At 38.4% G+C, this 1095751-nt stretch overlaps 5 protein-coding genes, 1 long non-coding RNA gene and 4 pseudogenes across 18 annotated transcripts; 6 read left to right on the forward strand and 4 right to left on the reverse strand.

Annotated features, from left to right (window-relative positions):
• Positions 1 to 71596: 71596 nt before the first annotated feature.
• LOC110343200 lies at positions 71597 to 93674 on the reverse strand (annotated as a pseudogene).
• Positions 93675 to 99495: 5821 nt separating this feature from the next.
• On the forward strand, positions 99496 to 170367 carry Alg13 (ALG13 UDP-N-acetylglucosaminyltransferase subunit). Of its 7 annotated transcripts, XR_005876846.1 has the most exons (28): positions 99496 to 99646; positions 103292 to 103454; positions 106666 to 106804; positions 122793 to 123141; positions 123737 to 123820; positions 125959 to 126009; positions 127112 to 127158; positions 127777 to 127849; positions 138420 to 138501; positions 138687 to 138849; positions 140849 to 140921; positions 141740 to 141848; positions 143299 to 143363; positions 143880 to 143980; positions 145713 to 145840; positions 146564 to 146810; positions 147210 to 147323; positions 147703 to 147832; positions 148274 to 148394; positions 149369 to 149401; positions 149497 to 149552; positions 156078 to 156146; positions 157452 to 157617; positions 161581 to 161823; positions 162588 to 162628; positions 165930 to 165970; positions 168189 to 168378; positions 169509 to 169646. XR_005876846.1 is itself a non-coding variant. In XM_040744512.1 (27 exons), exons 1-27 carry the CDS (start codon positions 99566 to 99568, stop codon positions 169763 to 169765), a joined length of 3375 nt encoding a protein of 1124 aa, XP_040600446.1. In that variant the 5' UTR covers positions 99496 to 99565; the 3' UTR covers positions 169766 to 170367. The 7 variants fall into 7 exon arrangements, 5 of the variants coding, with proteins under 5 accessions (XP_040600446.1, XP_040600447.1, XP_040600448.1 ...); XM_040744512.1 differs by lacking the exon at positions 162588 to 162628 and having other exon boundaries at positions 169509 to 170367; XM_040744513.1 differs by lacking the exons at positions 156078 to 156146; positions 162588 to 162628 and having other exon boundaries at positions 169509 to 170367.
• Positions 170368 to 174973: 4606 nt separating this feature from the next.
• Positions 174974 to 451430, reverse strand: Trpc5 (transient receptor potential cation channel subfamily C member 5). Of its 2 annotated transcripts, XM_040744519.1 has the most exons (12): positions 450703 to 451430; positions 450490 to 450623; positions 309367 to 309765; positions 273176 to 273697; positions 227965 to 228301; positions 225780 to 225919; positions 220681 to 221003; positions 210173 to 210368; positions 187253 to 187456; positions 186970 to 187011; positions 184310 to 184399; positions 174974 to 181939 (listed from the first exon to the last, which is right to left on the reverse strand). In XM_040744519.1, exons 3-12 carry the CDS (start codon positions 309742 to 309744, stop codon positions 181247 to 181249), a joined length of 2925 nt encoding a protein of 974 aa, XP_040600453.1. In that variant the 5' UTR covers positions 309745 to 309765; positions 450490 to 450623; positions 450703 to 451430; the 3' UTR covers positions 174974 to 181246. The 2 variants fall into 2 exon arrangements, with proteins under 2 accessions (XP_040600453.1, XP_040600452.1); XM_040744518.1 differs by having other exon boundaries at positions 450490 to 451430.
• Trpc5os (TRPC5 opposite strand) lies at positions 266796 to 267398 on the forward strand. The gene has a single exon (XM_005082492.2). The coding sequence runs from the start codon at positions 267006 to 267008 to the stop codon at positions 267336 to 267338; it is 333 nt and encodes a 110-aa protein (XP_005082549.1). The 5' UTR covers positions 266796 to 267005; the 3' UTR covers positions 267339 to 267398.
• A 155-nt stretch (positions 451431 to 451585) lies between the features above and the next one.
• Rtl4 (retrotransposon Gag like 4) lies at positions 451586 to 823131 on the forward strand. Of its 3 annotated transcripts, none has more exons than XM_040744520.1 (4): positions 451586 to 451695; positions 601698 to 601795; positions 810677 to 810746; positions 820087 to 823131. In XM_040744520.1, the coding sequence occupies exon 4, from the start codon at positions 820336 to 820338 to the stop codon at positions 821248 to 821250; it is 915 nt and encodes a 304-aa protein (XP_040600454.1). In that variant the 5' UTR covers positions 451586 to 451695; positions 601698 to 601795; positions 810677 to 810746; positions 820087 to 820335; the 3' UTR covers positions 821251 to 823131. The 3 variants fall into 3 exon arrangements, with proteins under 3 accessions (XP_040600454.1, XP_021089992.1, XP_012977752.1); XM_021234333.1 differs by lacking the exon at positions 451586 to 451695 and adding an exon at positions 524997 to 525117; XM_013122298.3 differs by lacking the exons at positions 451586 to 451695; positions 601698 to 601795 and adding an exon at positions 525003 to 525117.
• Positions 617275 to 626559, reverse strand: LOC101827530 (annotated as a pseudogene).
• On the forward strand, positions 771547 to 772120 carry LOC101827790 (annotated as a pseudogene).
• Positions 823132 to 865778: 42647 nt separating the features above from the next.
• On the forward strand, positions 865779 to 866094 carry LOC110343201 (annotated as a pseudogene).
• Positions 866095 to 924505: 58411 nt separating this feature from the next.
• LOC121139854 lies at positions 924506 to 949268 on the forward strand. Its single transcript, XR_005876691.1, has 3 exons — positions 924506 to 924642; positions 939265 to 939330; positions 948799 to 949268. It is a non-coding gene; the product is annotated as an uncharacterized LOC121139854 (long non-coding RNA).
• A 21412-nt stretch (positions 949269 to 970680) lies between these two features.
• Lhfpl1 (LHFPL tetraspan subfamily member 1) lies at positions 970681 to 1014714 on the reverse strand. 4 transcript variants are annotated; one of them, XM_040744521.1, is made up of 5 exons: positions 1014565 to 1014714; positions 1014414 to 1014462; positions 1007111 to 1007740; positions 995087 to 995185; positions 970681 to 971635 (listed from the first exon to the last, which is right to left on the reverse strand). In XM_040744521.1, exons 3-5 carry the CDS (start codon positions 1007490 to 1007492, stop codon positions 971454 to 971456), a joined length of 663 nt encoding a protein of 220 aa, XP_040600455.1. In that variant the 5' UTR covers positions 1007493 to 1007740; positions 1014414 to 1014462; positions 1014565 to 1014714; the 3' UTR covers positions 970681 to 971453. The 4 variants fall into 4 exon arrangements, with proteins under 4 accessions (XP_040600455.1, XP_012977760.1, XP_040600456.1 ...); XM_040744523.1 differs by lacking the exon at positions 1014565 to 1014714 and adding an exon at positions 984325 to 984376 and having other exon boundaries at positions 971499 to 971635; positions 1014414 to 1014553; XM_013122306.3 differs by lacking the exon at positions 1014565 to 1014714 and having other exon boundaries at positions 1014414 to 1014553.
• Positions 1014715 to 1095751: the final 81037 nt, after the last annotated feature.

Consider the following 1095751-nt stretch of genomic DNA (forward strand, 5'->3'; position numbering starts at 1 on the left):
GTTCAGGATAGTGATTCTGAGGTAAGTCTGTGTTATGACAGCCCCTGTCACAAAATGAAAACAAAACATAATTTGGAAAAAGATTTAAAAACAAAAATACTCTTTCCTTATTTACTTGACAATGAAATCCAGTTCATACTATCAAGAAAAAAAATTAGTCTTATTACAAAGGGACCATTTTCTTTTCTTAAAGAATATTGTCACCTGATCACTAAATGAATTATATAGCAGTCAAGGCTCTATTTAGAAACAAATCAGTAAGAAATGTAAGTCCCATAGCAAGGGGTTTATAGAGGAGCTAAACATTCAGATAGACATAAGTGTAAAACTTCTATGAAAGTAGAGATTTTTGGCTGTTGTTTTTTACTGCTATACCTCCAAAGGTCAAGAATAAAATGTAGCACCTAGCAAAGCCTGGAGAAATGCTTGATTGTTGAATAAATGAGTATTTTTCAATTTATTGGATGGCAAAACCATTTAGAGCATAGCTATAATTGAACTGTGGCCTCCTCAGAATTCATATGTCAAAGTATAACCCCAATTTGATGAATTTTAGAAATATCACTTTTAGGAAGTAACTTGGTTTAAATGAAGTCATGTCAGTAGAGTCCTTTCAATATTAATGCCTTTATAAAAAATAAAGCAGATCTTCCCACTCTCTTGTGACTCTACTTCATCACCATTCCACCAACTGAGCATATGGGCGGGGGGAGACCACTGTCTGAGAGCTAGGAAGAGAATCATCACCAGGGAACTGAATTGGTCAGCATCTTAATATACTGGATGCCCAGCTTTCAGAATCGTAATAAACTAACCCCCAACATTTAAACCACTTAGCCCATAGCATTTTCTTATGGGAACCTGAGATGATCAGAACAAGCATGTGCGATGGCTTCTCTCAGTGTATTAATAAGGAGTAGGCAGTTTATCTCAAATAATAGCACCATATGTTTTAAGTTAGAATCCCATTGAGATGCATTGTTTCTTATTACAAATAGATTAAGATCTATTTCTCTAAGTTTCAGTTTGTCCTATTCAGTCATTTATCAGCTTAGCACTTGATACTATTAAATATGGTGTTTATTTTCAAAAAGAAAAAAAGAGAATTCTACTCTCAGATAATCATTAAGGCATTATATGTATGCCAATTGATTATACAAAAATTTCCTCCATTTCTTTTGCTATAACATTTGAATGAATGATACAGCTCCAAGGAATCACAAAGTATCCATGATTACTACTCATTAGAAAAGGGTGGTGACAAAAGATGCATATTCATACAACAAGGACATCTGTTCAACTATGTTCACAGCAGCACTATTTTTAATAGCCAGAACCTGAAAGCAACCCCTCAACTGAAGAGTGGATAGAGAAAATGTGGTATATTTACACAATGGAGCACTACTCAGTGGGGAAAAAACAATGGAATCTTGAAATTTGCATGGAACTAGAAGAAACCATCTTGAGTGAGGTAACTCAGTCACAAAAAGACAAACATGGTATGTATTCACTCACATATGTATTTTAGACATAGAGCAAAGGATTACCAGCCTACAATTCACACCGCCAGAGAAGCTAGGAAACAAGGAGGACCCTAAGAGAAACATACATGGTCCCCTCACCCCCGACCCCCACCCACCCCCAGTGAAGGGGAAAGGGACAATATCTCCTGAGCTAATTGGGAGCATGGGGGAGAGGAGAGGGAATTAAGAGAATGAGAAGGGGAGAAGAGGAGGACATGAGGGAGCAGGAAGACTGAGTCGGGGAAGAATAGAGGAAAGCAAGAAAAAAGATACCATAATAGAGGAAGCCACTATAGGTTTAAAGAGAAATCTGGCACTAGTGAAATGTTCAGAGATCTACAAGGATGACTCCATCGAACAATCTAAGCAATAGTGGAGAGGTTACCTTAAATGCCCTTCCCAGATAATGAGATTGATGACTACCTTATATGCCATTATAGAGCCTTCAACCAGTAGCTGATGGAAGCAGAAGCAGACAGCCCCAGCTAAACACTGAACTGAACTCCTGGAATCCAGTTGCAGAGAGGGAGGAGTGATGAGCAAAGGGGTTAAGACCAGGCTGGTGAAATCCACAGAAACAGCTGACCTGAATAAGGGGGAGCTCATGAACCCCAGACTGATACATGGGAAACCAGCATAGGACTGATCCAGACCCTCTGATCGTGGGTGTCAGTTAGGAGGCCTGGGCAGTCTATGGAGCCTCTGGTAGTGGATCAGTATTTATCTCTAGTACACAAATGGAATTTGGGAGCCCATTCTACATAGAGGGATACTCTCTCATCCTAGACACACAGGAGAGGGTCTAGGCCCTGCTGCAAATGATATGACAGACTTTGAAGATCCCCCATGGAAGACCTCACCCTCCCTGGGGAGCACAAAGGGGAACAGTGGGGGAAGGGGAGAGAGAAGGAACTGGGATTGACATGTAAAACAAGTTTGTTTCTAATTTAAATTTAAGAAAAGAAAAATAATAAAAGGGGGATGGGCTGATTACCTTGAAAAGTTTTACAGACTTTTGAAATAGTGCTTATTTTAACCACTTATTCATAGTGCTTATTTTAGCTACTTAGTCATAGAATCATTCAACAAATATTTAATAAATGGCTATGATGTTCCAAACAGAGAACTAGTCCCTGCAGAAACAACACTTATGAGATCCTATAGGATCTCATCTCCTAGAACTGAACCATTTTCCAACCATCACTGTGCAGTATCAGATTTAATGAACTAACAATAATAACTGCAAAATCATTTTCTTATGGGAGCAAGTTTTGCAAAACTACAATCCAATTATAAGAATATGTTTTCTAAAAAGGAGTGCTATTTATCTTACTGCTTATTTATTCTGTACACAGTTTCTAAAAACCAAACATAAAAAATTGAATTATTACAAAATTAAGTATGAGTTTAAATAAACATGGGAAATTTGTTATTTGTTTATATTTGGGGCTGAACTCAAGTTCTTTTTTTGTCCTTCCATTTTTTTTATTTTAAAACACTTTTTTATTATATATTTAAATTAAAAACAAGCTTACTTCCCATGTCAGTCCCAGCTCCCTCTCCCTCCCCTCCAGGCCAGTTCCCCCCCCCCCAACCCCTCCAGCCCCCACTCAATCCCCACTCCATTTCCCAGGGAGGGTAAGTCCCTCCCTGGGGGATCTTTAGAATCTGTCATTTCGTTCCAGGGAGGGCCCAGCCCCCCCCCCCCAAGTGTCCAGATTGAGAGAGCATCCCTCATTGTGAGTTGGGCACCCAAAGTCCATTTGTGTTCCAGGGATAAATGCTGATCTACTACCCAAAGCCCCATAGATTGCCTAGGTCTCCTCACTGACACCCATATTCAGGGGGTCTGAATCAGTCCCATGCTGGCCTCTCAGCCATCAGTCTGGGGTCCAAGATCTCCCACTTGTTCAGTCAGCTGTTTCTCTGGGTTTTACCAGTCCAGTCTTGACCCCTTTGCTCATCACTCCTCCCTCTCTGTCACTAGGTTCCAGAGGTTCATTTCAGTGTTTATCTGTGGGTGTCTGTGTCTGCTTCTGCCTGTCACTGGATGGAAGTTCTAGGATGGTATATAAGATAGTCGTCAAAATCATTATCAGGGAGATGCATTTAAGGTAATCTCTCCACTATTGCTTGGTTTGCCAGTTGGTGTCTGTAAAGGGAAACCTTTTCCTTGTGAGAAGCCTTCCCACCAGCCTGGTTCTAGAGCTGCAACAGTCCCAAATAAACACACAGGAGGCTATATTAATTATGAAGCTATTGTCCTTGCTTGTTTCTTACTGGCTAGCTCTGACTTAAGTAATTACCCCATAATTGTTAATCTAAGTATTTCTCTTACCAGAGAATAGTTTCGGGCTTCCTACCCCATGGCGTTACATCTTGACTCTCTGTGTTTCTCCTTCCCAGAGTTCTCCTGGACTCCTAGTCCCACCTATCTTGGTTCCCTATTGGCCCAACAGTGCTTTATTGACATATACATAGGACTTCCCCCATCAGGTGTCATCCTTGTAGATCTCTGGAAATCTCACTAGTGCCAGATGTCCCCTAAAACCTAGAATGACTCCCTCTATTATGGTATCTTTCATCCTGCTCTCCTCTATTCCCCCAACTCAAACTTCCTGCTCCCCCATGTCCTCCCCTCCCCTCCTCTTCTCCCCCACTGTTTTTCCTGGCTTCCTCTCCCCTCCCCAACATGCTCCCAATCTGCTCAGGAGATCTTGCCTCATTGCCTCCATGGGATACCATGCATATATCTCTTAGGGTACTTCCTGTTTCCCTGACACTCCGGCAGTGGGATTGTAGACTGGCACTCCCCTGATTCATGACTAAATCCATATATGAGTGAGTACATACCATGTTGGTCTTTTTGTGTCTGGGTTACCTTAGTCAAGATGGTTTCTTCTAGTACCATCCATTTGTCTGAAAATTTCAAGATTCCATTGGGTTTTTTTCCCGCCAAGTAGTACTCCATTGTGTAAATGTACCACATTTTCCCTATCCACTCTTCAGTTGAGGGGCATCTAGGTTGCTTTCAGGTTCTTGCTATTACAAATAGTGCTGCTATAAACATAGTGGAACAGACATCCTTGTTGTATGAATGTGCATATTTTGGGTCTTATGGTAGACTGATTCCCATTTTCCTGAGGAATCTCCATACAGATTTCCAAAGTTGGTGTACGAATTGGCATTCCCACCAGCAGTGTAGGAGGGTTCTGACATGGGTGAGATGGTATCTCAGAGTTGTTTTGATTTCCATTTCCCTTATGACTAAGGATGTTGAGCACTTTTGCAAGTGCCTCTCAGCCATTTTAGACTCCTCTATTGAAAATTCTCTATTTAGTTCTGTTGTCCACTTTTTAATTGGATCCTTTGGTGTTTTGGAGAATTGCTTCTTGAGTTCTTTATAAATTTTGGAGATCAGCCCTCTGCCAGATGTGGGGTTAGTGAATATTTTTTCCCATTCTTTGGGCTGCCTTTTTATCTTGCTGACTGTGTCCTTTGCTGTGCAGAAGCTTCTCAGTTTCAGGAGGTCCCATTTATTAATTGTCGATTTCAGTGTCTATGCTACTGGTGTTAGGTTCAAGAAGCGGTCTCCTGTACCGATTCATTCAAGGGTGACTCCCAGTTTTTCTTCTAAGAGGTTCAGTATGACTGGATTTAAGTTTTGTGCATGGTGATAGACATGGATCTATTTGCAGTGCTCCACATGCCAACATCCAGTTATGCCAGCACCATTTGTTGAAGATACCTTCTTTTTTCCATTGTATAATTTTAGCTTCTTTGTCGAAAGCAAGTATTCATATATGTGTGGATTAATATCAGGGTTTTCAATTCTTGAACTCTGGTTCTAACACATGCCATGGAAATGCCCTGCCACTGAGCTATAGCCCCAAACCAGTAGCACAGTTTTTTAAAGTCTCTCTAGTATAGCCATAGAATTATATAACTATTGCCACTTACTCCAGAATATTTTGTTTTCCTCAAAAAGTACTTCATACTCCCTCCCAGCATTCAAGAGTTAGGGGACTTTGGACCAACCTGGACTGCATACTGAAACCAGCTCACTGCAAAAAAAGAAAAAAGAAGGTGAAGGCATCCCATATTCATTGCCAGATATTCAATGTGTTTTTTTCTAACACTCAGCTCAAGCCTCAGTAACTACTACTCTATTTTCTATCTCCACATATTTTCATATTCATAAAAGTATGCAACATACACCTTTTTCCCTAGTACTAGGGTTGGAGCCTAGGACTTTGTCTATGCTAGGCAAGCACTCTTTCACTGAGCTACACCTAGCACCAGTGTGTGGCATTTTTTGACAAGTCTTTCAAACTTATTATGAGGCTATATACACTATATATACTGTGTACTATTATAAACATTTCTGTAAGCTCTACAAAGAATCAGCTGTATTATAACCTCATTTTAATAATGATAAAACTGAAAATGGGGCTAACAGGTTGAAGAACTTGAGCAATCTCTCAGTGACTCCACAGAAGAACTAGGGATTATAGTTCAAGTGACTTGGTAACAGAGTCCATACTTTTTTTAGTTGCACAAAACTAATATTAGCCAAATCATGACAACAAGCATGGTGACACGAGTTTTTAATCCTAGAACTTGCGGGGTAGAGGCAGGAAGATCAAGATTTCAAGGTGATCTTGGCAATAGCAAATTCGAGGTCAACTGGGGTACACATGAATCTGTCTCAAAAAGAAAAAATATTCCTTAGAGGTGAGTCAGCAGGTAAGAGGACAGATATTGTGCCACACATCTATAAACACAACACTCAGATTGCAAGATAGGAAGTAGAGATGGGGGAATTGCCCGCGAAGTCACAAGCCAGTTATTCTGGAATACACAGCACAGCAGAAACAAGAGAGATGTTGTCTCATCAAGGTGGAAAGGGGAACCAACTCCTGAAAACTGAAATTGGTCTCTTACCTCCACACACATGGCTGCACTTTCCAACAGCATCACACGCTCACACATACACACACAATAAATAATAATATATGCTTTTAAGAGAATTAAAAAACTCAACAGCAAAAATACCCAAAGCATTGCCACCAAAGCTAAAGAGGGTGAGTCTAATAGTCATAATGCATTCTATTATATTTATTGCTCTGGCTTTGACACAAAAAGAGAAATTGATCAGTTATCTTTTAACAAAGTATTTACATTTGTTACAGAATTATTCAATATAACATGTGCCATAAGGTCTAATCTATTAATAAGCACCCCAGCCAGGCATAGCTCTTTGAGGTAGGGGTAGAATGCACAGTGTTTTGACATTTATGTTAGTGTCTACAATAGTTCATCAGTTACTTTCCGCATGAATGTGCTTTTCTCTCCCAATGGTAACTTGAGCCATCCTTGTGAGAGGGCTTCTTCTCCAGCTCTTCTTCAGCCAGGGACAAATAGTCAAGCTGTATGTAAGAGTAGAGTGGCCATATACAGCACAGAATTAGGAAAAAGTGACCAAAATGTTATGTAATCTTGGACGTAAAAAACCTTGATATATTCATCTTGGGTATGTGGATTGAGTGTGCAACTGGCCCTATCACTCATATTTATCCCCTGAAAGTTTTGTGCATATGCAAATCTTATGTTGATCTTAAATGTGATTTAATATTCCTATCCTACTACTCTTCATTTAGATGTATTATTGCATAGGTAAAATTAGGCAAACCTACTATTGACCTGATGATATATAATGACTGCCATAGAAAGTAGGCATCACTTAATGTTTGTACTGATAAAGTATAGTGACAAGAACTGGTACTTGTAATCGTAATTCATGTACAATCTTGCACATATACACACTGTAATTACCAAGAAATACAGGGTTCAGAGAACTAGATGACTGATACAAAGGAAATAAGATGTATGATAGTTCTGAGACAGCACACATGATTTTATAGATTGAAAATAATATTCCTTATAGCAAGAAAAATGAAAAAGAAGACTAGAGAGACAGCTCAGCAATTAAGAGCACTTGCTGCTCTTGAATAAGACCTGTGTTTGGTTCCTAGTACCCACATGGTGGCTTACAACCATCTGTACAAACAGACCAAGGATATCCCATTCCCTCATTTGACTTTAGTAAGAACTTCACACATAAGATGCACATACATTCATGCAGAAAACCTTCTCATGAACATAAAATAAAAATAAATCTTGATTATAAAGAAAAACTAAAAAAATCACAATAATAAAAAATCTATGTGAAGTCCATTGTAAAGACAGATTTCTGGATCTTCAAGCTTAAATGCAATGATATCAAAGAAAGAGCCTTTGGGAATTACAGAATTTTAACATAATTAATGGGGAAGCTTTATGCAGAGCATCTTAGATAATTGTGCCTCTGGGAACCAGCTCTTACACACTGCTTTAGTCTCAGCACAAATTTTGCTTCTGTCTTTTATTTGTTGCTTGATTTTTGCTCAAAATAAGTAGAATGGTAAAACTACTATATCTAGAAGTCAAATTATTAGTATGTTTCATCTAGTAGTATGTTATGTTTCTGTATTGCCTTCCCCAAATTAACCAAAGGCAAACTTTATTCCAGAAAACAACATCTAATTGTAGATATATTATTAAATACTCTCAAGAACAAAGATAAGCATACAATCAAGACATACCAATTAGTATTTGAGCTATGGATTCTATGTAAGAAACTTCATACAATCAATAATCACAAAGACTAACACCTAAGGGGAAAAGTAAGCACAGCAAGTGAAAAACATACTTAAGGTATAATTAATATTCTCAGAGTATAATAGGCTATCAACAACGAAAATACATATTTAAAACGGAATCAGAAATGATGACAGATGGCTCAGGACTTAAGATCACTTGCTGCTCTTTCAAAGTGCAAGAGTTCTGTTCCCAGTACCCACATCAGGTAGCTCATAATTGCCTGCAGCTCCAGCTCTATGGGATATGAAGCCCTCTTCTTGCCCAAAAAAACCCACACTTACATGAACACACACACACACACACTTACAAATAAAAACTTTGGTGAATCAACAACAGGAATGGGTGCGGTCAGATGGTTCGGCAGTTAGAAGCACTTGTCATTCTTTCAGAGAACTAGAGTTGTGTTTCCCAGGCCCACATTGGATGACTGGAACTCCAGTTCTAAAGAGATCTAACACTGTCTTCTGGTCTACATGGCCATACACTTATGTACACACGCACGCACGCGCGCGCGCACACACACACACACACACACACAGAGAGAGAGAGATGTAGATATAGATATAGATATGGATACAGATATATATTTATTTAAAAAGAAACTTAACCAGCCAGATGTGGTGGTGCATGCCTTTAATCTTAATATTCAGGAGGCAGAAGTGGGTGGATTTCTGTGAGTTCAAGGGCAGTCAGGTCTACATAGCCAGTTCCAAGCTAACCAGTGCTGTATAGTGATTGTCTCAATACAATCAACCAAAGAACAAGAACCAATTTTAAATCTTACAAAATATATAAATAAAATAAAACCAAGCATACTTTATATAGCATAAGAGAAGAAATTTGTGGGCTATGGTATCAAGTAAAATAAAATACAATGTAGAAGGAAAACGAAACAGGAATGTTGAGAAACACATAACACAAATGACTTTCGACCCAGAATTTCCATAACATGTGATGGGAAATCCAAAATGAAAGAATAGAAAAAGAAAATAATTTCCAAGAAATTACAAAAGATATTAGTCTTCAGATGGAAGAGAGAAAACTAAGTGCTAACTAAAATGAAAAAAGACTCTTACAGTATATATGTAAGGGCACACATAGTGATAGAATCTCTGAACCTCAGGGAATAAAAAAAACATTAAAAAACACTAAAAAGTAGCCGGGCGATGGTGGCACACACCTTTAATTCAAGCACTCGGGAGGCATCTCTGTGAGTTCAAGACCAGCCTGGTCTACAAGAGTTAGTTCCAGGACAGCCTCCAAACCCACAGAGAAATCCTGTCTCCAAAAACCAAAAAATAAATAAATAAATAAAACCAATCCAAAACAACAGCAACAACAACAAAAACACTAAAAAGCTCTCATTAAAAAGAAAAGATATGAGATAAAATAAGAATTAGCAACCAGAGCTGGAAAGATGGTTCAGTGGCTAAGAGCAGTGAATCCTCTTCTATCGAATTCAGGTCTGGTTCCTAGCACCCCAAATCATGGGAAACTCCAATTCCAAGGGATCTGATACTCTCTTTTCAACCTCTTCTGGCACTGGGTATACACATAACGCACAGAAATGCATACTGTCAAAACACCTACACACACAATGCAACAGGGTCCCAGACTTTAGCAAAACTGACTCTGTGGTGAAAGTACCATTCAGGTTGTAAAACTCAGCATGCAGACAGAACAACCTGCCCAAACAAAACAAAGGTCTGCTCCATCAAAGTCCATAGTTCTCAGAAAGTCTCTGAATGTACTGACCTTGCTTTTTTACTTCTGTAATCCTGCTTCTGGCTAACTGTTCTTGTTAACTGAAGTATGCCAACCCAGGACATGGGTTTAGTGCTTAAAAGCTCACCCTGAGAATGGGCCGGACCTACACTGGGATCTTAAATACCCACTGTAGTTGTTGGCTGACTAAATCCATGTCCAAGCACTCTTCTATGGTGGCTACCCTACAACAATAAAATAAAGGGAAAAAGAAAATCAGCCAGCAGCAAAACTAGTAAGTTTGTAGGTAAGTTCACATTAGAGATGCACAACATAAAAATTATATTTACATGGGCATAAACTCATAGGAGATCTAAACATGGCTGACAAGGGGAAAACATTGCAAATATATTATTGTCTAATCAAAAAGAAGATATATGTTTCAACGAAATCTTGGTTTCACTATACATGTATATACATATAAATAATCATATACGTTAAAAATATTAGCCAGATGCATAGAAAGTGTGTATTTACCATTAAAAAAATCATGATCCATCTAGACAACAGAAAGAAAAGAAAAAAGTGAAATAAAAATAGCAATGAGACCACATCTAAAAGGCAGTACTGGTAGCATATATAAGGCCCTAGCTTCTCTTCTCAGGACCCACACACAAGCTAGCAGCACTAAGTACACATATGTCAATAACTACAATAAATATGAATAGGTCAATCATCCTGTTAAGACAATGCTCTGAAAATGGAATTTTAATGTGAAATTATTTGCACAGTTCAAAATATTCAAAGCATCATTAAGTAGTTCTAGTATACTATTTAATTAGTGTTCCCAAATGGTAACAATTAAGCACTTCTATTTTTTTCTCTTAATTTTTCACGAAGTTTTTAATGTAAAATGATTCTAGAACACCTTAGATACTAGAAATAAATAAATACTTCAATATCACAAGGAAGACACACTGGAGATAGAATTGTATTAGTCAGAGACTGGGGCTATAGTTCCCTTGGTAGAGTTCTAGCCTAGGACAGATAATGCCCTAAAATTGATCAGCACCAGTGCATAACTGGGCCTGGTGGGGAATATCAGCAGTCCTAACAATAAGAGTTGGAGGCTGAGGAATCAGAAATTCAAGGTTATTCCCAGATTCATGGGGAATTTAAGGCCATCTTGGGATACCTGACATCTTGTCTCAAAAAGAAAAAGGTAAGACTGGGCATAGTGGCACATGCCTCTAATCCTAGAGCTAGGAAAGTAGAGGCAGGAGTGTGTCTATGAGTTCAAAATCAGTTCTGTCTACACATCGAGTTCTAGGCCAGCTAGAGCTACAGAGTTAGACCCAGTCTCAAAAATACACAATAGTCAGATTCTAGCAGTTTAACAAAAATCCTGAGGCACCTGACCTATCAAGAGAAAAAAGGATTTGACTGAAGGTTACAGAGCTTCTGGCCCAAGATTGGTTGGGTCCACTCCTTTGGACATCTAATGATACAGCACAACATATTGTGATGGGGTTGTGTGTGAGTGGTTTGTTTCGTGAGCTAGGAAACAAAGACATATCGGAAGAACAGACTAGCACCCTACAATCAGCTTTGAGAGTACTCTTCCAAAGACTAATACTGGGCTCTTCTCTCCCAATAGTGCCACTCTGAAGAAAAAAACCTCTAACACATGAGCCAACCTGAGACATATAGTGAGATTCTGTTGGAACCTCTCCCCCACCAAAATCTAAAATAGATAATAAAAACTCAATTGGAAAGCTACGGAGACACCAAGCTAAACTGTAGCATGTAAAGTGGAAGCGTTGAGCCAGAACGAAGGCTGGGTCAAGCAGCGGAAGTCAGGTTGGAAGCTTATACAAGACATGGGATGAAGGTGCAGGAATACATGACTGTAGAGTCAAGGCACACAACATGCTCCAGACAGAAGAACTGACAGATTAACAGCCATCCAAGTAGGCCTCATCAGCAGTAGGGACAACGCTAAGCTGAAGGCCCTGAAACATGTACAGGGTTTCTGTCAGTACAATGACACACACTGAGTGACTGCATGATAATTTGGAGGTTTATCAATCACAGTGTTATGTATCCTCTTTATGGGATTCAGGTGAGGGTGTTGCCTTTTTCTGTCTGGTGTATTCAATATGTTTTCAAGCATGGCTTTTCTGATATGGTTTTAATATACCTGTATGCTCAAATGCACCTCATCTACTTGGATAACTTTGCAGAGGGTTACCCTTTTTTACTTTGAGTAATAAGTTAGTTACCAATCTCTGCTTAATAGGTGGTGCAGGACTGGTGGTACTGGCCATGTACACAGGGATATACAGAGTTAACTTCTGTGTCTGCACTCAAAATGGAACCATATGCTACTTGTGAAATGAATTTCCCTAGGACAAGGCACAGCCTGAAAGCCACTCTTTTACACAATGCTGAGCAACTTAGAGCAAGACACAGCCTGATCTCTACAGCATGTATGAGTGTGTAACTTGTCAAAATTTACAGAACCAAATTAACTAAGCAGCCTTCTGGCGTCATATTGTCTCATTCTAGCACTATACCAAAATAAACAACTAATACAGGTTGTGAATGGTGGGAACAGTCATTCTCACTATCTGGTAATGAGACTGTTTCAATCATTGCAAACCATGACTCCATCACTTCAACGCTATTTGTATGAAACAAATATATAGAATGATATTCTGAAATTTTAAAGAGTTGAAAAATCTCAAAGGAAATAAAGGTTCTTGTGACAATGTTCAAAGGGCAACTCTTAGTTTTCACCAATGTTCCTAGATTGTATCAACAAATCAGAATGTAAGCATATGAATCTTTTCCTAAGAGAAAACGGATATTTATTCCACGGATATAGCTATCACTTGGAAACATTTTACTCCATTTTGAAACTGTCATCTAAGCCAATTTATGAGTCACACAAGAAAAATTAAAGAGAAAATTTATGGTAATACATCATATACAACTGATGGGAAAAATTTTAATCAGTTTGAGCTAGTACTTATTGTTTTAAAAGCTACAGATATTGGAACTGATTCAATGAAGATGATTAAAGTGCGCAATTAATTCTGAGTGAATTAGCAAACACCTAGACTGGGTCAGTGATAAATTGCATTACAGGAAGTTGGCAGAGAACATCGCTGAGTAATGTGCTTAAGTAATACTTTAGGCTGTGGTGGTGGTTGGAAAGGGCAAGTAAGCTATGAAAACCTACAAGTGGTCCTTTTATGAGATTAGAAATCCTGAAAGTGACCTGTAAAGCAAGTTGATCATGTGCCATGCCACTTTTTTGTTCAGCTTTCATAGACCACACCATGCCAGAAGTCAGAGGACACTAAATGAAGTTCTATACTTAATCAGCCTCAGAATGTGATGTAAACGTTCTTATTGTGAAATCACGTACTTTACTATGCACATTGTTCAAAACACTTTGGTCTCTAGAAGGACTACCTTTTTAAATCTCCTATGTGGAAGATGAATATGCTGCAAATAGATAGATGGTCTGACAAATATCAAGACCAAGCATGATCTGCTCTGATTTGCTCTCAAAGCCACCCCAGAGCCAGTGGCTTCCATGTCCTTTGTCTCATGAACTCAAAGAATAGATGTCATGGGCAACAGGGAGGGGAAGCTTTTAGGAAGGTGTTTGATGTTGAACCATAGGGAAGAGCTTAAGAGAAAGGCGGGAAGCAGAGCTCCCGTGCAGTGAAAATGGGTCCCAGATATGTGGGACCATCAAGGTTTCCTATTTATGGGTTAAGGCTTTTTTTAGACTCTGCCCTGTTGGGCAGGTGAGCTGATTGAGCCAGTTATCCCGCCCACCAGGCATCCAAGCACCTTAATTTCAATCACATCATCACACACCAGGTGTGTGGTGCTCAATAGTTTGTGTAAAAGGAGAAGAAAGAGGATAAGAAACCAGACTAGGAACCAAAGCTCCCAGAGTATTTGGCATTTCTACAAAATCAAGCTTGTGGCTAAGGATGAGGATCAAGGATCCTACCCCTAATCTATCTCCTGTTTTCCTCATTAATTCATTATTAATTCATTGCCTGCTCAGATTTATGTATGGCCCCTGGATAATGCACAGCTTAGAGTCAATCCCTGTCTCTGCTCATTGGCATTTTTGTTTGTTTTGTTTCTGCTTTTGTGTGACAGACTGCACAAAGTCAAGTATTCTGGTAACAAAAAAAAAAGTCATCTAGGTCAACTATAAGTGCACTCCTGGTATTCATTGGTTGTCAGACCTTGACAACATTAATTGTACCTTTAGCAAAGCCAAGATTTGAGTTAAACCCAAACCAAACATTTTAATTTTTTCAATGTTTTCCTCTTTCTTGCCTTGTCACACTTTTTTTATACAGAGTGATATGTGGCCCTAGATAGCCCTAGATAGCAAAAAATTCATATGAAGACCACATTGGTCTTGAACTTGAAACAATCCTGCTGCCTCTGCTTCCCCACAGGTTTTTAAAATTTTGAGGAGGCCCTTCATGGAATACTGGGGAAATCAAGTCCACTTTGGGGTTTCTTAGACTCATTAATAAAATATTAAAGAGTGAACTCAAATAGAAACTTGAGGACAATTTTGTTAGAGGTTATAAAAAACAGAATAGGCAAGCTATACATCTGAGCATCTGTCACAGGAAGAGAGAAGAAAATATCCAGTTTAGAGAGGGAGGAGTGATGAGCAAAGGGGTCAAGGCCAGATTGAGTAAACCCACAGAAACAGCTGACCTGAGCAAGTGAGAGCTCACTGACTCCAGACTGACAGCTGGGGAACCTGCATGAGGCAGAACCAGACCTCCTGAGCCTGGGTATCAGTTGGTGGGCTTGGGCAGGCTATGGATCGCTGACAGTGGAACCAGCATTTATCCCTAGTGCATGAACCGGCTTTTGGAGCCCATTCCCTATGAAGGAGTACTCTGTCCTCGGAGATACAGTGGGGAAGACTTCTGTCCTGCCCCCAAATGATGTGACAGACTTAGATGATCTCCCATGGGAGGCCTCACCCTCCCTGAGATGTGGATTGGGGTAGGATGGGGAGAAGGCAGGGGGCCTGGGAGGACAGGGAGTGGGTAACGGATGGGACAGAGATTAGTATGTGAAATAATATTGTTTTTAATTTAAATAAAAATTAGTTTAAAACTGGGAAGTGACGCATGCCTTTTATCCCAGAACTTGAGAGGCAGAGGCAGGCAGATCTCTGTGAGTTCGAGGCCAGCCTGGTCTATGGAGTGGGTTCCAGGACAGCCTCCAAAGCTACAAACAAACCCTGTCTTGAAAAAAATTAGTTTAAAAAATAAATCAGGAAAAAAGAGATTTTTATTTATTATTATGGTGTTAGTTCAGATACAGAGTGGGCAAGGAATGGCTGTTCCAGGATGTTAAGACCAGCCCACAATAATTAGCCTCTGAACCTATGAAATCCCAATCTTTTCACAAAACTGAGATTCCAACGGGCCCATCAGTTTCTGCAGGCACAGACTCTTAGGAGGAGTCTTTTGTTCACAGCCAGACACAGATTCTTTTCAGAAATTTTCATTCACAGCTCCTCCTGTTAGGCAAGCATCACATTTTGTGTATGTGGTAGGCATATTTTGAATATTCTAAGGTCTCACATATCTAGGATGGTAATTTCGAGGACCTGGTATAGATGAGACTTGAGTAGTAGTCAGGACCACCATCTTCAGGAGACTGGAACAACTGGTAAAGACCATTAGGAAAGAGTCTCCTGAGTCTCATCAAAACTATTAGCCATTATGATCCAGATCTAGATTAGTATTTTAATGTAAATACTACCAAAATACATCAAGAAGTTTTATCTGTGAAGTAAATTCCAAAGCTTCATTGAACTGTGCAGTAATTTGCTGTTTCTTTGTTTACTTAACACATTGATGTCTGAATTAATAATTAAGAAGAGCATATGCTGTATCCTACAAGTTCAAAGCCCCAACTACAGTTATTCTTTTTATCAATTTCAGCAACAGTGTTATTAGGCACTTAAGTCCATAGCTTTCCTGTGTCTTAAAAAATGAATCCAAAAATGATAATACCCATAACCTTCTGAATTTTGAGACTTCTTTGTGTATTCCAAATAATAATGCCTTGTCTTAAGGCATACAATGTGTAATTTGTAAAGGACAGACATTTATTTTTCATAGGACTGGAGGTCAGCCTGTCTGAGATGAAGATGCTAGCATTTGGTGAGCAATTACTTACTGAGCTCTCAAATGGCACATATAAAAAGATGATATTGAAAAAACTCATCCTTACCTCCCTTCCTTTAATTTTCTTAATATCTTTATTTACTTAGTAGGTAAGTGTGGGGCAGTATGAGCATGTGTGTAGGTGTGTACATGCCATGTCAGGAACTCCTACCACATGAGTTCCAGGGATCAAACTTAAGTGGTCAAGCTTAGTGACCTTTCCCTGCCAAGCCATCTCACTGCCTCCTAATATGATGATAATGTGCCCACGTGCCCTTTGGTCCCAATTTACTCAGATAAACTTACAGAATAGCACCCTTTTATTTTTAGGAAAAAGTTATTCAGCAGTCATGTCTTGCATGTAGTGTTAGACAGATGAAAGGTTTTTGTTTGTTTGCTCTTTGTTTTTTCCGTGCCCACCAAGGTGCAGAGTCATCCTGTCTGTGTTTGCACTGAAAATACAGTCAAACACTACTTGTGAATGAATCTGCCAAGAAAAGACAAAGCCTGAAAAAACAATTTTCGTATACAACTAGGAGTAACACAGAGCGGGGCATAGCCTAGTCTCAGGGAGAGATAGCTTTTCACTCTGCTATTTCTTTTGCTACACAAATATTGTTTTTAAGTTCAAGACAGTCGTATCTGTCTATTTCTTTGCTTCTTCTGTCAGTGCTTTTGGTGTTGTATACAAGAAATAACTGCCCAGATAATGGCATGCTATTTTTTCTTAATGTTTTCTTCTAGGACCTTTATAGTTTGGGATGTCAAGTATTTAAACTGCTTGAGTTACTTTTTACACGTGATGTTGAGGCAGAATTAAAGACAACTGAAATTGTCACCTAGGAGTCTGGTCAAAGAGTCTCGTCATTTCATTGATGAAGGAAACAAGAATTCCAGCACAATAAATACCTGTTCAAGGCCTTTTTCCCTTGCCAGCTGTAAACTTGGAATTTTCTAGAACATCACAAGAAACCTGTTTTATAGGAAAGGACATGTGCCAAATCCCTTGGAGGATTTTAGTGGCTTCTGATTTTACCTTACTAGATTACAATTACAGCCAGAGCACCTCCATGGCTACCTAATAATCTCATTCACCAAAAGAAAAAGGAGCAAAGCTTCTCTTTTAACATGGGTATAACATTTTATTAAGTATTTGAGAATGTCATGCACTGTATTTTGATCACGTTCACCCATCACCCCTCCTTCAACTTCTCCCAGATCTAACCCTTCCTCCCGGCCTCCCCCACTTCTTGTCCTCCTTTTTGCTTAGATGAGACTACTTCATAGTAGATGCTCCTCTAGCATTCAAAATCTTTCTGCCTGCTCTTCTGTCTTAATTATAGGGATTGTGACATATTGATTGGGGGCAGGCAGTCCATGATCGATTGTTGTCTACATTTTAAGCTGGTGTAACTCTCTGTAATGATCTCCCTCTACTGCAAAAAGAGCTACTTTAACGAGGGATGAGAGCGTCACTTAACTGTGACTATAAGGATAAGTGCTTATAATACAGTTAGAAATAGGGAGAGTTTTTACATATAAAGTCCTTTGAAATTCTTTTAAATCTTCACTTGTCATTGTTGGACTTGCCATAGGTAAGTACAGGAAGAGACAACTTGTACTGAGAGGGCTGTAAAAAAATATACATATACATATGTATATTTGCGGTTCAGTAATATACTACTTCAGAAAAGTCGAAGTAGTAGATTCTCCTCTAGGTGCTATGGCCTCACTGGCCATGGATTGTTAGCTATGTTTACAGTGCCAGACAGGAATTCCTTCCTATGGAGTGGGACTTAACTACAATTAGGTGGCTGTTGGTTAGCCCCAAGACTATTTCATCTTTAGAATATCTTACTGTGCTAGTGATTGCTGCGATTTGTAGGTGTTATAGCTGGATAGGACTATTGATTGCTTTTCTCTGCTGGTAACGTGCATGTTTCCTTCCTATATTTAATGAATTTCTGTGATATAAACGGAGAGCCACCAAAGTGGTATCAATGACTCATGCTAAAATAGTTCATTGTAACTCCTCCTTGAAGACCCACATCTGCATTTGTCAGTATCCTCTTTACCCTGTCTGTTCTTGAGAGCCTTTATTAACATCTTCAATAAAATCACCACCTGTTTCAAACTGACTATACCTGAAATTTTCTCTGCATCAAAGCCAGGCATCCCAGTTGGACCTGAATCAAGGTCTCTAAAAAATTAAAATAGCTCCTTAAACAGCTGAGGGTGACAGAATGTAGATGTGTCTTTGTCCTCTTACCCCTAACAATGTAAGCAATAATCCACCTTCATTCTTCTTTTGTTTTGTTTTGTTTTGTTTTATTTTTCGAGAGAGGGTTTCAAACTCTGTGGCTTTGGAGGCTGTTCTGGAACTAGCTCTTGTAGACCAGGCTGGTCTCCAACTCACAGAGATCCGCCTGCCCCTGCCTCCTGAATGCTGGGATTAAAGGCATGCGCCACCACTGCCCCGCCACCTTCATTCTTATAAAAAGGCATTTTATCTTATTTTATTTAGAGTATATATAATGAGTGTGCATGAGTGTATGTGCACATGTGTGCATAGAGGCCAGAAAAGGATGTTGCAGCCCTTGTAGCTAAAGGTTACAACAAGTATTTGAGGGACACTCAGTTTGTTACATGGATGTTGGGATCCAAACTGATCTTCATAACTGTGCACCAAGTTCTCTTAAAAACTGAGCACTCTCTCTAGTCCACCAACACTAATTTTAGAAGAGTCTGTATCACTTCCCTGCTTGGTAGGCTTTATAAACATTTTGAAGATCATTTGACTGTCACACTCAAATGTTTTTTTTATGTGGCTGCAACAAAACCTTTGAGGAAAAGTGCATGTGCTCGTGTCACAGTTTAAAGGCTGACAGTCCAAGATAAGGAAGTCCCTCTATTCAGCCTTTGGTGGGAGCCTCTTGGTAGATGACATTGCGACAGACACTCAGAAACTGCCTTTGTTAAGGAGCAGGGTCTCCACACTTGCATCACTTCCTTCTGCTTTCAGAGCACCACTTTCTTTTAGCTTGCAAAATTAGGTTTTTTCACAGGGATGCCAGAATCTGGAACACAAAGCAGACTTTCAAAGAAAAGATATCAAGGCTCACTTTGCCCTGTCAAAGGAATGAACAAAGAGCAACACAAGCTAGGAGTAGATAGGAATCCTTTATCTCACAAACTCAATTCTTTTTTTAAAGACTTAGTGTGTGTGTTTGCGTGTGTGTGTGTGTGTGTGTGTGTGCGTGCATGCGCGCGCATGCGCGCGCGCACGCATTCATGTCAGTAGAGTATCGTGAGATGTCAGAAGAGAGCATCAGATCCCCCTGATCTGGAGTTGCAGATAGTCTTGATCTAACTGACATGGGATCTGGGGATCAAACTTGGATACTCTTCAAGAACAGTAGGAACTATTAACAGCTAAGCCTACCTAGAGACCAATCTTCCACCCCCAGGACCAATAGGTCTATCTCACACTTAAATTTACTTATGCTTTAGCCTTTGACCCATGAATATCTATAAATTGTAATTGTAAGATGACCACATGGTAGAGAGAAATCGTGACTCCTCTCCATCCCATATTTTAGGCCAAACTCAAAATAGATCCATTTCCTTTTTTCAATTTCTGTCTACTAATTCCTTTTAAAATATAGGAGTCTATCCTGTGTATGTTATACACATTTGTAAGACACTTGGAAGATGGAGGCAGGGGGACCAGAAGTTGAAGGTTATCCTTGCTACTCAGAATTTGAGTCTAGCTTGAGCTAAGTAAGATCCTGCCCCCACCTAAAAACCAAGCCAAACAAAACAACAACAAATACAGGGGATTACAAGGGCTCTTAGAGAGGACCCAAGGTCAGTTCCCCGCACCCACATCAGGTGGCTCACAACTACCTTAAACTCCAGCTTCAAGGGATCTGATGCTTTCTGGGCTCCGCAGGCACCATACACACACACAGAGAGAGAGAGAGAGAGAGAGAGAGAGAGAGAGAGAGAGAGAGAGAGAGAGAGAGAGAGAGAGAGAGAGAGAGAGAGAGAGAGAGAGACAGAGAGACAGAGAGACAGAGAGACAGAGAGACAGAGAGACAGAGAGAGACAGAGACAGAGACAGAGACAGAGACAGAGAGAGGAAATGTTAAAAAATAAAAAGAAAGAAAGAAAATTTCAAACACAGAACAAACAAAAAAGGTCTGGTGGTGGTGGTACACACCTTACAGAGTGAGTTACAGAACAGGCTCTAAAGCTACACAGAGAAAGCCTATCTCGAAAAACCAAAAAAGAAAGAAAGAGAGAGGGAGAGAGGGAGGAAGAGAAAGAAAGAAAGAAAGAAAGAAAGAAAGAAAGAAAGAAAGAAAGAAAGAAAGAAAGAAAGAAAGAACTTTTTTTAAAAATGTGCTGTGGGTTGAATTGACATGCTAGGAAACAGCATAACTTGAGCAGACGCACATACATAAGAGACCACATGGTAAGAAGAATGCTAGCAAAATTCAGGAATCAGAAATGCGATGAATTCAACTTTATTACTTCTTTCTTCTTTTGGAGGGAGAAAGGACCTTTTTGATACATAATTGAAATGTGTCAAAAACAGGAGCTTATGTAGCTGCTGCTAGCCTTAGACTGGCCCTATAGTAGACAAGATCATGGAATCCAAGTCCTGTCTCCTCCACCCAAGTGCTAGTATCGTCTATTATCTCTTTTTAGATAATTCATTAATGTAGAGAAACATAGCTGACTTTGTTGTTGGTTTTGTATTCTGTGAAGACTGAGATCATTTAAAATCCTTAAATTTGGCAAAATTCATAGGGCATTTGCAGGGGTGGAGGATGTTCCGAGACAGGGTTTCTCTGTGGCTTTGGAGTCTGTCCAGGAACTTACTCTATAAACCAGTCTGGCCTCGAACTCAGAGATCCACCTGCCACTGCCTCCCAAGTGCTGGAATAAAAGACATGAGCCACCACGGCCTGCCTTCTTAGGGCTTTTTTTTTTTGCTTTTTTATGAGCTGTTTATTTTTACGGAATCCTGGAGTAAAGAGAAGATTGACTACTGTATCTCTGAACTCAGTAACTTTTACTCCTTAGCAAGTTCTAAACAGCATTGAGTCTCACTTTCAGATTTCTAACTACAAGTAATTGTTATGTGTCTTCGGGTGATTAAGTAGGCACTATTATTTTGCCCCTCAACTGAAGAGTGGATAGAGAAAATGTGGTACATTTACACAATGGAGTACTACTCAGAGGAAAAAAATGGAATATTGAAATTTGCAGGTAAATGGATGGAATTAGAAGAAACCATCCTGAGTAAGGTAACCCAGTCACAAAAAGACAAACATGGTATGTCATCACTCATATATGAATTTTAGACATGGATCAGGATAGTGCCAGTCTGCACTTCCACTGACAGAGAGTCTGGGAAACAGGAAAGAACCTAAGAGAGAAATGCATGGTACCCCAGAGAAGAGGAATGAGGCAAGATCTCCTGAACAGATTGGGAACACAGCGAGAGGTGGGAGCTGGGAAGAATAGAGGGGGAGAAGAGGAAGAGAGAGTAGGTCATGGGGTAGTAGGAAGGTTGAGTCGAGGTAAGAATAGAGGAGAGTAGGATGAGAGATACCATAATAGATGGAGTCATTATAGGCTTGAGGAGAGAGCTGACACTAGTGAGACCTCCAGAGATCTACAAGGATAACACCAACTGGAAAACTAAGCAATAGTGGAGGGACTACATTAAATGCCCCTCCTTGATGGTAAGGTTGATGACTACATTATATGCCTTGCTAGAACCTTCATCCATGACTGATGGAAGCAGAGACAGATACCCACAGCTAAATACTGAACTGAACTCCTGGAACCTAGTGACAGAGACGCAGGAGTGATGAGCAAAGGGGTTAGGACCATGATGGTGAAACCCACAAAGACAGCTGACCAGATAAGGGGGAGTTCTTGAATCCCAGACTGATGGCTGGGAGGCCAACAGGGGACTGATCCAGACTTCATAAATGTAGTCTCAGTGAGGAGGCCACAGAAATCACTGGGACCTTAGGTAGTAGATCAGTGTTTACCATGGTTTATGAATGACCTTTGGGAGCACATTCCAAATAGGGGAAGCTCTCTCAGCCTGGACACATGAGGAAGGGCCTACGTCCTGCCCTGGATGAAATGACAGACTTTAGAGATCCCCCCTAGGAGGGCCTCACCCTCCCTGGGGAATGATGTGGGGATTGGGTGAGAGGCTGGGGAGCAGGTGGAGGGGCAAGGGAGGAAGGGTGGGAGAGGGAGCTGGGATTGACATGTGAAGCATTCATGTTTCTAATTTAAATAAAAACATTACAAAAAAACAATAGACGGAACTAATTTTACCTATAGTTTTGTAACATTCTTCCCTTACCACAATACAAATTTCTAATCAATCAGCCTTATAGAAATGTTCCTTTGTGTGGCTTTTTTTTCTCAGAGCTTCAGTTCACAACAATATTTTGTAACATGCTGTTAAATTTGGTGTACTGTATTGTGTTGAGAATTTTCTCATGAATATTCATCAAAGACATGGTTCTGCAGTTTTAAGGTAGCATTTTAGTCTGGCTTTTGTATCAAGATAATACTGGCCTGACAAAATGATTCTGGAATTTTTGTAACTATTGCAACCATCATTTTAATTAAAGAAGAATATTATAAATTATATAAAAGTACATTTTTTGCATAACAAATCATTTTGTTAAACTTTCCTTTCTGCTCTAAAAAACATAGATGTACGTGTGTGTGTGTGTGTGTGTGTTGAGTAGTAATCTGTAAACCATTTTCATACCAAAATTATGGTTTTAAAAGGAGAATTTAGGGCTAGAGATGAAGCTCAGTTGATGAGTGTCTGCCTAGCATTCATGAAATCCCAAATTTGATTCCAAGCACTATGTAAAATGAGTACAGAGGTGCACACCATGTAATTCTAGCAATTAGGATGTAGAGACAAGAGGATCAGAAGTTCAAGGCCATCTTGCTCATATAGGGAATTCAAGATCAGCCTGTACTACATGATACTCTTGAGTCAATAAATGAATGTATAACTTTCACTAGTATATGGTTATCATAACTGATGCAATTCTGCACAATTGCAACATGAAGAGATGGCTGAAAACTGAATAAATTATCTAGTTATGCTTTAAAATATTGTAAATCTGGGCTGAAGATATAGCTCAGGAGTCATGAGTACTTGTTGCTATTATAGAAGGCCTGGATTCAGTTTCCAGTCCTCATATGGTAGCTCACAACCAACCATTATTCCAGTTCCTGGAGATCCAATGCCCTCTTCTGACCTCTATGGGCACCAGAAAAATACACAAATGCATTAAATAAATACTTCTAAACTAAGATTAAGAAGCAAATCCATGTGTTTGAGAGCATAGATCTCCTGTATAAAGATTCCATTTTTAAACCAAGTCTCAGTCAAAGCAAGTACCTGAGGACCTATCATATTCAAGATAGCACTGAATGCAAATATAAAGTGCCTGATGGGGAATATCTTTCTGTATATGTTTCTCTTGTTGGTTGATGAATAAAACACTGATTGGTCAGTAGACAGCCAGGAAGTATAGAAGGGGCTACCAGGCAAGGAGAATGATGGGGAGAGCATGTAGAGAGAGGTCAAGAGACACCATGTTGCCCAAGGAGTAACATGCCTGATTACAGGTAAGCCATAGCCTCGTGGCAATACATAGATTAATAGAAATGAGGTAATAATTAAGACAGAGCTAGCCAATAAGAAGCCTGGGACATTGGCCAAACATTTATGCTTAATGTAAGCCTTTGTGTGTTTATTTGGGGCAAAACAGTTGTGGGACCAGGCAGGACAGGAACCTCCATCTTCAAGTGCCTAAAGCAGTCTTTTACTTAAAATGTATTTTTAATGATTTTGGCAATTTAAATTGATTTGATGTTTAACCACTGAATGCACAGTGTCTACAAGTCCTTGTTAGTATTAGGCGATGAGCAATTATTTGTTGAATTGCTTATGTGAGTTTTAATAAGACCACTCGATACATAATTTAAATAATTCCAGAAGTGATGTCAGAAAATAAATCATATCAATTGCTACATTAACAGTATTAATAAATATTTGTATTTGTACTTTTCCCTACCTTTTTCTCATTATGTTCATTAAGGAATGATTGACTTAATATGTATGCTTAGCAGGTGAATAAATAGGCAGAGTTTCTAAGCTAAATGTACATAAATGATTAATCTTTTATTATCTTTGGTTTTATAAGGAAATTAAGTACTAGAGGTACACACAAGTTTTCATGGCTATGGGTACATTATAGCACCATATAACCCAGTCAATTTATATTCCAAAAGCAGTTGAAACAGCACAAGGACTATAAAATCATCACCACCTGCCTTGAAGAACATTTCATAGGGTTGACAATATTGTTTAGTGCATAAAGTCTCTTGCTTCTCATCTGATGACCTGAGTTTGAAGTAATGGAAGAGCTAGCTCATAACCCTAATCATTCATTACACATTACAAATGAATCAAATTATTATGGTACACTTCGTGAGGATGCACATGCATGTCTCAATTTAAAATAAGCATGAAAAAGAGCAAGTATTTCAGATGTTAGTGCTTGCTGGGTTCTTCTTGGGGTTTTAGAAAAGTTCCTCAAGAAAATGAAGTCATACTGCTGAAATGGAGAAGTGTGTGTGTGTGTGTGTGTGTGTGTGTGTGTGTGCCCACTCACACACGCACACGCTAAGAGAATTGCTTCAGCCTTTTTCCTGAATTTTTTCTTCACTAAAATTCCTGTAATTTTCAGCATTGAGGGACTGGAAGGCTGAATTTAAATATTTCTAAGGAAACCCATTCACAGTGGTGAAAACAAGTGTTCAATCTTAACAGATAGCAAAACCAATGTTCGGCTCTACAAATTCTCTCATCCAATTTATAGTGTTTTCTTCTGACCTTCACACATGTGGTATAGACTACAAGCACAGGCACACGTGAACACACACACATACATAAAATTAAAACTCCTAAACTATAGAAACCCTTAATGCAGTGGTTCTCAACCCTCCTTATGCTGTTACCTTTAATAGTGTTCCTCATGTTCTGGTGACCTCCAACCATGAAATTATTTTCATTGCTGTTTTGTAACTGTAATTTGTTGCTGTTATGAATCATAAAGTAAATGTCTGTATTTTCTGATGATTTGGGGCGACCTCTGTGAAAGTGTCTTTTGTCTTCAAAGGGGTCACAACCCACAGATTGAGAGCCAATGCCCTAATGTATCAGGGTCTGTAGTGTGTGTGCCAAAGTGCATATTAACTGCTTCTCTGATGAATCATATGCTCTTTTAACTCTTATGGATATGGCCATAAGATTTTTTCCTTCACCCTCTGTATAGCATATAAATAAAGGTGCCATTTCATCCATTTAGCAGTGGAAGAACTGACACTTCAGAATGAGAAAGACTTGAGAAAACAGGAAGCAGTTGAAAAGAGGAAAGGGCAGAAGTCACAGAATTCATCTGGAAATTCTGAAAAATAGCAACAAATGAATCACATACTTTTCTGTAAAATTCATGATCAGGTGCAAGATGCACTGGGCTAACTAAAGAATTGATAAGCTACTTCTCACCAAGTTCAATGAGTTGCCTTTCTGTTTCTGGAAACTTCTCAGGATTTTAAAGAGAGAAGTCTTGGAATATGGCTCAGTAAATAAAGTGTTTGCCACACAAGTATGAGGACCTGAGTTTAGATCTCCAGTAAACACATTTTTTAAAAAGCTGTGCATGGTGGTCATTTTAGCCATGGGGAGATGGAAACAGAAGCTTTCTGGTCAGCCTGTCTGAATAAAGCAGGGAATTCTGTGTTCACTAAAGAAAAACTGTGTCAAAAATACATACATGCATACATGCATAAATACATGCATAAGGTGGTGAACAAAAAAGAAGGCACCTAAATTTGACCTCTGGCCTTCACATGTGCACATATGTGTGTATATGTGCATGTTCCTATATGTGAGGAATCTACTTTTAAAATACATCATAGGAGCTTCCGGGCCTGTGCTCCAGTGCCTGCAGATCGCCTGGGACCTGCACAGAGCTCCCAATCCCGGCAGGAGCCAAGCACCCCAGACTCCAGATCTTCTCTCCCACCAACGAGACCAGGAAAGGAGAGGAGGCTGGGAGTCCAGGGAAGCAGCTGTTCCTTGGGCAGCATCAGGTAAACAGGCCGGCTTCCCGGCCTGTGCTCCAGTGCCTGCAGATCGCCTGGGACCTGCACAGAGCTCCCAATCCCGGCGGGAGCCAAGCACCCCAGACTCCAGATCTTCGCTCCCACCAACGAGACCAGGAAAGGAGAGGAGGCTGGGAGTCCAGGGAAGCAGCTGTTCCTCGGGCAGCATCAGGTAAACAGGCCGGCTTCCCGGCCTGTGCTCCAGTGCCTGCAGATCGCCTGGGAACTGCACAGAGCTCCCAATCCCGGCAGGAGCCAAGCACCCAGACCCCAAGTCTTCTCTCCCACCAACGAGACCAGGAAACCAGAGGACCCAAGGAGACCAGGGGAGTAGCTGTTCTGGATCAAGTACAACAGGACCCAGCATAGGGTCCAGGGGACCAGGTAAGAGGATAAGCACCCCAGATTCCTGTTCTACTTCTACACCCACGGGACCAGCATTCGGACAAGGAATAGAAGAACCACCAGATTATTGGACTTGCTAGCACCCACCAAAAGGGAACTCTGGTCCCCAGACCAGTAAGGGGCTCTTTCTGCACCCACTAGAAGAAGAGATGGGAAAGAGACAATACAAAAACACAGTCAGCAACCGAAAAACAAATATGACACCGCCAGATTCTAGAGACTCCACACCAGCAAGACCCCAACATTCCAATGCGGACGAAGCAGAAGAGAACGACCTTAAAAGCACTTTCATGAAAATGATAGAGGCCCTAAAAGAGGATATTGGGAAATCCCTCAAAGAAATGGAAGAAAAAACAAACCAAAAAATGCAAGAAATGGAAGAAAAAACAAACCAAAAAATGCAAGAAATGGAAGAAAAAACAAACCAAAAAAGGCAGGAAATGGAAGAAGAAACAAAGCAAAAAATGCAAGAAATGGTAGAAAAAACAAAGCAAAAAATGAAAAAAATGGAAGAAGAAACAAACCAAAAAAGGCAGGAAATGGAAGAAGAAACAAAGCACAAAATGTGAGAAATGGAACAAAAAGCAAACCAAAAAATGCAAGAAATGGAAGAAAGAACAAACCAAAAAATTCATAAAAGGCAACAAACGGACGAACAGATAAACAGAAAATTTCAAGAAGCAATGCAAACACTGCAAGGGTTGAAAACTGAAATAGAGCCATTAAAAAAAAAACACAATCTGAAGAAAGGCAGAAAATAGAAAAGCTGGACAAACAGTCAGGCACTACCAATACAAGCATTACCAACAGAATAGAAGAGATGGAAGAGAGAATCTCAAGTGTTGAAGATACGCTAGGAGAAATGGATTTATCAACCAAAGAAAACCTTAAACCCAACAAATCCTTAACACAAAACATCCAGGAAATATGGGACACCATGAAAAGACCAAACCTAAGAATAATAGGTATAGAAGAAGAAGAAATCCACCTCAAAGGGGCAGAAGGCATATTCAACAAAATCATAGAAGAAAACTTCCCCAACCTTAAGAAAGACATGCCAATGAAGGTACAAGAAGCCTACAGAACACCAAATAGAGTGGACCACAAAAAAAATCCCCTCGCCACATAATAATCAAGACCCCAAACATACAGAATAAAGAAAGAATATTAAGAGCAGCTAAGGAAAAAGGTCAAGTAACATATAAAGGCAGACCTATCAGAATCACACCTGATTTCTCCATGGAAACGCTGAAAGCCAGAAGGTCCTGGATAGATATTCTACCTACACTAAGAGACCATGGATGCCAGCCCAGACTACTATACCCGGCAAAGCTCTCAATCACTATAGACGGAGAAAACAAGATATTCCATGACAAAACTAGGTTCAAGCAATATGTGTCCACTAACCCAGCCCTACAGAAAATTTTGGAAGGAAAACCCCAACCCAAGGAAGCTAACTACAACCAGAAAAACATAAGCATTAGAGAATCCCTCTCTACCAACAGCCAAAAGAACAAAGGGGTGAAATTCCACACATAATTCCACCAACAACAACCATCGCAAATCGAAGAAGGATGAGCAATCATTGGTCATTAATATCCCTCAATGTTAATGGCCTTAACTCACCCATAAAAAGACACAGACTGGCAGATTGGATTCGAAGACAGAACCCTTCCTTCTGCTGCATACAAGAAACACACCTCACCCTTAAAGACAGACATTACCTGAGAGTTAAAGGTTGGGAAAAAATTTTTCAATCAAATGGACCCAAGAAACAAGCAGGGGTAGCAATCCTAATATCTAACAAACTAGACTTTAAAATAAAATCGATCAAAAGCGATGAAGGAGGTCATTACATACTCATCACAGGTGAAACCCACCAAGATGAAGTGTCTATCCTGAACATCTATGCCCCAAATACAAAGGCATCCACATTCGTTAAAGAAACATTATTAGAACTTAAATCTCATCTAAAGCCCCACACAGTTATAGTGGGAGATTTCAACACACCACTCTCACCACTAGAAAGGAATACCAAACAGAAACTCAACAAAGAAGCAAAAGGTCTAATAGAAGTAATGACCCAACTGGGATGAACAGATATCTATAGAACATTTCATCCACATAAAAAAGAATATACCTTCTTCTCACCACCACACGGAACCTTCTCAAAAATCGACCACATACTTGGCAACATATCAAACCTCAGCAGCTACAAAAAAATTGGAATAACTCCATGCATCTTATCAGACCACCATGCTTTAAAATTAGAATTCAACAACAACACAAATTGCAGAAAACCTACAAACTCATGGAAATTGAATAATGCTCAACTGCACCATCCCTGGGTCAAAGAGGAAATAAAAAAAGAAATTAAAGACTTCCTCGAATTCAATGAGAATGAAGACACAACATACCCAAACCTATGGGACACTTTGAAAGCAGTGCTACGGGGGAAGTTCATAGCGCTAAGTGCTCACATGAAGAAACAGGAGAACAGTTATACCAGAGAATTAACATCACAGCTGAAAGCTCTAGAACACAAAGAAGCACACTTCCCCAGGAGGAGTAGACACCAGGAAATAATCAAATTGAGGGCTGAAATCAATAAAGTAGAAACCAGGAAAACAATACAAAGAATCAATGCAACGAAGAGTTGGTTCTTTGAGAAAATCAACAAGATAGACAAACCTTTGTCCAAACTTACCAAACAGCAGAGAGTGAACACGCAAATTAACAAAATCAGAAATGAAAAGGGGGACATAACAACAGACTCTGAGGAAATCCAGAGAATCATTAGGTCATACTTTGAAAACCTGTACTCCACAAAATTCGAAAATTTAAAGGAAATGGATGACTTCCTGGACAGCTATCAATTGCCAAAACTAAATCAAGAACAGATAAGCAATTTAAATAGACCTATAACCCCTATGGAAATAGAAGCTGTCATCAAAAGTCTCCCAACCAAAAAAAGCCCAGGTCCAGATGGCCTCACTGCAGAATTCTACCAGAAATTCAAAGAACAGCTTATACCAATTCTTCTCAAAGTGTTCCACACAATAGAAGCAGAAGGGTCTTTGCCAAACTCTTTCTATGAGGCTTCAATAACCTTGATCCCCAAGCCACACAAAGATACAACTAAGAAAGAGAACTTCAGACCAATATCCCTCATGAACATTGATGCAAAAATACTCAATAAAATACTGGCAAATCGGATCCAAGAACACATCAAAACAATCATTCACCACGATCAAGTAGGTTTCATCCCAGGGATGCAGGGATGGTTCAACATACGAAAATCCATCAACGTAATCCACCATATAAACAAGCTGAAAAACAAAAATCACATGATCATCTCACTAGATGCTGAAAAAGCCTTTGACAAAATCCAACACCCCTTCATGATAAAGGTCTTGGAGAGATCTGGGATAACAGGGACATACTTAAACATAATAAAAGCTACATACAGTAAACCAACAGCCAACATCAAACTAAATGGACAGAAACTCAACGCAATTCCTCTAAAATCTGGAACAAAACAAGGGTGTCCACTCTCTCCATACCTTTTCAACATGGTACTTGAATTTCTAGCTATTGCCATACGACAACAAAGGGGGATCAAGGGGATACAAATTGGGAAGGAAGAGGTCAAACTTTCACTGTTTGCAGACGATATGATAGTTTACATCAATGACCCAAAGAACTCTACCAGGGAACTCTTACAGCTGATTAACACCTTCAGCAAAGTGGCAGGCTACAAGATCAACTCAAGAAAATCAGTAGCCCTACTATATACAGATGATAAAAGGGCTGAAAGAGAAATCAGAGAAACATCACCCTTTACAATTGCCACGAACAACATAAAATACCTTGGGGTAACGCTAACCAAACAAGTGAAAGACCTGTATCGTAAGAACTTTGAATCTTTAAAGAAAGAAATCAAAGAAGCCCTCAGAAAATGGAAAGATCTCCCATGCTCTTGGATAGGTAGGATCAATGTAGTAAAAATGGCAATCCTGCCAAAAGCAATCTACAGATTCAATGCAATCCCCATTAAAATCCCAGCACAATTCTTCACAGACCTTGAAAGAACAATAATCAATTTTGTATGGAAAAACAAAAGACCCAGGATAGCCAAAACAACCCTGTTCAACAAGGCAACGTCCGGAGCCATCACCATCCCTGACCACAAGCTCTATTATAGAGCTATAGTCCTGAAAACAGCTTGGTATTGGCACAAAAATAGACAGGTAGACCAATGGAATCGAATTGAAAATCCGGGTATTAACCCACACACGTACGAACATCTGATCTTTGACAAAGAAGCTAAAAATATACAATGGAATAAAGAAAGCATCTTCAACAAATGGTGCTGGCATAATTGGAGACTGACATGTAGAAGAATGCAGATCGATCCATGTTTATCGCCATGCAAAAAACTTAAGTCCAAATGGATCAAAGACCTCAACATAAATCCAGCCACACTGAACCTCTTAGAAGAGAAAGTGGGTGGTACCCTTGAACGAATTGGTACAGGAGACAGCTTCCTGAACATAACACCAGTAGCACAGACAGTGAGATCAACAATTAATAAATGGGACCTACTGAAACTGAGAAGCTTCTGTAAAGCAAAGGACACAGTCAGCAAGACAAAAAGGCAGCCCACAGAATGGGAAAAAATATTCACTAATCCCACATCCGACAGAGGGTTGATCTCCAAAATTTACAAAGAACTCAAGAAGCAAGTCTCCAAAACACCAAAGGACCCTATTAAAAAGTGGGCTGCAGAACTAAATAGAGAGTTTTCAATAGAGGAGTCTAAAATGGCTGAGAGGCACTTGAGAAAGTGCTCAACCTCCTTAGCCATCCGGGAAATGCAAATCAAAACAACCCTCAGATACCATCTCACTCCTGTCAGAATGGCTAAAATCAAAAACACCAATGACAATTTATGCTGGAGAGGATGTGGTGAAAGGGGGACACTCTTCCATTGCTGGTGGGAGTGCCAACTGGTTCAGCCACTTTGGAAATCAGTATGGAGATTCCTCAGAAAAATGGGAATAAACCTACCACAAGACCCAGCAATTCCACTCTTAGGCATATATCCAAAAGATGCCCATTCATACAACAAAGATGTCTGTTCCACTATGTTCATAGCAGCTGTAATTGTAATTGGCAGAACTTGGAAGCAACCTAGATGTCCCTCACCTGAAGAGTGGATAGAGAAAATGTGGTACATCTACACAATGGAGTACTATTCAGCAGAAAAAAATAATGGAATCATGAGATTCGCAGGCAAATGGATGACACTAGAAGAAACCATCCTGAGTGAGGTAACCCAGTCACAAAAAGAGAAACATGGCGTGTACTCTCTCATATATGGATTTTAGACATAGATCTGGGGAGTGCCAGCCTACAATCCTATGGCCAGAGAGTCAGGGAAACAGAAACTTTATTTAGTGGCTGATCGAAGAAGAGGCAGACTCCCTTGGTTAAGTACTGAGCTGAACTCAAGAAAGCCAGTAACAGAGAGGGAGGACTGATGATCAAAGGGATTAAGACTGGGCTGGTTTAACCCCCAGAAGCAGCTGACCAGACAAAGGTTAACTCTTGAATCCCAGGCATCAGCCTGGGAAGCCAGCATGGGACTGATCAAGACCCCCTGAATCTGGGTGTCAGTGAGGAGGCCTAGGGAATCTATTGAGCCTTGGGCAGCAGATCAGTACCCATCCCAAGTATACACACGGACTTTGGACTCCCATAGAACAATGTGAGGTGCACTCTCACCCCGAACTCTTGGGGAAGGGTCTAGGCCCTGCCCTATATGAAATGACAGACTATGCACACCCCCATGGAGGGCCTCACCCTCCCTGGGGAAATGAGGGGATAACGGGGGGGAGGGCTCGGGAGGAAGGGAGGGAATGGGAGAGGGACCTGGAACTGACTTGTGAAGCAACCTTGTTTCTTATCTAAATTTAAACTGGTAAATAAAATTAAAAAAAATAATAAAATAAAAAAATAAAATAAAATACATCATAGACTGTTGACCTAGTCTCAAACAAACAGACAAGACAGACAGATAAAACAATTCATTTTACCTAATTTGGAAATCAAACTTAGTTTAAGAAGGAGTTAAATTAGGTAATGCTCACAACCACTGGACAACATGAAGGAACAAAATGCAAACTAAATTACTAGGCACAAATCTCTAAATGTAAGAATAAGACTAGTAGCTGGGTGGTGGTAGCACAGGCCTTGATTCCCAGAACTCGGGAGGCAGAGGCAGGTGGATTTCTGACATTGAGGACTGCCTGGTCTACAGAATGAACCCCTGTGCAGCCAGGGCTACCAGCCAGATGGCTCAGCAGTTAAGAACACTGGCTCTTCCAGAGGTCCTGAGTTCAATTCCCAACAACCACTTGGTAGCTCATCATCTATAATGGGATCTGATGCCCTCTTCCGGCATGCAGGCATATATGCACTCAGAACACTATATGTAAATAGAGTTCTTAATTGGTCTAGATAATAAAAAAGCCAGAGTCAGATACACAGGGAATGCTGAGAGATCAGAGAGAAGGAGCAATCCATGGAACACCTTACCTCCTTAGCATCTCAGGAGACAAAAGAATGATTTCCTGTTTCTCCCTGCTTATATCCTGATGGGGAAGTCCTGTGTATATGTCAATAAAGCACTGTTGGCCAATAGGGAAGCAAGATATGTGGGACTAGGAGTCAAGGAGGATTCTGGGAAAAAGATGCAGAATCAGTAACAATGTAGCCTCCAGAGGAGTAAAAGGTCCGGACCCTTTCTCCGGTAAGAGAAATACTTAGATTAACAATTATGGGGTAAATACTTAAGTCAGAGATAGCCAATAAGAAACCAAGCAAACAACCAACAGCTTAATAATTAATATAGCCTCCTGTGTGTTATTTTGGGACTGATACAGCTCTGGAACCAGGCTGGTGGGAAGACTTCACTCTACAATATCCTGTTTCTGCCCAGCTACCTCACTTCCTTTCTGTCTGTATAGATCTCCAGACCTCTATGGTTAGCAACTGGCAAGCTCCATTATCTGACCCTCAGGCTTTATTTGTACAAGCAAGATATCACCACAACTATATACATAAATAAATACTTTTTAAAAAGAAGAAAACTAGCTTGTTAAGGAAACTGCTTTTGATGTAGGCTGGCAGAATAAGGCTGCTTCTTCTCTAATTCTAATTTTGCTGACTTCATAGTTGAAAACAACATTTTTGGTGTATTTGTGAGTCACATTACAAGAGGCCACTGCCAGACATTGCTCACTTCATCTTTCCAAGTTTCACACCAGCAGAGCCTTAAGCTCTAGAAGAGAAACAAAGAATGTAGCTGAAATTATGTTGGCTAGGTATTAAATAAACTAGTCTACAGTTCTAACATATCTAATTTTTGCCTTCTTATCTTATGAAGAAGGGATGTTGCTATACCTTCTCAAAATGAATCTTCTGTTCTTTATGATACGTAATTTGCTTACATTTAATTTTTAAAATAAATACATAAAGTTTAAATTGTAGAAATTAATGGGGTATACTATGTGATATTTCAATATGAGTGTGTGTGTGTGTGTGTTGCTTGTATTGTATATTTGAATCAGGTCTTCTTGAACCCTTTAGTAAATGGTTTCATCCATGATTAAATTTTTTTGCTTTGTTTTGTTGAAACAGAGTCCCTTACAGTCCAGGCTGGCCTTGAAATCTCTTTGTAACCCCTATAACAACCTTGAACTTTTTATCCTCTTATTTACACCTCTCAAGTGTTAGGATAAAAAGCGTGTGCCACTCTGACAGGTATATACAGTGCTAGGTATCCATCCTAGGACCCCTTGAATGCTATGCAATCATACTACCAACTAAGCTATATCCCCAGCTGTACCCATCAATTCTTCTTTGCTCTACCTGTTCTCAGCTCTACTATCTTCTTTCCATTGGTATTCGTTACTTTTCTCATAGCTGTGACAAAACACATGACAAAAGAAACTTAGGAAGGAAGATTTTATTTTGGCTCATAGTTCAGGAATACAGTCCACCATAGTGGAGACGGCATGCATGAGGCATGAGGCCGCTGGTCACATTGCACCTTCATTAGAAAGCAGAGATAAATGCTGGTGTTTATCTAATTTCTGTTTTTATTTAGCCCACAAAATGATACTGAAATGATCCACTCAAGAAAGATCCAGACTACCACATTAATTAAGCCAATTAAGAGTATATTTCAGGGGGCTGGAGATATGGCTCAGCGGTTAAGAGCACTGACTGTTCTTCCAGAGGTCCTGAGTTCAATTCCCAGCAACCACATGGTGGCTCACAACCACCTTGAATGAGATTTGGTGCCCTCTGCTGGCATGCAGGCAGAAGGCTGTATACACAATAAATAAATATTTTTTAAAAAAGAGTATATTTCAGACACAATGTGACAACAAATTTTTATTTTATTTTCAGTTATTTTAGTTTATGTTTCATTTGTGTAAACATTAATTATTTTGGTTAATACATTTAGACTATGGTCAGGGTCATTGAAATACCAATGGGATGCCAAGGCAAACATATTTGATGGGGGGTAGAGGTCTGGGAAGTGTCTAAGCAAGCATGAGGCAGAGCATTGTGAGACATTTGTACACTGTTGACATATATTGCTGTGATTGGTGTAATAAAAAGCTGAATGGCCAATAGCTAGGCAGGAGAGATAGGAGAGACATCTGGGCAGAGAGAGAACACTGGAAAGAAGAAGGAAGAGTTGCCAGTAAGTCATTAAAACAGCAAGAATGGGAAGTAGAGATTAAAGTTAACCAAACTACATAAAAGAGTCTTGGAGAGATCAGGCATAACAGGAACATACCTCAACAAAATAAAAACAACATACAGTAAATCAACAGCCAACATCAAACTGAATGGAGAGAAACTCAATGTGGTTCCTCTGAAATCAGGAACAACACAAGATTGTCCACTCTTTTCATATCTCTTCAATATTGCACTTGAAGCTCTAGCTAGAGAAATAAGACAACAAAAGGAGATCAAGAGGTTACAAATTGGAAAGGAAGAAGTCAACCTTTCACTATTTGCAGATGATATGATAGTTTACATAAGTGACCTGAAAAATTCTATCAGGGAACTCCTACAGCTGATAAACACTTTCACCAAAGTGGCAAAATATAAGATTAACTCAAAAAATTAGTAGCCCTACAATATACAGATGATAAATGGGTGAGAAAGAAATCAGAGAAACATCACGCTTTACAATAGCCACAAACAACATAAAACATCTTGGGATAACGCTAACCAAACAAGTGAAAGGCCTGTATAGCTTTGTTGAATAAGGTTGTTTTGGCATTCTGGGTCTTTTGTTTTTCCATGTAAAGTTGATTATTGTTCTTTTAAGGTCTGTGAAGAATTATGCTGGAATTCTGATGGGGATTGCATTGAATCTGCAGATTGCTTTTGGCAGGATTGCTATTTTTACTACATTGTTCCTGCCTATCCCAAAGCATGGGAGATCTTTCCATTTTCTGATGTCTCCTTTAAGTTCTTTCTTTAAAGACTCAAAGTTCTTGTGATACAGACAGGTCTTTCACTTGTTTGGTTAGCATTACCCCAAAGTATTTTATGTTGTTTGTGAAAATTGTAAAGGGTGATGTTTCTCTGATTTCTTTCTCAGCTCTTTTATCATTTGTATATAGTAGGGCTACAATTTTCTAAAGTTGATCTTGTATCCTGCCACTTTGCTGAAAGCTGTAGGAGTTACCTGGTAGCAACATCTGGAGGCATCACCATCCCTGATTTCAAGCTGTATTATAGAGTGTAGTCCTGAAAACAGCTTGGTATTGGCACAAAAATAGACAGGTAGACCAATGGAATCGAATTGAACACCTTGATATTAACCCATAAATGTATGACCATCTGATCTTTGACAAAGAAGCTATAATTACACAATGGAAAAAAGAAAGCATCTTCAACAAATGGTGCTGGCATGTAGAAGAATGCAAATAGATCCATGACTATCGCCATGCACAAAACTTAAGTCCAAATGAATCAAAGACCTCAACGTAAACCCAGCCACACTGAAACTCTTAGAAGAGAAAGTGGGAGATACTCTTCAGTGAATTGGTATAGGAGACTGCTTGCTGAACATAACACCAGTAGCACAGACACTGAGATCAAAAATTAACAAATGGGACCTTCTGAAACTAAGAAGCTTCTGTAAGGCAAAGGACACAAACAAGACAAAAAGGCAGTCCACAGAATGAGAAAAGATATTCACTAACCCCACATCTGACAGAGGGCTGATCTCCAAAATTTACAAAGAACTCAAGAAGCAACTCTCCAAAACACCAAATAATCCAATTAAAAAGTGGGGTACAGAACTAAATAGAGAATTCTCAATAGGGGAGTATAAAATGGCTGAGAGACACTTGAGAAAGTGCTCAACATCCTTAGCTATCAGGGAAATGCAAATCAAAACAACTCTGAGATACCATCTTACTCCTTATCAGAATGGCTAAAATCAAAAACACCAATGACAGTTTTTGCTGGAGAGGATGTGGAAAAAGGGGAACACTCCTCCACTGCTGGTGGGAGTGCCAACTCATACAGCCACTTTGGAAATCAGTATGGAGATTCCTCAGGAAAATGGGAATCAGTCTACCACAAGACCCAGCAATTCCACTCTTAGGCATATATCCAAATGATGCCCATTCATACAACAAGGATGTCTGTTCCACTGTGTTCATAGCAGCATTATTTGTAATAGCCAGAACTTGGAAGCAACCTAGATGTCCCTCAACCGAAGAGTGGATAGAGAAAATGTGGTACATTTACACAATGGAGTACTATTCAGCAGAAAAAAACAATGTAATCCTGAAATTTGCAGACAAATGGATGGCACTAAAAGAAACCATCCTGAGTGAGGTAACCCAGTCACAAAAAGACAAACATGGATTGTACTCTCTCATATATGGATTTTAGACATAGATCTGTGGAGTGCCAGCCTACAATCCCATGGCCAGAGAGTCTGGGAAACAGAACCTTCATCCAATGACTGATGGAAGCAGAGGCAGACTCCCTCAGCTAAACACTAAGGTGAACTCAAGGAACCCAGTGACAGAGAGGGAGGACTGATGAGCAAAGGGGTTAAGACTGAGCTGGTTTAACCCCCAGATACAGCTGACCTGACAAAGGGTAGCTCTTGAATCCTAGACCAATGTCTGTGAATCCAGCATGGGACTGATCAAGACCCCCTGAATGTGGGTGTCAGTGAGGGGGCCTAGGCAATCTATGGGGCCTTAGGTAGTAGATCAGTATTTATCCCTGGCATACAACTGGACTTTGGGTGCCCATCCCACAATGAAAGATGCACTCTCAGCCTGGACTGATGGGGAAGGGTCTAGGTCCTGCCCTAGATGAAATGACAGACTATGGACAACCCCATGGAGGCCCTCACCCTCCCAGAGGAAAGAAGGGAATATGGGGGTTGGTTGGAGGGCATGCATGGGAGGAGAGGAGGGAAAGGTAGAGGGACCTAGAATTGACATGTGAAGCAACCTTGTTTCTAATTTAAATTTAAATTTAAAAATAAAAATTAAAAACAGAAAGACATGTATAGCAAGAACTTTGAGTCTTTAAAGAAAGAAATTAAAGAACATGCCTCAAAATGGAAAGATCTCCCATGCTCTTAGATAGGTAGGATCAACATAGTAAAAAATGGCAATCTTGCCAAAAATAATCTACAGATTAAATGCAATCACCATCAAAATACTGGCACAATTCTTCACAGACCTTGAAAGAACAATAATCAGTTTTATATGGAAAAACAAAAGACAAGGATAGCCAAAAGAACCCTGTACAATAAAGGAACATCCAGAGGCACCACCATCCCTGACTTCAAAATCTATTATAGAGCTATAGTGCTAAAAACAGCTTGTTATTGGCACAAATATAGACATGTATACCAATGGAATCAAATTGAACACCCTGATATTAAACAACACACCTACAAACACCTTATTTTTTACTAAGAAGCTAAAATTATATAATGGAAGAAAGAAAGCATCTTCAACAAATGGTGCTGGCATGTAGAAGAATGCAGATAGATCCATGTCTATCGCCATGCACAAAACTTAAGTCCAAATGAATCAAAGACCTCAACGTAAATCCAGCCACACTGAACCTTTTAGAACAGAAAATGGGAGTTACCCTTGAGTGAATTGGTACAGGAGACTGCTTGCTGAACCTAACACTATTAACACAGGCACTGAGATCAACAATTAACAAATGGGACCTCCTGAAACTGAGAAGCTTCTGTAAGGCAAAGGACACAGTCAACAAGACAATAATGCAGCCCACAGAATGGGAAAATATATTCACCAACCCCACATCTGACAGAGGGCTGATTTCCAAAATTTACCAAGAACTCAAGAAGCTCGTCACCAAAACACCAAATAATCCAATTAAAAAGTTGGGTACTGAACTAAATAGAGAACTCTCAATAGTGGAGTCTAAAATGACTGAGAGACACTTAAGAAAGTGCTCAGTATCCTTACTCATCAGGGAAATGCAAATCAAAACAACTCTGGGATATCATCTTACTCCTGTCAGAATGGCTAAAATAAAAAACACCAGTGACAGTTTATGCTGAAGAGGCTGTGGAAAAAGGGGAACACTCCTCCTCTGCTGGTGGGAGTGCAAACTCATACACCCACTTTGCAAATCAGTATGGCAGTTCCTCAGGAAAATGGGAATCAGTCTACCACAATATCCAGGAATCCCTCTCCTAGGCATATATCCAAAAGACGTCCATTCATACAACAAAGACATCTGTTCAACCATGTTCATAGCAGCATTATTTATAACAGCCAGAACCTGAAAGTAACCTAGATGCCCCTCAACTTTAGAATGGATGGAGAGATTGTGGTACATTTACACAATGGAGTACTACTCAGTGAGAAAAAAAACAATGAAATCTTGAAAATTTTCAGGCAAATGGATGGAACTAGAAGAAACCATCCTGAGCGAGATAACTCAGTTAATAAAAGACAAACACGGTATGTAATCACTCATATATGGATTTTAGACATAGAGCAAAGGCGTACCAGCCTACAATCCACACCACCAGAGAAGCTAGGAAACAAGGAGGACCCTAAGAGAGGCATACATGGTCCCTAGAGAAGGGGAAAGGGACAAGATCTCTTGAGCTAATTGGGAGCATGGGGGTAGGGAGTTAGAGGAACGAAAGGGGAAAAAAAGGAGGGGAGAGGACAGGAAGATTGAGTCAGGGGAAGAATAGAGGAGAACAAGAAAAGAGATACCATAATAGAGGGAACCATTATAGGTTTAAAGAGAAATCTGACACTAGGGAAATGTGCAGAGATCTACAAGTTTGACCCCAGCTAATAATCTAAGCAATAGTGGAGAGGCTACCTTAAATGCCCTTCTCTGATAATGAGATTGATGACTACCTTATATGCCATCCTTGAGCCTTCATCTAGTAGCTGATGGAAGTAGATGCAGACACCCACAGCTAAACACTGAACTGAACTCTGGAATCCAGTTGCAGAGAGGGAGGAGTGATGAGCAAAGGTGTCAAGACCAAGCTGGAGAAACCCACAGAAACAGCTGACCTGAACAAGGGGTTGCTCATGGACACCAGACTGATAGCTGGGAAACCAGCATAGAACTGTTTCAGATCCCCTGAATGAAGATGTCAGTTTGGAGGTCTGGTTAATCTATGGGACCTCTGGTAGTGGACCAGTATTTATCCCTAGCACATGAATGGAATTTGGGAGCCCATTCCACATAGAGAGATACTCTCTTAGCCTAGACACATGGGGGAGGGCCTAGGCCCTGTTCCAAATGATATGACAGACTTTGAAGATCCCCCATCAAAGACCTCACCCTCCCTGGGAAGCAGAAAGGGGATGGGATAGGGAGTTGGTGGGGGGCAGGGGAGGGAGAGGGCACTGGGATTGACATGTAAAAGAAGCTTGGAGCCTTATATGTTTCTGAGGACACACTATAAATAATAATACAACAAAGCCACAAAGGTTACAATTCAAATTCCCAACTCCCCCAACTTTATTGTTCATGCAGACCTTTTTGGGAATCCTTGCCTGGGTACAGCCTTGCCTTCCTGTTGCCATTGGTCAATTGACCCCTTTCTCTTTGCCCATTAGTGAAGTGCAAAGAGACATGAGGAACTCCTGACTATCAAATAGAAGCCTCAAAAACGCCTGGAAGTAGTTAATACAGGCTTAGATATGATTCAAATAACTCTGTAGATTGTTCATTCCAACACCTGAATTACCCACCAAGGCTGTTTATCAATGCGGATCAGATAGTCTACTAGGTATATTTAGCATGCTTCTCTGCTCCTATAATTACCCCCATTTATAGATGGTATTTTTACATTGACCTTAAAAATTCTTACGGCCTCCCTGTTAATATTAGGAAAAGACCCAGATCAAATTGTGCTTCCCATATCCCAGGACCCATTAGCTTGGAATTTCTACTCTAATCCCACTGCACAAACTTTTGTGCTGATGTTCCATGGTTGAATTGATAATCATTACCCCCCAAAAACAAGGTTTTGTCTATTTTGCCACAAATGTCAAATCTACGAATTGTGTTTCTCAGGTCCACCCCCATGCCAGATGCAGCTTCAGTGCTCACAGATGCATCCAAGGCAAAATTTGGCTATATTTTACATTTAATAGGAAACAAACCACAGCTGTACACACAGTCCTTTAAAGGGTCAGTTAAGCTTGGCGAACTTTCAGCCATCCTGACACTCCGGGACTATCAGGACCTCTCAGTATTTTTAGTGATAGTCAGTATGCTGCTAATGTGGTAAAATCCTTGCCCTATGATACATTAAAACTAACAGAGGGTCCGCTTTTTATGGCTATGACTCAGCTCCAGATGTTAACTGAGCAATGATCTGCCCTTGTCTATGTAGAACATGTCCCCTCCCGTCAAAACCTCCTCTGGAATAATTTCAGAGGGCAAATCAAGCTGTGTCTGCCCTCATGCTCTCACCACTAGATCAAGCTAGAGAGCTGCATGATCACTTCCAAAAGTGTGTGTTCTCCCGCCACAAATCATTCCCAGACTTAACAAAAGTCACTTGCAAGCGTTTAGTTTACAGCTGTGCCTCCTGCAGACCTGGTCTCCCACTAGGGCCTTTACAGTCCACAGGTGCAAATCCTTGAGGATTGTGCTCGAACTCCCTTTGGCAGATGGATGTTACTCATATTCCCTCTTTTGGACACCAAAACTATGTTCATGTGGTTATTGATACTTACTCCTTCATTTTTACATTGGCAGTGTCAGAAGAAAATGGATAACTTTGCTATGAAAACCATGTTAGCCATGGAGGTCCCTTATTTTATTAAAATGGATAATGGCCCTGCCTATACAAGTTCTCAATTTAAAGCCTTCTGTGCCCACTGGAACACAGCTCATAGCATGGCATTCCCTATAATCCCCAAGGACAAGCCATTGTCAAGTATGCAAATGCTTCAGTAAAAAAATTTAAAGTGGGGGGATGGGATTCATACACACCCAGAAGAAAAATTAATATCAGCCCTATTTACAATAAATTTTTAAAATTTTGATAAACCTGGATTAATCCCCACTAATAAGCACTGGGAAGCCATGCTCCCTTGAGCTACACCATTGCCACTTCTTCTTGTCTTGCTTCTCATACAATGGACATCATCTTAGCTGCTCTGAGGTGAATTATACCCTCTTCTTATGCTAGGATCATAATTAAGGCAACACCTCCTTATTGCTATGGCACCCTCCACTAGCATGATTTCCTGTTAATTCTACAGAGGGGTGGCAAGGGACTATGACTTTTAATAACAACCACCCTACTGTATTACAAAGACATGAGAGGGATTATGATATTTCAGGCATAGTCGCAGCTATAGCCTTGAGCTTGACTGCTGCAGCAGCAACAGCCACTGCAATAATTTCCATGCAAAATTCTGTACAGACAGCAGCAGTTTTAAACAATATTAAAGGTTAACAACAAAGCATTTGATATCCAATTCAGATTAATCAACTCCTCCAAGTAGGCCTACCTAACCTCCATCACCAAATAGGTATTACATTGGATGAGATAAATGGTCTCTAGGATTCAACTCAGGTAAACTACAACCTCCAATATACCTCTATTTGTCTCTTCCAATACCAAGCACATCTTAACCATTACCTGTTCCTAAAGCTCCAAAGACAGTACCTTACTCGGACAAGGAATCATTCATTGCTTAGCCCTTTCCTTTCTTTCTTTTGTTTTGTTTTGTTTTTTTGTTTCATTTATCGAGACAGGGTTTCTCTGTGTAGCTTTAGAGACTGTCCTGGAACTAGCTTCTGTAGACTAGACTGGTCTGGAACTCACAGAAAGCCACCTGCCTCTGCCTCCCAAGTGCTGGGATTAAAGGTGTGTGCCACCAGTGCCAGGGCACTTTTTTTTGATAAATGTGCAAATGCAATTCAACAGAGAAAAAATAATCATTTTGCCAAAGATGCTAAAACAAGTGGCTATCAACATGCAAACAAATAAGCTTAATCAAAACCACCTATCTATCCTACATTATACTTGACAAAAATTAGCTCAAAGGGAATAATATATATGTGTAAATATATTTAACTTTAAACTGCTTTTCGAAGAAAACATTGGGGAAATTTTGTGACCATTCTTTATAGAGCACACACTTCCTTTTTATTTGTATTTTATGTGTGTTGGTATCTTGCTTGCATTTACATCTGTGTACCATGTGCATGCAGTGCCCATAGAAGTCAGAAGAGGGCATCAGATACCCTGGAACAGGAGTTACAGACTGAGCCTCCATGTGAGTTCTGAGAACTCCAGTTCTCTGGAAGAGCAGCTCGTATTCTTAACCACTCAGACATCTCTCCAGCAACAAGAATGCACTCTTAATATAACGCCACAAACACAACTTATAAAACATGAATGCAGGGACTGATGATATGGCTCATTGGGTGCTGCCAAGCTTGTTGTACTGAATTCCATCCCCAGGACCCACATGGTAGAGAGAATTACTCTGGCAATTTGTCTTCTGACCTCTACACATGTGCTGTGACATATGAATGCATGAACAGACACACACACATCAATGAAATGTAATAATGTTTTAGTTCACACACACATACAGTCTGAGCCACATAGTGATACCATCTCTCAAAAATATGCTCTTTAAAATATATTCTTAAGAGGCTAAAAGAATTATAGAGTAGAAGAAAATACTTGTTACATATAACAATGTGTGTGTGTGTGTGTGTGTGTGTGTAATACATAACATACATTCAAAACTTAGGAAGAAGCTCTTTACTAGCAAAGTAGGAATGGTAGTCTGAGGACAGGATCTCAATACACAGAAGCTGATGTAATGGTGGTTTGTGGAGACAGACTACATCTAGAGCTGGCAGTATCATCCATGTGGTACTGGTTTTGAAGGCATAAAGGATACAAATTGAAGGCCTCATGGAGTCTTGCTCTATGATTTCAGAAGAATCTGAAACTAGACAATGTGTCACAGGGTTGGGGTCCTTGCACTGGATATTTAAGAGGGCACTGTGTGAGTCTGTGAGGGTTAGTCCTATGTTTCAGTGGAAATATCAGAATGTTGGTGATGTCAAGACTATGGGATATGTGTGGTGGGAGCTATGGTTATGGAATAGACATGGCTTAGGAAAGAATCCGTGTGTGCTGGGTTCAGAGGAGCTGCAGAGTTGTGGCTACCAAAGTTTTTGGAGCCCAGTTGATTACATTATGAGTTCCAGATGCTGGACACGCAGCTGCAGGATCTACTGTTTTTCATCCTGAATTTTGTTGTGATTATTTCTTGCTGTATGCAATCCTTCCATCTTGGAATAAAAATGTTTGCTCCCATTATATGTTAGAGGTATATAACTTTTTTATGTTAAGAGAATCTTTTTCTTTTGCTAGCCGCTTTGGTTTATTCCCCGCCAGCCGCCTAGGCTCTGCCTCATTGCAGTCCCCAAATAAACACACAAGACGCTGTATTAATTATGAAGCTGTTGGCCTTGCTTGTCCCTTACTGGCTAGCTCTGCCTTAAGTAATTACCCCATAATTGTTAATCTAAGTATGTTTCTTACCGGAGAATAGTTCCCGGCTTCTTACCCCTATGGCGTCACATGTCGACTCTCTTGTGTTTCTCCTACCCAGAATCCTCCTGGATTCCTAGCCCCACCTATCTAGATTCCTATTGGCCAGACAGTGCTTTATTAGCATAAGACTTCCCCAACACTTTTTATTTCATTTTATTTTATTTTGTAGGAGCTTACAGTTAAGAGACTTTAGACTCTTGAAGTGTAAGAATTGTTAAAGGCTATAGGACCTTTTGAAGTTGGATTGTATATTGCATTATAGAATAAACATGAGACTTTGGACAAAGTGTGAAAAGTTTTCATTTAAAGTGATATGTTTGGCTATTGAGTTGACAAGGAATGGAGTTGTTCACATTAACCACAATTGTCAACCTGATGAGATTTAGACTCATCTTGGAGTCAGGCCTCTGGGCATGCCTGTGTATAATTATCTTGATTAAGTTAATAGGGGTAATCCGATCCACCCACTCACTTTGTATGGTACCATTTCCCGGGCTTGGATTTTGGACTGAATAAAAAGGGAAACATGTACACTTTCATTTTCTATGTTTTTGTTTTGACTGTTAATGCAATGTAACCAGGTTTTCAAGCAACTGTTGCTTTGATTTACTTAACATGGTAGAGTGCACCCCTGGAATGTGAGCTAGAATAAATTCTTTCTCATTCTTTCTCCCTTACATTGCTTTTGTGGGGGGTTGATTGGTGTGGGGGGGCCTTTTTGGGGGATTACGAGACAGGGTTTCCCTGTGTAGCTCTGGAGCCTCTCCTGGAACTAGCTCTGGTAGACCAGACTGGCCTCAAACTCACAGAGATCTGCTTGCCTCTGCCTCCAAAGTGCTGGGATTAAGGGTGTTTGCCACCACCGTCTGGCTGTGGGAGTATTTTTGGCTGTGGGGGTATTTTTGGCTGTGGGGGTATTTTTGGCTGTGGGGGTATTTTTATCACAGTAATAAGAAAAGATATAAAGAAAGTCATTTTTAAAATTAGTTTGGCGCCGGGCGGTGGTGGCACATGCCTTTAATCCCAGCACTCGGGAGGCAGAGGCAGGCGGATCTCTGTGAGTTCGAGACCAGCCTGGTCTATAAGAGCTAGTTCCAGGACAGTCTCCAAAGCCACAGAGAAACCCTGTCTCGAAAAACCAAAAAAAAATTAGTTTGGCAATTTATCAAAAAGTTAAATGCATTGTGACCATGTGATCAAACCACTTCATTTCTAAATGTTGACCCAGGTGGTGGTGGTGGTATGAAATAAGGTCTATGGTCTACAAAACTTATAAATGAAGATAGGTGCAGTGGATTACACTTTCTAAAGACAACAGGAACCAGTTCTCCAGCCCTACTCCAGTTATAAACCTGGAAGCCAGTGGACTTTAGTATGACAAAACTTAAGAAATTCAATGGTGGACATTTGGATGTCCCCTTCTCTTTGGAGTCATGAGAATATTAGTCATAATGCTTTTTATAGGACTAGCCCCAATGGATCTCTAGGATAGGACTCTGACAGGAAAGTTTACTAGCTCTGCTCTATCCAAAAATAAATTTATTAAAAAATTACCTGATTTCTTTAATGAGTTATGCCTGACTATGCATCCAATTAGCAGTTGGCTATTAAAATAAATAAAAAGGCCAACTATTCCTGGTTCCATAGCTGTTTGGCTTGAATCCATAGCTTGCTACTTTGCTCCAGGCTCCATGATTTTTTGTCCTTCTCCTCAAAGGTCTAATGATAGGGCCCTGATTAATTAACTGATGGTTACCTAGTGTCTGCTTCCTCATAAAAGTCAAGAATTTGAAAATAACAAAAAGAATGGGAGAATGAAGTGACAAAAGTTAAAGCTAACTTATCCTGACTCCACTGTAATTGCATTTTTCTGTGGGCTGCCAGCTTACAAATAATGGCACAGAGACTTCTTATTAATTATGAAAGCTTGATTTATAGCTTAGACTTGTTCCTAACTAGCTATTATAACTTAAATTAGCTTATATCTTTTAATCTACATTCTTTTATGTGGCTTGGTTACCTTTATTTGGTACTCACATCTTATTTCCTCAATTATGGCCTTCTTCCCAGCCTTGTCTCTCTGCCTGGAAGTTCAACTTATCTCTTCTGCCTAGCTATTCTCCTTTCAGCTTTTATTTTCTTTCAGATTTTTTAATTTAAATTACAAACAAGCTTGTTTTACATGTCAATCCCAGTTGCCCCTCCCTCACCTCCTCCCCTGCCCCCCACCAACCCCACTGTCTCATTCCCTTTCTGCTCCCCAGGGAGGGTGAGGCCTTCCACAGGGGATCTTCAAAGTCTGTCATTTCTTTTGGAGCAGGGCCCAGGCCCTCGCAGCCTCCCCACCCCCGTGTGTGTCTAGGCTGAGAACATAGTGGAACCGATGTCCTTGTTGTATGAATTTGCATTTTTTGGGTATATGCCTAAGAGTGGGATTGCTGGATCTTGTGGTAGACTGATTCCCATTTTCCTGAGGAATCTCCATACTGATTTCCAAAGTGGCTGTACAAGTTGGCACTCCCACCAGCAGTGGAGGAGTTTTCCCCTTTCTCCACATCCTCTCCAGCATAAACTCTTATTGGTGTTTTTTATTTTAGCCATTCTGACAGGAGTAAGATGGTATCTCAGAGTTGTTTTGATTTGCATTTCCCTGATGGCTAAGGATGTTGAACACTTTTTTATGTGTCTCTCAGACCCCCCTGAACATGCTCGATCTCATCTAGTCCTTTTTCAAGTAGGACTTTTATAGCCTTTCTCAGGAAATTTTTTAGATGGTCTACATTAGGATGTGCCATTTGAATATCATTTTTGTAATGGACAATGTAACAATCTTTAACTACTAGTTTTTTACTCCCATGCATAAACTTGACAAATTATCAGAATATTTCTTCATGCTTTGTGGTAGCATTCTCCAATGGTCTCTCTGCAATGGGTATCTGTCGTTCTTGGCTGGAATTGAGAAAGCAAATATCTGCTTGTCATCAGTATGTAGAGATGGAGAAAAAGCAGTTCTTTATGTCAATATTTATAATAATTCATTTGGAATGGCTGAGAGAGCAGGGAGGCTGGGCTGGGTAGCCCCCATGATCTGCATGGATGCATTAATTACTTAAATCGTGGAGAAATCTGAATTTGTCTGATATTTTCTTGATAACAAAAATTGAAGAGTTCCAGGTGTCTAGCAGATGGTTCAATGTGTCCCATATCTATTTGTTCCTTAGCTAGATTTTGCAATGCTTGGTATCCTCCCCCATGATTGGCCAATGATCTATCCAAATTGGGGTGTAGGAGTTGCAAAAAAGTTTTAGGAAGAAATGGAGTTCCGTAGTATCTGTGACCATTGGAATTGGAGGTAGCTTAGCCTTTCATTCCATGCTTATCATGTACTATTCAGTCATCATAAAAGACTTTATTATCAGTGCTGACTAGCACATCTGTACCTTCCAAAAGATCTCTTCCCCATAAGTTATTGGGGAGGTCTAGCATATTTAGGGCATAATTACCCCTGAACTGCCTTCATTATCTTCCCATATCAATAGTTGAGAGACCTGCCACGATGGTAACTGTCCTCTGTCATCCTTGACTGTTGGGGAATATTACTTTAACTGCGTAAAGGTGTGTTATATTTGTGTATGCTGTGTTTGTTTAATGATGTAAGGATGTGCGTTTAATTATGTAAAGATAGTTTGCATTTGTTTCACATCGCCAACTTAATGCAACTGATTGGTCTATTAAAAAGCTGAATGACTAGTAGTTAGGCAGAAGAGGGATAAGTGAGGCTGGCAGGCAGACAATACAAATAGGAGGAGGAATCTAGGCTTGGGAGGAGGAGAGCAAGAGAAGAAGAGAGGAGAGAACAAGGGAGCCACTTGGAGCCAGAAGTCAGACAACTGCCAGCCTGGCAGGCATGAGAAGCAGTGAAAGTTAGCAATAAAGAAGTAAGAAAAGTAAAAATCCCCAAGGCAAAAGGTAGATAAAGAGAAACAGGTTAATTTAAGTTAAAAGAGCTAGCCAGAAATGAGCCTAAACTAGGCTGAGCATTCATAACTAATAAGTCTCTGTGTCATGATTTGGAAGCTGGTTGGGGCCCAAAAGAAAAAACCTGGTACAGTTGACCATAAGGCCAGGGCAGAGTTTTCAATAGGCAGGTATTTCCTCCTTCTTCATGAATGGAATAAGGAGGGGGGGGTCGACCTCATCCATATCTGATCCATAATTAGAAAGCTATTCTAGGGCAGGGTAAACAGAAGATAATCTTAGTTTGCCCGTGATTTTGCTTGCAGAGCCAGGCAAAAAGTGTCCGGTGATTTCAGTTCACCAGGTCTTTGTTCACAGAGTCCAGAGATGGAGCAGATCACAATGCCAGATCTCCCGGCTCTGTCTTTACCAACGAAGCTAAGGACCAGGAAAAACAAACAGTTTCCTTTAAGGCACCTTCTGATTGCAGCTATGACAGAGAAGAAATATGGATGGGGGGGGGGGGGGACTTATTCCTTGCCTCACTGGGCAAGCAATGCTACATATTCCCAAGTAATTTCGTGCCGCGCCTGCTGCGCAGCCTGTATCCGAGAATGTGGCGAGGATTGATGACACAGAGACCGGTCGGTTGCGTTAAGAAAACTTTATACTCCCCAAATCGGCTTAGGAGAACTTCCCAAGAAAAACGCTTCCCTTCAGAAAAGCTTCTGACATCCATACACGCACAAATCTCCAACAGCCCTCTCACACACATCTCTCCTCTTTTCTCCTAGCTGGTGGTTAAATCTCTGGCACCAGAATCGGTAACAGCAGGGAGTAGCTAGCCATCGGGAAGATCAAAGTCAGGGTGTTTCAGTGAGCCCTTATCAAGCCCTTATCAGGAATTTATGGCACTGAATTGTTTTTCAGTAAACATGTTTTCAGTAAACATTATCTTGCAGCTGGCTGCTCCCAGGCTGATCAAGGAGTGGGTTTCCAGCCAGGATCTGTGATCCCCACAATTTCATCCTATACTTGTCCATCAAGTATCCAGGGACAAAGATCTAGCACAAAGGTCTAGAAGTTAAGTCGTCTGTCAGAGAAAGAAAGCTGCCTATTTTCCAGAATCTGTTTCAATATATTCAATTGTGTCCCTTTTCTATGGGAGGAAATATTGCCCATATTATCTAGAGAGGTCCACTCACCTGACTTTTCTTCTTTTGGTGGTCCCTGTTCAGGCGCTAGATGTGGGTTTTTCACGGTGGGGGGTTGAGGGTGACAAAGTCACGACAAGATTCCCAGAAAGCAGACTCCAGAGACCAGCATCAAGGTACAAATCCAGTTTAATGTGTATGTTCTCTGCTATATATGCATACATTGCCCAGTCAGACGTATCATGCTATCATTCAATGAATATGAATGGTATGCAATCCACATGATGTGAGGGTGTTCATAGAGGGCAGTATGTTCAGGCAGTGTGCTTGTGGATGAAGGGCAGGAAACAGGCAACACCCTAGGGTTTTGGCATGATTTGAGGGTCTCTAGTTAGCCAGGATTTCATTATGTGTCATCTAGTGTTCTAGAGACTAGGTCTTTTAAAATAACCACAGGAGTCTTTGTGTTTCTCACATTCCCTGTCTTTTAGCAACACCATCTGGATAAAAACTGCTCCCTCAAGGTATAAGTTCTTACCCGGACCTACCCATCTTTAAGGACCTATAGGCACTTGATGGTTACTGAGGAAAGACATTTTCTTCAGTGATGTAGTTACTGGGAAGTTGCACATGCTCCTGTAAAGAATCCCTCACCCATGATCCTGCAAACATCCCTTAAAACCTCACTGATCTATTTGTCTATGTTGATACCAATGCCATCTTGTTTATAACAAGATTTGGAATCAGGTAATAATATCCCCCAAGCTTGTTATTTTCAGAATGTTTAGAACTAGTCTATCATTTTCATTTCCCCATGCATTTGGTAGTCAGACTCTCCACTTCTTTTAAAAAGCAAACCAAACAACAACAACAAAAGAAAACAGAGGTTTGTATTGAAAACATATTGAATTACAGAACTATTTCAGGAGAATTAACATCTTAAAATTATAAACTATTTTATTTAATTTTTTATTTAAAATATTTTTCATTTTACATACAAACCCTAGTTCCCCCTCCCTCCCCTTCTCCCACCACCCTACTTCCCCACCCTCTCCACTATTGTTAGGAGTCTTAGCTGGGGTCATCCTTGTGGATTACTGGGAGTTTCTCTGACACCAGGTTTCTCCATAACCACAAAATGACCCCGTCTCATCAAGACATATGTTTCATTTTCCTCCCCTTCTGACCTGCCTCCAACCTGCCAACCCAATCCCTCATGTTATTGTAGCCCGAGTTCCCCATCCACCACAGTTTATCCAGGAGATTTCTTCTATTTCCCCTGCCCAGGGTAGTTCATGCATCCCTCTTTGAGTCCTCCGTGTTACCTCGCCTCTCTGGGGCTATGGATTGTAGCCTGTTTATCCTTTACTTTACACCTAATATCCACTTATGAGTAAGTACGTACCATGTTTGTCTTTCTGAGTCTGGGTTACCTCACTCAGGATGATTTTTTTCTAGTTCCATCCATTTGCATGCAAGTTTCATGATGTCATTTTGTAAATGTACCATATTTTCTTTATCCATTCTTCAGTTGTAGGGCATCTAGGTTGTTTCCAGGTTCCTGATATTATGAATAAATAATGTTGCTATAAACATAGTTGAGCAAGTGTCCTTGTGGTATGATTGAGCCTTCTTTGGTATATGACTAATATTGTCATAGCTGGGTCTTGAGGTATATTGATTCCCAATTTTTTGAGAAACCACCATATTGATTTCCAAAGTGGCTGTACAAATTTTCACTCCTACCAGCAGTGGAGAAGTGTTCCCCTTACTCCACATCCTCTCCAACATAATCTGTAATTAGTGGTTTTTTATCTTAACCATTCTGACAAGTATAAGATGGAATCTCAGAGTCAATTTGATTTTCAACAACAAAACAGTTCTTTAAGTCTATCTCGGCCATTTGAGATTCTTCTGTTAAGAATCCTCTAGTTAGATCTGTAACCCATTTTGGATTATTTGGTATTTTGGTGTCTAGTTTCTTGAATTCTTTATATATTTTGAAGATCATCCCTCTGCCAGATGTGGAGTTGGTGAAGATCTTTTCCCATTATGTACGCTGTTGCTTTGTCCTTTTGACAGTGTCCTTTGCCTTACATAAGATTTTTAATTTCAGGAGATCCCCTTTATTAATAGTCAATCTCAGTGTCTGTGCTACTGGTGTTCTATTCAGGAAGTTGTCTCCTGTGCCAATGTGTTCAAAGCTACTTCCCACCTTCTCTTCTATCAGCTTCAGTGTAAATGGATTTATGTTGAGGTCTTTGATCCACTTGATAATTGAGTTTTGTGCAGGGTGGTGGATATGAGTCTATTTTCAGTCTTCTACATGTCAACATCCAGTTATGCCAGAAACATTTGTTGAGGATTATTTCATTTTTCCATTGTATAATTTCAACTTCTTTCTCAAAAATCAGGTGTTTATAGGTATGTGGATTTATTTACGTCAGGGTCTTTGATTCCATTCCATTGGTCTGTCTATTTTTGTGCCATTATCAATCTGTTTTCATTACTATGACTCTATAATAGAGATTGAAGTCAGGGATGGTGCTGCCTCTGGCAATTCCTTTATTGTACAGGATTGTTTAAGCTATCCTGAGTTTTTTGTTTTTCCACACGAAGCTGGGTATTTACTTTCAAGTTCTGTGAAGAATTGCATTGAAATTTTGATGGGGATTGTTTTGAGTCTATAGATTTCTTTTGGTAAGGTTGCCCAAAAACTTAATTAAGTCGCATATTAGTTCTAGTAGCTTCTTTTTATCTTTTTTATTTAAATTAGAAACAAGCTTGTTTCACATGTCAATCCCAGCTCCCTCTCCCTCCCTCCTCCCCCTGACCCTTTATCCCCCCAAACCCCCCACCCAATCCCCACTCCGCTCCCCAGGGAGGGTGAGGCCCTCCATGGGGGATCTCCATAGTCAGTCATTTTGTTTAGGGCAGGGCCTATGCCCTCTTGGGTGTCCAGGCTGAGAGAGCATCCCTCCATGTAGGATGGGCTACCAAAGTCCATTTGTATGCCAGGGATAAATACGATAAATAGATTGCCTAGGCCTCCTCACTGACACCCACATTCATGGGGTCTGGATCACTCCCATGCTGTCCTCTTAGTCATCAGTCTGGGGTCCAAGAGCTCCCCCTTGTTTCTGTGAGTTTCACCAGACGGGTCTTGACACCTTTGCTCATCACTCCTCCCTCTCTGAAGCTGGGTTCCAGGAGGTCAGTTCAATGATTAGCTGTGGGTGTCTGTCTCTGCTTCCATCAGACACTGGGTGAAGGTTCTAAGATGGCATATAAGGTAGTCGTCAAACTCATTATCAGGGAGGGGCATTTAAGGTAGTCTCTCCACTATTGCATAGTTTTTCAGTTGGTGTCATCCTTGTAGATCTCTGGAAATCTCACTAGTGCTAGATCTCTCCTCAAACCTAGAATGACTCCCTCTATTATGGTATCTCTCATCCTGCTCTCCTCTATTCTTCCCCCAACTCAACCTTCTTGCTCCCCCATGTATTTGCCTCCTCTCCTCTTCTCCCCCTCTCTTTTTCCCAGCTCCCTCTCCACTTCCCCCATGCTCCCAATCTGCTCAGGATATCTTGCCTCATTCTCCTTCTCTCGGGTACCATGCATATCTCTCTTAAGGGCCTTCCTGTTTCCCAGACTCCCTGGCAGCGGGATTGTAGGCTGGCTCTCCTCTGATGCATGTCTAAAGTCCATATATGAGTGAGTACACTCCATGTTTGTCTTTTTGTGACTGGGTTACCTCACTCAGGATGGTTTCCTCTAGTTCCATCCATTTGTCTGCAAATTTCAGGATTCCATTGTTTTTTTTTCCCACTAAGTAGTACTCCGTTGTGGAAATGTACCACCAAATCCCTCCTCTCAGAGCTCAGGGCACCCCACAGAGTAGTAAATGGAAAGACTATAAGAACAAGAAGGAATTGAGGTCACTAGGAGAACAAAATCCTCTAAATCAACTAAGCAAAGTTCTTATGAACTCAAAGATACTAAAGTCACAAGGACAGGACTTACATTACTCTGCATGTCTGCAACAGGTCCTGTGCATATGTCTTATAGCTTTCAGTTTAGTGTTTTATGGGATTTCTGAGTGTGTGAATGAATGGGTCTCTGATTGTTATGCCTTCTCTTGGACTCTTTTCCTTCTTTTGCATTGTTCAACTTTGATGTAATGGTTTTTGTTTTATCTCATATTTTATTTTGTTATGTTTTGTTATTACCTCTCAGAAAGGGAGTAGATCTTGATGACAGGGGAGGTGGGGAGGAACTGGAACAAGTAGAGGAAGGGAAAACTGTAATCAGGATATATTTTATGAGAAAAGAATCTATTTTTAATAAAATGAAAATAAAATAAATAATAAATCTTTTTAAAAGGGTAACAAAACAAAATGGTTTGTCTATTCATATCATACCCTCTGTGCTCAATAAATATTATCTTAGTATTCAGTATGGACAAGGCACTGTTCTAGGACTAAGTGTCATTAGCAAGTGATCATGGCAAATGAAAAATCGACAACACTAATATGAAATCCTACAGTTTCCTTTCTACGGTTTCCAAATTTTCTTTTTCCATGTTCTACGTGTGTGATGTGCATCTGTGTATCTGTGTTTATGCAGATTTTAGCAGTGTATAGGGTCATGTGTGTGGGTACATGTGCACAAATGTGCTTGTTTATGTGGGCACCAGAGATTACATCAGGAATCACCCTAGGTGGGTCATCCACTTTATTCATTGAGGCACTACCCTCAATCACACTCAGATCTCAAAGCCATAGCTAGTCTTGCTAGATGGCTTGCTCTGGGGAATCCCTTGTCTCTGCTTTCCAAACCTGGAATTAGAAAGACAGGTCATCAGGCCCACCTCACATTTATCTGGATTTCTGAAGGTATGAACTCCAGTCCTCACTATGTGTAGCCAGCACCTTAACTTCTCCCCAGCTTCTTGTTTCCAAATTTTCCAAAAGGAACATATATTCCTTTTAAATTATAAGACAAACTATATAAACAAAAAGAAAAACATCATACATGTTTCTTTCAAAGATCCTTATTTTCTTTATTCAAGTAGGGGAGAGTGACCTATTATTCAAAATATACCTAACCAAGACTTGAAAATATTCTTGTGCATTTCATTCTTTTTCTTATGTGTCTACCCACCTACCATTTATTTATATGAGGGGATTATTCTTAAAGCAAAGGAAGGTACAATCGTATCCTATAGAAACATACCATATATTTAGCAGCTTAACAAAAATTATCTGGTTATTTTCTTGGATCAGTAGTATAGGCATGAATTAAGTAGGTTTTAGGACCATCATTTTATTGAGATAAAACCCAAGGGCTCACCATGACAGATTCTTTCCAGAACATTCAGCTTTCTTCCAAAATTACATAGGATGTAGCAGAATCAACAGCTTTGCAACTTTCAGATACATAACAGCTACCTTCAAAGGCCAGCAGGAATATGTCAGCTCTTCCTGGTTACTCTTTAAAAGACTTTCCTGATTAAACCAGACTCACCCAGGATAGTTTCCCCTCTGTTTAATTCAAAAGTAACTGGCTGAAAGGTAAAACACACTTGCCTTTTTGCCATTGCATCCACTGACCTAATTGCAGGTGTTGATCCTCTAACTAAGATTCTGTGTGCGGACAATGGCAGAGTTTCAGTTTTCTGCACGAGTGTATTTTTTTAATTCTTTTTTTTTTTTTTTTTGGTTTTTCAAGACAGGGTTTCTCTGTATTGTTTTGGAGCCTGTCCTGGAACTTGCTCTGTAGACCAGGCTGGCTTCGAACTCACAGAGATCTGCCTGTCTCTGCCTCTGCCTCCCGAGTGCTGGGATTAAAGGCGTGTGCCACCAATGCCCAGCTCATCTCCTAATTCTTGGTGTGGAGAATTTGGCTATTTGAATACAAGAACCTAACTATTTATTTATTATTTACTCAGGCTGAAAGCTAAATTGCCAGAAGAAAGAAATTAAACCAGGTCTACTTTATTAAGCTGATGTATCGTCACAGGAAAAGAGCAAAGCACTTACAACTTGTAAAATTGACTGAGCCCTTGGCTTTGTAAAAGATCCTGGGCCACTTCCTAGCTGATCTGTATCATAGCCTAATGTAATACTAAATTACAGTGTAATCCGAGTAATACAAATGTACACATTCTTGGCATATACAAGTCACAATCAAAATGTTTTATGTAGTGTTTATTATAATTTTATGCAGCCGGAAATGTACATAATACACACTCACAAATGAATTTTAATATGCTGTTATTTTTTCAAAATTGATTTGGTTAGTAGAAAGTAACTACAATGTTCCCTAGCAACAATAGCACGGCGTGATTTATGAACACCAGCATTAGCCAACAGACAAACAAAGCAGTCCTGATGAAATTTAAGCTGACAGAATACCACATTGTTGAGCATCACATTATGAAGACCAAGTAAACAAGACTCCTCAAATCACCTTTCTTTTCTAGGTGGCTTTGCCTTTTCTTTCATTAGAGTCTGACATCCTGAAACCAAGACCTGAATTAAACTTGGACTTCGTCAACTTTCAAGAAGGTCTAGCAAATGCTTTGAAAACACTTGTCTAGTTATCAACAGCAATTATTAGGGTGTTTATATATTTAGTTCTTCATTGCTCACAGAATATAACTGAAGCAATCATGGATTATACTTATCAAGCTGAATTGTTGTCCTGTGCATAGAGATGTAGAGATGTCTATGTGTATCAATCTCAAATCATGGCCATTTGCCTGTATGAAGTAATGTATTAAGAAGCACACACACACACACACACACACACACACATCAAACCACCATTTCTACTTGGGGAAGTTGTCAGTGTATGGAGAGAAAAGATGTTTATCAATATAATTATATTATAGAGCATATAATGCAAATATACAAACTACTTCAGAAAACAAAGGGCTAATTATGATTAAAAAAACAAAGAATGAGAATGGAAGTTAGAAGAAGAAGTTCTAAGATGACTGTGGGGAGACAAAACTTACTAGTCAGAAAAGGAAGGAAGGAAGGAAGGAAGGAAGGAAGGAAGGAAGGAAGTTAGGAAGGAAGGAAGGAAGGATAACAAAATAATGGGCATCATCTTTTATGAAATAGAAGAAAACGTAATTTTTTCACTGGCACCCCTTGAGATAAATTGATCAATTTATTTTTACTTCAGCAGATGTATAAGAATGCTACTCTATCTCCCTCTCAGTCTCTCTGTCCCTGTCTCTCTGTCTCTGTCTCTGTGTGTGTGTGTGTGATGCCTAAGTGATTTATTTCCTTTGTTTAGTTTTGTCTCACACTGCAGCCTAGGCTGGCCTTGACCTTTCAGGCAATCCTTACATAACCCTCTCAAATACTGGTATTATAAGCATGAGCCATTATCCCAATTAGCTTTAAATTGTCAATTTGATGCAACCTAGAGTCATCTGAGAAAGGAATTTCAATTGTGTTATTGTTCATTTCAGATGGGCAGATACACTGTATCTGTGGTAGACTGTCATGATGGCTAATTGATGGAGAAGGGACAAGAACACTAGAGAAAGCATAATTCACTGGGCAGGTGGTCCTGTGCTATATAAGAAAGGTAGCAGGCTGGAGAGATGACTCAGTGGCTAAGAACACTAGCTGGACAGGCATTGGTGGCACATGCCTTTTATCCCAGCACTCTGGAGGCAGAGGCAGATGGATCTCTGTGAGTTCGAGGCCAGTCTGGTCTACAGATTGAGTTCCAGGACAGGCTCCAAAGCTACAAAGAAACCCTGTAGGGAGAGATCTTAGGCACCTGTAGTGCTGATCACGCCTGTTTGGAAGGTACGGGGGAGGGGGGGGAGGGAGGAGGGTAAGAGCTTAGGGGAAAGAGACGAGCTCTCTCTCTCTCTCTCTCTCTCTCTCTCTCTCTCTCTCTCTCTCTCTCTCTCTCTCTCTGTTCCATTCGGGTCTCAGAGAGCAGCGAAGCACTGACCTTGGATTCTCGGTTTCCCATGTAAGTGATTTCTCACTAAATGAATATCATATGACATTCCCTACCCTGTATAGCTTAATATTCCTCAATAAAACCTTGCCTCGAAAAAAAAAGAAAAGAAAAGAAAGAACACTAGCTGGTCTTCCAGAGGTCCTGATTTCAAGGCTCAGCAGCCACTTGATGGCTCACAACCATCTATAATGAGATCTGGTGCCCTCTTCTGGCCTGCAGGAATACATGCAGACAGCACACTGTATACGTAATAAATAAATCTTAAATAAAAAAGGTAGCTAAGCACTAGCCTGAGTGAACCAACAAGCAGAATTATTCCATGGTTTCTGTATACTCAAGTTACTGCTTGAATTCTTGCCTTGCCCTGGCTTCTCTCAATGATCAAAAATGATCTGAAAAGTTTAGCCCAATAAATCCTTTCTGCCCTTAAGTTGCTTTTGATCAGAGTATTTTATTACTCCAACAAAAAGAAAGATAAAATAGCCACCACATCTGAGAGGATAACATTTTGAGTGTATAATTAAGCAAGTATGTATTCCAAATCACAGCTAACCACCGCTGCCATTAATATTTAGGAAGACACTTAAATAGATATATACATTGTATAATGTTTAAATAAGGATATATATGCATATATATCAAACCATCACATTATCCCATAAACATGTACAATTTTTGTTTCTCTATACCAATTAAAATGCATTTAAAACACTAATAAATATTTAAAATATAGCAAGTGTTTACTTTTCAAAAATATTAATCATACACAAACCAATCTATTATTTCAACAGGGTATCAAGTAAGGTATAACAAGATGACTTTAAGACAGATGTGGCACAAAACACCTTAATCCTAGCATTTGGGGGGTGAAGTTAGGAAAATCAGAAGTTCAAGGTCATGCTTGGCTACGTAGTGAATTTGATAATACCAGCTTGGGCTACCTCAGACTCTCTTCTCTCTCTCTCTTCCTCCCTCTCTCTCTCTCTCTCTCTCTCTCTCTCTCTCTCTCTCTCTCTCTCTCTGTCTCTCTCTCTCTCACACACACACACAAAGAAAAATTAAATTAAGAGATGAATTTTATTTTATGAAAGTCTTATCTAAATATATTTAAGATATTTTGAATATTTACCAACTAACCTGGGCTTATAGGGGCTCACAGAGACTGAACCAACAACCAGGGAGCCTGCATGGGACTGACCTAGGTCCTCTGCACATATGTTACAGTTGTGTAGCTTGGTTTTCTTGTGGGACTCCTAACAGTGAAAGCAGGGCCTGTCTCTGAGTCTTTTACCAGCTTTTGGGACCCTACTCCTCATACTGGGTCACCTTGTCCAGCCTTAGTAGAGGAGGAGATACCTAGTCTCACTGCATCTTGCTATCACATGGGTAGCTGATATCCATGGAAGGCCCGCCCTTTTCTGAGGAGAAACAGAGGAGGAGGAATGAATGGGGGTGAGGAGAGAGAGATTAAGAGGAGAGGAGAAGAGAGGAGAGGAGAGGAGAGGAGAGGAGAGGAGAGGAGAGGAGAGGAGAGGAGAGGAGAGGGGAGGGGAGAGGAGAGGAGAGGAGAGGAGAGAGGAAAACCTCTGGTTGGGATGTAAAAACAAAAAAATAAATAAAAAAGATAATTTGTATTTTTCGTTTTTGAGACAGGGTTTCTTTGTATAGCTTGGAGCCTTTCTGGAACTAGCTCTTGTAGACCATGCTGGTCTCAAACTCACAGAAATCCACCTGCCTCTGCCTCCCAAGTGCTGGAATTGAAGGTGTGTACCACCACTGCCTGGCGATATTTTGGATTTTTAAGATGTTTTTTTTATCTCACACCTGGGGCATAAATTTATGCTTAGTGAATTAGAAAATTGAGAAGGAAGTACTAACATTTGCATTTAGTTGAGATTCTCTAGATGAACAGAAGTAATAGAATGAATATATGAGGAATCTATATGACAGAATAAATAAAGGGGATTTATTAGATTGACTTATCCACTACATTCTGGCCAGTCCTACAATGGCTGTCTTTACAGTGGAGATCCTGAAAACCTGGTAAGTGCGTAGTCCACTAGGCTGGATTTCCAGTTTTGTGTTGAAGGCCTGGAGGATTCATGGTTTTCAGTCCAATTGGAAGACAAAAGAATCTGGGTTCTGATGGCAGCAAAGAATGGCAATGGCAAGAATAGGGTAGATGAATTTGTAAATATGCTCTTTATATACCTGTACTTATATCTATAGGAAATTTGCACAAAACCTTATTTATAGATATAGCTACAGGTATGTAAAGCATTGAAACAGGAAAACATTCAAAATTATTTTCTTCTAATTTTTATAAGCATAAAAATTCACAAAATGTATATTTACTCAGAACTGCTAATCAAAATTTGCCAGTGCAATATTAGGTAACAGCATGTTAAAATTATCAGGGATGAAAAGGTTTTGTTTTACCGTCTTATGTTCAGTCACTTGAAGCATATGAATAAAATAACAAGCAGATCAGCAGGAGAAAGTAGCTTTTATTCACATTACAATACACATCTATGTAGGGCTGTTTGCTAATGAGTAACTAACTCAAAGGTTTAGAGCCTATATGCTTAACTCAGTAAGAGGAGGGAGAAGGACTTCTATGGGAAGAAAAAAAAATGAGGGGTTGGTTTTTTTGTTTTTTATTTGGCTTTGGTCTTTTGAAAACCCAAATGGGGCCCTAGAAGTAAAAAAGTGAGAGATTGGATGATCTGTGGCATTACTTATTTGGGTGTGAGTAGTCTTTCTGCATCATGACCAGGAAACTCCCTCAGAGAGGTGATTTCAGCTAGGTTTAGTCTCCTGAGAGTAGAAATCACCTCAGAGACGAAGATTATGGCAGTCCTCATTTTTCACAAAGGCCTGGTTTTTAGCCAGGTGAGGGAAGCTCCAAGGAGACTTCTGATGAGTCTCATAAAATAATCCTTAAGCAGCCCTTAGATTCTGTGTGGAAGCCATTTTGGAATGGAAGTTCAGGTACTAAGCGTTCCAGCATCATCAATTATATATCATTAAAACTATAAAAAATTAGATTTATTTTTACAGAAATTAGGCAAACAGAAAGCTATAGAAACAACTGGATGTGGCATACTGTTTAACAAGGACATAACAGTATAATTTCCTCTTGCTGCATTAAGTATTTCTGAGAACAGCATATTTTTTGAGATGGTGTCACAGGTAGCCTAGGCTACACTGAGCCTCAAATTCTTGATCCTCCATGGTCTACTTGCAAATGCAAGGTTTACAAATGTATGCCATCACAACAGCCGAATAGGTATGCTTCCCAATCTCACTTATAAGTAATACTGAAATCAAGCACAGCAACTTTTTCTTAGACTTGGACTAGGCTTAAATTTTTAGCTACTCTAAGTAATCCTTGCTCTTGAAGAACTAACCAACTAGTCGAGATGAATTTACTTTAAGATCATCATTGTCATCATGCTCATCAAACCAAAACTTTTAAATCATTAACCCTACACAATCTGTATCAAGACCCAGCCTAAAAATCACCTACACAGGCTCTGACTCCTCCCCAAGTGCCCTGTAAACGTCCTTCCTCAAATTTCCCAGTGTGAGGCAGTTCAGCACTCTCTTGCCAGAGAATGTATAGCTCAGCATTACTATAATATCTGTATTAGATATCAACAGATTTCTCTAATATCTGTACAAAGTATGAAACACTGAGTAGTAGACAAAAGGATACTGAATACCTTTATAAGGCATTCTAGATGTTGCTAAGTAGACATTTCAGGATTCTCTGCTTTTATGAAGATCTATACTTTCCAATGTCTTTGGGAGTTCATGAATGTTGCTTTAAAAATCCAATATATTGCAGAATATTGTATCCACCAATTCAGTTTTTTTCCTGATTAAGAATTCAGTCAATAAAAGAAAAGTTAATGCTGAATTGGGCAATGGTGGTGCATGCCTTTAATCCCAGCCCTCCATAGGCAGAGGCCGTTGGTTCTCCGTGAATTCAAGGCTAGCCTGGTCTACAAATGGAGTTCTAGAACAACCAGAGCAATTACACAGAGAAACCCTGTCTCAAAAAAAAAAAAAAAACGAGGGATAATCCCAACATTACATTTCACTTCCTTACAGATATTTACCAATTGAGCATCTATGAGGAAATTTGTTTTCTGGGGGGGGATGCTAATTTTAGCTCAGGCTGGCCTATAATTTGCTATGTTGCAGAGGGATATGTGAGATCCTATCTTTTTTGGGGGGTGGGGGTTACGAGACAGGGTTTCTCTGTGGCTTTGGAGGCTGTCCTGGAACTAGCTCTTGTAGACCAGACTGGTTTCAAACTCACAGAGATCCATCTGCCTCTGCCTCCCAAGTGCTGGGACTAAAGGTGTATGCCATCACTGCCCGGAAGAGATTCTATATTTTAAAACAATTAACAATCATAGAAAGAAACAATTCTAATTATCTTTGTTTTTGAAACAGAGTCTCACATGGCCCAGGCTACTCTCAAACTGAATATATATAGTTGAAAATAATATTGATCTTCTAATCCTCCTGCTGAGATAATAGGTGTGTACCACCATGCCTGGAATTGAAATGTAAATTGTATTAATCTGATTATTACATATTACATGCATGTTTTGAAAAAACACTATAGTGTAAATATAAAATAAATTATAAAAACAAAATAACCCATAGCCCAGAGGATTAACAAATTATCCCAGAGACCAGAGGATTTTCACATACATGTAGTTGAGGGAAGAATTAGTAACTTTCTTGCCAGCATGTATGAGATTTTGGTTTGATCCCAATCACTGCAAAAGGAAAAAAACAAATAAAAAAGACAGTGTTTTTAGGCAGGCATAGTAGTGCACGCCTGTATTTGCAGCAATAGAGAAGTATAGGATTAGTATAGAAGTATAGATTTAGTTAGGAACAAGACAAGGCTGTTCCCTCTCCCCATGCCTCTTCAATATTGTACTCGAAGTTCTAGGTAGAGCAATAAGACAACAAAAGGAGATCGAGGGGATACAAATTGGAAAGGAAGAGGTAAAACATTCACTATTTGCAGATAATATGATAGTTTACATAAATGACCCAAAAAACTCTACCAGGGAACTCCTACAGCTGATAAACACCTTCAGCAAAGTGACAGGATACAAAATCAACACAAGAAAATCAGTAGCCCTACTAAATACAAATGATAAAAGGGCCCAGAAAGAAATCAGAGAAGCATCACCCTTTACAAGTGCCACACACAACATAAAATACCTTGGCTTATACTAACTAAACAAGTGAAAGACCTGTATGTAAAAAGAAGCTTTTCCTTGCTAGCCGCTTTGGTATATCACCCACCAGTTGCCTGGGCTCTGCCACATTGTAGTCCCCAAATAACACACAAGATGCTGTATTAATTATGAAGCTGTTGGCCTTGCTTGTTTCTTACTGGCTAGCTCTGACTTAAGTAATTACCCCATAAATGTTAATCTAAGTATGTCTCTTACCGGAGAAGTTTCCGGGCTTCCTACCCCATGGAGTCACATGTCGACTCTCGTGTTTCTCCTTCCCAGAATCCTCCTGGACTCCTAGTCCCACCCATCTAGATTCCTATTGGCTCAACAGTGCTTTATTAACAAATGTACAGGACTTCCCCCATCACCTGTATTGCAAGAACTTTGAGTCTTTAAAGAAAGAAATTAAAGATGACATCAGAACATGGAAGATCTCCCATGCTCTTGGATAGGTAGGATCAATGTAGTAAAAATGGCAATCCTGCCAAAAGTAATCTACAGACTCAATGCAATCCCCATCAAAATTCCAGCACAATTCTTCACAAACCTTGAAAGAACGATTCTCAACTTTATATGGAAAAAAAACCCAGGATAGCCAAGACAACCCTGCTCAACAAAGCAACGTCTGGAGGCATCACCATCCCTGACTTCAAGCTCTATTATAGAGCTATAGTCCTAAAAACAGCTTGGTATTAACACAAAAATAGAGAGATAGACCAATGGAATTGAACTGAACAACCTGAGATTAATCGCAAACCTATGAACAGCTGATTTTCGACAAAGAAGCTAAAATTATACAATGGAAAAAGATAGCATCTTCAACAAAGGGTGCTAGCATAACTGGATATTGGCATGTAGAAGACTGCAGATAGATACATGTCTATCGCCATGCACAAAACTTAAGTCCAAATGAATCAAAGACCTCAACACAAATCCAGCTACACTCAACCTGTTAGAAGAGAAAGTGGGAGGTACCCTTAAAAGAATTGGTACAGGAGACTGCTTCCTGAATATAACACCAGTAGCACAGACACTGAGATCAACAATTAACAAATGGGACCTCCTGAAACTAAGAAGCTTCTGTAAGGCAAAAGACACAGTCAACAAGACAAAAAGGCAGTCCACAAAATGAGAAAAGATATTCACTAATCCCACATCTGACAGAGGGCTGATGTCCAAAATTTACAAAGAACTCAAGAAGCAAGACTCCAAAACACCAAAGGATTCAATTAAAAAGTGAGGTACAGAACTAAATAGAGAATTCTCAATAGGGGAGTCTAAAATGGCTGAGAGACACTTAAGAAAGTGCTCAACATCCTTAGCCATTAGGGAAATGCAAATCAAAACATCTTACTCCTGTCAGAATGGCTATAATCAAAAACACCAATAACAGCTTATACTGGAGAGGATGTGGAGAAAGGGGAACACTTGACCATTGCTACTGGGAGTGCAAACTTGTACAGCCACTTTACAAATCAGTATGGAGATTCCTCAGGAAAATGGGACTCAATCTACCACAAGACCCAGCAATTCCACACTTAGGCATATACCCAAAAGATGCCCATTCACACAACAAGGATGTCTGTTCCACTATGTACATAGCAGCGTTATATGTAACAGTTAGACCCTAGAAGCAACCTAGATGCCCCACAACTGAAGAGTGGATAGAGAAAATGTGGTACATTTACACAATGGAGTACTATTCAGTGGGGAAAAAACCAATGGAATCTTGAAATCTGCAGGCAAATGGATGGCACTGGAAGAAACCATCCTGAGTGAGGTAACCCAGTCACAAAAAGACAAACATGGTATGTATTCACTCATATATGAATTTTAGATATGGATCAGGGAAGTGTCAGCCTACAATCCCAGTGCCAGTCTGGGAAACAGGGAGGTTCCCAAGAGAGATGATACCCCAGAGAAGTGGAATGAGCAAAGATCTCCTGAGCAGATTGGGAACATCAGGGGAGGAGAGAGAACCGGAAAAAGAGAGGGGCATAAGAGGAGGGGATAAGAAGGCATAGGGGAGCAGGAAGGTTGAGTGGAGGTAAGATAGAGGAGAGCAGGATGAAAGATACTATCATAGATGGAGTCATTATAGCTTTGAGGAGAGAGCTGACACTATAGAGATCTCCAGAGATCTCCAAGGATAACACCAACTGGAAAACTAAGCAATAGTGGAGAGACTACATTAATAGCCCCTCCTTGATGATAAGGTTGATGACTACCTTATATGCCATCCTAGAACCTTCATCCAGTGACTGATGGAAACAGAGACAGACACCCACAGCTAAACACTGAACTGAACACCTGGAAACCAGTGACAGAGATGGAGGAGTGATGAGCAAAGGGATCAAGTCCGTGCTGGTGAAACCCACAAAGACAGCTGACCAGGTAAGGGGGAGCTCTTGAACCCTATATTGATGGCTGAGAGGCCAATAGGAGACTGATCCAGACTCCTTGAATGTAGTCTCAGTGAGGAGGCCATAGAAATCACTGGGACCTTGGGTAGTAGATCAGTGTTTACCATGTCATATGAATGAACTTTGGGAGCCCATTCCACATGGAGGGATGCTCTCTCAGTCTGGACACATGGGGAAGGGCCTATGTCCTGCCATGGATGAAATGACAGACTCTGGAGATCCCCCCAAGGAGGTCCTCACCCTCTCTGGAGAATGATGTGGGGTCTGGGGGCTGGTGGGAGGACAAGGGAGGAGGGGTGGAAAAGGGAACTTGGATTGACATGTGAAGCAAGCTTGTTTCTAATTTAAACAAAAACATATTTTGGAAGAAAAGAAAATAGTTGAACAAACAAACAAAAAAGAAGTATAGATTTAGGCTTAGCTATGTGTTGGAGGATAGCCTGTGCTACACAGTTTAAGGTCAGCATGGGATATAAAGTGAGGCTTGAGGTTGAATATAACCTATCTCAAATGATACCAATAGTACTGGTACTTGAATCATGGTTTTGTACAGCAAGGGCTCAAAACAAGCACAACAGAATTATTATCCAAGCCACAAATACAAACTACAGGAATAATTTTAAAATTTCAGTGGCTACATTACAACTCTGAAAATAAGTGAAATTGATTTTACTGTTACTTAACCAAAACTATTAAAATAGTATCTGTACAGAATTGTAACTAATATAAAGATATTTTAGATTCCTTTTCCTTAGAGCAAGGTTTTACAGCTTGTTGAATAATTTATACATCCACCTTATTTTATACTAGCTACATTTATCTAGTGACTTTCATATTAGGCAGTGAAGAACTAACCCTTGTACATAGGAGCCATAAAGCAGTGTTTGCCTCTGCCTCCTGAATTCTGGGATTAAAGGCATGTGCCACCATTGCCCCACAGTAGTCATCAATCATTTGCAATTGTGAATTCTATGAGTTACCAGCCTGACAAGATATGCCCACAGGTACTATTAGTATTCAGACATCTGTACTGCCCTGACCTTGGGGTCCTGACAGGATACTTCCTCAGCTGCAGTCACTAAGTTGTGTGTGTTGCATTTGTTTCACCTTGCCTGCCTAGGGCATATGATTGGTCTAATAAAGATGAATGACCAATAACTAGACAGGAAAAGAATAGGCGGGGCTGCAAGGCAGAGGGAATCAATAGGAGGAAAAATCTAGGCTCGGGAAGAAGACTGAGGGAGAAGAGAAGAAGAGAGGAGAGAATGAGGGACACATCTGGAGCAAGAAGCCAGGCAGCTACCAGCCAACAGACATGAGAAGCAATGAAAGTAAGAGATACAGAAGGAAAGAAAAGTAAAAAGCCCTGAGACAAAAGGTGGATAAAGAGACACAGGTTAATTTAAGTTGAAAGAGCTAGCTAGAAACATGCCTAAGCTAGGCCGAGCACTCAATAATTTGTGTCATAATTTGGGAACTGGTTGGTGGTCCCAAGAAAGAAAAAGCTTGGTATACCAAATCAATAATGTTATTTCCTCCTCTCCAACCATTTACTATTAAGTTGACATACATTAAAAGTAGAAAGTATAGGACTGGAGAGATGGCTCAACAGTTAAGAGCACTGGTTGCTCTTCCAGAAGTCTTGAGTTCAATTCCCAGCAACCACATGGTGGCTCATAACCATCTGTAATGACATCTGTCTCCCTCTCCTGGCATGAAAGCATACATGCAGGCAGAGCACTGTATACATAACAAAGAAATCTTTTTTTTTTTAGTATATGTCACTGACCTACAGTTTTGGCAACTATATAAAATTATTTTCAGTGACTTTTACATCACCAGTTTCCAAAATGATCACATATATCCAGGGTGTGAACAATACGAGTCAATGGATACAAGAAGGGAAATAGCTTGTTACTTAATTTCTCTTTTTTAAGTTTATTTTTTAATTTCATTTTGCATTATAACCACAGTTCTCCCTCCCACCCCTCCTCCTGACCCTCTCCCTCCCCCTCAGCCCACCCCCATTCACTCGTCCAACAGGGTAAGGGTTTCCAAGGGGAGTCAACAAAGCCTGACACATTAAGTTGAGGCAAGATCAAGCCCCTCCCACCTGCATTAAACACCCACTCTAGGGACTTGGCTCCAACAAGCTAGCTCATGTACTAGGTATAGATACTAGTCCTGTGGTAGGAGCACCTCAGATATATCCAGCCACACAATTGTCTCCCACATGCAGAGGACCTAGTTCGATCCCATGGAGGATCCACAGCTGTTGGCCTAGAGTTCATGAGTTCCCACGAGCTTGGTTCAGCCGTCTCTGTAGATTTCCCCTTCATGATCTTGGCCTCCTTTCCTCTCTTCAGCTAGATTCCCAGAGCTTGGCCTCGTACTTGATTGCAGATCTCTACATCTTGTTCCATCAATTACTGGGTGAAGGCTCTATGATGATAGCTGGGGTAGTCACTAGTCTGATTACAGGGGAAGGCCAATCCAGGCAACCTTCTCCACTGTTGCTAGGAGTCTTAGCTGGGGTCATCCTTGTGGATTTCTGGGAGTTACCCTAGCATCATTTACTATATCTTTACTGCATTTTTTGAAGGGAGAGGGTCTGCAAGGCTGAGAGCTTTCAGGTGATGGACAGAGGGGGTTCATTAGACGCAGGCAGAAAAACGAAAGTGTTGCATCTGGATGCCCAGTATGGTGTGCGGGAGGGGAGGATGAAGCTAAAAGCAGGACCTTTTTCTGATGTAGCCAGGGCATGCAAAGTTAGGATGATAAAAGAGAAAGATGACCTTGTGGGCAGTTCACCACGAGCTGTGTAGGACTCCTGGGAAGGATGAGGAGAGATGTGAAGAATTCACCAACCTGAGGATGAACTGGAGGTGATGACATACCAGAGGACATGGCCCCTGGGGAGAGACCTGGGCTTTGGGGACAGAGGTTAGGGTGAGGGCTTGACTGTTGGGCCTGGGGGATCTCTATGTACAGATATCAGCTGGTATGTAACTGGGAGATAGGCTGTTCTGCTGAGCCATCTGTGGCCCAGTGACGTCCTCTGGGGGAAAAGGACATAGGGAGAATTGACATGTGGGTCCCCACTCCACAAGCAGCCTTTCTGCAAACTTATTTGGGTGCCCTAGGTTCCAGAATCCACAAGTAGTCAGATGAAACTGAATGTAGTACTTCAGGCACAAGTGGACCTAGGAACCAAGTGCTATCCAGAGTGGCTGGGTGTGTCCACTCTATGGCCACAGGTAAGTGTGGCAGGGTCATATTCACAGTGTATGGCCTCCAAGTCTCACGTGGACACATGTGTAGCTATCTGTAGCTGTCTAGGCATCTGAGTATATGTTTATTTAATATTTATGGAAAAATTTACACATATATTCATAAGCTTGTCCACACACCTGGAACTGCTTGTTTGGGGGGTACCCAACTGCTTCTGTCTGTGAAGATCTGTGAAAATGTGTGGGACCTGGCAGACCTGTGTTTGCATGGATCCCTCTGTACAGACAGTAGCATTCAAATATGGATGCATGCATACACAGGTGTTTGCTGCCAATGGTGTTTATGAGGGATTTTACTGCATTTTTAACAGCTCTATTGAAATATAATTTAGTCTATAAAATGCATCCCTTTAAATCTTTAGTACATTGATGGTTTATCATCTTCACTATAATCTAATTTTAGAATATTATTATTATGGGACTAGAAAGATGGCTCCACAGTTAAAAGCACAGGTTATTCTTGCAGAGGACCAGAGTTCAGTGTCCAGCACCCACATAGAGTAGCTTATTTCTAACTCCAGACCCAGGGTATCCAATGGCCTCTTCTCACTTCTGCAGGCTCCTGCCCTCATGTCCACAATCCCTCCACATATATACACATAATTAAAATAAAATAAAATCCCTTTTAAAAGAGAAGCTTCATCTGCAGAGATGGCACAGTGGTTAAAAGCAATTGCTGCTCATGCAGTGGGCCCAGCTTCACTTCCTAGTGCCAATATGGTGACTTCTGTTTCAGGAATCCAGTGCTCTCTTCTGGCCTCCATGGGCATACATCATACACTTACATGAAGTGAAAATACTCAAGCACATAAAACAAAAATAAATAAATCTTTTGGGGGACTGGAAAGATGACTCAGCAGTTAAAAGAACTTGTGACTTTCTCATAGAACTAGAATTAGATTCCCAGCACCCACATGGTGATTCACAACCATCCATAACTAGTTCCAGGGGATCCAACACCCTCTTCTGACCTGTTCGGGAACCAGACATGCAAAGGGTGCATAGACAAAAGACATTTACATGTGAAATAAAGTAAATCTTTTTAACAAAAGGACATTTTCATTATTTTGCAAGCATACTCTGTTTCTAATAGCAAGCACATTCACTCCATCCCCAAGCAACCACTATTGCTTGTCTCTATAGAATTTTCTGTTATGGATATTCTATATAAATGATATCATGTAATAAGAGCTTTAACAGACTCACATGTCATGCTGTTTTCAAGGATCATCCATGTCATGGCACATAATCAATGCTTCATTATTTCAATGCCAAAGCATATTCCATTGTATAGAAATAGTACATTTTTTAGCCATTCAATGGTATATTAATATTTTGGTTGTTCCCAAGCCGGGTCTGGTATAAATAATTTTGTGATAAACATCCATGGGGAAATTTTTATTTGAATACATGCTTTTAATTCTCCTGATGTATATTTGTGGAAAAAATCTAAGTCAAATGGTAATTTGAGGTAGATTGTAGAATTGCTAGAATGTTTTCCATAAATTTATACAATTTACATTTATATAAGGGTTTAAAATTTCTCCATATTGTCATCAGCCCTGCTATTTTTCATCCAATGAATACACATTGGTATCATGTTATGATTTAAAATTTTCATGTACATTTAGTTATTTATTTCTTAAAGAGCATAGTGTGGTCAGAGAACAACCTTTGAGAGTCACTTCTCTCCTTATACTATGTGAATACTGAGGATTGAAGTCAGGTCATTAGGATTGTTGGCAAGCACTCTTGCCCAATAAGCCATCGCAGTAGCCCCAAAGTGTAGTTTTGGCTGTCATTGGCTTGATGAATACTCATATCGAGAACCCAGTTATGTATACTGTGTACATTTGTATGACTTTTTAAAATTGTTTGCTCCAGTACTGTCTAAGTTACACATGTTTAATTTACTTGTAACAGTGCCATTAAAAGTGAAAAAGAGGGCCAGGTGGCGGTGGTGCACACCTGTAATTCCAGCACTCAAGAGGCAGAGGCAGATGGATCTCTGTGAGTTTGAGACCAGCCTGTTCTACAGAGAGCTGGTGCTACCCAGAAAAACCCTGGAAAACCAATAATAAATAAATAAATAGGAATAAATAAATAGATAAATAAATAAATAGAACAAGCCAGGCAGTGGTGGTGTACACATTTAATTCCACCACTCAGGAGACAGATGCACGCAGATCTCTGTGAGTTCGAGGCCAGCCTGATCTACAGAGCGAGTTCCAAGACATCCAGGGCTACACAGAGAAACCCTGTCTCAAAATAAAATAAAATGGACAGAACAGAAGCCTTGGCATAAGTTTTTAGGACAAAGACTTCAGGTATTCACGAGTAGTGCAATCAGACAAATGAGTGGGATAAACCAACAAAAAAATGTGCTTCAGAAAAGCCTCCTCAGAAGAATATCTCCTCAGTCAACAGTTGCAACAGGTAGGTAGGATGGTCTTGTCCAGAATTCCACTTGATATCTGAGGTTCTATCTACTTTGGTCTCACTCATCTCTACTTAGTCCTTGGCATGAGCCCTGTCCCATTTAGTTTTCAGATTCCACAAGCTGAAGCTTCCCAGTTATCCAAGATAAATCTTAGCTGACGATCAATCAATTTTTTGAGTACCAAAATTAGCACATCTTCGGAGATTCTGGATAATTCAAGAGTGCCACTCACTCCAAAGATATGAACTAGAGGTGAACTGGAAGTCAATAGGCACAGAATTGGGCTGCCCCATCGGATGACTGAAGATATAAAGGTATGTTTTTATAGTGTATTTCCTGCACTTTTCCATAAACTTTACTTGTTGAGGACTGGTAAATCTGTACAGAACTGATAAGGCCACAAGTCTTTTTTATTTTTTTAATTATTTTTTTATTTAGGTTAGAAACAATCTTGTTTCACATGTCAATCCCAGCTCCCTCTCCCTCCTCCCCTCCCCCACCCTCCCCACCAGGTCCCCTGGTCCCCCACCCAATCTCCACTCCGATCCCCAAGGAGGGTGAGGCACTCCATGGTGGATTTCCAGTATTAATTGCATCTAGAAGCTGCAGAATGGCAGCCCTGTCAACATCTACAGCAAAGTGAGCTAAATTAAAGAAACCTTGATGTGTCTCTAGCCCCTCAAGTTGTAGATCTCTGTAGGCTTTGACTTCACTGATGAGCTTCACCAGGCAGATACTGTTGGTGAGATCAGTATACTGCAACTTCCCGTTTCCTTCTATATGAGCCTGGATCTTCTTATACAAATGCTAAGTTCAACTTGTATTAAATGAACTGAATCATAGTACAATTCCCATGACTCCTAGCTTTTCTCTGGCAGGAACTGGGTCAGGAATAAGCAATCAGCAAGCAGGAACTTATAGCATCTCCTCTTATTGTCCATTTTTAAATTGATTTATTTCTGTACATGTTCATGTACATGTTCATGTGTGTGCAGATACATGAGAGTGTGCACATGTGTGTGGAGGATAGAAGTTGACATTGAGTGTCTTCCTGTATTTGATCTTTATGGTTTTTATGGATAGAGTCTCTCACTGAACCTGTATCTCTTTATCTCATTGGTTCAGATAGACTGGCTGACCTGCCTCTGTCTTCTCAGCACTGGAACCACAGGTATAGATAGCCATGTCTGGCTTTTCTTTGAGTTCTAAGGATCAAATTCATGTCCCCATGCTTTCACAGCAAGCACTTTACGGATTGAGCCATCTCCCTAGTCCCACATGACTTTTTGTTGGTTTGAGGTTTAGTACTGGAGACTGAACCCTACATTCTGAGCATCCTCTTGTTTCTCTTTAAAAATAAATGTTAGATAGATTGTGGTGGTGCACACCTTTAATGCAGCAATTGGGCAGCATAGGCAGGCAAATCTCTGAGTTCAAGGCCAGCCTGGTCTACAGAGTGAGTTCCAGGGCAGGCTTCAAAGCTACAGAGAAACCCTGTCTTGAAAAACCAAAATAAGCAAAGCAAACAAAAATAAATGTCTATCGAAATCTCTTGACTATTTTAAACTGGAGTATTTTTCTTTTAACTATAAAGAATTAAGAGTTCCTTTTATATTCTAGATATCTTTTGCATTTAGATACATTGTTTGCTTGCCTGCAATAGGGCCTTAACTAACTATCTGTTCTATTTCCCTTTCCCAAGGAGATCTATCTGATTCTCCATAGTCCCTTCCTCTATTCCTACCATCTGTGGTTCTATAGATGGTAGCTTAGTTATCACTGATTTAATATCTAATATCCACATATAAGTGAATAATACCATATTTGTCTTTCTGGGTATGGGATACTCCACTCAGGTTGATTTTTTTCCAGTTCCATTGGACTGTAAATTTCATTCTTTTTTAATGGATGAGTGATATACTTCATTGTGTAAATGTCCCATATCTTCTTTATCCATTCTTTGGTTGAGGGACATCTAAGTTGTTTGCAATTTCTGGCCATTATGAATAGAGCACACTGAATATATTCAAACAAGTTTCTTTTTGGTAAGATGAAGTATCCCTTGGGTATATGTCTAAGAATGGTACAGCCAGATCTTGAGGTAGACCAATTCCCATTTTCCCGAGGAACTGCCACACTGATTTCCATAAGTGGCTGTACAAATTCGTACTCCCATCAGCAATGGATGAGTGATCCCCTTACTCTACATCCTTGCCAGCATAAGCTGTCATTGTTTTATTGATGCTGGACATTTTGACAATATGTAAGAAGAAATTTCAAGGAGTTTTGATTTGCACTTCCCTTATGGCTAAGGATATTGAACATTTTTAAGTGTTTGTAAGCCATTTGAGTTTCCTTTTCTGAGAATTCTTTTTAATTTCTACTCCATTTTTAAATTGGGCTACTTGTTTTCTTGATATCTAGTTTTTAAAAATTCTTCATGTATTTCAAATATTAACCCTCTTTTTTCCATTCCAATGGCTGCGGCTTTGTCCTAAATGATGATGTCCCTGGTTGTACAGAAGCTTCTCCACTTCATGAGGTCCCATTTATTAGTTATTGATCTTATTGCCTGTGCTGTTGGTGTTCTGTTCATAAAGGTTTTACCTGTACCAACTAGTTCAAGGCTACCCCCTACTTTCTTCTCTATAAGGTTCAGTGCGTTTGGTTTTATGTTGAGATTTTCAATTAATTTGGAGTTGAGTTTTGTAAGCAAGGTGATAAATATGGATCTATTTGCATTCTTCCACTTGCAGCCATCTAGTTTGAACAGCACCACTAGTTGAAAATGCTGTCCTTTTATCCAGTGTTGGGGGAGGAGAAACCATAATCAGAATACATTGCATTAAGTATGATTTTCAATAAAATAAATATGCTTGGAAAATAACTAAGTATTTTAGGTTATCCTTGATAATCAACAGATATAATTTTGGAAACCCTAAATATGAAAGATTAAGAAGAGTGACTGAAATGTATGTGCTTATTCTGTAAAGCCCAATGCCTACTAAGTAGTTATTGCTTTAGTAAACATCTTCAAAGGTAAACATCATTTTTTTTTATTCTACAGATCAGGAAAAGAAAAGACATGCTGAGTGATGTTAGAGAACACTCTTGAAGAATGATATAGTGGAATCAGATTTTAAGCTGGTCTACAAGCTCTTTTTCCCTAGGTGACAATATCTATTAGCCATATTACAATAGATTTATGAATTGAGTAAGAAATAGAACTAAATGATGTAGCTTCAATTCTGAGATATTTTGAGTACATATAGGCATGAAAGTCCATACAGATCTGTGTCAGTGGTCATTTTCATACCTCTAAGTATTTGGAGACAAGAAGCATGTTGATTTATATAAACTTTGAGTAATATTTATAACAGCAAGATACATAAATTAAACAAATAACTTTCTGAGATGATAGGTTAAATGTTGACTTAAAGCTATGAAACAAAACAGATATACATGAATACTACAAATTTTATATTTTTATCATTTTATGTTATTTTGTTTCTGTGATTTTAAATTTTATTACATTTTATTTATATATCATAGTCAGATCCTGATTTGTATATATTATGTAATTTGCATTTGTTCTTATTAAAATATATTTGATAGAGCAAATGTACCATAGTCTCAGTTAATTTCAAAAAACAAATGCCATATCTATAAATGAATAAGATTAATTTACTATCAAATCAATTCATTTCAGCCAACTACTTTTTACAAAACATATCAGAAACAAGGTATTGTCATAAGTATAAATGAAATAGCCTTATTTATGTCTAGTTAAATCTTAACTTGCTAGTTTTTGACAATAGTCTAGGAACTACAGATTATGTTGCCATCCAAGTTATATTAGGAGCAATAGGATATTTTCATATAGACAGTAAACTAAATGAGAAGAAATAAAAGCATATTATTCTTTATAAAATAAAGTTTAATTTTCCCAGTACAGAAAATAGATATTTTAAGATTTAAATTTTGACATGTGAAGCAAGCGATTTAAAATTAAAGTAATTTTTTAAAAAAATAAATTTTGTGCAGCAGCAAAAGCAAGACTCTGAAATCAAATACATCATTTCATATACTCAGTGCTTTTTACTTGCTTTCAGAGTACTTTATTTTTCCCTCAGTCACTATCATTTCAATGTCCTGACTAATGCCTACTGCTATTGGCAGAGGTATTGAGAAATATGTAATGACTGGTGCTGCTAGGTACAAAATTTCTGTTTGGAATTACTCCTTTACAGATGGATGGTTCTTTTTCCACTGAGGGAATTGTGCCATAATTAGAAAAATGATGACCTAAACCTTAGTGGAAAGATTTTACTTCAATTGGTATACATTTGTGACAGACACATTTACATAAAAAGTAGGAGCTGGTTTTTATTGAAGTTAAATTGCTAACTGTGGAATGAACAAAATCACATTCTCCCTTAAATATCTAGAGTGACTTGTCCATTTAATTACATTTTTAAGAGCCATCTGGCAATAAGTGAACAATCCATTAGTACAAAAATGTTAAAAAACCCATCAGATGAAAATACAGGCTCACAAAGTCATTATGAAGCCCACCATTTTGTACAAAAATATGTTTAAAAATACTCTTTTGAAAAGGGAAAATACAGGTGCAGGTAAAACTGAAACAGTTGGAGAATAATTCGTGAATAGTTTAAATCATGTTCATCTAGAAAAATGTATACATGTTTTACCCATAAAACCACAGCAAGCTATAAAAGAAAAAAATGTATACACGGTAGCCTGGGTTTGTGGTGCTTATGTATTTACTCTTCACCTTTGGTGGAACAAAAACTACATTCATATAAAATGAATCAGACAGTTCTGAATTATATAGGAAACAATTTCCTAACTGTTACTATGACTAAAAAGATCATTTGTAACTTTTATGATCATGTATACATATATAATATCTTTATGTAATAAATAACAACTTATAAACAAACTGGGCACATTAGACATTTGTAAAATCCTTAAAGAAATATTACTTTGAAAATATCCTTAGAAGACATTCCAGGTTAAAACACTACCAATAATTAGTGGATAGTCTTTAATATCTAGACATTTCTTTTTAAAAAATATTTGGCCAGGCAGTGGTGGCACATGCCTTTAATGCCAGGCAGAAGCAGGCAGATCTCTGTGAGTTTGAGACCAGCCTGGTCTACAAGAGCTAGTTCCAGGACAGCCTCCAAAGTCACAGAGAAACCCTGTCTCGAAAAACAAACAAAAATTTTGATTTATTATTACTCTGTATATGTGTGTAATTGGGGAGGTTGTGCACATGCCATTGTGACTGGACAACTTTGTAGTCTCTGTTCTCTCTTTATACCTTTATGTGGCTCCTGGGAATCAAACTTGGGTTGTCACCCTTGAATCTTTGGATAGCAGGTGCCTTTACCTGCTCAGACATCTCACCAATCAAATCACTAGTTGTGAAATGGGGTAAAATGGAATACCTACATAGACTTCCTATAACAATTGTTATATGTTATATGTTATGCATGATGTGTATGTGAATGCAGGCATATATATGCCACAGCCCATGTGTGGAAGTCTGAGGTTAACTTTACAGGAGTTAATTCTCTGCTTCTGCCTGATGTCCTGGGGATTGAAGTCAGGTCATCAGACTTACTACACAGCAAGTTCTCTCACCTGCTGATCACATGACCCTTGATGTAGTTTTCACTTGAATTTTTCTGGCTATTGAGGTTGACCATTTTTCATGTTTATTGGCTTTTGTACTTGATCTTTTGAGAACTGTGTGTCCATTTTACTAGTGTATTTATTGTTTGATTTTTTATTATCTTATTGAATTTTTTGTGTATTCTAGATATCAATCCTTTGTCAGACATATATTTAGCAACAATTGTCTCCTATTCTATAGCTGGTACTGCACTCAGTTAACTGTTTCTTCTGTTATGCAAAAGCCTTTTAATTTCATGAACTCACATTTGTCAATTGTTGACATTTTGAATCCTCATTTTTGGGAAGGGGGTTTCGCGGCAGGGTTTCTCTGTGGCTTTGCAGGCTGTCCTGGAACTAGCTCTTGTAGAATAGGCTGGTCTCAAACTCACAGAGATCTGCCTGCCTTTACCTCCTGAGTTATGGGATTAAAGGCATGCACCACCACCGCTCAACTAATCCTCATTTTTTTTTATAACTGAATCACATGTAACCCAAGCTGGTCTTGAACCTGCATGACCAACAATCACACTGAACTTCTAATCTTCTTGTCCCTACCTTTCAAGTTCTGAGGATTTTTTTTTTAGAAATGATCTCCCTACATAACCCTGTATGGCCTAGAGCCCCTGTGCTTTCCATGCCTCTGCTTCCTGAGTGCTAGAAGTACAGGCATGAGCTTTCACGCTCAGCCGGAGTTCCTTCTTTTCATGCAGTTGTGTCTCCCAGGCTTACTTCCGGCCAGTGATATTCCTGATGATCAAAATATTTGCTGAACCTCTTCCTCCTCTTCTTCTTCCTTTTTGTTACATTTTATTTATTCATTTATGTTTGTGTATGCATGTGAGTGCATTATGTGAATACTTACATGCATGAACATGCCACAGCATGCATATGAGGGTTGGAGGACAACTTGGCAAAATCAGGTTTCTCTTTATACCATGTGGAATTCAGGGATAGGACCCAGCTCATAGGCTTGGCAGCAAGCACCCTTATCCACTGAACCACCTTGATAGCTCTTATTCTTCCATTTTCTTGATGAATAACATTTGGCTTCCATTGATCCATTATAATTAATCTATTCTTCATACTTGAGTCTTTTTTTCTAACTACTTTGTAATTCCTTCAAATACATTTTATGTGCTATGAAATGGTTTCGTGTAATGTCAGTATTGTATATGTATTAAGTTAAAATAATACCATCTCTGATAACATGAGCAACATTGAAAGTTAGATTTGTTAATTTTATTTGAGAAGTTAAATTTTCGACACGCAGAGTAGTGTGAATCCGCATTCTAATTCACAAGCAAAGAAAAAAATGAGAACAGTATTTTACAGCAGGTACACTAGGAACCAAAAATAGATGAGCAATTTTATGTAATGAGAAAAAGCATTTAAGCATAGGTATAACACTGAATTTATTTCATGAGAGGAGAAAGAGATGTTCCTTTGAGTGAGGCCACATCATGCCCATGTATGTGTACATATGGAGGTCAACGGGCAACATTCAAGGTTTTGATTCTCTCCTTCTGCCATGGGTTATAGGGATTGAACTCAGGTCACTGGGCTTGGTGGCAAGTGTCATTACCAAATGTGCCAATTTGCTGGCCTGAAGTTGTACTATTTTTTAAATACCCAATGAGCTTAAATTTACTAAAATTATTGAATTATACAGTGTTAGAACCCATCCCTTCAAAGCAGGTCCAAAAAGCTGTGAGGCAATCCCCAACCCTTGTAGCCTTTCTCCACCTCCAGCTACCAAAAACAAAAAACCCACAAATCCTCTCTATCCCTTCCTGCTTGCTGACAGGAATGGGAGGTGGCCGGCCTGAAGTTACATAGCACAGGTGATGTATTAACTAAGCCTGTTTTCCTGTGATGTAGGACCTCCCCATTCATTAGAAACCTGTAAGTGTAGACACCTCACTTTTTCTAGCAGATTTGTCTTACTTCAGATCCTCACCACACTTCCTACTACAACCTTAATAACTCTTCTGACCAACAATCTGACTCAATGTCAACTCCTCATTTCTTGTCTCCCTCCCACAATCCTAAAACACAGCAAACTAATGAATTGTGATATACATGTCTCAGTGAAATTATCAAAAATTCTTAGGAAACAGAAAAAATGATTTTCCAGTTGCATGCACTTTTAGAAAATGTATACAGTCTTGTACTTATGATACTTCAACTTGTAATTTTGAGATGGGGTCTCATGTAGTGGAATAATCTTCAATTTGCTGTGTAGCTGAGGAGGACTTTGAATTTCTAATTCTCCTGTCTCCTTTCAATTGCTAGGATTACAGGTATGTGCCATCACTCTCAGCTTCGGAAATAGATTTAAGAATGAAATATCAGATATCATTGGAACTATAGCTACCGAGGAATCGATGTCAACAAACCCGTTATATTTTCTTCTGAAATATTTACTATTTCATATACATCTAGTAATATGCAGCTCATAATCAATTCCTGAACAATTGTTGTCTTGACCACAAATGTATTTGTGTGGAACAACACATCAGTATTTGATAAATATATACAGTATTTTCCACCTAATTAGTACCCGAGGGTATGTTGTTTATAAACACTAAACAAGAAGGAACACATTAAATATCCCCGGTAATTCTCTTTACATACTATCAAGCTTAGACATAAGGAAGTTGGTTTGATCTTTAAGCAAAGAGCCAGAAAACCTTCAGAATACCAATAAGTTCAGCAAGTAACAATGATATTGTCTGAAGCCTCAGACAAGGAAGAAATGAATTTGGCTCATTTTAGCTTCAAGTTAGAGTTGTACTTAGAAGGCAATAGTGAAATAGAAACTGTATTGTTGCTTTTAGTATTAGTAAGAAATATTACTTCATCTTAGTAACATGTACTAACTGGATCCCTCCTCCACCTTCTAAAAATCACTCCCAAGTGACTTCCAGGTATCCATTTACTAGGATCACTATAGAAATCAACCACTAATCAGGGAATATTTGCCTCAGGGGATCTGTAATGAGTTACCAAGGATTGCATATCACATCATGCTTCAAATGCAGGTGAGGTTGCCATCTGGTGGATTTTCTCTTAACTAAAATCAAAATAACATTTATAAACACAAAAACAACAATCTTTGTGGAGATCAGAAACAGTTTCCATTTACCAATGACATAAATTTTTAGAAAACATTTAATGAATGTTTATTTTGTTATTGGTACTGAATGAGTGTCGGTAAGAAGTGAAATATGAAAAAAATACCAGGAAAGTAAGCATACTGAAGCCTCAGGATATATAAAAGAAAATAAATGTGATGGATTTTTGCCATGTGGACTCAGGGTTGAATAAGTACAGGAACTATAAACAGTTCAATGTGTAATTTATGACTCATCACCCAAATACCACCACCTACCTTTTCTCTGCACAAGGAAGACAATCACTTATTCTGTTTACATGCTGACTCCTTACTTTAACTGTGTTCCAAGGTCATCTCATAACTATCATTTGTCTGCCAATTATAAAAGACTGCAAGTAGGGCTGGGGATACTACTTAGTGGTAGAGTACTTACTTGCCTGGCTTGTAAAGGTGCCTGGACTTGATTCCTAGTGCCAGAAAAACAAATAATTGAAATAAATGCAATCAAGTTTTTTTAAAAGCATGAAGCATGAGTTACCCTTGAAATAACATCTTACTGCTGGTGTTGGGAGAATAGCTAAGTAAGTAGTTAAAAGCCTGAAGACAAACATTCAATCCCCAGAACCAATATAAAACAACGAAGACATAGCTAGAAGAAAGATAACTCAGTGGTTAAGAACACTGACTGCTCTCCAAGATAACTCAAGTTCAAATCCCAGCACCCACATAGCAGCTATCACTGCATGTATGTGGTACAGACATATATACAAATAAAATACCCATGTACATATAATAAAAAGAAAATCTTAAAAAATTTGGAAGATGCAGCACCAATTCCTAATCTCAGCACTCCTACAGCAGGATAGAGAGTGGAGACAGAAGAATTTCTAGAAATAGGCCAGCTATTCTAGAGTGTAAAGTATCACAGTAATAAATAACAAGGGAGAGTCTGTCTAAAAAAACAAGGTGGAAGCCGGGCGTTGGTGGCGCACGCCTTTAATTACAGCACTTGCGAGGCAGAGACAGGCGGATCTCTGTGAATTCGAGGCCAGCCTGGTCTAGAGAGCAAGTTCCAGGACAGCCTCCAAAACAATACAGTCTCGAAAAACCAAAATAAATAAATAAATAAATAAATAAATAAATAAATAAATAAAAATAAAAAACAAGGTGAAAAGCCAAAACAGACTCCCAAAAAATTATCCTCTGACCTCAAAACACTCAGTGTTCATGTCTTGAACATACTAAATAAAAATAAATAACAATATTATCACATATCCTACATTTTCTGTGTTGAGGTTACTTCTTCATAAGTAAGTTTTCTGAGCCTCATTTTCTGGCTTTAAGGAAGAGTAGGGAAAATGACAGATTAGGTTTGGTGCTTGGGTGGTATGAGAATGACAGAAACTATTAAGTTGTAGGGGTCAACCCATGTTAGTCAGATGTGAGAAATCTTTTTGAAAATGATGGACTTTGCTGTGTTTATATAGTTGTCATATCAGTTTTTGACTTTTATAAAATTTAGAGCTCTGCCAGGCAGATCCCTATGTGTTAGAGACCATCCTGGTCATTTTGAGACCAAGAATGAATTATTTTTGACAGATGGGTGATTCAAATAATTTTGTATATCAAAAATCACAAGGAATGAGAACATTGAGCTTAGAAAGACTGTTGGGTACAAAAATAGAGTCTAGTGGTGATGCAGATATTTACATAAAAAGAGTCAACGATGAAATGAAAACTGTTTTAGGAAGTGGAAAAAAGTAATACAGCTATATATAATTAGATAACATATTTATTTTACTAAACTAAAATTTTCAGTATTATAGTTAGATATTGGACTCATTTCTCTATATTCTTTTTGTTTGTTTGTTTTGTGTTTTTCGAGACAGGGTTTCTCTGTGGCTTTAGAGGCTGTCCTAGAATCTCTTTGAAGACCAGGCTGGTCTTGAACTCACAGAGATCCACCTGACTCTGCCTCCCAAGTGATGGGCTTAAAGGCATGTGCCACCACCGCCAGGCCAAGTTTTTTTTTAATCTTAAAGAAAACATCTAAATGAAATAAGTACAAAATAGTAAGTATATTTGTGAAACAAGGAGAGAATATGACAGATAAAAACACCTAAATTAGAAGAGCACTTATACTCTTACAGGCTTTAAAAACTATTTTCAATTCTTGTAGGCATTAAAATGTATAGATCACAGGGTGGGATGGCTCAGCAGTTAAGAACACTGGCTTCTCTTCCAGAAGATCAAGGTTCAATTCCTTGCTACCCATAACTTGCTCATTTTGCTTCTGCATTACAACTCAGGACCACTAACACAGTAATGGCACCACCCACAGTGTTCAAGCAGCACATAACTGTCTCTAACTCCAGTTCCAGGGAATCCAACACCCTCACACATACATACATGCAGGCAAAAGACCAAATGCACATTAAATAAAAATAAATTTTAAAAATATATAGATTATAAAATGTTATATAATGTTCCATATGGATGGGTTTCTTTCCAATTAGAATATTAGGAATGCATGATCCCATTTTCTGAGTTCCTCAATGTCCTATTTGCTATATACACACTGTTCACTTAATACAGAAAAATTTTTCATGCATTATCTTCCTTATCTTCAAGACTACATTATGGGCCTATTAGTAAAACATACAGCATCTTAGACATTTTTTCTATAATGCCTAGCATAATGTACAGTGAACATTTTCAGCAGATGTCAATTAGGAAGGAAGTCTACTGTATTCTTTTGGTTTTTGTGTATGAGTGTTTTAACCTGCATGTGTGTTTCTGTGCCTGGTCGATTAAGTAGGTCAAAAGAGGGTATTGGAGTCTCCAGAACTGGAGTTATGGATGGTTTAAGTCATCATAAGGGTGCTGAGAATCAAACCTGGTTTCTCTGCAAGAGTAGTCAGTGGTCTTACCTGATGAGCCATCTCCCTAGAAACCTCTTTTTTCTTTTATTTCTTTTTATAAAAGTTTGATTATGCTGGTCTGCAATTCTATGCAGACCAGGCTGGCCTCAAACTTCACCTGACTCTGTTTCCCAAGTGTTGAGATTAAAGGGAGCACTACCATGCCGATCCCTTGGTGTATACTTTTACAATAAATCTAATACAAATTCCTCACCCTAAATCTATCATCAGATTCAAATTTAACTAGTGAGTGTCTTTCTGAGAATCGCTTATGTTCAAAGCCCATTTTTAAAGCAATCTTTTCTCATTTTACATGCCAATTCCAGTTCCCACGCCTTCCCCATTTCTGCTGCTCCCACCTTCTCCCCCACTCCTACCCCCTACCCCGTCCACTCCTCAGAGAGGGTAAGGCTTCCCACGCCTTCCCTTCAACAAAGTCTAGCATATCACTTTGAGGCAGGACCAAGGTATCCCTCCAAAGAGAATGAACTCTAAAAAGCCAGTTCAAGAACTAGGGATAAATCCTGCAGAAGGCCCATTTTTACAATTCTCCAGCCCTTTTTTTGAGACAAGTTTTTATTATGTATCCCTGGCTAGCCTGGAACTTGTTATGATAACCAGGCTGACCTTGAACTCATAGAAATCTGCCTGCTTCTGTCTCCCAAGTGCAAGGAATAAAGGCACACACCACCGTGTCTGGCTCAGTCATCAGTTATTGTTGATGTCACTTCTTTGCCATTTTCTTCTCTCTTATTCTCTTTGTCCCTTTCTATTTATCTGAAGAAGAAATGGAAAGAAAAAGAATGGAGTAGGGGTGCTGGAGAGATGGCTCAGCCGTTAAAGGCTAGGCTCACAACCAAAAATATAAGAATGGAGTAGGGATATAGCCCAGTTGATAGTTGTCTAGCATGCAAATAGTCCTGGGTTCAATCCCTAGCACTGTAAAAAGCAGGCTGTAATGTGTATTCTTTCCCGCCAGCTGCCTGGGTCACGCTGCTGTCTCTGCCCCCAAATAACACACAAGACACTATATTAATTATGAAGCTGTTGACTGTTTGGTATGGTTTCTTAGTGGCTAGCTCTGATTTAATTATTAACCCATAATTACTAATATATATTTTATAAGGACTTATCTTTTTGTGGACGGCATCCTGACGAATCCTCTCTTCCCCAGGATCACATGGTGACTCTCCACCCTTGACTACATTTCCCAGAATCCTCCTCGACTCCTAGTCCCACCTATCTTGCTTCCCTGGCCAACAGTGCTTTATTCATTAACCAGTAAGAGAGACATATACACAGAAGGACTTCCCCCTTCAGCAGGCATCATATTCCTTGGACCTAGAGTTATATGTGGTTGTGATCTGCCTGACTTGTGTGCTGGGAACCAAACTTGGGTCATTTGCAAGAGCAGTGTATGCTGTTGAACATCTCTTCAGCCCCAACCTTGAACTCCTATTTTTTCTGCCTCCACATGCCCAGGCTTGTAGACAGAATTCTCTGCTTCAATTAATGAGAAGGTTTAATAAATTTAACATATCATAGAATAATTTTTAAAATTAAACACAGTAAAAATTTAATTGAGATATCCTAAATAGAGAGTAGAATAAAGAGAAAATATAAGAAAATTGAAAGATTCAAGCCAGGCAGTGGTGGTACATGTCTTTAATCCCAGCACTCAGGAGGCAGAGGCCAGCCTGGCCTACAGAGTGAGTGACAGGAAAGGCTCCAAAAAAGCTATACAGGAAAACTTACCTCAAAAAACCAAAAAAAAAAAAACAAGAAAGAAAGAAAGAAAATTGAAAGATTCAATATCAGAGGGCCAAATAAAACCAATAGAATTTCTCCCATCCAAGTACTAACCAGATGTGCCCCTGCTTAGCTTCTGAGTTCAGATGAGATCGGGGCACATTCAGGGTGGTATTTCCATAGACAAACCAATAGAATTTCTATAAACTTATAACCAACAGTTCTAGAGACTGAGAACTACAGCAAACAATATCTGGTAATACTAAGATACTACACTTCCTACCACTGGAGGATTTAAGTATGCATATTTAAAAGATATATGAAGTACCTAGAAAAATGAATGAGAAAATGAAGTTCAGTAATGTATATCACAGTGAAGTTACAGAAGATGGAATATAGAGAATATTCTATAAGCTTCCAGAAAGGAAAACTAGACACACATGAAAAAAAGAAGAGAGAAAGGGAGCCACTATAGGTTTAAAGAGAATTCTGGCACTAGGGAATTATACAGAGATCCAAAAGGATGACCCCCAACTAGGACCCTAAGCAATAGTGGAGAGGAAAAAAATAGTGGAGAGGCTACCTTAAATGTCCTTCCTCTATAATGAGAATGATGACTACCTTAAATGCCATCCTAGAGCCTTCATCCAGTAGCTGTTGGAAGCAGAAGCAGAGACACACTGCCAAGCACAGAGCAAAACTCCTGGAATTCCATTTCAGGGAGGGAGGAGTGAGGAACAAATGGGTAAAGACCAGGCTGGGAAAACCCACAGAAACAGCTGACCTGAGCACAGGGGAACTCATGGACCCCAGTCTGATAGCTGGAAACCAGCATAGAACCAAACCAGGCCCCCTGAACATGGGTGTCAGGAGCACTGGGCAGTCTAAGGGGCCTCTGGCAGTGGAACCAAGATGTAACCCTAGTGCACGAACAGACTTTGGGAACCCATTTCCCATGGAGGGATACTCTCTTAGCCTAGATACACAGGGGAGGGCCTAGATCCTGCCCCAAGTGACTTGACAGATTTTGATGATTCCTCATGGAAGGCCTCACTCTCCCTGGGGAGTGGGTGGGGGATGGGATGTGGGGTCATTGGGGGGCTATGGGAGAATGGGAGGGAGAAATGGAATTGATATGTAAAATAAAATTGTTTCCAACTTAAATAAAATGTATTCATATATGTGTACATATACATATATATATGATAAGAAAAAAGGAGAGAGAGTGGGGAGAGGGGAGAAGGTAGAAGGAGAGAAGGAGAGACAGAGAGAAGAGCAAGATCCAATGAGCTTCATTGTGGTTGTTTGTATGAGTGTAGTTGAGAATTTTTTTACTATTAATGCAAAGCAGAACACTCATTTCAAAGAGGACAGCACATAGTTTTGTTTTCCTTCTGGAGTCAAATATAACTGATTATGGTCAGGAAAACACAGATTTAGGTTACTCCAAATTCTATATTCCAATATGGTGACAGAATGATGAAAGTTTTTTTATAGTAACAGAAAAAAGAAAACCATAAATCAAGCCACTTTTCAAATACACTGCTCTAATCTTTAGGTAGGTGTTACAACAAAGCTGGGAAAACTCTGCTGTGGGCCTCAAATGCTATCTCACAGCACACAGCCCTTTGATTAGTTGGAAACTAGTGGTCATCTGAATATTCCAAAGGGTTTCCCTGTGGCCTAGAGAGATGGCTCAGCCATCAAAGGCTAGATTCACAACCTACTGGTCACAAAGACATTATATTACATATAGAAAAGGGCAGTAAATTGTTATTAAGGGGGTTGAGGACACTAATGACAGCTCAAAATTGGCTTTGGAATTGCAAAATTCCAACCTCTCTACATCATTGAAGTTCTGGTGTGGTTCTTTTCAGGGCCTTTCATTCACAGCTCCTTCTCAGTGCCTATACCACTGAAGGAACTCTCTCTACCTAATCCACCAACTTTAATTGTATATAAATTCTCACAGAGTGGTGTGGCCCCGTGGGCCCCTTCCCTTCTTATAACAGGTTTTGTTTGACAGGTTCAACCTTGTGGAGCTCATAGGCAATCGCACATGTTGTGAGTTCAAAAATGCAATACTCATATCATTCCTTGCAGTCTGTGTCCTGTACCTCTTCCTTCCCCTTCTTCCAGTTCTCACTCTTTCTGTTCCTTCTCCCATGATCTGAGGGAAAGTAATTTCTAATTGTGCCACATTAAATAACATAGCCCCCAAAGATGTTCTGACCATAATGCATGGACCTGTGGATATACTGCTTTACATGGCATAAAACATTTTATAGGTGCCATCAAGTTGAGGATATCAAGGTAGGAAGATTATCCTGAATTATGTGGATAGGTATAAAGCCTAATGTCTCTAATAAGAGTCTTCATGTAAGAGAAAAGGGAAAGACAAAGTAAATGTAAGCCAGAAGCAGACTGAAGCAGAAATTGGTATATGCCTAGAAGATGGAGGAAGGGTCCCTGTGCCAAGAGCTATGGGAATGCAAAAATAGTCATTTATCAGAAGTTCCTGTTTTAAACATCTTCATTATAACCCATTGAAACCAATGGCAAGGACTGGAGGCATAGTTTGGGGGTAGCAATTGCCCAGCAAGCACAAGGCCTTGGATGGGCTCAATTCTCAGCATTACCAAAGGAAAAAATACTGAAAGTAAAAGAGTACACTAATATTTTATTTTATTTCACAGTGCAGGCCACTGAATCCAAGACATCATACATGTTAAGTAAGTTCTCTACACCTACATTCTCAGATCATTTGTGATTATGTTGATCTCTGAATTTGTGTTAATTAGCTATTGCAACAATGGAAAACTAGTATAAAATATAGAATTCTGTTTTTGTCCAACTAATAGATGGGAAATTTAAATGATGTGTTTTCACACATACAAGACCTTGTTTATCATATTTTCTCACAAATTTACTGAAGAACTTTTTTTTCACTAAAATGAAGGGAGGGAGACAGGGATCAAGAAAATATAGTTCAATAATAGGCAGGCAAAAAGATTTTCAGGATATAAGGAAGGTGAAATTCCAGGAGTGTTAGCTAGGTTATAATGGATTGAACGAAAGTGCCCCCATAGGCCTATAGAAAGTGGCACAATGGGAGGTGAGCCTTGATGGAAGATGGTTGTCACTGGAGGTGGACTTTGAGGTGTGAGAAGCTCAGGCCAGGCCCAGTGTCATTCATTCTTCCTGCTGCCTGCCAATCCAGATGTAGGATTCTCAGCTAGCTCTCCAGAACCATGTCTGCCTGCATGTCACCATGCTCCCCACCATGGTGACATTGGATTAAACCTCTGGACTATATACCAGCTCCAACCAATTGTTTTCCTTATAAGAGTTGTTGTGGTGGCTAGAGAGATTATTCAGTGGTTGAGAGCACGGGCTTGTCTTCCAGAGGTCCTGAGTTCAATTCCCAGCAACCACATGGTGGCTCACAACCATATGTAATGAGATATGGTGCCCTCTTCTGGACATGCAAACAAAACACTGTATACATAATAAATAAATCTTAAAAAAAAAAGAGAGCCAGGCAGTGGTAGCGCACGCCTTTAATCCCAGCATTCAGAAGGCAGAAGTAGGTGGATCTCTGTGAGTTCCAGGCCAGCCTGGTCTTCAAAGAGAGTTCCAGGACAGCCTCCAAACCTACAGAGAAACCCTGTCTCGAAAAAAACAAAAAAAGAGTTGCTATTGTCATAGTGTCTCTTCACAGCAATAGAAACCCTAAGACACAGGGCTATGTCATTTTAAAAATTCCTCCATTTTGGTTGAACTATAATAATTCAAGTAACTACATTAATTTGGTTTCTAATGGGTAACATAGTTTGTTTTCTTAGGTTCCTAACTGCCCTGTTCCATGGAACAAAATAATGGCCTGGTAGGAAAGATGTTTATCTATTGTCTCACATTCTTTAACTGACTCTTCACTAGTTATCCCTAGCAGTGGCCAACTGTGGACACCTCCCCACCCTCCCCACTCCCCACCCCCCACCGAAGAGAACTTTACAATTTCCTTCCTCAACCCCTCTTCTGCTCTATAACTATCCTAGTTTGTAAGCCAACCACAGGCTGATTCTTACAGAGTACCCCCACCACCACCACAGGGGTTTCTCCCCAAAAGCCTTGTATTGTCTAAGTCACTAATTCCCTTGACTATCTTTCCTTCTTGCAGACCTTTCACGGACTGGTATTCATAAGGACTAAACCAATTCAGACATGTATATAAGGAGAAAAATTCCCACCACAGTCTTAATTAAAAAAAATTAGATAGGGTCTTGGTGTGTAGCCCATAGTGGCCTAGAGTTCACAATTCTCATGCCTCAGTTTCCCAAGGACTGGGATTATAGTTCAATGCCTCTATACCAAGGCACAGACATTTTTAATAATGATAAAAATAAAGCTTTAAATAACATGAACTTTAAGAACATACAGAGACGTACAGATAATTTTTTGGTTAGAGTATGAGGCTGCATAAGTGGTATATTCAAAAAGAAAATATTAAGAAAAGGAAATTCCAAATGTGGCAAAACAAAAATCCAGTTCTTCCTCCTCTTCTTCTTCCCCATCAGTCTACCTCCCTCCCTCCTTCTGCCACCCTGTACCTCTCTCTCTCTCTCTCTCTCTCTCTCTCTCTCTCTCTCTCTCTCTCTCTCTCTCTCTCTCTCTCTCTCTCTCTACAAGGCCACTCTCTGTTCCCCTTCTCCCCTCCTTCCCCCCAATAAATGCTTCACATGAAAAAAATCTTATAGGAAAGGAAATTTAACAACACATTCAGTACATGGTTAAACTCTGAATGATGATTATGACATTATGGCCATATAATCACCAAATTCGATTTTTATAAAAATCATGTCTAAGTCAGGTATAGTGGCACATGGCTATAATTTGCACTCCTCTGGAGGATAAAGCAGGAAGATTACAAGTCCAAGGCCAGCCCGAGCAATTTAGCCAAATGCTGTCTAGTTAGTTAGTTAGTTTTACATATTCATTTATTTGTTTTGGGATACATGTATATATGCACATGCTACCGAGGTCACAGAGCAAATTTTGGAAGTGGGTTCTCTCCTACCATGTATGTTCTGGGGATAGAACACAGGTTGTCAGGCTTAGTGGTAGGCACCTTTGCCTACTCATCCATCTTCTCAGATCTAAATGCTGTCTTGAAATAAAAACAAACAAGTAAACAAACACATTAAAAGTGCTATGGATGTAGCTTAGTGGAGGATCACTTGCCTTGTGTACAAGATCCTGAGATCAACTCCTAGTACCATGAAACAAGCCAAAAAACTGCAACCCACATATTTTGGGAGGTAGGTCACTGAGAAAAACTCTCTCAAAACAAAATATTCTGGGAGGAAGAGTAATGTATGTTCATGGGCACATAAATGAATAACACCTTCACTTGTGGAAATAGGAAATAACAGATCCGAAAGGGCCCAAAAATCAAACTACTGCAATATAACTACTTTATGAAGAAATATAAGCAGCTGTAATTTTTTTAGGTTATTGCCCTGCAGCTATAATTTTTTTAAGATTATTGTCCTTAAGGAGTGAGAATCAGAAATGGAGAGGAATGGGAGCACAGACTTGTTTTTCACTATCCTATCACTATAATATTAAAATTGAAAATTAAATATTAAGATGAATTATCCCCACAAATACTCCATTTTGAGATTTGTCTTAATTCTGAAATGTGCTGTATAGCCCCAGCTATTCTCAACCTTATGGCAATTCTCCTTCAATTTCCTAAGTGCTGGGATTACAGGTTGAAGTGACCAGCCCCCTGTGCCCCCTGTTTTAGCAGCCATGACAGGCTAACATGTGCTTGCCTGACCTTGCCCCTCCTGTCCTGGTCACTAGGAGGTCACATGCCCTCCTCGTAGCAAGGAATCAATCAGAAGTTAGTTGGCAGGGCTGTGCTTTATGAGCAGAGCATAGCAACTGCCCTGGGAGGGCCTATGGGCCATAGCAACCAGTTGACCAATCAACACAGGGGAGGTCGTCCAAGCCTGGAAGTGCAACAATCCTGAGATTGTTGCATACCCCTAGACACTCCCCTTACACTGCCCTATACGATCCCTGCCTCGTGATTTCTTGGGGTCTTTCTTCAGCTATCAGCTAGGGCAGATGGATGAAGGACCCGAGCTAATGGGGTTAGCTCATTAAACAACTACAAAAAAAGACTCTTTGCTTTTGCATAGAAATGGGTCTCTTGGTGATTTTGGGGTTTCAGAATTTGGGCACAACAAGGTGTGAGTCACTTTTCACAGCAAGAATCACAATTTTTAAGAAGTAAAAGGGTGGAGAGATGGCTCAGAGTTTAAGAGCACTGACAGCTCTTCCAGAGGTCCTGAGTTCAATTCCTAACAACCACATGGTGGCTCACAGGCTTCTGTAATGAGATATGGTGCCCTCTTCTGGCATGCACATAGACAGAACACTGTATACATAATAAATAAATCTTTAAAAAAATAAGTAAAAAAATCGCTGGGCCATTGGTGGTGCATGCGTTAATCCCAGCACTCAGGAGGCAGCGGCAGGAGAATCTTTGAGAGTTCAAGACCAGCCTGGTCTACAAGAGCTAGTTCCAGGACAGCAGCCTCCAAAGTCACAGAGAAGCCCTGTCTCAAAAAAAAGAAGCAAACAAATCCTCTTAAATACATTGACACACTTGACATAAACTTAATTCTAGAGGAATACAAACAAAAATACTTCCAGAGAAATACTGAGAGAAAGGGAGGGAGGGAGGGAGGAAGAAAAAAAGAAAACCCAAAACCAAACCAAACCAATATCCCTGTAAGGATCTGTAGGGCTTTCTGAACTTTCCAATACCATCATGTCACTTGCTTCTTTACTTATGTATATAGAGTTCTTCATTCTGTTTGATAAGAGCTCCATCCTTGATGACCTCTGTTTGAAGCGTTAGTCCTGGTTGGCCCCTCATCATTCAACCCTCAGATTAAATAATTAATATCTACAAAGCAGCTTTCCAGGACTCTACAACATCTGTTATTCTCTTATGTATAGCAGTACTCTCTTGTACTTTATAACAATTTGGAAGTCATACACACAGTATGAAGGACATACAGAGTGAGTATTTCTGAATAGATTTTTTACTAAGTGTCTTCGGTTTTCTATTGCTGTGAAGAGACACCATAACCATGGCAACTCTTATAAAGGAAATCATTTAACTGGGTGGCTTACAGCTTCAGAGGTTTAGGCAGACATGGTTCAGAGTGTTAAGCCCAGTCTGTGAGACCCCCAAGAAAACCACCAAGGAGCCAACTCATTGAATGCAAAAGGGCAAGGTTTTTTGCTAAATACTTGAACACAAGCCTAGAGAGGGACTCGTCCAGCAAGTTGGCACAACAGCTGCAAGAGAAGGCCTCAAGTTTCAATTGCAGGGAGTTTAGAAAGGCAAAAACTACAGAATTAAGCAAAAACCACGCAGTTGAGCAAGATTAAACAAGGGTTCGGGGTCACTAGTTAGTCATTTATTTTAGGGGATTTGGGGAGTTCCTATAGCCTTATCTCCTGGGTCAGGTGTGGCTATAAAAAGGCAGCGAGGTAGTCTGCGGTTGTTATCAGTCCCCCCCCCTCCCCCGACAAGAGCAAAGGGCTAACATCTGGATATTGACATAGGCTGGGGGTGGGTATCTTTTCCAAGGACTGGGAGTTTTGACATAGGCTATTTGTTATGTAGATCAAGGGGTCAGGTTCCTCTAAGCATCCTTTGTTTGGATTCAGCAGGCAGAAGTTCTGGTCTCTCACAGTGAAGGATCTGAGAGTTCTATATCTTGCAGGCAACAGGAAGTGAATTGAGATATTGGGTGTGTTTTGAGCATATTTGTGACTTCAAAGCCCACCCCCACATCGGCATACTTCCAACAAAGCCACATCTCCTAATAGTACCACTCCTTATGAGTTTATGGGGACAGTTATATTCAAACTACCACATTTAAATGACATAGTCATGTCTCCAACATTTATAAATAACAGTATAAGGTGTAAGGTGTTTTATTTTTTGACTGGTTTGCCTATAGATCAACCTGGCCTCCAATTCTGTATGTAACTAAGGGTAAAGTTGAACTCCTGATCCCCCTTTATCACCCAACTTCTGGGATTTGTATCCATTCTGGTAGGAATGAAAATATTCTAAAGAGATACTTATACCCCTCCCTCTGACTATTAGACAATTAAAAACATTGGTCCCCAAGAAATAAGAATTCTCTCCAAGAAGTCTCATCCTGGGAAGAAAAAGTTGAAGCTTGACGACAGCCAGAGATGGGACTTGTCTCTGAGGAAGATTTTACACAGTTCTAACAACTTGTCAGACCACCTTGAAGGACAGACTGGAATCTAAACAATGATGGGTCAATGACAGGCTCTATCACACCTTGACTGGGACTGCTTATATGCCTCTTCCCCTCTATTTTTAATTTAAACCTCATGTCAGGATGCTGAAAGGCGGACATTGTGGGGACTCACTGGGCCTCTTCATTTCTCTAATCCGCTATCTCTGCCACCGGCTTTTACCATCCAACCCATCTCCAGAAGCAGGCAAGGTAGGCTTCCAGAGTTGTATACTCCTTCAGGGTCAGCCTTGGCATCTTTGCCCAAGAGCAATGCTGTGGCCACGGGGCTTTTAGGCATCAGGGGGCCAGGCCTGATTGCTCGGGGCCCCACTGGCCCAATCCCATAACTGGTAATGCTCTGAAGTAGAGAGAAGAGATGGGAATAAATGCTGGTCAGTGGGGATGGAGGGAGAGGCTTCCCAAGTATCCAAGTCAAAAGAACAGAATGTGTCTACAATGGGGGATTGCCATGCTCTGTACATCTTGCAGTTGATCTGACTCGGACAGCAAGGAATGAAGATAAATACATGGGTGCACAGAACATCTGGGGTCAGGCAGTCTGGGCTCTCTAGAGCCATGAAAGCTCACTGTGTTTATACAGTTGAACAGGGAGGCAAGGTTGTTAGATAAACAAGGAGGCAGGTCTAGATAATCTCTGTAGGAGAGCAGTCTTCAGACCTTAAATATCTGGGGGAGAAAGTTACAATGGACATTTTCTGTACTCACTATCAGCAGTCACACTAGGACAAAAGGAAGACATTGCCATCCCTGTGAGCCTCAAGGGCAGAGGCACTTTTCCCACAGGAAGACATTGCCATCTCTCTGAGCTTCAAGGGTAGAGGCCCTTTTCCCACAGGCTTGAGGTCTTAGTCCTGGATATGACCAGCTCAAGTCAACAACACACAACCACTCAGAATTTCACACACTCAGAGCTTCCTCTTTTCCCCTGTGTGGCAGGGTGGGGTACTACACCGGATGCTGATGGGGCTGCATACATCCTACTTTCTGGTTATTTCAAGGACAAGGCCAGCCAGTACTAACATCCAGAGAAACTGAGGCTCCTCTTCGCCCTCTGGACTTTGAAGCTGCTAGGGAAAGGGTAATTGGGGAGGTTCGGTGGCAAGACAGAGCAGAAGGGATTGGGATTACAGTCCCTGAGATGTAGGAAAAAATAGTCACTATCCAAGCTGCAGTCAGGTGAAAATGACAAAGGCAGGCAAGGATTAGACCCCTCCTCTCCCAGTAACAGTAGCGGCTGACAGTTTAAGATTCTAGGAGAGGAGAGGTATCATTCCTATGTGCTTTGGGTTTTGCTGCTGGCTAGCACACATTCCACTCCCTGTGTCCCTAGAGCAAACTAATATTAAGTGCATGCAGACCTGGGGCACCAGGAGAGGGGCACTAGGCACTCTAAGGGCTTCTTGACATCCAATGTTTCACAACTTCAGCTAGGCCAGGCCAATGGGCTTGAAGTTTTTCAGGCTAGGGTTGGAGACCTTCTCCATCTGCTCCTTTGCTCGGTTGATGTGTCTGCAAAGGTCTCACTCCAAAACCTATCAGGCTTTGTAAATGACACTACTTTGCCTTCTTGGGTGGGCATGAAGATCTCACTGCTGTTGGTGGGAAAGCAGGGACTGCTGCTCCTCTTGGCCTTGTAGATAACCCTGAAGAACATGGAGCTGTCATCGCTGGAGGTGTGCAGTCATATTGCCCTGCCACCAGATTCCTCAGCAGCCTTTGGTTCCAGTCTACTTGGTTTTGTAATTGACTTGTTGAATACAGGTGGCTTAACTTAGTTGTTCTGGCTACTGGGCCTGGCCTCTTATCCTACGTTGGGTAACATGATTACAGGTGAGAGCTACCGTGCTAGACTGATAAGGAGTAATTTAAAATAAATGTATTATATTTATTTACTTATTTGTGTCTATATGGGTGTTGGGGTGCAAGTTCTATGATGTCCTTATCACAAGTTTGGAAGGCGACTTGCAGAAGTTGGTTCCCTACTCCTAGCATGTGGACCCTGGGGGATCGAACTCAGGTTGTGAGACTTGGAGGCTGGTGCTTTTTACTCAGTCAGCTATCTCCCTGACTCACAAAGTATAATCTTTGTTGCATGCTAGTAAAATTTGAAGCAGATAGAATAAACAAAAATAACATAATCTAAACATTTCTGAAATCTTTGAGGTATTGTAAAACATTAAAATTATGACACCTAGGTTCACCTAAGCACTAACCCTTTATAACAGCGTCAAAACAATGTCTGATAGAATGATATCAGATTTATCTGCCATAAAACTTGGCCTATTAGAAGTATTAAGCAAAAAATCATTTTCCCAGCCTTTGATGACCCAAGTAGTGCTACAGCTAATTATTTACTACAATCTATTAAAGCACCAATGCCCCAATCCCATAGTTGTGACACAGACCTGTCATCCCAGCATATCAGTTCAAGGTCATCCTCAGCTCTACAGGGAGTTCTAAGCTAGGCTAGGCTACCCAAGACACTGTATTAACAAATCAACAACAACAACAACAAAATAAACCCAAAATTAACCCATCAAAAAATCCTTTAGTTCCTTACGTGTACAGCAAAGATAAAACAAAAACAAAACAAGACCAAAAGACAAATGCTACGATTTTGATATCATTTACTGTAGCTGATTCTTTCTACTGTTTATCTTTTTTTCTTGATTATGTTAAGAGTTTTTGTGAACTGTTGGTAAATGGATCTACCGCTATGATCTTGAAGAAACAGGATACAGCCTGGCGGTAAGGCCTAGCATGTGTGAAGCTTTGATCCCCTTCACCACAAGAAGCAGGCAACTTATACTGAACATATTGAACACAACTGAAATACAATATTAGGTAAGCCATTTTTTTCTCTATGGTTCTCCACCAACATAACTCAATTATAGTATTATTTGAACTCATACTTGATTAGTTCAACTAGAAAATAATAATTTTGCTACTCCTAAAAGCATTTGGAGTAGGAGAAGTGAAAGAAATTGATAGTGTGGCAAGTTGACAAAGACCCACAAAGCACAGCTGAAAAGCAAATGTGTTATAATTTACAAATTTTCATCTTTAATAATACATTTACTATACGAATACAGAAAAGATACACTGAAAGTTTTGAAGAGCAATAGAAAATGAAAAAAAAATCAAAAGGCACCTTGCTGATTCTGTTATGAGCTGTGTTTAAAAGACTAAGACGAAACATTTCAAGTTTATCATTGTTTAAAACTTATTTTGCTATTACTGCTTTATATTATGAGCTAGGACCTCATGCTTTACTATTGAGTTATATGCCCTTAGCTCTTACTAATTTTCATCTCAATAATCGTGTATAAAATGATCATGATGCCTGTAAAAGTACTCAATATTGGGAATTCAGAGATGATTTACTTATACTTTCTAGCTTTGAAGATTTCATAGTCCAAAGGAGAGGAAAAGTACATAGGTGAAATAAATAACAAGGATTATGACAAAATAGTAACTGATTTTGAGGTCCCCTCATTGATGCTATTCTACTCAATAAAACCTTGCTTGCCCTTCCAAAATTATCTCTAAAAGCCATATGTACATATTATGGTGACACATGCTTATAATCCTGGTACTCAGTGGCTGAGATGGGAGGATCATGAGTTCAAGGCCAGCCTGTACTACTTAGCAAGACTTTTTAAAAGACTTTTGTATAAGGTTACAGATATTAAAATAAAAAACCACCAACATCCTAAATTAACATAATAATATTGATGTTTTAAAAATCTAGAAATTAGTGGCTGGAGAGATGGTTCAAGGAGTAAGAATGTTGGCTGCACAAGCATATGGACTTGAACTTGGCAGAGTGATAACAACACAAACCTGATATCATCCTCTGCCCTCCATACTGGCATTTGCATATATGTCTTTGTGTACATATACCACAAACATTTCTTTTAATATCTCGTCTTTGAATTCATTTTCTTCTTCCTCTCAACAAGTTTTTGGTATAGTATTGAAGAAACCCAAAAGATTTGTGCACCATTTGAGTAAATTGCAAAACAAAAACAAAACAAAACCAAAACAACAGAGAGAAAACAGATTCTCTGTGCCTTATACTGTGTTTGTTGTTATTTCCTTTGCTTGGGAAAAAGTCTTGTCTGGAAGTTGTTATTATTATTATTATTATTTTGTTTTTTTCAGACAGGTTTCTCTGTATAGCTCTGGCTGTCCTGGAACTAGCTCTGTATACCAGGCTGGCCTCAAACTCATAGAGATCTATAAACCTCTGCATTCTGACTGCTTCAATTAAAGGCATATGCCATCATGCCTGTCTAAAAAAATTTAATCAACTTGATTACACATGAAATTCACTCAAAACTGTTTAAGCTTTTTTCTTTTTTGAGACAGGGTTTCTCTTAGTAGCCCTGGCTGTCCTGGTCACTTTGTAGACTAGGCTTGCCCCAATTAAAGGTGTGTACCACTACTACCACCCTGTTTCAATTTTTGGGGGGGGGGTTTCGAGACAGGGTTTCCCTGTAAGTGTGGAGAGTATCCTGGAACTCTTTGAAAACCAGGCTGGCCTTAAACTCACAGAGATCTTCCTGCCTCTGCCTCTGTGAGTTCTGAGGCTAGACTGGTCTACAAGAGCTAGTTGCAGGACAGCCTCCAAAACAACACAGACAAACTCTGCCTCGAAAAACAAACAAACAAACAAAAAAACAAAAACAAACAAACAAAAAAAAACCCAAAAAGACTTCGGTCAAATAGGGCATGAAAAGCTGTTCATGTGAGAATAATTACAAATGGGAACTGCAAATTCAAGCATTACACAGGTGATTTGAAAATATATATGTCTCTACAAATGGACACTGGCTGCCCATCCCACAATGAGGGATGCTCTCTCAGCCGAGACTCTTGGGGAAGGGCCTAGGCTCTGCCCTGAATGAAATGACAGACTCTGGAGATCCTCCATGGAGGGCCTCACCCTCCCTGGGGATCGGAGTGGAGATTGGGTGGGGGGCTGGGGGGGGGTTGGTGGGGAGGGCGAGGGAGGAGGGGAGGGAGAGGGAGCTGGGATTGACATGTGAAACTAGATTATTTCTAACTTAAATAAAAATGGAAGAAAAAAAAGAAAATGTATGTCTCTTGAACCAAAGGGAATTTACTGATTAATGATGGGTTTCAGTGATCACGTAAGTTGTGCACATACTAAATGTAGAATGGAGGGGATTTGTGATGGGCCTGTTTACTTGTTTTTGGAAACAGGGTCCCATGCAGCCCAGGTTGATCTGGAAATCCTGATCCTTCTGCCTCAGTTTCCCAAGTGCTGGAATAAGAGGGAAAAACCACCACCCGAATGTTCATTACAGTCTTTTTTTTCTTTTTTTTTTTCTTTTTTCCCGACACGGTTTCCTCTGTGACTTTGGAAGTTGTCCTGGAATTAGCTCTTGTAGACCAGGCTGGCCTCGAACTCACAGAGATCCGCCTGCCTCCGCCTCTTGAGCACTGGGATTAAGGGCGTGCGGCCACCAATGCCCGGCTTCATTACAGTCTTAAATAAAATTATGCACTTTATTTCTATTTATTTATTTAGAAGCCGGATCTCATTATATATCCTGTGAACTGGCGCTCCCAACAGTCCTTTTGCCTCTTGTGAACTATTTTGCCAGGACTAAAAGTGTACTGCAGGTTTTGCCTGAGAAAAGCTGGTCTTTCCTAAATGCAAAAGGGCATGCATGAACAAAGGGCAGTGGACGTTTATGGTGTCACATGGACGTTTATGGTACCACAGGAAAATCTCAAACCTCCTAAGGAAAAATCTTCGGTACTCAAAGAATGCCTTCAGCACAACGTTTAGTTCAGTGTTCGGGTTTTTCTTTTTCTCAGTGGATTAAAATTATACCTGGCAAGTTCCCATACACTTTTGGGGGTGTCCAACCTTTTGACAGAGCTAAAGGGTGTTAGCGGCAGATGTGGAAAGCATTCACAGCTATGCTAGGACTTAGGATGGATGCCAGACAGGCTACGGGGCTCTGGATGGAAGGAGACCACGCCCGGCGCAGCCAAGTTTCCCGCCCCACCCGATGCGATTCACAGCACCCAACGGCCTTATGGGCTTCTTCCGCCCTTCCTTTTCCCTTTGGCGTCAGCGCAAACTACTTACGTCACATCCGCTCCAGGAATTCCGAATCTTGAACCCGCGCGATGAAAAGTGCGTTTGTGACTGTTGGGACCACCAGTTTCGACGACCTCATCGAGAGTGTGGTCACTAACGACAGCCTCCGGGTGAGTCCGGCCGGCGGCTCTGCTGTTTTAGGTCCCTGGGCGCTGCGGTCAGGAAGGAAGCTTGGCAGCTGTTCTCCGGTACCGCGGCGTCCCGGCCCAAGCCCTCAGCCCCTCGCGTTCCCTCTCCCTCCGCGAGCTCGGTGTCCCTCACAGGTTCTTTCCACAGCCGCCATGCCGCCCTCCTCAGTCTCCCCGTGGCCCGTCTCCTCACAGCCTCTCCCGTGACCCCGTCTCCTCACAGACTCTCCCGTGACCCCCATCTCCTCAGCCTCTCCCGTGACCCCGTCTCCTCACAGACTCTCCCGTGACCCCGTCTCCTCACACTCTCTCTCCTCACAGCCTCTCCCGTGACCCCGTCTCCTCACACTGTCTCCACAGCCTCTCCCGTGACCCCGTCTCCTCACAGCCTCTCCCGTGACCCTGTCTCCTCACAGCCTCTCCCGTGACCCCGTCTCCTCACAGACTCTCCCGTGACCCCCATCTCCTCAGCCTCTCCCGTGACCCCGTCTCCTCACAGACTCTCCCGTGACCCCGTCTCCTCACACTCTCTCTCCTCACAGCCTCTCCCGTGACCCCGTCTCCTCACACTGTCTCCACAGCCTCTCCCGTGACCCCGTCTCCTCACAGCCTCTCCCGTGACCCCGTCTCCTCACAGACTCTCCCGTGACCCCCAACTCCTCAGCCTCTCCCGTGACCCCGTCTCCTCACACTGTCTCCTCAGCCTCTCCCGTGACCCCATCTCCTCACAGACTCTCCCGTGACCCCCATCTCCTCAGCCTCTCCCGTGACCCCGTCTCCTCACACTGTCTCCTCAGCCTCTCCCGTGACCCCGTCTCCTCACAGACTCTCCCGTGACCCCGTCTCCTCACACTCTCTCTCCTCAGCCTCTCCCGTGACCCCGTCTCCTCACAGACTCTCCCGTGACCCCGTCTCCTCACACTCTCTCTCCTCAGCCTCTCCCGTGACCCCGTCTCCTCACAGACTCTCCCGTGACCCCGTCTCCTCACAGACTCTCCCGTGACCCCGTCTCCTCACAGCCTCTCCCGTGACCCCGTCTCCTCACAGACTCTCCCGTGACCCCGTCTCCTCACAGACTCTCCCGTGACCCTGTCTCCTCACACTGTCTCCTCAGCCTCTCCCGTGACCCCGTCTCCTCACACTGTCTCCTCAGCCTCTCCCGTGACCCCCGTCTCCTCACACTGTCTCCTCAGCCTCTCCCGTGACCCTGTCTCCTCACAGCCTCTCCCGTGACCACGTCTCCTCACAGCCTCTCCCGTGACCCCGTCTCCTCAGCCTCTCCCGTGACCCCGTCTCCTCACAGACTCTCCCGTGACCCCGTCTCCTCACAGACTCTCCCGTGACCCCCATCTCCTCAGCCTCTCCCGTGACCCCGTCTCCTCACACTGTCTCCTCAGCCTCTCCCGTGACCCCGTCTCCTCACAGACTCTCCCGTGACCCCGTCTCCTCACACTCTCTCTCCTCAGCCTCTCCCGTGACCCCGTCTCCTCACAGACTCTCCCGTGACCCCGTCTCCTCACACTCTCTCTCCTCAGCCTCTCCCGTGACCCCGTCTCCTCACAGACTCTCCCGTGACCCCGTCTCCTCACAGACTCTCCCGTGACCCTGTCTCCTCACACTGTCTCCTCAGCCTCTCCCGTGACCCCGTCTCCTCACACTGTCTCCTCAGCCTCTCCCGTGACCCCCGTCTCCTCACACTGTCTCCTCAGCCTCTCCCGTGACCCTGTCTCCTCACAGCCTCTCCCGTGACCACGTCTCCTCACAGCCTCTCCCGTGACCCCGTCTCCTCAGCCTCTCCCGTGACCCCGTCTCCTCACAGACTCTCCTGTGACCCCGTCTCCTCACACTCTCTCTCCTCAGCCTCTCCCGTAACCCCGTCTGTCTCCTCACAGACTCTCCCGTGACCCCGTCTCCTCACAGACTCTCCCGTGACCCCGTCTCCTCAGCCTCTCCCGTGACCCCCATCTCCTCACAGCCTCTCCCGTGACCCTGTCTCCTCACACTGTCTCCTCAGCCTCTCCCGTGACCCCGTCTCCTCACACTGTCTCCTCAGCCTCTCCCGTGACCCCCGTCTCCTCACACTGTCTCCTCACAGACTCTCCCGTGACCCCGTCTCCTCACAGCCTCTCCCGTGACCACGTCTCCTCACAGCCTCTCCCGTGACCCCGTCTCCTCAGCCTCTCCCGTGACCCCGTCTCCTCACAGACTCTCCTGTGACCCCGTCTCCTCACACTCTCTCTCCTCAGCCTCTCCCGTAACCCCGTCTGTCTCCTCACAGACTCTCCCGTGACCCCGTCTCCTCACAGACTCTCCCGTGACCCCGTCTCCTCAGCCTCTCCCGTGACCCCCATCTCCTCACAGCCTCTCCCGTGACCCTGTCTCCTCACACTGTCTCCTCAGCCTCTCCCGTGACCCCGTCTCCTCACACTGTCTCCTCAGCCTCTCCCGTGACCCCCGTCTCCTCACACTGTCTCCTCAGCCTCTCCCGTGACCCTGTCTCCTCACAGCCTCTCCCGTGACCCCGTCTCCTCACAGCCTCTCCCGTGACCCCGTCTCCTCACAGCCTCTCCCGTGACCCCGTCTCCTCACAGCCTCTCCCGTGACCCCTGTCTCCTCACACTCTCTCTCCTCACAGCCTCTCCCGTGACCCCCGTCTCCTCACAGCCTCTCGTGGCCCCCATTCCCTCAGTCTCTCCACAGCTGCCTTGCCCCTTACAGCCTTTCTCCACAACCACCATGCCCCACCTCCCCCCATCCCTTGCTCAGTCTTCCCTCACCCACCCCTGCCCTTCCAGCTCCTGTCCTACCTTGCCCCCCAAGCCCCCGGTTAATCTCCCCGCACCCCACCCCCTGCTCAGCCCTCGTGCCCCCCTCGTCTTCCCTCGCCCCCATTGCCCCCTCCTGCTTAGTCTGTCCCCCTGTCCCTCCCCCTGTTTAGTCTTCCCTTGCTGTCCCAGTCCTCCCCAGTTCAGTCTCTCCCTGTGCCCCAGGCCGTTTGCACTCACCCCCTCCTCAGTGCCCCCTGCCCCTCCCCTGTCTCCCCTGTCTCCCCTGGTCCCCTGTTCCCCAAACCCCTGCAGTCTTTCCTCCCCATGACCCACGTCTTCCCTTGTCCCCTGTGCCCAATGCAGTCCTCCCTCGTGCTCCTCAACCAGACCTTCTGTCATTTCCTCCTCCCCGGCCTTGTCTCTTCCACTTTGTAGTCTCTGCTACCAAGTCTTTGCTTTCATGGCTTTAGGTCCCTGCCTGAAGCTCTGTCTGGCCCCTCCACACTCCATGCTCGGCGACTCCTCACCCCTCAGGCCAGTAAAGGCTTTTCCTGTGGCGCCTCTGTCAGCGGACCCACATCTACCCCCCTCCCAGACTAGTTTTAAGTGTCCCAGCTCAACTGATGAGACCAAAACAGGCCCTTGGTTCCTGCCTAGTGTTCAAGGTATGCTTTGACCTGGTGGGGTCCTTGGCAGTGCCTGGCGCGAGGGAAAAAGGGATAATTTTGGAAGCTTAGCTAACTGGTCAGCAACAGGTAGGTTTCAGATAAGGCACTCTTCATTTGAGCAGCAACGTGGAGGTTGGCTAACAGCTGTGCTCGAAGGACTAAAGATCGTGTTTTCTTATTTCCTGTTTTAGATCCTTAAGAGTCTCGGTTATAACCGACTTGTCCTCCAGATTGGTAGAGGCACAGTGGTCCCTGAATCATTCAGTAGTGATTCATTCACTCTGGATGTTTACAGGTACAAGGATTCTTTGAAGGAAGACCTTCAGCAAGCAGATCTTGTCATCAGCCACGCAGGTAAAGTGTCTGAGAATCTTGGGTTTCTGTCTTTGATTAAAAACAGGTGCTTTAACCTTTTCAGACTGAATTCATAAGGACTTGAGTGGTAGGGTAGGTGCATGCCTAGCATGTGAAAAGCCCTGGGTCCAAATCATAACCACAATAAAGAAAGCCAGGCTCTATGGCTCATAACTAATTCTAGTAATTGAGAGGGAAAGGTGCACAGCCTGAGGTACCTGAGACACCCCCCTTAAAAAGGTGTAAGTTAATAACACAGAATAAATTCATTGCAGCTGCATTTTAATATTACTTGACTTGAATATACCCATTGAGAACTTTAGTGGAAAGATGAAGGATATTTCTAGGCAAGAGCATATGAAGGTTTTTTTTTTTTGGTTTTTCAAGACAGGGTTTTTCTGTGGCTTTGTAGACCAGGTTGGCCTCGAACTCACAGAGATCCTCCCGCCTCTGCCTCCCGAGTGCTGGGATTAAAGGCAGGTGCCACCATTGACTAGTGATATGAAGGTTTTTAGCCCAGTGTTACAGTAAAAATCTCTAAAAATGGGAAAGATAATGTGTATGATGACTATGACAAATTGTGAATTTGAAATTATTTGGACTTAGAGCTAATGGACGTTAAGCCTTTTCAGTGGTAGAGTTGGGTTGTACAAATTGCCATTTAAAGATTGTTTTTTAACATTTTTATTGAATGCATGTAAAATAGATGCAATAAAATAAATCTTATAGCATATGGTAAGAAAATTAAAATTTTAGATTTATAAATTATATTCATGCACATAAGCTAATAGATTTTGAAAATATATCTTATGTTTTAAATATATATTATATATTCATATTTTTAGTAATTGTAGCCTTCATCAAATCAAACTAACAGAGTTCCTGAGATTTCCAGTACTTTTAGAAAAGCTGTTTTTGGGAAGCAGTGCAGTTTTGACTGCTAGGGGTATTTGTGGGGGATATGCTGTTTTTTTGAAGACTAATTTGAGGAGAGAAATTGCCTTTGAAATAGACATTACTGCTGGGCAATGGTGATACAGTCCTTTAATCCCAGGACAGGCAGAGACATGCAAATCTCTGAGTAGCAGGCCAGCCTGGTCTATGGTGTGAGTTCCAGGCTAGTCAGGGCTACACAGAGAAACCCTGTCTCCAAAACCAGTAAAACAAGAAAAGAAATAGACATTACTAAAATATATAGCATAATAGTTCTTATGTTTATGTGTATGACATTAGTGCTGCTTTGAATTCTTTATACTGTTTAATCCTCCTAATCTTGTGAGCTAAGTTATTAGCATCCCCATCTTGTAGGTGAGGTAACTAAGACACATGTATATGTAGTAATCCATAGTTGTAGAAGTAATTAAGAAGTGTTCTTAATTACTACCTATCACATATCAGAAAGGGTTTATTTATTCTAACAGTCCTAAATGCCATTTATAATATCTAGGAGAGTAAAAATACTATTTTAGATCTTCTTGTCTGTGTGTATGAATGTATGTGTGCCATGGCATGTATGTGAATGATGGTCAGAAGGCAACAGAATTGGTTCTCTTTACCATGTGGTTTCCATGGTGGGAAATCAGGTTGTTAGGCTTGGTGACAAGTATCTCCTGAGCCTTCTTCCTAGTCCTCTAGGGGCTTTTAAATAGCAAAATTGAACTGATCATAATAATGTATATCTGCATGTTCATGGTGAGCTAGTCTTGACTACCTTGGGAATGGCACTTCGGGAATAAACACATAAGAACTGTTGTCCTGTATTAGTGCCTGTCACCATTATAGGCTAGCCTTTTAATTTTTTCTAAAAAATTTAGTGCATTTATTTGTTCTCTTGCTACCTCTCTTCCTCTCTCCCTCCTTCCCTGTGTGTGTGTGGGGGGGGTCTGCCTGCATGTGTCTGTTGTCTCCCACCATGTGTGATCTGGGGCCATCTTGAAAACTCTAAAATGTTTTTTAAATCACCTTTATTTTGCATGTGGGGTGTGTGTGTGTGACATGTGGGTCTGTGCATGTGTATTGTGTGAGCATGTGTGTATGTGTGAGTGATGAATCTATGTGTGTTGATCCTAGAGGTAGACAATGGATGTCTTACTGGGTTGCTGTCCACATTTAGTTTTTTTTTTGTCTCACTATGTAGTCTAGCTTGCCTAGAATTCAATATGTAGACCAGGCTGGCTTTGGGCTCAAAAAGACCTGTCAGTTCTGCCTCCTGAGTGCTGGGATTAAAGGTGTGCTTCACTGTGCTCCCACTATTTTTCAATATTTATTTTTTAGTTGTATTTGTATACCTTGGAAGTGGAGTTATAGGCACTTATGAGTGATCCAATCAAACTTAGGTAGTCTGAAAGAGCACAGTATATTCTTTTGAATTTTGAGCCATCTCTAACCCTTCCACATTACTTTTTAAAATAGGGTCTCATTGAACCTGGAGTTCATCAACTCAGCTCACCTGACAGGTTAATGAACTCCAGGGACTTTCCTATCTCCCTCCTTCCCTAATTGGTGTTACAAACTGAACTCAGCTTTTAATGTGGGTATCTTAATTCTTGTAAGGACTAAACCTACCTTTTCTGTTTGCATTGGGTTAGAAGTGAAGTTGTTCAGTGGTATCAACTAGGGATTTGGTAATGCCAGAGTTCTAGCGGTACAAACAGGAGAATAATGATAATGGTGAGTAAAGGTCAGCCTGGGCTTTGTAGCAAGTTTCAGCTGTAGTCCTTCTATCCCCTTTCCCCCAAAACCTGTCAGGGCTCTGGAGAGATGGCTCATCAGCTAAGAGCACTGACTGCTCTTCCAGAGGACCTGGGTTCGATTCCCAGTACCCACATGGCAGCTAACAGCTGTAACTCCAGCTCCAGGTGACCTGACACCCTCACACAGACAGACATGCAGGCAAAACACCAATGCACACGAAATAAAATAAATAAATATTTTTAAAAATCCTGTCAAAAAATTAGTTGGTGTGGGTTTGTCTTTAGTGTTGTTGATATAGAGTCTGCCTATGTAACCCATGATCCTCCTGCTTTAATCTACATGCTGGGATTTGGGGCATCTGTCATTAAACCTGACCTACATTTGTCATTTTGAACATATAATTAAAAGCTTTGGTTTTATATAGTTTTCCTGACTAAACTATTCAATTTTAGAAATAAAACTAATGATAAATTATTATAAGTTTTAAAAATTGAATTAATAAATATTATTTTTGCAGGTGCAGGAAGCTGTTTGGAGAGTCTGGAAAAAGGCAAGCCACTTGTGGTAGTTGTAAATGAAAAGTTAATGAACAATCATCAATTCGAATTGGCAAAGCAGTTGCACAAAGAAGGACATCTTTTCTATTGTACCTGCAGGTATACTAGAGACTGATCAATTGATCTCTTGTCTTAAATTCCTCCCCAGCTGTTATTACCCACTTGCCTAACCTTTAGGTTTTTCACACTCATCAGTTATACTTTTTTCAACTATAACCTCTTATTTGTCTTTAAGTCTGACTCTGTTCTGTGTTGTTTTTTCCTGTATTCATGACCACATCTTTGTATGTGAATTTGAATGTGTGAATGTGCATACTGGTGTGCAGATTCCCAAGAATCTTAGTTTTGTAGTCTATCATTCCGGCTTTCAGTGTTCAAAGAAGGTATATGCTTATATTAGTTAAGGAATAATTAATTTAGTTATTTTGACAGTCTCACATATGTATATAATGAATTTAGTTACTGAAAGTTTGACTTTTGGTAAATCCGCTGGAAGCCCTAAATTAAATGTACTCATTCACATATTCTCCTCTTACCTAATATAAAGTGGGTACTGTTTTAAGTTGCTTGGGTTACAGTGGCAAGGATTGTGCTTGCATTATGGTGGTAGAATTTCACATGGTGAACTATGCTACAAATAAAGACAGGACAATATTATAACTGGGATAAGGAAGAATTAGGTAGACTTCAGAACAGGCTTGACAAAGGACCTGATGTTTCAAGTGAGGCCTGAATTAGGACAAACCAGTCATATAAAGTTTAGGGTCAAAGGAGCTTGAGTTACAAAAGCCTTAACTTAGGAATTAACTTGGACTTTGAACTGCTTGAAGAACAGGGAAGGTTGGTATGGTAGAAGCATAATAACCAGGCAAGTGTGACTATGAAGCTGGGAGGGCATAGCTCATTTAAGAGTTCTAATTTTATTTTGTTTAATGAGAAGCTATTGCAGCACTTTAAGCAAAGGGATCTTTGGTAAGGAATTACCAAAGGTTTATGAGCATCGCAGTAGAAGCTTGAAGAAAAATGCTGTTTTTCTGTTAGTTCTTCTTTGGGACACTAGAAGCTTGCCAAAGGGCCAGGTCAGTAATTCCCAGTTGCTTGATTTTAAAATCTTTTCTGATTTGATATTTTTTTAAAGTAAGTAATCTCATAAAGAAATGAATTATAAGTCTATATCTGTATTTTATATTAAAATTAGAACATGGTGTGTTTTTGGATTTTATTTTTTATTTTAGGTATTTGGTATATACTTGTGTGTTCATTAACTATGGAACACATGTTGCATGCCATGCTTTTTTAGACATTTGGTATGTACATATATATCAGTGAACAAAGCTTGATCTTCCAGTGGAAGAATACAGATTCAGTCAGTGACTATTCATTCCAGCAGTAAAATTGATGGTGTGCTCATCTCTATAATGGTGGAGGAAAGGGAATGTTGTCTTGGTACAATGACTCAGAAGAAAAGCTAGAAATTATGAGTGGTTCAGATAATTGGCGTATCTGCCCTTAGTTGATTGAAAATACCACTTTGAAATGTGAACAGATCTTGTATTCCTAACTACTGTATGCAAGTTAATATTTCTAGGGGCTACTGAAAAGGATTTTCATTCAAAATTTATCACTTTTATATTTTTAGTGATAGTCTCTATGTATACATCCCAGGCTTACCTTGAACTTCTCATTTTTCCGAGTTTTTGAGATTATAGATAGGTATGGGCCACTGTGCCCAGCTAATTAGCTCTGATTTTTGTTGTTGTTGTTCAGATATAATAAAAGAGAAAACATTGATTTTTTTTCTGCTTTGGTTTTTCAAGACAGGGTTTCTCTGTAGCTTTGGAACTCACCCTTTCTGGAAACAAGCTTGCCTCAAACTGAGACCTGCCTGCCTCTGCCTTCCAAGTGCTGGGATCAAAGGCGTGCACCATCACTTCATAACTTTAACATATATATTACATTACACACACACACACACTCTCTCTCTCTCTCTCTCCTAACTTTTTTCTGCAGGACAAAATGACCTGTGTGTCTTCTTTTGAAAAAAATTTTTTATGTATGTATGTGTGTTAGGTTGTGGGCCTGAAGGATGGGGGACAAGATTGAATTGTTAGTTCTCTCCTGCCATGTGGGTTCTGGGCATTGATTTCATGTTTTCAGCAGTTTCTTTGCCCCCTCCAAACAATTTTAGAAAAGTCAGTAAAATGAAAGTATCAAGAAGCATTGATTATATTTTCCCAAACCTAGGTTGGATGGTGGTATGTCTGTTCAAATGTAATTGACTTTTGTTTAATTCAGTTTTTGAAGTAACAGTTTTATGATGTTTGGAACCTTATTTTCAACATGCATGGTGACCATGTAATTGATTAGCTATGAATTCATGATAATTTTCAGTAAAAAAGTTTTCTCACAATCTGCAGGGATGGTGTACTTAGTGTGGTCATCCTAGCTTACTATTTTGTCTGATACCTATAGTTTTTGTTTCATTTATTCCAGTTTTATAAATTAACTTTGCTTTATATTTGTGTGGTCCTGGAGAGTATTAAAAGCAGTGTGAACACATTTTCTTTGAAATGACATTTCAGAAACACTTCATTTAACTGAAATAAAAATGTTTATTCAATTCATCCGACATGTTGTAGTACCTATATGTTGTAGTACCAACCTTTTATATAGTACTCTTTGTGTTGTCAATAATATTAATATGTATGTCCCCATAATATGTATATATTCACAGTTCATTCATCAAATGGGAAGCAGATAAGCTATGGAATTTTCTCTCATGTTACCTGATGTTTTTCTTCTTTTGTTTTAGCACGCTTCCTGGGCTGTTACAGTCAATGGATTTATCAACACTGAAATGTTATCCTCCTGGCCAGCCAGAAAAATTTTCTGCATTTTTGGATAAAGTTGTTGGATTACAAAAATAAACTCTTAACACTTTAAAAATACCCCTAAATCCAGTTCATGAAATGTGATTAAATCAAAATAAGTTTATGGCATATATTTGTAGAACAATGCAAATTAATATATTTGCTATATAAGATATATAAGGAATTTTGTGGCATAAACATTGCAGTTGGATCCAAATTCTAACTATATTCAGTAAATTTGAGATTTCTCTAACGTTGAATATGTAGTCAGTTCCTAACTGAAAACGTAGTATTCACAATTTTGTCCTAAAAATCTTAAAATTTTTATCTCATTGCTTAAACAACAAAAAAGAAAAAATAACCAAGCCTGGCAGTGGTGGTCCACACTGTTAATCTCAGCCCTTAGGAGCCAGAGATAGGCAGATCTCTCTTGAGTTCAAGGCTAGCCTGGTTTACAGAATGTGTTACAGGACAGTCAGGACTACACAGAATACTCGGTCTCCAAAAACCAAAACAAAATTTAAAATGTTAATAAAAATCAGATATTAAATAGATGTTCCTTTGAAGAAGAAAAAGTGAAATTCTAACAATGTAATACTTTGGTTAGAAAGTCAGCATCTGTAGTTTTATAATCTTATGAGACAACTTTTTGTATTAAGCGGTGAAGAATATGGAAGTTAGTAGTTAAAAGGATGATCAAAGTAATTGTGATCTACTGTACTTGGAGTAAGTAACTTTTGTCCTGAAGAATAAAGTAAATATGTTCACTTTTTCAACTTCTGATTCTTCAAATGCTGGGATTACAGGTACACAACACCACGCCTGGTGTAATTGTTCCTCTGAGAAGGGCTGGAGAGATGGCTCAGTGAATAAAGTGTACTTGCTGTACAAGTGTGAGGACCTACGTTTGCATCTTTATAATCAACGTTAATCAGGCATGGTAGTGTGTATCTAGAATCCCTTTGCCTATGATGAGATGGTAGATGGAGATAGAATCCCTGGAAGACATTGGGCTAGGAGCCCTGGTGTTCACAATAGTGAATGACAAAAAGACCCTGTATCAAGCAAGGTGGAAAGTGAGAATTGAGCCTCAGGTTTTCCTCTTATTGCACCAGCTCACCATGGTACTGATGAATGCATACAGACATGTAAGTAGAATGTGATAATCTTATCAATGCTTTAAAATATAGAGAATAAATCCAAAGATACAACAGTACGACTTGGCTGTTACTTTTTTTTTTAACATTTTCATTCTTTTTTTTTTTCCTTTTTCGAGACAGGGTTTCTCTGTATTGTTTTGGAGACTGTCCTGGAACTCTCTTTGAAGACCAGGCTGGCCTCGAACTCACAGAGATCCGCCTGCCTCTGCCTCCTGAGTGCTGGGATTAAAGGCGTTTGCCACCATACATTTTCAATTTTGTGTATGTGTGGACATGTGCAAGTGGAAGTCAGAAGACAGTTGGGATCATTTTAGTCCCTGTCATCAAATGTGGGTCTCTAGGCTTGGCAGCAGGACATTTGTTGGTGATCCATTTCACTGGTTCATTTGTTTGGATAGAAATTGTGGGGTTTGAACCTAGTACCTTGCACATAGTAGGTCTGTGCTCTACTAATGAGCTACATCCTCTGCTGTCAGTTTTTACGATTGCTGTGTGGGGCCTGGAGAAACCTCAGTGTTGAGTTGTATTTCAGAGGACATAATGTTTAGTTCTCAAAACCTATGTTAACTGCTTGTAACTCCTATCTCTAGGGTATCAAATGCCCTCATTTTGTTTTAGCACATGGCATATACTCACAACTACACATACAAAAATAGATCTTTTAAAGAAACTATTAAAAATTGCACCTGAAGCTGGAGACATGGCTCAGTGTTTAGAAGCACTTGATGCTCTTTTAGTGGCCAAGGTTTGATTGTCAGTATCCAGATGGCAGGGTATCCTACACCCTCTGTCCTTCGTGGACACCAGCCATGTGTGTGGTGCACAAATCTACATATAAAATAGCATACTCACATAATTAATGGCCTTTACAGTATTTGGCAATTAAGATTTATTATGTATATAGTGTTCTGCCTGTAGGTATCCCTGCATGCCAGAAGAGGGCACCAGATCTCATTACAGATGGTTGTGAATCACCATGTGGTTGCTGGGGATTGAACTCAGGATCTCTGGAAGAGCAGTCAGTGGTCTTAACCTCAGAGTCATCTCTCCAGCCCCAGAATATATTTAAAGTATAAGTGTAATAGTTCTTTTGTAGAAATTATAGATACAGTTTATCCATAAAAATAGACATTTCAGAGCTTGGCATGATGGTGCATGACCGTAATCCCAGGACTGAGGAGAAGTCAGCTGTGCTACATAGTGAGATTCAGGGTTACCTTGAGCCTACTTAGTAAAAAAATGAAATCAGTCAATAGATAGTGACTACTGTACAGGCATACCTTGTTTCAAACATTCTACTTGTGATATATTTGCATATTTAAGCAGATTTATTTTCCTGATTGTTCCTTACTTGGACTAATGTTAAATTTTTACTGGTGGTAAAAGTAGGTTACAGAGAAGTACTCTGTACTCAGAAAGAAGCCACGTTGAATTAAAATTTTGGTGAGAATTAGAATCTGAGTGTGAGTAGTCCCTATCATCATAAGTGAGAATAGCAATTGTCCCTTTTATTGACTATATTAACAGTGTTTTTCTCATGTGTGTGCCATTTTGCATGCCTGCCTGTGCCTGAGGAGGCTGGAGGACAAACTCATGGTTTATCCTCAAATACCATCCACTTCTAGGATGATCTCCCTGGCTAGTTCGTTAACTAGGCTAGAGTGTCTGGCCAGTGAGCCAAAGTGATCTCTTTTTTTCCATCTCCTCAGTTCTGAGTTGATAATCACATTGTACCATGTATACCATGTGTGTGGAGAGGCACCAGCTCAAGTCTTTGTAAGATAAATACTACTTATTAAGTAATATTCCTAGTGATTCATCGCTCTACACTATTTTAGAAAAGGTTTTATTCACATCCAGGGATATAATCCTAATGTTTAATGGGTCTTTTCAGACACCGTTCTCATTTGAGAAAAATTGATGTAAAGCTTATGTTGGTCCCTTAGCCTTTTAAATGACTGGCTTGAAGGATTAACCATAGAGAATCAGAAATAGTCCATTCAAATATCACACCTGGAAAATCACCAGGCCCCCAATTCTTTAATACTTTAACTGCTAGACCATTTGCTTAAGAAGACAGCCTTTGGCAAGAAAAAACATTAGAAACAACAACTTGATTATTTCTTTTAAACTTTTTGTTTTTTGTTTTTGTTTGTTTATGTTTTATAGTTTTCTCAGGACATTTTAAAATTAAATTTGTTTTTAAGGTTCTGCTTTTTTCAACAGTAGTTATTTCATACCTGGAGTTTCCTTGGTGCACAACAACCCTACTTAGAATTCAAACATGTCATTTGAATTTTGGAATTCCATAAAAATGCTCTGAGTAGGATCAATGCTAGAGAATTGTCTGTCTTGACTTAATTCATTTTAAGACAATTACATAAATTATTAGAGATGGAAGAGATTTTGAATATAGTACTGATGTATAAACAGGCTAAAACGTTTACATGTTACTAGTTCTTATTAAAAAGACAATTTTATTTGGAATATTTCTGAATAAAGTTAAATTTAGATGAAAGTTACCGGGTAAGTGGAATGCTATTAATACTTTTTTAGTATTAGTGTTAGTATTATTTAGTATTATTTGGATTTCCAGATACAAGAAGGCAAGAAAAATGTTGGGAAATTGATACCATGGACAAATTCAGAAGTGACTAATCTTAGAAAATTTTTAGTGAGAGGCAATGTTATGAGGTGACCTTGGGAACTGAGAATATTGATACTTGTAATTGGGGGAGAATGAGCTGGAATAGTTGGGAAGTACTGCAAGTCTAACCAGTGAACTTGTTACAAGATTGTGGGACATATAAAAGTAGTCAAGTGTTTGATTTTGATTTTAGTGATTTTAGATACTTAGAGTTAAGTCATTGGCACAAAGGACAATATAAAAGACTACAGTCAGGGGTGACTAAAAGGCATTTTTCTTTCACTTATAGCACTCATTCCATGTTCATCATGTAATAATTTGCAGAGATAGCTAAATCTGCATATAGTCTGGTAAATGAGGTACGGGCAGATTACTTGAAATCAGCTTTTGGAAAATATTTGGAATGGGTAATGGTGATAGCCATGTGGTGAGCCAATTTTGTGCTGTACAAAATGATACCATTTTGGGGGGGAGACTAGGGAAAGAATAACAACAGTTATGTTTAACACTTGCTAAGTGCTGATGTGTTGGTACTTATTCAGTGTACTTTCCATATGAATTTATTTCATCTCTGTAGTAAACTTAGGAACTAGTTTCAGTTTGTCCCATTTTGTAGATGAAGAAATGAGTCTTATCTAAGGGTCTAAGCAATAGAGGATAATCTGAGAATGGTAATTGGACCACTGAATTCTTAGTGAGTTTTCATCATCTATTGGTGTAATAAGACAGTGCTTTAAATTAGGTCAGTATCCCCCCGTCCAAATGCACATTTATGTTAGTCGTAGATATAGAGCCTGTGTGGGATTTTTAGAATGCTATTTTATAAAGTACACTGCTATTCATAGAATCCATGGGAAGAAATTCTCCTAATTGTTTTACATGATTACAAATAAGTTATATGCTGTTGTTTTCCTTAAATATTTGTGTTTTGAAGTTAATCTTCTGGTACTATTTCCTTCACATGTTTTTCTTGGTACTTTCATCATTCTTAAAGCCTTTACTAATATTTATCTTCTGACAGATCACCAAGCATTCCTCAGGAGCCTTTACTATTGCTAAATAGGTATTGTGCATCTCAAGGATGGCGGTGTTTATTAAAATTTTGGATTTTCCTTGAAATAATCTTTTAAAGAATTAGTATAACTTATAGAATACCTTGTTTTAGAATGGTGGTTCTTAAAATGAGCTCTGTGGACTAGTAGCGTTAGCATTACGTGTCACCTGTGAACTTGTTAAAAGTAACAGAAACAAGGCCTCTGTTTGAGAACCACTATTCTAGAGGTATACAGGATAGTAGTTTGTTGTGGAAGACAGTCGTTGGGATTTCAAGTGCAATGTAAAAGTTCTAGGACAGTGTACATTTATACCTTGAAATAGCTTTCTTTCCATGCTTTCTATTCTATGCATGGCCCATAGGTCTAAAAAAATCATGTTTTACTAAGTTAAAGACTATAACCTATACCATCTCTGAGCCTTCCATATATTTTGTGCTTTATATGCAATTTTATTTTTTTCTTTTTTATTTTTTACATTCCAATTCCAGTTCCTCCTCTCTCCTCTCCTGTTCCCCCTACTTCCCCCTCTTCCCGTTTACTACACAGAGAGGGTAAGGTCTCCCCTAGGAAGTCTACTAAGTCTGTCTCATCATCTAATTGAGGCAGGAACAAGGTACCTCTCCATTCCCACACCCCTGTGTCTAGGCTGAGCAAGGTATCTCTGCATATAGAATGGGCTCCACTAAGTCAGTTTCTGCATCAGTGTTAGATCTTGGACCCACTGCCAGTGACCTCTTTATATGCAATTTTTATAACAATTATGCAAACAAGAGTTAATTTTAGTACTAGTATTACATGATTAGATGTGAACATAGAAAAAGTCTTGTAACTATTGAAAACCCACTCACCTTTAAAAGAAATGTAAAATTGTGACTGTAAAATTTTGCTAATTTACTTCTGGAGATTATTGGGCTATTCTGTTTGTTGACTAATGTTTTAAGCTTTACATTTGTAATTAGGATAATACATGTAAATCCGAGAGCTAAGTAGTTTCTTGAAAATTTACAAGAAATAACATTGTTATGTTCTACTTTCTCCAATATGCCTGCTCCTGCATCTTATATTTTGTGTGTTTTATAATTAGTATACTCAAATTCTTCTTAACTTGAATATCATCTATAGGACTACATGGGAAAACTATTAAAATTAATATTCTTAATTGACAAGTTATATTTTATACATTTATATAGTATCATATGCTGACCTGTATGCAATGTGGGATGATTAAATCAGGCTAACATTTCCTTTCTTTTACCTATTATTTTATGGTGAAATATTTGAAATGTAATGGTGATGATTTGAAATATAATTATTGACTGTGCTCAACCTGGTGTTTACTAGATCTCAAACATGCCTCTTATCTAAAATTTTATGCCACTTTAATCAACTTCAAACTTTGGTAGCAGCTGTTGCTTTACTTCTACAATTTAAACTTTTTAGATTCTAAATACAGTGTTGGATTTTATATGCCTTCTTTATTTCACTTGCACTAATACTCAAGATTTGAAACTTTTTGTTCAAGTTACCAAGAATTTCTACTTCTAGGCCATGTGTTGGTGGGGCACACCTTCAATCTTGGGAGGCAGAGGCAGGCAGATCTATGAGTTCAAGGACAGCCTGGTTTACAGGGGGAATGCCAGGGCAAGCTACACAGAAAGACCCTGTCTTGAAAAGCCAAAATAAAAAGGGATTTCTACTTTTAAAAGATTGAATAGTATTCTGTTGTGTTACACTGTAATTTCTTAACCATTCAGATACTAATGGTCATTTAGATTGAACCCAGGGCTTTAATGCCTGCAAGCAGGCATTGTACTTAAGGTTGTATCTCCAGGCCTAGATTTTGTTTGATAGTAGACATCTACTGCTTACATGTTATTTATGTTTACATTATGCCTTATTTCCTTAAGTGTCCTTTCAATTTTGTTTGATAGGAGACATGTTATTGCTTAATTGTTACTTATATTTACATTACATTTTATTTCCTTATATGTTCCTTCTCTTCATGGTTTATTTTCAATAGATTGTTGCTATCTAGAAATTTATTCTTGGTTATCCATTTTGTTGGCATAGTAATTTTTGCCCTTGTATCTTTATCTGTCTTTCTGTCAGTCTGACAGGGTCTCATGTATCCTAGGCTGACCTTTAATCTGATTTGTCCCTGAAGATGATATTGAACTTCTAATCCCCCTTCCTGTATTACTAAAGTGTTGGGCCATAAAGGGCATATGCCACTATGCCCAGCTTATGTACTAGAGACTGAACCCAGGGTTTGGTTTATGCTATGCACATAATACCCATTGAGGTATATTCCCAGCTCTCCATTGTTTTCTTTTTAAAAATATTTTATTTATTATGTATACAGTCTTCTGCCTGTGTGCCAGCAGAGGGCACCAGATCTCATTCAAATTAGTTGTGAGCCACCATGTGCTTGCTGGGAATTGAACTCAGGACCCCTGGAAGAACAATCAGTGCTTTTAACCGCTGAGCCATCTCTCCATCCCCCTCTCCATTGTTTTCTTAATTCTGTTTTTCTGTAAAGAAATGTATGGCTATTTAAATTTATGACTTTGAAGGAGGGGTATATCATGGCTTGTTTACCATGATAAGTTTTAAAATATTTATTTAGCTTTAGACTGAATTAACTTGAATTTCATTATGAATAGCGCTGGTAATCTTTTTTCAGTGTTCTACCTACCTACTTCTTGGTCTCTTTCAACTTCTCTGTGGGTAACTGTTTAAATTTTTAGTGGGTGGGGATTGGTTTTTTTTCAAGACAGCGTTTCTCTGTATAGCTTTGGCTGTTCTGGAACTTTTGTAGACCAGGCTGTTCTCTAACACACAGAGATCCGCCTGCCTCTGCCTCCTGAGTGCTGGGATTAAAGGTGTGCACCGCCACTGCCTGACTAGAATTTTTATGTTGTTATTATCATTTCTTCATCTCTTTTTGGGAATATTGTTTTTTAGATGTGGGCTCATCTATTGAGTTCTTCTTCAGCTCTAAATTCTATCCTTTTTGCTTTTTAATTGTAAATATTAAACTAAGTTAATTAGCTAATTTAATTTTTTTCTGATCGCTTTTCACTGTAGCCTAAGCTGGCCTTGAATACTTTGTATACTTCTATTTCTGCTATCTGAGTGTTGAGATTACAGGTGGGAACTGCCATGCACAGCTTGGCTTTTTTTCTCACACAGTATTATAATTTCTGACAAATGAATAGTGTGACTACCGTCTTAGTAAAAAAAACAACCAGAACAATATAATCATCATCATGCATCAGTTCCAGCCATCCCTTTGTCATTAATCTTACCCTGCAATATTTTTTTTTGGATTTTCGAGACAGGGTTTCTCTGTATTGTTTTGGAGCCTGTCCTGGAACTTGCTCTGTAAACCAGGCTGGCCTCAAACTCACAGAGATCTGCCTGGCTCTGCTTCCCAAGTGCTGGGACTAAAGGCGTGTGTCACCAATACCCGACTTACTCTGCAATTCTTAACACCTGGCAACAACTTAGTTTTTTTTTCTGTAAATTTTGTCTTTTGCATACTTGTCTTTAAAAAAATTTGAGCTGTGGCTGTTTTTCGAGACAGGGTTCCACTATGTAGCTCCTGGAATTCACTATGACTGTCCTGGAATTCAACATGTAGTCCAGACTGGCCTGAAACTCAGATATGTATGAGTGCTGGGATTAAAGGCATATGTATCACTATGCCCGGCTCATAGTTGTCAAATTAATTCAGTCATACAGTACATAGTCTTTTGAACAAGTGTTCTTTAACTTAGAATGAGGCTTTTCAGCTTTATTGATGTTCTTGTATGTCTCAACATTTCATTTTCATATTGCTGACCACTATTGTCATTTTTATCAATTCATGTCAGCTATCAGTTCATGAGTATACACAGTTTATTTCTAGTTTGGGGGATCAAGACTATGGATAAAGCAACTGTCAACATTCATGTGTAGATTTATTTGTGAACATGTCTCCCAAATAGACACCTAGATGTAGGATTACTGGGTCTGTGTTTAATTTTGTAGGTGACAGTGATATGTTCTCACTAGTAACATGAGAATTCCAGTTTTCCATCTTTGTCATCAGTTGGTATTCCTGGCTTAAGTAGATTTAAAAAAATTAGTCATAAGCCAGGCATGGCAGAGCATGCCTTTAATCACGGCACCTGCAGGTGGATCTCTGTGAGTTCGAGGTCAGCCTGTCTACAAAGTTTTCTAGCACAGCCAGGGCTGTTACACAGAGAAATTCTGTCTTGAGAAACAAAACACCACCAAATGAGTCATATTCCAAAATATATGTACTGGTATCATTAAAATTTAAAAAACTGGGACAGAAGGTTTAGGACAATGGTAGAATATATTGTCTAGCATGCTCAAGGCCTGTGGTTTGCCGGTGGATTGGGGGTGAACTACCAAAAACAAAAAGCAAAAAATGGTTGAAGAACAAATGAAAAGAATATCATGGGATACTGAGGAACTGCAAATCAAAACCACAGTAAAATTTTACATCCTGACTACTAGAACTGCTTAAATCAAAAGGTGAGCTATAGTTTGATCCTCCCTTAAATAGTGACAGCATTAACATATGATTCAATACCAAGAGAACTAAAAATATATGTCCATGCAAAATTATAAATATATGTATTTATAGCAGGATTCCTAATAGTGTAAAGTGGAAGCAATGACATTTCTATTAACTGATAAGTTTGAAATGGACTGAAATACTAATGTATATGACAATGTAGTTGAATGTTGATTGAATAAGTTAACAGTAACTGTAAGAAGTGAGTCACATAGGAACATACATGCTTACATTTATTTGAAATTTTCAGAATAGATAAATACAGATCTGCATTGGTGAGATAGCATAATTAGAGGTGGATAGCTGTAAGAAAATAGGGTTTCAGTTTCAAGTGAAAGTCTTCTCAAAATGTGATGGATGCATAACTCTGAATATATGAAAACTCATTTGAATTCCACACCAATGTGGATGTAAGAAATTAACCCCCCACTCCACCCTGGTTTCTTTGTGTAGCCCTGGTTGTTGTGGAATTAGCTCTATAGACCAGGCTGGCCTTGAACTCACAGAGGTACATCTGCCTCTGCCTCCTAAGTATTCAGATTAAAGACTTGCCACCACTGCCTGGCAAAATTGACCAGTTTGTAAGGAGTATAAGTCAGTAATTTTTAGTGAAACCATTGGGAAAGATTTTCAGATTTTTATATCTCTAAAATGATTGTCCTTGTTTGTTGCCAATGCCCTTTTCCCACCACAGACCAGACAACTACTAACCTGATTTTTATCTAGATTTGCATTTTTTGGCATATTTCATATCATACCTTTTGCATCTGGCTTTTTAGAGCTAGTTTTTTCACACCCTTGTTCACACTTGTTGTATAGCCTTCCCAGTAGGCGTGTTTTTGACTCATTGTGATTTTAATTTGCATTTTCCTAATGGCTAATCATACTGAACATCTTCTAACTAGTTGTTAGCCATTTTTACTCCCTTTCTCCTTTTTCAGATAGAGACTCTAGCCCAGATTGGCCTCAAACTCTGTAGTAGAGAATAACCTTAAACGTCCTGATCTTCGTACAGCTAGCTCCTAAAGCTGGGATATTATACACAAGGCAAACACTCTGCCAAATTTAACTATATTGATAACTCCCCCTTCATTTACCTTTAAAAAAACACTAAAATGTTTTGTCCATTTAAAAAGCTGGATTGTTCATTGCTAACTTTATTTATAGAGATCAGCCTCGTACTCACTTTGTAGCCTAGGGTGGTTGTGAATGTCTGAAATCCTGCCTCTACCACGAGAGAGCTGGGGTGACAGGCTTCTACCTCCCTGCCAGATTTATGTTTTCCTGAGGATTGAACTCCGGGTCTCTAGCCAGAATAGTATTAGCTGAACCCCATCCCCAGTCCATGTTTAATAGCTCTCTATATATTTTCAATGCAAATACTTCATCGTTAGATATGTGATATGAACTTTTTTTTTACCCAAGTTAGTAACTTGTATTTTCACCTGCCTGACAATTTCATTTGCAGAGCAAATTTAAATTTGTGAAAGTCCACTCTATATGCTTTTAAACAACTTTCCCTAACTCAAGGTCTTAAATGTTTTCTCTTAAAACATTTTTAAGAACTTTAATTTTATGCATTGATTTCCAAATATTTGTAGGTCAGAAGCTAAAATATAATACAAAAGTGCACAGGGGAGGAGGGAGGGATGGATTGGTGCTCCCTTGTAGCTTTTCTCTTGCTGCCTTAACTCTCACTTGAGAGGTAGCAGGTATCAGGATAAATATAGAAACTTTTAAGATCTGGTCTGCTTTGCATTAATTAGCAAAATAAGATGTGAGATGCAGGTCTAGGGTTAAGTGTTGCTTTATGAATGGGCAATTCTTGCATTATTTGTTATAAATATCTATTGTATTGTCTTTGTTCTTTGTCAAAAATAAATTAACCTTTTTATATCTGTCTGTTGCTTGTTTTCTTAGTGTATGCTTTTCTTTCTTTAGTCTTTCTGTTAAGGATTTTTCTGGTCTTTGTTTCTTGGTTTCCCCTATATTTTGATTGTTTTCCTGACCCCGTACCTTCCAATTCTTTTCTCAAATAGAAGTATATGAATAGTATTTGTTGGGGTTTTATACCCATGTTTAAAGTTCAGTAGATGTAAAGAATTTGTATTTTGTCTTATAGAATATGACAAAATGGATCAACATTTTAATTGTATTCTTTTATAAGTCTTAAAAAATGATGGTCCTTCATATAACCAAACAGTATGGTTCAGAACTTGTACTAAGTTCATTTATGATGGTTTCTTTAGAAAAGAAACAAGGTAATATGAAATTGGTGTGGTAAGGAAAGTCAAATTTCATTCCTTATCTACCATGATTTTATTTCATTCTTAAATTATTAGTGATGGTCCACTTGTTTTTCCTATAGGCAGCAGTCATGATTGCTGCTAACTCACATATAAAAGAATAATAGTTTTGATAGCTGCTTTATATGGCAATGTCTCTAAAGTTGACTTTTTTTTTACTTAGAGTGTATTTTTTTGTCAAATACATGTGGATAAGACCTTACATATTTAATTTAGTGTGTTATCACTGTACAAATGGAAAAAGTACAAGTTTAACATTTCTAGACCAATAGGAAAAGCAAGCTTTTGATTTATTCATTTATTTATTTGTGGTGTTAGTATTGAATCTAGTGTTCAAGAACCTAGTATACAAGGTTTATCACTGAGCTGTATGTTCCTAAAATCTTACTTTTTTAACACTTTGAGTTAAGAAGAGGGTTGTATTTTGGCATTTAACTAAAAATAAGGTATTTAGTGCTAGAATGAAATAATAGAAACAGTGCCCCTCAGGATTCAGAGCACTTTTTCTGGCAAAGTACCCGAATAACATGTTGAAACATGTAATAACATGTCAATGATGTGTCATCAAATCTTAAATGTACATTTTTGAAGGTTTCTGTGTAAGATATTTCATATGTTGTTTCCATTATTTTGACTTAATAATTTAATTTTTAATTATATATGTGTGTATATATATATATTTGTGGTGTGTGCACTGTGTATGTGACTGCAGATGCTCATGGGTATCAGAGAAATTACAAGTTGTGACCCACTTGGCTTGGGTGCTGGGAACTGAACTTTGCAGCATGTGCTTTTAACTGCCCAGCCATCTCTAGCTCTCATTGTTATCAGTTAAATGCTTCTCTCTGTTGTTTTCTAGTACTTTGCAGCAACATTTCTCAAGAATTATATCAGGATTTCCTACCATTATTAGTGGCTTTATTTTCAGTGGTCCTAGTAGACAATTTTTATTTAGAATTAAATGATCTTTAGTACTTGGATGGGAGATCTTTATTTTCTTACTTGAAATAGTTGCTTGGTGTTTTTTAAACTTTGCTTGAAGTGTGACCTTTGTTCCAGCAGATGGAGGTCCCACTCCTTTTCTTTGTCTTTTAAAAAAGATGTTCTCAATACTAAAGAGAATTAGTGAAATGCCCCACCCCTACTTCCCTCAAACTCTGGAGGGTAGCTGAAGGACAGGAACTACTACTTGGAAATTCTGGGAGTGATTGCAAAGCTTTCCTGGTGTAGGCTGTTTTACACACGTGAGCCTTTTTGTAATCTTTGCAGTCTCCTGAAGTAGCTTCCCTCAGTTCAACTGCAGTTTTCTTTAGATCTCCAGATTTCAGCAGCTTAGTCGCTTTATGCCTTTAGCTGATTTTGACATCCCCCCTTTCTGTAACTGTTTAACTTCTTCCTCATTTGTCTCCTCAAGTTTCTTATTCTTTGGAGCATCTGCTCTTCGTTTTTGTTTTTCCACAGGGTCCTGTCTGTCCTGCGCCAGTCAGCCTCTTGCTTCTGCTTCTGGGAAGTGCCAAGATCCTGCAGCCCTGCCTTCTGCCTAGACCTTGAGCTGTTTGGGATTCCTGCCTACACAAGCTCCAGCACTTGCCGCCGCTGCCTGTCTCTCCGTGCATTCTGTGTTTTCTTCTTTTTCACCCTCTGTTCCTTTCTCCTCACCCCATGCACAATGCATAAAGGATGGAAAACGTACTGCGGCCAGAAGTCTTTGAATGAGGCATCAATGGATGAATATTTAGGCAGTTTAGGGCTGTTTCGAAAGGTGATTGCCAAGGATGCTTCTTGCCTTTTTCGGGCTATTTCCGAGCAGGTAAATATAAGCATGACAAATGGATAATGTAATGTCTTGTTTGTGGCATGTTCCAGTAACTGTTCAATCTGTAGCATACTGAAGGAAACAAAAATGTTACCTTTTCTGTTTTGTTAGTGATAATATCTTGGCCTGCCAGAAAAGCACAAACTGCAAAATACTGCATGCACTATGGCTGATTAGAGCTAATACTGTTCTCCTGTGGCTACTTTGCTACTTTTTGTTGCCAGTTTGTAATGGGGGAGGGGTAAATTAATGTGGGATTAGAAAACCTTTGAAATGAATCTCAATCATTTATAAGCATGCCATATTCCTTTTTGTTTTATGCGTAAAAAGATTTATAACTTGTGCCCTTATGGAAAGTTGAAAGTCAAGGAGAGAATCATTAACTCTCAATCTCACTAAAGATAACCATTTTAAAGATAAGGTATAGCTTCTTCGCCTTTGGTTAAGATCAGGTGTGGTAACAGATGGACTTAATTTTTCTGTTTTCAACATGTGTTCTAGATTAGGAAACTATATGTATAATTCATCATCTTAATTTAGAAGATTCTATTTAAATGACATGACAGTGAGCTAGTTTTTTCTTTTATAGTTGTTTTACAGCCAGATCCATCATTTACACGTCAGGAGAGTTTGTGTCTCATATATGAAAGAAAATCAACAAACTTTTGAATCTGTAAGTAGAATATATCCACCGAAGAGAGTTGTTGGTAATGTATATAATAAGTGGGCAAAAATAATTTTGGGTGCCTAGTATAAAAACTGAATTGTCATACAATTCTCAGCTGACTTAGTAGAACTAGCATGCTTTTCTACCTCCTCAAATTCAATTTACTAAACACTGAGACTGACCTTTTGGTCCATGCTTGTAATTCAGCACTGATTTCTCATCCCAGTATGCTGCATGCTGATCAGTAGAATCCTGAATTCCAGCCAAACCAGTCTGAGCAATATAGGGAGGCTGTTAGGACAACAATGACTAAAAGAAGTAACAATCAGTGTCTTTCCCACTTATTCCTCCACAAACAGAAAAGAACAAAAACTCTGAATATCATACAATTTATATTTTTACCACAGTTTTGTATTATTAATACCATTGTTTTCTTGAACAATTTCATGACATTCATGACAGATTTGAGTCTGCTAATATTGTAGTGTCCATTTTAATGTATACTCAGTAATAGTCTTGTAAAAACTGAATTATAAGGAAATGCTTGCTAACCGTAATATGACAAATTGTGAAAATTGAAACTCTACCTCTCTGGTTCAGTAGCCTAATTTTTGGTAAATGAAATTTTATCAAAGTCTGATTTGAAGAGAGCCCTCTCAATGACTTTTTACAGCTTTAATTCTTTTTAACAGTATATTGAATATTTGCCTCCCTGCCCTTGGAGGTTTGTTTTTGATTTCTTCAACAGGTTTCAGTGAGTTGTAAAATACTGTAAAGTCCTCTTTAAATCTTGTTGATTATCATCTTCTCCACACCTGAGAGAAATACTGTTGCTGACATTGAAATGTAAGACCATGGTTCAATGCAGCATATCTCAAGGATTTTGTGCATACACATAACACTGGGACTTTTTGTTAAAATATACATTCTGATGAAGTAGATTTAAGAAGAGGCTTCAGATTTCTGCATTTTAAACAAACTTACAAATTAAGGGTGCTAGTGTTTTCTAGACCACATTTAACTAACTAGTTATATAAAACACTGTTAGAAGCTCCCCCCCAAAAGTTTGAAGTTTATGCTATGTTTATGTGTCTTTTCAATGAAAACTTAAAAAAAAATTACCAGCAAGTCTTAAGGGCACAAGGACACCTATGAGTATGATAGATTAAATTCATTATCTTAAATCTCAGTTATATATTACAGTGGTTTCAGGGTCAAAATTTGCACTGTTTAAAATTACTCTGTTTATATCTCAGAACTGTAGAGAAAGTGAGTTTAATTAATTTTTTTATGGAGGTATATTTTACTTACTATAAGATTTTTCCATTGTAAGGTTAACAGTTTTAGTTTTGGCCCTAGGAAAAGTCTTTGCAGCTTCCATTAAAATCAGTATGGATCACATCTATACCTGCAGAAGTTTCTTGTGTCCAGGACTGTTTTGATATCATTGAAATTCTTTTTATGAAAACTTTCTTAGCTTAGCCAGGGATTGGTGGTGCACGCCTTTAGTACCAGCACTCAGGAGGCAGAGGCAGGCTGATCTCTTTGAGTTCAAGGCCAGCCTGGTCTACAGAGCAAGTGCCAGGATAGGCTTCAAAGCTACATAGAGAAATCCTGTCTCAAAAAAGCAAAACAAAGCAAAAAAACTTAGTTAGTTTAACTTTGTATACATATCTCCTATCAAATTTTTATCCTTAATGATTCTTGGTCTTGCTTAATTGATTTTAATTGTCAGGTTACTTAAGAAATTAGAAAGTATAGCTTGCATTTGATGAAATCCACTGATACGTAGACAGCTTCTGAGATACATTTATCCCCTCAAGACATTTGTGTAGGTGTAGATCTTGAGGTGCTCTGTAAACTAGTCATTTAATCCCACATACAGAATATGTAAACGTTCTCAGAATTCATAAACATTTGAATGTGACAACAATTAATGAAAAAAGAAGTCATGAGTTTCAGAGTGGAGAGGGGGTATAACTGTGTTTGCAGAGATGAAAGGGAAGGGTGAAATGATGGAAGTATATTATCTCAAATAAAAAACTCATTAGATGCTATAACTATTAGATGCTGATAACTGTAGAACATAATTACATTGCAATAATGTATATTTGGCTAAGTCAAATTTGCTTTATTTTTTGAAGTATGTGGAGGGATCTTTTGAGAAATATCTGGAACGGTTGGGAGATCCCAAGGTAAGTTCAAATATGAGGATATCTGTTGCTTGGGTTTCTTGTCCTGCCAAGTCCCACTGCCCTTCAGCACCGAAGAAACAGGGGGGCTATATTAATTATTTCAATTGTTTGGTATCAGAGCCTCTTAAAAGAGCCATGCACTTTTTTGCTGCTAATGCTGAGTCAGGAAAACTCTCTTAAAGGAGCCTCGAGCCTCTGCTTTTCTCTAGCAAACAGATCCCATCCGAGAAACAGGGCGAAAAACCTTCCCCAACTGAGCACATATCCTGATTTCCATTCTGAGATCAGACCATCCTTGAAGTATATCTGCTGATATAGCTCAGTTTTTTCTGTTGTCCAATGTCTTTCTGAGTTTGTTTTTCCTTTCTCATTATCATTAAGAAAGCTTAAGGTTAGTAAGCATTATGTAATCTATTTTGGGGGGTCTTGGTTACCGCTGCCTGTCTATAGAGCATTTCCTTTAAAGTGCAATTAGATCTTTCAATAACTGCTTGTCCTGTAGGGTTGTGTGCTATAGGAGTAATATGCTTTATGTTATAATATCTAAACTGTTTCAATTTACTAGAGACATATGCTGGAACATTGTCAGTTTTTACTTGTGCAGGTATACCCATTATAGCCATTACCTCTAATAGGTATGTAATATCAGAATCAGCCCTTTCAGAGCTCAGAGCAGTTGCCCATTGAAATCCTGAAAATGTGTCTGTTGTATGGTGCACATATTTAATTTTTCAAAGTATGCAATGTGAAACACATCCATTTGCCAAAGATCATTTTTTCAAAGTTGTTTGAAATAGTAACCCAAACATACGTCTGTGTCTGTAATGACTCAAAAGTATTTTCTTAAGTAGCTAGCTCTGTTGAATGAAACAATTATTGGATAAGAAGCAATGGCCTGTTGTTTTGTGTTGAATATTGAGAAATATGCTGACTGTTTCTGTTCCTTATTTTTTTGATTGGGTATCTTATTCTTCTGATAGTCCAAACAAATTAGAGTGTTTTATACAAATACTTTACCTGGAACATTAGATAGCCAAAAAATGTAAAAAAATGCTTAATAGTTCTGAAATGTTTTTCAAAACTCTGTGTTATTTATATTTAGGAGAGTGCTGGCCAGCTGGAAATAAGAGCTCTTTCTCTAATTTATAAGTAAGTTGTATCAAAAGAAAATGAAAGAGGGAATATGAGTGAGAATGACTGTGTAGAGGTAAGATTTCTGTCAGAGTTCCTTTAGGATTTGTTAAATTTGAGTGTTGGTAAGTTAATAATGTAGAAGCAAAAGACCTGAGTAAAATCTATTTAATACAGTTCTTAGGTGAAGAAACTTATTACTAGTTCTGTCCTAGAATTTGTGTCTCTTTGGAAGGAAGATTAAATGGAAGCCAGGTGTACTGGGACTTGCCTGTAATACTAGAATGAGCAAGAGGGAGTTAGAGCAAGATGATCTTGAGTTCAAGACCACCTTAGAGTACACAACAAGATTCCATCTCAAGACTAACTAAGAGCCTGAAAATGCTAAACTGGTAATATTATCAGTAGGTAATCATTTTTATATGTTATTATTAGGGCAATTCCATTTCTATTGTAAGATTAGAGCAAAAACATTTTAGATACTTCAGTAGTTGAATTATCTGTCCTTCAAATGGTCATATATTTTGATATTTATGGGAAGTTAAGAAATGTCTAAAAGGGCTACCTTATAGTTATAGTTATCTTATGTATACACTAAGTAATCTCTTCCCACCTACCTTTGTTTTCTACCTATAGTCGAGATTTCATTCTTTATCGATATCCTGGAAAGCCACCAATGCATGTCACAGATAATGGCTTTGAAGAAAAGGTAAGAAAATGAATGTTGGCTGACATAAAGTTGAATGATGCTGCTTGTTTATAACAATATTAAATAATTCTTTTGACCTAATTAGTGAAACAGTAAACCTAGTTTTGAAGATCAATGAGGAACCATTGTGCTACTGAGTCACCTAATAAACAGTGTCTAACTGATAATATCCTGTGTTGGCAGCTCTTTACTCTCTAATCTGTCATCCTCATTGGTATTAGCTACCTTTTATTTAAACAGATTGTTCTTATCACTCTTTAATAAGAAAAACCACAAAACCATATAAAACCCTAATTGGCTCCTCATTCATTAGATAATAAGGGTTAAATCTGAAGTTAGGTGTTCAGTGTCGTTTCATTCTCTTCTATCCTTAGTGTGCATGCCATACTTCATGTTCCTTGAGCTTTCATATGGTTTATTATTTCATCCCTCAATTGTCATTTCCTTGGAAACATTCCCAACTTTCCTGGAGCTCTTTTCTCTCACCCTGGTTAGTTTCCAAGTCTTGATACTTAGTTTTATCACCTCATGTTTACGTTTCAGTTTTTTTTTCTCATCTGGAATTGTCTTGAGGGTTTTATGGTTTAGTCAAGTGCTTAGTAAATAAAACAAAGTAGGTATTTTTTAGAACTCTCAGCTTGGTAATAGATTTTTTTTCCAGTAGAGTATTCCAAAAAAGGTTTTTAAGAGTTTTATCTTAAGCACTCAATCAATGAATATGGGACTATGCAATATTTGAGTTTTATAAGTTTTATTTCACATCATAGAACATAATTCTGGAAAGTTTATGATGGCATGACAAGAATAGACATAGGAGAACTTTGTTGTTACAGTAATTAAGGGAAAGGCCTAAACTAAGGAGGTGGTATTAGGATTAGAGATATAACTGATTGGAGATGCCATAATTATAAATGGAGTCACTTATTTTACAATTGGGCACCATCTAATTTATTCAGCAAACATGCTGCTTTTCTGCTTTTCTGGACTTTGAGGATACCAGTACTTGATTAATGAAAAGTTTTTTTCTAGGGGCTTTAGGGGGCATAAAGACTTTATGAAATAGTTAATTGCAATTAAATCCTTAGTTTTATAGTATAAGTAATACATAGAAAGGACATAGAAAGACGATACCTGCTTAAGCAAGTTAGAGTGCTTCATTGTGGTAGTGACACATTAAAAAACTAGGTCTGTCTAGTGGGAAGAGCAGTCTCTTCAGGGGAAACCATATATACAAAAGCATGAAAGGAAGAGACCCTTTGGGGATTGAATTAATTGAAGGTGGAGGGCAGTGTGCAGAAATATAAGACAGAGTTGTAGAATGAGGGTTAGAATAGCCTTTGCTGAAAATTTGACTTGGCATTGTACAGAAGAATGCTTTTTTTTTTTTTTGGTTTTTCGAGACAGGGTTTCTCTATGGCTTTGGAGGCTGTCCCGGAACTAGCTCTTGTAGACCAGGCTGGCCTCGAACTCACAGAGATCCGCCTGCCTCTGCCTCCCAAGTGCTGGGATTAAAGGCGTGCGCCACCAACGCCCGGCGTACAGAAGAATACTTAACTGAAGTTTTCCTCATTATTATGAAAAATTTCAAACATAGAATTAGGAAACATTCATGTGCCTGTTACCACTAGAGTCTCATATATATAATTTTTATGTCTTTCATTTAAAAATTTTTGTACATATCTTAGAACATATGTAAAATATTCTTTTTTATTTAAATTAGAAACAAGCTTGCTTTACATGTCAGCCCCAGTTCTCTCTCCTCTCCCCTGCCCCTCACTGATCCCCTTCTGCTCCCCAGGGAAGGTGAGGCCTTCTATGGGGGATCTTCAAAGTCTGTCATATCATTTGGAGTAGGGCCTTTCCCCCGTGTGTCTAGACTAAGAGTATCCCTCTATGGGGAGTGGGCTCCCAAAGTCCATTTGTGCACTAGGGATAAATACTGATCCACTACCAGAGACCCCATAGATTGCCCAGGCTTCCTAACTGACACCCATGTACCACTAGAGTCTCTTAACACACATATAGACCCTCCCTCTATACATTTGCCGATCCATTTTTTAAAAATCTTATTTAAAGTAAATTTTGGACATCAGTGTACTTACCTCTTAACACTAACTTAAAAATGTTTAAGCAAAAGTATGACAGAATCAAAATCATTTGAAGAAATATCATGTTCTTGTTTATGTTTGAACAGTTGAAATCCTCAGATGAGATTTCAATATTTATATTTTATTCAGGGATCTTCAAACCTTTGATTTCTCTCCCTGTACTTGGCTCTGAAGTTTTTCTCGGAGAATAGTTCATAGAATATTATTGTGAATACCTGTATGCATACCATGCAGTAGTTCTTACAGTTGTACAATTCCATTTTTTTAAAAGATTTATTTATTACATATACAGTGTTCTGCCTACATGCCAGAAGAGGACACCAGATTGAATTGTAGATGGTTGTGAGCCACCATGTGGTTGCTGGGAATTGAACTCAGGACCCCTAGAAGAGCAGTCAGTGCTCTTAACCTCTGAGCCATCTCTCCAGCCCCGTAAAATTCCATTTTTAAATGAATCTTGTACATTTTGTAGATACTGAAATAGTTAATGGGAAGTGTGATCTATTAGAACTGTAAGAATATAGAAATAGGAGTATGTAGTACAACCTGAAGTAGTATATATGAGACATATGCATACTATTAGTATATAATTAGGAAAATGATGTAACATCTAATTTTCATTGCTGTATTACATTTTTAAAAAATTTTTTCTGTATGCAGATAGTCTTTCTAATTATACAGTGTAAGTAGCTGTCTAAACTTTTATGTATATGGGTATTTTGCCTGCGTGTATATCCATACCATATGTGTGCCTAGTGCCCTAGGAAGCCAGAAGAAGGTAGCAGATTCCTTGGAACTGGAGTTATATGGGTGTTGAGAATTGAGCCTGGATACCGGAAGAGCAGTTAGTGCTCTTCACCACTGAACCATTTCAATCCAAACAAAGTGTTTGATAATAAGAGGAAACATTGTTCATGGAAAATGCAATGTGCTTCATACAGGAAATAAACAACGGTAAAGTAATTTTGAGACCCATTCCCAAGCCTACCAAAATAGCATAGCTAGTTGAACTCTAAAGAGTCTTTCCCTTCATTGAGATCTTTTTGTTACCTTCCAAAATTTATGATTTCTTTATGGTATTTTCATATGTATATGTCATAGCTTTTTTTCTAATTTATTCCCATTCCCTGCCCTCTTTCTTCTTCCACCCCTTTACTACTGTGTTAGTACCCTTCTTCTTACAGTATTTTCTGCTTTGATTTCATGTGAAGTTTTTAGCCTCTTTGTCCCTCCCTGTTCCTTTAAGGTTTTTCTCCCTGTTCATAGTCCCCTTTGTATTTTCATCACACACACACACACACACACACACACACACACACACACACACACACAAGTCAAAGTATAGATTCTGTATATGGGAGTAAATGTATTTTTCTTTCTGAGGCTTTTTTTTGTTTTTTGGGGACAGGGTTTCTATGTAGCTTTGGATGCTGTCCTGGAACTAGCCCTTGTAGATCAAGCTGGTCTCGAACTCACAGAGATCTGCCTGCCTCTGCCTCCCGAGTGCTGGAATTAAAGGCGTGTGCCACCACCGTCCAGCCTCTTTCTGAGTCTTAATTATGCCTAACATAACAATTTTCAGTTACATCCATTTCCTGAAAATGCCATAATTTCATTAGAACTGAATAAAACATTGTTGTATACATAGGTCACATTTTCTTTTTTCTTTATTTTATGTGCATTGGTGTGAAGATGTCAGATGCCCTAGAACTGGAGTTACAGACAGTTACGACTAGGTCCTCTGGAATAACAGCTAATGCTCTTAACTGCTGAGCCGTCTCTGCAGCCCCTGGGTCAATTTCTTAACTCTTGCAAGTAGTCCAGCAGTAAACATGGATGTACAAGTATCTCTATAATACATTTACCTAGACTCCTTTGGGTATTATACCCAGGAGTGATATAGCTGATTCATATAATAGTTCTAGTTTTAGGTTTTTGAGGAACTTCCACATTGATTTCCATACTATTTTGTAATAGTTTACATTCTCAGTAGTTTAGGTTATGTGGGTTCCTCTTTTCCAACATCTCTGCCAGGGTATTTTATTGTTTTCTTTTCTTTCTTTTTTTCTTTTTCTGTTTTTTTGAGACAGGGTTTCTCTGTATTGTTTTTGGAGACTGTCCTGGAACTAGCTCTGTAGATCAGACTGGCCTCGAACTCACAGAGATCTGCCTGCCTCTGCCTCCTGAGTGCTGGGATTAAAGGTGTGCTCCACCAACACCCGGTTTATTGTTTTCTTTTTAAGCTTTAAAAATGTTATCCGTGTATGTGTGGTACATGCATGTGTTCATGCTTGTTTGTGGGTACACTTGCCAGTGTCCTTTTGATGGCCAAAAGTTGGTCTTAGGAATCTTCCTATTTCTCACTCTATTTTAAAAAGGATTAAAAAGTTTTTTAATTGTATACATGTTTGTACATCTGTGTGGCTTGTGGGCACAGGTGTGCCAGTGCTTACAGAGGCAATGGTATCAGATCCCCTGGAGATGGATTTGTAGGTGGTTGTAAGTAGCCTGATATATGGGTGCTGGGGACTGAACTCAGAGCCCACTCTGCCTAATTTTTTGGAAACAGGGTCTTTTACTGAACCTGAAGCTTGCCTTTTCATCCAGTGAATTACCACTGAGCTTTTGGAACCCACCTGTCTCTGTTCCCTGAAAATTGGTTTAATAGGCTTGTGTTATGGTGACAGCTTTTATGTAAACATGGGTGATTTGAACTCAGGTCCACATGTGTGCTGAACAAACATTTTACTCATGGAATCATCTCTTCATTTCTTGTTTTCTTTATGATATTCATTCTGATCGAGATGAAATGGAACCTCAAACCCATTTTAATTTATTTATCTGATGGCTATGGATGTAAAATATGTTTTAAAATATTTTATTGGCCATTTTGTTTCTCCTTTTGTTCTATCTCTTCAGTTATTTAGCCCATTTATTGATGGGAGTTTTTAAAAATTCATATAGTCTATATCTGTTTGATATGTAGTTGGCAAAGATTTTTCCCATTTTATAGCTGTTTCTCCATTCATGTGATTGTTCACTCTTTGTAGAAGCTTTTTAATTGAATATCAACTATTTGTAAATAATTGAGATTATTTCCTGTGTTCTTAGAGTTCTTTTCAGAGAGTCTGTGTGTGCCTGCATCTTGAAGTTTTCTAAATATCCTCTTCGACTCTCACTGTTTGGGCGCCTACATTAAGGTCTCAATTCATTTGGGTTTCCTTTTTATTTAAATCTAGTTTCATTTCTTGTTTATGTGATACTTGTGATTATCTGGTTTCCCCAGCAGTGTTTGTTGAAGAGGCTGTTTTTCCCAGTGTATATGTATTTTCATCATCATCATGGTTATTACTATTTACATTCTGACTACAGGTTTCTCTCATGCCTCTCAGTCCCTCCCCCCACCTCCCTTCTGCTCACATTCACCCCCAATCCACTCCTGTTTCTCTTCTGAAAGGGGCAGGTCTCCCATGGATGTGAAACACAATTTATATCAAGTTGTAGTAAGACTAAATGCCTCAGTATATATTAAGGCTGGATGAGGTAGTTCAGTAGTAGGAAAGGGTCCCGTAAGCAAGCAAAAGAGTGAGACATCCCCTGCTTCCACCATTAGGAGTCCCACAAGTAGACTAAGCTACACAACTGTAACATATATTCAGAGTGCCTAGGTTAGTTCCATGCAGTCTCTCTAAGTTCCTATGAGCCCTGGTTAGTTGATTCCATTGGTTTTCTTGTTATGACCTTGTGGCCCCCCATCCTTCATTCTACAATCCTTTCCCTGCTTCCTGAGTGCTGGATTAAAGGTGCTCACCACCACCACCTGGCCTTCCAGTGTGTATTTTTAATACATGTCAAAAATTTGGTAGCTGTGGCATTGCGGGTTTATTTCTGAATCTTATTCCATCAAACTGCTTGTCTGTCTTTGTGTTAGTACCATGCAATTTCTGTTACTATGGCTCAGTTTTATATTTTGAGACAAGGAATTGTGGTGGATATTTCCTGTAGTGAACAGGAGGAAGAAGGTAAAGTACCACCTTGCTTTGCTCTTTTTTTGGTATGTGTCTGGGGAAATTGAGAATCACACATACAGTCTTATGTATCCTTGCTATGCTGGCACTCTAAATTTATTTCTTTATTTTTGTGGTTCTTTAGTTGCTAGGTCATCCTATATGGTAAACAAGTACTATACATTTGAGCAGCACCTTTAGCCCCAGACTCTGTAAGACTTAATTTGAACTGCTTGAGTTTTCAAAAATGTTTTTAAGAGTTGGACATTATTTAGTCTTGGCTATTACAAATAATAGGTTTTCTGTTTTGTTTTGTTGGTTTATAGAAAGGATCTCTCTATTTTTCCCTGACTGTCCTGGAATTCAGTGTGTAGACAAGTTTGGCCTTGAACTCACAGACATCTGCCTGCATTCACCTTCTGAGTGCTAGGTTATTTAGTTTTTGTTTTAAAAAAATTATTATTATCATTATTGTGTGTGGTGTATGTATATTTGTGAGTCCAGGGATGTATGTGTGGGGTGTGTGTGTGTTAAGGGTGGCCTTAGAAGTCTGAGGCTAACTTTTGGGAATTATTTCTCCATTATGGGTTCTAGTAATTGACCTTACATTGTCAGGGTTGCTCTATAAGCACATTTAAACTCTGAGCACACTATACCTGACTAGACTTATGTTTAAGATTACGTTTTTCTTTTCAGTCATATATTACCAGTAATAGAGGTTGATCCTATGTACTCACTGACTTAAAACCATCACACCCACCGACCTACTCAAAACATACACTATCCAGAAGATTTATTAAGCAGATTGTTTTACTTTGGGCTGTCCACCACTGAAAATACAAAAGTTATCGTGCCTTCTTTTGTAATAGAAAAATTAGAATCCTTTTTCTATTAGAACTGCTGTTTATTCATCAGTTTTGGCTATCTGAATTATGTTTAGTTCTTCATTGCTTCCAATTATTAACCTTTCTTAGTTGGAAATCTGGACTTCTGTTATTAATAAACCCTCTTAAATGTAAATACCGTCTCCAGTCAGTGAACCCATATTTGTTTATTATTATTATTATTTATTTTTAAATTTAAATTTAAATTAGAAACAAGTTTGCTTCACAAGTCAGTTCCAGGTCCCTCTCCATTTCCCTCCCCTCCTCTCCCCAACCCCCCCCCAATATCCCCTCATTTCCCCAGGGAGGGTGAGGCCCTCCATGGGGGTGTCCCATAGTCTGTCATTTCATCCAGGGCAGGGCCTAGACCCTCCCCGAAGAGTTCAGGGTGAGAGTGCATCTCTCATTGTTGGATCGGAGTCCAGAGTCTGTGTGTATACTCAGGATGAGTACTGATCTGCTGCCCAAGGCTCAATAGATTACCTAGGCCTCCTCACTGACACCCACATTCAGGGGGGTCTTGATCAGTCCCATGCTGGATTCCCAGGCATCAGCCTGGGATTCAAGAGCTAACCTTTGTCAGGTCAGCTGTTTCTGGGGGTTAAAACAGCCCAGACTTAATTAATGCCTTTGGTCATCAGTCCTCCCTCTCTGTCACTGGATATCTTGAGTTCAGCTCAGTGCTTAGCCGTGGGTGTCTGCCTCTTCTTCCATCAGCCACTGAATAAGGGTTCTGTTTTTCAGACTCTCTGGCCATGGGATTGTAGGCTGGCACTCGCCAGATCTATGTCTAGAATCCATATATGAGAGAGTACATGCCATGTTTCTCTTTTTGTGACTGGGTTACCTCACTCAGGATGGTTTCTTCTAGTGCCATCCGTTTGCCTGCAAATCTCAGGGTTTTTTTCTGCTGAATAGTACTCCATTTTCTCTATCCACTCTTCAGTTGAGGGGCATCTTGGTTACTTCCAAGTCTTGGCTATTACAAATAATGCTGCTATGAACATAGTGGAACAGATGTCCTTGTTGTATGCATGGGCATCTTTGGGATATATGCCTAAGAGTGGAGTTTCTGGGTCTTGTGGTAGGTTTATTCCCATTTTTCTGAGGAATCTCCATACTGATTTCCAAAGTGGCTGAACAAGTTGGCACTCTCACCAGCAATGGAGGAGTGCACCACATCCTCTCCAGCATAAATTGTCATTGGTGTTTTTGATTTTAGCCATTCTGACAGGAGTGAGATGGTATCTCAGAGTTGTTTTGATTTGCATTTCCCGGATGGCTAAGGATGTTGAGCACTTTCTCAAGTGCCTCTCAGCCATTTTAGACTCCTCTATTGAAAATTCTCTGGGTAGTTCTGCAACCCACTTTTTAATCGGATCTTTTGGTGTTTTGGAGACTTGCTTCTTGAGTTCTTTGTAAATTTTGGAGATCAACTCTCTGTCAGATGTGGGGTTAGTGAATATTTTTTTCGCATTCTGTGGGCTACCTTTTTGTCTTGCTAACTGTGTCCTTTGCCTTACAGAAGTTTCTCAGTTTCAGGAGGTCCCATTTATTAATTGTTGATCTCACTGTCTGTGCTACTGGTGTGAACCCATATTTGTAATTCTTTATTGTCACATTAGCTTGACACTTGCTCTTAATACCCTGAAATGAATTATGTTGACAGAGTGGAATTTTGAGCTAAAATCAAAAATTAAGTATAGAGAAGGAAACTGGCCCTGGGTTCAGAAAAGTTAATTGTTGGTAGAAGTTATAGCAGGGTAGTATAGGAAGGTAGGAAAAAAAGTGCTTGGTTTCAACATTCTTGAAACATCACAAAATCATCTTTAGTAATTCAGGTTATTGATTCTACATATGACTTTGAAATGAATTACTAAGGATTATATTTATTTACAAAGTGATAACTTTAATAACGACATTTTATTTTAAAAATATCATCCACATTCACCATTTTTACCCTCTTTACTTTCTTTTGCACTCCTTATCAGTCCTTTTCAAATTCTTAAGTATTCCTTTCTATTTTTGTGTGTATGTATGTATGTATGTATATACGTATATACACCATATTCTACATGTGAATGAGAACATGCGATAATTTGAGTATGGCCTATTTCACCTAATATGACATTCTATTTTTGTAAAATAGTGAATGTATTCTCTATGGTTGAATAAAAATTATGTATATATACCACATGGATACCTGGGTGCTACTAGTTGCAGTAATCATGGATATACACACATCTACAGTATGCTTACCTAGATCCCTTCAGGTCTATTCCCAGTAGTGCTAATTGTTTCATACTGTATTCTTGAGGAGTCTGCATAGCGATTACTGTCTACATTAATTTACATTCCCACTAGTGTGAGTAAATTGTCCGTATTCCATCTTGGTTTCACTCACTCACTCACTCTGATAGGGAGGCGGTAGGGAGAGAAACATACAGACTGACTTAGGCTCCCTGGGCTTGAGTTCAGGCTTGACAGCAAGTTTCTTCCTGAACCATCTTGCTGATCCTGTTTTTGTAATGGCAACCTTTCTGTCTGGAGTGAGATGGAGTTGTGTAGTTTTAATTCTCATTCCAAATGATTAATAATACTGACCATCTTTTCATGTATTTATTGCATACTCATTTTCATCTTCTAAGATTTGACTGTTCACCCTGCTTACCTGTTTATGGATTAGACTCTTTGGGGTTATTTTTTTAGTTCAATATTGTATAAATGGCAATGATTTTTCCTCATTCTGTAGGCTATCTTATGTGTGGTGCTGCGGGTTGAATCCAGGGCTTTGAGCATGCTAGCTACACCAGTTCTATAACGTTGAACTGCATCCCTATATGACATTTTTTTTGGGTTTTCACTTGAAATTTCTCTTTCACTAGTGCTTGATTCTAAACAGACTTTTGGGCAAAAGAAAATATTTGCAGCTGTTACACGCACAAGTTTCATCAAAGGAGACATTTACCAAAAAGTTTTTGTTAGTAAACATGGCCCTGTAATTGTTTTGTAAAGCACTGGAAATTTAAGGAATCCACCAAGAAGTTAACCCTTTGTTTTTGTAGCCATATTAGTAATTTAGAGTTTTTCTGGAAACATCTTTTCTCGTGTTTCGACTCTTTTTCAGTCTTTTAACCAAATTGCCTGATGTCTGTCCTTTTTCCTCCCCTGTCTAAATTTTAGATATTTGGATAGTAGGACATTTTACATAATTTCTCCAATTATTCTGAGAAACTAAGATTGAACTTTCCACATCTGTTGGGCTTTCTGTTTTGTTCAGGAATTGAATTTGTGAAAGTTCCCATCTTAATGCAGAGCCACCAGTCAGGACTTGGTTTAGTGCATTTCAGGGATGTGATTGAGGTTCATGGTATAATTAGGTGTTTTCAATCTTGGTATATAAATAACAGTCATTGCTTAAAAGTTATTTTCAGGTACAGGTTGTATTCTTCTAGATTTGTTAAATGTCTTAAGAATGAAATTCCATTTAGTTTATCAACTGCTGATTACTAACTTTTATGATTATAAAATATGCTAAAAATAACATTTTATTTAATATGTTTTCCTTCAGATTCTTCTTTGTTATTCAAATAATGGCCATTATGATTCTGTGTACTCAAAAGAATTTCAGTCAACTGCAGGAATTTGCCAAGGTATATGAAGGTCTTTATTAAATGTATGGGTTTTCTAATGACTGGTTATCAGTCTTTAAACTGAAGGCCTTTTAAAACATTGTTGGTACTTACAGAACTTACATATTGGTTTAGGAATTTTTTCACATTTTTATGAAAGAGTCTTATTTTGACAATTGAGATTTTGGCTTTTTTTCTTCCTTCAGCAATATTATATGAAATTCTTTATAAAGATGTATTTGTTGTGGATGAAGAAACATTGAAAACTGCAGTTCATTTGTTTCGAAGTGGTTCCAGGAGAAACAGAAACAACGCTTTGACTGGAAATGTAGAAGGCAGTACTGATCAGAAGAGCTCATCCGAGGATAGGTACTAAAAGAAAAGGGTTGTTATCTCTATGATTTTAATATTTCTTTTGGGTTAGCATCTGAAAGTAGAAATAGCTTGATTACATAAATGCAGATACATGTATGTTAGTGATATATTGTTTTTATTTGCAAGAGAAAAGTTTTACCAAATTGTGTTCTGAAATGCTCAGACTTAGAGAGTTCAGTTAAAGTTAGAATCCTCTTTTTTTCTAGAAGAGACTTTAGAATTAGCACTTCTCAATTTAGTTGTATATAAGTTGCTCATCGTAGATTAGACAGATTACTCAGCCTCCCGTCAGAACATTTGTGGTCAGGTTGGGTTAAAGAATCTGCTTTAAGAAGACAATATCAATGCTATGTGGTGGTGTTGCACAACTTTAATCCCAGTATTCGGGTGGCAGAGGCAAGCAGATCTCTGTGAATTAGAGACCAGCCTGGTCTACAGAGTAAGTTCCAGGACAGCCAAGGCTATACAGTGAAACCCTGTCTCGAAAAACAAACAAAATAAAACAACAACAACAACAAAAACAGAAAGAAAGAAAGACAGGCAGACAGATAGACAGACAGACAGACAGACAGACAATAATGCTCAGGTCAGTTATCAGGCTTAGCAGCCAGTACCTTTCCAGGAACCACTGAGCCATCAGAAGAATATTTTTAAAGCTTATTTGGGAGCCTGAGGAGTGGCAACAGTTTTGTCAAAATGAAGATTGCTTCATTCTTTGCTGATTTCTTTTTATTATTATTATTATTATTATTATTATTATTATTATTATTATTATTATTTAGGTTAGAAACAATCTTGTTTCACATGTCAATCCCAGCTCCCTCTCTCTTCCCTCTTTCCCCACCCTCCACACCAGGTCCCCCACCCAATCTCCACTCCAATTCCCAGGGAGGGTGAGGCCCTCCATGGTGGATCTCCAGTGACTGTCATTTCATCCAGGGCAGGGCCTAGGCCCTCCCACAAGAGTCCCGGCTGAGAGAGCCTCCCATATTGTGACACTCAAAGTCTATTTGTTCACCAGGGATAAATACTACCCAAGGCCCCATTGATTACCTAGACCTCCTCACTGACACCCACTTTCAGGGGGTCTGGGTCAGTCCCATGCTTTCCACACAGCCATCAATCTGGGGTCCAAGAGCTCCCCCTTGTTCAGTTCAACTGTTTCTGTGGGTTAAACCAGCCCAGTCTTAACTCCTATGCCCATCAGTTCTCTCTTTCTGACACTGAATTCCAGGAGTTCAGTTCAGTGTTTGTCTGTGGGTATCTGCCTCTCTTTGCTGATTTCTTAAGAGTTTGGGTTTATGTAAGCTACAGTAGTTGAAAGGCAAAATTACTACAAAATTAACAGCTTAAAACAACACATTGATATTATAGTTCATGTGGTTTAGAAATCATACCATGACTTAGCTTATACTTCTGTTAAGGAAGGATGTCGTAAGATTATTAATAAAGGTGCTGGCCAGGACAGAGTTCTTAAATGGAATTTTGGGAAATACTAAAGGTTCTTCATAGCATTTAATTCTTTCTAGCTTACTTGGCTGATAGCTTTAGGGTTTTTTGTTGTATTTGTTTGGTGGTAGGAGGAGTGACCTACCTTTAGCTTGGTGAACATGGATAACTACTTAGTTTCCTACTGACAGCAGGGGAAAGAGAGGCCATTGAGATGGGTGGGCACTGTGGGGTATGTGTGTGCATTTTTAATGTAAGTACATAAATTCTCTAAAATTAGAAGCAATCTCATGACCAAGAAATCAGAAGCTGTGAACATTAAGAGTCAGGATCACAGAACCATCTTAATAGGAAATAATCCAAGTATTTTTTAAACACATACTTACCACAGAAACCTAATGAGGATGTGTTGAAAACTTACTTGCTTCATTTTTCAGAACTGAAATTCTTACTACTGAGTGGTATGACATACTTGTGAGACATTAGACAAGTAAGTAAGTGCTGCATTTATATAATGTTATTTTCTTTGAATATTTTCAATTAGAATTGAAGAGTTTGGTGCCTCTTCCAGTGTCAAAAATACACCAGAAGACAGCAAGCAAGAAACAGAATTAAAGGTTTGATATTTTCTCATGCAGAGAATTTCATACACTTGTCTTAGAGTGTCATAATTTAAAATAATTAAAATCAGATAGTTCATTCTAATTATATAGAGTAGGGATAGAAGTAGTTTATACTTTCCTTTGTGTAAATCCTACTTGTCTAAAATGTAAGGTATGTATTTTGTGAGAATTTTTTCTTTTTTATTAAATTTTTATTTAAATTAAAAACAATCTTATTTTATATACTAATCCCAGTTCCCTCTCCCTTTTGTCCTCCCATTTCCTCCATCATTTCCCCATTCTACCCGCCCATCCACTCCTCAGGGAGGGTGAGACCTCCCATGGGGGATCATCAAAGTCTGTGGCATCATTTGGGGCAGGACCGAGTCCCTGCCCCCTGTATCTAGGCTGAGAGAGTATCTCTCCATAGGGAATGAGCTCCAAAAAGCCAGTTTTCAAAACTGACTTTGAATACTTAAGGCATTTTAGAAGCTTTTATTTTAAAATTAAAGTAATAAAATTTAATACTTTGTAATCAATATTCTGATGATATTGTTTTGTGTTTATCAATAGTGGAGTATAGTTATGAAATTGTTACTCATTATCTCTTGAATTATGAGAAATATTTCTATATGTTAAGCCTACTTGATCTTAGACCAGTATTGCTCCTTTAAGTCTCTTGATATTTTTTAAATACATGGTAAATTTTTGTGCTATTTTTTGTTTTAATAACAAAGGAAAGGTGGAATTATGTACAGTTTTAAAAAGAAGAAACTTCTTCATAAAAGGATCTTTAAAGATGACAAGTTTATACCATGACTTTTTTGTTTCAGTTTCCAGAAAATCCATCAAGGATGCTCTTTCCTTATAAGGTGCTAAAAGCTCTGGATCCAGAAATATATCGCAATATAGAATTTGATGCTTGGTTGGACAGTAGAAAAGGTAATAAAGTATCAGCAGGATACCTCAGGATACCTCTGAATTCTGTTAGATACAGGACATTATATTGTACTTTTTTATGAGACATGCGTTCATCAAACTGTCTTAGAGTTTCTATTGCTATGAAGAGATACCATGGCCACGGTAACTTTTATAAAAGAAAACATTTAATCGCTTACAGTTCAGAGGTTTAGTCCATTATCCTCATGGTGGGGAGCAGGGCGACATGCAGGTAGACGTGGTGCTTGCTGGAGAAGGTGCTGTTACATACATCTTGATCCATCAGGCAACACATTTGTCTCACTAGGCATGCTTCGATCATATATGAGATCTCAAACCTGCCTCCACAGTGACATACTTCCTCCAACAAGACCATACCTTCTACTACTGCCATTCTCTATTTTGAAATGACAGAGAGGTGCTGTAAGACATGAAAATTACATAATTCAAAACTCAGTGTTCTGGCTGGGTGTTGCTTTAATCCCAGCACCTGGGAGGCAGAGGCAGGTGAATCTCTGTGAGTTCGAGGCCAGCCTGGTCTACAGAGTGAGTGCCAGGACAGGCTCCAAAGCAATACAGAGAAACCTTGTCTCAAAAAACAAACAAAAACTCGGTGTTCATTAAATTTTATAGGAGAATGGAATACTTTTATTAAGTATATTTTTGTATACTTATCTGTGTATATTCAGGTGCTAGGGTCCATTGTGTGGGAAGACAATTTGTGTTCCCTTGTTTTGCTTTTTTGAGAAGGGTTTCTCTGTGTAGCCTAACTGTCCTGGAACCTGCTTTGTGGACCAGGCTGGCTGTGAATTTAGAGATCTCCTGACTTTACTGTGTGCCACCATCGCCAAGTCTAGAGGAGAAATTTTGATTGTTTAATGGCAAGTGCCCTCAACTGCGTTTACCCATGAAGAATTGATTAATTTTGAAAGTTTGTAGCCCACAGTTTCTAAAATTAGCTGTCTGGATCTTTAAAGAACATATTTATAGTAATAACTCTCAATGTAGATTGTTGTTTTCTTTAGATTATGTAACTGAATTCATCAAATTAGTCCTTAATATACTGCCTGCAAGGGATAATATCTCACATTCATCCCTTTGAACTTTGATGAATTCAGTATAGTTAATTAGAATGAAGTTAAAACCATGTATAAAAGTAAAATACTAATAAATGTATTACTTTCAAATTGTGACTTTTGTGTTTAACCAAATCTAAAACTAACTTCTACTTAACTGCTTTAAAGTGCAGAACTATTCAGACAGTTCTGTTTAATAAATTTGCCATGGCAATCACCCATCAAGGGTGTTAGAATGGCCCTTTGGGACATTTTTTTTTCTTTTACTGATATCCACATCAAATACACCATGTTAAAGTAAATGAGGTAATCTAATAATGTGCAGTAAGAAAGTATTCAATTAAATTGGGCTTTAATCATCTTTTTTTTCTTAACAGAACTTCAAAAATCAGATTGCATGGAATATGCTGGAAGACATTACTATTTAGGAGACAAGTGTCAGGTTAGTTCTTTAAAGATAATGATTTATTTTTCCATGAGTATACCTTTAATCATTAACATGGGTTGATCCTCCTGGGCATAGTGATGCCTGTCTGTTATCCTAGCTTAGGAAGGAGAAACATATTTTCAAGGCCAGGCTGAGCTTTATATCTATACCAAGACCTTGTCTGAATAAAACAAAGGTTGAGTGTATAGTTCAGTGATAGAATACGTGGCCATTATGTTTAAGGCTCTTGATTAGATCTCCAACACAACAACAAAAACATTGATGAAGACTTCTTTACAAAATGCTAAAAGAAAGATTTTATTGTTTGTATTGTGTTAAATTTTATTTCCAGACTTTGTTATAATCACATGTAAGCTGATATATGCCTCATAGATTAGTTTTGATCTCAGTTCTTTCAAAAAGTAGACATTGAATGACATTTGGAGAAAAATGGTTGTTTGACTAAGCACAAATTTGTCAGTGGTCAAGACCAGATGATTTAATATATGAGTACTGTTTCCTGTCTTTCAGGTTTGCTTGGAACCAGATGGAAAATATTATAATGCTCACATTCAAGAAATTGAAAATGATAAAAACTCGGTAATAGTTTTCATTGAGGAATTGGCAGAAAGGTAAGACTGTATAGTAATTAAATTTGATAGATGCTTACTCATTAAATTGAGAATCACCAGGATGCTAGTTGAGAGAACCAGAATTGTACCTGCTAATCTAATTACTTTGGTTAATAAAAGTAAGCATTGAAGAGTTACATACCAAAATATGCATCATATAAAAATTCCCAAGTTTAGGTATTGGTCAGTTTATTTGATATGATATTTTGAAAGGTGTGTTGTTGGGTTTCTGCCAGTATGTCTTAGTTAGGGTTTCTGTTGCTGTGAAGAGACACCATGACCACTCTTATAAAGGAAATCATCTAGCTGAGTGAGGTGGCCGCTTGCATTTCATCAGTTTAGTCCATTATAGTCATGGTAGGAGGCATAATGGCGTGCAGGCAACAGGAAACATTCTGTCTCACTGTATGCTTCAAGCATATATGATACCTCATAGCCCCCCCGCCCAGTGACAGTCTTCCTTCAAAAAGACCACTGCTACTTCAACAATGCCACACCTCCAAATAGTGTCACTCCCTATGAGATTATGGAGGCCAGATACATCCAAACTATCAGTGTCAAGATGACTTATTTCATTCCTTTCTACAGTTTGCATCTAGAGCTTTGCAAACAGAAATTGATCCCAGTACCCTAAATTTATCATTCAGATAGGGCCCAGGAATTTGAATTTTTAACTAATCTCTATGTGATGCTAATGTTAGTTATGGTTAAGACCCAGTAACTATGGTAAAGTAACCTAAACACAAAATCCCAGCAGCTTAAAACATTAAAGTTAATTTCTCCCTCATTTAGTGTGTCTATAATTTGTCAGGAAAGGAAACATAAACCAACCAGCCTTTGCTCTCTGTTTGTTTTGGTACTGTGGATTAAACCTGGGACCTTAGACTTGCTAGATAGAACAAGCACTTTAACTGTCCCTTGCTATTAATTTATAAATTTTTTGAGGTGACGATATAATTACATAATTTTCCCTTTTCTCCCTCTAAACCCTCCCATATATACTTTTTCCCTCATTCTTTTATTCATTGTTACATGCACATGTGTATATATTCCTAAATATATTACATGTTCAGTATTTGTATCTTTATAACTAGTTGTACAAGCTGGCCTTGAACTTGTAGTTATGTTTAGGCTAAAGGCTTTGTTTTGAAATGTGCTTTCATGATCACAGACAAAGAAAAAAATGAGACCATGACATATTATTTGACACTTGTAAAAACATTTTACTATTTAATTGGTCAAAGTAAATTTAATTTATATACCCAAGCCTGATGGTGAGTCTAGTTAGGGCATATGATTCTCTTTCATGGAAAAGAAGCATATTTTTATGAATTAATACAATCTACCATAATATTTCTTCTGGATGTGATAGATACTATAAATAGCTGTGAAATTATATAAACTGCATTTAGGTTTTCTAAGTTAAAGGGTAAAACAACAAATGTATAGGAAAGCTAGTGTAATAATAGACTTAAAGGAAATGCACTTGAGTCAGGTGGTGGCACATGCCACTCAGGAAATTGAAGAGATAAATCTCTTAAGTTTGAGACCAGCCTGGTCTATGTAGTGAGTTCCAGGACAGCTAAGGCTACATAGTGAGACCTTGTTTCCAAGGAAAACAGAAAAGGGGAATGTGCTTAAAGCTGAAGCAGGAAGGATACATTTGTTTACTGAATGAGAGAGTTAAGTGTGTGTTGTAATGAATTCATGATACAATACCTTTCACTTCAAGGCATGCAGTTCCGCTGGATAATGTAAAACCAGTCAGCCAAGTGGCACTTCTTCCTTTCTGGAATACTTTGCCATCTCGTAAAGGAAGAGGTTACCAGCCTGTGACTGGCGGCTATTTCCCGGAAATGGGTTTGTATCCTAAATGGTTTTTTTTTTTTTCTGTTGTAGTTCAGTTTACTTACATAGTACTTTTTAAAGGTTTTCCATATGTCCTGATGTAGAGTAGCATTTCTTCCACACTATTATGCTGGGATAGCTAGTGCTTTAGTGGAGAGGAGAGGACTATCCTGGACATTCTAGGGTGATACGTGGTACCTGTGCCGTAGGTACTAATAGCCTCCTTTGCCTAGTCATAACAGTAAAATTGTCTTTGGACATTAGTAGATATGTTCTGTAGGAGGAGGTGACAAAATTATCTGAGAACCTACTTTCTAGATGACCTCATATAAACTAAAGCTTAAAGAGATTTAAAATATTTCCAGATAACTAGTAAGACATCTTATAAGTGCAACCAGATATATTCAACACAATTTTTTAGAGAAAAATAATGTAGGCAACTGGATGACTCAATATTTTTGATAACCAAATCTGCCAGTCTTAAAGTCAGGGTTGAAATACTGAGTATTTAAATACTCATGAACATATAAATGAACTGCTTGTTTCTTTGGTCCTTCAGATGAAGTACATACTTGAAAAACTGCACAGATTTCTTCCTTACACTTACCTACTTACTTGATTTGTTTCTAAGGAAAGTATCTATCTGACAGTTTTAAAGTATGATGATGGTAGAGGAACATTACCTTTTACTTTGGTTGTAATGCTTATGTACTATGTATTTGTTTTTTTTGAAAGTTACAACAGAGATGAGCATGAAGCAACGGAAAAAGATGTTTAAGAAAGTTCGAGGGAAAGAGGTTTATATGACCATGGCTTACAGCAGGGGAGATCCACATGTCCCATCCAGGATTCAGCATAGTATGCATTTTGGGCATGACCCTCTATTGTTCTACTCACAGACATCTGGCCATATTATGTCTAGTGAACATTTCTACCCTCAACATTCATCTCAACGACAAGGTCGGGGATATGGGATGCCCAGGTAAGAATTAACTGATTTTCATGATACTGTATCTTTGTTTTGGTTTGTATAAATAACTCCAGTACTGAATTATAGTATAATTGACAGATATAACTCCTATAGTTATATCTTCTTTGGCAAAAGGGAGCATAGAGCTGATCCATATTTATCCTTGTCAACCATTGTCATAGTTATATTTTGATTGTGTACAGAAATGTGAAATGTTGAAGAGATGCTTAAAGATAGAATGCCATCAGAAAAAAGTACCTGTATGAAATAATGCTTCTGTCTCCATTAGTATTATATAGGCCCAATACCATTGTAAAAGACTTTGTAGTTGAATGTTTTCAGGAAACTATGTTAATTCTACTTAAGTATTGAGATTGCAAGAGTTAAATAATTATTTTTCTTTATTCTTAGGGATTCATCTCACGTAATCAATAGGCAAAACATGCCGAGTCCTAAAGTTGGGTTTTACCCTGGCCCAGGTAGACGGTGCTGCCAGAGCTATGATAATGTCTCATATAGGTCTCGGTAAGTATTTGAAGTATTAAAAGTTGAGAAAGAAATTGGTGTGTGTGGTTTTATTGCTAAGCAGTGATGATGTATGCCATCTTTCTAAAACCTCACTTTGGTGGCTGGAGAGATGGGTTAGGAAATGTAAATGTTGGCTTCCCTTCTGGAAAACAGGGTTCAATTCCCAGTACCTACTTGGTAGCTAGCAGCCATTTGTTAACTCTGGTTCCAGGTATCCTACACACATAGTGTACAGACACACATGCAAACACAATACCAGTGTACAGAAATTAAAACCAAAAACTTCTGTTTTGAGATAATTTGTCTTTCACTGAGAAATTAGAAGCAAAATACTGCCATATTTTAACTTATTTCCCATTTTGGTTTCCAAACTAAGTTCTTTTAGGCGTAGCCACCGTCAGATGCATTGTATGAATAAAGAATGCCAGTATGGTTTTGCTCCAGAAGAAACTGTTACATTTTATGCACTTGAAGAAGGGAATGAGACTGCTTATTCAACATTACCTGTAAGTGGGTGAAAGCTTCACTGAAAAAGGTGCTTCTTTTCTTCAAGGCTGTATGGAGAAATGTTATATATATGATTTCCACCTTCATCCCACTGCAAAGATCAAAATTAGGCCTTGCATATGTAAAGTATTTTACCCCTATATTATACCCTCAGCCCTAATTTTTACATTTTTTGTATGAACAACTAATCTTCAAATTATGAAGCCATCCCATTAGAGCTTCTTAACTAAAGAGATGTTTTAGAGCTGCTAGAGGTTTAGACAGTCTAGTATATATGTGAGCTAACATTTTCTCTTTCATTGCTTCACCTATTTTGAATTCCAAATTACTAAAATAGCCACATATGTCTCTTATCATATTAACTCAAAATTTAGTTTCTCTGCCTTTTCTCTAACTAATACTGGAAGAATTCCATATGTATGTGTCTTTCTTTGGTACAGAGCAATGGCGGTTCCCCTGCAATGGTTCCTGTTACTTCAGGATACTGTATGGCAAGTCAGGGCTATAGCTCATGTAAACCAAGTTTGAATTCAGAAGACAGCAATGACCAGTGTGACAGTGGTGAGTAAATTAGTGCTGTGTAATTTTTGAAATGATGATTGTCAATGGCATTTGCATATCAGAACTTGGAAGTACTATTTTTGGTGTTCCACACCTTTCTGGTAACTTGAAAGAAGTATAAGATTAGGTAGGGATGGTGAGATGCTTCAGTGGATAAAGTGCTTTCCAGGCAAACCCGAGGACCTGAGTTCAAATCCCAGAGCCCATATAACCCAAAGAGTTCTTACTTGATTTCAAAATGTCTTAACATTTATTGAATGCTATATATCATCCATTCTAGTAAACTATTAAAATGTAATGGCAGTTTTCATGGTATTATGGGAAATATGCCATCTCTGTATTATGTATGAGGAAATAGAGGTTCAGAAACCAATAATAGGACAAAGGCTATACTCTTGATAATGAAACAGACACATATTTAACTCAGTTGAGATTAAATTTACATACCCAAAATGCTCCAAGTATACAGTTCAGTGTTTTTTGTATGTGTGTGCATTCACATAATCAGCTCTACAATTTCATCATCTCTCAAAAGACACCCCATTCCTCATATATACCCAAACTAAGATTTGTCTCTAAAGCCATCTATATGTACTTAATATAGCTACATTCCTTTGGAATTTGTTTGTTTACCAGTCAATGACACATTACTGTTGAACTAATTCTGGAAAATTATGGAAGGTAAAGAAGTATGAGGTATTTTGAGTGACTTCATGAATAAGATACTTCTAATATTGTCTCTGCTAGTTTTATGTAGAGTAAAATATTCTTTACAATTAGCAGTTTTGAGCAGAATTTTGTACTGATGACAGCTTACGTTGCTGCTGACTATCAGTATGGCTCAAATCGCTTGCAATCATGTATGCAATTTAGTTTTGAAAATATGCCCATAAAACTTAAGGAAAAACAATTACTGGCCATTTTGCTCTGCAAAATTTAGAAGATCTGTGTATACGCATTTCTTTTTTTTTTAGGACAATACCATGGAGATTATCTTTATTCTTCAGGTCAGTGAGATCTAGATTTATTTCGATACTTTTCATTGTTTGTGGAATATCAAACTAAAATAATGCTCATTTTTTGCTTTGGCTATATTCTCTAGAACAAGGCTATGAAACTTCCAGTGTATATACCACAACTGTATCTACAGCAAACTTGGTAGGTATTTAATAATAATAAATATGAATAGCTCATATACTGTTTAGTTAAGGCACAGTGGAGACCTGTAGGAGAGTTTGCATAGGGAATCTGATGGGGCCTTCATTCATGACTGCAAGACATAAACTAAATGGTGTATTGGCATTGGAGAGGACACTTAACCATTATCCTTCATTTTACTCCCAGAGCAGATCCCGCTTGTCTAGAAAGCAGAAAGTTGAAATACCTTGATAGGACTAAAAATAAGAACTTTGTTCAATGTTATCTCCTTCCCAAAGACAAACTACTAGCTTGTATTCCAAAAAAGGTAACCCAAAAGTGCCACTCAGTGTAACCAAATGCAAATCTCAGTATTTGTAGGTCATATGTAGATAATGGATATATAATTTTTCTCGCATGTTAAAGTCTTTATACCATGCCTGCATCCCAGTTTAGTCATAGAGTAGATACAAAATTGTAAGAAAATTCCTTCTTGGACTATAGGAATATAGAAGGAAAAAAAATACTGATCTGTGGAATTCTGAGATCAGGAGGTCATACATTACATTGTGTTTTTGGCTTCTGATATGGGGACTTTACTGAGACTGTTAATTATTCCAAAGTTTTCCTTTCTTTGGCCATACTTGAAGTTGGAATTGATGAATAGTTCTTTAAAAGTAGCTTTTGTGTTCTACATTTTTTGTTTTCTTATTTGTTTTGGTGTTTTGAGACAGGATCTTGCCATATAGATTGGTTGAACTGAAACTCACTGTATAAACCAGGCTGGCCTCGAACTCACAGAGATCCACCTACCTCTGCTTCCCAAGTGCTGTTATTAAAGGTGTGTGCCAACACTGCTAGGCCCTAAGAATTATTTACTTGCACAGATATAGTTTTTGGCTCATGACTTTTTACCTGAGAGATTAATTTATTTAGATTTTGTATATCAGTAGCCATATTGATAATCCTTTTTTGTAGAATAGATGCCCTACTTAGATTTGCTTTGCTTTATTTTTCTTGTGTTTCTCCTAGTTGATTCTTTTAGTGTATCAAGTGCTGGTGAAGGATCCATAAACTTCCATGAAATAATTTCATCCAAATGTGAGATTTAATGTATTGTATCATTTTAGCTCTTGTTTTGAGACTTACATCACAATGTATACAGAGATTTTATGTCTATAAAAAAGTTGATAAAATCATTAAAAATTGAAGGGATCTTAATTGAGTAATGCTGTGGAGCTTCTAGTCTCTTCTGTTGCTGAGGTTTGGAGTAACTATATCCTCAACCTTGTGATTCCTATATGCAAGATCTCTTATTCCCCTTTATTCTAGTCTATACACTACTAATACTGTCCTGAATACCTTTCTGTTAAAAAATCAGAACATCACTGATTCATTTTTTAAACCACTAACACTAAACATAGTTTTGCTGTACTACAGTATCCTATATCTAGTTACCAAATTCTATTTTAGTTGAGCTACATTATGCTTCGGGATTACTCCTACCCCAAATCTCGGTGCACACCTAGCTCTTGCTGTCTCTCTGTCCCTGTCTCTATCTCTCTCTGCCTGTCTCTGTGTCTGCCTGTCTCTGTCTCTCTCTCTGTCTCTGTCTCTGTCTCTCTGTCTCTCTCTGTCTCTGTCTCTCTCTGTTTCTCTCTCTCTCTGTCTGTCTCTCTCTCTCTCAAGTCAGGTTTCTCTCTGTATAACAGCTCTGGCTGTCCTGGCACTAGCTCTATAGACCATACTGACCACGAACTCACAGAGATCCGCCTGCTTCTGCCTCCCAAGTGCTAGGATTAAAGGTGTGCCCCATATATTATTTATACACATTATGGAGTTCTAACTTTTCTATGCATGGATGTATCATTCATTGCTTATGTCTATTCTTTCCCACTTTCTCCTTTCTTGCCTCTGGGCCCTTATTCCCCAATCATCCATCCTCTTCTTTTAGGTCTTTTTAAATTTTTGTTCAAAAAGTTTATTATTCTAGTTTCCGTATATGAGAGAAACAGTAATTTTCTTTCTGTATGTGGTTTATGTTTTGTAATGCTGGAACAAAAAAGACATTCCTATCATGTATATCTTGGAGAACTTGACATTTGAAGAACTTATATAATGACTACATTTTTGAATTATTATTTTTAACTAGTAGTTTCATGTACTAAATGTTAGCTTTTATGTTTTATGAAATACATCATAGGAAGGGATTGAAAACCCTAATATATAATTTTTATCCTTTTTGCTTTCCTTTCTTCCTTTTAATTAAAAAACTTTCCCCCACCATAACTATTCTGGGAATTGAACTCAGGATCTCTGGAAGAACAGCCAGTGCTCTTAACCACTGAGCCATGCCCTATTTTTTGTTTTTTTATGTTTTCATGTGAAGCTGAAAACTTGTGGTTTCTGTAAAATTTTCATGGGAATTGTATTGAATCTGTAGATTGCTTTTGGTTGGACAGTCATTTTCACTTTCATTAATCCCACAGATTTCATTTGCATGGGAGATCTTTCCATTTTCAGTTGTCTTATATTTCTTTCCTTAATGTCTTAAAGTTTTTATTACATAAGTAGTAAAGCTACTGATTTTTCTGTGATACTTTTGTATCCTGTTACTTTGTTTAGTATTTACCACCTACAGAAATTTTGTGGAGTTTTTAATGTAATCTATGTATAAAATCATATTACCTGTAAATATTCTTTGACATCTTCCTTTCCTATTTGTTCACCTTAATCTTCAGTTGTTTCATTGCTTTAAGTCTTCAAGTACTATATTGAATAGGTGTGGAAAGAGTGAACATGTTTGTCTTGTTCATGATTTTTAGTGAAATAGCTTTGAGGTTTTCTCCAATTAGGTTGCTTTTGGCTATGTGCTTGCTGTAAATCTCTTTATTATGTTGGGATCTATACCTTGTATTTCTAGTCTCTCCAGGAATTTTACCATAGAAAGGGATGCTGAGTTTTTTCAAAGGCCTTTTCTGCATCTAATGAGATGATTTTGTGGGTTTTGTCTGAGTCTATATGGTGAATTCCATTTTTTCTGTTAACATATGTTGAACCATCCCTGAATCTCCAGGAAAAACCTTATTTGAGTTCAGTGATCTTTTTTATTTGTTTTTTTTGAGTCAGTTCCCAAGTATTTTATTGAGAATATATACATCCATGTTAGGGAAATTTTCTTTCTTTGTACAGTTTTTGTGTGATTTAGGTATCAGACTAATTGTGACACTTTGAAAAGAATTGGGCAATGTTCCTTTAATTTCTATTTTGCAGACTAATTTGTTTAATATTGGCATTCTTTGAAGATCTGATAGAATTCTGTGATGAACCTGTCTTTCCCTGCATGCTTGGGTGTTGTTAAGACTTTCAGTCACTCCTTCCGTTTCACTATGGGTTGTGGGTCTGTTGAAATTGTTCATCAAATCTTGATTTAACTTTGGTTGGTTGTATATGTATTTCTTATAGATTCTCCAGTTTGGAGTATAAATTTTTAAACTTGTGTTCTTATGATTTTATAGTTTCCTAGATGTCTGTTGTGCTGCCCCGCCCCCTTTTTGCTTTCAATTTTTGTAACTTGGAACTTTCCTCTACATGCTTTTTTCAATTTGACTAAGGGTTTATGTTACTGATTTTCTCAATGTACCAACTTTTAATTTCATTGATTCTTTGTATCGGTTTTATTTTTATTGTTGGTCTATTGATTTCAGCCTTGGATTTTAATTATTTTTTGCCATTGACTCCTTTTGACTGTTTTTCTTCTAGATCTTTCAAGTGTGCCATTAAGTTTTTTATATGAGAACTATTTTACATCCAGGCCACAGTATCCCCTCCCTGCTCTCTTCCCAGTCCCACTCCAACCATTTAGTGCTTTGTCTCTTTAAAACTACTTTCATTTTGTCTCATAGGTTTGGTATGTTTTTAGCATTTTAATTCAATTCCAAAAAGCTTTTAATTTTCTTAAGTTATATCTTGACCAGTATAGTAGTGAACACCATTTCCATTAGTTTGTATACTTTCTGTTGTTGCTGAAATCCAGCTTTAATTTTTTTTGTTGTTTGTTTTGTTTTTCGACACAGGGTTTCTCTGAGTAATAGCTCTGGCTATACTGGAATTTGCTTTGTAGACTAGGCTGGCCTCGTATTCAGAGATCTGCCTGCCTCAGGCTCTGGAGTGTTGGGATTAAAGGCATGAGCCACCACTACTCAAGAAATCCAGCTTTAATCCATGGTTGTCAGATAGGATGTAGGATGTTATTTCAATTTTCTTGTCTCTGTTGACGCTTGCTTTGTGTCCAATTATGTTATCTATTTTGGAGAATTTCCCACAAGATGCTGAGATGGTAAATTCTTTTTTTGAGTGGGGGCAAATTTGATTTAAGACATTATTTAGCTCTAGCATTTCTGTTGAGTTTTTGTCTGGATGACCTGTCTATTGGTGATATTGGAGCATTGAAATCTGCTCTCTGTGTGTTGAGGGTCAATATGTGATTTAAGCTGTAGTGTTACTTTTATGAACTTAGATGCTATAGTATGTTTCTTGCTTAGATGTTAAGAATATATTCTTGGTTGCCCCCTCTCTAGTATATAGTGTCCTTCCATATCTCTTAGGATTAGTTGTAGTCTGATATCTATTTTGTCAGATATTTAAATGTCAACACCAGCTTGCTTCTTTTTTTTTTTTTTGATTTGGTTGGAATATCTTTCCATCCTTTCACTCTGAGGGTGATGTCTTTCCTTTATGTCAAGGTGTATATTTCTTGAATGCAGCAGAAAGAAGGATCCTGTATTCTGATCCATTCTGTTGGTATCTTTTGGGGTGTGGAGAAATTAAGACTATGATGATTGGGAGTTATCTGTGACAAGTGTTTGTTGATTCCTGTTATCTTGTTATGTAGTTTTCTGTCCCTCTTGATTTTCTAGTCTGGAAATATTTGTTCCCTCTGTTTGCTTGGGTGTAGTTAACCTCTTTAGGATGTAGTTTTCCCTCTAGCACCTTCTGAAGAACTGATTAGCTAGACAGATGCTACCTAAATTTGGTTATATTATGGAAAGTTTTATTTTCCCTGTGTTTTGTGATTGATAGTTTTGCTGACTACAGTAATCTGGGTTGGCATCTGTGGTATTTTAGAGTTTGTAGAACATCAGTCCAGTCCCTTCTGATTTTTAGAGTCTCCGTTGGGTGTTATTTTCATGGGTCTGCCCTTATATGTTACTTGTTCCTTTTCCTTGTAGCTTTTAATATTCCTTCTGTTTGTCTAGTGTTTTGATTATTATGTGTCATTCAGAAATTTCTTTGCAGGTCCAGTTGTGTGGTTTTTGTTGAAAGTATTTTCTGTGCCTTTGACCTGTATCTCCTCTTCTTTCTATTCCTATTATCCATAGATTTGGTCATTTCATAATTTCCCAAACTTCCTGAAAGTTTTGTACCTGGAGCTTTCAATGTAATATTTTCTTTGAAATATCTATTTCTTCCTTGTTGTATTCAACCCATGAGATTCTCTTCTATGCCTTGTTCTCTGTTGATGTTTACCTCTGAGGTTTTGCTTAATTTACAAGATTTTTAATTTCCAGTTTTATCTCAGTTCAGGTATTTCTTAGTAATTCTTTTTTTACTTTTATTTCTCTTAAACTTCTTTTTCACAGACTTCATTAAGGAAGTTATTCAAAGTAACTATTTTGCTTATAATAGCTGTTTTGAAATCCTTGTCTTGGTCTTCAGCTATCTTGCATTTGTTGGGTCCTACTGTAGGGTTCCTAGGTCCTGATGGAGGCATAGTCTTGGCTGTTAATGTTTTTGCTTTTGTGCTAGTGCCTAGTCATCTGGCATTGGCATGATTGCGGTGATTCTAGGTGTTGATACCAGGTCTTGTCTTTGTTGGCTCTGGGCATTAGGAAAAGTGTTGTAGCTGTGGGTTGTTCCCTGTTGAGTGCTTCTACAGGTTGATGTCTGGCTGAGAGGAATGGAGGGTTGACTGGGAGTAAAGGCTGATAGGGCAGGACTTAGGAAAGAGAGAAGTGTATCCTGTCTACATCGAGACATGAGGCTACTAGGGAGTTAATTGGAGGTATGGTGGGAAAAAGTGATCCTGCAGGTAGGTTGAAGTGAGGCAAAGAATAATCTGGAGACAGGGATGGAAGGATTAGGGGTCTGAGGTGGAGGCTCCAATGAATGGAGTTGAAGTGGGAGGAGGGGCATCTGTAAGGAACCTGTCTGAGGGTGTAAATGGAATATGGAGATGGTAATGGAGAACAAGGAAGGGAAGGATAGTGCAAATCACCTGCCAAGTACCTATTGGGGGTACTAGGTAGAAAGTGTTTCTAAGGTTGAGTCTGACAGAAAAGATTGTGGATGGGCTGGGGATGGGTAAGAGGGTTCTCAAGGAGGAGGCAAGCTGGATTCACATCAATCATTTCTGTAGTCCTCCAGGCCACTACAGAGCTGAGGATGATCCTGGAGAGACTATAAATGAGGATAGGAAGAAGAGTGAAAATTGCCTTTGGTTTCTTGGTATCCCTTTATTCAATTATATTTCTGTATTTATTAAAGTCTCTTCAGGACAATGGACCATGTTCTGTGCCTCAAGACACAGTTACCTCATACAACTACCCCCAGAAGGTAATCTTCATAGTATTACCAAGCAGTCATTTATAGTGAGCTAAATACAAGAAAATGAATTTTCTATTGTGCCTTGAGTTCCACCTGGCATAGTGATTAATGCATTTATTTAGCAAGTCACTTAAGTGTCTACTGTTTCAGACACTGTTGTATGCTCTGTTGTGAACTTCTTATGAATCGGTCAATAATAAATTACTTTTCAAGTCTCTTATTTGTTGAAATATAAATTGGAAGTTGTCATTCATAAACGGGCTGGAAAAGGAAAGTGTGCAAGACCACCATTTAGAACACAGCCGGTAGATAACCAAATTTTTGAAAATGAGTAGAAAAGGAACAGTTGAGGAAACAGCAAAAGTAGAAGAATGTATTGAAGCTCTGGAACAAGAACATTGCCAGGAGCAGTAAATATGGCTCCCTTCTAAGAGGTCAAGCAGTGTAAAGATTGACTGGACTCTAATAGGAATTGATTGATGACTTCCGTCATTTTAGTTGATCAGACTGGGTAAGAGCCATATTTGGTACTATGAAGAGAAATGGAGCCTTCCGGTAAAGACAGTGTTATTTGTTTTTTTACTCTTGTTTGTTTGTTTGATTTTTTTGTGTGTTTGTTTGTTTGTTGTTTGTTTTTTCAAGACAGTTTCTCTGAGTAGCCCTGGCTGTCCTGGAACTTGCTCTGTAGACCAGGCAGGCCTCTAACTCAGAGATCTATTTACCTGTCTCTGCCTCCCAAGTTCTGGGATTAAAGGCATGCACCACCACCATTTAGCCTGTTATTTGTTAATTATATTTATACACACTTCTGTATACCATTTGCCCTCAGAAAGTAGAATGCTCTGAAAGAACTCTGTGCCCAAATCGGGAAAAAACATTAGTTTCATTGAGTCATTCAATTACACTTAAATACAAAGCATCTCTTCTACTTAAATGTTTATGTGGATAAGTATATATATGTGTATATATATATGTGTGTGTGTGTGTGTGTGAAAATGAATATATATTACAAATCTGTGGAGACCAAGAAGATTTAGGAAGATGGCAACTAGTCAGAGAGAGAATAGGAGGGACTCTTTCTACCATACCCAACTTTTGTCTTTATTGTTTTGATATTAATGTATTATCTTTACAGAAAGATAGCTCTAAATGTAGTCAGAGATCCTGCAAAAAAAGTATATGGTTTGAATACAGATTGACTTTTCCGTGTTTTATCACCAGAAAGATTAAAATTTTCTGATATTAGGTTCAGAGAAGAAACAAATACTATTTGAGAAACCAAACAAGAATTTTAATATTTCTTCCACTTAATAGGTATTAGAAAATTCTACAGCAATTAGAGTTTCCTGGGCCAGCCATGTTCCAGTTCCAGTCTTACCTAGCTGTGCAGGAGATAATCAAACTATTAGTACCTCTGATGTTTCCGAACAGAATGCCATACAGCCTGTCTTTGAATCTCCACCAGCACAAGACAGTCAAAGTAGGTTATTAGTGTTTGTTTTCATTGGAAATCTCTTTTTCTACTCATGAATATGTACTTATTAACATGGCTATTATATGGTATTGTAATTTCAAGAAATAATTAAGTTACTTGCACTGTCATCAAATACTAGATTTGAATTTAAATTCTATTGGTTTTGTTTTTTGTAATAGGATTCTGATAAGATTTTACACCTGCCATTTGCTATTCAGTGGATAGTTAAAGCTCTTGTATTATTTCTACAACTTTGAGTTGTTTTCTAAGTTTTTATTTTTCATAATGTATATATATGGGGAGGAGTTAGCATGCTGAGGCTGAAGGAAACTAATGAGGCGATTATTTCCTTTCACTTTTATGTGAATTTCAGGGATCAAACTTGGGTCACTAGTGATTTCTTATAAGCGTTTAACCACTAAAAGAGATGAAATAATGATAGAAATACCTGGAGAATACTGTAGGGAATGGAACAAATACGAAAATGTATAATTTAGAAAACTTTACTGAAACTAAAAAACATGAGAACATTGAAACATGCATAATAGTACCTTGAAGAAATAAGAATATTAACTCAGAGCATTCAACAATAGGATATTTCAGTAAGGTTCATTTTCTAGCACCCACATGGCAGCTTACAACTGTCTGTAACTCCTGTTCCAGGTAATCTGACATTCTCACTCAGACATACATGAAGGCAAAACACCAATGAACATAAAATAAAAATAAATAAATCATAAAAAATTTCCACAAAAATTGCTAGACTTCAAAGTAAAAATTTAAGTCTTTTGAGAATATGTAAAGAGCCTGTGGGCTATAAGGAAATATTATAATCAACAAACTTTTGACAGAAATACTTTATGTGGGAAAAAAATGAAATTTACAATATAGAAAAAAGTCTGACGAGCAGGCTTGCTACCAAGCCTGATGACCTGAGTTCAAGAAACCACATGGTAGAAGGAGAGGTCAGACTCCTGAAAATTGTGTATGGCATGCCAAACTACCATCCCCACCAAAACAAGCAAATGTAAAAAAAAAATAGTCAAAGGACTTGTGAACCAAAGTTTTCTTTTTTTTTTCTGCCTTAAGTTGTTCTTGTTTTTGAACCAAGATTTTCTAACCTGCTAAAGTGGAAGTGAGTTTTCAAGCATAAAGATAGCATGTTAGTATAACTATGAACCCTTTTTGAAGAGTCTTCTAGAGATGTGTGTAAATGGACATTTCCTGTCCTGGAGCCACTTGGTCCCAAATACCTAGCAGGTGCTTTCCAAATTACCACATAGAGGCTTGTATTACTTATAAATGCTCGGCCAATAGCTCAGGCTTGTTATTGGCTTACTCTTTTTTATCTTTTCTTATTAATTTAGCTTTTACATTCCAATCCCAGTTCCCCTCCCTCCTTTCCTCCCGCTTTCCCCCCACTTACCCCCCCCCACCTCTCATCTGCTTCTCAGAAAGGGTAAGATGTCCTCTAGGAATTCTACTAAGTCTGTCCCATCATATCCTTGAGGCAGGACCAAGGCACCTCTCCACCCTACATACCCCTGTGTCCAGACTGAGCAAGGTATATCTCCAATGGGCTTTTCTAAGTCAATTTATGCATTAGAGTTAGATCTGGGACCCACTGCCAGTGGCCTCACATAATAGTTTGGTCTTATGTAGGTTCCTTTTGTCAGATGTGAGTCAGTGATCTCTCACTAACTTGAATCAACTGATTCTGTAGGTTTCCCCATCATGGTCTTGACCTCTTTGTTCATATTATGGGTCCTCCCTCACTTCGATTGTACTCCAGGAGCTTGGCCCAATGGTTAGTTGTAGATTTCTACATCTGCTTCCATCTGTTTCTGGAAGAGTGTTATAGCTTCACTGGGGTTGTGGATTGTAGGCTGGGTATCTTTTGCTCTGTGTCTGGTATCACTTAAGAGTGAGTACATACCGTGTTTGTCTTTCTGTGTCTGGGTTACCTCACTCAGGATGATTTTTTTTTCTAGTTCTGTCCATTTGCCTGCAGATTTTAGTTTGTCATTGTTTCTTACCTCTGAGTAGTAATCTTGTGTAGATGTACCACATTTTGTTTATCTATTATTCAGTTGAGGGGCATCTAGATTGTTTCAATTGGTCCACTTGTCTGCCTTTATGTCAATACCAAGCTGTTTTCATTACTGTAGCTCTATAGTAGAGCTTGAAGTCAGGGATGGTGATGTCCCTAGATGATCCTTATTGTATGGGGTTGTTTTGGCTATCCTGGGTTTTTTGTTTTTCCATACTAGCTAACTCTTACACTTAAATTAACCCCTAATTCTTATTATTGTTTAGCCACGTGGCTTGGTATCGTTTCTCAGTACAGCATTCTCATCTTGCTTCTCAGGGTTTGCAGCAGAATCTCTGTCTCTGCCCTTCCTTTTCCCTGAATTCTCTTACTCTGGCTCTCTTCCTGCCCAGCTATCGGCCAATCATCTTTTATTTAACATCTACAGCAGGTGTGTAGTGAAAACAAGGTAATAAGTTTCATGTGACAATTAGAATTAAGTTGCCATTAAATAAACCTTTGGTTTGTCAGTCAGCATCATGCTTAGTGAACAAAGTCACATGTGACAAGTAGATACTGAACTCAGTAGCATAGAGGATATCTGTATTATCATGAAATATTGATGGGGAACTAGAGAGATGGCTCAGTGGTTCAGGGCACTTAACAGATCTTCCAGGAGATCTAACTTTGATTGTCAGAACCCACATGATATGGCTTATAACCATTTGTGACTCGCAGGGAGATCTGATGCTCTTCTGGCCTTCAAGGGCACTAGGCATGCAAGTGGTACACAGATATATATATATGCAAACAACAATACACATAAGTAAAATAATTTTTCAAAAAATTATATATGGCAGTAATATATTAAAAAATGATGTTTGGGTTTTAGACTACAAAAAATAAAATATTAGAAACATTGGTACAAGACCTGATAGAAGTATTGAATATGTCGTTCCCCATAAAATAAAAATAAAACGAAAGCCAAGAGATTGAAAATAGATTATGCAGAAGCCTTATTTAGCCAAGATATACAACTATTTTTTAAAATGGGAAAATTGGGAGAACATATATAAAGCATTTTGAGTGCTGTCAGTAATCACATGAGATTCTTTTTATCTATACAGTAGATCCTTTCTTGCTAAATTTCCAGAGTAACAAATTCAGATTGTAGATTGTTTTTAAGCTAAACTCCCTGTTAGAGCTCTGAATTTAATCCTTTATTGAATGATGAGATGAAAATTTCTATACCTTCTAGTGTTGTAAATATCATGTACCTAGTACAGATTTGAGGTTTGATACTTTAATTTCTAAATTGACTAAAATTCAAAAAATATGAAGGATTGTATCATTTAGCATTTGTGAAAATATCAGATTTTTAACTACTATATTAAATGCATGTAAGTATTTTTACTAGGTTGGAAACATACTGTTTACTATCATAGAAGTTTAATATGCAAACATAATTACATATCAATTTTGTCTCAAAACTGAAACTCCTAGATGAATCTTTTAAAACTATAGTAATAGATATAGAATGGCACAAGGGTAAAATATTGTATCTAGGCCATTTTAAATTCTGTGTCTCCTTGAAATGGTACTTAATGTTTTAAAATTTCCTACATTCTTCTGAGGCTGCTGGGAGAATTTGTAAGGTTGCTAAAATCTCTACTGTGGTAGTTTCTCTCTTGACTTCTGTGTCTTATGATTTGACCACCAATGACAGGTTGCTGGAAATTTCTTTAAATTTACATTTAAAGGGGTAACATCCAAGTGTCTGTTTTTTAAGTCAACTCAAGAGAATTCTGTGATTACATGTGGCAAAGAAGCAGGTCAGATACTGCTTTATAGGGGGCAACAGTTGTCCATTGCTATTTCACGTTTTGTTTCTTTGTTATTGCCATCCTGCCCTTAATAATTCTTGTGTTTCTATACTACAGCCTGTATTCAGCCTTCAGATTCAGCAGCAGCAGCAGCAGTGGCAGTACCACTTCCACCGCCGCCTCCTCCTCTTCCTCCTCCTCCTCCTTCTCTTGAAGCAGGAGATGCTTCAGGCTTACCTCTGCTACCACTACCACCTCCACTACCACCACTACCACCACCACCACCTCCTCCACCACCTCCACCACCACCACCACCACCACCTTATTCCTGTGATCCAAGTGGAAGTGATCTGCCCCAAGGTAGTGTATTTTGAATCGAGAACATTTTCTTGATGATTAATGGGTACAGAACTAAACGGGAGTGACTTGAACATAAAATTCTAGATGACTAACAAGGAGCAAGTGCAAGTATTTTCTACATATTTAACTAGTGGATAGTTGGATCAAATCATGACTTTTCTGCTCCCCTCTTATAGCTCCATGTCTTTCTTGAATGAGATTCATAAATGCATAGCTGTGTTTTTTCTCAAGTATTTCATTTCAAATCTGGAGCTAGTATTAAAAACTTTCTTCTATTTAAGTAACTTTGATACTTGTTGTACTTACCGAATTTTGAGGACCTGGAGAAATCATCTATTCATTTGATCTGCTTTGAATATCAGCCAACCATGTATTTCTGCTTCCTTAAAAAGCCAGCTGTGTTGTTTTTTTCCATTGGAAGTTCTTTGTTGCCCCTGAGTTTGGTAGTACTACTCAGAGAGAATTGTAGTTGAAAGTTGTAAGCAGCTTGCTTATACTTTCTTGCTTACATTTCCCTGAGATTTTTTTCTAGTTGCTGCTTTTTTTCTGAGTTCTTTCCAGCCACTAACCTAGTAAACACAATTTTCTCCAACTTTGTTCTGTTCTTTTTCCATACAGTATGTCTTTGCAGTCTATTCTAAATCTACTAGCCTTTGCTCAGAATGTTTGGTTACTTACTAGACATTTTCACTTAGCTTTTTAACTTTCAAACATAAATGGTCTCTAATGAAATTGCTCATCTTTTCCCTCTTGTCTTTCACCAGTCAACACAAAACATTTATTCCTCTTCTTGGTTTCATATTTTGTAAGTATTATTATTGTTTCTACCTAATTTAACCATATATCTAAATCCTGACTCCTTTGTTCTCTCCAACTTTGGTGCCAAGTAGTATTCAACCATCACATAATGTTGATTTTCTGTTTTTCTAGCATTTTATTGTGAAGATAGTCAGATAAACATTGTTGTTTTTATTGATAATATAATTGCCAGCAAGATTATGTTGTTGATGTTTGACTTTATAGTTTTATCACATATTTTCTCATTGTTCTTTTTGTGCATCTGAGTGGAAATTAACCCATCTTGTTTTTGGTGGCTTTAAAGGTAAATTGTATTTATTAGTAGACCCCCCCAACCATAAAGGATAATGAAAATGAGTATATATACACAATTGAATATTCTTCACTGCATAAAAGACAAAATTCTATAATCTGTGGGTTAATCTAGAAGACATACATTATTTGGTAAAAATAAGCCAGGTCAAATTGACAAATATTGCGTGTCTCGACTCATTTGTGAAGTATGGAAACATACTTCTTATCTCATTGGTACAGAATTACATATTATTATATATGAAGACTATGTTTGGTGTTGTATTTGTACAGTAGGATGTATATATTATATATTTCAAAATAACTAAGAAAAGATTTAAATGCTCTCAGCACAAGGATATAGTGAATTTAGTTAGGAGTATGTTTATTTAAACATTTCTTTACAATGATTGGTTAAAAACCAAGTTTTCCCTGCACATGCATATTCGTGTATGTACAAGCTAGAGAACAACCTCTGTTTCCTCAAGCATCCCTTTTGTTTTTCTTGAGGTTACATATCATTGCCCAAGAACTTAACAAGTAGGTTAGGCTATCCGGCCAGGTAGCCCAATTCCTACCCTAGCTTTTCCAATTTTGAGCTGGCAAGTGTATACACCGTGTTCAGCATTTTTTACATGAGTTCTAGTGCTTGGATTTATGTCTTCATCCCTGCATGGCATATACTTAGTGAGCTATCTCTTAGCCCTTCCCCACAGTTAATTATGTTACCTCTTTGTCATTCCCTTGGTGCATCCGCATTTCCCCCTAGATACCATCATTTCTCTGCTCTTTTGCTTTCTACCTTGGATTAGTTTTACATACAATTATAATTGGTAGTATGTAATTTATAGAATGCTGCTTAAACTGGGCATGAGTGTTTGAGTTCATCAGTGTTCTTTAAATTAGTGATTCACTTGTTTTTTCTCTATGATCAGTATTTAATTGAATATTCCAGTTCTCTTTTAAAATCTATTTTATAAATTCTTTGAGAATTTCATAAAGTGCCTTTTGAACATATTCACCCCCCTCAAGTTCTCTCCTTAGCACCACTCAACCTTCCATCCCTTTCTACACAATCTTGAGTTTAATTTTTTCTTCTTTCCTCATAGAATCCAGTTTGTGTTGCCCAGCTATTGTTGGGATTAGAGCCTCCTCTGGTTTGTGATCAGGCTACCAGGGGTCACATAAAGAAAACTAACTATCCCCCTCCTATAAGCTATTAGTGCTAATAGCTCCTAAACTAGTGGTGGGATTACATATCTACTTTCTCCTTTTGTCAGGCTGGAACTATGAGCTTTTGTATCACTTGAAGCAAAAGAAGTGGTAATTTGTTATTCCTAACCCATTACTCTATCGTTTTCTTCTTGCACCTTTTCTTAGATCCCTTCTGTGGTAGTCATTCCTCTGCTACTTCAATGTTTCATTTTCTAATTTTGTTCTTTTACTGCATCAAATATACTTGGTATTATGGTCTTAGCCTTGGCATGAATAAATAAAAAGAGTTCTAGGCCAGGTATGGTAGCACATGCATTTAATCTCAGGGAGGCAGAAGAAGCAGGTGGATCTCAGAGTTTGAGGCTAGCCTGGTCTACAAAAGAGAGTTGCAGGAAAACCAGGGCTACACAGAGAAACCCTCTCTGGAAACACCCCCCCAAAAAAAAAGTTCTAAAAAAACACCTTTAAAACTAGATTTTCCATATAAAAGGAATCATTTGTCTAAGTCTGGCTTATTTCACATGCTATCTGTGGTGCCTTCTGTTTTCCAGTACACATTATGACTTTATTCTTTATGGCTGATTAAGACTATTGTGTATATATACCACCTTTTCTTTATCCATTCATCTATCAGTAGGTATTTAGGCTAGTTCCAGATTTTGACCTTTGTGAATAATAGCATGCCTGTAAGGTTCATCCTTCTTATAATAGGTACCAGTATTTCACACTACGCATAGCTGAATAATGCTTATTGTATGGTTGTGCTACATTTATTATTTATCAGTTGGTGGGGATTTGGGTTGTCTCTACTTTTTGACTATTAGTGATACTGCCATAAACATTGGTATGTAGGTTTTTGTGTTGATGTTTATGCATACTGGAGGAAGAATTTACTTCCTAATCTTATATTCTTTAGCTTGAGCATCTGGCTTTATACCCATATATATTAGTCAAAATACAAATTGATTCTTTCAAAATGGCAACAAGTACATATCCACAGGGAGGCTATAGCTTATGAAAGAGACATTTCCCACAAATTCACCTTGTTATTGGTCTATATTAACAAAGAATATGTATGGACCCAGGTCAGACAGTTAAACACACTTATGGATCCAATTAAAATACTCAGAATAGGATGAGGATGTTGCTTAGTGGTAGAATTCCTGTTTAGTGTTTTCAAGGCCTTGGAGTCAATTCCAGACATTAAAATGATACAAACAAAAAAAATGCCACAAACATTCTCTCTTTTGGTGTACATCTAGTTTTGGTCTATTTATGAAATTTTTGAGTTGAGTTCTATACATGGAGATGTTTTATCATTTTATACGTTAATTCATTTTCACCTTCCTGGATTTAGTTATTGTCTCCTCTCTTTGGAGTTCTGGTGGTAGTATGTTATGACAAATCAAAACAAAATGTGTATGCCAAGTTTCCTCAGTGGGCATCACTCCTCAACATTGTACAGCAGAAGTTTATACTTTGTAGTAGTACTAATAACTGAGGTACAGTTGTAGAAAATTTTTCATCATGAGACAAGTGAGAAAATGTCTTTTCTAGCTATTTTCCTAGTAACAGAACAGCATTTCAGTAGCATCTATCTACATCTAAGAACTGAAATGAAATTTGTATTGGGTGATTAAACCTTGTGTCATAAGATGCCAATTGAAAAATAGTCCTTTAAGATAGAATTGAGAATGGCAGTAGTGTGTGAGATGGTTATGATTATATCTACTTTAATAATGCTTTTAAGTGACAATTTAAATTGCTTATGGTAATCTCATAAAAATCTTTTTTTATTTTAGATACAAAAGTTTTGCAGTACTATTTCAATCTGGGATTGCAGGTAGGAGTAATACTAAAATTATTTTTGATAAGTCCTATCTATATCAAATAGTCTGTTTTGAGAAGTTATACTCTTGAACTTTAAAAGCCAAGAATACTGTGAATGTCTAAATGTCTTATTCCTCTCAAGAAACCTCTAAAGGTGATGTTGGTCAACTTTCTACGTTTTAGCATGGCTCAATTTATCTTACTATGAAATAGTGTTACATTGAAGAGAGTGGGGTTTGGGCACTAAGCAGCACAAAATCATACATTAGGCTAAAAAGACAAACAACAAGAAAGCTTTTTATTTAACATCGTATACCAGCCCTTCAGTGGCATGTACCCAGAATAGTTTACTTAATATCTTGTGGAAATTTCTGTATTCTGTGTGAAAATCAAACTTAGCTCAAAGATACTTAAATAACTTTTTTTTTTTTTGGTTTTACGAGACAGGGTTTCTCTGTATTGTTTTGGAGGCTATTGGTCCAGCCCAGCCTCGAACTCACAGAGATGCCCCTGTCTCTGCCTCCCGAGTGCTGGGATTAAAGGTGTGAGCCACCACTGCCCGGCCTTAAATAACTTTTTAAAGCACTAACTTTATATTCTTGCCAAACACTTCCCTGAGTTTGATAGGTGTAGGTACTAACATACATCTTGATATATTTTATAGGTGTTTTGGTTTGTGGAGCCAGGGATCATTTTTCCCTTTAAATATATTTCACTTATAACTAGTATAACCTATAACCAGATAGCATATTTCCTGACAATGATGCAGATGAATATTTAGCAAGTGATACTAAACTAATAGTGTCTTGGAGACTGCTAAGGTAACTTGTTGCTGCTTGGAATAATTTTCCTGAAATCTTAGACATCAGCAGACAACCTTATTTCTCATATATAACACACATCTAAATTAAGAGTAGTAGGGTAGGTATTTGTGTTTTCATATTATCTTTGTATTTCATATTATCTTTTTATAGTAGGTTTTTTTTTGTTTTTTTTCGAGACAGCGTTTCTCTGTGGCTTTGGAGGCTGTCCTGGAACTCCATTTTTTATAGTAGTTTTAAGAGTTGATAATTACTTGTCCCTTTAGTTATTACACTCATATGTGAAAACTTTGGTATATAATCCACAAGACGAAGCCATTTAAAAATAATTCTCCTAGCCAGGCATTATGGTACATGTCTGTGATCCTACCGATTCAAGAAGCTGAGGTGGAAGGATCACTTAAACTCGGGAGTGCAAAGATATATTGAATAACATAGAGAATCCCTTTCTCAAAACAACACCACAAAGAAGTAACACCAAACCCTGGAGTTTGTGGCTCACAACTTAATTCAGAGGCAGGCAGATCTCTTTGCATTCCAACACAGCCAAGGCTACACAGAGAAGCCACAACTTAAACCTCCCCCCCCCCAAAAACTTATCTTGTTCTTTATGTCACAGGAATACTAGAATGATAGGTAGCTTAATACTTTTTTCCTTTTTATATTAAAAGCAATAGTGTTATAGTGTTCATTATAGTATATTTGGGAACTCGAAGGTATTGAAAGCAGAATTAGTAATTGTGATATATTATAGGTTCTGAATATACAAAATCTGTATCTTATTATGTAATTTTCTATCCATTTCACTTAACATGAGTAGCGTTTTTGTATTTTTAAAGATTTATTTATGTAAGAGTGCTCTGTCTGTATGTGTGTCTGCACATGGGCATCAGATTCTATCACAGATAACTGAGCCACCATATGGTTGCTGGGAATTGAACTCAGGATCTCTGGAAGAGTAATCAGCACTCTACTAACTGCTGAGTCCTCTCCAGCCTGCCTTTTTGTCTTTAAATATTTCATAGTGCGACTCTTTTTGCCTGTGTAATATTCTGCCATGTATATATAACAATTATCTTAGCTCCATATTGGTAAATAGGTTTTTCATTAGTTTTTACTTTAAAAAAATAAGGCTACAAGTGACATCCTTGTTTACAAGTCTGTTTATATCTTTGATTTCTTTGATATGATTTCCTAAATGCATCCCTAGGTGTAAATATGAGCTATAGATGGTATAGACATGAGCTATAGGTGGTGTAAAAGATCTAAGCTTCAAAAAACTTTGTAGATATCAGATGTTACAACACATGAGAATTGAGACCCAATTTCTTTATGCTAGGAATTATCCTGCTTTCAGAATAGAGAAAAATAAGGATTTGCAAGTTTTTATTTATACTTTTCTTGCTCTAGTGCTATCATCACAACTACTGGCACTCCATGGGCTATGTGCCACATGTGCAGGAGGACCAGCCACAGCAGCTTCATGTAGAGAATTATCCAGATTGTACTGAACAACCTCTTGTAGACCAAAGTGTTCCTCATTCGTACAATGATGCAGCGCAAGCAGATGATACACAGGCAGACGAAGCATCAACAAATGGTGAGTATATAATGAGATTGCTAGCAAGAAAGTCAGTTGGATTTTATTGTACATAATTTAGTCTTAAGATATTTCATCAAATCCTTAGGCTTTTAGACTATCAGTTCTGAAAATGTAATATGTAGATGCCTTGTGATCATTGGGCTCTTTGAAAGGGACGGATCCATGCATTAGGCCAGTGGTATTCGCAAATATTATTAAGATTTGTTTTGTTCTTCATGTTGTACTGCAGATTGAACACGTGGCTTCATGTATGCATTCCAGGCAAGAGTTAGTTCTACCACTGAGTTGTAGCCCCATCTCATTCTTTGAGTTTCTTAGTTATTTTTCTGTTGTTATGAAGAGACACCATGACCAAGGTAACTTAGAAAAGAAAGAGTTTATTGGGAGCTTGCTTACAATTCCAGAGCATTTGTCTTTGATGATCATGGTGTGGGAAGCATGGTGGCAGGTGTACTTATTCATGGTCCTGGAGCAGTAGCTAAGAGTTTAATCTGATACACACACACACACACACACACACACACACACAGAGAGAGAGAGAGAGAGAGAGAGAGAGAGAGAGAGAGAGAGAGAGAGAGAGAGAGAGAGAGAGAGAGAGAGAGAGAGAGAGAGAGAGAGAGAGAGAGAAAGAGAGAGAGAAAGAGAGAGAGAGAAAGAGAGAGAGAGAGAAAGAGAGAGAGAGAGAGAGAGAGAGAAAGAGAGAGAGAGAGAGAGAGAGAGAGAGAGAGAGAGAGAGAGAGAGAGAGAGAGAGAGAGAGAGAGAGAGAGAGAGAGAGAGAGAGAGAGAGAGAGAGAGAGAGAGAGAGAGAGAGAGAGAGAGAGAGAGAGAGAGAGAGAGAGAGAGAGAGAGAGAGAGCGCCCATGTGTATGCATGCATGCCATTGGTTCACATGCAGCACTCAGAGGACAACCCAAGAAAGGAGTCAGCTTTCTGTGTTGACCATGTGGGTCACTAGAATGTCAAGCTTGACAGAAAGTGTCCCCACCCACCGAGCAACCTTCCTTTCAGGCCCTGTGTTCTTTCTTATAGTTAATGATATATTTAATTTTATTGCATGACTATTCAGTTACATTTTAGTGAGTTTTTACAATAGAATATATATATCCGTATCTTTTCTTCATTTCAGATGCTTTTCCCATTTCTGATGCTGTACCTGTCCCTCATGGAACAGTCTATTACCCAGTAATGACAGATACCTATGGGTCACCTTTGCCAGGTTTTGATTCCTACATTCCTGTTGCATCTGATTATCCCAATGTTGCCATGTGGCATCCAGTTGGTGCAGCATATGGTAGTTCTGCCCAAATCCATGGTGCTATAAATTCTGGGCCCATTGGCTATATGCTTCTACCTAACTCACCTCATTATACTCCTCAGAATTAGGATTTGACAATGTGAAATATTCTTTGCTGCCATTTTTACTTTTGTGGTTGATAAATGTTTTCTATTAGTTCTTTAGTGGTTTAAGGTTGTAAGAATGTTCACTGTTGTATGTCTTTAAAATTATCTTACTTTTGAAGTAAAATACTGCTTTAAAACAAGGGCATATCACTTTGTGTTATGAATATGAATGTACACCTAGTCCCTAATTGAACAAGCTTATTGTATGCAACTTCCTATTAGCCAGCTTGTGAATATTGTATTAACTAATGGTGCCAATTGATAAAAGAGTGGAAAACATACAAGCTATTTTCTTAAGATATGATGCATCTTGATCATCTATGTAAGCTTGATATGATTTCGACTTTTCAAGAAATTTAGAGAGGGGAAAAACAAGCAAGAGCCAATGGTCTTCAGGTTTCTTTAAGAATTGTAAGAACTGGATTGCAGTCTGATGTTAATTAGTTTTGAAGGGACATGGCGTTCTGCTTTACATTTGCCACATATGGTATTGTTTAATACTAGATTTACATAACTGTCCTACTGCACAGTATTATAGTTCCTTTGCACAATTTGCAGTAAATAAAAACTAGCATTCAAAATTGCCAAAATGAGTGGAGTTTTCTTTTTGCAACAAAGAGGGCACCAGATGTTTGATTGTTTCAACATGCTTCTTCTGACATTGTGGTTACAAAAGAATGAATTTATTGCTTGAATTGGTTAGGAATAGTTGTAAGTCCACTTGAAATGTTATTTAATTTCAGTCCCATTGCAGTAAGTACTAGTGTATCTTGTTCATTTCTCCTGAGAATGGTCTATTCAGGTTGTATTTTTTTCAGTTAAAATTATTTTAGTTAGCCTAGAAAGTATTGGATTTCCTTATGGCATTTTCAAACATACTTTGTTTTTGTTGGTCCTCCTATTCCTTTATTCTCATCTGTCCTCTTGTCTCTCTGGCCCTAAATAGTCTGCTTTTTGCTTTCACAGTGCATACATTCTTTTGTCATCCTTCCTTCCTCCCTTCCTCAACACTGCTGTTTTTCCCTTTTTTACATTTAAGTTAGAAACAAGCTTGTTTTACATGTCAATCCCAGCTCCTTCTCCCTCCCCTCTTCCCCTGCCCCCCACCATCTTATTCCCCTCTGCTCCCCAGAGAGGGTGAGGCTTTCCATGGGGGAATCTTTAAAGTCTGTCACATCATTTGGAACAGGGCCTAGGCCCTCCCATGTGTGTCTAGACTGAGAGAGTATCCCTCTATGTGGAATGGGGTCCCAAAGTCCATTTGTATACTAAGGATAAATACTGATCCACTACTAGAGGCCCCATAGAGTGTCCAGGCCACCTAACTGACATCCACATTTAGGGGTCTGGGTCAGTCTTATGCTGGTTTCCTAGCTATCAGTCTGGGATGCATGAGCTTCCCCTTGTTCAGGTCACACTGCTCATATTCTTAAAGCACAGTCTATGTGTATTGAAGGTATTTTAAAACAAATTTTAAGCATATGGGCTAAGAGAATGAGAATGATGGACACACCTTAGAACATGGGTATGAGTTGGCATATTTAAGATAACTTCCTTGTGAAACTTATGCTACTGGTTTTCTCTAAGTCAACATTTGTTATTTCTTGTAACTTTGTGTTTGCTGGCGTTCTCCCCCCCCCCCATGTGTGTCTCTTGTGAGACATACTCCGTCATCCCCTTTAACCTATTGTGTATCCCAACAAGCTTCCTATTGACCAGTCCTTTGAGACTTAATTTGTTGCGTGTGCTTTGCTCACCAGACACATGGCAACAAAAATATCCTTTGATTACTACAAAACTTGTTTGCAAATAGTGTCTTTTACTTTTTAAATTTTCTTTAAATTAGGTTTATTGTGTATGTATGTTTTGGGTGAGGGTAGATGTGCTTGTAATATTGCTATATACATGTGTAGGTTAGAGGATAACTTGTGGGAGTCAGTTCTTCTAATCTGTGAGTTCTGGGGATTGAACTCATGGAGTCTAATTAGGTAACAAGTGCTTTTATCCACTGAAATCAACTCAATGACTCCAAATAACATCTTGTTTTGCTTTGCTCCATCCGAGGCCCAAACCAAACAAACAGAACAGCAAACCATTTGCGACATTAAGGTGTGAGGTGCTTGAACTGTGCTAGAGTGGAATCCATCACAAAGAAGGTACCTTGCCTTCAGTGTCCTGTTCTCAGGATGATTGAACTAATGAGTTCCAAATGCACCAGTGTGCTAGAGTTCTGCTTCATAATGGACACACTACTAGTTGGGGTTTTTGGTTTAGTTTGTGTAAGAAATAAATCATTCTAGCCAATTTTCAATATGAGGTGTGCTTAGAGATCATTATGGAGTCATAGGTAAGTAGGAGGCATTAAGCTCCTCTCTCCCCTTGCTGGCAATCTGGTACCTGCTTGTCTTGGAACTCTTGAGAGGTGGAAAATTGCAGGCAGTCGGCTATGTGCTCAAGCCTCCAATCAGGAAACAGGGTGATCTCATCCAGTAATTGATGGAACCAGATGCAGAGTTCCACAACCAAGAACCAGGTCGAGCTCCAGGAATCCAGGCAAAGAGTGGGAAGAGGGAATATATGAGCAAGGGAGGCCAAGATCATGATGGAGAAATCGACAGAGACAGCTGAACCAAGCTTGTGGAAACTCATGAACTCTAGACTTACAACTGTGGAGACTCCAAGGGACTGAACTGAGTCCTCCATATGTGGGAGACAGTTGTGAATCTTGGACTATCAGAGGAGCCCAGGCAGTAGGACCATGTTACAAACCTGGCACATGAGTTAGGTTTTTGGAGCCCATTCCTGAGGGCGAGATGCCATGCTCAGAGGCAGAAGGACCACGGTATAATCCCAGTACATGAGCTAGCTTGTGGAAGCCCATTCCTTAGGGTGAGATGCCATGCTCAGTCTTAATGCCCTGCCCCAACCTATTGTACTCCTCATGGGAGCCTTGACCCGTGAAGAGGAGTGGGCTGGGTAGGAGGTGAGGGGGGGTTGGGAGGGGGGGAGGGAGAACTGTGGTTGGAATGTAAAATGAAATAAAATTAAAAATGTAAAAAGAAAAAGGAGCAATCTCAAGCCCTAGGGTATTCATTAGATAAAACAATTGGGAATGTGGGAAGAGGATTATGCTAGAAAAGTAAAAAGGTTGTCACTCTGGAGTAACAGCCTATGGGAAAGGGAGCCAACATTTCTCACAGTTAGGGGTTCAAAAACCACTATTTCATGCCCGGTCACTACATCAGCCACTTTTGTCTTTTCTCTATGCTGGTGTCATTTTCTGTGGAATTGTATTTTAAAAACACTTGTCTAGTCAGGACTGATCCCTGCATCCTTGAGTGTGATTGGGTGATACATTTCTCTCACTTTTGTATTCTCATCTCAGATTCTTGACATGTTATAAGTACTCAAACCTTAGCACAAGTGATGCCATGTTGGGGGTAACAAGGCCCCATTACTACCTAAGAGACCAGCACGTAAATCCTAACATCTGCCAATGTGAGAACAAACACGTAATTCACCATAGTTCATAGTTCTGGTGAAGTCTCCAAATGTGCCAATCTTTATTTTGGCTTCTGTAGCTCTGCTTATTGCTAACTGTTTTTGCTAATTGAAGTTTGTTAACTTCAGGACATTTTTTGTGCATAAAAAGTCAAAATGGTAAGGCTATGTGATTTAGTTATAGTTCCTGTGTAGTCACATCCTCAAGCTTCTCTGGCAAGCACTTTCCTGAGCCTTACATTTTACATTTTACCTCTTTAGTTGTTTTTGACACTATAAAAGCTAATCTCTTTCCTTCATTGTTAACCAAGTAGCCATTTTTAATTATTGGGAAGAGACACAAAGTTTCTGTGGTTGGCTTGGTACTCCTTTCCTGATAAAATCTAGTTATACTAAAGGTAGAAATCTAAGTAATTTTCATAGCAAGAGAAAGAATTCATTTTAGCTGTGTATATTTATTCTCAAAACTAATTGTGGCTCTCTGCCTTAATTAAGAGCAAATGAAAATATTGAGTATATTGTACTGTTGAAATTTAAGACTTGTGAATTTGAAACATGTTTCATTTCCTTAGAGTCTGTAATCAAGGCATAACCATTTAATTATCTTTGGAAATAAAATATAAACAAACAAATCACATTTTAATGTGAATACTAGACCTTCAAAACTTAATTCAGATGTAAGTCTACATAAATGACAAAATGGACTGTTGGGGAGGGTGGTAGAGCTTGAACTGAATCTAAGCTTTTCTAAATGTGGGACAGATATATCTTTGAAGCATTTTATATTTCCTCTTACAATAAAAGTTTAAGAATGAATGTAGTGAAAGACAATCTAGTTCCCACCCCCTTAGCTTATAGAATATTGAATTTCGATAGAAGCAACTTGGTTTAGAATACATGTCTTTTAGCTGAACTCTCAGTTTTCCTTACAGGACTTGTCAAGAACATGTGGAAAATGTAGTTTCAGAAAAAAATCCACTCAAGTTTAGATAACTACTGTTTGCTTAAATTGCTTTGGATTGATTAATCCTTAAAGCTCGTGCTTTACATTGTGCTAGAAAGATCGCATGATAAAAGAAAATGCCTTGGGGACTGGAGAAGGTGTTTGCTTGCTTCTGAAGTTAGTAAGAGTTCAGGGTTTTAAAGTTTCTATTTTTGTTGTCTTGTTTGGTTTAAAGAGAGAAAGAATGTAAAGTTTGTAGATAGGGTGCTGGGGAGGATCTTGGAGGAATCAAGAGGGGAAAACATGATCAAAATATATGAAAAAGGTACTTTCAGTTAGGAAGTCTTAAATATTGATTTTAAAGTAGTTATCATAAGGTCCAGACAGATCTTGCTAAGACATCTAGGAGGTTGGGGAAGCCTATCAGTAGTTATTTGGGTTCTTAATAGTTTATACTTCTCTCTCAAGAAAGAAAAAATCCCCAAAATTTCATATTTCTCAAGGATATTTACTAGCTCTGTGTAAAACTACTTTTGTGAAGTACATAGTCAAAATTTGTAGTTGAAATTGAGATGAGTGAAGCATTTTAGGTTTTACTGTTTCAGCAGTTGATAGTAATTAATAGCTTTTTATGTAAGAACTCTAAAATTACAATAATATTGATTCTCAGTCATACTTTTCAAAATAGTTTGAACTACAGTAGTTTGTTAGTGTTTCTGCTGGTTAAATTATAGTGTGAAACCCAATGCTGTCGGTCAACATTTATTAATAGGTATAAATAGTTACATTGGAAAAGGAGGAACAAAACATCTTATTTCTAAGTAGCCATACATTCTGTGGGAAGAGAAGCAAATGCTTTATTTTTCTTTATACTGAAGCTAAAAACACACAAAATTATTATACAAGATTTTTTTCACACATTTCAGGTTGACACTAACTTTGCACTTCTTACAGAAGATATCTAAATAAAAGTAATCACTCAAGTTTTAGCTTTTAAAATAATCTGTAGAGCCAAAATGCCATTTATACAAACACTGAAATTTTCCCTTTCATAAATTAAACTCAGGAGATAGAATTATAGCCTTAATTTTGACACAAACATTTTCTGCATGATGATGTGAGGGACCACTGACTATGCTGAGAAAATTTAAGCATAGACTGTGTTGTAGATTTTTCTCTCCTACTATCAACTGTGAAGTCTGCAGCTCCAAATTGAATTCACTGTTTTGACTAGGAAAAAATTCCCTATCCCCATTTTGTAAAATGTTGTAGAAATAGAATCTGTAAAGCAGCTAAAATATTTCTCTCTTCTTGAATTTATTTCTATTATGCACATGAAAAGAAATAAAAATATATCCATGTATTGGAGAGGTTTACTTAGTCTTATCTGAACTGAAATGATCTGGACATGGTCTGTTACTGTTGTACCATTAAAATAAGAGAACATGGCCATATTGTATTTAAAGGGGAATTCAAATACTTAAATCTAAAGTTAGTACCTTATGAAATTATATTCCCTTTAACATTAAGTAAACTAATGTGGTTGATGGCTTGGGTTTAGAGCTCTCCTTGTGAACCCACACTGGCATTGATTTTAGTGCATTGGTTCTAGAGGTCATGAAAAACACTAATTCTGACTGTTTCTCCCTATCTATGTTAAGTATAGTTGTCACTTGTTTGCCTACAGGCAAGTGCCCTGGCTGTTGAAGTACAGTGCTATTTGATGAAGCTGTATTTTAAATTAAATGATGAGATCTCTTATGGAAACACCTACTTTGGAAATATAGATATTATATGGAAACACCTACTTTGAACATTGGATTTTTTAGATGACCTGGGAATTCAGCTAGCTGCTTTCATCTTTCTATTTGAGCTTCATTTCACAACATCTGCTACTAGGAACATTCAGTCCAAAACAGTCCCTTCCATTTCTCTGTAGAATCTTTAGGGCTTTTTGTTTGTTTTTCCTACTACTTCTTGCTAACAAGCCACGTGCCAGAACCTGTACATGATAAAATATTGCTTTTGGATCACCTAAGATTTAGAAAGACAGTTGTCAGTTTGTTTTGACCTTAGGCCACAGGAATTCTTGATTTACTTTGTTGTTTAAACACCAGGATTTCAGGGGTGATGGTTTCCTAATCTGTGGAGGTTCTCTACTTAAGTATGTTGTCCTTTAAATTTTTCTTAGGAGGCACTATACTTATTTTTGTAAAACTATTTTCTTCCCTAAGACACGGTTTCTCTATGTAGCTGTAGCTGTCCTAGAACTCTCTGTAGACCAGTCAGGCCTCAATTTTTCCAATATCTGCGTGCCTGTTCTGGGATTAAAGGTGTGTGCCCCAATGTCCAATAGGTGCAAATACTTACGATGACTAGTTTGATGGATGTCATTCATTCTGATGCATAAGTTCTATCAACTTTATAAACCTCTCATTTGTAATCGTAGGTTGTATACTTACTGTAAATTTATGGGGCTAAGTATGGCAGATGTGTAATCTGGTTTTCCATATGTACCATCCCTTAGTTTAGTTCTCTCTTCTCTTTCATAAAGTAGCAGACTCATTTCTTAGATACAATTTAGAGTCAATCCTCCTCTATATTTGGAAGGGAAATCTGTGACACTGCACAGTTTTAAGTAATAGTCTTAGTATGGATCTTGCCTGATGACTTTATGATCCCACATGAGAAACTATTGCTTTCTGAAATTTAAGTCTTTAAAAAGAGATTTACAAAATTTTCAGAGTTAGTTTTCACACATTATTACATTTGTAGATTTTGCTGGAGAAAAGGTTGATGTTAATATTTTCATCTTAAAATGATACTTGGGGGGGGATCAAACCTAGGATCTTGCTTGTGCAAGATTAACTACTCCCCCAGCCATAAGAAACGACATTACTCTGTGTGTGTTTGTGTGTGTGTATCTGTCTGCAAGGAAGTCAGAAGAAGGCTAGGATCCCTTGGAGCTGTAATTCCAGGTTGCTGTGATCCTCCTGATGTGGGTGTTGGGAACTGAACTTTGATCCTCTGGAAGACCAGTATTGCTCTTAGCCATTAAGCCATCCCTCCTGCCCCAGAAACCACATTTTTAATCAAACAATTTATCTCAATTTGATCATCCTAACAATTTGATGATTTATTCCTATTTGTAGTGCTTAGCTACACTTGTCTGTCTTTTGGAAGCTTTTGTTTCTTCTCGATTTTAAGAGCCCTTGTGAAAATCTCAAGTGTCCTTTCTGCCTTCTTTTTCAAGGGTCTCTGAGACTGAAAAATTGTCTAATGGGCTTTTAGATTGGAAGACAATTGGGGTTATACTGAAGTTCATTGGAAAAGACCAAATTCCCAGCCCAGCTTAATCTGCTTGCCAAAAGGCACACTTTCATCTGTTCTTTCAAGTACCAATGAGAACAGGACATCTATGGTTGTGATGTGTATGTTTGCATACCTGCATGAAATATGGTAGTGGAAGCACAGATCCTATGATGTCAACTTGTCCTGAAACCCCCTTAAAGTCTGCTGCAAATGGGTGAATATTGGCTTTCACTGTAGGCACCCTTATGTTTCTGAGATAAGGTCAGACTGGACTCAAATTGATCAATTTTGAGTTTAGAATCTTCCCGTTTTTGCACATCATTGGACTTAACATTAAAAGTGGAAGAGGATAACAATGATATAATTTATGATATAATTCAGACTTTATATGTTTACCTTAATTATTATTAAGAAGACTTTAATTTGTGTATCAAACAAATGAACCCAAGGTACCTAGAAGTTATAAGAAAGTTGACTGTAACGGAAGTAAGTCACGGTGTTATTTCATATAACTAATTGATTCTTATAGTTATTTTTACTTTGCAACAGTACATTTTAAATTTATATTTAAGTACAGTTTTGGAGTTCACAGTATTTTAGACAAATGAAAACAACGGACATGTATAGAGGGCATTTTATTTGAACATCTATATATAACATATATTTGCTAGGCAGTGTTTCTATGATCTAGAAAATTTGGGTTTATTGACCAGCTTGGTGTCCTTCTCTGGATACCATGATACCACCTGTTTAAAAGTCTTTCTGTTTATAAATATGAGGTTGGAATCCAGTGGATCCTTTCTCCAGTTCTCTCTCTCTCTCTTATAAATGTACTCTCACGTTGCCTTTATACCTTCTCAGGACTGAAAATACATACTTAAGTATTTTCACTTCAAATCTCTCTTTTGAAAAGATTTGTTTTTATTTTATATATGTGTGTGTGTTGCAAGTGACTTTGGTGCCCGGGGAGTCCAGAAGAGGGTCACAGGAAGATTTGAGTTGTCATGTGGGTGCTAGGAATAGAATCTCTGGGTCCTCTGTTGGAATGCTTTTAAGCACTGAGTCATCTTTCCAGCCCTCCACCTTTTTAAAATGGTACCAGCACCAGAACTCAGGGCTGACCGTTAGGAAAGTTCTTCATCCCTGAAATGTTTCTAAACAGTAGCTTATTGACAGGGTAGGAGATGTGTTTTTCCTTGCTGCTTAGTATTAGCTTGGAGTTAATAAAAATTTTGTTGTTGGGCTGGAGAGATGGCTCAGGGGTTGAGAACACTAGTTGGTCTTCCAGAGATCTTGAGTTAAATTCCCAGCAACCATATGGTGCCTCACAACCATCTGTAATGAGATCTGATGCCCTCTTCCCGCCTGCAGGCATACAGGCAGACAGAACACTGTATACATAATAAATAGAAATTTAAAAAAATGTTGTTGTCACAAACATGGAACTTAGGACAATCGCTGTTTGGTTTCAACCTTTATTCTAAACGAGGCCTCAACATAGCTAGTGCAGTCTTAAGCTCAAGTCACAAAGATGAAAACCCTAAGGAGATCTGGAATGGAATGTGTTCCCAAGAAATATGGCCCTGGTGTCTTTCAATAGCAGAGAATGACTGTTGTAATGTCCTTCCTCTCTCTTCAGAACACAACTGAGAGAAGACTTTGGAACTTGACTTCATGGCTTCCTACTCTTTTCTGACCTTTAGAACAGTTACACCTAGAATGTTAATAGTTTGTATATTGGGAGAAAGACGTTTTAACTATGTGGTTACATATAGCCTTGGTAGTGGTGTTGTGAGTTAGAGTTGTAGCCTAAGCTCATTCAATATTAAGAATAAAGTTTAAAGTTGGGAAAGTTGAAATTGACTTTAGAAAGTAATCTGTCTTAGTGTTGGAGCATTTTTGTAATAGTCCCACAGTAAAGTAGGGCAGCAGTTGGATTTGAATAAATGAGCACTTCAGATAAGACTAAGATTATTTTGGGACAAACCCTTGCCAAATGCATGTTGATTCATCTTACTCTCGTAATTCCCTTTTCTGTATTTCTGAGTTGTATTCAGCACAACTTCCTGCCTCCTTTGCCCCTAATTTGGCTCCTTTCTACATGAAACACTTTTATCATCATCATTCACCAGTGCTAGCAATAGAGGTGGAAAAATCAGTTTAGCATAAACTGCACTGTCAAAAGCAAGTTTATAGACATATTTATATTGTTTACCTCATTTCAAGGCCAGCAGACATTACAAACAAGAATGTAGGTGGATTCTTGTTGGTGTTGACATTTAAAAAGAACAGGTGATGCCCAACAAACATTTTACTTTCCTGCCATAAAAATTGTTAACCTCCACAAGCCAAGCATATGTTGGCAAAACTATGCTTGCTCAGCAGGCTATTGTTTGGTGGTTATCAGCTCTAAAATGATTACCTTATACATCCTAACTTCATTTTTAACTTCTGTTCTGATTAAATATTCCTGGGCTATGGGAAAGAGTTTGAATGTATAAATGTAGCTTTCTTTGAAGGCAGAATTTATTTCTACGAATCCACTAGGATTATTACATTATATATCTTAATAGTTCACACAAGCAGTTTCCACTGTCCCCCAGTGAATATTGCAGCTGCAACCTGAATTAGGTTATCTGAACCTAAAATTATATCTGCTAGGTTTTCTTTCCAGAAATCAGTTAATTGAGTTGCTCCTTTTCCCCCCTAAATTTAAACACCTCAATAAAATCTCATTTTTCTTATAAAAATTCAAATCCAGCCTTTAATCTTAGAAATGCTTCATATCAATGATGATTAAAACTTATCCACAGTAGATAGGACCCTATAAATATACTAGCTAATTATATTTTTTTCTTGCCAGTGTATGAGATGTAGTAGCTATTAGTTAAAGTGCAGTAGAAGATTTTTTTTGGAAAAAAGCACACATCCTAAATACTAATTTTGATACTCTCAAAATTTAAAATATATAAGTTAACTGAAATATACAAACACAGGAAAGGAAATCAGTTAACTTATTAGATACAACACACACTGTAGAGTAAATATCTCACTGGCACACGTTAAGAAACTAACACATCTTTACGAAACGAAACCTCAACGGTCCCCACAATTAGAAGTTAATAGTGTTTTAAAACAAAACAGAAAGGCCTATTCTACCTGGAAACCACAAGCTGACAATTCTTTGGAGTCTAGTCTCCCTTTCATGCTGTTCATTGGCCCAGCACGGGCAGCGTGTAGCACTGAAGAGCAACAAAGACAGGCAGGTTGGTTTGCCTTATCTGCTAGCTGGTAGGGACTGCTGACCATATCCCTCAGCTCTGTGGCGGAGATGGGAGTGAGATCCTGAGGAAGGTCAGGAATCTGTGCAGCAGCTATGGTAGCAAAGTGGCACCTGGAGCTTCAAGGAGGCAAGGGTAAGAACAGCAAAGCAAAGGGGGTTAAGCACCCGACTGCACCTCTGCTGATTAGGGGCAATGCCCCTTCAGTTGGTTTCGAGATGAATTTAGTATTTATAGATACAAAAAGGCAAATTCTAATGACAGTAAAACAAAACATGAAGAATGTGGCTAGAAAAGACTGAAAACAATAGGAGCTTCACTCCTTTGGAAGGGGGGACCATGAGGCAGCCATATTGGGGTCACCTCTGAGAATGAAGAAATCACAATTTTTCTCTTGAATTCCAGAACAGATGATGGGGATTTGACTTAGAGCCGAGTTGTAACTTGTTCTTCCTGTCCATCACCCCATTTGTGCATGAGCAAGTCACAAGCCTCTCCCCAAGTTTCAAATACATCCTCTGATGAGTCTAAAAGTTTAGAATTTGAGGAGCAGATGCCAGATGCACAGTGAAGAGAGCTGGAACAGGCTAGGGGGCACTCACTGCTCCTAGCAGCACCCCGGATTTCACCTAACTCTACCTCACTGAGGTTCATTTCACTTTGAGAACAGGCCTCTGCCTTCCCTTTCTCCATCTGAGAATATCTGATGTCCTGCCACATATAATGCTGCTGTGCAATTCCATCAGAGATTGTGTACATTGGCTCTGAAGGGGGTTCAGAGTTATGACCGTTAAACTTGGAGAATAGGAGACCCAGTTTCTTGAAAGAGGGACCCATGAAGGACCGTTTGCTTGATGACTCAGCTTTCGACTTTCCTTGATCACCACTGGCTCTTGGCATGGTTCTGATGAGAGGTGCCCCATGACAGGCCTTTTTCTTGCAGCCTAAATTGAAAGAGACACTCTTAGATTTGGCCCGAGCCCCACCACTGCCATCATTGGTATCATCCCTTTGAGAGAATTCAGCACTGCTAGTGGAAAAGCTTCTTCTTGGTTGTTTTCTGTTTCCCAGGAGGTCAAGCACTTCATATCGAAAGCTGGAGATGTCCTGCTTTAATTCCTAGAAAAAGAAAGGAGACATGCTTTGTCAGAAAAATAGTCTTTCAATTATAAAAGACACTTGGAATTTTGGATGGGCTAAGTTTTACATAGTAGTAAGTCATGAAGCACACATTATACTTAAAATCTTTCATTAGCCAAGCAAAGAAAGACTTTTCTGTGGCCACTGGAAAAACTGCAGTGGGCCAGGTTGATTTCAGGACCTGTGGACCAGGAATAGAAACTAATTTCTAATAAAGTGATAACTGGGCTAAGAAATGGCTTAGCAATTAGGAGCACTGGTTCCTCCCCCAGAGGACCTCGGTTCAATTCCCAGCACCCACGTGACACCTCACAACTGTTTGTAACTCCAGTTCCAGGGGATCTGAACCCCTGTTCTGGCCTTTACCTGTACCAGGCACACACATGGTGCACATACATGTATGCAGGCAAATATACATATAGACAAAACACCCCCACACGTAAAGTATTCAAAATATAGTAGTAACTGACAAGCTATTTGATTGGAGTACTGGCTCTCATGAGTGTAATAAAAGGACAACTGAAGAAGAAAAAACCGTTAGGACCCAGGAAGGAAATTGCAGAAATAAAGGATCAGGTGATGAGATTGCTGCTTTGGGATGGAGTACGGAGTCATTCAAGCACATATGACTTGCCTTCTATCCAGCTGCTTGGATACCATTACCTTGTTTCTTTACAAGTTTTCAAAGCTTAAATCTGATCATGCCATCCCCCTGCTTAAAACATCTTAGTAACATCCCTGTCTTAGGAAACGCTATAAATGTCATATCATGGACTACAAGGCCTTTCTGTACCTGGTACCTCTCCATTTCCATTTTCCTTTCTTCCAATTCCCCCATCCTCCAGCTGCTCCCTGTACTAATGGACTGACACACAATAATAACTTAGTAAGATAAGTTCTGTCTGTGGACTAATATAATAGAATTTCTGTGTACCTTACAGGGGTGTGTTATTATGTGTCTATGTGTGCATACGTCATGAATCCTGGGATAGGGCTCTTATTCTAGGCTCTACTGATGCCTGACAGGATAGTTACTTTCTTTTCTTTCCTTTTTTTTATGATGAAATGCTATCTTGTTGACTGTGGTATAGTTAGTAGCAACCCTCTTTGTACCCACTAGATGCCAGTATCACAACATTTCAAGACAGCCAAATGTGCCCTAAGTATATAAATGCCCCAGTGTGAGAGTCATTCGTTTAGACGAATACCAACAGTGGGAAAATTCTATGTAATTGTAGTTTCTTTAGCCTTGAAATTTATTAGTATATTTCTTGGACTTTATTGTCCATCTTTAAAGAAGGCCTTAAAGATCTCCAGGCATTTTCATTTTGCTGCCTTACCCCTTACCATGTATTTGTGCTGTACAGTTAAGCATTATTCTCACACTGATAATATTAAAGTAAAGGATATGTAGGGAGGGTTCATTTTGGTCATAAAACTGATAGTGACAGACTTTGATTAAGACGTTTCAACCCCAAATTTCATGGGTCCCCAACCTGAGACAAAGAATTACAGGTAATAGTGACTGCTGGGAGGAGAATGAACCTCTCCCAGGGATAAGACCCCTAACTGCTTGTCCAATGCAAAGTGGTCAGCCCTGAAACCATATAGATGCAAACAACAAAAACTCAAAAAGCTGCATTTACATATATTTGCACACACACGTACACATGTATGAAACAAAAAAAATCAAAAATAAGCTATCAACTTGAGAGTTGTGGGATATGGAAGAAATATGTGAGAGAGTGAAGCTGGGAAGAGCAGGAGGAAGGAAAATAATATTCTTTTTCAATTATAGGCATTATTATTTTTAGAAAAGGAAAAAATTCTCTCCATATACTGGATGAGAGATAATTCTAAGACAGAATTAGAGTTGCAGGGGCTAGAGAGGTGGCTTAGTGGTTAAGAGCACTGTGCTTTTCCAGAGGACCTGAGTTCAGTTCCCACTAACCACATGGTGCCCCACAGTAACCTGTAACTCTACTCCCAGGGGAAATCTGATTCCTCCAGGCAACAAACGTGCAGGCAAAACACCCATATATACAAAAGAAAAATAAATGCAAACATTTTTTCAAAGCTTTATAAAGAATTTTTTAAAAGAGTAAGATTGTAATTGATGTTTTCTGCACTATAGGAAGATAGAATCCCATAATCAGAATTCTCAGACTCTATGAAGATTAAAATATACCAAGAAATGAGAAATTAGAACTTGACTGTAGGCTCAGTGGACAGGGAAAACACTCAAAGAAAGAGGGGCAGAGAAAGAGAGAGAGAGAGAGAGAGAGAGAGAGAGAGAGAGAGAGAGAGAGAGAGAGAGAGAGAGAGTTACCCGCTTTATGGTTAAATTACCTTAAAATTTTCTTCTGTTAGCCCCTCATTTGTTTTGGAGTTTCTTATCATTGCAGCCACATATCTCTTGACTAAGTTTCTGATAACTTCCTGGAATTGAAAAACCACAAAGAGGTATTCAGTTTCCTTTTCAGACTATCAGGCAATTAAGGAACTAAGGAACTTGCTCAGAAAACTCATCTTTGCAAAAGGAAATCTTCACCATATCTACAAGTTTTATGCCAAAAACTTAAGTTCACTGAATTAATAAGTCATTGCATCTCTGAATTTTGATAACAGTATGGCAGCAACATTAAATTTTCCCCAAAGGAAGAATTTCTACTCAAGCATAAGGTAAGCATGTATTCAGTGCATGTGTGTGTGTGTGTGTGAGAGAGAGAGAGAGAGAGACAGAGAGAGAGAGAGAGAGAGAGAGAGAGAGAGAGAGAGAGAGAGAGAGAGAGAGAGAGAGAGAGAAAGAGAGAGATTACAATAGCCCTTGAATGCTCATATTCAATATCCATTTCTATGGACTGGATTCAACTTTAGTATTTTTAGTGAAATAAGGGATTTTTCTCATCATGAAATTGAGAATCACTAAGTGAGCTAGTATTTTTGTTTGTTTGTTTTGTTTTGTTTTTCAAGACAGTGTATCCCTGTCTGTCCTGAAACTCATTCTGTAGACCAGTTTGGCCTGGAACTCAAAGAAATTTGTCGGCTTCTGCTCCTTAGTGCCAGGATTAAAGGTGTGCACCATCACCATCCATCATGAGCTAGTAATTTTGTGATCAAAATATCTTTTCATGAAATCACCCTACATTTCACCTTTACAGGGAATACCTCTATTAGCCTCAGGGTTAACAGAACACACATGGCTGCAAGGTTGGTATTGATGATGGCTGCCACTTACTGCAATGTGTCAGGCACTGTAATTTAACTTTTACTATCATTCCTGTTTTACACATGAAGAAACTGAGGCTTAGTGTTAACTGACTTCTTCAGGGTCACACTGCTAGGAAATGTAAAACGAGATTTCAGTTCTACTTCAAGCTGATTCCAAAGCCTATAGTAATAGTTCGCAATGCTGTAGTTACTACTTCTGCTACTGCATGGCCTATAGTAATAGTTAGCAATGCTGTAGCTTATAACAATACTCGAAGCTATATAGGGAAAACAATATATTTATTTACCAGAGAGAGAGAGAGAGAGAGAGAGAGAGAGAGAGAGAGAGAGAGAGAGAGAGAGAGAGAGAGAGAGAGAGAGAGAGAGAGAGAGAGAGAGAGAGAGAGAGAGAGAGAGAGAGAGAGAGTTGCACAGACCAGGAGTTAGAAGCCTGGCTGGCTTCCAGGAGAAAAGGGAAGCCCCTTTTCCTTTCACTTCTTTTTATCTCTACCTTGACCCCGCCCTGTTGGGCGGATAGCTTTGTGGGGTTCACTCCTATAGTAGCTACTACTTCTGCTACCGCATGGCTTATAGTAATAGTTAGCAATGCTGTAGCTACTACTTCTGCTACCACATGAACTTCAGTAAGGCACTGAGATGCCCAGGGAGTGTCTTTTCTTTCTGTTAGAATGTTTGAAGCAGAAAATGATGTGATGAATCTTGCCTAGGTTTCACATCTTCTAAAATTATTAGAGTTGGAAGTGGGTGTAGTGAGGGAAGGGTTACCTATAAAATTCTGTACTCATTGTTATTTACACCTCAAAGGAACAAAATTAGGGAAGCCGTTTGTGAAGTATGGCTGAGTTTCCTTTACTTTAAACCTTGTAGTATATTTTCCTGTCTGGGTTTCCCACGATAGTCTTTGAACTTGTTACATAGTTGAGGATAACCTTGAACTTCTGATCCTCTTGCCTCCATCGCACTCAGTTTATATGGTGTTGGAGATCATACCCAGAGCCTCATGCATGGTAGGAAAGCTTTCTACAATGTGAGATAGATACATCCCCTACTCTGCATTTATTTTGATCTAGAAGGTTGACTATAGTCTATTTCTGTAATTTTCAAAGATTACTTTTAGTATCTCACATATTTGTGTGCTTGGCTGTCTTCTGGCTGGTCTCATAGGAAGCACATATTTGCTCCTATGATTAAAGTCATGTTTATAATTTTGAAATACCTGTATCCTGATGTAAGATTTTACCTCACCGAAGTTACTAATAACGTCCTCTTATTCTGTATTTGCTATTTATTATGTATTCCCATTGCTGTATGTGCTTTTTGTTCACAGCACGTTTTACCCTTCTAATCAGTTAATTTTATTAGTTTTAGTGATGTAATATCTTCCATTCCTGATAGATAATAAGCTTCTAATGTGTACAAAGATTATGTCTTGCTTTTCCACAATGAATTCTCTAATGTGTATTTTCATGCTTGGTATGCAATAGGTACTCATTTATTCATTGACTGAGCAACTACATATCCACTACTTAATCTCAAGGAAGATAGCTTTCTAAGTTATGGGTGGCTCACATCCAGACAAGGTAGTGTTAAAAGGATATGAACAGGACTGTAGAGCATGTGACTCCATCCTGATGAATTACTTCAGTCTTGAGTGAATTACAGTCTTTCCAGGGCTCCTAGCCAAGTTAACGCCAGACATAGCTAGAGTAGAATTTGCTTTTCTATTCCACAGAACTGTCCAACAACTATTGTGTTTAGACCCAGTGGGTAAGCAGTACCTGATAATGTTGATTTTGTATCAGGCTATCAGCATGGCGTTCCTGTAATTCAAAATGGACAGAGAGGTTATATCAGTTGGCCAGCACCCTACCCATTCAGCCACCCCAAGGATTTGGTAAATAGTAAGATTGTAGAATGATATAGTGGCTTCTGACTGACAGATAGCGAGAGCCAGAGCATTACTTGGAATGATATTACAATATTTAAGATAGGAACTGTCCCAAGGAAGGGAAAGGAGGAAAACAGTTGTGTGTACAGAGAAACAGATTTTTTTTGTCTTACTGTGAAGCTTCTCAAGTTGTGCCTTCTTCGTCTCCCATCAGGGTCTCTTTTGGGACAGAAGGTGTTGTTGAACCAGTTGCCAAGGTAGAGGAATGATTTGGGGCTAGGGATAATGTTGAAAGGAGGTGGCAAGGTACCACCTTCATCAAAGTAACTCATCCAGAGCTTCGTTCTCGCAAACTTCCACTCAATGTCAGCATGATCCTATGAAAGACACAAGTGCAAGGTAGGAGAGACAGGAAACTGGAAAATATAGCTATGTCTCATTTTAGCCCCTTTAGTTGCTTCTATAGAGGGCAGCCTGGCAGTAGCTATATAAACTCATATTACACATAGCCTACTAGTGCAAATTAAATCAATACAGCAATCATTTTTGAGAAATAAACCTTACTGGGTTTGGTGATGCATGTCCCTAAACAAAATTACTCAGGAAGGCAGGAGGATCATGAGTTTGATATATATACAAGAAAAGGTGGTAGGGGTGTGACTCATTGTTAGAGCACTTGATTAGCATGTATGAAACACTGGGTCCAGCTACCAGAACTGAAGAATCAGGAAACAAGAAGGGGGAAGAATGAAGGGAGGCATGGAGGAAGGGGACTGCAGAAAGATTATACACAGGACTGTTCACTATAATATAGAATAGTAATAACAAATGACTGTAAGCAAAAATATTCAATAGTAGAAGGCTATTTAAATAAACAATGTCCCAATAACAAAATGGCATACAATCTAACTTTAAAAAATAGGTCACACGCTATGTATAGAATTTATATAAATATGTGCATCTGTTGAACACCCCGACTATAAAAAAACAACATGTATTGTGTGCAAAGTCACTTAATTCAACTGAAAAAAATTACATATTTACATGTTCTAAGCAGGTATAGACTAAAGTATAAATCATGATTATTTTCAAGAGGTGAAGCAGGGGTTAAGGAAGTTTTTTAGTTTAAATTTTTGGGAGGTTCATTAGAGAACTGTATATTTTTATTATTCACCATCTAAAGCCATGAGCAAACAGTAAAAAGGGTTTTTTTTTCATCTCCAACTGAAGGTTCTTCTGTAAGTTCTCTAGGGCAGTAAGGTATGTGTATGAATGCCATTTTTCCCCAAACCAAATTCTTCACCATTGCATTCTACAACAAGCCTCAAGTTGACAGTCACATGAATGTTGTGGAATGTGTGCATATGTTCTTACACACACACACACACACACACACACCACCACCACCACCACCATTAAATAAATGAATGTAAAAACCAAAGTATCTGTAAATAGATATTTTCCAAGGAGCTGCTTGACAGGTCAAATGGACTATCTGTAGAAGATGTGGGCAAGAATCCCAAACCTATTTCCAGCCCTCCAATGGCTTCCAGGATTTTGTTTTATGTATACCATGGACTGCTTGCTTTCAAGGCTAGGGGATAGATGATCTGTGCTATTAACAGCAAAAGGCAGCATGACTTTGAGTTTAAAACATTATGCTGGTCAAATGCAATGAATGATTCTTGATTATCTGTAAAGGACATGCTTGAGATAGAGAATTTTGACAAAGAGGGACTCTAAGTTAGTAATTACCAATGTTAAACTTCTCAGCTGTGTTATGGTAATAGAATATATGCCACAGCATTTTGTAACAAAATGTCATGATATTTGCAACTTTGGAATATTCAAAAAAATAATTTAAGGCCTTTCCATTTGTACATTATATAAACTTTTATTTATTTCAAGGGCCATGATAGTTCATAATTGATGATTCATACACATTAACTTTTATTTTAGAATAATGTTAGATAAAGAGTTCCTATTATGGGGGTTGGAGTATAACTCAGTAATAGCATACATAGTCAACTTCTTTTTTTTTTTTTTTGGTTATTATGAGACGGGGTTTCTCTGTGTTGTTTTGGAGGCTATCGGTCCAGCCTGGCCTCGAACTCACAAAGATCTGCCTGCCTCTGCCTCCCGAGTGCTGGGATTAAAGGCGTGCGCCACCACTGTCCGGCATAGTCAACTTCTTAAGGCCTGGAATTCTAGCACTCACACCAAAACAAAACAAGATAAGAACATGACTCGTCTGGTATATGGAATGCTGGCTTCTTTAAAGTCAGCTTTTTTTTTTTAGATAGGGCTCAGTTGTGGTGGAATATTAGTTAAAGATATGTTACACTTGTTTATACTATGGAACATTTATTTAATCATGCAAAGATGTGTTGTATTCTTTTATGTTGCATTTGTTTAACTCTCTGGAGCTGTGTTAATTTGTCCTGTCTAAAACATCTGATGGCCTAGTAAAGAGCTGAACAGCCAATAGCTAGGCAGGAAAAAGGATAGGTGGAACTGGCAGGCAGAGAGAATAAATAGGAGGAGAAATCTGGGAAGAGAAGATTGAGGAGTGAGAGAAAGAGAAGGAAAGAGGACACCAGGGGCCGGTCACCCACCCACACAGCAAGCCACAGAGTATATGGAATATATGAAGGTATATGGAATAGAGAAAGATAAAAGCCCAGAGGCAAAAGGTAGAAGGGATACTTTTCTCTTTTATTATTTTAATTTTAAATAGCTTGCTTCACATGTCAATCCCAGTTCCCTCTCCCTCCCCTCCTCCTGCACCCCACCACCATCCCCCCCAGCCTCCCACCCTATCGCCACTTCCTTCCACATAGGGGATATCTAGAGTCTGTCATTTCAGTCAGGGCAGGGTCCAGGCACTCCCCTAAGAGTCCAGGCTGAGAGAGCATCCCTCTTTGTGTTATGGACGCACAAAGTCCGTTTGTATGCCAGGGATAAATACTGATCCACTGCCCAGGGCCCCATAGGTTGCTCAGGCCTCCTCACTGACTCTCACACTCAGGGGGTCTGGATCAGTCCCATGCTGGCCTCCCAGCTGTCGGTCTGGGGTCCAAGAGCTCTCCTCTGTTCAGATCAGCTGTCTCTGCTGGTTTTGCCAGCCCATTTTTGCCAATTTTCTCGCCACTCCTCTCTCTCTGTCACTGGGTTCCATGGGTTCAGTTCAGTGTTTAACTGTGGGTGTTTGCCTCTGCTTCCATCAGTCACTAAATGAAGGCTCCAGGATAGTTATAGACATCAAGTAGAAGGGATAATTTAAGTTAAGAAAATCTGACTAAAAACAAGCCAAGCTAAGGCCAGTCATTCATAAAAAAAAAAAGAATGTCTTCATGTGATTATTTGTGAGCTGGATGGCAGCCCCCCTAAGAGTAAAGAACAAATAAATAAAAAAAAGACTACATTCACTAAATAGCCCCAGCCGCTCTGGAACTCTCTATATAAACCATGCTATCCTTGAACTCATAGAGGTATTCCTGCCTCTGCCTCTCAAGTACCTCCACACGCAGCTTAAAATCAGCTTTCAAAATGTTTAACAAATAGAAGTTCCATATTTCTCTGGAGTACAGCATAATGTTTTGATATATATATATATATATATATGTATGCACTGTGAAATGATTTAATTAAAATAATTAGCACATCCATCACTTCACATAGTCAACAATTGGGATGAGAACACTTAAGATGCCCCAATCTAATCTTTGGAAACTGCGAATATGCTATAGCATATGAAAAGGGAAAATTAAAGGTACCTTGAAATTAAGGCTACTACTTAGATGACCCTTGAAGAGATTTATTTTCCTAGATTATCTAGGTGGACCAAGTGTAATCACAAGGTTGCTTTTTAGTGAAAGGAAACAGAGAGGGAGTGGCAAATTGACATAAGAGAGACCCAGCTAGCTATTCTTGCCTTTGAAGGAGGAAGGGTGGTGTTAAACAAAGAATTCAAGAAGTTTCCAGAGGCTGAAAAAGAGATATGGACATGAATTTTCTGCTAGAACCTTCATAAAGTTCAGCCAACACCTTGGTTTTAGTGGTGGGAAGTGATGACCAATAAGCTTCGTCTTGCTCCCTTGCATAGTTGTTAGCAGGGTTCTGTATTTCATTGTCTATTGGACTGAGGGACTTAATTGCTTGTTGGCTATTGACCGGACAATTCTCTGTTCCCTGTCACATGTTCCATGGCAGCTCCTAGCATTTAAATGTCTTTAACCAGTGAGAGAAGGAAAAAGCCAGTATGTTCATAGCCTAATCTTGCAAATTCTTTTTTTCTCAGCTGTACCCAGATTTTGAAGGATATAATTGCCAATTAAATGTTACATGTTTTTATTGTACACAGCATATTTGATATGCTTATGCACTGTTAAATGAGTTAATTAATCTAATTAATACATCTCTCACTTCATACATCTAAGAGAGAACATTGAAGATGTATTCTCAGTAACTTCAAACATCCAATCTAGTATTATTACTTGTAGTCACCATACTATACATTTCAAAAGTGGTTCCTTAGGTCCAGCCCATGCTCAATGAAAGAAAATTGCATAAGGAAGTGGTAGTCAAGGGGTTCATCTCTGACACGCCTTATTTCCATACAGCGAGAAACCAAATAACTGTGACACTAGATAACAAATCCTTTTCTTTTGTTCTGTCTCTCTCACTCGCTCACTGTGTGTGTGTGTGTGTGTGTGTGTGTGTGTGTTTCACATTGCCATCTGTATATGCATGTGGAGAGTAGAGGTTGGTGTTTGGTGTCTTCCTCGATTACCTTATTTTTTGAGACCAAACTCTCTCTTGCCCCTGGAACTGTCTGATTTGGCTATTTTGGCTGGACTGCAAGCCACAGAAAATCTCCTGTTTTGATCTTCCCATTTATAGTACACACTGTCATGACTTTTATTTGGGTGTTGGATATTAAACCCAGGTACTCATGTCTGCATGGCAAGAACTTTACCCAATGAATCATCCTCCTTAGCCTCAACAAATCTTTTCTAAGTCAGATGGTTTCTAAATGTTTTTTTAAAAATTCTTCTCTCATATGATACATTCCAACCACAGTATCACCTCCCTCCACTCCTCCCAGTCAGAAGATGAAAAGATCAGTAAGATTAACAATAAAAATGGCCATCCTATGAAAAGTAATCTACAGATTCAATGAAATGCTCATCAAAATTCCCACACAATTTTTATAGGTTTTAAAAGAACAATGCTCAGCTTCATATGGAAAAATGAAAAAAAATGCAGGATAGCTAAAACCATCCTGTACAATAAAAGAAATTCCAGAGGTATCACCATCCCTTATCTCAAGCACTACTACAGAGCTATAGTAATAAAAAATGTATGGTTTCTAATATTTCACCTTCATTAATATTTGAAGTCAACCCAGTCAAGTTGCCAGATGACAGACTGTTAAAATTTTTATTTTATGAAAAATTTATTATGTGACAATTTGACAAAAAACTCTGAATGAATTTACAATAGCATTACAAAGCTATATTACAGAAATAAAAACTATTTCTTAGCATTTACTTTTATTAAAATGAAAATATAATTGATGCTGACTCCTCTTCCTGAATATTATTCAGTATTCTTCAATGAATATGACAACTTCATTGTGGAATTCCTTCTGTGTATATATCTCTCTTTGGTTAATGAATAAAGCACTGTTGATCATTAGAGAAGCAAGATAGGTGGGACTAGGAGTCTCAGAGGATTCTGGGAAACAGAGGCACAGTCAGTCATGATGTAGGACATTGGAGGAGTAAGAGGTCAGAACTCTTTCTCCGGTAAGAGAACACCACGTGGAAATACTCAGATTAGCAGGTATGGGTTAACAATTAAGTCAGAGCTAGCCGATAAGACACCAAGCAAATGGCCAACAGTTTTATAATTAATATAGTGTTCTGTGTGTTATTTGGGGGGTAAAGTGGCAATGGGACCCAGGTGGCTGGCAGGAAGAATACACGTTACAGCAACTAGTTGGAATACAAGCCCCATTTATATCTTTAAGAAATGCATTTTCAATACAAATATAATTTTTATGTCTAGTGTCTATCAAAATTTGTACAATATTTGTGTTTCTTTGAACAGTTTCACATTACTTGAATGATAGCTGAATTCAGAAGAATACTTTGAACATTACCTTATGATTACAGGGAGTAAAACTTAAATTTTAGTTCATAGTTTGTCATAACAAATGGCAAAGTAATCAAAAATATAAGTGCCTCTAAATGTAATAAATGTTGTGATTATGTATAATGAAAATAGGAATTCAAGGAGAAGGGTCATGGAAACTTTTTGCCCATCAGATGGAATTAAACAATTTATTTTTAAATGTGTTTGGTTATGCATAACAAATAATTATAGCATTCTGATTCCATTAAAATACTTAAATGAGAAATAGATGAGTTTTATTTTAACTGTGGGTCTACCACATTCCCTAATTTATATCTCATACTACTGTTTAAACTTATTATATAAAGCTTAGATATCAACCCCCAACTTCAAAGGAGATATGTGATTTTGTTTCTTCAGATTCATCAGTGAGATGACTGAGAGGCTTTCAGCTGTAAAAAAATTGAAATTATTAAATTTTCAGAAAATTTGATGGATCTTAGAGGGTATAATCTTAAGACTGAGGTGACCAAACCTCAGAAAGTTAAAACAAAATCCCTCGTGTTCTACCATATGTGGATCCTAACTGACAATGTTTTGAATACATAAATAAGGGGCTGCAAAACTCCATAGGAGATCATGAAAGAAGGACAAAAGAGGTTAATAATGGAGAGAGTTCACATGTGACATAAAAGTAGAGAGGGAACTACTGGAGTTGGTGTGCTCAATGCTGTCCTCAATGGGAAGAACAAGGAGGAAAAGAAACAAAAACTAATTTTGTTGAAAATGCTATTATAAAGCCTGATTTTTTCTAAACTAATAAAAAGTGAAACAAAACAACACACAAACAAGTGCCCTTCATGAGATCTTGAACTGAAAGGGCTTCAAAAAATAGACTGTGTTATGTATGGATGTTTGAAAGTGTGAACATTTTTATCTATCTATCTATCTATCTATCTATCTATCTATCTATCTACATCAAACACATGTGAGCACAAGAAAGAATGATGCTATGATTCCTGTGCATATCCAGTTGCTTTTTGACATACTTTGGGTAGACATACTGATATCTAAAAATTATCTCTTTTACAATTTTTTGCTTTTGTAATTCCTGTGAGTAAGTTCAGCTTTTGGGGGGATATGTGTTCTGTTTTTATTTATTTGTGTGTGTGTGTGTGTGTGTGTGTGTGTGTGTGTGTGTATTTAGTTTTGAGGCAGAGTGTTTATACCTCAGGCTAGTCTTACACTCCTGAAACTCCTGATCCAGTACTCTCAGCCTTCTGAGTTTTTGTACATGTTTGGAAATATAAGTAGCTATGTCTTTTAAAAAGCAATTTTCTTAATGAAAAAAAGAAGCCACGAATTTGAAAAAAGAGCAAGGAGGATTACATTGAAAGTTTGTAGGGAGAAAAGGGAAGAGATAAATGATGCACTTACATTATCATCTCAAAAGTAAATAGAAAATGTCAAAAAAAGTAGTTTGCTACAGGTCTAGAGAGAAATATCTGCTTTTGGCAAATATTGAAAATCTGCAATGGGCCAAGTTATAAGCCATATTCAGCTTCTCTTGAGTTTAGGAGGCTTTCTGTTGGTCCTCATCGTAGGAACTCCTCTTACAATTTTATTTAAGCATTTTGAAAAAAGATCACAGAACCCCACTCCTATTGCTGTTATTCCATTATTCCATTCCCTTAGTGCTCAGGCAACCTCACATTGATAATTACCAAAGAAGTTGGGAAGCAATAGAGACATTATTGCAAATAATCCTTGCACTAATTTTTTTCTCATTCATTTATTATAATGTCCACCTCGGCAGTTTTCAGTTCCTGTATTGAACAAGTAGCATGTTCTGGGCACACCAGCAAATAATAGACCATATGGTATGAGCCACTGCTTAATAAAAAAGGTGAGTACTTACATACTGATTTTATAAACAATATAATCTGGTGCGTAGATGCTGATTCATTTTCAACCTTGATATAAATTGAATTGTAGGAATATAAATGTGCCTTTTGTTGACACATTTATTTAAACTTCCCTAAATATATGATGCCCAAGAATTTTTTCTTTGATTAGCACAGGACTTGTCTTTCACCAATGGCAGACTAATCTTATATTGAGTCTCATCTTGCTTACTTCAAGTGTCTGCTGGTCATGCCCACTCCCCTCTGCCTTATTCCCTCAGACTCAACTTTGGAACATTTTAAAAAATCAGCCACACCACCACAAATAGTGGTCCAACCCTTTCCAACTTACCAAAACTTTTAGGACTTTTGTGCTTCCGTCAACATGGACTCCATAACACTTAACTTTAACGGTGTGTTCTTCTAACCCATGTGCGTGCCATGCTTTTTCTTTCAGATCATGATCTCCTACAGATCAGGCCAGAATTTGCATTTGCTTCAGCTCCTTTTGCTGTGTGGATCCAACATACTCTGACTATAGAACATACCCTCTGAGGTTTCTGACTCACTCAGAGTGTAAGCACATGGAGCTTCGTGGAATGAATGTATCTGTTCAATTTCACATTTCTCAAAAAATGCAAGCTCAAGGTTATTTTTCTTAAAATAAAAACTGTGGGACCAATTTCTTTATGAGTTCTCAACAGTCTTAAGCACTCCTTCAGATCTCCTGCCAGCAGCCATCTTGTTAGTAAATTGGAAAAATTTTCTAACATAATGAAGAGGAGGGGGAAACAGCACAAACCCAGGGAGAGCAGAGCTAATAATAACCCTTAAAGAGAAAGGCTGTCCCCGGGAATCTTTGGCCCTAGGGATAACTAATTGGGGGAATATTTTGGCATCCTTTGCACTAATTATGTATTGTTTCCTTCATTTGAACATAGGACAAGCTCTGTTTCCCCTTGATGGAAAAAGCAACAAAAATTACTGTGACACATCCTAAACAGAAGTGAGAATATTTATTTTCTCTGCCATCTCAAGGGATGCCAGTCTCACTTGGAATGCCTTTTTCTCCTGGTAGAATTGGGGGTTTGTATCTTAAGTATTGCTGATCATCACAATCATGTGGAGCAATGCAGATTTGTGGAACTTAGCAAAAGTTATTCAGTGCACCATATAGGGTAAAATGCAATTTAGAAGATATTTTAAAGATATTGTAGTTTTAACTCTCTTCCCCTCTCTATACCTCTTACTTTGTTTTCTTTTTTCTTTTGTTTATTTCTGAGATGGAGTCTTTGTAACCCAGGCTGGCCTGGAATATGACATGTGTTCCAGGCTGGTTTCAAACTCACAGAAACATTCCTGTCTTAAGTCTCTTAAGTGGTGAAATTACTTGTATGATGGCCCATGCTGGATTTCCATTTTTGCTTCAGTTCCTTAAAAAAAATACTAGAATTTTTTAAAAAATGTGGTGTTTAGTGTCCTTCAAACCCAGATTCCCTCCATCAACTTACTACATGTATGTGGTAGTCTCGGAAGGGGTTGATTTCCTGTTCCTCAGCACTCAGCCAGCCTGTTCTATCTGAGGTTCCTAGGTCGTCATAATGATCTGTTCATTTTGAAGCCTGCTGGGTATTAGTTTGAGTGGTTTATTGACCTCAAATGAAGTGCCCGTACCCAGCTGCAAAACATCAGGGGCAGAAACTTTCCAGCTCTAACTTACTGGCCACTCATTGCCCACAACATCCTCTGCAGTCTAGTACTGATGCCCTATGATAGCCTATTGTAGCCTTTCAAACTACATGAGTAGACCAGTCGGTCTATTGGTCTAATAAATGGCCACTGTGTCTCTGCCTAGACCCCATGAAACTACTGGTGAGCATGTTTCCCAGCTGTGGTCACTAGATTGTTTTGAGAGAGACTGTCTCGATACACAATGCAGGATGGCCTTGAACTCACCTTCCTCCTCATTTCACCTCCCTAGTGCTGGAGTTACAGTTGTGTGCCATCATGTCCAGAAAGGAGATTTTTAAAAGTTATTCTACCCTTTGACGTGTGTGTGTGTGTGTGTGTGTGTGTGTGTGCGTGTGTGTGTGCATGTGTGTGTGTGCGTGTGTGTGTGCGTGCGTGTGTGTGCGTGCGTGTAATATGTTCTGGTCACACTCATCCCTCCACCATATCTTGACCTTCTCTCACCTCTCACCTCCAATCAAGTTCTCATCATGTGCTTCATGTCTTTCAGTGTTGATTTTTCTTTTGCTCTGTGAGCAAATGGGTGTGAAGTTATCCATTGGAGCATGGGTAACTTGCCAGTGGCTACATCACCAAAGACAACTACTTCTACTTCATTGGCTCTCATGTGCAATTCTGTGAACAAGGAAGGGATGAACAAATTTGCCATTTGGGTTCAGGCATGTCTCAACATTTACAAGAAGCCTGTTTATCTGTAAGAGGAAGATAACGTTGCCAAAGACATAGGCAAGTGTGCTTCTCAAAGTGTACATCACTGTTTTAATTAAGTATATTTGATTTTGATTTGTGTATTATTGATGCAAGGGATTAAAATCAGGGACTGTATTATTATCATGAAATCTAAAATGGAGGCAGGTTTTATTCCAGTTAGATAATTCCCCTTCCATTGCTGAGGAAGTCATTGATCTCCAGGCAGGAAACACTTATAAGAAATATAAATCCACTTACCTAGTTTTTAAACAGGGTTGAAAAATTTTAAGAGATTGCTCAAAGTTCTCTATCAATTTAAAAATGTATTTACATAGGACCTACTATATGTTGTGTTTTTCCTAGGCTGCAGTGGAATATGAAGAAAACATAAACCACAACCCCTAGTTATGGAGCTTTCTTTGGTCTACGGAGATTGAAAAGACATGTATTTTGAAATTAGCTGAGTAGTTGGAAAACTGGTTACTTGTTTTTTTTTATACACCACAAGATAAGAATTGTTGTCTTACTTTTTATTTGTCTTACTTTTTTTTGTTTTTTCGAGACAGGATTTCTCTGTGTTGTTTTGGAGGTTGTCCTGGAACTCTGTCTGTAGACCAGGCTGACCTTGAACTCACAGAGATCCGCTTGCCTCTGCCTCCCAAGTGCTGGGATCAAAGGCTTGTGCCACCAACGCCTGGCTTTATCTTACATTTTTAATGTAATCAAGAATCAAAGGAATAGATTCCAGTGCCTGGGGACTGCCACAGAGCTTCCCATCCTGGCAGGAGCCAAGCACCCCAGATCCCAGGTCTTCTCTTGCACCAATGAGACCAGGAAACCTGCGGGTCCAGGTAAACAAGGCCCCACATCTGGGAGTGCCTTCCAGTGCCTCAGTGCCTGGGGACTCCCACAGAGCCTCCCATCCCAGCAGGAGCCAAGCACCCTAGATTCCAGGTCTTCTCTTGCACCAACGAGACCAGGGGACCAGAGGGTCCAGACCAGGGAACCAGCAGGTCCAGGGGAACAGTCCCTAGGGACTGCCAGAGCCTCCAATCCAGGCAGGAGCCACACACCCCAGATCCCAGGTCTTCTCTTCTACCAAAGGGACCAGGGGACCAGGTGGGAGACTATGCACCCCAGATTCCTGGGCTTCTTCTCCACCCACGGGACCAGAACTAGGACGAGGAATAGAAGAACTACCAGAGTATTGGACTTGCTTGCACCCACCGAAAGGGAACTCTGGTCCCCTAACCACCAGACCAGTAAGGGGCTCTTTCTGCACCCACTAGAAGAAGAGATGGGAAAGAGACAATACAAAAACACACTCAGCAACAGAAAAACAAATATGACACTGCCAGATTCTAGAGACTCCACACCAGCAAGATTCCAATATTCCAATGCAAATGAAGCAGAAGAATGACCTAAAAAACAACTTCACAAAAATGATAGAGGCCCTAAAAGAGGATATAGGAAAATCCCTCAAAGAAATGGAAGAAAAAACAAACCAAAAATTCATAAAATGCAACAAATGGACGAAAAGATAAACCGAAAATTGCAAGGAACAATTCAAACAGTGCAAGGGTTGAAAACTGAAATAGAGACAATAAAAAAGATGGAAGAGAGAATCTCAGGTGTTGAAGATACACTAGGAGAAATTGATTCATCAACCAATGAAAAATCTTAAGTCCAACAATCCCTAACACAAAACATCCAGAAAATATGGGACACCATGAAAAGACCAAACCTAAAAATAATAGGTATAGAAGAAAGTGAAGAAAACCACCTCAAAGGGCAGAAAACATATTCAACAAAATCATAGAAGAAAACTTTCCCAACCTAAAGAAAGACATGGCAATGAAGGTGCAAGAAGCTTACAGAACACCAAATAGAGTACACCACAAAAAGTCCCCTTGCCACATAATAATCAAGACCCCAAATATACAGAATAAAGAAAGAATATTAAGAGCAGCTAAGGAAAAAGGCCAAATAACATATAAAGGCAAACCTATCAGAATTACACCTGACTTCTCCATGGAAAATCTGAAAGCAAGAAGGTCCTGGATAGATATTCTACCAACACTAAGAGACCATGGATGCCAGCCCAGACTATTATACCCGGCAAAGCTCTCAATCACTATAGATGGAGAAAACAAGATATTCCATGACAAAACTAGATTCAAGCAATACATATCCACTAACCCAGCCCCACAGAAAGTTCTGGAAGGAAAACTCCAACCCAAGGAAGTTAATTACAAACAGAAAAACATAGGCATTATATTTTTACCAACAGCCAAAAGAAAAAAGGGGTGGAATTCCACACATAATTCCACCAACAAATGGATCAAAGACCTCAAGATAAATCCAGCCACACTGAACCTCTCAGAAGAGAAACTGGGTGGTACCCTTGAACGAATTGGTACAGGAGGCAGCTTCCTGAACATAACACCAGTAGCACAGACAGTGAGATCAACAATTAATAAATGGGACCTCCTGAAACTGAGAAGCTTCTGTAAGGCAAAGGACACAGTCAGCAAGACAAAAAGGCAGCCCACAGAATGGGAAAAACATTCACTAACCCCACATCTGACAGAGGGCTGATCTCCAAAATTTACAAAGAACTCAAGAAGCAAGTCTCCAAAACACCAAAGGATCCAATTAAAAAGTGGGCTACAGAACTAAATATAGAATTCTCAATAGAGGAGTCTAAAATGGCTGAGAGGCACTTGAGAAAGTGCTCAAAATCCTTAGCCATCTGGGAAATACAAATGAAAACAACTGTGAGATATCATCTTACTCCTGTCAGAATCACTAAAATCAAAAACACCAACAATTTATGCTGGAGAGGTTGTGATGAAAGGGGAACACACCTCCACTGCTGGCGGGAGTGCCAACTTGTACAGCCACTTTGGAAATCAGTATGGAGATTCCTCAGAAAAATGGGAATAAACCTACCACAAGACCCAGCAACTCCACCTCTGGGTATTTTGGCTCCTGTGTTGTGAACACTTCCTGACCATTTTCCCACCTGTATAGAGGAAGGCTATGCCACTGGACTCTGGTGATCACAGAAGAGAAAGTTTTGTTTTGGCTTTTGGTTTTTGGTTTTTCAAGATGAAGTTTCTCTGTGTAGCGCTGGCTGTCCTTCCTGTCACTTACTCTGTAGACCAGGCTGGTCTGGAAATCAGAGATCCAACTGCCTCTGCTTCCCAATTGGTGGGATTAAAGGCATCCACCACCTCTGACAGGGCCCAAGAAAAACTTCCTTAGTGTCAACTTAGAACTCATATTTTATGTTTTCTAAATCTGTTTGAGAGAGAGAAACAGAGAGAGAGAGAGAGAGAGAGAGAGAGAGAGAGAGAGAGAGAGAGAGAGAGAGAGAGAGAGAGAGTCTATCCAAGAGGGCATCTTGGAGCTGGGTCACAGGCATTTGTGAGTTACTTGAAATGGTTGCTCAGGAACCCATTTTGGATCCTCCGCAAAAGCAGCAAGACTCCTAGAACTGCTGAGCCATGTCCTCAATTATGTTTTAAATCTCAAACAGAAGCTGGATTTGTGGTCTGTAAGCCAAGCCACATGGGAGGACTAGGCAGGAGGCAAGGCCTGTCTGTAGGAGCAGCACAGTGAATTCCTGTCTCAAAAATTGAATCAAAAAGTGAGAAGACAAAAAAATCTCAGGCCAATCAGAAATAAAAGAGTACTTGTATCATTTTAGCCAAAAGATTTGTGGCATCTAAAACAAGGACTGTGAGAATAGGGAATAATCTTAGAAGTCACAGTCCTTGGAAGTGACCTCTGGGTCATGGGCACTTGAATTGTCTACAAATGTAGTTTGTAACTTATGAAGAGAACACCCTGAGACCAATTTCTCTACTTTTCAACAAGGAGCAATTCTTTCTGCATCTCAGCCTTGAACTCGTTTGAAATGCCTACTCGTAGTTGTTAATTTACATAGAGGCTACTGGCATCTTTGGCTTGTGAACCAATAATCTTTCCTGTGTCTCCAATCCCTTTTTTCTTGCTGGTTTCCCTCCCCATACTTCCTCGGGCCCTTAGGGGGAGACATTGGGACTAACTGCTAATGGGAGCATAGTCAGTACTGTTTCTGTTAGGACTCAAGATGGAATCTTTATGGGAACTGTTTATGCTTCTGTTGAACACCCAGGACAGGAAACCCGTGGGATAATGGAAAAGCAGCTCAGGTATCTATGTGTGTTTACATGTATTCTTCCCATTCCCCCTTGTTCCTCTGTCAGTCACTAAAACCCTTAGCATGAAGCAACAAGAATCACAGGCTACAACTGCAGTTGAAAAACAGAGTTTGGAGCTCAACAGAATCCTGCTACCATGTGTTGTGAGAATTTCAAGGTGAATTGTTCTGGTCCCCAGCTGACAAAATCTGAGGCCAGGGAACAGTAAGATGAGGACAATGTTGTTCCTAAATTAGACCACCAGGGGGAGAGCCAAACCAGGCCCAGGCAGAGAGTGACAGTCTGAGCAGCCCGCAGCTGCTGCTAACTGTACATCCTTTGTAGAGAGTGCTGCAACTCCCAGTCTTGGAGTAGCAGGATGGGCAGTTCATTTGCTAGTGTGGGTATAATTTCAAAAGAAGTTTTAAGCATGCAAGATATGTTTGGAAAAGAAACAGGCAGAGGACTAAGGTGTTCCAAGGCAGGATGTGTGAGATGAGTCCTTGTCATGAATTTGGCGGCCAGCTTATTCTCTGTGGCTATAGGCTGTTTTGTTTTTTTTTTTTTGACAGAATAGTTTTTGGATACAGGGTATCATTATGCAGCCTTGGTTGGCTGAGAACTTGCTGTGTTAATCAGGCTGACCTTGAACTCACCAAGATCTGACTGCCCCTGCCACCTGAAGATTGGCATTAAAGGTGTGTGCCACAGGCTAGAGAGGCTCAGTCACTACATTAGCAGCAGCACGTCTTGTTTTTTTCAGAGGTCCCATGTTCTATTCCCAGCAGCTAAAATCTGTCTGTAACTCCACTAACTCCTTTTCCAGCCCCCGAGGGAAACAGTCGTGCATACACTGCACAGACTTGCAGGCAAATTGCACACACATAAAATCAAAAGGAGAAATGAGTCTTAAGAAGGAAAGATGCTGAGCCACCATAGCTGGCCAGTTGTCTGACAGAAATAAAGACAGGGTGCAGGGGAAAGTATTGACTTGACATCTGATAGACACCTTAAAGGAGAAAAGAAAGCCAGGGGTGTAGGGGTGCTAACGAGCATATAGCCTTAGCAAAGAGGACACTGCAGAAACAAGGCCAATCTCCCTACAGGATCCCTTTGGTTAGCAGCCTGGATACAGTGAGTTAGTCAACCAAGGGGAAGAAGGGGTGAAGTTAGATAGGAGCTGAGTGTCCTCTGTGTATCAGGATCTTTGAATTAGGATGCAGGCCAATGGGAGGAGGTATGATATTGTTGTTACTTTGCTTCAGGAGAATTTGCTGAGAATTTGTCCTTGGCTATCATGAGAACGGAAACTAAAGACAAGAAATAACAAATGATGTTGTGGAAAAAAATGAATTCCCATGCAGTGTTGATAGGAATGAAAATTAGCATAGCCATTATGGAGAACAATATGGAGGCTCTTCAACAAAAGAAAAATAGAAATCATAATATCCAGCTGCCTCACTTCTGGACATACATGCAAAGGAAATGCATTCAGCATACCAAAGGGATATGTGCATTCAGATGTTCATTGTGGCATTATCACAATAGCTAAAATATAGAATCAACGTAGGTGCCTATCAACACATGAATGGCTAAAGAAAATGTGGTGAATATTCACACTGGAGTATTATTCTGCCATCAAGAAAATGAAAACCTTTCTTTTGCAACAAAATAGATGGAAATGTGGGACATTATGTTAGGTGAAATAAGCCAGATTCATAAATACAAGTAGAACATACTCTCTTTCACAAATGTGTGCTGTTAAAGGAAGGTTGCCCTACATGCAGATTAGTGATTGCTAGAATTGGAGGAAAGGTAGGCTAGATAGAGACCCCGGCTGGATTTGTATAGTGTATGCGACATGCATGCAATGAAACATCACCTACAACTCACCAATGTGTATAACTTAAGCATGTTAATTAGAAAAGAAACAGAATGTGCCTCCTTAGACAAGTCACCTCAGTCTCTTTGCTCATTTACAAAATGAAATAAGCAAGAATACCACATAAAGTGAGTGTGATGGTTTAATGAGATAATATGCACTGAATGTGTTTATGCCATGTGTGGCCCATGGGTGAATGATGGTCATTAATAATAGTTACAGTGATAACAGAAAATAATTGGTTCAATGCCTGGCAATTGATAAAGGCATGCCCGTATACCAGTTATTCTTATTCATTATATGGAACTACTGAATTTCAACATCTTAGAAAAACTCTAACCTTTTAACTTTGACTAAAGATGGAAAATGGAACTTGTCCATGTCAGACTTAGCTCAGGGTTCTGGGAAGAGTCCCCATAGATAGTAGTAATAGGGCCCAGAATGAAGACGTAAGGAGCCTGACAAAGCAAGCTCATCTCCCTTTATTATTGTTGTACAGATAGGATCTGGAGCTTTGACGTAGATACACGAGTCTTCTCCATGTTTCTCTGCAATGTGCCAGAACATTCCCAACTGGGGAGAAGAGAACTTCATTTATGTTTGAAAGGTTTCACAGGGAATCAAAGCATGAAAGGCAGAAAGGAATAAACACTGGGCCACTCTCTGCTTGTGTGCAAACTATTTCCTGGCCAGAGAGGAGAGCTCAAGCCTACATCCACGATTCTGTCTTTCAAAATTTGAGCCTTACTTCAAAGTCAGATTGACATTTACCTTCTATATATACCTCATAACAGTGCAGTCAAAAGGTACTGGCAGGACTGCAACTGAATGAATAGGTATCACTCTTACGTTTTTCAAACCTTGAAGACATAATACAAGCACTGATTATGCAGAGGATGGAAAAGGTGAGAAGTTGAACATAGAACACTGAGGCAAGTCAGCTTGAGCAACTTGTTTCTCTGGTTCTAGAGTTTGAATGGCAACATGAAGAGGTAGTGTTAGCAGAGCCCAGGGACTGGGGCTCCCTGACAAGACCTAGAGGGAAGTTCAGGCCAAGGAGAGTGGTGATGCCCTGGAAATTCCTGGATGTGAGTCTCACAGAAGATACAGCAGTTTCTAGAAGCACCACAGAAAGTGCCACCACCTACATTCTAATTTGTCAAACCTATCTACAAGACCAATGGAAAGACATTGTATCTGTTTGGTATTTCTCTTGGTGCAGGAAATGGATCAGAGTAAGAAGCAAATGAAAGTGTGTGTGTGTGTGTGTGTGTGTGTGTGTGTGTGTGTTTCAATATTAGAGATTGCCCAAAGCCTCAAACATGCTAGGCAAATGCTCCACTATGGCACCATATACCATGTGAAGAGCCTATATTTTACATGAAAGTCAAGTGCAGTAGAAAGATCAAATAGGCCTAAGCCATACTACATGGCTGTCCAGGTTTCAAGCCCAGACAGTCAGACTATTGTTGGGCCCATGTTTTTGGTACTAACTGCTGATATACTCAGGTTGATAGTTCCATTGTTCCTTTATTCATGTCAGACTTTCCATTCTGAACTCTACTTCAAGCTCCCTGATGGCCTGGGCTGTATTTTATGTACCTTCTCCAGAACCAGCCAGAAAGAGTTTCTGATGGAAATGGAATACACATTCCACATTACCCAAGGGAGGGAATACTTTCTATGTATTTGATGGATGGGCATGTCTGTTTTGTCCTTTGTGAAATGTGGCAGTTCCTGATTAGGTTCCTCGGGGTGGTTTGGCATCATAGAAAAGCAGAAACCAAGGTGAGAAAAACTCAGTCTCTAGATTGCTTGAGGGCTTCCTAAAGGGAGCCAGCTAGTGACATCTAAAGTGGCTCCGCCACAACCTCATGCACTTCCTAATGCATCTTGATATGAACAAGTCCTTCACGTGGAAAGGGGCTACACCGTTGCTTAGATTCAGTCCAGCTTTCAGAGTTTAGACTGTTTGGTGGGACTGAAAGCTGGTGCGGTTTGTATTACCTTCTGTTTTCTCTAAGAAATAACACTTTGAATGTTGAGCCAGACGTGGGATTTTTATCCTGGAAGAAGTCAGGCCAAATAGTAGGCCCTTTATAACCTGATGATGACAATAAAATCTTTCACCACTGGAACTTGTTAGGCTGAGGAGATTGGATAGTTTGACACTGAGATACAACTAGGTAAAGAATGACATGGAGCCCATTCCTATGGAGGGATACTCTCTCAGCCTAGATACATGGGGTAGAGCTAAGGACCTGCCCCGTACGGTGTGACAGATTTTGATGATCCCTCATGGGAGGCCTCACCCTCTCTGAGGAGTGAATGAGGGGTGGGATGGGTAGATGGTGGGGGGAATGGGAGAATGGGAGAATGGGAGGGAGAAGGAACTGGGATTGATATGTAAAATAAGATTATTTGTAATTTAAATAAAAATTAATAATAAAATGAATGACATTGTGCTGTAGTTCTATCTTTTATGTTAGATTTATTTACGTGTATGAATGTTTTCTTACATATATATGTGTGTACCACATGTGTGCCTGGTGCTTACAGTAGTCAGAAGGGGAGGATCTTCTGGAACTGGAATTACAGACAGATGTGAGTCACTATAACTGGGTCCTTTGCTAAAGCAATCAGTGCTCTTAACCACTGTGTCATTTTTCCAGCCCCAACACTATGGTTCTTGTAGAGTGCATGCATCTCAAATAAGGGGTGATGTGACGGTGTGGTAGGTCTAGCTTTTACACTATCCTAATTAAATTTCAGACTAGTCCAATGACTAGTATCACATTTCTTTATATGACTTCTGGTCCATGGACACCTGAATTATCCACAAATATAGTTTGTAACTATAAAGAGAACACACTGAGGCCAATCTTTAGGAAGACCCAGTTGTCAACAAGGGGCAATTCTTTCTGAATCTAAGTCCAGAACTCTTTTGAAATACAAAGATAGCCATTTTTAAATATCTAGAATGTCTACTGGTATTTGTTATTTTATATGGAGACTGCTGGTATCTTTGACTTGGGAACTGCTGCCCAGATCTGAGACTTTGCAAAACCATAATGATGGTGACATTTTTTGTGCCTCTAATCGCTTTTTCCTGTTGGTGTCCTTTATGAGTCCTCCTCAGGCACACACATTTTCTTCATGGAACCTCCCATTGCTTACCTGATCTCAGGAAGCGACAGGACCTATACATTTAAACTGTATAACTGGCTAACAATTCAAGTGACATCTGTTTCAGAACTGGTAACAAAATATTAAGGTAAGAAATATATGAACCACATGGCAATAACTAACTCTGAATGCTGGCATTTTATACCTTTATGTATCTTTTCTCATTTGCACATTTTTTCTTGTTTAGATTCAACTGACTATTAAAGAAGACCACCTCACCAGCATCTGTTAATCCTTCATGAAGCACTGATAGAGTTCAAATTTTTTCTGGGATAGCTCTTAGCTCCTGCTCTTAACCTTTGAACTAGAATAAACAATGGATAGCTTCCCAGTGACATTTGCTGACAACCAAATTCCTACCAAGGCTGAGGCAGCCTGTGATACCATTTGAAGGAGAAGATACATGTCTCCAGTGGTTTATCTTTCTGAAGTCTTTCTCCCTATAACAGAGGCATTGTAAAGGGACACTTCTGAAGTAGAGGTTTTTTTTTGCTTTTTTTCAAGACAGAGTTTCTGTGTAGCCCTTGCTGTCCTGGAACTTGTTCTGTAGACCAGACTGGCTTGGAACACACAAAGATCCTTCTGCCTCTGTCTCCTGAGTCCTGGGATTAAAAATGTGTGCCACCACCACCCTGCTGAAGTAGAGATATTACACATGGAATGGAATCTACTTTCTATTCTTTACCACTTACAAAAACTAGGGTATTTGTGCAATCAGTTTGCCTAATATTAACATCCAATTGGATCCATTTCCAAATGGTGTAAATACACAACCAGTAACTTCCAGAGCAGTGGGAGGGTTCAGACTGGTTTGCTGACTCCAGATGCCTGTGTGATGGTGTAGGCCCCGTCCCATTTAGGCCACCTACTCAGGACCTTAGTGACAGGAATCAAGGTATATTCTTCAGGTGCAGGAGTAGTTCGTATTAAAACCAGCAGGTGGTGACAAAAATGTTAGAGTTGGTGATTCTCATTCTTACTAGAAAATGTCACCAGCTCAATGGGGCATACTGAAACCCTGTATTAGATGACAAGAAAATTTTACCCTTTTTTCTGTCAGTAGGAATAATCAACTGCTAGATACTTAGTGAGAAAATCACAAACGCCTTAGCAGGCACAAAAAAGAAACCTTTTAGATTCCCGTGTGTATTGCCCCTTGTAGAGAACAGACTATGTGTGAGTATAAATCATCTCAAAGTTCTTTCTCTAGTGGAATTTAAATGAAAGTGGGGTTGGAGAAGAGAAAAGGAAGAAGGAGGAAGAGGAGAAAGAGAGGGAGGAAGGGAGGGAGACAGCCAGCATGGCAGCCAGACAGACAGATTAGAGGTAAGAAATGAAGCTGAACTATATTGTATTATTCTGTTTCAACACAATGGAACAGAATTCCAGAGCTAGGAAGGACCTTGTGCTATCCTGATCTATAGACACACAAGCTCACAGAGCTGGCAATGGTATTAGTCACCACTAATACATCACATCAATTTTTGGATGAAGAAACAGAGGCCCACGAACGGGAAATAAGATACCCAAGCTGACTCCATGATAAAAGACAGTTCTGGGATTAGAGTCCTTAGTTTTTAGAATTTTCTACTATACTCCCATTCCCTTTATACTCAGTTACTTACATAGCTATGACATAAAGCACCTTAGTAGACAATTTTACATCTTAAAAAAATCCCCAATGACAGAAATTCTACAAATTCACGTTTGTGTCACTGTGAGAAAGTACAGGAGAAAAATCAAAGAATAAAGAAAAAGGGTTATTTTGGTTCATGGCTTTAGTCAATGGTTGCTTGGTTCTGTTGTTCTCAGCCTGTGGCAGACCAGAACAGCACAGCAGGTGAGCATGGCAGTGGGGGAGCAAAGAACAGAAAGGAGGATAGGATCCTATAATCCTTTTCAAGGATATGTCCTCCCCGTACCTAACTTCCCATTAGGCACCACCTACTAAAGGTTCTATTACTTCTCAATTACTCCTTGGACTGGAGATCAGGGCCTAACACATAGGCCCTGGTGGGTACATTTCAGATCTAAGTTATAACACCCCTTGTGCAAATACATTTTATTGTCATTTATGGTTAAAATAATATAAAATATATAATTCAAAGATCTCTTACTATAGCATATATTCGTTACTGTTTGTTTCTGTCCATAGCAGAAATGAATAACAGATGTTCATTATTACCTACAATATTTGAGAAATGTGGACAGTCTGTGTTTGAGCACATATATCACATACATACATACATGTATGCATATGTAGCCGATAATTTAAGCCTATGTAGACTAAATGACTCCTCATGACAAACTATACCAGATAAATCACATATAAGAAGGAGAGGCGACTTAGGCTTTATCTTTGTTTGCCTTCTGCATGATAGCAACAGACTGATTCATATATAGAAGGCAATCTAACAACTAATCATCCAAACCCAGAGAGAGAGAGAGAGAGAGAGAGAGAGAGAGAGAGAGAGAGAGAGAGAGAGAGAGAGTGCATAACTAGTCCTGTATCCTCTACCTCCATCACATCTAGTCTAGGGTAACAAGCACTGATTACTGAAATGGTGGACAAAAAGATCAGCAATGCAAGATTCAAGGTGTCATGGTACACGCCTACAACCCCAGGACTCCAGAGGCTGAGACAAGAGGATTGAGAATTTGAGGCCAGCCTTGTCTATACAATGATACCTGTCTTAAAAACAATGAGCTCAAAGAAAAAGCTCAATATAAGAAGATCTGATGGCAGAGTACAATTACTCATGTCTATTTTAGAAAAAAAGTCCCTCTTATAAACTGAGCATTATAGTGCACTTTTGTAATTCCAGGACCTGAGATATGGAGACAGGAGGATCAGGAGTTCAGGGTCATTCTCAGCTACACAGTGAGTTTAATGGCAACTTTGCATACTATGAGACATTGTTTCAAAAACAAAATACCCCCTCTCCTTCTCAGAAGGTCATCTTTGCAATAGAATTCCGAATCTGGAGAAGATATTTGTAGTGTTATCCCTAGAGGAACAGATCAACTGGATATCCAGAATATAAGTGAGATGCCAAATTCAGTAGCCAACTATACATATATCCCCTGAGGTTTCCTTACCAAGGCAACAATATTGGCTCAAACATTTTACAACATTTTTAAAAGATAGCAAGAAAATTGTCAAGCCCAGTAACCTAACGTAGAGTAATGGCTTTCTGTAGACTATGACTGCCAACAGTATTGCTCTGGAAAGAAGTCAGCTGACTAAGGTATATTCACTGCAGTAATCAGACTGTTTCATTGAGGTTGTAATGGGCTCGACATCACTGTGACCTCTCTAGAAATCCAAGGAAGTCCCATTGTAAAGCAGTTACTCACGGCAATAAGCTGGTAGGAATTGTTCATCATGGCAATGAGCATGTTCAGCAGCACTACCAGGGAGATCACGTTGTATGTCCCAAACATAGTAGCTCCCACGAACTCGGTGAACTCGTGTCTGGCCTTCACATTGGTGACATAGAGATTTAAAAGGCCAAATACAGACCAGAAGAGTGACTGAAGAGTTTCAAAGAGCCTAAAAGTGATACAAGAGTAGGTTAGTTATCCGAATGAGAACATAAGAGAGCAAACATGAGGTAGTCTATAAGAGGGCAGTCAGATTTGTGATACTTGTGCATTTTAGTCTCTTTATTAACATAACAGTGTAGCCAGGTCATTTCATTTAGAAACTTTGCTCTTCTTCCTGGGATATTTTCATCTCTCCCCCTCTCAGTGTATTGGTAACCTAAACATGCTCAGAGCTTCTTTTGTGGGCCACTTCTATCAAACCCTCTTTCCCATCTTCAGACCACATTATCTACTACTTTCCTAATTATCTGGGGTCAGCAAATTCAGAGGTTAAGAATATGGGGCTTTGCAAGTTGGAGGGAGTGGACCTGGAAAGATTGCTCAGTGTTTAAGAGCACTTGCTGCTCTTCTTGAAGACCTAAATTCAATTCTAGGACCACACAACAACGGTGTGTAACTCCAACTCCAGGGAATCTGTCTCCTCTGACCTCCACAGGCACCTGCATTCATATGTCCACACTGACATAAATACACACACACCCCTACATGTAATTAAAGTAATAAAAATCTTTTTAAAAAGCTATAATGGAGCTTGGGCTATACTGCACTCTGTTGAAATCTCAACTGACACTTGCTTTCTACCACTCACTGAGTAAGCATAAAGGCAAGTTGTTGTCCCCCCTCTACTTTTGTTTTGGTCCTGGGGATGGAATATAGGGCCCCATATATGCTAAATATGTCCTCTTCTACTGAGTTGTACTCCAGATCAAAATTTCCACTTTGTGGGCCTCACAGGACTCAGATGGTTCTAAGCTCAATGGAAGAACTTGATTGATCTCAAAATAATATGTTACATATTTTAATGATATATACATTAAGTATTATTAAGAACACTCTATATAAGCATGCTTTACATGTTCTTTTTAAAAATCATGATAAGATTTTCTGACTTGCCTGCAACTCACTGTACAGACTGGCCTCAAACTCAATGAGCTTTGCCTGTCTCTGCTTCCTGATTGCTGGAATTAAAGGCGTGCAGGGCCATACCTTGGCTTGTTTTACATTTTAATGAATACATTATTATCATGACTCATAAAACTTTACTGTAAAAAGCAGTGGCTTTTATATTAGAATATGAGTTGCTAATCTATAAGATGATATGGCACTGCAAATGAGTGGGACAAACAGGTGATGGGGACCCTAGCAACAAATACAAGAGATTTTTAATATGCTAACTAGAGCATTTCAAAATCTGTGGAGGAAGTATCGACTTTTTAATAAAAAGAAAGCAATAAATCAAAGAAAAACTGTATTACTATTGATGATCTTACATTCAGAGATTGATTAGCTCAAGGACACTCAGCTAGTAAGTACTGAGCCAGAATTCAAGGGCAGGTCTTTGTGACCTCGCCAAGCCATTACATCAGTCTCTATTAGATGGCTTTGCAAATTATTGCTTCCTGTTTTAGTTTCCATGCCCAAGCATTAGACGTTGTAATGATATACTTTTGGCATGTGAGGTTTCATCTGTCTGGCCTTCAGAAATCTACCTACAGCAATACAGTACAGTTAGCTCATGAGGGCACATAAGTCATTTACCAAGCACAAAGGAAGGGATTGTAGAACATAAGAAACATTACTTTAGGAATGTTTACTTTTTCAGTTTGCTCAAAATGTATTGTTTGTCAGTTGCAAGGTGGAATCAGGAGTATCAAGAGCTCAATGTTATACTCGACTACATAGGGATTTGGAGGCCAGCCTGGTCTACATTAGACTATCTCAAATTGGAAAAAGAAAAGTCACTCTCACACTTCTTTTCTGGAGTGTTGGAGATGGAACCAAGGCCTTGTACAGGCTATGTGACACCTTTAACACTGAACTATACCCCTAGACCAAGAATTTGTTTTCTTTAAGAAAAAAAGGATCTTGTCTTTTTGGGTTGCTTTAATTAATCTGTAATTTACATATAATAATTATACAAATTTGTGGGGTAAAGTTTTGATCCAGGTAAATTCTGTGTGATGATCAAATCAGGTTAATGACCATCTTTACTGCCTCTAGCATCTGTCATTTCTTTGTGGTAAAACATTAAAATCTGCTCTTCTAGCCAATTTGGAATATGCATTGTCATCCTACTGAAGATAAGACCGTCAGGGCTTTTTACTTCTATCTTAGTGTAACACTGTTCCCATTGACCAAGTTTTCCCATCTCTTTCTCCTCCCTCCTACTCTTCCTGACCTTTGGTAGGGTTCACTCTACTCTAGTACTAGACTTCTAGAAGCTTACTTTTATCCCTATTTCAAAGCTTACATTTTGTTTGATTCAAGTAAGTACTAAATAATGAGGCATTTGATAGTCAACATTAAGATTTGAGTCTACAGTTTAGGGTCTAGGTTGCGAGAAGCAGAAAATATGACAAGTGTTGGAGTGACAGGTCTGTTACTGACTTACTTGATGCTTGGGGAAGAACACGGGGCTTTGTGCATACTAGACACACACTCTACCAACTGAGTCTCGTGTTTATCACCTCTTCTGAATGTCCAGTAATATGATGCATTACACAGTCCAGTGGAAGACTACGATAACAGGGAAGATATGAGGTGCAGAAATCTAGTTCTGCTAAGAGGGCATAGCACAAGAGCTTTTTACACATTAGAAGCCAGGACTATCAGGATACCAGTAATGGAGCAAAAATATAGCACAGCAGTTAAGGAGGATGGGGGAAAGCAGGAGACAACTAGTAAGAACCCTTGAAACATGATCAGAACAAGAGTAGAGCCTTCAGTCAGGACTAAGTTTGTATTTAAGTGAATAAGTTGGGAGAATGTACACTAAATGACAGCTGGAGAAATCACCACTGATAAAATAGGAATAGATGCTAATAAATGGTTATTGTCTGGTGGAAGGAAGGTGGGACAGGCCTGCTGGGTAACATATCTTTATCCTCTTCAGCACCATTTGTATGGCAATTCTATCTTTGTGTGACAAATCTTTTTCATTCTGTTGTTTTTTGAAACAGCCTCATGATATCACTTAGGATGGCATGGAGGTAACTAGGAAGTCTAGGCTGGTCTTAAACTCACTCTCCTCCTGCCCAAGCTCTCTAAGTGCTGGGATTAAAGGTATGTACCACCATTCTTGCTCCAAAACCAACCTTATATAACTCCATAGAACAAGTTATACTCCCATATCTCTGGACACAAGTGCAGATTGGAGCCTGTATGTCTGAATTGGTATCATGGCTCTGCCAGTTAGGGTTTATGCAACTGGAAGTTGCCTCCTTAATTGCTTTGGACCTCAGTTTCTTCGTCTATACAATGGGTAAGCTGACTACATCATGCTTTGGAAGGAAGATCAAGTGTGTTTGTTCATGCAGACATGATTTATAAGAGTACCTGGACCTCAGAGCACTCTATGATGTTGGCTATTTTTATTACTACTGTTAAGCTGTCTATCTTCATGTTCCTATGCTCCTTGTAGCTTTTTGGGTCTTTGTAGATTGTTATTATTAATTTGTGTCTCTAGTGCTTCAGAGGACCACAATACATCCATTTTGTTTATGTTTTAAGATTTTTTACTGGCCAATGAGATGGCTCAGCAAGTAAAGGTGCTTTCCATAAAACCTGATTACCTGAGTTTGACCCTCAGATCACACCTAGTAGAGAGAGAGAAGCCATTCCTGTGAGTTGTTCTCTGACTTCTACATTTACACTATGGTACATACTCACACTCCCCCACCACATATATAACACATAGATTTAAAAAATGAATAAAATAAATTTTACAAATTTTGGATATAGACACATTTTCTATATAATTTGTATGTATCATTTTAATAGCTACCCAATATTCAACCTAGCAAAGACAAAGGCTGACAAAATTACCAGTGCTTTTGGTGAAAAACCAATGGCATGCTTCATAGGAGTTCAGATGAGATAGGACTGAGAAGGATAGCTAATAAATTGAAATGAAGTATCAAGATTAAGAAAGAAGGTTATCCTCTGACCTCTATACTCATGCTGTGGCACACATGCCCCACTGTAAAATGTAATAAAAAAGATTCAGAAACATTCCAACAGCTTGAAGCAATGGGCTGAAACTAACAGATGGAATACAATAGAGATCCATGTATAGATTTGTTCTAAAGCCAAGTGTCCAAGTGGTGGATAGGAGCAATAGGGGGAAAAGCAAAGGGGTTTTGCTAAAAGCAAGCTTAAACTGATCAGTAGAGTGGCAGAGCTGGATAGGCAACTACCCAGGGGTAGAAATAGAAACAAGTGATCTACAATTAGTAATAGGATTGCTTCATGTCCACGTATGTTGCAAATGACTGCCTTGAAGAACTAGTGACTCTAAATAAGGTCACTAGACTCACCAATGTTTATTTTCTGGTGATACAGAATAATATTTGTATGAGATGTTACCACTGAGGAACATCAGATAAAAGCTCCACATATTTCTCTTATAGTCTTTCTTGTGGTTACATGCATGTAAATCTATAATTATTTACAAATTCAAAATGATAGTTGTCACCAGTTTTCATTGTTTCAATTATTTGATGGACGTTTTGAATAGCTTTATGTTCTGGGTCCCTGTATGGTTAAGTACACACCTGGCTACAACGGGAGTCTCAGTTTGGTGGAGACAGAGATAGATGACTAAAATAAGGCTACATATTACAGGAGACCCATGTTCACAATGCTGTAGGCCAACAGAAGAAATCCACAGCTGAAAGGAAGAAAAGACTTTAGAACACTGCTAGATTCTAGAAGGCTGGAGAAGAGTTTGCCAAATTGGCTAGGTGGGAGCGATGGTTAATCTTGGTTGTCATCTTGACACACCTGGGAAGAGGGAGACTCGACTAAAGAATTGCCTCCATCAAATTGGCCTGTGGGCTTGTCTGTGAGGACATTTTATTGATTGCTAATTAATGGAGCATGTTCTAGCCTACTGTGTGCAGTATCATTCCTAGGCAGGTGGGCCTAGGCCATTTAAGAAAAGTAAGTAGCATCCCTCCATGGTCTCTACTTTAGTTCCTGCCTTGAGTTCCTGCACTGACTTCTCACAATGATTAATGATGACTTGAAAGTGTGAACTGATAAAAACTTTCCTTCTCCCAGTTGCTTTTGGTCAGAGTCACTTATTACAGCAACAGAAACCTGACTTGGACAGTGGGGACAGGCTTTCCAGGCAGAGGGCGGGATGCATCATGTACAAGACCCATGCAACCAAGAAGCTTTTGTGTATCTGGGAGCAGGAAATATTCACTATGAAGGAGAAGAGTGAAAGTCTGTAGAGACCTGCTACAAATTTCCAAGATCCTATACATTATGGTAAGGAGGTTGGATTTACAGAGAATAGTATCTACTGGATAGGCATGGAGCCAGAGAGCGATGAGATGATACTGGGATTTAGAAAGAAATTTCCACATGATGTGGGGGAGAGTATTATGAGGTGGAGACAAGATGGCAGGCAGGGAAACCAGTTAAGAGGCTGTTGCTGAAGTTCTTAGGATTTAGGCCTGAACCTAAACAGCGTTTCTTTCTATCTCTGACTTTATCTGCCTGTCTGCCACCCCACCCCATCTCTACCCGTGTGTGTGTGTGTGTGTGTGTGTGTGTGTGTGTGTGTGTGTGTGTTTGCAGGACCTTTAGAAAGTACGACTGACCAGGTGAGTTGAAACACTGGATATTTCATGAAGAATAGTGAGAATAGTGTAAGAGTGTTAGATGACTGCTAGTATTCTGGCTGGTGTCGTTTAATGAGCAGAGGAATGAAAGGGAAAATAAGTTGAAGTGACAATATGAAGATAAGTGATTTAGTTGTGGACAGTGTCTTGAGTATCCTGTGAAATGAAGAGCCAGGGTTTGTTTTAAGAGGCATCTGTAGACGAATACCTGAACCACTGAAAACAGATGCAGGACTTTCAGGTTAGCATCTTTTACACTATTAATCTGTAACCCTCACAAATGCTATGGCTAGAGAGTGATGGTGCCTTCCCAATGGCCTCTTCCAAGAGCAGATGAAGGCCCAGTACTCCCAATGTGGAATGTGGAGCTCAAATCAACAACATTGTTGCCATGTAGTTGTCAGCAAGTATATCAATGTTCCTCACAAAATACATTTCAAGGAGAAAAGAACTTTTGCCACATTTTAAAGAACAATAGCAATGTTGTTCCTAGAGAATCATATGGAAGAGGAAAAGTTGGGCAGACACCAAACTTTTCATGAGGTATCTAAACAACCTCACATTCACTTCTCTAACAAGCTGTTTTCTGGTGTTCTGGTTGCGCAGCATGAATTTTAATAGATATCACTATCAATGCCAAAGTCAAAGTGTTTAAAAGAAAAACACATTTGAATCAGGCCTCTATGGAGGAAACCAATCTGATGAGAGAGGGGAAAATTGAAGGGACATTATTGCCAATTTGGGTCCAACATGACAATGTGTCTTCATACTTGTATAGCAGATGCCCATTCTTATTGATAATCTCTGCGAAACAAATGATGGGAACAACATGTCTATTGCCTACAGGAGTATTAATAATGATTGCAAACTTGCAGGGAGGCATTTCATTCACTTCCTTGGCAGAGCTCATATGGGTGGGGAATTGGTAAGAACCTAGTGTCCTGGAAAGTACCTTGCTTTCAATTGTTCCATCCTTTGGAACACTTTTATGGGAATGATGCTGTCTCTTGGTGCAAATGACACAGCAGAATTACTTTTTCTAATGAAACTAAGTTGGTATGAGTCCTGTCTCCAGAGCCATGCAGGAGAAGAAGGCAAAGTTCCTAGTGAAAAAGCACCATTAAGGTGCTAGGTTACTGTTCTGCACTTGGCTTGGGTTAACAACACAGTGCTAACTCTTGACAAAGCCACTTTGGACCTTGATCTTCTCACTTTTCTCATCCAAGATTTTGCTCTGATCTCTGGGAGGAGAGATGGGCTGTAGTCTGGTGGAGGTGAATAGTGCTGAAGTGCACAATGGGATAAGCCAACATGCTTCACTCCAACATGTTCACAGGAGAGCTCATTTGAAAGGTAAGAGGGAAGAGGAAAATCTAGAAATAACATATTTGGGAATACCTGCCTCTTCCTCTCCCTATGATGGAAGGACTGTGAGACTTTGTGAAGTGAAGAGAACTTTCAAATTATGTCTGAACATTTCTGAAACACATTTCGCCTCAGACTCTGTTTCATGCCCATCATCAATCCATTGAACTGTGGGATCTCTATAACTCACTTTAGGAAATATAACTAGAGGCAAATTATATGTGGAGGAGAGAAAGCTTTGAATTTTCCTATGAGTATATTGATCAAGATAAAATACCTTTGCAAAACTGGGTATGATGGTGAAAACCTGTACTCCTAGCACTTGGGAAATGGAGACAGGAAGACTTGGAATTCAAGGTCATCCTCAGCTACATAGGAAGTGTAGGCATATTGGACAGATTGGGTGGAACAGATATTCTGGCACTCAGAAGACACAGAATACAGCTCAGATGGAAAGGTAAAATTGGAGCTCAGGAGCCAAGGAATATCACAGGCCACAGTAAGCATAGCAGCTTACAGCCCTGCTTCAGGGAAAGGCTTCCCCAGTGTATTGGCTCTGCTCCAGCAGGAGAGGGTCTTCCAGCTGGGAATGTTTGCCCAGTGTAGCAGTTTTGCTCTGGCAGGAGGTTTCCCAAGCGAAGTTGCTACAGTTCAGCTCTGCTCCCAGGAGAGTGGAGAGCCGAGTGTAACAACTTCACTCTGCCAGGGGAAGGTTTCCCTGGCCAAAGTGTTACAGCCCTGCTCACTCTGCTCTGCCCAGGGTCATCTCTGCTCCTACGCAAAAGAAGGTCTTCACCCAAAGCTAATTGAAGGGGTTTATTGAGAGGGAAGAATCCAGGAGAGTGGCTGCCCTCTGCCAGAGTGGCAGAGGACAGCCAGGTAGTGCGAACAGCCACAAGCTGAACAGACACAGGGTTTATATATGGCTTTCAGGGTGGGGATTGGTGGTCAGATTTTAATGCTGAGCTCAGATTAGCTAGAGCTCCTGCTCAGGGATTGTTTAGTTTTCTGCACAGGGTTAGGGTCAGATTTGGCTCTGGTTTTAGGGCCAAAGTGTGTTTCTTTCACTGGTCCTTTTTAGCCTTTTAGCTCTAGTGTATTTCTTTCACTGACTGATCCCAGGGACAAAGTGTGTTACTTTGGCACTGGTTTCAGGGCCAGGGTACATTTCGTTGGTTCTGGTTGCAGGGCCAAAGTGTGTTTCTTTGGCTGGTCCCTTTTCCCTACAGGAAGTTCAAAACCAGCCTGGAATAATATGAGACCTTGCCATCAAACAACATAGCAGCAGCAACAGCAACTGACACTCTTTGTCTCCAGCCTTTTGTTGTTGTCATTGAGATAGAGTGTTGCTATGTAATCTAGGGTGGCCTCAAATCCTACCTTATCTTGGGAGTGCTGAGATTCTAGGCATAAGATACCATCCTTGACCTGGTCTCTCGATTACTAAAGATTTCCTAGAATGTCAAAGTCCACTGAACTGACTCATAATGTTTAGTAAGGGGCCAGCAAGATGCCTCAGTGAATAAAACTGCTGGCCACCAAGCCTGGTGACCTGAGTTTGAGCCCTAGAACTCACATAGTGGAAGGACAAGCCAATGTCTAGAAGTATGCAGTCTCTCTCTCTCAATCTCTCTCTCTCTGTCTCTCTCTGTCTCCGTGTGTGTGTGTGTGTGTGTGTGTGTGTGTGTGAGAGAGAGAGAGAGAGAGAGAGAGAGAGAGAGAGAGACAGACAGACAGACAGACAGACACACACACACACAGAAATACATAAAGAACCCATAAATTCACTGGAATGTTTTTGGCTACAAAATGTTGAAATTCTGATATATGTAGAAACATAAATTAATGCAAAGGATATTAATGTTAAGTGAAATAAGCCAGCCATACAAAGACTGTATGATCTCGTCAGTTTATGGAATGTAAAAGAATTGATATTGTAGCAGTACAGAATGGAATGTTAGCTATTGGAGCCTGCGGAAGAGTGGAAGGTGGGTGGGATGGGAGAGGTTTGCCAACGAAAACAGTGTTGCAGTTGGATGGGAGCAAGTTTTGTTATACAATAGGGAGACCACAGATGAGAATAGCACGTTGTACATGTTAAACTGGCTAGAACAGATTCTACATGTTTCACCACAATGGAATGAGAAATACTTGAGTTGATGTGGATGCTAATTATCCAAATTTGATCACTGTACAGTGGTGTATTCATGTATCATAACTTCACTTTGTACTTCCAAGATCTGTGTAATTATTATATGTGTAGTTACTTGTTAAAAACAAAACATGTAAAAGATGAATTCTTAGTTTAATGTTTGAGGATCATGAAGAAGCTTTGGAACTCCAGAGTGGATGTTGGGTGGACAAAGTGAAGGTCACTGAAGCCCAATGTAGCTTCTAACCTAAGAAAATTGCATGAATTGTCCTTCCTTCCTTCTTTCCTTCCTTCCTTCCTTCTTTCCGCCTTCCCTCCCTCCTCTCCCCTCCCCTCCCTTTTTGCTTCTGATCTTTTTAGACAGGGTCTCACTATGTAGTCAGGCTGGTCTCACGCTCATAAACCTCCTGCATCAGCCTCCCAAGTGTGCCACAACATCTAGCTTCTTCTTTTCTCCTCTTCTATATCTAAACTATCATTCTAAAGTCATTCAGGGAGTGAAAAATTCCAAAGGAGGTCTTCACAGCAAGAAGGAAAGACACAGATGCTACCTGCCCAGAGACTGTGTACCTCTGGACAAAGTGATACACTTCCTTTTACACCCAAAATGAGAGCAGAGACATTTCCAACCAATCCCTACCTAAGTCCCTAAATTGGTCTAGTAGTCTAGCTGACTGTAATCTTGCCTCAATCCTGCCTACTCTTTCCTAGTGTACTTGTGTAAAACGGGGTTTATTAAGACACCTTTGTGTCCTTTGCTTTGAGCTTGACTTACAGTAGTCAAGTTAACGTGTCAGGGCTTCCTGGGAATAGTCTTGTGCTTTCACTTCCTTTGTGGCTGCCACTCTTTTGAATGCAACAAAGAGTACTCAGAACTACCTTTTTATGGAGTCGCTCCAAGACTCTCTCTGTCTCTGTCAAATCACTTAATCTTCTAATGCTACTTTCCTAGTACACTTATGTTGAAGGAAGAACTTTCTTCTACCCCAGACCCTTTGGGTAGATCTACAGAGAGCTTTGCTATTCCATCAAGAGATACTGATGTAGCTGTGTATGGAAAATAGAACAAAAAGCAAGGCAGAAAGTAAATAAAAGAGAGATGTAAGTCTTACGTGGAGAAGGCATTGTTCTGTTTTTCACATCGGATCCCCTTGCAGTTGTTAGGTTCATCGATAGCTCTGGTCTCATAGTAAAAATAAAGCTGATTCAATCCGTTGGCAAAAGCCAGCAGTACTAGGCAGTAGATAAAGAGGAATTTGAGTATATCAAGCAGCATGCGTCCTAAAGAGATCTGCAGAGGCCCTAAGTGGGAGTTGGCTGTGAACAAGGATATGAGACGCAAAGAACTTAAAATGTTGGATATTGCGAAGAGTGCCTCTGCAATCAGAGTCGGGTGCCACATTTCCCATTCCTCCCTTGGACGCGAACCATTATACTGAAAAAGAAAAAAAGAAAAGAAAAAACAGAAGTGCGCAATATGAGAAGCACAGTGAACATTTCCAAATTTCCCCCTTTGTACCTTTTCACACACCATCTATGTACCCGACACTCAGCTTACATAAAATTCCCTGTGCATGGCATTATTTGTTTGTCTTTTTGCCCCATTCAATCAGTACACAGTGCTAATAACTCTCTCCCTCCTACTCTTATCCAAATATATACCAAGCATATATACATAGCAGAAGGAATTTCAGAGCCATCATCTGCAGCAGCCACCTGGGGTTTATCAACAGACATTTCTAACTGCGAATTTACCAGATTGTTGTTGAGTGTTGCTGAAAAGGAGCCATTGGGGTGCTCAAGCTAGTAGGGACCAATTATTCCACTTCTCGGTGAGATTTCAATTCAGATCTACACTCCCCCCACCACTGGTCAAAAGACATGGTCAATTTAAAGGTAGTAAAGGACAATAGATGGATGCAAGCTCCTCGGTGTTCATTCTCCAGGCTCTGCTGCCTACAGTTTAGGGCTGATAGAGAGAGTCCTGATGGAGCCTTTCTTCAGAGCTTTCTGCTGCATTTTTAGCAGTTTGTAATATATTCTACACCATTGCAAATGGCATGTCAACCTTCCAGGTAGCAAATTTAGTAATTCTCCACATAGCGCATATGGATGTATTTTACTGTTTCTTTAACAACCTTACGAGTTAGAAAGGCCTTCCAGTGCAAATGAAGAACCAGGAAGTTGAAGGAGAGGGACTAGCTAGTATTTATAGGGTTGGCTGCCCATTTCCAGCCTTTTGAAGGCCTCTATTTTCTGGAATGTGGGGAATAGCCTCATAGAAAAGTGTGAGATGACAAGGTCTCGACTCCAGTTTGGAAATTGTCACTTAAAACTGCCATAAACTGGCTTTTTTGAGCCCATTCCTTAAGGAGGGTTACTCTTTCAGCCTAGAATACAGGGGTTAGGGCCTCTGTCCTGCCCCCAAAGATGTAACAGACTTTGATGCTCCCCTGTGGGAACATGGATGGGGTATGGGATGGAGAGATTGTGGGGGTAGTGGGAAGACAGGAGGGAGAGGGAACTGTCATCAGTATGTAAAATAAGATTGTTTTTAATTTAAATACAAATTTAAAAACTGCCTGTAACTTTTACCTTCACAATAAAAAAGAGTAATGCCATTCCTACCTGATGTATTGTTTGTGATTCTGTATTTATGCACAAGAGTCTCTGTACTCCATAAAGGATGATGGTATGGAAATATAAGGGACCAATTGTAAACGTTTCCAAGGACAGAAGTGGGTTTTGCCTGAAATTCAGTCTGAAGCACCATTACTTTATACTCTCATTTAAATACCCCAAATTTTTTAGGACTAAATGTAGATGACATTCCTGAGAAAATGTGTTGGGGGCAAAATTATCTTGTATTTCTTAAGTGCTTTACTTCCAACAGCCAATAAAACTGATAGTGTTAAAATCACATGTGTGTGTGACCAATATTCTTCATTGTCATAGGAATCAGAGAGAATGGGACACATGTGTGCTTCTATTTTGCACAGACTTTTTGGTGGCTGATCAACTTTGTGTAGTCCTAGTCAAATTTCCCACATTTTCCTTCAAAGAAAAAAGTAAACAAAAAACAGTTGTTGCATCCCTGTGAGCAAGTGGGTGGTATGCCTGTCTCACAAATAGAGGAGCTGAAATCCAGAGAGGCAGACTGACTTGCTAGAGATCACACAGCAAATTTGGTGGTAGGGCGAGATCTCTTGACATTAAGTCTAGTACTGTTTCCATTTCCAAGAAGTATCACTCACATGGGGGTTGATCTTACAACACAGATGTTACAAATGTTGTTACATGTTTTGAGATCTATATGAGAGATGGAAATTCTTTGCCTCCAAACAACAGTGATTTGAAGTTTTCCAAGGGGCTTGTGGAAATTTTTTTTGTGAGTTTCTTTTTTTTTTTTTTTTTTTTTTTTTTTTTTGGAGACAGGGTTTCTCTGTGTAGTCCTGGCTGTCCTAGAACTCACTCTGTAATCCAGGCTGGTCTCAAACTCACAGAGATCCTCCTGCCTCTGTCTCCTGAGTGCTGAGATTAAAGCTATGCACCCCCACTACGAGGCATGACTTCGGTATTAATGGTTGTCTCATCCTGCTTTGGGGACTGTCTAAACTGGTTGCATTTTTTTGTGGATGAGAGGACCACACTCTTCTCACAAGTTCTCATTTAAAACATAAAAATTATGGGGACTGAAGAGACGGATCAGTGGTTAAGGATACTTGCTGCTCTTGTAGAGAACCTGCATTCAATTCCCAATACCCACATGGTGGCTCATAACTAACTGCCTGTAACTCCAAGTTTAGCCTTTATGGTTTTTATGGTCACTAAACATATGTGTACAAAAAACTCATACACATAAATAAATTTTTAAAATCTAAATTCTGGCCAGATATGGTGGCCCATGCCTTTACTTCCTGCACCCAGGAGGCAGGGGCAGAGGCAGGCAGATCTCTCTGAGTTCGAGGCCAGCCTGATCTATAGAGCTAGTTCCGGGACAGCTAGGACTGTTACACAGAGAAACCCTGTCTTGAAAAAATCCAAATTGTGCATGTGACATGTCTTATTTATGTTTTCTTAGAGTGGTAAGAGGCAGAACTTACGATCTTAGCAGAATGGGGTTATTATACTTTCTGATGGAGAATTAGTTAGCTCTTTGGAAGCCTAACCAGTGAAACTGGGAAGATCATGTGATTACCTGATGTTGAGCATCTGTAGACACATTTTAATACCCCAGATAGAATTTTTTTTCATCATGTAGTCTAGTCTTTCATGGTTAAATAAAAACTAGTCATTTAAAGATTGATAAGTTATGGTTTCTCTACTTCTAGAGGAAATTTTAAAAATACAATATTTTAAAATTAATTTTATACATGCATACAATGCATTTTTAAAAGGAAAACCGTGTTGCTTAGCTAGCAGAATGCCCAAAGTGCCATGGAGTTAACCCAGGCAGGTTAATCAGAGAGTCAAACATTTTCTTCACCAGGTTTTTCTTCTAAGAAAGTTGTAAGAATGTGTTAGATGATCACCACACGCATAAGGCATACTCTTGGGCTCCTTTCAAAAATGTTTCATGAATGCATTCAATATTCATGCTCTATATAACTTTCAAGGTCTTGCAATTTATGCAATATGCATATTAGGGATATAAAAATAAACTAAGTTGTTGGAGACTTGGGGGACAGCCATATTCCCATTCTAAAAGTCCTCAAAGTGAAATTTAATACCAAAAGCATGACTGACTAGACATCTTGGGGAATGAATTGTCAGCCTTTCCATGCACGGGAAAAACTCTACTCTGGTTAGAAGGAGCACAGCTACACATTCTATATTAAATACCAGACCTGAACTCAGACCTGTGATTACTCCCAAACACAGGGGCCTGTGGAGAGGTGCCTGAAACTTTCCTTCACACTTGTCTCATTTTGCCTGGGGAAGGTCATCTTATATGGCTTATATCTCTGTGGATAAGTGAACCAGATCCTACCCACTTACAGATCCCATTAAAAAACTGAAAATGACCTGAACAATGGGGAGCTCTTGAACTCCAGACTGATGTCTCGGAGTCCAGCATGGGACTGATCCAGATCCCCTGAATATGGGTGTCAGTGAGGAGACCTAGGCGATCTATGGGGCCTTGGGTAGTAGATCAGTATTTATCCCTGACATACAAATGGGCTTTGGGCGCCCATCCCACAGTGAGGGATGCACTCTCAGCCTGGACTCTTGGGAGAAGGCCTAGGTCCTGCCCTGGATGAAATGACAGACTCTGGATATGCCCCATGGAGGGCCTCATTCTCCCTGGGGAACGGAGTGGGGATTGGGGAGACTGGGGGGGGGTTGGTGGGAGGGCATGGGAGGAGGGGAGGGAGAGCGAGCTGGGATTGACTGGAGAAGCAACCTTGTTTCTAATTTAAATTTAAAAATAAAAAATGATTTTTGGATAATTTAAGGTGCTTGTGCATGGGGAAAGGATCAAAGTGACGGGATGTGGACAGTGTATACATTTTCTGGACTGGTAAAGGGTTGTAGGTTGATTGATACTGAAAATTTTGGTTATGTAACTGGTTGAATGGTTATCCAGACAGAATAAGTAATGAAGAAAGCAGACAGAATAAGTAATGAAGAAAGCAGAAGCTACTGTAGACCTATGTGTCACACAGCTTCTGGAGTCCTGCTGCTTGTTTTATAAAGAATGGCAAGGGAAGTGGTAATGTTTGGCTTTGTGAAACAATGACTCAGAAGGTACAGGAGAGCTGACACGACCTATACCAGAAGTGCTACTCCAAAGAATAGCTGTATGTCTACTGTATATCTCCACAGTAGATATGGCATGGGAAAAATAACTGATTTTACTAAAGTGAAAACAGCTAAAAGGCTTTTTGGAGGTAAAGGATTTATTGAATTTCCTATTCCTACCCTGTGCTGCATCAGAGTGCCATGTTTAAGCACTGAAGGATGATGACACTGCTACCCTAAAAGTCCGAGAAGTTTAAGTGTTCATCTGAAAAATGTTTCATTCCCCACTGGCTTTGCTTATGTAGACACTGCTTACAGACTATTGAAAGAGTCCCCGTGGCATTTTCTAACATTGATGGAACACTCAATCATTTTCCCCATAAAGTCTTCCTGTTCCCAGTTCAAAATTTTATTGACATAACCCATCCAAAATAACTGAGGAAGAAAAATCCTACACATCTCACTTTACCTTGACATAAGCCACAATCTTCAAGGAAATAGTAGCCAGGTAGAGGGAGTTCATTGCAAAATCCATTAGGTTCCACCAGTCATGGATGTATTCAGTGAATCCACCATCCCACATTTCCTTTATCTCCCCCCAAATGAAACCTGAAGAATGGAAGTAAAAGTTTATTACTATATTAAGGCAGTGTTGAACATCACAACAGGAGTTCCCCTAATGAATAAAGAGGAGATTCATGAATGAACATGGCTGAATCTAAGAGGTGGAGATCACTTAGTTCTCTTTTCTCGGCTACCCAACCTCCCAATTTTGAATTTTTCAAATCTAGTATGCTTTTCAGATTTCTGGGCACTCTCCCTTTTATTTTTTAAAATTTTAAAGTATTAGGTTTCATTACGGCATTTTGAAACATAAAGCATAATTCCTAACACCTTTACTCACCCACCTCTCTTCTTCCTCCTTTCCCCTTCTATTCCTGGTAGCCTCCTTTCCACTTTCATGTCACATGCGTTCTATTTCCTCTTCTTCAATACCCTATTTCCCTTTCTCATGGTCTTCTTTCTATATTTATGACCTATATTCACGCTCACGGTCGTATATTTATTTGAGCATTAAAAGTAAGGATCTTCATATAAAAGAACATGGGGTATTTATCTTTCTTAGTCTGGGTAGCCTCATTCAATGTACTATTTTCCGGGTCCACCCATTTTCCTGTATATTTTACAATGTCATTACTCCTTACAACTGAATAAGCTTCCATTGTGTGTATGTACCCTGTTTTCGTTATCCCTTAATCTGTTGATGGGCATCTAGGCTGGTTCCATTCTCTTGCTATTGTTAATAGTGCAGCAATGAACATAGAGGTACAAGTGTCTCTATAGCAGAATAGTGGGGTTCTTTTGGTACCTGAGCCAGGAATAGTATAGTTTTATGAGAAACTACCACATCGATTTCCACATTGACAGCTTAAGTGTCTCACCAGCAGCCAATGAAGAATCTTGTTTCCTACACCCTTGCCAGTATGTGACATCACTTACTTTTTTGATGATAGCCATTATGACTAGGATGAGAGAAAATTTCAAAGTAGTTTTAATTTTCATTTCTCTATGGCAAAGGATGATGAATATTTCTTAAAATATTTACTGTGCATTTTGTCCATCTTAATCGGATGCTATTGCAATTTATTTTAAATTTTATTTTAGCTACTGAAATTTTAGGCACTATGTAGTACATTTTCTCCCATTTTGGAGTATGATAGATTGACTTCATCAGTATTATTCCATGGTTCTTACTTTCCACTGGGCGCTAAGGGGCAAAGTTCTCTGTTTTCCTCTCATTATATTTGCTTTTTTGTGGAATTTTGCCTGATGACAGAGTAAAAGTATGTTGCTTTGGTCAAGTCCACCACTTTCTACACTTTACATATGAACCCTTTAGGAAATGCTGTTAACCTCTAGACCCAGGATAACACTTAAGATGTATCTGATAAAATCACAATTAAAGCTTATAATGCTAGCCTGGGGCTCATAATTTGCATGGTAAAGACTTAGAAGATGGCACTTATAGAGAGCCCAGTGACATTTAATTATGCCTAGAGACCACAGGTAAAGTAGATCAACTTTTCCATAAGCAGTATGAATTTCCCAGGTTTCTCTGCTGACTGTGGGATCAGTATCCAAATCGAACATGGCACCTGAACAGGTGCTAGGATTGTATAAACTAGACACAAACACAAGAACTCAGCAGAATCCACATGCCTTCTGATCATGGGAAAGGGTGTTGGATGGGAGGGACAGGGAACTTGGATTTGCATGTAAAATGAGATTGTTTTTAATTTAAATAAAAATTAATTAAAAAAGAATGCTCAGTGCTTGCCCTGTCTAGTTTACCTGAAGCCTATATGGACTGACACAAAGCTTTCTCCCCTAAACCAACTAACAGCCATTTTCTTCCATCCTGGAAGATATTAGGTGAACAGATACAATCCCTGAGAACATGCCTGGTTTACAGTGGCCCATGCATAATTGAGTGATCAAAACCTAGGATAGAAGGAACCATGTTTCTTAGCTTCTAAACAAAGGCCTACTGGAGGGGTCCTAGTTCAGAGCTACTCTGAGTACATGTACCAGTACTGCTTTTAGAGGAGAACCAGAAGACAGCCTAGTCATTATTTTTGTTCTGTTTCACACACCTAAAACCCAAGGCAGTATCATCCATTCCACAACAGTTGGGGGAGGTCCTTGTACATGGAGGTCTGTCCTGACAATGTGCTGAGAAGCCAGGAGAAGCATGAAGAGGAAGGTCAGGTAGGAAGCTGTATGGCAGATGAACTTGATAAAGGGCTTCTTGATGAACAGCCCAAGGTTGCTTCTGGGTGAGATCAGATAGGCTATAGACAGCATAGGAAACAGGAAGCCAATGGTCATACAGGTCAGAAGCTTGACTACCCAGTGTTTTCTCCGCCATCCAGGGAAGCCATCATACCACAAGGTGGCAAGCAATTGTTGGCAATTTGGCTGAGCGACAAACTGGGAAAAGAAAAGAACAAGTTAGGCACCTAAGATGTCCAAGAAACAGTCAGTGTTCATAATATTTCTATTCACAGTCTTCTCCAGCACTAGACTATGTAACTAATTCAGGCAGGGGGCTGAGAATCATTAAAAGCACATTGAAAAATGTTGTTTCCCAGGTCCATTCCTGATGGACTGAGACTTCTTAAGTTATGGAGGGATAGAGCCGGGACATCAGTTTTCCTAATTTTCCTGGGAATATACATGCCTCTCAGCTGAGAATCATGAGGATTTTTATGTCATACTGATTTGCTTCTATTCATTCCCTTTGCCTCCATTTAGTCACCATCAAGTGTACAGTTGGTTTGGGGAAACACAAACTGCCAGGGATTAAACCGTGCCTGTGGCCATGGTTTGAATGGAAATTAGTCCCTTTTTTGATTTTGCCTTTTTCCCATTTTGTTTTGAGTATCAATTGGCTGGTTTGCAGCAAATCATGTTGCTACTTTGCTGTCTATTTAATACCCTTTCTAGCCTAGACATACAACACAGGCAAAATATTTGGGGGCCAACATTGTAATATTGTATGCTAACCCAGCTGGGATTTGACTTAAGGCAATTTACAAAGTGTCAGTGATTAATAATTAAGGAATAATCAGCAATGCAAGTCACCCTCCAGCTGCTACTTCCTGGTAAGTGACTCAATAGGGAGCTCAGCTGTCAACAATGATTTGAAATACTGCCTACATTTGACTATTCAAGCTTCCTGGGGGACAGATTAACATATATACACCATGTAGTATACTAGCAGAAAGGACAGAAACCTGTTCCATCATTTACCCAACATGTAAGGCAAACTATCCCAACTTTACTATTACATTTACAATGACCAGAAATTTTCAATTGAATAATTCTTTTCCTTGAGCACATGGGTAGGCTATTTCTCAGCATCCCTGGCCATGCGACTAAGTTCTCATTAATGGAATAGGAATAGAAATTATGTGCGACAGTCGAAGAATTGGCCCGTAGAAGTTTTCCTTGTGTGTTCCTCTGAGATTTTACCCCATTTGGGATGCATTTGTGAGCCCATGTCCCTCAACATCCATGAGAAAGAGAACTATCCTGCTAACCAAGAATATGTATATTGAAACATTACATGTATGTGAACATTCTGTTGTGTTTAAGCCCTCATATGTTTTTAGGTTTAAAGCAGATAAAAATTATGAAACTATGAAAAATAATCTCTATGACTGAAGAGACAGCTCAGGTTCTTGTAGAGGCTATAGGCTCAGTTCTAAGCACTGGTGTGGAAGCTCACAAACATTTGCAACACTCCAGTTCCAGGGGATTCAATATCCTTTTCTCACCTCTGTGGGCACCAGGCACATGTGTGGCACACATACACTCACACACATAAGGTATACCAAATGCTTTCTAATTTCCAAAGTATTTTATCCCCTGACCTCATTTCACCCAAATATGTCCATAATTCCTATTATGTACTCAGAACTCTTTTCCACAAATTGATACACAGAATCATATAGACCCTTTTTTACTTTTCTAGGCACCATAGACTATGCCAAAGAAGTCCAAGAAGATATAGGAGACCTGAAGGATAAAGCTAGAACTTCAGATGCAACTGGAAAAAAGTCATTGAGAGAGTTCAGTCTAGTGTGGAACACAGATGTATAAAAAGAGTGGGATGCCTTTTCTAATCTGTTTTTACAGTTTATTAGTCCTCTCCTTAGAAATTTATCTCACCACAGCACATTAAGTCACCCCAAGATCTTTAGTCCTCTTGCTTTTTGCTAGTTCTGATGTTGGCCTTTTAAAGGACCCCCCATCCCTGACCTTTTTCAATATGATCTTTTGTTCCTTTCACTGTTTTTGTCTTCTCAAATAGACCATGTCTTACAAGTCTGTGTTTGGAATCATAAATCATGCCAAAGCCAGTTGTTTTGCCACCACCTTGATGGGTTCTATATCCAAATGCAACAATGACATCTGGAATGGCCTTATATATTTTGACTAACTGTAGCCAAATTTCTTATCTTCAGTGCCATTGCCTTCCCAGAGTGAAGGGCCTAGATGACCATTTGTTTCTTCTGAGGTATATGATTGGTCATGAATTTCCTGGTCTTGACAATGATGGTGGCTATCCTCAAGCAGTCAAGGAAGAAAGGGGGCTGCTTTCTGATGGACAGAAATATAAACATGCAAGGAAGGACCCCTCTCCCCAAGACAGTTTAACAACTGTGCAGTACAGGAACTGGAAGAGATATGGACAAGGCATTAAATAAAACATGAATGAGGCTTCCTGGGTTGGGCAATACCTGAGTGGAGTATTAAAGGATGTGTAGAAGATGGCTAGATACAGGAGAAGAGAGGGCATATGAGTAAACATCAAAAGCAGAGAAGATGACATAACTAAAGGCATAGATAGAGGTGCAAAAGAGCATGGTTCATCTTGGGAGCAGTCTTGGTGTGACTGCTGTTTGTACTGCGAAGCTATTAATGACAAGAGATGAGACTTGTGGGTAGGGAGAGGTTAAAAAGCATATCAAATGATCTAATCTTCAACAATCATAAAAATGCAGGCTAGTATTAAGAGCAATGGGAAAACATAAGCAGTATATGTACATACACACACAGGCATGCATGTTTACATGTTTCTATAACAGTTTGTAGAACAGAATACTGATACCACATTCATTTTATAGATCATGCTAATGACACCAAGGTGTATTTGTTGATAGATCCAGAACTGATAACATAGTCTGGCTGATGTTATGGGCTAAGCTCACAAACATTGTGCTCTCTGACAATCCTTGGGTAGTATGGTCTGAGAAATAGAAAGCTGAATTCCTTTACATCTTGTTTGTATACCTTGCCACAGTGGTTGAAATGCCCATATCACTTACTGTGGTAGGATAAGCATTAAAGTTTTACTTACATATTTAGGGAGTGGAGTGTATGAAGCTATTTAACTACTGTTAACAGTTTCCAGTTAGTATATTGTATTAGCCAGTTAAGGGACCAGCCTGTCGGTAAAGCCCAGAGATGAGTGAAAAGCTCAGCTAACAGTAGTTTAGACTATAGTATCCTATAAAATATATTGGTTCAATTCCTGACTATGCTTTTTACTTGTTGTATAATTTTGAACATTACTAAAAGTTTAAGTTAATCAGTATGAAATATCTTTCCATTTTTGGTATTTATTTTCTTCCAATAATGTCTTATAATTTTCAGTTTATAAGTCTTACATTTAATTTTTTAATTCTATTGGTTAGCACTTTACTAATTTTGATACTGTTTTCGTTCAAATTCAATTTTGGATTATTTAGCCATACTACATAGAAACTATCAAGAGATAAAATTTTAACAAATTTAATTAAAACATTTAGTCATGATTCATAAATTGGGACAACCTGTATTCTATAAAATGAAATGAAAGGATCCCACTAGACAATAATAGAGGGAGAAGAAAATAAAACAAAAAGATGAAAAAGCAAATTGTTAACATCAAATTACTTCCAGTTAATTTTTTGTGGTTAAGAATCAAAGTAGAGAGACCTTCATCATTATGTGGACTCAGGTAGACTGAATATCCTGTTTTCCAAAATGCTCATATACTTTGAGTATTATTTGGGACATTAAAGTGTTGGTTTCATAATGTGACAATCAGTGTAAGTGACTATTTTGTTTTGGTCTGGTCTGTTGAAGCCTAGTTTCTGAGCTCAGTTCAAAACAATGTCTCCTCCAAGGTTATTGTTTACTGATTTTGCATGTTGATATTGTATGTTGCAGTTGTACCTGTCTCATTTATTATAACTAGTAGTTTTTATTGTTTTTTATTCCTTAGGTTTTTCTCTATGTCAGATTATGCTACCCATGAGTAGTTTTAATTCTTCCTTTCTGAACTGTATGCTGGTTTGTTTCCCTTACTTAACTGAACTAACAACTATCTCCAGTAAAGTGATAAAGTAGTGAGAGTGAATATATTCGGCTCAATTTAGAACTTAAGACAAAAATTCTTTTACAGTTTTCCATAGTTGGCGTTTATCGATTCTCTTCTAGTTACACTTTCCACATGTTTTGATCATGAAAGATTGTCAGATTTTATCAAGTACTTTTTCTGTGTCAATCAACATGATCTTATGTGTCTTAGTCTTCTCTCCACTACATTACAGTGATTGATTTTATGTTCAACTACCTTTACCTTCCTGGGGTACATTCCATTTGATTAGATATGTGATCCTTTTTATACACTGTTGGGATCAGATTGCTTTTTTGTTTATTGTATCATTGTCCCCAATTATTATGGTCTGCAGTAGGCAGTCTAGATATTAAACAACTGTTGCTTATACTTTCCAAAACGCACTTGGAAAAGGGTTGTTGGTGTAGGAAGACAAGGGCTATTACTGACACTTTCCTTTTTAGAGAGTTACCTGACAGTCATATACTGACAGTTCTCTAGGGACCGGTTTATTTAGAGTGATCTACAATCATTCTGCTCACTCCAGTGGATGCCAGGTGCTGACTTTTCAGATACTGTGGCAACAGTGATTTTGACTTTTGATGTTGCTGTGGGCTGGGTAAAGGAAGATGGGAATAGTGTATGTTAAAATGCTGCAAAACTTACTATTCTTCTTGGTTTACTTAAGTAAATTAATCTCTGATTGTTGGAAGATTTTGGTTCATCACTAGACTTTTGGAAAAAAGTTTATTTTAGAGAAATTTTCAAGCTCTTGGTGCTGTTTTGTAAGAGCGGATTTTCAGAAGTTCAGATTCTTCCATTCTGAAAGTGTTTTGTGACTTTTTAACTCATCATGTATGAGAACTGAGGCAGATGATACATTTATTGCCCAATTCTTCTGCTTGGGAACATCAAAAGAAATATAAAAACAAATAAAACAAAATGAAGTTTAAGGAACACAGGAGCTTCTGAATACCTTGCTGGATTTGGAACACATTTTATTCTTCATTAGATTCCCAATATTTTGCAAAATGCCTGACATAAGGTTGATGTTAAATGCATATTTGAAAACATTCTCATTTATTCTATGACAATTTCATACCTATACACAATGTATTTTGTTTTTATTTGTCTCCTAATCCTTCCACACAAATTCTCCTCCCACTTCATGTTCTTTCTCTCTCTCTCTATTTTAACTAACTCAGAACCCAATTAGTGATGAATGAATGTCTGTGGGTTTGAGGTCATCCTCATTACCATGAGTAGCATCAGGGGCCAAAACACTGAAGAAAATGGACTCTCCTTTACCCACCTGCCAACAGCTCCTCAGCTAGGGGTGGGGTCACATGAGTCCCTCCTCTATGCTGGAATCTTGACTGGTTTGATTTTGTGCAGGTCTTACACAGGCAACCACAGCTACTCTGTGCTTAAGAGTATACTTTTTAAAAAAGACAAATGATAGAGAAAATATGTTTGTGTTGCCAGCCCCATCATATCTTTCCAAAGCCATAATTCCTTAGAATATGAAGGAAGCTATGCCAGGTAACTAAAATAATTCTCCTAGGTATCACAACTAGGAACAACTTTTAGTATTGTTCTTGGTATTACCAAATGATGAGCTCTTTAAGTGCCAGATTTTTCACATACCTGATGTGAATGGAAGATTTGATATTACACTTATTTTACAGATGATGTCAATGACACCAAGGTACATTTCTTGGTAGGAGGTAGAGCCAGAACAGAGAGATACCCTAGTCTGGCAGATTCCCTGAGCTAAACTCACAAACACTGTGTTCTCTGACAATCAATGGATAGTATGGTCTGAGAAACACAGAAATACGAATTTTTCCATCTTGCTTATAGACCTTGCCATACTCATGGAAATACCCATTATCACTTACTGCTATGGGAGAAGCATCAATGTTTTACTCACCTATATAGGTAGTAATAGCATACAAAGCATTTAAAAAGTGTCAACAGTTTCCAGTTAGCATATTATATTAGCCAGTTAGGGGATCTGCCTGCCAGTAAAGTCCAGAAATGATCAGGACCCTGAGTAGCATGTAGGAAAGCCGAAAACTGAGGGGCCTACCCAAGGACATAGAAAAGGTACCAAAGAGCTGAGACACCTCACTTAACTTGGTATCAGATTTGCATGGGATCCATCTTTCCAAAGTGTCTCAGTCTTTTCTGCATAAATGTTTTGCCCCTCACTGCCATTGTCCTCCTGGCCCATTGGAATGCCTTATTCCCCAAAAACTTCAGGTAATGGTTGTCATTTATTATGCATGTGTCTGACATACTACACAGAACTGTAGAAAATCTTGTCTTTCTCACTTTGACATTAAGCTCCTTTTTGTTTGCTTACATTTTTGAGATAGGGTCTCACTATGGTGCTCAAGTCAGCTTGAACTCACCACGAAGATCTTCCTGCCTCTGCTTCTCCCATGCTGGGATTGCAGTTGTGAGCCATAATGTTTGGCTTAAGTTTTCTTTCTTTTACAATTTAATTTTACCAGCACACATGCGATAGTTAAAGGACAACCTTGTGCAACAATCAGTTGTCTCCTTACACCTTTGCATGGGTTCTGGAGCTCAAACCCAGGTGGTCAGGATCGCATGACTAGTTCTTTACCTACTGAGCTATCTCTGCAGCCCTTAGGCTGTGCTTTAAGTCAGTGGTTCTCAACCTTCCTAACACTGAGACCCTTTACTACAGCTCTTCATGGTGTGGTGATCCCTAATCATTAAATTATTTTCATTGCTACTTTCTAGCTGTAATTTTGATACTGTTATGAATTGTAATGCAAATATCTGTGTTTTCCAATGGCTTTAGGTGACTCCTGAGAAGGGTTGTTGGACCCCCAAAGGGGTCGCTACCACCAGGTTAAGAATCACTGCTTTAAGTTGAGTGATGTGATTACTTTTTGCCCCTTGCAGGGGTAGTTCTTGGCAGGAATGATGCAAAGTTGGATTAGCTCAGAGAACTGGAAAGCTTCTTGGTTTTCCTCTTCGTAGAATTTTGACTTCATTTACAAAGGGAGAACCATCTCCTCAGCCCCTCACCAAGCCTGTGGTATATGACTTTTGTTTCTACAGCTGTCTAAATAGTCAGTCGGCCAATAGCTCGTTTTGCCTGCTGACCCCACAGTGCAAAAGAATTTTATATGTTTATTGCAAGGAGTGCATATGGGACTTTGAACAAGTATTTATACCCACTCCAGCCCAGAGCTGGCTAGTGCTTGCGGGAAGAGCATGAACTGGGAGACTTGGCATGATTTCTATCCTGCAAGAGACTAATTATTAGGAAGCTATTAACGGGGCAAACACTTGTGTGCTAAGATGCTTGCAGAAGCCACACAGAGAGTAGTAGACAGGCTAGATCCCCAGATGGCTGGCTCTTATAGATCATTAAGGTCATTCCCTCTCCAAATTCAGGAATTATTTTTCCAAGCAAAGGTTAGAGGAAAGCTCTTGCATATTTTATCTCCTCTTACCATTTTATAAGAGAAAGGGCTAGAATGAAAGACATACATACATACATTCAATGTGGATCCATATAATGGCTTTGGGAAAATCTCACATCTTTGTCATGGAGACTTAGGACACTCATTCGAAAGGGGGTAAGATGTATGCAGTATGAAAAGGAAATAACATAGGATATTTAGAAATAGGGAAAAATCAGCAAGCACCAAAGTACTAAGGAAAGGCTGAAGAAAATCATGAAATTGGAATATGACACTTCCATTTGAAGCCTTCCTTGATTTCTCCAGCCACAGGTGATCTGTCATTCCTCCTTAAGACAGATCTCTTTGCTTCTTCCTGCTGGTCCCCGTGTTGTCCTTGGCCTTCATATTAGACTGATAAGCTGCTAAGTGGAGGGGCATTTTCACATGCACCGTTTCTATCTCATCATGCGTTGTGGCATGTATGCCATTTGACAATATGAGGTAATTTCGCTCTCTTCTCCCTGCTAAAATTCTGACTCAAATGATCAACTGTTCAGAAGTCCTTTCCCCTTGGCCACTCAAGCACATAACTCATACAGCACATGCCCCTGCCAAGTCCACTGAAATGCAGACACCATTTCTCTTTTCATCTAAATTCTTTAGTTCCTTAAGGCATTTCTCTATCAGTAGTCATAGTAGTCAGAGACAAAATATGCACAGTATTTCCTGTGCTTTGGGTACTTTTTAAAGCTCTTTATATGTACAGATGGTTCCTGATTCACTATGCTTGGACTTCTCATGCTGCAAAAGCAATGTGCATGCAGTATAAATTGCACTTCAAATTTAAAACTTTGTTGCTGTGCATTTGAGGCCAGCCTGGGTTATATTAGTGAAGCAGTTCTCAACTGTGAGTCATGACCACTTGGGGGAGGGTCAAACCATCCTTTCACAGTGGTCCCATATCAGATATCCTGCATATCAGATATTTACATTACAATTCGTAACAGTAGCAAAATTATAGTTATGAAGTAGGAAAAAAGTAATTTTGTGGTTGGGGGTCACCACCACATGTGTATTAAAGGGTTGCAACATTAGCAAGGTTGAGATCCACTCTATTAGTGACTTCTATGCCAACTAGTACCAATGAGTGAGACATTTTCTTAAAGAACCAAAATAAACAAAAAGAAATACAAATGTGAACTTTTTCTTGGGCTAGGCATATGCCATCTGATTCTCTTTGGTGATAATGGGCAGTGGCAGTAGCACTGCTCCTGGCCATCCACAGGAGCATGAAGGGAAACAACGATTCTTTATAGTGGATGGGGTTGCTAAACCAGGGTGTACAGAAATTCCAAATACAAGATATTTGCAATGGACAGCAGACTCCTGAGGATGTAAGCCCATTGGAAGAGGAGGCGAATCTACTATAACATACCTAGGAAGTTGGTAGTATTATTACATATTATTACATCAGGTAGTTGAGGCTCAGAGAGGTCAAATAATAATAATAGCCATAATTAACATTTCAATGCCTACTGTACATAGCAAGCACTTATGGAAGAAGAAAAAGTTAGAAACGGACTTCTCTGGGCATTCATTTTCCACCATCTGAAGAGGCAATGAATTTTCTTGTAGAGCAGAGGACCTGGGCTCAGTGGGCTTTTGAGAAGTGAGCCAGCTTTTGAGACAGAACAAACCAGCAGGCATGGAGCTTGCATGGGCTCTGTCAGGGATAAACAGTAACTTCTCAGTCAATCCTGTGGCCTCCCATAGAGCCTGAAAGGAAGAAAGAAAGAAAGAAAGAAAGGAGGGAAGAAGGAAGGAGGGAGGAAGGAAGAAGGAAGGAGGAAGGAAGGATGAAAAGAAGGATGAATGGAAGGAAGGACGATGGATGGAAGGAAGGAAGGAAGAAAGGAAGAAAGGACCAAACCTCTATCTGTCTAAAATAATATTGGTCCCACACTGGACCGTCTCACTAAGCTATTTTCAGAGGGTTTTGAATCATTGGCAATGTACATAAAATGCAATAGAAGAGACTGGAAAGGTTTCCTTTACATATGAACAGCCAGAAGTTTGTGAAGTAATGCAGTTAGCATTCCCTGATTCATGTATAAACTTCTTTTCTACTTATTCCCCAAACCATTCAGCGTAACAACTATTAAGTAGCACTTACACCATATTTAGTATTATTAGCAAACCAAGGATGATTTAAAGTATCTATGATAACATGTAAATGCTAGGGAACTTTATGTAGGATACTTGAGCATGTGAGGTTTTGGGTCTCCAAGGAGGACCAGTTGCTAGAACAGAGCTCACTGTTCTCTGTACTTACTGCAATGAATTGTTTTTGAATGCTTATAAAACAAATGAACTGATTTCAAGGTGAACATTTTATAGGAGATATAAATATTTCTTTCTTTACTTTGAAAATAGTAAGATTTTGGAGGGGAGAATTAGTGATCCTCTTCTGGGGGATGGAAGATGGAGGACAGCTAGGTGGTAATGGCACACCTTTAATCCCAGCACTAGGGAGCCAGAGGTAGGAGGATCTTTGAATTTGAGACCAGTCTGGTCCACAGAACAAGTTCCAGGAGTCAGGGCTACACAGAGAAACCCTGTCTCAAAAAAAGAGTCACCTCTTTCTTCATCAGTAAATGGCTACCCACTGAAGTGGGCCACACTTTCGTTGTATCAGAGGTCAGCTCTGCAAAGAATAGTTTGTGAACAAGGGAGTGTTTGAAAACTAGCTCAGTAGATCCAAGATGCAATGACTTTTGTTTACTTTGTGGCTACCAATCAAGTTGGGCTCAAAAAGGCAATCAATGACAAACTGAGAAATACATACTAGGGCAGTGGTTCTCAACCTTCCTAATGCTGTGGCCCTTTAATACAGGTCCTCATGTTGTGGTGACTCACAACCATAAATTTATTTTGTTGCTATTTCATAGTTGTAATTTTTCCACTAGAATCATAATGTAAATATCTGTGTTTTCTGATGGTTTTAGGTGACCCCCACGAAAAGGCTGTCTGACCTCAGAGGTTGCAACTGCCAGGCTGAGAACCACTGTTCTAGAACTTCCTTCAACCACAGCAGTGAGTTTGCATAGTTTCATCTTCATTAAACATGTCCCTTCTATTGTCGCCAAGGCAGCAGGTATGTGAGACCAATAAATACATCTAGTAGGGAGTTTTGGCCCAGTATATGACTGGAAGAAGCCCTTTCATTGTACATGTAATCTTTTTAAAGGGCGTTTTTATATTTATTCCGATACATCACAAATTCATGGTAAACCTTATGTAAAAAGGAGATGCCTTCGTATCTCAGCATTGCTGAGATATTTTGTACAAAACTGGTTGTGTTGTTGCCATTAGCTTGCAGACTTGATCCGGGAGCTGGGCTACTAATTTAAAGGTAAAAACAGATGCAGACTCACAAGAGAAATCAATGGGAAAATACGTTTCCAATGTCAACCTAGCCCTGAGCCCCACCTATGTGAATTAAATGGAGAAAGAGGGGCTAGAAAATGAAAACTATCTCCAAACACATATTTTTAAGTACATTTTTCTTTGAAAACAATTACACACAGTGGTCAGTATTGGCTCAATGTGATTCCCTCACAGATATTTTAATTCTCTTGTGTTGGGTATGGTAGATGAACTTTGAAAGAAATTGTAACAGGAAATACTTTGAAGAATAAACACACCAAAGCAGAGAACTGTAAACCAATGATCAAACTAATACTACAAACACAGCATAGGGCTGGAAATCTGATGAGAACCAAAGTTAGATCTGATCCTGGTGGCGTGTCTTAGACAGCTGGTTGCTCTTTGTGGGCTGCAGCACCAAATCCAGTGCTTGGAGGATGCAAGGGGGTCTAGTGCTGGCAAGCCCCATTTCAGCCCCATTCCTGCCTCTCACCCAGGACCAGATTCGTTTTGGAACTCTAAAGACTGTTAACTTTTAGAACAATAACATGTTTTCTGTACCAGAGCTCAGGCAATTCCTGGTGGTTAAGGCAGCACTGTCATTCCATTTGCCAGGCTTAACATATGTGAATGCAGGAGCCCAGTTAAATACAAATTTCAGATGAGTAAAAAAAGTAATGATCTTCAATAAATGTATTGATAGTCCTCAATTTATAACTCTCCAAGCCAGGTGTGATGGTCTACCCTGTAATCACGACACTCAGGAAACTGAAGCAGGAAGATTGCCATGAGTTCAAGACTAGCCTGAGCCACTTATGAGTTCGAGGTTAGCCTTGCCTACTGACTGAAGCCTCATATTAATAAAAACTCCACAAAACTTAATATCTAATTTATGAACTTTTACCTTCAGGATAGTGTAAAAGCTATACACATTCAATAGAGGCATATTTTGAATTTTAAATTTCTATCTTTCTGGGCCAGTCCCCATGTAGTCTGAAACTCTTATGACTCTGAACAGTAGTGGTGAACCACAGCTGCCAGTTAGTCCCATGGTCACAACTGGAAGTGATGGATACTCTACAGCACAATATGTTGATAAGCTAGGATGCTCTACAGGTTAGCAGTACTAAATCCTGCTTTGACTTACACATTGAACTGGCCATGGATTTATCAGAACAACCTGCCCTAAGTGGAGGGGCATCGACTTAGTGCCACATGACCTCTGATTTGTAGTGGAACTCAGAACAAGTCTTTGGGTTTGAGTATTTTTGTGTGTAATGGTATTGTCTTCCTCACAGGACTCTTATGACAATTATACAGATCATGGGTGGGAAGCACTTTACAATGTTCTCAACGTTGGACAGATGAATATATCTTTGGACACATGACAGAATAATATGGGCTGTGGGCCTAAAGGATGCTTCTAATAACAATGTTGCAAAGTTATGGGCATAGTATTTACTTTATAAGCAGATGGAGAGACCTGGTATTCAAATGACAGGCTCTTTGCAGAGTGACCTTGAGCAAGTTACTTAATGTCTCTGGCCCTCAGTTTCCCTATCTGCAAAATGAGGATTACAAAGCAACCCATATCTTAGTGTCATTATGAGGATTAAGAAAGTTAATTCAGTTGCCAGGGAACTAAGAAACACATATTTTTAAATCATGGATTATTATGAGGATTAAATGAACTCAATAGAAGTTAGCTATTTTCATCATTATTGTTATTGTGAAATAGATGGAGAACTGTTGCCATGTATATATATATATATATATATATATGAGGTAATGAGATGTATGATTTAACCACGTCATGCTCTATCGTAAGTCCCTCTGTACATTCTTTAGATGTGTCATGTTATGCTAATTATTGGTTTTGAATTCTGGAAAGGAGTTTGATGGTGGTGGCAGAAGAGAGAAAAGATGTTGAGGTACAAGAGTACTATTGTATTGGAAAAGTACATTCAATTGGAGTCAGGACACTGCTTATTCTAGTCAGAGCATATGAAAAAAACATTTAATAATTGAATTCTGGAATGGAAAACTGGATTGTTATGCCAGATGCATCATAGAGGATGGACAATAAGTTGGTAGATAATAAAGATAAATTTTTGTTGTGAGAGACTGGGAAATCAGGCCAGCAGAAAGGATGGCTAGACAAACGGATGCATTTCAGGGCTGCTTTTAAAGCGAAGATGAAGGATTGCATGAATAGGTTTTTCATTCAAAGTAAAAAATTGAGGGCATCTGTTTCTTGGAACCCTTCTCTCTCTTAGGAGTTACCCTCTCACTTTCCTTTAACAAATCTAAGCATTCCCCACTAAAAAAAGCAACTTGCATGGTGGCTTTCACTAGGCCAGCTTTTCAGAATCGCAATGCAGCAATGGACTGTGACTCCTGTGTGTGTAATGCAGCCCAGCAACAGCATGAGCTTTGCTGTTCTGTCCTCGCAGCCATCCTACTTACTTCTCCACCTTTTCAGTCATAGTCTCCATCTCTGGTACAGATAGGAGGGGATTTTAGTGCTTGGAAGACTTCTAAGAAGTCATTTTCCAGTTTGGGGATGTGGCTGAGGAGGAGGATTGTTACTTAGTATGCACAGAGCCTTGATTCCAGTCCTCAGCACTGAAAACAACAACATTCTGCCTGCTTTCTGTCTAGCTATACCAAAAGCGGTTAGTTCACTTAAGCAAACAACCTTTATTAAGAACCTACATCACCTAGAACCTATACTATTCTAATAAGGTCACAGTCACGATGACTCATGGTTTCTGGAATTCAATGCCTGAAGCAGAAGCCTAACATTGTAACAATCAGACTCCTGCCTCCCAGGATGGGATTCCTGGGGAGGGACAGAGCTACAGGGAAGCCAGGAAACTTTCTAACTAATGATTGAAACAGGAAGGTTAACTCAAAAGAGCTTATTGTTCCTGGAACTGAAAGAGAACCAAATTTCATTTCTGCTGAGTATGGGGACCACTAGGGCCTTGGTAGTTTGATTTTTTTCAAGAGAAGAGAAAGTATCCTAACTCATGACCTTTTCCTTCCTTCTAGGGACCGGTTTTATGGTGGGCTTCCCCACCGACCTTCCTCCTTCCCTTTTCCCCTGTAGGACTGGTGAACTCTTGGATGCTGGGCTAATGCTCTACCACTCACTCCATTCTCTAGCCTAGTGGTGAGCTTTAACTAGTAATGAGTTACTGAGAACTGTACTGTGGTCCATTCTTAATTTTCCCAGTGATGACTCCAAGAAGACACATTATTTTAGCTGTACTGAAGAATTTGTGACAGAAACATATGACTTTTCTAAGTGGTAAGAGCCAGGTCTGAAAACCAAAATCAGTCTTGTCACATCATTAATACTCTAACTTAGGGGTCATATGAATATAAGAGCCTATGATCCAATCCAGCCTGTTATGATTACTTCTTTTTTAAAGTAAAGTTTATGGAAATAAAACCATGCTCATTTCATTACATGATATGTAAGGTTCCTTTTGTATAAGGGTGGCAGAGTATTACAAGAGAAAATGTGGCCTACAACATCAAAAATATGTTTGTTTTCTGGTCATATGATAACAGCTATACTACACAGTCTCTAGTGTGTAGGCTCTGACTGAGACAGACCTGAAGTTAAACTCTGGCTTTGCTCCTTCTTAACAATATGTGCTTGACAAATTCTTTAACATTTTCGTGTCTTAATCTCCTTATTTGTATAATTGTCTCAGAGTTGCTGTATGAGAGAGAGCACGGTTGCCTGGCACATAGTAAATTCTTTCAACTTGGCAGTTAAAGTATTTCAGTAGCAACGAGAACAGAAGATAGTTCTGTGCCTGGCACACAGTGAGTGTTCACTTGACTACCAATCATCTGCATCTGTCTTTTTCTTGTTAGTGTTTGCTTTTATAGGGCCATGGGTTGCTGAGGAAAAGACTGAAGTGTATTTACAGTTAGAAGTAGAGGTGCACAGATCAGGATGCTAGGTACTTTGGGCTGGGAAGGGGATTGGAGTGGGAGTACCTACTATGGAACAAGCTGTTGAATGTCTTGAGCCTAAGCTATATAGTGTAGTGGTGTGGTATGTATGAGAGGACAGAATCTTCAGTTTCAAGTTTACAATTTTGTTTATTCTTCAAAACCCCTGTTCTTGTGTGGCACATGAGTGGACTCTGACTCCATCTTGAAAGATGTGAACATTTTAGAAACATTCCAGTGTATGTTGATGTCGGCATTCCCTAAGTTCTTGTAGCAACAAATTAGTGTGCTATTTTGGTTCCTTGTTGTGCTTGGTTGATCCCTAATGAGACTCCAAATTTCTTTAGGCTGAGATGCCTTCCATCCCCTCTTGTTTGGTAGACCTTTCCTGGTATTGACTAATAAAGGGGGTTAGGAGGGTAGTTGTGTGGTAGAGCACTGTGTGCAAGAAGACCAAGGGACTTGATGCACAGCAGCCAAACAAACAAACATTGAAGGGGTGCATGTTTATTTGTGATGTGTATGTAGGTGTGTTTCTGTCTGTCGGGGGAGTTGCCTATAACAAAGGAAGACTCTATTTGAGAAGTAAGGTCTTTCTGAAATAAATAGAGTGATTTAATTGACTAGCAGAGAAAAAGCTAGGAAAAGAAAAATAACGTGGCAAGAAGGGAAAATGGCAGGACATCAGAGACGGGAGCCTTCTGCGGGGAGGAGGTGTACCTCTTAATTATCTGGATGTAATGAGCGTGATGAACATTCCCACTGCTATAGAGGCAAATCTTTGGGTGACAGTAATGCTGATGACCATCTGTTTCTCATGTTTCTGTGGAAGTCAGCCTTTTAATTTCAAGACAATTGCTTCACAAACAACAGCTAAATTCTTGCCAGTGTCTGAGAGGAGACAGAAGGTTTATTTTTTATGTTTGAAGCTCTCCTTTGTCCAAATGGGATACATACTTCTTGTAAGAGATAACAATGGCCCTCAAGTAAATTCTTGGCTTTCGTGGAAAGTCTATGGGTTTTGCAACAGGAATTATTGGCAAGAAAGGCTGCAAGGGAGTTAAGACCAAGCAACGGAAGGGAGTGAGTGAATTTTCTCCGAAGTTATCTTTGTTCCTGAAGAATGTAACACTGAGTTGAACTTGTTTCAGATGAATATCAAAGGTGTGTATATATAACTGCTCTACACAACCCGGAGTTCATTGGCATTTGCCCCTTGCCTTGAGTGATGTTGTCCTCTGTGACTCTGAAGATGAAATAAATGACGGGGAGGCTGCACCTGACAAACGCAGAATTCCTGGCTTTTTTTGAGGTATTGTATTCCCCCTCCCATTGGGTACAGTCCAGATAATTTATTTGGTACATTAAGTCAGTATTAATGGTATTTCTTCATTAGCATGTCATATAGTCATTGTCTTCAAAGGCTTGAGAAACTTACTTTAGTTTTGGTCTGGGTTCCATGTCAATGAAATGGTGACCACCTATGCATCCTGACCAGGTTAGTGTATCAGAAGGCTCACTCTTTAGTATGGTGAATAGGTTGGCCAAATGAATGAGAGTGTGGTGTTCAAGCAACTGGAGGCAGGAGGACAGAGTAGAAAGGGTTTTTTTTGTTTGTTTGTTTTGACTGTGGATCAAAAGAAGGGATGTGGAAGCAATATTTGGTGATAGAAATGACAATATTTTGCTGTCAGTCTGAAGAAGTGAAAGATGAAGAGTTGAAGTTTATGCAGAAAGATGATACCTCTGTTAATAAGTGATATGGAGTAATCTGAGATTAGGAAGGCTGAGTTTCAGACCAATATGGATGACTTCATTTTAGTTATGATGACCTGCTGTCCTGAGTGAACTGAGATTTAGAGAGCATTCCCACACATTGGAATTTCAGCTCTAAAACTTGGAATTATTGGGGGGGGGGACAGGACGAGATGGTCACGTAAGCTGAGTACATGTTGAAACTGAGATGCCGCCAGTGTCCAGTAGGTGGATGGGCATACAGACATGGTGTATAGGTAGAAGAGACAGCAGAGTCAGAGATGAAGTGTGAGAGTTGTTTGCATAGAGATGGTAGTTGATACCCCAGAGCTGAGTATGGTAATTATGGGAAATGTGTAATACTGAAACTATCTCAGATCATTTGTGAGATAAAAATAGTGCAAAGAAATGAACAAAATATGAAGAAAGCATAAATGCAAAAACAAGCAGTAAGGTGGAGTTTGAGGAATGCCTATCTAGACAGAGAACAAAGGGGTAATGGAATATGTGAGAACAGAAGAGGGGTAGTCAGGGAGGAAGAAAATCAGCAGGAGGAGAGGAACTGGGATAGGGGAGTGGGGCAAGCCATTCAACAAAGCAATGAATAACAACTGCATAATGGAGCCAATCACTTGTGTACTAACTTTAAAAAGAAAGAAAGAAAGAAATCTGATGCCGAGGCAGAAGAAACTGAAAGAGAGTTAGATGCCTTGAATATAGCTCAGGGGAGCCTTCCTCCAGTAGCTGATGGAAGCAGAAGCAGACACCCACAACTAAACACTGGAAACCAGTTGCAGAGAGGGAGGAGTGATGAGCAAAGGGATCAAGACCAGGCTGGAGAAACCCACAGAAACAGCTGACCTGAACAAGGGGGAGATCATGGAACCCAGACTGATGGCTGGGAAACCAGCATAGAACTGAACCAGACCCCCTGAATGTGGGTGTCAGTTTGGAGGTCTGGTTAATCTATGGGACCCCTGGTAGTGGATCACTATTTACCCCTAGTATACGACTGGACTTTGGGAGCCCACTCCACACAGAGGGATACTCTCTCAGCCTAGACACATGGGGGAGGGTCTAGGCCCTGCTCCAAATGATAAGACAAACTTTGAAGATCCTCCATGGAAGGCCTCCCACTCCTTAGGGAGCAGAAAAGGGATGGGATAGGGGATTGGTGGTGAGCAATGGAGGAGGTGAGGGAGAGGGAACTGGGATGGACATGTAAAAGAAGCTTGTTTCTAATTTAAATAAAAAGGGAGGATAAAACAGAAATATAGATCAGGGGTAGAATGCTATCCAAAGTTTCTGAGGTTTTGGGTTTAACCTCAAGCATCACAAAAACAAAGAGAACAATGTATTAGAATACGATGATGCCATATTAGTAAATGTGGGGGCTGATATTGAGAATTGATGACAGGTTATTGTGATTAAGAAAATAATATTATAACGAGGCGATGGTGGCACATGCCTTTAATCCCAGCACTCAGGAGACAGAGGCAGGCAGACCTCTGTGAGTTCAAGGTCAGCCTGGTCTACAGAGCAAGTTCCAGGACAGGCCAAAATGCTACACAGAGAAACAATGTCTCAAAAATGCAAAAAAGAAAATAATATTCTACAGCTGGGAATGAGGACATACTCCTATAATCATAAAAATCAGGGTGGGACAGGGAGATGTAGAGTTCAAGAGTATCTTCAGCTACACAGTAAATTTGAAGCCAGTTTGGGCTACATGAAACCTTATCTCAAAAAATGGAAAAGCACTTGGGAGGCAGAGGAAGGTGGATCTCTGAGTTCAAGACCTGCCTGGTCTACAGAGTGATTTCCAAGACAGCCAGGGCTACATAGAGAAGCCCTGTCTTGAAAAACCAAACCAAACCAAACCAAACCAAACCAATCAATCAACCAACAAACCAACCAACCAACCAAACAAGCAAACAAGCAAACACCCATAAAAACAAATCAGTGTATCCAGGGGCTTTACCAAACCACATAGAAGAAAATATACAGACATTTCAGTGGCCAAATGGCACAGAGGCACAGAGTCCTTGGTACTCATTCATCTGGTTGAACCTGAAATGTGAACATTGCAGAAAGAATAAAAATGAATAAAAGAGAGAGGGAGACTTTAATATGTCATCTTAATGGGGCCTGTGGTTTCTGGAAGGTGTTTCTTTGTTATGGTCGCAGAGAACGAATGCGAACAGACTGAGCTGAATTGGGATAAGAATTAGGGAAAAAACCTTCAGATCTCTTGTCCTGTTGCAATACATTTTTCAGGCTTCAAAAATTCCTTTTTATTTTCTTGGGCATCTTCCTACTGGTCTGTGGTAAAGTCCAATAAATAAGTCAACAGTTGAAGGGATTAATGAAAGAAAACATGTTTACCTAAAAAGTAAATGTATAAAAGCACTTCTAAACCAGTGAGGATTTGAAACAAATTATCAGTCTTTTATCACTAAGAATCCATGAAACCATTATATATGGATGACTGCTCATGCTCTGGTCTGGTTTTTATCATCTTGTTCCTTCTAGGTCAACAGAAAACTTCAATATCCTATAATAAGCCAAGGCTGTGCACATCAGACCACCCACTTCCTTTCAGTGGGACTGATATGCTAACTTCACAGGGTTAATAGGGTCTTCCTAGAACTTAAGTCTTGTAAAAAGTACAGAACCTCCTTTACTTCAATTCTAGTCTATCAGTTATCTTTCTTCATAACTGTGAATTGAACATCCAAGCTCTAGCTAAGTCTTGTGTTCTTGGGAACACTTCCTTCCATATCTGTTAGAAAGTTATTACAAAGTACACATGTTTTTGAAAAAGTACAGATCATATGACTGGACAGGACAGAAATATACTTCCAGGTCGAGTGTTGCAAAAAACTGCATCCCTTGGTTTCTTGAGGGATATAACCAGAACTGCTTCCTGTGTCACACTACAAACAGGACCGGGTACAGTGGATCTGGATGGAATGGTCTTTCCTGCGGTAGTGGGGTAAGATGGGGTTATATTGTTGGATTTTTCTACGATTCAAAAATCAGCCTGAAACTGCAGACTTGTGGAGGGAGGTAAAAACAGATAAAAATTGTAGGAGTTCAAGGCTAGAAGAAGTAAGGAACTGAATTTATTCTTAATGAAAAGTGACTGCAAGATAGTCAAAGCCTAAGCAGACTTAAATTAAGGAAAGTTCTCAAACCTGGGAACTCAAATTAAGGTCTACTTAGCCTACTGAAAAATAAAGTTAAACTGTACTTAAGGTGTAGATATCACAGTTTAGTCACCTAGTTTAGTTCTAAATGACTTCTAAATTATAGTTTTAGATTTTAAAAGGTCATAGGGCAAAACTGGACCTTCAGCATAATTAAAATATATCTAAGCATTATTAATCCATAATAAAGGTCTGTGTTTATTTAAGAACTGTTTAGCCAAGTGTAGTTTCACATACTTCTGCAATTCCAAATTTTGAGAGGTTGACAGGGTAAGAATGTTGCAGTTTGAGTCCCATCTAGGATACATAGAAAGTACCAGCCAGCCAGGGCTACGTAACAAGATCCCATTTTCTCAAGTGGTAGTTCAGTGGTAAATTATTTGCCTAATGTATATAAGACTCTGGATTCCATCTCCAGTACCATAAAGAAAGGGGGGAGGGCATGTAGGGTAGCACAAACCTTTAATCTCAGCACTTGGGGCAGGGGCAGGCCGATCTGAGTTTGGGTCTGGTTTCATTAGTGAGTTCTCATCTAGAAAGGGCTACATAATGAAACCCTTTCTCAAAACCAAAACCAAATGAACAAACAAACAAACAAACAAAAACCCTGAGCAGGGGCAGTCGAATGTGAGCATGCAGGAGGCAGGGGCAGGGAGTTTTTTTTGTGGGTTTGAGCCTCATCCACATAGTGCATTCTAGTCCAGCCAGGGCTACATAGTGAAATTTGGATTGCCCCCACCCCTGCAACAAAACCAAAACCAGTCCCCCCACCAAACAACAAAAAGGGCAACTATGGTGACACATAGCTTTAATCTCAGCACTCAGGAGACTGAGGGAGTGGTAGAAGCCGAGCAGACAGATCTGAGTTTGAGCCCGATCTATACGGTGAGTTCTTGTTCACTCTGGGCTGCATACTAAAACTCTGTCTCAAAAAACAAACAAAATCTGAAAAAAGTAAGTCTTAGAGTTTAGGTTTAGGTTTTAAGATTAGTTTAGATCTATTGAGTTCCAATACCAGAGAAGCCTTAGCCAGTGCCTGTTAACTGTCCAGTTAAGCCCTTGCTAGAGTCCTAATGTAATTACTCTCTGTCATGTAATTAAGTCTCAGCAAATTCATAAACATAATCATATCTTAGTTAAGACTTGGCTAAGACCCAACTTGATTAAGGTATAATAGAGTCTCGTTAAGGTATAGGTGGGGTCTCAGCTTAGTTAAGGTCCAGCCCATATTTTTGATAAAATTTGTTTTATTTTTTAGTGTGTGTGTGAGTGTGTGTGTGTGTGTGTGTAGCTATGTGCACATGAATGCAGAGTCCATAGCTAAAGTCGCAGGCAGTTGTGAGCCATCTGATGTGGATGCTAGGCACCCAAATTGGGTCTTCTCTAAGAGCGCAACGCAATGATAAACTCCAACTGTCACTCTGGCCACTGACTTTAATATATCCTAGTTAAACTTGGACATTCTTTGCAGACCTTAACTAATCTTAAGGCTTAATAGGGCTCTGACAAGACCTAAACTAGGCTTGTGCATTACCTTGGCCTTAAATGGACTCTAATACTTTAGTAGGCCCACATCATGCCTAGAATTCAATTAGACTTGATTGTATCATAACCAAGCTTAGACTTTTCTAAGTATTAACAAAGCTAATCATTGCTATTAGTAAGATTCCTGTTAAGCACTAGTCAGGGCTTATGCCTAAACCAGGCTGGTCAGAGCCAGCTAAGCTCTAGCTAATATCTAAGTCTATTTTAGCTTCATTCAGAGTCTAGTTCAGCTTTCATCAGGGTCCAGTACTAGTTCCAACCACAGTACAGCCAAATCCTTACAATGTTATAAGCTTGGTTAAACTCTAATTAGAGTCTAAGACTATGTTGGGTCTACTAAGAGCCTCATTGCTTCTAGCCAGGTGGTAGGTGTAGCTAAATTCAAATTGAGTTCATTTAAACAGTAGTTAGGACCTAAGATTAATTAATCTCAAGTGCAGAGTACTTACGTTCTAGCAATGATGAAAACATTGTTTAATTTTATTAGATGGGGTTAAGTGTCAGCAAAGGTCTCAGACTAGTTAATATATGATAAAATTTAGTTGAAGTCTAGGCAGGGTCTAAGCCTATATAAGAATTATTGATCAGAGCCCAAAGAATATCTAGCAAGTACCAACTCTTGTTTCATTTATAGATCACAGTTAAGCCCTGGCCAGGGTCTAAGCATTATTTAGGTATATAGAGATACTTGTTAAACTCTATTCAGGAAATAAGTTTGGTTCAGGTTTATTAATATCTTAGTTAGACATAGCTTGGGCTTCAGTCTCATTCAGATATAATTAAGTCTAACTTTAGTCTTGGCAGGGACTAAGACTACTTAAGGGTTCCCAGGAGCACATTTAGGACCTAGCTAGTGCAAAGGTTTTATTTAGTCCTAGTTAGAGTCAAGTTCAGATCTTCCCGAGATCTGGTCCTATTTTAGATTCTGTTGAAACCTAAGTAGTTCAGGTTTAGTTAGAATGTTCATAAGCTTTTTTGAGTGTATAAGACTAATTTAGGATTAGCAGAAGCCCAGAAAAACCCTCTCCCAGGGAGTAAACCTATAAGTGTTATTAACAGTGTAATTAAAGAGTTACAAATTCATAAATGTAGTTTAGTTCAAGTGTCAATTAGAGCCATATTTAGAACATAGCTGATATTTAAGCTTAGTTTAAACATAATTAGACACCAGTTATGACATAGGCAGGGCCTAAGCTTTGTTTAGTTTAAGTTAGAGCCTAGATAAGCCCTTAACAAAGCCTAAAGTCTAGTTAATTTCTAGTTTTAATTGAATTATGTCCTAGGAAAGTTATAGAAATCACATACTATGATTGAAATTACTTTAGACTTAACCAGGGTGTAGGTGTAGCAATGGTGTAAGTAAGCCTGGTGAATTTCTAGGCAGAGCTTCAGTGTAGCTAAACATTAGATTTTACTGAAAGACTAGCTAATAACTGAGGCCAGGTTAAGTCCAGTCAGAGCCTCGTTAAGGCCTACTGAGAGACCAAACCTGGATCAGGCCTAGTCACCTCAGTTAAGACCTAGGCAGAACATTTGTTTACTGAAGTACTAGTTAGTATGGTTAAAATCCTGTCAACTCCATTAAGGCACAGTCAATAGCAGGGCCTCAGGACAGTTGAGATCTGTCCGAGTCATATTAGGGTATAGTTAAAACTTTGTTTTAGTTAAAAGCAAACTAGTTTGGTTTAAGACTCACTTAAATGATTTAAGTATTAAAGTTTATTTGTCTACTTTTGGCATAGTTTAGTCTTGGGTAGCTCCAAATAAAGACAGCATCTAGTTTAGTTCCAGTCCAGGCCTACACTTAGTTTATGTGTGGTCAAATTCTAGTGGTGCTTGCATAATTGGAGACTGGTTAAAGAGCAAATCTTAAGTTTTAGACAGAAACTATTTATGGCAGGGCCCACACCCATGCCTATCATGAAGACATAGAACACAGTTAAGTCCTATGCAAATCTTTTTTAAGGTACACACAAAGCTTAAGATTACTTCAAGATTATCCATCTTGATAAAAGCCTCTCTGAGTTATGGTTAAATTGTAACGTTATTTCTGCCCAGCTAAAGTCTCAGCAGCCCAGTTAAAGCCTAGCCAGGGCTAAAGCCCAGTTAATACCTCCATAGGGACTGAAGCTAAAGTCTAGTTTGAACCTCAGTTTCTATGATGCCTTGTCACAGTCTTGCTAGAATATAGCAAGGGTCTAAAACTATTTCAAGGCTAGTTAAGTAAGTTAAGGCCTAGCCAGGCCCCTGAGGGTCTAGTCAGTGCTGAAACCCAGTAAAAGCATCATCGGTTCAGTTACGGTCCAGTCAGGCTCAGCAGAAGTTTAATTAGCGTTCAATTTTGGTCTACTCAGAACCAAAGACATTTAAAGCACTAGCCAGCTCTATTAAAGTTTGACTAGGATGTAAACATAGTGTAGGCCTATTCAGAACCCATTTTAATCCCACCCAGGTCTAAATCTCAGTTGAGATCTTGTGAAAACCTTGTCAGTCCCTAGCTGGGCTATAAATCTAGAGGTGTTGTGGGAATCTTTCTGGAATAAGCACTCTGACACCACTGGGAGTGGAAGAGAGCAGCTGTCTTCGCCGGTGAACTGGAGCCAGGATAGTTCCAGAACAGCCTCCGTACCAGGTCCAGTTTACGTTCTCATGTTATGCTCTAAAGCCACAAGGTGGGATGAGCAGGCAATTGGTATTTTACAGAAGCTTACCTGGCAGCCAGCCTTTTGTTCTTAAGGGCATATTTTACAGCTGACAGCTGGAAGCTTTTGTGGCTAGGTTGTTAAGGGCAACAATGCATTGTTTCAGCTATTTCTTCAGGTCATTCTGTTCTGGGTAGCAAGGGAAATCATGCTTGGAAATGAGCAGTACAAATAGTGCTTTAAGTAAATCCAATAATTGCTCTTTTCTACCTTATTCTACTTCGTTTCCTCTTCCTACTCACCTTCATGAGTCTATCTTGAAGTTCTTGTAGGTACGCCTGGTGTATCATTTGTAGTTTTCATTGCTTTCCTTCTAGTTCTGACGAACCAGGCTGTACAGGGAGTTCAATATGCATGGTCCTAATAGAAATCCTAACATTATTATTATAAGAGGCACTGCTAGCAGAACCAGCCAGCATCACCATGCTGTCCATATTGTACTTCATTGGCTCTCAGCTGTCAGTTGTACCTCTAGCTTAAGCTTTTCTAATAGCTTTTTGGCACTTTCTCATGTGATCCTCAACTGAGTAGCATTAAAAACTCCGGTCCTCATTTAAAGTCATGCATGTGCCTCCCTTTTCAGTGGTAATCAAATTTAATCCTCTTCGTTTTGGAGGGTCATTGCCGTCAGCGAATCGATCTGACTTTGAACACTGACTATGCTTTCCTGATTAATCGGTAAGTCTTCTTTGAATTGAGAAGAAAGCTGGTTATGTTGCACTGGTTGGATGCCTATTGCAGCAGCACTGGTGGTCACAGACCCTGTCAGAGCCATTCCCAGCAGGACGGATAAAAAGACAGGTGTTCTCTTATTTTTTGAATTTAAGGGATGTAAGTATGGCTGAACCTTGCTTCCTGGAAGCACATCTAAGTCAGGGGCCCAGAATACCCATCTGCAACTGTCTCATGCATAGCAGACACAAATATCCTAGAGATTCGAAAGTATGTATTACTAGGACCTCCTGCTCTATTAACTGGTCTCGTACAGGCCGTTTCTTCATTTATTTATTTATTTATTTATTTATTTATTTATTTATTTATTTTGGTTTTTCAAGACAGGGTTTGTTTCTCTGTGTAGCCCTGGCTATCCTGGAAGTCTCTCTGCAGACCAGGCTGGCCTCGAATTTATAGATCCACCTACCTCTGCCTCCTGAGTGCTGGGGCATACACCACCACTGCCTGAGTCCTTTTCATTTTCTGCAGTTTGGTTTTTCTCCTATGACTTGAACAGGTGGTCCAGTTAAATATGCCCCATTTGTCTTGTTAGCCTGGCTTTGGTAAGTCATTTCTACTCCAGTATCTGTAACCTGGCCTGCCCCCCAATCATATACAGCAGTCCCGACTTAGAGATGGGTCTGTTAGGTAAAGTCGCTCATGGCTGGCATTTACTATAGCCAGCATTTTGAGAATGGGCATATCGGGATGGAATTAGTTGGCTTTGTCTTCTTTACCTTTGTCCTGTTTACAGATCAGTTCAAGGGCCATGTGGGGCCCCAAGAGCTTAGAGTCTGAACTCTGTTAACCTGTACCATCACACTCACTGGTGTAATAACCAACCATAGAGTCCTCACTGGGGGTTCCTATGCCTTTGCCAGAACAACCCATTCTGAGGTCATGGCTTTTCCACAAAGGGGCATTTCTATAGTCAGCTTGTGTGTTATTCCTCCCAGGTTGCACCGCTCAAGCGCCTTTATAGCTTTAACTACTTGTCCCTCTATGGGAATTCTCTTCCAGGCCTTGTGAAGTTAAGGTGTAGCTAAGCCTAAGCCTAGGTTAAGTCCCAATAGAGCCCATTTAGCCTAGTCATACATAGGTCATGCCTAGTTAACATCTATTCATAGTATTTTTTGTGTGTGTGGGGGGGGTTTCAAGACAGGGTTTCTTCTGTGGCTTTGGAGGCTCTTGTGGAGCAAGTTCTTGTAGACCAGGCTGGTCTCGAACTCACAGAGATCTGCCTGCCTCTACCTCCCAAGTGCTGGGATTAAAGGTGTATGCCACCACCACCTAGTCTACTCATATTATTCTTAACTTCTTGCCAGAAGACAAACCAGAGAGAGAAGGCTTATTCAGAATCTAGTTTCAGGTATAAATGTTTGAGCCTGTGTAGTAGTAGTTATTTTCTTTTTCTTTCTTTTTATTTTTTGCCAAGAGCTAATCTTAGTTAAATTCTAATTGGAGGCTAGTTAAGGCCTAGCAAGAGTCCAAGGAACAGTAAAGGCCTACTCAGTGATAAGGTAAGTTTAAACTAGGATCTATGTCTGCTAAAGGCCAGTCACATCTCATTTGTAGTCTCAAGTAAAGTTAAGGTATAATAATAACTAATGTGCTCAAACTATTCCAGGTTACTCAAGATTTTCCTCATTAAATGACAAAAATCCTGAGTCCTATAACAGTTTTAATTCATGGAAAACCATGTTGGTTGGTCACTCCAAATGAGTTTGCTTTTATTTTTGCCTTGAACTTCATGACTTACAAAAGACTTTTCAAAAATTATCTCACTTAATGATTATAGCACCCACTGAGACAGGTGCCTTCGCCATCCTCAGTATATAGAAGATAATCACAAGTTTACAGAAAGTTAATTCTTTCCTCAATGAATATCAGAGAGAGAATGCTTAAGGCTATATCTGAGCTAAAATCTCACACTTTCTGTTTTACCTAAATTGTTAAGGTATCTTCCCACAATTAAAAATTGTCTCCATTAAAAGGGTTGTAATTGGCTAAAGTGTTATCATCATATTTATTTCTGATAAGGACTGAGAGTCATGGTAAGCTTAAGTGAACAGTTAAGGCCAGGAAACATTTAGGTTTGAACTGAAGTCTCTCTGTCTCCAAAGTCTGTCTTAGAAACAATGTCTCTGTTCTCCTTGCTTCCTTCTTCCCCGGTGCCAAAGACTGTACAAGCCTGTGTGACTGAAGCAGTCATGTCTTCATGGCTCAGTCATGTTTGCAGCTGTGCATTATTAAAAGTCTATCAAGCATTTGCCAGTTTGTACTTATATTGACACGTCTACCCTCTGTGTGAGGCTTATATATGAAGCTTGGCTGTTTCACCATGGCCATCAGAACTGACATGGCAGTAGATTGAACTTTCAGCCATTTGATTTACTGCGGTTTGAGAAGGGACACAGAAGAAAATCTGGCCTACCTCATTAATTCTTGGGACAGTTACTGTATACCTTCCTGTATGTTCTGGGACCCAAGAAAAAGATCCAAACGGTCTTCTTTGATACTGTGGATTTAGCTGCCAGAAGGCACGAAAGACTTGGCTTGCCTTTTCCTGGCTATGCCATTTCTGTCACCTCCTATGATCTTACCAAGGGTGACAGGCATTTATATTAAAAAGTCTGTCCATAAATATAGCTGTATCTTCTACTATGTTATGCTGAGGACAAAATACTTGCCACCCCTGCAGAATGCAGCAGCTTCTGGATTCGATGCCAATGGTAGCAATATGCTAAGCATGAAGTATCCTGCTCTCCTCCTGCCAAGTAAATACCAGTTTCCCCTTTAGTGGTGCAATGAAAGGACAGTTTTCACTCTTCTTGTATGGCAGTGGCAATGGGAAAAGCTTTCAGCATAAGCAATTAGTGGCACAGTGGAAGAGGCCATTGGAATTTACTTTAGGTCACAGTTACTTTCGTGTACTGTAATTTTCTCGTTTGTGTTATTATGTTCCTGCAGAGAACTGTTTGGTGTAATGTATCAGGCAAGAGGAAGGCAGACTGGTTTGGAAGAAACAATTGATTCATTCCACTGGATAGCCTGAATACTCAAATCATATTTTCGTTCTTGGAGAGAATGACAATGGGAATCCTAGTCTCTGATATTCACTTGGCAATTCTCTGTACAGGGTCTATAGATGATTTTATGGTTTGATTCTCATATATTAGTAAATGCGTTATTAGATTTTGAAGTATTGGATAATGGCATACTCACAGTATGTATCTGCCTTAACAAAGAATTTGGAAGACTTTTCCTCAAGGATTAGGGACTTTATTGGAAGCTATGGAAAGAGCAGCAAATCAGGTTCTAGTTTATAGCACTTTCCAGCTTCACATCTTGGATCATTTGGCTTGTGAGGATTTTGATTTTCTTAAATGCATATTGGGATATAGCCCCCATGTTTCACTATTGACTTCACAGTAATTTGAAGATCCAATGAGATGCAATGTGAAATATGTTTGGGTTTCCACTTCCTCAGTTGTGCAATAAAATTCTTTTTCAGATAGGAATATTGTAGGTTAATATATGTGAATGTGCTTGAGGTTATGGTTTCCAGAAGGAAGAAACTATAAAACCCTGGGTGAGGTACTGAGTGGAGTTACGGAATCATATACTGAAGCCACTAAAACCAGAAAGGTGCATTCTTCGGCAGACGATGTGAACACATTTTCAGGCACAGATGAGGACTTGAACACATTTTCAGGCACAGATGAGGACTGTATTATCTCTGATCATTCCTGTTGGGAAAATGAATGAGTGTATGCTCTCTTAGCCAGCTGGCATTTGCAGAAGGAGTAAGAAGGACAGAACTGGGGGCTCAGTTTTGCACTTGGAGCTCAGAACAAAACCCAGGCCAGGATGATAAAAGGCATCGTGTTTCTTCCTCTTATTTAAATGAGCCATGTAAGAAGATTTGAAAGTTTGGGCTAGTTTTGGTGAATTCATGGTAGGCATATGGTAAGAAGCCTTCATTATCTAGAGATTGCATTCCCCTTGCATCTTTATCAAAGTCTAAAGTTGGTTGGTTTTAGTCATGAGATTAACTATGTCTCTACTACTTTCTTCCAGGTTTTTGCAAAAACCTGCAGTCAACTTCTGCCTCACCTTCCAGGAGTCACTAGTACTAGTCAGGATGCACCACACATTACTTCCTGGATCCTGGAATTCCCCTAGCATCACTGTACAATTAGCATTTATAAAGTACTTACTATAAACTGGGAATCATTCTGAACTTCCTCATGAAATAACTCATGCAATTTTCCTGCTATCCATATTCTGCAAATAAGGAAATTAAGGCAAACATAGCTTGAAAACATTCCACTTAGTAAAAGTTAAGATGAAAATATAAGTCTGTTTGACCCAATATACAACCCTTTTAGTCATTACCATCATTTTGGTGTCTCTCCAAAGAGACTATTTTTTTCCATCAAAATCCCCTACAACTTTTCTTTTTCTTTCTCAGTTTTGCTTTCCTTTCCATCACTTTTGGCCTTTTCTTCTACATTTGGTGCTATTTGAAGGTCCCCCCCCCCAAATGGAAATATTACACCTTCTTTTGGACTCTTCGGGGAACTCATAGCAGTTAAGCTTCAGGGATAAGCCTGTTTATGTCCTCCCCAAGCCAAGATAGAGCATCTGACCCCAGGTTTGGATTGCATTCTGAAAAACTGTGTGCCTGTCCAAGGAAACAACTAAGAGACATTTTCAAAATACCATTTCCCAGCATTAATGAAATTGTTTTTGCTGAAGGGTAAGCAAGAGACTAAGACCATCTCTACAGCAAGAAAGATATCAGAAAGAGGAGAGACTTGTTTTAAATTGACTACAAGGACATTCTACTCCCCCTTATTTTGGTTTCTGCTTTGAATTTTTCATGTATTTATTTTCAGCTGCACACTTCTTTCCCTTTTTCTTAATGAATTAAATATGGTCCACGGACATTTCAAATACCAGGTCCTATAACAGGCAAATGCCCTATTGCATGCCATTTTTGTAAAAGTAACAATTTTTAACTTTAAAAAATAGGTGTACTCAGCACACGGCAGAAATGGGGTGTCTCGGAAGAGCCCCAGTGAGGGCCTGGTGTTGATGGTGTAGCAGAGACCAGCGGCCTCTAACCAGACCAATGACGCTCTGTGATGAATGCCTGCATGTACAAAAAAAATATATGGATGAAGGGCACAGGACTTCTCGATGTTTCCCCAGAGGTGGAGAGGACAAAAAGAAGTTACAGTTTTTTAAACTATAATTTCTTATTCATTAATTGAGAAATTCATACAGTGTATTTTGAACATATTTACCCTCTCAACTGTTCCCCTTACCACATTCAAAAGCCTCTTATCCTTTCCCACCCAACTTTGAGATTATTTATTTACTTTTCTTCTTTCCCTACCGAGTGCAGTTTGTGTTGCACAAAACCTGTGTGGACTTCAGATAAAAATCCCAGCACAGAGGGCAGGGAGGTGTAATCCCACTACCATCTGAGGAACCATTAACAAAAGTGTTGTTTGTTTAAGCATTTAGATTAAATGCTTGAATTCAAATGGCACTGCAGCAGTACAGAAGGGAGCACACACACACAGAAAAAATACTATTTGTGAATACTGAACTGGCACCTGTACTCACCAGAGGCACATTTTAATCACTCCCACATAACTACCTCGGTTCCCCTTGGATAGGAAGTAATTTACCTTGCCTGATGCAGGGACGCTTATCAACTATAAACATGGACCCAGTGGATTTGGATTCCTTTGCTCCTTTTCTCTCCCACTGTTAGATACTAATTGCCAGATTTCCAGTTGGAAGCAGTGCCAAATAACAGGCTAAGACTTTCGATTAGAATGAAATGGTGGATTTTTGTTAGTCATGCTGATGAAAAGTGAGACAGAGTTGCAAAGATTCAAGGTATCAGTTAGATATTCTAGCTCTCTTTGTTCTAGCTCTCCCAGCTACTTCCCAGCTACTTATGAGAGGCAAACTATGTCACGTTGCATCAATTAAAAACTGCCTGGTAATCATGACCTCTTGACTTTGCATAGACAAGAACCACACTAGGCAAAAGGGAGCCCTCTGAATATTTATAATTAATTGCCTTACCATTAACAACAGGCTGGTCAAACAATGCTGACAACATTCATTGTTCTAAACTTCATCTAAATGGAATGATGAGATGTGTACTATACTTTTATACTTCTAGTTCCTTTGGCATTCTTTTACATATATTCTAGTAGATGTTCACACTCTGTAATTTGGTTACTTACTTAGTGAAACCACAGGTTCATGTGATAGAGGTAGACTTAGCTTTAGTAGATATTGTCCAGTGGTTTTCCAAAGTAGTTGTACAAGCCAGCACTTTCACCTGCAATGTATATGAATTCCAGTGGCTCCATTATTCTGTTTCTTATTATCAGTCCTTTCAGATGTACTAGTTCTGGTGAGGTTTGATATATCTCATTATGGATTGAATTTACATTTCTCTGATGCGTAATAGCGACAAATGCCTATTTGTGTACTTGTAGATCATGTAGGTATCCTCTTCTGTGAAATAGTAGTTAATTTCTTTTGTCTTGCTTTGGACATTTACATTGCCTTGTTCTTACTGATTTATAGATTCTTAAAATACACTCATAGAGTAAGTAGATATAAACCTTCTACTGTGAATACTTTCTGAATATTTTCCTACTCTATTATTGACTTTTTACCTTATTAAGGTATTTTTGATCAACAAAATTGCTTATTTTAATGAAAATAAAAATTAGCTAATTTGTGGGACATGTGGTAAATCTTGGCTTTCTTAAGATCATGAAGGATTTCCCTCATGGTTTGAGCTACATATCTGTTTTATCTGTCAGATTTAAGTCTACTACCCATTTTAAATTAGTTTTTAATATTTGATGTGTGATCATGGTCATGGTTCCATTGGTTTGTCTGTCTGTGTACAGTACTATGTGGCCTTTAATGACTGTAGCCATAAATTTAACCTTGATATTTTAATTTTTTGTTTGTATTAACATGCAATATTGCACATATTTATGGTATTATGGCATAATATTTCTGTATGTACATACAACATCCAATAATAAAATCAGGGTAATTAACATTTTCTGATTGGCATCTTTGGGTTCCTATCTTCTAGTTACTCAGAAAATGATACAATTTGTTATTGTAAATATACTGTGTCATAGAAATCCAGAACACATTCCTCCTATTTAAATTTGCTTGGTATCCATTATCTAACCTCCCTTTATCCTTCTTTTCTGTGGCCCTTCCCAGTTTCTAGTAGTCAGTATTCTGCATTCAAATTGATGAATTTTTAGCTTCCACATATGAGAGAGAATGTGCAATGTTTGTTTATTTTTCTATGCTCAGGCTTGATATCTGGTAATATACATCCTCTAGCACTGTTCCTTATGAGGCCTGGTTCTTTATATATGCTTATATATTTTAGAATAATTTTGTCTGAAATGTTCTTCAAAAGTAGTGTTGAGCTTATTGATTGACCAGCCTCTTCTATGTCCCTCTAACTTCAAAATCTAGGTCCTTTTTTGAGGAGGAGACCAGGAGTGTGTTTGTGGCAATACCCATCTCTGTCGTGAGAACTTTCTGCCCAGGGACCAGCCTAGACCTTAACTAATCCCAGGTAAGAAAAACTAGCCCCGAATACCTCAAAGTTCCATCTCATTGTGCTATTTCCTGCAGTTACCAACAGATAGGTTGGCATTTCTCATTCCTCAGTAGAGACCTTCTACCTTTGGACTAGCTTTATCTTCAGCCTGTGCTCAGAATTAGCAAATGCCACAGAAAATGCCTACTACCATCAGCTCGCATTGGGAAGGTTTCTGCATTTTGTCCTTGTTTCCACCCCTTTCTGATATACTTAAACCTACTGATTTTGTAATTTCTTTCTTTGATTTTCTCCATGTGTTTGTGTTATATTTTTTGATTGTTGCAGGAGCATCTGCAGCCTATTTGAAAGCAGAACTCCAGAACTCAATTTCTACCTATCACCCTTTTGTCCATCTTGGCTCTATTGCAGGTGAGTAGCTCTCAATAGTTTGGATAAATTCAGCACATCAGAGGAGAGGGAACAAATGGACACATCTGTGAACCTTCATGAAACAACAGATAATGATGTGATCCCCACAGGAAATTGATCCCCTTCTCTCCATTAGTTTGTGTTAGACATATTTAATTCGGAATTTAGCCACTTTCTAGGAATATCAAGTGTAAGGAACATTCTCTTTTTTCTTTTTTTATTATTTTAATTTTAAATAGCTTTCTTCACATGTCAATCCCAGTTCCCTCTCCTTCCCCTCCTCCCGCACTCCCCCACCATCCCCCCCCCCCCAGCCTCTCACCCTATCGCCACTTCCTTCCACATAGGGGATATCTAGAGTCTGTCATTTCAGTCAGGGCAGGGTCCAGGCACTCCCCTAAAAGTCCAGGCTGAGAGAGTATCCCTCTTTGTGTTATGGACACACCAAATCCATTTGTATGCCAGGGATAAACACTGATCCACTGTCCAGGACCCGATAGGTTTCCCAGGCCTCCTCACTGACTCTCACACTCAGGGGGTCTGAATCAGTCCCAAGCTGGCCCCCCCCAGCTGTCGGTCTGGGGTCCAAGAGCTCTCCCCTGTTCAGATCAGCTGTCTTTGCTGGTTTTTCCAGTCCATTCTTTGCCAATTTGCTCATCGCTCCTCTCTCTCCCAGTCACTGGGTTCCATGGGTTCAGTTCAGTGTTTAACTGTGGGTGTTTGCCTCTGCTTCCATCAGTCACTGGATGAAGGCTCCAGGATGGTTATAGACATCACGTTCATTAACAGGAATGGGCATTCAAGGTGGTCTCTCCACTATTGCTTAGCTTGCCAGTTGGTGCCATCCCTTTAGATCACTAGAGGTCTCACGGGTGCCAGATCTGTCTTCTAACCTATGATTCCCTCTTCCCCTTATTCTTCCCCCCCACTCAACCTTCCTGCTATCCCATGACCTACTCTCTCTTCCTCTTCTCCCCCTCTCTTCTTCCCAGCTCCCACTCCCCCCCCCCTTGCCATGTTCCCAATCTGTTCAGAAGATCTGCCTCATTCCTCTTCTCTGGGGTACCATGCAGATCTCTCTTAGGTTCTTTCCTGTTTCCCAGACTCTCTGTCAGTGTAAGTGCAGACTGGGACTATCCTGATCCCTGTCTAAAATCCATATATGAGTGAGTACATACCATGTTTGTCTTTTTGTGACTGGGTTACCTCACTCAGGATGGTTTCTTCTAGTGCCATACATTTACCTGCGAATGTCAAGATTCCATTGTTTTTTTTTCTGCTGAGTCATACTCCATTGTGTAAATGTACCACACTTTCTCTATCCACTCTACAGTTGAGGGACTTCTAGGTTGTTTCCAGGTTCTGGCTATTACAAATAATGCTGCTATGCACATAGTGGAACAGATGCCCTTGTTGTATGAATTTGCATCTTTTGGACATATGCCTAAGAGAGGAATTGCTGGGTCTTGTGGTAGATTGATTCCCATTTTCCTGAGGAATCTCCATACTGATTTCCAAAGTGGTTGTACAAGTTGGCACTCCCACCAGCAGTGGAAGAGTGTTCCCCTCTTCCCCTCTTCCACATCCTCTCCAGCATAAATTGTTGTGGGTGTTTTTGATTTTAGTAATTCTGACAGGAGTAAGATGGTATCTCAAAGTTGTTTTGATCTGCATTTCCCAGATGGCTAAGGATATTGAGCACTTTCTTAAGTGTCTCTTGGCCATTTTAGCCTCCTCTATTGAGAATTCTCTATTTAGTTCTGTACCCCACTTTTTAATTGGCTCCTTTGGTGTTTTTGAGACTTGCTTCTTGAATTCTTTGTAAATTTTGGAGATTAGCCGTCTGTCAGATGTGGGGTTAGTGAATATCTTTTCCCATTCTGGGGACTGCCTTTTTGTCTTGTTGACTGTATCCTTTGCCTTACAGAAGCTTCTTAGTTTCAGGAGGTCCCATTTGTCAATTGTTGATCTCAGTGTCTGTGCTACTGGTGTTATGTTCAGCAAGCGGTCTCCTGTACCAATTCATTGAAGAGTATCTCTCACTTTCTCTTCTAAGAGTTTTAGTGTGGTTGGATTTATGTTGAGATCTTTGATCCATTTAGACTTAAGTTTTGTACAAGCCGATAGACATGGATCTATCTGCAGGCTTCTGCATACCAATACCCAGTTATGCCAGCAGCATTTGTTGAAGATGCTTTCTTTTTTTCATTGTATAGTTTTACCTGCTTTGTCAAAAATCAAGTGTTCATAGGTGTGTGAGTAAAAATCAGCATTTTCAGTTCGGTTCCATTGGTCTACCTGTCTATTTTTGTGCCAATACCAAGCTGTTTTCAGAACTATAGCTCTATAATAGAGCGTAAAGTCAGGTATGGTGATGCCTCCTGAAGTTCCTTTATTGTATAGGGTTGTTTTGGCTATCCTGGGCCTTTTGTTTTTCCATTTAAAGTTGATTATTGTTCTTTCAAGGTCTGTGAAGAATTGTGCCAGAATTTTGATAGGGATTGCACTGAATCTGAAGACTGCTTTTGGCAAGATTGCCATTTTTTTTTTATTAATATTTTTTATTTTCCATTTTAAATTTAGATAAGAAACAAGGTTGCTTCACAAGTCAGTACGAGGTCCCTCTCCCTTTCCCTCCCCTCCTCCCGTGCCCTCCCCGCATCCCCCCCCCGTTATCCCCTCATTCCCCCAGGGAGGGTGAGGCCCTCCATGGGGGTGTCCATAGTCTGTCATTTCATATAGGGCAGGGCCTAGACCCTTTCCCAAGAGTTCAGGGTGAGAGTGCACCTCACATTGTTCTATGGGAGTCCAAAATCTGTGTGTATACTTGGTATGGGTACTGATCTGCTGCCCAAGGCTCAATAGATTACCTAGGCCTCCTCACTGACACCCAGATTCAGGGGGTCTTGATCAGTCCCATGCTGGATTCCAGGCTGATGCCTGGGATTCTAGAGTTAACCTTTGTCTGGTCAGCTGTTTCTGGGGGTTAAACCAGCCCAGTCTTAATCCCTTTGATCATCAGTCCTCCCTCTCTGATACTGGCTTTCTTGAGTTCAGCTCAGTACTTAACCAGCCACTAAATGTAGTTTCTGTTTCCCAGACTCTCTGGCCATAGGATTGTAGGCTGGCACTCCCCAGATCTATGTCTAAAATCCATATATGAGAGAGTACATGCCATGTTTCTCTTTTTGTGACTGGGTTACCTCACTCAGGATGGTTTCTTCTAGTGTCATCCATTTGCCTGCGAATCTCATGATTCCATTATTTTTTTCTGCTGAATAGTACTCCATTGTGTAGATGTACCACATTTTCTCTATCCACTCTTCGGGTGAGGGACATCTAGGTTGCTTCCAAGTTCTGGCTATTACAAATAAAGCTGCTATGAACATAGTGGAACAGACATCTTTGTTATATGAATGGGCATCTTTTGGATATATGCCTAAGAGTGCAGTTGCTGGGTCTTGTGGTAGGTTTATTCCCATTTTTCTGAGGAATCTCCATACTGCTTTCCAAAGTGGCTGAACCAGTTGGCACTCCCACCAGCAATGGAGGAGTGTCCCCCTTTCGCCACACCCTCTCCAGCATAAATTGTCATTGGTGTTTTTGATTTTAGCCATTCTGACAGGAGTGAGATGGTATCTCAGAGTTGCTTTGATTTGCATTTCCCGGATGGCTAATTTTTATTATGTTGATCCTACCAATCCAAGAGCATGGGAGATCTTTCCATTTTTGGTATTGTCTTTGATTTCTTTCTTTAGAGACTCAAAGTTCTTGATATACAGGTCTTTTACTTCCTTGGTTAACATTATCCCCAGATATTTGATTCTGTTTATCACTATTGTAAAGGGTGATGTTTCTCTGATTTCTTTCTCAGCCACTTCATCATCTGTCTATAATAGGGCCACTGATTTTTTTTTGAGTTAACCTTGTATCCTGCCACTTTGCTGAAGGTGTTTATCATCTCTAGGAGTTCTCTTGTGGAGTTTTTTGGGTCACTTATGTAAACTATAATACCATCTGCAAATAGTGAAAGCTGGACTTCTTCTTTTCCTATTTGTATTCCCTTGATTTCCTTTTGTTGTCTTATTGCTCTAGATAGAACTTCAAGTACAATATTGAAGAGATATGGAGAGAGTGGACAGCCTTGTCTTGTTCCTGATTTTAGAGGAATTGCATTGAGTTTCTCTCCATTTAGTTTTGATGTTGGCTGTTGGTTTACTGTATATTGCTTTTATTATGTTCATGTATGTTCCCACTTCCTTTTCTTTTCTTTTCTTATTTAGAAATAATCATTTTTACATATTAGTCCTCCACCCCATCCCCTCTCCTTCCCATCCTCCCATCCTACCCAAATGCTTGCTTTTTGACACAGGTCTTTGAAAGTCATTTCTAGGCTGCACCATAAATAAGCTAATTATTACTTATTATTCTCAATTTTCCCAATCATAACTTCATATAGTTATTTTATTGTAAGTACAAGTGTTTAAAAGGTAAAATTGGTTTTCTGGTGCTTTATATGTAATAGTCCTTCCTTCCACAATTTGAGAATTTATTACAGTATTATGGACATGCCAGCTCATCTAATGTATGATTTTTAGTTAGGAGATTGTGTATTTTTGGTTACTTTAGGAAGGGTGATATATAGTGAAAAGCACACTAGTGATCAATGAGATCCGGCAACTTCATATTATTATATTAACACCACCCTAGACAGTTCACTTATGATTCTCTTAATTACTTTTCATTTCCCTATACAGAATTATTCTCTTATTTTTTTGCACCATAGATTTTCTAGTATTTTGTATGAATAGTATATATTCTTTTATGTGTATTTTCACTATTATATATTGTATTAATACATATCTCTATTTTATATTTATTGTTAGTGTACTACTGTGTCAATATTCAGCAGTTGTCTAAAGTTTGGCAATTCGCACAACCTCAAATATCATCAAGTTCTGTACCACCACTGGCCTCATGCTGTAATTGGTCACCGTCATCATCAAATTAACATCCCCATTTCTCATCTAAATCAATAATTAACTGTTGTCAGCTCTACAGGATTCATTATCATCAAGAGCCCATTTCCTATAGCTTTTTAGTAATATTTTATCTATTGAAAAGACCACTGAAATGTGGAATCAGTATCAGTTTCTCTAATAATTGATAGACTTAATGATTCTGTAGCCCAATTAATAAGAACAAATTAAGAGCTTTTACAATTTATCTCACAGTAACATCTGTCCTCAGGATGCAGGACAATTGGAAACTTTAATGAATTAATAACTAAAAAGACCAACGCATTTAGCAGTTTGGATATAAATGGCAATGAGGCAATGATGCTAATACAGTTAGAGACTGAGAGATGGTGCATCCCTTCTCCATGGAGATGTTCAAGAGGGATATTCAAATTACCTATGTTCATTTTATACTGAAATCCCTGAATAAAAATAAATGTCATGAGAAATCCAAAGGAAAAGAGAGAGGCAATAGATCCTGATTAGGTTTTCAAAAAGGAAGAACAGTAGCTAGATATCTCCTTTAACCTGATCGACAATTCTTGGTAGCTGTATCTTATAGCTATAACCTGCAGTATGGATAAAAGGTCAAGGATGCTAATCTTTGTATTTGTCTTTTTCCATTATTAGATCTGATTTGCTGTGTTGTCTTGGCTGTGACAATCTGGTGGTAATTATAATAGTAATCCACTACTAGTACAGGCATTTTGTGAGAGGTTAACCAACATCAACAAAAAGTTCTGTAGTTCCTCCGGACTCGTTCAGTACTTGATCACCATCATAATCACAACAGCCTCATTTATCCTTCAAGCCAACAGAAGGACCATTAATCAGCTTCACAAGATCCACTGCTATCAATAACTCATTTGCTTTTAGTAATATTTTATCTCTTCAGAAGAGGGTTGAGCCATGGAGTCTGTGACAATCCCTGTACTAGTTGCTGGACTTATTGATTGTGTAGCCCAGTTAATAAGAATAGCTGAGGATCTGTTGCAGTTTATCTCACAGGAACAGGTTCCCTCTGTACAACAGAATGCTGCAGCAGAAGAGGCAGAAGCAGTTGTGCCTCCTCCTGAGGAAGATACCCTACCGGATCTTGCTGATCTTTCTGATTTAGAATCAATACTCTCAGTAAAAGACGATGAAGACCTAATCCTTGATATGGATGAAGCTATGATAGATGTGAATGATATCTGTGAGGATATACTCCCTGCAATAAAGGATGATACACAAAGTGAGTAAGATTCAGCATGTGAAAAACATAATTTTTCTTTTTCAAATATGTTCTATATTCTAGGCTTTAGCAATAAGTGTTTTCTTTTTCTTCTTCTGCATATTTTCATTATTAAAAACTTGTAGAATATTTAAGCCTCGATTTCTTTTTGGCAAAACCATTTTTTTCTAATTTTTAATTCAAATACTGACTTTAAGTATATAGTTCTTCCTTTCCTTATACTATTAGGATTCTTCATAAGACCAAATAATAACAAAGAAAAGAATCTACCGAAGAATAGAGTGAAGAAGTGATGAACCATACCACATACAGATACCTAATGCCATTATTCTGGGATAAATGGAATTTTTAAGGGTAGTATTCCCCAGCATGGTATTATACTGGATATTTTCACATGGACAGTAGAATGCTGAGACATTTCATATTGAAGAGAAAGGTTTCTATGGAAGAACAAGGTAAATAATTCTGAAAGGGCAACATCTACCAGGTAATAAAAGTATGCAAAGGTTTCCCAGATTTGCTTTGGCCAAATCTTTGAGAATTCTTGGGCCAAGATATTCCAATGAAAGACTGCTTCCACAAATGCCGATGCATGCTGCAGCTTTTTTGCAATATTGTTCTCTGACAGAAACTGAAACTTGTACCAAAATTCAAAGAAAGAAGTTCTAGAATGGCAAGATAATGCCAAGAAAAGACTTCATCAACAGAAAGTCAAACACTTAAGTCATCAGCCTGGAGGTTATGGTACACAAAGGGAAGTGGACAGTGCATATCTTCTTGTGTTTAACTGAGTTTATGACAGATCAAAAGCTTAATGTAGTAGGATGGCTACAACCTTAACCTAGCAATATTCATTATTAAGAGGTAAACATATAACAAGATGTGGCCTGGTATTGAGACACAATAATCATCCATGTGTCAGAAGGTGCTATAATAACTTTTTTTAATAATCAAACTGAATCTTATTTTCTCAATGTAGAAAAGATTCTAGGTACACAAGTATAGCCAAAGATGCAAATAGGTGATGCACTTAAAATCAACCTAAGTAGATTGGAAAAAGGAAAAAGAATACTTACGAATAACGATGAAACAAAAGAATTGTAGGAAAGTTAGAAAATATAATCTACACTTTAAGTTAGGGTTTAGAAGCAATTAGGGGAAATATATATATATATGTATATATATATATATATTGCCACCAGGGAAATTTGAACTATAAGATATGGGGTATAATTTTCTGTCAAAGTAAAACTCAAACCATAAATAATCGAACAGATTCAGGAAACATCCAGAGAGGGGCTTCCAGTCTACTATATTCTATTTGACTAGTAATTTACCCGAAAAAGACCAAATTTGATGCTCCATAAACATGATAGACACACTAAAAGGTAGATAGCGATCCAAGTAGAACCTTAGAATATAGACTTTATAACAATTTCACAAGTGATTAATAAGACTTTGCTAAAAAGTATTAGTGTTTTAGAAAGCATAAAGCACCAGTTAACACAAGCAGGCCATACCAAGAGAAATTTGTTAAGTCTACTCAAGAGTGAACAATAATGAATGGACAATGTGATTCTTAGACATCAGAACAAGAAGATGCTGCAAGCTCATAATATGTGGATCTGATTAGTATCTTGTTTACCTGTAATACATGGAAAGATGGAAATATAATGGCACCTAAGAATTAAATATATATTTCAGTATTTGCCTTGATTGTATAATCATATGCATTGAAGAGCTGTTAGGATGTAACTCTACTTCAAGAAATGGACTGTTGTAGCAAGTATTCTTGCTATATGGAACTGGATTAGAAACAGAGTTAAAGGTGACAAGAAGAAATCATAGCAGTAAGAAAATAGTTAAGAAAAGAGCTAGTGGGGGGTATTTTCAGCAGACAGAACATTTTAAATTGCCAAGAGTTACACAGTTGTTTGAGATGGGGTTACTTCCTGAGTGAGTTAGTCTATCTTTGCCTTATGAAAATTAGCCAAGCCTAAGATATTGCTAGAAGTTGCTAGACGGTAGTTGATATAGATTAAGTAGATGGCTAAATTAAAGGGAGAAATACTTATAATATGCTTATTGGATGCCTCCGATTGAGGTGTTGAATCTCCTCCAGGAGAGTGGAGTGAGTGGCTACTTCATTATCCAAGGAGCCTTGCTTTGGACCTTCTTGAGGTTAATGCCAAAACCAGATTTTGCATGGCATAAATAAGTAGAGAGGGAGCAAGGCTATACATGTTGAGACTAATTTAAAGGTGTTAAAATCAAGAGAGACAGGTTTTTAGATGGCACTGAAGTAGATAGTACAAATCTTAATGCTTTAGCTAAAGTAGGAAAGCTGCTGAAGCAATATATGTAATGATTTTTCAAGTTATTCTATTATTATTGCTTATGATCTTTATTAACTGTTGTTCCAAACTGCTTAATTGTTTTTAAGGTATTTTAACTAATAAACTTTGATTTACACACCAAAGAACTTGTTGTCGCCTTGAATCAACTAGTAGCAATTTCTGGGCTACCAAACTGCCATAAAAGGACTCTGTTCAACAGCAGGTCATGGAGTATAATAAATGAGAATGTTGTTCAAAGAGCCTGACTGTCTACTTCTGATATGTCAGATGATCTCTAAGAAGTACATTAACATGATGCTTCACCATTCGTAAAATGAAGATTATACCTTTTCTGCTTATTTTTAATGGTAAAAGGGAACAAATGAAATAATACAGTTTTTAAAGGTTTTGGTGCATCTGACAATGGAATACAATACATGAAATTGTGACATTTCAGAAGTCATTCCATACCAAAATATGTCAGTGTGAAAATACCTGAAGATTTAATTGACATGTAAGAACAGTCCAACAGTTCGTACCTGTAACTAAGAGACAAATGTTTCCCCATTCTATTTTACGTAAAAAATTATAATTCGGAATTGGTATTTGTTTAATTCTTTGGAGCATAGTTTTTCACCAAATTAAATTCTTTTGAAGGGCCTATTTGAATCCTGGTAGGAATAATTATGAGAAAACTCTACAGTGAAAAATCCCTTTAGGGAATAATGAATTATCCTTCACTTTATGATAAGATTTTGTTCCTGAGGGCGATATTGTACTGGTTTCTTTTCTCTTTGCTGTTTCAAAATATGTGACAGAAACGTTTTAAGGAATAAAAGGTTTATATTGGCTCATAGCTCAGGGTTTTAGAGGGTTGCAGTTAACCATAATAAAGAAGACATGATGAGGAGAGCAGCTGTCTATGGTGCTGGGTGTTCACACGTCTGGGGACGAGGAAGTAGAGACATGGCCAGGATGAATGGTAAGTATAATCTCATAAGGCCTGCTCCTATTACCTAAAGGCTCTACAACCTTTCAAATGACATCATGAGCTGGTGACAAAGCACTCAAAATATGGTCCTGTGGGGGAACATATCACCTTCAAATCATAACACTCTTTCTCAGTTCCTCATAGGCTCATAGCCAATTGATAATGCAAAATGCATTGACTCAAAGGGGCCCCTAAGTTTTAACATTGCACATAGCTTCAAGTTTATTATCTGCCTTCATATTCAAGATAATTTTCTAACTATAATCCAATATCAAATAAAAATAGAGAGATCCATACTCACATATAATATCACCTAATGAGCATTCCCTAACAGGAGAAATGTGGATAAAACAAGAAATGATTGCAACTTAGATTACAGGACTACACCACCCCACCCTGCTGACTGCTACACAGTTTTTCTTTTTTAAGTATCTCCCATTCTCATGTAGAGGTTGTTACTCTTTGAATACCTTTGTCCTGTGAGATTTTTTCCAATTCTTTCATTGTCCTTCTTCAGGGTCTTAAGGTCATTAGTAAAGCTATCTTTAAAAAGTGTCTCCAAATTGTTTATGGGCTCTCAACATGTGACTCTCAGGTTAAATTGGTTACATCAGATCATGGGATAGGAACCACCTGAATTAATAATTAGGCTGGGAAGTTGTTCAGTATGTAGGAGCACTTGATGTGTAAACAAGAGGCCCTGAGTTCAAATCCCACAAACCCATGTAAAACTCTAGGTATGGTTGTGCATGCCTATAACCACGGTACTGCGTGTAGTGGGAAGGATATGACAGGCAGGATGATTATGGAGTTTCTAGGCCACCCCCTAGCTTGAAGTTTAATAGAAGACCCTGCTTCAAGAGAATGAAGCAGGCCGGGCGGTGGTGGCGCATGCCTTTAATCCCAGCACTTGGGAGGCAGAGGCAGGTGGATCTCTATGAGTTTGAGGCCAGGCTGGACCGACAGCCTCCAAAACAATACAGAGAAACCCTGTCTCGTAAAATAAAAAAAAAGAGAATAAAGCAGACAGTGATAGAGTAGAACACCCACTGTCCTTCTCTGATCCTGGGGCATATGAATGAGTGACTACACCTATACACACTTGTGTGTACATCATATATCACAACTGGGGATGTGCAAACTCAGACTGTTATGCGCACACATAAAATATTATTAAATATGTAGGAGGGAAAAGGAAGAAACACAAGGGACAAATAAAAAAAATAAGGACTAGACTGGGTAGTGGTGGCACACACCTTTAATACCAGAACTCAGGAAGCAGAGGCAGGAGGATCTTTCTTTGTGAGTTCAATGGCAGCCTGGTCTACTGAGTGAGTTCCAAGATAAGTCAAGGCTACACAGAGAAACCCTGTCTTGTAAAACAAATCAAAAGAGAACAAAACAAAAAGAACTGCTGAAACTACTGAGCCAGGAATGGTGGAACATGTCTGTAAACTCAGTACTTGGGAAAAGGGTCAGGTGTCCAGGAAGCTTCCTTCTTGAGACCCTGTCTCAAATGCACGCTTATGTGTGCATGCAAACACACACACACACACACACACACACACACACACACACACACACACACACCCCACTATAACCACCACCACCACCAAAACTAAGGAAAAGAAAATGGATATAAGAATAATAATAAAATTCAATACGTCTTTCTCTTCAGTTTATTAGGACACATAAACCATATTACTTTAAGCAATTTTCTTTCGCTGTTTTTGAAAGATTTGTTTTATGCATATGGGTGTTTTGCTTATATGTATGAATGTGTATCACATGTGTGTTTGGTATCCACAGAGATTAGAAGAGATCATTGGATCTCCTGGAACTGAAGTTACCAGATGGTTGTGAGCTACCACATGGGCACTGAGAACCATACCTGGGGACACTGTAAGAGCAACAAGTGCTCTTACTCACGAAGTTATTTCTCTAGCCCCACTTCCAAAGATTTTAAGGGATTTAGTTTATCATGAAAATGCTAAATTCCCTTTCCATAGAGAATATAGTGAAGATACAATTATCTTTCATTGATTTATTTGTGTCTGAACTATAAATTAGCTATATTGTTTTGTGATATCCTACAGGAAGATAACTGTAAAATAATCAGTGATAAAGTGTATTCATGAAGATCATTATCTTTATAAATTTTGTCTCCAAACACACTAAAGTTAAGCTTATAAAACATCTCCAAACAAGGAGGATCACTGTTTATCTCTGAATTTCAAACCCTGAGAATAGTACTTAAGAAATAGTAGTTGAATCAAAGAATCAGGTGACTACTATTTTGGTCACAAAGGAATCACACAGAAACTGCATCACATACAAATGGGTGTAGCTGCTTGTAAGACCTATCCAACCACATGTATGTTTAAAGTTGTAAGTATAGTTGTTTGTTTTTCACTCCCCAACATGTAAGTGGTAGAAAAATACTGAGTCTTGCTTTGATGCATGGACACTGAGAGTTTTAAGATTCCAGGAATCTTAAAATCTTAAAATCTCAGCTTACCTCTTTCTGGTGATATTTGATTGCCACCTTCAGCTTGGCCAGGTCATGATACTTCTGTGGGTCAAGTTCTTCACTGTGGTCATCTCGATGGTTGAGGATGATCTCCAGTTCTCGGGAGCTCCGAGCTTGGTCCAGCAGGTCTTTGGCAAAGAGCTTACATTGCTGGGAGAGCTCTTCATACTCAGCCTTGAATTCATTTTCTACCTTGCTTAGCTCTTTGAGTTCCCAGCCCAGCCGGAAGGCAGTTAGGATGGGGTCCTCACTTGATAAGGCAATGAGTGAAGGACTTGCCAGAGCCTTGTAGATGTTCAGTCGGGACCTTGAATGACGCAGGCTGTCTACCTCTGAACTGGACACACATTCTACACAGTTGCAGCGGATTTGGTGAGGCCGTGGGATAGTGACCCGCTTTTGGACAAGCAATTTGATGATTTCATAGTTGTTGGTGTGAGCAGCCAACATGATGGGAGTGATATCTGGTGTGAACTCAGAGAACTGGGTGTCCATCATCAGAGTGGGAACCTACACATGAGAAATGAGAAACACAGAGAGGCCAGGGTTAGAGTTAAGTACAAAGCAGTATCCATTGATAATTCAGAAACTGAAATTTCCATTACCTTGTGACTTCTCACCCAAACAGTTAATGTTTGTGGGCTGCTGTGTGGCACTTCCCTGTGCACTTTATTGAATTTACTTATTTAATATACACAACAACCTAGTTGGTAAAAATTCAACCCAGGTAGTACAACTGTTAAGCTCAACTCTTAAAATTATGTTACGACAATATGTCCAGTTCTATCCAACAGAATAAGGGAAAGAAAAAATAGAGGATGTTGTTCTTGGCCTTCTGGCTGAATTGCACAGATCATGAAATTCCTAGCAGTTCAAGATGTTATGTGTTTAGCTTTAACTGAGCTGTTGAGACTGCTGAAATATTCACTTGAAAGACCAAAGACAAGCAATCACTTTGAAGACCATGCAACTAAATAAAGCCACAAAAAACCCTCTTAAAAGTGGTATTGACTTTGTATGCATATGGGATGCTAGAGGACTAAAGGGCAGATCTGATTAATTCAATTTCTTCTAGGTCCAGGAAGGCAGAAAGAATTGGGTATTGTCAGGGAGAAGTAATATTGTAAATGAGAAATTCTAAGCTTGCAGCAGCATTGCTAATGACAAGAGGACATTTGATAAAACTGTTGTGTCTAGGATATGATATTTGGTAGAAATGATATCTATAGCTAGGATTCATTATATTTAGAGTTCATTATATATTAAGGAGCATACCTGTAGAAATGCATTGATCCTGATCAGTGAATTAAAGCAGTCTTCCAACTTGAAAATAAGTCTTGGGGGACTTAGTCTGTTTTCAGCCCAATAAAGAAAGCAAGAAGGTCTGGGGTCACAATTGAGTTAGTATGTCTAACATGCAGAAAGCCTTGGTTTCAATTCCCAGAACCATATAACGAAAATAAAATGGAAAACGAGAGAATCACCAGATTCACATTAGAACTGGAAGATGGAGGAAGACTGAGATAGTGAAGGGAAGGGTTTTGGAGGGGAGATCTGAGTATATGAAGCATGTGTAGCATTCCAGCAGATAGGGAAATACTGATCTTATTATATTTGAGGAAAAGTAGAACACAGTGTCAAAGCTCATTTTCAATGGGAGAAAAAGAGTAGGGACATTTGGGAGTCTCATAAAATAGAAAAATGTTGTTTTAATCAATACTTTGTTTTTTAAAGACAACAACAATCTATAGTTACTGGTGACCTTACAAAAGCATGAGTTACTGGCTTTCATCAATTTCTACTTCTTATTTTAAAAATATATCACTTTGTATAAGGTATTTCTAAAACAAAGAAGTGAGCAGAAAAGAGGGAGAGGGAGGACGACTAAGGGGAACAGAATGGAAGAAACCAAATTTCCTCAGGAGTAGCTGCGTTGGCTTCTGAAGGCTATCAGTCATCAATTGCTAGGATCAAGAAGAGAGTAAACACTGCAAAATATTGGGAAAGAGAAGCTACAAACAAAACAGTGGGAAGTGAACAACTCAACTCATAACATAAATTGCACATAGAAAAGAATAATCTCAGAAATTAACACAAGCCTACAGACTTAGGAAGAAATAGGTCTGAGTGGGCCTGGAAATGAACATAAACACAACTGGCATAAAGCCGTGGAGTAGGGAGAGATGGAAAGTGAGCAATTTGTCATAGTCTGCCCAGAAAGAAAAGAGCTCATATCTGGAAAATCTGTCCTTTCTATAGGTAGGGACATTTTCAATCTTTATCATTATCTAAAATGACTGGGAGAAGGTGGAGTGGGTGTCAACCTGTTTGATGGTTTTCCTGGCTAAGGGTGGAGGTATGGTCTTGCTTCCTAACATGCTGTTCAACTTGTCTTCTCACCCACTCATTCCTTGCTCTTTATACTTTCGTTCTCTTTTCCTTTCTTCCTTTCAGTGCTGACAGGCCTGTCCACAACACAGAAGTACCCAAGACTGTTGTTTAACCCTACTTGTACTATGGAGCTAATAGGAGACTGGCTATGCTTGGAATATGCAAAGCTGTCTGGAGCTATTTAATTCCAATAAGGAGCATTATGACACTCCACTTGGTTTTTTGGTTACTTGAGAGCAGAGAGGAAAACTTTCCCAAAGACTATAGTTTTCATTGATCACGTCTTCCCGCAACTGCCTATTCAAATGTTGTAGGTTACATATGAGGTAGATACTTTTCTGATGGTGCTTTACATTGTTCTCTGTCTCACAATATGCTTTTTCGAAGCCTTGTGAGGGTTAGTATTCATCGTCACCTTGATGGAATCTAGGATTAACTGGAAGATGGGCCCCTTGTCATGACAAAATAATAAATCATATGAACATATTAGATGAACAGGCAGCTCTCCAAACAAGTACAAAAGAGCACTGTACAGATGGCCCCATGATTAACACAACTTGCCATTCAATTGTGAGGGCTAGAGTTTAGGTCCTAACACTCATGTTGGGTGACTCACAATCACCTGTAACTCCAACTACAAGAATCCAGTGCCATCCTTTGGCCTCTGTGGGCATACACACACATCTGTACACACACTCACACAAGACACACACACACACAAGATAGAATAAAATTTACAAAACATAAGTGCAAAAAATAATGAACACACAAAAATGTTCAAAATGTCTAGCCATCAAGGATATGTAAACCAAAACTACTTTGAGATGGTGGGTGTAGCACTTCTAATTCCAGCACTTTGGCTATAGAGGCAGGAGAATCATGAGTTCAGGTTCAACCTGGGATACAAAGACTCTTGAAATATCTACCTTCTCAACTGGAGCTGGGGTCAAAGACCCCAAAGAAAGGATCTTGCATTTATCCAGGTAGTGGAAGTTGAGTTTGTAAACAAAAGAGTTCAAGTCTTAATTTTAGAATAGGATACTTTTAATTTTTTTTGTTGAGAGCAGCCATGGGAGTATACAACAGGTGACAATTAGTGTTCAACATGTCTACCCATCAGACACATGATTCCCTAGTGGGGATACAGCACTTTTTGCTGAAGACCGTCACTGTGCTCTGTGCTGCAAGGGTATCAGAGCAGACTAGGGAAGCTCCACCTTTAGACAGAAGCTTTCACCATTTTTGAGGAGTGTCTTAGTTTCTTTCCTGCTGCCATGACAAAAATACCCTGACAAAAACAACTTAAGGAAGGAAGGGTTCATTTAAGCTTACAGTTCAAGGTATAAACCATCATTGCAGGGGAGTCAAAGCAGTAAGAGCCTGAAGAAGCTGCCACATTAAACATGTTTTAGTCAGAAAACACTGTTAAATACATGCTAGTGTTCAGCACCCTTTGTCTAAGCATGTAATCCAGGATCCTTGCCAGGGAATGGTACTGCCAAGAGTGGACACAGTAACCCATATCAATTGAATAATATCATCAAGATAATCTCCCATAGTTATGTCCAAAGGTCCATTTCCCAGTTGATCCACTCACTGTAAGTGGCACCATTTCACGTGTAGACAATTCTGAACTGCGTAAGATAGAGAGCAGACTGAGTACTCTTAAGCATGCATGCACCTATTGCTATATTGATCTATTGCTATATTGATCTCTGCTCTTGATTGTAGATGTGACGTGACCCATGTCCGTGCTGCGTTGACTTCTTCACACTTAATGGACTGTCACCTGAACTGTGAACTAAAATAAATCCCTTCTTCCTTATGTTGATTTTATTTTGTTGTGGCATTGAATGGATGATGAATATAAAAATAAAAGTAGAATTAAGACTTTTTAAATTATTTTATTGTCCGTTTTGTAGGTTTAGAGGTCTTAAAGTTTGGTTTCAGTTATGGTGAGTTTGGAGACTTGATAGGAACAGCAGCAGGAAATTACATGACTGCAGCATGAATCATGAAGGGAAAGTCGAGGTTGACAGTACAGTTGTGAGAATCTTTAGCCAGTAGTAATAACTGAAATCAAAGAATAGAACAAATCAGCCTCTGTGAGCTCCTCCAGTTCTCCAAGAAATCTGCCCAGCCCTACTTTTCAGAGCAGCTAAGGAATTAGGGTTAAGTGCAAATCACTATTGTCAGCCTCCTCCACTCAAAATCCCAATGGCTGTCATTTTGCATTAGGGCATCGTCTTTATTTTATTACTATCTGAACTGACATATCTTCCATACCATAGTGTGTAATAAAAGACTTCACTTTGGACCTGTAGACTGATAATTTTGCTTAATACATAAGTTAGGAGATACAAATGTGTCTGTGTAAAGAATGGGAGGAAGATACAAGTTGATCATTTTGGCTGGGAGCAGGGACCAGGGAAGGTGAAACATTCCAAATAAAGGCAAGTAGGGACTTGTGAATAGTTCAAGGTGCCTGAGGTGATGAGAAGTGGGGGTCCAGAGCAAAGGATGATTAACCTGGATTTTCAACTTGATCTGACTGAAAAGTCTAGGAATTTAGTAAAGCACATCTTTGGATGTCTATGATGGTGTTTCCAGACATGGCTAGGTCCTGAAGGCTCTGAAATAATGAGAGAATTAATCCTTTGATGGATTCACAATATGAGGACATTATAGAGAGAGATGATTAAAATATGGGATGGGACCTAGTTTGAAGTAAGTAGGTGGGGAGAATATTCCTTAGGGACTATATCTTTCTCTGTCCCCTTTGTATAAGCCCTTGCCTTGCTTCCTGGCTGGCATGAAGTGAACAATTGAGTCTTCTGAAACTGTGAGTCCCAATAAATCCTGCCTCACTTATGTTAGTTGTGTCTGGTATTTTGTAACATGGTTGAAAACATAACTAAAACAACCTGGGCATAGTATAAGTGGAGATTGTGTATATGTATACTGCCCATAAAGGAACATATGACATTTTCAGCAAATAACTATCACAACAGATACAAGCACACCAACAAAAACACTCTCCAGAAAAGTAGCTTTAAAAAGTTATATCCTAATTATTTGAGACAGGGTTTCACTTTTCACTTTGTAGTCCAGGTTAGCCTCAAAGATAAAAATCTTCCTGCCTTGTGCCCATAATGTTAAGATAACATGCCTACACTGTTATACCTGGTTTACAGTTATTTTTCTTGTTGTCCTTGATGTTCTGGATAAAACTTTGATGTATGTAAAACTTTAACAACAACATATCATTCTTTGGTATGTACTTTAATGATCTTGCTTCATTAGCAAGTTAACCTAGAGCTCATCTCGTTCATCTCTGCTTTTGTTTGATAACGCATCCCTGCCATGTTCAGTAAGCACCACCAGTATTGTCTTCTTGGAACTGTTTTTATATTTCAGAATATTTTCTGTGTAAGTTTTATTAAGTAAAGTTGACCAAATTTTCATAGAGGTCCTTAGACCTTTGTACCCTTATAGGTGACCGACTGATCAGTTAGTCTTTTGGGGGGAAAAGTCAATATCAAGTCATTAATTATTGACAAATATAACTGGATCATGCTGTTTACATTTTAATGAATAGCATACAGAAAGAACACTTTGGTCTTGTCTGAAAGTTGCAGTTTTCCAGAAGTGAACTGTCTTAAGTGTAACTATAGATCCTTACAATTCACCATAGAATATGTATCCTCCTCATTTATAGAGTAAACCTTGCCACCAGTAACGACTCCTTAGCTGTTGGCAAAGAAAGCTGAGAATGACTTTGTGTTGTGCAAAACAGGGAACTGGAAGTCCTGCCTATCACATATTTTCGGGTTATTTATGCATTTAGTTAAAAAACCCATACTGCTCTGTACATCATAATACAAATATTTCCTATCTTGTGGGATACATATAATCATGCAGGTAATTGATGCTTTGCATTCATCTATGAATTTTTTTCCACTGTCTTGGTGGTCTATAACAACTTTTTTTCTGTCAAAGACCAGAGAGTGAGTATTTCAACATTGTGGGACCTTATAATGCTGCCCTTGTAGCACGAAAATAGCTATAGGCAATGCTTAAATGACTTGATGTGGCTGTGATCCAACAGAATTCTATCTGAAATAGCAGGTGATGACCGCAGGATTTCATTTATGTGCCATAATTTGCAAAGTTCTGCTTACAAATTTCCTTGTTAATTGATAAGTAACAGAAACTCTTTGGCATACGCTAATTTTAAATTTTTGTAAGGATCAGAATTTGTTATTGTCCTTTTAAATATTGTGACTGCTGTTTTTGTTCAGATAGAGGTCAGGTGCAAAATTCAATTTTATTATTATTTTTTACCTAAACTTGCCTTCTCTTTGAACTACAATACCAAGATGAATGATCTTAGGCTTCCAGTTAAATATCATGTATTTTTTAATGAAATAAAAAAGAAGCTGGCAGGGATTTTGGAAGAAGAGAGGGAAATCATCAGGCTAATAAATTAAATTTGGGTTACATTATCTGCAAGAAACCTGGTACATCAGCTGACTTAATTGAATTTGGGAATTCACAATGATGTGTGCTAAGGACATGACCACTGAAGAAGTTACATTGTCTGCCTCTCTCTGAGGTCTTACAGTTAGACCCTATTGAGTTTGATCTTAATCCCCGAAAGATCTCCTTGTTGAAAGCTAAGTGTTATATATATATTGGGATCCTTCCAGATTAGTCAGCATAGGATAGAATTACTCAGCTAAGAGCTCATCCCAGCAGTCCTTTTATTTTACCTCAATTTTAATGACAAAGGATGGCACAGAGGGATAGGTGATGGTGTAGTCTCCCAGCTTTTAAGACCAGCTCAAGCTTTTGTAAAGCTACTGTTCACAAGGGACCCAAGTGATACATCAACTTCCTTTAACCTCATACCTGAATAGACTACTTGGCAATTTTCTGGACCCTGTTTTTCCAGATTTAGGCAGGCATTCTTGGTAGAATTTACCACAGCCTTCTTAAATTTGAACCATCTATTTGCAATTAATAGAAAGACTCATTTCAAGTAGCCACCTCATTCATATCCATAACACCATATGTTCACAGACTCATTCTCTCTGATGGTCATTTCCTCATAGAACTAGCCTGATAGCATCATGTTGGAAATTAATCTCCTTCCTTACGCCTAAATTGATCAAAATTGCAATCCCTCCCCTCCACCTGCTATGTCCCTCCTTCCCCATCTTACCGCATCAGAGAAAATCAATGTTCAGCCTTCTTCAGAAACTATTAGAAATGAAATTTCATTTTTCTGTATTGCACAGAAACAGAGAACACCAGTATCTAATCACATCCATTACTACTCTCCTCTGCCGACCCAGGAGATTAGGTATCTACTAGTGATGCATGAGCTACTTTGGAGACAGGCATTGGCATTAGATTAGGAAGAACCTGTTTTCCAGCTTGAAAAAAAACCAGAATCATCAGAATTAACATTTGCTGGATCATGTCAGCTGATTTTAAGGCTAATGTATGTAATGATTTAATTTAATAATTTGGATTAGACAAGTACAATGAACAAAACAGGAGTACATCACTCAGATTTGTGTTACTACAAAAATACATGAGATAATTAATTCATAAAGGGAAAAGATTTAGCTAATAGTTTGGAGGTTCAAACCCAGGATCAGATGGCAAACTGGTTTGGTCCCTGGAGATGGCAATGGCACAAGTTCAAGTTGCAGCAAGAGAGAAAGAATGCTGGCTGTGATGTCACAATCCTTTCAAGGCATATACCCAATAATGTAAGGATTTTCAAGTAAGTCTCATCACCTAAATGTCCACAGAATCTCCCAATAATGCCATCTTAGAGGTCAGTCTTCTAACATATGGGACTAGGAAGAACATGCCTTATATTCAAGCCACAGCAAGGAAAGTGCCACAGAACTCACCTGATTTTGAAAAAGCTAAATAAAAATCAATAATATGGGGTTGGAGAGATGTCTCAGTGGGTTAAACAGTTCCTGTGGAAATACGAAGAACTGAGTTTGGATAGTTAGTGCTCATGTAAAAAGCTGGTCATAGTGGCATGTGCCTGTCACCACAGAGCTGTAGGGGCAGAGATGGGAAGTTCCTGGGACTTCACTGGTCAACCAACTAGCCCATCTGGTTCATGGAGAGACCTTGTCTCAAAGAATAAGGTGAGTAGTGATAGAAGAAGACACCAGACACCAGAATGTCTTCTCTACATGGCACATCCACCCCATATACACACACTCATGCACCCATGTGTGCATATAAATAAAATACAATAAATTCAACAGAGAGTTGTTAACAACATACATAATAGTGACAAACATCACCTTAGAATGAATAAGCCTAACACTAATGATTACCATTTATTGAGCACTGTCTGCATACAATGAACATGCTGAAGAATATAATTTAGACTTCATGGTTACTCTATGCTATAGATATAATAATGCCTTCATGTTACATCTGAGAAAACTCAGCCAAAGACAAGTTAAATGCCTTGAACATGGTCACATTACTAGAAAGTAGTGAAGTCAGAATTTGAACCCAGGCAGCTTGTGATGGGGAAAATTTCAGGAGTGAAAATCTCGCCAATGTATTTCTTGTACTTCACGCACACACACACACAAAAAAAAACCCATTTTGCCGGTATGACTTGGGCTTTAGTTAACATTGCAGAAGGGCCTAGAACTAAGTTTGATTCAAAAAGCCTTTCGGGAAAGCCATGGTTCTTGGTTCATTTTTTATAGGTCTCTATGTGATTTAAAAAAAAAACTAAATCCACTTGTAGATTCTTTGTTAGAAAGAGGATGGTATCTATCCCTTCTTAGCCTTCTAGCGACAACTGATTATTTTTCACATCACTACTCATAACAATGGTTTCTGGATATGTTGGAGAACTCTAGTATAGACAAGGGACTGTGGTGGTACATGGCAATCAGTTTTCCATCAATTATATTATAGGATTCAATACAAACAACCATTTATTATTTTACAAGTATTTTTTGTTACGAATCTTGATGAGAACATGCTTGATAGTAAAATAAAATAAGAACTGAATGGAAAGAGGAACTTTTGTGTGAATAGAGGAACTAGGAATCTATTTTGTTTAGGCAGCTTAGAGCCATATAGTTGAAAGATGGAAATTATCATCAGGTATTCCAGTTGAGGATTAGAGGAGCTTGGATGATAAACAAAACGAACTATTAGGTTCATAGTATGTGAAGGAAAGTCATAAAACTACAGTGTTCTCATGATTACCCTTAAAAACGATGAATAAAGAAAACAGACTAAGATGAACCCTTACTGTCTGTAAGTTATTCCTGTTTCAGAGGGGAGAAACAATTGAAAAGAAAGTAGTTAACCAGTCCCACACATGTCTCAACCTCCACAGGATAAATCAGTCTTAAACTCTAAAATAATCACCATTGACTCCATGTACTCCTTCCTAGACATACTGGTGAGGGGGTAGCCCCTTAAGGCCTTGGAAAGTCACCCCTCACTATAGCTCTACCAGGCTGGAGATGTACCCTGATTTCCCTACAGTTCTAGGATCTCTGTGGCAGCCTTACTTTAGCTGCAGTAGGCATTGTCTTCATGGAGAATCCCTGTGACAGCCCTAACCCCACACTCCTGCTCAAGATTTATCTAGTCAGGGCTGTCTGTAAAGGCTTTGAATGTGCAACAGTTCTCTGACTGCTTTTCCAGGCTGTCTGAAAAAGCACTGAAATCTAGATAGAAGTTTCCATGCCTCTGTCCATTGTATTATGTGCACCGGCAGAACTAGCACAAGATAGACGTTGCCAAGTACAACATGTTCTTTTATTTTTCTTTTTAGCTTTTTGAGACAAGGCTTCTCTGTATAGCTTTGGAGCCTGTCCTGGAACTTGATTTGTAGAGCAGGATGGCCTCAGACTCTGTCTGCTTGTGCCTCCCAAGTGCTGGGATTAAAGGCATGCACCACCACTGTCTGGTTTACAGCTTGCTCTTTTATAGCAGAAGGTTGAGTAACACCTCGTCCTGCTTGACTCTCAGCTAAGGTGGCTGAGAAGCATTGCAGTTTCATTTGTGAAATAACACTTGAGGAAATCTTGGGCAATGAGCTTGTGTACACTTCCATAGTCTGTCAGCAAAACCAACTTGTCCTTAGAAACTGTGAACCTGGAACGGGAGGGGTAGACTTAAAGATTTCTTAAATGCCTAATTGCTTATCTAGCTTTATTTTGATGATCCCTCTGTCCTGTTCACATTAATCTCTTCATCAAACAGTTGCTCAGTTACACTCTTGGTTTCTTCTTTTGAAATGTTCTTTTAGACTCTACCACGTGGCTGGGCCATGCATTTTCTGAATCTTTCTGCTCTGTTTCCCTTTTAATTATAAGTTCTATTTTAAGTTATTTATTCGCTATCCCATTTCACTGCAAGCAGTTAAAAGTAGCCATGGAGGCTGGAAAAAGCTGTTCTTAGAAGCCGTGGGTTATTAAATACACGTCCCAGCGCTAGAGGTAGTATATCTCCTTATGAGTTGTTGCTCAGGGAAGTCCCCCCACAAACAGTCCACATTCTTTCCATTCCCCTTGATTGGCTATCAGAACTAGATGATAGGACCCTAATGTTGAAAACACCACACATCTTAATTGCAAGGTAGAGAAATTAAATTGAAAGTGAGCTGAAAGCTTCCTCTATGCTGGCTTTAGTAGTCCAAGAGGGTGCTGAGGAAGATAAAGGGCACCAACAGTCTTTCCATCGGGGAACTGAATGAACTAAGAGACCACCCTGCCATGTAAGCTGTACCCATTTGTGTAGTAATGGCTCTACTGTATGAGAGTATTCAGATGCTCTGATTGTATTTGGGGCCCATTCTGTAGGAAAGCATTTGTGTTTGGTAGTCTAAACCAAGTAACTATAAAACCAATGGTATGAGGGGTGATAGGTCTTAGGGAGAAACTGAATACTGTCATTAAGGTAAATTTATACAGCATCAAACTGCACTCTAAATAATTATGTCTATTCCCATAGATGAAAGATACTCATGGGCTTAGTCAGTGAAGCCTCTCTTCTCAGTGAACATTAATGAATGCATAGACTCATGGCTATAAAAGGTGCTGAGAATAAGTAAGTGGTGGATGAGTACTCAGTTCTAAACAAGACATTCATATCATTTCCAATAAGCTTCAGGGAACACTGTGTGAAAGAGAGGGTGGAAAGAATGGAAGTGCCAGATATTAGAAGAATGGCTGGGAAATGGCATGTTCTGGGCAAGACATATCCATTGCAATCATAAACTTGGCAGCTGCAAATGCCTGTATGCATTGAGTCCCTATAAGAATGGGCCTGTCCACATTCAGGCATGGATGGAGGAGAGGTTCAGGGTCTCTGCCACTTACTGCTACACATTTACTACCAGTAGATCAAAGAGAGGAGGAGTCATTGCCTTGAGTTTTGTACCCACTGATGACTCCGCCAGACTCCAATGGATAGTGCTAATCCAATGGTCTTATTTAACCAGATGGTCCTGGTTATATTAAATGGGTCACATAACAACAAAACCAAAAGTAATGAACATGAGAAAGGGACTTGTGGCAATGGAAGAATCAGAGGGAGGTATGGGGGGGTAGTGAGAATACATTATATATCTGTATGAGTTGTCAAAGAGCAAACTTAACTAATAATAATTTTTAAGAGCTCACAAAACATAGTCATTCACTAACCTGAATGCTTCACTGCTAGAATTTTCTTCTGTCAGCCTCATTCATTGCTTTCTTTGGGGGCTTTCTCAGATGACTCCGGCCCTAAAGAAAATTCTGTAACTTTTCTTATTCTTGTTTTCTGGGCCTTCACCATAATTGTCCCCAATGATCTGTCTACAGTAGTATAGTTTTTTTCTATTCTGAATCTTCAATTCTTCCAGCATCTGCCCATGACACTATCCCAAAGCTACATCTACATTCTCAGGCATCCATTGTTAGCAATGGCCTTACTTTTCTATAGCATTTTCTGTCTTAGTCTATTTTCAGTTGCCGTAACTTAAAACTATGGTAATTTAGAAATAGTTGTATTTGTCTCATACTTCTAATAGCTTAAAAATCCAAATGCATGATGCCAGTACCCACACAAGATCTCATGGGGTTTTTTGATTGCATAAGATTGTGAAAAATATGACATGTCTGTACAGACAGAACAAGAAAGTCAGAAAGAGCTTACTTCTATAAAAATCAAACAAGGTATTTGCTTCTTTAATAAACCCAACAATCTGTCAGTCTATGCATATGTCAATCCATTGGTGAGGGTAGATCCCTTATAACTCAACCACTTCCTAAGGATCCTACTTTTTAAACATCATTAATGCATGACTCCAGGGATTACATTTCCAGCACATGAAATTGGGGGGAGTGGTTTAAACTATAACACTAAATATCCCAACTGGGTGAGACTAAAATTGCCTGCCATTTAGTACACTGAATGGAGTAAATATAAAAACAATAAATAAAAAAAGACTTGCTCACACACCAACAAGGTAAGGAATCAGGCATTGGTACTAAAACATAAGATTCAAAAGAGATGGGAATACATATGGTGGTTCATATCTATAGTCTTAGAATATGGGAAGTGGACACAAAAGGATCAGATCAAGAATTCAAGACTATCCTCCACTACAGAGCAAATTAGAGGCCAATTTTCTTTATATGAGACTGTGACTCAGAAGGGACCAGACACTTGGGGGACTAGATGCTGTCCTACCGATCTGCTTGTCTCTAGTTCTGAGAGTCATCAAGAGTAGGAACAGGACTCGTTCTTTATTATTTATTTATTTGGGTTTTTTGAGACAGGGTTTCTCTGTGTAGCCTTGGTTGTCCTGGAACTTGCTCTGTAGAACAGACTGGCTTTGAACTCAGAGATCTTCCTGCCTCTACCTCCCTAGTGTTGCATTTAAGGGTGTGTGTCTCCACAATCTGACTACAAGACTTGTTCTTGATCCTGGATTACAAGGGTCATTTCATGAGAGTAGGAATAAGAGTCACTCCCTGGAATTGAAGTGTTTTTTTGCTGGAGAAGTGGGGAAGGCTGGGACTACAGAGAAATGAGGAGGTCACAGTGGAGATTGCTTTCCTGTGTCATGGTGATATTTTCTTTAGGCGTCATTCAAAGGAGGCAGTGAATATGTCAATACTTCTGTCAACACCATGTCGTTGATTGTCATAATGGAAATTCCATTCTGGAAAAATATAAACCAAAGCTACAGTGGCACTGTTAGTGGCAAGAAACATTTTTAAAAACTTATTTGTATTGATTCTTTAGGAATTTCAAATAATGTACCCTGATCACTCTAATTTCCCAGTCCTTCCATGTCCACCCTGCAAGAAATTGTCATAGTTGTTGGTACTGCCAGAGGCACTTTGGGAGCAATATCGTAAACAGGATCTTTGTGGTTACATTCCTACCTAGGATATTTCTAAGGGGCTTTTTCTCGGAAAATGTTCATGGAGCTGTTAATTCATCTCTCTGTAACAAGACTTGACTAGCATGAGGGAATCTTTGAGGAAAGACTTACGAGCCTGACCGACACCAAAAACTTAACTTTCCTTAGGGAATGTCTCAGTGGCACCCATTTCAGAAATATTTATTTCTTCAGTGGAAATGTGAGAATTAAGCATCTCTGTTTGGTGGCCACGGCAGCACACATGGCAGGAAGCAGTTGATCTTCAGCATACAGTTGCTAAGATTAAGTAAATGTTTCACTGATAAAACAGAATCCATTTAAAAGAACATGTAACTACAGTGTGTGTGTGTTTAACTTATTTTTAATTTAAAAATTTCTCTATATTTTGATCATAATCTTTCTCTTCCTTCAACTCCTCCCAGATCGTCCCCACATCCCTGCCCCTCCAACTTCATGTTTTAGTTTGTTTGTTTTGATTATTTTCATGTAACTTTCGATGAACAGAAAAAAGTCACCTAAGTCAATTTGTAATTGATGTGTTGTCCATCGTGTTAACATTATTCAACTGTAAGCAAGTCCTTTCTTTTTTTAATCACAGTTTTTGACAAGCAAAAGTCTTCTCTACTTGGACCATACATTACCGTTACTCACTATGCTCAACTATGAAATAGTCTGCAGACAATCACACGCTGAATACAGACATTGTCTCTAACTAGTGGTTCTGTCTTGGGAAATGGTGGTAGAAACGGTAGGAAATATGACATATCTGGGAAAACTATGTCACTAGAGACACGACATGTGTTTGTCAGTCCTTTCTCGCTCCAATTCCTGTCTTTCCTAAAGTGGAGAAGCTACTCAGGCACATGCTCCAATACCATGTTTTGTCTGAGTACATGGAGCCAACAACTGGGATAGAAGCCTCTGAAAACTTCAGCCTAAGTAATCCTTTCTCCCTCATTTTCTCAGGTATTGCTTTTTTGTGTGTGTGTCACGGCTACACAAAAAGAACCAAAAGACTTTTGTGTGTCTTTTGTATCCATGTGTGTATTTCTTTATCACAATTTGAGAAGAAATAACACAAAAGTATCCCTATCTTATAATCTGTCTCTCTTCTTTCCTCTCTCCTCTTTGTCCTATCTCCCTCTCCACTCTCCCTCTCTATCCCCTCCTCCTCTTTGCTCCCCCTTCCTTCCCTCTCATTACTTTTAGATGCATCATCAACACTGCTGTCTTAAACTTCAAACATGATGCCTTGACAGACTAAGTGTTAAAGGATAAAGAACTTATATGAATCTGGTTAGGGATGGAGAGACAAAGCTACATCGGCTTCCAACTATTGCTATTGCCTGTTAGGGTTTTCTTCCTCTATACTCCCCACATGGGGTGTTGGCTACTGTCTCCACCCAGAAAGGGAAGCAAGCTAGATACTGATTACAGCTGAAATAAGAAACTATCAGATGTCTTGCTTGTCCTTATTTCTCTGAAGTCAAACGTGTCCCAATTTGAAACTTGCAAAGGCAAAGTATTTTAAATGCAATGATGACATTTTAGTCACTTGTGAAACATATGCCTCTATCTGAATGACACACGCATTTAGATACCATCCAGCTTCAGTGTGCTCTTTCACTCTGCAACAAGGTCTTAGCAGTGCAGAGTGGTGCAGTGCTAAGCCAAGGGAGGCCTTCAAAGGGAATGGGGTTCAAAATTAAATGTACTTAGTTTTTTTCTTTCATTTTCTGTTAAAACTGGATAAAGACCCCAACTATGGCTTCTTAGCCACAGGCATAGGTTTTGTTTTGTCAGAAAATGGCAGCAAAGGGAGCCAGGTATATAGGAAAAAAGTTTGGCTTCCTCTGTGATCACATTCATAAACTTGAGATCCCACAGAGGCCCCAGACATATGTGTGAGAATTCTAAGCAACTGAAAATTGGCACAGAATTGTCGTGGGGCGGATTTCATACTCTGTCAAGGTTCTGTTCCATCAAATCAGCACTGGGGTGTCTTTTAGGTCTTTCATGAGTTAGAGGTTAATACATCTTAAGTGGATTTCAATGACATAAGGATAGCCAAACCCCAGGTGTACCTTGGGCTCTGAAACTCTGCACAAGGCTGAATCCTGGGTGGGTGACCTGTGGTTCACGTCTTCCAAAGGGATGTCATGCAAGCCTTTGGAGGATGCTTTGCGGACCTCTGAGGGTCAGATGGAGTTAAGACTCTTCCCAAGGGTGCTGTGGCATCAGCTGCTGACAGGCCTTGGTGCCCCAGCTGAGCAGTGCTCTCCTGTGTGGAGAAGCTGCTTTGCTGTCTCACTGCACTAATTCTGAAGGAGCCCGTGTGTTTAGGGGGATGTGAGTGCATCTTCTCTACTAATTGTATGAGTGACTGTTGGATCGGGATGATCAGGATCTTACACCTCAGCCTGGATCCCAAACCTCATGATAAACAGACAGCTGGACAGCATGATCAAGCTTCATACTAAGCTTTAAATTTTGCTACATGACAATAGACTTTCAGATCCAAAAAAAAGACACATCTAGGGAAAATGTATTTGGTAATACAGGAGGGAAGAATAGTTGAATAAAAACGTGGCTTAGTCGTCTGAGTCAGCTACATTGCAAATAAAGTGTCAGTACAAACCCGGCCTCAAAAGGCAAAGGATGGAAAAGTCCAGCAATTCTCATTGTATGAATTTGTTTCCATAAGTCTCCCTGAAGTTGTTTCTAAGAGGGCTAAAACAGCTTCAAGAACATATGCAAAACAGCACCAGAAGTCTTCAGCTGAAATCAACCAGGAGGGGAATTTAAGGCCAGAAACAGAAGATATTAGGTTTGATTCCACAGAGGAACTGAAGGAGAGGCTTGTCTCCTAGAGCCAACCATCGCTTATGAGAGGCCATTGGTAAATGGCAAAATAGACTAATTAGCTAGTGGCTCTTTTGCAGAACTGGAATGTTCTGGAAGCTTGACTGAAGTCTCTTTATTATAGCCTGAGCATATAGTGCCTCCTGACACTATGAGCAAGAGTGAAGAGACTCCTGAGATGAAGGTCTGTGCAAAAGCTCTTTGGTTGGTTGGGCGTAACGAAAATCACAGAAGTTGCAGCAGGTCTCCCAATCCTACTTTTAAGACCAACATTCCAAGCATGTGCAGAGGTTTTGTTAAGCAGTGTTTGCAGAAAACATATTGTTGGTCAGCTATTCTTCCCTACCTTGAGGCTTGTTGCTGCAACAGGGGCCAAGGTCCTCAGTAGATAGCCCAAGACAGACAGTGATGTGCCTCAGACCATCAACACAGTTGCATACCAGGCTAAACCTGATGCTGATCAGCGCCTCTGTAAACAATACATCATCTATGGAGATCTGCTTAATTGTCACCCAGGAAGGGTACTGCAGGGCAAAGTCTGGATGGCTCCTTCCATCTAGCTTATCCGTTTTTGGATTGCTTCCACTTGACAGCTGAGTGTCATACTAGATGAACAAACATGGTTTGTGAGAACCTAGACACCGATATGTTTTATCATTCACATTTCCACCCTTTGAATTGCAGAATAAAACAATTCATGCTAGATTAGGAATTCATTTAGATGCCTAAAAACTGTCTTTAAGATTTTTAGTTCTCACGAGGGTGGGGCTATACCTCCGTGGTGGATTCTTCTTGAACTGTGTGTGAGGCACGGGCTTCCACAATGGGAACTGCGTGGAAATTTTCATTTTACAAGTGGCCTGTGGTTTTTGATGATCATGTCAGTTTTATCAGCATCTATCAAAGATTAATAAGTGAGATGGTATCAGAACTACTTGTTAAATCTTTGAGTGATTTATCATTCACTTAGCATTCTTTACTAACAGAACACCATCATATGACTTGTTCTGCTTTTGTTATGATAATAGGGAATCTATCCAAATGTGACACTCTTAGGTGAAGGGTTCTTTCTGCAATTATCTTTTTTTCTTAAATTGTATTTTATTCTTATGTTTTTGGCTTTCCTTCTTGTTTATTCTTTTTATATTTATATTTTTATTGAGTTATATATTTGCTCCACTTACTTTCCCTCCTCCCCCCCTCCTTTCCCGCCCTTCCCCCTATACCCCTGGTTCCCAATTCACTCAAGAGGTCTTGTCTTCTCCCCCCTTCCTAGGCAGATCCATGTATATCTCTCTTAGGCTGTTTATGCATTTTACTGTCTTGTGTATGCATTTGGAAATTATGATTTGAGCCAATGGGTGTTAGTGGCACAATCAGCAGTGTGTTTGTGTACATGCTTTTATTGTGCACATTTGCTATCTGTCTGCTGTGTATCACCACACACTTCTATTTTCTGTGACATATTTTAGTGTCATCATATCTTAGATGCTCTTACTAGTTTGGAAAATTGTTAAATGTCAGTTCATTAGATTAGATTAGAAGTAAACTATTTGTGTAAATCTTTCTGGGATTGACTAAAATAAGTCTCTTTAAGGATTTAATCCCTTCCCATTCTTTTTCCTATTTCTTCTTTCCCTCCCTTTTTACTTTCCTCCATTTTATTTGTGATACTGGGTATGGAAGTCAGGTCTTGTCATGCCAGGCAGAAAACTACCACAGAACTATAATCCCAGACCAGTTTTGATCTTTTTTTATGTATGTAGGGGGTGCGGTTGGGGCAACCTTGTACATGCCAGGCAACTGAGCCACATTTCCAACCCTGAGACAGTCTTGCTGAGTTAGTCAAGTTGGCCTTGAACTCACCCAGATTTACTTTCTTTATAAAGATTTTAGGTTGGTTGGTAGGAGGCCAAAGCTGGAAATTTCTCATTTCATAACATTTTCACCGTGTCTTACACAAAGGCCACAGCAGTAAACATGGAGGTCTGAGTGACAAGAGCTTCCTCTTCACATGGAAGCAGCCAAGGCGGAGTAGGGAGGGCACTGCTTGAGTGTGCACATACTGGCAGCTTAGCCTGTCCTTCCTGCATATTCTCATTGTGAATGGACAGTATCTACACTTTTAACAATTCCTATAAAAAAGAGAATTCTTTGATGTATCCTCCCAGAAATCAAAATGTTTGTAGCCCCACAGTTTGCAGAAGGAGCTGCTAAAATCACCACAGGTTTTACTATTCGGAGCAAAACAGGACTACTTGACAGGCACTGGGTAGGGTGACCCTAGCTCTGTACACCAGGATGCTGTGAAGTTAATCATTTCAAGATCTGCTTACTATGAAAATTTGACATTCTGTTGATCATTTAAAAAAAAGATAAACCCTCCATTGGCATACCACTTTTTAAACCAACAGGCATATTATGTGAAGAAAATACCTTCTTGACGCTGGCTTTTTCATGATGAACAGTTCTGAAAGTCTACAGGTCTTACCCATGTTCGACTTACTTGTCATTCTGAGTCTGGGGTTTGTGGGGTAACAGCTGGATTGATCCATTTAAGATCTGGGAATTTGGGTTGTAGATTTTTTATTCTGACTCTGGCTTGCTCTCTATTGCATCTAGAGTCTCATTCCTGGTGAGGTTTGTGTCTGTTCCTTGCTGTGAATTCCTGTTTCTAAAAATGCATTTGAGGGTTCCTGTTCATGTTTCATCTTCTTGTATTACCTCCCTCTCTCATTTTCCCCCTTTCCCTACTAACATTACTATTTCTGAGTACTCTAAATGCTGACTTTAATGTAGTTTGCTTATGGTAAGCTTTTAACACTTAAGGTTGTACTTCCTTCCATAAAAATGCTTGTATTTTAATTTTTCCTTAATGGAATTAGACTTCATATTTAAAATAAATATTTAAAATATTTGTGCTTGTAAAGCACTATTTTCATTAAATCCTAATGCTTCTATAATTAAATATATACTGGCAAACAGATATCCCACCAGAATGCTAGACATTCTACACTAAAACATGTGTCAAGACATTTCTGTGTATAGGATTTTAGTGAGCTCTGAAGAAGGTTTTTATTTAATGTGGCTTTGTACCTTTGCTTCTTTACTAAGTGGATTATGTCAGTCAGACCTCTTTATTGGGGGTTTATCGAGTACATTTAGAGTAATTTGGAAGTCTGCACATGTTCTCATAGCATTCGTGTGAGACCATTTAGTATTGTCCTTTAACTTTTCAATGGGAAGAGGCAAAGCTATAGAGAGGTTGAGCAACTTGCTTCTTGCTCCCTAAGATTTGGAGGAGTAAACATGGAAACACCACCCCTGAGTTTGCTCATCATGTCATGTGTCACAGCCAATAAACACATTGCGAAATCGGTTTGAAGAGTCTTTGGAGACGACATGATCTTATCTTATAGTGGATTATTAACCCTTTTGATGACATTCCTATCCAGCTACCACTCTGTCCCTTATGATATGTTTTTCCTGCATTGTGAGATATCATTTTGAACTCATATGGGCAAGCACACTTTATTTTTCCCAACAAATTCAACATTCTCACACTCCTCCCCATTATAGAACTCTTTTAAAGGAATGTTTTCTTAGTAGACATGTTGATGTGTGCATGTAATCACAGTACTTAGGACACAGAAGCAGGCAGAAAGATCATAGGTTCAATACCAACCTGGGCTACCTAGGGAGATCAAGTCTTTAAAAAATCAGAGAGAGGGACAGGGGGGGAAGGAAAAGAATTTTCTGATCATTACAAGTATCTGGTCAGTGCTTACAGATAAATGCTATTGTTTTTGGCTTGTGATGGGAAAGTGAGAATTCAAGATAATAAACTGGTCAAATAGGAACATGGAGAGGCAGAAGAAATGATAGATGTATAAAGAACTAGGTGCTGTTGCATTACTTCATCAACATTGTATCCACTTTTAATAAAAAGCTCCCCAATGTTAATTCCTGAGTGCTTAGTAATCATGAATTTCTGTAATAAAGTCAAGTCACTTAGCATAGTCCCCTAAGTAGTGATAAAGCTTTCCTATCTTGACATTAATTCACTCTAGGCACAGGGTGAATTCAAGCTTAGCCTGTGGAACGCTAGGCTCAAGGGTCTTTGCAAAAATATTTCAGCCCTGTTGAAAGGAAAGAGCTTAGCATTGAGTACTAGTTCGGTATTTTATCAGGCAAAATGCTTCTGCCTGTTGTGTTCTCTAATCTTGAAGACAAATGGGCTAGAAATGACTCCAGTAGATGAATCCTTCCATTATGCCTTGCTCCTGGGTCGTTTAAGTTAAAAATAGTAGGAATGCCAAATCACGATTTCCAATAAAGTTTACCTTCATTCGTTTTCTTCCAGTTAATTTCCAGGATCCAAAAATCACTTCCCCCAATCAGACAAGCAATTACACTAGAAACTGCAAGTCTACCTTGTGCCACTCCCTGGCTTACAAATAGGGAATAGATACTTTAGAAATAATGACATTCTGACTTTTTAATGAAGAGAAAAAGAAATCATTCTCTATACAGGGAATGCGGAAAGATAAAGACACCAAGGCAAAGCCGGTGCTCCCCACTAGGTGCTCCTCTAGTATCAGTGGAAGGAAGGCTGCCTGGTTAGTAAACAATCTGAACTACAAATACTTTTGCATCATAAAGGGAGAACTCTAATTCAATGCCAGGAGCAGTTGGCTACAAGCTGAATGGACTTGGCTTTTAAACTTTAAAAATATGTTTCCTTATTGGAGTACATGTTTTTAAGAGTCTTCTACCCAGACTTCACTACTATGGAATCAGAGACACTGTCACTTACATGGCCTTCTAATCATATGCCCCTAGATCCCTGCCATGTGATTAGAGACTTATTTTATGATGTTGATATTTTTAGGGTGCCATAGAGACCAAAATCTTGTTTTCATTTTTATTTAGAGAAAGTATAAAAAATACTGTATTAAAGTAAGATTTGTGTATTTAGAGTGTTCCCCCTGCCCCAGAACTGAAACAGGGAATATAGTTTAGTTTGTAAGATATAGGATTTGGCTGGGCGGTGGTGGCGCACGCCTTTAATCCCAGCACTCAGGAGGCAGAGGCAGGCGGATCTCTGTGAGTTCGAGGCTGGGTTGGACTGATAGCCTCCAAAACAATACAGAGAAACCCTGTCTCATAAAAACCAAAAAAAAAGATGTAGGATTTGGAGCTGGAGAGATGGCTTATTTGCTAAGAACACTTGATACTCTTAGAGGGCCTAGTCCTCTCATAGAAGACCTACTTGATGGCTCACAATTATCCTTAACTCCAGTTCCAAGGGATCCATCTCCCTCTTCTGGCCCCCAATGGACAGTGCATGTCTGTAGAGCACATTCATCAGGCAAAACATCCATACACACAAAATAACTTTTTAAAAAGATGTAAGATTTAGGCTAGATTCAAGGAACATAACTCACAGTGATGAGGATGATGCCATGGACTTCAATCAGAATGGATTTAATGGTAGAATAATTTAATTTCCATTCCATACAATACTCAACTCAAAGTCAGAAGTTCTATGTTTCTTTGCTCTGCTATAGAAGTTACCACATTGAACCTCAACAGATCATTTTTTATCTGTCACTTTTCTCAATAAAATTAAGAGCTGGACTAGACAATATTTCCAGGTCTGAAATTCTACTAATATCACTTCTTCATTCTTTCAAAAATTATTTATGGAAAACCTACTCTGTTCAGAAAACTTCTATAGGCACTGGGGGCTTAAAAGTGAAAACAGCAGATAAAGTGCCTTTGCTTGAAGGTGACACAGGCATGTACACCATGTGGTGATAATGCCAAAAAGAGTCCCGAAATGCAGCATGATGGTAGGAAGAAAAGGGAGTGTCTGTCTTATAAGTTGTTATTGGAATGCAAATCTAAAGGAGAATGAAGAGCTAGTCTTGCAGCTACCTGGATGAGAACCATTTAATCAGACACTTGAGCTACAGGATTCTTGAAATAAGTGAGTGTGGCAACTGAGTGAGTAGCTCCATTGTAGAGGATTTTACTGGCATGGAAGTAACCCTGTGTTGCATTCCTAGAACTACAGATCAATAATAATAACAACAAAACCACCAGAAAAAAAAGAATTCCTAAAAGTTCTCTGGATATACGTTACAGGCAGAGGATTTACTTATCATACACAAGGTTCTAGATTCCATCTACAGCATCTGAACAAAGCAAGAACCCAAGGAATTGAGCAGAGCTAGAGTAGGCTGAGCAGGAGCAAGTGGTAGGGAATGAAAGGCAGTGATGCAGGCTTCCTTAAGCACTGAAGAACTTTTGTGGGCTTTGAGCAGAATGACAGCTTCTCTTATACTTGAACTGGTACTGGAAGACACTCTGCATGCTACAAAACCTGCAATCTACAATGATGACCTGCCTGCATGATATGCTGGTATGATTGTAGTACAAAAGCTGTGAGAGTGACCAACAAGTCTCTGCTCAGATTTAAGGCCCACTCCACAAGTTGAAACCTGTGGTTGACACTGCTTGGATAGCCAAAACCCTGAGACTAGATAGGCCAGGGTCATAGGGGAAAATCAAAAGCAATTATTTTGCTAAAGGATCATAGCAATAAAATGTTTTTAATAACATTCTGCTATTCCCATAGATTAGTGTCTTGCTCAGCCATCATCAGAAAAACTTCTTCATTCAGTAGATGGAAACTAACACAAAGACCCACAACTGGACAATGTATGGAGAATGAGATATTTTGGCATACTTGGTCCTAAATGGGATGTCTTCATTAAACCCTTCTCTTTGGGACTTAAGGAAGTATGTGAAAGAGGAGGTAGATGTAAGAGTCAGAGGGGATGAATGACACTTAGGAAACTGTCTTCCAGACACAACAGGAGTGATGCAGGTATAAATTTACATAGATTGTGACAGTATGCACAGGGTCTGCACAAGTTAAAGTCAGGTGGGGCTTCAGCATTGAGAGGGGGAAGTAGACATGACCTTTCATCCCTAAACAAGAAGCTATCTCCAACTGACCACCTTCTTGCAAAGGAAAGATTATGTTTCTCCAGTGAGCTGGGTATATTAACCACACTTAAAAGTAGGCCCCATGCCCAGCAGTAGATGGTCAACATACAATGAACTCAGTGGTACTGTAGTAGACTTTTTGTCTCACATTGATTTGTTTGGGCATTTTTTGGTCTTACTGGTGTTTTGCTTGTATATTATCGTTTCTGATTTTGAGTTTTTATTTGTGTGTGTGTTTCTTGGGCTTTTTCTTTTTTTAAATGTTTATTCCATTTTTGTTTGTTTATCTGTTTGTTCTCTAAAGAGAGAGCAAGAGAAAGGAGAAAGAAGGTGTGGAAATGGATGAGGGGGGAGATGGGGAAGATCTGGGAGAACTTGGGGGAGGGGAAACCCTGATCCGAATATTTTGAATAAAAATTGTTTTCAAGCCGGGTGTTGGTGGTACACGCCTTTAATCCCAGCACTCGGGAGGCAGAGGTAGGTGGATCTCTGTGAGTTCGAAGCCAGCCTGGTCTACAGAGCGAGTTCCAGGACAGCTTCCAAAACAATACAGAGAAAGCCTGTCTCGAAAAACCAAAAAAAATTGTTTTCAATAAAAATATACATTAAAATTATAAGTGGTTACAGGTTATGGGGAAAACACAGTATGTGAGGATCAAGAGTGAAACAAACAAACAAACAAACAAACCATTTAGGACGCTACTGCAATTGCAATTGACCAATGAGCTGATGATGGTGGTAGTCAGTGGGGAGTGGTGTGAAGTGGTCAGATTCTTAGGCTATCCTGAATGATTGAAGGCCTAAAGATTTTTGTCATGAACATCTCATGAATTCATGTGTTCTTTGCACTCTTTTTCAGATATGCTATACTTGCGGTTTCTACACTCAAACATAGGGAGCATGGTTTATTCCTCTTGTGAATTTTCAAAGTTTCCAAAAGCTCCCCTCAAATCCAAGTAGGGAAAATAGTAATAAATAATTGAGGCTGTTGGTAGCATCAGTATAGAGAGGGTTTCTTCTCTTCAAACTTGTCAAAACTGTTGTGGGCTGAGGCCAAATATTGACTACTGGAGAAAAAATAAATCTCTGCATGACCAAGAATGTTTATGGCCTATTATTAGTCATGATGTCATGACTGTCCCTTTGACAATGGTGGTGTCCCAAACATCTTATCAGAAAGTACTAGAAGATGAAGACATGTTACGAAGGCATCTTACCACTGAACTACAGCCCCAGGCTAGAAACATATTCATTCCTAAATTAAAAAAATGTTTTGCCCTTTTATGATGTGGACCTTAGTTTTGAATCTTTAGAATTGTGTGTTTAACTTGGAGGACCAGTAGAAGATAGAGTTTTTGAAGATAGAAACTGTTATATTGCCAAATATTCTTAATCTTGATGATGCACGTCTGCATGACGTCAAAGAAAGAATTTGGAAATCATCGTTTCTATGTAATCAGTGCAGACAATTAAAGGACTGAAATGAGAAACAATATGGATTTGTCACATCACACATTTTCTCAGTCATAAATTTCTCCACTATTCAATACAGCAAGGAAACTCCCTTTTCCTTCAAATTTTCTACCTCTTGATGGCTTTGCTGTTTTTGAAGTAGCAACTTCACTGCTAATGAAGACAAGAAAAACAAAGAGTGAAATGGATTTTTGCTACGTTATTTTGTTTGAACTCATTCTTATACTAAAGACCAGCCTCTCTATAGACTTCTGTGTCATTTTACTTCCCTTTGGCTGAGCATGCAGGCCTATTTGGTTCCCTTCTTTCTTTTGAATCAAGACGCTAAAGCACTAAACTGGAAGCTTAAAAATAAATGAGCTATTATGCAGGAATACTTTTATCCCAAAGAGATATTAAGATATTTTAAATGTCATTTAAGATAGTCTTACATTTATATGCATCAAAGTTACACGTCCAAGAATATAATTAGCTTTGCTCTTTGCTCCACACTTGCTGTGGAACTTGGCTTAAATTCCTGATCTTTAATAAGTCAAGGTGAACAGTTTTACAAAATTAGTAAGCTTAATGAGTCTAGTATACAAAACTTAGACAAGTCAGAAATATGGCAACTCTAGTAGAGAAAGAGATAAAACATATAATCAGATGTTCACAGATGAATAAAACAAATGACTTATATTAAAATATGTTAAATCTTGCTAATTACAATAAAATCAAATGTAGGGCTGGTGAGATGACTCAGTGCTGAGCCATCAATCACAGGACTGAAGTTCTGATCCTAGCACCCAAGTATGAAAGTGGGATTCCTACAAACTGATGTTATGCCATCTCTGAGGTGTCCAATCACCTCTTTTGACCTTAAGTTAAATCACTGAAAAGTCAAGTATGAAATTATAATAATATAGTACTTCTTTTTCTAGTTAGACTGGAAATGTAGTTTCTAATGTTGCTTTGATCCATGATGACAAAAATGTCAGAAACAGGCATGCCTTTGGACTGCTGGTGTCCAAATTAAGCAACACATATGTTCTATGACTCTATAATCCCATTACTAGGAATTTACCTTATAGATAACAATTTCACAGTTGTTCTGAGAGCTTCGTACAAAGAGATTCAACACAGCATTGTTTAGAAAACAAGAGCAATTTATCCGAACTTGAAACCACCTAACTGCTCACTTAATAAAATACTGGGCAAGTAAGTACGATATCCTTGTACAAGGCAATATTGATTAAAATAATGAAGTATAGGCAAACTCCCACAGAGATAGCCAAAATGTATTGTTAGAGGTAAGTCTTTCTGTAAAACATTTATTTACAAAAGGTCTCGATGTGTTTCTGTTTAAGTAACTACTAACAATATCTAGGAGGACCCACATAAATTGTTCCTAATCATGACTTCTAGGGATATAGTTTTCAGAATAGGAAATAGGAAATATTCTCCTTCTTATTCTTATAGTTAACAAGTATTGCTTTTATACCAAAAACTCAAAAATAAGCAAATGAATGTGCACAAGTATGCTAGTGACCAGGGACCTGACAGCCGAAAAGGTTTCCATCTTGCATCAGACAGTTAAGAAATCAGGAAAAGATACCTTGAATAAATAAATATGATAAAACTTCATTTAGTTTGATCAACAAAGCACAAATTGTTTGAGGCTTTGGCTGTGGTGCAGGCATATTATCTGTGTGGTGGTCAAAGTATAAAGCCTATTTGTTGGTAAGGGAATGCATTGGAGTGTTCATAATTTTTAACCCAGAGTTCCACCCACAGTTCTGAGATAGACAATGGAGCTAGCTGATAGGGGCTGCAAAGCTGCCCTGGAAAAGCAGAGAGGGATTTAGAATTTGTGCTCTCCAGCTTGAGAAAGTTCCAAGTCATCACTCCACTTTCCTTGGGGAGAAAGGGATAGAGAGGAGAGAAGAGAGAGGTGATGTGTCATTGGTACTAACTCCTTCTTCCTTCTATTATTCCATTATTTGACTCTCTGCTTTAGATGGTCATTTCTATATATTTATTTATACTAAAACAATATTTTATTTATTATTTGAGAATTTCATACACTGTATTTTGAACTTGCCCATTTTCTTTTTCCAACTCCGTGCCCACCCAACTTCATGCTTTTTCCTTTCTCTATCTCTCTTTCGTCTCTATCATTTTCTCTGTCTTCTTTTAAAAAATAAACAGCAAAAACCACAAACCCCTTGAGTTCTGTCCGTGTGGCCAACTATTCCAGGGTATGGGGCCTGCTCTGGATTTTGTTTGACATGTCAGGTGTTTCTCCACTGTAGAAAACTGATTTATTCTCACCCAACAGCAATCTAATGCCAATAGTTCCTTAGCTAAGGAGGGAACTTTGAGCCCGCCTACTCTCTTCCTTGCTTGGGTGAGACAGGTTTCACATAGCCCAGGCTGTTTCTAAATCCACTTGTATCTAAGACTATTCTTTGACTTTTGATATTCCTTCCTCCATCTTACATGCAACCATATTCAATGATATTTTCTTTTTTCTTTCTTATTACTTGGTGCTTGTTGCCCAAGAATACCAGTCTGAAGACATGGGTTCAATCCCCAGAACTCCATGAGGAAATAACTGACATCACAAAGTAGTATTTTCTCAGTGAGCTCACAGCCCCTTTTCACTAATGAATGGGTAACAACAATCCTTTGAGATCAGAGTAAAACAGGAAGCCTTCTTTCATTGAAGCTCCCTCTAATCGTGTTTTCTTCTTTCTACCAAGAGCATCACAGAGCTGACATAGTCCTCAGACAGAGAAAATTTTGTGCATTGCACTAACAGTCTTGTTTGAGTTTATCAGTAGGAACCAGAATGCAGAGAACAAAATAAGATTCTGTAGAATAAACAAATGCTGGAGGCAGTAGTCAGAGAAGTATAGCTGGGTAGGTGTCATGTCAGGAAGCTAGGAGATAAAAACAGGACACAGAATAGGGGATGCAATAAGAATGTTCTGAGGTGATAGAGTTGTTTATTATTCATGTGTCCAGATTCATCAAACCACACTCATTAAATATATAAAGATTTATATTGGGACCCATAGAATTGGCTTTGCTTCGTCTTGACTTGAGGTCAGAGAGTTCAAAACTATCCGTATTCTTCCAAGGTTAAAGTCATAAGACCTAAGCGTCTCTGGCAAAGCTACTATAGGATTTTTGGTCTTGGTCATGGGTGTCTTATCTAAATAACAAGAGACTCACTCTAAGATGTGATTACTCTTAACCTTCAAAGCCAGATAACTGAAGATTTAGTCTAAGGCATATTTACTAAATGTTTGGAGAATTAAAGAAGAATGTCTGTTCCTTGTACATGATAAAGAAGTCTTTTCCCAGTTTCCCATTTTTTGGTTGTGCTATACAAGAATGTTGAAGAATAAACTTGGCACATTCGGTATTCACTATATTGCCCTCCTGACTCTATTCTGTGTCTGTATTTTCCTTAACATCTTTACTTGCCATTTCTCAATCTATGCTCCCCCACTCAGGTATGAAACATGTAGGTGGGTTGGATCTGACTGAAGCCCCACAAAGACGGGTTACAACAGATGTATGTATTACTTTTGTCTTGTTTAAGCTGCTGAATGTGCTAAAATATGGTACATAGACACTGAACTGTGGGATTAGAGGAAGGAGAGAGTGCTGAATGAGAAACACAATAGAATAAATGTAAGAGTGTTGAAAGAATAACATGGGAATGAAAGCAAATAATAAAACGAGCTGTTAATCAGGTTAATAAAAAGACAAAAACTCATTCTAACAATGGGAAATTTAGATAACACAATTAATTGAGATATTAATATTATCTGATGATTAACCCTGACTATATTTGATAGGATCTAGACTCATGATAGGAGACAACTCTCTAGTCATGTCTGTGAAGGAATTTCTAGACTGGATCAATTGAGGTGGGAACACCCACCCTAAAATGTGGACAACATCATTCCATTGTCAGAAATCCTGGACTGAATGAAAAATCGCCAGCATGTATCTCTTTCAGCTTCTTGAGTGCAGATGCAATATGACTAGCTGCTTGGAGCACATGCTCCATGACTTCCCTTTCCTAATGGTCTGTGCCAAACTGTGCGCCAAGATCAAGGCTTTCAGCCTTCAGTTACTTTTTCAGGTAAGTTGCCATAGCAAATTATTGTTATTTCAAAGGTTTAATATAATGATCCTTTAGATAAGTCCTCTACTACTGAGCTATTGTGGGGGGAGTGGAGAGAAGAAGAGGGAGAGACATAGAGAGGGAGAGAGAGAGAGTGCCTATCTGAGTTTGTGTGCATGGATACAGTAGTCATAGAGGGCAGAAGAGAGTGACAGAATCTCTGAAGCTGGCATTATAGGCAGTTGTGAGTAACTTGATGTGGGTTCTGGGAACCAAACTCAGGTCATCAGCAGTAAGTGCTCTTAACTGCTGAGCCATCTTTCCATCTCGTCAGATTGAACTTTTAATCCACTGTGTATAATGAGTCCTTAATGTCTGCCCCCTCTGTGTTTGTGTGTGTAGTGTATGCAACTTTTTCATGGGTGTGTAGGTGTGCATGTGTGTGCATATGTGTGGAGACCAGAGGTTGACTTTAAGTGTCTTACTTGGTGTGCCTTTGCCTTACTTTTTGAAACAGGATCTCTTAGTGAACCTGTAGTTCACAGATTTGGTGAGGATGACTGGATAGTAAGCTTTGGGGAGTCGCATGTTCCTTTGCCTCCACCCAGTGCTGTGTTACAGATGCATGATCATACATTCAGCTTTTGCATGCGTACTGGGGAACAGAACTCAGATCCTCCTAATGCTTGTACAGGAGACACTTTGCCAACTGAGCCATCTCCCAGCAGATGACATCAGCATGAGTTTAACTAGTCAGAGTAGGAGTAATAATAGCTGTTGTTTTAGTGAGTTCTTAGTACATGCCAGGGACCATTCTAGTTAAATGCCTCTGTATTTCATTCCACTCTTACAATAACTCTATAAAGTAGATTCCTTCATTGTTCCTAGTCACAGATGAAGACCGAGGTATAGAGACACATCTCATAAGTGGTTGACTCCAAAGTATAGAATGTCTATAAACAGATGGGGACTAATTTTACAATCTCTCCTGTACCTTCTGCTCTATCTTACTGTGAGTTACATAGATAGACTAGGGTGTCTAGGTCCCCCCTCTGTGTTGAAATAATCGTTGTGTATGTTCTCAGTGTCCGTCCTCCATACGTACAATCTCATCCTGAGATCAAGACAAATAGAAGCCATAGGGGGAAAACAGTGCCCTGTTGCTGATTTTCTATAACCTCAACACAAACACTTATCAGTGTTGTTGAGATTTAATCTCTGTAGCTCATCTGTGAATCCAATTTTAATTTGGAGCCATCTGCCACAGACAAATGAGTAATTATGGCAGAGCCCAGAGGGGTGGGCCACAGGGAAAAGGTTGGCTTAGCCTCTTTCTGGATGTCTGCAGTGATGCAAGCGACCAAGAAAGAAAACTACTTGGGTGGACTATAAATGCAATGACCAGAAACTCTACTTACCATTTGTTCAAACCTTTAAACTCTTGTGACAAAGGAAGAATGCCTTTAAAGTCATGCAGCTTCTTTGGTAGCAGAAGGTAGATTGTTGCCATCTAGGCCAGACAGGGGGAGGTGATCTGTGAACCCTCCCACATAAAGTACTCATGGTGCCTTGTGACCAGGGCCACAGGCCATCTGGTCTCTTCACGCAATATGACAAACTCAAGCAAACTGAAGCAGTAAATCAGAAAATGGTCATCACTGATATCGGTCTAACATTTAGAATTTTCTCAATGTCTTTCACATGTTTCAATCTTAATTTTCCCCCCAAACAGACCTCTGGGTTAGGTAGCAGTTAAGTGTTATTAGCGTCATTTTGGATGGAATTGAGCCTGCTAGCACTGTGAACAGTGAGTTAGACTATGCTTCCTGTCCTCTACACTGGTGGTATTCAAGTTGTGCTGGCTCCTCAAAAGTTAAGGAAAGCAAGAGGGAGAGTGAGTGAATATAAGTTTTGGGTCCAACCTGCAACTAGACAAAGGAAGCTCTTTAGGGTTGTTTCTAATCTCAGTGGGATTTTATTAATGGCTCTACTGCTAGAAAAATGTGAAAGCCATTTATGTGGGCCAGTATGTCTTAGGGAGTGGGACTTATACATCCCCAGTGCTATGCTTAAGTTATACTAACCTTGAATGTGACCTTATTTGGGAAAAGGGTCTTTGTAGATGTAAGTACACAAAGACGGGATCAACCATTTAGGAAGAAGGCAATTTGGGTGAACAGAGGAAAGGCAAAGAAAGAAGACTTTGAGTTTGTAGAGATAGAGACGGAAGTGATACAAACGTAAGAAGCATGAGGGATCATAGGCAACCCACACATCTCTTTTGCTGTTGTTGTTTTGTTTTTCGAAACAGGATTTCTCTGTGTAGCTTTGTAGACCAGGCTGGCCTTGAAATCACAGAGATCCATCTGCCTCTTCCTCCCCAGTGCTGGGACTAAAGGCATACGCCACCACTGCCCAGCCCAACCCACATGTTTTATCAGACACTCCCAAGAGCAGGAATCAGTCTTACTATTATCTTCATTCCTTATTGCCTCCGACCTTGTGAAACAATACATTTGTTTTGTTTTAAGCTACCCAGTTTATGGCATTTTTAATGGCAACCATAGAAAATAAATACAGAGAGGCATATAGACCTCTTACCTAGACACTGGTGGAGATGGGATTTTTAAGGTGTTCCTTTCAGGCCTAAACCATGAGATTCTAACCCTGTAGGCATGTACTGAGGCTCAGGAACCTGTATTTTCACAAGTTTCCCATATGCATAGTAAATAATTCAGACACAGCTGCTTTTGTGCATTCACACAAATACCAGCCTCTTCTCTGAATTGTATCTGAATCTGCCTTCCCTGTTGACAAGGCTCCTTTAAGGGTTCCCAAAGCCGATAGTCAGAAGGTATTTAGTAGAACAGGTAAGAAGTAGGCTGGCATCAGATCTTTTGTTGTCCCCAACTTTCAAATTCTGTGACTAATTCTAATAGAGTTTATCTGCAAAATAAAAAAAATCACAAAGCCCCTAAGTTGCCAAATTTACTTCCAAAGAAAATAGTCTGTGGTAGGTAGAAAGTTGACTAAAAGGGTTAGAGTCTGGAGCAACAACAGCAACACACACACACACACACACACACACACACACACACACACACACACACACACACACACACACCACTATACCTTGTGGAGTGTCTACCTGATAAGTTATCACATTTTTTTTTACTTGAAGATTTGATTCCTATTGAAAATTTAGGTCTCCATGTGATTGCTGATACCAGAAGCCAGTAACAGTCATTTATGCTGGATCTCTGATAATTACTCTAAAGTAGTTTTAATATGGCTGAGTAGGGGGAGGAGCATGGGGGGGTGGGGTAAAGGAGGAGCAGAGGGAATTTTGCATCCAGCCTGGATCATAAGACCTTGCCTACTAGTGCAGAAAATGACGCTGCTTTCGCTCCCCAGGATTGATGGAAGTCAGCTGTGCCTCATTTTCTAGAGGGAAGGGCAGGTGGTGGTGGTGTTGGGGGCTGTGTGCAAAAGGTTCGCCTTCCAGATTCTGTGTGAAAGGGGTGCAAACGGTCTGCCCAGCTGAACTCAAGGTCTTCTAGAAGGCATGTTTTGCCCATATACCTGATGGCCTCCAGGTAAACAATTCTGGTTTTTATCTCAAAGAAAGATAGGGATCTCTAGCACTGTGGCAGCCAATTGTTATAGTTGCTCACATGTGACTTATCATGGTGACTGTCAGAATAATGGAACACAATGAAATAGTAGAAGCTCAGAGTTGGACTTGGGGCAGAGAGAACAAAACTACTGAGGAGACTTGAGGATGGAGCTAATGGCTCTGTGGGGTTTACCATACAGTATTTATTTATGATAATGGAGTATTGACAAATGAGGGATTATAGTGGTAGTGTATGACAGAAGGTCCTAGCAAAACTCAGGTCACACAAGTAACCTAGCCTAGGTTTTATATATCTGATTTTTGTATCATGAGGAATTTATTTGTATGGGCTAAGTTTTGCTTCTGCCAAGGAGAGACCACATCAACTTGTATTTTAATATAAGTTTACATGGTCCCTTCCTTCCTGACAGGCAGATCCCCCGCATTTACTAGAGCACAGGGAAAGATGAGAGAATTTAACCCACTAAGCATGGAGTCAGTCTACACTCACCACCCAGGTAGGAAATTGTCCTGTGCTCTCTTCCTCTAAACAATTAGGAGACTAAATGTGATTGATTACAAAACCTCCAAAAGTCTTGTTTGAAAGAAAGTCTTGTGATTTTCCTGGATGATATCTTTAGCTCATTCATGTCCTTCAAAAATATTTCTATATCACCCCTTTTCTTGTGTGCACTGGTTTAGTATGGAGAGGGTAAGCATGTGTGATGGTTTGAAAGAAAATGGCCCCCAAAGAGAGTAGCACTATTTGGAGGTATGGACTTGCTGAAATAGGTCTGGCCTTATTGGAAGAAGTGTGCCATTGTAAGAGTGGGCTTTGAGGTCTCCTTTGTTCAAGCTACAGTCACTGACACAGTTCACTTCCTGTTGCCTGCTGATCTAGATGTAGAACTCTCAGTTCCTATCCAGCACCATGTCTGCCTGCATGCCACCATGTCCTGCCTTGATGATAATAGACTGACCCCTGGAACTGTAAGCCAGCCCCAGTGAAATGCTTTCCTTTATAAGAGTTGCTGTGGTCATGGTGTCTCGTCACAGGAGTGGAAACCCTAACTAAGACAGCCTGGAAAGAAGTGGGCATTAGGTAGCATGAGATTGGTTTCAAATAAGGGAAAGAGCTAGTGTGGTACAAGAACTTAGAGGTTCATAGCTGAAAAAGCCTTCGGAAGCTACCCAGGGGCTTAGCTAAGCAGAATGGGACGCAGAACAAATCAATTTTGATGAGTTTTGTAAGATGGACTGAGTAGGAAACAGACTCAACTTCTTTTCTAAATCTCTTAGGCTGTTCTTTCTAGGAGCTCATCTATCTTCTATTCATTTGACCCATCTCATAATCCCTGGGCTAGGATCCTAAGATTTATAGAGGAGTAATGTGGCCTAGTGTACAGCTTTTAAAACTTTATCCACTTACAACCCCTTTTCATCCAAGAAATTTTTTCAATCCACATGTATAGGTATATAAGATACTAAATCATGAATAAGTTTAATCTGAAACAATTATTAGATCTACTCTATTAAAGATGAGACCAAATTTGCATAGCAATGAGATGAAAGTACTTGTTTATATTTATATAAAGAATTAAATCTTGACTGAATATTTGATACCTCAGGATGTAGATCATTTTCAGAGTTGAACAACGTTTTAATTTTATAATCATCAGTGCTGATGATGTTGCTATATATAGCCAGATAGTATGAAATTGTAGAAGTATGTTTCTATTTAAGACATTGTTGGATATTCTGAGCTAATCCCAAGCTAAAGTTCACCAACTGACTTTTTAATGAAATAACTCAGTGAACAGCTTTAATATTAAATATTCTACCAATCTAACCCAAGATAGACTAATTTAATACTTAACATGCTGAGGGATTATAAGAAAAATATTATTAAGAGTCTTTGTTTTCCATAATTATACCATTATGTTTCTACAATAACATAACTCTTGGTATATAAAATCACTGTAGTTCATATCAGTCAATAGCCTCCAATCCAAGCTGAGAAGTACATGTTCATCAAGATGCTGATTTGTCTCCTATATTTGACCAATTTCATTTCCGCTTCTTCACCATGTTGATAATGTACGCAAGAAGGCCCTCATTAAAGGTTTATCAGATAAGCTACCTTACCTTGAGTATCCAGCCTCTAAAATATGGCTAGCAAAACAAACCTCTGATTTATAAAGTCCATCACCTCAAACATTTTCTCCTAACAATGGGGAATAAACTAATAGGAGACATAATGGTACTAAAGGTATGGCCAGGAATAATAAGATCATTTTCCTAATTTAGAAAGGATAAGACAGCCAGACTCTACAGAATGGCTTCAGAGCTGCAAAAAGAACTGATGCAGGGAAACTAATGAGAACAAAATTTCACGTCAGTGCGGGACAGTGATTCTCAAATCTGAGCGTGCATCAGAATCCCCTCAAGGGCCTGCTAAGGCACAGCTTGTTGGGCAACATCCCAGAGCTTATGATTTAGTATCATTGTAGTGAAAATCTAAGCCTTTGCACCCTTCATAAGTTCTCAGGAAATGCTGCTGCTGCTAGTCTAGAGGCCACACGTTGAGAACATTTTATTTAGGAGAGTGATGGCAGAACAGGCAATACTAATGCCAACTGGCTTAGAGAGGAAAGACAGAGGGATGGAGCAACCACAGGGGTTGAACATGGGTGCCAGATTTGAGTGAGAAATCAAACATAGCAAGTTTCTGTGACTTAGAGACTATGAGACTCATAGAAGCAAACCTACAAAGACCCATGAGGAAAATTCAGTCACATTGCATGTACTGGGAAAATAAATGAGGTTTCTAGTTTTGTTTGCACTATGGCACTCAAGGCTAAAGTCTTCTTGTCTTGTCTGTGGAAGAAAAGCCTCCCAGGAGAAAGTGTGGGTCTGGGTTTGGTCTCTTTTGTAGAGTGTAACATTTGAGTAAAGGAAGGAAATGAGGATACAATGGGAGGTGGTAAAGAAATTGGAAAGATTTTGCATAGTCTAAACATGAAGAACATGCCTTTGCACTGTTAAATATTGAATATGTTAGAGTAACTAAGAACAAAAGACAAGCAAAGGAGTAATCCGGCAGGGACCAGGGCAGCTCTGGTGGAAGCTCCTGAGACAACTGATAACAGTTTCTAAGACACGGCTTCTCAATTCCAGACTGCTGAACCTTTCCTTGGAACTCTGATGCCCTTATGTTGTGTCTGCTTCCAGAATATTGTGAATTCTCTTACCTGCTTCTCTCCACTGGGCTTTCTGTAGCTAAGCAGAAGCTCCACAGCGCCCACCACTTCCTTGCGGATGGCATAGAGTAATGCATCGCCCACATACACACTGTGGTTCAGCAGTAGCTCCATGATCTCCAGGTTCTCGTTCTCAATGGCAATGAGCAGGGCGCTTCTGCCCAAAGGATCCATGCAGTTGATGTTGACATTGTAGTAGATCTCGGCCTCCTGCAGTGCCTGCTTCACGGTGGCATAGTCCCCCTTCTCCACAGCATTAAGGAAAGCCTTCTCTTCAGCAGAGAGTTCAGTCTCAGCCCTCACGATTTGGAGGGGAATGCGGTCTCTGTATGGTGAGTAATTGACCTTCTTGTAGTAAAGTTGGGCCATGGTTCATAGCAATTTAGAAAGCTAAGTGTGGAGAGAGAGACAGAGGAAGATGAAAGATAACTTTAGTTACCTGAAGATTTCAAATGGCCACTTATTAATCCCTTTCTAATGGGATTTCAAAATCCCAAAGCATCTGAATGACATCAATGTTTCCCTCTTGCTGAGGAGCAGAGCAGCAAAAAGTCAGGCTTTTTGTGTAGAAACCACAAGTATAGAATATCTGAAAAGGAGCTCAAATAACACATGAATTCATGAGATGTTCATGACAAAAATCTTTAGGCCTTCAATCATTCAGGATAGCCTAAGAATCTGACCACTTCACACCACTCCCCACTGACTACCACCATCATCAGCTCATTGGTCAATTGCAATTGCAGTAGCGTCCTAAATGGTTTGTTTGTTTGTTTGTTTGTTTCACTCTTGACCCTCACATACTGTGTTTTCCCCATAACCTGTAACCACTTATTAATTTTAATGTATATTTTGGGGCTAGAACACTAATTTAGCACTTAGTGGCTCTGGGATCTTGGATAAGTTACTCAAACTCTTTACCACATTTGTTCCTAAGGTTATTCATATTAATATCATTAGCAGTTATCATCTCTTGCCCACCAAGTCTCATGATAGGGAATAACTCCTACATTGAAAAGCTACTCAGATAGTTAAATGAGTTATATATTACCAAACTCCTAAGACACAGCACAGTTTACACTGTCCTTTCCTTCCCTTTCATTTCTGAAAATATCCATGGTAATAATTCTAGTCATTGGTGTTAAGTTGCTGCTCGCTTAGGGCCAGTTTCATTTGGTCTCTGGGGTCTGTAGGTCTTTTGAGATCAAATTTTCAAGCTTATATTTGCCACTGTTCCAGATGTATATATCAGACTGAAGTACTTTTTTAGGAGCTAGGAATATAGTTCAGGTAGTAGAATGCTTATCTAGCATCCACAAAACTCTATGCTGGATACATAGCTCCACATGAGCTGGATATGTGCATGTCTGTAATCCCAAAACTCAGAGGGTAGAGGAAGGAGAATCAGAAGTTCAGGGTCATCCTTGGCCACATAGTGAGTTCAAGGCTGGCCTAGGATACATGAGACCGTGTATTTAACAAAAAACAGAAAGGAATATATATATATATTATTTATATATTATATAATATATGTATATATATTATTTAGTGTTAATTACAGCTCTCTTCCTTGATAATGGTCATTGGAGAAGTATTGATTCCAATAAGCCAAAGCCATCTGCAAAAGATGAGCATGGACTCACTCCCTAAAGCCACCTATGATTTCTTTCTGCCACCACTCCAAATAGCTAACAGACTGAAGAATCAATTTGATTTAATCCCGACAAATGAATGGTCTGTTTTGTTTGTGCCAGATCTAAGGTCAGATCACACTTAATAGAGCTGATTGTAAAGCAAAAACTAAATAGGTTTTTACTGAGCTCCTGCAATGTGTTTACATTTCTCTGGAAGACCAAGAAAATATAAGCACCTTTGCCTGTAACCATACAGAATGAATCACAAGGTAGAGCTCTTGCTTTGTAATTTAGAGATCAAATTCCCTCACATTTCTCATTGACTACTTGTACTGTCCTTCTAAGGTGGGAATGATGATCCTTTTCAAGGGGGAGAAAATAAGATTAGATGCATGAACTGATTGGCTGTTCTCTCCCCCAAGGTCTCCACACCACTCTGTAGTTAAGATGGCGTTATTTTAGTACTTTTCATTAAGGAGCCGTTTCAATAGTGGAAGGAAATGGAAGTGTGATAAAGAGCCCCTTGTCTCATCTTCTGGATATAAGAGAAGGTGTGGAACTTCTTCAAACATTCACCTCACTCTTTTAGGTAATTACATGCCTGCTTTGGCAAGGCGAGAAGCATATATTATATCAAGTAGCATTTGCAATTCATATCCTTGCGATCTTCTGGGAAGTTAGTATTTGAAGATGACTTTTAGCTGCCTTTTGTCCTGAACAGGATCAAATGGCAAGTTCTTTCTTTCTTTGTCCAGCTCTTAAAAGAGCAGGTGCTGTTTGGCTCCCTAGAGAAACTCTGCTATGTCTTTCACTAGTGTGCTGTCAACTTGACACAGACTCCAGTCACCTGGAGAGGATGGGAGCCTCAGTTGAGGACTGGCCTCCATCACATTGGCTTGATTGCTGGTTAATGTAAGGGGGCATGGTTCACTGTGGGTGGTGCCATCTCTAGGCAGTTGGGTCCAGGCTACATAAGAAAAATAGATGAAGCTGGGTGGTGGTGATACACACCTTTAATCCAGCACTTGGAAAGCATAGGTAGGTGGATCTCTGTCTATGAGTTCAAGGCCACCCTGGTCTACAGAGTAAGTTCCAAGACAGTCAGGGCTACACAGAGAAACCCTGTCTCAAAAAGAGAAAGAAAGAAAGAGAGAGGGGGGAAGGAAAGAAAGAAAGGAAGGAAGAAAGAAAGAAAGAGAGAGAGAGAAAGGAAGGAAGGAAATAAGAAAAAAAGAAAGAAAGAAAGAAGGAAAGAAAGAAAGCTGATCAAACCATGGGGAGCAAGCCAGTAATAAGCTTCTTCCATGGTTTCTGCTTCTGTACCTGCTTGAGTTCCTGCCCTGACTTATGGACAGTGATCAAGATGTGTAAGACAACTCAGTCTTTTCTTTTCCATATTCTTTTTAGTGGTGGTGTTTATCGCAGCAACAGGAAGAAAACTAGAGCAACTAACTGTCAAAGAATTTGGCAGTCTAAAGGAAATTGGCACTTAGAGGAAGCATTTACCACTAAACAGTGTATGGCTTTGATCATACTAACTTTAGACTACCTCTCTGCCTCTATGTTGTCTTCAGAAAGTGGCAGCAGAGAAGAGTGTGAGTCCCCAAAAGGGACTCAAGCACTATCAGGCTTCTGTTACCTACCTTAACTTACTTGATGGAAACACACTGGGCACTTGCAGTGTGCCCAGAATTCTGCTAGCTGCAGTGGGGGGGGGGGGAGATGGCAGAAAGGTTCTGCCTTCTTTCCTGCACTGCTGCCACATGTTGGACCTCCTAATCAGCCTGACTCCAAGCTTTTCCCCTCCACTTCTAGTCTGCCACTAATTTATCCTATGAAGCACAAATCTCATCTCATTCCATTTTGTTTATTTTTCATGATTTCTCAAGTGTGTGTGTGTGTGTATATGGAGGCCCAAGATTAATATCAGATGTCTCACTCTGTTGCTGTCCATCTTATCTCACTGAACCTTGAACTCACTAGTTTGACTAGATTTTCCATCAGCAAGTTCTAGAGATCCTCTTGTCTTTTCATCTGCCGAGTGCTGGGATTCTACACGTGGACTCTCATGCTCGGCTTTTTCTGATGTGGATGCCAGGGGATCTAAACCCAGGTTCCCATGCTGGTGTGGCAAGCACTTTACTTACTGAACATCTCGGCCGCTACTGCTATTCTTGTAATAGAATCAACACTCTTTAATAATGGCTGCAGCATCTTGGCCCCTGTTTCCTTTTGACCTCTTCTTAAACTATTCATCCTAACCACACGTGTTTAACCCCATGATGATTCTTTTGATTTTCTATGATGCCAGGATTTTTCCAACTCTCATCCCAAATTAATTAATTCATTTTTACCATCTCTTTCCATCTTTTAGCTCCTGCAAAAGTATCACCCCAGAGCTGCCCTTTAATCACCCCTTTTAAACTGGTCCCTTAATATTCTTCTCTCTATCGTCCTGTCTTTTTCCTCTTTAATGCTTACCAAAATTTCTTATTTGTTTTATCAGTTAATTGTTCTTTCCAAATAGCCTTAAAACTCAAGTGTAAGAATTGTACCAGGTCCGGTTTTTCTGGTTCCTACTCTGTATCTAGTGACTGGCACAACCTGGACACTAGATCGACACTCATGAGTAAATGAGCCAACCTTACATGTTATTTCCTTATCTCTTTTCACCCCATGTCAAGTTCTAGCAATATTGACTCATGTTCTGAACTTGTTCTTTTCTGACAAGTTCTTCTCATCTGGGCACCATCCTATTCTCTCCGCTTAGCCAACTTCTCCTCATGTTTCAATACCTCCTCAATCTTAAGTTCTGTTTTCTGCAAAACTTTTACCTAGTGCCTGCAGGCATTCAGCCAGTCTTCCCACTCTCTACTGGTACTTTGATCACATTTCTTCAGTGACATTGACTGCAAATTTGTCTTCCTACAACGAGCATAGCAAAACTTAGATCTCTGTATCCTCAGCACTCACACAGGTCTAGCATTCAACAGGTAGTAATTATAGGCATTTAATGGACAAACCCAATTGGGTGTTAGCAGAGTTAAGTACTAAGTAGGTGGCACTAATTTGATGCTTTATGACCCCAGCAAGGACTAGAGAAAAGGTTTCAGGGAGCAACTCTTGTGCCAATCTTCAGAGGATGAATTAAATATACAAATGCGAGGGCCATTAGCTCTGGAGAGGAAGAACACAAGTGATGAGACTGTTCATGGCTTGGCTGAGAGATTGCTGGGGAGAGCAGTGAGAGCTATTTTTCAAACTACAGCAAAATACAAGAATTAGAGGTGTAGTTCATAACCTCAGTTTTCCCAACTGAGTAAACAACCTTAAACATTCTCCACTTGCCCTCTTAAGAGACCACAATAGAAGAAAAGGCTGGGTAAGCGTTTTCCAGAGCTCTATGACCATCTTACCAAGGCACCACTGTGGGAGAAACAGAAAATACAGGCAGAAATGAAAATGAAGGAAAAGACACATTCAGTTCCCTATTGTGTGCCAGGCATTATGCCGGAAAGCTGGGGCAATAAAGATATAAAAAATTATTATAGTTTTGAATAGTTAATGTTTCCTGGGCACTGTGCCAGGTGCCGGGCCTGCACCATCACTACTACTGCTTCTAATAGTAATGAACGCAGCAAGAAGTGCCATTCATTACATTCTCACTATGTGCCAGATGCTAGGTATGTGGGTTAAAATCATAAAGGAAGATGACGCTAGACTCACGATAACTTGAGGCTTGAAGCAAGCATAATTGGTTGATATATAGTCAAACCATAGTCTAGTTCTACATTTTTTGTCTCTTACATTTGAAATGATCACTGTGTTTTATTTGCAACAAGCTGTGTTAGGAGAGTCCTCATAGAATTCTTATGTTGAAAAACTTACCTACAGAGTTTTGCTTGAGATTATGATATTACAGAGGGATTCTTTTTTGCATTACGTCACTAAATCTCCAAAACAGCCACTGGAAGCAATAATGAATCACAAGGCTAAAATCTAGTAATAGCTTTACATGAATTCTGCCATTAGAAATGTTATTATCTTTTAAGTAAAAGTTTATCAGACTAGAAGGAAAGACATGAAAGGGGGAAAAGGAGAGGCCTTGAGTCTGACCTTGGGAGCCTCTTTTTTTAATGAACATATCTTTTAAAACATTTAACTAATAATTATTTTATGACCTGACTGCAGATTGCAGTTTCCCCTCTATCCTCTCTTCTCATTCCATCTCCCATCCCCCTCCCCTCAATCAACTTCTCCTCCCTTTCTGTTCAGACAGGGGGCAGGCCTCCCATGGTTATCAACAAAGCATAGCATATCAAGTTGCAGGAAGACTAAGCACCTTCCCTTATTTTATGGCTGAGCAAGACAATCTAGTATGAGGAGTGGGTTCCCAAAAAGCCAGCCAAAGAGCCAGTCCCTGCTCCCTTTGTTAGGAGTCGCACAAGTATACCAAGATACTCAACTGTCACATATATGCAGAGGGCCCATGCAAGCTCACTGGTTGTTGGTTCAGACTCTGTGAGTTCCTATGAACCCAGGTTAGTTGATTCTGTGTGTTTTCTTGTGATGCCCTTGAACTTTGGCTCCTACAATCCTTCCTCCCTGTCTTCAATGGGATTCCTTGAGCAGGCTAATGTTTGGCTGTGGGTCTCTTCATCTATTCTTGGGAACATCTTTTAGGTAGTCACACCTAGCTCTACTCTATATACTGAGAACGAAACAAAATGCTCTTTCCTGTGTTACCTGTTGGTATATAGGCCTATGTAGATGTTTAATGACTTGCCACATTCTTTGAACTCTTCTCGATCCCACCGCTGGAGTCAAGTGACCCTCACAGCCTTTACTTCACTTCAGGTGGATACTGATCTCTTCTCCACGTGTTTTCTACTGTTCTCCCTTCACCATTGCTCAGGTGATGATGGGAGTTCCCGGAGTCTCTGGAGGATCTATTGTCAGGAAGATTCCCTCCTGTTGCTCTTTACCTTTAGACTTACCAGATTGCCCTTCATTAACTTAAAGCAAACATTGACGTCTGTTCTTAAGCAAAGAAAACAAAGCCAGTCTGTAGTTCACGCCGTTCTGCCAGTAAACCCCATTGCCAGTGGAGTTCCCTTGAGCATGGAAGATTAAGAATTCTCTAACAAGCAATCTCAGAGGGCTTATCATGTTCTCTCTTTCTTTTGATGCTTGCCAGAGGAGTTTGTCTAATGGCGTCTGTGACATTTGTGGGATAAAATCATGTGATTTAAGGAGTTAAATCGATGGACTGGGCAGAAGGCCAGAATACAAAGTCGACCTACCAAATCCCAGCCCAGAACAGGGCTTTTTCTGTGAGGAAGACAGTCTGACTTTCCACCTAAGTAAAAAACTAGCATCATCAGAGGAATCTGGTACCTGCACCCTGGTTAGACTGTGTGCCAGATGGATTGGGGCTTTACTATTGGAACCCTGTGATCTCTCACATTATCCATGTTAAGTTTCCAATAGTACATGCCTTCATTGACATTCTGATGCAAAGAAATAAAGTATGGATGCCTGACAATGACTCTTATTATATGCTAAACACTATGATGTCAATAGTACAAATTTCATGGGCCAAAGCCCATGTGAACTAGTCAGAGGAAGGTAGTGCGTGTTGATTGTCAGAGCATGTTGGCTTCTTTCCAACTACCATTTTGCTCATTTCATAGTTTTATTTGATTTATTTTTTCTTGGAACTTTGAGACAGGATCTCACTATGCAGCTCAGGTTGGCCTTTAACTCACTGTTCTACCCTAGCCCCTCGAATGCTAGAATTATAGATATGGGTTACCACTCCCAGTTCGAACTTCCTAAATGCTAAAGTAGTAACACTAGCATTTCTCTGTCAAGTTCATATGATTATTCTCCTGCAAAACGTTCTGCAGGTCATCTATAATATGCTCCAACCAAATAAAAAGATTCATGTGACAATGTCCTTGTTAACAACTATGTGGTTAATGAGCACCTGTATTGATAGGAAACTAATCTCTCTCTCTGAAACCACATACCTACAATTTCCAGTTCCTGGCACTTCTTCCCTCTAGAGCAATGCCCAAAAAAACCAAAAAAACCCCACATTGTTTTTCTTCCCTTGTTGGCCTGGAAATATTTGATGTTAGCAATCACACTTTACTCTGCCCAATTATTTGCTTATCTGGAATTAATATTCTGCTTTGTAATGTTATGGTAGTAACCAATCCGTTTTTATTATGTTTAAGGCCTACTCCATGAGATGGAGCCCATACCTGGCACTGCTAAAGTAGACAAGAACCTGAGACTAGAGAGGTCATGGGCCCTAGTGGAAAACTAAATACTATTATTCTGCTAAGGGAATATAGCAATAAATGACTCCCAATGACATATTCCTATACCAACAGATCAGAGCATCTCTGACTCCTCACTGAAGAAACCTCTTCAACTGGTCACATATTGTTTGTTTACTATTTAAGCACTTAGCCCATTCAGTCCAAATATAAATGCCATATGAAGAATAACTTTATACATCATGTTTACTTTACTATTCTCAGAAGCTGATATATAGTAAGTTCTCAGTAAACATGCATAGAAATATTACATAACAGTGTGGTAGGGATTGAGATGAGAAAATGCTCTATTGGTAGAAACTTGCTTTTGTTTGTTTATATATCCTCACCATAAAGCCTTGCCCTTATGTAAGAAGGAACTCCCTCACCATAAGCACAGTCTTAACTATTATATTGTTTATTTTGAGAGGAATGAAACAGGATTTGGGAAATTGATGTAATTCTGACCAATGAGATGTGCTGGAGGATTTATTTCCTTTTTTCTCTCTCAAATGATGTCATTTGCATGTGATACCAAAAACTTCAGCAGTCATTATATGTAGAGCCGAACACAAAACAATGCAGCATACATGGTAAGGATGCCATAAATTAGGTCATTGAACTAGTCCCCCCCCCCCCCGCCCCGAGTCCCACTCAACTTCTGCACTTCTATGTGTTCAAGATTATAGCTCCCTTTTGCTAATCTACTTTTATCCAATTTTGTTAAAAGAACTAAACACTCAAATGATAGCATTTCTCAAATATAAATTGCTAAAATGAAACCTCTGAGAGACAGAAAATCTGAACAATAGTTCTATTAAAGTAGTCTGAAATATCTACCTATTAAAAACCACTCAACTCAGATCACTTCATGGCTGTGTATAGAACTTAAAATATACCTGGTTTTCTTAATATTAGGAATATTCCAAAAAAAGAATATTTCAGATCATAAAAATAATAAGCACTCTCAAGTTACTTCTGTGGAGATACAACAACTTAATGTCCAAACCTAGTAAAAATGCCCCTAAATAAAAACTATGTACCAATTTTAATCATCACAAGAACTCCCAAGAATTCTGAATAAAACATTAACATTCAGCCATTAATTTATTTAAAAAATCTGAATAAAATTATGAAGGAAGTAAAATAATTCTACAAAATTTATTACTTCAAATTAATAATAAATTCAACTATTTGTGAAATATTAAACTCATAGCCATTAAAATCCAAGAACAACATATAGATTGTACTGTAAATAATGGTATTCAACTTTTAAATTCTAAGTAATGTTTTGGGAAGCACATGAAACTATTAAGAATATTTTTACAGAAACAAAATTTATATTTATATATACCAAATATACATACATAGGAAAGTATCCAAGAAACTAATAAAAATCTGTTAGAAATACAAGAAATTTTGGTGAGGTAACAAAATACAAAAAAAATCATCATCATTTAAAAATGTACATGAAAACATCCAGTTCATTTTAGGAATATCATGTAAAGAGTCTTATGAATAAAGTTAAAAAAAGGCAAACTACTCATGTAACAAATTTATGGGACAGTATAAAAAAAGCCTAAAAGAATAGGAAAGCATGCTACAGAATAGACAGTTTTTAATCTACAGATACAAATTCCCATAGTAGGATATACATTTTTAAAAGGTATCAGTATTCAGGATTTATATAGACCTGGGCAAAGGCAATGCTTAAATGGAATGATAAATGTGTAAAAAATTATATGAAAAATTTGAGCCCAGTGAAGAAAGGATACCATCAAACATGGCACAATAAGGAACTCTAATTGTTACTCCACTAAACATCAACAGCCTGACAAATATCAACTTTCCATGTGTTATACTCTCAGGTCTAGCTCCAATCACCCGGCATACACATTGGCCTAGCCTGGTGAGACTTGCTAGCACCATTCCCAGTCTCTTAGGCTTTGCTCATGCAGTTTGTGCACTAGTTCAGCCATGACTGCCCCAGATTCCCACCCACCTATGCATCCCCACATTACCAGAAGGCCCAATTTGAGTTGATCATGCAGCCTAGCCTGGTGACCAACTTGGATTCCTTCCTGCCTTCTTATTTCTCACACTTCCCAGTTCCAGCTCAGGAAGCCCAGCTAGCTCAGCACCCAGGCAGACCAAGCAAGAAGTCACAGTTGCCTGTTTGCTTGGTTATTGCTGAATTGGAATCACACCATTCCTTTCCAATCAAAAACCAATACTGAGTATCTGAAAGATTGACCTATCAACATTTGATAAATAAAATGAGTCTATACATTTTATTTGTTCGAAAAGTACTCAAAGATACTACTTCTAAGGTACACATTAAGGAAATAACTAAAGTCAGGGCTGGTGGCCCACAGCTTTAATCCCAGAATATGGGAGGCAGAGGCAGACAGATTTCTGTGATTTTGAGACCAGCCTGGTCTACATACTGAGTTCTAAGACAGTGAGAACTACATAGTGAGACCCTGACTCAAAAAATGAGAGAGACATTGATAGAGACAGAGAAACAGAAAGAGAGAGGGGGTGAGGGAGGAAAAGGAAAGGAAAGAGAGAAAACAACTAAAAATAGCCAGAAAATGAATTGAGAAATGAAGGCCATGATGAACTGGGGAGCAAAGAATATGTAAAACAAATAGAAAATAAGTGTTAGATATGCAGAAGTTCAGTGAGTACAGTTTGAAGAATTTGGGCAAGAGGAGAAATCTAGACAGCATATGGGACTAAGCAGAAGAACCACAGAGCTACATTTCCCAGCCATAGTACATTGTTCAAAGTTTCTCAGATTTTATTGTATGTTAGAACCCACTTGAAGAGTGTTAAAAAGGTACCCATGCCTGGGTCACCCAGTCCCTTGTATTAGCATTTTAAAATAGCTCCCCAAATGAATATAATATGCATCTGAGACTGATCACCATCATTATAAATGTAACCTAGTGCTGTTGGTAGTGGATGCAGTCATCACAGAGAACAGAAAGATTACAACTGTTGAGAAAGTGCCTAAGAGGTTGGACAGAGGCCTAAATCTCTATTTTCAAGTACAGTTGCCATAAACCACATATGAATATTTAAATTTAAATGAAATAGTTCAGTCTCTCAGTTATAACAGCCATAATTTATTTTTATTAGTTAATTTATTTTGCATCCCCATCAGGGGACTCTTTCTTCTCTTCCTGTCCCCATCCCGTTGCCTAGCTCCTTCTTTCTCCAGTAACCCCATCCACTCTTCCTCAGTCTCCATTAAGAAAGGGGCAGGCCTCCCATGGGAGCCAACAAAGCCAGGTACATCAAGCTGAGATAGAACCAAGCTCCTCTCCCTGCATCAAGGCTGGATGAGGCAACCCAGTTTGGGGGAATAGGTTCTCTAAAGCCAGCTTAAGTGTCAGGGACAGGTCCTGATCCCACTGCCAGGAGTCCCACAAACACATCAAGCTACACAGTCATCACATACATGCAGAGGGCCTAGGTCAGTCCTGTGCAGGCTCCCTAGGACCAGCCACATTTGAAACACTTAATGGCCACATGTAGCTCATGAAACTATACTGGATATTGATGGAGTAAAACATTTTCATGTTTGTTGACCTAAATGCCTTTTTTACTTCTGAAATGTCTATAGTATAAAAGACTCTTCCAATTCTAGGAAAAATACACAATATATGGGTTCTTTGATTTGTATCATTCATTTTTATGGCTTTGGGTGTACATACACTATTCTTATTTTTATTTAAATTAGAAACAAGCTTGCTTCACATGTCAATCCCGGCTCCCTCACCCTCCTCTCCTCCCCCGAACTCCACCAGCCCTCCAGCCCCCCCCAATCCCAACTCTACTCCTCGTGGAAAGTGAGGCCTTCCATGGGGGTCTCCAAAGTCTGTCATTTCATAATGGGCCCTCCCCCATGTATGCACTATTCTTACTCATGTAGGATATTTCCTCTACTTGCTAATGTCCAGGGAAGTTTTGTCACACTATTGGCAGCTGGATTAAATCAATACCATTCACTAGTGTGAAAGCAAGACAAATATATATATATATATATATATATATATATATATATATATATCCCTCAGCTGCACAGGGGACTTTAAATCTTTTGCTCAAAACTCATTATCACCATGTGTTCATTATGTTCCTTGAAGCAGTCAAGGGAAAGATGGAAAACAATGACACTGATTGTAGAAAACAAAAGGCAGTATAATTGGTTAAAAGTCTTATATCTGGTTATTAGTCTGAGAGTTGCTTTCATCCTTGATTGTGTAGGTCATGACAAATCAGCGTCTGTCTTCTCTAGATTACCCCTTATGTTTGCTTTCTGATGTGACTGTTCACACATAAATTTATTGGCAAAATCTCTTTAAATGGGGCAGAGGGACTTAAAAAATTGTAGTAACAATTAGAGAATATGGGCAAAGGGTTCGTGGGAGTTCTCTAGATTTTTTTGCGACATTTCTACTTCTGTGAAATGATTTCAAAATAAAAAAATTAGAGAAGTGTATGCATATGAGCAAATTATGAATGCTTTCTCATAAAAATAAAAATAAACTTTTACCTTTCCCCTCTGTGCATTGTTAATGTGATCATTTCCTAACACAGGTTTTTCCCATCCAGTGTTTTTGTTTACTATTTTGTAGGAACTTTTCATACATCACTTTCTACGTTTACACTTTTTGTATTTCTATCATTCTCAGCACCAATTCCCCTTGTAGGAGAGTGGCCTTGATTTAGGATTGGGATAATGTGTTTCATACTGTTACATACTAAGTGACTGTATAATAGTTCGTTAGTTTTAATGAGCTATTGACTATTCTTCATTTTGAAGACACTTAAGATTGTATCCATTTATGTCGAAGGTTATAAATTTTCATTTGATATATACATATATTTGTATATTAAGATCTTTACATAGATTCACAATTATTTTCCAAGTACAACTTCCCAGAAGTTGAATTACCAGCGACATTTTTTAAAGCCCTCACTTCATGTTGGTGAATACCCTAATACTTGTTTCCTTTATCAACAATGACTTCTAAGAGGGAAGAAAACACAAGAAATCCCAGGAACCTTGTTTTTTTCATGTTCACTGTGAATGATAGTTCAAAGTTATTTCTTTCTTGGATGTTCTAAGACTCTGTGCTACTTTAACAAATGGCACTTTGTCATGGATGAAATATATTTAAGAGTTTTCAACATATGTGACTTTCTTATATGAAGGCAAAACATTTGGAACCCTTAAACTGATAGTCTATGATTCCCAATAGTCTCAAAGAATCATCTGTTTTAGAGTGGGACATTACAAAGTGGGTTTCAGATTTTAACAGTTCTTTTTTGTACCATGTTTTTTTGTTTTTATTTTAGTACAGGGTCTCAAGGAGTCCCAGCTAACCATAAATTTACTATGTAGCCAAGAATGGCCTGATCTGATGCTAAACCCAATGGTTGAACATCCAAATCTATACTACCATACAAGATGATTTTCCATCTCTAAAAGACAAAAACAAGGACGAGGTCAAAGTCTTGAGCACAGCTGTCCCTAAATAAAATCCTAAAGGTTAAGATTAAGTTGAGTTATTAGGGGTGGTAGTTAGGAAAATAAATAGAAGACTAGAGCCTGGATTGAATCTTTAAGTTTGGTAGGATTTAAATAGGCAGCTGTATGAACTGGAAGAGTATACATTATATCAGAAGTCCAGGACAGAAATTTACACTGCCTTGGACAGGACTGTTTGGAAAGAAAAGGAATAATAGAACAGGTGATATGCTTCCAGCTATATGTTGGAAGAGAATGAAAATCTAGTTGAGAAACTAGGTATTGGGAAGCCCTCTTAAGATTTTTTTTTTAAAGTGATCAAAAAAGATGTTTAAAGTGATTCTAATGGTTGTCCCAGTGGAGAAATAAATTGTGACAGAATAGATTTTTGCTATAGATGAACGGAATCCATCTAGAATGGAAAAGAGTAGAATTTTTTAGAGTTACTTCAAAGAAGAGCTAAAACAGTACTTGATAACAGAGTAGAGGACATAAGATATACAAAGAAGCACCCTAGTCTATGCTTAGTATTGAGAGGACTGCTTTTTGAGTAACTAAGAAATGCTACACAGTAGGCTGATTACCTGGTACCTAACATTGTTGAGGTAAACTGAGTTTTTGTTAAAGAGACTCTATTCCTTCCTGCCTTCCATTATTACTTCAAAGATGCTTATTTTACCCTTTTGGTTTTCATTTGGCAGTAGATCTTTACATTTACCTTTGTTTCTCTGTCCCAGTGGCTTCTGCTGAGTAATGATCTTAAACGCTAAAATGCACACAGGAAGGAAGTTCTGCTGAGTGCTGAATCTCCTTCTACGTGACTGCTCTGTGACTTTCCATTTTGCTTATTGGGTTCTCTTAAAACCAGGTCAACCTTGCTCTTACCCAAAGAGGTTTAGTTTTATACAATGTTATGCTTCCCACTAAATTATTTATTTCTTTCGTTCCTTGCCTGGTCCAATACAGAACATTTGGATTTGGGAGATCACGATAGTATAGCTTCAAAACCAAAAGAGAGAAAACACATTACGGTAACTTAGATGAACAGATTAGTATATGCTGCTATGTGTCAAATAGTGCAAATAAAGATTTCATTCTAGAAATGTTTCTAGTCCCAGTTCTTCACTCACTTGAAGGATGAATTCAGGTAAGACTTAGATATCCATTGTCTTCACTGTAGTTTGAAGAAGATAAGGAAAACATTTGTTAAGATCAATGCCAGTATACCCAAAGATGCACATTCATACAAGGACATCTGTTCAACCATGTCCATAGCGGCATTATTTGTAATAACCAGAAACTGGAAGCAACCTAAATGTCCCTCAACTGAAGAATGAATGGAGAAAATGTGGTTCATTTACACAATGGAGTACTACCCAGCAGAAAAAATAATGGAATCTTGAAATTCGCAGACAAATAGATGGAACTAGAAGAAACCAGCCTGAGTGAGGTAACCCAGTCACAAAAAGACAAACATGGTATGTGCTCACTCATATATGGATTTTAGACACAGAGCAAAGGATTACCAGCTTACAATCCACATTGCCAGAGAAGCTAGGAACCAAGGAGGACCCTAAGAGAAACATACATGGTCCCCTGGAGAAGGGGAAAAGGACAAGATCTCCTGAGCTAATTGGGAGCATGGGGGAGGGGAGAAGGAGTTAGGAGAAAGAGAAAGGGTGAAGAGGAGGGGAGAGAAGGATATGAGAGAGCAGGAAGATTGAGTCAGGGGAAGAATAGAAGAGAGCAAGAAAAGAGATACCATAATAGAGGGAGCCATTATAGGTTTAAAGAGAAATCTGGCACTAGGGAAATGTCCAGAGACCCACATGGATGACACCGACTAAGAATGTAAGCAGTAGTAGAGAGGTTACCTTAAATGCCTTTCCCATATAATGAGAATGATGACTACCTTATATGCCATCCTAGACCCTTCAGTGAATAGCTAATGGCAGCAGATGCAGATACCCACAGCTAAACACTGAGCTGAAATCTGAAATCCAGTTGCAGAGAGGGAGGAGTGATGAGCAAAGGAGTCAAGAGCAAGCTGGGGAAACCCACAGAAACAGCTGACCTGAACAAGGGGGAACTCATGGATCTCAGACTCATAGCTGGGAATCCAGCATAGGACTGTTCCAGACCCCCTGAACGAGGAAGTTAGTTAGGTGGTCTGGTTAATCTATGGGGCCTCTGGCAGTGGATCAGTATTTATCCCTAGTACATGAATGAACTTTGGGAGCCCACTTGACATAGGAGGATACTCTCTTAGCCTAGACATACGGGGGAGGGTCTTAGCCCTGCTCCAAATGATATGACAGACTTTGAAGATTCCCCCATAGAAGACCTCACCCTCCCTGGGGAGCAGAAAGCGGATGGGATAGGGTCTCAGTGCGGGGCAGGGGAGGAGGGGAGGGAGAAGGAACTGGGATTGACATGTAGAACAAGCTTATTTCTAATTTAAATTTAAAAAAAAGGAAAAAAGAAAGAAATAGATCAATGCCAGGATTAAAATCAACTACTAATTAATATAGTAAAAGTTTTCCAAGCATTGATGACATTTATAGTACTTCTTTGAACCCACTGCGTTATGTGCAGCACCAAGTGAGGACACAATGGTCAGCCATTTACATACTTGATACAGAATGGCAAACAGGGTAATTAAAGCCAAAGATAGGCAGCTTGAGGGCCAAACTATCAATCAGTGTATGCCTTTCTTATCAATTAAATATACTAGAGAATCCAAATAGAATCCCCATTATCCTGCACTGAATTCAGTCTAGTATCATGAGCCTTCTGCAAAGGCACAACAGAAGTAGCCTAAAAGAAGGAGTTACTCTGGTTTTCTGTGGTTTGTGACTACAGCCTTTTGTGCTGACTTCCAGAAATAGCAGTCATTTTGCTCAGAGCCATGTTAATGAATCACTGGGACTTTTGATTTGTATCATAAGGGGAACCAGACGTCTTTCTTCTACTTGAGTCTAAGGATTGCTTTGTTAGAAGAGATGTTTTCCTCCTTTGTCCCTTTAAAAAATGAATATTACATCTTTTATTAATGGAACCCATATCACTGCCTTCTACTAATAACTTCAGCATTTCTCACATCTGGATGGCGGATCACGTGTTAGTCAGGATGCTCTCTGTAGCCTCATTTAATTACTGCTGTAGGCCTACTCCATTTTTTCATCATTTCACATAGTTCTTCAGTATGCACTCATCTTTATACAAACAAATAGAAGATATTAACATGAACAATAACCTGCTTACCAAGTGTTTCATATCTTGGCTCCTCCTCCTCTTCCTTTCATGTTATATTTCTAGTTACCTATCCAATTTGTTCCTGCTCTCTTTATTACACGATGATGTAAACTGTTCTTGGCTGCAAACTTTGGTTTATTTTCACTTTTTTCTCTTTCTCACAGGCTGTTTCAGGTTACAATCACCTTGTCTTGTATCTCCTGTCCTTTATCCCACCACTTTCCTTGTTGGGGAAGTATCTTTTGCAGGTGATGTTGAGTCAATATGTAGTATACTCTGATATGATTATACGAAAGTTTTACTAGCACTTTAAAATGCAGGCACAAGTATGAGCCTATGGTAAAAAGCAAGCCAAGCCACCAATGACACCAGGATGTGTGCTAGGATGCTAGTAGTCATTAAAGTGTTAGGAGAAATTTCTAATTCAAAATCCTGAAATAGGCAAAATTCTACCCATGAGCTAAACTGTTTTCCATTTGTGTACATAAATTAATGACTTCCTCCTAGTTTTTTCCTGGCAGACAGTTTGGTGTAATCTGAACATCACCAGTGATTCATGGAGCTGTCACTTGACAATGTCGGTTGACCTGAATCTTTCTGAAGTAGCATTTAGTTAGCGACATTGTGCTACTACATTTATAGCACGCAGTTCAGCAAATTAAATTCGGTAAGTTTTGTAATGTACTGTGCATGGTGGGATTTTTATTTACTTTCAGAGTTTCTTGAACTACTATCTTGGGATTTTGTGTCTCTCATTAGAAAAGTCCCTATTGGCCACTGGCATTCCCAGCTGAAATATCTCTAGAGCCAGCAGACTTTTAATTCTCTTGGAGCTTTATAGTTACCAATTTCTTTTGCATACATTGTCTCATTAGTTCTTTAATTTATCCTTGCCTACATCATAGAATCATCATCTGCCTTGAATATTTTTAGCATCACAGAAATAAATGACTCCAAGACTCCAGTACAAATAAGTGGCAGAATCAGGATCATAACCCAGATTTCCAGATTCCACATTTCAGGCTTTTCTCACTTACTGGAAGACTTTTGTTTGTTTGTTTGTTTTTTACAAAATGCAGTGGGATTCCTTGCTCAGCCTTGATACAAGAAGGGGAGAGTCTTGGTCCTGCCTCAACTTGACATGCTAGACTTTGTTGACTCCCCATGGGAGGCCTTACACTTTCTGAGGAGTGGATAGTGGTTGGGTTGGGGGAAGGTGGAGGCAGTGGGAGGTATGTTGGTATGTAAAATGAAACAAATTTAAACAGAAAAAAGAAAAAAATGTACTGATTGGAGCAGAAACCTGTTTTTGTGAGTTTTCTCTGCAGACATTGCAAGGCTCCCCTTCATGTTGTGTTGGAGATAGTCACCAATACATTTCAGATCCAGAGAGGATTCTGCCATTGTGGATTTTTACTAAGTTGCATGACGCTTATACACATGCATACTCACACTCTTTCATTTTGGCAGAAGAGACTTTCCTCATTTTAGATTTCTTTACAGTTTAGAAGAATTCAGAAATTCAGAGGCTCTCATTCATAGTCTAATAGCTTTTCAGATGGGAACAAGTCAATTCATCCATCCATTTCTGTCTAGAATAGTAAAACTGATGTCACCATCCACTACCTATTGTAGGCAGTAAGAGGTTGGCTCAGGTTTGGTGTTAGGAGGAAATGAAGTAATCAGATCCCCTGGCTGGCAGTTATGAGCTCTGTGATATGCATGACAGGAGCTGAATCTGGGTCCTTAGGAGGGCAGCAAGTGCTATTAAGTGCACTGTCATCTCTCTAGCCCTGTCAATTACTTTCTTAGTGACTGCTGTTGTGGCTTGCTTGTCTTTGGAATTGAACTGACTGGGTTGAAGATGAGAAATGACACCCATTCAAAAAACCTGGCATTGAATGGGTCCTGTTATCTGATGGAGATGCAGTAGCAGCAGTGTGAGGACATGGGCTAGGTGATATTGGTAGGGCTTCTTAGTAGGGGAGCAACTCAGGCTGTAGTCATGTGAAAGGAGGAAGCTGTTGTTGATACTTTCCCCATACACTGTCAACTTTGATACTCAGCCCAGGGGAGGGCCAACTTTCTATACCCTACCCAGAGAAGGTCTTACCATTTCTATGGTTCTGAGGCACTGAGGTCCTGGCCATGACTGTGATCAAATTAACAATGCACAAACAAATTCACTCAGGATGCCATCTACTCCCCACAGACTGCCATTCCCCTGGAATGAAATGTAATTTCAAAGTCGTTTTAATTTGCATTTTTGATGGCTAGTGAGGTTAACCATCTTTTATGTGTTTATTAATCATTGGTTTTTCATCTTTTGAGAATGGTTCTTTCACTTCAGTATTCCATTTACCAACTGGATTTATGATTTCTTATTGGTTAGTTTTTTGGGAGGGTTCTTTGGATATTTTAGAAATTAGTCCTCTGTCAGATACATAGCTAGCAAAGATGCTATATGGAGATTTTTAATTTTGTGAAATCCCTTTTGTCAGTTATTGGCATTGTTTTCTAGGTGACTAGAATCATATTCAGAAAGACATTGCTTATACCTATGTATCAAAGTGCTTTTCCTAGTTTTTCATCTAACAAATTCAGAGGTTCAGGTTTTATATTAAAGTTTTTGATCCAACTGGAGTTAGTTTTTGTTTTTTTCATTTTATATACTTTTTATTTCATTTTACATTCCAACCATAGTTCTCCCTCTCACCCCTCCTCCCACATCCCTCTCCTCCTTCCACCCCCCTTGCCTCACCCCTCTCCCACCCCTAGTCCACTCCTCCTCATGGGTAAGGGCTCCCATGAGGAGTCAACATAGTCTGTCGCAATAAGTTGGGGCAGGGCCAGGCCCTTCTCCCATGCATTAAGACTGAGCATGGCACCTTACCATGGGGAGGAGGCTCCAATGAGATAGCTCATGTACTGGGATACTATTGTGATCCTGCTCCCACTGAGCTTGGCATCCCACCTTAAGGAATTGACTCCAACAAGCCAGCTCATGTACCAGGCTTGTGTTGTGGTCATACTGCCAGGGACCTCTCAGCTAGTCCAAGCTTCACAACTGTCTCCCATATACAGAGGGCTTAGTTCAGTCCCCTGGAGTCTCCACAGTTGTAAGTCTAGAGTTCATGAGTTTCCACAAGCTTGGTTCAGCTGTCTCTGTAGATTTCTCCATCATGATTTTGACCTCCCTTACTCATATATTCCCTCCTCCATCTCTATGACTGGATTACTGGAGCTAGGCCTCGTTATTGGTTGTGGATTTCTGTGTCTGGTTCCATCAATTACTGGATGAAGGCTCTATGATGATAGGTGGGGTGTTCACCAATCTGACTACGGGGGTATACCAGTTTAGGTATCCTCTCTACTATTGCTAGGAGTCTTAGCTAGGGTCCTCCTTGTGGATTCTAGAGGAAAACTTTATTGGATATGGAGTCAGGGGAACACTTTTCCCACTTCTGGTGGGAGTGCAAACTTGTCTAGCCATTTTAGCATTCAAGATGGGGGTTTCTAAGAAAATTGGGAATTAGTCTACCTCAAGACCCAGAAATACCACTCTTGGGCATTTACCCGAAGGATGCTCTATCATACCACAAGGACAACCAAAGAATGAATAAGGAAAATGTGGTACATTTACACAATGGAGTACTACTCAGCTGTGAAAAATGATGACCCCATGAAATTTTCAGGCAAATATATGGAACTAGAAAAAAATACTAAGTGACACAGACTCAGAAAGACATACATAGTATGTATTCACTCACAAGTGGATATTAGATGTAAAGCAAAAAAAAGCTCAAAACAAGAAACCAACAAAAACAAAACAAAACCTAAGCAGACTAAAATACACAGTTCCAGAGAAGCTACGTAACAAAAAAGCCCCTAAGAGGGACACATGAATCTCTCTGGGAAGGGAAATTAGATGATATCTACTAGGTAAACTGGGGCAGAGGGGGTAGTAAGGAGGAGGGGAAGGGGATGAGAACAGGAGGAAATAAGATGGCTGAGGTGGGGAGGGACGCAGTACTTCTACTGCAAGGAAAGAGATATCTTCATAGAGGGAGCCACTGTGGGATTAGGGAGAAACCTGGTGCTGGAGTTGGTTTTTGTAGAGTGAAGAAAATATTTAGTTGCTTTATCTTAACGTGGACATCTAGTTTTACTAGCACCATTTGTTGAAGATGCTGTCTTCTTCCTAGTATATCTATTTGGCATTTTTGTGCCTGAAGTTTCATGGACTAATATCTGTGTCCTTTACTCTTTCATTCTGTTGATATTTGTGTCTGTTTTGGTGCCAGTTCTAAGTTGTTTCAGTCCTATGTCTCTGTAGTGTAGTTTGAAATCAAGTGTGCTGATACTCCCAGCATTGTTTTTCAGTCAGAGTTGCTTCGGTTATCTGGGGCCTTAATACTTTCATAAACTTTTTAAAATTTTTATTTCACTTTAGAAATTTTATAGTGTGCTTGTGTCTGAGCAATAGTGGGGAACTGAAGTATGTGTGCGATCAGAAGTCAAATAGTGGGAGTCGGTTCTCACCTTATACCATGAGAACCCTAAATATTGGACTCAGGTCATCACGTTTGGTGGCAAGTGGTTTTATCCACTGAGCCATCTCCTGGTCACTTCCATGTGTATTTTGGAGGGAACTGGGAGTAACGTGTAAAAAGTTAAATAAAAAAATTATTATATAAAAAGTGCGTTTTCTATTTCTGTGAAGAATATCATTGGAGTTTTGATGGAAATTCTACTGACTTTGTACATTGTTTATGGAAGAATATAGCCACTTTCATGATACTAATTCTTTCAATTGAGGAGTACAAGAAGTCCTTCCATGTTCTATTATCTTCTTCAATTTTATTCTTCAGTGTGTTTAAGTTTCTTCTCTTTTTAAGGGAATTATGAATGGGAATGCATTTCTGTTTTTTTTTTTTTGGTTTTTCAAGACAGGGTTTCTCTGTATTGTTTTGGAGGCTATCGGTCCAGCTCAGCCTCGAACGCACAGAGATCCGCCTGCCTCTGCCTCCCGAGTGCTGGGATTAAAGGCATGCGCCACCACCGCCCGGCTGGGAATGCATTTCTGATTTTTTCTAAATATTACAAACCCAAATTTCCTTATCAAATCAATCATCCACACTTTGATTTGGCTTTTCACTATGAGTTTCCTGTTTTTATATGTACTACTGTACATCCTTTTTAATATTTTTATTTCTGCTGCTGTTGTAAAGATACCTTAAACATAAGGTTATTGATGGCCTTTTTATATTTTTCTTCATTCAAATCCTCTTCCTAAAATTAGTATGTTATCAAGAAGACAGGTAAGACACATAGCTAGCAGATCATGTGACCTTCCCCACTAGTGAGTAATTAGGCCAAGATAAGAGGACACAGTTATTGTCTTGCATTCTGTAATATATTCTGATATGTGAATACTTCAGAACTGACTTTCTAAAATTATTTCCAAGAGATACATTTTAATTTGAGAATTTCTACTTCCTTTGTAAGTTTCCTTCTACATCTGTCTCTACTATACCTTCCAAGCACAAGCCCCAGGGCTCAATGCTATTGGGCTTTATTCTTCTTTAGCTGCTTAATGTCTATAAAAGTGTTAGGTGACTAAAGGGCTCAATGTATTGCTGCTCACAGGAAACAATTTATCATCTTAAAAGTGATTCTTAGAAGTAAAATAGATGTCAAGATCTATCTTAATAAACTTTTATTTCAAAAGTTTTCATATAGATTTTGTTTTTTAGAGTGAAATGCATATGTGTGTATTTGTCAGGATAGCCAAACAGCATGATGAAAAGAGAATGAGGATAAATGAATTCTCCTCCTTGCTTACTGAATTTCCCACTGATTCTAATTGCCAGACATAGAGGCAGTTGTATGATACAGATGGCTAAGTAGTTGATTTTTAAATTTGTAAGGATGATTTTTCAATTTGGTTACTATTGAAATTAAATTATATCAACTTATACTTAAATATGTAAAAACAAAGTGGTCACTTAAATATCAGATCCCATTTCTTTTGCTGCATTTTACTGTTATTTATGTTTCTGAAGCTAATTTCTTATTGTATTTCTGTTGTAGAAACATTGCATATTTTAATAGCTTAAAGTTGGTCACAGGAAAAGATATTTGGGATTCTTTTATAACTTATAGCTTGGCAAATGCTTCAAGTCAGGGCTAGATTTATTCTTATTGAATGTCTAAAAGAAAAGTAGTGGAATGTTAACAATGAAGATTTAAGCTTAAAAAGATGTCTAGAATAGATTTATGCTCCTGATTCAAATGAAGTAACAGAAGTTCAATCTAAGCTGCTTGAAACAAACAAAAATAAGATAGAACATGTCAGCCAATGAAAGTGGCCACTGAGAGACGGAAAAAATGTGAGGAGAATTCTATAATTTTTCAATCTTGTCACTGTGAGTTTTCAGGCCAGGGCTCATGGAAAGGGAACTGAATCAGAGACTGCTATTATCTTTGCGATGAACAGACAGTGATGAAGTGAAAATGTAGGCAACTAGAGGTCACAGGAGAGACCGATGGGTTGAGGAAAAAAAGAGCCCAAGATATCTGTATAAGATTTCATGTTGGCATTAAGGACAATGATCACAACATGTATGTAACAACACAACATACAGTTAGAGCAAAAACAGCTTAAAGATTGAAAATACCACTGCCCAGTACTCATACAGAACAAACAGTAGTGATCCCATGGTTACTGTCTAGACTGGAAATTTCATAAATAATGGGTATGGGTTGATAAGTCTTGCCTTGGTAGCCTCAAAAATTATATCAGTCTCTGGTCTTAACTGAAGAAGTTTACTTACAAGGTTAAAATTTCGATTCCAAGTATCTTGCCTCTATGACAGACAAAGATGAAGAATATTTTTAGGAATGCTAAAATGAGACTAATTTCTCAAACACCAGTATTTCAGAAGTCACATGAATCTGATCCCCTACAAAAGCTATGGAAATTCTGGGAAAAACTGCAAAAAAATGTTAAAATTCTTTTCAGAGTTCTGGAAATTAAGCAAAGCCTTGTACAATCCAAGAAACATTTATTTAAGAAAAATAAATCAATCTTGATAGAAACAGGAAAAATTGTGACAATTTTACATTCACGAATCCTATAATCCACTCTGTAGATTTATGGTAGCCTTGAAATGCTGCAGACCCAGAAATACACTAACTTATGGCTGAGAGGCCAACAGGGGACTGATCCAGACTCCATGAATGTAGTGTCAGTGAGGATGCCTCAGAAATTTCTGGGGCCTTGGATAGCAGATCAGTGTTTACCATGGCATACAAATGAACTTTGGGAGCCCATTCTGCATGGAGGGAGGCTCTCTTAGCCTGGACACATGGGAGAAGGTCCTAGGTCCTGCCCTGGATGAAATGACAGACTCTGGAGATCCCCCCCAAGGAGGGCCTCACCCTCCGGGGATTGGGCTTGGGGTGGGCGGTGGGGGAGGCTGGTGAAGGGACAAGGGAGGAGGGGTGGGATTGACATTTGAAGCATGCATGCTTCTAATTTAAATAAAAAATAAAAAATGTAGAAGACATACAATAAATAGTGTTGAAAGAATGACTAAAAAAAAGGAAGTTACATGTGTTACCTTGTTTCCTCTCAGTGTGGAGAGGGTGGAGCTATTAGCTGCTCAATGGGAAATACTTGGGATATTGGGGTATGCACACTGTAGGTGAGCAGGGGATCTCAGAGAAGACCATTTCCTTTTCTGCAACATAAAGAGATATTTTCTCCTAGGAATAGATATTATAAATTAAGTATGTTCCTAATGCAACTCATTAGGAGAAAGGAAGAGATCAGAGGCTTATTTTCTTGCATGTAAGTTAAAAAACTTAATTGCACACAATTAAGGTATTTTGATGAACTTTTGAGAAACTGGATGTTATAGAACATAGCATGTAGGAATAGGTTCAAGAAGATAATCATGTGAGTAAAATCAACTGTATGAGCCACAGGGCAGCAGTAACCGGTTTTAATTACTTTTTATTTTAAAGCTCATATTAAAAGTGATTAGTAAAAAAATGTTCTGAATCCTTATAGTAACTGGAGAGGACAGAATGTATTCCTACCTGTATAAAGACACGCATAAAACAATTGTATTTGTCCTGCCTGAAAAAATCTTTAGGAAAATTATATTTCCCTGACATATTCATCTTAATATTACTGCAGAGGGTTTTTTAAATTGGGAAATTCTCTTAATATTTATTTTATTTTTATGTGTGCTTTGCCTATGTGTATGTCTGTGTGCCACATACATGTAGTGCTCTCAGAGGCAAGCAAGAAGAGGGCATTGCACCACTCTCTGGGAATTGAAATAAGTAGCCATGTGGGTGCTGGAAATAGAACTCAGATCCTCTGCAAGAGCAGCAAGTGCTCTTAACCACTGAGTCATCTTTAAAACACCATGAACTAGGAAATCTTTTATATATCACCTTGTGATTACAGCATAAAAATTAGTCAAATGTGGAATTTTGACACGGAATTTCTATCAAAATATCTATAGTCTAAAACACACACATATGTGTACAAATCTGTGTGTGTGCACGCATATGTATGTATATCTTAAAGGAAGTTAAGTCACTTGGATTGACAATGCTCCCTGTAAAAGTGATGTGATAGACTTTGTTGATCCCCCATAGGAGGTCTCACCCTGTCTGAGGAGTGGATGACAGGTGGAGTGGGGAGGTGGTGGGGGAAGTGGGAGGACAGGAGGGATAGGGAACTGGGATTGGTATGTAAAAAAAAAGATTGTTTTAAAAATAAAAATTTAAAAATAAGTCAATGCTAGTGAGAATGTGTAGAAAGAAAGAACCTCTAGACATTGCTGTAGGAATGCAAATTAGTATCACTGCTGTGGAAATCAGTATAGAATTTAGGCAAAAAAATATAATCTAATATGATCTTGCTGTACTATCCCTGTGTATATATTCAAAGGAATCAAAATCAGCATCAGCATGCATTAAAGATCCTAATGCCATGTTTATTGTGACAGTATTTATAATAGCCAAGTTACAGAATCACCTTAAGTTCCCAGCAAGAAATAAATACATAAAGAAAACGTGGCATAAATACACCGTGGAGTGTTATTTAGACATAAAGATGAATGAAATCATGTTGCTTGCAGGGAGGTCTTTGGAACTAGAAATCATATTAGTGAAATAATCCAGCTGTACAAAAACAAATATTGCCATTGTCTCTTACACGCTGAATGGAGATTTTAACAAAGAGATGTGAAAAGTAGAGGGGGGTTATTTGGGAATAGATAAGTGTTCAGGAGGAGGGAAGACAGGAGAAAGGAGAACAGTGGGTGTCATATATACAGATACAATATTAGGAGTGTGTGAAAATGTTACAATGAAACCCATTATTTTGTATGATTATTATATGTCTGTGCAAAAACCTACAGCGAGTTTTAGAATGTTTTTCTACTTAACAACCACTTACCCTTTAGCTATCATTTGACAGCCTTCCTCTAGCACAGTGGTTCTCAACCCTCCAAATGCTGCGACCCTCTAATACAATGTCTCATGTTGTGGTGACCCTAAATCTTAAAATTACATTCATTGCTACCTCATAACTGTAATGAATCATAATGAAAATTTCTGATATGCAGGATATCTAATATGCCACCCCTGTGAAAGGGTCATTCACCCCCCCCTCTCAAATGGGTCAGTACCCACAGGTTGAGGACTATTGATAGAAGTATATTTTTATCTCTATAAATTTGCCTATTCTAAAGATCTCATAAAATGATATCAGATATTGTGGGGTATTTATAATTAGCTTCTTTACTTAGCATATTGTTTTCAAGATTTATCCGTGTTGCTATAGATTCTTGTACCACAGTTTCCTTTATGGCTAAGTAATATTTCATGCTATAGATGAGCCAAATTTTATCTTTCCATCAGTCAATGAGTATGCAGGTTGTTTCTAACATTTAATTATGATAAAAAATTCTATGCACATTTATGTTCAGTTCTTATGTAGGGATATGTTTTCACCTCTTTTGAGTGTATTGATGTATCAAATGACAATTCTGTTGGTGAGCTAGTAGACTGATTTCCCAAGGTGGATAATAAATTTTGCATTGCCAAAAGTAGTGTATGAGGGTTCCAATATCTTCATATCTTCAGCAACACCTGCTATTTTCTTTTTTTATTATGCCCATTGTAATATATAATATATATTACATATATGTTATATGTAATATATATATGTAATATACTATATATATTAGTAGCTTTTTCACTATTGCTAAAATTGCATTTTCCCAGAAGTGATGAATGTTGGCCATTCATCTATCTTCTGAGGAGAAATAAAAATTTTAAGTCCTTTTCACATTTAAAAATATTTCTATTCTTTGACAGTTTCATGCATGTATATAGTGGATTTTGGTTCTTTTCATTCCCTAATACCCTATCTTATTCCCTCTCCCTTCCCTCCTAAATTCTTTCTTCTTCCTAACATGTTCCCCTTCCAGCTTTCATGTTTCTTCTCTGTGTATAACCCACCAAGATTACTTAGGGTTGTCTCTATGAGGACAAATGTGAGATAATTTAGTGGAGCACGGGCCACATATTAGTGGCTACACTACTAAAGTGACACATCTTCCTACAGTCAAAATTAACTATTAATAGTCTCTCAGTGAGGGTTGGGGCCTCATGACCCCTTCCCCCTTCAATGATGAAATATTAACATGCCCAATCTGCAGGTCTTGCACAGGTAACCACAGCAGTAGCTCACTGGCATTATCCTTATGATGGTTTAAAAGAATATGACCCCCAAAGGGAGTGGCATTATTAGAAGGTGTGGCCTTGTTTGAGTAGATGCAATCTTGTGGGAGGAAGTGTGTCACTGTGGGGAAGGCTCTGAGGTCTCAAGCCACACCCAGTGTTCAGTTCACTTCCTGTTGCCTGTGGATCAAAGATGTAGAATTCTCCAGCACCTTGTCTGCCTACATGATGCCATGTCTCATCACGATAATAATAGACTGAACTGTTTACCACCAGCACAATTAAATGTTTTCCTTTGTAATAATTGCCATGGTCATGATGTCTCTTCACAGCAATACAAACTCTAACTAAAACAATCCTAAAATTTACTTTGGAATATTCATTTTATCAATGTTGAATTTTAAGACAACTTTGAATATCTTTGATAAGTCCATCACAAGCTATGTCTTTTTTCTTTTGACATTTTTTTCACACAATATATTTTGATCTTTTGTAAGTAGTTTCCCCTATGTGTAAATTATCTTGCTGTTTTCTTGGCATTATTTTTCACATACCCCAAGCCTTTAAGGTCAACAAAGTACAGTTTACCAGTGCATCCCTTTATGTATCAAGCCTTCAGTGTTGTATCTATAAAATTACCAGTATATCCATGTTCATCTTGATTTTCTTTTACCTTTAGAAGTTGTAAAGTTTTTTGTTTATTTTGGTCTGTGATCATACTGAACTAGTGTTTAAACATGGTATGAGGCTGTCTAGATAAATTTTTTAAAGTATACCGCCATTTGTTCCAGCACTGTTTGATCCAAAGATAAGCTTTGCTTTACTGTATTGTTTTTGTTCCTTTGTCAAAGACAAATAATAGGTATTTATGAAGCTCTATTTCTTGACTCTCTTATCTATTCTATTGATCTGCTTGTCTATTCTATTGCCAACCCCCTACTATCTTGATCACTGTAGCTTTTAGTAAATATTTTCTAGTTGGTGTCAGTCCTCTAAAGTTATTCTTCCCCTTCAATTCTGAGTTGGCTATTCTAGGTATTTTGTTTCTTTATGTAACTACAACTATCTTGGTGATATACAAAAAAGAAAACAAACTTTGATTGTGTCGAATTTATAGATCTAATTAAGAACTAACATCTTGACAACATTTACTCTTTTCATCAATTTTCATGGATCTTTTTGCCTTTCTTTAATATTATTTTAACAGAATTTTATAGTCTTATGCATTTTCTTATACTTACTCCTGTATTCTTTTGGGGGTATTTTTGTAATATTCATTTTTGATTCATTTTACATACCAACTACAATTTCCCCTCCTTCCCCTCCTTCTCCTCCACCCTGTCCCCACACACCCCCATCCACTCCTCAAAAAAGATAAAGCCCCTGATGGGAAGTCAACAGAGCCTGGCTCATTCAGTTGATTTAGGACCAAGCCCCCTCACCAAGGCTAAGCAAGGCATCCCACCATATGGAATGAACTTCAAAAAGCCAGCTAACGCACAAGTGATAAATACTGGTCCCACTGCCAGGGGTCCCACAAATAGACCAGGCTATGAAACTGTGGCTCATATGAGGGCCTGATTTGGTTCCATGGGTCCCTTGCAGTCTCCCCAGGTGTTGATCTAGAATCTGTGAGCTCCTACAAGTTCCAGTCAACTGCCTCTGTGGGATTTCCCCAAAACTAGGGGCTGGGATGGGGGGTGGCAAAGGGGAGGGGATGGGGGATAAGAACACGAAGGAACAGAATGGTCTAGTTGGGGAGGGATGGGATGGGAGAGCAAGGATAGAGGTATCTCGATAGAGGAAGCTATTATAGAGCTAGGGAGAAACCTGATGCTGTGGAAATTCCTAGAAATCCACAAGAATCCCAGCTAAGTCTCCTAGCAATAGTGGAGAGGGTGCCTGAACTGGCCTTACCCTGTAATCAGATTGGTGACTACCGTAACTGTGTGATTATCTATTATTTATGATTTATTAAAGCTTGCCTGAGGATTCAGAAAGCAAAGTCAACCTGAAGCTATAGAGATCGGGCAGTGGTGATGCACACCTTTAATCCCAGGTGCTGGGATCAAAGGCGTGAGCTCTGTTACTCTTCATTCTTGTGTAGGCCATGGTAGCCTTGAACTAAGAGAGATCTGTCTACCTCTTAATCCTGAGTCCTGTGGATAAAGGTGTGTGCCTGATTTCTATGGCTTGTGGCTGACTTTGCTTTCTGAATCCTCAGGCAAGCTTTAATAAAATCATAAAAATATGCCACCACACAACTATCATTATACAACCTTCATCCAGTAACTGATGGAAGCAGATGCAGAGATCCACATCCAAATACCAAGCTGAGCTACAGGAGTCCAAAGAGAGGGAAGGGGGGGTGAAGATCATTATACCTGTATTATTCATTTGATGGTGGGGCTGGTCTAAATTGTAAAGTGATAATTATTTTGTGTATTTGTTATTGGTATGTATGAAGATGGCTCAATGTATATTATTGACGCGGTTTCCTGTAACCTTGACTTTAGTTTCAAGAAGGTTTTCTCCACCACCACCCTCATTCTTCCAGATTTTCTATATAGATACTTGTGGTTTTTGAGAACAAAGACTTTTTGTATTCCTTTCTAATTTGCATATATTTTATTCCCTTTTCTTTTTTTGATTTATCAATTAGGAGTTCTAGTATGATAATCAAAAGTAGTAGTCAAATAGCCTTCCCTACCTTCTAATGCAAAAAAATCTTCAAATGTCACACCATAAAGCAAAATGTTGGCTATGGAATTTTTGTAAAAGTTCTTAATAAGGTTGAGTAATTCTACTTCTATTCAAAGTTTGTTGAAAGTCTTTTTTAGTCTCAAATGGAAGTTGGGTGTTACCAAATGCTTTCTCTGTGTCTACCTATACAGTCATGTGAGTTTTTGTCTTTAGCCTCTAGATGTAATGGATTATATTAATTAACTTTCTTATTTTCATAAGCCAGTTTATTGAGGCATTATTGATATACAAAGAACAATAAATATTTAATATTTACAACTTAATGACTTTGGATATAAAACATACCTATGAAATTAGTACAATTTATACCATAAACACATCCAGGGACTGGAGAGATAACTCCACAGTTAAGAGCACTTTCTGCTCTTGCAAAAGACTGAAGTTTGATTCCCAGTAACAATATCAGGCAGCTCCCAACTGCCTTTAACTCCAGTAGTCACCTCTTTATTCTGGTTCAGTCCCTTTGACTATTTTAGAGTCATTGTATATATTGTATTGTGGATTTTCAGTTTGACATATTACTAACATCATTTAGCACAATATCCTCTATGTTCATATAACTCCAAATAAAGAATTTATTCTAGGGGGCAGAAGAGATGACTCAGAGGTTAAGAGCCCTGGCTGCTCTTCGAGAGGTCCTGAATTCAATTCCCAGCAACCACATGGTGGTTTACAACCATCTATAAAGGGATCTGTTGCCCTCTTCTGGTGGACAGGCATACATACAGGCAGAACACTGTATACATAATAAGTAAATCTTTAAAAAATACTTTTCTAGGTTTTAAGCTGAATAATACTAAATTGATTAATCAATATTAAATTTTATAGGTTGAATTTTCTTTATTCATTTGTTATCAGTTGACATTTAGGTTGTTTGGGCAATTACAAATAATGCTGAGGTGAGCATAGGAACGCATCCATCCACACTCCTGTTTCAATTCTTGTTAGACCAGATAATCCTGTTGCTTAGATACATTTAGCAATTTTTTGAAGTTATGTATTTTAAGTAATTAAATGTGGTACCCAATTAAGTCATATTATGTTTTCCATTATTTGTTGTTATTGTTACTTGTCTGGTTTTTATTATTGCTGTTTATTTTATGACTTTTCATAGTTCTGTAATGATAGTATTTTGTCTTTTATAGCCACAAAAGTCTGTTCACTTAACTTCATGGACAAATTTTGAAAAGAGTTATCTTTAAATGTCTCAAATTAATAGTCCTCCTACCTTTCTCTGTCTTTGTGTGTTGAAACAAGCATTGATGTTCTGACAGACAGTTAGCATTTATGCATTAGCCTCCACTTCCTATTGTGTTGAGATTCAATGTCATTCTTACATGAGTCAGTAAGGCCTTCTCGGGTTATTTCTGGGAAAATATAGAATGAGAGATAAAACAATGTTTGTCTTTCTGTATCTGGGTTATTTCAATCAATATAATATTTTCTACTTCCACCCATTTATCTATGAATCTCATTTCCCTCTACTAATGAATAGTATTCCATAGTGTACACATAGCACATTTTCTTTATTTGTTCATTACTGGGTAGACATTTATGCTGCTTCCATTTCCTGGCTATTGTAAATAGTGAAGCATGGCTGAGCAAGTATCTTTGGAGTAGGATGTTTAGATCTTTGGGCATATGACAAGGAATAGTATAGCTGTGTTATATGGTAGGTTTAACTTTCAGCATTTAGAGAATTCTGCACACTGGTTTCCAAAGTGGCTATGCCAGTTTATAATCCTGAAAAAGTGAATAAGGGTTCCTCTTCACCCATATCCTTACCAATATTTGTTATCAGTTGTTTTTATTAATCTTAGCCATCCCAGTTGCTAAGGATGATGACTTTTTGAGATAATTGTTAGTTAATTTTTTCTTTTTAAATCCTCTCAGATCAGATCCATAGCCCATTTTTTAATTGGCTCTTTTGTTTTCTTGATTCTTTGTTTTATGAGTTCTTCATGTATTACAGACATTAATTCTCTGCCAGGTGGACTGCTGGCAAAGATTCTCTCCCCTTCTGTAGACTTCCTCTTCCTTTGATTTATTTTTTACATTGCTATACAGAATTCTTTTAATTTTATGAGGTACCATGGTCAATTGTTGATACCAATTCCTGAGTAAACAGTATCCTATTCAGAAAGTCCTTGCCTGCTCTTATAACTGTAAGGTACTATCTATGTTTTCTTTCAGAAGTTTCAGCATTTCAGGTTTTACATTGAGGCCTTTGATCCATTTGCAGTTGATTTTTGTGCAGAATGAAATATGAGTATAATATCATTCTTCTATATGTTCTTTTTTCTATTTGTACTTTCTTGGATTCTGATTGTTTCACAGATCTATGAATATACTAAGAGTACTGAAATGCATTCTTTAATTGGGCAATTTGTATGTGCTCGATATATGAATCATATTCAAGTATACAACTATGACACAATTAAGCAGACACACCGAAGTTATAGAAGATCCAAGTTGAACATTTAGAGATGAAAGGAACGATATCTCATTTGATTGCACTACAGAAGTTCAATGTCAATTGCACAACAAAGAAGAAAACACAAATATATAGCAATAATTATTTAAAATGATACACAAAAACAATTAAAGTAGATGTATCAGCCAATTGAAGGACATCTTAGAAGCAGACATCACATTTGTGACTGAAATTTCCATAGAGAAGAAAAAATATGGCTGGCAAAGAACGTCTTTGAAATATAGTGGTTGAATTACATATCAATTTTATGAAATAAACATATACATGTATAGATCATGAACCTGAAGTATAAGAAACATGAAGGAAACTATGATGGGAAGACACATCAGAATCAAATTACTCAGCATTATTGGTAAACAAAAATTTGATAGCAGTCAGAAGAACAGAAAACTTAAGATTTCAGCTACAAGTTTAATTGGACTGAAGAGGAAGTAAGGCAACATCCTTACACTAATGGAAGACAATTAGATATCCTAGAATTCTACACTCAAAAATACCTTTCAGAGATTAAGATAGAATAAGTAAGTCTTTTGGATTGAAAAATCTGAAATATGTTACGAATAACAGATCCCCAGTAGGAGAAATACATCATCAAAATAAAGACAAAATAAAAATATGGAATTGTGAAAGGAAATGATGAAAACTAAAATTGGAAACTACACTGGTATATCAGATGCTTGATATTGACTATCAGCTTGACATGATTCACAACTACTGAAGAGACAAGGTCCTGGGCATACCTGTAATCAATTTTATAATAATTAATTTGGGAATCACCAACCAGAAACATGGTTGGTAACATTCCATGAAAGAAGGTCCTATGCTGAATCAAAAGAGAATGAAAGATCAGCATTAGCAATCATTGCTCTGGCTCCTGACAGGATGTGATCAGCAGAAATTAGCTCCTACTGCCATGACTTCCCTGCCATGATGGACTGTATCCCTGAAATGTGAGCTAAAATGAGTCATTTCCCCTTAAATTGCTTGTTAGGATTTTTTCATAGCAATAGGAAAAGTGACAGATACAGTATACAGAAAGAAAGGTAGTTTTCCTATTTAAGTCTCTTCAAATGTAATGGGCTATTTAAGCAAAGACTTGAGGCGTATATAAACACAACACCTTTGTCATTAATATTACAAAGTCTGGAATATGAAAAATGCAAGTATTGTATTTTTATTTTCTATGAAACACATGAAAGGGTACAATTTCAATCTAATGTAGAATGTCATGAGTTTAAATGTGCACTATAAGCCATAAATTAAACAGAAAATAACACAATAGAGATAACAAAAAAAACAAAATATATACTGAAATTTTAGAAAATAATTTATTCCATTCAATGGGAACAAATAAGTGAAAAAAGACAACAAACAATAGATAAGATAAATAGAAGAAGGACAGATACAAACCCAATCACATATTAATAGCTATGACTGACAGTCATTTTCAGATGAGATGTAAAAAGACTCAACTTTATTCTGTTTATAGTAAAGTTACTTAAAATACAAAGACACAATTGGGTAAAACTAGAGGGATAGTGGAGATACGCCATTTTAAGTCTAGGAAAAGGAAAATGAAGTGAGTATATTAATATGATATAAAGTAAACATCAGGACATTGGATATAATCAGTGATAAAGAAGGTCATTTAATGACAATAAAGCATTTAATGCATCCAGAAGTTACACCAATGTCAAACAATACCAGTCAAGTTGACCTGATTGACATTTACAGACTATTCCATTCAATTACAGCACAGCACACATTTCCCCAAGTTCTCAATAGAACATTTACAAATTTATTCTAAGCTACAAAAAATGATCAGTACAACTCAAAAGGTTCAAATCAAGCAAGGTATGTTTTCTTATCACAAATAAATTAAAATCAAAACTAATAGGAGAAATATGATTTAGTAAATTCAAATACTTGGAACCTAGAACTCTTCTAAGAAATTTTATGTTTCAAAGGAGAAATCAAAGAGAAATTGTCTTGAACTGTTCAGTATATAAAAATTTGGGGGCTGAGTAGTGCTGTCTGAGTGGTTAGCCCACAGTTAAGATGAAAATCCAAGCCTACCCTTACCTGTCAATGGGAGGAAAAGGAAGAGGAGTGGGTTTCTTGGTACCTTAAGAGCTATGAAAATAGCTCCATTCTTTTTGATTTTCCCTTACCCTCTCACACGTCTCCATCTATCATTATCCAGGTTACTGCCTCTCAAACTGGACAGTGTGTAGAATGAGGTGCATGCTAGAATTAAAGGAAGTTCGGAGGCTCTGCCCATGGAGAGCCCTCTAACTGATGTGGACAGGGCTAGAAATCTGCCATTTCTATAGAGGCCCACCAAGAACTGCTGAAGGATGGATGCAGGGCTAACTAAGTAGCTGAAGAACTATCTCCTTCTTTGTCCAACTTGATTTTTTCATAATTTCACAAAGGTCTTATCTTTCTTTAGAAATCAGAAAAATGATTATTGTTATAAGAAATAAACCCAGCTGCTATCCTGACATGATCTTGCAATAACCTTTGATATTACATATACATTCCTATTTCCACAGGTGGGCTTGACCTTATCTTCTTGCCAGGTCTTGGGTTTGACAAAGATGGCAACCAACTAGGGTGGGGCAAGGGCTACCCTGACATTTGAAGCGCTGTGTGCAGCATCAGGAAGTGAAGCCCTTACACCTTGGCTTTAGCTTTCAAAGAGCAGATCTGTAGACAAGCATGACATGAAGGTAGATGAAGTCCTTTATGAAGACTCCCCCACATCTTAAATCACATGATGACAGCTACCCTCACTGTTTTGTAGCCGTGTGAAGAAAATATATGTATTTCCCCCTTGTCAAAAACAAGTAAAATGGCACATTAAAGTGAATATGGATTGTGTTTCTTTAGTATAAATATAAAATATCTAACATAATTAAAATTTGGGGGCTGTTATTAGGAGGAAATTTACAATAGTTGCACATGCTAGACAAAACTATTTTTAAAACTATCAATTTTGCTTTTTAATGGTATATATTTCATATTTTTCTTTTTTATTTAGAAACAATTGTTTTACATATCAGTCCCCCCATTCCCTCTCCCTCCCATCTTCCCGTACCCCCTACCAATCCCCCAACACCCCACCCGTTCCCCAAGGACGGTGAGGCCTTCCATGGGGGATCTTCAAAGTCTGTCACATCATTTGGGGGAGGGACTAGGCCCTCATCTGTGTATCTGGGCTGAAATAATAGCCCTCCATAGGGAATGGGCTCCAGAAGTCCATTTGTGCACTAGGGATAAATATTGGTTCCACTGTTAGAGGTCCCATAGACTGCCCAGGCTTCCTAACTGGTACCCACATTCAGAGGGTTTGGTTCAGACCAATGCTGGTTCTCCAGCTTTACTACTGGGTCCGTGTGCTCTCACTAGTTCAGGTCAGCTGGTTCTGTAGTTTTCTCCAGTGTGGTCTTGACTGCTTAGCTCATCCCTCCTCCCTCTTCTACAACTGGATTCTAGGAGTATGGCTCAGTGCTTAGCTGTGGGTGCCTGCTTCTGCTTCCACCAGCTACTGGATATTTTGAAAGTTGAATTTGTGTAAAAAACTAAGATAATACTCAACATCAAAAATGTTCTGAATTAATCAAAGAATGCATTTATGTTACTGATAGATGAACAAAATTCCTACATATACCTTTGCTGTTTCACTTATTAACTCAAGTGAAACTTTCAAAGCTATACAGAGATTTCATAATACCTAGTCTTATACATTTATTATTTACAAAGCATATCAAGAAATGCATAATAGAGGTATGTATCATTCAAATGTTTGTCCAGAGAAATAGAACCAATAGGATAAAAAAGGGTTATGGTGATGTTTTATCCATATAGATGGAGAATATCCATTTTCAAATCAGTAGTTGCATCCCAGTGACAACTATGTGATGGTTTCTTTTCAACAAGAATCTGGAATTGCCTGGAAGAAGGGCATCTATGTATGCCTATGGGAGAATTAATTATCTGGATTACATTTGATGTGACAAGACTTGTTCACTGTGAGTAGTGGACTGTATAAATGGAAAAAGGGACCCAAGCAGCAATATGTATTAACTATTCTTTGCTTCCTGGTTGTGGATGCCATGTGACCAGCTGCTTTAAGCTCCTGTCTCTTTGACTTCATCACTATGTTGGGCTGTGCCCTTGAACTGGGAGGCAGAAACAAACTCTTATTCCTCAAGTTGCCTTTGTCAAAGTATTTTATCATTGTATCAGAGAAAGTAAGAGAGTAACCAAGAGGGGGTATACTAACTTGTTTGTGTAATGAAACTATATCTAATACAGTGACTGGAATTGGAGTCAATATCTGGTTTAATTTACAATAATCCACTGTTATTCTCCATGATCCATCTACCGTTTACATATGCCAAGAGAATGATTTGAATAGTGATATGGTAAGAATTGCTACTCTCGTATCTTCTAAGTCCTTGTTAGTAAAACTCTACATTTATTAATCAAGAAAGATTAACAGTATAGAGTTTACTAGTGAACTGAGATCCTTTAACAAGGGATCTAGCCTCTTCCTTGTTCAAGGTGTTCTGGGTCTGTAAAATGATGGGAGAAGCTCATGACTCTGCTCTTATGATTCGTAGACCTTATTAACATTAATCTTTGGAGTCCTTCCAGGAATAGGATGTGGCTTTTGTTTCACTATTTATTGAGAAACAGATGGTTATAGTGGCATATGTTTGAACTTTTATATATCAATGTAGAGGTAAGGGAAGGAATATGTTGATTTTTGTAACTGCCACCGAGTGTGTGTATTTCAATTGTGTAGTCTGAATTTTGGAAAAAGTCACCAGAAGGGTTTGGGTAAAAGATTGTATCCACTGTGAAATGCAGCCTGAATTCTAATTGGTCTTAGTAATAAAAACCCACAAGAAGATATCAGATAAATGCTGAAAGATCAGAGAAGTAAAGGAGCCAGCCACTAGAGAGACCATTTACCTCTACCAAATCCTCAGACCAAACTGGGCAAGATTCTGTCTCCACAAATCCTCAGATTGAATGTAATGAGCTCCTGTCTCCTCCTGCCTTATATTCTTCTCTCCATTCAGCCATATCATGCCAGTCTACACTTCCCTAGTGCTGGAATTAAAGGTGTGTCACTCCTCAGCACTGGGATTAAAGGTGTGCGTCACTCCTGCCTGGCTTTGTTTCTCTTTTAGATTAAATCAATCTTTTGTAGCCCAGGATGGCCTTGAATTCACAGAGATTCACCTGCCTCTGCCTCGTGAGTGTTGGGATTAAAGGTGTGTACCATCACTGCTTCTCCTTTATGGCTAACTAGTGGCTTAGCTCTGCACTCTGATCTTCAGGCAAGGATTATTTGGTAAAGCACAAACAAAATATCACCACAGTGAAACAGTCCAGAGCTAAAGCACTATTGATAACCTAATCTTTATAAGTTACTACTCTGCATAGTAAGCCACACTATCACTTTAGAATAGTACATAGTTCTACTGACAGAAAGCTACAGATTCTTTGGGAGAAAGATGAACAGTATAACATTTGCTAGTGGACTGAGATCCTTTATCAAGGGACCCAGCCTCTTCATTCAAGGTGTTCTGGGTCTGTAAAATTAAGGAAGTAGGGTCTAGGTCCTTCCCTGAATGAAATGACAGACTATGGACACCCCCATGGCAGGCCTCACCTTCCCTGGGGAAATGTGGGGATATTGGGTGGGTTGGTGAGAGGGTGCGGGAGGAGGGGAGGGAAAAGGAGAGGGACCTAGAATTGACATGTTAAGCAACCTTGTTTCTAATTTAAATTTAAAAATAAAAAATAAAATATAAAATATATTTACATTTTAAAATTATAAAATTAAAATTAAAAAATAAAGAAGTAAAGCAGTTCACTGACTCTGCTTTAAGATTCTGGCTAGACCTTATTGCTCCTTTGACAAGGGACTTTTTCAGCTATGCAAATCAAACTATTGATTATGCTTTCTGTATTTTTCACTTTTCAGGATTTCCATAATCAGCTAGTTAATGCCATAGGTTTGCATAGATCACACCATAATGAGTGCTGTTCTTTATACTAGCTTTGTTCTTTATATTAGCTACATTCATGTTTTGGTGTTGGTTGGGTGTTACAATGGTTCCTGGCACTCAATTAAGTTCATCACATTTACGTGTTGCAAGTGTGGGACTACAGTTCCTAGTCTATGGTCTGTCCTACAGAGAAAAGCAATTATAGAACTTGTTGGTGATACTGATGATCAACTTACAAATTATTTTTCACAGTCATACAGAATCATATTTCTGGACTTTTCAAGAAGAGAAGAGGTGGTCTTAAAAGATAAATCCACTCAAAAATTATCTTCTCACTATACTTTTGAACCCCTTCCTCTTTATTACAGTAAGGTAGGTCTAACACTTCTAATTTATTCACTTAGACTCTTTTGGTCCTTGTTTTGTCTCACCAAGCAACCACACTTTAAAAATCTTTCAAGCTCCACAAGGTACAACATTAAATGTAGAATCCCTCATAGCAAGCTGATAAAAATGGATTTCTCCAATCTTCCATTTTTTATCATGTACCGTTAGTGTACATTGCTATATCTGACTCTAGTTACTAGATGAGAGGCATGGGGTTTTTGGGGTTGTGGATATTGATGCAATTCAGCACTGTACCCCCATATAACAAATGCCAGAGGGGATGCCATTATGTAATTAGGTTTTTAGGACATTAAAGATTAATTTTAAACAGGGATAGAGAGGCCATTCCCACTGGGAATGGACAGCTCTTTCTCACCATTGAAGACTCGTCAGAATTTAGAGATTCTTTGTACCCAACTTCAACAGTGTCTTTTTACATATTTGTGTTGGAAAATTTTGGATCCAATTTCTATCTAATCAATAGAAAATAAATGGATATTGTTCTCTTAAGTTTTTAATTTTTTGTTTCATATAGCCTGCCTTCAGTGGAGAAATTGGGGATTGGAAGTACTTGGTATCAGATAGCCTACCACATAGAGGTTGGAAATTGTCCTAGTCATTTCCTACTATGAAATATTTGTCTATTTTTAGAGAAGAAATGGAGGTATTTTATCTGCAGATTTTCTTTCTCCCTGATAAATATTTCTTTTGTGCTAATTTCTGTTGCTCACCAAAGCTGCTGTAAGCACGATTGCTTTATCTCTGATGGGTAGACAAGGATGTGTCTGAAATTAAAAGGCCCAGAAATCTGACTGCCATCAAATGTGGCAGAAAGGCGGAAGAACTATTTGGAACTATTGTCTCAATCCCACCAGTTGTCTGTCTCTTCTCCGCCCCCCCCTCTCTCTCTCTCTCTCTTTCTTTCTTTCTTTCTTTCTTTCTTTCTTTCTTTCTTTCTTTCTTTCTTTCTTTCTTTCTTTCTGTTTTGGTGGGAGGGGTGCCTATGTCTTTCAGGTCAGGAATATAGTGCTCTTAGAGGGTCAGTAATATAGTGCTCTTAGAGACTAATGCTGGAAATGCCTCTTTCCCCTTAATACCCATTGCAGTTGCTACTCTCATTTGGATCACTATTCCTGGTGGCTACATGGCATTTGCAATGCTCCTCCTTTTCCTGTGGCCTTGTATTCAGCACCTCCTTACAAATGCTTCACTATCTATGTTAGTACATGGAACTTGCTCTTTTCATCTTAATGCTGTACCACTTTACATGACATTAATCTTTTCCCACCATTAGATTTCATGAACAAGACTGTCAGTCAAACATGTGGGTAAAAGTGGCCCAGGGCAGTGGTTTGTCATGGTCCAGATGTTCATGCAGGACCTCTTCAACCTCAGTTTTCCTCTCCATTTAGAGTGAAAATGTTATAGCAATGTGGGAGGTGCAGGCTGCTGTTGAGAAAGGTGATTGATAAATCAATTTGATAAAGAAAAACCCTTCAGGGCCCCTGTGCATAACTTTCTAAGAACTTGGTGGTAATCTATCACTACTAGATACATTCATCAAATAAACAGGTGTGTAGAGTTTTTTCTTTCTCTTCCCTTCTTTCTGTCTTTTTCTTTTTAAATAAGTTTAGCTGCTGTCTGGCTTTGCCACCTTTATCATAGACTGGAAATATCTTTGCTAGGTAATATGAAGATTTTTCAAAAGCTTATAAACACCAAGCCCATATTTCCTTATATATGAGCCCCAAAAGGTCACTAAACCTTCATTTTATCTGATAAATAATTCACATATTTTATTTCTAAAAAGAAGAAATCAATCAGCCTCACTGACTTTTTGGATTGATTTTCTAACTCACAATTTATTATCATTCTGCTTACTGTACTTAGCTTGGGTATTAACCTGAAATTGAAGTTTAGCATTGAAAATCTCAACTTACAGATTGGCAAAATGTGACATTAATCAAACAAATAAGTGTATTAAGGATAGAGTTCATATGATTAGTTGAGACTCTTGTAAGTTATTGCTTTGTACACTAAGAAAATACTTTGTTCTGGGTATAGGAGTGCACACCAGGAATTCTAGCTCTTGGGAGGCAGAGGCACAAGATTTGCACAAGTTTGCCAGTCTGGTCTATATAGTGAATGAAGATAGTCTTGACTGCCTGGTGAATTACAGGTCATCTAGGACTATACAATGAGACCTTGGGGTTCTAAAGGCAAAATAATGTAAACCAAAAATATCGAGCTTTGACCCAGGAACTTTTGCAAGTGATCAATATTTTCATTCATCTTTATCTTGATCATGATGATGACTTCATAGGTTCATACATATGTTATAACTTAAGAAGTCATACTTGAAATATGCAAAGTTTATTATACTACAATTATATATACTTATATAAATATGTATTTATATACTATATAAAAGCTGTTTCAGAGAGAATTGGAAGATAAAGTTTTTTAAATTGCATTTGTGCATTAATGCAAGCTATGGAGTCTTATGACTCTTTCACAGGGGTCCTATATCGGATATCTTGCATATAAGATGTTTATATTACAATTAATCACAGTAGCAACATTACAGTTACAAAGTAGCCACGACATAATTTTATGATTGTGGGTCACTACACCATGTATTAGATGGTCACACTATTAGGAAGATTGAGAATCACTGCTCTAAATCATGCAGTATAACAACTGTTAATATGGCATTTACATTTTATTGGGGATTATAAATAATGTAGAAATGCTTGAAGGCATTTAGGAAGATATGCATGTGTTTCATTCAAGTATTATAAAATATTATATAAAAGACTTGAGTGTCTTTGGTGTTTGTTTTCTGGATCATGGAACATACCTTTTTTAGATACTGAGGAACAACCATAAATGTAGTTGAAAATTACTTGATTGTGAACATAAATTGGTAGGCTGAATACAGATTTGTTTCAGTAAGTACTTTCTAAATTGTCCTGTATTGTGTGTGTGTATTTTGTGTGTGTGTGTGTGTGTGTGTGTGTGTGTGTATAATAGTACCATACTCAAGTTAGTCTGCATCATCAAAGATGGTGATACAGTGCATAGCAAAAGGGAAGAAGCTTACTAGACCTTCTGAAAACTTGACACACCAACAGCCAACTCTGGAAGCTTTGGATGGTAAAATCACCCTGGGATTCTTCTATGAAAATATCCATCATATGGTGAAAAGAAATATGTAAAACAAAAGTGGAAACAGAATCCCAAGAGGTGTTCCACTGTGGAAATCATGGCGTAGCAAAAAGGCAGTTGTGGGACAGAGTGGCTTGTTCTTGGACGTTTAAGTTGAATTACTTTCATTTCTATTTATTAAGTTGTAAGCTGTTAAGTAATGAATTGTCTATTGTTTATTTTATGTGTATGGGTGTTTTCTCTACACATATATATGTATACCACTTGTATGTCTGGTACCCATAGAGACCAGAAGAGGGTGTTGGATATCCTAGAACTGGAGTTGTAGACAGTTATGAGCCACCATTTGGGTGCTGAGGATTGAACCCAGGACCTCTGGCAGTGCTCTTCACCATTGATCCATCTCATCTGATACAATTCCATTATCTTTTAAGTGAAGAAAATATCCATATACACTTATGTGGTTGGGTTGTTGTGAGGATCAAGTGAGTTAAGAAAGCAAAGTGCACCTGGTCTACAGAGCAAGTTCCAGAACAGCCGCCAAAGCCACAGAGAAACTCTACCTCGAGAAAACAAAAACAAAAACAACAACAACAAAAAGAAAGCAAAGTGCTTAGAAAACAGGAAGCACTCAAAAATTCTTAGGTGTTATTATTCACTAGAAAGCAAGCTATATGAAAAGCCCGTTTATTTTGCTCAGTGCTGTATCCAAACACATATCAGTGCTTGGTATATAAAAGGCATTCAGGATATTTCAAAATGTATCTAGAACCTGGTCACTGTTTGTTGCTTTTTCTACTATTATCTGGTCTATGGTATCCATCTTCCTTCATTGGAGATATCAAGATAACCTCCTCCCTTTCCCAGAAGCATATGTCCTTTATCCTTTGCAACCTGTAAAACTCCTCCATCTTATCTTCAGACAACATCCAAAGTGACCTTGAAAGTGTGTAAGTTATGTCATGCTGTTTATCTGTTCAAAGACCTTCCATGATTCCACTTACAGGAATGTGAAATTAAAAAAATTATTCTCAGCAATCTTCTTGATCTCATTTTTCCATTGCTTTTCTGTTTGTTTATTGTAATCTCATCATCATTTTCATCATATCAGATCAGCTTGTACTTTTAGTATTACTAGGTGATCATGGTGTTGCATACCTGTAATTCTTCTAGTACTTGGGAGACTGAGGCAGTAGTATCCCAAGTTCAAGGTATAACTATTCTACAAAGTAATACTCTGTCTCAAAAAAAAACAAGAGGTGAACTTGGGAAATCAATTTGGAAATTATTAAAACAAAACAAAAACTAAAAATAGAGCTATCATAGTACCACTCTTCGACACACTTCTTAAAGACTCTTTGTCAATATACTACAGAGAAACATATGCATCCATGTTTATTGATACATTATTTACAGCAGCCAGGAAATAGAAACAGCCTAGATGCCCAGAAACATATGAAGCTAAAATATGTTAATATACACAATGGAATGTTATTCACCTTTAAACAAAAATTAAATCATGCATTCATGCAAAAATAGATGGAACTTGAAATCATTATGTTAAATGAAATAAGCCAAATTCAGAAAAACAAATGCTGCATAGTTTCTGTCATATACAGTGTTGGGGAAGTCCTGTTATTTGCCTGTGCATTTGTCAATAAAGTACTGTCTGGCCAATAGAAAACCTAGATAGGAGGGACTAGGAGTCGAGGAGGATTCTGGGAAGGGGAAACACAAGAGAGTCGAGATGTAACCGCCATTGGGGTAGGAAGCTCGGAAACCTCTCCGGTAAGAGACATACTTAGATTAACAATTATGGGGTAAATACTTAAGTCAGAGCTAGCCAGTAAGAAACAAGCAAGGCCAACAGCTTCATAATTAATATAGCCTCCTGTGTGTTTATTTGGGACTGATGCCGATCTAGAACCAGGCGGGCGGAACGGCTCCTCACAAAGAAAAAGCTTCTCTTAACATAATGGTTGTCAGGAGTGGGATTGAATTTCCACGCAAAACAACAAAAGCTTTAAAGGAATTTTAGAAACAGAAGAACGGAGAGAAGCACAGATTTTGGTAGCAGCATTTTTCTCAGGTGTGCTCTGTTTTGCTAGCGACAAGCCGAGATTCACGTGGCTCACTTACGGGAGTCTTCCTGACTCGGCATAAAAAGAAAAAAAACCCAGCAAGGTTGTTTTAAGAGACTCTGCTAATGATTAAAAGGGGTGTACGTACAGCTGAAAGTGGCAGCTTTTGCTGGATGTCAGCATGGACTGAGGCGGTAAGCTGGAGTCACGCTTACGCCCGCCATCTTCAATCAAGCATCTCCTGCCATACTGAGACTGTCTGATCTACTGAGATTTTGTTATACTAACATTTTCTTTTCACAGGTCCTCATGAGATTATCATCGTCCCATCTCAGCAGGAAGTAGTTTTGAGAATTCCATGCCCCCTCTCCCTACTATTGATATTATAAGATAGTTTACACCTGTTAGTGTTAGTTTTCAATTATTTTAGAGTTGGGATTGGAAGGAGGTGTTCATATTTGGGTGTTTCTTTCAGATAAGTTTAGGTTTAGATAGATGTTTGATACATTTTGTTCATGGACACAAGTTAGTTGTCCTTTTTTAGACTAAAAGGGGAATTGTAGGAGGAAGTCTGATGCCGCCATTAAACATGTGACTTATTAGAGGCGCATACAGATGAGGTAATAAAAGGGCAGTTTACCACACCGCTAACCACACCCACTTTAGGCAGGACTAAAGACGTATACGGCTGGACGTAAAGACGTATACATACATAGGCGGAACTACGTCACTAGCCAGGCCCACTTTTGGGCATGGCTAGGGGCGTTACGGGGGAAGGCATAAAAGACAGCACCCAGGAAGTCTCGGTCTCTTTTCCTGGAGTTCGGCTTCCGGTCCGGCCGCTAGCTGAGAACTAGATCCTCTGGGTTTGGTATCTTGTGAGTAATTTTCTATATTAAATACTTAGCCTTATTTTCAGTAATTGTGTGTCGAGTACAGTTACAGCGTCCGTTGAAGCCAACATACAGAACCTAGGTTTAAAATTTTATTTATGTAAATACGTGTATTAAGTATACTTGTGTATGTGTCATAAAACTACATGGAGAATTATTATGTAGACATAATATTTTAATATGAATATTTAATATCTATAGAAACTTTTGGTAATTTGCTATGTAATAAAACAGACTACTACAGGAAATACAGCTCAGTATATAGATGTTGCATTGCTTTTGGCTGTAGGTTCAGTCCTCAGCACAGTAGATAGGCTACAGAATTAGGGGAGAACAACCTCACATTTTCAGTGTATTAATTTTAAGATATCTGAAAGGTCCCCCCAGAATATGTTGCATTTTTGTGTGCAAAACTGTATGACATTTCCTATGTAAAAATACTATGTAAAAATGGCTCAGTGATTAAAAGCACTGGCAACTCTTCCAGAGGATCTAGGTTTACTCCCAACCAACACTGTAGCCCACAATCTGTTACTCAAGTTCCAAGATCCGATGTCCTTTCCTGGACTCCAAAGGTACCAAGCATGCTCATGGTGCACAGGCATATATTCAGGAAACGTCAATATACACGAAATAAAGTAAAATTTAAAAATTAAAAAGGGGATAATAAAAGGGAGGAAGAAATCTTAAGGGGAGGCATAAATCAAGACTACAATGTACATGTGACATGAAAGCAGATGAGGGAAAGGATGAGAAATAGTGGGCTGCTATAGGAATGGGGGCAATGGTGAAGGTGAAAAATGATAATAAAGTATAATGACACATCAGTATCAAAATATGAAAATATTATAGTGAAACCCATTACTTAATATGGTAATTTATATGTTAGTTGAAAAGTAAACAAATAAAAAACATGGAAGGGTTTTTTGATGTAGCTCAGTGATAGTGTACATGCTGTTATGCTGTTTTTGATCTTCAGCATAAAAAAAACTGTCCCTCATTAGTTTTCTCTGACTAAGAAATAACAATAAGATAATGCCTTTCTAAGGATGGCTATATTTGGCTTTGATTACTCAAGAGTGGGAAATGAATTTTTTTCACATAACCGTTTTGTCAACAAATTATGAAATACCTAAGTTTTTGTAGGGGGAATTTTAAAAAACTAACATACGATTACAACATTCTACCCTCTCCTCCATCTAACTCCTTTCCTATCACCTCTCATTCCTTCTCAAATTCATAGCCTCTTTTTCATTGATTACTATTGTTCTACATATACTCGTGCACACGCGCGCGAGCGCACACACACACACACACACACACACACACACACACACACACCCCTGCTGAGCGTGTTTATTGTTGCTTGTATGTATTTGAGTTCAGGGCTGACCACATGGTACTGCATAACCAATTAGGGTGATAACCTATGGGAAAAACTCATTTTCTTTCTCAGCATTATTTACTTTCTGGTTGTTCTTTGTCTAGTGGTGGGTCCTTGTGAGATTTGCCTATTCCATATTAGCATATCTGTTCATGTTGTTATTGTTCATGTCTTATTTAGGCAGCCATATTGTTTAAGTATCATGTGTAGTAGATCACTCTGGGAGACACAATCTCACAGTAGACTTCCTGCTCCTCTGGTTCTTACAGTCTTTTTTCCTGTAGCAGGATATATTGACAAAAGCCTTTGGGAGATGAAAACAAGGAAGGCTGATAGCCTTTCTGTAGTATGGTTCTTAGTGGCACTAACCCAAATCTTGACAATCTAAGAAGCTGGCTACTGAGGGCCATCTCTCTCTGGCTATGACTTCATCCAGAAGCGACTATTCTATTATTTTTATTAAAGTAACATTTTCCCCAAAGTCTCAAATTGCTGAAAGTCTTCTGGGAAACTTTTTTTATTGGGGGGGGTGGATGTTGAGAGTGATGGAAGCAAGGGAACGGAAAACTAGACTTTTGTGTGGTTGTGATATTAATCTGTACATACATGAAGTATTATCTTTTTAATAAAATGATTTATCCTCATATTTTTATTTTTTTAGAAGTCAAGAAAAATAAAAATTGGTATAACTCTTCATAATTACCAAATCAGGATGTTCTAACATTAAAAAAAATTATAGTAGAGAAGTGGTAGCAAAATTCAGAAAATCTAAGAGCTATTGTTAACATTGTTGAGGCTTTGGATTATTTAAGTTTGTGAACTTATAGCTTCAAATAAAATGGAACTCATAGATATTTGTTCAGAGATAATTTATATTCTGAAAGGGAAATGAATTAAAAGCTAGTAAGGCTCTACTTTTCCCATATGAGTCACAATGAGATTTAGTGGGGGAAAAAATTCTCTGCTTTTACAAAGCACAAGTTCTATAGCACTCCAGTCCAGGAACAGTGCTAAAGTACTCAAATACTCTAATCTTGTTTCCATCCCAAATCTCAGCAAAACACATGAGGAAGAAGAGCGAGAGGCAACTGATGTCTAGGAGTAGAAAGAAGAAAGCAAGCGAGGGTCAGCAGTTCCTAAATCCAGCTAAAGTTATGTTTTAGAGGTGCAGAAAATGTCCTCAAATAGACATCTTTGTGCTGATGCCACCACATAAATGCAGCCTCACACCATCTGACCCATGTAATCCATCAGGGTGAGCGAGATCTGTGCTATGTGACACAACATTCTCGCTTTATTGGCACTGTTGTTTCCAGTGAGGCGTGCTTCCGCTTGTCTCAGTGGCTCCTCTCCCTTTGTCCATATCTCTCATTATTTCCATTTCTCATTGTTTCTGGGCACCTCGACTATGGCATTGAAAAGACAACACAGCTCCAAACCACTTAGAGCTTCAGTAGCCCCTTGGATGGAATTTTGATGCAGAACTCATGAGATCTGAGATTTAATTAGGTCTACCACTTTCAGTACCATGTTCCAAGAGTGTTAGACTCTTGACAGTGTATTGTCAAATTGAACTGTTGTCTTTTTACACACCTGACAAACATTAAAATAATGAAGGGGCATTGTGCTTTAAATGATTCATTTGTTTTACTATAATTCAGACTGAGAGTGAGCAATCAATCAGAGTGTCTCAGTGTAGCATTTTAGAATCAGGGAGAAATTGGAAACATGTATTGTACCAACCCCCTTGCATTCTAATATGCTTGAAGGAAAACAAAATAATTAAAGGGAAGAATCATTCTGCTCTATCTAATTCCCCATTTCACCTCAGTGAGTTCAATGAGATCCTCCAAAACCAATCAATTTGATAGTTGTCCACTCTCCTTTGCAACTTAGTAAGACTCAGTACTCATTGCACATGCTGGCATTCATTTTAACAGAGACCAAAGGCTTACTAGAAGACAAGTTTGGGGCTAGGTGCTCTGTACACAATGGTGACAAGAAACAGATGTGGCACCTGCTTTCTTGGAGGCTATGATCTCATGGGCCAGACTGACATTAATTAAATAATTGCATAAATGAATATATAATTATAAACTGGCATAAATACACCGAAGGAAAGGCACACAGTTTGAAGAAAGTGTTTGAAATAATAGTATATTACTCTCCTTGTTACTTTGATAAATTACTTAGCAAAAGCAACTGAAGGGAGAAATATTTTTGTTAGCTCACATTTCAAGGGTACAGTACATTATGGCAAGAAGTCTTTGATGGGTAGCTGGTCACATTGAACCCACAGTTGGGAGCCAGAGAGTGTTCAGTTTATGTTCTCCTTTATTCAGTCCAAGACCTCAGTCTATGCAATGGTATCACTCACATTTTGGGTGGGTCATCTGAGCTCAATTATTAATGAATCCAATTTAGATAATGCTTTGCAGACACTCCCAGAGACTCGTTTCCATGGTGATTCTAAAATCCTGTGAAATTGATGATTGAGATTAACTATTCCAACTAGGGAATTAAGCCAAGATTTGTTGGTCCCATAAGCCTTAAAGGAATTTTCACAACGACTTGTAGTCTAAGAAAGAATAGCAGGTCCAAGGTGCTGTGGAGGGACAAAAACAAGTACAAGACAGTTGGAGTGCAGAGGGCAAAGGAGGGATGAGAGATTTGGTTCTAGTCTGACAAGGATGTGATGTGTGATCTTCATGCTCCTAAACAGATTCAAGAATGACAGGGGATGTCCATTCTCTTGTTAGTTGATGAATAAAACAGTTTGGTAAATGGAGGCAGGAAGATAGGTGGGACTAGGAGACGAGGAGAATTCTGGGAAAGGTAGGCAGAAAGAATCTCGATCAGATGCCATGTAGACCACAAAGGAGTAACAGGACCAGGCATTCTCCAGTAAGCCAACACCACATGGAAATACATAGATTAGTAGTTATGGATTAAAAATTAGGAGAGAGCTAGCCAGTAAGAAGCCCTAGCCATTCGGCCAACAGTTTAATAATTAATATAGCATTTGTGTGTTTATTTGGGGCTCAAGGAATGCAGGACCTGGTGGGACAAGAATCTCAAGCAACAATGCTGTTCCTTAGTGGGAACAGCACTGATTTGGGGCATGACAACTTTGTTTGTGGGTAGAGAGTGCTATCTTGCATAGGCAAGGTTACAGGCCCTGACCCTGACACACTAAAGGCCCCTTTGTTATTTATGACAACCAAAAAGTTCCTAAATTCCCAAGTACTCTCAAATAACATCTGTTGAATGCAAAACTACAAAAAGAATTTAGTAATGTCTTAGAAGCAAGAGCATTCAATAAGAAATCGTTTAAGTAGAATAAGATAGTGACTCAGCTATGGTGAAAAAATAAAACCTCCCCAGAGCCCTTTCTTGATGACAGGTGGTGACTCAGACCTGTAATCTCTGAACAGGAGAAGTGGCAGAAGAATCATGAGTTCTAAGCCAGCCTGAGTTACATAGTACTGCCTTGACAAAATATTAACAGGAAATGCTCATTCTATGGAAAAGAACAGGAGTGCAAGGGGTAATTGGACAGGCTTTCAGCAAATATTTATAGTAAAGTTTTAATGTCTTTGTAATGGCAACTATTTATTTAGCACTTCATGTGAGCAGGTTGGGTGGTATGTGCTTTATATATGTTACTTAGGCATTATAACTTAGGATGAAATATATAAAGTATCATCACATGACAGATGAATGATTAGAGATTAGTGTATTCCTTTTGTCTTGTAGTGGATCAATGCTGTATCCACCAGACTTATTTACCCTAGAATCCATGCTCTTAATAATTATGCACTATATTTAACTGTACTATACTACCAGTAGATCACCTTAATAATGTGCAGAGATTGGAGGACCCATCCGAAGAGCAGAAAAGACTGGCTAGACTACAAGAAACTTTGTTGTGGAAGATTTTCAACAACTCCCACAATCAGTAAGAAAATCCTAGCTGAGGACACGGAGACATGGTGCAGTGGGTGAGAGCACTTGGTATGCAAACATGAGGACCTCAGTTCAGATCCAAGAGCTCACAAGAAAAAAGTCAAACATGACAAAATGAGCAACCGAAACCCCAACACTGCAGGAGGATATTGGAGGCTTGCTGGAACCAGCCACTCTTCAGTTTCCATGAGAGACCCTGTTGACCCTGTTTCAAGAGAATAAGGTAGAAAGTCATAGACACACAGAGAGGGGGGAAGGGGAGGGGGAGGGAGAGAGACAGAGAGACAGAGAGACAGAGAGACAGAGAGACAGAGAGACAGAGAGAATGACTCACATCTCTTAGGGCCAGCAGGATAGCTCAGCCGTTAAAGGCACTTGCCCCTAAACCCGATGAACTGAGTTCAAGTCTGCAGACCAACATAGTGAAAGGAGAGAACTAACTCATACAAGTTGTCCATTGGCAAACACATGCACACTGGCACATGCTGACCTTCCAGACAAATAAATGTAACAAAGAATTTTAAAATTCTGAGTCCTTGGGAATAAGAGGGTGGGATCAAAAGACAGTGAGTGAAGAGAGATGGAAGGTTGCTGAAAACAAACTTGCTCTCTTACAATTTTCCTAAGGAGGTATGGTAGTATAAACCCCTGGGAAGCTGAAGCAGGAAGGTCATGAGTTTGAGGCCAGCTTAGACTACACAGAGAGAGCTTATCTCAAAAAATAATACAAAGCTAAGACAAAATAAAATAAGAATAAAGGGACATATATGAAAATGTCACAATGAAACCCACTACTTTAAATTTTAAAAATTAATTTACAAAGCAGTCTAGAACTCAGAGCACCTACTAAGCATGAGCCAAATGTATTCATTCCCAGGTACAGCATGAATAATCGCCACCAAGGGCAAACCCTGCTGGAATCATTTCTTCCTGGAATTTCACTACAAGTCGTGTTTCAGATGGACGATTATAGAAGTGTGACCAATAAGCACAATCTGTGATCTGCAACCAGACTCCCTACCTTTCTCCTTAGCAGTCTCTGATTTTTCATGACTTCCTGGGAATTGAACCCGGGGCCTGGGCACATGAGCTAAATGCTCTACTATTGAGCTGCATTCCTAGCCCTTGAACTCTTGCATGAAAGGCACTTCTTGGATCACTGGTGGAACATGAAAGAGTTCTCTGTGGAAAGCTTGTGGGAGCATTCATTTATCTGTATGTTTCTTAAAATATCTTTAAAAATTTGATGTTTTCTACAAAATGAATGTAATAAGTGATATTAACACAATATCATCATTACCCACTATTCTTTATACACATGGGGATATAGAATAGGAATGCTCACTCTCACCTAGGGAAAGGAGGTGGGAAGTAAGGGAAGGCATTGTCAGGCTTTGGAAGAGCCCCCTCAGGCAGCTTGTTTTCCAGAGGTGCTGTTTTGACCAGCAGCAGGAGAAGCAGCAAGAACAGCTGCAAGCACTTTGGGATTTGTTAGTAACTTGAATCTCAGGTCCACCTTAGCTGTACTCAGTCAGAAAATCTAGGGTGGAACTCAGCACAGCCAGCATGCTGTGTTTTAACAAGTTCTCCAGGGAATTCTGCTTTGTGCTCAATTTTGAGAACCCATTAGCAAAGAGAAGGGGCCATTTTAGGTCAGGGAAACAGTGTGTGTGTGTGTGAGAGAGAACTTTCTATGAGGTGAATGTAGGGGGTGTCTTTGTGGACAGGTAAAGATCCATACAAGTCAGAGTAAATGGCATGGATAAAGGAGCCTTGAAAACACCAATGTCAGTTTACGCTGGAGAGGATGTGGGAACACTCCTCCACTGCTGGTGTGAGTGCAAACTCATAGAGCCACTTTGGGAATGAGTATAGCGGTTCCTCAGGAAAATGGGAATCAGTCTACCACAAGACCCAGCAATTCTACTCTTAGGCATATAATATGCACATTCATACAACAAGGACAAATGTTCAACTTGTTCATAGCAGCATTATTTGTACTAGCCAGCAGAACCTGGAAGCAACCTAGATGCCCCTCAACTGAAGAATGGATAAAGAAAATGTAGTATATTTACACAATGGAGTACTACTCAGTGGGAAAAAACAATGGAATCTTGAAATGTACAGGCAAATGGATGGAACTAGAAGAAACCATCCTAAGTGAGAGCCTTCATCCAGTGGCAGACACCCACAGCTAAACACTGAGCCGAACTCCTGGAATCCAGTTGCAGAGAGAGAGGTGTGATGAGCAAAGTGGTCATGACCAGGCTGGAGAAATCCACAGAAACAGCTGACCTGAACAAATGGAAGTTCACAAATTCCAGACTGACAGCTGGGAAACTAGCATAGGACTAATCCAGACCCCCTGAATGTGGGTGTTAGTTAGGAGGCCTTAACAATCTATGGGGCCTCTGGTAGTGGATCAGTATTTATCCCTAATATACGAATAGACTTTGGAAGCTTATTACACATAGAGGGATACTCTCTCAGCCCAGACACATGGGGGAGGGCCTAATTCCTGCTCCAAATGATATGACAGACTTTGAAGATCCCCCATGGAAGGCCTCACCCTCCCTGAAGATCAGAAAGGGGGTGGAATAGGGCATCAGTGTGGGGCAGGGGAGGAGGGGAGGGAGAGGGAACTGGAATTGACATGTAAAAGAAGATTGTTTCTAATTTAAAAGAAAAAAGAAAATGATCAGAGTGGTACGTGGGACTTAGGAACTTTATTTTTCCAGTAAAAGGTGACATGGGGGTGTTTAAGGAAGATGATGACATGGATATTTCGATATTGGCTTAGAAGCTATTATTCTCATCTTAGCTACTGGTTCTTTTCCCTTCTGAAACCATGTACACACAAACTGCAAAAATGAACTCAACAGGTTACATTTATAATTTTTGCAAATGCATAAACATATATTTATGTGCGCAACAATAATAATCAAAGAAAAAGAGGCTATCAATTTGAGAGGGGGTGCATGGGGCAGATTGGGTGGGGAGACCTAGGAGGAGCTGAGGGGATGAGGGGGTGATGTAATTCTGTTTTAATTTAAAATGCATAAAAATTTAAAAAGAAATGTGTGGGTATTTGTATTATCAGTCCCGTGGGTCCTCTCCTAACCCCATATCTTCAGCTTTAATCAATTTTGAGGATGCAGATGATTCTACATTATAAGCTGGGTGGAGTGGAGACTTCCTTTTCCGAGAGAAGTTTTCTTTTTTCTTTTTTTTTCTTTTCGAGACAGGGTTTCTCTGCATTGTTTTGGAAGCTGTCCTGGAACTCGCTCTGTAGACCATGCTGGCCTCGAACTCACAGAGATCCACCTGCCTCTGCTTCCCGAGTGCTGGGATTAAAGGAGTGTGCCACCAACGCCCGGCGATAAAGCCCTTTTGTATGTGGATGTAAGGTGCAGGGAGTGCATGAGTCCATTTGGTTGGACCACTTTATAAGAGCTGTATTTCAGCTCATGGTTCTAAGAGCCCAAGGTCTAGACACCACATGTGGTATTGGCGGGGTCCTCTAATGATTCAGGTTATCACCATGGTAAGAGACATATGTGTTCTGTTTTTTTTAAACTAGTATTCAATCATAGAGGCTTTCACCCTGATGAACTGACCTAGTCCTCACTTCTAAACATCTGGTTCAATAAGTTTTCGTCATCTTCACACTACTAACTATGGTTCTGGTAATTCAAGTCTTTCATGAGTTGGGGGTGAGAACACATCTTTTAGTCCCATCAGGGAGCAATGCTGCTGGCTGTTGTTCTTTTCACTGCCACTGGGGTGTGGCAAAGGACTCATGTAGAAAGCAGACACTCTGGGGGCAGGCACTTCTAGTTCATACATTGTGAGTCACTTCATCCTTGAGTATGAATGACTTCGGCAGTTCAGGACAAACCTTTGTTGTAAGATTAGAGCAGATTGGATGCAACTGAGGTGTGGAATCCCAGAGCCATTTCACACTGATCGTGCTCATCTGAAATCTGTGTAGCCCCAGAAGCTTTCTAGCAGGTACAGCAGGAGAATGGATAACTTTGCAAGGGAGGAGAGTAGCTCAAATCCTGAACACAGGTTCCTAGAGTTTCTTTCCTCAGAAGCCCTACTTGACAAATATGCTGCCCCCCCTTCATGGCTGCCTCGGCAGCTTCTGCTGGTCAGTCAGGCTTCTTCCACACCGGCAGAGAGAGACAAGAGGGAGTTGGTGAACACAGCCAAACAGCCTACAAATTATGGTCACTTACAACCAGAGAAGGTTACCTAACATGTACAGAAGAGGAAGTACAAGGACATGACAGACTACTATGTAGTATATGAATCCAGCCAGCAGTGTGGCAAATTAGACTGGAACAAAGACAAGTGACTTCTAGAATGAGTCAGCTCTGTAACTATGATAGTAACAAGCAATGATATTATAATCGAATATTTTCTGAACATTTATTAGGGGCCAGGAAGTGTATTTAGAGATTTTTGTGTGGGCTGATCATCTCATTTAACTTTGGGTGATGTATACTGTTGGTATTCCTTTTGTGAAGAAGTAGGTTCAGGAAGGTTAAGGATTTTATTAAGAGCTATGTAGAAAGCAGAAAACCAGGGCTTTAAAAGGTGTCTGTTTAATTACAGAGTGTGAGCTATTAGTGGCTTTGCTGTTGTTCGTTATGACAAAAAGGATCTGCAATTGTAGAATGGGTAGAACCATGTATAGGATGTATAGATAACTACATAAAGGTCAGGTAACAGAGGGCCTTGAAGGGCTGGCTGAGGGGTTGCAGTTCTAGAGGTACTGAATAGACACATGCAAGGTCATTATTTTCAGCCTTAGGAAAAATATACTCTTATATTTTTGGTTGTGAGCTTAGCCTTTAACAGCTGAGCCATCTCTCCAGTTCATGGAAGGACTCACCCTCCCTGGGGTAAAGGGGATGGGATAGGGCATTGGTGGGGGGCATGGGAGGATGGAAGGGAAAGGGAACTAGGATTGATATGTAAAATAAGATTGTTTCTAATCTAAATAAAAAAAGAAAAATATATTGCCAATAAAATGGGCTCAAATTGGGGAGAGTCAGGCACTGCTGGCTATATAACTTAAAAAACCTAGTACAAAATGAAAAAACTAGCACCTCTTTGAAAAATATTGAGACTTTCATGGTGAAACAGACAACTTTAAACCAAAGGTGAGTGCCCCGTGAGGTCACTCAGAGAATTTGCCCATGCAGCCAGAGACAGGAAGCCATGGAAGAAGGTGTGGAGTACTGGGAAGGTGGGAGTGGAGTGAGTTCTGGGGATGGGGCATTGGAAGATGCTACAAAGAAGAGTATGTAAAGCAGAATCAACAGGATTTTGTGAATGTCCCATCTCACTTCCCATGTGCAGTGACTTGTCTGAGGTCAGGTCTGCTTGATCAAATGGAGGGACTAGAAGAGGCACTTGTTTGAGAAGCATATGTTTGCTTTGCAAACTTGCATGCTTCCTCCTGCACACTTGGTATTCAGATGATTGTGAATGTGGTTACACTACCCTGGAAGTGCTTTGCCATAAAGTTATTTCTTTCATCCAAGGAGAGAGATTTATTTAAAGATTGTTCCTTGGTGCCAGAGCTGGACACTCTTTCTTTGAACTAGAAGGAGGAACTCCTACATGGGCTTCATTTAGAGAACACAGCATTAATTCCTTTCTTCCACAGGTCTAAGAGTCTGTGTGGATGCTGTCAATTATTTCCACTACAAGGGAGTAGGTGGCATAGCAGATGACTGATGTTGATTTATCTTATCCAGAAATTCTCTGATTCTGTCCTCCCTTATCTACCCCCTGAGACACAAGGGCACTCTAATTGTCTTTGAATAGGTTTAAAGGAGATAGCTTTGTTTTTTCTTTAGGTCACTCTGAGGACAGGATAATTTGAACTCACAGGAATCAGGGAGTTTCTATGCATCCTGGCAGATGTATTTTCCAACCAGCATTATTGCAACTTCTTATGTAAGGACTGGAATACCCAAGTCTACTAAGCACGACCCAACCATCTGTGCAGGAAAGAGACTGAAAGAGAAGACATTGACCAGATAGCCTCTCTATATCCCGTAGTTGTCTCACATTTATGAAGAATCCTACTCTACTCCACTTGGCAACTTAAGAATAAATGGGCCCCTTACTCCATCCATGGCAAAAATTATCAAAAAAATAAGCCTATAATTTAGTCTCCTGGTGAGGTGGCTGAGATTAAGCATAAATGAGGGGATGGATACTGTTGTGGTTTACAAGAGAAATGTCCCCCAGAGGCTCATATTATTTTAAAATACTTGGTTCTCAGTTGGTGATACTGTTTGGGGAGGTTATGGATTCCTTCTGAATGAAGGAAGTATGACACTGTGGGCAGAGCAGGCTTTGAGGGTTTATACCCTTGCCCCATTTCCTGTTATAGCTCCCTGTGTCCTATGTGTGGTTGACATCATTCTTTGGACATTTGGTGCTTTGCCTTCCTCAATACTATGGAATTTAATTCCTCTTTCTCTGGAACCATAAATCAAAATAAACTCTTCTACAAGATGCTTTTGATTATAGCATCTTATCACAGCAACTGAAAAATAACTAATGTAGGTACCTTAGGTGACATGACACTGGTCCACGTTTTCCCTCATTCCCAAACTACTGGATCTTTGGTGTGCCACAGGTCTCAGAATATTTTACACTCCAAATAGGAGATGAAAGGTTGATAGAGCCTGATGTAGGAGTCACATCTTTTTGCATATTGTATTCTTTTACATTGTTTTTTATTTTTATTTTTGTTTGTGTCATGAGATGTGCGAAGGTCAGAGGACGACATATAGGAGTAAGTTCTCTCCTTTCTCCATGTGAAGAACCTGAGTTCAATTCTGGGGATCGAACTCAGGTCATTAGGTTTTGTGGAAGATGCTTCCCCCCTCCACTGATCCATTTCTCTGGTTGTGCATTTCATATTTTAGAAGCAGAGAAAGTCACTTTGGAGACAGAAAGCTTTCCATTTACCAATTATCAACTATACAACCTTTGACCATTTACTTCTCAAAACTTATTTGCTGTGTATAATAAAAAATAATAAACTATTGTGATGATTAAATGTGTTAACACTTGCTTGATTTTGTGTCATGTATTCTTGAGACAGGGTTTTGCTAACTAGTCCAAGCTATGCTGGAACTAGATATGTATAGGTTGTCATTGAACTCACAGTCCTCCTGCCTTAGCTCCCCAAGTGCTGGTATTAAAGGTGCATGGTACCACCCCTGGCTTTGAATAAATTAATGCCCATACAACATTATAATAGTGTCTAGAATATTAAATGGCTCATAAATGGGATACTAATCATAATATCAAGCATCATGAGGAAAGTCAAAGTCAGTGGGTAAGGGTGTTGGGCTGAGTGGCCATGTTCAACTGGAAGTCTGTGGTTCCAGAATTTCTGGGGGACCTATCGCTTTTGGAGTCTATAGCTTTGGCTTTTTTCGTCTACGGAAGTGCCTGGATTCTTTGCACGCTACCTTGTTCTATACGGCACTAGGGTCAGTGTACTGGAGTCAGGCCTCACTGAGGAGTGGCTCTTTTGCTACAGGCAAGAAGAAAGTGTCTCCGTGTTTGGGCCAGACCACACCACCAGGATCCTTCTTTGTTAGCTTAGGAGACTTTCCTACTGAGAACAGGAGTTCCCTGTCACCTGTCATGTTTGTGTTAGTGCTAGCTTATGGCATAACCTCTGATGCCACAGGAGGGTGGATTTACAAGTATCTTCAGTGGAGTCTTCTCCTGAAAGGGGCTTGCCTTCTAGATATCGAATATTTTCATGAAATTTCAGGCTACTTAGGATTCTCAGGATGATCAACCTGAATCCTTTGCCACTTAAGCAACTCTGCCAGTCACCAGTGTTTCCTAAACACTCTTTTTCTTCTTTACAACTTGCCTGCTCAGGGGTCTAATCCTAATCATTTGCTACTCAGCAGGGCGGTGGATATAATAATGTGCATTTTTGACCAATGCTAATTAGATTGTTTGTGCCAAATTTTATTCCCATGTCAAGAAGGACTTCAGGTGCTTCTGAAGAGGGAATAGAGTGTGAACTCAGCAATACAAGTGAGAGGGGTTTCACAATTGGAGTTTACATTTTTGAGTAACTTCTTTGCTGTATATTAAATATTGAGTATTTTTCCATCAGCTCCATTCATGCTATCAGCCACACCATCCTACACTTTTTCGTGCAACTTCCCAGTAAGCAAGCTTTGTCCTTAGTGGAAATCAGTGTGGATTTATGTGCAGGTGACATTTCAAGTGGATGCTTTCTTATCCTGCGAAATGGTCTAGTGATATCACCAGTGTACAGAGCAACATCTGCTACAGTAGCGCCTTTAACCAGGTTGCAGCAGGCATCTTTAAGACTTCTCAACTCCAGCCCTGGTGAAAATGGGTTTTACTACTGGAAAAGGAAAAGGTATTCTAGGTATTTGGGGAACAGGTTCTAAAGTCATACTGCTGGGTCAAAATCCAGCTGTTCTATTAACTAGCTCTTTGACCACAGGCACATTATTTCATTTTTTCTGCCTCAGCTTTTTCATGTGTGAAATGGGCTTAATAGTTGTAAATCTCTCTCAGTGTTTCCATGAGAATAATAACTGACATAGAATGGTGCATGAGTTCATTTTATGTTACTGATATGAAATACTAGAGTTAAGTACTTACAAAAACAAAAGGTTTTTTTTTTAGTTCCCAATTTTGGAAATTTAGGGTCTAAAATTAGGCTGCTTCATGTATTTGGCCTTTGAAGAGTTCCCGTTGTGCTACGGCATCATGCTGGAAGCACATGCAAAGGGGAGAGATGACATGACAAGACAGGAGCCTAGAATTACAGGTCAGTCTTGCTTTTTACAGCATGCCTCAGATGAGAACTAACAGGACCTATGAGAGCCACATGGATTCTTTTCGAGAACAGGGATCCAATGACCTAATCACTTTGCACTGTGCTCAACCTCTTAAAGGTCCCACAACCTCTCCTGTTTTACATGGCTCTAACACATTAACCATTGAGGGACAAACCATAACCAAAGCATTGCAGTAGCTGTCACATAAATGTTTAAATAAATGCCTAACCACAGATACGTGCCTGCGAGAGGACCAGCTAGACAGTTGCCAGCTTGCATCAAGGGAGAATGGAATTAGTATTCAGGCTAGCATTCAATTGTCTTAATTCTCCATGGAAGGGTGTTCAGTTTTTCCTAATGTGACTTGGGGAAAGAGCAGGTGAAGTCTGAAACTGCTGTAGAAAAAGGGATTATCTAGATTCTGTGTGCATGGAAGAATGGACTCATCTGCTGGAATTTGGATGCTTTTGAGAAACCTTTCCCCAGGAAATCATCTCCCCATTCCCTTAGGTTTAGAAGTACCTAATATCTATGATTGATTTTGTTGTTTCTAGGATAGAGGGACCTCTATTGGCAGTATTTGAGCAAATCAGAATGTGTCTAATCTGGTGGGTGTAAAAGCCAGTGCCCACCCAAAGAAACGAGAGGGAAACAGAGTTTAGCAGAATGTGTATAGATTTTTTTATGATGGAAAGGTTACAGGCATCACAATGACTGCAACTTAGAGTCATCTGCTGTCTTTTAGCAGAAACTGGCTCCATGAAACAGTTTGTTTCCATGAAGAGAGGCTCACACAATCTAAAGGATCAAAGTCTGTTACCCATCTCATCTCACTCTAGCTGTGCTAAGCACTTCTGACTGCATGGTGGGGATCTCCAACAGCACCTGCAGCATGCTAGGGTACCTGCAGCCTGCCAAGACATCTGCAATAGGAACTGAGCATTTCCTTGCTCTTCTATCCCTGAGGAGGTGGGGAAGGAAGGGAGTGGGGCTATGTGGGTGGCCAAAATGAAGGAAATTTGAAAAAACAGTTAACAAAGCGGTGATGGAAAGAGAGGAGGGGGTGCTGTTTGCCTCTAGTACCACCAATTGTCTCCCTATATTGAATATTTTGCAATATATTCAGTTTAACACTCAAACATTTGGGAATTGCTATGGTTTTCCTGCACATCAATCATTTCTCAATAGGTTTAAGCATTAGAAGAAGTGGAGCACTGATTCACATCTTAGGCTGAACCAAGTAACATTGGTGTGCTTGTCATTAAAATAGTCAAAAAGTGCAATTCTGGGATTATACCTACAGTTTCTTATCTATGCCACCTGGTATTCTGCACAAGTCTTATTACTTGTTAAACCCTTTTTGCTTTCATATGAAAATTCAATTTAAAAATAATAATATAATCCTCACTGATGGAACACTTAAGGTGTGTGTGTGTGTGTACACAAAATCTAATCCATAGTCCATTTTTCTAGATAGTTTATCTTCAAAACTTTGTAAGGTAGATGGTTTTACCTTCTCTTCACAGATAATTACACAACTCAGAGATGCTAACTGAAGTTTAACTTCACACAGCTACTGAGCAATAGGAATCTGAATGCAGAGCTAGTGCTCTCAGTTGCCCTAGCTTTCTTCACTATTCGAATTTCTTCTTATGATATGTTTTTGGGGTTTTCTGTGACCCTTTTAAAATATTTTTTCAGCTTCTAATGTTGAAGACTTGTCAAAGTGTCCATCCATGCCTGTAATCTTGATAAGCACAAACAGCTGGCTCCAGTCATCTGTGTAAATTGTTTCCCACTTACTCCAAACTGCTTCCTCCTATGAAGAGACTCCAATGTACTATGTAGACAGCAGAAAGCTCTAATTATTAAATAGGTCAGTACAGTGTTTAATCAGGTGGTTTCAGATGGTTTCTAGTTACACATTAATGATTAAACTACCCCCAATAGTAGTAGTACAATCGTAGGAGCGATTTTCTGCCTGCAAGAAGTTGGTCATGTATGTAGAATATATCCTGAGGCATCATCAGATTGTTTTATGTTTATTTATAAAGACTGTGAGGGCCACTAAAATTTTCTCAGTATTTCTGGGTAGATTTTGAGACAAAACACCTTGGATTCCAAAAATGACGTTGGGTATTATATTGGTTATTGCTTATCTCTCACTCTGTCCTGTATCCCCTTTCTCTGTGTATACGTGTGTATGTGGAGGCCAAATTCAGATATTGGGTTACTTTTTCTATTGCCCTCTATCATATTTTTGTGAGATATAGTATCTCAGTGAACTTGGGACTCAAATTCCATCTTCCCTAAAGTTACCTGAGCTATCTCAAAAATTTTAGCGAGAATGGTTTCCAGAGACAGTGGCTCAGTTTTGTTCATCATTTTCAAGTGAACAATGCTTCCAAGCCTTTCCTGTCATTACACTTTTTTTCATAGCATTTTAGAAGAACTTTGGGGAAAATGTGAGATTATTTATTTAAGTGTTCTGGGATGTAATCCACTCTAAATATTTTGATGGTCTCCCTTCTCTTTTTCCACCATGTATTCCTTCAGGAACTGTGGTGAGCACCTTCTCTGTGTATGCTCCATATTACCCAAATTCCTTCCATTTGATGTTCCACAGTGATTGGTCTCAATTGATCTATCCACCCATGGAAATGTAGGCATAGGGCTTGGCACATAATAGATAGTTAGTGCTTGCCATCTTCCTTATCTGGTTGGTAATTCCTTCAAATTACCTATGATCCACTCTGTCAATCCCTGGATCTAAATAAGGACACATAGAGGTTGCTAACTAAAGATGTAAAGGTCTCCAGAAGACATCCTACTATATAGTTCTCAAAATAGTAGTTCTCAGTCTAGGTTGCATATTAGAAACACCTAGGGAGCTTTTAAGAAATATGCCTAGGCAAAGTCAGAACTAAGTGAATGTCTCTTTGGGTGATGCCTTGGTGTTGGTATTTTTTGTGCTTTTCTGAAAATTTTAATATAAGTCCATAGTTGAGGACCACTCTTAACCAAAACCACTTATTTTTCATTGTTTCTTCCTGTCATTTAGCCAGGGTCCCTCTAACTCCAGGCTTTATGCTAGGGAGGATTCTGTAAGATAATGGCACTGAAATCTTGGTTTAAATCACAGTCACTTGAATCATATGCTTTCCATAGGCCCCAAATTTCTAACTCATCAGTACTTCGATTGCTCTGGACTTCTAGTAAGTTCTCAGATAACATGGATGCTGCCATTCAAGATAATATACTTTGTAAACTTCTGTCTTGAGGGAAGAAATACTTTTCTCTTCATCCAGTACTCCTTTCAAAAGTCTGTGATGGGTGATTTTTTAGCTCAATTCTCATGAGAGGTTTTAATCACATCTGCAATATTTACTGGGGAGCACTTCATCAAAATTTCCAAGCAGAGACAAATGAAAGACAAATAGAACAGATGAGGGGAACCAAGCAAATGCTCCCCTAATAGGAGGCAAAAGACAGTGAAGGAAAGAGTTAAATAATTAGGTTGTTTATCTTAGTCTGGTGCCTGTAGGGTGTGGGTGATTTTGTTTTCATCTCCATTTGCAATGCTTCCAGCTGTCATCTTACCATTTGAAGAGGAACAGGCTTCTTGTTTAAGCACAGGGCAAATTAGAGATCACAAGCTCCAAGAAAACAGAACAAAACAAATCAAAGCTAGCCCCAATCTTGAGCAGCAGATCAGGCAGAAGAATGTTTTGAATTGGTTTTGAATCTCACAGATCTCACAGTCAGCTTTAGAAAACACTGTCCAGTCCTTGAAAGCTTAATTATTCTCTACGGAGACAGAGTTGGGGACAACCAGACAGAGATTTTAAGGTTGTGAGGAAAATGGTTAGTCATTCTGTTTGTTCAGGATGAGTGGCAACGCAGTTCCTGCATAATGCTACCCAACCTCCTCTCTCTGGAGGATCAAAGGCAAGATCAGAGGTGATAAATGAGCCAAGCAGTCCGGAGACATTGAATGCTGTACATCTTGCAGAAAAGCACTTTTGAGGGGTTGGCCTATGTCTGTGTGCAAGTGTATGTGTGCAGAAGAAACATGCCTAGTTATATAGATTTTATTAGCTATTTAGTTTCTCTTACATGTACTCTTGTTTCTTTTGGATATCTGTGGTAGAGATGAGATGGCATAAATGCTGACCTGTATGAGCAATTATGTGTGGCAGCTCAGTGACACTCTTTCTCTTCCATGCCCTACATGGTACTACATCACCATATACTCAGATTTCTTCTCCCGCTGTGACCACCATCTCGCTTTCTTGAGAGCACTGTTGAAATTATCCATCTATTTCTCATGGATAAGCTTTCGCTGTGTGCGCTTGTGTAATATTTGTGAAGGGAGGGAAATATGCAACCGTAGACAAATGTTAAGCATCCAAATTCAGACTGCTTGGGTTTACATAGCATCTGTAGCTCTCATTTGCCATGGCACCTTGAATAAATCATGTCACCACTTGAAACCTCGAGTTTTGTACACAAAGGGTAGCAAATGAGTCCAAAACCTGACTGTAGTTAGAACTAAAAAAATGATGAGGACAGAGCACTACAGGAGCTCTTCTCTCCATTTGGATCAGTTATGGTTTTTCTGTAATCCTATGTTTGTTGCAGAGAGAAGAGAAATATATTTATCTATGGGTGTGTATAAGGGTATAAGAATAATTAGAATGTAGTTCGGGATTGTGCTGGCTTAGTAAAATGGTAGTTGTAGGCTCTTCTCCAATATCCATGACTTTACTAGCCCCAGGTAGTTAAGTTTCCAGTACCAGGCATTGTTTTACTCTTGTTGAGCACGGCTCCTAAGACCAATTACAGTCATAACTGATATGTCTCCAACACAAGGCCCAGGAATCATTGCTGAAGAAGGGGTAGACAGATTATAAGGGCAAGAGGAACAGGAAGTTCGCTGTGAGATTGTGTCTCATAGAACTGTTAAACAGGCTACACTCATGAAGCATCATCAATATGGCTGCCTAAACAATTCCTGAACAATGATGTCACCAATGGACGTGCTTACACAGAAAAGGGAAAAAATTTGCAGTATCTCAACCTCAGACAAAATTGTGGCAACTGATTAATTCTGAGTGTGGGAGAAATAGTGTTTTTCAGGGAAGAACCCCCTAATTGGTTATTTAATACCAAATGGTCAGTCATGAGATCATGTACATACATGTAACATTGTATAGACTAACCATATTTTATTTATACATTTAAGAAATATATCAATATATCTAATATGTGTATATTTATGTAACAACAACTAAAGAAAAAGAGGCCATGACTTTGAGAGAAAGAGAGAACAGGAAGGGTATGTGGAAAGGGTTGGAGGGAGAAAAGAGTAGGGGGAAGTGATGTAATAATATTATAATTTCAAAAGCAAAAATATTATAAGCTGGTAATTCATGAAAAGCACATAGCATAGCATATTGTACGTTACAAAACATGCTATTATTATTGCTATTATTCTTACAGAGAAAGAGACTACTGAGAAAGGCCGAGGAAGCCAGTGTAATGGCAATATAAAGTGTACAGGTCTATGAAAACATCCTATCTTTGATTTCAAGGAGAATTTTCCTTGGTTGATTGGTACTAACATCGCAGAACTTTTTTTTTTCGAGACATGGTTTCTCTGTGGCTTTGGAGGCTGTCCTGGAAATCTCTCTGTAGACTAGACTGGTCTCAAACTCACAGAGATCCACCTGCCTCTGCCTCCTGAGTACTGGGATTAAATGCATGCACCACCACCGCCTGGCCATTGCAGAAGAATTTTAAATCTACTGATGAGTCAGAGGTGTAAGATACTTGCAGAAATAAAAATTTAGTGAGTAACATTTCCAAACAGAGGATGATTTGCTTATGAAAAACCCTAAGTAGCAGGAGGCAGAGTTCATGCATTGGATTAGCAGACAGTGATGCTGACTCCTTAGGAGGGTACCAAACTTGTGCTTTCTCCATTCCTTCTAGAATAGTGTCTGAAATCTTGCACATGCTCTGTTCCTCTGCTTTCTCTCCTCAGTATTTTGCATAAACTAAGCTATGAACTCCGTATCTTGCATGATCAATTTGCAGCTTAGGTTATTTCTTTATTCTGGAGCATTTTTCCCTTCACGATTAATCTGATTCATACAAACTAAACTTTTCTTATTTTCTCTGTTCCTTAATTGAATGCCTTGTTGTCATGTTCCCATAGCCCTTTGCAGTTCTTATAACATAACAAAGTATCACAGTGTGTTGCAGTGTCAGGTAGACTGGTGTTATCTAGGACTGTAACTACAAGCTGTACATGGTTATAGAGCACTTGAAATGTGGCTAGTTCAAAATGAGATGCATGATAAATATAAATTACAGGACACAGTTGAAGACTTACTGCAAAGCATGGAAAATACATCATTAAGAATTCTGTGTGACACTGATCTGAACAAGGGGGGGCCTCTTGGACTCCAGACTGACAGCTGGGAGGCCAGCATGGGACTGATCCAGAACCCCTGAGTGTGAGAGTCAGTGAGGAAGCCTGGACAACCTATGGGGCCCTGGGCAGTAGATCAGTATTTATACCTAGCATTCAAATGTTCTTCGTGTGTCCAAAACACAAAGAGGAATGATCTCTCAGCCTGTACTCTTATGGGAATGCCTGAACCCTGCCCTGAGTGAAATGACAGACTCTGGATGTCCCCTAAGTGAAAGGAAGTGGGGATAGGGTGGGAGGCTGGGGCATATGGTGGGGGGTGCAGGAGGAGGGGAGGGAGAGGGAACTGGGATTTACATGTGAAGCAAGCTATTTAAAGTTAAAGTAATAAAAAAAGAGAGAAAAAAGGAATTCTGTGTGACAAAAACAGGTAGACCAATGGAATCGAAAACCCTGATACTAACTCACACACTTATGAACACTTGATTTTTACAATGGAAAAAAGAAAGCATCTTCAACAAATGGTGCTGGCATAACTGGATGCTGGCATGTAGAAGAGAGCAGATATATTCATGTCTATTACCATGAAAAAACTTAAGCCCAAATGGATCAAAGACGTCAACATTAACCCAGCCATACTTGATCTCTTAGAAGAGAAAGTGGGAGGTACCCTTGAACAAATTGGTTACAGGAGATCTCTTCCTGAACATAACACCAGCAGCACAGACACTGAGATTGACATTTAATAATTGGGACCTCCTGGAACTGAGAAGCTTCTGTAAGGCAAAGGACATAGTCAACAAGACAAAAAAGCGGCCCACAGAATGGGAAAAATAGTCTCTAACCCCACATCTGACAGAGGGCTGATCTCCAAAATTTACAAAGAACTCAAGAAGCAAGTCTCCAAAATACCAAAGGATCCAATTAAACAGTGGACTACAGAACTAAATAGAGAATTCTCAATAGAGGAGTCTAAAATGGTCGAGAGGCACTTGAGAAAGTGCTCAACATCCTTAGCCATTGGATAAATGCAAATCAAAATAACTCTGAGATACCATCTCACTCCTGTAAGAATGACTAAAATCAAAAATTCCAAGGAGAGGCTTGGAGAGCATGTGGAGAAAGGAGAACACTTCTCCACTGCTGGTAGGAGTGCCAACTCATACAGCCACTTTGGAAATCAATATGGAGATTCCTCAGGAAAATGGGAATCAGTCCAGCAATTCCATTCTTAGGCATATACCCAAAAGATGCACATCCATACAAGGATGTCTGTTTAATTATGTTCATAATAGCATTATTTGTAATAGCCAGAACCTGGAAGCAACCTAGATACCCCTCAGCTGAAGAGTGGATAGAAAAAATGTGGTACACAATGGAGCACTACTCAGTGGAAAAAAACAATGGAATCTTTAAATTCATAGTCAAATGGATGGCACTAGAGGAAACCATCCTGAGTGAGGTAACTGAGTCACACAAAGACAAACATGGTATGTACTCACTCATATATGGATTTTAGACATGGAGCAGGGGACTGCCAGCCTATAATCCCACCACCAGAGAATCTGGGAAATAGGAAGGAGCCTAAGAGAGATATGCATGGTGCCCCAGAGAAGGGGAATGAGACAGGATCTCCTGAAAGGATTGGGAGCATGGGGGTGAGGTAGCTGGGAGAAATACAGGGGAAGAAGATGAGGGGAGCAGGAATTTTGAGTTGGAAGAAGAATAGAGGAGAGCAGGATGAGAGATACCATAATAGAGGGAGCCATTATAGGTTTGAGAGGAGATCTGGCACTAATATGATTTCCAGTGATCTACAAGGATGACTGCAACTGGCAATCTAATCAATAGTGGAGAGGCTACCTGAAATGCCCTCCCCAGATAATGAGATTGATGACTACCTTGTATGCCATCCTAGAGCCTTCATCCAGTGGCTGATGGAAGCAGAGACTGACACCCACAGCTAAACAGTGAACTGAACTCCTGGAACCAAGTTGCAGAGAGGGAGGAGTGATGAGCAAAGGGATCAAGACCGGGCTGGTGAAACCCACAGGAACAGCTGACCTGGACAAGGAGGAGCTCATGGACTCCAGACTGATGGCTGAGAGACCAGCCTGGGACTGATCTAGACCCCCTGAATTTGAGTGTCAGTGAGGAGGCCTACGCAATCTATGGGGCCTCAGGTGATAAATCAATATTTATTCCTGGCATATGAATGGACTTTGGCAGCCCATTCCACATGGAGTGATGCTCTCTCAGCCTATACACATGTTGGGGGTATAGGTCTTACCCTGGATGATATGACAGACTTTGACTATCCCCTAAGGAGGGCCTCATCCTCCCTGGGGAGCAGAGTGGGAACTGGGTGGGGGGTTGGGGAAGTTGCTGGAGTCAGGGGAGGAGGGGAGGCAGAGGGAGCTGTGATTGACATGTGAAGAAGATTGTTTCTAATTTAAATAAATAAAAAAAGAATTCTGTGTGAGAGCAACCTGTTTACATGATATATTTGATATTATTCGTTTTGAGTACATATCATAGAAAGTTGAAAATAACAAATAGGATTTTCATTACATCTCCCTAGAATGTGTTTTATTATACTGTCAATTCCACAAGGGCAGATACTGTTTTTGTCTTATTCACTATGATAGCCCTGTTATCTGACATGCACTAATGCTCCACTAATTATAGCCAAATGAAGGAATTAATCTTTCATATGAACTTGTATTGAATCTTTTGTTTGTTTGTTTGTTTTTTTGTTTTTTTATATTTTATTTTCCAGTTTAAATTTAGATAAGAAACGAGGTTGCTTCACAAGTCAGTTCCAGGTCCCTCTCCTATTCCCTCCCCCTCCTCCTGTGCCCTCCCCCCAATCCCCCCCCCCGTTATCCCCTCATTCCCCCAGGGAGGGTCAGGCCCTCCATGGGGGTGTCCATAGTCTGTCATTTCATATAGGGCAGGGCCTAGACCCTTTCCCAAGAGTTCAGGGTGAGAGTGCACCTCACATTGTTCTATGGGAGTCCAAAGTCTGTGTGTATACTTGGGATGGGTACTGATCTGCTGCCCAAGGCTCAATAGATTCCCTAGGCCTCCTCACTGACCCCCCCATATTCAGGGGGTCTTGATCAGTCCCATGCTGAATCTTAAAATTGGTAAAAAATACATTGAATCGTGTTGGACTCTATATAACTGGTCATTTAACTAATATTATTTAATTTTTTTAAAAAATTACCCTTACTCGTTTAAGTATGCATGCATGTGCAAATGTACATATGAACATGCCAGGGCTCCTGTGTGGAGGTCAACTTGTGTGAATTGGTTCTCTTATACCATGTAAATTCCAAGGATCGAACCCAGGTCATCAGGCTTGTTAGCAAATGACTACCCACTGAGCCACCTCACTAGCTCCTTTCTTCATGTCTTTAATTTCACTGAGAGGAAGTTGTAGCTGTGTCTACACAGTTCCACTTAAAATTTTATTATCTGTAAATTCTTCTTGTTCCTATACAGAAAAGTGGTATGAATAAGAGGAAATAATTTTCCAGTTATGGGAAATTTAAAGCAACAAAAGAGGAGAGGCCAACAGGACCTTGGATTTGGTGACTAAAAGAACCTATATTAGTTTTTTATGGCTTCATAAAAATGACTACAGATTTAATGGATTCAACTAACATAAATTTAGATAACTTTCATAGTTTATGTAGGTGAGAAGTCTTCGTATGGTATGTTTGGATTTTCTGGTCATGATCTCACTAAGCTGATCTCAAGGTGTCTGGCCAAGACTGCATACCTTGGCAGGAATTAGGATCTCTTCTAATTTTTGGTAGGCTATGGGCAGAAATGGATTTTTGTTATCATCAGTGGTCTAGGGTTCTCTAAGCCATTAGAGATAGGATTTACATTGTTTTTTGTTTGTTTTGGAGTCTCCACAGGTAGTTCACAGATAGAACATGCCTCTGTAGCTTCTTTCTTACCAGCCACAGAAAACATCCTTCTTTGGAGTTATTTACGCTGTTAGATGTGCCTAACTAAAACAATCACTCCATTTAATGGTCAGTTTATTTAGGTCTTTAATTACATCTTTACTACCTTTAACTATAAACCGGGAGTTGGTGGCACACACCTTTAGTTCCAGCACTTATAGGCAGAGGCTGGTGGATCTCTGTGAATTTGAGGCCAGACTGGTGTACAGTGCGAGTTCCAGGACAGGCTCCAAAGCTACACAGAGAAACACTGCCTCGAAAAAAAAAAACAACAACAAAATTCAAAAACAACAACAACAAAACTGTATCTACATTAGTGTTGTGTTAAATACCAAGAAATGTGGGAAATCTGGGTCCCATTTTGAATCTCACTGCTTGCAGAACATCAGTCATCTTTTCAGTGAGAAGAAATTATGAACAGAAACTTTGAGCTGATAGAAATCAGTTCAGAGCTGCACTGAGTCTAGCAAGGAACCATTCCCAGACACTGTAAAGGGGACTGTGAAGTAAGGCATGTTCAGAGGAGGAAATTGAGGTCTAAAGAGGGACACCTTCTGTGGGTGGTGACTGCAGCCATTTCATTATGTTCTTTCTGTAGAATTGGTTGACAGAATGTGTTACTGTTTGAATGTGAAACACAGGCTCATGTGTTTCAGTTCTTGGCTCCCAGCTGGCCATGTGGGAAATTGTGCCTTTAGGACAGTGTTTCTCACCCTGCTTAATGCTGTGACTCCCAACCATAAATTATTATTATTTTTTTTTGGTTTTTCGAGACAGGGTTTCTCTGTATTGTTTTGGAGGCTGACGGTCCAGCCTGGCCTCGAACTCACAGAGATCCGCCTGCCTCTGCCTCCCGAGTGCTGGGATTAAAGGCATGCGCCACCACCGCCCGGCCCCATAAATTATTTTTGTGGCTACTTCATAACTATAATTTTGCTGCTGGAATGAACCATGATGTAAATATCTGATATGCAGGACATCTGATATGCAGCACATCTGATTCACCCACTCTATGAAAGTGGGGCCTAGCTGGCGAAAGTGGTTCATGGGGAATGGAGCAAGGAAGCTCTGCTCTGCATCTCCCCCAAACTCTCTGCGCTTCCTGGATACATGTAAGAAGATGCCTATGTGAGTTCCTGCCACCACGGAACTGTCCATTCCAGCTGCCATGTCTTCACTGCCTCTGCAACCCCTTTGGTTTTTTTTTTTCCTGTTACTGTGGCAAATACCCTAACAAAAGCTACTTTAAAGTTGAAATCATTTACTTGGCTTAGGAATCCAGGTTGCCGCTCTCCTTTGTGGGGAAGTGGAGGAGGCAGGAATTTAAAGCAGCTAGTCATGTCCACAGTGAAGAACAGAGAGAATAAATGTACACATGCTCACCACCACTCAGTTCACTTTCACCATTCCTGTATAGTTCCGGACCCAAAGCCAGGGAATGGTGCTGCCGACAATGGACTGGATGTTCCCACATCAGGGAACAAAATCAAGATCTCCCCACGGACATGCCCACAGGTCAATTCAATGTAGACAATTCCTTACCCAGACATTCTTTAGAGGTGATGCTAGATCGTGTTGAATTGACAATTAACACTATCATAGGTTGCTCCTGTTACGGATTTGGTGATAAGAAAATAACTAACACAGAATAGCAAGTAGAATGGACTTTAGAAATATGGTGAGATTAAAATCTCCCATCCCATAAAAATTTCTCATCTGTTCTATTCCTTACCTGTATTCTGAGCTGTGTTTTAGCTGCAATGTGCCAATTCTCTGAGATTTATACTAATAAGAATAGTTTGTATATAACATTGAGTTTGTCTTCTCATTCATATCTAACACTGAATGTGCTGACTGTTAAATCATGAATTGTGCTTCATTTCTCAGTTTTTAAATATCTTATTTTTCTTTAAAAATAATTACTTAAGAAGGGAGAAACGTGTGTCCCATTTTTTTTTCTCATGGACCTAGTAGTGGTAGGATTATTTGAGAGCAAAAGTTTAGGCTCTTCATCTCTTGGAAAAGGAATTAGAAGTCTAGGTGGGACAAGGATGCTTTTTGTGGAAACAACATTTGTGTATCAGAATGCTTTGTTTAAACACCCGTCATCAAAAGCTTCAGCAATGAGGAACACAGAAGGAAATGTAACACCCTGAGCTTCCAAAGAATATTACCTGAGTGACATGCTTAGACCTGAAAAGCACACAGTTTGTTCTCCTAGTGCTGACAGTATATTATCAATGTGATGAGATGAGCAAGTATTAATTTTTTGCAGAGGCAGAAAAAATAAAAATGGAATCTCTGGGGCCTGACTGGCAAAAATCACATTTGACTTTGTCAACGATTAAATTTAAAGGCACAGCTGCCTCCGTGTTCTTTACCTTTCAAGTTGTATTGGTACCTCACTTGGATCCCTGTCATATCAACTTAGCTTATTTTTTAGGACTGTTTTCTTTTTCATTGTTCGTGGTTCCTCGGGTTCAGTCACTGAGGATAATTTTTCAGCAACCAAATAATCAATAACCTGACTGAACCAGACTTTTCCCACTCACGGCAGCAATCAATTTTCAAGTCTTCTGGGAGATGTTTATCTAGTTGCCTGATGCTTCAGGCTGCGTGAGAACTTCCATTTACTACTGGCCTTTGAGATACCAGCTCCACCACAGGCTCACAAGAGAATAGAGGTAATTGGCATAAAATCAGCTTACTTTCTTATTGTTAGAAACTTTGGAGAAAGGTCTGATGGGCGCTGGGGTAGATACTATTTATTCTACTAAGTCATAAAGAATCACATGCCACTTTTCCATTGTTTTTTTTTTTAAGTTTTCTACTCCATCCTTAAATATAACTTAGAACTGACTTGGCAATGCAAGCAAGATGCTCCCTACATTTAAAATACAAGATGACTCCATTGTATCAGCCCTCAAAACAAAGGGAGTAGGAAAGCAATAACAATAAGAAGAAAGCAAACAAACAGAAATAGAATACAAAATGCCTCCAGATGGTCAGGAAAGACACTTCTACGTTCTCATCTCCTGTAGGCAAGTCAAAACTGAAGATTTTTCTTTACCACCCAGTTGTGCCATGGAATATTAATGTCACAATTCATTTAAATATCTGAGACTGTGGCACTATCCTTATATTTATGTCTATTACAAAACTTCTCAGACCCTATATTTCCCACTGCTTAACTGGGGACAGATATTTAGATTCATTGTCTTATCCTATTGAATATCATTTCACTACAAACACTCTCTCCCCTCCTTTTCTCTTGATAGTTCCATGCAAAGCTAACAATAATCTCTGAACAGAAAAGATGTTTGAACATGGCTGTTGTGTGTGCTGTGCTAGAGTGCATAACAAATGCACTTGGAGGGACGAAAAAAGTACTTCCAAATGACACTAGAGGGCAGAGTTTATGAAATTAATGGGACATTTTGCACATGACCTTGGGTAAGTCATTGCCACATCTTACTTTGACAAACAAAGCCTAGGAAGGGTAATAACATTTGATTGCATATGCCCAAAACCACAGCGCTAAAGAACCTGAGGTAGGAGGATTATAATTTTATGGTCAGCCTGGACTCTTTTTAAAGAAAAACAAGAACTTGGAATAGAACTCAGTGGCAGAACAATTTCTTTTTTTTTTTTTTTTTTTGGTTTTTACGAGTCAGGGTTTCTCTGTATGGTTTTGGAGGCTGTCGGTCCAGCCTGGCCTCGAACTCACAGAGATCCACCTGCTTCTGCCTCCCGAGTGCTGGGATTAAAGGCGTGTGCCACCACTGCCCAGCTGCAGAACAATTTCTTAACCTACACAAGGCTCTACATTCCATCCATAGCACAGAAAAATTAAGAGTATCTAGTCTTTATTCTTGACAGATTGGAATTGAAGAATGGAAGATATGAACAATTGTCACTAAGTATCAACTGTGTGGCACATCATGGGTAGGGAGCAATTATCTGTAGGCTTCTAAGGAGAGTCCCTAAAGTGCTCAGCTTCAAGAGCTTCAAGAGGCTCAGGAGCTGAATGGTCAGGGATACGGCTACATTTCAGTCCAAGAGATGAGTGGGTGAAGATCCAGTATTTCTATTGTTAAGAACTGGATGCTCAAGTCACATTCAGTCTCCTTTTAATCCTAGTCTTTTGTCATTTTTATGGAGAATGGGATACCAGGCAATCAGATCCATAACTGTGGGAGTCATTTCACATTCACCATAACATATTCTAACTGTCAACAGATGCTACAGAAAGAACATGATGAGACAGCAACGGAGAGGAACGAAACTTCTGTTTGAAGTGAAAGACTGCTATTTCACACGTATGCCAGAATAGGTCAAATGGCTTGGTTACCAGATCCTCTGAGCTGCACACTCAGAAGTTTACAACAACATAAGCTGTATGAAATAGGGGAATTTGCATAACATTCCCATTTGAACAATGCTTGGTACATAGTAGGAGCTAAATGTGCACATTGAATGAATGAGTAAGTGCTTTCAATTGGCATTACAAACGATGAATTGTACTGTAATTGTCTAGAAGTGGGAGTATGAAATCACGACTAGGCACAGTTAGAACTGGGGCAGAAGTTTACATCATTTGTGAAATTATAACCACAAAAAGAAAACAAGGTGGATAAGGCTTTTCAACTTGGCTCAAATTCAAGTAAAGAAACATGCTAATCACCAAAGGATTTACTGTGAGTAGCATTTTACCCCGGTAAGATTAACTGCTATGGGGTTTACTAATGAGACATAGCATTTTCTACTTTGGTATTGCTTAGCATTTATACACTCCAATCCCCACAGAGTGAAACACTCCTGTTAGACCTCTTCTTGGGCATTGAGTGAGTTCTGTTTAGTTTTTCTTTCAAACACAACTGAGGCACTTTAAAATTCTTTCTGGTCTCTGTTCTTCTTGGCCTTTCTCTTTGTAATTCTACCACCTGCTACAGAAATCTGTTCTCAGCCTCCAGCCTCTTGTGAGTTTCTCATAGTCCTTGGCAGAATTTTCTGACTAAGATACCGATGGAGGAACTTGAAGTCATGTTTGTCCTGAACTGGCCAGATCTTGGCAAGCAGATCTCACAATACTGTGAAAAAGTTTAAAAGGCCTCCTGCCTGAGACAGAGAAGTTACCTGATTTGGGAGGTTTCTCGTTTCCACAGTCTCATGTGAACCTGAACCATTATGCTGCTTTCTTTGGGCTTCTGTGCCTTCTACCTTCTGGGGTTTCTTTACCTGCTAAGTTTCCATGTACGGTTGCATCTAATTCCTTTTAAAAATGTTACTGTATCTAGTTTCTAGAACTCCTTATATTTGTATTATCTCCTTGGTATGTTCTTACATTCTACTGGTATAATTTTTATTATTATTATTGTTATTTTACATACTGACTGCAGTTTCCCCTCCATCTCCTCCATCCTCTCCTTCTAGTCCCTTTTCCCTACTTCTCCTATGCATCTACCCGATCCACTCCTCTTCGGTTTCTCTTCAGAAAAGGGCAGGCCTCCCATGGAAATCAACCATAAGTCATTGAAATGATTCCTAATAGTATTATGCTATACTCATAGATTAATGCCTAGTCCAATTGTTATCACAGAACCTTCTTCTGGCAGCAGTTGGGAGCAGATGCAGAGACCCACAGCCAAACATTATGGGACCCCTGCAGAAGAGGGGGAGGAAGAATTGTAGGCGCCAGAGGGGGTCAAGGACAACACAAGAAAACCCACAGAAACAAGTAGGCCAGGGTCATAGGGCCTCACAGAGACTGAATTGACAACCAGAGAGCCCATGCATTCTGTTTTTATCTACACTTATGGAAGCTCATAGTTTCCTTGCTAATAACCTTGCATACTTCCAAACCCAGTCAAAGCCTCAGAGACATGTGAATGGCAGAGGTGGATGGGGACGTTGGGTAATGAGGTTTTATCAATCCAAATAAAAGAAAATCTGTAAAGGTCATTTTAACTAGTAATATTCCATCCTTTGTAAGTCTCTGAACTTCACTTCTATAAGAATCTGGTTTTATAAAATTCATCTAATCTATATCATCTTAAAAAATAAGCCCCATCTTCTTAGGGATGCTGAGTTATGATTTTTTGGAAAGAGGGAACTAATGACCTCTCAAATCCAATCTGCCCAGAGAAAATGATGAGGCTTTACTCTGTGATTACTTCTGTGATTAATAACTTTATATGTCAACTTGACAGGGCTACCAATGTGATATCAAGATAGTTGGCCACTCTTACTTTCAATGATTTTGTTATTTTCATTCTCAGTTTTGTTTTTCCTTGCTCAAACATTTTCTTTTTCTGTTTTAAGTTTACTTTGCTCTTATTTTCTAGTTATTTAAAATGTAAAGTTACAAAGTTGACTAGAAAATTCTCTTTTTAAGAAAATAAATACTTTTACCCATTTTTATTTTTCCAAGAATATTCTTAAATCTTAAATCTTCTGCAGATACTACTATATCCTATTACTACCGTAATTTCATAAAAGAAAGATACTCCTAAATCTTTTTTGCTGTTTTTTGAGACAGGGTTTCTCTGTGTAGCCCTTACTATCCTGTATCTCACTGGGTAGATCAGGCTGGCATCAGACTTGCAGAGATGTGCCTGCCTTTGCCTCCTAAATTCTGGGATTAAGGGTGTGCACCACCATGCCTGGCTAAATCTTTTCTTTTTTAATGTGTAGCTATGAATTCCACTTTAACAATGAACTTTATCAAGAATCAGTTTCTGGTACTCCACAAAGTGGGCCATACATTCCTATTGCTTTATATGTTTTGTTAATTATTATTGAAATATATATGTTAATTATATGTTAATGTTCTAATGTGATATTTTGAGGATAATACTTTCCTCCTTCTAAGATTTTCTGTTTTCAATGATGGAAGACTTTCAGTGTCTACTTATTTAACGACACTTCCCAACTGTTTTTCCAGATTGTGGTCCTTGTCGTGTTTGGTTACTGAAGTCTCTGTTCCTTTAGATTGTGATCAGAAAGTATTTTGACAGAGATTTCCTTAAACCCTTTCTCACATATTTGATTGGTTTAGTTCCGGCACCCTCTGTTAACAGGCTATTTATAATTTTGCTTTAACCTTCAATTATTGCTTAAATGAAGCCAAGAAATGAGCTATCAGTAAGAGCTTAAGGTCTTCATAGGTCTGTTCTGAACATATGCCCTCTCTTGAAGTGTAGCTTTCTGTACTGTACAGTACACCTGAGTGATTTTGATTGTTTTCCTTTCCCAAATAAATTATTTCTCTAGAGTGACCCTGTAGCCTTTAGGCAGCATAGTATTTCCCTAAACATAATATTTTGCCCAAGATGGATATATGTTTGTCATCCACTTTACATTGTTCTTGAGCAATGCCTGACACTGTTATATGAGAGATTTCTGAGATAGGTGAAATGGAGGTGAGTATTTTGCATCTGTCCTCCAGGAAGCTCCAAGACAGTTTTGAAAAGACCCAGTTCTTTGATACAATCTATCCCACTTTCTCTGAAATCAGGAGCCCCACTGTCTAACACAGGAACATAGGTTGCCACCTTCAAGACCACTGCCAGACTGTCAGAAAAGATCGGGGTAGGAGTAAGGACTATCAAAGCCTTTCAAGTATGTGGAAGTTGCATTTTTCTTGATTGATCACTCGCTGGATTTCTGTAAATCTTTGACTGTTTTCCAGATTACAACAGAGTTTTTTTTTTCTGACAGTTCCTGCTTATTTTTCAAAGTGTCTATGAAGGAATGGGAGTTTGGTACTCTCTGTTCTGCCATTCTACTGATGTCAATCTTGAAACATTTTTCTGGGCCACTGAATCCAGAGCTTATTCTGAAAGGTTGAAGGATGGTATAAATCCTTCCCGCTCCAACTCTTCTCTCTACAGAAACTCTTAAAAAGGAAACCTTCTCATCTTGCCCATTGAGTAATTCTAAGGTTTGCATGATAGCCATAGGCACTTGAATGTTGTAGAGCAGTGAGGAGATTTTTCTAGAGATCAATGCAATGAGAAGGTAAATTATACAATATTTCAAAGTCTGGTGACCTGGTTATAATCTTCCTTCCAAATGTATCCATACAATTACTTTTGTGGAAACTTTTGTTCCTTGGGCTCTTTTGCCTTTATACCTCTTTCTCCCTTTTTCTTCAGATTACTTGTAGGAGTTCTTTGTTAGACCACCATCCTAGGTAATTGTCCTAGTAATCTCAGGTATCCTGACGAGTCTTTTTCTATCTGTACTTGCTCATCCACGTTTTTGAGCTTTCACTCTTAACCCTGAAGGCTGTGATCCAGTTAAAGATTTGGTCTCTAATTCCTTACCGCAAATGCTACTGAAGTAGCATTTATCAGATTTTCTCTGTCTTGTTCATACTGGTGATTTCCCCTGAAATCTTATCATTTAGTTACTGGAAAAATTGTGACAATTTTGTTTTGTCTGCTTAGTTTTATCACCCCATATCAACTTTTGCTGTAGTATGACCATCCTTTAGACATATAGTTTTAGTCCTATAGTACCTTTGAACAAAGGCATGAAATTTCCCCTTTATCTTGATTCTGTTTCTTTCTACTCTGGGCCCATTATGCTTACCCTTTCCCAAAATCTCTGAACTGCTCCTCACAAACACAATCTGTTTCTTTGACGTTTTCAGAAAATGTAGGTTACAGACCTGTCAGTTGCTGCAAGTAAAATGGAAATTAAGTGTTGAGGATATAAGTAAGAAATCACACTAATTGCCTCGTAATCTAATTGGACCAATATTCCTCTGCAACACTGTATATATGAAATTATACTTCACTTCCAGGCTATCTTAATTTGTACTAGATCTTTTTTGGAAATTCATGGACTGATATAAGAATAAGAATACTTTGTTATCTTGTCCCTTTCTCCTTCTCTGGGGGGTCCATGTATTTCTCTCTTAGGGTCCTCCTTGTTTTCTAGCTTCTCTGGAAATATGAATTGTAGGCTGGTACTCCTTTGCTCTATGTCTAATATCCATATTTGAGTGAGTAAATACCATGTTTGTCTTTTTGTGACTGGGTTGCCTCACTCAAGATGGTTTCTTCTAGTTCCATCCAAGTGCCTGTGAATTTCAAGTTTCCATTGATTTTTTTCCACTGAGTAATACTCCATTGTGTAAATGTACATTTTCTCTATCCATTCTTCAGTTGAGGAGCATATAGGTTGCTTCCAGGTTCTGTCTATCACAAATAATGCTGCTATGAACATAGTTGAACACATGTTCTTGTTGTATGAATGCACATCCTTTGGGTATATCCTAAGAGTGGAATTGCTGGATCTTGAGATAGACTGATTCCCATTTTCCTGAGGAACTGCCATATTGAATTCCAAAGTGACTGTATGATTTTGCACTCCCACCAGCAGAAGAGGACTGTTCCCTTTCTCCACATCCTCTCCAGCCATTCTGACAATAGTAAGATGGTATCCCAGTGTTGTTTTGATTTCCATTTCCCTGATGTCTAAGGATTTTGAATACTTTCTTAAGTGCCTTCTAGCCAGTTAATATTCCTCTGTTTAGAATTCTCTATTTAATTCTGTACCTCACTTCTTAGTTGAATTATTTGATGTTTTGTTGACTAGCTTCTTGAGTTCTTTGTGTATTTTGGAAATCAGCCCTCTGTTAGATATGGGGTTGGTGAATATCTTTTCCCATTCTGTGGGCCACCTTTTTGTTCTGTGGACTGTGTCGTTTACCTTTCAGAAGCTTCTCAGTTTCAGGAGGTACCATTTATTAATTGTCAATCTCATTGTCTGTCCTACTGGTATTAAGTTCAGGAATCGGTCTCCTGTACCAATTTGTTCACGGGTACCTCCCACTTTCTCTTCTAAGAGGTTCAGAGTGGCTGGATTTATGTTGAGGACTTTGATCTATTTGGAAATTGGGAACATGGGGGAGGGGAGAAGGAGTTAGGAGAAAGAGAAGGGAAGAAGAGGAGCGGAGAGGAGGACATGAGAGAGCAGGAAGATTGAGTTGGGGGAAGAATAGAGGAGAGCAAGAAAAGAGGTACCATAATAGAGGGAGCCATTATAGGTTTAAAGAGAAACCTGGCACTAGGGAAATGTCCAGAGATCTACAAGGATGACCCCAACTAAGAATGTAAGCAATAATGGAGAGGCTACTTTAAATGCCATTCTCCTATATTGAGATTGATGACTACCTAATATGCCATCCTGGAGCATTCATCCAGTGGCTGATGGAAGCCGAACCAGACACCCACAGCTAAATAATGAGTCAAACTCCTGGAATCCAGTTGCAGAGAGGGAGGAGTGATGAGCAAAGGGGTCAAAACCAGGCTGGGGAAACCCACAGAAACAGCTGACCTGAACAAGGGGGAGCTCATGGACCCCAGACTTATAGCTGGAAAACCAGCATAGGACCAACCCAGACCCCCTGAACATGGGTGTCATTTAGGAGACCTGGGCAATCTATGGGGCCTCTGGCAGTGGATCAGTATTTATGCCTAGTATAGGAATGGACTTTGGGAGCTCCTTCTACGTAGAGAGATACTCTCTCAGTCTAGATACATGGGGGAAGGCCTAGGACCTGCTACAAATGATGTGACAGACTTTGAAGATCCCCATGGGAGACCTCATCCTCCATGGGGAGCAGAAATGGGATGGGATAGGGGGTTGGTGGGGTCAGGGAGGAGGAGAGAGAGAGGAACTGGAATTGACATGTAAAAGAAGATTGTTTCTAATTTAAATAAAAAAGAGAGGAGAAAAATGAATACTCTGTGATTCACAAGTAACACAGAAAATAAAAAGAAAATCCCCTTTCTTCCGGAAAATTTGAAAGAACCTTGCTTGCATTTTTCCTCTGTCAACAGGAGTATCAGATGGAGATTCATTCTCTCTAACTAAGAGGTGACCAAGACTGTAAAGGATAAGGTCAAAATGATGGGGAGAGAAACCTTAGCAACAGATGGAGCTCTGAAAAAGGAATATTTCTAGGGAGCAGAATTTTCTGGAGTTTAAATTTTCATCTTTATATGCAACAATTTTTAATTTAACCACTCAGGTTAGAACATTTTCTAGTTTGTACTACACACTTCCTTGCCTCCTTAGGCAGAATATATGGGATATAGTTTTATCTTTTCTTGATGACTCAAGTTCCATGTTATGATTTTCTGCTTCTCAGTGTGCTGTATCCGGTGATGCCCTGAGGACACATTACAGATTATAAGAACGTTTACTCCACCACTAACGTTCCCAAATTGTAGTTAGTTTGTCAGCTTTTATTCTCTCCACTAGTTTTGTATTTTTAATCTTTTCAAAAACAACCATTCTCTAGCTTTAAAACACAATATTTTTCTAAACTTAAAAAATTTGAGATGATAACATAATCATATCATTTCTCTTTCCTTTCCTGCTCTACCCCCTCATATACCCCTTCTTGGTCTCTTTCAAATTCATGGCATCTTTTTCATTAATTGTTGTTACGTGTATATGTGTATGCATATCCATGAATATTCCTAAATTTAACCTGGTCGCTCTTTATAACGTAAATTATATGTATGTTTTCCAGGCTGACCATTTGGCATTGGTGAGCCCTTCGCTGGGGAAGACTATTTCTCCTGCAATCCAGCATTCCTCAGTCCACTGTTCTTTATGTAAGGCTGAAGCCTTGTGGGCTTTACCTTATTCACTATAGTATGCCCATTGGTGTCATCCTTGTTCGGTAATCTCTTGCACAACTTTCAGCAAAACATAAACAATCTATTAGAATTATGCACAAAATGTAAGTTTCAATTCTGGGCCATGCCCAACATGGCCTCAGTTTGAAGAAAGACCATAAATTAAAGTGCATGAGGTTGGGTTCAGGTGACTGTTTTTCTTAGTTCTGGATCCTTAGCTATGTTGCATGGCTGTAACATACATGATCTTTTTGATAGCAATAGTCAAGTTACTGTAAAGTCTGGAGTTAGTCAACATATACTTAATGTTGCCCTCTATTCTTAAGTGATTCTCATAATTTGACCTCTTTCAGAGAAATACATTGTAGCCATACCTAAATGCTATATAGTTTAAAGACATTAGTGGGGCATGTCCATTTTCAGTAACCCATTTCTGATCTTATTTCTGTTCTATCAACAAGTGGGCCGGCTAAAGGTGCTCATCTATAGGTGTTGTAGACAGCAAGAAATAGGATACACAGAGCCTCTCTTGATTTTATTGTTTTTAACAATCCTAGAAAAATACTGTATTCCTGACAATCCCTTATTTAAATATTGCATCAGAGATCATTTCAAATTAAGAAGATACTATTTGGGAGCTTGGATCAAGAATACCCCTTTGGGCTGGAGAGATGGCTCAGAGGTTAAGAGCACTGGCTGCTCTTCCAGAGGTCCTGAGTTCAATTCCCAGCAACCACATGATGGCTCACAACTATCTGTGTTGAGATCTGGTGTCCTCTTCTGGTCTACAGGGATACATGCAGACAGAACATTGTATACATAATAAATAAATCTTAAAGAAAAAGAATACCCCTTTGATTCAGCTCTTAAGTAGCTGATAGTAACTTATTCTTAGGTGTTTTGGGGAAAAGACATGCACCCACACATTTGACAAAGTCATGGGTCTTGTTCACTTCCTTCATCTAGTCCTATTACTGACATGCAGAACCAAACACGCACTGGAACAAACAGGGACAATGCAAGGGGAAGATTTGTACTGAAATAAATTTACTAAGGGGATTCAGAAGTTAGTAAGGTTTGTGTCTGTCACATACTTTTGTCAGTGATTTATCTGATCCCATCTTCTGAATCAAAATCATCTTCATGAAAAATAAAAATAGTCCAATGTGTCCTTGGCATCACCTGAGTATCCTGGAGGGAAGGCACAGACAGGCAAGATTTTCACTGTTCATGTGTTCCCTGCTCCATCATGGTTACTTTAATTACAGTCTTTCCTAGGAGGCCAGATGGCCACTAATTAAGGATTCTCTTAAAATGAAAGAACCCAATGGACACAACCTTCTTGTAATCTACATTTAGCAGACGTTCAGTGTAGCTAGCCTTTTAGTTATGGTACACAAGACTACAAGGGTACCCCCCTTTTGGGTGAGATATACAGAATATGGTACTGTGAAATGATGGTATGTCATATTTAAAAATATCATTGTCCATAGTTATTAATTGGGGGAATTTCATCATCCATTTGTTATGTATGTCTTCCCATGCAACGAGAACTGATGGTACACAGAAGACTGTGAGGTCTTTAGGGTATTCAGTTGCCTGAAAAATTATCAAAGGGACCTTACATTGTGTTTAATGCAATCAGTGCCAATAAGTGTTCCTTTAAAAGATCAGTTGCTGCTAATTCAAAAGTTCTATGTTAGAGTCTTGATGAACCTCACCAATCTACTTACAGACTTTGACAGATAATATTCATTAGGTAGATGGATCAGATATTTAAAGAACAAATTCATAAGTATGTGTGCAAAACATAGAGAAGCCTAATGATAGGTGTCAGCTAGAGTGCAACCCTTCCCTGACTGGTCCAGAAAAGACTTTTATGAAATCAATTGAGAGAAGATATTGGGGATTTCCTGACATTATTAGTTGGTGTATGCCTGAGGAAAAGGTATGGCATATACTCATTAACAGCAACAAATATAGACGCTCAAGAGATGTAAGTTCTAAGTCTAACTCTCTTTTACCCATATGATATACAATTCAATTTCCTTGTGGCGAAAGTATGATGTTTGCTCTTAGTTTTCCCACAGGTTTTTGAGATCTTAGTTTTTGCTTCTTGGAGAAATTGATCCTGAGACAATCAAAGAAATTATTAACTAGTTTCTTTGTGAGTTGAAGAAAATACTGGTGGTAGAATGGGATAGTGAAATATAAAATAAAATAAAGGAAGTGGGGAGGTCCCAATGAGAGTCTAATTTAACTAGCTACCATAGGGAATGACAGGAGTTTAAGGATTTAGATGACCTTCTAAGAGGTAGTGTATTACATACGCACACTTATTATGGATACATTGACTCTTACTAGTCTTTGTTTGAAAACTATTACTCTTTTGGTATGCTCATTATACCTCCAGGGATTGAAAAGGTAGTCTCTGGAATTGAGGGAAAGTCAGCAAAAGAAATGTCAATGTTAACAGTAAATATTTGGTGTATCATGCACTGAAGTTATAAGGTGAAGACGTATAAGCTTGACTGGGTCTGCTACATTATCCATAAGCATGTAAGTGAATATATTCTATATAAAATTATTAATGATTCTAAGCATTAGTGTTTCTTGTTGCTACCTATGAAGCTGATGTCAGAGAGCATTGAGGCTTGGAAGAAACTGAAACCACATTTTTATCTTATTTTGAATACTTATGTTGTGTCAGATACCATATTATATGTTATAAATACATTGATTCATGCAGTACTTTTTGTGAGATAATATAGTGCTGTTATCTCCAGTTTACAGGCACTACAGAAGCTTAGAGAGCTTAAATAACTTACTTTCGGTCACACAACTCCTAGTTGACAGATATGAGATTGGAGTTCCATTAGCCAGATTCTCCAGTATACATTCACCAAATCTCTATATTTCAGTCCTTCATTATCTGCAGGAAACGTGCTCCTATGCTATACTATGATACCTTAGTATAGATAGTACTTTTCTATATGTATACTTTTTCCTGTACATGAATACTTATGATTAGGTTGAATGTAAAATACAACTAACAAGGGTTGTAGAATAATAATAATGTCAATATACTATAAAAAGTTATGTAAATATGGTCTCTCTTAAAAATACCTTAGTGTACTTTTATCTTTCATTTTTGAGAGGTACTCTTTGGTATATATAAATAGTTAATGTTATCATTCTTGCAATTTGAGGTCACTACTAAGTAAAAAAAAAGGTTACTTGACCACAAGTACTGTGATACTATAAGAATAAATCTGATAATAGACAAGATATTGGGTAACTATCAGACAGACAGTACATACAGTGTGGATACACTGGACATATGGATAAGTCATGTCTCAGTTGAGACAAAACAAGTTGGTGCAAGATTTCCTCATGCTGCTTAGGATAATGAACAAGTGAAAAGTTGTGAATGCTTTATATCTAGAATTTTCACTTGACAGTTTTGGACCACCACTGACCATAGGCAACTTAATCTCAGAAAGTGAAAAGGGAGACTATTGTATTCTACTAACAATCACTGGGGTAAGAAGCTGACATACTCTCCTTGGTAACTGAATTCCTGTCTCTTTAAGTGTTTTTAATTTTTTGTTGGTTTTGTGTGTGTGTGTGTGTGTGTGTGTGTGTGTGTGTGTGTGTGTGTACAACTGACTATCTCAGCTGGTAAAGAGGATTTAAGATATCTTGCTGAGGTTTTGTTTGCTAATTTCTGGACCAGTGCCTTGAAAATGACAGAAGTCTCTGATCTATTTTTTTCCCCATGGATTATATAGCTCATTGCTCCATAGCTGGAAAGACACCAACATATTTTATGTATGTGGTTCCTTTTATTTGCTGAAAGGCATTTTATAGCCTTGACTATCTTGCTCTCAACAGTATTTGGTAAACTGGTCAATTTGAAATTTTTTTCACTTACATTATGGACAATAGGACAGTGATGACTCCAATGCCCATCCGATAAACTAGACTTAATTTGCATGTCTCAGTCCACTCAGGAGAAGCAGTGTGAGAAAGTCAGAGTGTTAAGGATTAGAAGCCAATTCTCTATGTGTAGCCTACAAGGAAGCTGACAGATGCTCTTTGCAGAAACTACAAGTGCATATCATATCTGAAAATTATCTTCTGCAACAACTTTAGTATAAGTCTTCTTACTGGTATCCATGAAATGACAGGGTTGCGGTCAAGTTTCTTGAGCCATATGGAAACCACTAAATATTGAATAACTTGGAAGGGAAGATGAATGGTGCTGAAAATTTGAGAGAAAAACAGAAGGTGTCACATTAGACACAGAAGGACCCTGGTGTTATTAATGGGCCGTGCTCAGTTAATCCAAAAGCACAGAATGTTCTTTCTTTAAACTCTCTTCTTCTATCTCGGATTGCATCTTTAACTGTCTAAACATTTGATATGTTTCACCATATCAAATATACGGCTCCATCTTTCCCCAGCATGTTTAGATTTCTAGTAATACTGATGACTTGTGCTCTTGCTTCATGAATTAATATCTCAAGGTCAAGTTTTCTCCTTTTGTTTCTCATCTCGTGGACTGGCCATCTTCATTTCACCACATCTAGTTTCTCTTCTGTCCCTAGTTGTAGCTACAGACCTTCTCTGGAAAAATTTTTAGTATTAATTTTTAGAACTAAATCACAATAAAGAAGCAGATCATAACGTTTAGAAATTAGTAATCAGGGCCGGAGATATGGCTCAGTGGTTAAGAACCCTGGCTGTTCTTCCAGAGGACCTGGGTTCAATTCCAGCACCCACCATTCCAGCTCACAACTGCTTGTAATCGTACCTCCTGGAGAATCCAATAACCTCACACAGATATACATGCAGGCAAAACATAAATGCACATAAAATAGAAATAAATACATCATTAAAAAAAGAAATTGATCATCATTCTTTAACTCTCTACCTCATAGGTAATCTATAGCATAACTTGACTGTATTTCTCCACCCCAATTCCTGCTTTTTCCTAGGCATGTATACATTTGGCGAATAACCCTACCAGGTTTGTTCTACCTCTCTATCTTTGTGAGCTAATTCTTTTCATTTGTGTATGGTTATACATTATGTACCTACCCTTTTAGTTCTTTCCCATGGAACCATCCTTTGTTCTACAATTCACTGAAGTTCATACTATCTCTACTCATTTTGAATATGTGCTGGTGTACATATTACAGTGATATAGAAATGCTTCATTTAGGAATCTCATCTCTTCAATTGCTTTGCAAATCTCTTAAGGAAGAAACTGTGGTTTACATTTCTTTGGCTTATATTTCTTCTGAGTTATCACAGTCTCTAGCACAGTGCCAAGCCTAGAAAGTAACAACTTTTTTTTCAACTGAGAGCATGGGCTATGTTTACTCTAATGTAGCAGTTGATATCTTATGCAGCAATTATGTATCTCTTTATAAAGTACACACATGTGAAATATATATATATGCATATATACATGGGCAGGTTTATTACATTTTATAATCATTGTGTGATCTTAGGTTTATAACGAGTAACTTGAACAAAACAAGCATAACTCTGAAAGTAGTCAAAGATTTGCTAGAGAACTTCACAACAAGAACAGTTTTTGATGCATTGAGCAGGGGTCTACTTTATTAGATCACTGAAAGAAAGAGGGACGGTGCTATCTTTTTATGTCTTAGAATAAAAAATACTTGATATTACTGGCAAAATGGAGGCCTTTTTCAGTAATAACACATTGACATTTGATAGATTCTCTGTTGACAAGAGGTGGAAACGCTAGAAGTAGGGAACTGCAAAGGAGAGATAGCCTCATGCACTCCATTTGAAGTACTTTCCCTGAAAGCTTTGAGAGAAACCAGGGAAGGCAAAGAAGAAAGCCTTTCTCCCATTTGAGAATAGAGCCCTTGGCTCTTTTGTTGTTAAGCTAAACAGAAATCTATCAGTCAGGTACTACACAGGAAGGGATTTGCCCCAAAACCCTTAGATCAAAATAGAAATGACCATTTCACTTATAGCCTGAGGATAAGACCAAGCTTTGGTGAAATTGTAGTTAATAGAAGATTATTTTGAAATATAACACATTATATATTTTTATTTTTTGATATGGTTTTATGACCATGACTTTTAGACATAACTGAAAATACTAATTAAAATAAGATGGACTAACAAAATGTATTTTTATATCATAAAGTCATGGAAATCTAAACTTTAGTCATAATCTAAGGCAAACATAGAAATTTAAGGCAGAACATTCAAGCTCCTTATCCCCAGGAACTTACTGCGACATTTTGTTAATGTATCTGAATTACATGAAAAGTGAGTGATGGTTGAACAATATAACTGAACACATAAAGGGACATTTGTCATTTCAAGTAAAGGGACAGTAATACTAATACTGGCATCTCAGTAGGCATGGTTTATAATTTTATGAGTCATATTGCTTCATCATTGTTAAATGAGATACATTATTTGGAAGAGACAATGATTACAAGGAAAGTTTGGAATTTATTCTGTGTAGAAAAAATTATTTCCTGAAATTTTTGTTTTCTCACCTGTGAAAGAGAATGATGATAATAGCTGCCCTTCATATAGAGATGTCATGGGAAACCCATGTAGAGACTGTTTTGTGAAAGAGATTTGTAAAATTATACATGGCATATGCCTACTCTGTATTGCCAATGTGAAATGCTGATGAGTGTGTGAAACAGCATGCTGTCATATACTCAATGAATATTAAAAGGCAATGGTTTGCTTTCTTCTTGTGCTATATTAAGTCTCCTTTAATTTCCCTGGTGCTATTCCAATGCCTTGTGAAACTATGTATGGTTTATCATTCTTAATCCTCTCAGTATTATATGACACTTTCTAGAACCTTCCAAAGCTTAAAAATTCCATCTTCTCATCCTCATGATTATACTAATTTCATAGTGGCCTATGTCTTTAGAAGAAGATGGAATAGATCTATATCCTCCTGAGCCATGATTAATTGAAAAGGGTGAATCTGAAGCCCTGTATTCATTTCTACAAATGTGATTATTATTTTAAAAAGTCGTGGAATTATATATATACATATATATATATGGGTGTGTGTGTGTGTATGTGTGTGTGTGTGTGTGTGTGTGTGTGTGTGAATTTGAGGGACAGATAGAATGGGTAGACAACTAAGGAATGATAGGAGCAGAAAATTAGTCTACCTCAGGGAAGAGAATGCCAATTGGTTATATAATGATGAAAAGTGACATCAGATAAAAAGATGTCATGGGTTTGAAAGAGGATGAGGAGCATACGGAAGTGTTAAAGGAAGGAATGAAAGGAGTAATTGATGTAATTATATTATAATCTCAAAAACCAAATAACCATCCAGACTAACATGGTGTGAAAACATGCTCAACAGCAGAACATCATGTCCACTGTTTTATCCTCAGTATTTGGTGCAATAGTTAATGTATGCTACATGAGTGATGAGCATATAACCTCAAGTTTGGAAAGCCCCAAGGCGAGTTTGCCAAAGAGTGACTGGCAAGCAGGGGCGCTCTGAAAAGTAGTTGATGAGGAGGAGACATTTAACTTTGTTGAGCTTGTTTCCTCATCTATAGAGTGTACATAATATTTTATTTATACAATCCAAGTGGGAAGCATGATGGGCTGTTAATAACACCCCTTGAGTATCCATGTCACTGTAATTTTTGACTGTTACAGGATACAACAGAAAAAAAGTGATGGCATTTATTTCAATGGTATAATCAAATGAATAATTGTGATATGGGAAGATCATCCTACATTCCTAGTGTATCGTAATGGCACAATGAGAGGAGACTCAATAAGAAACAGAGTAGCGAATGTGACTATGGAGCCCGAGGAGAGAGCAAATGTGGGCACAAGGCAAAAGAATGGGCCAGTTGTTACAGGAAGCTGGAAGAGACAAGGGACAGAATTTACCACACAGCCTCTGATGGCAGTGTGGCTGTGATTCTATCCCAGTGGAACTAATTTCAAGTTTCTCACCTTCAAAACTGCAAGGGGCTGAGTTTCAGTTGTTTTCAGCCACTAAGTTATAGCATCCACACAAAACTAATATAACTGATAGAAGACGAAAGGCTCTTGGGGCAGAAAAAAAACTAATGAATAATAATTTGCAGGGAATGAGGAAGATATGTTCCTTGTACCTGTACAGAATCACCACCAATACATGCTTCTGAGATCTGTAATTGTTGGCCCTTAGGAATTAACTTTTAGAAATTAAAATATTATTCTGATAACATTGTTATACCAAGTGAGGTAGTTAAGGACTTACTGTAGTTAGGAGTGAGTTAACTATTCAAATTATCTATATGTATCTTCCGACATTATTATTGTTAATTATTGTTAAATTATTATTATTGGTGAGGAATCATGCTCAGGGTCTTGTTCATGCTAGGCAAGCACTCTAGAAGTTGAGCTATAATTCTAGCTTATATCTTTCTTTAGAATAGCTTGATCCAGCAAATTTCAAAGTATTGTGTACATGACTCCTCGTAGGATAATGTCCAGAATTTCTAAGCATCCTTGTTTGTAGATCAGTATTTTTCAACTTTATTTGATCACTGTTTTGCCCAGGGGATATTGCTGATGCCTACATATGCTGTGAAATTTGTGACAGCTGTTGTCATGTAGTGGGCAGAACCCATAGATGTTCCTAAGTATAATACACAGAAGAGCCCTGCAACAAAACATTATCAAGCCTATAGTGTTAAGAATGAGGCTGAGAAACTAACCCTGCCTATGTTGACATAAAACCATAGGCAGCTAAACTATTCACCACTTTTGTGTAATTTATTCTACATCAGGAAACAATACAGTAGAGTTTGTACAGACTGGAGGACTTGGTGGGACTGCAAACTCATCACAAACTAGTCAGGTACCTTCTATGAATAGTTTTGTTTGTTTCATTTGGCAGATTGTTCCCCAAAAGGAAAAGTTCTGGGGCTAACTCAGTGGCTTTTTCTTCTGTGATCACTTCTCCTGGGAAGCAGAATGGAGACAGAGTATGGTGCTTCCCTCTACACCAAGGTTCAGAGCAGTAGCTTGATTCTCGAACCCCTGCAGATTGTCATGCGCCCACAGTCACCAGGTCCCCTGACATATTATTTCGAATGAGTGTTTGTTTACATGCCTAGACAAAATGGGTCTGGCATTTCTGTTGCACTACAGGAAAAGGTTAGAGCTTACATAAGCCAGATAAATGCAAAGTCAAGGTGACTCTACTTTTTGTATTACATTGACATAGAGCTACAAATCCCTGGGGCATACTTCAAGAATCCATGGAAGTCAGGACTGTGCTGTCTGGAAAAAGGAAAAGTCAGAGACAATTCAGAGTATTAATAGGGTTTATGGGAATCACATAGAGCCTTGGCATTTTTCCTATTTGGGATCTATATATGTTCAGTCTCAGTAGAATTAAGTTCAATGACACCCTTGGTAATTTCTCTCCTTTCATTTTCTATGTGCTTTCCTCAGTTTACATTATCATTGTTCCAATATTCTTGATTTTTAAAAATTACAAATGTAGACAGAGCTCCTGGCCTGGGGACTGCAGCCAGGTCTACTCACCACTGGAAGACCAAGACTGTCTGTTTACTCCCACCCCCATTCAGGGCAGAGGAGAGCTCTGGCCCCCATAGGACCAAATTCCTTCACCTTGCCCTCTCTGCCCTCTTTGGGATCTCCTGGCCTGGGAACTGCATACAGGTCAACACACCCCCAGCTCACCAAGCAACCTGCTGATAGCACTATGCTAATTCAGCTTCCACCAACTGGGAGAGGGAGTTCTTCAGACCAACTTGCACCCACCTTGAGACCCATCAGAATATTGAACCTGCTTCCACACACCAGAAGAGAAACTTGGAGGCATACCCACCAGGAAAGGAAGAGATCCTACCTGTACACACTGGAAGAAGGAAAGGGAAGAAGACAATATAAGAACACATTCAACAACAGAAAAAACAATATGACACCACCAGAATCTAGGCATAATACACCAGCAAGAACTCAACATACCAACACAGATGAAGCAGAAAAGAACCACCTTAAAAACAACCTCATGAAGATAAAAGAGACCCTAAAAGTGGAAATGAGAAAATCCTTTAAAGAAATAAAAGAAAAGACAAACCAAAATTTGCAAGAAACAATTAAAACAATGCAAGGTCTGAGAGCTGAAATAAAGACAATAAAAATACACTCTGAATGAATGCTAGAAGTAGAAAAGGTGAGTAAATGATCAGGAGCTACAAATGCAAGCATAACCAACAAGATACAAGGGTTCGAAGAGAGAATCTCAGGCGCTGAAGATACACTAGGAGAAATAGATTCATCAACCAAAGAAAATCTTAGGTCCAACAAATCCTTAATGCAAATATCCAGGAAATATGAGGCACTATGAAAAGGTCAAATCTAAGAATAATAGGGATAGAAGAAGGTGAAGAAACCCAACTCAAAGGTGCAGAAAACATATTCAGAAAAATCTTAGAAGAATACTTTCCCAAATTAAAGAAAGACATGCCAATAAAAGTACGAGAAGCCTACAGAACATCAAATAGAGTAGACCACAAAAAAGTCCCCTGACCATATAATAACCAAAACACCAAACATAGAGAATAAAGAAAGAATATTAAGAGCAGCAAAGGAAAAAGGCCAAGTAGCATATAAAAGCAAACCTGTCAGAATCACATATGATTTCTCCATGGAAACTCTGAAAGCCAGAAGGACCTGGATAGGTATTCTTTTATTATTATTATTATTATTATTATTATTATTATTATTATTATTATTAGTGCCACTTTTAATTCCTTTAATCTGAAATTTCTTTTTTTTTCTCTTCCTGCTTTTAGTTTAAGTTAGAATCAAGCTTGTTTCACATGTCAATCCCAACTCCCTCTCCCTCCTCTCCTCCCCCACCCTCCCCACCAGGCCCCCTAATCCCCCATCCAACCTCCACTCTTATCCCCAGGGAGGGTGAGGCCCTCCATGGTGGATCTCCAGAGTCTGTCATTTCATCTAGAGCAGGGCCTAGGCCCTTCATAAGAGTCCAGGCTGAGAGAGCATACCTCATTGTCTGATGGGCACTCAAAGTCTATTTGTACTCCAGGGATAAATACTACCCAAGGCCCCATAGATTACCTAGGCCTCCTCCCTGAGGAGGGTCTGGGTCAGTCCCATGCTTTCCATACAGTCATCAATCTGGGGTCCAAGAGCTCCCCCCTTATTCAGGCCAACTGTTTCTGTGGGTTAAAACAGTACGGTCTTAACTCCTTTTCTCCCTTTCTGTGACTGGATCTGGATAGATATTCTATAAACACTAAGAGATGACGACGGATGCCAGCCCAGACTACTATACCCAGCAAAGCTTATAATTACTATAGATTGAGAAAACAAGATATTCCATGACAAAACCAGACTTAAACAATACATATCCACAAATCCAGCCCTACAGAAAGTACTGGAAGGAAAACTTCAACCTAACGAAGGTAACTGTGCTCACAAAAACATAAGCAATAGATAATCCAACTTTACTAAAATCCAAAAGAAAAGGTAAGGTAAATCTACAAACAATAACATCAAAACAACAAATCAAAACCAAATAAGAATTAACACTCAATGGTCCTTAATTTCCCTCAATATTAATGGTTTTAATTTGCCTATAGACACAGGATAACAATGGATATGAAAACAGAATCTATTCTTCTGCTGCATAAAAGAAACACACCTCAACTCCAAAGACAGACATTACCTCAGAGTAAAGGGTTGGGATAATTTTTCCAATCAAATGAACCCAAGACACAAGCGGGTGTAGCTATCCTAGTATCGAATAAATTAGACTTCAAGCTAAAATTATTCAATAGAGATGAAGAAGGTCCTTTCATATTCATCATAGGAAAAATTTATCAGGAAGAAGTCTCAATTCTGAACATTCATGCTCCAAATACAAAGGCACCCACATTTGTAAAAGAAGTAATAGTAAAACTCGAATCACATATAAGACCTCACACAGTTACAGTGGGAGACTTCAACGCCCCACTCTCACCACTAGACAGGACCACCAGACAGAAACTTAACAAAGAACCAAAGGAACTAACAGAAGTTATGACCCAATTGGGTTTAACAGACACCTATAGAACATTCCACCCAAACACAAAAGTGCCACATGGGACCTTTTCTAAAAAATGACCACATACTGGGCAATATAGCAAACATCAACAGGTTAAAAAATTAGAATTAACTGCCTGTATCTTATCAGACCACCATGCTTTAAAGATAGAATTCAAAAACCACACAAATTGCAGAAAACCTACAAACTCATGGAAATTGAACAATGTGCCATTGCGCCACTCCTGGGTCAAGGAAGAAATAAAGACAGAAATTAAAGACTTCCAAGAATTCAATGAAAATGAAGACACAACATACCCAAACTTATGGGACACTTTGAAAGCAGTACTAAGAGGAAAGTTCATAGCACTAAGTGCCCACATGAAGAAATTGGAGAATAGTCACACTAGAGAATTAACAGCATAACTGAAAGCTCTAGAACAAAAAGAAACAAACTCATCTCAGAGGAGTAGAAGCCAGGAAACAATCAAATTGCGGGTTGAAATCAATAAAGTAGAAACTAGGAAAACAATACAAAGAATCAATGTAACAAAGAGGTGGTACTTCAAGAAAATCAAGAATATAGGCAAACTAACCAAGCTAATGAAAAGGCAGGGAAAGAGCATGCAATTTAACAAAGCCAGGAATGAAAAGGGAGACATAACAATGGACACAGGAAATCAAGAGAGTCTTCAGGTCCTACTTTGAAAACCTGTACTCCTCACATTTCAAAAATTTTAAAGGAAATGGACAATTTTCTGGATAGATATCACGTACCAAAATTAAATCAAGAACAGATAAGCAATTTAAACAAACCTATATCTCCTAATGACACAGAAGCAGTCATCAAAAGTCTCCCCACCAAAAAAGCCCAGGACCATATGGCTTCTGTGCAGAATTCTACCAAAAATTCAAAGAAGAGCTTATACCAATATTCCTCAACCTGTTCCACATAAGCAGAAGTTTCATTGCCAAACTCGTTTTATTAGGCTACAATTACCTTGGTATCCAAGCCACACAAAGACACAAATAAGAAAGAGAACTACAAACCAATATCCCTCATGAACATTGATGCAAAAAATGCTCAATAAAATACTGGCAAATTGAATCCAAGAAAACATCAGAGAAAGCATTCACTATGATCAAGTAGGCTTCATCCCAGGGATGCAGGGATGGTTCAACATATGAAAATCTGTCAATGTAATCCACCATATAAACAAACTGCAAAAGACAACTACTTGATCATTTCACTTAATGCTGAAACAGCCTTTGACAAAATCCAACACCCCTTCATGATAAAGGTCCTGGAGAGATCAGGGATAACAGGAACATAGCTGAACATAATAAAATCAATATACAGTAAACCAACAGCCAACATCAAACTAAATGGAGAGAAACTCAACACAATTCCGCTAAAATCAGGAACAAGACAAGGCTGTCCACTCTCTCCATATCTATTCACTATTGTACTTGAAGTTCTTGCAAGAGCAAAAAGACAAAAAGGAGATCAATTGGATACAAATTGGAAAGGAAGATGTCAAACTTTCACTATTGGCCAATGACATGATAGTTTACATAAGTGACCTGAAAAACTCTACCAGAGAACTCCTACAGCCGATAAATGCCTTCAGCAAAGTGGCAGGATACAAGATCTACCAAAAAAAATCAGTAGCCCTATAATATACAGGCGATAAATAGGCTGAGAAAGAAGTCAGAGGAACATCACTACTTACAATAGTCAAAAGCAACTTAAAATATCTTGGTATAACACTAACCAAACAAGTGAATGACCTGTATAGCAAGAACTTTGAGTATTTAAAGAAAGAAATTAAAGAAGATAACAGAAAATGGAAAGATCTCCCATGCTTTTGGATAGGTAGGAATAACACAGTAAAAATGGCAATCTTGCCAAAAGCAATCTACAGATTCAATGCAACCCCTATCAAAATTCTGCCACAATACTTCAAAGACATTGAAAAAACAATAATCAAATTTAGATGAAAAAACAAAAACCCCAGGATAGCCAAAACAACCCCATACAATAAAGGAACTTCCAGAGGCATCACCATCCCTGACTTCAAGTTCTATTATAGAGCCATAGTCCTGAAAATACCTTAGTATTGGCACAAAAATAGACAGGTAGACCAATGGAATTGAATTGAAAACCCTGATATTAACCCACATACGTACAAACACTTGAATTTTAACAAAGAAGCTAAAATTATCCAGTGGAAAAAAGAAAGCATCTTCAACAAATGGTGCTGGAATAACTGGATGCTGGCATGTAGACAACTGCAGATAGATCATGTCTATTGCCATGCACAAATCTTAAGTCCAAATGGATCAAAGACCTCAAGATAAATCCAACCATACTGAACCTTGAATGGGAAGTATCCTTGAATGAATTGGTACAGTAGTCTGCTTCCTGAACATAACGCCAGCAGCACAGACACTGAGATCGACATTTAATAATTGGGACCTCCTGAAACCGAGAAGCTTCAGTAAGGCAAAGGACACAGTCAAGACAAAAAGGCAGCCCACAGAATGGGAAAAGATATTCACTAACTCCACATCTGACAGGGGGCTGATCTCCAAAATTTACAAAGAAATCAGTAAGCAAAGTCTCCAAAACACCAAAGGATCCAATTAAAAAGTGGGCTATAGAACTAAATAGGAAATTCTCAATAAAGGAGTCTAAAATGGCTGAGAGACACTTAAGACAGGGCTCAACATTCTTAGCCATTAGGGAAATGCAAATCAAAACAACTCTGAGATACCATCTCACTCCTGTCAGAATGACTAAAATCAAAAACACCAATGACAGTTTATACTGGAGAGAATGTGGAGAAAGGGAACTCCTCCAGTGCTGGTGGGAGTGCCGACTTGTACAGCCACTTTGAAAATTAGTATGGAGTTCTTCAGGAAAATGGGTATCAGTCTACTAGAAGATCCAACAGTTCCACTCTTAAGCATATACCCAAAAGATGAACATTCATACAACAAGGATATCTGTTCTAGTAGATTCATAGCAGCATTATTTGTAATAACCAGAAACTGGAAACAACCTAGATGCCCCTCAACTGAAGAATGGATAGGGAAAATATGGTACATTTACAAAATGGAGTAATACTCAGTGGAAAAATATAATGGAATCCTTAAATTCATATTTACATGGAAGGCACTAGAAAAAAGCATACTGAGTGAGGTAACCCAGTCACAAAAAGACAAGCATGGTATGTTGAATGAGGTAACCCAGTCACAAAAAGACAAGCATGGTATGTACTCTCTCATATATGGATTTTAGACATGAAGCAGTGGAGTGCCAAAGTGTCTGGTAAACAGGGAGGGTCCTAAGAGAGATATATGCATGGTATCCCAGAGAAGAAGAGTTGACAGGATCTCCTGAGTGGACTGAGAGCATAGGGGTAGGGGAGATGGAAATTGGGGGAAAGTGAGGGGGAGTCGAGAAGGGGAGAGGAAGACATAGCAGAGCAGGATGTTTGAGTCAGGGGAAGAATAGAGGAGAGCAGGATGAGAGATACTACAACAGAGGTAGTCATAGTTTTGAGGAGAGATCTGGCACTAGTGAGGTTTTCATAGATCCTTAAGGATGACACCAACTGACAATGTAAGCAATAGTGGATAGGCTACCTTTAATGCCCTCCCTCAATAAAGAGATTGAGGACTATCTTTTATGCCATCGTAGATTCTTCATCCAGTGGCTTATGGAAGCAGAGGCAGACACCAACAGCTAAACACTGAACTGACCTCCTTGAACCCAGTTGCAGAGAGGGAGGAGTGATGAGCAAAGGGGTCAAGACTGGGCAGGTGAAACCCACAGAAACAGCTGACCTGAACAATGGTGTGTTCATAGACCTCAGACCGATGGCTCAGAGGCCAGCTTTGGACTGATCTAGACCCCGTGAATGTAGGTGTCAGTGAGGAGGCTTTGGCAATCTTTGTGGCCACGGGTACTAGATCAGTATTTATCCCTGGCATCTTAATGGACTTTGGGAGCGCATTCCACATGGAGGGATTCTTTCTTAGCATGGATACATGGGGGAGAGCCTAGGCCCTGCCCTGGATATGACAGACTTTGGAAATACCCCATGAAGGGCCTCCTGGAGAGTGGAGTGGGGATTGGGTTCAGTGTTGGGGACCCGGTGGGGGTCGGGGCAGGAGGGTATCTAGAGGGAGCTGGGATTGACATGTGAAGCAAGCTTGTTTCTAATTTAAATAAAAAACAAATCAAAACAAATGTAGACAAGCAGTGGTGGCACACACCTTTAATCCCAGCACTTGGGAGGCAGGGGCAGGTGGATCTCTGAGTTTGTGGCCATCCAGTGCTACACAGAGAAACTCTGTCTTGAAAAACAAACACAAAACAAAACAAAAACAAAACCATGAACAAAAATCCCCACCAAAACAAACCAACAACAAATTTACAAACACATGTTCAAGAACCCAGTCTCACAACTGATCGCTCTACTAGACAATTGATTTTTGTAAATATAAGCATCCTTGTTCTATTTCTTTATTTAATTGTAATTATCTAGTGCAGCATTTGGTGCACACTAGTCATTTAAAACATTATTGCATGGGTGGATAAATGAAATTTTAAGGCTTTGTTGCTCTTCAACTGTGACCCATATTCTCTGGTTTGTATCTTTGTTAATCAGATGACATACATCTATCCACAAAGAGACAATGTGTGTCCCCTTGGAAGTGTTTTTCAAGTTATCAGAATCATGTGAATGGTTTGTTAAAACACAGATTTTTCAGGCCTCTGCCTTCAGAGTTTCCAATTAAGCTGGTCTGTTCGGGAGCCAGAGAGTGCATTTCCAACAGTTTTCCAGACAAGAAGCACATACTCAAAAGTTTCTGGAGGGCATCCATGCAGTGAACCACCATTTTAACTTTTCATTATGGATATTACTGGTAGACATGATTTGACCACAGTAGGGTGACACTAGTTCTTCTGTTGAAGAGGAAATACGAAAGTAAAACTAAATTGTCAACCAATGTATTTTTGGAAATAAGGTTTTGCTGTATAACTCAGGCTGACCTGAAACTCACCGTGCATCCAAGGTAGGCCTCAACTTTATCCATTATCCTTATATTCCCAGTGCTGGGATTGTAGAAAGCTGGCTACCATACCTGCCTTAATCTTATAAATAATTTTAAAATACTAATTAAAACAATAATTGCAGTTACTCTCCACCCGGAAGCCTTGATGTAAAATACAACACTGTTACAGGTTGGAAAGAAACACACAATTTTTCCTCTACTGTGGTGTAGCCATTCTAGCTTTTATTATCTTTCAGATCTTAGCTTATTTAAAAGGTCTTCCTTTACTGTCTAAGAAATAATTTTCTCATTATTCACAGTTTGATTATCCATAAATCTCTGTAATATATATTCACATGTTTGATTGCTTGCTTAATGTCTGTATTTCTTGCTAAGAACACATGGAATGTTGGGTCCATGTCTGTTTTGTTCATTGCTGTATTTTAAGCTCCCAGAACAATGTCTGGCACATAGTATGTTCTTAATGCTTTACTTATCATGAGTTCTTGTGGTGCTATTTGTAGTAAGGAAAAGTGGGAAAACATTTTAAAAGGTCCAGAAATTGGTGTTTATTTTTAAAAATGTAGTAGACTCAATCAGTGGATGTGTTTTACGGAGTAATAGAAGCAAATCCAAAACTAACACCCTGGAATAATTTGAAGGAAAAAATATAAGATCTCTCACTAGACCTGAGACGGTATAATTTAAAAATTATCCTCATACCTAACCATCTTCATGTGAAGAACACTAGGGCATCAACTGTGAACATCGCTTTCAAAACAGCAGAATTCTTGTAATGCTAGAATATGGAATAAAATGTAGTTTAGATTCCAACATGCATAGAAAAGACCCTGTTATATTATATGATAAAGTGTCAAAGGCAATTGTTCCTGGATAGATAGTTATGGGTGTTTATTGGTACTTTAATTCTTTTCATTTTGTTTATTTGCTGCTTCTGGCCTTTCTGTAATGAGAAGCATGATTAACTTTGGGGAGTAGAAAAGAAATCAATGAAAACCTTTAAAAATACTCCTCTCACCTTTTCTCCTTGCTTCCTGGTTTGACAGTGGAATGGTTAGGACTGGGTCTCAGTGCTGTGGAGTTTTGTAAATCTGAGATAATCTTTCTTCTTTCAGCCTCAGTACACTAAAGGACACACTGGAATTGGAATGTGTAGACCTCTTTTAATGTCTTGCCTCTGATGATGAACACTTTGTTGAGAAATATCTGATCTTGCTAAGTTTTATCTATAAAGCGGAGATGGTCACACTGATCGTAATTACTAAGACATGAGATGGTGCATATGAAAGCTCTTAGAAATTGCCACGATTACAGTTGCAGCTCATTCTGCTTACATAATGTAAACGATCATGAGGATGCCTTTTCTTAAAGGCATTCTGAATTGCCTTGTCTCCAGTTTGGGTAGAAAATAATGCCTCTTCTACCACTCCCTCCTCCAGATCCATCTGGAATCATAGTCAACTACAGGGGGTCACAAGTTCAGAAAGTGAGCTGCACAGCATGTGTGGAGGGCTAAAATATATTCTAATGTATAAATACCACATATATGTGGGTGAAATAAAAATCTATAGAGAAGCTTTCTGAGTGTAGGAGATGCTTCAGGGACTTAGTTTGTTCCAAAAAATCCTTGAGATTAACAGGCAGGGTTATAGGAGGGGTCCACAGTTAGATAACTTTTGCAAATAAAATCCCACAATAGACTATCCTCTCAGAGATGTACAATGTATATTAGGATATTAAAGACTATGACTTTAATGTCTTTAATATTTAAACACTGTCTACATTGACAAAATGGACCTATTTTTTTTCACGGCTTGGCCTAGCATTTTCCATGCTGAACTGACATTTCCTCTTAACAATCTTGAGAAACACATGCTGGTAAATGGTGTCTTCGGTTATTATCCCAAAGGACAATTCCTCTGTGGTATGATGTAAAAGAGAAAACAGTACGTAATGTCCCAGTTCCTGCTCTCATGGATGGTGGCATTATTGTTTACTTTTTTCTTTTTATAATATTGGGATTGAATCTAGGACTTCATGCATGTTGGATAAGCACTCTCTCACTGAGTAAGATCCTTACTCTCCTTACCTCAACATTTTAATTTTGACACAAGATCTCACTAACTTGCCCTGGCTGTTTCTTAGCTCATTCTGTAGCTTAGAAGGTCCTTGAACGTGGCAATACTCTTCATTTGATATTCTTACTTGCTGTCAAATGTGGTGGTTTGAAAGCAAATGTTCCAAAGAGAGTGGCATTTTTAGGAGGTGTGGCCTTGTGGCAGTAGGTGTGATCTTCTTGGAGGAAATGTGCCACTGTGAAGGTGGGCTTTGAGGTCATATATATGCTTAAGCCACACCCAGTGAGACAGTTTACTTCCTGTTGCCTTTGGATCAAGATGTAGATTTCTCTAGCATCATGTCTGCCTTCACACCACCATACTTCCAGCCGCCATGCTCCTTGCCATGATGATAATGGACTAAATCTCTGAAACTGTAAGCAAGCCCCAATTAAATGTTTTCCTTCATAAGAGTTGCTGTGGTCATGGTGTCTCTTCACAGCAATAGAAATCCTAATTAAGACAGCACAGCATGCCTGAGACACCAGACTTTACTGGTAATATCAGTTTGAAAAAATACAGCAAAATAGTTTTAGGCAGGTTACAGAGGTATGACTATGTGTGTGTGTGTGTGTGTGTGTGTGTGTGTGTGTGTGTGTACCTTGTTGACGCTACATTCCAATCAGAAAATCCTTGGAATTAAGATGGGAACTGAGGAGGACAAAAATCATAATGAATGACACCTGGTCAGGCTGGTTCTTGGTAACACTTAGCAAGTCACTAGTTTGGGTGGATACATATATTTTAAAAAATCCCACAAACTGTGTATTCTTCAAGTATTATTTTTTCATTCACTAGATTATTTAACTGATCTAACACAGATGCAATTTGGCTATGGCACACAGAGGTTACAATATTTTTATATCATATGGGATCAGAAGGTAAACCTGATGAGGCAGAGAATAGAGAGAATCCTGAGACAATGAGTTGTGAGCTAGGCATTGCAGAGTTACTTGGATTGGTATACGAAGAAGCATGTAACTCTTTTTTTATTTATTTTTCAGTTTAAATTTAGATAAGAAACAAGGTTGCTTCACAAGTCAGTTCCAGGTCCCTCTCCCTTTCCCTTCCCTCCTCCTGTGCCCTCGCCCTGAAGCATGTAACTCTTAACGGAGAGAATGTCACATGTTGAAGAATAATAAATGGAGGAGATATGTTGTTTTTAGAGAGCCTCAAAATTATCTTAGCATGAAGTCAGAGTGCTGAAGTATGGACTGAGGCACTTAGATTTAACTCAGTAGGTTACAGGAAATCACTGTGCAATTTTGTAATAGGGAGGGGGATCTCACTCAATGAATATCACCATTCTACCAATGAACTTTATTTAGGGAATGTTTATAGTACAGTATTTAGCTGTGAGACTCCAGGTTAATCACTTTCTTTCTCTGAGCCTCGCTTTATTTGGAAGCCAAGTGAAAAAGAATTGAACTATGTGATCGCCAAATACTTTTTACAGCTATGCATTATGTGCATTTTGCTTCTTCGTCATGCTTGAAAAGTTATTGATATGCTCTTGCTTATTTTCCTCAGGAGGTAGAAGGCATGTGTTCACTCGCTTCTGGAAGGGGGGTTGTTTTTACTACTGGTTGTATTTCTTCCCCTATTGTAGTGCCTACCAGCATCTCTAACCAGGAGTAGTGAGCAACTTCAGTTGTTTGTTTATTTTCCTTACATCTATATAATTAATTTAATATAGTAGTTACTCATATATTTTATAAGACATTTGAAAAGATTGCTTTTCTGTCTGTTACTATGGAGATCTCTAACACCTGAAAGCTAGTTTCAGTGATTTGAAGGCCTGACCAGGGCACCCAAACCTCTGCAAACAGGGTTTGTGAATGTTTTTGCTTTCACATTCACTATCAGCATTATTAGAGTTCCTTTCAGGAATCTGCACAAATGTATAGAACAGGTTTTGTTTTGGCCCGCAAGCATTAAATCTCCATCAATACAGATGTAGCAAAAGGAACATAGTGAGGGTCAAATGGATGACTACTGCTGTGTCTGATGACTTGTGTTCAAACCCCACATTAGAAGAAGAGAACTAACCAAGCTGTAATCTGACCTTCACATACCCGACATAGCCCATGCCACCCCAAATAAATGTAATTTTAAATAAATAAAATGTTTTGGGATAGTAATGTTTTAATCTTCAAATTTAGAGGGATGAGGGAAATAGGGGCAGAGAGGCAAATAAAGCAAGTAAGTTTGTTCTTCTTATCAATAACTGTTATGATTTGTAACCATTCCACTAGCTACATGACCTATGAAAAGTGGATTTCCTTCTCTAAGACAACTCTGTTTCCTTGACTATAAAATAAGTTATATTTCACAGTTCATGGAGGTGAAAATTTTATAGTGTACAATCAAGGGATCATGTTCACTTATATTTTTATTATTATTACTGGAGACAAAAGTATGATTCCCTCTCAGGTAGCTGGGGTATGAAAAAAGGCAGGTTTTTTTCTGAACTATTAAGCCTAATTGCTTCATTTTAATGATGGAAATATGTACTTAACGTTTCTATGGCTTCTACTGGCTTATTATTCTGACAAAAATTGCTCTTGACTCAATTCAATTGTCTTCATCTACATTTGGCATTCATATCTTGCCCATAGATAACTGATCCATAGCTGACATTACCCCTTAAACTGATGAACTTTTGAAGCTGGATTCAAGAAGATTAGATCGAATTCGTACCAGACAAATGAATCCTAAGGGAAAGATACTAAATTCAAATTCTTGTACTCTACTCCTGCCAAGGCAGAGTCAGTGAGAACTAGAAATCTAGTATCTTAATAATCTCCCTAGGTGCTTTCATTTCTATTGGCCAGTGGTCTCCTTTTGTGGCAACACCACATTTGAAAGTGGAAAACCACCTATGCAAGTTTCTGCTTGCCATTTCTCTGAGCCTGAGCTTTCTTTTCCGTGCAGTATTTTTGTGAGAAAACTAAGGGCAGTGATTAAAAGTACCTTTTTAAACATTTTTAAACCAGCTTTAAAAAAGCCAAATGGCACTTAAGGAATTGATCAACATCCATAGCCTTCAGGAAAGTGCAAATCAAAACAACTCTGAGATACCATTTTATACGTGTCAGATGGCTAAAATCAAAAACACCAATGACAGCTTGTGCTGGAAAGGATGTGGAGTAAGGAGAACACTCCTCCATTGCTGGTGGGAGTGCAAATCAGTATGGCAGTTTTTCAGGAAAATGGGAATTAGTCTACTTCAAGCCCCAGCAAAACCACTCTTGGGCATATACCCAAAGGATGCACACTCATAACACAAGGATATTTGCTCAACTATGTTTGTATCAGCATTATTTGTAATAACCAGAACCTGGAAACAGCATAGATTCACCTCAACCAAAGAACAGATAAAGAAAATGTGGTGCATTTACACAGTGGAGTAGTACTCAGCAGGAAAAAACAATAACATCTTGAAATTTGTAGGCAAATGGATATAACTAGAAAAAAAATCATTCTGAGTGAGGTAACCCTGTCCTAGGAAGACAAATATAATATGAACTCACTCATAAGTGGATGGTAGATGTAAAGTATAGGACAACCATCCCACAGACCACAACCCCTGAGAAAATAGGAAACAAGGAGGACCCTAAGAGAGACATACATGTCACTACCACCACCACCACCCCAAAGAAGGGGAAAGAGACAAGATCTCCTGAGTAATTTGGGAGCATGGGGGGGAGGGGTGATGGAGGTAGGAGAGAGAGGAGGGGAGAAGGGGAGAGGGACAAGAACATTAGGAATCAGGAAGGTCGAGTTGGAGAAAGGACAGAGAGGGAGAGCAAGTAAAGAGATATAAAGCAATAAACTAGGGAAATTCCCAGGAACCCACAAGGTTTACCCCAACTAAGAATCTAAGCAATAGTGGAGAGGCTACCTTAAGTGCCCTTCCCCTATAATGAGATCGATGACTACCTTATATGCCATCCTATAGCCTTCATCCAGTAGCTGATAGAAATAGAAGCAGAGATCCACAGCTAAGCATTGAGTCAACTCCTGGAGTCCAGTTGTAGAGAGAGATGAGCGATAATATGAGCAAAGTGGTCAAAGCCATGCTGGGAAAACCCATAAAACAGTTTACTTGATCTACTGGGAGCTCACTGACTCCAGACTGACAGCTAAGGAATGTGCATAGGACTGAACTAGGCCCTCTGAATGTGGGTGACAGTTGTGTTGCTTGGGCAGCTTATGGGGCCACTGACAGTAGTTTATCCCTACTGCATGAACTGACTTTTTGGAGCCCACTGCCTATGGAGATATACCTTGCTCGTCCTAGATACAGGGTGGGGGCCGGAGGGTGGGGCTGGGGGGGTAAGGGGTTGTGGGTTGTTACTGCCTCAAGTGATGTGAGGGAATTTGTTGATTCACCATGGGAGTTCTCACCCTCTCTGAGGAGGGGATGGGAGTGGGGAGGGAAAGGGAGCAGGAGAACACAAGTGATAGGGACCTGGGACTGCTATGTAAAATAAGATTGTTTTTAAAATAATAATAAAAAGAAACACTAAAAAAGTCAAGTGTTAGCTGCACAGTCACCTCCAAGGGAAGAACAATGTTACAATTTCCTTTCCAAGCTTGGAGCTGGTCTGCTAGGCTGGACTCTGTGGAGCAATCTAAGCCTGACATTCAACATAACAGTCCAAGACGACAAGCAAGACTTCCCGTTAACTGTAGCCTTTCGCCTACCAGCTGGACTGTGTGATTCCATTGACCAGTGTCAGGTTTGATGGGGAACAAAGGGAGACAAGTGATAAATAACACACTGTCCTTAGATTCATGTTTCAGCTTTCACTGCTAAAAGATGAGCTGCACTATTTGCTAACAGCTGGTGTAAGCAGATGAGCTGGGGGCAGCCTTTGATTCTGTGCTTCTTGTGTCACAGAATTAAAGAACCAAGAAATGGTAGAGTACAAAGGTCCACCCTCTGTTTTGGGGACTATCAGGATCTGGGGAACATGCATGATATCATTCTATTTTGCCAAGATTTAGGCAAAAGATGATATTAGCAGATTGCAAATAGTAGTGTGCTCTACCAAAAAAAAAACCTGCAAAGTCTTTGATACTGTGCTACCATTTCATTTTATGAAGGAAAAACTAAGACCCTGGGAAGAGACATGATTTACTTAAGATCTGTTTAAATCTTAAAATACTGAGCATTGATTTTAATTAATTTTAATGTAATTTAGTAACAGCAAAATTTTGAGTACTTATTACATACTAGACACTGATTTATATGCTTCACATGCTATCTCTACAACAATAACCCTGTAGGATAAAATATATAGAGAAAAGTTACAAAAAATTGCCAAGACTTCACAGATTAAAATCATGGAGCTAGGATTAAAACATGGAGTGACTAGGTTCAGAACCTATCACCTTAGCTATGCCATGTGTTTTCTGTCTCCAATACAGGGAGCAGGATTATCAAGATACTCTCTAGCAAACACTGACAATACTATCAAATTCCCATTCAAAACCCACATACAGCAATGACTCAACAATCCTGAATCTTCAACATCCTTATTGTTGTTTGAGGATGCTCAAACATGGTAAAAGGAGAATCATAATTCACCAACCATACATTGCATAACTACATGATGTCATTAAGTCTATTCTGCACCCTCCAAAGGCTATACAGCAATGACGATTTATACTGTACCAATTATAACACATGGAATGGTCTCTGCCTCCCCCTTCCATGAAACTTCAATGTAGTTTAACAGCTGACCTTTGTTTATTGATTTTAAGTTTTTACAGTTTCTGCCATATGATGCAGTTCCATTTGTGATCAGTGGCATATAATCCATTCAAGGGTAGTTCAGGGTAGATACTCAGTGGATAGAATAGTTTTCTGGACCTTTCAGTTTTATTATGCTGCAATGCTGATGGAAAGTCAGGAAGCTATAGAAAAGACGGTTCTAAAGCTTGCTGTGCCCCTTCTTCCCAACAACATCCATTTAACCTAGTGTTCCTATCTCAGTTTCACCTGTGTCCACCTTTGAATGAGACTAAGATAGGTCGTCAGCTCCATATTTTAGAAAATGCTAGATTATCTCTAAGGGGGACTATTTATGGACAATGCTGAAAGCTAGCTAAAGAAATGTTGCACATTCATTTAAACCGAAGGAGAACTATACAAAAATATCAAGAGTGAAATAAGTACAGCAGTGTTATGGGAGAAGGAAAGGGACTTTTGCAGAATTTTATTTGGAATGTGACCCTTAAGGGATTCTGATTAACCTACAATATGAAGAAGCAGACAATGAAAGCTTTGTGCTGAATGACTCCCTAACAAATGCAGTAATCTTCCCTTCTAGTCCCACTCAGTGCTAAAAGGAAATCAGGTCCTCAAAAGCTGATCTCTAAATTTCAAAATATATATTTGGTAAACATGTATATTTAAGTCTCATTGGGTGGAAAAAGTGTCGGGTGGAATAATTAGGATGTACTGTATACATGTATGAAATGTTCAAAGAGCAAATTTAACAGGAGAATATAAAAGTACAAATAAGTTTATATAAAAATATTCACTGGGTATGTCTTCTGTTAACCACCGTTGCTTTTACTATACTCAGTCATCCCTTACACAATAGTTTTCACATGTTTCTGTTATATGTTGGAATACATTTATATTTGCTGAACTAGCTTGGAGTGATGGAATTTTGTGCTAATATAGGGAGAGGGATTCACCTAGGGCCACATGCAGGTAGCTACTGAGAACTGGAAGGAAGAGAGCAAGAAAAGGTAAAGCAAGCTGGTCAATAATAACAATATGCCTTTTAACAATTTAATATATAATATTCTCCATTACTGATGCATATCAGAGTTCTTATCCATATGATGACATTATTAATATAATAAATTGTACATTAATATTAACATATATGAAATAAAGAATGTTACTGAGATTCTCTGTCAAAATCCTTAGTCCTTCCTGCTTCCCTAGCTTAGCTCAGTATTTCTCCATTAAGAGAACACAAGAACATACCAGGACTTCCCAGCAGAAATTCTCATAGTAAATCACTCTGAAATAAAGATATGTAACTGATTAGAGTGTGCTACTTACATGAATGGCCCCAGATTGATTGTAAATCATCAGCCGAGCCTATTTTGAAAGAATTTCCAAAGAAGGTTGGTTTGGTAGCTGCAATTTGATTTTCCTTTCAAAACATGCCTCTACAGATTCCCTATGTTGGAGAAAATGGAAGGTGTCTTTCTTGTTTTTTTGTATTTTCTGGACTCCTAGATGAAAATACCTGCTTAATTAATTTTAGAATTCTACATTTCACCCTTGGAAACCTTTTTCTAATAGAGAGGAAAACACTCCCCATGTTGCCTGTCTTCTGATTTGTGTCTGATTCAGTCTGTAGGCTGTTAGAGCTGGTCACAAGTGTTTATTAATTAAACACCCACAGGATTTCTTGAACTGCACCAAGCTGTTTGTACTCTATAGCCAAGTTCAATTTTGATAAAACCCACAATGAAAACTACAGGGCAGGTTGTGCAAACCAAAAGGAGCTAAAGGGGCAATCTGTACCACCTACTAAACACCAGTCATCAGGCCTATTGGATTATTTGTGGTGCATAGACTCTAGGGGACTTAGGTTGGAATGATCCTTAGGTATGAGAACAGGTTTGCTGCACTGTAAGGCCATGTACAACTTGAAACTAAAAGGGAATGCAACACTATATGTTAAGAAGTATCTTGAGAGGGAAAGTGATGACTATACTCATCCCTGAACTGAGATGAAGGTGAGTCCTACACGAGAGTGAAATAAAAGAAGAGCTAGGCAAAATCACAACTTGACAGGGTATCTGGCATAGGGTTATGACTGTAGCCATATAACAATCAGAATTCTCTCAGAGTGCTGTTTGTGTTACTTATTTTGATGTGGTGGTGACCAAATACTTGACAGAAGCTTCTTCAGGGAGGAAGGATTTATTTTCTATCCTGATTTCAGTCCGTTACAGTGACAAAAACATGCTGAGCTTTATGGTGTTAGGAGCATGTGGTGGGCACCCTTACATCAGAGTGGACCAGGAAACAGAGCAACCAGAACTAGACCCCAGGCTAATAAACTTCAAAGGCTTGCCCCTGGTTATCAATAAATCAGTGAAAACACTGGCCAAGCTCTAGCTCTAGCTCTAGTTCTTAAAGGTTCCACAGATTCCCCTTCATAGCTCCAAAACATGAGCCTGAGCTGGCATTTCGTGTTCAAATTATAACAGACAGGGGAGAGCAATCTCTACCAAGGCAGCTAATAAGCTTGTAATTTTACACACACTCACTCACTCACACACACACATACACACAGACACACACACAGACACACAGACACACACACAGACACACACACACACACACACACACACACACGCACACACCACTCACCCCAATATGAAAGAGATGAAGAGCTCTAGGGGATTATGGAACTGCCAGTGAGTAAAAGGGAGTGAAAGAGAACAAAGGAAAAACAAAAATCCAGAAACAGATTCTTCTGGTATAGTGACCTCTGTTCATTCTTTATATTATTCACAAAAGTGAGTTTGCAAACTGCAAGTCTTTGAGAGTTTTGAATTAGTTTTGTCTAACACCAGAAACAAATCATTCCAATGATATAATGATTTTATTTTCCATTATGAGTTATTGTCATATTTCTCTTTCTCCTACAAAGTTTAAGAATTCATTATTACTCCAGGCTATTCCATTTAATTAGCACCAGTGTTTTCCTTCTCAATCTGGAATTCAATTGTATTGTACTGAGACAGCTGGCTTATTTTACAGCCCTGCTTCTTGTAGATGCTGTAGAAACTGCCATCTAGTCACAGTTTTCCAAGGAAATAAAATTTCTGACTAGAAATATGTTGTTATAAAAATAATTGAAAAATATTTATTACTTTCCTACTATATGCAAGGCAATATGTTATTTGCAGGGTGTAGAGTAAGGAGCAGAGATAAAGAAACACAGTCTCTCTAGAACCAGAAAATCTACTTGGGAAGAAAAAATTGCTTGAACACAACACAGTGGCTGATAATGTTATAATAAAATGATTAAAAAGAGCCAATTCCAATCTTTTTACACTGTATACTGGATACTGAGGAGAGAACAATCATAAAAAATGCATGAAAGCTAGCAATGATTTTTAGATACTAGATGTAATCCATGTATTTGTTGGGTGTGGTGGTTTTGAGGTGACTTGTAAATGATAGACAATGTTTAAGAAATCATTTTTAGAGCAAAATCAATGTTGTTTCCTGACATGGTAGTGCATGCCTACAATTTTAGCACAGGGGACGTTGAGGCAGCAAGATTACAAGTTTGAGGTCAGCCTTGGCTTTATAGTACTGTACTGTCAGTAACAACAGTAACAACCATATACCCACCAAAAACATCTACAACACACACACACACACACACACACACACACACACACACATACACACAGACAGATAGACATCCACACAAAAAATACCCAAGTTAACCACACAAGCAAACCCCCAAAGTCCTATATTCTTGATAGCATATAATATATAAGCAAATGTGGGGAAGACAAAGGTTATGCTGGGATACACTGCAAATAGTGGGTTTTCTAGAGCAGAGAGTTTGTGGAATATTGGTAGTATCCCCACTCACTGTCTATGTATTAATGGCTTTTGTCTCATGGTGGCACTACTGGCAGATGCTGTGGACCTTCAGAGGACAGGGAAGTTCTTAGGTGCCTATTATCTTGTCCTCAAATAAGGTCTGTTCTTCTTTATTTATTTCCTGATTTTCTCTGCCACGTGGCCTTCTCTGGACATGAAGCTGTGCTGGAAGCCGAAAGCAATAAACACCTTGATCTTTGTCTAAACCATTAAAAGTATTTCAGAATGAGGAGCCACAATTTGACATAATGCTGATTAATAGAGAGATTACACTAAGAATGTGGTTTGTGGTAGATAACATAAGGCTTGTGATCTAGGGGAAAGGAGAGTGAGCTTTATCCTTCAGGTTGGGAAGAAACATTTAAAGATTCTCAGCAAAGGATAAAATTGGAAGACTAATCTGGTCGCAGGAAGAAACTAAAAGGAAATGGCAGAAATGGAGAAATGTAGTGAAATAGTAACAAAACAAAGAAAAGAAATGAGCAAGACATGACGTCATTTCACTGTGCATATTGGTAAAAGGAGAGGAAGAGGCTAAGATCACCACACATGTATGTAGTGCATGAGACTGAAGAATGATGGTGGCTTCCCTAGAAGGGTTCCTTTTCCAGTCTTTATGCTTGTTATTCAATAATGTGTTTGACCAAGGCTCCTTTTGTATGTCATGTCTATGAATGTTTTCCTGTATGTATGTTTGTGCACCATGTGCATGCAGGACCCACAGAGACCAGAAATGGACACCAGGTCTCCTGAAACTGGAGTCACAGACTGTTGTTAGCTGCATTGTGGGTGTTAGGAATTGGACTTGGGTCCTCTGGAAGGGCAGCCAGTGCTCTTAACCTCTTAACCACTGAACAATATCTCTATCCCCTTACCAATACTTCTTTAATTTTTTGAGCTAATGACTCCTCTTTGCTTGAAATATTTTTACATGATCTTGGATACAAGGTATATAATCCAATCATTTACTGGTAATGAGACTGAAAGAAATTTATCTTAAAATAATTTTTGGTAAACAAATTTTTACCATTTATTGAAGATGAAAGAAATTTTTGCACACTGATGAGATGCGTGTGTTTGTCTATTTTCAAATAAAGTATTAAACTCTTGACTGAATGCTTGATGTTGCATCATGTAGAACCTTTTTCAAAAAATTTCAGACTTTAGAATAGTCAATGTTTAGAATGCCATTTTGAAGAATTGCATAGCATAAAATAGCAGAAGAATGCTTAGGGTAGTTTCATAACTTGTTAGAAGTTATACTCTAATCTCAAACACAATTCATTTAGTGATTTATGCATACATGTATGTATATGCATTTATATGCATATGGGGACCAGAAGATAACACTGGGTATTATTTGCAGGAGTTAATTAAAAAAAACAGTGCCTCTCATTAGCCTCAAATTTATTACATGGACTAACCAGACCTATCTGACTATCTCAAATTTCCCCACTAATCAGATTACAAGTACACATTAACCAGTTATTTTTTAATACTATCTATGGTGGTTTGAATAAGAATGGCCCCCATAGACTCAACTGTTTGGATCTTGTGCATAGGGAGTGGCACTATTAGAAGGTGTGACCATGTTGGAGAAAATAAGTCACTGTGGAAACAGGCTTTGAGGTTATATATGCTTAAGCTAGTCCTACGACACAGTGTCTCCTGTTGTCTACAGAACAAGATGTAGAACTCTCAGTTCCTTCTTCAGTACCATATAGTCCTGCTTGCCATCATGTTTGCCATGATAATAATGAACTAAATAATGATACTTAAGCCAGTCCCAATTAAATATTCTCCTTTATAAAAGTTTCCATGGTCATAGTGTCTCTTCATAGCAATAGAAACGTAAACTAAGGACTCAGGGGAGAGGTGAACTTGAGCCCCTGTCTCAGGACCAACTTCTGCTTACCCACTATGGGATCTCATGGCCTGGGGACTGCAGACAGGTAGACTCACTCCCAGTGGACCAAGAAATCTCTAGTCTGCTGACATCCCTGTGCTAGTCTTGCTCCCACCACCAGGAAATGAAGTTTCTCAGACCTGTAGGCACCCACCATGAGATGCATCAGAGTATTGGACCTGCTAGCATGGACTGGAAGAGAACGTTGGACCCCTACCCACTAGGAGAGGAAGAGATCCCACCTGCACCCACTGGAAGAAGAGATGGGAAGAACAATATAAGAAAACATTCAACAACAGAAAAACCAATATGGTGCCACCAGAGTCTAGGGACTACACCAGCAAGAACTGAACATCCCAATGCAGATGAAGCAGGAGAGAAGGACCTTAAAACAACTTCATGAAGATGATAGAGCCTCTAAAGGAGGAAATGAGAAAATCATTTAAAGAAATGGAAGAAAAGACAAACCAAAAATTTCAAGAAACAATTCAAACAGTTTGAAAGCTGAAATCAAGACAAAAAAACACAGTATGAGGGAATACTGGAATTAGAAAAGATGGATAAACAGTAAGGAACTATAGATGCAAACATACCCATCAGAATACAAGAGCTAGAAGAGAAAATATCAGGTGTTGAAGACATACTAGGAAAAATAGATTCATTGACCAAGGAAAATCTTAAGTCCAATAAACCCCTAACAGAAAATATGCAGGAAATATGGGACACTATGAAAACGCCAAACCTAAGAAAAACAGGCATAGAATAAGGTGAAGAAACTCAACTCAAAGGTGCAGAAAACATATTCAACAAAATCATTGAAGAAAATTTTCCCAACTTAAAGAAAGACATGTCAAGGAAAGTACAAGAAGCCTACAGAACACCAAATAGAGTAGACCACAAAAAGTCCCCTCATCACATAATAATCAAAAACCAAACATACAGAATAAGGAAAGAATATTAAGATCAGCAAAGGAAAAAGGCCAAGTAACATATAAAGGCAAACCTGTCAGAATCATATCTGACTTCTCCAAGGAAACTCTGAAAGCCAGAAGGCCCTGGATAGATACTCTACAAACATTAAGAGATCATGTATGCAAGCCTAGACTACTATACCCAGAAAAGCTTTCAATCACTATCGGTGGAGAAAGCAAGATGTTCCATGAAAAAAAAACAGATTTAAACAATACATATCCACTAATCCAGCCTTACAGAAAGTACTGGAAGGAAAACTCCAACCTAAGAAAGATAAATACACTCACAAAAACAAAGACAATAGAAAATCCCACTTTACCAAAAGCCAAAAGAAAAAGCTTGGTAAATCCACACACAATACCACCACCAACAAAAAATTAAAAGCAAACAACAATTAACACTCAATGGCACTTAATTTCCCTCAATATTAATGTTTTTAACTCGCCTACAAAAAGACATGGGCTAAGAGAATGGATACAAAGACAGAATCCATCCTTCTGCTTCATGAAAGAAACACACGTCATCTTCAAAGACAGACGTTACCTCAGATTTAAGGGTTAGGAAAAGATTTTCCAATCAAATGGACCCAAGAAACAAGCAGGAGTAGCAATCTTAATATCGAACAAATTAGACTTTAAGTTAAAATCAATCAAAAGAGATGAAGGAGGTCATTTCATACTCATCACAGAACAAATCCAACAAGATGAAGTCTCAATTCTGAGCATCTATGTCCCAAATACAAAGGCATCCACATTCGCAAAAGAAATATTATTAACAATCAATTCACATGTAAAACCTCAAACACTTATACTGGGAGACTTGAACATCCCACTCTCACCACTAGGCAGGAACACCAGACAGAAAATTAATAAATAAAAAAGGAACTAACAGAATTTATGGCCCAATTGGGTTAAACAGATACTAAAGAACATTTCACACAAACACAAAAGAATATACCTTCTCAGCACCACATGGAAACTCAAAATTCGGCCACATACTTGGCAACATAGCAAATGTCAATAGGTAAAAAAAAACTGGAATTATTCTATTTATCTTATCAGACCACCATGCTTTAAAGTTAGAATTCAACAACAACACAAATTGCAGAAACCCTACAAAGTCATGGAAATTGAATAATGTGCAATTGCACCATTCCTGGGTCAAAGAAGAAATAAAAAAGAAATTAAAGACTTCCTAGAATTCAATGAAAATGAAGACACAACATATCTAAACTTATGGGACACTTTGAAAGCAGTGCTAAGAGGAAAGTTCATAGAACTAAGTACACACATGAAGAAAATTAGTTACACTAGAGAATTAATAGCACAACTGAAAGCTCACCCATCATTGAGGGATGCTCTCTCTGCCTGGACACATGGGGGAGGGCCTAGTCCCTGTCCTGGATGAAATGACAGACTCTGGAAATTCCCATGGAGGGCCTTAGCCTCCCTAGGAAATGGAGTGGGTAATGTATGAGGGGCTGGAGGGCTGCTTGGTGGGGATGAGGGGAGGGAGAAGGATCTGGGATTGATATGTGAAGCAAGCTTATTTCTAATTTAAATAATAAAAAATAATGATAAAATGATTTTTTTCAATCAAATGGACACAAGAAACAAGCTTGTATAGCTATCTTAATGTCTGACAAATTACACTTCAAACTAAAATGAATCAGAAGAGATGAAGGAGGTCATTTTATATTCATCACAGGTAAATCCATCAGGAAGAAGTCTCAGTTCTGAACATCTATGCTCCAAATACAAAGGCACCCAAGTTCATAAAAGAAACATTACTAAAACTCAAATCACACATAAGACCTCACACAGTTACAGTGGGAGACTTCAACACCACACTCTCATCAATATACAGGACCAGCAGACAGAAACTTATCAGAGAAACAAAGGAACTAACAGAAGTTATGACACAATTGGGTTTAACAGACATGTACAAAGCATTCCGTCCAAACATAAAAGAATATACCTTCTCAGTGCCACAAAGAACTTCCTCTAAAATCGATCACATACTTGGTAACATAGCAAACATCAACAGGTTAAAAAATTAGAATAACTGCCTGTATCTTATCAGACTACCACACTTTAAAGTTAGAATACAACAACACAAATTGCAGAAAACCTACAAACTCATAGAAATTGAACAATGCGCCATTGCACCATTCCTGGGTCAAGGAAGAAATAAAGCAAGCAATTAAAGACTTCCCAGAATTCAATGAAAATGAAGACACAACATACCTAAACTTGTGGGACACTTTGAAAGCAGTACTAATAGAAAAGCTCATAGTAATCAGTGTCCACATGAAGAAACTGGAAAATAATCACACTAGAGAATTAACAGCACAACTGAAAGCTCTAGAACAAAGGAAGCAAACACATCTCAGAGGAGTAGATGCCAGGAAATAATCAAATTGAGGGCTGACATCAATAAAGTAGAAACTAGGAAAACAATACAAAGAATCAATGAGAAAAATAGTTGATTCTTTGAGAAAAATCCATCAATGTAATCCTCCATATGAACAAACTGCAAAAGAAAGAACACATGATCATTTCACTAGATGCTGAAAAAGTCTATGACAAATCCCTTCATTATAAAGATCTTGGAGAGATCAGGGATAATCGGGAACATACTTGATCATAATAAAAGCAATGTACAGTAAAACAACAACCAACATTAAACTAAATGGAGCAAAACTCAATGTGATTCCTCTAAAATCAGGAACCGTCAGCAGCCATACTACCCTGAACGCATCTGATCTCGTCTAAAATCAGGAACAAGACAATGCTGTCCACTCTCTCCATACATCTTCGATGTTGTACTTGAAGTTATAGCTAAAGCAATAAGACAACTAAAGGAGATCATGGGGTTACAAATTAGAAAGGATGAAGTCAAATTTTCGCTAATTGCAGATGATATGATAGTTTACATAAGTGACCCCTAAAACTACCAGAGAACACCTACAGCTGATAAACACCTTCAGCAAACTGGCAGCATACAAGATTAACTAAAACAAATCAGTAGCCCTACTATATACAGAAGTTAAATGGGCTGAGAAAGAAATCAGAGAAATATCACCCTTTAAAATAGCCATAATCAACATAAAATATCCTGGTGTAACACTAGCCAAGCTAGTGACAGACCTGTATAGCAAGAACTATGAGTCTCTAAAGATAGAAATGAATGAAGATATCAGAAAATGGAAAGATCTCCCATGCTCTTGGATAGGTAGGATCAATGTAGCAAAAAATGACATGTAAGACAAATTTATTTCCAATTTAAATAAAAAATAGAAAAAATTATCAAGTAAGAATTACAAAACAAAAGAAATGCAAACTAATAAAAGACTCTGTGCCAACGTAATTATCTCATGAGTCCTCATTTAACAGTTTTTATGAAGATCAAGCCAGTCATTCAAATAATAGTTTTTAAAAATAAAACATTCTGACATAATCCAGTGCAAAAATACACTAATTTATATACAGAGGATTCATGGTAGAAACATATGAAATGTTTTTTCTCAAAATTAAACTAGTATATTTTCTTAAGAGATGAAATGTTCACCAAGACAGCAAAAAATACACAACTAGTAGCATACAATATTCTTGAATCTGGCCTGTGGTTTTCAGGAAGTGATTATTAGCATTGTGTTTTGTGATGACTTGTGTGGTGTAGAGTGCACATGCTGTATGTTCATATCTAAGGCGGGAATGAAGTTGTGCCATACAACACAAATGAAGTGCTGTCCAAAACACCTCGATTCCTTACATTTCATTTTTAGTTAATTTTGGGTTGTCATGTCTTTAGAAATACTTCACCATTTAAAAACTTTCATGAATACATATTTAATTATTTAACTCCACATGGGGCCACAACTCATGGGATGAGAAACTAGGCCTTGAGGCTAGAGAGACAGCTTAGCTGTTAAGAGCACCTGCTGTTCTTGCAGAGGACCTGGATCCAGTTTCCAAAACCCACAGTGTATCACAGAAACACTGCCATTTTCAGAGGATTGGACAACCTTTTTTTGGTTTCTCTGAAAACAAAGCACAAAGGCAGTCCATAAACATACTTGCATGTACTCATACATGTACAGAAAATAAAAATAAATATATTTTTTAAAAAGTAGTAAAAGACTGAAGTCCTGAATTCTAGTTAATTACCAGTACTGTATGAAACTAGATGTGGCAGTCAATGCCTATAATCCCAGCACTCAGGATCCTCAATTACATAAGGCCATGACTAAAATAAATCAAGCTAGGTCTTAGAGCAGTTTGTGAAGATATTCTTTGGCTATTTGAATACATTTCATATCACTGGATCTTGAGACTCAGACTTGACTGAGCCTACAGATTACAGTCTTCATTGAACCCTGGGCTATAGTTAGGACAACTGTGTTCTGCATTCTGATTTATCTTGTTATTTCATGCCTTCTGTATCTGTTAGTCTTCTCAGTCGTACCCTCCAGGCAGTATTGAGAAGCTGACTAACTCCTTTTTCTACATTCCTCCCTACTGCCCTGTACAATGCTGTCTCTCTGCCTGATTTTCTTCCATGTTTTTCGTGCTTCCTTTTGGCCTATGAGAACTAAAGACCCTATAAGAGTTGATGTTTGCTGTTGTTATGTTTCTTAATGCACTTGAAGGCCTCAAACCTAGATGACTAGTGAGCCCGTGATTTTTTTGTGTGTTGGTTCAAATAAAGTATTCTCTTTGCTTTGAGAGTAGGATACAGAGAGATTTTCTTTGGAAATGTATCAGAGGTAATCTGCCTAAGAAAATGTTTGGAGAATGGGTCATAAAAAAGCAATTTATTTCTTTTTATCTAAAAACCTGGAGAGTTCTCTTTCAATGGTGGTAATCAAATCAGGGTCTGTGTGATTATTAACAAAAAAAATCTCAAGCACATACGAGATTTCAGTGAATGATTTGTAGAGCAATGAGATCAAATCTAATTTCCTTTTGTCTTTCTTGAGCCTGAGAGCTTCAAGCTGCCTTCTGAAATCCACCATTACTGCATACTACTTGTGCAATACTTCAGAGGCAACATATTCAATATAAAACTCATCACTCCCATTGTAACTTATCTCATATATTTCATAACTGTTTTGGGGCAATGCCATCTACCCAGCTTGTCAAGCCAGAAACCTTGGGATCATTTCTGGATCTTTCTTTTCTATTACCTTTCTAGGGTATCGTACTGCCAAGAGTCTTGTATTTAAATGTCTTTAAAACATTTCTCATAATAACTTGTCATCACTTTACAGAACTACAGCAACAACCTGTTCCATGGGCTTCACATTTTTATGTTTTCCCCTGTGTTCATTATAACACTGGCATGGCAAGTTTTTTTTTTTTTTGGTTTTACGAGACAGGGTTTCTCTGTATTGTTTTGGAGGCTGTCGGTCCAGCCTGGCCTCGAACTCACAGAGATCCGCCTGCCTCTGCCTCCCGAGAGCTGGGATTAAAGGCGTGCGCCACCACTGCCTGGCAGCATGGCAATTTTTACAGTCTCTTTATCCATCTACGAAGTGCAGATGTCCTATTCTGGATAAAAGATAAGGTTTCAATTGGTCACCAAGCTCCAACCTAGCTCATCAAATCTTGTCTGCATCCTTACTCATGTATGTGGGGCTCCAGCCACCCTAAATAACCTGTCCCCATCACCAGTTTCACTTTCTTCTTGTCTTTTTCATGGCTGGGCATGCTTCTGCTTGATGCCTGTTCTCTGGGGAAACCAAATTCTCCTTAAAGCCAGGGGTCAAGTTTTACATCCTTTCTATACAGTTCTTTTGACTTTCCCAAATAGATAAAACACTCCTATGGGAGTACAAACTTGTGCAGCCAGTTTGGAAATCAGTATGGAGATTCCTCAGGAAAATGGGAATCAGTCTAACACACGACCCAGCAATTCCACTCTTAGGCATATATCCAAAAGATGCCCATTCATACAAGAAGGATGTCTGTTCCACTATGTTCATAGCAGCATTATTTGTAATAGCTAGATTCTGGAAGCAACCTATATGCCTCACAACTGAAGAGTGGATAGCGAAAATGTGGTACATTTACACAATGGAGTACTACTCAGTGGGAAAAAAACAATGGAATCTTGAAATTTGCAGGCAAATGGATGGCACTAGAAGAAACCATCCTGAGTGAGGTAACCCAGTCACAAAAAGACAAACATGGTATATACTCAATCATATATGGATTTTATACATGGATCAGGGGAGTGTTAGCCTACAATCCCAGGGCCAGTGAGTCTGGGAAACAGGGAGGTTCCTAAGAGATATACATTATACCTCAGAGAAGTGGAAAGAGGCAAGATCTCCTGAGCAGATTGGGAACATGGGGGGAGAGGAGAGGGAACGAGGTATAAGAGTGGGGAATAAGAGGAGGGTAGAAGAAGACATGGGAGAACAGGAAGGGGTAAGAATAGAGGAGACCAGGATGAGAGATACCATAATAGTTGAAGTCATTATAGTTTTGAGGAGAGAGCTAACACTAGTGAGATTTCCAGAGATGTACAAGGGTAACACCAACTGGAAAACTAAGTAATAGTGGAGAGACTACATTAATAGCCACTACCTGATGATAAGTTTGATGACTACCTTATATGACATTCTAGAACCTTCATCCAGTGACTGATGGAAGCAGAGACAGATACCCACAGCTAAACACTGAACTGAACCCCTGGAACCCAGTGACAGAGGTGGAGGAGTGATGAGCAAAGGAGTCAAGACAATGATGGTGAAACCCACAAAGACAGCTGACTGGACAAGTGGGAGCTCTTGAACCCCAGACTGATGGCTAAGAGTACAACAGGGGACTGATCCAGACTCCATGAATGTCATGTCAGGGAGGAGGCCTAAGAAATCTCTGGGGCCTTGGGTAGTAGATTAGTGTGTACCATGGCATATGAATGAACTTTGGGAGCCCACTCCATATGGAGGGATGCTCTCTCAGCCTGGACACATGAGGAAGGGCCTATGTCCTGCCCTGGATGAAATGACTGACTCTGGAGATCCCCCCAAGGAGGGCATCACCCTCCCTGGGGAATGATGTGGGGATTCGGCTGGGGGTGGGGGTGGACCTGGTGGAGGGCGAAGTTGGGGGGAGTTGGGATTGACATTTGAAGTATGCATGTTTCTAATTTAAATTAAAAAGAAAAAAACCAACCCTATGCTTCTGTGTTCCCATCATCATGCCAGACACATCTATTGTTCTGTGCATATTCTGAGACTACCACAAATCTCAAGGCATTGCAATTATTTGTCTCACAAATAAAGCAAGCTTGGATTTAGGAGCTAGATCTTATGCAACCTGTTTTACCCTAAATACTCCATGTTTTTAGCACTTAGCTGTTTTTCACTGAATACTCACTGAATCTGAGTTTTATTAATGAAATCACTTAATAGTTCAGCCTTTTAATTAAGCTCTGGGGATGTGAGCTGGTTCTAAATCCCATGAAGTCAACTGTCCATTTTTAGATTGGTATAGGATGTCAACAAATATTTCAGTGCAATAGAATGTGATCAGTAATTTGAACTTAAGTTGTTGGATAGTATAGCATAGATTCAGGCTAGGCTGGGTTTGAATACTGGTTCCACAACTTACAGTTGATTTTTTTCCTTTCATTTTTGAGATGATAGTGTAAATTACATCATTTCCCTTTCCTCCTCTATTCAAACATTCCTATTTATCCTTTCTTTCTCTCTTTCAAATTATGTCCTCGTTTATCATACACTTCTCAGTCTTTATAATGTTGCTTGTGTGTATGTTTCCATGGGTGACTATTTGATATTAGGTAACTAACTGGTGTGCTTTTCTCTAGAGAAGACAATTTCTCTCACTCTCAGAGTTTCTTAATTGCCAGTAGTTTTTTTTTAAATCTAGGTTTGAAACCCCATGGCCTGTACCCTGTTGACTTTGGCATGTCTATTTTTCTGGTCATTGTTTAGCTCATGTTTAGGCAAGTTATGTTAGTGAGACTTTATAGGTGATGGAAATCATGCCTGGCACTGGAAACCTAGTCAATTACCCAGGACTAGTGAAGTCATGGATCTTGGAGGAGAACCTACTTACAACCACTGCTTTACCAAAGCAGCATAATCGCAAGCCACATTCTAAACATCTGTCCTTCTATTAACAGAAAAGTGTAGTCATTACCCCTAATTAATGGAACTTCTCTTTGCAATAGGCAGAGACCATTACGGAAAACCACAACCAATAAAAAGACTGAGTTGTGGAGCCCAGTTCCAAAGGATAAATCCACAAAATAAATTCTATATCCAAGGCTCAGAGAATATTGTGGACAGGGAGGTGGGAAGATTGTGAGAGTCAAAGGATCAGAGAGTTTGCTCTCTTGTGATTTGTTTCACATAATCTCTAAAATAGGGATTATTATGGTCATTATCTCAGAAGGTTATGATTCAACATCTGTGAAACAATGTCTGTCTCATAAAACTTGTTTGATAAAAGAAAGGAAATCTAGGAGAGTATATGCGGAAACTGAACTTAAATTGCCTAACTTGAGTGATAATGTGATTGCTCTTGCTTCTTCCTTACCAACCCTAAGTTTCCATCTTTATAAATGTTCTCCATTCTTGTTACTTTAGAGACAGGGTTTATTGGGGGAGAATGATGGGGTCTTCAGGGTTATTTCACAGTCTGGCATCATACAATTAATTCTACCTACCTCCTTTACATATGTGAGGTGACAGCCACCCTTAAAATTCTGTGGCTAAAGCAGTGTCATAGCTCCCTGACGATCAGGTCTGAAGTACTTGTCTCTTCTATTAATAGTCCCATTTCTCTTCTCTCCTTCACTAGGATGGATCTCATTCTATTCCTTTCTGTGTCCATCAGAGATGAATGTTGGGGATCCTCAGGCAAGCATGCAGACATTTTTGTAAAACCCCTGATCACCTATGACCTTTAAGTGTCCTTGGTTGTAGCTAATCCTTCCCTTGTCGCTTGTGTTATTCTGACTACCACCCCTGTGGCTCCTCTGGTTCAAGTAGGATTGAAGAAAGGGAAAAGAGAGAAGAGAAAAGAAGAATCCCTTCATAATTATTTGTACATTGCTTTCTTTTCCAAGACAGTTGTTTTTTCCGTATTGCTGAAACTTGTTCCTATAATCCCAGGTTTGATAGGACAATTATGACACTGTGTTAATAATTCCAGAACCATGTTCCCAACAGGTTACACAAACATCGTTGTTCTTCACACCCCAGTTTGGAACTAGAGATGCCCTTTGTGTTGAAAGGGTATATCTGACTAGTAGAAGGTATTCAGCCTCAGAAACAATTTATATTTTCCTATTGCCAAATTTTGCTGCTTTCAGACCACAGTTCTTAGGGTCTAGGAAGAATTAATTAACTGTTCCACTTTCCAGAGACAGGAAGAGAGATGAAGCATGGCAGGCACAAGAACTGTTCCGTTTAACAGTTGAGGGGCCAGGAGGAATGCCAGGTGCATCTCACCTGGCCATCTAATGGTCAAGGTCACTGAAACCTGGAACCTGTTCTAAGTTAAATGGATATTTAATAATCCTTTAGACAGGGACAGCGATTTATAAGTAGGTCATACAGTTTTAGTCTTACTATACAGTGAGGTAGATAGCGTGATTACTTCATTTTACAGGTGAAGAAAAAAAGGCCGAGAAAGGATTTTAAAAAATCTGTTCATAATATTGGACTGTGACCTTTCCATTTCTAGTTTTGGTTCCTTTCACAATTCTAGAGATGGTTCATTCATCTACCCCTTGCCACCCTCCTTCCCAAGAAAGGGTTGTGACTGCTTCATCAGGCTTTCTTTTCTATGCATTTGTCTATTAATAATATCTTTCCTGCTGTCTCTGTTGCCTCATAGCATACAGGAAGCAAAAAAAAGTATCTTTTTTTCCCCGTCAAAGAATGAAGAACTAACAAATCTCATCCATACTTTTGTGCTGATGAATGGTTCTTGGTAATAGATATCATTGTATGTTTCTGGGAGTTCACCTTTTGAATAAGGACTGAGGTCTAATGGAACAAAGCCAGAATGGTGAGGAGTCAGACACTAACGTAGGTGTAAATGGGAAGAAGAAAGTATTTTGGATATGGAGTCAAGACAATGGTGTGAGATTCTGTCTCTGACGTCAGCCTGCAGCAGGTGGTTCTATCAGTGATGCTATCATTCTGGCTTATAAGCATCAACGAAACACACTTCCATAAAGTCCACACTCTGGGTGCTAAATAAGTGGAGGGCCAAATTTTTTAAAAATATGTTTGTGTGTGTATGTGTTTGGGTGGGTTTGTGCATATATATGTAAGGATACCTGAGAAGGCCAGAAGAGGGCATCAGATCCCCTGTAGTTGGAGTTACAGGCATTGTGCTGTCTGATGTGGGAGATGGGAACCAAATGTGGAGTCTCTGTGAGGATACCAAATGTTCTTAACAGCTGAGCTGTCTCTCCAGAGAACCAAGCATTTCTTGGAGAATCTAAGTGGACAGAGCCCCAGAGGAGTAGAGACTTGGCTCCCATCCCAGGATTAGCATTTGCTTTATTGGGAACTTGCCTTTGCTTCTCTACTTTTAAGAAGAGGCAAAGCATTCTCAATAGAGAAACAAGTACAAACATTGCATGTTGTTTTTTACTTTTCACATACCATATATTTTTTGATTAGTGATTTTGATTTCAACTAAGAGTGAGGTTCAAGGAAGTTATACAACTTGTACAAGGCCTTACATTTGCAGGCAGGGTAAGCAGCAGAGTCAGGCTTCAAGCTGAATGTAATGGAAGTCTTGCTTTAAGGTCTTTGTATGTTAAGTGGGGATGACAATGGTAGTTAATGAATGTTTATCACAAACGAGGTTGAGTTCTAGGTAGTGTTATTTAATCCTCCCAACAACTATACAAGGACACTATTACTGTTATCTTCATTTAACCCATCATAGGAGCTGAGGCTTAACATGATTCAGTGCCTTCGTTAAAGCCATACCTCTAGTATGTAGCAGATCTAGGTCTTAAAATTAGAACTCTTGAATCCTAGGTCTGGTGCTCATGATATTGGACTAGTGTACTTAATATAATATGTGGAAATGGGTTTTGGTGTGTGAAGTATTATATGAATACAAACTGACCTCCATCATTTTATCAGACTTTCGCTTGTACCTGGAACACTATAGGTGGAGTACATGCTTGTATTCTCTATAGGCTGGGAGGTCAGGAAAAGATGAGAAAATACCTGCCAGAGACCCATATTGCTCAGGAAGAGATTCAAACACTGGATGGTTCCTGTGTAGAGTTCTCACTCACTGCCCTGTCTAAGTATCCACTGGGATGCAAGTCTAGTCTCCAAGAGTCTTTAGTAGGCACCTTTGGCAGAATATTTGCTCCATTTTTAATGTCATCTTAACTCTTAGTCAAAGCGTTTATTCTCTGAATCTGTGGGCATCTCTGAAAATAACTGCTTCCCCTTCTCTATTCTGACTTTATATTGCTCAAACAAGAGTTGGACTGCTAGCCTGATTTTACCCTTGAAGTCTCAAAGGAGAAAACCTAATATAACAGCTGTTGTTGCATTTTATTTGGATCCATGCCGAACATCATAAAATTCTTGTCTTGCATTTCACAAATTAAAAGGGATTTTATTGTTTGGCTCATGGCATTCTGAAAGGTACTCGAACAGTCTCTAGTACTGGTCTCCATCCTTCAGAAGTATTATTCTTTCCCCATAAAAGTCACAGTTTATGTTTTCCCTTTGAGCTTTTGAATGCACTGTCTGCCTGTTATGCTGCAGGGAGATTTCAGGGAAGGAAATGGAGGAATGTCTGAGAAGGTAGTGCCACTGTGAAAACCGTATAGCACATGAAGCAGGGTAAAGACTAAGGAGTCACAGAGCCTGCTGACAAGTCCCCAGTCCCAGAGCCAGTGATTCCCAGGACAGGTTGCCAGTAGTGGCATTATTTTTGCTACACTTTTCAGTACAACTACCACGTCCTGATTACACTCAATCCTCCATTTCATGGATTTTTCCCCTTTGAGGTTACCTAGTACCTATAAAGAAAGTTGTGTGGCTTAGTAGATTGATGCTAACAGCTTCTTATTTTCCAAGCTCTGCAAGTCCACCAGGACCTTCTACATACTCTTCTGTTTTGAAACTCCTGGATCAACTTCCTTGTGAAATTCCCTTGTCTCGTAATTAGTGTGCCATCAAATCCACCAACTCTTGCCTCACAACAGAAAAGCTTATTCATGAACTCACAGAAGAAATACACTTTGGTATCTAAACTATGTTGAGCTAATCAAATCCTTTCTTTCTCCTTCCTTCCTTCCTTTCTTTCTTCCTTCCTTTCATTCTGTCTCTGTCTCTGCGTCTCTGTCTCTGTGTCTCTGTCTCTGTCTCTGTCTCTCTCTCTCTCTCTGTGTGTGTGTGTGTGTGTGTGTGTGTGTGTGTGTGTGTGTGCGCGCGTGTATTTTGTTTTGTCCTGGTACTCACTCTGTAGACCAGCCTAGCCTCGAATTCACAGAGATCCACCTGTCTCTGCCTTCTGCTTGCTGGGATTTAAGGCCTGCACCACCACCACCTGACCATCAAATCTTTTTTTCTTTTTTATTTAAATTAGAAACAAGCTTGTTTACATATCAATCTCAGTTCCCTCTCCCTCATCTCCTCCCCTTCCCCCCACCAACTCTCAATCCCATCCCCTTTCTGCTCCCCAGGGAGGGTGAGGCTTTCCTTGGGGGAAATCTTCAAAGTCTATCAAATCATTTGGAGCATGGCCTAGGCCCTCCCCTTGTGTCTAAGCTAAGAGAGTATCCCTCTATGTGGAATGGGCTCCCAAAATCTATTTGTATACTAGGGACATGTGCTGATCCACTCTAGCCATCAAATCTTAACAGTTGTGTGAATCTCTGTTTTATTTTTCAAGGAAGAGTTGTCCCTATTCCATTCTAAGGCTGCCACCCTGCTCATGATCTTTTTCATCCTACCCCCTCAAATGTTGTTCCACTTCCTGTCCTGCCAGTGCCCAGTCCTTACTCATTTATACCGGATTCTCAGCCCTTGAATATGCTTGAGTCTTGTTATGAAAAATAAAAATTTTCCTTTTCTTGGAGAAAATTTTCTTCATCTACCCTTCTCAACTCCACTGTGAAAAATCTTTAGGAGAGTTACATTTTGGTAGTATTCATCTCCGACTTCCTTTGCCAATCACAGAAATTTGGCATGCTATCTATCCCCACCACTCCTTTTACAGCATCAGAGCATTAATAAGAGTTACCATTTATTGAGTTCTTACTATATATGAGGTGTTATGTTGTGCACTTATTTGATATTTACAATTATCCTTTAAAATTAGGTCACATTTTAATCTCCATGATACAGATGGTGAGCACTAGAGCTTTTTAGTGATTTGCTCAAGGTCTTTTAAAGTATGGATAGCAGAATTAGGGCTTTAATTGAGGTAGCCTTGTCTGAAAATTCCATACTCTAAGCCAGGAACTGAAAAACATATAATAGAAGAGGCTAGATGAGGAAAATTTTGAGCTTAACATACCATATGCTCTCTGTTGCTCAGTTCTGTCACTGTAGTAGAAAAACTACCACAGTCAATACTTAAATAAATGAGAGGAATTCTGTTCCAATAAAACTTTATTTATGGACACTGAATTTTAAGTTGCACATGATTTTCATATAATGAAACACATTCTTTTGATTTTTTCAAGCATTTGCAAATCTAAAGAACATGTTGAATTTGCAAGTTGTACAGAAATAGGTAGTGGAGTCAGTTACACTCATTGGTTGTGGTTTCCTTGCATCTGCTCTAACTACTACATTATTCAAGGCCCCTGCAAAAGCCAGTGGCTAAAGCTCTTGATGCTCATGATACAGTCCTTTCTTGGGGACATTATTTCTGCTCATGATTGTGAGCAGAACTTACCCCTAGTTTTTCTTTTACTTATATGTTTGCTGTGTGTGTTTTGAGTGGTTCATTACTCCCAACTGTCTCTGAAACATTATGTTCAAGGATTGACAGTTGACCTAGTTCTTTAAGTTTTTTCTTTTCTTTTTGAGATGATAATATAATTACATCACTCCCCTTCTTCCCTTTCCTCCCTCCTAACACTCCTATATACCTCTCCTTGCTCTCATTCTAATTCATGACCTTTTTCTTTTAAATTAACTTTTGTTTTATATATATATATATATTCCTAGATATAACATGTCCAGTATATATAATATTACTTTTATATATGTTTTCAGGGCGATGTTCTCTTTCTTGAGGAAGACAATTTCTCCCACTCTCAACATATCTTAGTTACCTGTAGTTCTTCGGGTAACATTGAAGTCTCATGGTCTTTCTTCTGGCCACTTTGGCGTGTCTACTTTCCTTGTTCAGCTTTTATTTAGGAAGTCATATCGCTGAGACTTTAAGGATGTAGCTTCTGGCATTATTAGGAGAGACCATCTCACAGCCATATTCTGCTCTGGTATAGTGATTCTACTTATATGACTAACATCCATGATTGATGCAGTGACCGGGAGCACAGGTTTTTGAGCTATACACACCTGTGTCAAATCTTTACTTTATTCGTGTGCTCTTGAGTACATGGTCTCTCTAAGTCTCACTTTCATTCCTTTTGTTAAATGGGAATAAAAATGTCAATGTATCTATAGGATTATTGTGATACTTAAATACTTTATTATTTTTAAAACTCTCAGATCTGTATATTTAATATAGTATATACTTAATAAATATTTATTATTATGCTGTTATTATTAGATAATTGCTGCCTAATGCACATTTCTAGCTCATATTTTTGCTATGAGTTTTAGTGCTATCTCTCTGCTTGTTTAATGTCTGTATCTGTATTCACCATTGGCATCTGAACTTCAATGTGACCCAAATCCAATTCACCATCCTTTTCTCACCCACATATATCCTCATCCTAACCTGTTCTTTTCTGTCAGTCTTCTCTTTCCTTATTTTTTATGCCCCTACTTCTGACTGTTCACCTTTGATTACATAATTGTTCTTCTCTGAATTGCACTCCCAATACATCTTCAAATATCTTCCATCATTCAAGTCCTAAAACATGCCTGAAGCCTACTTGATTTCTCTAGTCAATAAAACAATACATATTTTTTAAAAATGCATTTTTTATTTTGTATGTGGAATTTTTGCCTGCATGTTTATATGTGTATCACATGCAGGCAATAACAAAGCAGGCCAGAAGTGTTAGTCATATCCTCTAGAACTGGAGTTATAGATGGGTATAAACTATCCTGTGGTGCTGGGAATTGAATCCAAGTCCTCTGCAAGAGCTACAAGTCCAAGTGCTCTTAACCAATGAGCCAATTACATTTTAAAATTGAATGTCAGTATCACACATTGCATACCTTACCTTGTGTCTGTCACAAATGTGTAAGCTGCACATGGAATGCTCTTCTATGAGAATCCCCCAAAGTGCCTTGTACATATCTCCTTTTCCTTTCAGCCACTCTTTTTTGGACCCTTTTTTCTCCAGTAAACATGGGCCATTGAAGTTAAATTGTATTTGCCTCTCTCATTCTACTGAGTTTCTTCCTTGGATATTTTTATTCTATTTTGCAGAGATATAATTTTATATACTGATGTATGTGACATTCCAAAATTTCTTCTCAATACCTTAACCTTTCCCTCAAATTCCAATGCCATATCTCAAAAGTTTCTGTGGCCATTTTCAGTAAGCTGTCATCACTGCTCCAAACTTAATACTAAAGTGACACCTTGGCTCATTATCTTTTTGTTCATTACACCTTCACTGCTCCTTGGGCATAGAGGTGATCATTTGGTTATTAGGTCTGTGGCACTGGGTTGCAGGAAAAAAGTAGACAAAATTGGAACTTCAGTCTGGAAAAGTTCCTGCTATATAAGCAGAACATATTGACTATTCTGTGGCAGTTTGAAAGAGGAAGCCTATCTATCAGTAAGTGGGATAGAGGCCATTCATGAGGTTGAATTCAAATGTAATGAACTTAAATTTTGGTGGAGGACATTTCAGGATAGCTACTACTCCTTACTGCTCTTACTCAGAACTCTAGTGAAAGAGAACAAAAATGGTATTAAAGACATAAGTTTTACTGAGAAATTTGAGACCAAATTTAAAATATCAGACAAGTAGAATAATAGTAATAAAGCAAAACATCTGCAGTTATTAAAAAGAAACTGAACTTTCTTCACTGGGGCCATAGAAAAGGTCCTAAATGGGAAACTCCACCCAGCAAAGACTCCGAATTGTGAAAATCGATATTTATTTAAAAGGATGAAAGTCTGAATAGAGGATGCCGAAGAAGTAATGCCCTGCTCCAAAACAACTGACTATGCAGATTGAAGCCATTGCAACTCTAGTCGAGGGACAGCCTATACCAAGCTAACAGCAGAGCTTGGCAGTGCTATCCATATGATACTAGATTTGCAGGTGTAAAAGATACAAGAAGAGGGGAATGGGATCTTATTCCAAGATTTTAGCTGCCAAACAAAGGCAGTGTGTAGCAAGATCAGGGTCACTACTAGAAAGACCTGAGAGGTTATGTTGTGATGCTGTGAAGGTGAAATCTGAGTTCCAGCAGGCATACCAGGACCACTGAAGATGCCAGAATCATGGGACATTCGTTTTTTACAAAAACTGCAGGCATGAACAGAAATTAAACAAAAGAGATGTTATATGTGCTGGAGCTAACAGAGCTAGAGGGATGGGGCTACACAATTCCTTTGGAGCCTAGAAAAGTCTGTCATAAAGCCCAGATGATGGACAAAGAGTTTCAGGATTTGGTGTTGGCCCTGCTGGGTTTCAGGATTGCCTTGGTTTGATATTTCCTTTTTATACACCCATCCCTCTGCTTTATAATATGAATATTTACTCTGTGCAATTATTTATTGGAACTATGCAACATTTTTATTTGGTTGGTGCTTTTATTTAAGATATTACCTTGAGTCCCAGAAGAGACATTGAACAGTGTTTTGAATATGGGGTCATTTGAAATTGAATTGAGCACGTTTTGCATTATGACAGAGACATAATAAGGAGTGGAATATTATGCTTATAATGGTATGCATGTTTGTGTGTCAAGTTGACAAGAGGTGGACTTACGTTAGTTAACACTAGCAACTCGACAGCATCAAATATCATCATCATGGGAAGAGCCTCTCTCTAAGCCTGTTTATAAGGGATTATCTAGATTAGATTAATTGAAGTGAGGCGACCCATGCTGAATGTGAGTTGGAAACATTACATGGACTAGGTTCAAAATTGCATAAAAAGAAGGAAGTTAGCTAAATATAAGAACTCTTCACTCTGCTTCCCATTGTGGATTTATGTAGTCAATATTCTTAAGTTTCTGACACCACGACTCTGTTGCTATGATGGACTCTTCTTTTGAACTTTGAGCAAAAGTAAACTCATTTCTTAAGTTGCTTAGATCCAAGTAATTTATTACAAAACAAGAAAATTTAGTAATACATGGAAACTAAAAATTATAGTAATATTTGAGTAAGTTTTCTTACACATACAATAATTTATTACAGAATGTACTCTTTATATATCTTTCATGGTTGGTATGTAGGTTTACCACTACATATCAACATTATCAACTTTAACAAATAAAGTTGGTAGGTAATGGACTGAGTATCTTGTATATGTAAGCTCACTCTAATCTATAGCATTCTTGTAAGGTGGATATTTCTACTATTATTTTTCATACAAAGCAAGGTGACAGAGCCAGAATCAGCCTGATAGGTTTGTGCCCTCATTCCCCATTTATCTACTGTTCTAACTTTTGTGTCTAGAATTCTGGAAGTATAACGGCGTTAATTTCCACAAAGAGTTTAAACTGCAATGCCCTACTCAGGCATATTAGTATTCCATTTCATGTTTTCTCCTTTCCTTTCATGTGGCTCATTTTTTACCATTTGGTAGGCTTCTAGAGAAAAAAGCATGAAAATGCATGTTTGTTTCTCACAGGGTGTCTATACTGAGTGAAAAACTTGTCCTTTGATTAAAAATAGGGTATCAATAACCCCTTATAAGACTAAGATTTAATTACTTTTAAATACTTTCCTCTCTGCTAGTCTTTTCATTTTTCTTTTCCCTGACACATTTTTAGTACAATGAATGTGGGAAAACCTTTCTTTTGTCATACTAAGATCTCAGGATAATTTTATTTACTCACCACCGCTTTGTCAGTCTTTTTTCTAATCTTATCCCACAGTATTATTTTTATCTTCTTGTAGTCAGTCTTTTGTCATTGCTTGGTGTTTAGCATCAGACTAAAAGTTTCTAATTTTGGAAAAGTTCCTGGAGACTACCACTGAAACTGACAGCAGAGTCAAAAGCTCTTGAGTTTAAATATTTCATGTAAGCGTCAGACTTTCAGCCCACATTCAGCACTAGGGTCCCCTGAGCAATATCCATGAGATGCCATTGAAAGTGACAACTGGGAAGTTCAGGTTCAAATTCTTATGTATAACAAATCTCAAAATGTTCCTGCATCACAGAAAGAAACAAGGGCAGTTTCTACTGGGCTTCTTAATTTTTCTTTGGATATTTGCTTTCTACGCATTTCTCCAAGAGGGAGAATATCAAGGGATAGTAATGAAACATAAAATTTTTAAGATTAAGGAAAGGGATTCATTCATTTATGAGAATTTAAAATATTTATAACATCTGCCTATTGGTTTCAAGCATTTTAAATAATGTTGATCAAGTTTTTTCCAGTAGCCAACAGTAAGAAAAAGGTTTTACATTGGATCCACAAAAATGGGCATGTATGTACACACACACACACACACACACACACACACATGTGCATGTACTTTTCACTCATACATGTATGTTACTAAAAGGAAAGGTTTCACATGGTATGTAGTATTTACTCTTACCATTTGGTTTTCACATTATTATCTTTTGTTTCATTTAATTTAAAATACTCATTATTGACTACTACACAGAACATTAACAAATCCTTGCCAATAGCTTGAAAAACACTGAATTGAAGGATAGAAACAAACAGAAAAAAGATAATGGAATGTTGTTTTGTGTTGGTAGAAAATACATGCATGTACATCATCTTTTACTTATATCAGGAGGCAGAGGTTCTGAAGTTACAGCTAAAGACAAATAAATATTCATGGTAAGATTGAAAATGGAATTATCTCTGGCTCATTAGTTTTCCTATTAGATTTACTCAACTATGCTTAATCTAAACTTGTTGACTTTGCTTTTGGCTATTTCTTTACTACCTATCTATATACTACCTAGCTATGTGATAGGCTGTTGCGATGCTGACAATTATGTAAGAGTTGTATGTTATCCTACAAGATAAGAGAGGGATGTATCTCTGGGCGTTGGTGGCGCACGCCTTTAATCCCAGCACTTGGGAGGCAGAGGCAGGTGGATCTCTGTGAGTTCGAGGCCAGCCGGGTCTACAAGAGCTAGTTCTAGGATAGCCTCCAAAGCCATAGAGAAACCCTGTCTCAAAAAAAACCAAAAAATAAAAAAAGAAAGGGATGTATCATGTTTTTAAAGACAATTTACAAATAAAGTGTTGCACTTTGTATTATGAGCACTCCATTACTTTATTTAGTAACATATCTATATGTAATGTAATGTAAGGCAATGTAATGTAGTGTTCTCCCTTTAGTGTGCATTGTGGACCGCCTGCTCATCTTCTCTTCCTGTTCTCCTTCTCACCTCCTTGTCTGCATTCTCATCCTTATCTTTCTTCTCATCTTCTGTCTTCTCCTATTTTTTCTCCTACCCCAATTTGTGATCTCTGAACTTATGGAACTCTGTAATGACCTACATAAAATTGAGAAAAAACAACAAAATTGAGATATTAGAATTACACAATATTCAGGCTATTCACGTGATCATTGTGGATCTAAAAGGGATATAAAAATTTTAGAAACTTAGTGAAATCAATGGTTTTTTGGATAACTGATTGACCTAATTCTTTGTCGCTTAACATTGATGATAGTTCTTCTAAAGTTGCTTTGTGGCAATACAACAAAAAGATAAAATGGACTGGAGCTTCAGTTTGTTATGGCATAAAATCTATTCATACTTGCTTATATTTTCACTCAGAAGTTTTGTATGAAAACAAATAAAAAAGGATAGGGGTTATGGTAGCTACACAGCTGGGAAATAGAGTGGGAATGAAGTTTTCATTGAATGCTCTTATATATTTTGATTTTTGAACCATGGTCATAAATTACCTACTCAAGAAATTTTAATATGGAAGATAAAAGGCTGGAGATGTGGTCCCATGTAGAGCCTTTGCCTATCATACACAAAACCCAGCACAGTGGAACATAAAGAACACAGGAAACAAAATATAATAGTGTCCTGCTCCCCACTCCCTCAACTTGTGATGATCATTGTTCCGTGTCAACTTGACTGAATTTAGAATTACCTACAAGACACACTTCTAGGCATGACTTGGAGGGTACTTCCAGAGATTTAACCACAGAGGGAAAAACTACCCTAAATACAGATGTAATGTTCCAGGTGCTGAATGAGAAAAAAAAGAAAGCCTGATGCTTTCTAGCATTCGTGTCTGTCTCTTCCCAGACTACCAATAACAGCTCTTCTACATAGCCACAGTGCCTTCATCATCATAAAGCATACCAAATCATGAAGCCAAATATACTTCTATTTCCTTAAGCTGCTTCCTGTTAGGTAGCTATTCACAGTGATACAGAAACTATTGCCCCCATCCCTCCATCCATGGAGCGCTATATTATATTCTAAGACCTGTAGTAACCAAAACTGTAGACAGAACTACATTTATACTATGCTTTTTTCTTATACATACGCATTTATGATAAAGTTAAATTTATGATTTACAGCTTCCTGGAGAGTTGGCTCAGTGGTTAAGGGCACTTGTTGATCTTGCAGAGGGGACCCAGGTTCAGTTGCCTTTCCAGAATCCAAGTGGTGGCTCACAGCCATCTGTAACTCTAGTACTGGGGAATCTGCTGCCCTCTTATGACTTATTCTGGCACCAGATACAACTGTGGTGCATATACATATAAGCAGGCTAAATAGTCATGCACATAAAAATAATAAAATAAATAAATCTTAAAAAATTTAAAGGAGTAAATTCATCCTTTCTGTCTGCTTTTAAACATTACTTAGACACATTAAGAAACTGACATCAACAGTGAATGATAAAATAGAATAACTATAATGTCAATAATATTCTATAATGGAAATTATGTGTATATTGTCTCTTTCTTGAAATATTTTATTGTAGTGTAATCATCTTTCTTCCTATTATGTTTTGAGATGACAAAATTTCTATGTGGTCATACAAAATGTGGTGAGTATCATAGGGATTGTGAGGTAATGTTGGACTAATATGCAAATGTTATTTATACACATGCACTATGATAATTCCACTGTTAATGGAATGGGCACCAAGTGACTAATGAATGGGTAGTGTACATAGTGCTAATATGTTAGATAGAAGGACGACTCAAATCCTGATCAGAATATAATAGGACAGTATAAAATTTATTTACAACTCAGAAGGGTGCATCACTGAGATTCTATGAATTATTTACTTTTGAAATTTTCCAACTAATATTTCAGACTGAAGTTGGTCATCGATAACTAAAACGATGGAAAGTAAAAGTATGATTAAAGTATAACTTTAAATAACAACAGAACAAACAATCATAACAATTTAAGATTTTTTGATAACAAAGAGGCAGTATAATATAGGCCAGAGGGGAAAATGCAATATTTAAAGGAATAGAAATCTGAACATCTTAATAGTAATATGCTACTGTGTAACTTCTGGTTTCTCCTCCTTCAGCTTCTAAATGGTAATAATGCTTACCAAATAAATTATGGTCACAATCACTTAATATTAAGGATTATACTACTCAGTATATAGAAGATTATGCTAGAGAGGATGTGGTCTCCCAATTCACAAACCCTTACCCTCAGAACGTGCGTTTCTATGTTGCATGGTAAGGACTGTCAGACAGAATTAAATTTTAGTTGGCTTTAAAATAAGGAGGTTAGGAACTGGGATTGGAATGTAAAAAATAAATTAATAAAAAATAAAATAAAATATGGAAGTTATTCTGGATGTTTTGTATAGAAATGTAGCACTCCCACCTCAAGTCAAGGTAGAGTGGAGAAACTGTAAAGCATTATACATATTAAAATAGTTAGAAAAGGTGAATTTGAATGTACTCACCATACAAATGTGAAAGAAGTTTGAGATAGATACAGTAATTACCTTCAGTTGATCGATTCCCAAAGTATGCAAAAGTAAAAACATCATATTTACCTCCTATTTTTATATAAATGTCCTTTGTAAATCAACTTTAAAATAAAACAGAGAGGAAAGAGAAGAGTCAGAGAGATAAAATAGAGTGAGAGATTACAAATCTGATGGCATTCAACTTGCTCTCGCTGGCTTTAAGGGAGACTGAGGCATGTGAATGGCCTTTAGTACTAGAAAGGACTTACACTTGACGCCATCAAAGCACACTGGGTCTTAGTCCTACACTCAAGGAAGTGAACTGTGCCAAGAAAACCTGGACAAGCAAGAGAATTGCTTTTTTCCTTGAACTTCTGGAAGAGAATACTGTCCTGATGACCCCTTGATTTTAGTCCAGTGAGCTTCGTAGCAGAGTTCTGATACATGGGATTATAAAATGACATGAACAATAATAAACAATCAATTAATAACAAGTATTAGATTAGTAAGTGTGTGCTGAATTGTCATAGCAGAAACAGAAAGTTAATACAAAGATGTTCAACAATTGAAAAATGTGTATTGTTTACTATTGTGTCCATGGAAATCTTAGAAAATAGCTGTCTGTATGGTCTAAGATGACTAATGCCATAAGAATTTGATCTACCTGAAAAGTCGAAGCATGTTGGGCAACCTCAATTCCAACAGCATTTGGATATCTTACACATCAAAAGACTGGCACTTGGGGATCATGCTCTGCTTTTGTGTCTTTACAATTAGGCTATCCAGATTACATATGCCAATTAAGTCTTTACAGATTCAAATGCATAGTGACTTTATTGGACTTTAAATATATTATACCAACCATATTTTACAGGTGAGCAAAATGTGCAAGTAGGTATTACTATGGGTAGAGATGAAGTAGGAGTCACTATTATTAATCTATAAAATGGGGGCATGTATAGCATACACTTAAGTCATTAAGGTATATAAAATGGGTATGCTACATCACTTCCTTGAGGTTCAGATACTTTTTCATCTATGAAATAGGCATGATAATGTAGTTATTTCATAATGTTTTTTTAGAAAGTTTAAATGGGAAACTTCATGGGAAATGGCAAAAAACTGAGTACTACGTAGGTATTAATTCTTGCAGTTGAGCTCACCTTTGTAAAGTATGTTGATAAAGCATTGTACTTTTGTCTTATGTCAAATGTTTGCTCTTTGAAGAAATCATCATTGCAGCCTAGATAGAGATTTATATATGGTATGTTTGCCCCATTGTTTCTTTTTAAACAGGGTTCTTGGTTCATATTAAAATTTTATTTACATCATTATTTTACACAAATCATCCCACAAAGTGTTATAATTCTCTCATTTTGTAGATTATTTGGTTCTAAACATAACCTGTTAATGCTGTGTCAGCTTTGATCTCTCTCTCTCTCTCTCTCTCTCTCTCTCTCTCTCTCTCTCTCTCTCTGTGTGTGTGTGTGTGTGTGTGTGTGTGTGTGTGTGTGTAATATAGGTTTCTTTATTTTATGCATTGGGAAGTGCATACACTACTGTACGGGTGTGGAGTTCAGAGTAAAACTACGGGAATCAATTGTTTCTACAATGTGTGTCCCTGGAGTTGAACTTGAGTTGTTAGGCTTGTTAACAAGTCCCTTTAACAGCTGAAACATCTTAACAGTCCAGGTGTGTGTTTTGAAGAGAGGTGTTAAGTGAGAAGATAAATTACAGAGGTAAGGCAATAGTAGCTGGCTGTTACAGAAAGGATGCCTGGGATCCTGGTACTAATGAGGTTGAGGAAGGAGGATTGAGAGTTCAAGGTCACACTAGGCTATACCATGAGACTTTGTTTCAAACCAAACAAACTAGACATTATATAATATAAAACATATAACTGTAAATATGGGAAGAAATTAGAATATAATGATAGCAAATTTGGTTTTAGAATTCAGTCAGTTTCTAGAGCTATCTATCAAAGCTATTCAGTATGAGAGGATAGTCCAGAGTTTTTGTTTTGGATCGGCCACTAGCTGTTTTTGTGATCTAAACAAGCTATTTCTATTTTCTAAGTACCGACTTCTTCATAAGAAAATTGAAGATATTAAACCTGTCTTTTTCTCGTCATCTTTTGAATCTTATTTTTGCAATGTAAAATGGCTGGAGGTAATTTCACTGGTTGTCAGGGTCCAAGGGACAACTGTGCATTAAGAGAAGAACCAAACACGAGGCACTTCTAAAATTCCCTTGACCCAGTGAACTGTAATTTTCTGAGCCCCACCAGCTTTTATTCTTTAAACAATCTGTTCTCACTCAGTTGAGGATGATGTAAAATGCATGTTTGTTTATGAGACCACATCTGAGTCATCCAGGAATCATTCCTTGCTGGCAGGATGGGTATGCTAGTCTTGTTGGACAGAGAGCTTTAAGGGCCCATCAACAGAGGAAAGTGTTCTAAGTTTTAGAAAGAATGGCATGAAGATTCATCAGCTCCTCATCTCTAGAAATAAGGGCTAACTTCATTGTAGTCCTCGTCTGGGACCGATGAGCTTCTGCCAAGACAGGCATAATTTCTGAATCTAGGCTGCAAAATTTGTCACATCTTTCCCTAAAGTCTTGGAAAATGATATTGCAGGACTGAGTCTGTGGCATCTTGGGGCACAGGGCACTTCTTCAAGTATGACAAGGGCCCCCATTTCCCACCAGTTAGAAGGAGGCATCTGAACAGCTTTGTGTTTTCAGGGGCAAATAGAAATCTCTGCAGAAGAAGTAGTCTGTTTCCTTTTCATCAGCAATGTAGCCATGCAAAAAGGAAATTAGAAGATTTGGAACCAGGCAGGCTGAAAGTAGCATGACATGTCTGAAATATTCATTTGATAAACACCTGAGTGGCTAGTAGATTGGAGTTCAGTATGCTAAGGAGTGCAATGAGCTGACAACACTGAAAATGTTCTCTAAGGTCCCCAATTCTCTGGTTATGAGGAATTCTGTTACTGTTTACTCAGTGTTTACAAGTCAAATTGCAGGCGGTTTTACAGTACTTCACATCTGAGGTGATTTTCTGAACTAATTCCATTTCAAGCCAAAGCAAACTCCTAGACGATTTTCTTTCCATGTGTTTTCAAACGTCTTTGGCTCTCCTATTCCTCTGTTCTTTCCCACTCCGAACCTCTGTTTTCCTGCCCTGCCTCCTGTGATTCTGTGTGACAATCTTGTTTTAGTTGTTATTTCTAGAATGAATAGAATCAGAATTACAGATCTTATATCTGGAAAGGAGGGCAGATATCACCCAGTCCATGTCTGTTCTTGAAGCTTATGCTAAAGCCAGGTCAATCTGTATCAAGGAAGCTGGGTCTACACTGGTTCCGACTCATTGCGGCTGCCTATCTCCTTGTCCCCTGAGTAATCACAGATCCAGACAATTTCAGCAGTCAGATACTCACATAACCAAGAATAGAGCATATACCCAACACCTTATGCTTCATTCTTGTTGATACTGACTTCTTCCCTAATCATGAAGCTGTTGGTTCTTTTCTACCCATCCGTAATCTTGTCCTTGCTATTTTCACCTAGCCAAGAAGAGAGTTGTGTTAGAATGAGGGAAAAGTAACAGCATGGTCACCTTTTCAGGTTGGACCTGGGTAATCCTCTTTCTGTGTCTCTCGGCAGTATGCTTTAGAACAAATTGTCTGGTGCAACATAAACAGTTCCACTTAATGCAGAATCTGTTTCCCTTGTTTGCCGAGTTGAAAAGAGGTAATTCATTATATTCCAGTAGCATCTAATAAATAGAAAGTTCAATTAAAGAGCCTGGATGCTTTTGAAAGCACACTTTGAGCACCCTCCCTTCTACAGAAATAGGGTCCAGACTGATGGAGTTGATTGGAGTCCTTGGCAAACTATATGTCCACACAGAAGATCAAAATCACTGTATCTATATACAGATATATAGCCCATGCACATAGTTTATGAATATAGACATACTGTTTATGAAAACAGCACCACTCTGGAGATAAAACAGGTTTCAAGTGCCATTCAGTTCTTTGTTCAACCTTACAGACTTTTATTGTTCCCCTTTCTCAGGCTAAGCATTTGCTTTAAAACTAACTTGGCACTACGTGAATGCACTACCATGTCTTTTTAATTTACTAGATTTTCTAGATTAGTGAAAGGCACTATTCAAAACCATTTAAATCTCAGCTTTTAAAATTGTTGGGAAATGATAAGTGATATAGATGGTCTGTAGAATACCCCCAAATCCAAGAAACAAAAAAATAGGTGATTGGGAATACTAATATGTCAACATGTCATTCCAGCTAAAGACCATGAGATAATAATATGGCAATAGACAAGTGGGTCTGGGTAGCATGTGAGTACAGTAGTTATTACTCATTTGAAGCCAGGGAAAACATACACCATCTCTAAGTAGAACACGATTGATCAGTCTTTGCCTCTCCTACTCATACAATAAACTCGGGTAAAGTTCAGGGATTCTGTCTTCCAGGCTGGTTTCCTGGCTGCAGGCTTTTCATAAGGGAATGCTAATATTACTAAACACTTCGCTATCACCAGGTGTGTGCTGTGGTCTAAACATCCCACCTTGGAAATAGGGAAAAAGACCTCTTCCCAGTCTTTCTCACAGATGACACAGAAAGGCCAGGATCTGTGACTTCAGCTCAGAACCCGAGTATGTGGAACATGATTGTGACTGTTGCAGTCATTGCTTATGCTGCAGAGCAGCGTCCACTTCAGAGCATGCATCTGGCTGGTACCCCTCCCCCTTTGCATTTCTGGCTTCCTTAAAGGAATCCAGGTAAACTGAACTTAAGTTAGAAGGTTACAAAACCAGCAAGCGAAATGGGAGCTCTGGTCCCCGAGCCCTCCCATGGATCAGCTTCTTGGTTCTCTGCGGTTGGGGGCTGTCTCTGAAGATGGAGTGTCTTTATCCTAACACTCATCCCAGGACCATTTTAAAGAGGTCTGGGAGCATGATGTCTGGAGGGTGGGGTGGGCGCATGGTATCTGCCGCAGGAAACCACAGTAAATCACTATCCAGGCTCTGATTCAGGGGGACATTGCTAATGAAAACGATGCTTTTGGTAGGAGCCAACAGTATCTTGTCCTAAATCTCCTAAGGCTCACTCCTCCATTGCATGGCTCTCCCAGGTGTCCCAAACAATCTGTTGCTGGTCCCCTTTTGCATCCCACCACCCCAGCCTACAGTCTGCCAGCCAGCAAGCACCTTTCTATCCCACAGCAGCTCAGCACCTTCATTCAAGCCTCATTTCGCTGCTGCTCCTCAGTAACAAATAGGACAGCACCCGCGCCTTTTATCAACTTACCCAAGGCCAAGAGCTTTCTTCAGATCTGTGTTGTCTGGAGTCAGTGCACCAGGACGCGTGGTACAACAGCCTCACTGGACTCCTCTTCCGCGGTGCTCACGGGCAAGCGCCTGGGACAGTCCCGGGCCTGGAGGCTACCGAGTGGGTGGGTGATTGGTGGAGCACAGGCAAAGGGATCAGGGTACTGAGAGGGGCTCAAGAACTGACTCCTACCTGGGCTTCCCTCTTTGCTCCTCAGTTATTGCCAAACTTCCCTCTGACTGGCCAGACCTCCTCACCTTCCGCCTTCGCCAGTGCCCGAAACTCTTCGCTCCAGCGGTGCTCCTGCTCTGCTCTCACAAGTCCTCTCTCAGCTCTCTCTCCCAACCTGAGCCTATTCAAACACACGCACCCCTTTCACGCGGCAAGCCACAAACAATAAGAGGAAGGGGAGAAGCCAACACCGGGGAATTGAGGATAGCTGACACCCTGGTATGAAGAGGAGTGTGCGTGTGTGTGTGTGTGTGTGTGTGTGTGTGTGTGTGTGTGTGTGTAGGGGTGTGTGCAGAGGGGAGCCGCACTCACACTCTTACAGGCACCCTCAAGCTAGGTAGCTGGTGGGAGCTCTAACCACCTCTTCAACTCCCTATTCTAGACTAAAGATTTCTGTTCTCTACTGCTGCTGCTTCAGGAAAATCCTATACCAGCCTAGGGGAGAGAATAGCAAAGAGGGGTGGGGAGGGGAAATCAAGAAGGCGCGCTCCCTTTCTCCTCCCCACCCCTAGATTCCAAAATGTCCAACCCTGAGCTCTTTTCTCTTCTATCTGCTCCAGGTTCTCATCTGCTGCTCGTTTCCCTCTCTCTTTTTGGGGGTGGCTGAAAGCTGTGCAGAACCCGTCGCAGTTGATTGTGCGTTTGTGTGTGTGTGTGTGTGTGAGAGGTGGGGGGGAGCGGGAGGACAGGAACAGTGGTTGGAGAAAGCACCTCTCACCTCCCCCAGCCCCTGGCCAAAGCTTAGCTGGCGGTCGCCTTGAAGCAGAGGCGGGCGGGGCTGGGAAGGCGGGCAGGGGGGAGGGCAAGCAGGAGGACGGGGCAGCCTGCAGGGGCAGCCGCTCCTCCCTGCTCTGTAGCTCGGTGGCCAGGGGTGGAAAGAAGCCGCAAGCCGCAGCCGCAGCCCCAAGTCAGCCCCCCGCTGCCCCGTCCCACCGTCTCATCTCTCCCCCCTCGGTACGGAATTTTCTGTTTCGTTCTTTGGTTCCCCCAAGACTCCCCCTCTCCTGGGTGGTGTCAGAGACCCAAGGGGCGAGGGGAGGCTGAGCGCGGGTGAGGGGAGCGGGTACAGGAGCGCCTCTGGCGCCTGGTTTACAGAATCTCCCTGTTACCCATTTATCCAAGTGTCTCCTGTTTTGGTCAGTGACCCCTACCCCTCCATCTCAACTAGGGCTCTGTATTAGTGGTGGCTGGACTGTACGGGTTATCCTGGAGGAAGAGGAGTTGCTCAGTTTGGAGCGAGGGCCTGGGGCCCGCGGGACAGTGGAACAGGGGGGCTTCTGTGTCTGCAGGGACCTGGCATTTTCTGGAGCCGGTTTCTATCTGTCAGATCCAGTTTTACCTGGTGCCGGCAGCCCCGGAGCGCGAAATCCAGGCTAGACTTGAAGCAGAGGTTGATAGTCTTGTAGGATGAGGAGCCAAGTTGCTTAGTTTTGGCCACAGTGTTTCGGGAGGGCAGTGGGGGAAGGGTGGTGTCACTGGACACTTGGGAGACTCTTAGATGTTTGCGTCTTCAGGTCTCTTGACACACCTCTCTGTTCACTCTGCAACCCCTTTGCACCCCTTCCCCTGTTCTGAAGGCTTCCAAATGTCAACCCTTTAAAATGCTTCTGTAACCGGCTGAATAGCCCCACCCCCACCACAAGCCTGAGACTTCTACCTGAACCTAGAAGCACTTAGGTCCCTTAGCCTGCGATGTCTCAAGACCCTTCCCGCCTGATACCAGATCTTTGCTTAGTCTCCTTTCCCAGTTCTCTCTAGAAAATGGAATGCATGCAAAGCGCCGCTTTTCTGGATGCCACGCTGGTACCCTAAGCTTCACGGTTTTTTCCCCTGCCCGCGTTCTCAGAACAACCCCAGCTTTAAAAAGCTCAGCTGTACTTCGTGCTGTCGCCTGGAACACACACTGTGAGCCTGAGCAGACTTTCTGAGCAAGCCAGAACTGCTTCCCTCGCCTAAACAGCTGAGGGTTCCATTACAGTTCCTCTTCAGCTGGGATTGCTCGAGTTTGCTGGGAGAAGTAGCGACTTTCCTTGTGGGTCCCACCTTTTTCCTGTTGTCCTTTCATCTCCTAGCAAGGAGGTGGTTCAGTATCTTGGAGTATAAAGCTTTTGTGTGCAAGGCAGACATTGAAAAAGAAAGGTCTTAATTACTTTGAGGCATTTAAGAGTCCAGAGCCTGGCAAGGGTAAGGGTTTCACTGTTTAAACACTCCAGGACGTGTTTCTAAAAACTGATTTAGAGGATAGTTTTTTTTTTATTTGCTTGATTCTGAGACCTTTCTGCCCTTTCACCCTGTTCTTAGGCATTTTTACTGTGACCCAGTAAACTCTAACATGCAGCTTTCTATGCATGCAAGCTCTATGTCGTAATTAAGAGACTCCTTCCTTTGGTTTGCAAAGTAAGTAGAATATGCTGGCTGTGGACAAGGGTTTGGGGGTTCCAGCTTCAGTTGGCTAAACTGCCCTACAGCTGAGGATTCTTCTCCAAGCTCAGCACACTCAGCCAGAAGGAAATCCCTGTTCTTGTAAGCTGTTTTCTTCAAAGAGCCTCTACATAGTGTGACTGTCTTTAATATACAGGAATTACATGTGCTTTCAAATTTTGGTGATTTCTCCATGGATTATGGTTAAGACCAAAATTTCTCTATTTGAGCCTATCTCTCTCAGCTTCTATGCTATTCTCTAAACGCTTTCAGATTAACAAATTCATGAACAAAATGATAAGCAAACAACAGTTCAAAACTCTAGAATCTATACATTCCACAACAAACTTAGTGGATGCTCTCTCACTGTGAGAAGTTAATTTAAGTAGATGCCCAAGGTTTGTTTGGGTTTCTTGTCAGCCTTGGGGCTTGTTGGCTCATAGTCTCTATAGATAGGATAATATTTCACCTTTCTACTTTGGTGGCTGAGAGTGTATATCGGGTAGCCTCTCCCAGGGTGTTTTACAACAAAAAGCCTTATCTACAAAAGAGGTTCAAAGCCAAAGTGAAAGCAACCAATTCATTGAAGCCCACATCTAGCCACATGATAGGCTGGTTTGCCTTCATAGTTTGTTGTATTCAAATTTCTTAACAGTTACAGCTGACATAGCAGCTGTGAGTTACCTGAATTAGGTAACTTTTCCTTTCTTCTCACAGTTGTGGCTATAGTGGTAAATGGCATATGTAGATCCAAATTTAGTGTAGGATCATGATCAAAAAGAGAGTGACAGGAGGAACCTAAAAGATTGATACGTTTCCCAACAGTTGTTAGAGTTTCGTAGCTTTGATACTGTTCACATTTGGGGCCCAAAGATTCCTTGTTGTGGAGATGTATTGTTCATTATGGGATGGGTAGAAGCGCCATTATGCCATTTTGCTTTATGTACTAGCTTACAATGGTGATCTGGTCCCTTCCCCCCTCATGATAAAGAAAATGTCTCTACATTGGATTAAATGTCCCTTTAGCAGCAAATCACCTCCATATTGACAACTATTCTCATTAATGTAGTATCCTACTTTTAAAGAACAGATTTATTTCAGTCCAACCCACATGGCATGCCCATACCTTGTGTTATACACAGTCATAGAAAATATTGAATATTTGTGAGAAAAGCAAATAGATGTCTACAAATTAATCAGTTTTGAAAAATGATTGGATTGATTGTTTTCAGTATTGATACCTCCACATTATCATTTATCTTTTGGTAAGTGCACACTATCACTAGTGTGTTGATTATAGCAAAAATTAATCTTTAAAGAATAATTCCAGTATAATGTTTTCCTTTTGCCCCCAAAGGAATGGCTACTGATTTTCATAGATAACAAGTTTCTTGACTGAATTTAGTTTAGATTTATCATTGTTTTGCTACCTGTCCTCAAACAGTAACTTTTTTCATTAAGATTCTTCCCTAGAGACGTAGCTCTTAGTCTTGCTATTTGCCACAACCCTACATGAAATTCCTTATGACTGCTCTATATATGGTGCTTTTATCTTAACAATGTGCCTAGCATCAAAATGAGCAGAACATCATGAAGACTGTCATCAGTTGAACACTTTGAAAGCAGATGTTTATTTTCAAGGAAGCAACAGCTCCTAACTATCTGCCTGTTACTGAAAATTGCAACAATGACAAAAGCAAAGGAAATGGAACAGAATGTAAGAAGAGGTTATTCTTAAAATACTGTGGAGTGTTGAAAAGTATCTTGGTGTGATTGTAGGTTTTAACACCCAGTACTATATCTGCCCCAGGAAGTCAAACAACACTAAAGTGAATTGTGGGATTTGATCAGAAATTCTGCAAAGCAAAGTGCAGGAGGAAGTGTGGAATATCTGTTTTAATCAGCTGAGAAAGCTCTTGTTTTACAAAATAAGCTCTGGTGAGTCAGGGTTGCATTTCTTGCTTTGGACATATAAATATGTAGAAATATGTCACTTGTAAAGACCACCACATGGAACAATTACCACACTTAAACTGCACATTCATAAGACATAATCCTCTTGCCAAAGCTAATTATTTATTTAATGAAAATTTTGCTTGAATTGGGACCATGAATGACTGTAATTGAAAATATATTTTATTCAAAGGTATATTCAAGCTTATATCAGAGGAGGAACCCTGTAATCAAGGCATGCGGTCTTCACTTAAATAGTCATTAAGTTTAACAAAAGAAATGTAAATAGAAACACAGTTAATGGTTTAGCTAAAGACTTCCTTGTGCTCAGCATTAATAAGAATGCAGTGGAACTGCCCTGAGCAAATTTGGAAAGTGGAATTGCAGAATCACAGAATCTAACCAAATGTTAGTCACTGGAAAGGACTTTTCCTGAGGGTGGGTGACAGTAACTATTGATAAGGCAAACTCTAACCTGTTCTTGTTGCTCTGTTACTGTTTGCTGAGTGACACGTGGGAATGAAAGGTATGGTCTTACTGCCCCTTCTTTAGGGTAAGAGATATGTATCCAACTTGATTCTTTTGCTTGGAGATGTATAGTCATCATTGAACTGTTTGTTTAAGAAACTATTCCTCCCCTTTGAATGATCTTGGTACCTTGTCAAAAATCAATTAGACTCTGCTCTTCTGATCACACCTTCTTGATAAGAGTAACATTAGCCCTGTTCAGACTTTCAAAACAATTTTGTCATAAACATGTTGCTTTATTTCTGAAATCTTGATTCTATTCCACTAGTTTCTATACATCTCTTTATACCAGTGCCAAATTCCTTTGATTTTAAAAGTATATTAAATTTTGAAATTGGGGAGTATGAATCCAACTTCAGTCTTTTTTTAAAATGGTTTATCCCTTTGGGTATCTCCCAATTCCATATAAATTTGAATATTGGGATTTTTATTTCTTAAAATATTTATTAAATTTTTGATATTCATAAAATCACATTCATGAAATAACATTCATGAAATCACATTCTTAAATAACTTTAGGAACTATTATCTCTTTTCATCTATTTAAACTTTCTTTTCTTTTAGTAGTATGTAAATATTATTTTACATTCTTTTTATAATACCAAATTAAGTTGTTTCTTAATTTTATTTTGAGGTTGCTCATTACTAGTGTATAGAAACATAACTGGTACTTGCATATTTGATATTACATGTTATAATTTTGCCAACCTTTCTTTCCCCTCTAGTATGTATTTGGTGAAATTTGTAAAGATGTTCTCTATATACATCTTGCCATCTGTAAATTTTAGGTTTTCTTTCCAAATTTTGATATGACTTCTTTCTTTTTCTTCCCAAATTGGTCTAGTTGGAACTTCTAATATAGTGATACACAGAACTAGAAAGACAGGGAACCTCAGTTTTCTCATGATATTGGGGGAAAATCTTTTAGTGTTTCACTACTAAGTTTGATGCTATTGCAATCTTACCCTAGAACTTTGAAGAAATTCTTTTCTATTCCTAATTTGTTGAATGTTTCTGCCATGAATATAGTGCTTATTTTTGTTGAATTCTTTCTTTCTTGCATCAGTTTTGACATTCCTACTTTTTAAAAATAATTCTACCAAATTTCAGGTTAGATCTGATTTTTTTTATTGAAGCAGCCCCACATTTAAAAGACAAATCACACTAAATCATAATACACAATAGTACTTGTATGATGTTGTTTGGTTTAGCCTACTAGTATTTCTGCATTTATATTTACAAGGGGTATAAGGCTAACACAGTATGTTTTTATGATGTCTTGGTCTGATTTTGGTATCAGACTAAGACTGATCTTACTAGTTGAGTAGGGAAGTATTTCTTCCCTTTACATTTTGTTATGTTTATTTATTTAGAAAGAACACATGTGATGGACAGAAGATAGGAAGTTCTTTCTGCCCATTATCTTGGACCCAGGGATTGAATCTAAGATGTTAAGCTAGGGGGCAGGTGCTTTAACCCCCTGAGCCATTGTGCAAGGGTTGGTGTTAATTCTTTTTTTAAACATCTGCTACAACACAGTGAAGCCACTTGTCTTAGGGATGGATCTTCTATTGCTGTGGAAACACCATGATCAAGGTAACTCATAAAAGAAAACATTTAATTAGGATTTATTTACAATTTCAGATGTCTAGTCTATTATCATGGTGGGGACCATGGGGGACCCAGGCACACATGGTGCTGGAGAAGTAGTTGAGAGCTATATCCAGATTCACAGGCAGAGAGGGAAACATTGGTTCGAGATTTTGAAACTGCAAACCTCTCTCCCCAGTGACACACTTCTTCCAACAAGACCATACCTCCTATTCCTTCTCAACTTGTACTACTCTCTGATAACCAAGTACTGAAATATATGAGCCTGTGGGGGAACTTTCTTATTGAAACAACAACAGAACACTTTAGTGGGTAAAGATTTTAATTATGTTCAACATTTGTGACAAGTCTGTTTAGAATTTCTATTTCTTCTTCATTTTTTAAAATTAGGTTATTATAATAAACTTTTGTATTTCATATTTTTATAGCTTTATTTTTTATTATTTATTTTTAAGTTTAAATTTAGATTAGAAACAAGGTTGCTTCACAGGTCAGTTCCAGGTCCCTCTCCCTTTCTCTCCCCTGTTCCCTTGTCTTCCCCCCAACCTCCCCATTATCCCGTCAATTCCCAGGGAGGGTGAGGCCCTCCATGGGGGTGTCCATAGTCTGTCATTTCATCCAGGGCAGGGCCTAGACCCTTCCCCAAGAGTTCAGGGTGAGAGTGCATCTCACATGGTTGGATGGGAGTCCAAAGTCCGTGTGTATACTCGGGATGAGTACTGACCTACTGCCCAAGGCTCAATAAATTACCTAGGCCTCCTCACTGACACCCACATTCAGGGGCTATTGATCAGTCCCATGCTGGATTCCCGGGCATCAGTCTGGGATTCAAGAGCTAACTCTTGTCAGGTCAGCTGTTTCTGGGGGTTAAACCAACCCAGTCTTAATCCCTTTGGTCATCAGTCCTCCCTCTGTGTCACTGGATTTCTTGAGTTCTGCTCAGTGCTTAACCAAGGGAGTCTGCCTATGCTTCCATCAGCCACTGAATGAAGTTTCTGTTTCCCAGACTCTCTGGCCATGGGATTGTAGGCTGGCATTCCCCAGATCTATGTCTAAAATCCACATATGAGAGAGTACATGCCATGTTTCTCTTTTTGTGACTCGATTACCTCACTCAGGATGGTTTCTTCTAGTGCCATCCATTTGTCTGCAAATTTCAGGATTCCTTTGTTTTTTTCTGCTGAATAGTACTCAATTGTGTAAATGTACCACATTTTCTCTATCCACTCTTCGGTTGAGGGGCATCTAGGTTGCTTCCAAGTTCTGGCTATTACAAATAATGGTGCTATGAACATAGTGGAACAGACATCCTTGTTGTATGACTGTGAATCTTTTGGATATATGCCTAAGAGTGGAGTTGCTGGGTCTTGTGGTAGGTTTATTCCCATTTTTCTGAGGAATCTCCATAATGATTTCCAAAGTGGCTGTACAAGTTGGCACTCCCACCAGAAATGGAGGAGTGTTCCCCTTTCACCACAACCTCTCCAGCAAAAATTTTCATTGGTGTTTTTGATTTTGGCCATTCTGACAGGAGTGAGATGGTATCTCAGAGTTGTTTTGATTTGCATTTCCCAGATGGCTAAGGATTTTGAGCACTTTCTCAAGTGTCTCTCAGCCATTTTAGACTCCTCTATTGAAAATTCTCTATTTAGTTCTGGAGCCCACTTTTTAATTGTATCCTTTGGTGTTTTGGAGACTTGCTTCTTGAGTTCTTTGTAAATTTTGGAGATCAACCCTCTGTCAGATGTGAGGTTATTGAATATTTTTTCCATTTCTGTGGGCTGCCTTTTTGTCTTGCTGACTGTGTCTTATGCCTTACAGAAGCTTCTCAGTTTCAGGAGGTCCCATTTATTAATTGTTGATCTCACTGTCTGTGCTACTGGTATTAAGTTCAGGAAGCTCTCTCCAGTACCAATTCGTTCAAGGGTACCACCCACTTTCTCTTCTAAGAGTTTCAGTGTGGCTGGATTTATGTTGAGATCTTTAATCCGTTTGGACTTAAGTTTTGAGCATGGATATAGACATGGATAGATCCACATTCTTCTACATGCCAGAGTCCAGTTATGCCAGCACCATTTGTTGAAGATTCTTTCTTTTTTCCATTGTATATTTTTAACTTCTTTGTCAAAGATCAAATGTTCATACATGTGTGGGTTAATATCAGGGTTTTCAATTCAATTCCATTGGTCTACCTGTGTATTTTGTGCCAATACCAAGCTATTTTCAGGACTATAGCTCTATAACAGAGCTTGAACTCAGGGATGGTTATGCCTCCAGATGATGCCTTGTTGAACAGGGTTGTTTGGGCTATACTGGGTCTTTTGATTTTCCATTCAAAATTGATTATTGTTCTTTCAAGGTCTGTGAAGAATTGTGCTGGTATTTTAATGGGGATTGCAGTGAATCTGTAGATTTCTTTTGTCAGGCTTGCCATTTTTCTACATTGATCCTATGTATCAAAGAGGATGAGAGATGTTTCCATTTTCTGAGGGCTCCTTTAATTTCTTTCTTTAAAGACTCAAAGTTCTTGTAATACAGGCCTTTCACTTGTTTACTTAGTGTCACCCCAAGGTATTTTATGTTGTTTGTGGCAATTCTAAAGTGTGATGTTTCTCTGATTTCTTTCTCAGCCCTTTTATCATCTGTATATAGTAGGGATACTGATTTTCTTGAGTTGATCTTGTAGCCTGCCACTTTGCTGCCACTTTGCTGAAGGTGTAAGAGTTCCCTTGTAGGGTTCTTTGCGTCATTTATGTAAACTATCATATCAGTTTCAAATAGTGAAAGTTTGACCTCTTCCTTTTCAATTTGTATCCCATTGATCTCCTTTTGTTGTCGTATGGGTCTGGCTAGAACTTCAAGTACAATATTGAAAAGTAGCGGAATTGTGTTGAGTTTCTGACCATTTAGTTTGATGTTGTTTGTTGGTTTGCTGCAGATAGCTTTTATTATGTTTAGGTATGTTCCTGTTATCCCAGATCTCTCCAAGCCCTTTATCATGAAGGGGTGTTGGATTTTGCCAAAGGCTTTTTCAGCATCTAGTGAGATGATCATGTGATTTTTGCTTTTCACCTTGTTTATAAGCTGGGTTACATTGATGGATTTTTGTATGGTGTACCATCCCTGCATCCCTGGAATGAAACCAACTTGATCGAGGTGAATGATGTGTTCTTGGATCCGATTTGCCAGTATTTTATTGAGTACTTTTGCATCAATGATCGTGAGGGATATCGGTCTGAAGTTCTCTTTCTTAGTTGTGTCTTTTTGTGGGATCAAGATTATTGAAGCCTCATAGAACAAGTTTGGCAAAGACCCTTCTGCTTCTATTGTATGGAATTCTTTGAGAAGAATCGGTATAACCTGCTCTTTGAATTTCTGGTAGAATTCAGCACTGAGGCCATCTGGACATGGGCTTTTTTTTGGTTGGGAAGCTTTTGATTACTGCTTCTATTTTCATAGGGGTTAGAGGTCTATTTAAATTGCTTATCTGTTCTTGATTTAATTTTGGCAAGTGATAGCTATCTAGGAAGTCATCCATTTCCTATAAATTTTTGAATTTTATGGAGTACAGGTTTTCAAAGTATGACCTGATGATTCTCTGAGTTTTCTCAGAGTCCGTTGTTATGTCCACCTTTTCATTTCTAATTTTGTTAATTTGCATGCTCACACTCTGCTGTTTGGTAAGTATGGACAAAGGTTTGTCTATCTTGTTGGTTTTCTCAAAGATCCAACTCTTCATTGCATTGATTCTTTGTATTGTTTTCCTAGTTTCTACTTTATTGATTTCAGTCTTCAATTTGATTATTTCCTGGTGTCTACTCCTCCTGGGGCAGTTTGCTTCTTTGTGTTCTAGAGCTTTCAGTTCTGCTGTTAATTCTCTAGTATAACTATTCTCCAGTTTCTTCATGTGGGCAATTAGTGCTATGAACTTCCCCTGTAGCACTGCTTTCAAAGTGTCCCATAGGTTTGGGCATGTTGTGTCTTCATTCTCATTGAATTCTAGGAAGTCTTTAATTTCTTTTTTTATTTCTTCTTTGACCCAGTAATGGTGCAGTTGTGCATTATTCAATTTCCATGAATTTGTAGGGTTTCTGCAATTTGTGTTGTTGTTGAATTCTAATTTTAACGCATGGTGGTCTGATAAGATGCACAGAGTTATTCCTTTTTTTATAGCTTCTGAGGTTTGATATGTTGCCAAGTATGCGGTCAATTTTTGAGAAGGTTCCATGTGGTGGTGAGAAGAAGGTATATTCTTTTTTATGTGGATGAACTGTTCTATAGTTGTCTGTTAATCCCAGTTTGGTCATTACTTTTATTAGACCCTTTGTTTCTTAATTGAGTTTCTGTCTGGTGTTCCTGTCTAATAGTGAGAATGGAGTGTTGAAATCTCCCACTGTAAGTGTGTGTGGCTTCATATGTGATTTAAGTTTTAGTAATTTTTCTTTTATGCACGTCGATGCCTTTGTATTTGGGGCATAGATGTTCAGGATAGAAACTTCATCTTGGTGGATTTTTGCCTGTGATGAGGATGTAATGACCTCCTTTATCTCTTTTGATTGATTTTGTTTTAAAGTCTAATTTGTTAGATATTAGGATTGCTAGTCTACTTGTTTCTTGGGTCCATGTATTTGGAAAATCTTTTCCCAACCTTTAACTCTGAGGTAATATCTGTATTTGAGGGTTAGGTGTGTTTCTTGTATGCAGCAGAAGGATGGGTTGTGTCTTCGAATCCATTCTGCTAGCCTGTGTCTTTTTATGGGTAAGTTAAGGCCATTAATATTGAGGGATATTAATTACCATTGATTGCTCATTCTCCTTTGATTTGGGATGGTTGATGTTGGTGGAATTCCATCCCTTTGTTCTTTTGGCTGTTGGTAAAGTGGGATTATCTAATGCCTATATTTTCATGGTTGTAGTTAACTTCCTTGGGTTGGAGTTCCTTACAGAACTTTCTCTAGGGCTGGGTTAGTGGATATGTATTGCTTGAATCTAGTTTTGTCATGGAATATCTTTCTTACTCCATCTATAGTGATTGAGAGCTTTGCCGGGTATAGTAGTCTGAGCTGGCATCCATGGTCTCTTAGTCTTGGTAGAATATCTATCCAGGACATTCTGGCTTTCAGAGTTTCCATGGAGAAGGCAGGTGTAATTCTGATAGGTTTGCCTTTATATGTTACTTGACCTTTTTCCTCAGCTGCTCTTAATATTCTTTCTTTATTCTGTATATTTGGGGTCTTGATTATTTTGTGGTGAGGGGACTTTTTTTGTGATCCACTCTATTTGGTGTTCTGTAAGCTTCTTGTACCTTCATTGGTATGTCTTTCTTTAGGTAGGGAAAGTTTTCTTCTATGATTTTGTTGAATATGTTTTCTGCTTCTTTGAGGTGGTTTTCTTCACCTTCTTCTCTACCTATTATTTTAGGTTTGGTCTTTTCATGGTGTCCCATATTTCCTGGATGTTTTGTGTTAAGGATTTATTGGATTTAAGATTTTCTTTGGTTAATGAATCCATTTCACCTAGTGTGTCTTCAACACCTGAGATTCTCTCTTACATCTCTTGCATTCTGTTGGTAATGCTTGTATCTGTAGTCCCTGACCGTTTGTCCAACTTTTCTATTTCCAGCCTTTCTTCAGATTGTGTTTTTTATTGTCTCTATTTCAGTTTTCAACCCTTGCACTGTTTGAATTTTTCTTGCAATTTTCAGTTTATCTCTTCATCCATTTGCTGCATTTTATGAATTTTTTGGTTTGTTCTTTCTCCCATTTCTTGTATTTTTTGGTTTGCTTTTTCTTCCATTTCTTGCATTTTTTTGCTGTGTTTTTTTTTCCATTTCTTGCATTTTTGGTTTGTTTTTTCATCCTTTTCTTTGAGGGATTTTCCTATATCCTCTTTTAGGGTCTCTCTAATTTTCACGAAGTTGTTTTTAAGGTCATTCTCTTCTGTTTCATTTGCATTGGAATGTTGGAGTCTTGCTGGTGTGCAGTCTCTAGAATTTGGCAGTGTCATATTTGTTTTTCTGTTTCTGAGTGTGTTTTTGTGTTGTCTCTTTCCCATTTCTTCTTCTAGTGCGTGCAGAAAGAGCCCCTTACTGGTCTGGTGGTTAGGGGACCAGAGTTCCCTTTTGGTGGGTGCTAGCAAGTCCAATACTCTGGTAGTTCTTCTATTCCTCGTCCTAGTCCTGGTCCTGTGGTTGGAGATGCAGACCAAGAATCTGGGGTGCTTAGCCTCCCACCTGGTCCCCTGGTCCTTGGATCTGCTGATTTCCTGGTCTCATTGGTGGAAGTGATGCCCTGGAATCTGGGGTGCTTGGCTCCCGCTGGGATGGGAAGCTCTGTGCAGTTCCCAGGCAATCCCCAGGTACTGGAATGCAGGCCCAAATGCAGGGCCTGTTTTACCTGGTCCCACTGGACCAGCTGGTCCCCTGGTCTCGATGGTGGAAGAGAAGACCTGGGATCTGGCGTGTTTGGCTCCCTCCAGGATGGGAAGCTCTGTGGCTGTCCCCAGTGACTCTCATTTACTGATTTTAGTTATTTGGATATTTCCTTTTTTTCCTCTTAGTGCATCTTGCTAAAGTTTATTGGTCTTGATTTTGTTTTCTTTACGACAAAGTTGGCTAGCTTAGAGCTTGCTATGTATACCATTTTGAAGTTAACTAAAGCTAATTGTTTTTTCTAATTTCATCTTTCTAACATAAGGAACAAATTGATAGTGAGAGTGTAAAACCCTAAGCAAAGCTCCATGACTTCAGACAGGCCATCCTAATTGTATAGAAGTTCATTGAGTTGTACACACTTTGACACTGGGCAGGTGTTTAATCTAGCTGTGTGATGGTTTTACCTATCAGTTTGTTGCAATAAGATGATTTAAAATTCTTTTAAAGAATTAATTTTTGCTTTTGTTGGTTTTTCTCTAATGTTAATTCAATTAACAGTTTTTATGTATGTCTATTACAGTATCTATTGTTTCTTTCTCTCTGCTTTTTTTAGGTTAACTTTATTCTTTATCTAGTTCCTTACACACAAATTAGCTAATCAATTTGATTCTTTTTAGTGCATGTGTTTACAATGTAAATGTTACTTGGAGTATTTCTTTCAGTGCATCACATAAATTGTTATATTTTTATCTTTATTGGTCTCTTGAGGCATTCAAAATTTTTTCTGTATGACATGTTATTTGATTTATTATATGTTTATGTTCTATATATTTCTAAAATTTCCTGTAATTTTCTTATTATTGATTTCTATTCATGGACTCATTTTGTTGTGGTCAGAGAAAAGGCTGTCTATGATTTCTGTCTTTTTAATTTAATTGAGACTTCTAACATATGTATTATGTTTCATACGCACTTAAGAAAGTTACTTATGCTGGTTTTGTAGATGGCACATGTCTTTAATCCCAAAACTTGGGAAATAAAGCAGATGAATCTTTGTGATCTTAAAGACATCTTGGTCAATATGGTCAATTCCAGTCCAGAAGTATGCAGTGAGAGGCTATTTTAAAAAACTTCATTTTCTGAACTTCACTATTGTACCTCACACTCTTTATTATACTTACCTTTCCCAAGTTGCAGTTTTGTCTCAACCATGTTCTGAGAATACATCAGCACCACTTTCTCCAAAGCATGTGCTCACTTCATATCTTTGCATAATATTTTGTGGTTCTTGCAATATATCAACTTTTTAATTGTTACCATACATTTATAGTGATCTGTGATCAAAGATGTTTAATGTTCCTATAACTGTTGTTTTTGAGAGCCATAAACCATACCCACATCAAATAGTGTGTTGAATGAATACAAGGTGTGTGTGATCTGATAACTGATCAGCTATCTATTCTCCCATTTCTCTCTTCAGGCTTTTCTGTTCTTTGTATAGAATTATCAAATTAGGCCAATAACCCCATTAGTGGCCTTTAAATGTGTTCAAATAAAGGAATCATATGCATATTACTCAAAGTGAAAAAATCTACAAGTGTTAAAGTTAATGAGAAAGATTTGTAAAAAGTTATGATAGGATCTGGGTATTGTGATATATGCTTATAATTCTAGTACTCAAGAAGCTGCAGCAGGATGACTGAACTATGAATTTGAAATCAGCCCTGGATATGTGAGTTTAAGGTCTACCTGGGTTGCACAGCAAGTCACTGTCTCATTCCCATCATCAAATCAGGTAGAATTGTACACATCTATAACCCTAGAACTTGGCCAACTGAGGCAGGATGATGGTGTATTTGAGGCTGATCATCTAAGGAGTGAATTGAAGTTCAGCTTGGAGTACTCCAGGAGAACCTATCTCAAAAATAAAACACAACAAAAGACAACCAGGTCCCCAAATTTCTGAACTTACATGAGTTAAAATCTAGAACCTTGTGCCAAACAGGTAGTCACATTGTGAATACAAAGAAAAAGTTAATAAATGAAATGAAAAGTGCAGATCTAGTAAGCTCATGCTTGACAAGAAAGTGACATAGCTTTATTGGTAGCTGTATTGCAAAGTAAATGGCTATAGATAACAAATAATGTAGTATATTTTCTTTGAAAGCTAGAAAAACAGATTCTTAATATATGAGGAAGTTATTTGAACTTTGTGATATTTATCATATATATCTTATAACATTATGTAGTGCCTAATTCCAAGTTTTTTATGTATCAGCTAAAGACTTTAAAGAAATCACCATTTAGGAGAGCAAGTCAAGATGTCAATGATAACAAGAATTTAATAGTTACTGATTCCAACCTTCGCAAATGACTTTCCAGGTATCAAGATTTCAGTTGAAGAGGTACCTGCAAATATGGTGGCAATATAAACAAAGCTAAAATTAGAAGTGAAACCTAAACATGTAAGTGGATTACTGTAATACCACGATAAAACTCTGATGTAGATGAGGAACTGCTTCTTATGGATGAACAAAGAACTTAATTTATTGTAATGGAATCTACTAGTGAGGATACTGTATACACTATGTCCATAACTATGCAAAAACAGTATTGTGTGAACCTAGTTGACAAAGCTGTGGCATAGTTTGTGAGTAGTGGCTCCAAGTTTTGAAATTTCTCCCTTGAGTTCACAGGCTGCAGAGAAATATTCATGAAAGGAATAGTTAATTGACAAGGCATACTTTGTTGTCTTATGTGAAAATATGACCTCAGTAACTACATGGCCATTCTTCAGACATAAACTGTAAGTATCATCTTCCACTTACAACAAAACATCATAATGTGTTAAAGGCTTAGGCAATCGTTAGCACTTTTAATAAGAAAGGGTTCTTAAGGACATAATGTTTCATGCACTTACTAGGATACAGTAGTCTATACATATCACTTTTATGTGCAGTGGAAAACAGAGCAATTTATGTGACTTGTTTTATTGTGCTTTATTTTGCTGCTGTAACCTGAACCAGCTCTGTAATATATCCCAGGTCTGTCTGTATATCTTTTATATTTGACTTAAAGTGTGTTTACTCAAGCCCTTTATTTTCCTATTGATTTTTGATATTATTTTATAATACTGAAAGTGGAACACTGAAGTCTCCAACTATTATTATCTAGATACATATTTGCTCTTCAATCCTTGTTTTGTAGTTGTCTACATTGTCTGTAATTTTTATGTTTTCTTCTTGGTTAGAGTCTCTTATAACTATATAATATTCTTTTTTCTCTCTTGTGACTAATTTTTATAACTAGAAGACTATTTTGTCTGTTGTTAATATTACTACCCAGGTTAAATTTTATTGGCTTTATGGAATATTTTTGGATATAAGTAGTTTACACTTGAATCATGTTTTTAAAATATGTTCTGTTAACCTATGATTTTTAATTGGAGAACAGTAACAATTTTTGTTCAAATAAATTATTGGTATAACATAGCTTATTGCTGCCAAGTTGGTATTATATTTCTATATCATTTTTAAAATTTTTAACTTCTATATTTTGGCCATTTTGTGTTATTGGTTTACTCTTCTATATATAATTCTTCTTTGTAAATAATCAGTATGGGAAAACTATAAAGTTGCTCTTTTTATATGTTTATAAAATATGAAATAAAAAATCACTTCCTAATTTTCTCTTATGGACGTGCAAATAAACACTTTTAATCCCATCCAATAACCAGTCTCTTAAATGTTAAATCATCAGTCAAAACTCAATTTAATGCTTTTACATTCTAACACCCTAGTTTTAAGTATAAGTGTAATGAGTTAAACATAATTAAGATTTTTCTTATCCCAGACCTTGAGGCTTGAGTTTGTTGTGGCCCCTTTCCCCATCCCTTAGCTTGTGTATCCCATAAATTTACTAAAGTCTATTGACAATTCTGAATCACTTAGATTTGAGCCTCTCTCGCTCCATTTCTACTATTATTTTCATTTGTCACACAAGGATAATTATTAGAGATTTTGAAATGTTTTCCCTTGAAGTCCTGCATGCTACTAACTTTGTCTGGAATATTGCCCCATACCTTCTTAACTTGGTTAATGTATACATATTACTTATATTGCACATTTACTCATTGAGTAATGTTTGTTCTAGAAAGTTGAAAAAAGCAATGACTTTGTACATTCCAAGGAGGAAGAATACAGCAAGAAGATTCAAGGACTGTATTATGCAACTATATGAGAAAGTATAAAGACTTATTGCCATGCAAGGAAATTTTTTCCTTTTTTATTTAGATTAGAAACAATATTATTTCACATATCAATCCCAGTTCCATCTTTCTCCCTCTGTCAGATGTGGGGCTGGTGGATATCTTTTCCCATTCTGTGGGCTGCTGTATTGTCTTGTTGACAATGACCTTTACCTTATAGAAGCTACTCAGTTTCAGGAGGTCCTATTTATTAATTGTCGATCTCAGTGTCTGTGCTACTGGTGTTATGTTCAGGAAGTGGTTTCCTGTACCAATTCGTTCAAGGGTACCAGCTACTTTCTCTTCTGAGAGGATCAGTGTGCCTTGGTTTATATTGAGGTCTCCAATCCATATAGACTTAAGTTTTGTGCATGGTGATAGATATGGATCTATCTGCAGTCTTCTACATGTCAACATCCAGTTATGCCAGCACCATTTGTTAAAGATGCTTTCTTTTTTCCATTGTACAATTTTATCCTCTTTAACAAAAATCAGGTGTTCGTATGTGCATGGGTTAACATCAGGGTTTTCAATTTGATTCCATTGATCAACTTGTCTATTTTTGTGCCAATACCAAGATGTTTTCAGTACTATAGCTTTATCATACAGGTTGAAGTCAGGGATGGTGATGCCTCCGGAATTTCCTTTATTGTACAGGGTTGTTTTGGCTAACCTGGGCTTTTTTGTTTTTCCATATAATGTTGAGTGTTGTTCTTTCTAGTTCTGTGAAGAATTGTGCTGGTATTTTGGTGGGAATTGCATTGAATCTATAGATAGCTTTTGGCAAGTTTGCCATTTTTATTATGGTGATCTTACCTATCCAAGAGCATAGGAGATCTTTCCATTTTCTGATATCTTCTTTAGTTTCTTTGTTTAGAGACTCAAAGTTATTTTTATAAATGTATTTCACTTGTTTGGTTAGAGTTATCCCAAGATATTTTATGTTGTTTGTGGCTATTTTAAAGGGTGAAATTTCTCTGATTTCTTTCTCAGCTCATTTATTGTCTATATATAGCAAGGATACTGATTTTTTAGTTAATCTACTATCTTGCCACTCCAGCTGTAGGAGTTTCCTTGTAGAATTTTTTGGTCACTTATGTAAACTATCATATCATCAGCAAATAGTGAAAGTTTGACTTGTTCCCTTCTATTTTTTATCCCCTTGATCTCCTTTTGCTCTAGCTAGAACTTCAAGTACCATATTGAAGAGATATGTAGAGAGTGGACAACCTTGTCTTGTTCCTGATTTTAGAGGAATCAAGTTGAGTTTCTCTCCATTTAGTTGGATGTTGGCTGTTGGTTTCATACTAGGAACTTTTAACTTCACACTAAAAATAATGAGATGTTATTGAAGAAGAGGTATACAATACTAAAATTATGTTGCACGAATCTGGTTATGGATAATGAATTGGAGAGCCAGAAAACTGGAGGCAGAGATAAACGCTAGGGTGGCTGTAAAATAATATAGGAAAGGAACAACACTGGTGCCTAATAAGGTAGTGACAGCGAGATACAAAGACGACTTAATTATGAAATAGTTATGGAACAGAATTAGCCAAACTTAATGATGAATTCTGGAGTGACGTGCCAAAGGTGACTTTTAAGTTTTCTGGCTTGAACCAGTAGGTGAAGCATGATACTGTTTCAATTATGTACATAAATTGATGGTTCCGCATATTTTAGAGATGTGACATGAGTTCAGTTTAGGAGATGGAAAGTTAAAGATGGCTTTAAAACATCCAAAGGGAGAAGAAAAAAAGTTGGACATATGTCTCAAGCTCAAAAGTGAGGTCAAGGTCAGTAACAAGATTTGGAAGTTGTCAGCATACAAATGTTATTTAAAGATATGCATTAGAATGATATCACCTAGGGAGAGAATATAAATAGGAGAGAAAAGAGAGACAAATTGTGAAGGCCAAGCTCTGGTGCTTAAAGATCAAGTCCTTAAGCAAAGGCCACCAAAGGCAACTGAGAATAGTGGAGTGAAGACAATGAGAAAAGAATTCTCAGGACAATTAAGAATTTTCACCAAGAAAAATGTCTCTTGGAGAAAGGATTAACAGTATTTGATGTTGCTAAGAAGTCTAGTAAAATAAAGACAAAATGTAACTAGTTTTGTTTTGTTAACAGTATGATGGATGGTCATTGATTCTTCAATTTTAGTGACAATGCCCTGTGTTGAACAATGAATTGTAGGTGAGGATATGGAAGTAGTCAGCATGTGGATAGCTTGTCCAGACTGCAGGAAATAGGAAGTGGTGAATTCAGTAGGTATAGCATGTGAAGTCAGGGTGGTTGGGATTTTTGCTTATTTCTGTTGAGAGGCATCTGAAGTGAGGTGCTTAAGTACTGACAATATAACTAGTAGGGAAGTAAGTAGAAGAGAGGAGGTAATATGCATACTGAAGCCTTAAAAATATGACAGTATTAGCTTTAGATATGAGAGGAGGGCAGAGTAATAGCTTTCTTGTTATGACATGAAAGGAGTAAATATATTAGTGTGGATTCAGAAAAGTTGCAGGTTTCATGGCTACAGGTGTGGCAACATATTTATGACCTTTTAATATTTTCTGGGGTGACTTAGAAGAGATGATAATATTTCCTGAGGAGGTAGATTTTGAAGAGATGGGAGAAAAACTTGAGAATGAGAGACCCAGCTAAGTAAGGAACTGGAATCATCAGGCAATGTTGATGTGATTTCTTTTAATACTGCTCAGCCTACTTAGTACAGATGAGGGAAAGGAGGATATTAATTTGTATTGAGATTTTCTAGGTGAGTTTGATGGTAGCTTAGTGAACTGAGGTGGCTAGGAATGTAGTGAATTGTTTAATAAAAGCTCCATGCAGACAAACGTAAAGGCAAGGGAGGGTGTGGGTAGAGTGAACATAGAAGAGGAAATGGAAGGGTGGTTCAACTGACACTGAGAGACTACATTATCTTGAGAATTAGGGGGAGCATTCTGTGAAAAACTAGAAAGGGCTTAAGAATTGGACATGTTAGAGAAGGAACAGAAGCTGGTGATCACAAAAATCAAGACTGTTTGTGAGAATGGGAGAAGCAGTCTTTTTTTCAGGGAAGCAGTACCAATTACTTACAAACACAAAACATTGTTGGATAGGTTCAGTCCTGAAAACACAGACATGCATGTGACACTATACATAATGAGCAGGTTATATTTAGAAATATATATGTATACAAATATGCATATAACAACAATTAATGGCAAAAGAGGTCATGAATTTGGAAGAAAGCAAAAGGGTGGTTACATGGGTGGATTTGGAGGGAGGGAAAGGAAAGGGAAATGATATATTAATCTTAAAAAGAGAAAAGGTATTTGTAAAGAGTGCAGTTTTGAGAGTGAATGGCTGAAGTACAGTCACTGAGGGAGAAGTACTTGGAAATATAATTGAAGGCACAGTGCATTGGTTGAAAAACAAATCTATATTACCACGAAAGTTACCAAAATGATGGTAACAGTTAGTGTGTAGAGGAAGATAAATACTTATATTTTGTTAACAAAGCACAGAAGATAGAGACAGTGGAGCGGCAGTGAGGAAGTGATTAGGAGATTGTATGACAAGAGCAACAGAAAGGGTGGAAAGGCTATTTAGCTGAGTGCCATGACTTTTAAATTGTCAGAGGATATATGGAATCTGGAGTTAAACTTTTTGAACTTAAATATTCACTCCAGCACAACTGATGACTGTCTGGTCCTCATTTTTTCAACTTATAAAATGGATGTGAAATTACATTTACCTTAATCTTATTAAGATTAAGTGAATTAATAGCTGAAGATATTCACAATAGTATGAGAACATAGCCCATAGTAAATGGTATGCAATATCAACTTTAATGTAGTAATTCGTTACAAAGGAATCTGAGAATTTGGTTTTGATTATATTCAATTAGGTATCACCCAACTATAGAAATCTCATTCGTCATTTGGTGAGTTTGAGCTCTGACACATGCGATGCAACCTATTAGGATCAAAGATCTTATTACATTGTTTTGGCAAACTCAGAGCCAGCCAGCTCGCCATAGGAAAACCATGCTTTCTGAGGCCAATCTTTGTTGAGCAAGAAACTGGTTGGGAATATATCAGTACTATCATCAAGTTGAGTTGGAAGCAATATTTGATTTTACAAGCAGAATGACCCGACAAAGATTTCATCAAAACCTCCATAGGGATATTAAACCATGTTTTATAGCTGCTCTGATTGGGAATTCATAGACCAGCTTGCCATTCCTACATTATGAGGATTCTGTGATGTATAACAAGTGTGTGTGTGTGTGTGTGTGTGTGTGTGTGTGTGTGTGTGTGTGCATATATATCACCAGAATGCATTGAGGCTAGGCTCAGTTGACTCTGACTCACACAGTTCCAGCCGGCTAGACTGAGGTGGTGAGAGGACCGAATCCCAACCATTAGACTAATAGTCCAACTGAGTGGGCCTGTCTGGTCTGGTCTGGTCTGGTCTGGTCAAGTCTGGTCTGGGCTGGTCATGGTAAACCCCTCACCTATGTGAGGTGCCAATTGAAGGCATGGGTGTAATGATTTCACTAGACCCAAGATAAATGATAAATGGGTGTTTGTTGGGGGATCACTTATACAAAAATATATAAAGAAACCTGGGAGTGCTTCTTTGCTCTTCCTATTGGATCAGCTGACCCAAGAGAAAAGACCTTGTAAAAGAAGCCATGCCTCAAGCTTCCCTCTTTCCTCTTCCATCTGCCTGAAGCCATGCCCAAAGGGGTGTGGCCACCATTACAGGTTCACTGCAAGACTGCACCATTAAACTGCTAATTACGGTATGAATCTTATCATGTGTTTGAATGTTTGCTCGTTAGCTGCTAGCAATGTTTGGGGAGGTTTTGTAACCCACAAGAGCAAGTGACTGGGGAATGAGTCTTGAAGTTTGTAGCCTGGCCTCCCTCTGGCCCTCTGGATATTTTCTGTTCTTCTAAGATGTGAAGGTGTTCTATTCCCCTTACTGGGTTGCCTTGTCCAGCCTTAATATGAGAGGGGTGTACTTAGCCTTACTGCAACTTCATATTCCATATTTTGTTGATACCCAATGGGAAGCCTACCCTTTTCTGAATAGAAATAGAGGAGGAATGAATGGAGGTGGAGGAAATGGGGGAGAGGAGCTGGGAAGAGAGGAGGGATGGGAGACTGTGGTCAGGATGTAAAAAATAAAATAAAAACAAATAAATAGAATGGTTATAGACATCAAGTTTATTATCAGGAATGGGCCATCCTGGAGCCTTCATCCAGTGACTGATGGAAGCAGAGACAAACACCCACAGTTAAACACTGAACTGAACCCAAGGAACCCAGTGACAAAAAGAGAAGAGCGGTGAACAAATTGGTAAAGAATGAGCTGGCAAAACCAGCAGAGACAGCTGATCTGAACAGGGGAGAGCTCTTGGACCCCAGACTGACAGCTGGGAGGCCAGCATGGGACTGATCCTGACCCCCTGAGTGTGAGAGTCAGTGAGGAGGCATGGGCAACCCATGGGGCCCTGAGCAGTGGATCAGTGTTTATCCCTCGAATACTAATAGACATCGTGTGCCCATAACACAAAGAGGGATGCTCTCTCAGCCTGGACTCTTAGGGGAGTGCCTGGACCTTACCCTGAGTGAAATGACAGACTCTAGATATCCCCTATGTGGAAGGAATTGGCAATAGGGTGGGAAGATGGGGGGGATGGTGGGGGTTGCGGGAGGAAGGGAGGGAGAGGGAACTGGGATTGACATGTAAAACAAGTTATTTAAAATTAAAATAAAAAAGAAATGTACTCCAACACCTTCAAAAAGTTACTAATTATGAAACACATTAATGAATTAGAACCATCACAACATAAATAATACCAACCACTCGGAGATCTCTGTGATGATCTGAATATTTGTTCACACAATCTGTAATCACATGAACTGTGTTCCTATGACATTACTCACAATTTTAATACTCAAAAGCCATACCAGTATCATGCCCTCTGTCACACAACAATCTTTTCACATTTACTACCATGGAACAACTCTTAAATGGATAACAACTTAAAAATCATTTTAGAAAACATAGCTGAAAGTCTTAGGTGCTTAAGACTTTCAAATACTCATGCAGTTGAATCAGGCTATTGTAATATAGGCCAGGTAGAACACTTAAGAGTGTTGATTTATTTCCTTACATGTTATATAAACAAAAATTCTTGAGAAATTTTGCTCGGATATTTGAAGCTGTCAAGGAATTTCCTACAGATCCTGTGCTGTTTCTCCTGGAATCACATGCATGAAGTGGAAGAATTTGATGCTGGGAAAAATTGGATGCTGGGAAAATAGGAAGTCCATGACAACATCCTAGGGCGTTATTAGAGATGCAGAGCAGAAAATTAGAGTGGAGCCAGCAGTCGGTTTTTAAGATTCTGATTAGGTTAACATTTAAGAATTGCTGTGGCTTGAGTGTGGTTTATCCCCTCCAAAATTGATGTTAAAATTTAATCTCTACAACCAGGCATGGTGCACATTCCTTTAATCCCAGCACTTGGGAGGCAAAGGACTCTGCCAGCAAGAAGGCCACCACAAGATGTGACCCTCTGAACTAATTTCAGCAATGGGAAGCAGTGGTGGGAGAAAGAAAAAAAAACAAATAAATAAAGGACAGAAAAAGATCTGAGGGTGTAAGGAGTCTCAACTTCATACTCCACAGCTTATTAGAGCCATCTGCCATTATGCTGCTCCACCACAATAGACTATATTCTTTCAAACCATGAACCAAAATGAATCATTGCTCTCCTTCATTTCTTCTTTGCATATATTTGTTCAAAAGTAATAAACACCCCCTGGGAAGGTGTTCTGTGAGGGATAATAGTAATCTTACAGCGTATGATTAGAGTATGCTGTCATGGTTCAATATTTAGGGAAAACTTCAAAGTAAGCATTTGTTCTCCATTTCTCATGATATATGTTATGGTCAGATGATTCCAATAATAGAATAACAGACTGTGACTACAAGAGGCCTTGAATGTCGAGGTATGTCTTGATGCGAAAGTTTTTATATTTGACTCAGGCTTTTGCATTGTCCTTGATTAATTGGGGTGGGGTTAGGAGTTCTGAAACAAAAACTAATTTAGCTACCCTTATCCTTACTTTTTAAAACTAAAGACACATTTTATTTTTATTTGTGTGTGTGCACATGCCCATGCATACACACTTGTATGTGGGTACTTTCAGGGATGAGAAGATAATGTTAGATACTTTTGGAGTAATCGGTGATTGTGAGATGACTGATACAGGTCCTTGGAGCATGTGGTTAACCACTGAGTCAACTGTCTTAGCCTCCCTGATTATACACACACACACACACACACACACACACACACACACACACACACACACAATTTCACCACTCATTCATTTTTAAAGATGGTATTGATTGGGGTTTTTTAGGTAGCCACCGAAAATCTCTGTAGTCACGGAATGTGCAATGTAGTCAATAGGTAAAGGGGGAATATATGGCAACATGCTCAACCAAAAGAAGCATGGGTATTAATTAAAAACAATGGATTGTTTATTTTTAACTACCAGGATGTCATAGATGTGGAGGTATGTCTTGATGCAAAAATTTTATATTTGATGCATGGTTTTGCATTGTCCTTGAATGTCTTTATTGGAAAAGAAACAAGTTTTTGTCAACAAAATATGGTATGTATCTTGCTCCATAAATTGAAAATTCATGACTTCATACTATTTCAGATAGGATATGATAAAATAACTGTGAATACTTTTGGCCTATTCTAGAAACATATTTTAATAAGAAGTTTGAGTCCCTTAAGACAAATGTGGAAATGGAGAATTTTAGGCATTAGTGATCTGGGAGGACATAAGTATACAGACAGCCAAGAATCTTTTATTTAATCTGATTCCGGCTACTAGTCTTTTATTAAGGTAGACACTGATAGATTTAACAATAAATTACACAGTTCCTCGTTCTCATAGAGCTTATACCATATAGGGGTGGGGGAAATGGGCCCAGAACAAGAGAGTAGCAACTTGATTAATGGTATAGCAACAGTGTCAGTGAAAAATACTGCTAGTTTTAAGGAATAATAGTGACTTATTCCTAACTGTAGAGTCAGGGAAGCGTTCTTGAAAGAGGTGACATTTTAACTGAGATTTGACTGATGAATATGAGTGTGCCATAAAAAGAATATAAAGGAGATATTCTATTAAAAGAAAACAGGTATCAACCTATGAAGTTGTGAAAAGATGTACATCTGGCATGTTTTTTAGTGGTATAAAAAATCTGTTCCTAGAGCATAGGTATTATGTGGGGGAAGGTTTTGGGAGTCATAAAAGATGGGGTCTAAAAAGAAGTTTAGCAATGAAGAATCAATGGATATTTCAAAGCAAGGTGGATATGAGATCAAATATGTTTAAGATAGGCAGCTTTATAAAAGATATAAAAGATAAGGGAGAGACTAGTATCATGAAGGTAGAAGTTGGAATAGTCTAAGACAAAGTCAATGGGATAGATTCTAGACAGATAACTCAATGGTAAAGTTCTAGCCTAGCATATACTAGGTTTCAACACCAGCACTGGACAAAAGTAAGTGGGGTATCTAAACTAATACATTATCAGTTGTAAATATAGTTAAGTAGGAAGTAAAGGAAGGATATGATCAAGGTAGGCTGTGTTAACACCAACTAAAGGAAGCATGTTTAACAAGATCCATTCAGTATTGATGTAACTATAATTAATCTTAGAAATTGGAAATATGAGCTTCTAGAAGGATTCCAGAAGAAATTTGTATCATGTAAAAGAAGAGTGTGAAGTGTTTTAGAAAGATGATGTTTAATAATGATTGCAAACCGTACCTTGGAATTTAGCAAAAAAGGACATTAGCAAGGACAATTTCGGTGCAATGGTATGAAGAGAAAAAAGACTGCTGTGTATTTCAAAGTTTGACTTTATATATTTTCCTAGTCTAGCAATATACAGTGTGAGCCCCCAGTAATATTAGGCAGCAACAGTAAAGCACAACTCCCCTCAACTGTATGAGCATGAGAGGAAATAACCTCCACTTTATAGTGGACTGTGGTGTTAAGTTGTGATGGTATATAGGTTGCATTAAATGCAGTTTTTGACTTACAATATTTTCAGTTTATGCTGGTTTTATTTGATCATAACTCCATTCTATGTTGAGGGTCATCTGTAGAATTTTTATTGTCTGAACGGACTTTTCAATGGCAGGATATCAATTCTATTTTCCAGTAGGTGAAGAAGAAGATACGCTGCCACTTCCAGACCCATATATGTTTCTACCAGGAGGCACTCATGAGAGTCCTATTCACTCATGTCACCTGGATTGCAGTTACAAAATAATTTAATGAAATTAATTATGTTAATAATTGAAAGAAAAGCTCAAAGGATTACCTTGACTGATAGATACCAAAAGGATTCTTAAGGAAAGTTAACATTCAATCTGATAAAAGTATTTAATTACAGTAGAGGAATACTTCCATTACATGAGAACATAACGATATTCTAATTATGGTGATACAAAGAATACTTATTAAAATCAATAACAAGACAGAATTGCTTCTAATAACTACTGGTACCAACGCCATTATGAAAGTCATTGACTGAATACATGAAAACTGAGAGACTTGTTTCTTCAAAACGATGAGAAAAATAGTCATTTAATATAATGTGATTGTCTGAGAATCTCAGGAAAATTAGCTTAATACCATCTAGAACTAATAAGAGTCTAGCGTTGTGGCAGTAGCCAACAGATTGCCTTTGACACTGGTTTAGAGTTTGCAATATGGGTGGCTTCTCGGGTATAAGTATTTTATGGTAGTCCTTTAATTATTGTTCAAGGAAGATTTCTATGCTCATTGCCCTATCTTTCCCTCAATTGGCAGACATCTATTTCCAAGCTCTGTTACCTGAGGTTGAATGAGTGATATATCAGGTAATATTCGGCCATTATAATAGGGGCAAAACCTAGTGAGGATATGTAAAAGATGTTCTTAATTCACATTACTCTGAAAACAAAATTAGCTAAGATTAAAAGTGCTGTATAAACACAAACAGCAAAAAGAATGCAGTAGGTTGTATTTATGTATGTATGCAACAATGCTAAAGAAAAAGAAGATATCAATATGACAGTGGGGGACATGAGAGAGGTTTAAGGGAGATAAAAAGAAGGGAGGAATGTGATGTAATTATATTTTTATTGAAATGGATTTTTTAAGAAAATACACAGATATTACATGAATAAATGCCTCAAAGCTTCACATAAAACAATTTGAAAATTTTACATACATGAAAAATGAAGCCATTGTATCACATATATTTGACTACACAATTTTAAAAAAAATTACATGAGAATACACATTAAAAATATTAGTTGTGAAACTCAGCAAAATATGTATAACATATAGTCCAGAAATGAGATTAAATTTACCTTACACATAATAAAGTTTCATAAACCTCTAAAATAATGTAAAATAAGGAAATGGGTAAACAATATTAACAAGTAATGTACAAAGAACAAAACAAATGCAAATGACTAGAAATGTGATACAGAAATGTTCAACTACACTTGAAATTATGGAAATGTAATTTTAAAAATAGATTAAAGAAAATAGCAAAACCTAATGTTTATATGGGAATATGGAAATGGGCACATGCATAATAGGTAGGAGATCAATTCCTATAGTCTTTGGTGAAGGGAATTTGAATACATATATACAAGTTTGAAAACATTATATGTATTAAAGGAGCAATTCCACTTCCAGTAATGTATTCTAAGGTAGAAATTCAATAAATATACATTGTTTCATGGACAGATGTATTATTTGTAACCATAATATTGTTTGTAACAGCAAGCATGTGGAAACAGTCTAAGTGTGAATAGCAAGTGATTTGCAAATTGTGATCCTTATTTTATAATATAATATAACCAATTAACTAAAATAATAATACAAAGCTTGTATTTATGAGATATAAATATGTTCTTGATGTAATATTTAGATAATAAAGTCACAGAATACTATTTTATTATCTGTCACTCTGTAAATGATTTAAGTTGAAACATAGAAGCCACAACACAGGTATTTATTATATCATATAGTTTGTGAGATTGGGGAATCTAGGATGGTGTTTACTGTATATTTCAAGCTTAAAGTTTTTCATGAGTTTTCAGACAGCATGTCAGTCACAAGCAACTAAATATATACTGTCATTGAAGAATCCACTTCTAGGCTAATTCAAATGATTGTTGGTAGACTCAGGTTCTTAGTGGCTATTGTCCAGGGGCCTCTTTTTCTTGTCATGAATTAAGAAATATTCTAAATTCATGTCCTAACAACTGCTGGCTTCCCCCAAAGTAAGGGATTCAAAGAATAACACATACTAAGGTAAAGAAAAGCCACAATTGTTATAACTTAGACTCATAAAGATTATGATATAATATATGTTTCACCGTCTAGTCAGGAATTACATAAGAATGTAAATGTCTGGAGATGGGCATGACTGAAGTGTCATCCTAGAAGCTGGCTAGGACAAGTATATATGATGCAGTACATATTTACATAAAAGTGCAAATGTTGTAAGTACAGTAAAACAAAGAAGACTTCATAGTAATTTTAATGTTTATCTATTTATGGTGAGATTATTAATATTTATCAAACTCCTAATTTGAAAATCTGTTTTAGAAGTTCCATTATAAACATGGATTTCTAACATTTGATAAATCAATATGAAAAGGAGTGTGTGGGAGTTGAAGAAATAAATACATGTTTTAACAAATGTCTTAAAATGTTGTTAGTTCTCCATAATTTCATCTATACACATACATAGGCATATAGATATAGATATCTACAGACACACATGTAATGCTCTTTGATGAAGCGTATCCTCACCTTCTACTCTTATCCTCATCCTCTTCCTACCTAATTAGCTCTTCAAAAACAGAAATCATAGGCTCATGTCAGTAGATAACATAAAATTTCTCTGACATATTATATATTGACTAGTTTTTCAACAAGTTTTTTACTCATGAGAAATTGCAGAAACAACCTGATAAATTTTTAAGAGTAGTTATTGAACAGTGTGCTTTGCTTTTAATGGAAAATACATTTATAAGCTAGGGAGAAGGACCTGTAACAGTGCACAAGGTCTGAGTAACAAATGTGGGAATGAACCATTGATGAGATTGTAGTGGAATTGAAAGAAGAGCATGTTCCCATATAGAAGAGATGACAAGGGATGTGACTGAAGTGAGAAGGAATGAAAGTATAGGTATATAAAGGTGTTGATCTTAGCTGTTAGGATGTATAAGTCTTGAATAAGATATATTAGCTTTTAAGAAGAAATGTTAGATCTAATTTTGGAAGTGGGTACATTTTCTTTGAAGTGAATGAGGAAAATGATGAGTGCTATTGTTTGAAATACTAGAATACAAAGGCAGGAGGTTAATGGTGTTCACACTTACTTGTATACTTTTCAGTTGTGAAACAGCAAACATAGGTTGGGGATAGGTGTGCTTAAAAGCCTAATGGGAGTTGTGAGATTTTAAAATATATGTTGCCAGAATAAGAAAGGAAAATAATCAAAGAGGCTTTTGTAGAGAACCATTGAGAACACAGATGATAATTGTTGTGACCTTACACACCATCTTTAAATTCAACAGCATTATCAACTCAATCTCTATTAATGTTCATATATTGATCATGAAAATGGCAGCTATCATTCAAGTTATTAGCAAGCTTCTGGGGTGGTATAATATCACTTTAAAATCATGAAGATTTAATTAAGTATATTTTAGTAACATTTCTCCTTATATCTTTCTAAATTGGTTTTCTTGAGTTATGTTTATAAAAAATATGTGACACAACTAACTTAAGCATTAGGGTAGTAGGTACCAGTCTCTAATTGGGACTAGATGAAAAGCAAAACCATTTTTCCATCTTTTCCAGGTGGTCATCAATATAGAATCTTTGCAAAAAATATTTTTATAGGAATCATAAATTAGCTTTAGGTTAAAAAGACTTCATAGATCAAGGCTTTTCATGTGAGTATAAAATCTTAAAATTGGAAGTTTATCGAATGTTTAACACAATTCCCCAAACCAATGAGTTCCTTTTTTCATGAGAAAGCACAGAAAAATCACATTACTAGAAACTCAAAGACAACTACATATCGGAACACAAAGATTGAAAAGCGTATTTAAAATGCTTTACAGAAAACTGAAACAAGTGTTTGCCTCCTGCATAAACATAAGAAATTTGATTTGCAATAAACATTCCATTCTCTCTAAAAACCTTGAGCATGCCAATGCTTTCAGCTAACAGTTGCACCTTTTAAAGCTAGAATAATATCACCAACAGCAGTTTAAAATTGTGAGTCAAGAGATTCAGTTGTATTTACTCCTACTGCATTTTCAGCCAGTTGAACCTTTTCTTGCAATTCAGTAATTCAATTTTAGTATTATGACAAGTAATGGAACATGACTACAAAAACAAAATTATTATTTACATGAAATCTCAGTTGAATGAACAATGTAAGAATAAATCAGTGACTTCACTAACGATGCAGAAAAGAATAAAAGAAAATTATGAAATACTGAAAACTGTTTTTGAAATGAACCAATTTCTAGATAGTAACAAAGGCGACTCAATAAAAGGAGTCTGTAATTATTATTATATTAAAAAACTTCTTCCTTAAAAGAAGAGCTCTCTATTTTGAAAATAGCAAATCCAGACAGTCACATAATCATAGAAGTTTTCAAAAAAGCAAAAAGAGACAATAGTTCCCAAATCATCTTATACTACCAATGAGAGAAAGAATTGTAGGGCAAGATCATTTGTCAATATTGAAAAATGTAAAAATATTTTACATTTTAAATACTTTAAAAACATTATTCATTGCAATTCATGTGAGTTTATATTCATGAGTTTTGCATTTAAAAAATTTAATGATGATTTATTGAAATTCATGTGAGTTTATTTCAACTCTATAAGGATTTATTTCAGAAATTCTAGGAAAATGACTTCTTGGTCCCATGTGAAAATTCTTATATGCAGTCATCTTCTTCCATCAACCTTATAAATATTATCATTTTGAGATTATTGGGATGGATTGCCATACCATGTTTGGGGCACTACCTCACCATGTTTGCAAATGCTAATTTAAAAAAAATGTTCTCCATTTAAAGAACCAACCATTGTGGCTGGGGTGTAGCTCAGTGCTAGAGCCTTTCTTTGCCAAGAAGCTAGCATTCTCAACATCCTAGGTTCAATCCCTAGCATTTCAAAATAAAAATAAAATAACTAATAGCAGCTGTGAATGAGATATGGTTTAAATTATTTAAAAGTAGTAAGAAATATCTAAATATTAATTTATCTCTGTGCCCAAATCTAAGATGATACATAAAGATGAAATTATAAGCTAAGCTCCAAGACCACTTTTGTACTCAACGGCCTCTGTCAAAAAAACTGAAATTTATGATTTTTATACTCTGAAGTGGGCCGATGGGACAGAAGTATTATCTTGTCTCAGCCTACGGTAAGGAACATTTAAAGACAACTTTCTTGAAAAAAAATGAGCACCGTGAAATAAAAGTGAACTAATTTTTAGTAATCCTAGTGTCTCAGAAGACATCATGAAAAGTTGTCTTACCATGAAAATAAGAAGTGAATGTATAATAAAGTACTAGAAACAAATGGTTGTAATTTAAAGTGGTAGCTTGCGGGTTGCTAGCTGCTTGACAGAGGACATGTAAATAAATATTCTCTGGAGGGAAATAATTTTATCCTGAGACTGAAAGGTGTAATCCAATGGAAATGAAATATAATCAAACTTACAACATGCAGAAAAATAGTGCTAATAAAAGCATCACTATAAATAAGGAGAAATCTCAAATTCATAACCTAACTTTAGGACTTGAGTTGTACCTCAGTGATTAAATATGTACAAATAGCATAAGCTCCTGATCTTATGCCTAAGCATGGTAAGAAGCAATAAGAAACAGCCAGAATGATAAAACCCTACAGAGAGAGGGAAATAATAAGGATAATTAACTAGATAGTGCAGTGAATAGGAAAATAATAGAACAATGATGCTGGAAGTTGATTTTTTGACAAGATCAAGAAAAACTGACAAATATTTAACTTGCACATACCTAAAATCAGACAATAATAATGACCTTGAAGAAATACAAAGTATCATAATATAATGCTCTGGTGAGTTATATGCGCAAAGATGACTGAAATGAAAAGAACATATCTGTAGAAAGACAGAAATGATAACTCTGGCTGAAGAAGAAACAGAAATACTAAATAGACTTGCCATTTAGGAAAATTATAAAAAAATATTGAAGTAGTGATCAATAAACCTCAAAAAAGAAAAGTCTAATAACAAATGATTTTACTGGTGAACTACACAAGAATTTTGAAGAAAAGATAGCACCATTGCTTTTACTAAACTATTCAAAATCTTAGAATGGGGAAATAATTCTAAAACTAACGAAAAGACAGCCTATAACACTTCAAAATTTTCATTGACACAAAAATCTGAAGAAAAATAATAGCAAAGTACATCTAGTGATATTTAAATTATTGTATACTATTATTGTAAGTAAGTCTTTCTTTTCATGAATACAAAGAGATGGCCAAGCAAAACAGTCAATGAGAATTACCAAATGAATAGAGTGAAAGGTAAAAGTACATGAGTACCTCAATGCAGGAAATGTACTTGGCAAATTCCATTCATTATAAACAATACTACATGACTGGCCAGCAAAGAGAGAGAATTTGTGCAACATGATTAGTAGTATTGATCAAAGCTCACAATTCATCATATATTCAATTACAGATGACTGGGATGAATGAAAGCATTGTTCATGTGATCTATTCATTCTGGTTATTCACAAGAACAATTAGGTAGCATTCAGGAAATGGTACTCTGTAGTAATGTATATTTATGATTTATTAGAGCTTGTTTGAGGATTCATTAAATCAAAGTCAGCCTCAAGCTATAGAGATCAGGCAGTTGTGATGCACACCTTTCATCCCAGCATCCAGAAATTAGGAGGTAGTGGCACACAACTTTAATCCTTGGACTCACGATTAAGAGTAGAAGGATCTCTGTGAGTCCAAGGCCACTCAGATCTTCACAAGAGTGAATCAGTCTAAAAGAGAATTATAGCTCACACCTTTAATCCCAGGACTTGCATGTCTGTATCAGGATTGAGTAGAGGCATTCATTCTCCAGCCACACTGAGGAGAGGCAGCAGTTTGAGACTTGGTGAAGAACTCCTACATGGATCAGCCGTTTCAGCCTGAGCTAGAGGTGAGAGCTAGTAGTCAGCTGCTTTGCTTTTCTGATATTCAGGCCGAAATTTGAACCCCAATATCAGTCTCTGAACGTTTATTTCATGTTACAGTACTCAAATTGCATGGAAAGACATAAAGCTATCTGTATTTCCAGATGTCATGTTTGCATTTTGAGAAAACCTATAAGAATCCTCTTGTCTACAGAGCTACTAGAGTTAATAAATTCAACAAAATTGGTATGACACATGATAAGCACACAAATCAGTACGCTGCTGTACAGCACCAAGGAATGAGATGAAAAGTAGTTTAACAAATGAGGTATACCATCATACAAATGAATAAAATATGGTGAGACAAAGTTCAAGAAAATAAAAGATGTGCATACTGAAAAGGTTTAAAATATTTCTTTTTTCCTCAATATATGTTTTTTATTTAAATTAGGAACATGAATGCTTCACATGTCAATCCCAGCTCCCTCTACCACCCCTCCTCCCTTGCCCCTCCACCAGTCCCACAGCCCCCGACCCAATCCCCACATCATTCCCCAGGGAGGGTGAGGCCCTCCTTGGGGGGGATCTCCAGAGTCTGTCATTTCATCCAGTGCAGGACCTAGGCCCTTCCCCATGTGTCCAGGTTGAGAGAGAATCCCTCTATTAGGAATGGGCTCCCAAAGATCATTCATACACGATGGTAAACACTGATCTACTACCCAAGGCCCCAGTGATTTCTGTGGCCTCCTCACTGGCACTACATTCAAGGAGTCTGGATCAGTCCCCTGTTGGCCTCTCAGCCATCAGTCTGGTATTCAAGAGCTCCCCTTTATCCAGTCAGCTGTCTTTTTGGGATTCACCATCATGGTCTTGACCCCTTTGCTCATCATTCCTCCATCTCTGTTACTAGGTTCCAGGAGTTCAGTTCAGTGTTTAGCTGTGGGTATCTGTCTCTGCTTCCATCAGTCACTGGATAAAGGTTCTAGAGTAGTCATCAACCTTATCATCAAGAAGGGACTATTAACATAATCTCTCCTCTACTGCTTAGTTTGCCAGTTGGTGTTATCCTTGTAGATCTCTGGAGATCTCACTAGTGTCAGCCCTCTCCTCAAGCCTATGAAGACTCCATCTATTATGGTATCTCTCATCCTGCCTTCCTCTATTCTTACCTCGACTCAACCTTCCTGCTCTCCCATGCTTTCTTCTAACCTCATCTTATCCCCCTCTCTTTTTCCTGGTTCCTCTCCCTTCTGTCCATGTTCCCAATCTGCTCAGGAGAGCTTGCCTCATTCCACTTCTCTGGAGTATCATGTATCTCTCTTGGGAACCTCCCTGTTTCCCAGACTCACTAGTACTGGGATTGTAGACTGACACTCCCCTAGTCCATATCTAAAATCCATATATGAGTGAGTACATACCATGTTTGTCTTTTTGTGTCTGGGTTACCTCACAAAGCACGATTTCCTCTAGTGCCATCCATTTGCCTGTGAATTTCAAGATTCCACTGTTTTTTTTCTTCTGAGTAGTACTCCATTGTGTAAATGTACCACATTTTCTCTATACACTCTTCAGTTGTGGGGCATCTAGGTTGCTATTACATATAACGATGCTATGACCATAGTGGAACAGACATCTTTTTTGCGTGAATGGGCGTCTTTGGGTATATGCCTAAGAGTGGAATTTCTGGGTTTTGTGGTAGACTGAGTCCCATTTTCCTGAGGAATCTCCATACTGATTTCGATAGTGGCTGAACGAGTTGGCACTACCACCAACAGTGGAGGAGTGTTCCCCTTTCTCCACATCCTCTTTAGCACAAGCTGTCATTGGTGTTTTTGACTTTAGCCATTCTGAAAGTAGTAAGATTTCTCAGAGTTGCTTTGATTTGCATTTCCCTAATGGTTAATGATGATGAGCACATTCTCAAGAGTCTCTCAGCCATTTTATACTCCTCTATTGAGAATTCTCTGTTTAGATGAGTCCCCCACTTTGTAATTGGATCCTTTGGGGTTTTGGAGACTTGCTTTTGAGTTCTTTGTAAATTTTGGAGATCAGCCCTCTGTCAGATCTTGGCTTAGTGAATATCTTTTCCCAATCTGTGGGGTGCCTTTTTTATCTTGCTGACTATGTCCTTTTCCTTACAGAAGCTTCTCAATTTCAGGAGGTCCCATTTATTAATTTTTGATCTCAGTGTTTGTACTACTGGTATTACGTTCACGAAGCAGTCTCCTGTACAAATTCATTCAAGGGTACCTCCCAATTTCTCTTCTAACAAGTTCATTGAGGGTGAATTTATTTTTTCTTTTTTTAATTTTTATTTTTAAATTTAAATTAGAAACAAGGTTGCTTCGCATGTCCATTCCAAGTCCCTCTCCCTTTCCCTCCCCTCCTCCCACATCCTCCCACCAACCCCTCTGATATCCCCTCATTTCCCCAGAGAGGGTGAGGCCCTCCATGGGGAGTATCCATAATCAGTCATTTCATTCAGGGTGGGGCCTAGACCCTGCCCCAAGAGTCCAGGGTGAGAGTGCATCTCTCATTGTTGGATGGGCACCAAAAGTCCATTTGTGTGCCTGGGATAAATACTGATCTACTACCCAGGGCACAGTAGATTACCTAGGCCTCCTCACTTATACCCACATTCAGGGTGTCTTGATCAGTCCCATGCTGGATTCCCAGGCATCAGTCTGGGATTCAAGAGCTAACCCTTGTCAGGTCAGCTGTTTCTGGGGTAAAAACAGCCCAGTCTTAACCACTTTGCTCATAAGTCCTCTGTCTGTGTCACTGGATTCCTTGAGTTCAGCTCAGTGTTTAGCTGTGGGAATCTGCCTCTTCCAACAGCCATTGAATGAAGGTTCTGTTTCTCAGGCTCTCTGTGTGTGGGATTGTAGGCTGGAACTCCCCAGATCTATGTCTAAAATCCATATATGAGAGAGTACATTTCATGTTTCTCTCTGGGATACCTCAACCAGGATGGTTTCTTCTAGTGCCACCCATTTGTGTGCAAATTACAGGGTTCCATTTTTTTTCCTGCTGAATAGTACTCCATTGTGTAAATGTACCACATTTTCTCTATCCGCTCTTCAGTTGAGGGGCATTTAGGTTGCTTTCAAGTTCTGGCAATTACAAATAATGCTGCTATGAACATAGTGGAACAGATGTCCATGTTGTATGAATGTGAATCTTTTGGATATATGCCTAAGAATGGAGTTGCTGGGTCTTGTGGTAGGCTGATGCCAATTTTCCTTAGGAATCTCCATACTGATTTCCAAAGTGGCTGTACAAGTTGGCACTCCCACCAGCAGTGGAGGAGTGTTCCCCTTTCTCCACAACCTCTCCAGCATTAATTTTTGGTGGTGTTTTTGATTTTAGCCATTCTGAGAGGAGTAAGATGATATCTCAGAGTTGTTTTGATTCGCATTTCCTGGATGGCTAAGGATGTTGAGCACTTTCTCAAGTGCCTCTCAGCCATTTTAGACTCCTCTATTGAGAATTCTCTACGTAGTTCTGTAGTCCACTTTTTAATTGAATCCTTTGGTGTTTTAGAGACGTGATTCTTGAATCCTTCGTAAATTTTGGAGATCAACCCTCTGTCAGATGTGGGGTTAGTTAATATATTTTTCCATTTTCTGGGTTACCTTTTTGTCTTGCTGACTGTGTCCTTTACCTTACAGAAGCTTCTCAGTTTTAGGAGGTCCCATGTATTAATTGTTGATCTCACTGTCTGTGCTACTGGTGTTATGTTCAGGAAGCTGTCTCTTGTACCAATTTGGTCAAGGGTACCACCCATTTTCTCTTCTAAGAGGTTCAGTGTGGTTGGATTAATGTTGAGGTCTGATCCATTTGGACTTAAGTTCTCTGCATGGTGATAGACATGGATCGATCCACATTTGCCTACAGGCAAGCATCCAGTTAATTCAGCACCATTTGTTGAAGATGCTTTCTTTTTTCTATTGTATATTTTTAGCTTCTTTGTCGAAGATCAGATGTTCATACATGTATGGGTTAATATCAGGGTGTTCACTTCAATTCCATTATTCTACGTGTCATTTTTGTGCCAATACCAAGCTCTGTTCAGGACTAGAGCTCTATAATAGAGCTTAAAGTCAGTGATGGTGATGCCTCCAGATGTTGCTTTGTTGCGTAAGGTTATTTTGGCTATCCTGGACTTTTGTTTTTCCATATAAAATTGATTATTGTTCTTTCAAGGTCTGTGAAGAATTGTGCTGGTATTTTAATGGGGATTGCATTGAATCTGTAGGTTGCTTTTGGCAAGATTGCCATTTTTACTACATTGATCCTACCTATCCAAGAGCATGGGAGATCTTTCCATTTTCTGAGGGCTTCTTTAATTTCTGTCTTTAAAGACTCAAAGTTCTTGCGATACAGGTCTTTCACTTGTTTGGTTAGTATTACTCCAAGGTATTTAATGTTGTTTGTGGCAATTGTAAAGGGTGATGCTTATCTGATTTCTTTCTCAGCCCTTTGATCATCTGTATATATTAAGACTACTGATTTTCTTGAGTTGATCTTGTAGCCTGTCACTTTTCTGAAAGTATTTATCAGTTGTAGGAGTTCCTTGGTAGATTTTTTTTGATCACTTATGTAAACTATCATACCGTCTGCAAATAGTGAAAGTTTGACTTCTTCCTCTCCAATTTGTATCCCCTTGATCTCATTTTGTTGTAGTATGGCTCTAGCTAGAAATCAAGAACAATATTGAAAAGTTACGGAGAGAGTGGACAGCCTTGTCTTGTTCCTGATTTTAGCAGAATCGCGTTGAGTTTCTGTCCATTTAGTTTGATATTGTCTGTTAGTTTCCTGTATATAGCTTTTATTATGTTTAGGTATGTTCCTGTTATCCCAGATCTTTCCAAGACCTTTATCATGAAGGAGTGTTGGATTTTGTCAAAGGCTTTTTCTGCATCTACTGAGATGATCATGTGATTTTTGTTTCTCAGCTTGTTTATATGCTGGATTACGTTGATTGATTTTCATATGTTGAACCATCTCCACATCCCTGGGATGAAACCTACTTGATCGTATTGAATGATAGTTTTGATGAGTTCTTGGATCCAATTTGCCAGTGTTTTATTGAGTATTTTTGCATCAATGTTCTTGAGGGATATTTGTCTGAAGTTCTCTTAGTTGTGTCTTTGTGTGGCTTGGGGATCAACGTTATTGAAGCCTCGTAGAAAGTGTTGGACAACAACCCTTCTGCTTCTATTGCATGGAATTCTTTGAGAAGGATTGGTATAAGCTGCTCTTTGAATTTATGGTAGAATTCTGCTCTCAGGCCATCTGGACCTGGGCTTTTATGGGTTGGAAGAGTTTTGATGACTGCTGCTATTTCCTTAGTGGTTATAGGTCTATTTAAATTGCTTGCCTGTTCTTGATTTAACTTTGGCAAGTGATAGCTATTCAGAAAATTGTCCATTTCCTTTAAATTTTCGAATTTTGTGGAGTACAGCTTTTCAAAGTATGACCTGATGATTCTCTGAATTTCCTCAGATTCTTTTGTTATGTCCCCCTTCTCATTTCTTAATTGTTAATTTGTTAATTTGCATGTTCACATGCTGACGTTTGGTAAGTTTGGACAAAGGTTTATCTATCTTGTTGATTTTCTCAAAGAACCAACTCTTCGTTGTATTGCTTCTTTGTATTGTTTTTCTAGTTTCTACTTTATTGGTTTCAGCCCTCAATTTGATTATTTCCTGGTGTCTACTCCTCCTGGGTGAGTTTGCTTCTTTGTGTTCTAGAGTTTTCAGCTGTGCTGTTAATTCTCTAGTATAACTATTCTCCAGTTTTTTCATGTGGCCACTTAGTTCTATAAACTTCCCTTGTAGCACTGATTGCAAAGTGTCCCATAGGTTTGGGTATGTTGTGGAAAATTCATTCTCATTGAATTTTAGGAACTCTTTAATTTTTTTCTTCTTTGAACCAGATGTAGTACAATTTTGTATTATTCAATTTCTATGAGTATGCAGGGTTTCTGTGATTTGTGTTATTGTTCAATTCTAACTTTAAGGCATGATGGTCTGATAAGATATTAGGATTCCTACCCCTGCTTGTTTCTTGGGTCCATTTATTTGGAAAATCTTTTCCCAACCCTTAACTCTGAAATAATGTCTGTCTTTGAAGCTGAGGTGTGTTTCTAGTATGCAGCAGAAGGATGGATTCTTTCTTCGAATCCATTCTGTTCACCTGTGTCTTTTTATGGGTGAGTTAAGATCATTTATATTGAGGGAAATTAATGACCATTGGTAGCTCATTCTTCTTTGTTTTGGAATGGTTATTGTTGGTGGAATTGTATGTGGATTTCCACCACCTTTTCTTTTGCCTGTTGGCAAAGTGGGATTATCTATTGCCTATGTTTTCTGCTTGTAGTTAACTTCCTTGTGTTGGAGTTTTCCTTCCAGAATTTTCTGTAGGGCTGGGTTAGTGAATATGTGTTGTTTCAATCTGGTTTTGTCATGAAATATCTTGTTTTAATGTATATGAATTTGAAGACAGAATTATTAAGTTAGTAATGCAAATAAAAGCAGTCTAAAAATGCAGTGTAATACATTTCAAAACTTTGTTGGCTTTTTTTTTAACAAATGGGAAAATTTGATCTTCAGACTCTTAATACATTTCAAAACTTTGTTGGCTTTTTTTTAACAAATGGGAAAATTTGATCTTCAGACTCTTAAAGGATCCCAGTTAGCTTATTATTTAAAATGAAGAAATAAGTTAAGACTCACAGTGTCAAGTTTTAAATCTTAGTGCAAAGCTATAATAATTAAAATTGTATGGTACTGAAATGAGGACAGATGTATGGTCTCAGTATAATCAAACTGACAATACAAAAATACCCACATTTATCCAGGCTTTTTGAAAACTGCCACTGCCATTCAATAGACAGGACTCTATTTAAAAATCAGCACTGGGCCAACTGGATATCAAATTGAAATTATACATTTTGTTTTTAATCTCACACCTGGTAAGTTAGCTCAAAATGGAGCAAACCTAAGTATTGGAATTTAAATTCTGAAAGTATTTTTTTCCGGAGACTGTGTTTCTCTGTGTAGTTTTGTAGACCAGGCTGGACTTGAACTCACAGACTTGCCCTTTTCTGATCTGTACATACCTCAGGCATGAATGTGGTGCTCCTTCATACATGAGGGCAAAATACAAATACATAAAATGTGAATAAACCTAATTTTAAAAAGAATGTACATAGATATACAAGCAGGTAAAAACACCAATATACATAAAAATAAAATTTAAAAATATGTTCCAGAAATAAATTTCTAATTATTTCTAAATGAAGAGTGCACTGTCCAAATGACTCTAAAAATTTAATTCAAAGAAAATAATACTGGAAATTAAATTGAACCCCAATATGAGAGACATGAAATTTATATATAGAATGTTAAAATGACATAAATTACCAAAGTTCACTTGAGAAGAAGTAGATAAAATTTAAATTAAACATTTTAGTTAGCCACACATGGTGGCTCATGCCTGCAATACCAGCCTTCAGGACGTTGAAACCGAAGGGTCATGAATGGGAGGCAAGGCTTGAGATACATATCAAGACTTTTGGAGATATAAAAAAGGAAGAAAAGAAAAATAGGAAAAGGAAAAGAAATTAAGCAACTCTTCCTAGAAAGAAAAGTATGAGTCTAACTGACTTCCTTGATCAATTCTGCCAATAACTTAAATAAGAAATGAAATCAATCCTAAACGAACTTTTCACTAAATTGAAGAGGAGAGGAAGGAATACTTCTTTGCATACCAGCAGTACTGCAATATCAAAAATACACAAAAGTTTGCAGGGATGGAAAAATTACAAATCAACATATTTCATGAGGCAAAGTATAGGAATTCTGAAAGAAAATTGATGAATTGTTTCCAAAAATATCTTAAAGATTATACACATTGAGAGAACAAAAGCAAGATATGTTTACCAATATGTCTATCAATCTAATTCATCATGCTGGCACGTGCAAGAAAAATAATATCATCATAGTAGATATATAAAGTATTTGACAAAGTCAAGCATCTCGTGTGTATTCCTGATAACAATTCATAACAACTCAGGAATAGAAGGGAATTTGCTTAACCTGATAAATTGTATTAGCCAAAAAATACAGTTAACATCAAATTTAAAAGGTAAAAAGTCAATGTTTTTTGCCCTGGGATGAACAATGAATAATGCAAGAATGTTATCTTTGTTCGTTGACATTAAACAGGATAAACAATGCGATATTATGAAAAATAGCATCAAAATGGTAAATTCTTAGGTATTGGTTCATATGATATGCCCCAGATCTAAATAATAAGAAAATTTATTTCATTCATGGGAAAAATAAATAAGTAGACATAGGTTGTATCTATGAAGCAGAAGGTAGTCTTAACATTCCTAGAATATCAGTTATCCCAAAATTGTTTATAGATTTACCCTACTCCTAATCAAGGTACCAGTATGATTTCTTTGCTTTTTGGGAGTGAACAATTTCTTTTTATACTTACGCAGAACTGCAAGAGAGACTCAGGTTAGCTGAAATCATCCCAAAAAAGAGCAAAGCTGGAGCCCTTGGGTTCGCTCCTTTTTCATGTCTCATCATGTTCCACCACAAAAGTGTGCTACTGGCATAGAGATAAAGAACTACATGGATTTTTGACAGCATCCATGCAACTGTGACAGGGCAACTGTGCCAGCTTTCAGTGTGTGTCAGCTTCCAAAGAGTTAGACTCTTCGCAGTTCTCAACACAAGATCTTCTCAGGTTATCTCTAATGATCTATTTGATCAGTTGGGCAGTGAGTACATTGGTGTTCATTTAATGATTACGCTATATGTTTTATGTCAACATTTCACTTTATGTATGATATGTTTAACAGTGAAAACTAAGTTAAATGATTTAAAACAATTCCATCAACTTTAAGTCACTAACAACACTACTTACTGTTCAGTGGAATCATAAAACTTAGGGTTTTTCATTCAATATGCTTAAAACTATGTGTAGGATTTTACTCCATTGTTAAAAGAAATTAAAGATTTGAAGTCATTGATGATATTTATGGAAGCTTTTTATTGAGAAAAATTGATTCTTTAGGCTTAGATCCTGTATCAGAATATTGCGAAGTGAATACAGATTCACATTTTAAATTAGAAACATATCTAAGTCATTTATGTTACTTCTTAGTGTTTAGTGCTTTAAAGGGGACTTCAATAATCTGCACATCTGTCTGTCTTGATTCCATTGGTAAGATGGCTTATACTGCGTTTCAATTAAGGCATCAAACAAATCCCTGAGTAAATATTGCTTGGATGTGTGGATTTTCATTTAAGTAAAATCTCAGAAGCTCTTGGGAGAACTTCAAATCTCCATGACACCCAGGGATTCATTTTCAGCTTTGAGTACAACAGGAAACTTGTCATGGATTTTAGCTGAGGTAGAAGCCATTCAGAGAACAGGGTAAATTTAGAGGTAATTGCATATTTTTATATAAGATATCATGTGGAGATGTTGCATTCCAATAATGAGATCTTGTATATTGAGTTTTACTTAGCAAATGCCTATTCTCTCCTTGACTATTCTCACCTTAGAATCTTTCATGTTTCTTCATATTTCCTTCATTTCTGATAGTAGAGTAGCAGGAGAGTGTGTGAAGGAAAGACAGATGAGAAAGAAGTAAGAAGACACTGGAAAAGACAGAGAAATGCACAGAGAAAGGAGCCAAACAGCAAAATAGATAAGACAATAGAAAGAAAGAAGGAACAAAACCTAGGAAATAGTTTCATGGTGAGAATAGAGGATGGTAATAAGTTTTCCCAATTAGCATATTACTCACAGAGCCTAGGCACTTTGGCTTGTAATATTTTGTCTGCACAACAACATGAACAGACACTTATCATTCCCACTTTTGAAACAAAGTAAAGCCACCCCTCCTCCAAAAATTTGAAACTTGCTCCAGGATGATGGCATTTGGCTTGAAGCCATCTTTAGCTTATCTCAAGAAGTCCATGCCTTTCCCACTTTATTGGACTACCTGTACATGCAACAGAATCAATGCCTCAAAAGACAAAATGTTCAGTTAAACGAGTTATTTAGTGTCATAAAAACAGAACACACAACACCGAATAACCTGTCATTACCCCTAGCTTTTGTTTCCCTTCATTACCTCTACTCATGTGCCCCACTACTTTGAGAGATTCAATTTGGTTAATGTGCTTTACAAGGCAGATAACCAAGCAGGCAGAAACAATAAAGCCCCAGCCTTAGCTTTTACTTCTCCAGTTTTCAGGCCACGCAGGTGGGTTACCTCTGATCTCACAATGGGCTCGATGCCAAGCTTACTCACAGAGCCCTCAAGTGTGTATTTTCTAATCTTTTGGAGCTAAGAACTTCTTGATATTCTAGACAGTGTTAAAGATTGTCTTCCTGGAATTATGCACACACGTGCAAATTTTACATAACAAGGTGGGATTGTCTGAGATTTCTTTGAATCCCAAGGCTTGAATCTAAGATAGAGATCTTAAAATCTAGATCTGGAACTGAAGAGAGCAGGAGTGAAATCTCATACAGAGGGTTTTCACACAGCTAGGATCCTGGCTTTGCTAGGACTAGAAATCCTGAGTCTTTTTTCAATACACAATTGAAATGATTAACACAATTTTCCTCTCTTCCATCTTAAGATATATTCCTAGGGGAAATTTTTGTACAAATGTTCTACTTATATTCCTACTCGACCCACATGTGGTAACTGATTCCCACTAAAAAGTATGGTAAACATCTCAGTATCAAATTCTTTGTACACATTGCTTTCTACTCTGTTGTTTGAGGGGATGTATTTTGAGTATTTGGTAGATAAAGCTTACTCTGTAGTGCTATTTACAGTAAATTATTCTTTTAAAAAAAGAACTTGTGTCTCCTTAAAACCAAATTAGCAAAAAGGCAAAACAAACAAATGAAAAAAACAAAACAACAACAACAACAACAAAATCAAGCCAGAATTAAAACAAAAGAAACAAAAATCCCAAAAACCAAGCTACAAGTATGAGGAGGCCTTGTTCTGGTTCGGGCTCATAATGTGTGCTTTCAGTGTTTTCATGGGTACCAAGAAGAGATTATACTATCAGTGCTTTTCAGATCTCTTTAAACGTAATTCCAGTAGTTAAAACATTTGCCTAAATAAAAATATCATGCAGACTATCCATTTATAGAGATATAAGTAGAGATGCTATGATTCAAAGTGATGAAATGATGACAAGGAATCCAGATTTCACTGTATGGATATATCACTATGTTTTTTATTTATTTGCATACATATAGATAGTTGAATTGTTTCTAGTATTTGTAAATATTCATTTTTAAGTCTTTGAAAGAAAACATGCTTCCATTTCTTTTGTATAAATAGTCAAGGGTAGAATAACTAAATCATGTTACAGTTGTGTTTAACTTTTAACATTTTAAGAAACTGTGAGATTATTTTCTAAAGTGGAAGCATCTCTTTACATTTCCAAGAAGACTATATGAGAGTTCCAGTTGCTTTATATCCTTGCCAACATTTACTTAATATTATTTTAGTCATTCCAAAAGTTACATAGTAGTAATATCACTATGGGTTCAATTCACACTTAACTAAAGACTAATGATACTGAATATCTTTTTGTATGTTTATTGGTGATCTGTACATTTTCTTTGTTGCAATCCTTATTCAGTTCTTTTTGTCTGTTTGTTTGTTTGAGACAGGGTTTCTCTGTATAACTGACCTAGCTGTGCAGTTCTGGAACTCGTTTTGTTGACAAGGCTGGCCTTGAACTTAAAGAGATCTACCTGCTTCTGCCTCAAGAGGGATTAAAGGTGTGTGCCACCACGCCCTGCTCATTTATTCAATTCTTACCCTTAAAAACAGAAACAGTGTTTTATATATTGAGATTTGAGGACTATTCATCATATAACCTTGGTAATGATTTTCTAACTATATTTGCTTATTTTGATACAGGGTCTCATAAAGTATAGGGTAGCTCCAAACTTGCTCTATATTTGTTTGTTCATCATATCTATTTATGTGCTCATGTGTATTCACATGCATGCAGCCATATCATGTGTGTGGAGGACAGAGGACAACTTGTAGGAGTCAATATACTTCTGCTGTGATTCTCTTCTTCCTTCCTGTGCATTCTGGGATTGAACTAAAATCATTGTTCAAATTGGCAAGCGCCTTTCCTCATGAGGCATCCTATTGTTCTACCACTCAACTCCAGAGCCTCAGGTTTCTACCTTACAAGAGCTGCAATTGTGGTCATATGCCACCATGCCAGTGCTCATAGTCTGTAGAATGTCATTTCCTACTCCTCTAGTATATTTCTTTCAAGAAAAAATTAAAAATTTGCTGAAGACTTATTTATTAATTACTTTAAATGGAGTTTTCTCTTCACATCTGCATTCAAGGAATCTTTTACCTACAAGTATTCTTTTATATTTTCTTCTAGAACTTCTAAACTTATGGGGTTTACTTTTAAGTATATGATTAACATTCAGTTTACTCTTTTCTATGTTGTGAGAAGAATTTCAGGTTTTATATGAATATTTTTTATTTTATTTTTTGTTCTGTTCTGTTTATTTACTTTTTATTATATATATAATTTATTTTTAAATTTAAATTAGAAACAAGGTTGCTTCACATGTCAATTCCAGGTCCCTCTCCGTTTTCCTCCCGTCCTCCCATGCCCTCCCGCCAACCCCCCAATATCTCCTTATTTCCCCAGGGAGAGTGAGGCCCTCCATGGGGGTGTCCATAGTCTGTCATTTCATCCATGGTAGGGCCTAGACACTCCCTCAAGAATCCAGGGTGAGAGTGCATCTCTCATTGTTGGATGGGTGCCCAAAGTCCGTTTGTGTACCTGGGATAAATACTGATCTACTACCCAAGACTCAATAGATTACCTAGGCCTCCTCACTTACACCCACATTCAGGGTGTCTTGACCAGTCCCATGCTGGATTCCCAGGCATCAGTCTGGGATTCAAGAGCTAACCCTTGTCAGGTCAGCTGTTTCTGGGGTTAAAACAGCCCAATCTTAACCACTTTACTCATCAGTCCTCCCTCTCTGTCACTGTATTCCTTGAGTTCAGCTCAGTGTTTAGATGTGGGAGTCTGCCTATGCTTCCATCAAGCCATTGAGTGAAGGCTCTCTTTCCCAGGCTCTCTGGCCATGGGATTGTAGGCTGGAACTCCCCAGATCTATGTCTAAAATCCATATATGAGAGAGTACATACCATGTTTCTCTTTTTGTGACTGGGCTACTTCACTCAGCATGGTTTCTTATAGTGTCATCCATTTGTCTGCAAATATCAGGATTCCTTTGTGTTTTTTTGGCTGAATAGTACTCGATTGTGCAAATGTACCACATTTTCTCTATCCACTCTTCGGTTGAGGGGCAACTAGGTTGCTTTCAAGTTCTGGCAATTACAAATAATGTTGCTATTAACATAGTGGAACAGATTTCCATGATGTATGAATGTGAATCTTTTGGATATATGCCTAAGAGTGGAGTTGATGGGTCTTGTGGTAGGTTTATTCCCATTCTGAGGAATCTCCATACTGATTTCCAAAGTGGCTGTATGAGTTGGCACTCCCACCAGCAGTGGAGGAATGTTCCCCTTTCACCACATACTCTCCAGCATAAATTGTCATTGGTCTTTTTGATTTTGATCATTCTGAGAGGAGTAAGATGGTATCTCAGAGTTGTTTTGGTTTGCATTTCCCAGATGGCTAAGGATGTTGAGCACTTTCTCAAGTGCTGATCAGCCATTTTAGATTCCTCATTTGAGAATTCTCTATTTAGTTTTGTAGGCCACGTTTTAATTGGATCCTTTGGTGTTTTGGAGACTCCTTTCTTGAGTTCTTTGTAAATTTTGGAGATCAGCCCTCTGTCAGATGTGGAGTTAGTTAATATATTTTCCCATTCTCTGGGCTGCCTTTTTTGTCTTGCTGACTCTGTCCTTTGCCTTACAGAAGCTTCTAAGTTTCAGGAGGTCCCATTTATTAATTATTGATCTCACTGTCTGTGCTACTGGTGTTATGTTCAGGAAGCTGTCTCCTGTACCAATTCGGTCAAGGGTACCACCCACTTTCTCTTCTAAGAGGTTCAGTGTGGTTGGATTTATGTTGAGGTCTTTGATCCATTTGGACTTAAGTTTTGTGCATGGTGATAGATATGGATCTATCCACATTCTTCTACATGTCAGCATCCAGTTATGCCAGCACCATTTGTTGAAGATGCTTTCTTTATTCCATTGTATATTTATAGCTTCTTTGTCGAAGATCAGATGTTAATACACGTATGGGTTAATATCAGGGTGTTCAATTAGATTCCATTGGTTTACCTATATATTTTTGTGCCAATACCAAACTGTTTTTAGGACTACAGCTCTATCATATAGCTTGAGGTCTGGGATGGTGATGCCTCCACATGTTGCTTTTTTGAGTAAGACTGTTTTGACTATCCTAGGTCTTTTGTTTTTCCATATAAAATTGATTATTGTTCTTTGAATTTCGGCGAATAATGGTGCTGGGATTTTAATGGGGATTGCATTGAATCTGTAGATTGCTTTTGGCAGGATTGCCATTTTTGCTACATTGATCCTACCTATCCAAGAGCATAGGAGATCTTTCCATTATCTGAGGGCTTCTTTAATTTCTTTCTTCAAAGACTCAAAATTCTTTCGATACAGGTCTTTCACTTGTTTGGTTAGCATTACCCCAAGGTATTTTATATTGTTTGTAGCAATTGTAAAGGGTGATGTTTCTCTGATTTCTTTCTCAACCCTTTTATCGTCTGTATATAACAGGGCTACTGATTTTCTTGAGTTGATCTTGTAGCCTGCCACTTTGCTGAAGGCGTTAATCAGCTGTAAGATTTCCCTGGTAGAGTTCTTTGGGTCATTTATGTAAACTGTCATATCATCTGCAAATGGTGAAAGTTTGACCTCTTCCTCTCCAATTTGTATCCCCTTGATCTCCTTTTATTGTTGTATGGATCTAGCTAGAAATCAAGAACAATATTGAAAAGGTATGGAGAGAGTGGACAACCTTGTCTTGTTCCTGATTTTAGCGGAATCGTGTTGAGTTTCTGTTCATTTAGTTTGATGTTGTCTGTTGGTTTGCTGTATATAGCTTTTACTATGTTTAGGTATGTTCCTGTTATCCCAGATCTTTCCAAGACCTTTATCATGAAGGGGTGTTGGATTTTGTCAAAGGCTTTTTCTGCATCTACTGAAATGATCATGAGATTTTTGTTTCTCAGCTTGTTTATATGGTGGATTACATTGATGGATTTCGTATGTTGAACTCTCCCTGTATCCCTGGGATGAAACCTACTTGATCGTATTGAATGATAGTTTTGATGAGTTCTTGGATCCAACTTGCCAGTATTTTATTGAATATTTTTGCATCTATGTTCATGAGGGATATTTGTCTGAAGTTCTCTTTCTTAGTTGTGTCTTTGTGTGGCTTGAGGATCAAGGTTATTGAAGCCTCATAGAAAGAGTTTGGCAAAGACCCTTCTGCTTCTATTGAGTGGAATTCTTTGAGAAGGATTGGTATAAGCTGCTCTTTGAATTTATGGTAGAAATTTGTACTGAGGCCACCTGGACCTGAGCTTTTTTTGGTCAGTAGAGTTTTGATGTTTGCTGCTATTTCCATAGGGGTTATAGGCCTATTTAAATTTCTTATCTGTTCTTGATTTAAGTTTGGCAAGTGATAGCTATTCAGAAAATTGTCCATTTCCTTTAAATTTTCAAATTTTGTGGAGTAAAGGTTTTCAAAGTATGATCTGATGATTCTCTGAATTTTCTCAGATTCCCTTGTTATGTCCCCCTTCTCATTTCTGATTTTGTTAATTTGCATGTTCACACTCTGCTGTTTGATAAGTTTGGACAAAATTTGTCTATCTTGTTGACTTTCTCAAAGAACCAACTCTTCGTTGCATTGCTTCTTTGTATTGTTTTCCTAGTTTCTACTTCATTGATTTCAGCCCTCAGTTTGATTATTTCCTGGCTTCTATTCCTCTTGGGGGAGTTTGCTCCCACTGGGATGGGAAGCTCTGTGGCAGTCCCCAGGCAATCCCCAGGCACTGGAATGCTGGCCTGGATGAAGTTTTACCTGGTCCCGGTGGACCTTCTGGTCCTGCTGGTCCCCTGGACCTGCTGGTGCCCTGGTCTCGTTGCTGGAAGAGAAGTCCTGTTACGTGGGGTGCTTGGCTCCTGCAGGGATGGGAGGCCTTGGTTACCTGGACCTGATGCTTTCCTGGTCTCCTTGGTGGAAGACAGGACCTGGGATCTGCCATATTTGGCTCCTACAGCGATGCGAAGCTCTTTGGCAGTCCCCAGGCAATCCCCAGGCACTGGAATGAAGGCGCAGATGCAGGGCCTGGTTTACCTGGTCCAGTCAGTCCTGCAGGTCCCACTGGTTCCCTGGACCTGCTGGTCCCCTGGTCTCCTTGGTGGAAGAGAAGACCTGGGATCTGGGGTGCTTGGCTCCTGCAGGGATGAGAGGCTCTGTGGGAGTCTCTAGGTAGTTTGTTAGTTTGTATGTTGGTAATTTTGTACTTTTCAGCTTTGCTGAATTTATTAGGAATAATTATTTTATAACACATTTAGGATTGTGTTGTATAAAATCATGTTATCTGCACACAGAGATAATTGGGTTTTTCCTTTCCATTTTTATGCATTTTCTCACAAATACAGATCATTGATGTTTAACAAGGGAGATGAAAACACAAAGGGAGAATATTTTGAATTTCAAAGAATGGTGTTTAGACAACTGGATATTCACATACAGAAAAATGAAACTAGATATGGTCCAAAATGGTCAACTAGTGAATTAGACCTAAGACTCTACAATTCCTAGAAGATATTGGAAATACTTTGCTATTGACCTTGCAGGTGATTTGTTGGCCATTATACTAAAAGCACAGGCACTAAAGCAGAAACAGACAGGGCAAAAATATTCAGGGCAAAAAGCAACCCAGAATAAAACAACAAACAATAAAAATGTAACCTACAAATGGTGTAAAATGTTTACAAAGCTGATAGCTGATAAATATACAAAGAAATCATAAAATCAGTAACCATGAGAAGCACAAATGGGTGAAATGTCTAGAGTTGTGTATCAGATGCAGGGTGATTGCACAGAATGCAAAAGTCCCTAGTTTGGATTCCTAGCTCTACAAAAACATGCAAAAGTACTAAAGGGACATTTCTCTAAAAATTATATACAGATGGCAAGCATAGTCAATAATGTGAATATCATTAATCATTCAGTAAGTACAAATCATAACTACAGTGAAAATAATTTCCTTATACCTGCTGTCTTAGTTAAGGTTTCTATTGCTGTGATTAAACACTGTAACAAAAGCAACTTGTGGTGGATAGTTTTTTTTTTGGCTTTCACTTCCACATCAATGTTCACCATCATATTAGTCAGGATAGCCACTCAAGCAGGCCTGGAACCTAGAAGGAGTAGAGGATGCAGAGTCCATGGAGGGGTGCTGATTACTGGCTTGCTCCTCATGGCTTGCCATGCCTGCTTCCTTTTAGGACCCAGAAACACCAGCCTAGGAGTAGCACCACCAGCAATGGACTAGGCCCTCCGCCATCATTCACTAATTAAGAAAATACCCTACAGGGCTGCCTATAGCCAAACCTTATTGAGGCATTTTGTCAGTTGAGTTCCCTCCTCTCCACTGACTCTAGCTTGTTCAAATTGACATGGAACAAGTCAGCATACCTGCTAAGATGGAAAGCATGACAAAAAATATTAAGCATTGGCAAGGGTATGGCTATAGGCAATCCTAGTACACTGTTGGTGGGAATGCAAATTGATACAGACACTATGGATGACAGCATGGAGAATCTGAAAAAAAAGGTCACTGAAAGAACTTAGTGAGTATAGGAACTTGCTTCCAATCCTGATTTCTTTCATTTGATCTCTGGAACCCATATTGTAGATGCTGAGATCCATGGAGCACATACATCCTTCTCCACAGATAGACAAAGGAGCATAATAAAATGTAAAATAAAATTTAAAACATCACTATCATGTGATATAGTAATGACACTGCTGTGTATAGAGTTTTGTGGAGGTAAGCTCTGGAAAATGATTTGTTAGACTATTTTGCCTTTGTGTTAGCAACTAAGTATGCTTATACGAACCTATATGCCTACTATACATCTAGTCTTTATGGTAAAATATACTCTATAATATAGTTGATTTCTCCTGGAGTTGTGTTGAACTAAGAAACAAATGATCAAATCTCACACAAGAGAAATGGATGCAATTAAAAGATGTTGTGGTCTACTGTGACATACAGTTTTATACTAACTTTTTTTAAATAAGTGGGGATACAGTAAAAATAACGATAAAAGTATAGTTCAATAAACATAGAAAAACAGTCATTTTATTGTCATTCACCACTGTTATATACTATAACAAATTGGGTAATACTGTACTTCTATATGGCTGGCAAAACAGCAAGTATGTTAATACTAGTGCTGCTATACACATGTGAGTAACACATTGTGGTACAACATGAAGACAGCTAAGATGTTAGTATGTGATGGGCGTTTTTAAAATCCATTACCATCTTACAGTTCCACCATCATACTTGTAGTCCATAGTTGATTACAACACCAATGTGTGACATATATCTATAATCCAGGGAAGTGAAACCAGGACTATGATGAGACTCATTTATGAAACATTATTCATATTATCCAAAATACACCAGCAATCTAAATATCTATTTATGAATGAAATATAAAAATGCCACATATATACACAGTGGGGTATTAGTCAGCCTTTAAAATAGGAAGGTTCTCTGCCATGTGTAACAACATTGATGAACTTGGGAGACATTATTTTAATCAAGTAATTCAGAAATAGGACAAATACTATATGGTACTACTTATCAAAGTAGCTAAACTCAGAAAATTAGATATTAAAATGGTGTGCCAAGAGCTGGAATCGGGAAAAGCAGGGATTTACTAGTATGATGCTTGAGTTATACAAGTAAGTGCCAGAAATGAATTGTACAGCATAGTGTCTCTAGATATTAATACTCTATTATATACTTTAATGTTTTCTAACAGAGGAGGTCTTATGTTAAATGTTCTTATGACAATATAATAATAATAATAATAATAGAGAGAGCAGGAGAAAACTTTTAGGAGCAAACAGTTTCATGGAATTGATTTTCATTATGGTTCTATAGGTACATAGTTATCTTCAAAATTCACAAATTATATTCAATAGCTGGCTGCAACATTTTATATGCAAGTTTGTCTCAATAAAGAGCTTTTTAAAATCTTGAAATTTTGTAGTTTTTCTACCCACTTTATTATTCTTTGCAAAGTTCTTTTGGCTGTTCTAGATCATTTGCATTTGCAACTGAATTTTAGAACCACTTTGCCAAATTTTAGAATTGGCATTGTCTACAACAAACTTTGCATGGAGTTTTTAAGCATTTGAAAGTCATTTTAGAGCTACAGATAAGTTGAAAAATAGTATATAATTTTCCCATCTACACTATCTTTAGGTTCTTCTAATGCTCATTGCTCACATAAAAATGATACAATAATCAAAATCAGTAAATTGATTCTGGAATATTATTTGACCATAGATTTTCTTTTGATTTCCCCTATTTGCATTTGTCTGATTTTGACATTCTTGAAGCAGAATAACCTGGTATTTTGCCCCTCATTTTGGATTTGTCTGATAGTCTTCCTGTTACTAGACTGAGGTTATCAATTTGAGGTTAGAATACCATAGAGTTGAGTGCCCTTCTCATCATATAATATAGGTAGGCAAATCATTATCATGAGTGGTATTGAACTTGATCACTTGGTTTGGGTATTATTAACTGGATTTCTTCCCTGTAAAGCTAGTGTTTTTCTCTGTTCACCATTTATTCTTTAAGACAAAAATGACAAAGTTCAGTTTATGGGGGGATGAATTAATTTATCTCATTCTCCAGGAATGAGGATTACTAAAAACTGTGTGGGTATATGTTAAAACAAGCACAGTAATTAATAAAAGTTTTGGAAAATATATTTAGAGGTTATGTAACTACCCTATTTCTTCTTAAGGTTGGATGCAGTAGTGTTAGCATATATCAGTGTATTTTGCCTGTAGCAACTGTTACTATGGTGCTTGAATAAGTATTTTCTTTTTACTTATTCAGTTTGCGTTTATTAATTAGAAATATTGAGTAAGATGTTGTTTATTGAAGAATTTAAGTATGAGTTTTCTCAGGTATTTATTTTGTTAATTGGCTTGTAATCCCACACTATCAATTTTAAAAATTTATATGTATTTTATTATTTAAAACAAATTTTAAATTCAAATAAGTTTGATCATATTTTCCCTTCCCTAAATCCTTCTAGATTCTCTCCACCTCCTTACCTACTCAACTTTAAATTCTTTCTCCAAAAAGTCAAACAAAAACACAATACAAGAAAACCAAGAAAAAAATAAAACCCACCCAAAAATAAAACATACAATCAAACAAACGGTAAACAAATAAAGCACACAAACAAATCTGTGGAATCCATTATATGTTGGTCAAATACTCCTGAGTGGTTGATATACTCAGTGTCAGCAGGTAGAAGTAACAATTCAATTGTTAGCTTTTACTCCAGTGGCCAGGTATCCTTTCCTCCCACATGAAAGTTCCTCCCATGTTTTTCTCACTTTCCCCTCCAGATCACTTGTTCCAAGCTATTCCCCTCTCTATTCCTCCTCCCTCACAGATCTCCTTTTATGTTACTAGTTTCTTCAGTTGATCCAGATATATGCTCACATCTGAGGACATGTATTTAGGAGCTTCACGTGAGAGAGAACATGTGATGTTTGCCTTTCTGTGTCTGGGTTACCTCACTCAATATGATTTTTGTAATTAAATCAATCTGCCTGAAAGTTTCACAATTTCATTTTTCTTTACAGCTGAATAGCATCCCATAGTGTATATCAACCACATTTCTATTACCTATATGTCAGGTGAAAGACATTTAGGTTACTTCCATTTCCTAGCTGTTGTGAATAGAGCAGCAATGAATATGACTCAGCAAGTGTCTGTGGAGTCCTTTGGGCATAGGTCTAAGAGTTGTATAGAATATTGTAGATGTATTTTTAGTTTTGGGGGGATTTTCCACACTGATTTTCAGAGTGGTTGGACCAATTTGCAATCTCAGCAACATTAAATAACTGTTTCCCTTTCTCCGCATCCTCCAAAGCCTTTGTTGTCAGTTTTCTCAGTCATTGTGTGTCAATCTTTCTGTGCTTGAACAAAAAGCTGTTTTATTGGAGTCATCCACCCCCTCGGGCTCTTACAATTTTTCTACTTCCTCTTTCAGTATAGGTCCTTGAGTCTTGGGGAGAGGAGTTCACTGAAGACATTTCATTTAGAGCTGAGGGCTCCCAAATCTCTCACTGTGTGAGCATTGTCTAGTTGTGGGGTCTTTGTGTTGATTGTCATCTATTAAAAGAAGAAGCTTCTCTGATGAGGTTTGAGTGAGGCACTGATCTGTGTGTTTAGCAGTATTTCATAGTGCTGATTTGATTGCTATGTTCTTTTAATAGAATAATAGTATTGTTTTCTCCTAGGGCCCATGACCTATCTAGTTTCATGTTCTTGACTACTTTGTGTACATGTTCCATCTCATGCTATGGCAATAAAAAAGTTACTCCCACAATGTTTATGCTACTATTGCACTAATAGGCATATCTTACAGGCAGGTTACTAATTTGAAGCTGAATGAGACTTATGATTATGTTCCTTCTTTGTTAGTTTCTATAGCACCTTCTAGCATTATGAACAGTAGCAAGTATGGATGAAAGTTCCAGTTGTGTACTAGCAAAATTTCCGCATGTTCTGTGTCACAAGTATGTGGAGTTTTAGCAATAGAGTTTTACTATCAAGGTGTGGAGGGCATACAATAGCATAGACAAGCTTGTGATGTTTTGTAGGGGAGTGCTACATGGGAATGATTCAGTCAATGATTCAAAAACATATATTTAATGATATAGCCATTAAAGAAATCAGTGTGGAGCTTACTTGAAAAGCTGAAAATATATCTAATACAAAATTTAACTATGCTATTTTAGGCAAATAAATACCCAATAGACTCTCCAGATACTCACTCATCCATGTTCATTGCTATTGTATTCATAATAGTCAGAATTTGGAAACATCCTAGATGTCCATCAATGGATGAATGGATAATGACACTATGGTACAGGGCTATTATTCAGTTGTAAAGAGAAATGAGATTATAAAATTTGCAGTCAAATTTGTGGAAATAGAAACAATCATAATTGATCTAATTCAAACCCAGAATATATGTGGATGTTAGCTTTTATACTTTAGATATGTGTTGTTATTTAGAATATCCACAGAGACTACTAAAGGTGCAGGGAGTATGAGGGATATTCCAAGGAAGGGTAAATATAATATAGTGTTATAAAGGGTAAAGAAGAAATTAGAACAGGGGTATTTGAAGGGGTGGGGATGGGAGGGCAGAGCAGAGGAGAGAATACAGGAAGGTAAAACTAATACTAAAGGCCTTCTGAAAAACATATGTAAATATGATACTGTAGAATCATATACACATGCATATGGAATTTAAATGGAGTTGCCTTGTAGTGTGGCGACAGTAACTCAGCTAAAACTGATATGCTACCAAATAAAACCTGAAGTACCAGAAATAAGTTACATATTTTTGAGTCACTGGTTTTGTTAATTCTTAAATATTTCAGGATATAGCATCTATTGTCATTGAATTAAACCTGACAATTACAATTTGGTGTGATACCCATTTTTACAGTTTCTCTTCCCTCCTCTTCTTCCAGTTCCTCCCCTCCAGCTCCCCCCTGCCTTCCCATCCAACTCCTCCTCCATTTCCCCTCAGATAAGGGCAGACCTCCCAGGAATATCAAGCAAACACGGCATATCAAGCTGCAATAAAACTAGGCTGAATGCGGCAACCCCATAGGAGGAAAAGGGTCCCAAAAGTATGCAAGAGAGTCAGATATGGGTCCTGCTCCCACTGTTGGGAGTACCACAAGAAGACCAAAGTACACACCCAAAACATATATGCAGAAGGCCTAGGTTAGACCCATGCAGACTTCCTGATTATCAGTTCAGTCTCTGTGAGCCCCTATGAGCCCTGATTAGTTGATTTGGTGGGCTTTATTGTGTGTCCTTGACTCCTCTGGCTCCTACAATCCTTCCTTCCCATCTTCTACAAGATTCCCTGAGCCCGCAGCTAGTCCAGCTTCAGGTGAGATTGGGTCTCCGGCTGGGACAGCCCGCCCCATCACCCATACCCCTCGATCATTGGGGCCGCTCCCGGCATCCAGAAGACCCGCCCACACAGGAAAGACATCAGCCCCTCCAAGACCCCAACCCCAGCGAGTCCAGCTTCAGGTGAGATTGGGTCTCCAGCAGGGACAGCCCGCCCATCACCCATCCCCCTCGATCTTCGGGGCCGCTCCTGGCATCCAGAAGACCCGCCCACACAGGAAAGAGATCAGCCCCTCCAAGACCCCAACCCCAGCGAGTCCAGCTTCAGGAAAGACATCAGCCCCTCCAAGACCCCAACCCCAGTGAGTCCAGCTTCAGCATCCCCAGCTTCAGCTGTAGGAAGGAAGGAGACCAGTGGAGACGGAAAGACCCCACCAGCACCCACTGGAAGAAGAGATGGGAAGAAGACAGAATAAGAGATCACTCAGCAATAGAAACACCAACACGACCCCACCAGAATCCAGGGATCCAACACCAGCAAGACCCGAAAAGCACTACATAGACGAAGAAGAGGAGACAGACCTTAAAAATTATTTCATGAAGATGATGGAGACCCTCAAAGAAGAAACCAGGAAATCCCTTAAAGAAATAGAAGAAAAAACAAACAAAAAAATCCATGAAATGGGGGAAAAATTCAAGAAATAAACAAATCTCTCAAAGAATCTAAAGAGCACCAAGAAAAAACAACCAAAAAAATTAAGGAAACAACTCAAACAGTTGAAGGATTGAAAGCTGAAATAGAAACAATAAAGAAAACACAGAATGAAGGGATGCTGGAAATAGAAAAGCTCGGTAAACGATCTGGAACTACAGATGCAAGTATCACCAATAGAATACAAGAGATAGAAGAGAGAATCTCAGGTGTTGAAGACTCATTAGAGGATATAGAGTCGTCAACCAAAGAAAATCTCAAAACCAACAAATCCTTAACACAAAATATCCAGGAAATATGGGACACCGTGAAGAAGCCAAACCTGAGAATAATAGGTATAGAAGAAGGTGAAGAAATTCAACTTAAAGGTACAGAAAACATATTCAACAAAATCATAGAAGAAAACTTCCCTAACCTAAAGAAAGATATGCCTATGAAAGTACAAGAATCTTACAGAACACCAAATAGGCTTGACCAGAAAAAGAAGTCACCTCGCCATATAATAATCAAAACATCAAACCTACAGAGTAAAGAGAAAATATTAAGAGCAGCTAAAGAAAAAGGGCAAGTAACATACAAAGGCAGACCTATCCGAATTACACCTGACTTCTCAATGGAAACGATGAAAGCCAGAAGATCATGGACAGATGTCCTACAAACGCTAAGGGAACAAGGATGCCAGCCCAGACTACTATATCCAGCAAAGCTCTCAATTACCATAGATGGAGAAAACAAAATATTCCATGACAAAGCCAGATTTAAACAATACGTATCCATGAATCCAGCTCTACAGAAAATGCTAGAAGGAAAACCTAGAGCCAAGGAAGATAACTATATTCACAAAGACACAGGCAATATATAATCACACTTTACAAAACACCAAAAGAAAAAGGGAAGAGAAACTACACAAAATAACTTCACTAACAATAAATCAAGCGCAAACAAGGATCACCCATCAGTGGTCATTAATATCCCTCAATGTCAACGGCCTCAACTTGCCTATAAAAAGACACAGACTAGCAGAATGGATACGAAGACAGAACCCTTCCCTCTGCTGTATACAAGAAACACATCTCAACATCAAAGACAGACGTTATCTCAAAGTAAAGGGTTGGGAAAAGATCTTCCAATCAAACGGTCCCAAGAAACAAGCGGGCATAGCAATCCTAATATCTAACAAATTAGACTTCAAATTAAAATCAATCAAAAGAGATGAAGAAGGGCACTTCATAATCATCAAAGGAAAAATACATCAAAACGAAGTCTCAATTTTAAATATCTACGCCCCAAATACCAAGGCACCTACATTCGTGAAAGAAACATTACTAAAGCTCAAAATGCACATAAAATCTCACTCACTAATAGTAGGAGACTTCAACACTCCTCTCTCATCGCTAGACAGGACCTCCAGACAGAAACTTAACAAAGAAACAAAAGAACTAATAGAAGTTATGGCCCAACTGGGTTTAACAGACATCTATAGAACACTCCACCCAAATACAAAGGGATATGCCTTCTTCTCGGCACCACATGGAACCTTCTCTAAAATTGACCACATAATAGGAAACATAGCAAATCTCCACAAATACAAAAAAATTGGAATAACCCCCCTGCATCTTATCAGACCACCATGCATTAACATTAGAATTCAACAATAACACAAATCGCAGAAACCCTACAAACTCATGGAGATTGAACAATGCACAATTGCACCATCCCTGGGTAAAGGAACAAATAAAAAAAGAAATTAAAGGCTTCCTCGATTTCAATGAGAATGAAGACACAACATACACAAACTTATGGGACACTCTGAAAGCAGTGCTGAGAGGAAAGTTTATAGCACTAAGTGCCCACATGAAAAAACTGGAGAACAGTCATACTAGAGAATTAATAGCACAGCTGAATGTTCTAGAACAAAAAAGAAGCAAACTCCCCCAGGAGGAGCAGACGTCAGGAAATAATTAAATTGAGGGCTGAAATCAATCAAGTAGAAACCAGGAAAACACTGAGAAGAATCAATGAAACAAAGAGTTGGTTCTTTGAGAAAAATCAACAAAATAGACAAACCTCTGTCCAAACTAACCAAAAGACAGAGAGAGAGCATGCTAATTAACAAAATCAGGGATGAAAAAGGGGACATAACAACAGACTCTGAGGAAATCAAGAGAATCATCAGGGCATACTTTGAAAACCTGTACTCCACACAATTTGAAAATCTAAAGGAAATGGACAATTTCCTGGATAGATATCACTTGCCAAAACTACATCAAGAACAGATAAACAATGTAAACAGACCTATAACTCCTAATGAAATAGAAGCAGTCATAAAAAGTCTCGCAAACAAAAAAAGCCCAGGCCCAGATGGCTTCAGTGCAGAATTCTACCAGAAATTCAAAGAAGAGCTAATTCCAATAATCCTCAAAGTATTCCACACAATAGAAGCAGGAGGCTTACTGCCAGACTCTTTCTACGAGGCTACAATTACCTTTATACCCAAGCCACACAAAGACACAACTAAGAAAGAGAACTATAGACCAATTTCCCTCATGAACATTGATGCAAAAATACTCAATAAAAAATACTCGCAAACCGGATTCAAGAACACATCAGAAAAATCATCCACCATGATCAAGTAGGCTTCATTCCAGGAATGCAGGGATGGTTCAACATTAGAAAATCTATCAATGTAATCCACCATATTAACAATCTGCGAAAGAAAAACCACCTGATCATCTCACTAGATGCTGAAAAAGCCTTTGACAAAATCCAGCACACCTTCATGATAAAGGTCCTAGAGAGATCAGGGATAACAGGAACGTACCTGAATATAATAAAAGCAATATACAGTATACCAACAGCTAACATCAAACTAAATGGAGAGAAACTCAAAGCAATTCCTCTAAAATCAGGAACAAGACAAGGCTGTCCACTCTCTCCATATCTCTTCAATATTGTACTTGAAGTTATAGCTACAGCAATAAGACAACAAAAGGAGATAAAGGGGATACAAATAGGAAAAGAAGAAGTCAAACTTTCACTATTTGCAGATGATATGATAGTTTACATAAGTGACCCAAAAAACTCCGCAAGGTTACTCCTAGAGCTGATAAACACCTTCAGCAATGTGGCAGGACACAAGGTAAACTCAAGAAAATCAGTGGCCCTATTATATACAGATGATGAAGTGACTGATAAAGAAATCAGAGAAACATCACCTTTTACAATAGCCAAAAACAGCATCAAATATCTGGGGATAATGTTAACCAAGGAAGTGAAGGACCTGTATATCAAGATCTTTGTGTCTTTTAAGAAAGAAATTAAAGAAGATACCAGAAAATGGAAAGATCTCCCATGCTCTTGGATTGGTAGGATCAACATAATAAAAATGGCAATCTTGCCAAAAGCAGTCTATAGATTCAATGCAATCCCTATCAAAATTCCATCACAATTCTTCAAGGACCTGGAAAGAACATTAATCAACTTTATATGGAAAAACAAAAGGCCCAGGATAGCCAAAATATCCCTATACAATAAAGGAACTTCAGGAGGCATCACCATACCTGACTTCAAGCTCTATTATAGAGCTATAGTCCTGAAAACAGCTTGGTATTGGCACAAAAATAGGCAGGTAGACCAATGGAACCGAATCGAAAGCCCCAATTTTAACCCACACACCTATGAACACTTGATTTTTGACAAAGAAGCTAAAACTGTACAATGGAAAAAAGAAAGCATCTTCAACAAATGGTGCTGGCATAACTGGGTACTGGTATGCAGAAGACTGCAGATAGATCCATGTTTATCGCCTTGTACAAAACTTAAGTCCAAATGGATCAAAGATCTCAACATAAATCCAGCCACACTGAAACTTTTAGAAGAGAAAGTGGGAGATACTCTTCAACGAGTTGGTACAGGAGACCACTTCCTAAACATAACACCAGTGGCACAGGCACTGAGATCAACAATTAACAAATGGGACCTTCTGAAACTAAAAAGCTTCTGTAAGGCAAAGGACACAGTCAAAAAGACAAAAAGGCAGTCCACAGAATGGGAAAAGATATTCACTAACCCTACATCTGACAGAGGGCTAATCTCCAAAATTTACAAAGAACTCAAGAAACAAGTCTCCAAAACACCAAAGGATCCACTTAAAAGGTGGGGTACAGAGCTAAATAGAGAATTCTCAGTAGAGGAGGCTAAAATGGCCAAGAGACACTTAAGAAAGTGCTCAACATCCTTAGCCATCAGGGAAATGCAAATCAAAACAACTCTGAGATACCATCTTACTCCTGTAAGAATGGCTAGAATCAAAGACACCGAAGACAATTTATGCTGGATAGGATGTGGAGAGAGAGGAACACTCCTCCACTGCTGGTGGGAGTGCCGACTCATACAGCCTCTTTGGAAATCAGTATGGAGATTCCTCAGGAAAATGGGAATTAATCTACCACTAGACCAAGCAATTCCACTCTTAGGCATTTATCCAAATGAGGCAGGTTCATACAACAAGGGCATCTGCTCCACTATGTTCATAGCAGCATTGTTTGTAATAGCCAGAACCTGGAAGCAACCTAGATGCCCCTCATCTGAAGAGTGGATAGAGAAAATGTGGTACATTTACACAATGGAGTATTACTCAGCAGAAAAAAAAACAATGGAATCTTGAAATTCACAGGGAAATGGATAGCACTGGAAGAAACCATCCTGAGTGAGGTAACCCAGTCACAAAAAGACAAGCATGGTATGTACTCACTCATATATGGATTTTAGACATGGATCAGGATAGTGCCAGTCTGCACTTCCACAGATAGAGAGTCTGGGAAACAGGAAAGAACCTAAAAGATATGCATATATGCATAGTACCCAAGAGAAGAGGATGGAGACAAGATCCTCTGAATGGATGGGGAACACCGCAAGTGGTGGGGGGGAGTGGAACCTGGGAAGAAGAGAGGGGGTGAAGAGGAAGAGAGTTGGTCATGGGGGAACAGGAAGTTGAGGGGGTGGGGGTAGAATAGGGGGAAGAGGGAATCATAGGATCAAAGACAGATCAGGCACCAGAGTGACCTCAAGTGATCTAAAGGGATAACACCAATTGGCAAGGTAAGCAATAGTGGAGGGACCACCTCGAATGCCCATTCCTGATAATGAACTTGATGTCTATAACCATCCAGGAGCCTTCATCCAGTGACTGATGGAAGCAGAGGCAAACACACAATTAATCTCTGAACTAAACCCAAGGAACCCAGTGACAGAGAGAGAGGAGTAATGTGCAAATTGGCAAAGAATGGGATGGCAAAACCAGCAGAGACAGCTGATCTGAACAGGGGAGAGCTCTTGGACCCCAGACCGACAGTGGGGAGGCCAGCATGGGACTGATCGGGACCCCCCCAAATGTGACTGTCAGTGAGAAGGCCTGGGCAACCTATGGGGCCCTGAGCTGTGGATCAGTATCTATCCCTGGTATACAAACTATCTTCGTGTGCCTATAGCACAAAGAGAGATGCTCTCTCAGCCTGGACTCTTAGGGGAGTGCCTGGACCCTACCAAGAGTAAAATGACAGACTCTAGATATCCCCTATGTGGAAGGATTTGGCAATAGGGTGGGAGGGAGGGGGAGAAGGGGAGTGCGGGAGGAGGGGAGGGAGAGGGAACTGGGATTGACATGTAAAACAAGCTATTTAAAAATAAAATAAAAAATGATAAAAAAAAGATTCCCTGAGCCCCAGCTGATGTTTGGCTATGGGTCTCTGCATCGGTTTCCATCAGTTGCTGGATGAAGCCTCCCTCTCTGATGATTATGCTAGGCTCCTGTTAGTCATGTTTGGTTCTATCCTAGGTCTCTTATCAATCTAGCCTCTGGTTTCTGGACATCTAGGCAGTGTCACAAGTAGCCCCCCCTCTCATAACAAGGGTCACAAATCATTGGTTGATCATTCCCGTTTCTGCATTACCTTTACTCCAGTACATCTTGGAGGTCAGACAAATTGTAGTTTGAAAGGTTTGTGGTTGGGTTGGAGTCCTAGTCCCTTCACTGCAAGTCTTGCCTGGTTACAGGAGATGGCCAGGTCAGGATCTGTATCCCACATTACTAGGAGTCGTAGTACCTCACAGATTCCTGGAGGTTTTCATTGCACTAGATTCCTGACTTATCCCCAAGATTCCACCCAATTCCAGTTGTCTCTCCCAGTACTCTCTCCCTCCATTCTCCCCACATCTGATCTTTCCTGTTCCCGTCTCTCCCTGCCCCCAGTCCATGCTCAATATCTTCTCTACTTTACCTTCTCAGGGAGATTCATTCAACTCCCCATCTTAGTTAAGGTTTCTATTGTTGTGAAACAACACCATGACCATGGCAACTCATAACATTTAATTTGAGAGGCTTACATTTTCAGAGGTTTAGTCCATTATTATCATGGTGTGACATAGTGGTGTGTAGGCTGACTAGTGCTGGAGAAGTAGCTTAGAGTCCTACATCTTGACTTATAGGCAAAAAGAAGTGGTCTCAGATAACGGGTGTGGCTTGAGAATATATGAGACCTCAAATCCCACACCCATAGTATTATACTTCCTCCAACTAGGCCACACCTACTCCAACAAAGACACACTCACTCCAGCAAAGCCACACCTCCTAATAGCACCACTCCCTTTGGGGGAAATTTTCTTTCAAATAATCTCATTCCATTCTCTGGCCCCGAAAGACTTGTAGCCATATCATAATGCAAAATTGTATTTAGTCCAACCTCAAAAGTCCCCATAGTCTATAACTGTCTTTAACTTATTTAAAGCTCTAGAGTTCAAATGTCTTCTAAGGTTCATGTAATCTCTTAACTGTAATTCACTGAAAATTAAAATAGAAAAGCAGATCACATACTTCCAACGCATAATGGCACAAGATATACATTACCATTGCAAAATATGGTGAAGGGAGTAGAGTGAGGAAATACTAGACCAAAGTAAAACCAAAAACCAGCTGGCTACACTCCAAATTATGCATCTTCATGTATGATATAAAAAATGCTCTTCAGATCTTCAACTAGTTTCAGCTCTGTTGACAACACACCTCTCACTTGGGCTGGTTCACTCCCTGTTAGCAGTTTTCCTTAGCAGGTATCTCATGACTTTGACATCTCCAACATCTTGGGGATCTCCAAGGCAATCCAGGCTTCAATGTCACAGCTTCACACAATGTCCTTTCTAGTCCTCCATTCAGGGACACTATTGACACATGATTGACCTCAATGATGTTCGTTAGTCATCATGGAAGATTCCGTAGTTCCTTCTATATTTAACAAAAGACCCATGTGACCAAAAGTGCCAAGTTCTGCCGCTTACTGGGACTGGAACATGGCTCCCTCATTCAATTATTTCTTCACCAACTTTCTGTTCCTTTACTTCCTAAACTTGGCTGTCCTGAAATTGAATCTGTAGACTAGGCTCGCCTTGAACTCAGAGATTTTTAAATTATATCTTTATTAGTTTTCTATTTTCAGTGCTTACTTTCACTGCCTAAGCTTGACTGTTCTGGAACTTGTTCTGTAGACCAGCCTGGCCTCAAACTCAGAGATCTGCCAGCCTCTGCCTGCCTGGTGCTGGGATTAAAGGCATGTGCTACCACACTGGACTCTAAGCGATTGTTTCATTCATTTTTACAAGTTGGAATTTAGCTGGGTGGATCTTTCTCTGAGGTCACTACTCCCTTTATTCCATTTCTCAATCTGCTTACCCATTTGAATACAGGACTTAGCTCCATTCCACTTCCTAGTGCCCCTTTTCTCATTTTTTTACATTTATAATTTATCCTGCTCTGTTTGGCACTTTTTTATTATAAATCTTTATTAGAGTTACCATTAATAACCAATCAACAGAGTCTATATTAAGCTGTTTTGAGATTTTCTCTGCCAATGGAATTAATGCAAAATTCTTCACTTTAGACTCAGGCAGACTCTGCAGACAAGGGCAAAAAAAAGGCAACCTACTAAAAATCTTCTCCTCTGAAACCTCTTGAGCTAGGCATACTCAATTTAAATCATACTTAGCACCAGTGTCTTCCATCTTCCCACAGTGAAGACTCATTAAGCAACGCTTAAAACCTTCAACTGCTTGTCTATTCCACAGTCGCATGGTCCATATTCCTTCAAACCACACCCCTTGAACCCTCCTTGTTACTTAGCCACTTTGAGTCTGTGGATTGTAGCATGATTACCCTTAACGTTTTGGAGTATTACACAGTGGTTAAAAAATAACCATATGAAATTTATAGGTAAATAGATGGAAATAGAAGAAAAAAATCATCCTGAGGGAGGCAACCCACACCTAGAAAGAACAACATGGTATGTACTCATTTATAAGTTGATATTAGCTTTAATGATACCCATTCTTAAGTTTACCATTATTCTCTTGTTTCCTGCCACAAGCCAGAGTACCTGTAGTAGTTCTTTATTGCAGAGTAGATAGGTTCATTGCATGTCATGGCTGGTCAAATCCAGTGGTTACCACCTAGACAGCCTGTTTAATCAGTTTGCTAGTCTTCATCCCTACAGTGTTTGCTTCAGTAGATCTGAAATGGAGGTCCCAAGAGGTGGGTGTCTAATAGACCCTTGATTGCTGTTTCTATTTTTTTTGTTTGTTTTTGGATACCATGCCTTGAGAGCCACTGACTAACAGGGACAAAATTAGGCTGCCTGCTTATGATTAAGATCAGAAAAAAAAGCATACTAACATCTGACTGCATGTTGAAATCATCTTGGAAGCTTCACTAGTATTCCAGGGTCTGGGACTTGCTCCAGATTAATTACATCAGAATCGTTGGGATTTCAGCCTAGGTATGTGTGTCTTTTAATATTCCCATGTGATTCTGATGGGAATTCAATGTTTCATTCGACTTTGATACTAGTTCCAGACTAAGATCCCCTGTGTACCAGTATATCTTCTCTCTCATGTAGCTGAATAGTGAAGATGGTGAAACCCTCTTATTTCATTACTTGTTCTTTTTAATTCTTCCAATGGTCAGCTTTCCAAATTTTGCCATGTTGCTAGAGGGGCTTATACTACAGTTCTAATCCCACCTTACTCACTGCCCTGTAGCTTACAAACCACTCTACAGGGAGAATTTTATGTTTTTTTCTCTTAGAATTCAAGATTTTAGATTTTATCTTGACTCCTGCCTTGTGACTAAGTTCAAATTATAGTTTTGTCAGCTAGTGTTGGGAATTTTTGTGCTTTTAAAGCATATGCCATAGAGCCACCAAGATGTATGGGACAGAATCCTGGTCATTGCTGTTCACTGTAATGGTCATGATGTAAGCTGATGCCGTTTTGAAGTAAACATATGAATGAATAATGTCCACCACTGTGTGTTGCAAGTGACTGATATAAAGCTATTTGGTTGATGAAATCAGAATCAATTGAGTAAGACTTTGCCTCTTTAGGAAAAGTCTCTTCTGTATCCTCCAGAAAATGTAGCAGTGGGAAAAGTCTGTATGCTCTCTGTGTTTTCCTCTTTCTCCCACCATGGTGTTTGCCACATTGTGTTGCCATTTGTTGAATTGCATGCTTCTTTCCCATACCACATAAACATTATTGTCCTCTTTGTTATATTCACTAGTCACAGGACCTGACTATTCTCTTCTATCAATATTTATCAAATGAATAATAGATTATTTTCATCATAAAGTAGCTATAAGAAATATAGAAACAATTTTTAATAGATCTCAAGGATCCCTGGTTTGCCCCACTCATTTTCTCCTTGATGGAACATTTTTGTTTCTGGAACCATGCTTGTACAGTGCTATAGGCTTGGGATTCATTAGCTCCTCTTATCGCGCCTAAAACAAGGAATAATAGATGTACTTCACTGTCGTCAGAATGGTCAGACTGAAAGTGACAGAGCGTGAAATCCTGGTACTTTGGTCTTCAAGCTCCAGAAATGCTAATAGGATAAAATATAGTCAAACAAATTTGGTCAATAGTCTGCAAAGGGAAAAGATTGATATTTATTGTCATGTACTACAGGGGGCGAGGCAGGGCAGCAATTCAATTCCTGTCATTAGAGAGCCATTGTGTAGTTGGAAATTGAAAATGTTCCTACAAATGCCACTTAAGGCCAAGACTGATGACTTTGACCCTAAGGTTAGAATTAACAAAACAAAAAACCTTGTATAAAGCTATGTTCCCTTTCTCCACCTAGAGCAGTGTGGCACAGTGAGAGAAGAATCTTTGGCTGGAAGTGATACATTTTATAGAAATTCATCTCTGTACACAACTTGTCATAAGACTTCTATCGAGTTACTCGGTTTCTCTTGAGTCTTGTTTGCTACTGTATAAAATGAGGGCAATTCTATCTACCTTCATTTGTATGCACTTTATGTGTTTATATATATGACATGGTGTACAATAATTCTCAGTTTATGATAGTTTAAGAAATCGAACTTAAGCCACAAGTAGGCACTAAGTATTATCCTCTTATTTATTTTTCACTGAGTAACTCAGATGAGGACTGGATGCCTCTAAGGTAGATATGGAATGGTGGATGACATTTTTTCCCATATTTAATTTTTTTAAATTTAATTTTACATTCCAATCACAGTTCTCCCTCCCACTCCTCCTCCTACTCCTCCTCCCAACCCCCTCACCTCCCTCCTAGTCCACCCCAAGTCTACTCCCTCCTCACAGGTAAGGGCTACCATGAGGAGTCAACATAGTCTGGCACAGTAGGTTGGGGCAGGGCCAGGCCCCTCCCCCTCTCTTAGCTCACAAGTGTCCAAGTCTCTCCTGAAACTATCTGCAGAAGGATGCACATCTGTGTAAGCACTAAAGCCATTCATTCATTCTATTATCTTGGAAATAGGAAACCCTCAGCTGATTGTTACTTTATATAGTTGATCTTACAGAATGAATCTCATCCATTCATTTCCAGGTTTTGCATATATATGGGTATTTATTATATATAATATATGTATACATACTATATATCTACTTTATTTAACAGGTACATTCTCTGAATGAAGACATTTTCTAGGTGTTAGTGACCCCTATGAAAAGACAACAGCCCTTACTTCAGTAAAACTTAAAGTCCTCTTGAAAGAGAAAGTATTAAAGGAGTAGAACTAAAACATCCCATTGTATGTTAGATGATCACGAGAACCAGGTGGACACAGGAAACAGAGAAAAGTGATAGGATATATAAAGAGTATCCCAAGTGACAGAACTATAGTAGTAGAGAGAGTAGGGAAAAATGACTGAGAATGTAAAGGTTGAAAGACATGCAGATATGTCAGGAAAAATATTCAAGGCAGAGGGTAGAAAGCAAGAGTAAAGGCCTTCAATCAGGACAGTGGCTGGGACTTGTAAAAGTTAGAGAAGGGGCATAATAAAAGCTGCAGGAAAGAAAGTGTCACTAAAGGAGAGAGATACTGCTCAGCGGTATAGTGCATGCACAAGGCCACAGTTCTCAGTTCTCAGTCTTGCAAACAGCAGCAAAAGATTGAATCTAAAATAGGTACTGGAGCCAGAGGAGTAACTGGAGCACCACAGGGCAGATGGTCAAAGAAGTTTTCAATTTCCTACTATTTGGTGGGGAGCTTTGGAGAGCTAAAAAGAAACTCCATAGCTGCTGTATGAAGATGAATAAGAGTAAGGACAAGATCCCAACCTTTGGTTTTACCCTCTATCCTTAGCAATGCAGGCAGTGGGAATGCAGTTTTTGTGAATGAGGCACCTGGCCTGTCAGTTTGAGATAATCGCTAATTCAAAGTGTCAAGGAGAGCATCAAAATGAAAGTAGAACTATTTTGATGACTGATGTAGTAAATTCAGTATTACCAGGTTTTACCTGCTAGTGAATGGGGAGGGTATTGACCTCCTTAAAGTATTAAATCAGCTCAACTCTCATGGTCAGTGTGACAGCAGCCTCATTGTGGGTCTTATTCTGGCTCTGGCAGAAATATCAAACTCATAATGAAATGCCAAACTGCAAATACTTTTTTCCCATTTTTTTCAATCATGTGTTTCTTTTCTCAGATTTAATCTTAGATTTTTACCACCAATGCACCACCAGATTTCTTAGTATAAACAACCGGCTGTTTCAGAGATGAATTTCTTACATATGTCATTTCCTCTCTGGATAAAGAAACTGTGGGTTACACGCTCTTCAAGGTTCAAGACTTTAATATTATTCATTTTCCTAAACTGTATTTGTTTTGAGTATCTATAAACATTAGCATGGCTATTTCTAAGTCTCCTGCCTTCGGAGACATGGTCTAGGCACTAACTTGGATGTCACATCCTGCTTATTGCTAATTACACCCAGAGGCTGAGAACACGTTGGGTAAATTTCATAAAGAAGTAAACAGGATGAAAGAATGCCATGTGTTTAGTCATCAGGTGGCCATAATGAGAGCAAGTTAAGGATGGTACCTGTGCTGGCAAATGATATGATCATGTCAGAGCTAATCTGTTCATTCCCACTGCTCTAATCATCTTCTACTAACCTCGCAGGGCATTGCTGAATACAAAAAGAACTGGCAAGAACTAAGTCATCCTACCACAAGGCACAGAAGATGCTAGGCTTGTTATCACTTTCACACTTTGCTAATGTAATATTGCTAATGTACCCAGTCATTTTATACATATTTAATTTCATCATTATGGGGTGAGCAGAAGGCAAGAGTATTACTTGAAATCAAAATGTAGAGAACCCCTCACCTGCCTTTACTCAGGCAATCCTCTAACCGCAAGTTTCCTGATTCTTCCTGACCAAAAATCACTTTGTCCATCACAGAAGGGTTAAATAGTCTTGAGTAAATCTTTATTTACATCATGTCCTATATTTGCCACAAACAAAATTGTGTACTGTCTTGTTATCCTCAAATCTTTTTTTGTCTGTATGCAACAGATATGTGTATAGTAAATTATTAACCTCAGTGACATTTGATTGCGTTGAGATGTAGCTATAGCAGAGGAGAGAGGATAGTGAGTGAAATTGTACCTCTGGTCTGGATGGATGACCCATCCATCTGGTCTGGTGATCATCCAAGCTTGTTTGAGACACAGGGAGTTCACAGGACAGAAGACTTTTAGTATTAAAACCAAGAAATATCATCTAATAAGGATGAAGTGTTTACCCTATACAACCAAACTTCCCTGTGAGAAAAAATATGGAATCCAAAAGGTTTAAGATGAGTACTCAACTGTAAGTTAAATATTAGGTTAAAATCCTGACTCTGACATATGTTAAGTGTGTAACCTATAGAATGCCATTTTTCCTCTCTAGATCAGATTCTTTTTCCACTTTTATTTTTTTGGTTTCATTTTACATTCCAACCACAGTTCTCCCTCCCACCTGCCTTGCCTGCTCCCATCCTCTTTCCCCTCCCTGTAGCCCACTCCCAGTCCACTCTTCCCCACAGATAAGGGCTCCCTTGAGGAGTCAACACAGTCTGACACAAAAGGTGAGCACACGGACAAGTCCCTCTTCCATGCATTTAGATTGAACACAGCATTCCACCATAGGGAGTGGACTCCAACAAGCTAGCTCATGTACCAGGTTTGTATCATGGTCCCTCTTCCAGGAGCCCGTTTGATAGTCCAAGCATCACAACTGTCTCCTACATATGAAGGGCCTCGTTCAGTCACCTGGAAACTCCACAGTTGTAGGTCTAGAGTTCATGAGTTTCCACTAGCGTGGTTCAGTTGTGTCTGTAGATTTCTCCATTATGATCTTGACCTCTCTTGCCCATATGTTTCCTCCTTCCTCTCTTGGTCTGGATTCCCTGAGCTTAACCAGAGCTTGACCTGGTTCTTGGTTGTGGATCTCTGCATCTGGTACCATCAATTACTGAATGAAGAGTCTATGATAATAGTTAGGGTATTCATCAATCCAATTACAGGGGTATACCAGTTCAGGCATCTTTTCTACTACTTCTAGGAGTCTTAGTTGGTGGGATCCTCCTTGTGGATTCTTGGAAGTTAGCCTAGCACCAGGTTACTCCCTAAGCCCATAGTGGCTCTCTCTATTAAGATTTCTTTTTTCACTGCTCTTCTCCTGCATTAATCCCTGCCTAGACTGTCTTGTTCCCTCCTGTTTTCATCTTCCCTTCCCTCCTCCTTACCATCCGATTCCCCCAGTTTGCCCTATAGATGTCATCTAATTTCCCTTCCCAGGGCGATCCATGTGTCCCTGCTTGTTACCTAGGTTCCCTGGAGATGTGGACTTTAGTCTGATTACCCTTTGATTTACAAAAGGAGTTCCAGGATAGCCAAAGATAACACAGAGATACCCTGTCTTAGGGAGGGGAGAGCACAGATTTCTTATATGGAAATCTTATATGGAAAACAGTGATGTCAATAATGCCTGTCTCCCAAAATAGTTTTAAATGAAATAATCCATATATGAAAAATAGAAAATGAAAGTTGATATAAATGTAAGGTTTAATTTTATTTGATGATGGCTTTAAAGGAGAGAGCATGTCATTAATTAATCTTATGGATCTGATCTATTTTGAAAATAAGCCAAGTTTCAACAAGCCTTGTATAATTTTAAAAGTCAAGTCAATTAACAGAATTGTCAAATGCACAATAACACTCTTGGGGCTGGACTGATGTCTGGATTTTTCATATATCTAAAGAAGAGGATGTTGTAAATTATAAGTGTTACTTATTTTTCTCTCTTGCCAAATCACCTATGAGAAAATACTTTTTCAATTGCCTTTTGATAATTACTTGTGATCAGATTTTACATGAGTAGAGACTTCATGTTGTCATTATGTTCCTAACTTAATCAAAACTCTCACTTGATTTTGTGGGGGGGAATTACCTAATTTTAAACTGTATTCCTTGGGACACTGTTACTAAAAAAAAGAGAATTTAATTTATGTAAAGACTTGCTCAGTGGTTCATTTGTTTATTTGATTCATATTTATTTAAAGTTCACCAGATCACCATTAGCACATTTGGCACAGACAATAAAAGCAATGAGCAATACAGGCCAGGCTCCTTACTCCATGAGTTTCTATTCTAGTGGGAGGAAGTATGTATTAAACATAGACAAAACCTTGGCAGTAACATACTTTGAATAATGCTATGAGAAACAGGGGTAGAGAGCTTTGATAAAGAATAGTTGTTTTTTGTTTTGTTTTCACTGGAGTATATAGCAATCAAGTGTATGCTTAAACATCTCATAGTGTCATCTGTATTTAGATTAGAATGAAATGTATGTTTCATGCAGTTTTTTCTTCCTTTCCCAGAAATACTAGTGAGACACTCAATTCAGGAGCTCTTTGCTTATCATTCACTGATCATTGCTTACTCATCAAAGGTACTAGGCACCATTCTAAGTGCTAGGATAAAGTAAAGAAAACAAAGTTGATGACCTGCGTACTTTCATGGGACTTATATTCTTGAAGGGCAGGAGAGAAATATGATACATGGTAAGACACGCTGAAATAAAAATGATGATGAACAACAAAGGCCTTTCTGAAAAGATGGTATTTAAATAGAGAACATAAGTAAACAAAGGAGCCAGCTGTGAGGATTTCTGATAGATTTTCCCTAGATAAAGGAAACAATAAGATGAATCTGAAAGTGAAGTGTATTTGCCTTTTTAAATTAATGGGTTTTTTATGAGTGCAAGTAGTTGCCCAGGGATACCAGAGGGAGGCATTGTATCCTCTGGAGCTGGAGTTACAGGTTGTTGTAAGCCCCTGCATGGGTTCTGGGAATTTAATCTATGTCCTCTGGTAAAGCAGAACGTGCTCTTAATTGCTAGGCCACCTCTACAGCCCGTGTGTTTGTATTTTTTTGAAGAAAAATGATGGAGGAAGGTAGAGGGAGGGTAATGATGCCAAATAATGAGGTTAGATTCTTTTGAGGAATATGGGGAGTAAGAAAGTTCTTTCAGGTTCTTTTAGTCCTACAGATCAAATAATTTAGAAACAGACTCAAAAGGAAACTTGAAGGCAACTTTATTAGAATTTGGGGAAACTCCAAGAAACCAAACACAGGGAAGGCAATCTAGAGATCTGATTATAGGGAGGGAGCTAGGTAAGAGGAAGAAAGAAAAATAAACTTTCTGAGTTAGAGGTTGAGGAAGCAGACAGGCTCAACAATGGAATTCTGTGAGCAACTGGGTGGGAGTGGAGGATGGGGTGAGAGTTTGAGGGTTTCCAGAGATAGAATGAGACTATTACGGCAATAACTCTTAGGGATTTAGCCGGTATCTAGAACAGTGTTATTACAAAGAGGGGGAAGGTAAACAGCAGGGATCGATACTAACTGTGCTGAGGAAGTAGTTTCTGGACCTTATGGACTCATACCTCAAGGAACTCATTATTTTCCCTACTTACCATGTTTGCAGGTGTCTTCTCTTTCTTTTCACCCTCTAACTCTAGTTTGTTTTGTGAAACAGGATTTCCTCATTATCAAAGGAGGCCTTTGGCCTTGCCTGGGCAAGCAAGGAAGCTCTTGTTGTCTTGCCAATCTTTGGGGAAGCCATTTGTAAACGGTGTTATAAACGATTAACCATAGCATTTCAAATCCTAAAGTGAGGCAATTGTGACATATCCTTTTTCCTCAAAATCAGTATATAACAGGGATATAGGAGGTAGGTTGCAAAACTGATTAAGGGAGGGAATCTACCCTCAATGAACTTCAAACCTAGCTACTTATGTATTAACCTGACACAAGCTAGCATCATCTGAGAGGGAACCTCAATTGAGAAAATGCCTCCATAAGATTCAACTGTAAGGTATTTTCTTAATTAGTGACCAATAGGGAGGGCCCAGCCCATTGTGGGTGGTTCCATACCTAGGCTGGTGGTCCTGGGTTCTCTAAGAAGCCAGGCTGAGCAAACCATGGGGAACAAGCTAGTAAGCAACGGCTCTACACGGTCTCTGGATCACACCCTCCCTTCAGGTTTGTGCCCTGCTTGAGTTCCTACCCTCACTGCGTTTGATGATGAATTGTTACATGGAACTGTGTGTGAAATAAACCCTTTCCTTTCCAACTTGCTTTTGGTCACAGTGTTCCATCGTAGCAGTAGTAACTCTAACTAGTAGAAACCTGACTATATGTAAGTTACCTAAAACAGGGATGGAGGTAGAAAGAAGTCACATAAAATCTGGGAGCCCACTGTAAGAAGTTTGGTTTTATTCATCTGCTTGAAAGAAACAATGGTTAACATTTAAGAACATTATCTTCGAAAATGTCCCTATGAAGCAAGTAGTATGTACTCTCATTGGAAACTGGGATGAGGCCAGGCCAGGCCCAATGGAGGCATCATGTTTTAGAAATGGAAAGAATGTAGCTGGGTACCATTTCCTAGACACATAGAATTCAAGCCAGCATATGGAAAAGAATATAAAGATCATATGATGGCAAGAATTCCACATGTGGGCAGTAGAGTTGGGTTCTTAGAATGGATATTACTCAGATAGTATTTTCCAAATTGGAGTTTAAACGTCTCAGGAGTAGAGGTAATAGAGAAAAAAGGAATCTTCAACAGAATATAGACCACAGCAAAGGCATAGATATTGGAGTAGCTCTTAGTTATCCAGACAGTTGTTCCTGAGATGTGTTGTCTCTCCTCTGCCTAACTTGGCTGCCTATATACAGCCATTTTGAAAAAACTCTCAATTCCTGTCTATCTCCCTTCCCTCTCCTAAATTTGTGCCAGTTCAAGAGGGAGAACATACAAGTGCAGAGGAATAGTTGATTGTTAACTTAACCTTTATAGAGAAAAAGATACACCAAAAACACAATAATAGATACAAAACCTCTATTCATAAAACACAGATGAACAAATGGATATGAACTGTTGCATACTATGTGTATAGATTTATAGATATTTAAGGCCAATCTATTATTGCTATAGGGGAACATGAAATTAAATGACGTTGTCTTAAATGACTCACGGTGCTTTGTGCTTCAACAGAAGCATGTGTAGAACTGAGAAGTTGTCATATGCTAATTTTAAAATGCATTAATTAAGGTGATCTTTCAGTTACTCATTTTTCTGGACTTTGAAAAACTTTTTTGTTTTCAATCTGACTATTGGACTTACACAATGTAATTGTAGAGCAAAGTTAGGCAGAAGCTGCTGAGGACTCTTCTATTTGCTCACCCCCATGGGGAAGGGCTCTGGGCACATTCTCTGAAATATATCTAAGGGTCTGGGATGTATTTCAATGGTAGAGCACCCGCTTCATATGAAAAAAGTTTGTGAATTCAATCTCCGTTACTGAAAAAAAGCAGATGAAATTTTGCCAAATGTGATGGTATTGGTGGGAGGCTACAGCAGGAGAGTCACCCTGAATTTGCATGCTCCCTGATCTACATAGTAAGATCTTGTCTGGAAAGACATTGTAAAAACCAGGGTAAATCAATGTATCTAAATTTCTCTCCCATGTTTAATTCTTCCAAAAGAAAGAATACATTTCTCAATCAGGTTAAGACATGCAAGTCAACTGTGAATGTTGATAGTGAGTGCTTTTATAAGACACAAATTGTTGTAGCTACTTTATCTAGATGCTTCATTTTCCATCTTGCTTTTTAAGTTTCTTAGCAAATACTCAATGGAAAACAGCTCAGGGCTGAGCCAAAAGCAATTAGAAAGCACTTAGAGAGTTGTAGTCACCCAAATGATAATTATTTGCAGGTGCTTGTTTTTCTTCCCTCTCTACTGCTTTATCCAGTCCTGCCTTGTAACCTGGGGAGGACTGACTGTTGAGCTTGGTCTGGCTCTTCACCAAAGTTCGCCTTTGTCACTTACATGTTATACAGAGAAATATTGGTAATGAAAGCATTTGTGCCATTTCTCCAGCCCTGGAGTTAGCTGGATGTCTGATGATTTATTATGATTGTCAAATGTCATGCTACTCTTTCCTTTATTTAGCCACTAGGAAAACAAAGATTTTATGTATTCAGTACACACTATATATTCTCCTGGAAGCAAAATGATTTCAACTCAATTCTGTAGTTCTTCTTGGCCTTCACCTTGGTTGGTGTGTGTGCTGCTTTAATCCATTCAAAGGAAATATTGGTCAGCTAAGCTGTTTTACCACCATTCTGACCCAAGATGTGATCCACTGATCACAAAATAATACATGTTGACAGCCTCTGTTCACAAAATATGCATGTTGACAGTTGCACACGTTTACAAATACCATGCTACAAGGAAGCAATACAGGAGAAAGCATCTTTTGTAGGTCAGCACAGGTGAGTGCTGACAAAATCTATGAAATAAGCCATTTGGAAGGGGCATGATCCTTTCTCTCAGGTCTCCCCTAAACACATAAGTAATAACAAGATAGTTATTTTTGCTCAAGACATTTCTTATTTGCTACAAATGAGAATGCTGTCTTCAGACTGGGCATGTGACGAACAAAGGAAATGAAACATGCCATCTTGTTCCTCAAAGCTTTTCAGTGTAAAGTGTCTGGGACACTTCCATTGTTGAGCTTGCAGGTTCCCAAATATGTCATATGTTCTAATGGTCTACAACATGAAATGTGTTGAAGGATGATGCCATTCTTTAGCTCCAACTTTCAGTGTTTGATAGTCAACACAGATTTGAAATGGCCAGTGGAAGGTATTTAGGAAAAACATTTGTTCTGTTTCTTTATATTTTATTGAAGTAGAATCCCAGTTTATAATACAGAGTAGCTTCAAACTTGTGATTCTCCTTTTCAGCCAGTTAATCCAAGAACTTATTCCCATTAGACTTTAAGAAACACTTTTGGGTATGTGTGCATGTGCGCATATATGTTTGCATGTGGAGGCCAAAAGTCAACCATGATTGTTGTTCTTCAACAGCCATTTGCCTTGATTTTTGAGACAGATTCTCTCACCAAACCTGGAACTCAAAAATTATAGGCTACATTGCCGATGTCATGCAAGGATCCATGTGTCTCCATCCCCCTATGTAGAAATGTACAGTATCACCGTTTTGTTTTGTTTTTTTAGACATGGATTCCTGGCCTTAAACTAAGGACCTCATCTTTGTATGACAAGCACTTCATTAATGGATCTGTCTTTCCAGTCCCTGAATTTAAGGAATTATGAAAGGAAGTTTGTATGATTGAGGACTTAAAGGGATGATAATTATCTATTAGAACATAACCTCCACATGGGTGGAAACAGTATCTGTTTTGTTCACAGGGTCATGGTCTTTGTAGCTTTCTCCTATGTAATGTTGAGTGAATAAATAATACTTCCCTGCTAACAAATTATGTCTTCTCTTAAAGTTAAGGAGTCAAACTATTGATTGTGCTCTAGACTAAAGCAAGTAGGTAAATCTTAATGGTAAAGAACTTTGCAAGAAATATCTTCTGACCCCTTATTAAAACCTTTTTCATAATACTTTCTCTAACAGGTCTAAACTACTCTATTTCTACTCTATGCATAAGTTTAATTCAAACCAGACTGTGGCTTTATTTTATGTTTCTTGAATAAAACAGAGTACTTAAACTTCTTTAAAATAATTTTAAATAGATTCTTCTGTTTTACCAAAGTTTTATAGGTTTTGATATTTACTAAAGTTGAAAGCTGGATGAACTTACTCATATATCAAGTGATCCTTAAAGACCTTAATAAAAAACTGACCTAACATTGTCCTAGTCACCTGAAAGCATTCCAGACGACTTAATTTACAAACCTACCTAACATTCCCCAGGTTACCTGAAAGAATTCCATAGTACGTCATTTACAACCAGGCACAGAAATTATTTAACTTCAGAATAATTTATATTCAGTTTGTACTGTTTCTTACAAATCAGAAGTCCAACTCATGGAAAAGGTCAAATAAAGATCCTTGGCATTTTCTATCCTGTTGATTGTTAAGAAAGAATACACAATCTGACATCAGGAATGAGATTATTTTTAAAGCAACACTTAAATGGTAGGCAAAACACAGTGCACATTCATCTGAAGTCTCTAAAAGTAGTTACAACCTTGCTACTGGTAAATGAGAAATCACAGTGTCGTTAAAGCTACAAACAAGGTTCAGTCAATGTAGAAAAGAATGTTCATTCTCGGTAGATTTTCTGTTTTTCATGTAATTATTATGTCCTGATTGTTTAAAAAATATTCATTTATGTAGATAGTTCTGAGAGTTTATAGTTGTCCAGCGATTAAGAAACATACCATTTCCTAATCAAGCTGAATAAATGGAATTGATTGTTGCAATATTTCTGTCATGGTTTTTATATTTTGGTTTATCTGCTATTCAAGTTTTTTCAAGTTTTTTTCTCTCTGGGATAATTTGCTAGAAAATATTTCGATTATGGCTCCAACAGACTTTCTGTAAATTCATATAATAACAGAGAAACATACACACTTTGCCATTCAAGTTGAATCTGTCACTTTGTTGTAGCTATAATAAAACACCGTGTTGAATGCAACTTATAGAAAGAAGAGTTTATTTGGGTTTGTGGTTCCAGACGGCTTCAGGATGGGAATGAAAGCTTGGCAAATAGTGTAGTTGTTCTTCCTTCCTTCCTTCCTTCCTTTCTTCCTTGTTTCCTCCCTTCCTTCCTTTCTTTCCTTCATTCTTTTTTTACTCTTTTGACTCTCTTACTCTTTGGGGGGCCTGCCACCCAGCTCCCAAATAAATACATGGAGACTTAGTATTCCATATGAATGGTTGGCCTTAACTTGGCTTGTTTCTTGCCAGATTTTCTTTTATTCCTTTTTAAAATTTAAATTAAAAAAGCTTGCTTTACATGTCAATCCAAGTTCCCTCTACCATACCTCCCTCCCCTGTACCCCAACCTGTCTGTCCCATCTCCTTTCTGCTCCCCAGGGAGGGTGAGGCTTTCTGTGGAAGATCTTCAAAGTCTATCATGTCATTTGGAGCAGGGCCTAGACCCTCCCTGTGTGTCTAGACTGAGAGTATCTCTCTATTTGGAGTGGGCTCCCAAACTCCATTTGTGTACTAGAGATAAATACTGATTCACTACCAGAGGCTCCATAAATTAACCAGACCTCCAAACTGACATCCTCATTCAGGGTATCTGGAACAGTCCTATGGTGGTTTCCCAGCCAGCAATCTGGGTTCCTTGAGCTCTCCATTGTTCAGTTCAGCTGTTTCTATGGATTTCTCTAGCCTGGTTTGACCCCTTTTCTCATCACTCCTCTCTCTCTGCAACTGGATTCCAGAGTTCAGCTCAGTGTTTGGCTGTGGGTGTCTACATCTGCTTCCATCAGCTACTGGATGAAGGCTCTAGGATGGCATATAATATAATCATCAATCTCATTATCAGAGAATGACATTTAAGGTAACCTCTTTGCTATTGCTTAGATTTTTAGTTAGAGTCAAACTTGCAGATCTCTGGACATTTCTCTAGTGTCATATTTCTCTTTAAACCTATAATGGCTCCCTCTATTATGGTATCTCTTTACTTGCTCTCCTCTGTTCATCCCATGGAGTTTATTTCCATTTAGTTTGATGTTGGTTTACTGTATATTGCCTTTATTATATTTAGGAATGTTCCTGTTATCCCTGATCTCTCACAGACCTTTATTGTGAACGCGTGTTAGATTTTTCATAGGCATTTTCAGCATCTAGTGAGATGATCATGTGGTGTTTCTTTTTCAGTTTGTTTATGTAGTGGATTATATTAATAGATTTTCATATGTTGAACCATCCCTGCATCCATGGGATGAAGCCTACTTGATTATGGTGAATAATTTGTCTAATGTGTTCTTGGATTCTATGTGCCAGTATTGAGTAATTTTGCATTAATATTCATGAGGAATATTGGTGTGTAGTTCTCTTTCCTAGTTGTATCTTTGTGTGACGTGGGTACCAAGGTAACTGTAGCCTCATAAAAAAGAGTTTGGCAATGAACCTTCTGCTTCTATTGTGTGGAAAATTTGAAGGATATTGGTATTAGTGGTTCTTTGCATTTCTGGTAGAATTCTGCACTTAAACCATCTGGCCCTGGGCTTTTTTGCTGTTGGGAGAGTTTTGATGACTGCGTCTATTTCATTAGGTATTATAGGTCTGTTTAAATTGCTTATCTGTTATTGATTTAATTTTGGTAAGTGGTGTCTATCCAGAAATTTGTACATTTCCTTTAAAATTTCAAATTTGTGGAGTACAGGTTTTAAAAGTATGACCTGAAGATTCTCTGTATTTCCCCAGTGTCTGCTGTTATGTCCCCCTTTTCATTTCTGATTTTGTTAATTTGCATTTACTCTCTCTGTCTTTTGGTAAGTTTGGATAAAGGGTTGTCTATTCTGTTGATTTTCTGGAAGAACCAACTCCTTGCTACATTGATTCTTTGTATTGTTTTCTTTGTTTCTTCTTTATTGATTATTTGATTATTTCCTGGTGTCTATTCCTCAGGGTGAGTTTGCCTCTTTTTGTACTACAGCTTTCAGTTGTGCTGTTAATTCTCTAGTGTGACTATTCTCCAGTTTCTTAATGTGGTCACTTAGTGCTAAGAACAATCCTCTTAATGCAGCTTTCAAAGTGTCCCATAAGTTTGGGTATGTTGTGTCTTAATTTTCATGGAATTCTAGGAAATATTTAATTTTTTATTTATTCCTTGACCCAGTAATAGTGCAATTGCCCATTATTCAATTTCCATGAATTAGGAGGGTTTTTGCAATTTGTGTGGTTGTTGAATTCTCACTTTAAAGCATGGTGGTCTGATAAGATACAGGGGATTATTCCAATTATTTGTATCCATTGAGGTTTTCTATGTTGCTGAGTATGTGGTCGATTTTAGAGAAGGTTCTATGTGGTGATAAGAAGAACGTGTATTCTTTTGTGTTTGGATGGAATGTTCTATAGATGTCTGTTAAACCAAATAGGGTCTTAACTTTTGTGAGTTCTTTTGGTCCTTTGTTAAGCTTCTACCTGGTGGTCCTGTCTAGTGGTGAGAGTGGGATGTTGAAATCTCCCACTATAACTGCGAGGTCTTTTGTGTGATTTGAGTTTTAGTAATGTTTTTTATGAATGTGGTTACCTCTGTGTTTGATGCAAAGATGTTCAGAATTGAGACTTCATCCTGATGTGTTTTTCCTGTGATGAATATGAAATTACCTCCTTCATCTCTTTTGAATGAGACTAGCTTGAAATATAATTTGTTAGATATTAGGATAACAACACCAACTTGTTTCTTGGGTCCATTTGATTGGAAAATCTTACACCAACACTTTATTTGAAGTAACGTTTATCTTTGAAGGTGAGGTATGTTTCCTGTATGCAGCAGAAAGATGGATTCTTTCTTTGTATCCATTCTGTTAGTTTGTGTCTTATATAGTCAAGTTAAGACCATTAATATTGAGGGAAATTTAGGACCAGGAGTGTTAATTCTTGTTTTTTTTGGGTTTGGTGGTGGTGGTGGTATTGTGTGTGGGTTTACCCTGCTTTTTCTTTTGGCTTTTGGTAAATTGGGATTATCTATTGCCTATGTTTTTGAGTGTAGTTAACGTGCTTAGGTTGCAGTTTTCCTTCCAGTACTTTCTGAAGGGCTAGATTAGTGGATATGTATGGATTAGTGTATATGTATTGGTTTTGTCATGGAATATCTTGTTTTCTCCATCTATACTGATTGAAAGTTTTTCTGGGTGTAGTAGTCTGGGCTGGCATCCGTGGTCTCTTAGAGTTTGTAGAATACCTATCCAGGACCTTCTGACTTTCATGGTTTCCATGGAGAAGTCAGGTGTAATTCTGATAGGTTTGCCTTTATATGTTACTTAGTCTTTTTACTTTGCTGCTATTAATATTCTTTCTTTATTCTGTGTGTTTGGTGTTTTAATTATTATGTGGCAAGTGGACTTTTTGTGGTCCACTCGTTTTGGTGTTCTGTAGGCTTCTTGTATTTTCATTGGTATGTGTTTCTTTTTTATCATACTTTTTTATTATATATTTAATTTAGGAACAAGGTTGCTTCCCATGTTAGTTCCAGCTCCCTCCCCCTCCACACCTACTCTCCTCCAACATCCCCCCAGCCCCCCACCCAATACCCACTCCATTCCCTACAGAGGGTAAGGCCCTCCATGGATGATCTCTAAAGTTTGTCATTTCATTCCTGGGAGGGCCCAGGCCTTCCCCAAAGTGTCCAGATTGAGAGATCATCCCTCATTGTGGGATGGGAACCCAAAGTTCATTTGTGTGCCAGGGATAAATACTGATCTACTACCCAAAAACCCCATAGATTGCCTGAGTCTCCTCACTGACACCCACATAAAGGAGGTCTTGATCAGCCCTATTCAGGATTCCCAGCCATCAGTCTGGGTTTCAAGAGCTAACCCTTGTCAGGTCAGCTGTTTCTGGGGGTTCAACCAGCCCAGTCTTAATCCCTTTCATCATCAGTCCTCCCTCTCTGTCATTGGGTTCCTTGAGTTCAGCTCAGTATTTAGCTGTGGGAGACTGCCTCTGCTTCCATCAACCATTGGATGAAGGTTCTATTCCCCAAACTATCTAGCAGTGGGATTGTATCCTGGTACTCCCCTGATTCATGTCTAAAATCCATATATGAGTAAGTACATACCATGTTTGTCTTTTTTGTGACTAGGTTACCTCACTCAGAATGGTTTCTTCTAGTGCCATACATTTGCCTGCACATTTCAGAATTCCATTGTTTTTTTTTCTTCTGAATAGTACTACATTATGTAAATGTACCACATTTTCTCTATCCACTCTTCAGTTGAGGGGCATCTATGTTGCTTCCAGGTTCTGGCTATTACAAATAATACTGCTGTGAACATAGTGAAACAGATGTCCTTGTATGAATGTGCATCTTTTGGGTATAAGCCTAAGAGTGGAAATGCTGGGTCTTGTGTTAGACTGATTCCCATCGTCCTAAGGAATCTCCATACTTATTTCCATAGTGGCTGCATGAGTTGGCACTCCCACCAGCAGTGGAAGAGTGTTCCCCTTTCTCCACATCCTCTCCAGAATAAACTGTCATTGGTGTTTTTGATTTTAGCCATTCTGAGAGGAGTAAGATGGTATCTCAGAGTTGTTTTGATTCACATTTCCCTGATTGCTAGGGATGTTGAGCACTTTCTTAAGTGTCTGTCAGGCATTGTAATCTCCTCTATTGAGAATTTTCTATTTAGTTCTGTAGTCCACTTTTTTATTGGATCCTTTGGTGCTTTGGATACTTGCTTCTTGAGCTCTTTGTGGATTTTGGAGATCAGCCCTCTGTCAGATGTGGGGTTAGTGAATATCTTTTCCCATTCTGTGAGCTGTCATTTTGTCTTGTTGACTGTCTCCTTTGTATTGCAGAGGCTTCTCAGCTTCAGCAGGTCCCATTAATTAATTGTCGATCTCAGTGTCTGTGCTACTGGTGTTATGCTCAGGAAGTAGTGTCCTGTACCAATTTGTTCAAGGGTTCCTCCCACTTTCTCTTCTAACAGGTTCAATGTGACTGGATTAATGTTGAGGTCTTTAATCCATTTGGACTTAAGTTTCATGCATGGTGATAGACATGGGTCTATCTGCAGTCTTCTACATGCCAGCATCCAGTTATGTCAGCACAATTTGTTGAAGATACTTTCTTTTTTCCATTGTATAATTTTAGCTTCTTTATCAAAAACCAAGTGTTCCTATGTGTATGAGTTAATGTCAGGGTTTTCTGTTAGATTCCATTGTTCAACCTGTCTATTTTTGTGTCAATACAAAGCTGTTTTCAGGGCTATATCTTTATAATAGAGATTGAAGTCAGGGATGGTGATGCCTCCGGATTTTGCCTTGTTGGACAGGGTGGTTTGGGCTATCCTGGATCTTTTTTTCCATATAAAGTTGAGAATTGTTATGGACACACGATTTCTGTTAGTATTCGAGGGATAAACACTGATCCACTGCTCAGAAACCCATAGGTTGCCCAGGCCTCATTACTGACTCTCACATTCAGGGGGTCTGGATCAGTCCCATGCTGGCCTCCCAGATGTCAATCTGGGGTCCAAGAGCTCTCCCCTGTTGGAGTACAGGTTTTCAAAGTATGACCTGATGATTCTCTGGGTTTCCTCAGTGTCTGTTGTTATGTCCCCCTTTTCATGTCTGATTTTGATAATTTGCATGTTCACATTCTGCCGTTCTCTGAGTTTGGATAAAGGTTTGTCTATCTTGTTGATTTTCTCAAAGATCCAACTCTTCATTGCATTGATTCTTTGTATTGTTTTCCTAGTTTCTACTTTATTGATTTCAGCCCTCAATTTGATTATTTCCTGGTGTCTACTCCTCCTGGGGCAGTTTGCTTCTTTGTGTTCTAGAGCTTTCAGTTCTGCTGTTAATTCTCTAGTAAAACTATTCTCCAGTTTCTTCATGTGGGCACTTAGTGCTATGAACTTCCCCCGTAGCACGGCTTTCAAAATGTCCCACAGGTTTGGGTATGTTGTGTCTTCATTCTCATTGAATTCTAGGAAGTCTTTAATTTCTTTTTTTATTTCTTCTTTGATCCAGGAATGGTGCAGTTGTGCATTATTCAATTTCCATGAGTTTGTAGGGTTTCTGCAATTTGTGTTGTTGTTGAATTCTAATTTTAACGCATGGTGGTCTGATAAGATGCATGGAGTTATTCCAATTTTTTTGTAGCTGCTGAGGTTTGATATGTTGCCAAGTATGTGGTCAATTTTTGAGAAGGTTCCATGTGGTGGTGAGAAGAAGGTATATTCTTTTTTATGTGGATGAAATGTTCTATAGTTGTCTGTTAATCCCAGTTGGGTCTTTACTTCTATTAGACCCTTTGCCTCTTAGTTGAGTTTCTGTCTGGTGTTCCTGACTAATGGTGATAATGAGGTGTTGAAATCTCCCACTATAAGTGTGTGGGGCTTCATATGTGATTTAAGTTTTAGTAATGTTTCTTTTACGAACATGGATGCCTTTGTATTTGGGGCATAGATATTCAGAATCGAGACTTCATCATGGTGGATTTCTCCTGTGATGAATATGAAATGACCTTCTTCATCTCTTTTGATTGATGTCAATGTAAAGTCTAGTTTTTTATATATTAGGATTGCTACCTCTGCTTTTTTCTTGGGTCCATTTGATTGGAAAATATTTTCCCACCCTTTAACTCTGAGGTAACATCTGTCTTTGAAGCTGAGGTGTGTTTCTTGTATGCAGCAGAAGGATGGATTCTGTCTTAGAATCCATTCTGTCAGCCTGTGCCTTTTTATGGGCTAGTGAAGACCATTAATATTGAGTCTATTAATGACCTTTGATTTCTCATTCTAGTTTGTTTTGGAATAGTTGATGGTCATGGAATTGTGTGTGGATTTAGACCCCTTTTCTCTTTTGGCTGTTGGTAAAGTGGGATTATCTATTGCCTATTTTTGTCTGGTTGTAGCTAACTTCTTTGGATTAGAGGTTTCCTTCTAGAACTTTCTGAAGGGCTAGGTTAGTGGATATGTATTGTTTAAATCTGGTTTTGTCATGGAATATCTTGTTTTCTCCATCTATATTGATTGAAAGATTTGCTGGTTATAGAAGTCCGGGCTGGCATCTGTGGTCCCTTAGTGTTGATATAATATCTATCCAGGACCTTCTGACTTTCAGAGTTTCCATGGAGAATTCAGGTGTAATTCTTATAGGTTTGCCTTTATATGTTATTTGTCCTTTTTCCTTAGCTGCTCTAAGTATTCTTTCTTTATTCTGTATGCTTGGAGTCTTGATTAATATGTGGTGAGGGGACTTTTTTGTGGTCCACTCTATTGTTCTGTAAGCTTCTTGTACCTTCATTGGCATGTCTTTCTTTAGGTTGGGAAAGTTTTCTTCTATGATTTTCTTGAATATGTTTTCTGTCCCTTTGAGTTGGGTTTCTTCACCTTCTTCTATACCTATTATTCTTAGGTTTGTTCTTTTCATGGTGTCCCATATTTCCGGGATGTTTTGTGTTAGGGATTTGTTGGACTTGAGATTTTCTTTGGTTGATGAATCTATTTCTCCTAGTTTGTCTTCAACACCTGAGATTCTCTCTTCCATCTCTTGTATTCTGTTGGTTATGCTTCCATCTGTAGTACCTGACCATTTCTCCAGTTTTTCTATTTCCAGCATTCCTTCAGACTGTGTTTTTTATTGTCTCCATGTCAGCTTTCAACCCTTGCACTGCTTGAATTGTTTCTTATAATTTTTGCTTTGTGTTTTCCTCCTTTTCTTGCATTTGTTGCATTTTTTGTTTGTTTTTTTTTTCTTCCATTTTTTAAGGGATTTTCTCATGTCCTCTTTGAGGGCCTTGTATCATTTTCATGAAGGTGTTTTTAGGGTCATTCCCTTCTGCTTCATCTGCACTGGGGTGTTCAGGTTTTGCTGTTGTAGATTATCTAGACTCTGGTGGTGTCAAATTTGTTTTTCAGTTTCTGAGTGTGTTGTTATATTGCCTCTTTCCCATCACTTCTTACAGCGGGTGTAGAAAGAGCCTTTTCCTCTCCTGGTGGGCATGCGACCAGGGTCCCCTTTTGGTGGGTGAAAGCATATCCAATACTATCTGTCCTTTGCTCTCTGCTCTTTGTCCTCTGCCCTCTGCCCTGACTGTGGGCAGAAGTGGACCAGCTCTCTCTGCAGGCTCCTGGTCACTTCGTCTGTTCGTCTCTTTGTGTCAAGTCGACCTGGCTGAACTCCCCAGGTCAGGGGATCCAAGAGTGGTTGAGCAGGAGATATTTGGGTCTAAGATGGGGCCCCAGAGCTTGCCTCTGCCCTCTACTCTGAGTGTGGGTAGAAGTGGACCAACTCTCTCTCTGCAGGCTCCTGGTTGCTTGGGCCTCTCTTCTGGGCGAGTCGATCTGGCTGTGATCCCCAGGTCAGGGGATCCAAGAGGGGGTGAGCAGGAGAAATTTGGGTCTAAGATGGGGACCCAGAGCTTGCCTTTGCTGTCTGCCCTGAGTGCAGGTGGAAGTGGATCCGCATGTCTTTCTTTAGGTTGTGTTGAATATGTTTTTTGTACCTTTGTGTTGAGTTTCTTCACCTTCTTCTGTATCTATTATTATTAGGTTTGGCCTTTTCACAGTGTCCCATATTTCCTGGATATTTTATACTAGGGATTGGTTGGACTTAAGACTTTCTTTGGTTGATTAATCTATTTCTCCTAGTGAATCTTCAATGCCTGAGATTCTCTCTTTCATCTCTTGTATTCTGTTACTTATGCTTGCATCTGTAGTTCTTGATCATTTACCTTGCTTTTCTAATTCCAGTATTCCCTCAGACATTATTTTTGTTATTGTCTCTATTTCAGCGTTCGAACTTTTCACTGTGTGAATTGTTTCTTGTAAGTTTTGGTATTTCTTTTCCTCCATTTCTTGAATTTGTTTTGTTTTGTGTTTTTCTTCCATTTCTTTAAAGGATTTTTCTCATTTTCAATTTTAGGGTCTCTATCATCTTCATGAAGCTATTTTTAAGGTCATTCTCAACTGATTCATCTGTGCTAGGATGTTCAGGTCTTGGTGTAGAGTCCCGAGACTCTGGTGGCATCATAATGGTTTTTCTGCTGTTGAATATGTTTTTATATTGTCATCTTCCCATCCCTTCTTCCAGTGGGTACAGGTGGTGTCTCTTTCTCACCTAGTGCGTTCAGGTCCAAGGTTCTCTTCCTGTGTGTGCAAGCAGGTCCAATATTCCAGTGGGTCTCATCATGGGTGCAGGCCTGTCTGAGACACTCCCTCTCTCAGTGAGTAGAGGTGAGACTAGCACAGGATGTCAGCAGATATTGCTTGATCCACCTGGGTTAAGTGGACCTGCCCACAGTCCCCAGGCCATGAGATCCCAAAGAGGGAAAGCATGGGCCTTAGACATGGGCCCATGCTCACCTCACCACTGAGTGGGGGCAGTACTAGCACCATTATGTCAGCAGACTCTGGATGGTTTGGTCCCCCTAAGGCAAGTTGACCTGTCCGCACTCCTCAGGCCATGAGATCCCAAATAGGGCAAGTGGAAGTCAGGCATGAGACACGGGCCCACACTCACCTCTCCCTTGAGTTGCCAGCTTTCTTCACTTAAATTATCCCATTTACCTTTTGCCTCTGGTCTTTTATCTTTCTCTATTTCTGGGTACCTTTCTTTATTTCTTATTCCATGGCTGGCTGTATATATGGGTGGCTGGCCCTTGATGTCCTTCTGTTGTCTCTTCATTTTACACAATCTATTCCTCCAAAATTTCTCCTTCTATTTATCCTCTCTACCTGCCAGCATCACCTATACTTTCTCATTCCTTGCTATTGGCTGTTAAGCTCTTTATTAGATCAATCAGGTGTTTTAGGCAGGCACAGTAACACAGCTTCACAGAGTTAAACAAATGCAACATAAAAGAATGCAACACATCTTTGCATCATTAAAGAAATATTCCACAGCATAAACAAATGTAACACACGGTAAAATAATATTCCATAACAAACAGGGGAAAGCATGGCAGCAGGAACAGTAAACTGAGAGTTAATATCCTGAACCTCATGCTTGAAGCAGAGAGAGCCATTTGAAGGTAATATGAGGCTTTAAATTCTCAAAGTTTGCCCCTCCCCCTGAAGTCACATACTTCCTCCAGAATATTCATAGACGCTAAACAGCACCATCACCTGAAGAACAAGTGTACAAGTAACAAAGACTCTGTGAGACATTTCTCATTCATGTTACTATATAGTATTCTTTTTCATGAATGTGAAATTCCAGGTAAGCATGATGATCATGCCAGTAATCCCAGCACTTGACTGGCTGAGGCAGTAGAATGACAAGTTTGCAGCAATGTGAGGAACATTACAAAAGCCTGTCTCAAATACAAAGCAAACAACAACAAAAAGTTTTGTATTTGCCTATTTACATAGCTTGCAATGCATGCATATTTAAGTCTAAAGGACATAGTTAGAAAAGGATGTATTTGAAGGTTTCCTTTCAGCCTCACTTTGATTAAATTAGTTATGATTTGTGTGAGTTTATATCTTTGAGTTTATAATGCTTAGAATTATTTAATCTTCTAGCGGGTATAGGATTAAGACATTTTATCAGATTAAGAAAAATTTTATTTATATTTCCTTCAAATAGCCTATTTGTCCTATGTTTTTTCTTTTCTTGTGGAATTGCCATTATAATAATTTTTTGTGATTGATAACACCCACCAGTCCCTTGGTCTCTATTTCCTTCATTATTTCTGTTATTCAAGTTTTGTAACTTATTTGATCTGTCTTCAAGTTTTATAATCCTTTAGCCTCTCATATCTGATGATAAACCCTTCTGGTGAATTTATAATTTTATTTATTGTGCTTTTTGATACCATAATTTTATTGGATTCCTTTTATAACATCTTATATATTGTTAAGGAATCACTCTCCAATGTTTCTTTAGTTCTTTCAGCATATTTAAAATAGGTTTGACCCAGGCAGTGATGGCACATGCCTTTATTCCCAGCACTCGGGAGGCAGAGGCAGGTGGATCTCTGTGAGTACAAAGCCAACCTGGTCTATAGAGTGAGTTCCAGGACAGCCATAACTACACAGAGAAACCATGTCTCAAAAAGATAACTTTGTCTTTGTCGAATCATCCAACATCTGAGTTTCCTTGGGAACAATTTCTACTGACCTCTTCTTCTCATATGCATAAGTGACAATTTCTTATTTCTCTGTTTATGTTGTAAACTTATTTGAAAAGTGTACATTTAAAATAATGTAATATAGTAATTATAGAAATGAGAACCCAACAGGATTTTTTCTCAATACATTTTTTAATTTAAATTAAAAACATGCTTGCGAAAGGCACTTGAGAAAGTGCTCAACATCCTTAGCCTTCCGGGAAATGCAAATCAAAACAACTCTGAGATACCATCTCACTCCTGTCAGAATGGCTAAAATCAAAAACACCAATGACAATTTATGCTGGAGGATGTGGTGAAAGGGGAACACTCCTCCATTGCTGGTGGGAGTGCCAACTTGTAAAGCCACTTTGGAAATCATTATGGAGATTCCTCAGAAAAATAGAAATAAACCTACCATAAGACCCAGCAACTCCACTCTTAGGCATATATCCAAAAGATGCCCATTCATACAACAAGGATGTCTGTTCCACTATGTTCATAGCAGCATTATTTGTAATAGCCAGAACTTGGAAGCAATCTAGATGCCTCTCAACCGAAGAGTGGATAGAGAAAATATGGTACATTTACACAATTGAGTACTATTCAGCAGAAAAAAAACAATGGAATCCTGAGATTTGCAGGCAAATGGATGACACTAGAAGAAACCATCCTGAGTGAGGTAACACAGTCACAAAAAGAGAAACATGGCATGTACTCTCTGATATATGGATTTTGGACATAGATCTGGGGAGTGGCATCCTACAATCCCATGGCCAGAGAGTCTGGGAAACAGAAGCTTCATTCAGTGGCTGATGGAAGAAGAGGCAGACTCCCATGGCTAAGCACTGAGCTGAAGTCAAGAAAGCCAGTAACAGAGAGGGAGGACTGATGATGAAAGGGATTAAGACTGGGCTGGTTTAACCTCCAGAAACAGCTGACCTGACAAAGGTTAACTCTTGAATCCCAGGCATCAGCCTGGGAATCCAGCATGGGACTGATCAAGACCCCCTGAATGTGGATGTCAGTGAGGAGACCTAGGTAATCTATTGAGCCTTGGGCAGTAGATAAGTACTAATCCCGAGTATACACATAGACTTTGGACTCCCATCCAACAATGTGAGATGCACTCTCACCCTGAACTCTTGGGGGAGGGTCTAGGTCCTGCCCTGGATAAAATGACAGACTATGGACACCCCCATGGAGGGCCTCACCCTCCCTGGGGAAATGAGGGGATAATTGGGGGGGGCTGGGGGTAGGGCACGGGAGGAAGGGAGGGAAAGGGAGAGGGACCTGGAACTGACTTGTGAAGCAACCTTGTTTCTAATCTAAATTTAAACTTAAAAATAATAATAAAAAAAGACCTACAAGGGTTTGGTCCCTTCTAATATTTTATGTGACTAAATGTAAAATGGTGAGCAATGAGAATTTATAATGTTATTAATATATTCTATTTAAGTCTGTAAAAAAAAAAACATGCTTGCTTCTGTTATAATGCAGTCTCACCATATCAGCAAGTAATTGAAAAGACTAAAAGTCTTTCCTTTAGAACCCAAATGTTGGCCATGAATATGGAAAAGAAGCTTAATCAGAACAGTAGATCAGAGGCTCCCAAATGGGCAACCCAAGAGTCTGGCTTCTACTGAAGAATTATAAAGAAAAGAAGAAAAAGGAGTAATGAAAGATACAGTAGCCATTATATATAAAGGGTGACATGCATGTTTAGAAGCAAATGATGTTTGTTTGCTATAAATTTTGGAAAATTTGAATAAAATTGGCTACGATTCATTTTTTAAAAAACATGCTTGCTTCACATGTCGATCCCAGCTCCCTCTCCCACCCCTCCTCCTTTGCCCCTCTACCAGCCCTCCCCAACCCCCTACCCAATCCACATACCATTCCCCATGGAGGGTGAGGCTCCCAAAGTCCATTTGTACACTGGGGCTAATACTGATTTACTACCCAAGGCCCCAGAGACTGCAGAGGCCTCCTCACTGACACCACATTCACGGGGGTCTGGATCAGTCCCATGCTGGCCTCTCAGCTATCAGTCTTGGGTCCAAGAGCTCCCCCTTGTCAGGTCCACTGTCTCTGTGTGTTTCACCATCCCTGTCTTGACCCCTTGTCTCATCACTCCTCCCTCTCTGTCACTGGGGTCCAGGAGTTCAGTTTAGTGTTTAGCTGTGGGTATCTGCCTCTGCTTCCTTCAGTTACTGGATGAAGGTTCTAGGATTGCAGATAAAGTAGTCGTCAATCTCATTATCAGGGAGGATAAATTAAGGTAGTCTCTCCACTATTGTTTAGTTTGCCAGTTGATGTCATCCTTGTAGATCTTTGGAAATCCCACTAGTGTTAGCTCTCTCCTCAAACCTATAATGACTCCCTCTATTATAGTATCTCTCATCCTGGTCTCCTCTATTCTTCCCCTGACTCAACCTTGCTGCTCCCCCATATCTTCCTCTCCTCTCCTCTTCTTCTCCTTTCTTTTTCCCGGTTCCTTCTCCCCTCCCCCCATGATCCCAATCTGCTCATGCGATCTTGCTTCATTCCCCTTCTGTGGGGTATCTTGCATATCTCTCTTGGGAAGCTCTCTGTTTCCCAGACTCACTGACAAGGGATTGTAGGATGGCAATCCCCTTGTCCATGTCTAAAATCCACATACGAGTGAGTACATACTATGTTTGTCTTTTTGTGACTGGGTCACCTCACTCAGGATGGTTTCTTCTAGTGCCATTCATTTTCCCCCAGCAGGATGTTTTTATACTTGAATTTGTTTTATTGTCTCTGCTATTTAGAGATGTGTTTGAACCAATTTGTAATCTTAGTCTTTTCTTTCTCAAGTGTTTCTTTTTTAATGAAGCAAATCTGAAAGATAAAGAGTCAGGCTGCTATTGTGAAGTTCACAAGCATGGAGAAAAATAGAATGACAGAGCTAACAGGAGAAACTAACCCAAGACCAGGCTGGATTTCTTCTGGATAGAGTCAGGACCAGACTAAGGCTAACAAGTTGGCATAGGAGCAGTGGGTACCTGCTTATTTTCCATCACCTCGGGGTTGGGTTGGAAGTCTGTGTCCATACTGTCATATATATTGCCTTCTTCCCTGAGGAATAAGAGTTTTCTGGAGTGCGCTCCTGAAGACTTACTTCTCAGTGTTCCAGGTGACTCCAAATCTTTCCTGCCATCACTGCACTTGGTACTTGCTGACTTAGCCCAAGATGGGGGACTTTCTTAAAGTGTTCCCTGTAGATGAGAAACTAGCCACGCCAAGAATACTGGAAATGGGGGGAGTCGTACTATCTTTGAGAGGGAGAAGTCACTTACATGAGAACCCTACAGTTCCCAATATGTTAGTGGACATTTTTCTCTTCCTTACATGCTGTTCTGTTGCTTCATTAAAGCTTAATGAAAAATTGGACCCACTACTTGGACGCAAAACCCGGGAGAAGTTCCTGCTGTTGAGGTCCACACTCTTGAAGGTGGTCACAGTAGTGGTTACAGTGCCAGTGGGCAAGGTAGGCCGGTGCAGGAAGAACTCAAAGAGGGCTGGAACCAAGCAGACAGCTCCACACTCATGATCCATAGGGCTCCACAAGCCACCGTGCCTAGTCTTATTCTTATCGAATATGATTTATTGAAATCTCTGCTTCATTTTTCTATATGGTAAGCTAATGGTCTAGGATTTCTTTATATTTTCTAACCAAAATGTTTCTTAGTCTTTTTGTAGGAACTCTCTCAGTCTGTGTGTAATTGTTGGACATGCCTTTAGAGCTAGTTCCTCTTTATCCTTTACCTCCAGCTTCAAAATGCAAAACTTCAACATCGGTTAACATGAGATGACAGCTGTTTCTTGACAATTGTATAGTTTACCCACTTTCATGACTGCTACGGTATGTATGTAGCTCCGAGCTCATGTTTCAAATCTTTTCTTCAATTGAAAATAGATTCTTCTCTCATCCTGACCACAGTTTCCCCACCCTCCACTCCTCCTAGCTCCTCTACTTCTCCTTTCCCCAGGACCCAGCTACCCTCTATTTCTTCAGAAAAAAAGCAGGCCTTCAAGAGACCACAACAAAACAAGATATACTAAGACAAGTTAAAAGCCCTCATCTCAAGACTGGACAAAGCAACTTGATAGGAGGAAAAGAGTCCCAAAAACAGACTAAAGAGTCAGAATCACACCCTCTCCCACTGTTAGGAGTCGGTTACATAAGAACGCCAAGTTAACAGCTATAACATATACACAGAGGAGCTGGTACAGACCCTTTGAGACCCTACTTGTCAATATAATACTAATGAATAGGTGTAACCTTTATGAGGTTATTGTAATGACTGTGAATGGAGTTCTTAATTTGTCTAAATAATAAAAACCCAGAGTCGGATATAGAGGAACATGCTAAGATTAGAGAGAAGAAGGAGCAACCCACCGCCACACTTTACCTCCTTAGCATCTCCCCAGATGCTGTTTCTTCCTGCTTATATCCTATTTCCATCCAGCTATCTTATTTCCTATCTGTACAGACCTTCAGACCTCTATGGTTATTTAGCAGCAAGCTCCATTCTTTGACCTTCATACAGGTTTTATTTGTACAAGCAAGATATCAACACAAATGACTACAAAGTTCTCATGGAAATAAGGTCTTCTGCAAGCACCCTTCACATATCATATAAAGTGATTATTTTTCTCTTTCACTTTTCTGATATCTAAAGACAAACAGATATCCCTTTTTACCTTCTGCTGTATGATGATGCTACTGGGAATACATCCTATCAATAGAGCAGGATCAACATCATGCCAGAAATAAGGCCTAAGACATTAGTTGTGGACTGTACTTTAGACTGAAAGGTGTTTATGAATATTGAAAACTAAAATCTTGGCAAGCATAGAGGTAGTGGTGTCATTGATTAATCTTATTTCAATTGTACTTGAAAACTAACATTTAAAATTGGAGGTACTTACATCTGAAAGATGATCAATGAAGTCAATAATTAGGAAATTAATCAATGGCAGAGAAGATAAAAATAACATTGTAAAAAGATAACCATTTTGAAACAAATATATATTGGGCTGGGATATAGTTCATGTGTTAGACTGCTTGCCTACTATATGTGAAGCTCTGGGTTTATCTCCAGCATTACATGAACTGGGCTACTATAATCTCAGAACTCAGAATTAGAAGCATGAGGATCAGATTTTCAGGTTCATCCTTGGGTACATAGGTAGTTCAAGGCTATCCTGGGCTTGAGAACCTGCCACAAAATAAATGCATTAAAAATTTTCAAGTATATATAGGCATCACTTAAAAATATCAATAATGCAGAAATGAAATAAAAACACACATTTTGAAATAAAAAATACAGAAATTGAAATTTTAATTAAAATATATGCATGGAATGAGAAGCATATAGTAATAGAAGGGTTTTTATTCAAAAGTCTGTGGTAGTGTATCCATCAACCTAAAATTACTGAATTGGTTCCATTTATTAGTAAGGGACAAATGATGTTTGTGTAATTAAGATAATTTATCAACCAAAAAACACTTTACAAAGGAGTAAATCAGCTTTTATTTTAACAAAATCCACAATGAAAAAAGATTATGAGCAACAGTAGTATTTTAGGGGCTATAAATTATGCTTACTTTAATTAACTGTGAACTATATAAAAAATCTTATTTCTAGAAAATAACCACAAGAAATATGACACTCAGTGATATTGAACATATTAAGGTCTTTTTCTTGTTTGAAAGTAGAAATGATATATTAGATATCTTCAGATTCCCTCACAAAATTATATAATTAAGTCAGTTCTTTCAGGTGAAATCTAATCCAAATTTTCTGACATGAAAATAGAAACAGTAAAATGAGGGATTAAGAGTCATGAATGTGACCAGCATTAGGGTAGAGGGTTTTAAGTGTGGGAAATGGCACGTGAACATGATCAAACTACCTTATTACATGTAGGAAGATGTCATCAGTACCTTACTAGTTTATAAAATTGGTATATAAGTTAAATAAAAATGCAAGGATACTCACTAAAACACACATAAAATTATAGTTATTAATGTACATACATTTATAGTTTGCTACTAGTAGGAGAAAGTGGACAGGAGTACTAACAGGAATCTAAGAGGTGACTCTGTTGGTAAAATGCTCATCATTAAAGCATAAAAAGCTCTGTATCCACAAAAAATATCAAAACTCTTGGCATACTGGTGCACACTTATAAACTCAGATCTGGGCATGTAGATACATTAATGACCTCTCATTGTACATGTAATAACATGCAATTGTATGAACACTAAGGGAGACAACTGAGAGAGAAAGAAGACTGGCAAGACAGCTCTGTGGTACATGTATATAAGTGCAATAAATAAATATAAGAAAAATAAGAGAAAACCCTGAAATCTGATATGTACACTAGGTGGAAAATATCATTATCACAAAATTCACAAGATACAAGCCATACTTAAGTCAACTAACATTAATGGGTATAAAGAAAAATCACTACCTATAAAAATGACACTGTTCAACAGATAAACTGTAATTATTTATAATTCAGAGTTATTTATATAGAAGATAAATATTTCTAACAATGTATTGTTTTAATTATGTATATATTTTGTGGTTTTGCATTGGTTTGTAGAGTAGTGCATCAGATGCCACAAGGATGGAATTACAGGTAGTTGTGAACATGCCGAGCTATCTCTCCAGCTCCAAGAGAAGAAATTTTAAAATCCAGGTCATAGTTATATGCTAATAATTAAATGGAGAAAAGTATGTTGTTAAAACACAATGTACAACAGTAACAAGGGCAAAAAGTTACAGAGCAATCAATAAACCTAATAAAAAGCAGACTTGGAAAAAGAGGACTTGACATATTAAATACCTAACCGGTGAAGAAAAGCTTTAAAAATTTTCTAGAGTTGAATGCATGACTTCAAGTCAGGCAAAGATTCATAAATATGGCATAAGAAGGACAAAGCTTAGTGGGTACAATTGATTAATGTATAAAAGGAAACGCTTCTATGCACCAAAAGACAGTTCACGTAATAGATTTTTTCAGTGCATTTATCTGGGAAAAAATCCCAAATATACTAGGAACATATTCACATAAACAAGAAAAAGGATGACAACTAACTTAGAAACATTAAAAATGGATAACCAAGCACATCATACAATCAAAAATCTGAATGGTTATGAAACATACCCAGCTTCAGTGTTAGAGAAATGCAAATTAATGCAAGCTGATACCACTTTCCTTCTCCTCTCATATTGGAAATATTTAAAGTCTGACTATTCCCAATGTTACTGTGCATGTGGGGAAAGCGAGAGTCGGAAAAATGCAACTTGATAACAGACATTTCAAGTGATTAATTTGCCAATATGTGGTTATACTGAAGATATTTGTCATATCATGTTGTTGCTGGACCAGACTTCTGTGCTGGAAGATTTTTCTCCAATTCTTCTACCCTGGAAGGAGTCCATTGGTAAAAGGAATTTCAAGCTTTTCTTCTGCTCCTTAACTCCCTCCTCCCCAGGCTTCAAGAGTGGTTGATTTTAATTGGGAAGTTTGGAGGGCGAAACCTAGGTCATAAAGATCAGCACCTTTATCTTTCTTTCCTCTTAGTTCAGGTTGAGGCTGAAGACATTTCTTCCTGTACTCTGAAGTGTTACTTTCCAGCACTGCTTTTGATACTTGTTGGGAAGGCGAATATGATAATTTTGATTTTAGAATTTCAGTGCATACCTGGCTGAGCTTATAAACATCCCTTCTAGTATGAATTCTATGCATTAATAATTATCCTACTAAGGCTTAGGATGAAAAAAATAATTTTCAGCATTTGATAACCTTAGTGTCAAGGAGAAATCCTATGAATTTTAACTTCTCAATGTCCAATACTCAAAATTCTCCTTGAATGAGTATGTACCAGAGAATCTCTCATCTGCGTTTAATAAACACAAAGGTATCTGTAAGATTATTTATGGCAGATGTATTTCTAGAGTGAAATTCGAAAGCACTAATTTCTCTGAGGAGGAGAGGGGAGAAATACAATAAATGCTACATATATGTGTGGTGTATGTGTAGTTTATGAGACCATTTTCACACATTTTCAGATTTTTAGATGGCATACAATGTAAAAGCACACAGGAAGGCAGAAAGCACAAAGAAACATTTTTGAATGATTTCTACCAGTTTAATATGGTCACAGTCGGTGGGACTGAGTAGCACAGAAGATGAAATAATTGAAACATACAAAAAATGTCAACTGGGTATATAGAGCTTGATTTTAACAATCAGAAGCTTCAAGGACAATAAAATCTGTTAGACTGCAGGCAAATTCATGGTGGTCTGTTTCATTGATTTCTATTCTTTACACTTCAGGATAATAACTTTAATGAATCAACCTAATTATTTTCTTTGAAAACATGCAAAAAAGTCTTTTATCCTTGAATGTAGGACTTGGAGCTGTTGCTTGCACTTGATTATTTTCTTCCTGATTGATTTGTTAAATAAACCCTTAAATAAAGTGATGTCTTTTTCTGGGCCAGAATAAATATCCTAGTAGCAGAGGGCACATTGGGTTAAGTGAGCTTTAAAGTATAGTTGTAGTTCTGATCTTCTGTAAGATTATGTAATGTTTTCTTCACGGTAGAAGTTGAGACAGAAAAGTCAGACCACCACAGCTTCTGGTTCTTTTTTTTTTTTTTTTTGGTTTTACGAGACAGGGTTTCTCTGTTTTGGAGGCTGTCGGTCCAGCCTGGCCTCGAACTCGCAGAGATCCGCCTGCCTCTGCCTCCCGAGTGCTGGGATTAAAGGCGTGCGCCACCAACGCCCGGCTCAGCTTCTGGTTCTTAGGGAAATCTATATTATCCATAGTCCTCTCGACGTTTCTCAGTTGGTCTACTTTTACTCCCTTAATCTGCCCTATCCATTCTCAGTTGGGTCAACAACACAGCCACCTCACTACAGGTGGAGACTCAGAAATGTGTGGTGTATTTGCCTGACCAGCAGTTATCTCACATATTTGCAATTAGTGAGTGCTGCATGCCCCACATATGCCAACCTGTTACTGCTTATGAATAACATTGTGGATTGCTGTGTGCTTGAGAAGTACAGAAAGCTTCAGTGTTCAAGCCTTCCTGTGCTGCTGATGCAACAGATAAGCCTGTTCTTTCACACTGGTAACTGATCTACATCTGTGCTTTCTTAGTTATTTGAAACTTTCTTTTTAGCTTTTCGAGACAGGGTTTCTCTGTATTGCTTCGGAGGCTGTCCTGTAACTAGCTCTGTAGACCAGGCTGACCCCGAACTCATAGAGATCCAACTGCCTCTGCCTCCCAAGTGCTGGGATTAAAGGTGCGGGCCACCAATGCCTGGCTGTTATTTGAGACTTTGATCTTAGTCTTTATGGGCTTTTTCCTCCCCTTCTTTTAAAGATGGGTTCTCATATAGACAACACTGGCCTCAAGTCTCCTATGTAGATGAAAGTTACCTTCAAATTCAGATCCTTCTGACTCTGTTTCCTGAGTACTGCAATTACAGATATGCATACTATGCATTGCTGGAGATAAAACTCAGGACTTGTGCCTTAAATTTGTATGTGTGAGTGCCAACCAACAATCCCACTGCCAGAGAGCTGGGAAACAGAACCTTCATCCAGTGACTGATGGAAGCAGAGGCAGACATTCACAGCTAAACACTGACTGAACTGAACTCCTAGAATCCAGTAACAAGCCAGGCAGTGGTGGCACACGCCTTTAATCCCAGCACTCGGGAGGCAGAGTTCGAGGCTAGGCTGGACCGATAGCCTCCAAAACAATACAGAGAAACCCTGTCTCGTAAAAACCAAAAAAAAAAAAAAAAGAATCCAGTAACAGAGAGGGAGGACTGATGAACAAATGGGTCAAGACTGGGATGGTTTAACCCACAGAAACAGCTGACCTGAACAAGGGGGAGCACTTGGACCCCAGACTGATGGCTAGGAAGCCAACATGGGACTCATCTAGAACCCCCTGAATGTGGTGTCAGTGAGGAGGCCTAGGCAATCTATAGATTGCCTTGGGTAGTAGATCAGTATTTATCCCTGGCATACAAATGGACTTTGGGTGCCCATTCCACAATGAGGGATGCTCTCTCAGCTTGGACTCTTTGTGGGAGGACCTAGACTCTGCCATGAACAAATGACAGACTCTGGAGATCCCCTGTAGAGGAACTCACCCTCCATGGGGAACAGAATGGGGATTGGGTGGGGGCTGGGGGAACTAGTAGGGGGTGGGAGAGGAGTGGAGGGTGAGGGAACTGGAATTGACATGTGAATCAAGCTTTTTTCTAATTTAAATAAAATTTTGTGTGTGTGTGTGTGTGTGTGTGTGTGTGTGTTCATGAAATATAAAGAAGACGATAAGGGAGGAGCAAGGATAGTAAGGGATGAAGGGAAGAGAGGTTTATCAGACACATGTGACATGAAAGCAAAAGAGGGGTGTTGTGGAATATTACTTAACTATGCAAAGATGTGCTACATTTGTTTGTATTTCAGGACATGTAAACACATGTTACCTTTGTTTATGCTGTTTGTTTAATGATGGAAAGATGTGTTGTTATTTTACCTTGTCTGCCTAAGGCATCTGATTGGTATAATAAAAAGCTGAATGGCCAATAGCTAAGCAGTAAAGGGATAGGCAGGGCTGGTGGGAAGAGAGAGTAAAGAGAATGAGGAATCTAGGCTGGGGGGGAACAGAGAGAGTAGAGAGAATGGAGAGAGAAGGAAGGAGAAACAGAGGGAGATACCTGGATCCAGTCAGGCAGCCTCTAACCAGCCAGACGTGGGAGAAACAGGAAAGGTAGGACATACAGAATGAAAGAAAGGTAAAAACTCCCTAAGACAAAACATAGATGAAGAGTAAAAGGTTAAAATAAGTTATAAGAGCTGGTGGGACAAGTCTAAGATAAAGCCAAGCATTCATAACTAATAAGTCTCCATGTCATTAATTAGGAGCTGGTTGGTGGCCCAAAAGAAAGCCTGCTACAGAGGGAATACTTGGGGAGGGGAAAGGGAATAAAATAGAGGGAGGAAAGATGATGAGGGCAATATGGAGGGGAAAAAAGAACTACATATAAAGTGCATCTAAGTAAGAAAATGCTAAAATGAAGGTTGTTACCCTGTATGCTAACTAAAATTTATAACAAATAAAGAAAAAAGTTAAATGCAAACAGAACTTCTTTTTTCTTTTAGGAGACAAGGCATTCATATGGTACACTGCCTGCTCTTGAACTCCTTGTTTTAAGTGGTTTCCCCATGTCAGTTGCATGACTAGCTGGTCATACAAGCAGACCTCCATGGCTGGCTGATTCCATGTCCTAGGTGCTTATGTTGCATATGTATGTAAAGGAGGTTGGTGAACATGAACATCTTGTAATCCCAGTATTTTGTTGCTCAAGTAGTGAACACCTCTCTCTATTTCCAAAGTGAAATCCTCTTCCTGATTGTATATTCATCAGAACAGTAGAATTTTCCTGCAAAGGATGAATTCCTTTGGAAAAAATCACTACTTTTCCCAACTATTTTCTCCTCAAAATACAAATAGCCCTGTTGTGGGAATGAATTAAGCTGTTTATGTTAGAGGGGGGGAGAGAATCCTGGAGAATATAGAACATGATATTGCTTGCTAGAAAATTAGAAGGGGAAAGGCAGTACCCCAAGAATACATAAGTTATTAGTACCATGAATATGTTCTGTGCCTATTATGCATCAGGAACTCGTGTAATAAACATATGTTACAAGCACCCACTGTCATACCTACTGTTGTCCAGGACCAGTCTGATAGTTTTCTCTTTTTTTTAAAAAAGAAAAATATGCTTTAATGTCCCTTCTACATTATGATCAATATCCTTTCTGTATACAATGACTTAGCATAGTAATGCTCTAATATGCAGATATTTAGTATTTTCTTTAACTGTATTTATTTTCAGAAATAATATGGTTCCAATTAAACAGAATTACATTTTCTATTTACAAGAGAGAGTTTTAGAAAAAATTATACAGTTTTATCACAGGAAATACTGGTATATGGTCCATAGATAACCAAATCACCCTGGTGTAAGAACAATGATAAACAAGAAAGCTGTGGGAAAACATTTGGTATGCTTGAGTCAATTTTGTCTGATATAAACTTCTCTAAGGGAAGAAACTACTCTTCAAATAGGGAAGACTATTTTTCTCCTCTCAGCTAGAAAACAATTTTCCTGTTGGATTTTAATGTTTTAATGTTTTTTTATTGTTGTGACATAGATGTGGCAGGGGCAATGTTTACATTATTGGTTATAAAGCCAAATAAACCACATCAAATTATTTTGTGCTGTTTAAAGGATCTTACTTAGCCTTGTAGACATTTCCAAAGCAGAAATGATTCATCTGACATCATTAGTGATAGGAATCAGTTTAGAACCCGTGGTTCATTGTACTTTCTACTGTACTGTATTTCCTAGCAGGCTTGACCTTCCTCAATTAAATCAAAATGATTCTTCAGATAAAAATCAGATGGAGGAGAATAAGCCTTAGGGCAAAATGTGACATTAGCACTAAGCTAGTGGGAGACCTTTGTTATGGTTAATTATCATTAACTCCATGACAGAAATTCATGGATTTACTTCATGCTCTTTGTCATTCCAAGTAGAAAAGCCTCCCCTAAATGCAGATTATTGAGGAATTTCTAGTATGGGTTTATTTCCTCCCATCTTGAGTGGTATTTTCAGCTTCAGAGGCTGCAAGGAGGTAGAGTCCTGTCTTGAAAATTCAGGAGAATTTATTACTATTACTGTCATACCAGGGGAAGGAGATGAATTTATTTAGCGGCATCTGAAAATAGAATTGTCTCAACGTTGATGCCTGCTGCTGATGCTAAATGATGAATACTAAGCACCTGGCACACAATTTGCACTTCCCTTCATTTATCTGTTCTTCATATTCGGCGCTTTAAGATGCAAAGATCACATTTGCATCATGTCCTCCTCCTGATTTGGAGCCAGACAGGAGATGTCATTGATTATTTGTTGAGCATTCATATCACACAGGCAACAGTAGAATGCATAAGCTGTAGAAAGAACTCAAATGTGTAGAATTCAGTCAGAAACCCTATTATCTAAATGTTGGTACTGCCAAGTTCCTGGGGCATGTTATTTGACTTTCTTAAGACTCACTACCCTAATTCTGAAAAAAAGACAGTAAAAATAACAGCCCTGTGTATTTTCAAGGCTCAATGTGAAACTCCAATGCATTATTCCTTGATCCAGGGTTCTGTACGCTGTGGAATGCAGGTCAAATGCGAGTGGTGGTGTTTGTTTCCTAAGCCCAATCTTGTCTCTAGATGTTTGTCCTAGGTATACTGAGTAGCATCTTTCTTGCTTCAGAAAGCACTTTTAATGGAATCCTCCTACATTCCCTTTGACTGAAGCTAAAAACTTTTGTTACACAACTGGAAACTTGACTTCACATGGTGGTAATATTTGTAATTGAAAGACCATGCATGAACTCATACAGGTAGGTGTGTGTGTGTGTGTGTTTCCATATGTTTGTGTGAACTTTTGAGTAAAGCCCATCCAAGTACTAGCTTCATGCTTTTGGCAAATGAAGAATAGTACCATCATGGGGTGTGAGGGGCTTAAATGAGATGATTTATCTAAAGTTCCTAGCAGAGCACAGGCTCTAAGTGGCAGTTCCTTTCAAAATGAGCTGAGTATCTATGAGGTTCCTAGCTTCTAATATGTTTTCTCACAGCCAGTGGGGATTGCATGAGTGTCTGGGAATAGGGCAAGTAGTTCTCTCTCTCCAAAGTCAGCCATAGATAGTTTGGTGAAGGATTATAGGAAGAACATACATTTCATTTTGAAACTGCAATGCTATGTCTCATCAATAAAATGGAACTGATTTTCCAATTGCAAGATCTTACCTGCAGAGGAGGCCAGTTGATTTGTCTTTGATGAGCCAAATGATGAGTGATAGCTCTGAGATTAAACTCTGGTAGTCTGACTTCAAAGCTCATGTCATTTTCACAGACTCAAAGCAGTCTCTCTTGCTGGAGTTTATTTGGGGTTGATGAGGCATATACAAGTGGCACTTGTCCCAAAGGTATCCTACCTAGCCTTGGTCTCTCAGGTCTGGTCTTTCTTATGGGTGCTTTCTGGAAATGGTATGTTTGCTTTAGCAACTCACTGATTTTCTCCATAGCCATATCAATAAGGAAACCTGTTTATTTTATTAACTTATTTCTAGAAGAAAATATTAGTTAGATTAAATACCCTGTCTTAGTCAAGAGTTAAAACCAAGACTTGGCAGGGACAGAATAGATAAAACCTATTCCTCCCTGAGTTCTGCTTGGCAGACTTTGACCATCAGATAGCCTAGCAGGTCATGGGAATATGTGCACTCTAGTAGTGCTGCTCGCTATGCCTATTGCCTACCAATGATTAAAGTCCTGTATCCTTCTCACCTCTATATTCTATTAATCCAGATCCAAAAATCAGTTTCTACAACACACCCTTGGCTTCATCATTTTTTGTTGATTTAGAACCTATAAATTTAGACTCCTGCCCATTTCCTAGGTTTCCATTTACTTCCTTGGAGATGCATAGGGTTTCAAAGCCTTGCCTTTCAGACTCCTCCCAGAGTGTCTGTCAGTCTTCTCAATTCCTCATCATGGCTATTCACTTATAGTATACTTCGTATATAAGAACTCCTGGAAAGAGCAAGGCGTACCTGCTTTCCTTGCCTGATGTGATCCTAGTATTACCAACAATATCAGCTTGAGCTGAACCAGGCATCACTGCATTTTCTTATACTCCAATCATTTCTGTACCTGTCATTGTTCTTTGTCTTTTCCCATGAACTACACTCAAGGAGTTCATCTTACTCTACTGATTTCAGATTCCTGATCAGCTACTGGCCCTAGGTATTATTGTATACAGAAATGGCAAACTATTCCCAATTCCGAGAATCAGAACTAGCATAGGGCATGTTTAACATTGTCTTTTAGAACACCACCTCAGAAAAAAAGGTAAAATTCAGAAGCACTACATGAAACACCCAACAACTGTAAGACTGTTGTTCTCAAAGCTGTAAAAACACTAATATTTATCTTGGTTTTGAGACTAGAATGAACAAACCTTTTTGGTTTTCTTTTGAGACAGGGCGTCTCTGTGTAGCTTTGTACACCAGCCTAGCCTCGGACTCACAGAGATCCCTCTGCCCCTACCTACCATGTGCTGGGAGTAAAGGTGTGTGCCACCACTGCCTGGCTAGAGTGCACAATTTTAGTAACTGCTAAAAGATAAAGATGTATTGTCCATGGTCAGTGTGTCTGCTCTTTAGTGTTGTGGAACATTTTTGAAGAAATGGACTTCCCCTCCCCCACATTTGAATCCTCCTAGATTTCACCTGGGCTCTTCCTTCTTGTTATAGTGACACAATAGACTCTCCAAGCATTGCATTGACTATAACTAGTCACCTTGAATCATTGAACTCCTGCAGCATCAAGACCAGTACAAAATTATTTCCCATAATGAGTCTATTGCTCACTTACTCCTATTTGACATACTTCTGCACAGACAGGTAAAAAACCAGAAAGGGCCTTGCTTAGAACAGTGTGATTGACTTGCCTGTGGAGCATTTCTTTTCTTTATTCTTCCAGCTCTTGGGTGATAGGGTCTTCTGTGTGTATTTTTAGGGCCTCCAAAGGTTTCTTTCCTGACTTACACTGCCTGCATCTTGGCATTTTGCCTTTCATTTAAATGGCATTAATGGTAAGCATATTCATTAAAAATGGCGTGTGTGTTGGGAAAAAAGCAAGTTATGTTGAAAAATTCAATAGTTGTCAGGAATAAAGCGATTAAGGAGATTTCCAACCTAAGAAATAATTGACTTATTAAAACTTTCTCCATCCAAAAGATCAGCCCCTTCTTTAGAACTCGAATGAGTAATTCATATGATGTTCCTGACAAAGATTAGTGATGGCCTAAGGATTCGTGTTACTCAGAAATGTCATTCAGAGGCTTTGTCAAATGCTGACACTCCAAGGCTGATGTAGCCTCTGTGCTAATAGGGAGTATAAACACAGGATGCAGTACCTTCTCCACACATTCTTTAATGCCTTCCGTTTCATTTTTCATTTCTAATGGAGACCATCTTCTTGAATAACCTGAGTGGGCAGGAAGAAGGGAACAGGAAGTGTCCAAGGCACAGAAGCCTTTCCTATTAAGAACCACTAAACTCAAAAAATCAAAAGACCAAAGAAAATGTAAAAGACTCAATTTTGAGAACTTCCTGGTGACAAAGCTTTTCCACCTCTCTCCGGTACCAGTGACTATAAGGAGTGCAAGTGAGGTAAAAGACGAATGTTTGGAGAGAATAAAATGCCTGGAGGAACTGAGATGAATACTTACAGGTGCTTTCCTTTATTCAGAGTTACTGCAGCCTGTGCATGGGACTGCTTTGCTTCCTAGAGAAGTAATGGAGTGAATAGTGTTGGCAAAAACCCCAGAATCAGTTGTTCAGCTATAGCACTTGCTGAATACTTGAATGAATCTGTGGAACTCTGCATCTATCTGCTCCTATCAGTTGCTGGATGAAGTCTCTCTGGTCTCTTTGATGAGGATTCTGTTAGGCTCCTGTCCCAGAATATTCTGAAGGCAGGAAAGCTATAGGTTGAAAGTTTTATTGCTGGGTTGGTGTTCCAATCCTTCCTCTAGAGGACTTGCATGGTTACAGAAGTTGGCTGATTCCCCCATTACTAGGAGTCTTTGAAGTTTCTCTTGCACTAAGTTTCCACCTTGCCCACAAAATACCTCCCAATTCCAGTCATTTCTCCAGTATTTACTCCTGGGTCCACTTGAACCTTTCTGTTACTAACTCCACCCATCCCTACTTAATCCATGCAATTTAGTCTATTCCAGTTCCCAGGAAGATCCTTGCCCTCCACAATCTCTCCTTGTTACTTAGCCTCTCTGTGTCTGTGGACAATAGCATGATTATCTTCAGCTTTACAGCTAATATCTACTTACAAGTCTTCAGTTGAGGGACATCTAGGTTGTTTCCAGTTTCTTGTTATTACCAACAAAACTGCTATGAACATAGCTGAGCAAGTGTCCCTGTGATAGATGGAGCATTCTTCTACATGTTGATATTCAGTTAGACCAGCACCAATTGTTGAAGATGCTTTCATTTTTCCATTGAAAAATTTTGGATTACTTGTCAAAAATCAGATGTCCATAGGTGTTTGGAACTGCTTCTGGGTTCTTGATTCAATTCCATTGATCACCATGTCTGTTTTTATGCCAATACCATGCAGTTTTTATTACTACAACTCTATAGTACAGGCGTGGTGATACCTCCAAAAGTTCTTTATTGTTCAGGATTGTTTTAGCTATCCGTTTTTTTAATTTTCCATATGAAGCTGAGTATTATTGTTTTAAAGTCTAAAGAACTGTATTGGAATTTTGATGGGATTGCATTACTTTTGGTAAAACTTCCATTTTTACTCTGATAATTCTCCTGATTCATGAGCATGGAAGATCTTTCCATCTTCTGATATTTTCTTACCCTTCTTCAAAGACTTGCAGTTTGTATTGTGAAGGTATTTCACTTGCTTGGGTAGAGTTGCCCCAAGATACTTTATATTATTTGAGGAAACTGTGAAGAGTGTTACTTCCCTGATTTGTTTTTCAGTCCATTTGTCACTTGTGTATAGGAGAGCTACTGATTTTTTGAGTTTATTTTGTATCCACTCACTTTGATGAAGCTGTTTATCAGCTCTAGTAGTTTCCTGGTAGAATTTTTGGGTCACTTATGTATACTGTCATTTGAAAATATCGATACTTTGACTTCTTCCTTTCCAATTTGTATCCCCTTGATATCCTCAAAGTCTTATTGCTCTAGCTAGAACTTCAAGGACAATATTGAAGAGATACGGAGAGAGTAGACAGCCTTGTCTTGTTCCTGATTTTAGAGGAAATGTGTTGAGTTTCTCTCCATTTAGTTTGGTGTTGACTGTTGGTTTTCTGTATATTGCCTTTATTATGTTTGGGGTATTCTCCCGTTATCCCTGATCTCTCCAAGATCTTTATCATGAAGGGGTGTTGTATTTTTGTCAAAGGATTTTTCTGAAACTAATGAGATAATCACATGTTTTTTCTGTCAGTTTGTTTATATAATGGATTACATTGACAGACTTTTTTGTATGTTGAACCATCCCTGGATCTCTGAAATGAAACATACTTGATCATGGTAGATGATCCTTTTGATGTCTTCATGGGTGAAGGGCTGGGAGAATTCTGTGCTAACACCATTTGGCCCTGACCTGTTTTTGTTTTAGAGATTTTAATAACTGCTTCTATTTCCATAGGGGTTGTAGGTCTACTTAGATTTGTTTATATGATCTTGATTTAACTGTGCTAAGTGGTATCTATCAAGAAAGTTGTCCATTCCTTTAGATTTCCAATTTTATGGAGTATAGATTTTTGAAGTATGACCTAATGATTATTTGGATTTCCTTTGTGTCTGTTGTTACGGCCCCCTTTTGGTTTTTGATTTTGTTAACTTGGATATTCTGCCTCTACCTTTTAGTTGGTTTAGACAAAGGTTTACCTATTTTGTTGGTTTTCTCAAAGAACCAACTCTTTGTTTCATTGATTCTTAGTATTATTCTCTTTGTTTCTATTTTATTGATTTCAGCCCTTAGTTTGATTATTTCCTGCTGTCTACTCTTCTTAGGTGCTTCTGCTTCTTTTGTTCTAGAGCTTTCTGATATGCTGTTAAGTTACTAATGTGAGATCTCTCCAAATTCTTCATGAAGGCACTTAATTCTATGAACTGTCCTCTTGGCACTGCTTTCATTGTATCCTTAAGTTTGAGTATGTAGTACATTCCTTTTTCATTGAATTCTAGGAAGACTTTATTTACTTCTGCCTTGACCTGGTAGTTGTTCATTAGGGACTGGTTCAGTTTTCAAGAGTTTGTAGGCTTTCTGTCATTTCTGTTGTTGTTAATGTCAATCCTTAATTCATGGTGCTCTGATAGGATAAAGGCGGTTATTTCAATTTTCTTGTATCTGTTGAAACTTGCTTTGTGACCAAGTATGTGGTCAGTTTTGGAGACTGTTCCCTGAGGTGCTGAGAAGAAGATATATTCTTTTGTGTTTGGGTGAAATGTTCTGTAGATACGTGTTAAGTTCATATGGTTCATAACATCTGTTAGCTCCGCTATTTTTCTGTTTTCTGATTGACCTGTTCATTGATGAGAGTGGAGTATTGATGTCTCCAACTATTAATGTGTGAGGTTTGGTGTGTGATTCGAGTTTATTATATTGTTTCTTTTACAAATGTGGCTGCTCATATGTTTGGGGCATAAATTTTAAGAACTGAAACAACATTTTTTTGTGGATTTTTTTCCTTTGATGGGTATGAAATGTCTGTCTCATCTGTCTCTTTTGATTAATTTTTGTTTGAAGTCTATTTGTTAGATATTAGAATAGCTACACCAGCTTCCTTTTTGTGTGTTTGCTTTAAAATTTTTTCCAAACATTTATGCTGAGGTAATGTCTGTCTTTGATGTTGAGATACATTTCTTTTATGCAACAAAAGAATGGAAATTGTTTTCACTTAAATTCTGTTAACCCGTGTTTTGTTTTACTGGGGAATTAAGGCCATTGATACTGAGTGATGTTATTTTCCAATGATTGTTAATTTCTATTATTTTGCTGTTGTTGGTGTTGGTGATGGTGCTAGTGTGTGTGTGTGTGTGTGTGTGTGTGTGTGTGTGTATGTGTGTGTGTGTATTTTTCTTTTCTTTGAGTTTTGCTGGTATGAGATTATTTATTGCTTGTGTTTTCATAGGTGTAGTTAAGCTCCTTGGGTTGGAATTTTCCTTCTGGTACCTTCTGTATGGCTGGGTTTGTGGACAGATACTGTTTAATTTTGACTTAGTCATGAAATATCTTGTTTTCTTCATCTATGGTGATTGAAAGTATTGCTGGCTATAGTATTCTGAGCTGGCATCCCTTGTCCTTTATAGTCTGCAAGATATCTGTCCAAGCCCATCTGGCTGTTAGAGTCTCCATTGAGAAGTCAGGTGTAATTCTAATAGGTCTGCCTTCATATATTAGTTGGTGTTTTTCTCTTGTGACTTTTACCATTTTTCTGGATGTTTATTGTTTTGATTAGTTTGTAGTGAGGAGACTTTCTTTTCTGGTATAATCTGTTTGGTGTTGTGTAAGCTTCTTGTACCTTTATAGACATGTCCTTTAAGTTAGAACATTTTTCTTCTGCAATTTAGTTAAATATATTTTCTGGGATTTTGAGCTGGGATTCCTCTCCTTCTACTCTTATAAAAATGCACCATGCTTCCACAGGTGAAAATGACCTTAGTCACTATAGCGAAACTCTACAATCCACTTAAGAGTCTCAAATTATTGTGCTCAATGACAAAAACTGTAATGTTCCATCTTCATGTCTCAGTCACATTTCACAGGGTGAATCTTTCAGTATTCTACCTGGGGGACTTCGTTGGGTTCATTAATTCTTTTATATCACTAAGGAAAGGAAAAATTAGAGAACAACAGCAAAATGAGAATAATCAGTGGTGCAGCAAATTCTTTTAGTGGCATTTGGATAAGTCTCTTCCTTAGGCAAATGCAAATCTGTCTACATTTTACTTCCTTCCTCTGTTGCCTTTTTCTGATGGAAACCAAACAATCTCACCTGAAACTCAACAGCTAATGTTATTTTGCACTTTTCTTGCATAGACAATCTCATATCTATGTGACAGAGACTCTCCACTCAGAGCCACTCCCCTTTTTAAAAATTCTTATTGACGTCCTGCTTTGATGGCTACTATTGCTTTGATGCTTATGACAACTTTCAAAATGCTATATTCCTGTCTTCTGAATGCATTATTTGAATATGTCCCCCAAATTCCGTGTGCTAGGAAGTAATTAGGATTACAGTAGCCTCCATGATCAACTGATGGCTTTGAAGTAAGGGAGAGAAACCAACTGACATTATGCCTTGTACTCACCATGTGATGATTTCTGCCATGTTATGATATAGCCTGAAGGTCTGCTCCCGCTGCTGGCCTCATATTCTTACTTTTCTGTGCCACCAGAACTGTGACCCAAATAATCCTGGGTCGTTATATGTTATTCATCTTATGGTGTTCACAATATATGTTATTCATCTTATGGTGTTCAAAAACAAGGAATGGATTAAGATAGTAAGAAACAAAAATCTCTAAAAGATTCTTCATTTATTTATTTTTATGTTGATAATATTAATTATATTATTCAATCATGTTATTTCTTAAAGGACATTAGTTTAAATTTTGATTACCTTTGTCTCTCAGCAGCCTGCACAAACCTTTTGGTACTATGAAGGTTATCTTCTGGGGAAGAAATTTGTATTTCAATTCCAGCTTCATTTATCTATGCCTGGTAACCAAAATGTGCAGTGTTGTCAGCAACAGAGGCTTACCATCAAGTTGTTGTGGGCAACCAAGAACAATGGCAAGAAGCTGAAGAGTGTGGAAGACCTCTGGGCACTGACCAATAAGTAGCTCATAAGTGCCTGCACATGGCACTAAGAATAACATTCAGTTCATGTCTTCCGGAGGAAGCACTGTGTACCCATGTAGGGTGCTTCTACTCAATCCCCTTTAAGAAAAGATTTTGCATCCACCTGTGTTTCTTCTTTAGAGAATTCTGTTACAGCTCCATAGCCCATTTTTGATTGGATTGTTCATTTTCTTGATATTTAATTTTGGGTTCTTTTTATATTCTTGATATTAATCCTCTATTAGATATACAGCTGGCAAATATTTTCTTTCTCATAGCATGTAGGGTAAATCTTCACCCTGATGACAGTTTCTTTTATGGTATGGAGATTTTAAATTTCATGAAGTCACATTTATCAGTTGTTATCCTTAATTCCCAAGAGACTGGAGAAATTTTGAGCATTCTTATCCATGTCTGTTTTATGATGTACACTCCTTTCTTTTTCTTCAAGCTGTTTTAGAGGAGGATCTGAATTTCAGTGCTATTTTGATGTATTTAAGAGAACATTTGGGCTTTATTTTTGTGGTGGTATTTTCTACCTGTGAAGTCTCGACTGCTTCCACAGAACAAATAAGTAGCTGCATCATGTACCTATTTTCCAAAAATGGGAATATTTTCATTGTTATTTTTAGTATAGGACAAATGAATGCTCAATATTAAAATAAACAGACACAGAAGCACAGGAAACAAACACTATCAATATTTTATTGTAGAGCCTTCTAAGACTGTATATATTCTCATTACCTCATTTGAAGAACCCCAAAATATCAGTCTGTACCTAATCAGGGATGATCTGGTAGATAGAAAGACTGTGAAAATATTCATTTTATTTGCTGATATGCTAATTACTACTTACTCATCTCCCTTGCATGCTAAGCAAAGTGGCTGCAAAACAGAAGAATTCTTTGTATAGACTAGGTACCAGTTTACCTTGTATGCAACCAAAGTACATTATTTGAGGTGGGGGGGTTAATTCTGTGTTACATTCTGTTATGATGGTTAACCTTCCCTGTGCATTTTACTGTAATTATAATCACCTAAGATACATATCTCTGGACATGTTTGTGAAGGTATTTACAGGGAGCTTTAACTAGTATGGAAAATCCATTTTAAATGTGGATAGTACCATATCACAGGATGGGGTTCCAGACTGAAAATGGGGAAAGGAACAGAAACTAAGCAATGGTATTCATCTCTCTCTGTTTCTTTCCTGTGGACACAATGTGACCAGATCCCTCATCCTTCAACAACTATGTCTTCACATCATGATAAAGTGTATCCAATCATTATGATTATTATCTTTTTAAACAGCATCTCACTCTATTGTCCATGCTAGCCTTGAACTTATGATATGGCCTTGAACTTACTATATAGCTGGGAATGCCCTTGAGCTCCAGCCTCTCCTGTTTCTAACTTCCAAGTACTAGAAACACAGATGTACCACAGCGCCTGACTTGTATCTCCTCTTCAACTAGGAACTGAAAACAATTCTATATTCCTTATGTTACTTTGTGTGAGCTATTTTGTCACAGCAGCAATAAAATAACTAATATTCTACTTTAACTTTGAAAAACACTCTTATCTTCTAACATGGCAGCAGATTAGCATCAGCGGTACACTATACACAAGGGATGAGATCTTTGCTACCTGGGATATCAGTCCAATCATCTTCAGTAATTGTACTTCTTAACTCCCTGCATGGAAACTGTAATATTAGTAGATAATATTTCTATTGACCCCTAATATAAAAAATATGAACACTAGAGCCTTGAGTCTGAAAGAATAATATATCATCCACATATTAGCAAATGTATAACTCATTTATAGCACACCAGAGTTCTGGGAAAGAATGATTTGAAAACATTCTGTGGTTAGCAGAATCCTCCTAAATACACCCTGTTTAACTCTGATTTACATCTCTTTTAATTTATCCTGGTTCCACCTAGCACCTGGCTTCTTACAGTTGCCCTATTAAATAAGAACTGACCAAAGGTTGTAATTAAAGTTCTTTCTGCAATGTCTTTTCTTTACAAAAGAAGATATTTTGGATAGGTTAGAGATCATCAAATGAGCCTTGGAAATCTCTTTTTCCTCTATGGATATCACATTCCATTGTGCCAGGTTCCCGAAGTACCTGATTCTAAAAATATTTTTTAAGTACTATGTATTGGTTGTTTCTGTTTTAGCAATAAACAATAATGGAAAATCATAAAAGTTCTAGAAAGCTAGCTAACACATTCATAAAAGTTCCAATCATTTCCATGTGTCCTCATCCTAGTCCTGCCACCTGTCAGCAGTGTTACCAAGTTGCTTGACTTTTGTAAACATTAGTTTTCTCATCACTTAAATGGAAATAATACAACAATTTAAGGTAGTAGTAATATTTTTGTAGTATAAGAGAGGAGAGCAGCCTGCTCTTAAGAAAGCTGGAAGGGAAACAGGGTTCTTTTAAAGCCATAATTCAGTGACTCGATGAGTTATTGTGGGAAGTGGTTGTAAGTATTTTGGAGAGTTTGCTTGCCTTGGAATTATGGCGATTACATAGCAGAACAGTGGCAAAATTTGGAAGGATGCTGTAGGGAGAAGAAATGAAGAACCATCTTAAGAGAGGGGATATTGGGGCTATGTGGACATATTTAGATGTTTTGGGTACTTCCCACATTGTAGTCTTATTACAGGTAATTGAGTACATACCTATTCTTTGTCACTTAAATCAAATCATAGGTTATATTTACTATTTGTAATCACATGGACCACACATGTACTAAGTATTCAATAATTACTTAGGTAATAGTAGCATGAGAAGAACTTGATCTTGGCAAAAGTATATAGATATCTAAATAAGTTGTGTTTCCTTCATTTCTTTCTCATATTATCTTGTTTCTGCAAAGAACTCTCAGAGAATTACTAAAGAAAAGTTCCTTTCTTTCAATGACAAATTATCCTTTCCATGAATTGATGTTTTATCCTTAATTATAGGTTCTAGGACACAGGTCTGGAGTAGCAAGAAAATTCAACAATCTGACATTTCTGGAGATTCTAGGAAGCTCCTCACACTACTGAGTATGTGAGCAGTTATGTACCAGACCTCTATCAGAGGTTGCATATATCGACTTAATAGTTGCATAGTTTCCTCTAGTGGAACCCTTCGAGGCTTCTATTTCTCTAGGTGTTAATTACATCTATAAAGAGCAGTATAGTTAATCTTTTAGGCATTGCAAGTCATTAGCAGTTTCCCTTTCAACTATTTAACTCTGTCTTTGTCATGCAAAAGTAGCCATAGAAAATACATAGACCAATAGGAGCAGTTAAGTGCTTCCTTCCATAAAACTTCATACAAGTAAGCAGAAGACAAGATTTGGCCTGCAGGGATGCAATTTCCTAACTCATGGTCTGTAGTATTTCATGAGTTTGGTACACATTAATTTAGTGACTCCCACATGTCTATTTCATAGTATAGGGTTGTCATTCTTTGTGGACTAGAAGGCAGAAAATTGATTCTCTGTTTGTATGCATTGTGCATTTTTCATGCATGTGCATGCTTCTGCCATTCCCTTTAATAGTGAGTTATATTCAGTTATTTTCTTCCTGATGAATTCTTGAAACATCTTGACTTTGGAACGTCCAGCAAAATGGCCATCAAATTTCTACTTTTATACTCTTGATTTCTATTTGACACCTGATTTTTAGCTTGCTTTTCCTTCAGGCCTTTCCATATGTGAATGATGTCCTTCTTGAAAAATATCCTTTGCATACCATTTAGCTAAGCTCTCCTTGTAAGCATAATACAATACAGACTGAGTAGTATTTAGAGTTCAGGAAAAAAAATCAAGTAGGAGCTAATCCTCTCTGATGAGCCTGGGCATTTTCTCGTTTCTGGATTAGCTATCATGCTGTACCTAAAACTACCTTTTACATGTATTGTGTAATCTTGGATTAGACCTGGAAACAGTGAAAATGAAACTAGTGTAAAATCTAGGGAAATTTCATCGTTTAGGTAATGATACTGCGCCAGTGTTAATTTCTTACCTGTGACAAATTTATCTTTATTGATTGTCAATACTAGGAGAAAGTGAGAAGCACAGAGATACTTTTCATGCTGTCTTTGTAGCTTTTCTGTGAATGTAAAAAGTCATTCCAAAATATTTAGTGTTATTTATTAAATAAAAGACTGTATGGGCCCTGGAAAGATGGATCACTTAATAATGTGCTTGCTGGGTAAGTTCAGAGACCTGAGTTTAATCCACAAAAATGCTGAGGCTGGTAATGAACCCCTCCACATTCCGGGGGAAGGATATGTGTGAAGACAGACAAATCTATAACCTTCACTGGACAGTGTAGGTGAACTATTGAACTCTAGTTCAGGGAGAGACCCTGTCTCAAAAATAAAGTGAAGAGGAACTAGAAAGATGACTGATGTTGACCTTTGGCTTCCACATACATAAACACACATGTACATATGGTTTTATACATATATACACACAGCACACACATTCATATATGGATGAAAATACACACACACACACACACACACACACACACACACACACACACACACGTCCTCTTAGTCTTCTACCCTTAAAACTCTTGTGTATTTGTCAGAGAGCTCCTCTCTTGTCATCTTATCTCTGAGAGTTCATCTAACATGCAACTACCTCCACTCAAGCCCCAACTCTTACATCACTTCCTTAGAACCACATAACCTTTGCTGGGTACAAGTCTCAAATAGACAGCAATTCACTTCTTGTTGAGTTTCTCTCCTTTGCCTGTGCACCCTTTTAGATAACTGAACTGTAACAGAGTGAGCAAAGAGGGTGTGAAGAGTCTCTTGAATTGTCGATGGGAAAAAGAGTGCTCTTGGTATGTTCTCTGTGTAGAGGATGTAATTATGGTACTTGTCCAGGAAAAAGTATATGGCTTCAATTGAATACTCTTGGAAACAAAGTCTCAGCATCTAAATACTTCTTTTTTAATTTTTTATTTAAATTAGAAACAATCTTATTTTAAATTTCAATCCCAGTTCTCTCTCCCTCCCATTCTCTCATGTCTTTCACTGACCCCCACCCCTGTCCCACTTCCCAGGGGGAGTGAGGCCTTCCAAGGGAGACTGTCACAGTCTCATATCATTTGGGACAGGGCCTAGACCCTCCCCTGTTTTCACATATACCCCATCTACTCTAGAGTTGAGATAGTGAGCCATAATGTCTTATAAGGGAGCAACAAAGTCCCCAGTTTCTATTGTCCTGTAATTAAGGTAGAGCAGAAGTTTTTTATTTCTGTCATTAGTCTTTGAGCCTAGTAAAATGCTACTATCACCTAGAAGAGAAAATAACTCCAGTAGAGCTACAAAGTCTGGATAAAGGATATAAATCTTGTGGTGGGTATTGAACAGTGATGTTTCCAGTTCCTATGATAAGATCAAAAGCATAAGATGTGAGTGATCTGGCTGTGATATCTGTTACACTGTTGATTGCTAATCAACTGATCTGACTGGGTAGATCACCAGTCACCATCCCATGTGCATATTTCCTGAAGCTGCAAGCTTGAAGAGGACAGCATTCTCAGATAGTGGAGGGCCTTTCTTTAGTCACCGATATATGCACACCTGTACTCCCTTGCTAGAGCATCTAAAGGAGCTGTCAAAATCAAAAGCATTTTGGTTATTCAAATATAGTAACATAAGAAGATAAATTCAGGAAGAAAAAAATGAAATACATGTTGTTGTGAAGGTGAGCCCATGTTTGCAAAAGTTTTTAGATGTGAATATTTTTCTTTCTGGATAAATATGTGGGTCCTGTTCACTAATGAGAATCTTGTATTAGGTTCTGGCAAACAAGACAGAAAAAATTAGGTTAGGTTAGGGCTATAGATCTTAAACACATGGAGGCCCACAGGGTCAAATATGGTAAAATGGATAAACAGAAGTTGTTCATGCATCTACCCAACATATTTTGAGGGTTTATCTATGTGTAAGCACTGAACAAGACAGACAAAAGCACTCATCATCAACATGTGGCTTATAAAGATGACAGATAAATGTGTAATGTATTAAGATGCCCTGAAATAAAGCAATCCAGAATAAGAAAACTGATAGGGATGCTGGTTGAGTGGAGTTGCTATTTCAGAGCTAGTGTTTGAGAGTTTAGAGACTGAAAACACCTTTATAAGAGAAGATCAACAATCACAAATCTGTGATGATAGACAAATGCTACTGTAGGGTAGATGCATGCTCTCTTTAATATGGATTACAGTAACTTATAAGTCTTGATTAACATTTGAAAAATCCTTCTATGTGGCAGATGTATCTTATCCTCATGATATTTTGTGTGAAACACCTTCCTTATCTTTTGCTAGAACATTATAATATCAATCTAGGATATAGATTGGAACAGGGCCAAAACATGAAGGGAATTTCAAGGAACTGGAAAATAGGAAAATTTGGATTGAAGTTCTTGTTTTCAGCATCTACAAGGAATTCTTAAAAGCCAATGAGCCACAAGAATAAAGAGTTGAGTGAGAAGAAACCATAATCAAAATATATTCTATGAAATTGTCTATTTTCAGTTAAAATAAAACTTAAAAGAATATGACGATACTTTCTTGCTTTCTTTCATAGTACCTGATATGAAAACCATCTTAATAAAATTCGAATGAACCCATCAATTGAATGAGCACTTATGTCATAAGGAAAGGAATGACTATAATTAAGAAAGAAATGAAAAATGACTTCTCATGATGTGACTATTATTCCAAACACAAAGCTCACTTCATATTTTTCATCCTTTGCAATAATATCACTTATTAGCGGTTAATTAAGTTCCCTTTTCCCATTGGGTGAAGAACTATCCCAAAGAAACGATAGTATTTCATTTATCTTACATTAAAAAGTGTCTTCCTTATTGACTTTATGTTAAAGTAATGTGATGTCATTCCAGCCATACACTTTCAGAAAATGCTCTTCCTGGTGCTAACAACAGTCATTTTATAATTGACTCATTCTCTTTAAAAATAAGAAGAAAATATTTACTATCAAAGTTTCAGTTAGACAGGATATTAGACTAAATACAAAGGTATTTGTCCTAGTTAGAGATAACAGTCTGTTACCTAAGGTATTTATTTGGTTTCAAATTCTAATTCAACATAATTACAAAGATATATTCAGATCAAATTACAAAACAAATCATTGAGCAAAGTAAGTATTTTATTGTACTAAAATCCAATATATCAAGTAAATAAGAAAATTTGAATCCAGACTCCTTTAAATGGGATGTCTAGTTTCTTCAGTCTCACTTTTTCCCTCAAGAAAATAGAGCAATTCAATTCTAGTTCATGTTTTTCTTCCTGACCAAGGCAGAAAGGATTCATCATTCTCTGGGCAGAAGGTCATGTGGTTTCCTTGAATCATGCTTTACTTTCACATTCTTCTATTTGATAAAACTTACCCTGGAGACTTTTTGGATGAAGAGATCATCTCTCCAAATTGAATGTATTTGTCTTTTTTATTGTAACTCAAGAATTCACATGAGATCTGGATTGAGAAGTGGATTATAACTCATAACAACTGCAAGAACTGCTTATGAACATGTAAGTTGTCCCCTCCTTGCCTTGGTTGTCTTATGAACATGTAAGCTGTCCCTTCATTCCTTGCTTCTCCTATGAATATGTAAACTGCCCCCTCTATATGATTTGGTTCTCTTCAGGAATTCAGCAAAAGCATCTGAATGTCAGCTTAACCTTTTTCCCTATTCAGTCAGCAAATATTCAATCACCTAAGAGATTCCTAGGTTTATTCTTGAGTGAGCTAAAAATTGGACTGGTCTTAATTTAATAAGCTGCTTGCTATAGAAAGCTCTAACTAAGAGGAGTTTTAGATATCATTCAAGTCCAATTGTTTCATCTTATAAAGATGAAATGAGGCTCAGATAAAAGAAGCTGCAGTAGTAGAACAAAGATTGTGAGGCAAGTTTCCTGAGTCACATTCGGGTGCACTTTAGCTCCTCTCTCCATCGATTTGTAGTACTGAAATCAATGTCTACAAGGCTATACTATTCCAGGTTAGATTCTCTGTTGTAGAAGAAGCATACAATGCATCCCACTTCTGCTTCATCTTCACTGAATTCAGGCAAGTGAGTCGTTCCCTTCTTCATCAGTTATTTTATTAAAGATATATAATCGTTTGGATATCCTAGGATTAATAAGCATGCAGTTAAACACAGGATCACAATCTGGATCCTATCTGATATTGTTGTGCTATCAAAGGATTGTATTTCTTGCAGTATATATTTACTTCCTTATGCAGAGTTATAAACTAAGTTTTGATAGGCAGATAGATAATCATACACACACTCCTACGCTGAACTGCTTGGATTCAAAACTTTGTTTCTTGTGCATATGATTTGACTTTTGACAATTGACCTACTCTTTATATGTCTTTGTTATCACATCTTTAAGATAAATAGGGATAGTTATGATACCCATGTCTCTTCCTCAGACAAGTAGAACAACCACAGACAAAAGAGAATAAAGAAAATATTTTAATAAGATGGTTTAGCCATTATGCAATTGCAGGATTGAGTTAGATTTTTATAAGTTTCTTTGTACAATATTATTTTAACTAGGTAAAAATGTGTTACAGTTATATGATGCAGAATATTACATTAACTGTGTGAGGTTGTGCTGCTTTTGTTTATGCTGCATTTATTTAATTATGAAAAGATTAGTTGCATTTGTTTCATCTTGCCTGCCTACTAAGGCACCTGATTGGTCTGATAAAGGGCCATATGGCCACTAGCTAGGCAGAGAGAGTGATAGATGGAGTTTCCAGGCTGACAGAATAAATAGGAGAAGAAATGTAGACTCAGAAAGAAGGAAGAATGAGAGAAGAAGGATGAGAGAACGAGGGCCACATCAGGGCAAGAAGTCAGGCAGTCACCAGCCAGCCAGATGTAGAGAAATAATGAAAGACATACAGAAGAAAGGCAATAAGCCCCGAGGCAAAAGGTAGATGAAGAGAAACAGGTTGATTTAAGTTAAAAGAGCTAGCCAGAAATGTACATAAGCTAGGCTGAGTATTCAAAAGTAATAATGAATTTCTGTTTTGGGAGCTGGTTGGTGGCCCCAATGTAAAACCCTGGTACATGCTTCATTTTAGACTTTGGTGTTAAGCCCAAGATCAGCAGGGAGAGTGAGAGGAGACAAACACAACTTGGAAATATAGCAGATTAAACTGGATCCCATGAGGGCACGTGGAATTTGTGTTTATCTTTCATCATCTCTAGCTTTAATGGTGTGGGAGGCAAGCATGAGTAGCTAGCTCCCTTCAGTACAGAGCTTTCTACTCACCTGATCCTGGATTTAGGAAGCTGAAGGAGAATGCCTTGTGGGAGTTTAAGAGCTAAAGACTTCAACTTCTTTTCTAAGACAATGAGATGGGTCACCAATTAAGTAAACACAATTATTAAGTGCAATGGCAGTTTATCCCACAAGGACCTTAAGAATATTAGAAATTGATTCTCTCATTTTTAATCATTCAAATTTTAGGCTAATTTCTCTTGTGAACAGCTCTGACTTGGTACAATATCGGGGAAGATTTTAGGAGTATGCTATAGATTATACCTACTTTAGCACTAAATGATTGAAGAGTAATATCAAATAGAATTATCTACTTGTACTGAATAGTTTATATTTGTCCTTCTAGACCTAAGCCTTGCCCTTTTGAATTCTGTTGGGCACTCAGAAGTCTGACCTTTGCTTATGTATCAATTCAGCTATTTTTGCCTTTTGACATTTTGTTTGAGTACAGCCAGTTTGAAACAATAGTAACAGATGAGAAGAGAAAAGGTTCCCAGTATTTACTCTTTATAATTTATCCTTGGTTGTTGGATGAATTACTCCACCAAAAGACACAAGTAGGAGAGAGTGATGATTAATTTTGATTGTTAACATGACTGGACCAAGAAATGCTTCAAACACTGGTGAAATACACCTTTGGGTCTGTCTGGAAGGTCCTTCTTAGAATGGACTAATTGAGAGAGAAAAATTTATTTTGAAAGTACCTGGCACCATCCCATGAGCTTAGGTCTCTCATTGTATTATAAAGGAGGGAGGAGAAGGCTTGATAAGCATATCTATAATCTTTTCTCTGCTCCTGGTTAATACCATTGACCTAGTTGCTCTGTCACCATCTATTTATCATTATATATTCCTCTGAACCATGAGCCAAAGCAAAACTTTCTTCCTTTAAATTGCTTTCTTCAAGCATTTTTGGAATGATGACAATATCAATGCATGCATGGAGAGCCCATAAGATTTGTCTGTATAGTCTGGAGTGGCAATAGCTACTGTTATTGCAAATGTCTGGGAATTTTGATATTCTTTGTTGTTTCATCTCAATCCTTCTCAGATAAATTAAAGATACAATTAATTAAACTTTCTCATTTATTCTTTTTGAGTGAGATTTCTATGTCTGGCTGTGAACCTGATAGAAACATCATCAGTATAGAGCAGTATTCTCAAGAATGTCTTGGAGTTTCAAAGTCGTGTCAGTAAGAGACTCCAACTGAAAGACAACACTCATGGTTTGTTGTGGGACAGTATTTTTGTTCTCAGTCACATAATAAAAATCCCATCCTTGGTGGGTGCTACTTTAAGATAGTGCCTTACTCTCTGTATAGGGAATGGCTGGTTAGGTCTAGGCTGACAGACAAGAAGAACCCTCATTCCTATTAGGAAGCTGACGTGAATCTTTGTCAACTGGACTGTATCAACATGAGTTAGTGAATAGACATGGCACAAGAATGTGAAAGCACCTGCTACTCTAGGCTCATGAGTACCATGCATGAAGAAGATCAGCTAGCACCTACACTCTCTGGAGACTAGAACACTGATATCAGACACAGCGGTTGCTACACATTATAGAGCAGTTGAGCAGTCCTTACCATGGAAGTGGATAGCTTCATTGCCAAATGATATGCAAGAGCCTGGGTGAGGCCAATTGAGGAAAGTGTTAGGTTCCAAAGGGTTTTGGATTTGAAACCATAGGGAATAGTGTGGTGTCGACACTTTCAAAGTACTTAACATCTGGTAAGTCATCTTTAATAATAAGATAAAAATGTCCTTACCATGAATATGGGGAGAAGGTCATTATTATGATGATGGTAAATATGATGATAACAAATTGTTTGCTGAGTGCCTATTAGGTGCTGGTATATAACCTACGCTTTGTATACAACATATTATTTCTTTAGCAATCTTTATATTATTATTATTATTATTACTTATAAAGTAATTGAGGTGGAACAAATGTTTAAAAACTGTAAAAGGCATTGTAGCTGTTGTTGAATAGTAGTGAATGACTCTAAATTCTGTGTTCACTATCACGGATCAACTCCATTACCTAATCGGTTGTATTCTCAGCTCCAACCTGTGTATGACATTTTGTCTTGAAGTTGACATTGTCTCCTCAGCAATGTTACAAAGCATTTGCCAGTCTTATTCATGAGCAACAAAACACAGCCTTATTTCCCAGGCAGATGCTGGGCACTTTGCCAAAATAATGGCCCTGATAGGAATCATCTTCCAGTCCTTCTGCATTTAGACAGCAGATGATGAAAAAAGAGAGCCTGGAAACTTTAAATCTGACTTTGGAGTTGCCCTCTATATATTCCCTGAGGAGGCCTTAGAATGAGTCATTGACTTTCCTGACTGCATTTAGTGATCCTTAGAGAGAAAATGTTCCCTAGTCTTGGCATTGAACTTTTACAGCACTCCACTTCCAGTGACCCCAATGCTTTGAGAAGATACCTCTGCTCTGGGCATAAAAAATGTGATCTTCAAACACCAATAGTAACAGCAACAGAAACATCAACATCAAAACTAAACAATAAAAACCTGAGCCACATTTATCATGGTACATTAAACTGTGTCTGTATTTTTATATGCTCTTATTTTTAAATAAATGTCTAAGTTGGGAAGGCCTTTAAGGATGGAGTAGTTCTTCAAAGCTTCAAATGACAAAAATCAGGTCCATAAAGTAGAAAAGACATCTTTAGATCAATTGTTACTGCAAGAGCCTTTTCACTATTAATTCATGTGTTTTATAGCTGGTATATAAACTGAAAACAAGAACGTGTCCTATATTTCTTTTGTATGCCTATGAAATTCTTAAGGGTGCTTGGCATGCAGTGTATTGTCTGTGAAAATGCAAATAGATCTACCATATGAGTCAGCTTTACCAATCCTGGGAATGTACCCAAAGGAAGCAATGTTATCATACAATAAAGACACCTGCATATAAATGTTTATAGTGGTAATACCCAGAGTTGTCTAATCATGGAATCAGTTTAGGTGTCCACCAACATATAAATGGATTAAAAATGGATTGTATAAACATATTATTTGCCATAAGGAAATTTTATTCAACCATAAGGAAGAGTGAAGATTGTATCATTCTTTCTATGACAGCTTAAGAGTTAGTAATATCTAGTTAAAGATTTGTTATCATAGATGATAGGTTGCAGGAATATCTTGTGATTTTTCTTTATCTTATGGGAAATTCATGGATAACTATATATTATGACTTTCCTATTTTGTTTAATGACCTTCTGCAATCAGGAGCTTTCTTTGGATATAATATCAATTTGTTTTTACTCTCTGGACTAGGAAGGCTGAGAGTCCTCTAGAAGCCCTGACAGCATTGCAAATGTGATAGCTGTTTTAGATAGGCAGAGACTCTTATTCTGTTGTGAAGTCATTTTTTGCCCAGGGCTACTGCGTTTATGTACTAATCTAAATAGACTACTGAATTAGAGGCTCAAAACTCACCTTTTTCCTAAATAGGGAAATGTTTATTCCTATCCTCAAAGAATGAATTTCTATGACCATCTAGAGCAAACATTTCAAAATGCCATCACAATCAATCTCTTGATTAGATAGTGAATGTGGGACTTGGAAGATAGGGATGATACAAAATGATGAGTCGATGTAGAACAGACTTGCACAAATCTTAGTGGTGTGTGGATATCCATGTTCTCTAACTCAACATTCTGCCTCCTTACTACTTTTGCTTCTTCTCCAAGTGAAATACAGTTTTCATTGTTACAGGATTAGAAGATGATTAGACAATAAGGGATCTACCCTCGTGCATATATTGTTCCAAGAATAGCTTCATTACTTTAGGAGTGAGTTCCAGATAAAATAGGATGGTTCCACCTGACTTCCTTTCTGCCTTGTAATTCCAATTTGCATTTCTGCCATGTTTTGATGCAGAGTCTCTCTGGACTTTAACACATTGGCATTGGACTCCAAAACTGTGAAAATAAATCTGCTTCTATATAAATAACCTAGCCTGTAATATTCCATTATTTCAGCATAAAGCATACTAAAGCTACCAAACACATCCATGGAGTTCACTGTATTTCTTAGGAATTAGAAGCTAAGAAAGCAAGTTGTTATTACTTTTGTAGTTGGCTCACTTATCATATAATTCCATGCCTTCTACTCATATTTTTAAATCATTTTTTATTTTAATTTTAAATAGCTTGTTTTACATGTCAATCCCAGTTCCCTCTCCCTCCCCTCCTCCCGCACTCCCCTTCCCCCCCAGCCTCCCACCCTATTGTCAATTCCTTCCACATAGGGGATATCTAGAGTCTGTCATTTCACTCCAGGTAGGGTCCAGGTATTCCCCTAAGAGTCCAGGCTGAGAGAGCATCCCTCTTTGTGCTATGGGCACACGATGACTGTTTGTATTCCAGGGATAGACACTGATCCACTGCTCGAGGCCCCATAGGTTGCCCAGGCCTTCTCACGGACACTCACATTTGGGGGGGTCCATATCAGTCCCATGTTAGCCTCCCCGCTGTCAGTCTGGGGTCCAAGAGCTCTCCCCTGTTCAGATCAGCTGTCTCTGCTGGTTTTGCCAGCCCATTCTTTGCCAATTTGCTCATCACTCCTCTCTCTCTGCCACTGGGTTCCTTGGGTTCAGTTCAGTGCTTAAATGTGTGTTTGCCTCTGCTTCCATCAGTCACTGGATGAAGGCTCCCAGATGGTTATAGACATCAAGTTCATTATCAGGAATGGGCATTCGAGGTGGTCTCTCCACTATTGCTTAGCTTGCCAATTGGTGTTATTCCTTTAGATCACTAGAGGTCACTCTGGTGCCTAATCTGTCTTCTAACCTATGATTCCCTCTTCCCCCTATCCTACCCCCACCCACTCAACTTCCTGTTCCCCCATGACCTACTCTCTCTCTTCTCCCCCTCTCTTCTTCCCAGCTCCCACTCCCCCCTACCCCTCACCGTGTTCCCCATCCATTCAGAGGATCTTTTCTCAATCCTCTTCTCTTGGGTACTATGCATATATGCATATTTTTAGGTTCTTTCCTGTTTCCCAGACTCTCTATCAGTGGAAGTGCAGACTGGCACTATTCTGATCCATGACTAGAAACCATATATGAGTGAGTACATACCATGTTTGTCTTTTTGTGACTGGCTTACATCACTCAGGATGGCTTCCTCCAGTGCCATCCATTTACCTGCGAATTTCAAGATTCCATTGTTTTTGTCTGCTGAGTAATACTCCATTGTGTAAATGTACCACATTTTCTCCACCCACTCTTCAGTTGAGGGGCATCTAGGTTGCTTCCAGGTTCTGGCTATTACAAATAAATCTACTCATATTTTTAATATTAAATTAGTTTATTAGTATGTATCCAACAAAATCTAGATACATTTACCCTTGTAATTCATGCTTCTACCATGCTCTTCTACTAACCAAGTTATAATTGTCAAGATGCTAAAAAGAATAAAAGCATAAGTAAAGAAAATGAAAAAGCTCTAGGCTTGGGCTTGGGTGTGAAGTCCCCAATGTTGCCTTTGAAGTCTGAAATATTTTAAATCGATACTCTAACTATAAGTGCTTTGCTATGATTTATTAGAATGATGATGGGAAATAAGTGTGTTGAATTTTCTGCATGAGACTTATACATTACTTGAATATCTTGTGTATGATTCTAACTACTAGAATTTAGAAGCTGTCCACTGCACTGATTAGCAAATATTTTTACTGTATAGTTTTTTATGCCCCACTCTTTTCTGAAAGGTGGGTTCGTGTTTTTTTTTCTTGCCGTTGTTGTTGTTTTTTGTTTTTTAATGGGGATTGATACAGGCTTTCTCTGTGTAGCCCTGGATGTCCTGAAACTCACTCTGTAGACTAGACTGGTTTAAACCCAGAGATCTGCCTGTCTCTGCTTGCCAAATACTGGGATCTAAGACATGCACCATCAGCACCTTGTGGTAGTTTTTTAAAATAATAAAACTTTATTATTATAAAGAACTTTCAAATAAAAAATCATCCTGAGTGAGATAATCCAGACTCCAAAAGACAAATATGGTAGGCATCCACTTACATGTGGATATTAGTTAAGTCTTCAATGAATATGCCATAGTCCATGTAACCGTAGAGACTAGGTACATAGTAAGCAACTAAAGGGGATGGAAGGATCTCCCTAGGAAGGGGAAATAAAATATATAGTTCTGGATGGGTAAGGGTTGGAGACTGGAATGGGAAAATCAAACACGGCAGGGGAGGTAAGAGGGAGTTAAGGAACAGAAAATGGGGAGGGACAGCTAAAGCTAAGGGCCATTTACAGAGTTATATGGAAACACAATTCAGTAGAATCTTCTTAAAACATATACATATATGAAAGAAATTGAAATGGAATCACCAAATAATAGGTGAGACAAAATCTCAACTTGTCACCAAATGAAACCCTCTTTTCCATAAATGGGTTATATTTAATCTAGTTGTTGGACAAAAGAGCCCCATGAAAACTTCCTAAACAACCCAGGCTACTGCTAAAGCTATTGGTTTCCCTCCACAAACTGATTGTAAAAATTATATTGCTGAAGAAAACACCTACATAACTCACTGAACTCAGAGAAGTCAAGCTGATATCTATCTAGAGCCTTCGGCCCTACTGACTGGTGTTCATGTTAGTAGAAAGTACTCTGCATACCACCAGAGGAGGAAGATCAACACCAACCCAGCTACAAACCCAATATGTTGGTGGAATAGTGGCACAAAAGTTGTAGGAGTATCTAACCACTATCTGATTAGAATTAAGGCCCACTCCATGAGATGCAACCTATGCTGGATACTGCCTGGGTGGCCAAGAACTTGAGGCTAGATAGGCCAGAGGCACAGTGGAAAACCAAATGGAACTTAGCAAGAAACTGACTCCTAATGGCATTTTGCTACACTCATAGATCAGTGCCCTGCTCAGCCACCATCAAAGAAACTTCCTTCTGCATCAGCTAGGAATAACTAGAGAGACCCACAGCCAGACAATGTGCAGAGAGTGAGAGTCCTTGGAACACTCAGTCCAAAATGGGATGTCTCTATCAAAGCCTCAGAGCTCAGGAACTTCTACAGAAGAGGAGGATAAAGGATTATAAGAGCCAGTGAGGGGATGGCAGCTATGCTCACCACTATACCACCAATGAGGAGAGGAGGTAGGGGGAACTGGGACTGACATGTGAAGCAAGCTATTTTAAATTAAAGTAATAAAAAAAATTAAAAAAGAGCGAGGATGCAAGATACCAAGGAAACAGGTCTTCTAGGCAAAAGAGGACTGGTTCACATATGAACTCACAGAGACAGCATAGCAGACACATGTCCTGCATGTGTCTACGCCAAGTGGAGTTCCAGAGCTGAGAGGGAAGTTGACACGAATCCCTAACTCAGAAGCTGCTTCCAATTGATAGCACATTTAAGGACAACACCCCTGCCCAGCAGTAGGTAGTCAACATAAAACAAACTTAATGGTAATTTTGGAGGGTTTTTTCTGTCGTAGTGCTTTGGGCAGTTTTTATTCATTCTCTTTTAACATTATAATATTTTCACTTACATATGTTCTATAAATTTCTATTCAAATTAAAAACAATCTTATTTTACATACCAATCCCAGTTCCTTCTCCCTCCCATCCTCCCGTGCCCCCCACCAGTCCCCCATCTCAGCCCCCCATCCACTCCCCAGGAAGGATGTCACATCATTTGAGACAAGTCCTAGGCCCTCCCCTGGGTATCTAGGCTGAGAGAGTATCCCTCCATGGAAAATGGGTTCCAAAAGCCCATTCATGCACTAGGGATAAATACTGGTTCCACTGCCAGAGGCCCCATAGACTGCCCAGGCCTCCCAACTGACACTCACATTCAGGGGCTATGGGTCAGTCCTATGCTGGTTCCCCAGCTGTCACTCTGGGGTCCATGAACTCCCCCTTTTTCAGGTCAGCTGTTTCTGTGGGTTTCTCCAGCCTGTTCTTGACACCTTTGCTCATCACTCCTCCCTCTCTGCAACTGGATTCCAGGAGTTCGGCTCAGTGCTTAGCTGTTTCACTTGCATATTATGGTTCCCGATTTTGTTCTAATGGGATCTGTGTGTGCAAATGTGTGTGTCTCAGCATCTGCAAGTGTTACTTCTGCTTTTTCTTTGCTTCTGTTTTCTGTTTGTTTGTGTTGTCTTATTCTAGTTTGTTTTTATTTAGTATTATTTTTATCATTATGATTTTAGATTTGTGTTTTTATTCTAATGGGAAAGAGAAAAAAGGTGTGGATTTGGTGGGTGAAGAAGTGGGGAGGGTCTGTTAAGAGTTGGATGAGGCTAAACTGTAATCAGAATGTATTGTATGAAAAATACTTTAATTAAAAATGATTCCATCGGGCAAAAAAAGGTGACAACATTAAGCCGATCCAAATACTATGTCTAAATGAACTTCTGAACAGTGAAAACAGCTGTTGGTAAGCTGTAGCACTTCTCAGTGAATTTTAACCCTTCACTAGCAAATGTATTTTATGAATTATCTACCACAACTAATGGCACAAAGTCCACCAAAGAGTTAAAATTAGTAAAATAGTTAGGTTTATAGCCTTTGTAAAACTCATGTGTCCATTACCTGTATTCAGTACGTACTCATTACCTAATACTTAATATTTACCCAGTTCCTTGTCACATCCCCTCTCACCTGGATCCACTCCCTTTCTGTCTCTCATTAGAAAACAAACAGCTTTCTAAAGGATAGTAATACTGTAATATAATAGCATAGAATATAATAAGATAAAGCAAAATCAACACATAAGACTTGGACAAAAGGCACAAGAAACAGTGTCCCATTCATATACATATTCATAGAGTATTTTAAAAATTGGATGTTCCCTTTTGTGTTTCCTTTTTGAAAACTGACTATTCAATTCATTAGCCCATTTTTTGATTGGTGATTTTATTTCCATGATATTTAATTTCTTTTCTCTCTCTTTTTTATCTTTTTTAAAGATTTATTTATTATGTATACAGTGTTCTGTCTGCATACATGTATGCATGTATGCCTGCAGAATAGATGAGGGCATCAGATCTCATTATAGATGGTTGTGAGCTACCATGCGGTTGCTGGGGATTGAACTCAGGACCTCTGTAAGAGCAGTCAGTGCTCTTAACCTCTGAGCTATCTATCCAGCAGTTCTCTGTAAATACTAGACGCATTGTCTGAAGTCTATGTAGGAAAAACAGTCTCCCATTCTGTTTACTGTGTGCTCTCTTTACTGTTTCCTTCACGCTACAGAAATTTTTCTGATCTGTTGATGCTTTTGGCTAATTCCTATGCTACTGATGTTCTATTTTAAAAAGTTATTTTCTGGGGCTGTAGAGATGGCTCATCAGTTAAGAACACTGGCTGCTCTTTCAGAGGTCCTGAGTTAAACTTCCAGCACCCACATGGTGACTCACAACCATCTGTAATGAGATCTAGGGCCCTCTTGTGGCCTGCAGGCAGACACTGTATACGTAATAAATAAATCTTTTTTAAAAAGTTATTTTCTACCACTATCTTTTGAAGAGAACTCCGTATGTTTCCTTCTAGAAGTTTCAGTGTTTTGAATTTTAAAGATTTTAGATTTTAAGGTTTTGATCTATTCTTAACTGATTTTTGTACAAGGTCAAAATATGAATCTGATTTTTTCTTCTTTAGGTAGATACAGTTTTGTCAGCACTAATGATCTACCTATCTACTTTTTTCATTTTTATGCCTGTTTTTATGCCAATACCAGGCTGTATTTATTATCAGAGTTTGTATTATTATTTGAAGTAAAGTTGTATAAAACCTTTGGCAGTGTTCTTGCTCCTTAAGATTACTTTGGTTCTTTGTGGTCTTTTGTGGTTCTCCATTAATTCTTGAGCTACTTTTCTAAGTCTATGAAATCTAACGTTGCAATTTTGATAGATATTATATTAAATTTGTGGATTAATTCTGATAGTATAGGCAATTGTACAAAATAAGTTTTTCCTGTCCAGGAGCATAGAAAAATGTTTCCATCATCTAGTATCTTCTGTACATGCATTTTTGTTTATTCAAACAATGTTTCCCCTCTCACCTTTCCCCCTACCTCTCCTCTTCCCCCATATCCACTCCTCCTCCCTTGTTTCTCTTCAGAAAAGGGCAGGTCTCTCATGGATATCAACCAGCCACAGAATATCAAGGTGCAGTGTGACTAGGCACCTCCTCTTCTATTAAGGCTGGATGAGGTAATTCAGTAGAAGGAGATGGTCCCAAAAGCAGGCAACAGAGTCAGAGATAGAACATGATCCCACTCTTAGGAATCCTACAGTAACACCAAGATACTTCACCATAACATAAATGCAGAGGACCTAGTTCAGTCCCATGTAGGCTTCCACCACCCATGAATGGGGCAAGGAGTCTGAATGGGGGAGTGGGGCTAGGAACAGGAGGGATAAGTTGGGTAAAAGATGAAGGGAGAAAGTACTGGGTGATTTCCATTTTTAATGTCTTGAAATTTTCAATATAGAGGCCTTTTACCACTTTGGTCAAATGTATTCCTAAATATATTATTTTTTAGAGTCATTTTCAATGGAATATTTTTCTAAATTTCTTTGAGACTACATTGTTGATATATGATAAAGGCTAATTTTAAATTATGTACTTTTTATTCTGCAACCTTATTGTAGTTATTCTTCCACAAGTTTCCTCATAGGCTCTGTAGGGGCCTTATTTACAGATGACTTAATTCTTTACTTCTTATGTCATGCTTACAGATGGCATGATGAGTAAAGAATTGTGTTATCTGTAAATAAGGGTAGTCTGAATTATTTTTTTATTAATTTTATGTCTTTCTCTTGTCTAATTGCTATAGCTAAGGCTATAGCTAAGACTTTCTCCTGACTTTAGAGGAAATGCTCTGTTTGTATCCATTTAATATAATGTTAGCTATAGGTTTGTTGTATGTAGCCTTTATTATTTTGAGGTAAATTACATCTCTGGAAGGTTGTGTTTCTTTTGTCAAGTGCTGTTTATCTTTGGTTACTATTTAAGTTCAAAGTGACAGATCAAACAAATATTTGTAATGAAAGAGTGACAAACCTAAAGTTTGATAAAAGGAAGCCAAGAGCCAGGTGGTGGTGGTGCACACCTTTAATCCCAGCACTCAGGTGGCAGAGGCAGAGGCAGAAGCAGAAAGGTCTCTGTGAGTTCGAAACCAGCCTGGTCTACAGAGTGAGTTCCAGGACAGGCTCTAAAGCCATGGAGAAACCCTGTCTCGAAAAACCACAAAAAAGGAAGCCAAGAGGCAAATTAATATTTAGTAAAGCATTTTCTACCTTTTCTTCAAATCAGTTCATGTGTTTGTGTTTGTCTATTGACAGAAATTCTATTTTTCTCTATTGATTTGTTAATATATTTGCCAATGCTACATTTTCTTGATGATCATACTTTAAAGGTATTTCTGGAAACCACATGCACTGGTTATCACCACTTTAGTTTTTCCCTCAAAATTGCAATATATATTTTTGATTAAAAGCAGTCTGTCTCTAATCAAGGAAATTTTTCTTTGCAACAGACAGACTACAGAAAAGCACAACTGATCAAAATATACTCGCGGAGCCCAGTCCCGGTGGCTACATCGACAAAACACTCATGTACCAAAGCCTCATGGTACATTGTTGAAGAGGGTCAAAAGATTGTAAGAGCCAGAGAATCGGGGAGTCTGCTGTCATATTGTGTCTACTAGGCATATCAGAAGCTAAACCCATAAAGTCTCACTAACATGACTTCCCAAATGTGAGCTGGGTATGAGATGACACTAAAGAATATGCCAAAATGCACAGAGACAGGGCCATGAGAGCTCCACTCTACACAAAGAACTATAAGCAGTTAAGGAAAGTTGGAAGAACACACTGATTGGTTGTCCAATACCAGATACTCAACTATGAAAACACATATGGTATTAACATTTTTCAGGCTGAATAGATTTTATTCGGGAATAAGTCTATTCCCAAAGTGTGTGTGTGTGTGTGAGTGTGTACACATGTGCATGCAGTAGCAATTAGTATAAAAAGAGGTCATGAATTTGAAGGAGAGTCAGTGTGAATATGGGAGGCTTTGAAAGGAGAAAGGGGAAGGGATAAATGTTTTTATTGGATAAATGATTTTATTAAATTATAATCTCAAAAATTGGGATTATCAGTTCTTATCTAAAATAACCTGGTAAGTGGAGCCAGAATGGGATCAACCTAGGTCCTATGCATGTGTGTGACAGTTGTGTAGCTTGGTAAACTTGTGGAACTTCTAACAGTGGGAACAGGGACTGTCCGTAATGCTTTGGCTGGCTTTTGGGATCCTATTCCTCATATTGGGTTGCTTTGACACACCTTAATAAAAGGGGAGGTGCTTACTCTTTCCACAACTTAATATCCTATGCTTTGTTGAAGCTGATGGGAGGCCTGTATCCTTCTGAACAGAAACAGAGGAAGAATGGATTGGGGAAGCAGAGGGGAGGTGGGGGAGGCAATGGGAGGACAGGTAGGAGAGAAATCTGCAGTTGTGATGTTAAATAAATAAATTTAATTAACAATAAAAATAACCTGGATGGTGCTGTGATAGGAATTTAATAAAAACTAAATCAATATGCAAATTATCATTTTAGCACTCTGACTTTAACATATAAATATAGTTACATATCATATAACTTTGTTTTACCAGATTAATGAAAATTTTTCAAACTATTTTGATAAGCATTTTCCTTTCCTTTCCTGTCTCTTCTCTCCCCTGCCCTTCCTTTCCTATCCTCTTCCATTTTCCTTTTCCTCCCCTCCCTTCCCTTGTTTTAGATAGGATTTCACAATGTATACTTGGCTCATCTCAAACTCATAGAAACCTTCCTGTCTCTTCCTCTCAAGTACTGGGATTACTTTTATGTACCATTATACCTAATCTCTTTTACACCCCTCCTTTTTAAGTGTGTGTGTGTGTGTGTGTGTGTGTGTGTGTGTGTAAACTCTATAGGATTGTAAATTCCATGGTGATAGTTTAGTACTTGTGATAGTTTGGATGTATTTGGCCTGCATAATCTCATATGGAGTGGCACTATTAGGAGGTGTGGCATTTTGGAGTGGGTATGGCCTTGTTGGAGGAAGTATGTCACTGTGGGGGTGGGTTTTGTAGTTTCCTATGCTCAGGGTACTGCCCACTATGTCAGTTGACTTCCTGTTACCTGTAAGATGTAGCACTCTCAGCTCCACTATCTTTTTTTTCTTTTAATTTTAAATAGCTTGTTTTACATGTCAATCCCAGTTCCCTCTCCCTCCCCTCCTCCCGCATCCCACACACCATCCCCCCCAACCTCCCACCCTATTGCCAATTCCTTCCACATAGGGGATATCTAGAGTCTATCATTTCACTCAGGGTAGGGTCCAGGCACTTCCCTAAGAGTCCAGGCAGAGAGAGAAACCCTCTTTGTGTTATGGACACACGATGTCTGTTAGTATTCTAGGGATAAACACTGATCCACTGCTCAGGACCCCATTGGTAGCCCAGGACTCCTCATTGACTCTCACATTCAGGGGGTCTAGATCGGTCCCATTCTGGCCTCCCAGCTGTCAGTCTGGGGTCTAAGAGCTCTCCCCTGTTCGGATCAGCTGTCTCTGCTGGTTTTGCCAGCCCATTCTTTGCCAATTTTCTCGCTGCCCCTCTCCCTCTGTCGCTGGGTTCCTTGGGTTCTGTTCAGTATTTAACTGTTTGCCTCTGCTTCCATCAGTCACTGGATGCTCCAGTATCTTACCTGCTTGCTTGCTGCCATGCTCCCCATCATGATCATAATAGGCTGAACCTCTGAAAGTGTAAGCCAATCACTCCAAATAAATGTTTTCTTTATAAGAGTTTCCATGATCATGGTGTCTCTTTACAGCAATTGAAACTTTAACTAAGTCATTGCTGTTTGTTTACAATAGTTTTTGATTATGTTCACCTCCTTTGTTACCTTTTTTTAAACATCTCTCCCCAACCTATTTATCTGTTTCCTTAGTAGTCCCACTTTTGTATTCATGGCATTGTTATTTTTTCCCTTCTTCTCTGCAAACCTCATGTGGAAGACAATGCATAGACAAAACTCCTTTTGAGTTTGGTCTATTTTACTTAACATTATGGTCTCTAGTTCTATTTTCCTTTACTTAACATTATGGTCTCTAGTTCTATTTTCCTTTACTTAACATTATGGTCTCTAGTTCTATTTTCCTAAAATTAAATTTCATTCTTTATCTTCTTTATCACTGAATAAACATTTTATGTATGATTGAAGAATTTTATTCTATTATGTTGTTGAAAATAGTTTCTGTGTCTTTGACCTGGGTTTATTTTCCTTCCTCTATTTCTGTTTTGTAGATTTGGTCTTTTCATATTTTACCAAATATCCTGGATGCTTGTGCTTGAAGTTTTTTTTATAGATTTAACATTTTTGCAAGCATGTTCAAGTATCTATTTTATCTATCTTTTCTTTAATACCTGAATTTTTTCTCTTTCATATCTTGTATACTGTTGGTCCTGGCCCTTGCAGTGTTTTTATGCTGGCATCTAGGCATCTGGGTTTCCAGGGAGTACATATAATGATTTTTCAATACTAAATATGTAATATACCTCTGACACAAATGCTACTGTGTCATGATTGTAATTTGAGGTACTGATATATGATCTTTTGTTGTTATTGGATGGGTGTTGTGTTCATTGGTTTTTGTTGCCCACTCTGGTTCTCAGGAGAATGTACTGTCTATGTTGTCCCTGTAGATAGCACTTCTGTGGCCACTGAGTTTCTTTGATAGAACTATTTCTAAGCATTCAGAGATGACACCAATAAATGGGGATGGGCTGAGAAGGGGGACTTAGAAGGTTCACAGGAGGGTGGAAAGCTTGGCGTTCCACTAAGGTCTTTGTAGATCCTTGGGAATGGGGACAGAGATGAAGGAGAAACTACAGAGATGGGGAGAAGAGTGTGGGATTGGAGTTGGAGGACATGAGGGAGAGTGAATATAGCCTACCTGGTGTACTGGCAGGTGTGGCCAGTGGGTTTTCAGGGTGCTGGTAGCTGAGACAAAGGAATTGATTGGTGGGAGAAGGCTATAGGAGATGATTGATTCCCTGGAAATAGAGACAGGAAAAAGAGAGGCCACAGCATGTGGTCTGCTACAATGCTGGGGATGAGATTGGGGGGGATTGGAAATGGGGGGTGGGGAGAGTGAAGATTGCCTACATGATTGCCGGGTTGGTATAGCCAGTGGATTTCCAGGGAGTACATTTAATAATTTTTCAGTACTGAATAACTCATGTATCCCTGATACAAACACTACAAGGGGAGATAAAAACATATAACTCATTTTTATCTGGGTGTTGATATTTGGTGTTTTCTTTTCTATACTCTTCAGAACATTCTGATATTTATACCGACTGCTTTTATATATTTAAAATGAAACTGTTAACATTTTTGGAAGTCTTATTTTATCTGTATTTATGAGGTATATTGGCTGAAAATTTTTGTTTCTCCAGTTGGGTAGGATAATATCTGCTTCTTAAAATAAAATCATAATTTTCTATTTTTACAAGAAATTAAGTGGAGTTGGCTGTAGTTTTTCTTTTAAATGCTTGTACTTATTTGTGTTTTAAAATTAAGATTTAAGATTAGATCATATGTATTTATGGAGCGTTGTGATACTTCAGTACTTCTGTGCAGTAATGATCAAGTCAGCATAACTAGAATTTCTGTTTTCTTAGCGATTTATCATTTCTTTGTGTTGATAATCTTTAAGCTCCTCTAGCTCTTTATAAAGCAGGTAACAAACTATTGTAGGTAGAAAATAAAAATAGGTACTTCTTAAAGTAAGACTTTCAAATAGGCAACAGTTTAAAGAAAGGAAGATCAACTTCATTAGCAGTCACAGAAATGCAGTTTAAGACTGTCATGAGATATAATCATCTCAGAACATTTATGACAAAAAAGGGCACAAATAACAGATGTTCATGAAGATTTGGAGAATAGTTAACCCTCCAACACTGTGGTAGCATGTAGTAGAGACAATACAGAAATCAGTACGGCAATTCTTCAAGAAAAGAAAAATATATTTTTCATTTTACCTAGCTCTCTAACATCTGGGAATATATCTAAAGGAAAAATTACTAGTGCTATATTATCATGTCCATGTTATGGAGTTACTCTTAACTATAAGATGTTGAATCCCCATATATGCTTATCAATTAATGAATTATTAAATGTGGTATATGCACACAATGGGTAAACCATAATAAGGATTGCTAGGTATAATGAAGAAAAGTATGGGTTTTTGTTAATGATAAGGAAACAGATTTCCAAGTTTTACATTTGTCCTATGATGGCAATTCTCCTAGATACCCAGTATTGAAAGTCTTACCTAGTACTACCCCCAGCACAGTAACTCATTACAACCCTGTACATATGGAAATTGAAGCTTTACTTTCAGCCTGCATTGTTGGGAAGTATGTTTCTAGTTCCCCATACTCACATGGTATGTAGCTAGAATAAAACCATATAGTCTAAAGCTTCATCTCTTGTTAAACTTATTTCCTAGTTCTCTGAGTAGTAGAACTCAGATTTCTTTTTCTTCATCTGTACCATTGACAATACTAGGCTGTTAGTTCCTTGCTTACAACCATGAGTTATACAAGGGGAGATAAAAACACATAACTCATTTTTATCTGGGTGTTGATATTTGGTGTTTTCTTTTCTATACTCTTCAGAACATTCTGATATTTATTTTTAGTGTACTTTCCAACATTGTAGCTGTACTTAATGGTGACATAGAAAAAACATGTATCTGGTACGTAGTTCTGGAAGTAGAAGTTTTAAATTAGTTTCTGTTAGCATCACTCTTATGTTCATTTCTCTTCAGCCTACCATTTTGTTATTTCTAATATATATATATATGTATACATATATAGATAGATAGACATAGATACAGATTATAGATATAGATATAGATATAGATATAGGTATAGGTATAGATATAGATATAGATATAGATATTGCTTTCTTCCAATCCTATATTTCCCAAAGGAGATTTTCCCCACTTGACTTTCAGTGGTACTTATAGTGCTCTTGAAACATGTCAAGAACCAGGCAAAGAAAAATGACACACAGAAAAAGGACCAAAATGCACGTATCTCACTGTGAACATACTTGGGAATCAGATAAGAGTGCAAAAGAGCTTCTGAAAAGCCAAATTCCACTAAGATGAAAGCCTACAGAAGAGCTTCCTCCTACATGAGAAATATATCCACGTCCACATACATACTTTTAATTATCAATTTGGTTTTAAATATTCATTGGTTTATAATACTTTTATTTTACTACACCTTCATTTATATGCAAGCCAGGAATGGTGGAGCACACCTGCAATCCCAACACTCAGAAGATGACAGCATGGAGCAATTGTTAGCTCAAGACCCCTCTAGGTTGCTTAATGAGACCCTGTCACAAAAGGAGAAAGAGGGAGAGGGAAGAAGCAGGCAGAAGAAGAGTGGAGGGAAAATAAGGGAAGGGAGGAAGAGTAAAAGAAAAGTATTAAAACGAAGATAATATGGAGGGCCAGTGAGATGGTTCAGTAGCTAAAGGTATTTTCCATTAAATCTGACCCTGGGTGCCTTGAATTTGATTGCTAGATCTCACATGGTGGAAGAAGACAACCAATTGTACAGGTTTCTCTGTGATAGACACATGCATGCTACAGTATATGCAGACATAAACATATAAAATAAATGAAAGAAAACACTTAAATCAATATAAATATACTTCAGTTTCTGTCCATGATATTATTTTACATAGGTATAAACATCACAAGAAGTTTATATTGATGTTCTTTACCATACTTATCATATTTTTATTGTATGCATATGGTTTTCAGTGAAATGTACCATCACACCTTTTCTTCATATTCTATTTAGATCATTTGTTTCTTTTTGGCTATTAAGTGCTGAGAATTACTGGGGTATTCATGATACTAGTAGCACTCTAATTAACATATGGATTGTAACCACTTCCCACCCTTCAGTGTCCATAACACATCTCTTAATAGTATATGCCAAAGAACTTTTTAAAGATTTTAATATAATACAGCTTATCTAACTTTATCCTTTGTGAATTCTCATGACTAAGAAACATTTTCTCATTACCAGAGCTTGAGGATTTTTTCCTCACCTTTTCATATATATATATAAATTTAAATTAGAAACAAGGTTGCTTCACACATCAACTCCAGGTCCCTCTCCCTTTCCCTCCCCTCCTCCCGCGTCCTCCCACCAACCCCACCAATATACCCTCATTTCCCCAGGGAAGATGAGGCACTCCATGGGGGGGTCCATAGTCTGTCATTTCATCCAGGGCAGGGCCTAGACCCTCCCACAAGAGTTCAGGGTAAGAGTGCATCTCTCATTGTTGGATGGGAGTCCAAAGTCCATTTGTATACCCGGGATAAATACTGATCTATGACCCAAGGCTCAATAGATTACCTAGGGCTCCTCACTGACACCCACATTCAGGGTGTCTTGATCAGTTCCATGCTGGATTCCCAGGCATCAGTCTGGGATTCAAGAGCTAAACCTTGTCAGGACATCTGTTTCTGGGGGTTAAACCAGCCCAGTCTTAATGCCTTTGGTCATCAGTCCTCCCTCTCTGTCACTGGATTTCTTGACTTCAGCTCAGTGCTTAGCCATGGGAGTCTGCCTATGCTACCATCAGTCACTGAATGAAGTTTCTGTTTCCCAGACTCTCTGGCCATGGGATTGTAGGCTGGCACTCCCCAGATCTATGTCCAAATTCCATATATGAGAGAGTACATGCCATGTTTCTCTTTTTGTGACTGGGTTACCTCGCTCAGGATGGTTTCTTCTAATGCCATCCATTTGCCTGCAAATTTCAGGATTCCATTGCTTTTTTCTGCTGAATAGTACTCCATTGTATAAATGTACCACATTTTCTCTATCCACTACTCGTTTGAGGGGCATCTAGGTTGTTTCCAAGTTCTGGCTATTACAAATAATGCTGCTATGAACATAGTGGAACAGACATCCTTGTTGTATGAATGGGCATCTTTTGGATATATGCCTAAGAGTGGAATTGCTGGGTATTGTGGTAGTTGTTTTTCCCCATTTTTCTGAGGAATCTCCATACTGATTTCCAAAGTGGCTGTACAAGTTGGCACTCCCAACAGAAGTGGGGGAGTGTTCCCCTCTCTCCACATCCTCTCCAGCATAAATTGTCTTCGGTGTTTTTGATTTTAGCCATTCTGACAGGAGTAAGATGATATGTCAGAGTTGTTTTGATTTGTATTTCCTGGATGGCTAAGGATGGTGAGCACTTTCTCAAGTGCCTCTCAGCCATTTTTGTCTCCTCTATTGAGAATTCTCTATTTAGTTCTGTAGCCCACTTTTTAATTTTTAATCCCTTGGTGTTTTGGAGACTTGCTTCTTGAGCTCTTTGTAAAATTTGGAGATAAGCCCTCTGTCAGATGTGGGGTTAGTTAATATATTTTCCCATTCTGTGGGCTGCCTTTTTGTCTTGCTGACTGTGTCCTTTGCCTTACAGAAGCTTCTCAGTTTCAGGAGGGCCCATTTATTAATTGTTGATCTCACTGTGCTACTGGTGTTATGTTCAGGAAGCTGCCTCCTGTACCAATTCGTTCAAGGGTTCCACCCACTTTCCCTTCTAAGAGGTTCAGTGTGGCTGGATTTATGTTGAGATCTTTAATCCATTTGGATTTAAATTTTGTGCATGGCGATAGAAATGGATCGATCCGCATTCTTCTACATGCCAGCATCCAGTTATGGTTATGCCAGCACCATTTGTTGAAGATGCTTTCTTTTTTCCATTGTATATTTTTAGCTTCTTTGTCAAAGATCAGATGTTCATAAATGTGTGGGTTAATATCAGGATTTCCAATTCAATTCCAATTGTCTACCTGTCTATTTTTGTGCCAATACCACGCTCTTTTCAGGACTAGAGCTCTATAATAGAGCTTAAAGTTAGGGATGGGGATGCCTCCGGACATTGCCTTGTTTAACAAGTTGTTTTGCCTATCCTGGGTCTTTTGTTTTTCCATACAAAATTGATTATTGTTCTTTCTAGGTCTGTGAAGAATTGTGCTGGGATTTTAATAGGGATTGAATTGAATCTGTAGATTGCTTTTGGCAGGATTGCCATTTTTACTACATTGATCCTACCTATCCAAGAGCATGGGATATCTTTGCATTTTCTGAGGGCTTCTTGAAATTCTTTCTTTAAAGATTCAAAGTTCTTGTGATACAGGTCTTTCACTTGTTTGGTTAGCATTACCCCATGGTATTTTATGTTGTTTGTGGCAATTATAAATGTTAATGTTTGTCTGATTTCTTTCTCAGCCCTTTTATCATCTGAATATAGTAGGGCTACTGATTTTCTTGAGTCGATCTTGTAGCCTGCCACTTTGCTGAAGGTGTTAATCAGCTGTAAGAGTTCCCTGGTAGAGTTCTTTGGGTCATTTATGTAAACTATTGTATCATCTGCAAATAGTGAAAGTTTGATCTCTTCCTTTCCAATTTGTATCCCCTTGATCTCCTTTTGTTGTCACATGGCTCTGCCTAGAACTTCAAGTACAATATTGTCAAGGTATGAAGAGAGAGGACAGCCTTGGCTTGTTCCTGATTTTAGTGGAATTGCATTGAGTTTCTGTCCATTTAGTTTGATGTTGGCTGTTGGTTTGCTGTATATAGCTTTTATTATGTTTAAGTATGTTCCTGTTATCCCAGATCACTCTAAGACCTTTATTATGAAGGGGTGTTGGATTTTGTGAAAGTCTTTTTCAGCATCTGCTGAGATAATCATGTGATTTTTGTTTTTCAGCTTGTTTATATGGTGTATTACATTGATGGATTTTCATATGTTGAACCATCCCTGCATCCATGGGAGGAAACCTACTTGATCGTGGTGAATGATCGTTTTGAAGTGTTCTTGGATCTGATTTGCCAGTATTTTATTGAGTATTTTTGCATCAATGTTCATGAGGGATATTGGTCTGAAGTTCTCTTTCTTAGTTGTGTCTTTGTGTGGCTTGGGGATCAAGGTTATTGAAGCCTGGTAAAAAGTGTTTGGGAAAGACCTTTCTGCTTCTATTGCATGAAATACTTTGAGAAGAATTGGTATAAGCTGTTCTTTGAATTTCTGGTAGAATTCTGATCTGAGGCCATCTGGACCTGGGCTTCTTTTGGTTGGGAGACTTTTGATGACTGTTGCTATTTCCATAGGGGTTATAGGTCTATTTAAATTGCTTATCTGTTCTTGGTTTAATTTTGGCAAGTGAGAGCTTTCCAGGAAGTCGTCTATTTCCTTTAAATTTTCAAATTTTGTGGAGTACAGGTTTTCAAAGTATGACCTGATGATTATCTGAATTTGCTCAGATTCCATTGTTATGTCCCTCTTTTCATTTCTGATTTTGTTAATTTGCATATTCTCGTTCTGCTGTTTGATAAGTTTGGACAAAGGTTTGTCAATCTTATTGATTTTCTCAAATAACCAACTTTTCGTTGCATTGATTCTTTGTATTGTTTTCCTAGTTTCTACTTTATTGATTTCAGCCCTCAATTTGATTATTTCCTGGTGTCTACTCCTCCTGGGGAAGTTTGCTTTTTTTGTGTTCTAGAGCTTTCAGCTATGCTGTTTATCCTCTAGTATAACTATTCTCCAGTTTCTTCATATGTGCACTTAGTGCTATGAATTTCCCCTGTAGCACTGCTTTGAAAGTGCCCCATAGGTTTGGGTATGTTGTGTCTTCATTCTCATTGTATTCTAGGAAGTCTTTAATTTCTTTTTTTATTTCTTCTTTGACCCAGTAATGGGGCAGTTGTGCATTATTCAATTTCCATGAGTTTGTAGGTTTTCTGCAATTTGTGTTGTTGTTGAATTCTAATTTTCAAGCATGGTGGTCTGATAAGATGCATGGAGTCATTCCAATTTTTTGAAGCTGCTGAGGTTTGATATGTTGCCAAGTATGTGGTCAGTTTTTGAGGAGGTTCCATGTGGTGGTGAGAAGAAGTGATCTAAAGTGATGACACCAATTGGCAAGCTAAGCAATAGTGGAGAGACTACCTCGAATGCCCATTCCTGATAATAAACTTGATGTCTATAACCATCCTAGAGCCTTCATCCAGGGACTGATGAAAGCAGAGGCAAACACCCACAGTTAAACACTGAACTGAACCCAAGGAACCCAGTGACAGAGAGAGAGAGGAGCGATGAACAAATTGGCAAAGAATGTGCTGGCAAAACCAGCAGAGACCGTTGATCTGAACAGGGGAGAGCTCTTGGACCCCAGACCGACAGCTGGGAGGCCAGCATGGGACTGATCCTGACCCCCAGAGTGTGAGAGTCAGTGAGGAGGCCTGGGCAACCCATGGGGCCCTGAGCAGTGGATCAGTATTTATCCCTCGAATACTAACAGACATCGTGTGTCCATAACACAAAGAGGGATGCTCCCTCAGCCTGGACTCTTAGTGGAGTGCCTGGACCCTACCCTGAGTGAAATGACAGACTCTAGATATCTATGTGGAAGGAATTGGCAATAGGGTGGGAGGCTGGGGGGGATGGTGGGGGATGCGGGAGGAGGGGAGGGTGAGGGAACTGGGATTGACATGTAAAAAAAGCTATTTAAAATTAAAATAATGAATAAATAATCTACTAAAAAAGAAGGTATATTCTTTTTTATGTGAATTAAATGTTCTATAGATGTCTGTTAATCCCAGTTGGGTCATTATTTCTATTAGACCCTTTGCTCCTTTGTTGAGTTTCTGTCTGGTATTCCTGTTTAGTGGTGAGAGTGGGGTGTTAAAATCGCCCACTATAAGTGTATAAGGTCTTCTTCTCCACTCAGGGGATCAGAACTAGGACGAGGAATAGGATTTAAGTTCATAATCTGCTTCTAGACATTTTGTATAAGATGGGAAATGCAGGTTGAGTTTCAGTTGTGTGTTCCAAATCTCCAAGTAGTTCCAGGGTGATTTGTTGAAGAAGGTAAAAAATATTTTCAAGTTTTTTTTCAAAACACTTTGAGCATATTTGTATGAATTTACTTCTATATTCTCTCTTCTATTCCATTGGTTTAAATGTGCAAGCTTCCACTCTTTTAATACTATCTGGAATATCTATGGGCTTTCATGTGAAGTAGAATGAATACTTACACCTTAGTTATTGCTGTCACTTTAGTTATTCTTGGGCTATGTTTTGTCATATACATTTTTATGGTAAGTTTATCTATGTCTGAAACAACACTCTTATGAGATTTTTATTTTTAAATATGTTTTATTTGAATGAAATTATTACTTTACCCCTTCCCTTTTCTCCCTCCAGCCCTTGCAAGCTATCCATCTACAAAGTCTTCCCATGTCTTCCTACTCTCAAGTTAATAGTGTTATTTTCTTTACTGTTGTTACATAAATATATGTGTATATGCACACACAGACACACAAGCACACACCTGTTGAGTTATTTTGTTAATATTGTGTATATTATTTCAATGCTGACTGCTTTCCCTTTGAAATCAACAAAAGGTTTCATCCCTGGTATAGGCTGATTCCCCTCTTTCTCACCGGCCATTTGTTGCACTTAGCTCTTTTGCTTAAAGTGGGACTCCATGAAATTTCCCTCTTCCACAGTAACTTGTCCATTAATATTGCCATTTGAATGGTTAAAATGTTTCACAACGGATGTTCTAGAACTCTAACTCTTATCATCTTTCTGCCTCTCCTACAATTTTCCCTGAATATACATGCATAAATGGCAGCTGTTAAGATGTAGCTGTGTCTATTGGGGCTTGACTTTGCCTCGTGTTTATTTGTGGTTTTTCTATAATGCTCTCCATTTACTGTAAAAAGTATCTTTTTATGGGGGGGAAGTAGCTATTTTATCTGTGAATATTAAGATTTAGAATGTAGTTAGGACTCATCATGGTCTATCGAACTTACAGTAGATTCTTTTCTAAGATTTATTCGTAAGCCCGAGGGACCTAACTAGGTTTCCAAAACCAGCCATGCTTTCCCACTTGTTCAGTGGTCCTTAAGTCTAATTAGACAGTTGTTGGCTGCCACCAACATGTGAGTGACATGTACTACACTTTCATATATATCTTCCTGTGCTGGTAATTGTGGTTCCTAGGTATTGTAACTGAACAGGACTAATTTATTTCTTTCCTCCTTTGGTAACTTGCATAGTATTGCTTGGGGAGTCATGGGAGTCATTTGGACTACTCTGATCAACTATTAGAAAGGAAGTTTCTTGTGCCTGGTACTATTTTAATTAATTAATTAATTTTAGTTTATGGTTCTTGTTGCACGTACTGCCTGCTGAAGACAATTACTTGAGAATTTATCAAACAACCTTGGTGTTATTTGTCACTTGTCCCTCTTTCTTTTGTATTGACACTCCTCACTGTCTCCTTCCAGTTGGAGCCATTTCGCATCACCTATACTCCAGCTATTCTCCTTCTAATACCCCCTCCATAGTCCTTTCATATTTTCCCGGTTTCCATGGTTATTCTGCATTTTATATTCAAATCTAAGGATTTGGAGGTTTGGGTATTGTGTCACACAAAATTACCTTTTCTAGGTCCATCCATTTGCCTGAAAATTTCATTTCATTTTTCTTTACAGACAAATGGTATCCTGTAGTATATATGCACCTCATTTTTATTATTCACTAGTTTGAAGGTCATCTAAGTTGTTTCCATTTTGTGGTTATTATGAGCATGTGCAAAATGAACACTGATGAGCAAGTATTAGTGCAGTAGAATGTTGAGTCTTTTGGGCATATGCCAAGGGTGGTATAGCTGAGTCATATGGTAGATTTATTTTTCATTTTTTGAGGATTATTGACATTAATTTTTAGAGTCTCTGCACCAAATTGCATTCCCAACAGTGAATGAGTGTTTCTTTTTATCTACAACTCATCAGGGTCTGTTGTCAGTTGTTTATTGCTATTAGCCATTCTGACTAGAGTGAGATGAAATCTCAAAGTTGTTTTAATTTGCATTTTCCTAATTTATAAGGATTACGGACACTTTTTAAAGTACTTAATCTGATGGGGGAAACCCTTCTGTGTATATGTTGTCTTATTGGTTGATAAATAAAGCATTGCTGGTACACAAGGAAGTGAGATAGGTGGGACTAGGAGTCAAGGAGAATTCTGGGAAGTGTAATCAAGGGTAGGGAGTTGCCATGTTATCCCAGGAGGAGAGGACATGTCAGGATGGCGTCCTCAGAAAGATGAGATCTTATAAAATATATATTTGTAATTGTGGGTTAATAATTAAGTCAGAGCTAGCCATTAAGAAACCATAGCAAATGGTCAACAGCTTCATAATTAACATAGCATCCTGCATGTTCATTTGGGACTAATACAGCTCAGGGACCAGGCTGGTGGAAAGAAGGCTTGTTATATTAGTTATTTTTTATTTCTTCTCTTGTATATTATGGATATTAATCTTCTGCCAGATGTTCTCTCCCATTATGTGAGTTTCTTTCTTTGGTTGTTTCTTAGCTACTCAGAAGCTCTTTAGTTTTATGAGTTCCCAACTGTCCAGTGTTTGCTTTAATTCCTTGACACATGAATTCCTATTCAGAAAGTCCTTTCTGACAACTATATCTTGTAATGTCTTTCTTATCCTTTCTTCTACCATTTTCATTGTTTCATGTTTCAAATTGTTTTTTATCTACTTGGATGTAATTTTTGTGCAGGGTAATAGATACAGATTTAATTTCACATATCTGCATGTGGACATCAAGTTTTTCCAGCACTATCTGTTGAAGTTGCTGGGTTTTTTTTTCTTCAGCATATGTTGTTTCGCATCTTTGTCAGATATCAGATGGCTGTAATTACAAGTACTCATGGCTGGGTCGTCTATCTTATTCCATTGATGTACATAGATGCTTTGAATCAGTACCCTGTTGTTTTATATCTTGAAGTCTGGAATAGCAATCCTTCCAGGATTCTTTTTGTTCAGGATTGCTTTGCTACCAGGGATCTTTTTTTGGTTCCATAGGAATTTTAGATATTTTTTCTATAAGGAATATTATGGGAATTTTGATTTAGATTACATAAAATCTATAAATAGCTTTTGGTTATATGGCTATTTTCCACAATATTAATTCTGTCAATCCATGAAGATTGGATGAGTATTCATTTTGGAATTGCTTCAAATCAACCTGTATCAATTTTGGGAATTTCTAGTTATATAATCCATGTACATGGTATCCTGCACACTTTAGATCTTGGATTTTTATGACCATTTTGTAGATTTCAATAAATAATGTACAGATTAGCAATTTATTTTGTGGTAGCAAATATAAATTATTCTGTGGGGCTTTTTGTTCTATGTATTGTTTTTTTAAATATAAAAGTATGATTGACACTTCTATTGGGACTACATATCATTTTACCTTTCCTGTATCTCTGTTTTTGTCTTTACTGTTGTAATTCTAAGCCTTTTAAATCTTCAGATAATTATCAGAGTAAAGGACTGCTTCAGGCTAATACACTTACAGCACTTCAATTTGAAAGCTGATATGGAAAGAGTGGGATACAATTCCATCACATTGAAACAAAACCTCCCCAAACCGTCTGTGGTGCTTTTTGTGTTCAAAGTGCATACACACTATATTGTCCCCCAAACATTCTTGTATATCATTGAAGGACTTGTACAAATTCATTAAGATCACCTTTTAACTGGGTGTGGTGGCACATGTGTAATTTCATAATTTGAGAGGCAGAGAGACAATAGCATTACAAGTTTGAGAGTATCCTTAACTGCAAAATAGATCCAGTCTAGCCTAGGCAATGCAAAGAGAACTTTTAAAAAATCCGTCTTATAAAAGAGTTATTTATGCCTTAAGAACTCATACAATTATTGTTGTAGACTTAAGGGGAAAACTGTTGAAACTATACAAAGTCTAGTTTACTAATACAAAATATAACTATTTTACCTTTAAATGGAAGCATAAGATTATTTTAGAAAAGTATCTATACAAAATAAAATTGGACACAAATTCATCATTATTAATATAGGAGTATATAACAGATTGAGCATAATGTGATTTCATCTCTCAAAAGTAGATTGTACTTAGATGTTAGAGTGGGTTTGTTGATGATCAAGCTCATACACAGAGAAATAGCAATGAATAAATTGCCATACATTAATTTCAACATAAGTGTTATATTCACACTTGTAGAAACACTCTTTACTTTAAAAAGAGCCAGTACTGGATGATTAGTTGTAATTACAAGTATATTTCATCTGTTTTGATTAGAAGTCCATCTTTACTATTTTCTAGAAGATAAGTTCTTATGGAACACCCAAATCAGTGTCAAATGAGCTGGCTAACCATTGGTCAGAAAGATCGAAGAGAATGAGGTGATTGCATGTTGCAATATTAGAAAGCACTGGGGCTCCTAGGAAATCCTCTGCAGATGTAGGTCATGGTTTTAAATTGTCTCTACATATTTCTGCTACAAAGTTTTGAATGTTGTCTGTACAGGATTACTATTGACATTTCCCTGAATGCATTTTGAATCTTTATTGACTTATTGTAGTCTCCTGGGGTGGCAGCAGATCCATGTCTTTCTTCAGAAACATCTGTTGGGAGGTTATTTCCTTTAACCTTTCAGAAATCACAGACTTTGTCTGTTAAAGTTCACCACTGAAACATTATACAATAATGGGAAAGTAAGAATTTGTTGTGCTGTTTACTCTTCATAATTTTCTCTCCAGTTATTTTTTTAATCCTTTCTTTACTTTGCATGGCTATTCTTATTCCTGAATATCCAAGTGTCTAGATAAGCGACAGTGTATCAGAAAGAGTTGAAAACTGTATTTCCTACTTCTTTCATAAAACATTTTACCTATATGTCAAATCATGAAATTCTGTTATCACTTGTGCTTTCAGTTTATTTGATCTTTCAGAAATTGTTGACAAAAATGACTATTATCCTTCCTGAAATACTTTCCTCTAGAACTTCATGGTTCTGCATCCTGCTGTGTCTCTCCTTTTCTGAAGGTGATTCTTCTCTGAAACTTGGTTGTTCACCTCTTTCTCTGGTCTCTAATCATTGGGGTTTTCTAGGATTTCGTTGTGGCCTAATTTCTCTTCACCATTTGTAATCACTGGCATGACAGTCTCAGTCAGGTTTCTAGCTTTTGTGTCATTCCTATGTGAATAATCCTCAATTTATTGTCACTCTTGTTCTCTAGACACCCATATCCCACTGGCTTCTTACTCTCCCTGTCTCTCTTAGCTACATACCAGAAACTTACATATTTTTCTCTATCTCGATCCTATTGGTCAATTCTAATTTTGATAATGTGCTACTTATTATTCATCTGATTTCATTGATCCAGTTAGAGTTCCAAGTTCTTAATGCTAAATCTAAAGAAATGGTTTTTATTTCTGTTTTTCAAAAGTCAAGTTTAATCTGTCATCAAACATCTTACAATTGACCTCAGCATGTTTCTTTTGAATACTTTCACCAGTCTATGCCAAGAACACTAGTTAAAGTTCCCCTCATTACTCACTTAAATTACAGTGCTCAATCTTCTTGATGTTTTGTTGGTTCTGTCACAAACAATCTCAGGACTAGGCTTTCTCCTTTTCTTTCTTTCCTTCTTTCTTTCTTTAATTCTTTCTTTCATTTTTCCTTCCTTCCTCCCTCCTTCCCTCTTCCTCCCTTCCTCCCTCCCTCCTTCCTTCCCCCCTTGTTTTTTTTCTTTGTAAATACGAAACCAAATGTTATTAATGCTATGAAGTAGGCAATATAAGAAAGAGGTATACTGTATGTAATACACGGAAACCTTGTACAATTTCAAGGGCTGGTGAAATGGCTCATTAGGTAATGAGCTAGCTATGCAAGTCTGACCTCATGAAACTGATCCCCAGAACCCAGGCTGGGCTTGTCAATGACATCTCAATCATGTTTTAACTCATTTAATGTTGCAAAATTGTCCTGTAAAGCCAGAATGAATCATTCTACATCTCTTTCACTGGTCCACTGACTTCCAGCTTCATCTTTTTCTCTCCATATCATCTCATCTTAAATAGTACCTCCTTGGAGGCCTTTCTTGACTGTCACCCTATCAAAAATTTAACCACTACTCTCTTCAATCTTTTCCATTTGTTTCATGTTTTTGTTGTCATTATAGTATCTGGTAACATTTAGCTATATGTTGGGGCTGAAAAATGGTTAATAAATGGATGTGATAAGTTAAGGGATAGCAAATCTAGCCATCTATTTTTGAGAAAGAAGCTTTCTTTGTTACTGTAAATTCATTATTTTGAGAGTCCATAAATGCTCATGGTTAATGATGTCTGGATAGGCTATAGTAATGATTTGTGAAACATTGATATTTTACTCATAGGCTTTTTTCAAATCAAATAGTGTATTAATCTTGATATATTAAACATACAAAAATTGCTTTAGTTAAAGAAGTATTAAGGATCAGTCATGAGACTGTGAAGTCAATATTTTCCCTTAGAATTTCTGTAGAGGCTCCTAAGACTCAGCTTGGATTCTAAAATTCTAAAGCATTACTTGATTCTAGATTTAATAAAACTAAATGCAGGATCACTATACTGGACTCTACTTGTGTGGCTCATACAAGTTCTACATATATATATATATATATACATACATATATATATAGCAATAATAATGGATACCAGAGATGCTATATAAATTGGCCCCATTTATTTGCATGGCCTAAGAACATGCCCTACTGAGAAAGTTATTAGATTAGGACATTGTTCATTTTGCCAAGAATGGAAATTTGTGGCATTAAAGTCAAAGGTTAAACCACAATATCTATTGCAAAGTTATGGGATATTATTCTTGAAATGAATGAATGATGCCCTAACACTAAATCACTATTGAGTAAGGAAAGGTTCAATGGAGAAGGTCGCCAAGTAATTGTTTGTGTATAAAAGATGTTCATGTTCCTCTGTTTCTTAATAAATCATTGGCGATTTTACAGATGATGGTTCTTCAGTATTGGGAACATGGACTATTGGAAGTGGAGTAATGCAAGTGACAAGTTTGATCTGAAGAGCCTCATTAATCATTAATTATAAGGTCAGACATTTTGTGTTTGTAGTGTCTGTTTTTTCTAGCAGTTTTTTACTATTTCTCTGATTGATCTCACTTTATGATTATGGAATGAATTATAATATGAAATCCTTGGGCTGGGGGTATAGATCCATGGTAGGCATCTTGTCTAGAATGTACAAATATTTGTGTTTACTTAGCCACACTAAAATGTATGAAAATAAGTGGCAGGATACAAAAACTCTTCATTAAGAGAATTTCCAGGGACCAGGACAATATTACATTAAATGGATCATTTAGAGAGACTGAAAAATTAGAATAGTTATCTTCCTATGGGACTAATTAAATGGGAATCGTAACCAAGGGAGAAAGTCAGCTTTAGTAAATTTCTGAAAAATGGGCCAAGCTTTATTAGAAATGCTGAATACATACTGTGTGAAGACATAAGTATAAGCACTCAAGTAATTTTCAGGCCTGAGACTGACAAGTGGAGCATAGTTCAATTGCATAGAAAGTCTTTGTTTAAAGGACTAGTTTTCAATTTGTTGAAGAACCTTCAAGATGTAGGATGTACACAAGCCCCACTGCAACCTGAGGGTCTATACTGTGTTCTCTCTAGATCCTGTTATGTTTTGTTATCAGTTCTCAGAATACTGTTCTTGAATTTCTGGTGACAGTGACATAACTTTTCCTTGGTCACCACCCTTCAGAGTGCTTTACTAAACATCTCTCCACAAACAGGATTGAATTAGGTATAGCATTACTCTCATTTACACCAAGAAGATTCAATGTAAGTATGCAATCTAGGAAATGAAGCACAGATGTCCAGAGGAGGCATTGGTATGTGGACAGGCAATGATGCAGGCAAATTTAGGAAGCGGTCTTCTGTTAAGTTTAGGAAGGCACAGAACAAATTAAGCATCTAGTCTTTTTATATCTTTTTCTAAAGCATGTTTGTATTAGTATGTTCTTAAGCTTTCTAATTTCATCCTTACCTTGGGGCGTAGACAGTATCTTGGATATGTGATCTTTCCCCTGTACTTACCTTTTCTGTCGTTTTATTAAACACCTTTATTAAAATATAATTGACATGCCACATAATCATAATTATATAATTTTCAACCCAGCAATTTTTTTAGAATACTCAGGTATACAACCATCACTATGAACTTGTTTTCATAATCCTCAAGAGCCAGCCATCTTTTGACAGTCACTTTCCATGACCTCCTCCTCAGAGGTATTTCTATTTAAAATTCTCTCTTCTGTATATCTTCCTCTTCTTAGATGTGTTCTTTTTCTGAAGGTTTTTTCTTGCATGTTAGGATGCCACTTTCTAATTTACCTTTTCATATTTGGATTCTTTGAATTTTCTTTACTATGGAAACAAGCTAAAAATCATTTCATGCATTTTTCAGCTAGTCCTCTTATATCACTTCTTACTGTCTGCCTGAAAGGCATTATAAAGTAGTGTGGTAGATTTAAGGTCTCACACCACTCCAAGTGTGCTTTCTGTGCTTTATTCTGGTGGTTCCTGTTGTGAGCTCCTAGCTTACTACTCCAGTCACTATGCCTGCTGTTTTCCCTGCCCTGACAGACGCATCCCCCTGGAACCTTAAGTCCAACTAGACCCTTCCTTCTATAAGTTTCTTGGTCATAATGTTTTATCATAGCAAAAGAAAAGTAACTAAGATAGGTAGATGTCAATACTATGTTGTTTGGGGTCAGAATTGTATTCTCAAATTTCACTTACAAATTATGATCCTGGGATAAGTAATTTGCCACTCTATAGTTCAGTTACCTCCTGTATTCAATGGAAATGGTAATAGTCTCAACTCCAAGAGTTGTTGGGAGCACTAACAACTGGATGAATGGGAAAACACAAAACTAGTGCCTGGCACATATTAATGGTTTAATGACAATTTAAAATGTATATTTATTTGTGTCTTCCTCTCTCTCTGTCTGTCTCTCTGTCTCTCTGTCTCTCTGTCTCTCTGTCTCTCTGTCTCTCTGTCTCTTTGTCTCTGTCTCTCTGTCTCTGTCTCTGTCTCTGTCTCTCTCTCTCTCTGTGTGTGTGTGTGTGTGTGTGTGTGTGATTGTGATTTCTGGGTATGGTGAGCCTGTCGAGGTCAGAAGAAAGCTCTAGGAGTTGGGTCTCTCCTGCCACCTTAGGGGATCTGAGGATAGAACTCAGGTCATGAAGCCTTCATAAAAGCATAGCTACACACCGAGTAATCTCACTAGCCTCTTACTGATAATTTTTGTATTATCTACATCAATATAGTGTAGCTTTCATTAAAAGACAACACTCAGCCATGGCAGATTCTGTATTACTTAGTCACTTGCAGTAAGAAAAACACTTCAGACAGTGAATTATGGAGTACATCTTTGAGTTTCTTGTAGGTTGTTGCCTTGCCTTTTGTGCTTGAAGTTTACAAAGTCCTGGAGAACATAAACTTTTCCCAGAGGATAGGCCTTTTTCTTGAGAAGCATATCATGGTATACATATTCACTGTTCACCATTAGAATTCAGTAATAGGAATGGCAGGAACAGAAGGGAGCTATTCCTTTGAGACAGTTGGTTTATGTGCTCCAAAACTCTGTAAGAAAGAATAGTAAGGCATTCAAAATGAGACTTCACCCCTTTCAGAAAATGACACCACATGGAATGCTGAATACATCTCTCTCTGCATGAGATGATATTAGTGTCCTAGAAATAGAACTTAGTAAAATGAAGCACACAGTCATAAATAGACAACTGATGGCTTAGAAGTGCAAGGAGGGGATTGAGTCTAGGAAATGTTCTTTTAATTTTAACAGTTTTTCAAAGCAGAGTCACCAAGGAACTTAGAAAAAGACTAATTATAACAGAGGGCCAGAGAGTGGAGTAGATATTGTGCAGTGTGCTTGTGTGTGTGTGTGTGTGTGTGTGTGTGTGTGTGTGTGTGTGTGTGTGTGTAAGTGTAAACCCCTACCCAGTCTTGCTATGTGTGATGGGATGTTTTGGAAGAGTGTATATCCCACTTGGAATGATGCTACCTAGAATTAGACAGTATGGGAGGCTGACAGGAAGACAGCATCTAATAGATTTGATTTTTTAAAATAACTGCCTGTAATTTCTCACCTGTTTTGACACAGATTTTGGAATTGTATTTGTTGTGGAATATTACAGTGGACTGAAGTGAGGTATTAGCCAAAATGTGGCACTGGAAGTTCAGAGAAATCTAACAATGTAGTTTAGTGGGTAAGGACAGGGGCCTATATCTAGACCCATTTTCAAGTATGTCCTTTCCTCACAAATGTTTATTGAATTATACATTAGATATACATACTGTGCTAGCATTGGACTTTTAATGCAAAACAAAATTATGGATAGTTCCTGTTCCCTATCGAAGTCTGCAGTCCAGTTTAAAAATGAGTAAAAACATGGTAAATATAAATTGTGAGGATTGTCATAAAAAAATAAGAACAAGGCTTTGGAATAGGGTGATTGTAGAATATATAATCTAATAGTATGCTAACATCTACTCTTTATCCTGACAAATGATGAAAGTAGTAATTTGATAATTTTTATTTAAATAAGTGATGCCTATATAGGTTGTGGATTGATTCTTGACACCTAGTGTGACCATTGCTACTGCTGTTTTCCTTTAACCACACTTCTAAAATGTTACATTGATCACTTGCTATTTTGGTTATCTGCTTGTCATATAGAGAAGCTGGGCTTTTGAAATACTGTTACCACACTCTTATAGCATAGAACTGGACCAACTCATGCCCAAGGGATGACCAGAGGATTACCATTGGCAATTTGAAGAGCACATATATTGGCAGGTGATACTGATATTAAAGCACCTAGGAAGGCAATCAGAGCTCAGTATTTCCCTCCTCACCTTTCAGCATATCTCAATTTATCAACAGATATTTTCTTGCCCAAGATCATTCAACACTATACCTACTTATTAAAAAGTATTCTCACAGGCATTGCTGTATTTAATTATAGTGATGTATGACTGAGGATGTTGACTTACAATGTACCTTAACCAGGCTCACTCTCCTATCTTTCCTACTGCACCACTATTGGCTTTTTAAATTTTATTTTTAAATTTAAATGTAAATTAGAAACAAGGTTGCTTCACATGTCAATCGCAGGTCCCTCTTCCTTTCCCTCCCCTCCTGCCACACCTGCCCAACAACCCTCCCCAATACACCCTCATTTCCCCAGGGAGGGTGAGGCCCTCCATGGGGGTGTCTATTATCTGTCATTTCATCCAGGGCAGGGCCTAAACCCTCCCCCAAGAGTCCAGGGTGAGAGTGCAACTCTCATTGTTTTATGGGCACCCAAAGTCCATTTGTATGCCAGGGATAAATACTGATCTACTACTCGAGGCCCAATAGATTGCCTAGGCCTCCTTACTGACACCCACATAAAGGGGGTCTTGATCAGTCCCATGCTGGATTCCCAGCCATCAGTCTGGGATTCAAGAGCTAACCCTTGTCAGGTCAGCTGTTTCTGGGGGTTCAACCAGCCCAGTCTTAACCCCTTTGCTCATCAGTCCTCCCTCTCTGTCACTGGGTTCCTTGAGTTCAGCTCAGTGTTTAGCTGTGGGAGTCTGCCTCTGATTTCATCAGCCATTGGATGAAAGTTCTTTTCCCCAGACTCTCTAGCCGTGGGATTGTATGCTGGCGCTCCCCTGATTCATGTCTAAAATCCATCTATGAGTAAGTACATACCATGTTTGTCTTTTTGTGACTGGGTTAATTTGCTCAGGATGGTTTCTTCTTGTGCCATTCGCTTGCCTGCAAATTTCAGAATTCCATATTTTTTCTGCTGAATAGTACTCCATTATGTAAATGTACCACATTTCCTCTATCCACTCTTCAGTTGAGGGGCATCTAGGTTGCTTCCATGTTCTGGCTATTACAAATAATGCTGCTGTGAACATAGTGAACTAGATGTACTTGTTGTATGAATGTGCATCTTTTGGATATATGCGTAAGAGTGGAGTTGCTGGGTCTTGTGGTAGGTTTATTCCCATTTTTCTGAGGAATCTTCATACTGATTTCCAAAGTGGCTGTACAAGTTGGCACTCCCACCAGCAGTGGAGGAGTGTTCCCCTTTCTCTACAACTTCTCCAGCATAAACTGTCTTTGTTGTTTTTGATTTTAACCATTCTGACAGGAGTAAGATGGTATCTCAGAGTTGATTTGATTTGCATTTCCCAGATAGCTAGGGATGTTGAGTACTTTTTCAAGTGCTTCTCAGCCATTTTAGACTCCTCTATTGGGAATCCTCTATGTAGTTCTGTAGCCTGCTTTTGAAATGGATACTTTGGTGTTTTGGAGACTAGCTTCTTGAGTTCTTTGTAAATATTGGAGATCAGTCTTCTGTGAGATGTGGGGTTAGTGAATATCTTTACCCATTCTGTGAGATGCCTTTTTGTCTTGTTGAATATGTCCTTTGCCTTACAGAAGCTTCTCAGTTTCAGGAGGTCCCATGAGTTAATTGTTGACCTCACTGTCTGTGCTACTGGTGTTATGTTCAGGAAGCTGTCTCCTGTACCAATTTTTCAAGAGTACCACCAACTTTCCCCTCTAAGTGTTTCAGTGTGGCTGGATTTATGTTGTTGTCTTTGATCCATCTGGACTTAAGTTTTGTGCATGGCAATAGACATGGATTGATCCGGATTCTTCTGCATGCCATCATCCAGTTATGGTTATGCCAGCACCATTTGTTGAAGATGCTTTCTTTTTTCCATTGTATATTTTTAGCTTCTTTGTCAAAGATGTGTTCATACATGTGTGGGTTAATATCAGGGTTTCCAATTCGATTCCATTTGTCTACCTGTCTATTTTTGTGCCAATACCATGCTGTTTTCAGGACTACAGCTCTATAAAAGAGCTTGAAGTTGGGCATGGTGATGCATCCAGGGGTTGCTTTGTTGAATAGGGTTCTTTTGGCTATCCTAGGTCTTTTGTTTCTCCATAAAAAATTGATTATTGTTCTTTCAAGGTCTGTGAAGAATTGTGCGGGTATTTTAATGGGAATTGCATTGAATCTGTAGATTGCTATTGACAAGATTTCCATATTTACTACATTGATCCTACCTATCCAAGAGCATGGGATATCTTTCCATTTTCTGAGGGCTTCTTTAATTTCTTTCTTTAACGACTCAATGTTTTTGCGATATAGGTCTTTCACTTGTCTAGTTAGCATTACCCCAAGGTATTTTATGTTGTTTGTAGCAATTGTAAAGGGTGATGTTTCTCTGATTTCTAATTCAGCCCTTTTATTGTCTGTATATAGTTGGGATACTTATTTTCTTTTGTTGATCTTGTGTCCTGCCACTTTGCTGAAAGTGTTTATCAGCTGTAGGAGTTCCCTGATAGAGTTTTTTGGATCACTTATATAATCATATAATCTGCAAATAGTGAAAGTTTGACCTCTTCCTTTCCAATTTGTATCCTCTTGATCTCCTTTTTTTGTTGTATTGCTCAAGCTAGAACTTCAAGTACAATATTGAAAAGGTATGGAGAGAGAGGACAGCCTTGTCTTGTTCCTGATTTTAGCAGAATTGCATTGAGTTTCTGACCATTTAGTTTGATGTTGGCTGTTAGTTTGCTCTATATAGCTTTTATTATGTTTAGGTATGTCCCTGTCACCTCAGATCTCTCCTAGACCTTTATCATGAATGGGTGTTGGTTTTTGTCAAAGGCTTTTTCTGCATCTAGTGAGATGATCATGTGATTTTTTTTCCTCAGCTTGTTTATATGGTGGATTGCATTGATGGATTTCCGTATGTTGCACCATCCCTGCATCCCTGGGATGAAACCTACTTGATCGTGGTAAATGATTGTTTTGATGTGTCCTTGGATCTGATTTTCCAGGTATTTTGCATCAGTGTTCATGAGGAATATTGGTCTGAAGTTCTCTTTCTTAGTTGTGTCTTTGTGTGTCTTGGGTATCACGGTTATTGAAGCCTCATAGAAAGAGTTTGGCAAAGACCTTTCTGCTTCTATTGCGTGTAATAATTGAGAAGAATTGGTATAAGCTGTTCTTTGTATTTTTGGTAGAATTCTGCACTGAGGCCATCTGGACCTGGCCTTTTTTTGGTTGGGAGACTTTTGATTACTGCTGCTATTTCCATAATGGTTATAAGTCTATTTAAATTGCTTATCTGTTCTTGATTTAATTTTGACGACTTACAGCTATCCAGAAAATTGTCCATTTCCTTCAAATTTTCGAATTTTCTGGAGTACAGGTTTTCAAAGTATGACCTGATGATTCTCTGAATTTACTCAGAGTCCATTGTCATGTACCCCTTTTCATTTCTGATTTCGTAATTTGCATGTTCACACTTTGCTATTTGGTAAGTTTGGAAAAGGTTTGTCTATCTTGTTAATTTTCTCAAAGAACCAACTCTTTGTTGCATTGATTCTTTGAATTATTTTACTAGTTTCTAATGTATTGATTTCAGCCCTCAGTTTGATTATTTCCTGGCGTCTACTCATCCTGGTGGAGTTTGCTTCTTTTTGTTATTGAGCTTTCAGCTGTGCTGTTAATTCTCTAGTGTAACTGTTCTCCAGTTTTTTCATGCGGGCACTTAGTGCTATGAACTTACCTGGCAGCACTGCCTTCAATGTGTCCCATATGTTTGGATATGTTGTATCTTTATTCTCATTGAATTCTAGGAAGTCTTTAATTTCTTTTTTAACCCAGAAATGGTGAAATTGTACATTATTCAATTTCCATGAGATTGTAGGGTTTCTGCAATTTGTGTTGTTGTTGAATTCTCATTTTAATGCTTGGTGGTCTGATAAGATGTATGGAGTTATTCCAAATTTTTATACCTGTTGAGGTTTCTTATGTTTCCAAGCATGTGGTCGATTTTTGAGAAGGTCCCAAGTAGTGCTGAGAAGAAGATATATTCTTTTTATGTGGATGAAATGTTCCTTAGATGCCGTTAATCCCAGTTTGGTCATTACCAGGAATCTGAGGTGCATGGCTCCAGCTTGGAGGGGAGGCTCTGTAGCAGTCCCCAGGCACTGGAAGGCAGGCACAGATACAGGGCCTGGGTTACCTGGTCCCCTGGTCCTGTTACTGGTCCTGTTGGTGGAAAAGAAAAGCAGGAATCTGGGGTACGAGGTTCCTGCTAGTAGTGGAGGCTCTGTGGCAGTCCCCAGGCAGTCCCCAGGCACTGGAACCCATTAATAGTTTTAGGTACCAAAAATCCTGGAGTAGATGTATTTGCATATTATATGGGCAAAGAGATTTATTCTACTCAACATATTTGTTCAAAAAAAGACTTTATGAACTTACTTTTATGTTTAATTTGTATTCCAATTTGAAGTGTCTAGTTAGTAAGATAAATGGCAAAACAATCAGTCAGAGCATTGGAGTACAACTAAGTGGGCAAGTACTTGTTAGAAAGAATTAACATGTGGGATTTATAGTAGACTCTGAGTGTACCACACATTAGCATTTTAAAAGTCACTGCTGTAGATTTTTCATGCTCTTTTATCTTCTGTGAAATAAGGATAATACTATTATTTACTCTACAGGATTATAGAAAGGATTAACAAATTAATAAGAAGGTCTTAGAAAAGTACTTTGCATAGTTTAAGCATGCAGAAAGTGCTATTGTTTCAACAGAAGATTAAATCACTGCTTGTTACAATTTTTTATTTAGATTGAAATTCTAACAAAGTCTACTTTTATTGGTGCTGCCCGGCAAAACTAAGAACTGAACTGTATGTACATTTTTTGTTTGCATATCTTCTTTCTTGAATTAATTTATTCTTTGGGAAATATATATACATTTATATATAATAAAATATGACAATACAGACCATTACTCTGCATTTCTACCCTTCAACTCCCCCCATGACTCTAAAATATCTTCCTCTTGTTTCCCATTTGTCCTTCTTCCTCATTCTCTTCCATTTTCTGGTAACTTACAAATTCCAGGTAGTATTACCCATATATACATGGGTGTAGGTCTATCTATTGGAGCATAATGAATCTAACAGTGGCAGTACAATAAAAAAGAATAATTTTCACTATTTCAGCAGCCACAATAGTGTCTCAGTAAGAACTGGGGCCTGGAGATATTAACTCCCATTGATGTAGATATTTTGGTTGTCTTGATCTTGTGTAGGTCTGGTGCATGTAACCACAGCTGATGTGAGTTTCTGTGTACAATGGCAGTGTCATGTCCAGAAGACTTCACAGTATTCCTCCTCAACCCCCAACACTTGCATTCTTTCCACCCCATCCTCCTTGGTGCTCACTGATCTTTAGTGGGGGATGGGGATTGATAAAGATGACCAGTTTTGAGCTGAGCATTCAGTCTTTGCTTCTTAGGCCATTGCCCAGCCCTAATTCTCTGAATCGACTGCTGCCCACTTTAAAAAGATGGTTGTCTGGAGAAAGGCAGTCTTTGTCTATGGGTGCAAAATATAAAACAAATTGACAACAGCTTTTGGTGGTGCATAAATATGAATGTGTTTGTACCATTAAAAATGTTCTGTTATTTTTTCAATTGTGATAAAACATGCATAACCTAAAATTTTACTTTTTAGCCATTTTTAAGTAACCAGTTGAATGGCATTTGGGCTAACCTCACTATTATACCTGCATAAGTTCCTTATATGTCTGAAAAATCTTATTGCTTTGCTGAAACTCTGAGCACATTAAAAAATAATCTCTCAAGATCCCCTTCCATATCCACTAGAAATCAATTTATTTTGGACAAAAATCACTTCTCCAGATACTATTAACACAAAAATGCTACAAATATTTAATGTATATAACTTTACAAATATATGTTTATGAACCTATCACGATAATCTGTGCTATAAACATATCCCACCTCTTTAAATGTATCTTCTTACATTATTTTTATTTCTTCAATTTATTATTTGGGAGTAAGAGCCATTAACATGATTTATCCTAGGAGCAAAATACTCAATATAAAATACATTATTATTTATTATAGGAACTGTGTTCTACACAGAACCTTAAGACCTATTAATTTAGAGATAGCTAAATTTTGCCCCTTTCAGGTAATACCTCCTGTTCATCCTTTTTCCCTGATTTCTTCACTTGTGCTTTTATTCTCTGCTTCTATGAGTTTGATATTTTATCTTAATCATTGAATTGATATCATAAAACATTTGTCTTCTGTATCTGAGTTAGCATAATAGTGTCCATGTTGACACATATTTTCAAGTTTCATAGGACTTCCCTATTTCTTAAAGACTAGAGAGCATCCCATTGTAGATGCATAATTCATTCTTTATCTATTCAACTGTTTCTAGACACTTGGGCTAACTCTGTGCCTTAACTATTGTGAATAATGCTGCAATGAATATCTGTATCGATCCATAAGATCCAGATTCTTACTTCAATTACAGATACAGTGAGATTACCATCATAAGATAGTTTTGTTTTTAATGTTTTGTTTATCTCAAGTGTCAGTTTAATTAAATTTACACACCATAGGACAAAATATAAAAATCAATTACAAATGCAAATAATATACCAGTCATCCAGGCATTACTGTTGAGATTTCAAGGTCTCCATTACTGTTTATTTGATATTTATTTGTCCTTCTTAACTTTTTTAGAATTAGCTTTTTCATTTTTTGAAACTTTAGTTTTTCAGGGGAACTTCTATAATGTTTTTTATATAAATTTTATTTAAAGTAGAAACAATCATTATTTTACATATCAATTCCAGTTCCCTCTCCCATTCATCCTCCTCTCATGCCTCTTACTAAACCCCCTCAACATCCTACCCCCCATCCATTCCCCAGGGAGGGTGAGGCCTTCCATTGGTGACCATCAAAGTCTGTCACATCATTTGGAATAAAGCCTAGGCCCTCCCCAGTGTATCTAGGCTGAGAAAGTAGCCTTCCACGGGGAATGGGCTCCCAAACTCTATTTAACCACTAGGGATAAACACTGGTTCCACTGTCAGAGGTCTCATTGACTGCCCAGGCCTCCTAACTGATACCCATGTTCAGGAGGCTTGGATAGGATCAGTACTGTTTCCCAGCTTTACATCTGGGATCAGTGAGTTCTCTCTTGATCAGGTCAGCTGTTTCTGTGAGTTTCTCCAGCATGGTCTTGACCCCTTTGCTCATCCCTTCTCCCTCTCTACAACTGGATTCCAGGAGTTGGCTCAGTGCTTAGCTGTGGATATCTGCTTCTTTTTCAGTCAGCTACTGTGTATGAAGGTTCAAGGATGGCATATGAGGTAGTCATCAATCTTATCATTGGGGATGAATATTTAAGGTAGCCTCTCCACTATTGTTTAGATTCTTAGTTGGGGTCACCCTTAGTGCCAGATTTCTCTTTAAACCTATAATGATTCCCTGTCTTATGGTATCTCTTTTCTTGCTCTCTATTCTTTCCCTGACTCAATCTTCCTGATCTCTCATGTTTTCCTTCTCCCTCCTCTTCTCCCCTCCTCCTTCTCCTAACTCCCTCTCCCCTCCCCCCATGCTCCCAGTTGACTCAGGAGATCTTATCCCTTTCCCCTTTTCCAGGTAGCCATGTATGTCTCTCTTAGGGTCCTCCTTGTTTCCTAGATTATCTGGAGGTGTGGATTGTAGGCTGGTAATTCCTTGCTCTGTGTCTAAAATTCATATATGAATGAGTACATATCATGCTTGTCTTTCTGTGACTGGGTTAGTTTTTATATTGCACCAGCTTACATTTTTATGAACAAATGCATAGCTTCCCTTTTATCCATATCCTTTCTATTTGTTATCTTGTTTTTAAATTAATTTCCTTCTTCATTTCTTTAGTTTGTGCATGGACATGTGTATATGTATGTGTGTGTGAGTGTGTACCTGAGTTTGTGTCTATGCACTGTGCTTGCAGGATCTACAGATATCAGAAGAGGGAATGGAATCTCTGCCACTGTAGTTGCAGGTGATCCTGAGCCACCATGTGGGTGCTAGGAACTGAAACCAGCCCTTTGTCAGATGGAGGGTTAGTGAATATACTTTCCCATTCTGTGGGCTGCCATTTTGTCTTGCTGACTGTGTCGTTTGCCTTACAAAAGCTTCTCAGTGTCAGGACGTCCCATTTATTAATTGTTGATCTCAGTGTCTGTGCTACAGGTATCATTTTCAGGAAGCAGTCACCTGTACCAATTCGTTCAATTTCTTGTAAAATTCCCACATTTTCTTGTAAAAGGTTCAGTGTGGCTAGACTTATATTGAGGTCTTTGATGTATTTGAACGTAAGTTTTGAGCATGGTGAAAGATATGGATCTATGTGTAATCTTCTACATGTATGTTGAAGTATTTGATCAATTTGGACTTAAGTTTTGTGAATGGAAATAGATGTGGATCTATGGGCAATCTACATGTCAGTATCCAGTTATGCCAGCACCATTTGTTGAAGATATTTTCTTTTTTCCATTGTTTAATTTTAGCTTCTTTGTCAAAAATCAGGTGTTCATTGGTGTGTGGGTTAATATAAGGGTTTTCAATTTGATACCCATGGTCTATTATTGTGCCAATACCAAGCTGTTTTCAAGACTATAGCTCTATAATAGAACTTGAAGTCAGGGATGGATATGCCTCTGGTAGTTCTTTTATTGTGCAAGTTTGTTTTGGCTATCCTGGGTCTTTTGTTTTTCCTCATAAAATTGGGAATTGTTCTTTCAAGGTCCATGAAGAATTGTGCCAGGATTTTATGGGGATTGCATTGAATGTATAGATTGCTTTGGGGAAGATTGCAATTTTTACTATATTGATCCTACCTACCCAAGAGCCTGGTATTTCTTTCCATTTTCTTCTTTAATTTCTTTCTTTAAAGATTCATCCCAGGGAGGCAGGGATGGTTCAACATACGAAAATCCATCAACGTAATCCACCATATAAACAAGCTGAAAAACAAAAATCACATGATCATCTCACTAGATGCTGAAAAAGCCTTTGACAAAATCCAACACCCCTTCATGATAAAGGTCTTGGAGAGATCTGGGATAACAGGGACATACTTAAACATAATAAAAACTATATACAGTAAACCAACAGCCAACATCAAACTAAATGGACAGAAACTCAACGCAATTCCTCTAAAATCAGGAACAAGACAAGGCTGTCCACTCTCTCCATACCTTTTCAACATGGTACTTGAAGTTCTAGCTATTGCCATACGACAACAAAGGGGGATCAAGGGGATACAAATTGGGAAGGAAGAGGTCAAACTTTCACTGTTTGCAGACGATATGATAGTTTACATCAATGACCCAAAGAACTCTACCAGGGAACTCTTACAGCTGATTAACACCTTCAGCAAAGTGGCAGGCTACAAGATCAACTCAAGAAAATCAGTAGCCCTACTATATACAGATGATAAAAGGGCTGAAAGAGAAATCAGAGAAACATCACCCTTTACAATTGCCACAAACAACATAAAATACCTTGGGGTAACGCTAACCAAACAAGTGAAAGACCTGTATCGTAAGAACTTTGAATCTTTAAAGAAAGAAATTAAAGAAGCCCTCAGAAAATGGAAAGATCTCCCATGCTCTTGGATAGGTAGGATCAATGTAGTAAAAATGGCAATCCTGCCAAAAGCAATCTACTTACGGTACAGGTCTTTCACTTGTTTGGTTAGCGTTACCCCAAGGTATTTTATGTTGTTTGTGGCATTTGTAAAGGGTGATGTTTCTCTGATTTCTTTTTCCCATAAATTTGGGTATGTTGTGTCTTTGGTCTCTTTGAATTCTGGAAAGTCAGTAATTTCTTTTTAATTTCTTCCTTGACCAAGGAGTGGTGCAAACACGCACCGCTCAATTTCCATGAGTCTGTAGGGTTTCTGCAATTTGTGTTGTTGAATTCTAACTTTAAAACATGGTGGTCTGATAAGATACCAGGGGACATTCTAATTTTTTTGTATCTGTTGAGGTTTGCTATGTTGTCAATTTTAAAGAAGTTCCCATGTGGCGCTGAAAAGAAGGTATATTCTTTTGCATTTGGATGGAATGTTCTTTAAATGTCTGTTAAACCCAATTGTGTCATAACTTCTATTAGTTCTTTTGTTTCTTTGATAAGTGTCCATCTGGTGGTCCTGTCTAGTGGTGATAGTAGGGTGCTGAAGTCTCCCACTATAATTGTGTGAGTTCTTATGTGATTTGAGCTTTAGTAATGTTTCTTTTATGAACATGATGCCTTTGTATTTAGGGCAGAGATGTTCAGAATTGAGACTTCTTTCTGATGGATTTTTCCTATGATGAATATGAAATGACCTTCTTCAGCTCTTTTGAATAATTTTAGTTTGAAGTCTAATTTGTTCATAGCTATACTAGCTTGTTTCTTGGGTCCATTTGATTGGAAAAAATTTTCCCAACCCTTGCCTCTGAGTTATCGTCTGTTTTTGAAGTTGAGGGGTGTTTCTTATATGCAACAGATGGATGGATTCTGAATATGTTTCCACTCTGATATCCTGTGACTTTTTATAGGTGAGTTAACACCATTAATATTGAGTATATTAGTGACCATTGATTGTTCATTCTTGCTTGTTTTGGATTTGTTAGTGGTGGTAGAATTGTGTGTGGATTTGCACCCCTTTTGTCCTTTGGCTCTTGGTAAAGTAGGATTCTCAATTGCCTATGTTTTTCTGTGGGAAGTTGACCTCCTTGGGTTGGAGTTTTCCTTCTAGAACTTTCTATAGGGCTGGATTAGTGGATATATTGTTTACATCTAGTTTTGTCATGGAATGTCTTGTTTTCTCCATCTATAGTGATTGAAAGCTTTGCTGGGTATAATAGTTTAGGCTAGAATCTGTGGTCTCTTAGTGTTGGTAGAATATCTATCCAGGACTTTCTGACTTTCTGAGTTTCCATGGAGAAATCCACTGTAATTCTGATAGGTTTGCCTTTATATACTATTTGGCCTTTCTCCTTAGCTGATATTAATATTCTTTCTTATTTTGTTTGTTTGGGGTTTTGCTTATTATGTGACAAGAGTACTTTTTGGTGCACTCTATTTGGTATCCTTTAAGCTTCTTGTACTTTGGTATGTCTTTCTTTAGGTTGGGAAATTTTTCTTCCATTTATTTTGTTGCATATGGTTTCTGCACTTTGAGGTGGGTTTCTTTACCTTCTTCTATACTTATTATTCTTAGGTATTGTCTTTTCACGGTGTCACATATTCCCTGGGTATTTCCTGTTAGGAATTTGTTGAACTTAAGATTTTCTTTTGTGGACAAATCTATTTCTCCTAGTGTATCTTCAATGCCTGAGATTCTGTCTTCCATCTCTTGTATTCTGTTGGTCATGCTTGCATCTGTAGTTACTGATCATTTACCTAGCATTTCTATTTCCATCTTTCCCTCAATTTGTGTTTTATTTATTGTCTCTATTTCAGTTTTCAAGTCTTGAAATGATTCATTTATCTGTTTGATTTTTTTCCTTGGCTTTCTTTTATTTTTGACCTCTCGATTTTATTGGTTCCTTAGTCCACAGAGTAGCCTCCTTCTCAGCTTCAGTGTCTCAGAACTCTAGTTTCATTGGTCTCAGACACCACTTTGCCATTCACGACCTTGTGGGTGTTTGTCCTCTGGACAGTTTGCATAGAGTTACTGGAGTCCAGGGCATTACTGAGACTTAAGTCTTCCCCATCTTCCAGCAAACAGTGGTAGGTGGCAATCTCAGCCTCAAGCTTAACCTTGATGTTCAGCAGGGCTTCATATTCCTGGTTCTGGCTCGGGTTTGTGCCAGCTCTGACTCCAGGTACAGAAGGACCCCATTTAGCTGTTCCATCTGCGTGCCAAATCAGGCCTCCAGATCCCTGAGGCTGTTCTCCAAGCTGATTTTCTGATTTTTCATGGCATCCAGGTCAATCTCAAAGGCCTGGAAAGTGCGCCTCAAATTGGTGAGTGTGGCCTCAGCATCTCTGATTTCTGCAGAGTGGGTGGTGACTACTATGGTGCTCTCCTCAATCTCCTGGTACCAGTACTTGCCCAGTTCCTCACAGTTGTGAGCCAGCTTCTCATACTGGGCTTGGATGTCAGCCATGATCTTGCTGAGGTTCTGAGATTTGGGGGCATCCACTTCCACAGTCAACCCAGAACTGGCTGTTTGTGCTTCCATTCCTTTGACTTCCTCCTCGTGATTATTCTTCATGAATCGCAGTTCTTCCTTGAAGGCTTTGATCTCTGTCTCAAGGTGCAGCCTTGTGATGTTGGTGTCTTCCACCACCTTTCAGGGTCCATGGATTTTGCTCTCCACAGACTGGCGCATGGCCAGTTCAGTCTAGGACTTGACCCTGAAGTCATCGGCAGCGAGTCGAGCATCATGGATCTGCAACACGATGTGGGCATTGTCCATGGAATTTGCAAAGATCTGAGCCCTCAGGTCCTCGATAGTCTCGAAATAGTGGCCCCGGTTTTTGATGCCCTGGAACCTCTTCTTCTCTAGATGTTCCCGGATTTTGGTCTCCAATCTCCTGTTTTCAGTTTCTAGGCTCCTCACCCTGTCCAGGTAGCTGGTTCAGGTCCTGCATGGTCTCCTTCTCGGTCTGGATGCCACCCATTCCAATCAGGCCTGCAGATTCCACCGAGCCATCCCAGGCGTTTGTGGAGCGGGACACACAGATCCAGGATCCTGAGGCCCCAGCACCTGCATAGATGATGGCCACGCTTCTGGCAGGTGGAACCTACTGGCTGGGCATACGCTCAGAGCTCAGGGACTGGTAGTTGGTGGAAAAGGTGGTGGAGTGGGTGGTAAAGCTCTTGTTGTCTGGAAATGAGAGTGAAGCTAGAGACCGGGACAGGAGTTAGGCTTTCTTTAAGAGATTTGTTGATTTATTGCATTTTTGGTTTGGTTTTCTTCCTTTTCTTTAAGGGATTTTCTCATATCTTCTTTGAGGGCCTCTATAATTTTCATGAAGTTGTTTTTAAGGTCATTCCATTCTCTTTTGCATCATCTGCATTGGGATGTCCAGGTCTTGCTGGTGTAGAGTCCCTAGACTATGCTGGTGTTATATTGGTTTTTCTGTCGTTGAATGTTTTTTTTTTAATTTTTATTTTTAAATTAAAATTTAAATGTCAATCCCAGGTCCCACTCCCTTTCCCTCCCCTCCTCCCACACCCTCCCACCAACACCCCCAATACCCCCTCATTTCCCCAGAGAGGGTGAGGCCCTCCATTGGGAGTGTGCATATTCTGTCATTCCCCCGAGAGTCCAGGCTGAGAGTGCATCTCTCATTGTTGGATGGGCACCCAAAGTCCATTTGTATGTCTTCTTCCCATACCTTCTTCCAGTGGGTGCAGTAGGAGTCTCCTCTTCTCCTGGTGAGTATGAATCCAAGGTTCCCTAGTCCTGTGGGCAGAGGCAGGACCAGGATGCTGGTAGTCTCTGGGTAGGCTTCACCACTGGGAAGCAGTCACTAGAGCACAGTCCACAGGCTTCAGTGGACTCCAAGCAAGGCACTGGAAGGTGGGCCGGAAACAGGCTTACCTTGTCCCTGGCAGTCTCTGGTTGTGCTGGGTCACCATGTGGTGGGGATGAGATCCCCAGTGCACAGTCCCCAGGCCTCAGGTGGCTCTAAGCAGGGCACAGGAAAGGGAACTTTGATTCTTTAAAGAAAGAAATTAAAGAGTATACCAGAAAATGGAAAGATCTTCTGTGCTCTTAGATAGGCAGGATTAACATAGTAAAAATGGCAATCTGCAGATTCAATGCAGTCCCCATCAGTATCCTGTCACAATTCTTCACAGACCTTGAAAGAACAATTCTCAACTTTATATGGAAAAAAAAGACAGGGTAGCCAAAACTACCCTGTACAATAAAGGAACTTCTGGAGGTGTTACCATTCCTACTTCAAGCTCTATTATAGAGCTATAATCCTGAAAACAGCTTGGTATTGGCACAAAAATAGACAGGTAGACTGATGGTATCAAATTGAAAACCCTGATATTAACCAACACTATGATATGTAAGTGAAACTGCTGAGCACTGAGCTGAACTCCTAGAATCCAGCTATAGAAAGGGAGGAGTGATGAGCAAAGGGGTCAAGACCAGGTGGGTGAAGCCCACAGAGGCAGTTGACCTGAACAAGGGGGAGCTCATGGACCCCAGACTGATGGGAGAAAGACCAGCATGGGACTGATCCAGACCCCCTGAACATGGGTGCCAGTGAGGAGGCCTTGACAACTGTTGGGGACTTGGGTACTAACGAGATCAGTATTTATCCCTGGCACCCGAATGGACTTTGGGAGCCCATTCCACATGGAGTAATGCTCTCTCAGCCTAGAAACATGGGGGAGGGACAAGGCCCTGCCCTGAATTATATGAAAGACTTTGGAGATCCCCCATGAATGGCCTCACCCACCCTGGAGAGTAAGTTGGGATTGGCCAGGGGGTTGGAGGGGTGGGTGGTGGTGGGAGAGGAGGGGAGGGTGAGAGACTTGAGATTGACATGTGAAGCAAGCTTGTTTCTAATTTAAATTAAAAATAAATTAAATTAACAAGATGATAATTCTAAAAAAATAAGACAGAAAAAGGATACCCTGATATTATCCCACACACTTTCAGACAACTAATTTTTGACAAAGAAGCTATAATTATACAGTGGAAAAAATAAAGCATCTTCAACAAATGGTGCTGGCATAGCTGGATGCTGGCATGTAGAAGAATGTGGATAGATCGATATCTATCACCATGCACAAAACTTAAGTCCAAATGGATCAAAGATCTCAACATAAATTCAGCCACACTGAACCTCTTAGAAGAGAAAGTAGCTGGTACTGTCGAATGAACTGGTAAAGGAGACTGTTTCCTGAACATAATACCAGTCGCACAGACACTGAGGTTGAAAATTAATAAATGGGACCTCCTGAAACTGAGAAGCATCTGTAAGGCAAAGGACACAGTCAACAAGACAAAATGGCAGCCCACAAAATGGGAAAAGATATTCACCAACCCCACATCTGACAGAGGGCTGATTTCCAAAATATACAAAGAACTCATAAGCTAGTCATCAAAACACCAATTTAATAATCCAACTAAAAAGTGGAGTACAGAACTAAATAGAGAATTCTCAATAGAAGAATCTAAACTGGCTGAAAGACACGTTAGTCCTCAACATCCTTAGCTGTCAGAGAAATGCAAATCAAAGCAACTCAGAGATGCCATCTTACTCTTATCAAAATGACTAAAATCAAAAACACCAATGACAGTTTATGCTGGAGAGGATTTGGAGAAAGGGGATCATTCCTCTACTGCTGGTGGGAGTGCCAACTCGTACAGCCACTTTGGAAATCAGTATGGAGATTCTACAGAAAAATGGGAATCAGTCTACTTCAAGATCCAGCAATTCTACATTTAGGCATGTACCCAAATGATGCACATTCATACAAGGTCACCTGTTCAACTGTGTTCTGTAATATCCAGAACCTGGAAGCAACCTAGATTCCACTTAACTAAAGAGTAGATAAAGAAAATGTGGTACATTTGCAAAATGGATTACTACTCAGCAGAAAAAACATCAATGGAATCTTGAAATTGGCAGGCAAATTAATGGAATGAGAAGAAACCATTCTGAGAGAGGTAACCCAGTCACAAAAATACAAACATGGTATGTTCTCACTCATATATGGATTTTAGACACAGAGCAAAAGATTACCAGCCTTCAATCCAAACCAGAGTGGCTGGGAAACAGGGAGGACTCTAAGAGAGACATACTTTGTCCCCTGGAGAGGGGAAAAGGGGCAAGATCTCCTGAGCAGATTGTGAGCTTGTGGGAAGGGGAGTGAGAGTAAGGATAAAGAGAAGGGGAGAAGAGGAAGAGAGAGGAGGACATGAGGGAGTAGGAAGATTGAGTCAGGGGAAGAATAGAGGAGAGCAAGGAAAGAGATACCATATGAGAGGGAGCCACTATAGGTCTAGAGAGAAATCTGGCATTAGTGAGATTTCCAGAGAGCTTCAAGGATGACCCCAACTAACAATCTAAGCATATTGGAGAGGCTTCCCCAAAAATGAGGTTGAAAGCTAACTTATATGCCTTCTTAGAGCCTTCATCCAGCAGCTGATGGAAGTAGAAGATACCCACAGTTAAACACTGAGCTGAACTCCTGGAATCCAGTTGCAGAGAGGGAGGAGTGATGAGCAAAGGGGTCAAAATCAGCCTGGGGAAACACAAAGAAACAGCTGACCTCAAACAGGCAGGGGGGGCGCTCATGAACCCCAGATTGATGGCTGGGAAATCAGCGTTGAACTGACCCAGAGCCCCTGAACATTGGTGTCAGTTAGGAGGCCCAGGCAATATATGGGGCCTCTGGCAACGGATCAGTATTTATTCCTAGTCTTTGAGTGTATATTGGGTGTCTGTTCCTCATAGAGAGGTACTCTCTCAACCCAGTTACGTGGGTTAGGGCCTAGGCCCTGCTCCAAATAATGTGACAGACTTTGAAGATCCCCCATGGAAGGTCTCACCCTCCCTGGGGAGTAGAAAGGGGATGGGATAGGGGGTCAATGGGGGCAGGGGAGGAAGGAAGGGAGAGGGAACTCGGATTGACATGTAAAACAAGCTTGTTTCTAATTTAAATTGAAAAAAAACCAAAGCAATAAAAGAAATAACATTTACTTATGGCATTTCAAAAGATCCTTAGTGATTTTCTTCTTTATCTCCTCCCCGAGTTAAAGTCATCCTCCCCATTTTTTTCTATATCTTTTCATAGCAATTGTGTCATACTATTTCCCCTTTTAGAGTTCCACTTGAGGCCCCTTTTCTGTTTATTGGCTTCTGTGGTTAGTTTACGCTATTTACTCAAGTCTAAACAGTCAGAACTAAGATCCGCACATACAAGAGAATGTGATGTGGTGTTTATCCTCTGTCTGGGTTACCTCCCTTTTGAGTTCCATTTGTTTACCTGCAAATTAAATTATATTATACCCAAGTATCCCCAAAATTCAAGCAGAACACTCCTAGAAGTGATTAACATGTTCAGCAAAGTGGCAGGATTAAAAATTAACTTATAAAAATCACTGGCCTTCCTATATATCAGTGTTTCTCATCCTGTATACTTGGGTCATGACCCCTTTTGGGGTCACATTTCAGAGATCCTACATATCAGATATTTATATTATTTTTCCTAACAGTAGTGACATTACAGTTATAAAGTAGCAATGAAATAATTTTATGACTGTGGTTCTCCACAACGTGAGGAACTGTATTAAAGTGTCACAGAAGTAGGAATTTTGAGAACCATTGTGTAGACCATCAACATGAGAAACTGTATTAAAGGGGCATAGCATCAGGCAGGTTGAGAACCACCACTATATATCAATAGTATGCATTATAAGAGATTATGGAAACACTTCTATTTAAAGCAGCCTCAAAGCAGTAAAATAACTAGGGATAAATCCATCCCAGAACATAAAAGACCTCCAGGATGAAAACTTAGTTTTGATCACTCACCATAGTGTTCTCCACAATGACAGCATTATATTATTCTCCGACCATAAATACACAGAGGCTCAGATTACTTACCACAAAGTATTCTTTTATCCCATTTTTATTTAAATTAGAAACAATCTTATTTTATATATCAATCCAAGTTCCTTCTCCCTCCCATTCTCCTGTGCCCCTTAACCCCCATCCCATCCCTCTCCTGCTCCATAGAAAGGATGAGGCCTTCTATGGGGGATCAACAAAGTCTGTCACATCATTTGTGGCAGGGCCTAGGCCCACCCCTTTGTGTCTAGGCTAAAAGAGTATCCCTCTGTGTGGAATGGTATCCCAAAGTCCATTTGTATACTAGGGATAAATACTGATCCACTACTAGAAATCCTCATAGATTGCCAAGGCCTCTTAACTGTCACCCACCTTCGGGGGACCTGGTTCTCTCTTATGCTAGTTTCCAAGCTGTCAGTCTGGTGTCCATGAGCTCCCCCTTGTTCAGGTCAGCTGTTTCTGTGATCTTCCCCAGCATGGTCTTGACCCCCATAAAGTACTCTTAAAGGCTTTAAATTTATCAGCTAGCACATTAAGATAAAGAAATTATACATCAATCCACAATTTTCAGGGGCTAAAGAGACAATATCATTTGTTTAATTCTCTATTGTTACTCTGGGGAGGCAGCATCAAGGCCAAAGAGTAGAGATTTCAGGTCACCAATGCACATACAATCTGAAAGGGTTGCGGTATTGTAGCCATCAAAGAAAGGAGCCTCTATTAGTCTCTTGAGGCTCTGTTTCTGTCAGGGACACAGCAGAGGAAATTAGTAAGCTAAGATGAAGCCTGAAACAGAGGTCCTTTTTGGTTTCATCAAAATAAAATATTCTGTCATATTAAGCATGAATACTATAATTAAACAGCAAAAGTGGGTTCTATAAAATGTTTTAGAATACTATGAATTTATAATAACCATACCTCTGAACATAGAATGCTTATATATTAATAACCACGATAGCCTGAAGCCCCCAACAATGGATCCATTTTTAAAGGAACAGTTTGTTTTAGTATTCATAACTGGGCAGTGGAGTAATATTTTGTCTGTTGGCTATTTGATTATGAATTAATTCCAGAAACTTATGTAAAGAAACTTTAAAATTCTAGCTTATATTTGTATTCTATGTTCTTCTCTTCCCTAACTTCATTTGCCTGTACATGAAAATCTGTCCTAAAGTCATTGATACCCCCTCCTTCTTTTTAATGTATTTGAAAATTAAAATATATTATTGGAGTAGAGGGCCCTTGAATAGAATAGTCTCCTTAAGCATATTTATTTTAGTCATGAGGGCAGGAAGTTCGTTCCAGTATCCATAGGGTAAGGAATTGGCTCATTTATTCCAACAGTGGTCGAAAAGCTCTTTCCAAAATCTGAGGTCATTGTTTTCGTTATTTTAAAAATCTTTGTACTCTACATACTTTTGGGAGTGGTATACAAGACATGGTTTCTCTGTGGCTTTGGAGGCTGTCCTGGAACTAGCTCTTGTAGACCAGGCTGGACTCGAACTCAAAGAGGTCCACATCCTCTGCCTCCTGAGTGCTGGAATTAAAGGCATGTGCCACCACTGCCTGATCTGAACTCTGTATACTTAATGAGAAATTTAATCCAGTAATTTCTCACTAGCTGTGTGAAGATCTAATGATCCATTCCTGACAACAGTGATCTCCAAGAATGTTTTGAGTCTTGAAATCAATAGCTCTCATGAAACATTACAAAAGTTGACATTTTTGGCCAGAGGTTAAACCTGGTCAATGTTCTCATATGTGCATAAAAATTAAATAATGAACATAGAGAACAGATCTTTGCTTCTGATAATAGGAAAGTAGGCCTGCATAGAGATGTATGGTACAGAGTCATCCTGTACTCTTGTCCTCCTACAGGGCTCTAAAATAATGAAATGGGCTGATTTCTTAGAAATTCAGGGCTCAGAAAATTCCCTAAATAAATAGAGCATATGAATGCATGTGATGTCCATATAAGGAGGAATACTTCGTTAACACAAACATGATCCTGCTTTTTCTGCTGTGGTTGGTTTTACATCAGCAACAATGACAGTTCTTATACTCTTCTATATAATGCTCAATAGACAAGAGTAATCAGTTTTAGTGACATGGATAGATCTCAGAAATTGCATGGCTTCCCATGTTGATTATGCCATGTTACCTGTATGCTCTCATCTAATTCACTAACCTCATTGGATTTTAATTTACTCATTTTCTAGTGGGATTAATCATAACAGTAGACCATGTGATGTTGCTGAGTTCAGCATGCTGATGCATGTTATAACATTCAAATGCCAGTAAAAGGAAAGAATATAGTATTTTCTGCCAATAGGAGAATACACAATAAATGGCAGACTTCTCTGTGAATTAGGTTTAAAGGAGAGTAGGCAAAATGGTTCAAATAGTTAGCATCTCTGATTGTAACCTTTCCCTCTATATTACAGTGTCTGAAATTTTATTACACTTCAACCTCTTGTCTGTAAGAGTTTTTCTAGTCTTCAGTAGTGGCTTGCGAATACAGAGTACAAACAGAAAAGAATTCTCTGAGAAATGGAACACTATAAGTCAATAATTGACAACTCATCAACTAATTAACACATTTCATTGGAAGTTAGTTGACATCTGGCTAAAATTGACCTTTGGTAATAAAATCTAAGTAGTGTAGATTTAGTGATACAGGAAAGAGTAATGTTAGTTAAAAGGAAACCTGAGAGACACTAAGAAAGCTAGCCAATGATACTGTTTATCATGCCAAAAGTTCATGATACTTAGTAAACAAGATAACATTTGTAGGGACCAAAGTCAGGAACAAAACATACATAAACTGGACTCTTGGGGGAGAGCCTAGGCCCTGCCCTGAATGAAATGACAGACTCTGGAGATCCCCCATGGAGGGCCCCACCCTCCCTGGGGAATGATGTAGGGATTGGGTTAGGAGCTAGGGGGCCTGGGGAGGCCAGGGAGGAGGGGAGGGAGAGGGAGCTGGGATTGACATGTGAAGCAAGCTTGTTTCTAATTTAAATAAAGAAACAAAAAATACATAAACAATAAACACAAACACTGGGCTTGTGTTATTTCTTCCTTGGCTGACATGAACTAAGTTCTCAATGTCTTGGCTTCCTTATCTCTGGTTCTTGTTCCCATCTATCAGTTTGCTAAGTAGGACCCTGTGTTGTTAGCTGGTGTCAAAATCAAGAGCCAGTTCCCAAGTAGCCAGGCTGAGGTTTTCTCAGTACTCTTTCTCCTTGGGAATACCATTGCATTTTTATTCTCCAGTTTTCCATTACCTGCATAGTGGTGACTGGCATCCATGAAGACCAAGTAGGTGAAACCATTTATTTTCTCATTATACAACTTCAATTAGCTGATGTTCCCCACCATACTTTAACTCACCTCTGAGGATAGTACGGCTAGTGTTTCTGATTTGTGCTTTCAAATTTTGGGTCTGTATTTGATTGCTTAGCAGTCCATGAGATTATTTGCTTCTGTGTAGGCATTTCTGTGTAGTGCTGCTTGCCTATCACCTATGTTGTGAAGACCTGAGAATTATACCTACAAGTAGCAATAGTCACTCTTGCTATAATCATTTCAGAGAAAACATGTTAAAAGTTTATTTTACTTCTTGCATAATTTGTGTTTTACAACCTCTATCAACAAAAAGATCTAATTTGCCTTTAAATGTCTTTATTATTCAAAAGGCTATAAAGTATTTTGAGCTTTAAGAAATAGTCAAGGCAGCTGATAGTTGTTGGAGATGGGTGAATCCTTGTTTTTGGAACATGTGTAAGATTGGTATGCTTTAGTGGATGGACTTATATGCCTGCATATATGGGCAACACTGAGTAAACTAAGTCATGGATTTGGAAGGACTAGGTATTGGGAGGTGTGGGGGAAGTTGAAGGGGAAAACACAGAATGGATATAATTATATTTCATTGAATACACATATGAAATTCTCAAGAAAAAATAAAAAGTGAAATCATCAGGGCAGTGTACAATACCACATTATACCTATCTAGTGGATAATATAACACATATGACTTAGGGCTTTTATGATGGTGAATCTCTATGTGTTGTCTGCAGAGAGTTCTAAATCAATGGTTTTCAAACTGGGATTCCAGAAGAAAATAGAAATTCTAATATGCCTTTTTTGCAGTGAAAGAATTAAGATGTTCTTAATATTTAATGCCCATATTGGTAATGGCACCCTTCAGTATTTAGGTCAGTGGGTCTTGAGCCACCTAAGACTCATAAGGCATTTCAAAAGAAGGCTATTGTTTTAGTTACTTTTATGTTGCTATAAAAAAGCATAATGAACAGAAGAAACACTTAGAAGGAACAATTTATTTGGGTTTATGTTTCTAGGTAGTAAAGAGTTCACCATGGTAAGGAGGCATGGCAACAAGCATCAGGCATGGTAACAGGAACAAAAAGCTGAGAGCCTACATCTTCAAATTCAAGTAGAGAGAGGGAGAGAGAGAGAGACAAAGACAGAGAGATAGAGGCAGATCTAGAAGTGACAAAAGATTTAATTTTAAAATCAGCACACAGTGACATACTTCCTCTAGAAAGGCTATATTTCCCAAACTTCCCTAAAGAATGCACCAATTAGAGATCAAGTATTCAAATACTTGAGGTTATGGCAAATATTTCTCCTTCTAATAACCACATTTATGAATTCTAGAGCTATAGACTCATTTATTATTTTCAAAACATTGTGATGCACTGTAGTTTGTATTTGCTCAGATGAATATACTTATGTCATTAATTAAACAAAATTTCACAAAATAAACATGTTGCATAAATTGACATTGGTCTAAAGACCATACTAATATTACTAGAAATGAACAGTAATAAATAGCAGAGTTGGCACTTCTGCTTCTAGTACAAAATTTTCAGCAGCCATTGATTTATAAAGTGAAAACTGTGGTGACCTTATTAATTGGAAAAACAGTAGTAAAAAATCCAAGGAAGAAAAAAAAGATCAAGATTAGTATTTGAAAACAATACCCTATATTTATGTCTATTATCCTTAATGATCAAATCTTATCTTCAGAATAGAGTTTGCATTGACATATCAATAAATTACAATGAAGTCTGTATATCATTAATAGATAAATTAGTTTTCATATATTAGGATATGTCTTCTAAAATGTTTCTGTAGTAGAGGGCATAATCAAATGATTTTCAGCTACAAGTGTAGAGTCCGTGTACCTTGTACTGGGTGTGGCTTTGTTGAGGCTTTTGAAGACTTAACTATGAAAATTTCCACATATAGAATCCTTCTTCCCCCACACTTTCTCTCTCTCCGTTCTTTGCCATTATAACTCTTATTCTTTGACTGTTTCCCTAGCTCTCTAGATCAAAGACCCTTTAGTATTCCTTTTCAGTCGTGTCTTTATACGCTTATATGTACTCATTAAAAATTTCTCAGGAGAGTTTTATAGTTTGGCTCTTGATTCAAATATATATCCTCAAAGGAGCTCTAACTCTTTTTTTCTAGAATGTAATTGGATTTTGGATAATTCCATAAAAGAGGGACCTCTTTAAGATTGAGGTCAAGTTGTTTTGTTGATCTAGTTTTATTTACTAATTTGAAAAATACTTGCTTTTGTGGACGCATGTGACCCTGTTTTTCCAAAGTTCTCTAGTAATGTTGAATTCTACCCAAATCAAAACAAGACTATTATCAGTAAAGGAAATAGGCAGTCAATTAATTGGATTTTTAATAAAGAACTCAGAAGTGCCCTCCAAATAACAGACACCATAGGTTGATTATTTGTGAGCTAGAACAATAATAAAAAATTACTCAACGTGGTTTTACAAGGCAAAAGTAACCTATCTACTGACCAGTTTGGGGGCTAATTTTGTATATGGCTAAGGTGTTGCAGCCAGCTGATTAGACATCTTCCTGTCTCTTATATCTATCTTTCCTTTTGTTCTTAGTGTGTTCAACAGAGCTCTTCCCAACTACTAGAAAATGTGGTAGCCATCATCTGTAGGCTTTTGTCTTATACTTTCACATGATGATGACCTTCACTCTTATTGGCCAGCCCAGGCCATGTGTGTTTATGAAATCAGAGGAATGGTGTGCTAACCTCTTCAAATCCATCTAAATCCAGAATGGTAGGGGCCTTGCTTCCTGAAGGCAATTCAATCTGTTACTCTTAGAGTAGATAACAATGAAATGTGTTCCAAAAGCAAACAGGAAGCTTATTTATTATGAAATAGTTGAGCTACCTGTGAGTCTGTGGGGGCTGATAAATTGCTCTGATTGCACATTTTTGGTTTTGGTTTTGTTTTATCCTCAGGCTTTAGTTGTAAGAAGAACATTTCTGTTTGTTCTACACAACAGATATAATGAATATGAAAGGGTAAAAATATCTTGAGCTCATCTCCAGTGCCTCAAGTGCATTAGGTGCCCCTAATTTCTTCACCTTTTCACAGTCAATCTGGAAGATGAGATTCCCTTTCTAGTCTGGTTTGTGAGTTCTGAGAGATCAACAAAGGAACTGTGTATCACCAAGAAAATTAAGAAGTTACATTTTGCTTTAACATATAGAGGTTTATATTTCCATGGGATCTGTTCATAACTACAAAATAGACTGGAAGATACTACTGTATGTGTAATGCCTTGAAGATTAGAACTAAGTTTTACCAGAAATTTCCTTTTTTCTGCATCTATATTATTTGTGTACTCACATAATGAAAACAGGACATTAATTTTACAATATGGGATGGTGAATTGAACTTTTGAATTAGAAAGAGGTTTAGCTTTAGTAACCATAACGAGAAAAATGCACATTTTGTAACTTCTAAACACTGAAGATATGTCTCCAATAGAAGGATTCAAAGAAATGCTGAATGGGGTTGATGACACATAGTTGCTAAGAAAATCCCTTGGCCCTGGAATATGTAATGCTGACAACTCTCTTGGTTTTTCTAAACAGTTACAATTGAAAAGAGTACAGTTGGAGGAAGGAAAATCATTACTAATATTTTCACCCTCATTTAGTACAGATTGAACATATTATGATACAAATGTTAATGCATCATGAAGACAGAATTATTGACAACTCTCAGCAGTAGCTGAAGCATACTTAACGTGGTTCCTTGGGGGAACATTTTGCAAATAGTATGAACTGGATGAGGAAGAAGGGTTAGGATGTGAGATTATCATAATTGGGATTTTTCCAGCCTGTTCAAGCCCCTGTTAATTGTATTCAGTTTTTGTTACTGTTGATAAAGGCAGGGGTGACTGTGAGTATGAATATGAGGCCTTCCACCTTTCTCATTCATTTGTAACCAAAGTCTGATTGACTGACACAACTGGGTTTGCATTTCAAACAGCTTTTTGGTATCCTTCCACTACCTAATACAATACAGATAATTCCCTGACAGTGTGCCAGAGATAATGCAATTATCATTGAGTTTCCTTAAAAACATGTTTTGTATTATCTGCTTAAAATAATTCTATGGCATTGCTGAAATCTATTCTAACTTGGGCATGAATATCTTAAACAAGACAGGTAATTTAAAGAGAAAAAGATAAAGTGGTCATAAGACAACACCTTCCTCAATATATGTTAAGAAGGGGATGATAACCTATAACTTTTCATCTTCAGGGACATCTGCAATGCCTTTAAGATATTTATGTGGGCATTTGCAGTTAGTATAGTCACAGGAAGATGCCTTGAATGACCTTTTAGATACTATGTTTGCCTTTAGGAGAAGATACAATAGGAATATGAGAGTGTATTCCGGCAGATACTTTTTTCTTCTCAACTCACTCAGTAAACCATAGAACACTCTGTTATCCTCTTCCCCGGGAAGCTTATTTACTTGAAACAAGCCCTTGTTATGTATCCCAACTGGCCTTGACCTTGTAATCTCCCTGCTTCACCTTTCCAGTCCTGACATTACAGGTATATACCACCTCATTTAGTGTAGAAAGTTCTTTATCACTGAAAGATGTTTTAGATAATGCAACTTAACACTCATTTTTCTCAGTGGGATTTTACAGTGCCACCTTCCTACTCATGCAGTGATGCATTCTAATTCCTGGAAACCATAATCATTTCCTCCCTGGAAAAAACTATTAGCCTTCCCATACTTTGTTCCCTTGTACACCTTGCTGCTGAATATACGTTAATCAGCTATGTACCCACCTTGGCCCACACATGGTTAGATACATGCTCTGAATTTTATAGTCTAGGATTGGTCTTAATAGTACTATCAAGACAGGTGCAAATTTAGAGAGCTGGAAAAAGAATGATAGGCAGTTAGTTTAAGAACTATTTCAATATGTCAATGTGGATAGAGGAAGGCTGATAGGGCCCCACCCCTAGATGAAGAGATACAGGAAATTAACTACTGCTGAGAGAGGGAGAATTAGAATGAGCTCTCTAATTTATTATCCAATACAAATGGTCAGCCCTAAAAAATACACATATAAGCAATGCTAAATGAGCTCATCAGTTTGTGTTTATGTATTTATTAACACGCACACACACATGCATGCACGCACCTATATTTGCATAACAATAATAATTAAAGAAAAAGATAAATGAATTTAAAAGGGAGTGAAGATAGAAAGATGAGAATGGACTTGGGTTGTAGGAAAAAGAAGATGCAAGTGATATAATTATGTTCTAATTAAAACATAAACAAAATCTACTTAAACAAAATACAAATGTTTTTAAAAGAATCATCTCAATAGACATATCATGTAAAGAAAAAATATTGCAATATGATGTTTGGGGAAACATCAAATGTGCTTGCATAAATACATTTATTTCTACCTTGAATAATCAAGTTAATCATAAATCTGATACATGGCAGGGGGCAGTATTATTTGAGTTTCCCATTTGCTCCATGCCTATACATAGCAGGAAAACTCTCATATGGTTCACCTGAACAACTACGTTGGCTTCCACTGCTATGCAGGTAAGTATTTGATGGAGGATGGGAGCTCAATGTTGCAGTCTGCACTAATTTGATTTTCATCGAACAGTTAGGCAGGCCATAGCATAACACAATTAAAACAGTATCTGAACTGTAGCCCTCGGGAATGTTTTCTTTTCTGACTAGCCAATTTGTTTTAAAAACACAAATGATGCATTTTGTATGCCAGGCACTCATTTAAGCATTTCATAAATATGAACTCAGTCAATCTTCATGTCAGTCCCAGCATGTGGTTACTAATTATAGCCTCATCTCATGGATAAGAAATGTGAGGTGTGAAGTTATTAAATAACTTGCCAGAGGTGACACCATTAATAAATGGAAGGACAGATTTTGAAACCCAGGCAGTAACTTTGGAGCCTGCTTGCATAACTACCATACTTCTCTACCATTTGACTTTGTCCATTTCACTGTCTAAACTCACCTCTCTTCCAATAGCAGGCCTTATCTCTCCCTAGGTAGTACCTTGCTTTTACAGTCATTTTCTCTGGTCTATTATGGATGTGCAAAATGCAAAATGTGAGGAAGAAGATGACTAAGAATAAGTAGCTCTAATTGGTCACAGCTCTTTTGCTTTGTACATTTCATTCTTCAGACTCCACCTACCCGTCTTCATTTTGGTATAGCTTTGCACTCCAGATACTCAACCAATTGTTTTTCCCATAGAAAAATTGAAAGTCGGAGAAAAATTTGGGTAATGAGGCTCATTTTTAACATGTTAGTTACTTTCCTCATTGCTGTGACAAGATCATTCAAGCCTAATTGACTGAAGAATTAGAGCCATAGCTTTTGAAAAACTATGCAGATTCCTTGGATACACTGCTGGATAAGTTGTTCAATGGTGTGCTGATAATGGTTTCTGGTGCTTATCTTTGAAAGGAAAGCAGAAAATCAAGAAAGAAATAAAACTCTCTATCGCCTAACATTTCTATAGTGTAAATAATTCTACCATGGCTTACTAAATGTTACATATATGGAGGTATTGAACCCAGAGTTGAGAAAAACATGCACATTTAAGTACTTTAAGACTAATATAGGCTGCAGCAGCCTGCTGAATGACTGAATATGAGAGGATGTGAATAGGAAATTGTCAGTGATATAGAAAGATGTAGGACACCAAATGGCTTGGTAGCGTCATCTCTCACTTGAAAGATACATTTTTGTGCACATTGTTTTCTGTTTATTATTCTTTACTTCTGGTCATCTCTGTGAACACTCAGTACTTCCCACAAGAGGCCCAGCTTAGTGTCCTCCTTCATGAATTCTTCCTAGTGCCATTTCTTATTATTGGAGGCATGCCCCTTAAACAAATAACCCAGGAGCATGGTACCGAAAAGCACTCTGGCATAAATACTGACAAAAGTGGGTTTGGGAGTGATAGATACATGAACTCAAACTCTAGTCACAATATTGATTGGCTATGTCTACCAGTATATTTCCACAAGTCTTAGTTTCCATGGATTTAAAATGGCATTATGACTGACACTTGAGGGTCGCTAAAAAGATTGTAAACAATTTATTGGAAGTGTCAGACAGGCATTAAGTGCCTGATTAATGATATATTTGTCCTTTACCAAATGGCACTTGTGCTTTGAATACTGAAATATTTGATATTTTATTTCATAAAGGTTCCCATGTATCTCAAGTTGGCCTTGAATTTGCTAGATATCCAAGAATGACCTGGAACTCTGGATCCTCCTGCTTCAACCTCATGAGTACTAGAAAATTGGCATACACTACCATTCCTGGTTTTATGCAATACTAGGGATTGAACACAGTCCTCCACATGTGGTAGACAAGTACTCTACCAACTAAGCTATATTTCTAGACCCCTCCCCCAATTTGTCAATCATCAACTCCTCTTCCTACTAACACTTCAACTTATCTTTGGTGACAGTCTTGTTCCAAACATTGTTCATGGATGTCAACCCATGCAGAGTTTTTGTTTAGTTGTCCTGCAACTCATATGGTTGCAAATAGATGCCATACTTGACACTCAAACATAATATCTTTCTTATATTCTAGGTTATCTACCTGGGACATGTATAGATAAGAAGGGGTATTTGGGATTAATATGAGGCTCATGCACTTCATAACACTAGTGTATCAAACCTTAACTTTCCATGGACAACGTACTTTGGTAGTAGTCAGGCAGGGTATTTGATAGAGTGATGAAGAGATTCTCAGAGAAGCAGCCCAAACCAATTAATGAACTGAGCCTTTAGTGTCTAGGAAGGAGATGTGTTTGGAGTTCACAAGCATATACCTGGTTCCTTCAAAGACACTACTGTCAGCGTGTCATGAAGAGGAATATGACTGTTGTTTAGCTTTGTGGTGTCTAAAGGTTTCTCTTTTCTTTTTGAGTCAGTGTCAAACTATGTGGCCCTGGATGGCCTAGAGCTAACTCATTATGTAGACCAAGATGGCCTTGAACTCACAGAGATCTATCTGTTTTCTGAATTCTGGGGTATCCTGGGGTAAATAAAGTTTTCCAGCAATGTTATTCTTTAAGCAAAAGCAGTATTGAAGGCTGTGCCAACTGTCATAACTGTAGGAGCATTCCTGTGCAGGAATGGGTTCATCAGGGTGGTCAGTTTTATCCAGTCATAAATACTGTAGAAGATATATGCAAATGAGGTGCATAATTTTGACCAAAGTGATTAAGTGGGATGTGCTAAGTATCAGGAATGGCAAAGGTCAGCACAGTACCTAAATAGTAGACTATGATAGGAAGGAAATTGTTAGAGGATTATTGAAAATAAACTTAGCCATTCCTGAGACAGAATATTGTATGTAGTTCAGAGATCCTCATCTTATCACGGACTCATTTTGGATCTTAGGTTCAAAGCAGCCTCCTGAATTTCCCAGCATCAAGTGACTTCACTCACTGTTGGCCTTCACTGAAAAACAGCACATAATGGTGTGACAATATTTGGACACACTCATGTGCACTTGCTGACATCCCAGAGCTTGGAGAGTTGCAGAGCTGTATTTCAGCAGTCTTTTGCAATGCATCCTTCTCTGTGGAAATTAGGATTTATATCTGAGTCAACAGGTTGGGAACCATACTGAAGAAAATCACTGCTTACTCCTTGCTCTGGAAACCTCTTAATTGAGGAGATTGGCAGCTGATGATGGCCAGAATTTAGGATCATAATGAGCTTTTGTTTGACTTCTTCTCCTTAATACCTATGAACTGAAAATCAGCAAACAGTTTTTAATTTTCATCTTAGCATAATATTTCTCTTCTTATTCCTTTAAATTTGGAAATATTTCATTAACAAAATTCTGTATACTAATGTTCAGTAATATGAGGATTTGACATATATATATACATATATATATATATTGTTTCTTGTTAGATCCTCTCCCAATTTATTTATACTATAAGTCAAAGTTCATGTAATTTCACTAACATCTTCCATTTTCTCCCACCCCCGTCCTCTGGCAACCAGAATTCCTCAAACTCTGCTCTTATGAGTATGGCTTTTGTTTTATATTCCACATATATGTGAGATCACGTTTACTTTTTGTGCCTGCATTGTTTCACTTAGAAGATCGATTTCTCTCTCTTTCTCTCTCTCTCTCTCTCTCTCTCTCTCTCTCTATATATATATATATATATATATATATATATATACGTGTGTGTGTGTGTGTGTGTGTAATTATAATTTTATTTCATCAATACCTGATTATCTATACATTGTCCATTGCCTCAAAAGAGGATTTCAAATCAGTTTACCAAATGCAAGTCACTATAATATACTCTTTCCTCACTAGCTTCTTAGTAAAGAAAAAGTATTTGACACCCAAAGCCTCCAAGAGGTGAGTGAAGCTTGACATTTATCACAAAAAGTTATCCCCTCCAGAAAAGAATTCAAAATCATTAATTTTCATTTAGCCAACTAATTATCTTGTCTACTCCTATCCAGTCTCTCTAGGGATGTTACTTGATTATGTACCTCTTGTTGGAGATGCTAGACTGTTTGATTCCACTCAATAAATATTTACTGAACATCTATTATATGTCAGGCATTTTGCCAAGTATGAAGACTAAAACCGCACTGATTATAATACAGTTTATTGACTGTGTGCCAGGCACATAGACGTGTTTTGTCTTAAGTTCTCATGGCATCCCTAAGCCCTGTGGCATTACACAACTAATGAAACTGATACTCAGAGAGGTCAAGTAATATGCTCACAATAACATGTGGTAGTAGTAGAAATTTCACATAAGTTTCTATGACTGTAATACATATGTGCAAATATACAAGCGCACACAATATACATGTATATATAATATAATATATTATATTATCCCTGATTATCTGGTGCTATGTTTTGCTGCTTCCATGGGATAGTCAGTGATTAATACATGAAGATAAAGAGGTAAAGAAAAATATGAACAGTTAAAAAATAGAACATATTAGAGCCAGAAGCCCAAGAAAATTAGATTGGGGCTCATTCTGGTAGTTAAATTTGGGTGGGTCAATGGAATTTAAGAAAGGCCATCTGAGATGAGGAGTAGCAAAGACTCAAAGTTCAGATATAAGTGGTAAAGCCCAAAAATGTCAAATAAGGTAAATAGCAGCATCAATCTCTTCTGCAAAGTATTGTGTCTACTTTTCTCAAAGAATCCAATAAATCATTTTCCCCATGATTTATCTTTCAAGTTAGGTCACCATTTCAAGCCTAATTATGGAATCATAAGTAGTGTCACTGTTCTGTTTATCTTATGGAGGATTTGTGTATGTAGGATAATAGATATAAAGTGCTGTTTAAATGTTTTCATTTCTATCAAGTATACTTTGGGGGACTTATTGGACTTCTTACGTGACATAAGCACAGTCTACTCTTCTTTCTCCCTTCATGTTTAACTGACACAAATGGACATGGCAGGTGTCTTTAGACATATCTGGAAATGACAGTCAATAGCTATTCATTAGGTTTTGCTCTAGGACCTCATGCTGAGTGTTCTGAGCATAGGGCGAAGATGATATTCAGTCACTTTGCCTATTTGTTATTTTGTCAATTTGATCACCTGGGTAAGGTAGAGGATACTGGAAGTGCCTTTGCTGAACTAGACATAAAATTTGCTTTTTCTTTGTCTCTTTGAGTGGTAGATGTGATTCTTCTGGCTTCCCACCTAGTTAGAGTAAGTATTAACCCATAATTACTAATATATATATATATATATATATATATATATATATATATATATATATATATATATATAGACTTATCTTACCTAGATCGCCAGACTTGCATTCTCTCCTCCCAGGATCCCATGGTGACACTCTACTCTTGACTACATTTCCCAGAATCCTACTTGACTCCTAGTTCCACCTATGTTGCTTCTCTATTGTCCAACAGTGCTTTATTTATCAACCAGTCAGACAAACATATACACAGAAAGACTTCCCTCATCACTTCTGTTCTCAATCTAGGTTCATGGAACACTTGGGTATCTTTCAGGGAGTTAAGCTGCAAACTACTAGAGGAATAGTACCTGTTGATAGACTTTTCAGTCCTTTTAAATTAAATTACAGAACATCAATTTTGTTATTGGAAGAGTTCCTTGATAATTTTGGTAATGTATTGCTTGTGACTTTGAAGTTAAATCAAATGCTTATTTGTGGCATTAGGTAATTCGTTGAAACTTTTTGAACTACGGTGTTTGTTTTCTCCTAATAAGCTTAATGTCCCATCTGCTATAGTTTGGTTCTTAGGTTTCTCTTTGATACTTACATGTAAAAGGTTTAGTCCCTAAGATAACACTATTATAAGAAATAGAGTCTTTCACAGGTGGTGCCCAGTGGGAAGTATTTAAGCTGTTGGCCCTGTCTATCTATCTCTTCGTTTTCTCCTTGCCTTAGTTAGGGTTTCTATTCATGTGAAGAGACACCATGACCACAGCAAGTCTTTTTTTTAAATTATAAACAAGCTTGCTTCACATGTCAGTCCCAGCTCCCTCTCCCTCTTCTCCTCCCGCTCACACTGACCAGTTCCCCCAGGCCCTCCCAACCCCACTCAGCTCCCCAGGGTTGAGGCTCTCCAAGAGGGTTCTCCAGAGAATGTGTCCAGGATAAGAGAGCAACCTTCAATGAAGGATGGGCACCCAAATTCAATTTATATGCCAGGGATAAATACTGATCTACCACCCAAGGTCCCATAGATTGCATAGGCCTCCTCAATGATACCCAAATTTAGGGGATCTGGATCAGTCCCATGCTGGCCTCTCAGCCATCAATCTCAGGTCCAAGAGTCCCCCTTGTTCACATCAGGTGTCTCTGTGGGTTTCACCAGCCCAGTCTTGACCATTTTGTTCATTATTCCTCCCTCTTGGATACTGGGTTCTAGGAGTTCAGTTCAGTGTTTACCTGTGGGTGTCTGCCTCTGCTTCCATCAGCCACTGGATGGATGTTCTATGATGGCATATAAGGTAGATATCAAGCTCATTATAAGGAAGGGCATATAAGGTAGCCTCTCCACTATTGCTTAGATTGCCAGTTGGTGTCATCCTTGTATATCTCCAGAAATCTCACTAGGGCCAGATCTCTTCTCAAACCTATAATGACTCCCTCTATTATGGTATTTCTCATTCTGATCTCCTCTATTCTTCCCTCAACTCAAACTTCCTGCTCCCAAATGTCCTTCTCTCCCCTCCTCTTCTCCCTCTCTGTTTTTCCCAGCTCCCTCTCCCCTCCCCCATGCTCCTAATGGGCTCAGGAGATCTTGCCTCATTCAACTTCTATGGGGTTCCATGGGTATCTCAATTTGGGTCCTCCCTCTTTACCAGTCTCTCTGGCAGTGGGATGGTAGGCTTTCACTCCTCTTATCTATGTCTAAAATCCATATATCAGTGAGTTTAACATAGTTGTCTTTTTGTGACTGAGTTACCTAACTCAGGATGGTTTCTTCTAGTGCTGTCCATTTGTCTGCAAATTTCAAGATTCCATTGTTTTTTTCCACTAAGTAGTACTCCATTGTGTAAATGTACCACATTTTCACTACCCACTCTTCAGGTGTGGGGCATCTAAGTTTCTTGTCAGGTACTGGATATCACAAATAGTGCTGCTATGAACATAGTTGAACAGGTGACCTTATATGAATGTGCATCATTTGGGTATATGCCCAAGAGTAGAATTGCTGGATCTTGGGGTAGACTGATTCCCATTTCCTGAGGAATCTCCATACTGATTTCCAAAGTGGCTGTATGAGTTGGCACTCCCACCATAAGTAGAGGAGTGTTCCCCTTTCTCCACATCCTCTCCAGCATAAACTGCCATTGGTGTTTTTGATTTTAGCCATTCTGACCAGAATAAGATGGTATCTCTGAGTTGTTTTGATTTGCATTTCTCTGACAGCTAAGAATGTTGAGGACTAATGTGTCTTTCAGCCAGTTTAGATTCTTCTATTGAGAATTCTGTATTTAGTTCTAACCCCACTTTTTAATTGGATCCTTTGGTGTTTCAGAGAATTGCTTCTTGAGCTCTTTGTAAAGTTTGGAGATCAGCCCTCTGTCAGATGTAGTGAATATCTTTTCCCATTCTGTTGGCTGCCCTTTTGTCTTGTTGACTGTGTCCTGTGCCATACAGAAGCTTCTCAGTTTCAGGAGGTCCCATTTATTAATTGTCAATCTCAGTCTCTGTGCTACTGCTGTTATGTTCAGGAAGCCATCTCCTGTACCAGTGTGTTCAAGGGTACCTCCCAGTTTCTCTTCTATGAGGTTCAGCGTGTTTGGATTTATGTTGAGATCTTTGATCCATCTGAACGTTAGTTTTGTACATGGCGATAAACATGGATCTATCTGGAGTCTTCTACATGCCAACATCCAGGTATGCCAGAAGCATTTATTGAGGAATTTTTCTTTTTTTCCATTGTATAATTTTAGTTTTTGTCAAAGATCACGTGTTCATACATGTATGGGCTAATATTAGGGTGTTCAATTATATTCCATTGGTCTACCTGTCTATTTTTGTGCCAATACCAAGCTGTTTTTGGGACTATAGCTCTATTAGTAGAACTTGAAGTCAGGGATGGTTGATGCCTCCAGATGTTGCTTTGTTGACAAGGGTTGTTTTGGCTATCTGGAGTCTTTGTTTTTCCATCTAAAGTTGAGAATTGTTCTTTCAAGGCCTGTGAAGAATTTTGATGGGATTGCATTGAATGTGTATTGGCAAAATTGCTGAACCTACCTATCCTAGAGCATGGGAGAACTTTCTATTTTCTGCTGTAATGTCTTTCTTTAAAGACTCAAAGTTCTTGTAATGCAGGTCTTTCACTGGTTTAAATAATGTTACCCCAAGGTATTTTATGTTGTTTGTGGCAATTGTCATGTGTTATATGTCTCTTATTTCTTTCACAGCCCCATTATCTTCTGTATATAGTATGATTACTGATTTTTGTTTAGTTGACTTTGTTTCCTGCCATTTTGCTGAAGGTGTTTAAAAGTCATAGGAGTTCCCTGGTAGAGTTTTTGGGTCACTTATGTAAATAATCATATCATCTGCAAATAGTGAAAGTTTGACCTCTTCCTTTCCAATTTGTATCCTTGTGATCTCCTTTTGTTGTCTTATTGCTCTAGCTAGAATTTCAGGTACAATATTGAAGAGGTATACAGAGAGTGGACAGCCTTATTTTGTTCCTGATTTTAGAGGAATCGTGTTGATTTTCTCTCCATTTAGTTTGATATTGGCTGTTTGTCTGTTGTATATACCTTTATTATGTTTAGGTATGTTCCTGTTATCCCTGATCTCTCCAAGACCTTTATCATGAAGGGGTGTTGGACTTTGTCGTCGGCTTTTTCAGCATCTAGTGAGATGATCATGTGATTTTTATTTAGTGGCTTGTTTATATGGTGGGTTACATTGATGGATTTTTGTATGTTGAACCATCCCTGCATCTCTGGGATGAAACCTGCTTGATAATGGCGGATGATATTTCTGATGTGTTTTTGGATCAGATTTGCCAGTATTTTATTGAGTATTTTTGTATCAATGTTCATGAGGGATATTGGTCTAAAGTTCTCTTTATTAGTTGTGTCTTTGTATAGCTTTGGTATCAAGGTTATTGATGCTTTGTAAAAAATTTGGCAATTACACTTCTACTTCTATTAAGTGGAATACTTTGAGGAGAAATGGTATAAGCTGTTCTTTGAATTTCTGGTAAAATTCTGCACTGAGGTCATCTGGCCCTGGGCTTTTTTTGGTTGGGAGAATTTTGATGACTGCTTCTATTTCCTTAGGTGTTATAAGTCTATTTAAATTGCTTATCTGTTCTTGATTTAATTTTGGTAAATTATATCTATCCAGAATATTGTTCATTTCCTTTAAATTTTTGAATTTTGTTAAGTACAGGCTTTCAAAGTATGACCTGATGATTTCTCTGGATTTCCTCAGTGTCAGTCTTTATGTCCCCCTTTTCCTTTTTTATTTTATTAATTTGCAAGTTCACACTCTGCCATTTGGTAAGTTGGTATAAAGGTTTATCCACCTTGTTGATTTTCTCAAAGAATCAACTCTTTGTTACATTGATTCTTTGTATTGTTTTTCTAGTTTCTGCTTTATTGATTTCAACCCTCAATTTGATTATTTCATGGTGCCTACTCCTCCAGGGTGAGTTTGGCTCTTTTTGTTCTAGAGTTTTCAGTTTTCTTGTAAATTCTCTTGCTTGACTATTCTCCACTTTCTTCATGTCGGCACTGCTTTCATAGTGTCCCATAAGTTTGGGTATGTTGTATCTTCATTATCATTGAATTCTAGGAAGTCTTTAATTTCTTTTTTTTATTTCTTCTTTGACCCAGGAATGGTGCAGTTGCTCAATATTCAAATTCCATGAGTTTGTAGGGTTTCTGCAATTTTTGTTGTTGTTGAACTCTAACTTTAAAACGTGGTGGTCTGATAAGATACATGAATTTATTCTAATTTTTTGTACCTGTTGAAGTTTGCTATATGCCAAGTATATGGTCGATTTTTGAGAATGTTCCATGTGGTGCTGAGAAGAAGGTATATTCTTTTGTGGTTGGATGGAATGTTCTATAGATGTATGTCAAACCCAATTGGGTTATAACTTCTATTATTTCCTTTGTTTCTTTGTTAAGTTTCTGTCTGGTAGTCTGGTCTAGAGGTGAGAGTGGGGTATTGAAGTCTCTCACTATAAGTGTGTGAGGTTTCATATGTGGTTTGAGATTTAGTAATGTTTCTTTTACAAATGTGGATGCCTTTGTGTTTGGGGAATAGATATTCAGAATCGAGACTTCATCTTGGTAGATTTTTCCTGTGATGAATATGAAATGGCCTCCTTCATCTCTATTGATTAATTTCAGTTTAAATTCTAGTTTGTTAGATATTAGGATTGCTACCCCTGCTTGTTTCTTGGGTCTATTTGATTGGAAAATCTTTTCCAAACCCTTAACTCTGAAGCAACATCTGCCTTTGAAGCAGAGGTGTGTTTCTTGTATGAAGCAGAAGAATGGATTCTGTCTTCGAATCCATTTTGTTAGTCTGTGTCTTTTTATGGCCGAGTTAAGACCATTAATATTGAGGGATATTCATGACATTTGATTGCTCATTCTTGTTTGTTTTAGAATGGTTGGTGGTGGTGGAGTTGTGTGTGGATTTACACCTATTTTTTCTATTGACTGTTGGTAAAGTAGGATTATCTATTGCCTATGTTTTTTCTAATTGTAGTTAAATTCATTGGGTTTGAGTTTTCCTTCCAGAACTTTCTGTAGGTCTGGGTTAGTGAATATGTTTTTTTAAAATATGGTTTTGTCATGAAATGTCTTGCTTTCTCCATCTATATATCTGAAAATTTTGCTGGGTAGAGTAGTCTGGGCTGTCATCCATGGTCTCTTAGTGCAGAATATTTATCCAGGACTTTCTGGCTTTCAAAGTTTGGAGAAATCATGTGTTTGACAGGTTTGCCTTTATACATTATTTGACTTTTTACTTAGCTGCTATTAATATTCTTTCTTTATTCTTTATGTTTGTGGTCTTGATTATTATGTGGCAAGGGGACATTTTTTTATGGTTCACTATATTTGGTGTTCTGTTAGCTACTTGTACCTTCATTGGCATGACTTTTTTAGGTTGGCAAAGTTTTCTTTTATGATTTTGTTGAATATGTTTTCTGCCCCTTTTAGGTTGTTTTTTTTCTCCTTCTTCTGTACCTGTTATTCTTAGGTTTTGTCTTTTCACAGTGTCCCATATTTCCTAGATACTTTGTGTTAGGGATTTGTTGGACTTAAGATTTTCTTTTGTTGATGTATATATTTCTCCTAATGTATCTTCAATACCTGAGATTCTGTCTTCCACTCTTGCATTCTGTTGGTTATATTTGCATCTGTAGTTCCTGACTGTTTGCCCAGCTTTCCTATTTCCAACATTCCTTCAGACTGTGGTTATTTTATTGTCTCTGTTTCAGCTTTCAACCCTTGCACTATTTGAATTGCTTCTTGCAATTTTGCTTTGTCTTTTCCTCCATTTCTTGCATTTTTGGTTTGTTTATTCTTCCATCTCTTTAAGGGATTTTTCTCGTATCCTCTTTGAGGGTCTCTATCATTTTCATGAAGTTGTTTTTAAGGTCATTCTCTTCTTAATTTGCATTGGAATATTCGACTCTTGCTGGTGTAGTCTCTAGATTCTGTCAGTGTCATATTTGTTTTTCTGTTGCTATGTGTGTTTTTTATTTTCTCCTTCCCACCCCTTCTTCCAGTGGGTGCAGAAAGAGCCTCTTCCTCTCCTGGTGGGTACGGGACCAGGGTCCCCTTCCAGTTGGTGCAATCAAGAGAAGTGGACTAGCATGCTGGGGTGTGTTGACTCCTGCCATGAGGGGATCCACAGTGGTGGTGCCCAGACACAGGATCGAGGCCTGGAAACAGACCCCAGTTTACCTAGTTCTGTGGTCGGAGCAGGAGAATAGGATGCTGGGGTGTGTTGGCTCCAGCTGGGATGGGAGCTGCAGTGGTCCCCAGGCACAGGAACCACAGAAACTCCTATAAAGGAAAAATTTAATTGAGGAGGCAGCTGCCACATTCAGAGGTTTAGTCCGTTATCATCATAGTGGCAGTGAGTATGGAAATGCATAGTCAAACTTGGTGCTGGAAAATTCTCAATCTTTGATCCACAGACTACAGGAAGTGAAGTGAACTTCCTGGGTATGGCTAAAGCATGTATAAGACCTTAAAGTTTTCCTCATAGTGACACACTTCCTCCAACAGGGTCACACCTACTTCAACAAGGCCACACCTTCTAATAGTGCCATTCCATTAGTGGGTTATTTTCTTTCAAATTTCCATACTCTCCCCATTCCTTTTCTCTTATTTTTTGCTCTCCTGTAATGAAGAGATCAGTTTTGTACCCATATGTCCTCAAACTATGATGAACTACAGTCTCAAATCAATGAGAGCATCATATCATGTACTTAAATTTCAAAAATTATAATCTAAATAACACAATTTTTATAAGATTTTTACTTCCCATATTTGTTACATGGATGTAAAGCTAATATGTGCCCTTTGTAGATGTGGAACAAGGACTAAGTATATACATAAGTCATCAGCACAGAATAAACATTCAACAAGTGCCAATTTCCTTGTACTCAATGTCTTGACATTATTTATCAAGATAAGTTAAATACTAATTTGTTTTAAAATGAAAGCAGAAGAAAAATTAATTCTGCGCTCAACAGTAAATGGTTTACTCAATAATCAACATGCCTTCTCTTCTGAAACTTCAAGGTATACAATTACTTTGTATATTCTTTTGCCCCTATTTAACACAGGGAAATGTAGACAATATATATTGAAAATAGAAATCAATGTATCTGAAGATAATAACCTGTGCTCTTGTGAAATAATGGGATATTCCTGGAAACTTGGATGCACCCTTTCACAGTGATAGCATTATCCTCAACCCTGTGTATTGTTGGGTCTGACAGTCTGTGGGATTTAGCTTAGATACAAATATGCTGTCACCATATTTCTGGTCAGGGTAACAGAGTCTTTGATTTTTACACGATACACATAGGCTAAAGGTTGGAAGTCATGACTCATCCTTGACTTCCACCTCCCCATCTTATACTTACTACTCTTTCCCACTGTCTTTGTTTGAGCAAATGAGTGCCTGGCAAGAAACCAAAATCATGGGCTCCTTTTTTGTGCTAAAAATAATCTGATTCTCTAGCTTTGCTTCAACAGGGGAATCAACAATATTTTCTCCAGTAAAGAAGAAGCCTGAATGACTTGATGTATTATTTTCAAATAAGTTCATTATGATTGATTGGTAGTTAATGAAACAAAAAGGGGGACAAAGTACACAGTTAAACATTTATGATTCTGGTCTAGTGAGTGCCTATATTCACAGTTAGCTTTTAGGTTTGGAAAGTGTTTATCAAGTGGGAAGTGGTTTCTTTAATATGTTTCATATTTTTACTCTTAGAGCTTATAATTCAGTCTTTTCCATTTTCAGAATGCAGTTACTTTTCCCTTCCATTTTCTATCTCAAACTGCTTCTGGGAGCAAAACTGAGAGACACAACAAAGACCCACTCAAAAGTCATTTTTCACAGATAATATCAAACTTGGACAAATAGATACTTCATTTTGACTTAAGAGTCACATGCTAACTTCTACCACCAACTGACATCAATGAAGTCAGTCAAGGACACAAGGAAAAATGATCACCATAGTACAGAATTCAGCTTCTGTCATATCAAGTGGCATGGTAGTAAATGTGAATCAGACTTGAGTGTGCAGTCACCTCAATAAGGCAGTGGACTCCATTGCCTCAGCCTGACATGCTGTGCCACATCCTCTCAGTCTAAGAATTCTGTAGTGCTTCATAAGGCCATATTCCGCCCAAAACAAACCTCTGTGAAGACAGAGTTCAAATACAAGCTATATAGTGAAATTGACTCTCAAGTCTCAACATTTCTTCTCAAATTACTAGACAATTTTGTTTTAGTTGGTGTTTGTGACTTAAACAAAAGTGTTAATGCTGGTTGTGTCATTCAGTAAACACACTCTGTTGTCAGGATTCTGTAAGGTATAGGCAAGGCCCCCTAGAAACCTTGATCTGGCACACTACCCAAAAGGTCACCAGAATAGCTTTTTTGGTTCGTCCAGAGAAGATTCATTCCTAAGATAAGGATTCTGACTCTGATCCTGTTCTAACCTTGGCTGTTTAAATCTGGGATATATTGCCACGTGCATATAAGGAAATATTAGGTCCCAAGAAGCTACTTAGAACAAGGCTGAAGAAAGAGTCCATTTTAAATCTGGGAATATGGAAATAGTTCCTTACAAGTATTCACATGGAGTTATGTAGTCCAGACTTTACCAGATGTTCTCAGCAATCAAGAAAGCTATTGCTTTGGAGACAGAATGGATGTGAATGAAAATAAGAAGGAAGCTATCAACTATAAAGTTATCCAATAGAATAGAGGGCCTCATGGGGCTCAGACCCTCTGTGGATACCTATTAGCAATTGATGGGTTCTCAGAAATGTGGAGTCATTGTCTTTGTTAGCACATCCACTGATGAATTCTCTGTGTAGTTGACATCAACATACCCACACCTATGAAAGCACACATGGTGAAATCAGGGAATCTCACAAGAAAAACCAAATAAAAATCCCAGCTACAACAAAAACATACTAATAGAAGGGACTTTGGGGAGTTAAGTAGAGTTTGGATGCAGGGTAGGGAATAAGAGAGTATGGGGTGGTGAGCATGACCAGAATGAATTGTTTATTTGTATGAAATTTGGAAAGAACACATTAATTTAAAAAATTAAATTAAAATTAAAGAAATAAAGGCAAGTTGTCTCAAGATCCAGGGAGGGAAGAGTAATGTTTGCCGAAACCCAGAGGGTCACCTAACAGGTTATTTTTTGCTAATTTTGATAAAATGGCTCTGAGTAGCTAGCATTACAACATTTTCTCAAATATAGTTTGCTGTTTCCTATCTGTATAGTCTAGATAAGTGAAGGCACCTTTGTGTGTCCCTATTTGTAAAATGGAGATAATAGTATTTATCTTACAATGTTATTATGAAGAATAAATTCTCTTCCTTTTCCTCCTCCATGTAGTGTGTGTGTGTGTTTGTGTGTGTGTGTGTATTCTTTCAGAGAAACAGAAATTCACCATTTCCAGACAGAAAGAGGATTACATATATCATAAGCCAATTATGCCAGTTATGGATTGAGATATCCAAGACTCTGAGATACATAAAACAGCTAAAGCAGTAGTGTGGTTGTCTGAATGAGAATGAGCTCAGAGGTTCATATATTTGAATGCTTGGCTCCAAGCTAATGGTTCCTTTGGGAAGGATTAGGAGGTGTGGCCTTGTTGGAAGGTGTATATCACTGGAGAAAGGCTTTAAGATTTCAAAAACTCACATTCTGCCAAGTCCCTGTGCCTCCATCTTGTGGATCAGCTGTATTTTCTGACCTACTAGTCCACTCCAGTACCATGCCTACTTTCTTGCTGGCATGCTTCCCACCACAAAGGAAATGGACTCACCCTATAAAAGAGTAAGCAAGTCTCCAATTTCTACATTGATTTGGTGTGGTGTCTTCACAGCAACTATGACAAGTAATATAGTAGGCACCTTCAGCCCCTGTAAGTGATCATAGCCTAATCCCTGAAACCTATCAGCGTGGTACCTTACATGACAAGGCAGATTTGCTCATGCAAATAACAAGAATTTTGAGACGGAGGCATTATCCTGGATTATCTGTATAAAGCCTGATTTAATTACAAGGATCCTTATATAAAAATGCCAAAGATCAAAGGAAACAAACAAGAGAAGCTGAAGTTGTAATGATGCAACCACTATCTTAACAGACCAAGACCCATAAAAACAGATTCTAGACACTGAAAAAATAAGTAGAAAACTTTGTGTCCTACATTATGGGAAGGAAAGAAAGAGCCCCTAAATTAAATAGCTTTTTAAAAATATTTACTTATTTATTTTACATCCAGACTGGTTTCCCCTTCCTCCTCTCCTCCTAGTCCTTCCCCCTACACCTCCCCTCTTCCAGCCCAACAACTCCTCATCTGTTTCTGTTCAGAAAACCTAAGCGTACAAGATACTGACAAAACATGGCATATCAAGCAAGGTGACCCAATATGATGAGTATGGTCTCAAAAGTCAGTAAAAGAGTATGATACAGCCCCTGCTCCCATCGTTAGGAGTCCCTCTAATAAATCAAGCTACGCAGCTGTCACATATATGTAGAGGCCCTAGGTCAGCCCCATACAGTCTCCCTTATTGGTTCAATCTCTGTATGTTCCCATGAGCCAAGTTTAGTTGATTCTGTGAGTTTTCTTGTGATGTCCTTGATCCCTTTGGCTCCTACAATCCTTCCTCCCTCTCTTAAGCAGGATTCCCCAAGCTTGGCCTAATGTTTGACTGTGGATCTCTGCATCTGTTTCCACCAATTGCTGGATGAAATCTCTGATGAATATTGACCTAGGAACCAATCTATGAGTATAGCAGAATATCATTAGGCATCATTATTTTGTCATTTTTTTCTCCACTCCTGTTTGATTCTACCCTAGGTCTCTGGACCATCTGACCTGTGCGTGCTGGTGCTTGAGGCAGTGTCAAAGGTGAATCAGCTTTAGGCTGGATGAGTCATTGGTTTGCCACTTCAACAATCTCTGTGCCACGTTTACCCCAGTATACCCCACAAGCCCTACAGACTGTAGGTCAAATGTTATATGGCTGAATTAGTATCCCAGTCCTTCCTCTAGTACTGTTTCCTGGTACTGGAGCTGGCTAGTTGGTGCTACATATTCCCTGTTGCTAGTAATCTTAGCTGGGATCATCCTTGTACATTTCTGGGAGTTTCCCTAGAACCAGGTTCTCACCTACCCTTTCAGTATTCTTTTCCACCCCACCCCGACCCAATCTCTCAGGTTCCCATCTCAACCCACCCCAGTCTACCCATGAAGTCACTTCTATTTTCCCCTTCCCGGGGAGATGTGAGTGTCTCCTTTGAGCCTGCCTTTGTTACCTCGCCTCTCTTGTTTTGTGGATTGTAGTACGGTTATACTTTACAGCAAATATCCAATTATCTGTGAGTATATAACATGTTTTTCTTTCTGAGTCTGTGTTGTCTCACTCAGGATGAATTTTTCTTATTCTATGGATTTACCTTGGAATTTCATGATATCATTGTTTTCAACAGATGAGTAATACTCCATTGTGTAAATATACCACATTTTCTTCATCCATTCTTCAATTGAGGGACATCTAGGTTGTTTCCAGTTTCTGGCTATTAAAAATAATGCTTCTATGAACATAGTTGGGCAAGTGTCCTTGTGTTATGATTCAACATCCTTTGAGTATATGCACAAAAGTGGTATACCTGGGTCTTGAGGTTGATCAAATCCCCAAATCAAAAGTCACGGAGATTCTGTCTTACATCTGTCAGAACATCTAAGATCAAAAACACAAGTAGCAACTCATAACGGAGAGCAAGATGAACACTCCTCCATTGTCGATGGGAGTACAAATTTGTACAGCCACTGTGGAAATCAATATGGCAGTTTCTCAGAAAATTAAATGGCTTTTAATAAAGTGACCTTGTATTTCTGAACAGGCTCATTTTCATTAGGAATGATATGTAGTTTGAGGTTAGATGACATGATTGTTTTCTTTCTTTTATATTTTTAGTTTACTCACTATTGTTAATGTGTATTAATGCAGGAGTGCTTGTGTTTGATGTGCCTATCGAGGTCAGAGGACATTTGGCCATTGGTCCTATTATTCCACTGAGTTCTGGTGATAAGACTCAAGTTCTTTTACACTTTGAGTCACCTTATTGGCCGATGATTTTAATTTAGAAGTAAATAAAAAGGGTTACATTGCAATGATCACACCACACTAAATGTACCTGATTTTGCCTGGAAAAAGATTGTTTTGCTCTGGAAGGAAGTCTCTGATGGTTTGGGTGGCAGTATGTGAATTAGTGACTGGCCAGAGCAGGGCAGATGGCTTCATATCTATTTAATCCATATAATTCACAGGGTACATAAAGACCATAGTTTTATCATGGAACTTCTATGACAATCTGACCAGTGACCTTCATCTCAATATCTCTTGAATCTGAGTGGCCTCTGAAGGGCAAGTTCATAAGGAAAGAATTGCATTCATTACAGGGGCAGATGGCTACTAACTGCTAATTGGCAATTTCCTCAGGGTTTATCTCCTGCATTATTCCAGTGCAAGTACACTATAAGGGAAGGAAACATAATTTTTATCTTTAAGTCTGTAGCCTAATTGTTAATAGTCCATCAAATATTAAAGTGAAATTACTACAAGTATTTTGGCAATGGAGGTATACTTTCTGTACACATTTCTATTACATTTTGTTCTGAATCTGTTATACTATTAAACAATGCCTGTGTCTTATTCAACAGCTCTGTACCTCGAATAGAAAAGGATATGTGCCACATTGTTTGCCACTGAATGAAGAGCTATTTGATCAGCCTATTGAATGATTCTGAGTGAATACAAACAGAGTTGGGATGCAATGAAATCTAAAATCCAAGATGTATTAAAGGAATATGTCACATTGTTGCATAATGAGGAAAGGAGTCAAATATGGAATGACACTTTCAGAGAAAAGTCTATTTCAGTATATGGTCTTTACTAGGAAATAAATGTGACATCGTCTTCCAATAAGATATATTAAAAGGATATGTACGAGGGAGCTTGGGAAAAGATTCAGTGGGTAAAACAATTGCTCTGAATCTCTGATGACCAGGGTTTGAACCTTCAGACCCCATATACCAGCATTATTGTGTTTAAGGTGGAGACAGGAGAATCATTAGGAAGTTCATGGCATATCTATCTTGGAATACATGGAGAAGTGGCATAAACAAGAGAAGTCCTTGCTTAAAACAAGGTGAAAGTCAAGAGTGAACTCCAAAAAGCTGCCCTCTGGACTCCACAAATGTGCTGTGGCATGTGTTTATTCCAAGTCTCTCTCCTCTCTCTCTCTCTCTCTCTCTCTCTCTCTCTCTCTCTCTCTCTCTCTCTCTCTCTCTCTCTCTCACACACACACACACACACACACTGATTTAAAAGATACATGCATCGAATTATTATATTGTACCTGTGTCAGTCAATTTGTCATCTGCTATGTGGCTATTTCTGAGGAGGGACCTTGTGTATCTTTTAATTTTCTGAGCCTTGTAAATTTTATTAGCTCTGTAAATTTATGTGGCTCAATCCTCGCTCCAGGAGGGAAGGTTTTGTTTTGGAGGTGTTTCACAACACCATAAATATTAGAGAATACCAGAGATAAAATATTTGTAAGGAAAGGAGTTTTAGTTTTGTCCTATTACTTTGACTATTTTAGTCAATGGTCACTAGGTTCTATTGCATTAAGACAGTGGCAAAACAAATTAGCAAACAAGCAGAAACAGCACAACAGAATTAATAAAGCAAAGTTGCTTGGACTGGGACAGCCTAGGAAGTAGAAACAGAGAGAGAAAAGTAGAGGAGAGGTTCGGGAATCCAATATTTCTGTCAAGTGCATTTCCTCAATTACCTGATTTTTTTAACCCCTAAATATTTGGCTGTCCAGTAATAATATAGCCTGCAACCAAGCCTTTGACCCATAGCATTTAGAAGGCATTTAAGATCTACAGCAGAGGGGCTGGAGAGGTGGATCAATGGTTAAGTTCAATGGAGTGCTCTTGGAGAGCACTATATCTGAGAATTCATGTTGGGCAGCTCACAACCCCCTGTAATTTCAGTTGGAGGGAAATCCAAAATCTCTGACCTCCATGAACACTTGTAATGATGTGTACAAAACTCACACAGAGACACATGCTTTGGTGTTTTGATTGAGGAAGTTTTCTAAAGATGCATGTATTGAACATTTGTTACCCTGTTGGCTGTGTTACTGGGGCAAGAGCATGTTGTCCCCTAAGGTGAAGTTTCCAAGAAAATGAACAAAAGGTAACATCATTAAATCAGTACTCACAACTTCTAGAAGAAACAATCAAGGAAACTGAAGCTGCCAACTGAAGTTCCAAATTGAACTTTGTCTTCACAGCTGATCTTCCTTAGGCTGAGCTTTGTAAGGATAAATTTCTAGACTTGCCTTACCATTGTAGGCTGAGCTTCCATCTTATCATTTACAGTGGAGCAGAGTACTATTATCTTCACTTTTTCTGGGATGGTATTAATAGAACCAAGCAAAAGCTGAATACAAACTCCCTTTCATACAGATAAACCACACTTAAACATCATGACATTCTGATAAAGAAGGTTAAATAGCATCTAGAGCAGCAGTTCTCAACATGTGGGTCATGATCCCTTGGGGTTTATATATCATCTATCCTGCATACCAGATATTTACATAACAGAAGCAAAATTACAGTTATGAATTAGCAATGAAAATAATTTTATGGCTGGGAGTGAAGAACTATGTTACAGGGCTGCACCATTAGGAAGGATGAGAATGACTGATGTAGAGACTCACAGTCTTCACACCTAAACACTAAAGAATGTAATTGAAAGTTACTTGTACAAAGAACAAACAAAAACATAACTTCGATAAGAGAGATAATTAGCAGATAATAATGCTGATAAAACTCAGCTGCAGGAATTATCTGATAAGGATTTAAAAGTATTAACCAAAAGAAAATGATTCACTTAACCATAATGAAAATATACCTCAGCAAAGAAATAAAAAATACAAAGCAACTAAATAGTGGAGTGAAATTGAGAAAGTGGGGGGCATGGGAATAGTGGAAACGATGTTCATGCATGAAATTTTCAACATTTTTAAATTATAGAAATAATGGAAACTGTACACTCTGAGCAACACAGACAAAATACACTGAAAAATAATTAAGATGAATAGAATCTCATGGATTATGAACAGTAACGAAAGATATCACATTCCTCTTTTCAAGAGTCTTGAAAGGAGATGAGAAAAATTGGGTTCTAAAAAACATTAACTGATGAAACAGAATGTAAAAACTTCCCAGATGGGGAAGAATATACAAACCTGTAAAATAAACTACATGGCATGGGAAGAAATGGAATTAGATCAATCTCTCTTAATCTGCACAAAATCCAATGAAAAACTATTTAAAGATCTTAGTATATAAGTCATTTAACACTGAAATGGTGAGAGAAATTTCAAAATATAGGTTTTGGCAAAACTTTTTAAGAAGACACCATTAGCACGTGAAATTTCATTAAGGACCACCAGGTAAAATTGCATACAATTTCTGCAGAGCTAAGGAAATTATCAGCAAATTTTAGAGAAAACATCAAAATGGGAAAAAATGTTTTCCAACTGTACATCAGACAGAGTATTAATACCTAGAATATACAAAGAATTGTATTACTTAAATAAAGAAATGCATCATCTCAGTTAGGTTTAACTGTTAATCTGATAGCCTAGAGTCACCTGAAAAGGGATTCGATGCGGGATCCTAAGATTGGATTGGCCTGGGGGAGCTGTCTTTATTGTGAATTTATACAGAAAGGTCCAGCCCATTGCTTGGGTAGATGTTCCTAACCTACATAAGAAAGCTAGCTAATCATGAGCCTGAGAACAAACCAACAGGCAGAATTCTTTCATGGTTAACTGCTGTTAAGTTCTTGCCCCAACATCCTTTAACAGCAGATTGTGCTCTCTAAGTACAAGCCAAAAAAATCCTTTCCTCCCCTGAGCTGTTTGTCGTTAGAGTGTTTTTACACAGCAACAGGCAGGAAACTAGAACATCATCTAATAAATAAATGACTTAATAAACTGAATAGGCAGTTCTTCAAAAACAAATTACCAATAAATATTTTTGAAAAATATGCCCGGAGATATAGGAAAGTGGTTGAGTGAGTGCTACTCTCGAGAGGATTAGAATTTGATTCCCAACACCTACACCAGAGATATGACACCCTTTTCCGTCCTTTTCAGCAACCTGCATGAACATGCAGAATCCCCCTTTCTCTCTCTTACACACATATTCATAACTAAAATATTTTTATTTTAAAATATTTTGGAATGTTTTCAACAGCTTAGCTATCAAGGGAATACTTCTTAATATGTGCTTTGAGATCACATATCAGCTTAATCAGAATAGCTGTCAAGAGGAATACAAATGATACAGGTGTTGGTGAGAATGAGGTGAAAAGAAATGCTTATTCCCTGCTGCTGGGAATGTAAACTTGTAAAGCTACTATGAAAATCAGAATTGATATTCCTCAAAAAGTCAAAATTAAAAATACTGGATAACTCCGTTATATTACTCTTGTGTACATACCCTCCACATATAAGTCAGCACACCACAGAGTACTTGGATGACCATGTTTTTTATAGCACTAGTCACAATAGCCAGGAAATGAAGCCAGCTTCAATGTTCACTAACATGAGAATAGATTTTTAAAATGTAGCACATATACACAGTAGACTTCATTCAGTTATAAAGGGGAACAAATGAAATCATGATATTTTAAAGAAAAAGAACAGAATTTGAAGTTATTATGTTAATTGAAATAAGCCATACTCAAAAAGAAAATTGTCATGGTTCTTATATGACGGTTCTAAATTTTAATTTGTATATAGGTATGTATGTACGTACATTCATACACACGCTCAATAGAGGGCTACAAATGGGATTGTAAGGAAGGAAGAAAGGGCCTGAAGAATAAAGAGATTAACAGAATGCACATAATCTGAAAGCAGACATGGGTAATGATGGAGATCTCTATGGAGGTGGAAGAAAATGGGGAAAGGAAGTGGCATTGGAAACATATAAGAAAATGTCATAGTTAACCCCATTACTTTATATGCTAACTTAAATTACTCATCAAAAATTATAGATATCTATAAGTAGGTAGAAATTAACTCAAACTAAAAAGCAACATCAATACATTTTGTCTGACCAAAAACGAATTTGTGTGTCCCCCCAAACATGCTAAATACAAAGGAATTCATAATAGTATCTCATAATAATAAAAATTCTAAATAATAAGCAAATTGTTTAGGAAGCCATTGTAAAAAAGCTGACTATTGATAGTGTGTTAGTTGGGGTTCTCTAGAGGAATAGGAGGAATAGAATAATGGATATTATAAAACTTTAACACAAATGTCATGTGCGACGTGAAAATAGAAATGAGGATACTAGAGATGAGTGAACAGAAGGGGGTCTGGAGAGGGCATAGGGAAGAAGGGGATATGGAAAACTAAAACTCCTGTAAGAAAATGCCTTAATAAAACATAAATCATTGTAAACTGATAAAAATCAATTTGTTTGCATGATAAGGACTGGGATGGTGATAGATATGAATCTATCTGCTGTGTTTTACATGCCAGTATCCAGTTACTCCAGCACCTTTTTTAATTTATTTTTTAATTGAAATTTAAATTAGAAACAAGGTTGCTTCACATGTCAATTCCAGGTCCCTCTCTGTTTCCTTTCCCTCCTCCCGTGTCCTCCCACCAACCCCCCCAAGATCCCCTCATTTCCCCAGGCAGGGTGAGGCCCTCCATGGGGGTATCCATAGTCTGTCATTTCATCCAGGGCAGGACCTAGACCCTCCCCTAAGAGTTCAGCGTGAGAGTGCATCTCACATTGTTGGATGGTAGTCCAAAGTCCATGTGTGTACTCGGGATGAATACTGATCTACTGCCCAAGGCTCAATGGATTACCTAGGCCTGACATCCACATTCAGGGGGTCTTGATGAGTCCCATGCTGGATTCCCAGACATCGGCCTGGGATTCAAGAGCTAACCCTTGTCAGGTCAGCTGTTTCTGGGGGTTAAACCAGCCCAGTCTTAATCCCTTTGGTCATCAGTCCTCCCTCTCTGTCACTGGATTTCTTGAGTTCAGCTCAGTGCTTAGCTGTACTCTAGCACCATTAGTAAAGATGTTTTCTTTTTTCCATTGCATAGTTTTAGCTTCTTTGTCAAAGATGAGGTGTTCAAAGGTGTGTGGGTTGATACCAGGGTCTTCAATTCGACTCCATTGGTCTACCTGTCTGTTTTTGTGCCAATACCAAGCTGTTTTCTGGACGTAGCCCTATAGTAGAGCTTGAAGTCAGGGATGGTGCTAGCAATCTACATGCTGGAAAGGCTGAGAACACAATAGTTGCTTAGTCAGTGTGGAGGGAAGCATCAGTAACCCCAATGTGGTACTTAAGGCCTGGGAAATTTCGGGTGATATGTTCATGTTTGAGTCCACATAGGAAGATTCAAGAAGCTGGGTTCTGATGGCAATGAAGTGTGGAAGTGAGGATGGAAATAGTAGTAACAGAATAGACACACTCAACTGCAAGGCATTTAGTTAGGATTTCTATTACTGTGATACATTATCTTATCTGAGGCAATTTATAGGAGGGAGCATTTATTTTGAACTTACTGCTACAGAGTGATGAAAGTCCATCACCATTGCAACAGGGAAACATTGCTTCAAGAACAAGGCATGGAAGAAGGAACAGCTATGAGCTTGCAACTCCAACTACAGCCAGGACACAGAGAGTAAACTTAAAATAGGATAGGTCGTTAAGTTCTCAAAATCCATTCCCATTATCACACTTCTTGAGAAAGGACATGCCTTCTCTAAACCTCCCCAATCAAAGCCACCAACTGGGGATGAATTATTCAATTGCCTAAGACTATGGGGAACAGTATTCTTTTAAACTACCATATTCCACTATCTGGTCCTATTATTTTCATGGCTAAATCATAACGCAACAAGTATCTTTTGAAGTACAACTTTAAAAGGCCCCATAATATTTCAGTCTCAACACTATTTAACTGTTCAAAGTCTAACATCTCTTCTGGGACTAAAAGCAATCTCTTAATTATAAACCCCTGTGAAATCAAAAAGCCAACTACACACTTCCAATATGCAATGAGACAAAATCTATATTACTATTACAAAGAGAAGAGCAAGGACAAAGTAAGGGAATATTGGATAAAAGCAAGACTGAAACCCAGCAGGACAAATTCCAAATCCTGTAGTTTAATGTCTGATGTCAAAGACTTAGATGACTCTGCCCCTCCAGCTTTCCTGTTTGCAAGATACTTCTCTCTGTGTATGTGTGTCTCTCTGACTTCTTCCTTCCCTGTCTGCAGCGGTCCTTGGCAGCTATCCCACAGCCCTGGCATCTCCATCATCTCCACCGTATCTCAGACTTCACTTCCACAGTTCTTGCAACGACTGCTTAGGAGTCTCTGCAGAGACTTCCCTGCCACATTCCTGGCTTCAACGACTTTCAAGTTAGCACCATGTGTGAGCCATTGCCAAGTATGGCTACCAACTTAGAATGGATATTGCCTTCTACCCCTTAAAGCACAATTACTACCTTTGTTTGTTGTTCCTAAAGGAGCAGAATATATTTAGGCCTCTTCTTTTTCACAAATTAGAAGTTTGTCTGGGTGGGATCTTGTCCTGAGGGCATCCACAGTTTATTACCTTTCTGATGAGGCCTCTCCTTAATCGTTTTACCTGTTTCAGCACAAGCCATGACTCCAGCATTCAATTTCCTGGTGCTGATTTTCTCTTCAAACTGTACATGTTTGTTTTTGTGCCATTCTTTTTCATTATATGCCTGTGTAAGAATGACTGCTAAACAAACAAACAGACAAACAAACAAACAAACCAAACTCATGACAGAGTTTACATTAGCTTGCCTCTAAAACTCCTCAGCTAAAAATTTCAAATTAGTCTCTGGCAGATCGATAAAACAAGGGTCAAAAGCATTCTTTGCCAAGATACCGCAATAATTGTCTCTAAACCAGTTGGTAATGTTATTTCCCTCTTCTTGAGATTGGCTTCCTCCATAGCCTACATTTTTCTCATAACTATTGTCTTCCAAGCTCCTACTACAATGGTCATTACTCTGTGTTTAAAGCATTCAATTCCTTTCTTAGTTCAAAGTCCTGATGTCTTCCACACTTATTCAAAGCCAGCATGGTCAAGCCTTTACAAAAGCCCACTCCTCTATATCAGCTTCTGTGCTAGCCTCTTTTCTATTGCTATGATACAACAGCATTACTAAGGCAACTTCAAAAAGAAAGCATTTATTTGGGGTTTATGGTTTCAGAGGGTTAGAGTTCATCATGGTGGGAAGCATGGCACCAGGCAAGCAGAAATGGTGCCAGAGCAGCTGAAAGCTTAATGCCATAAGTTTCAATTAATTTGACAAAATTACTAATCACCTATAAGGAACTGAATATTAATAGATTTCTCATCCGAAGCTTTAAATGGGACAGAAGCAAATCTAAACACTAAATCTTATAACCAATAAAATATCATTCAAAAAGTAAAAGGAAGGGATAGGGTACAGTGTCATGGTATAGTAATACCGCTCCTCTACACTCAATGCAAAATAAAAAGTTAGAAGAAGAATAGAAGTGTAAGAAAAATACTATTAAATTTAAAATGTCATCACTGTCATGCCTACTAAAAGAAAATCAATTCTTGGGATAGAAATGGAATAACAACTATAAGAAATTCAAAGGAACTTATGAAAGGAAACATGGGAATCAGTTAAACGAGGCATATAATCAGTAACTTCCTTGTCAGATTTAAGCAAAATTTAAACAAAAATCATAGCATCATTTGATTAGGTGCCCAAAGTGTCAAGAAGAAATATTTTGAATGTTAATGTTTAAAATCTGAAAAGAGTAACGGTAGTTAATGGCTGTAAAATCTACCTCATTTTGAAACTGACACGACATCAGTAAAAGCAGAATTCAGTATTTCTCACAGTAATAAACCAAAAGCTACTCAATATATTATATATTATAAAATTCAAATACCTTAGAATGAATTTCTGTCAAATATTGAAGTAATCCAAAAGAAGGCATGAAAAGGAGAAGGGGGAAGCAGAAAGAAATAAAACAAGTAACAAAAATCAAATACTTCAGCCACACCCATTTTAATTAATAGTGCAAATATAAATAGTGTAAATACAGTATCTAAAAGACCAAGATGTAAATGGAACCCACACCAAAGAAACCTGCATACAGTCATTCCCTTGTTAAACCATTACCAGATTGCTAGCAACCACTAATTGATTGTTTTATCTCTACCGGTTTGTCTACTTTGGGTATTTGACATGAATTAAATTCTATAATATACATCCCATTGTAAATGTTTTTTCAATTTATTAGTAAGTTTATAATGTTCACCCATGTAGCAAACCCCCTTAGTTTTAAACTGTGCCTTATTGGCAACACAAAATGGTAACTGGCACCACTTGATAAACTTGTTTATGAAAACTAAATTTTGGAGGTAAGTCCAATTATTTATATTTCAGATCAGGAAGATGAAACTCAGAAAGATTCTGTAATTTGTTGAACATATCACAACTAGTAAATAACTGAGCCAAAAATTAAACCTAGGTCTGATGCCAAAGCTCATGTTCTTTCTACTATGCTTCATTTCAATTTATTGTCCAAAATAGAGTGGAACTACTCCAGAAGACAATTTGGAATCTTCCCAATGACTAGTGATAATTATTTTTTGGCCAGAGCAGTAATATTTGAAGGTGCTATTGGCTTTAACTTAAGCCAGTTGTTTTGAGAACAGTAAGAGTTTTCTGCCTCCAACCATGAAAACTGGCCTCACAAAACTATACTTCTCATATTTTTTAATTGTTGCCAAATCTGCTGTAATTAAACAGATTTGTCCCACAGCTTTCTCCATTTACAGCAAAGGTAATAAGTGTCCATAAACTCTTCAGGTTTTAGATTCAAGGAAGGTGGTTACATTATACGTAAGTTGGCAGTGATGTATCAAAGTTGTCATGCTTAATCAACACAAATGAAAGATACCCTTTGGTACAGGCAGTTATAATTATTTCTGATAGGAACTTGCACATTCCCAGAAAAATGTAGTGTTTTAACCTGTAGATTCTAGAATCTCATTTTAAAAATCTATTTTTCTTTAGTGATGAAGGGACATGTTAAATTTCTCCACAGATACTTGAGAGTAGAAAATCTGGTGAACAAATAATATACAATTGCAACAAGCAGCTTAGGAAGACAGCTTTACAGTGGAAAATTTGATATTCTTAGATTGTCAGATAGAGTAAGTCATCCAGGTAATTTACTGTTTTGAACCAAAGCAAAATCGTCTTCCCTAGCCCCTACAAACTATTTTTCTTGTTTAAAAATGTTGCCTAACAATAGCTTTCTCCCTTCAACTCCCAAGTTTTGCACCATCTGTTAAGAGAGTGACTATTTTGAATGCAGTGTCTCATGTACCCTAACATCCTTATAGCTCCTACAGGAGCCAAAGTTTTTGGAAAATGGATCCTAACATTAGGAAAGGAAAGGAAGAAAGATTGAATCCAAGATTTTGTGTGTTTCTATAAAACTTTTCTTCTGTAACAGCCTAACTGTCCCTTAATGGTCCATCCTTTCAATGCTTGTACTGGCCTTTTAAGTCCTGTGAGCATCATGTCTAGACTGAGTTGCAGTTTGTCTTTAAGCCAGACTCCAATATTACCAAATGACTAGTGAGAACAAATAGAAGTAAGATATTCAACACTTTTGCAGAAAGCCTTGCCAGTTAGGAAAGTTTGTAATTGGGTTAAGGAAAAGGTCTTTCCTTTTTACCATGTTACCATCAAATTATCCCATTATGGATACTTGGTAGAGAAAGTGGAAAGTACTGAGAGCTGACATTGGATGTATTGATATCAATTAATAAAGATTTAGAGGGATATGAATGGAGTCCAATGTATGACCAAGTGGCAGGTTACTCTTTGATTTGGACGTTCATCTTGATTAACATTTAGTTACAAACTGTGCATCTCTGAGTATCTGCTATAGTTAATTTTATGTGTTAGCTTGACTGAATCATGGAGTACAATGATGTAGTTCATCATTTGGGGTGTGTCTGTGTGCTTCTGGATAAGATTAATGATGAACTGGCAGACCTGGTAAAACACATGTGGAAAGGCCATAATGGAAATTGCCCTTATCTAATCTATTTGATTTAACAGAATAAAAAGTTGAGTAAGAAAAACTGCTTTCTTACTACTTGATTTTTTCTGGAATAATCTTCTATCTTTAGACTCATACTGAAGCTACAATTTATACTATTGATAATTCCTGTTCTTAGACCTTCAGATTAGAAATGAATTATACCATTAACCCTTTCCTGTCTGAATATCTCAGCCTCTAGAAATGCATGAAGCAAATATACAAACACACACACACACAGATACATGTGCATGTACATATACATATTTTTCTGGTTCTTAGCAATTATTCTTAACAACTGAGCCATCTCTTAACTCACAGTCTTTCTTTATCTTTCTCATTGATCTCTCTTCAGTGGCCACATAGACAATGATGAAAGATAGTCTTTATTTTTGGTATTCATCTTGTTTTATTATGATCTGCACAAAATAACACTGTATAACAGGCGTTTGAAAGCTGAATTACTAGGTACATTTTCAATTTTCACAACCTTATAGAATTTACATAAGTGGTTCTAGATCTAATGGTGTATTACCTCAGATCATTTCTGACTGTCTTTCACTCTTACATGCTATTGTATGCGTTATAATTTAGGGTGGAGAATTAAAGGTGATCCCTTATTGACTTTGTCAATCAGTACTTCTCTTCTAATATTTTTCTAACCACAATGTTTAATTGTATTCTAAAATTCCTGATGATGATTAGCTAGGATAAAGTAGAAATAGTATTTTCATTTTAAAATAGAGTGCCTTATTTAAAAATGTATCCAAATGTCTAGTTATACTTTGATCCAGAGCATTTTTAAAGATTTTGGTTTTATCTTTACTGATATGTTTGTCTGTCTGTATGTATGCTTTTTGTGTGAATACGTGCACATGTGTGCAAGTACCTTGAGAGGCTAGAAGGGGGCACTGAATCCCGAGGAGCTGAGGTATGGACAGTTGTGGGCCACCTGACATGGGTGCCAGGACTCAAGCTCTGATCCACTGAAAGAACACCAAGCACTCTTAACTGCTGAGCCATCTCTTTAATCCCCATCCGAAGGATGTAGATGGTAAAGTTATAAACATTGTAATAAAAATGTACTATTGAACCTTGTGAACATGAGATACAATGGTGAATGGAAAGCAAGTTTCAACCACAGGGCACAAGACGAGAAAGCTTCGTCTTTGGTTCCTCCCCTGTCTGAGCTCTAGGAGATAATTTGGGTGAAATCATGTTTAAAGTAACAACTTCTGCCATCATTGTTACCAAAAAAACATAAATATGAGAAAATGAAATTGAGCTAAAACAAACCTATTCAAAGTAAATTTTGACTTGCGTTTTCTTACTCTGAAACAAATTATTACAGGTAACTCAAGAAGCACTCTTAACCAGTGAGCCATCTCTTCAATCCCATTCTTTACTGTTTTATTCCTTTTCTTTCTGTTCACTCTCTGTCCAGTGGTCAAGTGCACAATGATATTTTTTATCAAATTAAGGATAGCAATACAAACGCCTTTATGTGACTTGGGAGGTGGCTTAGTCAGTTAAGTGTTTAATTTGCAAGCACATGGACCAGAGTTCACATTAGGACCCTAGAATTCACATAAAAACCAAAACAAAACAAACTGGTCATGATGTAGCTAACAGTACCAGCACTGAATAGGCAGGCATAAGTAAAACCCTGGGGCTTTCTGGGCAGCCAGCTAGCCTATTTGGTGAGCTCCAGGTCAGTGAGGTATTTCTCAGAATGATACCTGAAGTTGTCCTCTTGTCCCCACGTACATGCACATTCTTGTGAACCTTCACACACAGGGTTAGAAGTCCAAAAATTTTGAACTAAATAAAGTCTGTCATTAAATGCCATGAGCTCTGTAAACTGTGTGTCCTCTAATTTTCTTGCTTGTCTGGTACTGTAGTTTCACAAATCTGATTTCAGAGCCCCTGCCAGGCTGAAATCCATACTACAACACCTGGCCTATTAATGCCTCTCATTTTTCTCACTGCATTCAACTATAATTCGTCCAGAATTCTTTAGATTAAGTGGCTTTAAGGAATTGATAAAGCATCATTCCTAGGTTGGAAAAGACAGATGTACAGAAAATCCATGTTGGATGAGTTTAGTCCAAACCATCTTTTTATGTTTGTGTCAAAACCAGATGTGGAAAACACTTTGGCAAAAACATACAGCTTGTCTATGGAGTCTAGAAAGTTACCTCCTCCTGTGGACCATTTTCAATGCAATTGTCTGATTTTAATGTTCCAGCCCAGCTGACTGACTCTAATATTGAGTTTACTCCAAACATGAGTATAATAAAAGGTATGAGATTTTTAAGCCATGTTTAGGGTTTTAATGAAAATTCTGTCCCCCTTCTTTGCCCCTGGAGGTGCAAGGGAGAGAAACATGAGATGCCATGATTACTTTGTACCTGACAAATGACTAGGTTGTTCAAGCCGTTTACCCTAAGTATTACCTCTGGCACTCTCAGACAGAAGTCAAAAAATGTGCCTGTCTGGGAAGAGATGTGTCTATTGCAAGCTGTTCCCACTGTTTCATTGAGCTCATTTCAATTCCCTCTTTAGCAAATCACTGGTGTGACTTGCCCACACAAATAGAAAGAAGCAGCTTCAATTAGAACTCTATAGGGATGTTCATCTAAGAAACTCACAACAGGAGTCCATCCAGGAACACCCTAGAAAACAGATCCGTCTTTATGCTTTGGTTCCTAGACTTTACTTGGAACTTAATATACCCAAACCAGAAGGGTCATTTTAGCTACTATCACAAACCTGTGGGAGGCTCACAGAGATGAAGTTCATTTAATTCTGAGCTCCCTTTCTATCAGCGCTCACAGAAATGTAACACAGCTTGGCACCTGTATCACATCTCCATCACTTTAGAGTTGAGACTGTCCTTACAGATCTCTAATTCCAAGGTATTTCTTCACATTCTTCTTGACTGAGCTTTAGTTAAAGTCCTCTGCACTCTCTCTGAGGAAGTCTCTTTCCTGAATTTGGACTTGGAAGCCCAGTTTTAGCAATCCCCCCTGTTATCCTTTGCTATTTGATCAATTTTCTTGTCCTTTATTCTTGCTACCTTAATCCTTCATCTGCCTTTATCAAGGATTCTTTTGGGTAAGTTTCCCTACTCTAAGAAAAATTTCCATTCACTGATCTCCATTTATGTTCTTTTCCTTGGCAAATTGTCATGTATGTTGGCAATATTCAGAGTTAAATCCATGTCTCTCCCTTAATACAAATCTTAAGTGTTCTTGTCATTTTTCTAGATTGGTTCTCCTGTATCTATGTGGCCTTAAACTCACTATGTAACCAAGAATGACATCAAATTCCAGAAATTGTTGCCTATAGTTCTACAGTTCTGGGATTATAGGAGTGCACCAGTATACCTAGTTTCATATGGCGTTAGAGATTAAATTTAGGGCATTTTGCACACTGCACAGTGCACTCTAATTGCTATGGTACAGCCCCAGTCCCTCTCAATTGGTTTTCCCTTATCATTTTAACAACTATCAAAACATTTTAAAGTATGATTTACAAAATTGCATATCAGATCAAAAGTAACATACAGGGCCAGATTACGATAATGTGGAAAAACATACAGAATGCATGTTTCCCATTGAACCACTAAACATTTTCTCTTTTTTTGTCTTTTTTATTTTTAAATTTAAATTAGAAACAAGGTTGCTTCACGTGTCAATCCCAGCCCCTCTCCCTCCCCTCCTCCCATGCCCTGTCACCAATTCCCCCATCCCTCTTCCCCCAATCCCCACTCCTTTCCCCAGGGAGGGTGAGGCCCTCCATTGGGGGTGTCCATAGTCTGTCATTTCATGCAGGGCAGGGTCTAGACCCTCTGACAAGAGTCCAGGCTGAGAGGGTATCTCTCATTGTGGGATAGGCACCCAAAGTCCATTTGTATGCCAGGGATAAATACCCAAGACCCCATAGATTGCCTAGGCCTCCTCACTTACACCCACATTCAGAGGGTCTGCATCAATTCCATGCTGGATTCCCAGCCATCAGTCTGGGGCTACAGAGCACCCCCTTGTTCAGGACAGCTGTTTCTGTGGGTTAAACAAGCCTAGTCTTGATCCCTATGCTCATCATTCCTCCCTTTCTGTCATTGGGTTCCTTGAGTTCAGTTCAGTGTTTAGCTGTGGGTTTTCTATATGTATCTAAATAATAATACAGTCTCTATGACCACAAACATCAAGTGACAACAGAAACATAACCAAGGGCCAGATCATGCAGAATTTGGTAAACTGAGTTAAGTCATTTATGCAGGGAAGTAAGGAAAGTCTATTAAATTTATTCTTGATAACTAACATTTTATCTACATTGTTGTTGGAGGGACAAAAGAGAGTGTATGGAGGATATTGTGGTAAACAATACTTAAACCCTTGCCCTTGTTAGCAATGGAGCTCAATGGTAGAAGGTCTGCTTAGGATACATAGGATTTGATATCCAGAAGGCAGAAGATGGAGGCAGAAGAAGGGAAGGAAGAGGAGAGAGTAAAAGGAAGAGAAGGAGGAACAGAAGAAAGGGAAGGGGGAGGTTAGGAAGGAAGGAATGCTGGACTTTACATAAAAATCATCTCTGATCTTCCATTTTCTTCTGTGGGAAACAAAATAACATTTTCCTTGGAGTATTGCTTTGAGGATTAGTTTTAATCATGCAAAGAATATGGCATGAAGATAGACTAAATATTTTTCTTCTTTCTGCTTCTGTCTTACAACCAGATTGGTAAAACATTCTTATACTGATCCAAGGATTTTTACCTTCAGCATCTGTGATCATAGAGGATTTAGCAGTGGTATTTGGAAGAATGTAAAATAATTTAACCCCATAGTCTTCACATATTTGAAGATAGTTTTCTAATTTTCCTTGCCTTTCATTTAGATATGAATCCTTGAAAGAAAGATGGAAAGAAGGAAGGAAGGAAGGAAGGAAGGAAGGAAGGAAGGAAGGAAGGAAGGAAGGGAAGAAGGAAGAAGAAAGAAAAACAAACCATGCATGACACACATGCCAGTAATCTGGGAGATAGAGCATACTCTGGGAGATACTCTGGGAGATAGAGCAGGGAAATCAGGAGATGAAGTTCATTGTTGGATATATATAATGTGACTGGAATGAATGAGAACCCACCTCATATGAAAGTCATACGCAAAATTCTCAAAACTAAAATGTTAAATAAATAATATTCACAAAATAAATGCCACAGAAACTTTCTCAGTTTTTTTCTTCAGTTCATCTTTCTCTTGCATACTTTTCTTAGAATGTCTTTCTTAGTTTATGAAATGAACATAGTACTCTAGGCATTGTTGGAAGAACATAAAATAATTGGAGCAATCAGTTCTCTTGATCTGGATAACACAGGTCAACTGTAGTTACTAAAATTGCTTTAACCCAGGCGATATAATTGGTGCAATTTTAGCCTGTAATTAACAGCAAAATGCAACTGTTTGAGTTCTCCATTATTCAGAACATGTATAGTAGTGTTTTAATTTTCAAATAAGTATTTTGGTTTGCTCACTAATTTTCACGTTTATTTTGGATCAGGTTTATAGCCTTACATATGCAATATATACAATATACTCATTTGAATATCACAAATTAATATAATAATGAAGAGTAAATTTGTCTCTTAGTCTAATTTTCCTGAAGAAATCATTGTATTTTTGTATAAATACTTTCAAACACATTTTACTCATGCAATAAAATGCACTATAAATATTTATATCATGGCATATAATAAACACTAGCCTCCACTTTATCCATTATATTTAATATCACAGATATTTTTAATTCCACTTCTCCCTTCCCTGTCCTACCACCAAAACTCCTATATACCTTTCCTTGCTCTTTTTCAAATTCATGACCTCTTCTTTTCATTGTTATTGTATGTATCTAATGTGTATATGCATATGCGATATGTATATATGCATGCATATTACTAAATATAACCTGTTCAGTCCAAATAATTTTAGTTGTATTATGTTTTCAAGACTGACCATTTGATACTAAGTAAGCAGTTGCTGTGCTCTTCCCTGGAGGAGACTGCTTTTCACATTCCCAGCTCCCCTTAGTTACCTATATCTCTGTGTGTTTGTGTGTGTGTGTGTGTATTTGGGTAAGTATACCCATTCAGTCTTACCAACATGACTCTGTATTCTATTGACCCATTTTTTGTCCCTACTAGCCATCCTACACTGCTGTAATTACCATTACTTTATGCTTTCCAGTAGTTTTCTGGTTGATGTTGCATGCAGACTTCTGTTCTTGCTTGTTTAAATTCAAAAAGTTCTTTTGAGAAAGCCATTTGGGTCACAATTAAATTAGTACAGTAAACTTCAGACTAACACATGAATCATCATCTTAGAATATTGAATTTGAATATTCAGGAATAGTACATCTTTGTATTTATGCAAGTGTTCCTTTATACTTTTTAATGATACTCTAAAGTTTAAAATGATCTTCAAATAAACCTTATACATTTTTATTTAGCCCTGTTCTAAATGGAGTCTTTATCTCCATCAACACATTTTGGTACTAGGGATTTAACTTAGGGCCTCACATATGTTTGGCAAACATTTGTTCTTCCACTGAGTTATATCTCCAGCATTCTATCAGCATTTCTAATTATGGGAAAGATGATACTTCTGAGTTTTGTAAATTGAGGTGTAATTCATAATTAGAATCCATGCCTATTTTGTGTGAGGCTCCATTGTCAATTCCAGGCCAAGAACAACACAACACATGCAAATATATATATATATATATATGTATATATATATACATACATACATATACATATGTATATATATATATGTATGTACATATATGTGTGTGTGTATATATATGTAATTTTTCTGGATGTGGTGGTCCATATATATGTAGTGCTAGTACTCTGAAGACTAAGAGGAATACTTGAGTACAGGTGTTTAAGATCAGCCTGAGCAACAAAGTAAAATCTTACCTTAGCAAAAGAAAGCAAAATTATTGATGTTTTCCTTAGTAAACCAGTGATGACAATAATTATTAGCTCTTGGAAATATAAATAACACTTGATATAGTGCTGGCACATAATAACCATTCAACATTTGTTTGAGAATTTAGTCCTTTTCTTATATAATAATGTATCACAGGTCTATAATCAAGTGCTCTGGAGATGTCTGTTTCTTTGTCATAGCTTTTATATCTTTTTTGTATTCTTTTTTGTGTGTAACATGCAATTCTAGTCATTATTATGAGAAACAGTGGTGGTTAGTAATGTGAGCAGCTCATTGTCTAACCATTAACAATAAAAGCGATTTTTCAGAAACCTTCTGTGTTTCTATTCTTCTCTCCAGGTTGCCTGAAACATAACCAGGTAATAGTATATTTTTCCATAACCTCCCAATACTGTAATAATTATTTGGAAGATACAAAGAAACAAAATCTCTACCTAAAGTTTGGAATTGCTTTCCAAGGGAGCTATCATTACATAGTAGAAGGGATTTTAGGGAGTAGGGACGAACCTATGCTGTAGATACCCACATCAATCTTTTCTAGGGACTTCCACTTTTGGTTCAGAACAAAGACCAACCTTTGAATCTTGAAATCATGGAGATTTCATTTTTTTAAAATTTCCTTTGAAGTTATTGGAGTGGTAGACTGCTTTTTTTGTCTTGATTTGAAAGTATGCTACAAAACCATGGTTGGCTGTAAATCAGTGTCATTTACAGAAGGCTAAGACTAGCTGCTACGTCATTTCTGTATGTCACCTCTAGTTCATGGAAGTCTCTGATGACAATGGAACTAGCTGTTGGAAGCAAGAATAGCTTTTGATATTTCCTACTCAAAATCTGTGACATTTTCAATCATTAAGGCTGCCCCTTGCTTCTGTCAGCTGACCTGAGTTTTTCACTCTGCAGATGAGAACTCATTTCACAGGTAAGGACTGTAGTGAGCGAGGTTAATTTAGAATAAACCAAAAGGAGAGGACAGCAAGGAATAACCAAACTCAGGGCTGAAATGAATAAAATAGAATCAAACAAAAATACAAGGAATCAACAAAACGAAGAGTTCTTTGAGAAAATCAATACGATTGACAAATCCTTACCTAAATTAACTAAAAGGCAGAGAGAGAAGATCCAAATTGCCAAAGTTAGAAATGAACAAGGGGACATAAATACAGACACTGAGACTCATAAGGACATACTTTAAAACCTATACTGTACCAAATTGGAAGATCTAAAAGAAATGGATACTTTTCTCCATACATGCCACTTACCAAAGTTAAATCAAGATCTGATAAGCAATTTAAACTGGTATTACTCCTAGTAAAATAGAAGCAAAACATAAACAGATATAAGGGAGATCTAAATGAAATCACCTAATAGTGGGGGAGAGATAGTTCCAGCTGGATATTTCTTGTCATCAAGTGAAATTTCTAGTACCAAGAATAGGTTATATCTAATTGAGTTGCTGGCCAAAGGGGTCCCCTGAGAACCCCCAAACAACCCAGGCTGTTGTCAAGACTGTAGATTGCTCTCTACAAACTGACAGCAAGGCCCCATTGCTGAAGACATCACATACACAACTCTGAATATAGATAAGTTGAGATGGTGCTTATACAGAACCGTCTCACCTTCTAGTATCTTCAGCATGGGAAGGTACTCTGCACACCACCAAAGAGAAATGTAAACAGCAACGCAGCCACAGACCCTCTGATCTACAGTGGTGTCCTGCCTGAAAAATATGCTAGGGAAATGGTAGTACAAGTTTGTTGGAGTAATCAACCAGTATAGCCAAAGGTCTACTCCACAAGATGAAGCCCATACATGACATTTACCAAACCTGGGACTAATAATGCAGGGACCTAGTGTAAAACAAAACAAAAAAAACTATTGTTTGAAAAATACAAACAAAACATAGCAATAAAATTACTTCTTATGTCATTCTGCTGTACTCATAGATCAGTGACTTGCTCAGCCATCATATGAGAAACTTCCTCCTGCAGCAGTTAGGAATAAACACCTAGAGCCATACCATAGCCAGATATTATGCAGCAAGTGAGAGACTTGGGAACACTCAGCCCTAAATGGAATGTCTTCATCAAATCTGTCCCCTTGGGGTTCAGTGAACCCTGCAGAGGAAGAGGTGAAAAGGGTGTAAGAGCTGGAAGGGATAGAGGACACCAAGGAAACAAGGCCCTAGAAGTTAGCAGAACTGATGCCCACGTGAACTCCAAGAGACTAAGGCAGCATGCGCAGGTCCTGCACTGCCCTGCACCAGTTGCTGTCCTAGAACTCAAAGGAGAGGGGAACACATATCCCCATCCCTAACCCAGAAGCAATCTGCAATTGATAAGCACTTGCAAATGAAAATTTAGCTTCTTCTGAGGGAGTCTCACTGGGAAAACTACTTTCAAGGGTGGACTCCATGCCAAAGAAAAGGAAGTCAGCAGCATCATTGGAGGTCCCTTGTCTCAATGCCATGTCAAAGCTCTGTCACCTCTCTAGCTTCAGTGGGACCTACAAGAATGGAGTAGATAAATGAGGTAGACTAAAGTCCCATACAAAAACCAGTTTCATTCAGAACCTGCTGATTTTTACTCTGAAGGTTAAGCACGGTCACATGAGTAAAGTTCTCACAAGTTCAAGCTCTATAGAGTCACAAGGACAAGCTACACATGGCAAAACATGTTTCTCCATAGAGTCAGATAAAGGATTCTTTAAACATTTAATTGAATAACAACAGCAAGCAATAATGAGTAATCCTAAGTAAACTCACTCCTGTCTGCTACACCTGGGAGGAGCATGCAAACGCATGCCAAGAACAATTCCTGTTTTTGAAGAAACCAAGGGCACAAGAGTTTGTTTTCTTGAAGTGTTCTCACAAGCATGCAGAATCCCACTTGCATGACTCTGTTCTTTAGTTTGGACCACAAATATCCCCTCCTCTCACTGTCTACAAATGCCTAGGACTCAATCATTCCATACTATAAAGGCAACAACAACCTTGAAATCATATATATGCCTTACTAAACAGATTCACCAGGCTGTATTTCTGTAACAATAATTAAAGAAAAAGATGCTATCAATTTAAGAGGCTTGTAGAGGACTACATTGCAGGGGTTGGAGGGAGAAGGCATGGGGGGGACTGGAGGGAGGAGACATGGAGGGCTGGAGGGTGAAAGGGGTAAAGTGCTGTAATTATGTTTTGATTTAATTTTTAATCAAAAGAGACAGAGAGAGAGACACCTTGTCACTCCACAACCATGTTCACTATTGGCTCCATTTCTCTAGTACCAAAGAATAACATGCCACTTCTGTCATAAAATTAAAGTCTATTGCCTTCACTTCCTCTTGTTATAGTTTCAGAGGGAAAATAAACCTAACAAGTAATATTACTACAGCCATTATTAACAAATAGCTATAAAACTCCATTTCATAAGAAAAAGATCATTTTCTTTAAAAATTCTTTTTATTTTTAAAAATTTTAAATTTATTTTGCATCCCGACCACAGTTTGCCCTACCACTTAAAACCATCCTCTGTACCCACATCCTCTCCTCCTCCATTTCTATTCAGAAAATGACAGGCCTCCCATGGATATCAACAAAACATGGCACATTATTTTGTTATTTTTTGTGTATGGGTGTTTGGCCCACACTTGCAATTCTGGTAGACAGAAGAGGGTTTTGAGTCTCATGGAACTGGAGTCAAAGAAGATTAAGAGCTGCCATGTGGATCCTCTGGAAAAGCAGCCAATGCTCTTAAACATTGACACATCCGTCCAGCCCCTGAAAAATCAATTCATTTTTTCCTTTTCCTTTTAAAATTTAAGTTAGAAACAAGCTTGTTTCACATGTCAATCCCAACTCCCTCTCCCTCCCCTCCTCCCCTGCCCTCCCCACTAGGCTCCCCAGTCCGACCCAATCTCCGCTCTGATCCCCAGGGAGGCCCTCCAAGGTGGATCTCCAGAGTGTATCATTTCATCCAGGGCAGGACTAGGCCCTCCCCCATGAGTCCAGGCTGAGAGAGCATCCCTCACTGTGGAATGGGCACTGAGATTTTTTTCATGGTAGTATGTAGAAAAGTATAACACCACACATACACACATAGACACACACACAATTTAGAAACAATCTTATTTTACATATCAATACCAGTAAGCTCTCTCCCATTCTCCCATGACCCTTACGGACCCCCCATCCCACCTTCATCCACTCCTCAGGGAGGGTAAGGCCTTAATTGGGGTTTTTGTTATTTTGATTAAACATCATGGCCAAAAGCAACTTGGAGATAGGTTTATTTCAGCTTAAGGTCACACATTACAATCTACCACTGAAGGAACTCAGGGCAGGAATTAAGTACAGCAGGAACCTGGAGACAGGAACTGAAGCAGAAGCCATGGAGGAGAGCTGCTTACTGCCTTAAATTTCATGGCCTCTTTAACCTGTTTTATTATAGCACCCAGGACCACTAGCCCAAGGTTGAACCCACCCACAATGGGCAGAACGCCCCCTCATTACAAGCTTGCCTACATCCTGATGCTATGGAGGCATTTTTTTTTTCTATTTGATTTCCTTTTCTTAGATGACTCTAGCTACTGTTAATTTGACATTAAAAACTAGAATAACCCACACTCCCAACATGGTATTTGGAATCAAAGTCCTGATAAGTTATTAAGGTAGATAAAATTTTCACATTTATATTTTTCTTATCTTTCTTTCCAAATAGTTACACATATGTTGTGGGTGCCAAAACTTTAAAATATGTCTGGTGCCAGTGATGATGATGATGACAATGTCAATGATGATAAAAAGAATGAATAATTAAGACCGAGTGAGTTCCAGGACAGGCTCCAAAACAATACAGAGAAACCCTGTCTTGAAAAACCAAAAAAAAAAAAAAAAGATTCACTGAATGCTTTCTAACTATTGAACAATTTTTAAGCTCTTACATAATAAAAGTTAGCTGACTGAATAAATCAGTGGAAAATACCTGAGTCTGTGTGTATGACAATCAATATAACATGAATATGAATGACGTGTATTCCATTTACACATCATATAATACCTGGTGTTTAGCTTGAACTCTTAAGTTTTACTTTCTTTTATTATTATTTTATTATTATCTATGTCTAGCCATCTTCTCGTCTGCTTCTCCCTCACATATGGCTACAGTAGTTGAATTCACAAAGAATCTCCATGTTATTGTCACTAATGTTGATACAAAAATCCACAGCTGTTATCTTAAAGGAAATAAGAGATCACTTATTCTGGAGCCATTTTGCGTGACCATAGCCTGTGTTCCAAATGGGAGCAGCTTCATGAAGGTTTTATAGTTTTACAGAACAGCAAAAATTATAAATCAAGAAAGGTATAAAATTCATTGGAGAGTACATCAGAGAGGCAGGGGAAGATGCTATTGATGCAATCTGATGTCATTCTTAACTTTTGGATCAGTGGAAGCTAGTTGCCTGCTAAGTTAATGGATTTCAAAGGGTTTTTAACTATCAGTCAAAAGATATTAGTTCTGACACAGAGGTAGGCAAGTAATGGTTATACCTATTCCAAGATAAGGCCATTAGCCTCCGGATTACAAAATTACAACACTCCACAGTACTGGAACTCTATAATCAGTCAATCGGTCTCTGTAGACACAGCTTCTTTTCAGGAGTTTTCTTCACACTAGTTACAAACTGGTAAGGGTAAGAAAGTAAAACTGTTGAAATACCCTTTGAACTTCATTTAATATTTGTTACTTATGAACAGGGGCCTCGATATTGTGTTCTGTATAAGCATTGTCACTGTGGTGGGCATATGCCTAACACCAGAGAAGCTCTTATAGAGTGAAATTGGCTTTGGGGGCATCTTGGCTCTGAGCACCATTATCTGTTTCATTAATTACTCAGGCAGGTTTTGGAGCCACACATAACAGATAACATATAAAGCTATTAGGTAATGATCCTGTTTTGCAACACTGTCCTGGGATGATAGCTGTATGCAGATAAGCAGAGCACCTGCATCGCACCCACAGCCACACCACAGGTTCAGATGACTCTGTACAAATCTCTCCATTTCCCTGGGCCTCAGGGAACTCATCTGTAAAACAAATGTCATATTCTCTACACTGCCTGCTTCACAAAGGGCGTTTTTAAAAATTCAGTTGTGATAAGAGTCATGAAAACTCTTTATAAAGGTAGATGTATGTGGATGTGGAATCAAGCCCAAGGCGAGAGGCTGATTCAGGAGTCAGGGTGAGCCCTTGTTTAACCTTGGTCCTATGGGGGTTTTAATTTCTTTTTCTCATTTTTAACTAACATCCATGATTCAAGCTGGCGGTAAATGTGGAACACTCTGTCCTTTGATATCCTCAGAGACAGGAGATTTTGTAAAGCAGTGAGAAAGCAGCCAGCCAGCTCATGAGATAGTCAACATTGATGAAATGAGGTGAGGTTTTTACTTGTGCTTCTTCAAACATGGCCTGAGTAACAGTAGTCAGGTTAAACTAATACTTCTTTTTTGTTTGTTTGTTGTTTATTTTTTGAGACAAGGTTTCTCTGTGGATTTGGAGGCTGTCCTGGAACTAGCTCTTGTAGATCAGGCTGGTCTCGAACTCACAGAGATCTGCTGCCTCTGTCTCCCAAGTGCTGGGATTAAAAGTGTGCGCACCACAGCCTAGCTAAAACTAGCACTTCTTAAACCGAACGAATCCTTCTTTTTCTTTGGTCTCATAATGTTGTTAGGCTGTGGAGTTCTGCTCTTCCATTTCTGTCATTCATTTACTCTACCTTTATTCTCCTCTTCCTACATAACTTCACCTCATCTCGGATTCTCACATAAATATCTCCTAATTATTTACCAATAACTAGATTTCTGTTGTGAACCTTGCATCTCCAACTGTATCCAGGTGCTTCAAAGGTACCCCAGTCTTACTCATAGTGAAACCTAAACTCATCTTCGTTTCCAAAATTCTGACTACCTACTGGCCATCACTGCCTTCTACATAGCGCTTGGAAAATGAAATCATTGTCTTTTCGGGGACCACTACCAGTCAATTCCTACTAGAAGATTCTCAGTATCTGTTAATAGCTGGAAATGTAAGTCAGTTGTGGAGTTTGTGCCTAGTGTGCTTAAGACCATACAGTTAGTCTCCAACATCTCTCTTTCTCTCACACACGCAAGCATGCATGCACACATGCACATGCACACATGCATGCACACACAATTCTATTTATAGCCCAATGGTGTTTACTCTTAAATTTGAGCTGTCTCTCTCATTCCTTCTTGCCACTTAAAGGCAGATTTTCAGATACATCCCCATAGCATTTTGTTCCTTTGCCCCTTGGATCTTTTGTCTGCTTTGGTTATAACCACATCCCAAGCAATTCTCAGAACTGCTTAGCACATAGCTACACAAATTATGAACTGTAGGCTGATGATTGTCCATTTGAAATGTCAAGCTGACTTAAATATAAGGCCTAGAAAAAGCACCAGATAGAGTTCTTCCTGTCCTTGCTCCTTATCTGTAGAGGAACAGCAAGTACAGAAAATTACAGATACACTCAGCACACTGGAGTGGGAGCTCAGAGCCCCATTCCCATGTAACAGATCATCCCAGTAAGATACACTCAACTTTGCTGAATTTTCCTGGTGTCATCTGTAAAGGTGAGGCCATTTAACTATATGAAGTCTCAGTTTCTTTTTGTTAGGCTAGTCTGTGATTTGTCCAAAATTTCAGCTGAAATTCATGGGAAAGTATAGAGGGAATTAATGCTCCTTAAATACCTCATCTGTTGTGTAAGTTATTGCTCCTGAAACTTCACTGAGGTAAATACATTTGTGACTGTCTTTCATTTGATAAACAGATATACAAGTGAGTTGAATGAATAGTTGTAGGGTAACATTCTTGATAAGCTTACTAGGTTTATCTCCGCAAATCTCTCTGCCTTGAAAGCCTGTATCCAAGACTAGATATAGAACTTGTTCTTATGATTTCCCCTCTTGATTATTCTTTCTTTTTCAATGCAAAACCAAAGATAACCCATTTCAAATAAAGCATGCAGAAGCAAATTTTAAAGCATTGCTCATAATCATTTGATCTTGGGGTTCATTTTCCATTGTCATTGTTGAGACATAGTGTTCACTCCAGGGAAAGACATAATTTGTCATTGCTTTGTGGCATGAGTGAGATTAACTATGGAGAAAGATAATTAAATTGCTAGGTAATATTTATATTATTCAAGGGAAATTATAGGCAGCATCTTAAGAGAAGGTCATCCTTCCTCTTTTCTGTTGTAATAAAGACAGCTTCCATTCTCTGAATCCTGGATACACCATTTGCAATGTTTAGAAATTTTAATTCCATTCAAATGGGCTGCAACTACTAGTTAGGTCATGAGCTAATTAACCTGTTTTCTAGTTATTTTGAAATCTTTTTATGTTTCAAGATTAGTATGAATACTTATTTCAACTACCAGTGGATTGATTAAAGATGTTTCACCCTACTGAAACACTAGAAAATATTGACATGTTAAAAAAAGTAGCCGGATACCTAGATTTCATTTTTTACTTCCATGGCAACAAATGACCATTTTGGTTACCATAATGAGGAATGAGACACTCTGAAGCAGCACTGATCACTTATGCTTTTCCTCAGATTCACTTTTATTACAGGAACATTATTGAACAAGATCCTTAAGATGCAAGATGTAGGTTAGGTAAATTTTCACGAGGAAAAAAAGAGACGTTATGGAGCTGGCAACGGTTTCAGTTTCTATATTCAAACCTGTTTATTATTTCATGTTGTTTTCTGTCCTCCTCAGCCATTTCTTCATGTCAACAGGTTGCGGAAAAGCTTGTGCTCATCACTGAAAGAGAAATGGGTCAGTCATTAGGCCTTGGGATGATGATGCCTATAGCCTGATAACAAAAAATTATTCTTAATGAAAGAGAATATACTCAAAAATGGGCTTCTCTTGAATTTGTACATATAAAAATTAGTAATTTCATATGCTTCTTTTCAGCTGCATCCTCAGTGTAAGGAAAGGACATTTGAAAAATGATCGGTGCTTTTTCAAGGCTTTTAGTAAGACAGAGATAACTGGTGCCCACACCAATTGTGCCTGTAGTGATTATACCTTTGCAGGGTAAAGAAACAGAGTCAAGAATCAATGATAGGGCCACCAAGCTTAGGGAATAGTGTGAAATTTTTGGTTCCGGAGAGAGTAAAAAACACAATAGAAGAACAGTAGTCCACCTCAGTTAAAGTTTGTAAGAAAGAGAGAGGAGCAGCACAATGGGAACTAAGTTGATTCTCTCTGATGGGATTTAAGTAGAACAAGAAGGGATTTCAGAGACAAAAGGGTACAGTGGCAAATTGAACATTTTATATATAAGACAAGATGTGATATTAATAGTGGCTTAAAATGAGCAAATACATGAACTCGATTCTGAGACCAGTCTTCTGAAAGAAACAAAAAAAAAAGTTGCCGACAGTGTGAAGATATTATGATTTATTCATGCATACAACTAGTTACTTTCTATTCTTTTACATGGGACTGGTTTATATCACACATTTATTCATTAGTCTTTTGATAAAAATATCATGTACCAAATGGTTTTTTAAAAATCAAAAAAAATTATGTACCTAAGCTGAAGATGAAGCTATAAGAACACCAAAATCTGAACGCATGCATGTTCTATGCATTTAAGAAGTTCATAATATTGCCTTAAGCTCAAGAAATTTATTATTTTAAAATATTTTATTGTATTATTGACAAGTTTGTATATAATTAAGTTTTACATTATGATATTTTAATATTTATTATTGTGAAATCATGCAACAATTATGTTAATTGCTATATTTATCACTTCATATAGTTGATAGTTTTTAGCTTGAGTAAGAACATTTAACATTGCACTAGTGAATTTCAAATATACATTAAAATGTGATTCACCATAGTACCTATGTTGTTTATCAGATCTCTAGAAATCATTTCTCCTATACAACTAAAGCTTGGCACCCTTTAACCAAAATCCCCTAGAAGGTTTTTATTAAACAATTTAAGAATAATGATGATATACAGTTTCTTCCTATCTTCCTGACTTCATCCTATATTACTTTTGCTCTTCCCTCCTTCCTTCATTCTTACCATCCTACTCTAAATTTTGACGTAGAGTTTAATGGTATATTTCAGGATAATCATGAAGTTTGAGCAATTCCTCTTCCCACAGTCTTTCAAATGTTTGAACTGTGAGCATGATCTATCATGCCCAGTATGAGAAATTTTCTTTATGCTGTAACGTATATTTTTTTAAGTAGAAGAACGTCAGGGTCAATTTAATACTCTTTTGTCATTTTAGAGTATAGCTTGTCCATTTTGCCCACAATGTAAGTTTTGAAAAGAATGAATATTAAGTTGGAATGAATAATTTTGCTGGTGAGTTTTATGTCAACTTGACATAAGCAAGAATTATCTATAAGGCAAGAAACTCAGTTGAGAAAATGCTTCCTTAACATCTGGCTGCAGGGCATTTACTCAATTAGAAATTGATAGGAGAGGGCCTAGCCCATTTTGGTTAGTGCCATGCTTGGGTTTGTAGTCCTGGGTTCTATAAGAAAGCAGGCTGAGCAAGCCAGTAAGCAGCAGTCCCCATGGCCTCTGCATCAGCTCCTGCCTTCAGATTTCTGTCCCGTTTGAATTCCTGTCCTGACTTTCTTCAATGGTGAATAGTGCTGTGGCAATATAGGCCAAATAAACCCTTTTCCCTGAATGCTTTGAACATAGTGTTTCATCACAGCAATAGTATCTGTAACTAATAATAGGAGGTGTCTTTCCTACCTAACTTAATGATATGTATTTACAAGAATTTTTGTTTTCCAGAGTTTTGTGGTCAATTAGAGCCTAAAATTTACTTTTTTCAGTTGAAGGCATTAGAGTGACTCCTCTTGATCTCTATGTCCAGACAGAATCTTATGACAAAAGCTTTCTGTTTAATATAACAATTGTCACCTTCTGTAGAAGTCACCATCTAGTTGCAATGAACTACAGAATAACCTAAAAAATAGGAACATTATTTTCTTCTATCTTATGAAGAAAGAATATTCAGGAAGGTGAATAGTAATTCCAATAATATTACACAGATGTGTTATTAGAATTCTGCTTTTTCATTTACATGCTGGCTCACTTTCAACAAATTGCGTTGCATCTCCGGACCTTAATTTCTTCACCTGTAGATTGGGATGACACAGTTCTTTGCACATGTAGTTTTTTTTTAATTCTAACATACATATATCGGGGTATTTGACCAAGTGAACTCTTTTTTTCCTTTTTTTAATTTAAATCAGAAACAAGCCTTTTTCACATGCTAATTCCAGATCCCTCTCCCCCCTCCCACCTGCCCAGTTTCCACTTCACTCCAGAGGGACTGTGGGGCCATCCATAGGGGATCTCCCGAGTCTGTCATTTCATCTGGGGAAGGGCCCAGGCCCTCCCCCATGTGTCCAGGATGAGAGAGCATCCCGGCGGATGTAGTTAGATAAAAAATCTCATGTATGGAAAACTTCCAGCAGAGTCTGGTATACACTAATTGCAAAGGAATTCTCATCCTTTTGTTGAAAGTGTGTTGACACTTTGAGTGTGTAATGCATGGAAGATACCCAAGCATGGCAATGAAGAGCATGACTTATGGAGTTTAGATACCATCTGTGCTTTGTGACCTTGAACAAACTGAATAACTTTCCATTGCAGAAACATGCTCATTCATAGTAATAATGCTACTTACATGATAGGTTTGATTTGAAGTAAGTAAATAAATACCTATAAATTGTTTTAGAACAATGCCTGATATATAGTAAACCCCAGCATAAACTACTGTTATGTTCTAGGAACTGTGCTGACAGATTTATACGTTGCCTATGATTTGATGGTCAAACAGCCCTATGAAGTGATTATTAGCATTGTTCCCATTTCATACAAAAGATAATTGATTCTCAGATAAGTTGGATGCCAATTAATATCATGTATAAGTTAATAAGGAAATAGAAGTCTGACTCTAAAGGCCTCAAGGTTCTTAGAGACTACCCCAGTAACATCTGCTTGCTCTAGAAGAGTAATTCTGTGTGGAAGGAACATCATGGATAGCTGATTTGGAGGGAAAGGAGAATTAGATACAATGCGTTTAGAAGCATAGACGGCAATCTCAAGAGCAGGGTCTACCTGGCTACTTCTTAGGGAAAGTTGTGTTCCCTTTATAAGTAAGTCTGTTGCAAACCCTTTCTGTAAACACTTCAGGGGATTTTCAGTGCTTAATTAGAAAACTTGGACAGTTTGTAAAAGTAGCTATAAGACAGAGTTAGACACAAAAAAAAGAGGAACGCTAATGAAGAGAAGTGTTAGAAGAATCTTCTGACAGAGAAAGGTCAGCAGTCTGGACAAACAAAACAAAAACAGTAGTTAAGAAACAGGCATGAATTAAGACTAGAAACACAAAAGAGTGTGGATAGGTAGCACTGGAAAACTCTCTGAGAACTTACAAACAGCCACAGAGTAGAATTCAAAAGATGGCACAGGCAGGAAAGGAAGATTTTTATGGTTTCAGGTACTTGGCATTACTTGACTAGTGTCTTTGTTTCCACAGACTCTTTTAACTTTCTGCTTTCTTTTAGTGCTTACAATGTAAAATGCTACTCTATTTATTTGGGTCTAGAAAGTATCCATAAACAAGTACGTATTGGCCTCATATTGAGACAATAACCATAACTCAAACTAATAATATATGTCAGGAACTAGACCTGTTCTAAAGGCTTTTGATATAGTCACTAATTTAATATTTTTATATTTTAAATTTAAATTAAAATTAGAAACAAGGTTGCTTCACATGTCAATTCCAGGTCCCTCTCACTTTCCCTCCCTTCCTCCTGTGCCCTCCCACCAACCCCCCCCCAATACCCCCTCATTTCCCCAGGGAGGGTGAGGCCCTCCATGGGAGTGTCCATAGTCTGTCATTTCATCCCACTAATTTAATCTTAACACCTACTTATAGGCATTTCAACTGAGGCACTGAAATTAATGAATTCACCCTTATCACAGTTGATAAATGGCAGAGCCCGGCTTAAATCCTTCAATAATGAATTTTATTATTCTGCCTTATTGGGTCACTATCTGCCAGTAGCATTTTAGCCCTATTTCCTTATCTTTTGTGATAGGTAGGTAGCTCAGAGCTCAGCTTTTGGTAGAGAAAAAATTTGCTTTCACCAAAGTCACATTTAGCCTCCATGCAAAGGATGAAGTCTTTTGACTAAAGGTGAGAGCATGTCAGTTGGACCAGCCTTGCACTAGCCATCCATCTAACTCTAATCCTTTCCCAGGAACTGTCATATAGACATTTTGAACAGCTTTTTCTTGGAAAGGTAAATCTACATGGTATTTAAGAAACTTGCTAATTAGGTGACCTTGGGTGAGATATTTAGAATCTGTATCATTAACACTGAACAAAATGAGGAGAAACTCACACCAATCTCACAGCATTGTTGAAGGGAAAAATGAAACAAATCAGTGTTTGAAAAAAACACTTTCAGTGAATAAGCATGGTTCATTTTGCTATTACTTCTTCTGGGAAGACCTGCGGAGGTTTGGTAGTTCATTTCTGAGCCTGATTCATTAGCCATTCTTTGCTCTCCCTGACATCTTTTTGGAGGTCTCTAGGTCTCCATTCATTTGTATCCATGGATTTTCTTTCTTCTGTATACATTTTGCTTTCAATTTAAAGAAAGCATTTATTCAGACCAGCCAACCTTTTGACAGCTTCCACCATATTCTTTTCTAAATGGGAATCCAGCATGGGACTGATCAAGACCCCCTGAATGTGGGTGTCAGTGAGGAGGCCTAGGTAATCTATTGAGCTTTGGGTAGTAGATCAGTATTTATCCCGGATATACAAATGGACTTTGGACTCCCATCCAACAATGAGAGATGCTCTCTCACCCAGAACTCTTGGGAAAAGGTCTAGGCCCCACCCTGGATCAAATGACAGACTATGGACACCCCCATGTAGGGCCTCACCCTCCCTGGGGAAATGAGGGGGTATTGGGGTGGTTGGTGGGAGGGCATGGGAGGAGGGGAGGGAAATGGAGAGGGACCTGGAATTGACATGTAAAGCAACCTTGTTTCTAATTTAAATTTAAAAATTTAAATGTAAATGTAAATCCATTCATGCTGCTCAAGGGCATACGTGCAAGGAAACACAAGCTGTTGATTTTGAACGAATACCAAGATAGTGGTACCTATTTTCTTTCTTTGAATTAAACTTTTTATTTAACTTTTGAGATTATGACATAATTAAACATTTCTCCTCTCCCTTTTATTCATCTAAATCATCCTTATATTCCTCCTTGCTCTCTTTCAAATTTGTGGCCTCTTTTTTCATCAATTTTTATTAAAGGCATATATGTATTTGCATATGCCTATATATTCCTAAATATAACTGATAAATCCATGTAATCTTACTTGTATGTATGTTTTCAAGGCTGACTCTTCAACACTCGTCAACCAATTGGTTTGTTTTTTCTTGGGGAGAACCACCTCTCCCACTCCCAGCTTTCTTCAGTTGTCTATAGTTCCATATATAGGATTGAGGTCTTGAGGGCTTTACCTCATTCACTTTGGCATGTCTGTTGTTTAGGTAGCCATGTTGGTGTGAGTTTATGGGTCTTTCCCAATGTCTGGTCTGTAGGATGTTAATCTTGTAAGACACTCTAGAGCTGTAGCACCAAGTTTGTATCAATATAAAAGTTGGGAAATAGAGCATACTCTGTACTGTTCTTAGAGAGCATGTCTGTTAAAAGTGTTAAATATTTCTGCAGCTCACAACCTGTTTGAAAATGATAGAAACAAAGAGGGTAGGTGACTATGCTATCTCAAAAAATAGAAAGTGAAGTGTCTCAGATGGGACTTCAAAGGGAAAGTGAGTTAAATTATTGGGGTTAATCTCTTTGCAGGAAGAATTTTAATGCCATGGATAGACAGATCAAAAACAGTACTGAAGGGATTATTATCAGAGTTCAAATCCCTGTACCAAAGACAGAAATCACAGTAAGCACAGTGGGTTCTCTGAAGAAAACAATCAGAACCCTTGTGGCAGAAGTAGGGATCTCTTCTTATACCTTCCTGATGACAGACAAGATTTGTCATCAGCCTGAAGTCAAGGGGATGGTGAGCAGGATCTGTAGCCATAATACCTTCTTTTGTATAAGCACATTCCTCCAGGTGAGTGACATTAACACCTGCTAGGGACTCAGGGACAGTGCCTCAGGAGGATGCCTGTATGAAAGGGTGAAATGCTGCAGCAGGAACTGTGGCTAGAACTGTGGCTGGATTATAAGATTACATTCCTACAGACAGTAGATAGGCCAAGGTTAATTGTCTTAAGTATGGAAAAAGATGAATTCTAGATTGTCAGTGGGAAACTGTGAGCGTGAATGTGTTTTACCCCATAGTGCACTGTTAAAGGACCACACTGGATTCCCAAATTAGTTTTTTTATTGTCTTGGTAAACATTAATTCAAAGTGTTTCTAAACTGGAATTTTATTCTAAAATAATTTCTAGTCCCTTAAACTATGCTTTGATTCTACTTGAGCCTTGATTTGTGTGTCATGTTTTTAACTCTGTACCGTTGTATTTCACAGTTTCTAGACTGTTAACCCTTACCTCTAGGAAGGAATCTGAGAAAGTGTTCCTAATGAAATTTGACCAGGCAAATGAAAAATCTAGAGCTATAGACGTCCAAAATTCTAAGCAAGTGACTCAAAGGTCACTGTGTATTTTTTATGATCACATTATTTATCCTATAGAATGGGACTTCTTTTTAAAATAAATAGAGCTATTAAAATAAGTATGTTTAGACAGTAAGTATAACCAACTATTGTCCTACTAATATTTAGACTTGTAATTGCATTACCTCAGTCAGAAATTCAAATTGTGTTCTCAGAATTTCCAAACAGCTATCAAATCTATGTATTTGTGAGAAGAATGGCAAATACTACAAAGAGTTGATTTAAAAATAAAACACTTTAACTTGAGAAACAGATTTTAAAAAGGAATAGAAATTGTCTCTGATTTACAATGGTCCAATTTCTGGTTTTTTGACTTGATAATGGTTCAAAAGCAAGACACATTTAATATAAAGCATATGTCAAATTTGAATTCCATATCTTTGTTATTATGAATAATATGACAGTGAACATATGATATACAGATGCCTCTTTAACATTCAGTTTTTATTTCCTTTTGTTGTTTACTTTCAAGTGGTGTTTCTGGATCATATGATAATTCTACTTTTAGCATTTTAAATAATAATCTACATTTTATTTTCTGTAATATCTGTTTAACAGTGTAGGGTTTCTTTTTTTCCATACCATCACCAAACCTTGCCTGTCAATTCTTTTTTTACTATAGAAATGAGTAGGTTTACTGTTTACAGTCTTTCCAGTGCACACAAGGTTATGATATACTCTTGTGCTTCTGATTTGCAGTTCACTGATGATTGGTGTGGCTGAGTACATTTTAGAATGCTTGTAAGCCATTTCTATGTCTTCATTTAGCAAATGTCTATCACTATCTTTTGCTTATAATTATGTTTTATTTAGACTAGTAGCTTTATTTTTGAATGGTTTGAATTCCTTATACATATTAGGCCTGAAACTCTTAAATGTATTATTTTTTGTTGTTGCATAAAAAAATGTCATTTCCTAGATCAATTTTCTGAAGCATTTCCTTTTATAGTTTAGGCACACTTACAAACATAATGTATGTTTTAATTTTATACACACACACACCCCTAGCTATGCAGCATGCCTTCTGAGCTACTTTTTTCATGTCCATATGTGTGTGGTGTGTACTCATGTATGCATGCATGTTTGCAAGTGTGTAGGAGTCCGCATGTTTGCAAGTGTGTAGGAGTCCACATGCGTGCAGGCATGTGTACTTGTATACTTGTATGCTTGTTGGAGAGGGCTTGAAGTTCATATTGAAAATCTTCCTCAATTGCTCTTTTACAATATTCTTTTAGGGAGAGTCTGTTAATCCAACCTAGGACTCACTGGTTCATCTAGTCCTTCTCGCTACCTTGCTCTGGAGGTCCTCTGTCTCAACCTCCCAACACTGGAATTACAAGTAGGCTGTCATTCATAGCTAGTATTTAGTGGTTTCTGGGAATTTGAACTCTGTTCCTCTTGCTGTATGGAAAATGTTTTCACTGCTGAGCCATTTCTCTTCCCCGGGCAAGTTTTTGACAGAAGGGTTCTTTTTCAAAAAATAAAACTTTAAAATGTGAATATACAATTTAGTATATATGAAACAATATTTTTTAATTCAAATACTACTTTCATACTATATAGATTGTATGAATACAAGTAATCTACTTAACCCACTCTGAGCATCATTTTTACCAGTTGTACCATCCTCTGCTATTGCAAAGAAAAACCAGAGGCTATATCATTTCCCTTCCTTTCTCCCACTTCTCCCAATTCCTAATATTCCCCTCTCTTTGGGTTTAGGATTTATGTCAGGGCCTTATACGTTCTAAACAAGTACTCTACCATTAGGCTGCACCCTTCACACATTTAAAAATTTTCCTAAGCTGTATCACTTTAACATTTCAGGTGATTGTAGCCATAAACAATCTACCATTCAGATTATGCTAAATTTAATGTTTAGTAGATGCTGTTGTTTGGGGATGTCTTAAGTGTGTCCTCTAAAAATTCTTGTGCTGGAATATTGGCCCTTAGTAGGTTAGTGTAGAAGTGGAATAACTTTTAAGGGGTGGGGCTTAGTGGTAGGTCATTAAGTCATTGGGTTAAGTCTTGGAAAGGACTTGCATAGTTTTCCAGAGTTTGACTACTTCCTGAAAGATAAGATTATCATACACATAGCATATCTCTCCTCCCAATTCCTTTGGTTTTCTTATTATCTGTGTAAACTCAGTCGCATGCCTTCCTGCCCTGATGCTATCTACCATGCTGTCATGTAGCCAGAATGTTCTCATGCTCATAGTTGACCAGACACAGGCATTATACTCCTGAACTTCTATAACTGAGTTAAGTCAAATTTGTTTTTCAAATAAAGTACCCAACATCCCAGATTTTCAACATGAATTGAACCAAAGCAGTAGGCAAGGTTCTATAAACTAAGAATTCCAAGTGCAATTCTGTGGTGGTCTGAAAGAATATTTTGCATTTCCCAGATTGTAATCATTTTGTAATGGAAAGGTACCCCTCATCTTTGTCACTTTAGGGCATGACTCACAAAAATCTGGCCTCTCCTGCTCACATTGTGTAATTACTGACAACTCATTGAGCCCCCAACACAAAAGAGGCATACTGTCCCAGGCATCATCAATTTAGCATGTATTACTTTCCCACTCGCCTCTCAGAGTTACTCAAGAGTCTTAATTCTTAACTGCTGAAAATTAATCTGACACTGTGTGCACTGTTAGATAGAGACAAATGGACCCTAAATAATTTAAAGGACAATTTCTCAAAGCAACCAACAGAGCTGAAGGCTCCTGTTTTTTCATTACTGCTACATTCTAAGCCAAGCTGGCAAAATGACCAATGTTTATGCTTCCTTTCCCTTTCAAAAAGTGTCTTAGTGTGCATAGCATGTAATCATAATGCCTTTGTTGATCAAAGTTGAAAATCCATTTTGAGGGGCTTGCATCTTTGATATGCCTCTAGCTAGATTCATGACACTGAAGTATGTGCAGGCATTTGGCTTTCCCTAAGCTGTTTCAAATATTCTGGAGTTAAATCTTAAAAAAAGAAGTTGAAACAAGTATGACAAGCAGATTTAGTGAAGGTCAAAGATAATCTAATGGTTATAGTAACATACCTGAATTTTAATATTAATGGAATTCTCAATCCAATAGCCATAATAGATTTATTGAGCAACTGGACATAATAACAATATAATACAAATCACTCAGGCATAGTTTCAGCAGCTGGATTTTTATCAGTGTGGCTCACAGCTTACAAGGTTCAGAAAAAAATCCCTTTCTGAAGGTTGATTTTATTTTCCATATATACTAATATTTGCCTCCTTTTAGTATATTATTTTCCTAAACCAGGACAAGACCCCTCAAAATGGGCGTTTAAGATAAAGGGAGAATCGCGGGGAAGAAAATGGAATATGAATTAAGGATGGTTGTTTTTGAACACTGATCTCTAAGATTAGTATCTGCTCTGACCCAATTCTGAGTCTTCTTCTGATACATATGCCTTTCTAGATTTTGGATGAATATTTACTATATTTCATGTTTAAGTAAATACAGGGACCAAGTCTTACTTCTTATTTTGAGCACAAAAATGGTGCTTGGCTTATAGAAGGTTCTCAAATATTTGACAAATGAGTATGTGACTGATCAAATATACATATAAGAATGGTTTTAACAGAGTATTGAGGACCCACAAGTGGCTTATAGAACTCACAAAGAATGATGTTAAGCATAAGAAAAATATCTTTATGCAAATATTATGCTTTTATTGAAAATAACTTTTTATGCAGTATATTCTGATCCTGTGTCTACATCATCTACTCCCCCCAGTTTTTCCTCATCTCTCTTCCCATCTGAATCTATCCCTCTTTCTGTCTCTCATTGGAAAACAAACAGGCATTGCAGAAATAAGTTATAATATAATAAGATAAAACAAAAACAAACTAATCAGAATAGGACAAAACAGGCAAACAGAAGGAAAAGAGCCCAAAGAAAAGGGACAAGAAACAGATATAGATGCAGAGACATACTCATTCACACATTTAGACATTCCATAAAAACACAAAACTGGGAGCCATAATATATATATATGGAAAATCTATGGGGTAAAACAAAATAATAGTAAAAGCAAGCAAACAAAAATCATAAAAAACTCAAAAAATCTGACATGATTTTAAGAGACAAGGAACCTCCAAAGACGACTTTGAGTTTGTATTCTGTTGGTCAACCCCTAAGATTAGTTTGTTTCCCTGGAAAAACTCCCTTGGAAAAAACTAGCTTTTTATTTTCAAGTGGTTATCAATTGGAAATAGCTTCTGGGCTAGGGATGGGAACATATCCACTTGTCCTTTAGAATCTAGGGCCCCATATGGGGCAGACTTGTGTAGGCCCTGTGAGTGTTGCCTCAGTGTCTGAGTCCATATGTGCTTTGGTCCTGCTGTGTTAAGAAGGCCTGTGTCCTTGCTGTCACCCATCTCATCTATTTCTTGCATTCTTTCTGCCTTCTCTTTTACAGAGTTCTCTGAGCCCTGAGGGGAAAGATTTGATGGAGACCCCTTGTTTAGGGCTGAGTAGGTCTCTTACTTTCTGTATATTATTACATTGTGAGTCTCTGTATTTGTTCTCATCTGCTATAGCAGGAAGCATCACTGGTGGTGGCTGAACAAGGCAATGATTTATGAGTATAGCAGTGTGTCATTAGGAGTCATTTTGTTGCTGCATTCCTTTTAGAGAACAGTAGTCTATGGTTTTACCCTAGGTCCATGTGATATCTAGTCTCAGGTTCTTGGTCACCTCACCAGCATAAGGCATGGATTCTACCTCATGCAGTAGGCCTTAAATCCAATCAGATGATGGCTTGTTACTCCCTCAAGCTTTGTATCACCATTGCACTAATGTGTCATGCAGGCAGGACGCCATTATAGACTGAAGGAATTGTAGTTGAGTAGAGGTTTACATTTCTCATTTAGTAGCATGAAAGCATGAAGAGTACCTTCCTGTAACAAGAACACTAGCCAGTGGGGTAAAGGCTTTAGGGATGCACTAGCTCTACTTCATGTTCAGAGAGTTGTATAGGTATTATTTTCAGTTTCGGTTTTGCTGTTAGTTTGTGGAAAGCAACCTACAGCCTTTGCAACAAACTATATTGTTTGGGGTTACAATGGGACCCCTTTGACCAACAACTTGATTAGATGTAACCCATTCCTGGTGCTGAAGTTTCACTGGGTAATGAAACATGCCCTGTTGGGTTCTGTCTCCCCTTGTTATTTGGCTATTTCATTTAGATTGTCTTTATATATGTGTATAATTTAGGAAATTTCTAATGTATTAGGTTTCCATATGAGCCCTTGAATGGCCCCTAATTTTGGCTTTTTATCCCTGTATTACCTCCCTTTCCCACTCCTTACCTCCCCTTCCATGGTTCCAGTCCACGAGGTACTGAGAAGATGGTATATTCTTCTGTGTTTGGGTGAAATGTTCTGTAAATATCTTTAGGTCCATTTGTTTTATGACGTAAGTTTCAGCATTTATATACTCAGTTTTTGTCTGGATGACCTGTTTGTTGGCAAGAGTGGAGTACTGAAGTCTCACATTATCAGGGTGTGAGGGTATGTGTGTGAGTTAAGCTGTAGTGGTGTTTCTTTTACAAATGTGCATGTCCTTGTGCTTTGGTGCATAGATAGTTAAAAATATAGTGTCTTCTTGATAGGTATTTTCTTTGAAGAATGTGTAGTGTCCTTCCCTATTTCTTCTGATTAGTTTTGTTTTGAGGTCTATTTTGTCCAATATTAAAATGGGCACATTGGTCCATTTATTTAGGGTATCTTTTTCTTTTATCCTGAGGTGATGTCTGTTTCTTCATGTTAAGGTATGTTTCTTAGATGCAGCAGAAGGAGGGATCCTGCTTTAACATCAATTCTGTTACCCTGTATCTTTTTACTGGAATTGAGATCTAACGTTGAGAGTTATCAATGAGTGTGGGAGTCCCTGCAGGTATCATACAGGAAAGCAAACCATGTGAAGAAATAATAATTAAAACCCAGAGCAGCTTGACTTCATCAACCTGAATCAGAATTTTGGGGAGTCTAATAACAACCGGTTTATTCCCAATTTATTTAAACCCAATGCAATCTGAAAAAAAGGCTCCTGGTGTAATACAATCCCCAGTGTACATAGAAGCATAATTACATTGAAACTCAACTCAGGGTACATGCTGTTCCCTGCAATAACATGGGTTCTAGAGATATACTACTTGTTTTAGCTTGAGGGCCTAAGGATCTGTCCTGGTCTCAGTCAAACGGATAACATAGAGGTCATTTGTGCTATTAGCCAACTCTGGTCTTGGTTGTGGGAGCTTGGAGGAGCCTCTGTCCATAAGGGTCATTTAGATTACAAGCCAGCTCTGGTCATGGTTGTGGGAGTTTGATAAGGCCTGCCTGACAGATAACAGAGATCACCAGACTGTTAATCATTTCCAATTCTCAGCTTTCTGGGTGGAAGAACAGGTTTTTCATCTTTCCCATTGGAAAGACAATCCTGTGTGCTTAACACTCTGGTTTCTTTGAAGATCTGTGGGCACAAGGACCTTCGTGGTATGTTCTCAACAAATGAGCAGTGCTCGTTGACTACTGTTAGTTTTTGTGGTATGTGTTCTACCCCTTTTCATTTGCTAGCTTAGGGTTATTTATTTTTGTGTGTGGTTAACCTCTTTAGGTTGAATCTTTCTTTCTAGTGCCTACTATAGAGGTAGATTTTAGGTAGCTGCTTAATTTTGGTTTTATTAATAATGCACATTCCTGCTTATACAGCTTGCTATTATGATATAGAAGGACCACTGACTTGAACCCATGGATGTAGGTTCATACATATCTTAGTTTTTTTTTGGCTGCTAAGACACAATAGTCCAGGACTGGAAGAGATAAGAAAAATACACTAATTTTGATTCACAGTTTTAGTTCAAGGTCACAGGTTTACAACAGATAATGATCTTTTTGTGGCAGAGTCCCCAGAGGGTCTCTGTCATGTCATAGCCAAGTTTGCTTAATGTACTTTTGAATATTTTTTTTGTTTTTGTTGTTTTTGCCTCTGTTTATAGGCAGGATTGTGTGTGCGTGCGTGTGTGTGTGTGTGTGTGTGTGTGTGTGTGTGTGTGTGTGTGTGTGTGTGTGTGTGTGAAGCCTAACTTGGCATGAAACTTGACCAGGCTTTACTGGTAATGGCACACCCACTTCCCAGAGAATATGACATTGTGTTGTTATAATTGAAACTAACATTTCCCCAATTGAATTAGAAACTATGATCTTGGTCAATCACTACTGTGAGGTTCAGGCCAGCCTTTAGAAGGTAGAGCCTAAAGGAAAGCATTAGGTCATTTAAAGTGTGCATCTGAAGGAGATATCTTCCCCCTGTCTGTCTCTCTCTTGTTTTCTCTTCTTTCTCTCTTCTTCCATCCCATTCCTTAAATAGGTCTTGCCTCCTTGTTAGTTGATTATATGAGGCATCTTGTCAAAAAACTGAAAAGTCAATTAACACATCTATCAGTTCTTTAATAGAATGAAAAGATAAGTGCATTTGTGATTGCAAATCACATAGCATATCTTAAAAATATCACCTGGTCTCACCTCTTAAAGTCTCATAATAACTATTAAATTTTAATGTGGATTTCATAAAAGACAAAGCCAACTAATGTCACAGCAATGCAGTACTGCTGATGAATTCAAGCTGATAACCTTGGACACATAGTTGATCTTTACTAATACTCAATTTCTCAGCTTATGCTGTGAATTGAAAAGCACAATAATTATTTTCTGCACCTGTCTTAATTAACATAATAGTTTTTATTTTTTTAATTTTTAATTTTTTGTTTTTATGAGACAGGGTTTCTCTGTATTGTTTTGGAGGCTGTAGGTCCAGCCTGGCCTCGAACTCACAGAGATCCGCCTGCCTCTGCCCCCCCCCCCCGAGTGCTAGGATTCAAGGCGTGTACCACCACCGCCCGGCCATAATAGTTTTTAAAACATTATTTCTTTTTGTTTTTGAGATTATAATATAATCATATTATTTCCTCTGTTACCCTTCTTCATTCCAGATCCTCCCATATACTCTTCCTTTCTTTCAAATTCATGAGTTCTCTTTGCTTTCCTTTTTACATAAATATATGTGTTGTTATATACATATATGCTTTAGATATTTTTCTATTTCTGAGACAAAACAGTACAACCAAGAAAACTTATTAAAGAAAGCATTTAATTTGGGGGCTCACAGTTGCAGAGGTTTACAATCCATGATCACTATGACTGGAGCATGGCAGAAGGCAGGCTGGCATTGCATTGGAGTGATCGCAGAAAGCTTACATCTGATCCAGAAGCATGAGGCAGATAAAGAGAGATGGAAGGGAGAGGGAGAGGGAGGGAGGGATGGAGGGAGGGAGGGAGGGAAGGAGGGAGGAAGGGAGGGAGGGAGAGCTCTAACTGGCACACCTGGACCTTTGAAACCTTGAAGCCAGTGACACACCTTGTTCAACAAGGAGACTCCTCATAATCCTTCCCAAGCAGTTCCACCACTGCAGACCAAGCATCCAAATAGATGAGTGATCCTATGGAGCCAATGCCATTCAAACAACCACAATATATATTCCTAAACACATAAATACAACCTGTTCAGTCTGTATAATGTTACTCATACGTATGTTTTCAGCTCTAGCCACTAGTATTGGCTAACCAATTGGTATGCTCTTCCTGAGGAAGGCTATTTCTGCCACTCTCACCATTTCTCAGTTGCCTGTGTTTCTTTTTATAGAGTTGAGGCCTTTCATCCATGCTAGCCTGTCTATTGGTATTGTCCTTGTTCACGTCATGTTTAGTTAGTCATATTGAAGAGATTCATGGATGTAGCTTCTGATATTTCTAGGAGACACAATCTCACAGCACACCTCCAATTTCTCTGGCTCTCAAATCTTTCCTCTCCCTCTTCTCCAACCATGTCTCCATCTCCTTATATATTTCCTGCCCTCCTAAGAGCAAAATTGCCTCCTCCCCCTACTTCTTCTATACTCCCCAGTTGCAGCAGAATAATTTCTGGGTAAATTGAATTTATTAGGAGTTATATGGACGATTATAGTTGCAATATGCTTGATTCATTTTATTAAATCAGTTATGAGGCAATTAATCTTGTCAATAAGCTCTGCAATGAATGTGTTTTCCCTGTATTTCTCACAGTCTTTTCTCTGAAAATCTCCAAATCTTCTTGTCAGTTCTGATGCGTCTACTCTCTGCTGAGTGAAGCTCGAGGAAGGTGCCTGCCACAAGAATTATTTTCTCACCCAAGGAAGCCAAAATGGTTGAAGACTCTTCTCTGGTTTCTGCTTTTGCACTGTTCCTTGCTATTTAAGAGTAAAAAGTTTGTGTAGTCCATTAGCCCATTACCTTCTGATAGAAAACCTCTCTCCAAATTAGGATACATGACAGTGCTGGGCAACCACTAGCAAAGCAAAGGGCTGTCTTCTTCCTCTCATTGAATATCTGTGTGCCTCCATTTGCAAGAATACCTGAAAAAATACTGAATTTACCATTCTGAGAAAATTGGTGATTACCATTAGAGAGATCAAAGCATGATATCTTGTCTACATATTTCCTTTAAACTGAATTTAATAGAAGATTTGGTTTATAAAATTAAGTTGAAAATTTCCTGAACTGAAGTTTTAGAAAATGCTATCCAAACATAATAAGACCTTGGTATTTGTTTTATTAATGAATTGTGATGGAACTTTAATATTTCCTCACAAATTTGTGGTAAAATAGCTCAATCCTTTGTGTGTGCAAGAGGGGGTGAATATGTATATGTAATAGTTGATAAGAAAAATATAAACACATAAAATATGTTGTATAGTTTCTAGGAGCCCAGTTAGAGCTGTACTGACTAATGTAAACATTCTTGTAACAGAGCCAGCTGTGCAACTACTTCCTGGCTTTTAGTCTGTGACTTACATGAACATATCCCTTGTGTAAAGATCGCACCTTTGCTCTTCCTGCTGTGTTTAGAAAAGCTTCTTTCCAAAGAATTGCTTAAAGCATCACCGCCGGACTGCAGAGAGTCAAAGGACAAGCCAGTGTGGACCACAGGCAGGTCTTTCATCTTCTTCTTTGGGATATCGTTCTCTGTAACTTAAAGGTAATGCTAGGGATGGCTATTATTCTCTATGTGGGCAAAATGGTTTAGAGAGATAGATGTGACAAGTAGGCCTTCTGTTAGGAGTGCTTTCATCTTCATTTCTATGTTCGCCTCAGTCAGATGGGGGATTTCCATTATGGACCTTGCTTCTCTAGATATACAGCCAATTTTGAAAACTTTAGATCTACTGTAGATGTAGATACATGTTCCTCATATATTCCATTTTTCTTCTGCATAATTATTATCCTTTAGCTGCCAACTCCACTGAAGATAATATCCATTATCCATTTGGATTTTTAATGTATCCATAATCTTTTAGTGAGCTATTGGAAAGATATAATTATCTGCCATAATTATCTGCTGAAAACTATTTGTTAATGCCTGAATCTAAGAATAAGAAACACTTTCCCAGGTCATCACCTAAACATTAGGTCATCTGTAAGAATCATGCCTTCTTTAAGGCAGATGAAAAGGAGTTGGGATGGTTCCTAATCAAAACCAGTTCCTTTTCTAGCAGTGCAAGAAATCTAATTAAAAGCATAGTATACTCCAGTTTATAGTATTTTCCAAGCAAAATATTCTTGTAACATTTTCATTGTTGAAGATAGCTATGTTATTTGTTCTTACTTTTTGGTCCCATAATCCAACTCCCAAATAAACACACGGAGAATTATTTTTACTTGTGAATGAGTAGCTTTAGCTTGGCTTATTTCAAGCCAGCTTTTCTTAAATTATCCTGTCTACCTTTTGCCTCTGAGCTTTTACCTTTCTTTATTCTATATCTCTTTCTTTCCTTCTTACTCTGTGACTGACTGTGTGGTTGGGTGGCTGGCCCCTGGTGTCTTCCTCTCCTTCTTTTCTCACTTGCCCCCTTCTTCTGTCCTATTTATTTTCCCTGCCTAGAAGCCAGCTATCCCTCTCTTGCCTAGCTATTGGCCCTTTAGTGCTTTATTAAACCAATCAGATGTTTAGACAGGCAAAGTAACAGAGCTTCAAAGAGTTAAACAAATTAAAGAAGGCAATACATCTTTGCATCATAACACATCTTTAACTAATATTCCACAACAGATTGCCTCTTAGTTTTTAGACTTTGAAATTATATAGTAAAGTTTGTGGTTCTTCTGAATATTAGATTTTAAGCTGTAATTATAACTTGATCAAACTCCCTAACTCTCTCACCTTGAACAATTTGAAAGTTTTTGTGGCCCAAAGAAGATTTAGATACAAGGTTCTTGTGTAGTGTCAAGAAGTGACTGACCAAACAGCAAGTATTAATGCTCAGTTTCTGGTTTTTAAATAAAACAATATTTATTTGAATAAACTGTTCATTGTAAATACAACATTTTTGCAAGGATTTCTTTATTTTTGAGTGACTTATGACAACTTTGAAGAGCTTATGAATGGTATTGATTCTCCTTCCCATATATATATATACATATATATTTTATATGCACATATGAATGATACGCCTATCTTTTTAACTTATTAAGGCCTCTGTATTTTTTAAGTATTTATTTTATTTTTATACATGTGCATTTTTTATTCATTTTACAATCTAACCACAGTTCTCCCTCCCACCCCTCCTCCCTTCCCCCCTCACCTCCCCCCAGCCTACTGCCAGTCCACTCTTCGTCACAGGTAAGGGCTTCCATGAGAAGTCAACATCGTCTGGTAGAATAGGTTAGGGTAGGGTCAAGCCCCACCCCTATGCATTAAGGCTGAGGATGGCATCCCACCATAGGGAGTAGGCTCCAACAAGCTAGCTCATGTATCAGGCCTATGTTGTGGTCCTACTGCCAGGGTCTCCTCTGATAGTTCAAGCTTCACAACTCCCTTCCACATATAGAGGGTCTAGTTCAGTTCCCTGGAGTCTCCACAGCTGTGGTCTAGATTTCATGTGTTTCCATAAGCTTGTTTCAGCTATCTCTGTACATTTCTCCATCATGATATTGACATCCATTGCTCATATATTCCTTCCTATTGCTCTTCAACTGGATTCCCAGAGCTCAGTCTGGGGCTTGGTTGTGGATCTCTGCATCTTGATCCATCAATTACTGAATGAAAATTCTATGATGATAGTTGGGGTATTCACCAATCTGATTACAGGGCTAGGCCATTTTGGACACTGTCTCCACTGTTGCTAAGAGCCTTGCAATATCATCCTTGTGGATTCTTGGGAATTACCCTAGCACCAGGTTTCTCTCTAACCCTACAGTGGCTCTCTCTATTAAAATATCCCTTTCATTGCTCTTCCACTGCATTCTCCCCTTCCCTCGTGATCTCATTCCCCTTCCATTCCCCTTACTTCCCCCCCCCCACCAGTTTACCCCATAGATCTAATCTAATTCCCCTTCCCAGGGCGATCCACTTAAGGTCCTCCTTCTTACCTGGCCTCTCTAGAGCTGTGAATTGTAGTCTGGTTATCCTTTGATTTACATCTAGTATTCATACTCAGGGTGATTTTTTTTCTAGTTCCATCCATTTGCCTGCAAATTTCATGAAGTCATACAGCTGAGTAGTACTCCATTGGTGATACATCTGTCTTACAGACTCCTATCTAGTTAATATTAAATTTTTAGTCATTTTTATAATGATTTTATTTAATCATTTTTATGATTGAGTGCTACAGCTAAAGTGACTTGGAACCCACAACACAAGCAGAGATATGAGAGATGATGACAGTGTATTGGATATTTTCAACTTTTCCTAGGAATACACAATAATTTAATCATTTATCTACTTATATCTTTCTTTATCTGACACATACCTAATTATATTACACAGCTATGAATGCCAATGTTTTTAATTAGCTTTAATTTCTAAGAACATGTAGTATGTTCTTTTCTTTTTAATTTTTTGAAATTATAATAAAGTTATACAATCTTCCCTTTTCCTTCCTTCCCTCCAAACCCTCATACACCTTCCCTTACTCTCCCACAGATACTTTTTTCAAGTGCTGTCTCTTTTTTTTAGATTTTTATTTAAATTAGAAACAAGGTTGCTTCCCTCTCCCTCCCCTCCTCCCATGACCCCCACGAACCCCCTAACCCCCCCCATCCAATACCCACTCTGTTCCCCAGTGAGAGTAAGGCCCTTCATGGGGAATATACAGAGTGTGTCATTTCATTCAGGGCCGGGCCTAGGCCCTCTCCCAAGAGTCCAGGCTGAGAAAGCATCCCTCATTATGGATGGACACCCAAAGTCCATTTGTACGGCAGGGATACTGATCTACTACCCAAGGCCCCGTAGATTGCCTAGGCCTCCTCACTGACACCCACATTCAGGGGGTCTGGATCAGTCCCATGATGGCCTCCCATACATCAGTCTGGGGTTCAAGAACGCCCCCTTGTTCAGGTCAACTGTTTCTGTGGGTTAAACAAGCCCAGTTTTGACCCCTTTGCTCGTCAGTCCTCCTCTGTCACTGGGTTCCAGGAATTCAGTTCAGTGTTTAGCTTTCTCTCACAGATATTTAATTGTTATATATAATATTTTATTCCTATATATATCATACACAGTCAATGTAATTTTACTCATACTCAGTCTATATAATTTTACTTGGATAAATGTTTTGGGGATGACTATGTGTGAATGGGGAATAAATTGGTGTGCTGTTCTCTTCCCTGGGGATGATCATTTCTCCTTGTCTCAGCATTTCTTAGTTGTTTGCAGTGCTTTGTTTCAGTTAAGGCCTTATAAGCTTTCCTCTGGCAACATTGACATGTCTGCTGCTGTCATTCTTGTTTAAGTCATGTTTAGGCAACCATTGTTGGTGAGACTTCTGGGTGTAGCTTCTGACATTTCTAGGTTATACATTGTCACAGCAAACTTTATGTTTCTCTGGCTCTCACAGTCTTTCTGTCTGTTCTGTAATAATCCTTGAGCCTTAGGTACAGTAGTTATAGTATAGATATATTAGTTGGGACTGGACTCCACAATTCTGTGTTTTCACTGGTTGTTGTGTTCTGTAATGGTCTCCATCTGTTGTAAAGACAAGTTTACATGATGAGGAATGAAGACTACCCTTACTTGTGTTAGGGATAAAGGCACATGTTTATAATGTAATTAGGGATTATGCTGGTTTAGTAAAATGGTTGTTGTTGGTTCTTCTTAAAGATCCATGACTCCACTAGATGTGGGGAATTGCTTCAGTTTCCACTATCAAACAGGATTTCCCTCTTGTTGATCAGGTGCTGAGTCTAATTAGAGAACTTTTGGGTAACTTAATGGTGTCCATGCCATTATTGCATGATTAGGTTTATCAAGCCATACTAGTTGTTGCTGTAAGTCATTTTATAAGTATATACATGTAGTTTAAATGAAAATTTTCCATCTTGGCTGATAATGCTTCCTCCAAGAGCCATAGACCATCTGAAAAAAAAAGCCCCTCACACCAAGTGTGAGAAGTCCTTTTTTGAGTGTTGATTCAAGAGACTCCCCAAACATTATAAGCTACTGTTATTTCTTTTGTTTACAACCCCCTGTCCCAACACATATGAAAGTTCAGTCCTTACTTCTGAAGATACCGTGCACTTTCAGATGAAGAGTCTAGAGTTCCTCCAGTGTGGATCTGACCTGAAAGATTTCTCTCTAAGGCTTAGCTTAGGTGCTGTAAAAATGTCTGAAGGAGGGAAGCAATCAACAGTTCAGCCTAACCTGTGACTTTTGATTGGAGAATTGATGCAATCACTATTTAAAATTCATGAAATGTACATGCTGAGTTCAGTTATCGTGCAATTTAATTTTGGTATTGTTTATGTTCTTGTTGCAGTATGGTTTTTTGTCTTTCACTTTTTTTTGCAGATACTTGTTCTACTCATCCCATTCTTCAAACATAAATAATAATTCACATATTTTATGTAGATTTGGGTAGTTGTATTTAAAGTTTTTAGGATGTTTATATTGTAAAAACCTTTTCTTCCTTCTTCAAATGTGGCAGATAGTTTTACTGACTATATTAGTCTAGGTTGACCATCATAGTGTTAGTACTTGGAATGAATTGCCCTAGGTTCTTCTAGATTTCTAAGTTTCCAGTGAGAAATCAGCTATTACTCTGAAAAGTTTTCCTTTATATATGCCTTGTGGTTTCTCTCTTGCAGTTTTCAGTACTCATTTTGTTGTTATTCTGCATGCTTGGTGCCTTTCCAATAATATGTCATGGGGAATTTTGATTCTGATCTTGTTTATTTGGTGTTTCATGTACTTCTTGTATCTGTATGAATACATGTTTCCTGGGTTTGGGATCTTGTTTAAGATATGGTCTACACAATTGATATGAGATTCCTCTCCATCATGCATGCCTATAGTTTGAAGGTTTAGACTTTTCATTATGTCTCACATTTCTGTATGTTCTGTTCCTATGCTTTACATTTTATTTCATAATCTTTGCTAATTTGGTTTAGACCCTTTACTTTGTCTTCAAGTTCTGTATCTGTCTTCTGCTTGATTCATTCTACTTACAAGGCTTTTGTTTGAGTTTTCTAATTGGGTTATTGAAGTTTTCAATTCTATTTTCAGTTTGAGTGTTTTTAAATGTTTCTCTTTATTGAATTCAGTTTTGAACTCCTTAGTTGTCCTTGTCATTTACATAAGCCTTATGTTTGTGTTTCATTGGACATCATTCCCTCAGATCTTTTACACTCTTTATGTTCTTTCTCCTTAAGTTCATTGGGCTGTTTCTTCATGTCTTCTTTAATTTACTTGAATTCTTTGATGTAGTTTATAATTGCTCATTTAAATTCTGTGCTCTGGTATTCATCTAGGTAATTCTGATTGACAAACAATTCTACATTACTGGTTTGTTTTTAGGTTGGAGATACTATATTGATTTCTCATGTTTGTATTTTTGTGATGTGATCTGGGCATGTAGATTCCTTTTGTTATTTCTGTGCCTGATATGCAAGTTGGGGAGGAAGAAAGAATATGTGGGTTAGGTTGCGTTTGTCTCAGATGGACAAATGATATTGGGTTGATTTACAGGGTACACATCCTGGTCCATGCCTGGAGTTTGGGGATAGATCTGGGGCTTGGGAATTGTGTGTGGAGGAAAGAACCAGGTGGAGTCATTCAGCTAGACCATGGAGAAGGATGTTCAGGATCTGCCTGGGTGGAGAGTTTAGATGTGACATGGGATTTGTCTGTCGGTCTGGCTCTGGAGCAGGCAGGGCAGTTTTGTTGGAAGACTGGAGGTTGATCATGGTGCAGAAAGGGTTGGCCAGACTAGGTCAGAAAACTGCATATGGGGCCCAGGCTAGATTCTGGGGGCACTGGGTAGAATGTTTGGAGTTGGGGGAGGATCGTATAGAGTCATCTGGCTAGACACTGGAGAAACTAGCATGTTCATTTAAAAATTTCTGTTTCTTAAAATGCTACTGTATACATTGTTTTTCTTATTACTGTGATAAAAATAATCACAAAAAAACAAGAGAGAAACTATTTATTTTGGCTGATAGTTTGAGAAGGAATAGCTTAATATAGTGGGGAAGGCATGCCAGTTTTTATGACTGTTTGCAGCTGTAGAAATAAGAACAAAAACCTGCTTGCATGCATCATGTCAAGTCTAAAAACAGTGAATTTGGCTCAGAACAAGGTTGGGCTACAAATCACAAGAGCTGCTCTGTATCTCCCACTCCCTCCATAAGATCCTATTTCCTAGGTGGTCTCCCACTCTCCTAAAACATTGCCCTTAGCTGAGGACCAACTTTTCAAACAGACAAGTCTATAAAGAACTTTTTACTTCCCAACCCTAACAGTAGCTATTTAGGAAGTGATTTATTTTATTAGCGATCAGCAGGCTCAATTTCTGGCCTTCACTCTTCAAATGTTCCAGTTTAGTGAATATTTTAATAATTCCACCATACTGAACCAGATAAGGATAGGGAAGATGAACCACTGAATGAAAGGGCTATTATTTTTCTAAAATAATCAGACTTTGCTGCAAAAACATTTTCTTGTAATTCAACTTTCATAACACTTCATGTTGCCAAAGTCTGCCTCTTAAGACTGAGACTGTTGAATCATAGTGCAGTGTATCTCACAGCTTCTCTATTAGAGCCCCTTTTGGATGCAACATAACAGCTACTTGCTCCTTGAAGATGACTTTATTTCTTCTAAGTGTATCAAAGTTTATTTGCTTCTTGCATAGACCTTATAGTAAAGCTCTCCAGAGAAGTGCAAACATGTTCTTGCATCTCCCTTTTCATGGTCTTGTGCTCTTGATTGATCATGTTGCCTTGCCCATCCTTTTAACATCTTCCTTCTCTCTGGCCTCCAGAGCACTATGCTTTTTGGTTGTATTCACTAGCTCCCTTCATTCATTCCTCATTGAAGTGTTTACATGCCACTTCTTGCCTCTTCAGTCCTTGCTCTCAAGAGGTTTTAGTAAGTCTCTTTTTGTAAAGGCTCATTCCAGTTATTTCCCTCACTTTCCTTGCAGTTACCTGCCTGCTTGCCCAAATCATAGACAACACGGAACCTTGTACATAAAACCTGACAGCATCCCACACAAGGGATACCTTATCTGTTCTCCATGTCATTATCCAAGTCCAAACCTCAGAAAACTTCTGTGCTGATAGCTTCCATGTATTCTGGCCAATTATTTTCATCTGTAGCTGATGGGAGGGATTCCAGAGTAATTGAACACAATGGATATTTTCTAACTGTATCTTCATTGTCTATTATGTAAGGTTCATCATACACCTGAGTACAGCTCATTGAATTTGTATTTTTTATTCTCTTGAAACCATGGTGTAATTTCAATGGAATGTATACCACATTAAGATTTGACCTACAATATTTCTTTTTTATTATTATTTATTTTTACATTTAAATTTAAATTAGAAACAAGGTTGCTTCACAGGTCAGTTCCAGGTCCCACTCTGTTTCCCTCCCCTCCACCCGTGCCCTCCTCCCAGCCCCCCCAATATCCCCTCATTTCCCCAGGGAGGGTGAGGCCCTCCATGGGGGTGTCCATAGTCTGTCATTTCATCCAGGGCAGAGCCTAGACCCTCCCCCAAGAGTTTAGTGTGAGAGTGCATCTCACATTGTTGGATGGGAGTCCAAAGTCCATTTGTATACCTGGGATAAATACTGATCTACTGCCCAAGGCTCAATAGATTACCTATGACCTACAATATTTCAATTACATATTTAAGTAAGTGACAATAATCAGTTATATTCATGCCATTAAAACACAGAACTGAAAAATATTGCTGAAATGTATTCATGGATACTGAAATCTATGCTGGCTGCCTCCTTCCTTTTCCTCTACAATACTGCAGGTTGGGGAAAGGATTCTAAGTGCCTTTCCTTCAGTAAAGTTCAGATTACATAGGGATCACAGGCTGGAGTTTCATGAGTGGTAGGGGCCAAGGCCTGCCTTATAGAACATAAAACTCCTTTTATCACACCTGGCCCTTATTTGCTCTTTATCCAGTCTCATCTCTCATCATTCCACACGTGTTCCCCAACTCCAGCAATAGTGAAGGACCTGAAATCAACTCCAGCACTATTTTGCTTGTCTTATAGTTACCCAGTTCTTTCTATTAGTCCATTTTCTCTTTATAATATTAATTATTATGTTTTATGGTGTGTGTGTGTGTGTGTGTGTGTTAGCTTTGTGTCCACTCTAGAATTCCCATAGTATTCCAGGAACTATGGGGAGTCAAGTCCATTTTGAGTGTTTTACATACCATAGATTGATCACTTCTTCAAAGTCACTGAGATATTAAACACAATCACACAAAGACAAAGACACACAGACACACACACACTTCTGCCCCATAGAGACTCAGTAAATGGTTATTCTCAGTGACAGTTAAAAAGAGGATTTCCTTGTTTACTTTTTTCTGAGTTCACCCCTTATGCAACTCCATTTTTGTTTTTTTTTTATTTCTCTTTCATGACGTTTTCTCTCCCTAAGTTATTCTTAGTTTCAAAGGATGGAACACAATGAAAATAGAAAAGCTGCATCCCCGTTTATCTCTTCATATATCAAGGATAATTGCCTTTCTCTGCCTTCCAATAAGATCTGTCTAATCTGCTAAAATGTTTTGGAATAGAAGGTAATACCATTCATGCTACCTACCCCTATTTTATTCCTTAAATCCCAAGTAGAATTATAGTATGGTCTTCAATCCATAGTGTAGTTGCTGTTTTCCAGATCTATTCCTCAAAGATAGAGTGCATATCAACTATTATTATAATGCAATATGTATGTTAATTTATGCTAAATTTCATGTGGCCGCTTTAATTGAATTAATAGTGGTATGACACAGAAAAATGTGTTGCATGTTTTGGGACATACTCACAGGCTAGTGCTAGCTCTAAGTCTAGACCCTTTAATATATGCAATTAATGAGAACTGCTTGTTTTGACAAGGGGTATTTTGAATACAGACAGAGTCTGAGATCTAGTCAAGACTCTATCACAAATGTTTTAAAAGGACTAGGTTCTGATATACATTATTACACTCATTCATTGGTTAGCTTGATTATCATAATAACAGTATAATTATTTGACATTAAAATGTCTATGTCCCAAGTTTACCATCAAATATTGAATTCATCATTTAGAAATCATTTCACCAGTTTGGCATCAATTGACCTGAATGCTGAGCATTAATTATAACCTCAGAATATTTTGTCTGGTTTGCCTCATTCTTCTTGTATGTCTTCTATGTATTAGATACTGAATGTGTTGTTTTATATGGCTTAACTTGTTTAATCTTCTAGATTAAAGAAAATAAAGCATGTCAAAGTTTTAACATGCAGTAAATGTTTATAAAGACAAGAGAGGAGGAGAAAGGAAGAAAGTAGTAAAAGACCAAAAAAGATAGAGAAGGGGAGTACGAGGAGAGAGAACAGAGAGGAAGGATGAGAGACTGAGGAATGATGAGTGTCTTAAAATCTTTAGGGGCTCAGTCTGGCTATGACTTTTCAATGTTGTAAACCAGGATTCCTATTTTCCTTTGTTTACTCTTAGAAGTTTTTTTCAGGGTCTTCTAAATTCATTATTTCCTAAGAAACTCAGTCAGTACTTAGAGAGAAGGGTGTGTGATCTGACACTTAATAATTGCTACTCTGATACTAGGTTTACTCAGTACTTTAAAAATTAATCACATTTACTATAGTTATATAATTTCCCCCTTTGTTTTGCTCCCTCAAAAGCCTTCTATATACCCCTCCTTGCCACAGCATTTTTTTCATTAATTCTTGTTCCATATATATATGGCTCAAGTGTCCCCAACCCTACACAAAAACTACAGGCAACAAAGAAATGTTCAGAGTGGGAGGAATAGCCTTCCCCAGGGAAGAGCACACCAACTGGTTATCCAGTGTCAAATACTTGGTGCTTTTGACTGCAGCCTTTTCCTGACTCGAATGAACCAGACAGACAGATATCATCCTTTAAGGAGACATGAGATACTTCAGGGACTCAATTTTGTGTTACAACCCAAAAACACTTGTGTCTTGACTCAAATGCATGAGAGCAAAGGTAGATGGAGATTTTAGATCAGGTTTTTCTCTAACTAACATGCTGGATTAAACAGCCTAGTGTTAAATGTAATGGCCAATGCCCATGTGCATATCTTCTGATTGAGTTGTATAAGAGAACTCTAGCTGTCTTTCCATTAGTTAGTTCCTAAGGCTCTTTGTGCCCTTCTCCTTTTTTAGCCTGCTCTTGCCAGTCACAAGTCATTCATGATAGGGTACTCACACTGGCATTTTTATTTTAACTTTTGCTTTGGGGAGTTGGTTCCTTTATTTCTTTGAACTAGACTTTCCAGCTGGGAAACTGTGGCATACTGATGTGCTCTGAGCTAGTTACAGATGTGCTGAGCTATTGATCTTTCTAGGTGGTCTAGTAGATACTGAGGTAGCTAGAGTCCATGAACAGCCTTTGCTTCTGGCCATGAGTAAACTTACAATATGACTGCAGTGTGCCATAGAAACATTATTGTTTTCTATCTGCCACATCCTGGGAAAGTCAGGAAGTACTGATCTGAGATCATGAGTTGTCAAACGTCTTAACTATGGAGCTACGACATGTAAATCAAGTTAAAGTGACTCTTTTGTTGATGCCAATGAACTATATAATTATGAACGAATATGATGTTTTTACATATATTTTGACCATGGTTTCATTTTGAAGTGAATTTGCTTTGAGTCAAGTAATGGTCAAACACTCAGCCTTGATGTCCTTTTTACCAACCTTTAAAGATGTTAGAAAACACAGGTGAGAAACCACTGTGTCTAAAAAAAGAATTGAGACCCCTTTTCTCTTCGTCAGATGGGTAGTCTGCAATAACTCATCTCTGGAGACATGGCCTTCAGCAACTCTGCTATAGGGTAGCAAGCTTGCCTTTTAGAACTCCCCATGGAACTCACTTATATTTCCTGACACAACGATATCTGTCAACATTTCTGACATTAAGTTTCAGAGCAACTTCACCCTGGTTTTCCTTCTCCAGCATATTGAAAAGTCACCTATCATCAATATGGAAAATATTAGTAACAAGTTTTTTTTATCTCCAGGTAAAATGCTCGATCATTTCAATGAGGATAAAATACAAAAAAGCAAAGCTTACCCGTATCACTTGTGTTATATCTCCTTAGGTAAAACAATTGCTTACAGTTTGGTATTTTGTATATATGCCTCCAGAAAAGACTCTTTATGCATGATTATATGTGTACACACACATATAATACACACAAGTACTTTCTTTTATTTATTTATTTTTTTGTTTTTACATCCCAACCAAAGTTTCTCACCCCTCCTTTCACCCAAGTCTCCCCACTCTCCATTCGTCCTTCTCACTTTCTCTTCAGAGACAGGCAGGTGTCCCATAGATATCAGCCAGCCACAGTATATCAAATTGTAAAAAGACTAAGGCGCCTCCTCTCCTATCAAGGCTGGACAAGGCAATGCAGTAGGACAAAAGTGTCCCAAAAGGTGGCAACAGAATCAGAGACAGCCTCTGCTTGCACTGTTAGGAGTCCCACAAGAACACAAGGTACACAGTTGTAGCATATATGCAGAATGCCTAGGTAGGTCCCATGCAAACTCTCTAGTTGTGGGTTCAATCTCTTTGAGCCCCTATGAGCCCAGGTTAGTTGACTTTGTGGATTTTCTTGTGATGTCCTTGACCCTTCTGCCTACTACAATCCTTTCTCCCCTTATTCCACAGTATTCCCTGAGCTCTCACTAATGCTTTTCTGTGAGTCTCTACTTCAACTGATCTGTTTGCATTAGTTGCTGGGTGAAGCCTCTCTGATGACATTTGGGCTAGGCACCAATTTATGAGTATATCAGAATATCATTAGGCATCATTTCATTGACGTTTTGTCAATCGTTTTTGGTTCTACGCTAAGTCTCTAGGGTATCCTGCCTCTGGGTCCTGACTCTCAGGTGAGTTCCCTCCCAGGGTATGGTTCTCTAGATGGTACAGTCATTAGTTAGTCACTCCCGTAATTTGTGTCGTCTTTACTCCAGCACATACTGTAGGCAGGACAAATTGCAGATTGAAGGGTTTGTGGCTGGGTTTGTGTCCCAGTCTCTCCACTAGAAGTCTTTCCTGGTTCATGCTCCATATCCCCTATTGATAGGAGTGTTAACTATGGTCACCCTCATAGATTCCCGTGAGTTTCCATTTTTCTAGGTTTCTAGTTCATTCCAGAGAAACCTCAAGACATCAATTATCTTTCATTCTCTCCCTCCATCCTCCCTCCATCTCATCCCTCCTATTTCCATCCACATGTCCCTCTCCCATCTCCCTCCTCCAATCACTTTCAATGTCCACTCTATTTCCCCTTCACAGTTGGATTCATGCATCTCCCACTTGCACTCTGGTTGTTATTTAGCTTGTCTGGGTCTGTGGATTGTAGCATGATTTTTCTTTACTTTATGGCTGATATCGACTTATGAGTGAGTGCATACCATGTTTGTCTTTGTGGGTCTGTGTTACTAACACAGGACCATTTTTTCTATTTCCATCCATTTGTCTGCAAATTTTCTGATGTTATTGTTTTTAACATCTGAGTAATACTCTATTTTGTAAATGGAGGCGAGGGGCATCTGGGTTGTCTCCAGGTACTGACTATTATGAATAAAGCTGCAGTGAGCAAGTGTACATGCATGTGGTTTTGTAGTTTTCTCATTTTACTTAATAATATATCTTGGTTCTGAATTTATGTGCTCATTTAGCATCCTCTATTAACCTGTACAACTGCTGTATGATATTCTATGGAATAATATTCCATGTTTTACTTAATTACATTCCTGGTGATAACATTTATGTTCCTTTCAGTTATTTGAATAGTAAGCATTGAAACTATTTAAATGTTCAATTATAAATCAACTGCATTTTATGATATACAATGATGGAGTCATTTTAACATGGTATAAGAGCATAATTATGCAATTGTAAAGTGTTTGTTCTGCATTTTCACAGGAAAGACAGTTTAAAAATTACTTTGAACAGTTTGAGCCTTAATGGATAGGAAATAAAAGCGTGTATTCTTAGAACATGTCTGAAAGGATGTGCACTGAATGGTTAAACTGCCATCAAAGGTTCTCTCTAGGTAGTTGGATGATGAAACTTTACTTTTTGTACATTTTGCTCTTGTGCATTTTCTAATCTCTCAGCACCAAATGTATGCTGTGTTTAGTAGTTAGAGAAGCAATAAAATAAAGGTTAAATTTTTTAAAGCAGTGCCCTGCCTGTGTCACTGCAGCCACACTAGAGTTCCAGCAGTTCTCATGCTATTGTGACAGGTGGTAGAGACCAAGGCCAAAGCCCATGCACCTAATCATGTCACTGTGAGCCTCTAGTCTAGTCAAATAGAATGGGGACATTGTAGCAGAGAGGCCAGAAACCAGTGGGGGACTTTGGATTAACAATCCTCTGCAGCTTCCACAGATGATGCTGGGGAACTGCTTTAAATGATACATTCCTTAGTATGTGTGTATGTATGTACATAAAAACCATGGGAGGCTTCCCAGAAAGGTAGAGATTAGATTGAATATTGAAGCAAAGTCAGAATTGGGTAAGCCAAGAAGAGAGGTATATTTCTGCAGGCCCTGACAGTGAATGCTAAGGGAGTAAGTTCTTTTAGATCAATTTGACTGGTTTGTCATTCACCAAAGTGAATTGTTGAGTGAATTATGCCATGGGTCCTGAATAAGGCATATGTATGTTCCAATCTTATTTCTGTCACCTACTGAAAATTTGCTAAGGTAAGTTACTTCACTCTTTCAAACCTTAATTTTCTCATCTGAAATACAGGAATTATAGTAACAAACATTTCACTTTCATAGTGCTGTGAAAATTAACTGAAATAATAGAAATCCTGCATGTTACAGTACCTGATATGATCATGGTAAATTGTTAATGCTAATAGAACAAAATGTGTCACAGTTTTATAGGCATAGTTTATTAATGATTATAAAAATATCATGTGTGTGGAATTTGAAATGCTCAGAAGCTGAGTTATTTATTTAAAGGTCTCTAGTATAAGGTGTCAGAAATTCTTGTAGTGTATAGAACTCAAACTTAACCTTTATTTTATTGCTTCTCTAACTAGTAAACCCAGCATCTGTTTATCTGGATTTCTAAATGGGAGAAAGGAAGACGGTACAGAAAACTAGAATAAAAGTCATTGACTTTGGCATGTATGTTTTACAATGTTTGTTAAATATCTCTGTAATATTAGATATCATTTTCCTAATAGGAAAAATGTGGATAATGACACATGTATTTCATAGAGTTGTTAATATTCAAATAAAATGAAATAAATCAATTGCTTAGTGCCCACCATTTAGTTAGTGCTCAGTTTATTCACTGAAAGACTATTGATTGAGCATCTACAATTGGTTGGGTTTTGTGCTTGGTGAGGAGAGTACATTGATAGATGAGACAATTATCTTGCTCTTAAGTAGTTTCATTTTTCAACCAATGAAAAGCATAACTACTGATGTTTAAATGATACCCTTTCTTATCTGAATTCTCACTGTCTAGATACTCATTATAATTATGAAAATATTCACTTAAAATTAACAATTGAAATTAAAAGCCTTCAGTTGAAACTATTTGAGTTGCTTCTGAGTCCCATCTGAAGGATATAGAATGACTCCTGTTCCTAGGGAATGAAATTTCTTCTGAGTGCATTATTCATCATTGTTATCATCTTCCACAGCTTTTTCCTATGGTGCCATCTTTTAACGTGTCCTAATGTTAGTGTTAAGTACTGAGGGACACCATTCACCAACATAGGATCCTCAGATACCATTTCCTCAGACTCAATTAATATTATTTTGTGGTAATGTAGCAAATATTCACTGTAATTTACAGAGAACATATAATTTCCTGAGATTATAAATTATTCTGTATCCAAGTCTATTAATGAGTTCATTTAGTTTTAAACAATTATGTATTGACATGTAAAATGTTATCTATTCTTCACAAATTCTCCACAGCTTGATTTGTATTTGCTTAAGAATGTTTGAATAATATCTGGGAAAATGGCCTAGGGTTTTGAATGGATTTGGAATGCATTCTTATTTTTATATTATTAATAGCCAAATATAGGCATTGTTTGACTTCATGTTCATTAACTATATAATGTGTTATTGGTTTTATCTTGCATTTGAATGTAACAGTTGTCATCTTACTATCATGTACTATTTAGTGCTTTGACACTAATAACTGCTATCAGCTAGCTTCCACTAACTACTATTCCATCAGTCTTTACAGATGTTAATGTAGGCTTCTATCCTTTTAAACTAGAGTGTGATTGCATGAATGGGTGCAGAGGTTAATTCTTCAGTGTAAAAGGTCTAGACCTTGCTTTGACTGATGCCCATGCAAGACTGACCAATGACTAAGAGCACAATTTGAGTCATTTCTGCTTGTGATTTCCAAGTCCCAACATCAAGTCAGAGATCTTCAGAGTCAAAGGTGTTCAGATTGCAGAAACTTCATTTGGAAGTGTGGACAATGAAGCCCTTCTCCAAAGCACCACTACATGCTGAATGTGTATAGCAGTATGTCAGACCAGGGGAGCTACACAAGAACTTGATGCTTTGAGCAGATATTCCTAAGCACTGGGATAAATAGACTATATAATTATAGTTTTATTTTTGATTAATTTGTATAAAGGAGCTTCTTATAAAATAGTCTAAGAGCATGTTTTCTGGTCAAGGAAGTGTGGAGAAACACATTGCGTATCTTCTGAGAATGTAAAATAAGCAAAAGGTACCCAGCAGTCCTATAATAGACAGAACAAGCTGATGACTCTGTTTCTGAGAATAGCCTCATATAACTATGCTTATAATGCTACATGATAGGCACCTGTCTCTCATATATATATACATATATATATATGTATACTAATTGACATATTTCTTATAGGCCTGCCATTATTTAAACTATCTCAATCCCATTTGCTCTGGGAAAATAGGAGGTACTTCAGAAGATGAAAACTATATCCTCTATCTTTGCCTATTAGGAGCTATCGACTGTTTTATAGCTCTGGACTGGGTGTATATGATGATTATTGCTAACAAATGGATGAACACATTGCATGCACACAGAAGGGAGAGTGAGTACTCAGTGAATTACAGCCACTACATTTTCAGTACCAACAATGTGCCAAACAGAGCTCAGCAGAGGGAGAAAAAACACAATTGTTATTCCCTGAATAATATATGCCATTGTACAGCCAGTGCTATTCTACTGGGAGGATATTGCACAATTTTCAGTATTTTTACATACTACCTTCTTTGCAAAGCTGTACAGCAATGAGGAGGTTTGGACTCAGCTCCCCACTCAGGGGGGCTTTGAGTAAGACATTAAACTTCTTTTAGCCCTCAGAAGACATTTCACTCTGTAATCTAGAGTGACCCTTCTATGATTAGTCTGAAATTCTGCTGTCTAACAGAATGGCTGTTCCTTTATGATGGCTTGGGGATGACAGGAGCCAGGAGGTTTAGAAGATAGATGTTATTCCAAAACTTATTGCTGGGTTTTAGAAAATGTTGCCAAATGTTGCTTGGAAGTAGAAAGAATGACAGATTTGAAAATGGAAACTGATTGCAAGTGGGTTATTTTGTGTCCATTTCCTTACTTTTCCCCTTCCTCTTAAGCTCTAGTATCACTCTTCTCAATGGATATTTGATTTTGAAGCACATTTGTTCAAAGTCTGTGTACATTCTGGGAGTAGGCTTTGGTGTGTTAGTCAAGAGAACAATGTATGAAAACAGAAAAACCACAGTGATCAAGCAACTAGAACTTACACATGTCCTTTGTTCTACTTATACCTCACAATAGCTATGTAGGGACAGTTATTTTACATATGAAAAAGGAAAAAGAACAAAGCTCAGAGAGATTTAATGCTGTGCTTAATTAAGATCACATAAATAACTGGAAGGACCAGTCTTCAAATCCACTACCCAGGGTGACTCCAGAATACACAATGAAAGAGCAAGGCTTCCTTTAACCTGAAATTAAAAAAAATAGAAGACATAATCCATTATGGAAAGAAGTCTCTCACCACAACAAAATGAGCATTTGCTTAACAATTCTGTCTGCCACACACTAGCATTACATAGAAGCAGTAAGTGCAGATTCCTAGCCAGGTAAGTAAGTCATCGCCACTCAATACTTAGGATTGTTTATGACCTTTGCAAATGGTACTTGCTGTGTAGCTGGTAGGAATAAAGTAAAAAGGTTTATTCAATGGCTATAGCAGGTAGCTTATCCCAGAGCAAGCAGTGTATGTATGTAACTGTCAAAAAGCTAGATCCTGAAAGCTAAGAGACTTGTCCTTGGCACTTCTTTACCCCGTTTCAAGTCCCCCTGTCTCCTCTCTCATGATTTATGAAGAAGCTCATGAACATATGTCACCTCAGGGATCGCAGGGTACTTTATGCTGGCACCACTGTACCAACTTGCCATCCTCTGCAGTTCCTGGTAATACCTCCTGATGCTGTCTCTAATTTACTATTCTATAAATAGCAAATTGCTATCAATAGCTATCATTTTTCCACTATGAGGATCTGTCCTGCATGTTTGCAAGGAGTGTCTCATCTAATTCAGAACACTTGCCTTAAACAATTACTACATAAGAAAGAACAATGTAATCAGGCAAACTGGAAACCCTGACTGTAGTATACTAGTGGACACATAAATGGGTATGAATTTTAAAATTATAATTTCTCCACTGTAGATGATCACTTGTCAGCATCTTTAGAACTGCTGTAAAAGTCTCAGAAGGACACACATTATAAGAAATTAAAAGTGTATTGTGGCTGTTCTTGCTAGGAATTGAATCTAGGAACTTACCTATGCTAGGCAAGTGCTCTACCATGGAGTATATTTCTAACTCAACCCCAAGTGCTCTTTCTAATCTCTCCATTTTCCCCTCTTATTTCTTCTTTCCACTTCTCTTACTCAGGTTCAACATATTTTGTTGTTGCTTCCAGAGTTTACATTCATATATGTGCCTCAATGTATCTATGCTTGACTGATTCTGACTTTGAATACTACTAAGACCCCCAGTCTTGCTATGAGATTCCTTCTGTGTTGCTCTTCTTTCTTCTTCTATCAACAAATCTGTGCTGTACAGATATTTCTTCCTAATTGAAACAATCTCTCTTCTAGATGGAGGAGAGAGGCTTATAAGACTCAGGAAGCTGTAGAAACTTGCAAGGCTCTAGAAGCAGAGAAATAGGCAAGATTCATGAGGACACTCACCAAGTTCATGTGTTTGTGTAAGCAGCAAATGTTAGCTTATGCTTGCTAGCAGAGAGAACTCATTGGTGTTAGTGCCTGCCAGTCTTTCAAGAATCTAAAAGACTATGAGTTTTATGAGTCTTCACCCAAGATGGGTGGGTGATGCCTTCTGACTGATTCATGCTCCTGCAACAAACTTTTCACTCATGTTCCTGTGAATCACCACAAAAATCTCACTGGTTCACTGAGCTAGTCTCCTGTAGGATTATTGTTTCTTTAGTCTATCACCAGTGCCTTATCTAGGATGAACAGATGTTTATTCATGACTCCCTAGGAAAAGTCACATAACAGACTGCTTGCCATCTGCCCTCATTTTGTTTTCACTGTCTTCTCTACCTCCTCCTTATTCATTCACAGGAGGGACTCATTATTTGTCATACAATCTGGTTAAGACAGATAGCACCAACTGTGTTGACCTTATCTAATCGATGAGAAAACTGAGGATCAAGTCCCTTAAGTGACTTACAGAGATCAAGTCCCTTAAGTGACTTACAGAGAACTATACATTTTTTTCTCCATAGACAGATATTTCCCCAGTAACAAATAAAAGTAAGTGTTGAGAGTTCTTATGCTGTGTGGGATAGCTTCATGAATATAATTTTGACGTATGACATGATTTTATGGTTGTTGTTCTAGAGGAACAGGACTAAAATGAAGTGATCAGGATTAGGAAGATCAAAAAGAGAGACCTCTAACAGAGCTCAAATTTGTGTCCAAAATAAAAAATTAACTCTGTATTATATCATCCGAATGTAACAAAGAAAATAATCTACCATGCTCAGATAAATCTATATTCAGACCCTGGTAAGTTTTCTTTCAACAATGCTCTTGTTTATGGAATAGATATTTCTAATAAAAATGGAATGAAAAACAAGGGAAATCACATGGCAAACAGTTTAGAAGACAGGGTTGTGAAGAATGAGCTACTGTTGACAGATCTCTTCTACCTTATTCTCAGACCTTGGCTTTATAATCTATAATCTGTGTACAAATAGCAGTTCTGCACTCTGATTGACCTATTGCTTAGCACATAGGACAAATCAATGAATGGTTTTATACAGCTATTTCATTCTATTAGTTTATTCAGGATATTCATTCAATGCAGTAGTCTGTGCATTATTTCCCAAGACCTAGATGGAGTAAGTCACTACACATATTAAGAAAATACCAGTGTTTTATATGACTCTGAATTTAATCTTACTAATGCTATGCAATGTCTTCAAATTGGCACATTATTTTCTGTTCAAACATAAATGCTCCTGGACTGTGTAAAGTATGGAAATAGGGGATGTCTGTATCTGTACTTCTCATAATGATACCATAAGTGAGGTACATTTAAAAATAAGGTGAAATAAGGCCTATCCCACAGTTTGAAGAAAGAGATGATTTAAATTTACGACAATAAAATCAACATTTATGTATTGATGCAAACTTTGCTATTACCAATTATGGATGACCATAACAAAATTAAATAGGCTGTGCTACATAGACAACAGGGAATTGACAGTTGTGGAAGCTGGGAAGTCCATGATCAAGGTTTTGGATAATGTGTTTCTCCGGAGAGTGCTTTCTTTGTGACTTGGAGATGTAGACATTTTCCTTATGACAGAGAAGAAAGAGGGAGGAAAGACAAGAGGGGGAAAAGCAGAACTAGGAGCAGGATATTGTAGTAACCATTCCATCATTTTATCAGCCATTGCAGGCTAGCATGTGCTTACATAAACTTGCTGCTCCTGTCCTGGTCACTAGCATGTCAGATGCCCTCCTCATGGCAAGAAACCAATCAGAAGTTAGCTGGTGGAACTATGTTTTATGGCTCTGGGTGGGATTTACAGACAAGTGCACAACAGTGACATGCAGAGCATAGCAACTGCCCCAGGAGGGCCTATTGGGCCATAACAAACAGTTGAACCAATCAGCATAGGGCAGGGCGTCCAAACCTGGAAGTGCACCAATCCTGAGTCTGTTTCATACCCCTAGACACTCCTCTTATACTGCCCTTTAAGATCCCTGCCTCAAGGTTGCTCTGGGTCTTTTTCCAGCCATCCCCCATGGTGGAAGGATGAAAGGCCCCAGCTAATGGGTCTTCCTCATTAAATAACTTCAATAAAAGACTCTTTGTTTTTGCATCAAAATGGGCCTCTTTGTGATTTTTGGGTTCAGAATTTGGGCACAACAGATATAGGAGTGGGAAGATGAGAGAGAGGGATTAAATAAAGGGAGAGAGATAAATAAAGGGAGAGAGATTGAGAGACAGAGAAAGAGAGAGACAGAGAGGGAGAGAGAGAGAGATTGTGAGGGCACCATGAGGATCGATCTATATCTTCATTCATGTTTCAGTTAGTACTGAATTGTTCAATTTCCATGAGTTTGTAAGCTTTCTGTTGTTGATATTCAGCATTAATTAATGGTGGTCAGGTGGAATGTGGGATTTTAATTCAATTTTCCTTTATCTGTCGAGACTTGCTTTGTGTCTGAGTATGTGGTCAGTTTTGGATAAAGTTCCACATGTTGCTGAGAAGAAGGTATATTCTTTTGTGTTTGGGTGAAATGTTCTGTAAATATGTTAGGTCCATTTATTTGGCTTAGGATGTCATATTTAGATCCAGCATTTCTCTGTTTAATCCTATTTTTGCATCCCTTCTGTTCTGTGTTTTGGGGAATTGAGACCATTGGTGTTGAGAGTTATCAATAACTAGTGCTTGTTGAATCCTATTATTTTGTTGGTGTTGTTTTCATTGGTGATGGTAATGGTGGTGGTGGTGGTGGTGTGTATGTGTGTGTGTGTGTGTGTGTGTGTGTGTGTGTGTTTTCCCTCTTTTGTTTGCAGGTCTAAGATTATTTATTCCTTGTGTTTCCTTCTAGTGACTTCTGTAGGGCTATATTTTTGTCAGGACCCAAGAAATTCTCTTTCATAAAGCCTGGCATTTAGACAAAAGCATTCACTCCCTCAGGGATTTGAGAATCTAGATCCCACTTGCTAAAAGGAGTCATTCTCCTTACCTCTGGCAAAGGGACATATGATACTTCCATTAACATGCCTGTGGTGCTTATCAGCATTATCAAGGTCAATGCCAGACTTGTTATATATTTCAAACCCCCACCCCAACTTAAAGGCTCCCTTCTTCCCAGGTACCCATACCTATAATCCTGGAGAATCTCCCACACACCATCCACCATTGATTCTCTCTGTTTTCCCAAGAGACAGCCTTGATAGTTTGGAATAAACTTTCCTGTTTTCACCCCTGGAGTGGCTATTCTGGTTTCTTTATTGGGATGCAGAGGATTAGGGTTGGGGTGATAAGTGCTGAGAGGAGTCTCAGGTACTGAGTGAGCCTAGAGGTCAGTTTGCCCTTTTATATGTTAATAGGCACCATAATTGGTCATTCGTCCTGAGTTTCTTTGAGACCTGGCATATTTGTAAATAGACTTCACTTAAGTTAGGTTTTTTTCTTTTCTTTTTTTTTTTTTCTTTGGTTTTTAGAGACAGGGTTTCTCTGTATTGTTTGGTGGCTGTCTAGGAACTAGCTCTGTAGACCAGGCTGGCCTCTAACTCACAAAAATCCACCTGCCTCTGCCTCCCCAGTGCTGGGATTAAAGGTGTATGCCACCAATGCCTGACTAAATTTAAATTATGTTTTATCATGGGATATTTTATTTTCTCCATCTACTGTGATTGAAAGTTTTGCTGAGTACAGTAGTCTTGGTTGGCATCTGTCATCTCTTAGAGTTGTAGAACATCTGTCCAGGCCCTTCTATCTTTTAGAGTCTCCTTTGACAAATCAGATGTTATTCTAATAGGTCTGCCTTTACATGTTACTTGATCTTTTTCTCTTGTGCCTTGTAATATTCTTTCTTTGTTGTGTATGTTTAGTGCTTTGATTATTATGTGTTGTGGGGAATTTATTTTCTGTTTCAGTCTTTTTAGTGTTGTGTGTGTTTCTTGTACCTTGATTATTTTTTAATGTTTTCTGTGCCTTTGACCTTGGTTTCTTCTCTTTACTCTACTCCTATAATTCTTAGTCTTTTGTAATGTCCTGAGTTTCCTATATGTTTTGTGCCATGAATCTTTCTTTATATTTAACAGTTTCTTTAACCAAGGTAACCATTCTTCCTATTGTGTCTTCAATGCCTGAAATTCTCTCTTGTATCTCTTGTATTGTTGAAGCTTGCCTCTGAGGTTCCTGTTTGAGTGTGTAAATTTTTCATTTCTGGATTTCTGTCAGTTTGGGTTTTCTTTATTAATTATATTTCCACTTTCATGTCTTGAACTGTTTTATCCATTTCCTTCCACCGTTTGTGTTTAAATTTCTTTAAGTGATTTCTTAATTTTCCTTTTTGAAGACATCTATCATATTCACAAAAGCTATTTTAAGATCTGTGCATTTCAGCTATGTTGCAGTTCTCAGGGACTTCTGTGGTAGGGTTGCTGAGCTCTAGCAGAAAAAGTTTTCCTAACTGTTATTGATTGAATTCTCACACTGGTGTCTAGGCAACTGTTTTTGTTGGGTACATGTAACATGTATTCTTTCCCACCAGCTGCCTGGGTCCCGCTGCTGTCTTAGCCCCCAAATAACACATGAGACACTATACTAATTATGAATCTATTGGCCATTTGTAATGGTTTCTTGTTGGTAAGCTCTGACTTAATTACTAACCCATAACTAGTAATCTGAGTATTTCCATGTGGTCTTCTCTTACTGGAAAAAGGGTCTGGAACCTCTTATTTCTCTGAAATCCTACATGGTGACTAACTGTGCCTCTGTTTCCCAGAATCCTCCTTGACTCCTAGTCCCACATATCTTGCTTTCCTATTGGCCAACAGTGCTTTAATTGTCAACCAATAAAACAAACATATACAGAGAAGGACTTCCCCCATCAGGTAGGTGTTTTGTTCCTTGGTTTCTGTTGCCCTCTCTAATTCTTAGGAGAGAGTGATGGTTATGTGTTGCTTGGTAGAGAATTTTTCTGGGATCCTACTAGGTGTGGACGCTGGGAGTTCCCAGTAAAATGTGTTTCTAGGTATGGAGGTTTTGACTTAGAAATGGGGATTGTATTGGAGAGCTGAGGGGTCCCACAGATGGGAAGACAGAAAGCAGGTTGTTTCAACAGGATTTGCTTAGTCTCCTGGGAGCAAGGTCAGAGAGTAAGGAAAGGCCACAACAAGTAGTCTGCTACAGTTTTGGGAATGACAATGGGGAATTATATTCGAATGAGAGGAGGGAAAATAAAGACCCGATGCTTGCCTACCTGCTTCTTTGGGCTACTTGCTTCTTTTGAAGGTTTGGTTGGCAGACTCCCAGGGAATGTCTGCTGGAGTTGAGGACTGGGACAACAGGATGAGTTTGGAGGAAGATTGGATGAAATCTGCAACAATCCCCTAGAGATGGTGACTAGATAGGAGGGAGAGGATGCAGCATGTGGCCTAATAGATTGATAGAGGGCTGGGGATGAACCTGGGGGATTGGATTTGGAGAAGGGAAAGTAGTGAAGATCTAAAGTTAGCCTACCTGCTAACCTAATCCAAGTGTCAGTCTTCTCGATTATAGAACCAAGACCAGCAGCCCATAAGTGGCACTACCCACAATAGACTATGCTGTCTTCTATGGGTCACTAATTAGGAAAATGCCCCTCAAGCTTGCCTACAGCCTGATCTTGTAGTGGAATCTTCTCAGTTGAGGCTTCCTCCTCTGTGATGTCTCTACTTTGTTTCAAGTAAACATAAAACTACCCAGCACAGTCAGAATACTACCTTGAGACACTTTCAAGAAAACAATCAACAATAGTTGAATGTAACACCCTCAAACAGATTTGGGGTTAAATTGTGGTTCTACTGAGTGACCTTGGAAAAGTCACTTTAATCTTCTGAATCTGTTTCTTTACCCACAAAATGAAGATGATAATTCCCATGTACAAGAGTTATTATAAGAACTAAATGAAATGGTATCTGTAAAGTACTAACAGATAAATGACAGCTTGTCATTAATAATCTAAGATTCAGATTGGAAGTAATGCATATTTTTCCTAATAAGGAACAGAGCTTGACTCTCAAGTATAGAAGAAATTAATATATTTTGGAGAAAGTACCTCAGGACTCCTGGGGCAACTTTGGAAAGATTTTACATTTAAAACACTTTTTATTTCTTTAGGGATTAAGAGACTAAATTTCTAGAATAATTTAAGCTGGTATAAGAGGTCTTGCTATATAATATGAATAAAACACAGTGTCTTCATGTTGAGCTTAAAGGACATCAGTCATATGTGCAAAAGGATTGGATAGCAGTTAAGATCTTCAGTAAACTACCCTGGAGAAGACTGTTTCTCCTGGTCTTCACTTTCCGTAGTTCCCAATCATCTAATATAAAATGAAAATAGTAGGGGGAAAGGCCATGAATTTGAAAGAGGGCATGATAGTTACCTGAAGGGCTCAAAGGAAGGAAAGTGAATGGTGAATGATATATATATATATATATATATATATATATATACACACATAATGTCTTAGTCACAATTACTATTGCTGTGATGAAACACCATGAGCAAAGCAACTTGGGGAGGAAAGGATTTATTTGGCCTACACTTCCACATCATAGTAGACCATTGAATAAAGTCATTACAGGAACACAAACAGGGCCAGAACCTGAAGACAGGAGCTGACTCAGAGGCTATGGATGGATGTTGCTTACTGTCTTGCTCCTCATGGCTTTCTCAGACTACTTTCCTATAGAACTCAGGACACTAACCCAAGCAGGGGTCTTCACAATTGCCTAGGCCCTTCGTCATCGATCACTAATTAAGAAAATAACCTACAGGCTTGCCTGCAACCTGATCTTATAAAGGAATTTTCTGGACTGAGGTTGATTTTAAGTTGTGTCAAGTTGACATAAACCTATCCAGCACATGTAATTTTATTATAATATCAAAAATTTAAAAGTCTTCAATATATGCTCTGTAGAGTGCAATGTACAAAAGACATTGTACAGTTGGTCCTATAGTTTTGCAGGTTTAGAATTCCACAAACTGAAAACATTAGGAAAAACTATCTGCACTGGGCATATACTGTCCTTTGCTTTTTATCATTCCCTAACAGTTTGGCATAACAATGACCTGTATAGCACACACACTATACTCTACACTTTATGTGAGGGCTATGAATATTCTCTGATTTCTGTATACAAGAGGGCTCCTAGAATCAACACACACCAAGGGGTAACTTTATATTCCTTAGTAACAGAAGACGTTCTTCAAAATCCCCCTTTTTTTGTATCCTACACTCTCTGGACATATTCTGCCTATGAGAGGTGCTTCCAGGTTTTGGCTTTCTCCAACTCTATTCTTTAAATCTTCCTCACATGTAAGAAGTGCCAAGACACTCTTGTCTTTTTCTCTTCCCACCATATCTCATATGTCTATTTCCATAAATTGTACATCAAGACACAGAATTATCACTATTCTGTAAACCTCCTAACCCCTGTCAAGGAGCTGAAGTGTGTGTTGAGTCAGAGTTGGATTTGATTGGAAAGCAGATTACAAACCTATATCATTTGATAGCTTTTCTTGACACCTACTAATTAAACTTATTGGGTATTATTCAAAATATTTTTATCCATACCAAGAATACTTTTTTCTGTTTTTTTTTTTTGTTTTTTGGGTTTTTTTTGAGACAGGTTTTCTCTGTGAATCAGTCCTCGCTGTCCTGGAACTTACTCTGTAGACCAGGCTGGCCTCAAACTTGCGGAAATCTACCCGTCTTAACCTCCCGAGTGCCACAAACACCCAGCAAGAATACGTTTTTAAATTCTTTTGGGTAGAAGTTTAATAATTCAGATATAATATTGAATTGAGGATTATTCTAATTCAAATCTATCTATGCTTTTTAAGAAAGGAGTAGTTCCATGGTGTACTTTAGTACAAAATCTTGCCATGTCCAGATTTCTAAAGCTGTAGTGGTTGGAGGAAATAATAATATGAACTGTTATTGCTGGAAACATTAGAACTGCTTCAGTGTTTCATGATCTATGCATGATCTTATATCGTTGCCACAGCATCCTATGAGATGAATTTCTTCATTTCTTTCCTGCACATGAGGAAACTGGGATTTACAGAAATGAAATCTGCTGCCTAATGTTAGTCAGTTGTCAAGGGATCAAGTTATGGTTTGTCCCAGAGATGATTGGGTTGAAATTCTCTCTCTCTCTCTCTCTCTCTCTCTCTCTCTCTCTCTCTCTCTCTCTCTCTCTCTCTCTCTCTCGATGTGCCTTTGTAATTGTCCTAGGGAACCTGTCCCACCACTTGTATATCTTTCTCCCTCTCCTACATACTTTTAGACCTTCTTAAGCTATTCTTCTTTTCCATGTATGCTAGACATCTGCCCAAACTCCTTGGAGTGATCCTGAAGTTCAGGAGGCACTGTATTCTCTGTCTAACTTGGATACTCTCAGATCCCTTAGTATCATTTTTAACTATGGAAATAGTATTTAATACATTTTTTTGCTTTTTTGTTACTAATGCTATATGTATGTATATATATGAACACACCTTACTTTTTGCATGCATTAACCTTCATGTGACTGGGAAATAATGCACTGCATATCCATTGTATTTTACCCATACACTTTCTGAAGGTTAAAAATCTAGATGGTCACCAAACCTAGGCAGAGATCTAGTGAGTATATTTGTATATACCCTATACGGAACCAAGTGCATACGTCTTTAGAATATATACTAAGAAGAGATTTGCTGGGCCATAAGATATGTTTTCTTCATGAAATTATGTCATGCCAGGTTGCTCTCTGGAATTGTTATATCAGATTCATCCCCCTCAGAGTAGAGTGTTTGTTTGTCCCACTTTTTCATTGACTTCAATACTTAGAGTTATCCATTTTTTCTTTTATCCAGGTTGAAAGTTGTATAAATAATAGCCCAGTGAGTATTTCAAGTTTTCTGTCTCTGATTATGAATTGTTCATGATAATTTGATATAACCAGTATATGATAAAATTGACATGTCAAGAAACAAGAATAAGGGGCTTGTTAGGTGTCTTAGTATAGAGTGCTGGCATGACATACACAAAGCCCTGAGTTTCATTTCCAGCAGCACAAAAATGACTCAAAATGTTCAGTTAACCTCACTGTGTTTGTTTTCTCTAATACAGCTCAGTCTGCACTCAAGGTTAGACATGTATCACTTTGAGAATGTATAGTTATTAGTTTTTTGGTATTAGGAAAGTTGATTTTCTTCTCTAGACCTCTGTTTTGTCATCTATAAGGCAGCATTGGACTAGACATTTTCTAAAGGCCCTAGATGAGAACTTAAGTTTTTATAATTCAAATGATATATTTAGTCATAAAATACTGTTTCTTCTTCCATGCCAACCTCCACTTTAACAAACAAATAAATACCATTCAGTTCATTTTTTAGGCCTTGGTTGTGGCAATTTACTCTTCACTAACAGTCAACATCTTTCCCCTTTTTTATAAGCACAGAAGTAAACTGCCTTTTGACACTTTTTCTCTAGCAAGGGAACAGAATGGTGCCAATTGTTCCTGCTGTTCTTTAGTCTCTGCACAGCATTTTTCCTAAATTGCAGACCTATCAAAATTTTCTGGCTCCAGTCAGAGCAAGGGGAAGATTAAAAGACAGGCTTACACTTAGCCACATGCCATCATAAATATGAAATGCAAACCAGACTAATAATGTGACATTATAGTCTGACAATCACATAGTACTGAATCATTTTTTTACCAAATCAAAGCTTCTGGTGTCCCTTTTCTGTGGAGGAGGAAATAAGCAATTTCTAAGCCTATGCTGATCCATTCATTAAGGGAAGAATATAAACAAACAAAAAAAACCTAAACAAAGCTCCTTAACAATTTAAAATTTCATCGATGGTATATTTGGTTGAATCATGTGAAATTATAGTTTTTACAGCCAAAAAGCAATAAAATATCAGCAAATTCCTGTAATTCCACCTCCATGAATGTGGCATTGCCAAATAGTTCCTGCACATTCCCAAGGAAGTAATTGTTTACCAGTGGTTTTATTGATATTATTCCTGAGCCTTTCCAAATGGGACTGATGATTATTCTTTGCCTGATAGTCAAGCCTTACAAGGCAAACAGTTGCGTTTATTAAGAACAAGTGATTGAAGCTGGATGCTAAGCTGCATAGTGCAGTAATTGCTTAGTGCATGTGAGCACTTCAGCATAGTCACAAAATCATCAATACCAAGCTACCATTTCTCTTACATAGTGATGCTCTTGATGTTGAATGGATATGTGTTAAAGAAAAATCATTTTCTCTCAACCTAACTTGGTTTTCCTCCTTACTTGAGTATTTTCAGTGTAAGCTACTTACTGCAACCCTGCCCTCATCCTCCACATCTGTCATATGAAGCATATGTAATGATGTGAGGTAAATATGTTTCTACTCTCAAGTATCAGGAATGTGCTAAGAGTAAGGAGGAACTCCTGCTTATCCTACTTATCAAGCATGTGTCAGAAACTATGACCCAATATTTCCTGTTTATTGTCTAATACAACCTTCTGGGTTCTATGAGGAAACCACTTTGACAACCGTCCACCTTATAGAGGAGAAGACTGGAATGTGGAAGTTAAAAAGTCTCATATGTAGTAAGTGGTATGTTTAGGACCCAAAGGTCTATGCATCTCCAAGGCTAATGATATTCTGACTGATTCATTCTGCTTCATATCAGATTTACATATTTCTAACTTTATTTGTAGGTGGTGCAAATAGGAAGAATAGGAAGCAAATAAAGGTTAATAGCTCCTGTATCTGCCTAAGGTGTCCATTGGTGCCAATGGCTATTACAGACCTTTTGTTTTAGAAATATTTACTGGGGAAGTTGTGTCTCAAGCCAAACATTACCACCCACACCTCTACAGACATTTCTATAAGCCATGTTACGTGTGCTTCACTTTGCCTCTACTTCTGGAGCTGCTTTCTGCTGTATATGAGCAAGTGTATATAAGTCGTTCTCAATCTGAAACCTTAGAAACATAGAACTTGCTTCTATTGTCTATCTGGAGCATTTCTACCCTCAGGACAAGTGTCACTTTATCAGTATGACCCTTTTTTCTTTTTTAAAATTTATGGGGGCTGGAGAGATGGCTCAGCAGTTAAGAGCACTGGCTGCTCTTCCAGAGGACCCTGGTTCAATTCCCACAACCATATGGCAGCTAACAACTGACTGTAATTCCAATTCCAGGGGATCTGACATCCTCACACAGAAATACATGAAGGCAAAACACCAGTGCACATTAAATAAAAATAAATAAATTAAAAGTGTATTTGTTTGCTTATTTATTTATTTTACACCCTAGCTGCAGTTTCTCTTCCCACCTCTCTTCTCAGATCCTCCTAACAACCATTTCCACCTCCCAATCCATTGCTCCTCCATTTCTGATTAGAAAAGTGCATGTCTCCCATGAGTATCAACAAAGCATAGCATATCAAGTTGCAATAAGACTAAGTACCTCCCCTTGTCTTAAGGCTGGGTAAGGTGGCTCAGTGTGAGCAGGTCTATATAATCTTCTTTAACCATATGCTACAATATTAAAAACACAAAACCGACCAGACAAAAACAACTTTGGCTTCCTATCTGCGGCCCTTTTAACTTCTTCATTGCACTTATCACCATCAGATTTGTAGAGTGTTCTAATTATGTTTTTGGATTCCCAGATATTAATAATGTACTAAGTTCTCAGTGTTTATGTGAACTGATTTTCCAAGTTGAGGGATATTATATATGTACATATTAATTGTACCTTTGAAAGGGGGTCTTACAATGTAGTCTTTGCTGGCCTACAAACCTTGATGTATACCATATTTGCCACAAACTTGCAATGATCCCTTACCTCTACATCTCGAGTACTTGGATTATAGGCCTATGCTACTATGACTGGCCTTCGAATCATCACTTTGATGAGTGAACAGCCACAGGTGTGTGGTCGGGGAAGAAGGTTCAATAGTTAAAGATCATTTGCTCCCCCTTCCAGAGGATCTGACTTCAGGTCCCATCACCCATACTGGGGAGACTGACAATGGCCTGTAACTCCAGCTCCAGGGAATCAGATGGGTTTCTATGCTATCTGCAGTTACCTACATACACACATGCCATACAGTCTCTCTCTCTCTCTCTCTCTCTCTCTCTCTCTCTCTCTCTCTCTCTCTCTCTCCCTCCCTCCCTCCCTCTCTCCGTCACACACACACATACACACACAAACAGACACATAATAATAAATATTTTAAAAGGTAAGCTTTTGTTCTAATGTTACTAGTAATAATGATGTCAAATAGCTTTTATTAGGAGTTTTAAAACTCTGCATTGTCTGTACTCCACTTTCTACTTTGACTCCATGTGGTTTACTTGCCTCTCTAAAGAACAGTCTTGAATTATTTTGTGGAATTATTTTAACTGATAGGATCTTAACTTCTCCTCCTATTCACAAACCATTGCCTTAATTACTCTTTATATAAAGCTTGAATTTAAAAATCTATAAAAGAGACCTTTTTTTCAGAAACTTTTGAGACCTGATTTACTGATTACTGACAGGCAGACTTCATAACAACCTATAAATAGGGAACTGGGTGAACTTAATATACCTATAATAAACCCAAGAGCTAAAGATGAAAGGAAAGGGAATAGAAAGAATGTTCCAAAGACTTTTTGCTTCTTTTAAGGTCAAATCGATAGGAAAAAACCTAACTGTGGTTGTTTGGATAAGAGTAGCTTCCATAAGCCCAAGTGTTTGAAAACTTTTTTCCCTAGCCAGTGGAACTGTTGGAGAAGAATTAACTGGTATGTCCTTGTTGGAGGAGATACGTCTCTGGGGTGGGCTTTGAGGGTTCAGAAGTTCACATCATTGCTAGTCACTGTCTTTCCTTCATGCCTCTGACTCATGAGTGTCATGTCTGTATGTGAGCTGTGAGTTTGTGTAGAGGACAAAGAAAATTCTCATGTGGGGTTTCCATTCAGACACCATCTACTTTTTCTTTTTACTCTTGAGAGTTGGTATCTCTCACTAGTATGATGCCTGCTAATTAGTTTGATCTGGCTGACCAGCTCAAATGCCCTGAACATGTAATGCTTTCTCTTATAAGTTACCTTGGTCATGGTCTTTATTGAATTTCTAATAGCCACCTTTAAGGAGCTATTTGTTTCCTTCTATGCTGGAGAACCCTTGCTACATGGCATCTTCTCTTTTGTTAATGAATACACTCATAGATTGAATACTGAAACTTCCCTCAGTATAACTAGAAAGAGATGGCTAGTATACATTGCCACTCACCTGAACATCTTTAGGCTCCTACCTCCATAACATTAAATTTAATAAAATGTAAAGTAAACTAACCCTTATCAAAGGCTTATATAGAAAAAGGAAATACCAATACATTTCATTAAATATTCTAATAACCTGAGAGTGTTTTATTAGGTGTAGTTTTGGATGAGAAAACGAATAAATAATAAGATTATCCAATTGTCAATGTCAAGTAGCTGGAAAACTGTAGTGTGAGACTAGACTCTGATATTCTGAGTGTAAATCTCATACCTCTTTATTACCACAATAAACATATCTTAAGTAATTGAACATTTCAAACCTAATTTTAATAAATTAAATACTCCATGGTCAAAAAGTATATCATTAATTTAGCAATGAATATATCATACAACTTTGTTTTTTTGTTCAAACTAAACTATAAATGTCTTCTACAACTTAATTTTTATGATCATATGCAGTATTTTGGAAGACTGTTAAGCAAATTGAAATAAAAGAATCTGTAAAGCTATATAGCTTTTCCAAGTAGATAAGGTTACAGAGTGAGTAAGGGAGGAAGAGTAATCAAAATGAAGTATGTCATAAAGATGACACATGGAATCCTGTTGATTTCTAAGCCCACATAAATTAAAATATTAAAACATGTGAGAAAGTTGGAGTACTTACATTAATGTTTCAGATAACCAATAGCGTAGTTTTTCCCTCCTAGGCTTTGTCATATTTGCAATAACTACATAAGCTTTAAATTTGCTAGATGAGGCCTATATGAAGTTTCCTTTTTATTTTTTATTTTATTATTCTAATTTTAAATAGCTTGCTTCACATGTCAATCCCAGTTCCCTCTCCCTCCCCTCCTCCTGCACCCCCCTCAGTCCCCTCCCAGCCTCCCACCCTATCGCCATTTCCTTCCACATAAGGGATACCTAGAGTCTGTCATTTCACTCAGGGTAGGGTCCAGGCACTCCGTTAAGAGTCCAGGCTGTCAGAAAGGGATTAAGACTGGGCTGGTTTAACCCCCAGAAACAGCTGACCTGACAAAGGTTAACTCTTGAATCCCAGGCATCAGCCTGGGAATCCAGCATGGGACTGATCAAGACCCCCTGAATGTGAGTGTCAGGGAGGAGGCCTAGGGAATCTATTGAGCCTTGGGCAGCAGATCAGTATCCATCCCGAGTATACACACGGACTTTGGACTCCCATATAACAATGTAAGGTGCACTCTCACCCTGAACTCTTGGGGAAGGGTCTAGGCCCTGCCCTATATGAAATGACAGACTATGGATACCCCCATGGAGGGCCTCACCCTCCCTGGGGAAATGAGGGGATAATGGGGGGGTTGGGGGGAGGTCATGGGAGGAGGGGAGGGAAAGGGAGAGGATCCTGGAACTGACTTGTGAAGCAACCTTGTTTCTTATCTAAATTTAAACTGAAAAAAAAGAGTACAGGCTGAGAGAGCATCCCTCTTTGTGTTATGGACACACGAAGTCTGTTTGTATGCCAGGGATAAACAGTGATCTACTGCCCAGGGCCCCATAGGTTCCCCAGGCCTCCTCACTGACTCTCACATTCAGGGGGTCTGGATCAGTCCCATGCTGGCCTCCCAGCTGTCGTTCTGGGGTCAAAGAGCTCTCCCCTGTTCAGATCAGCTGTCTCTGCTGGTTTTTCCGGCCCATTCTTTGCCAATTTGCTCATCGCTCCTCTCCCTCTGTCACTGGGTTCCATGGGTTCAGTTCAGTGTTTAACTGTGGATGTTTGCCTCTGCTTCCATCAGTCACTGGATGAAGGTTCTAGGATGGTTATAGACATCAAGTTCATTATCAGGAATGGGAATTTAAGGTGGTCTCTCTACTATTCCTTAGCTTGCCAGTTGGTGTCATCCCTTTAGATCACTAGAGATCTCACTGGTGCCAGGTCTAAACTGAGAATTATTTTCTTTTTTCCTTTTGAAAAATTATATTAGTTTTTAATTTCAGTTTTCATTCCAACCAAAGTTCTCCCTCCCACCCCTCTTCCTGCCCTCTTTCTGCCCCCAGCCCACCTCCCATCCACTCCTCCCAACAGGTAAGGACTTCCATGGGGAATTGACAAAGTCTGGCACATTAAGTTGGAGCAGGATCAAGCCTCTTCCCCCAGAGTTAAGGATTAACATGGCATCCTCTCATAGGCAATGGGCTCCAAAACCCTAGCTCATGCACCAGGGATAGATCCTGGTCCTACTGCCAGGAGCCACTCAGGTAGCTCAAGCTACATATATGGAGGGTCTAGTACAGTTCCATGGAGTCTCCACAGCTGTTGGTTCAGAGTTCATGAGTTTCTAAAAGCTTGGTTCAGATGTCTCTGTAGATTTCTCCATCATGATCTTGACCTCTCTTGCTCATGTATTCCCTCTTTCCTATTTTTGACTGAATTCCCAGAGTTCTTCTTGGTGTTTGGTTGTAGACCTCTATATCTGGCTCAATTACTGGAAAAAGGCTCTATGATGATAGTTGGGTTATTCGCCAATCTGATTACAGGGGAAGGCCAGTTCTGGCATCCTCTCCACTATTGCTAGGAGTCTTAGCTGAGGTCATCCTTGTGGATACTTGGCAATTGTCCTGGCACCAGCTTTCTTCCTCACACCATAGTGGCTCTCTCTATCCAGGTATCTATTTCCTTGATCTCCCTGTCTGTCCCTACCCCCCCAACCATTCCATTCCCTCATGTTCTCATCCCCCATCCCATCCCCTTTACTGAACCACTTCAGCCCCGGTTTACCCAGGAGATCTCATCTAATTCCCCTTCCCTCTTAGGGTGCTCCTTGTTACTTAGGTTCTCTGGAACTGTGGATAGTAGTATGGTTATCCTTTGCTTTACATCTAACATCCACTTATGAGTGATAACATACCATCGTTGTCTTTCTGAGTCTAGGTTGCCTCATTCAGGATGTTTTTCTCTAGTTCCATCCATTTGCCTGCAAATTCCATGATGTCATTGTTTTTTTTTTTTACAGCTGAGTAATACTCCGTTGTATAAATGTACCATGTTTTCTTTACCCATTCCTCAGTTTAGAAGCATCTAAGTTGTTTCCAGATTCTGGCTGTTACGAATAATGCTGCTATGTATATCGTTGAGCAAGTGTACTTGTGGTGGGATTGTACATTCTTTGGGTTTGTGCCCAAGTGTGGTATCATTGGGTCTTGACGTATATTGATTCACAATTTTCTGAGAAACTGCCATACTGATTTACAAAATTGTTGTACAAGTTTGCACTCTCACCAGCAGTGGAGGAATGTTCCCCCCGACTTCACATCCTCTCCAACATAAGATGTCCTCAGTATTATTGATCTTAAACACTTTGACAGTTCTAAGAGAATATCTCAGATTTGCATTTCCCTAATGACTAAGGATGTTGAGCAATTCCTTCAATGTCCTTTGGACCTTTAAATTTCTTCCAATGAGAATTCTTTGTTTAGCTCTATATCCCATTTTTAGTTGGATTATTTTGTATTTGGATGTCTAGTTTCTTGAGTTCTTTATATATTTTTTAGATCAGCTTCTGTCTGATGTGGGGTTGGTGAAGATCTTTTCCCATTCTGTATGTACTGATTATGTCTTATTTACCATGTCCTTTGCTTTACAGAAGGTTTTCAGTTTCAAGAGGTCCCATTTATTGATTGTTGCTCTCAGTGTCTGTTCTGCTGGTGTTATATTTAGGAAGTGGTTTCCTGTGCCAATGCATTCAAGGCTACTTCCCACTTTCTCTTCTATCAGGTTCAGTGTAACTGGATTTATGCTGACGTCCATGATTTACTTTGAGTGAGTTTTGTACATGGCAATAGATGTGATCTATTCAAAATCTTCTACATGTTGACATCCAGTTATGCCAGCACAATTTATTGAAGAAGCTATCCTTTTTCATTGGATAAATTTGGCTTCTTTGTCAAAAATTAGATATTCATAGGTCTGTGGATTAATATCAGGGTCTTTGATTCAATTCCATTGGTCCACTTGTCTATTTTTACTAATTGAAATTATTTATTTATTTTATATCCCAATCACAGTTTCCCCTCTATCCTTTCCTCCTATTCTTTCCCCCTGCTTCCTCTCTATCTCCCCCATGCACTCCTCCATATCTGTTCAGAAAGGGGCAGGCCTCCCATAGGCTTCAACAAAGCATGGCACATCAAGCTGAGGCAGGATCAATCTCCTCCTCCTGCATCAAAGCTGATGAGGAAACCCAGCATTGGGAATAGGTTTCCAAAAACCATTTTAAAGTGCCAAGGACAGGTCTTGATCACATAGCTAGGGTCCCCACAAATAGACCAAGCTTCACAACTGTCATACACATGCAGAGGGCCTAGGTTGGTCCCATGCAGGCTTCCAACTGTTGGTCCAGAGTCCTTAAGCTCCCATGAGCTCAAGTCTCTGTGGATTCCCCTCTCATGACCTTGACCACTCGCTCCTACAATCCCTCCTCCCTCTTTTCAACATGACTCCCAGAGCTGGTCCAGTGCTTGGCTGTGAATCTCTGCAATTGCTTCTGTCAGTTATCAGAAGGTTCTCTGATAGCAATTAGGACAGTCACCAATCTTAGTACAAAAGATGGCAAGTTCATGCACCCTCCCCACTATTGCTAGGAGTCTTAGCTAAGATAATCTTAGATTCCTTGGAGTTTCCCTGGCACCAGGTTTTTCCCCAAACCCAAAACTTGCCCCATTCAAGACATCTCTTTTATTACTCTCCCCTTCCAACCTGCCTCCAACCCTCCCAACCTGATCCCTCTTGTCACCATCCCCCACTCTCATTTTACCCAGGAGGTATCTCGTCTACTCTTGAAATTTCTATTGTCTCTCTATATAACTCCATCAAAATGATTTATCAACAGCAAATTTCAGTGTCATATGACAAAGAAAAGTAGTGATATTTCCATTAATGATTTGTGTAGTTAGCCCATTTTCAGTTTTCTATTGTAGGAACTTTAATTGTTACATACATATTAGTATGCTAATATTGTACAATAATGATGTTTATTACTTATATGACTTTTGCAATTCACAAAAAGCACATTTAGATAAACTTTCTCTTTTCATCCACACTTAAGTATCATATACAGATAAATATCTAATTTTACATAGACATCCACATAATTTGCATACATGTTTCTTTTTCATTTTCATTTGCCTTTGCTTTCAAATCTTTTCATCTACTGTCAGGTAACCCAAAATAACTCATGTTTACTGTTTATACTCTATGTTTTTCTTATGGTTATATAAATATACAAGTAAAACCTTGAGCATTTTGTCTTATTTTAAACATGATTATATGTATTTTTTGCATCTGGCTTTTATAAATCAAAAATACCTTTTCAAACTATTTCTATTCATCTTTGACAAAAGAGCTATGTTAATGCTAATTGCTAGATAATATTCTATTTATTGAGTATGATAATTTATTCGCCTTTTCTCAATAGAGAGTACTCTCTAGTTTGTTCTGGGCTTTTGTTTTCATTTTGATCACCATCAAGAATGCTGAAATAGACATGTTTGTGCATGTGGTTTTTAATCACTATGGCATTATCTGTAAGAAATGGAGCTGCTGACTTGAATAGATCAATGTTTTATTTCAATAGGTGTTTGTAGATTTCTTTGCAAAAGAGCTGTAAATTTCCATCAGCAATATCAGATTGCTACTTGATTTGAACTTTGCCAGTCAAAAGGATTTAAAGTACTACTTCATTTTTATTTTAACTAGCATTTCCTGGTTATTAGTAAATCTTTTGGATTTACTGTTTTATGAATTGCTTCTTCTTTATGTCTGCCTATTCTTTATATGATCTCTAGTTTATAATTCTTAAATGGTTGTGTTATCATTTTATATTATTATAATTAATTCATTAGCATGTCTTTTTAACTTTAAAAATAATTCCATTTTGACTGAATTCCTCGGTACTAGTAATGTATGTGATCGAGACTACTAATATATTTCTATATTTTTAAATTTGATTATTATAGAATTTTAAAATATAGGCATTTTTGTATCTTACCACTTAACATAATGTTTTCAAGATTCATCAATATTTATAGCATATAAGAGCAAAGAGGAAAAGAAAATTAACTGTGTTATCAGAATCACCCCCTCCCCAAATTCCATTAACCAGATAAGTTCATTAACAGAACATATGTGTTTATTATGCACAGTCTCACACACTCTAAATAAAATTTCTCTGTCTCTAACACAACATTTGGAGTAATTAAACAAAAAGTGGTTGGGAAAATGAATCTGAAGTTGATAAATTAATTGCAGATGTATTCAGGTAATTCTATGGAATGTATTTCTTATTCAAATCCATGTCGTGAAACATATCTGCTTGTTACATTAATTATTTTGTAAGTAACCTAGTATAAGCATGTTTCTCTAACTGATAAGGTAATTAATGCCTGAAGAGTTGAAGAAGTAGTGATGGAACCAAAATTTGAAATCCTGATCCTGTTCCACTCTGAGAACGAAAATGGTCAAGCCACAAAAACTGAATAGAGGATTTTCAAAACTCATTTAAAAATTTAAAGAATTAGCAGTAATGCCAGAAAGGGACTAAGAGCTACCTAAGCTATTGCCACTTTAGATTATAAATATAAATCAGCCTAAAATGCATTTCCTATGTATGTCATGGTTGGATATAGTTGCATGTAAGTTGACTAATAAAGTAAAAAGACATATACTCAGTTTATATATGTGAAACAATATCTAGGACAATCTCTTTCATAATGAAAGGAATTATTTGACTCATACTTCAGGTCATACTCCATTATTGAAAGAAGTCAAAGCAGGAATGCAAGGAAGGAACCTGAAGGAGAAAACATAGAAGAATGCTCACAGAACTATATATGCTTATCTTGCTTTCTCATGTATTTTGGATGCCCTGCCCAGGGAATGATGCTGCCTTAAGTGGACTGAGCCCTTCCATATCAATTGCTGATAAAGAAACATATCTAGAGGCCAATCTGACTTGAGCCACCCTTCAATGTAGATTTCCTTCTCTATAACTTTAACTCTAGACTGACACTAGCTTATGCCAATTTGAAAGTGAAACTAACTAGGAGACATTGAGAGCACTCTTTGGGTTCCATTCATAAAAGGCTTACTTGGATTACAACACTTTAAAGTAGCTCTTGAAGGTTGAGTATACTTCATAACTAAGATACCTGTGTGCCTTGTTTATTTAATTTTAGAAAATTTGGAGACTGAAATGAAGCAGTATTAATAATCACATTTGGGCAAGTAAAAGGGAGAACTACCCCAGTTAAGAAAAAAAAGGAAAATTTCCATATTCAAGAAAGTGAAAAAAGAGGGTTCAGAGGGTTCCAAACTAGGTTAATGATTATAGAAATGTTATTGATATAGAAAAATAATGATTCCTATATGGAACAGCTAGAAACCTGGATTTAAAAGTCCTTAGGTATTAGGCTAAGGGGTTTGCTTTTATTTCTACAAGACTAGAGTCATTGAAGCAAGGAAAAATTTCAAAATTTAAAAAAAATACAGTGCATTCTGGACACTAACAATGAGAAGAATAAGCCCATAGCGGTATATGCTGAATGCATACCAGTTTTACATGTAAGGATTTTGTACAGGAATGTCACAAGATGAAAGTGGCATTTCAGAATAGTGAATGTAGCAGCGATATATAGAATCAATGAAGAAGAGACAAGACAGAGACCAATACATTTCATCCATGTCCAAGCAAAGGGATCAACAATAAACATTTCAGGCTATACAGGAAATAACGTTTCTGCTCTAACTCTCCAGTTCTCAAAGCAGAATTAGTCAATGTGTGAACAAATGAGTATGGCTGAATGCCAACAATACTTCATTTATAGAGACAGACCAGGGAAATGATTTGTCCTGTGAATGAGAGTTTTCTTCACCCCGATCTAGAGTTTAGGGGAATGATAACATGGTAAATAAAGTAGATCAGTCCAGTAGGCTGAGTATACTTATAATACAAAATAAAATAAAATCACACATATGCACATAATCTAAAAACTGTTAAAGAGTTACATTGTCTGAATAATTCTCACATAAATCCATCTGTCTGAAATGGCCAATTGTTTAGGATAATGTATTTTTACATGTGTTATACAGATCACTGTGAATACAGTCTTAAACCAGTGCTGGTAAAGAAGGGTATTAACATTAACGGGAGCACAAAATCTGCCCAGTAACTTAAACAGATGTCATATAATCAGTTTAGTGGGAATTTTTACTGAATAGCTTTATGAATCCAGTGAGTGTTTATGAAGACCATGCCATGAACTCAATAAGTGGATTCAGTGAGGTTATTTATTAGAAAAACTTCTCCAGAAAACATAGATAAAATATCTGAGAAGTGAGGAAATTATTGAAACAAATACTCAAAGGTGCAGCAGCACTGCATCTTTTTAGGGTGGAAATCCTCGTAGGAAGATGTTAGGGGGAGAAAGCATTTGTGAATCCTTTGATATGCTGTGTATGTAGAGCATATTCCTTCTCTCAAGAGCAAGTAAAAGCATCTGAAACAAGGGCTTATTGTGTGTTATATAACAGGAAATGAACCAAAGGGGGAAAGGGATTTAGGAAAACTTGCTGATACCAAATGTAGTAGAGGTTGAAAACCAGGTATCTTTGAGACCTGACTGTGTGCAAAAATGGTATCATCAAATGCCAATCAAGTGTGGCTCACAAAATTATGATTGGGAAGGGAGAATGATACATAAAATCTGGCAATATAAGACATCTATTAGGTCTGTGGAGATAAGTCAATCCATGGAATTTTTCCATACAACTGTGCAGACCTGAGTTTGATCCCCAGCACTCATGGGATGTGAGGATGTACTTTTGAAATCCCAACATTGGGAAAACAGACAGCAGGAGCCCTGTAGAAGCCCCTGGTCTTAGTGAGAAACCGTGTTTCAACAAGAAAACTAAGATGGTCACTCCTGAGAAATAAACACACACACACACACACACACACGCACACACACAATTTCTTTTTAAAGTAAAGCATTAAATCTCCATTCAGTCCATGACCAACAAGTGGGCAGAAAAATCAATGAATTTGTACAGACACTACTGGACACTACAGTTAGTGTAATTGGGTTCTCCAAAGAGCTCATTTTTGTGGGTCTGTTCAATTTTTTATTTCACTGACCAGAATATGTTAAAATTAATGTAAGGAGTAGAAGATGGCAGTGCTGTAGTTCTTGTTTATGGTCATCTCATTCATAGCTTATTTACATCATCTGTAAAAATTTTCTTTTTTTGTTTTGGAGTTACTTACGTTGTTGATTTGTTATTTTTTAAAGTGATACTGGGGAAACAAATAGCAGGGGTTATTTTGTGCTGCATCACACCAGACCCATCTCATTGGAGGACTACATTGTCAGTTTTAGCAGGGTAGTTTGAAAGTCTGTATAGAATCAACCTGCCATTATCTGATATTTTAACAGCATTGTTTAGTGGAAGCGATTACTGAAAAGCATTATTAGCATCAAAAATAGCTCTCTTACTCCATTTCCTTATAGGATACAAAATACATTTTTGCCATCAGGAACAAAATGTATAAAAATGGCTCAATTAATTCACAGCAGCAAATGTAGAGGGTCAGATGAGTAATCTTCGTAATGAAATGGGAGGACGAATGAGGAATGCAAGGAAGGCAGTAAATTTTTGATGCAATTCTTGGCACATCTGTGAAAGTAATGTTTCTATTCCTGTATCCTCCCTACACCCTCCTGGCCTTGTTAGTGACAAGATAATACATTATACTATACAGTGCTAGTGTAGTAATAACTTCAATGTTTTTTTTACTCTAGAGAATATTTGTATTAAGATGGAACTTTGGGGTAGGCTAATATAAAATGACATCTCTAAAGGAAACATTTCTAGAATTTGGTTAACCCAACAGATATTTAGAGATATAAGGAGGGTAAATCTACTGAATGCCTCTCCAAGTCACTCTTTGCTGTCTGTTACCTGTTTTGCATATTTGTAAATACAGCACAGAGTAACTGAATCATTAACTCTGCTATACTAGAAGCAACACTTTTGCATTAGCATATATTCATTGTACAAAACAGTGACTCTCATTATAACCTTTCATATATTCATATTTGTTCATAATCACTCCACATTATCTCTCTAGTCTCACCCACCTCCCACTAGCTCTCTTCCTTTTCCTAAATATAATGCTCTCCCCTATATTTAGTCAAGGGTTAAAATCAGATACTGTGAACTATAACTACATATTGAATCACTTGTGATCCTTTAAATTATAAGATGATTTACACTCATCTACAGAACTCTCTCTCTCTGTGTCTCTCTGTCTCTCTCTCTCTCTCTCTCTCAAGTGTATATGTGTATACAAGTGTGAGTGAATTCACTTTTGTTGTTAGTAGGTTTATGGTTTCAAGGCTGGCCATTCTGGACAAACAATAAGGTTGCTCATTCTTGGGAAAGACTAATTATTATCTCAACAGTCACTAGTTCCTTGTAGTTCTTTGGCTAGGGGTGGACCATAGAAGACCAAAACTTCCATTACCAGGCACCAGAAACCTCCCTTTGAAATGTTAGTGAGGGTAGTCCAAGTGACTCCCTAAACAATACAGATTATTGATATAGTCCTTTGTTGCTTCTCAGGGATGAGGGAGGGCCCCTATTGCTGAAGATAGTGTATTCATAGAAAAAAGGACTCAGGTGACTCAAGCAGGATCTGACATGAAAACATTTTTCTTATACTTTAGCTTCCAGGATTCTAGAAAATACTCTACTAGCTTCCAAAGGAAGGAAGCAACTAATCATCTAAAACACCTGTCAACCACAGCAAGTACCAGCATGGAAAGATATGTATAAAAGCACAATAAATGGAATTCCCATGTTGGTGGTAACCAACAACTAACTGTCTAATTGGAATTACAGCCCACCCAACAGGAGGGAAATCATTGCTATTCCTGGAAATCTAGCCTGCTTCTTTGTGCTAGTGACACAGATCTTAGAAAAGAGTCTATTACTGCCCTTTTGCTAGGTCCTTATAATTCCTTACTACATTCTAAATCTTAACCTTATACTCACAGATGAATGTAGCTACCATCTTTCATCAAGAAGCTTCTTTTTTACAGAAAATGAAGACTATCTTATTTATCCAGCCATTTTATGAGAGGCTTTTACATCAGGCTTCCTGTTATTCTGGATTTCATAATCTTTCTGTCTCCTTTCACAATATTCATCGAGCTATAGATTCAGGAGCTACGATGTATATGTATCCATTGTGGCTGGTATCCACATGAACTCTTGATCTCTGGATTGTTTGTGGTTGTGATGAGAAAGACTAATGTGTTAAAATGTTCTGTGCCTATTTCTCTTTCCATCCTCTATTTACTGATGGCTTTTAGTGTTTAATTACTGGATTTTTTACTGTTTCTTGTTTCTTTATTCCTCATTATTATATTTTGATAGAGAAGTTGAATTGTTTATTATTCTATACTAGTACCTTTTTAAAATGTCCTCTTAGGATCACACTCATTGAATTCTTATAAGAATGCCTTAAAAAGAGTTTCTATGACCAAGCTGTTTTGAAAAATGCAAAGATATAAATGGTTTCTTTAATGTAAAACTTTTCAGAGAATGAAATGTACTAATTATACATTGTTAATCTCCAAGGAAATTTCAGTCTTTTGTGACTCGTCTTGGATTTTTTTTAAATGGAGCATCCCAGGACAATTGTATTGTAGAATATTCTTCACCATGGTTGACAATGATAACTTGGTCACTACCATAACCAATAGAGTAACAAGTGGTAGGTTACTGGGCGATGAGAAGTGACTTCATTATGCTTGTGTTTAGTATCCAAACCGTTCCCATTTGTTGTCCTTTATATGTAAGCCTTAATTTCTTGCTATGGTTTACATGTTATATGTCTTCCAGTGGCTCAAGTATTAAAGGATTGGCTATGAAGGTGTTGATATTGATGGAAGCTTTAGTAGATAAGGCCTTATGGAAGGTCCTTAATTTATTGGAGATGTAACTATATATTTATGTATATGTTATATACCAATATATAACAGTAATAAATAAGCAGTAGTAAACCATGAATTTTAGAAGGAGGAGGGAGACATAAGAGTAGTTAGAGGGAGGAGAGTAAGGAAACATAATATAAATACATTACTCATATATGAAAATTTCAAAAAATAAAATCATAAAACTAAACTAGATCTGCCATAGGACCCAGCTATACCATTGTTGAATATGTTCTCAAAGGACTCCAAGTCAACATATTCAAGAGATATTTGCACGTTAGTGCTTACTGTAGCATTATATACAATAACTAAGTTAAGGTACCAACATTGGTGTTCAGTAACAAAACAGTGCTTAAAAAGAAAGTATAATACGTCTACAAAATGGAATTTCTTTCAGCCATAAAGGTTGATGTGTCATTAGCAGGTAAAGGGATGACCCTGAAAATAATCATATTAAATGAATAAGTCAATCTCAGAAAGCCAGACATCACATATTTTCTTTAATTTGGGGCTCCTAGATTTTATATAGATACAGAAAACCACAGATGTAGCGATAACATGAAAACTGAAGCAAAGTCATCTAGGGCAACAACGGGGATTTAATAGGAGGGAAGCAGAGGAAAAGGGAGGAGGTGATAGGCCATGTCTTGAGAATATGCTCAACATGTATTATATACAAGCATGAAAATGCTCTTATATTACCAAGTATAGTGAACAAAGATGTCTTCACTTGTTATAAAATAAAATCTTTGTGTCTCTCTAGTGTTTCAAAAGAATTAGTGTTTTAAAGAAAACATCTTGTACCTTATAGAATTTTCTTCCTTCAGTAATAATGGGTAGCTTGAAAGACAGTAATACTTTACAATGCAGCTATTTGAGCTAGAAAACAGTGGGGGTTCTTTGAGTTTCCAGTTACAAATCCAACCTTTTATCAGAGAAAATGGTGAGGTTTAATACAATAGGAGGAGTTTGGAAAGGTTAATGGGCCTGAGTATCCATTGTTAAACTCTCGGGGTTTCACATTTGGGAAGTCTAGCTGGCAGTGGTGTGCTGTCCAGAAGTGCAGATGAGAGAGCCTGGTAGACTCCTGCCCCTGCTGCTGTTGAGCCCCTGGCTGTGTCCTTATATTTACCAGGAATGCATTGGGGGTTCACATACATTATGTCATGTAAATGTTGCTTGACTCTTCAGCTTCTGTCTGTCACTGTGTCCCTGACAACTAGCTGTGCCTCTTCCTCAGCCAGAAGGAAACAATCAAGTTTCTGCACAAAAGAAACTATAGCTGACAATCGATGGAAAATTACTCATCTCCTCCTTTAATTCTAAGTTGCTTAAGCAGGCTTTGGGTGATTATTAACTTCTCATGTGACCTTGGCAGAGTGGGAATTTTTAATAAAAACAGCCCCATTTTAGTAACTTCACTAATACAGAAATGTATTCTCCTCAAAGCAATAGAAGGGCGGGGGAGGAGAAGTGAACAAAAGCTAAGAGGCAGGAGGAGAGTGTAACACATATAAATCTCTGCCCACAGGAGGAGAATTAAGTTAAAGTACATTATGGATATTGGAGGTCTATATTTTCTCAGTTATTTAGACTTGAGAACTTAGGAAGAGAAGAAAACGGCAGAGGTTTCGACCACACTGTATAATTAAGAGGAAAGCCTAGCACCCTTCTTTAAAGCCTACAATAGCCCAGCACTCGGGAGGCAGAGGCAGGCGGATCTCTGTGAGTTCGAGGCCAGGCTGGACCGACAGTCTCCAAAACAGAGAAACCCTGTCTCGTAAAACAAAACAAAAAAAAAAGCCTACAATAGTCACCATGCAATATGTTGCTCAGGTTCATTACCTGACATCGTGCATTGTCCTGATTCTAAAAGAAACACAAAAACTCAGATTGGTAAAGAATATTTATTTACTTACTTTTCCACCAAGGAAGGGAGGAAAACCTATTTCCTGGCTATTCCGCCTGTGGAAACTTACAATGTGTCTGAAAGCCTGAGAGCAAAGCCTGAATACAATATAGAATTAGCTTTGAGACAGTGGAACTCTTTCTGGGGAGGAAACTGTTGGACCTTGGGTTGTTGCTTCTGTCTCTGTTTTTAGGTTTGGTCAGTTCTAGGCAGGGAGAGGTATATGTTTCTATACTTAGAATTTAAACTGTCCCCTGTGTTCTGTGCAGTCCCAGCCTCTTCTCTGTCAGCGTGGAGTCATGACTATTAATCTTTTGGAGGTTGTGATACTTCTCTAAGAGTTGAACTTTCAGGGAATCCTATAGACATTGAAATTTCTTCTTATTTTCAAACAGTTACATGCTGATCTAATTAGTTGATTTAGAAAACAATTAAAGAGAGTTAATAGGCATGATGTTTTCAGAACTTCACAAAGTTTAGGATTTTTCAGCACCAGCCTGGGATTCGACTAAGCCTTAATTGGCTATTTGTTTTGAGGCAGGAGAAGAAACCAGAGAATAATGTCCTCAAGGTCTTGCCCTAAAGCCATACAAAATTAACATAAAAATCCAGTTGACCAAGAGGAAAGCTATAACATAGCTACCCAGATTGACTAAATGCCACCAGAGCCCTGAGTGTCTGAAAGTGACCCATGGCTCATTAACAATACATGGCATTGGAGAGAAATCTGAAGTGCTAAAAATATTCCATGTATAACTCTCTAAAACTACATGTACTAGAGCTTGCTAAATGTGAATGCTATACCAATGAGCAAAAAAGTCCATGTAAGGTTATATAAAAATCCCAACTCTGTAAAGCATGGTATTTGAGCTGCTCATCCCTTCTGTTGCTTCAACTTGGTTCCCACCTTGCTGTATCTTCAGCAAAACAGGCCTGTTTATGTTGCAATTGTGTATCCCTTATTAATGCCTTCTCACTCATCAGGGTTATAAGACCCTGCATCTCCTCTGGAGAAACCCTTCAGACTCAAATGTCAGCCAATATCAGTCTGACATACTAGACTATAACCTTGGATTAGTCCAATGAATGAACTTTCCACCAAGACGCCTGCCTGCTTTGACCATGTGGTCAAATCCTTCCATGTACCTTTGGAGTGTATTTTTTTTCATTGCAGGAACAATTTGGTCTTGTAATTCTGGAAAGCCACAGGATAGACCAGGAAGGGAATAATGCCACATTTTAAGGCACCCATTCTCAGACTATATAAATTGACAATGAGAATCATCTGTTCTCTCTTCCGTCTCAGACATAATCCACTAAGCCATCTACAATTAACCTGGCATGTGCCCAGTGAAATGCAGACTGGATCTCATGTTTATATCAAATTATCCTTTTGAAAACATGCAGTTCATTTATTGATATGAGAAGAGCTCCTTGATATGTACACAGAGAGTGATGGAGATGGTAAATTAAACATTTTTATGAACACTTGTGGCAGAGATCTTCCCTAGCTCCATGCACAACTAAACCAGGCCACAGATTTCAGGCTCCAAATTGAGAGTTGAGGAATGAAGGCACAGCAGTCTATTTTATGTTCAGAATCTATATTACAGACCAGCCCAAAATGTTCAGCTTTTCATTGTTTTTTTTCTCATTCAGAAGGATTTATAATGAAGCTGCTCTATTCTTGGTCTGGTGCAAGGATTAGGGCAATTAGTTACAAAGTAGAACTATATTCATGTTATTTCTGATACTAAATAGGAATTTTAATTATATGAGAAAGATGAATGAGGAAAGAAAGATTCTAGTAGAAGTGAGATGGAAATATGCTATTTGTAGAAAATAATCTTACAGTTATTGCTTCCATTCCTTATGTGTATGTGTGCTATGTCACATATGTGTGTGTATGTGTATGTTCATTCCATTAGACATATTGCACATTGTTGAAATTTGTTGCAGTTATAAAAATTACAATTTATGAAAAACTATGAGACAAAATCCTGAAGATAATATGAAATATATATATATATTCATTCTACTAAATAGATTATAATTATGTGTTTTATGCATGTTTTCTCTATTTTCCCATATCTTTGGCTTGCCAATGCATATTTTGATTTTATCATAATTATAGGTGATTTCGTGACTATTTAATTCAGTCACTGAATCTTACTTAGGAATTTCTTGAGTTATGAATTTATTACAACCCAAAAATGACCATTACAGGGATCAAGATAATATCAACAATTTTTAAAGGTTTCTTAGGGTTTCTATTTTTGGGATAAAACACCATAACAAAGCAACTTAGAGAGGAAACATTTCGTTCTAGTTTATAACTCTCATGTCATACTCCATTACTGACAGAAGTCAGGACAGGACCTCAAGGCAGGAAACTGGAAGCAGAAACTAAAGCAGAGGCCATGGAGGAGTGCTGGTTAGTGGCTTGCTTAGCCTGCTTCCTTGTAGTACCTAGGGCCACTAGCCGAGGGGTGGCACCATCTACAGTGAGCTGGGCCTTCCCACATCAACCACTAAGAAAATGCATTGTAGACTTGCCTGTGAACCAATCTGGTGGGAGGTTTTCTCTTCCAAAACAACTTGAGCCTTTGCCAAGTTGCCATAAAAACTGGCCAGAACATAGTATAAGTGCCACTTAACAATGTCAGGGTTTCTTAGATGGCAGAACAACTCAAACTACTTGAGTAAGAAGGGTGACTATATCAAACCAGGAATGTGAAAATTTCAAGAATTGAACAGAGTGGATCAGAGACTCCAAATTCCAACTTTAGATATCTCTATCCTGTGTCTGCTCAGTTGTTCTTTGTGCTACAAACTAATCCTTGAAACATAATAGAAAAGACATTCTGTATCTCTAAAGCTATTACATTTGACTGTGTTAGCAATTGCAGAAAAAGCAAGTTCCTCATCTTGAATTATTCTCAGAAGTATCTTATGAGATTCTCTGATTCAGCCCATTGAATCATGAGCTCACTCTTGAGCCAGTCACTGTGGCTAAGAGGATATTGTACTTCTGTTGACCAACCTTGAGTCATATGCCCCTTTTGGAACCTCAGGGTATGGTTCTATTGAAAAGAAGGGATTTGCTCTTTAACAAGATGTGGTAGTTTGAATGTAATTGGCCCCCATAGTCTCATAGGAAGTGGCACTATTAGGAGGTCTAGCTTTATTGGAATGGGTATGTCCCTGTTGGAGTAAGTATGTCACTACGAGGCAGGTTTTGAAGTTTCCTATGATCGACCCAGTGTCTCATTCGACTTCCTCTTGCCTGTATAATGCAACACTCTCAGCTATTCCTCCAGCACAATGTCTATCTGCATGCTACCATGCTCCCTGCCAAAATGATAATGGACTGACTGAACCTCTAAAACTGTAAGCAAGCCCCCTCAACTAAATGTTTTTATTATAGGAGTTGCCATGGTCAGTCATGGTATCTTTTCACAGCATTAGAAACCACAACTAAGACACCAAATTAAAAGGATATTTTAGAAACAAAACTACCCAATGTGTATCTTCCCTGTTATATAAGTACTATGATTTAAATCACGTCTTAACCTCATTTGTACTTAAGCTGTTATCAAGGTTCAAATGCAGTATGCAAGATATGACATTAAAGATATTAACTGCTCCAACATTTCCAATACCCAACCTAGTTAAGAAAGGTTCTTGCTATACAAACAATGTTGATATAGCCGGTGTATGGTGTTTGGCTGCTATATGGTTAGCATCTTCCTTTTAGACATGCCCATTTGTAAACTGAATAACAATGCTGGACAAGTTTCCAGTGATGTAAACTTAAGAGCCTACATTACAATCACCAGAAAGAATTAATACAAGCTTTTAAACAACCCTGATTTATGTGCCTCGGACTTAGAGAAAATAATGTTATCTTTGCTTATAAATTTAAAACTGTTCCTGTACTACAAACATAGTGTTTGTAATTTTAGTTTTGTCTGTGATTGTAGTATTGGGTATTCAGTAAGTTATAAAAACTCACTTTAAAATTTTTTATTTTTAAAACAATCTTATTGTCTCTGAGATATTGAACCCTCAGAATTGTACAGTTGAGTTAATATCTTATCTGTCTATGATCATGATTAGACTTCAGAAGGAGTTAATAAAAAAATAACCGGGACTTCAAATTAAACTAGGGTTTGGGGTTTTCCCCTTTTCTTGAGTTGCCATGACTCTTGGGAAGATTCAGTTAGTTGAGTACTTTCAGTTACAAAAATGATTACAGTTTTGGACATTATGAATTTTTCAGCTAATAAAATCCCTACTTACACGTTGCAACTTCCTTGGTGTGTTCTCATTTTCCTTAGTGCACAGACCTGCGTCCAGAATGGGAAATTTTCTCTTTGTCTATTCTTAATGTTACACTGCTTTCCCTTCCATCCCCCTGCCTCTTTAGACTAAGGGAGAAGCAAGCCTTGTTTTCTTAATTGATGCTTCTGATGGTTCACTTACAGCTAATTCTGACTGCCCATTATGACTGACATTGAAATCCAGGCTCCTTAATATAGCACTTTTATGGGTTCTGAATCCACTTTCCCAGGTGCCACAACACTGCAAAGCATCCTAATGCAGGCAGTGTATGCCTCCACCCCCACCACTAACCAGGACTAATGCACATTTTGAAAGCTACAATTTTTCAAATGGGAGCAGTAATTTACTAAATCATACTGATGTTCTTGTAGGAATATGGAAAGGCTCACAGGCTCTTATACAAGGTTAATGTGGAATAACCATAATAATAGCAATTGTGAGCAATAAATGTTGGTTATGGAAGGACAGTGTTTTAGCTTTTACCTCCAAATATGTTGTATACATTAAACCCCTTCTGCATGAATTTTGAGCAGGAGCCCCATTCTGTGCCTTTTTCTGGTTTCCCGTCCCTCAGCTACTGTTTTATTGATTGTACTGTTGATCCTATCTCCTTTGAAATCTGCCAATAGAAACACTACCTTCACTCATTCTGGGTTCCTTTTCATGAAGCTATATGTTGGGAACACGCGATTTCCTCACAATCTTGGCTCACCTCTCTGTCCTTGTTTTAGGTCTTAGGGACAAGAGTCCATTGAAGAAGATGTTATCTAGAACCAAATCCACAATGCATGGATTCACATAGAGAACATGGGATGTTTAAAATGTAACAGGACAGAGCACTGATGAGATACTTCAAAAAGCATAAGGCAACAATCCCCAGGAAGCACTTTTGGTACTTACCAAAAGACCCACATCAGAATACAGTTAAGAAAAGAGCAAGTCAATTCCTTTCCATATATTCCTGCTTATTTTTGTTTTACAGTTATTTGACTTTGTGTTCTCATCCAGTCATCTATATTGCTAAGTTGCCATATACGTTTCTATTTTTTTATTCTTTTCTAAGCTCACTCCAATACTTGTCTTTGACCTTTTGTTCACAAGAATGTTGTGGCAAGTGAATTCATTAGTCAAACCTTGTTTAAAAATTTTGTAACCTTTTCCTACTGTGTATTATTAAAAAACATAAAAGCAAGTGATTAATCCTGAAAGGCGCGATGAGTCATTGGAGACAGTCATGCAACTCAATTCATAATAGTATGTCTTCTGACAGTGTACATGGTGTAGGGAGGCAGAGGAGAAAAAGAAATGAAAAGATTTAAAATGCTTAGTTAATTTAAATAAAACCAACTTTAAATTAGCCAACACATATGACAAAGAACATTCACAGTACATACACATTCATCATCTTATAAAAAATTCCAGCCTAAAATTTGCTTAGCATTATCTTGAGAGTTCCACAACTATCCTTCCCTCTCAAAGGTAAAAAAAATTTAACCAGCTGAGTTGCTGCTGCCCTTGATAAACAAGATAATATGGTATGCACTAAAGGAGACAAGTGCTTACACACCCACACATCCTAATTAGCAATAGTTTATTTCAATAGTTTTAGAAGAATTCAACTATCAATCTTTCTAGTCTTATTCTTGTCCCAAGGGTTTATCTTTCTAGTTAAATCTTGTTTCTTCCTATCTTGATGCCTCTGATTCCTGTCCTTGGGGAAAGATAATTGTTACAGTTTAGTTGTTTTGCTCAAGATCTCTAAAACATATTCTCAAACTCTGTAATTTGCTTTTTATTCTCTTCTTTCAAAACTAAGAATGCTGAGCTTCATCATGATTCTGACAGGGCACTCCTATAGAGACAACTCTAATCTGTTTGCTGTAAGGGAGAATGTTGTGGGGTTTCTATCCTTTTAGCCAACGACTTTTGGAGTATCCAGCCCTAGGACATTGTCTTGTCTGCCTTTGTGACAGCTTAAAACCTGGGGAAAAGGGTCTTAGGCTCTAGAGCTCTCTTGGGAGGTCAGAGCAGAGCAGGCAACGGAGAGGCTGCTTGCAGTCAGTGCTCTTCACCCCTGGCAGAACAGCTGGGTAAAGACAGCTGGATCAGCATCTGTGTGTCCAATTGGTTCTGTATCAGTGACTATTTGTCCCTATCCTATACCTAATATATTCATGAGATCTATTAACAGACTATCCTGGCTTCATACAACAGGAAGCCACAGACTGCATCTTGCATACCCTTTCCTCCTTCTTTGTTATAAAGCAATTCCTACAAATCCCTCTTTTTCCAGCCAAGGGAGGGCTTCTCCTGATATGTCTAGACAAATGTAGTATGTCTTCCATGATCTCTGGCCTTTAAGCTACATGAATAAGACACATTTAAGTCACCAATAGTTCTCTGCCTCTCAGTCCCTTCCTTCTTCTGCCTCTCTCCCATTCTCTATCTCCTTCTCATTCTCTCTTTCACACCTTTAATGATACCATCTCACTTTGGTTTATTTGAATTTCTGCTGTAAGGAAGTTTTATTTTGAAATCCATTCATTTTGCATTTCTTCACAGCCACTAACAATTCAGGTAAAGAGGCCAGATGCAGGCTGGCTCTTTGATTGGAACAGTAATCTAAATTCTCTTTCATACCTTTAATATTTTATTTTGCCAACAATGTGTGCAACTTTAAAATGATTATAGACTCCCTTTTCTCACTGTCTGCTATCACAGATCCAGACAATATTTGAAATATACATATGTGTTGAGATATCTTTTGTGCAAATGTCTGTCTAGGAAGTTACACATATATGATCCTGAAAATACAACTAGAATATTTCAGTTAGTATTTTTTTGAGGCCTATATGCAAGCCAGCACACATGTGTTTGCATTTCTTTATCTGATCAACAAATAGTGAGCTCTTGCTTCTCTTCCCTATGCTAGTGACAGAGTGTCAAATAAGAAACATGACTCTAGTCAATATAGACCTTTTATGTAGTGGTTGATTTACATAATGTACAAGTTAAGGAACCATCAGTCTACAATTTCTTTTATGGTCATCTCTGCAGCAGATTCAGTTCCTTACATGCATATTGGGTAAAACAGAAATACAAGATTTCCTGGGGACTGTACTGATGTTCACACTCAATGTCTATGTCCTAAGAATAGTCTTGAGAAAATTGAGACTGTTAGTTGTAGTGATACATAATTTATAATTTATTTAAACTTGTCTGAGGATTTGGAAAGCAAAGTCAGCCACAAGCCATAGAAACAAGGCACACACTTCTAGTTCCCAGCAGCCACAAGTTAGGAAGTGGTGATACACACCTTTAATCCTAGGACTCAGGATTAGAAGTTAGATTTCTGTGAGTCCAAGGCCACCCAGATCTACACAAGAATGAATCAGTCTAAAAGAGAATTACAGTTCATACATTTAATCCTAACATAAGGGAAGTGTATAATACCGAAGCAAGGTCTCAGAGAGACATTCATTCTCCAGCCACGCTAAGGAGAGGTTACAGTCTGGGGCTTGGTGGGAACTTGTGGAGATAGGATCTGCCCATTCAGCCTGAGGTAAAGGTAAAAAGCTAGTGGCCAGCTGCTTTGCTTTTCTGATATTCAACTTGAAGTTTGAACCCCAATATCAGTCTCTGGGTCTTTTATTAATTCATGATACAGTTAGTTATACTATTACATTTTAGTTCTTTTTATCTGTATCATACAGTAATATCATTCCAGGGCTTACCTGTTTTGTTCCCAAGGTTTCAAAATAAAACCACAAAATACACCCCATAGCTCCTCCTGCCCCACTCTTCTTTCATTTCAAGCCTAAATTCCTCTTTTCCTCTTCTCAGGCATCAAGTGGAAGAAAAGAAAGGTTAAGATTTACAGAGACATTGACTCTAAGTCAGGCTTTGTTATGAGCACACTTGGAAGTCAATGGCAAAGAGTAAGAGGCTGACAGTTTGGCAGCAAAGACCAAGGTTGATAATGCAAGGAACATGACTTGGCAGTAGACCAGCTCAACAAGGTTCTCTGACCTTTCCAATTTTCTGAAACATCAAGGGAAGGATACATCATCAAGATTTTTCCTGGTAAAGCTTGGAGTGTCTGTCTCTAGGGAAAAGGGCTGTCACCATTGAAATTAACAAAGTGGAGCCTGCCACTTTTAAATCAAAGATAAGAGGGAAAAGCACTAGAAAATGGTAGGTTCAGCTATAGGATAAACTTTCCTTTGGCTGCAATATAATCTCTGAGAGTCTGACTGTAGAAGTTTGTTAGTTGACCACAGTTTTAGGGAGCCTTGCTATCCCTATGCTAAACAAAGATCAATCTTTAAAAAGCTTCTGAGTTTTGCCTATGAATGATAATCATTGGAAAGATACAAACAAGAGACAGAAGTTAAGTCATGACTTAAATAGGCACTTGTTCTCTGCTTAACTGCATTTTGTGAAATGTCCTCTAATTTAAGATGTTCCTGTGTGCGCTACTATATTTTTAATAAAAGCTCATTATCTGAAGCGCCACTAACCTTCAGCACCATTGACATAAACATGGCACACTCTTCATATTAAACACAAACTGTTCAGCAGCTTGAGGACTGACCCATAAACAGGAACTTCGGTAGGTGACCACAGTGAGATGTACAGCCAGAGTGAGCCAGAAGCACTGATGGGAAGGGATTTTTCAGGAGGTAACTAAGGAAAAAGGGAAGCAAAACCATTTCCAATAAGGCCATTTTAATTATTATTATTATTATTGGAAGGAAATTATTTGTTATTTTATACACATTAATAGCAACCTAAGTATTAACAGAACTTGGTGTCATGGTAGTTATAGGTGGGTTCATATAAGACTTGTTGAATCAAATGGAGTAGGAAGGACAGGTGCAGTAAGAGTATACTTTATTAAATACCCACAAAATTAATGTGAGCAGAGATCCCATGGTTTTCATAAGGCAATCAATATAACTAGCTTGAATTTCCTCTTCTATGGTTTCTCCAGTCCAAAGCTATGATTTCAGTGCTATCATAGAATGTCTTGCTGTGTCCATTGAAAAGTACCTACCACAGCTACCCCCCACAGTCTTTACTGGCATCTATTTTGAAACATGACGTTGTATTGAAATTTTAATGCCTCAGATTTATTTCTATGTCTTTGTGGCACTAAAATGTCTGAAATTGATAATATTTTAACATTCTGCAAATTTATAAGTCCCCAAATAATTGCTTGATTGATCAGCATTTCTGTACAATATGGTAAGTTGAAACACCCTTCATATGGGACATTTTCCTGATATTTAAGGAATGAAGATGGAGCTTAGAGATGTTCTGTCTATTGAACTCAAGTTATCAAGTTTTACCCACTGAGCAATTTTGCCTGACTTAGTAGATCTTTTCTTGATGAGGTAGTTATACCATAACTATTCAGGCCACAAAACTGACCCCGAAGTGTGAAGTATTGTTGAAAAGAGCAATATGGCTAGTGGGAATTTCTCTGAATAGGTGTAATTCTATAGGATGGGAAACAGTAAAAGGAAAAGTGGTACTGAAAGTTGAAACATAAAGAATGAAATGGTGAACACGTGAGAAAATAAAAATGAATGAAGTTAAACAAAATCTGCGTTTTCCATTGCATAATATAATATCACACCGCCACAGATAATTTATGATCCAGTACATCCTCTGAAATCAAATCATTGTTGATATTAATTTAATTTAATAAATATTTTCTGTATACAACAACATATTACATTAGTTAGATTTGTATGAAGCCCTTTATGGAACTCACAATATTGTAATAATTACTTATTATTTTAGCCAGCATAATAAAGGTGAAACTTTCATTGTTAAAGAGTGCTAAAGAGCTACTGTCTCATCCAGTCTTGGACAGGGGCAGGGGAAGCTTCCCAGAGGAGTTTCTTTCCATGTTGTTGCTGCAAGCATCAGTAGAAGTGTGCCAAGGGGGACATTATGCATGAAAGAACAAGTCCCAGGCAATCCAAACAGCAAATGTAGAAATTCAGAGGCAAAAGAGAGGTTGGTGTTTATAAGGACCTAAAAACAAAAGAAGTCTGCTGGGCATGCAGTGCCAAGGAAAAAAGATAGTGATGGGTTGGAGAAATACAGAGGCTAAGTCCTCAAAGAGTCATGCTCACGCATATGTACTTTATTTTAAAAGCTATAGGAGGTCAGGCATTTTGTATCATACAGCTGTTCCAGATCAGTTGGAGTAAGACAATAAACTTATTTCTACAAGTGTTATTATTGCTTGCAGAGGTTCTTTTCTGCAAGTCTCAGATATATATTAAGGCTTGCAAACCACCAGTGTGATGTATTTTTTTAAAAACCATTTAAATATAATATATAGTCACCTGACTCATGTTGATTTTCAGTCTGAAAATAGGACCCTTAATACCTCATCTGATTAGAGTACTTCTGGTTTCTGGATTCAACAGTCTGTCCTTCACCTTTTTTGCTGTTTGTTTATACCATACCCGCCTAAGTGTAATGATATTAGGAATGTATAAACTATAGACACATAGGCAAACATCTGCCTGGTTTTATTCCCTTCTATTACTCATAGCTGTCTCTCTCCAGTAAACTGAAGCAAAGTCAAGATCTTCCTACCCTTCTTATTCATGGCAGATGTCCCTTCTGATAGAACTAATGTTTCTGGCCAAGTTGTTCTTGTTGCTCATGAAGAGTCTGTTCCTTTGGTATGGGGAACATGCTAGATTCTACTGCTTTTCTTCACTTCTGATACCTTCCTGGAATTTAGCATTTTGCTTTGAGCTGTTGCTTATAATAGAACATAGACATTTTTATTTCCTTAAGAGATCCACAGAGGCACCCCTCATTCTTCCATTAGGTATCAGTGATAAGTTATGATGTCTGAGGCAGTATGACAAAATGGGCAACAAATAAGCATCAGGAGACTTGAGTTTTAGGTCAGTTCTTCTCTATCTTGAACAAGTCACTCATTTTTGTTGTGTCTTGGTGTTGTCTTGTATAATTATAAATAAAAGCTCTCAAAGTACTCTGAAAGGAAAGATGTTCAGAAAAGATAGCTTGATAATTACTGTGTGCAACATACCACTACATTCATCATACATAAGCCTGGCATAAACTATATTGATCATATACTCAGGTATATGCACTGGGATATACCTGACCATGACCTCTGGAAGTATCAGAGGCCCTTTCATGCCAAGTAACTACTTGTGGGGAAAGATGTGGAATACTGCTAAAGTTTGTACCAGAATGTACTTATGTAATTCAGATCCTCTACCAAAACAATTGTTCAACTATTCAAAATAAAGATCTGTTTATTCAATAGATTCAATGGCTTATTTCATTAATATGCTAGGCTGCCTTCCAAATTTGTGTGACACACATTTCTCATGGATCTCAGTCTGTCAAATGCCTTTTATAAAGTTAGGTTTCTTCTTCATTTATAGCTATGTACCACAAACTTGTCTAAGCTTCATATATATATTTGTGATAGCATCATTTGCAAGTAATACTTAGTAATTTTTCTTTGAAGGCACTGTAGATTCCTAAAATGTCAAATGTCAAGTCTGGAGACCTAGTCTATGGCAGCTTTAGTTCACCCTGCAACAGAATCCTAGGAGGTATATTCAGACATGAGGGAGCAGGGCATGAATTCTCATCTGTGGATGGAATGGAAAGGAAAGTGTAGTTTCCTTTCTGGTAGATACTTCCCCTTGGAGCACATTCAAGAAGCAGAAAAGGTATACAAAATATGACTAATGGTCCAAATAGCTGCTAGAAGTCTAGTTGCTGTGTGACCTAACACATATTTATTGCACAGGAAGACATCTACTCCTTTATCAACTTAGGACAATTAGTTTCATTTTTCTATATACAGTTCTACCATAATTGGTCCCTTTCTTTCTCTGTATATAGGAAGATCAAAACAGCAAAATAGAGAGCAGAGCCTGGAGCTCCCCTGCTGATATTCCTAGGTGATTTACATCAATCATCCTGAGAGTTGTAAGAAATAACATGTGAGTGGAAACTGATAAGTAAAAAGACCCAGGGAAAAATTCAGTTCTTTGGGACTTTCAAATGCCAAGTAAAATAATAACACCTCTCCTTCTAGCTCCTAAATCATCGCCACATAAAAACACCATATTGTGTTTAATGATGACAGTAAGTCACCAGGAAAAATCTCTTAAATTATATTAAGTATCTTCTATTTAAGGAAGTGTAGACTTACAGCACAATTTTTTTTCTGTGTGCTTTCAATATGAAGGGGAGGCAGGATGTTGTAGTAACAACTACATTAAGGCTCAGTTCCCCCAAATTTCTTCCACTGATTCAGCCTGCTCTTATGTGCTCACTGAAGATAGATGGCTAAAGAAGACACAGTCTTTTAATCTAGAGATCATATTCTCATGGAGGAAAAATTGTAGAGCAGAATGCCAATGGTGAATGTTAAGTGTCAGAGTAAAATAAACCAATCTGTAGAGTAGAGGCCTCATGCTTGTTCATATTTTAACAACAAAATGATAAGCTTTAATGACCTAGATGATTCTTATTGGTAAACCAGTTGGTTCAACGAAGAACTACTAAACTAATGATTAGTAACAATTAAATATGAGCATATATAATCCACGCAATCTAAACCTGATTTCAGAAATATTGAAGAAGGTAATGTGCTGCAAATGGTTATATTATGCATGCACATGGCATCTCCCTCATGTATTTCTTCAAAAATAACTATGATGCTTGGAGAGACCTTGGATCCCTTTTATATCTATATTTTCTTTTTTTTTGTCATCACACAATGTGCCCATTTCTTACCACAGACTAACCACAACTGGAAACAAATAGCTAATGAATGAATACCTCTCAGAATAAACCTTGTTGCCAGAAGCAATGCTTGTATAGGTTTGGGACTGTGTATGGGAACATAAAAAGAAATCAGGGTATTTTTATATTGTTTCAACCTTAGAATGTAGCATAAATTTGATAGCAATTCCACACCTTGGTTTTGAGTTATCTAAGCGCTTCCAAATAGAAAGGGAATCAAAATTCAGGACATCTCTGTAATAATATAGAGGGTCTCACTTAGAATTATCTACAGTCATCTAGATGTTGAGTTTTTTTCTTGGGGCTTCATATCATATGATAGATATCACAATATCACAATACATGCTTGTTAAATGAGTGAGTGGAGATCCTGTATTTGGAGGTATAATTCCTTGATACTTTGAGAAGGAACAAAGTGATGACAAATCCATCTTTGCATAGTGAGCAAGATAGTCAGGTTTCCTGAACTGTATTAAATGCTGTAAATAATCAGCTTACAGAGAATTTTATTATTGCTTGTTTGGGGTGTTCTAATCCATGCTCTACTGGCCTCATTGCTTTGTAGCCCTGTTAACACAATACACTATGGTTGCAAATGAGTGGTAGAACAGAATTGTTCTCATGGCAGAACACAACTCGAGAAAATGGGATCTCAATATTTCTTTCTGGGCGATGCATCCAAGAACAGGAAGGCTTCATTCAAATGAAATACTTGTTGAATGGAAATACTTTAACAATATTGTTTTCCTTTGTTTCTACTTTATTGATTTCAGCTCTCAATTTGATTATTTCCTGGCATCGACTACACCTAGGTAAACTTGCTTCTTTTTGTTCCAGAGCTTTCAGGTGTTCTGTTAATTCTCTAGTGTGGCTATAGTCCTGAAAACAGCTTGGTATTGGCACAAAAATAGACAGGTAGACAAATGGAATTGAATTGAACACCCTGATATTAACCCACACACCTATGAACACCTGATTTTTGACAAAGAAGCTAAAATTATATAATGAAAAGAAGAAAGCAACTTCAACAAATGGTGCTGGCATAACTGGATGCTGGAATGTAGAAGACTGTAAATAGATCCATGTCTATCTCCATGTACAAAACCTAAGTACAAATGGATCAAAGACCTCAACATAAATCCAGCCAAGTAACATATAAAGGCAAACCTATTAGAATCACACCTGATTTCTCCATGGAAACTCTGAAAGCCAGAAGGTCATGGAGAGATGTTCTACAAACACCAAGAGACCACAGACTACAGCCCAGACTACTATACCCAGCAAAACTTCAATCACTATAGATGGAGAAAACAAGATATTCCATGACAAAACCAGATTTACACAATACATATCCACAAATCCAGGCCTGCAGAAAGTTCTGGAAGGAAAACTCCAATAGAAGGAAATTAACTACACTCACTAAAACATAGGCAATAGATAATCTCACTTTACCAAAAGCCAGAAATAGGGGAAAACTCACACACACAATACCACCACCAAAAATGAATCCAAATCAAACAAGAATCAACAATTAATGGTCATTAGTATCCCTCAATATCAATGGTCTTAACACCAATATAAAGACACAGGCTAACAGAATGGATACGAAGACAGAATCCATCCTTCTGCTGCATACAAGAACCACATCTCACCTTCAAAGACAGACATTACCTTATAGTTAAGGCCGGGGAAAGATTTTCCAGTCAAATGGACCTCAGAATCAAGTCTTTTTCCTTCATTTCTTTTAATATTCTTTCTTTATTCTGTATGTTTGGTATTTTGATTATTATGTGGCAGCGGACTTTTGGAAGCAGAGGCAGACACCCACAGCTAAACTCTGAACTCCTGGAACCAAGTTGCAAAGAGGAAGGAGTGATGAGCAAAGGAGTCAAGACCTGGCTGTTAAAACCCACAGAGGCAGCTGACTTCAAAAAGGGGGAATCTCATGAACTCCAGACTGATGACTGAGAGGCCAGCATGGGACTGATCCAGACCTCCCGAATGTGGGTGTCAGTGAGGAGGCCTAGGCAGTCTATGGGACCTCAGATAGTAGATCAGTATTAGCCCCGGTGTACAAATGGACTTTGGGAGCCCATTCCACACGGAGGGATGCTCTCAGCCTGAACTCTCGGGAGAGGGCCTAGACATTGCCTGGGATGATATGACAGACTTTGAAGATTCCCCATGCAGGGCCTCACCCTCCCTGAAGAATGGGGGGGCTATGGGGTGGGCGGTGAGGGAGCTAGGATTGGCATGTCAAGCAAACTTGCTTCCCATTTAAGTAAAAAAGATAACAAAAAAGAAAACAATGCCTTAAGTCTTTAACTAAGTGGTAAAAGAGGGAATATGCAACATGTAAACTTGCCCAGCAGATATTTACTAATAGCCTACTGTATGGAAGCAATGGTTGAGGTATTTAGGGATTCCCAATAGAGCAAGTATCATTTACACTGTAATTTGATTCCTCTGAGAAGGAGGGAAAATATATAGGAGTTTATTAAAACAATTGAGGCAGGTAATTGTAGTTATTAAAAAACTAGTGTAGTATCAATAACTGTGCTATGAAACAAGTATGTTCTGGGATACACTTTAAAGGTAGATCACAGAAGGCTTTCCAGGTATGGGACCTGCAGTAGGGAGAGTAGAGAAGCTAGCCATTGGGATGAGGAATATTGTTGATAGTTTTAGTTTTGAACTCAGTGATCTTGAGATGTGTGTACCAAATATCCAAGTGGGAATGACAGAAAGGCTGTTACTTTTATGGATAATGCTTACAGATAGGTAGAAGGTAAATGTATGAAAGCCATGAGACTGAATAGACTATCCAAGAGGAAGGTATACTGTTAGAGAGAAGTAGGAAATAGTGTAACCTGAGGACTTGACTAGAGATTGAGCTTACCTATCTGCTGTGGGATAAACAGAACAATTGGCCTGGGACTTTAGTTTTAGCTCTCTGCAGTGTCCCGTTGTGTATTCCTTTCATGGCACCAACCACTAAATCCTTCGTGTGATATTTAAATCTCAAGAGGGTATTTGCTTATAAATATTTATAATTTCCTGCAGGCAAATATAATGATTATTAATCCCAGCTGAATAAGAATCCATTATTACTAGGGTAAGAAGCATTTTTTCTCTGCATAATTCATATGCAAATATTTTGAAAAGCAGTTTGAAAAGCAAGCTGCCACCTGTCAGTTTGCATTTTTGCAAGGGAGGGAGAGGCACCATCAGCCCTGGAGTCTATGAAGAACACGTCCTGCTCTACTTGTACATATCACATCTTCAGCTTATTGCTTATAGGCTGAAAGGCTCCTGTACCAGGTATTATTTTATATAGCACTATTCCCAACGTTGTTGCACAGTATTTACAACCTTTGAAAAGGCCTCTCCTTTTCTCTCTACGGGTCTACTCTCTTTATTTCACTCTTTCTATCATCTCTCTTCTCTCCCTCTCTTTTCTCTCCTTCCTCTTTTTTCTCTCGCTCCCTCTCTTCCTTCCTCCTCTCCCCCTCTCATAATTATTCCTCTTAAAGTACAAGTACAAACTTTGAAATGTGGTTTTCAAAATGTTCAACGTGAGGAAAGAAAGGAACCAATATCGAGTAGGAAGCATTATTCGAAGGTTCACCATGTTTCTTGTTCTGTCTTCTAGGAAGAAGTGAAACCCAATTGTTTAAAATTGTAGTAGTGTAGTTTACTTTGCCCCCAGGTCTTCAGCTTCTGAGTTAATCAGTCTTGATTTCTAAATTCTTTGGCTTTGCCGACACTTGTTATTAACACAGCAGGGTCTTTTTTATACTTTATTTTTTATTTTTAAATTTAAATTTAAATTAGAAACAAGGTTGCTTCACACGTCAATTCCAGATCTCTCCGTTTCCCTCCCTTCCTCCCATGCCCTCCCACCAACACCCCCAATATTCCCTCATTTCCCTAGGGACAGTGAGGCCCTCCATGGGGGTGTCCATAGTCTGTCATTTCATCCAGGGCAGGGCCTAGACCCTCCCCCAAGAGTCTAGGGTGAGAGTGCATCTCTCATTGGTGGATGGGAGTCCAAAGTCTATTTGTATACCCGGGATGAATACTGATCTACTACCCAAGGCTCAATAGATTACCTAGGCTTCCACACTGACACCCATATTCAGGGGGTCTTGATCAGTCCCATGCTGGATTCCCAGGCATCACTCTGGGATTCCAGAGCTAACCCTTGTCAGGTCAGTTGTTTCTGGGGGTTAAACAAGTCCAGTCTTAACCCCTTTGTTCATCATTCCTCCCTCTCTGTCACTGGATTTCTTGAGTTCAGCTCAGTGCTTAGGTGTGGGAGTCTGCCTCTGCTTCCATCAGCCACTGAATGAAGGTTCTGTTTCCCAGACTATCTGGCCATGGGATTGTAGGCTGGCACTCCCCAGATCTATGTCTAAAATCCACATATGAGGGAGTACATGCCATGTTTCTCTTTTTGTGACTGGGTTACCTCGCTCAGGATGGTTTCTTCTAGTGCCATCCATTTGCCTGCAAATTTCAGGATTCCACTTTTTTCTGCTGAATAGTACTCCATTGTATAAATGTACCACATTTTTTCTAGCCACTCTTTGGTTGAGGGGCATCTAAGCTGCATCCAAGTTCTGGCTATTACAAATAATGCTGCTATGAACATAGTGGAACAGACATCCTTGTTGTATGAATGGGCATCATTTGGATATATGGTTAAGAGTGGAGGAGTTGCTGGGTCTTGTGGTAGGTTTATTTTCATTTTTCTGAGGAATCTCCATACTGATTTACAAAGTGGCTGTACAAGTTGGCACTCCTACCAGCAGTGGAGGAGTGTTCCCCTTTCACCACAACCTCTCCAGCATAAATTATCGTTGGTGTTTTTTATTTTAACCATTCTGACAGGAGTAAGATGGTGTCTCAGAGCTGTTTTCATTTGCATTTCCTGGATGGCTAAGTATGTTGAGAACTTTCTCAAATGCCTTTCAGCCATTTTAGACTCCTCTATTGAGAATTGGATCCTTTGGTGTTTTGTAAACTTGCTTCTTGTGTTCTTTGTAAATTTTGGAGATCAGCCCTCTGTCAAATGGAGGGTTAGTGGATATCTTTTCCCATTCTGTGGGCTGCCTTTTTGTCTTGCTGACTGTGTCCTTTGCCTTACAGAAGCTTCTTAGTTTCAGGAGGTCCCATTTATTATTGTTGATCTCACTGTCTGCTACTGGTGTTATGTTCAGGAAGCTGTCTCTTGCACCAGTTCGTACAGGAGTCCACCCACTTTCTGTTCTAAGAGGTTCAGTGTGGCTGGATTTATGTTGAAGTCTTTGATCCATTTGGACTTAAGTTTTGTGCATGGCGATAGACATGGCTCTATCCGCATTCTTCTACATGCCAGCATCCAGTTATGCTAGCACCATTTGTTAAAGATGCTTTCTTTTCTCCATTGTATGTGTTTAGCTTCTTTGTTGAAGATCAGATGTTCATACATGTATGACATAATATCAGGGTTTTCAATTCGATTCCATTGGTCTACCTGTCTATTTTTGTGCCAATACCAGACTGTTTTCAGGACGACAGCTCTATAATAGAGCTTGGGGTAAGGGATAAAATACCTTGGTGTAATGCTAACCAAACAAGTGAAAGACCTGTATAGCAAGAACTTTGAGTCTTTAAAGAAGCCCTCAGAAAATGGAAAGCTCTCCCATGCTATTGGATAGGTAGGATCAATGTAGTAAAAATGGCAATTCTGACAAAAGCAATCTACAGATTTAATGCAATCCCCATTAAAATACCAGCACAATTCTTCACAGACCTTGAAAGAACAATAATCAATTTTGTATGGAAAAACAAAAGACCTAGGATAGGCAATCAACCTTACTCAACAAAACAACAGGGTCTTAGAGTAGACATATACATACTTTGTATAATAAAAGTCTCCAGATTGGAATTCAAGTAACTTAAGGGTACACAAAAACTTTCCAACATACATTCGGGCACAGTTTAAAAAAAAAGATGGTTGCCAAATCCTCAATTTTCTTAAGTGTTATTTCCTAAAATACATTGGTGGTTCAGTCCCCTGCTAGCTATCTTTTTGCATATCTCCTTTCAATGCCATGCTTCATCTGCTCTATGAATGAAAAGCGCATCCCTTACCCTCTCCACCTCTTACTACCATGTAATCCATCTTCCAAATCGTGCTATAGAAGGCAAAATTCTAAATAGAGGCTCTGCTAAGTATAGCGTAATCACACCTTGGCTTTAAAAATTGCCTTTTGTAAGTTTTCAATTTACTTGTAGATTAGCAGTTTATATTGTCTCGTGATAATTTCTACAAGCTACATTAAACTGAATTCTCACAGCAAACATCAACTTATACAAAGAAGCAGGGCAACATTTTCCAAAATGTAGTCTACTCAGTGATTATTTGAACTTTAGGGTATCAACATCATTCCACAAAGTTAATTTCGGCACACTATGTTCTATGTTTGTTGAATTGTTTTAAACCACAGGAAATCATTGATCTTTGTTGTAAAGTAATTCTCAAACACCTATCTCTATTTGTCTGTCACACCATTTAATGGCATTTCAAAACCATCTATTACAAGTTAATACTTGGCATATGCTTTAGCTATGAAGTGTCTGTCACAGACTCGTGTGTTGAATACATGATTCTTTTATACTGGAACTACTTCAGAAGGTTGTGGACATGTTAGGAAGGAAGCCTACTTGAAAGAAGTAAGTAACTGGGGACATGTCTCTGGATGCTATTTGCCTTATTTCCCCTTTCTCTGCTTCCTGACTGTCACAAGGTGAGCATGTTCTACCACACATGCTGCTACCAATTATCTTACCAAGGGTTCAGAATCCACAGAGCCAAGGGGCTACAGACCAAAGCCTCTAAAAGCATGACTCTGAATCAGTTTGAATTCTTTAAAGTTGTTGTTTTGTGTTTTGGTTTATAACAGCAATAAAATACCTTGTATATCATTATGTGTTTGGATACTAGTTACTCAGACTGTTGCATTGTGCAGTGGCAATTTCTGGTGCCACAAGAAGTTGAATGTAAACATTATTGACTAATTTGCTCTATGAAGAAAAGGTGTGTCAGCAAGCTTAAAGTTTCAGATAAGAAGAATGATGCTGACAAAATAGCAGCTGTAACTGTTAGAGATTAGTGCCCTTAAAAATAAACCTGTAACTGCACTAAGTAATAGAAAGTATTTCTTCTGGGTTGACATATAGAAGCTGATACAGCTGTAGTCCAAGGAAGCCAGACTATGAATAAAACTGGCGAGAGAATTTGGAAATATCATCCATGCGATACTGATTTAGAAGGTATAAATTGTCCAGGATTGAGGAAGTCATGGAGCATAGCTATGGTCAGGTACTATTTGTCAGGGATGGACACTTAAGCTTCAGTGGAGAACCCAGCATATTGATGATGCCAAGAACATCTTTCTAGGGGGACTGCAAGCATGGGATAGGACTAGAATGAGACTAAGAATGAAGCTGTATGCACTGTAGGTGGCCTAACTAGAGGGGCAGAGCTACAAAAATCCTTTGGAACCAAGACAATTCTAACAAATTCCTAGACACAGGGTTTTAATATTTTTCCCTTTTTGAGTTTAGTTTCACTTTGGTTTGATTGTTTCATGACCCAATAATTCCATATTGAAATAGGAATATTTGTTCTGTGACATTACATATTGGACTTATGTACCAACTTTTGTTTTTATAGGAGATCGTAGTAAAGAGAGTTTGGATTTTAAAGTGTTGGAACTGTGATAAGTATGAATATGGGAATGAATGTGAGAAGTTTTAAAGTTGTATTATATGAAATTTTATAGTATTATAAGGTAGCCATGAGTTTATGGAGAAAAGAGGTTGTGGTTTTTATGGTATAAAATGATGTGCTTGTCTGTCAGACAGACAAGGGGTGAACTTGTGGAGCTTGTGGTGGCTAGTTTTCATTATCAGTATTACATGATATAGAATTATCTAGGAAAATATCCTCAGAGAGCATCAGACATTACCTTAACTATGTTATTTTATGCGAGAGTACCAGGCAGCTCCATTTTTTGTGGGGTAGTAGACTGTGTAAGACAGGAGAAAGAAAGCTAAGGAATACTGTGAATGAAATAATTAGTTGCTACATACTCTTGATGAGGGATGTGATACGATTAGCTGTCAAGTTCCTTCTACCTTGACTTTCCACAGTGACTTGGAATTGTGAGCCAAATAAACTATTTCTCCCTTAAGCTGCTGTTGTCAAGCAACATAGAATGAAAATATGACAATATTATATGATGTGCCTAGACTATTTAATATAGCATGATTGTTTTTGACGTTTTTCTACAAGAATAGAATTTTCCTTACATATGTATGGAGTAGTATCTCAATTTGTATTTTTTTGCTGGCTTTTAAAAACATTTTTTTCTTTTTTTATTTAGAAGCAATTATTTTACATTTCACTCCCCCTGTTCCCTCTCCCTCCCATCCTCCCATGCCCTCTACCAACCCCCAACCCATGACCACTCACTCTTTAAGGTGTCACATTTAAATGTATTGTATTATTTCTATTTCTTGGCTATTGTGAATATTCCTATAATAAACTTTGGGGTCCAGATAATTTTTAAACATATTGAATTTATTTTTTCATATGGGTATAATTTTAGTGCCAAAATAAGTCTATATTACTTTACATTCCAACCACAATTGGACAATGGTGCCCCTTTTATATCCTAGAGAGCACTCTCATATTTCTAATAATATCTAAGCTTCTTTAAAATGAATTATTAATCTTTGGTTTGGTTTACATCTTTATGTTGACTAGCAGAGTGAGTATATTTTTGGCCATTTATAATTTTTTTTGAAAAATATCATATTCTCTTTCCCATTTTAAATCTGGTTATTTGGTTTAATGCTACTGAGTTTTCAGAATTCTTTGAATTCTCGATATTAACCAAGTTAGGGTTTATATATAATTGTTCATAAATGACTCATATTTAAGTGCATAAAAGTTCCGAGGTTGGACCTTGAGACACGGTTGTATTATGAGGTCTATAACCACTGGCAATTCATTGATTAAAGAAATATTAGGAATTGGAACATAGCTGAAATCAGTACACCATTAAGGTCAAGACTTTGTAGGACATATTTTTGCCCATCACCTTATATTCTCTCTCATCTCTGGCTGCTATGACATGAGGACATTAGCTTGTGCCATCCCTTTTTTCCCTTGTAGGCCTTGCCACAGTCTCAGTAACAATACAGCTAGGAAACTATGGAATGAAGTCTCTAAAATGAGTATTTCCTTCTTTCATAAAAACTTAAGGTTTTATTTGAGCGTGTGCATGCATATGCATATGCCATGATATAAGTATAGAAGTCAGAGGGCAATTTTCAGAATTTGGTTCTCTTCTTTATTGTGTGAGTTCCAAGGCCAGGTTCTCATGCTTAGTGGTGGGCTCCTTTATCCATCGATGGCCCCAATCTTCCTTTTTCAAACAGTCAATTCTAGTTTGTCACAGCAGTGGGAGACTAACGAATACAAAAGCTTTGCTGGATGAAACATTGCAAGCACTTTCACCCATCTTGTAAATTGTTTGTAGGCTTTGTTAGTGTTTCCTTTGCTGTACAGAACCCTTTATGTTTATTTTATGTAATCACATTTGTCTGTATCTTTGTTCATTTGTTATGCTTTTGTGATCTTGCACAAACCCGTTTTGCCCATTATAATTTTATTGAAGCATTTTACCTATGTACATTCTCCTAGTTTCATGATTTCTTATCTAATATCTTAAGCTTTAATCAATTTTACCTGATTTCTATAATTGAAATAATTCAGTTGCCTAGTTTCATTCTTCTATAGATGATTGTACCATTTCTAAGGATCATTTACTGAAAAGGCATTCATTTCTGTAAGGCGAGTTCTTTGCAATTTTGTACAGAAAAATGCAATTACCTGTTGATGCACGGATACCCTTTCAGGCTTCCTATTCGGTTCTATCGGCTTATGTGACCTGTTTATTCCTGCATCATGTTGTTTTCATGGCTGCAACATTGCAATATATTGGTGCTTCTTTTCTTGTGGTGACAGTGCTACAGGGTCACAATGCCCGGGAACACATGCATGCTAGGCAAGTGCAGTACTACCAAGCAATTGGACAATGGGAACCATTTCCCTAGCCCATAAATTACATTTGGATGTCAGATATCCAACATTTTCCTTATGCTCATGATGGCATTGCCTGGTGTGTGTGTGTGTGTGTGTGTGTGTGTGTGTGTTTGTGTGTGTGTTCCTGTATAAATCTTAGAATGGCTTTTATATTTCTGTGAAGAATGTCTTTGGTATTTTGATAGAGATTGTATTTAATCTGTACACCATTCTAGCTATTATGAATATTTAAACAGCAGTAATTTCCCAGTCCACTTCTGTGCGCTCTCTCTCTCTCTCTCTCTCTCTCTCTCTCTCTCTCTCTCTCTCTCTCTCTCTCTCTCTCTCTGTGTGTGTCTCACTACCCCCTCTCTCTAAGATCTCATGTAGTAAGTGCACGTGGTTTATGTAGTACTGAAATTTGAGCCCAAAGTTTTGTTTTTACTAGGCAAAACTTCTACCAGTTGAGCCACATACTCAGTGCTAATTTTTTCATAAGTGTTTATAATTTTCATTAGACAGACTTTTCACATCTCTGGTCATATGTATTTCCTGTTCTAAGTATTAAAAGGGATTGTTTTCTGGATTCCTATTTCAGATAATTTTCTATTGTCATATAACAAGGCTAAAGATTGTTTTATCCTACAGTTTTGTTAACTCTTTTATTAGTTCTTACCATTTGGGGCAAAGTCTTGTGTGTTTTCTATTTATGAAGTGATCATGTAATCTCCTCACAGTGAAAGTCTATTTTATGACTGTGACATCATTTTTAACCATTTCTTGTATTGATGGATATTAAGAATGTTTTTGTCTTGGAGTTCTTCTTTTCTCCTACTCTTCTTCTAGAAGAAAATTTACACAGCACAAAGTGGTCTTGAAAGGACAAAACATTGAATGAGTAGCAAACTGGGAGTGGATCTAGGAAGAGTTTGAGGAGTAGAGGTGACTATGAACAAAACACATTATACAAAACTCTCAAAAACTAATGAAAAAAAGGAACTGCAATGCTGGCAGACTCCAGATAGTCTGGGCAATGCAGGCAGGTCCACTACATGCAGAGCAGACCCAGGAAGTTCCAAGGACAGGATGGGCAGCATTGGGCCTCAACCAGAGGGCATGGAGGGGGGCCAAGACTGTAAGGCAAAAGACACAGTCAACAAGACAAAATGGCAGCCTGCAGAATGAGAAAAGATCTTCACTAATCCTACATTTGACAGAGGGCTGATTTCCAAAATATACAAAGAACTCAAGAAGCTATTCACTAAAAACACCTAAGGATTCAATTAAAAAGTGATGTACAGAACTAAACAGAGAATTCTCAATAGGGGAATCTAAAATAGCTGAACGACACTTATGAAAGTGCTCAACATCCTTAGCCATCAGAGAAATGCAAATCAAAACAACTCTGAGATACAATCTTACACAAGCCAGAATGGCTAAAGTCAAAAACACCAATGACAGTTTATGCTGGAGAGGATGTGGAAAAAGGGAACACTCTTCTACTGCTGGTGTGAGTGCCAACTTGAGTAGCCACTTTGGAAATCATTATGGAGATTCCTCAGGAAAATAGGAATCAGTCTACCGCAAGATCCAGCAATTCCACTGTTAGGCATACACACAAAAGTATATGCATTCATACAAGGACATATGTTCAACTATGTTCATAGCAGCATTATTTGTAATAGCCAGAACCTGGAAGGAACCTAGACACCCCTCAACTGAAGAATGGAGGCAGAAAATGTGCCACATTTACACACAATGGAGTATTATTCAGCGGGGAAATAAAAACAATGAAATCTTAAAATTCATAGGCAAATGGTTGGAACTGGAAGAAAACATTCTGAGTGAGGTAACCCAGTCACAGAAAGACAAGCATGGTATGTACTCACTCATATATGGTTTCTAGATATAGCAAAAAGTTTACCAGCCTACAATCTACACTTCCAGAGAAGCTAGGAAACAAGGAGGACCATAAGAGAGACATACACGGTCTCCCAGTGAAGCAGAAAGGGACAAGAGCCCCTGAACAAATGGGGAGCATGGGGGCAGAAAGAGGAGAGGAGAAGAGGAGGGGGAAGGAGATTGAGTGGGAAGAGGAATAGAGGAGAGCAAGAAAAGAGACACATCAGTAGAGGGAGCCACTACAGGTTTAAAGAGAAATCTTGCACTAGGGAATTGCACTGAGTTCCACAAGGATGACCCCAACTAGTTCCCTAAACACCCTTCCCCTATGATGAGAATGATAACTGCCATAAATGCCATCCTAGAGCCTTCATCCAGTAGCTATTGAAAGTAGAAGCAGAGATCCACAGCCAAGCACTGAGTCAAACTCCTAGAAACCAGTGACAGAGACGGAGGATTGATGAGCAAAGGGGTTAAGACAAGGCTGGAGAAACCCACAGAAACAGCTGACCTGAGCAAGGGGGAACTCATGGACCCCAGTCTGACAGTTAGGGGACCAACATAGGACCAAACCAGGACCCCTGAACGTGGGTGTCAATTAGGAGCACTGGACAGTCTATGGGGCTTCTGACAGTGGAACCAGGATGTATCTGTTGTGCAGGAAAAGACTTTGAGAGCCCATTTCCCATGGAGGTATACTCTTTTAGCCTAGATACACAGGGGAGGGCCTAGGACCGGCCACAAATAAATTGACAGATTTTAATGATCCCTCATATAGGGCCTTACCATCCCTGGTGAATGGTTGCGGATGAGATGGGGGGTTTGCTAGGGAGTATGAGAGAATGGGAGGGAGAGGGAACTGGGATTGATAGGTAAAATGAGATTGTTTCTAATTTAAATGATATATATGTATATAGTCCTTACATGTTTTATGGCTGGGGTTCCCATAGATTAAAGGAGATCCTGAAATGCCTGAAAAGGATCCTTGTGCCTGGGATAATTGTAAATCTCATGAACTAGATCTTTGAAAAAGTTTTGGGTTTTGGCATGCTGCCAGACCTCCTACGAGTTCATATGTGTGGCTGCTCTGCTGTGTACAGGGGATGTTTCCTTATAGATATCTACCACTCCCAGATATCACAATCTTCCTACCCCCTCTTCCACAATGATGTCCAATAATATAAATATAAATGGTTCTAATTTTGTTCTCTGTTTTGGGGATAAAATATTGACCAAAAGCAGCTTGAGGGGGATCAGATTTATTCAGCTTGCAGGTTATAGTTCATTGTCAAAGAAAGTCAGAGAAGAAACTTAAGACAGATTTCTTGGCAAAAAGTTGCTTACTGGCTTGACTTCCATGGCCTACTCAGCTACCTCACTTACAGAGCCCATGGGATTATTATGAACATTAACGTTGAGCCTCACAAATTGGTCTTGAGGGATAAAAAAACAAACCAAGTTGGGCAAGTAGGGTACAGGTGGTAGGATATGGAAAGGGATTGAAAATAAGGGGATAAGGGTAAATATTATCAAAACGTGTTGTAGAAAACACTGAAAGAACTAGTGCTTAGAATAAAATCTTTTGCATACTGTGCCTTTATAAATGTCAATTAATTTTAATATAGACATTCATTTAGACAATTTAAATAACTTGATAGTCTCTGTAATTTGCTTGCCACTGGCATTGTTAGTGATTGAAAATAATTCATGTGGGCGTGATAAAAAGTTCAAACAGCATATGAACCATCAAATCTATGTTCAAAGCCCATGATGATTATTTAGCTTAGTAGTGCCTAGGGCACATCACTTAATTTCTCTGTTTCTTAGTTTCATTATCTGTAATATGAGTCATACATATCATCCACAACTTGTAGGGTTGTTGTGGGAAAGGAGTACAATGTGCAACTCATTCAAACTAGTACCTTACTCTAGGTTAAGTACTATATAATTGTGTTTGTTTTCACATAATTTTTGTATTTTCCTGTAAGTTGATATTTTATTTTCTTTCACTAGCTTTTATTGTGTATGATTCAGTTTGGGGAATTATAAAAACCCTTTGTTAAGAAAATTGTTAAGCCTAGCTTTGGGATTCATTCCAATAATCTCAGGACTGGGTATCTCAGGCAGGAGGATCACAAATTCAAGACTATTCTGGAATACATAGTTAAACACTGTGGAGTCTTTCTGAATCTGATGAAGCTTTGTTGATATGGCAATCCCAAGCTGTATCTAATTCTTTGCATAGCATTCTTTTTTCCATGAAGAACTTTTAAATGGTAAGGCTTCAAAAATTTGAGTCATGCTTCAAAAGACTTTCCGTATGTCAAAATATGTTTATTTTTAAGTTTCTTTTGTTGTTTTTGTCTTTTCCCCATCCCCTTTGGTATATCTATATAGATTTTTGTGACATAAGAAGTAAAATAGCATTCTACCTTTCTTTCCTTTACAAATGTCTTGGCAGCTGCCCTAGTGCTATTAGTTGACTTTCTCATATAAGTTGAAACCCTTGCTATCCACCAGTTGATTCTAGTGCTCTTCACCCTAAAATAGTGCATGGCCCAGCCCCTATTCATCTCACTCTCATATTTATTCTGCTTTTTACATGAACAGAAGGTGACCTGGGCAAGGTAGTTTCCCTTGTGATTGAAGAATAGAAAAGTATGAAGTTCATCTTATCTCTGAAGGTATCACTAATGAACAGTCAATTGAAGTTGATATAATAAATTTCTATTGAAGAATGTATATGAAATCCTTTCCTGCCTACTATTGATTGTATTATGTGGGCATATCCTGTAGTTTATATTTTCTGAATTATAATGTAGCTATGCTGACACTTCTCAGATACACATTTTTTTCACTTAGGTAGAAATTTTAAATATAGAATTAAGTCAGGTGGCATAAATTTTAAATTTTTCATTGAAATATCATATACACGGCTTGAGACTTTTTCAAAGGTGCCCAAGTAACCAATCTCCATATCTGGAAAGAGTGTTACCAGAGGTGCAGAGGCTCTCCTAATGCTCCTTCAACCATTGCTTCCTCTCAAACACTTTCACTATTAGGGCTTATAACACATCTTACTTGTGCCTGAGTTTGAAATTTTGTGTTATTGTTTTGTTTCTTGTCCTTTTGATTCATGATAGCACTAGAGGTCTGCATCTTGTCTGTGGGCACATTTGTAGACAGCTCCTTGTAATTGCTATGTAGCATTCCTTTGTACGAATATACCACCGAAATTATTTTTTTCATTTTAATGTTAACAACCTTATGGTGTTTTAAAGTATTCTTTGTGTTGCTTCCATGAACACTCTCACACATGTATTTCTGTTGGGTATGTACTTTAGAGGGTCTCTATACCTAAGGAATTATTTTGTGTATGTACCTTAGAAGTTTCTGGGTTCAAGGGTATGTATGCAAGAGGCATTTATGTATATTTAAACTGTGTTATAGAAATACATGATTATGATGGTGTAAAAGTCATTGCTGTTATGTGATAGACTCTCATCTTCAAAGTTAATGTTTATAATAATACTATGGGCTCAAAATTGATGCTATTATTTTATTTGTGAGATAAGAGAGACTCACAGACATTAAACCATCATCCAAGATAAGAGTTAAAAAATAAAAATGCCAGGACTTTCCTGACTTCCAATAGTATTTTGCTTCTAGTCTAGAGCTGTGATAACAAAATACAGCACACATAATGATTTGAAACAAGAAAAATGTAATGCCCTATGGATATAAAGGGTACAAATCTGAAATAATGATATTGTCAGGGTCAAACTTTATTGGCCCCTAGCTTCTAGCTGTTACTGACAATTTTTGATGTTCTATGTATATCTATATCACGCCAAGTTCAGTCTATATGTCTCTTCTTTCCATAAGGATACTCTTAACACATTAGATGGTGGGACTGCTATAATCTACTATGAACTAATCTCAACTTGATTGCTTTGGCAAAGATTTTGTTATTATTTGAATGCCCCTTCCAAATTCGTGATGATACTTATTCGGCATCATGGCAGCATTGAGATGACAGATGAGACTTTTATGAGTTAATTAATTCCTTAGGGTTTCACTCTTATGGATGGATTGATGCCATTATCATTGGACATGGGATTTAGATGGCTACTGAAGGAGTTATTTCTTATAAAAAATGAACATTCTTCTTGAGTGTTCTATTGCTTCTGTCACTTCCCTTACATGTTCATTTGCCATGTAATATCATCTGTCATGATTTGATGAAGCAAGAAGGCTCTCCTTAGAGGCAGTCATTAAATCTTTGACTTTTCAGCCTTCACAAATGTGAGAAAGAAACTTATTTTCTTTACAGATTGCCTAAGCTGTGGATTTGTCATAGCAGTAAAATAAATAAAATAGACTAAACCTCTATTTCTTAAAATTGATCACATTTAAAGATATCATGGGCTAGGAATTCAGTGTAGCTTTGGGGCAAAGGAACATAATTCAGGCCATAACAACTTCCTATCTCATTTTGACCCTTTCATCATAGTGACTAACAGAACATTATGCTGTGTAAAATGAACTTTAATTTTGGTAGTGCTGAGGCCTATTGCATGCATACCTATGAGAGTGAACAAGAATTATTACATAAGTTGCTAGTGGAATGCCATAACTATGTTGAGTGTATTTCCAGTCTAATATTCTGTCTACATTGTAGGATTAGCAAAACCAACACCTATCACACACTATGATAGTGTGACTGGAGACATGCCTTCTTGTATTTACTATGATAAAGGTGCCAAGCAAGGCCCAGATTGAGGGAGACTGTGACCACTTGCTTATTTCTTCAAGATGGGCCACATTATGTCAGAAACATTGCATTTCTATTGTTGGCAAAATAGGTCAGTTATATTCTGCTATCTTTCTTCTCATCAGGAATCTATTTTTTGCAAATCCCAGCAAAATGATAATCAGCACTTGTATTTTTTGATGAATACCCGCCAAGGGCCACATGCTACCATAGAAATTTGGTACACACCATCTAATCCTTAACACAACCTTTCAGGTAGGCAATCATATAAATGCAACCTTTGAATTATTCCCATTGGTAAAAGGTGGGCAATAGCACCAGGTGGGCAGTATGACCTGAGAGAAGAGGGCGCATGTCAGTGATAGATGTTCTTTGGCATATCAGCATGTCTTGATATCAAGAATACAATTAGAATCTGAGAAAGCTAATATGCCATGCTTATGACATTGAATTCTAGTGCCAAACTAGAGTCTGGCTATCAAATTTGGCTTCTCGGTAAGATAAACTTGCTATATATAGTATCTTTTGAAAATCATAAAGGATGTACCATTCAAATCTCTTCAGAGAGTGAGCAGAGGTTAGAGATGAGCTAATATTGAAATGAGGCTCCTCAAAAAGGTAGCTGGAAAGCATCATCCTTTCTTTTGTTAAAAGAATAGGTAGCGTGAAGTCACAAAACCAGATAATTCCAATTCCAATATGTAGATAGAAATGTGATAGGAAAAAACAGCTCAGCCAAACTGGATCTTAGTATCTACTCTTTTTGAACAGAGAGGTCATAAACTAGTGGTCAAGAATTTGAATCCGAACCACAGATATTCATTTATCCTACATAGAATTAAATTTATATTACATAATGAAACCAGATAATTTTTAAATGAAAGTCCATGTTTTTGAAAGATTTTAAAAATCAATTAGATGTACATCACAGAACAAATCAATTTCAACTACTCTTTAAAAAGCAATGTCTTTCTGATCTTCCACAATTCTTTGTGCAGTTGATTTTCATCACCTTTTGATGTTATTTGTGGCATTTAAGTATTTGATCTTTTATGAATTTTTGACTGAGAAAGAGTTTGATTCAGACCAGGCCCCAGTCTCTACTACAAAACACCAGAGTAAAGAGGTCAGATGACATTCTCAAGTTGATTATGATGATAGCTACCTGGGAAGAATAAACCAGAAATCATTGATTGTGTGCTTTGAATGGCTAATGTATACAGGGTTTCACATCTCACAATGCACATCTGACATTGGACTAGGGAAACAAATGCATATAATGAAGTAACTTCTCAGAATTTATTTTTATTTCTCCTTGAAAGCCTCCACTATTGTACTATTGTATAGATAGTATATTTATATGGTTAAAAACACAAAATAATAGTCATTTCCTTTGGAGGCAGCTATCAGGTGAGCCAATATGAGTGCATACAAATACATCCAGGAGTTATGAAGGAAGAAGCAGTCCAACATGTGTTTTCTGCTGAAAGTCTGTTGCTGGCAATACCACCAGCTCTCTGTGCTGCACACAGCCTGATAAAGCATGAAGGCTGGGATACAAGGCCAAGCAAGGTATGTCATACACAGGGTTCATGTTTGCTGTGGTGGCCAAAAACACCCAGTTCCTAAGGGTGCAATTTACGGCAAGCCTGTCCATCATGGTGTTAACCAGCTAAAGTGTGTGCGAAGCCTTCAGGCTGTTGCTGGGGAGAAAGTGGGACGTCATTGTGGGGCTTTGAGAGTCCTGAATTCTTACTGGGCTGGTGAAGATTCCACATATAAGTTTTTTGAGGGTATCCTCATTGATCCATTCCATAAAAATATCAGAAGGAACCCTTGCACCCAGTGGATCACCAAACCAGTTCATAAGCACAGAGAGATGCGTGGACTGACTGCAAGAGCCGTGGCCTTGGAAAGGGCCACAAGCCTTTGGTGGCTCTCACTGTGCAGCTTGGAGAAGGCACAATACTCTGCAGCTCCACCATTCCCGCTAAAATATGTGAGGTTTGTAAAGTTCATACCCAATCGACAATTTAGGACCGTTAAAAACCCACAAAATAATAAAAAATAAAACAATACATACTTAAATAGGTTAATTGATAGGGAATACGTAATAATTTCTGCAAAGCTATAGAATACTTACTGTCTCAGGGAAAGCAGTTTGCAACTATTAGGTGTTATTGGTTACTATGTACAAAAGAGAATTAATCCTTAGCCTGAAAATATTGAGATTATGCCACGAATGAGTATCCTGAGCCATCAAGAAGTTCCTTACCCAAATGCTCAATGAGGTATAAATCACTATTTACACTCAGACAAGGTTCTGGAACCTCAGAGGCTCAGGAGCATCTAAGACAAAGAGTTCTGTGCAACTACTGAAGTACCTAGTGGTATAGCAGTAGCATCTCTGTTTTTTTTGTGTATTTTTTTATTTTAATTTTAAATAGCTTGTTTTACATGTCAATCCCAGTTCCCTCTCCCTCCCCTCCTCCCGCACTCCCCTTCCACCCTCCCTCCCACCCTATTGCCAAATCCTTCCACATAGGGGATGTCTAGAGTCTATCATTTTACTCTTGGTAGGGTCAAGGCACTCCCCTAAGAGTCCAGGCTGAGAGAGCATCTCTCTTTGTGCTATAGGCACATGAAGACAGATTGTATACCAGGGATAGACACTGATCCACAGCTCAGGGCCCCATAGGTTGTCCAGGCCTTCTCACTGACACTCACATTTGGGGGGTCCAGATCAGTCCCATTCTGGCCTCCCCACTGTCGGTCTGGGGTCCAAGAGCACTCCCCTGTTCAGATCAGCTGTCTCTGCTGGTTTTGCCAGCCCATTCTTTGCCAATTTGCTCATCATTCCTCTCTCTCTGTCACTGGGTTCCTTGGGTTCAGTTCAGTGCTTAGCTGTGTGTTTGCCTCTGCTTCCATCAGTCCCAGGATGAAGGCTCCCGGATAGTTATAGACATCAAGTTCATTATCAGGAATGGGCATTCGAGGTGGTCCCTCCACTATTGCTTAGCTTGCCAATTGATGTTATACCTTTAGATCACTCGAGGTCACTCTGGTGCCTGATCTGTCTTCGATCCTATGATTCCCTCTTCCCCCTATTCTACCCCCACCCCCTCAACTTCCTGTTCCCCCATGACCAACTCCCTTCCTCTTTACCCCCTCTATTCTTCCCAGGTCCCACTACCCCCCTCGCCGTGTTCCCCATCCATTCAGAGGATCTTGTCTCCATCCTCTTCTCTTGGGTACTATGCATATATGCATATCTTTTAGGTTCTTTCCTGTTTCCCAGACTCTCTATCTGTGGGAGTGCAGACTGGCACTATCCTGATCCATATCTAAAATCCATATATGAGTGAGTACATACCATGTTTGTCTTTTTGCGACTGGGTTACCTCACTCAGGATGGTTTCTTCCAGTGCTATCCATTTCCCTGCGAATTTCAAGATTCCATTGTTTTTTTCTGCTGAGTAATACTCCATTGTGTAAATGTACCACATTTTCTCTATCCACTCTTCAGTTGAGGGGCATCTAGGTTGCTTCCAGGTTCTGGCTATTACAAACAATGCTGCTATGAACATAGTGGAGCAGATGCCCTTGTTGTATGAACCTGCCTCATTTGGATAAATGCCTAAGAGTGGAATTGCTGGGTCTAGTGGTAGATTAATTCCCATTTTCCTGAGGAATCTCCATACTGATTTCCAAAGAGGCTGTATGAGTCGGCATTCCCACCAGCAGTGGAGGAGTGTTCCTCTCTCTCCACATCCCCTCCAGCATAAATTGTCTTCGGTGTTTTTGATTCTAGCCATTCTGACAGGAGTAAGATGGTATCTCAGAGTTGTTTTGATTTGCATTTCCCTGATGGCTAAGGATGTTGAGCACTTTCTTAAGTGTCTCTTGGCCATTTTAGCCTCCTCTACTGAGAATTCTCTATTTAGCTCTGTACCCCACCTTTCAAGTGGATCCTTTGGTGTTTTGGAGACTTGTTTCTTGAGTTCTTTGTAAATTTTGGAGATTAGCCCTCTGTCAGATGTAGGGTTAGTGAATATCTTTTCCCATTCTGTGGCCTGTCTTTTTGTCTTTTTGATTGTGTCCTTTGCCTTACAGAAGCTTTTTAGTTTCAGAAGGTCCCATTTGTTAAATGTCGATCTCTGTTTTATTCAAACTGTAGGATACATAGATTCTTTGTAAGAACAAGGAGATCTGGCTTTCAAGTTTCCTTCCAGCTTGAAGGACATTATTAGTTTTTGAGACAGTTCTTATCACCCAAATTTATGTTGAATTCACTATGTATCTGAAGATGACCTTGAACTACAGATCATCCTACTTCCATCTATCAAGTGCTGACTTTATGAGGGACAAGCACCACTGCATCTATTTTGGAACATTTTTTTATGTCTTAGTTTGCCACGTATGAAGGAAGAATAATGGAGGTTTCTCTTTGCTAAATTACAAAGTAAATAAAAACTGTAGCATGAGGACTTTATAGAATGAAACAAACTTCCGTATAAAAGTACAATATGTTTGTTGACAAATCTATAGTACTAACCAGGTTAAAGTTGGTTGCCATATTTCCTGAAAGAAAGGACCCTCTGGATAAAGCAAACAAACATCACAGCAATGTCCTCAGCCCTATTACAGGATGTATAATGTCAGTTCCCTTGGACTACTGGATAGGACCCCAAATCAGAGAAAATCACATTCACAGTGAGAAATGGGAATATTTTTCTCTGTGAAGAGCTAAGCTAGCACTAAGAGAGTGAGTAGGTGGTTACGACGTTTTTCTTTTTCCAAAGTTATTAAGGACTCCTAAAATTCTAAGGAAATATTTGAAATGGTTTAACCCTGCTAGATCTCTCTTGACCTCAGAGTGGCCTAGAAAATTTCTTATAAGTGACTGGAGATGATAGGATAATTAGACCATTATAACAGTGACATAGTTGACAAATGCTATAAACTGGGTATATTACTTGGGGACTCATGTCCTACAGATTTGATTTCCAGTGTGGTACTGTGTGTGTTAAAATCCATAAGGATCGTTGTCCAGTGGAAGATTACCAGGTCATTGTATTATTGTCCTTAGAATACACTAGTTCAGTTCTTGTGGGACACTGTGAGGGTTGACTTTCATAAAAAGTGAAAGACTACCACCTTTCTCGTCTCTGAATTTCTTGCCAGGTTATTTTTTTCTCCAAACCCTTTAACACAGCTGAGGTACAAAAAATAAACACTTCATTTTTTTGGTCAGATTTGTTGTCAACATCATACACCAAATTCTCAACCATGTCTTCAGCATTGACAGTTTTAGTTCATCGATATTCTTGTCCACAGGTTGATTCAAGGTCATAAAAGCAAGTGAACAATGTTATAAATACCAAACTTGCTGGAGATATTATCACCAGGTTATTTTTAAAGTTTAATTTTTACCTGTAATTTGGCACATAAAACAAAGAGTTTCTTGTTGATCTTTGTTTTGTTTTTGTTTGTTTGTTTTTGTTTTTATTTTGAGGCAGGGTTTCTCCTGTGTAGCATTGGAGCCTGTCCTGAAACTCTTTTTGCAGACCAGGCTGGCCTTGATCTCACAGAGTTCCACTTGCCTCTGCCTCCCAAGTGCTGGGATTAAAGATGTGCACCATCACCTCCCAGCTATCTTTCTATATATACATACCATTTTACTTTGTTCTATTTCTCTCCATCCATCCCTATTCACCTTACAGGTCATCTTAATCCTGAAGAATGTCTCCCACTTTTTGATTTCCTGTCACATGGACTCCATTGCCAACTATTTTATACCCATCCCCTTTTCACTCACTTGGGATGTTATCCTTCTCCCTCATACAACACACTCTAATTTCAAGATTCATATCTCACCTCATATATATGTTTATAAACCTATATATAAAGTTGAATTCATAAAGTGCATGAGAGAAAGTATGCCATATTTATTTTAGTCTGACTTATTTTAACATAATGATTTCCAGTTTGTTGCACTTTCTGCAAATATCATGATTGCATTTTTTCTTTACAGCTAAATATAATTCAATCATGTACATGTACAACATTTTCTTTATCCATTATTCTGTTGATAGAAACTTAGAATAGTTTAATTTTCCAGCTATTATAAATTAAACAGAAGGAATAAATATGGATATACAAGAATCTCTGAGGTATGTTAGACCAAAGTCCTTCACTTACAAGAACCAAAGTAATTATATTTGAGTAATATGGTTGTTTTCTGAGAAACCTCTATACTGGTTTCCATACTGGCTACAGCAATTTGTACCTTCACCTGAAATGTACAAGGCTTTTCCACAGCTTTGCTAACACTTGCTGTCTTTTGTTTTCTTAATGATCATTATTCTAAGTAGTATGAGATAGCATATAAAGCAGTTTTAATGTACATTGCCCTGATGGCTACATATGTAGAATTTTTCAAGTGTTTATTGGATATTTGTATTTTTTCTTTTGAGAATTGTGTATTCAGATTGTCTCATTTGATGACTGGCTTTTTGATGTTCAATAAATGCGGTTCTTTATGTATTCTAGATATTAATTTCCTTTATGATATATAGGTGACTAGATTTTTAAACAATATTTTTATTAATTCTATGAAAATGTCATACAGTTTAATTGTAGGAGCATTTTGCCACCATGATTAGTTTTATTCATAGATTTTTTAGCTATTGTGGATTTGTACTGATTTATTAGCAAAGTAATTACTGACATATGTGGAAACTACTGATTGTTGTGTTTGACTTTGTATTCTGATACATTGCTGAAAATGTTTATCAAATTCAAGAATTTTCTGATGGATATGCAAAGGTATTTTAATAATATGACCTTATTGATTGAAAATTGGCATAATTTCACTTCTTCCAGTGTTATTCATACCCTTTGCATTTCTGACTGTTGTTCTTTTGTTCAAGCTAAACTACACATTATACTGAATAAGAATTGTTCCTGATTTTGGAGGAAATACTTTCAGATTTTCCCTATTTAGTGTAAAGATGGGTATAGATTTGTCACAAATGCTATTTATTTGGCTTATGTACATTCCTAGATTTTTTTCATGGTTATTGTCATGAAGTGATATTGAATTTTGTTGAAATCCTTTTCTACAACTCTTAGTAGCATCATGTGATTTCTGTCCTTAAAGCAATTTATGTGCTGGATTATACATTTTGATTGGTGTATGTTGAACCATATTTTTACATCACTGTAATGTAACCAACTTGATCATGATGTATGGTTTTCATGATAATCATCCCTTCCTTTCTTTCTTCTCTCCCTCGCTTCCTCGCTCCCTCCCTCCCTCCCTCCTTCCTTCCTTCCTTCTTTAATACGTTATATCCTGACAACAATTTCCCCTCCCACCACTCCTATCAGTTAAAACCCACCTCCACTCTCCCTCAGATCAACTCCTCTCCCATTTTTCTTCAGAAAAGAGATCTCCAAGTGATAGTAACCAAACAGGGCATAACAAGTTGCAATAAGACTAGGCATAATCCTTATATTATGGCTGGTCAGGACATCTCAGTAGGAGAAAAGGATCCCAAAAGCAGGCAAAAGAGTCAGAGAAAGCCTCCCAGTCCCACCATTAATAGTTCCACCAAGTTACACAGCAATAAGATATATGCAGAGGACCTAGATAAAACCCATACAGGCTCCCTGAATATCACTTCTGTCTCTGTGAGCCCCTATGAGTCCAACTAATTCTATAGCTTAGATTGTAATGATTTTATTGAGGTTTTTTGTGTCTATGTTCATCAATGAAATGGCTCTATAGTTTTCTTTCTTTTTTGTATCCTTATCTTACTTTGGCATCAGGCTGGTACTGGATTCAATATGAACTTATTTTATCCATTAATATATAGTGCCAGGCTTCATTTCAATCCACCAGTTTTATGTGATGTATATTTTTACCAAATATTAGAATAGTCACAACACATTCTTTATGAATTTTATTACTTAATAAATCTTCCATGTTTTGTTTCAGTCTCTGGATGTATTTACCAGTAAGGTATATTTCTTGAGGCAAGATGCAGTGTTTGAATTCACTCACTGAGTCAGTCTGCTTCTCTTCATTGACTATTTGAGACCATTTACACTTGAGACTGTTACTGAAAGATAATTACTGATTTCTGTAACTGAGTTGCTTTTCTGGTTGGTTGACTATTGTTTGTTCTTCCCTTTCTCCCTTTTAGCCTTATTAATTTATTGGTTTACTGTGTTGGACACGATGGATTCCTTTCCAGCTCTCCTTTGTCCACATAGTCCTCTCATGAAATTTATTCTTCCCTGTGTTCCTGACCTTAAGAATTTATTTCATACTCCTTTGTGTATACTATAGTATCCCCTTCAGGCTTCTCTGTAGAGCTGGATTAGTGGTCTTGACCTGAATGAGTACAGACTCGTTTTGAAGTGTCCTTTTTCTCTGTCAAATTTAAGATGTAGAGTTACTGAATATAGCAAATGGAAAGTGCTGAAACAATGCAGACTGTGTTATGAAGCTAAAAATTATTTATTGTTAACATAGCAAGTAATCAAGATAAAGGATGCAGAGGAGAGGAAAATAGGAGGTGCAAAGCTAAATAAATGAAATGCAAAGGGAGTTGTAGAAAATGCTGCAGATAAAAGGGCAAGATCATTAAGGAAAAAAACAACACAAAATATTTCTCAGTGAGAAGGTTCAAAACATTAGCTAAATGTAAGAAATGTAATAAAATAAAAGAATAAGCCTTTTAAAAAACCATTAAAACAATGAGAGATACTACTGAAAGAAGAGTAGAATGAAACATGTGACACATATGGTGTAAAAAACAGTATAAAAATAAACTAAAATAAAATAGAAAGAAAAGAAAATGACCAAATCATGAAAAATGTATGAGGACAAATTTATAAATATATGGATTACAATAAGATATATATTAAAATATAACAAAGTAAAATTCTGCTAAATAATTAAAACATAAAAATTAGACACAAAAATGCAGAACTGTTGGAGCTTCTTCCTGGATCCTTGGCAATTGATGTTGCTGGTTATATTTAGAAAGGAGAATTAGTTGAACATTAGCACTCTTGTTTTTACTGTAGTTTATTCTGATGTTGAATCTATATTGGATTTTTGTTCAATTTCTGCCACAGTTGTCTTCATTTTTGTAACTTCCCATCTTTGCATATCAGCTTCCTCTAGTCATCACACTTAGGTTTACAATTGTGGTGTAGGCAGCTTTTCTTACCCTCTTCAGAGTCTGCAGACCATATTCCCTGGCACGACTAATGTTCTACCTGGTAGATATCTTCTAAGTGTGTAGGATGTATAGGGATAAACCACAGGACTGGGAGCTATAACATGCTGACAGCATAACCAAGTCATGGGAACCCGTACAAGTGGAGGGACCGTATCCTTTCATTCAAATCCCTTCTTTTCCTTTGTACTTTTTATATATCTTGTCATCATCTTCATGGAATTAAGAAGCACTTCCTCTTGGAAATGAAATCTATTTTGTCTTATTCTGACTCTTCTCTACTGTGTTATGTAGAAAGCACATCTTATCTGGAAGCTAGTCTCTCTCATGCAGAAATTATTCTCAAGCATATCTTATCCAAAAATTAGTCTCAAGAGCATCTCAAGATGTTCTTACTATGGTGCTGTCTCCCATGCTATAATGAGTTTAAAGGGGGTGCTCTCCAGGCGCCAAACAGAAGAATACTCCAACCTTGGTTGTTTGTCCTCCAAACCTATGAGATAAATAAGCTCCTTTCCATTATATGAAACTTAAATATTTTGTTATACGAACAGAAAATGAACTAAGATAGAATGAATCATATATTTTACCTGGGGACACATTTGCTTATCACAAGTTGAGCCTGCAAGTACTGAAGCTTGAGTGAAAGCTGATGTCCCAATGTTTGCCAATATTGTCTTCCATTAGAGCTGGAGAACTCAGAGTCTCTAGCTGGAGACTAAAGAAACAGTCACCATAAATTTTTCCTGACTCATTTTGTTATTGCAAGAGATGTTTCAATCTCTAGTAACCAAAGATAAAAAGTGGAAACAAATGGGATAATGTGGAAGTATTTATGAGACCAAATACAAGAAGTGCCCTTTCAATAAAAGGGTCATCTCTTAGGTAGTAGAAGCACAGTGCTTAAGAGAATGACCTGTGGAATCAAACAGGCCTGATTTGCATTCTGTCTCTGCCATGGTATTTTAGGCAAAACTCTACGTGTGATGAAAACAAAACAAAACACAAACTTGTGTAGTCTTAATGATTATAAAATGACAAAGAGAATATACCACATTACCTGATAAATAACTGGATTTGAAATCCCCTCCTTTATATCCCATTGTATTTTTATTACAGTGTGATAGGTATCAAGTCAGCATTATCAACAATTGTACATATTTTAGTAAGTTCATGACTCTGTAAGAATATTACCAATTTTTAAATCACCAGCACAAGACTGTACACATAGTAGGTATTCATTAAAGTTTGTGGACTCAAACTCAGTTTGTCAAAGACTTATCGACAGCCATTTTATTTCACAGTATGATAACATGAGGGAAAATATAATTTACATAAAACACTAAAATATGATGGATAGTTTTTTAATTATGCAAGATATTAGTAATCTAGAATTAATACTGTAAAGGTTAGATATTGGTCTTGACTCAATTTGATGTGTCAGACTTTGTTGGCTCCTCAAGGAAGCCTTACACCCTCTAAGGAGTGATGTGGGTAGGAAGGGTGGGAGGCAGGGACAGGAGAAGGATTGGGAGTGGGAACTGAGGTTGGTATGTAAAATTTAAAAGAAAAACTTTAAAGAAAAAAGGTTATTCTCTGCAAATATCATTTGCCATTTTAATTATTGACTGTGAAAGAGAAAGATATAGTTAATACTGAAGCTTTGAGAGGTCAAGTTGTTTCACCAAAGTCATAGATCAATGTTAGACGAAGACAACAGTATACTGAGTTAACGAGCCTGAGAGAATATTCTGCAACACTTGTAATCCACATCTCTTACATCCTCATTTTTAGAAAACTAGTCAAGAACATAAAAACAATATGAACTCGTAGTTGAATGTTCAAAGTAATGGATTATTTGATTCACAAAAACTGATCCAAAATTTAAGTGACATAGTGGATCCAAAGAAGTAACTATGCTGGAGTTTATTTTCCTTGTTTGGTTTGATGTATTTATTTTCCTTTATGAGCATGATCAGCAGAGAATGGGTATTTATGTGGAATTGAAGAGGAGAATGGAAAAAATTCCCAATGAGCTAAGAAAAATACAAGCTAAACCAGGGCTGAAGAGATGGCTCAGAGGGTAAGAGCACTGGTTGCCCTTCCAGAGGTGCTGAGCTCAGTTCCGACCAATCACATGCTGGGTCACAACCATCTGTAATGAGGTCTGGTGTCCTCTTCTGTCATGCAAGCACACATGAAGATAGAACACAGTATATGCAACAAATAAATCTTAAAAAAACAAAACAAGCTAAACCAAGAGGTCAAGACAGCGCAGAATGGAGAGTTCTGTGATCAGTATGAAATTTCTAGAGTTTAAGATTGTGGATTCATCGCAATATGGGCTTCACCTAGAGATTTCAACAAAATATTATGATGAAAGTGTAGAAGTTCTCTCTTTTTGTTGTTTATTTTTTTAAAACATAGAGTCCCCGGCAACCTAGATTGGCATCAGACTTGCTATATAGTCAAGGATGACCTTGAACTTCTTTCTTTTAAAAACTTTCCCATTTTATTAAATAGATTCTGTGCTGATGCAGTATAATGAGAATTTCTCAATAAAATATCTCAATTCATTGTTCAAGGCAGCTCAATTCCACTGATTCTTCTGGGAAGCTGCTTTTTATATGATCATTTAGCATAGACTCCCTGCAAATACTTAGCCTACCTGCTGCCCCTCCCTTTTTCCGAGTCTGTAGAAGATATCACCAAGTGATTGTGGGATCCTCTTTAATGTTTGGAATCAATTTCAGAGTTAATTCATGTAACACCAAGGATGTATTTGTAAACTGAGGAATAATGAACATCAGACGCTACTAACTTTAGTAGCAAATACGTCTGTAGTGATCTAATGCCACTCAGCTATGGACAGTAATATCCCTGATCCAGCCTTCTATGGATGTTCTGGCTAGTCACAGCATACCAGAGATACAAATTTTCCTTATTAACAGAAAATAAAGATAATACAAAGCATAAAATACCTTGAAGGAGACCTCAGATCAAGATTGGTCCTACATGCTAACTTTTTCATAAAAGGTCTTAGGAATATGGGGTTAAATATAGCCTAAGACTTTAGTTTTTTTATAAATTCTCATTTCATTTTAGTTATCTGCCATGGAAGGGTGAGCTGAAAGAACTAAAAGAACACTGTAATGAGGTTAAGGCACCCTGGGAATTTGTTCTGTCTGCACCCTTGTTCCTATTATTCTCAGGGTTTCATCTTCCTGTGTATCAAATAGTAATAGCTACATTAGCTTCCAGTAGTTTCTTGAGAACATTTTATATTATCTACTTGTTAGATTCTTCCTTTGTCACTATTATTTAATGATAACAAATGATATGGTGCCAAGTAGGACTACATTTGACAAAATTGTTATTTAGACTAGGTGATTATAAGGGAGATTTTCTACTGCTTTATTTTGCTATTGAAGAGAGTATCTGATTGTTACCCTGAATGCCTTGAAAATTACAAAAGAATGGAATGATTGATTCTTTACCATGTGTTTGGTTAGTCCAGTCATAGACTAGCTGGCTGGGCTTGATTAATGGATTTTAGTTTTACAAGCATAAAAGAATAACAATTTGCTGAATATCCCTAAGTCTTTAATCCAGAACTCAATTTAAGCAGACTGTCTTCAAATTTACTAGTTAAACTCTGTGGCAAGTGTTTTTTAAACTATAACCTTCATTTTCGTAGAGCTCCATATATATTCTCAAGGGATTCCTTAATTACTTATTTGGTTTTTCAAGACAGGATTTCTCTGTGTAACAGCCATGGCTGTCCTGGAACTTGACATATAGACCAGGCAGGCATGGAACTCTCAAACTCACAAAAATCCACCTGAATCCACCTCTCTCAATTCTGGGATTATAGGTGTGCAACACCACTTCCTTGCTAGGATTCCTTAATTTAAAAAAATGGTCTTGATATGAATGAATGAGTGAATGAATGAAGCAATAGTTGAAAAAAGTGTGCATGGCTTACATTGCTTACCTTTTCTGACTTCACATTGATCTTTCATTTAAACCAGTTTTACAACACTGCTTATTTATTATGTCTCTTTTGTAAAATTCCAAATGTTGCATCATGGCCTTTAGTTATATCAGTTCAATTTTCCCATATGTCTCCTCTTCCCAGGTCCTCGTTCCAAATCTGAATATTTAGTACTTATCACTATAACCAGTTGTTAGTTTATTTATCCAGTGTCTCAGATAATTTTATAAACTACTCTGATGGATTAATGAGAATCTGTCATGGAAATTGCAAAAGGAATTGTATATCAAGTAAGGGTACCCTGTTTATAAATTTTCTATAAATGAAAGAATATAAATTTTCTCAATCCCAGTTAAAACAATGCTAAGACACACCATGGAGTGTGTTGATGTAGTATTGTTAAATACATTGTTGGCAAGGTAAGAAATGACAAGGTCTCTCTTAGTATCTGTGGAGATCTGTAGCTTTAACAGAATTATTTCCATTTAGGCATTCTCCTTCAACGGTCTACATACAATCTCATTTATCTTTTCTACTTCAAATTATAGAAAAGTTCATAGTTGTTGCAAAATCCTCATTGAAAACATAAAGGTGAATTTTCATTCTGCGAGGAGGCTGCATATAAATCTTTTGGCAGCTGCCACATGTGGGGTTGTGGCTAATGAGCTTTTTGGATCCATGCCCAGGATTTGAGTATTCCATGTACACAGTTTTACTAAGATTGCAACCAGTCTGAAATAGTCTGGGGAGCAATTTAATAAAATGTGCCCATGTGAGAAGCAAGTTAAAAGCCTTAATGTCATTATGCTCACCTAGAAACAGGCTTTCAACTGCCTTGGTTGTGTTTCTCCTAGCATATTAAGCAGTTAGGCTAAATAAATAAATATGGTATTTAAACTGTATATACTGTGTTTAAAATTAATATATTTTACATAGGATGAACGTTTTAACATTTTGTGGAGACATCTAATTGTACATGTAGATGGGATACATTTTATGATTTAATATAGGCATACAATGTGGAATCATAAAATTAGGGTAACTTGTACTTCTTATCATTTTGTTAAGAATCTCCAAATTTCTTTCCTGTAGTTTTATAAAATATAAAATAATTTGCTGTAAGCTATACTTATCTTAGTATCTTATCATAGTATTCTTTCTAACTGAATTTTATCACCCATTAATCAACTTTCTTGTATGTTTACCCATTTTCTTCCTCTTCTAGCCTCTGATAATCACTATATTCTCACCCACAGGATGAAATTTTTCAACTTCCCTGTGAATGAAAACATGCAGTATTTATGTTCTTATTCCCACTCCATTTTGTATGCCATAGTGTCCTCCAGTTCTGTACTTTTTGCCAAAATGACAAGATTCCCTTCATTTTTTTTCATGGCTCTATCCTCCATCTATCAATATACAAGTCTACCAATTCCATTATAATGGGATTATAATTAGTGATGCAATGAGCATGATATGTGGATGTTTCTTCAACATTCTTATGTTATTTTTGGATATATACTCAGAAGTAGAACAACTAGAAAAGTAGTAATTCTATTTGTGTTTGTTTCTACAGTGCTGAAGATAAAACCTGTGGCTACAAAGCTAGCCAGGTACTCTCCCACTGAGCTATACATCCAGATCCTCTTTTTTGTGTCTTTTTATTTTTAAATTTAAATTAGAAACAAGATCGCTTCACATGTGAATCCCAGGTCCCTCTCCCTCTCCCTCCCCTCCTCCAATGCCCTCCCACCAACCCTCCTCTCCTCTTCCCCAATCCCCACTATTTTCCCCAGGCAAGGTGAGGCCCTCCATGGAGGGTTACCCATAGTCTGTTATTTCTGTCAGGGCAGTGCCTAGGCCTTACCCCAAGAGTCCAGGCTGGGAGAGTATCCGTCATTGTGGGATGGGCACCCAAAGTCCATTTGTATACCAGGGATAAATACTGATCTGCTACCCAAGGCTCAATAGATTGCCTAGGCCTCCTCACTGACACCCACATTCAGAGGGTCTGGATCAGTCCCATGCTGGATTCCCAGCAATCAGTCTGGGTTCAAGAGCTCCCCTTTTTCAGGTCAACTGTTTCTGTGGGTTAAACAAGCCCAGTCAATTCTCCCTCTTTGTCTGTGGGTTCCATGAGTTCAGCTCAGTGTTTAGCTGTGGCTATCTGCCTCTGCTTCCATCGGTCATTGGTTAAAGATTCTGTTTCCCAGACTCTCTGGCAGTAGAACTGTGGGCTGGCATTACCCTCATTCATGTTTAAAATCCATATATGAGTGAGTACATACCATGTTTGTCCTTTTGTGACTAGGGCTACCTCACTCAGGATGGTTTCTTCTAGTGCCATCCATTTGCCTGCAGATTTCAAGATTCCTTTGTTTTCTCTGCTGAATAGTACTCCATTGTGTAAACATACCACCTTTTCTCTAACCACTCTTCAGTTGAGGGACATCTAGGTTGCTTCCAGGTTCTGGCTATTATAAATAATGCTGCTATGAACATAGTGGAGCAGATGAGCCCAAATGGATCAAAGACCTCAACATAAATCCAGCCACACTGAAGCTCTTAGAAAAGAAAGTGGGAGGCAGCCTTGAACAAATTGGTACAGGAGACCACTTCCTGAACATAAAACCAGTAGCACAGACACTAAGGTCAACAATTAATACATGGGACCTCCTGAAACTGAGAAGCTTCTTTAAGGCAAATGACACAGACAGCAAGGCAAAAATGCAGCCCAATGAATGGAAAAAGGTATTCACTAACCCCACATCTGGCAGAGGCTGATCCCTAAAATTTACAAAAAACTCAAGAAGAAAGTCTCCAAAACACAAAAGGAACCAATAAAAGGGGGGGGGGTACACAACTAAATAGAGAATTCTCTATTGAGGAATCTAAAATGGATGAGAGGCACTTCAGAAAGTGCTCAATATCCCTAGCCATCAGGGAAACGCAAATGAAAACAGCTCTGAGATACCATCTTTTTTTTTATTAATATTTTTTTTATTTTCCATTTTAAATTTAGATAAGAAACAAGGTTGCTTCACAAGTCAGTACGAGGTCCCTCTCCCTTTCCCTCCCCTCCACCCGTGCCCTCCCCCCCATGCCCCCCCGTTATCCCCTCATTCCCCCAGGGAGGGTGAGGCCCTCCATGGGGGTGTCCATAGTCTGTCATTTCATATAGGGCAGGGCCTAGACCCTTCCCCAAGAGTTCAGGGTGAGAGTGCACCTCACATTGTTCTATGGGAGTCCAGAGACCATGTGTATACTTGGGATGGGTACTGATCTGCTGTCCAAGGCTCAATAGATTACTTAGGCCTCCTCACTGACACCCAGATTCAGGGGGTCTTGATCAGTCCCATGCTGGATTCCCAGGCTGATGCCTGGGATTCAAGAGTTAACCTTTGTCTGGTCAGCTGTTTCTGGGGGTTCAACCAGCCCAGTCTTAATCCCTTTGATCATCAGTCCTCCTCTCTGATACTGGCTTTCTTGAGTTCAGCTCAGTACTTAACCAGCCAGTAAATGAAGTTTCTGTTTCCCAGACTCTCTGGCAATAGGATTGTAGGCTGGCACTCCCCAGATCTATGTCTAAAATCCATATATGAGAGAGTACATGCCATGTTTCTCTTTTTGTGACTGGGTTACCTCACTCAGGATGGTTTCTTCTAGTGTCATCCATTTGCCTGCGAATCTCATGATTCCATTATTCTTTTCTGCTGAATAGTACTCCATTGTGTAGATGTACCACATTTTCTCTATCCATTCTTCGGGTGAGGGACATCTAGGTTGCTTCCAAGTTCTGGCTATTACAAATAAAGCTGCTATGAACATAGTGGAACAGACATCTTTGTTATATGAATGGGCATCTTTTGGATATATGCCTAAGAGTGGAGTTGCTGGGTCTTGTGGTAGGTTTATTCCCATTTTTCTGAGGAATCTCCATACTGCTTTCCAAAGTGGCTGAACCAGTTGGCACTCCCACCAGCAATGGAGGAGTGTCCCCCTTTCACCACATCCTCTCCAGCATAAATTGTCATTGGTGTTTTTGATTTTAGCCATAACACCAGTAGCACAGACAGTGAGATCAACAATTAATAAATGGGACCTACTGAAACTGAGAAGCTTCTGTAAGGCAAAGGACACAGTCAGCAAGACAAAAAGGCAGCCCACAGAATGGGAAAAAATATTCACTAATCTCACATCTGACAGAGGGTTGATCTCCAAAATTTACAAAGAACTCAAGAAGCAAGTCTCCAAAACAGCAAAGGACCCAATTAAGAAGTGGGCTGCAGAACTAAATAGAGAGTTTTCAATAGAGGAGTCTAAAATGGCTGAGAGGCACTTGAGAAAGTGCTCAACATCCTTAGCCATCCGGGAAATGCAAATCAAAGCAACTCTGAGATACCATCTCACTCCTGTCAGAATGGCTAAAATCAAAAACACCAATGACAATTTATGCTGAGATACCATCTTACTCCTGTCAGAATGGCTAAAATCAAAAACACCAATGACAGTTTATGCTGGAAAGGATGTGGAGAGAGAGGAACACGCCACTGCTAGTGGGAGTGCCAACTTATATAGCCACTTTGGAAATCAGTATGGAGATTCCTCAGGAAAATGGGAATCAGCCTACCACAAGACCCAACAATTCCACTCTTAGGCATATATCTAAAAGATGCACATTCATACAGATCCTCTTTTATTTTAATATTTTGTTCTTTTTGTAAATCAGAGTGCCATTCTTCATTTTGGCTGAGTTAGTTCTCCTTTCTCTCCACCATTACTAACCTTTATTAATTTTTGGTCTTTTGGCAGTAACCATTCAAACTGTGTAAGACGATATATTATCATGTTTTAAAATCTGGATTTGCTTAATGATCACTTATGTACTTTAGTTTTCAAAATAGTTCGAGGTTCATAACAGAACTGATCAAGAAATACAGGGACTTCCTCTCCATGTACATCCTTCACTATCAGCATCCATTATTGTGTGGCCATATTTATTATAATCAATAAACTTACATCATCATTATCAACCACACCTCTTATTTTCACTAAGCTTCACTCTTGGTTTTGAACACTATGGTTTTTGATTAATTTGTAATGCATTGTATAATTGTAATATTATAGACTAGTTTCATTGTCTTAAAAATCCTCTGTGATCTATCTTTTTATGCCCTTTCCTCTGTCTTATTACCTGATAACCATCAATGTTTTTATTGTTGCATCCTATTTCCCCTTTGCAGACTGTATGTAGTTGGAAGCATACAGTGTATAGAATTTTTTTGAATTAGCTTCTTTGTCTACATGTGAGTCTCCTTCATGCCTCTTCATGGATTAGTAGGTAATTCCTTTTGAGTCCAAATTATGTTACAATATCTGGATATATTAGCCAATTAATATAATCATCTACTAAGTCTCTGAAATTATGAATAAGACTGCCAAAATATGCATGTGCATGTTTTTGTATAGACAAACTTTTAAAGTCCCTAGGGAAAATACCAAAGATGACAATTCTCAGCTTATATAGTAAGAGAATGTTGTGCTTTCTTTAAAAAAATTAACTGCCAAACTCTTCAAAAGAGGCTCTGTTATGCTTTCTCATCCACAATGAATAACTGAGTTGCTGTTGCTCCATATCATGGCCAGCATTCAGTATTTAGAGTCATTTTTGCTCAACCCTTTAAAACAGACACTCAGGATATCTCAATGTTGTTTTCTTTTGTAATTTCCTAGGAAATTATACATACAATTCCTTTTACCTTTCTTATTATATTTTATGTTAGTATTTCTTTTAAAAATTATTTCTGTTTATTTTAGTTTGTAGCTTGTAGTTTTGTGATCCAAAGTCCATTTCAAGTTGCACTGATGTATAACTTTAGTACTTTATAATATGAAAGTATTGTAACTACCCCAATTGCTCCTTCCCATTATTTCCATTACAGTTTCCATGCAAATGCACATAATTAAATACATGTACATGAGGAATTAGGTAAAAAATTGACTTTATCATCACTTATTCCTTCTGACTAACACCATTTTCCTTTTTCTAGCCAAGCATATCTACTGGTAATATATTTTGTCATGTTTTCCTTCACTTTGGAAAGATGCTTTTGTAGGGACTGCATTCTAGATTAATGGATATTTCTTCTAACACTAAATATTTTATTCTATCTCTTCTTGCTAGCATATTTTGTGAAAAAGCTATTATGACTCTTACCTTTACCTTTGTATAGGTATGAATTTCCCCTCTCATTTAAAAATATTTTACAGCATATTTTCTGAAGTTGTAAGATAGTATTTCCTGGTATCAGAAAATTGTTTTAATTTTAGGATTTTCTCCTAATTGATGATCTTTATAATTATTAGATCTTTGTTTAATATCTGACATTGATTTTGGGGAAAATTTCTGATAGTTATTATTTATGTTTCCTCCTACTCATTTTCCTATTTTATATGTAGTCCTTGCATAATCCGTTCTGCTTTCTTGTTTTACTTTTCCTTTATTCTTGGTAATTTCATATAAAGATACAATGAAACATGATTATATCCACCCTCATTTTCATCTTTTTAGTTCCCCTCATGTCCCCTCTAACATGTCCCCTTCCCAACTTCATATCCCTATCTTATTATTGTTTTTGATAACTCAGTAAAGTCAACTAGTGGTGCCCATGTGCATGGGGCCATCAACTGGAACAAAGGAAATCTGTTGATTCCTTTTCTCTTTGCTTTATGACCTGGGAGTTTTCTATTGTAATATAATGAAGTTCATAGATTTCTTCCATAACCTTACCTAGTGTGTTATTCTTCATTAGGGATGCAGTATATTTTTCAAAGATTTTGTTTCTGACATAAAATAGTATACACATAAACATATACACATACTTAAACAAATGTATATATATATATATATTCCTTCCAACATATATATATAATGGTGTAGAACATTTGAATGTATCTATATAATATATAAAACCAGAGTAGGGTAATTTGGTATCAGCTTAAATATTTTCCATATTCTTGTTTTGAGGCTTTTGAACTTTCACCTACTAGATGTTTTCATATATTAAATTAGTTGTTATCAACCATAAATACCTCAATATGCTACCAAACATTAGCAGTTATGTGTCTTATTTGACTACACCACAGTACCTGTTAGCCATCTTATCTCTTATCTTCCCACCTGAAGTCTTCTCACCTTCTCATAGCCACTGGTTTATTCTCTAACTGGATAAGATCAACTTATTTAGTTTATACGTTGTGATGTATCTAAACATGTGTTACATTGTTGTACATCTGTTATATGTCTATTTTAACACATCTTAGAGTTTCTATCCTGTTTACATAACTCATATGTTCTTATTGTCATATGTTCCCTTTTCCAGTAAAGTTTTTGACATATCAATCACAGTTTATTTTGTTTTGATTTTCAATTTTTAAAGAGTTTTTCAACAATGATTATTTTATAGTTTTCTATAAGTAATAGATACAGTCGTAAAATATTATTGTAGATTCATTTTTGTTGCTATGATTAAAAATACTCTAACAAAACAACCTATGGTATAAATAATTTATTGTAACTCACAGTTCCAGGTTCATAATAACAGGGAGGTCAAGGAAGAAACCTGAACCAGCTAATCATGTCACATGCATACAGAGGAGCAGAATTTTTATTCAATTTGGGTTTTTGTGTTTCTGACTGGTTCTGATGTGTTTGGGGTCTTCACATTGCTTTTTTAGCATTTTATTCTTCTTTGTACATGTATTCTAAAAGGGAAAAAAGTAAACTGAAATAAACAGCCCTTTTGTAATATATGGATAAGGTATGAGGGGAGGTGAAATGTTCCACAGTTTTGTAAGTACTCCCCAATTTTTGGTAAGCATGTACCTATGACAAGTGCTTCTCAAGCTTTTGATTTCCCTTTATATGAAAAATTATAACTGGTCAGGGCTGAATTTGTATGTGTCTCTTCCTTTACACCAAACATCAGGGAAGACTACAATTGGATATTTATCTTTACTTACATAGAAGTCTGGAGTGGGCTGAGTTTCTGGATGTCCAATAGCCCAGGAATGTTAAGTGTTGATAAAATTTCTCTGAATCAATTTTGATTAAATATTTTCTCCTCGGGGAATGCTTTGTTCAGAAGAACAGAGTACCCTGCTGAATTTCATAATGGTTATATTTCCCCTCCACATGCTGATAACACCAGAGTATTTTTTCTCTGATAGTCACTGTGAGAACCTGGAGGCATTGCTGGAGTGAAACTCACAAAATACTGTAAGCGCCCTCATACCAAATGTGCCAAAAGTTCTTAACTCATACGTGTTCACTCCAACCCTCAGGTAACTTATGACCTGTAAGTCAGCCTTTGCTACCTCCACATTGGCTCTGGTGGAAGTACATGAGTTTCTTCTCTGGGAAGTTAGTTGGAGTTCTTTCTATCTGCTTGTCTAACTCTTTAGCTGGTGACTCAGATGTTTGCACACACTGGACGTTAATGCTCTGATAGCTTTTAGGAGTAGCTCTGGTTTTTCCATTTTGTTCCAGTGTGTATTAGCTTTGGGGACTGAGGAACTACCTTTGAACATTAGGACTATAAACCAGGAATAAAGCTTAGAACTTCAGAAACATATTTATCATATTCTGGGTACTCTATCATTACCATGAGGCACCTTATTTTTAGGGGTGAAATAGATGTAACTCAGGAAGGTCTCTAACAGTTGGTTTCAGTTACTTTCAAGTAAAACATTGCTAGGGTTTTTGAGTTCTAGGACTGTTGGCTACAGCACCATGTACAACACCATGGTTCCTTATTGCACTAGCTACAATATCCTTAAGTAATCCCATCATCATCACTACTACCCAGCATCCCTCTGTACTCACAATCATTTGCCCATTTTTGTGAATCTTCCAAAATTATAAAGATTGAATGTCACTCTGCACTCAGTCATTTTTCAAAATGAGAAAACTCAGTATTTATGAATGTGTGACTGCTACAACTTTTGTATAGTTATGATTCTACTCAACAGTTTTATGAATGAGCATTACTCTCTTCATTATAGGAAAATGTAATTTCACAGTAGCATGAAGGAAGTGATCAGTGATTAATAATAACTTCTATGCCCTCATGACACATCACCAGTAATAGGCTTCCTTTGTGTTTGAGCTCATTTTTGGTGTGAGATAGGGAGGTAGAAATGAAGTGGGAATTTCAGAGGGTGACAGCCAGGAAGCTGAAGGAAAACTAAGAGAGAAAGCTAGAAAAATAATATCACAAATTAGTCAAATGAACATACCTTGAGAATCATTGACAAGGCATAAGCAAAGTTTTAAAATAATTTCTTTAATTATTTCTTCCTAAGGAAAATTCATTAGGCTATTAAATCTAAACACACATTCTCTGTTTCTTTTGTCTATTTATCAGATGACCATGTTCAAATATTTGATTCTTTTGCACATTATTTATTAGAAACACTGTACCAGAGTTTTCTTCTTTTTAATGAATTTATTCAATATCCTCTTTATGAAAACTAGAAATGTTTAATAATAAAACACAAAAATGGAATATAATGAGTTGGAAGAGGCATAGATATTTGAGGGTATAAATCTCGTAGCCTATAAAAAAATCTTAGTATTTGAAAGTGTCAGCCCTTCTTATTCTCTGCCATGGACACGAGAACTCAAGACTAAATCCTGTTACTTTAGAGAAATCAATAACTCTCATGAAATTACCAGATTGCTCAGGAACACAAAACGGTGTTTCTGAAAGCAAACATTATTTGTTATTCTATTCTGCATGTGTGTTTGTATAAAATCAATAGGCTATCTGGAATAACCAGAAAATTCCTTGGCAACCCCTGATAAATAACTTTTCTCCAGTTTTAAGAGGTGACAGTATTCTATTTAAATTGTAGAATGTCTTGCTTACATTTCTACTACTTCTCTAGCACCCTAAGCCCAGTTCAGTTTGACCCAACATTGACCATTTTCTCATTTCTCAAACAAACAAGCAGTAAACAAAGATGTTCACAGGCAGCCACAGGATATCTTTTTTTTGATATCAAATACAGGGTTGACTTTTAGGACATTTGACTTCCATGGTGGATTCCTTTGCCTTTGTCATTTTTAAAACAGAGTTAATCTGCATCTTTCATATATTTATTATATTATATGGAGATGATAAACAGGTCACAGGAAAGCTTCCAAATTTACTAACTCCATTTTATATACCCATGCCTTAGTTACTATTCTATTACTGTGAAGAGATACCGTTACTAAAGAAACTCATAAAAAAAAACCCTAATTGGAGTCTTGCTTACAGTTTTAGATGGTTAGTCCACCATCATCCTAGTGGGAAGTAGACGGACCTGATGCTGGTGCAGTAGCTAAGAACAAGGCCACACCTCTTATTATTCCAAACAGGTCCACCAATTGGGGACTAAACATCCAAACATAATAACCTATAGGGGACATTCTCATTCAAACGACCACACTCACCTTGTTTCTTGTTGGTCATTAACTTCTGCCCATTGTCCTATCTAAGCTTATTCAACTTGCTATAACTTTGTTTTGTGGAAAAGTCTAAAAAGTATTAGAATGGTAGACAATGAAAGGTGGGATGCAAATAGATTGCCTCAATCTGTTTTGTGTTGCTTTGGTGAAATATAAGAGCTAGAGTAGCTGTCAAATAATGGTGCTTACTTGAATCATGATTCTGATGACTGGAGGAATCCAATGTTCTGATGAGTACTTCTTTAGTTATATCACAACGTGGCAGACAAACAGTTAAAGAAATGCCCATGTACCTAAAAGGCAACATACTGGGGGAACTTGTTTTATAACAATTTAGGCTTATAAAACCCAACTGGCAGGGCAATGGAGGCACACATCTTTCATCCCAGCACTTGTGAGGCAGAGGCAAGCAGAACTCTGCGAGTTCAAGGCCAGCCTGGTCTACAGAGTAAATTCCAGGACAGGCTCCATTTTACACAGAAAATCTTTGTCTCAAAAACAAAATAAAACCAGACAAACTGAATCCTGTTGAGATTCACCATAATTTGTGAGAACAGAATCAATTCTCTTGTGAGGGAGAAACCCTATCAACCAGTTTTCTTGCACTAGTTTCACTTCTTCATGGTTCCTCCATCTCACTGTACCACACTAGGAACCAAGCTTCCATCACATGAACTCTTGGTCATCAAAAGTATTCAAACCAACCTGGTGTTGGTGGCACATGCCCTTAATCCCAGCACTCGGGAGGCAGAGGCAGGCGGATCTCTGTGAGTTCAAGGCCAGCCTGGTCTACAGAGCGAGTTCCAGGACAGCCTCCAAAACAATACAGAGAAACCCTGTCTCGAAAAACCAAAAAAAAGGTATTCAAACCACAGAAGACAACAAGTTGGGAACTCAAGGAATTCTACAAATTCATAAGTTGTTTTGCTCAGTTCCAGTATTTTTATTATCAGATAATCTCTGGTCAAGTAGTCCAAAATAATTTGTTAAGCTATGGAACTTCTAAATAAGAAGAACATTGGTTTGACTTTTAGCTTTGCAATTTACTTGCTGTACGGTCCAAGGAAAGCCATTAGCCTTTAAAAGACATTTTCTTCCTTATAAAATGATGATAAATGTGATTTTATTATATTGTTTTACTAACTATATGAAATTATAGATGTAAATGGAATATGATGGTGAGGTTCAAAATAAATACTCTCTAAGTGATTGTAGTAGTAGAGGTTGTTATGGGTTTTCATTGGCATCCACACCTAGCAAATATTAGGTCTTCTCTAGCATTAGTGTTTAGGTTGGCTAAGAGCCTGATTTATAAATTTGTAGATAACGCCATGGATCTTCAGCAATTTGGTAGCTATTAGGTCATTATGTATCTTATTTCTGCCTTTATAATGTTCCTACTCATCTTGACTCTAATTTAATTGTACTTTTATGATCCAAGAGCTTAAAGACATCCCTAGGTGTCAACAAATAGATTTAATTCAAGTTTTTATTAAGTAGTTGTAATGTTAAATGCCTAGTTCATCACTCTTTACCCTCTGGTTAGTGTCTACTTTTCTAAATCACATAACAGAATATGGAATCAGGGTGGTATTACATTCAATAGGATCACAACATATGGAATCATGGTTGTAAAGTATGCAGTGGTACATAGTGCTCAGCCAGAGAGTAAAGAAGGGTATGCCTTGCATTTTTATATAGCAACTTACTCTGTAGAGACAATACTGTGGTCTCACAAAATCTTCTTAATCCTTTCCAAAGGAAGTGTGACCCAAGTGCTAAGCTCTTTTCACTCTACCTCCACCTCTTAAAAGTTCTATAGCCTTAACATCACTATACTGAGAATCAAACCTCAAACATATGAGACAAACCATAGCACAAAGCAGAACAGGGTGCTTAAGGAATGTTGGAAGCTGTTGCCAGTGAACTTTAACATAATTAACTCGTGGTAAATGTATGACTGTATGGAAGTCAGAACCATGAAAGCAAACACATCAGCTTCCTCTCTACCTCCTTTAGGTCCTCATCAATGGGCCTTGACTCATGCTTGTTCTTTCTTAGGCAAGATGAGTTGAATACAGGGCTTTGTGCACGCTGTGTACACTTTACCACTGAGCAACATTTCAGGTCCCTAACAGTTCTTTATTTATGTTTTAGTGATGGGCATTGAACCGTTGGCATCAGGACTGCTAAGCACACGATCTACAACCCAGTTAAATTCCAGACCCCAATACTGGGTTTTGAGCTGTTACAAATAAGATATTAATGGATTTTAGCTGATTAACTCCACATGTTTGCCACTAATCATGGGTATACTGTGTGGAAAAATGAAATACAATTTTGTCGTAAGAACATTCTATATTAATTGTGAGGGTCATGGTTGATTTTCAGTATTCCCTTGTTCTCTTCCGTGATGACCATACCTGAATAAGTCACTAAAAATCCCAACTTCTATTATGCAATCTCTAGGGCTTATAATTGGATTTAACAACAATTAGGAATAATATTTATTTTCTTTAGAATTAGTAAGACTCCATCAGTATTTCATGGTCTTTATCATCTTCCTGGAATAATATAAAAGAAGTGGATTTCTTGTTTTGAGATGATACTTGGGCTAGATATTTTTCCATTTTGTCACTTTTTAATGTCAGTTCTTGTAGAAAGTACATTTGAAGATGAAATTGATTGATTACACATTGTATGAAGCCTGTTACCTTGTATAATAATTTTAAAAATAAAAAGAGTCACTTGGGCAAAAGAAAGAATGGAAGACAGAAGAACATAAGTGTCCTGTATATCCTGCTAATACCAATGACAAATGCATTTGAGGGCACCTAGTGCAGTACATCATTTCTATGTTAACTCAAACCCACTTGATAGATGTTGTGGTAATCATCCCTAAGGATACTGATTTCATATTTTGTTTCTTAGATAATGCAGGTTTATCTATAGAACCAAATAGGCATTTTATATACTTTCATCTTGTTTTTACTTGAATTACTTTTTTTCAATGAAAATATGAGATCATGTGGGTTGGAAACAAGTCACTCTGGCATAACTTTCAAAACTCACTGAAGACTAAATCCCTAAGGTCTAGTGGCACACTGTAACCAGTTTCCTTTACAGTGACACTTCTTCACAGGAGTTAGAATGACTTGACAGTCTGACAGACACTTAAAGTGTGAAAATGAAATAAAGATACATCCCTCTTGATGGCTCTATTTAAAAAAGCTGTCAGTGGAAGTAAGCAGTATTCTAAAAACATACAGTACCATATCAAGGCTAGAGGGTGTTGGATAGAAAAAGCATTGGCAGATGGACAATTTTTGGTAGGTCTTTGTGAATGTGAAAACCAAGCTGAAAAGGAGTTTGGAAGTTCTCATCTGTTGCCCTGCTTTGAAATACATATTTAGAAGCTTTGATTTCTTTATCTTTGACTTTCCTCCAGCCTTCCATGATTACCGAGTTAGACTATTTCATAAGCTACATGCTCTATCTAATGGGAGTTGTGAAAGGCAGAGAATTCTAGACAAAAATATTTTATTAACTATTGCCTACATGTCCACCAGCAGAGCTTCTTGTTTGGGAAATGGATTACAAGTCAGACAACTCTAAGAAAGTAAACTCTTTATTCACACTAGGAAGAACAAGCAGTAAAGATTAGAGGGGAATCAATGGACAGAACAAAGTGCAGAGCATATTAAAGAAATGTCAGAAGTTATATTTAGGTATTATTTGCTTCATACTCACATAGAAATGGTTGACACATCCATGCAGACCTCATTTAATGCATGGCTCTGATTGAAAATATTACCATCTGAGTAATTGAATGTTTGGTTCTTAGCAAAGATGTGCACAATAGTATTACATAGTTCTCAATGACAGAAAGCCCATCTTGGTAGAATTCTAACCCTATTTCTTTGTTCTATCCATACATTTGTTTATTGTTCACACAGTTGTTCATTTCTGTCCCTACAAATGCTTTCTGTATATGTAAATATAGTTTCTCTAGTCCTTGCTTGCCAGTTTAACATTTATTATCATAACTTATAGCATTTCATAAAGGTTATAAAGAACTTTACCCTATCCATGTAAAACTAATTAACTTTAATTTATTTTATTTCTTTCATTTTGAAATTATGATATAATTACATCATTTCTTCCTTCCATTTCTTCCCTGTAAACCCTCCTATATACCCTCTCCTTGTTTTTTCAAATTCATGGCCTCCTTTTTAATTTTTTTGCTAGTCTCATATGCATTATATATAGGATATATATTTTATTATATATACATATCTATTACTATATATATATATTACTAAGTACATAAACACAGCTTGCTTAATCTATAGATTGGCTTCTACCTATAATCTCCCATTTCCATATTTTCCATCTTTTCCTCTCTATATAAATTAATATGTACATATGTAAAGAAACATATATGTCAGTACAGTGTAACATTTATAAAGGAAAATGAGAAATGGTCAATATTAGCTAATGAGGAAAAATTTAAATCCAGGTAGTGAACACATGATTCATGGAAGAGGGTGTGAAGCTAATTTTTTTTATCTAGTTTTAACTATGTAATTGTTCTTTGTTGAGGATAAATGCATAAAATATAATTTATAGTAAAGATTTAGAATCCAATGTGAATGTGAAGTTCTAGAGCTTGTAATTGTATAGAAGTTTATCTATAGGCTTTAGGTCTGGCTAATTGCACTGTAAAATATTTATTTTCTTATTTAAAAATTATGTTTTATTTTACATACCAACCCCAGTTCCCATCCCTCCTATTCTCCTGCACCCACTTTCACCCTTACCACCCTCATCCATTCCTCAGAGGAGGTAAGGACTTCCTTGGGGAGTCAACAAAGACTACCATACCAAGTTGAGATAGGACCAAGCCCTTCCCCCCTTTATCAAGGCTGAGCAAGTTTCATATACCTGGGATAGTTCCTGGTGACACTTCCAGCCACCCCCCCAACAGATCAAGCCACATAACTGTCACCCACATTCAGAGGTCCTAGTTCAATCCCATGCACGTTCCCGAGGGGTCACTTCATAGTCCTCGAACTCCCACTAGCTCTTGTCAGCTATCTCTGTGGTTTTCCTCACCCTGTTCTTGACCCCTCTTGTTCATATGATCCCTTCTCCCTCTCTTCAACTGAACTCCAGGAGCTCAGCCCAGTGCTTGTCTGTGGGTAACTGCATCTTTTTACATCAGCTACTGGATAAAGGTTGTGTGATGACAACTGGGTAGTCACTAACCTGATTAGAGGGGAAGACCCATTCTCTCTTATGCATATACCCAAAGGATGCACACTCACACCACAAGGACATTTGCTCAACTACATTCATAGAAGCACCATTCATAATAACCAGAACCTGTAAACAACCTAGATGCCCTTCCACTAAAGAATGTATAGAAAAAAAGTGGTGCATTTATACTATGGAGTACTACACAGCAGTAAAAATAAATGAAATCTTGAAATTTGCAGGCAAATGGATGGAACTAGAGGAAACCATCCTGAGTGAAATAACTGAGATACAGAAAGACAAACATGATATGTACTCACTCATAAGTAGATATTAGGTATAAAGCAAAGGATTACCCCCTACATTCTACAACCCCAGAGAACCTAGGTAAAAAAAAAGAAGGGGGAGAACCTAAGAGGGACACATATGGGGGCTCCAAGAAGGGAAAACAGTTAAGATTTCCTGGGTAAACTGGGAGGAGTAAAGGGAGGGGTTGGGAACAAGGGGATACACAACATTATTTACTTGAAAGTTCTTTTACAGTAAAGTTTTAATTATAGAGCCGGGGGTTGGTGGCACACGTCTTTAATCCCAGCATTCGGGAGATAGAGGCAGGCAGGTGTTTGTGAGTTCGAGGCCATCCTGGCCTACAGAGCAAGTTCCAGGACAGCCTCCAAAACAATACAGAAAAACCCTGTACATGTACAAAATAAAGAAGGAATGGATACTTTAATTGGCATTAATTTAAATGACAATAATATGTCTGCATCTCCACTACATACTTGTGAATTATATTTGAACATACAGTTAATTTCACACAGTAATTTCAAAGCATTACTTAAAATACACCTGTATATATTGATGAGAATATTACCCCATTTTCCTTGTTCCAAGAGAAAAGGAATTTTCTTTAAATAGCTAAAATTTTATTTTAAAAGTGAGATTGTAATCAGTATGTTTTATTATTTATAAAATGTAGACTGTTTAGGATGCAGTTAATTTTATTTGTTGTGCATACTCTCACACTAATGTACATATGGTCTGCTTGTATGCATATACACACAAACATGCAACATATACATATATGCTATTCATTATTGAATGGAGGAAAACATGAAATAGGGGTTGAAAAATTGACCCCTGCTTTGCTCTCAGCAGTATTTCTATTAATCTGAAATCATGATAAAAAGGGAAAGTCTTAGGATAAGACAAAATCTGAGACTATTTTGTCTGCAACTATACCCACCAGGAATTTAATGCAAAACTTGCTGAAATTGTGGACTACAAAAAGGACTGAACGATGGAAAATAAATTTCATTATAAACCTTGTAAGGAATTTTGGGAATCTGTGTACCTCCATGAGTTATTTGTGTTCTATTAAATGGAAGAATAAAATTTATTTCTGGAATAGGTTCAATATAATTTATCTAATTCTCAAGGATATATATATATATATATATATATGACTTAAGAAAGGAAAATAACCATTACTTGAGAGGAATTGCAATTGTAAAATATAAAGGAAAATAATTGTGCTGAAGAAAATAAATGTAGGATAAATGTCTTGGTGAGATCTGGGATAACAGGAACATACCTAAACATAATAAAAGCTATACAAAGCAAACCAACATCAAACTAAATGGACAGAAACTCAATGCAATTCTACAAAAATCAGGAACAAGACAAGGTTGTCCACTCTCTCCATACCTTTTCAATATTGTACTGAAGTTCTAGCTAGAGCCATAAGACAACTAAAGGTGATCAAGGGGATACAAATTGGAAAGGAATAGGCCAAACGTTCACTATTTGCAGATGATATGATAGTTTATATAAATAACCCAAAGAACTCTTCCACGGAACACTTACAGCTGATTAACACCTTCAGCAAAGTGGCAGGCTACAAGATCAACTCAAGAAAATCAGGAGCCCTAATACATACAGACGATAAAAGGGCTGAGAAAGAAATCAGAGAAACATCACCCTTTACAATTGCCACAAACAACATAAAATACCTTGGGGTAATGCTAACCAAACAAGTGAAACACATGTATCGCAAGAACTTTGAGTCCTTAAGGAAATTTAAAAAAACATCAGAAAATGGAAAGATCTACCATGCTCGTGGGTAGGTAGGATCAATGTAGTAAAAATGACAATCCTTCTGAAAGCAATCTACAGATTCAATGCAATCCCCATTAAAATACCAGCACGATTCTTCACAGACCTTGAATGAACAATAATGAATTTTGTATGGAAAAACAAAAGACCAAGCATAGCCAAAACAACCTTACTCAACAAAGCAACATCTGGAGGCATCAGAATCCCTGGCCTAAAGCTCTATTACAGAGCTGTAGTCCTGAAAACAGTTTGGTATTGGCACAAAAATAGACATGTAGACCAATGTAATGGAGTTGAACATACTGATATTAACCCATGCATGTATGAAAATCTGATCTTCGACAAAGAATCTAAACATATGAAAAGGAAAAAAGAAAGCACCTTCAACAAATGGTGTGAGCATAACTGGATGCTGGCATGTAGAAGAATGCAGATAGATCCATGTCTATTGGCATGCACAAAACATAAGTCCAAATGGATGAAAGAACTCAACATAAATCCAGCCACACTGAACCTCTTAGAAGACAAAGTGGGTGGTACCCTTGAACGAATTGATACAGGAGACAGCTTCCTGAACATAATACCAGGAGCACAGAGACTGAGGTCAACAATTAATACATGGGACCTCCTGAAACTAAGAAGCTTCTGTAAGGCAAAGTACACAGTCAGCAAGACAAACCGTCAACCCACAGAATGGGAAAAGATATTCACTAACCCCACATCTGACAGAGGGCTGATTTCTAAAATTTACAAAGAACTCAAGAAGCAAGTCTCCAAAACACCAAAGGATCCAATTAAAAAGTGGGCTACAGTACTAAATAGAGAATTTTCAATGGAGGAGTCTAAAATGGCTGAGAGGCACTTGAGAAAGTGCTCAACATCCTTAGAAATCTGGGAAATGCAAATCAAAACAGCTCTGACATACCATCTTACTCCTGTCAGAATGGCTAAAATCAAAAACACCAAAGACAATTTATGCTGGAGATGTTGTGGCGAAAGGGGAACACTCCTCCACTGCTGTTGGGAGTGCCAACTTGTACAGTCACTTTGGAAATTAGTATGGAGATTCCTCAGAAAAATGGGAATAAACCTACCACAAGACCTAGCAACTTCACTCTTAGGAATATACCCAAAATATTCACACTCATACAACAAGGACATCTGTTCCACTATGTTCATAGCAGCATTATTTGTAATAGCCAGAACTTGGAAGAAACCTAGATGCCCCTCAACTGAAGAGTGGATAGAGAAAATGTGGTACACGTACACAATGGAGTGCTATTCAGCAGAAAAAAAAACAATGGAATCCTGAAATTTTCAGGCAAATTGATGGCACTAGAAGAAACCATCCAGAGCAAGGTAACCCAGTTACAAAAAGAGGAACTTGGCATGTACTCTCTCATATATGGATTTTAGACATAGATCTGGGGAGTGCCAGCCTACAATCCCATGGCCAGAGAGTCTTGGAAACAGAACCTCCATTCAATAGCTGATGGAAGCAGAGGCAGACTCCCACAGCCTAACACTGAGCTGAACTCAAGGAATCCAGTGACAGAGAGGGAGGACTGATGAGCAAAGGGGTTAAGACTTGGCTGGTTTAACCTCCAGAAACAGCTGTCCTTACAAGGGTGAGCTCTTGAATCCCAGACTGATGCCTGGGAATCCAGCATGGGACTGATCAAGACCCCTTGAATGGGGGTATCAGAGCCTAGGTAATCTATTGGGCCTTGGGCCGTAGATCAGTATTCACCACGGGTATACAAATGGACTTTGGGCACCCATCCAACAATGAGAGATGCACTCTCACTCTGCACTCTTGGGGGAGGGTCTAGGCCCTGCCCTGGATGAAATGACAGACTATGGACACCTCCATGGAGGGCCTCACCCTCCCTGGGGAAATGAGGCCATATTGGAGGGGTTGGTGGGAGGAGGGGAGAGAAAGGGTGAGGGACATGGAATTGGCATGTGAAGCAACCTTGTTTCTAATTTAAATTTAAATTTAAAAATAAAAAAGAAAATAAATGTAGGATGTATGTGTAAAATTTGAAAAGAAGGAGACCCCAGGGAAACAAACCTGCATAAATCTTGACAAAGTTTTGTTATCTGTTAAGTAGAAACCCTGGGTTTCTTTTCTTCTGAGATCTCTGCTTTGCCCTGAATGATGTTATATTTGTCCCCAATTGTATTATTTGTACAAAATAACCTTGACTCAATTCCTCTTATCATTCTGTTCTTCATGTTTTTTGGTCAGTTCTCAGTTTCTTGTGGAATTCATTTATATTACTAATCATGGTTAGAAATTTTAATTTTGAATTTAACAAATATGTAGAATGGTGAAATACTTAATATTGTAAAAATTGAAAATGTGATATAATTACATTTAATTTGACTCATTTATAAATATATATATTATATTTCTGCATAATTTTAATGTGAGATATGATGACAATTATTAGCATGAAATTATATCAATCAACTAATTTAATTCCAATTATTTTGCAATTTAATCAATATGTTCATTAATGAAAATATAAACTGCATTTTGAATTTTATCTGACTAATTATTTGTTAATATCTTGACCCTTTGATGTACTGTCTTCTGAAAAATAAGACAACCAAAGGAAATATACATTTGTATTTCTTGTAAATGAACTAACACTGTCATTATATGTTTATGCATGTATTTTAGTATGTAGAATACATACATATATGTTATCAAACATGCTGCAAATGAATCTAGTTTTAAAGGTTTCTGACAATGATTTTTTAAAATGCATCTAAATTTATAAAATGAGGTATTTTATAAGTTGTATTTAAGTAAATTATTTGAATTTATTACACATGCCACTTGCAGTTACAGACCATATATTTTTATAATGAAAAATCATATAAGAAATTGTTTTCAATGAGCCTGGACTGAGATATGATGACATTGCATCTGGTTTTGGATACAGTTGGGTCGTGGAATCCCAGCTCTCTGTGTTATATATGCACAAACACTTCTTTTGAGCTACTTTTGCTCTCTGGAGATTTTAAAAGGTCAGATTCCTTATAAGACGACTATCTATCATAATAATTGCTTTGAATTCTCATACATAGACAATCATACACAATATTAATATGACATTTGAACCAGTTTCCTGACCCGCAGAACCATACCTTTATAACTAGACACATCAAATCTTGAAATATTATGGAGTTGCTTTTTCTGGCTGAATGTTTGAAGGAAATCACTAAATGTTTGCAAATTATCTTTCTTAACTGGATATGATGCATTTCATTTAATTGTGCAATAGTGTATTATCCTTTGAAAACTGACCATAAAACTCTGTCAATTATAAAGAGTATACAGGGTACTGAACTGCTCTTCACTGTTTGTTTGTTTGTTTCACTCCAACTTTATTTATGTAAAATTGACAAACACGTTTTCCATTATGTGTGGCTTATAGCTCTAAATGTTTAGAAAATATAACCTGAAGTAATCGCAGAATGTAGAAAACTAGAGAACATTGCCATGTTAGTTTACCATCGTTTCTCTGAATCTACATGGTTGAAATACCACTACTACTATTTCCCTGATTTCTATTAAGAGCCATAATGGTTCTACAAAATATATCTCACCACTTTGTTTATAGATGCACACAATCATCTATACCAAAAGTGTGTACCAGGAAGCAACTATATTCAATATCAACATTATATATAAAATTGAAACCTTAAATCACCTTAAGAGAAAGACAATTGCTACATAAACATGGCAAATATAATCTGATATGCATACAAATTCCAATGTGACATCACTAGAAATGTATGAAAAAGGTAATAATTCATGTCCAGATGAAAACAACTTTCTAGAAATGGTTTATAAATACAGTAATAGTGAAAAAAATTAAAGACAAAATTGTTTAGATTATTTTAAAGAGTTTCAGTGTGATATAGAAGAATACAGATTATTGAACATAGTTTAAAAAGTATTTCATACCCGCAATGTAAAATTTTAGCAAAAGCATATTTTGAAAAACAAAACCAAAAGAATTCTTGCAAAGGAAGTATACAATTAGTCAGCCAAAAATGCAGATCATTCTTCTGTACAGTTTTCTTCATTGTGCAGAATATCTATAATTTCATACGCTTCCTTTATCACTTCTTGTCATTAAATCCTGAGACATTTGCCTGCTATTTAAAAACTGATGGTCTATACCAAGATCTTATAGTGACTCCCCTATTTTCTCTCAGCTTTTATCCATTTTTATTTTAATTCTTGTATAAGATGGAGGGAGACCAAATTTAAGTATTTTCCTGTTTTCCCAGAACTACTCATTGAAAAATCTCTGCATATTTTCAAATCGTACTTGTGATTATTTTAAAAGAAAATTAACTATAATGCCATATCCTTATTTTGGAGTCTTTCATTCTTGAACAATCTGTCAATTTTGTGCCAGTATCATGCCTCTGTTTTTCATAATTTTTATTATATTTTGAAATTGGTTATTTTGATTACTTCCATATTGCTCATTAGCAATCTTTATTTGCCCTTTTGGCATTCCATGTATATTTTAGGAATGTTGATTTATTTCCATGTAGAATTCCATTAAAATTTGATAGTGATTGCACTAAATCAGTAGAACACTTCTTTTACTACAGCTATACAGGATAGCAATAATTTTTCTTATTTCTACCATCTAATATAATTTAATTTTTTGGTGTACTTTATTAATAGTTTTATAATAAATGTCTCTTGATGATTAGTAGAGATTAGAGATGTCTATAGAGTGGGGAAAAGTGATTTCTGCTGTATTTTAAATAATCAATTAAATTTAAGAGACACTTATCAGATGATGAAATATAAATGGAGGACAATTTCTGAAGAAAAATTCAGTATTTATACCTGTCTGGTGAAGGAAAATGAGGACATGACTACTGCAAGGTATGGTTAAGGAGAAGGCTTTTATTGTAGATGTGTAAAAGAGAGTAGCCAGAGCCTTCTGGAATGATTCAGACTGAACATGGCTAATAAAATAGACTGGGCCATGAGGTGGGGAATGGGAGAGAGAGAGAGAGACAAAAAGGAACCAGGAGTCAAGAGTGGAAGACAAAGAGGGCAAAAAGCCCATGTGGTTGAAATAGCAGCCTTATATAGGAATGGGAAGTGAAGCTCAGAGGCTGGAGAGGTTTAGGTTTGGGGACTGGGGTGAAAAGTATTGAGTGGGGCCCATTTATACTGTGGTATGTTAGACATCACAGTTAGCCATTTGTCCAGAGTGTTTTTAGAACCTGACAATTGGGAAATTAAAATGAAGACCACACTGGGATACTATCTAATAACAGACAAAATGATTATCATCCTCATAAAAAAACCCACTACAACAAAGAAACAAACAACAAAAAAATCAAATGTGCATAAAAGGAATCAAAATACACCACTGATGATACTGTAAATTAGTTTTACCTCTGTGTAGAGGTGTAAAAATTTCAAAAAGAAATTTAGTATGACCTACTATGCAAAAACGAAAGACTACATGGTACAAAGTTACCTGTATGTCTGCGATTACCAGTACATTATTCAAAACAGCCAAGATATAGGCTCATCCTACATATCTATTAGCAGATGAATGGATAAAGAAAATCTTTTTTCAGCTTAGCAATGTTTTTATTATTATTTTAATTTTAAATAGCTTGTTTTACATGTCAATCCCAGTTCCCTCTCCCTCCCCTCCTCCCGCATCCCCCTCCCAGCCTCCCACAATATTGCCAATTCCTTCCACATAGGGGATATCTAGAGTCTGTCCTTTCACTCCGGGTAGGGTCCAGGCACTCCCCTAAGAGTCCAGGCTGAGAGAGCATCCCTCTTTGTGCTATGGACACATGATGTCTGTTTGTATTCCAGGGATAAACACTGATCCACTGCTCAGGGCCCCATAGGTTGCCCAGGCCTCTTCAATAACACTCACATTCCTGGCATCTGGATCAGTCCCATGCTGGCCTCCCAACTGTCGGTCTGGGGTCCAAGAGCTCTCCCCTGTTTAGATCAGCTGTCTCTGCTGGTTTTGCCAGCCCATTCTTTGCCAATTTGCTCATCACTCCCTCTCTCTCTCTCTGTCACTGGGTTCCTTGGGTTCAGTTCAGTGTTAAACTGTGGGTGTTTGCCTCTGCTTCCATCAGTCACTGGCTGAAGGCTCCCGAATGTTTCAAGACATCAAGTTCATTATCAGGAATGGGCATTCAAGGTGTTCTCTCCACTATTGCTTAACTTGCCAACTGGTGTCATCCCTTTAGATCACTAGAGGTCACACTGATGCCTGATCTGTCTTCTAACCTATGATTCCCTCTCCCCTCTTTTCTACTCCCCCCCACTCAACCTTCCTGTTCCCCCATGACCTACTCTCTCTTCCTCTTCTCCCCCTCTCTTCTTCCCAGCTCAAACTCCCCACCACCCCTCACCATGTTCCCAATCTATTCAGAAGATCTTGCCTCATTCCTCTTCTCTGAGGTACCATGCCTATCTCTCTTAGGTTCTTTCCTGTTTCCTAGACTCTCTGTCAGTGGAAGTGCAGGCTGGCGCTATCCTCATCCATGTCTAAAATCCATATATGAGTGAGTACATACCATGTTTGTCTTTTTGTGACATCTTTTTCTTCATCTCTTTTGATTGATTTTAATTTGAAGTTTGGTTTGGTAGGTATTAGGATTGCTACACCCACTTGTTTCTTGGTGTTTGGTAAAGTGGGATTGTCTATTGCCTGTGTCTTTGTGAGTGTAGTTATCTTCGTTGGGTCTAGGTTTTCCTTCCAGCACTTTCTGTAGAGATGGATTCATGGATATGTATTGTTTAAATCTGGCTTTGTCATGGAATATTTTGTTTTCTCCATCTATGGTAATTGAAAGCTTTGCTGGATATAGTAGTCTGGGCTGGCATCCTTGTTTCTTTAGCGTTTGTAGGATATCTGTCCAGGATCTTCTGGCTTTCATCGTTTCCATTGAGAAGTCAGGTGTAATTCGGATAGGTCTGCCTTTATATGTTACTTGCCTTTTTCTTTAGCTGCTCTTAATATTTTCTCTTTATTCCGTAGGTTTGATGTTTTGATTATTATATGGTGAGGTGTCTTTTTCTGGTCCAGCCTATTGGGTGTTCTGTAAGATTCTTGTATTTTCATAGGCATATCTTTCTTTAGGTTAGGGAAGTTTTCTTCTATGATTTTGTTGAATAGTTTTCTGTACCTTTGAGATGTATTTCTTCACCTTCTTCTATACCTATTATTCTCAGGTTTGGCTTCTTCACGGTGTCCCATATTTCCTGGATATTTTGTGTTAGGGATTTGTTGGCTTTGAGATTTTCTTTGGTTGACAACTGTATATCCTCTAATGGGTCTTCAACACCTGAGATTCTCTCTTCTATCTCTTGTATTCTATTGGTGATACTTGCATCTGTAGTTCCTGATCGTTTACCCAGCTTTTCTATTTCCAGCATCCCCTCTTTCTGTGTTTTCTTTATGATTTCTATTTCAGCTTTCAATCCTTCAACTGTTTGAGTTGTTTCCTTCATTTGTTTGGATGTTTTTTCTTGGTACTCTTTAGATTCTTTGGGATATTTATTTATTTCTTGAATTTTTTGGTTCACATTTTCCCTCATTTCATGGATTTTTTGTTTGGTTTTTCTTCTATTTCTTTAAGGTTTTTCCTTGTTTCCTCTTTGAGGGTCTCTATCATCTTCATAAAATAATTTTTAAGGTCTGTCTCCTCTGCTTTGTCTATATAGTGCTTTTCAGGTCTTGCTGTCATTGGTTCTCTAGATTCTGGTGGATCATGTTGGTGTTTCTATTGCTGAGTAAGTTCTTATTCTGTCTTCTTCCCATCTCTTCTTCCAGTGTGTGCAGGTGGGGTCTTTCTATCTCCACTGGTCTCCTTCTTTCCTGAAGCTGAAGCTGGGGACACTGAAACTGATGCTGGGGTCACAGGAGGTTGGGGTCTGGAAGGACTGGTGCCTTTCCTGTGTGGGTGGGTCTTCTGGATGCTAGGAGCAGGCCCCTGAGGATTGAGGGGATGGGTGTTGGGCAGGGGATGGGGAGTGGCTCCACGGAGACCCAAGCTCACCTGAAGCTGGAGTTGCCGGAGGTTGGAGCCTCGAAGGGGAGATGCACATATTTGCCAAAACCCATTAAACGAGGATGGGCATGGTGCAGGCCTTTAATCCAAGAACTCTGGAGGCAAAGGCAGGTGGTTCTGTGTAAGTTCGAGGACAACTTGGTCTATATAATGAATTCCATGCTGGTTGTGGCTACATAGTGTGATCTTGGCTCCAAAACAAACACACAAACAAACAAACAAAAAACCCAAATCATTAACTAAGCTTTCCAAATAAATTAATTTTATTTTAGTAAATTATATAGCCAATAAAAGATTTTTAAGCCAGATTTATTTGTAGAAAGTTAGAAATTGTGGGGAATATGACTTATTAGAAAGACAGAAGTAGTCATGTCCTTCCTTAGTCTGGGATTCAAAGTTTGCATTTTGATCCTGTATAAGGAAAGATTATAAGTATAGTTAACAGTGTTTTCTCACCTGTGGTGGATGTTAAGCGGGGAGCTATTTACTTGCTATCTATGAATTTTCAATCTCTGCAATACTGTATACAGAATGTGACATGTTTCTAACAATATTATTTCCTTTACTTTCCTTTATGTTTTAGCAAATTTCAGTAAGTTTGAGGTGCATTTTATTCTTGGTTAGCTTAGGCCAGTTTCAGACCAGGCTTATTGGCCTTTAGAAATGATACGTTGTATCCTCAAAACTTACACAAAGCTGTGACTGCTATTGGTATATAGGTGAAGAAATTTAGGCATAGATGAAGTCTAAAATGCATGTAAGTTCTCAGAGATGTTAATGGTATTGATGTCATGAAACTAGAATTGAAATACAGATCTAATTCTAGAGCCAGTGCTAATTAGAATAACCTCGTATCTTAAGGATTAAAACAGTAGCTATCTTTTATTAAGTGGATGTTATAAAGCACATGTTAAGTTTAGCAGTTCATATGAATAGTTTCTGCTGTTCTGGAATGTTTATCCTTCAGGAGGGCTCATTAAAGTTTCCTAGTGTCCAACATAGTACCTGGCACAAAACAAGCATTCACTAAAGTTTTATTAAATAAAATGATAAACCATGTGTGGTAGATAATAGAGGCTCCATTTATGATTGTTTAAAATAAAGCTTAAGGACGTTAATATGCCTAAAAATAATGCCAACCATCTAAGTAACTGGTACAGATGTACATAAATAGGTATCTGTCTCACTGTCAAGGAGATAAGGAAAGCCAACATATGGAAAGGGATACCTCTAGTAATAGGGACATAGAAATAGGATTGCTACTAATGGTGGTTAGACACTGAGAGAATCCCACCTGTGTTTATATATTCTCCAGAATCTCCCCATTGCTCAACTCACTGCTCAACGTTGTGGCCCAATTATACATGGAGAAGAATACATGAGTGGTAAGTGATTCTCCCATCTTCACTGAAACTTAGCTTTAAATGCCATATCTTTAAATAACTCTTGTCTTCACTCATTTGCATTTATTTTCTTTCCAAGTCTCTAGACAATCTTGATTTAGGGCCTTGGGTAGTGTGAAACTTTTCTAAGAGGGGAATAGACACAAGCTTAATTATATACTCATCCAAACAAAACATTTCTTCTCACTGTTCTCCAAAGGTCACTGAGTAAGTAGAAGGTTTGGATATCTACCTCCTGAACATTAACCCAAATGCCATTATTTCTATATGATTAATTCATGCATCTGCAGTACAAAAACATTAAATGCACTAGTACATTGATGGATTTTCTGTGCACATTAACAAAGTATAAATATCTAGTTGTGTCTATGGCTGTTATGGATAAATTTTATGAATTCAAAGAAGAATTACTGAGTATTTCTGTGTTTACAAAGAAGGATATTGTGCCATGGGGATATAAAGATGAATCTGTTTTTTTTTCTTTTTTATCTCCCAGTTTAATAAGAGACACAGACATTTAATAATTTATTACAAGTGATACAAGTATTTCAATGGAGAAATAAGTGGGAAGGTAGTATATTAAATGACTTATTTTAAGTCACCTCCTTGCTGCACATCTGGAGACTTGGGCACAATTACATTTTATATAAAAAATACATCTCCAGAAAGAAACAGAAACTGGTGTTGAGGATTTTTAGACGGCAACTTTTCAGTGTCTGCAAAAATATAATGGTTTCTAACGTTGATGTCTGCTAAATGCCAGTAATTGTACATATCATGTGCCTCAGTTATATGTAAATATATATGGTTGATTCTGTCAGAAACATAGATGTTAATATGTGAAGACTAAGGCTCACAGAGATAACTTGCTCAAGGTATCACAGTATGAGGTAAATGAGATTGGGGTTTTGATTCAAAGTATCTTATTTCAAAGTTCCAGATTCTTTAAATACCACTATTTAAAGCTGCTTCCAAGGTCAAGTTGTGTCAGATGTACATGCTGAAGGTTCTAGTTCCAATTCTAACATAAAATCATTGTAAGTCTGTAAACAATTTTTCTTATTATTTGAAAATTCAATACATGTATATAATGTATCTTAATCACACCCACACCTTGTTTGCCCCTGCAACTTCCATCAGAATCCTTCCCACACTTTCATGCAAAATTCCTGTTATCTTGCAAAGTTCATGTTCTCCTGCAAAGCTCCTGTTCTTTAAAGTTCATGTTATCCTACAAAGTTCGTGTTCTCCTGCAAAGTTCGTGTTCTCCTGCAAAGTCTCTGTTCTCCTGCAAAGTTCATGTTCTCCTGATAACTTCCTGTTCTCCTGCAAAGTTTATGTTCTCCTGCAAACTTCATGTTCTCCCAGTTGGATTGAATATGGAAGTCATGCCTTCCTACTTCACAGTTATTCAAAGAGATAACTGAAATACTAGGGAGATACTTAGATTACACAAAATACTCTACATGTATGTGAGATGGTATCAGCTACGGAATAACAGACTGCCAGTTCTTGAGTGTCATAGAGCATCTAATCTTTGTATTGCTTACTCCCAGTCAAAGCTTTGTAAGGAGAAAAAGACTAACTAGAAAGGGCCTGGCATTAGACCATAGTGTCGGGGTCTGTAAACATTACTCAAACCATGTGTCTGTTTCTTGAACCCCACATTCACCAACTGTAAGATTTCTCTAATCAAATGGTTCTCAACCTTCTGAATGCTGGGATCCTTTAATACAGTTGATCATGCTGTGGTGACTTTCAGCTACTTCTTAACTGTAATTTTGCTACTGTTATAAATTATAATGTAAATATCTGAAATGCAGGATATCTGATATGAGATCCCCATGAAAGTCATTTGACCCCAAAAAGGGTCATGACCAACAGGTTGAGAACTACTACTAGTGTTAGGCTTTTACAAGATTTCATGGAACCACAAAACATGATATATGCTAAGTTGAGTATATTAAGCTTTCTCTACCTTGAACAGAGCAGCAGGTTGCCCAACACCATAGGGACCTAAAATGCAAAAGAAGTTTGAATCTAAGTGGGCTAGGTTCTGTCAGCTCATCAGTTGCAAATGGTATTCAGCAATAAGTGAATTGCACTTAATGAATTAAAGATGAAAAAGACAGCAGGGAGCATGAATATAGGAGAAGACCTTTCATTTCAAATTTAAAGGGCTCATTTTATGACTGTTTGCGATCTGTAGATCAGAATTTTTCCATTCTTTCCCTAATTGTTTACTTGAAGCAGCATGTACTGTTTGAAATTATGTGAACATAGGGAACATACTAAGAAATCAAACTAAGCGTTCAAATTGGTAAACAAGACCTGTATACCTTAGCCATTAAGTGTCCTCCAGCAATAAGGACTGTGGTATGGGTTCACAGTGGATAAAGTTTGGGTTGACTAGTAGGCATACAGGTGAGACTCTACATTGTATATCACTCAACAGCCATTTCCTCATATTTTACCTCTGTGTTCAGGCAAGTTATAGAATCTATGGGTTTGAAAGAGTAATATCACTTTTATGATACCTCACTGTTTTTTGGTTCTAAGAGTCTCTATTCTAATGTCCCACTGTGGAGGAATTCTAGTTCTGCTTATTCTCAAATGACATAGAACTCAGAAATTCTCTCACAGAGACACTCATCCCATCTCTATTCCCACTCTCCCAATTTTATCTTTAAATAGCCTTCTCCTCATCGCAGAGAATAAAGCAGTCTACAAGAGACTCATATGAAGAGCACTGCTCATGTATCAAACTTCTCCCTTTCTCCCTGACTTAGACTTAACATCTTAGTAGCTTGGTTTATGACTTGGAAAACAGCAAAATTGCAGCCAGGAAATGAAATAATAAACATGAAAGTGGTTATTGAGAGATATAACTCTTAGTGCATGTAGATAAGGAAACCTATGTAGCCGGAATCCTCATTTATCAAGTGTAGCTCCTTGATAGACTTACAAAACATGATAAAGGAAAACTAGGGAATTTGGACAGAATATTCATGGTACTTGTAACATCGTAAGAAGCTAAGCTATGTGTCCAGCTGAGGATGAAAGAAGATTGAAAATTAAAGGAGAGTGTGAGACATCTGATTCATCTCAATGGCCAAAAGGACACAAGTAATATTAGCTGGCCTCATGTAGTTATCACATGGATATGTAGATGACTGTTCTGTTATTCAGATAGAAGAGTAGGATGCTGTATTCCTTTGAGAGGGAGCCACAAAGTCCCAAGAAAAGGGTCAGCTTGGTGGCTACCTATGATTTTTTTTTATCTCCAAGCTAGTGGATTGCAACATGCCCAGATATGACCTGCACTGGAACACTGTTTAACAAAGTCATGGAAGCTAAACAAAAATTTCCACATTCCGTACTTTAGGGGCTGCTTTGGGAGACACATAATTTTATTTCTAAAAATTACAAACTAAATATTGATGTATATACCTGGAATCTTGGCACTTAGCCTGATAAATCAGGAAGAACATAGGTTTGAGGCCAGCTCTGACTACAAATCAAATTTCAATCCAGTATAAGCTAAAAAATGAAAACCTGTCTCTACCCCTTATCCAAACATGTAGATAATTGTAAAATCAAATGTAACCTTAGAAACAACTGAACCTAAAGTTTTTCAAACGTATTAACTGAAATTTCTGTATCAATATCTCCTGCAGAGCTTATTTCATATTCATATTACTAGGTTTCCTCCCAGAGACAATGTCCCCATACTCTCTGTATATAAAATAAAAACAATTCTGTGTGGTAAAATCCCAGAAGTTCCTGAGAACCTTGTAATTTTGTGAGGTGTGTGGGGGGGTGGTCAGTCTCTAATATTCCAAAGATCAAATCTGAAGACCACTTTAAATAGATATTAACAGGAATACCTATAAAAGCACTCCTGTGTTCCTCTGATAACTTTTTGAGTTATAATTTCTAAGGCATACTAATGTTTAATAAGTCAATACTCTTCAGTATGCAGATAAAGATACTTAAGTCCAGAGATAGAAAAAAAATGTCTTGTCCAAGCTCTTTCTTCTGAATGGTAGAAGTAAGTATAAGCTCATATCTCCAGAAAAGTCCAAACACTGTGCTCCTCTGTTCACCCTTACGAGAGGAATCAATGCCTCAATTTAACATCTGGGACCACAGATTTCCGTAGAAGTTTTGAAGCACGAGAGAGAATTATAGCTTTTCTGGATGGCTGCATGGTATCAAATCAGAGAACAGCGTAAAAATAAGATGATGTAAGGTCACACATTTCTCTTATAGGAAATAGAGCCCTGCCGGTCTGAGATTGTCAGCTTTGTGTTACTAGACCCAATCAGTTTAAGGGAGAAAAAGATTAATTTTTGGCTCACTGGTTGAGAGGTTTTGATCTGTAGTCAGCCCTGTTGCTTGGAACTTTTGGCAGGGTAGAAGCCCATTTTAATGTTATAATTTTAAAAAGCAGCACACAAGAGAAAGACACCATGTGACAGAGTTCAAGCAGAGTGGCTTTTATTAGGGGGAAAAGGATCATAAAAAAGGGGAAGGGGGAGGGAGAGATTGGTTTCTGGGGACAGGGACGGCAGGAGAGAGGAAAGAGAGGCAGAAAGAGAGGAACAGTCAGACAAAGAGGGAAAGAAAGAGAGAGGAGGATGGGAGGTGGGCAGGGCCCTTTTAAAAGGGAACATAGTGAATAGGCACAGGTGGTACTCTTAGTGGCAATAGCTGAAGGCATATCCTGTCAGAACTCCAAAGGCAAGCCAGCACAGATGCCTAAATACTGAGAGGCCAGGACTTGAAAACAGAGTAATAAAGAATGGACCTTGAACCCAGTATGACCTTGAAAACTTGCATTGGTGACCTGGGCCTTAAGACCTAATTCTTAAGGGTTCCACAACCTTCTACATGAGCCAAGCTGAAAACCAAACCTTAATGCATGTTCTTTTGAGGGACACTCTAGAACTTATATATAACAAGGAATTTCTTCAACTGTGGTCTCAAAGGGGTTTTGGAAAGGAATTTTGCGTTCAGAAGCACTATTAACTGTAATTTTGAACCAAGTGAATATAAATAAAATGATTTACAACAATTTACTAAATCTATTGGTTGTTATGGTTGTATAGATGAAACATTTCAATATTAAGAAACATATCTATGCAGTTTTTTCTTACATCTGATCCAGCCACATTAGTCTCATGCTCCAAAACATATGCATTTGTGTTTGCTGCTTTGTTTCTGCTTTGGCTCTTTAAAGCTAGATACATCAAAATGGAAGTCTTTGCAATAGTATCTCCTATGGACAATCCAATAGAAGGTCAGTGACCTCAGGAAAATAGAATTTTGTAACTGAAATGATCAGGTAGAATTTCTCTGAGGGAATGAGTATTTGCCACTCACAACAGTGGCATTATATGACTTGCATGGGGGCTAATACTTTTAATTTCACCAAGTGTTTCACCCCAATACATAATTAGGAAAATTAAATGCTAAGCTACCTTGAATACATAATTCTGTAAAGAATAAAGAGCCCTCACACAGACATGAAATTGCTGAAGGTAGAAGGGAAGGGCAAAAGGCAAAGACATGAAGTAAAAGTTATAATCATATCCTCCCAATTAAAAAAAAAGGAGTTTACTAGAAGTGCATAATCCCTTCTTATTTCAAATCTGAAATCAAAGAGGTTTATGAGATGTAAGTCACTTTTTCATTAATTTGTTGCTAAAACCCAGTTGGCAGCAAAACTTGACCTGATTTGACCTGAATTTCGTCTATATTCAATTCAGTATGAATATTCACACATTTTTCCTGCTGAAATTTTAATGGCTTAATTATAGGATGTTTCCCCAGATACCGCAGGAAATGTTATATAATAAACAGTAATGCTCTGTGTTACTTTTCAAAAATCTGAAAAGGTGAAACTTGAATTATAAAGCACAGATGACACAACTATGAACCTAGAAAAATGATAGCTAACATTTATGGGGCCTTTGCTATCTGCATGAAGCTGTGCAGATCTCGTTTCGTTTCAGTTAACCACCAAAAAACACTATGAGCTAGGTGTTTCAAGCATGTCTGTTTTATGAATAGATTTGTTTATTGAACTATGAAAATGTTGTTGTGGAATATGATAACCACATATAGAACTGTTAAGACAAATGACAAACTATAATTTAAAATTCCCTCTTAACTTAGGCCAGAGGCTATACATTACCAACTGAAATTCATTCACAATGAACCAACATGAACAATGCGATAGGAAAAATGCTGTGATCCATGCACATACATATGAAATATACATACACATCAACACATATACACACTCATTTTACATATGTACCTATGTATATAGAGAGCAATTCTGTGCTTATAGCATATGAGAAATATTTTAAAGTTTGGCCAGTGATTCTGAGTGAGATTAAATAGCATGTACAGACCATGCAGCCTTTGGTAGAGCCAAGATTTGGGCCCAGGAGATTCTGTCGGCAGAGACTGTTGTTTACTGCATTCTACTGCCAACTGAAAGATGGTGTCAGCAGTTTATTGGTTTTATGCAAAAGTAGAACATGGTGTCCACTCTGCCATATCACTTCTTACTTTCAAATACACCTTCTTCCAATCCTTACTTCTCTGTGACACTAATACATCTTTATTCGTTGAGGCACTTTGCTTTGCACAGGAACCATATATATCACAAATCAAGAGCAGCCCAGGTTGTAAAGTACTGATTCCTGGAATCTACCCCAGACCCACTGAAACAGGCTTTTTAGGTATTGGAACTGAGTTGAATGTTATGAATATTAAATAACAAGTAATATCTTGAGACACACTGATCATTAGCTCTTACTAACATCATATCATCTTATTACTAGCTGAAACCCAGCAAGAATGGCAGGGATTCAGTCACAGATGAGCACCTAGAAAGAGGATGTCTAGAAGGTAGAGCAGGACCACAGAATACTAAGATATAGAAAGGAAACAAGGCATGGCTCTGTATTTCTCCTTTGGTGGCATGTGATAATCATAGGCCTCATGAGCAAGCACTCATTGTTCAACCATACTGAACGAATTTTGGAATCAATCCTCCAAATTTTTGCCACCTAGAGTACCTGTCTTATAGAGCATTGACACAATAATTCTCAGCCTAGTCATTCCATATGATATGTATGGAAATTGACAAATGAGTTTTTCATGGTAAATATTATTCATGGTCAAAATCCCTTCTAGTGTTTGCCACAGAGTTTCTAGACCCCAATTTTACCCTGTTTTAGTCTTACACTTTCCATTGGTCTAGAGAGTAGGAATGTTCAGTGAAACATGTTCAGTCTTGTTTACTTGTTTGTTATTGATAACATATTATTTTGTTGCTCTGGCCCGTATCTTGCTACAAACTCTCACCCCTCCTGCCTTGTGCTCACAAGTGCATCAAATGCATGGATTGCAGGTATTTCTCATATATATATATATATATATGTACATGTATATATATATTTCATGTAATATATTCTGATAAAATTTCTGCTCCCTTAACTCCTCAACTCTCCCCCAATCCTCTAAAACTTCACTCCTTTTATTTCTCACTTTAGAAATGAAATAGGCAAACAAAAACAAATAAACAAACCAGAGGGAACAAAGAAAAATCCACAAAAACATACACATACTGAAAATATAAAATGAGAAATCATAGTATGCAAGTAAAATGTCTGTAAGACAAAAAAAATACCCAAACAAAGCAATATGAGACAAAACAATCTACAAAAATACCACTGGCATCATTTTGTGTTGACCATCCACTGTTGGGCATGGGCCTACCCTAAAGAGTGGTTAATATACCCAATGAGCCTCCACTGAAGAACACTAATTATTTCTTTGCAAGTGGATGTCAGTTGGAGATAGCTTCTTGGTTACCTATGGGAGCAGATATCCACTTTCCCCTCCCAGCACTGGGGCCCGGTCTGGTTTGAACTTGTGCAGGCCCTGTGGATGCTGCCACAGTCTCTATGAGTTCATGTATTCATCAGTCCTGTTTTGTCTAGAAGATAAAGGTTCCTTGGTGCACACCATGCCCCCTGGCTCTTAGAATCTTTATATGTCCTATTCTACATAGCTTCCTGAACCCTGGGGGAAGAGAGGTTGACGAAGACATCCCTTTTAGGGCCGACAGCTCAAGGTCCCTTAGTATGTGTATACTGTCCAGTTGTGGGTCTGTATTAGTTCTCATCTACTGTGGAAAGAGGCTTCTCTGATGATGGCTGATCAAGGCTCTAATATGTCGGTATAGCAGAAATTCATTAGGATTCATTTTGTTGCCATGTCCCTACAGCATAAAAATAGTATTTGGTTTTTTTCCTAGGTCCGTGACCTAGCCATTGAGAGACTAATAGTTTGAAAGGATCAGTGATATACTTTTTTTCCTCTGGTAGCCAATTTAAGTACATTTAATTTGTATGCTACACAAAGAAGGACAATTAAAGGAACTGAAGTAAAGAATAGTTCAAACTACCTGACATGCCATATCTTATAGGATTATTTTTAATTTCTATTGGTTACTTTATCCTTTTTATCAGTTCTTGGAGGAGTATTGAATGTTTTGATCTTCATACCTTTAAGAACATTCAGTTCTTATTTGTGAAGTTTTCAATCTTACATGCTTATCTTACTTGTGACTCCTAATTATTTCCATGGCATCAAAAATGTGACCTCATACAAGGAAATGCTAGCAAAAAAACAGATTAACAACACTGCATTCAGATATCTGACAGCAATACAGATTTAAAGTAGTGAATGTGAAATACAGTCAGTGATTATTCCAATTTAAACAAAGTAATGCTCAAACCACAATACACATTCTAATTATATTGGAAATATTGGGAAAATGTGAAAAATTAGTCAATGGGCTCTTAATGAGTCTTGGTTTTCTGTGTTCCTAAAAACTCTTTGGTAAGACTCAATGCTATTGTCCCCAGATCAGGTTTTGAATGATGTATCATCACTCTCAAGCAGAATATGAATAGCTGTAGGAAGTGCTATTTTGGATCACTGCCCTGATGAGCATATCAAATCTGATATTAACAAGCTGGGTGACTTTGAACAAACATTTTTGTTTTTTTGAGTCTCTGTTTTTAATCTGTGAAATTATAAATTTTGTTGGTCTGGATGACTGCCAATACTATTTTGAACTCTAATCCAAAATCTTTTGACAGTGATTATAAAAAACATTTTAGAATAAAAGATCAGTATGAAGTTTGATGTCTATACATATAAAGAGAGGGAAGAGAAATTCCTGTGTCTGTGATATGTTTTCTTAATTCGAATCCTCTCTTCTATGTGTCCCAAGGTGATATGTGTCTTCTGAATCTGTAGAACACTGATATTCTCCATGAAGAAGCAGTGATGAGTAGAAGATAATATTTTGTGGCATCTCTTCAGTTCAACTCTCAGCATTCTCTAGTGACGTTTGAACAGCTGTTTCCTGCTTGTACATAACACTGTCTTTTCTGATCCCAAACCAAACGACTGCCTGTCCCTTTGTCTTGTATACTGATACTGAATTTCTATTCAGTTCTACATAATTACAGGAGATACAATGGAAAAGTGCACAGAATCACCACCTACCTTAAAGGTAGAGACTTCCTTTTCGAGAGGAGATAATCTGGTTCTACAGCCACAAATGCAACATCCAACTGATGACAACCCCACTTTAAGAGGGCAAGTTGTGCCTGTCCTGAATACTCCAATGATGTCTACACCCTACTCAAGTGGCAATCTCCCGCAATTTCATGGTGAGACAACCAGTGTCACAGGGTTTCTTGCCCAGGGGACTACCTATTTGACAGCTCTCGAGATTTCCAATCCTGCAGATGATGCCCGAGTCAAGCATTTTTTTGACTACCTATCCCAGCAGATGCAAAGTTGTGACATCGTATCAGAGTCCAACCAGAGTCATATATTGAAACAATACGAAAACTGTATTCTTGAGTTAAAGCAGTCATTTGGTGAGCCTGTGAAGCAAGAAATTACCCCTCCTATGAATGTTACGGTTGACAGTAAAGACAACTCTCAGCAGGATGCTACTACTTTCCAAGGTCTTCCTCAAAATCTGAATTATAGTGAGACCAGTCAGAGTGACCAGTTCCAAAACAGACAAGCTGATCCCACCAATGATGAAGAAATCACAGATATAATGGACAATTTACCAGATTTGATCACCCAGTGCATTCAGTTGGACAAAAAGCACAAAGACAGGCCAGAACTCCTACAGACAGAAAGTCAGGTTCCAGTATTCTCTTCCACAAACCATCGCCAATCCTTCCTTAGTCCCATGGTTCCACTACCCAAAGATGAGTTCAAGTCACTTCAGGGAGCCCAAATGCCTGTCACCCCAGCCAAGAGAGCCCGCCAGCAAGAAACTCAGTTATGTCTGTACTGTAGCCAGGCTGGTCACTTCACAAGAGAATGCCTTGCTAAACGATCTCGAACTCCAGCAAGGAGAAAAATGTAGCTCACTGGTAAGACAAGGATAGGAAGTCACTTTGTAAACTCATACCCCTGTCACCATTGGCCTTAGTGATTTATAAATGTTCACAAACTTCAAAATATAAATGAGTTGTTGTGGCATCATCACCTTAAAAGCAGGCATGGCCATTTATGTCTCCAGGAATTTAAATAACCAGAACGTGTTGATTGGAAGATCAACAAACTTAACCCAACAATGATCAAGACAACAAACAAAACTTTATAGTTATGGCCACTTCCTTCAAGAATTCTGAAAATTTGCAGATAGAAGTCTCTCCAGCCTGAGTCACACACAGAAAAAATTAATTCTGACAATATATTGGAATTTATATCCCTACCAATTGATGAAATCTTGGTTGACTCTGATGGCCCAAGTCCTATAGCTTGTGTACTTAGGACTGATCCCAAAGCTTTTATCTACTTCTTTGCTGATCTGTTTCTTAGTGACTTGTTTGTTCAGGTTTTTTGTTCGCAATCATAGTGGCATCATCATATCTTACTAATATTCTTGTCATTGAGAGACAGAATCTGGATTCTGTTCTACTTATTAATCAGACTCTAGTGCTGATATAAGCCAATCTTCCTGGATCTGAATGAATATCTACCACCCTTCCATTCAGCTATACATATTTTGTTAACAACTAAAGACACCTGCTTATCCAACATGCTGAACTTTTATGAAATTGGCAAACCAGATTGTAATGTCATTTAAAATGAGAACTGCTTATTTACTGGTACTTTTCTTTGAGGCATAGTCTCTTTGACAATTAACATACTTTAAGCCTGCCAATCCAAGCTTAGTCATTTCTACCCTAATGTTCATATTTTAGATTTGAACATATATATGGCTAAGTCTAACGATTTATGATGATAACCAATTAAGTTATTTAAAGACATTAGTTTAATGTGTACTATCATAGTTACTTAACATCAGCATATTCTTGCTACCTAAACAGAGACAAATCTCCACTAAGAACTGACTTTCCAGCCTACAGTAGTTGGGACTCTCTGAGCTTCACCATTAAAAACCACTGCCAATTGCTACCAAGCTATACTCTTATGGACTACCTTTGGATATTGTCGTCTAATCGAGGACTTCAGAAAGCAATGGGATGACATAGAATTTTTGCAACCAACTCATCTGAAAAATTCTGTGCATGCACATTAACACCATCTGTGCACAAAACTCAAGAACTGGGGTGTTCTTTTGCTTGTCTTGTACTCTTGGCACACATCAGCTCTATGTATAAATAGATGATGTAGATGATTCTTCTGCAAAAAAATGGAAAGATGTGCTAGAAAGGCACTTCTTAGAAATGTTAACCTCTAATGTTGCTCAGTATTTGCTGGTACTTATAATTTCTTTGTTCCTTGCTTCTTGGTGCTGATATATTTCCCCACAATGGATCTCCCGAAGATCAGTCATTTCATATTCCTTAGTAGCCATCAAGGCCTCTCAGAACATGAAGTGCCATTGTACTTTGGTCTTGGTCCTGGAAAATTGTGCTTAGTTTTCAATGCTGAATCCCAGATAGGGCCTTACTACTTTCATATTGTAGCACCAAGAAATATTTCTTCATCCATCAGTGCCTCACTAACCACTGTGCCGATCCCTACTTGCATTCACAAGCAGTTAGTTCTTTTGCCAAGAGCTTGCTATATATCTACATTATTCCATAAACTGCCATAATAAAGAGATCTGAATGCACATACTGTGCTTGAGTTAAGAAATGCCCACTGCAGTACTGGGATTGTATGAGAATATTTATCAAGTAGAGCTGCTTGAATGTTGATTGATTCTGGGATGTCCATAAATAGCCCTCACCTGTATCTTCTAAGTCTATAATAAAGGACTAGTCCAAATGAACTACAGCCATGTTTTTTTCTTTTGTGTGGTGGGGGTGGTTGAAGAAGGAAAAATAAGAAAATCCATCTATGTAAATGAAACAGATCTAGATCTGTGACCACAATTTAAGAAAAAGAACTTAGCACTTGTACAACAAAAGATGCAAAGAATTGTTGAAAGTAATAAAAGAGAATTTCCATGAACAGAGAGGCAATTCATGCTTACAGATCACAAGATTCAAGAATTTTGTTTTTTGTAAAAATTGACACAAAGATAGTCATAAAATCTAAATGGAAATGCAGTATATTAAAATACTGTGAAATTTTCAATAGGATAGCCATTTGGAGTCATGAGCAGATTTAATCGTAGAAATTAATTTTGTGTTTGAGAGTCAATTGATTTTTAATAAGAGTCAAATGACTCAATTAGAAAAAATATTTTTCAAATGATTGTACTAATACCATACAGGAAAACCCTAATAATGGATCATTTATATCAGTGCAAGCTAAAACAAGAAACGTTTTAAGACCTTTGGTTACATAGAATCTGTCTATATTGGCCAGTAGCCACGCAGGAAGTATAAGTACCAGAAGAGGAGAATTCTGGGAAGAGGAGGTAGAGAGAAGCTGCCAGAGAGAGGCCATGAAATAACGTGTTGGAGCCTTCTCCAGTAAGATAAGGCCTTATAGAAATGGGTTAATACAATACTTAAAAGAGAGCTAGCCAATAAGAAACCTGAGCAATCTGCCAAACAGTTTATAAATATTACAAGTCTCTGTATGTTTATTTGTGGCTAAACAGCTGTGGGACCAGACAGGAAAGAAACTCCACCCACAAATACCAAAATCAGGAACCATAAAAGATAAAAAGTAAATTCGGCTTTAGTGCTTGGGAAGCTGAGACAAGTGGATGGGTAGTTTGGAGCAGGCTAAACTGGGACACAGTAATACAGAACAAAATAAAGAATAGAAGGAAAGAAGGAAGGAAGTAAGGAATGAAGGAAGGAAGGAAAGGAAAAGAAAGAAGGAAGGAAGGAAGGGAAGGAAGGAAGAAGGAGGAGGAATAGAGGAAGGAATGGAGAAAGGAGGAAGGGAAGAAAGGCTACATGTGGGTAAAAAATCTTGCTAATCATGAGTTGGATAATGAACTTTGTCTAGAATAAAGAACTTTTAATGCTTAATAATAAGACAGTCCAATTAAAAAGTAAACAAAGGGATAGGTTAATAGCTATCCACTACATTTAAAAAGTATCTAACATCAATTAGGCATTATAAAAACTAAAACATCAAAAGGAGGTACCACCACTACCAACTCAAATGGCCTTTCAGTCAGTTTCTTACTGACCATAATATGCGGTCTTGGATGTCAATAGAAATATTAGTGTGTAACTTGATTAGCTACCCTTCTTTAACTTAAGGCCACCTACTTATCACTGTGGACCATCTTTCCAAAACTCATAACTTTATTTCCCTCTTAAACAACATTTACTGCAAGAAATCTTTGGCTTTCACAGTGTCCAAGAGGAGCTACTCAATTCAGGGCTAAGAACTTCCACTCACTTTTTACTTCTGGAGGACTCTTGAATTATTTTATTCTCAATAAATAATCTCTTTTACATGACCTCATTCAATGAAGTAGCCTTACAGAGCAAAGCAATTGAGATTTGTCACAATTCTGAACTTCTATGAGGCATTTTGTCATTAAAACATTTATCATAGAGGTGTCATGCACTATATACTGTCAACTTAAACTGGAATGACAGAGAAGTTAGCATAACAGTTATAAAATGAATTATAATTAGTAGATATTAACAAAACTAATTAGAATCCACAGAAAAATGATATATAACACACTCAACAGTATAGTGTGTTACTTTAAATGGCTTTAGAAACCTCTCCATATAATCAAAGATGCAGTGATAGGGAGATCGATCTGCTATGATTGATTCATCCACTGAGGTAAGTCCCAATTCTAAGTCTGAGGAAGAAATTAACAACAGAATAGTTTGCAAAGTGTCTACACATGAAAGGAATGAAACAAAAATAGAACACTGACCTCCTTAATCTCAGAGATGGGATACTAACCTGCATTCCATTGATAGATCAATGTTACAAGGACATCGCAATTTGTATCATCAGCTATTGTGATACTCACCTCACTTTCTTCTTACTTTGTGGTCTTCTAGTATTCTGCTTATAGTTGCTTTCCTATTTACATTTTGTTTTTAGACATATTTGCTGGTCATTTGACATGAGTCTACTATCCTGTTGGCCAGTTACTTCTCATTGTCAGTGAATACAGTGGTATTTGCATTACATTGGTGTTTCCTGAGGGGATTACTAGTACTAATCCTTTGTGTTATCCCAATCACCTCTGAGTACTTGGAGAATAGCTAATACTGTCAGTATTACAGTGTGAATCACAGTGCATGTACTGAATGTCAGTCTCCCTGGACCTCTTTCCTCAACATTAGCTGGCTTCTCCCTTTATTTCTAGCTTCTGTCTAGAGATTCAATACAAATCCTGTTATACATAATGTTGTAACTCTCTAATCTACCTCCATGCATAACAGAAGCATGGTACTTGCAATATGTAGTTGGTTTTTCTACTTTACTGTGTTCTATTTCTGAGTATACTCCCATGGATGAAGACATAACTAGACCTTAACCACTGAAAACCACTGTAGAAGCATATTATTGACCTTACTTATGCCACCTCCATTTTGTGGAAATTACAAAATACTAGAGCAGTATAATTTCTCTTGCTTTTACTCATGATGATCTAATTACTCACACTTTCTTGAATTCTGGGATGTTGTCATGCAGAACATGTATTCAATTACCACAGTAATAATCTCTGAAGATAAACAGAGTCTAAGGCCATATCTCCTGAAAGAACCCTATCTCATCTGATCTCTAAAAAGAATATTTAGGATATATGGAATGTCTACCAGATTGTTGGCAAAATTCAAATACTACACACACTTAGGATGGGTCTGGCAACTTGTATAATATCTTAAAAGACCTTTGTATTGGTTTAGGAAGGGACAGAAGCTACTTGGTCAGAAGAATGAAAAACATGCTTCCCACAAAATCTTGTCTGATCGATCTTCATTGTCCTCCTGATTCAAAATTCACTGTACACAGTTTAAAAATAAGTTTCAGAACTAAGTTAGATCAATTAGTAGGGTCAACAGAACAATTCTGGCAAATGTATCTTAGTACCCATCCGATGTTGTCTAGACTTTGATCACAACTACAGTTTACACATTCACACACTGAATTACTGGTATTACTACCTAGTAGTGATTTTCATTATTAGGTGTGCTTTAACTTCTTTCCCCATCTATTGATTTCTAACACATAGATTTGATGGCTATGGATATTCTATCTAGCCATCTCAGTGAGAAGCCAATAATAGTTGTAGTCACTAATCCCATTCATTTCATAGTAACACAATGGACGACTATGTAGTCTTTGATTCATATAATACAGTGTTTTATTCACTTGACTATAAAATCTGGCTCTGTGCTTGTTTAGGAAATGAGAAGTTAATTGTTGGTTAACACCTTTTATATGCCAGACACGGTAATAAGAACTTTGATTTGTTAATGGCTCTCAGTTAAATCTCATATTACTAAAAAATGGAATATCCATTTCTAACATTTCATGCTCACTGCATCTTGATGAGGTAGGTGTTATAAATTCAATTTAAAGATAATGAATAAAGATTTAGAGCAGCTGACATATCTGCCCCAGTCATGTAGCTTGTAACTGAGATAAATGTAAAAGCACACTCTTTCATTCTCTTTTCATTCTATTTTTTAACTGCTGAGATTTAGCCAAGGGTCTCACACATGCCAGGCAAGCACTCTACCATGGAGACACATCATGATCCCCAAAGTACATCTTTCTGTTGCTACAGCTTTGTGCTATCTGAGACAGAAGGGAAATATGCTTAAGTCACACCCCTCCTGATTAGCCTCGCTGACTTAATTGCACCTCCCACAGGCACTATACACAGCAGCCACTCTAATAACTGGTATTCACATAGCAACTGGTTGAAACTCATTTTCTAGACAGCAGTCTATAAAGGAAACAGAACAAATCAGCTCCTTCTAGGACTTTGAAATTTCATTTGTGTTTCTAATGAGTTGGGGGAAAATTACTTGACATATCTAAAAATACACTGTGTCTACATTATGTGACTGGGTAGGCTCTTGTTTGTTGAGTCAGGATTCTAACAGTTTCTAACTAACAAAAGACTTTCATACTTCTATAGCTCTTTATTTAAAGCTATTGAGTCTTTTTTTGAACAACATTGTTTGCAGTTATTGAATAATGCCAGGAGATGAGGACAAGTTTATATGCCACCATCACATAAAACTCAAGGTTAAAATTCATTTTGATTTATTCAGATACCAGTTAGCTATTTACACTTGAGAAGTGCTCTAATGTATCAGCCTCAGGGAATATCCAATCCAACAAATTGATTCTTAGGGGAATTCTTGGAAAGACAAGCTTGTTCTTTTTGCATATTAACCCTATGTTTGACAACAACTACAACGTATGTTTCCCTTAGTTAATAATAATGATTCATCTAGGAATTCATTATTAGATCAACTTCTTTTCAATTTGAAATAAGTGTGTAATTATACAATGGAGACCATAGGGTTATACCCTGTCATTTAAATCAAACTTCCTTTTACGTGGGATAAATTCAGCTTATGTATAATCTAAAGGCAGTACTCTCTATGACGTCATCACAGAATATCAAGGAGTCTGTGTTGGTGCTGATTGCTACTGCTTGGAAAAGTGGCCACAAAACCACATGCACCCAGTTCCTGTGAAACCTCATTAGCCTTACCTCCATTTTCCATGTGTCTCTCAGCATTCTGTTCTTCAAGATCTCATCAGAGTGGCCCATTTATCTCTGTTTACAGCATTCAGAGGCTTTTCTGGGACAGAGTTACACACATTTCCATATTCTTTCAACAAGCCAGTTCTTAGGGCCTAATGGCACATGAACAGGTTTATGACAACAGTAGCATCATTTCATGGTACATACTTTCTGTGTTAGTTACCTTCCCATTGCTGAGACAAAATTACATGGCAAAGGAAATTCAAGGAGGAAATGATTTGTCTTTCAAAGTCCTAGTCTATCATGATGGGTGCATCATAGAAGCAGGAGCTGGAGGCAGCTGGTCACAGGACATTTCCAGTTAGTAAGCAATGGGCAAAAATGATGCTGCTGCTAGCATGTTTACTTGTTTTCATTCAGTCCATGGCTTTAGAAGCTGCTGAATACAGCGAACACTGCTGTTGCAACCCAAATGTACCTAATCTGGGTAATCTTTCACAAGTTTGCCCAGAGGCTATACTAAACTAGAAAATTCCCCCAGAGACATGCCTTGAGGTTTGTCTTCTAGGTGATTCTACACCCTGTCAGCTTTATAAAAAAATATTACCCATCAGAACTCCCTTTAATTTGCTTAATGTTAATGATTATCATAATAGCAGCCACAGTTTACAGACAATTATCTGTATGTGCCTTTTTAGTTATGCCACGTTTTACTTTAATTGCAACAACAACCCTTTCAGATACCTGCAATTGTTATCCTCGTTATGCAGATGCAAAAACTGGGGTTTATAGTGGTTAAAGAAATGGACCATAGGCATCAAGGTAATAACTTCAGCAGGTCTCAAATACATTTACATTTACATACTCCTACATATATATTATTTTCCATCTGTTGCAATATTCAAGCTATTACCTACAATGCAGTCCAGCCTACAGTTGAATTGTAAATAAAACTTTACTGTAATTCAACCACACTCATTCTTTTACATATTATCTAAAACTGCTTTCCTGTTATTATATGCATAACCCAATGAACCAAAAATATTTATTAACTGATCCTTTTTATGAAATGTCTCCTTACCCCCCTGTGTTTTCTGTTGCTGTGAAAAAATACGATGAGCAAGGGAACTTGTAGAAGAATGTTCCTTTTGGCTTACAGTTCTGGATGAAGGGAGTACATAAGTATGGGGGCAGCATGGCAGCAGGCAGCCAGAACAGAAAGTTGAGAGACCATGTCTTCAACCACAAAGACACAATAGAGAATGAACTAGTACTGGGATGAGGCTTTGAACTCTCAAAGCCTGTTCACAATGGCATACTTCCTCTAGCAAGGCTACAAATCCTCACAATTTCACCCAAACTGTACCACCAAGAGAGGACCAAGTATTCAAGTGCCTGAGCCTGTGGGGTATATTAATCTTTCAACATAACACATTCCACTCCCTTGTCCCCATAGACACATAGCTGAACAATGTATAATGCACTTCTTCCAACTTCAAAGGTCCCCACGGTAATTCATAGTCTCAATACTGCTGCAAAGTCCAATGTCTCTCTTACGATTCAAGGCAATCAACTGCAGCTTCTGATAACACTCAGAAGCAAATTATAGATTTCCAGCATACAATGGGATAGAATGTGCACTTCCTTCCTAAAATGGGACAATAGGGGCATGGAAGTAAGACAAAACTCAATGGGGCAAGAGCCAAATCCTGTAGCTCCATGTCCAATGTCTGAAACTTTAGTTTAAAAGAGTAGATGGCTCAGACTTCATATCTACTGTCTAACATATACCTCCCTCTAATTCTCTCTTGGGCTGCTTGTACTCCCTGTTTGCAGCTTTCCTTGGCAGAAGTCTCATAGTGCTGGCATTTGCAATATCTTGCATTCTCTACCACAACCTAGGCTTCACTTTCACAGCTTCACACAATGGTCCCTGTTAGCCTCTAGCCCTCTAAACAATTATCCTGCCAAACATTGCTTGGACACAGAAGCTATCTGAGGAAGATCAAAGAACCCCTTACTCTTGCAATGTTCATAATTCCATCATCTTGTACAACAGACAAGTTTGGCTGCCAGCTTGGGATGGACCCTGGTTCTCATTAAAGCAAACTGGTGGATGGAAGGTGCTTTTATTTTGTTGTGTTCTAGGACCAAAAAACCTCTTTAGGCATTTTGCTTTTCGAAAGGTGGTTGAGGTCTTTCCTTTGAGGCATCCTCCTTGTTCAAGTGAAGAGTGGAAGGCCCTTATTTTAGTGAATGCCTTGGATGCAATATTAAGCTTCATAGTACTCGTTTTTGTATCCAAACTGTATGTTTTCTATTTCTTTCTGATTTACTTGCTCTTTTTCATTTTATACCCATATATGCACTGATAATAATAACAACATAAGAGATTCAATGCTATGCTATCGTGATATTTCCTCTACCAAAGAAATTAGTCCATTTCTTTTCAATTTTCCTCAGGCTACCTCTTAGGACAAAAAAGAATGCATCCAGATACTTTTACCAAAATATCACAGGAATGCCCTCTAGCCCACCTGTAATATTGATGCCCTCAGAAACTTCTTGAGCTGGGCCTCCACAGTCAACATAACTCTCACCACTGCTGTGTTCCAAGATTCTATTATGTTGACACATAAAGTTACACTTATAGTTTCAATCACTTTTCTAGTCCAAAGTCTTCCATGTTCCTCAAAACTCACATGGTCAGACTCTTTACAGCAGTAGCCTATATCTTACTGTCTTAGTTTCTTTTCTATTGCAGCAAGGGGGAAAACATTACCAAGGTAATTTGTAGAAGGAAGGATTTACGATCCATGTTTATCGCCATGCACAAAACTTAAGTCCAAATGGATCAAAGACCTCAATATAAATCCAGCCACACTGAACCTCTTAGAAGAGAAAGTGGGTGGTACCCTTGAACAAATTGGTACAGGAGACAGCTTCCTGAACATAACACCAGTAGCACAGACAGTGAGATCAACAATTAATAAATGGGACCTACTGAAACTGAGAAGTTTCTGTAAGGCAAAGGACACAGTCAGCAAGACAAAAAGGCAGCCCACAGAATGGGAAAAATATTCACTAATCCCACATCTGACAGAGGGTTGATCTCCAAAATTTACAAAGAATTCAAGAAGCAAGTCTCCAAAACATCAAAGGACCCAATTAAAAAGTGGGCTGCAGAACTAAATAGAGAGTTTTCAATAGAGGAGTCTAAAATGGCTGAGAGGCACTTGAGAAAGTGCTCAACATCCTTAGCCATCTGGGAAATGCAAATCAAAACAACTCTGAGATACCATCTCACTCCTGTCAGAATGGCTAAAATCAAAAACACCAATGACAATTTATGGTGGAGAGGATGTGGTGAAAGGGGGACACTCCTCCATTGCTGGTGGGAGTGCCAACTGGTTCAGCCACTTTGGAAATCAGTATGGAGATTCCTCAGAAAAATGGGAATAAACCTACCACAAGATCCAGCAACTCCACTCTTAGGCATATATCCAAAAGATGCCCATTCATACAACAAAGATGTCTGTTCCACTATGTTCATAGCAGCTTTATTTGTAATAGCCAGAACTTGGAAGCAACCTAGATGTCCCTCACCCGAAGAGTGGATAGAGAAAATGTGGTACATCTACACAATGGAGTACTATTCAGCAGAAAAAAGTAATGGAATCATGAGATTCGCAGGCAAATGGATGACACTAGAAGAAACCATCCTGAGTGAGGTAACCCAGTCACAAAAGAGAAACACGGCATGTACTCTCTCATATATGGATTTTAGACATAGATCTGGGGAGTGCCAGCCTACAATCCTATGGCCAGAGAGTCTGGGAAACAGAAACTTCATTTAGTGGCTGATCGAAGAAGAGGCAGACTCCCTTGGTTAAGTACTGAGCTGAACTCAAGAGAGCCAGTAACAGAGAGGGAGGACTGATGATCAAAGGGATTAAGACTGGGCTGGTTTAACCCCCAGAAACATCTGACCTGACAAAGGTTAACTCTTGAATCCCAGGCATCAGCCTGTGAATCCAGCATGGGACTGATCAAGACCCCCTGAATCTGGGTGTCAGTGAGGAGACCTAGGTAATCTATTGAGTCTTGGGCAGCAGCTCAGTACCCATCCCAAGTATACACACGGACTTTGGACTCCCATAGAACAATGTGAGGTGCACTCTCACCCTGAACTCTTGGGGAAGGGTCTAGGCCCTGCCCTATATGAAATGACAGACTATGGACACCCCCATGGAGGGCCTCACCCTCCCTGGGGGAATGAGGGGATAACGGGGGGGGCACGGGAGGAGGGGAGGGAAAGGGAGAGGGACCTGGAACTGACTTGTGAAGCAACCTTGTTTCTTACCTAAATTTAAACTGGAAAATAATATAAAAATATATATATACCAATTTAACTGTAAAAAATAAATAAAATGGCACCTTCCCAGCAAAAAAAAAAAAGAAGAAAGGATTTATTTTTGGCTTGCAGTTCCAAGTGGGTAGAGTCCACAGTGGTGGGGACAACATGGCAGCAGGTAGCCAAAGCAGGAAACTGAGAGAAAACTTTTTTTTATTTAAATTAGAAACAATGTTATTTTACATATCAATTCAGTTCTCTCTCTCTCTCTCTCTCTCTCTCTCTCTCTCTCTCTCCCATCCTCCCATTCCCCCCACAGACCCCTCATCCCATCCCCCATTCACCCCCCAGGGAGGGTGAGGCCTTCCATGAGGAATCATCAAAGTCTGTCACATCACTTGGAGCAGGACCTAGGCCCTCCCCCGTGTATCTAGGCTGAGAGAGTATCCTTTCATGGGGAATGAGCTCCCAAAGTCCATTTGTGCACTAGGGATAAATACTGGTTCCACAGTCAGAAGCCCCATTGACTGCCCAGGCTTCCTAACTGACACCCATGTTCAGGAGGAATGGTTTGCTCTTATGCTGGTTCCCCAGATGTCCGACTGGGGTCTGTGAACTCACACTTGCTCAGGTTTGCAGTTTTTGTCGGTTTACCCAGCATGATCTTGACCCCTTTACTCATCAATCCCCCTTCTCTACAACTGGATTCCAATGGTTTGGCTCAGTGCTTAGCTGTGGATTTCTGCCTCTGCCTCCATCAGCTACTGGATGAAGGTTCTAGGATGGCATTTAGGGTTCTTGTCAATCTCCTTATATGGGAAGAGCATTTAAGGTAGCCTCTCCACTATTGCTTAAATTCTTAGTTGGGGTCATCTTTGTGGATCTCTGGACATTTCCCTAGTGCCAGATTTCTGCTAAAACCTATAATAGTTCCCTCTGTTATAGTATCTCTTTTCTTGCTCTCTTCTATTCTTCCTCCTCTAACTCCCTCCCCACCCCAACCCAATTTATTCAGGAGCTCGTGTCCCTTTCCTCTTCTCTGGGGAACCATTATACCTCTCTTGGTCCTCCTTGTTTCCTAGCTTCTCTGGAGGTGTGGATTGTAGGCTGGTAATCCTTTGCTCTATGTCTAATGTCCATATATGAGTAAGTACATACCATGTTTGTCTTCCTGTGACCAGCTTAGCTCACTCAGGATAGTTTCTTCTAGTTCCATTCATTAGCCTGTGAATTTCAAGATTCCATTGTTTTCTTTCCGCTGAGTAATACTCCATTGTGTAAATGTACCCCATTTTCCTTATTCTTTCTTCAGTCGAGGGGCATCTAGGTTGCTTCCAGGTTCTGGATGTTACAAATACTGCTACTGTGAACACATTTGAACAGATGTCCTTGGTGTATGAATGTGCATCCTTTGGGTACATGCCTAAGAGTGGACTTGCTGGATCTTGTGGTAGACTGATTCCCATTTTCCTGAGAAACAGCCATAAACTTTTCAACTGCAAACACAAAGCTGAGAGTGAACTGGCAGTGGAATCAGGATTTTCACAGTCAGTGGCTACCCACAGTGGCATATTTCCTGTAACAAGGCTACTCCATAATCCCCTTAACTAGTGTCACTAATTGGGGACCAAGTATGTAAGTAGCTTGAGCCTATCATGTATGTATTCAAACAGTCACCCTAACCTATAATAACTTGTTTTAATTTCTCCTGTTTTTAAGCATTTTATTGTCATGTTTATCATACATAATGGTAGGTTTCATTATGACAGTTGTATACATGTACATAATTCATTTCAATCACCTTCATCCCATTACTGCCTCTTGTCCCCTTCCCACTACCTACTGCCTTCTTCTTTCAAAGTAGTCCTCTTTCTCTTTTCATGTCTTCTGTTGTTGTGATTCAGTGAGTTTAAATAAGATTGCTTACAATGCATGAGTTAGGGACTATTTCTAGGAGGATGGGCAACTTATCAGTAGGTACAGTGCTGAAGAAGAGTTTCTCCACCCCAATCATAAAAGGTGCATATTTCCATCAAGGATTGCACGATGTTTTGAAATATGTTCATACTGCAAAATGGCTAAGGTAAGTTAGACTGCATGAGCATTAACTCGGATTCTTATCATTTATGTATAGTAAGAACACTTTAAACATCTATTTTCTTAGAATTTTTTAAAATAGAGTACATTGCATTAATCATAGTCACCAAATATGTCTACAATGATTTAAGTTATTAAAGGACACCAATTATTGATGCCTCCCACTGTTTATATTTCTCTTTATAAATGGTACATTTCCTACATTTCTTTGCTGTGTGCTTCTCTATTATGCCAACATATATTACAAAATGGTGCAATTTAGTAATCTTGGTATATCTGCTTATCTCAAACATTTGGTAGTTTAAACACCCATTCCCCTGGCATTTTTTGGTCATGCAATTTTTTTCTTTTATCTTCCAAGATTTCACTACAAGAAATATTGGTTATTTTTGGATAAATTTTTGATCATATTGAATTTTTGGAGAAAATACTTCTCCTTTTTAAATTTAAATTTGTTTTGAGTATTTTCATATTTGAGTGCTCTATCTACGTGTTTTCCATCCTTTCTTCTCCCCATCCAACTGCTCTTTGTACCTCCATTTCTTCCTAAATTTATGACTTCTTTAAATTTGTATGTGTATACATACATACATATATACATACCTATGTTGTTTCACATTATATATGTGTTTAGGGTTGACCACTTTATATTGGATAATCTATCAGGAGGCTCATCCCTGGAGAAGACTGATTTTTCCCTCTCTCCATAGGGATTAATTACCTACAGCTCTTCATCTAGTGTTGGGGAGTTTTATAAATTTCCCCATCCATATTTGCAGGCATATTTTATTTATGATATGATTGTATCAGACATTTGTTGTTAGCCTTTCAAACAACCATTCTGCTTTTGGCAATGGAGTCTAATTTGTATGTGGAAATCTAACTTCCTGCATTCTTCAGTCTATTTCTTGGGTAAGATTCTACCTCGAGCCCTGGAAACCAGGGTTAAGTCTATCATCCAACACTTTGGCTAAGCCTCTGTGCCTTCCCCATGAGGGGTCTTGTATCTTGAACTTATGCACAAGTGAATTTTATGACTATTCCTGAGAATGCTGTAAAGGTGTTCTCCTTCCTGCTCCCTACTATATTGGGATGTGGAAGGTTGGGCCTGATTGGTACTCTCAGTCTCCTGCTGATTAAATGAAGAAAATCTATTACGTAAGACATGCTGCAGAAGCAGACCCGAGAGTTAAAGATAAAGAAAACAAATACTGGTGATGTCTTAATAAATTACTGAGTCAGGACCTACCTATACATTGTTAATCATATGAGCTAATATTATCCTTTTAGGAAGGCATATTATGCAGTACTTTCTGTCTTTTGAACCCAAAAGCTCCTGATATAATGATTTTTCTCAATTGAAACTGTACTATTTTCAGACCAACTACATTTCTCTAACTTAAGAAACAACAGCAAATAGTTGTCAGTTGCCTGGTAACAGTAAGAAAGTCTCCACCTCATTGTCATGACAGTATTGGGAAAGAGATATTAGTCTTAAGCATCGTATCCTACATTTACTTCTACTAAATCAGTTTCTGCCTTCTCTGTCAGGAAAAATCTTTAAACGCTCTTATGCATCCATGACTTTTTCTTTCACAATGGCTGGATACAGGTGGATGATTCATAGATCGATCACCTTGTACAAGGATTGCAAACCTTAAACCTCAAACACCTGCCTTACCTGAAAGAAAAATGTCAACTAGCTTCTTGAAACTTCAAGGGCAGGTTGTGACACAAATCATTTTTAAAAGAATTATTTGTTTTTATTTAGGACTGTTTTGCCTGTATGTATGTCTGTGCACCACCTGTGTACAGTACCCACAGAGGTCAGGCGATGGCATTGCTTCCTCTGGACCTGGATGATTATTAACCTCTCTGTGGATGCTGAGAACCAAACCAAGCTTCACTAGAAGAGCAGCAACAACTCTTAGCTACTAAGTCATCTCTCCAAACTATCAAAATACTTTTTATCATCAATGTCTGCTTCCTTTCCAAGTACAAGATAAAATATTAGAGAATAAGACCTAGAAGGATGGAAACATTGGAGCTAGATTTCCTGGAGATAAAAGCTACTTATAGTGCTCACCTACATCCAACTTTGCAGTTTCTTAAATCTCTCCATGCTTCCAATATTCATAATGTGCAGACTTTGTTGTACAGAGTAAATAAAGTAATAAACACCTCTTAAAACTCTTCCTTACATAAAATAAGCACTATACAAGTATTTGTAAATGACAACAAAGGTACCGTAAAATAATTTCTATTCTTGTCTTTATTCTTTAATTATTTATTTAAATTAAAACAATCTTATTTTACATACCAGTCCTAGTTCTCTCTCCCTCCTATCCCCATCCCACCCCTATCCACTCAGGAAGTGTGAGGCCTCCCAAGGGGAATCACAAAAGTCTGTCACATCATTTGGGGCAGGATCTATGCCCTCTCCTGTGTATCTAGGATGGGGGAGTATTCCTCCATGGGGAATGAGCTCCCAAAGCCCATTCGTGCATTAGGGATAAATACTGGTTCCACTGCCAGAGGCCTCGTGCTCCTCAACGGACACCCAAGTTCAGTAGGCCTTGTATGCCTTCTTAATCATTGCCATTCTGACTGAATTGTTATCCAACAGACATATATCCAATATTCCTAGCACTATTTCTCAAAGAGGCTTCTTTTCTCCAATGTGTGTTTTTGGAGTCTCTGCTTAATATCAGGGGGGCTTAAAATGCATGGGTTTATATCTGGGTCTTTACTTCTGTTACATTGAGTTATGGTTCTGTTTCCCTACTAGTAGTAGCACACTGCATCTGTCACCATGACTCTGTAGTATAACTTTAAGTCAGGTATAGTAATACCTCCAGCTTTATTCTTTTTTCATAGGATTTCTCTGGCTATCCAGGGTCATTCATGTTTCCATAAGAATTTTAGCATGATTTTCTGGTACTCTGAAGAAAATTATTGTTTTTTATTGCAATTGGATTAAGTCTGTAGATTGCATTTGATAGGATGGACATTTTCACAATAGTAATTATTCCAATCCATGAGCATTAGACATTTAGTGTGCTCCTCAATTTGTTTCTTCAGTGTTTTACTCTAGAGATCTTTTGTATCTTTCACTAGAGCTATTCAATGATTTTTTGGAGACATTTATGCATGGAATTGTTTCTGATTTCTTTCTTAATATGTGTGTCACTGGAATATAGAAAGGCTATAGATTTTTTCATGTTAATTTTGTTTTGATTTTTATAATTTTTTGTACTTCATGTGTATGAGTATTTTGTCTGTGTGCATATCATTTGCAGGGCTCACAGAAGCCAAAAGAGCACAGTAGATCCCATGGGCCTGGGATTACAGATGGTTTTCACCCAGGATGTGGATTTAAGGGAAAAAGAGTCCTTTGGCAGAGCAGCCAGTAATATTAATTGATCAGCCATCTCTCTAGAGCTGTATGTTAATTTTGTATTCTGCCACTTTGCTGAAAGTGTGTATCAGCTCAAAGAGTTTTCTTTAGGAGTATTTTGCAGTGATTTTCAACCTTCTAATTCTATAATACTTTAACACAATTCCTCATGTTGTGGTACCCCCCAGCTATAACATTATTTTATTGCTACTTAACTATAAATTTGCTGCTGTTAAGAATCACAGTGTAATATCTGATATGCAGGATATCTGATCTATGATCCCCAGAGGGCCATGACCCACATGTTGAGAACCACTGCTTTAGGATATCATATATAGAATCGTATCTAAAAATAAGAATCATACCATCTAAAAATAAACATATTTTACCTTTCCTTTCCTAACTGCCTAGTATTTGATTTCCTCTTGTGATGCAGAAATATAGATGTCCTATGATAATTTATTAAAAGAGAAATCAATTACTTGAAAAGCCAAGAACCAAAGGTCTGCACGCTGCTCTCCAGGTCAAATCCCAAAGAGAGAGAGAGAGAGAGTCTCCTCCCCCTAACTCTATTTACCCCTGTATGTTCTATGTACCCGTGAATGCACCCATACGGGAGTGGTTAGCCCTATGGATATGTAAAATCTCTCCCTACACTCTTGTGTTAATGTTGTATCTAAAATGTCAGGTACTATATTGAGTGAGCACAGAGAAAGTGGATAGGGATGTCTCTTTCCTAACCTTTTGGAAATATTTCTGGATTTTCCCCATTTTGCATGCTATTGACTATCACCTTTTCGTACAGAAACTTTAGTATGTTATGATATGTTTCTTCTGTTCCTACATGCTTCAAGGGCTTTATCATGAAATTATGCTGTATTTTATCAAAGGCCCTTTCTGTGTCTTCTGAGGTGATAACATGATTTCTGCCTACTACTCAGGGTTTACTGTAGTAAGGTTGTTAGGCTCTAGTGGAGACACGGTCTTGGCTATTCCTGATTTTATTTTTATACTGGCATCTAGGTATCTGGGTTTGGGATGATCATAATTCTAGGAGCTGATATCTGGTCTGCTCTTTGTTGGGTCGGTATTCTGTTGCCCTCTGGTTTTTCAGGAGAGTGGGGTGACTGTAAGTTTGACTGGTAAGGAGTTCTTCTGGGATTCTGACATGTGACTCCAATTGGGTTTTCAGGTAGAATATTTATCTAGGCATTGGGAGTTGACACTTAGAAATAGGAGTGGGTTAGAAGCCATAAGCATGCTTAGGGGGTCCACAAAATGAGGACAGTAGGGTGTTCCTCCAGCATCTGCTTTGTTCCCTAAGAATGGAGTCGAGAGTGTGAAAAGGTTGCTACAGGCAGTCTTCTACAGAGCTGTGGATGAGACTACAGGATTGGACTTGAAGGAGAAGAGAAAAGAGGGTGTAAAGATCTGAAGCTGGCCTACATCGTTCACTGGCCTTCTTGCTTCTCATGCAGTCTTTGCAGGTGGGTTCCTAGGGTATGCCTGCTGTAGTTGGGGGTTAGGAAAATGGGATAAGTTGAGAAGGAAGATCATAGGAAATCTGCATGATGCACTGAAAATGGTTCAGGGAGCGAGGGAAGGCCACATTAGGTGTTCTGCTACAATACTGTGGAAAGAATGGTGGACTGGATACGGAGGAGGGGAGGGAGAGGTGTAATTAGCATACCAGTTTCCCTCTTGTTTGGTTTTCAGGGGAGTACTTATCCTCTGCCTTTACCTAACACTGAAGTTATTTTGGTGGTATTTTTCTCTGCTGTTTAGTGATACATATTCTTGGACATGAGCATAAATATTAAGTGGGTATAAGCCTTTACCAGTTCCTAGGAATCATCCCCTGTGATATTATTCCTCCTGCTGGCACATACTATGCCCCGTCTAAGGACAACAAAGTCGATCTCTTTCCACAGGACTGCCATCTCAACCCACAGTGAAGAGCAACATCTCCAAAAGGCAGCATCATTCCCACAGTGGGGAGAGTTTGGATCCTAACTGAGAAAGGTTATAGGTTAACCTTGATAAAATCACCTGTCAAGAGTTCTGCAAAGATGCCACCTAAGGGTGGCATGCTTTTTACCAAGAAAAACACATGTTCTTGAGTCTCCTTGTGATTCTGCCATTAGCCCCCCAATAAGAATTAAGAGAGGTAGTAGTCACTGAGTAAGGATATGGAAACAGAAGCCAGGTGGATTGCACAGTATTAGAGAAATCCTTCCTAGGGAATCAGGAAGATCAAAAGAATCAAAAGCCATGTAAGCCAAAGCATATAAGTATAGCTTCACCATCCCATCAGAATCATTTATGAAACACAAGTTCTGTCATGAATAATTGTAAGACAACCACTCTTTCTTAAGTGTAAAGCATGAGACCCTTCATTGGATTCTCTGGGAATGCACTGGTTGCATGCCACAATACCAGCCTCACCTACATCTAGTGGGTATCTGTTCTCAAGGAAACCTCTAGCAAAAATTTTCCCAACCTCATTCAGTGATGTTTCTTGACCTAACTTCTCTAAGGCCATTTTTATTCATAGTCCCTTTTAGTTCGCTATGTTATAAATTGGAGGAGGCCCCAAAATACCAGCATGTGACAAGTTCTTTATTTGATTCTTCTGAAAGTTCTTAGACTTATTTAATTGCTTTGCCTTAAAAATCATGGATAACTCACAGACTCTCACTAGTTTTGTATAAGGGAAAGCAAAATAACATTCAAGGAAGAATCTTGTCACAGAATACTTGTCTTGTTTTCCCCCAATTCTAAAAAACATCCTTTAGTCAGAATTTAATGAGCTCTAGGTAAGTACAAATCTTTTACATAATTGCTCATATTAAACTTGGTCATTCACTAAGCCCATGTAACTGTTAGGTGCATGACAAAGTTTCCTAAGAGGGCAGATGTCACACAAAGGAACACAGAGATACTTTAATTATACAAGTGTGTATTACCACAATTGTAGCGATCTTTCCAACAGATGATGTATGCATATGTAAAATTGCATTGAGATGCAGTTAGATACGGATGTGAGGTATATCTCACTAATGCTAGGCTTTGGTTTTTCTTTTTGCTAAAAGTCCTGAATGTTAAACTCAGGACTATGTGCATGCTAGGCAAGCACTCTAACTTTGGGCTAATTCTCCATCCCAACAACATTTTTCAAGTGTTCATTTTATATTAAATACACATTTAAAGTAAAAGCATTTCCTGTTGTGTGATTGGGGTAGTGGCCAGGCAAAATGACATACAAAGAACAGGCAGAATCTGGGGGAAATAAGTTTTCTTAGTTTTCTTGCTATTTGCCTTGAGTGCTCAGGAACCTAACCTTTAATCAGGATCTCAGATTTTGTCCTGATTGCTGTTGAACTGGCAAGGTTTTTGTCCTGCCCCACAGCCACATCTTCCTGGTAGAAGTGCCTATTACATTTGTCCTCCTGAGGACAGTGTTAAATAAATCAGTGAAAGTAGTCATGTCCAGACACGCTGCAAGTCCTTGTACAGTGGTGTTTTATAAATATAAACAATTACATTTCCAAACCACAGTGAATTATTCCCAGGCTACATAGCAGTCTCTCAGTCCAATCCAACATTGAATGAGGAAAAATGGTTTCCAGCTGTAGAATGTAATTTTTATTCTTTTTTTTCTGTGAAAGATTGGAATTCTGTACTGTTGCACATCCTGTGGATGTGAATTTAAGTACTATTTTAGAAATTTAAAACTGTTGAGACAAACACTTTGGAAGTACTACCCTAGTTGACAATTCCTTTCTCCGCATAAAACTATATACATTATGTAACTGTACAGGTGGACATTTTGATAGTTTCTGATGATTTGCACAATGTACATGAATTGATATTAGATAATCCCAAGATTGGTACACATGTCACATATGTCAGTGTCTATTTTTTGATAGATGACCTTGATTAACATTCAGATGTGTTGGGATACAGACAATGGAGAGAGTAAGGTAAGGTGGAGCTTCACATTAGTGTCATGGGATCCATTTAAGATGTTGCAATTCAAGCAATTAATATGTCTTGAGAGTTGCTTCATAAGGGCCAGTCAAAGAGTGGATGCAAAAATTGTTAAGAGATATCCATTGCTTTAAAAAGGCTATATAATATGACAGGGAATAACAGTTATCTGATGATAAAGAGAATAACAAAGCCCACTTTAACTCAATGTATACAATTTTCCCATCACTGTGCGCGCGCACAAACACACACACACACACACGCGCACGTGCGCACGCGCGTGTTTCTCATTACTTTTCTTTCTTGGGTTTGACCTGTTTTCTAAATAGAAAAAGGGGAGGCATGGAGGTGGATGGTTAGGCAGGTGGAGAGGTTCTAGAAGGAGATGAGGAAGGGAAACTGGGATCAGAATATACTGAAACTTTTTAATTTTTAAAAGGAAAATAAAATATAGCTTTAAATCACTATACTATGATTTTGGTGTAAACCATATCCAAAAGATTCATTTGTTAAATAAAGGCTTTGTTCCCAATGCACCAGTGTTCAGAGGTAGGATTCTTAGTAAGTGATTGGGTCATAAGGACTCTGGTCCCTGCAGTGAATTAAACAATTGGCGGATTCATTATTTGATTACATTATTGGAAAGTAGTGAAAATTAATAGGGAATATGTTACTTCATTTTATATATCTCTGTCTCTTTCTCCCACACTCTCTATCCCCTTTTTCTCCATGTCCTTTCCAGCTATTGTGAGTTGGATAGCTTTGCTTTACTACACTCTGCTAAAATGTTCTGCCTTCCAACATCTCTAAAACAGTGGAGACAGCTCATCGACAGAAACCACTGAAAGAAACCTTGAACATAAATCAATCTTTCTTCCATCTTAAATGTTTCTCTCAGGTATTTTTTTGTGCTGACAGAAATAGTTGAATCATGAAACAGCTAAGTAAGGGGAGGCAGGATAAAACATGAATGTAAAATATGTAAGAGATCTACAAAAAATTAACCAATTCATTTTTCAAACTAAATGGACTCGAATATGATGAAAGTCAATTAAAGATCCTAAAAACTTCAGTGCTCCAGATGGCTGTGGTAAGGAAGCTGACAAAAGGCTCTGACAGTCAACACAGGGAACAAAGTTAGGTAGTGTCCCTGACTTTATGTTTCTAGTGTTCTCTATTAATCTTCTCCTAACCAGTTAGGAGACTGAGATTCTTTAAAAGAATTTTATGTCAGGGGTACTAAAAAAACAAACTTCAAACACTTTCATTTTTATATCTGTCTATTCTTTTGACAATTTCTCAACAACTATAAACTAAGTATGGTACATAGTGAGTGCAGGAAATTGAGAGATATATATGACATGATACTATATCTTAGAAGATAGGGGTCAATACATTTTTTTCTACAATTATCCATATAGCAAATGATGTTGAGCTCCAGTGATACAGCTAGTTTGTGTATGGCACTTACAAAGACAAAATACTCTGCTTTGTCTGATATGGTATCTGCCACTGCCTATTTAACTCTGAAGTTATAGTATAAAATTAATCACACACAAATAAAAATTGAGTCAATTTGACCAATATGACCTTACGTATAAAAAGAAAGAATTGAATTTGAGGTTTCAACCAGAGTTTCCCAACTTCTGCACTAAGACCTAATGCTGGCTGAACATTAAAATCATCAGGAGAACCTAAAAATGCTGATGTCTCTGTTGCACCACTAGAGGTTTCACCTAATTGTTATAGCAAAAAGCTTAGATTGGAACTTTTAAGGTTCCCAGCTGATTTCAGTGTGCTCATAACATTAAGAACCACTGCTTTAAAAACAAGCAAACTTATTTTTAGCATGAAAACAGGAAAGAATGCAGATATAGATAGGTATTGTGGGAATGTAGGGAAAATTAAGAATTGACCAAAAAAATGACTAAATAGAGTGACCTAGAGGAGATGATCATGATTTCAGAAAGAAAGAAAAAGGCAGCCGAGGGAGCACAAGAGTGTTACGACTACTACTGCTGCTGGTGCCGCTACCACTACTAATACTCTTCATATTCCAAGTGTTTCTTTAGGTGCTGTGTATACAGCAAAACACATGATCCTCAAAGATGCTCTGTGGTAAGGATTACTGTTGTTATTTAATAGAAGACACAGGTAAGGCCCAGAAAGATTCTTTGTCAATTTCACATCAGGCATCTTGATCTCACTCTTCTCCCCATCCCTTTGTATCTGCTCTCTGTTCTTGCAACCCCCAATATAAAACAAAAGAAAATTTAAAAGAAAAAAAGAAAGGAAAAACCTCATTGCGGAAGCTGTAGTGTGACTCAATCACACATTATACTCTTGTGGTCCATATATCTTTACTTGCAAGTGTTCGTTGCAGTGAGTCATTCATTGGTTTTGTTTGAGGCCTCTGGTTTCTGCTACACTATCAAAACTAAATCCTCACTGTGACTCCTCTTGGATATCCTGTTGTTGTCCTGTGTGGTGAAGATCCTGCATTTTTGGATCTGCAGGACTGGCTCCTTCACATTCTCCCACAGATCACAGATGGGGTGGATTTTGGCTTGGACCAACTCACAGCCCTGACTCTTCGTCTGGGTGATTGCTGAATTGGTCAGCCAGCCAGCTTCTCTGTCATCCTCCCCACCAGGGTGAGCTCCCCAGAACCACCCAGGCTTGCTCACCTTACATGGTAAGCAGAAAGGAGTGGGGCTAGTTCTTCTGTTCTCACACCCTTGAGGCTGACTCAACTACATGCAAGAAGGTTCAGGACCAGCTCTCCCAAGTGCTGCAGCTGTTGAGCAGGATCAGCTCTCTTGCCTGCTACAGGTAGCAAGGGGCGAGTGGAGAGGGGGAGGGCATCTTTCCCTTGCTCTTACTACCACATGGCTCACCAGGGGTTGGGGCCAGCTCTCCCACTCTCACAACCTCAGGATAGACTCAGTTGTGCTCCTGCCAGCAGTGTCAATACTTACCCAGGCAAGATGCAGGGCCTGCTCTCCTGAGTGCAGCAGCCAGTGAGATGCCAGACCAGCTCACTTTGGTAAGGGTCCAAGTACTAGTACACACACACAAAGAGAGAGAGAGAGAGAAAGAGAGAGAGAGAGAGAGAGAGAGAGAGAATAGGTAAATAAGTAAATCATGGGAACAATAACAACTTAATATAATACCAGACAGTTGTTACTTTTAGTAACAGGAAAGAGGGCAAGGGGATAACACAAAGCAGGAATATATGGGTAGATTTAAGTTTTAGTAATGTAATTTTTTCACTACGTGGTAGTTTCATAGTTGTTTATCATATTTGGTTTATGTACATTTAAATAAATCATGCTAGTATACCATGAGGGTGTAAATAAAGTGTTTGCAGTAGTACATGTGAAAAGAGAAAGGTAGAAAGAAGAGGGGAGAGAGATAAGGAATACAGAGAAAGGGCTAGAGAATTTGCCAAGTTTAGGGGCAGTTACTTAACTTCCAATGCTATCTATTCATATTGAGTCCTAGTGGCTATATATCAAGCTTATTTGTCCTTCATAATCAACCCAACAATAGTAGTATGGGGACTCACTTGGGCTTCATGTTCTCCGGAGGATTTTTGTGCTTGAAGAATTGGCCTTAACTAGGCAGCTGTAACCATGGGGACAGAACATGAATAACAGTAGGTGATGGACTGCTCTGATTTATGTGTACTTCCTATTTCCCACTGGCTTTATCTAGAGCAGGTCCAGGAAATGTGGATAACAGCATGGTGCCACCAGATATCCAATTACTGGCTTTCTGCATGTTAGTTTGCCATAAATGATTAGAATGATCTGATTCCTTGGGAGAAAAAGAGATTAACTGTGGTGGATCGTGACAAATTAACACAGGCCCCCATCCTACCTGCTAATCAGATCCCCATTTCTTTTCATTATTTCTATTTTATCCTGACAGCAGAGCTAAAATATAGGACCGTGAAACAAAAACTTTAAAGAAGCTGTGGTTTCTCATAGCTACAGTTCTTCTTTTATTTGTTTTTGTCTCACTTAAAATTTTATTGAGAATTTCATTATTGAATATGTGTTTTGCTCAAACCCACCCCAAGCTTTTTTCTTCCAACTCCTCTTGTACCCTATACTCCACTTTTTCCTCCAAATGTTATCAACGTTTTGTTCTAAATTTAGTACTGCTGTTGTGTTCATGTGTGTAAGTGAACACGGGCAGCCTATCAGGGACCATATATGAAGAAAACTGACACTCTTTTACCTGGTAGACATTAATTGCCAGTCACACTCTAGCTAGGTGCCTACTGTGAATCAGTTGTTTTCTGGATGTGGCATCACTGTTGCATACATGGGTTCAAATGACTATGACTACATGCACAAAACCATCACAAGTTTAAACTGGCCCAAATTCCAACATGGAAGGAAGACTTCACAGAACCCCAGCTCTATCTGAGAAGCTATTGGCAGGAGATAACTGGAAACAAACAAACAAACAAAATGAATACAATAGAGATGATACCCGGAAGTATTAGGGTTTAGAGGTAGAGAAAGTATATATGAAGTATATGAAATATTGCAATGAAACCAATTGTTTAGTAAAATTAGAAAGAGTAATAAATTGGAATTAAAATAAACCGACCAAGCCAGGTGGTGGTGGCACATACCTTTAATCCCAGCACTCGGGAGGCAGAGGCAGGCAGATCTCTGTGAGTTCGAGGCCGGGCTGGATTGACAGCCTTCAAAACAATACAGAGAAACCCTGTCTCGTAAAACCAATAAATAAATAAATAAAATAAAGTAAACCGACCAAAGGGGGAAACAATCTAGTTGACCTTCAAATATGATTTTTTAGAGGAATATAGCAGTCTTGGATTCACATGTACAACTGTAATATCTGAAACAGGCCACATTTGAAGGGAACAGCTATATTTCTTATTTTCCATTTGACTTAATGCCCATAACAAACATGAAGGGAAGAAAGCTGCCTTCATGTTGTCTGGCAGCACTCCAGAGACAGAGTTGGAGTAACTGAGAGGAAGTCTCTCCTGGTCTCAGACAGGACTCACAACCTACAGGGCAGGACTCACTGCAATGCATGCTGCCCATTGTGCTTTCATGGCAGCTATCTACAGCCTGGATTATCATCTTCCTACCAACCCCCCCACTACATGAGAGTCTAAAAGTGTTTTATTATAACGTTAGATGTTTAAACCTGCTTTTGTCTTTCCTTTTCCTTTTCGTCTTCTATGAGTTAGGATCTCTCCTGCCTCTCTGCCTCCCTCCTCCCTCCCTTTCTGCCTCCCTCTTTCCTTTTTTCCCTCTCTCTCCTACTCTCCCTCTCTGGCCCTCTTCCATCCTCTATATTTCCCCTCCTTTCCTAACATCAAGCTTCTCTTATTCAATTTAGCATTCAAACAAACCCAGTTCCATAGAACTGGGGGGATTTGTAGCAAACAGACTTACCTCTACTGAAAATTCCAAGGGGTATGTTTTTGCAAGAGGTATATGAGCACACACACACACACACACACACACACACACACACACACACACACATATATATATATATATATATGTTGTGTGACAGGGTCACATTGCATATGGTGAGTACTGGCTTTCTTGAGTTTCCCATGCTTTTCCTATCACCAGGCCCCCAAATTAAGGCTGTCAAGTCTTTTCCTGGCCAAACATGGTCATTGAACAGATGTCCCTGAGATAGAGACATCCAGAAAGGCCAAAGCAAAGGCTAAATTAATTCCCCCTAGGAGATCATAGCAGAGAAAATTGTCTTTATGGCAGGGTTAGAGCAGGTCAGCTAGCTTATTGGAAAAAGAAATTGGTGTAGACAGAATACAGGTGGCCTCTGTTTCTTCAGAGCAAGTGAATACCAGGTGTAAAACCAGCTCAGGTTTAAAAACCCATAGGCACATATTTCTCAAATTGATGCCTATAGATAGCCAAGAAAGCAGAAGGGAAGCAGTTTTCTGATTAAGGGATGTGTAAGGCATGAGTAAGAGAAGCACTCATTCACCTCAGCAATTCTGAGAAGACCTTAATATTAAAACCACTGTTCACTGAGGGTTAAGAAAAGGAAAGTGAAGCTCGAAAAAGTCAGTCAACTTTCCTCTTGCAACATCAAATGGGTCGCTAAACAAATTATCAGAAGTGATCTGGGGCTAGGGAAATGGCTTAAGTTGGTAAAGAATTTACTATACAAGCAGGAGGATCTGAGTTCAAATTCCCTATCAACCACCTGCTCAAAGTTCACCTCACATCCCAACATTAGGACATGGAGACAGATAGCTCACTGGGGTTTTCTGAGCAGCCAGTTCTAGCTAAATCAGTGAGCTCCAGGTATGGCATGTGACTTTATATCATTAAAACAGGGTGGAGATCAATGGAGGAAGACACTCAATGTTAACCACTGGTCTCTGTGTGTATTAGCATTTATACACACAAGTATATGAACATAAAAGTACACATACACACACATACACACACATTTCTCCCCACCCCCAAATTGACTAGTTTAGTATTACTATCAAATAAGGCAGCGAACAGGGTGACATTACCATCAAGGCCCTGGCATGCATTAATGAGATGAAGGATATAGGGAATCAAGTTTGTGGAAGCTTCATTCTTGGTGGCAGCCCAGAACTCACACAATGCTAAGAGTGACTGTGTCAGAAAGCTGCAAGCTCACTGACCTCATCCTAGCCACTTGAGTTACCCAGTTTGTACAAAACTAGAGAGAAAGCCCTAGGTTTGAAATGAACTTTATACTTGAATGGGTGCATTTCAGCTGATTTCCCTTTTATTTTAACTGACTAAGCATTGAAGACACAAATTAAATAATTATATCACTCTTAAAGGTTAATTGCTTTTCAAAAAATAACCTCAACTTAATAGAGAATTAATATAGTAAAAATGTTAATTTCTGACTCATAATGTAGTCCAACTAAGTGTCTAATAGGCAACTTCTCCTATGATGACCCATAGGCTAAACCTTCCTCTATTTTCTAGAAGTTCCTGTCTTACTCAAAAGTGAGTAAATGGGAATAGAAGGAGGAACTAAAGGAAATATTTTACAGCAAAGATCTGAAAATTAAACATATTTCTATCCACATCGAAGTTACCAAATCACAGCTAGTTATATGGTCCTACCTAGCCACAGTGCAGTATAACGAAATCAGCAAATACACAGGTTACAGATAGTAATTAAAAAATTAGTTAACTTTTAGTTCACATGCCAACATGGATTGGAGAAATCTCACAAGTCCCAACTTCTAAATAACTGCAAACAATTAGTGTCTGTTTAAAGATGGATAATCAATCTTCTCCAGGAGCAAATCTCTGATAGGTTGTACAATCCCAAGTGGTCATCCATAAATATATTTATATGGGCAATACTAAGTGAACTCAGTCTATCTTGTGTGTGTGTGTGTGTGTGTGTGTGTATGTGTGTGTGTGTGTGTTTATATCTGTATCTATAGATATGAGGTCACAATTTTGATAGGGATTAGGGTGGGAAATGGGAGGAGTTAGACAGCGAGAAGAGATGGAGATTATGTAAATACAGTATTCATATATGAATTATCAAAAAGTAAAACATTAATCATAATCATACATATGTGTCTATACATACATATTCCTAAATATAACCTGTTCAGTCTGAAAAACTCATATATGTGTGTGTTTTCAGAGATGACCATTTATCATTGGATAATCAATTGTGCTCTTCTCTGGGAAAGACTGTTTCTCCCATTCTCAGCCTATAGTTCCTTGTGTATGATAGAGGCCTCATCCACTTTAGCATGTCATATACTTTTGAGCAGGGCCTAGACACTTCCTCTTGTGAGTAGGCTGTATCCCTCTATGTTGAGTGGGCTCCCAAAATCCATTTGTACACTAGGGATAAATACTGATCCACTACTAGAGGTGCCATAGATTAACCAGACCTTCAAGCTGATATCCACATTCAGGATGTCTGGAACAGTCCTATGCTGGTTTCACAGCTATCAGTCTGGGCCCATGAGCTCCTCCTTGTTCAGGTCAGCTGTTTCTGTGAGTTTTTCCTGTCTGGTCTTGACCCCTTTGCTTATCCCTCCTCCCTCTCTACAACTGGATTCCAAGAAAAGTGCTCAGTATTTAGCTGTGGGTACCTGCTTCTGCTTCCATCAGCTAGTGAATGAAGGCTCTAGGATGGCATATAAAGTAGTCATCAATCTCAGTATAGGAGAAAGGCATTTAAAGTAGCCTCTCCACTATTGATTACATCGTTAGTTGGGGTCATCCTTGTAGATCAATGGACATTTCCCTAGTGCCAGATTTATCTTTAAACCTATAATGACTTCCTCTCTTATGGTATCTCTTTTCTTGTTCTCCTCTGTTCTCCCCTGACTCAAGCTTCCTCTTCCCTCACGTCCTCCTCTCCCCTCATTTTCTTCCCCTTCTTGTTCTCCTAACTCCCTCTCCCCACCCCCATGCCTCCAATTGGCTCAGGAGTTCTTGTCTCTTTCCCCTTTTCCAGGGGAACATATATGTCTCTCTTAGGGTCCTAATTGTTTCCTAGCTTCTCTGGTGGTGTGGATTGTAGACTGTTAACATTTTGCTGTATGTCTAAAATCCATATATGAGTAAGTACATACTATGATACAATGTTTGCATTTTTTCAATGTATGTTTTTATTTAAATTAGAAACATCAATGCTTCACATGTCAATCCCAGCTCCCTCTCACACCCCTCCTCCCTTGTCCCTCCACCAGCTCCTCCAGCCCCCCACCCAGTCACCACATCATTCTCCAGGGAAGATTAGGCCCTCCTTGGGGGGATCTCCAGAGTCTGTCATTTCCTCATGTGCCCAGGCTGAGAGAGAATCCCTCTGTTTGGAATGATCTCCCAAAGACCATTCATAAACCATGGTAAACACTGATCTACTACCGAAGGCCCCAATGATTTCTGTGGCCTCCTCACTGGCACTACATGCATGGAGTCTGGATCAGTCCCCTCTTGGCCTCTCAGCCATCAGTCTGGGATTCAAGAGCTCCCCCTTATCCGGTCAGCTGTCTTTGTGGGTTTCAATCTTGACCCCTTTGCTCATCACTCCTCCATCTCTGTCACTGGGTTACAGGGGTTCAGTTCAGTGCTTGGCTGTAGGTAATCCAGTCACAAAAAGACAATCATGGTATGTACTCACTCATATATGGATTTTAGACATGGATCAGGGGAATGTCAGCCTACAATATGAGTGCCAGTGAGTTTGGGAAACAGGGAGGTCCCCAAGAGATATGCATGATACCCCAAAGAAGTGGAATGAGGCAAGATCTCCTGAGCAGATTGGGAACATGGGGGGAGGGGAGAGGGAACCAGAAAAAAGGGAGGGGGATGAGAGAGGGGATAAGTAGAAATGGAGAAGCAGGAAGGCTGAGTCAGGGTAAGAATTGAGGGGAGCAGAATAAAAGATACCATAAGAGATGAAGTCATTATAACTTTGAAGAGAGAGCTGGCACTAGAGAGATTTCCAGAGATCTACAAGGATAACACTAACTATCAAACTAAGCAATAGCAAAGAGACTACATTAATAGTCCCTCTCTGATGATATGGTTGATGACTACCTTATATGCCATCCTCCAACCTTCATCCAGTGACTGATGGAAGCAGAGCAATGTTTGTCTTTTTGTAATTTGGTTACCTCACTAAAAATAGTTTCTTCTAGTTCAATCCATTTGCCTGTGAATCCCAAGATTCCATTGTTTTTTCCAATGAGAACTATTCCGTTGTGTGAATGTACCACATTTCTTTATCCATTCTTAGGGTGAGGGACATCTAGGTTGCTTCCACATTCTGGCTATTACAAATAATATTGCTATGAACATAGTTGAACAGATGGCCTCGGTGTATGAATGTGCATCTTTTGGGTATATGCCTAAGAGTGGAATTGCTGGATCTTGTGGTAGACTGATTCCAGTTTTTTCTGAGGAACAGCCATACTGATTTCCAATGTGGCTGTACAAATTGGCACTCCCACCAGCAGTGAAGAAGTGTTCCCCTTGCTCCACATCCTCCCCATCATAAATTTCTTTGGTGTTTTTGATTTTAGCCATTCTGATAGGAGTGAAATAGTATCTCAGAGTTGATGTCATTTGCATTTCCCTGATGGCTAAGGATGTTGAGCAGTTCCTTCAGTGTCTTTCAGCCATTTTAGAATCCTCTTTTGAAAATTCTCTATAACCCAATTTTAATCGGATGCTTTGGTGTTTTTGGTGACTAGCTTCTTGAGTTTTTGGCATATTTTGGAAATCAGCCCTCTGTCAGATTCATGGTTTGTGAAGATCTTTTCCCATTCTGTGGGCTGCTGTTTTGCCTTGTTGCCTGTGTCCTTTGCCTTACAAAATCTTCTCCGTTTCAGGAGGTCCCATTAATTAATTGTCAATCTCAGTGTCTGTGCTAATGGTGTTGTGTTCAGGAAGTGATCTCCTGTCTCAAATCATTTGAGGGTATCTCCTGCTTTCTCTTCTAAGAGGTTCAGTGTGGCTGGATTTTTGTTGAGGTCTTTGATCAGTTTGGACCTAAGTTTTGTGCATAGCAATAGACAAGGATCTATCAGCAGTCTTCTACATGCCAGCATCCAGTTATACCAGCACCATTTGTTGAAGATGCTTTCATTTTATTCATTGTACAATTTTCGATTCTTTGACGAAAATCAGGTGTTCATAGGTGTGTTGGTCCATATCAGGGTTTCCAATTCAATTCCATTGCTCTACCTGTCTATTTTTGTGGCAATGCCAAGTTGTTATCAGGACTGTAGCTCGATAATAGAGCTTAAAGTCAGTGATGGTGATGCCTCTGGAAGTTCCGTTATTATAAGTACAGGGATGTTTGGCTATCCTGGGTCTTTTGTTTTTCCATACAAAATTGATGATTTTTTTAAGTTACTCTTGTATCCTGCCTCTTTGCTAAAGTTGTTCATCAGTTGTAGAAGTTCCTTGGTAGAGTATTTTGGGTCACTTATGTAAACTATTATATCATCTGCAAATAGTGAAAGTTTGACTTCTTTTACATTTTATACCCACTTGCACTCTTTGTCGTCTTATTGTGCTAGCTAGAACTTAAAGTACAATATTGAAGAGATATAGAAGGACTGGATAGCCTTGTCTTGTTTCTGATTTAAGAGGAATCACGATGAGTTTCTTTCTATTTAGTTTGGTTATTGGTTTACTGTGCTAGCTAGAACTTAAAGTACAATATTGAAGAGATATGGAGAGAGTGGACAGCCTTATTTTGTTCCTGATTTTAGAGGAATTGCGTTGAGTTTCTGTCCATTTAGTTTGATGTTAGAGGTTGGTTTACAGTATATATCTTTTATTATGTTTAAGTATGTTCCTGTTATCCCAGATCTCTCCAAGACCTTTATCATGAAGGGGTGTTGCATTTTGTCAAAGGCTTTTTCAGCATCTAGTGAGATGATCATGTGATTTTTGTTTTTCAGGTTGTTTACATGGTGGATTACGTTGATGGATTTTTGTATGTTGAACCATCCATGCATCCCTGGGATGAAACCTACTTGATCGTGGTGAATGATTGTTTTGATGTGTTCTTGGATCCGATTTGCCAGTATTTTATTGAGTATGTTGGCATCAATGTTCATGAGGGATATTGGTCTGAAGTTCTCTTTCTTAGTTGTATCTTTGTGTGGCTTGGGAATCAAGGTTATTGAAGCCTCATAGAAAGAGATTGGCAAGACCCTTCTGCTTTTATTGCGTGGAATAATTTGAGAAGAATTAGTATAAGCTGTTCTTTGAATTTCTGGTAGAATTCAGCACTGAGGCCATCTGAACCTGGGCTTTTTTTGGTTGGGAGACTTTTGATGATTGCTTCTATTTCCATAGGGGTTATAGGTCTATTTAAATTGCTCATCTGTTCTTGATTTAATTTTGGCAAGTGAGAGCTATCCAGGAAGTCGTCCATTTCCTTTAAATTTTCGAATTTTGGGGAGTACAGGTTTTCAAAGTATGACCTGATGATTCTCTGAATTTCCTCAGAGTCCGTTGTTATGTCCCCCTTTTCATTTCTGATTTTGTTAATTTGCATGTTCACTCTCTGCTGTTTGGTAAGTTTGGACAAAGGTTTGTCTGTCTTGTTGATTTTCTCAAAGAACCAACTCTTCATTGCATTGATTCTTTGTATTGTTTTCCTCGTTTCTACTTTATTGATTTCAGCCCTCAATTTGATTATTTCCTGGTGTCTACTCCTCCTGGGGGAGTTTGCTTCTTCATGTTCTAGAGCTTTCAGCTGTGCTGTTAATTCTCTAGTATAACTGTTCTCCAGTTTCTTCATGTGGGCACTTAGTGCTATGAACTTCCCCCGTAGCACTGCTTTCAAAGTGTCCCATAGGTTTTGGTATGTTGTGTCTTCATTCTCATTGAATTCTAGGAAGTATTTAATTTCTTTTTTTTATTTCTTCTTTGACCCAGGAATGGTGCAGTTGTGCATTATTCAATATCCACGAGTTTGTAGGTTTTCTGCAATTTGTGTTGTTGTTGAATTCTAATTTTAATGCATGGTGGTCTGATAAGATACAGGGGTTTATTCCAATTTTTTTAACGTGGTTATGTTTGCTATGGTGCCAAGAATGTGGTCAATTTTAGAGAAGGCTCCGTGTGGCGCTAAGAAGAAGGTATATTCTTTTTTATCATTTTTTATTTTAATTTTAAATAGCTTGTTTTACATGTCAATCCCAGTTCCCTCTTCCTCCCCTCCTCCCGCACTCCCCTTCCACCCCAGCCTCCCACCCTATTGCCAAATCCTTCCACATAGGGGATATCTAGAGTCTGTCATTTCACTCCGGGTAGGGTCCAGGCACTCCCCTAAGAGTCCAGGCTGAGAGAGCACCCCTCTTTGTGCTATGGGCATACGATGACTGTTTGTATTCCAGGGACAGACACTGATCCACTGCTCAGGGCCCCAGAGGTTGCCCAGGCCTTCTCGCTGACACTCACATTTGGGGGGTCCAGATCAGTCCCATTCTGGCCTCCCCGCTGTCAGTCTGGGGTCCAAGAGCTCTCCCCTGTTCAGATCAGCTGTCTCTGCTGGTTTTGCCATCCCATTCTTTGCCAATTTGCTCATCACTCCTCTCTCTCTGTCACTGGGTTCCTTGGGTTCAGTTCAGTGATTAATTGTGTGTTTGCCTCTGCTTCCATTAATCATTGGATGAAGGCTCCCGGATGGTTATAGACATTAAGTTCATTATCAGGAATGGGCATTCGAGGTGGTCTCTCCACTATTGCTTAGCTTGCCAATTGGTGTTATCCCTTGAGATCACTAGAGGTCACTCTGGTGCCTGATCTGTCTTCTAACCTATGATTCCCTCTTCCCCCTATTCTACCCCCACCCACTCAACTTCCTGTTCCCCCATGACCTACTCTCTCTTCCTCTTCTTCCCCTCTCTTCTTCCCAGCTCCCACTCCCCCCCCCGGGGTGGGGGGTATATTCTTTCATGTTTGGATGGAATGTTCTGTACATGTTTGTTAAAACCAATTGGGTCATAACTTCTATTAGTTCTTTTGTTAAGTTTTTCTCTGGTGGTCCCGTCTAGTGAAGAAAGTAGGGTGATGAAGTCTCCCACTGTAACTGTGTGAGGTTTTATGTGTAATTTGAGTTTTAGTAATGTTTCTTTTATGAACGTGGGTACCTTCGTATTTGGAGCATAGATGTTCAGAATTGATACTTCATCTTGATGTATTTTCCTGTGATGAATATGAAACGACCTCCTTTATCTTTTGATTGTTTTTAGTTTAAATTCTAATTTGTTAGATATTAGAATTTCTACCCCGGTTTGTTTCTTGGGTTCATTTGATCTGAAAATCTTTTCCCAACCCTTAACTCTGAGGTAACATCTGTCTTTGCAGTTGTGTTTCTTATATACAGAAGAAGGATAGATTCTTTCTTCATATCCATTCTGTTAGTCTGAGACTTTTTATACTTGAGTTAAGACCATTGATATTGAAGGATATTAACGACCATTGATTGTTCATTCTTGTTTGTTTTGGATTTGTTTTTGGTGGTAGTATTGTGTGTGGATTTCCATCACTTTTTTATTTTGACTGTTGGTAAAAAGGGATCATCTATTGCCTGTGTTCTTGTGAGTGTACTTAACTTCCATGTGTTGGAGTTTTCCTTCCAGAAATTTTTGTATGGCTGTATTAGTGGATATGTATTGTTTAAATCTGGTTTTGTCTTGAAATATCTTGTTTTCTCCATCTATAGTAATTGAAAGCTTTGCTGGTTATAGTAGTGTGTGCTTGCATCCGTGAGGCCCTCCTTGGGGGGGATCTACAGAGTCTGTTATTTCATCGAGGGCAGGATGTAGGCCCTTCCCCATGTGTCCAGGCTGAGAGAGAATTCCTCTATTTGGAATGGGCTCCCAGAGATCATCCATACACCATGGTAAGCACTGGTCTACTACCGAAGGCCCCAGTGATTTCTGTGGCCTCCTCTCTGGCACTACATTCAAGGAGTCTAGATCAGTCCCATGTTGGCCTCTCAGCCATCAGTCTGGGATTCAAGAGCTCCCCCTTATCCGGTCAGCTGACTTTGTGGGTTTCACCATCATGGTCTTGACCCCTTTGCTCATCACTCCTCCATCTCTGTCACTAGGTTCCAGGAGTTCAGTTCAGTGTTTAGCTGTGGGTATCTGTCTCTACTTCCACCACTCACTATAATGACTCCATCTATTGTGATATCTCTCATCCTGCTCTCCTTTATTCTTACCCGGACTCAACCTTCCTGCTCCCCCATGCCTTCTTCTCCCCTCCTCTTATCCCCCTCTCTTTTTTCTGGTTCCCTCTCCCCTGATGTTCCCAATTTGCTCAGGAGATCTTGCCTCAGTCCAATTCTCTGGGGTATCATGCATCTATCCTGGGAACCTCCCTGTTTCCCAGACTCACTGGCACTCAGATTGTAGGCTCACATTCCCCTGATCCATATCTAAAATCCATATATGAGTGAGTACAAACCATGTTTGCCTTTGTGTCTGGGTTACCTTACTCAGGATGGTTTCCTATAATGCCTTCCATTTGCCCGCAAATTTCAAGATTCCATTTTTTTCTGTTTAGTAGTACTCCAAACTTCAGTTTTGGGACATCTAGGTTGCTTCCAGGATCTAACTATTACATATAATGCTGATGTGAACATAGTGGAACAGACATCCTTGTTGTGTGAATGGCCATCTTTTGGGTATATACCTAAGAGTGGAATTGCCGGGTCTTGTAGTAGACTAAGTCCCATTTTCCTGAGGAAACTCCATACTGATTTCCATAGTGGCTGTACGAGTTGGGACTCCCACCAGCAGGAGTGTTCCCCTTTCTCCAAATCCTCTCTAGCATAAACTATCATTGGTGTTTCTTTTTTTTTAATTTTCCGCCATTCTGACAGGAGTAACATGATATCTCAGAGTTGCTTTGATTTGCATTTCCCTAAGGGCTTATGATGCTGAGCACTTTCTCAAGTGTCTCTCAGCCATTTTAGACTCCTCTATTGAGAATTATCTATTTAGTTCTGTAGCCCACTTTTTAATTGGATCCTTTGGTGCTTTGGAGACTTGCTTCTTGAGTTCTTTGGAAATTTTGGAGATCAGCCCTCTGTCAGATGTGGGGTTAATGAATATCTTTTACAATTCTGTGGGCTGCCTTTTTGTCTTGCTGACTGTGTCCTTTGCCTTACAGAAGCTTCTCAGTTTCAGGAGGTCCCATTTATTAATTTGATCTCAGTTTTGTGCTACTGGTGTTATGTTCAGGAAGCAGTCTCCTGTACCATCTCTTGTATTCTGTTGGTTATGCTTGCATCTGTGGTTCCTGATTGTTTACCCTGCTTTTCTATTTCTAGAATCCCCTCAGTTTGTTTTCTTTATTGTCTCTATTTCAGTTTTCATGTCTTGAACTGTTTCCTTCATCTGTTTGATTAGTTTTTTCTTGACTTTCCTTAAGAGGTTTCTTGATTTCTTGTATTTTTGTTTGTTTTTTCTTCCATTTCTTTCAGGGACTTTATCATATCCTCTTTGAGCCTCTATCATTTTTATGAAGTTGTGTTTAATGTAATTTTTTCTGCTTCATCTGTGTTGGTTTGTCAGGTCTTGCTGGTGTAGAATCCCAAGGGCAGAGAAAAGGACTAGGATGCTGGCAATCTCTGGGTGGGCTGGACCCTGCAGGGATGGGATCTACAGTGTGCAGTACCCAGGTGGCTCCGAGCAGGGCACCGGAAGGCGGGCTGGAAATAGGAGCATGCTTCTAGATAAATGCTTTTTAACACAACCTAATTATATATATATATATATATATATATATAATTATATCTATATATATATATTTCTGTTTTATCTAAATTCCAGAACTCAACTCTTGGGTGTGCTATAATTATCTGAGTATGAGTACACATATTTAGTGGTTGTTGTAGGTTCTTCTCTGATATCCATGATTTCACTATCTCTATGTGCTTGCCTAGGCTCCCAGCACCAGTCATGGTTTCCCTCCTGTTGAGTGTCTTAATTTCAGTCATAAGGTTGCTGGTTACTGCCAAGTTATGCATGCCACCACTCCACTCTTAGGCTTATTGTGCCATGCCTGGTTACTGGTTCATAGATGTCATAACTGGGAAGTATTGCTAGTTTTTTCACTTTCTTAGTAATTTGCATGTTACCATCTGAACCATAAAATCTAGTCCTCAGGAAGGTGTCATTCAAGTCAATTCCAGCTCAGAGACCTCTGTGTACTGTGTCTGAAGTACATGGTGTCTTCAGCAATGGGGACTTACCTCACACCTCATAAAATATGCAACTATAACAATAATTAATGAAAAAAGTAATGAATTTGAAAGAGAACAAGGAAGGGTATAATGGGAGGTTTCAGAGCAATAAACAGTAAAGGGGAAATTATGTAATTATATGATAATCTCAAAAAGTAAAAGAAATAGATTTTTAAAGTAATTAAGTTTCTTTATCTCACAATTTTGGAAGCTGAAAGTACGAGAAGGAGGAGCCTCAGTTGTGTGACCTTTTTTGAGAAACAAAATGAGAAATGATCACAAGAATAAAAGAGCAAAAATATAGGTGTCTTAATACTAATCTGCTCTTGTGAAAAGTCTCTTACCCCATAAAGCCTACATGAATTCATTCTGAGGGTAATGCTCTCATAAAATAATTAACTTCCATTAGGTCCCACCTCTTAAAGGTTTCACTTCTACCATACTGAGGAATCAGCATTCTAGCACATGGGCCTTTGAGGGATACATTAAAACCATAGTTATTGCTACTCTAGTTGGAGACATGAACCTGCTAGAGTAGGGCTTAAACATGAGGCAGACTAAAGTTTCACTAAAGTCTTAGGCAATACCCAACTTTATCCAAAACTTCAGATGGTTTATATCCTGAGAATTAAGAAGAGTCACTTGAGTAAAGTGTACAATAACAAGGACAAGCTGCACACAGCACAAATCATTTTTCCATAGAGACATATAAACAAATAATAGCCAGTTATAATCAATAATCTAAAGTAAACCCACTCCTGTCTGCTCCACTTGGGAAGGGCACAAAGGCACATTCCAAGAACAGCCCATGTTATTTAAACTCTTGTTTAATAAGAGTTTTCTTACAAGCTTTCAGAAATCTCACACAGTTTATTCATGGAATGTATTCTGGCAATAGATTGATTTTTCTATTTGCATTTATTTCTGAACTTTTTGATATGCTCCTCTTGTCAGCTTTTTAACCTACTACTATGCCAGAGCACAACTATTTTTATTACCATATCTTTGTAATAAACTTAAAATCAGTGACTATGGTGCCTGCACCTGTTTTCCTTCTCAGAACTATTTTGGTTGTATATATTCAAACTATTATTGTTGCATATATTCATACATGTTTCTGTACCAATTTGGGGATAATTTTTATATTTGTATGAAGAATGCTACTGGAACTTTAGCAGGCATATATAAATCTATATATTACCTTGAGTGGTATGCATAATTCAGAAATAGTAATTCTTTCAATCCATGGAAATAATTATATCCATTTATTCGTATCTCCCAAATACAGGTTTTGAACCTGATTCTAAACGGCTCAGAAATTACTGGCACTAATAACAGTTTCTATTTTTCAATATCAGGTACAATTTTCTGTATTAAGCAGTATAGCTAATAATAAATACAAGGTACAATCATAGGTAATAGTGCATTATGATAGGCATTATGATAAGTGTTTTGTATATGTATTAACTCATTTATTCTCATTTTAATGAATGAAATATCACAATTAAACAAAGTCTGGGGATAAGGAAAGCAAGACAAATGATTAAATGAAAACCCTGTCTACAGTTTTACAGGTCCTGAGTAATGAAGTCAGGGAGATTTGCAGTTTGTACTCTTATCAAATATTTTATGGAATACAGTAGCTATGAACAGATTGCTCTAGCCCTAAAAGGACTCAATTCATATAGAAATTGATGTTGGCCATCCATGTATGATATATTTATGTAAAATATGAAATACACTGTTTTTAATGTTCAGAATATGTAGTGTATGTTAACATTATGAAGAAGTTTCCAGGAATTGGTAAGACTAGTAAAGAATTTAGAAGACACTGGTGTTGATATTCAAAGTGTTTAATATTGCTCTGAGTTGTAGATTATGTAATTAACCAATGAATGTGATATTCTGGGTTGTCAACTTAGTAGCAACTTGATGGAAGTACACAGAAACATATACGTTTCCCTGGCAGGAATGTAAGAAAATGTTTTTCATAAGATCTCATTTTCTTCATGCATAGAATCTATTTAATTTTTTTTGGTTTTATGAGACAGGGTTTCTCTGTTTTGGAGGCTGTCGGTCCAGCCTGGCCTCGAACTCACAGAGATCCGCCTGCCTCTGCCCCCCGAGTGCTGGGATTAAAGGCGTGTGCCACCAACGCCCGGCTGCATAGAATCTATTTAAAGCTGCCATTTAAGCAAAAATTTTGCACAAATATTTGTAATGACATTCTTCATAAAATTCAAAGAGTGTTAATAACCTAAATTGCCACAAAGTAATAAACAATCATATTACCATATTTGTGAACGATGTAAAATAATTTTTCTTCAATGGACAGAACTAGTGTGAGGTAACCCAGACCCAGAAAGAGAAGCATAGTATATACTCACTCATAAATGGATATTAGGAAGAAGTATAAGATAACCAACATACAATTTGCAGCTCCAGATAGGCTAGATAACATGAAGTGAACAAAGAGGGACACCTGGGTTTCCCTGGGATGGATAAATAGAAGAGATCTCCTGGGTAATCTAGTTAGAGTGGCAAGGTGAGGTGGGGGGTGATGGAAACATGAGGGACCAGGTTAGAAAGGCTGGATGCAGGAGGCAGGTTGAGAGTGGGACGGAAGTGGGGAAGGGGAGAGCAATGAAAGTTGGGATAGGGATATTTTGGGATTAGGGAGAAACCTGGTGCCAGGAAGATTTCCAGGAATCCACAAAGAGGACACTAGCTATGACTCCTAGGAATAGTGGAGATGATGCCTGAACTGGCCATCTACTGTGATAAGATTGATGACTACCCTAATTTTCATTAGAGCCTACATACAGTAACTGATGGAAGCAGATGCAGAGATCCACAGCCAAGCCCTGGGCTGAGCTCTATGAGGCCTGCTGAAGGGGGTTAAGGCCTTGATGGGTGAACCCAAAAAGACAGATGACCTGAGATCATGAGAGCTCATTGACTCTGGACCAATAGTTAGGAAGCCCTTTGGGGAACCTGTTCACCATGCTGGATTATCTCACCAAGCCTTGATGCAGGGGGAGGAGCTGGGTCCTGCCTCAACTTGATGTGCCATGCTTTGTTCACACCCATGGGAGGCCTTGCCCCTTTCTGAATGGAGACAGAGAAGGAGTGGATCAGGAAGGGGATAGATGGGAGGTGGAGGAGGGAAAGAGAGAAGAGAAGATAGGGGAAACTTGTTGGTATATAAAATAAATGAAAAAATTAATAGAAGCAATAATGTTGCCCAAATTTACAAGCCTTGAAACATTATGATAATGAAAAGAAACCAGATATTAGAAGAAACATCCTATACAAGTAAATCCATAGAACAAACTGCCCTTGGAGGTTGCCAGGGGCAAGGAGAATAAAAATGAGGAGAGACTGCTTAAGATTGTTTTCATATTATATGGGGTTACATATTACTGCACTGCCAACAATCAAGATTTTGATTGTCACACTTACTGAAAGGAGAAAGGGGCATGAACGAGGTACCACATAAACACCTTCAAAATCACATCCCTACTTCCTCCAGTTAGTCCCACTACAAAACATTTTCATCATCTTCAAAAATAGTGCTCCAACAAAGGACAAACATTCAACACACAGTTCTGTTTGGCAAATTTCATGCTCAAACCCCAACATACCTGTCTATCATCACAGGCTCCAAATTTTCTGTTAGGGAACATACTTTGGCATAGCATTTTGAGAATGATACGAAATAATAAACATGAAGTGTCTAACAGATTGTAGCACATTGAAAGCATGTAATAAATACTAGATAGTTTCAATGTAAGATGCCATCTTTTGCTGCAAAAACATTGATTCATAAGTTGTAATACAATTGATCAATTTAAGTCAAAAAGCCACATTAGACATTCTCTATACTAGAACATTCAACATTCACAGTTACCTAAGATAAAATATGTTCTTAATTGTTTCTCATTTCATTCTTTCCTCCTTTGTTTAATAAAAACAAGATCTTGTTTATCCGTGAATTCCAATGTGTGTGCATGTTCAGGCTTTAATTTCTTCTAAGTCTTCTCTCAACATGACCAACATCAAGATTTCTTACACATTTTGTTTGTTTGGTTCCATTCCTTACTTTATGTTTGTAAAGTGGGTTTTGCAGTCGACCACCTCCATGCTGTAAAATGTTAGCACAAAATAGCTCTGGGCATCGTCAAGCCAAACAGATGATATCCTGAGCTTGAAACATGGAAACCTTCCTAACCCTCATTTTACTCAAGCTCCAAATGATACAAAATGTTCTTCCTTTCCTTCAGTTTATTTGAGATCATATCTGTCTGCTTCTTCTACAATTTATTGGTGAAGTTGTACTATCCACACATGACACTATCATTTGTCAAAATGGTGGACACCTCAAGGGCAGACATCAGGATTGATCATTCATCCTTACAAAAGATAAAACAATGATATACAGAGTAAATCATCTTTAGAAAACCTCTCTGTGAGCCAGCCACTGTGTTTTTTCAGACAAGAAACAAATGCTGATGATAAACAACTTTGATCTTAAAGGCTGCTATTATTTGTGACAAAATCGCTGTTACAGGATATGGGCAGAAGACAGCGATGAAGAGTCTCCCAAGTCATTGTCATCGCCCCAGGTTTAAGGCCTATGTCTATCAGTAGTCAAGGTAGGAGACTATATTTCTCTACTAGGCAATTATGAGACCTCAAGTAAGATTTTCAGTCTTTCAACTCCCTCCCCAACACAATAAGAATGATAAAAATAGTACTTACTTTCTTAGAGTTGTTGAAGTTTTTAAATTATTTGTAAATCAAGTATTATACAACCTGGGAAATACCATGTACTCAAAATGTTTGCTGATCCTCAGGATGATGACAATGATGACTGTTAGTATTCGAGCATCTGCACAGGCCCTTGGGGTTCTGACAGGATACACCCTCAGCTACAGCCACTAAGAGTACCACCTGTGCACATTCACTATGTTCCCTTTTAAAAAGGCCCTGCCCACCTCCATCCTCTTGTTCGCACTCATCTTCTCTGCCTGTCTCTCTCTTTGTGTCTCTTCTCTGTCTCTTTCTGTCTCTCTGTCTCTGTCTCTGTCTCTCTCTACCTCCCTCTCTCCCTCTCCCTCTCCCTCTTCCTCTCCCTCTCTCTCTCTCCTCTTCTCTTCTCCTGCTCCCATCTCCACACCGGTCTCTCCCTCCCCTCCCCTTTTCTCATTCCCTAATAAAAACTCTTCCACTTGAGCTCTGCCACATGGCATCTTTCTATTGGGTATCACTTTTGAAAATTACCACAATGATGATAATGTTAATATTATAGCCGTTGAAGATTTTCTTTGTAAAAGAATAGCTATTTATGCTTTGAAATTAACTGTCAATCATTTCACATGGAAATATATGAATTGTGATTTTTGGGTTGGTTGAGAGGAAAGAAAGAGAAGGTGGGGGTATAGGATAAGCTGTCTCCCAGGATCCCCTCTGAAGAACTATAGCTGAAAAGCATTGTCAGAATTGCTGCATAATGGGATAGCTAGAAATAAAAAGACAGCTCACTATCTCTCAAATGATCTTTGCCGCTAGCTGGGGTAAGACTATGGTCTTTCAAACCTTTGAATGGTTCCTCTGCTTCTGTCTTCTGGCTAGAGGCAGTAGGCAAAGTGCCTTGGCAATTAAGCGTAGGAACTTGCTTTGCCTCTCTGGATTTATTTCTGAAAAAATCAGAGTATAAAGAAAGATATTGCTGTTTCAGCAATGCATACAATTCCAAATATACAGTTTAACATAATGATTTAATAAGTGACTATGCTGTTTCTTAAGCATTGCCCTTATAGATGGAAACTATTCTTTGTCACATTGGTTTATTCTCTCTCTCTCTCTCTCTCTCTCTCTCTCTCTCTCTCTCTCTCTCTGTGTATATGCATTTTATATATGTGTGTCTAAATTATTTCTCTGCCTATCACTGTTATTTTTAAAGCAATAAGAGTGTTTAATTTATAGACATAAACATTCGCAAAATGTCAAAAATTGAGAACCATAGCTCTATCTTCCTAGGACTGTTTTGCTGTGTGCTTCCAGCAGCTTGATTGGGTAACATATGTCTTTTTTGCACTTTTTAAATCATAATGTAACAGCACAATGTAGAAGGAGGAAAATAGGTTTAAGGATCAGAATAAACAGGGTTCAAGACCAGACTTTGACATTAGTGGCATGTTTGAGTTGGCAGTATTTTATTAAAATCTCTTGGATTTTATTTCTTCATTTAGAAAATGAAGATAAATGATACCTATTTCATAAAGTTATTACAAAGTTCATGAGAAAATATATTTGAGATTGTTCATCACAAAAAACAAAGCTCCTATATCATTTCATTTCCCACTGCTTTATGATGGATGCCACATTCATTTTTTATTGGGCCAGTCAATAGTTAGCTTTTGAATGTATACAATATGAATCAACTTAGTTTATTATAAGGATAGAGTTGAATGCTATTTTTGTTATTTATATACTTATGCTTACATATACCATCAGGTGTTAACTGTTAGTCTTATATTTCTTGCAATGTCTAACAGGTCACAGGACTCTCTCTTCCTTTTTCTTTCTTTCCAGTTTTTAGCTTATTATTGTGAATTAACAATTAATAATGTAATCTGTGATAAATGAACATCTTTATGTTCTTTCATAATCTTATTTCAACTTGTGTGAAAAATGTAGTAAAATGTAAAAGTGTTCAGAGCCAGGTGAAAATCTTTCCAATAACAATACCATTCGTCACAGAACTAGAAAATCAATTCTAAAATAAATGTTGGATATAGCTTAATACCTGATTTAAAACTATTCTGAAGAAAAGCAGTAAGAAAAACAGCACAATGTTGACTCAAAATGTTGTTTGCAGGAAGATGGAAAAACAGAAGATTATAATGTTAAGAAATAATCCAAAGTCAGAAACATAATTATTTCCTTTATCATCATATGTGAATTAAAAATACCTATACTAAATTAAAATGAGTGAAAGAAGTAATATTAGGGAAGAGAAAGGGAACAAGGGAAACGAAAGGAAGAATAAAGGCCAGTGAGATGTCAATAGCTTCACAATTGTCTTAGTAAAACCATTGCTTTGTGTAAGAAATATGTATAAAACATAATAATCTATTCAATACTATAGAAATTTCATTCTTAACCCTGGCTAATCCAGATGTAATGTTAGGTCCCTTTGGCTCTCTAAGAAGCATCATAGCAGTTGGCAAGAACAAGTACCTGATAGAAGGCAGAAAGAAGGGAGACAAGAGAAAAGTAGTTGATCCACTTTAAAAAAAATGATTGGTATGTTGTGAAAGTTCTGGATATCTTCAATATTAGAAACATAGGGAAAACACTAGTCACTAGGACTCAAGGAAGCAAAATTGAATCTGATGGCCTCAAGGACTGTGTGTTTGAAGTGAGCCTTACTAATGTACTGAATGATGAAGCTGCATTTAGAAAATTCAACCTATTTACTGAAGAAGTCGTAGTTTAGTCTGGACTTCTGGCTAAATAGCAATTACAGATAGTACTTGGTACAGTTTGAATGGGAAATATTCCCCACAGATTTTGTTTTAAGGAACTGTTCTGCAGCTTCTGGCACTGCTTTGAACGAATTTGAAGGGGTTTATTAGGTGGGAGCTCACTAGTGTAAGCAGGTTACTACGAGTATGACTTTGAAAATTATATCACTCTTGGTTCTAATTTAGGTTTTAGGTTTTCTGATCAGCCATGATAGGAGAAGGATCAAACACTGTATGCTCCCAACACAATCGGCTTAGCTGCTCCATTTTGCCTTTCTTGCATAATGGACCAAATTCTGCCCAAGATAATGAAAGAAAACAAGTATTTCCTCCCTTAATCTGTTTCTGTTATACTACCATAGAGATAAGAACCATAACTAAAATAAATGATTATAGCAGAGAAATGCAGTGATTTATGGATAATAAGTTCATGGGGCAAATGTTAAAGCATGTGAACATTCCTACAAGAGAAATCTTTGAACTTCTGTAAGTAAACATTATTGGGTCATCCTGGTGTGAGTTCAGGTAACCATAGTATTGATAGTAATATACACAGTAAATAATGTGCGCATGTGGTTTCAGATGAGAGCAACAGTTCACTGGGAACTAAATTAGAATTCATCTATTATACTATAGCAAGGAATCTTTCTATATTACAGCCTATCCCAAAATTCTAAGCAATACTAAAGGCAAAAGAAATTGACTTATTTGTTAAAGAAATTTTAAGAGAGAATAATATTCAAGATGTAACATAGTCACTACTGACTGTTTTAGCTGTATTTATAGTGAGACCAAGGACTGAAAATAGATCATAATGGATTATTAAAATGTGCAGTATGGTAAAGAAAGGCAGGAAAAATTAAAGTTTCAAAGCAACTCTCGAAAAAGCAATGGCACTTGTAAAAGAGATTGACACCTCTTAAATGATGCTGCCCCATTCGCACTGTGACAATAGTACAGTTTCTTGAAGGCATGATTCCTCCAATGGAAGATTCTAAGGCATGAAAATGTACATATGTTGAAATATTTTACTACAAAACAGAGTTCCTTAAAGAGAAAATCCATTAAATATAGGTAATGAAACTGAACAGAACTCTCATAAGAACAAATTAAAATGGCTAAGAAATATCTTAAAAAGTGTTCATTCATTGTTCCCAGAAATTAGGGAAAGTCAAATCAAAACAACTTTGAATTTCATCTTACCTCAGTCAGAATAGCAAAGATCAGCAAAACAACCAACAACAATGCCAGAGAGGATATGGCAAAACAGACCCCTTTCTAACACGGAAATGGAGAATCTCATAGAGTCCCAGCTCTAGATAAAACAATGGACAACTAACTGATGTGGAGAACAGAGCAATAATCTTCCCCAGGGAAGAATCCCTCAACTGGTCCCCTCAGGGAAGAGTCCCCAAATGCAGTATCAAGTGAGCAGCACTGAAATCATATTGATATAAGTAAAATTATATGGATGAGTAGGAATTGTTAGAGGCAGAAAAATTATGTAATTATCATTTAATTTAATTTTTAAAATGATTTAAAAGAGAGTGTCTGAAAAAAATAGCCATGGAGATGCCTTGCTTAAAAATATGACAAGTTAGGGAAGTTTTTCCAAGTTCAGCCACTCAGGCACTCAAAGGCTATTATCATGTTCCAATGGAAACAGCAACATATTAAGTTGACAGAAGAATTTGGCATCATTCATGTGGAGCTAGTTTTGTAGGCATGAAGAATATAGGAGCTATGGGGTTATGGAGCTTGTACCTACGTTCAAAAAATTACATGAGGCATTGTGTATCATGGTATTTCTACATAATTCTATTAAGGTGAAATATAGCTTTTAATTCACATACTGGAAATGGTAATTTCTGACAAGAAAAGCCTCAGGCACAAAGTGGAACCATCTTTTAAAAACATTTTTTATAAATTTGTTTTACTTACCAACCACATTTCTCCACACACTCTTCTCTTCCTATTCCCTCCTTCAACCTCCCATCTACTCCCTTACATTCCTCCTCTATTCAGAATGGGGCAGGCCTCCCATGGGAATCAACAAAGCATGGAACATCAAGTTGAGGCAGGACCAAGTTACTCCCCATGCACCAAGGCTGGATGAAGCATCCCAGCATGGGGAATAGAAAGTGAATCCATCTTAAGACAAAGATTACATGTACTACAAATATCAAGGCCATAAGAATGTACACACTCATGTAATGAGCTGTCTTCCTGCAGCTTGGTCCCTGAGCTACTTCAGTTCCAAATGAACATGCAGGATGATATATTAATTATGAAGCTGTTGGTCATTTGCTAGAGTTTCTTATGGACTAGCTCTGACTTAATTATTAACACATAACTGCAAATCTGAGTATTTCTACGTGGTCTTCTCTTACTGGAGAAAGGGTCCAAATCTCTTACTTCTTTTGTATCCTACATGGTAACTGATTGTGCCTCAGTTTCCCAGAATCCTCCACCTCTCATAGTCCCACCTATCTTGCTACCCTATTGGCCAAGAGTGCTTTATTTATCAACCAATAGGACTAACATATACACAGGACTTCCCCCATCACACTCATATATGGATACTAGATATAGAACAAAGGACTACCAGTCTATAATCCACACCTCCAGATAAACTACGAAGCAAGGAGGACCCTAAGAGAAAAATATATAGTCCCCAGAAGAAGAGGAAAGGGACAAGAACTCCTGAGCAAATGGGGAGGATGGGGCGATAAAGGAGGGATGTAGAAAAAAGAGAAGGGAAGAAGAGGGGGGAGGAGAACAAGAAGGATCAGGAAGACTGAGGCAGGGGAGGAATAGAGGAGAGCAAGAAAAGAGATATCTGAATAAATGGAGCCAGTATGGGTTTAAAGAGAAATATGGCACTAGGGAAATGTTCAGAGATCCACAAGTATGACCCCAACTAAGAATCCAGGCAGTAGTGGAGAGGCTGCCTTTGATGCCCTTCCCCTATAATGAGATTGATGACTGTATTATATGCCATCCTAGAGCCTTCATCTAGTAGCTGATGGAAGCAGAAGCAGACACCCACAACTAAGCACTGAGACATACTCCTGGAATCCAGTTATAGAGAGGGAGGAAGGATGATCAAAGGAGTCAAGACCATGCTGGAGAAACCTACATAACCAGGTGACCTGATCTAGTGAGAGCACCCAGTCATAAAGCTGGGAAGCCAGCACTGAACTGAACCAAACCCTCTGAATGTGGGTACCAGTTAGGATGCCTGGGAAGTCTATGGGATCTCTAACAGTGGAGCCAGTATTTATCCCTAGTGTACAAAAAGACTTTGGGATCCCAGTCCCTATGGAGAGATACTATTTCAGCCCAGATACATGGAGGAGGGCCTAGGCCCAGTCCCAAATGATGTGAAAGGCTTTGATGATCCCCATGAAAAGCCTCACCATCCTTGGGAAGCAGGTGGGGGATGGGTTGGGGGGTTGGTAGGGGCATGATAGGATAGGAGGGAGAGGGAACAGGGGTGTTGATATGTAAAATGATTGTTTCTAAATAAAAAAGAGAAAAAAGAATGGGGGTGTACAAGTCACAACTTCCTCCAGATACTAGTCATAATTTGCTACACTATTTAATATATATCCTCTTAGTTTTGATTTTACTTCCATTCAATCTTTTCTTGCTATCATTCATTCCTCTCACTTATAATGAGAATGTTTGTTCTTTCGTGCTGTGTATTAGAAGTACGTGGCATTGTTTTGTTTTTCCCAGGCCTTCTACCTAAGTGATGCCCTTGAGGTTTATAAAAGACTTTGGACTTCTGAAGTTGGACTGACAGCATTTTGCATTGTGAGAACATTGCCATGATCATTAGTAATTTGCATTGTGAGAACATTTGCCATTGCCATTGAAATTAGCAGGACAGGAACAAAATGTTATGGCCTGAATCTGAAATGTCCTAATATAAAATCGTGTTTTGATTTCTTGGTCTCCAGTCCATGGCACTGGTTAAAAGTTGGTGAAACCTACAGAGAGGAAAGCCTGCCTAGCAGAAGTCAGTCCCTTGGGGTGGCCCTATAAGGTAATACCCACTCCTGGTTCCAGTCACGGTCTATGCTTTCTAATCAACATCCGCATGAAGACCTGCTGCTGCATAGTCCCACTGCTACCAGATGGTTACCAGGCATATCTCTCTTAGGGTCCTCCCTGCTTCCCAGAATCTCTGACAGTGGGCTTGTAGGGTGGCAATCCCCTGCTCCATGTCTAAAATCCACATATGAATAAGTACATACCATATTTACCTTTTAGTGACTGGGATACCTCACTCAGGATTGTTTCTTCGAATTCTATCCATTTGCCTGCAAATTTCAAGATTACTTTTTCTGCTGAGTAGTACTCCACTGTATAAATGTACCATATTTTCTCTATCCACTCTTCAGTTGAGGGGCATCTAGGTTGCTTCCAGGTTCTGGCTATTACAAATAATGCTGCTATGAACATAGTTGAGCAGATGTCCTTATTGTATGAGCGTACATCTTTTGGGTATATGCCTAAGAGTGGAATTGCTGGATCTTGTGGTAGGCTGATTTCCATTTTCCTGAGGAATCTCCATACTGATCTCCAGAGTGGCTACACAAGTTGGCATCTGTGGAGTGTTCCCCCTTCTCCACATCCTCTCCAGCATAAATTGTCATTAGTGGTTTTGATTTTAGCCATTCTGACAGGAGCAACAGTTGTTTTCATTTGTATTTCGCTGGTGGCTAAGGATATTGAGCATTTTGTCAAGTGTCTCTCAGCAATTTTAGACTCCTCTGTTGAGAATTCTCTATTTAGTTCTGTACCCCACTTTTTAATCGGATCCTTTGCTGTTTTGGAGATTTGCTTCTTGAGTAATTTTGTAGATCAGTCCTCTGTCAGATGTGGGGTTAGTGAATATAGTTTCCCATTCTGCGAGCTGTCGTTTTGTCTTGTTGACTGTGTCCTTTGCCTTGCAGAAGATTCACAGTTTCAGGAGGTCCCATTTATTAATTGTCGAGCTCAGTGTCTGTGCTACTAGTGTTAATATGTTCAGGAAGCAGTCTCCTGTACCAATTCCTTCAAGGGTACTTCCCATCTTCTCTTTCAAGAGGTTCAGTGTGGCTGGATTCATATTGAGGTATTTGATCTATTTGGACTTAAGTTTTGTTCATGGGTATAGATATGGATCTATCTGCTGTCTTTTACATGCCAGCATCTGGTTACTCCAGCACTATTTGTTGAAGATGCTTTCTTTTTTCCATTGTGTAGTTTTAGCTTCTTTGTCAAAAATCAAGTGTTCATAGGTGTGTAGGTTAAAATCAGGGTTTTCAATTCGGTTCCATTGGTCTACCTGCCTATTTTTGTGCCAATACCAAGCTGTTTTCAGGACTATAGCTCTATAATAGAGCTTGAAGTTAGGTATGGTGACGCCTCCTGAAGTTCCTTTATTTTATAGGGTTGTTTTGGATATCCTGGGCCTTTTGTTTTTCCATATAAAGTTGATTATTGTTTTTTGAAGGTCTGTGAAGAATTGTGCCGGCATTTTGATAAGGATTGCATTGAATCTGTAGACTGCTTTTGGCAAAATTGCCATTTTTATTATGTTGATCCTACCAATCCAAGAGCATGGGAGATCTTTGCATTTTCTGGTATCTTCTTTCATTTCTTTCTTTAGAGACTCAAAAGAGTAAATCTTAAGTGTTCTTACCACATAAAAGAATTAATTTGACTATGATAATCATTTTGCGTATTAGGACTAAACATGCTAATACATTGTTGTAACACTTGGAGGTAAGTAAGAGGACCATGATTTTGAGAACATCTGTGTGAATAGTGAGGTGCTTCCTTAAAACATAATATTAATATGTTAATAATATGCTAATCATAGAAATAAATTTTAAAATATTATCCTATTTTATACCATGAATATACACAATTTCTGTGATTTTTCTATTTTTTATCTTTGAAACAATCTTATTTTACATATCAATTCCAGTTCCCTCTCCCTCCTGTCTTTCTGCTCCCCTACCTTCTCTACTCCCCACCCACACCCACTCCTCCAGCGAATGAGGCCTCCCACGGGGAATCAACAAAGTTTTTCACATTACTTAAGTAAGGACCGAGGACCTCCCCCATGTATCCAGACTGAGTAAGTTATCCCTCCATAAGGAATGGGCTCCAAGAAGTCAGTTCATGCACTAATGATAAATTCTGGTTCCACTGCTAGTGATCCCACAAACTGCCTAAGCCACCCGACTGTCACCCACATTCAAAGGGCCTAGTTAAATCTTATATGCAGGTTTCACAGCTGTCAATCTGCAGTCAGTGTACTCCCACTTGCTCAGGTCAGCTTTTTCTGTGGGTTTCCCCATCATGGCCTTGATCCCTTTGCTCCTCCCTCTCTACATCTGGACTCCAGGAGTTTGGCCAAGTGCTTAGTTGTGGATCTTTGCATCTGCTCCCATTAGTTACTGGATGAAGGTTCTATGATGACAATTAAGGTAATCATCAATCTCACTACAGGGGAAGACCACTATTGCTTAGATTCTTAGCTGGGTTCATCCTTGTGGATTCCTGGGAATTTCAGTAGTACCAGGTTTCTTGTTAAGTACATAATGATGGTTCCCTCTATCAAGATATCTCTTACCTTGCTCTCCCTCTCTGCCCTCCCCCAAACTCAACCTTCCGGATGCCTCATGCATTCTTTCCCCTCTCCTTCCCCTTCCCTGCTCCCCTATCACCTTTACCACTCCCTCCATACTCCGAATTTACTGACTTTCTGGGGTTATGGACTATGGACCATTTATCCTTTGCTTTATGTCTAATATCCACTTGTGAATGAGTATATGCCCTGTTTGTCTTTCTGGGTTTGTGTTATCTCATGCAGGATGATTTTTTCTAATCCCATCCATTTGTCTTCAAATTTCCTGATTTCATTGTTTTTAACATTTGATAGATACTCCACTGTGCAAATGTACAACATTTTCTTTATCCATTCTTCACTTCAAGGACATCTAGCCTGTTTCCAGGTTCTAGCTATTACAAGTAATGCTGCTGTGAACATAGTTGAGCAAATGTGCTTGTGTTATGATTGTGCATTCTTTGGGTATATGCCTGAGAGTGGGAGCACTCAATTTTAAGTGGAGTATTGTTTCTTCTCAATCTCTGACTCAACTCATCCCAATGTTCTTTTTAGTTTATTATCTGTACTTATTCTAATATATGAATAAGTACTATATTCTTGTATATGAATATATACAAATTCTGTGATCTTTCACTTCAAGGAGGTTGAATAAAAACACATTTTCAATGAAAGCTGAATGAAAATCAATGTGGTTATCTATTTAATTCAAGAATTAAGTAAATAGGCCACAGTCATACAGTCAATACATGACCAATATGGAACCAAATCCAGATTTGTCTACTTCCTTTTAGTATCTATAGGACTTTTGATGGAGGAAGTCCTTCTGTGTATGTGCTTATCTTATTGGTTTATTAAATAAAGCACTGTTGGCCAATAGGGACGCAAGATAGGTGGGACTAGGAGTCAAGCAGGATTCTGGGAAACAGAGGTACAGGCAGTCATGATATAGGACTCCAGAGGGGTAAGAGGTTTAGACCCTTTCTCCAGTAAGAGAAGACCACATAGAAATACTCAGATTAGCAGTTATGTATTAATAATTAAGTCAGAGCTAGTCCATAAGAAACCAAGCAAACGGCCAACAGCTTCATAATTAACATAATGTTTTGTGTGTTATTTGGGAGCTGAGACAGCTGCAGGACCCAGGCGGCTTGTGGGAAGACTACACATTATAGATTCTAACTGTGCAAACAGCAATAAAGCAAGGGTATCAGTTCATATGACCAATGTAACTATATTGTTTTTAAATGCCTTATAGCTTGTGATCTCACAAACATCTACCATCCTTCAAGACGTCCTATAGTGTAGACCTTGCACTTAATTTTATTGCTGTGTTCAAGGTGCTTTTAGAACAAATTCATGGGTATTGAAATTGTATTCTAAGATTAGTGCAAAAGACAGTCAGAAAGGATATTCTGTGTCTTTTAAAATAATGTATAACATCCTCATCATCTCCCATTACTCTATGGAACCACATTAAAGCTTCCAACTCTGATAACAAATGGCCATACCCCACGGGGCTCTGTGACTTGCTTCATGAGATTCATGATTGTCTGGGTTACACAGCATAAAAGCAGAGTGAATGCAATTGAGAATTCTATTTTCCACACACAAAACCTGCAAAGCTGCTCTCTAATGACTCTTTACTGGATATAGTTGGTTCTGCTTCTCCGAAATTTAATTTCAAGGAAGATCTAAAAAATGATACGAGTACCTCAAGTATAAGAGGCAGAGGGGAATGGGGTCAGTGGTAGGTAGGTAATAGACGGTAGTCTCTCCTGCAGGCCATGAGCTAAGCCTGGGTTGAGACTTGAAAAATGAAGGAAATGTTGATTCATACAGCATTATAAATTCCCACAAGGAGAGACTGTGCCACCATAAATTCAGGCTCTAGATCTAAGGCATCCTAAGTATGAATAGCATGAGTATTGACTATACCCACTGATAGTTTTATGGTCTTTATTTTGCAAAAATTATGCACAAACCTCCCTATTACATGATTCATCATTCTCTGAAATCACCTTGAGAAATATATGTCCCAAACACTCAATAAAATGATAGAACATATGTTCACTCTTCATAGAGTGTAGCTGAAGAGATAGGCATTGCATTTTTTTATAAATTTACTTTCATTTTTATAGGCACCAATGTCATAGACAAACCAACATTTTCACTCAGAGATACTGTTACCCCTTGTCTTCAATAATAATATATATCCTTTAAAGACTCATATCAAACATCACATCTCCAGTATGATTAATTTATATTTCTCTTTAAAGTTTACTGTGTTTCACTCACCTATTAATGTTCCATCATGAGGATATATCCATGTGGCAAAGATATGAAAGATTACTTTCATATCAACATATTCATAGTCCTAAAGTAGAATATTTTAGAGTCATTTAAATTGATCTTTATATGAGTTCACGCATTCATATTACTTCAGTCATATATGTTGAGAATTGGGGATAGGTTTGCTAGGTTTACAACTCCATTACTTCAGAATGGTGGTTTATTTGCCTCCAATACAAATAAAACTCTGTGGATTTCTGGTTATCTGCTCTAGTGATTTTTTTCAGAGACACTGAACAAAGGAACTAGTAATCCAGATAATGTGTGCACATGTAACTTTATCTATTAACTCAGATTCAAAGAACAAAGCAGACAACAGTGTGAGAAGAGGGATCACTAATTCTAAGTGGACTGGTAGAAATACTTACAGACCAGAAGATAATCCACACCAGAGAAAATACAATTTACAGTTAATACAAAGGATTTTGCTCTCTCTGTAGTAAGGAACATCCAAAGTAATCAAACTGCCTCAGTGTCCACATGGTTACTCTGGATAATGGGGCCCAGCTAGTGGGTTAGTATGGCCCTCTACTATTGGTTCTTTGGACATTTGTCAGGAAAAGTAGAATAAACTGCCTTGCTGAGGGGAACTCTGCTTTATTTTCTTCACAGTCTCGTTCTGTCCTCATGTACACTTCATGAATATTATTTTCATACCTGTTATGACCTTCATAAAATTAATTTTACAGAGGAATAAGGAAAATGATAGACCATTGCACATAGATATACACTAATCTTAACCCTGAACTCACAAACCGTAAGTAAATATTCTGTTATAACAGTGCAATAGCCTATGTAAAACCAAAAAACTAACAAACAAAACACCAGTCTCTAGGTATGAATACCTGAAAATTTAATATGTTATCCTATATAGGAAATGGCATATGATCTGAATCAATGACTAATAGACATTACTGTTTCAATCACAGAGAATATCTTAAGAACTGAAGGTGGAAGATAGAGTGGCTCTTTTCAAATGTGTGTGTATGTGTGTGTGTGTGTGTGTGTGTGTGTGTGTGTATGTGTGTGTGTAGCCTAATACTACCATCCCTAGCCACAATGGAGTGGACCCTCCAACATCAATCACTAATTAAGAAAATGGCCTACAGTCTTGCCTAAAGCCCAATCTTATGAAGGTATTTTCTCAAATGAGGCTTCCTCCTCTTAGATGACTATAGCTTGTGTCAAGTTGATATAAAAATACACAGCTCAGAGCTTATTGTTTCCTCCTTGCTGGCTAGATTTTATGGTATCCAAATGTTCTATGTAGACGGCTGGCAGAGAAAATACTTCAGCAGTATTGCTAATCTGTGAACCCTGGGTGTTAAAATAATGACATCCCAGGCAAGACGTCCCCATGGATGCAAGAATGGCACAGTGCTATGGTGATGAACAGTTGCTTTCCACTTGGATGACAAAAACACTCCTGATAAAGAAATGCATGCCTGATACTGTAAATATGATCAAAAGCTCAAGTTTTGGAGTCTTATTGGCCCTCCAGATGAACCTACTGCTATTATTTAGCAAATGTATGTAGTATCAAACAACCTCCTAAATATGAATCTCTGCATTCATAAATTTGTACATCTCTGAATCCTCATCAGAGAGACTTCTTTGATGGTAAAAGTAGGTTACACAGAGACTAATGGCAGGTCAACGTGTAGAGTGTGTGTGTGTGCATTGCTGAGTCTTAAGTGCAAAACCTATTAGCACAGTTTCTCCTGCTGAGACTCTAGGAACACCACAGAATAGGGATGGGAGGATTATAAGAGCCTAAAATTCAGGGAAATACAGGGTCTTCTGGGCATGACAGGGCTCATGCCCTCATGAACTCAGCAACTATGGGTTTCTTTTTGTGTGTCAGTTTTTCATTATTTTTTTTAAAAATTGTATTATATATTTAAATTAGAAACAAGCTTGCTTCACATGTCAGTCCCAGCTCCCTCTCTCTCCCCTCCACTCAGGCTACTCCCCACCAGCTTATTCCCCTATACCCCCATGCAATCTCCATTCCGTTCCCCAAGGACGGTCTCTGTAGAGTCTGTCATTTCATTCCTGGGAGAGCCCAGGACCTCTGCCAAGTGTCCAGATTGAGAGAGCATCCCTCATTGTGGGATGGACACCCAAAGTCCATTTGCGTGCCAGGGATATACATTTATCTACTACTCAAAGCCCCGTAGATTGCGTAGGCCTCCTCACTGACACCCACATTCAAGGAGTCTGGATCAATCCCAGACTGGCCTCTCAGCCATCAGTCTGGGATCCAAGATCTCCCCCTTGTTCAGGTCAGCTGATTCTCTGGGTTTCACCAGCCCAGTCTTGACCCTTTTGTCACCGGGTTCCAGGAGTTCAGTTCAGTGTTTAGCTACGGGTGTCTGCGTCTGCTTCCATCTGTCACTGGATGGAGGTTCTAGGATGGTATGTAAGATAGTTGTCAAAATCATTATCAGGGAGGGGCACATAAGGTAGTCTCTCCACTATTGCTTAGTTTGCCAGTTGGTGTCATCCTTATAGATCTCTGGAAATCTCACTAGTGCCAAACCTAGAATGGCTCCCTCTAATACGGTATGTCTCATCCTGCCCTCCTCTATTCTTCCGGCAAATCAACCTTCCTGCTCCCCCATGTCCCTCTTCTCCCCCTCTCTTTTTCTATCTAGCCATAATTTTGATTTTCTTACACTTTATCCATTTCCCTTTCTTGTTATGCTGTTTTTTCATAGTCTCCTGTTTATGGAATAACCACATGGAATTATGATGGAGCCTGAGCATGAGTGCATCTCATCTCAGGATTCTGGATTTAGAGTTATATATACTAATCAGTAAGAAACTGAGATATATTAAACTACCATTAAAATACACAAACAAATCAACTAAGAAGACATTACGTATTGTTTTTTGACTGTTGTATTAAGGATGATTCACTGCAGGAATTCTTTTATTATTTATTTGTGTGTATGGGTATGTGTGTGCATGTGTGTGTGTGTGTGCATATGAATGTTGGTACACATATACGTGTATATGTGTGTTCCTGTGGGTATAGAAGTCAAAGATTTTTGAAACAGACTCTCTCCAGGGCTTGGAGTTCAAGTAGACTAGGTGGGCTTGCCAATAAACCTCAGGAAAATGCTCATCTCTGCATAAATATGATTCACAGTGTATTCTCTTTTGTGTAGTCTTTGACTATTAAACTCAGGTCCTCATGCTTGAAAGGCAACTTAACTATCTTCTTAGCCCTAGATTTACTTTGTCATTGAATATATATAATAAAAATGCCTTTAAAATATGTATATATTACAGAATGTTTAAATGAATTAATCAACATATATCATCTCACACACTTATTTTTATGGTAAGAATACTTAACATCTACTCATCAATTTTTGAAAATATAGTTACTTTAGTTACCATGTTATACAATAGATCCCTTGAATTTATTTCTCTTGTCCAAATGATGTTTGCATCCTTAGACCCATCTCTTTAGCCTCATCCCACACATTAGTTCCTGCTAAACACCACCATATCCTTTGTTTCTACAAGGTAATCATTTTTAGATTCTATGTATAAGTCCTATCAGGCAATATTTTTCTTCTTTGCCTGTCTTATTTCACATAGCATAAGTAACTGCTGGTTTCTTTATGTTGTTGCAAATGCCAGAAATCCCTTTTACTTAAAGGCTAAATAATTATACACTGTGTATATATACTTACGTATGTATACATATTTATCATGGATTTAAGTTATTGATTGGTCCCTGGGATTATTCCAAATCTTGCCATCTGTGATTAATACCACAGTGAACAAGAGAATGCTGACATCCTGTTGGCATGCTGAATTTATCTCTAGAGATATGCACCCAACAATGGAATTGCTAGACTATGTGGTAGTTATGATTCTGAGTTTTCAGGGATCATTCATACTGTTTCTGCTTAACAGTTTACGTTTCTGCTTAACAGTAATAATTTACATTCCTACCAGCAGTATGGAAGTGTTCTTTTTCCTCAGTATCATCACCAAAATTTATCCTTTATATAATTGCATTAAAATGTATGAGTAAATGTCTCACAGTTTTTGATTCACATTTATTTTATGACTGGTGATATGAAGCATGCTTTTATGTCTGCTGGCTATTTACACCTTCCCAGATAAAATAAATTGTTTATCCATAAAAATTGGTTATTGCTACAGAATTATTTTCATTTCTTGGAGAGTTAAAGTTAAATATTTTCTGCACTCTTTGATTGTCTCTCTTCATTGTCATTTTCTTTCAGTGAAATACCTTTTTAATTTTTTAAAAAGGTATTTTACTCGAATTAATCTATGTAGGCAATGTAATTCTTCCAAAAATTCCAATCCATTTTCAAAGGATATTATTTTTGTTGATGGTGCTTTTGGGTTTATATAAAAATTTAACTACCCAAACTAATGTCATGTATATTTTCATTTGTTTTGCAGTAGCTTTACAGTTTCAGGTATTATTGTTGATCTTTAATTCATTTTAAGTTTATTGGTTATTTTATTAACAATAAAAATTTCACCGAATGTATTATAGTCACGGTTTCCTCTCCCCTATCTCCTCCCAGATTCTTCCCAAGTCCTCACCCTCACCCACCCAAAATATGTCTTCTTTCTCTTTAGGAAAAATACCAGATAAATTAAAAAGAAAAAAAACATAAGAAACACATACAGAGATATCACACACACACAAAATCAGAAACCATTATATACAAGCCAAAGACCAGTAACACAAGAAATTCCCAAGTAAAGCAATATGCAGCAAAACAAACTACAAAAATACCATTGACTTTGTTTTGTGTTGACCATCTACTACTGGGGATGGCAGTTTGGTTAATAGACTCAGTGACATTCCATGGGGGAAAACTCAATTTTCCTTTACAAGTTGATTCAGTTGGAGATCATTTCTTGACTAGAGTTTTTAAATTGTATCCACTTGCCTCTTTCATCACTGAGAGCTTGGAACAGTGAAAGGCTGCCACAGTGTCTATGAGTTCATATGTCCATTAATCTTAGTGTATCTCGAAGACCTTGTTTCTTTGGAGTCATCCACCACCTCTGGCTCTTACACACATTCTGCCCCCTCTTCTGCATAGGTCTTTAGCCCTGAGGTGAAGGATTAGATGAAAACATTTCCATTTAGGACTGAATATCCCAAGGTCTCTCATTCTCTGCACAGTTGTTTGTCTCTGCATTTGTCACTGTCTACTGTAGGAAGAAGCTTCTCTGATTACGGCTGGTCAAGATACTACTCTGTGTTTAAAGCACAACATTGTTAGGAGTCAATTTATTGTTATATTCCTTTAGCAGAATAGTTGAAGTTGCTTTTCTCCTAAACCCATGTTCTATTGAGCCTCAGGTCTTGGGCAACTGTGCAGTGTCAGGGATGGGATCCATTTTGAAGAATAAGTCTTAAATCTAATCAGATATGTGTTGGTCAGTCCCACAATGTTTGTGTCACTATTGCCCTGAATATCAATCAGACAGGTCACCATTGTAGAGTAAAGGGTTTTCTTTTTAAATTTTTTGTTCATGATGTGAAATAACAAACTCTGTTTCTTGAGTATGAGAGTATCCAATTTTTCCAGCACCACTTATTGAAAAGACTGTTCTTAGTGTATTTTCTTGGCACCTTTGTCAAATCAGTTGAGTTGAAATGTGTGAATTTATTTCTAAGCTCTAATTTTGTTCCATTTTTGTATGTTTGGTTAGTGAGAATTTTTATCACATCTTATCATCAAGAACTGTGATACCCCCATCTCTGATTCTTTTACTCAAGATTGTTTTGATTATTGGTGGTTTGATAATTTCATATGATATTAGAATTGCTTTCCTATTCCTTTGAAAATGGATTGGAATTTTTGAAGAATTACATTGCCTGCATAGATTAATTCGAGTAATGCATTATTTTCTTGCCATTTTATTGATGTGACATAATACCATACAGAAGTAAAATAAAAGATAAGGACTTATTTGGCTCAGTGTTTCAAGGTATATCCCACCATGTCTGTGGAGGCGTGGTGGTGGGGATGTGAGGTAGCTGGTCACATTGAGTAATGATATCCCCAACCTTAGCTTATGTTTTAAGTAGCAAATGCTTGGGATCAGCTCATTTTCTCCTTTTTTATGAATGGGGAAGAGGAATTCTCATATCTATTAACCTAATCTAGAAAGTATCAGAGATTCATCATGAAGATTTTTCTAAATCCCATCTAGTTGGTCAGCAAAATTAGCTATCACAGATATTACAGATATTTTAACAACACTGATTCTCCCAATTAATGAACATGAAATAGTTTTCTACTTGCTTGTGTCTTTTAAAATTTATTAAATCAACAGTTTATCCTTTCCAATGTACAGTTTTGTTCTGGAGAAATTTTATATAAGTGATTTATTAGTAAAATTTTCTTGGTGAGGTCAATCTGTGAGAGAATGAGGAAAACAAGAGAAGGAATCTAAGCAAAAGTGTGATTTGGATCAGTGTTTATCCCTGGAATACAAACAGACATCGTGTGTCCATAACACACGGAGGGATGCTCTCTCAATCTGCACTCTTAAGGGAGCGCCTGGACCCTACCCTGAGTGAAAAGACAGACTCTAGATATCCCCTATGTGGAAGGAATTGGCAATAGGGTGGGAGGCTGGGCGAGATGGTGGAGGGGTGTGGGAGGAGGGGAGGGAGAGGGAACTGGGATTGACATGTAAAACAAGCTATTTAAAATTAAAATAATTAAAAAAGTGTGATTTGGGGTGAAAGTTAGCCTTAAACTGATGTCATATTTAACTCTTGGTATGTAAATTGCTCTAAATGATCAGTCCTTCCTTGATACAAATGGATGGAGATGTTGTACTTCTTTCCAAATCAGCCATTGGCTATAAACTACCTTAGGAATTAGATACCTTGAGTAAGGCAGTTTTACTGTCCGAGGGACAGTTCTATGAAGAGGTTATATACGTGAGGCTTTAACATCCACACTCACAGAAGCTGAATGAGGGGAACATACCAAACCATTAAAGAGATTTTCTGAGATCTGCATAGAAACTTAGAATCTACTAGAACTTCTCAGTAATTTTGAATATACATCTAAGAATTTAAGAATTCTTCCCATGAGAAATTCCAGAGACTAGATTGCAAAGAAACTACCTAACTGCTTTCTGAATCTCTCTACAGCTAGAGAATATGCATTTGGCGTATGTCTCTTCTTTAAATACAACTTCCCCAAGCTTGAATTGGAAGCTTCTTGTGCAGAATAGCAGATACTATATGGACTCAATACGAACTAATATAGACAGTGCCAGCTGAGTTTCAGAGGCAGCAACTGCAAATGTTCTACTGGTAGTCTCTCGTGTACATGAAAGTGATATGGGTTGTTGTCAGTGCCATCAAACCACAGCTGTCAGAGACACATCTGGGTAAGCCGAAGAAGTTGGGTGTAGCCCTTATTACTGCAAGATTTGAGTGTATTTTAGGTAATTTGGGAGAGTAAAGAATTCATCATGGTTTACTCTGCGTTGTATGGTATCAGAAAACAAATGTAATTGGATAACCTAGTAAGTCCTACCCATGCCCAGCGGTGGTGGCACATGCCTTTAATCCCAGCACTCAGGAGGCAGAGGCAGATGGATCTGTGTGAGTTCAATACCAGCCTAGTCTACAAAGCTAGTTCCAGGACAGCTTCCAAAGCCACAGAGAAACCCAGCCTCGAAAAACCAAATAATAATAATAATAATAATAATAAATTCTACCCTTGATTCAAGAATACTAGCCCACAAATAGGTTTGTACTTACTAAGAAAACAAAAATCACATGAATTAGCCATGGCACAGGAGTGTCAGGCCATCTCTGTGGTTTGGAAAAATATGTATTTTTAGTTGCTCTATCACCTTCATAGTGTACCTATGTCTGATATGGATGACCTCAGATATTGTTAATGTGAAGACAGAGAATCTTAAGACCTGGCAATGCATTCCAGAATATAACGTAGCACAGACAAGATCAGTTTGGTAGCCAGGTAAACTCCCTCAAATCACAATCCGCCTTTCCCTCCCTCAGTTCAGGTTACAATCTAAATGCTTTATAACAGTGAGTAATACCTCCATTTCTGTCTTGCAATCTTGAGTATTAATGTTTTATATGTGCCTATGTAAGATGTTTGTGTATGCTTTATGTACTGCTCAGAGTATATTAGTATACATTTCTGTATATGCATGTACGTGGGCCGTAGGAGGACATTGGGAGTCTTCTTCTATCCATCTCTGTCTCCTTATTCCTTGAGATAGGTTTCCCACTGGTTCTAAATTACATCATTTTTGCTAGGTTAGCCAACTAGCAAGGTCCTTGGTTTCTGTCACTCAATGTTCAGGTTATAGGCACTCAAAACCACACCCAACATTTTCTGTTGGATGCTGGGGATTCAAATTAAAATTTTTAGGCTTGTAGAGTAGAACAAGCATTATTACCAATTGAGCATTCTCTCCAGCCCTTGGATCTTCTTTTTGGTTCTTTGACTTTTGCAAAAATTATAGGAACCTTTTAAAGAGCACCAAACAATATATCTTAATGACTTACTTTGTCCATAATCTACTCAGATTTGAAGACACCGAGCATTTGCTTCCCTTCCTGCTCCATTTCTTAGATTTAGGCTAAAATCAGTCTTAACTCTGTGTTTATCCTATTAGTTATACCTACCCGCTAGTCTCCTTTCCAGGAAGAGTTAAAAGATGTTAGATAGAAAAAAAATAGTATGAAAAGAGACTCTGCATATTAACGTAAAAAAAAAACTTAATGTTTAGAAGACAGGGGAAGATGTTAAGCAGTTACAATGAAGAAGGATTTATGGAGGCAAGGCAGTGCAAGGCATCAGTTTCGACCCAGAAGTTATGAAGCAATAGAACATGTAAATAAACATGGTTAGGTCAGTCTCCTAATTTGGATTTTGGTTGATAAATTTAGATCAGTTGTAATCCCAGATTCATTGTATATGGTGACTTCCATTGGTTGTTGATCTATGGTCTTGATCCATGGCAGTGACTCCAAATCACAGGACTCTGAATCAGATATTACTTCCACAAATATAAATTCCATAGAAGTCATACCCTGGCACACTGTGAAAGCCATCCCAATGGGAGTCAACACAGATACTGCCAGCATCCTGGTCCCTTTCTCTACCACAGGACTAGGCAGGCTTGGGCTTGTCTCTAGCCAGCCTTCCAGTGCCCTGCAGGCAACCAGCTGTGACCAGGAAACTGCACACTGTACATCCCATCCCAACTGGAGTCAGCCCGCCCAGAGACTGCCAGCGTCCAAGTCCCATCCTCCAGCCACAGGACAGGCGAGGTAACCATGGGACTGTTTAAGGCCTGCCTTCTGGTGCCCTGAGCAGAATTGCCACAGACATGGGGACTAAGCATTGTGGATCCCATCCCGGCAGGGTCCAGCCTAACTAAAGACTTCCAAGGCCCTGGTAAAAGGAATGCCTCCATCCACGTGAGAGGAGAGACACCAGAGTATTGGACCTCCTTGCACCCGCCAGAAGGGAACCTAGGTCAAGTATCCACCAAGAGAAGAAGAGTCTCCTTCTGTACCCACTGAAAGAAGTGATGGGAAGGAGACAATATAAAAACACAAGGAGCAACAGAAAAACCAATGTGGCACCACCAGAATCTAGAGACTACACCAACAAGACATGAACATGCCAATGCCGATGAAGCAGAAGAAAATGACCTTAAAAACAACTTCATGAAAATGATAGAGGCCCTCAAAGAGGATATGAGAAAATCCCTTGAAGAAATGGAAGAAAAAAACAAACCAAAAAATGCAACAAATGCAAAAATGGGAGGAAAAGACAATGCAAAAATTGCAAGAAACAATTCAAACAGTGCAAGGGTTGAAAGCTGAAATAAAGACAAAAAACACAATCTGAAGGAAAGCTAGAAATAGAAAAGCTGGGCAAATGGTTCTACAGTTGCAAGCATAACCTACAGAATACAAGAGATGGAATAGAGAATCTCAAGTGTTGAAGATACACTGGGAGAAATAGATTTATCAAAAAAGAAAATCTCAAGTCCAACAAATTCCTAACACAAAATATTCAGGAAATATGGGACACCATGAAAGGACAAAACCAAAGAATAATAGGTATAGAAGAAAGTGAACAAAACCACCTCAAATATGCAGAAAGCATATTCAACAAATCATACAAGAAAACTTTCCTAACCTAAAGAAAGAAGTGCCAATGAAGGTATAAGAAGCCTACAAAACACTAAAGAGTGTGGACCAAAAAACAGTCCCCTCACTAAATAATAATAAAACCCCAAACATACAGAATAAAGAAAGAATGTTAAGAGCAGCTAAGGAAAAAGTTCAAGTAACATACAAAGGCAAACCTATCAGAATTACACCGGATTTCTCCATGGAAACTCTGAAAGCCAGGAGGTCCTGGATAGATATTCTACCAACACAAAGAGACCACGGATGCCAGCCCAGACTACTATACCCAGCAAAGCTTTCAATCACTGTAGATGGAGAAAACAAGATACTCCATGACAAAACTAGATTCAAGCAATACATATCTACTAACCCAGCCCTACAGAAAGTTCTGGAAGGAAAACTCCAACCCAAGGAAGTTAACTACAACCAGAAAAACATAGGCATTAAATAATCCCTCCTTACCAACATCCAAAAGAATAAAAGGGGCAGAATTCCACACATAATTTCACCACCGCCAACCATTCCAAATCAAAGAAGAATGAGCAATCAATGGTGATTAATATCCCCCAATATTAATGGTTTTAACTTGGCCATAAAAAGAGACAGGATAACAATATAGATTCAAAGACAGAACCCATCCTTCTGCTGCATACAAGAAACACCTCAGCCTCAAAGACAGACATTACCTCAGAGTTAAAGGTTGGGAAAAGATTTTCCAATCAAATGGACCCAAGAAATAAGCAGGCGTAGCACTCCTAGACTTTTAACTAAAATCAATCAAAAGAGATGAAGGAGGTCATTTCATATTCATCACAGGAGAAACTCACCAAGATGAAGTATTAATTCTGAGTGTCTATGCCCCAAATACAAAGGCATCCACATTTGTAAAAGAAGCATTATTAAAACTCAAATCACACATGAAACCTCGCACACATATAGTGGGAGACTTCAACACTCCACTCTCACCACTAGACAGGACCACCAGACAGAAACATAAAAAAGAAGCAAATGAACTCATAGAAGTTATGACCCAATTGGTTTTAAAGGACCATCTATAGAACATTCCATCCAAACACAAAATAATGTATCTTATTCTCAGGGCCACATGGAACCTTCTCAAATATCGACCACATTCTCAGCAACATATCAAACCTCAATAGGTATGAAAATTTGGAATAATTTCATGTATCTTATCAGACTACCATGCGTTAACATTAGAATTCAATAACAATGCAAATTGCAGAAACCCTACAAACTCATAGAAATTGAATAATGCACAATTTCACCATTCCTGGGTCAAGGAAGAATTATAAAAGGAAAGTAAAGATTTCTAGAATTCAATGATAATGAAGACACAACATATCCAAACTTAGGAGACACTTTGAAATCAGGGCTAAGAGTTCATAGCACAAAGTGCCCACATGAAGAATCTGAAGAATCGTCATACAAGTGAAAGCTCTAGAGCAAAAAGAAGCAAACTCACACCAAAGAGTAGACAGCAGGAAATAAACAAATTGAGGGCTGAAATCAATAAAGTAGAAACTAGGAAACAATACAAAGAAACAATGGAACGAAGAGTTGGTTCTTTGAGAGAATCAACAAGATAGAAAGAACTTTGTCGAAACTTACCATACAACAGAGTGTGAACATGCAAATTAACACAATCAGAAATGCAAAGATGGACATTACAATCGAAACTGAGGAAATCCAGGACATTCTTTGAAAACCTGTACTCCACAAAATTCAAAAATTGAAAGGAAATGGACAATTTTCTGGATAGATATCACTTGCCAAAATTAAATCAAGAACAGATAAACAATTTAAATAGACCTATAACCCCTAAGGAAGTAGAAGCAGTAATCAAAAGTCTCACAACCAAAAAAAGCCCAGGTCCAGATGGCCTCAGTGCAGAATTCTACCAGAAATTAAAAGAAGAGCTTATACCAATTCTCCTCAAAGTTTTTCATGCAATATGAGCAGAAGGGACTTTGCCAAACTCTTTTTACATGTCTTCAATAACCTTGACACCCAAGCCACACAAAAACAAAACTAAGAAAGAGAACTTCAGACCAATATCTCTCATGAACATTGATACAAAAACACTCAGTAAAATACTGGCAAATCAGATCCAAGAACACATCAGAAAACTCATCCAACATGATCAAATATGTTTCATCCCAGAGATGCAGGGATGGTTCACATATGAAATTTATCAATGTAATCAACCATATAAACAAGCAGAGAAACAATGGAAGCAGAGGCACACACCCATAGCTAAACACTGAGCTAAGCTCTTAGAAACCAGTTGTAGAGAGGGAGGAGTGATGTGCCAAGGAATCAAGACCTGGCTGTTGAAATCCACAGAGGCAGCTGACCTGAACAAGGAAGAGCACTTGGATCCCAGACTGGTGACTAAGAGGCCAGCATGGGACTAATCCAGGCCTCCTGAATGGTTGGTGTCTGTGAGGAGACCTCAGCAATCTATGGGGCCTTGGACAGTAGACCAGTATTTAGCCCTGGCATACTAATGGACTTTGGGAGCCCATTCCACATGGAGGGATGCTGTTTCAGCCTGGATACCCAGGGGAGGTCCTAGGTCCTGCCATGGATAATATGACAGACTTTGAAGATTCCCCATGGAGGGCCACACCCTCCCTGGGGAGAAGAGGGGGACTGGGGTGGGGGCTGGGGAGTTCAGGGGCGGGAGAGTAAGGGAGGGTGAGAGAGATGGGATTGATATATCAAGCAAGCATGTTTCTAATTTAAATAAAATTTTAAAAATGGATAAAAATCACGTGACCATCTCACTAGATGCTGAAAAAGCCTTTGACAAAATCCAGCACCACTTCATGATAAAGATCTTGGAGAGATCCGAAATAACAAGAACATGCCTAAACATAATAAAAGCTATATAGAGCAAGCCAACAACCAACATGAAACTAAATGGACAGAATTCAACACAATTCCTCTAAAGTCAGGAACAAGACAAGGCTGTCCACGCTCTCCATAACTCTTCAATATTGTACTTAAAGTTCTAGCTAGAGCAATAACACAACAAAAGGAGATCCAGGGGAAAGAAATTGGAAAGGAAGAGGTAAACTAACTATTTGCAGAACTCAAGAAACAAGTCTCCAATACAACAAAGGATCCAATTAAAAAGTGGGATACAGAACTAAATAGAGAATTCTCAGTAGAGGAATCTAAAATGGCTGAGACACAATTGAGAAAGTGCTCAACACCCCTAGCCATCAGTGAAATGCAAATCAAAACAACTCTGAGACATCATCTTATGCCTGTCAGAATGGCTAAAACCAAAAACACCAATGACAGTTTATGCTGGAGAGGATGTAGAGAAAGGGGAACACTCCTCCACTGCTGGTGGGAGTGCCAACTCATACAGCCTCTTTGAAAATCAGCATGAAGATTCCTCAGGAAAATTGGAATCAGTCTACTACAAAACCCAGCAATTCCACTCTTAGGCATATATCCAAAAGATGCACATTCATACAACAAGGACGTCTGTTCCACTATATTCATAACAGCATTATTTGTAGTAGCCAGAACATGGAAGCAACCTAGAAGCCCCTCAACTGAAGAGTGGATACAGAAAATGCGGTACATTTACACAATGGAGTACTATTCAGCAGAGAAAAAAAACAATGGTATCTTAAAATTTGCAGGCAAATGGATAACACTACAAGAAACCATCCTGAGTGAGGTAACCCAGTCAAAAAAAAGACAAGCATGGTATGTACTCACTCACATATGGATTTTAGACATGGATCCCGGGGGAGTGCCAGCCTATAATCCCACTGCCAGAGAGTCTGGTAAAAAGAACCTTCATTCAGTGAATGATGGAAGCAGAGACAGACACCCACAGCTAAATACTGAACTGAACTCCTGGAATCCAGTGATAGAGAGGGAGGACTGATGCGCATAGGGGTCAAGACTGGGCTGTTTTGACCCATATAAATAGCTGACCTTAACATGGCAGAGCTCTTGGACCCCAGACTGATGGCTGTGAGGCCAGCATGGGACTGATCCAGACCCCCTGAATGTGCGTGTCAGTAAGGATGCCTAGGCAATCTATGGGGCCTTGTGTAGTAGATCAGTATTTATTCCTGGCATACAAACGGACTTTGGGTGCCCACCTCACAATTAGGGATGCTCTCTCAGCCTGGACTCTTTAGGGAGGATGTAGTCCCTTTCCTGAACGAAATGACAGACTCTGGAGATCCCCCTTGGAGGGCTTCACCCTCCCTAAGGAATAGATTGGAGATTGGGTGGGGGACTGGGGGATTTGGGTGTTGGGGGCAGGGGATGAGGGGAGGGAGAGGGAGCTGGGATTGACATGTGAAGCAAGCTTGTTTCTAATTTAAATAAAAAATCTGAGTTCATAAAAAATCAGAAACTTTGTGTTCATATTTCTATTATTGCTCCTTAAATAATAGCTGACACATGGAAGACACACATTAAATATTCATTCAATGAAAGGATGGTTGATGAATGGATAAATTAAAAACAGAGTCTTTTCCAAAACAACACCTTCTCTGTATAGAAAAACAGCAAGATAAAACCAAAACACATAAAACCTGATTAACTTAATCAATTTTCTTCCCAGGTTGAGCTGTCTCTTTCAAAAATTATCATCAAGCTTTCATGACTATCTTTATTTCTTAGGATGTTAGCTTGCTGCTGACAAGTTCTGTAGCTTCAACTGAATCATTAGTGGGCAGCAGCCCTCACAACACCGAGCATTGCTCTGCCAATTACTCTTCGATGATCTGAAGTATCAACTGGAATATAAACAGGAAGTGCCTCATTCAACACTGCAATTAAAGAACATTTCCTCTGAGTCAGGGTCTATTTCCAGGGAACAGAGATGACCTACACTGAGTTCCATTTTTTGGACTCAAGTTCAATCTTATGGTAAATAAAAGAATTTGCCTCGTGTGTGTGTGTGTGTGTGTGTGTGTGTGTGTGTGTGTGTGTGTGTGTGTGTGTGTGTGCTAGGTGGAGGAATCTTGCTTAACCCATATAAAAGAATTCTCAGATACCTTTCACTCTAACAGTAATAAATAAACAGGTCATCTATTTTTCTTGAGCTTGCCTATGTGTACCTAGAATATTTTATTTTGCTAGTAGAACACATTTGCCTCCAAACACTTACATACACCTAGGTTTGTTCATGTGCACACACACACACACACACACACACACACACACACACACACACCTTGCCTACAAATCTGTTGTTCAAAAAGGTAGCTACTGTTGCTATAATTTTGAGAACAAGTATTTCTTGTTACTGATTGTTCCTGGATATTTTAATAATATTAAGAAAACTAGATTGCTGATTTGGTTGTTGGATATAAGAATGTTAGAAGACAATATGGGAAACGGATTAGGCAACAGAAAAGTGTGATCAGTTGGAAAGTAGGGAAGGGATAAGGAAAATAAACTTTCCAATTCTCAGTTTTATTCAGGTGTGTTAACAGGCACTTCCATTTACATATTTCATTTTAAATTGCTAAATAAATGAAACTCCCTGGCTATGGCATTTGTTTACTATGTGATCTTGGGCAAGTCATTTCACATCTTTTCAGTTTGCTCATACTGAAATAGGAATAATAGTATCTACCTTATTGTTTATTGTGAGGTCAAAAGGGATTGACATATGTCCAAGGACGTACAGTAGTACTTGGTATACAGGAAGCACTAAAGAAGACATAGACACTATTATTTATTTTCACCTGAGAGTAGTTCAAACCATTCAATTCATGTCCCTCTACTACCTGGTGTTACAGACTAGTTCTTTAGGCATTGAAAAGTGCTTAGAGTTTGAGTTATCTATACTTGGGAAAGAATCTCAGTACAGGGTCAAAATCCTCCTGAAGAATTCTAGGCTGTATTTTTTTTTGGTTTTTTTCGAGACAGGGTTTCTCTGTGGCTTTGGAGGCTGTCCTGGAACTCCCTTGGTAGTCCAGGCTTGTCTGGAACTCACAGAGATCTGCCTGCCTCTGCCTCCTGAGTGCTGGAATTAAAGGCGTGCACCACCAACGCCCGGCCTCTAGGCTGTATTTGTACCTGGAAGCAGGAGTCACAAATAAATCTATGATATCATATATAGTCATCACAAATAAATTATTTTGCTGCCTCTTTCAATTTCAGTATACCTAGGTTCCAGAAATTCCTTCCCTCTCAGAGATGTGAACATTCCCCCTTTCTCCTAAACCATAAGGATAAAAAATGTTTGATTCCACCAAAATTCAACCAGAGAACCGATGAGTTTATTGTGCTTAGTTACAGAACCCAGTTAAAGATTATGTGTATGATGTCAAAGCAACCACAATGGAGATTTACCCCAACATGTATGATGACTTCCCCATAACTGCATAGACAGTGCCTACTCCTTTAGTCTTCTCAATCCTATATTCTAGCTCCCACCCTCAAGACCCCCAAGGCCATATACAATTTGGGAAAAATTATATCTCAATGACTAGGACGAGTAATTGAACATTCAGGTTGGGGTAAAATGACTCTCCTTCTAGGAGGAAATGTCAACAGCAACAACCCCTGCTTTGATGATATTTTGCAATCAGACACAGCTTGTCTTATGAAGATGGTTGTGGTTTGGTGTGGACACTAGTGCTGTTTAGCAACCTATTAAAAGTTCTGTATGCCTGACATATCAAATTAGAATTAACAGGGTTAGGACTCAAGAATATGCATTTTTCAAAAAGTACACATGTTGGGTTTTCAGATTTAGAAAATAACAGTACAAGATGTCCAATAAATTTGATGTTCAAGTGAGTATTTTTATTATTGTAAGTGGCATTTTATTCTCATAACATTTGTTGTTTAACTAAAATTTAACACTGTTTGTCCTTCATTATATTTGGCAGAGTACATCCAAATCTAATATCCTCTGAGGCGAGAGAACTACCCCATTAGAAAGACTCAGCTTCTGAGAAAGCTGTCCTTGTAAGAATCTTTGTTGGGGAATCTGGAAATGAGTGTAGTTATTGGAACAGAAATGTGAAGTCACTCCTTGGTCAGAGAAAGATCAAAGTACCTACTTCACAGTCACTGGAATATAATCAGGGAAGACCACAAGGCAGAGCCAGAAAACTTAAAGTCAACTGAACAGAAATCTTTTATGTTTTTATTATTCTGAGAACTTCAAAAGTGTTACATTTTATCTTTTCCATCCCCTCTCCTTTGTCAAACTCCTTGTCCCCTGACAATCTGCCTCAAATTCATGACCTGTTCTTCTAAACTTTGTGTTGTTTTATACACACACACACACACACACACACACACACAGAGAGAGAGAGAGAGAGAGAGAGAGAGAGAGAGAGAGAGAGAACACTTACTGAGCCCATTTTGTGTTGATCATTTGTACGTGCATTTGGGGCTGACCGCTTGTGATTTGCTAATGTATCTGGGGTTTATTCCTGAAGAAAACTGAATCTCCGCTTAGCTCCCATTGATTGCTTGTAATTTCTTCATGTACTGGTGTAGCCTTCACCATCCATGTTGGCATGATAAATAGGACTGTTTGAAGAAGGAATATTTAAAATAGCTCAGTGATCTGGAATTTCTCCCATAGCAATTGTTCTCACTGTGTCTGTTAAAGGTAACCTTCAAAAAGTATATGTTACAGAGCCTCAAAAACTGAATCACTGTTGGAACATAGTCCAAGAATGGAGTCATTTGAGAAGAATTCTGAGTGCTTGTGAGAAAACTCCAAGAAAACAAGAGTTTTGTAAACTCAGTTTCTTCAAAAACATGACATTGTTCTTGGGATGTATTTTAGTGCCCTTCCCAGGTATATCAGATAGGAGTGTTTTTACTTCATATTATTCATTACAACTGACTGTTGTTATTTGTTTATATGCCTCTATAGAAGCAGTATTTTTGCAGAATGTGGCTCATCTCTCATGTGTGCCTTGCCGTTGTTATTACACACTTGACTCATGTGACTCTCCTTAAAATTCAGAGTACAAATTGTCTGATGCTCTAAATAAAGTTGGCTACTACATGAGACTTTAGTCTACCTCATTTATTGGCTCCATTCTCCCAGGTCTCATCCTTTAGAATAGTGACAAGTAATAAAAGAAGGATTTAGGAGTAAGTTGTTTTTTCAAAAAGCAATTCCAATCTCTGTACCCATTATAAGAGCTACCATAAAAAGGTCATTATAACAAGCAATGATTGTCTATCTCCTACTCAACAGATGTTTCTTTATTCCAAAGTAGCTAGACCCTTTCCACTCCTACCCAACATGCTTTTTTCTGTATTTGTACAAATAGCAAGCAGCTCTCCAACCTTTTTGGGCCTATGACCATTCTTGTTCATCAGGACTATTGCCAGGGTCTTATCAGGCTCTCGTGCCACCAACCTGAGTAGTTACTAAAAAGTTTACTAGCTTGAGAAGACTGGAAAACTGAGTCTATTTGTCTGAAAAGAATATATTCTGAAGTTTCTTTTTTGTCATAATTCCAAGTATGAGCTGTATTTTCAGGTCTTGTTTTTCAGAGTCACACACCATCAATTGTATTGCACTGTTATCAACACAGCACAGCACAGCTCTGCTTCCTGGCTAGTGACTTATCACATTTTCATTATAACCTAAACATCAGTGCATAAGAGTCTATTTTATGATGGATTAAGAAGCTACTTATGCTTATGGGTCTTCAATTCTCAGTCTTACATGGATAAAAGAAATGTATTTTAATGAAAGGCTCAAGAGAACACTGGTGTCAAAGGTTTGGCTTAATTGCTATTTCCCACTGATTGTATTGTACATAAATCCCAGGCATAGAGTCAGACATTCTCTTGTCAATGAGTAAATTTTTTCTTAGCTACTTTCCCAACTCAATCCTCTACCACTACCAAAGTCCTTTGGAGAATGGAACAAAGTCTACACGACCAGCTTATGACAAAGTGGCAAAATGAGCATTCTAGAGATTAATAGGCTATTGGTGGTGAATAATGGATGGAAAGAAATCACTAAGTAGGATGAAAACATTGCATGAAAAGAAATACAAGGAAGCATATTTTCAAATTTCAGAATGTATGGCAGAATAGAAGTCTACCAAATGTACAGATGGACAACATATACACAGATAACAAACATTTCTCATACTTAGGTGCTTTAGCATTATCCAGCATACTGACTAGTTGGGCATGTATGAGTTATTGGTATTCTCATGTTTTCACACCATTGTGAACTAAGCACACGTTGAAGGTATAACTCATGCCTTATTCATCTCAGTTCATAGCTTTCAGGAGTCAACATAAGGTTTTGTTTAAAAAGAATTTTATAATAGGGCAAGTTTTAAATCTGGACTGTTATCCACAGTGAGTGTGTGTGTGTGTAAGTATATATTAGATAAATGGCAACAAAGAACATAAAATGAGTAGAATACCAACTTGGACAACGTTTGAGCAGAAAGTGAACTTTACATACCAGTTGCTTTGTCGATGAGAAGACTTGTTTTAAATAAGAAGACATTAGTAAAAATCAAGTGAAAAGGAAAATATTATCAGACTTCTTGTTCCATTCTACATTTGCCTTTGTGCTATGTTTCCCACTTTCTACCTCTGCTTATGAAATCATGTTCAAAGATTTAACGAGAAATTCCACAGGTATTCACATCTGGTTGAAAGTTATGTCTTGTGTCTGATCCATTAAAATAAGCTTTATTTCCAGGGAACCACTAGCTACCAGGTCTCTGATAGCAATCCCATTTTTTGTTTCTCCAAGTACCTAGAATAATGTTTGGCTCACAATAGAGACGAAATAGTATTAGCTGATTGTCTCATTTATGGTGAACAGAAAAATAACTTTTAGGATTAGAGAGATGGCTCAACAATTAAGATCACTAGCTATTCTTGCAGACGACCTGAACTGAATTCTCAGCACCTACATGACAGCTCAAAACCACTTGACAAAACACTCACACCTATAAATAAAAAAATAAAATAAACCACTGAAAAAAACAACAAAAAACTAACTCCACAGAATGCTGTGGAGGAAAGAGTTTAAATTTGGCTTTTAAAAATACACAGCTAGGTCTGGTTCCTGTCAAATAAGCATATTACCCTTTGGGGACAGTTTTTCACTGCCTGGTAGAAAAGTAAATATTTCATGATTAAAGAATAGAAAATACATCAACTTCTGAAGTAAAAAGTTTGGAATGAGTAACATAAAATCCCTTTGTGAGCTGACTGACTGTTTTTAAATCAAGAATCACAAGCTATAGAAGAAACATAAAATCCCCTCTTCCTTGATTGATAAGAAACACTATCAGTTATCTGGAATATTTCAAAATTTGTAAAAAGTCACACACAATGATGAATTCATAGGGGATAGAAAGAAAGTCGAGAGTAGAACACACTCAGAGAGCAACTAATCAGCAGTAGGAATAAAGAATCTTGCAAAAGAAGGAGAGCTCAGAGGACCAAAAACTGTGGATGGAAATATTTACATTTCAAATTGATAAACCTGGGATATCTCTGGATGAGGTAAATGGGATTATGTTATTGATCTAAAAGGAAGTTGCTGTTTGAAACAAACAATCCTAAGAGGCAGTAGGAAGAAATTATCCTGGGATTTAGTTTTTTTTTTCAAGAAGAAACTCCAAATTACAGAACTCTCAAGATTTTCCAATTTCTCTTATGATCTCTGTCTTCCACTGTTTATATCCTTATGTGATCTTCTCCGAATAATTCAGCAAATCCAGGCCACAAGAAAGAAGAGTGAATGACCAAATATTACATAGGCCAATGACTTGAATAGACAGTTCTCAAAAGAAGAAATATAAAGAGTCAATAAATATTTTAAAATGTTCAGCATTTCTAGCCACCAGAATGCAAATTAAGGCTACTTTGAAATTCCATCTTACCCCAGGCAAAATGGAAACCATAAAGAAAGCAAATGACAACAAATTCAGATGAGCATGTTAAAATGTTGGCAGTAATGTAAACTGGTCCACCAAATGCTGGCAAGGATTTTGGTGGAAATACAAACTAGCATAGCCACTATGAAAATCAGTGTAAAATCTCAGAAAACTTGAAATAGTATTTCAATATGAACTAGCTATATCCAAAGGACTGTACATCACAGAGACACTTGCACATTCTTGTGCTTTCACAAAAGTAATAAAATAAAATAGAATCAGCCTATATGTTCCAAACAGATAAATGTATAATGAAAGATATATATATATATGTGTGTGTGTGTGTGTGTGTGTGTATACGTATATATATATACATATATATATATTTCTGATAGAAGGGAAATATATTTGTAACTATAATATTTGTTGAAAATGAGTGGTGCTGGAAAACAATATATTGAGGTAATCCAGACCCCCCAAATAAACACCGCATTTCTATCTCATATATCTCCTATCTTCTGTTAAATCTGTATGTCTTGCTATAAGTGACTATAGGAAAGGCCAGGAGACAAGAAAGGGAATTACAAGACTGGGCAAATGTCTTTTAGAGGTGGGCTAAGGAATACAGTAGAAAAGGTGGAAGAGAGGATATAGGAGTCTAAGGGTACAGTGGAGAAAGGAAAGAAAGGTTCAGAGATAAGGAAGGAGCATGAGATCTGCAAGAGTCAACCATAATTAAATAGGAATGGAATTTTCTTGGGAAATATTTCACTTTTTAAGCTAATTTTAAAAATGGAAATATTTTTTTTATTTTCCAGTTTAAATTTAGATAAGAAACAAGGTTTCTTCACAAGTCAGTTCCAGGTCCCTCTCCCTTTCCCTCCCCTCCTCCCGTGCCCTCCCCCCAACCCCCCCCATTATCCCCTCATTCCCCCAGGGAGGGTGAGGCCCTCCATGGGGGTGTCCATAGTCTGTCATTTCATTTAGGGCAGGGCCTAGACCCTTCCCCAAGAGTTCAGGGTGAGAGTGCACCTCACATTGTTCTATGGGAGTCCAAAGTCCATGTGTATACTTGGGATGGGTACTGATCCGCTGCCCAAGGCTCAATAGATTACATTTTAATTGACATTTTATTCATTAAGAATTTCACAATGGACGGCACTAGAAGAAACCATCCTGAGCGAGGTAACCCAGTCACAAAAAGGGAAACATGGCATGTACTCTCTCATATATGAATTTTAGACATAGATCTGGGGAGGGCCAGCCTACAATCCCATGGCCAGAGAGTCTGGGAAACAGAACCTTCATTCAGTGGCTGATGGAAGCAGAGGCAGGCTCCCACTGCTAAGCACTGAGCTGAACTCAAGAAATCCAGTGACAGAGAGGGAGGACGGATGACCAAAGGGATTAAGACTGGACTGGTTTAACATGCAGAAACAGCTGACCTGACAAGGGTTAGCTCTTGAATCACAGACTGATGCCTGGGAATCCAGCATGGAACTGATCAAGATCCCCTAAATGTGGGTGTCAGTGAGGAGGCCTAGGTAATCTATTGAGCCTTGGGTAGTAGATCAGTATTTATCCCGGGTATACAAATGGACTTCGGATTCCCATCCAACAATGAGAGATGCACTCTCACCCTGATCTCCTGGGGGAGGGTCTAGGCCCTGCCCTGGATGAAATGACAGACTATGGACACCCCCATGGAGTGTCTCACCCTCCCTGGGGAAATGATGGGATATTGAGGTGGTTAGTGGGAGGGCACAGGAGGAGGGGAAGGAAACGGAGAGGGATCTGGGATTGACATGTGAAGCAACCTTGTTTCTAATTTAAATTTAAATTTAAAAATAATATATATATAAAGAATCTCAATGTCATTTTCAATTTGTGTTTTCTTGGTTATTAAGGATGCTGTACACATTTGCAAATATTTATTGGCTATTTGTATTTCTTCCTTTGATCATTGTTTATTCAGTTCAGTAACTAATTTATTAAAACTGTGGAAAGACATCTCATAAAAAAAAGAATTTCACAAAATGTATATTGATCATATTCATTGTCACATTCCTCACAGACTCACTCACACCTCCCTACTCCCCAACTCCTTGTCCTCTTTTTATATCATAATTCATTTACTCCAGTTTGAGTTGTCTGTGTGTTGCTGGGTGTGGGGTGGCAGGATATTTGTGGCTGAGTATTCTAGCTCCAAATTTGTGGCTGAGTATTCCACAAATACCTATTCTTTTTACTTTGACCTGTTGTGATTTTTTATATTAGTTATCATATACTGCACAAGGAAACTTCTCTGTTGATGTCTGAGAGCCTCATTAATCTACAAATGTTAAAGGCCAATTTTATATTATGTCCATTTACCAAAACAATAATAGCAGGTCACCTCTAGGACCCATGGGCTCCCAAGCCACATGTTCTTGGCCAGATGTATAAAACAACATAACAACATGTTTTTAATGAAAATTAGGAAACAGCACAAAAATGTATATGATTTTCAATGTTAATTGTTAAAACTTGTAATCTTTGTTTCTTTTATTTACTATGTTTCTCTTTCACTTTCTCACACTGATGAAAGTATCCTACATGTTCTGTGGAAAGGGCCATATGGCAAGGAACAGAGGCATCTGCTCTACTGTTCTAGTTTGCTTTCTGTTGCTGTGTTAAACAACTTGACCAGAAACAAACTTGAAGAGGAAAGAGTTCATTTGGCTTCCAGACTTCAGTCCAGCATCAAGGTAAGACAAAGCAGGAACTCAAGGCATGAAATGGAAATAGGAACTTAAACTGAGAACTTGGGGCAATACTGCTTAGTGGCCTAATTATCGTCACTTCATCAGCCTGCCTTTTTAAACAACCCAAGACCACCTGACCAGGCGTGACACCTCTCAAATTGGGCTGTGCCCTCCTACATCAATGAGTGAATAATGACCCACAGACATGGTCACACACCAATCCAATGGAAACAATTCATGAACTGAGGTTCCCTCTTCCCAGGTTTGCCAAACTAAAAATTAAAGTTAATTACAACAGGGATATTTCCCCAACAGCCTGTAGGGAGCTGAGCCCTTCTGTCCAACAAACCTCAAGAAGCTTAATTCTATCGTTAGCCAAATCCTGTCCTAATGGACCCTAGAAGTGATTATGTCTTTGGCTGTTACCTTGTTTGTAGATTTATTACATATTGTGAGCCAGATATCCAAACAATGGCATTCACAGATATCTTACACAATTTCACTATGCAAATAATAGTGCTATGCTGTGTGCTACTGACACTAGGGATACCTTGTTATGCATGATATACAATTGATATAATAAAATTCGTAACCTCTGGGCTCACTGATGTCTCACAAGGGTAACAGTAATATGTAATGCATACCATTTTGAGAATACAAGTGACAGCAAGTATTAGATTACAATGATGACAATTACATGCCATCAGAAAAGGGAAAACTGTTTTTGAAACAAGGTCTGAAAAAGGTCCTTTGTCTTGTTGTTACCAAGGATACATAATTAAATAGTATCAAGGACAGAGAACAGATTTTCAACAAAGGGCCAGAGGTTAGAAACTCAACTGGCAGCCTTGGAGAATCTCTTAATTTAATCAGCTAAGACATCTCGCTTTACCAGAGACCTACAGGGACATAAGTCTCTTTCATGACCTTCTTTCAAAGCCTTCACTTGAATGGTAAGAACATGGATGGAAAGGGAAAAATGGAAGGTCCTGGCTACATTCATGCTGGGTAAATGATAAGCAAAATGTATGAGTAGTTTAGTATGGAATATTAAAGTGATCAGTGTGCTAAGGGGAAGGCAGACCTGCTGCAAAACTTTGATGTACTTGTTCTTTATTTTCTGGACAAGGATTTGGGGTGGTAGCATGGAGTATCATGATGATGAGAGCTGAGCCATCAAGAATGCACTCCACTTAGCTGTACTTAACCTGACCTCAGCTCTGAGCTTGTTCTGTCAAATGGGGTAGGGAGACATTTGTTAACGTTAAGCTCTAACTTAAGTATTTAGTTAGCCTTTCTAGATCAATGATGTCATGGTATTTTATGTACATCTTTGTAGACTCGAGTACTATAAGTCCTCTCTGTTTCCTTAGCACTCACATTACTATCAGTCATAGTAACTAATCCTGTTACACTGTCATTTATGCCTTTCTACTATGCCAAAACATAAGTATCCTATGTATTTTTATGGTAGGAGACTTACAATAATGTCATAATATAGATAATAGAGCCATTGTAATTACACTTTATGAATGAAGAGACTGAGAATTAAGGAATTTAATCACGTGATATAAAGGTGTAAAATCCAGTCAATGGCAGAACTTTTGGAAAAGTGTCTCTTTGAACACCTAATGGAATAACATTTAGAAAATTCATTCTATGCTATTTCAGGACTAATTTGAGAAGAAGGTGTTATAAATTCCACTGGTCATTACTGCATACATATATGAGTTCTTTGAAAAATGAAAGGTTTACTTTTCCTTTTGAACCTATAGTAAAGATATAAGTGACCTAACCTATACACTAGAAATAACCCCCAAATAAAGTGTTCTTTTGCATTGGTTCAAAGATCCTTTCACTAATACTTCAGTGTTTTAAGAACAATTTTCAAATCAAAATCACAAGACATCAAAAGTTGTCTCTGGAACAAAAAGTATCATGATCATAGTGTTTTCATATGCTTGGTCTAACAAAGACAGTGAACACAGAAAATACAGGACTTTCCAAAGCCTTTAGCAAGGCTGTGAACAATATAATCCTATAAGATGTCTTAAATATTGAGCTCTCCAAAATACATTTTACAGTGGAATCCATTTCTCTAAAAGGGTATTATGGTATTAATATACATCAGAATATTGTTCATAAATCACAAAATTTTGGTCCATAAATCACACATATAATAAATGTCTTATTACTAATATGTATGTCTTCAGTTCAAGAGACTATATTAGAAAAATTTGACTCTAACATTTGTCAAGCCTATTAGACTATGTGTGTTTCTGAGAGCAGTGGGAAAAACGCATTTTGGAACTATTTTGGCAATGCATATTTATAATTTTCAATCATAAGGAAAAGCCTTTCTAACTACAAGTAAAACAGTAGAATTGGGGAAAGTAAACACTTTATTTCTTTACTGGACTGTCATGTCTATTTGATTCCTCTGTGTAGCTCATAAGCATTAATTATTTGTGCAGTAATTCCAGGAGTTATAGACTATAATTAAAGGTCTCTTGAATTCAGTATATTTTGAGAAGGTGGAGTGAGGCAGGAAAGGAGAAAGAAAGAGAGGCACACACTTGTGTGTACGGGGGATTTGAAGAATATGCTTTTTTTACATCTGAAAACTCTCCATCTATTGCCTAGGACTCTGGGTTCATCTGAGTTTGGATATAAACAATTACCCAGTGTTTTCCAATGTTGCCAGCTGTGCTTTTGGTTTCAATCTCATCTTTCTGAAGAGGTGTTACAATTCTTTATAGCAATTGTCCCACACACTTTCAATCACTTTAGTATAAAACTTCAACTTACAAATGTAATTTCCAGAATATTATGACTCTGGGAGACTTCAGAAAGCATATAACATTGTTATGTCTCAATTTAAGCCCAGGAGGAATTGTTTTTAAAACGTAAGGGTAAGAGTCCATATTTTACAGGAAACAAGCTTGGGCACTGAATCTTCCTCTAAGAACTAATAACTTCTGCCAAATATGAAAATGGAAATGCTTAGACTATAATGATGGCATTCAGATGATTGCTTATGGGTCACCATCAAGAATTAAATGGCTATATAAAACTAAGCTGAAGTAATTGTTTAAAGTATACATTCATGTTATCTGCCTTTAAACCTTAAATTCTTCCAGTGGTCCAATTGTCTTTCCCAGTTTCAGAAGTAGTCGACCTTTAGAGACTCCTTTATTTTTAGAAAGGTAACCATAGCTGTGATGTGTGTGTTGGTTTTACCTTAGCACAAGCTAAAGTCATTTGGATTGAGAAAACCTTAACTGTGGGACATTTGTTTGATTAACAGTGATGTGGAAGGGCCTAATACACCCTACCTGGTGCCACTCCTGGTGGAGTATAATAAATCAGGACAAGCAAGCTACAGGGAACATGCAAGTCAATGGTGTACCTCCATGTCCTCTACTTCAATTCGTGTCTCCGGATTCCTGCTTTGAGTTGTGCCCTTAATTACCTTAATGACAGACTGTAAGCTGTAACATTAAATAAACCTTTTGTTCCCTTTCAGTCATGGTTTATCACAGTAATAGGAATCAAACTAGGACAACAATTCTATGTTCCTGTAAGGGCATAATTTTGTTCCTATTTATGGAAATGAAAGTGATCATGTTAAGTAAAATGAGAAACAATCTGACAATCAAATATTACTTTGTCTCTTTTTTCTTTTATTTTTTTTAATTTGAGGATTTAATACATTACATTGTGATGATTTTATCCTCCCTGATTCAGTTACCACTCCACACTATCCAACTTTGTGTCCTTATATATATTTTTAAACTTACAGAATTCCATTAGTGCTGCCTATACACAGCTGTGTGGCCATCCACTGGACTGTGAACTGACTAGTGACCACACCCTTAAAAAAATCAACTCATCCTTTTATGAAAGTTCATGCTTTATCTCTTACATACAGACTCTAGATGAAAACCAATCATGAATGTTTATCTCTTTAGAGGGAGGCGAAGGAGCATATGAGGGTGGAAAATCAAAGAACATGGTATGGAGGAATACAGTCAAATACCATTATATGTTCATATGAAGAGACCATGTGAAACCAATTGTTTTGTTTAACTGGTAGCAAAACTTAGGGTAATCAGAGGCAAAAAAAGAAACACACATCTAACATCCATTTTATGCGATCCACTTAGACTTTCATTCAATTGAATTTCTCATTGAATCAAAGAACTCAAAAATGATTTCCTTGACAATCTCATTAATATTTTGACTATGGTACATAACATACCTTTCTACACGTATAAGAAGGAAAAGCCTACACTATAATTGCCTTGAGGTTTTAACGTTTACTTCTCTTGTTAGTTAATAAAGATTACTAATAGGAAATATTTTGTGAAGGACAGACGAACTATCTAAAATTCAATATATCCAAATATGTTATGTCACTTTTCATTGAGATGTGGCAAATGTCTACTCATACGAGATAGTGTACCTACAAGTATATCATGCCACTTTTCATTGAGAAAGATGAGCAAATGTCTACCCAGAGCAGATAGTGTACCGACAACAGACCAAAGAAATAATGTCCTCTAAGTTAGTGAACCAGTCAGTGAGTTTATTCGGGTTAGTGATAAGAGCACGACTGACTTCAAGGCAGAAGCAACACTTAAAAACTCCACCCCAGCATGGGTGAGGACTCTTGAAAACGGTGTCTCTGGAGCTCCTTGTACAATTGGAAGGGAGTTTCACATGTTGGAGAGACAACATTGTCCAGAAGTTCTTACTGATGATATAACCTTGGGAAAGAACCTTGAGAGTCTTGTCATTTTTACGAACTTCCAGACACTTCTGATTGTTTACATCCTAAGCGTTACAAGTTTCATTTACTTCCTGTATTTTAGGGAGACTCCCTCCAAGAAGTAATGTTTGAACCTAAAGGAAATTCCTACACATCAAAGCTACAAATGGCTTATCTAAGCGCTAAGATAGTGCCTTCAAAATCTACCAAGACAGTTTATGCCTGTCTGTCTCAAACTGAATACATTAAAACATATAGATATATATATATATATATATATATATATACACATGTGTCAGTGACTATGTAAAGCAAGTCTATATTTCCAACAGTTATATCAGAGGAACATAGTGATAAAGAAATGAAATCACTGTTGATATTTGGGGGTTAATTTTTTGTTGTTATTTTTATTATTTGTTTGTTTGTTTTACATCCAGATTGCGGTTTCCCCTCCCTCCTCTCCTCTCATTCCCTCTGCCAACCTCCCCTCTACCCCACCTCAATCAACTCTTCTATTTCTGTTTTTTAAAAAGTCGTAGGCCTCCCACGGTTATCAACAAAAGCATGGCATATCAAGCTGCAATAAAATTAAGCACCTCCCCTTGTATTAAGACTGGGCAAGGCAATTCAGGTGAGGAATATGTTCCCAAAAGCCACCCAAAGTATTAGGGACAGCCTCATGCTCACACTGTTAAGAGTCCCACAAACAAATTAAGCTCCACAACTGTCACATATATGTAGAGTCCCTAGGTTGGTCCCATTCAGGCTCACTGGCGGTTGGTTCAGACTCTGTGAGTTCCTATGTGCCAAGTTAGTTGTTTCTGTGGATTATCCTGTGTTGTTCTTGACCCTACCATGGCTCCTAAAATCCTTCTTCCATGTCTTCAGTAGGATTCCCTGAGCTCTGCCTAATGTTTAGCTGTGGGTCTCTGCATCTTCCTCCAACAGTTACTTGATGAAGGCTCTCTGGTGTCAATTTGGATGGTCACCAATCTGATGATGCCTATGGAGATGGCCAGTTCAGACTACATACCCACTGTTGATTAAGAATCTTAGCTAAGATCATTCTATTATAGGTTGCTGTTTTTGTCCTATTGACAGTGTCCTTTGCTTTACAAAAATTTTTCAGTTTCTTGAGGTCCTATTAACTGTCCATCTCAGTGTCTGTGCTACTGGTGTTCAATTCAGGAAGTTGTCTTCTGTGCCAGTGGATTCGAGGCTATTTCTTACTTTCCCTTCTTTCAGGTTCAGTATAACTGGATTTATGTTAAGATCTTTGATACACTTTTTTATATAGAGTGATAGGTATGGATCTATTTGCCTTCTATTTGCCAACATCAATTTGTGCCAGCAACGTTTGTTGAAGATGCTTTCTTTTTTCCATTGTATAATTTTGAATTCTTTCTAAAAAATCAAGACTGGTTAATTTGTTATCACAGTATGATTTAGTCTAACTGAAGAAAATAAGTCACATTAAGAAATTTGAGGATCTGGAGTGATGGCTCAGCAGTTATGAGCACTGGTTGCTTTTCCAAAGGACCTGGCTTAATTCCCAGAACCCACATGGTAGTTCACAACAGTCTGTAATTCTGAAAGAAAAGATAAATCTAAAAAAGGAAGAAATTTGAAGTTCATTTAAATATAAAGCTTCTGAAGGACTTTTAGTTAGTAGGAAGAATGCCAGGATCAACTATACATTTTTCAAAAATCACTCTGACTACAGATATGAATATATTGGAAAGAGACAACTGCCAACTTCAGGTTCAGAACTTGTCAGTGAAATTAGAGCAAATGGATGCGTTCAATCAACAAATAATTGTTTACAAATTTCTATGTATCAAGCATTGGAAATACAAATATTAATAGGAAAATATAGATGTTCTTACATATTATTAAGAAAAGCCCATTGTGCTATGAAGGAGAAGTACATAACAGAATATTATACTATATAAAAACATGCTGTATAACAGAATCATTATACACATGTATATTTTCCTTAAAATCATTCTAATTGATTTAGGCAGAGTAAAAATATAGGAAGATAGAGCCTATGAAATCTAGGTAAATGAGGCAGCTAGATCAAAAGGAGGTAGACCAAGCAACAGACACACCCTGAGATATACTTATTTTTTATAGATAAATCAAAGGCTTGAATAATTAGATGATCCATAACTGGTGAAGAATGATCCCAGGAAACCTGTGAAAGGGCACTCACTGAAAATTGGAGAAGCTAATAAATTTAATTCCACTTAGGTGCACACAATGTTTAATTCATAGAAGTAAACATTTAAGGACCATTCATTTGATTGTGTATCAGTTAATCAAAACATGTTTGTAGCAGTTAATCATAACAAGTTGAAACGATGTACTAGGACAATTTATCTTAACCAATAGTACTATCCTGAGAAAAATAAAATATGAGAACAATAATTTTCTCCTGAAAATACAGAAGAAAATTTTAAGTTGGTTAAAGCCCACATTTGCTGAAAAAGTATGTTCTTCAGAAGTCAATGGCAATGTGTGAAGTGTTTCTATCATGTCTATTTGTTTAAGTGTTCACTAAAGGTTTTGTAACAAAAGCCTGTGTAAGAACTCTTGACTGACTCAAGTGTATTTTTGGAGACCCCAGACTACCAGACATTGTATAAATAATGGACAAAATCTTTAAATCGTACTAAAGATGGGCTTAATAATCTTTACAAATGTTCCCAAACAAAAGACAAACAGACAGACAGACACACACACACACACACACACACACACACACACAGAGAGAGAGAGAGAGAGAGAGAGAGAGAGAAAGAGAGAGCTATAGGAACTATAGGTAACATATATATACACACACACATAACACATACATATACACTGTTTCATCCTAACTGAAATGAGAAAAAAATTCCAGCCTTTTGAGATTTAAGGACATTTTATCAAAAGATCAAATCGTAAGTGTTCGCAGCCTCCCACACATCTGTAAGCCATTTCTGACATAATTATAGTTAAATTCTCATTATCTACTTTTGAGATTACCTGTCCTAGTGAAAATAATTTTTGTGCCAGGAAAAATAATCTGTTCATCAGAATATTTATTAGGATGCATCCTTAGTTACACGCAGTCTCCCACAATATTGTTAGTAGAAATTAGATTCAACTCAATTCAATACGTGTGATGTAGGAGTAGCATATTAAGGTGTAGAACAAACCCTGTAGGCACACAGCAGCAGACTAAATGCCAAGTTGTAGTAAGTGACTAGCACCATATTCTACAGAAAATGTGGATATTTCTTTAGTATCCTCTTCCAAGTCTCCATTTTACTTTTCTCTGTCTTTACATATTGCTCTTTTATCAGGTGTCCATCTGCTGCTATATAATATTGGGCTACCTATCAACTCATGCTGCTATAATTATTACAAATAAACTATAAGCTCCCAAGTTACACGAGTCCCTTGGATGTTTTATCCATGAACACGGTCACAAATATTTAAAAGATTGTTGGACATTTTACACCTAAATATCTTTTTGAAATGAGCTCAACAATTCTGTAAGGGAGCTCCTAACGTTATTCTCAAATGTCATTATCTTTTTAAATGATTACTTTCTATCTTCATGACAGTAATTGTTCACCAGTGGTGCAATGATGAGAAATCATTAGACATAAACTTTCATTCCTTACCATATCATACTACCATTCAAATAATCTGTTACATTTTATCTATTCTATTTTAAATTGTTATTTATTTTTTCCATATATTCATTCTTAGCATTAGAATTTAGGGCATTAGTATCTTTCACCTATTGCTATCACCTGTAGACTTAACCCTTCAATCCATCATCCATGATGATGCTTCAATGACTCAGATAAATATGTCTTTATTTACATGTATCATTTCTCATTTTTATGAGCTACTCAAGGGCAGAGATCATACATATCTCAGTTGAGTTTTTATCACTGAGATATTTCTTAGGGTCTAGCATAGAATAAACCAGTCAAATGAACAAATGCATTCCAGGGAGGTCATTGCAATAGTCATTTTCAATTTCATTCCTGAAAGACACTCAAGGTACATTAAATAATGAAATAGATGTTCTTGATGTCAGCATATTCAGAAGTGGGACTTTGAAGATTTGATTAGATCATAAGGTTGTTCCTTTATTAACAAATTAATATGTTAATAGATTCAAAATTAGGACTATGTAAGGTAGAACCTAGGTAGACAAAGTAGTTCATTGGGGCATGTCTTTGAAGATTGTATCTTGTCCTGTTGCCTTCCTGTCTTTTCTATTCTTCATGCAGCATGAACAGCTACTATGAGGTCAATAGGTCTGTTCAACCACTCCTTCCTGCCATCATGGCCTAGCTCATCACAGGCCCAGATGCAATTAAGCCACTCATACATGAACTGAAAATCTATGAATTTTTCCTTCATTAACTTGTTTGCCTCTTATATTTTTCACAGCAGTAAAGAAAAATGGAGTAATACAGTGAATCTCTAGGCAGCTGTATCTATAAGTTATACAGTGGTAGGGGCCAGTAGTATTACCCTGCATATAATGTCCATCTCTATGTTTATAGTGTCTATTCCAGTGTTTCTTATATAATACATACTCCAAGCATGCTACATAAATAAATGAGGCAAGCAGCTGAGCTGCAAGCCTCCTGTGGTTGACTCATTCCTTCTGTAGTTACAAACCTCATCTCCACAGACTAGCAGGCATCTCTGGAAGCTTCTATCTCCTAAGCCTGGCAAGGAACATTACAATCTGATGTCACCCGATGAAAACTCCTGATATGGAGTGGAGCTTTTTGTAGAGGCCCATGCATGTTCTCTTACCTATTATATTTCTCATAGCTACCTGGATTGACACATGGCAACTGGAACAGCAGCTCCAGACAAATTGTTCAGAATCTGCTTTGTCATGTATTCATCCCAAGTAAGGACCTCTGAAGTAAAGTCAAGCAAGTTATCACTTTTTATTTACTGACATTAACCATTTAACATTACCATTTCCCTTTCTAGATAGGTGAATGTTCCCTCTGTCAACACAGTTATGTTGTTTTCTTTCCTGGTGAAGATGCCAGTGCAGACTCGTTAAATGTGTGATGACTAGAGATATTCAGAAGAAACCTCCATCCCCAACTTGTCATTTGTCATTTATATTTTTCTTAGGACTCTTAGATGACAGATTGGCCTGAAAATGGAAGCTCTTCTTCCTACATACTCCTTTTTAACTCTTTTCTCTCTTCCTTCCTCTGTTATCTCCGACTGTGCAAACCACAAATACATTTTTGAATGCATATTTTGGGAGCTCAGCTAGCAGATTGCAATTCAAGTGACGGCCTTTGTAATTTGGAGAGACTCCCAAATTTTAAACCCGGCCTTCTTTTTAGAACTACCTTTGTGTAAATGGAAACATAGAGAAATGTGGCAGTATGGAATTCCCAGGACAAGACAAAGCCCAGTTTTTCCACCAAGCATGGCTTAAAACAACCCACCCAGAGATACAAAAGATAGTAAATGTTGCAATTATATAAAGATATTAACCTATGCAAGAGAGAATGTGGAACCCTCCCACAATTTCTTTAATTCCATATAAGCAACAATTGATATGCTTATTTCCATGAATCCTAAGCAGAGCTCAACTTCCTGTGACTAGTGCAAATCATATGAATGTGTTCTTGAGTCTTTCCTGTGCTTATGGAAATTCTGAGAAGGAATAGTATCAAGCCTACTCAAGCTAGTGAAAGAGCATTCTAGCTCCGTTTTCCAAGGTCACTTAACGCAAAATTACAGTTCTTTAAAATACTACATTTTATGTGTGTAATTGTATCATTGGTCATCTCTTAATATAGAGAGATTAGTGATACTTTATCTTCTCAAAGACTCCAGTCTTTATATATATTAACCTCAACCCAAGAAGAAAATGCAATTGGCAAGAAACAAAATACACTGGTTGGCGAGATACCTCAAGACCCAGGAGAATGGAGATCATGATGGAAAATTAGACTGGAAAGTTCCATCTAGGCAACAACTTAGATAAATCACCAGATGCTTTTCTTGCCTGTGGATGTTAAAATAGGCAATGTGAAGTCCTATTTCAAACCAAACGCACAGACACACATTCACAAAATATAGGCTGTGAGTTACAGAAATAAACATCATCTTGTCTCAAAAGGTTTTTCAGACAAGTGCATTTCCCAAGAAAACTAGATTTATATTCTCTGGCGTGCGTCCTTCACCTCATTCTAGACCACTTTTCACTATACTCGTTCTGCTCATTGAACATACTAAGCCTAGCCTTTCCTTATCAGTGTGTTCTCTCTTTACTTCTTTGGACTGTCTACCTCTAATCCTTCTCTAAGTCAAATGAGATGGATCTCAGAAAGAACTTCTTCAGGCATCCTACCTAAAGCACATTATTCTTTTTTCAGAGATTCTATATGTCTTCTCTTACATAACAATCACTAACACTATTCTACTTACCGATTTTTTTCACTTTTCATCATCATTGCAATATAAATATTATAAAGATAGATCATCAGTTCTTTCCACTGAGTCCCCAACAGCAATACGATGGCAAACAGTAAATATTAAAATGTGTCCTGAATGAAAGAATGAATGCAATAAAGAATAAAGCACCTACATAAATGACCACCATAGTATGTAGAGTAGAATAAATACTGTGAGTCAGTGTTATAAACACTTTGTCCTTCAGGACCCATTTTCCTTTAACTTGACAATGATTATGTTAAAAACAATCTCCTGAGTGGAGAAAGAGAGAGAGAAACAGAGACAGAGACACACACACAGAGAGACAAGAACATGATTAGAATATGATTATCAGAGGAGAAAACTAACCATACATCTTAATCCAAAGCTTCATTAGCAACTGCTCTGGCAGGACATGCCCACTGATTCAATAGTGCCAGACATGTCAATTGAGTGACAAACTGCTTTCTGACTAGAATTATGTCCCACTCTGATAAAATCCACAAGTGATAAAATTGCCAGGGGAAAAATCTGTGGCTAGATAGGTCTTTGGCCCTAGAATAGAACCTACTGTTATGCTACTGAATGGATATAGTATTGAACTGACTGTGAATGTATTATAGTTACACACATAAGTAATGCTGTGTTTCATCAAAGACAATTCTATTTTTAGTAGGCACTGATTAATAGAGACCTACAACTGAATAAGGTGTAGAGAATAAGGGACTCTTGCAACACTTAGCCCTAAGTGAAACATCTTCATCTAGGTCCCCCTCCCTAGGTTCAGGGATAAGGATAATTGCAGAATAGGGCAGGAGTGTGAGAGCCAGAGGTGGGGGATGACTACAAGAACACAGCTTCTCTGGATAAAGCAGAGAAGCTACACATATGAACTCAAAGTGGCTGTGAGAGCACACACACAACCAGTGAAACTTAAGCCAGCCTAAATCTCAACATGGGAAGAGGAGTTGGGTATGAAATTCCATGCCTCACCAAGGAGTGATTGGCAATTCATAGGTGCTAGAAGTAGAGTCAGTTTTCATTAAAGTAGAGTCACTGCTTCTGTGTAAGACTACACATCTAAGAATGTATGAGCAACACAAATTAGACTTGAAGGAGAACACAAAGTTGTGTGGATAGGGAAGCTGGGGTAGTTCTGGAAGGAAGGAGTTAAGGAAGTTGATAACACAATCAAAAAGCACTACTTGCAATTTTAATAGAACTAAGAAAAATTGAAAGCAAAAAATAAGAAAACTCAATCTCAGAATGTTTATATAATTTTCTAAAAGCAACTACAGTATGTTCACATCTGTAAGTGGCTGATCGAACAACAATATAACAAGCATATACTATTAAAGATGCCTCAAGCTAATTTTGCTATAAATTACTTTGGCCAATTCATTTTATGCACATATGATCACTTGGTCTTCCAGATTTGGTATTTATTATAAAGAAAATGGGGAAGTGAAAACTTGGCAACTAGTTGGCTTTTTGCTTTATTATTCCTCAGACATTTGAACATAGACCTCCCATTTCCCAAAAGGCAAATAAGCTCTTTCTCCTGCTCTAGGTGGATAATTTTGGAGAAAACCACATTTACATCTATAAAAAGGAAAATCACTCCATATTCCATGAGTTTCAGCAAAGACATCCACTCACTTATTTTCCTTTGCTGGTGTTTATCCTTGCTATACCTCAAATTCTGTCTCTGGATGTTCAGTGGAGAACACTGTCCATACAATCTACAGTGGTCCTTCCATGAATTAAAAGAGGGACCAAAAAATCCAGAGGAAAACCCATCCAAGGACTCAATCTCTGATAAGACCTTCCTTTTGGTTGTATTAGTGACATGATTCTTTGTGGTCCGACTCTTTTCTGATATCTAAAAAGTGCGCATACAAACATGCTTATATATTCTCTTGCTCCCCATTGACAAGTCGCTTGGGCTGAAAAATAAAACATAGAAAAGAAGAGGGAGGGGAACAAAGTGGAAAGATGTGATAAATAGAATGAAGTAAAAGTTAAATCAAGAATTATCGTAATGTGAATTTCTTTAGAATACTCTCATTTTATACTTTAGCAGACCAATTAATGATATCAACAGTTTTAGACAATTCAATATTAAACTTTTTGAAGGAAATTATAATTTATATATTCTATGTACACATACCTACATATAACACTGTATAACAATATAAGTCCAGTGTTTTAATATAGAAAACTTGTGTTCACCACCGTTTTTATTATTACTGTGTGTATATGTGTGTGTGTGTGTGTGTGTATGTGTGTGTGTGTGTGTGTGTGTGTGTGTGTGTGTGTGTGTGTGTGTGTGGATGTGGATGTGCAGAGGGTATTTGCAGAGGCCAGAAGAGATCGACAGGTATTCTGGACTGGAGCAATAGGCTGTTATAAGGCTCCCAACAGGGTGCTAAGAACTGAACTCAATCATCTGAAAGAGTAACAAGTGCTCTTACCTGCCAAGCCATCTCTCCAGCCCCTATAGCTTATATTTCTTAAAGAGTATCATAATTTTCAGACTTTCTCATCATTTATATTTACTCTTAACAACAATTTTATAGGACAAGCACAGCAGGGACTATTGTGCCTTTTTATCCGATAAGAACACAGAGGTCAAGATTGTTTCCACTAGGTAAATAAATAATAAAACAGAAATCCCTGATTCATCACCATGTGTTTTTTCCAATCCCCTTTCTTTACTCCCTCCAATAGCTCTCAAAACATGTTCAGCTTTAATATCCTGAGCAATCAGTGTAAGGCTATCAGAGCTGACAATGTTCAATATTTATCTCTTTGATTTATGACCTATAACAAGAAACATGACTTATACATACCTGAAAAATCAGATTTTCTGTATTGTGAAATAATGAGAATGTGTAAGACTGCTATAGGCATGCTATCTACTATGCCTATGCCAGCTCAAATCAGTGCACAAGCCTGAATGACAAAGTTCATACCAAATATTTGGCCTGGATACTGGTTGTTCAGCTGAGTACAAGTAGATGCTTTGGTATTAAGACAGGTACCTTCTGTGAAAATGCCCTTCAATGCTCACATTGTCTTTGGATTCTTATTCTCATCATGTTGCTGATTGTACCTCATATGCCCAAAACACCTCGCCAAACAAACAACAATTAAAAACAAAATATTGATTCCTCTCATTAAGCATTGATTTTCAATGACACCAAAATAAGGCAGCAGATAAAGGGAACTTGTTTTCTAACAAGTTATTCAATGTTTTCTTAGTGTTCTACTGTTGTGAAGAGACATCATGACCACAGCAACTCTTACAAGGAAACATTTAATTGGAGCTTGCTTACAGCTTCAGAAGTTAAGTCCATTCTCATAATGACTGGAAGCATAGTAGCACACAGACATATTACTGGAGAGGTAGCTTAGCATTCTACCACCATATCCACAGGCATCAGCAAGAGAGCCACTGGGCTGGCTTGAGCTTTTTAAAACCCCAAAGTCTACTCCAGTGACACACATCTTCCAACAATGCCATTCATTTTATTCACTGCTAAGTATGCCTACTAATAGATGGACTAAATATATGAACCTGTAGATTCCATTCTTATTCAAAACACCAAAACTGTGAATGAAAAATGGCAAGTTGAGCCTTCACCTACCCGGTAATATCTGTATGTAAAGAGAAGGTCTGGAGTCTTTTTAGTGTCCTTTTGAGGTTCCAATAACAAATATTTCATGTGACCATTTGCTACTTAAGAAATGAAAGCCCAGCAAATTCTTGTATAAGCCTTGCCATCTAAGCCCACCAAAGACACAGAATTGGAAGAATGAGGTCACATAGGTTATCTGAAGTTAGGAGTTGTACCTCATACCACTTATACTCTGAACAGCCCCTAAGAACTAAAAGCATCTCATTGTTTTAGAAGATATTAATTATGGTTCACCACATATAGATGAGTTTTAATAATGATCATTTGTACTCTGAAGAGGCTGAGAAACTTACAGTATCTCAGTCAATGATGCTTGATTCCTTACTAGTCCCAATCTGGCATGGAAAGCCTGAAAAATTCAGAGTTTCTGATCTTAAGCCAATTACAACCAGAAAAGGTTGGTTTCTGATATATACTTAAGAGTGACAATATCAGCAGCAGCAGTAATGGTATTCACAATCCCCAGAAAGAATCTAATAATGGGAAGCAAACAGTGTTGCTTTTCCCTTGGACCTCTTTATAACTAGGCCACTGTTAGAAACTGCTGCCCACTGAGTAATGGTCCTCTCCCTTCAGTTAGTCTTTCTTTTAAATACCATCACAGACCCACCAAGATAGGCATCTGTTTATTACTTACAGATACAATCAAATTAACAATCAAGATTAAGCATTCTAGGGAGCTGGAAAGAAGTCTTGGTGGTTAAGAGCACTAGCTATTCCTCCAGATGAACTGGGTCCAATATACCAGCACCTACAGTGCAGTTCACAACAATCTGTAACTCCAGTTCCAGGGAATTTTACCACCTGTTTTTCTAGATATCAGACAAACACATGGTTCACAGACATACATACAGGCAAAGCATGCATGCATATAAAATAATAAAATAATTATGTAAAAATATTAAGCATCATAAAGTGTCTTATAGTTTCTTCCAGAAGTACAAAAAGAGCAACTGCCAATTGTATTTCTCAATTTACAGATTGTAGTCTGTAGATTTTATACCATTTTGTGTGCACACAATCATTCAATAAATATTATTGAATGTCAAAAATGCTGCTGATAAAAATATGAACAAGACATGTTTATGAGACTTTGATGAGCTCGAAGTTTCAAGGAAAAAACAAGCAAGTGAATGATCAGCCCAGTATACTAATGTGATTAACCCATTTTCAGAAAAAAAATTGAGCATGTTATATACCATACACTTCACTAAGATCTAGGGATAAATAGCATACCTTAAACTCACACAGTACCTGACACAAAGACAGCCCTTAGTAAAATGGCATGATTAATTCCGAAGAAATTTGGAATTTTTAAAACATGGGAACTCAGGATCTGTCTTAGTCTCTGTTCTATTGCTGTGAAGAGACATCGTGACCAAGGCTATTCTTACAAAAGAAGGAATTTAACTGATGACTTGCTTAGAGTTTTAAAAGTTCATTCCATTATCATCATAGGGAGCATGGCAGCACTCATGGTGCTTGAGTGGTAGCTGAGAGCTACATCCTGATCCACAGGCTTAAAGAGAGGGAGACAATTGATGTGGCTTGGGCTTTTGAAACAATAAAGCCCACTCCACTGAAACACTTCCTCCAAAAAGGTCACACCTACTCTAACAAAGCCACACTTCCCAGTTCTTCTAAACCAGTGCCACTCTCTAATGACTAAGCATTCCAATATGTAAGCTTATGGAGAACATTCTTATTCAAATCAGCACAGGATCCTCTTCTAAGTTTCTATGGCTGATCCAGAATTTACTATCACTGCTGTGACTTTCTTTTGGTTGCTTAATTTCATTGCTCTACTGTCATTTACACTGGCATTTTTCTCATCTATTATAGACCAGCTATACTTCTTGCACATGGTTCCTATGCTTATAGTAATTAAAATTTTGACTACCATAAAATGCCCTTTTCAACTTTTTGAAAACACACAGCTACTTTCAGTTTTACATAGAGGCTTTACAGTATAAAGCAGTGAGCTAAAAATACAATCAGCAGGAAAATAAAAGGACTCTTTAAATTCTTACAGTGCTGAATTCCAAAAATATAGCAACTACTTCTAGGAATTCAATCCATAGGGATGCCATGGCAGGGGCCTTGAGAAAACTAATTTTAAAACATCATTGACTAATAACTTTTGTCCAAAGTTAAGCTTAGTATTAGCATCAGACATTTCTGTACTATAGTTTTGATAACACATAAATAAAACCTTAAGACTATCTAACAGAAAACCATGATGCTCAGCCTAATCTCATCCTCAGCAATACCTGTAGCTTTATTTGTCTTAAACATACTGAATCATAATTTCTTCACAGAGGTCCAATTGTCTATATTTTCCTTTGTACCTTAATTGATGAATTCAATGACATAGGAATCAGTAACTTGGAAAGAAAAGTTCATGGTGTAACATAGGCATTCAATAAATATTTTTGCTCAATTATAGCATTCTAGATAATTTTCATGTATACCTAGAGTATGATATGCTGAGTGATGTCCACACAGAGATTTACTCCCAATCCAGAAGCCGTGAGATTTTGGTGTTGTTCCTGAGATAGACTTCATATAGAAATTGAGATACTTTGCTTTTAATTGACAGATGTTACTTTGCATATTGCCTTAGTTAGTGTATATTGCTGTGAAGGGACATTATGACCATGGCAACTCTCACAAAGATAGCATTTAATTGGGGCTTGCTTACAGTTTCAGAGGTTTAGTCCATTGTCATCATAGTAGGGAAGATGTGGGCTTCCATGGCACTGTAGAAGCAGCTGAGAGTTCAATATCCAAATTCACTGTCAGCAGAAAGAGACACTGAGACTATCCTGAGGTTTGAAACACCAAAGGCCACCCCAGTGACACACTTCCTCCAATAAAGACCCACCAAATCCTTCTCAAGGAGTGGCACTCCATGATGACCAAGCATTCAAATATATGAGCCCATAAGAGTCAGTCTTATTCAAATCACCACACATATGAAGAAGTCACAAGAGTCAAGGTATTGATTCTACTGTTATTATCACAATACAGTTAAGTGAAGACTGATATAGAATCATGGTTGGGCTCCTTATTGGAAAATTCACTGGTTAAGGATGCTTGGGTATCAAGACCTCACATTAAAAATGATTTTTTTTACTCAGTGAAGACACAACACTGTCTCTAGATATACCTGCATATATTTTGCAACATGAAATTCATATGACCTTCATATGGTTTCTTCTGCTTATGTAGTATAAAATAATCTTTTAAATTACTTAAAATTATGAACAGTCTCATATATATATGTATATATATGGGGGTGAGTGTGGGTGTGGTATATAATGCAATTTGATCACTTTTCCCTTTCTATTAGCCTCTTTCATCTCCTTACTTCTCTCACTGAACTCCTGTCTTCCATATTCTTCCTCTTACCTTCATGTGTTTAATATGTTTTGCTTTTCTTGTTTGTTTTGTTTTTGTGAGACCCACTGAGTTGAATTAGGGTGAATTGCATGAATATGATGGCACAGGGCTCCATCATAGTTTGTGAGCAACTTACACATGGCTATAACAATGAAGAAAACAAACAACTCTTCATTCCATGGCAACTATTAACTGACAACAGTTAAAAGCTCCTGGGTGCCTGGACAGATGAGAAGTCAAACCTCCTATTACTCTTTCACTAAAATTGACAGTGTCATACTGCTTTCTAAATATTTAAATTTATACCTATATGAGGTACTAATCTCGCACAAGCTCTAAATGGTCTTAATAATAAAAACCCAGAATCAGATGCAGAGGTAAATGCTGAGAGATCAGAGAGACAAAGGAGAAAGCCACAGCCACACCTTATCTTGACAAATTTCCAGCTGAAAGGAAAGCAAGCTCCTGTCTCCTCCCAACTTATATACCTCTCTTCACCCAGGCACATCACTTCCTGTCTATCTGTACAGACCTCCAGACTGCTTTGGTTAACTAGTGGCTAGCTCTGCCCTTTGATCTTCAGGCAATCTTTATTATTAGAGCACAAACAAGGTATCACCACACCCTTGGTCAGAGAAGCTTCAGTTTGCAGTGGGTGACAATTAATGTAAAAACTCGTAACTGGTGAAATCACTATGCCATTCCCTTTAAGACTTATGGCACATCGCAGAAAATAAGAAGAAAAAAAAAAGATAAGAACCAGAGGGTGGGCAGGAGTGCTGTGAAACACTGACTTCTCAATGTGAAATGGACATTGCCCTCATGAAATCAGAGAAATTGGGGTTACCTAAACATGATGGGGCTAATCATCATTCCATCATGGATGGTGGAGTGACTGATGAGGTCTCCACCTCTGCCTGATGAGCAATTGACAATCAGAACAATCAAGTTTAAAAATGAGGCTTAACTCTATGATTTGTAGAATGAAGAGCTACATATAGAATAGAGTAACAGAAAAAGGTGATGTTTGTTTGTAAGATGGGGAAATGGTGAATGGAATGAGGAAGATGATAGAGATAAGGATGAGACAAAGACAGAAAGGCAGAGACATAAAGAGACGGGAAGAATCAGAGAGAAAAAGAAATGGATATGAGTCAGAGCCACGAGTTCATTTTCTCTAAATGGATACCATGGGTTGGAGAGAAGCAATGAGAAAGTTGAAAAACATGGAGATGTGATGGGGGAAGTCCTGTATATGTGCTTATCTTATTGGTTTTTTAATAAACCACTGTTGGCCAATAGGGAAGCAAGATAGGTGAGACTACGAGTCCAGAAGGATTCTGGAAAAGAGAGGCACAGCCTGGCACAATGTAGGCCACCAGAGGAGTAAGTGGTCCAGACCCTTTTCTCTGGTAAGAGAAATACTTAGATTGACAATTATGGGTTAAATAATTAAGTCAGAGCTAGCCAGTAAGAAACAAGCAAACGGCCAACCACGTCATAATTAATATAGTGTCTTGTGTGTTATTTGGGGACTGCAACTGTGTCAGGGCCCAGGCAGCTGGCAAGGAAGACTGCACATTACAGAGATGGGCACTCTGAAAAGAATTATAAAAAGGAGACAGAGCCAGGCTTAGAAAACCTGGTTTGTTATAATCCCACTTGGTATCTTCATCACCAAGACTGGGCTATGAGGATTGGCTTCATTGCCAGGTTTCAGGGAGCTTAGTAAAATGAAGATTTGTAACCCAATCAGTGATTATTCTCCCCTTATACAAACTGAATAACAATTATCAAATGGTTTATTTAAATGGACAGAATCAATGTTATAATTATACTTCAGTAAATATTTTTAAAATGCAGATTCCTAGGTCCTGAACTAGACCCACTACACCAAAAGCTCTTGGTTTGAAATTCTTAAATCTGTGTCATCTTAGCTTCCTGTAAAATTTCCAGTTCTCACTGAAGAGGCATATCTGACAGAGTACATGAATCATGAAATTATGTAAGTGAAAGAAAGAGGAAGAATAGTGAGATAAAATTACCTTTGTATAAACCCAAATTCTCTGAAGATTTTGTAAACACATAAAAGGTAAAACACTGCCTACCTTGTGATGGTTGGCTACAGTGAAAACATGAAGGATAGACACAGAGAAAAGAGACACTTTGGAACAGATTCTTGACCAAGGCTCTGACATATCAAAGTCCTACATTTTAATTCACCAAGGAGTGAAATGACTATCTTTGCTGTTCTACCAAATTCCCCTGTCCAATCTTAGAGTCAATTTGGTCCTGCTGTATATCAGTGGCAGGCAATAACTCGCAAGCACTACACTTTCTATTCTGTCTCAGACTTTTGTCCAGAAAACCTCAGAATGAAACACTTGCAAGTAGCTGCTGCAGTGACAACACAAGAAGAAATAACTTGACTTAGATCTCAGTCAAGTTCAGTTCAGCTAATTCTCCACTGATTGTCTTAATGGTTCAAAAAGTCTCAGAATTAAAAACTTTAAATTCCTGAATTGTTTATAGAAAAATTCAGGGCAATTAGTAACAAGAGGCATATGTTAAGAACAGGCAATTAAGTTCATTGGATTATGTCTAATCCTCCTGAGCACAAAACATTAAATCCAGTGAATTATACCTTTTCATCAGCACTTAAGAATTTCACTATTAGTTGAACTTTGACCCAACTACATTGGTAAGTATCAGGGAACTTATAGAAATATAAATTTAGGACCAGGATGGTGCTCAGAGATCTTGATATTAGCCTGTCTTCTGTCATCTATGGGTATATGAACACTGAAATACTGGCCCCCTGATCTTAGATTTGAAAGGTCAACCAGATCAGTCAATACTATTGCCCCACCCAGATGTTAGCTGGGAAGGTGAGTGACCTTGAAATGAATCGAGAACAAACAAATCCACTTACAGTTCCAAGAATGAAATGTTTTCCAAAAGCCTGCTTTCATTAAAAAAAAAAAGGACTGTCTACATTCACTTGTCTCTTGCATAAGCACATGCTACCACAGTTCTCTGATATTCTAACACCTTCCAAAATTCTTTTTCACAGTGCACTGCTGGTTCTTTAATTAGGAAGGGACCACTTTCCACCAGTTAATACTAGTTCTGCATATTTATTACATGTAAAATTATACCAAGGATATCTGTAACTGCACAACATTAAGGAGCTGTTAAGGAAAACAATCCAAGGATTTTCCCTTTCTTGTCATCTAAGCCACTCACAATCCTTACTTGCACACAAACAAACAAACACATTAGGACACATAACACCCTCTCTCAACCTTTCCTCCTGATCCTCACTTCCATTTGTGTAATTAGTAAATAATAGTCTGAAAAGTGTTGAGGCTATATATTTGGTAAAAAAACATTTTGTATCAGGACACAAGTTTAATTGTTACATGGACAGAACAAGTGGGCAATATGAATCTGGCAACGGAAAACATGAAACCAAGCCTCCATGAGAGCAAAACAATATAGTCAGTAATTAGGCCGGCTGATCCAGTGGATTACACATAGATGTTAATGATGTTTAAGTGAAAGTCTTATTTGTCTGTTTATTTTTTACAATTGATTGCCTAATTTAAATCTACTACACAATGAAAGCCAAGCAAAATATTTCAGATTGTGAGTCATGTAGTTTGGATTTATGCTTTACACTGACTGATACAGCTTCTGTTATGAGACAATTGCTGCCTTTGGTGAAACATATAAATATGTATGTATGTATGTGTGTGCATTATATATACATTTATATTACTTTCTAAACAGTGAACATATCTTCAGCTATGTTGTACAATCTACATGTAGAGGCTACCTATTAAAAGGCCTGTAATAATTGATGATGTAACTCAGTGGTTGAATGTTTGATTAGAATGCAGGAGTCCCTAGATTCTATCCCCAGCACTATACTGGGAAAAAGTGTCAGTAAAGGCTTGGACTTAGAGAATGGTGACTATTATATGTAGAATCAAACACTGTGATTTCCTCCCTTGGTGTCTGATGGTAAAGTATTTGGAAGTTTATGAAAAACAGGAGTATGTAGGGTTACTTCTTCCTGGACTTTTTCCTCTTAGCCTAGTTTTTGCATAATTTCCCACAATTTGATTTTTCCTGCATAGAGAAATGCTACTAATTCCTAAATTAGGTCATTTTACAAGCAAAATTACAAACGGAATGGCAAAAGACAATAGAGAAATTAAAACTGCAATGAAACACCATTATATATCCAACATATAACTAAAATCCAAAAAGACAGACAAGATCAGTGAAGAGCAGGATGAAGAACAACTGGAGTTTCCATATTCTGCTGTTGGAATTGTAAATTGCTTCAACTGCTCTGGAAACAGTTTGATAATCTCTGGTAAAGCACAAATTTGCCTATTGTAAAGTCCAACCAATTTGATGCTAGATATTTACCCAAGAGAAATGAACACATATATCTAGACTTGTAGTGAATGTTTATTTCCATTTTATTTATAAAGACTCAAAATTCAAAAATCTAGGCATATTATTATGAACAGTGCATGAATATATATTCATATATATAAGTATATTATATATATTCATACACAGTAGAACACAGCATTTTTAAATAACTAATAAATCTAAAACTGTGGAAGAACCTAAAAAAATCACATGGAATGAAACCCATGACATAAAAAAGTACACACTGAATGATTCCATTTATACAAAGTTCAGTACCATGGTGAATTAAATTTGTGATTATACAAGTGAAAGTCATGGTTGCAAGTAAGTGACAGCATTGACTCAAGGGAAACTTTTGGGGTACTACCAGTGTCCTTTGACTTGAATGGAGTAGTAGTTACAAGAGAATAAATTTTTGTCAAAACTTATCCTAGAATATGTTCATATTATGGTACTTCAATTATATCTAAAGAAAAATAAGGACCAGGAGAGGAGAGTATCTGCACTCTCCTTCTCATGCACCCCCCCTGCAACCATTGTAGGCCTTTGAGTAGGGCACATTGCCTCCATGCCCACCGAACACCCAGACACCTGGGGGCAGCCCCAAACCATCCAGCACTGCATCTGCCCTCATTGGAGCCTTGACCCTTCCTCCACTCAGAGAGGTGAGTACCAGGCTTTCTCCTGCCCCTGCTCCCAACATGCTAATAAAAATGTTTAAAGCAAACTAAAGAATTGGAACTGATGCATTTGAAGTTTTCCTGTGATTGTAAATGTATAAAGAGATATACACACATGGCATATTTTAGTTTCTAATCTAAATCTTATGACTTTAAATTTCATTCTAGACAATGTTAAAGATATCTGACAAATATAATGCACAAATACACTAGTAATTATCTTTTATTATTTAATGTCATTCTGTGTACTTATACATTTAACATAATTAGTGCAGAGAATCAGTTGAGTGGGAAACGTTCCCAGTTGAACTGGTTTTCTAGAGTTCTGGGCACCACATTCTCAGTAGTATTTTAGAAACATTATGTCCTACACTTTTATATAAATGTATGTTCTACTTTTATGATGGCATTTGTTTTTTCTTTGGGGAAAATAACAACTCATGGAGAGAAGATGCAGAGCTAACAGTATGTAAGACTACAAAACTCTAACAGTGCTTTCTGTGTTTGACCCTCAAAAGTACTTCTCCGGCAATATTGCTATCATTTTTAAATATTAGCAAAATGAAAGAATACCACATTGTAAAGTTTAGAATACATGTTCTGCTTTCTCTGATGTATCTGGTAGTGTAACTGTGAAGAAAATAATGGGAAGAGATACTGTAGAGGCCAACTTTACTTTATTTGTGTACATGGGTAGAGAATTTTAAGAGTTGATACATACAGAAATGAAGATAGTGTTGGAAATTAAGTCTCTTAGTTGCTCCCTATGCTTGAGTTTTGCTGAGAAAATCCTGTGCTCCTCTATGGAAAAGAATACTGTTGATCTATGATTGATTTGGGGACTCAGAATTCTATACCATTTTTTATTTTGAAATACCTTCATTATAGATGTTAATTATGGTTTTATAATTGGATGAGTACTTCTAACACTATGTTAGTCATAATAATGCTTGCATTGCATAGCACTTTGTGGTTATCAAATTCTCTTATATGTGTAGCTTCTTATCATTCTAGCCTGTCCTTATTTATACTGAAACAATGCTTGGGAGTAGAGTACTTGGAAACAGAAGTGATTCCAAGAAACAGGAGAATGGCTTAGCATAATACCATTGGAAAAGAGGAAAATTAAATGCATCCAAGAAATTCTTAGGTTAAGAATCTCTGTGGTTAGCTAAAATGTGAGGAACCTAAAGGAGCATGCCTCAAAACTGTCAGCCCAGACTTGAGTAAGAGGCACATATGCATCAGTTCTGGCTTCCATTGATCAAGAGTTGGCTGAAAGACATCCAATTTGATAGTTTTACTGAAATTGCATCATCAAGAGATAGCTACAGTGAGTTTGAGGAGACACACTTGTAGCAAAATGGATGGGTACATGAAGGGAGTAATTTATGCATAGTTTGCTTCACTATGATGTGAGTTCCATGATCTGAAGTGACTTGAGACCTGCCTTGTACATGCCCTCATAGCAACACTGTGAAACACAGAAAACCTTATTATAATCTCATTTGGGAAAGATGACTGTAAAAAAATATCTATTGTATTATTGTTAATAATAACTTTCCCCCAAGTTTCTTTGTATGGAACAAAATAGGATTCGACACCATTTACCCCCTCCATTATGAAAATAATTATAATAGCCTCAAAATGTTTTGATACCTTTCAGAAGAATGCAGCTATGTAAATAATGTATTGATGTTGAGTTTCACCTTCCGTTTGAAAACAAGATGAGCCTTTTGTCATTTTGAATCATTGAATTCTACATCATGCAAAGCTGAAAAATAAATGGAGGACCAATTTTATCTCTTATTCCTCATGCACATCTCCCACAATTTTAAGGAGTTTGACACGCCTCATATATGCATAATTGCATAAAGTAATCATAAAATTCAATATTTTAGTATATGTATAATGAACCTCAAAAGTCAACAATGAACTAAAATATTCATAGAAAATATTATTTTGTAATTTTAAAATTGAATTCACAGCAGCCTCTATATATTTTGTGCATCAAGACAAACTCCTGTTCTGATTCCCTTTCAGAATTCTTTGCCCCAACCACATCAGGATACTAGATTTGTGGCATTCTTTGAAGAAACCCTCGTTGAACCCTTACTTGTATCCTGAGCCACTTGAGACTCCATGCTATCAATACATCTCATTCCTCCTCCCACTCTGGTAAGAGAAGCCTCCTTTCTAAAGTGACTTTTGTGAATATGGATAGTATGAAAAAGTTGGACTGGGAAGCTGTTATTGGTTCATCATCTAGGCCTTGGGGAAGGTAATTTCCTCAAATGATATTTTTCCCACTGAATTAACTAGTTTTCGGTGTCTCAGCTGAGCAATGGAAACAGTATGGAGAATGAAACGCTTGAAATCATTACCACAGCATCACCTTCATCTAAGAAATCAGGTTTAATGTTATAAATTATGTAGTCTTTGTATTATTCCATTTTTTGTGTATAGTTTGGTTTTTATTCTCTCATTATTGCATCCTGATCATGGTATCACCTCCCTCCTCTCTTCCCAGTCTTTCCCCTCTTGTTACGTCTTCCCAGATTAACTACTCCTCTGTTTCACTTCAGAAAAGAGCAGGCCTTCAAGGAATGCTAACCAAATGTGACATAACAAGTTGCAGTAAGACTAGGCACAAACCCTCCTATCAAGGCTGGGTGAGACAACCCAATAGGAGGAAAATGATCTGAAGAGCAGTCAAAAGAGTCAGAGAGAATAAGCCCTCCTTCCTTAAATGTCTCCTTGTCAAACACTTTGTCACAGAAACAAGAAAAGTAGTTAATGTAAAACCAAAAATATTGGAGTTCAGAGACTTCCAGATAGCTGAACATGTGCAGGTTCATAAAAGTTGGATCACCCAGGAGAGGGCAAAGAAATTCTGTGCTCTGTCCCCATACATCACCCTTTGTATATTTTGGGCTGTATCCTTTGCAATATCCTTTACAATGAAGCAGTAAACATAATTCCCTGAGTCCTTCGAGCGCTTACAACATAGTAATCAAAACCGAGGTAAGGGGTATAAGAACTCTGATTTATAATCAGGTAGTGAAAAGCACAGGTCCAGCTTAGGGATTGTGACTGGTATGTAAAATGTGTTTTACAGATAATATTGGGATCTAAGATCTCAATTTAGGGCCTCTGTTACTATATCCAGTTAGACAGAGCTGATTTGACTTAGAAACTCAGCTGGTATCTACTGTAGAACTGATTGCTTACCTGCTGGCAGGAAAAAATCCTCGTATCTCTTGAGGACATGAAAATGATCTCTGTTTTCAGAGTGTGAGAACAGAAGAAAAAAGAAGAAAAACTGTTTTGTCCTACACAGCAGGTCAAGGTAATCCCACAGAAAGAAAGAGGAGCAATCTTAACACTGCATAAACTGCTGACAGCTCACTTCTTTCATTTTTCTTTCTCTCTCCTTTTCCTCTCATTCATCACACGTGCATATTGTGTGATGTGTTCTACTCAAGACACAATATTAGCATATACTTTACTGGTGATGACCCCCTTAGTTGGATAGATAAAATACATTGTCCACATTTACCAAGTGCCTTAGTGTTTCTATTGCTATGATAAAGCACCATGATTAATGCAACTTATGGAGGAATAAGTTTACATGTGCTTATATTTGGGTCATACTCCATCACTGAGGGAAATCACAGCAGAGACTTAAGGCAACAACCTTATTGTACAAACCTAAGCAGAGTTTATGGAGGAGTGATGCTGACTGGCTTGTTCCTCATGGCTTGTGCCGCCACCTGACTTACACAACTCAGGATCAGTTCTCAACGGATGGTAAAATCTCCAGCTGGATCAGCCAACATCAATCGTTAATCAACAAAATGCCCTACAGACTTGCCTATAAGCATTATGATGGAAGCATTTTCTCAGTTGAGGTTCTGCTTCCCAAATAACTCTAGCCTGTGTCAACTCAACAAAAAAAAAAACTAACAAGCATGTGTCTAGCTCGGTTGTCTTTGATATGGATGCCCGGAGTCCAGGAAATTCACACTTTAAAGTGTTTTTAGAACCACATCAAGAATCCTTCTCTGGCTTTCATCGTTTCCATTGAGAAGTCAGGTATAATTCGGATAGGTCTGCCTTTGTATGTTACTTGGCCTTTTTCTTTAGCTGCTCTTAATATTTTCTCTTTACTCTGTAGGTTTGATGTTTTGATTATTATATGGCGAGGTGACTTCTTTTTCTGGTCCAGCCTATTTGGTGTTCTGTAAGATTCTTGTACTTTCATAGGCATATCATTCTTTAGGTTAGGGAAGTTTTCTTCTATGATTTTGTTGAATATGTTATCTGTACCTTGGAGTTGTATTTCTTCGCCTTCTTCTATACCTATTATTCTCAGGTTTGGCTTCTTCACGGTGTCCCATATTTCCTGGATATTTTGTGTTAAGGATTTGTTGGTTTTGAGATTTTCTTTGGTTGACGACTCTATATCCTCTAATGAGTCTTCAACACCTGAGATTCTCTCTTCTATCTCTTGTATTCTATTGGTGATACTTGCATCTGTAGTTCCTGATCATTTACCCAGCTTTTCTATTTCCAGCATCCCTTCATTCTGTGTTTTCTTTACCGTTTCTATTTCAGCTTTCAATCCTTCAACTGTTTGAGTTGTTTCCTTCATTTTTTAGTTGTTTTTTCTTGGTGCTTTTTAGATTCTTTGAGAGATTTGTTTATTTCTTGAATTTTTCCCCCCCATTTCATGTATTTTTTGTTTGTTTTTTCTTCTGTTTCTTTAAGGGATTTCCTCGTTTCTTCTTTGAGGGTCTCCATCATCTTCATGAAATAATTTTTAAGGTCTGTCTCCTCTTCTTCATCTATGTAGTGCTTTTCGGGTCTTACTGGTGTTGGATCCCTAGATTCTGGTGGGGTCATGTTGGTCTTTCTATTGCTGAGTGAGCTCTTTTTCTGTCTTCTTCCCATCTCTTCTTCCAGTGGTTGATGGTGGGGTCTTTCCGTCTCCACTGGTCTCCTTCCTTCCTGAAGCTGAAGCTGGGGATGCTGACATGGAGTTTGGGGCCTGGAAGGGCTGATGCTTTTCCTGAAGCTGGACTCACTGGGGTTGGGGTCTTGGAAGGGCTGATGTCTTTCCTGTGTGGGATCCTGGACAGATGTCATAAAAATGCTAAGGGAACAAGGATGCCATCCCAGACTACTATATCCAGCAAAGCTCTCAATTACCATAGATGGAGAAAACAAAATATTCCATGACAAAGCCAGATTTAAACAATACGTATCCATGAATCCAGCTCTACAGAAAGTGCTAGTAGGAAAACCTAGATCCAAGGAAGATAACTACATTCACAAAGACACAGGCAATATATAATCCCACTTTACAAAACACCAAAAGAAAAAGGGAGGAGAAAGTACACAAAATAACTTCACTAACAATAAATCAAGCACAAACAAGAATCATCAATCAATGGTCATTAATATCCCTCAATATCAATGGCCTCAACTTCCCTATAAAAAGACACAGACTAGCAGAATGGATACGAAGACAGAACCCTTCCTTCTACTGCATACAAGAAACACATCTCAACATCAAAGACAGACGTTATCTCAGAGTAAAGGGTTGGGAAAAGATCTTCCAATCAAACGGTCCCAAGAAACAAGCGGGTGTAGCAATCCTAATATCTAACAAATTAGACTTCAAGTTAAAATCAATCAAAAGAGATGAAGAAGGACACTTCATATTCATCAAAGGAAAAGTACAACAACATGAAGTCTCAATTTTAAACATCTACGTCCCAAATACAAAGGCACCTACATTTGTGAAAGAAACATTACTAAAGTTCTAAATGCACATAAAATCTCACACACTAATAGTAGTAGACTTCAACACTTCGCTCTCACTGCTAGACAGGGCCTCCAGACAGAAACTTAACAAAGAAACAAAAGAACTAATAGAAGTTATGACCCAACTGGTTCTAACAGACATCTATAGAACATTCCACCCAAAATACAAAGGGATATACCTTCTTCCCGGCACCACATGGAACCTTCTCTAAAATTGACCACATAATAGGAAACATAGCAAATCTCCACAGATACAAAAAAATTGGAATAACCCCCTGTATCTTATCAGACCACCATGCATTAACATTAGAATTCAACAATGACACAAATCGCAAAAACCCTACAAACTCATGGAGATTGAACAATGCACAATTGCACCATCCCTGGGTAAAGGAAGAAATAAAAAAAGAAATTAAAGGCTTCCTCGATTTCAATGAGAATGAAGACACAACATACACAAACGTATGGGACACTTTGAAAGCAGTGCTGAGAGGAAAGTTTATAGCACTAAGTGCCCACATGAAAAAACTGGAGAACAGTCATACTAGAGAATTAATAGCACAGCTGAATGTTCTAGAACAAAAAGAAGCAAACTGCCCCAGGAGGAGCAGACGCCAGGAAATAATCAAATTGAGGGCTGAAATCAATCAAGTAGAAACCAAGAAAACACTGAGAAGAATCAATGAAACAAAGAGTTGGTTCTTTGAGAAAATCAGCAAAATAGACAAACCTCTGTCCAAACTAACCAAAAGACAGAGAGAGAGCATGCTAATTAACAAAATCAGGAATGAAAAAGGGGACACAAAAACGGACTCTGAGGAAATCCAGAGAATCATCAGGGCATATTTTGAAAATCTGTACTCCACAAAATTTGAAAATTTAAAGGAAATGGACAATTTCCTGGATAGATATCACTTGCCAAAACTAAATCAAGAACAGATAAACAATCTAAACAGACCTATAACCCCTAATGAAATAGAAGCAGTCATCAAAAGTCTCCCAAACAAAAAAAGCCCAGGCCCAGATGGCTTCAGTGCAGAATTCTACCAGAAATTCAAAGAAGAGCTAATTCCAATACTCCTCAAAGTATTCCACACAATAGAAGCAGGAGGCTCACTGCCAAACTCTTTTTACAAGGCTACAATTACCTTGATACCCAAGCCACACAAAGACACAACTAAGAAAGAGAACTATAGACCAATTTCCCTCATGAACATCGATGCAAAAATACTCAATAAAATACTCGCAAACTGGATTCAAGAACACATCAGAAAAATCATCCACCATGATCAAGTAGGCTTCATCCCAGGAATGCAGGGATGGTTCAACATTAGAAAATCTATCAATGTAATCCAACATATTAACAAACTGTGAAAGAAAAACCACATGATCATCTCACTAGATGCTGAAAAAGTCTTTGACAAAATCCAGCACCCCTTCGTGATAAAGGTCCTAGAGAGATCAGGGAAAACAGGAACGTACCTGAATATAATAAAAGCAATATGCAGTAAACCAACAACTAACATCAAACTAAATGGAGAGAAACTCAAAGCAATTCCTCTAAAATCAGGAACAATACAAGGCTGTCCACTCTCTCCATATCTCTTCAATATTGTACTTGAAGTTCTAGCTACAGCAATAAGACAACAAAAGGAGATAAAGGGGATACAAATAGGAAAAGAAGAAGTCAAACTTTCACTATTTGCAGATGATATGATAGTTTACATAAGTGACCCAAAAAACTCCGCAAGGTTACTCCTAGAGCTGATAAACACCTTCAGCAATGTGGCAGGATATAAGGTAAACTCAAAAAATCAGTGGCCCTATTATATACAGATGATGAAGTGACTGAGAAAGAAATCAGAGAAACATCACCTTTTACAATAGCCAAAAACAGCATCAAATACCTGGGGATAATGTTAACCAAGGAAGTGAAGGACCTGTATATCAAGAACTTTGTGTCTTTAAAGAAAGAAATCAAAGAAGATACCAGAAAATGGAAATATCTCCCATGCTCTTGGATTGGTAGGATCAACATAATAAAAATGGCAATCTTGACAAAAGCAGTCTATAGGTTCAATGCAATCCCTATCACAATTCCATCACAATTCTTCAACGACCTGGAAAGAACATTAATCAACTTTATATGGAAAAACAAAAGGCCTAGGATAGCCAAAACATCCCTATACAATAAAGGAACTTCAGGAGGCATCACCATACCTGACTTCAAGCTCTATTATAGAGCTATAGTCCTGAAAACAGCTTGGTATTGGCACAAAAATAGGCAGGTAGACCAATGGAACCTAATCGAAAGCCCTAATTTTAACCCACACACCTATGCACACTTGATTTTTGACAAAGAAGCTAAAACTGTACAATGGAAAAAAGAAAGCATCTTCAACAAATGGTGCTGGCATAACTGGGTACTGGTATGCAGAAGACTGCAGATAGATCCATGTTTATCGCCTTGTACAAAACTTAAGTCCAAATGGATCAAAGATCTCAACATAAATCCAGCCACACTGAAACTTTCAGAAGAGAAAGTGGGAGATACTCTTCAACGAGTTGGTACAGGAGACCACTTCCTAAACATAACACCAGTGGCGCAGACACTGAGATCGACAATTAACAAATGGGACCTCCTGAAACTAAAAAGCTTCTGTAAGGCAAAGGACACAGTCAACAAGACAAAAAGGCAGTCCACAGAATGGGAAAAGATATTCACTAACCCTACATCTGACAGAGGGCTAATCTCCAAAATTTACAAAGAACTCAAGAAACAAGTCTCCAAAACACCAAAGGATCCAATTAAAAGGTAGGGTACAGAACTAAATAGAGAATTCTCAATAGAGAAGGCTAAAATGGCCAAGAGACACTTAAGAGAGTGCTCAACATCTTTAGCCATCAGGGAAATGCAAATCAAAACAACTCTGAGATACCAACTTACTCCTGTCAGAATGGCTAAAATCAAAAACACCGAAGACAATTTATGCTGGAGATGATGTGGAGACAGGGGAACACTCCTCCACTGCTGGTGGGAGTGCTGACTCGTACAGCCTCTTTGGAAATCAGTATGGAGATTCCTCAGGAAAATGGGAATTAATCTACCACAAGACCCAGCAATTCCACTCTTAGGCATATATCCAAATGAGGCAGGTTCATACAACAAGGGCATCTGCTCCACTATGTGCATAGCAGCATTATTTGTAATAGCCAGAACCTGGAAGCAACCTAGATGCCCCTCATCTGAAGAGTGGATAGAGAAAATGTGGTACATTTACACAATGGAGTATTACTCAGCAGAAAAAACAATGGAAGCTTGAAATTCGCAGGTAAATAGATAGCACTGGAAGAAACCATCCTGAGTGAGGTAACCCAGTCGCAAAAAAGACATACATGGTATGTACTCACTCATATATGGATTTTAAACATGGATCAGGATAGTGCCAGTCTGCACTTCCACTGATAGAGAGTCTGGAAAACAGGAAAGAACCTAAAAGATATGTATATATGCATAGTACCCAAGAGAAGAGGATTGAGACAAGATCCCCTGAATGGATGGGGAACACGGCGAGGGGTGGGGGGAGTGGGAGCTGGGAAGAAGAGAGGGGGGAGAAGAGGAAGAGAGAGTAGGTCATGGGGGAACAGGAAGTTGATGGGGTGGGGGTAGAATAGGGGGAAGAGGCAATCATATGTTAGAAGACAGATCAGGCACCAGAGTGACCTCGAGTGATCTAAAGGGATAACACGAATTGGCAAGCTAAGCAATAGTGAAGGGACCACCTTGAATGCCCATTCCTCATAATGAACTTGATGTCTATAACCATCCGGGAGCCTTCATCCAATGATTAATGGAAGCAGAGGCAAACACACAATTAATCACTGAACTGAACCCAAGGAACCCAGTGACAGAGAGAGAGGAGTGATGAGCAAATTGGCAAAGAATGGGCTGGCAAAACCAGCAGAGACAGCTGATCTGAACAGGGGAGAGCTCTTGGACCCCAGACTGACAGCGGGGATGCCAGCATGGGACTAATCTGGACTACCCAAATGTGAGTGCCAGCGAGAAGGCCTGGGCATACTATGGGGCCCTGAGCTGTGGATCACTGTCTATCCCTGGAATACAAAGAGTCATGGTGTGCCTATAGCACAAAGAGGGATGCACTCTCAGCCTGGACTCTTAGGGGAGTGCCTGGACCCTACCCAGAGTGAAATGACAGACTCTAGATATCCCCTATGTGGAAGGATTTGGCAATAGGGTGGGAGGCTAGGGGGGTGGGGGAGGAGGGGAGGGAGAGGGAACTGGGATTGACATGTAAAACAAGCTATTTAAAATTAAAAAATGATAAAAAAGAGAATCCTTCTCTGGTTATCCATCCATTAAAACATTTTCAGGTGAAACTAATATGCTAGACACTAGAAAGTCAGAAGCAAACTATTAAATAGATATTGCTAATACATTTATGGAACTTAAGGTCTAATGAAAGAGAAAAAAGTACAAAGTGAGGCATACACACATAGGCTGCCATTTTGTACACAGATAAATGAGTGAAATGATTTTTAGTTATGATAAGTATGGTGAAAAATAAATAGGCCTTCATGTGACAAAGATATAAAGTAACTTACAGTGTGTCAAGACCTCTTCTAAGCTTTCAATAAGTGTCTACCAAAATGGCCCATGTGTTATACACGTGATAGCCACTTCTATCAGAAGCTGTAGCATCAAAAAATTCTCTGAAATTGTTACAATAGGAAGATAGGTAGGAACAAACTATATGAAAAGCTAGAAAATTAATAAACCAGGCAGAGGTAGTAAAAGTGCCAAAGATGGGAGGGGGAGATTGGGTTGGTTCAACCAATGGAAAGACCGGTGTGCCTTAGGTTAGTGAGCAAGAGAGTGATAGGAGAGAAAAGGCTGGAAATTTTGTGTTTGTTCTTGACAACTTGTCTTCATTTAATTCAGAGTCATGTAATCATGGAATTGCCTTACATTTTAAATAGGGAAATGATATAATCTGACACACATTATGTAAAGTTATTCTGGCTGCTGGTAAAAACTGATTTCCACAAGGAAAGAAGCAGAGGCGGAAAGATTATTTAGGAGGGTCTCATAGTTTTCAGTTATGAGCTCATTAACTAGAATTATGGGGAAGAGTAGAGGCAGGAATAGGATTGCTGAACAATTCTAAGAAACAGTATGTGTTGTGATGGTGGAACTGATCAGATTTACCAAGAAGGAAGACAGGAAAGAGAGTAAACAAGGGTGATTCCAAGGCCTTGACTTGAACAATCAACAACAAAGAAGCTAAGATTATACAACTGACCAAAGAATGAATCTTCAACAAATGGTGCTGGCATAACTGGAGGCTGATATGTAGAAGACTGCAGATAGATCCATATCCATTGCCATGCACAAAACTTAAGTCCAAATGGATCAAAGACCTCAACATCAACCCAGCCACACTGAACCTCTTAGAAGAGAAAGTGGGAGGTACCCTTGAATGAATTGGTACAGGAGACCACTTCCTGAACATAACTCAGATACTAACATTGACAATTAATAAATGGGACCTCCTGAAACTGAGAAGCTTCTGTAAGGCAAAGCACACAGTCAGCAAGACAAAAAGGCAACCTACAGATTGGGAAAAGAGTCACTAACCCCACATCTGGACAGAGGGCTGATCTCCAAAATTTACAAAGAACTCAAGAAGCAAGTGTCCAAAACACCAAAGGATCTGAGCAACTAACAAAATTTGCTGTATTTAGCAAAATAAATGAGGCAGTGAATAAAACAATATACAGTTCTACTCTGACATTTTGTCTTATCCCAGTTAGAATCATTGCTATTTGAAAGAAAAAAACACACAACAAATGCTAGCATGAATGTGGGGAAGGGGATACATTTATTCACTGCTGGTGGAAATGAAAAATAGTACAGCCATTATGGAAATCAGTATGGAGGTTCCTCAAAAATCTGAAAATAAATATATCGCATTACCCAGCTTTACCACTTATATCAAAAGAACTTCACATCCTAGTACAGAAATAACTACTTTTCCAAGTTCATTGCAGCAAGATTCATAACAACCAAGAAATAAAACTTCAGTACCCACCAATAAATGAAAGGATAATAAAATATGGTATATTTATACAATGTAAAATTATTTGGCTATAACAATGAGAGATGCACTCTCACCCTCAACTCTTGGGGGGAGGGTCTAGGCCCTGCCTTGGATGAAATGACAGACTATGGACCCCCCATGGAGGGCCTCACCCTCTCTGGGGGAAATGACGGGATGTTGGGGGGGGAATTGGTGGGAGGGCATGGGAGGAGGGGAGGGAAACGGACAGGGACCTGGAATTGACATGTGAAGCAACCTTGTTTCTAATTTAAATTTAAAAATAAAAAATAAAAATAAATTATTTGGCTATTTAAAAAATGTAATTTGCCTGTAAATTGATAGAGCTGGAAACATGAGTTCTCAGTAAGGTAACTCAGACCCGGAAAGACAAATATCATATATTTCTTTCATTTATGGATGTTATTTCTGAACATTCAGATATGTATGTTTGAAATATTATAGATATCAGGAAATTGCTAGAGGGGTAGCCTTCAAAGGAAGGGAGATGGAATGTACTGGCATAAAGGGTTAAAAGGGAATAAATGGGAAAAATGGGTTGAATTTGGATGGGGAGGCAGTGGAAAGCAGAATAGAGGAGGGAATATGAGGAGACATAAACAACATTAAAAATCTTTTGAAAAGGTAAAATAGAAGCCTACTTACTACTTATTGTCGAAGCTTCCTAAAATGAGTGTGTGTGTGTGTGTGTGTGTGTGTGTGTATGTGTGTGTGTAATAATATATCAAAAGAATTAAAATTGAGTTGCCCTATAACAGGGCAATCATTTCCTCACTATAACCACAGACTAACAAATAAAAAGTCCACTACTAGGAATGAGTTACTTCTTTTGGGGTTGTTGGGTACTGAGGACCCATAGGCTCCAAAACATTACAGGCCATTGCCAATTCTGTTAGTTACCATTCAGAATTAGATGGTAAGACCCTACTGATGAAGACATCAAATACTTAAGCTATATAACATGAAGAAATAAAGTTGATAATGACCTGAAAGTGTCATTGCTTTTGGTAAGTATTCACAGTACTAGAAGGTGTTAAAAATGCTATCAGAGAAGAAAAGTAAGCATCAATGCAATCATCAATTTTATCCAGCTGTGTACTTTGTGAGCTACAATAATGACAAAACTAGTAAGACATCCCCACTGGTACAATAATGACTTGGACCTCATGGGAATAACCCATCAATTTCTGATTGAATTTAAGTCCTGCTCCACAAGATAAAACCCATACCTGGCACCATTATCAGGTCAAGAACCTATTTCAAGACAAGTCATAGCCCTAGGGGAGAGCTCACTACAATTATTTTGCTAAATCAGCATAATAGTAACCCAATTTCTAATGATTTATCTTTATAACTATAGATTAATGTATCTGTAAACCCTCATCAAAGAAGCTTCTTTTGGTAGTAGGTGGTGAGTAACAGAGACTAAAAAAAGAACAAGGCACAGGAAATACGAGCCTGGGGAATTCTCATAGTCAGAATATATATATATATATGTATATATATATGTATATATATATATATTGTACCTTGTCTTTCCAATGGTAAGGTGTGATTGTGGAAGATGGAAATGAAAAGAATGTTGGAAGTAAACAATTGGATGACTTTAAGTAAACAATCTCTTTAGGACACAGCAAGACAACTGTACCTATGAATTCACAGCAATTGTGACGGTATGCATAAAACCCTAGCAAGTCCAATCCATACCAAATTCCAACATGGAGATGGGAATTCAACATGTAGTCTAACGGCTAGCCATGGAGCTATTAGCATTTATTAGCTGCTTGGAAAGAAAGAGATGGTTGTCTCTAAGAGTGTGGTCCTTCTGAATTCAACCACACTCCAGTGGTAAATTAAATATCCCACAACATACAGACAGCATAAATTAGTCTCAATGGGTTTGAAAACCAGGACATATAGTTGAGTGGATGGAGAAGTGGGGGTGAATCTGGGAAGAGTTGGGGAGATGAATGTGATCAAAACACATTGTACAAAATTATCAAAGAACATAAAAATTAACGAAAAGAGTTATGTTCTGATCACAATAAAGCTTTACAAGTGGATAAAATAGGGAGAGTGAATCCTGAGGAAACTCGGAGTTGTGATCTATAAATTTAGGAATCAGAGCATGCATGAGAGATAAAATCATAAAGCTGAATGAAATAATTTTTTAAAACTTTTTAAAAAGTTGTAAAATTAAAAGTGTGTGTGTGCGTACACGTGCGCATGTGAGTGTGTGTGTGTATGTGTGTGTCCAAGTGAGTGAGTGTAAGTACCCTTGGCCTGAGACCAGAAAAGGGTGTCTGCTAAAGCTGGAGTTATAGGCAATTGTAAGCCACCTGACACAATTTCAGGGAACTGAACTCCAATCCTCTTCAAGACCAGTAGATTCTCTTAAGTGCTTAGACATTTCTCCAGCTCATACATTTCTTGTTGCAAGACTCTGTTGGCTTGTGCCTAGAATGTAACTCCATTATTATAGGAATTTTTGTTAACCATCAATTCTCTGGTGCCTATTATTAATTGCACTTATTAAATATTCATTTAATGTGTACAGTAACAGGAATTTTTGTTAACCATCAATTCTCTGGTGCCTATTATTAATTAATTGCACTTATTAAATATTCATTTAATGTGTACAGTAACAGGAATTTTTGTTAACCATCAATTCTCTGGTGCCTATTATTAATTAATTGCACTTATTAAATATTCATTTAATGTGTACAGTAGAATCTTGTAAGTTTCTCATTAATACATTTTCCCTGCTATTGTTAAAGGAATTCCCCAAATCAAAGTCAGTCCACAGAAGTTCAAAACCTTTTTATAAAATATGCATATAAACTGTACACATTACTTCTATAGTTCAAATCATCCCAAGATTACTCATACACAATAAAACATAAGACTGTGTAAACAGTTTTTATGTTATGTATTTTAGACACTTAGCCCTATACCCTTTATACTTTCTTTTTCTGGAAAAGAGACATAGACATTCAAAATAAATCTTTCCTATTTTCATGAGCCCATGCATCTTCTTAGCTAGTCGTATCTGATTCTCCTAATATATTCATTTCTCTGTGATTTTATTTTTAGGAGGGAGAGGCTATGACTTTCAACCCTGCTACATGTGACCAACCTTACTTCTTGTACTAATGTTGCAAAGTAGACATGACAGAAAAAACTCTACATGGGAATATCTGAACCATGGCCAGGCTCAAAATTGACAAAGATCATATATAGCACTAAAGAGACAAGAGAGAATGCATACAGAATACCAAATTTGATTACGTTCCTTGAAGTAAATGTAGTTCATTGCTTATGTACAAACTAAGACATTTAAAGTTGTTTTAAAAAGCTTTGAATTCTAGAAGATACACTCACAAACCTTCTAGCCCAATTGCAATGTATAATTATGTTCACATAGTTTAAAACAAAGACTCAATGCACGTACAATTTCAGTGCCACCAACACGATGCCACAGTAAACTAATGTCTTAAAGTAAGCCTGTGTTGACTTAAGGCAATATTCACTCACAATGCCATTAGAAGATACATTTACTGAACTTTATCTGTAGCAGAAAGGTACTGATCTGCCTGGACCAGTCACATGGCTTGTGTTCCTGTGGAGCAAGGCTACTAGTTTCTTTAACCTTCGGTTGAATTTACACAGGACAGTCTCCCATGCAATACAAGTAGCTATTTCCAAAATGTTTTCTTAACCTTTGAGCCGTCTCTCAGTCACAGACAAAAATTATATTTTTCAATTGTATTTCGAGATAGTAAGTTTCCATATGGCTATTTAGTATACCTTTTATGGTGGTTAACCCTCCCTGAAATAATAATCCACCATGCATATTGTGGCCATTGATGCAATATTAGCATAACTACAATGGGCATAACCAATCACTTTCTGATTAAATTTAACGCCTGTTTTATAAGATGAAACTCTTGTCTGGTGCTGTAAACTGGGTCAAATACCATTACTGGGAGGGGCAGTCATAGGTGCTAGGGAAACATCCACCATTGTTTTGCTTAATGTCATCACACTGTCAAAGTTCTAAATCTGTGCGACTCTCAACCTGGTTCAGAGAAGCTTCATCTTGCAGTAGGTAGCAATTAATGCAGAGACTCATAACTGGTCAAAGCACTGAGAACAAGTGACTGCTGATTGCTCATTTCTGATTTGTGCATCAAAATCATACACCTTTCCAAGGGGCAGGTGAAAGATCATGCAGAATGTAGGAGCCAGAGGGTGAGAGGAAATGTTGCTAAATTCTGTCTTCTGTACAGACATGACCATTGTGTGTAAGAACTCATAGCAGCTGTGGTTAACTAAACAAGGCCTACATGTCACACGAAACTCCAGTATGGGAGAGGAGATCACTAAACCCTATCGCTAGCTGAGGAGTTACTGATAGTTGATGGCAACTGGGGAAGGGAGAAGCATTTTTAATTTGGGTGCATTGCTTGTGCTCCAGTGAATGGTCTCACACCCATAGGCATCCAGGCAGCACTAGCTGGACTCAGTGAGTTTTACTATACCAACAAGAATTCATGTAGTTGAGAGAGGTAAAATGCTAGTGGGTCTAATGGGAGTTTGTGGGAGGTACATTTGAACGAAGTGCATTATATACATGGGTAAAATTTCTGAGAAATAAATAGAAAATATTATTTTTGAAAGTTAGGTTCTGAGAACACTGTGAAGAATCATCATGTCAATTGATATGAGAAGACCCATCTTAGGTAAGGCCAGTCCCTAGACGGAGGAGCTGCGTAAAATGGAAATGCTAAGCACTGGCATATATAATTCACTGCTCTCTGCTCTTTGCTAGGTGGCCATTTCTCTCAAACTTCTACCACCTTGACTTTGTCACCATGAAGGACTGCAAAATGGAATTGTGAGTCAAATGAGCCCTTTCCCTTTAAGATGTTTTTGTCTGAGTGCTTTCTCACAACAACGTGAAAAGAAACAAGAAATGCCCCCTTTTCCATCTTGAAGTTAATCCCACTCATTCATACTTTTATATTTTGCTTATACCATAGTGTATCCTGGAAAACATTTCCCTGATCCTGTACTAAGAAATTTTGCATCATTGCTTCTCATACATGTATAATGTGACCATTTTTTATCATTTTTTATTTTAATTTTAAATAGCTTGTTTTACATGTCAATCCCAGTTCCCTCTCCCTCCCCTCCTCCCGCACTCCCCTTCCCCCCTCCCTCCCACCCTATTGCCAAATGCTACCACATAGGGGATATCTAGAGTCTGTCGTTTTACTCTTGGTAGGATCCAGGCACTCCCCTAAGAGTCCAGGCTGAGAGAGCATCTCTCTTTGTGCTATAGGCACACGAAGACAGTTTGTATACCAGGGATAGATACTGATCCACAGCTCAGGGCCCCATAGGTTACCCAGGCCTTCTCACTGACACTCACATTTGGGGGTCCTGATCAGTCCCATGCTGGGCTCCCCACTGTTGGTCTGGGGTCCAAGAGCTCTCCCCTGTTCAGATCAGCTGTCTCTGCTGGTTTTGCCATCCCATTCTTTGCCAATTTGCTCATCACTCCTCTCTCTCTGTCACTGGGTTCCTTGGGTTCAGTTCAGTGATTAATTGTGTGTTTGCCTCTGCTTCCATCAGTCACTGGATGAAGGCTCCCGGATGGTTATAGACATCAAGTTCATTATGAGGAATGGGCATTCAAGGTGGTCCCTTCACTATTGCTTAGCTTGCCAATTCGTGTTATCCCTTTAGATCACTCGAGGTCACTCTGGTGCCTGATCTGTCTTCGATCCTATGATTCCCTCTAACCCCCTATTCTACCCCCACCCCATCAACTTCCTGTTCCCCCATGACCAACTCTCTTCCTCTTCACTCCCTCTCTTCTTCCCAGGTCCCACTCCCCCCCACCCCTCGCCGTGTTCCCCATCCATTCAGAGGATCTTGTCTTCATCCTCTTCTCTTGGGTACTATGCATATATGCATATCTTTTAGGTTCTTTCCTGTTTCCCAGACTATCAGTGGAAGTGCAGACTGGCACTATCCTGATCCATGTCTAAAATCCATATATGAGTGAGTACATACCATGTTTGTCTTTTTGCGACTGGGTTACCTCACTCAGGATGGTTTCTTCCAGTGCTATCCATTTCCCTGCGAATTTCAAGATTCCATTGTTTTTTTTTTCTGCTAAGTAATACTCCATTGTGTAAATGTACCACATTTTCTCTATCCACTCTTCAGATGAGGGGCATCTAGGTTGCTTCCAGGTTCTGGCTATTACAAACAATGCTTCTATGAACATAGTGGAGCAGATGCCCTTGTTGTATGAACCTGCCTCATTTGGATAAATGTCTAAGAGTGGAATTGCTGGGTCTAGTGGTAGATTAATTCCCATTTTCCTGAGGAATCTCCATACTGATTTCCAAAGAGGCTGTATGAGTCGGCACTCCTACCAGCAGTGGAGGAGTGTTCCTCTCTCTCCACATCCTCTCCAGCATGAATTGTCTTCGGGGTTTTTTATTCTAGCCATTCTGACAGGAGGAAGATGGTATCTCAGAGTTGTTTTGATTTGCATTTCCCTGATGGCTAAGGATGTTGAGCACTTTCTTAAGTGTCTCTTGGCCACTTTAGCCTCCTCTACTGAGAATTCTCTATTTAGCTCTGTACCCCACCTTTTAATTGGATCCTTTGGTGTTTTGGAGACTTGTTTCTTGAGTTCTTTGTAAATTTTGGAGATTAGCCCTCTGTCAGATGTAGGGTTAGTGAATATCTTTTCCCATTCTGTGGACTGCCTTTTTGTCTTGTTGACTGTGTCCTTTGCGTTACAGAAGCTTTTCAGTTTCAGAAGGTCCCATTTGTTAATTGTCGATCTCAGTGTCTGAGCCACTGGTGTTATGTTTAGGAAGTGGTCTCCTGTACCAACTCGTTGAAGAGTATCTCCCACTTTCTCTTCTGAAAGTTTCAGTGTGGCTGGATTTATGTTGAGATCTTTGATCCATTTGGACTTAAGTTTTGTACAAGGCGATAAACATGGATCTATCTGCAGTCTTCTGAATACCAGTACCCAGTTATGCCAGCACCATTTGTTGAAGATGCTTTCTTTTTTCCATTGTACAGTTTTAGCTTCTTTGTCAAAAATCAAGTGTGCATAGGTGTGTGGGTTAAAATTAGGGCTTTCGATTAGGTTCCATTGGTCTACCTGCCTATTTTTGTGCCAATACCAAGCTGTTTTCAGGACTATAGCTCTATAATAGAGCTTGAAGTCAGGTATGGTGATGCCTCCTGAAGTTCCTTTATTGTATAGGGATGTTTTGGCTATCCTAGGCCTTTTGTTTTTCCATATAAAGTTGATTAATGTTCTTTCCAGGTCGTTGAAGAATTGTGATGGAATTGTGATAGGGATTGCATTGAATCTATAGACTGCTTTTGTCAAGATTGCCATTTTTATTATGTTGATCCTACCAATCCAAGAGCATGGGAGATATTTCCATTTTCTGGTATCTTCTTTGATTTCTTTCTTTAAAGACACAAAGTTCTTGATATACAGGGCCTTCACTTCCTTGGTTAACATTATCCCCAGGTATTTGATGCTGTTTTTGGCTATTGTAAAAGGTGATGTTTCTCTGATTTCTTTCTCAGTCACTTCATCATCTGTATATAATAGGGCCACTGATTTTTTGAGTTTACCTTATATCCTGCCACATTGCTGAAGGTGTTTATCAGCTCTAGGAGTAACCTTGCGGAGTTTTTTGGGTCACTTATGTAAACTATCATATCATCTGCAAATAGTGAAAGTTTGACTTCTTCTTTTCCTATTTGTATCCCCTTTATCTCCTTTTGTTGTCTTATTGCTGTAGCTAGAACTTCAAGTACAATATTGAAGAGATATGGAGAGAGTGGACAGCCTTGTATTGTTCCTGATTTTAGAGGAATTGCTTTGAGTTTCTCTCCATTTAGTTTGATGTTAGTTGTTGGTTTACTGTATATTGCTTTTATTATATTCAGGTACATTCCTGTTATCCCTGATCTCTCTAGGACCTTTATCACGAAGGGGTGCTGGATTTTGTCAAAGACTTTTTCAGCTTCTAGTGAGATGATCATGTGGTTTTTCTTTCGCAGTTTGTTAATATGTTGGATTACATTGATAGATTTTCTAATGTTGAACCATCCCTGCATTCCTGGGATGAAGCCTACTTGATCATGGTGGATGATTTTTCTGATGTGTTCTTGAATCCGGTTTGCGAGTATTTTATTGAATTTTTTTGCATCGATGTTCATGAGGGAAATTGGTCTATAGTTCTCTTTCTTAGTTGTGTCTTTGTGTGGCTTGGTTATCAAGGTAATTGTAGCCTCGTAAAAAGAGTTTGACAGTGAGCCTCCTGCTTCTATTGTGTGGAATACTTTGAGGAGTATTGGAATTAGCTCTTCTTTGAATTTCTGGTAGAATTCTGCACTGAAGCCATCTGGGCCTGGGCTTTTTTTGTTTGGGAGACTTTTGATGACTGCTTCTATTTCATTAGGGGTTATAGGTCTGTTTAGATTGTTTATCTGTTCTTGATTTAGTTTTGGCAAGTGATATCTATCCAGGAAATTGTCCATTTCCTTTAAATTTTCAAATTTTGTGGAGTACAGATTTTCAAAATATGCCCTGATGATTCTCTGGATTTCCTCAGAGTCCGTTTTTGTGTCCCCTTTTTCATTCCTGATTTTGTTAATTAGCATGCTCTCTCTCTGTCTTTTGGTTAGTTTGGACAGAGGTTTGTCTATTTTGCTGATTTTCTCAAAGAACCAACTCTTTGTTTCATTGATTCTTCTCAGTGTTTTCTTGGTTTCTACTTGATTGATTTCAGCCCTCAATTTGATTATTTCCTGGCGTCTGCTCCTCCTGGGGCAGTTTGCTTCTTTTTGTTCTAGAACATTCAGCTGTGCTATTAATTCTCTAGTATGACTGTTCTCCAGTTTTTTCATGTGGGCACTTACTTAGTGCTATAAACTTTCCTCTCAGCACTGCTTTCAAAGTGTCCCATACGTTTGTGTATGTTGTGTCTTCATTCTCACTGAAATTGAGGAAGTCTTTAATTTCTTTTTTTATTTCTTCCTTTACCCAGGGATGGTGCAATTGTGCATTGTTCAATCTCCATGAGTTTGTAGGGTTTTTGCGATTTGTGTCATTGTTGAATTCTAATGTTAATGCATGGTGGTCTGATAAGATACAGGGGGTTATTCCAATTTTTTTGTATCTGTGGAGATTTGCTATGTTTCCTATTATGTGGTCAATTTTAGAGAAGGTTCCATGTGGTGCCGAGAAGAAGGTATATCCCTTTGTATTTGGGTGGAATGTTCTATAGATGTCTGTTAAACCCAGTTGGGTCATAACTTCTATTAGTTCTTTTGTTTCTTTGTTAAGTTTCTGTCTGGAGGTCCTGTCTAGCAGTGAGCGCAGAGTGTTGAAGTCTACTACTATTAGTGTGTGAGATTTTATGTGCATTTTGAGCTTTAGTAATGTTTCTTTCACGAATGTAGGTGCCTTTGTATTTGGGGCGTAGATGTTTAAAATCGAGACTTCGTCTTGATGTATTTTTCCTTTGATGAATATGAAGTGCCCTTCTTCATCTCTTTTGATTGATTGTATTTTGAAGTCTATTTTGTTAGATATTAGGATTACTACGCCGCTTGTTTCTTGGGACCATTTGATTGGAAGTTCTTTTCCCAACCCTTTACTCTGAGATAACGTCTGTCTTTGATGTTGAGATGTGTTTCTTGTATAGAGCAGAAGGAAGGGTTCTGTCTTCACATCCATTCTGCTAGTCTGTGTCTTTTTATTGGCAAGTTGAGGCCGTTGACATTGAGGGATATTAATGACCATTGATTGGTGATCCTTGTTTGCGCTTGATTTATTGTTAGTGAAGTTATTTTGTGTACTTTCTCCTCCCTTTTTCTTTTGGTGTTTTGTAAAGTGGGATTATATATTGCCTGTGTCTTTGTGAATGTAGTTATCTTCCTTGGCTCTAGGTTTTCCTTCTAGCATTTTCTGTAGAGCTGGATTCATGGATACGTATTGTTTAAATCTGGCTTTGTCATGGAATATTTTGTTTTCTCCATCTATGGTAATTGAGAGCTTTGCTGGATATAGTAGTCTGGGCTAGCATCCTTGTTCCCTTAGCGTTCGTAGGACATGTGTCCAGGATCTTCTGGGTTTCATCGTTTCCATTGAGAAGTCATGTGTAATTCGGATAGGTCTGCCTTTGTATGTTACTTGGCCTTTTTCTTTAGCTGCTCTTAATATTTTCTCTTTACTCTGTAGGTTTGATGTTTTGATTATTATATGGCGAGGTGACTTCTTTTTCTGGTCAAACCTATTTGGTGTTCTGTAAGATTCTTGTACTTTCATAGGCATATCTTTCTTTAGGTTAGGGAAGTTTTCTTCTATGATTTTGTTGAATATGTTTTCTGTACCTTTAAGTTGAATTTCTTCACCTTCTTCTATACCTATTATTCTCAGGTTTGGCGTCTTCACGGTGTCCCATATTTCCTGGATATTTTGTGTTAAGGATTTGTTGGTTTTGAGATTTTCTTTGGTTGATGACTCTATATCCTCTAATGAGTCTTCAACACCTGAGATTCTCTCTTCTATCTCTTGTATTCTATTGGTGATACTTGCATCTGTAGTTCCTGATCATTTACCCAGCTTCTCTATTTCCAGCATCCCTTCATTCTGTGTTTTCTTTGCGGCCCTGAAGATCGAGGGGGATGGGTGATGGGCAGGCGGTCCTCACTGGAGACCCAATCTCACCTGAAGCTGGAATTGCTGAGGTTGGGGTCTTGGAGGGGCTGATGTCTTTCCTGTGTGGTCGGGTCTTCTGGATGCCGGGAACGGCCCTGAAGATCGAGGGGGATGGGTGATGGGTGGGCTGTCCCAGCCGGAGACCTAATCTCACCTGAAGCTGGACTCGCTGGGGTTCTAATGTGACCATTTTATTGTCCACTTTCAACTCTGTCTTCCCCACATTAAATTTTCACTTTTCTTTTAAGCCTTGAAAAATACTCACAAGGGTTTGAGATCATAAATATAATAAATACTTGTTGAAGGAATCTTAGATTTTTTTATTGGGCTTTTTCATTTGCTGCTCTTAATATTCTTTCTTTATTCTATGTGGTTGGGGTTTTGATTAGTATGTGGTGAACAGACTTCTTTTTTGGTTCTCTGCATTTGGTGTTCTGTAAGCTTCTTGTACTTTCATTGGCATATCTTTCTTTGGGTTGGGAAAGTTTTCTTCTATGCTTTTTTTAAATCTGTTTTCTGTACCATTGAGGTGGTTTTCTTTTTTCTTTTTTATTTATTTGTTTTTCAGTTTAAATTTAGATTAGAAACAAGGATGCTTCACAAGTCAGTCCCAGGTCCCTCTCCCTTTCACTCCCCTCCTCCCGTGCCCTCCCCCAACCCCCCCATTATCCCCTTACTTCCCCAGGGAGGTTAAGACCCTCCATGGGGGTGTCCATAGTCTGTCATTTCATACAGGGCAGGGCCTATACCCTCCCCCAAGAGTTCAGGGTGAGAGTGCATGGGATGGGATCTTAGATTTTTGACAGCTTTCCCATATAAGATAACAGCAGGACTGAGAGGCCTAATTCCTAAACACCCCTACCACAACCCGTGGCCCTAGAATAATCAGAGTTCTACTGTGTTGAGTTTCAGATTAAAGTTATTTTAAAAGAATTCTGTTGGGTTCTTAAGTATGAAAGGCACTAATGTAAACCATTTGTTCCAACATTTACAGAGCAGTCATTATGTAGCCAGTACTCCACTCATCACCCCAATGGGCAATAAACAAAACTCCCTTGGAGTTAGGGTTATTGAGGACTTGGATAGGTATACACAATGGGGAACACATTTCTGGCAATCAGAGTAACTCAACACCTATGCACTGAGACAATCAAGGACCTGGCTCTCCATCACTCTTCTCTCACAATGTGGAACACCAAGAGTGAAGGAAATACTGCCCTAGTCTGGCCAGCGCCTCTCCTGTTAGCCATTCCTTACCATTATTGCCTCACTGGCTAGACTCCAGAATGATGGCTCTATTGTCTTGCACCTTTAAATCATAGCAGACAGAGTAGAGTGCCAGGCAGATTGTTTTCCTGTTAGTACACCAGGCTCTCCTTTGGGTACTGGAATTTCTGTGTCCTCTAACAGAGCAAATGTCTGCATAAAGTCTTCAACCTAACTCCCCAGAGTCTACCTAGAGGCTGTGCTGGTTATAAGAAACTGCCTTTCCCATTATATTTCTATAATCCTGAACACTAAGCACCTAACGTTATCTGCTGCCACCATCACCAGGCAATACTGAATCATGTGCAGATATCAGTGAGCCAGGATGCTGCCTAAGAATAAGACAAGCTCAAAATAATCCGCACTAACCCCCAGTGCCTGTCAACTCCCTCTGAAGAGGCAGGTAAACAACTGGTCTCTGAGCCCTGAAATAACATTGACACTAGAAATAAATCTCCTTGGTGAGTTAGGGTTCACCAAAGCAGAAGAATTAGATGCTTATCACCCTGCCATTTAGTAGTATTCCAATGCTTTGGTATGAGCTGCCAAACTTCAGGTAGATGGCACGTTTATTTGAGTAATGGCAATGGGAAACAGGCCAGGAAAGATAGTTGGGCTTAGTAACAAGGGTGTAGCAAGGAGGATCGTGCTCACAAACTGGTAACTGTTTTCTTATATTCAGTTCTCTGGTCCTTACACATACATGGATATATAAATTCTCTGAATGGACAACAGTCAAGGCATGTATGCCTGATTAATTGGAAACAGAGAACACTAAGGATCAGTGTTGTCTTTGACAATCCACATTCTTCAGAGATAGGCACAGTAATTTACTAAAAGTAAATATGAAGAAGTAGGTGAAAACACTGCCACTGGCTTAATCAACGTTTTCTGATAAATAACCCCATATAGAACTGAAGCCGCCCACTGAGAACTATCTCAGGTCTTCTCAACTTTCATCCCAGAAGAAGAATTTACCTCTTACTTAGCAACTGATGATAGAAACACAAGATAAATTAAGTTCTTGTGTCTACTTATGGGAAAGATATGAGGAAATGTTTTTCTCTCACTACTAGAAGAATCACTGATAACATGCCATAGGGCATATGGGTGTGTAAGATTAGCAGAGTAATAGATTTTAAATGGCCTTCAGGAAAAAGTCAGCTTTTCTAGAGCTTGTTATTCCTAACAACTGACACTTTGCAGCTCTTGATAAATCACTCTCCATTTACCTCTCACCCCTGATAATAATCTGTCCAGTTTATTATGTGAGTTTGATTATTTTTGCTACCCCACATAAATAAAATCTGACTCAGTTATATTTTACGTAGATTAAAATTTGTTCAGATCTTACCCTTTTCCCCCACCACAATAAAACAATGAAATAAAAATACCAAAGGTTCTCAACAGCAAAATGGAGCAAAACAGAAGAGTAGAGAAAAATTACCAAAGTTATAATTATCCCCACCTTGAACTTGATATCCTTAAATTAGCAAGTCATTCTTATTAATTTTCTAATTCACTGAAGAGGCAAAAGTGACCCAGATAAGTAACATGACCTACTAAAGGTCACCAAGCTGAGAGGCATGCCAGAATCTGCCAGGCTCCTCAAGTGCTGGCATACCCATTACTTAGCCTACTTAAAGCTCTGAACAAGAGCATCAGTGATATAAAGTAATGCAGCATAGGGCAGAGACTTCAGTGTATGTTCCTCTGCTCAAGCAGCTGCAGCATAGAACTGCAGTCTAGGGGTTTAGAACAATATTTATCTGTCACAGCCTTGGCAGCTGGAGGCCAAAGAACAAGAAGTTGATACATTTGATTTCTCCTGTAGCATTTCTCCTTGGCTTTCAGAGTGCTACATTCCCACTGTGTCCTCATTTGGCCTCTGTCCTGTGTGACAATATCCCTGATGTCTCTGTCTCTTTGGATTCCTTTAAGGATATCAGTCATACTGAAGTAGATCCTTAACTTCATGTCAATGTTCACATAGGGTTTTGTGTGGTTTAAAACCAAGCATGCCAAGAAAGGGCTTGCCCACTGAGCTTCACCTACATCCCTGAAGTTATTTACCTTGTTAAACTCCTATATCCAAAATGCATTCACATCCTGAGATTTCAAGAGTCAGGATTTCAACATATGAATTTGGGTGAGTTTGATGAGTATTCTTCCCACAAGCCTTGTCTGACAGTCCCAAATGAATACACAGGAGGACACTATATTAATTATGAAGCTGTTGACTGTTTGCTATGATTTCTTGTTGGCTACCTCTGAGTTAATTATTAACCCATAATATTTCCATGTGGTCTTCTCTTACAGGAGAAAAGGGTCAGGACCTCTTTCTTACTCCTCTCGCGTCCTACATGGTGACTTACTGTGCCTCCATTTCCCAGAATCGTCCAGTTCTCCTATCTTGCTTTCCTATTGGCCAGAAGTGCTTTATTCATCAACCAATTAGACAAAAATATATACAAAAGGACTTCCTCCATCAGGTGAGTGTTACAATTTAGTCCATATCATTATGAATACTATGCTAAGTATCAATAATGAATATACAACACAGTCTACATCCACAAAACTACATTTCATTCTTCCTTCCCAACATGGCATAAAGAATTTCTTTCCATACTTTGGATAAACTCCCACTAAGTCATGTGCCTTCTCTAGTTTCTTCCAACCTACTGCACCCTGTCCCTGTAGATTTTTCTCAGTGATCCTGTGGCTACTCTTATCTTCTGCATGCCTTTTTTATATGTGAATCAAATGCCCTCCAGAACCTCATTACTCACTCAAACACAAAATCTTCCTACAAATAGACAAAATATATGTAGGTACAATGGACACCTATACTGAAGCAGCTTTACGCTGTTTAATAACATGAAATGAGAGTAAATGTCATGGTACTCCAGAAGTGTTGACTGAGGGCTGTCAAGGGACAGAAACAGGGTCACTTCACTCTTCTCTCTGTCCCCCTTTCATAGTCTTTTTCAAACACCATGGAAAAGGTCTTGCTCTCTGTTTCTGTTAGACTGTTCTATTTTCTACCCTTACACTCTAAGCAGTGAGAAACTCAAATAAGAATAAAGGACATTTATCTCACTTTGAGAGGCTGGGCTTTTTTTTCAGTGCTGCTCTGAAACTCTCACTCTCCAAACTAGACAGCTCCAAAAAGGTATGAAAAGGGAAGAAATGAAATTAGGAATAAAGAGCAGAAGAGCAGAAGGAGGAAGAATGGAGGTTGAAGGAAAGCATGAGCAAAGATTACAGAGGCCACTGGTGGCCTCCTTTCTGAGCACAGGAAGGAACCTGGCTATCTTTTGCAGAGCATATACAAAGATAGCCTTTCTCTGGACAAAGACTCTGATGGGAACTGAAAGAGGATTGTGCTCATTTCTACTCTCACGGTTGTATTAAATGTATAACTTCATCATCTGGCTCCTAATCAGCCCAAGAATGAGGTCAGCAAGCGCCTAGTGGTTTATTTTTATTCCTGATATCATCTTCCTGATCCCAAAGGGAGCCCAACCGCTTATTTAAGACCATACGATGTGGTTGTTAAACTCGTGCATACCTGAGGGACCTTTCCTGTCGGTTGTAGGGGGAAGAGAGAAGTTTAACTGAATATCACATGTCCATGGCTCTCTTCCACATTGAGCAATTGCTTCTCATTCATTCATCATTATATAACAGTTCTGGAATACTAACTAAACTCCAAGACTTTGCACAGGGGACTCCATGGAGAACATAATCTATTGTTCCAAGTTCTCCATGATCTTAGGACAAGATGAATCAAGAATGCGTGTAAGCAATAATGACAAATGTGGCTCAAAATAGCATGCTCAAAAGTGTAAGATGAAAATTAAAAACAACAGTGCAATACAAATGTAAGAAAAGCAGAAATTTTTTGCGAAAAAAGAAGTAGAAAACCCTGGGGCCATACAAGCTTGCAGAGACTGAACTGACAACCAGGGAACATGCATGGGACTGACCTAGGTCCTCTGCACATGTGATAGTTATGTAGCTTGGTCTTCTTGTGGAACTCATAACAGTGGGAACCAGGAGCTGTCTATGACTCTTTTACAGGCTTTTGAGACCCTATTCTGCATACCAGTTGCCTTGCCTAGCCTTAACACAAAGGAAGTTGCTTAGTCTTACTGCAACTTGATATGCCATGATTTGTTGGTACTCATGGGAGACCTGACCTTTCCTGAACAGAAATGGAAGCAAAGTAGACTGGTAGTGGGAACAGAGATGGGGGGCAGGCTGGGAAGAGATGAGGAAGAAGAAACTGGTGCCAAGATGTAAAGTACACCTATTATTTATTCATTCACTCATTTAAATGAGTGCAGGATAGTGTGAGAAGCATCTCTGTTTGCCATCTTGGAAGGTCAGAATCAAGTTGTCAACTGAGCTGCATTTTCACTGGAAGACCCAGGGTTCTTCAAAGCTCACAATGGTAGCTGTGGGGAAATTCAGTTACGTCCAGGTACAAGATTTCTTTGCTAGCTGTCAGTCAGTGGCCACTCTTGGGCCACTCGTGGGTAGGAAGCATTTTTTCTCATATAGACACTTCCATATTCAAACTGAGAAAAGCACATTATGTCCTTCCCAATTTGTAAAGTTGATTTACTATATCTTCTTTCCCTTCCTGCCACAAGAAAGGATTTTAAGGGTTTGTGTGATTAGATTAGACCAACTGGAAAAATATTCCTATTTCACCATCAACTGTGCTATGTAACTATGGAAGTAATATTTTATCATACTACATAGTAACATTTGTCCAAGAGTATGAGAGTACATTTTTAGAATTATGCCACAACAGACTTTGATGATCCCCCGTGGAAGGTCTCACCCTCACTGGTCGTGGGATGGGGGATTGATGGGGGCCATGGGACGATGGGAGGGAGAGGGTACTGTGCAAGTTTACATGCATGTACCCCTGCAAGTTTCTTCTTATTACTTGTTGTGGCATAATTCTTTTTTCTTTTCATTTATTTATTTAATTTATAAACAATCTTATTTTACATATAAATCCCAGTTCCCTCATTGTCATTTACTTTCCAAAAGCAAAGGGGTGAGTTATAGAATATGATCTCTGTCATACTTCCACCGTATATTTGCATTATGCTTTACATTTAGCACAGTATGTGATAGGAATATTGTGAGTTTCATCCCTGTCTTCCTCAAAAAATAATGGGGGACAATGACAGAATAGGAAGAGGAAAAGAAGGAAGAGGAGAGGGGAGAAGAAAGGTGAGGAAGAAGAGGTGAAGCACAAGGTAAAGGAGGATGTGTACATCTTATGGACTCCTTTGAGCTTCTCCCAGCCCTATAAAAAGAATGAGAATGCAAATTTAAAACAATCTCTTTCCAAATTTGCTAATTGAAAACAACCTAGTTTGGCAAGAGTTTAAAGCAAAGAAAGATAATTGCATTGTTAATGAGTTAATGTTCTACACAACCGCTGACTCAGACTTAAAAAGATAGCACTAGAGAACCACGTGCTAGTGCTGGCTTGGCATGCAGAAGTCCAAAAGAGTTTGGCAATTTGAAGGGAAGCAGAGTGTCGGAGAAGAGGAAAGATTGCATAACCAGAAGAAAGATCCCTTTTCAGAGGTTGTGTACCAAAGGTTCAGAGCTTGGTTCAGGATCCTGGAATGCTACTGAGTCAGAATTCTGTACAAATAATGAGAGCATGTCTGACCTAGAAATGAAAAGTGGATTACACAAAGTTCAGACAAAAAAGGACTTTGCATTCACAGGGACAATGTAAAGGAGGCAAGGATTGTAGCACGTGGGGAGGGCACACAAGGAAAATTAAATAACCAATGAAGATGGTTGGAATATTATCATATTTCAATCTACAGTAAGCTGAAGGCAAAATACTAATCAATTGTCTTTAATTTAATTAATTAATATTTACCTTGGACATTCTTATTGAGAAGTGAAGTATAATTTGAACCCTGAATGGTGGCACACACCTGGAGTCCCAGCACTTGGAAGGATGAAATGCAAGAATTACTAGTATTAGCTTAGATTGCCTCAAAGAAAAAGGCAGGCAGGCAGGCAGGCAGACAGACAGACAGACAGACAGACAAACAGACAGACAGGCAGGCAGGAAGGAAATAAGGAAGGAAGGAAGGAAGGTGTCCCAACCCGTAGGACACTCAACATGGGTCTGCTGGACACCTAGGAAAAAGATGGGGGGGCAGGGGACACAAGGATGGGCACCAAGACAAGAGTCTGATCAAGGCTACAACTTTATTCATCCCAAAGGGATTTATATAGGGGAGGGGAGGAGGGGAAGGAATGGGGGATGTGCTGTAGCTGCATTGAACCTGGCGGAGCAAAGGTCAGTGGGATGGGCAGGTCATCCTGTGTCCTCTGGTAACCTAACTGCAGACTCTAACTTTATCTTTCACATTCCACCTTCTATTGTTTAAGCCTACTCCCTAGATAAGCCACAGGTCTGTTTCTGGAATTTGGCAGGTAGCAGGGTGGTCTTTTCTTATGAGTATGTAAAGCAGCCCTACCTGGTTGATGGTCAGAGGTCCCTTACAGGAAGGAAGGAAGGAAGGAAGGAAGGAAGGAGGGAGGGAGGGAGGGAGGGAGGGAGGGAGGGAGGGAGGGAAGGAAGGAAGGAAGGAAGGAGAGAAGAAATTAAATATATGTACTCTATGATAATCTGCCAGTTACATATGTCCCATGGTCCAAAATCCTTTGGAGGTTTATAACACAATTTCTAGGGTGTGCTATAGACCTATGAGTTGGAACTCCCACAAACATTCTTTAACAGAAGCACCATAGAACTGAGGGAAGAACTGAGCCCCATGAGCACAATTCTCCAAAGCAGCAGAAAGCTCAGGAACACTGGAAATAAACAGTACCTTATGAGAGGTTTTAAAGCAGTAAAGTGAAGGCTATCTAGTCACTCATTTTCACAAGTGGATATCATTGTTTTTCTTTTCAGGTCATAAAGCAAAGATACAGATTGGTTAAGAAGCTTACCCAAAACCGCATCTGTAATTAGTGAGAATCGGAGCTGTTCACTGTCATTCTTGAAAGGCATTTTTATTTGTAGGCCCACTATCTTGAGTATATTTTACTGTAAAGTATTAATGAATAGTGCAATGATTCAGAACACCAAAGGAGAAGGACGTTTTTTAGGTATACATTTAGTGGATGAATTAGTGAATCAAATAATTGGATTTGTTGAGTTTGGTAGATTGGATAGATTGCTAGTATTGACTGTTAATTTGATCTAGACTCATCAGGGAAACAAAATTCTGTTCATATATGAGGATTGTCTACACTGAGCTAACTGAGGTAAGAATGTATACTATAAATGTGAGTGACACCAATCCTTGGGCTGGATCCTAGGAATGAAATAAAAATGAGAAAGCTAGGTGAGCATCAACATCCATCACTCTGATTCCTGATGCAATGCAAGGTGACCAGCTGCTTCAAGCTTCTGACCCCATGACTTTCTTCCTGTTATGGATTATATCTGAAATAGAAGGGGAAATGCATCCTTCCTAAATTTACTTTTGTCAGATATTTTGTCTCATCAGTATATAAAGTAACTAGTACAGTGAAATCAGTACTAGAAGTGGTACATCTATTGTGATGAACCTAGGATTTGATTCTTGGGCTTTTGGACTTGATTGTGGAAGGAATGTATAAGAGTTTGAAACTCGAGGCTAAAATGCCCTTGAGTACTATAGCAGACCTTAATTGGCTATTCTGGTGAGAGATTGGAAGATCAGAATGCTGAAACAATAAAGGCCTGCCTCATAAGGTTATAGAAGGGAATGAAGACACTATTGGAAACTGAGACAAGAGGACATTCTTGCTATATTCTAGCAAAGAACCTGGTTGCAATCTGCTAGTGTCATTAGAAGTCATGTGAGAGTAAATGAAATAATAATGGACTATTTTCTTTAGGAGGGATAGTTTCAAGAAAATATAGCATTGAGGCTGTATCAGGGCTACAGATCAGTGTTCTGATTCATATCTGTGGCAATAAGGGGAAAAATCAACTGAAATTGTGATGGCTAATGAGGAAACTTATGTAATAAATATTTAAAACTTGGACAAGAAGAGTGAAGAAGAAAAGTATGAGTGCTCCAACATGTCTTACTCCCTGCATGTTGTTCAGTTGTATGAGACTCTGTGTTAATTCTCATCTATTATAAGAAAAAGCATCATCTGATAGAAGGTGAGTCAGGCATCACTGTGTAGGTATAGTATTATACCATCAGGAGTCACTTTATTGAAATTGTTAAAAAGAAAATTTACCCTTTTTATTGGGACAGTAGGAATTGTAGGAAAGAGGATACCAATTAAATGCTTGTGAAAACAGACATTCACGTTAATGGAGACAGCCTGAATTTATGTCAATGCAGAGATTGCCTGCTTGAAAACTAACAAGTACCTCTGAGTTGTAGCCTTGGTGTCCTTTCAGGATCCAGGTCAGAGTCTATACTTGACTAAAAAGATCTGGTGGCAGATGAATTAGTTCATACATGTGTCATTCTCATAATGTCTCTTTATTCTGCAAAAATTCTGCCAAAAAGTTCTCTCTCAAAAAAGCTCTATTTAAGATTTCTCCTCAAATGTCTCTAAAAATTCTCCCTCTAAAATCGCTCTCTTAAAATTCTCTTTAGAGTTTCTTTTTGATCCCACAATATTTCCAGTTTATATACCCACAAACACAATTAGCAATTCTCTGGCAATAACAAGGATACCAGGCATGCATACCTCTCAAAACCAGGAAGGCAGAAAAGATCTTGAAACAATTGGGGTACCTCATGTCTCAGAGATCTGACTTGTAAAACATCTGGGTCAACTTAAGTGTCAGAAGGGATGTGACACATAAAATGTTTGAGCATAACTTAAGAGGTGGCAAGGATTAATGGAGTAAGGGGCTATGATTTCCAAGAAGGGAGAAGAGGAGTTAGTACATAAAACTATAGTTGTCTGGTTAGTTAAGCTATAAGTTTGTAATCGATAACTGCAGAGAAAGAGAAGGAGAAGTGAAGGTGGTATAAATGAATTCACAAGACCCAAGATAAATGATTAACTGGTATTTATTAGTAATGTGCTTACACAATTAATGGTAAATAACCACTGTGGTCTTCCTGCTCCTGAAGATACAGTCTCTGCCCTTCTGGAGTTCTGACTACCACCCAAGAGAGCAAGCCAACCCCTCCTCTTCCTTAGAAGGGTCACACCAGCACACATGAAGGCACACCCCTAGGATGCGGCCACCATCACAAGTCTGCCGGTGAAACAAGATGCCACTACATTTCCCCTTTTTTTCTAAGTTAGAGGGTTTTAAGTATGATATAAAACTACATACATTGATAACAGATATCAAGTATAGTCCAGGAAAAAGAATGTAAAAACATGTACAAAGTTAGACCTACAACCAGCAAGAGCAACATAAAGCTAGAAACACATACTAAATATCCAGGCCCAGTGTAATAACAGAGATTACTCTGATAGCTTTCCTCTTCTGGAAAGTCTGTCTTGTACCCAAAATGTTCCAGCTAAGATAAGAGAGGATATAGCTATGATTATCTAGTCTTCAACCTCATCAAAGACCTGAGAAAGAAAATAACATTCTAGGGTAAGCAGTAAGTACAAGCAGACAGCTTCCTAAAGGTACAGAAAAATGAAAGAAACAGCAGGCTATCTGGACAATCATCCAAGGTCTCACAGTGACATTGGGGCAACCAATCTTGTCTATAGCCTAGCATATCTGACAGACCTTATCAGAACCAGGAAAATCTGAGAGACTGTCCTTCCCTGAGTTGGCAAGGTTCAACAGGCTATTTTTGTTTACCTCCTACTTGTCCAGTTAGCACAGTGTGTCCAAAGTCAGTGTTCAAGGCAAGGACAGTTCTTTGCCCAAAAGGCAGAAAGAAAATGAACTCCAAATGGAGTATCATTGGTGCCCACCATACTCTCAAGAAATGTTCAGTGCTGCCAGGAGAATTGTATCAGTGCAGTGTCAACAGAGTTCTAAATTGTTAAAACATTTAAATGTCATATTTTGTAGGTCTTTGAAATATTTGAAGATCTAATATCTATGCTGAGTACCTCTCTGAGCATATAGAGAAATTGACTGACATAACTAGGTATAAGAAGCATGGGTGAGTGTAATCTGTAATTCTCAAAAACATATATTGCTTAATGACTGAAGCTTCCATATATAATTTAAACAATCTTTAAACAGACGTGCAGAATAAAAACAATGACCTCAAATTCATAACTGTATACATATATAAGTAAATCTGTAGATTAGAGTTAGAACTGTATAGTGTAAAACGATAAAAATATCCTAAATTGTATCAATATAAAAATATCTTAAGCATATGTATAGAATATGATATGTCATGTCAGGTTTACCAATATTGAAAGAGATGATAGTATTTAGAAGAGTTAAAGATCATCTTCAGAACATGAAACACTTGGATTCCCTACCATAAAACACTTTTCACAACTATCCAATCTCACTTACATATCAGGGCAAAATTGTAAGCAAAGCATGACTAGATCCATGCTTCGTAAAAGTAGCCCAATATTGCCTTTTCGACAAATTTCCTTGCTTTTCATAACCCTTTCTGGAGCGCTAAAGTTCGACATCTGCCTAGAAATAGAGACAAACAACACAGCATGTAAAATTAGTCTCACTGAGCACAACAGGAAGTGTATCAATGAGGTTGATTACCATCTGAAATGGACAAGACAATGTTCACATTCAAAATCAAAAGGTCAAGTTAGCATTGAGGTATTATTTCGCTAAAACTATCTTCAAATACTCTTTTCCATTTCATATGTATATTTGTCTGTATGTTCCCTTTTACATATATGTCTGCAGCTTTTTTCTGGATGTTAGGTTTCTCTATAGAACCAATATCAATAACATCATCAAATAATAAAATATGTTAGGTGTTATCACATTATTCCAATAAAATTTTGAAATGATACACAAATACTCTGAAAAAATAAAATCTACAACAAATACAGTATTTTTATGTATTTCCAAACTTTGTGTAAAAGGTACACTGATGCCATTCTGCAAGTTACCTTGCTGAAAATGTTTAGAGCTACCCCCAACATTTGACTCCAAGTCACTCATTTTTAAATTGTATCAAATATTGTATCAAATTTACTTTCTCATTTCTTTGCCTATGTATTGATGGTTCCATTTCAAAAATTAATGGCATTGCCAATCGTTATTTCATATGGTTTTGACCTCTTCTACTAATTATTGTACAGCTTTAAGTATATTTGTACCTCCATTTTCAACTTACTCAATATTGACATTTGTCCTGTGGAAAGTCTGTAGCAATTGTTGTTAGCTTTTGCAATTAATTTGACACAGCCTAGAGTCACCTAAGAAGAAAGTATCTACTGAGAGATTGCCCAAATCAATTTGACCTGAAACTTATTCGTAGGGGTTTTACTTCATTGTCCACTGCTGCAGAAGTACCAGGTTCACAGTATGTGGCACCATTCCCTGTGTGGGTAGTCTTGGACTGCATAAGGATAGCTAAGTGTTAATCTATAAGTAAGTCAGCAAGCAGCATGCCTCCAAGTTTCTCACTGGATGACTTTGACCTGAACAAATAAGGCGAATAAACCCTTTCTGTCCCTAACTTGCTTTTGGTTGCAGTATTTTATCACAGAACAGAATAGAAAATAGAAAAGCAATTTATATTCCAACTAGTTTGGATAATTATTTCTCATCAATAATATCAATATATTTTCACTAATTTACCAAATGAATGATTATGAAACAATGTTTCCTTGCAGTTAAATCAGTTGCACTACTCACTGAAGTACTGTAACATTAATTTGTATTTCCTGAGTTTCAGACAGTTAAACAACCAATAAGGTTTCTCATCACTAAGCTTCTTGATTATATCCTTTGCCTGTGCTTTTTGTTGAATTGTTCCTTTTTGGTATGTGGTTATTTACATATTTTAGGTAGATTTAATCTTTGTGGTAAATATCTTCTTTACAAATAGTATTTCCAGCCTTAGGTTAGCCCTTGTTTTTGTTTATGAATATGCAGTACTGGTTGACTGTAAGCGCTCTTCTATCTCATCCTCACTACCTCAGGCTGCCTTAAGTAGAATGCTGCCTAGCAACATGGGGAAATGGAAAGAAAGATTTTCAAGGGCTCATACTGGCAAAAATGCAAACACTTCAGGTTGGAAGTGGCATATGTCACAACTCTGACAGCACATAGGCCAGAACTATTCATATTTCCCCCCTCAACACAGGGGGCAGAAAAATCAATCAGGCATTTTCATTGAAGGAACTTTTATTATTTATTCACCAGAATTAGATATATTGTTCCTTAGATATACAGCTTCTGCCTTTTGTGTCTCATTTGGAAATCCTTTTCTACTGATACTTCTAAGTATGTTTTCTTTTTTATTTAGAGATTCTTGTGTGTACATGTCTGTGTATATTTTCCTGTATCTCTGTGTGTTTGTGTGTGTGTGTGTGTGTGTGTGTGTGTGTGTGAGAGAGAGAGAGAGAGAGAGAGAGAGAGAGAGAGAGAGAGAGAGAGAGAGAGAGAGAGTTTGGCTGTTTAGGTAAACTGCCCTCCTCTTTCTGACTACTCATCACTGGGAATGCAGACACACATCACCATACCCAAATTTTACATGTGTGATGAGGATCTGAACTCAGGACCTCGGGTTTTTCAGCAAGCACTTTATTAACTCAGCCATCTCCCCAGACCCTTATAAATGTGTTTTCTTATATTTTCTTTGTAAATTGAAGATTATTTTCATTAGAGCTTTTAAATTGTTAGAACTTGTGGCTATCGTGTCACACAAAATGAATCAGACTGAAAAAAACAAATAACTAATGTGTTCTCTCATATGGGAAATTTAAAGCACACACACACACAAGCATGTACATACACATGTACATGCGATCATGTACACACCATGAAAGTAGGAGAACTATTCATAAGGAGCATGGATACTAAAGGGAGGAAGTCGGACTAAGAAAGGGTAATGGAGGGAAAAACAATAATATTTTTCCTGTCTATATGGATTTGAAATTTTTGTAAGTAGGTATGTTGTAGATATATATTTTTCTGTTTTATTGTCCAAATGAATAACATCCCAGTATCCTATGCTGATTTGGCTATCATTCAGTGATTTAAAATATTTTTCTCATAGATCTATTTTCCAATAATCATGCTTGTATTTGTTGATCCTTTAATCCCTTCATCTATTTGTTTATCTGTGGTTCAATATTACACTTGATAAGCATTAAAGCTTTACGTTTTCTTGATATCTGAACATAAATGTGGAGATTAGAATGTAAATTACACAGAACAAAAAAGGGTATTTATTGGAACTACATTTAATTTACAAATTCTTTGGAAATAAGTAATATGCTTTAAGATGTCAAATCTTTCCATTTTGAAATCTTCTCTTTCTTTAATGTTTTATAAGTTTTGCTGCATTTTGTGTAAAATCTACTCTTCAGTGTCTTAAGATTTTGGTAGCTATTGTACATAGAAATATTTTTCATGCCTTTTTCCTTATTTAAATTAAAACATTTCTAAAATTGTATTTTTTTCCTCTGATATATCCTGAAGGCTTGGGAGATAGTTTTATCAGGATAGAATTCTCCATTTGAGTCTGAGCTCTTCTAAAACCTCGTTTATCATCATGTCTTAGGGTGGTAGTAGTACAGATAAGAGAAGTAGGCAGATAAGAAGTATATCTTGAAAGAAAAATTGATAGGCTTGCATGCGGATAGGAAGACTCATATATTCCTCTTAGCATTTTTAAATTGAGAATTTTATACATGAATATAATGTGTTTTGATGAATTCCACCCTATTGCCTGCACTGTAATTCCTCCTCTATCCCACTACTATACCCTCCTAACTTCATTTTCTGTCTTTTTAAAAAACCAACTGAATCAATTTAGGGCTGCTTTTATGTACATGGATGTAGGGCAATCTACTGGAGCACAGGGGGGTACTCACAATCACTGAAGGAAACTTACCTTCTGTCTTAGGGTTTCTATTTCTTTAATGAATGCCCTGACCAAAAGGCAAATTGGAGAAGAAAAGGTAGTATTTGGACTATACTTCAGTATTCCTGTTTGTCATTAAAAGGAGTCAGGATGGAAACTCAAGCAGAGATGGAAGCTGGAGGCAGAAGCTGATGCAGGGGCCTTAGAGGGGTGCTATTTCCTGGATTTCTCCCCATCATTACTCAGCCTGCTTTCCTATAGAACCCAGGAATATCAGCACAGGGATAATATCACCCACAATGGGCTGGACCCTCTCCCATAAATCACTAAGACAATGCCTTACAGATATATCCTGTGGAGGCATTTTCTCAATTGAGGTTCTCTCCTTTCAGACTACTCTAGTTTCTGTGTCAAGTTAACATAAGAATAGCCAGCAAAACTTGTACAGCCACTTTGGAAATCAGTATGGCGGTTTCTCCAGAAAATGGGAACCAGCCTACCTCAAGATCCAGCAATTCCACTCTTAGGCATATACCCAAAGGATGCACATTCATACAAGGACATCTGTTCCACTATGTTCATAGCATCATTATTTGTAATAGCCAGAACCTGGAGGCAACCTAGATGCCCCTCAACTGAAGAATAGATACAGAAAATGTAGTACATCTACACAATGGAGTACTACTAAGTGGAAAAAATGGAATCTTGAAATTTGCAGGCAAATGGATGGCACTAGAAGAAACCATCCTGAGTGAGGTAACCCAATCACAAAAAGACAAACATGGTATGTACTCACTCACATATGGATATTAGACATAAAGCAAAGGATTACCAGCCTACAATCCACACCTCCAGAGAAGTTAGGAAACAAGGAAGACCCTAAGTGAGACATACACGGTCCCTCAGTGAAGTGGAAAGGGACAAGAGCCTCTGAACAAATGGGGAGCCTGGGCACAGGGAAAAGGGGGTAGGAGAAAGAGGAGGGGAGAAAAGGTGGGAGAGGAGAACATGGGGGATCAGGAAGATTGACTGGGGAGAAGAATAAAGGAGAGCAAGAAAAAAGAAACATTAATAGAGGAAGCCACTATAGGCTTAAAGATAAATCTGAAACTAGGGAATTGCTAAGAGATTCACAAGGATGACCCCAACTAGGACCCTAAGCAATAGTGGAGAGGCTACCTTAAATGCCCTTCCCCTATAATGAAAATGATAATTACATTAAATGTCAACCTAGAGCCTTCATCCAGTAGCAGATGAAAGCAGAAGCAGATATCCACAGCCAAGCACTGAGCCAAACTCCTGGAATCCAGTTTCACAGAGGGAGGAGACATGAACAGAGGAGTCAAGGTCATGCTGGGAACCCACGGAAACAGCTGACCTGTGCAAGTGGGAACTCATGAACCCCAGTCTGACAGGTGGGGAACCAACATTGGACCAAACCAGGCCCTCTGGATGTGGGTGTCAGCTAGGAGTACTGGGGAATCTATGGGGCCTCTGGCAGTGGAACCAGGATGTATCCCAAGTGCACGAAAGGACTTCAGGAGTCCATTTCCCATGGAGGGATACTCTCTTAGCCTAGATACACAGGAGAGGGCCTAGGCCCTTCCTCAAATGACTTAACAGATTTTGATGATCCTTCATGGAAGGCCTCACCCTCCCTGAGGAGTGAATGGGGGATGGGATGGGGGTAGGTGGGAGGGCATGGGAGGATGGGAGGGAGAGGGAGCTGGGATTGATATGTAAAATAAGATTGTTTCTAATTTAGATAAAATCTGTAAAAAGATGAATAGCCAGCACAACTGGCCCCTTGTCAACTTGACACACAAACACATCACTATTAAGCTGCAATCTGTCCTTTCTTACTCATTCCCAAATCTAACTTTAACAAAAGTCTCATAGACTTTACAGATCCAAACAGATTAAAATTTCAGTCTCTTTAATATATCTGATATCTCAAAATCCAAAATCTCTTGTCTTTCATCTGTGGACTCCTATAAAAAACAAAATTAAATTAAATACCTTCTCACTTCAAGAGGGAGAAACTGGGCACAGTCACAATCTGAACAAAGCAAAACTGAACTCCAGCAGTATAAATGACTCAATGTCTAATGTCTGGGATCAACTCATGATCTTCTAGGCTCCTCCAAAGAGCTTGGATCACTGCTCTGGCTCTGCCCTCTGCAGCACACAGCTAATCTTCTAGTCTTTGGCTGGTTTCATGCCATTGCTGTTGCTGTCAATGGTGGTTACGCCAAAGTACTATCATCTCCAAAATGCTAGCATCTTCTATCCCAAGTGGACTGTACTTTTACTAATAGCCTCTCCTCGACTCTCTTCATGGTACAAAGCCTCAACTTTTCTCCATGACCTCTTCAATCCTGGGCCTCCCACTGCTACTCTGGCTGCACCTTTACCAATGACTTCTCTTAGCCTCTCACAGTGCCAAGCCACAGCTGATTTCAATGGCCCCTTCATTCCTTCAAAACCAGTACTACCCGGATGACTTTTATACTCCCAAGTTCAGCTGCCATCATGTGATACAATCTTGACTGCCTCTGGAACCCAGTGTGTGTATGCTGACTCTCAGGAAACATACAGAAATCTTCTCCCAGAAGGTTTCACTTCAATGGCACTGGTCTCTTCTTAATCTCAGATAAATTCTCAGCTCCAGCTGAACAGCATGGCGCATCCCAGCAAAGCAAAGGTTTTGCACTAGTCGTTCTGCTTTCTTGGTTTTCTTCACAGAATCTTAAAGCAAAATTGCAAACAGCCCTAATATAGTCATTAAACTTTCCTCTGAAACTTCTCAAGTTGGATGGCATACTGTATGTTGCTCCCAAAATTCTTGTTGTAGAGGTTCCCATAGAACATCCCACTGAGCTCTCAACACTCAGTGGCTTTTCTAGCCCAAAGTTCCCTGGTCCTTCCATGGTCAAGTGTGCCATGCTTTCACTCCCACAACAGTCATTAATTGCCAACAGTTTCTCATATAAGGGTGGGAGTCCTGAGCTCTTTCTCTGTCCAAGCTGGGTTGTTGTGTCTGTTGCTTTTGTGCTCATTGCCACAATCCTGTGGGTTTAGGTCTGCAAAGACTTTATCATATAAGCAAATAATGTATTGCTACAGTTGTCCACTCCCTCTGGCTTCTACTATCTCTGCCCCCTGTTCTATGACCATGCCTGATCCTCTGGGTTGGGAGGGGGTAGATGTTAATGTATGTATCCAATTCAGAGCTCACACCCAGTGAATACTATCAGACATAAGTTCTGTCCTGTGGAGCAGAATCAGAAAGCGGTTGGTTACTTCCACACTACTGCCACTGTTGAACCAGTGGGCAAATCTTGCCAACTCAGTCATTATTGTAGCTCAAAGCTGGGTGTGACTGATGACATTTCTCTCTAGTAGTTCACCCAGGATCTTCCAGAACTCTGAAAGCTAGCCAGTAGGAATGAAGCTTCCTGACTGGCACCAACTTAATTTCTCCAAATCCTATTATTCAAATATGTATTGTCTTCATCAGTAGGCTCTTTCTATCATGTTCCTGAGGATCACCAAGAACAATGATAATATCCTGTAATATTGAAGGGGTTTTCTATGGGACCTTTGCTGGTTAGGTTTTTGTCAACTTAGTATGGGCTGGTGTCAGCTACAAAGACTGAACCTCACTTGAGACTATGCCTCTATCAGACTGGTCTATAAGAAAGTCTATAGAGGTATTTTCTTGACTAATGAGTGATGTAGAAGGACCCAGCTTACTGTGAGTAATGTCACTTCCTGGACTATATAATAAAGCAGGCTGAGAAAGTTATGGACAACAGCCCAGTAAACAGAACTCCTTCATTGTCTGTACTTCAGTTTGTGCCTCTAGGTTTTTGACCAACTAGAGTTTCTGCATGGGCTTGCCTCAATGATGAACTGTGATCAGAACATTTAAGCCAAATAAAACCGATTCCTCCACAACTTGGCTTTGGTTATTATGTTCAATACATCAATAAGAAACAAACTGAAACAGGACCCTAGTCATCAACATCTTGAAAAGAGGTAACACCTACCAAGCACTAGGAATTTTATTTGACAGCTATGATGTCTTCTCTCAACCTTTTATGCAGGAATAATTAGAAGGAATAGTGGAGAAAATTACTGACTTCCTTTAGCACCAGTTAACGCAATATATTTAAATCACTGCATCATGAACATGTAAATGAGATATCCTGAAGGTATTTTTGTATGTCAAGAGGAACTATGTACACTGGAAATTTTCAATATGAAGTTGTTGAACACAGAATGTAGTTCAGTGATACAGTGCATAATTAGCATGAATAATCCCTGGATGTGATCATCAACCCTCTCCACCCACCCCCCAAAAAAGAAGTTAAGCAGAGACAGAGAAAAAAAGAGAAGTACTGGAAAACCAGATAAGGTTCATGCCATTTACTTACAAAGATGGCACTAAATAGAGAGTAGTTTTATAAAGGAAGGTGTGGTAACTTGAAAAAATACACCTCATAGACTCACAGGAAGTGGCACTATTAAGAGGTGTTGCCTTGTTGGCGTAGCTGTGGCCTTGTTGGAAGAAATGTGTCACTGAAGGGTGGGTTTTGAAGTTTCTGAATCTCAAGCCAGGCCTAATGGCTCACTGTCTCTTCCGGCTGCATGTGGATCCAGATGTAGAATTCTCAGCTACCTTTTCGTACCAGGTCTGACTGCATGCTACCATGGTTACTGCCATTATGAAAACGGACTAAACCTCAGAACTGTAAGCAAGTCCCAATTAAATGTTTTCCTTTATAATAGTTTCCATGGTCATGGTGACTCTTTGATCTTGGTTGTAAATAAGTATAATGTGACAGTCCTACTAGACATCCAAGCAGCCATGTGGAGTAGGAAGCTGAACACATTAGTCTGGAGTTGAAAGAAATTTTCCCTTAGGACAATAGTTTAGGCATCAATATTTTATTCAGTGGTTCTTGTTTATGGGTGCACTTTAAAGCACATAACCTACTGTATAGCCTGATGGAATTTTATAGAACTGCTGGAGGAGAGATCAAGATAATCAATAAAAGGCTGCATGTTTTAGGAAGTTTAGAAATGGAGAGAAATTAAATAAACAAACCATAGGGCACACAACTAAGAAATACTTCAGTTTAGACCTAGATCTGTCTGGCCATAAAACCTGAGCTATTTTTGCTTTGCCTTGTTGCCTAAGAGGAAAGTCTTTTAATGCACATGATAGCAAGAGATACCTTATCAAGGAAAACTGCTCCAAATGAGAATCTGGTAGAGAAGAATTGGAGGCAGCACGATTTTGCTGAAAGGAAGATGACTAGTTCTTAATTTACCTTATTTTGTTCCTCTTGAACTTTTTCCTGCTTCCCATCTGTAACTGCCCTGAACCTCTTAAAAGTATAGGGACTATATAAAGGGGGTACAATACCAGGGTGCTGTCCATGTGCAAGGATCCTGGCATCAAAGTCCCCCTCCCAAGCACTGTCCTCTAGGGCTTTCTTTCAGAGAAGAAAAAGCAGCAGCATATAGCACTGCAGTCAAAACCAGGCAAACATTTTTGTCTCCTCCTACTTCTGCCTCCTTGCATATCAGCAGCTCCATATAATGAAAGTCTAAATCATTTGTGTGCACACATAGCAACTATTTATTTGCTGTTAGCTTTGAGGACTCAGTGGGGGTTTGATGCATTTAGAAAAGAGATCAACCCTGGGAGAGTCTAATCTCATAAGTAGACAAAAAGAAAATTGAAGCTGAAAATGCTTCTCTCTACATCTGAGGGTCAGACCAGGGATAAATTATACTTCAGATCTACCCCCTCCAGTTCTGAAAATATTCTCAATCCAAGGACACAGGGCAGAGATGATGCCTTGGAAGCATCCTGCTTGCTGGGCCTGGCTGGAGATTGATTGTGAGCTCTAGAAATAGCATACCTTTCCCACCCCCAGGCCACCAAGTAGGATACCTTCCACCTCTTATAAAATGCATCCACTATTACTTTCTTTGAAATTTATTTTTCCCCATCACTAAGCTGTCTTGGGATAAAGTCAATCTTGAAACTAATACACATTTGTATTGCTCTAGAGAGTGAATCCTAGACTTCACTCTTGCTGTGGTTAAGATATGGTTTTTCTCTCAACCAAAGGTTCATGAATGGAAAAATTGGTTTAAAGAGAGGGTTCTTTTTAATGGGTTGGGCTCAGCAGCATGTTCTTGGATGTTAAAATATATATTCTCGGAAGAGATTAAAATTGTTCTCTTGCAGTTTCCATGAGAATAAATTACTATCAAAACCTGAGTCCGAATTTTGAGTCTGTAGATCCTGTAAGAAGGTATCCTCTAAGTTCAACTGTTGCCATCCGACTTCATATCATATCACCAATAGAGCTTTGAATCGAACTGAGCCAAAGCAGGCATCATGACCTTGAACTTTGACAACTGTGAGCTGAACATATTTCCTTAACAAACAGTCGGACTTGGTAATCTTGATATAGAGATGTTGACTACTACTATACCCCTGGAACATTCTGAAGGGATCAGCATCCTCTATAGTGAGGCTCTTTTGACAATTTGTAAAATGTCTGATTCACAGAAGCCTTCTTGTTCAAAATTTGGGGGTCTCTGAGGTCCCTATTTCACTCATTCAAAATGCCACCAGACCTATGGTTTCTTTTTCCTTTCCACACCATTGTAGCTAGGAGACACAAATTTAGTATCCAAGAGTATTCCAGACCACAGTGTGAGGGTAAGGGGTATGGAAAATCTAGGTAAGTTCAAAGTTTATGACAAAAGAATTCTTGGTGGAATGGAACCAGGTATATGTTGGGAAACTTTAAATTTATGCTGAAAATGTGGTTGTTCAAGATTGATTGTCTCATAAGAGGAAAATCCTTTACAAACATGGTCCCATTTTCCTAAAAACATATGGAAATGTTCTGTCTCTACCTACAACTCATTTTTAAATATTTTTCTTTGTGCTTTCAATACATCCCCACTGCAGTTTTCTCTTCCTCCATTCTTCGTAGTCTTCCCTCCTCAAGGCTGTTTAAATTATCACCCTCCTTCTTAGCACTGCCCTCCAAGCCCCACCCCAGCCAGTAGAGTTACTTCCCTGTGTTTGGATATTTGGGCTGAAAGGGCAGCTAAACAATAATTCCTTGGAGGCAGTGTAATAGGAAATGTTAGTTGGGTGAATACAAACCCCTCATAGAGTTGTTATTTTCCATTTACCCAAATATCACCAACCACCATTCCTTGACCTTGCCTGCCATACTCTGTACCAATGGAAGTTTACTTCAATGAACAATAGCAAAGATTTCCTTGCCATCTAGCATCTGGCTGAGACTGGCTAACGGTGAGCACTGGATGAATATCAGGGAGCAGGAAGAGAATGAGACATGTTTTCATACCCTGTCTCCTTCCCCTTGTGTTCCAGTTAGGCAGAAACTGCATTGTGCTATCTAAAGTCATAACTCATATTAGGTCGTCCCTTTCTTTTTTCCAATACAGTTATTTCTGGGTTCCATTAATGCCATTTCTTCTCTTTGCTTCTTCAGTCTTAAAAATGGGGATGTCAGCCCTTCTATTACTAGGAATTTTTTGCTTGTCAATTTTTATTGCTTGTGGGAACCCTTTACCTTACACATACCATAAGTGGTTCTTTCAATACACTTATCTCATCTAAACTCCTTGTGTATTATCTATTTTTGTCCCAGGATACTAGTGTGTACATTCACCTGCACAAATCCCATCCACAGAATTCCACAAACTTCCATAGCCTAAAAAGAGAGGTCACCTAGTTGAGCTGCCCTTTCTAAGAGAATGATCTGTCCTTTACAGACAGTTTCAACATGTTCTCCATAGACTGCACTTTCATGAATTAAGATTTAATTGCAATGTTTATATAATATATATGAGGATTAAACTGGTTACCATTTTGTTTTAGCTATACTGAGTCACATTACTTGGTTAAGTGGATGCTATGAACTCAGGATACACTGATTTCCAGAAAGTTTTGTCAACATGCTTTACCTTAAACATTAAATCAATCTGTGTTCTAGGAGGAATTCATATTTGGCAGGAATTTGAGCATCAGTTGTTTATGATCTATAATCTACATCTTGATAGCACCCAAATACCAGGGTGATCATTCTGAACTTTTACATGGCCTCACTTCCAGAAATTGGTGAAGAATTTACTTTCTAGGCACAGAATTGAGCATCTCTTATCCAAAATGCTTGGAGCCTTAAGTGTCCCAATTTTTTTCCATTTAAGAAGTCATGTATTAAACAAGTTAAATCTAACTAAAAGTGTATTTAAAAGTCTAGGGTTATTGGATCCCTTTTTGAAATTTCTACTTTAAGAATAAAAACAAATGTTTGAGTTTTAATATACTTCAGTGAGGGCCAAATTACCTATGTCCAAGATAATAAGCAACAAATAAATATGCCTATTTAAGGTGTCATATATTGTTTTGTATAGTAATTGTTGTTATTTTGCTTTTTGAGACAAAGTCTCATGTGTCTCAGGCTAGTCTTGAACTCACTATGCAGTCTAGGCTGGCTTTGAATTTTCAGAGTTATTTGGTTTGGAATGTTGGCATAGATTATATAAGTCACTCATTCTTGATTATTATCCCCAAAAAACATAAAAGGGGAAATACTCTGGAACTTATTTTTGAGGACAAAAATGATAAATTAGTAGAAAGACTCAATCTATATCTTTTGTTGTATTCATCCCTCCTTTCTATCCTTTGCTCTCAGTTTAGTTTATTCATTTTGCACCTAGATTACGTAGATATCTGTAGCCTCTCCCTATCCTCTTTAATTTTTTGCTCCAGATCTTTGGAAGAATGCAAATGCACTCGTGTCACTTACTTTTCATTGCCATCCTTTAGGTTAAATTTCGAAGTCGTTACTTTGGGTTGCACATATCTGACTAGTCTTCACTGAGAGTGCCATCTTTATTAATTGGTTTTTAAGTTTGGTTTTCATCCTCACACTGTCTCTGTTTTGCACTTTTACATTTTTGGCTTTCAAACCCATCTTTGTCATCACTTTGAAAAAACTTCCCGCCTTATCCTGTTCCTCTGAGAAGGCAGGCAGGTTTTTGTCTGTCTGATCTGTCTGTCTCTCTCTCTCTCTCTCTCTCTCTCTCTCTCTCTCTCTCTCTCTCTCTCTCTCTCTCTCTCTCTCTCTCTCTCTGTCTCTGTCTGTCTCTCTGTCTCTCTCTCTGTCTCTCTGTCTCTCTGTCTCTCTCTGTCTCTCTGTCTCTCTGTCTCTCTCTCTCTCTCCCCTCTGTGTGTGTGTGTGTGTGTCTCCCTTCTCTCCCCTTCTCCAAATAAACTTCCATGTTAAAAAGGCAAAAAAAGCTTCCCTATAATCCTTAAGCCATTAAGCCACCAGCTTACTTTTGTGGCTTCTCTGTGATCTTTTAGCTCCTCCTCCCCATCTTAAATTTCCTATCACAACACATTGACAATTATTTATTGACATACTTGTTGATAACTCATCAGTATTCATTCTAGGCTGAGAAACTGTTTTCATCATTTAAGCCTAGTGCTTGTACAGAATGTCAAATATTTAAGAGATGCTTCCTAAATGAATGACTAAATGAGTTAATTATGAGTGACTATGAATTGAGTGTATGTTTGAATTTAGTTGCATACATGAAGCAAGTATAAGAACTCTGACTCTCTATGAGATGGTCTACAATTAATCAGGCCAGGTTTGTTAGGTTTTGCCCTATAGATGGACTAAATCCACGGTGGAATATTTAGGAATAGAAACATATGAGCTGGTCTTTTGAATTACAGTCCCTCCCTAGTTCCTAAAGCCAGAATTAGGGAATAACTGGCCTTAATTAGCTGAAGGAAGGGGTGAGAGTAACTTCCCCCTGGGAGACACCAAATTCTACACCATCCATCAGCCTTGATCACAGATGGGATGCAAGCCAGGCCTAAAAATACTTCAGCTCTAGGTGACATCATGGATGTATTGTTTTATATCTATCTCACCCCAGATGGCAGTGAGATGATTTGAAGAGCAGTCATAAAGCAGGCAGGGAAACTTATATCACACTACAGATGATTACTGGGACAAATATCATTGCAGACTTCCTAGTCACATAATAAACTCGGGTAAAATTTTCAAGGAGAGCACAGCAAAAACATCCTTGCTATCATTGCTATGACTTCATATTTATTGAACACCTCACAAATGTTAGACTTTACTCAAAGCACTCAATGAACAACATTTCTGTATCTAGAAAGGATTGAGGAACTCTTGCCATTATATTTTGATGTCAATTGCCCAGGAAGATTAGAAAATTAACTCCTATGACTATTCTAAAGCATAATGTAAAAGGTGCCCCAGGCAATAGCATACAAGCAAACATGATTAGTGTTTTCCCCCCTGGAAGTTACCCTTCCACTGAGCTTTCTCATACATGAGGAGAGAGGAAAATGGGACAAAGTGTAGGCCGGAGAACGTTTTGCATAGTGGGTAACAATAAATATTAGAGAGAGAGCCATGCAAATGAACGAATGGGAACCAGGTTGGTCCATCTCCGAGTGCCTCTGAACACAACTGTTCTTGAATGACATCTAAGGTTTAAAGTAAGAGGGGAGTAAGGTTTATAGTACTAAGGAATTTCTTGCTTCTACAGTTAATTTTTAAGTAAGAATCATATTTTGCATAAAGGGTCTCAATTGGACTTGGGTGGTCAGTGGAAACTCTTGACAAGTGACTGAGAGAATCATTGTGCTAGATGAACTGTATAAATAGGCATGGACTTAGGGTTTTTACAGAAACGTGAAAATAAATGCCAAGTGATTATAAAGCATGCAAGCACTAGGCTACACAACTATTAGGTGGCTGCCTTGGCTTAGTACCTCTTTTCAGGACTCGCTTTCCCCGTTCCCACCCTCTTCTGTAAATCCTATTTCAAGGCTTAAGGCTTGAGGCAGTGATCAAGCTCCATGGCGTAAGAATTGGTATTTCTCATGATGCTCTCCACCAACATGACTGGCTTGGGATTTCTTCCAGCAAAGCAAGAGAGCCAGGTACAGATCAACATGGCTGCAGCAGCTCCACCCCCAGCACAGTAATAGGCCCAGCCAAGTCTACAAGTTCCTGTGGAAACAGGGATAGAGGCATAAAGGTTAATTTGTCTTCTCATATGTCTTTTTTGTTAATAAACAATAAACATAACCTCCCCAAAGTATATTTTAATTAAAATATCATTACATAATTTCCCTCCATTACCTTTCCTTTATTGCAAGCTCTACTTGCCCCCTTCTTCCTGGCCCTCATTTCTACTGGTGTGTGTGTGTGTGTGTGTGTGTGTGTGTGTGTGTGTGTGTGTGTGTGTGTGTGATTTCAGTGATAACCACTTGGAATTGGATAACCAACTTGGGGTTGCTCCATGGAGGAAGACTATTCCTCCCCTACTCTCAACATCCCTTAGTTCCCTGTAGTTCTTTGTCTAAGTGAGGCCCCGTGAACTATTCCCCTTATAAAAATATGTTCTTGACACATCTTCTTTGGGATATGATGGTCAAAGTAAGTACAGAAAATAGTGATGGAAGCTTTCTGTTTCCTCCTTTCCCTCATGGTTGTTTCATGGTCTATGATTTAACAACATTGTATAAAACTGTGTTTCCTATTAGAGTAGGAACCTGGGAGTGACTGGTGCAGGAGGTAACATTACTGCAATACTAACTGCAATGATGACAGGAGAAAGCTAATAGAATATCAAACATTATACTAAGTTCTTTACACATACACCTCATTGATCATCACAGCAACCTCATGACCCAGATACTCTTGTTATCATACAAATGATGTGGCAGACACGGCACATGCTGTGAACACTTACACTGCTAGAAAGTGGTAGTTGGACTATGGCCCATGCTTAATGATGTTTGACAAGCACTACATTTTTAAACAAAGAGACATATTACCATACATGTGCTTCTCTAAAAGATCCTTGTCCTGAATCACCAGGAGATGAGACAGACAAAATCAAGTCCCTTCTGTCTTACCATAGGTCTCTATTTTAACCTAACCTTTTACTACTTATTAGAAAGCACACATTGTAATCAAAGTTAAGCTTAAAATGGAGTAATTTCCATTTGAAAGGTAAGAAGAAAATGTCACATGCTTAAACACATCTACCTCACCTCCTGCCATTTTATAAAAGTAGGTCACCTTGTTTGAAAGATCTATGCTTTTTGTAAAAGTCTTTCAGGAAATATTAATGCTCAGAGAAAGAACTATTATTTAAAGAGTTATTAGAATGACTAACTGCTAAAATGAAGTGCTCGACCAAGTAGGACTCTAGAAATTGTGGTAGGTGCCTAATTATACAAATTTGTGATGAGGTCCTAAGGAGAGAAATAGGCAGTGATACTTATCCCTACAGTTTTGCAGAAAGCTAGTGTGACTACATCAAGTCAGAGATGCCAATACTGATGTTTATAACAATTTGTATTTTCAAGCCTATATTTCAATGAATACCAATTATTTTTGTTAATATGGTACCCAGTACATCTTATATTTCACATAGAAATTGTTGGCGTGCCATGGAAAGAGTCTCAGATGGGTTCAAGTTATGGCACTTTGCATTTCCATTCATGCCTTATACTTCATACCAAATTTCCCACCTCAATTGTTCTTACACTACCAAGTAATTGCTTGTACTGGCTTGTTTTACAACAACTTGACACAGCTAGAGTCATCAAAGAGAAAGGAGCCTCAGCTGAGGAAATGTCTCCATGAGATCCAGCTATAAGGCATTTCTCAATTAGTGATCAATGTGGATGAGCCCAGCCCACTGTGGGTGGTGCCACCACTGGGCTGGTGGTCCTGGGTCCTATTAGAAAGCAGGCTGAGCAAGCCAAGGAAAGCAAACTAGTAACCAGCACCCCTCCATGACCTCTGTATCAGCTCCTGCCTGAAGGTTCCTGCCCTGTTTGAGTTGTATCCTGACTCCCTACTATGATGAGCTTATATACGGAAATATTAGTCAAATAAACCCTTTTAAACCCCAACTTGCTTTTTGGTTATTGTGTTTCATCGCAGCAATAGAAACCCTAACTAAGACATTGTGCATGCCATCTCTTCTGTGAAAAATATCACCTTTTGTCGCATTGTTCACTGATTCATATCCTACACAGAACATTTTTCAGGAGTTGCCACCTACTGGAAGCCTTCCTTGATTCATTGAAGGTTCAAGTTTTCCCATCCAATAAAGATCTATGACTTTATCTGAGTATCTTATATATAGTTACTTCTGTTGAAAAAAAGATTGGAAGGAAACCTGTTCCTGATGATTGTAGTGTTTTTACCACAGTGACTCTAATTTCACTATGTCAGATCTACTCTAACAGTATTTTGGAGCTTGGTACACTTTCACTTTCGCACATCAACACAAAACAATGGCATCTAAATTTTCAACTGCCACTGAAAACCCAAAGTAATATTCTTTTAATTTCTTGAATGTCCCATGGACCTTTTACTATAAAGCCTATGCACATTGTGTTCCCTCAGCCTAAAACATTTCCTTCATGTGAATCTGTATGTATACATATACTTCCTATCACATCCTTTGTTTTTTCAGTGTTAGGTAATTCATAAGATCTCATTAATTACTTCTTACAAGCTTTTCTGACCTACTTACGACAAAGTTCTTCACCACCTTTCCTTTATATTGTTCTTGAATAGCCATTCCCTTATCTCCTATCCTGACATATGCCAAATGTCAGCCATTCAAGGAGTAGTACTTTGCCAATAGACCAAGGAAATCATGGAACTTTTCCTAAACTCCTGTGGACCAAGCCAAAATAGTAATGAAAGTAAGATTACCAATGATATCAGAGGGGTGAGAGAGGACTTGTAAACACTTTTTAAATTGCTATTTTAAATTAACTATTTTTAATGACATGGCCCCCATATGCTCATATATTTAAATGTTTGGTTTATAGTTTTAGTGGAACTTTTTGGGAAGGATTAGGAAATTCGACCTTGTTAGAGGGTGAGTGTCACTGGAGGTTCAGCTTTGAAGTTTCTAAAGCCAATGCCATTCTCAGTTAACTCCCATGCCTCATACCTGAAGTAAGATCTCATCTACTGCTCCAGAACCATGCCTGGATGATTATGCCCATGCTTCCACTGGAATGGTCATGGACTCTGTACAGATTTATGAGCTCCCACATTAACTGCTTTCTTTTATAAGTTGCATAATAACTAAGAGATTAGCACACGAAATAATTGGCTTTATTATCATGTTTTCATACATATGTATCATTATACTTTGTTCTAATTTGTCCACATGTCCCACTACCCTCCTCAAGGCTCCCTGTCTTGATATGGTACAGTTTCGATACAGCTGCCTCCTTAGAGAAAAGAATGCATCTATCTCAAAATGGCTTCAACATGAAAAAAACAGAGTGAACTGTGGGTAGAGTACATGGCAGCCTATTTTGAGGTCATCTGCCAATATTGATATATTATTTCTTACCTTATTTTTCCATAGATGTGAGGGGGAAGGCTTCTGCAATTCATTCACACATTCTAAATAAACACTTCGTAAATTACAATGAAAACTGGAGTTGGCCAACCCTTCTTCAGCTATCATTATATTATATATCTTGTTGTAACCATTTTACAGATTGGAATATAAGGATTAAAAATAAATGTAGGGCTTAGGAACTGTCTTAAATGCAGGGAAACAGAGGCAGGAATCCAGAACACATCTCTTAATCCCCAGTCTCATCTTATGCACCCTTATGGTGCCTTACTCTTAATCTCCCATAAGGTTACCTCTTATGGCTTGATTAGATATAAAGAGGAGACCCAGGAATCAGTTTACAAAATACTCGAAGTGAACCTTTCTTCTAGCTTCTCAAATTAAAATAAGCTAACATTGCAGAATAGGCAGGAACCATCACTGAGATGGAGCCATCCCTGAAATGAACCCATTGCTAAGCAACTTCACACCCCTTAGCATCTCCTTATCTTGCATAGAAGGGCATCACACTTCTGTTTCTTCACTCTTCTGTCAGGTGATCCCCTCATTAGAGCAGCAGGAATATTTTTATTAGGTACATGTACTCTGGAACCATAAAAAGATTTGTTTCTTTGAACGAGAATAATATATCCATGACATGGCCTTACTCTAAAGCCCTAATCAGTAATCAAATGGACAGTGTGAATAGTTCTACAGGATAAAGATATGTCAAGAAACGTCCTCAGTAAGCCTTTCAGAAGAACCAGTTACCACTGAGTAGTAAACCAATGCCAAGGTGCTCCTATAACAATCCCAAGTGCATTTTGAATTTCCTCTCACAAACAGTCTTCTTAAGTCACTGAATAGTATCTAAGTCCCAGTCTTGTGCTGGGCATATAGATCAGGCTTGCCTCAAAATTGCAGTACTTCTCCATCCATCACCCAAGTACTGAATCATAGGCATATACCAGCAGTCTTAGATAGTATCCAATATTTTGAATTCTGCAATTTTACTTGATTCTCACAGCTATCGTACTTAGGTCTGTTCAAGTGAGTTTCCGGAAAGCAATGACTTGGCCACTTTAAAAGTCTCAGAGGCAAGGTGTCAAGGACAGGCCTGATTTAAAGTTCCATATATGCCTTCCAGTTATACCAGGAGGAAAAAGTTAGTAGATACAAATTAATATGATCTTAATTTTGTAGGAAAGAGCAATCATGTCATTTTTCTTCTCAGCTCCAGTCCCCCCACCCCGGCCCCTTGTGGTGAGTGTGGAGGCCAGAAGTCAACATAGCCATCTTCCTTAATCACTTGCCATTGAACCTGGAGTTTGTCAGTTTGGAATGATTTAGAGATCCTTCTGTTTCTGTCTCCTCCATATAGTGGAAATCAAGCACTTTAGGCAGAGAGAACAAAATTTCATGAGTGAGGAAGAATGCAATATGTTTAGAAGTAGTTTACCTTTCAGACATAGGGTAAAATTGACAATGGTATGATACTATGGATTGAATCTGAATATCCTTCACAGGCTTCGGTGTGCAAGGATCCTGAATTATGGTGTTATTTTAAAGAATTTGGAGACTTTAGGAGGTGAGATCTGGCTGGCAAAATTATCATTAATGGTGGGATTTTGAAGGCTAGCACACCTAGTTTATGCCTGTTCTGCCTGATTTCTAGGTCTTGACAAGTGAACAGCTGTCATAAGCATGGCAACTCTACTTTTCCAATATGATGGACTGAATCTGTGAGACAAAGTAAACATTTGTTCCCTGAACTTGTTTTCGTAATATATCTTGGTTAGAGCAAGAAAAACGTAACTAATAAGATGAGCCAAATCCACAGTAGGGGAGAGGAAAGCTCTGACCTTTCTCACAAGCACTGTGGAACAATGGAATATTTTGTGTTGTTGTTGGTGGTGAGTTTTTTTAACCAAGGGATGATTTTATAGAGCAAGATTTCTCAAATGCATTTTATATTTATATTTAAGGGTGAAAAATTCTTTGTTTAGAGCAAGGATGTTCAAAGAAAAAATGTTCTAATCACTCTACCTCTCTGGCTTTTACCTATTAGTTGTACACAATAACTTTTTATTTTCCCTACTTTACTTTAATATATACATATTTATCTGTATTTGTATATATGTAAATGTATATACATAAATATATTTACATGTACATGTAAATATAGACTTGCATATACACATACATATATATCTGCAAATATAAGTGGGGGAGAAGAGTGTTGCTTCCCATTGTAACCCATTATGTTTGGGAACCTTAAAACTGTATGGAAAAAACTGAAAGAATGTGGCAACTTCAGAAAATAACCATTAACCTCCAGTCTAACGCACTGTACACACACATTAACAATACACAAATCCATTCCCTATGACAAAAAAATGGTCTAGCCAAAATATCAGTTGAGACTGAAGAACACTCATCTATGTTCACTATTTAAATTTTTTTCCAAATGCATCTTGAAGCTGAGGGATTAGAGCAACAAGATGGGATGTTCTCGGTTCTGAATAGCTATGCTTGGTTCTGTTCTGACTTAAGAATTAGCTGCACAGGAATGAAAGCTGGGAAACACCAGATAAATACATTTATAAAGGTATTAAGGGAAAAATGCCAATTTCCTTGGAGCTAGGAGACTTTAGACTTAGAAGAACATCTTTTAAATCCACTGGGTCTAAACTCTACATTAAGATGGGGGAAAGTAATTAAGTAGCTCCCTAAAGATGGGACACTGGAACTGGATTAGTTCTTAAAATCCCTTGAGAAACAATGACGCTTACTGTTCCTTGCCCTTGAATCGAATGTGCTGCCTCAGAACCTCTGTTCTAAACTTGTTCCAGGGCCCATGTCCTCAGAAAATAACTCTAGTGAGTCGGCATCACACCTAGAGTTTTTCTGCACATCCGTACATGGGTGTCTGTGAAGAGGAAGCTTGGGTGGCAGCATAGGGGAAAAGAATAGGCTCTTAACTGCAAATTAGCTTTATGCAAAATTTCTGGATGAGTACTAAGATACGTCTGTTCCTTTTTGTGTGCTCCTGCATCAGCTCTAACACCCTTTCTGACTCATTTTATTCCAGTGTTGAGTTTGCTGTGACAGAATCCCTCATCTAAGTTATTAAATCATCACTCAGCAGTGGGCCTGACATTTAAATCAAGACATGTTGCTTTTATTCCAAGTTGCAAATCAATTTGGATTGGAGTTTGAGACTATTTCCTTTGATTCAGCATTGAGTTATCACTGTCTTCTGTGAAAGGGAGGGGGCAGGGAAAGGCAACTGGTCATCTTCTGTAAAGTCCCAGTACGATGCTCTTTAGGAGAATGAGGCCTGACAGAGCCCAAGGAGTTTTGAGTCACTGAGAGATGTTAGTCCCCAAATAATGCTTGTAGTGTGGATTAGCAGTGGGTACTGTAGATTAGCAGTAAGATTGTGTTTTAGCAGTAAGTACTATAGATTAGAAGTGGGTACTGTGAATTAGCAGTGGATAAACAGTCAAATATTCTACCCCTGGGCTATACTTCCCAGTGGATACTCTGGATTAGCAGTTGGTGGTATATATTAGCAGTGGGTACTGTGGATTAGCAGTGGGCACTGTAGATTAGCAATGGGTATGGTTGATTAGGATATAGGTTAGCAGTGGGTATTGAGGATTAGCAGTAAGTACTGCTTATTAGCAGTGGATATTGTAGATTAGTAGTGGGCACTGTGGATTAGCATTAGGTAATGTAGATTAGCAGTGGGCACTGTGGATTAGCAGTGGATATTGTGGATTACTGGTATGGGCATCAGACTTTGGAATCAGAACAGGACAGAATCTGAAAGTCTGCTCTTTCAATGGGGCATATTCAGAATGACAGTTTAGAAGTAAAAAAAAAAATCACAAGAACTTGCTCAAAGAAAGATGCCCTTAGAAGGAGAAGAGAAGAGTGATGATGGCAACAGACATAAACATCAATCAAGGTAAGTATGTCTTTTGAGTTTTCTGTGTCTTTGAACGTCTGGATGAATGGTTACAGAAGCAGTACTATTGCAAGCACATAACAACAACTAATATCTTACAAGCTGACTAGGGCTATGAGATATATGAAACTTTCAGACAGACAAATGTTTGACTTTGTGTAAGTGTTACTAAGAGTCAAGCTCTGCACATTGATTCTAAGAATGACTACTATAGGAAAAACCATGATTGTGACCACACATCAATGGTAAAGTGTCCTGGGTATCAGTGTGGTACCAGTGAAACTGGCAGGAAGGATAAGATTGTAATGAAGATTGGAGCTCCAGAATAGGACATAAAAAAGGAATAAAACTGTATGAAGAATGAGAATAAATCAGGATTGTAAAGAGCAATGTGTGTTTCTGTACAAAAGAAATTCAGCTTGGTGTGGTGGTACATACCTTTAATCTCCACAGTGAGGCAGCATAGGCAGATAGCTCTGAGTTTGAAACCAGCCTGGTCTGCATAGTGAGTTCCAGGCCAGTCAAAGTTACATAGTGAGACCTTGTCCCAAAAATCAAAACAAAAGAAAACAAAACAAAAAAAGATGAAATCCAAATTGTAAGGATTCTTGCCATCAGTAGAATGTGTAAGTGTTTCAGGGAGAATGCAGAGAACAAAACTGACATCTTTTCCCCATTTGATATGCTCAAAAGACTGGAAAATGGAAGAGATTTTTTTTTGCTTGAGAAGAGCAAAAATGTGGGAGGAGGTATACAATAGAAATTTACATATCTTCTTCACTCTTATCTCCAGTCTAAAGGGTGGAGACAGGTAAACCGAGAATTTTGTTTGTCAACCAACTCAAATAGCTTCAACAGTGTTCCCCAGGTAAAAATGGCTGTTGATATTGATCACAAGTGAAAGACTCTCCCTACAAAAAGACACCCAGACATCCCATAGAACTCATGACATTATTTTTCCAAAGCAAATTCAGCTCAGGATAGCTAACCGCTCTTCCTATCACTGTGGCTCACCAAAATTTATGACACTCAGTCACAACCTCTTTTCCAAGCTGCTGTTTGATGTGTAAGGTAGAAATGAGAAAGACAAAGGTTTGTCATTTTCTAATTTGGTATACTTTTGCCACACAGGCCTATCTCTTATGGCAGTAGAAACAGTGGGGTTTTGGAAGAAGCCGGTGCTCTCCTTTGTCCCATGATGACTTTAGATTTCAGACTTTCAGGGTTTCTATAGGAAGCAACACGAGGAGATTTTTCCAATGGCACAAACGCTAAATGAGCAAAGAACTTTACCCACTAGGTTTGAGCAAACACAGATAAACACCTTCAAAGAGAATGCAGTCAATGAATTCAAGAACAATAACCAAACATCTTACCTCTCCCACCACTGCCCCAAGTAAAAAGACAGCCAAGACTACAAAAATGTATCTTTACTCACACTCCAAGTAGGGTATGCATGTCACCAGCAGCCCAGGTTGGAGGCCCAGAACCCAGTGAATATTCCAGAAGTCTGCCAAACTCCCTTGGCAGAGGAAAAAAAAACAGAAAATCTCCCTTGTTTAGGTAAGCACATTATTGCTGATAGCACTAACTTTAACCCAATAAGATCTGCTAAGGATTAAGATATTGTGGACTCATAAACCCAATGCTGTGACAGAAAAAAAGACCTGTGGCACTTTCAAAGAAGTCAAATTCTCATGATGAAAGAAATGCTCATTCGTCTGATTTTCCTCTCCCAGACACACATTTCAGCCAAGCAAATTGATTCCTATTGAAATCTCCCTTGTAAACCTGCATTTCCTTTCATCTGATTTCTTATATAGTTATCAGTTTTTGTGGTCTCTGCTCATCTTTTTTTTTCCACTGAGGAGAAGCATGCCTCAGACCAATTTAAACTGTGCTTCTCTGTCTTTCTTCAGACTAAACCCCAACCCCTTAAAAACTGCCCATATCATCACGTTGCCCTTTATACAGCTCATTAATTCTAACTAAGGCAGCTTCTTAGAAGAGGTTTGAACATCCTCCCTAAGGAGAGAAGTCAAAAACCAGCTAAGCAAATATTTGACTGCTTTCATTCAGTGTGAGCTCTCTAGGACACTTGGCTTCCAAGCCATCGGTCCCTCTTCTCTCTTATCTGCTCAATAGCCCTCTGCTTGCATCCACTTGAACCTTCTCAGCACCTGCCAGTCACTGAAACAGAAGTCATTAATATCTGTCAAATACTTCCACATGCCAGGCACTGTGGTAAGCTCTTTAAACAGGTTCTTACATAGGTAAGATCAAAACCAGTGAGTAGCAAGAGGAAATGTTCTCCTAATGTGGCAAGTGCTGTGATGCAGAGTCATGCAAGAAAGCAGACAGGGAGTGGATCCAATTTAAAGGGAACACGGAGATTTGGAAGAAAATGAAGAAGTTGGCAGGGCGAGAAAGGGAAAAGAGACATTCTTACGAAACAAAATGACAGCTGCAAAATTGCTCTACTGGGAAGGAACTGGTGTTTTCAGGTTAGCTGGGCAATAGAAGAAGATAGTGTGAATGGAAGTCATTGCCACGGCCCATGCAGGCCTTGCTATGAAGTCAGGACTCCATCCTCAAAGTGCTGTGGAGGGTATAATTGGTAAAGAAGGGTGGCATTAGACGAGCATTTCATAAATACCACTTGAACCAAAGAGTAAAGAAATCAAGGGACTTGTATGTAGAATCTTTAGGAATCTAAACACATAGGAGAAAAAGAGGAAGAGGAATAAAGAGATAGAAAGGGGTGGAAAAGAGATGGCTCCAGTAAGCCAACTGAGAAGGAAAACAAGATTCTAGAGTTCTCTTTGTGTGCCTCAGCATTGTCATATTTTCTGCTGTTGATGTCATGCATTTGGATTAACATCATCATCAGTATTTGTTATATGCCTGTAAAGTTTTTCTCCCCAAACAAAACTACAAGCTCTTTGGACTCCAAATTTTAAAGCAATTTATTTAATATCTTATATTTAGTGAATGTGCACAATATAATGAAGTATTATCTCTATTCTTGATATATCATTAAATACCAAGAATGCTAAAGGACCAGGCCCAGAAATCAGGAATGAGGGAATCCTCATTCAAGCAATTTACTGGGTCCTATACTGGCAATGCCAGCTTTAAGCATTAACCATTTCTATCCAGACTTCATCACCTAACAGGTATAGGTCAATAAGCTTCAAACCCCCCAGCAATAACAAATTCCTCGAGTTGTACCATCCAATATGAGTTATAGTACTTCCCAGTTTACAACTTATCTTTTCCACCAAGTTTCCCAGTTAATCCTGTTATCTAGGCTTTTTTAATTCACTAATTCACAGCTATATGCAGGAATATTATTCTATAAGAAGGAATTAACCGAGAGATGAAGTGACTCTCAAAGTTCCCCATTTATTCAGGAGGTATAGTGACTTGGATTATGCAGGTTTGGACCTGGCATGTCAGTGTGGTCCAGGGAGGACAGCCTGGCATAACAGGAACTGCATTCGAAAGCATGTCCTGCCCCCTCCAAACTGAATCCTCAGGTACAAGTCATTTAGCCTTTTTGAGCTTCTCTTCCTTATGAGTAAAACAGAAGTAAAACTACTTACTTTACAGCACAGCTGAGGGGCCTCAAATATGATGGCACATGAAAGAAAAACAAACGAATACAACATCTAGTGCAGAGCCTAGCATGAGTACTTTGAAGCTCCCCTCTTTCTAAGTCACAGTCCCTACAAATACTTGAGAGAACCTCAAGATGGAGACTTCTAGGCTTCTATACAGATCCTTGTACCCATATCTTTAGGAAAGAATACAGTGGCATCCACTGGGGCTTGAAGTGAGATATATCATTAGTCCATTAGAGAAAATGTGGAAAAGGATCCACAATTTATTTAGAATTTATCCTGTTCTTGGTACTATTGTAGGGCCTTTCATTTGAGAGAGCCATTTTTATCTTTGTCACCATTTCCTATAATTCACTTAGATGGGGTTTAGTGACAACTGTTCACAGGAAATCATATGACATAGCCCTACCATATTCTTTTCCCCCTGTAACTGTAACCTCCTCAGGGAACTGCTTCTAGGGTTGTGGTAGGGCTTGCTTTTCTCCTTGGCAACCTGCTTCACTTTATAATCAAACCTCTGGATTAGTCTGACCTATACCAACAAAAATGACAGTAATACCCATTGCCACTCTCATTTTCAGGGTGTGGGCCCTAGGCTGAACATATTTTGTACATCATCTCACTCCATTCTCACTGTCAGAGCCCTGTGATTCGAATGTTGCAGTGATAACATCGGCTCTTAAAAATAGCTGATCCGAACAGGGGAGAGCTCTTGGACCCCAGACCGACAGCTGGGAGGCCAGCATGGGACTGATCCAGACCCCCTGAGTGTGAGAGTCAGTGAGGAGGCCTGGGCAACCTATGGGGTCCTGAGAAGTGGATCAGTGTTTATCCCTGGGATACAAACAGATATCGTGTGTCCATAACACAAAGAGGGATGCTCTCTCAGCCTGGACTCTTAGGGGAGTGCCTGGACCCTACCCTGAGTGAAATGACAGACTCTAGATATCCCCTTATGTGGAAGGAAATGGCATTAGGGTGGGAGGATGGGGGAGATGGGGGTGCGGAAGGAGGGGAGGGAGAGGGAACTGGGATTGACATGTAAAACAAGCTATTTAAAGTTAAAATAATAAGAATATTAAAAAATAGAATCTGAAATTTTGCTTTTAAACAAAAGCTGCAGATAAAGCATCAATCTACAGTAGAAGGGAAAAGACTAACACACAATAAAGGTGAAAGAGGAAGCAGAAATTGGCATTGAAGCTTACAGAAGCAACTCCAGAGTAGGAAATGGAAGCAAAGAAATTCTGATTCACATTCTCTAAAGTGAAGACCAGAAGTGCGTGCTGAATTTGCCTTGCTTTACTGCCATCCTGTGGTTGTGTGATGTATAGACAACCAGCTCATAGACCTCTGTTTCTGTTACTGAGCCTAGGAGGCCCTCAGCAAGTCAACAGGAAATAAGACCAAGCAGAGGATCTGCCCTTCAGGCCTTTGTAAGAGCCTTCTCTTCCTCGGGAGTTTCAGAACTGGCTGAACACCCTTTCTCACGCAGACTATTTCAGGAAGGGGAAAGCTGTTTATAAGCACCATTGTTACTTTTCCTAGTCACAATGAAAATAGCCTCATGTTCCCTGGGATGCGTAGAAAGTTGTTACTTTAAACATCTCATTATTTTGAATCTAGAAGATGGTCATTGAGAGGATCTAACAGATAAGCTTTCTAATTTTCACCGCTCCCTCACAAGGATATTGTTTTAAAACGTCTCTGCACATACCTTCAATGCATAACCAGAACCATTTCTGAAGGTAATTGACATCTCGCATTGCCTATAGAGAAATAGAGTTAACAAGTGAAATGGGTCATCTATGGTCCAGACAGTAAGGCAGGGATACAACCATTGCACCATGTAAACGTTTGTTAGGTACCAGAGATGTGCAGTCGAATGAAGTTTTTCCCTGACCCATTCATTCCTTCCTGCCTCTTCCAGCTTAGGCCAGTTTCTTCTCTGGATGGAGACACATCTCTGTGGTCCTTAGTGCAGACAACAGTGTGATTTTCAGCAATGTCTGAGCCCCAAATTTTCAGGAACTGTCGGCATTCCAGCTAATGCTACCCCAAAGGATAGTGGCTCTGGGCAATGCCCTTGACTGAAACCATTTCTCTTACAGACTGCTACTAGCAGTGTCCTTGAAGTATTCATGTTTATAAGATGATTATCCTAAGTGCATTTGCTTTTTTGCTGTATGTTTTGATGTACACAACATGATACTTTGATATATATGCAATAAAATAATTACTTGTCAAACAAATTAGCATACTCATCCCCTGCTATAGTTATATGTATGCTAAAACCACTTGAAAATCTACTTTTCTCTGGGAGAACAAAAAGACAATTATGAAATTAATTATGATTAATGGAATTCAAATCACAACAGGGAGCTGAATATATATATAGGGCCTCCGATTTTCTGAAAGGTGGAGAGACATTCAGACCCACAGCCAGGCTTTATTACTGGAGCTGGTAACAGGGCTATCCACCCATCTAGTTCAGTGCTCTCTACATATAAACAGGGAAATCAGGTCTCAGACTGGGAAAGTGATGTGCCCAAGCAAGCTGAGGAAAATTGCAAACAGAGTAAGCATGTACACCCGAGAGGCTCCTTTCTCCCACACTCTACTGCCCCTCTGTGGACATGAGCATGGTTGCTAAGCTGCGCTGATTGTACTCTGGTGAGCACAAGACCACAGACTGTCCACACCAAAGGAAACTGACAGTAAGGGAAGGTACCCGGAAATGCCTGGAAACTAAACCTACAATGCTCAAACCCCAAGTCTCCATAAAAAGCTTTGAACTGGCAAGAATAGACGGAAATGTGGAGAGAGAAAAGGAAATGAACGCCAAAGAAAGGAAATGCAAGGAGCACACACATGGCCTTTGGTTCGCCTCTATGGCAAGCCTTTGTCAAGTTGGATGGGTCCTTCCGTGCTTCCCTCCTTCCCAAAAGTCAAGTCTGGAATTCGCTGCAAAGGGACGCTCTGACAACTGGGCTGAGTATCTACTAATAAGATACATTAATCTATCATTGTTCTTTGCATGTAATTATTACTACCCTCGATCACCTCGATAATCCTACAAGGATAAATACTGTTACCAAACTCTATTAAGTGAGATACTGAGAGGTTAAGGAGTGTGCCCAGATTCGCACAACTAAGTGGTAGGGCTCATATCTGAACACAAGCCTTGCACTATTAACTTGTGCATCTATTCTTCATGCTATATAAGTCACAGATTCTAAACCTGTTAGTAATCATCCTATAGGGTCATGTAACAAAATATGGGAGGGTAATGAAAACCTTTGCAAAAGCAAACAGTTTCTGAATGCAAAATGAGTAAAATTAACTCAAAATCCAACATGCAATGAATCCAAGGTGTTTCTGGTACCACTTTGCCCAAACTGCATTGTGCAACTTCACTGCAGTTGTGGTTCTGAATTTACAACCTGGTACATTTAGCACTGTGCATGCCCTCACATCACACCATGTGATGGCAATAAGCACAGCCTGAAACATGGGTTTGGGTTCAGTACTGTTGCATGTTATAAACCACAAGAATTTTACTACAGAAACAAAGTTTGCTGATCTTGCAGAAACAGCGGTTAAATTAAGGAAAACAGAATCTTTTAATATTTTCCTACCATCATTCTTTAGCATGAAACCATCAAAGCAGTATATCTGTTGATTGTATTGTGTTAATAAAGTTTGGTTTTAAAAACTGCCACTTCATATATGGGGTCCAAGGCAAATGGGATCCCAGCGTTGAGAGGGGAACTGGACATGAGACCCCATCCCAAATCAAGAAGCTATTTAATCGACAACCACTCACAAAGGAAAAGGCAGTTTTCTCCAATGAAGTCTCACTGGGTATACAAACCACTCTTAAGGCCGGATCACATGCCCAGTGAACAGAAACAATCTCAATGGTATCTTTAGAGATGCTTTTATATGATAATGTTTTGTTTGGACATTTTTTTACCCTACCCATCTTTTGTTTATCTATTATAGTTTCTGATTTTGTCTTTTTATAGATTTTGTGTGTGTACATATGTATCTACACATATATATGTTTCTCTAGCTATTTTTCCTGCTCATTTGCTTTAATTTGGTTTGTTTGTTCTTTTTATTAGCCTGTTTGCTATCTAAAGGAAGTGAAAAAAAGACATGTATGGTTGGGATGGTGAGGAGAAGTTAGGATGAGATAAGGAAGGAAAAACCATGATCAGGATACGCTGTATGAAAAAAGTTTTGAATAAAAATCCAATATAGCAAGACAAACAAAAGTAAAAACTGCTACTTAAGTTGCTGAATTGAGTTTCATGAAAAGTCAGTGAATTTGGATTGGCATTAGAACAGAGCTCACAGCAGCTTTTGAAATGGCCCTGAACCCACTTTTCTATTTTGGGCTACATATTTATGTGGAGTTGTACTCCAAGCGCTGATCATGATAAAACCAAAATACCAATCAAATGAAAAAGATTCAAGCTGCTATAAGTCCTTTAATATTAAATATTCACCCAAAACTTTTTATTTTAAAAACACTCTTATTTGCATATCCATCCCCCCATTCCCTCGACTTCCCACCCTCCCATGCTTCCCACCGATCCCGCAACCCATCCTCCACTCCCCAGGGATAGTGAGGCTTTCCACGGGGGATCATCAAAGTTCATCACATCATTTGGGGGACAGCCAAAATTTTTTTACGTAAAAGAAAGCACATTACTTCATTGATATGCAAATTTGCTTTAGTCTGTAATAAATGGTAAAATCATGTATCAGAACTGTTTTAAAATAAGATATTTATTATTTATTAGTAGTAGAATGACATCTATATACTTTATATATAAATAATTGAGTAGTATGAACATTTCTTCAGGAAATTGATTCATGAGTAGAAATTTTAAGAAGTCCTATAGGTATAGACTATCTTTCTTATAATTGATTCTTTTTCTGAAAACTAAAGCACGATCTATTAGGTTCTTTTGTCATTGCTGTGGTCAAATACTGGAGAAAAATGAAAACAGAGGAAAAAAGACGTCTTTTGACTTATGGTTTAATGAATATGATCCCTCATGTCAGGGAAGGCATGGTAGCAGGCAGCTTGCACACAGCTAGGTAGATCAGGACACAGAATGCTGCTATTCATCTGGCTTGCTCTTTGTTCTTTTTTATTCTGGCTAGGACCCCAGTCTGTGGCACTCACTGTTCTACTACATTCAGAGTGAGTTTTCCTCCCTAAGTTCAACTTCTCTGAAACACCCCCACAGATGGTGTGTCTCCTTGGTGATTCTAAATACAGTCAAGTTGGTAATAAGGGTTAACCACCACACATGGGAATCCTTTCATTTTAAAACTGGCATCGGTGTAATGATAATGATAGTATCATACAGCAAATATTAACAGACTATTCCATACCAAACACTATACAGAGTGTATTTCATAAATGACTTCACATAAACTTCACAAAACCTGTATAATAACAAGCTCACAATTATTAAATTGTTTGTCCTATGCCATATATTTTTGTATTTATTGTGCTAAAAACACATTCACTTAAAAAACTATTTATTTTTTAATGTGTTTGGGTGTTTTGGCTTCATGCGTGTCTGTTTGCCAAATATATGTATGATTGGTACACATGAATGCCAGAAGAGGGCATTGGATCCCCTGAAACTAGAGTCATGGATGGTTTTAAGCCACCATGCAGGTACTATCAGTCAAAGTTGGGTCTGCTGAAGAACAGCCAATGCTCTTAACCTCGGAGCAATTTGTCTAGCCACCCCTCCAAAAAAGTCACACTGCTACCTTTGAGCCATCCATATTTAGTATTCTTCCTCACAGCTTCTGACCTTTTCCCTGCTTCCTATTGCTTTTGATGTCAAGTCAGGACTAGGTGAAAGATAGCTTGGGGTGGGTATAAATACATTATCTTACTCAGCATTAGATTTTTTAGACATTCATCTCTGTGGAATCAATTCCATGAACTCTTTATTTAATGGCAAGAGTCCAGTTAACAGCAACCCACTTTCCTCAGGTTTCATTTAATTGATAAAATAAAGGCAGGGAAAGGCGTTGTACTTGGCAAGGTTGTTGTTTAGAGCCTTTACCTGTCTTTCGTCTTCTTAATGAATGAGTAATTTCCTCAACCCCAAGATACTGGATCATCATTGAGCAGCATGATGGTGTGCAGTCAAGAAGCTAGTTTTAAGTCATTAGTCACTTAAGAAAATGTCATCTGCTTTTTCTCAGGCCTTAATAGCTGTAATGATTGATCTGCAAGGCGGAGTCCACCATATGCTTCAGTGCAAATTCATAGTTAATGTTTGTAGATTTTGTGCCTTAAATATTTAATTATTTGTTTCATTTTTAATGAAGAAAGGGAGAAAGAGAGTTCCTTAAACTGCTTAACCAAAGACATTGATAATAAGAGTCAGCAGAGTGAGCTTGGGGTAGACACTGGAGACCATTGGAATGACAAGCATATTGGTAGAGTAGGAAACATTCCAAGATAAAATCTTAGGAGCAGGAAAGGCAGTGGGCAGGAGTCAAATATAAATGAAAATATTTGATGTTCCCTTTGCATTTGTGTCAAGCTCTTTGTTTTGTATTTGGGTTAGTCTGATTGATTTTTGAGACATTGTCTCCCTCTGTAACACAGGAGTACATGGAATTCAGTCTTCCTGCTCCTTCTGTCTAAGTGCTGAAATTGTATGTACACACCACTATACCTAGCTTGCAAGAGCATGCTTTAGTCTTTGGGGCCTGTTCTTGTACAACCCTTCTCTAAGCATTTATCAGAGCCACCCCTAAATCCACATCATCACTTTCTTTTAAGAAGGACGTCTGAGATAAGGAAGGCATAAGTAGATATTCCAAAAGACCAGAGTAAGTTCCAGACTGTGTATGAAATTAGAATATGTAGAACTTAAACATTTATGTGCCTCTAATTTTATGTAGACTATTGGTACAATTTGGGTGTAAATCTCATCCACAGGTATTTTAAAGTTCCTAATAAATGTCATTCCACAGGAAATCCTTTCCAGAATCCTTTGGTTGTTTATTTTTTGTTTTGATTATACTAAAATATTGACAGGAGAGTGAGTTTGAAAGTAGGGTTGGAATCACATGATATATAACTGGGTTATTTTCATATTTCAGATAACTATTCATAAAAGCAATAAATTATAAAGTGTCTCAATATATATCTTCACCAATATAGAGGGAAAATAGCCATGTTAGCATGTACAGGACAGTGGATTTTAAAATAACTATAGTCTGTGTTCTGACTTTAAGTTCCTGAATAATTTTACCTCTTAATATCCCAGGATTACATAATTTTAACAACAGCATGTTATGATCAGTTATGCATACATGTTCCTTGCATTTTTATTGTCATAAAAGATTACTAAAATGTTGTTGTCATAGGAAGTTTTAAAACAAACACAAATAATGAAAAGGAAACCAAAGTTGTCTTATTTATACTTTAATATGATCATCTTCCTAAGAAATTTTAAAATGTATGCAAAATATATCAGAATAAATAAACCAGCATTTTCCCTCCTATTTCCATCTCAAGTCATCTTTAGACCCTGGTGTAAATTTCACTGTCTTCACAAGCCAATGCTGTGTATCAGACTATGAGAATACATAGTAATATGGTTCATTTATAGATGCTACAGAACTTACCTGAGAATTAAGTGTTAACATAGCAATTGTTCATGCAAAAGAGCTATGTTCCATTAGAAGTATTTAGATTCTTTAAGATCTGACTGGGTGTCCTCAATTAGTGGAGGATTTCGTGTTTATCTCCCCTCATTCAGAGAAAACTAGCCTACAGCATTTTCAGATATAAATGGACCATTTATTCTGCATCACCTTTCTCAAGGTTTACGGATCATTGTGGAAAGGGGATGAGCGATCTAGCATCAGAGAATGAATACAAAGACCTCACGATGGTTATGACAGTATACACAAACCCTTTGCAAACAATAAGGCTGCTATGGTTTGAATACTGGTTGTCTCCCAGAAAATCATGTGCTAGGAGCATGGTCCCCAGGATCAGTGTTGAAGTAAGGGAACCTTTAGGAGATGAGGCTTAGCGGGGTCACAAATAGATGAATAATGTTTCAAAGGACCATTTCAGACCTTCCAGGAGCAGATTAGTTCCTACTAAAAAGCAGTCTGTCATAACTGATCAATCTTTGCTCCCTTGTGTCCTTGCACCTATACCTGATCCTTTTGCAATTATTCAGTTGCTTTTCTGCTTCTCCGCCATGTCTTGATATGTTCAGTTGACTCTTTTGTCTTTATACATTACCCAGAAATGGATGATCTGCTAAAGCAACACAAAATCATCTAAGACACAGGCTAGTAATCCTTTCCTAGAAGACTGATGAAAAGATAGTTATGTGGATAGTAAATGCCACATAGGAATTTGTATTGGTCAATTTTACATGTTGGGAATTTCTAGGACTTAGATTAAACCTTCCATGTTACTTATTTCCCATAGATAAACAGATCTTGTAAAGTACTTCACCTGTTCATAAATCTCACCTTCACAAGATGGTAGTCATTATTACCACAATCCTTTATCCTTATAAGTGTATCATATATATGCTAAGAACTCCCAATTTCTAAACTTGAGACTGGATTCCTCAGTGATGTGCAGACCACTTCCTTGACTTTAGCATTTAGGCTACACAGAGGCATCTCACAAACATTTGAACTGAGTTTCCCTTTTTCTTCTTCCCATTCCAACCACAGCTGTTTCTCCTCTTGTCTTCCCACTTCTTGTCTTCGCACAGCAAACCTAAAACCTTCTACACTGATTGAGAATTTTTAAATACACAGCTATCCCTCACTATCTACTGGAGATTGGGTCTAGGAACCCATGCAAAATCTACAGATGTTCAACTCCCTGACTTTAGTTGAATTAGTTCATTATTTATACACATTATGTATATCTCAATCATTTCTAGATTACTTATATAATAGAATGTAAATTTTATGTAAACAGTTACTATACTGTATTATTTGTAGAAAAATGACCAAAATGTACATTTGTAGTACAAGTGAAGTTTTTATCAAATTTAATTTTCCATAGTTGGTTGAATCTAAAAGTACAAAACCTAACCTGAGGATGCAAGGGACAACTGTATTTCTTCATTTCCACCATCTCCCTCTCACTCCCTTCCTTCCAAGTCTTCCAGCAAACACTCCCCATCAAGTTCATGATCTTTTAAAAGTTTTATTGTTTTATGCATGCTTATGATATATGCACACATACAGGTGTATATATGAATTAATATATAAATGCAACCTCCCATTCATTTAGTATTGCTCATATATATATATATATATATATATATATATATGTATATATATATATATATATATATGTTTTGGGGGCTGATCATTTGGGACTGAAGGGGTGGAGCCTTGTGAGATTTTCTCCATCCATTCTGGCATGTCATCTGGTGTTGATGAAGAAAACTCTATTTGTAATCAGTTTACTATTTTGAGATAGCTGATGCCTATGTTTTTATTTTATTTCTACCTAAGCTAAGAGTATCCTACCATCTGACATGTTCCACTCTTGCCTCCACCTTCAACCGTATTCTGTGCAACTCTGTCAGAACCCCCTTTCTAGGATGTAAACTCCATTGTCTCTCTCCTTCACAAAATCATGAAATGGCTTCACACTGTAGGTAGGATAAAACACAAAGTCCTATAAAGTCAGATTGCTGCTCACAATCCTTCAGTTGTTTGTTACACTCCTTGTCACTCACTCAGCCTCAAGAATTCTGATCTTCCAGTTCTTCAACATCTAAGTCATCCCCACGTTATAGAATACTGTCTTTTTCTGTCTGTAGAACTCTCTTCTTCCTGAAATTCCCCTGTTAATAATACTAATCTCTCAGTTTCCTTCTTTAAAAATATCACAGTTTGTTAGGGGGGGTCTTCCCTAATCTTTTCCCAATTGAAATAAGAATGTCCTCTATTATTCTCTCTCACAGAAACTGTCTTCCTCATCACAGCAGGGAAAACACTATAATTTGGCACCACAATAATCACTGACCCTTCAAGAACAGATGAAAAACATTTGGATCCTAGCCTGAGAACGGAAGTGTCAGGAAACTTGGACTGAGTGATCAGTTTCTGGGCCTCCTGTTCCTTGTCTTTAACTTGAAGAGGTGAGACCAGATTTGTTCATGAAAAACTATCACTTGATTATGAAAAAAAGCTAAGGTCTCTTCCATCATAGAGATTCCATTATATTAAGGAAAACAGGTGATCAAATAAGAAGACCAAATAACTATGTGTTATGTGCTAAAAAAGAAATCCATATATAAAAATATGCTGGTGAAGGACTTTTGAGGTTGTGCTCTCTCTCTCTGTCTCTCTCTCTCTCTCTCTCTCTCTCTCTCTGTGTGTGTGTGTGTGTGTGTGTATTGTGTATGCACGTGGAAAGGTGCATCCATGTAGAGGGTGTAAATATGTGCTAATATGTGTTGTGTTGAGAAGTCAATGGTTGGATTATCTTCATCAATCATTCTCCATTTACTATTCTTGAAACAGTGTTTCTTCCCTGTATCTGGAGCTCACCCATTATCTAAGAATACTACCCAGTGAGCTCTAAAGATCTGTCTGGCTCCACGTGTTGTCCATAGTACTGGAGTTGCACATGTGCATGGCTATGCCCAGCTTTTTACACAGGTTCTTTGGATCTAAACTCAGGTTCTCAGGCTTACATGGCAAGCACATTATCCATTGAATCAACTCCTAAATCAGAGGTCATAATATTTAATAACAGCAGCTCAAACTATAATAGCTAAATCTCTTTTTGTTTAGATAGTCTATGATCCTGTGTAAAAATAGGCTGAATTTTCCAAGCACTATAAAGGGAGTTGATATTTGATTAAAACTAATACTCAGCTAGACATTCGTGGTACACGCCTTTAATCCCAGCACTTGGGAGGCAGAGACAGGCGGATCTCTGTGAGTTCAAGGCCAGCCTGGTCTACAGAGAGGTCTACAGAGAAGAGTGTCAGGATAAGCTCCAAAGCTACAGAGAGAAACCCTGTCTTGAAAAAAACAAACAAACAAAAAACTGATACTCAGTTCTTTGTTTATTTGGTGAAAAGATATGTAAAAGTTTTTTTTCAATTTTTATCAGCATAATACTAGTATATAAAAGCAAACTCACAGAGTTGTCTGAAGTACAAAATATGATAATAAATATAAAGTTTATAGTATAATCACCATTTTGATTATATATAACCTTTAAAACCTTTATATTATAGATAATAGTTATCTCTGCTGGTAACGTTGGGAGATATTAGGGCAGGATATATAAAAATTATGTTTTAAGTGTTTTTTCTTGTGTTATTTTTTATTTAATATTTAAAGTAATAGGCTTCGTTGGGACATTTCCTAATGTATATGCATCAATATACTTTGCACTTAATATCCTAATCCTATCTTCCTCCTCCCTGCCAGTCCTTCTGTTTCCTGCTTTCAGGTTACAAACATCCCATTATCATTTTTGGCTCTTTTTTCATTCCTTTTAGACCTCCTCCTCCCCCCCCTGAAAATTCTCTTTTTAGTTTTATTTTCTTCACACAGGCATCGCAACACCTATATTCAAATCTTGGTTCTACATAAGTGAGAAATATATGATATGTGTCTTTGTAAGTTTGGTTGATTATCTCCAGTTTCATCCATTTTCCTGAAAATGTCAAAATTTTGTTGTATTTTCATGACTGAAAAACTCCATTGTGTTTCCATGCCATATTTTCTTGTTTTACTTTTTATTTCATTTTTATTTGCTTATTCATTTTGTACCTCATTTTCACTATTTATTCTTATGTTGATGGATATTACATTGATTCCCTTTCTTCTCTATTGAAAATAGTGCAACAATAAACATGTGGACCTGAATCAAATTGTGATTCTATTAACTAAAAGCTCCATGTTCTATTTCCTTTTTGCTGTCCTCACTGGCTATAATATAATGCATGAAATATAAGAAGTTCTCAAAAGCATCTTTATTCTTATTAACATTGCTTATATTCTGCTCCAACTATACAAACTAGAAGATAATATGAATTCTCAGAATAAATCTCTCACTTTCTGTCTCATTCTTTCATATTCCTCCTCAGGTAAATGATGGAAAATAACACATACCAAAAATTTGTCTGCATGCCAAATACTTCAAATTTTTCTATAGTTAGTTTATCTACAGTGGCCAGGATAAACATGTATAGATTACATATAGAAAGAATTAAAGAAACAGAATTTAAAAGCTAACCCCGAGAAGTTTAAAAAGGTAAAGGAACACAGACAAACCCACTGCCTCCTACAAGGTAATATATGAAAGACGTGGGTAAATGCCATTAGTCAGAGCGGACGCTCCAAGAGGTAAACACTTGAAGCCAGGTTTCACATAAACCATCACTGCCATTCTGTCCATGCCACCTTACCTAACTGAAATTGATTGGAGACATTCCCGCATGTTTGCATTACCTCCGGGCTGTTCCATCCTAAAGGATATAATGCACAGCCTGAGCTTATCAGCAACCCTGGAAAGAAAAGCACACACACAGGTAGAAAAATAGAGCAGTTTTCTGTTGTCCTAACATCTACTCTGGACTGCTTCACATTAAATTCTTCCTCCCCCATTCAAGTCTGACACTTACCTCTAAATTGCTGCATTTCTCTTATATTGTCAATTCAGCCAGATTACTGTGTCATTCCATAGGTGGCATGGAGTGTGATAGATAGATAGATAGATAGATAGATAGATAGATAGATAGATAGACAGACAGACATATAGATAGATATGGAGATAGATGGAGAAGTGGACAACTCATAAAGGCAGAATGATATAGGAAATTAATTAAGATAGATTAATTTACTCTTAACAGCCACTTTTTCTTTCTTATTCATACAAGTTCTTATTATGAGGCCTATTCTGGTATCAACCTCTCTATGAAACTATAGAGTATAGCTACAAACTGTATCCATGTAGAGGATGCTTCATGTAATAAACAAGGTACTATACTCCTTCTTCTTCAAAATATTATTTCAACCAAAACCCAAGCCTTCTTTGGTTTCTATGCCCCTATAAAAACTAACTTTGACAGTCAACTTGGTGGATTTTAAAATTACCTAAAAGACACACCTCAAGGCATGTCTGTACGACCCTTTCTCAGGAGGTTTAATTGAGATGGGCATAAGTACCCTGAATGCAGATCATACCAGTTATTCTCTGTGTTGGCATGCTAGACTGAACAAAGAGGAGAAAGTATGAGCAGTCAAGTTCATCTCCCTCTGCTTCCTGACTACAGATACAATGTGACTTCACACTCCAACAACCTCTTCTAGCTTCTTATTGTGAGCCAAAATAAACTTGCTTAAGGTTCCGTAAGTTATTTATTCACAGAAACAAGAAAAGGAATTAATAATACCACATTCACTTATCTCCCTCCCATTGGCATAGGCCTTTTGGTCATTATAGGGAAATGCGGTAGAACTTTAATAAAATCCTTACTCTACAAAGCACAGTTGTAAGTCTGGGTTTACTTGCCATCACAATGTCCTAGGAGCATCAGATTCACATTTTATAATCCACAACCCTACCAGACCTTTAGTTGCAGGAATTTAGAACAAACATTGGTACTTGACACCAAGTGAAATCAAATTAATTGGTTATCTAGTAATGGGTGCCACTGTAGCCAGACCTCCAGAAATAAGCATCACTAGATTTTGAATTCTGAAACGTTTAATTAACAAATACTGGTGCATAATGGTAGTCTAGGTACTTTTGGAACCTAATGTAGGAGAATTATGTTTCAGGCTGGGTTACTTGGCAGGGACTAGGCTGACAGCTTATGGAGATCATGTACTGAAATAAAAAAACAGGATAAACAGTCAAGAAAAAATGATAGAATTGCTGATATAATTCACAGATAGCACAGACATTGGAAAAAATAAGACCAGGAGGTAGAATCAGTCTCCTTGACTGAAATCTGAGGGTGTTAAGCAAAGCAACTGGTAGAGCAAATGATTATGGAGAATAGTGACCTAAACCAGACATATCAGAGACAAATCCCTTACTGTTGATAAAACTGAAAACATAGAAGGCAGAATCTGGTTCCTTTTGATAGGTATCTGTTCCCAATTTCCTAATGTTACGTATATTCTCCTTTCCCACTGAGAAGGCTCAGTGAATCTGTACTATTTTCAACCAAAATGGCCACACCTAAGGGACAAGGAAAGGACACCTGTAACAAATGTGCTGACAGGAAGCAGGAGACATGTAGAACACAGGAGCAGATGTGTGAGCATTGGTGATTGCATGGCCAACGGGCAAGTTCCAGATTCCTGGTGTCAGCCAAACAGTGAAAGGAAGGCTATGCCATGAACTTCTGGCCTCATTGTCACTTTTCCTTCTTTACTCATAGATACTCTAAGAAGTTCAAGAAGCCTACTTTGCCTGAAGAAGGTCTCAAATTGAACAAATGAGTTTGTCTGGCATATGGCAATCAGCTTTTCTCTGTCCTCAGTGAGGCTACAGGGGAAATGAAGGATCTTAACATATAGTAGAAAGGATTTAAATACAGAAAGAGGAACTTTCCTGACAGACAGTACTAAGTATAGAAAGTTAAGAAAGGCCCAATTAAGAATTGAATCCCCCTTTAATGGAAAACTTAAAATCAGAAAGAATTCTTACCTGTCTCATAGTCTTCCAGGAAATGAAACTTGGCTACTCAGAGACCTTTCTCGACTTTGGAATTTATCCAGTGGCAATAGAACAATACCTTTTCTTTTCACCCTAATTAAACTGAAATGCTGTAATATGAGACAGTTCAGAGTACCCACAATGGGTAGAGACCAGAGTTAAAAGGAAAACTGAGTCCTTTCTTGTTGCCATAGGAATAGTTACTAAACAAAGAAGTTGGGTGTGGTGGCTCTTGCTAATTCTAGCAATTTGGAGTCTGAGACAGGAAGATCATCATGACTATGTAGCTTGGGCTACATAGAAGTTCCAGGCCAGCCTTAGCTACAATGTAAGATCCTATGTCAAAGAAAACAGACAAAAGGAAGAAGGGAAGGAGGAAGGGAGGGAAGGAAGGAAGGAAGGAAGGCAAACAGAAAAGAAAGACAAACTGAGTTTTCCCATGCTCTCTAAGGGGAGCCTTTGGAAGGAATTTCCTCAGCTGGGTTGGGAGATAATGTGGATATCTGGTATAGCCAATAGCATCTTTTCTATTCTAAGACATTATGCTTATTTTTAAATTTATTTTGTATTTTTATTTTGAGAGTTTCACATATAAGTACTATATGACATAATTTCCCTCCTTGCTCTCTCCCCTCCAACTCCTCCTGTCATAGTCTTCTGCATAGAAAAATACCTTTAGGCTGGAGATATGCCTCAGTGGTTAAGAAAAGGCCCTTTAGATATTATGTCTGCATTCCCGAGATTATGCAGCAGGTCATTTAAAAAAATCACCAACCATTACAGGCTCTACTATTCTAGAGTTCACTTTTTAAAAATGACTTTTGAGAAGACAAGCTGTACCCTGCCTTAGGAATTTTACAAGCATGAGATCTGGACAGACAGGAAAACCTGACACCTTAAGAGAACAAGTTGTGGAATCTGCCTAGACCTCAGTTCAAAGTTCACCTGATCTCAGACAAGCTACTTGAGGTCTCTCTCTGCCTTGGTTCCCTCCATTTTAAAATGGAAATAATAACAGTATTATATCCTATGCAGACATTTCAATAGACAACGAGATTAATAAATATCAAGTGACAGATACTAAAAGTACTCAACTAAGATTTGTTATTATTAAACAACTGACTTTCCTCATGGTTCCTATCCCAATTTCTGACCATCTTCCTCTGTCAATCACTTCCTTACTTTGTCTTCATAACAAACATTTGAAAAGCCAAAGGTTGAATAGTATTCCATTCAAAAGTTGCCAAATTGAAGTCCCTATCTTGCAATTTTGCAGAGGTAACTAATGACAGACCAGGGGTCTCTATAAGGCACAGATCCTGTCCCAACACACATACAACCACACTCTACTTGGACTACTTCCCCAAGGCCCATCACTCATACTCTCCTGTAGATGGTAAGTATACTAGAGTATAGACACATTTCATGCGCATATTTGATTTGGGACTGACACTTAGTCTCAACACATTTTATCATAGCTGGAAAATTTTATCCTGGAGATACACAATAAAAAGAAAAAAGAAAATCACAGGGTAATCCTTCAATTAGATTTATCCGGAACAGTTCTCCTTCTCTATTTGGGATTGTAACTAACAACAGGGAAGTCATTTGCCAGTGCTGGAATCTGAACTTTCCAAGACAGTGGCAACTGATTAAATATATATATTTGATATTTTTTCAATGTTATTTTTTATCATTTTTTATTTTAATTTTAAATAGCTTGTTTTACATGTCAATCCCAGTTCCCTCTCCCTCCCCTCCTCCCGCACTCCCCTTCCCCCCACCCTCCCACCCTATTTGATTTTTTTTTACTGTCTTTTTGTTTTGTTTTGATTTGATTTGCCTGTTTTTGGTTTTAGAGGTTTATTTGAGAGAGAGAAAGAACAAGAAGTTAAGTGGGTAAGGAGTTGGGGATGAGCTAAGAGGAATTGGGAAAGAGGAAGGAACATGACCAAGGTATATGTAAATTTTAAGATAATAATTTAGAAGAAAAATTTAAAATAAATAAAAATGTGCACTTGGATATATACAAGATGGACTCTAAATCAGCATACCACAGAGACACCTGCACACACATGGTCAGTTGCTGCACTAGTCAGAGCAGCTAAAATATGAAACCAGTTTAAATGTTTATCAATTGAATGGGTAAAGAAAACATAGCACATATACACACAATGGGATTTTATTCAGTCATGAAGAAAAACAAAATCATGAGACTTAGATGAAAAATGGAAGTGGAGATCATTAGGATAAATAAACTAGATACAAAGACAAATGCATTTTTTCTTCACGTTAAAATTTAGGTACGTAAGTTTTTAAATATATACATGGGACAAAATGGAAGTGGCATCTATGTGGGGAAAGAAAAGGGTCTAAAGATAGAGAGGAGAGACAAGGTAGGGAAGTATACAAAAATCATCATAGTGAAATCCATTCTTTTTTGTGCTATTTCATGTAAAGTAACTTTGATGTTATTAGTAGAAATATGTGGATTCTTGAGTTTTATCACCAGGTGTTTAAATGCAGTTCAGGAATATGCATTCTTAAAATTCTCTGTGATGTAGATGTACCTGCTTTTGGTGGCAATATTAAGAAACATAACCATAATTGCAAAAGCAGGTGATTTGATGGCATGGAAAAAATAGTTTAAAATCCTAGCCCTGCCACATATTAGTTGTAGCTCTGCTTTGCACTACCACAGTATGTTCTTGCTAACTAATACTTTTGGTGCCTTTCTAACCATAAGACATCTGCCCCTACTGGGTATGATGGTGTGCACACCTTTAATCCCAGTACTCAGTAGGCAAAAGCAGATGGATCTTTATGAATTCAAGGCCAGCATGTTCTATATAGCAAGTTCTAGGCCAGTAAGGACTATGTGATGATAACCTATACAAAAGATGTAGCAGGAGGAGAAGGGGAGAAGGAGGAGGAGGAGGAGGAGGAGGAGGAGGAGGAGGAGGAGGAGGAGGAGGAGGAGCAAGGAGGAGCAAAGAGGAAAGAGGAAGAAAATGTATTTCAACTTAATTTCACACGCCACTAAGAAAGCAAAGGACACCTTTTGGAGTGTATTATCCTCTCTCCTACTGGGCAGATCAGATGTCCAGTGGGCTACTATTGCACCCCCCCTTCTATTGTAGCAGCTAACACAAAAGCAAATATATTACTGTAGTCTGAGTTCCCTGCACTAACAACAGAGAGGCCTGGGTTGATCAGCTTCAGACACTGCAGCAGCCTCCACATCAAAGCAAACCGTCTCAGGAGGTAAATAATCTAACACATGAAATACTCCCTTTAACTAACTTACTTCTGCCCCAGACCCTCAGTCACCCAGAATGATTATTTCCCATAGCCAAACAACTGTATAACCCTCCCTCCAGCACATATCCCCAGTGGGTTTGTGCCTAGTGTTTATTTATGGACAGTATGAGCCTTCTCACTGGTTATTACAAACCTGCATCATCCTTCATTCCCATCCATAAGTGAGCAGCCATTTAGCTAACTCCAGACCACTGCCACCAAGTCCTCTGCCTTTCCAATCAAGATTGTTAGGAAGGCATGAATGCACTATCCTGAACAGAAGCATGGTAGATACTAAACGTTTTTAACTTGTTCAGAGTATTTCTCTCACAAAAATCTTGAGAAAAATATGACTCTGAGAAATTTACAAGCCTGTACTCTGAGTATATCTGTTTTCCTTCTGGTTAGTCTCCATTCATTTGACCTGATATTCTCTATAGGATAGTTTATATCTGCTAGATATGTTGAAAGATCAATGGAGATTTCACATACAGAAATTGAATTAGATCTGGCCTTTGAGTAATGAGTAAATATTCACAGGTAGAGGTAATTACAGAAAAATGCAATTCCGTGAACAAAAGTGAGACAGCCTTAAACACTCGGGAATCTTGCTCACAACCTTTGCAGTGAAGACCTGAGAATGTGATTAGGGCATGTAAAATGCTTCAGCTACACTGTACTATTGTAATTTTGGGCTGTGTGTATGTTTGAAACATTTTGTGGTATATGTTTAAAAGTAAACCAGCCTGAGAGACTATGTGAAGATCGGATAACCAGAACCCTGGTCAGCACTTCAACACACAGGAATCTGCATCAACAAAAAGTGCAGGTACTTCATATGTACATAATTCATAGTCTGCTCTGAAAATCAATATGCTAGCATTTAGTTCTAAAAGGGAAACAAGGAAAAATTAAAATCATCCGTGAAGACCCGAGAAGGCTCAACAGGTAAAGGCGTTTGATGCCAGGTCTACTGACCACAGTTCAATGCCCTGGACCCATATGGCAGAATGAGAGAACCAAGGGAACTGAGTTCTTCAGGTTGTACACACATACACACACACACACACACACACACACACACACACACACACACACGCATGCATGCCCACACAGAGAGAAAGAAAGAGAGAGAGAGAATAAACGGAGTGTAAAAAGTACTTTAAGAGCCCAAACTGGAAGTTAGAAAAATTTAAGTCAGTTTGCTACTTGACTCTTGCCTGGTAGGGAAACCTCCTTGGCTATGATTTACAAACCCCATAGAGTTGCAGGTAGATTAGATTGTGACACACTTTGTGATACTGTGGCAATAAGGTAACAGTAAATGTAACAACCCCAGTAACTGATAAAATGTCTGAAGTGATAGAAATGCTCATTGCCCTAATTTGGTTATATGTATTGAAAGATAGCAGCTATCAGCAAGACAGTATCATTCCTGAGATCAGGTTCTCTGTTATCTCACTTCAGTGCCAACGTTCTTTAAACTAGTAGCGTCTATTGTTGTAGTCTTCCACATAGAAATGTACTCGTGACTGTCTGGGCGTGTAAAATTCTGTCCCTTTAACAAAAAGTAAATGTCCAAGGCAATGGGTTGTTTGGAGGTTTGGAAAAGGCTCTACATCAGAACCATTGGGGATATTTGTCAAAACTCAGAGCTTTCCACATGTTGCTGCATATATCAAAATGGAAAAATAAACTGGAGAGTTGGAGAGTTTTTGGTCTTTTAAGCATTCCAGGTGATCCCAATACATTTTCCGTCCTAGAAAGATTCTTGGCTTACCTCAGGTAACCTGATCCAGCATCTTACACTTTCTTTCCTGCCAAGAAGTTCCTCATATTTACTTCTCACCTATTCTTTCATTGTTTAGTTCTCACTGAAGAGAAAGGATAATTCACAAACAGCTTACATATGTATACACAGGGGAATGTGAGTAATGGTTGTTTCCTTGGGGATGGAGGGCCAGCTGGTTGGAAACCTCAGCATCCCCAGTGTTGAAATAATCTCCTGGCCAGATGTTTCCTTCACTGGTTGGAACAGGGCACAGAGGTCCCAGTGCTAGACTCTCTGGACTCTTGCTTGGCCAGCTGGATCAGCTGCAGGTGGAGCAAATGGGACCCAAGGGCCCCATCAGGTCACCTTGCTGAGTATGAGTCAGACCAGCAGCTCTTTATTTCTTCCTGTCTCTCCTACTTCCCACCACTCATCTCTGTGGGCAGCTGCCAGAGCAGGGAACAAGAGTCAGGCAGGGGGAGGAGGGATTTCTTAATGGATCCTCCATCTCTTCAGTGGTTTGGGGTCTGGCAGAGATAATCCAGACCTGAAACAAATTGGCTCCTCCCCTGATGTCTTTCGGTTAATGCACGAGCTGCCGAGAAGCAGTCAGGCTCAGGGCAACAAAATCTATTTCCCCTAGCAGCACAAGAAGAGCAAATCGAACGCCCACAGCTCTTTCTCTTCTTATTTATTAACTAATTTGTTTGTTTTGTTTATTTTTTATCTGTCTACTATCCATGGAGCTCTCAATGTGGCCTATGGTTGGTTTCCTTCAACTGACAAAGCCCCCCTCTCTCTTTCACGGGGGCTTTGTCAGTTGAAGGAAGTTCTAAAGAGCCATAGGAGTAGTCAAATGCCAAATGAATCCTAGAAACTCTGGTGATTTCAAAACACTCTTCCCCATCCCTTCACATGGGATACACCCTTAACTGTCACCAGTTTCTACAAAAGAGGCCTGGATGACTGCTATATCTGTCTGGTTTCAGAAAGGGAAAATGCAGAAGTCCAACTGTCTATTGCAATATCATTCCACTGTCTGAGGATAATCCTGATATCACATCCTTGCTCCTTTTTCCTTAAACTAGTATACAATGTATTCTGTTTCATTGTGATGTCTTCAATTATAATGCATGCTGATCTTTTTCAACTATTCTCCACCCCCTCCTAGCCTTGTCCACTTCCATCTCCAAAGGTCTGTGCACTTACATGTCACACGCATTCAGTTGCCCTCCCTCCCTCTTTCAGCACCTCTTTTCCACTCCCTCCCTTCTTGCTGTCTTCTTTCTCATTTTATGATCTACAGCCACACTCACACATGTGCATGCGATATATGTATGTGTGTTCATGGACACAAATGTGTATAGATAAAAGATATTATCTGTGCATGAGAGAATATGCAGCATTTGTCTTTCTGAATTTGGGCTTTCTTGTTTAATGTAAATTCCATCTATTTTTCTGAAATTTTTGTTATTTCATTTTTCTGTGCAGTAGAATAAATTTTTGTGGTTACATACTCACATTTTCAATATGAATTCATCTGTTGCTAAGAATCAAAGTTGATTTTCTTTTCATACTATCATGAAGACCAGAAATGATATATATATATATATATACATACATATATATATATATATATATATATATATATATATTCTAAGCTTATTTCCATAGTGGTCTCAGCAGTCTGAACTCCCACTAGCTGTGAATATGAGTTCTTTTCCCACATCCTCATCAGTATTTACTATCATATGCTTTCTTGATGATCGCTGTTGTCACTGGGGTGAGATGGATTCTCAAATCAAATTTAGTTTGCATTTCCTGATGGCTAAGGACCACTTTAAAATATTCATTGGCCATTTGCATTTCTTTTTTTTGAGAACTGCCTTGTCATTTCATTAGACCATTTATTGATTGATAATTTATTTGTGTATATGTATGTGTTTCATTTTTTAGTTCTTTGTATAGTCTATATAATAACTCCTTGTCTGAAGTATAACTGACAAAGAATTTTCTCCCATTCTGTAGGCTTTCTAATAGGTCCAATGACAGGATTTTTTTTAGCTGTGCAGAATTTTTTTTTAATTTCATTTAGCCCCATTTACCCTTTCTAAGACTATTGTAGATGACACTTTATTCTTGACTTCAAAGATACTAAACGAGATGTAAACACTGTAACTATATCCCTATGAACAAAAGTCTTAGGGAGCACAGAGTGGCAGAGTCATTTGAGGCCTAAATGTGATTTACTTTTGACTCCCCAAATGATACCTGTCACCCAGCCAAAGTTCTGTTTCAGACATCTCGAAGATATCAAAATCCCCATTATCATTCCACATCTTGCCTCAAAAATTTTCTTCAAATCTCTAAATCTTGTAGATGAGACCAATGAAGATACAATATACAGAAAATCTTGAATGTTGCAAAAGTCTCAGCTGGGCTCTAGAGAAGAAGTAAGCTTGAAGGAGAAGGAGCTAATAATGCAGTTTTATAGAAGCTGATGCTAATTTCCTTCCAGTTTCTGCCACTTACAAGCCCCCTAACTTTCCGCTGGATGCTCTTACAGATGCAAGCAAAACTAAGTTGTCACTCTTCTGACAGAAAGATGGTTGATCAGAACATAATAGATGTAAATTAATGTCTGGAATAGAGCCAGGCAGTGGTGGCTCACACCTGTAATCCCAGCAACTGAGAATCAGAAGCATGTGAGTCTACAGAACTAATTCCAGGACAGGCAGGGATACCCAGAAAACTCTGTTTCTAAAAACAAAAACAAATAAACAAAAAGTCTTGAAAAGAAGGAAAAGATGGAAACTAACCCAAATCGCACATGTTCACATTATCCCAGCAGAAAGCAATCACCCCCTCTTTCTCTCTGATCAGTCAACTTTCACTTGCTGAGGAAATATGTTCAAGGAAATGTTGGGTTAACTTTAGAATTCCCACAAATATAAGTAAAAATGAGCTGAAGACTGATTTGTGATACTCATGGAACTCTCCAAGAGAAATCAAGTAATTGGTTTCTCACAATGTTACCAATGTGTTTGGTTCCATGACATTCAAAAGGAATCAAATTCTACTTTTCATGTCTTCAGAAAACTTTTTGGCTGCAAAAAAGGAGAAAAATTAAGACACACGAGCAAATAGAACATAGCACATATGTGAAAGATTCAGAGTGAATCTGAGTAAAGAAGGAACTAGAAAGCCAATTGCTTCTCAGTGGCAGTTTTTCCCTGAATTTTAATAACCAAAGTTTCTCCAGACGTAACTAAATACTCTTTGTGGGAAAAAATATATAGAACCAATTCTCTCCTATCATTACTCCATTGAGAATAATAAGTTCACTACCATCTTACTCCAAGACCACCTAAATGCAGTCAGTCATTGGAGAGAAGAATGAAATGCAGATATGAATCATATTTCTAGTGAATATATTCAATAAAGTGAAACACAGAAAAATTCATCTCATTTGCACAGGCAGGCACAGGTCCATGTCATTAAACAACTGGAATCCAAGCATTCTGACCTTTCTTACTACACTGTGATACTACTAGAATTGATTATGTCAATGAAGTAGATGAAGACTCCAAAACATGCAGGAACAAACTTCAACATTAGGTTCTACCAGTAGTTCTTCTAATGGCCCCATGGAACATACAAAATAGTACAAATATTCACATACCTTTACCTATCTAAATTTATTTTTTATTCTTGATTCAAATTAAGCTAATCCAATCATCTTCTTGAAATATTATATTCAGCTTTGCATTTTGCTCTTTTTAGACCACCCTCTAGCTACCTGTATCCCAGGATGACTGCACTAAAATAAGGGGAGGCTGAATAAGGCAAAGAACAAAATAGAGTAGGTCAGAGCCATAAGAAATCTGGGTAAATTTATTTAATGGCTATCAGATGAGGCTAGTTTTGGGTATAGACCAAAAGGCATTCATGTGTAGTCTGTCTAGAAAATAAACAGCATTTTATTACTATTAGAGGTCTATTTCTTTGGTTAGGATATTTAGTACTTGTGTGTATGCTTATCTGCTTATTGTCTTCTGAGATAACTACCAAAGAGAAAAGTTCATGATCAGTAATATTATATTGGACTATTGTGATGGTTTTGTAAAGCAGACTGGATATGAGTCTTTTAAATTTTTTGCTACATTTAGAGGTGTTCTATTGCATACACTCTAACTGTGTAACTGTCAACTATTTAATGAAATATATTTTTGCTTGGCATTGTTTTATTGTTGATTGATACATAACTAGAAGAACTAAGGCACTTACCATTCTAGTTTATAGATTTAGAAGATAAATAATGAAGCACTGTTGACTACAGTCTTCATACTGAGCTGCAGAAACATAATGTATTCTTCCTATGCAACTGTATTTTGGTGCCTATTGATCAATCTCAAGCACCCTACTTCTATTGATCACTGTTCTTTTGTCTTCTACTCTGACATATATTTTAGACAAATTACTATGTAGATACCCTGTAAGTGACAAAAAGGAGACAACACTATTGATATCAACTCTGTCTAGTATCTTATTTTGCTGTGAATTCTCAATGACTCATTCACAGCTTTAGATTCAGAGTAGAAGAGATGAGAGTGTATTTTACCATACTGCCATATTCCCTACTTCTGGCACCCCAAAACACCACAACCTACTCAATCCCTGAGACAATCTTACCTCCTACAAACTGTGCAGCTCCCATGCAACGCCCCATCATTCTAGAGATGAGTTCTTCCATACAGCATCCTAGGACCGCAGCTAATGCCACCAGGAGCAGCAGCGCACAGCCAGCACCTGTCACAACTGTGCACATTTGCCATGCCAGGCTTGGTATGGCTGTGAAGCTGGCATAGCGCCCACATTCTTCCACCATGATCAGATTGTGCCCATCTCCCCGCACAGGATAATTGCATCTCCTGAATGTGCTGAATGATACTGGCTTTCCAAGCTGTGATCCAAACAGCCAATAAGGAAGGAAATAGCTGGTAGAACTGGCCACAGCAGTAATTAGGGACAGGAAGGCCCAGAAGGTGCCTACCAGTGTAAGGCTGCTCCTCATGGTCTCAGGATTCTCTGAAAGGATGGGAAGAGAAGATTGCTCACGGCAGCAAATGTGACAAGTTACAATGTAGGCTTCACTGGCCTGTTTTCGTCGTCGGGTTGGCAGGTCCTGGGACTCATAGGCGTACCATGTGGCTCTTGCTTCTGGAGGACATCATTCTCTCAAATGTCATTTGGATCTTTGTGTGATATTGCTTTCCATCATCCTTTTCCTTCTGCCTAGTTCAGGGTTCTGTAGTCGCTAGGCTGCAGTGGAAGAGTCACAGAACTGAATTAGTGACTGCCATGGCAATCCAAATGGAGCCTCATCAGACCACTTATTAGCCTTGACACACAATATGGAACCAATCATGCGACTGGGGATTTCAGTTAAATGACTTTGTGACACAGTTCTTCAGAAAAATAAAGACAAATCCAAGTTACAGATTTGCCCCTATTTTAGAAATAAAAGGGGAGTGTACAATGTCTCATTTTGATTTAGTGTGTCCAGCAGTGTGTGTGTGTGCTTTTCTCAGAAATATCAAAATGAAACTGGTAAGATAAAAGTTGCCTAGTTTTGTACTGTATATCTATTACTGGATCACTTCCCACACAAGAACTGAGAGACAACTTACCAACCAGCAGCACTTATACCTAGACTAACTACCAAGAAAAGCATCTACATCCTTTTCTGGGTACAGTTTAGAAAGCTTCTCATGTCCCAGAAACATATCAGAACCAGCCTTCCTCTGGGGAAGGAACATATATCTAGGTGCAAGGGCCTTTCAAAATCCCCTTTGGAACAAGTAATCTCAGATTCAGGATACTGGCTTTCCAGTGCTAGTAGACACAGCCCGGCTCACAAATGACTTTCCCAGATTCCTCTGTCAAAAATCCACCACTTCCTTTCCAATCCATTAACCTGCCATTGCTTTCTGGCTAGTTCCTCTACTAATGCAGCTAGAGACCACACTGTAGCTTAAAACCTTGTAAATGTCTCTAACAGGCAGATGGTGGAATGTTTGAGAAACTTCTCACGGATTCACTACTACTGCTTAGAATTTAAAGTAGTGATATTGGAAAGGGGGGTGCAAAGCACTGGAAATGTAGGGACTATCTGAATGAAGCCACCATAATGCCCATTTGGGAGACCAACAGTAGCAAGCATTACTTATATTTGGGGTGTCAGGATCTATCTGTATGTGATTTCAAAAGCATCATCACGGAGTGCTTGGCACAGGGTAGGCATTGCAATACATGTTTGCTTAATGAACTTCTTTTTTTTAAAAAATCATCCAATTCCCAGACTGGCAGAGATTTAATGAATCACTCAATTCAGTCTTCTTGCTTTACATATGGGTGAGTTTGGCTCAGGAAGCAGGAAGTGATTTTTTTCCAGTCACCACAGTTACTAACCAGACTCACTGGAACCAGAAACTTGATCTGCAGATTACTAGTCCAGAGTTTGGGGACCACGCAGTGCTAACTTGCCCTCCCCATATCATTTTACAGATGTGACCATGTGGAGGAAGTTCTTTATCCAAGAGGAAAAAGATAGGATAAACTAGGGTCCAGTTATTTGTTTCCAAGTATTATGCTCTCTTTTCACTCCTTTGCTGATACATATGTGTTTTGTGCAGGAAGGAAGCCCAGACCATAAATTGCAGGTGCTTACTTTGTAATGTTAAGGTTTGAAAAAGAAGTACCATGATCTGGTCCCCTGAGAATGAGGCTTTCTGCCTGAGATTTGGGAAAATGAAAGAAAGATGTGGTGAGGGATTGAAGGCCAACAGGGAAAGGAGTGGAACTGGTTTGAGTAATTGCTTTTAGAAGGCAGGTATCCTTTACCACAATGAGGTAATGCTTCTACTTATTGTGCTGGAGATTGTAAGAATATGAGAAGAATCATCAGTGCTCCATGGTGGACTTCTTTCCTAGACCAGATGGGGAGAAAGAGAAAGCTAGTAAACAGCTACTGAAATTATCATCAATACCTTTTCTGGACCCATTATTTCATGTTTGTAAGTAATAGCCATCCAATTAGAAATAAACAAACTGAAAGCCAGAAAACCAAATGATTTTCACAAGGATACACAGTGATTCAATAACGGTTATCATTTCTTACTCTCCTACCTACAACCTTCTCTTCTTGCACAGTGTTACCCCAATAGAATTGTAGCATCATCCTATATTATTACACGTAAATGCCTCCATGGTTTCATATTCACAAAAGTACTTCAGAATAGGGTAAGAATTACAAGGCAAGACAGAGAAGCTAAGAGGAATGTCCATTTCTTAAGACAGTATATAACAAGAGCATTGGCTCCTTCAACCCCAGCACTTGTAGTCTGAACGAATGTCTCCCATTGACATCATCACCTTAATGACAAAAATTCCAGTATGACAACTGGTAAGAATGTTAGAGAACATAAGGCAGAGAAAGACAGTAGCATCGGTGAGTAATAGTCAGACTGTGGTAGAGGAGAAACCCAGCATAGTAACCCACACCTAAACTCACAAGTACTAGAGAGGGTAAGGCAGGGGAGTTGAAAGTTTAAGGCCATCCTGGGCTACACAGACGGACACTATTTCAGATATATACAAATAGATAGGGTGGGAAGATTCTAAGGTAACATTAACCTAATCTGTGAAAAGTAATACTATTAAATGACATGTAATACTACCAAACATTGCCACCATGATTTCATTTCAAAAGTGGAATTGTGAAGTCAAGGTGTAGGAAGTCAGAACCTTACATTTTAATATGAATGTATTTAGCTAAAGAAAACTCATTGTCTTGTAGAATTTAAATTAAGTACTTTAAACTTTGGAAAAACTGGATTTCTTTATTTCCATTAAGACTTGAGTAAGCAAAAAAGCTGCCTGGGACTAAAGGGTTTTCTGGAATGTGGGATTTCGTTATCCGTGATAAATTCAGAAAAGTACAAAACCACCTCAGATAAGATGGTCACCATATTTAGAACTAGAGCATCATCAATGGGCAGCGGGTTGAGAATTACTGCCACTAATGGATTTTCTCCATGACTCAAATGATATGAAGTTAAAAGTGACTGAGAAATTCAACATTGGAAAGATGAAATTTTGCCTCATACCTCTCTGAATCATGGACTCTTGTCCTTACCAGATCAGTTTCTGGGTTGCTTATTATTTCTGGAGCACATAATAAAAGCAGGCCTAGCTCTCCCATAGCTGAACAGAGTCAGAAGTGCATGTGGAGTGTGTGTACCCACATTGCTGCGTGTTCCCAGTTGACGAGCAGGAAAGCACAGTTTTGCAACTGGTTTTCAGTTACATCGCCTGTAACAGAGTAATCCCCTTTATGACAGCCTTCTAAAGCAATCCAAGTTCATTCCCAGAAGCTGCTTAAGTCATTTTATTCTCACTCCAATAAATATCGCAAACAATGGCATCCTTCACTGTATCCTAATGCTTCATACACTTCGTATGTGCAATACCTCTGTTTCCTTGCCCCAAACATCTAGCCATAGAGACATGTCACATTTTAGAAATCCAGACATCACCACAGTGCTTCCATTGGCCCAGCATTGATAGGTAGAGCATTCACTTTGGTATGATGTGTTATTTTATTAGTATATTTTCCATCCCTCAAATGAGTACTTTCCTTCTCTCTATAGAAACTGTTGCCATATATTTTTCTTAGTTTTTGCTATCACATGTATCTATTCTGATGTGATCACTTGATGTCAATTAAATAAGAAACAGTTTGTGCTTATATTTTGCATAGTGGGAAAGGTAAGGCGACATCTTCACCTCTATCTCATCTCTTCTCCAGTCCTGACAGAAAAGCACTCAAATCTTTCTCTTCACACTGGAGCACATTGTATAAATTCTGAGTTAAAAATAAATAAAACAGTTCCCAAGGGCAGCAGTATTCACACAAAAGAGACTCTGAGATGCAGGTGCTAAGGCAAAATTAATGGCTGCAAGCATGATTATATGAGAAGTAGGTTTATTGCAATTAGTGTGAGTAAAGGAATATGAAAAAGTCTTTCTCCTCAGCTCCTAAACAGAGTGTATTGCCTACCTGCCAATTGGGCTACATGTAAATCTTCTTCAGTATTGACACATTCCTAGAAAATGATCAAGATGTGCAAACATATGTGTCTCATAGGTAAAGTTCTCTTGTATCAGGCTGACTATATAGTCAGTCTACCCCTTCAACCACTTTCCTGTTTAAACGTAACCTCAAAAAAAAACCCTCTACCATGTCTCAATCTTTCAATCTTTTCCCAACTACCTTTTCTGCCACCTACATTCTTAGAAGGTTCTTCTCCACATTAACAACTACTAAAGGTCTTCTGTGCTTGACTCCCACTCAAGATGATGTCACTGCATGGGATTCATTTTCTACTAGTACCTTTGTGACTCTAAGAAAACCTCACTATTTTTGACCTCAGTTTTCAAGATTGCTGAAACTCCTTCTAGTCCTCCCACCACACCCATTATCTCTCTTTTTGTCTGATATAGAAAGAGTTGCAAAACCGGCTGTGTTGGGTAACTTTGTTTATTTGCTTGCATATCATCATCTTTAGGTACTGATCTTTATGAGAAAATCCAAGGCTAAATCCAGGAAGCAATAGAGGGAGTAGATACAGTGAACCATTTATTGGAGGTAGTTGTTCTGATATAGTAATGACCTCTGAACCTTTGCAGCATACTCAATCAACTTAATAAAAAAACCTACAGGGTCACCTCTAAATAATAGAATTAGTCATGTAGATGTGGGGAGAGTTCACACACACACACATACCAGAAAAACCCCACTTCTCAAGAGTTTGCGGTTGAAAAGGTATCAGGACCATGCTGGGGAAACCCACAGAAACAGCTGGCCTGAGCACATAGAAGTTTGAGGACCCCAGTATGACAGCTGGGGAACCAGCATACGATAGAACCAGGCCCCCTGAACATGGGTGTCAGTTAGGAGGCCTGGGAAATCTATGGGGTCTCTGGCAGTGGAACTAGTATTTATCCCTAATGCACAAATGGACTTTGGGAGCCCATTCCCCATGGAGGGATACTCTCTTATCCTAGATACACTGGGGAGGGCCTAGGCCCTGCTCCAAATGATGTGACAGACTTTGATGATCCCCCATGGAAGGCCTCTCCTTCCTTGGGGAGTGGATGGGGCATGGAATGGGAAGGTTGGGGGGTATGGGACGATGGGAAGGAGAGGAAACTGAGATTGATATGTAAAATGAGATTGTTTCTAATTTAAATAAAATTAAAAAATAGTTTGAGGTTGAAAATGTAAATACTGGGATGATCTTCCCAAATTTCATATGAGCTTCTCCTGACCCTGAAATGCTACTTCCTGAATACCCATCTGTCTTATGTTTTACAAACCAGCAAGGAATCTAACTGGACAGGTGGGTTACTGACCCCATCTTCACTAACCAATTGGTTATATAGGGAATCTTCCACACACTATCATCTAGTTCAAAACTGCCCCTCATCTGCTCTTTCAAAAGAAGGATAAACCTTATCCACAAGGGAATAACTAGCAAAGCATGCATTCTCCACTCCCTTTATGTTCATAACTGAAACCTGATATTGCTGCACAATAAACTTTTATTCCATGTCGTCTGCTAGAATAAAATGCCTGCCACCACAGCTGAAAAGAAGGCAGACTTTCCAATCAGTTCAGAATAGCTGGGATGCAGCATGGACCATCAAGAAAACGTCTCTGATATTAGCAGTCTCTAATTCCCCTGCATCAGAATCACTCTAGATGCTCTGCCAAGGTAGAAATTGTGAACTAACTCTGTCTGTCTCTGTCTCTGTCTCTCTCTCAAGATTCACTGAATTTGAGTTAATGAGAATTTGCGTTTTTAAAAATCATCAGTTCATTCTGATGTTAACTCATGACTGAGGAATACACTTTTAGTGGAAATTAGTGAGATTTTGGAGTCAAATTTGATGCAGACACCTGAGACCTGCCCCTGAAAGTTGATGTGAATATGGGGGAAATCACCTCAAATCTCTGAGTTGCTTTTTCATCTATACTGGAAATGGTGGCACAGAGTTCATCTATACTGGAAATGGTGGCACAGAGTTCAATTGAAGCATACCATACATGCTGTAGCTGACACCAGGGTCAGTATCAATCATACTTTGTTCTACCAAAGAAGACAGCATTGTCTCATAATAGAGTTAAGTTGATGTAACTAAGATATAAATCTCCTCTACCCTCTAGTCACCCGCAGTCCTCCCCCCTGCCCCTCTTTGAAACCTCTCTAACAGTTGTTGCTCCTGGACTTCTTAACTTTTTCTTTCCCACTATAAAATGAAACTACTTGGCTAAGTTCTCTTTGTTAGCATAGATTAAAGTTTCTTTCAGCTTCCTTGTAAATGCTCACATAGTAGGAACTCATAAACAGTTTCTGAATAAATGCCACGATGTAACTCCAGCCCTACTGGTCTCAACATCTGCATTTCAGTTTAACCTGATTATTGTTTCAATCCTGTAATTTCAATTTAGGCAAGGCTAAGACATTAACCTACCACACTGGGAAATCAGATCCATTTTTACTTGGATAGACAAGTCAGAACAAAAACCCTCCCTCTACTCCCAGAGAAAGTCTGGTTTTCCTCTCCTCAGGTTACCAACTCCTTTGGGGGAAAGCAGCTAACTCTTAACCCTTAGGCCTTCAAACCTTGTCTATAAGAAATAGGAATCCAGGACTGATCCCTCCTAGACTGTGCAAACAACCAACTATGAGGAAGTAAAAATACACCAGGATGCCCTTGGGAAGAAAAACAGCTTCTCTGAGCTTTGACATGAAAGGACAGGAAGCCCGAGAAAGGAAGCAGCAAAGAAGGGTTAAGCAAGGGGAGAGCAGAGCAGGGATTTTTTTTTGTCCAGCTGCTTCAGTTGCATTTGGCCAAGATGCATATTTACCTTCTAACCAGGAAGGCTGCTTGGCTTGTTCCCTTTCTTCTGGTTCACACTGGAGAAGAAAGAAAAAAAAAACACTTCTCCTCACAGCTTGTCAGACAGAGATGGGAATCCCAGTTGCTCTTTGCAGTAATGCCTGAAAACCTAGCTTTACCTTTGGGGGAGAGGGGTGGAGTCCAGTGTAATGGGAATTAACTCCAACTACGCTGGAGGCTTCAAACTCAGCCTCTGACATGCAGGCACTTGAAGCAGAAACCAGCTCAGCAGGGCACTGAGCTCTCACTCTGTCACCTCCTACCTCCTGGCTGCCAAGTCAGCTCCTTCCTCTCTCTCTCTCTCTCTCTCTCTCTCTCTCTCTCTCTCTCTCTCTCTCTCTCTCTCTCTCTCTCTCTCTCTCTCTCTCTCTCTCTCTCTCTCTCTCTCTCTTTCCCTCTCTCTCCCTCTCTCTCTCTCTCTCCTCGTGTGTGTGTGTGTGTGTGTGTGTGCACGCGCGCGCACGCATGTGCATGTGTCTACACCCACTCTTAAACTGCATTTCTGTGGCTCATTTCCTGAATGCCAGGTGAGGAACTGGTGCTCCCCTAACCTTTTCTCTAAAGCTCCAAATAATCTCTACCACGGGGATTGGATAGTTGAAAGAAATTGAGAGAACACATTCACCATTAAGCAAAAGTTTCCTTTAACCCTATGTCTATTGTTTTGGGAAAAACAACACTCCAATAGAGAAATCTTTGACTTCCAAGATGTGAGGTAACCTCTAAGAAAAACCTGAGGACTGGAGAGATGAGTATATGTATAAAAATGCTTGCTGCACAAACCCGAAGACCTGTGTTTGATCCTCAGAACCTGCTGTAGAATGAGAGCACGGACACTCGAAAGTTATCTTCACAACTCCACATGCATGCTGTGACACACATGTGCATGCATTCATATTCATATAGCATTCACACAAACAGGAATAATAATGCATAGAATTAAAATTAAAAAAAACAAAATCATGAAGAGCAAGATGTGCTGGCTCACAACTATAATCCCAGTATGCAGAGACTGAGGCAGGAAGATCGCAAGTCCAAGGCTAATGTGAGTTACATAGCTAGGTTATGGAGAAAACAAAACCAAAGCTCTTACTTAAGTCATACATTGAAATAGTAGTAATACTTTTTGAGGTAGTAGTAAGTCCGTCCATCAGTGTCGAAGTTATCTAAAAGCACAAAGAACTTCTCTTTTCTCCCTGGGAAAAGGACTGAGTGATCTGAAGATGAATAGCTTCTCTGAAACCCTGCTCCAGCCTAATGCCATCACTCTCTTCTTTGAGTGTCCCTAGCACACTGCGTTTATTTTTGGAAGCTTGCCATCATCCCCCTTGTACACTTTTGCATATGGATCTTCTTTCCCCTTCTATCTAGATGCCTTGAAACAATAAACTTAGCTCAAAATAAGTTATAAGGAGGATGGCTTAACAGAGCATCCTTGACTGATCCAAAATACAGGTGCTTCTACGATGACCCTATTTCCTTCAAAGAGATGCTCTAAAAGCAGTCAGTCTTGTTTTTCTGCATCTTACAGCAAAAATACAAAAGGAAAGGTAAATGACTTGGTATATTCATTGTGCTATAATTATTTAATGAGCCTACTAAACTTTCTAAACTGTCTGCCTGGATACATGCATAAATCCTGCCCTGTCTTTTATCATCTATATTCATGCACACATTCATTTATCAAGCTATTTCCCGTCAGCAATTTTTAACCATTTTTTCTTCCCCAACCCACTGATTAACCACATTCCCATCTGTAACAAGACCTTACTGAGGCAATTCCTGGAGGGAGGGAAAGCTGACATTCTGTAATGTTTGACTTTAGGCAGTGTAAACTTATCTGAATTTTTTTTTTGGTTTTACGAGACAGGGTTTCTCTGTATTGTTTTGGAGGTTGTCGGTCCAGCCCTGCCTCGAACTCACAGATATCTGCCTGCCTCTGCCTCCCGAAGTGCTGGGATTAAAGGCATGCACCACCGCCGCCCGGCTCACCTGAAATTTTTAACATTCTCCCAGTTGTTACTTGTTTAGAAGTCACTGCTTCAGATACAGAACTATGTAGAGCAGCAGTTCTCATCCTCTAGCTTGAGACCACTTTGAGGGTTGAATGACCCTTTCACAGGGGTCTCATATCAGATATCCTACATTGTAACCAGATTTTTCTCTCCTACCCACCAGAGTCTTACTACTAATTACAAAATGTTTGGCCTATTAGCTCAGGCTTATTATCAACTAGCTCTCACAACTAAACTAACACATTTCTACTAGTCTATATTTTACCATAAGTCTCGTGGCTTATTACCTCATATCTTGCTTCCCTGGTGGTTGCTGGTGTCTCTTTGACTCCAACTTCTTTCTCTTTTATTTATGTTACAATTAATAATAGTAGTAACATAACAGTCATGAAGCAGCAATGCAAATAATTTTATGGTTGGGAGTCACCACAGCATGAGGAACCATATTAAAGGGTCGCAGACTTAGGGAAGACTGAGAACCACTAGTGTAGAGAGAAGTGTTATGCCTTCTTTCATAAAAAATAAGTCAATATGTACAAAATATAGAACCTGTGTGCGAGATATGGCTGAAAATTTTTACAGGTGCAAAATGGTTGGGTCTACTCTGTGCTCTGGTATATATTGTCTTGCATTTAGTAACTACACTTGTCACTTGGGAATCGTCACTCTTTTGAACTCAGAGAGGACTGAGTTTTTTACTTCCTTCTTTTTAATCTGTTTTCATTGGGCCTCCAGTTCTCTTGAATGGGATAGTAGAAGCACTTAGATATATATTGCATAATGATATACTTTATTTGGGAAAATGTTTGTTTTTCTTACCTTTAATATAATGGTTGAAATTTGTTTCAAAAAGAAATAGTTCTGATCTTGTGGGACTTGATTTCTTTTCATTTAAGTATGCTGCTCAGCTGGCATAAAACTCCTGCCTATAATCCTAGAGCTTTGGAGCCTGAAGCAGGAAGATACCAAGTTTCTTGCCAATCTGGCCTACATAACAAAACTCTATCTCAAAAACAAGGCAAAAAAGGAAACAAAACAAATGATCGTAAGTCATGTTTCCATAAGACATTTGAAACAGACTGAGAAGTAGACACTTCTAATATATTTAAGCAATAGAATGATGTACAGTAGTTATAATAATGTTAAAATTCCTACTGACCATGGAATATCTAAATCTTTTATTTAAGATATACAAAGAGAACACATGGCTGATGGGTGATTCTAACTCACATGTCACTCCCTATCCCCAGTTTCGTGAACATTGCCTTATACATACAGTAGCATTTCTCAAGCAAGAGTAATACTCCCACAACATTTTACTGTCTAGACAAGGAGTCAACAAGCCAGAGACCATGCATGCCAAATCTAGTAGGCTGTCTGTTTTTCTAAAGTTTTATGGGCACACAGCCACAGCATATTCATTTCTGTATTATCTATGGCTTCTTTCATGCTACCATGGCAGAGATGAGTAGTTGTAAAAAAGATCTTATGACGTACAGAACCTGAAGTTTTATTATCTGGACCTTAACTGAAAAAAATTGTTGATGCCTGGTATAGGCTCATTATCTATAAATTATAGCAGCGTCACAGTGTCAAAATTGGAAGAAAAAAGAGGTTAAATGGAAGAGGGGAAATTGCAAAAAAGCAAAAATAGCACTTGGTTTCAGCTGTGGTATACTGCCAGCCAACCCATCCCATTTCTTTAAATTCTACCAACTGTGAGTCAGCAACACACTGGTGTTCACTATAAGCCAGAAAGTTAGTAGTGCTGTGAACCTTTCTCTGTTAACTTAGCCTCTGAAGCTGTATTCATATTTCTCACATTTTAATTTTTGCTTTTTTGTTAGAGCTTCTTATATTCTTCCATGGTTGCTTCCTTGTTTGGATTTTTATAAGATGTATTATAAATATATGTGTGCTAAGAAGAGAGCATTTATTTTAATGTCATTTTTAGAGCCCCATCAGCTTTGAATTGTGAGAAGATGACATGAAAGTGTTTTCAAAATTTAAAAATACATAGATTCCCTGAAGTTTCACCCATGGAAATTGAATATAGGAAGATACCCAGGCCAGTGAAAAGGTTTTAATTCTCAGGGCTGAAAAAGTGAGTTAGTTGGCAATGTGCTTCCCACACAAGCATAAACATGTTCTCTGAATGCTAGCAGCCAATTAAAAAGTCTGGTATGGTGATGTGTGCTGAGAAGCCCAATACTAAGGATGTGAAAAAAAACATGAATCCCTTGAACGTGCTGGCCACACATACTATACAAAATTTCCCCCAAAGTTTTAGCTCTATACTGAAAACATAGAAATGAAACTTATATGTTTTATATGGACATCAAAACTTGGGACTGCAGAGGTTGCTCGGTGAATAGAGGTTCTTGTCACAAGTCTGACAACTTGAATTTAATTCCTGGAACCCATGTGGTAAAAAGAAAGAATCATTGAAAGTTGTCCTCTGATCTCCACTGGTATGTCACAGTATATGTTCATACATGTGTGTACATATACCCAAATAAATAATACATGTTTAAAAAAGTTAAAGAAAATCAGGAATAACAATTATCATTTATCAATTCAGTAGATGAATGGATTATGGTAGTCATAAGTCGAATCAGCTACTTGTCTCATTGCTGTGATTACGTACATTTTATCATATATTTACTAACATGTATTTAGGTTGCCTCTATTGCCAACCTAAGAGTGAAAGACTTATTTTGGTTTAGAATTTAGCAGACAAAATTGAATATGGATTGACTATGGTAGGGAGAATATGGAGGATACAATCAATTGTGGTAGAGGGCATAAGGCAACAGGAGCTTGCTTATACATACATGTATCAAGAAGCAGAGTGAAGAGAATTTAAGTGCTCATCTGATTTTCTCCATTGCTTTCTTTCTTCCATGTATATGTATGTGTGTCGTATGAGCACATACATATGGAGACATGAATTTGATGCAGAGATCTTTGACCACTCTCTACCATATATATTGAAGCAGGGACACTCAACTGAACCCTGAGCCTGATGATACACAGCTAGTCTGGCTAGTCAACTTGTTCCACCTATCCTTTCTCTACATTCTCATTGTCCATCCATCCTACACATCTGTTCTGAGCATCCAAACTCCAGACCTCATGCTTACACAGCAAGGACTTTAATCATGCATGGGATGGTACCAATCATATTCAGGGCACATCTCTCCTGAATTTACACGTCTCTGGAAATCTCTACACAGACATGGCCAGAAGTGTGTGTGTTGGTGATTCTATATTTAGTCAAGTTAAGAATGAGCATTAACTATCACAGAAATGCATATATAACAGAAAATGTTTAAACCTGACTATAAAGTGTAAAGACCAGGTGCCAGAAAGCTCTAACTTGTGACAATGCTGATTCTTATAGTCCAGCCACACCAAATTTTAAGTTACTAGCTTGATGCCAATAAGGATGATGCTGGGAAGGCATAACAGTCAACATTAAAAAGCTAGTATAAATTAGCTTCAACACACCACTGGAGCATATAGTCTTAAACATACACACAAAATACATCTTGATCTGTATCAATTTATAAGCTACAAACACTATTAAAATGGGATAGATATCATGTTTGTTTCATAAGTTACACATTGGTTTCTCCCCCACTGTACAATGTATTAGCTGACACTGAAACATTTCAAAGATTTTTTACTGGGGACCAACTTTTAGCATGCAATTTCTGTGTTATTTGGAAATAAGCCAAAAATAAAATTGCCCATGCTTCTTGCTGCTTGCTTTAACAGCCTTTGAAGAAAGATATTTATTGTATTTATAACAGATAAAAATAAACCAGATATCCTTTTTCTAAAAACCTAACCCATGTACAAGATTTTTGGTTCAAATTATATAGAATAAGTTGAACTAAATTGCATTATATTAACTGCTATGAATGTATGCTTAGACTGAAATGGAATTTTAGGGAACATTTCATTGGTCTGTTAAGTTCTCTAAAAATGCTTATGTACACTACAAGGATTCATCACTCATGCTAATATTTGCTAAAGGCAACCAGTGAACCATTACTTACTGCCTTCATTTGAATGCATTTGCTCCAAAATTCATGTGTTACCAATGAACTGGTATTATAAAGTGGAAGTTTTAGGAACTGATTATAAAAGTAGCTTCAAGTAGTGGTAATATCCTTTCCATGTGGCAGTGTGAGGACACAATGATCCGTCCCTCCAGCCCTTCCATCTTTGTCGTGTGAAGACAGCATTCTTCTGCTCAACGCATACAGAAATAAGGGCCAATTTCCAAAACAGAGAGTAAGTATCACCAGAAACTTAACCATTCAATGCTTTGTACCCATCTGACCCTCCAGAACTATGATAAAATATATTCTGTCATCACAAATAACTAGGTGAGAAATTTTGATATATCAATTCAAACAGATTAAGTTTGCTAACCCTTAACTTATGTTCAACACTCTAGGAACTTTAAGAAGCACAGAGTTAGGAAGACAGATAGGGGGCCTGACTTTATAATATTTACTTTGGAATCAAGGAGATAGAGAAGGTTAAATGGTAAAATAATTAACGTAAGAATAGTAAGGAAGGAATTCTATGAGTGGTTAAAAATATTTGATAATGTAATAGTGGTGTGAAGATGTATCTTAAACAAAACTATTAGGGGAGGCTTCTCTGGTATGTCACCGAGATATAAACCTGAATGATAATATAGCTTGAATGTTAAATGGTCCCCTAAGCTTACGTTTTATAGTCCCATTGCCCTTGAGTTTTAACAAGTCTGCATGTAAATGCTTTCAAAACTTGAAAACACAAACACAATGCCCCAATATACATGGACACTGAATATAGGAAGATTCTCAGGTCAATGAAAACCTTTTAGTTCTAGGGGCAAGGAAAGTAACTCAGTTGTTAAAATTCTTGCTACACAAGCATGAGGACCTGAGTTTGAAATCTAGAAGCCATGTAAAAAGCTTTCTGTGGTGATGTATATTTAGAATCCCATCACAGAGGATGTGGAGACACATGTAACCCTGGAACTTTCTGGCCAAACCATCACATAAATTTTCTTTAAAAGTTTTAGTTCTATTCTGAAAACTTGTAAGTGAAACATATATTTTACATAAAAAATCAGAACTGGGAACTGACAATATTTCTCAGTGAGTAAAGACTCTTGTCGACAAGTTACTATGGTCCATGACAGTCACACTCTATCCTGAGGTAGCTGCAGAACTTGGAAATGTGGTCTACATGGTACTGACTTTTAAAGAATAAAAACCACAAGATTGAGGAAGTAATGGAGTCTTGTACCTTTGTAGAGTGAGAAGCCTTTTCCTTGCCAACCGCTTTGGTTTTTCCCCACCAGTTGCCTGGGCTCTGCCGCATTGTAGTCCCCAAATAACACACAAGACACTGTATTAATTATGAAGCTGTTCACCTTTTGTTTGTTTCTTGCTGGCTAGCTCTGACTTATTTAACCCATCTAAGTATTTCTCTTACGGGACAGACATCTTACTTCTCTGGCGGGCTACATAATGACTCCCTGTGTTTCTCCTACCCAGAGTCCTCCTGGATTCCTAGTCCCACCTATCTTGCTTCCCTATTGGCCATCAGTGCTTTATTGACATACACACAGGACTTTCCCATCCTACCTTAGTTTTAGAGGACTGATAAAGCCAAGTAACATGTGGCTGAGTAAGAGTCACTGCAAGGAGACCACTGGGTGCTGAGAGACTGCTGTGTGAAGTTAGAGAGTAGTTAGAGAGGTGATACCTACATTGCAGTGGACATCCTAAGAAGCTACTGAGAATGGAACCATGGGGGTGTCAAGCAAGGAAAGCTGTGTACCTGATGCAGCTAACACCAAGGTCCATCAACCAAAATTCATTATATGATTACACTCACTAATATGTCGAATCAGGACTTACCAACTCATTCTAGAACAGACTTCCCCCTTTCTCCTTCAGAGACATAGGCTACCTGATCCAGAGGCAGCTCCCAGCTTGTCCCCTCCAATGTAAATAAATCTCCTTTGGGCTGAGAATTTGGTGTCTTGGTGTATTCTGTGCTGACTCGGAGGACCCTTTACTATCGGCTTCCTGAGAATGGATGCAATGTGACCAAGAGACCTCCTTCTCCTCCTGCTACCATGCCTTCCCACCTAGGTTTTGTATCTCTCTCACCTGTACGTGAAATTTAATCCTTTGTTTCTTATGGTTTTTGTTTGTTTGTTTTTGGGAGGTTGAGGTGTCAGGAGTTTTTATCAGAGCAATGTAAAAGTAACTAAGACAGACTAGAAGCAATGAAGAACTAAAAGGAATGGAGAGCCACTTGTAAATCTAATACTCAAAGAAGCAAAGGGTCTTGGCATGCTGAGAAATTATAAGGTCATTGGGGCTCAATCATGGTGAAATGGACACTGGTGCCAGCTGAACTGGAAAGACATATGACAGACACAGCAGAGACCAGTAAGAGTTTCTTTTATGCTGCATGCCTGTGGACAGTCCCAGTGTGGCAAAAATAATAATTTTACAATAAATAGCTGTGTTTAACCAGAATAAACCATAAATTGCTAATGTCACTTGACCCTGATCTAATCCTCAAAGGCTGACCACATGGCCTCTGGCATATCTTTGTCAAAACTGGAGTAGCAACAGAAAAAATCTCTATCAACTTATACTTTTATCTCAGGGATTTCTAGGAATTGCTATTAATATATTTGGTTAATAATGAAAGTCATTATCCTTGACAGTGTTTGTTCCACCTGGCTTGAAGGCATGGGAAAGCTCAGACTAAAGAGTAGCCACTGAGTGGTTTAAAATATTCTCTAACATATTTGGAAGATATATTTTTAGAAAACTGTAATATAGGCAATACAAAACCACGATTTTTTATTTCTCAAAGTTTACTTTTTCTCTTAGTTATCCTCTTGCATTTAGAACCCTTAAACTTCAGTTTTCATATATTTTTCATTACTGCATTTATGGTATCCTGAACGGGTTATTAGGTTGCTTTGCCTAGAAAAGGTCTGTCCTCTCTTATGCTCTAGCCTATGAATGATTCTGTAGAATTTATTTCTAAAGCAGTAACCTAAATCATAATTCAGAACTGAAAGAAAATGACCTCCTAACTTTCTCAACAACATTCTTCCTGTCATTCTTCCCCTCCCCAGGCCACTCACCACAAAATCTTAATATTGTTTTCTTTTGTCTTTTGACTTATTATTTTAAAATTTAGTATACAAAGTATTTGATTTCATTATGGCATCTGTAGACACATGTCATTATATTTCCTCATGCTTTCTTCTGAAGTCTTTCTAACACTGCCACACATGACAGACAAATGCTGTAGGAGAGTATTCTTATTTTCCAACCTACTCCAATTCATTTCCTAGATAATAATGTAATTTGGTTTCAGAAAAAAAGAGATAGCATTCAAGAAACAATAAATCATATTTTTTTTACCTGTATCTCCTGAGACAAACCACAGAGCTTTGAGAATTAGGTGACCTGAATGTCTCAGACTGAATTTTAGATATCCAATCAGTTCCTAACAACTTTGCTGTATTTTTCTGTTTTTGTTGAATGGTATAGTTTGACAGTTCAATACACAAACACAGAAGAATACAGGGAGGGTATGAATGGAGGAAGGGAGAGAAGGACGAATGGACAGGGGAAGGAAGGAAGAAAGGAAAGAAGGAAGGAAGGAAGGAAGGAAGGAAGGAAGGAAGGAAGGAAGGAAGGAAGGAAGAAAGGAAGGAAGGAAAACAGATGACTGTGTTTTCCTTATCAAAAAGTATAGAACAGCATTTTACACAGTGGTAATCTGCTAGGACAGCTGGCTAGCCAATGGAGACAGCACTACCAGCCAGATAATTTGCCCGCAAAATACCATAAGGCAACAGGTGCTGGAAAAGGACAACACAATAAGAAAATCTGTGGCCAAAAAAAACCTCACGTTTATACCTTGGGTAAACTTTTGTGTACTATGTTAGCACTACTCCAGGGAACATTTGGGCAATTTATCCAGTAACTTACAGTGTATCTCATTTTCTCTTGGCAATGTGAAATTAAAAAAAATGTTAGTCAAAAACATCATTTCATCACTTTCTAGGTTGTATTTATTCTTTCTGGAGACACCATAGATCCACAAGCTGTTGTAAAAATTTTGTGCCTAGAAGGCCTTCCCAAGAGACTGTTCCCAAGAATACTCACTGGGATTTTTCAGCAAATATCACCTAATGTTTCTCAACAGGGCTTGCCTGAGGAATTCTCTCAAATTTGAATAGTGAATTTAAACCTCCAAACAATCTTGAAAAAAATTATCTTTATAGAACAAGAATGGAGTTTAGGAAGGTTTACTGCTTATTTGTATTTTTTAATTGTGTGTGCATGATAGAGAATGAATATGAAGTTGGGTGGGTATCAAGGTGGAGAGGATCTACAAGGAGGAGGAGTTTGGAGACAGGAAACATGATCAAAATACATTGCATAAAATGTTAATAAAAGGCAAGGATTTCCAAAACCCATGGAACTCTTGGATCTACTAAATGATGGATTTGGAAAAGGATTTGGACAAAGACAGTCTGAGTGCAAATTTAAGGGAGTAGCCTACATTGCTTTTAGAAGATGGGATTGTAAGGATATCCTTCTATAAAATAGAATGAAATGGTACACAGCAGTGTCCTTGCCTCTCCATACCACCTCCTTGTCTGGCAAGTAGGACAATGAGCAAATCATTGAGTTCAACATAGTAGGCAATACTATGAATGATGCTCTGGACTCAGTGCCCAGGACCATGTAAATTGGTTTAGTGAGGCATACATATAATCCCATGACTTGGAAAGTGTAGGCTAGTAGATGAGAAAGAAGTTCATAGGAATCATTAGCTACATAGTCAGTAAGGCTAGCCTGAGGAACATGCAAACCTCTCTCTTTCCAAAACAAACAAACAAAAAACAGTGAGGACCAAAGACAGAAACAATTCAAAGGATAACCCACAATTAAGGGATGAGTAAAAAGACAAGGACTTGTAGAGGAGACAAATACTGCTTTTAGTATGCTATTTCCCACACACCACAGCCTCTTAAAGACAAGGGCTGGTCAGGAAGGACAGGCTCAAGAAGGATGTGGTAATATGACATCAGTGGATTGAAGGAGGCAGAGTGGTTAAAAATCCTTCCATTTTGAGTGCTTTATTGACCAGGTGTTATCCAGAGATAGCCAAGAATGAGCTGAGAAACGAGTCTTACTCAGAAATGCAACTATATTTTCAACTTGTATGAAAATGTTTTTCATCTTTAAGTTTTAATGTACCACTCAATATAGCTAAACTTTGATATCCATTCATTAACCCTAACTCTCTTCCCATCTGGTGTGTCTTCTCCCACCCCTCCCAGACTTAGATACATTTCCAGGAATGAAATGAAAACTAGAAATCAAGTTCAATATTTTCCTCCTTGACTTTTGTGGGATACCACAAGCTAAATTACTGCCATGGAAATCACTATAAATCCAAGAGTCCCCTTTTTATCTTAAGTAGGCACTTTCACCCAGAATTTAATTTTCCTATGTATGAAAAAATTTACATTAAAATTGTCTAATTACACTGAGGGACCAGGTCATTCATTTATTTGAAAAAATCATTTAGAGAATACTTTTTACTATTACTACTATTTATGGGACCACCAAATTTGTTCTTCAATGAATTCTTTAGCATCTAAATGTGGAAGACACTGGAACAAAGCAATGAGAAACAAGCTCACATTCTGATAGTGAGCAAAACAGATGGATCATTAGTGAAACAAAGTGGCATATTCTTTAACAAAAACAAAGTTTTGTCTTAGAGTAGGATGATAGAGGGCAGACTTTATATTAGATGGAATATTTAAGAAACACTGTGAGATAAAATTTGATGTGAGACCTAGACATATCAAAAGGAGTTTACTGTACAAAGACCGGTGGTAAAAAAAAAATTATGGACGGAAAAGTACTGCAAGTAATGAGGTATTCTGGGTTAAAAATCAGACTGCTTAAGAAACTAAAATCAGGGCTGGAGGGATAGCTCAGCTGTTAATTCTAGGCTCACAACCAAAAATATATAGAAACTAAAATCAATTTTAAACCAACTAAATGTTTTAAAATTTGAGCTCAACCCTACCTAACCATATTAATTCAAAGGAGATCAAACCATAAAAGGCATAAACATAAAGCAAATAGACATAAATATTAGTAACCTTGAATGAGTCAATATGCTTCAAATATGGCATCAAAAGCAAAAGTAACAAAGTAAAAGAAACAAGTTAGAATTCAGCAAGTTTAAATCCTTTTGAATATCAAACGATATTATCAGAAAAGGGAAGAAGAAATGGACCACAAAATGAGGAAAATTCTTTCAAATTAATGGATATGATAAAGACCTGGTATGTAGAGTATAACAAACAACAAAAATGTAACCAAACTTTGAAATGGACAAAGAATCTGAGTAGATATATTGTCAAATACAGTATGCTCAATAATGTTCAAAACATTTAGTCACTTGGATAATATAAATATGTTTTTCAAGACTAGTATAAAGTATGAAGTGTAGGGATAATAGAAAGCTGTTCTTCAGCTCCTTTGGGGATAAAGAAAACATTCTTAAAGAAGCTAATGGCAATGATTGCACAGTTTTGTAGGAAGGCTAAAACCCATGTTAGGCTGATGAATTATATCCTATGTGTATCATACCTGTGTAATATGTGACGGGTAAACAATGAAAGAGAAAATGAGGGAAGGATATTGCCCTCCTAAAGTCACATGAAGTTCTGAATCTCACAATGATAACCTTTGGCTGAACAGCTAAACATCTTCTTTGGCTTCTTTGAGCAAGGCACAGCTCTTTGCTTGCCCTTTAGAAAGTGACTCTTCAAAATCAAAGAACAGGGACCCTCTGTGGCTCTGAGATAAGGAGAATATTTATTGATACAGAGAAAGAAGGTGTAGAATTGTGTGGGTGAGGAGGTGGAAATGAGCTGGGGAGGCGAAACTGTGATCAGAATAAACTGTCTGAAAAAATTTATTTTCAAAACAGTTGTTCATGAAGAATAAACAAACACAGGTAGTAGGGAACACTACCCTCCCCCATCATATGTAGGCTAAGAATGTCTTCCATACCCCTAACCACAACTTTTTCTAACATGCAAGAGTTCTCAAAAAATAATGGAAACCGTACAATGGAGAAAGGACATCTTCTAAACAAAATAGCATGGAGTTTTAATGGTCTCCTGTATTGTATTAAAAGCTCTCCCTGCTCAGACTGTTATCCAAGAATCACCATGGCTAACTTTAAAACCTACATGTATTAAATGCTTAGTGTGAGCAAGGCATTATGTTATCTGTATATGCATCAATTATCTTATTTGATTTCTATAACACTCCAGTGAGGATTGTTGTACATTTTCTACCCAATTACACACCTGCACACACTAATGCAAAATTACCATAAAATCTTAACTAAGATTTCAGACAATCTTAGCTAAACTGTTGGAGGTCAGCCTGGTCTACAGAATGAGTTCCAGGATAGTCAGGACTGTTACACAGAGAAACCCTGTCTCAAGAAAAAAAAAGAAGAAAGAGGAACTAGTATCTAAATTCCATGTGTTTAAACCTTCTTAGTGCCACAGAATATTAGCTTGTCCGTTCTGACTCTGAGGAGTGCTCTTTATAGAGATAGGAAAGAATGTACGGTCATTCTTTTGTGAGTGCAAAGTATGCACAGAAAGTCTTTTATTCTCTATCTGATAAATTTTGTGAATGAAGTGGTCATTTGTTTTACCCTTAGAGGAGCTAAGCAGAATATCAGAAACATATTGTGTGACCCAGATGAAGTCCTTGAAAGGACAGGGTAAGAATGACTTTCTCAGCTCAGTTCCAGATTTAGTTGCTTCCCTTACTGTGGGAAACATCATTACTCTATGATTGTCTCCTAAGTGTGTCGCTAATGTTCATAGCTAATAAGTACTAGTCAAGTATTTTGATGACAGACTGATTTTATGAAGTTATTTTCTCAATTGAGGTTGCCCATTTCAGATGATGCTAGGTTGTGTCAAGCTGACAAAAAGAAAGAAAGGAAGAAGCAAAAGAAGGGAGGGAGGAGAAAGGGAGGGGAGAGAGAGAAAGGAAGGAAGGAAGGAATACAGGAAGGAAGGAAGGAAGGAAATAGGTAACAGTATTTTTCCCTACTGTAAGGTTAATTCACATTGTTACACCAGTATGAAACTCTATACACAGTAAAAGATAACTGCCCCCTTTCTCCCCCTCCTTGCTTCAGATAGCACCACTATAATACTTTCTCTTTCTAAGAGTTTGATCATGTTAGATATATAGGGAGAGTCATGAAGGATTTATCTTTTTATGACTGAATTGTCCTACTTTATCTTACTTTTTTGGATATATTCCAAGAAGTATGGTTGTTGAATCATACAGTAGATTTTGAAACAGTGTTAATATGTATTTCAAGTCTGCCTTGAACCTTCAGTCCTTTTGCTTCTACATTCTAAATGTTAGAACATATTGTTTTCCATAGTGCTTGTGTTGTATACAATTCCAGTAACTGCACAGTGATTGCAATGACTCTTCATCTTTTTCCAAACTGTTCTTGCTAGACTTCTAATATCATTGTAAATAATAATGATGAGAATTATCATCTTCTTTTTCCACATACTTGAGGAAAACTTTTCATCATGTCATCCAATATGATGTTGTTATAGGCTTTTCACTTGCGACTCTCATTGTGTTGAATAGTTTCTGTCTATTCCCACTTTGAGTGGCTTAATTACAGAATGGTATTGAATCTTATCAAATGTATGAAATGTCTGTATTAATTAGGATGATCATATTTCTGCCATTAATTGTGTAAATGTGCTGTATTATATAGATTAAAGTTTTACATATTTAATGATCCTTGCTTTCTCTAAAATAAATTTCACCTAGTCATGAGGTATAACTCCTTTAATGTTCTTTGTATTCAATTTGCTGATATGTCATTAAGGATTTCTGTATAGTAATTAATTAGGGATATTTTGTAAAGTACTTTTCATTATTGAACCTTTCTCCATTCTTACTATTACTCAGTTCAGATTTCTTATTTCTTTATGATTGAGTTGCAGTGAATTGCACATTTTTTGGAATTCATCCATTTCTTTGAACCTATGAAATGTGGAGATAGACAATTGTTTATAATGTTCTATTATATCCCCATTGTAAGTCCTTGTATCACCTGTCTCTGATATTGCTTATCACTAAAAACTGAACTGTGTTTATGGGACCCCTAATTTCTTCAGTGTCCTTCTCATCTTTGGCCATTACTGTCCTGGAACATTCATATTCTGAGTCACTTTTAGTCAAGACCAGTGAATATTTTTTAATTATTTCTTGTGAAGTTAAAAAGGAAAAGTATAAAATGAGGATTCTTATTAATCTATAAGCAACTTCTGTGTAAGTTGCTCCTTCTCAAGTAACATTATTCTCAGGTGCTTTATTGTTTATATTTAAGTGCATAGGCCCCAAGCTTGTAGTTAGCTTTCTTACTAAGTGGCACATTTCATACTAATCTCTGAGAATGCTGATCTCTTTTTAAAACAGTAATATCTTTGCCATCTTTTTCCATGTAGTGGAGTGAGAATGATGTTTTGTGTCTAATTATTTCCCAGTCCTGGACTACACAGGCAGGGGAGTGACTTCCTGACCAAATATAGACTCAGAATACAGCTACTCATTGTCCTGAAGATGGGTATATTTGGAGAGGTCAGGAGGCCTGAGGTAAACCACAGGGAACACATAAAGGAAAGTGGGCCACATAGCTACCACCACCATCTTAGCTTGCTTCCTGTTGCTGTGATAAACATGAAGACCAAAAAGCAACATCAGGAGGAAAAGACTTATTTCATCTACAGTCTATCATCAACAGAAACTATAGCAGGCACTGAAGGCAAGAACCCAGAAAGAACTGAAGCAGAAACATGGAGGAGCACTGCTTACTCATGGCCTCTGGCTTGCTCACTTACTCTTCTTATATAGTTAAGGTCTACCTGCCTAGTTATGACCCACCCACAGTGGGTTAGTCTTCCTACACCAATTAAGTGTCAATTATCAATTAAGAAAATGCCCCACATACCCACATGCCAATCTGATAAAAGCAATTTTTCAATTGATGGTCCCTCTTTCCAGGTGACTATAGTTGGTATCAATTCAGCAGAAACTAACCATCCCAAATACATAGCATGGAAAATAAACAAGCGACTTCAAGCACCCCAAGGAGAAAAAAAGTAAAGGAGTTTTTATCAACCTGAGCCCAAAGTCAACATGAGATGAGCCAACGAGGGCCTTCCTGTACTTTCTCTTAATTCCACCTGCAACAACACCTATCCTTGCATAGCACATGCTGCTTACAACCATACCCCAGTTCTTCATGCCCTTTTTTCCATCTCTCTTCTCCCTTCCTTCCCAGACCAATGCCTTTCTGTTGTCACCCAGTTGTCCTTTCAGGCGTCCTCCTGCCAAAAGAAAAACACAATAAAGATAGAAAGAACCACCTAATGTGTTATGATGAGGAAAGACTCTCCCAAAGGTTGGATCATTCATTTATAACAAGAAAGGGAGAAGACCAACATGGTTACTCCATTATTACCAGCTACATGAAAAACTCAGCTGCAAGAAGACAGACAAGGACCAAAGTTTTAGCCTTAAGTTACATTGTAGACAATGAGCTGTAACAACAATGACTTCTAGAAAGTAGTCAACTGTGTGGGCAGCAAGTTTTATAGTATCTGGCACACAGTGACAAAAAGCAAATGATGTATGAGGAGATGTGATGGGCCAGGGGCATGGTACTTCAGGAAGTTATGGAAGTTAAGTCTCTGCATCTGACAAATATGTCCACTTGCATCCCCAGGTCTCTTAGCCAGATGCAGCTCTCACTGCATTTCCCACTGAATGCATCATCATCTCCCTGTAAATGCAAATGTTCAGGTTGCTTTAGCGTTGTGCCTGTCACTCTTTGAGAGAAGTAAGTCTAATAATAGTTTTGTGTGAATGTGGAGAGCAGGATGACATCAAATAATCATGAGGCAGGCTGGTGATTAAAGAGCTAATTGTGTTGAAGGTCATCTGTCCTGAGCTTGGCTGGAAAGCATCAAAATGTGAATTGTTACCCAAAGCAACAGCTTTTTCTTTGGGGCTTCCACTTAGCTCAGAATGAGATGATGATCACCTTATTGACTCACAGTTGGAGAGTGCCTTCAATTGCCACTTGCATCAGCTTTTCTTCATGTCTTGTGGAAGGTCGGGGGATCCTTGATGTATATAATCTGATTTTGCCTTCTTTGTGGGATTCCCAAATGTCTAGTATCCAAAGGCCATTCAGTTCTATTCCAAACGATTTCTATAAAACGTGGCGTTGTGATAAAAAGCTAAGATTAAACATAATTAAGGACTCAGTGAAGGAGTTGGTTAAGTCACTTGTATCTCCCCCTTGTCCGTTTGCCATTTATTTTCGTTTGATTCCTTTAACTAAGAGTGGGGAATCCCCAGTGCTTCCCTTGGATTCCGAGGCTTAGAAGGGAAGAAAGAAAGCTCCTAGGAAAAGGGGCATGTAATCCAAACAAACTATTGTTAAGCTTACCACAAAATGAACAAAGACAAACAACAGGAAATAAAACATCTTGGATAGACTTAAGTGTACTAGCATCCTTAGTATTATCTTTAGAGGGAGGGTGGGTGGGTGGGTGGCATTGTTTGTATTCAGTTACTTTCTTTCCTTTTTGTAGTGAGAGGAAGCTTTTAATCTTTTAATAGAAAAGATCCACTTGGACTCTGCCTAAGCAATCGTTCAGGGCAATCACAAAGGTCAAGAGACTTCCTCACTATTGCTGGCTACTGACCCTGACCTAGGGTTAACTACTGGATATTCTGGAGCTTTTGTTTGTTTTGCTTTGTATGAAGCAAAATTGCAGGTTTTTTAAGACACAAGCTCTTTAAATAGCATTTAATTAATTCCTAGTGAATTTCATATAATGTATTTTGACAGTATCTATCCTCCATCCCTTAATTCTTCCAATATCTACTCCTGCCTCCCTATCCACCCAAATTCTTATCTTCTTCTCTCTTAAAGCTCAAGGAGCCCAATTTATACAGCCCAGATACTCTTGGGTGTGGATCCACTCCCTGAAGTGTTATCAACTATGAAAAGTCACACCCTTAAAGAAAACAGCAGTAACTATCAGTAGCTCCTCAGCTAGTGGGAGGATTCCATGCCCACCACCTCCTCCCTGTCTACACACTGGCATTTTGTCTTGTTTAACCTTAAGCACATGGGCAGAGACTTTAACAATATGCACACATCTGTACAAGCTGAAACCAGACCAAATCTGAGCACAGGGCTTGGCTGGAAAACATCAAAATGTGAATTCTTACACAAAGCAACAGCTGTTTCTATAGGGGAAAGGGTCCAGCCAAAAAACATATCTTGAGCAGAGCCAAAGAAACACACTTTGGCCCTGCAACCAGAACCAAAGAAATGTACCCTGACCCTGAAATCAGTGCCAAAGAAACACACTTTGTCCCTGGAATCAGAGCCAGTGAAATACACCCTGGCCCTAAAACTAGAGCCAAGCGACTAAAAAGGACCAGAGAAAGAAACACACTTTGGCCCTGAAACCAGAGCCAAATCTGACCCTAACCCTATGCAGAAAACTAAACAATCCCTGAGGAGGAGATCTAGCCATCCAAAGATCAGGGACTGAAATCTGACCAATGCCCACCCTGGGAAACTCCACCACCTAAGAAGCCCTATATAAACCCTGTGTCTGTTCAGGTTGTGTCTGTTCCTGTTACCTGGCTGCCCTCTGCCACTCTCCTGGATTCTTCCCTCCCGATGAATCTCTTGAATGAGGTTTGGGTGAGACCTTCTTTCTGGAGCAGAGATGACCCTGAGTAGAGCAGAGCAGAGCAGGACTCTAACACTTTTCACTGGGGTAAGCCTTCCCCTGGTGAACTGAAGTCGTTACACTCTCCAGGGGAATCAAGCTGAACAACTTCACCAGAGGAAACCTCTCCTGCAGGAGCAGAGCTGATACCCTTGGGATGCCTTTCTCTGAAGCAAGGCTGTAAGCTGGTATGCTTATTGTGACCTGTGGTATTCCTTGGCTCCTGAGTACCAGAATACCTTTCCATTCAATCTGCAACACTCAGTATTCCTTGGCTCCCGAGTGCCATAATCCATCCCTGTCCATCTGATTGAAATGCTTACAGTTTCTTCACAGCTTCTACTTAGCTCAGAATGAGATGACGGTCACATTGTCTAGTATCCAAAGGGTATTCATTTCTATTCAAAACAACTTCTATGAAATTGTTTAAGCTTGCACAGATTCAGTTTTAATATACATTTAAATACTAGCATTGAAAGAAGGGGAGATAAAAATCTCAGGATTTACTACCAAAAAAGGGAAGAGAATCCTGTAAACAAAGTAGTATGTGACCTAGAGTGTGGGCACAGGCTTCTCAGAAATAAATTAACAGGAAAGATGCACACTGTGACAGTATACATAAGATTTTCACAGGCTTAATCTAGACTAAATCTGAGTACAGAGAAAAGAAAGTGAGCAAATGATCCACCTGCAGCTAACAAAGTATTTGCAATTGAAACCTGCTATGTGGGTGAATAGCAGTCCTCCTCCCCAGTGGATTGACACTGGGTACATCTAACACACTCTAGGGTGGGTTCCAAGCTCAGATGTAACTGACCAACACAAACCAGACTCCATGTTCCGTGTAGTGTGTGTGTGTGTGTGTGTGTGTGTGTGTGTGTGTGTGTGTGTGTGTCTTTATGTGGGTTTTGGTTTGGTTTGGTTTTTCAATTGTTGTTTTGGGGTTGGGTTAAGCTGTTTTCTGTTTGTCTTGTTTTTAGAGAGAGAAAGGAAAAACCACGAAGTTAAATAGGTAAAGAAAGGAGTAATCATCTGGAAGTGGTTGCGAGAAGGGAGTGGATATAACAAAAGATATATGAAATCCTTGACAATAAATAAAAACATTTAAAAGGTACGAATTACCACCAATGGACTTCAAATAGGGATTTGTCTATCCTGGGGGACCGTTTGTCTCTTAATTCTTACCACCTTTATAACTGATATTTCCCATGATCTTTCCTCCACACCAATATAGTATTCCCAATCAATTCCCCAAATTTCACCGTGAGATACACTGAAGTTGTAAGCTTTTCTGGTAAATGTTCTGTCATGGCACAAAAAAACTAGCAACCTTCACATATGTTTTGTAGAATCAATGGATTTGAGTTTTGGTTGCCATGTTTTCTTTTTTTCTTTAAAAAGTTATTTTTCATTTTATATAACAACCATAGTTCCCTCTTCCTCCCCTTTTCCCACCCCCACTTCAGACTTTCCCACTGCATCCACTCCTCAGAGAGGGCAAGACCTTCCTTCAGGAGTCAACAAAGTCTGGCTTGCCAAGTTGAGGCAGGAACAAGCCCCTTCCCCCTGTATCAAGGTTGAGAAAGGCATTCCACCATAGGAAATAGGCTCCAAAAAGCAAGTTCATGCTCCTGGCTTAAGTCCTGATACCACTGCCAGGGACCCCATCAACAGATCAAGTCACATAACTGTCACTCACATTCAGAGGGTCAAGTTTGCTCCTATGTTTCTTTTTTTTCTAGTTTCAAAATATTTTCCTTTAGATTACAGGAGTCTCTGTTGTTCCATTAGCAATACCTTGTGTAATTTTGCCCAGTAGGATCTAAAAACTTGAACTTGAAAGGCTTTCCCACGGGTGTCTGCTTTCTCTTTAATCTTCAAGGACCAGGGCACTGTACTTCCTGTTTCAGCTCTTCAGGGCAGGTGGTGGCTCTGTTATGTAAGGTACGAATAGTGGAGAGAAGTGAATTTGCTAGGCTCCCTTTCTATTCACTATTTACCCTTATTTTGGTAGAGAAGTGGATGTTGTGCCTTGAAATCAGAGATATACTATGGAGTTACCTAGAATGGGTATGCAGTGTTTGTCTCTGCTGCTTCCATTTGGACTACTGTATATTCTTGAGCCGTAAATACTTTACCATAAATACTATGCTTCCCCTTAACCCGAGCCTTAAATTTAGCTAATGGGCCTTTTAAAAATGAAGGGTATCTTGCCAGTTGGTGAGAGACCACCTTGAATGCCCATTCCTGATAATGAACTTGATGTCTATAACCATCCTGGAGCCTTCATCCAGTGACTGGTGGAAGCAGAGGCAAACATCCACAGTTAAACACTGAACTGAACCCATGGAACCCAGTGACAGAGAGAGAGGAGCGATGAGCAAATTGGCAAAGAATGGGCTGAAAAAACCAGCAGAGACCGCTGATCTGAACAGGGGAGAGCTCTTGGACCCCAGACCGAAAGCTGGGAGGTCAGCATGAGACTGATCCAGACCCCCTGAATGTGAGAGTCAGTGAGGAGGCCTGGGCAACCTATGGGGCCCTGGGCAGTGGATCAGTGTTTATCCCTGGCATACAAACAGACTTCATGTGTCCATAACAAAAAGAGGGATGCTCTCTCAACCTGGACTCTTAGGGGAGTACCTGGACCCTGCCCTGAGTGAAATGACAGACTCTGGATATCCCCTATGTGGAAGGAAGTGGCGATAGGGTGAGAGGCTGGGGGGATGGTGGGGGTTGCGGGAGGAGGGGAGGGAGAGGGAACTGGGATTGACAGGTAAAACAAGCTATTTAAAATTAAAATAAAATAAATAAATTAATTAATTAAAATAATAAAAAAGATGAAGGGTATCCTCTCTGGAAGCTGTCTGAATCTGAGCTTCTTTATTTTTTAGTACATGTTCTTCATTCTGTTTATACACAAGCAAGAATTGCTTCTCCCTTTCTAACTTGAAGATCAAGGCTTCATGGCAAAAGCTTTTACACTCTGAGCCAATCCACAACTTCACGCTGGGCTCCTTCCTTCCCTCCCTCCTTCCTTCCTTCCTTCCTTCCTTCCTTCCTTCCTTCCTTTCTTCCTTCCTTCCTTCCTTCCTTCCTTTCTCTCCCTCCATTCATTCCCCCATCCCTCTCTTCCTCCTTTCCTCCCTCCCTTGCTTTCTCAGACATAGTCTCTCTTTATAGGCTGTCTCGAAACCCATGGAGATCCTTCTTCCTCAGCATCTAAAGTGTTAGAATTGCCTATTTTAACTTTTTAAACATTTAAATTTGTTTTAGAACTGTTATATGCATGATAGGGGAGCGCATGATACATGCCACACATGTTAATTAGTTAAAAGGTAATTGTGTGGAGTCAGTTCTCTACCTCCAGTCATAGGTGGGTTCTGGAAATCAAACTCATTTTGTCAGGTGGCAAGTGCTTACAACGAATGAGCCTCCTTGCCAGGCAAATTTTGGCTTTTTAAATGGCTGGAGTCCAGACCTTTGGCTGCCCTCTTTTTCATAACCTCACAAAAATATTCCTAACAGATTGCCTGGGCCTCACTCCATTGCCCACTTAAGCCATAAAGTTTAAATGTCCTGGCACTCCACAAAGCAATCATGGCCTTCAAGTGCCATCCCACAGAGGTAATCTTTTTAAACTTGTGTTTCAGCAGCAAGAATGCTGTCCTGTGATTGGCCAACGTGAACAAAAATATTGATTGTCATGAAAGTATCTTTTCCACCATTTTCCACCTGTTGTGCTATTTAAATAGAAGTGCATTGCTATCCCCGTGACCACTTTTCTGTTCCTAGCCAATTATCACCTCTGGCTCAACATGTGTCTTAACATTCGAGTCCTGAACAGTATGTAAAGAGCCATGGCTACAACTTATCTGTCAAATACTGAGAAGAGGCATATATGAGGCTTGGGTTGCAGTGAGACTTTGGAAACCAAAATCGCTTTCAAATACAAGGAAATTTAGTGACATTTTGTACTATCTCTCACTGCATGTCCATTAGCCCCAGAATCTCAAAACAAGCTCCTTTCTCCTGTGTCAGAAGCCAGAAGAGCAGATTCCTTGTCCTTAACATTGAGTGAAATGATTCTGAGAGGGAGGCTCCAAGGTTTCTAGAACCACACAGACTGGCAAGAAAAGTGCTATCTATTTTCTAGGGAAAAGACAAGGTTCCAAGATGCTGGCACACTACAGTATGAATATGTTCACTCAGGAGAACTGACTCTGTAAACAGTGTAGGGAAAGCAAACGGGCATAAAATGGAGACGGTGAGGAAGGAAGTAGAACACATGTGACTTCAAACCATAAAGGAGCCTCCTAGAGGTGGGAGAGAGTAAGAGAGGCCAGAGAGATGGAGGAAATGAGAGGAGAGTCGATAAAAAATTGTTTGAAATTGCTGTAGTGGCACCTAATACTTTATATGCTAATTTAAAAAAATCCATAAGAAGTTCCTATTCTCAGAAGGTTCTAAGGTGGCATGTGACAGAAGACACTTGCATGCCATATTTATTGCAGTCACAGTAGCCAACTTACAGAGTGCATCTAGGTGTTTGTCAGCATCTGAGTGAATAAAGAAAATGTGCTGCAGATACAAAATGGAGTTTTATCCAGCCACAGAGAAGAGGGAAGTAATTCTGTTACCTGGAGTTTCATACAATTAGTGATCATCACACTAACTGAAATAAGATAAACTCAGAAAGGTGAATATAATTTTTCTCTTATTTGTAGATTCTAACATTTTGTAGACAAATAAAACCATTTATGCATTACATGTGGCATATATACTATATATGACATATCATCAGGTATATGAAACAATAGAGAGAATAGAGGTAGTAAAAATATGAGCAAAATAAAGAAGAGGCAGGGGGAGAAAAGGAAAATAAGAAAGAGTGTAAACATGGTGAAAACAGATGATAAACCTGACAGAAATAGTCTTTATGAAAGCCAGCATGTTGAACAATTAACATACATCAGTAAATAAAAAGCAAAAAGAATATTACTTTGCAGGCCACTACAAAAGACATAGAGACTCCATTTTCATATGGGACTTTCTCACCACTTATTTCATAGCTTGCAATTAAATATTTTAGTTGGAAAGTACTGCTGTTCTGAACCGTGACTCAAACCAATAAAGCTATTGATGAAAAGCTTACCTCTGCAGAACACTCACTGCTTGCATTTCAGATTGCTAGTCACAAAACCATGAGTCCTTTGCCTCATCACTTTCTTGACCATAGTTCTAATACCTCCTGCTTCTGACAAGTCTACTACTGAGTTCCAGAAGTTCTTGGAGCTATAAGTCTCTTTTTATGTGCTAGATATACACATGAGAGTGGTGGCCTTCGGAAATGATGGCCTAACAGTAAAAAGGGTTTTATTGGTCTCTAAAAATTTTATTAATATACTTCACATCTCTTTTCTTCTTTTATGTAAGTAATAATCTCTATATTATATGACTAAATGGTTGAACTTAAGTGGATCTTAGAGACCAAAAACAACAACAATAAAAACTTGCCTTCATCAACAACTCCTCACTGTATAATATATAAATAATACCTTTTTATAGATTTGTGAATGTATTTTTTCTTTCTTCTTCTATTTCAATAGCCCATTAAATCATGTGGTCTGCCAAGGTGATATGCTGTGGGTTCTGAAAGCTCAAGGGTACACTCACCAACTTTAGCCGGTTGTGTTTTCCTTAAATAACAGAGAATCTGTCTTTTCCGGGGTCAGAGCAATGAAGCTACTCTGGACATCCTTGTCACCCACAATTTTTTGACTCAGGCATCTCTCCCAGAGAAGACAGAATTATATCCTTTATAAACTGTCTATGAGGTCAGCAGCATGGAAGGAGGTATAAATGGTTGCAACAGCTCAAAGTGGTAGTGCACCCCTTCATTTATCCAGAGTATATTTTAGTTCAACAATAGAATTGGTATTTTTTGATAAAACATAGTATATTGTGATTTGGTAATATAAACATGGCATGTCTATATGGTTTTTTATAGCTTAAATATTTATTGATGTTTGAATTTTAAATTCTTTTTTATGTCTTTTTTATTTTTAAATTTAAATTAGAAACAAGGTTGCTTCACATGTCAATCACAGCTCCCTCTCCCTTTCCCTCCTTCCACAACCTTGCACCAGCCACCCCATCATTCCTTCCCCAAACCCCACCCCTTTCCCCAGGGAGGGTGAGGACCTCCATGGGGGGAATCCATAATCTGTCACTTCATCCAGGGTAGGGCCTAGGCCCTCCCACAAGAGTCTAGGCTGAGAGAGCATCCCTTATTGTGGGATAGGCACACAAAGTCCATATGTATGCCAGGGATAAATACTGATCTACTACCCAAGATGTCATATATTGCCTAGGCCTCCTCAGTGACATCCACATTAAGGGAGTCTGGAACAGTCCCCATGCTGGGTTCCCAGCCATCAGTCTGGGGTTCAAGGGATACCCATTGTTCAAGTTAGCTGTTTCAGTGGGTTAAACAATCCCAGTCTTGACCCCTTTGCTCATCAGTCCTCCCTTTCTGTCCCTTAGCACCTTGAGTTCAGCTCAGTGTTTAGCTGTGGGTTTCTGCCTCTGCTTCCATCAGTCATTGGTTGAAGGTTGTGTTTCCCAGACTCTCTGGCAGTGGGATTGTAGACTGACACTCCCCTGATTCATGTCTAAAATCCATATATGAGTGAGTACATACCATGGTTTTCTTTTTGTGACTGGAATACCTCATTCAGGATGGTTTCTTCTAGTGCCATTCATTTACCTGCAAATTTCAAGATTCCATTGTATTTTTCCACTGAATAGTACACCATGTGTAAATGTACCACATTTTCTCTATCCACTCTTCAGTTAAGAGGCATCTAGGTTGCTTCCAGGTTCTGGCTATTACAAATAATTCTGCTCTGAATGTAGTGGCACAGATGTCCTTGTATGAATGTGCATTTTTGGATATATGCATAAGAGTGGAATTGCTAGATCATGTGGTAAGCTGATTCTCATTTTCCTGAGGAATTTCCATACTGATTTCCAAAGTGGCACTCCCACCAGCAGTGGAGGAGTGTTCCCCTTTCTCCACATCCCCTCCAGCATAAACTGTCATTGGTATTTTTGATTTTAGCCATTCTGACAGGATTAAGATGGTATCTCAGAGTTGTTTTGATTTGCATTTCCATGATGGCTAGGGATATTGAACACTTTCTCAAGTGCCTCTCAGCCATTTTAGACTCCCCTATTGACAATTCTCTATTTAGTTCTGTAGCCCACTTTTTAATTGGATCCTTTGCTTCTTGAGTTCTTTGTAAACTTTAGAGATCAGCCCTCTGTCAGATGTGGGGTTAGTGAATTTCTTTTCCCATTCTATGGGCTACAATTTTGTCTTGTTGACTATGTCCTTTGTCTTACAGAAGCTTCTCAGTTTCAGGAGGTCCCATGTATTAATTTTTGACCTCAGTGCCTGTACTACTGGTGTCATGTTCAGGAAGCTGTCTCCAGTACCAATTTGTTCAAGGGTACCACCCACTTTCTCTTCTAAGAGGTTCCGTGTGACTGTATTTATGTTGCGGTCTTTGATCCATTTGGACTTAAGTTTTGTGCATGGCGATAGACATGGATCTATCTGCATTCTTCTGCATGCCAGTATCCAGTTATGCCAGCACCATTTGTTGAAGATGATATTCATTGTATATTTTTAGCTTGTTTGTCAAAGATCAGATGTTTATACATGTATGGGTTAATATCGGGGTGTTCAATTCAATTCCATCGGTCTACCTGTCTATTTTTGTGCCAATACCAAACTGCTTTCAGAACTATAGCTCTATAATATAGCTTGAAATCAGGGATGGTGATGCCTCCAGACGTTGCTTTGTTGAGCAGGATTGTTTTGGCTATCATAGGTCCTTTGTTTTTCCATATAAAATTGATTATTGTTCTTTCAATGTCTGTGAAGAACTGTGCTGGGATTTTAATGGGGATTACATGGAATCTGTAGATTGATTTTGGCAGGATTTCCATTTTTACTACATTGATCCTACCTATCCAAAAGCATGGGAAATCTTTCCATTTTCTGGTGCCTTCTTTAATTTCTTTCTTTAAAGACTCAAAATTCTTGCTACACAGGTCTTTCACTTGCTTGGTTAGCATTACCCCCAAGGTATTTTATGTTGTTTGTGGCAATTGTAAAGGGTGATGTTTCTCTGATTTCTTTCTCAGCGCTTTTATCCTATGTATATAGTAGGAATACTGATTTTATTGAGTTGATCTTGTAGCCTGCCACTTTGCTGAAGGTGTTTATCAGCTGTAGAAGTTCCCTGGTAGAGTTCTTTGGATCACTTATGTAAACTATTATATCATCTGAAAATAGTGAAAGTTTGACCTCTTCCTTTCCAATTTGTATCCCCTTGATCTCCATTTGTTGTCATATTGCTCTAGATAGAACTTCAAGTACAATTTTGAAGAGGTATGGAGAGAGTGGACAGACTTGTATTGTTGCTGATTTTAGAGGAATCGCATTGAGTTTCTGTCCATTTAGTTTTATGTTAGCTGTTGGTTTGCTGTATATAGCTTTTACTATGTTTAGGTATGTTCCTGTTATACTTGATCTCTCCAAGACCTTTTTCATGAAGGTGTGTTGGATTTTGTCAAAGGCTTTTTCAGCATCTAGTGAGATGATCATATGATTTTTGTTTCTCAGCTTGTTTATATGGTGGATTACATTGATGGATTTTTGTATGTTGAACCATCCCTGAGTCCCTGGGATGAAACCTACTGGAGCCCCAATGAGAGAGAGCATGCATAATTTGTGTTTCTCATTTTGTGTTTCATCACTCAATATGACCTTTTTAGTTACATCCACTTACCTGCAATTTTGATGATTTCATCTTTCTATAAAGTTGAGTAGTATTCCATAGTATTCCATATATTTATCACATTCTCATCCATTCGTTGGTTGAAGGACATTTAGATTGTTTCCATTTCACAGCTATTGTGAATGATAGGGTAGTAATGAATACGGGTGAGCAAGTATCTGTGGAGTAGGATGTTGAGTCCTTTGGACATAGTCCAAGGAGTGGTTTGGCTGGGTAATATGGTAGATATCTTTTTAGTTTTCTGAGAATTCTGCACACTGATTTCCATAGTGGATGCACCAGTTTGCAACGTGAGGGCCACCAGATAAGGAAGTTTGGTGTGAAATGGTTTCTCCTAGAAATGTCAGAAGCTACACTCAAACTATCACCAACAGGAGCTGAACAAATATATATTGTCAGAAGAAAGAGCACAAGGCCTCAACCCTATGCAAAGATTCTCAGGTAATTAAGAAATGCTAACTGTACTGCCCAGGCAGAGTTCAGGACCCATCACTCTCCCATATGACGCAGCTGGTGTAAGGCAGGGTAGTTCTCTCACTCTTGTGATCCCTGAGCCAGCTCTCTCACCTGTCACAGGTAGAAAAGGGCACAGCAGGGAATGACTTTTGACTAGTTGCTAGCAATGTGACCCCCTGAAAATTCTTGAGCTTTACCTTTACAGTCTACATTGATCTCAGAACTACCATATTCCAGGATCCTACTAGAATGGCCTGTTAAACTCTGCTTGTAGCATTCAACTCTTTTTTTAATCCAAAATTCAAAAGTCTTCCACATTACTTCACAAACAATGAAGTCAGGTTCTTCACAGCAATAGCCAATTCTCTGGTATCAATATCTGTATAACTTTCCTAGTGCCATAATGAAATACCATGATTAAAAGAATCTTTTTTATCATTTTTTATTTTAAATAGCTTGTTTTAAATGTCAATCCCAGTTCCCTCTCCCTCGCCTCCTCCCGCACTCCCCTTCCCCCACCCTCCCACCCTATTGCCAAATCCTTCCACATAGGGGATATCAGAGTCTGTCATTTTACTCTGGGTAGGGTCCAGGCACTCCCCTAAGAGTCCAGGCTGAGACAGCATCCCTCTTTGTGCTACAGGCACACGAAGACTGTTTGTATATCAGGGATAGACACTGATCCACAGCTCAGGGCCCCATAGGTTGCCCAGGCCTTCTTGCTGACACTCACATTTGGGGGGTCCAGATCAGTCCCATGCTGGCCTCCCCACTGTCGGTCTGGGGTCCAAGAGCTCTCCCCTGTTCAGATCAGCTGTCTCTGCTAGTTTTGCCAGCCCATTCTTTGCCAATTTGCTCATCACTCCTCTCTCTCTGTCACTGGGTTTCTTGGGTTCAGTTCAGTGATTAATTGTGTGTTTGCCTCTGCTTCCATCAGACACAGGATGAGTGAGTGCATACCATGTTTGTCTTTTTGCGACTGGGTTACCTCACTCAGGATGGTTTCTTCCAGTACTATCCATTTGCCTGCGAATTTCAAGATTCCATTGTTTTTTTTCTGCTGAGTAATACTCCATTGTGTAAATGTACCACATTTTCTCTATCCACTCTTCAGTTGAGGGGCATCTAGGTTGCTTCCAGGTTCTGGCTATTACAAATAATGCTGCTGTGAACATAGTGGAGCAGATGCCCTTGTTGTATGAATTTGCCTCATTTGGATATATGCCTAAGAGTGGAATTGCTGGGTCTAGTGGTATATTAATTCCAATTTTCCTAAGGAATCTCCATAATGATTTCCAAAGAGGCTGTATGAGTCGACACTCCCACCAGCAGTGGAGGAGTGTTCCTCTCTCTCCACATCCTCTCCAGCATAAATTGTCTTTGGTGTTTTTGATTTTAGCCATTCTGACAGGAGTAAGATGGTATCTCAGAGTTGTTTTGATTTGCATTTCCCTGATGGCTAAGGATGTTGAGCACTTTCTTAAGTGTCTCTTGGCCATTTTAGCCTGCTCTACTGAGGATTCTCTATTTAGCTCTGTACCCCACCTTTTAATTGGATCCTTTGGTGTTTTGGAGACTTGTTTCTTGATTCTTTGTAAATTTTGGAGATTAGCCCTCTGTCAGATGCAGGGTTAGTGAATATCTTTTCCCATTCTGTGGCCTGCCTTTTTGTCTTTTTGACTGTGTCCTTTGCCTTACAGAAGCTTTTTAGTTTCAGAAGATCCCATTTGTTAATTGTCGATCTCAGTGCCTGTGCCACTGGTGTTATGTTTAGGAAGTGGTCTCCTGTACCAACTCGTTGAAGAGTATCTCCCACTTTCTCTTCTAAAAGTTTCAGTCTATAGTTCTCTTTCTTAGTTGTGTCTTTGTGTGGCTTGGGTATAAAGGTAATTGTAGCCTCGTAGAAAGAGTTTGGCAGTGAGCCTCCTGCTTCTATTGTATGGAATACTTTGAGGAGTATTGGAATTAGCTCTTCTTTGAATTTCTGGTAGAATTCTGCACTGAAGCCATCTGGGCCTGGGCTTTTTTTATTTGGGAGACTTTTGATGACTGCTTCTATTTCATCAGGGGTTATAGGTCTGTTTAGATTGTTTATCTGTTCTTGATTTAGTTTTGGCAAGTGATATCTATCCAGGAAATTGTCCATTTCCTTTAAATTTTCAAATTTTGTGGAGTACAGATTTTCAAAGTATGCCCTGATGATTCTCTGGATTTCCTCAGAGTCTGTTGTTATGTCCCCTTTTTCATCCCTGATTTTGTTAATTAGCATGCTCTCCCTCTGTCTTTTGGTTAGTTTGGACAGAGGTTTATATATTTTGTTGATTTTCTCAAAGAACCAACTCTTTGTTTCATTGATTCTTCTCAGTGTTTTTCTGGTTTCTACTTGATTGATTTCAGCCTTCAATTTGATTATTTCCTGGTGTCTGCTCCTCCTGGGGGAGTTTGCTTCTTTTTGTTCTAGAACATTCAGCTGTGCTATTAATTCTCTAGTATGACTGTTCTCCAGTTTTTTCATGTGGGCACTTAGTGCTATAAACTTTCCTCTCAGCACTGCTTTCAAAGTGTCCCATAAGTTTGTGTATGTTGTGTCTTCATTCTCATTGAAATCGAGGAAGTCTTTAATTTCTTTTTTTATTGTTCCTTTACCCAGGGATGGTGGAATTGTGCATTGTTCAATCTCCATGTGTTTGTAAGGTTTCTGCGATTTGTGTTATTGTTCAATTCTAATGTTAAGGCATGGTGGTCTGGTAAGATGCAGGGGGTTATTCCAATTTTTTTGTATCTGTGGAGATTTGCTATGTTTCCTATTATGTGGTCAATTTTAGAGAAGGTTCCATGTGGTGCCGAGAAGAAGGTATATCCCTTTGTATTTGGGTGGAATGTTCTATAGATGTCTGTTAAACCCAGTTGGGTCATAACTTCTATTAGTTCTTTTGTTTCCTTATTAAGTTTCTGTCTGGAGGTCCTGTCTAGCGGTGAGAGCGGAGTGTTGAAGTCTCCTACTATTAGTGTGTGAGATTTTATGTGCATTTTGAGCTTTAGTAATGTTTCTTTCACGAATGTAGGTGCCTTTGTATTTGGGGCCTAGATGTTTAAAATTGAGACTTCGTCTTGATGTATTTTTCCTTTGATGAATATGAAGTGCCCTTCTTCATCTCTTTTGATTGATTTTATTTTGAAGTCTAATTTGTTAGATATTAGGATTGCTAGTCTGTGTCTTTTTATAGGCAAGTTGAGGCCGTTGATATTGAGGGATATTAATTACCATTGATTGGTGATCCTTGCTTGTGCTTGATTTATTGTTAGTGAAGTTATTTTGTGTAGTTTCTCCTCCCTTTTTCTTTTGGTGTTTTGTAAAGTGTGATTATATATGGCCTGTGTCTTTGTGAATGTAGTTATCTTCCTTGGCTCTAGGTTTTCCTTCTAGCATTTTCTGTAGAGCTGGATTCATGGATACGTATTGTTTAAATCTGGCTTTGTCATGGAATATTTTGTTTTCTCCATCTATGGTAACTGAGAGCTTTGCTGGATATAGTAGTCTGGGCTCGCATCCTTCTTCCCTTAGCGTTTGTAGGACATCTGACCAGGATCTTCTGTCTTTCATCGTTTCCATTGAGAAGTCATGTGTAATTCGGATAGGTCTGCCTTTGTATGTTACTTGGCCTTTTTCTTTAGCTGCTCTTAATATTTTCTCTTTACTCTGTAGGTTTGATGTTTTGATTATTATATGGCAAGGTGACTTTTTTTCTGGTCAACCCTATTTGGTGTTCTGTAAGATTCTTGTACTTTCATAGGCATATCTTTCTTTAGGTTAGGGAAGTTTTCTTCTATGATTTTGTTGAATATGTTTTCTGTACCTTTAAGTTGAATTTCTTCACCTTCTTCTATACCTATTATTCTCAGGTTTGGCTTCTTCACGGTGTCCCATATTTCCTGGATATTTTGTGTTAAGGATTTGTTGGTTTTGAGATTTTCTTTGGTTGACGACTCTATATCCTCTAATGAGTCTTCAACACCTGAGATTCTCTCTTCTATCTCTTGTATTCTATTGGTGATACTTGCATCTGTAGTTCCTGATCGTTTACCCAGCTTTTCTATTTCCAGCATCCCTTCATTCTGTGTTTTCTTTATCGTTTCTATTTCAGCTTTCAATCCTTCAACTGTTTTTTTGGTTGTTCTTTCTTGGTGCTCTTTAGATTCTTTGAGAGATTTGTTTATTTCTTGAATTTTTCCCCCATTTCATGGATTTTTTTGTTTGTTTTTTCTTCTATTTCTTTAAGGGATTTCCTCGTTTCTTCTTTGAGGGTCTCCATCATCTTCATGAAATAATTTTTAAGGTCTGTCTCCTCTTCTTCGTCTATGTAGTGCTTTTCGGGTCTTGCTGGTGTTGGATCCCTGGATTCTGGTGGGGTCATGTTGGTCTTTCTATTGCTGAGTGATCTCTTATTCTGTCTTCTTCCCATCTCTTCTTTCAGTGGGTGCTGGTGGGGTCTTTCTGTCTCCACTGGTCTCCTTCCTTCCTGCAGCTGAAGCTGGGGATGCTGACACGGAGTTTGAGTGCTGGTAGGGCTGATGTCTTTCCTGAAGCTGGTCTCACTGGGGTTGGGGTCTTGGAATTGTTGACTTCTTTGCTGTGTGGGCAGGTCTCCTGAAGCTGTACTCGCTGGGGTTGGGGTCTTGGAAGGGCTGATGTCTTTCCTGAAGCTGGACTCACTGTGGTTGTGGTCTTGGAGGGGCTGATGTCTTTCCTGAAGCTGGACTCGCTGGGGTTGGGGTCTTGGAGGGGCTTATGTCTTTCCTGTGTGGGCAGGTCTTCTGGATGCCGGGAGCGGCCCCGAAGATCAAGGGGGATGGGGGAAGGGCGGGAGGTCCCCGCCGGAGACCCAATCTTACCTCGATTAAAAGAATCTTATGGAAGACAGTTTATTTTAGGCTTACAGCTCTAGAGAGATAAGAATTGGTGATAAGGGCTGGAGAGATGGTTCAGAGGTTAAGAGCACTGACTGCTCTTCCAGAGGTCCTGAGTTCAATTCCCAGCAACCACATGGTGGCTCACAACCATCTACAATTCAATCTGGTGCCTTCTTCTGGCATGTAGGCAGAACACTGTATATGTAATAAATAAGTAAATCTTCAAAGAAATATAAAATAATTTTAGAAAAGAGAAGTCATGGGATCAAGCACTTGGTATGGTGGCATTAGCAGGAAGTGAGGAAAGTATATTCTCAAGCCCAACCATGAAGCAAAGAATGAAATGGAAGTGGGGTGAGACTTTGAAATCTCAAAAACCACCCCCAGTAATGAACTTCCTCTATGGATGTTGCACTGACCCATAAACTCCCCAAACAACCCCACCACCATCTGGGTTGGAGTATCCAAATACCTGAGCCTGGGGGTGGTGGGCATTCATAATTCAAAGCATCACAGTCTTAAAGGATACTTTGAGACAAACATGCTTGAGTGAGTCTGAAATAGAGGAGGATATTCCACTTGAGATCCATCGTCTCAGTAAGCTTGAGTAGCAAGTGACAATTTATGGATATAGTTTAAATTACAGGACCAGACTTTGGAGACCAAAATCTGAATCCTTTGTCAAGCAGTATGCAGTGAAAAGTATAAATCCCCTAAAGAAGTTGAAAGTCAAAGGATTAGCTGCACCAATGCTAATAGCTTTGGCAATGCTTTAATATACTTCCTTTGATAAAGTATAAGTACCCCAAGTACAGGTGTTTGAAACATTGGACCAAGGAAGGATATGCAGCCACAGTGTTCCCTGGCCCAACAAAGAGATTAGATTCTTCTTAAAGAATCTGTAGGCTGAAGCCATTTGTAGAGAAGAGCAGAAATACACACTTTAAACGATAAAGATAGAAATTGGTTCAAATGGGATTGTTGTGTGAGATTTAAACTTCATAAACTAGTCAAGGGGCTCATAACTTTCTATTGGTCTAGTTAGTGGATTCCAGCTGCATTTCACCATTGTAGCTGATGCAATCAAGAAATGAAATTAGAAGCCAAGGATCAAGGAATTTGCTTTGAGATCCTGTCTCCTAGTAACATCAGAAACTATACCTGTAAAGACTCATCAGCAAGATTTTCCAAACATAATTTGCACGAAGGGGACACCAATGAATATGTCAAACCGCATGGGAAAAAGCCCACCCTACATAAAGAACTAGAGATGACCAAGTTAAGCTATGACTGGGGGAAATGGCTCTCTTCAGGGAAGAGTACATGAATTGAATGTCCAGTGTCAAAGAGTCAACCCTGAAAACATACATAGAAGTAACATATGAAACCAACAGCTTATATTTAGGAACATACATGCATATGAAAATAGGTATATGCATGCGATAACAATTGATGAAGAAAGAAACCATGAATTTGAAGGAGAATGGAGAGGGGTGTGTGGGAGTGTTTGAACCAGTAATTCTCAACCTTTCTAATGCTGTTGTTTAATACATTTAAATTTAACAATTTAACTCTTAATACAGTTCTTTATATTGTGGTGACTCCCAGCCATGAAAGTATTTTCATTGCCACTTCATAACTATAATTTTGCTACTGATATGAATCTTGACGTAAATATCTGATATCCAGATCAATAGGTTGCTCCACTAAAGTTATTTTTTTTCTGAACCACGGAGATTGTGAGTTTAAGGTCAGCCTGAGCAACATAGGGAGACCCAGTCTTAAACAGAGAGACAGAGAGACTGAGAGACAGAGGGACAGACGGAAAGAAACAGGGTGAATTGTTTTTTGATTTGCTAATATATATGAACATTCTTACACATGAATAAAATTAAGTCATATTTAGTTATACACCTACATTTTTTTCCATAAGACAAAATTGTAAAAAATTGGAAATAATGGGCCAGAGACATGGATCATGGGAAAGGGAACTTGTCAACCAAGCTTGACTGCCTTAGTTCTATCCCTGAAACACTCCAAAAGGAAAAAGGAGACATCAAATACCACAGAGTTATGATTTGATCTTACACACATACATGCATAAGAAATAGGTACATTTTAAAGGAGAGTTTGAACTATTTAAGAAATACCAGCATGTGTTTTAATTATTTGTACTGTCATATATTGATAATTATTTCAGCTATTTCATCTCATCTTTCAATATTGCTTTGTAATCTCTTACTCATCCGTATGTCAACACTCCTTCCCAGCTGTTCCACGTTGTTTTATTTTTCATAAGCTCTCAGTTCTCAAAGGAAAAAATGAAAGGAAGGACAAACAATATTTTTAAAGGCATAACTCATGAAAATTCCCTGAAATAAACTTTGAAACTGCATATTAAAAGAGGAAATTAACTTTGCCATTTCAAACAATGCAGAGATGGACTCTGTTCAAATTGCTGAACAAGACAAAAACTCAATGAAATTACTAAAATAATTTATGAAAGAGATTAAACCAACCTCTGATTGACCTGACAATATTTATGACAACAGAAAGTGGTACGACATAGTCAATACCCACAGCAAAAAACATAAGCTAAGCTAAATATTTTCCATATACCAGCGTAATTTTCAAAGGAAAAGATCACAGACATTTGACAAGTGTGTGCAAATATTAGATCTAGAATTCTGGTAAGTTCTCCATTATTTTAGAGGAAGAACAACTGACACCTAGAATATCTGGAAAGGCACCATTAGCATGCAAACTGATAGTATTGATCACTAATGGCACCTAATGGCACAGACAGAAAGAGGCAACCAGACTTTGTATATCTCCAAATAGAACACTTCACAACCCATGAAACTAAAAAAATAAAATCAACACAAATCTGAGTTTACAGAAATAGGTGCTAATTTATAGCAAGTGTAGGACAAAGTACAACATCAAGTGACAAGTCAAATCTGGGAAGGTCTTAGAGGACAAAAATAACATTGCTTGAACACATAAATTATAAGTGAAATAAATTCTGTAGATAAAAAAGAGCCATAGAGGTCAATGAAGTACAATTAAACTGCTGTATAATGATAAGCATGTTGGTGATAAGATGATCAAGAAAAATAAACTATGAGTACTGAAATGGCTGGGTACTGTAATTAGTTACTTTTGTGAAGACAGAAAAGGATTGCGATTGTGATAGATGCATGCCAATGTCTATCTTTTTCATGAGAATATGAGGAGTAAAGTTTGAACCCTAAGAACCAGTATAAAGCTGGATGCAGCAGAATACTTCTGTAATCTCTTTACAGTGGTATGGGAGGGGAAGTCCCATGCCAAATAGTCTCAAACAAGGTGGAAGATGACCACTGAGACTTGTGGTTGTCCTCTGATATCCAGACACTCACTGTAACACATGTACACTCACACCCCCATATGTAAACTGAACTCAAACAACATATTCACATACATCTTTCAAAAAGAGGTCAAGGTCATCATTGGGTCCATAGGTAGTTTGAAGCCAATCCAAGATAGAGATTTTTGTCTCTAAAAATGTAAATGAATAAAATAATGCTGTTATGTTATATCATGTTGGTTATCTTTTTATTTGTATAGCAGTTATACACTCATATGCAATCCAAATATGCATAGTTTCATAGCATGGATATAGATGGTTATGTATAGAATAACTAGTTACTTAGGGAAGAGTAGCTAAGAATTTTTCAGAAATCTACAGGACAAGAGAAAAAGAAAGTACAAATTTTAAAAGGCAGAGAGAACCATTAACAGATTGCACATCTTTTGTTCAGTACTGTCATCATTTCTATTTTAAGCGAATTTTCCCCACATTGATTTAACAAGGCTAAATAACAGCGAAATGTCTGTCTACAAAAGTGGGATATGCTTTGTGTACTACAACATACCTGTAATTCCAGCATGCTGGAGGTAGAGGCAGGAGGATAAAGGCCATCCTCAGTTATATGTCAAGTTCGAGACCATCCTGAATAACATAAGACCATGGTTTTAACCAAAAAAGAAGCAGTATTTAAAACTTTAGGGCTAGCAAGATAAATCTGTGGATAAAAGCACTTGCTGCCAAGTCAGTTGTCTTGAGTTCAATCCTCCAGTTAGATGAGGGAGAGAACCAGCTCCTGGAGTTTGTCCTCTGACCCCCACATGTACTCCCACAAACATACAAATAAGTTAATTAATTAAGTTTAAAAGGACAGTGAACAAAACATAAGCAAATACAGCCATTTAGCATCATTGCCTATAGAAGACTAAAGCCATTAAAAGCTAGATCTAGTGAACTTCTTAAGTTTGGCTAAAGTTTGTTTACAAATTTAATAGTTGTCCTTATAAGATCAATTGTCATCAGGGCCTATAGAAGATCAATGCCAGCAAAATCAACACCTCTGAAATTTGCTTACCTTGCCAACCTTTAAGTTAGTAATATAGCTAGACTGAAAAGTTTAATACACAAGAATAATAGAAAGGAATACCAACAATATTAATCAAATCACTTAAAACTTCAAGCCTGACCATAGAAGATGGCAGTGCCATAAACATTTTCTTCAAGCTCTGTATTCCTGCATCCATAATAAATGCATATGCTATCTTTCTATGGAATTGCACAATAACACATGAAGATTCTTCTCAATGAGATAACTGTAGTTGAAAAATGCTCAAAGAACAAGATTGATGAACATGAAAAATTTAAGAAACGCATTAAGGGACAGCAAGATGGCTCAGCAGGTAAAGGTGCAGCTGCTACACCTGATGAGGACTGACTCTCACTGCTGAGGGTTGTTCTCATCTCCAAACCTGAGTCATGATACATGTGTACCCACATGCATATACAAACAGAAAACAAATGAAGTAAATGGAATAAACTATTTTAAGAAATGTATTTAAATATTGGTTTATTGCTAAATATATAATCATAGGTGTCCCAAGGAACTACTCTCCTTGAGATAATTGGTTCAATAGCATAGTTATAGAGATAAAAGTGATTTTTTTCTCTACAAACTAGAAAGCTTTTGACCTATGAAATGAACTTTTCTTAGAATTGCACTAAAATGATAATAAAAGAAAAAGAAAGGTGCTACACCTACATCTTAGTCATTGTTCTCTTGTTGTCAAGAGACATCATGACCAAGGCACCTCTTACAAAGAAAGCATTTAAATGGAGGTTTGTTTTCAGTTTCAGAGGTGAGTCTATTATCATCATGGCAGGGAGCATAGTAGCAGTCATGGTGCTGTAGAACTCCTGAGAACTTTACATCCTGATCCACAGGCCTGGAGAGAGAGAGAAAGAGAGACAGAGAGGTGGTGGGAGAGTATTAGACTGTCATGTGCTTGTGAAAACGCAAAGATCCACTTCCCCCCACACAATGACACACACCTACTCCAACAAGACATAGCTCCCAACACTTCTAATCCATCTCAAAAAGTTCCACTCCCTAGTGACTGAAGACTCATATATATAAGCCAATAGGAGCAATTTTCATTCAAACCACTAAAATCTGAATTCCATTTTTTAAAAATTTCAGACCTGACATTAACAAGACAGACATATGTCCTAGTTTTCTTTCGGTTGTTATGATAATACACTGATGAAAACCAGTTTGGGGTGGAGGGGAGTTTATTTTAGCTTGCAGCTCAAGGCAGGAACTTGAAGCAGAAATCAAAGAAGAGATGCTGCTTATTCTCTTGCTTCTTCAGTTGCCTTTTTTATATGTCAAAGCCACACGCCCAAGGATGGCATTGCCTACAGAGGGCTTCCTCAATCGACTAGCATTTAAGAACCTATTCCAAAGACATGCCCACAGGCCAGTCTGGTTTGAGCAATTCTTCAGGTGAGGTTCTGTTTTCCCTGGTGACTCTAGGTTTGTGTAAAGCTTGCAGGTAAAGCTTACTATCGCACATCTCTAGAAATAAAATTTATACTCAAAAATATAATTAGCATTATCATCTCTCAAAAAGTTTGAATGTAAAAAAATACTAGCAGTAGTTAAAATAATTTGTAGATTGGAAATGCTTACTAACACATAGTTGGAAATATTGGTGGTTCGAACTCACACTTCTATCACCAAGAGAAAAACCTATTCCCACTCTGAATTCTCTCCTTTAGTGCATTGTAATTTGCATCTCATCAGTAAATACTTCTCCAAATAATGAAGTACAATTCCCAATTCCTTTTAGGTAATCGTTAAGATAATTGGACTAAGCACTAGAGAGATGTCTCAGCAGTTATGTGCACTGGCTGCTCTTCCAGAAGATCTAGGTTTAATTCCCAGCACCCATATGCCAACTCACAATGATCTGCTACTCTGACTCTAGAGGATCTAATACTCTTTCCCTACCTTCACAGGTACTAGGAATGTATGTTGTGCATACACATACATGCAGGCAAAACACCCATATACATAAAATAAATAAGCAAATATAGAAATCACTGGAATAAATTCATCTTACTTTTGGGTCATTTGTTCATACAAATAAACCTTAAGTTGACAATTCAACTCCCAAGCCTATTACAGTTTTCAGCAAAAGGCAGTGGATCCTAATCTTCACGAGCATTTCTTTTTCAAGCTCAGAAATTCAATCTTGAAATTTCTACCTCTGGGTTGCTAACTTTTCATAGTTGTTGGCCAACTACTATATGCATAAATCCCTATCTACTCCAAGATTGGATCAGTCATTACTACCTTTCCAGAATCTGTAGCTCTCTTTCCTAAGCTGTCATTCTGCTTTCCCCTGAAGTTGCTCAACATAGTCTAAATTGTCTGTAAGTTGCCCACTCTCCTTTCCAGTAAGAAAGACTATTGCCTAGCCACGGAAAGATTTAATATGAGCTCCCCACTATTGTTGCCATTTCCTATACATATTTGTTGTTCAATATTTCCCCACTGTGATCCAGAAAAATAGTCGTTGCTACTTTTTTGTGTCTCCAACTTGCTCCGAGGTTTTTCTCACATTAGGTATATTATTCAGGGTTCTTGAGAGAAACAGAATCAATATAATGAATATATATATATACATATACATACATACATACATACATACATACATATTCCGGTAGTTTGAAAGTAATGGCCACCCTAGCTTCATATAGATTGGCACTATTAGGGGGCATGGTGTCATTAGAGGAAGTGTGTTCCAGGGGGTGGGCTTTGAGGTTCTAGATGATCAAGCTAGACCCAGTGGCTCATAATCTTGCCCTGTTGCCTGATGATCCAGATGTAGAACTCTTGCCTCCTTCTCCAGCATGTCTGCCTGCATGCTGCTGTGCTTCCCACCATGGGTATAACGGACTAAACCTCTGAAACCTGTAAGCCAGCCCCAATTAAATGTTTTCCTTTATGTAAGAGTTGCTGTGGTCATGGTCTCTCTTCATAGCAAGACATATATTTATTACAAGAGTATTTATTAGACTGATTTACATATATTCAGAGTCATAGAAAAAATGCATATTATACCAGATAACCCAAGAGCCATGAACCCAATGTTGGTTCAGTCCACAAGTCCAATCTGATTGTGACAGCCTGGAGGAGCCCTGGAGAGCCTCTGGTCATCAGTCCATTTCAGAAGTCTGAAGAAGGTGTTTGTAACATCAGTGAAGTAATGAGCAGGGTCTTCAGTCTTCTTTGGATGCTGTAGAAATGATTGAAACAATCATCATCATAATCATCATCGTCATCAGCAGCAGCAGCAGCAACATAAGCTGCAATAGACTAGAGGAACTCTTCAACAAGTATGAAGGACAAACAACAGTAACAAAAAGAACACATTGTGTTTTCCTTCTTCCATGTCCTTTTTAACAGGGCAGCTACCAAAAGGTGCTGGCCACTTTTAGTCTGGGTCTTCTCACATCAATAATTACAATAAAGACAGTTTCCCACACAGACACCAACAGGCCAGTCTAATAAAAATAATCTCTCAGTAAGACTCTTTCCATGGGTGATTCTAGGTTGTGCCAAGTTGACAATTAAAGGTAAGCATCAAGCTAGCAAATTCCTTTACACTTCTACCTGTTTCTCTCAACCAAAAGTGCATTTTATAACAAAACAAATGTCAATCACATCCATATAGTCTTTTCAATAAATCTGTGATATATAATGTACTTATCTGGACACATTACATCTATGAATCTGACAATGCATATAACTAGTAGAAACCAGTCTGGGAACAAATATTACCGCACTTATTTTGACATGAGATGATTTTGTTTTCTCTTTCTTAAATCTAGCAGTTACTTACATTGATAAAAACCCACAATAAACTTGCCTAGGGTCCTATATCACTAGAATTAACTTTGATGTCAACATTCCCTCCATACTTCCTTCATATAAACATTTACTTCCTAGGATTAGATGATACCAACAACTAGTTTATAAACAAACGTGTAATTTTAGAAGTGGCCATATCCTCCTTCTTCAAATAAAGGGTTAGTTATATGGACTAGATCCTCAGCTAATTTGTCTCAAATTCAACATCGTTGCAATTAATGTGGGTGTTTTCCCCTCTTCTCTCTCATATAAGCATTTATCATTATGAAATGACAGCTATCAGAGAAACAACGTAGCTGGATATAATTTCGGCAACGACTTTTTAATCCTGTCTTCTTTGAGATAAGCATTTCATTATGTTAGCTAGACCTCACAGTTCTCTCTTCTAGCATCAAATATCACTGAATTAAATTCAGTGTTTGCCTAAAGTCAGAGCCTTTCCCTGGGCTAAACTCGCAGATTCTTACTTTTAGTTACTTTTTTTTAATTTTATTTTCCAGTTTAAATTTAGATAAGAATCCAGGTTGCTTCACAAGTCAGTTCCAGGTCCCTCTCCCATTCCCTCCCTTCCTCCCGTGCCCTCCCCTCCCCCCCCCCCCGTTATCCTCTCATTTCTCCAGGGAGGGTGAGGCCCTCCATGGGGGTGTCCATAGTGTGTCATTTCATTAGTTACTTTTTAGTATGCTTTTTGTCGGTTCTTTTCAGAGAAAAGAAAGGGCTTTCTTGATCCTACAGAACCCAAAGTTTAATCTTGTCTAAAAGAATCCTATCACTTACATGGACTTCACTTTTTTAACCATAAAAGTATAATGATTAGATGATTTAGTTTTTGGTTTAGAAAACACTTATTGAGGGACTACTGTGTAACAAATATTGTGCTACACTCTAGAGATGTGATGGGGAAGCCCACACGTTCCTATTCTTGAGCTAAAGAGCCCAGAGGTCAGAACAGACACACAGACTATCGTAACTTTACAGTTTAAGATCTGTACACTAACAGTAATATGCACACTGTGTCACAGAGGAGAAAATGACTACTGCTAATGTGGTTGCTTCAAATAGCAGTTTATGATTAAACTAGAAGTCTTGAAGATGACATAGGAGTTTAATAGATGTTGAATTTGAAACACTCCATTCCAGGAAAGAGAAATAGCATTCATAGAGGTAGAAAGGCATCAAAGTTCCTGGTAGGTTTGGGCAATGTTAAGAGAAGCTTTTTCTTTTGCTAGCCCCGCCAGTCGCCTGGGCTCTGCCGCGCCAGCCTGGTTCTAGATCCGCATCAGTCCCAAATAAACACACAGGAGGCTATATTCATTATGAAGCTGTTGGCCTTGCTTGTTTCTAACTGGCTAGCTCTGACTTAAGTAATTACCCCATAATTGTTAATCTAAGTATGTCTCTTACCGGAGAGGTTTCCAGGCTTCCTACCCCAATGGCGGTTACATCTCGAACTCTCTTGTCTTTCTCTTTCCCAGAATCCTCCTCGACTCCTAGTCCCTCCTATCTAGGTTTTCTATAGGCTCAACAGTACTTTATTGACAAATAACAGGACTTCCCCAACAGGGCAACATCAAGAAATTTAAACAGACAAGAATTGAATGTCTACTGATGGTAGCAATTAACATTAATTGAGCATATCATATGAGCAAGGAGCTATACTGTGACTGGCGTAAAACATTAAATCTTTCCCTGCTTTTAAAGTAGAATGCATATTTTACATCTCAATTCAAACTAGCTACATTTCAGATGCTTAAAAGACTCTTTCAGAACTGGCAAGATGGCTCAGGGCATAATTTCACTTGCTACCATGTCTAGTGATCTGGGTTAAATGTTACATGCCTGGAGTCCACGTGGTGTAGGAAGAGAATTGATTTCTGCAAGTTTTCCTCCAACCTCCACATGCCTGCTCTGGTACATGTACACACACACACAAACACACACACACACACACAGTTTTTAAAACTAATAACTAATTCTCCTGTAGTGGACAACCTAGCCTGAGCAATATTTTTTTTAAGTCTAGGGACAAGAAGGTTCTTATTTCTCTTTTCTTTGTTTTGTTTTGGTTGTTCTCTCTCTCTCTCTCTCTCTCTCTCTCTCTCTCTCTCTCTCTCTCTCTCTCTCTCTCTCTCTCTCTCTCTCTCTCTCTCTCTCTCTCTCTCTCTCTCCCTCTCTCCTGCTCATTCATGTTGACCTTCTATGGGCCCGGAAAATGCCAAGAATCTTTAACTGGTATTTTTTTTTGTTTTTTGTTTTTTTTTTCTGTTTTTCAAGACAGGGTTTCTCTGTGGCTTTGGAGGCTGCCCTGGAACTAGCTTTTGTAGACCAGGCTGGTCTTGAACTCACAGAGATCTGGCTGCCTCTGCCTTCCGGGTGCTGCCATTAAAGGCATGCACCACCACCGCCCGGCTTAACTGGTATATTTTGTAGTCTTAGTTCAGGCCTATGAGATTCCTCTAAATGGATTTCACCTTCTTACTCACAGCCAGTGTACAAGAAAATCTTCATATTTACAACTTAACACAGACTTAATAGCAATAGATATGCATGATGATTTATGAAACTGAAACTCAAGGATTGGATTAGATTAGTCAAGGAAACTGTGCATAGAGATAAGAATAAGAATGGGAAGACAAGAAACCTGGGGGACTGGGGGTGGGATAGCCATACTGGAGGAGATAGCAAAGGAAAATACATGATCGAAATATTAGGAGGCTATCCAAAGAACATAGGGATCCAAGAAAACCTGAAAAGAAAGAAAAAAGGAAGGAAGGAAGGAAGGAAGGCCACACAATGTTTTGGCCACCATATTACTGATTATAAAGACATAGTGATTACCAGGGAGAGCTGGTCACCTCTCTCTATTAAACAATTGCATGACAAGTTAGCTAATATGGTTTAGGAGACAAGAAAGTTAATGTTTTGAAAGAAAACTTTTATAGAAAGTAGAGCCTATATTAAACTTTTCATTTTTGGGTGAAGGCTCCCTCTTGTGTCCGGAATGGGAATTTTCTTGACAAATGGCACAAAGACTTTTTTTTTTTTTATTTTAAATAGCTTGTTTTACATGTCAATCCCATTTCCCTCTCCCTCCCCTCTTCCCGCACTCCCCTTCCCCCCTCCCTCCCACCCTATTGCCAAATCCTTCCACATAGGGGATCTCTAGAGTCTGTCATTTTACTCTTGGTAGGGTCAAGGCACTCCCCTAAGAGTCCAGGCTGAGAGAGCATCTCTCTTTGTGCTATAGGCACATGAAGACAGTTTGTATACCAGGGATAGACACTGACCCACAGCTCAGGGCCCCATAGGTTGCCCAGGCCTTCTGGTTGCCTAAGGAGGGGTGAACCGGCCCAGGTCTGAAACGGAGCAGGTCAAAACTCCCGTGCTGATCGGCACAAAGACTTTAAGAACAGCCTTTGCTGGCCTATGTTTCTTGATGTTCTTCCGTGTGTGTGTGTGTGTGTGTGTGTGTGTGTGTGTGTGTGTGTGTGTGTGCGTGTAATGTTTATCAATTCTTTAATAAATCAGAAAAACAATAACAAAATGAAATACATTTGTTTCCTCTTAGACACATATATAGTTTCTGTTGGAAGAAAATTGCCCAGACAGGTGGCTCCATTGAGTATTATAGACCTTTCCCAGAGGTAAAGAAAGAATTCCTTAGCATTCTGTAAAGGGTGGGAATGGTTGATGTGTTTAATAATCAACAAAGTTGATTCAGATTCATTCTCAAGTTTGGAAACTATCTCGGTATGGTCACAAGCTATCAAGTCTTCAGTGAAAGAAAAAAATCCTCCCTTTGAGGATTCTGTAGATTCCTATTCTAGACAAAGAGAAAATTAACAGAGGAAGGTGCCATAAAAGAAAATCTTACATAGATTATTCTGCTAATAGAGACAGTGGAGATTTTGCAAAAAGAACCATGTCCTAGGAAGTTAGAGACCTAGGAGCTTGCATATCATCTCTGGCACTAAATGGCTATATATGATCTTGAACATGCCCTTCTTTTTCTGACCCCCAAATTCTTTTTAATGAGATAAATATATTTCATGGTCTAAAAGTCACAGCATGAGGTAAGTGAGAAAATAAAGCAGTTGACACCATCAAATCCTTCATCTTAAATATTGTTGAGACTACTGTTCCCACACCACAACAGCCCAAGGCCCTGATGTCTTCCTTCCTAAAATGTACTTCAGCACACAGTCAATTTTTTCTCACTATAGCAACATACCCTATGTAAGATAAAATTATAAATAAAGAAGCTTAGTCAGTTCATAGTTTGGGATGTTCAGTAGTCAAGATTGGGTGGTTCCATGAGTTCAGCCTCTGGTGTATAAGTAGATTACAACAGTTCTGCAAGTATGTGTGCAGGAACAGGTTCTCACATTCAATACCAGGAAGCATAAAGAGTATGTGAGAGCAGGACTGACTCTTTTATAGCCACCTCTTTAGGAAAGTTGTCAAGGAATTATAAAACTGCCACAAGTTGCTAGTGACATAACCCCTACACACACACACACACACACACACACAGAGAGAGAGAGAGAGAGAGAGAGAGAGAGAGAGAGAGAGAGAGAGAGAGCTCCAGCTGCTAAAGTGTATTAGATCTCTCAATAACACTATTCTGTGGACATGACCCTTGCAAAAGATTCCAACAGCAACCAAGTTACAGAAAGTAAACTGGGCAAAGGAGGAGTAACTTGGGTCAACGTCTACTCCATGACAAAGTATAACTATCAAACAAAGAATGTTTTGTAGGGGTTCAGTAATTATATTTAAAGCAAAAAGTAAGAGTTTGTGATGGTTCTAGAAACATTTTTAAATATTATTCAATAGATTTGGATTCTTTACCAAATAGACATTGGGAGAATATAAATATATGTTAAGTGATAATATACTTTCTTCAACCATTGGCATGCACTTTCCTCATAGCTTTAGATATTTGAGAAGAGTGGCTTCTAGTGAGATATTACTAGTGTGACATGATGATAGAGTACTATATACTTCTCAGAAGAATTGTTATCACTACAGCGAACTCAAATACACATTACTTAAGTAAAGGAGCCTATATTTCATTACATGTCATGTATTTTGCTGATACTGGAATGCGAATCATGGGTGATGTAATTCAAAGCCTATCTTGCTTTCATAACATGTATTCTCCTTGACACCACAACAGGGAAATAAAAAAGCTGTGGCTCAAGTAAAGACCTCTTTTCTTTTGTTTTTTCAAGACAGGGTTTCTCTGTATTGCTTTGGATGTTGTCCTGGAACTCACTCTGTAGACCAGGTTGATCTCAAACTCACAGAGATTGCCTGCCTCTGGATCACAAGTGCTGGCATTAAAGGCCCGGCTAAGTAAAGACCTCTTATTTAATGCTTTAGTGGAAAGAGAGATAAGGACAGAGACATCATTGAGCATGGACCCTGTGTATATTTCTCTCATGAGTTTTCTTTATTTCCTTTTCCTCTTCTCCTGTCCTTTCCCATATTCCTTCCTGCCTTCTTTGTTCTTTGCTTATTATTTCTCTATATTTTCTTCACTTTCCTATCATCTGCTTTTTCCAAAGACTATAAAAGAACAATGCCCTCTACATTCATCTCACAGACACAGAGATCAACAAAGTAAAAATAATGTCAAGGATTTATTTTGTCCTAATACAACCTGATGTGTTGGCTGTGGTGGCCTAAAGCTCAGCAAATGACTAACAATATTACTACAAAATGCAGCTGTCTGGTAGTGGTGGGAAGGTTTTTAGAACACGTGTTTGCTTTTAACTCTAACAATGGTATACTGAACAATACAGTTATGTAGGAAGCAAAGCACTCTATCTTCTGTTTTTTAAAATATTTAAGGTTTCAATCAGATCAGAATGTTACCACTAGTCACTGAGAAGGAAATATCTTTGTGGGGATTAGAACATAACTGAGGACTAGTCATTGCAAACACAACCTACCCCAAAATAAGTGCATGTTAGGGACAGTGCAATTTCTGTCCTCCCTGTCTATGTAGCTCTTTAGTCCCTCTGCCTTTTGCTCTCTTTCTTTGCTTTCCTGTCCCCACTCACCACAGAGTCTCTTTAGAAATTTATTACGATGAAATTGAAGAAAAACAGAGTGCCTTGCTCTTCTCTATAAAATCCTATTCCTGGACTGCAATTCGGCACTCACTAGGGAGTTCTCCGACTTCCCTTCTCCCTTAGGAGGGAGGGGATATAAGCAGCTAGTCAAGCCTGCCTGCTGAATGAAGGCCAAATGTGGGGAAAATGACTGAGTGCTACTTCTGTGCTGTCAAACGGAGTTTGCCTCCAGAGCCAAACCCACTAAAGCAGGGTCTGGAAGCTATCAAAGAAGAAATTTGATGCATGTATGTTTTTACCCACAGTCGTCCATCATCAGGGATTTCTGTATTTGAGGTATGTTGCAGACTCAGGCAAGCTGCTGTATATCAACTGTGATCAGTATTTAACATGCTGTAATAATCTAAAGGGAAACAGCCCCTTGGAATCCACATGCCAGTATTTTTTTTTCATTTTTGTAATTTCCCCTTTGGTACCAAATCATTAAAATAAAACTCTGAAAGGCAAGACAAATTGAGCAATTGTTATTTAAGAACGTTCTAACTTACTTGTATATATGTCTAGGACTGCAGGATAGGATGTGAATATTTAGGTATAAGCAATAAAGCCAAATGATGCCACTTGAATTGCATTGTGCTTGGTCACTTATATGTGTTAAACTGAAAGAAAAGAAAAGTAGGAATGGAAGGAGGGAAGGACAGAAGGAGGAAAGAAAGAGAGATAGCTCTTACTATATATAATATACTGAATATGCACCCAACCCCCACCATCACCACAGTTTATATCATGAGGCTTTAATCCAGAGCAGGAAGTTATCTGGTAAATATTCCACAATCTCCAAACTCTGAAACATTTCTGGTTTACAGCACTTTAGGAAATATTTCAGAAAAGATACACTCAACATTTATCCTCAATGATGTAGGACACACAGTAGTTTCAGAAACTTTTGAGATGAAAGACAGAAGCCGCAGTTTCTGACCTGATGTAATGATATGCACATTTAATCCCAGCACTCTGGGGGATCTAAATCGTCCTCTTCACATCACCCTGGATCTCTAGACTCATACAGTAAAAAGTGTGGCTATCACTTGGATGTCCATAAGCGTCTGGGACTCAATATGCCCCAAACTAAACTTGCTGCTCTTGCTGCTTTCCCCCTAGAATCTGTTTTCCATACTGAATCTTAATTGATGACACAAAAATCATCCATTGTTAAAGTCACAAACCTAGAAGTCTTCACCAACTCCTTTTCCTTCAGCCATTACATCAAATTAGTTATCAGGTACTACATCCCACCACTTCTGTTCTCCAATCATGCCAAACACCTCATTACTGCCTTTATCTAGGCACTCACCATTATTAATAACTTGCTGCTATCATTTCTTAGCAGATCTTCCTACTTCTGGTCTTCTCTCTCCTAATGTCAACCTCCCAGTCATACCATCCACAATGCTATCAGTCTAATAATAGGCACATCTATACATCTGGAAAGTTCACAACTTCAACAGCTTCCTTGTCCACACTAGATGGAACTAGTTCAAAACCCTCAGCATGACATATGCACGTCCTCTAAACTTAGTCTCTATTTTTTTCTCTAACTTCATCCATATACCATTCGATTACTGGTGCACTTTCTACTCCAACAACATGTAGCTCCTCATACATCCTATACTTTCACAAACTTGTGAATTTCTTTGTCTGATCATTACTTTTGGAATTTGCACCTTGATGCAATATTTTATATGGAAAACTCTTCTCCAGGGGTTATTTTATAAATAGCCTTTCATGATCTCCAACCTTAAACCAGTGCCCATTCTCTGTGTTTCCTCCTCCCTCACAGAACATACCATATCATATTGTAATTGTTGACTGGTCTTTCATTTATTTTTACAGTGCTGAGGATTAAACAAACACAAGTTCTTGTGTGTGGTAGTCAAATGTGGTTTTTAAAAAAATCATTATTGTTTATCTATGTATATGTCTGCTTATGAGGATGGAAGAAAAGTGACAACTTACCTACAGTTGGAGCTACAGGCGGTGGTGAGCTGCCTGATATCAGTACTGGGAATCAAATCTGGGTCCTCTGCAAAAACAATATGTGGTTTTAACCATTGAGTCACCTCTCCTGCCCAAGTTAAGTGGGTTTTATCACAGCTACATCCACAGCTCAGACTCATCTTTGGGTCTCACTTCTGCATTATATTGTGATGTTTTGGAGGGAGAGTAAAGACTACAATCCCCAGTGCCAACATACAATCCCACTTCCAGAGAGTCTGGGAAAAAAGAACCATCATCCAGCAACTGATGGAAGCAGAAGCAGACACCCACAGCTAAACACTGAACTGAACTCCTGGAATCCAGTGACAGATAGGGAAGACTGATGAGCAAAAGGAGGACTGATGAGCAAAGACTGGGCTGATTTAACCCACAGAAACAGCTGATCTGAACAAGGTGGAGTTCTTGGACCCCACACTGATGGCTGGGAGGACAGCATGGGACTGACCCATACCCCTGAATGTGGGTGTCATTGAGGAGGCCTAGGCAATCTATGGAGCCTTGAGTAGTATTTATCCCTGGCATACAAATGGACTTTGGGTGCCCATCCCACAATGATGGATGCTCTCTCAGCCTGGACTCTTGGGGGAAGGCCTAGGCCTGCCCTACATGAAATGACAGACTCTGGAGATGCCCCATGGAGGGCCTCACCCTCCATCAGGATCTGAGTGGAGATTTGGAGGGGGCGTGGGAGGAGGGGAGAGAGAGGGAGCTGGAACTGACATGTGAAGCAAGCTTGTTTCTAATTTAAATTAAAAAATGAAAAAAGACTACAACCCCCAAACACACATAGACTAAATGTTGTATTTCTTTCTAGAGAGGGACTAGAATATTTATTTTCCACCTCTCCTGTCCAATTTACTACTGCCATTGTGTTTGTATAGAGCCGTATCATTCAGGTCAATCTATTCCCAAACATTGGGAATATTCCCAATCTATTCTGGATACCTGGGATTTTTGATGATTCTCTGGGGGGGGAGCTTTAAATCTGTTAGCATGACAATCACAGATTTTTCACAGCAAACATTGATGCCTAGTCCTTGCTGATACCCACACAGCCACTACCTGTGCTTCAGCTATGCAAAAATACACGGACCTTTGCATACTCTGCTGTTCTGGATAGACTCTTCAGAATTTACCTAGAGTGTGTTCGCTCCTATAATTTCTTTCTCAGCTTCTCCCAGTCCAAATTAGGCATGCTCATCTTTGTACTCCTGGTACACTTGTCTATTGTAACATTTTTTATGTTCAACTCTAGTCATCTCTTTCTCATTACCTTCACTTTCTCCTTTGGAAAATGAAATGTGAGTGTTTACTCTATAGAGGATTTATAAGATGTAAAGGCGAAAACAGAGGAAAGCTATGTAGTAGTCTGACACATAGATAGAGATGAATAAACAGTTGACATGAATGTATGTTAGGTATTTTGCATGTATGAACTCTTTTCGTTGTCCTTTCCTACTAGGTAAAACTATTGTCTCCATATTCCTGGTAAAGGTAGAGTGAGTTGGAGACTAAAATGATTTGTCCACAGTCACAAAAGTGGTAGTGGGAAATCTCGTTGACTTTTTGTGAGTTGGTACTAGAACCATACTGTTAACACTATATACTTTCATGTATACTTTTGCATCTCCACACATTGGGATTTATGTAGGGCACGAACTACTTCTGCCTGCATCCGCAATATCTAACTCTTTTTTATCTGCTCTTCAATTTTCCTACAAGGCTGGCAGGTACTTGTTCTGTCCTTCCTCACTTCCCCTTGCCATTAATCCATTCTAGAAACCTACTAGAAAGTCTGAATGCACTTCAGGCAGAAAGGTAACTAGATCCACACTGAAAAGCAGTTTTAGTCACTGTTCATTTAATATTTTTATAGTTTTATGATGACTACAGTTAGAACCTCATCTGCATCACACAGACCACTATTTTGCTTTTTATGTCCAGACTATAATGTGAGACCTACATAAACAAGATAAACTGTACAAACAGAGAAGTCCAGTCTAATGATGTTAAATGTTAGTATTGTTTTGCAATCTTAGAAAGTAAATGGTAGCATAAAAAGTCAATAGCAAAGAATACCAATATTTTGGTAGTCCCTCCATATTCACAGGGTGATGACCCTCTATGGATACCAAAAATTATAGATACTCAAATACCTAATATAAAACATCACTGTTTTTAAATATAACCTAAATTGTTAATGTAAAATGGCATATTGTTTACACATAACATATGAACATTTTCCTGAAGACTTTAAACCATCCCTAAATTGCCTACAGTACCTAATGTAATGCTATATAAACAGTTTTTAGACTATTAATTGTAGGATAATGACAAGAAAAAAGGGGTGAACATGATCAGCATAGGTCCATTCAGACCAGTGGTTCTCAACCTTTGTAATGTTGTGACGCTTTAACACAGTTCCTCACATGGTGGTGACCTCCAACCATAGAAGTATTTTCATTGTTACTTTGTAGCTACTGTTTTCATTGCTACTGTTATGAATTATAACATAGACACCTGTGTTTTAGGATGGTCTTAGTCAATCAGTGTGAAAAGGTCATTCAACAATCCCCGCCCCAGGGGTTGCGAAGTAGAGGCTGAGAACCACTGATTTAAGACTTCCCTACACAGAATACAAAGAGAAGCAAGGGAGTCAAGCTATACACTCACCGTGAATGCTAAAGTGATGCTGCCGGTCTATGAAACGCTGTGGGGCTGTAGAAAGATATGCCTCCAAATGCTTTTCTTCACTTGAGTTCGGTGCAGTGCTCGTAACAAAGCAAGCTCACATTTTGCTTTTTAGAGTTTTCTGGAATTAAAAGAAATCTAATTCAAATTCATTGAATCTGCAGATTTGGAATTCGCTTAATGTAGAAAAGCACACCAATCTTCCCTCCGTGTATCCATCACCATTTGTGTTGACATTTTCTGTGTCTCTGAAGGAAATTGGTGGGCCTCATGAAGATTAAGAAATATTTCCTGAGGTGTGTTTGTAAGGCAAGCACACTTTTTATAAACTTACGAATTTGGTTCCCCAAACCAAGTGTGCTGCCAGTGACAATGGTTTTAAGGTTGCATAGAGAGTCTTGGGTAAACATAAATTACAAGTTTTCATTCCTTGGCTTAAATTGCTGGGTGGTTATAGAAAATTAAGTTCCATCATCCTTTCCAGACATTTAGTAATTTGGGAGAAGATGAAACCCCTTAGCTGGTGAGAAAGCCCAATTAGAGAGATAAGAGAGTCAAGCTGGGGAAGGAAAGAGTAGGGGTGGGGACATGGGACAGGAGCCAGGAAGAAGGAAATCACAGCCACCCTGGAGTCAAGGCAAGGTTTGTAGTTTCCACTAAGAAACCTGAAAGCTCAAAACAGGAAGAAAGAGGTGAGGTGCAATCCAAAAAGCAATCAGCTCACTGACATTTTATTTATTTTTACCTGGGGAAAAGGGTTGTGAGGAACAGGGTTTAGACTCCCAGGCTGACCCAGCAGCTGCAGCTGCAATAAAGGAAGTGGGTGTCTGGAGAAGTGGGAGAGGGGACCAGGATGGGGAGGGGGTATTAGCCTGTTTCTTGTTCTCAGTAGAATCTCAGACATTTGGAAGAGAGGAACCAGAGACTGTGTGAAGTTCCAAAGGAAGTTACTCTCCAAGGACACAAAAATCTATTTCAGTAATTACCTAGAAACATAGGGGAGACCTCCCTGCCCCCAGTAGCTTTCAGCTGCCCTACTACTTCGACCACTCTCAGCACAACAGGAATAGAAGAAAACGAGAGAAAGATGGAAACCCTGGAAAATATACAAAATTAAGAGAAAACTGTTTTTGAGATTTTTTAAATGGTCTTATAGCATTGAACTTCATTCTTCCTCCAGAAAGGATGGAAAGAAAAGAGGAATGAAGAGAGGGTGAGAGACAGGTTGAGAGAGTATTCAAAGGTGTCCTCTAGTATGCGCAGGCAGCTGGGAGCTGGAACTCTGAGCTGAAGCTCTTGTCTCTGAAGGAGCCAACAGTATCCTGTTAAGGGGTTCTAGGATACGAGGATACATTGAGTGGTCTCAAGAAAGCCTTTTCCATCTCTGTGCCAGCCTCTGCTTCACAGAATGGGTAGTGAGTGCTATTTAATATGAAAGCAATAGGAGAGTATACAGTGTGCAACAGTACAGCTAACAGTTCCTGGGAAGCTTTATTGTGCACCACATGCTAATCTTTTAACTCCCTTGAAACACAAGGTGATTAAGTATTATTATTGCTTCTTTCAATAAATAGGAAAATGGGAGTGTAACAAGTTTGTTCCATGAAGGTAAAAAAAGCACTATCTGGAGGACTAAAACCAGCTCTGATCAAGTCTAGAACTTTTAACACTCGAATTCTAGAAGGTAAGGTCTTCTAAGTAATTGTTAAATGGTGTACTTCATGGTATTTACAGTTTATTTGTGGGATGTACACAAATTGAGCAAGAATATCTTAGAAATTATGGTAAAAATGTTGCTTGACTGTTAGAAGGGTTATATTCTGATGAACTTATTGTATATTAAAAATATCCTCAATTCCAAAACGCACTTGTTATCCCCAGCCTACCAAACACCCCTGCACAGCAAGCAGCACAGTACACCACTAAGTATTGCTTATCTGTTCTTCAACTCTTGTGGCTGACTTGGAGCCTTGGATGACGGGTGTTACCATGTATATTGAGAGATAATAATACACTTGTAGCAAGCTTAGGGAATGGTTAATATTTAAAATTGGAATGATTTCTAAGGAACGCAAATCACCATAGGATATCATGAAAAAATATTTATATATATGAAATCATCATAAGTAAGGGACCCTCTGCACTGCTTCCTGTTAAGTAGAAATAAAGAAGGATAATTTAGAGTAATTATCTGAATTTCACATTTAGAATTCCAGCAGTGTCTCTCCCTAACTGGTATTGTCATATCAAGTGTGGGGAAAGGTGCCTCCTCACATTCCCTTGGAAGGCCGTGGATTCTGCTACTTCATTAAAAAGAATAAAGGAAGAAAAATTTTGTGATGCACAAGATATAACTGCAAAATCATGTTAGAATTATAAAATCAGTGACTAAAAAGAGAAGTGAATGTAAAATGCCTTAAGCTGTTCAAGGGGTGTTCCTGCTAAATGACAAAGAACTGGACATGATTGCCTTTTCCTCTTTCTCTCGGTGTACCCATTCAGATAGAGCTGGCTCAGAAGAGACCTCAGAGTCTACTTCAACCTACTCTAGTAACACAGAAATGATTCACAAACCCATGGGACCCAGGAATGCCTTCTTGAAAATGAACACCTTACATACAAGTATCATCTTCAGTGCCTTAATCTTTTCTTATTCCTCTAAGTGATACCTCCTGTCATTTAAGAGTGTCATCCACCATCTTTGTCCAATACCAACCTCCTAAATTCCTGAGTCCCTTTGTGAATGACTAGAAAGGATTCCAGAGCTAAGGATGGGTCAGCCTGTGTTTCTATAGCAGCATGATTATGAGTAAGTCACTTGACTGTTAGAGGAAAAGGGGGAGAAGAGAGAGAGAGAGAGAGAGAGAGAGAGAGAGAGAGAGAGAGAGAGAGAGAGAGAGAGAGAGAGAGAGAGATCCACAGGCCACACCTTGATTATGTTTTGCAATATCAAAAAGTGTGAAAAACCCATCTTTGCAAACCTAAAGTATTTAAACAAAACAGAATTATTATTTTTTAATTGGTCTTTCAATTTTGACATGAAGGGATTAGGTTTCTTGGCGCTGTAGGCACAGAAGTACAGCGAGCTTCCTTTCCTTCGTAGGTTTTTTATGGATGAGTTGCTACTGACAAAAGACAATGATCAGAAGTAATCGCTGAAGGAGAATGTGACCAGTCAGGAAATCATCCAGAAAATTAAAATACAACTCCCATTTCTGGTGACAGCTTGGCAAGTAACTTTAAAGAGGAAGTGAGAGAAGTGCAAGAGAAAAATATAAGGGAACAGAAAAGCCTGGCTCCAGAGCTGAGATTTCAGGGAGGAAGTCCAGGTAAAGGACAAACAGTTGAAGGCATGTAGCTTAGAGTCCTGGGTTTTAACACATCCAGCAGATGTGTGACCCTGGAGGAGTCATGGAAGGGGTATATAGGAGTTTCATTTCCTCTGCAGAAAAGACAACACACTAATTTGGCTAACATGAAGATAGCTTATGATTTTTTAGTCATTAATATGTGCTTCAGTACAGAATTCAGTGTTTTTCTGCTGTGAACTAACTGTATTCCCATTACAAATCTTTCTCATTCCCTAATTTTTGTCTTCTCAAAAAATTTTAAAATGGCTAAGGTGGTGACTCTGTGGGCAAAATGCTTGCAGTGTAAGCATGAAGTCCCGAGTTCAGATCCCCAGAAGCCATGTAAAGCTGGATGGAATAGTGTGTGTCTACAGACCCAGTGCTCACATGAAAACATGGGAAGCAGATATGAAACTATCTGAAGAAGCTCATGGATGGGCCAGATAGCCTGACATATGCAATGGCAAACAGTAAGGAGCCCTGTATCAAACAAGTTAGAAGGGGGAAATCAACACCTGATGTTGCCTTCTCACCTTTATGGGTCTCACTAATGCCTACTTTCAAACATATGACACACTCCTAACACTCATGAGTGCAGGCACATGTGTTCATGTACACACACATACACACACACACACAATATTGGAAGTCAGAGAGGAAGGGGCAGAAGCAATGAAGAGGAAAAGAATTTAGAGCAGCATGAGTTGGATGAAAGAGGATTTCTCAGTCTGCACGGAAGTTTGCTGCCTGGATGGCAGTGCATACAGAGAACAATGGTGATGTGAACCAGTACAGTATGTGGCAGCATTTGCCTTGAATGTGGTTTAGTCACTTAACAGCTATGTGACCTTGAACTACTTACTTCTTTTCTCTACAACCCATTTTTTCCTAGCTGGGAATACAAACATAATAGCCTCTGTCTTTTCATGCTATTGTCAGGATTAAATGAGTTTGGGCAAATAAATGCTTGACATTACAACAATAATTTGATACAAAAGAAGACAGTCCTCTGGGCCATATTTTACAGAAATAACCTTTCTCATCCAGAGAAAATTGCTAGAATCAGACTCCTCTATGTTCTCCACACATTTTCAAAAGCATTCTCAAAATACTAAAGATATTTTTCTTGTATCCATTTTAATGCTTCCTCCAGCAGTCTCTCATCCTCTCTCCTCTTCTCTCTGTCTCCCCATCCCCCTTGTCCATCATCACAAAAGAAGCTACCAGTGCAACAGCTAGATAAAACAAAATGTGGCAGGACACAGGCCTTAATCCACTAGGAGCTATGTAGGTTTGTCCAAAGGGGACCACAATGCTAATTTCGTTTCTCAGTTACTACAACTCTCTCAAATGTTAAGTGCACATTCAAGTACCTCTTCAGTCTGCTCCCAGCTACTTCAACCCAGGCTGCCAAGACTCCAATAGTGCTATCCTTAAGTCCCCTCTCACAAATCTGACACCTGCTTGCAAAGTTTCAAAGAAATCATTTCCCACTATTCAATGTATATGATGGTGGGAAAATTGGAGGATGGATAGAAAAAAAGGTCTATTCATAACGTTAATGAAATTTTAGACATGGGAATGTATGCCTTGACCATGGATAAGCTGGAAAAGGAGATGCGAGTGGTAGGAATGGACAAGTAGATTCCAAGCCCCAGATGTACAATAGACCTAGAAATAATGAGAATAAGTATAAGGGTTATTTAGGAAAAGTGTGGGGATAAAAAATTCAGATAGGTAAGTAACTGAAGGAAAATCTAAGAGGTTCAAGGAGCACACATACAAATACAGGGTTCTTAAAAGCTAGAGAGGGGAGGAGAGGGGTGTAAGGGAAAGGGAAGTAAGGTGAAAGGAGAGAAAAGGAGAAGACATGGAGAAGAGAAGAGAGGAAGAGAAAAAGAGAGGAGGCAGAGGAGAGGAAGGGAGGGAGGAGAAGGGAAGGGAGAGGGGAGGGGGGAGGAGAGGAGGGGAGGGGGAGGAGAGGAGAAGAGAGGAGAGGAAAGGAGAGGAGGCTGGATAAGAAAGTGCTGGGGTCTAGGAACCTAGGACTACAGGTCCAGTGACATGTGCTAAAAGAGGTGTAGATGAGAAGGCTCTAGGAATCTCATCTGATCAGACTTTCAGGTAGACTCAGAAAAATCTTCAAACCTTGGAACCAAGCCTACCCAGGAGTCAGGCCCCAAAACTCCTGACTTCTTTGGATACATTCTCCTGGAAATCTGAAGTTTTCTTATCTGTGTAGCCCTTGACGTTGGATTCATCCATGCAGTAATAATGCATTTCTAATAACTAGCTGGATGGTCCAGTAAAGACAGCCAGAGATTGAAAGGACCCAGGAAAGACCCTGATTTTACATGAAGCTGACTTTGATGTCTAATAGATTCCTTTCTCTTTAGAAATGCTTCTCTGATTAGCTCTTAAAGAGTAGTATTTTTTGTCACTTTTCAGGTTTTTCATTTCATTTTACATTCTATACACAGTTCCACCTCCCACCCTTCCTCCAGTCCCCATTGCCTTCTCCCACCCCCAGGCTCATCCCAGTACACCCCCAGTCCACTCCTCCTCACGAGTAAGGGCTCCCATGAGGAGTCAACACAGTCTGGCACAACAGGTAGGAGCAGGACTAGGCCCTTCTCTCATGAATTAAGGCTGAGCATGGAATCCTACCATAGCTCATGTACCAGGATTATATCATGGTCCTACTGCCACTGAGCATGGCATCTCACCCCAAGAAATGAGCTCCAACCACCTAGCCCATGTATCAGGTTTGTATCATGGTCTTACTGCCAAGGGATCATTAGCTAATCCAAGCTTCATAACTGTCTCCCACATATGAAGGGCCTAGTTCAGTCCCCTGGAGTGTCCACAGTTGTAGGTCTAGAGTCCATGAGTTTCCATGAGCTTTGTTCAGCTGTATCTGTAGATTTCTCCATCATGATCTTGATTCCCCTTGCTCATATATTTCCTCCTCCTTGTATTCGACTGTGTTCCTGGAGCTTGGTCTGGTTCTTGGTTGTGGAACTCTGCACCAAGTTCCATCAGTTACTGGATGAGGGTTATATGATGATAGTAGGGGTATTCATCAATCCTATTATAGGGTTAGGCCAGTTTGGGTATCCTCTCCACTATTGCTAGAAGTCTTAACTTGGGTCCTCCTTTGTGGGAGAATAGCATTCTTATGTGAAACCAGTACATCAAAGTATCTATGCAGGGAAAGTGAAATAAAATGAAATGATCATTTCACCAAAACTTTCAAAAAAAGCAGTAAGTGAAGGGCTGTATGTGCTTCCCTTAATTTTGCTGAACCCGCTCATCCCTGCTAGTACATGACTATATTAGACTACATGACTATAAAAGACAGCATCAGATTTAGAAAAGAATTATGTGCGCCTTTAATCCCAGCACTCGGGAGGCAGAGGCAGGCGGATCTCTGTGAGTTCGAGGCCAGCCTGGTCTACAGAGCGAGTTCCAGGACAGCCTCCAAAGCCACAGAGAAACCCTGTCTCGAAAAATCAAAAAAAAAATTATGGGTGTAAATATCGTATGCTTACATATGAATATTTTAGGAGACTTCACAGAGAGCTAAGTGAGTCCCCGTACTGTGTCATTGGAACAAGATGAGAAACTCTAGAATTCAGGATTTGGACCAACTGTCATTGTTTCATATAATAATTTTTCTCATTTTCATTTTTGCTTCCTTCTAACTTGTTCTCCACATAGAAAATAAGTATGATTATTGGACTATGGCGAGCAGATCATGCTACATCCCAGTCTCATCAATGGTTTCCTACTTCTTTTAGATTCCTGACCATGGCCCATTTGCATGAGCTGACTGCCCCCTGTCCCCCATTGTCTCACTGTCCTAGCTCACAATGACCACAGCACACTGACTTCTCAGTTCCTTAAATAGGCCAAGAAAAGCCCTTCTCCAACTGCAAGAGTCTTTCTACATGTGCAAAGTAGAATTTTGCACCTACTTTCTTCTGCTTTTGGTATCATGCTGGTGACCATGTTACATGGCAGGTGAAAACGATTTGTATACATATACTTAAGGTTATGAATAAACCAACTTGACAATGGAATACTGTCCTGGATTCTCCATATAAGTGCAAAGCCTCCAGATCATCAGTTTTCAACTTGTAGGTTGCAACACTCTTGAGAGAGTTGAACAACCCTTTCGAAGGGATCATCTAAGACCACTAGAAAATACAGATATTTACACTATGTTTCATCACAGTAGCAAAATTACAGTTATCAAGTTGCAACAAAAATAACTTTTATGGTTAGTGGTCACCACAAGATAAGGAACTGTATTAAAGGTTCACAGAGGGTGTAAGGTTGAGAACCACTGCAGTAGAAGAAGAGACTTGTAGAAGAAAAGTAAGCCAGATATCTTTGAAGCATGAGATGCTCTCCAGACAACCTTTGTGTCTTGGTCATGGAAGCAGACATGTAGAAAATGCATAAAAGTCATGGATTTGGACATGGAATTTTCTTTAGAGACTTAAATAGACATTGTAGCCATGTCTATTCCTTGATGCTGATCCTAGGGGCCTTAAATAAAGAATCATGTATCTCAGGTATTCTGCACCTGTGTTGTTGATCCATGGAAAACAGAGATTATCAGTGCTCTTGGAATGCATAAAGTTTGAGGTAATTTATTACAGTAGTAATAGAAAATGAGAACACCACCATTCCATTTTCATGATCATCTCCTTCTTCCACATAGCAGATCAAATGTCATTATGTCCTGAAGGGCTTACTATTAGCATCCAACTCAAAATCAGTGCCCTTTTGCACATCCATATTGTTCTTTTTAGCCACCTCTGTTTGCTACCTTAATGGTCCATCATCATTCGGTTTTTGTCTAAGTGCAAAAATCATGGGAGCATGATTTTGTTCTCCATCTTAGCATAATTGCCAGAATTGTGGCTCAGGTACTTTCTATAGGCATGTTGAATGAATACTGACTGTTGTAATAGTCATACAATATGACTGGCTGGTGCACAAGTCCCATGAGAGCACAGGTTGTGTATCATGACTCTGTCTCTGAGACACAGAAGAGTAAATATCATACACTAGGCACTCAACAAATATTTGTTCTTGAAATTTCTTTCTTTTTTTGTTTTTTAAGACCGGGTTTCTCTGTATTGTTTTAGAGGCTGTACTGGAACTCACGCTGTAGACCAGGCTGGCCTCGAACTCACAGAGATCTGCCTGCCTCTGCCTCCCAAGTGATAGGATTAAAGGGAGAAATTGATTTCTATTAAGTACATATTTTATACCATGAACAATTTCCTCTACCTAATTTCACTGGATGTCATACACCACCTCAAGGTTTGACACCATTATTTTCTCCATTTTACAGCTCACATTTTCAGTGATCAGTCACATTTTTCAAACCCACTCTGCTACTAAGTGGTAGAATTGGAAATTGGGATACTTTAAGAACCTATGCTTTCTACTGTGTCCAAGTAGATCCCTAGTAGTAACACAATCCATTACAACCTAGCTGGATAAGAAAAAGTCTATGTATTAAATGATGCTATGTTTGAATTACATAATAATGTGACTACGGTTTCAAGGAATTCATAGAGCCTACCCATAGTCCTCAATTCAACTTGAAATCTACTGCTTGTATCAAAAGGTGTTGCTAAGATTATCTGAGCAGATCCAATGATTTTCAGGTGCCTTTCTACATTTCTTTTAGTTATTAGATGGGCATTGTTAATCTTCCTCAGGATTCAAAGATATTAATAGCCAATGCTAAGATGACAACTGTGGACAATTCCAGCATTTTAGGAATACAGCTTTGTCCAGTTGACCTGATGATTGAAAAGCATGCTAGTTTCCTATTCATAAAAGCTGCTGTGTCTGCTTCAGTTCCTCAGTGGTATTTCATCTCTCAAGGATCTGTACAGTCACCAGAGACTAGACAATACCATGATACAAAAGGCCAATGAACTATAAACTCTGGAGTAGGCTTAGCTCAAGCACCCAGCTCCAGCATCTCTAGGTCCATGATCATTTGAAAGTTTCTTCTCACTGAAATTTTTCCCCAAGTCCTGGCTCTGGGGTGCTTGTCATTCACTAGCTGAATATCATTTCATCAAAATCAACTATTTATGTTCCCTCTCAGCTTTGTGTAACACTTGAAATTCCTTCTAAATAAACAACAGGATGGCGGCCAAAAATAAGCCAAGAAAGAAGTTGGACATAAGACCCTAAAGCTTGATCTATTTAGTTGACTTTTTGAAAATGCTCATACCTCCCAAGACCATGGAGCAGCTGGGTAATTTCTCTTTTACCTGCCCTGCCACTACCTCATGACCTGCTGGAACTCTTCTGGCACTTCAGTCTTGGAATATTCCTTTTACTTATCTCTAGTCCTCTTTCCTCAAAATGAGTCATTGTGACAGCTACCAACTCGCAGACTGAGATTCCTGAGTGCAACTGAAAGTGCTCAGCGCCAAACAGCAAGGAAAGCATAAGCCTATCTAAGTCACAGGCACACATTTCAACACAACCACGAACCCAGGTTTCTTCTTTGTGTGTATACATGTCTGTGTTATGCCTCCTTTAACGTGTGTATATGTGTATGCAAATGCATTCATGTGTGGAAAAACCAGAGACACTGATTTGTGTCTCTCAATTTTTCTCCACTTTGCTTTTTTGAGACAGTCTCTCACTAGGCTGGACCCTAGACCTGAAGCTCAGTGATTGGTTCATCTGACCGATCTACCAGCAACCCCTGGAAACTGCCAGCCTCTGCTCCTTCCATCAGAGTGCCATTGCATCTGGTTTTTTTAATTGGGTGCTAGGGAGTCAAGCTCAGGTTCTCATGCTCGTGTGACACCTGAACTATTTTCTCAGCCCCTCCATTGCTACTCAAAGTCCAGGTAACTTCCATTTAAATTACTTCTACACTTTGAATGGCCTCCTTGCTCCAAAAAGATGTGTTGTCTTCTAATTTGTAAGGGGCATAGAATAATTTTAAGAACTCAGACACTAAACACCCACTGCCTAGCTCTGCAGTGATTTTCATTGTTGTTTGTTTTGATTTTTATTTTTGTGGGTTTTTCTCTTGCTCTCTCTCTCTCTCTCTCTCTCTCTCTCTCCTCTCTCTCTTACACACACACACACACACACACACAAAGAGGCAAAAAGAAGATAAAGAAGTTGTTAGGTATGGAGGTGTGGAAAAGTTAAAGAAGAAACATGATCAAAATATACTATATTTTAAATATAAATAATGGAAACTAACTGAAAAATGAATGAACATATAATAAACAAGATGAAGTTTGGGAAGGATAACTAACATGAAAGACTTTTCAAAAAATCATTATACTACTTTAGAAGCTTCCTAAAATAAAGACGCACACACACATACGCACATACACACACGAGCACACACACACACACACACACACAAAATACACACGTTACAACTCAACATTTTCAAGATTTTGACATAATGATGTAGGGCCTAAAACATTCAGTATGTCACTCTCCCAGTGAGGTTCAGGATAACAATGACACAAATTACACATATTCCATATTCATCAAACACGTTAAAATTTATGTTACATAGTGTTTGCTCACACTGTGTGAGGTAATTGAAGATTACAAATAGTCACATTTCCTACTTTTCCCCAAATGAGTTTGTGCCAGATTTTTAATGAAAAATGCTATGTTCAGAGCTTTTAGAATTAAATAAATGTTGCTTTTATGTTCATATTCTCTGTTTACTTTTTCACTCTTCTCTACACATATGCATTTATATGTACACGTTGACACAAAGGAGACATTATTTACACTATTTTCAACTTGATTTTCTTTACCAATGAATAGTATATACTAGAGATATTTCTTTAATCAATTGATGTAGATCCAACTTATTCTTTCCAACATTATTTGTAATGTGCCAATGTAAGTGTCTACCAATATGAATTTAATGGTTCCCTGGATGGTAGACATTTTCATAATTAATGAGTGTTTGTTTATGCCTTTTGCCTTTTGTTTCGTTCTTTCTTTTTTTGGAAAAATTCTCTTTGTCTACAAACTTGCAGTGAGCCAGTTCCTTCTTCATAGTTCTTGATGATGTTTGTAAGTTTATCTTGAAGGTAATGTTATGATTTGAACATTGTGTTTATTTTTTTTAATTGTAGCCATAAATGCTTAGGTGCTTGTTCATTGGTAACCTAGGGAACGGTCACGCTATTTTTTCAGAAGAGAGCCAAAGAGGTTAAACTATCGAGTCAGCTCAGTTTGTTCACTATCTGGTGTCAGATTTCTTTTGGCTTATTAGCTTCAGATGGGTGTCTTTTGTGGGTTCCTTATTCTGCCTACGTATCTTAGGGTTTCTATTGCTGTGAAGAGACACTATGACCATGTCAACTCTGATAAAAGGAAAAGATTTAACTGTGGTAGTGACTTGCAATTTTAGAGGTTTAGTCCATTATCATCATGGTAGGGAGTGTACAGGGAAACATGGCACTGAAGAAGTAGCTGAGAATTCTACATCTTGTAGGCAACATTAAATGAACTGCCTCACTGGGCAGGTCTTAAGCATATATGTGACCTCAAAGCCCACACCCACAGTGACACATTTCCTCCAAAAAACTACCACCTCCTAATAGTGCAATTCCTTTTGTAGTCTGTTTTCTTCCTTTTGTTTTTTTTTGGGGGGGGTTCTTTCAAACCACCACACTACCTTTTACTATTTCTTTGATAAGAAGGTTTATAGCTACAGTTCACATTCCACATAAGTCACCCATTTAAACTGCACAATTCTATGCTTTTGAATTGTGTTGTTTTCAAAGTTATTCAATCTTCATGACTATAAACTTTAGGGAATTTTTATAATCTCAAAAAGAAAACTCATACTTTTTAGTCCTTGCTTCCTAATCCCCCTAGTGCCTCAGCCCTCTCCTTTGGAAATTCCATATATAGTAGAGCCATTTGTAAACAAGGTCTTCCTGGTATCAAGTGATGTCTTCAATCTATCTTTGCTTTCTCACAGTTCTGTACATTTCCCGATGTTATACATAATGACAAGTGCTAGCTGGGGGCAGACTGCTTCCCCTGTTAAGCATACTGCTTCTCTCAGACTACATTAACAAGTTATAGTCCATTGGCTCAGCAATCTGTTGTAGTATAATCTATGAGTTCAAATAACATTACACAACTGTAAAGCTTTTTTAATCACGTGTATATACCATATTCTGACTACTTTAACACTGCCTACTGTCTCTTAATTTCCTCTCTACTTTATTACGCCTCCTCCTCCTCATTACAAATCCCTTTCCCACATTCATGTCTGCTTGGTAAAGCAAGTATTTTTCAGGGATATAATATACAGTACAAAATATAGTGACAGTATTTCTTTGACAATTATAAAGTAAGGGTGAGGGATATGCAGGAATTTGTTGCTTGATTTCAGTATGCTTGATATTTTACAAAATTAAAACATAGATGAGCTTTCAAACAAATCACAATAAGGTACTGAGATGGCTCAGTAGGCAGAAGTAATTTTGACCCCAAGAATCCAAGTGAAGAAAGAGAACTGATCCCCAAAAGTTGTCTTCTGACCTGCATGTTCATGCAGCAACATGTATGCCCAGACTCACTCATTCTCTCTCTTTCTCTCTTACACACACACACACACACACACACACACAAACACACACACACACTTACACACAGACACTGTGATTCCATACATACCTACAGTAATAACTTTTGAATTACAAGCAGAAAGTCTCTGATGACCACAAAATTACATAAAATTCAAAACAAATTTTGGAGTTTATATACAATACTTTATTAAAATATAGCCATATCCATTTTATTAAAAACTGTCTATAGTACTTTCACACTACAATAATAGAGGTGATTAAATGTGGCAAGACTTTATGGTCCACAACACCTTTACAGAAAAATGTGGATCGTTGCTGTAGCATAGTACTTCTCGAACTCCCCAGTCCTCTGACCCTTTAATACAATTCCTCATGTTGTGGTGACCCCCAACAACAAAATAATTTTGTTGCTATCTCATAACTGTAACTTTTCTACTATTACAAATAATAATGTAAATATCTAATGTGCAGGCTATCTTATATGGGACCCCTATGAAAGAATCATTTGACCCCCAAAGGTGTTATGAGCCACAGGTTGAGAACCACTGCTGTAGCACATTCCAACAAACCACTGTATTTGGTAAACGTTAGGCGAATGACAAGAATGGAACAAGTAGCCGTGCTTCTATTAAACTTCTCCACCTCAGTCTCCATTACTAACCTCTCCTTATTTCCCCCTTAAATGCTGCAGTAATTTGCTATTTTGTCCTTGTTCCCTCTCTTTTTATACTTTTCACACTCTTCCTGTGCAATAGCAACGGTACTGTAGTCTTAAAGTTAATACACAAGTTAATGAACACAAAGTCTTTATGTCCAGACTATATTGCTTTGGGATTCATGTATTTTCTGCCTCTTTGACAGTAACTTAGAGTTTCCAAAAAGACCTAGAAGACAACAAATCCAGACGAAATTCAGGAACTCTACTAGTCCCTCTCCAGGTTTCTTCTGGGTAATCTCAGTGCATTGCACCACCCCCTGCCCTCAAATCATCAAATCCACAAATATTGGATTCCCCTCTCTACCTTTTTCTAAGACAATTAACTGCTTACCATGTTTCACAAATGCTGCCTCCTAATTAGCTTCGAAATAAATCCTGCATCCCTCTATTCCCACTGTTAATACTTGTCTAGGTTTAGCTCTCATTTATACTTATTAAAATAGAAAAAAATCACAGCTATTTTAACAAGCTGCTTCAAATCTGATTTCTTTCAGCTTGTATTCCATGCTTCTTCCAGAGTGGATTTTTCTATAATACAAAGCTAGCCATGCCATTGTCTTCCCTAAAGTCTTCTATTATCACTTTTGGAGAGTCAAATTGAAATCATTGTGTGTGGCATGAAAAACTGACATGGTTTTTAACTACAAGCCTTGTTTCTTCATTGCACATTTTCCCTTTCAGTTCTGTTCCTGACAACCATAAGTATGCTCCACTCATCATCTTCATACATTACATACACACACACACACACACACACACACACACACACACACACACACACACACACACCTTAAAATTCATGCCCCTGGCTGCAATGTTCTTCTTTACAACTCTCCATGTACACAATTCCTATAGTACATCTTAAAGTACATCTTGTCAGAATTTTGTTAGGTGATATAATATTTAATATATGTAACATGTGATGGTCCCTTTTTGTCATATGAAAAATTTATTCCAGTACTAAGAAATATTTATAGAATGTTACCATGTTGCAGGCATTCTAGTGAGCCATTTATTTAATCTTCACAATAGCTCTATAAGATAGATATTGTTTTCATCTGTGCTTAATAGATGAGGATACCAAGTCACAGTCATCACTCTTCATCAGTAGTAGAGTAAATTCACATTCAGATATCTGACTTCAAAGTTAAGCTCTTAATCACTTCCCCCTTGCTGTTACAATGCTTTCATTGTGTAACTAGTTTGTGTAAGGCAATGTGATACAGCAGGTTATAGTATGGACTCTGCAAAGAGAACTTGCTCAAATTGAAGCTTTGATGCTCCATAGATGTCTGACTCTTAATTTTCTATTTCTAAAATTGAGATCACTGAATATAGATTAAAGGAGATGAACAATACCTGTTAATGATATAGTGCACTCTCTGGTGCACATTAAATTTTCTATAAATCATACCATTGTTGCTGAATAAAAATGACTCTAATGTGGGGGAATTCAGACGCCAAAGAGAAAGGAATAGAGCAAAGTGGTTAAGAAGGACTTCAAATCCCAGTTCATCTTCTTAATAAATAAATTAATTGTTGTGGTTCTCATGTAACACAGAGAACAGAGGCTGACATTAAGTGCTACATAGCTCATGCTTTATAAGAACAAATATATTTCCTTGAGGTCTTTGCCTCTTCTGTCCATATAACTAGTTTATCATAAAACAACTTTGTTTTGGTAACACCCGTGACAGCCTGCTGCTTCTTGTTTTCAATTATTAGTCTCCTTAAAAGGCAGGCTTGATTTCTTTGTTCTATACATCCACAATCAGGGAACTCCAGAGCTCAGTATGATAAATGACTAGATGTGTGCGTATAGGCATTGGTAATGAATAAATGATTGTCTGAGGTGAAATACAAATAAACAAAAGGAATGAAACACTGCAGGGCTGGGATAATGGATTCATAAGCAAAGTGCTTGCTTTATAACCATGAAAGCCTGAGTCTAGTTTAACAAAAAACCGGGACTCTGTGGCTTACCTGTAACCTCAGCACTGGGCATGAAGGAGAAAGAAGCCAGATGGGCTAGCTGAATTGGAGCTCCATGTTTATGCGCCCCATGTCGACATTGTCTCAAAAAATAAGGCAAAGAGTGGCTAAAGAACACAGCCAATGTCAACCTCTGCTCTGGCACCCACAGGCACACTCATATGCACGCATACACGTACAGAAGCGTGTATATCACATACATAAGAGAAGAAGGATTAAAATTGAGGAAGTTCTATAGCTAGTATAGCATCTACCACTGGGACTAATTTTATTGACCAAAGAGTAAAATAGACAACTGCTGCCCACTTCTGTGAAGACACTAAATATTTAATAAGTGACACTTAAATGTCAACAGGCAAAGCACGTATTTCACGTCATTAAGTTCACTGTGTTAATTCATTGTTCTTCATTTGATTACAAGACATTTTGCCTTTCATGTCAGTAGCCTGAAACTATTTTTTCCCAAACATGGAGACCTGTAGATCTGGAAGCAATGTAAGGAAGACTGAGATGTGTATTTGTGCAGATATCCCTACCTCTCAATTATAAAGCACACAGGAACTTCTGATCCCCACTGTGTATCAGAGTAATGTGGAGAGTTTATTAAATAATCACACACTCAGCTTGCATGTCAGCTTGTCTCAATAATGTTTAGGATGGAGAAGAGAGCCAAGGAATCTGTATTTTTTAGATACTGTCCAAATGACACCAACACAGGATCTCATAGATACATAAAATTAATTAATAGATATTACTGAATTATTTCAAGCCTACGTCATTCACCTGTCTTCTTGTCCTAGCCTTTACATATATTTACCTGAAAATGCTATGGAAATGCATTCTTTTGGGGGGGAGGGTTTTTCGAGACAGGGTTTCTCTGTGACTTTGATGCTGTCCTGGAACTAGGTCTTGTAAACCAGGCTGATCTCGAACTCACAGAGGTCTGCCTGCTGCTGGGATTAAAGGTGTGCAACACCACCGCCTGGCTGAAAATACATTCTAATGGTATCTTGGATAGCACAAGTCACATGGATCCTGAGAAAGAACAACGGTCCTGTCATACTGAACATCTGGAAACCAAATGTTTTTCTAGACAGCATGGTGAAGTAAGAGTGGCAAGCAATTTGGCCCATACAGGAAGCATCCCATAAGCCTGTGGTTTTTCATCCTGTCTTTGCACACTGGCTTGTAAGCTGATACAGTCTGACAGAGCTCCTGTTGCTCTCAGTGCTTGAAAATAAACGTGTTCACTGAAGCACAGAATCAGAAACAGAAAAAAAGAACTTTTAAAGTGAAGAAAATAAAGATATTTTAACTTTGAAATGGATGTGATTTTTAAATGTTACTTCTAGTTCTAGAGAGCAAAAATACACCAGAAGACACAGAAATAATTCAGTCTGTTGCTCCAGAAGGCCACCACAGAACTTGACCACTGGAAAAAAATACTGTTCTTGCCTCAGCAGTTCAGCTTCTCATGGTTCCATGTAGCCAGCCTTACTCTAGGAGTCAACAAGTCAACCATTTGCACAGAAATGGGGGTTTAGTTTAAAGCTCAAATGGTCCTGCACTGTGCAACTGTTGTTAACTTGGCTGTACTAACATTGAATTGCAGCCGTCTTGTTTGGAATTCACAGGCACCACTCGCTCACATGCCATCAACCACTCCTTCTCATGTTTAAGGACTTCAGATAGCAGGATGTATGAAACCATTTCACTGTGTACTGATTATCAACTCATCTATCTGAACAAACAGAACACCTACATGTACAGCAACTTACATGAAGCAGTTTTATTATTTTTAGATAGGCAGCAAGAGACACAGAAGTCAAGAATTTGCTACAAGTCTTAGCCCAGAAAACTTCCTGGAATAGATGAGGCCTTGACTGCTCCACTTATACCAGGTGAGAAGCTCCAGAAAGCAAACTTCACTGGATTTTATGTCTCCACCGTCATATAACTGACTGTGAGAATGTGGTAAAAAAAAAAAAGCCTTGTTCTAAGAGAAGCTAGAACTGAGCCTAGAATGTTCTAAGCAGCTCCCTCCTTCCCTCAGAATGTTGCATTTCCAGAGCATTCATAAGTATTATGGAGAACAACAAGCAAAAGAGCAGAGAAGTCTGGATGATGTGAATGCCACCTATGGAATGGCCCTACAGGAAGGCAGTGTAGGAGAACTTAAAATGGAATCCTACAGCAACAAGTGGCTTCTAGAAAGGCCCATTAAGAAACAGAAGGACAAAAATCAACCAGTGAATCAACTACTAAGAGTGCCCATCAATCTTCTCTTCAGTAACCCTCATCTTCCATCCCATACCTACCCCGTTTACATTTTCAATAGTAAGATGTATCCCTTCTGCCAAAGGATGTATCCTTTAACTCACATGTCAACAAGCACCCCACACAATGTATGTATATACTCTAAGACCAAATTATTTTAACTCCATGGAAAAATACAAACTAGATAAACTGAAGTGTCAACTACTACCATAGTAAGAAAATAAATATTATCTATACATCAAAAGAGCAGAAAAATGAACCATCTGTACCCTGATAATGACAACTCAATTTGAAGAACCTGGTTTACATTATCTCAGTAGATCATAGAATTATATCAGGAGTTATTGTTCCTATTTGCAGATAATCAGAGATATAAACCACCCATAACAGTACTTAATGTTACATATCATGCTATTATTGAAATTAATGCTGATGCTTTGACAAATGTCAGCACTCAAATTCACCAACAAAATAACAGAGTCATTTTGGCTACCTGGGGACCAGAAGTGTTCCTATGTACAAAGGACCACATAGTATAGCTCTTGTTTTCATTTCAATTACTTCATTTAAATGTATTGCCACTCATGAGTTGTTAGTTTCTCAGAATCAAGAACCTAAGCTTGTGTATTATTGTTTTTTTACATAACACTAATGGTAAGTTTGAGATAAAAAACACGAATTCCATTAAAATGCTTAATGTTGGTAATAGTATTTTTCAGTTCACGAAATTCTTTAAGATCATCCTTACAGCACTCACAACACAACAGTACATTGGGAAAAGATGTTCTCACTTCTTTTACTTATGATGCCCATTTTATTTTTAATGCAATTATTTAATGCAGTATTATTGATAGATTATCATTATTATTTCTCATCATTAATAACTACCTCATTGAATACCTACTATGGAGTAGGAGTAAGAGAGAAACTGAAAATATTGAGACTACCACTGCAACCCACATAACTTTGATCTGGAACCCTGGCTGGGGCAGCAAGGGGATGAGGAAATGACAAACACACAGACACACACAGAGAAAAGATGGGATCAGATGGACTGTGCATTCTGATGGAACCACATCCATACCACCACCACTGGGAACTTCAGCACATCTATTATGTACAGCACAGGGCAAGTGGTTAGTTAGTCCCAGGAGGAGGAGGTCTCTGAAGGAAAGCAGTCTCTGGCTGTAAACCTCTTGGGGGAGCAAGCTGAAGTTGCTAGTTTGGGTACACACTGATCGATGGATCATTCTTACACTCTCGCACTTGAACCAGAGGAAGAAGGCTTTGATATTTTGAGCAAGACAAGCCCATATGGTGAAAGGCTTGGACAATTTCCCATGGGCTGAGACCTTAATCTTTGTCATAGCTTTGCCGGTGTCAACAATATACATTCACCCAGAATTCCATGCACTTAGTACTCCCTCCCTACAGGATGCAAAATAAATCTCATGCTTTCCTTCACTAAAGGAAGAATTCCTGTGACTAAATAAGTGATGTGCTGTAAGAATTGCCTAGATTGTCTAGTAAATGATTATTTGGCTTCAGGAGTAAACTTCAATGACAAAATTTATAAGCATACTTTACTAAATAATTATATTTTATCATTATGATAGGAAATTATCTCTCACATTGCAGATATATCTCTCTCCTTTCCTTCCGTACCTACATTACAGGCCCAGCCCAAGGATTTTTCACTCAACAATATTTCAAATATTTAAATGCAACTGCTATCACCAGCCACCATCAGCTTCCCTGCCTCAGTCTCTGCTTTTTCCTTCTGTGAAAGGAGCTGGCTGGTGTACCCCAAGGATTCTTCCCTGCCCCAGTTTCCAAATTAATTAAAGTGTAAGCAGCTGAATTCAGCCTCTACCATTTCAATTCCCACTTGCTTTTGATTTGAATTGGGACAATGTCCATGTTTTCTTAGTTTCTGAATCGTAGCATTTTTGCCATCTATGTCCAACAGAATTTCTCTTGGGACCTCCACTCTGGCTTACTGGCATTACAGCATAAGCCTTACTTAAGAAACTGAAATATGACTGGGCTATGGTGGCACACAACATTAATATCAGCACTCAGGAGGCAGAAGCAGGGAGATCTCTGAGTTTGAAGACAGCCTGACTTACACTGCCTGGTTTATAGAGTTCTGGGACAAAAGCTAGACAGGGAACCCCTGCTTGAAAAACCGATAGTAGATAGATAGATAGATAGATAGATAGACAGACAGATAGACAGATAGGCAGACAGACAGATAAATCTGAAATATGACTATCCAAGGAAAGGGAGGAAAGTTCAGCTTGAGCACTTTAACAGACTTAGAGATGGAAGGAGAGGAGGGAAACAGAGGTTCCATATAAATGAGTGAAGGGGCTTGTGGGTAACTAGTTCATAGTGCCTAAGGTGATGAAGAAATGAGATGGAGGACGAGGATGGGAAAGGTGGAATTTGATGTTGCTTAGAAGGCTGGCTTATCCACAGTCCATAGGTCTGAGCAGAGATTGAGTGGAACTGTAGATGAACACACCTCTGGAGAGGGGCAAAAGTTGAATTCCATGACATTGACTTTCTTCTAGCTAAAAATAGCATGTCAAAAGCAGTGGTTTACTCCTAAAGTGAATGCTGAATGGCTAATAACAATACTCACACCCACCATTTGAATTTTTTTATTTTTTGGGTGGGGGTTCCAGAAAGGGTTTGTCTGTGGCTTTGAAGGTTGTTCTGGAACTAGCACTTGTAGACCAGGCTTTATTTATTTATTTTTTACACCAACCCTTCTTTACATGTTTTTAACATAGCTGAAATTTCCAACTGAAAATGGCTTTCATATTGAATCAGGAGTTGAAGAATATCTGTCAGTAATGTAGCTAGATATTTATAAATTGAGTGAATAGAGTACTATAGGTGAAGTATAATCCTGAATGATTTTACAAATGGCTATAAAATTTCAGATAAATTTGTTATATATATATTAGTTCATCATTTTGCAAATATCAGAATGTGCTTACATACATAAAGATAACTACAAAGTCAGTGGTATAATCACATAGAACTGCTATCATATATGTGGCCAAACTGTCACAGGATATATAATTATTATTACTGAGGTGAGCAGGAAACTGGCTCATCAAGGTGGAAATACAAACATTTCTAAGTGACTCAGACATAGTGGAGCACACCTCTAACACCAGAATTCGGGAGGAAGATGCAGATGGATCTCTGTGGTTTTGAGGCCAGCATGGTCTACAATATGAGTTCCAGTACACTCAAGTCTACACAGACAAACCCTGTGTCAAAAAAAAACAAAAAAAATCTAAGTGAAACTAGAGATTATGAATATATAGTAGCCCTATGGCACTAATCTAGACATCTTTCCCAACAAGTAGAATATTTAGGTTTCAGAGTATGGAATACACATTAAGGGATTAATCATTAATTCTTTCATCTAAACAGTTCTTGTGGAGCACTTATATTACATCAGCTATTATTCAAGCAAGTATTGTCAGTCATTGACATATGAGAATGTTTATATACATAAGTCTTCTCCATTTCCATTCCTGGAAATTATATAAGAACAACATTAAAAATGAAAATGAAAGCCTCACAAACAAAGCATATTTGCAGTGAATACTCAATGTCTCTATGTTAGTTACTTCTCTTGTTGCTGTGACAAAATACATGGCAAGACACAGTTTAAAAGAGGAAGAATTCAGCTTAGAATTCAAGGAGACACAGTCCATCAGATAGGGAAGACATGGAGACAGAAGCAGGAGACAGACTATCATGTTGTATCTACTGTAAGGAGGCAAAAGTACATGGGAAGTGAGGTTGTGCTACAAAACATCAAGATACATACCCAAGTGATCCAGTGAAACTCCATCTTCCCAACATTCCGAAATAGTGCCACCAGCTGGGGACCAAGTGTTCAAACATAAGAACCTATGGGTAGCATTTCACATTCAAACCATAACAGTTTCCATCAGGAGGCCAAACAACTTTTTTAGTTATATTAAATAACATTTTATAGAAGGCCATTGATTTGGACTGAGCGTTTACCCTGGTTCCCACTGGACGAAAGCAATATGGGATTGCCAAAGTTTTATAGCAGGAAAGCAAAAGGAAGTCATTTGTGTGAGCTTCTCACTAATCAGAGGGTTAATGACTAAATTATCTTAAGCAGACCGGGTTTAACCAGCATAAGAATTTGCCTCTGCTTTTCCCTTTCCAAATAAAATAACTTTGGGAATAATCAGTCCACTCTTGATTCTGTGTTTCAGCTTTCTTGCATTCTATTCCATCTCAGTACCCGCTGCCCATGCTACACAACAGGGTTCTTTAATCATTTCTGGTTCTGAAGGACACCCAATTTGGGAATTGTTCTTAATTCGGTCTGCCAAATTTATCTTGTGTAAAGTGCTTGAAATCAGATTGGTAAGCAAGAAAGACTCTTGTCACAAATTTTCGCTGGTGCTGCGTTTAAATGGATATGGGTTATGATACCCAAATTGTCCAAAAATGGATAATTAAAATGCAAAGGGCACAGAGCTGGATAAAAGGGTATCATTATAATGCATGGAATGGCATAGCAAAACCCAAACAGCACAAAGCATTTTATGCAAGAATAAATATTTTGTCCAAATATGCCTTTATAAAGTTAGAAAAGTTGGGAGATCAGTTCTTTTAATCAAGAACACAAAGCAGAAATTAGTACACTGTGTAATAAAAGTGATACAACAGAAAAGAGTGGATTTGAGCATGCACAACTCAAAAGAAATGTAGTGGTTCTGGATGTATTTGAAGCGGAAATGAATGAGATTTGTTAATACAATGAATATGAAGTGTCCTGCATGGGTCTGTAGGAATGAGTTCACATGACTATGTATTTCAATAAAAATTGAAAAAAAAAGCAGGTCTTCATCTACTGGTTTAAATGGTTGTGATTATTGACTTTATATGATAACTGAGCTAAGTAATTTGTTTTTCCCTTATTAGTCTTGGTGTGGTTACACAAGTTTTTCATAATGGAACTAGGCTCCTACTAATCACTTCAAGACCTTAGTACCAAAGGTTTAGGTCTCCCAAGGTAGAGAAAATTCAGCTCTAAGATGGCAACATGCACTCTCACCTGAATTTCTGGATTGTCGAACTGTTTGTTAGTCTACTCTAGAAATCCTAGATTTTCAGCCACAAACCATGTGAGCCAGTTCCTTATAAAAGTGTATTCCATACCGTTTTTTCTTTCATGTTTGTTCGACAGCAACGGGAAGTGTGGTGGGAGATACAGTGTGTGGTATTTAATCAGTTTTTATCTTTGTCATTTATGTAGTTTCTCATTGGCCTTATGTATGTGAACAGATAAAGGAATTGACTCCCAAATTCCCCCTGTTGCTGACTCTGCCTATTTATTCAGTATGGTGACATAAAGGTGCAAAGCCAGAGTTCTTATCACTATAGGAATGGGCCTTATGGTACGTGGCATGGAAAACGTGTCGTACTGGAGGAGTGAAAGCTGACTTCTGTGGATTAAGACGCTTGATTGTGGATCAGTGAAATGGCTCAGGGCTAATGGTACTTGCGTCACAAATCTGGAGATGTGAATTCTAGCCCCCAAACTTACATGACAGTGGAAGAACAGAACTAATTCCTCAAAGTTGTCCACTAACCTGCACATGCATGCTTTGGAATGCATGCTCATATCCACACACATCACACACACACACACACACACACACACACCTATAATAATAAATTAAAATATTAAAGAGGCTAGTTTATACAAACTTGTTTCAGTTTCCTGATGTGTAAAATTTTAATGAAGGGGTGTTGATAATGTATTGTTCCCAAAGAATTTCTCTTTTTACAATCACACTCAATAACACACTATATACAAATATTAATTATACTTATATTTATTTTGAATAGAAATTACATGAAATAGATGTTAACAATTCTTTATATTGTTGAAAGTCCAAATCTAAATTACCTCTAGAAGCATGAAGAAGATCTCTATACAAATTTACAACGTTTTTGTGTCTCATCTATCAAAAGGAATAGTATATTTTAATCCATCGTGCTAATAGAAAGACAAATTCTCAATTCTCTCATTAGAAAATAAGTGTATTGTCAAACCACAACAATATAAAGTAACAAAAATAACATTAATTTCTATGCTGGCTAATCTTGATTTTCAACTTGGCACACGTGGGAAGAAGGGACCTCAACTGAAGAGTTGTCTCCATCAGATTGGCCTGTGGATGTGTCTATGGGGCAGTTTCTAGGTTGCTAATCAATATAGGATGGCCCAGTCCACTGTGAGCCATATCACTCTTGAGCATGTGGGCCTGGACTGTACAAAAATGTAGCCTGCCAAGCCAGAAAAAGAAATCAAGTAGACAAAGTACCCTCATGGTTTCTGCTTCAAGCTCTTACATTGGCTTTCCATGATAACAGAATTTAAACTGAAATAAGTTCTTTCCTCCTCAAGTAGGTTTCTGTCAGTGTTTTATCACAGAAACAGAAAGCAAACTAGGATAAGTAAAACTCAGGAGAATGGTTCTCTCTCTCTCTCTCTCTCTCTCTCTCTCTCTCTCTCTCTCTCTCTCTCTCTCTCTCTCTCTCTCTCTCTCTCTCTCTCTCTCTCTCTCTGTACTCTATTACCAGAACCTCTCATTTACTTCAGACTTGCAGTTTCAGCCAGCTCTTGAAATCATCCTTGTTGTATGAATGGGCATTTTTTTTTGTATATTTGCCTAAGAGTGGAGTTGCTGGGTCTTGTGGTAGGTTTATAGGAAAGAGATTCTTACAGATTTCTCTTGTATGAAAAATCATTCCCATTGAAGGAGAATGGCATTTGTGAAGCCGGAATGGGAGAAACAGTGCTGTGTGCACCAAACTAATGGAAAGATTTTGAAACTTAAATGCACATCTGCAGGTATATGGAACACTTATATCCAGATCTGAGGATATTTTTTATGTGTGCCTCATAGTCCATTTTGGATCTGTGTGAAAGAATGTCTGACCTCACAAGCAGTATTTAGTCTCATGGAATCATGTAGTGTAAGAGCCAGAAAGGACATTAGAGATCATAATCCAGTGACTTCATATTACAAAATGGTCACTGGCACTAAATGAGCTGGGCAAAATCACAAATGTGGTTGCAGTTGCCTCAAGGACTATAATCCATGTAAACTAATAACTAAAGTAACCAACAACATGCTGTGTTTGATAGTAGCAGTAAATCCAACTACTTAGAGTCATAGCTGTTGAGAAGTGTGGGCAGCCATTTCCAAGAATACATGAAGGAAAGAAAATATCCAGTTAAGTAGGAGAATGTATTGTAGTTAACACTCAAGTTGAACTTACTATTTAGTCATGGGACAATAGGGGTCTATTGCATTGTGGAAGAACGTGGGAGATAGGAAGTAACAATAAATGCCAGAAAATCATTATTTTTTAAACTATATGATCTCGGGAGTTACACAAGGGAGCTGGATAGAAAAAGGAAATTTACAAGGATTTACTTTTGAACTATAATATCAAATGTCTAAGTGTAAGGCCAGGTAGTGGATACTCAATACTGTCTGAGTTGATGCTTAAAAATGCAACTTTTGGTTTTAGCTCTATTAGCAATGTAAAAATGTTGTAGGATGACAAGAATGGTAATACTATGCATTTCAAAAAGCTATATGAAAGGATATAAGATTATTGAGGGAATAGACATAGCTATTCAACATATTTATTTCAATATATATATATATCAACTTACTTGCATAATTTTTACCTATTTATGTATCAGTTAAAATACAAGTCAAAGAATTGTAGACTCTAAGTCAGCTGGGCTACAAAGAAAATCTGGCTGTCTCAAAACAAACAACTACAACATCGTTGAACATTAATATCAGGAAAATAAAGTGATAATAAAATAATGTCATGGATTTTGAACACAAGAAAAAGAATATGCAAGGTATTAGATGAAATAAGAACCCAAAATTTTCTTTATCCTTGCTCTAAATACATTCACTTTCAAGCATTGGGTAAATACTTTTGCTTTGGGAGGTCCTGCTTACATTTATTTATATTACAATGATAAGCTGCTGTAAGACCTTTTAATCAGGAAGTGATATATAAACTTGGTTGCTGAGCAGTAACTAGAAAAGCAAAACAAGTGTGGATATGGCAGATCAGTAAATAGGTTATTGCAGTAATCCAAACAAGAAGGTTCTTAGAAGAATTGGAACTAAGTTGATTTAATTTGAGCTTTACTTTGATAGAATCAGTAACAGATTAAATAGAGGTAATGAGGGAGAGAAATTGATCAACAATGACTTGAATATGTGGTATGTTATGTAATTGTCACCCAGGAACCACTCCTAAATGATTTAAATGATACTAACCAAGTCAGTAGATAATAAAGAAGGAATACTCAACTGGATGACAAGAACAGTATGAGTGAAAAATAGATTGGTATCTATATTGGGGAGCCTTAAAAAATCCTGTATTTTGAAATATTCATCATCAGAGAATGAACATCTATGTCTTAAAAAATGTAAAGATTTATGTATTTTGTGTATGAGTGTTTGCCTGCACATATGTATGAGCATGGTGTGTGTGTGCTTGGTGCCCGCAGAATTCAGAAGGCATTGATTTAGAACTGGAGTTACAGATAGTTGTGTGCCACCATGTCGATGCTGAGGAATAAGCCCAGGCCCTTCACAAGAATAACAAGTACTCTCAAACACCAAGTAATCTCTGCAGCTGGCTCTATTATGTTTTTGAGACAATAGGTTTTACGTTAAGGCAGGTGAAATCAAATTAAGGAGCGTTGTACATGCCAAAATATGAATATTGCCATGTTTTATTTAGTGATTAATAAATTTTTGTTTAATGTGTAAGTTGTTAAAGTTTTCTATGGGAAAATTTCTTCCTTATGAGTATAATTTACGGGAAAGTACTATGGTGTGTGGAATAAGATTCAAAAGAAGTACAAAGTAGGTGAATAAGGGTCATTAATGAAGTAAGACTGACCATGTGTTGCTAACTATTAATTAATGTCCAGCAACGTATCCACTGAAGTGCCCCAGCTATTCTATTTTTGCACTGGATTTTTCTTAATTAAAAATTCAAAGAAACTTCTTATTTATATCCTTACTGCCACATCCAACATAGCTCCAAGGACAGACCCAAGTGGGGTAGAAAAGGAATGAGGAAAAGACAAACACACAGACATACCAGACAGAAATCTGTCAGCATCTGGACTGTCTGCTGGAGAAAGCACAGCACCACAAAAGCTCAGCCTGTTTATTAAATACAGTCAAACAGAGAAGAGGAATTATTGCATCAAGCCTAACATGGAGGCGGGGTTATTATGTACGAAAAACAAGGAGGCAGGTTTTATGGCATACAGCTTGATCAAGGAGACAGACTTACTTAATCTCATTAGAAGCAATCTATGTAGGAGAGCAGCCATAAACATCTGGAGGTGGCTATGGTGGCCATTTTCTGCACACACTATCAACATCCATACATGGGCCAGAACAGGTTTTGCATTTTCTTCTGAGTCTGGGGCTACGACCATACACATGCCAAAAATACATGTTGAGTCAGTATGTCACTCAGTATCCCCTCTGTTCCCCATGTTTTAGTTTATTGCTTTGACTGTTATCGTTAATATTCTGAGTGGCTCTCGTGCCGTTTTCTCATAAGGTACATAGGAACTAATCATTTATTCCCATTTTATTGATAGGCCTCTCTTATCCTTCAAAAATCATACCCATGGCTAACTGTCTGTTTACTGACAGAGACAGTACTAAAGCACAGTGCCCTGTTGACTTCCACACTAGTACTGTCTAGCATCAAATTGGGATTTCAGGGTTTTTTTTTTCAACTCTGCAGATTTTCAACTGTCATAGCAGTTTTCTAGGACCTTTGTGTTTGGAAATAGTCCTTTGATATACTTTGTTCATACTGACCCTTTCACCTGGAAGGTTTGCTAGGCGCCCTACTCTGTCTGGTTAGCACCTAAATAGTTTCTCTCAAGTCATCCCAACAGCCATTCACTAGTTCTGACTTGTTCAAAGTTTTGTTATTTCAAGTATCGCAATGAATTTTAATTGTGCTTCCATATTTGTGTGTGTGTCATTTTCCCTAATTTCATAGAATTACGGACTTAAAATTGTGTATTCTAATTGTTTTCCCAAAATGCCAACACTTAATCCAGAGGTAACTGGTAAATGACAATATTTTGGTAAAAAAAATAGATACTCTTGGTCATTTGGTGCATATAAGAGTGAGTACTTGTGATGTTATATGCAATGTAGATATTGAAAGGAACATTTTTGGAGGTGGTGGGGAGTAGGTGTTACCATTGAGGGTCTCCCCGCAAATATAAGGTGATTACCAGTCAGAGTAGATGTTCTAAGATGAAAGCATGTGCATTGTTTTTTTCAAAGCAAGTGAGCAAGCATGAACAAACAAACCAAATTTCCTATAGGGGAAGGTGGCAGCAGGCAAGGTGGGAAATGGGATTTCTGATCCCAGGAGCTAATGCCTACATCAAGGTGTGTTTAGTACCAGGCAAGACATCAAATTGAGTAATCACACTACTTAGAAATGCTCCTACATATGTGATGCCATATGTGTCGAATGGGCCCTTGGATCACAGCCTTGTAAAAACCAGGAACAAGGTATTTCTGAAAGCTCAGGTTGGCAAAGCTTTGTAAGATGTGGCTAATTTATTACCATTTTCTGTTGTGATGAAAGAGGGGTTGGTTTTCATCCAGTTTTCAAATAACTCATCGCATATATGGAGGGAACAAAGTCCCAACACATATTTATAGTTGGATAAATTCTGTGTCCCTGATCAATCTCATTTGTAACATCAATCAAGTCATTTAAAAGTACTTTCAGAACCTCTCTTGCCCAAGTAAGTTTCAAACTCACTAGTAAGCATGAAGCAGAGAAGGCAGCAGAAAGGCAGGCTCTATTTTTAGTGAGGACCAAA

The sequence above is a fragment of the Mesocricetus auratus genome, unplaced genomic scaffold (genome assembly GCF_017639785.1).
Source record: "Mesocricetus auratus isolate SY011 unplaced genomic scaffold, BCM_Maur_2.0 Super-Scaffold_100003, whole genome shotgun sequence".
Classification (NCBI taxonomy): domain Eukaryota; kingdom Metazoa; phylum Chordata; class Mammalia; order Rodentia; family Cricetidae; genus Mesocricetus; species Mesocricetus auratus.

Bases quoted from the DNA above. Each gene is read 5' to 3' on its own strand.
- Alg13 (XM_040744512.1), top strand. From the start codon at position 99,566: ATGAAAAGTGCGTTTGTGACTGTTGGGACCACCAGTTTCGACGACCTC. The intron at 146,811-147,209 runs GTAAGAATTAAC...CTTTATTCTTAG, and splicing joins CGGGGATATGGGATGCCCAG to GGATTCATCTCACGTAATCA. The intron at 165,971-168,188 runs GTAGGAGTAATA...TTCTTGCTCTAG, and splicing joins ATTTCAATCTGGGATTGCAG to TGCTATCATCACAACTACTG.
- Trpc5os (XM_005082492.2), top strand. From the start codon at position 267,006: ATGGAGTCTGTGACAATCCCTGTACTAGTTGCTGGACTTATTGATTGT.
- Trpc5 (XM_040744519.1), bottom strand. From the start codon at position 309,744: ATGGCCCAACTTTACTACAAGAAGGTCAATTACTCACCATACAGAGAC. The intron at 225,920-227,964 runs GTGTGTGAAACA...TCCATTCTTCAG, and splicing joins GATACTGCCTTGGGTTTTAG to GTTTCATTTGGGGGGAGATA. The intron at 184,400-186,969 runs GTACTGCTTACC...TTTCAATTCCAG, and splicing joins TACAAAATCAACATTATCAG to GAAGTTATCAGAAACTTAGT.
- Rtl4 (XM_040744520.1), top strand. From the start codon at position 820,336: ATGGAAAAGTGCACAGAATCACCACCTACCTTAAAGGTAGAGACTTCC.
- Lhfpl1 (XM_040744521.1), bottom strand. From the start codon at position 1,007,492: ATGAGGAGCAGCCTTACACTGGTAGGCACCTTCTGGGCCTTCCTGTCC. The intron at 995,186-1,007,110 runs GTAAGATTGTCT...TTTTCTTTCCAG, and splicing joins AGCTGCACAGTTTGTAGGAG to GGTTGCTGATAAGCTCAGGC. The intron at 971,636-995,086 runs GTAAGGTGGCAT...CTGTTTCCACAG, and splicing joins CTCCAATCAATTTCAGTTAG to GAACTTGTAGACTTGGCTGG.